General features: G+C 45.9%; 1 protein-coding gene across 2 annotated transcripts; it reads left to right on the top strand.

Moving 5' to 3' along the window:
• The first annotated feature begins 236212 nt into the window (after window positions 1–236212).
• On the top strand, window positions 236213–1007217 carry LOC138513606 (sodium- and chloride-dependent GABA transporter 2-like). Of its 2 annotated transcripts, none has more exons than XM_069628589.1 (15): window positions 236213–236291; window positions 308788–309006; window positions 410381–410515; window positions 518899–519039; window positions 590116–590194; window positions 623753–623885; window positions 663455–663589; window positions 748000–748103; window positions 752967–753091; window positions 806284–806396; window positions 851738–851875; window positions 861319–861421; window positions 916339–916439; window positions 995531–995701; window positions 1006686–1007217. In XM_069628589.1, exons 2-15 carry the CDS (start codon window positions 308793–308795, stop codon window positions 1006821–1006823), a joined length of 1830 nt encoding a protein of 609 aa, XP_069484690.1. In that variant the 5' UTR covers window positions 236213–236291; window positions 308788–308792; the 3' UTR covers window positions 1006824–1007217. The 2 variants fall into 2 exon arrangements, with proteins under 2 accessions (XP_069484690.1, XP_069484691.1); XM_069628590.1 differs by lacking the exon at window positions 236213–236291 and adding an exon at window positions 271401–271477.
• Window positions 1007218–1153433: the final 146216 nt, after the last annotated feature.

Here is a 1153433-nt window from a genome sequence, read left to right as displayed (position 1 = left end):
TTGAGATGGCTTTATTGGACGCCAGTGTGCATGTGTGACTTAGGATTAGCATCTGACAATTTATGTTGGGGATGTGGGAGGGATAAGGGGGATTTACTTCACATGTTGTGGTATTGCCCCAGAATAGTCACATTCTGGTGTGAAGTTCTTGACAGATTGGATATGACTCTTTCTGTTAAATTTCCAAGAGGGCCGTTACAGGTTTTGCTTTTGGCAAATACTGGGCGGTGTTTGACGGCTCCTTTATATGGTTCTTGGATAAGTAGGACATTGGTGATAGCAGTGAAACAGATTTTGAACGTTTGGAAGACAAGGAAGAAGCCAAAGGTGGAAGAATGGATTAATGATGTGGTGATTTTATCAGATTTTGAATTAGTTATGTATAAGCGGAAGGGTAAAGAAGAGGCATATTGGATCTTGTGGAGATCTTTTATTGATTTATATGGTAATGGTATAATGCATATATGAATGTTTACTTGTGTCAGTGTTTGTCCTGTTTGTTGTAGTGTATGTTTTTGTTATGTATGTTTAGTGTTTGTATGTTGGTAAATTTGAATTTTTTTCTTTTTTATAGGATTATTTTCAGTGGAAAATATATTATGACTGCAGTGTATACGAGTTTCTTTGACCTATGAATTTCCCTTTATTGAATTCCTGGGGTATGTCGATTTCTAAATGATGTATGTGTTGAGATATATTGTATTTTATGTTGATTTTAGATGTATTATATCTTGCATGTACTGTTTGAATAAGATAAATAAAGAGTATAAAAATAAAAAAAGAAGTCTTGTACTTGGGTTCATGATCTGGCGTGGGACCGTCTTAGGACAGGGCCGCCTGTGTGATCACCGCAGCTCCATTAGCCCCCTGCCACAACAGTTTGGTGGAGTCTTTCAAGGTCTCCCCCGAGCTTGCGTGGTGGGAGAAGGTGCGACAGGTGCCCTATTGAAATTAAATGCAGATTTAATAACAAAAGGGTGCTTTCGCATCAGTGCCTATTGAAAAATGTGATGTCCCTGCCACAATGACATGGGGTGCGTGGGGAATGGGATGCCAAATGTTTGTTTTGCTCTCCGGAATGCTGCTGCCGCTAAGGACGGCCGTTATCTGGCAAATAGCTGTGGCAATGCAATGACTGGGGCATGCACTCTGGCAAGCGTCTTCTGTTTCTTTGTGGCGAAAGAAATTCAGACTTTCTTGACATGGTTGATTCATTTTCTGTGAACGTAGTAGGACTCAACTATCTGGAGGCTCAGCAGACCACCTTGAAGAGATTTTCTCTTCCACACGCGACCCACAGCTGGTTATCATGCGGGAACCCATAGCCACACCTGTAGCAGGATTTCCCAGAGTGCTTTGCCTGAGAAGGCATGGCTGACACTTGAAGAAGAGGGGCTGGAATCAATGGTGTTAGCCTGAGCTTTTCTATGGCTTCCATCTGTAGGTCGAGTCAGGATTAGTAGGGTGTAACAGTTTATGATAAAATGCAGATTTCCCATGCTCAATTATCTTGGATTTTTAAGACTTCTTCATTAGGCTATTGATACAAGTCCCAATGCTTGACAAAGTGTGTACAGGCGCATCACCAAATGATCCACCGTTTCACCTTTTGCCTGCATGGTGGTGTGAAATATGTGATGTTCAGCGTTTTTATGTAGAGCAAAGTGTTCACCGACGCTCCTCTTGAGGTCATCGAATGTGGCGAGTGTGTCTTCAGGTGGCTTGTAAATGATGTCATGAACTGACGGGCCTACAGAGAGGGTCAGAGCACTTTTCTGGTACTTATCATCTTGTGGTCCTATGGCATTAATGTAAACATCAACACCACGCATCCACCTTGTCCACCTGGGGCCTAAACAGCTGACATGGGAGATACATCACCCTTTGACATGATGCTAGCTTGAAACCACGAGTTGAGATAGCCGGCTAAACGAGCAGGTGTTACCATGAGTTCCTGATGGAGATGGGAGACTTTTGACCATCTTGTACACGAAAACAGATGTATAATGCTAATGTATCTGGCATCAGCTAATTGCAGGCCACATATAGATTGGTGACACTCAGGGCATGGCAGCTGCAGTGATGCAATTTGCAGCGTACGACGGTGCCAGTAGGCAAGCAGGAGAAACACCCAAGAAACTTTACTTTTGCCTACCAGGCCATTGCGCATGCTGCCCAATCGGTGGTCTGGGGGCTGAGTGGTGAATGCAGCTCCACAACCGCCTCTCAAATGTAGGAGCCCGAGTCAGTTGCAAACATTTGAAAGTGTTCGATGCACACTGAGGGTGTCAGCACACCAATAAATGTTTAGCATGACGTCGGTATCGCACACGGCACGGCAGGTCGACTGGGGCAGGAAATAATACCGTTGCACGGAGAATGGGTGGCAAAGGGACCCCTTTGTCACCAGTGCACTATCTCTGAGGCAGGAAACGAGTAGATACATCAAATAATGCGCTACAAACCAAGCTTAGGTCAAGCATTCTTAGTTAAACCCGATCTGTCCATCCTACCCATAACAACGTGGACTGGTTGATCAAGACAAGGCTTAGACCTGCATTTGCATGGTGCCTGGGAGGTTCCAGTACAGAAGGGCCTGTTTGACAGGGTGTGCCAGAACTTTAGCTCTAGATAATTTTGCTGTGCCCGATTATCTTGGGGACCGCTGGGCTCCACTGGCACCTCAATCTTCTCCGTAGCTCAGTGAATGCAACTGCTCTGGGCTACACAGTGCGACTCAAGTTGCCCTCTGTGGTGCTCATGTGGCCGGAGCCTGGTGTAGAGGTGTGGTTGATGCCAGCGTGCCACGAAGGGAACCTCCATCCTGCATGTTCCCTGTGAGGCAGATGCTAGAGCATTCAGCATTTCGGTGGCCTGCTTCTACATCTGTGGAATTGCTGAAAGAGCTGCAGAGCTGGAATCCATGGCAATACTAGCAGGTAGGCACAATACGGTCACAAATACTACACAATTGTATTTATTTATTGTTGTTTATAGTTCAAAAGCACTTCTACAACTGTAACAATGTTATACAGTATTTATTCCCACCTATTGACATATGAGTTTGGTGGTATCCAGCTGGTAAATCCACCAAACAGTAATACGGTTACCGCCACTTGGTCTGCCAGAATACTGGCAGATTACAAGTGAAGGCAATGGTAGGTTAATCTCCAGTCCATGGAGTCCCATACTCCATTGGGGGATTGCCAGTATTACCGGCACCACTAAAACTGGAGCCGGTAATACCGGCTGTTTTTTGCCGGTGGGGCAGTGGAGTGACTTGCAGCCCTTGGCTGGAGGTAATTCTAGCCACGCAACTGGCAAGCATGTAGTTTGCCGGTGTGTAAACGTGCCGGTAAACGTTATTACTGGCACGTTAATTCATCAGCAAACACTGTTATTGGTTGGTGCCCTCTAGTGGACCCACCAAATACTGATTTCAAGGGAAGCACTGAAATGAATTGATAAATGCGACTTCTTGAGGGGGCGGTACATCCAAAAATGATGACCAGGCAGGTAGAGAGATATGACAATTGCAGCAAGTCCCTGGCAGCAGGTAACATTGCCTGCAACAGCGGCAGTAGGGACAACTAGCCAAAGAACTAATGGACTGTCTGGAATGACCTTCAAAAGGCTACAGTACCATACATTGATGGCTAATACATGATGGAAATGACAGTGCTCAGGTTTGGAAAAGCAAGTCATAATTGTAATAGCACACCTAGCAGCCCAAAAAAGGTCTGACCACCTGCAAAGTGGCTTTGTCCCCTTTCCCCCCACAAAGTGCATTCTGGCCCAATTGCACAGCCATGCCTTATTCATCTAAAACAGAAAACAACCTCAAATGCATTCCTGCCTCACTGTGTGCTGCTTAACATAGCGAGCAACAGGTTCACAGGTTCATGCAGCGACACACCTTTATTAAATGTAATAAATAAATAAAACTATGTTGTAAATATGTGAGCTTAGGCTTCTAAACCACGGTCACATAGGGATGTTTCATAGGCAGTACTCAAGGGCAGTGCGAGGACAGAACACCAAGGAGGTGAGCCTGCCCACAAGCAACTAGACCCTATCTCTTACACTAATCCTAACCAGAATCTTTACCCAAACCCTTCCCTCCTATCCTTGCCCTATCCTGACCCTAAACTAGGCAATCACAAGCCCACAAAACCCTCCTTAACTCTAACACTTACCAAGCAGCACTGCATTTATGTCTGGTTTTCAGATGTATTTTTTGACTAATTTTTTGTTTGGCTACTTTTACCATGCAGGGGTATTTTCACCACGATTTTTCACTGACTCCATTTTTGTTGGCATCCCTTTACTGGATACCAAGTAGTTGCCTGCTGAAAGTCGATTAGGTGGGGTTGGCCAATTCTAGAATCTGCATCCCTGCCTCTTAATCTGAGCACCACAATTCTTCCCCCTAACCATGCAAGATTTACACTGCAAGGACAAGAGATATAAATGCTCTCACGACATGCCACGCCCACCTTTGCTCCCCCACTCGCATGCCTCGGCACCTCTCCCCCTTAAAGGCAACCTCTCTCCTAGTGCTTTAAGAGGGATACGAAATCGAGGGGGGAGGGCTCTAATACATCACAATGCAATGCTTAGGGGAGGGGCCTAAAAAGGGTCTTGTGCAGCCTCAAATCCCAAGTAGCTAATAAAGCTTTAAAAGAGGAGTGTCCTGTGTAATTAAAGGAGTGACCTAACAGAGCCAATCGAGTTTTTATAAGTGCAATGAAAGGGCAACCAGTCTAGTTTCAAAGATGCAAAAATTGTTGTTTGTAAAGGTTGTGAGGAAAATAAATATATTCAGATATGAAACGGAACATCAAATGAAAAGGGATCAGTACACCATGCAATCCCGCAGTTCTTCTGAAAGAAATCCATTATTCATACATACTAATTAAAGGCATTCCAATGATAATACTTTAATACAAAGTGTGGCAAAAATCAAACCATATATTCTCTTATAATTTCCCATTCCTGTTTGAAATGTACCTAACTTCAAATGTCTTTAACTGATGATGTGATTCTAAACATTACTGAAAGTGACATCTACTGGCTTGAATGTGACATCTACTGGCAAGAGCAATATTGCCACTAATATTTTTTTTAGAAATGTGATAAGGGAGGTTAGTTTGGAGAGCCCTGGCAGAGTCCTGGCTCAGGGCCAAAATTTGGAGACTGCCAGGACTGTGTTCTGGCTAGCCCTGTCCCACTGAAAAATACCTGCTCTGTCCCTTCCACCTTAGGCCAACACCAATTCCTCAAAACTGCAAGAAATCTCCTCCACACACTACACAACACCCTCTCAGTGGACCAACCGCAATGAAAGCAGAGTTATGCATTTATTTATTTGTGTACGTATTCATGTATTTTTAACGGAATTCCTGTTGAAACAAAATCTTCAAATAAAGAAGACAGCACTGTACATTTGTCTGTTTGTGAGTCTGAGCTAGATCCAGGGGGCGGGGACGGAGGGGGGTCATAGGTACAGGAAAATAAATAAAACATAAACATAAGGGAACACTAACAACCTGCAACTCTCCATATTTATTTATTTTTTACATTTGTAAAGTGCAGAAAACCCTTAGGCATCTAGGCGCTGTTGCAAACATGTTACTTTCAACTTTAGGGTACAATTTACAGTTGTAGAGCATCACATGGCTTAAGGTTATGTTTGCAGTAAATCACATAGCTTAGGAAATGGTTGAATTACTTCACATAGCTTTGTGGGATGTTTCAACCCACTGGTCCAGGCCCTGCAACATTACTGTGCATTGCTGGCAGCAGAAACATCAGAAATGGCCGCCTGAAAGCATGCTGCTCACTAAAAATCACCAGAAAGTGTGCAGTATAAATCTGAAAAATAGGCCGCCATCCACTTTTGCCTATGTCAGTGGGAACACAGGAGACCACTGCCAAAACCCATCATTTGGCTGCCCACAGAGCAAAATCATTGCAAAGGAAAACACAGAGCTGTTTTAAAAATCAGTTTTTTTTCCTGGCTGTCAAAATTGCAAAAATCATTGCTCACAAACCACCCAAAAAGATCCAACCTCCTTGTTGGGTGCTGAACATCATTCTACTTCGAGAATCCACATAAATACAATGTCCACAGAAGTATATATTATCTGAACAAAGTCCACTTTTGAGGAAGGTTGAGCTGGAAGAAATCTGTCAAAAATGGGTGGAGTACCGTTACTCACCTCTGTCAGAAGCCGGCGATTTAAAACCTGTCATGTGTAAGGTTGTGCATTGACCTCAAACTATGCCAAAGAAAGACTTGCTATCAGAAGCCCAAGAGGTGGATACAATTCAAAACTATATTCTAAAAAGGCTTGAAGTAAGAAATTGTTTGATGTATTTGTTAAAAATGTAAGTTATATTTTAAGACAAGTCAATTTCAGACATTGGGTTTAAAAGTTAGTTTCCCACACTGTGCTTCAAACCCATTCCACACCCCCTCCCTAAAAAAGGAATCTGTTCTCCTGTGCTCTGCTAAGAAACTGGCAGGCTTGTGTGAAAAGCAACTGGGAGGGGCACCCTGGCCTGTTGCTCTGAGTGCAGACAAAGGGCTCCCTTGAGCTGAATGGAGATGCTAATTTGGGGCATCAATAGAAACTGCCCTGGCAGGAAGGAGGCCATGTGACTCTCTGACTCAGCCAAGATCTTGGAGGCGGGCCAGACTGAAAATGTGGATTTGACATTGGATTAAATATATGTTTAAGGAAAATACTTCTAAAATATTGTACCGAACTGTCACAAATATGAAAGAGATGATTAAAATGAAAAATTTGCTCACAGTTTAAAACTAATCTGGAATCTGTGTGATGTTCTGGGACTGAACCATGAAAGTTTTTAATATTGCGGGTATTGTAGTTGTGTTAGGAACATGAAAAATTACAGAAGTATGACCAGATGGTATGTGCATGTATATGTAAAAAATTGTACAGATCCGTAAATGTGTAACCAACCAAAAGCACGAAAAAACTGTCATTTGTGACCCGAAACTCGTAGGAACATGGGACTTGAACAGAGACGTGCCTTAATTAATCTGTGATGTGTATATGTAATAACACGTTGTGCATATGGGAAATATGTTTTTTTGGGAAAAATAGATTTTCTAAGTAAAAGCAAAGGGGAGGTTCTTCTCTAGATATAAATGGCAGCATCACTATGACACATGATGACACACAGTTCCTTTCTTAAATCAGGGGACAGAGCATTCTCTGACCTATCAGATCCTTAGAGGGTTGGGCATAGATAATCAGCCTCCCCACCCACTTTTTAAATGGATAAATAGGGACTGTTGAGGACCCAGAAGGACACATACTTTCCACTCATCAACTCATTCCTTGGCGAAGCACCCTGCAGGAAGATCCAGGCTCCAGACGTAGACCCAGAATCCAGACTCTAGAACTTGGAAGCAGAAAGGCCCAATCCAAAAAGCTGAACCCTTTTCAGCAGGCCTTCAGAATCTTAAGCAACCTGATTCTAATCCCTAAACTTCCAAGGGGCACCAGAAAATCCAACAGCCTGGCTGAGCTGTTTTGCTGTTCTAGCTAAGAACCCCGTGCTAGAACCAAGATCCAGGTCTGTCCAGCAGAGCTGTAACCCAGAACCCGTCAGACCCAGTCCAAGAGGCCGTGCAGACCAGAGGGCCTTGCTGAGAGCAGAACCCAGTGCCTGCGACCTGTCCGGTGGCGAGAGAATCCCAGCCAAACCCTTGACCAGATCTTTGACGGGTCCATTCCATTCCTAAGCCATAGGAGTGAGTATTTAGTCTAGAACTGTCCATAGTCATCTCTTAGTTTAAAGTAATCCTATTCAATCAATTTCAACCTATCCAGAACTGCATTATAGAATCTTGTGTCCATCCTGAATTCTTCTCACCATATAGTCTGTGATAATTGTAGCGATAATCATCTATGCACTGATATTTTTGAAGAAAGTCAAGTGTTCTGGTGCACAACAATCAGAGTGGAAGGTGCCCTGTTCTGGTGGTTGTCCCGTTGGGTATCTTGTACTTTCATAGCCCCTTAGTATAAGTCCATATTGGTCCCTAAATCTTTAAAGCGCATCTTTCATTTTGAAATCTTGACTCTGTTTCTGAAAAATCTACCTTCACAAAAACCTCTGTAACTTCTGAACTGTAGATCCTAGAACGGAATTTAAATGTCATTTTGAAGCTAACATCCTCAGCTTTCTAACAAACCCAAAACGACATTTCATTTCCTGCTGGTTTTGCTGTAATCATGTTTCCCGCACGCAGAAAAGTTGCCGCGAATGTGCAATTTGGTTAAATTTAATTCCATGTAAAACAGCTATTTCTTGCTTTCAACTTCTGAATTTCGTTTTCCATCTGCTACTCATTCTATAATCTTTGCTAGTGTTGACCTGAACCTATCCCAAGCCACTCTCACTGGTGCTGAATCTCCTTTAGCGAATTAAAATCATTTTTAGCATTTTCCCCATTCAATTCAAACCACATTTAAAAGCAATTGACCTGTTTAAAATCATACCTGTTCTCTCTAAACTTGCTGGGGGAATTGGGATTGAACTGCATGGTTGATTGTTATTCCTGATACCTGTGTGCCCTCATTCCATATCTCCATATTGCATTTTAGGGGGGGAGTGAGTAGTAACAGGGGAAAGAGTGACCGTATTGTCTTTTGATTGAAGTCATATCAAGTTTTATTTCTGTGTTGCATTTCTTCCTATCATTGCAATCTCTTGAACCCATACAAAGTATTCTCTGCTAGATTATTCTTCCTATTCCTAATTGATTATAGAGGTTGTTGATATTGTAATATTACCCATTGCTGATCATTGTAGAAATATTAAGTGTGATATTCCAATATTATCCATATTTATAAAAGAGTGATATATATATTGTTCAATTCTTCAAATAAATCTTTTAACTTTGAAAAACAACCTATTTCTTGGCTCAGTGAGGCCGGGGGGGGGGGGATTCAAAGAGAGGGGCATTCTATAAGGGTACATCATCCAGAGTTAAATGAACTTTTGACATAAACATATATAAATAAGGGTTTCCATTGGGCATCCCATACTAGGCATTGACTTAGATGGAGTGCTGGATTGAAATCACTTGCAGCTTAAAGGTTACGGTTACAGTAAATCACATTGCCAGGGGTATGGTTGCATTACTTCACATAGCTTAAGGTTACTGTTACAGTAAATCACATTGCCAGGGGTATGGTTGCATTACTTCACATAGCTTATGGTTACGGTTACAGTAAATCACATTGCCTGGGGTATGGTTACATTACTTCACATAGCTTAAAGGTTATGCTTACAGTAAATCACAATGCTTTTGATATGGTTGCTGTGCTTAATATAGCTCAATGTTACGGTTGCAGTACATCACTTACGGCAGGTGGTGCAATGCAAGACTGCCTCACCAGAGGAAGGTAAGTGTCATATGGTTTGTACTGCATCTCCCATGACCCCTCCTCCATTGATTATGCTGGCTAGGTCTGATGGGAGTTGTAGTACAACATACCTATTGCGCCCAAGGTGTACAGTTACCACAAACCCCATCAGCCCCAGCCAGTAAAATAATGAAGAGGGCAGATGCGAATTGTAGACTAAAAACTGCAATTCACATTTGCCAAATCATTACACCTCGATAGGTGTTATATGGTGCGCCATGCCAACCTCACCCTCAAAACCGCCATACACTAGGGAACAACTACACTCCTACTGTTCTGTCCACTATATGCACGGCCTGGCCGCGGCTGCAGAATAAGAGCGTTGCATTTCAGGGGTATTGGTCATGGGTGAAGGGTTGTTCGAGTTCTTTAAGGTCATCCGAGCAGTTGAGTGCCCCACTGGCAGCTGCACAAGTAGCACCCTGGAGTAAGTGCCATCACCAGGCAGGATAATTGTGCAACATAGAAGGGCAAGGCATATCTGTAAAAGTGGCACAATCTGTACTAGTGTCCTGCAGAAGGGTGTTCTATTCTGTAAATTAGAAATGCCTTACACCGTAAGGGCTGGCAGGATGGCTGGGCATCCAATCTGCAACTGGTGCAATACGAACTGTGGAAAGATAAAACATTTGCACTTTACTGCTATGTAAACCTTCCAGTACTTCATCCTGCATAATCACAAGACATTCCAATAGTATGTTTTGTTTTAGAACACACATTTTAGGTCATTAAGAAAAAGAGAACTGGACGTGCAATTCAAGGTCAGCTCCTATGCCACTCCCTTTTGAGAGACTAACCCGCAGCACAAATGCTGTGACTATGAAGTCCGTGCAAGCCGAATAATAATGACTAGCACGTCACGAGGTGCCATGTGGTGTGACCATGAGCTACGTACAAAAACCTTGTAAATAGGCAGTGCAGCTTTTGTCTAGTGCCATGTTGCGGAGATTGGAGTGTGCCTATTGGCGGTGGGGAAAAAAGAAATTAATGTGTCAAAGCCTGCTGGCTGATAAAAAGCGGTCTTGTATCGCTTCAAAGTGTGCTTTGCGTGTCAGCCGATGTTAAATAAATATTTAATGACCAGTCCTTTCTCTGCTATGTTTGAAACATCTGCACGGGTCAGTGGTTAGCACTGTACACAGTACTGCTGTGGCCTCATTTAGCATCCAGTTCTGCTGGCCACATCTGCAAAGGATAAACATGGGAAGTAGCACAAGATGGCCCTGGGCAGGCGTTTGTACACCGTGGCAGATGCGTTGTTCTATAGCGGGGCCATCGCCCATTATGACCCCTCCCCCCTCCCACAGGGTCCAATACATAGATGCAATGGTTATATTATTCATAATAATCACATGGACAATTTGTATAGAATTTGGAAACACAAGGTCACATTTATTGGAGTCATACACAATTTTGGGGCGGTCCCAGCCTCTAAGTGAAGCAAGCTCCTTTGACTTCGAAGGTGGCCCTTTAGGGTTTTACCGGGGCTTGCAATAGTTTTATTGTCCCAGGTGACATGTGTCACTTCCGGTTTTGCAGAGTCGCGGGCGTCTGGCTCTGGTTATCAACTGCCAAGCAGTAATTTCCCAGGTCCACCAAATCTCGTTGACGAGGAGTCTCAACTGTCCATAAGGGACTCCATGCCGTTGTCTGAATTTGGTTCGAGTGTGGCCATCGGGAACCGCCCACGGCTGAAACTGCAGCGTCAAACTCCTCCCCGGATAGGAACTACGCCTGTGACGGAAAAAGAAAAGTTAGCACACATTACACATCTTTATGAACAAAACATGCTCATTATCTTACACCCTTCGAAATCCGGCTGAAAGAAAAATGTATCAACTTCTTAAATTTCATACAAATGACAGAATCCCTTCAACCTACTCAATATATACCAGCACTTTGCTCATCATAACTTAGCTAAAAAGAGAAGGAGGGTGGGAGTTTAGGCGGGGGCTGCAACAAACAGGGGTGTTTCTAGGTCTGTAAAAGATCCAGGGCTATGGTAACGTCGGGACTGTCAGGACTCGGGGCTAGCTAGCCTTTTGGTTGTAGCCCTTGAGATTCTATCCGGCGCTACAACAAAAAGACCAGGGGCTATAGCCCCCTCAGCCCCCCCACCAATGCCTCTGAAAACAAAGTAAAAGAGCCCAGCAGCCCCCGCCTTTTGACTGCTCCCTGGAGCCCAAACGGATGTGGCTGGACCCGGGGACACCGTTTCTAGCTCCTCTGGAGGAGAGGTGGTGCTAGGTACCCCCAGAGGGGGGGGGGGGGAGTTATCCATAAGGACAGCCCGCTATGCAGGCTCTCCCTCTAGCCAGACCCTTAGTGGGTCATCCCCCAATATGGATCCCCTGGATCCAAGACATAGATGCAATGGTTGCATTCTTCATAATAATCACACAATTTGTATAGAATTTAGAAACACAAGATCACATTTATTGGGGTCATACACAATTTGGGGGCAGTTCCAGCCACTAAGTGAAGCAGAGGCGTTGCTAGGGGGTGCTTGAGGGGGCTATAGCCCCTGGTCCTTTGGTTATAGCCCCAGATAGAACCTCATGGTCTACAGCCAAGAGGCTAGCTAGCTCCGAGTCCCAAAAGTCCCAATAGGAGCTTAGCCCCTGATCTTTTCCAGACCTAGCAACACCCCTGAAGTGAAGCAATCTCCTTAGACATCTAAGATGCCCTTTCGGGTTTTACACAGGCTTGCAATAGTTGTATTGTCCCGGGTGACACTTGTCACTTCAATTTTAGCCGAGTAGCGGTCGTCCACCTCTGGTTATCAACTGCCAAGCAGTAATTTGCCGGGACCACTGAATCTCGTTGGTGAGGAGTCTCAACTAACGTCCGAATTTGGCTCCAGTGTGGCCATCCGGGAACCGCCCATGGGCGAAACCGCAGCGTCAAACTCCTCCCCAGCTAGGACTGCACCGTAACTCTGCCACGCTTTGGGGGTGCATCTCTGTGCTGCGTCCAAAAATGTACAGACCTTATCTAGCTGCATCTAGACTCCCTGTCTCTTATCAGCACAACCGGCCCACTTTAGAGCTGTGAACACAACCACAAGGAAACTTTTGCCATATGCTGTCTGACTGCCGGGTCAGTCATTCCCATCACCTTTGTATGGATTGGTCAAAACAATGTTGTCTTCGGTCTGTGTACCTTCCAGGCTTGTGTTGTGTTATCAGTATGAAAAGTACTTCACCAAGGCTTCACTCGTAAGCTTTTCTCTGCAATATTTGGATTACTATCCAATCTTACTGCTGCACCTGTAACCCGTGGGAGTATCCCATATTTTACCGAACTTCTGGGCCCTTCTGCAATGCCCATGGTCATACTCTAGAGAGAAACCTGAGACGGTCCTTGTCGTCCTTAGATGTCTCAATTCCTATGACAGCACAAAATCATAAACCGTTAGTATTCACACCGCAAGTATGCAGAACAATAACAACCCTTAAATAGTAACTCTCCCTCTTTGTTCTTTGGATACAGTTTTTAATAATTCTTGCTGCACCATTTTCCCACTGGGGTGGGTCCTCTACGTACCTTGATCTATTGAGCACCTTTGTGTTGCCCTTTGCCCCTGTCCTCCCCCTCTGAATTGAAGCATCTTGAAGCTGGGTGACTCCCCCCACACTTTGAGCAATGGTATGTAAATCGGCACCTTACGCCCCAACTGCACGGCTCCTTGTTAAACTTTCTGCAGGCCTGTCCAGAACCAGAAACCCTGTGTACCTGATCGTTTTGCCTCTGAGCCAGGGGGGCCTTGATGAAAGGGCCGCCAGTCAGTTTTATGGTTGGGCTAATCTTTACTGTACCACGGCTTCTGCGTCCCCTTTGACACCTCGACAGTTGCCTTACTGGCCCTGTCCTTATCACTCATAAATGAAACCCAGCCCTCCATGTCCTTCTGGTCCCATGTCATATCTGGCACCATTGACATCTTGGATCTAAAATCCCTGTCGTAATCTATCCACCCCGTGGAGCCATACCTCCTCTGCTCATTCACTATAGAGTCCCTGTACTTCCATAAAGCTGGCCCCTGCTCTGGGTAGTCCTCCATCAATACTGCTGCTAGCAAAGAGAATGCCTTGTTACAGTTTCCTATGTTCTCCTCGGGCCTATTTCTTTTTTGCCTCTTCTTTTCCTCCTCTTTGTTAACCGTAATATCCGTCCCTGCCGCCTCTATCGCTATAATCGGAATATGTCGAAATATTCCCTTTCCCAAATCCGCTCTTTCACGTGCCTGGGAATACGCCGGGCTAAGGTGGACCTGCCAGAAAATAAAGGTGCAATGCTTACTAAAGGGGTACCCCCCCCACCTCCTCTAATGCCAATGCTGGGGCTGCTACCCCTCTTTCACCTTGTCCCTGCGCAATCAAGTCACCCAGACCTGTAGCCCCCTGCTGGTGTACTAGTGCTGCAACCCCCGGCGTCACAGACACCCTCCCTGCATCAAGAGATGTCTGGGGCCCCATAACCCCCGGGATCGTGGCCGTCTCTGAGGGGCCCTCCCAAACTCTTCTTAGGGTCTCACTGCTGACCCCTTCCCTAGGTAACTGCACCACTCACCATAATACTCTCAGCATTTCTTTCAAAGCTTTACTCATTTTTCCATTTTCACAATTAACTGTCGGTGGTTTACCTACTGCCCCACTATCCAAGTGATTCCCGGCTTGTGGGATCCAGGCCCTTCCTATCTCTACTAGCCCCGACAACTGCTGGCAGAACCCCCTGCTGCACTCAGATTGCCCAGCGGGATTAACTGCCACCTGTAACAACAAAGGTTCTTGTGACGTGACCGTTGCAACTGTACCTGGCCGTATCTTTTTGGGTGGTGGCTCGGGATTGACGTCCACTTGTAACAGCAAAGGTTCCTGTGACATAACAGTTGCAACCTTACCCCTCTGTTCATGCACAGGCTGCTTCCTTTTTGGTGGTGTTTTAGTAGGCAAAACGCTTGCTGGGGTGGGGGGGGGTGCAGTGCTGCTGGTGGGCAAATCTGAAACCCCTATTTGTGTGTGGGCACCTCGTGTTCGTACTCAAACATCTTTTTTTTTTTTACCAAGTCTCTCCCTTTCCTGATATTTTTTCTTGGAAAAGTGCAAAAATGTCGGCCCCCTCCTCAAACTCGTCACCACTGGGACTGTTTAAGCTAACGTCGGTGTTGGCCAACATCTTGTGACCCTGTTCGCGACATTGCCAAGCGACCTAAATTGATGGGAATTAAATGTGTTTGTTATCATGTGTATCCCCTCAGTGTCCCTTAAAGCTAAGATTGTTCTGTTTATACGTTGCCTGTGCCTAGGTGTTTCTAGGCGCTACAAAACAAAGGGTGGGGAATGGGGGAATAGGGTAACGGAGGACAAGAAAAACAATAACACTAGACCTTATGTGTCCGGCAATGCCTCTCCCAACCCGCTTTCTGCACGGCCAACCTTACCAATAATTTCCAGCTCCTTGCTTATACCGTGACCGGCCTGCAAATGTTCCTGTATCCTCTTAAGATATCCTGGACCTGTGTTTGGCACACAAAAACATCCGTTATCCAACAAAGTCACATAATAAAGCCCTCTCTTCCCTTTCCAGCAATCATGCCATTAAAACCCTCTACCTTGCAACCACACGGTTGGTTTTGGTGCCTGCAGTGCAGCGTTATACTGGCCAACCAGGTTGGACTGGGCCATAGTATTGTCTAGCTGGGTTAGCACTGTACACAGCATTGATGTGGCCTCATTTAGCATCCAGTTCTGCTGGTCACATCTGCAAAGGATAAACATGGGAAGAAGCACAAGATGGCGCTGGGCGGGTGCGTACACCGCAGCAGATGTGTCGTTCTAGAACACAGGGTCAGCTGTCAGGTCAGAGGCTCGGGAGTAGCACAGCGGTGCAATGAGGTGGTAGGCCCAGGCTAAAACTAGCGGGTCAATACATGAACATCTGTCTAATCATGCTTTTCTAGCACTCTTTCATCTTTGCTCACTCTTGAAACTCTTTTCTAAGCATCCGGAAGTGACCTTACATCGGAGAAACAAGCCTGAAGCTAAATGCTGAGCTTGACTTTATACGCCCCGGCACTCGCAGAAGCGAAATGTGAAGACTCACGAAAACTCAAATGCTGCATAGGGAGCTGAGCGTGGTATTTCACTTCCAGTAGTGGCAGGCGCTGCTACAAAAAAATGGTTTCTGGGCGCTCGGGACAGCAACCACTCAAGAGAAACGAAGGGAGACAGTGCAGTCCATCCTACCTGCAGGAGTCGGACTGTACTCAGTGATCAGCAAGGGAAGTGTGCATTGCAATTGAAGGATCCAAATGCTGCGTTTGGCTTGTTCATTACACGCAGTAGGGAAAGGGGCGGGCTAGTTGATGAGTCCAAATGCCGAATAGGGCATGTGCCTAAGTAGTGCTCCCTGCCAGATTGGCCGCGTCTAAGGGCTGTAGTGAAAGGTATTATTATTATATTTATTATTTTGATTGCCTTATTAAATGGTAAACAATGTTTCAACCTCAGAAGGGAGAAGGGATGAATGGGACCAGCTGGGATTGTAACCTGTGTCCAGCAGGCTGAAAGCAAATATCTTATGACATCATATAATATAGGAAAGTGTAGTGACTCGTTCATGGGTCCAGATTCTGAACATGGTATGTGCGTTGCAGTCAGTTCAAAAGTGTGCAGATTCGTACTTTTGTCCAAATGCTGGCGATGGTACATATGAAATAGCTAATATATGAGTAGATTAATCATATCATGTTTGTATGTAGCACTTCATGACGGATTCCTCCAGCTTCTAGGCGCTGTACTGGGAGGTATAGAATCATTGCTATAATATTATTTAATGGTACTCTGTTTATCAACCGTGGAAGGGCGAATGGCTGAATTTGCTGACCTGCAATTTGAACCTATGTTGTGTAGGTGGACCACAGATGCCTGCTAACAAAACATAATGGGCCTCATTACAAGTGTGCCGGTCCGGTAAGAATGGTGCCGGTAAGCGAGCAGCAACGTTGTTTCCGGACCAGCAAACTCTGAGGTCGGCGAGGGGTTGCCTTTCCACCCGCCAGGTCTGACCTGGCGGGCGTTGCGGCACCCCCGAGCAGAGCATGTCGGCTGCACCGGCACCATTCATGAACGGTGCCGGTGCATCCGCCCCCCCCCATTCCCACTGAGTCCAATGGGACTCGAATGGGGAGTCATATTTTCCGGCGCCCGGCAATAGGTAATTACCGGGATCGCCGGGGCTGTAGTGCCCCGGTAAGTTCCCCATTGCCGGGTTTCCGGAATAAAATCATGACTGCGGCTACCACCGGACTCATAATGAAGCCCAATATATTTAAGGTTCCCTGTTTTCTATTTGTACTGATTGTTATACATAAACACAGTCAGAAATCACCCTGTTTCCTGTTAGTATTTATTAATATAAAAAATAGAAATGCTGTTTTTTTGCTTGGCTCCCCAGGCTGTCCTTCATGGCACGCATGCCAATGGCTCTGCACACTCTCATCATTGAGGCTCTTAAAACATGATTTCCTGTTACATCTGCTGAACTGTGCACAGGTGTGGCTTTGGCCAGCACCACTGACACGAGCAGCAGCTTGTTTTTACGGCCATATTTCATTAGAATTAATGTGGAAAAGTAATAATTGCCTCGTTTTTTTACAGAGCAATGGATGAATAAAATAAAAAGGAATCAAAATGAAACATGGATAAATCCAGTTAGAAATGTTGAAAAACAAAACGGGGGAGCCTTAAAAGTAACACAAAGTGTGTAAACTAGTTCATGGAGCTGGATATCTCAATCTACCCATTTTTTAAAATATTTTTTATTTTGTATTTGGTTGAAACAACCTTTTTTTTTTATTTTTATTGAATATAGTTGTATTACAACAACTTTTTCAATTTTATACATGTTACAAAAATCCATTCTTTCATAAGTAAAAACATTAAATCAATAAAACAAGCGTTTACAATTACAATTACAACCATCTTCCAAATCAAGTTTTCACAATTTAAAAGTGTTGGCTTAACATGGTGTATATCAATCATTCCAGGTTTAGAGATTTTAAAAAATTGATAGTAGCAATCCTTATACCCATACATTCAGTTGCAGCCAAAGCGACCCATCTATTACTTGGGTCTATTTGAGAAAAATACACAAAATATTTAGCAAAGTGAATATTTCTTAAACTCAAAAGTTTAGGGGCTGTACACTCCAATAATAAATGTTGCAAGGTTTCAACAATTATTGTGTTTTGACAAAACCTGCACCAATTGAAGTCTGATGTGATTTGTCTCCTCCTTACTTTGACTTCCCTAGTAGGCCAGATGTTAAACCGCAGCCTCAGGATATCAGATCTAATGGCAGAAGAAGGAGACGAGCACAAATACGAGGCAATGTCTTTATAAGCTTTAGGTCCAAATATCGCAGGATCAAAATCTCTATAGGTTAAACACTTTACCCGGGTCTCAATCCAGTCCATCATGTGGACTTTCTTCTTTGCTCTCTCTGGATGATCCAGTAAAAGGCTCAAAGAAATATCGGCCTTTACCATAATAGAGAGAACATTTGAGGACCACTGTTTCGGGAACCTTTCTGCTGAGTTTAGTATGTAACTAGAGATAGCCGACAAGGCAGAATTGTCCTGTGTCGAAAACAAACATTTACGCAATAATGCGCATAAGCGCCAATTATGTTGGGCACTTAATGAAATTAAGCCCAATTCATAACGCATCATCACCCCAGGAATGCATTGCGGTAAATGCAAGATGGCTCGCCAAAATTTGGATTCTAAGCGATTAAGAAATCCATTTGGTAAAATTTGCGTTTCCATGCCATAAAGAATAGTTGGGACAACATTTTGATTCCAAAACAGAAGAGCTGCTTTGAGTGTGAATTTGCCGTACTTAGATACAATTATTCGGGTCTGACAAATTGCCATAATTAGCTTCTGTTTAATTTTATTCAGCTGTGAGTCTGCAATGGGACAACCATCAAAAATAACACCCAAATAAACGTAATTTGGAACTATCTTTATGGGGGTTGTCTCAATTTGCCACTCTAATAAATGCTTGCGTAAACCTTTAGGGATAAACGTAACAATCTGTGTTTTAGCAGTATTTACAAATAATTCATTTTCTTTGAAATAGCTGCAAAGTACTGACAGAAGATTACGTAGGCCACTGGGTGTTTTTGACACAAGGACAAGATCATCTGCATACCATAATGCACTAATTTTAACACCATTCAGCATTGGAGCGTCAGCCGCTATTTTAGTAAAGATCCAGCGAACATCGTTAATAAAAAAGTTGAACAGGGCTGACGCTAAGCTGCATCCTTGTTTTAACCCTCTGTACGTATAAACAGGCGATGACAGAAGACCTTCAGCGTTTAATCTTACAAAGATCTTGGTTTTTGAATGTAATGCAAAAATGATGTCTATAAGAGTGGAGGGACATTCCGCTTTGATTAACTTGTTAATGAGTTTAGGTCTTGAAACCGAATCAAAAGTGGAATGTAAATCCACAAATGCAAAATATCTAGGCTGTCTCTTACACTGGGCTTGTTGTCGGATAGCATTTAAAGTTAGTAAGTTAACACTAGTGCCCAGACCAGCCACAAAACCAGTTTGTGCTGGATCACGTTGACAGGTTGCCGAGGCCCAGAGAACGAAATCTCTTAATACTAACTTGGTAAACAGCTTCCCAGGGGCGTCCAATAACGCTATCGGGCGATAGCTTTTAGCGTCCATGCGATCACCCTTCTTATAAATCGGGATAATCACGGACGAGCGCCAAGAGTCTGGTAAACATTTGGTATGTAAAATGTGCTGAAATGCATTGTTAAGAATTAGGGCCCATTCATTTATGTTTTGTTTAAACATCCAGTTGGTAAGTCCGTCAAGGCCTGCTGCTCTAGACGAAGACGCTGTTTTAATAAGGGACTGGATGATATTTTCAGTACATTGCAGCTCCCAACATCTTGCAGAACTGCCATTATAAATATAGCTACTCATCTTAGGATCATCATATAAAGTGTTAAAGTGTTTAATCCACACATCTTCATGAACACCATTAAGTTGGAAGTACGCTTGTGGAGCTGTGCCACATTTGTTTAGCAGTTCCCAGATCAAACCAGAGTTTTTATTACGGCATGCTTGTAAAAACCTTTCACTATCTAGTTGGTATAGTGCAGCTTTCCTTGACCGTGCCCAATTTCGATATTTTGTATTAACAGACCTGACCGCCTTAATTTGTTCAAGTAAAGGTAATTTTCGAAGTTTTCTGATCTCTCTGCGATGGACTTTCTTTCTCTCATGGAGAGCTATATCAAACCCATGAACATGACTTCTCAATGGTCTGTCATGAACAGGCTGGATATTTGCAAAGGTACTTAAAACATCTATATAGGACATAGCCCCTTGTGCTCTTTGATTGTTTAGTAAAATTGCTTCATTCAAGGCCAACAAATTATTCGTAGACCACTTAAATCGATTTTTACCATTATTCACTATCAAGGTCTGTTTATAATAACGTGCATATTTTAAGCAGTCAGGCGCGGGGACTGACCAAGATAGAGCTAGCAGATGATGGTCGCTAGCTGTTTGTTTTACAACGACAAATTTGGAGGCATTCATAAAGATATTGTTAGATATGAAAACAACCTTTTACAAAAACAAGTCACAGTGGATACATTCTTAAAACAGACTCAACTAAATGCATTCTTTAAACAGACAAGGAGATGAAAGGCAATTTTAAAAACGACAATATCCAAAAAACAGACAAAAAACTAAAATCTACCCTCAGATCCCATCAGCCTATAACAATAAAATAATCATGAACAATATTAAAACCCTGTCCAGGTGCATTGTGGATGGATATTGCCTTCGAATTGGCAATAATCATCTCAAACTTTGCATTGTCCTGTGAATAAAACGGTAGGTGGTTCTAACATAATTGTGGCCTCCTCCGCAGCGTACTGCCAAACTGGACCGTCCTATTGGGGGGGGGTCCCGGTTGCTGGACATGAGTCTGTAGTCCCTGGACCCGGAGGGCCGATGTACGAAAGGTTGCGCACTGTGAAGGTGTGCGTCCGGCTTACGGACTCAGATCCTGCACACCGCAAGCGAGGACACCCGAAGCACGCAGCCGGTTAATAGGTTTGTGGCGGGGCCAGGCAGCAGGTGCATGTCCCCCACCGGAAGGGACCTGGAGAGGGCTATGAACAAAAGATCGATCCTCCTCATGCAGCTGAAATCCGCATGATCGCTCTTTTGTACCAGCCTTGAAACATAGATCCAAGGAAGCCACAGGCGGCCCTTGGTTGCATCAGCACAACACTGCTGCCTGGCAGGGAATTGTATCTGTGTCCGGGTTAGCTGTTGACGCAGAGGTGCCTTTATGGTGGGAATGCCTGGATTTGGTCACCCGGACCTGCCAGTGGAATTCACATAGCTCTCAGCTCATACGCTTTTGGCAGGTGTCACCCGCCCTGCAAACAGCTGACTCATCCACCAAGCCCCCTATACGCTCATTCACTTCAATAGGCTCTCACCCGCCCACCCCCCCCCCCAAATCTGGTGTTTTCACCCGCCTTGGTGCCACAAAAGGTTGAGAGCTATGAATTCACTACCAAAGAGGGGACTCTGATTTTGAACAATGGTTTAACATGGGAGAGTCTCATTGAAAACATGTTTGTAAATCAGGCCCTTAGTGTATTTTCAATTCTCCTTTCCCAAGAAACAGCTGTGCACTTTTTTCACCTGTTGTCCCATCATGTTAGTGGTAGTTGGTTGAACTCTGTATTCTTGAAAGTAGGGGTAAAGAAATAGGGTCCTCAGTCAAAGAGGCACAAGGGATACTTGATTGGACAAACTGGACACTCGTCTGTTTAGCAGAGCCAGGGCCGGCCTTAGTGGCAGCAGTGCCCTGGGCGAACTGGTGCTCCCACTACCTGCACGCCTCTGGTCAACAGGGAGTGGGGGGCAGGATGAGCCACATTTTTGTTTTCTATCTCCTCGCTCCAGCGCCTCGCAGGGAGCTAATCATTGGAATAGGACGCTCATGCTACTGCATGAGCGTCCTATTCCAATGCAAACCACGTCGCTCCTGCGTCAGAGCGAGGAGGTAATCTATTGTTATTAAACGTGTCCCGCCGCTGCGGGCGCATTTAATAGCAAAAGGGCACCGGCCGCGCCTTCTCCCACTACGCCAGCTAGGGGGAGCCCTAGAAAGACTCCCCGAATTGGCATGGCACAGGGCTAATGGCACCCTGGCGGGCAAGGAGCCCCGGGCACTCGCCCAGACCGCCCTGCCCCAGGGCCGGCCCTGAGCAGAGCCTATTGGACCCGTTGTGGACATACGAGTGCAGTTTAGGGACAACAGCAGAGGATTATTGCGGTAGTCCCCAACGAAAAGTAGGGAGTGGATCCAGTGTGTATCTTCCATAGAATTTGCATTTTAAGTTGTGTTGGCTGGGCTTTTGTCTGCAGACTGCATGGTATTTTGATAAGCAGAGATTTTCCATAAATTGACTTGTGAAGGGCAGGTTAGGACACATACTCAGGTGGGGAACAGAGAAATAATAGCTACCTATTTTTAGTTTTACTTTTTTTTTTTATTGCAGCCTGAGTACTACACTTTCATGCCCAACACACTTTTAAAGGGGGAGCCGGAGTTTGCTGTGAAATGTACAGAATTGGGTTTTAACTGGATCTATTTGCTGTAAGATTTCAGGAAACCTTTTCCAAATAAACTTGATCGGAGGTTGAAACGAACCCACTGTTGTTGACACACATAGGTGTGCTTCGTGTTCGCTTTCTCCTGTGTGCTGCGGCGTACTCGAATTCACCTATTGTGCATTTAATGCGATGCAAGACGAAAAGTTGTTGACCTGAAAAGTCTGGGTTGGTGCCAGTTCTTAAATGGTTCCTGCAGTAATTTATTTGGTCAGCTTACAGCGCAGCACCGCGTAGCCCGCGGCCCTGTACAACAACACGTCGGCGGGTGGCGGAGCGGCAGAGCTGGAACACTGCGGCGTTTTTTCCGTGTGAGGGATCCCTTGGAACGAGCACTTCAAAGGGCCAGCAGGGAAGCTTGGGCTGTGGGAGGCCCGGAACCTTTAACCTGCTCCATGTTTTGCAAACTGCATCACAAGGCTTCACAGGCCTAGAGGGGGAAACATGGAAGGGAAATCAGTGTGTGACCGAAGGAGGCCAGAAAGGAGGGAGTGCAGATGGCTGAGGGGCGGTGACGCGTCAACTGTGCTCTTCTGACCAGAAAGGGGGGAAAATATATAACACGCAGATGCCACGACGCTGTGATGGCAGGACATGCTCGTTTAATGACATTTTACTTATGTTCATTGCTGAGGACTTGCATCGCCATCGGCTCCAACGGTCAAATAGGCCATCCATGGATCCAGAAGAGTAGGCAGATGAAACGACTGCCACCTAGTGGATGGAAAGAGTACCGCGCAATATAGTTGGTACTCGATTGTGATGCATATGTCAATAAGACTATGGCAGGACCTCAGAAAATGACCAAGCCATTTCAGATTACGACAGAAAAAAACAGTTGTATTTTGAGGTAATTACTGGTTACTGTCCCCTATGACGAAGTCACCGAATTCTTTATTGGAGTCAAAGCTGGGGTGGCTACAGGGGCCGAGTTCCACCACCCGCTACCAGAAGCGGGGGCTGCAGAGGTGTGCGGAGGATCCTTGGCCTAGCCCACCATGCGCCTGTCTTTTGATAGGGGCTCATCAGTATGATGCCCCTGTTCCTTGCAATGCAACCAACCCTAAAAGTTGCCAACCTCGAGATTCCAAGAGACCCCCCACCCTACCACTGTGCTCTAAGTGTTCCTACATGCCATTCGACCCCCATGCCAGGTCTTGCTGTGGCCTCTGGGCAAGTAGTCGTTATCAAGTCCTGCCTGTGAAGATAAAACAATTGCAGTATGACTAAAACATGCGCAACACATGGTCCCTTGCAATGGTGCTGCTCCCCACACTCAAACGCATTGGCAGCAGCCAGGGGTGTTGCTAGGTCTGGAAAAGATCCAGGGCTGGGCTATTGTCGGTACTGGCGGGACTCAGGGCTAGCTAGCCTTTGTGTTGCAGCTCCTGAGCTTCTATCTGGGGCTGCAACCAAAAGATCGGGGGCTATAGCCCGCTCAGCCCACCCCTAGCAACGCGCCTGGCAGCAGCTGCACACCAGGAAAGCCTTCGTGTGTTGAATTTCAGATATGGGTGAAAGGCTCCTCACCTGAGAGTGGAACAGCAAGCTCTGCAGCGGCAGCCCCATTCCTGATGTTCCCAGATGTGCATTCCAAACTGGAGACCAGCCTTAATCAAGGCTTGTACAGCTCCTCACACAGAGGGGTGGAGCCACAGAGGTGGCAGGGAATCAGCTACCAAGACTGATAAGTGTGAACAGCTGAGTGTGATTAAGCAAAGGCAGTCGCCCGGGGCTGGCACCGGACGCTCTATAAGCTGCTGGCATTTTGGCATTAGTGTGGCCATGTGGAGGAGGTAAAGGACCTTTGGAGAGAGTTGGAGGCAAAGGCAGAAGGAGCCTGTGGAGGAGCAGGAGGAGAGAGACAGAGATGAGAATAGAGGTGGAGCGCAGTAAAGAGATGGTGGGAAGACACCTCAGGAGGAGTGAAGTCCTGGAGGGAGAGCTAAAGGAGGATTGAGGAGGAGGTTGGAGGAGACATGAAGGGAGTGGCAGAGGAGGAGGTTGGAGGTGACAGAGGAGAGGTGGAGTAGTGTGTTCAAGAGGAGATTGGAGTTTACATTGGAGGAGGGGTGGAGAAGCATACTGAGCAGAAGGTTGGAAGAAGAGCTGAGGGGGATATTACTTGGAGGTGGCAGGAGAAGGTTAGAGGAAGGTGTGAGAGGGGCCGGCTCATCCTAAGACTAATGGCGTGAATGGAGGAGAGATGAGGTGTGAACACAGGGCAAGGCATTGAGGTGGTAGAAGAGAAAGTGACATGAAGAAAGAGAGGGAGAGAAGCAGAGGTGGAGGAGAAAGCAAGAGGTACAGGAAAGGCCCCCTTATTAAAAGACTGTTGCGACTTCTCTGGGAGGTAGATGGGAGCTTTGGACTGGTAACCCCAGCGTGACCCTAGGCCAGAGAGGTTGAGAAGGCACCTCAACCCAACCCATAGAGAAACACAAGTGGACAGTCTCTTTGTGAAAGCCCTGGGGCTTATCCTACTGTCACCAAGGCCTAACCTCTGCCACTGCCCGGGCCTAACCTGCAAGAGCACATGGGGCCTGAGAGCCAGGCAAGAGGTGTCCCAGGAGCTGAGGATGAGAAGAAGAGAACCCCAATCTACAGTGCAAAGAACAAAGAGAGACGTTTGGGACACAACCCCCAAGACGGCGAGTGACTGAAAAGTGACACCAATGAGGGATTCCAGAATCGAGGATTCACAAATCTAGAGACTTGTTACTGAAACTTGAGACACCCCTGGAAGTGATTTCCATTCCAAGTCTTACGAGACCCAGAGACTCATTGCTGAAACTTAAAGAAAGTCCATCCTGTTTTTTGTAACTTACTTTTGCTAATGAGAAACGACCCTGTTAATTCCCAGAGTTAGTTACTCAAGCAGAGTGGTTCCAATGCATTCATTTATTTATTTTGTCTGAATGCAATCACTCTTAATAATCATTTGTTTAACCTGTCCCTGAGTCTGCCTAGTGTTGGTCCTGCTCGGCCTTGTGCACCAGACATAGCATGATCCAGAGAACTGGCAATGTTAAGACATAAGTCCCTTCCCTCGCGAGCGACCAGGTGCATCATGGGAAGCAAAAGGATATGCTTACCCCTCACACAAATGAGCAGAGCATGGGAAGAGACAATGCACATTTCCATATCTCACACAAACAGCACGGCAGGGCCAATGCAATGGGAATTGCCTTTGCAATATCCCCTTCCTCACATACATGCCGGGTACAGGATTGGCAGTCGCAGCAAGTGCTCTTTATGCATGATCAAGTGTGGCATGGGCCAAGCCAATGCATGCTTCCCTCTGACAGACAAGGCCCAGCATGGACACAGCTAGTGCAGGCTTCCCTTACACAGACCAAGAGGAGCAGGTGCAGAGCCAGTGCACATTTCCCTCCCACAGACCAGAGGCAGCACGGGCAGACAGAGCGAGTGCAAGCAACTCTTATACAGATCAGGTACAGAACTGGCAGGCAGAGTCAGTGCAAGCCTCCCTCTGACAGACAAGGCCCAGCATGGACACAGCTAGTGCAGGCTTCGCTTACACAGACCAAGAGGAGCAGGTGCAGAGCCAGTGCACATTTCCCTCCCACAGACCAGAGGCAGCATGGGCAGACAGAGCGAGTGCAAGCAACTCTTATACAGATCAGGTAAAGAACTGGCAGGCAGAGTCAGTGCAAGCCTCCCTCTGACAGACAAGGCCCAGCGTGGACACAGCTAGTGCAGGCTTCCCTTACACAGACCAAGAGGAGCAGGTGCAGAGCCAGTGCACATTTCCCTCCCACAGACCAGAGGCAGCACGGGCAGACCGAGCGAGTGCAAGCAACTCTTATACAGATCAGGTACAGAACTGGCAGGCAGAGTCAGTGCAAGCCTCCCTCACACAGACAAGGACCAGCGTGGACACAGCTAGTGCAGGCTTCCCTTACACAGACCAAGAGGAGCAGGCGCAGAGCCAGTGCACATTTCCCTCCCACAGACCAGAGGCAGCACAGGCAGACAGAGCGAGTGCAAGCAACTCTTCTACTGATCAGGTACAAAACTGGCAGGCAGAGTCAGTGCAAGCTTCCCTCTGACAGAGAAGGCCCAGCATGGACACAGCTAGTGCAAGCTTCCCTTACACAGACCAAAAGGAGCAGGTGCAGAGCCAGTGCACATTTCCCCCCCACAGACCAGAGACAGCATGGGCAGACAGAGCAAGTGCAAGCAACTCTTATACAGATCATGTACAGAACTGGCAGGCAGAGTCAATGCAAGCTTCACTCACACAGACAAGGAGCAGCGTGGACACAGCTAGTGCAGGCTTCCCTTACACAGACCAAGAGGAGCAGGTGCAGAGCCAGTGCACATTTCCCTCCCACAGACCAGAGGCAGCACGGGCAGACAGAGCGAGTGCAAGCAACTCTTATACAGATCAGGTACAGAACTGGCAGGCAGAGTCAGTGCAAGCTTCCCTCTGACAGAGAAGACCCAGCATGGACACAGCTAGTGGAAGCTTCCCTTACACAGACCAAGAGGAGCAGGTGCAGAGCCAGTGCACATTTCCCTCCCACAGACCAGAGACAGCATGGGCAGACAGAGCGAGTGCAAGCAACTCTTATACAGATCAGGTACAGAACTGGCAGGCAGAGTCAGTGCAAGCCTCCCTCACACAGACAAGGACCAGCGTGGACACAGCTGGTGCAGGCTTCCCTTACACAGACCAAGAGGAGCAGGTGCAGAGCCAGTGCACATTTCCCTCCCACAGACCAGAGGCAGCACGGGCAGACAGAGCGAGTGCAAGCAACTCTTATACAGATCAGGCACAGAACTGGCAGGCAGAGTCGGTGCAAGCCTCCCTCTGACAGAGAAGGCCCAGCATGGACACAGCTAGTGCAGGCTTCCCTTACACAGACCAAGAGGAGCAGGTGCAGAGCCAGTGCACATTTCCCTCCCACAGACCAGAGGCAGCACGGGCAGACAGAGCGAGTGCAAGCAACTCTTATACAGATCAGGTACAGAACTGGCAGGCAGAGTCAGTGCAAGCCTCCCTCACACAGACAAGGACTAGCGTGGACACAGCTAGTGCAGGCTTCCCTTACACAGACCAAGAGGAGCAGGTGCAGAGCCAGTGCACATTTCCCTCCCACAGACCAGAGGCAGCACGGGCAGACAGAGCGAGTGCAAGCAACTCTTCTACTGATCAGGTACAAAACTGGCAGGCAGAGTCAGTGCAAGCTTCCCTCTGACAGAGAAGGCCCAGCATGGACACAGCTAGTGCAAGCTTCCCTTACACAGACCAAAAGGAGCAGGTGCAGAGCCAGTGCACATTTCCCCCCCACAGACCAGAGACAGCATGGGCAGACAGAGCGAGTGCAAGCAACTCTTATACAGATCATGTACAGAACTGCCAGGCAGAGTCAATGCAAGCTTCACTCACACAGACAAGGAGCAGCGTGGACACAGCTAGTGCAGGCTTCCCTTACACAGACCAAGAGGAGCAGGTGCAGAGCCAGTGCACATTTCCCTCCCACAGACCAGAGGCAGCATGGGCAGACAGAGCGAGTGCAAGCAACTCTTATACAGATCAGGTACAGAACTGGCAGGCAGAGTCAGTGCAAGCCTCCCTCACACAGACAAGGACCAGCGTGGACACAGCTAGTGCAGGCTTCCCTTACACAGACCAAGAGGAGCAGGTGCAGAGCCAGTGCACATTTCCCTCCCAGAGACCAGAGGCAGCACGGGCAGACAGAGCGAGTGCAAGCAACTCTTATACAGATCAGGTACAGAACTGGCAGGCAGAGTCAGTGCAAGCTTCCCTCTGACAGAGAAGGCCCAGCATGGACACAGCTAGTGGAAGCTTCCCTTACACAGACCAAGAGGAGCAGGTGCAGAGCCAGTGCACATTTCCCTCCCACAGACCAGAGACAGCATGGGCAGACAGAGCGAGTGCAAGCAACTCTTATACAGATCAGGTACAGAACTGGCAGGCAGAGTCAGTGCAAGCCTCCCTGACACAGACAAGGACCAGCGTGGACACAGCTGGTGCAGGCTTCCCTTACACAGACCAAGAGGAGCAGGTGCAGAGCCAGTGCACATTTCCCTCCCACAGACCAGAGGCAGCACGGGCAGACAGAGCGAGTGCAAGCAACTCTTATACAGATCAGGTACAGAACTGGCAGGCAGAGTCAGTGCAAGCCTCCCTCACACAGACAAGGACCAGCGTGGACACAGCTAGTGCAGGCTTCCCTTACGCAGACCAAGAGGAGCAGGTGCAGAGCCAGTGCACATTTCCCTCCCACAGACCAGAGGCAGCACGGGCAGACAGAGCGAGTGCAAGCAACTCTTCTACTGATCAGGTACAAAACTGGCAGGCAGAGTCAGTGCAAGCTTCCCTCTGACAGAGAAGGCCCAGCATGGACACAGCTAGTGCAAGCTTCCCTTACACAGACCAAGAGGAGCAGGTGCAGAGCCAGTGCACATTTCCCTCCCACAGACCACAGGCAGCACGGGCAGACAGAGCGAGTGCAATCAACTCTTCTACTGATCAGGTACAGAACTGGCAGGCAGAGTCAGTGCAAGCTTCCCTCTGACAGAGAAGGCCCAGCATGGACACAGCTAGTACAAGCTTCCCTTACACAGACCAAAAGGAGCAGGTGCAGAGCCAGTGCACATTTCCCTCCCACAGACCAGAGACAGCATGGGCAGACAGAGCGAGTGCAAGCAACTCTTATACAGATCATGTACAGAACTGGCAGGCAGAGTCAATGCAAGCTTCACTCACACAGACAAGGAGCAGCGTGGACACAGCTAGTGCAGGCTTCCCTTACACAGACCAAGAGGAGCAGGTGCAGAGCCAGTGCACATTTCCCTCCCACAGACCAGAGGTAGCACGGGCAGACAGAGCGAGTGCAAGCAACTCTTATACAGATCAGGTACAGAACTGGCAGGCAGAGTCAATGCAAGCTTCACTCACACAGACAAGGAGCAGCGTGGACACAGCTAGTGCAGGCTTCCCTTACACAGACCAAGAGGAGCAGGTGCAGAGCCAGTGCACATTTCCCTCCCACAGACCAGAGACAGCACGGGCAAACAGAGCGAGTGCAAGCAACTCTTATACAGATCAGGTACAGAACTGGCAGGCAGAGTCAGTGCAAGCCTCCCTCACACAGACAAGGACCAGCGTGGACACAGCTAGTGCAGGCTTCCCTTACACAGACCAAGAGGAGCAGGTGCAGAGCCAGTGCACATTTCCCTCCCACAGACCAAAGACAGCACGGGCAAACAGAGCGAGTGCAAGCAACTCTTCTACAGATCAGGTACAGAACTGGCAGGCAGAGTCAGTGCAAGCTTCCCTCTGACAGCGAAGGCCCAGCATGGACACAGCTAGTGCAAGCTTCCCTTACACAGACCAAAAGGAGCAGGTGCAGAGCCAGTGCACATTTCCCTCCCACAGACCAGAGACAGCATGGGCAGACAGAGCGAGTGCAAGCAACTCTTATACAGATCATGTACAGAACTGGCAGGCAGAGTCAATGCAAGCTTCACTCACACAGACAAGGACCAGCGTGGACACAGCTAGTGCAGGCTTCCCTTACACAGACCAAGAGGAGCAGGTGCAGTGCCAGTGCACATTTCCCTCCCACAGACCAAAGACAGCACGGGCAAACAGAGCGAGTGCAAGCAACTCTTCTACAGATCAGGTACAGAACTGGCAGGCAGAGTCAGTGCAAGCTTCCCTCTGACAGCGAAGGCCCAGCATGGACACAGCTAGTGCAAGCTTCCCTTACACAGACCAAAAGGAGCAGGTGCAGAGCCAGTGCACATTTCCCTCCCACAGACCAGAGACAGCATGGGCAGACAGAGCGAGTGCAAGCAACTCTTATACAGATCATGTACAGAAATGGCAGGCAGAGTCAATGCAAGCTTCACTCACACAGACAAGGACCAGCGTGGACACAGCTAGTGCAGGCTTCCCTTACACAGACCAAGAGGAGCAGGTGCAGTGCCAGTGCACATTTCCCTCCCACAGACCAGAGACAACACGGGCAGACAGAGTGAGTGCAAGCAACTCTTATACAGATCAGGTACAGAACTGGCAGGCAGAGTCAGTGCAAGCTTTCCTCACACAGATAAGGCCCAGCGTGAACACAGCTAGAGCAGGCTTCCCTTACACAGACCAAGAGGAGCAGGTGCAGAGCCAGTGCACATTTCCCTCCCACAGACCAGAGACAGCATCCGCAGACAGAGCGAGTGCAAGCAACTCTTATACAGATCAGGTACAGAACTGGCAGGCAGAGTCAGTGCACGCTTCCCTCACACAGACAAGGCCCTGTGTGAACACAACTGGTGCAGGCTTCCCTTACACAGACCAAGAGGAGCAGGTGCAGAGCCAGTGCACATTTCCCTCCCATAGACCGGAGACAGCGCGGGCAGACAGAGCGAATGCAAGCAACTCTTATACAGATCAGGTACAGAACTGGCAGGCAGAGTCAGTGCAAGCTTCCCTCACACAGACAAGGCCCTGTGTGAACACAACTGGTGCAGGCTTCCCTTACACAGACCAAGAGGAGCAGGTGCAGAGCCAGTGCACATTTCCCTCCCACAGACCAGAGACAGCGCGGGCAGACAGAGCGAGTGCAAGCAACTCTTATACAGATCAGGTACAGAACTGGCAGGCAGAGTCAGTGCAAGCTTCCCTCACACAGATAAGGCACAGCAACGGCAAGCATGCTGCCCTCAAGTAGACCCGGCACTGCATGAATGCTACTGTAAACTTCCTTTAGACCAGGGCAGCATAGGCAATCAAACCCAGTGCACTCTTCCCTCACACAGACCAGTCACAGCATGGATGGGCAGAGCTAGTGCAAGTTTCCCTCAAACATAGCGGGCACATCAGCGGCAGTCGAAGCAATGGCCAAGGGTTCTATGGCAATGTCAAAAAACAGGGGAGATGATGGGCACCATTGCTCGGTTCCTCTTCCATCTAGAGGCTTGTGGTCTTGTGCAGAAGGGATGTGACCAAGCAGTTTGGGCTGGACTGCCCCTTTTGGGGTGGGATCAAGCCTGATTTGCATATGGTCTTAAGAACGATGGTCTGGAGGGTTGCCCAGAGCAATGGCAGAGGTTAGGATTAATTGGCTTGGCACACGAAGAACAATGATATGATATGATATGATCGTTTATTTATATAGCGCCTATACACAATGTGTTTTAAAGCGCTTCAAGGCAAGGGAGGGAACAAGGGAAAATACAACCACATTCGTACAGGCCATGAACAGTAAGGATCTGAAATTAACTATCGTACTCGGCCTGACGACATTTCAGATAGTGCAAGAGCTAAGACATAGATAAGGAAGGGAGGGGGAGAGTGGGAAGGAAATGGAAACCGACAGGCGACTACCGTACTAGGCCTGGACATTTCTGGTAGAGCCGGAGAAAAACAAAAGGTGAGGGAGAGGGGTGCAGAAAGGGAGGGGAGGAACAAAACAAGCGACTATCATACTAGGCCTGACAACATTTCAGATAGTGCTGGAGGCGTGGTGGGGAGGAAAAAAACAGTAATGGGAGGGTGGAGGAAACAGACGAGGTTGCTATCATATTAGGCCCAGGGACAATTCTGATAGTGTAAGTGCATAGAAGAAAGTAAGGGGAGGAGATAGGAAAAGGGAGAAGGGAAAGGAGGAGAGAAAAGAGAGTAAGCAGTCAAAAAGAGTGGAGAAGCAAGAGTGGGATAGCGAGGGGGCACACTTATTCTCACAGTAGCCCTTAAGTGGGGGCTTTCAGACTTAAAGGAGAGAGTTAACTGTGTTTAACATTGAAGCTGCACTAGAATGGTCTCATTAGAATGCGCAAATGCCCCCACACAAGTAAGTTTGCCCGTCCACCACAGTCTCTGGAGTGAGCACCCCTCCCAACATTTGAAGCATTATCCCACTGTCCCCCACCCACCCATGCAATGTTTGCGCTCCCCCCGCGGCCTTTGCCCCCTTCCCTTCCTCCGCGCGCTCTCTCCCTGTCTCGCCGTCATCCTTCGCATTAGTCCCTTCTGTTTCTTCTGCAAACGGGGCGATAATTACCCAGGCACAATCTGTGCGGCCGCCGCTCTGCCAAGGGGGAGATGCTGGCAACAGGAGACTGGCATCTGGGCACCCATCGCTGCCACTGATTTTTCTCAAGAAGGGTTAACGTTGGCAAAGCTAGGGTCCCCCAATAGCTAGAGGGGCTGAGCAGGGCACAGGGCTGGCGTGGAATCTGGGAGCTATGTGCCTGGCTTGGGAAAGGAAAGCGTATTATTAGCCCGGCGGAGTGCAGGAAGAGGGGGGAGCCTGTGAATGAGGAGGGCTCTCTCCTCCTCTCTCGCTCTCTCTCTGGTCTGCAGGGTTGCCCAGAGCAATGCCAGAGGTTAGGATTAATCTCTGGTGTCCACTGTTCTTTCAGCAACCTGTGTGACTCTCTTTCCCTCACAATTCTTCCCTCCGGCCCCACCCACTCTGCTGGTCACACCTTGGATGCACTCATCTCAGCAGACATTACTCTCTCAATCTTCTAACTACCCCTCTCTCCTGGTCTGACCACTCTCTCCTCTCTCCCATTTTGAGCTCCCTGGCCCCCCAGCGATGCCTCTGCCCAAACTGCCATTCTCCTTCTCCATCATTCAACTGATGAAGCGTGTATCAGTCGCTGCATTTGCTGCCACCTTCATTCTTCCTCCCACCCCACCTATTGACTCTCATTCCGACTTAGCACTTGCTAACCTCCATCGCTCCAGCTCCAATACTCTGGACATCCTTGCCCCAGTCATGAGGATCCGCATGAAGTCTGCCTCCAAGTGCAATTCTGGTATGACTCTGACTTGGTCGCTCCGAAACACAAGTGCAGAGTTGCTGAGCGGAAGTGGCAGGCCTCAAGCATATCTTCTGACAAACTGGCCTGCCGCCTGCTCCAAAGGCAATATCGTCTCTGCATCCACTCCAAGAAGAGGGCTCATGTCCATGTCCGCATTTCGGGGGCTACCAATAACACAGCTGACCTTTTCAAAATCTGCCAGGAAGTTGCCAATCCTACTTCAGTCTCCTCTTCCCTTCCCTCCCAGGCCCTCTGCACTGCACTGGCCTCCCACTTCTCCACCAAAACTCAGGTCATCATGTCCTCACTCTCCTTTACCCCTTCCTTCAACACCCTCTGCTCTTGCTGCCTTTGGCCCTCCTCTCACCTTCCCTCATTCTCTCTTCCTCATCTCCCATTGCACCGGACAAGGTCGCTAGAGAAGTCCGCTCTATGAAAGTCTCCTCCAAACAGTTGCTCTCCTGCGCTTCTAGAACTATCAAGGACAACATCTCCTCTCTCGCCCCTTCCTTGGCTGACCTCTGTAACCATTCCTTTGCCACTGGCTTTTTCCCACAACCAGCCAAGCACTCCCTTGTGCACCCTCTCCTAAAAAAGCCATCTTCTGACCCTTTTTGCCTGGCTAAATATCACCCTATCTCCATCAGCCCTTTCCTGGGCAAACTCCCGTAGAAGTTGGTCATCTCCCAACTGACCGACAACACTGAATCTGCTGGCTGTCTCCACGATCACCAGTCTGGCTTCAGAGCAATCAGAAGCATGGAAACTGCTCACCTGAACACCCGTGAAGACCTGCTCTCAAATCTTGATTCCAATTCTCGCTGCGTTCTGATCCTTCTCGACCTTTCCTCTGCCTGTGGCATGGTCAATGATGCCATTCTCATAAATCTGTGATGCCCTAGACATCACTGACCGGACAGTGGCATTCCTTTCAAACCGACCTTCCCAAGTGCAATTTGGCACTTTCCTCTTCACCACCTCGCTCTTAATCTGCAATGTCCCTCAGGGCTCTATCCTGTCGTTGTGGCTCTTCAATATCTGCTTTGCCCCTCTTGCCCACTTGATCTCCAACTTCTCTCCTCTCTTCCAGTCTTCTGTCGATGACATGCAGCTCTCCTTTAAGCTACCCTCTGCTACCGCCTCTTCTTCCTCTCTCATACATGACTGCCTGACTGATATCCAGGCATGTTGTTCTGCTAATTATCTCTGCTTAATGCCAATAAGACTGAGATCCTTCTCATTGGGACGCCTGCTCCCTGCTTCCCTCCCACTCTCTGGCTGCCCTTCTTGGGCCCCCTCCACTCACCTGCTTGTGAGGCAAAAAACCTTGGGGTCATCTTCGACTCCTCTCTCTCCTTCTCCCCTCACATCATGGACCATGCCAAGAAGTCCAACTGTCGGCTCCACCTCCTCAGGGGCATTGCCCCTTTCCTCACCTTCCCCTAGAGCATGGGTGCACAACATAGGGCCCGCGGGCCAAATGCGGCCGCCATGCTGTTTTATCCAGCCCGCGAGGCACAAAGACTTTACTAATGGAGGGCGCCCGCAAGCAGCATCGGCCGCCCTCCATTAGGAAAGTCTTTGTTGTCTTCCGGGCCGGACAAAACACTGGCCCTCATTGGCTCAGCACACACGCACCATGTCGCTCCTACGAGCCACGTAGAGCGTGTGTGCTGCACCAATAGAGGGCCAGCACTACGGCTGGCGTGGTCCATAAGGCTTGATGACGGAAGGCATTTCGGCCTTGGACCACGCCAGCCGTAGTACGATTCCAGCCACCTCCAGCTTACCTGCCTTCCAGCACGTCTCAGGAAAGTGGTCTGTTTGTGTTTGTGTGTCGGGTCTGTTTTGCTGTATGTTTTGTGTGTATGTTGAGAGGCAGGGGTGGGGGGTGTCGGATGTGTATGAATGTTTGGATTTGAATGTTTTTTGTGTGTATGTTGAGATGCGGGGTGGGAGGGTGTGGGATGTATATGAATGTTTGGATTTGAATGTTTTTTGTGTGTATGTTGAGATGCGGGGTGGGAGGGTGTGGGATGTATATGAATGATTGGATTTGAATGTTTTTTGTGTGTATGTTGAGATGCGGGGTGTCAGATGTGTATGAATGTTTGGATTTGAATGTTTTTTGTGTGTATGTTGAGATGCGGGGTGGGAGGGTGTGGGATGTATATGAATGTTTGGATTTGAATGTTTTTTGTGTGTATGTTGAGATGCGGGGTGTCAGATGTGTATGAATGTTTGGATTTGAATGTTTTTTGTGTGTATGTTGAGATGCGGGGGGTGGGGGGTGGTGTTGGATGTGTATGAATGTTTGAATTTGAAAGTTTTTTGTGTGTATGTTGAGATGCGGGGTGTCGGATGTGTACGAATGTTTGGATTTTAATGTTTTTTGTGTGTATGTTGAGATGCAGGGTTGGGGGGTGTCGGATGTGTATGAATGTTTGGATTTTAATGTTTTTGTGTCTATGTTGAGATGCGAGGGTGTCGGATGTGTATGAATGTTTGGATTTGAATGTTTTTTGTGTGTATGTTGAGATGCGGGGGTGGAGGGGGTGTCGGATGTGTATGAATGTTTGGATTTGAATGTTTTTTGTGTGTATGTTGAGATGCGGGGTGGAGGGGGTGTCGGATGTGTATGAATGTTTGGATTTGAATGTTTTTTGTGTGTATGTTGAGATGCGGGGGTGGAGAGGGTGTCGGATGTGTATGAATGTTTGGATTTGAATGTTTTTTGTGTGTATGTTGAGATGCGGGGTGTCGGATGTGTACGAATGTTTGGATTTGAATGTTGTTTGTGTGTATGTTGAGATGCGGGGTTGGGGGGGTGTCGGATGTGTATGAATGTTTGGATTTGAATGTTTGTGTGTATGTTGAGATGCGGGGTTGGGGGGGTGTCGGATGTGTATGAATGTTTGGAGTTGAATGTTTTTTGTGTGTATGTTGAGATGCGGGGGTGGGGGGGTGTCGGATGTGTATGAATGTTTGGATTTGAATGTTGTTTGTGTGTATGTTGAGATGCAGGGTTGGGGGGGTGTCGGATGTGTATGAATGTTTGGAGTTGAATGTTTTTTGTGTGTATGTTGAGATGCGGGGGTGGGAGGGTGTCGGATGTGTATGAATGTTTGGATTTTAATGTTTTTTGTGTGTATGTTGAGATGCGGGGGTGGCGGGTGTCCATGAATGTTTGTTTTGGAGTGTAAGTGCGGTGTATGTTGAGATGCAGGGTCTGTATGTGTGCATGCTTGCTAGTTTGTATGCTGATTTGGGGGGTGGGAGGTTCGGGTCTGTATGGGTGCATGTTTGAGAGCGTGTGCTGAGTTTGGGGGTGGGGGGTTTGGGTCTGTATGGGTGCTTGTTTGAGAGTGTGCTGATTTGGGGGGTGGGGGGTTTGGGTCTGTATGGGTGCTTGTTTGAGAGTGTGCTGATTTGGGGGGTGGGGGTTCGGGTCTGTATGGGTGCATGTTTGAGAGTGTGCTCATTTGGGGGGTGGGTTCGGGTCTGTATGTGTGCTGGTTTGTGTGTGTGCTGATTTGCGGGGTGGGGGGTTCGAAGTTGGGGGGTGGGGGGTTCGGGTGTGTATGGGTGCTTGTTTGAAAGTGTGCTGATTTGGGGGGTTCGGAGTTGATGGGTGGGGGTTCGGATCTGTATGGGTGCATGTTTGTGTGTGTGCTGAGTTGGGGGTGGGGGGTTCGGGTCTGTATGGGTGCATGTTTGTGTGTGTGCTGAGTTGGGGGTGGGGGGTTCGGGTCTGTATGGGTTCATGTTTGTGTGTGTGCGGAGTTGGGGGGTGGGGGGTTCGGGTCTGTATGGGTGCTTGTTTGAGAGTGTGCTGATTTGGGGGTGGGGTGTTCGGGTCTCTATGCGTGCATGTTTGTGTGTGTGCTGAGTTGGGGGTGGCCGGTTCGGGTCTGTATGGGTGCTTGTTTGAGAGTGTGCTGATTTGGAGGGTGGGGGGTTCGGGTCTTTATCGGTGCATGCTTGAGAGTGTGTGTGCTGAGTTGGGGGGGTGGGGGTTCGGGTCTGTATGGGTGCATGTTTGTGTGTGTGCTGAGTTGGGGGATGGGGGTTTGGGTCTGTATGGGTACTTGTTTGAGAGTGTGCTGATTTGGGGGGTGGGGGTTCTTGGTTGTATGGGTGCATGTTTGTGTGTGTGCTCAGTTGGGGGTTGGGGGTTCGGGTCTGTATGGGTGCATGCTTGAGAGTGTGTGTGCTCAGTTGGGGGTGGGGGGTTTGGGTCTGTATGGGTGCTTGTTTGAGAGTGTGCTGAGTTGGGGGGTGGGGGATTCTGGTCTGTATGGGTGCATGTTTGAGATTGTGTGCTGAGTTGGGGGGCGGGGGGTTTGGGTCTGTATGGGGGCATGTTTGTGTGTGTGCTGAGTTGGGGGGTTTGGAGTTGGGGGTGTGGGGGTTCGGGTCTGTATGGGTGCTGGTTTGTGTGTGTGCTGATTTGGAGGGTGTGGTGTTCGGAGTTGGAGGGGTGGGGGGTTCGGGTGTGTATGGGTGCTTGTTTGAGAGTGTGCTGATTTGGGGGGTTGGGGGTTCGGAGTTGGTGGGTGGGGGGTTCGGGTCTGTATGGGTGCTTGTTTGTGTGTGTACTGAGTTGGGGGTGGGGGGGTTTGGGTCTGTATGGGTGCTTGTTTGAGAGTGTGCTGATTTGGAGGGTGGGGGGTTCGGTTCTGTATCGGTGCATGCTTGAGAGTGTGTGTGCTGAGTTGGGGGGGTGGGGGTTCGGGTCTGTATGGGTGCATGTTTGTGTGTGTGCTGAGTTGGGGGGTGGGGAGTTTGGGTCTGTATGGGTGCTTGTTTGAGAGTGTGCTGATTTGGGGGGTGGGGGTTCGGGTCTGTATGGGTGCATGTTTGTGTGTGTGCTGAGTTGGGGGGTGGGGGGTTCGGGTCTGTATGGGTGCTTGTTTGAGAGTGTGCTGATTTGGAGGGTGGTGGGTACGGGTCTGTATCGGTGCATGCTTGAGAGTGTGTGTGCTGAGTTGGGAGATGGGGGGTTCGGGTCTGTATGGGTGCATGTTTGTGTGTGTGCTGAGTTGGGGGGTGGGGGTTTGGGTCTGTATGGGTGTTTGTTTGAGAGTGTGCTGATTTGGGGAGTGGGGGGTTCGGGTCTGTATGGGTGCATGTTTGTGTGTGTGCTGAGTTGGGGGGTGGGGGGGTTCGGGTCTGTATGGGTGCTTGTTTGAGAGTGTGCTGATTTGGAGGGTGGGGGTTCGGGTCTGTATCGGTGCATGCTTGAGATGTGTGTGCTGAGTTGGGGGGGTGGGGGTTCGGTTCTGTATGGGTGCATGTTTGTGTGTGTGCTGAGTTGGGGGATGGGGGTTCGGGTCTGTATGGGTGCTTGTTTGAGAGTGTGCTGATTTGGAGGGTGGGGGATTCGGGTCTTTATCGGTGCATGCTTGAGAGTGTGTGTGCTGAGTTGGGGGCGTGGGGGTTCGCGTCTGTATGGGTGCATGTTTGTGTGTGCTGAGTTGGGGGGTGGGGGGTTTGGGTCTGTATGGGTGCTTGTTTGCGAGTGTGCTGATTTGGGGGGTGGAGGGGTCGGGTCTGTGTGGGTGCATGTTTGTGTGTGTGTGCTGAGTTGGGGGGGTTTGGGTCTGTATGGGTGCATGTTTGTGTGTGTACTGAGTTGGGGGGTGGGGGGTTTGGAGGTGGGGGGTTCGGGTCTGTATAGGTGCTGGTTTGTGTGTGCTGATTTGGGGGGCGGGGGGTTCGCAGTTAGGGGGTCGGGGGTGCCAGGATGAATAACATCAGAGACAACAGACAGCCTTGCCTGGTGCCCCGTAGAATCACCCAGGCAGGTGAAATGTGTTTGCCAGTGCGAACCCTGGCCACTGGCCTGATGTATAGCAACTGCACCCAGTGCATAAATCCCGGGCCAAACCCAAATCGGCATCACCACGTAGATCTGTAATAGCTTGTTTTGTTCCTCTCCCTCTGTTCTCCTCCCATCTACCTCACCTTGTGTAATTCTCCGGCTCTACCAGAAATGTTGTCAGGCCTAGGACGGTAGTCGCCTGTCTGTTCCCATTTCCTTCCTATCTGTGTCGCTAGCATTGTTCAGGGGGATAGATGCACAATGAAATTGATTAGAGAAGGTAACTGCTCTTTGAGGGCAAGCTTAACTGCAAACGGACACTTGCTGCACACTACGAATCATACATTCAAGTGGACAGTTCGAGTTATTTGATCCGTGTTTTATGGAAGGAAATGGCTTGCAATATTGAAACTGGTAGTACTCCCAGAAGAACCTATTTCTCTGGCGCAATATGGTAGAGCTCCTGTCAGTTTTGCCCTGCCCTTGAAGAAACTGAGATCAGTTGGGGAGCAAAATGGGTTTATTGGCTGCTTGAAAAGGCACTTGGGCGAGAAGGCTGTCCATTAAAAAAATTATCACTGCATCATCCACCAGGAGGCATTATGTCCAAAACATTTGAAATTCACTGAAGTGATGGACTTTGTTGTGAAAACGCTTAAAATTGTCCGTGCACGCTCTTTAAATCACCAATTGTTTCAGGCGTTTTTAGAAGAGGTAAAGGCGGATTATGGTGATGGTGATGTCCTATATCACACCGATGTCCGATGGCTTAGTCGTGGCAATGTGCTGAAGCGATTCTTTGCTTTACGGCACGAAATAAAAGCATTCCTTGATGAAAAGGGAATGGACACTTCTGTCATGCAAGATATTGACTGGGTAGCTGACTTTACTTTTCTGACTGACCTGACAGGCCATTTCAATGATTTAAATTTAAAGTTGCAAGGAAGCCAAAATCTCATATCGGATCTGTTTGAGGCAGTTTGTGCCTTTGAAATAAAGTTGAGGCTTCTGACAGCCCAACTGGAGAAAGGGATGCTGGTACACTACCCCGCATGTGCAGAGGTTTTCCCCCATGACAAGTATGTAGGATGGTATCGGCATGTGAAGGTCCTGAAGGAACTGCAAAATGTTTTTGAGAATCGTTTCTCACAATTCAAATCCCGGCGAGCCTCTTTTAAACTTTTTGCAGACCCTTTCTCAGCTGATGTTGACAGTGTGCAACCTGAACTGCATCTGGACCTGATTGAACTTCAGTGCTGTAGTGCCCTCAAAAATAAGCACAGAGAGATGCCTTTATTAGTCGTCTCTGGACACTGCTCAATTCCCCAATCTGTCACGGGAAGCATTAAAGATGGTATCTATGTTTGGCAGTACTAACATTTGTGATCAAGTTTTTTCACAAATGAAACTACATAAATCCAGCCTAAGGAAAAGACTGACTGACCAACATCTCCATGCTATCCTGAGAGTAGGAACAACCTCACTGGAGCCCGAGATCCAGAAACTGACAGCTGAGAAACGCTGCAATGTTTCTCACTGATCAACTATGTCCGGTTCACTGTTTCATCCTGTATGATTTGGGGAAATGTATAGTACAAAATGTAAGTTTTAAATACAAATAAAACGGTACACCTCCAAAAAGGGGACCATGGGGCATAGTGTTTGGTTGGGGGTGAGGGTGCCATGGTGCATAGTGTTTGGTTGGGGGTGAGGGGACCATGGGGCATAGTGTTTGGTTGAGGGGTGCGGGCCATGGGGCATAGTGTTTGGTTGGGGGTTGAGGGAGCCATGGGGCATAGTGTTTGGTTGGGGTGAGGGGGCCATGGGGCAAAGTGTTTGGTTGAGGGGTGAGGGGGCCATGGGGCATAGTGTTTGGTTGGGTGTGAGGGTGCCATGGGGCATAGTGTTTGGTTGAGGGGTGGGGACCATGGGTCATAGTGTTTGATTGAGGGGTGGGGGCCATGGGGCATAGTGTTTGGTTGGGGGTTTAGGGAGCCATGGGGCATAGTGTTTGGTTGGGGGTGAGGGGGCCATGGGGCATAGTGTTTGGTTGGGGTGAGGGCCATGGGGCATAGTGTTTGGTTGGGGTGAGGGCCATGGGGCATAGTGTTTGGTTGGGGGTTGAGGGAGCCATGGGGCATAGTGTTTGGTTGAGGGGTGGGGGTGCCATGGGGCATAGTGTTTGGTTGAGGGGTGGGGGTGCCATGGGGCATAGTGTTTGGTTGAGGGGTGGGGGCCATGGGGCATAGTGTTTGGTTGGGGTGAGGGGGCCATGGGGCATAGTGTTTGGTTGGGGGTGGGAGCCATGGGGCATAGTGTTTGGTTGAGGGGTGGGGGCCATGGGGCATAGTGTTTGGTTGGGGGTGAGGGTGCCATGGGGCATAGTGTTTGGTTGGGGGTGAGGGCGCCATGGGGCATAGTGTTTGGTTGAGGGGTGGGGGCCATGGGTCATAGTGTTTGGTTGAGGGATGGGGGCGATGGGTCATAGTGTTTGTTTGAGGGGTGGGGGCCATGGGGCCTAGTGTTTGGTTGGGGGTGAGGGTGCCATGGGGCATAGTGTTTGGTTGAGGGGTGGGGGTGCCATGGAGCATAGTGTTTGGTTGAGGGGTGGGGGTGCCATGGGGCATAGTGTTTGGTTGAGGGGTGGGGGCCATGGGGCATAGTGTTTGGTTGGGGGTGAGGGCCATGGGGCATAGCGTTTGGTTGGGGGTTGAGGGAGCCATGGGGCATAGCGTTTGGTTGGGGGTGAGGGGGCCATGGGGCATAGTGTTTGGTTGGGGGTGAAGGGGGCCATGGGGCATAGTGTTTGGTTGAGGGGTAGGGGCCATGGGCATAGTGTTTGGTTGAGGGGTGGTGGCAATGGGTCATAGTGTTTTGTTGGGGATTGAGGGGGACATGGGGCATAGTGTTTGGTTGGGGGTTGAGGGAGCCATGGGGAATAGTGTTTGGTTGCGGGTGAGGGTGCCATGGGGCAAAGTGTTTGGTTGAGGGGTGGGGACCATGGGTCATAGTGTTTGGTTGAGGGGTGAAAGCCATGGGGCATAGTGTTTGGTTGGGGATTGAGGGGGACATGGGGCATAGTGTTTGGTTGGGGGTTGAAGGAGCCATGGGGCATAGTGTTTGGTTGCGGGTGAGGGTGCCATGGGGCATAGTGTTTGGTTGGGGGTGAGGGTGCCATGGGGCATAGTGTTTGGTTGAGGGGTTGGGGCCATGGGTCATAGTGTTTGGTTGAGGGGTGGGGGCCATGGGGCATAGTGTTTGGTTGGGGGTTTAGGGAGCCATGGGGCATAGTGTTTGGTTGAGGGGTGGGGGCCATGGGGCATAGTGTTTGGTTGGGGTGAGGGCCATGGGGCATAGTGTTTGGTTGGGTGTTGAGGGTGCCATGGGGCATAGTGTTTGGTTGGGGGTGAGGGTGCCATGGGGCATAGTGTTTGGTTGAGGGGTGGGGGCCATGGGGCATAGTGTTTGGTTGAGGGGTGGGGGGGCCATGGGGCTTAGTGTTTGGTTGAGGGGTGGGGGCCATGGGGCATAGTGTTTGGTTGGGGGTTTAGGGAGCCATGGGGCATAGTGTTTGGTTGGGGGTGAGGGGGCCATGGGGCATAGTGTTTGGTTGGGGTGAGGGCCATGGGGCATAGTGTTTGGTTGGGTGTTGAGGGTGCCATGGGGCATAGTGTTTGGTTGGGGGTGAGGGTGCCATGGGGCATAGTGTTTGGTTGAGGGGTGGGGGCCATGGGGCATAGTGTTTGGTTGAGGGGTGGGGTCCATGGGGCATAGTGTTTGGTTGGGGGTGAGTGTGCCATGGGGCATAGTGTTTGGTTGAGGGGTGGGGGCCATGGGTCATAGTGTTTGGTTGGGGGTTGAGGGAGCCATGGGGCATAGTGTTTGGTTGAGGGGTGGGGGTGCCATGGGGCATAGTGTTTGGTTGAGGGGTGGGGGTGCCATGTGGGCATAGTGTTTGGATGAGGGGTGGGGGCCATGGGGCATAGTGTTTGGTTGGGGTGAGGGGGCCATGGGGCATAGTGTTTGGTTGGGGGTGGGAGCCATGGGGCATAGTGTTGCACTCCAAGAGTGAACCCAATAATAAAGCTAAAACAGGCACAGTTAGGAGATGTACATCCTTTGCTTTTTGAGGAAACCTGACTCAACGAAGGCCATTCTCCTCTTGGGCAACCCAAACAGCAAACTATAGCAGTCCAAAATAACGGAATGTCCAATCTAGGGTCAATAAAATATATATAATTTAATTAAACAGGCGAGATACAATGACTAAATAGAAATAAATTATAACAATGGAAAATGTGTAGTACAAAATGTAAGTTTGAAATGCAAATAAAAATCGTTACCCTCAAAAACATATTATTTTGCCATGTGTTTAATACAAATTGGGGGTTTAAAAAGCTTCCTGCCACGCCCCGCCTACTGCCCCGCCCACATTTACTTTTCGGCCCACCATAGCCCTCATGTAAGGTACTTTCGGCCCTCTGTCAAAATCAGTTGTGCACCCCTGCCTTAGAGGCTCAATGTCTCCAGAGCTCTGGTTCTCTCTAGGCTTGACTACTGTAACAGCCTCTTCCACAATCTGTCTTTCCTTCCTGCGCCCTCTTCCACTACTCCAGAATAAGGCTGCAAGACTTATCCTTGGCCACAAGCTTAGGGTCTGCATCTCTCCAGCGCTAACATCTCTCCACTGGCTCCCGGTAGCTGCAAGGATCAAATTCAAGACCCTCTTCATCATCCACAAGACTTTCTGGGGCCTGAGACCCTGCTACATCCAACGTTCTTTCCCTAAATACCTCCCGGCAAGAGTCCTTCGGTCCTCCAGTTCTGCAGATCACACGTTTCTCTAAGCAGAGTGTGGGGGGTTGCTCTATTTCTTCGGCAGGAGCCTCCCTCTGGAATGGCCTTCCTGCCCCCCTCAGACTTGAGCCAGATCTCCTTATGTTCCAGAAACTTCTCAAGACCTTCCTCTTCTCCTCCTCCTTCCCTCTCCCCCTACCTTGCTAGTGTCCCCCTGCCACTGTGGCTGGTGCCTGGTCCCTTATGTGCCTTAGTGGGGCCAGGCCTTCCTCGTCCAGTCCGCTCCAGCACCCCTTAACCAGCGCTTACCCTCGGCATCCTTCCCTGACTAGCCTGAATCTGGTCCCCCATCCTCGCAATAGCTAACCCTTACCCCTGGTCACCCTGGCGCTTGCCCTCTTGGGATCGCCTCAGCACTTAGCCTGCCCCTGTTTCCCCATCCCTCCTGCACTTCTCCCCTCACCCCTTTCCCTTATCCCGGCCCTTCCGCCTGTCCTGCCCCCTCCCCCTGAACTTGTTGTCACTGCACTTGCATGGTCCGAATGTCACAAGACCTAGTAGGACCATTTAGTGTTATTTCTCCCCCCTTCCCCCTTTTTTGTATTGGGCCGCTGTATGGGAGCGAGGGGTCCTCCGGCCCCCTCGCGTCGTACGCTCCTCAGTACAAGGCTTGGACCGCGTGCCTCTGGTAGTGGTATTGCCCCTTGCCCTTATGTAAAGTTAACCACGGTTGACTGCTACATAGATGGGACTACTGAGCAGGACACGAGGCATCCATCTTTTGTGCCCCCTTTCGACTCCATCTTGGGTAGACAGGCCTCACTGCGATAGTACAGCAATGCTCAGCTCCCCTTTCCACCGCAGCAGCCAAGGACAGAGATACACACACAAGGCAGCTGGCTGGCCCCGACCCTTGCACTCCCCCTGCGAAGGAAAGCTCTGCGCTTCCATTCTCACGCTGAAGCTGGAGAAAGTTGCAACAATCAATATGCTACAGTTTTCTTCCTCTGAGATCACTGTTCGTCTGAGAACCGGCATGTGAACCAGGATGAGCTAAGCACTTTCTGCTCGATTCGTCCTCATAAACGTGCAGGCCACCCACCCCCATTAGAACAATTTATTGCCATCCTGACCCTGCACCCCCTGTAAGGTATTTCTTTCAAGTGCCAGACCCTCGCCTGTACTGCGAAACCCACCCAACACACCCACTACTAACCTTAAGCATTTGTATTACTATATATGCTTTTACTTGCACTAATGAGTTTGAAACCTAGGAAGAGATGCGAAACATAGCCTGATTCTTTTACATGCACAATAAAGGTCAAGGCCTTCAATTAAAGCCACGAATGACCCAAATGTACTGACAATAATCATTGTGTGTAACTCATGTAGAAATGTGACAAGTAGCATAAAATGTTTTAAATAATTTGTCATTTAGTATGTAACAATACTAGCTTAGGTAGTGACCACAGTGACCGGACCCTGACCTGCATGGAGCGCAAGATGTTTGACGTCCGTCAGCTACTCAGCCAACCAGGAGGAAGAGATGCTACCCACACCTACAGCACCTCACCGTCTGGCCAATCGGGTCCATTTAGTATTTTTTGTTAGAGTTACTTTAACTAATATAAATGTTGGCACTGATGTAAATGTGGTAGAGTTTTTTGGGTTATTTCCTGGCTGGAGAAATAAACCATCCTTTGAACTCTTGCAGCCGGGTCTCAGTGCCTCTTTCCCCGACAAGGGGTTTTGTCTGCTATTTTATTTTTTCTCTCTCACACGTAGTAAGACGGGGAAAGGCACCTACATTTTTGGTGACCCCCGCAACGTGATTTAGAGAGGTGCCTTGAGGCCAGCGCCGTTTGGCAGCGAGATCCAGGGCGCCCCCCAGCAGAACCATCGCCTCCGCGGCTGACCAGACTTTGCACACCAAGAAGAAAGGGTCAAGGGTTCCCGGTTGACGAATACCCGATCGAAAAAGCTGCTCGCCAAGGCAGGCCACGGCTTGGTTGGGGGACGGACTTGAGCGAGGTCCGGCCGTGAGCGGCGACCCTTGGAGTACCTGACTGAACACATGGAGTCCTGGTTGCAAAGACCCCAAAGGAAGGTAAGGGGAAATACGGGATGAAGGGAATTAGCAACAAAGGGAAGGTAGCCAAGAATAGGGTCTGCGTGAGTGACGGTGAGGCTTTTCTGATCTATCCTTTATATGGCCATTAGGTGTTGTAAGAAGTAAGAAGAAGAAGAGAAGTGGTATCCTAGCCCGTAGGGGGTAGAAGGCGGCGCCGCGTAGCATTTGTCCCGACCAAGTGCAGAATAGAGATAAAGAGAAAAATAGTAGGGGTCTCGTGTAGGCTCCGAGTAGTTTTTAGAATATTCTTTTTCCGTGGAAGTAAGAAATCTTGAGACATAATAAAGGTGAAAGAGGTGGGGAGTGAATGCGAAATAGTAGGTAGTATAGGGAAGAAGAAAAAACAGGGACAGTAACGGGAATAGGGAAAGAACAAACGCGCGCAGGCAGTGCATGTGTATGTTGCATGATTATATGTTTGTTGGTCTGCTTTTATGTATATGTCCTGTTGTACACGCTAAAGTATTTTAAAACAAGTAATATGTGATTGATATAAGGTAAAGCAGAAGAAATAAACTTTGAGGGGTGATCAGGTAACACCTCTCAGAAAGCTAATGTGACATATGGTAATTGTGAGCATTGATAAAGAACGTATTATTTCTACATATTGTAACTGATATACCAAGTTAGAGGTGGGAAGAGATTCAAAAGGTACACAAGAAAGGAAAAGAAACATTGCCATGAGGGGAGTAACACCACTGGCACGAATTTGCCAGCACCTTCCACTTTATAGTGACAGGATACAAAAGTATCACGATCAGTGGATCACTGAGATAAAGGGAGACGGGGTTACACCAATTTGGTCAGAAGGAGGATCATTTGACAAAAGAGTGTTGGACCTATTATCAACACATTTGCTAGCGCAATACAAAGGGAAACAGTTACAGAACCGGAGAGAAGTGTTAGATTTATGGCGACTGTTTGAGGAAGTTTCCCCCACGGCAGAAGTAGGTACAAGCCGAATGACAGAAAAGCAGAAAAACCCTGAAGAAGTAGGTGGGGCACCAAAAGGGGAATGCTCAACAACTACAACCGCAAACGAAGTAACAAAAATCTATCCCTTAATGACTAGGCCAGCGGTAGGGTTTAGTGAACCCCTGTATATACCACCCACTGCCACTGCCCAGAGTGGGGCAACAGCCCCCGAACCTCCACCATATGACAAAGGAGGCCTGTATGGCCCCACGAGTGCGCCTCCTGTGGATATAGCACGTTTAACAGGTGATTTGAACCGTCAGCTAGCACACGCACAAATGGAAATAACATGGTTTAGAGCTTTATGTGACAAAGGGCAAATGCTGCCAGAGGGAGGGGAGGTACCCCCACTGTCACTGGCAGATCTCACACCCCCGATAGGGGCAGCAAGCAATGCAACCCCAGCAGCCTCGGTATCAGGGCAGTCTATAGTATCGCAAGGGACGTCATCGCAGCAGAGGCAAGAACAAGAGTGGCAGTCAGGACAGTTCCTGTTCCAATTGAATAACAAGCCAGTGAGAATTATACGCCCAGATACACCAGAGAGTCAGCAAAGTGGAGACCAGGGTGAAAGACAAGGAAGTGAACCCAAGGAAAACTGGGAGGATAATAATGAGTTAGAGTCAGAAATAGAAGAAATATGTGACGATTTAGATGAATACGACGAGGCAGCTGCTGCGGATGGATCCCCGCTGCCAAACCACCGTTACCCAGACACACTATCGCCACCATTATGGCAAGGTAGATTAAGACAAGGAACAGTGAGGATAGGAAACATATTGGTAAGTAAAACGAAAAAGGGAAGACAAGCAGAACGGGAAAGAAACAAAAACTACAAATGCCACTGATCCATAAAGGAGCAGGTAGGCCAAACTACATTCCGTGGGGCCAAATGGACAAAACCAACTTGTTAAAACTCCTTCCCCCGCTGACTGGAGGGGCAGGTAATTGGATACATATATTTGAGAAAAACACAGCAGGTGTGCCGTTAGCTATAGGTGATGTAAAAAGTCTATTAGTTTCAGCAATCGGGGACCAAGCAGACACAAACTTGGAAGAGCAGGGTTCCCGGGAGTAACGATGAGCTGTGACCGACACGATGGATCACCATTTAACAATGTTCGAGCACAAGTATGGGATGCATTGTGGCGTGCATTTCCAGACGTTACAGATTTACATGCAGTGATGCAGTGTACAATGGAGGAGAACGAGGATCCTGCGCAATTCATTTTGCGAGTGCAAGATTTATGGAGAAGCGAAACTGGTACGGCATGGAATCAATCAACAGCTTTATTCTATTTTATCATTAAAAAGGGGTTGCCGAAAGAGGTGCAGAAGGCCTTGGACAAAATAGCTGGGATCGAAGCCAAAGGGTGGCCTGAAATTCAGAGCATAATTGTACACAACTGGAGGAGGATCAAAGAGAAGGAAAAGGAGGTCACGCAAAAGAGGCTGGCTGACGAAGCAAAATTGGTACAGACGAAATTAGTGAAGGTTGCCGCCATTACTGCCAGTGCAACAGCAGACAGAGGAAACGAAGGAGAGGAAAACGCGGGAGGAAGGCCCGTTGGGATAGCAGTGCAGTGGGTTGGAGAAGATCAGGGACAGTGTAACGAAGAGGAACAGCCATGCCAAGGATCGCAGTGGCAGAACAGGCCAGCCCAAGGAAGAGGTGGGTACAGCGAGCAAAGGGGAGGATACGGAGGAATGGGAAACGGAGGGTATGGTGGGCAAGGACCAAGGGGAGGACAACAGGTGTCGTGTTGGAATTGTGGAAGATGGGCACATTATTCACGAGATTGTAGAATGCGACCATCAGGGCATTTTCAACAGCAGCAACAGCAGCCCATGAACAATGAACAGGGGTGGGGCTACCCACACCCAGTTTACCCTTAGGGAGCTCCAATGGGGAGGGGGAGACAACAGGATCAATACTGCTATGACCCCCAAATGCAACAGAGACAGTAAGCCCCACAACAACAGCAACAGCAGCAGCAGCCACAACAGCAAAACACACTACAGCCCATGGCGAGACAAAACCCAGTAGGGAACATAAACAATAACCCTTTTGCAGCGGCCGCAAACAGTGCCCCTGCACCATTCCGCGGCGTAACGGTTGTGGGTGACAACGTTTTTTCAATGCCAGGTCAGCAAAGATACCAAGACTAGGACAGCCCACAGGGAGCACTTGCGTGTCCAGTCCTATCCACCACACAAAGTGCAAATGAGGAACCACTAGTGGTGGCAGAGATGGCAAACAAGCAGTTTATCTTTACGGTAGACTCTGGAGAAGAAAAATCATGCCTCACAGAAGGGCGGTTTCAGCTCTCGGGAAGAAATTTGGAGACGCAGGCGTTCTCTGGGGCTATTTTAAAAGTTCCTTAGACAAAAGATCTTGATGTAACAGTGGGGGGAAAAACAGTGCGTGCACCCTTATTGTATTACAAAGACGCGCCTATCAATTTAATGGGACGAGACCTACTCAGTAAGTTAAACATGACCATAGCCTTCACTGAAAGAGGAATAGTGTGCTCGACGCCAGGGGTATGCCCCGTACAGGCACTCTTGATAATAAGCACGATTACAAAGGAAGTTGCAGTAAGAGGGATTCCCATTGACATGGACATGTTCGTCTATGGAATACAGGTATTAGCCCGAGTAGTGCCTGAAATAACACAAAAAGAGTGGAGAATACCATCCGACTTCATATTCCGCCCAATCACACCAACAGATGTAGTGCCAGGCACAATTATGTCTATAGACATTGAGGCAGTTCAAGTTTCCAACAAACGCATTATGGTCATAGGCCTGGACACGCAAGGGCGCGAGTGGAGAAGTGTGCTATGTATAGAGCCAAACATAATGCTAAAAGATATTACTGATGAAGAATTGTTTACTGATTACGAAGGGGATGGAGAAATAATAATGGAAATAAGCATACCACGTGACATTATGATTCAATACAGAGAAATACACAAACCATTCATGGCTAACATAAAGGCCCCACTGACAATATTTGAAGAAGACATGGGTAGCACCTGAAATTTGGACTACAGGACCACACGATGTAGGATTGTTGTACGAGGTAACTCCCATAAAAATAAAACTGAAACCAGGTGCTCTCCCACCCAGAGTGAATCAATACCCAATACCCAAAGAAGCAGAGGAAGGTATTAGATAAACAGTGAATGCACTCCTAAGCCAAGGTATCTTAGTGCCATCAACTTCCTCATGCAACACAGCGATTTTTCCGATTAAGAAAGCAAAAGGAGGGGCTTGGAGAATGGTCCAGGACCTCCGCCCACTCAATGACATCATCCAAAAACAGTTCCCTTTAGTGCCTAACCCGTCATCAATATTGTGCAGTATACCAAAAGAGGCAACTTGCTTCACTGTCATTGATCTGAAAAATGCCTTTTTCTCTGTGCCACTCGCACCAGAGTCGCAGTACCTTACAGCTTTTACATTAGGAAACAGTAGATATGAACATCGCAGACTACCACAGGGGTATTGCGAGAGCCCAAGCATTTTTAACAGAGTACTACGAGAAGACATTGGCAACATAGATGTAGGGAGCACCATTATACAGTACGTAGATGATTTACTCGTCTGCAGTAAAACAGAAGAAGAGTATAGAGAAGACTCGATAACACTGCTTAACATATTGGCTGCCAAAGGATACAAGGTGGACAAAGGAAAGTTACAATACTGCCTTGCTGACGTTGTGTATCTTGGCCAACAAATATCTAAAGATGGAAAAAGAATATTACCAGACAGAGAAGCAGCCATTCGACACATTATCACCCCAAAAACAGTGAAGGACATGCAGAAATTTCTTGGCATATGTAACTATTGCCAAGCGTGGATCCTCGATTACGCAGCATACACACGGCCAATGCTGCAGCACTAAAAGAAGCACAAAAGAACAGAGCCCCAATAAAATGGACACAGGAGACATTTGCTCAATTCTCTCGATTAAAAGACCTTATTTTAGACGCCTCAGTACTTGCAAATCCAGATTATGAAAGGGAATTTTTCCTGTTTTCACACAGCAATGGAACATTAATGACAGCAGTATTGACACAAAAGACATCGCTAGGCCACAAACCATTAGCGTACTACAGTGGAATATTAGACCCAGTAATGCAGGGACATTTTGCTTGCGAACAGGCTCTCGCTGCAGCGGCCTTCGCCATTGAGAAAAGTGCCACGATCGTAATGGGATGTTCAGTGACGCTATATGCGGAACACTCGTTATTTGCTATCTTAGAAAGATCAAAATCTACCCTCACAACACAGAGAGCCTCTGCTTATGAAATAATAATATCAAGTCCAAATGTACATGTGGTCAGATGCAAGACAGTGAACCCAGCTACCTTCATTACAGAGCCATGCACAACTGAGGATTTACAGGAACACGATTGTAGCACATACGAGGGCGAGGGCGATGACATTCCCAAAGCAAGCGAAAACGCCCTTACAGAAGGAGAAATGTATTTCATAGACGGGTCAACATCCATAAATTCAGAGACAGGAGAGAAACATGTGGGGATGGCGGTAGTGCGCATGGAAGAAGACACATACGAAGTGATTGTTCAAAAACGCCTCCCCTCACACTACTCTGCACAAGAAGCCGAACTGACTGCGCTAATCAGCACGTTACACACAGCCAAAGATTGTGCCGTGACCATATAATCAGATTCAGCTTATGTTACCACCACAGTTCACTCAGGGCTATCACGTTGGCGAAGGAGTGGGTTCAGAAGAGCAGACGGGTCCCCTGTACAACATGCCACGTTGCTAAATGAACTAATACAAGCTTTAGCAGAACCATCGGTAGTAGCGGTGGTTAAATGCCAAGCCCATACCCATAACACAGACGCTGTCTCATTGGGGAACGCGGCAGCCGACGCAGCAGCGAAAGAAGACTCGTACTTCAATAAGACACCAACATCAGAGTACATTGTAAAAACAACCACAGCAGAACAACCAGCAGATGCATACAATAACATGCCCATAGCACAATTGATAGAACTCCAGAGAAGGGCCCCACCGGAAGAGCAGGAGTTGTGGGGCAAACGAGGGTGTAAGCAATCAGCCACAGATCTCATTTGGAGACAGGAAACGACAGGCAAGGTAGTGATGCCCGTAGAATTATTAGAAGTAGCATTCCAACAACTGCATTTTCCAGCTCACGTTGCAAAACAACACATTGCCTCAGATATTCAAGAGTATTGGTTTGTTCCTAATCTACACGAATACTTGACTAAATTTGTGATTGTACTACATGCCAAACTTACAATTCAGGAATGACATTGCGAACTCTGCGTGGCACTTTGCCACGCCCTACAGGTCCATTTAGAGAACTACATATCGATTACGCCGATATGGGAGAAAGATGTAATGGAGCAAGATACTTGATTGTGGTGGTATGGCCTTTTTCACGGTGAGTGGAAGCGGGCCCCTGTCCCCATCCTGATGCAAAATGTGCTGCCAAGTTCCTTGTGCGAGAAGTATTCCCACGGTGGGGAATCTGTGACGTGATCCGTTCAGACAACGGCACACACTTTGTAAATGACCTCTTTAAAGAAGTGACCTCCCTTCTGGGGGTGAAACACAAACTATGTTCGATTTATCATCCAATAGCCAATGGAGTTATGGAGAGGATCAACGGGCTGCTCAAAAGCAATTTATCGAAATTATGCAGCACGTTGAAAAAAAATTGGGTATATTGTCTGCCCCTAGCACTGTTCCAACTCAGAAACCAACCATGCAAGGATCACCATTTAAGCCCACACGAAATCGTGACGGGAAGAAGAATGCACACGCCATTCTCCCCTGTTAGGAGGGCGTCCGATGCGCACAGGGCTGCCACAGTGCTGGGAGAAGAGTTTAAGGAATACTTAACACAGCTAACGCGCGCAATACGCAGCATAGCAAAACAAATTGTTTCACCATTTACTGAAGATGTAGCAACAGACACCTCCATGCCGACAGCAGACAGCCCGGAGGGGCCTTTAATGCCAGGGGAGCAAATTCTTGTTAGAAATTTTGTAAGAAGGTGGAATTCACCAAGATTTCATGGTCCATATACAGTGGTGTACAGCACCCCAACTGCAGTTAAGGTTACAGGGTTAAAGTACTGGGTGCACCTCTCAGACGTAAGAAGGGCACACAGTGTTACACCTCCCCAAAATGAAACTGATTGTGTGGATGCCATCACTGGCACAGGTTGACATGATGACAATTGCAACTTAGACAGGGAAAGTATAGGGGAAAGGCAAATGTTTTACATATTTTGTCTCTCTCTTTCTCTCTCTCTCTCTCTTTCTTTTCTTTTCATATAAATCATGTTGTTTTTTCTATTTTATTTTCCTCATTTATTCCATGATGAAATGAAAAGGAATTGTTAAATGCCTAAATGAGTAAAGAAATGAAAAAGAATGAACAATTGCAATTATGTTTCTTTTCATATGACTTAACAAATTTGTCTCGCCCACATAGGTTCAACATGAGCCAATGCGACGAAATGGCTGAGCAAGCTGAAATGTTAGATAGAAATAGGGATGCCACTAGGGCCAGTAGATTAAATAATTTGGAATGTGTTACAAAATATGCTGCCATACTATTTGCAATAATGATGTTTTGTCTTATTTGGTATAATGTTGTTTTATATGTGGCAAATGAAATGAACAAAGGGGGGAGCGGAACTGTTAAGACAAAACCAGGGTCTAAACTAATACGGACTGAAGCAACGGCTATTTTGAAGGACACTTATAACATTAAATTGAATGATAAAAATATAACTTTGCCCCTTGAACAAATGCACGTAAACAAAACTGCTATTCCATTGTTGAATAATACTGGAGCCAAGGAAACAGAGCTTGGATGGAATGTAAATGATGATCACTATTGGTTAACTAATTCCAGAAATACAAGCATGCGTACACACACTGCACCAGAAACCACTACTGAATGCACACATGTCACCATGAACAACATAGACGAAGCATGGTCTAGAATATTCCCGCTGCAATATCCACGAGTTGGTACCCAATTAAAAAACAGAAGGAGGAGAAAAAGGGGGTTGGGAAAAAACAGATACAATATTTATCATAACCTGGGGTTAGATGAAATAGAGGACCCCCGACATCCTGACCAATCAAACAAATGGTATTCAGATATGAGCACCGCAGCAAAGCAAGCAAGTAACGAAAGTTGTTATGTGTGCTCACTTATTCCTCACGCAACTGGAACCCCAAAAATGTTGATCCCACAGGAAGTACCCTTGTCTGAGGCCCAATGTTTGATTCATCTGATGCTGTGTAGAATAAAAAAGACATTTCAAGCACACACAGTCACTATGGAAAAATTAGAAAACTAACAAACTTGCACCAGCAGACGACAAGGAGTAATCTGCCTCCAGGAGCCATTTTTCGTTATAAAAGGCACAAGATATGCAGATGACAAGTGGCATGATGAAACGATTGAATGCAAAGCTGAGGGGCTTCGAGGGCTGCCAGATGAAACATACGAATGGGCAAAAGAAACGTGCATCCCCATCTGGACACAGCATATCACCAAGCTGACATGGGTCACACCCCTGGAGAGACCCATAAATATTCAAAAGGAAATAGCGCACGAACTTTGCTTCCATGGAGAAGGGATGGTGAACATGGGAACCGTGCGGCAGTGCAATAAGACTTTAATAATGCCAGTCATGAAAAAAGGCACTGCTGCATTAATGGACATATACTGGATCTGTGGCAAACGAGCTTACCTGCATCTCCCAACATCCTGGAGGGGCACTTGTGCCCTAGCCACACTTCACTCAGCACTAATGGTGATACCAGAGAGCCACGTCCAGTTTACAGCAAGGCCTTCGGCTGACACATCGACAGCAGGCCAATCGACTGACCCATCGGCAGCAGGGCAATCGGCTGAACCATCGACAGCGCCCGATGAGACAATCACAGAGCCCCCAGCATACGAACTATTGTCAGAAGAAACTTTGAAAACCAAGTTGTCACGCAGCAAAAGATCCAATTATATTTCGTCCAAATCATCAGAACTCCTTGCTAAAATCCCACAACAGTATAAGCTTTTCTCATCTGCAGAAACATTCTTTGCATCGTTCCTAGCACCAGGCGTTCAAGCAAGGGCAAACGCGAAATGGCTGCAGATAACGGGCTGGGAGCTCATCCAGCTGGCCAACGACACTGAAGAAGGATTCAACATCAGAAAAATAGAGCTCCGTGCACTGCGCCTGATGACGATGCAAAACAGATATTTCTTAGATCTTATCACAGCGATGGACGGTGGTGTTTGCAAACAAATTGGGGGGGGCGTGTTGCATGTTCGTACCAACTTCCGATGCTGATAACGGGACACTGTCACATGTGATAACAGCAGTGCATAATTTAGGAGAAAGAATGAGAGCAGAAGGTGGAGTAGACAACAACACGTGGTTCGACGATCTGTTCAGCTGGATACCATCATGGGTGAACATCGCAGCAAAGATACTCATTCCCATCATAGTCTTTCTTCTCCTAATATTCTGTGTGTGCCAACTGGGACTAAGATGCTGTGAAAATAATATGCCTAATTCAGCAATGATGATGGTAACAGTGGGCCGACAGACAACGGTGGCTACCATGATAGATGCCCAAGTACAAACTGGAGAATATACCACACCACAATATAGGATGACTGCCATCTATAGACAGTATGGGGACGTGGTTGATAATCTACATTACACTACCATTAGAGAAACAAATAACTTGCTGTGGTATAACGAGGTGTGGATAGATTTAGATGGGGATGGTGGGATATACTTAATGGTCACCCCAGAAGAATACGCAAGAAGAGGTAACAGCTTAAGAAGTGTGTGCAAAGCATGGATGCCAATAAAGGGTACACCTGCTTGGGATGAGGCTGTGGCTGAAGCTGAGTGCTACCGAAGGGAGAACGGAAAGAACGAGATAAAGTAGTTTGTTACTTTAGATGTAACGAAAGGGGGGAATGTATGGGAGCGAGGGGTCCTCAGGCCCCCTCGCGTCGTACGCTCCTCAGTACAAGGCTTGGACCGTGTGCCTCCGGTAGTTTTATTGCCCCTTGCCCTCATGTAAAGTTAACCACTGTTGACTGCTACATAGATTGGACTACTGAGCAGGACATGAGGCATCCATCTTTTGTGCCCCCTTTCGACTCCATCTTGGGTAAACAGGCCTCACTGCGATAGTACAGCAATGCTCAGCTCCCCTTTCCACCGCAGCAGCCAAGGACAGAGACACACACACAAGGCGCGCAGGCAGCTGGCTGGCCCCCACCCTTGCACTCCCCCTGCGAAGGAAAGCTCTGCGCTTCCATTCTCACGCTGAAGCTGGAGAAAGTTGCAACAATCAATATGCTACAGTTTTCTTCCTCTGAGATCACTGTTCGTCTGAGAACCGGCATGTAAACCAGGATGAGCTAAGCACTTTCTGCTCGTTTCGTCCTCCTAAACGTGCAGGCCACCCACCCCCATTAGAACAATTTATTGCCATCCTGACCCTGCACCCCCCTGTAAGGTATTTCTTTCAAGTGCCAGACCCTCGCCTGTACTGCAGAACCCACCCAACACACCGACTACTAACCTTAAGCATTTTTATTACTATATATGCTTTTACTTGCACTAATGAGTTTGAAACCTAGGAAGAGATGCGAAACATAGCCTGATTCTTTTACATGCACAATAAAGGTCAAAGCCTTCAATTATAGCCACGAATGACCCAATTGTACTGACAATAATTATTGTGTGTAACTCATGTAGAAATGTGACAAGTAGCATAAAATGTTTTAAATAATTTGTCATTTAGTATGTAACAATACTAGCTTAGGTAGTGACCACAGTGACCGGACCCTGACCTGCATGGAGCGCAAGATGTTTGACGTCCGTCAGCTACTCAGCCAACCAGGAGGAAGAGATGCTACCCACACCTACAGCACCACACCGTCTGGCCAATCGGGTCCATTTAGTATTTTTTGTTAGAGTTACTTTAACTAATATAAATGTTGGCACTGATGTAAATGTGGTAGAGTTTTTTGGGTTATTTCCTAGCTGGAGAAATAAACCATGCTTTGAACTCTTGCAGCCGGGTCTCAGTGCCTCTTTCCCCGACAAGGGGTTTTGTCTGCTATTTTATTTTTTTTCTCACACGTAGTAAGACGGGGAAAGGCACCTACACCGCCTTGAAACACTTGTGTATAGGCGCTGTACAAATGTCCAATAAATAAAATGAATCTTCCAGCCATCACCTCTTTTGTTTTGCGTAAGTCACCCCCAGTGGGACGGGTATGCCCAGACGTGGGTCCCGTGCCTGCTGGGTCTAGAGACCTACGCTACTTCTCACTGATGAGGCCCAACTAGGCTGAAACATGTTTGGGGATGCTTGTGGTCTCGTGCAGAAGGGATGTGACCAAGCAGTTTGGGCTGGACTGCTCCTTTTGGGGTGGGACCAAGCCTGATATGCATATGGTCTTTGCCCTTTTCTAATGGCTTGGCAGGTGAAGAACGATCGTCTGGAGGGTTACCCAGAGCAATGCCAGAGGTTAGGATTAATTCTAAATTTTCCAGCCATCACCTTTTGTTTTGCATTTGAACACATGGGTGACTGCTGCAGTTAGCCACCCCTCTCACAGTTTCTTGCTGTGTCTGTCATTTGGTTGAGGCTGAGAAATAGTCTGTCCCTGATGGCATATCTGGCCTGTTCCCCACAACTTCATTCTTCTGGGTGGCGTCGTCCACAACGTAGGGCCATCTGAGCTCACTGCGTGCCCTGTGCTCATAAATTGTTCTTGGGCAGCCCCCTGCCTGAGTAGGGGCTTGCCCAACATCATGGCTGCAGCCCTGCTCCATACCTTCTTGGAGGCCCCTGTGGCCTGAGGTGGCCACCCATTATCACTGAAATGGCCCCACGGTGCTCTGATCTTTTCTAGGAGGCCCTGTGCTGTGGTGGACCGACTACTTGACGCTTCGGCCCGCAGCCACTTAGTCTTCTTTTGGGTGGCCCCATGCCCCGGGGGCCACCCACGTCACCACCATGTCCCATGGGGCCATCTTAAGTCCAGGCGGTGTCCCCATGGCCGTTGCCATCACTGCATCTCGCTGCCTTCCAGAGTATTTACGGGCTGCTTCGCTTCACTTGGGCAACTTTGGCATGGCAGCCCGGGGCTTCTCTTCACCCAGGCTGCCGCGATGAGGCTCCCAGGGACTTCATTGATGTGCTCTCTTCACCCAGGCTGCCTTGTGGGGTAGCCCGGAAACTTTTCTTTACTGCTCCACCCTCCAGGGCCATCCACCTTCCAGGCTGCCTCGCAGGCATGGCCCGGGAGGACTTGGCTGTTGGGGCCCCCCTCACCAGCCACAAACTGACCATCAAGCACACGACTGGGTGCCCGGACTGGGAAGCTCTTTAATATTCATTTGGGCAGCACCGTCGTTTGATGTGGATGGGCCAATCTGGCCTGGCACCAGGGCAGGCCTCCTGGCGCCACAACCCTGTGGGTGCCTGGGCTGCTGTGGGCATGCATCCTGGGCCCACGGTTACCAGGCCGGGTCACCCACCTGAAGCAGCCGGGCACACCGGTTTCTTCAGGCCTGGGGGGGCGCACAAGGGTGCACCCCCCAGGGAGCAGACTCTTTTGTTTCCTTCTAACCTCTTCACAACATGTTTCTTCGTTCTTTTCTCAACTGTTTTCCATCAGTCTCTTTCTTTCAAACCTTTGAGATTATTTTCTCCAGTGGAGGAACTTTGCTGAAAATATTGGGGGGAGGGCATGACATCTAAAGGAAATGGGCACCTACAGAATGAGGGGAACAAATGGTGTGCCACGGAATTTGGGGGGACAAACACCCTTGCCCCCCCTAAAATGATGCCCATGCTTTTCTCTCCTGCCCAGCCCATTCTTGTTGCTCGGAAGTACTGTACTTTTGTTTTCTTTACCTGTTTTCTTTTGTCAACATCACTACACCAAATCAAATATTGTATTCAACCCTGGTGCCTGGGTATTTATTCTTAGGTTTCCATTAGGGCACAATCATATAACCCTTTCTAAAAGGGCCCCATTTAGCCCACGAGATACAGTAAGGTAAACCATTGTAAATGACACTGGAGAAATGATGGCAACCTACAATTACAGACTTCTTAGGCCCGCTCCGAGATGGCAAAAATGTTCTGGTGGTGATGGATGAATATTCCAGATTCCCAGAGCTGCAGATTGTATCATCCACAGTGGTGGCGGCCGTCATAGCAGCTTTGGACTGCATTTTTACTGCATATGGTATTTCAAAAGTAATCAAGTCGGATAATGGGCAGCCGTTCAACAGCCTAGACTTTGCCAACTTAGCCAACTTCGCCTAGTATATGGGGTTCAAACACAGAAAGATGACACCCCTTTGGCCCCAGGTCAACAGCATTTTTGAGCGCTTCATGAGCAATATTAAGAGAGTGCTACACGGCACCTATATTTCTCGCAAGTCTTTTGAACAGACACTATACTAACTCTTGAGAGACTACCACCACATGCCTCACAGCACCACAGGCAAATGCCCAGCAGATCTTATGTTCGTCCGGAGATTGAGGACTCAGTTGCTTCAGAGCCCCCTTTCTGACAAGGCCAGGCCCTCTGACCAAGTGATCCAGGAGAAGGATTCAAGAGAGAAAATTAAGATGAAAATGCCAGCCGATGCGAAAAGGGGTGCTCGAGAGAGTAAGTTTGAAGTGGGAGGCAGAGTGGTGGTATGCCGGACACAACAATGGAAAGAAGACTCTAGATGTGCGCCAGAAACCCTCACCGTCCCACGAGTGAAAGGCATCATGAACAACACAGAGGGCATTGATGGACGCAAAATCACTCGTAACATATCCCATTTTAAGGAATACTGAGTAGACATGGACAAGCGTGTTGAGCCGTGGAAGGAGCCCGTAGATGTCTGGTGCCAGGAAGAGTCGGATGATTCTTACTTGTGTGATGGGGAGGCTTCTGATAAAGAATGGAGGGATGAGGAGAGTAGCCCCCAGGATGCAGCCCAACACCCCCCGAGAGGGATGGCCCATCAGAGCTAAAACCAAACCTCTAAGACTTATTGAAGAGATGGGTTAAAGGAATGGTTCGGTCAAAAATGTTTATTGTCCCTACGGGTCGGCCATGTGTTTTTAAGCCCAAGTCGCTCGATTTTAGAAAAATTTCTATATGGACCTTACCCGAGTTTTCGTCCATTAAACGCACGCGAAAACAGGCACCAGGGCGCTGCCATTTTTTGATAATCCTATCACTTGCCCCATCGCCCTGGCTGACCTGCTTTTGCAGCACAAAATCATATCCCCCGCCCCTGAGCCTGACATTATCAAAACATTCATATTCCCCGAATCTCTCCGTGACGTTACTGTGCTGCGTAGGCAAACGTGCCCAGTCGTCTTCTACGCGACTTCACACAGAACCCGAAAACCAACACAGATCAACTCACAACACAGCGCGCCACAATTCGGAATATGAAACTGTACTTTAAAATCAAACAGCAACACAGTACATTTGGTAAAGTACATTTATTTGATATTAAATGTTTAGAGAATATTCAGCAATTGGCATATTAAATCGGAATGGATTTTTTTTTCTTTTCTCTCGATCCGCAAATCCGGAAAAGTTTATCATGAGTCACGCGCTGTTCCTTTATGGTACACAGGGTGTTGGTTTTCGTTAAAAGAAGCACTTTGGACGCACGGTGAACCGCAAGGCTGTTCCATCAACTAGGCACTAGGCCACCGTAAAGGTCGATATGTTGCTTCTAGCCGCTTGTACCGCGTAAGGGCATATGGCCCCTTGGCGATCGTCCCATAAGATGGTCAATGTAGTGCAGTTGTTTACAAGAAGCTGCAGCTGGTGGTTGAAAAATCCATCTGCCGGGATCTGGAACAGGTGGCAGTGGCAGTGGCAATACGGTAGGATGTACCTGTTTAGAAAACATAAAAATTGAAATTAGTCTCACCAGCCGATCTTTATTACCATTATTCATTTTATTTATTACGGGCGAGCTGAAACTATTTGCTTGCGAGGATAGTGCAATGGAGTATGTTCGGCTCTAAAAGCAATGCGAAAACCAACAAAATAAATCGAGGGAAACGCACAAACTAATGATTTTTTTTACCGTTGAACCACTGAGAAACGACTGTCTACATGCGTGTCGAATGGGCACATGCATGCCCATGTGCCCAGTAGAAAGACGATCCCACAAATGTTGTACTTGCTCTTCATTCATTCATTCATTCATTCATTCATTCCAGTATAAAAGCGTCTAAAGAGTTACTTACATTATATTTGCCATTTTCATTGTATCTCTGCGTAATGCAGTCCGTAAATCCCACTGTGTTCGTGCCAATGATTTTTCATATACTGAACTAACATGAAACTCGGTCTAGTTTCTGAATTTTCAGCCTTATCGTCTCTTACGTTATTGCCCCCCTCCTTCAAATGAAGTCCTTTCGGCATGATCCCTGTCTCTCAAAGTCAAAAAACAATAGAACCTTATACTGCCAGTGCGATTCGCAGGCCTCTTCAGCCCGCAAAAAATCAAAGCCGCTGACCTTCACTCTGCATGAGCGTACATTCTTACTTTGCAACATCCCGTCTAAAGCCATCTGAGAGTACTTGAATTTTCGACTCCATGTTTGTAGTAGGCCTCAATGTGCAAATGCGAACTGGCTTCTCTCCCATCTGCAACTCCTCGCTTGGCGCGTTATAAGGCCCCCAATTTTGTCCTCGTTGTCCGCAAGCTTTGCACCCCTAGAGAACCGTAACTATGGAGACATTGACTTTTTGGGGGAAGGTCAGGGAATGTATAAAGTACCTGAGGAGTTGAGTTGAAAGTGAGATTTATTGTTTATTTGTTTTATTATTTGCAATACGCAAGTCTCCCCTCGGTTAAGAGTGCGCAGCATTTACATGAGATTGCGAAAGTTAGTTACAGCAACAAAAATATATACATACACATATTCACAAGGTCAGCGATATGAGGTGAATAGAGAGAGAAGTCAAAGATGACACCCATGTTGTTCGCCACCCAGGATGGTGAATGGAGGGTTTAGGGTTAGCATACTTTGTATGCACACTGTACAATAACATTATTTTCAAAAAGACAATCAGATTACAACGATTTATTTAAACCGGGATTTGAACTTCTCAACGAGTTCTGCTTTGGGTGGACATGGCACAGTGGCAATGTTTGGTGGCAATGCATCAGTGCTCTGCACAGAAACGCTCAAAATTCCATATCTGTGCTTCTCTAGTACACTAACAATAAGGCCTTTAACAAAGTCGAACTCCATTTCCTCATATACTGGTTTTACCCCCCATTTCTTAGTTCTTTTTCCAAAGGTCGTAGCGTAGCGAGGCATCTCTACATTTTCCGTAGTCCTAGACTGTTCACGGCCCACATTCTCGTTATGGGCAAAGACCGCTAGCAGAGTCCTATGTTTCATGCCCTTCAAGCTGAAATGCAATCGCTTTGGCCTGTACCTTAGGCACATATTGTGGAACACCTCCAATTCTCCTGTGTGACAGAATTCTGTCAGTCCCCTCAAATCTCTTGATAGAGTTTTATCAAAAACAATCTTCTCAATGGCTTTGTGTGTAGGTGAAGATGCAATCAACCACTTCTTCTTCCGTGCCTCCTCTGTGGACAAAGGGCCATGTTCACATTGGTGGAAATGTTGGTTTTTTGTCCAGCGGTGAACGTTGGTACAGTGGTGCATCAGTGACCGCCATTTTTCAAGTAGGATTTCCACTGACCCTTCACAAGTTTTGGAGCTCCACCAAAGGTGGTTGTTGATGGACTGGGACCACTGTGAAATACTTTCAAAACCTTTTTTTTCCCCTGCAGCCGAGATTTTCTTATCGATTGATTTAGCAAGATGCCATATGTCAAATTGATGTTTAATATGTGGGAACTGCTCTCTCATTGTCTTAGCAATTGAAACGTGTCTGTCTGTGGCTATGAGGTCGGTGTGCATTCCCCTTGATTGTAGATATTGCAATGATTTTATAAATCCTAGTTTCTCCATGGCCACTGAGGATTTACATTGGGACACCTGCACGATCACCGAACTCACCATTTTCTTACTATCCATGCCCTGAAAGTGGTAGGTGCAGTACTTGGCAGAAAATCCAGGGCTGTCGCACTGTCCATCACCGGCTAGCCTGAATCGTTTCCCTTCGAATGTACTTGCTAGAGACAATTGTTCAATTTTCCAAGCTTCACTAATGGCCGGAAACAGATAATCATGTTGGTATTTGTAGTACTGCGTTTTAGAAATGAAATGGAGTTCCACAAACTGAGAGAAAAACTCTAACTTTCTAAAACTGGACCCACTAAAAAGTGAGGCAGCTGCACACATGAGATTGCCTGCTGGTAGCTTCCCCAGTATCGGTTGTGCAGACCATGAGAACACATGATTTAATCTAAAGGCGGCATGTATTTTGACGTTACTGCCTTTTTTTTGACGAGTCACATGAATCAATGGCTCCCCACATACTTCCCCTCCAACTGAATACCCACATTTCAGCATACTTATAATATCCATCAAACAACTGTCGAATACTATGTATTTGCCCTCTTTCATTAGACTGTCATCCGGCGTGAAAGTTGTTTTGGACTGTGCCGTTGAGGACATATCAACTAATTTGAAAGAAATATCACTGATATCAAGTACTGATGCGTCGTTGGGTGCTGCTGCTGGTTCATTCTCTGTCATTTCAACATCTGTTACTTCAGCATTGATGGGAGAACACAACAATGTGGACAGCTTTTTGGGTGGCATTTTTTTGGCGGGTGTAGATTGTGTGAATTGATCTGCGACTACTTCAGAGCTATCTTCAATACATTCGGTATCATCTTCTTTTGGTGGTGCAGTCGAACTGTAGCAATGGTCCAATACAACTTTACTGGATTCTCCGGACCATTCAATTCATGTTCTGGCCATTGGACATGAGCATCTCGAGTCTCAACACGCCGCTTCTGAATTAATAGTTCCTCCATAGTGTAAATGGTCTGGCAAGCAACATCTCTCATTTGCTTCACTGTCTGTGTATGTATAGTTCGTACACCCACAGGTAACTAGAGGACCAATTGGAAAAGGGATGTTCATTTTAAACACAATATAAAGTAAGGTACAATTGACAGGAAAAAACATAATATAGTCCCCAACACAAAACAATTCCTAAAATTATGAACTGTTTGTAACTAACCTTATTTTTGTTTCTTTTCTTTGCAACTTTCTTGACTCGAACTTCAACATCTGCACGCTGTTGCTCCGATTCGTTTCCACATGTCTTCCCTTCCTCTTGCGCTGCAACGACTATATTTTCTGGATCCGCATAGACAGCACGGAATGACGCTCCATCGACTCCCTGAAACATAGTACTTTCATTACTATGTATCACAATATTGAAAACATAAAACACACGTGAGGACGAACACACAGGTACATCTCAATAGCTAAACACAAATTAAACATTCTGTAGAACAATCAAATGACAAGTATTCGAGCTCTGATGATCTAGTTCGATGGAACTGTCAGTATCCATACCTCTGGCTCAGCATGGACTGCCATGAATGGTTGTATTGGAGAGGAGGCATCAGCTACTCCCTGAAACACAGTACTTGCATTAGTGTGGTTTTCAATATTGGAAATATAACACACACTTGGGGTCGACGGCACAGGTACATATAAAGAGATAACCACAAATGATGCATTGTCTAAAAGAATCAAGGAATATCTAAATATGATAAGATTTCATCGACTTATTTCTCCTATTTCTTTACATCTGCATCACCTACAAGGGATGTTGTAATTGTAGAGGAAGCTCCGTCGTCTCCCTGAAACACTACTTGCATTAGTATGGTTTTCAATATTGTAAACATAATACACACTTGGGGTCGACGGCACAGGTACATATAAAGAGATAACCACAAATGATGGATTGTCTAAAAGAATCAAGGAATATCAAAATATGATCAGATTTCATCGACTTATTTCTCCGATTTATTTACATCTGCATCATCTAAATGGGATGTTGTTATTGTAGTGGAAGCTCTGTCGTCTCCCTGAAACACAGTACTTGCGTTAATAGGGAAGAAAGTATAGCAAATGGAATCACGTTATATGATGACGTTCGATGGAGCTGTCAGTATACATACCTCGTGCTGCCGAAGAATATGTAGGGATGTTGTAAATGTAGTGCACACTTCCGAAAGCTGTTGTGCTGATTCGTATACGCAAGGTCCCGCTTCCACTTCCCCTGGAATTACTTGAATGTCAGGCTCCGCATCAAGTGCAGGGGTTGACACTCCATCAACTGCCTGAAAGATAGTACTTGCATTAGTAAGGATTAAAATATTGAAAACATAACACACACTAGGGGGTCGACCGCACAGGTACATATCAATGGCTAACCACGAATGAAACATTGTGTAGAACAATCAAACGACAAGTATTCCAGCTCTGATGATCTAGTTCGATGGAGCTGTCAGTATCCATACCTCCTGCTGCTGAAGAACATCTAGGGATGTTGTCAATGTGGTGGACGCTTCAGCATCTCCCTGAAAGACGGTACTTGCATTAATATGGATAACACTAATCATAACTGAAAACAAACACCAGTGGACGATAACTAAGGTGTATATCAATTGGAAAGCACTAACCAAACATTCGGTAAAATAATTACACAATACAATAAAAATATTACTTGACATGCATAAAACAAGTCTGTAGCGGAATAGTCAAATAGGATTACCTGATACGCGCTAGAAGTGGTTGATAACTGTGATCACGTCAAGGATGTAGAATGTTCTTGCTTCAGATTCAAGGGATAGTCAAGCAGTTGTAAAGGTAAATTATTGATTGGTAATGAAATGCCAATATTAAAAATTGCCATGTAAGGAGACAGAATACTTGAGAGTAATTCTATTGAAAATGCGCAATATAGCACAATTCCCTGTGCCCATATATAGATTTCGTTTGTGGGTTATGAAATAGAAAAAGAATATATTGATAAATGCCATTATTCAAAAAGCTATACAATCATATCAATGTCGAAAGTATTACAAGGGACACAACACCTAAAAGATCAATGAATCCATTCGGCTACCTACACACTACTGCAAGGCCTAAAGCTAAATCCGGACACTTGACTCACCAGTGGCGGAATGTGGACGAATAGGGTGGGAATAGCTTTCGTGAGCAATTTTCGTGTCGTTCGCCGTTTATTCTTCTTTGTTACCCAAGATGTTGTGTACATGTTCGAGGAAAAGTGCCGGCTGCAGATGCGTTATCGATCACCCCTCTTGTCCTCTAAGACTTGTTGGACTCTACTTTCCAGCTCATCCAGTGGATATCCGCAATGTCTGACCCATTCTCTTATTCGATCAACAGTTTTCGGGAATACATGCATTGTAGTGCCTTCAGATTTAGCATGGGTCTTCGAAGGGCAACCGTTAATCGAACAGGCAGGCATTGTTGAAAATTCTGAAAAGTAAATATCGACTTTATTATACAATCTTGATGAATAAAAATGTGATACAAAAGTAAATGAACCATACAATGCTCAATGCAAGGTTTGTTTTGGTCGCAGGAACTATACCAGTTCATCATGTGCGGCTTAGTATTTGCATAAATTGCAGAAATGTATAAATGATGTGACTAAACTCTGAACATGTGACTCGTCCCTTGGATGTTCTGTCTTGCACGAGAAGGAAACATGCTTACATTATAGACTGGACCCCCGAAGGATGCAATTCGATTACAGTTGACACAGATGAAAATAAATAGATCTATTGATAGCATAACAATGGAAACTCAAGTCAATATCAATGAGACCAATGAACATAGCACTATTGAGTACTCTACTCGCAAATAGAAATTTAAAAATCAACGAAATATGCCTAGGATACATGGCCTTACCTTGACCAACAAACAGTTGGATTCAGCAAGCGGAGCAGTATGTTGCAGCAGAACAGGTAGTCACAGGTACCACACTGACAAGTTTGCTCGAAGCGGTCACAGAAGTTCACGGATAGCACGATGACGAGCAGATTAGCATAGATCTCAGTGGTTCTCAGGTAGCACGTTCAGGAGTTGACTTGCAAAGCACAAAGATGTTCTCATGAGACATATCAAGTGGTTTATAAAGTATTACAAACAGGGGTGTGTTTGTGAATGAATGACGTGTGTATGTCGTGGTATTATGTGGTTTGCCGGGGGCCAGACATCGTGAGGGGGAGGGAGGGTCCTGGCCAAACACACGGGGTCTGAGGAGTCCATGTGAGTGATGGGCCCTTGGCGTGGGATACATTTTGAAGTGTACATGCTGTTTGGCACCTTAGCCTTTCGCGCCCCTGACAGCCCCCCATGGCAGCACGCATCCACTGGCGCGAACCGCCTTTGATAGAGGGGGGTGGGATGGATGGGCCTGGGGCGTGCAGATAAGGCACAGGAAGACTGCTGAATGGAGACACACTTATGTGGATTGCAGGGGGCCGGCCTGCTTCAAGAGGGAGCTCTGCCTGGAGACACCGAGTCTGAGGAGGCCATGTGAGCGATGGGCCCTTGGCGTGGGATACCTTTTGAAGTGTACATGCTGTTTGCCACCTTGGCCGTTCGCGCCCCTGACAGCCCCCCATGGCAGCGCACATCCACTGACGCAAACCGTCTTTGATAGAGGGGGATGGGATGGATGGGCCTGGGGTGTGCAGATAAGGCACAGGAAGACTGCTGAATGGAGACACACTTATGTGGATTGCAGGGGGGCGGCCTGCTTCGAGGGGGAGCCCTGCCTGGAGACACGGAGTCTGAGGAGGCCATGTGAGCGATGGGCCCTTGGCGTGGGATATCTTTTGAAGTGTACATGCTGTTTGGCACCTTGGCCATTTGCGCCCCTGACAGCCCCCCATGGCAGCGCGCATCCACTGGCGCAAACCGCCTTTGATAGAGGGGGGTGGGATGGATGGGCCTGGGGCGTGCAGATAAGGCACAGGAATACTGCTGAATGGAGACACACTTATGTGGATTGCAGGGGGGGCGGCCTGCTTCAAGGGGCAGCCCTGCCTGGAGACACGAAGTCTGAGGAGGCCATGTGAGCGATGGGCCCTTGGCGTGGGATACCTTTTGAAGTGTACATGCTGTTTGGCACCTTGGTCGTTCGCGCCCTTGACAGCCCCCCATGGCAGCGCGCACCCACTGGACTTGTTGTTATGGACTTTTGTTTTTGTTAAACTAACCACGTTTTTATACTTTATATAGTTATACTTCGCCTTTGATAGGGGAGGGGGGTGGATGGATGGATGGGCCGGTGGGCGTGCAGACAAGGCACAGGAAGACTGCTGAATGGAGGCACACTTGATTCATTAAAAAAATCGAAACAACCGTTGTTAAAATATATGTGGTGTTTTATTTTGTTTCTTTTTTTGATGGTACAAAAATACAAAAATTTACACATTGTACAGGTCAGGTTGCAGCACAGCGAGGGAAAATCCCCTGTACTGACCGCTGTCACTCGGGAAAGCTTCTCTTATGGCACGAACGGCACAGGCGGGCATTACTCTTCGAACGCGGTGTCCAAGTCTCCCGTGAAGCCACCATGTAAAGGAACGATAGGCCACCAGCCGGTACCACCTATGAAAAATAATGATACAAACTGTTTTTAAATGACCAAGATAAGTTAATTAAACGTTTGTTGTCAATGACAATTCTTGTAACTAATGGCATTCTGCTCTGACAAATGCTATCTAGACAATACACACTATTGAACGACTTTCATGCGTTACAATGATATGTAGATGTAATTTTGGATGTAGGAGACGACCATGAAATAGTAGTGGTATCACAAGCAGATTATACTAACTCGTTACTCGGATTACGAGGACGAACAGTTGCGCGAAGTCCGTGCATAAGCACCATCATTATCCTCAACATGGACCGTGTGAGGCAGGCTGCCCTGAAGTCTGGCAGCTCGGTGATGCATTGCATTTGTGGCTCGCCTTCCGAAATGTAGGCTACACATCCCGAGTTTTCACAGCAGTAGCAGTTCTCGTCCTCGGTTGGCATTAGCTCGCACCGATTGCATGTGCACCAGGTGGAAACACCATCCATGTGACTAGGTCCAGTGTCTTCATCCAATGATTCGTCCTGCCAACTGCCGTCCGAAGCCCTATCGTTTTTGCGTGTTTCCCTTTCCAGTAGTTCCTCCTCGGTATACTCGGGCTCATACATGTAGGGCATTATTGTAGCCATTATGTGGTAAATAAACTAAAATAATTTATAGCGATGGTACAGGTGTTCACAGGGGCTACAAGCGGCAAAGGTAGCTGACCCGAGCACAGAAACGAGTCACAGAATACTCAAAGTAACACAGAGAGAGGAATGGAATCGAATATCTGCTGCTGTGTGTTGTGAAACAATCTGTTTATACTTATTGAGGAAAGAGGCATCTTGCCGTTTCCATGGCGACATGTCATTAGCTGAAGCGCAGCGATTGTTGACACGAGACATGCTTTGGTGTTGTGAAATGGGCGGTGCGCGTCTGCTGATGACAGGCTCAGAGGCGGGGGATATGATTTGGTGCCGCAAAAGCAGGTCAGCCAGGGCGATGGGGCAAGTGATAGGATTATCACAAAATGGCAGCACCCTGGTGCCTGTTTTCGCGTGCGTTTAATGGACGAAAACTCAGGTAAGGTCCATAGGACATTTTTTCTAAAATCGAGCGACTTAGGCTTAAAAACACATGGCCAACCCGTAGGGACAATAACATTTTTTGACCGAAACATTCCTTTAATATGTTGACTGTCTAAGAAGGGGGAAGGTGTCACAATGTGGACATCCTCATTGTTATGTATGAGGCGGGGCTAGGGTGGGGGCATGTTGTGGCAAGTGACGTGACGAAGCAGGAGGCCTCAGGGCATAGGCAGTTGAATAAAGGTGCAGTTAGAAGGCAGTCACATTGTATGGGCATCCTTCTTTTATGTGCCCTGCGCAGTTAGCTGCGCCTCAGCGAGCAGCAGTACTGTGGTTCTGGGGCTGACAAACATGACATCTGGCAGAGGATGGAACCTGTTATGGCCAATAATAGTGCTTGGTGCCCTGAGGCCTCCACTGGGACAAACAAAATCCGAAGCTGGACCACTGAGAGCTTCAAAATCCGAATGACCCACGCTCTGGATGCCTCACTCACTTCCCCAGGTCAAGACCAAAAAGACCAAACAGGGGAGAGAAGGGGACCTGTATTCCTGCTCTCTCTGTGCATACCACAGTACTACTTGTTGTCTTTATCCTTTGCATGGCGGGCACCACTCAGCATGACACCATGCAGAAGATATACACAGCAAGCAAGGCGCGGAATGAAGTACTTAGTCCAGTCCGTCCCCAGCTCCCTACAGAGTTACTAACAATTGGTGGGCATTGGCGACTGTGCAACCAATAAGCCAAAGCTAAACATGAATGACAGGGGCTTCATGCACGTCAATGTGCTCAGTACGCATCCCGTTATGGGCCTGATCCCTCTAACATGCTAGTCACCAATTCACAAATGGGGCATGCATGTTCTGTTAGAGATGGGCTGGGAGCGCAAAGGTTGGGAAGCCCACCCCTATCTGCCTATCCAAGTACTGTGCTGACTTCCAGCATGAAGAGCTGGGGACAACTGTTGTTAACAGGCTCCCAGACTGTCCAGGAAGGCACTGTGGAGCTGAAACAAGCCGTGACTTCCATGCACTTTTTGCAGCCTGTGGCATGCACCTACGTAGAGCAGACCCTAGGGGGAGGCGGTGCAAAATCAATGAGGTGAGATCTTTAAGGATGAGGGACGGGAAGAGTATAGGAAAACTTAAAGCAACAATAATGAAGAATAGAGGCCAATGAGGGTAAGGGGATCTTCAGGAGTACAAAGAAAATTACTTTCTAAGAATAAATGTTTTTGTTCTTGTACACAACTGCAGAATGTTTTCCACAAGGCTGAGGTTTGGGGTTTGGCCGTTTCAGAAGGCAGGTCTTTTACCACAGATTGTTTTCCACAAGGCTGAGGTTTGGGGGTTGGTCGTTCCAGAAGGCAGGTCTCGTGGCTTCAAATGTTCTCCCACAAAGCTTCTTTTTCCTGAAGGTTGCTACAGCAACGGTCCTGGATGTTGTGGATCTAAGGAGCCTTGGTGGTAAGTATGCAAAATGTGTTGCAGATTGGTGAACCAGTGTTGAATTGTGTGAGGAACAATGCTTCACCAGGCCACACACCCACAAACAAATGTTGACTTTTGCTGAAATCCAGGGAAATGGGTGGGGTGTCCAAATGTCATGTAGCCAGTAATATCCATAGGGTCCTAACAGGTAACTATGCTAAATCTGGTGCAGATTGGTGTAACGCTGTGGAATTGTATAAGGAAAACAACTTCCCCATGCCACAAACCCACACACACATTTTAGCTTTTGCCGAAATCTGGGGAAAGGGGTGGGGTGTCCAAATGTCATGTCACCAGTATTGTCTGGAGGGTCCTAACAGGTAACTATGCAAAATGTGGTGCAGATTGGTGGAACAGTGTGGACATGTATAAGGAACATCGCTTCGCCAAGCCACAACACCATAAATTCCACCACAAACCCCCAGACACATTTTGACTTTTATGTATATAGATAGATCACATTTAAGATACGGGGCAACCAGAATAAGATACATTATTCTTTGAACAAGAGAGATATGAGCAAGAAATAAGGGAAATTAATCCGGTTCTGAGAGATTGTGCAGGTGGCTTTCATCAACAAGCTTACACAAAGCCAATAGCATCACTTTTCTATATCAGTGAAACGGTTTGCTTGTTGATGAATGAGCTAATTTGCGAATGCGTGGCTGTGGGAATGGGTGGATAGATTAGTGGGTGGATGGATGGATGAATGGTTGAGCGAGTCAGTGGCTGTGTGAGTGGATGGAAGAATGGGCAAGCAGATGGGTGGATGAGTTGAATGGAGAGTAAGTGGAAGAGGGAGGGGTGAATGCATGTGTGGATGGGTGAGCTGCTGGTTATATGACTAAATGAGTGAGTAGATGGGTGAGTGGGTAGATGAATGGAAAGGTGAGAGAGTCAAATGGTGAGTGGCAACTGTATGGTTGTTTGAGTGAATATATGGTTGAATGGATGGTTAAATGGGTGGGAATATGCTTTTATAGTTGGAAGGATGGATGGATGGGTAGTTGAAAGGATGTTTTAATGGGCAGATGAATAGGTTAATGGTTGGATAAGTGGATAGTTGGGTTAGTGGATATCGACATCTTTATCTATAAAGCTAAATGTATGTATGTGTGTGATTGTCCGGCTATACAAATCCACTCCGTTGAACACACGTCTACCAAATTTAGCATGAATTCCTCTTTTGTCTGGGGCAAGATTCTAGTCTATGTTTGGATGCAAAAGATTCCCTCCGTAGACACCCTCATTTACTGATTCTCACCCAATTCACTAGAGTAGGTACTAGAAGGAGGCACAATTTGTAAAAGTGTCTAAAGCAAAATGTTTGATGTGTTGGTTATTCCTTTGAAATGTATTACTACTGTATACAGTTCGAAAGTGTTTAAGTGTTTATTAAAGGATTTTAAAGGGAATAAAACATTTTGTTTAAATGTTTTTTTATCACGCCACTCCAAATATGGGAAATTGCAAGGTTACAGTTTACTTAAGTTCATTCATGAGAAGAGAGCACAATCAATCAATCTTTCTTGGACATTTTCTCAAATGTGCTGAAGCCATCAAGTGACCGAAACATGCTGCACAAAAAACGAACATCACTTGGAAAAGCTCCATCTGATGCAACGCGAAAATCAATATCAAGAGCTTCTGAAACACAACAAACAGCAGCACGACTTGCCAACAAGAGGACAAGAGCAACTTTCTCCAGGGCAAATGAGATGCCAGAGCAAACTGAAGCAAGACTTGCTGACATGAGAACAAGATCAACATCCTCCAGGGCACATGAGACACCGGAGCAAACTGAAGCAAGACTTGCCGACAAGAGGACAAGAGCAACATCCTCCAGTGCACATGATAAAACACTCGATCCGGACATGGGCAACGCCGGGTCCCACAGATAGTTTCTCATAAATTGGATGCAATTGAATAGAATGCAGCTACGACTATGACAAATTAGGTCTGGCTGGTCACATAACCATTTCGCACTGAACGCCAGACTTGCCTCAACAACTCTGCCATTAGAATACAGTGACAACCCCTGACAAATTCACTCTAGCTGAGTACATATTGAGTCCCCCGCACTAGTTCTCTGTCCTGACCACCCTCAGCATCTGCCCACGTGCCTGACCTCTTGGGCTGCCTACCGGAGCCTAGCCAGCCTCCTGAGTCCTAATCTAGGCCAAATGCACACACGCATTTTAAGCCTCCTCTTAGAATGTTCACATACCTGGATTCGGTCCTGGAGGGTGTTCCTACTGCAAAGCGCTTTGAGGCCATTCAAATAGGAGAAGGCGCTATATAAATGATTACTACAGTACAATACAATACATGAATGGGGAGTTTATTTGTGCGTTAGAAACAATTACCATATATAATTAAGTAATGCAGCAGCAGTAGCAGTGTAAGTATTCTGCGTGCACAGAACTGGTACAATAGGGACACACACACACCAACACACACACACACACACACACACACACACCCAACCGCCCCCGACCCCCACCCCAACCCCCACCGCCAATCCCCCCCTCACACACCCACCATGCGGGGCGGCAACACCCACTAGACACCATGTGCAGTACCAGGACAAGCTTCACTTAGGCACAAAATATGCAATGATGCAATGTAGGAAACATCATTTCAAACTTTGCTCACACACATGAAAGGAACCTCATGTTCAGCAACAGTTCTATGCAGGCTACCTCTCACACACAGAACACGTACTGTATGGGCTGCAGCAGTGCATGCTTCCTCTCATGTAATGTATGGGCTGCAGCAGTGCATGCTTCCTCTCACACACAGAACAGGTGCTGTATGGGCTGCAGCGGTGCATGCTTCCTCTCACACACAGAACAGGTGCTGTATGGGCTGCAGGAGTGCATGCTTCCTCTCACACACAGAACAGGTGCTGTATGGGCTGCAGCAATGCATGCTTCCTCTCACGCATGGAACAGGTAATGTATGGGCTGCAGCAGTGCATGCTTCCTCTCACACACGGAACAGGTACTGTATGGGCTGCAGCAGCACATGCTTCCTCTCACACGGAACAGGTACTGTATGGGCTCCCGCAGTGCATGCTTCCTCTCACTCACGGAACAGGTACTGTATGGGCTGCAGCAGTGCATGCTTCCTCTCACGCACGGAACAGGTACTGTATGGGCTGCAGCAGTGCATGCTTCCTCTCACTCACGGAACAGGTACTGTATGGGCTGCAGCAGCGCATGCTTCCTCTCACGGAACAGGTACTGTATGGGCTGCAGCAGCGCATGCTTCCTCTCACGCACGGAACAGGTACTGTATGGGCTGCAGCAGCGCATGCTTCCTCTCACGCACAGAACAGGTACTGTATGGGCTGCAGCAGCGCATGCTTCCTCTCACGCACAGAACAGGTACTGTATGGGCTGCAGCAGTGCATGCTTCCTCTCACGCACGGAACAGGTACTGTATGGGCTGCCACAGCCCATGCTTCCTCTCACACACGGAACAGGTACTGTATGGGCTGCAGCAGTGCATGCTTCCACTCACACACGGAACAGGTACTGTATGGGCTGCAGCAGTGTGTGCTTCCACTCACACACAGAACAGGTAATGTATGGGCTGCAGCAGTGCGTGCTTCCTCTCACACACGGAACAGGTAATGTATGGGCTGCAGCAGTGCGTGCTTCCACTCACACACGGAACAGGTAATGTATGGGCTGCAGCAGTGCGTGCTTCCACTCACACACGGATATGGGCTGCAGCAGCGCATGCTTCCTCTCACACACAGAACAGGTAATGTATGGGCTGCAGCAGTGCGTGCTTCCTCTCACACACGGAACAGGTAATGTATGGGCTGCAGCAGTGCGTGCTTCCACTCACACACGGAACAGGTACTGTATGGGCTGCAGCAGTGCGTGCTTCCACTCACACACGGATATGGGCTGCAGCAGCGCATGCTTCCTCTCACACACGGAACAGGTAATGTATGGGCTGCAGCAGTGCGTGCTTCTTCTCACACACGGAACAGGTACTGTATGGGCTGCAGCATGGCACGCTTCCTCTCACTCACGGAACAGGTACTGTATGGGCTGCAGCAGCGCACGCTTCCTCTCACTCAAGGAACAGGTACTGTATGGGCTGCAGCAGCGCACGCTTCCTCTCACTCACGGAACAGGTACTGTATGGGCTGCAGCAGCGCATGCTTCCTCTCACGCACGGAACAGGTACTGTATGGGCTGCAGCAGTGCATGCTTCCTCTCACGCACGGAACAGGTACTGTATGGGCTGCAGCAGCGCGTGCTTCCTCTCACGCACGGAACAGGTACTGTATGGGCTGCAGCAGTGCGTGCTTCCACTCACACACGGATATGGGCTGCAGCAGCGCATGCTTCCTCTCATGCACGGAACAGGTACTGTATGGGCTGCAGCAGCGCATGCTTCCTCTCACGCACGGAACAGGTATTGTATGGGCTGCAGCAGCGCATGCTTCCTCTCACGCACGGAACAGGTACTGTATGGGCTGCAGCAGCGCATGCTTCCTCTCACACACAGAACAGGTAATGTATGGGCTACAGCAGTGCATGCTTCGTCCACACACAGAAAAGTTACAGCATTTGCTTAATCAATCTTCTTCATATTTCCCGGTTAGAATGTTCAGAAAGCCTTTGTTCTGCTTCATTTGTGCCGATGCTGCTGACAGGGGTGCCACATACTCGTTGAGGAGCTGAGGTACACGTCTCATTTCATGGCATTTTGATATCTCTCTCACACTTACACACACACAAAACTTCCACACACAAACAAACAGACCTCCATGCCACTGCACCGCCCACACACACATCACACACACAAATCAGCGATGTGGGTGGCATCAGTGTTCTGTTAGTAGTCTACTCCAGCCAAGGCTGAGAGAGGATTGGACATGCACAGTGCCTGTCAGCAATGCTTGTACATGTTGTTTGTATCAGGTGAATCGGCCACATCACCCTCACATCGTTGCACTCTTCTGGCTCGAATGTATCTTAGATACACGAAGTACACTGCCTTTCAAGATGCTGTTCATCCTTTCACCACTAGATGGCTCCATGCCATCAGTGATGGTGGAATCATCAGCACTTTCATGTGTTGTCTCTGGCCACAAGGGGCCGCAATGGGTGGAGCGTGTGATGTAGGCGCCCCTTCAAGCACATAGGCATTTAACCACGTGTAGTGCTCTGCAGCAGCGGTGGCTGCAGGGTTGAAAGCCTACCTGGTGCATCTGCAATAGATTGGGGGTGACAGTTCAGGCCTGGTGTACGCCTTGTCAACTGGGTGACCCCTAAAATGGTGTTGGGTACATATTGTTCAATCAATCAATAATAGCTTTAATTCGGGCAGAGCACATAAACGCATAATGTAAAACACATCAAGCTTTTTAACATAATTTAAAAGTACAATATTCAGTTGTCAAAAGAGGAATATCACGAATTAGTCAGTCTAGAGTCTTGGCGCGGGTAGTATAGCTCAGTGGCGACGCGCTCATCTTGGAAGGAAAACGACGCAGAGCAACATGGGTTCGAATCTAATCCCGGGTCCGCCCCTGCTTAGAAACCGAAGCGCATTATAAATAACCAATGAATAATTAATACAAAATCAGTTCGACCCTTTAGCGTTAAATAACGAAAAACTGCAAATGTCACGTCTTTATAGTGAGTCATTTTGCATAAAACATGCACACACATCAACTGAGGAACTTGTATGATATTTAAAAAAGATTGGATAGATCCATCTCTTCCTCAGTTCACCGTATTTTGGGCAGATCAGTGATTAGGGCCTGATTCATGGACATTTTTTTGCACGGTTCAAAGTGACTTTGCACTGCTGAAAAATTACTTTGCACTGGCTTTGCATGGCAAAAATACACTTTGCACAGTTCCATGAATCAGGGAATTGATGCAAAGTCACTTTTCAGCAGTGCAAAGTCATGTTGAATCGTGCAAACAATTCCATGAATCGGGCCCTTAGTGTTCGTCGGATTCATCTTCTGTGGGGTAAAATCTACAGACATTTAAGGCACTTGGGGTCCATCTGCAGGTTAATTGAGCCACTGGTAAGATATTCAGCCTGAATGTATACAGAGAGCTCTCTTCTTGCTTGGGAACACTTCATTAAGATAGGGTTCAGGGGCCATATCAATCTTAAATGGTAACTAGCCTAGAAAAGTTGTAAGATTGGTGGAATCAAGGATCAGGGTCTCTAGGTATTAAATGTGGGGCTTAGATTTCATTGTCCTCACTGTCTGCACATTCACTACAGCACTATTAGTAAGTACATGCGGCATCCCTATTTTGTGTAAGAGGCTGCGTTGATGACTATATCATCTCCACGACGTGCAATTAGCAGATTTGACAACTTCTTCAAACATTTCATTGTAGATCCTTCAATTATCTGATTTATTAAGACGCAACCGATTCTCTGTGCATAAGGTACTTATCTGATCTTAATACGTGTCGCACTGTGATTCTTGTTTCTCCATCTGCACACTACAATGCCCCCTTCTTGCTTCCTTCCACCCTTTCTTGCTATTCTCTACCACAATGCTATCCTGCACACTTGCCCACACCCACACTCATGATCTTGCAGATGCCTCCTCCATTCAATTCCCATTGCACCACACGCCGCACTGCGCAGTTCGCCTCAGGCAACCGCTCCCCCCTAGACGACCCAGTTCCACACCAACACATCTGCCCCAATTGATTTTCGAACAAAATCAGAACTGCTCCCATGCCTCCGGTGTCCAATGGATGCTTTGCACAAGCCGCACAAGCCTCTCCCACCCTGGCTCACCTCTGATGGCACCTGCCTATTGTGGGATGTTTTTACCCATGTATCCGAGCCCTCCCACACAAACTGTGCAGTACTGGCATGGAAAACACCATGATGGCCAGAACTTCCCAGAAAATGCACAGGGAAATGCATGAAGAATAGGCTGCCACCCATGTTTGCCTATGTTGTGAGCACAGAAGGGCACAGAACCTAAAACCATTGTAAAAGGGGCAATGGTGATTGCCAAAAGCAACCCATAACTGGTGGGAGTTCGTTTTCTTCAGGTCAAACATGGCTAATTTATGGGCACAAACATATTTTACTGCAGAACTACACCAATGCCATTTGTTGAACCTGGACAATATACTTCCATGTAATATCTCTTGTTTGAAATGCTTGAATTCAAGACTGATCCAAAAAAATTGCATGCAGTACCCGCTTTTGACTGAGGGCAGCGCTAGCGGTCTAAACTCTGACAGGGAAACTGCATGTCAGGAGTTGCAGGAGAGGCCTTTACATCAAAGGCTGGGAGTTAATTAAAATCTTAACCACATGCTGTTCCCAGAAGACAATCTGATTTAATTAACAGGCCAAAGGCTGGGAAACCTCTCACCTCCAGAGATTCATACCAGGAGTTAGAATCTCACTTGACCTCTTGATTGATAGAAGGCAGACTGGCTGGGAGCCTCCTGGAGACCACACAATAGGCTCTCGCACTTGAATAGAATATGTTGATTTTGACTGTTTCCTGTCAACAAAGGCCTGCCTGCCAGAAGACACATGTGATCACTAACCCACACAAGTCTTGGAGGCGGACTCCAACACTCTGAGAACTGAATTGAAAGCAAAATATATATTTGACAGAAACACTGATAACTCTTTGTAATCAAATGACAGGAATGTATAACTTTGAGAGCCTTCATTTAAAAAATGTACCTTCGATTCAAGCCCAAACTCCAATTTGTGTGATGTTCTGGGGCAAAACCCCACCATTTATTGATACTACCGACTCTGTGTTTAAGCTAGAGACATGGGAATTTACTGGAGCCTCTCCATACACTTTCAAAACACATAAAAAGAGACTGCTGGGACAGGTAGAGACATTCAATTCCATTTGCTGCGGAGCATGCTGACCGACGACTTCACATCCAGAGATCCAGACTTCAAATCCATCAATCTCCAGAACCTGTAGCAGTACCCAGAAAGCAGTGTTACATCCAGAATCCAGAGAGGCTAGACCAGCAGAGCAGAGCTGACCCAGATCACTGTGAAGTGCTGAGACCAGAACCGGAGTCCAGTCCAAAACCTGACCAGATCCGTGGGGAGGCCTATTTCAAAATATATTGTGAGTACCTAGCAGAACTGTGCAGAACCAATCTCTTAGTTAAAATAATATAATTCAATCTATTTTAATCTAACCAGAACTGCCTCCTAACTGTCACCTGTCATTTGCAAAGCTGTCACCTGTCATTTTCTAGCTGCAAGCTGTAACCTGTCGCTTTGAACTTTTAAAATTTCAAATCCGAAAAACTACCTTTATATAATCGTCCGTATCTCTAGAACCGTTTGTGCTAGGAACTTGGTTTAACTTTTCTCTGAAAGCTTAGAATCTCAGCTTTTCAACACGCTTAGAACCGACTTGCTATTCCTTATACTTTTGCCGTAATCACGATTCTCACACTTGCGAATTTTGCCGCGATTTTCGATTTGGCCCGATTTCTTTACTTGTAAAAAGATAGCTGCTTTTGCCTGAACTGCTAAATTTTGGTTGTCTCTTAAGAACCATCTCTGAATCATTGCTAGAGTGAGCCTGAACTCATTAATTAGATACCACTCACCCTGAACCTCCTGAAGGGAATTAAAAGCATTTTCAGCATATTTCTCACTGCATTGTCACCATATTCAAAGCATTTTGCCTGTGTTTCAAAACTCCTATCTGTTGTATAAGCTGCTGGGGGGGAATTGAACTGAATTCTATTTGATTGCATTCCTGAGAACTGTGTCATCTTCATACCTTGCATAAAACGGGGGGTGAATTGTCCAAGAAAGTGATTACATTGTCTTTTGCTGAAACCCTATCAAGTTATTTTCTGTACTGCAATTTCATTCCACCCTGCTTCCATTTGAAACCATAAAAGTATTGTTGCTATCTTATCCATCCTATAACCACTCATCATTGATTATAAAGAAGTGTGCTAGTGCCAGACTATCCATTATTGATTACTGCTCAGATTAAGTGTGATATTCAATTATTAATTTATTATAAAGTGTGATATATATATATATATATATATATATATATATATATATATATTGTTTAAATTCTCAAATAAACCTTTTAACTTGCAAAACAGAACTACTTCTTGGCTCAGTGGGGTCAGGGGGATTCCAAGAGAGGGGTGTTATATAGGGGTAGTCATCCAGAACTCATGAACTGGACATAAAGATATATCAATAAGGGTTTCCATTCAGTATCCCAGACTAGGCATTGACTTAGCTGTAGTGTTGAATTGAATCCTCTTACACTATCTCATGGTAGATCGCCCTGCAATGATGTCCAAAACGTGCCTTTGCCCCCTTCAAGACCTTGTACAGGTTTGCAGCGACTATCCCACCTGGCGCCCCGTACCTACCTCACTTATGCCATGCAACCCGCCCACCCCCAATACATACCACCTTGGTGCCTAGTGAGAGTGCGAGCTTTACCCCTCCTCAGAATTGCAGCCTCACCATGGGCAAACACACACTTAAGCCCTCAGACTTCAGCCAATCTATAACTGGCTACACACCCAACTACAAAGCCTCTGCTGTCTGAAAATGTCCCACCTGGCCTCCTCCCAGCTCCTTGCACCGCCATGATCCTGCTGCAAAATCTACCTTCTCCATTTAGTGTCCTCCTCGCCCCTAAGACTGCTAACCCATGATGCACCAGCACCAACATCCACGCTAAGCCTCAGAAACAGGAGGCTCATGGTGCCATGATATTTCCTTCCACCAACAGCGCTCCTTCTAGCCTCACTTCAGCAACCACTCAAACCACCAAAACTGCATCACCTTACAGGGTTTGACACCCCACAGGTAACAATACATAAAAGACTCTACTACCTTTGTGGAAAGCTCACACACTATCCACCACCCTCCTCATTCCAAGTCTAAAACTCTAAAGCCTGATACTAGAGCTACAAAACCTCCTCCAAAGGCCACCCTAGTGAACACCAGGTCTATGAGCTAAGGTAATGCCCCCGGGGCCCAAAGTTACAGGTGAGCATAGCGAGGGCATTAACGGGTGCCCCTGGGGCATTACCTTTAGGTGGTAATGGCCAGCCGGTGAGGCAGTTATTGCCATTAGGACTCTGGGTTTTGTAGCCCTGGCATATTAATGTCTTAGCTAAACCTTTTCAAGCAGCATTTCTTTTGCTGTTTGAAAAGGCTGTCGCAGCAGTACGCGTTAATTCTAGGAACACTAGAACGTGCATACTGCTTCCTTACTACGGAGCAACAGGGTGCCATTTTGGGCCAGGTTGCTCCGTAGTAATGAATGGGAGGAATGTTTTTAAATGTTCAATGTATTCTGCTCGTGTAAGGCAGTATGTGAAATGCAATAATGTGTATTTCACAAATTGGCTTACACTTGCAGAATGCATTGTACGTGTCGAAACTTACCTTTGCACGCCACCATTTCCGCAGTCGGGGAAATGGCAGCCTGCAATGGTAGGTTTTGAAACAGCACTGTACCCGGTGCGCGATGCACGCAAGTGCGTCCACGGGATTACACTGTGGTATGGCTCGGAAACGAGCCAATCCACATGAAGTGTATCCCGTGGATTTGCTGCGCCGGTTACTAATGATGAATCAAACACAAAGACCTTTTTGCTAGCTATCTCTCTTAGCACATTAGGCTTCGCCCAACGTATCCTTAGTGCAACCCACCCCAAAGCCCATATCTTAGACTGGCTAGCAGACTCTAATTGCAACATTGACATCACATCCAACTAGACATGCCCCTGGACTGACCACAATATCATCTTATTTTCCATATCAGTATCCAATCCTCACCTGCTGACAGTCCCACATCTACCCTTTATGCTACACGCAGCAATAGAAACATCACCAAAACTAACATTTGACCACAGCTGGACAAGCTGCGCTGCCCACAGACCCTAGCCAATGACACAGCCACCATGTTAGAGCTGTATTACTCAACACTTACACAGGCTATCAACACTGTGGCTCCCCTCACTCTGTGCATAGCCAAACCTGTTGCACACTGCAACTCTTGGTTTTCCCCGAGCTTAAAACCCGCCGCCTATGCAAATGCAAAGCAGAAACACAATGGAACAATAACCCCTCCAAGGCCAACAAAGCCTGTTATTTCTTGCTGCTAAAGAATATAAAAAGTCTATTGTCCTGGAAAAGAGCACCACATACATTACCCCTATTGCTAATTCAAACTCCAACACCAGAGAGCTCTTTGCTATTCTTCATGACCTTGAAACTCCAGTGCCCCATCCCCCAACATACTGCTCCCAGGACAACGCACAGTGCTCCAATATCCGGAACACCTTACTTCTCAAAAACACCTTGGCCAGTACTACACCTACCACTGTTATGCCCCAAGTGCCCTTAAATAAGCCACTGCTCTTTGACTTTAAACCAGTCACTGAATCTGAGGTCACTCAGATAATCAAAGGTATAAAGCCCTCCCAATGACAGGGGGATACTTGTCCAGCAGCTGCTATCAAAGACTGTGCCAAAGAACTTGCTCCCTTCATGGCCTCCCTCCTCAATTCCTCTTTCACCTCCTGCTCTGTACCTAATAGTCTCAAAGATGCTTTGGGTCCTCCCTTTTCTTAAAAAACCTACCCTTACCCAACCATCCCTACCAACTACCACCCTATAACCACTGTCCTCTTTCTACTAAAAATCCTGGATGGGTTGCCTACATTCAGATCCAGCACCCCTTGGAAACCAACAACCTCTTGGGCCTACGACAATCTGGATTCCGACCAGGCTCTGGCATGGAATTTGCACTGTTGGATCTCAATATCCAACTGGATGAGATTAAAGATACTTTACACCTGTTTCTAGATCTATCGTCTGCCTTTGATTTGGTGGACCACCATACCTTGTGCCGTCGGTCACCTAGCATCAGCAGCACATTTCTCTCCTGCAGCCATCTCCTGGATTGCCTCTTTCCTCTCTGATAGATCTATGAGAGTGTTCCCCATTAATGCAGCAGCCGCGCCAGCCCCTATTACTTGTGGGGCACCTCAAGGCTCTTGCATCGCTCTTACCCTTTATAACATTTTTACAAAACCTCTATTTATAAATACCCAATCAATCAATCAATCTATTTGACCTGCTTGACGACAAAGAAATCTCCTTCACCAATTACGCGGACGACACTCCGGTCCTACTCCACCTCACTGGCAACTAGTCCACTGACTCCATCAACCTGCACTCAGTCTACCACATCATCCAGGCATGGATGGTCTCCCACCATCTATGCCTCAATGATGATAAGACGGATCTGCTCCTGGTCTGCTCACAAACTTCTCTCAGCAGACTCAACCCCTCCTACAAATCATTCACCTTTGAGGGTAACATCATTCAGGTGTCCAGCAACGTCAAGACACATAGGTCTACCTTGACTCCACCCTGTCCTTAACTAAACAGGTCAATGTGATTGCCTCCTCCGCTGCATACATATCAAAGCTAATCAACACATGCAGACCCTTTCTATCTCCTAACCACTGTGTCACCATTGCCAGAGTGCTCATTGGGTCTAGGATGGATTATTGCAACGTCTTATTTGCAGGCACCTCATCACGCAAAATCCACAAACTCCAAACTATTCAAAACTGCCATTAGAGCACCACTCAACCGACCTAAAAGCAAACGCATATCAGCAGCAAGAAGAAAGGCACACTGGCTGCCGATATGTGACCGAATTGATTTCAAAACTCTATCAATCACCCACAAATGCCTTTCCAACGCAGCACCCAAATACCTGTCGCAGAATCTATCCAAAGCCCAATCCTCTCGACCCACACAATCCATCTACTCTGTAGGGTGTCCTGACCCACGTTTAAGCTACCCTGCTACAACATTTGGTGCTGTGGGCTTAGGAAATTCAAGATGGCGGAAAACCCACATGTGCGCCGAAATCCAGGAAAGCTGCGCAGTTGTGCGCACACCAAAATGGTTACCTAACTTGCCACCCACCAGGGTAAAGAAAGGTCTTTGTTAACAAAATCCACTTTTACTGATGTCAAAAAGTTGCTGAAATCGTGACTCATTGGACCACTTTAAAGATTCAACCCTTTTTGTGGGGTTCCACATAACCATCTTACTGTAAGGAGCCCCATCAAAACAATGTTAAGCAAGGATTTACTACCATGTAAGAACCATTCCTGTTTAGAATGCATTAATCCAAGAAAATCCCAAAAATGGGTGCAGTACCAGTACTCACCACTATCCAAAAGCCGGCGTTTTAAAACCCACTGTGTGTTTTTCTGAAGGCAAGCAAAATGCCTATTTCAAACCTTGCAACATGTGCAAAATATTCACTGAACACCAGCAGACATTTGGCAGAATGGAGTTTTGTGTGCCTACAAAATCTGGGAAATGAAGAGCCCAAAAACAATGCTGATAACAAAAATGCTATGGAGTCAGCAGCTTAAGCCTAACTGCAACTGGATTTAAAACCACCAAAATCGAAAATGTTAAATTAAATGAGTGACCTATGTTTGGTGTCACATGCCTTTGTAACTGTTGAAATGTCATAGTTTTGCACTTAGAATCAGCATTCTAGCTGCATGTGTAAAATTACAAGTTATTTTAAAAGCAACAAAAAGTTAGCTGAAGGTCTGGCTTAAGGAACTTGATTTTGCCTAGCAACGGATCCCATCAGGAGTGAAACTTGAGTCACAACTATGTTCCCAGGCCAATGTTCCTTTTGCTGCCCACACTAAGGATATGCCATCTATCTGATAATTGAATTTCCTGTGCTCTGCCAGAGAGTGAACAAAGCCCTCTCCACTCAGGCAAAGGTTTTTATTACAGACGTCGTAAAAAGTGGCTTCCTCCTGGAGAAGCTGGGAGGGGCACTGCCTGTGAGAAGCAAGCTGGCTTGGCAGAAACTGGAAAGACTGGTTTCTGTACCATGTGACCTGAAAAGACACACCCCTGCAGCAAGGATATGGTTTTATAAAAAGGGGGATAATTCATAGTGCGGACATGTGAACATTTTATAAATGATACCATAATTCTTGTGATTTTTCTGCCCACAGTTTAAGACGTGGTAGGAACCGGTGGTATGTTCAGGGGGGTTTTAGCGGAAAAGTGGATATTACTCTAAATGTGTGCATGTTAAAAATCTGAAACTTCATCAGTTAATGTCCCTACCCCCTGCACACATGTATGTAAAGTTGGGTCCATGTCGGAAATTGAAAAAGCAGTTAAAAAGTCAATTATGTACACTCTTTGAATGCAAGCTCCGAGAATGAGCAGATTTGGACATAGACATGGCTAAATTCAGCCACACCATGTATATGTAATTTCAAACAACTGTGTAACTCTGAAGTATGGATTTTGATCATATATATATTTGGGTGCACAGATGATAAGGGAGGTTGTTTCAAGAGATCATAAAATGACATCAATCTGACTCACAGTTCAGTTTGCCAATCAAGCGGAGGAGTGGAAGCCTGACCAATGACGAATGAGAGGGGCAAGTCTAGTGATGCAACACACACACCCATTCTCAAGAAACAGATAAAAGCAGAGAGTCAGGACACATAGAGACCTTCAAAATCCATCTGCAGCGGGACGCTCTGCCGGAAAAATCCATACTTACCTCCATACAACATCCAGAGATCCAGACTTCAAATTCATCAATCTATCCAGAACTAAGAGACCAGACCAGAGAGAAAGCAGTGCTGGGCCTAGCAGAGACCAGACCAGAGAGAAAGCAGTGCTGTGCCTAGCCGAGACCAGACCAGGCGCTGTGAGCAGAATCCGGAAAGACCTGACCAGACTGAAGATCGTGACCAAGTCGCTTTCCTGTTCAAAATCTCTTGTGAGTACTTAGCAAAACTCAGAACACATCTCTTAGTTTAAATTCATCTAATTCAATCTATTTAACCTAAGTAGAACTGCCTCCTATCTGTCACCTGTCATTTCTAGTAAAATTTGTCATTTTGAAAAAGTGTGCGTTTAAAATTTACAAAACCAAAAACGACCTTTACTAAATTACTCATATCTCCGCAACCGTTTGGGCTAGAGACTTGCAATAACTTTCATTTGGAAGCTGAGATCCCAGGCTTTCCTAGGACCCCAAAACGGTAGAGATAGTCCTTGCGGTTCCTTTGTAATAGCGCTCGGCGCATCCGCGAATTTTGCCGCGATTTGCAATTTCTTCACATGTAAAAAAACTGCTGCTGCCTGATTTCATTTGCCAGAAATTCGTTTAACCTGCTAACTATCCCTGCATCATTGCTAGTGTGAGCCTGGACTAATATTAACTAGATACCACTCATCCTGAACCTCTAAAAGGGAATTAAGAGCGTTTCCAGCATATTTCTCATTCATTGCTAGCACCTATCAAAGCATTTGCCTGTGTTTTCAAACTTCTGTTTAAGCTTGCTGGATTGAACTGAATTACAGTTGATTGCATTTCTGAGAACTGTGTGTTTTCCTTCCATTTCCTTGCCTTGCATCAAGGGGGGGAGGGGAGTAGCCAGAGAAAAGTGATTACATTGTTTGGTTGAAATCATATTGCGTATTTTCTGTACTGCATTCATTGAATATTGCATCCACCTGAGCCTACATAAAGCATCCTCTACCACATTATACTTTTGTTCCTATTTACCAGTGTGCTACCTTATCCATTTCATGTCAACTCATTAGTGATTAAAGAAGTGTGCTAGTGCCAGATTCTCCGTTGTTAATATTTACCATATCAGATTAAGTGTGATATTCAATTATTAATTTATTAAAAAGTGTGATATATATTTTAATTTATCAAATAAACCTTTTAAACTTGCAAAACAGAATTACTTCTTGGCTCAGTGGGGTCAGGGGGATTCCAAGAGAGGGGTGTTATACAAGGGTAGTCATCCAGAACGCATGAACTGGACCTAAAGATATATCAATAAGGGTTTTCATTCAGTATTCTAGACTAGGCGTTAACTTGGCTGTAGTGCTGAATTGAATCCTCTTACAAAGTGGGGGCTCGTCCGGGATGTTGGGTTAGATTTACCAGTTGTGCAGCTTAATACAGTGTGCTAACTGACGGGATACATACACCCGGTCGGATCACCACGCTGCATTACGCTGTGAAGCATTCCTCAAAAGGGACACTCCAAGAAAAGTTCTGTTCTGCAAAAATAAAATACTAACTTCTGTAAGTCAGGACAGAGACCAATCTCTAGAATGACGACCTTAGTAGACATGAAAATAGCCAGAGAGCACCTCTTGCATAAGCTATTTGTGAGAGGTGAATGGACCGAACAGGGCCAGGATGTGTGGTTGCAGGCCATCACACAACAGGTCACTGAAACAGGGTCAGATATATATAGAGATCAGGGTCCCTTACATGTGGCCCTGAGTGAACTATATATGGCTCCTAAAGCCAAAGAGGAACACAATAAGATCGCCAGGATAGCAGCATACCTGTACCTATATATGGGAGACATGCAGGATAGATGTGCTGAAAGCCAAAATCTGGCAAATAGGCAACAGATGGCATTACAGAAGGTCCAATCTGATCTGGACTCTTCTGAGCAGAGGCTGCAGAGGAGCCAGGAGTCAGAAAATGACGGCAGACTGTACATTACTAAAATAAAGGAGGATATGGATGTGCTGCAAAAGGAAAAGTCAGAACAGGATACTAGATTTCTGGCCCTGCAGAAGGAGCACCAAGACAGTTTGGACTCCTTACTGCAGAGCCAGAAAAAGCTGGAGCAACAGATCAATTTCAACAGGGCATGCACAGAGCAGGTAGCCACCCTGCAAATCCAACTAGACAGAGAGAAAGAGGAGAGCAATAAACTGATCCTGAAAGACCTGGATACCCAGGCAGAGTTTGATCAGGAGCGCCAGAAAGCTGGTGCCTTCCAAAGGCAAAGGGACGACCTGGCGGCACAAATGCAGGCTCTTAGTCAGGAAAGAGACGCCTTAGGCCAGGAAGTCTGCCATTTAAAAAGGAAAATGGAAGAAAATCACCTGGCCCACCAGGGACTGGGTGACCTCCAAAAAGAAAACCAGAACTTGCTAGAGCACACCAGGAGGGTGGAGGATGCTCTAGCAAGAAAGGAGCAGGCCAATAGGGACACAGCTCAGGAGGTAACCCTCCTGCAGCAAAGACTGGCCCAGTTCTCCAGGACCAACCAGGAAGCACAGAGGGAAAATGAGGCCCTCTGTCAACACAATGATAGGCTCCAACAGCAGGTCGCGATGCAGGAGAAACTGATAGAGTCGAGTAAGGCCTTAACTGAGGAACTGAAGGCACAAATGCAGGCTCTTGCATTGCAACAGGGAGCAGGGGCGGATAGAGATGAGGTTCGCTGGGAAATGGAAACTCCGGAGCATAACCTCAGGAGCCCTAGTACCAGAGGCCCTCATACCTCTCAGTCCCTGGACTCTGCCACCCCCATGTCCCCTGGCGCACATGAGCACAGGGCCACAGGGATGGCAGATTACTATCCAGCCAGAAGCATGGGGCTCATAGGCCAGTACCATCCAGGAATGGAGGGGTGGGCATCCGGGTATGGGCACCCAAGTACAATACAGTTCAGTGGGGAACCCCAGGAGAGTAGGCCCATTAAGGGCATCCTGAAAACCTCTGCCCAGTTAGGTCAGTGGAGGGGGTACCCATCAAATCCTGGCAGCAAGGAGGAATCTGAAGACTCCTCTGAACTGCGCAGGACACAGGAGACCAGGTCCCCACATTCTGCCAGCCATTCCCAGGCTCGCAGAATCCGGGAAAACCTGGAAGAACAGATGGGAACCTCGGGGAGCAGTGCCTCTGAGTCCGAGGAAGAATGGACAAGGGTTACCCGAACCAAAAAGGCCAATAAGGCAAAAAGGGCCTTGCTTAAGGACCCCTTAAAGCAGATTAAGGCGATCAGGAGCGTCATCACGCCTTACCATAAGAACGCTAAGTATTCTGTTTGGGAGCACTTAGAGTTGTTTGAACAAATGATGGAGACTTTCCATTTGAAGGACAGCCAAAGCTGTATTCAATATGTAAAGTGGACATTCTCCCCGGAATACTCCAGTTTCTTTGCGGGGCTGGAGGACCAAAATCATTTAAGATGGTCCACATATAAGGCGGCCATCCTGAAACATTTTTCTGTTCACAGAAATCCTCAAGAGGCTCGCAAGGCAGCCTACAATTTGCAATGTGGGGAGGATCAGGCCCCACAAGAATTTGTGCAGGAGTTAAAGCGGGCTTTTGCACAGACCACAAGAAGGGTGCGCACGGATAGCCGTGAATTTATAAACACGTTTTTCCATGCCTTGCCCAAATATATCATGACCCAGCTCGTGAGGGATTTTCACGAGAAAAGATCTTTAGACTGGGTCATTGAACAGGCTACCCGCATCTATGAGGTGCAGAAGCCCATAGAAAATAAAAGCAATGCCCAGAAAAACCCCAAAGCCAACAGCACCCCTGCTGCTGCCAAGGTGGCAGAGGTAAAGGTCACCCCCGTTTTGGATTTGGAGATGGGGGGGCCTAAAAACCTACCTGCACCTAATAATGCTAGGCCCAGAAGGTCCTCGGGCCAGTCGCAGACAGGGAGCCAGGGAGGCAGCCCCACAAATGGGGTCCCTCGCTCTCCTGACTATGTAAGTCCTCGCTACAAAGGTAACAGACCCATCCTGGGTTATGTGTGGACTCCTCCAGCCCAAGGGGGGGGATCCAGCCAAGCACCTAACCCAGGGAACTTCCCTCCAAACTTCCCACAGGAGGGCAGAAATTTACCAAACCCTGGGCAGAACTTTTTCCCCAGATATCCACCCGACTTCCAACCCCAAAATCATCCATCCTTCTTTCCTCAATTCCCTGAGCCCAGACCACTGAATCCGGGAGAGGGGAGGCCAAGGGTGGAGGGGTACCAAAATCTTCCCAACCAGGGGTACTACCAGAGGAGGGACAGCTACCCTTCCCGGGATCAGCCCAGGGGAGAAAACAGGGCCCCGTATCAGCCTGAGCGGGTTTCCCAGTTAGAGCGCCAGGTTCAAAACATGGCGCGGGATATGGGTCATATACTGAGGGCACAGCAGAACCCTCAGATCAGCATGCCGGCGCAGAACGCACCCAACTCTGGACCTGGTGCTCCAGAACAATGACGGGGGCAGCACCCCGATAAATCACCGGTTCCCAGGGAGGAGGCACAAAGGGAAGGGGGGTGTAAAGCCTTGGAGGAAGCTTCCTTCCTCACTTGTAAACAGCCCCTGGAAACCCAGGAACCGGAAACAAAATCTCTTGCCCCTGAAAGTCTGCCTCCTAAGGAGCAGAGGGGGGGTAGGAGAAACAAAAGACCCAAACAGACTCAGTTTGAGGAGGAGGTACAGATCTTCCAATTTGAGGGAGAGGGATCCTCAGAGGATCCTGGGAAAAGGATCTTCTCCTTCAGAGAGGGGGGAACTCCTCCCAAAGAAAAATGGGTCCCTAGGGATGCAAATCCAGACTGGGGAGATGTGGAGACTGAGCTACCGCCGCCCACCATCTCATCCCAGAACCAACAGCAAGAAAATCCCCTGGTTCAAACCCATCCTGGCGACTGCCTCCAAAAAGGGGGGGGCGGCCCAGAAACGGAGCCAGGGGAACCCACAATGGCTCTGATCTCCAGTTGCAAATTTTTTCTTTCAGATTCCCAAGACTCTCCACAGAATTCTGCCCAAATCTCCTCGCTAGCGATGTCCAAAACCAGAAAATTAGCCCACCAGTTGTCTAAAAATGTACATTATCTGTGCCCCCTTGAGGAGAAGGAGGGAAGATATTATGCCCCGGTACAAGTACAGGGGCAGGGTACAATCTCAGCACTGGTGGACACTGGATCTCAAGCTACCCTTCTGTCCAGAAGGGCCTTTGACGAACTGAATGCAGGAAGGGGAGAGAATTACCAAATTCCTCTCACCTCTCTTCCTGGACAACTGCAGAACTTTGACGGGAAGGAAATTCCCGTCGAGGGGACGGCAGACTTGGACATTAAGATCGGGCGACATAAGTTGAAACACCCGGTCATAGTTGTGACCCCAGAGGGCACCCCTTGTTTACTAGGGAATGACCTCCTGAGAAGGTTGTCACCCCTAATAGATTGCGTAAACAAGGTCCTCTGGACTCAGACTAGCCGACCCATAAAATTAAAACAGAGTGTCAACCATGTTAGTTTAAACGGCACATGCCACATGGTTGAACAAAAATCTGACCAAGTAGAATTTCACTTCCAGAACAACCAAATTCCAGACGTGACGGTAATAGCAGTAGGACAACAGACTGGTGATGGGGGGTCCTCTCTATTTCTGAAAATCAACCTTCCTTCCAGTCTAAAGTGGTATTCCACGCTGGAAGGAAACACTCTGAAATTCTATACTAATCCACAATCAGAAACCCCCACTCCTATAGTCCAGAAAGATGTGAAATCAGCTCAAAGCCTGGCTGATATTCAGCAAATTGGAGAGCAGTTGTTCATCCCTGTTCAGTTAAATGATGGGAAGGACTCTGTTCTCGCTCGAGTGTGTGTGAACAACGGTAAGAGCTTCATCAGCGAAGCCATGTTCCGCCAACTCCCAAAAGATCCAGCCATTCCCACCTTCAAACTGATAGACAAATGGGAAATGGACCTGGAAGCACCTGACTCCAAACATCTCCTGCCAAGCAGGTGTATGCTCAAAATCTCCATTGGCAACAAGAGCATAGTCCATAATTGTTGGGTCGTGCGAGACGTCACTGCCGCCTTTTACTTAGGCAGTGACATTCTCAATCGCTTTGCCATTAGTTTGGACCTAATAAACTTCAAAGCTTGGTCCCGATTAGCGGATAATCCCATAGGCTTTGATGATCCAGAAAAAGCATTTAGGTCAGCTCAATTGCTACCTTATGCAGTTGAAATTCAGGTTAAAGAGGAAGTCACCATCCCAGAAAGGACCCGACAATTCTCCCTGGAAGTGAAAGTTAAAAGGGGACAAGAGTTGAAAAACCCTGATGCTTACATACATCTAAATGCTTCTCTCCAACAGCAAGGGTTGGGGGTAAATCCGACTCCATTAGTCAACATAGAACATGACCCCATTCTAATAGAGGTGGATAACAGCGACTTAAAGAGTATTACTCTAGCCGCAGGCAACATTATTGGAATGGCGGTTGATGACCGACATTTCTCCATTGATCTTGTAAATGAACTGTTAGGACCCATCCCCAAGGACTGTTTTGACAGTGACAGTGATGACAACGCAACACCAGACAGGATTTTTACCCGGCATGGGGGGAACTTCCTGGTGTACACTTCCTGCCCCTATGGTAAGGAAGATGTGACCTGTGACTTCAGGAGGGATGAGGTGATTTTCCAGGTCCATGAGGGCTGCCTTTCCCACCTGAAGCCTCCGGTCCAAATCAGCACTCTGACCAGGGACTTCTCCACCCAGCTGGAGGAGGCCGCGGAGATAGCCAAACCAGAAGTCTTTCCAAGCTTCAGGCAGATGGTGGAAGAGAGAGTCAACCTAGCTGATGCCTGTGTGACTCTGGAACAAAAGCAAAAGTTGAAACAAGTTTTCTTGGATTTCCAAGATCTCTTTGCGGTAGACTCATATGACTGTGGTCGCACCGACATCCACACCACAACAATCCCCACGGACCCTGGCATGACTCCAGTGTTTGTGAAGCAATATCGCTTGCCTCTCGCATCAATGGAGTCCCTTACTGAAATAATTAAGAACCTTGAGTCCCGGGGAATAATCCGTCCAGTCCACAGCACCTTCAATAATCCGGTGCTGGGAATATTGAAGCCAAACGGCCAGTGGAGACTCTGCGCTGACCTCAGGGAGCTCAACAAACGGGTCCACACTTCCCGATGGCCTCTTCCCTACATTGACCAAGGGCTGGCCCAGATTCAGGGGTCACAGGTATTCACTGCAATAGACCTGACCAATGGATACTGGACCGTGCCTGTCAGTAGGGAGGACCAATACAAGCTGGCTTTTACCTTTGGGGGCCAGCAGTACACATGGACCCGGACTCCCTTCGGATACCTTAACTCCGGTAATGAGTTCAATATTTTCCTACATAAGGCCATGCCCGACCTGGGTACGAGGGGTAACCTGGCTTATGTAGATGATGTCCTCATCAAAAGTTCATCTGTGGAGGAACACATAGCAGAGATCCGTTATGTTCTGACACAGTTGAGGGCCGCCGGAGCAAAACTTTCCTTTCAGAAAGCACAGTGGTGTAGAACCCGTGTTAATTTCTTGGGGCATGAGATTACTCCTCAGGGTCTCTGTCCCCAGGAAAAGAAAGTGGAAGCACTTCAGAAACTGAAAGACCCCACAACTCTGCGGGAACTAAGGAGCCTCCTTGGACTGACTAATTACAGCAGAAAGTTCATTGAGGGCTACGCAGAGATCACCAGACCCCTGATTCATCTCCTGAAGGGGGGGGTCAAGTGGGAATGGGGTCCAGAACAAGCCGAGGCAGTAAAACAACTCAAAAGAAGCCTCTCACAAGCGCCTTGCCTAGCTTACCCTGTCAGAAACAAGGAGTTCTTCCTGGAGACGGGGTTCTCTAATACGTGCTTGACGGCAGTATTATATCAAAAGCATGACAAGGTCAATAAAGTAATCTCCTATGCGAGCAAAACTTTATCCTCTGTGGAGGAAAAATTCAACGATTGTGAGAAGGCACTCCTGGCAACGGTGTGGGCATTGAAGAATTACCGCCCGTTTATCCAGGGGGAACACATCATAGTGGAGACTCCACACCAGCCTCTGCAATATCTCCAAAGTGACAGAATCCGGGCCGGAAATGTGAGTAATTCCCGAATTATTTCCTGGATTCTGTCAATGCAAGGCTTTCCTGTGGAGGTCAGATATGGCCAAAACAAGAAGAGTCCCCTCGCGCAAGGTCTGGCAGACTTGCATGATTGTGCCAGAGAAAACTGTCTCGAGGACGAAAGTCTAAAAATAAAGGACAACATGGAGGCATACCTTAATTCCCCACACAAAGTCTTTGAAGAAGACAAGTGTGAGGGAATGCCCACTGTCTATGTGGATGGATGCTCTTACCATGTTGACAACGACGGGGAGAAAGAACTGGTGGCTGGCGTAGGGAATGCATGGGTGAATGAGTCCCCAGAACCCTCCGCTGGATACAAAATTGGTCCCCGAAGTAGTCAGGTGGCAGAATTGATGGCTGTGCATCAGGCCATCCACACTGCTGTCCAGCATCAACTCCACGAACTGGTCATAATCACAGATTCGGATTATGTACGGAACGGGTTCGTGGAGCACCTGGTTAATTGGAAGACCAGAGGCATGGTATGTGCTAACAACAAACCCTTGAAACATGGGAAGTTGATCCAAAACATTGATGATCTGGTCACCTCAAATGGGATGACCATCTATTGGAAGAAGATCAAGGGTCATTCCAAAGTAGAGGGACCAGACAAAACTGGAAATGACTTAGCTGATCAGCTGGCCAAAACCGGGGCCATCCAAGGGGATCTAATTGAGATTGAGTCCCTGTTGGGGGAAATCCAGGTCACTGCCATCACTAGGTCCCAGACAAATGCTCACAACGACCTCTCAATTGCACAATGGAGTAAGGAGACCCCTGATGCTGATTTGATTACTGCTCAGAAGGGGGATCCAATAATTGGTAAATTTTACCAGCACCTTGAGGACCCTGAGAACTTTCCCCTGACGGATACCGATTACATTGGGAAAGAGGACCTAAGAGTGTTGATGAAATGTCCCAAAATGTTCCGGATCCAAGACGGTTTGTTGGTAAGGAAATCCAAAGCTGGCCACGATCAGTGGGTGGTTCCTACCTCATTCCGAAGCCTGATGTTAAGTCACGCCCATGATGCGGCCACTGCCGGTCATAGGGGGTTTCACACAACATTGGAAATCTTAAGAGAGGTTGCATACTGGCCACACATGGGGCAGGACCTCGACCAGTACCTGAAGGGTTGCCTTGTGTGTGCACAATTTCAGCCATCATCCCTCACACACCGGGCGCCTTTACAAAAGAGGGGAATGACACTGCCATGGTCAGATTTACAAATCGACTTTGTAGGCCCTGTGATTCGCTCGGCTAGGGGGAATAAGTACATGTTGACCGTGACATGCTTGTTTACCAAGTGGGTGGAATGTCTCCCAGCCCCAAATTGCAAGGCAGAAACTGCAGCGGCCTTGATGATTAACCACATCTTTTCCCGTTTTGGTCTACCTCAAAGGATTGAGTCAGACAGAGGTAGCCACTTCACCAGTGAAGTAATGACAAAGATGTGGGAGATACTGGGGGTCAAGAGAAAGCTGCATATTGCTTATAGACCAGCTTCTTCTGGGGCAGTAGAGAGATATAACCGGACAATTGTGAGCATATTAAAGAAGTTTGTGGCAGATTCTGGGCCAAGTTGGGATATCCGATTACCTCTGGTCCTAATGGCCATCAGATCTACCCCTTCATCTGCAACCAAAATGTCACCATTTGAGTTGATGACTGGGCGCAAGATGGTGCTTCCGCAGCATTTGCTCTACAGGACCCAAGAGCAGACACTGATAAATGCCTCCACTACTCATGAGTATGTAGAGAATTTAAGGAAACACCTCCAACATGCTTTTGCTTATGCTCAGCGGAATCTAGAAAGATCGACTGATAGCATGAAGACCCATTATGACCTGAAAACTTCCAGGAAGGAATATCAGGTGGGAGACCGGGTCTATCTATACAACTTCCAAAGGAACCAGGCCAAGCAGCGCAAATTTTTGCCTACATGGAAGGGACCCTTTGAGATCGTCGATAAGATCTCCCCTGTGGCCTACAAGATCCGCATCCCCAAAGGTGGTTCGGCAGAGGGGGAAGACAAGTGGGTCCACATAAACCAGTTGAAATGTTGCCATCCCAGGCACACTCTGCAACAACTGGAGGAATCCTCTGGAATCCTAGCGGGTACTGTATCAGACTAATTCAGTTCCAATCATAAAACCTACCACATCTAGTCTCTAAAATATTGTGATTTACATGAAACTGTCTCTAGTGATGCTGTTTTTTTTTTCAAAATAAGAATGTAATATTTCGTTACGATGAAATGCATATGCTGCCCCACTATCTCAACAGTGGTGGAAAAAAAAATCGTCTATGAGTAGATATTGCCGCTCTTCCTTTATCATCCTAGGAGAGATGAAACCATGAAGGATGACCAAGAAGGACGATCCGGAGACCGGGAGCAAAGACACAACGGGCCCGGGGTACCGCCCAATCTTCCCATCAGGACCGGCGAGGAGAACTGATCGATCTGACCGGATGGAGAAGAAGATGCTGAACTGTGCCATCTACAGAAGAGGAAGAAGATTATGCGGACAGACCGGTGCGTGGGTCAAAACCCTTGGGCACGCGACTCCCCATCGACCCAAACTCAAAGTGCAGTCACGTGGGGGGGCTTGTAGGGTGTCCTGACCCACGTTTAAGCTACCCTGCTACAACATTTGGTGCTGTGGGCTTAGGAAATTCAAGATGGCGGAAAACCCACATGTGCGCCGAAATCCAGGAAAGCTGCGCAGTTGTGCGCACACCAAAATGGTTACCTAACTTGCCACCCACCAGGGTAAAGAAAGGTCTTTGTTAACAAAATCCACTTTTACTGATGTCAAAAAGTTGCTGAAATCGTGACTCATTGGACCACTTTAAAGATTCAACCCTTTTTGTGGGGTTCCACATAACCATCTTACTGTAAGGAGCCCCATCAAAACAATGTTAAGCAAGGATTTACTACCATGTAAGAACCATTCCTGTTTAGAATGCATTAATCCAAGAAAATCCCAAAAATGGGTGCAGTACCAGTACTCACCACTATCCAAAAGCCGGCGTTTTAAAACCCACTGTGTGTTTTTCTGAAGGCAAGCAAAATGCCTATTTCAAACCTTGCAACATGTGCAAAATATTCACTGAACACCAGCAGACATTTGGCAGAATGGAGTTTTGTGTGCCTACAAAATCTGGGAAATGAAGAGCCCAAAAACAATGCTGATAACAAAAATGCTATGGAGTCAGCAGCTTAAGCCTAACTGCAACTGGATTTAAAACCACCAAAATCGAAAATGTTAAATTAAATGAGTGACCTATGTTTGGTGTCACATGCCTTTGTAACTGTTGAAATGTCATAGTTTTGCACTTAGAATCAGCATTCTAGCTGCATGTGTAAAATTACAAGTTATTTTAAAAGCAACAAAAAGTTAGCTGAAGGTCTGGCTTAAGGAACTTGATTTTGCCTAGCAACGGATCCCATCAGGAGTGAAACTTGAGTCACAACTATGTTCCCAGGCCAATGTTCCTTTTGCTGCCCACACTAAGGATATGCCATCTATCTGATAATTGAATTTCCTGTGCTCTGCCAGAGAGTGAACAAAGCCCTCTCCACTCAGGCAAAGGTTTTTATTACAGACGTCGTAAAAAGTGGCTTCCTCCTGGAGAAGCTGGGAGGGGCACTGCCTGTGAGAAGCAAGCTGGCTTGGCAGAAACTGGAAAGACTGGTTTCTGTACCATGTGACCTGAAAAGACACACCCCTGCAGCAAGGATATGGTTTTATAAAAAGGGGGATAATTCATAGTGCGGACATGTGAACATTTTATAAATGATACCATAATTCTTGTGATTTTTCTGCCCACAGTTTAAGACGTGGTAGGAACCGGTGGTATGTTCAGGGGGGTTTTAGCGGAAAAGTGGATATTACTCTAAATGTGTGCATGTTAAAAATCTGAAACTTCATCAGTTAATGTCCCTACCCCCTGCACACATGTATGTAAAGTTGGGTCCATGTCGGAAATTGAAAAAGCAGTTAAAAAGTCAATTATGTACACTCTTTGAATGCAAGCTCCGAGAATGAGCAGATTTGGACATAGACATGGCTAAATTCAGCCACACCATGTATATGTAATTTCAAACAACTGTGTAACTCTGAAGTATGGATTTTGATCATATATATATTTGGGTGCACAGATGATAAGGGAGGTTGTTTCAAGAGATCATAAAATGACATCAATCTGACTCACAGTTCAGTTTGCCAATCAAGCGGAGGAGTGGAAGCCTGACCAATGACGAATGAGAGGGGCAAGTCTAGTGATGCAACACACACACCCATTCTCAAGAAACAGATAAAAGCAGAGAGTCAGGACACATAGAGACCTTCAAAATCCATCTGCAGCGGGACGCTCTGCCGGAAAAATCCATACTTACCTCCATACAACATCCAGAGATCCAGACTTCAAATTCATCAATCTATCCAGAACTAAGAGACCAGACCAGAGAGAAAGCAGTGCTGGGCCTAGCAGAGACCAGACCAGAGAGAAAGCAGTGCTGTGCCTAGCCGAGACCAGACCAGGCGCTGTGAGCAGAATCCGGAAAGACCTGACCAGACTGAAGATCGTGACCAAGTCGCTTTCCTGTTCAAAATCTCTTGTGAGTACTTAGCAAAACTCAGAACACATCTCTTAGTTTAAATTCATCTAATTCAATCTATTTAACCTAAGTAGAACTGCCTCCTATCTGTCACCTGTCATTTCTAGTAAAATTTGTCATTTTGAAAAAGTGTGCGTTTAAAATTTACAAAACCAAAAACGACCTTTACTAAATTACTCATATCTCCGCAACCGTTTGGGCTAGAGACTTGCAATAACTTTCATTTGGAAGCTGAGATCCCAGGCTTTCCTAGGACCCCAAAACGGTAGAGATAGTCCTTGCGGTTCCTTTGTAATAGCGCTCGGCGCATCCGCGAATTTTGCCGCGATTTGCAATTTCTTCACATGTAAAAAAACTGCTGCTGCCTGATTTCATTTGCCAGAAATTCGTTTAACCTGCTAACTATCCCTGCATCATTGCTAGTGTGAGCCTGGACTAATATTAACTAGATACCACTCATCCTGAACCTCTAAAAGGGAATTAAGAGCGTTTCCAGCATATTTCTCATTCATTGCTAGCACCTATCAAAGCATTTGCCTGTGTTTTCAAACTTCTGTTTAAGCTTGCTGGATTGAACTGAATTACAGTTGATTGCATTTCTGAGAACTGTGTGTTTTCCTTCCATTTCCTTGCCTTGCATCAAGGGGGGGAGGGGAGTAGCCAGAGAAAAGTGATTACATTGTTTGGTTGAAATCATATTGCGTATTTTCTGTACTGCATTCATTGAATATTGCATCCACCTGAGCCTACATAAAGCATCCTCTACCACATTATACTTTTGTTCCTATTTACCAGTGTGCTACCTTATCCATTTCATGTCAACTCATTAGTGATTAAAGAAGTGTGCTAGTGCCAGATTCTCCGTTGTTAATATTTACCATATCAGATTAAGTGTGATATTCAATTATTAATTTATTAAAAAGTGTGATATATATTTTAATTTATCAAATAAACCTTTTAAACTTGCAAAACAGAATTACTTCTTGGCTCAGTGGGGTCAGGGGGATTCCAAGAGAGGGGTGTTATACAAGGGTAGTCATCCAGAACGCATGAACTGGACCTAAAGATATATCAATAAGGGTTTTCATTCAGTATTCTAGACTAGGCGTTAACTTGGCTGTAGTGCTGAATTGAATCCTCTTACAACTCGCAACAACTGACCATCCCCCGATACAAGCGCCAGAGAGCTGGAGGGTCCAGCTTCCGGTCATTGCCACCAAGACCTGGAATTCCTTACCCCTGACACTGAGAGCCGAACAATCCTCCTGGGTGTTCCGAAAACAACTAAAAACATTACTTTTATCTTCAAGCCTATCACTTGCCTGACTGCAACCCCACCTGCAACAATTATAAGCTGCCTTTCTCAATTGCTGACAACCAGCACCGTATGCTTCACCTTGCCTCATCACGAGTTTGGCGGTAACCCTTAAATGCGGTGGTGACGCTACTACTGCTGCATTTAAGGGTCTGCCAAATCACGGGTTTGGCTGCATTTACCCCCATCTCTAGCTGGGGCTAAAGGCACCGGGAATTTGCCAATTTTCATCAGAATTAGCGTGCGGTAATATCACTGACAGTAGTTGCACTGAAAATTCCCCAATGGGCCCAATGGGGAATGTGGAATTCCTGAATGGGCCCAATGGGGAATTACCATTCCGCCAAACCCGTGATCCGGCACTATCTGATAGTGCCGGGGGGTTTTGCGGTAATGCTATTCGCCCCAGCAGTGTCCCGGCAGTAATTCCGCCGGGATACCGCCCAACTCATGATGCGGCTCTTTGTCTTTGTTTTCTCTACTGTATGTAACTAGCGCCTTGATGCCTACGGGCTTAGTGTGTTTTATAAATACAATAAATAAATAAAATACTATAAACACTGTATTCTTACTGAGGAGGAGGCGCAGGATTTGACGTTGTACCAGTGCCTGCTCACGTTGAGGTGATTTGAACTTTAATTTCCATCAGCCATTCTCAATCAATTTCCTGTGTAGAGCTGATAGAAATAATCCAAAATATTTGCCAATTGCGTAGAAATACGTGACATTTGGGGGAAATGCTTTTTGGGAGTTGTGGTTTCTTCGCAGTACCTTCGGGCATACAGTACATTGTTGAGCAGATCTGTCTCACACCCCTTGGCTATTGGCCCAGGGTGCCATGTTTTTGCACCTCCCCAGTCCCCCATCAGCACCCACCTTTTGCCACCTTCTTCAGTATCATTACCTAATTACAGTGCGGCTGAGGAGCTGACACACACTTTTTCCCCAGCACCCCTGCTCTTGCGGCAAAACATTGCATGCACCCCTGCTCTTTCAGCAAAGCATTGCATGCACCCCTGCTCTTGTGGCAAAGCATTGCATGCACCCCTGCTCTTACGGCAAAGCATTGCATGCACCCCTGCTCTTACGGCAAAGCATTGCATGCACCCCTGCTCTTGCGGCAAAACATTGCATGCACCCCTGCTCTTTCAGCAAAGCATTGCATGCACCCCTGCTCTTGCGGCAAAGCATTGCATGCACCCCTGCTCTTGCAGCAAAGCATTGCATGCACCCCTGCTCTTGCAGCAAAGCATTGCATGCACCCCTGCTCTTGCGGCAAAGCATTGCATGCCCCCCTGCTCTTGCGGCAAAGCATTGCATGCACCCTGCTGTACACTTTAGTTCTGTCCCTTTATTGGGCTCTTACTGTAGTTCAAGGATGATTGCGTTGTCGCTCCCCTATAGCACTGGCTCCTTTTAAGTACACCTGAGAACTGCCTTCACTTTGTTACTATTGCCCAACCCCTGAAATTGCAGTGCCCGTAGTTGCCAACCACCGCCACAATGGAAGTCTCAGTCTGCACATGTGGTGCTGGATGTTGGGAGGTTAGAGTTGGCGGCATGTGGGCATCCGAAGCAATGGGCAGTTTCTGTCGAATAGCAACAGGCGCCCCTCCTATATTCCATGTTCAATACAACATTACACATTGATAATAACAGAGTTGATTATAATGGCCAGCATGGCTCTGAAGTCCACGAAGGAAGGTGCTCTGGTAGATGAGATGACCACAGTTGTACTGATTGGCGGATCTATGGCCACTGCATAGCAACACATGTCATCTTTCTGGGTTATCAAGCCACAGCACCCACAGAATGGCAGGGCATCCCCGAAACCATGAAAACTTCAGGGGCTTGATTGTCACCTTTTGTGTGATGCAGCCTTAGACACACACTGTCACACATTGTTGCACTAGCTCTTAAGCCTATGGTGCAGCCTTCCTGTACATACACAAGGTACTGTGCTTGCATTCCTGGCTTTTATTTTGGGACTCCTGAGCTGTGCACTGAAAAGCATTTGAAAATACAAAGTTATATGTACAGCATTTTCCAAACTGATCATGGGAATGGGTCATAACAAGACACCCTGTCTCATGAATGTGTACAAGATAACATGGCAAGTGCCTTGTGACCTACCTGTGTGTGAGAGCAAATAAGGACACCACACCATGCCCTTTCTCTGCATCAAGTGTAGAATGTTAAAAAAACACATACTTGTGTCTCTGAACAAATAGGTGCGGAAGTGTGATTTGATTGGCCGGGCCAGCACGCATACTGGATGGCATGCCTGCCCTTCATTGGATGATGAGGGCACAGTATGCAGGCTCCACTTCCCTGCAACAGACCAGAAAAGACAGCCACAACAAAAGGCAGGCTTTCTGATCGGTGACATTTACAAGGTTTTTGGATCCCAGGCACAGACAAATTTGCCCCCAAAGAAAACGAAGGGAGTCCAAGAATCTGTTCCTCCCCCTTTCGTTTGTCCCTGACTCAACCCACAATTTGTTTAATAATATAGGCAGCAATCAAAATACTGTAAGCACGGGCACTTACTTAATCCCCTCCATTTGTGCTGGGATAAAAATAAAAGAAATACTGTATAGATGCAGGACACAGGTCCTAGATCACAAGGAGAGAGAGTGAGAGAGAGAGTGAGAGAGAGAGAGAGAGAAAGAGAGAGAGAGAGAGAGAGAGAGAGAGAGATGAATACATTATATATTTTATGTATATGTCTGTCTATTTGTCTACAGTATCTCTCTGTCTTATTATCTCTTCCTCTATCCCTCCCCCTCTGTCTCTCTCTTTCACTCTGCCTCTCTCTCTCCATGTCTCCCTCTCTCTTTCTCTGTCTCCCTCTTACTCCCTCTATGAGTCTCTTTCACTATCTTTTTATGCATGTCTCTCTCAGTTGCTTTCCCTTTGCCCTACCTCCGGCGTTTTCTACTCTCTCTATACATGACACACCTTTCCCCTAATCATCTTTCTATGGCTTATATCTGTTTAGAATAACACGCTTTGCATAGGGCACCGACTAATGTTTGGCTTGTAGTATTCTTGTTTTTCAATTTTGAAAAGGGGCGTCGACAGCTATTCCTGTCCCACTAACCCTAACTTAAGTCTACAGAACATGTGGGCATCCTCAGATTATTGTTTCTCTACATGGTGCATGTGTGTACTGCATGTGTGAGGCTGTATTTGTACTGAGCCTCAGCTTCCATGTGGGCGGCTGAGTGGATACCTGCGATTCTACGCAGATACTAGCCACAGAAAGACAACTACTGTCTAAGTAATCTTTGTCTTCAGAGGCTTGTGAATCTGCATGGATTCCCATGCTTTGCATAAACTAGCAAGCAGTACCCGAAGAAGGTGGTGGATGAGTTTAAGGGAAAGTTCAAAACAAATGCATTAAAAACGCCTGCCACATTTGGGGGTCTGCTCTTGCCTGTGTATCATCACAATTGTGCTGTGCGACTGTCTGCCCTGAACACTATGTTGCTGTTTCACAAATTGTATAAAAGAGAATTTTTGCAATGGAAAATAAAGTCACCCCAGTACTATGAATGGAGCGTGCCTTAGGGGTGAATTGAAGAGGTCTGTGTATTAATGTGTAGCAGATTTGAATACATTTCAAAATTCACTTTACGATGGAGCATTTACTTACTGGGTCACTTCAACTTCCTGCTGCAAAGGAAACAAAAAGTTGGCTTGTTTTCTGCTGTACTTTTGTTCTACTATGGTAGAACATTGTTGCTCTTCACACATCCAGTGCGTGGAGTGCTCTCTCCTTCCTACTCTGAGGCTCGGGGAACATGGCAGGTAATCCTGAAGATTTATTGGCAAGAAATAGAAAATGTACTTTGGTGAAAAATGTGGATGTGTTCTTCAAACCACTTTACCCTTAAGCGTCCAAATAAAGTGTTCAGTGACTGAGAGAGCATGAAGCTTACTTATGGTTCGGATGGAGGTGAGTGCCACAAGGAGTGCTAATTTGTAATTGAGTATCTTTAAAAGAACTTCAAGCTTTCACTCAAAAGGAAGTCCCATTAGTCTTTGCAGGACCGTATTTAGATAGCAGCCAGGCGGGGTTGGAGGGGCGCGGTGAGCAGCTGGTGGCTAAATGTGTTTCACACTCTCCACAAACGCCCTGACTACAGACATTTTCCACCATGACACTTTGTGCCCCACTCCTGAAAGTGCTCCTAAGTATAGTTTGGAATCATCCAAAAACGGCGACTAAAAAATGTTGCTTATACCGAGTACGGCGCCTTTGCGCCGTACTGATATACCGACCCCCATTACTCTGACTAATGGAAGCAGGGGTTGCGGGGGTGTCCCCTGCTCCTGTTAGTTGGCGTAATGGGGGCCAGGTCTTGCATGGCTGTCCCCTGCATCCATTACATGGTAGGGGGACACACAAAAGAACAAAGGAAAAAAAGGGAAAGAAAAGGACCCTGCAGTGCTAGCGCCGACCCACGTAAGTGGTTGGGAAGTGATGCTGCAGGGATTGAGGGAAGTCAGCGGCATAAGGTAAGTGGGCACGGGGGAGTTTGTTCAGGGTATGTGGGCCACAGTGGTCTATCTGATCACTGTGCCGCTCTGTAATGGTCATTGACATTTTCGTTGGCGGAATTATGGGCGGCGCAGTGATCACATAGATTCTATAGTTTGAGTGAGTTGTAAACTTACTCTGAGTCAAGGTGAAAAAAGTAGGTAAGTACCAAGATCTGCAGCTGATTAGTCTATTGGATTGATGTGCTTCTTCATGTACCAAACGACAAAATGCTTCCACTTGTTAAAGTAGTTCTCTGGTTTTAGGTTTTCTTGCCTCACGCGAAATGTCCATGCATTGTGGAGGCAAGTGTAAATGTCCAAACTCTATGACTTTAAGAGCCAGGCTGCCAAGTTGCTTGTGTGAGAACCTGGGTGAGTTATCTGCTGTTTGCATTGAATAAGCAGGTTGTGAACTAGGCAGAGCTTGATTGGTGATACACTGACATGTTTAGGGGGTGGGGTACCACTGCTGTCTCGCCAATATTGGTAGAATGAGAATCAGGGGCAGATGTTGCCCAAGTGTTTGTGAACCATCCTGTGAAGTAATGGAGTCGGGGGGCGGGGGCAGGGGGAGTGCATGCACATATCTCTGAGGAATTCATTCACAGTGTATTAGTGCCCCATGCTGTGGGTACCTGTTTGCAAAGGCATTTTGAGCTTTCTGCTGTTGCAAAAAGGTGTACTGAAGCAAGCATCCATATTGTGAAAATCTGTTTGAATATGTATGCTTGTACTGAGTTCCCCCTGTGTGTTCTTGCACCAGAACTCTGCTTAAGTTGACTGCAAGACAATTGTGCTCCCCTGCTACATATACAGTTCTGTATGCGCAGTGCGACAGAAGACAGTGGTTTTCAACATGTGCCACCTTGTTTGTTGTTCTAGAACACCTAGTCTGTTGATTTGGAACATGACTGTGTTACTGTTCTGTGGTGATGAGCAAGCTCCTGTTTAGAAGAACCTAGTGGAAAGGGTCTGTATTTTAACATATTTGCCTCTGTCTACCACTACAGCACACTGGACACCTATTGCGACTCCACCCTTAGATGGCCCCATTGGCCAGAAACCTGTGAAGACCGGCTCGTGAGCCATTGTTATAACGCGTGCATGTTCAGGCCGCATGAGGGATGATGAAAATCCATCAAGCCATCCCCCATAGCTGTCTGACTGTTGCTGAGTGATGGACCTTGTAAGGGGGGGAGGGGCTAATAATTCGTGTACTCGTTCTTGAAAGGAATAAGCCTTCACCTTGCTTGCGTCCAAACTTGCTCGTAGGCATTGTTTGGGCTGGCTTGGAAAAAAGCTTGATTTTTGTTAATTGAATGGAAATATGAGTTGGTGGAGAAAATGTATGCTCTTCTGGGTGTTTTCATAACACGTTGTTGCACTCTCCCCCGTTATTAGCCAGTCCTCCAGATACGGGTACATTGGAAGGTTAATGTGCCACCATCACAACTACAGCACTTTGGTGAATACACAAGGTGCTGATGCAAACCCAAAAGGAAGTACTTTCAACTGGAAATGTCAGTTGTTCACCATGACGACAAATACTTGCATTGGCTGGGGAACATTTAAATATGATAGTACGCATCTTTCATATCTAGTGTTGTCACATAATTCCCCCTCCCCCCTTTTTGGGACTGGAATTACCTCCTGGATGGTTGGGATTCAGAACTTCTGCATCTTTAAATATTTGTTTGCTGGATGAAGGACTAATAATGGTCATTTTGTTTTGTCTTTTTTTGGGCACCAGGAAATACGGAGCATAAATACGTAGTTTACCTGGTTGTTTGGTACAGGCACAAACAATCCCTTTTGAAGCAGTGTCTCAACTTCTTTTTATAAAAGGAGCAGACGCAGGAACATCATTTCTCCAAAATGCTAGGGGTAGCGGAAGTGACATCACATGACCCTTGACCTCTGATGACATCATGAGAAGTGATGTCATTTGACCCCAACCCAAAGTGACATCATGGGAAGCGATGAAACATGACCCTCACCCATTGACAAAATATAAAGTGGCATCACATAGCATTGTTCCTAAGTACAGTATGAAAAATATGGTTACGATATCACTATAATGTGACACACATTTCATACAAGAATGGATCACCATATGTATCGTTAATATCAGTGTGTATAGACCCATATTACGAAATTACTGTGTATGCAAGCTGATGTCCAAGGCCAAATAATAATGATGTGTTATTATATAGCACTTACGCGTAAGCACTGCATATAGAAGAAATATACATACAATATCACCCAACCTGTGTTGGTACTCATTTATCGACCTCAGAAGGATGAAAGTCTGAGTTGAGGTGTTTAAGAACAGACACAATCAGTGACACACCCCCTGAAGTCTGCCTGAAATAAATCTTTAACGAGTCTAGCAATTATCGTATAGAATTCCAAAAAGACAAATAATTTGTTATTCCTAGTCTTTCTTATTCAGGGTCATTGCTTTAGTGTTACACATGTGAAACCCCCTCAGACTGAGGTTTTAACAAGAAAGCCAACCACTCTAGAAACACATAGCCAAATGGTACTGGCCACAGTCCAGGAGCTTACACCTAAAAAAAAATAAAGAAAAAGAAAATAAACCGTTTTCACCATTTATTTTTTAGTGTAGCAAGGGAGACCACAGGGGTAGCAATGGCGAACTCAGGGATAGTAGATGCGACTCCTGGCGTCCCCCAAATGACGTCCCTGAGCAGATGATCCCACAGCCTTTTCCTGGATCATGGTGGGAAGTCACGAGGTTCCGTGAAATGTCCTTCCGTTATTGTGGTCGTTATTGTGGTCAATACCCACTTGTTGGATTAAATCTCCTTCTATGTGTGGGGAAGAAATGTTAATCTTTCCCCACTGGGGAAACATGGGGGTGTCTGCTTAGAGGCAGTGGACACGCATCTTGAGGTTTGACATCTGCCTCATGCATGGTCATGGCACTGCAGACGCTGTGCTGTGGTGTAGGTATAGAGAGGTGTTCCTGTGGTGGAGAACCATCCGCTGCTTACAGGCTGGCAAAAATGTCCCTAAAGCTTGCCCAACGGATTGGGCATTGTGAGACAGGCATGGTATCAAGATAGACACAGATCAAAATATGTTACTTTCAAAACCTTTATTTACTAAGGTTCCTGGGTTGGTGTAATGCCTAATTGGCCCTAGCTCTAAAGGGATGGTTCACTTAACAGATGTTTCTAAGAGCCGCCGATGTCTGGAAGTCTAAAACAATAAGATGTCTATGTTTAAACCTATGCTTCCCTCACTCTTAACAAAAATATGTTAGGAAGTCTTTAAAAATGGAAATAGTGGTTCAAAGAAAAGGGAGATGTAAACCACAGCTGCTTTCATATAGTCTTAACAATGGGCGAACTTCTGCCAGTGCAAGATAGTTCAATGCAAAAGGGGAGCCCTTGGAACCTTCAACGCATGGCTTGCAGCAAATCAACAAAGTTCACAATATCATTGGGTCTCTTGGGGTTCCCTTCCCTAAACCCGGACTCTTCTAGTTCCAAACAAAAAAAGAATACAAAATTCTGGTCAGGGGTCCCTTCCCGAAGTGTAGGCCTCTATTTACACAGTTCAACAATGTCTCTTGCACAACTCTTGTTAGGCCTCTCAGGGTTCCCTTCCCAAAGCTTAGACCTCTTCTGTCTTTTAAAAGGCAAACAAAGTTCCTCTGGTTAGAATGTAGCTTTTGTTTTTTTACACAATTCTTCTTAGGCCTCTCAGGGTCCCCTTCCCTGAAGCTTACGGCCCTTTTATCTTTAAACAAACAAAGTTCTCCTAGTCAGGATGTACCTTTCACTATACAGTTCTTACATGGGGTAGTGTCTGAGACTTTCAAGAACGCTGGGCTCTTTGCTCCTTCTAAGCGCCATCACTCTGACCTGCAACCCCTCTCCTTGCTTGCTGATTCTTTCTTCTGGCACCTTTTCTCTTCTATGCCTCTTTTACTCTGTTCTTTTGGTTCCATGTCCTTTCATTGCCAGGCATTTCACAGCCTGCATTTCAAACGTGCATAAAATAACAAAAGAGTTCATCAACATTTGTTTTGGGGGTCCCCCACCCAATACCTCCACCCCGCCTATTTGTAACTATACCCAACCCCACAACTCCTTATCTGCCCCTTCCCACAAAAATATTTGATGATTTTTTTTGTTATTCTTTACATATTTAAAATGCAGGCTTTGAAATGCCTGGTGATGAAAGGACGTTGTACTGTTCTTTTCCACTTCATTGTGCCTACTGCATGCCTTCTTTTCTATTGTGCACGCTTGCACCCTCTTTTTATCTTGTTGTGCTTCTTGCACCCTTCTCTTGCCCTAATTAAGCCACTAGCACTCTCTGTTACTTTGGTTGTGCACTCTTGAACCTTCTTGGCACTTTCCTGTGTTGCTTGCACTTTCTTGTTTTCATATTTGGGTCGCTCTTACCCTTTTTTCACTTCCTCTCGCTTTTACTTTAACTTTTCAAATCTGTCTGGTCACCCGCTCCCTCTTTCCTGCTTCGGGTCACTCACACCCTTTTTTCTTGCTTTGGGTCACTCGCACCCTTCTTTCCTGCTTCGGGTCACTCACACCCTTCTTTCTTGCTTTGGGTCACTCGCACCCTTCTTTCTCTTGTATTTCTTAGATTTCACTTTCCCCCTTTTTCGGCACCCCTTGCACATTTTCCTTCAAGCTTTCTTTCTGACCTTCTACTTGTTTTCTCTCTCTCTCTTGCTTTCGGCTTTCTTTCTTTTGCGCTGCTTTACACTCTTTCCGATTGCTTTCTTGCTTCATGCATTTTCCCAATCTGTCACTTGTATTTCACTCCATGCCGCTTTACTTCGGTGCCTTCCTCCCGCTCCGCCGCAGTCAAACGCAAGCTCCCAAATTTCTCTCTCATTACCTTTCACAAAACTCACCAGGCAGCGTCGCATTGACAGGCGGTCCTTCCAGGATATGTGGGGTTGAGGTCAGGGTCTCACCACCTGCCCCTCACACACTCTTGGGGCTGGCACAGGTCCCAAGGGAAGAGCACTCCACTGAACGTCCCCAGCAGGACGCAGGCAGCCTCACTCTGGCTCCTTGGAGACACAGCTCCCTCGCCATGCTGCAGCCCTGCACAGACACCGGGCCAGCATATCCGCATGCCGTTCCCCTCCAGGCTTCAGCTACGGCCCCTCTCTGCTCCTTGGCTTCTCTGGTTCAGACGGCATCCCCAGCTTACTCACTGCTTCTGGTAAAACTCCACCTTCTATAGTTGTGAACATAGTCAAGTGGAGTCAGGTGTGAGTGATAATTAGTAAATGCCTGGCTCTATCATTGGGACAGTTTGAGTTCTTTCTATAGCTGGTTTACGTTACTTTCCCCATGTTGTTCCTATGGGAAAACTTCACTACTCCCGGTTGCGTCTTCCTTGTCCCAGTATTAGTTGGAAAAAGGGAGGGGGAGATGGAATGGGTTTGGAAATACCCTATGAAAGCTGAGGGAGAGGGTTTTGAGGAGAAATGGGAAAAGGGGAATTAGTGTTTTACTGCCAATCCCCTGTGACCCTCCACTCAGGTGATTCTCCCTCACTTGTCCCCCTTCTTCCCCCCAGGGTTGGGATACAAAAGCGATGGCCCTTCCCTGGCCACCTGAATAGAGGATTCCCAAGGAATAGGTGGGAGAACACGGTCAGGTTTCTCACAACATGAAAGGTGCGATGGTTGGAGGCAACTCCACATAGCTGGTATATATCCTCTATATTTGAGCCTAAAGTCTTTAGCCTGTCATGCACTTTCTTGACATTCACTTAGACTTGGCCCACTGTCTTGCTGCACAGTAGTTTTCTACTGGTTCAATTCAGGAAGTGTTTCTGTGTCTCATGTTTAAATCATATGCCAGGCAGGCATTGATAGCAATGGCCCCTGTTGCCTTATGTATTTGTATTTGTATTTATATGTATTTATTTGTAAAGTGTGGCCAAGCCCTGAGGCATCTGGGCACGCATCCTACAGGTTACTCAAGCAAGCATATACATAACATCAGAACATAGTCATAATACAAAATTACGCAGTAATAGAATAACGTAATATCACTTAAATTACAAGTATTTGCAGAATAATGCAAATCAGCGGAAGATACAATGCACGTGTGATAAATATAAAGCAGGAGATAATACTAATGTGTAGGTGAATCTAGTGAGTGTCAGTGTGACTAATGTAATAAAGTAGGTGGGCTGGGGTCTTGTTTGATGAGCCAGACTTTAGTCTTCGTGCGAAATCTAGAGAAGGATTGTTCCTCTCTTATCGAAACAGGGAGTGCGTTCCATTTCTTGACAGCAAGGACTGGGAAATGACCCCAAGGACTGGGAAATGACCCCACCGGCACGTAGTTGGTTGAAGCGAGGTACAGAAACGCAGTGCAATTGAGTAGATCTAGTCGGTCGTGCCGATATGTGACGTGAAAGGTGCCAGCCAGGTAGATGGGCGCTAGGTTATGGAGGCAATTGTGGGTGAGTGAGAGTGATTTTAGCTCTATTCTTTGCTTGATATTGAGCCATTTTATTGATTGTCAAATTGCAGTGATATGCTCTTTTCTTGGGATGTTACATGCAGCTCTAATAGCGTTATTTTGCATTACTTGCATTTTGTTAAGATTTTGTTGCGAGGTGCCCAGGTAGAGCGCATTGCAATAATCGAGCTTTGATAAGACTAAGGCTCTCGCTACTGAGATGCCGTTAGTTGTCGTTAAATAAGGGCAGCAGGCCGTAATAAGCTTACAGGTGTTTGCGTGGATGATGCTAGTGCATTGGTTTGTCTAGTTAGAGTGGGGGCAGAGTCAATATGGATACCCAAGGTTTTCACATCATTGGCTACTCTAATAATATTACCGTCAATGTTCAATGAGGTGAATAAGGTATTTAGTTTATTCAATCTGGCTGTTGACCCAAGGACGAGCAGTTTGGTCTTGTCGTCGTTAAGACATAACCCCTTCTTTGCCATCCATGTTTGTATGGTACTGTAGATGTTGTTGAGAGTCGTACTGTCTACAATGTGATCACCGGTAATCGGGATGAGTATCTGGTTATCATCCGCATAGCTGGTATACGTGACTCCCAGATAGTCAACAATATCGAAAAGGGGTTTGGTGGACACATTGTAGAGAGTTGGTGATACACAAGATCCCTGAGGGTACCTGCAAGTCACTGGTGTCGGTGAGGCTGAAGCTGATGGTGTAAAGACCCTCATGGATTTATTGCTGAGGAATGATTCTATCCAAGTGTTGGCTTGGTCAGAGAAGTGTGCGGCAGATGAGAGGTGTTTGCATAATACTTTATGGTTGACCAAGTAAATTACTGCTGATAGGTCGAGTAGCAAAAGTAAGGTTGATTTACCCTTGTCTTTTAAGGTCTGAATTTGTGTCTTCAAGTCCAGGAGTGCAGTCTCTGTCCCATGTCAAGGTCTAAAACCTGATTGTCTCAAGCCTAGCAAGTAGTTAGTTGCCAGGTAATGCTGTATATGAAGATATGCTGCACAGTCCAGACTTTTTAGTAAAAAAGGAACAGTTGTGATGGGTCTGTAGTTTGACGGGTTACTGGGGTCTAAGGAAGGTCTTTTTTAGTAACGGGAGTACCCAAGCATCTTTCAGGTTATTGGGTACAGTACTTGTTTCAAATGAAGCATTAATGGAGGAGGTAATAAAAGGGGCCAATACATTGGCAGCTTCCTTGATAAGCGAAGCTGGGCAGGCGTCTTCCTTGCAGTTGGAAGGTTTGAGTTTCAGAATTATAGTCTCCACCTCTGTGATAGTGAGAGACTTGAAGTTGAATTGGGGCATGTCCAAATTAGGAGGAGGTGGCAGGTCCTGAGTGGTGGCGGTGTCATTGATAAGGTTTATCTTCATTTCTATTTTATTTAGGAGCATGGTAATTTTGTCTTGGAGAGCATTCTGTATGTTATTGCACCATACAGTTTCTTTAATACAAGTGTTGGGTGCGGGGACAGGGGATTCTAGCTCTTTCAGTACGTTTAATATTCTTGGTACTAGAGTTAGCTTTAGTTATGTGGTCGTTGAAGCTGTCTTTTTTCGCTTGGACAATGGCTGCCTTGTAATTGAATGAGGCTGCTGTAAAGATGTGTCTATTGGAAGCCGATGGTGTACTTTTCCATGCTGATTCAGCCGTTCTTTTCACTTTCCTAAGAGACTTCAGATGAGGAGTGTACCACCTGTTGAGGTGAGCTTGTGGTTTAGATTTCTGAAGTTTAAGGGGGGCTATAGTGTTGATGGCCTTCAGGATGGTTTCATTATACAGGTCAAGTGGTTTTCCGCTGCGTCGGGGGCCTTCTTGACGGGTGCATTTGAAGTTTGCTGCCCTTCCTGCAGTATCTTCCGGAAGTCTGGCTAAAGTGCTTCAGGTATGTTTGGCCTCCATTTTGTCCCACTGGGCACAATTGCATTGTGCCATTAAATCAGTGGCATTGGGGTTGCGCACACTAACAGGTGAAGTGGCCCTTTTTTTTCTCCTAAAATAATCAACCCTTTTCCTCTCACTATCGGGAGGGTGCTCAGTCGTACAGTAGTAGCCACCAAGTGTGGAATGGGTTGGCCTCGTATTCTTGGGTGTATAGCCATTGTACCTATAGGCTTAACTAAAAAGGGTGTAATTCATTTTTCTTAATGTATTTCAACAAGGGGTTGTATTGGGAGACCTTTTTTCCCCTCAAGGATGTCTTGAGTAAAATCTCAATCCTCATCGGACACATGTGCCCTAATACTGAACATTCCAGCTGATCTTTTTAGTAAAGCCATGTACTGAAAATAATACTCTGTTTACAGAGGTTGTGATTGGAAGGGGTCCTCATCAACCAGGGAAACCATAGGATATTCCTTTGGATTGCTAATATCTTCCTTGTCTGGAGAGTACTTTTCCTGATGATACTCATCAGCCCCTGGATCCTGGTAGCCATCGTCCTGTGCCTTTGAAAGGAGCTCTGGCTGTGTTTTAGCTTTCTTGTGTTGATGACCATCAACAGATAATGTGTCTTTAGGACTTTCTTGCTCCGTGCTCATGGTCCTCGCCGAAGGAGACTACTTTAGCCATACTAGCATTAAAATCTTCAAGATTCAACACCTGCTGTGCAGGGGTTGCTACGCTGGTTTAGAAATCAAAGTGGGAAGGGTGGGCCTTCTTCCCCTTCAGCCACTTTCTCCTTATCAGACTCAGAGAACTCCAGGAGACCCTTTGCCTTGTGGGAAAGTCAAGAGATGACCCTCCCTATGTGCATTGTCCCCGTTCTGAAAGTTTTGTGTGGGCTAGATGTCTGAACCTGGGTTCCTGTTCTACTCTGTACATCAGCGTGCGCGCAATGACACTCTGGTGTTCCATAATGGAATGTCATTGCACGCAGCTGTTTCGAAGGTTGACAGTAGGGTTTATCCTTGCCCTGTGGAAAGACCTTGTTGGGGACCTATCATATACTTATGCTGAATAACATACTTACATGCCTTATCGCTTTTGTGGCCTCAATTACGAAATGTTTGGCGATGAGGCAGGCAGACAGCGGATCTTATTAGCTGAAGCAAACTGCCGCTAAATCAGCAGAGGTGCTCAGAGGTCTATGTACCTGCATAACCGCAATTCCACTGGTGGCGGTTTGCACAACTCGCCTGCAGCTGAGTAAGCGGTGGGGACATGGGGGTGGTCAGAGGAAGGCACCTGGCCTGGAATCGCTGAACTGTAAGCGGTCGTCTGGTGGACGCTATAGTGCTTCAGTGATTAATAAAGTATTGCGCCCCGTCTGTGTCACACATGTGCTGGCGTTCTGTGCATTGGCCCCATTCTGTCAATTTGGTGCGTGTTAGATATTTGAACCTGGGAGCCCTCTTATCCTGTCCTAGTGTCTTCCGCTTACCGTGTACCGCCTGGGGATAGCTTTTGTGTTTTTATGCATCAGCACAGACTGCACTCAATGCCTGCCCCGGTCAGACTCTGTTATCAGTCGACCCTGAACTTTCATCACTCAGTTTGGAGCAGGTGGCATTTGGCTTTAGCCGGTGTTTGGCTTGTGAGAGTGTTAGACGCCAGAGGGTTTGCTCTGAGGCATGACTTGATGATGGGCTTTTGGAGCTCATGACTGACTGCAAAATGTTGCCCCCTGGCACCTCATAATGTGACACTTCGGGGTCAATGTTGACCCTGACGTTGGATTCCTCTCCTACGAGCACGCCTGCCAAGATGGAGGCATCGCCCTTTTTGGCCTGCATGGTCGAAGGAGCCTAGCGCTTGATTTGGTGCTCCTTAAAGATCAAGGCGACCCCTTGGAATTCAGTTGTTAAATATCCAGTGTATATCCTTCCAGGGGAACTTCAAGATACACCTGGGACAGAACTTAAATGGGGGGTTCTCCATGGGTGCGTCAAGAATTGAGTAAACCCATGGCGAATGTGAGAGAAGAGAATAGACACATTCTACAAATGCTGATCACTAACTATAAAAACCAACCCCTCTCTCCCTACTGGGCAACCAACGGCCGAAGACTTTGAGGATTCAGTTTCTGGCTCCCTTGCTTGTTCAGTGTCTATTGTCCGTCGATGTGCAGCTGCAAACAATGCAGCGGAATGGTGTTGAGCATCAAAATAATTTTCTACTCCCTGTACATGCGGTCAACCGATAGGGAAAAAACTCAATCTGAGGACGTTGATGTATTCAGGATAATGGATCCATGTACACCTAGGTGAGTGGTCATGTGACAGGAATGCCTCTGTCAAGGCCCCTTTTAGAAATTGAGAAAACAAGATGTAATGCTCTAAGCCAATCACTAGATGGCGGCCTATACAAAGCATGTGAATCTAAACCGATTCACAAGCCTCAAAAATATGTCTCACCCTGTCTCTCTCTGGTGAACTGTTTATATGTCTAGCTTTGTGTTCTCTTTCTCTCTCTCTCTCCCTCTCTCTCTCCATTATGCTAACAGGATGTTTACTTTTCTTAACAGAAGCACCACAGTTGCCTAGCGTCCAATCTGTACGGCGCAGTCCAGGATGCCCTGTAGCTTGGCAAAGGATTTGGGCATTTTGCCCATCTAAATGTTCAGGGCACCAGGCAGTGAAATTGTATCTGGGCTATTCTGAATACCACAGGGTATAGGAGGAGCTTGTGGGGTGTAGTGCAAGTCAGAGCTTTGGATGTGGGGTGGGTGTAGTGGGTTGAGCCTTGGATGCCATTGCTGGAATCTGGAGAAAGGGACGAGAGTATAGGGATTGTGAGGAGGAACAGGCAACCCAGTGCTGGAGTGAGGGGGTGCAGCGGTTGAGGGCCCTCTAGCTTAGGAAAGGAAGAGACAAGCTGTGGGGCTGGGAAGGTTGGGGCAATTCAGTAGGGGAATCGAGGGTCACTGGGATTAGTGCTCGGCGGGATGATTGGGCTCAGTGCTGGGATCAGTGAAAGGAGAGTGTGCAACTTAAGGATCAGGGGAGTCGTGTCTGTACCACGAGTGAGAGGGTAGTACTACGGTTAGGAAAATGCAGACAGTGAGTCTAGGCCCAGGGATACATTCTTGTGGGGTGGGGGTGAGTGGGATAACAGGGTGCTCGATTGTTAGGGCAAAACTACTTTCTAATATGGAATCGGTTCACCTTGCGCACAGCATGCATGCGCAGCACTGGTATCTTGTGGGCAGAAGATCCCTGTGCTGTGGTGCCTCTTGTGTCTGTGGCTGCCCACCTGAGTAAAGTGCAACGCTCATGGTCGGAAGCAGAGGCGTTGCTAGGGGGGGGCCTTAGGGGGCTATAGCCCTGGGTCATTTGGTTGTAGCCCCGGATAGAAGCCCAGGGGCCCCAACCAAAAGGCCTGCTAGCCCCCAAGTCTCGACAGTCCAGACAATAAATGCTAGGTAGATGTTATGCCTGGCTTTCTGAGCTTCAAATGAGCATCTTTGCCAGACGTAGCAACACCTAGAAAGGTAATGTCCTACGGTAGAGGGTTTGCTAAACTTAACCGCACCCAATGTTTATGATCTGGGTCCAGCGCTGCCCTTTCCTAGTGTGTAGGTTTAGCCATTTCTCCTTGAAGAGCAAGGAATGTCAGCTGGCAAGCATCCCAGCATTTCACAGTAGGTCAGCACTGGAAGGCAAGAAGGCGCTGGTCTTCTCCAAAGCCGGTACAGTGATTGGTCGCGAGCAGGGGTATTTGATGGAGGCCAGGCTGGGACATGGCAGGGTGCCATACTGAAGACTAAACTAGGGTACAATCGTGCCTTCACTTCTGCAATAGTGTCTTCGACTGCCGTCAGACATGTTGAAAGTTCATATACTGGCACGGCACTCTTTGATCAACACACAGAGAAAACTGCAAGGTGAAATGATCTACTGCTATAAGCGATCAATGAAAAACATGTTATATTGAATATGCTTATTTAATACATTAGTTTTCAAAGGGCAATAAACGTACATAGTACTGCACCCCAAACTGCATTCCACAGAACAGTAGTGTTATTTTCTAACAAAATTACTTGTAAGGTGTTACCATCAAAATGCCAGCTTGCTTCAAAGTAAACCTTAGTGTTGCTCAAATGCTGCAGGGTGCTGCCAATGCAGGGTGACCTGTGTTGCTCTTTTATGGGGAATTATTAATAAAAGTGCCAACCTGCTTGGTGTAATGTTTAAATACATGCTGATTCTTGTAAAAATTGCAAAGTTCAGCGCAATGTGCCAGCCTGCCAGTTAAGCATTGCCTTGCCAGTTTCAAACAACTACACTTTAATCACAGTCAACTCAATGCCAGTTCCAACAGCGCCATGCCATCCTTGCCCGATCAGGCCTCAGTGTGACATGTTCTTATGCAAGTGCAGCCTCAAATCTGCCATGAATTCATTCATATGCCTGGTCAGCCCCATGTGCAATGCATCGCCTTGCAGGGCCTGCGAAAGTGCCGCTCCAAATGCCCCCGTAAAGCCATTTTATGCTTGGCAGCGCCCCCATATGTAATGTAGAGCCCCACAAGTTCAAACTGAACTGCCCCAACCACAGAGCACACCCTCCATACCTGACATCCTGTCCCCATCAACCAGAGCACAAGCTCCATACCTGACATCCTGTCCCCACCACCCAGGGCAGAAGCCCTATATCTGGCATCCTGCCCCCCACCACCAAGACTGCAAACCCATACCTGGCATTTTGCCCCTCCACCACCCAGAGCACAAGCACCATAACTGGCTTCCTGCTTCACCAGAAACAAGAGCACACGCTGCATACCTGGTATCTTGCCCACACTGCCCAGAGCACAAGTCTCATACTTGACATTTTGCCTGCCCGCCACCCATAAAACAAGCTTTAAACCTGGGATCCTGCACCCAAACGGTTACATGCGATGTTAGAGAATTCAATTACAGAGAATGCTGTAATAATGAACATTTTATAAAGAAAAATATTGATTTTTAATTTAATTTTTAGTTTATTGGATCCCCACCCAACCCCACGTTTCCCTGTGCTTTTAAACCCATCCAACCCCATCCCCACCTGTTTTTACCCCTTATCCCCACCCTTTATACATTTTAAACAAAAATTCGATTTTTTTTGTTATGACATTTTTGTTATTACAGCATTCTCTGTAATTAACTTTGTTAAAATCACTGCATACCCCCCAAACACCAACATTGCAAGCCCCATATCTGGCATCTTGTACCCCACTACCCAGAGCACAAACACATACCTGACATCCCGCCCCCTCACCACGCAGAGCATAAGTTCCATACCTGGCACCCTGGCCACCCTCGACCCAGAACACAAACCCCATGCCTGCCATCCTGCCCCCCCCACTACCCAAGACACAAGCCCCATACCTGGCCTCCTGCCTCCACCAAGATTGCAAGTCCCATTCCTGGCTTCCTGTCCCCCATCACCCACAGCACAAGCCCCATATCTGGCATCCTGGACCCCCACCACCAGAGCACAAGCCCCGTACCTAGCATCCTGCCCCCACTACCTAGAGCACAAGCCCCATGCCTTGCATCCTACTCCCCACCACCCAGAGCACAAGTCCTATACCTGGCATCCCGCCCTCCCCACCACCAAGATTGCAAGTCCCATGTCAGGCATCCTGTACGTCTCCACCTAGAGCACAAACCCATTACCCCTGGCATCCTGCCCCCACCACACAGCGCACAAACGTTATACCTGCCATCCTGCCCCCCACTACCAAGACTGCAAGCCCATACCTGACATTTAGCCCCTGTAAGTGCATCCAGTGCAGGACAGTGTGCCCCCTGTAAAGACGCAATACCAGTATGAATTCATGGTGTGCTTAACTAAGGGGGCGAAGAACCGGGCCTTTGAGTTAAGATGGCTGTGCTTCAGCATTTTCATTGCCTTTTTTATGAGCGTTCCATCGACCTACACTTGTATGGGGGTGCCCGGATGTGAACTCCATGCTTGCAATGTCTGTGAACTTAAGTTGCACCTCTCCCTATTAAACACGGCCAACCTGCTTTTCTTGCGAACACGATGGCGCCAAGAGACCATGCAACTGGCAGAAGAGGCTAGTGCAAAACCCAATAACATAAATCACCAACAATCCAATGGATTGGAAGCTTCTGTGGGGTTGCTTGTTATTCCACTATTATTATCATAAGAATCTTTATTCAGCGCAGACATAGTTTTGGGAAGTAACAGTGCACATTATAAGTCATAGCCAGAAGGACACATGAGGGAAACGGAGATATAAGGGAGTAGGCAGCTAACAATGGGGCGGCAATTAGGCAACAAGGGATTTGCAAGCAACTAGAGGAGGAAACAGGGTGAGCCGATTATTGCATCTCAGGTTAGGAAGGGAGTGGAGGTTGTGGGGGCCTAGCTGCTAGGGACAAGTCATCTATTAAAGAGGAGGTTATTGAGCTCCTAGCTGAAATGAAGAAGTGAGGGTGCGAGTCTGGTGTTGATGGGGAGAAAGTTCCAGAGTCTGGGGGCATAGACAGGGAAGGCCTGTCTTCTGGTTCTGTCCTTCCTGCACCATGGAGTTCAAATCTGCGCACATCCGTACTTCTGGTGGATCATAGGCCCCCGGAGGTGCATGCTTTCTCAGTAAGTAGCTTGGGAAGTCAAGGGCTTTGGCCTTGTAGGTGATGCGCCAGGATTAGAAGATGGTACGTGCTTGCAGCAGGAGCCAGTGCTGTACAATGAGGGCTGGGGGGATGTTGAATTCTCCGAGTCCTTTGAGGTGTCGTGATCCAGCATGTAGGACACATCTCAGGGGTGCCAGAGTAATCTCCGGAAGGCCTTCCAGAAGGATATTGACAGCAGATCTGGAGTTGTTTTCTGGGTGAAGGGCTTGATGTGCCGCAGGAGTGGTCATATGACCTATCACTATGGGCCATACTGCTTATTTTTGGGGCTGATTCTGAATGATTTCTATATTGGGTGCTCTCCTTCGTTGGCAAAGTTGATAATAAATGTGGGTACGCCGCTGTGAGGGCTTAAAACCAATAGCCCTTTTTAATAAAGACTTGTTCGTGGAAGAACCTTAAACTGGCTTTGATATATGATTTAAACGTGGCATTCATCTACACAGCAGCGACAAACAGAAAAACAAAAAAACAGATTACTTCCCAACTATAAGGAAACTTCATTGGGGTAGAGAATCAAGCCTTGCAATGCACTATCGGAAAGGAATTCGTTCCACAGAAGATCTCAGAGTCATCAGGCACAAGTTCTTTTACAGAGAAGTTGTCCACTGGTCCCCGCTCCCCTCCTTCCCATCCCCTTTCTGCCCTGTAGCTCATTTGTTCTTCCTTAATATGAATATGCATTTTGACGTTCACTTTCCATTCTTACCTCCTTCTTATCTCATTTTTATTTCTTTTCCTTGTTTATCTTTCTTCTTTTTCTTCATTTATTTTTCCAGTTTCTCTTGTTATTGCTCACTTTCTTTTTTCCTTGGTATCACTTTCCTTCTTTGTTCTCATTGTTTATCTTTATTTCTCTAAAACTGTCTTTCCTTTCCCTCTTTTTACTTTTTAGTATCTTTTTCTTTGTTTACCATTTTCTTTCTTCAAATATTTTTGCCTTTCTTTGTTCGCTTTGATTTTCTCCTTCCTTTTTCCTTATTCTCAATTCTTTTCTTCTTTGTTCTTTTGCTTTTTCTTTCTATTTAATCCAATGTGTACATTTATCTTTTTTTATTTTTTTATTTTATTGAAAAATCTACAGTTTTAACATATGTAAAAACTTTTGTTTCAATTCCACGAACATAACTCAAAAGGCTCTTACAAAACCGATAGCTCTTCACATCAGAAAGAGAAAGTTAGTGAACAAAAACAAAGATAAAGACACATCAGCCAGTTTGTACATGACACGCGAAGAGTCAATTCTATCCAAGTTTATTTCCTCCAAAACACAGAATAGAGGCTTGAGATCACTGCTCAAAGCGGGCATTTCAGTAGTGCATCTAGATAGTTCACAATTGCCCCAACATGTTTAACATTTGCACCAGACGAAATCTTAAGGCAACAAGCGAATATGTCATTATCTAGAGGAGTAAATTGACTCAGGTGTACAGAACGCAAGGCACTAGTTTTCTCACACTCGATGACTAAGTGTTTCAGCAATTCGACTGCTAAGGAACTGAAGCGGCATAGATTGTCTTTTGCCAGTTTATCTTTTCTTTGCCAGAGAACTTCCTTAGGTTTCAACCTGTTCAGTCGAAACCTGAGGAATTGCTCACGGTAATAGCGAGATGGAGAATGCATTAAATAATGCGACTGGAAATGTAACTTTTTTTGACCAATGCCTAGCCAGTTTGTTGAGGGTAGTTTTTCCCGTTTGTCGATGTTGATGATCCAAGCCCAAGATTCAAATTTCTTTTTTGCGTGTTGTGGTCTAGTGAAAAGATCGACCCAGGTTTGTACTCTGAGACGCCACATGTCTAATAAGGTAACATTATTGTCAGAATAGGTTTTGTTGAATATTCGATAGGCGGGCATTGGATTTTCAACAGACATTTTTCGCATTAATGTGATTGATTTCCAGATCACATGGCTATACAAGGAGTTCAGTGACATTTCGTCTCGTAAAGATATCATTGAAACACATTGTGGTAGGTGGAGAACATAGCGCCAAAAACGCCCCTCTAAAGAGTTCCAAATATGCTTGCTGATGTTCCAGCTGACCTCAGCTCCAAAAGTTAATATATGAACTACCTTTTGCAAGTAGAACATCAGAACCGGGGATAAAGAAAATTTACCATAGCTTTTGTTTATTTTTGCCGCTTGGAAGGCAAGACTCATGGTTTTTAGTTTCAGGTCTTTCACCCATTGGTGTTCACAGATAGCGTTGTTGAACTGCACACCCAAGTATCTTATAGAGTCTACAGTATCAAGGAACTGGCCACCTACAGCCCACCTAAACGCCTTAGCCTTTTGCCTGAAACAATGGCAATCGACACAATTTTTGTTTTTTCTGTGTTAATTGTGAGCTTATTGATCGATAGGTACTCATATAGGGAGCCGAGCAACCGTTGGAGACCAATTTGAGTTCTATCAATTAACACTAGATCGTCCGCATAGGCAATACAACTTACTGGAACTTGGTTGATCTTTGGAGGGAAACAGTGGACATGACCAAGATGATCCGGTAAATCCGCCAAGAATAATTTGAACAGATCCGCGGCAAGGGGGCACCCCTGCTTTACACCCCTTGCCATTAGAATAGAATCAGACAGTTCACCACTTCTATTCAGGCGTACCCGGATTGAGGTGTTCAAATGAAGAGCCATTATTGGATCAAGGATATTTGATGGACAATTCCATTTTCTTAATTTGTTCCAGAGCAGGCCTCTATTTATGCAATCGAAAGCCTGCTTCATGTCAATAAATGCTAGGTAGATGTTATGCCTGGCTTTCTGAGCTTCAAATGTCAGGATTGTGAGAATCAAAAGGTTGACATCGACACCCACACCTTTTGTGAAGCCAGTTTGCCGTACGTCAGGAATACCAGCTAAATGCGCCCATTGAACAAGCTTCAAGCGCAGCTGAGAGCCAAAGATCTTCCCGATTGTATCTAGGAGAGCAATCAGTCGGTAATTATCCGGGCAATCCCAGCTGCCTTTCTTATCTGTGGGAACTATAATGGCTGTTAACCATGACACATGTAGACATTTTTGCAAGGCAATACTGGCAAATAATCGTTCAATAAAGATGGTCCGACTGTTAGATTCTCTTTGAGCATCACATTGCTAATCAGGTCAGGGCCAGCGGCACAAGAGTTCTTTAGACTCTTGATTGCTAGTTCAATTTCATCGAGCGGGGTGTCAACAGCCAAGAACCATGACATGCAACCGGGTAACACTCAAAAGGGTTATTTGAACTAGCAAAAACATCAGAGAAATGTCTGGACCATCTATCACCCGAGATGGTGTTTTGAGGTGTAGTTGAACGGTCAATTGTGCCGTTTTTAATATCTGCCAAATTTCCCGATTGTTCTTGATGATTATAAGCTTCATCATCAACTCAGCACGATCTTGTTCGATGATAGCTTTGTGCGAGGTTACCCAATTCCTAAAAATGGCGCTTCTAACTCTCGCAGCATCTGATACCATGCTCTTTGGTGAATTCTTTTTTATGAGGCGTAATTCTTGACGCAAAGGTTTTTTTTTTCTCGTGCAAGATTAGACTGAACGCATGGTTATGTTGGGTGTGCTTTTGACCCTGAGCCTTAGTGACAATCTGATGGTCAATCAATAGTGAAGGGTAATCAACGCCATTCAATAAACCGGTAAATCTGTCAGTCATGCGGCTGATCTGCAGGGCATTTATGCAAAGACGATTACCCCCACTATTAGATTCAACTGGAAGATTGCATACTTGACCAGAACTAGCGGTGTCTAATAGACAGCTAAGTTTCAGGAGCTTGTGGTCACTATTGGTCATGTTTTGGATTTGAAGGCTTAAAAGCTTCAACTCAAAGCTCCTTGAAACCCAAAAATATTCGATGATGCTGTGCTGGGGCTCGCGGTGCCAGGTTGGCTGGGCAGGGATATCGCCACTGACAGCACCATTTAACATAACGCAGTCATGCGATTTCATTGCGTCGGCCCACATTTGCCCTTTGGCCACCACATCCTTTAATGGACGTCGCTTATAACAATTGGTTGACTGATCAAATTGGAACCAAGAACAGTTGAAGTCCCCACAACAAATAATTGTTAAGTTGTTATATAACAGCATTGCATCATCTATTAACTTACATACAGTATTAACGAAAACCTTTGCACTAATTTTTGCAGGGTTCCAATAGCTGTTGACAATAAGAAGATGTTTTTTCATTGCCAGATTGGAATTTAGAGTGTGCATGATGATTCCTTGGACATAAGGGTTAGGATTTGAGCAAATCGGAGATTACCAATTTTGAGTGATGCAAGTCATTATTAGTAACCCAGCGCTTGGTCTTCCTTGAGCATTTTTGACCGAAGGGTTTACTGACATGCTGAAACCGTCTTTCCAAGGGGAGTCCAATAACCACGTCTCCTGCAGGCAAATTGCAAAAACTTGATCTAGGGAGACCTCCAAGTTGTTGAACAAGTGTTTAAATCCACGGGTGTTCCATGATAAAATAAAGTTTTGCCTTTTCGAGGGGATCAATCATGGCTAGGCCTGTGCATAGAGTCTGTCAGGATTTTCTTGGCTTATGTTTGAGCTTTCAAGGCAACTCTGGGTGTGGGCAGTTGGCATAAGAGAACGTACATGCGACACATCAGAACTCTTCCTTGCCTTCTGCCTAAGGTCAGCAGAGTCAGGGGAACGGGTTCCAATTGAATTTGCAAGTTCCAAGGAAATGTCAAAGCCAAAGAACAGTAGGTCGTCAGCAGCTTTAAGAATTGTATTACGAACCCCTGCTGAATCAATGTGAAGCAAAACTGAATCGTAGCATTGCTCTGTAGCGTATTCAACGATTTTAATATCATCTGAGGTTATCGAGCGGAGAGGTGGAAATCACTTGAACAGCTTCAACACATTACCTCTGTTGAGATTCAGCTCTTTGTCGTCGCAGTGGATGTTCTGGAGCCTTAACTTGCAACTATGCCCAGCCTGTGAAGTTAACATTGAAACATGAACTCGAGATTTAAGGTGCGTGAGTTGTTTACGTTGATTTAGAGTGAGTTTTGGATTTAGACTCGGGACAGTTGGACTTGTTTTCGGCGGCCTTTCACTGTCTGCTCCAGAATTTGGTAAGCACTTGACATGGCCGTTAGATGGAACAGGACCATTAGCACCTTTAGCTTGACTATTGGTATGTATGGAGGCCGAGATTGGATTAATATCAGGTATCTTGGAACAGTCATCATCAGAACAAAGATACGTGGATAGGTCACATTGCTCCGTTGAAACAGACACCACAGGCATCACTGACAAGCAATCGTCTGAATTGATTCGCCTTCTTTTTAAGAGTGGTTTCGAAGGCTGCACAGTGCCGTCCAGCACTTTAGAGCGGGCACTTCTGCCAGCACCAGTGTTGCGTAGAAAAAGCCCCATTCTTGGGGGGGTCATCAGGTTCCTTATGAATTTTTTTGTGTTGGAGTGACCAGAGGTGCTGGATTTATTTTTGAAGGGACTTGTAGCCGTAACACACTTTTGCTTCTTTGTCGGCACCATCAGTTTGACTGAGAGAACGGCAATCATTGCTTTCGGTGATATACCGACGTTGCCTGATTTTGGAGAGCCTACAAAGATGCCGAATGAGGCACATGGCGGTGCTTTCGGGTCCAGTTGAGGCTGACGTTGGGGAGGCTTTTCGTGCCCAGTGGTGAAAGCCGGTAGTCCTGGAGTGGCCAGATTTTTATTAACTTTGGGTAAGGACTGAGCCACAACACTATTGGAACGTGGTGGCAAGTCAGGCACGACTAGGTCAATGCTTGGCATTGGTCGAGGTTCTCCTGAAGGCACACTCAGTTCATCACTTGGGCCGGGCGCCTCAGTGGAGTTTGTATTTGATGAATTCACAATAGGGGGTCTTTCAACGCCCAGTTTGGCTAGGTTTTCTTTATTCGATTTTTTTGTGAAGGCACCCACATGAGGCATCTACTGAGTTGGTTTGCTTCCTCATCCATTTGTCTGCATCTAGCAAGCCAGACGTAAGGCTGTCATTTTGACAGTGATGATGTGCCGCCAGAACGGCAAGCCGAAGTTGCCATTGCATCGTCGATTCAGTTTCGGTCTGCATTTGTTGTTTCAAAAATTGGGTGATGTTATCAAATTGGTCCATTTTAGTGGTTAAGGTCATCAAGATGGCAGCCTGATCACGGATAGATTTGTTCAATGATTCATAAAGTTTAACAAAAGGAATCATTGCTTGTGATGATGCTGCGAGAACATTGTTATGTATTTGAATGGCGGCAGCAACGGAGAGGCTTGATTTTGTAGAAGGAGTCGTAGGACAGTCAACACTCAGACTTGCTCGACGTGATGAATCTCTATGAGGAGTTTGCATATTTGAAAGGTTGACTGTGTCAGGAATAGATCGCACTTTTTTGGGGGAATTTCCGACTTCAGAAGATGGAGGCAAATTTGCCATTTTGCAAGTTTCCAAGGATTTCTCTGCGGGGCGGCGAGAAGACGCTTGTTGGGGCGTGAAAGCAAGTCAAGCAGCCATGACAAGTTTCACAATTGGTTGCGACGAAGGTCCTGCGGCAGTTCTGACAGGGGATAGCAAAGGCAAATTATAAGGTGCCGGCAGGTTCAAGACTTCTGAGTTGGAGCATGAGTCTGCAGATTTCGAACAGTTATTTGAGATCACAGCAGCACGGCTCAATGCCGGTAAAGTCGAGGAAGTCTCATTGAGGTCAACTGATTTGGGCTGTGCGACGTCCTCGATGACCTGTGAGACACTCATAATCTTGGCGTCTGTGATATCGAACGGAGAGAAGTAGATGTCTGGTGAATCCGCATTCACCGGTGAGTCTCGCGAGACTCGTGGAATCAAGGTATGCTCTTGCACCGACACTGGGACAGGGACAAGAGTTGACAGCGACAGCAGCGCAGGCGGGCGAGCAATCACCGGGGAAGTGTCTCTCGTGGCTGCTAAGCAGTCAGCAACATGTGAAGGGAGCGGTGCAGCATGGACCAAGGAGCCTGCCAATGCGGGCTGTGAAAGCGGCTGAGACAGCGGCTGAGACGCGGCTTCGGGCAGCTCAGACAAGGCTGACTCCAAGGAAGTAGCAAGAGTATTTTGAGTCGGAGTGTCAGGCCGATTGATTAACTTGCTTACCTTGCTGCCCGACAAGCCGGATGAGCCTTTCAGCGGCACAGCAGTCCATGGATTCAGCATCCGTCGATGCTGGAGAGTCTTGTGGCAGTTCTGAGGTCCAGGGAGGGAGCTAGTCTTAGGGGAATCAGATATTCTGACCACAAGCGCACAGGCGAACTCAGGCGGACTGGGCAGACTGGACTGCCGGACTCCGCGCGAGAAAGATGCTTTTAAGCCCCAAAAAGCAGAAGCAGTAGAAACAAGACCGAAGGGTCTGAAGGGTTGCAGCATCTCCTCTCACAGAAAACACAGAAAACACAGTGGACTGGACAGACTGGACTGGACTCACTGCCAGACTTTGCCCATGTCTGATTTTAAGGAGTACAGAGGTTGCAGCATGCCCTCAAACACTTGGAAGGATACTCGGGGTGGGGATGTCTTGAACAAAGCACAATTTGCACGTGCAATCAAGTACAAAATGTGTACATTTATCTCTCGTTTACTAAACATTTGGATGTAATTTTGATTACAGTATAATTTCAGCTTAAAATCATTTGCTTATTATGTGCACACACACACACACACACTGAATGGGATTAGCAATTTGATTAAATGTAGGCTCAACAAGATTTTTGTCACTAAGACATCAGTATTATCAATGAAATAGTTGTGAGAGCTTAAGCAGGATTTCAAAAATGTCTGTTCCGATGGGATGGAGATGTGTTTTTCACTAAGGTGACTGCCCACTCTATATAGTTCCTAATAAATGTACTAGTTCAGAGCTCTGAGCCAAAGGGAATGTAACATCACACAAATCTTAAGGTCCCCTTCTGGTTCACATCAGTCCATCGTCAGTCACTGAGAAAACAGGCAACAACTACATGCGTACTGACTAGTGAAACATGAAGCAGCAGGCGACCGCATGATGAAGCCCTCTAACACATGTACTATGTGCATGCAGCTCAAAAAGAAGGCTCAGTAAATGCCTTCACATTAAGCAGGGAAAACATCCTGCAAAGCAAGTGCCCACTCTCTCTGTCTCTATCTCTGACTCTCTCTCTCGCGCGCGCACACACACACTCTGTCAGTGTGCACGTTATGCATGCCCTGCTTCCTACCCCCACACACAAACACACACTGCATAGTCATCCCTCTTACATCATGGATGCACCTTGTGTAATGACGTCACGTTGCGCACTTTCCCGTGCTTCCCAAAGGGCTCATTACTTCTCATGAATATATTCGTAGATCACTCAGCTCATCAAAAGTCAAAAATACAGAATAAACAAACCAGGTCCCAGCTCAACCGCCATCTCAGCAGTGAGTCTGAAAAGTAAGCACTGGAGTGCTTGAAGCGTTCCTACAATGTGAGTAATTGTGGGCGCTCTTGAGTAATTGTTTTTTTTAATGTCATTTGGCCTTGTATGGTGTGGCCTCTACCGATTGCATGCCGTCTTGGTGTTTTGCATCTGGCAACAGAGTGGGTGCAGCGGTTACTGGGGTGGTGCTAGAAGAGCGTGGTTACAGCTGCTGAAATGGTAGTGGAAGCCACACCGGGGAAACCATGCTCTGGTAGGCATCTATGTCTGGTGATTTGTGTGTGTGTTGCAGGTGAAGATCTCAAGGTGTCTGCGTTGTGTCATGCCATATGACATCACGACGCATCTTCGGTGATTGTGTTGGGCAGTGATTGTGTTGGTCAGTGTGTGGCGTGAAGGTCGCGGAGACGGTGCTGGGTTCAAGTGTAGTGAGCCCCTCCTTGCAGCTCTCCTCCGTGCCCTGTGCACCCCACTGCCTCCTGCAGAGCTGGCGCTTGGTTGAGCATGGAGCACTTCCTTATTTAAAAAAGAATATGTGTGTTTTCTTTCCTCGATAGCATGTCTTTAAGCAACATTATCGATAGCACTTAAGATAATAAAACATTCACAATAATACATTTAAATAATGAAAGCAACATTTGAGATATAACCATTATATAACACAGTCCACAATTCATAAATGCATAACGATATGTGTGCGTACATTAGTGTCACTTACAACTGCTGCATCCTGGTGGCTCACAGGCTGGCAACTAGAACCAGCTCCCTGCCTGTGTGGTGGGCACCCCACATATTCCTTCAGAGATGCTACCAATCAGTAGCCTCATGCCTGTCACCAGGGTGCCTTTGTGTGTGTGCGGGGGGCAGGGGTGCCCAGGGTTTTAAGTCAACTGTGAGCACTGACTAATACAGCATCGCCTCCTGCTGCCATCTGAGAGAAGACTGTCTAAATATAACTTTGAAAAAAGTGTTTGTATTTGTTCTTCTTTGAATGTAATTCAGCGTGTGTGGGTGCAAGAGTTTGAATGCTGAGAACACATGGGAGTGGTTGAGTCTGTTCGTGTGTGCACGAGTGTGTGCGTCTGTGTGTGTGGAACAGAAAAGTGTAGGTTTGGCACATTTGGGGGCCGCATCATAAAAATGATATTCAGAGGGGATGATATCCTTTACTGTGGCTGCATTCCCTAGAATATAAAATAAAGTGACAATGCTAGCATACATTGTGGGTACAGCTTCATTAAAATGATCTACGGTAGCAATGCTGCAATGTATTGTGGGTGCAACATGAACGAGATTTACCATATGAATGCTAGCATGTGTTGTGGATGAAGCTTCATGAAAGAGATATACAGTGGCAACACTAGCATATATTGGTGCGGCTCTATGAAAGTGATTTATGGCAGCTATGTTGGCATGTATTGAGGGCGCAGCTTCATAAAAGCGATTTACAGTAGCAGCGGTGCCATAGATTGTGTGTATGGCACGATTAAAGTGATTTACAGTATGAATGCTGGCATATATTGTGAGCAGAGCATCATGAATGTGACACAATGACAACGATGGCACATACTGCAGTCTTGAAGGTCATTCACAGAGGCAATGCCAAACATTGACTACCTACACCCTGTACAATGCTCTGCTGCTCTCGAGGTAGGTCACTGGTTCAAAAAATAAATACATAATTAAATGCTGCTATATTTTATGGGCGCAACACCATCAAAGTTAGTTAGTGTGAATGCTTGCATTTATTGTGCTTGTGAATGTGGTATATGGTGGTCAGTCAAAAGGCCAAAAAAATAATATCGAATTACAAAAATCTGGAAAAAAAATTCTCAAAAAAAAAATATCGAATTATTTATTTATTTATTTGTGTTTTTGGGGTCAGGTAAGTAAAAAAAAAAGGGGTAAAATAAAAAAAGGGGGGTTAGGGGTTAACCCCCCCATTTCGAATAGAAAACGTCATAAAAAAAATGTAACATTTTTTTTTTCGCCCTTTTTTTCGAGATTTTTTTTTTCGAGATTTCTAAATTCGGTATTATGACCATAAACCGTGGTATACAGTGCTATTGATGTGGGAACATCTTCATGAAAGTGATTTACCATGGCAATGATGGAACAGGCATCATGAAAATGTTATAAAATGCTCCTGTGTACTGTTGGTACCTGGCTTGTGTTGGATTTTTTAATGTGTCACCATAGCGTGCACATTCTGAATCTAATGGCTTTTTGGTCATTTTCCTCAAACGCTGTGCTGTAAGCCTTTTTGAAACAATATTGTAACCCCTTTTTTGTAGGAGAACCCCATAGACTATCCTACATTGCATAGGGTTCCCTCACTATGTTGAGTGGCTTGTGTTCTTTTGACCGGGATGCCAGAGCCTCTCCATCGAAAATATCCACCAGCCACTGTTATCCGTGGTTACAATGCCATTGCCCCCTCAAGAGCTAATCACCATCTGGCATAAAAAGCTGACTCTGTCACTGTAAGTGGATACTTGTAATACTTAAAGGGTTGTGTGGGAGACAGATGATGACCATTAGTAAACAGTGGCGTCGCCAGGAATCAAATTTAGGAAGGGCACAGAGGGGGCCAAAGACAAAAGTAGGGGGGGCACAGACAAAAGTAAAGGGAGGACATGGTCACTGCTCGTCTTAGGTAGGGGGGGCAGAAGGGGGGGGCACAGAGTTTCACAGGGGGGGCCCTGGCACCCCCAGTTCCCCCCCCTAGCGACGCCACTGTTAATAAAGAAAGATCTATGCAGGGTGTTTTTTAGAAGAATCGTGAGTGTCGGTTATGATAAGGGATAGAGAATTAGATGTTTATGTAGGGAGGATGCTCGTGTCAAAGCCTGGGAGAGGGAAACTGGGGGCCTGAGTTCATTTGTGCTTTCTCCTCTTTTGCTGTGCCTCTCCCCACCTCCCACTCTATACACTCTTCCAGCTGGTTTCTGCAGACAGCTCTCATTCCCATCATGTCTCTCCCTTTCCATGTCAATAGATACATTCTAGATCGTGTGCATCAAGGATCCGGGAATGCCAGGTGAGATGGAAGGCTATCTGGGAACTCTTCTCCAATCCCTAATTATTAGAGGTTCTTTGACACACTCACTTTTCTGTGTGAGCGATTGCACTCACTGTTACATTAAAATGCAGGCCCCCCATTACACCTTCTTATGGATGCTAAAGGCGGGACTAACGATTTCAGAGAAGCCATAAATAGGCCTGTCACTTTGTGAGTCTCTAGTTGTCTAATTGAACACGCTAGATTTTAGGGTGTGGTCTTTAATGAGGTGGAGTTTCCCATGGCGATGGGGGCCCGAGCAAAGCAAGGTCCCTAAATGAGGGCAGCGGCGCGGCTACTGGCCCGCTTGGCCGCCGCTGAGGGTAATATTGCCATTAGCTCTGTGAGACATCAGCGCGGGTGCTAAAGGCTAAAACGGTTGCAAGAAAAAAAGAAAACCTCACTTACCTTCGGTCATGTGACATCGGTTCTGTGAAAGGGAGTCTGTTTCCAGTGTTGATGACGCTGACGTAATACACATTGACAGCATTTCACAGAATGAAGGGAAGTGTGTTTTCCTTTTTTATAAATTCGAGGGAGCCTTTAGCACCATTGTTTTTTTTTCATGGGTGTTAAAGGTGCCACGGGGGTGAGGGGGAAGCAAGTGAGGCCCAGGGCTGATACTACTGAATTATCATTTTTATTATAACTATTTAGGGTATTTATCAAGCATGGACCTAGCTTTAGGACGCAATGAATGCTTTACAATCATAGGGGGAAGATCACAGTGAGAGAAGCAGAGAAAAGGGGAGCAGGGGAGCTGACATGGAAGGGCGAGGGTGGGCCATTGGCAGCAGGGGATCTAGAAGGAATCAGGCGAGGTGACAGTGGGGAGCAGATCACTGAGTCTGAGGTAGGGTGGGGGAGTGCAGGGTGTGTGGTGCTAGGTGTTAGGTGAGGTTCAGCCTATGTTCTGAGCGCCGTGACTGGTTAGCATCCCCACCCAGGGTGCAACATTAACTAAAGAAACATAAACAATGTGCACCCTTTTACACACGTGGGCAATGCCAGACTCTTGGTCACACTTGATCGCACTTGAGCCAGATCCTAAAATTCCGGCAACACAAGAAATGCACAGGGCCTGGTCAGGAGTTTGGTCCGTATAACCTCGAGAAATACCACCCAACAGTAACACTGTTACTGCAAGCGGTACGTCTGCAGTAATGTGGAGGGTCCACGTGATCCTAAGTCCTGCAGACCCTTCAGATAGTTCCCATTTTGGAATCCCACAGGACTCCATGGGGATTGGTAACAACCACATGCGCTAATGCTTTTGCGTGAAGGTATTGCAACCACACAAATAGAGACAGCATTGAAGGGCTTCAGCACTGAAACTTGTAGTTTGTTAGAGTATTAATACATCTGCGATTCTAAAATGCTTAACTACTATCGCCAAGCTTGTAATCCGTGTTCATTACGACGATGTTCCTACACATTACAATTACAGGAACTCACCATATACAAGTAACCACGACTTTAAACAACTATCCTTCGACAAAAGGGCCAGTTGTGATAATCCTGATGCAATGGCCTGGGCAAAGACGTCCCGCACCCCCTCAACTCACCCTACACCCCTTTCCATATGCACAAGCCCCCAAATCCCCACTTACTTATTTTTAGTACAAAAAAGGCTTTCAAATCATGCAGAAAAAAAGATTCTATGAGTTGTCACTCGACCAAAACACATGAACTCAAATTCAACGTGGTCTGCCTTTTTTTTTTTTTTTTTTAAACTTTTATTTTTGCTGGCAGAGGCAAACAACATACAGACACATCTGAGGCATACGAACAAATTTGTAGCATATACATGCGCATACAGAGCATATTGGCAGAGATACGGCGACAGCAGTCGAGGAGCAACATATCACAGGGAGCCAAAACACCGAGCCGCTGACTGAGGGGCTAGGAGGATTCATCTGTCGAGGAAGTGTCATTTGAGTTAATCAAGTAACTGTTGAAAGCCGACCATAGGTTTTGAGGTCGAGAATGTACTAGGAGCATGCCCAGAAACTCCTCCTCGCAGTTTCGGGACCACGTAAGCAGATTTAACCATTTCTGGAATGTAGGGGGAGTAGGGCTCTTCCAGCTTTGTAAGACACATTTCTTGGCTGCGACACAGCTCACATTTAAGAACCTAACAATGTCCTTAGCCCCTCCAGTCTGCCACACCCCAAACAGAACCCCCATTGGATCGGGATCAACAACAGTATCGGGGATTGCGGACAGTGTCTCTATGACTTTACTCCAGAATGTGGCCAGTTCCGGGCAGTCCCAAAACATGTGCAGGTGGTCAGCACCCTCCGCACCGCAGCGGGGGCACAGTCGAGGATCAGAGCGAGCAAACTTCGAGATTCTACATGGAGTGTAATACAACCGGTTGAGTAATTTATATTGTATGGTGCGGTAGCGGAAGTTTAGGGACACCCTGCTAGTATGGGAACATATCTTCTCCCACTGTTGATCTGTGAGATCCAGTTCCAGCTCGGAGGCCCAGCCAGCACGAGCCCTGGATGGAGGGGGAGAAGCAGCGGACAGGAGAAGCTTGTACAGTGAAGAAACTACCCCATGGGCGCCACCCGAGTTAGCAATGTAAGCAATTCCAGGAGAATCCTGGGGCTCAATGGGGATGACAGGCCAGGTATTTCGAAAGGCAGCGCGGAGTCTGTAGAACTGCAGAAGCTCCAGAACCTAGCCCGAGTGCCCCGGCCTCCACTTTTGCGGTGTTATGAACTGTCCCTCCGGATAGAAATCAGTGAGGTCACGGTAACCCAGGGCCTCCCAGTGTCGCGCCAGGGCGGTATCGTGTGTGGATTCCAGCCCGGGAAAGCTCCAGGCGGGGAGCCATTTGTAGTACGGGTATTGCTCGTCACAAGTTTTAAATATCTGGCCCCAAGCCTGCACCGTAGTCCGGACCGGGTCAATGGGCGAGTCTGGCACATACTGCTGGTTTAGAATCAAGGACATTACATCAGTGCCTGCTGCTGCCAGAACCTCGAGTTTGACGTGGGGACGGGGTGGGGGCCCAGGGTACCAGTAAGATGCAAACTGCGCCTGTGAAGCAGTCCAATATTGCAGCAGGTCCGGGGCTGTGAAGCCCCCTTTGTCATAGGGTAATGACATATCCGACCACTTTTTACGCACAGCACCAGAGTGCCATAGGAATTGAGCGAACAGTTTGTGCAGGTTCACGAAGAATCTCCTACCCGGCCAGACGGGGACATTACTAAATACATATAACAACTTGGGGAGCAATATCATTTTTACCAGCGAGAGTCTTCCGGCCAATGATAGTGGAAGGGCACGCCAGCGTGTAACCTTGGCCTCGGCCTGCTCTGCAACAGCCCGGTAATTGTCTGGTAGTAGCGAGTCTTTGGAGAGGGACACCTGAACCCCCAAGTACTTGATCCCATCCGGGGACCAGCGGAGTGGGTACTCGGTGGTGGGCTGTATCGTGGAGCTAGTGAGGGGGAAAATCTCAGACTTAGTATAATTTATAGTAAACCCAGAGTATGTACCTATGCGGGTGATGTCACGCAAAATTGGGTCCAGATGAGTTGCTGGGTCTCTTATAAAGAGCAATACATCGTCCGCATAAAGCGAGATAATCTCAGGGGAGTCTTTCAGCCGCACCCCTTTGCGCGCATGCCGTTCCCTGACATAATCGGCCATCGGCTCTATGGCCAAGGCAAATAGGATCGGGGAGAACGGGCAACCCTGTCGAGTGCCTCTGAAGAGAGGGAACAGACCGGACGTCTGGGAGTTAACTCGCACCCTGGCCACCGGGGAAGTGTACAGTAACCGAATGTATGCTATCATGTTAGGCCCTATACACATATTTTCTAAAACCAACCAAATATATTTCCAAGACACCATGTCAAACGCCTTCTGGGCATCCAGTGTGACCGCAACCGCACTCACCCCTTGGTCAATGCATGACATTACATTAAGCAGCCTTCTAATGTTGTGTGATGTTGATCTCCCGGGTACAAAGCCTGACTGATCATCATGGACCATGTACGATATGACCGGGAGGAAGCGGTTAACAATCACCTTGGCGAAGATTTTGGTGTCCAAGTTCATTAGTGAGAGGGGCCTATATGATCCGCACTCATTAGTGGGTTTACCGGGTTTAAGCAGGACAGTGATGACAGCCTCACGCAACGATGGGGGAAGGGCACCCAGCTGGAGTGACTCGTTCCAAACTTCTAGTAGTTTGGGGGCCAGAAACTCAGCTGTCAGCCCGTCCGGACCCGGTGCTTTTCCTTTAGGGAATTTAGATATAGCCTCAACTATTTCATCCAGAAGGATGGGGGAATCCAATTGGTCTCTGGTTGCGGGAGAGACAATAGTCTTGGGGATCTGCTTGAGGAGGTTGCGCATTTGGACTTCACTGTGCTCGGGGGGGTGGGTGTACAGCTCTGAATAGAAGTCCGTGAAGACCTCCAAAATATGTTGGTCAGACCACCGTTCCGACCCCCGGCGGTCCTTGACACAAGAGATCTGTGCTTGGCCCCACTCACCTCTGGCCAATGCTGCCAGCGTCCTGCCGGGCCTGTCTCCCTCTCCATATTTACGGGCAGCCTGCGGACGACTAAAGTAGTGGACTTCCCTAGTGGCCTGTTTGTTAAAGAATTGGAGTTCCTCACTGATCCGGGACAGGATAGCAGGGTCGACGGATGTAGGATGGGCACTCTCAAGTTCACGCAATTTGGCTTCAGAGTGGGCAAGGGCAGCCCTAATGGCCTTGAGGACTCCTGCCTCCCTAGAAATGGACATTCCTCTGATGAAGACTTTGAAAGCCTCCCACCGGACCTCCATAGAGGTAGCCTGGGGCGTATTAAGCTCGAAATAGGACTGGATATCGGACAAAATGTCAGCCCTAAAGACTATGTCCTGTAAAGCCAAGGACTTGAAGCGCCATGTGTTAATTGTGGTGGGGGCGGGCGCGGGCCCACCCAGATCCAGAGATAATCGGATCGATGAATGGTCCGATAGGGTACGCGCCAATATTTGAGTCTCCACCACCCTCCCCAGCAAGGTACTGGACAGGAAGAACATGTCAATTCTGGAGGAGCTATCATGCACAGAGGCATAGTGAGTATATTCACGCCTCTGCGGGTGCATTACCCGCCATGGGTCTTGAATGTCAAGGGTGGTGCTATGTGCAAGGAGCTTGCGGGCCGCATTGGAAAGGAGTCTGGGGGCCGTGCCTGTTCTATCCAATGTGGTGTCTAATATGAAATTCATGTCCCCCCCCAAATGATTTGCACCCCTACGTATCCCAGCAATATGGAGGCCACCTGGTCGATAAAGTCGGGAGAGTCCACATTAGGAACATATGTGTTAACTAGCAGATATTCCCTGTTAGCTATTGCGCAGTGTAGGATGACACACCTCCCCTCCGGGTCAATGTAGCTCTTATGGCGCACAAACTTGAGTGACCTATGGATCATCGTTAATACCCCTCTGGCGCGGGTCGAGTAAGCAGTAGAATATCTGTGGGGACCCCACGATGGTGCCATGCACCTGGCCAACCGGCCTTTACAGTGTGTTTCCTGCAAAAGCAGAATCTTACAGCCGTGCCTGTTGGCATAAGCCATGATTTTGCGCGTCTTGGTGTAGTTGCTTAAACCCCGGACATTCCAGGACATCACTATTGTGGACATTTCAGATACCTAAGGTACATCCCACAGTCGCTGCCGGAACCCACACCCTGAATGAAGAGAGCCCTCACAAGGGTGCCCCTCCCACCACTGTCGCCGCAGTTCAGATGTGAAATTAAGCCATCTCGGGTGTAGATGACCCGATGTGACGCGGTCTGTCAGTCCGCCTCTGCCTTTTCCTATAACATTTCTCCAAACCCCAACAGTACCCCCCCCTCCCTCACTGCCCGCCCCCAACTTGCAGTGTAAATCCCCCACCCCCCTGTGCCAGTGTCACCAAAAAACCCGACTCTCCCCAAGAGGTAGAGGTCGGAGGGCGAAATCCAACCAGTATACGCCCCATTCAAAGCCCAACAGGGGCAAATAAACAGTGACAACCAACAAAATATGAACATTGCAATCGCAATTAGGTGTGCTGTTGCCGTGTGGGCGGCTCTGAGAATAACATGTAGGACAGCAAGTGCTGCCGGATCTAAGTTCTGCTACGGGCGGATCTCAAAATAGGTCTCCATACCTAGCTGAACGTTGCGGGCGAGACAAGACCAAGAAGTAACTAGGGCACATGTCCGGCATAGCGCCCCGTGGGGCAGGGAGAGCGCTGTCGACCACAGTCAGGTCTAGTCTCAGCCCGATCAGACGCCAGAGGAGCTTGGATCGTTGAGTGTACAGTACGTTGTTGCCATATACATGTTCCGAGTCTCAGATTCACTGGATTGATAAATGGGTTCCGGGCAGTGTCTCTCTGGATCACTCGTCCTCGGCAGGGGCTCCCGCCGGATTGGGGAGCGGCAAGTGTACCTCAATGAATTTCACTGCCTCCTCCGGGACAGTGAAGAAATATAGTTTGCCATTATAGGTAATCTTGAGGCGTGCCGGGAAAAGAATGGCATAAGGAACATTTCGCTCTCTAAGAAGCTTCTTGACTCCGATGAACTGGCGCCTCTCCTGCTGTACCGCTATTGAGAAATCTGGAAAAATCCTTATAGTGTGTGAGTCAAGGCGCAGGTCTCCCTTCTCCCGCGACAGACGGAGGATAAGGTCTCTGTCCCGATAGTTGAGAATTGTGGCTATTATGGGCCTAGGGATGTCGCCCGGTTTGGGCCTTGGTGATAGAGCACGATGAGCACGCTCAACAGTGAAGTACGGCAACAGGGCCGGGTTACCCAGCAGATCCTTGAGCAGGGTTTCCACTGCATCTTCCATGCGCCCCTTAAGGGCATTTTCAGGGACTCCGATAATTCATAGATTATTTCTGCGAGAGCGGGATTCGAGGTCGTCGCACTTCGCTCTCACACTACGCATGTCACGCGACAGGGAGGCAACAGTGTTCTGCAGCACATGTATTTCGTCCTCATTTGCTGATATCCGATTCTCAGCGTCAGTAATTCTGGTCCCCGCCTGATCCACCCGTGTTTTTAATGAGGCGACATTGACGTTGATGTCGTCCAGCTTCTCGTGGAAAGAAGCAAAGTTTTTGGCCAGCGATTCCATGAGTGTAGTCAGATCAGGGGGTGAGGCAGTGGGATGGCGGTCCACTTCCCGCTCCTCCTGTATGGGCGGGTCATGATCCTCCTCTCCCCTCGGGACAGCCCTGGCGAATCTATCCATGGCTCCCCCCTTGGAAGTCCCCTTGGTCTTGTTAGGCATTGTGGATTCAGTTTCAGGAGTGTCGCAGAGCGAAGATGCGGTCACTGAGGGAGAAAGCGTGGTCCCTAGGCCAATGGGGCAGGGTAGAGATGCCGGTATATCCCCAGCAGTGAGGGAGGCAAGTTCCAGTAGAGATGAGGGTTGCCGCAGGGACTGCACTACCGGGGGGGGCACCCAGTACAGATGAGGGCACCAGCCGCCCCACAATCAGCCCAGTCACTGCGCAATCGGTGTCAAAGCGGGGGCCAGGCGCCCAGCATGTAGGATGTTATGTAGCAGAGGAGAAGGAATGTGCGCCGGGGACACGGGCCTGGTATGTATCCTCGTGGCGCGTACTCCCGCGGGGAAAAATCTGGGGGGCGTAGCAGGCCCCGGGGTCTCTGGTGGGCAGCAGGCCAGCAGCGTGGTAAAAAGCATGTGGGTATCACAGCCGCCCAGAGCGGGACTCCCCCGCACCTCACCTCAATATAGCAGCAATCAGCCCAGCCGCGGCACAACCAATCCTCACAGGCCAGCAGCGGGGCCCACAGCCGGGTAGAGAATGTGGGGCGGGGCGCGCTCCAGCGACAGCCCCAGCAGCAAGTCGCAGATGTGGTGATTTGCCCAGGGGGGACAACCGCAGCCGGCCGCCCAGCCGCACGACCCCGATCGGGCCTAAGACAGTCCAGCAGGGCACCCGGAGAGGTGAGTGGGGCACTCAGGCGTTGACTCCCCCCGCCTCGGCGGCAATCGGCACCCGCCCAGGGCCCGCCGCGCCAGCCCCGCAACGGCACGTCCACTCCACACGGGCTGGCGGCGGAGGCTCACAGCCGGATGGGTAATGGGCAGCCCCAGCAGCGGGTCGCCGACAGAATGATCCGTCCAGGGGGGCAGCCGCAGCCCTCTTCACAGCTCCACAGTCCCGATCGGGCCTCCGCCAGCCCAGCGGGGCTCACAGATAAGCGAGCGGGGCACACAGGGGCTGCGCCCCATCCCGCGTCACAAAGCACGGCAGACCGCCAAGAGGAGGGGACAGGAGTCAGGCCGACGCCGCGGCCTCCGTGAGGCGGCGGCCCGCTGCAGCAGGGGGCTCGTCCGGAGGCTTCCCGACTCAGAGACATGCCGGAATTTCGCAGGCTGCAGCACGGCAATGAAGGGCAGCAGCCCAGCCGAGATGTAGACCGATTGTACACCGTTGGTCGCAGATGGAAGCAGATGTCCGCCAAGCCCACACGGAGCTCAAAGGCTAAGCAGCCATCTTGGGCTGCTCCACAGCGCCACCCAGGGTCTGCCTTTTTTTTAAGTGACTTCCTGGCAATTTAGGTAGCTTTTTTCCCTTTCTTACACGCCAGAATTTTTCACGCTTTTGCTTGCCTTAAATTTTACCTCTCATTATTTTCTTTCTTGCAATAGTTACAACATAATAAGAATCCACTAGGACCATGTGTCAGGGACTTAGGCCTCAGCTCTCAGGGCGGGGAAAGGTTTTTGCGGCCCGGGTCTTCTGAAGAAAAAAAACTGGGGTTTTGGGGGTGTCCCGTGTGCGGTGAAAACCACAAGAGATCATCAGAGCCGTATGAAGCCAGAGAGCCAAGAGAAGGAGCGCCACCGAAGGAAGCTTTACCGCAGAATTGTATTCTGTGGAAAAGTGACACTGGCCCAAGGCTGAAGACAACATCATCTGCTCTGGAGAGCAGCTCCAATCAAATATCCACATATTAGGGAACCTTTGGTGAGTACGCTGGCAGCTCATTGGCCAGCTTTGCAGAACAGAAACCATTTGAGTGTTTGCTGGAGTAAAGATAGCAATGGGAAGGGTAGGAGGGAGGGACAACGAGATCATGTGACAATTGATGTTGCAGATCATTCGTGACAGGAATAGCAATATGACAGGCATGGCCCACACGAGCGCATTCATCTCTCCACCGGAATAATATCTGGAGGATATTGAGACCATAATGTGTGTTCTCTTTTTCCGAATAAAGCGGAAAATAAAAATGTTCAAAGCGTATCTCCTGCCCCATTCCACACCACTGGTTGCATGACCAGTGTTTATATCCAGTTGGCGACATAATAGAGAGAGTGAGCATTGCTTGCATAGCTGGCTACTGAATCCATCCCATAAGCCTCACATCAGGGCTAACACGGCGCGAGACGTGACGGCATGCACAGTTTCACAACTCGCAAGGAAGACCGTCTACACACAGATAAACACACACACGCTTAACAAGCAACGGTGCTTGAGGGGGGAGGAGCCAAGGACCATTACGCTAATTGAATCATGGCATACCATGTCAGGCTGATGTGCATGAAGTGACGTCAGTTCCTGTGGCTCTCAGTCCACTCTTCCTCAGTGGGCTTGCTCAGACCCTTTCATGCAGGCTTTCTGTCTGAGTTTCGGGGCTCACTGGGGCAACCTCCGTTTTTACGCCTTCACCAACCAGCATTGACGCTGCCAATGTATTTTTTTTGTTATTATCATTTATATAAAATGTTTATAGAACGCACCCTGCCGTAAAGGCCACAGGACGCCGCAGAAGTCTACACAAGTCTACAAATACAAGTATAAAGAAATCGTCAAGACAATTAAATACAACAAATTCATATCAAAACCTTGGTTAATTCTTAAAACAATAAAACAATAAAAAGACGCGAAACCATATACAAATGAGGCTTAAACCTCAACAAACGCAAGAACACGAATTAAGAACATGGGTGTGCAAGCTGACAAAAAGGAGTCCTTCAAGAGAGATGGGAGGGGATGGATTGGGGGTGGTGGGGTAGAGCACTCCAAATGCTTGGGGTCGGGGCTGAAAAGGAAGAATGTCTCATCAGGGGACGGTCCTCATTTTTATTTCAAGGGCAACGCACCTTCATGTAAAGCGTCATCTAGTGCATGCATGTATATAGATATATATATATGCTGCAGCTGTTTAACACCACCGCACTCTTTGAGAAGGATAAAGAACGGCCACGCAGCAAACTGAAGCTGAGTGCGGTATAAAGTCCAGCTGCACACTCAAGCCCCCTAAGTTGCCTCCATGGGATCAAGGAGACAGGGTCTTAGTATTCTAGAGTAAAGCGAAGAGGTGGGCCATGATTGGTACCTCGGCCGGAGGCTCGTGGCCCTCAGATGGTCAACCACAATGGGCCTTATGATGAGTTAGGCAGTGCAGGTAAAAACTGTCAGGAATACTGTTACCGCCGCATTAACGCACCACCCAAGTATGAGTTTGGCAGAAAGTTGGAAGATTTATCTCCAGCTATGAGATGGAGGTAAATCTGCCACATTTCCACTAAAATGTGGCAGAATTAATGCTGGCGGAATTACCACCGCAGTAATTTCACCGAAATCCCACATGGCGTCCTATAGACTCCAATTAAATCGGGACTAACAACACCAATTGTAATCCGGTGGTAATATCACCAAACCAGTGGCGGTAACAGTATTAGGGCCCCATTACACGTTATGCGGTAAACCATGGTGCTATTAGCACCATGGTTGCCGCCGGTACCATACCGGTACCACCATGGAGAAAAGGGGAATTACCACCCCATTCCAAGGTTGGCGGGGCGGTAATTCCCCCTTTCTCCATGGCCCTTCCCGATTCCCATTTTTGCCCCATAGGGCTCAATGGGAATGGGGAAGGAGCTAATTACGGTACCGCAAATTGCGGTACCGTAATTAGCACCAAGGTCCCTTTGCGGGTCCCAACTTTAACGGCTGGTCTACACCAGCCGTTAAGGTCGGGTCCCGCAAAGGGACCTCGTAGTAAGGCAGTAAGGGTTTACCGGTGCCCTTACCGGTAAACCCTTACCACCTACCGTGTAATGAGGCCCTTACACTTTGGTGATATCTCAGCAGATTTACCGCTGAGATACCACCAAACTCATAATGATCCCCAATGTGCCAAGCATCCTGTGAATTCTCTAAGTTAGATGCCACTGCTTCTGCTGTGCAAGTGCGTCACTGATTTCTTCGCAGGTCAACCTGGTTTACTTCTGAATTGTGGGTGGGGCCCATAGGCATTCTATGGTGCTGGGCATCTACCAGAATTGATCCGCCGTTGGCTAAAATAAATATTTTTCAATCCCAAAATCACAGTGCTTTAAATGGGCCAGTACTTTCCGGTCTTGGGTACCTGCAGTTCTTTTATTAGAAAAACATAGGGCCTCATTACCCGGTAGGCGGTAAGGGTTTACCGGTACCGGTAAAGGCACCGGTACCAGTAAACCCTAACCACCTTACTACGAGGTTCCTTTGCAGGACCCGACCTTAACGGCTGGTGCAGACCAGCCGTTAAAGTTGGGACCCGCAAAGGGACCTTGGTGCTAATTACGGCACCGCAATTTGCGGTACCGTAATTAGCTCCTTCCCCATTCCCATTGAGCCCTATGGGGCAAAAATGGGAATGGGGAAAGGCCATGGAGAAAGTGGGAATTACCGCCCCACCTACCGTGTAATGAGGCCCTTACACTTTGGTGATATCTCAGCAGATTTACCGCTGAGATACCACCAAACTCATAATGATCCCCAATGTGCCAAGCATCCTGTGAATTCTCTAAGTTAGATGCCACTGCTTCTGCTGTGCAAGTGCGTCACTGATTTCTTCGCAGGTCAACCTGGTTTACTTCTGAATTGTGGGTGGGGCCCATAGGCATTCTATGGTGCTGGGCATCTACCAGAATTGATCCGCCGTTGGCTAAAATAAATATTTTTCAATCCCAAAATCACAGTGCTTTAAATGGGCCAGTACTTTCCGGTCTTGGGTACCTGCAGTTCTTTTATTAGAAAAACATAGGGCCTCATTACCCGGTAGGCGGTAAGGGTTTACCGGTACCGGTAAAGGCACCGGTACCAGTAAACCCTAACCACCTTACTACGAGGTTCCTTTGCAGGACCCGACCTTAACGGCTGGTGCAGACCAGCCGTTAAAGTTGGGACCCGCAAAGGGACCTTGGTGCTAATTACGGCACCGCAATTTGCGGTACCGTAATTAGCTCCTTCCCCATTCCCATTGAGCCCTATGGGGCAAAAATGGGAATGGGGAAAGGCCATGGAGAAAGTGGGAATTACCGCCCCGCCAACCTTGGAATGGAGTGGTAATTCCCCTTTTCTCCATGGTGGTACCGGTATGATACCGGCGGCAACCATGGTGCTAATAGCACCATGGTTTACCGCATTCCGTGTAATGAGGACCATAGTAACAGCTCTTTTCAGCAGGAAGCCAATGGGCCTCATTATGAACTTGCCGGATTCCCGGGGGTATACCCCAGTTCCTATACTATGGACAGACCACCTAATGGTCCCTTTCTCCATGGATCTAATAAGCCCTCCCACCGTGCATAGGAAACCTGCTATCTCCAAACGCAGCTGGACTGGGGTTGTTAAACCTGAGCTAATTCGCTCATTACAAACTCAGTGCAGCAACGCGGCGACTTGCACCTTATCCACATTGGAAGCAGCTTCTCTAACTACAGCCAACACTTTGGCTCCGGTTAAACTGTGCAAAGTGCGTAACCGCCCCCCCCCCCGAACCTTCGTTCTCCCAAGGCCTTAAAGAAAGCAAGCTTCGCTGTAGGCAAGCCGAAAGGAAATGGCGCCAAAGCTATTTGCCTGAATGCAAGCTGCTTTATCGCAATATGCGTGCCGCCTATCATATCGACATAGTCAATGCAAAACGAACCTACTTTGGTCAGTCGGTAGAGAAGGCTATTAATAAACCTAAAGCTCTTTTTGACCTTGTCCAATCCCTGTCCACTCCTAAAGCTGGACACAATGTAGCTCCCCCTTCTCAGGAACTATGCGACTCTATGGGCCTCATTACACGGTAGGCGGTAGGGGATTACCGGCATCGGTAAGGGCACTGGTGCCGGTAATCCCCTACCACCCTACTAAGAGGTCCCTCAGCGGGTCCCGTCCTCAACGCCTGGTCTGACCAGGCGTTAAGGACGGGACCCACTGAGGGACTTCAGAGCTAATAAAGGTACCGCAAATTGCAGTACCGTTATTAGCTCCTTCCCCATTGAGCCCTATAGGGGGTCAAATGGGAATGGGGAATGGTATTTGGAATGGGGATTTACCGGGTCCTCCAGGGTCGGAATGACTCGGTAAGTCCCCATACCACCTACCCGGACCCGGTACCCGGTAAGGGAGTAGCCATGCCGCTAGTAGCGGCATGGTTACCACCTACCATGTAATGAGTCCCTATCTCTTCTTTCTTCGTGGAAAAGATTGCAACCATCTGTGACAATATTAAAGCTGACTCCCAGCGAAACACGAAGCCTCCTACTGCTGCCACACCTCCTACTACGACAGGATCTTGGTCTACTTTCCCCTATTTCTCCAACTCTGATGTTCTGTCCGCTGTTCTAAAACTAAAATCTGCTTCTCCTGATGACTCCATACCCTTGGCTCTTTTGCAGGAGTCATCGCCTGATATCATTAATTTCATCACTTCTGCTGTCAATACCTCTTTCACGACAGGAGTTATACCACGCCACCTCAAACACGCCTTAGTTATTCCTCTGTTTGAAAAACCCTCACTCAATCCCGAGGTATTGGCCAACTACTGCCCGATTTCTCTTCTTCCATTTTTAACGAAAGTTTTGGAGGCGCTGGTGTCTCTCCTTCTTTCGGCATTTCTGGAATCCTCTAAATTTCTTGATCCTTTCCAATCAGGTTTTTGGCCTGGCAGAGGCACTGACTCAGTACTAAACTCATTTATGGATGACCTGATTTGTCTGACTGACCAGGGCAGTGTCAGGGCAGTCCTGTTATTAAATCTCTTGGCTGCCCCTGACACCGTCGATCATGCTCTCCTTATCTCCCGGCTCTTTGAGGCTGGGATTGATGGCCAAGTGCTGAAATGGTTTATCGCGTTCCTGGCGGACCGATCACAATCAGTATCTCTTCCTCCTTTCCGCTCTGCCCCGGTTCATCTATCATGTGGCATCCCCCAGGGATCAGCACTATCCCCTATTCTATTTAATGTCTATATAAGATACCTTCTGTTCCTCATTGCCTCACATGGGTTCCGCTTTTACTCCTACGTGGATGACACCCAGATTCTGGTCCGTCTTGACCTAACAAAAATGGAAACGACATCTCACCTTAGGCATTGCCTTGAGGATTTAGTTATCTGGATGTCACAAAACTGGCTAAAACTTAACGGTAGCAAAACCGAGGTTCTTGTTGTAGCCACCTCCAATCCACAATCCTTTTGGACTGCCGAATTTTGGCCTCCCTCCCTCGGCCCTCTTCCATTACCGGTATCATCGGTATGCAACCTTGGCGCATGGATCTCAGCCACACTGACTATGGACGAACAAGTCAGTCCGGTATGTAAATCCGGCCAATATAAACTTAGGATCCTCTGAAAGGTTCTTCCTTTTATTCCGGCTGCCAACCAGCCTCCCGTGATTGCGGCTTTGGTGCTGAGTGTGCTGGATTACTGCAATTCACTCTATGTGGCGCAAACTGCCCATCTGATAGGACGGCTACAGCTTCTGCAAAATGCTGCTGCCAGATCCATTCTCCATCCTCCTTTTGGCGCGCACATGACCCCTCTGCTGCGCCAACTGCATTGGCTTCCAGTTGATCAGCAAATTATGTTTAAATCGATGTGTATGGTACACAGGGCCTTCTATGGTATTGGAGCCGAATACCTGCAAGCAGAATTTCCTCAATACCAACCCATTCATGTCCTCTGTTCTCTAGGGACCTGTCAATTGAGGGTACCCCATTTCAGATTTGCTCGTAAAGGTGGCCGCGCATTTTCGGTAACAGCCGCTAAGGAATGGAATAATCTACCTCTCCCCCTGAGTGAGACTATCGACCATCTCACCTTCCGGCGCAATCTGAAAACATGGTTGTTTAAATAGTTCTCTGCCCTCTGTCTGCTTCTTTCCAGTTCCTCCCTCTCTCTTAGCGCCATGATACCTCTGGGTGTAAGTACGCTGATAAATGCCCATAACATAACAGGATACCGGCAAAGGCTATTACCTTCTCTGGCACTCGATCCATCGGCAATACCGCCGGATTAGGAGTGCCGGATGCCAGTGTAAATCTGCATTCATGGAGTCCTAGGACTCCATGGGGAGATTTGCTGTCATTACTGGCACCGGCAATACTGGTGTCTGTAATTATGGCATTTTTTCTGGTAGGGCGCCTGCCTTACCTACAGCTTCTAGCTGGAGGTAACTCAGGTGCCCCACCCGCAAACCTGTAGTCGGCCGTTCCGGTAAAGTGCTCGTATACATGAATACCTACACTTTAATACCAGACCGGCTGATTCAGAATGAGGCCGAATACTTTTAATGGGGGAGTACTGGCACTTCTCACTCTGGGAAAGTGAGTACCTGCACTTGCGTGTTTCCACATCAAGCAGTGGCATATTCCTTATGTGGTCTCAGCACCTCTGGAACTAATCTGCCAGTTCCTCTTGCAGCAACCTTCCACATGCGTTCAGCGCAGCCTTGTGAAAGGATCAGGGCCAGCCCTAGGATTTTCTGGGGCCTGGGCGGCAAAAGGTGTGTGGGCGCCCTTTTTTTGCATAAATAGTGACATCAGTGATATTACAGGAATTATATTAAAGAGGGAGTCTCAAATATGCAACAGTATTATGAAAGTTTGATTAAATAAATGTTGCCATGAGTAAGACAGGAGAGAAATAAACTGTGACATCAGTATATGAATTGATACAGTTAAGATGTACCCATGTGGAAATATCAGGAGTGAGGCTTTTTTTTGAAGTAGCACAGTGTGAGCGGAATACCTGAAAATGATTTTTAATATTGGCAGACGAGGCATAGTGAGATGAAAGGATTTGGCCGGAAGCACACATTTTGGTGAAGTGGAGAAGCCGGGATTTGAGACCAGTCTGCAATGCAGGAAATTGAACACCTCTCGTCACAGTTGTAATTGGTAGAAATATTGTTTGTAAAAGGTATTTTGGAAAATAATTTTTGAAACACCATCTGACTGTCGAAGGTATTGCAAAAAATATGGTGATTGTGTTTGGCTAACTGAAGTTAACTTGCTGTTTCTGCAGACATATCCCAATTGTTTTTATTTTTATTGTGTATATATTTGCCCATATTGTCCAAACTAGCAATATGCTTTTATTCCAGAAGCTACAGAAAAGGATTATTTTGGCTGTCAAAAGAAATAAATTAAAAGTAGGTTCCAAGGGTGCCATGTCAGGGCAGGGATTGGGCCTGGGCAGATAGGGCAGATTGCGTCTATTGTGGGATTGCCTTATAGTGCGATAACGCCTATTTACATGGGAGGTCTGGAGGCAGGGAAGTTAGCAATTTTTCAGTTCTTCAAATATTAACACAATCAATAGGGCTCTATTCTTAACAAAACAAGTGGCAGATGAGGCTCAATAATGAATGCATAGGCACGGAGTCCATGGGGGGAGAGGGCATAGCTGCACCCATTCTCCTTGCCATGCTCATGGATATCACTGCTTTTGGCAGGGGTTCTGTATCCTCTCCTGCTGGGGCCAGGCTTGGTGACGTGTTAGCATAATCTTGCAAAATTAGAAACTGCTGCTCCCTTCAAAATGGGAAGGAAGCCTCATTTATGGACCACCTGACACTTGAATCGAGAGGGCGGGCAGACCAAATGTGTTTTGCTGGTGCAGGAGTAGCAAGGCATCCTATACAGAATTCTGCGAAGAGAACACAGCAGGTTAGGTGACTGTTGCTAAGATGTTATATGTTTAGACCTTCGTGTAAATCTTATGGCTTTTTTCCTATTCCTGCTGCAAAATGAATTTTAAAATGTGTCAGTAGTGTAATTTGATACCTTTTGTTATCATGATAAATTTGACAGGTGAGCACGCTCCTTTAACTGGAAGTCCCACTCTACCAGAAGTCCCACCCTTTAAGTGACATCATTTGGGTCACCCGGAAGTTCCGCCCCACTGGAAGACCTATCCCAGAAATGACATTGTGTGATTCACCCAGAAGTCCTGCCCTGCCAGAAGTCCTAGCCAGGAATGCACATCATGGGGTTCAACCGGAAGTCCTGCACTGCCTGAAGTCCCACACCAGAAGTGACATCATGGGAGCCATCCAGAAGTCCCCCCGCTAAGTTGTGGGTAAGTGACATCACCAGTTTGACCCGGTAGTAATCTGTGTGAAGCCATGTTTCAGTTCCCCCTTGCACTGGTTCATGGGGTGACATCATAATGCAGAAATGATGTACATGTTGTTTTTGTGACCCTCACATGCATGAACCCAAGGCCCAGAAGCATGTCATAGGGTTCATAGTGCGACCCAGTGGTGTGCATATGCCTCCCATAACCCTGAAAAGTGTTAGTGCGACAGGGTGCTGTGGAGATGATTCAGGCATTATTCTGTGATGTTTTTTTGTGGGAGGTGTGATGTAGCTAGTGCACTTTTGACACTGAATTGTGTCATGGTGCGACACGGCACAGTGAAGATGAGGCAGCCACAGTGCCACCCCTAGATGCGTGGGGTAAAAGCTATATATACAGAAGGAGCACTGGAGCGAGGTATGCATCACTCTTGAAGACTTAGGAAGCCTATTTGCACAACACCATCCATACCTTGAATCATGAAGCGCTACAGCTACTACTCCAATAATACTTCATGGAACAATTACTTGAACACAATTGAAAACTACTACAGCCCAGAAAGCCTACCAACAACAACCCATGGAGCTGATGAAGAATTGCAACACCCAGCTGGTAAGGTTGATCTGAGCCGGCGCCTTTTTATGATGAAGTTTGGTGCTATGACGCCACCTGTTTCCCCTATCAAAGCTGCTGCTGAATGCTGTGATGGTGTAGACGCAGTTATAACTGATGTAGACTACACAGATGCAGACTATATCAATATGGATGAGTTTATGAAGACTCTTAAATCACCCTTATGTGAGGACTGAGGCATTCTGAACAAGCGTTTCCAGAGGCTGCCATGTCCCCGGGACCAGAAGCATGTCCCAATGAAGACACACTGTTTATGGACGCTGTTAATGCTGTGGAGATGGAAGCGGATTGTCCTGACCTGTGCCATTCGGAATGTAGGAAAGTGTGTATGTATCTGTGTCTGTGTGAACTATCGGTAAAAACAATTATTCAATTGTTAAAGTTCTTTCTTTTTTGAATTGCAGAAAACAGCGGATAAAGTTGACTGTGCTGAGAGTCAGCGGTCTTCATTCAACACCATCAATTTATACTGCATGTGCTGATAAAAAAATGACCGAAAGGCCAGCAATCCAAAGCCATAATAATTGTAAGAAATGTGTCTAATTAAAATGATTTGAAAGTTCTGATGAAGAAGAAGAGAAAACTATGGCCCTTTTTGAGTCCTTCACTGTTCATGCTTTTGCATCCTGTGTAGTGTGAGAAACCTGAAGGTACTCTCACATCTACGCCCCAGGGATCTTCCGTTCAGGTGGCCTGGGAAGGGCCATCGCTTTTGGATCACGATTTTGGGGGTGGATAAGCAAGGGAGGATCATCTGGGTGGAGGGTCCTTGGGGATTGGGTAGAGAGTACCTCAAGGAGAGACATGGTTTTCCCCCTTTCCTAACACTGACCTACCCTACCCCCCTTCAGTCTTCATGGGATATTGTCAATCTTATCGCCTCTTTCCGTACAATTTCCCACCATGTACCGAGAAGAGGAAAAGGCAGCTAAGAGTAGTGCACACTTCCTACTGTATACACCCCTCTAGTACTGGGATGAAGAAGAGGGGCCTGGAAGCATCCGGTACTGACGATCAGGCATGTCACACTAACAGGCTTATATAGGGTCAGGCAATTGCATCTAGCCCCCTTCACCTGCAGTCTGTTTATAATGAACAAGAGTATAAAAGCTGGTGTGCAAAACCATGCAGCAAGAGACAAAGGAGGAGGCGGGAGGAGAGAATCTGCGGTGTTGGGCCATGCCAAGGAAGACGAGATGCCAACAATGATCCCGGGAGACCTGCAAGAGGGACTTTGCAGGACCAGGAGCCATCACAATGGAAGGCAGGCAGCAGGCAGTGCCGTTCAGCAGAGAGATGAGAAACGCCTTCCACGCCCAATCCCGGCTGCAGCTGGAGCTGCAGAAGACGCCGGGACCAGAGGGGACACGGCCCGCATGTGGAGCAGAGAGTGCTGGTGTGTGCGAGGAGGCGTACCCGGCAAACTGGCTTCTGTTCCCCAGGCACAGAGGAGACAAGCGGGAGAAATCGAAGCCGCTGCGAGGAGCCGGTAAGTGTCAGAGGACCCTGGGGAAACCAGAGCAGTCAGAAGGGACCTCGGATAAGTAACGGTCCACGAGCACTGTGCAACGCCATTCAAAATACTGCAGAATAATATTACAAATGGTAATGCTGTCTCAGAACCTACATACAATATTCATAATAAAATAAAATGTCCTTCACCAACCACGCCTCTGTTTCTTCTTTTTTTGAGTTCTTCAATGGATAACAACTCTCATTTAAGAAGGCATAAAAGATGTTATGATAAAAGAGGAATTGGTAGTTATGGTGGTGTTGATGCTCTTTATATAAAACTACAACATGACAAGCATCCTGTCACACATGGTGTTGTCAAGGAATGACTATCTGGTCAAGAGGGAGAAACCTTTCATTAAAACTCTAGAAAACACTTTAAAAGAAGAATGACCATGGTGTCTGGCCATGACAGACAATGGCAACGGATTTAGTGGACATGAGTCCTTTGAAAAGCAGAACGAGGATGCATGTTACATCTTTACGGTAATAGATATTTTATCAAAATATGCTTATGCTGAGTTATTGAAGGATAAGACTCGCTCTAGAGTGACAGCCGCTTTCAAGCACGTCTTGAATAAAGGACGTGTGCCTGCAAAATTGCAAACTGATGCAGGCAAGGAGTTTTGAAATAGGCCCCTCCAAAATCTTCTGAAACAACATGGCATGCATCATTTTATAACGCAAAATGAGGTTAGGGCCACTATTGTTGAGTGCCTTAACAGAATATTGAAAATCTAAACTCTGCAGTTTTTCACAGCTAATAATACGAATCATTATGTGGACATATTACAGTCTTTTATAGATGTGTACAATGACAGCTATCACTGGTCTATTAACATTACACCAAATTCTGTAATGCCTGAAAATTCTTTAACATTGTGGAGAAACCTGTAGGCTCAATGGTTATCGGAGAAGGTCAAGAAAACAACAAAGAAACCAACGTACTCGCCTTGGAAACAAGACGACAGAAAGCAACACAGGTTCGATCCCCGGGTCCGTGCTTAGAAACCTCTGGTTAATAAGCACGTTAGTAATAAGCAACTAAGACAAAAAAAAATCCTGTAACAGTGCCTCGATGCCTCCGGGCTGTGTGAGCGCTTTAAAAACACAACACAAACCACAAAAAAAACACCCTTGTCAAAAGGTGTCTTTACAAAGTGGTATCACCAATCCTTTGCCAATGACATTTTTGAAGTGGCTGAAGTCTTTGTGAAAGGGGGGCTATACATCTACCAACTGATTGATTATGCTGATGAAGTTGCACGCTGTAATTTCTACACCAAGGAGTTACAGAGGGTTACAAATGATCTCCAACGCCTTTAAAGGGTCGAGAAAATTATTCTGAGCAAAGGTAAGGGCTCTAAGAAATAAAACCTAGTGATATGGGTGTGGTAGCCTGAGAAATGTAACAATTGGGTCAGTACTGCATCTCTAAAGGATTTAAAAAGCATAGGAGCTCCCTGAGAAGATGGAAAACACAGAGGTTTACATCACCTTGCACAGCACCGCTTCTTAAGATACATTCACTAACAACGAAATATCAAACTAGTGTGTTAAGATGGCTAAACCAGTTGATTTACAACAAGGATTGTGGGAATCAGGGCTGATGGAGATTCAATACCCCCATACATGGGACAGAGTAAATAGAAGTGAGGCAAAGTTTACCATGAAGCACGAAGGCCCGATTGAACTGTTAGACGCAAGTCTTCCTCACTTTTTTACCCCAACATACAAGTGCTGTTAGATGCTATCACCAAGTTGCTTGCAAACATTGAGAGCTATTCGAAAATATAGTTGTTTCTGGATAATGCTCAGAGGAAAGTATTTCTAAGATCGACTGATCTTACCACACAGTAGTTTATATGCACTAGGAAATTCTTTAGGGTTTTGGGAACTGTTCAACATGTGAAAAGTTATAAAGCTTTGGACAGAACCCGCACTGATACTAATGGTGGATTTTACAGCCTCGTGATCTACAGTGATATAGTAGAATATCAAAGGGTTGCTGACTCATATACTGTCATGATCTCTGCTTCCAAAAGATCAGGACTTGCCCGACTCCCTTGGAAGCAGACCCATAACCCTGGTTCCGAGTGTCAGCCAGTCCCAATTGGGACCTTTTGGACCCTGTCCTGGCGCCAGTGGCACCAGGCTCATAAAGATGCCCAGTCCCAGCGCTGGAAGCGCTGGGCTCATAATGCTTGGGTGGACTTACCTGCAGCAGAAAATGCTGCTTACTTACCTGCCAGTTGAACCCCTGATCCTCTTCTGTTTGGGACTACTTTTCCTGTTGGGTGGGGCAGGAGCCACTCCCTAGGTTCAGAACACTGGAACTCTTCTGGAAAGCAGGAACTCTTTTCTTACCTAGGCGTGGCTGTGGAAGAAGACACCTAAGCACTACAGGAGGCTATTTAAACCACACCCGATGGATGAATCTTGCTTTGCGTTATTCTGCATTCTCTGCAGCAGAACGCTCATCGTGTCTTCTGCTTCTGATCCTGGGCCTAAGGGAACAAAGGCTTACCATCCTGGAATCCAGTCTTCAGCAGCACCTGTAAAGACAAAGAAAGAACAGGTTAGCACTACGGTCTTCAGTGGCAGCGCATCTCTTACCTGGTCCATCGGCTGTCACCAACGCCTCGCGCTGCATTCCGGCATCTGAAAGACAAAGGCTTACCTACTCTTCGCATGCTCCGGAGGTCTTCGCAATGCATTCCGGCATCTGAAAGACAAAAGCTTACCAGCTCTTCGCACGCTCCGGAGGCCTTCGGCGCTGCATCCCGCATCTGAAAGACAAAAGAAGGTGCGTTTAAAGACATTGGGCAACTTTATTACTCACGTGCCATTACTCCTTCCCACGCCGAATCCAGTGGGTATTCCAGCACCCTTCAGCTTCTCTAAAGCTCCGAACTTGTACCTGCAAGACAAAAGGGACAGTTAGTGCGATCGTGAAGCAGGCTACAAGCGCTTACTTACGTGCTTCCAGGCGCTTCTATTCCTCACGCGGGTTCCATCCTCAACTCTCATCAGCCCGCCATCTGCCATCGCCGGAACCCTGCAAAACAAGAGATATCATTATAAAAGACTTTTAAGACATTTGAAGTGCCCAGAACTTACCGTTCGTGCAGTTAACGACGGACAGCAGTCCTCTGAGGTCAAGAGGCCTGCACCCTTATCCAGTGAAGAAACTGGTTACGGCACCCTGCCCCGAGGCAGATGGAGAGCTCGGCGTTCACTTACCTAAGGTGAGGGCGTTAACCTTTGGGGTTCTACAGGAGAAGAGAAAGGGAAGAGGAGAGAGGCACCCAATAACCCCAGTTCATTAATCCCATATTTTCTATCTGCAGACATCTTACTCTTCGAGTCAGACATACAGTGCACAGAGGTCCAGCCCAAAGAGCCAACCGTGTGTTACACATCACCTTTGAAGATACGGCATTCACCCACTCAAGACCGGCGCCTCTGCGGGAATCAGGTGAGCGTTACATATACCCCCTAATGAGAACAAATTTGAATAACTGTTTTTGTAGGCGGAGTAGGGATTCTTTAGGGAGACTGACTGGTATGCTAGTGCATAGATATAGGAGCCTAGGTAGGAGGTTTGCCTTACACATAGTGATTCTGCCCAACAGAAAGATTTCCTGGTCCTCCCACCCCTTCACGTCCGCCTCCACTTCCTTGAGAATTTGCTGTATATATAATTGTTCGGGGTCCGCAACTATATGAATTCCCAGATAAGGGGAGGCTGTAGAGTTCCATTTCAGCAGGCTGGAGATTCTGTATGAGTTATTTGGGTATATTCACCACCAGTGCTTCAGATTTGGAGTAGTTAACTGCAAAACCGGCTACCTGGTCAAAAGCTTCCAGTTCTGCAAGGGCTTCCGGGACAGAGGTTTGACAGTTGGTGAGGGTGAGGAATTCCATCATCTGCATAAATTGTTCCCCTCTCAAGTCCATACCCGTTATCTGCTTGTTCTGGCGAATCCTCTGGGCAAACGGCTCCATCACGAGGGCAAAGATAGGGGGGAAAGCAGACAGCCCTGCCTCGTCCCACATGAGAGGGCAATAGGCACCGAGAGCTTCTGATGCATCCGGAGGGACGTCTTTGGGGCCTGGTAGTTGTCCAAGAGCATCTTCCAGAACATCGGCCCAAACCGCAAGGCCTCCAGGATAAGCCTCATAAAGGTCCAGTCCACCCTGTCAAAGGCTTTATTGGCGTCCAATGTTAGTACTGCCAATTCCCGATGATCTCATGCGGCCTCCTAGATGAGATTGAGGGCCTGCCGGATATTGTCTCCTGTACTCCTACCCCTGATGAAGCCTGTCTGGTCCGGTCTATGATGGATGGCAGCAGAAGTGCAAGTCTGTTCGCCAGAATTTTAGAGTAAATGTTTGCATCTACATTCAATAGGGATATGGGCCGACAAGATGCGCAGTCCTTGGGGTCCTTCCCAGGCTTCAGAAGCATGATGGTGGTGGACTCTTGCATAGAGGGGGTAATGGCCTTTTATTTATTTATTTATAACATATATAATAAATACACCACATCAGCAACCAGCAATAGTACAGAAAAGCGTATTCAAAAATAAAAATTAAAAGAAGTCATTAAACACGTTCCAGATCTTCTCATATGAAGATAATTTACATTTCAATTTGTAAATCAGTCTTTCTGTCCGCGACAGGCCATGCATTTCCTTTATCCACTCCTCGAAGGATGGAGGGACCTTCCCTTTCCAACCACGGAGAATCAGCCTCTTGGCCACAATGAATGCACAAAAAATCCACTTCTTGTGGGCGGAGCTGACATCCTCCAACCCAGAATCATCACCCAGGACTACTGTCCTAAAATCAAGGACAGGCCCTCCCCCAACAACCCTGACACACACATCACAGACCTCACTCCAAAAATCTCTGACCCTCACACAGCTCCCAACATGTGTTCCAGTGTCCCAACTGCCTGAACGCAACCCCAACAGTCTTTACTGTCAGACATGCCTCTCTTATGAAGTATTTCAGGACACCAATACACACGATTCAGGATCTTGATTTGTCTAGACCGTTCACTAAGATTCAGCGAACACAAAGAGACATTACCACACATATTCTGCCAATCATCTATATCAATCTCTGACCCAATTCTCTCACTCCAAACACTCCGTAAATTGTCATTATTCCGATAATGGGACACAATTAGCTTGTAACGCCTACTGGCAAAACCACCACTCTTTCCACTGGAATTCGTCAAAAAAGCACTCACATCCAAAGAGTCAGACCAGTCCACCTCACCCACTGCCCTCTTCAGACGTCTATAAGCCGAGTCTGATAAACCATCAAAATTCCATTTCTCTCTCAGCTCAGCAGCAGTCAACCACCGATCATCATTCCCTAAATCAGAGATCTGTTTAATATCCATCAAAAACCATTCGGGCCAAAAAATTGTCCTCGAATTATCCCTAATCCTGGGATTCAGCCAAATAGAGGCACTCCTGCACTTAAATGCATCACGACCAAGCATTGACAAGACTGCAATCCATGAAAAGCGCAAAAAAGACGTCGCCAACAAACTACCACCAGGAACCTTTGTATTAGTGGTCAACAAGGCTTCTGGGCCCAGCGGCCCATAGGCACTCGACTCTGCCACCGCCCTGCTGTCAAATTCACCTGTCAAAAATGGAACAAAAGAATGAGCAGAAAAGGCCAAATGGTAGGCACGAAAATTCGGAACCCCTAAACCACCTAAATGGACTGGAAGCTGCAACTTCCACAGGCTAAGCCTTGGAGGTTTTTTGTCCCATAAAAATTCCTGATCAAGATGATTTAATTCATTCCAATAATAACTCTTAATTTTCAATGGAAGCATGCTAGTTACAAAGTTAATCCTAGGTGTTGTATTCATTTTCAGGGCATTAACTCTGCCCCATAGCGAAAGATTAAGCAAGGACCACCTTTCCAAATCCAACCTACAATCTCGAATAACCACACTCATGTTCTCTTCAACCATCCTGGAAAGAGGATACGTCAACCATACCCCCAAATAACGCAAGCGTACATCACACCAGGCAAACCCTAGCCCCGTAACCAGATCCTTATCACATCTATTCGACAGAGGCAACACTTCTGACTTCAAATGGTTAATTTTGTAGCCCGAGCAATCATGAAAATCAGACAAAATCCGCATCAGACAGAGCAAGGACACCTGCATATCCTTCAGCACCAATAGGAGGTCGTCCGCATAAAGCCAAGCCTTCTGCTCAACACCCCAACAACAAACACCTTGCAAATTTGATTCGTTTTTAATGCTAATTGCAAGAGGCTCAATCGCTAAAATGAACAACAAAAGAGAAAAAGGACAACCTTGACGCGTTCCGCGCTCCAAACAAAAAGGTTCCGAAACTACCCCATTAGTCTTAACGTCAGCTGTCGGTCGGGCATATAGAAGAGCAACCCAAGATATGAAATCCTCGCCTAAATTCATCCTCCTCAGCACTGAATACAAGTAATCCCAACTAACCCTGTCGAAGGCTTTCTCCACATCAAGGGAAAGGACAGCGGCATCATAGCTCATCCTATCCGCCATTTCCATTGTAATTAACAACCTCCTGATATTACTGGATGTACTCCGATGTTTCATGAATCCAGATTGTTCCTCTGCAATCAAAGCAGGCAAGAACTGTACCAGGCACATAGCAAGAACCTTGGCAAGAATCTTATTATCAGTATTGATAAGGCTGATTGGACGGTAACTAGCCGGATGATTACTGTCCTTACCTTTTTTCAAGAAGACCGAAATAGATGCATGTCTAGTACTTATGGGCAACGTCCCGTCCAGTTTGCTAGAAACAAACATATCTCTCAAGAGCTCTAAGGCTGAATTTGGGAGTATCCTATAAAACTCACAAGGGAGGCCATCTGGGCCCGGTGATTTACCCACATTCAGTCCTGAAATCGCACTTTTGATCTCATCAACCGTTAACATATCACCAAGAAGATCGCATTCAGTATCCCGAATCCTAGGAAAATTCAAATTGCCAAAGAAGTCCTCAACCCTACCAGTTATACCAGCCTCCTTGCTATACAGATTCTCATAGAAGTCGCGAAAAATTGAGTTCATTTTCTTTGGATCAAATGTAATTATACCCTCCTGGTCAACCATAGAAGCAATTGCTGACTCCGAAATCCTTTTCTTCAACCGGTATGCCAGCCATCTGTCACAACATTCACCCTTTTCAAAATAAGTGCACTTAGAATAGAACAAACCACGCTCTGCCCTCAATGACAAAAAGTCTTCCATTTCTTTTTTTAAGTTTTTTTTTAAAGTAGCCAATTTGATTGAGTCAGTTGGATCAAGCATCAGATCCTGAGAGATCTACCCAATACGAAGATCAAGGTCATGCCGCTTACCCTCCTCCTTTTTCCTTTTACCACTAGACAGCCCTAAACAAATACCATGAATACAGCATTTAAAGGCTTACCACGTGTTTGCCACACTGACCACTTCTGAGCGATTCTCCAAAACAAAATAGTTTTCTTCCAAAACAATCCTCTCCAAAATATCATCATCCAACAAGATAGAGGTGTTCATCTTCCATGAGAAACTTCTCATACATTGAAATTTAAGACTCAAATGCATCTCAACAGGGGCATGATCACTCAATAAAATATTACCCATACTAATAGAGACAATACTTTCTGGCACATTCCCACCAGTAAAAATCATGTCCAGTCTAGAAAACACACCATGCGCACTAGAAAAGAAACGGTATAGACGTTTGTCCAGGTTCTCCAGATGCCACGTATCTTTCAAATTGTGCTCCTCTAAGAGTGATCTGAGTGCATGATAATGATAATCACAGCGCAGCACACGCCTGTCTCGACTTCTATCCAGCTTAGGCTCAACTACAGTGTTAAAGTCCCCACCTAGTAGAATATTAGGATTATTCAAATCTAAAAGGGTCTGTGCCACCATTCCACTGTTGGAGCATACACATTGCAGATAGTCAACAGCTCTCCCTGAATCTCAACCAATAAAGCTATCATCCTGCCATCCTCATCTGCACACTTTCTCAAAATTTTCACCGGTAGATTCTTATGAAACAAAACAGTCACGCCCCTAGACCTTAATGAAAAGGAAGAGCCATAAGCAGAACCAACCCACTCCTTTTCCAACTTAGAAATTTCACCCGCCAAAATATGAGTGTCCTGTAAGAGAGAGATGTCTGCATGCATGTCCTGTAACAATTGAAACACTTTCTTTTTATTCAGTAAATTGTTTATCCCATTCACATTCCAGGAGACAATGGAAAGATCATTCTCAGTCCCTCTGGTTCGCGTAGCCATCATGACACCGTCAAGACCCACACCATCAAGAGCCATAACTGAACAAAAAAAAACAAAAGAAAAACACACACTAAAACCTAAATAAAAATAAAACAAAGAATAAAAAATAAAAGAAGAAAGAAGACTGCGAAGTATATTCAGCCCAAAAAACAATTGAAACAACATTCAGAACAATCCTCAGGATCCCTCCCCAGGTACCTTAGTAATTATCCAAAAGGCATCAGGAAAAAATCCATCACCCCAAAAAATAAGCATGAGCATAAGCCCAACCTTGAAATAGACAGATTACAACCAAGAACCCCCAAATCCCCTTTCCCCAACCCCGCCCCCCCAGAACCAGTAGAACATAGGATAAGCGCAAGGGCCCCATCTTAAAAAACAACTGATAAAAGCAAATCACAACTGTTTTGCTAAATGTAAGGATGACCACTGGACCGCCACTAAAAAAGAACCACGCCATAGTTAATGACCTGTAAAGAATAAAGTTAAAACAGAACAGTAACAATCCTTCTTTATGCAAAACCAATAGACGTGCAGTAAAAGCCAACACCGTGTATAAGATGTCCCACACAGCAAATCCATATGCCTAAGAAATGATCACATTTGTTCCTTAAGACTGCTGCCCGCTAGCCTCGGCAAGTCACCATTATTGTCATTAATATACCATTTGGTAAACAGCAAACACGCACTGTCTGCCCATCTTGGAGAAAAAAAACAATATCATAGAGGCATCATGGTGACCGCATGTTTCAAAAAAGGACATTGGCACTAGAAGAATGATCCCACAAGTTCTGCTTTCTGGAAGTCATCAGTGAACCTGATTCTACATCCTCAAATCATCGCAGACCACGCTGTGCACCTCCACACAACAGTAGCTCCAGGAAAAGCACCCATCCCATCAGTAATTGATGACCAGGGTACCAACCTCAAAGCATCCGCGACAATCAAGTGGACCTACAGAGAAACAGGCACAACCTCTGCGGATTCGGTCCCGTCTGTACTAGCTTGTAGTATAGTCTGTACATTACCCCACATCTCAGTGCAATATTGAGATATGTATTTCAATTTCAATCGTGTGCTATAGCAGTCTTACAAAGGTGCTCAGATGCATATTGGCTCCCCACCGACATCTTCATTTATTTATTAAGTTATTCAGTTATTAACCATTATGTAGCAAATGTACACCTATAAAAGCACTCCAAAATAGACTTGGCGGGGAGTGGCTGTGTGACATGAGCCTCCTAGCAGCGTTACAAATTATCTTGCATTTGTAATGATAATACGGAACATCGTGGTAAGCAATCCAAAGGCAGATGTCCATGAAGTCACTACTGCCGGAGAGGCCCTGCCAGCAACAACGGGACCTCCTGATAAAACGGAACACCATACCTCACAGCACCGACGTCTTCCTGCACGCGATCACCATACAGACAGTCCGAGTACTTGCCTCCACCAGCGCCGTATGAATCATCCGATCGCGTTTCCATGGATGGTCTCACACCACTACGCAGACGGCACGGTCAGCTGACCAGGACACCGTACGTCGTGCGTGCGTCATGTAAAAAGGTCCTTTACTCCAATGAGACCGAAGCAGCATGGAACAAGGATCGTGCGAAAAGAACCTTAAGTAAGTCACAGAGCTTATTGATGAAATGAAAGGGACACAGCAAATAGAAGTTCCGACGCCTCATTTAAACACAGGAACGTTAACTGCCACTAAGAAGCGGCGCCATTTTAAAATGTCCAAAGTACAGCAAACATAGTGAAAAGCATAAAAATCCCAAAAGATAAACCTTGGGGGGAGGAGGGAAGGGGGAAAGCAGGAACCAACTCATTCCATAACATGAGATGGCACAGGAAGGCCCCTCTTATATGATTCCAACCAATCAAGTGCAAGTGTCAAATCAGAAGTGCTTTTGTCACCATCAGGAAAGGCAATTGTAAAGACATTATTCTTATTAAGAAATGCCTTCAATGTAAGCTGTCTGGCCAGTTCTTTAGCCCCCCGAAATGATCTTCTCAGAAGCAAGATCTCCTTAGGAAAGTCAGGATAAACATAAACATAGAGGGGGTAATGGCACCCGTTTCTCGGAGTGAGTTGTAGAGGTCTGTCAATGGATCAAGCAGGAGGGAGCGAAAAAATGTGAAGAACCTAGGTGGCATTTCCTCTGAGGTGATTGGACCGTCTAAAGCGGCCCCATCGGATTCCGAGATTTGAAGGAGGCTGGCTTGTGCTATGAAATGTTCTTGTTGTGGTTGTGGCCTGGAAGAGGCCGTCAATGTGCTTGTAAGGTGGGAGGTTGCTAACTGAAGCTTCGCCTCCTCCTCCTACAGGATCTTGCCCTCTTGGTTCCTCAGGGCTGTAATGAGGTTCCTCTGTCTAGTTTTAGCCAGTTTAGCTACCAGGAACCTGTTGGCCTTATTTCCATGTACGTAGTAATTTTGATTCGCCCTGATCAAAGTCTGGTTCGTGTCTTCTGCATAGTGTGCCTGTAGCTTACCGCGGGCGAGTCTCAGGAGTTTAGCTGCTTTGGGTGACCATACCTTCTTTTGGGTTGTTTTGGCTGCCTCGGCTTCCTTTTCCAACTGCTCTCTCATCGTATTTTGTCTTTTCCTGTACGCTATGGCCTGGGCAATGAGTTCTCCTCTGATCACTGTTTTCAGTGCCTCCCATCTGATCGCCGTCGAGGTAAGGTCCGGGGGGTTTTACTTCAGGTAGTTATGGATAGCTTTTGTTACATCATCGCAGACCATCATATCATGTAGGGTTAGTTAGAATAGTGCTCAGCGTTGTCTCATGGGAGGGTCGGGATCAAAGACCCGAGCCGTTAGCAATATTGGAGTGTGATCCAAAAGGGTCCTCGTGCCTATTTCCACCTCGTCTGTAAATGAGAGAAGTTGAGAGCTGGCCAGTATCAGGTCTATCCTTGAGTAAGAGCGATGGACGTGGGAAAAGAACGAGAAGTCCGAAGCCTCCAGGTGGAGGACTCTCCAGGTGTCTACAACTCCCATGGCTTTGAATAGGTGGCAGAGACTGAGGGCGATCTTAAAGTCCTTGGAGGAGGGGGACAGATGTATTTCTTGGAGCAAGACCACTGAGCTATGGAGGACTGTTAGGCGCTTGCAGGTCGATTTCCGCTTCTCCGGGGAGTTCAGGCCTCTGACATTCAGCGAGACGTAGCACAGTTTCAGGTGTGGCGGTAAGGTCTCCTGCGGTCTCCCCTCAGCCATCAGAGGGTGCAGGAGGGGCTGTGGAGGGATGATGTCTGTGCAGGTCTGCTTCCTGGTGCCGGGCTGTCGATCCTATGCTGCTGCAACAATGGTTTTATATTTCTAATACTGGGTTCGAACATGACCCAGAAACCAAGTGAATCAACAATGAACCAAACTAATAACTTAGACCAAACCGAACTGGGCCCGAAGGGCCATGATCCAGATAAAGGGTCCATCCACTTGGCAGGGGCATATCGCGGGATGCTCGAGAGCTGAGGTTGTGTTCTGGCACGGAGAACAGGTTACTTTATGGTCCAAACCTCCCCTTACAGAGGAGGGGCCAGACAGGTGTCAGGTGGAGGTGGGCTGTTCCTCCCTCTGGTAATTTTCACCAAGCGATTTTGCTGTGTCTTTGGAGTCGTTCCTTGCTCCTTCTCAGGGGATGGATTCGCAAGATTTTCATCTGGGGTCGCTGGCTCCCCTCCCATAAACCCCCCTGCCTCTTCCCATGAGTGAATTATGTGTGTTTGGCCTTCAAAGGCAAATTGGAGTGTAGCTGGGAAGAGCCACCTGTATTTTATTTTATGGTCCTGGAGAAAGGTTGTCAGCGTCCTCGGGGCTCTGCATCTCTGTACTGTCGTGGGCGCCAGGTCCTGGAAAATTTGAAGGGGAGCCCCTTGATACGTCAGGTGCCCCTGGGTGTGGGATGCCGACACAATTTCTTGTTTCGTGATATAGAAGTGTACTCTTGTGATTACTTCTGGCATGCCTGTAGCTGGTGAGCCCCTACAGCTTTGGAGCCTGTGTGTGCAGTACAGCAGGAGCAGCGATTTGTTGCACTCGGGAAGAAGAGTTTGAAAGAGGTCACTAATGTATGCCGGCAGTTCTTGGTCTGAGATTGATGCCGGTACCCCTCTGATCCAGATATTATTCCTGCAGGCCCTATTTTCCAGATCCTCCTGCTTGTGTTTTATGTCATCGCCCTCTTCCTCAAGGTTCTGGATTCTCATTTGCAGCTGCGCAATTTGCGTTGAGTGGTCCAGGAGCTGGTCCTGTGTTTGTCCAACCCTATTTTCGACCTCCTCCACTCGGTTGTCCAGGCCATCCATTTGATGTCTGTGCAGGTCTGCTTGCTGGTACCGGGCTGTCAATCCTGTGCCGCTGCAACAGGGTTTTTCTATTTCTAATACTGGGTTCGACCTGACCCAGAAACCAAGTGAATCAACAATGAACCAACTAATAACTTAGACCAAACTGAACTGGGCCCGAAAGGCCATGAGTCAGAGTGAGGGTCCATCCACTCGGCAGGGGCATATCGTGGGACACCCGATAGCCGAGGTTGTGTTCTGGCATGGAGAACAGGTTACTTTATGTTCCAAACCCCCCTTACCAAGGAGGGGCCAGACAGGTGTCAGGTGGAGGTGGGCTGTTCCCCCGCCCCTGGGAACTTTCACCAAGCGAGTTTGCAGTGTCTTTGGGGTCGTTCCTTGCTCCTTCTCAGGGGATGGATTTGCTAGATCTTCATCTGTGGTCGCCGGCTCCCCTCCCATAATCCCCCCGGCCTCTTCCAGTGAGTGAATTATGTGTATTTGGCCTTCAAAGGCAAATTGGAGTGTACTCTTGTGATTAATTATGGCATGCCTGTAGCTGGTGAGCCCCTACGGCTTCGCAGCCTATGTGTGCAGTCCAGCAGGAGCAGCGATTTGTCGCACTCAGGAAGAAGAGTTTGAAAGAGGTCACTAATCTATGCCGGCAGTGCTTGGTCTAAGATTGAGGCCGGTACCCCTCTGATACGGATATTATTCCAGCGGGCCCTATTTTCCAGATCCTCCTGCTCGTGTTTTATGTCATCGCCCTCTTCCTCGAGGTTCTGGATTCTCCGATGCAGCTCTGCAATTTGTGTTGCGTGGTCCAGGAGCTGGTCCTCCGTTTCTCCAACCCTATGTTCGACTTCCTCCACTCGCTTATCCCGGCCATACATTTTGACTGCCACCTCCGTCAAGCAGTTTCAGAACTCTGATTTAATGTCCGCTAAGAGGGCTTGGATATTGTCTTTGGTGGCCCAATGGCCTGAAGATCTCTCCGGCAAGGCAGTATGGGCATGGTCAGTGTCTACCTTTTTAGGTTTTTCTTGTAGCTGCAGCATGCTGGCTATGTCTTCAGATTTAGAGGATTTCTGCCTAGCCATTTTTGGCAAGAGATCTGTTGCTGGACAGGAGGTAAGTAAAGGGGGTGGGGGAATCCAAAAGCGTAGAATAACTGCCCTTCCGTTCTTCTGGGAGTCTCTTGGGGAGCGCGGTGGGTTTGTCAGGCTTTAAGTTTGCGTGTCTTTTGCCGGGGCCAGTGGTTTGATGCCCCAAACTCCTGGAAAGCCTGGTGGGGTGGCTGGCTCCTTGTGGTGGCGATGCCGGGGCCCCGCGATCCCGTTCGGTGGGGCCCACTGGACCTTGCTGCTAAAGTAGGGAGGAGGTTCTCCCAGTACGCTTCTATGCTGGAAGCCAGTTGAGCCCCAGGATTGTGCAAGTACCACTGGCCAGTCGGAGCCTTCACGCTTTCAAACGCTGCAGAGAGGTGGCCGGAGGGGGTGGGGGGAGGGTCCGGCAGCATGCTTGGTGCGAGGAGGGGGAACTCACACCACAGACCCGTTAAGGGGGAAGCTTCTGTTACACCTCTAGGGGGAGGTAGCTGGTCCCCTTTGCCTGGAGTTATGGGTGGGAGCCTCTAATCCTGCTACCACCCTGCTGTGTGGCAGTACCTCCGGGCCCAGCAATCCTCTCCTCCCCAGGCCCCGGATGGTGCATTATGTGGCCTGCAAGGCGGGGTGTCCACTGGCCACCAGTTCTGCCGATCACGCCCCTCCGCACTAGGCTCTCCCCTCGTTGCTGGTGCCCCTGATCTCCCCACGAATCCAGCACTGGCAGGGATCTCCCTCCTCCTCCTCCTGACCCGGGGCAGTAGGTGTGTTGCTGTAGGGAGGGCCCCGCCTCCCAGCGCCGAACTCCAGAGCGCTGGTGTGGACCGGAGACAGGAAACACTGATGGCGCAGGCTTCTTCTCCACACTTCTCTCTGATGCTCGCAGGCTGCGGCTCTGGGTTGCGCTACGTGGCGTGAGCGGGCTGCCTGTGATCTGCAGTTGGGCTCCTCGTGGAGCTGGCGTCATCTGGCATCTATCTCCTCCTCTTGGGCTGGGGGGGTAGGAGGTTGGCTGCTGTGTGTTTCTCCCCAGCTCCTGCCAGGCAGCTAGATCACCGTTGGCTCTGGGTCACCGTTGTGGTCCGGGGGAGAGGGACAGTGGCGGAGCAGGCAGCTCCTCCTCTTCCTCTCCTCCGGACCCGATCAGGTTGCTGCCATGTTGTTTTCGGCGGAGCTACCCTGGGCCAGCTCGGCAGTTCACTGGCCTCCGCCTCCGATTCTCCCAACAGAGCAGGTCAGCCGGTGCAGGGGGGATTCCGCTGCTTACTCGTTGTCCCTGACCCTTTAATATTGCTCTAAGACGGCCATATGATGGTGGGCTACCGGGCATCCCACGGAGCTCTGAGAGGCGACCACATTCCCGGTGCCTCATGCCACGCCAAGTAAAGAAGTTTTAAGACTTTACTATTGGATATTATCAGAAGAAACAGGTGAACATATAGCATTCACATGTGGCTCCATAGTGTTTTAACTAAATAAACCTATTCTACAAAAATTACAGCTGTAAGAAAAAAATCCTGCAAAAGACAAATCGGTTTAGATGTCATCAAAACGTTTGAAGGGAATTCCTCTTCTTAGGGGTAAAGGGTTGTATGTGTAGCAGTGATCCTCTGCAACAGTCTCCAAAATGTTTTTTTTTTGTTGTTGTTTTTAAACAGTTTAGGGCTGGGTGCATTCACTTGAGGAGTATTTGGGGTTGGGGATTTAGACAGCAGCATAACTTTAATAACTGCTATTGGGCTCTGCTTTGGCAGGACCCTGTCCAAATCCACGGTTTAAAAAAATAATTTAAAAAGCAGATGTTTCTACCATCTGGTATTTCCAAGCTATGCTGAGAAGAAATACAATTCTACATTCAAACAGGACAACCATTGCTTACAAGATGAGATATCTATATTAATACTTAGCTAGCTAACATTTTACATTTTCTAATATTCTCTGAGGGACTAACTGCTAAAGCATTGAAAATATGCAGAATGCAGTCATAGCAGTCTTAAAACACTGGACATTTAACTAAAACATCCAGAATTGTTATACTCCATAATAAGAACAAAAGATATGGAATCCTTTATACCATGAAGATGAAAAATGTTTTCAGTAAAAAGTATCTATTTGCGTATGAGAATTTATACCAACTACAGCTATGCTGTCTTCAAGTTCATCACCAGTCTTTGCTAAAATTAAAAAAATGTAAATCATTTTTTTTTTAAATAACAGATAAGCCAAAGCTGTGCTGTACTTGCATTAACCCCCTAAACTATATATGGAGGTAAAAAGCCCTTTCTATCCTTTGCTGCAGAGAATAACAAAACTACGAGACATCTGTCCTAGACATTATGAAGTTTTCAGAACCGAATGACATGAGACGCGATATATGTTTCCAAGGTAGAAATAAAACAATCTTTTTTTAAAAAGAGACACGGTACAATACTTGCATACACTCCCTAAGTTCACGGCTGATGTTAAATAAGAAGCCCTTTCTGGCTCTTTCTCTCTTGCGCTGCAGACAAATAAGCAACCTCCGAAACACAGGTACACACATCTGTTTTAAATATCAGACGGCTTTGGAGCCAAAGGACATGCGTGCGATATATGTTTCCACAGTAGAAATAAATCAAGCTTTTAATAAAAAGACACATAATGCAGCCTGAATTTTAGGCTTCAATCCAGCAGACCACAAGTCACACAACATCTAAAATACAGCACGGAAATGAACATACCTTTAACGTATTTTTTTTTCTTTGCAAAAAAAACCCTAAACAGTTGTTTTTAACATTTGGAATAGACAATCTTACACCCTTCAAATACATAAACAAAAAAGGGGTGGGTATTTCCCCTGTGAGAGGGCCTGCTGTAACATCTACTCATTTGTAAAAGCTTGGGGCGGCATGAAGCTCGAAGAGAGTAAATAAACAAATAAATAAAAACGAGTATATCAGCCAAATCTCTACTTGTACGTTTTTCACAGTGTACACAGCACTCACTTCTCATTTAGGAAGATAGTCATTTTTATTTTCCAAGCGTGGATGTTCTCAGCATGCGGCTTGTCAGACATCTACTGTGCACCTTCCCTGGACAAAATATATATAGACTCTTTTGGCGGGTTTTCTTCTTGAGACTGGGCATACTATGCAATAATTATGTGCAAAAACATGTATATTCTTGGCGACACACCACCTCTCTACATTTTATCACAATAAATTCAACATTGATGACAGAACACCTATATCCCCTGTGACACAACACCTGTCTACGTTTTATCACAAGGAATTCGACAACGTTGACAGAACACGATTGGCCACTAGCAAGTGTTCCTATGCACAGTCTTGTCAGAGCTGTTTGGGCTTTAATTTTTCTGGCACAAAAAACAAAATTGTACAAAAATTCCATCACTGCATTCTTTATGATTCAGCAATAGCTCAAACACATTGCATCACACCCTTGTTTCAGAGCTGGGTCCTACCAACCTGTGCGTTGTACAGCATTACACCAACCCCATATTTGACAGCTGGCCCCCTGGCTTGTGCTGTGCTTATAAATATGAGTTGAAATTCGTTCACACAGCTGCTGCAGGGCCTTGCCTTCCAACCACGCTACGCGCAAGGTCTCTGAACATACAATTCCCAGTTACAGCCAAAGGACAATAGACCCCGGACGTATGAAAAGAATACATGTGTCGGGTTCACACACCAGGCTTAGCACATACCAAGCCCACCCGACACATTACAGCTGGGTGATTTTTATTATTTTTAGTATTAGTTATTTATGAAGGTTTGCTAGAGCCAAGGGATAATTATATTAGACTCCTTATTACAAGCAAAAACAAAACCTAACACAGCTGAATACTAACCAGGTTCTTTAACACTCCCGCCATCACCAGCCATTACAGGTTTTAGATTATCTTTTTAACTGCTGTGTAATTTGGTCTACAGCCAAGTGATAACGTCACATCCAACAGGATAGCCAAGTCTTCAAGAGCAATGTATACCTCTCACCAGCGCTCCTTTTGTATGCATGGCCAAGGGGGCTCCACTCGTGCATCATATCCACAGCACCCTGCTGCACTATAACCCTTTTCCGGGTAATGGGAGGCATATGCACACCGCCGGGTCACACTATGAACTCTATGACACGCAAAACAACATGTAAATCATTTCCGCATTATGATGTCACTCCATGAACTGGTGCAAGGGGGTCCCAAACATGGCTTCACACAGATTACTACCAGGTCAAACTGGTAATGTCACTTACCCACAACCTAAAGGTGGGACTTCCTGGTGCCCCCCATGATGTCACATTCTGGATGGAACATTTGGCAGGGCAGGATTTCTGGGGACCCACATGTTGCATCCTGGATATGACATCTGTCAGGGCAGGACTTCCAGATGACCCACATACTGTCAAATCCGGATGCGATTTCCGGTGGAACAGAACTTCTGCATGACCACCATGATGTCACTTCCGGGGTGGGACTTCTGGGTTAAAGGGGCATGCCCACCTGTCAAATTTAACATGATGAATAAAGGTGTCATTTTATACTACTCGTGTCTTTGAATTAGAGATGGGTATAGCTCCCTCATGTCACTCAGTGTGGGAATTATCATACCCCATAGCAAAAATCAAAAGTTGCTACCTATTAATATATGCACAGTAAGTGAACATATCTTGAAGTGAAATATAAAAATGTAGTTCAATTGACCCTTAGAACAGTGGTCTTCAAACTTTTTTGGCCTGGGCCCCCCTGAGCAAAATTTGGGCAGGCTGGCCCCGCACCCCCAAAATGCCAAACGGACAGTGTTTATTGCGCACTGTCACCACACCCTACTCCCAGTATAATCCCTGGGCTCCCCCACCTGCTCCCATCACAGTTTCTGGGCTCTCTCATCCCACTCCTACCCAGTGCCTAGGCTCTTCCCACGCCATCACACACCCTGGACTCTTCCAACCCTGCTCCCTCTACTATCCCATGGTCCCCGACCATCCTGCTCCAACCACAGTCCCATCCCGTTCCCAACAAAGTCCGAGGGCCAGTGCTGGCTGGTGAATTTTTTAAGTGAAGGGTCATAACTATTTCCCCCAAAAATGCGATAGTGACTGAGCGCTGTGACGGAGCCCGAACCAATCAAGAGAGGTTCAGGGGGGTTTTCCCCCCGTGAATTATTTTTTAAATAATGAGTTAAAATGTTGCATTGTAGAGAATAATTTATAAAAAAAAATGGGTAAATATCCAAACAGATTGCAATTGGTGCTGGGGGCCCAGGGGGCAGGCATGACATTTTGTACTGGATATCTATGATAGATGTCCAGTAAAAAGATGCCATCCCTGCCCCCTGGGTCCTACTGGGCCTAACACAATCTACATGATTATGTGTGTATGCAAGGCACTAGGGTGCCAAGGGGGCAAGCATGATATCTATCTATGATAGAAATCCAGTAAAGAAAATACCATCCCTGTCCCCTGGGCTCCACAGAACCCCAGAAGGAGAGCTGATTTTGGCAGGTGGGTAGGGGGATTGTGCAACAAAGGCATTTCGGCATTTTTAAAATGCCTTTGTTGTACAACCCTCCTTCCCCCCTCTATCCACGACTTGGTAAAATCAGCTCAGTGGACCAAAACAAACTAACACTCACACACACACACACACACACACCAATCACTCTATCATTCACACGATGATCCATCACCATACACTCACTCATAACACAAGCATAGACGCATCCATACACGTTTCAATAAAAAAAAATGAACCTAAATGTACCTTCTGCATTGGCCTGCGTGTGGGTGCTGAAATGCCCTGTTCTAGGCTGCTCTGTCCGTATGTGCCAGGAGGCACAGTGTCTCCCCCTCGCACATACAGACATGCAGTGCCCTAACCAGCATTTCCAATGAGCTATGCACTGCTGGCGAAGCAAAACGCCCCAGCCTTGCACGGCTCAGTGAGCATGTGCGGCTGGGGATCTGAACTGAACTGTCAAAGGGAAATAGGGTTTCCCTTTGACAGTTCAGCCAGCACAGGAACACTCCCTCAGCTGGAAAATTCAGCTGAGCGAATGCTCATTGTTTCACTGGGCTGGCTCCTTAGCACTTCCAAAATGTGTGAGGGGGCCACTGGGTGGGAGCCCCCTCGCCATTATGGATGAGCCACCAGGTTCAGACTGGCCTATAGGGCAATGCCTGTACCAAAACTGCCAAATGCTAGTGTGGGCCAGTCAAAATGGCCCACCTTTTGGGCCAATATGGGCTAGTTTGATGAGTTACTTCACTATGCAGTTAGTAATTTTGACCATTGTTGCTGAATAAATATTCTATAAATATCACAATTTACTTACATTTTAACACAAAGCACCCCCTTGGGTACTATTCAAACAGTCTGTGAATAAAGGAATGAATATCCATTTACAACTGCGAGCCACTTTTTCATTGGTGCCTGAGACAGTTTCATGCTTCAACCCAACCATGGAGCTGCTCCAGCCCATTTCTTCCAATCTAAACATTTTTTTTTTACATTTCATGCTGGGCTCTCACAGCCCCTCAGGGATGCAGCCGCGGCCCCCTATGGGGGCGCACCCCCAGTTTGAATACTGCTGCCTTAGAAGAAAGTGTACAAGACAAATTAGCATGTGTCTTTCAAAGAAATGTATCATCCTTAAAAAAGAATCAGGGAGAGGAGAATTTACAATAACTATGCTGGTAAAGTATAAAAGGTATCCACCTTTTAAACCCAACAATTTATAAAGAAATATCCCAAGGAAAACAAAATCAAAACATGAGACATCAGACATGTGCTTTAATAACACTTTTATGAGGTCTTGTGGGTAAACGCCTGAACTGGAAACTTGACAACCTGGTGTCAAAACCTAGCTGCCAAACACTTGAGCAAGCAATTTCTTTTCTGCTGGCCTCAAAAACGCCTAACAGGGGTTGTGTCCACTCGCTGAAAAAATAGGTGGATGCTGTCCACCCAGCCACATGTATCCTCAACTTGAGTCCTGAAATCAGCACTGGGCCAGAATCAGAGAAAATAAACCCTCCAGTCTCCAGGACTGTAACCTCTCCCTTGACATCCAGTGAAAATATGAATGACTCACTTGCCCCCATCATCCTTTCCCCTATCACCCCCATGTTTGGCTTTCAACAATACTCTGTTTTATAAAGATGACTTGAAAAGTATGCAAACCATAGTAAATTACTCACACTAATATATAAATCATTGTAGAAATATGCTGGGCAAAATGTTTACAATAATGGCATTATTCCCCGAATCTTAAATGAAGACTACAAATGCCATAATGCAATTCAGAAGAAGGCAAACAATGGCCTGTGGATTCTGAAAACGTACTTTCAAGACTTAAAGTCTCATATCAAAAGGTAATGTGTGAAAAGGTTACCTGTTTGTCTTTCAATGTTTGAAAAAGGCACGCTTCATATATAATATAAGGTAAATGCTGCATTCTACCTAAAATAAACTCTTTTGGTATGTTGAAAATAAGGCAGATATGTTTAAACTGCTTTGTGTGGTACATGTAACTGTCCTGGAGGAGGGAATAGATTTAGGCAGCTAACCGGTGCTTTGTCTGTGCTTTCAAAATAAAAATGTACCTTGCAGTTCCTAACACGGAAATGTGAAGAAAGTCCTATCCAAAACAATGGTCTCTTAAATGGGCCATAACTTGCAAATCACTCCCACTTTGAATGTTCTGCTTCAAGAAAGGAAGTGATAAATCACATTTACAGGGGGTGGGCTGCAGTGTCTAGTAGGCTGGTAGGGTGGTATTTGTCTCGAGAGCATCGCAGCAGGAGGTTGAGAGGTGACGCGTAACGTTGTCTCACTAGGAAAATGTAGTATTCTGTCTTGCGGTTATGGGGCTCTATGTGTGGTGATGTCGGAGCTGGTGACATCACAGCTAGAATGTTGAGTGTGCAGGTGTCAGAGTTCTAAGGCGGGCCATTGGTCTGGCAGTTAAAGGAAGAGTTGGCTGAAGGGTGTGGGGGACCCAGTGTTTCTGTTACCTACCATCTATCTAAGTGTGTGTCTTAGGTGTACCATTCTGGTGGACCTAGTGGCAATAAAGCTACACTACAACTGCACTTACATGGTGACATGTCAGCTGTGCAAGGGTGGCAACAATACTAGAGACAACAAAAAGGGAGACTCGTACATGGAGGCAGCACAGCTCCTTTTGAAAGCAATATTTAAGCAATAAACCCAGAGCCGGGGGGCATTACCACCTCAGGTAATGCCCTGGAGCCCATAGTTACACGAAGGCCTGAGGCGGAAATGCCCCCCGGCTTGGGGCTTATTGCTATTAGTCCCTCTTTGGACCTGGGTACTAAAAGTTACTTTTTTCAGTTACGAGATGCTCTGGCGTTTTACAACTGAAAAAAAAAAAGAAATAGCCGCCAAGGAAGGGAAAATGAAGTCTGTTCTCCCTTTCCATGGCGGCTGGTGAACGACTGTTGAAACTAGTTAAAAAAAGTAAACAAAAAAGTAAACAAACAAAATGGCCACCATGGAACGGGAGAAGGGACTACACGTAGTCCCTTCTCCCTTTCCATGCCAGCCATTAAAAAAATTGGACAAAAGAAAAACAAAAAAATGTCCACCATATAAGGAAGAAGGGACTACGTGTAGTCTCTTCTTCCTTTCCATGGCAGTGTGTCACAGATCGGGAGCGGACACGCTGGAAACAGAAGTGTTTCAAGCGTGTCCGCTACCGAAAAGGATCAAAATAGCAGTTAAGTGGAGGGAAGGAAATCTGTGTGGGGGAGGAGAGTGGCAGGGGAGCACTTCCCTCATTCCCTGGCTGGGGAAGATGGTGGCCTCCAGTCCTGAGGAGTCTCGGAGCGGCAGGATTACCATGTGGTAATGCCCCCGTTCTGAGCCTTCTCATTGGCTGACAGGCTGACACCCCCCCGCCCCCGCAGATCCCCTGCCGGGTACTAATCCTTCATATGCCAGAGGCAGGCAGCTGGTGCCTGTGGGGCCCCTGGGGCAGTGAGGCCCTGGTCAGCCGCACAGACTGCCCATTCCTCGGGATGGGCCTGGCAAGGATATCCCATCAATGTGAGAGTGCAACAACCTGTGCCCTTCAAGTGTTATTTCCAGTCCTATGTGCTAAGCTAGGGCCTCTTTGGGCGCACATAGTGAGAGAAATACTAGACTCTGGGTGTGAACTTAACCCTGCAAATAGACTACCTCCAACCCCAGGCCCTCTCATACACACCTTTCAAGTTACACAGCCATCTATGTGTGAGTAGGTTATGCAATCTGTTTTTTTTCCCTTTGAATTCCCGTACTTTTAAGTTCCACAATGCAAAGAAAAACGCACCGTTAGGTGACAACTCACGCATGGAATAGTGGAATCCAGAATCTTGAAAGCTCTGCTCATAAACCATTACCCATCTTGGCTAGCATATGCAATCATTTTAGTTTGGTGCCGCTGCTGTTTACTGCTGCATAGGATTTTTAGGGCCATTTCCAACAACACTTTGCAGCAGAGGAAGTTGGGAAGTACCGCCCTGAAAGAGGTGGTAAATGTAGCGGTCCCGTTCAAGAGTCCTGTGCTTGAGGAGGGTTTAGCAACTGGAGATTCAAACAGAGTGTCTAGTTTTTTAGCTTCACCTGCATTCACCCCCCCCCAAGTGCAAGATCACTTGTTCCTGCTGCTTAAAATGGCGCTGCTGAGAGTTTTTTAATGTGTGTGCACCAGGTGAACTGAAAACATTTCTGCAACAAAAAAAATTCAATGGGCCTCATCACAAGTTGGGCGGTATCCTGGTGGTAATCCCAATGGGATACTGCCAGCGCTAATAGCGCTACCGCCAACGGGCCCGGCGCTATTAGCACTGGATCACGGGTTTGGTGGAACAGGAATTCCCTATTCCCCATTGGGCGCATTCGGGAATTCCCCATTCCCCATTGGGCCCAATGGGGAATTTTAGGTGCAACTACCGTCGGCAGTATTACCGCGTGGTAATTGCACCAAAAATTACAGAGCTGGTGGGAAATCCTGCCAAACCCGTGATTTGGCGGACCCTTAAATGTGGCTGTCATAGCGTTACCGCCGCATTTAAGGGTTACTGCCAAACTCGTGATGAACCTGGATGTCTAGGTATACCTTTTGTGAAGTCAAACTTAGGGCCTGAAGTATTTTATAATGGCGCAATCCCAATGAAAAAAGATCTGTGAATCAGGCCTTTAGATTCCTACTAACAGATGTGATAAAAACTGAGGTAAAGCGTTATTTCACATGAACCGCCTCTCCTGCAACAGTATTACTACGCCTTTCTATTCCTGTTATTGTTGTGCTCCTGTTGGTATCATGTCTTTATTTCAGCTGACCATGCACAGGGTCGGTCTGACTTATAAGGTAATACGGCAGTGCCCAAAGCTCAAACCCAGCATGCTAGTGTGGGCCATTGTTTAAATCAAAATGGGCCTCTTTTTTGGCCATAGTGTGCCAGTTTGATGAGTTACTTCACCATGCGGCTAGTAGTTTTGACCAGAGTTACCCAGCACATATTCTTTAAAAGGCAAAATTTGCAACAGATTTGACTGAAAATCTTCCCCTTGGCTACTACTCAAACAGTCTGCCACAAAAAGATTTATTTAGCTTTTGGGGACTGTGGGTCACTTTTTTGTTTTTATAACCCAGTCCGAACATGAGCATGCATGCAGCATTAACATAACTGCTGAACCCATATGCATGCATAATTATTTGCCGACCCCATACCCTCAACCGCAATAATTTGGCTCACACATTGTTGTCAAGTGTTGGCAATAAAAGACCGTAGGCTTTTATTGTACAGATATGGTTATGGAGATAACAATAATCACATATCATTTTAGTAACATACTTTTGGGTACCGGGTCTTGGGGTTACCCCCTCTGGCCCGTGCCCGCCTTCTCATGTCCCACGACTTGTTGTGGGCACCATACAGTGCCTTGTACTTCTTTTCCTTTGTTCTCCCTTATTTGTAGGGTGGGAGGGTTTTGTGGTAAAGAAGCAAAGGTTTGGAAGGCACTGAGTAAACAGTGCACCTCCTGTGTGTTTGGGTCCCCGTTCAGGGTCCACAAACTGTTTGTGTTTTCTCAGAGCATGCCGCTCTGTATTTATAAGACCCAGGGGAGCCCTGGGTACTTTTATATGTATAGTAGTGGGGGCTGTTGTGTTCCAGCCCCCAGCCAGATAGCCGACTGTCTGGCCCCGTGGGGGGCAGGTCTTTGAACCTGATCCCTGCCTGACTGTTGGTTTCCTTAGGTGCTTAGCACCTTGCTGTATGGAGGAAGGGTGAGGTGATTGTTCACACCTCACCCTTCCTCAGCTTTGTGTTGCACAGAGTGCGTGTCTCTCTGGCTTGGGGAAGGAGAGGAGCAGAGAGGGGGAGAGGTTGGGCTGCCCCTCTCCAGGCCTGCTGATGGTAACAGCAGTTACCCTGCCTCGCTTTGGGCAGCCCTGCAGCATTGCCCATAACTGCTGAACCCATATGCATGCATAATTATTTGCCGACCCCATACCCTCACCCGGAATAATTTGGATCACACATTGTTGTCAAGTGTTGGCAATAAAAGGCCGTAGGTTTTTATTGTCCAGATATGGTTATGGAGATAACAATAATCACATATCATCTTAGTAAAAAAACTTTTGGGCACAGGGTCTTGGGGTTACCCCCTCTGGCCCGTGCTGCCAAACGTGGGCAGGTTGGCGGCTGACCACCTTCCCCTGAAAGTATCTCTTAGTGGCAGCCCCTGGAGGCTAGAGTTGCTGTAATTTCTCTAAAGAAATGTTCCATGCCCCGGTTTGATAAATGGGTGCTGTCGTTGTGAAAAAGGTCCGGGTCACCCAGTGTAATGGCCGGGTGCTTTATGAAGCCCAGTCCTCTTGCTGTACAGAATTTCTCTAGCCCCCCTGTTGAGTTTTCTTCTAGAAATGTCTATTGATTTGCAGCAGTTGGCCCCTTGCCATTTCTTTCTGGGTAGGATGGGCGAAAAATATATTTCTGTTCCCCTCCAAATATGTGAAATGCCTGCTACGGAGGAGCACATGTCCTCGAATAAATTTCTCCTTCCAATGGATACCAGGTCATTGCCCTCAAGGTGTATGACCAAAAATTCTGGCGGGTCTCTGTATGCGACCAGTTCTGCTAGGGTTTCGTGGATCTTGGACCATCGTAGGCCTCTGTATCCCCACCATGAAGAAATGGTGTTTTTGAAAGGTGGCCTTTCTTTGGTGTCCTCTGCCCATCGACCCGTCCTGAAGATAAAGAGTGGCCGACTATCCATGCTGATAGGAGAGCGGTCCTCCCTTCGCCTGTTGTTTCTGTAGGAAGAGGGAGAAAGAAAAATGAGGGAGGATGGCTATATTAGCTGTGGTCTGATGTATCTTTTGTAGCAATCTGACTTCCATCCCCCTATGTTTTTTAGTTGTTGGGGAGCTAGGCCTCCTTGCCATGCTGAGGTGGCGGCACCTAGTCTGAATTAATGGGTGCCAAAACCCTTGGGGTCCCACCCTGCTTTGCTGAATGCTTTCATCAGCACCCCTTTGAATTGGTAGCGGCTTAGTGCTGAGGCGTCCTTGTGGATTAGAAACCTCCCCCCTACCTTGGGCCTTTGCGTGTGATAAAGGTTGGTGATACATACCGGGCAGTTTGCTGCCTCATCAATGCAACAAATGTTGATGGTTCTTTTGGCCCCAGTTTCTGATTGTTGGATTTCTATGCTGACGCTCTCTTGTCTAACCCTGACCTCCATGACACCCAGGCCGTTGGTAGCCTTGGTGCTCGAGGCAATGAGCTCTCCAACACGGAAAGACCTGAAGTATGCCAGGAAAAAAGCTGTTTTGAATAATAAGATCTCGTATGGATGCCAGCATATGGCATCGAGCTGGTTTGCAATTTGTACCAGTTTGTTGAAATCCAGGGGGCGGCGGGTGTCCACCTGGGGCCCTCTATTCTACCCCATTCTTTCATTGCGTAGGAAATAAGAGCGTTCTGTGTGGGGTCTGAATCACCCTGTATTTTTGAAAAATACGAGATTGCAACTAGGTGTCTTTTTGCCCAATCTCTCATGCGCCCATTTAAAAAATATTTCTATGGCCCTCATTACGACCTTGGCGGAAATCGCGGTGCTAAATGCACCGCGGAGCACGGCGGAAAGCTGCCGATAGCGCCATGGAGGATGGCGGATTTTCCGCCCCATTCCAACCTTGGCGGGGCGGTAAATCCCCATCCCCCATTTTACCCTTCCCCATTCCCATTTTTGCCCCATAGGGTATAATGGGAGTGGGGAAGGCGTTAATTACGCCACCTCAAAATACGGTGGCGTAATTAACGACAAGGTCCCGTAGCGCCATGGATTTCTCCGCCCGGAAAAACCAGGCGGAAAACGCTCCATGGCGCTACGGAATCTCGTAGTAGGGCGGACGGGTCCGCCGCGAATAACGCTGGCGTAAACCCACTCCGCCAGGGTCGTAATGAGGGCCTATGTCTTTAATCGTTATTAACTCTACATGGTTTACGCCTGTGGCTTTAAATACTGTTTGTAAGCACTTACTGTACTGTGCCGCAATGGTGCTTGCCAGTGCTTTCTCTGCCAACTCTGTTAGGAAGCCTAGGGAGTTTTTGGCACCCGTTATTGAGGTGCTTTGGTTCTTGTTGGGCGTCCCAGCCATGGCTCTCTGGCACTGGCGTTGATGCCGTTGTTTTGTTGGCACCCGTTTTTGAGGTGCCTGGTTCTTGTTGGGCATCCCGGCCTGGGCTCTCTGGCGCTGGCGTTTAATGCCATTATTTTTATTTTCCATTATTGCCCAGCATTCCGCCGGTATTGGCGTCATCTGTTCCTGGGCATGAGGCGCTAGCTCCCGGAATTTTGGCCACTGAAAGCGAGATAAAGCATCTGCAATGTTATTATCCGCCCCAGCGATGTGCTTTGCTTTGACCACAATGTTTTCTTGTAGTGTGACTGCTGTGATGGCCCGTAGGACTTTTAGCACTAGAGGGCATTTGGTAGACCTTCTGTTTATGGAGCCTACTACAGCCATGTTGTCGCACCAGACCAAGAGTTCCGTTTTAGCAAGCTGCCTGCCCTAGATGTGTAATGTTAGCCAAATGGGAAATAATTCTAGGAGGGTGATGTTCTTAGTCCACCCTGCCTGTTGCCATGAGTTGAGCCAGTGTCCTGCCACCCACTCTGAGTTTAGTATGGCTCCAGACCCCTTACTCCTGGATGCATCATTGAAAAGGACCCTTTTTGTCCATGTGTTCAAAGGCGTACGCCAAAGTGAGGTCCCGTTGAAATCTTTGAGGAAATTCCCCCAAATTTCCAGATCTTGTTTCACCTCTGTGCCTAGCCAGAAGTGTAGGTGGGGTTTGGTGTATGATTTGATTTTTAGTTCCAGACTTATGGAAAATACCCTCCCTTGGGGGATTATTCTAGCAACGAAGTTGAGATTCCCAGCTAATGATTGAATTTCTCTAACTGTGCCCTTGTCTTTTGTTGTCAGGCCTTGTATTTTCTCCAGGAGTTCTGCAATTTTTGTCTTTGGGATCTTGCATAGGCCCTGTACAGAGTCAATTTCAATGCCCAGGAAAATTATGTTGGTGGCATGTTTGGTCGTTTCATCCTTTGCTAAAGGTATGCCCCACTGTGCGGCCATTCCTTCTAATTTCGCCAGGGTCTTGTTGCATTCATCAGAATTTGCTGTGCCCATTACCATGAAATCATCGAGGTAGTGTACTACTTTGGTCCCTGGTATCTGTTTTTGGAAAGCCCATTTAAAAAAGGAGCTGAATTGCTTGAACAGGGCGCAGGATACTGCGCACCCCATGGGGAGGCATCTGTCTACATAGAATTTGTTATTAAAAGTACAACCTAACCATTGCTGGGAATCTGGGTGGACTGGCAATAGTCTGAAAGCGGATTCAATGTCTAGTTTGGCCATCAGGGCGTTCCTGCCACATTCCTGTATGAGTCTTACTGCCTCCTGGAAGTGTGTGTATGATACCACGGATTTCATGTGTGGAATGCCATCGTTTAGTGATTGGCCTTTGGGATAGGATAAGTGGTGAATTAGCCTCATTTTCCCAGGTTCTTTTTTGGGGACCAGCCCTAGTGGTAATATTATGTAATGTTTGAGGGGCATGTGGTCCCAGGGTCCTGCAATCCTGCCTAACAGCAATTCCTTCTTGATATTGTTCTCCACTATTTGGGGGTTGTCCCTGGCCGAGTTCAGATTCATTGGGATGTTCTGTGACCCTGTGCCCTTAAAAGAGATGGTAAAACCCTTGGTGAAACCCTGCCAGATTGCCTCACTGGTTTCCCTGTCTGGGTAATTCATGAGTGCTTCTCTAAAACTGTTTGGGTTGATGGGGGTTCTGCCTGGTGCCAAACCTGGGGTTGAAAGGGAGTGGATGGTGCTAATCCTTTGCATTTTTTGGCTGGCAGTCTGGTGCAGTTGCTTGCTGCGTGGTCACCGTTGCAGTTTGTGCAAGCGTGGTTGGACCAGCAGTCCTTACCCTATGTGCACTGGTTTTTTCCAAAATTCCTGCATGGAATGTTGGCTTTTGGAGAGTGGTTTTTGTTCTGCCTGTGGGTATTAGACTTAGCCGCCCATGACTGGTTCTTCCGAAAGGGCTGTTCCCCCTTTTTATGTTTCTCGTTATCGTTATTTCTGGGACCCTGTGCATTTTTGCTATTTTTGGAGATGTTCTGTGAGGCCTCTTCCTCCGATTTAACGTGTATAAGTCATTTTGGACCTCGTCCCATTCTATGGCTAGCCTCTCTGACATGCTTCTCCTAAATCTGATATCATATGCTAGCCAGCACCCTTTTTGAGTGATTTTTACTTCTCTTATTTTATCCATGTAAGCCCATAGCTTTCTGCCGTCATTGGGGAATTTCTCTTCGTATATTGTTGCCAAGATGGCGAAGGCCTGTAGCCAGTTGTCCCAATTCTGTTCTACCTGGGCATTTCTGGCTATGGCTTTCTCTTCTATCTTTTTGGGATCCCTAAAAGCATCTTTCCCTTTGCATTGGGCTTTTATAAGTGAAAAGATTTCTATGAACTCTTTGGCCCATATGGCCTCTTTGATTGTGGTGTCAATATTCCATGCTAGGCATCTTTTATATCTAATCAGTATTTCAGTCTGGAAGGAATTCAATTTTAATTCTAATTGGGCATTGCAGATCATTGCTATTTCTGTTGGGTTGCTGTTGCTTTGCCCTGTCTGTCCCAGTGGTTCTGTACTGGGGGTTGCCCATGCTTTTAAAACACCTGTTGGGTCTGCTGTGGCTGCAGTTGGTGCAGTTGTGCTGGCAGCTGTTGGCATTGCTGGCACCTGTGGCAGTGGTGTGGCTCGGGATGCTGTTGTTGGGATCGTTGCTGGTGGGGGGTGTCACCGTTATGGTAGGTTCTAGGGGTATGTTGGGGTTTGTGGGTCCCTGCTCCCCTGTTTGAGGTAATTGTTTCCCCCTCATTTCGCGCAATAATTGTTGCATTTCCTTTTTTAGGGCCATCTGTCACTTTCTGTCTCTTTGGTGGTGTTGTGACGTCATCTTGATTGGGTGGTATGGGTGTCCCTTCCTTGGTAGGCCGTACATATTCTCCCTGACCCATGCCCAACCGTAGTGTTCCGCTGCCTCGATGGCTGCCATAAGGTGGGGTGATTTGGGTTTCTGTGCCGGTGTTGTGGGTTCCTGTGATTTTCGTTTGGGACCCATGTTTCCTTTCAGCCTGTTTGATTAAAAGAAAGAAATTTGAAAAAAGGCTGTGTTTGGCCCTGCAGGGATCTGAACCCGTGTCAGCAATCTCTGCACAGATGTCAAAATGAGCTCTCTACTCGTTGTGCAATAGCGCCATCTATCATGCACATTATAATGCTTGTTGTATTATTTGTGGATTGTTGTGGGCTTGCAAAAAATGCTGTTTCCCGTGCTGGGTAACTGTAGAGTGTTGCCCCAAAAACAATTTTGGTTTATGTTCAGACAAACTGCAGCAGTGGTCTTTGGTGAGCTGAAATGATATCTTGTGCCCAGGTTCGAGTTATGCGTATAAACTATGACTTTTTTGTTCACTGCAATTAATTGCGTGTGCCCTGTTGGCCTGGGCCTTAAAAAATGCCCCAAATGCTGTATGAACCAAAAGTTGTCTGCCTGCGGCCTCAATTACAATGTTCGTTGTACTTTTGCGATAAGGTTTCCCGGAACGGGGTTTCCCTGCAGTCTCGGTGTTTAAACTTGCAATATTTCTATTGAAATTGACGCGCAGTGCGCATTCCGGGTCTGCCGGCGAGCGGCTGCACGCGGATGTTTATCTTTTTTCACGCGGTTAGAAAAACAGTGTTCTATTTCATGCTCGCAGCCCGGCGTGGCGGCTTACCTGAAATTGACGCTTGACTGAAGCCACCGCCTACGCCGGGCTGCTCTGCAGGTTCCTCCTTCCTTCGTTCGCGCTGGTAAGTGTAGTTCTGCTTTCCTTCGGTACGTCCCGGGAAACTTTCTTTGTTTGTTCAGTGTTCGCCGCTCGTTGCCGTGCAGAGGTTCATGAATAGTGCAATGTTCAAAGGGAAACGAAGACGCTGCGAATGCAACGAACTTCACAGTTTGCTAAAGAGGCAAAGGTTTGGAAGGCACTGAGTAAACAGTGCACCTCCTGTGTGTTTGGGTCCCCGTTCAGGGTCCACAAACTGTTTGTGTTTTCTCAGAGCATGCCGCTCTGTATTTATAAGACCCAGGGGAGCCCTGGGTCTTTGATATGTATAGTAGTGGGGGCTGTTGTGTTCCATCCCCCGGCCGGATAGCCGACTGTCTGGCCCCCTGGGGGGCAGGTCTTTGAACCTGATCCCTGCCTGACTGTTGGTTTTCTTAGGTGCTTAGCACCTTGCTGTATGGAAGAAGGGTGAGGTGATTGTTCACACCTCACCCTTCCTCAGCTTTGTGTTGCACAGACTGCGTGTCTCTCTGGCTTAGGGGAAGGTGAGAAGCAGGGAGGGGGAGAGGTTGGTCTGCCCCTCTCCAGGCCTGCTGATGGTAACAGCAGTTACCCTGCCTCGCTTTGGGTGGCCCTGCAGCATTGCCCACAACTGCCCACAGTAGTGTCTGTCCATCAGCTGCTGACACCTCAGAGGTGCGGCACCCCAACAACACATTATACATCAAAAGCACAGCACTTTCAAGACTCAAAATCCAGCACTACTTAGATGCATTTCTTTTTATTCCAGGTGCATATTTGACGTATAACAGTACGGCAGATATATGCTATCCACGCACAGCAGTGGTGGAGCAGCAAACAAAAAAAAGCACAGCATTAGTATCGTTTTTGATATTTAAACGCCAGTGGCTGTGCACTTAACTTGACACACAGTGCATCTGCCAGGAGAACTACCACCATCATAGAGGTTTCAAGCAGTGCCATACCGGAGCGCCTAACTCAAAACACATGTGTAAGACTTCGCCATCGTCGGGCCTCGATGCAGGCTGCCCGACTGCCCCCAGGGCAGGTAGGTCTAAACAGCAGAGGACGTGTGCAGGGTCTCATGGGAGAATCATGTGCAAGGCCAATGACGAAGACATGGCACATGAATCATTTTGGAAGGCATTTTGCCGCTTTTATTTACAAAACAGAACAGAAGTGGGATCACAATACACTCAACATCCCTCTTGCCAATTCCATCCCTATCGGCCTCATTCGCAGTGCGCGTAGATTCGCCTGCCACTTTACTTTAAGAGCTACTGCTGGTGGATGTTAACGTTGTGAAAAGGGTGTAAACAGACCCGAAATGCTGGGTGCATTTGATCAATGCCGTGCTGCTTGTACTCGGGTGGAACGCGGAACACCACGCAGGGAAAACCCAAGCCATAGTTGCTTCAGACATGTAGTTTACATAGTGGTCTCCGAGTCTGCCAGCCATACGGATTACTTATAGACCTACCACAGCTCTAGGAGTGACAGGGATGAGTCTGCACCATCCAACACTAGTACCTGTTCTGGCCAGAGGAAATTCACAGTGTGAGGGGAATCATTTTTGCACCTCATGTAGATGCCCTCTGAATGCATTAGGACAGCCGTTTGTGGCGTGGAAATTCACAAAGCATGAAAAAGATCGATGTGAACACTCCAACCCCCAGAAAATGGCGACTTATTTATTTATTTCTTGTTAAACCCCCTTAACCTCAAATACATATGCGGGGGGAGACCCCACAGCACCCCATCCTCATACTACTATTATATCTCATAACCCCCACATATATATGTGGTATAACGGGGGTCGAAAAAAAAAGTCAGAATTTCGGGAGTCGGAATTCTGAGGGCGACATTTTGGGCCATTACCCATGCAAATATAAAGCCCTCCACTCTGGTAAACCCCTGAGGCGCCTACGGTAATGTTCCCACAAAGTGCCGACAGAGTCAAACAAAGCAACTTGCACAAATCATATCTTTTTTTCATTCACCTCCACAACTCAAGGCACCGTCACGGGCAGACCTGTTCCTTAAAATCACACGATGGCAACTTTATGAAGCACCTGGGCTGGAGAATTGCACATGTGTCATGGGATGGAGGGCGCAGGTTTACCCGACAGAGTCGGAAGACCAATGCCAGGCCTGCCGCGCCCTGTCATCTTAATTGGCTGTAGCAGCAAAGCGAGTGCATGGATGTACTGCTGCAACCTGCTATTCTGAAACATGCCGGGCACGGCCCGTGATTGGTTGCCCACAACAAGCTGAAAGGGGACATGTCAGAAGGCCTGTTCCAGGGCTGGGCCCAACTGCATATGCTACCAACATCAGACAGTAAACATCCACAAAGGCAATAGAATTCTAGTACGTAGATGAGCACGGCAGTGCAGCAGGCTCGCATGAATGAGGAGTCTTGTTTTCCACGTGCGCAGATTGACCTTTTACTTTAATATAAGATTTGATGCTGGTGAATGGCAGTACATGGCATTGATTGGGAAAAAAAGAAATGGGTATACTTGCTGGATGCGTTTGAAAAATACCACACTGACACTGTTTGTAAGCAGAAACAATGTAAAGGCAAACAACAGTCATATTTTAATCAGTAATACAGTTTACACAGTGCTTGCCTGGTCTGCTAGTTCGGAGGAATTATTTATGGACGGCTTTATTTCATCAGAGACCATTATACAATTGTTGTGCAGATCAGAAGAAACTCACGCAGTGAAAGGAATCATTTTTCTGAGTATAATATCTCGGAAAGATGCTTTCAATATACCAAAGACCCCCCCATAGTTTTTATTATCTGGGTTTCGGAGGACTTAAATAACCACCATTTAATGTAATATCATTGCTGCACACATAAATTCATGGTACTACACAGTTATTTTAAATTGAGAACACCCACAAGTTGCTTCTCAGCCGGGGACTCACTGGCAGACTTCAAGGCACGGACTGCACGCTACCCCTTTGTCAGACCCAGTGGTGCCCAATAGCTTAGCCCACAATTTTGGCAGCTCCCCTGCGAGCCATGCTGTGGGAACACCCCCAGGCTCCTTAATAAAGCACAGGGCACGCCACACCCTGGGCCAGTCCGTACCGTCACGTGTGTTCTATGTCCACGATGCGACCGAGCGTAGCGAGGTTCCCCATACTAACGAAAATAGGTTTGGGGAGCATCAGGGGGATTCTTCTCCCTCCCCAGCGAAAATGTTTTGAATAATGCATTAAAATGGTGCATTACACAGCACACTTTCTGTTAAAATTTGGGTAAAAGGCCAACAATCGGTTTTGTAGGGTGTAGGGTAAAACATGAAAAAAGTGCAATAGATGCAAGTCACCAAAAGTGCACAGGGCATTTCCCAATGCATTATCATGCCTGTCCCTGCAATATATACCAGTTTAAACAACATTTTCATGCTGGCTGTGCCCATATATTTGTATGCTGGCTCCACCAACATGTGCTAGTATTCCCATATAAGACCAAACTCATGTCTGCTTTAAGATGTTTTTATAGTATAATTACTGGCACTGGGCAAGAAACTGGCTTTGCCAATATATGCCAGTACTCCTATGTAAGAATATACTCCCGTTGGTTTGGCCATTAAACGTGACATGTCACAATATGAAAACCTGTCCAAACGGGTTCCAATGTAAGCCAATCTTGACCCATAAGAACACTTATCATGCTTGATTCATCATAGATGCTCAGTTAAAAAAATGTCATGCTACTGTAAAAAATATACAGGCTGCTACACCAAAACATCAGTCTAGCGAGGTAACACTGCTTATCATGCTTGCTTTTTTAAAGATGGCGAGTTATAAATGATATGATATGATATGCTGTGGCATTTGTAACGCGCCTATACACAAGTGTTTCAAATGTCATGCCACAGTAAGCAATGGCTAGACTGACTGTACCAAAATGCCAGTCTAGCCAGTCTAGCCAGGTAATGACACACATGAACTTGGCTCTGCCCGAAATACCAGGAAAACATGGAAAGTCAATAAAGGATGTGTTAAAAATGCTGCAATGATCCCCAGTTTCCCAGAGCTTTACACACGCATGCATCCCCTTTCACCCACCACCCACCATACATCCCCTCTCACATTCACTCATACTGTATTCACCACACAGGCATACACCAAACCCCACCCAGAACATTCAAAGACACACTACCATATTCCTACACAATAACCCACCAGTCACTCGCTCACACCTTCTCTTAAATCCACTCATTGCATTCTCTGCACAGGCACACACCCACCCAGAACATTCAAAAACAGACATCACATCACATAACTTCTCATTCACCCACCAGTCACTCACACCTTCCCTTACATCCATTCATTGCATTCTCTAGACAGGCATCCACCCACCGACTCATTACATTCAAAAACACACATCACATCACTTCCCATTCACCCACCAGTCACTCACACCTTCTCTTACATCCTCTCATTGCATTCTCTACGCAGGCACACACCCACCCAGAACATTCAAACACACACATCACACTTTTCATTCACCCACCATTCACATACATATATCTGACACACACTTCACACATGCAACATACACATTATATTATTTTTTTAAAGCCTTGTTACCTTTTCTCGCAGCTTCGGTTTGTCCTTCCAGGCTACCCTCGGCTCTTCCATGCTGCTCACAAACAGGAACCAGGAACCTTTGAGAGCTTCCTGTTTCCTGTGTGTGAGCTGCAAGGAAGCCAAGGGAGAAGGGGTTGGAGCTGAACATGGCATGTGACATGTGCCACATGCCACAGTCAGCTCCAACCCCTACTGAGTGCCTCTCCGACCCAGCCTTCACACTGATGGGTGAGGACTGAGCTGGGGACTCACCAGTCCCGGTGTGGTGGGGTCCCCACACCGCAGGGGCCACCGCTACCTCAGGAGTTCCATTTATTTTTTTCTAAAAACATTGGGGTCGCAAGGGAATCCCCCGGGGTTGCAACTGAGGTGCCCAGGGGTTGCAGCTGGGACCTCTGGCGACCCCCAAATTACATCCCTGCAGGGTTTGCGGGGAGTTCTCCACCCCACTTTACGCCTGCAGCATAGGTCCTTCTGATGTTGTATTGGGGTCATGTTGCTAAGCCCCAATGTTGTGGGATGTTTTTTGGGGACATTTATGGGCATGTCTGGATATCCGGTTCAGATATGTCATCATGGGCGGGATACCTGCCTGACAAATAATAATTACTGGTGGTAATGGCTGCACTTACATGTGTCATAATCAATATTCAGGGGTTGGGTCACCTTATTAAATGGCGTCATCCGTTGAACCTCTTGCGAGATCTGTGGGAGGACATCCTCTTTCTACAAGAGATGCATTTGGATTCAGGAGAATCAGAAAGGGTATGCAAAGTTTGGGTGTTGGCAGGCCGTTCCTTCCCCATATCGTGGAATGCGTGGGTCTCAATTTTGATTTACAAACAGATCCCCCTAACGGTTCTCGCTACTGTGAGTGACAAAGAGGGGTTCTATGTTCTTTTGCAAGGGCTGCTCTTCCGACAGCGGGTTACTCTGATAAACATATATGGTCCCACGACAGACTCCCCAGGGTTCCACACACACACGCGTTTTTTGCTTGTGCACTATATACATGCTGTCTCACAATCATGGCTCGTAACCTAAATGCCGCTCTTTCACACAATCGAGAAGGTTTCTGATTCCCCACATGTGGAGGTCCGACCTGCGATTGGTAGATGAGTGAAGACATATACATAAGGGTGAGAGGGACTATACATTCTATTCTAGTAATCATCAATGCTACTCCCATCTCGACGACTGGCTTCTGCCCTGTAACACTATACACATTGTAGATGAATGCAGAATACTTCCCATGACACTATCTGACCATGAGCCAGTCCTGATGCTCATTACACTCCCAGACATACCGCACAAAGATCCACCGTGGCGGCTAAACTTAATTGCACTACAATATCATGATATGAGGAGTCCTCAAACAGGATTCCGACAGGTTTTGGTATGACAATTTACTAGAGGCCTACAATACTGTTAGATGCTGGGACCCATACAACTCATACTTTAGAGGGCAATTTATTTCACGGTGGACATACAAGAGGAGACTGTGGTCCGAAAGGGAATCCCAGCTTACCATGGAACTGCAGACAGCTTAACGCATTCATAAGGCTTCACAGAATCATCAGACTCACTCACGCATTCTCGAGTTGCGGTCTGAAATCGCACATCATTACACTATGCACCCAAAAGGCCTTCTCTAAATTGACATATACTCTGTTTGCTGAGGGGGATAGACCCCGTTGCATGATGGCTCGTGCCCTAAAGAGTAAAAAGCAAGCACAACTCATCGCGTCCATTTGGGACACACAAGGCGAGGTACTGATGGGGGATGATGTCACCATAAACCAAAGATTTACGGAATTCTACCGCAATCTCTATGCAGCCCCACCCAACAGAGATATGGGACAGGTACACACCTTGCTCTCAGCGATACCTCTCCTCACAGTCACCCTAGAGGACCTCACCCTATTGAATGCTCCTCTCTCCGATGAAGAGGTTGCTCGTGCTATGTGAGGGCTGACCTCTGGGAAGCCGGCAGGCCTGGATGGCTCTCCAATTGACTTATATAAGCAGATGGCAGACACAGTGACCCCATGACTTGACAAATGTTCGGGGAAGCCACAAACCTTCATCGCCTCCCACCCTCTCCACTGATGGCCAATATTGTTGTTTTTCCTAAAAAAGGTTGTGAACCCAATTTCACTCCTAAATACAGACACAGAGATATTGGCAAAATGTCTGGTAGGTATGCTCGAACGGTTACTTCTTAAGCGTATTTATCAAGATCAGACTGGCTTTATATTAACCCGACATTCATCGGATAACCTTCGGCATCTACAGCATATCATGGAGACCGACTCAGACACCGAAGATGTGGTCTTATCACTTTACAACGAAAAGGCTTTTGATAAAGTGTACTCGGGCTACTTGTTCACGGTTCTACACAAATTTTGCTCTGATTGCAACTTCGTGCAAATGATATGCCTTGTATACAATGGGCTGCACTCCTCAGTGGTAACCAGTGACCTTACATCTGAACCTTTCCGCTGTTTACTGGCACCCGCTAATGCTGCCCAATATCGCCCCTTCCTGTGCCCTGGCGATTGAACCCCTGTCTGTTAAATTGTGCATAGAGGAGGAATGGTCTGGTATCTTCGAAGTCTCTGAGCAGCATAAGCTCTCTCTCTATGCTGATGATATACTGCAATATATCAGTCGATACTCTAGGACCTTACTCCACATGTGCACCATTCTGCAGGACTATGGCCTCATAGCCGGGTATAGTGTCAATTGGGACAAGTCTGAGGTGATGCCCTTGTTCCTAGATATCTCATGTGATCTGGGTGAAGTTGCCCCGTTCATACTCCAGTCTCACCATGTCAAATACTTAGGGATGATGGTCAGCCCAGACCTTAAATCCTTGGCTGATTTGAACTACACACTCGTATTGGCTAAGATAAAGCAAGATATGGCGAAATGGACTGGGTTGCCCCTTTCACTCAGAGGTAAAATCAATGCTCTCAAAATAATTTCACTCCCCAAGTTGATAGAGTTATCCTTCATGCTACCAATGTCTCCACCGAAGGTGATGTACAAAGATTTTGACAAACGTGACTAAATTCATTTAGAGGGGTAAGAGAGCACGACTCAATAAACTCGTACTACAAGCCGCAAAAGCTGATGGGAGACTAACGTTGCCATCTTGGAGGATGTACTATTCGTCAGCTCAGGTGTGTTGAGCTAAGTGCTGGCTTAATACAGACAACACCACAAGCTGGCTATTCTTAGAATTACAGACACTTTCGCCCTATACCCCACAGGAGGTACCGCCTAGGCAACTCCAGAGAACTCTTTTGCAGTATCCTGTTATTGTCCCCATGCTGACATAATAGCACAAGATGCAAGTATTTTGGGGACTGATACACATATGGCCCTGCGTTGACTCACGCTTCGAGATTTGCTGTCGTACGGCACACATAAACCGATCCACACACAGCAACAAGATATAAGCTGGCTAAATGTTAGGCTAATGGACCTGTTTGACGATGACAATCCCATGCCTTTCTCAGAGGCCAAAACTGTGCTATGTCTTTCTAACTCGGACTGGCTTAGATACAGCGCCATGCACTCGGTTATCAACACCCATATGACTACAGAGTCTCGGATTCGGGAACCTTCAGTATCTTTGGCAGAAATCACCCAAGACCCCCTCGAGGACCCAAGAATCCAGACATTCTATGACCTCTGCACACATAACTATTACAAAAGGAATCTGACACTGGCTGACATGTGGACAGAAGACCTGGGTATTACTCTAAATATAGAAGATATTTTTGAATTGTTCTCTATAATCAAATGCACTTCAGGCAATATGAAACATAGGGAAATGCAATTCAGGATTATTCACAGGACCTACTTTATCCCTACCGGATTATATAACATGGGTCTTGCTTTATCTGCAGAGTGTTGGTGAAAGTGTGAGGGATTGGGGACTATGGGACATGTGTTTTGGCCGTGCTTAAAGATTTTGCCTTTTTGGACTGCGGTCTCTCATCAATTAAGGAGTATACAGGATATCACGATGACGATGTCTCCCACCTGGATGACGTTTGGAATTGATATACATGAATGTCACGCAGATGCAATGGTTCTTTTTTCTGCATGCAAAAGCTATCCTTTTAGACTGGAAGTCAGTGACACTACCGCCCAAAAGGAAGTGGCGGTCGCTGCTCTCCAAAATATCTGCTGTAGAGGGGGCATGCTTTCTCAGAATAGTTGGCATCGCACCAGCAGATATATTCTGGGAAATTGCAGAACCATTCATATAGGAGGCGTTATACCCTAGGCAAATCTCATGGCTCAAGGGGTATCGAGGTAGTATGTAGTGTGATAACTGTACTACTTATACAGATCAGGTCAGTGGCCCAATGCCTCCTCTGTGCGGTGGATGGTAAGCGCACGCAGCACTCTACGAGGCCTGGCGTGGGATTTGAAAATGAACGATTGGTCCGAGTGGTAGACACATTGTTATCATAGCGATCCCGATGGACAGCGATCCCTGTAATGGGAAAGGATAACCAGTATAGGCATACCGTACCTTACTAACTTCATATATAATGTTTCTTTTATAACACGCTTAATACCACTGAGTAGTTTCGAAGAGCGGGATTGGGATTTGAATCTGTGTTGCACTTTGTTGCCTTGCTTCCAAGACAAATGTGTTGCCCCAGAGCTATCCTTCCTCACCTATATGTTTGACCTACACCAGTAGTGGGACACATAGATGAGACATGTCTGTCAATTATTGTTTTATTATGGCTTGCATATCTTCATCAAAATGACAATATTATCTTTATATATATATATATATTTATATATAAATAAATATATACATATATATATATATATGTACATCATTTGCATAGCCGTGATATGATGTTTTGTCCCTTGCAATACATATGCAGCAATAAAAAAATGTAATTGTAAAACGTCAGCACTGGATAAAAACAGAGCAAAAAGAATGCGGTTCCATGGGAAACTATGGAGGGAATGTTTGCCAAAAGAAAATCTTTCCTAACAATAAGCCATCAATATAAGTTGCTTGGTTAGTTATGTTGGCCTATTGCTTATCATGTGCCTGTTGGAACTAGCCATGTATGTCATTAGTATTTGAAAGTTCTCTTTCCAAGCATTATTTGGCTTCTTTGAATGCTTTCAGTTCATTTAGTATGACCTCCACTAAACTGTGTTGTTTCTGTAGCAACACTTGCTTGTCACCCAGAGACTCATTCAATTAGTTTATGTTGTGTTCGCACTTATCGCTAGTTGTTGCATGGATGTCCATTCTGCAGAGATCTTTTGAGCATTTTCTGTCAATCAGGGCAAATTATACACATTTTCAGCCAACCTGCCTTTGACTGTGTTAAAGTGAAAGAATAGATGGGCAAAAAAAGTTCACAATCATTTGCTTCTCCTACCCAGCTGTAGGGGTTAAATAGAGTTTTTGTTGGGCTTCATCGAGCAGGCCTTTTGGGGCAAACATATTTGTTCCAACATTTTCAACCATTTCTTTCATTTTATTTTGCCATATCTGAATGTCTTGTGTCAGCCATTGCCCATGCAGGAAGCATTGGTTAATGCATGGCCAAGAGCCACATCTGAATCCGCCCTGATGTCATGCGGCAACTTGGCTAAATTGTATATCTGATTACAATGATGTAATGATTTAATGTATAGATCAATTACTAGCCTCCTATCAGATAAACAATCAACCTGAATTATTTTCCCCTAATTCAAAATCCACTATTTTTCAACCTACGATTCCACAAATACCATTGGTAATCTCATCCTGTATACTCATATGAAACTATACAAAAGGGACCATCTAATTCCATGCACTAATGCAATTTCACACACATCTGTGATCTTGGGCACATTCTGTGTCATTCAATGCATAGGTGCCTCGACATCAGTGATGTCATCAACATAATGTCCAAACTACAAACCCCCATTTGTCAGATATATTTTGATTAAACAAATGGCTACTACATCAATGTTACGCACACCTGGTCTCTGCGGAGGCATTGGGGCACAGTTGCAGCCCTCCCTGAACTTGAATCACCCCCTTCAGGCCTCTCCCTCAGTAGAAAAGCTGTGAACAGTGGTACGTAGTGATACTGCTCCTGCGTGGCGATACGAGTGTGTGAGTTTGTCAATCTGTGATTGTTGTACCTCTCGAACCCTTCACCCCAAAGTACGGTTTCTGTGTGCATACGCCGGCCCATAAAGCTCACCTGTGACTTATGGAAGATAAGCTCTCCGTCCTGCTACTTCTGGCAGGGGCGCGTCAAATGGATCTAGTTCCTTCACTGATCCCTGATAAGGATTAGTCCAGTCCAGCTGCGACTATGCTTCTCCTTATGATTGGTAAGTCTTTCTTGAGCTCTTGTGATGCTGTTCGTTCTGTTTAATGTCTTTATATGTTGCTCCTATTTATGCCCGCAATAATGTCTCTCTTCTGTTTTCTTCCCTTAGATGGAAATGCGGCCTCCATTGTCACGACTCGCTCCCTTCGCTCCCGTTCCCACCACTTGGGGGCTTGATTTGGGGTTTATTCCCTGCTGGACATTTCCTCCGAACCTAATGCCACAGTGCTGTAACGAATTGGGAGCGCTAAATCCCTATTTTCCAAACTACTTCCCTTCCGGATCCATTCCAGGTTTTTGGCAGCCAGCATGCTTCTTTAACCAAATGACTGTGCTTCCCAGAATGCCTGGCCCACTGCTCCACCTCCACCCTTGCAGGACAAGGTTGGGTGGAGGATAGGCAACACCTGTGGCTGCAGGTGCAGCAGTCAGCACACCTGAGGCGTGTGCTCGTTAAACAGCTTTAAAAGCCTCAGTCTCACTTCAGTCCAGCGCTGGTCATCGATCGCAGTGTTCCTGTTTTTGGCTAGTCCCTGGTTCCTGGTTCCTTGCCTTTGTACCTTCTTCCTTGTTCCTGTTTTCTTGTTTCCTCCGCCCTGAATTTCGGATTCATGCGCTAATTGATTTCTGCTCCCTTGATTTCCCTTTTTGTCTTCCCCTGTTTGCAGGCAGCAATTCTCAGTGCTTTCCCCTTTTAGATGCAGCCCAGTTTGTCTGTGTTCTATATTTCTTTGACTCTGTCCTTTGCTGCTGTTACCCATTTGCCTTAGCCTTCCTCTTAGTTTAGTTTCCTGTCTTTTCCTTGTAGGGGTAGGGAGAAGTTTGCATAGGTTATTTCGTATTTTCCTGCTCCTGATCCTTACTTTCTAGAGGATCCATTCCATGTTTTCCATTGCACTTCTGCATCCATTTCCCATTTGATCATTAGGTGTGGTGTGTGGTGGTAGCTAGCTCCTGTGTGAATGCTTATGTTTTCCCCACTAATTTGTAATCCCTATTCCAACTTAGGTATTTAGTTTTCTGCAGCGGATCACGCTCCGCTGCCTTCCAGTCTCCGCCCTTGCCCTGCGGGCTCTCCACATAGCAGCGGATCACGCTCTGCTGCCTTCCAGTTTCCGCCCTTGCCCTGCCGGGCTCTCCACATTGCAGCGGATCTCACTCTGCTGCCTTCCAGCCTCCGCCCTTGCCCTGCCGGGCTCTCTACATTGCAGCGGATCTCGCTCTGCTGATTCCCAGCCTCAGCCCTTGTCCTCTGGGCTCCCTGCCCGGCAGCCTGCCTCATTCCGGCTGCCTTCAGCCCTTGTCCTCTGGACCTCCCTACTTCTCCCATTGCTGTTATAGCCTTTCTGGGTCCCAGATTCATCAACAGGATTCGTGGGCTAGCTGACATTCAAGAGGTGTATTTCGTCCTCGTGAGTACAGTTCCTAAGTTCCCTTATGTAATACCATCAAGAGTGTTAGTACACAGATCCTGTCATTGCTGGCCCTCACGTGGGTTTAGCGCTGTCAGTACCTGTAACAGCAATTGGGGGTAAGGTGCTTGCCGACTTTCCTCGCGGTCAGGTGCTTACCCCACATCCCTTTTCATATATTGGTTTGATGTCACACTCTATTTTGCACTCCTGGGTTCTACCATACCTGAGTCGTTGTTCCTGGGTGCACATTTCCCTTGCCATATTCGCTGCCTTAGTACTCGCCTGACTAATCCTGACAGTATGACCAGCCCAAAATTCCCATTGAATATGGCAAGTTTAAGAAAGAAAGGCAGCAAGGCCTCTAACAAGTTTGTACAGAAAGCTTCCCCTACATTTACCTGTGACAATCAAATCACTAGTCCTGACTCCAATGAACTCCTTGTCACGAATGGGCATTTACGTGCAAAGTATTTTTCCCATAGGATGGCACATTCTACATGGCCTGATCCTAGTTCTATCTTTGGTTTTGATCCCGATTCTATGTCAGCACAAGCCTTAGCCGCAGAAAACAACACACTGTTAGACTTATTATACGAGAGTACCTCTGTTGTTGAAACCCATGATTCCAGTTGTGCTTCACCTCAGATAGAACAGTTTCATGATACCAACATAAAGAATGGAGGGGTTTCTTGCATAACTTCTGTTTTCTACCCTCAGTCTAACACATACTCTGTTGCACAGGTACAGACTGTAGTCCCTAATGCCAAGAGGTCTAAAGTCAATAGTTTGTTTAAGGGAAACACAGACCAAGTTGGAAAGATAAACTATAAATCACAGAACCTACAAGCAGTAGAGGACAATGTACAATCGATGCATATTCAGATTGCTAGTGCAGGATCCAGCCCTGATGCCACTATGCTTCCCCCTGTGCCTACTGATAGTGATGTACAGTTAATGCAGGGCATGCTAAGAGCTAAACTTGAGGAGTTAAGACAAAAACTCATTTCGGCACGAGAGGAAAATAAAACCTTGCACTCTTTACTGATTACACCTCAGACTTTATCTGTTGATGTGGAGGAAGTGAACTCTGTTCAGCCCCTGAGTGTAGAGACTTTGGTAAACCATGATATTTGTCATAATTCTGAGCTAGCACACATACAAGCTTCTGATTTCCAAACACAATCCACAATGGTGGCATACACAAATTCAGTCACTACCCTAGGCTTAGGCCCTGCTCTTGATACAGCTGCTGAGACTGAAGTAGATGTTAAAGCTGATGTGGAAGACAATGTTACCTCTGGGTTCACTCTTCCTGCTGCCACTTCTGATCAATACGAACAGTCAGAGACAGTACAGATTTCATGTTCTGATGGACTCATCCCACAGTATACTGAACCAAAGAACCGTCAGGCGGTTCCTGAACTGTTGATTGATAATCTGCCTCTTTCAGAAGCTAAAACAGAGGAATGGACAATAGACGAAATCCTGATTAACAGAGACTTTACTATGGTGATTCCACTGATTGATATGGACTTCTACAAAGAAAAAGACTCTGTGTCACCCACTAAAGAAAGGGACTGCAAGGGTACAGCTCAGTCTTTGGTTACTGGTGCCAAGGAGTCTACTGCCCTAAAGGTGCCCTTCATTCCTGAGCCACCGATGGGTCTGTCAACTTCTGAGACTTCTGTCTGTCCTCCTACAACAATTGACTCTTCTATGATTCAATCCACAGCCCTGCCGTCATCTTTGGCACACCTGTCTTCAACCAATGAACCGCTGCCATGTCTGCCATCTACTCAAGAGCCAGTCCCAAAGACCTGGACATGTTTGTATCCAGCAACCGAGATTGCTCCAGCTTGCATGCCTTCAGCCTCAAGGTTTCCCCTGACCTGCCTGTCTTCAGCTACAGTGACTCATCCTGCAGATCATCCTTCAGCTTTAGAGCCTCCGGTAGTCCATCAAGAGAGCATGTCTTCAGCCCCGGAGTATACTGAGAATTTGCCTCCAGTTCATGAGACACATGTATCCTGCATAGCCTCGCTGCCATTATCAGAGGTATACCTGTCTACACCAAAAGATTCGGCTGTGTTTTCTTCTGCTCCAGCGATTCCTCCTGAATCCCAACCATTTACAGTCGATGAACGTCTAGCCTGCCTTTCTCTTGCTTCAGGAGGAGCACCAGAATGTCTGCCTTTTTCACAAGACGATTCTTCCAACTGCTTCATTTCAGCATCAGTGCCTCCTAAAGATGCAGCATCAGAGTTTGAGACTTTTGACAGCTCCCGCTTCAGAGTCATCAAGCTGGACCAAGTGGTGAGTCAGAACCACTCACTCGGGTGTGCACAAGGGGTGGTGCAGACCGGCGTATTACCTACAGGACTTGTGCAACAGAATTCCGCCAAGAAGCACCAGTCGGGTGCTAGTAGCCAAAGGAAGGGAATGACTGCTGCAGTTCAAGATGTGTCTGTTATTGCTCCTTCTCCGAGTCTGCCTGAAATACCAAGTACTGTGTCTATCACTCCCAAGAGGATGCCAAACATCCCTGCTGTGGTATCCCAAGTGAAACAAGGTGACTACACGACTGTCACCAGGAGTACTAGCCTTGTACAACCCATTGGACTTTCAGGTCTCCAAGGCGTAGAACATGTGCAGTCAAACCTAAGTCACTTTCAACCAAAAGCCTTTTCCCAGATGGATGACAGAAGGAAATCCGAACCTCTACCTCAGCCACCACCTTCTCTAATGACTGAGCATAAACCTTTCCTGAAGCCAGCATTTTCCTCACCTCCCTCATGTCCACTCTCGGCAGAAAGGCTAACAGAACTTCTACCATTGCCTAAGGCATGTGGCACCAGCCTGCCTCTCTCCTCAAAGACTTATAAGGGTCCGCTCCCAGTGACTGAGCTTCCTGGACCTTCCAACTCTGCTTCTGGTCCTGCAAGTCCTTCATGCCTTTCTTCGAACCATGTGTCTCTTCCTCATCAGAAACCACCGTTTCCAGCAGTACCACCTCCAAAGACAAAGCACTCCTATCATGGAAGTCCATCTGCCTTTGTCCACAGACCACCATTTCCATCAGTGCCACCTCCAAAGAAAGAGCGCTTCCATCATGGAAAGAAGACGGCCGTAGGAGGGGGCATACTGTCACGACTCGCTCCCTTCGCTCCCGTTCCCACCACTTGGGGGCTTGATTTGGGGTTTATTCCCTGCTGGACATTTCCTCCGAACCTAATGCCACAGTGCTGTAACGAATTGGGAGCGCTAAATCCCTATTTTCCAAACTACTTCCCTTCCGGATCCATTCCAGGTTTTTGGCAGCCAGCATGCTTCTTTAACCAAATGACTGTGCTTCCCAGAATGCCTGGCCCACTGCTCCACCTCCACCCTTGCAGGACAAGGTTGGGTGGAGGATAGGCAACACCTGTGGCTGCAGGTGCAGCAGTCAGCACACCTGAGGCGTGTGCTCGTTAAACAGCTTTAAAAGCCTCAGTCTCACTTCAGTCCAGCGCTGGTCATCGATCGCAGTGTTCCTGTTTTTGGCTAGTCCCTGGTTCCTGGTTCCTTGCCTTTGTACCTACTTCCTTGTTCCTGTTTTCTTGTTTCCTCCGCCCTGAATTTCGGATTCATGCGCTAATTGATTTCTGCTCCCTTGATTTCCCTTTTTGTCTTCCCCTGTTTGCAGGCAGCAATTCTCAGTGCTTTCCCCTTTTAGATGCAGCCCAGTTTGTCTGTGTTCTATATTTCTTTGACTCTGCCCTTTGCTGCTGTTACCCATTTGCCTTAGCCTTCCTCTTAGTTTAGTTTCCTGTCTTTTCCTTGTAGGGGTAGGGAGAAGTTTGCATAGGTTATTTCGTTTTTTCCTGCTCCTGATCCTTACTTTCTAGAGGATCCATTCCATGTTTTCCATTGCACTTCTGCATCCATTTCCCATTTGATCATTAGGTGTGGTGTGTGGTGGTAGCTAGCTCCTGTGTGAATGCTTATGTTTTCCCCACTAATTTGTAATCCCTATTCCAACTTAGGTATTTAGTTTTCTGCAGCGGATCACGCTCCGCTGCCTTCCAGTCTCCGCCCTTGCCCTGCGGGCTCTCCACATAGCAGCGGATCACGCTCTGCTGCCTTCCAGTTTCCGCCCTTGCCCTGCCGGGCTCTCCACATTGCAGCGGATCTCACTCTGCTGCCTTCCAGCCTCCGCCCTTGCCCTGCCGGGCTCTCTACATTGCAGCGGATCTCGCTCTGCTGATTCCCAGCCTCAGCCCTTGTCCTCTGGGCTCCCTGCCCGGCAGCCTGCCTCATTCCGGCTGCCTTCAGCCCTTGTCCTCTGGACCTCCCTACTTCTCCCATTGCTGTTATAGCCTTTCTGGGTCCCAGATTCATCAACAGGATTCGTGGGCTAGCTGACATTCAAGAGGTGTATTTCGTCCTCGTGAGTACAGTTCCTAAGTTCCCTTATGTAATACCATCAAGAGTGTTAGTACACAGATCCTGTCATTGCTGGCCCTCCACGTGGGTTTAGCGCTGTCAGTACCTGTAACAGCAATTGGGGGTAAGGTGCTTGCCGACTTTCCTCGCGGTCAGGTGCTTACCCCACATCCCTTTTCATATATTGGTTTGATGTCACACTCTATTTTGCACTCCTGGGTTCTAGCATACCTGAGTCGTTGTTCCTGGGTGCACATTTCCCTTGCCATATTCGCTGCCTTAGTACTCGCCTGACTAATCCTGACATCCATGCAGCTGTGAGACGCGAGACGCGGCCGGATGGAAGATGGATTCTACCGCAATGTTCGACAGCAGGTAAGTGATGGTTTAAGGAAATCGCAAAGTATGGTGAAGCACAACCTTAAACAGACTGTTTTTTCGATGTCTAACCTTGTCTTCTGTTTTTCCTTGCAGGCCCTGCTGTTGACGATGGAGCATGTCGTGCTGCAGTGTCAAGATGAAGATATCGGCATTCGGGAAAGTGTAAAGATGAATACTTGGTTCGCCGAAGAGATGTACAGGTAAGAACAGCTTCCCCCAGTTGGTAAGTATGCTGGCAGGAATCAGGATGTCCAGGAAGCAGGATCTTCAAAGGTAAGTCTGACCTCAGGTGGCGGTGAGGGTTACGCTGCTTAAAAGTGCAGAATAACGCGAAACGTCTGTCTTGAGGATCGGGATAGTTTATATAGCTGAGATCGTGGGCACACCCATTAGGGCCAGCTTACCAGCTACACCCTGCCACTCCTAGAGAGTGAGCATGTGCGAAGGCAATCCATTAGCAGCCACACCCAAGAATACTCCTGGGGCTGCTTAATGGATGGAATGTTCAAGGTTAATGCATCCTGCTTAATGGATGAAATGTTCAAGTTTAATGCATCTGAAGTGCTATGTCCATAATAAAAGCGTTTTGGTGTTAAATGGAGGTTCTTGTTTACTTTTGTTCATGAGCCTGGTGCCAAAGGCGCCACGACAGTGTCCACGCGGGTCTCCTGTGCATGTGAACCCTGCATGCCTGTGCCCCTGACTTCATGACCATGACAGCACTCCCCCTCAAAGCCCCTCTTAAGGGTGGTTCTCCTCCCGGTCCTTATTTGGTGGGATTATTGCGATGGAACTGTCTGATTAAACGCAGAGCATGGACGTGTTCACTGGGTTCCCAAGTTCAGTCTTGAGGTCTGTAACCTTTCCAGTCAATTAGGTAATCCAATTTTGATTGAACCACCATGGAGTCCAGGATGGATTTGACTTCATATTCTGGTTCTCCATCTATTACTTCGGGATCTGGTGCAGAACTAAGCCGTGTATTGGACTTCATTGGTTTGAAAAGAGAGACATGAAATACGGGGTGAATTTTTATGTGAGATGGTAACTCCAATTTCATGGCGACAGGATTGATTATGGACTTTATAGTATAGGGGCCCAGGTATCTTGGGCGGAAAGCTCTTGGCCCCTTCAGGGGAATACATTTGGATGCTAACCACACCTTTTCTCCAATCTGGGAGGCGGGAGCTTCCTTCCGAAGTCGATCAGCAAACAGTTTTTGTCTTTCCTTAGCCTTGGTCAGATGTTCTGTTGCCTCCTTAAGAACCTCAGTGATGGTTTTATGCACATTTTTTATGGCTGGCATTTCCAAGGTATCGGGTGGATCAAATACTGATGTCCTCGATGTCTTCCGTGCACAATGTAGAATGAGAATGGAGTTTGCCCTGTGCTTGTGTGAACTGAGTTGTTTTATGCATACTCAGCTATCCAGAGTATATTTTTCCAAGAATCCTCAGACTGTTGCAACATACACCTGAGATATTGCTCTAAAGTTTGGTTGGTTCGTTCAGTTTGCCCATCAGTTTGAGGGTGATGGCTTGTGGACAACTGGAGATCGATTTTGTCAATCGTACAACACTTTCTCCAAAAGGCAGAAACAAATTGCGTTCCGCAATCAGATACTAATATTGATGGAAATCCATGCAATCGAACAATTTGCTCTAGGAACACAGAAGCGAGAGTTGACACAGTTGGGAGTCCCTTCAGAGGGATGAAATAGGATATTTTGGAGAATAAATCCACAACGACTAATATGGTGTTGTATCCATTGCACGGTGGAAGATCCGTGATGAAGTCCATCGACAGGGTATGCTAAGGTGATAGTGGTACTGTTGGGGGATGTAGTAAGCCAGTGGGGTTCTGTTTCTGGGACTTGTGTTGTGCACAGACACCGCAGGTTTCAATAAATTGGGCAATGTCTTTTCACCAGGTTGACCACCAGTAGTTTTGTTTTACCTTAGCCTGAGTTTTGTCTATTCCTGGGTGTCCTTCCACTAATGAATCATGATAATTTGTGATGATTTGCTTTTGCAGTTCTTGGTCTTGGACATATAATCGTCCTTGGAAATACAGTAGATTGTCTTTGATGGTGTACTGGTCACCTTTTAACAGCCATTCCTGTTGTGTTGATTGATCCATCAGGGATTGCAAACTGGTTCTTTGGTCATCCACACACGTGGTGGCAGCTATTCTGGTTTGAATCCTTTCTTCAGGAATTATGTCCACGGGGTCGGATGCTGTAAAAGCCTCTTTTTCTTCAGTCATGCGTGATAGAGCGTCTGATTTCCCATTGCGTACTCCAGGTCTATAACTGATAATAAAATTGTATTCCACGAAAAAGAGAGCCCAATGAAGTTGATGCGAGGATTGTGCTTTGGTAATTGCAAGTTACGGTGGTCCGTGATGACAGTGACTGTATGTCTCACCCCAAGAAGGTAATGTCTCCAGGCCTTGAATGCTGCTTTAATCGCCAGTAATTCCTTATCTGTGATTGCCTAGTTCAACTCAGGGGCTGAAAATGTGCGGGTCCAGAATGTGACGGCGTGTAGTTGTCCTGTTTCAGGGTCTCGTTGTGACAATACTGCTCCCAGGACTATTTTTGAAGCATCTGTCTCAACAATGTAAGGTTGGTCTGGTCGTTGGTGTTGAAGGACTGGTGCTGTAGTGTATGCTAGTTTCAACTTCTGGAAGGCTTCTTCCGCTTCTGTCGACCAATGGAACTTTTGATTTTTCTTTAACAAGGAGGTAATTGGATGTACAATTTATGAAAACCCAGGTATAAACCAACGGTAAAAGTTGGCGATTCCGAGCATGCTTTGAACTCCTTTCATGGATTTTGGTGAGGGCCATTGGAGGATTGCATCCACCTTTCGTGTATCCATATGTACGCTTTGTGGTGTGAGCATGAAACCGAGAAACTCGACCTCAGTTACATGGAAAAACATTTTTCCAACTTGGCATACAATTGGTGTTGTCGAAGCTTCTCTAAGACTGCCAGGACATGGCCTACTGTCAAGCTGAGATGTTCGTGATGATTGTGTACCTGTTTTCCTTGATGTGGATCTTGTTGAGGCCGCCAGACTGCAGTCTTCTGAACGATGAGTGTGTGACTCGGGGAACCCGCCTCTCCATCACCCAAATGGCACAGGGTGGAGGATGGGCAGACTCCCAGCGCCACGGAAAGCACTCTCCCGATTAACGTGGCGATGGGACTGTGCAAGCACAGACAGGAGAGGCTACGATCAGTCTGAAGTGTCGTAACAAGGCGAGGTCCAAGTTGAAGGTCGATGCACCAAGCTGCAGGCTGACTTCGGATAGCTGGTAAGAAGATGGAGCACCAAGCACCAGGCTGAGACAGACTGGAAAAGGGGAACCAGATTGGGAACGAGCTAAAGGTCTCAGGGGAATAAGGGGGAACCCTTGAACCTGCAAGACGCAGGGCAGAACAAGGAACCGAGGTACAGAAATAGGGACCAGAGAGACCCAAAAGACCTAGAGCTAACTGGACCCCTCAAGCAGACAAAAGGGTAAGTAAGCAACAGGGCCCTAAGTGGAACAGGGTACCCAGCAGGACAAGTAGGACAGGATACCCAGGAGGGTTGTAGGCAGGGCAAGTAGGACAGACAGGGCAAGTAGTCCAGGCAGGGCAAGTAGGACAGGCAGGGCAAGTAGGACAGGGTACCCAGGCTGGCAGTAGGTAGTAGGCTGGGCAAGTAGTCAGGCAGGGCAAGTAGGACAGGGTACCCAGGCTGGCAGTAGGTAGTAGGCTGGGCAAGTAGATGAGGATTCCCAGACAGGCTGTAGGCAGGGCAGGAAAGCGGGAAGCTGGTTTCACAGGAAAACCAGGAGCGGGCAACACGAACGAAGCTTCCGCGTTGAGACGCGATTGGCTTCTGTTGCCGCTTCCTTTTATGGGCCGCCGGCGCCCGCGAGGCCTGAAACGCAAGCCGTTTCACCCCCGAGCGCCGGCGGACCCAAAACGAGGCTTGGAAGGCGAGCCCTTCCCGATGTACACGCCTGATCTACGGCGCATGCGCGGGACTGAGACAGTGGTCTCCCGCGCATGCGCCGTAGCCCACCAACAGCGGTTCCTGAAGCTCTCCTCCCGGCGGCTCCCCAGACGCGAAAGCGCGGGTAGAGCCGCCAGGAAGGAGAAGGGAGAGCGATCGCCCTGGACCTCGGTCTCCCCCGAAGTGGCGTGACACTATGTTCCCTCCCAGGAAGACCCGGAGCCCCGGGTTTCCAAGGAAACCGATCATAGAACTTCCGCACCAAGCGGGAGGCATGCACATGCTGATGAGGCTCCCAAGTGCGATCACAAGCTGGATACCCCTTCCAATCCACCAAGAAATGGAGCACCCCCCTAAGATAGCGGGCATCGCAAATCTCTTGTACCTCAAATTCTGGAACCCCTTGGACTATGACAGAGGCAGGGCGAGGACAGGTCCGACCATAGGGATCTGCTACATAGGGTTTCAAAAGGGAGACATGAAAAACAGGGTGTACATGCCAAGAGGGAGGTAGCTGAAGACGGAAGGCCACAGAGGATAGCCGTTCGGTTATCGTGAATGGACCAAAATACCGGGGGGCCAGTTTAACCGGTAAATTGCGTGAAGGCAGATTTTTGGAGGACAGCCACACCTTATGCCCTACTTGTAAATCTGGTTCCGGACTCCTTTTCCTGTCAGCCTGGGCCTTCATCCGTTCCTTCGCTCTCTTCAGGATATCACATGCCAATTCTTGTTGTTGTTGTATATTGGAGACCAAGGCATCAGCAGATGGTACGGTACTAGTGGGTACAGGATGGAACGGCACCAATTTGGGATGTTGACCAGTAGAACAAAAGAACGGACTGATTCCGATGGAAGCATGAATAGTGTTGTTGTAGGATACTTCAGCGAGATCCAAGCATGCCTTCCAGTTGGACTGAGTGGCGTTGGAAAAACAACGGAGGTACTCCTCCAAGGTCTGATTAGTCCTTTCGGTAAGACCGTTGGTCTGTGGATGATAACCAGAACTCAACGCTCTACGTACACCCAGATGATTACACACCTTGTTCCAAAAGGCAGAAAGGTATTGAGAACCACGATCCGAGATTATCTTTTCTGGAAGACCATGTAATCGATAGATTTCGTGGAGAAAGACGGAAGCCATCTGAGCAGCCGTAGGGATCTTGTGGAATGGAATGAAGTGGGCATATTTAGTGAAACTGTCGACCACAACCATGATGCAAGTGTACCCGTCAGAGGGAGGTAGTTCAACCACGAAATCAGTGGCGATAGTATGCCACGGGTATGGTGCCAATTCAGTGGGTACCAGTAAACCCAGAGGTCATCTCCTTGGGACTTTACATTGAGCACAGACGGGACAACTCTCGATGAATCCCTTAGCCTCGGTAGCCCACCTAGGCCACCAGTATTGTCGAGAAATCAGTTCACATGTTGCTTTCACCCCTCGATGCCCACCAATGGGAGAGCCATGTAACCCATGTAATATGTCTTCACGAACCGAACCCTCGGGAATGTAGAGCCTCTTCCGAAAAAACAGGAGTCCATCATGTTCCGATACGAACTTGCGCCGAAGAAGGACCGGTCTTTCAGGATCCGTCCTGGTGGCGTCAGCGATGGCTTGTAGGTGAGAGGACAAGGTCAATAAGAAATGTTGGGGGGAAAGCAGAGGCTGATCCAAACTAGGCGTTTCTTCCCCTTTCTCCAGGGATCGTGACAGAGCATCCGCTTTCAGATTAGCTGTTCCCGGAATGTAAGTGACGTGAAATACGAAAGGGGAGAAAAAGAAGGCCCACCTCGCCTGTCGGGGTGTTCGGCATTGCAGGGAGCATAGATACTGCAAATTGCGATGATCGGTACGTACTTCCACCGAAAAACGGGCTCCGAGCAGATGATGCCTCCATTCCTCGAACGCGGTTTTTATAGCCAACAGTTCTAACTCGATAACGGCATAGTTTCTTTCACTGGGACTTAGCTTGCGCGAGAAGTAGGCCACCGGATGTTCAACTGAGGTTTCTGGATCTTTCTGCAGAAGGACTGCACCCACAGCAAAGTTCGATGCGTCCGCTTCTACGATGAAAGGTAGATCGTCCTGAGGATGGCGCAGAATGGGGGCGACCATAAAGGCCGACTTCAAGGTGTCGAATGCCTGGGAAGCGAGAGAATCCCACCTGAAAGTGATCTTACTGCTGGTCAGACGGGTAAGGGGCGCTGAAATTTGAGAGAACAGTGGTATAAAGCGCCTGTAAAAATTTGCGAATCCCAAAAAGCGTTGCAGAGATTTTATATCATGGGGTTGAGTCCACTCCTGTATGGCTTGTAATTTCTTGGGGTCCATTTCAATCCCATCCTGATTGATCACAAATCCCAAAAACTCAATGCTGGACAAGTGAAAACTGCATTTCTCAGCCTTTGCGAATAGGTGATTGGAAGATAAGCGTTGAAGGACCTCACGAACATGTACTACATGGTCTTCAATGGATCTGGAAAAAACCAAGATATCGTCCAGATATATCCAGACCGACAAACCAATGAGATCACTAAAGATGTTGTCCATTAATCGTTGAAAAACGGCCGGGGCGTTGCACAGACCGAACGGCATGACTTTATACTCGAAATGGCCAAATGATGTCTTGAAAGCCGTTTTCCATTCGTCCCCGTTCTTGATACGTACCACATGGTACGCTCCGCGTAAATCCAGTTTAGTGAAGATCCGGGCAGTATGTAAAGTATCCAGGATAGTGCGTATCAAAGGGAGAGGATACCGATCCTTAGCTGTTATTTCGTTGAGTTCACGATAATCAACACAAGGTCTCAAGGTACCTTCTTTCTTCTTCACAAAAAATAAAGGAAACCCTGCAGGAGACTTAGACGGAACGATGTACCCTTTTCGTAAGCAATCCGATAAGTAGTCCCGTAGCACTTGTTTCTCCTCCCGTGTTAAAGCGTATAGTTTCCCATGAGGTACCACGCAGTCAGGTAACAACTCGATTGAACAATCAAACGGGCGATGCGGTGGTAGGGGTATATCGCCCGGTTCAGAAAACACGTGGCCAAACTCGGCGTAGTCCTGAGGAACATGAGAGACAGAACACACACGGACCCCGTTTCCGTTAGGATTCAAGGGGGTCGATGGAGCCCGAGTGGGCGTAGACACACAGCATTTCTGAGTGCAAACAGCAGAGGAAAAGGTCAGAGTGTGCTTTCTCCAATCGATTACCGGGTTATGGTATTGTAGCCAAGGTAATCCCAAAACCACCTTGTAGGTGGGAGACTTTATGACGTCCAAAGCGAGTTCCTCAAGATGGTTGGCGATCCGAAGAGATAGACCCACTGTGGATTGCAGGACTGGGCCAGAGGACAGAGGATTTCCGTCGATGACTTGCACGGACAGAGCAGTGGCTCTGGACAGGAGTGGAATCTGATTCACAGAAGCAAAAGTTTCATCTATGTAATTGCCGGAAGCCCCGCTATCCAGCAGAGCAAACACCTCCACACTTCTGCCGGGTAGCTTGATTCGAATCTTCAGAGTCTGTAGTACCGCAGGTTGCATAGGATGTAGAACCGAACAAAACGCGGAAAGGACTGAAGAGAGAGAGGGACCTGTCGCTGCCTTCCCAACACACGACAGGTCCTCTAGTTTTCCGCCTTTTTCTTCTGAGACCGTAGAGGGCATGTACCCAGGAAATGCCCAGCAGCTCCACAATAGAGACATAGACGTAAAGTTCTTCTCCGTCTTCTCTCTTCCTCTGATAAAGGACCCCTCATGGCCCCTAGTTGCATAGGTTCTGGTCCAGATTCAGTAGACCCGAAGGATCCGGCTGGTAAACCGGTTATCCTGGAACTGCCCCTCTCGAACCGACGTCTCTCTGCCTTCCGTTCCGCCAGTCTCTGATCAATACGGAGCACCTGCTCAATTAGTAGTTGAAGAGTCTCGGGTTCGGGTATATGGAGTAACTCGTCCTTAAACTCTTCCCTCAGCCCACGGCGAAACAGTGTCTTTTGTGTGATTTCCGGCCATTGAGAATCGGTTGCCAGCAGACGGAATCGACTGATGTATGTTATTACGTCGACATTCCCCTGTTTTAGATCCATCAACTGGTTCTGCGCAGCGGAGGCCAGGTTGGGGGTCTGAAAGACCTCAAGAAATGCTTTTTCGAAAGCTGCAAAGTCGTTCAGGATTGGGCTATTGGTAACCACAAACGGAGTTGCCCAGGCCAGAGCATTGCCCGTCAAATTACCCAAGATATAACCGATCTTGGCCTTGTCGTTATTGAAATGCGTCGATCTAAAAAGAAAATGGATTCGACAATGATTACAGAATTCTGCTACTCGTCGTGGGTCTCCGTCGAACTTGATAGGCGTTGTGTGTGCCAAAGATCCTTCCACCTGTGAGGTACTTGGAACCCCTTGGGTTATCATTTGGCGTAGGGTCTGGTTCTCCTGGCGTAAGGCGATCATCTCTGCCCTGAGTGCTTGTAACTCATTCCGCACTTCTTGCGAATCTTCCATCTCAAGGTCTGAAGGCAGGCGTCTCAATCTGTCAAGCTGAGATGTTTGTGATGATTGTGTACCTGTTTTCCTTGATGTGGATCTTGTTGAGGCCGCCAGACTGCAGTCTTCTGAACGATGAGTGTGTGACTCGGGGAACCCGCCTCTCCACCACCCAAATGGCACAGGGTGGAGGATGGGCAGACTCCCAGCGCCACGGAAAGCACTCTCCCGATTAACGTGGCGATGGGACTGTGCAAGCACAGACAGGAGAGGCTACGATCAGTCTGAAGTGTCGTAACAAGGCGAGGTCCAAGTTGAAGGTCGATGCACCAAGCTGCAGGCTGACTTCGGATAGCTGGTAAGAAGATGGAGCACCAAGCACCAGGCTGAGACAGACTGGAAAAGGGGAACCAGATTGGGAACGAGCTAAAGGTCTCAGGGGAATAAGGGGGAACCCTTGAACCTGCAAGACGCAGGGCAGAACAAGGAACCGAGGTACAGAAATAGGGACCAGAGAGACCCAAAAGACCTAGAGCTAACTGGACCCCTCAAGCAGACAAAAGGGTAAGTAAGCAACAGGGCCCTAAGTGGAACAGGGTACCCAGCAGGACAAGTAGGACAGGATACCCAGGAGGGTTGTAGGCAGGGCAAGTAGGACAGACAGGGCAAGTAGTCCAGGCAGGGCAAGTAGGACAGGCAGGGCAAGTAGGACAGGGTACCCAGGCTGGCAGTAGGTAGTAGGCTGGGCAAGTAGTCAGGCAGGGCAAGTAGGACAGGGTACCCAGGCTGGCAGTAGGTAGTAGGCTGGGCAAGTAGATGAGGATTCCCAGACAGGCTGTAGGCAGGGCAGGAAAGCGGGAAGCTGGTTTCACAGGAAAACCAGGAGCGGGCAACACGAACGAAGCTTCCGCGTTGAGACGCGATTGGCTTCTGTTGCCGCTTCCTTTTATGGGCCGCCGGCGCCCGCGAGGCCTGAAACGCAAGCCGTTTCACCCCCGAGCGCCGGCGGACCCAAAACGAGGCTTGGAAGGCGAGCCCTTCCCGATGTACACGCCTGATCTACGGCGCATGCGCGGGACTGAGACAGTGGTCTCCCGCGCATGCGCCGTAGCCCACCAACAGCGGTTCCTGAAGCTCTCCTCCCGGCGGCTCCCCAGACGCGAAAGCGCGGGTAGAGCCGCCAGGAAGGAGAAGGGAGAGCGATCGCCCTGGACCTCGGTCTCCCCCGAAGTGGCGTGACACCTACACGTACTTCCATGGATTTTGAGTAGATACGAATGTCATCAATGTAAACAAGAGCACAAACATCCAGTAGTTCATGGAGTACATCATTCATAAAGAATTGGAACGCCACAGGGTCATTGCATAGCCTGAAGGGCATGACCTGGTATTCAAAGAGGCCGTACTTCATGCAGAAGGCCATTTTCCACTCATCTCCTTCTTTTACTCTGTGTAGATTGGAGCATGTTTTGCTTGGTCCAGGAGCTCTGATGTAAGTGGTAAAGGATATTGATTTTTTACTGTGTTCTGATTGATGGCTCTATAGTCGATGCAAGTACTTAAGTCCCCCTCCTTTTTAGGCACGAAGAATAAGGGTGCGGAGGATGGTGACTTGGACAGGCGAATGAAACCGTTCGCCAGGTACTGATCCAGGTAAGTTCTAAGATGCTGATTTTCCTGTTCTGTCAGAGCGTAAATTCGGCTGCAAGGGATCTGGGCTCCGGGTACAAGATCTATTTGACAATCGTAGGGCCTGTGCGAGGGCAGAACGTTGGTTTGCTCTTTTTTGAAGTCATCCTGGTAATCTTGGTATTCAAGCGGTAAGGAGCTGATGAGGCCCAACATGATTCCTTTCTTCGGTTTCAGATTGGTGTCATCTTTTTTGTAACATGTGTCGGCACAATCATGAGGAAATGTCAGACCTCATTTTCGCCCAGTCAATCCTAGGATTGTGGGTTTCCAACCAGAGCATTCGCAATATCATCTGGAACTGAGGAGCACCGATGCGATCGAAAGCAATGTCCTCTTGATGCCTGTCCTGACACAGAAGCTAGACTTTCTCAGTGTATTGTGTCACCGGGCTGGATGATAGCTGAGAACCATCCACAGCAGTGACATTTTCCGATTTCTGCTTCTGTCGGAGAGGAAGGCCTATTCGAAGAGACAAATCTTGGTCAATGTAGTAAACCCACAGGTCCACAATCAATATATGCCTCCTAGGCATGTTTTTTTGATGGTTGCTTGTGATTCACCAAAAGCACTGGAAGGACTAGATGTGAGGTCTGTACGGATTCCTTTTTCATGCTCGACAAGCGAACCACTACACTTGCCGGGCATTGGCGTTTCCCAAGTTTTGTTCTTCTTCTTCATCAGTTTTGTCTGTTACCACAACCGTTTTCTTGAGTGGTTTTAACGGGCAGTCATTGAGGAAGTGACCTGCCTGTCCACAATATAAGCAAAGCTGTTTTTGTCTTCTTTTTTTCCCTTTCTGCTTTGGTAAGGGGACTTCGTAATCCACCAATTTGCATTGGTTCAGACTGTTCATGTGGTTTAGTCTGATTCTCACGAGATCGTACGTAAACTGACCATCCCTCTGATCTAGCTCAATCCATTTTCTGATTCTGCAAGCTATGATCGAGTTGCACCGTCAGGTCTATGTAGTCTGCACACCTCTCAGGGGGATTCACTACTTGCGCCAACACATCCTTAAGTTCTCCACATAACCCTCGGTAAAAGAGTGTAGTCCTCTTCTCTTCTGGCCAGTTGGTCTGGGCTATGAGACGATTGAAGGTTGCAATATAGGTTAATAGATCTTGACTCCCTTTTCTGAGTGACAATAACTCGTTGTCCAGAGCTTGTCCTTGAGTATGACGGGCAAACAATTTCTCCATCTCATGTTGGAAATTCCCAAAGTTCCGGAGTAAAGGGTCATCTTGAATTACCAAAGGTATAGACCAGTCCGCCACACTACCTCCTAAATACGAGAGTACAAACGCCACTTTGGCTTGGTCATTAGGAAAGGCTCCTGGTCTACACAAGAAATGAAGGCGACATTGGTTCATAAATACAACAAACTTGTTTGGATCGCCGATGAAGCATTTGGGAGGGGCTAGAGGCACTGCTCCTGGAAGAACCACCTGAACCAGTGTTGATTGTTGTGGTGTGGAAGAATGAGAAGAATGGGTCATTCCAGGCAGTGGAACCTGTCCTGCTTGTGCTTGTAGCATTTGTCTTGCCAATTGTCATGATGCCCGCTCCCGGGGAGCCGGTTCAAGCCCTGCGTCCCGGAAAGCGGACATCCAGTCCCCAAGGAAGGACCCAGCAACCCCATATAGGGGCCCTTTGGACAGTGTCCTGGCGCCTATGGCGCCAGGCTCATAAAAGACATCAGTCCTGGCACCATAGGCGCCAGGCTCATTATGGGAGTGCTTGGGTGCACTTACCTGATGCAGACCATGCTGCAGGATCCCAGCCTCCTTGAGGCCTGAAAGGAACTACTTTACATGTGGGACTAATTTACCATCCGGGCGTGGTCGGGGAAGGATACATACCTGATTGGAGGAAGGATACATACCTGGAACTTCTTCCAAGGCTATTTAAAGCCCTCCCGAACAGCCACACGTGCTTCGCGTTGTTCTGCATCTAGAAGCTGGACGCTCACTGTGTCTGCTCCTGCATCCTGACTTCTTCCACGCCTGCCAGCATCCTGGATCACCTGCAAAGGAAGAGAAGAAGAGAACAGAAGAAGGAAAAGTCCTTACCTGCTAAATCCGCATCCCGGAGACATCTCGCCGACAACCCTGAAAAGGAAAACTTTTATTTAAAAGCTCATCGCGTCGATCGCTGCAGCGCCGCATTCCACTCACCTTTACAGGGTGCCTCCATGTTCAGCAGCGATCATCCAGATTCGCAGTCACGCCCCAGCGCCTAGGGAGAAAAAGGCCAGAACAAAAGGTGAGAGAGAGAAGGGAATAAGGAAAGCTAAATCTCCATGTTAAGACTTACCTGTTGATTCATTCCCTCTTCATTTCGGGTCCGCGCAGCATCCTGGCATTTCCGGACCCCGGCCCCTAAGGGGAAAAAAAGACATCAGTGTTAATGAGCGAATGAAAAGACATTACCAAAAAACGCTCATTAAAGACTTACCTGATTTCTACAAGGATTTCACCTCTCATCTCGGGTCGGTGCCTGTTCCCCGGCATTCCGTACCCCGGCCCCTATGGGGAAAAAGACACTAGCATTAGTACATTAATGCATGGACACAAGGGGAACCTCTTATCAAAAAACTTACCTGGAAGCCAAGCAAGTTTGGTTCTCACCATTCCGAAAATACAGTGAAGTAACTGGATACCAACGCGCCCCTGCATCAGAAGCAGGATGGAGAGCTCGTCCTTCCAGACCCTAAGGTGAGACGCTACGAGGAAGCACAGAAGGGTTTCGAGGAGGGTGAGAGGGGAAAGTGGGAGGCCGATTGCATTACCCCGCAGACAGTTAATCCCCTATTTTCACCTACAGAAGGATACTTCTGCGAGCCAGACAAGCCAGATTTGGGGGCCCGGTCCAGTCCGTCTTCCGAACCCTGCGCATCACCTTAGAAGAAGTCAGCAGCGCGAACCAGGCCAGCGCCTCCGTGGGAGTCAGGTGAGCGTAACACCAATTCGTCAGTTCTTTCTCGAGTTACAATAAGATCCCTCTGTAATGCATTGGTTTCCTGTCTTGAAGCATGTACTTCAGCCTGTAATTCCCCTAGCAAGAGGGCTAACTGATCTATTTCTGAAGTTTCCATAACGCCCAGGCAGATAGTATTAGAACAGCTTCCCCCAGTTGGTAAGTATGCTGGCAGGAAGCAGGATGTCCAGGAAGCATGATCTTCAAAGGTAAGTCTGACCTCAGGTGACGGTGAGCATTACGCTGCTTGCAAGTGCAGAATAACGCGAAGCGTCTGTCTTGAGGATCGGGGCAGCTTATATAGCTGAGATCGTGGGCACGCCCATTAGGGCTGGCTTACCCGCCACACCCTGCCACTCCTAGAGAGTGAGCACGTGCGAAGGCAATCCATTAGCAGCCACACCCAAGAATACACTTGGGGCTGCTTAATGGATGGAATGTTCAAGGTTAATGCATCCTGCTTAATGGATGGAATGTTCAAGGTTAATGCATCTTATGTGCTATGTCCTTAATAAAAGTGTTTTGGTGTTAAATGGATGTTCTTGTTTACTTTTGTTCATGAGCCTGGTGCCAAAGGCACCAGGACAGTGTCCACCCAGGTCTCCTGTGCATGCGACCTCTGCATTCATGATCATGACAATCAAGTGGGCAACGCTAATAGAATACCTCCTGATTAACAAACCCACCCCAAAATTCTGGGCAAGAAACAGGTGGCTTAATCAAAGCTCAAATGTATTTATATAAATCTTTAAAAGGTGAAATCAAGGCAAAGGTGGCTCCAGCAACTTATTAAAATGTTACATAATCACAGGCACCTCGTCCACAAAAACGAATTAAAAAAATGTGCCTGCTTTCACTATTTCTCACAAACATCCATTGACTTAATCAATTATATATTAATTATATGTCTATATTATTTTCTAAATTACAATAGGTCTTCTAATTTTGCTGATGCTGCTTATTGGACAATTGGCCTCATTATGAGGATGGCGGTAACCCGCCGGTGCTACCAGGCAGTTGCTGCTTTCCTCGTAACACCGAATCTGCCGTCAGACTTCCCAGTGCCACTGGGACAGTACAAGTTCTGGCTGAGCGGAAAGTCAGGCGGCGGATTTGTTACGTCACCATTCCCGTGGAGTCCCATAGGACTTCATGGGAATGGGTTCACGGAAGTGCTGGCACCGTTGTTAATGGTGCCAGTGCTTCTGTGACAACTCTGCGGGTAGGGGCCATTATGCCCGGCAGGTCAGACCTGCCGGGCTTAACAGCCCCCGCCCACATAGTTGAAGTGTGGTGGTCCAGAAAGGGTGCCAGTACGTTGCTAGTGGCACTTTTATTTCCAGACCGCCACACTCATAATGAGGCCCAATATTTGACAATTCTTTGCATCAAAACATTTCCAAATTGAACATAAAGTGATGTTTGCAAATAATGCATCATGCTTTCCCCACTATTACCAACCTCTGCTGTTGTCAGGGAACCTCTGTATTCCCCCCTTTTCCCATGTACATATGGTCCCGAGGATCGCATATTCATCCCACTGTGAAATTTCAGAATGAGTGGTTGCATGGGATTTACATTCATGCTATTTTTTATGGAATTAGAGACGATTCCTTTATGCTCTCTTCTTTCCCTAAATATCTTTTTAAATATTTACAGCATCCATAGGTTGCAAGAAATCAATACATTCTGCATCAGGCTCTCAAGCATGGGACCTCAGTGTACAGTCTGATCTTTCAACTATACCTGTGGAAATACACAGGGTTCAATTTAATGAGATTATAATTTTCAAAGAGTTGCACAGCCACTGAATAAAATGCTATCTATATCACGGCGCACTCAGCTCAAATGTGTTTTGGGTTGGAATTATTATTTCCTATTCAATCATTGTCTTTTGATATCTTGTTCCCAAACCACCCCCTTTCTTCAGACTTAATAGGAAATATAAAAATGGTGACTAGAGAACAGATGTCACTTCATTCAGGAATTATCATACTCACTTAATTAAAGGCATGAACCGGCAGAAACCCACAAGTGTTCCCAGGGAATTCTCAGTCAGCAGGCCCATCCTTGTCCCATCTATAAAGTCATGACTGCCTCTGGTCTCCTTCTCTGCAAGTTCCATCCTGGACAATGGACAGGAATTCTTCCTTTATGTAGCCCTTAAACTGGTCACTCTCTGATTCAGCCAGCCATAATCCTCTCATATTTTCTATATTACCATTTATAATATAAGATATTCTCATATCCTTTCACCACGATGATGCATGCCCTAATTGGTTAAGATCTTTCATTGACTTGCCCAACAGTTAGACACTCCCACTGGGTACACCCTCCAATCTTCCTTGGATGTTCATATTTCTATATTTGTGATCAGAAAAAGGTTGGGACACAAACTGTTCCTAATACTTTGCATGCTAAATTGTTTTTATGTTATAATTCAGGGTAGCAACATGCAAACTCAATGAAACCTGGATTACTGTAATCTGTCATCATAGATGCACGTCCTGTTATGGGACATGAATGTATAACATATTAATTCATAATGTTATGAATTTCAGTGGTTTTGTTAATTATTAAAACTCATACACAGTGTGAATTTTATGTCAAATTGAAGAGGAGACTCTGAGATCGAAATGCACACTTTATTTATTTTCTAAGTCATACGGCTACAGAAATATTGCCAAATCTTCATGGGGGTTCACTTTTCTTTGTGCCCACAAAGATTCCACTGAGCTATGCCCCTGCCTAACTTTTTATGGGCCAAATCCAGTCACTGTCAAACAAAATACCCTCCGCTGTGGATACAGGATATTCTTGAAGCTGTCTGAGGTACTGTAATCTACACAACATTAGGGCAACATGGAGCATATCACCTGATCCGGATCAAGGCCAGTGATGAATGGAGGACCACCTTTTGGACACTGTTCGGTCATTTTGAATACCGAGTGATGCCTTTCAGCTTGACCAAAGCACAGGTGGTATTCCACCATTTCATGTACCACGTTGGTTCAGACTTGTATCACTCTGTAATCATATAACTTGATGATAGACTGATTTTTTCAAAGCACAAAGTTGATCATGCTTCCCATGCCAGGGAGGTGCTGAACAAGAATGAACTTTTAGTGAAACCTGAGAAATGCTTGTTCGAAGCTGTTACTGTAACTTAGATTGTCTGTATTGTATCCAAGACAGAGATAGCCATGGACTCTCAAAGTGTCAGTGCCATACTCAAATGGCCTTCTTCATGGTCTGGGTAAGAGATCCAATCTTTTCTCATTTTAACAAATTTCTATCATAAATTCATTCAATGATATGCCGACATGGCCCTTCCTATAACTAGGACTCCCTGTTTGCCATTTCTACTGGTTTTTACACACAAATATGGACGGAATTCAATCTGTTGTCTGTTTATATTTATTTATAAAAATGGAAACCAACGGAAAAGCATGTCTTTCGGCCTGGTTCCCTGTGCCGTGAATCATCCATTGCAAGCCAGTGGCATTGAAGACTTGCAGAAGGGAGAGTGTAAAAGTGTTGTGAGAAATAGCGTTAAAGTTCTTTAAAATTCCCATGACATATATCTTGTCAGCAGTAATCACATGAGCAACCATTTGTTATGGTAAAAACGGAGCTAACATTGATGTAGAACAACCCACTTCCATTTGTGTCTTGTACTAATAATGTGTCTGGTGTTTTAATAATGCATTTTTTTCTCATTTGAATACATGCAGAAATATATTGCTTATCTTTGATATGGTAAATGATAAATGTGGATAAATACAGAAAAATGGGCAAAAAATAAATATGGGTAAATACAGATGGAAATGACAGAAAAATAAATACCATAAAACCTGGAGCCTTACTTATAACTCATTTAATGAAAAAAAAAGAGTCAGGTTTGCTTGGCCTACAGGGGCTTAGTCTGCCTTCTTAGGTTTAAAACAAGCTTTCACTTCAGTGCCTTTGCGTTGGCAACATAACAGTAGCCATCCCTTTATCGTTAAGGCTGATGCTTCCGAATGGTCTATCAGGGTTGTACTCAAGTATTAATCTGAAAATTGAGAAGAACATCCTGTTGCCTTCCTTTCTAAAACATTTGACACTGACAGGAATTACTTGGTCCTCGAGAAATAATGTCTGTCCATCAAAAATGCATGTACCGAATGGAGACATCTGCTTCCTGGGGGTCGCATGAATCGAGAGATCTGCTTCCTAAGGGTCAAACTCACTGTTAAAGTCGGTACGGATCACTGCAACCAACACTTGCAACATTTCGAGTGTATGAATAGTCAACATGCTCGCTGAGCATACTTATTTGCTCCTTACTATTTTCTTACCACTTATATTCCAGGCTACCATAACTTAGTCTCTGATACCCTGTCATGCAAAATGGAAAGACCCATGAACAGCCCTGTGCTACCTGACAAACTACTAAAGGATAAACAGATCATGTTTGCTGTGACCGATTTCCTCCAACAGATGTGTCTAGCCTTTATGAACTGGACTTTAGATCGAGAGTCCCATGTGATCAATGGTTCACTTACAAGTCTTAAAGGAAACCAATCAGTGGTGCATACCAAGGACCTTCAGTTATGTGCCATGACCCTAGATCATTATTGCTTACTGACCGGACATCACAGGACGTTGCACATGTTTAACATTCATAGTAGTCATTTTTAGTGGCCCACTATGAAAAAGAACAATCAGATCTTCATAGCTACCTATGATGGATGTGCTCGAGCAAAGACGTCCATGGATTGTACTTCGGAGAAGCTCCTTCAACCGCCTCTTCCTACTTTTCACTGGCAAGTGGTGTGCACCGGTCATGTGGTTGATTTACCTTCTTCCAATAGATACACCCCGTTATGGTGACAATTGACTCCCTAACAGGTTGGCCCCTTTCACGTCACTATGGAAGGTGCCCACTGCACCAGAAATGGCTCATTGTGTTCTCAAGGACATTTTTTCTTTTCATGGTCTTCCTTCAATGATAAAATTGACATTTTGGGGTGCACTTAGTCAAGCATTGGGGATTGAGTGTGCAATGTCCTCTGGCTTCCATCCTCAGTCTAATGGTCAGACAGAGGGATTGAACAAAAACATGGAACAGTATCATCACTGCTTTTCCCTGGGTTCTACAAAAGACTGGTCAGCATTATTGTCTACCCCAGAATGTGCATATAAGAATTTGTTATATTTTTCCATCAGAACAAGTCCCTTCTATTGCTCCTTTGGCTTTCATCGGTGTGTGTTTTCCACTGCCTCCATTCCTATCACACAGTCACCATCAGTGGATGAACGTATTGCTTCTATCCAACAGAAGCACAGAAAGAAGCTACAAAACCTAGGCATCTCCCTCAGGACTTCAAAGAGATATGTTGACCGCCATCGCTTGGAAGCCCTGGATAATCGAGTCAGGGTCCGGGTCTAGCTTTCAACCAAGTACCTGCCTCGACAATTAAAGCCATCTAAACTATCTCCTAATTTTATGGCCATTTTGAAGCACTACAAAAGATCAATCCGGCTGACTCCAGGCTCATGGAATCATATACACTGTGTATTTCACATTTTCCTTATGGAGAAATATAACGCTTGCCCCTTTCCCAATGGAACGGTACATCCAGCTCCACCTGTCCTGCGAACGGAATAGCTGAATATGAGGTTGATTACATATGCGATTCCCGATATCATCATGGTATGCTTCAATAGAGGATTCATTGAAAAGAGTATGGGATCAGTGAACACACCTGGGAACCTCTTTCCAACATCCATGCTTCATTGCTGCTCCAGCGATTCTATCGCCTTCATCCTCGGAAGACGGGTCCTGGGAGGGGGTATACTCTCAGAATTCACTCTTGGTGGGCCCGATGGCACATCCTTCCCATGTGGGGAAGTGCAGTGCAGAACACTATCACTATACAGGGTCTGGCCTCTACAGACCAAAGACAATGTGGTGTACAAGTCTAGTCTTTATGTCAGCAGCAATGATGGCTTCTGGTCCGTCTTTACAGATCCTTGCATCACAGCGCTACGGGTGAGTCCTGCCGGCGTACTGACGCTTGTGTGTTCTCCTTCTGCTTTTGTCCTTCTCGTACTTCCGAAACCTTCTGCCTTCCACCGCTACCTGTTTTTCTTCGCCTGCTTTTTTCTGTTTCCTCCCGCCCTCAGTGTGTCTCACCCTGTGGATTCCTGCTATCAGAGGTCTGCATTGCCCCAATCCGGTCATCAACGATCCAGAGTACTCCCTCGAGTGTCAAGCCCACTAATCAGACAGCCTGAGTGTTTTTCCCCCTTGTGTTTTTCCCTTGAATGGAACATTTCCCCAGTAGTCATCCTGCACCCCTGTAGTGTCTGCAACTTGAGGGTGACACTGTAACTGCTGACACGAGTTGGTGTTACCTCTACACATATCACTACAAATCCAACCTTAAGACTCTATTAAAGTATTAGGCAGATTATACCAATACCATAGTTGAAGTGAGTGTTAAGGTTGAATTTGTGGTTTTATGGAGTGAGTGTTTATACTTCTTGGTTTTATTGTTGAATTTGTAGGGTTATACAGTGAGTGTGTTTACCTTAACTGTGTTATTCCTAGTCATTTCTGACTTCACATTTTTGTGGGATTAAGCCTAACTCTTGATTTAAAAAGGATGTTTTAATATTTAATTTTAGTGTTTTTAATATTCTATTCCAGAATTTATTCCCAATCTTTGTAGGTTTTAGCTTTTTGTGAGATGAACTTTAATTCTTAACACACACTCAACTTAGTAACACATGTCAGTGATGTCATCCACAATGGCGGCATAGACAAAGGCGAGGGGAGACTTTTTTTCAAACCATTTCAATGGCCTGCTTCCAACCTTCCAGAACCTGTTATCAAAAAGAGGAGAAAGTCAAACATAAATTGCTCATCCTCACATCATAGAATTTAATTTTTTTAATGTTCATTCCATACCTACCATATGTTGATGTCCATTTTAAAGTGCCAATGAAAGCAGGCAAATTCTCATTTGCATCCAATACACCACAACAGCCCCCATGTGATCTATATATGCCTGCTTACAAACAAAATGGGATAGGCATTGGAGTCCTATGCCCAGGCAGTCCCTATAAATGTCAGATATGATGTATTTGCAGCATTAAACGCCCCCCCCCCCCCGCGTGTTATCAAATGCTCAGTTGATCCTGCGAGATCCCAGCTATTACTACCCAACATGCTAGGAATTAATCTTCTCCAGCAAAAACCTCAGGGTAACCTGTTGATGTCTGTCCTCCTGAGGTTTATGATAAATCACCCTGCTCTGCTCTCCAGCCCAGAAGATGATTGTAAATTTGCAAGCATCTAAAGACACTTCAAGATGACCCCAACACTTTGATGAACAATCTTAGGCTACATTCCAATAGCCCATATTTGGCAACACTCTTGGAAAAAAGAGTTGTAACACAGGGTTAAAGTTACGCTGAACAGCACAGACTTGGTTTCCATCTTTTCAGCAAAACAGAGTAGTTGATAGCAATTATTCTGGTTGATTTGAGATGGGAGATGGACGCTGGCAGTGTCGGGGTGTTGTCCTTTTAAACCTTGAACAATGCTAGCCACGCAATCGTTGCGATTCCTTACAAGTGGTTCATATAATTCCTTACTCATATATACTCATTATTTTTCTCCCCCCATTTAAAACCGTATTAAACTTTCTGAGCTTTGGCGTGTTGCAGGGCACTGTCCTGTCACCCCTTTTATTTCACATACACAGAACCCCCTGAATGGTTTGATTCTTTTATTTGTGGTAAAGGTTTACAACTATGCTGACGATTCTCAGCTGCTTCTTAAACTAATACCTGATGGAATGACACAAAACAAAGACTTCTCCACGTCTAGTATCTCCATTGATCAGTGGATGGGCAACAGCAGCTTTAAGTTAAATCCCCCAAACACTAAACACATATTCTTGATTGGAGAGCCCCTCAACAACTGGCCTTCAACCACCTGGCCCACACAGCAGCTGATAAAAAGGGCGAGCATGAGTTAAAACTGTAAAAGAGTAGGCATCATATTTGATGACAAATTAACGATAGAAACCCCATGTTACTAGCGTAGTGCAAAATATGAAACTTCTTCAAAGGATTTTGCAATTTGATAATTTTTCAGCATGAGCACAAGCAATTCTGGTACTCACAACTTAATTATTGGACTACCATTTTTCTGGGCCTGTCTACCCAACTACTTACTGTACTGGTTGCAGTGGGCGCAGCATACAATAGCACGCGTACTGCTGCAATTGAGGAAGTATGACTATGCATCCCCTGCCGCCATGCCCTTCATTGTCTACCAGTACTTAAGAGAGTAGAATTGAACATTGTCCTTGTGGAAGACTGGGCATGTGTCATCAGTTTTAATCCCCAACACCTTCTTTGTTCTGCAAATAATACACAGTTTGTAATTCCCAGGTACAGATTTTATTTTCCAGTTTTGATGGGTGTTCCTGCTCTGTACTCACCACCAAGCTATGGAATTGTTTACTGGAAATATCAGGAACATTTTGGAGCACTTAGCTTTCTGGAAGCAGAGTAAAACATACCTCTTTCCTTAAACTCTTGCAGCCTTCCAAGTAAATGCACAACCAATGTCTTAGAGCCACAAATCCATTCAGATGGTGATATAATATGCTCAATACAACCCATTGCAGTGCAGTCAGATACCCATCTAATCGCAATAGTGGTATTTTCATTATCTGGTAACATAGATTTCACTTTCATTTAATTTTATTTCATATTACTTTATTTCGATCCGACAGCTGTACTCTAATGGAATAGTTTCAATTTACAGGTGGTGCTCATTGAAAAACTAAAAAAAGTTGACTTTCATGTCGATAGCCAAATGTTCTTAACGTCATGCATAAAAACAAGCTGAATATTTGTGACAGTGTCGCCATGCCTAATTGAGTTTTTATACATATTCTTTGAGAGTGCGTTGTGAAGGGCTGAAAGTAACCTGGTATTAAATAGAAGATGTTTCAGGGTTGGATAATTTTGCATTCTGGGACTTGTGGGGTGCATTTACAAGCCCTAACAGAAATCCCCTTCACATCAAAACCGCATTTCAACATTTCACCCAAAAACAGCTGTGTTGTCTTCTCCCTGGCACATGTGTGGCAAGAATTGAACACTGCCACACAAAGAATGGCTGCATGTGCTTTATTTCAGTTCACCCATAAGAAAATAGACCTGCATTCAGAACAGATCTACATTTGCTGTTCTGTCGCATGAAGACTAAAGGCTGTGCACAGCATTCCAGACAGCATTGCAATTTGTGCTTTCTTTCATTTTAAACACTACAAATGGTGCGCTCCATTGAAACACACCCCTGCGTGTTTTACTTCATCAGATTGCCAAGAAGTAAAGCAATCCATCTCAAGAATGGCATTGTTTTACTGATAAGGTACTTGAAGGGCAAATAATTCTGTCTTGATGGCTTGGCTTTTCTTCCATGTCAATATCAAAGAAATCCTGTGCAGCATTCTTTTGTGTCCACAAATTAACAGTACATACAAACCCCCTTTAAAGAACTAAATTAAAAGAAATCCCGACTTACAAAACCACATTTCAAACGGTAAATGACAAATGCGGCTGCACACGTGTGAAAGAAAGAAAACATGATGTTTAAAAGCCAATGTAAAATTGTAACTTTTGCTTGCACAGAAATGTCAGTGTGTGGGTGGGTGTCTGACAAAGCCATGTATAGTATGTTCCTCCCCCCACAAGACTTCAAGCACCTGAGACTCAGAATACTGGTAAAACCAGTATTTGGGCTTAATTGGAAGCCTGACATTCCACTGGAAATCACACTTAGAAGTGAACAATTTCACAAGGACATATGAGGGGCTGAAGGCATGATAATTACCAGTTCTACCAGACTGCCAGAAGGAACTATGGAAGCCAGTAGGAATGGTGCATGACAGAGAGGTACAATTTCCTCCAGCACCCTTTTGAAGGAGGAACTGTCAAACTTCAAAGGGCATTATAAAAGTCCTTTGTTTCAAGCCTTGCCTGGCAGAGACAGTTTGCTGTGGGGGTTTGTAGCAACGGCCACACATGGACAAATCCAACCCATTGACATTAAAGAACATTGGTATTTTAAGACATTTTTCCCAGCACCCTGAATAAGCAGTCATTTTATATTTATGCCAGTTTGCCATGGGATTTTTAGGAGAAGGCAAAGAGACCAAGTTCATTTTCCTAGCCCTTGGTGAACTAAAACAACCATAAAAGATGCTTTTCGGGATGAATTATAAATGGCACAAATCTGTAATTAAGTGGGAGGATGCAAGATGTCATTGTGAATATGTGTAGCCATTGGCAGAATTTGTAATATTATGCTGTGCATAAAAAGGGCGAAATTGTGCAAAAGGGCCATGCAACACCGCACAGAGTTGGCGATTAGATTGTACAATTCCCTGTGACATATGGAATCCGCATATCTGATTCTTATGGCGGTGGTTGGTACAGATTTGAAGTTTTGCTCTATAGCTCATTTTTGGTAAAAAGTAGCTTTGTAAGACAAAGAAAGGTCATAAATGCAGACACGTAAATGATATAATTTCCCCTGAACCAATCAGTCCAGTGAAAGGAGGGGATACTGGGAGACTCCCTATCCCAGCAGAGGGGTAAATCCAGAGTACTCCTCCCATGTTGTAAAACCGATGATGTCAATTTGGCCATATAAGGGGGAGACAGGGAACACAAAGAAAACGATCCACTGAAACCCTGACTCCAAGATCCAGGGAAGCAGAGATACATCCATCTATTCAGATCCAGGCACATACACCAGAATCCAGGGAGAAAGGCGCAAAGGCATCTGATCCCATTCAAGAGAGGCCAGTGATGAGATCCCCGGCCTAGCGGTCCAGCATCCCATCAGGAGATCCCAGTGACCAGACCCTCTGCCCCGGCTGTCCCAGTGACCAGACCCCTTGGCCCAGTCGTCCAGAGTGACCATATTCCTTGGCCTAGCCATTCAGAGACCTTGCTGGCTGTCCTGAACCCCAAACTCAAACTTACATTGTAAGTATCACATCACCCAATCCAAAATTGCAAATCCCACTTTTTTGACACTTGCACCCCATTGAAATCCCATTTAAAATCCCAAACTGCCAGTATAATTTGTTCACCTTTCCATAGACAAATCTGAATTAGCCTGTGTGTGTTTTAGTGCATTTCTTTGATAAGTCTTTTCATAGTCTGTATAAATCCTTAGCATTATTTGTAATTAAATCAATGAATTCCCCTATAAAGAGATTCACTGTGATCTGGTTGCCATTCGAAATGAACCACCTCATGTCAAGTGCCTTTCTTTAATAACTATAGCCATTAAAATATAGTCTCAACAGAAATAGTCTTTGTTTAACAAAAAATGAATTTGCCTGTGTATTGTGCCTTCCTACCAATTCCGATTTGCATTCATCCCATAAAAAACCCAAATTGTCATCCTATTAAGAGTAACCCCTTTCTCAAGAATCTTACCTGCATATGCCTCTGTTCCTAATCATTGAAACTGATTTCCGATTTTGACAGCTAAGCCCTTTACTTGGCTGCTGTCAGTACCAATCCCTTGTGAAACCAAATTCCCATTTGCACCTGTGTGTTTTCTTTTGCATTTCTGACTTTTTCCCAAAATCGATTTTCTTACCTGTGTTCACGTTGCCTTGTCGCCCTCCTACTAGTCTATAAGCTTCCTTACCTCTCAAGTGTGGCAACAAGAATTTCTGTCCTAGCAATCCCACCACGGGTGTGAGCAACAGTGTGAGTAACAAGTAAAATCTGATTATGCTGTTTTGCTCCTAAAACGAGTTTTCATGTTCTTCTTTGGCCTCCCATCTTGGTGTGGTGGGCTGAATTCACTATTCAATTTTTCCCCCTTTATCCTGACTCCTTGTCACTGCTTTCCATCCAAAAAGAATTAAGTTAGCAGAGATTTCGGGGTGAATATTGCAGGGGAAGTGCTTAACCCGAACACCATCTGTTGCTCGTAGAAACAATGTCTTCCCTGTTTGCTATTCAAAGTTTCTGTATATTGTGATGAGAGTTTGAATTAACTGTATTGTGGGAATTATTTAACTTGTGTTGTCACCCCATTGGTGACTGTTGCTGAATTGTTTGATTTTGCTTGATTTCCATTGAATTATTAAAAATTAATAAATATTATACTGTTACACACCGGCCTGGTTCCTAGTCCATTGTGACACGGGGTGTTTGTTAAGGTGGGTGCCAGACGGGTTGGGGGGGCTACTCAAATAAGGAACCCAGGGTTGAAATAAAGATAAAAAGCATTTTTATTGTGCGCCACATTCATTGTCAGTGCAAGAAGTCCCTGGCTGGAGTGTGCCGTGTTATGAAACCGTAACAAACTTCTAATTGTCCATTCAAGATGTGGAAAATAAAGCTATAGTGATATTAATTGGCTTAACATGTCTGTATAAGGATGTTCATGTTGTTTTACTTTGCTATTTGTGTATTTTGCAAGTAAACTCCATAACACAGCATTATTGTAGGTCTTTGCATCCAAAACTTAAATTAAATATTTGTACCAAGTAAAGTTTGGAATGTATGTCGTCAAATGCATGAGAATAGGTTAACATCTTTACTTCAGTGATTAGCCAAAGTGTGTGCTCCTGGGCAAATAATGTAATGTCACTCTGAAAATAAAGGGATAAAGTTCGCAATATTTGAAAAATAGATACTTAAGTAGTGTAAGCTTGTGTTCCTCTTTTGATGGCCCACAAGGCTGTCACATGCATTGCACTATTGTTGTACTGGCCATCACCCATTCCCATTTCACTTGATTTGACAGGCAGTTTTTTAGTCTCACCAGCCAATCGGTGCACCAAAGATTTGAGTATAGCGAGGGGGGGGGGCAGAATCACGATGAATATCTACCCATGTTGCTGCCAGTCACTGAAGTTGCTGGGGCCGTCCAGAACTCTACACCAAAGTAGAATGGTTTATGGAGCCCCTTTTCTATGATCATGGTGGCCGGAAAAAGGGAAGCTGCTGCATCGGTGGCGGGTGGCGGCTGCTGCCACAATCAGGTAAGTGGGGCTGGGGGGGTGGAAGTATTTTACAACAAAAAAGATAAGGGAGGGTAGGGGAAGATGGAGGGTGGGGGAGGTCCCCTGTGGGTTCTGTGGAACGTGGGCTGAGATTACAGGTTTCAGCCCACGATCCACAGAACCTGATTGGCTGCATCTCACCCTGCCCCCCCCCCCCCCCGCCTACTCGCCCCGGACGCTAATATAGTAGCAGGATGAGCTGGGCAAGATTGCTTTGTCATAATGTTGATTTGAGCAAGATCTGAAAAGATGGGGCTTTCTGGAGCAGTGGTTAATGTGCACACCAGGTTGCTAATGTAAGTGTTTGTGTGGTCGTCTGTGTTGTCTGTCAGCGTGGTGCTTAAAAAGTGTGGAGAGTTGTATTGGTGTATCTGTGATTGGTCAATTTGGCAATTAGGGACATTTAGTGCAGGCATGTTCCTTGGCATGATGTACTTTCCATTGTATAGCCTGTGTTGTGTCAGTGGAGGAGCTGTGTGTCTAGCTGTGTTGTTGGTTAGGGTGGGAAGTAGAACGATTTAAAAGTGGTTATTATTAACACAGCATTCTCCAATCAGTGCTGAATTGGAATGCAACACACGCCATGATAGCATGGACATGTGGTGCTTCCAAGGTCCAATTTATGCATTAACAGGAGACAGAAAAATGAATGATTGTGTTTCTGTTTGTTTTTGCCGGCGATTCATCAGAGATCCGAGGGCTCGTGGAGCTATGGATAAGAGGAGCAACTCACAAGGGAGCCAAGGAGCAGAGGCTAGTGACTCCCCGAAGCAGCCCAGGAACAGCGAGACGACGGACCAGAGGCGCGTCTCAAAGGGACCAGCGTTGCCAGATGACTCCAGGTCACAATGGACACCGTCTGCCACTCCTGGGCTTTGCTTTTAGCTCAGTTTTACTTCAGTCCATTTTATAACAATGAAGTGAATGCACCCAGATGATTACTGGCAACTACCAAGTGTGCAGAATTTAAGGTATGGATATGGGCTTAAACAAAGTATTGCATTTCTGTTTTGCTGCTCAATTACTGTTATTTCTAAATACAATTATTAAGAAAAAGGCATGCAGTAGTGGTTTAAAATTAACATTAAATAGTCCCCAGTAGAAGCTGGATTGACTACCTGTACTATATGTGTGTAGGAACATTTCAGTGTCACCTACTGACACTCTTTAGAGCCCTGTGCAGCTCTAATGTAATGCCTGTCACCATACGTTTAAGCTATTTCTGTAATTGTGTGTTGTAGTGTAAATGATGAATCACGGATAACGCTAGTAAACACGCCTAAAGAGATAAATGTATCAATTTGCACGGATAGTTGGATAAAGGATTTAAGGCTGTTAAGCTATTGATTTGCTATTTCTGTCTGTGAAGAATACATTGCCTGTTTTCCCAGGCACTGTGCAGCCAAGCCCCAAAGCAGCAAGAGCCAAAGAAGATTTCAAACTAAAACTCAAGCCCCACCCGGCCCCGCCTCTCCACTCCCAGCTTAGTGAGGGGGATGTCTGAATTGTTTCACCTGAAAACTGGGCCAGAGGACAAGCAGTGTAGGTTCCTCCTGCAGCACTATTTCTGCATTATATATATATATATATGTATATATATATATATATATATATATATATATATATATATATATATATATATATAAATATAAAAGAGAAAAGCTGACCATTGTCGACTGACGGCGGCACTCCTCCATTCATTCCAAAAATGTCACTTCGGCAACAGGATCTTCATTACGCGTCCTATATTTGTGACAGAGAAGAAACAACGCGTTTCACCCTTACGGGCTTCGTCAGATTGTGCACGTTGCAGGGTTTCTAGGATTCAAAAATCCCCTGGTGGTTGGGTGAACTTTCTCAGACATCTACAGCCTTAACAGACTGTTGGTGAAAAGCTCACTATGGTGGCAATGTCAGACAAAGATGTCATACCTCAACTGTCTAAAAGTAGTATCGCTGTATAATAAAAATAAATTCACATATATTCAGAAGGACACATATGTTACTTAACCAATCAAAGTAGCAGTAAGGTACGCTATTAACTACAGGGGCGTTGGAGACACATAAAATCTGGGGGGGGTGACTGGGGACATCTTGGGGGCTTTGCTTTATTTATTTATTTATTTATTTATTGTGTTTTAGTCAAAGAACTCGACTTTTCACAAAATTAGAATTAAAAAAGCAGTACGTATTAAATTACAAATATCACTGTATAAAACAAGAGAAAAGAAGAAAAGAAAACAGAAGAAAATTAAAGGATGCAGCAGCAAAGAACATGTTGCATTTCTGGATTTTTGATCTGACTATGAGCTCATGGTAAGAGAGAGGAAATAACAATTACTTCCAGTGGGCCACAGCTAGGATGCCAGCTCATTAAGGTGCCAAATAAAGTAGTTGCAGCCTTTTCTACCAACTGCAAGATGCTACTTTTTTTTGTGCGGCAAGGAGACGTGTGCGTCTCTTGGAATGGAAGGATGGGGGTTTCAAAGAAAGAGGACATCTTGTTTGTACCTCTGAGTAAGTCCTGTTATGGGAGTAGAGGGGCCAGGTGTGTGATGTTGCTGCTTTGACTGTCCTCCGGGGGTGGGCGGTACAGCAAACAAGGAGGATGAGCGATTGCAAGCCCACCCCCTTATAAGCACTGCCCAGGTCTGCGGCCGGATGTGTCGGACCCGGGCAATGCCTAGTAGGTGGGGTATATGTGGACCCAGGGAGGTGGCCAGAGGAGCAGCCCGCTATGTGGGACACAGAAAGAGCAGGGCACAGTGCCCTTGTGGGTTTTTCACACTTCTTCCTCGGGGTGGGCACAATTCATACCGCAGAGAGAGTGGCACATGCTGGGCAACATTCTCCCACTTTGACAATGTCACCCAAAGAGCGAAATTGGCCATTTGAAATACCTCTGTCGACTTATTATTGCACAATCCACACTGATGGGTTTAAGCACCTGCTTAACGCGAGATGGGAATTAAGTGCATTTGCTAACGCACTCAAGAAGCACAGGACACCCTCTTACCAGCGACATGCCATGCTCACTCATTCTGATCACAAATTGCCATTTATCTGGGGTCATGTTAAATGTATTTATTTATTTATTACATGTGTAGAATCACGCAAAACCCCCAAGCATCAAAGTGCAAAGTAAACTGCATGGAGTGGACCACTTCCATTGGCGCACGTTTTTACTTTTCAGCCACAAAATGGAAGATTTTAGCGTAAAAGGCAGGTGAAATCATTTCTTTTCCACTTTCGAAGAGTGTAAATACCTTGCGCAATTAGCGATTGCTGGCAGAATTGACAATGGCTTTCTCTGGACTCTGTCCGCTTTTACCAGGTTTCATTTCCAAGCAGATCCCAGAGGAATACCTTTCCTTATTTCCAGCATGAGAATCCATACTGGCAGTAAGGCCGCATTTGTCTGGTGGAGCAGGAAATACAGGGGGTCCTGGTGTGTCCACTCGGCTCCCGAACTCCACCCAGAAAATGCACGAAAATCTGCCATTTAGAAAAAGCGACAGTAATAGTGTTTTCCACCACTTTTTCTGAACCAATTGACCTGGAAAATGCTGTGTTGCATTGGAAGATGAATGCATTCACTCTGCCTATTATCCCACCGGAAAATTAAGCCAGGTGCTGAACACAAGTGTTATATATTCCTGTGCAAAATCTGCATTTGGAGTATTAACTAACTGAGCTACCTTACAAATGATATCTCTTCTGGGGCTTTACCGTCTTAACCCCTTAACTGCCATGGGTATTTCCCCCACTGCCAAGGCCTTTTTTGGTGATTTCGGTATGTCGCCATTCAATCCCTTGTAACTTCTTTATTACATGAGATATCTCAGCCAAAGATGCCCCCTTTTTCCCACATCTAGGCGGTCGTAATGCCACCCAGGAATCCTAGTTTGCTGTAGGGGGGTGAGAGAGAGTGACCAAAAAGGAGAACATTTTGTTTTTTTTCAGAAAAGGGCAATAAAATGTTGTACAAAGAAGCCTGTGGTGTTTTCCTTGTAATACCTACGAACAAATGGTTTGCTGTGCTGGATTCACCATTTTCCCAGCTTTCAAGAACAGATTGAGTGGAAACCAAAATAACATATTTTGATATGCTAATCAGCCGTTTTGTGCGAGGTAGGCGATTTTGAAGTTTTGTGTCCAATAGGACATGCGTGGACGGAATGGAAGAAAAGGGTAGGAAAGCTGAATGAGAAGCCAGAAAGGCATACATTTCTGAAAAGTAGACAATATTCCAAGTTTAGGAAGGCGTGATTTGCGGAGGTCAGGCAACAACTATGTAGAGAAAGATTCCATAGTTTGGGGGGAAATCTGGAAAATGACAGAAAAAAACCCACAATTTCCTCACATTTCACTCTGGTCACCCACCAAAACACGTAGCCAACAACACATGGCCTACCTTCCTGCATTCCCACAGGTTTTCCAACGAAAACGGTACCTCACATGTGTGGGCGCACCTACCTGGGTGCAAAGGGAAAAGCCTAAAACACTGGTAACCCCAAGTCTTTTCGCACAGCAGATTTTCAGGAATTTTGCTCATGTGGAAAACCTACAGATTTGGGCCTAGGGTGTCGAAGCCACGAAGGAAAACAGGGAGCCCCATACTTTTCTGAAAATAAGACACCCGTGGGAATCCACAGAGGTCTGACTTGCGCGAATCGCCCCATAACTTATGACCCACAATCCCTGACGAAGTCTGAAATTTGGTGGAAAAAGTACAATTTTCACTTTTTCTCGGATTGTGGGTAATAAATTCTGGGGCGATTTGCGCAAGTCAGACCTCTGTGGATTCCCACGGGTGTCTTCTTTTTCTAAAATGCATGGGGTAGCCTGTTTTCCTTCGTGGCTTCGACACCCTAGGCCCAAATCTGTAGGTTGTCCCCCCAAACCCTTAGGAGGTTACCAGTGGTTTAGCCTTTTCCCTTTGCGCCCAGGTAGGTGCACCCACACATGTGAGGTACCGTTTACGTCAGGACACCTGTGGAAATGTGGGAAGGTAGGACATGTGGTGTTGGCGGTGTGTTTTAGTAGGTGGCAAGAGGGAAATGTCTGAAAATTGTGTTTTTTTCACCAAATTTCAGACTTTGCCAGGGATTGTGGGTAATACATTCTGGGGCGATTCACGCAAGTCAGACCTCTGTGGATTCACACGGGTGTCCTCTTTTTGGAAATGCTTGGGGTTCCCTATTTTCCTTGGTGGCTTCGACACCCTAGGCCCAAATCTCTATGTTGTCCACATGAGCAAAATCTGCTCTGCCGAAAGGCTTGGGGTTACCAGTGGGTTAGCCTTTTCCATTTGCGCCCATTTAGGTGCACCCACACATGTGAGGTACCGTTTTCATCGGGACACCTGTGGAAACGCAGGATGGTAGGACATGTGTTGTTGGCTGCGTGTTTCAGTGGGTGGCCACAGTGAAATGTCTGAAAATTGTGTTTTTTTTCCACCAAATTTCAGAGACATTTCCCTCTGCCCACCCACCGAAACACGCCGCCAACAACAGATGTCCTACCATCCCAGGGGGGTGGCAAAATGTACTGCCCCCGTCTTGAGGGGCGGCGTGGCTCTGCCATATTTGCAGTGGCCTCTCCCCTCACCAAAAATGGATGGGAGCATCTCATGTACCCCTTCCTAGGGGCAGAACTCTGCCGCCAGGGAGGGCTACATAAGGTGCCTCCATCCACTTAGGGTGGGGGGGAGGGCCACCCCCCTTTCAAACACAAAAAATCCTGATGGTCTAGTGGGCCCCCTCCCACACCCACCCAAAACAAGTAGAAATATATATATATATATATATATATATATATATATATATATATTTGTTTTGCCCTTTCCTAGGGGCAGATGGGCACATGTGTACATGTGTGTGGCCATCGGCCCCCGGGGGGGGTCAAAACATACTGCCCCAGGCTTGGGAGGGATGGCTCTGCCAATATTTGCAGTGGCCTCTCCCCCCCACCCCAAATGGATGGAGGGCATCTCATGTACCCGTTCCTAAGGGCGGAAATCTGCCCCCAGGGAGGGCTACATAAGTGCCCCCATCCACTTAGGGTGGGGAGGAGAGGGCCACCCCCTTGCAAAAATCCTTGTTGGCTAGTGGTCCCACCCGCACCCACCCCACCCAAAACTATGTTTTAAAAAAGTATATCTTTTTTTTGTTTGCCCCCTTCCCTGGGGGCAGATGATCACCCATCTGCCCCCAGGGTATTGCCCCCATGCTTTGGGGGCCGGGTGAGAGGGCAGCTTACATAGTAAGCAGCCCCCCACTTCAAAAACAGATCCCTGCACGACACACCAAACACATATTCTGGGGGGATAAATGACATAACATCCCCCCACTTAAAATTGTGGGGGGGATTTGTCCCCCCTGACCCCCATATCCTATGCCCATGATTAACTAACTATACGATGCTTTGGTAAATATAGATTGAGATGTTCACATTAAGGGATACGTTACTCTCAATGAAGGAAAAAGCATGCTAATAACGTAAACCATCCTTTGACATTCAAAACACCACTGTAGAAAGGTGCTGTTGCTCTATTCTTGGCATGCAACCATTAATGTGCAACGCTAGCAAGATGATGATGAAATAAAGTGCTTCGTGCAATTGAACTAATAGTGCCCTAACCCAGTGCCCAGATGCCTCAGGGTTAGGTGCGCTATATAAATGTAATACACAAATAAATAAATAATATGTATACACATGAAATATGTGCGTAACTTTCTGATAGATGGGAAAAACCACCATAACGTGCATTGTCCTTGATATATCACGGTTATGCAGTTATTACTGCTCATGTGCCTTACCGTTAGGGAAGTACTCAGTGCATCAGATCTAGTGATTGTTTTTTTAAGAAATGCACCACACAGCACCCATACCTGGCATGAATTAATCATGTAACCACATTTAAAATGGAAAATGGAAAATGCCTGATGTATAATATTGCATAATTGCATACTTATATAATTATACCCTGAAAGGGCAAAATATTTAGGAGCGTACTGAGGTTGTATTGACATGCACCACAGGTAAATGATACATAATACTAAGTGTAAACATTAATTGTTAACCCTGGTGCATTATTTGCCATTTATATAACAAATATAAAAACATGCTAATATTGATCTCTTTGATGTGATCTATGCAGAAATTATCCTAAAATCATTACCTCTTGATGTTTTATTGAAAAGGGGGAAGGACAGATCATAGTCAGTATACTGTTAGACACATCTGAGAATCAGAGATTCCAATTTGTTGCCACATAGTTTGAAGTGCAACATGCAGTTCAAACGAATGTTAGTACTATGGATAAGGTGCTCAGTGTGGTATTTAGCACAAAATGCTGGGAATTAATTTAAAATAACAAAAAGTTAGCAGCATCATTTATTTTGTGCATCTCCATTGGAGTTCGTATTACTGAAAGTGCAGGGTGCGTATTAGATAAAGTGATTGGTGCATCATTTAGCATAAGATATTGTAGAATGGATTAGACATGGCAAAAGTTAACAGCGTGACATGGTCTGTGCCTCTCCATTGTAGGCCTTATTGTTCAGAGTGCAGAGTGCCAATTTGACGGCTACATTAGCACAAGATGCTGGGAATGAATTTAAAATGACAAATTTGGCAGCATGATTTGTTTTGTGCCTCTCCATTGGAGTCCGTATTACTCAAAGTGCAGGGTGCCTATTGGGTAAAGTGCTTAGTTCATTATTTGGCATAAGGTGCTTCAGACTAAATTTAAATTGGCAAAAAGTTAGCAGTGTGACATATTCTATGCCTCTCCATTGTAGGCCCTATTGTTGAAAGTGCATAGTGCCTATTTGAGGACTACATATGAAGTTATAAAATGCTCAGTGCATGTCAGAGCTTTTAAATACATATTAGGCTAAGAATGTCCCAAGTGGACCTGCCAAGTATCATATTTCATCTTGGATCCCTTGAATGCTTAGTGCACCTGTATGGATTGCACCGCTATTGGTCCATTGCCTTTGGCACGGATGTACTGTTTCCATCTGTCTTCTCTAATAAATACTTGCTGAAAAAGATAAGGGCACTAGATTTAGATGTCTGCCCTAGGTGCTTTGGGGCTGAGACAGCACCCAACATTATTATGACCTGAAATCCTATTTAAAAACCACATTAACCAAAATGAAGGTTAATTGTGGTGAAAGTGAAACGAACAGTAAGTGTAAATAATATAAATAGCCTATCTGTTACTTTTTTTTTTTTTTTTTTTTTTTTTGTAATTTCTAGTTTTTTACAAACTTTTATTACATTTGTCAACTTTCCTCATGGATTTCTTCATTTCACTTCTTCTTCCTTATTAATTTCATAGACTGAGGCTTTTAATTTAACATTTTTTCCAAAAAGTTTATAGCTGCGCAAGTCAGGTGAATTGAAGACCCACTTAGAATTCGCGTCCACAAGTCGTCCATGTTGTCAGTTAGTGGGGCGAACTTCAGCAGGTATAGGCTTCTTACGTCTTTAAGAAGCTCACATTCAGTTAGTATGTGTTTTGTCGTTTCCAGGTTGTTAGCGCAGAACCTACATTTAGGGTCTTTTACATTTTCAATGTGGCGGACAAAGCAGGCTTGCCTGGTCTTATAGATGTTTGTTCTTAGTCGTAAAAAAGCGTCTCTATGATATCTAGACGGAAATTTACTCAAGTACTTCGGTAATTCGGTTCCAGGAGCATCTCCATAGTGATGTTTGCGGCCTGCATATTTGCTTTTACTTTCTCAAACCACATGTCTTGTAAAGTTCTTGTATTACAGTTTTTAGAGGGTTTGAACAGTTCAAATGCTGGTTGTGGGTTCGTCATTGACATCTTTCGCAACAGTGTCATTGATTTCCAAATGACGGCTCCGTACAGTGGCTCCAAGCCTAATTCATAACGGATTACTGTTGTTGATAGATATTTGGGCAGTCTTAGTACGCGTCGCCAGAACAATCCTTCTAGTTTGGACCAGATCTTTTGGTCGAGGTTCCAGCCTGACTCTGTTCCGTACGTAATTGCTGGTATTACCTTTTGTAGGTAAAAAGATCTTACCGGGATCAAGGAAAATTTTCCATATTGTGAATTGATTTTGGCTCCTTGGAGAGCTAGTGTTTTGGTTCTTTTTTCCATTTCTGTGACCCAACTCCATTCTCTTATTGAAGTGCTAAAGGGTATGCCCAAGTAGCGAGTCTCGTTTACTTCCTCGATCTTGACGTTGTTTATTTTCCAATTGAAGTTCTTGTTTCTCAGGCCCTCAACAGGGCCAAATTTCAATATCTTGGATTTTTCCACATTGATCCTTAGATCATTATCGACCATATAAATATTCAACGTAGTCAATAGCCTCTGTAGGCCTATTTGTGTCTTGTCAATCAAGACCAGATCGTCTGCGTAAATCAAGCAACTTACAGGATTTCCGTTGACTCTAGGGGGGAAGCAAGGCGTTTTGGATAGTGTTTCTGATACATCTGCAATGTAGAGTTTGAATAGTATCGCTGCCAACGGACAGCCCTGCTTCACGCCTTTATTTGTAATAATTGATTGAGAAAGATCGCCTTTTTCGTTTAGTCGGATTCTTATCGTAGTTGACTTATGCAAGGCCTTTATGGGATTTAGTATTTTATCAGGGCAATTCCATCTTTCCAACTTCCCCCAGAGCCTTGCTCGATCTATTCCATCGAAAGCTTGTTGCATGTCGATAAATGCCAGGAACAATTTTTCCTTCTTTCGCAAGGCTTCTAGTTTCAGGAGGTTCAGTATGGAAAGGTTATTTTCTGTGCCAACTCCCTTAGTGAAGCCAGTTTGTCTTACGTCGTTTAGCCCAGACTGGGAGGCCCAAGCTGAAATCTTTTCCTGTAAGAAGGAGGCAAATACCTTTCCAATTGTGTCCAATAAAGCAATTGGTCGATAATTGCTAGGATTGTCCCTGCTGCCTTTCTTATGAATTGGGACAATTATTGCCTCAGACCAAGATGATGGAATTTTCTTGGCTTTTGCTATAGTCGTAAACAGATCAGCTATGAATTTGGCCCATTCACGAGGGTGATGTTTTAACATGATATTCGTGATGCCATCCGGGCCAGCTGCTCTGGAGTTTTTTAGTTTGGCTATAGCGTGAGCTATGTCATCTACCGTCTCTGTTGTGTCCCAGCAATACAACACACAATAAAAGTTAAAAGAATGTTCTATGGTCTGAAAGGGGACAAGATATTGATTGTAGTCAAAATCATTTATAACTAAAAACACATTAGAAGACAAAATGGCGTCTCAAAGGCTGGCCTATTCAGATAAATGACAAGTAATTTTAAATAATTCAATCCCCCACAAAAGTATAGGGTTGCTCATTTTTGTTATATACTCCCGGAGTTTTTGTGTTATAGTCAACAATATATCTGCTCTCCAATTGTCTCAAGTTATGTTCTTTCACGATTTCCTCCTCTTGGGTGCTGAGAAACTCTATCCATTCCGAAATATTTGAAGGACGAAATATATGTGACCCCTTTTTAGTTAGGGAGTGGCGAGGGGAGAGTTTATTGTACCCATAGGTCCTGCGAAGCGTGCTCACACAGCGGACTGCAGAAATCTCAGGGTTTTTGATTTTCAAATGTCGGCAGCAGTGGTGGACTGGGAGTCAAAATAGGCCCTGGAAATAATTTTCAGGGTGGTCCCATATTACACATTTTCAGCAATCGCAACCCTTTTCCTATTGAAATGCCACATTAAAGAGTCCCAGGGTGCAGAGGCCTAGCAGGAAATCTCCAGAGTTCCCTATAGTCCCGTCCACCCCTGCAGGTCTGCCCTGCAGTAATTACAAGAGCTCCCCAAACCTAGGACACACACACGTTCACCTTATATCGGCTTGTGCCAACCAGTCAGAAAAAAAAAACAATACAGGAAGATTGACTTTCTGTTTCTGACATGGAAGACGGTGTCGCTCTTTCCAGCGCTGCTGTGCGCGAGCTCTGCAGGGTTGCCCGAGGCCGAGCGTCGCGCTGCGCCGCCATGTGGGCCCATGGGAGGAGCTAGGATTACACGCAAAGGAATGCCTCCCCCTTTAAATAGCCAATGCCGGCACTGGCCGCTTTCTAGTATTTCCACGAGCCGACCCTTGACAGCCAGCCCGCTCCTGAAGGTAACGGCATTACTGCTCTCTCCTAACGCCTTCTGCTTTGCGTGTTTATATAAATCTGCGATGGTGCTGTTTTGCCATATAAATCATTCCAAGCTAGAAGACCCAGGAGGGTACATAACTTCGAAAGCTCTGACTTTCTAGCCCTGCTTTTTATTTATTTTTTACTTCACTACTCTATCAATGGATGCACTGTGTGCGCACTCAGTAAACAAATACGCAAAGCACACCCTGCTGCATTACTATTTGAAGGGTGGGATTGACATCAAGTGTTTTTCTTCATTATCCTTTAGGCGAGTTGATGTATTGTTTGTTTAAAGTGTGGGGGATATGCGGGTGCGAGTATTCGAGCGACACGTTCGGTGCCTCGGGTCTGCCGTAAAGTTTCTGTGCGTGACGTCGAGGACACGCTGCACGAACGCGCGTGGGGCCTTGCAGCACCTGTTTTCTGCACGACGAGGCCTCGCGCGCTGTATGAAAACAATGACTCCTTTGCATACTTATGTTTAGTATTTATTCTTCTGACTGGCCGGGGTCATTGCGCAGGGGGTCCACACATCTGCACATTCCTGGCTGGGAGCGAGTAGGAAGAGGGCGCTTCTGTCCCATGTGAGGACATGGCTTGTCAGGGCGGCGGGAGAGAGCGCAGCGCCTCCTGCGCGTGCATTCCTGCCCGGCGTCCTTCCCTCCTCCAGAACGCGCGGCTGTATATATTAACACAGACAACATGCACGTTAGGCTGACAGGTTTTAGGGCTGCGGGGGGGGGGGGGGGGGGGCGGGGGGACTGACGGCTTTGTAAAGAGGCTGAGCTTTCTAACAGTGGCAACAGAGACCACTAGCCTGTTGCACCACAGTAAGTCCACCACAGTAGCAAAATACCTCATTACGTCGAAGAGCAGTCGTCGTGGGTATCCCCAGGCAGGCTTCATATTACCAGGGCCCTTCAACACCCCCTCGGATTTACTGGGCACTGGGCGTCAAAAGATGTGTGCCCCCTCACCCCCCTTAATTGCATCACATAAAACAACGTCACAAAACGCGTCTTTAATATCCATGGGAATCCAATAAACAATTTAAAAATATGAATGTTACTGTTAATATTGCATATTTAGCAATATCAGGAGGGAGGCATATTTTCGAGTGGTCGACAGAGTGATATGAATCATTTGTAGATACGTCTAATTTTGTCAGGTAAGCCTCAGTGTGATACATTGATTTGCCCAGGAGCACACATTTTGTCCAGTGGCGAAGCCAGAATTTGAGACCAATCTGTAACTCTGGCACTTGAGCACATATCTTCACAGCTGTAGATAGTAAAAATATTGTTTGGGACTGGTCTTTTTAAAACTTTGACAACACAATCTGACTATGTGTGGGGCAAACTTTGTAAAGTGAGTACCGTCCGGACTGCTTGCCACTTGGGCATCTGTAATTTGTTCAAACCACCTATGGGTTCGTTTGGAATATGGAATACTATGGAATAAATAGTTTCACAAATTTGAAGAATGCCTTAGCCTCATTTGTGAGAGAGGAGGTACAACTACCAGGACTGCTAACTTACATCTTTATTGAACTCATTGTATACCTGAAATCATTGTATCAAAAATAATCCTAACCAAACGAAGGGTTTGGAACTTTTTAATCAGAAACTTAAAGAAATGAATTAGCGGGCAACATGGGGAGACATTTTTGTAAAAACTGGTAAAACACAGTTAAACACAAAAAAAAAGAAATTGAAATTGAATTCGTGGCTAATGCGCCATTAGCAGTTAGGGACATGCGCATGGATTGAGGCGTAGCTTTTCTTCAACAATCTGACTATGGCATGCAGGGCATAACAGTGGTGTTTTTGCTTTGCTAACTGAAGTTAGCTGTTGTATTTGCAGCACTTTCACAATTGCTTTTATTTTGATGGTTTATATATTGGGCCATATTGTCCAAACTAGCAATGTACCTTTAATGTAGATGATTTGTTTGACTGCCAAAGATATTAATCTCCTATCAATGCCTTTATTATTGTTAAAACACACAGTGAGCTACACTACCTCCACCTCCCTCTTCTTCGTCCCAGTACTTACTTATGAGATACCCAGCTCAATTGTCCCTTCTTTTATTTTCATTCACTTTTTTGGTCATGTGCCCCCCCTACCCCCTCCCAAGGGATGTGTAACACCCTAGTGTCTGAACATGCTGTATTTCAAATTGTTCCAGCCTTTGGCAGGGTGCCAGGAAGGCTGCTGGACTGTTGTGCAACCACTATCCTCTCCCTGCCGGGCTTGGTGGGCAACCAAAAGAATGTATCCTCTGACCGGAACTTCTTGGCTGGGCCCTGGGGCACCTGCCATGAGGATTGGAGTTTCGTATTGGTAAGTATTTGGACGAGGAAGAGGAACATGGAAGTCATTCTCAGGTTACTTGTGTGTTGTTCCTTGTCCTGCTCTTCCTCGTCACAGTACTTTCCCCCTGCCCCACCCGTCCATAATGCAAGGAATGAGCCGAAAGGTATGTCTATTAGCTATGACGCGCTGTTTCCTGCAGGTTCCCAGAATCTACGGGTGAGGATTGGCTCTGGGCCAGACAGGGCAAAGTGCCTTTGCTGCAGGATTGCCTTATAGTGCAATCAAAGCAATGCCCATTTACCGGGAAGGTATTTAGGCAATCAGAGTAAGCAATACTATAGGTCTTCAAATGTTATCATTAGGGTTCAAGTCCCCCAAAATGTGTGTGGGGGGCTCATTAACATACACACAGGGGCTGAACGTGTATCTTAAAGTGAAATATGCAAATTTAGTTCAAGTGGCCTTTCCTAACAGAAGACAATGCGCAATACAAATTAACTTTGTCTTTCAAAAAGTGAACCATCAATACCTGAAAAAGAACCCGATGGGGAAGAATTTCCCATAATGTTGCCTCCAAAGTATAAAAGATGCACATCTTTTAAACGCAAAAATCTATATTGAAATATTCCATGGAAAGCAAAATACCAATACAAGACATGTGTTTTGAAGACATTTTCATGTGATCCAGCGGGTACGCGTGTGCCCAGAGAGCATGGGGTCCTGGGTTCAAATCCTGGTGGCTGAACACTTGACCAAACAAAGTTTTTTTTGCATGCCACCCTCAAAAACACCCTTGGGGGATGGCGCCCGCTCTGTGAAACGTGGGTGGACTCTATCCACACAGACCCTCAACCTGCACCCTGAAAATCATCACAGGACCACGGAGAACAACACCTTTAGCCCTGCAACAGCTCTTCCCATATCCATGGACCTGGTAAATCATTACAACCAATTTATCCTCTCAGCCCCACGCCCCCCACCTCCACGTTTGGCGATCAACAATACTCTGTTTTATAAAGAATACTTGAAAAGTAAAGTACTCCAGAAATATAGGAACCCTTATGGAAATATGCTGTACAGAAAGAGAACCACCTTTAGGTTATTTTCCCCCATCTTGAAGACTACAAATACCAGCATGCAATTCAACAAAAGGATACAAAAATGCTGTGTAGGCTTTCTTTGAAGCTTTGGACTTGTAACAAAAGATCATGAGAAAAGGTGGGTAACCTGGGTGTTTTCCACCATTTGACAAAGACATACTTCATATGATGTGAGTGAAATGTGATATTCTACAAAACAATACACGTATTTGATAGACCAAAAAGCAAACACAAGAAAACTAGTGAGATAGTTTGCAACTTTTTTTGTTAGCATGTTTTAATTGTCCTCAAAAAAGATGATTTGGACACAGATATTTTTTGTTTTTGTTATGCTTTCAGAATAAAATACGCCTTTTCAACACCTAGTCCAAAACCATGGTTCTTAAATGGACTAATGACTTATAGAGACCTTCCACTTGAGAGACTCTCCTAAAATAAAAGAGCGTGATTAGCCCTAACTGTGATGCCCCACAGGGTTTAATGGGCTGCTTGGGAGGTAGGGGGATACTTGTCTCTAGAAGAGCCACTTGGGGTTGGCTGCTAACTTCACGATCTTGCTAAGACGGGCACAAAAATCCCTGTGCCTGGAAGCAGCTCAGCCCACGTTAAATGCAATTTCATATACTCGGTGAAGCTGGTGGTTGCGGGGACCCAAGAGCGCGGGGCCCAGGGCGATGCCACAGACTGCCCATGCCTTGGGTCATCTCTGACCAGGGCCTGTGCAAGCATTCATGCCTCCTGGGCGAGCGGGGCACAACACTGCCTCGGCCACCAATGGAAAAGTGCCCCCCAGCCGCATATAGCTTATTCCTTCCTTGTTTGGGTGAATGAGTAGAACCCTAGGCACTGTTTTGATATAAAACGTGTTACACGTTGTGCATTTATAAGAATATTTGTTCGGGTAACACTGGTCAAAACGACAAGCTGCACAGTGAAGTAACCGGGGAAGTAACTCACCAACCAGGCCCACTTTAGCTAAAAAACGGTCCCACTTCGACAAAAAAAAACCCCGGCCTGCACTGGCAGGCTGGACCGGCACCTGGAGCATTGGCTTATTGCAGTAAAGGACAGACCTGCTAGCTAGGCAAATGGCCATTTTCTCCCTCCCTCACATTGGGGCCAGATGTGATGTCGTTTTGGCCAAAATGACCCAACGTACGTAGCTCCTCTCTGCTGGTGGAGCTTTATTGTAACACGGGACCTGCATATTTCCCTGGACCTCCAATCTTTACATGGCCCCCAGTTTTACCTTGGTTTTTTCACCGTTATTCATCGGTTGTATGTGTTCTGTCCCTGAGTAGTGATTTCAATATTCATTACGCATTTTTGTGGATTGGGAACTAAAGAACCGAAACTCTCAAAAATGCACAACAATCACCGACACATTTCCAGTCCCTTGTTTGGAACTCATGAGATATGCATTAAAAGACCTTGATAGCTCTGTCTTTTGTTAAGCACTCCATGCTGAAGCACTCCTCTCCGCTGAAGCACTCCCCGCTGAAGCACTCGCTGCTGGAGCACTCCTCCCTGCTGAAACACGCCCTGCTGAAGCACTTCCCGCTGAAGCACTCCTCCCTGCTGAAACACTCCCTGATGAAGCACTCCTCCCTGCTGAATCACTCCCCGCTGAAGCACTCTTCCCTGCTGAAACACTTCTCCCTGCTGAAGCACTCCTCCCTGCTAAGGCACTCTCTGCTGAACCACTCCTCCCTGCTGAGGCACTCCCTGCTTAAGCACTCCTCCCTGCTGAAGCACTCCCTGCTGAAATACTCCTGCTGAAGCACTCCTCCCTGCTGAAGCACTCCTCCCTGCTGAAACACCCCTCCCTGCTGAAGCACTCCCCGCTGAAGCACTCCTCCCTGCTGAGGCACTCCCTGAGGAACCACTCCTCCCTGCTGAAGCACTCCTTGCTGAAGCACTCCTGCCAGCTGAAGCACTCCCTGCTGAAGCACTGCTCCCTGCTGAGGCACTCCCTGCTGAACCACTCCTCCCTGCTGAAGCACCCCTTGCTGAACCACTCCTCCCTGCTGAACCACTCCTCCCTGCTGAAGCACTCCTTGCTGAAGCACTCCTCCCTGCTGAGGCACTCCCCGCTGAAGCACTCCTCCGTGCTGAGGCACTCCCTGCTGAACCACTCCTCCCTGCTGAAGCACTCCTTGCTGAAGCACTCCTCCCTGCTGAGGCACTCCCCGCTGAAGCACTCCTCCCTGCTGAGGCACTCCCTGCTGAAGCACTCCTCCCTGCTGAGGCACTCCCTGCTGAAACACTCCTCCCTGCTGAAGCACTCCTTGCTGAAGCACTCTCCCTGCTGAGGCACTCCCCGCTGAAGCACTCTTCCCTGCTGAGGCACTCCCTGCTGAAGCACTCCTCCCTGCTGAACCACTCCTCCCTGCTGAAGCACTCCTTGCTGAAGCACTCCCTGCTGAAGCACTCCTCCCTGCTGAAGCACTCTCTGCTGAAGCACTCCTCCCTGCTGAAACACTCCCTGCTGAAGCACTCCTCCCTGCTGAAGCACTCTCTGGTGAAGCACTCTCTGGTGAAGCACTCCCTGCTGAAGCACTCCTCCCTGCTGAAGCACTTCCTGCTGACATGTGCTGATATCTCGCAGGTCAGATGTTTGACTCCAACAGGACAACTCAGCCATTCACCGTTTTGAGGTCAACAAATTGGGTACCATTAAGTATCCAGTTTACAGTGCCATGAAGCTGAAAAACAGTGTCTGCAGGCGCTATATTAAAGAACACATTATCGCAAATGAAGAGTGGCAAACACCACTCCTGTAGACTGTCTGAGGCTCTGATTACGTTAGGAAACTTACCACTGGTACTCCATCCGTGCTTCACCAGTCCATGCACGGAAGCATTTGGCCGCAATGCTCCTTGTTTGGCTCTGCTAACTAAAGCCAGGCGTAATGTGGCGAAAGGCACTCAGTGGGGTTTGCAATGGTGGCGGCCAGTAGAGGCGTGCGAGGATCCACCACGTGTGCACTGAGAATCCTGATTTCTGAGGTGTCTCTGCTTTAGAAAAGCATGACGCCCCCTGCCGCAGCCTCGCGTGGATGCACTCTTTCCCGCAGCTGTTTGCGAGTGGTGGAGTGGACCACACGGAACTGTGGAGAGCGCCCGGCGGCCTCTGCACCACAGTCCTCTTTTGTGTAGGTACCCTGGTTTTCTGCTCCTTTTGCCCTCTCGTCCTCCCATATCTCCCCAGGCTCACCATCCATTTGAGATAGAGTTATAAAATTCCAGCATGTGTTCGGAAGGTTATCCCTCACTCCTGACAAGTACCATGTCGCGTACCCGTTTTTCTCATGTCTTTTTAATTTTTAATGTCGATGTAGGGGAAATATGCTTTAAAATTCACTAGTTGAACCTATTATTTCTAAACGTGTATGTGGGAGAACCCCCCAAACCATTCTTGGAGAGGTTGGGCTTGCCTGCCGTAATATGGGGCGGTTCTAGGTTAAAGGTTTGAAACAAAAGACTCGAATGCCTTTTTTGGACACCAAAAGGACTGAAAAAAAGGGTTAATTTAAAAAAAAAATGTATGCGGGTTTCCCACCAAACCCCCGTTTTCTCGTTTAAAAATACTTTTTTCCCATATCAAACAAAAGAAATATAAATACATTAAAAAAAAATCGACCCTTTTATTTTCGATCCTTTTTGGTTTCGTTCAAAAGGGCAGTCGACCCTTTTGATTCGAAACTTTGACCCGGACACCATATGGGGCCACTTTCTAAAACATTTCCAGGGCCACTTTTGGTTCCTAATAAGGCTCCGCAGAGAAGCCAGCTCTAGTTTATACATGTTATGTGCAATTGCACCTTAAGGTCACCTGGTGAATGAAGTTTCTGTTGCTGTTCTTTCAGGGTGGCCTGCGTCACATCCTGCCACTTTAAGACCTTACAGTACATGGAGTCAAACGTCAGAATGCACGCTCACTGCACTGGCGACCTAGTGTAGAACCCAGAGCTCTTTGCATTGCACAGAGCCCTGGAACTTGCCTCAATTCCTCTCTTCCTGTGGGATTCCTCCACCGATCCTGTGGGAAGCTGCAGGTGGGCAGGGGAGCCAAGGACCAGTCACTGTAAGTTCAGGCGTCCAACCAGTGGAACACCCTCCCGCTGTGCCAGCTGGCCCCTGCAAACCATGTGTCTTTTGGAGAACACTTAAGGACCAGGGGGCCGATTCACAAGAAGGTTACATCGCGTAACTCTGACTTACTCCTGATTTGCTCCGAGCACCTGAGGAAGTTAAGCATAATACGTTCTTTTATGAATCGAACAGACCCCACAGCAGTAAGACAAGCTTAAGTCAGAGTTAGGCATACAAACTTCTTTTGTGACTTTCCCTTGAATGATTAGAAGGAAGTTAGGAGCAACTCGGAGTTACTCATAGTAACATTGGTGGTGTATAGGCACCCCCTGGTTGTTAAGTAGTCACAGCAGATTCACCACTAAGAAGTTGCATTTGTTAGTCACACACTTACAGATACAAAAACAGACTTTCAAAAAATACAACAATAACACCAAAAACAATACTATTGCTGTTTCCTCACACCTGTTCGTTTCCTTTATAACTTAATTCTACTCTTGCATTTATATCATATCTGCGACTAAAAGGTGCCAAGAAGTCTATGCCCGCTATGCTAAAAATTGATCTTTCCCTGGTTTCATCCTTCAGTAATGTTGCAGGCAGCCGGATGAAGTGCTTGCCCTATAGCCAAAATGTTAATTGTTTTTTAAAATTGTATTTATCTGTGCCTTGGTTTGTAACCCCAGCATATTTGCGGGACTTCAAGTAAAACTTGGCTTAACTGTACCTTCTATTTGCTCCCCGTAAAATCAGTTGTCTATCTGTGTTGCGCCCTGAGACCCACGGGTGAGTGGCGTATTATAGCAATTTAAATAAATAAATAAATAATCCTTTCACAATTTCGAACATTCATTAGATAGACATATACAATCAACATACAAATACAATCATTGTTAACATTCTTACATCATCAGGCAACCTGGGTCATGAAAAACGTGCAAAACTCTTTTGGAAAACGTAGTTCATGTAATAATAAATGATGTGTGTGTGCCAGTTAGCAACCCAAACCAAAACCGATCCGTAGCTAAAGCCGGCGGATCATGTACACATCATCTGAAGAATACATAGCCTGTATTGGAAATGGCTTTATATTCAACCAGAAAATGCCTTAGAGCTTCTATGCATACTGGTAATTGGCAAAGTCTTACCATAGATCTATCAGAAATTCACGTGAAATATAATTGCATTGTAACTCATCGGGGAATACTTCAATGCATTCTGCCGTTCTAGATTGGCTTTCCAAGTGATTCTAATTCATACGCCAATCTTAAAAAAGTAACCTTTTTCTTCCTCTGCCTAACGAAAGATGCATCTTCCAAGTTGTATAACAACCAATCTGAATGATAAACCTTTCCCTGGCAGCCATGAATTCAGAAAGAACTTTCATTGTTCAATTCATAACATTTAAAAACATAGTATAATGTATTGTATTCTGCCTTTCTAATATACTTATAATTGGTTATTTATAACGAACGTGCTTAGGAGGTTTCTAAGCGCTGCCCCGTGTATTGAACCTGTGTTGCTCCACATCGTCTTTCTTCCAAGGCGACTATATATTCTTAATCTTAGCTAATGAGTCACATTAAACCCAATTCTCTTCTTATAGCTTGGGTTGGAGAACACTTGGGCAGTCGCAAACGGGACTTCCAAATTCTTTCTTCCAATTTATTTGACCAATCAAAAGCAACAGCTGTACAAATATCTTTCCCATACGAAATTGGGGGAGTGATCTTTTGCATGTGTACTTTGATAAATGCTCTTAGTCCCATCAGGCTCACCCTTACCCCTTTGCACATGGAGAGCCTGTTTCCACTTTGGAGTATCTCACACTATGTAACACAACAGGGTTCCAGGCTTCCCCTAGTGCTTCTAGTGATTATCTTTTGCAACCTAAAGGAATCCTGTCTGTGGAATTCAGTCACTGTGTGAAAAGTTCTTCATCCTTGATGATAAGAACACAATTTATTTTCAACATAAACCCCATACATCTTATATGTTGCCAAAGTGCAAAGCAGCATGCCTTTTTGTGGGTTAGTAAAGTGACTGATGTGCTTTAAAGTACTTTTTCCAAAAGAGCATTCAAAAAATATATTTTCTTGAGGGTTGGACCACACTCCACGAGACCTGGCTTTCAAAAAATGTTGATCCACTTGGACAACAGTTTATAAACCTTTCCCACTAATTCTCTTTATTCAACATAGAGCTTAGAACTCTTTACATAGTTATCACTCTGAATTGACCAGTCCAGATACTCTCAAACGGGCCAAAAGGTTCTTCCCTAATTCCAGTTAATTCATGATGTCTATTTGGCAGGCATGTCGACACCATGCGTTTCAGACGTTTTACGAGATCTGCCCATCTAGAAGCACTCTCTTCTACAAGTGTGTGCTTGCCTTCATCAGGACAAAACATATGAATTCACCAGAACATTCATTTTCTTTAGCTATTCCTTCTCTTTAAAACCATTTCTTATAAGGGCCTCATTACACGGATGGCAGTAACCATGGCGCTATTAGCGCCATGGTTGCCGCCGGTATGTTACCGAGTCCGCCTTGGTGAATGGGGGAATTACTGCCCCATTCCAAGGTTGGCAGGGCAGTAATTCACCAAGGCCCTTCCCCATTCCCATTTGAGCCCCCATAGGGCTCAATGGGAATGGGGAAGGAGCAAATAACAGTACCGCTATTAGCTACTAGCGGTACCGTCATTTGCCCTGAAGTCCCACACGTTAAGGACGGGACCCACTGAGGGACCTCGTAGTATGGCGCTAAGGGATTACCGGCACCGGTGCCCTTACCGGTACCGGTAATCCCTTAGCGCCATCCGTGTAATGAGGCTCTCATTTCTGATTGAGGGCATCAATCTTTTTATTTCAATGCTTTGGCAATCTGCGATCGGGAATCTATGTTCCTCTGGGATTCAAGCATGGTTTGCAACCCTCTGAAGAACTCTTTTAGCCAAGGATGAAAAAAATATCAGAGCAATAGAAAATGGGGGTAATTCTGGAGACCAGACATCAGACACGTGAAGCCTGAAGTTAAACCCAATAATTAGAAGTTCTGCAAACACATGGTGTAAACACGTCTGCCAGATAGACATCCTGAATGAACAGGAATTAGGGAAGAGCATTTTGGCCCATTTCAGAGTATCTGGATTGGCCACTCCAGAGTGATAACTATGTAATGAGCTCTAAGCTCTATGGTGAAAAAGGAGAATTAGTAGGAATGGTTTATAAACTGTTGTTCAACTGGATTAACATTTTTGGTAAACCAGATCTCATGGAGTGTGGTGGGACCCTCATGAAAATGTAGTTTTGGAATGCTCTGTTGAAAAAAACACTTTATAGCACATCCAGCACTTTACTAACCCACAAAAAGACACTCAGCTTTGCACTTTTGCACAAATGCCATGACCATTGACAACATATAAGAACTTAATGATTATCTGTTTTTAATTAAGATTGATATTGTTTTCAATTGTGTATGTGGTTAATGATGAAAATAAACTGTATTTTTATTGTCAAGTAGGATGAATATCTTTTTGTGCAGTGGCTGAATTCCACCCACAGCATTCCTTTGGGTTGCAAAACATAATCACTTGAAGAGGGAGGGGAAGCCTGTAACCATATTGTATTATTTACTTTGATAAATGGTGCCATCCATAGTCAAGTCAATTTTTTTAACCTCTCTAGTGCAAGAAGTGTTTTGTTTTGAATTTTATGATTGATTTCAGTTTCTGGTTAAGTAGACGTCAAATTAACCCCCAAAAGGGAACCTCAATGTTTTTCTAATGGTATACAGCCAAAGACACGCAACATGTTAGATTTATGTCCGTTCATTTCACAATTGTTTGGTTTTGAATATAAAAAGATTGCATGATTTCTGTAATAGAAGGAGTACGAAAAAACAAAATCAAATCATCGGCATAAGCCATCAATGGATTTTCCAGTGCCCCAATTTTGGAGAACATTTTGGAATAGGTCCCAAGGCATGGGATACATCCTTCATATTCAGATTAAGGAAACAGGGGGTGGCAAAACACACCTCTGTATGTGTATGGATGTACATTGGGCATTAAGTCTAACCTGAACTTCCATATCAATATACAATAGCATTATTAATCTTACTATGTCTTCCCTTAGCCCCATGTCAAATTAGTTACTGCATAATGTATTTCTGGTAACCTGTCAAAAGCTTCTAAATAAAGTATCCAACAATGTCCGGGGCTTTGTTCTTATTTAGTGCCTGTTTGAAAAGGTTTACGGTAGAGCTATTGCAGGTCGTACCCATACCTTTAAGGAATCCTGACTGAAAGATGCAAATTATGTTATCATTAGCACATTTAGTAAGGTCCTCTAACATTAAGGCTGCACATTTTTTACTGGTGAAACAAATAAATGTAATTGGTCTATACATTTTCGAATCATCCTATCCCACCTTTTTGTAGACCAGTATAATGTGTGAGTTGGTCCATGAAGATGGGAGTATTGATTCCTTTGTGTTCTGACAGTCGTACAAACAGACTCTCAGACTATTTGTAGCTGAGTGTTTTAATTACAAGGTTGACCTGTCCATCTGGACCTGACGCTCTGGAATGTTTCAGTTTCCCAATTAATGTAAAGTTTTCACCCTTTGAAAAAACATCAGTCCAGTTGGAGGAAAACTTAATTTGAGGGACAGCTTTTTTGTCGTCAATAGGGGGAGTATTTCTTGAAAAATGCAACCTCCAAACACTTGATTGACGAACATTTTGACTTTTATCAGATTGAGCAAGCAAGGCCGAACATTTCTTTGCATCTTTAAACTTCAAGCAGGCTTGTACTTCACACTATTTTTTTATATGCTATAATCAATTATTGTATATTTATTTAATGTCTCACCTTTCTTTAAGAAGTTGTGCCTCAGTGCACGATTTTAGATGGAGCAAAGAACAACGCATGACCACTTTTGATGGAATGGTTTTCAATCAACGGATTAAGTTTACAGAAATCAACGACTATTTTGGGGGTTCACTTCTTAGAAAAATGGAGTGGTTGAATGAATGCAGGGGAAAAATGGAAAAATCTAGATTTAAATGAACAAATGGACAAATCACTGAATGCAAGCGTTATATAGTCTTAGAATTTCATTTAATGTAATTGAAACCTTTACTAACATATACTTCCCCCTACCTTGGGCATGAGTGAAGTAACATACAAAGATAAGACCAAAATACAGCTCAAACAATGCTTAATTCACGAGAAGCTCTATGTTTCATTGAGTGATTTTGGGTGAGCTGAGTTATAAATATAAATTATAAGCCATTCATCACTAACCTAACCATTCATCACTAACCTCCAATGATGACCAGCTTGAGCAAACCATCATGAGATTGTCACTTCTGCTTCCTGCTTCAATTGCAGTCAGGGGAAGGTTTGCTGTGTATGCTCTTCTTCGTCCTTAGAGGTTATAATAGCTTTTTTTTTTCAAAAAAACACTTACACCCATCTATATGGGGGCTATCCCGTATCCAAATCTCGTCTATTAATAAAATATTATGTGATTGCAAAAACGGCAGGATGGAGTTGTTTGCTGAAAAGCTGTTCAAACCTCTAGCGTTGCAGGGGAGCAGGGGAATAGTGTTTGGAAGTTGAATAGGGTCACTGCAACTGCATAGACTGTATCACCTCTATTAGCCCCATCCAATTTGACCAATTGATGGCATACGTGCATTTCCACAGTACACCTACCCACACAATTATCTATGCATGTTTTTTTCAGTTAACATTATCTGTAAATCTTTCAAAGCATCAAAAGGTTTTTCCCACCCTTTCGTCATGATGTTTTGGTCTCCATGTCCTCAAATCTGTCTAGGGCGTGCAGGTCGAACCCAATAATCATAAAATAATATAATTCCTCCAGAATCATTTTGATGATGCCCTGTGACTTAAAGTGCAGTCTAACTTGAGCATGTTTTTGGTGATTGGGAAATTCGGCCCATTCAATATCCCCTGCCGTGATAACCTTTTGTTGAGGATTTCAGGAATTTTGTGTAATACTTGATTGCGATTAAGGGGGAAGTAATTTGTTTTAGAAAAAATGGCATCCTTTATGAACATCAATGGGCCGTCTGTATGCCATTGTTAAGCACTCACGTTTATACATGTAGCATTGTTATGTGGATTGTTAAAATTGATTAGTGTTTTGTGTGGATAACTAATATCCTGTGCATCAATGGGAACAGGGAAATGACAAAATAATCCTGCATAAGTGTGGCTCAGCAGACCTTGATCCCTAATGTCCAACACGTTAGGTGAGGCTAAAGCCTCTGTTCCCATGACCTAAGATGCTGACTTATCACAGATAGTTTTTCCTCCTTGCCTTTTCCTCATATAGTTGGTTTTGTCTTAGTACCCCTTTGTATTTGAGGATGTCATTTAGTCAGCTAACTTCTGATATCTTTCAAGTTGGCCTTGTTAACCAAACAGAACTTCAATTTCTTAGTGTGGGATGGAATCTGAAAATCATGGCGATTTTCCTCATTCACAACGAGGGAGATGTTCATTGCCTCACCAGCAATAATATCATTGGGCTTTTTAATGTTCTTCTTCTTGACCACATTTCCCTTTTGTTTAGAGGTTCTATTATTTGGTCTTCGATTTGAACAATACTTAAATGGTTGCACTCCATGCTAACTAGTTACGCGATCCCCAGCTGTGGTTTGTCTGATATTATGAAGAAGTGATGTGTCTCTTTTTCTTTGGATTCATGCAATTTGTCGAAAGAGACAGTAGAGGAATAGTTTACTTTTGTTAGATAGACGACACAAATAGGTGTGAAATCATATGTAAATAAAATTTGTTTTTGAACACCTTACTAAATTCTCAGAAAATAATTTGCATTTAAGGTATTATTTAAACAAGGAAAGTGCAAACTGCATTGAGACTATGGGCCTCATTACGACCCTGGCGGAACGGGTTAAACGGCGCCGTAAAAGGCTGCGGCGCCGTTCAACCCGTTCCGCCACATTACGAGGTCCCCTTGCGGGACACGTTAAGCACGCCTGGGAAAACCAGGCGTGCATACCGGGTCCCGCGAGGGGAAGAGGGAGCAAACAACGGGCCATCTCGTAATGGCCCGTTGTTTACTCCCTCTCCCATTCCCATTCAGCCCTATGGGGGCTGAAATGGGAATGGGGATGAACCGTGTCCGTGTCCTCGAGTGAGGAATTACCGGGCCATCCGAACTCGGAATGGTCCGGTAAGTCATCATTCCGAGGACACGGACACGGATGCGGTTTTGCCAGCAGCCATGCCGCCAATAGCGGCATGGCTACCGGCATACCTCGTAATGAGGCCCTATATGTCCTAAAGGAGTGCACATGGGTAACCTGTTGGCGACATCAGGCTGTTTAGCTAGATAGTTGCATTTCAAGGGTGCCCATGTTTTTTGTGGGAGATGTGTCATCACTAAATAATTTGACAGGTTTGTCGAATTGGATACATGCGTGACCACCAAGTTCTTCTGGCTTCTCATTTGTAACTGCACGTTAATATTAGTTGTCTCCTGCCAAAAGAAGTCAAGAAGGCAAGTAGCACCACCGATATCGACAGGAGACAAATCAACTTGACCCGCAACTATGTTATTCCCGTCATTAACCCCAATCCAGAGACTTTGTGTTGGTAATAAGGGGTGTATCCAAAGAGCATTGGTTTCTTATATCATAGCACATTTCGTTCATTTAAGAAGACAATGGGCCTCATTACGACCCTGGCGCTAAGTGTTTAACGGCGCCGTAAAATGCTGCAGCGCCGTTAATCACTTAGCGCCTTACTACGAGGTCCATTTGCGGGACCTGACCTGAACGGCTGGTCTACACCAGCCGTTATAGTAGGGACCCGCAAAGGGACCTTGGTGCTAAGTACGGTACCGCAATTTGCGGTACCGTACTTAGCGCCTTCCCCATTCCCATAGAGCCCTATGGGCCGAAAATGGGAATGGGGAAGGGCCATGGTTCAATGGGGAATTACCGCCCCCGCTCACCTTGGAATGGGGTGGTAATTCCCCATTGAACCATGGCGGACCCATTACAACACCGGCACCAACCATGGTGCTAACAGCGCCATGGTTTAGCGCCGGTGTTGTAATGAGGGCCAATGCCTTTTCATATCATCAGAAAGATTTTCATACAATTTAACAAATATTGTAAAGCAACATGGCTAGCGCCTGAAGAAGGCAGAGCTGCTTTCAAAAAGTCAGAAGGTGCAGTCATTTCCTGGAGTGAACCCTTTTCTTGGGTTGCGGCCAGCAAAGAGGAACTCTGGTTAAACTAGTCACACATTTTCTACTGTCAGCGATTACCTGTTGATCCCTAGAAGGTTGATGCTCAGTATTCTCCTTCTTCTCTTTTTTTTTAGGACAGAAACTTCCTTTTCCAAACTGAGGCAAGTACGAGGTAGTGACATATCAACAAGTGCAATTCATCCAGAGGTCCAGACTCCAATTGTCCAGCTGACCCTAATGTAATGGTTTGGTCAAGGGGCTGAGCTAGAGAAGAGTTAATGTTAGTGCTGGTTTATCGTGGGCGTGCAGGTGGAGACCCGCTGATTATCTGCACTATACGAGGGACCTCACATATGGTGAGCGAGGGCAGCATTTGTCTGCAACTGCTCTCTGGCTGCAATGCTTTTAATGTATTGCAGTAACAGATGCCAAGTGCGTATGTGTGCACGTGTTGCACATCTGTCGCCCCATTAGCAAATGCTCAGCTGTGCAGCAGAGCGTTCGGATTGGAACCTTAATTGGACAAAACAAACCCTCTGTGGGTGCTGACTGGATTGTGCCTGAGACACTGCATCAGCTAAGAAGGCGTGGTTTTCAGGGAGCGCATCAGCACCATCTGTCACCCTAGGTCAGGCCCACAATACATTTGCAGGGCACGATTCCTAATAATGACTATTTTAGTCACGCCTGTCTACTTGTTTAGCGAGTTCAGATTCCAAGCAGTCTTGGGAACAGCATGGACAAGCAGCCTCGTGTGATCAAGTCCCGCGTGAGATCTTGCGAGACTGCAATGGAGACGTGTGCGACTTGGCGCGCAGGGTGGCAGATGAGAGCGGACCGTGGGACAGAGCGGATGCTCCCCGCGTTCCTCCAGCTACAGATTTGGTCCTTATATTAACTGCATACTTGAGGGCTCACAGAAGCTCTGCCTAACGACTGTACATGGGTAGTAAATGAACTACAGCTTGTTATGATGAGAACTTTATTGACAGTTTATTGATTACTCCTTCCATTCTGATTTACGTGTGCTTAATAAACTCCCCCCAAACTCCCTTCAGTCATCAATCTGAGCAGTGTCTTGTTTAAGGCCACAACACATTGGCTACGAGGATCCAGGACAAATCTCATCAGCTCCATTGTGAAAGTTGCGACACCTCCGCCAGCATTCCTCCAATTCCCAGGTAGGTCTGTGATTCCATGGCCACAATGGGAACCATTCTTCAATGCGTATTTGGTGGCTGTGGGAGTTACAGACTATGCTGAGGGGACGAAGAAATCAATGCTGCTCAATGCCATGGTGGTGGAAGGGCAAAGAATATTCGCTGGCCTGTAGCCTGAACAGGCAGCGGGGAAGGATGATGATGCCTTCAAGGAAGCCATGCGCAGAATAGTAAAAAGGTTTTCCAGTAAGGAGAGCACTGTGCTGCACCGACTAACATTCTACACAAGAAAGTAGGAAAGTGCAGAGTCAGTTGACGACTTTGTCACTCGCATGAGGGAACTGGCTGCGTTGTTCAGTTTTGGCGACAATACCCAAAATGTTATCTGGGACATGCTGGTGGTGCACACCAATTGCAGGAAGGTGCAGGACAAAGGTATCCTCGAAAAAGAACTGACTTTGGATGAAGCCATTCAGATTGCCAGAGCGGAGAAGGAGACCTTGTGCCGATACGCTAAGAAATGGCGGCAATGTCGCGGACCTCAGATGTGCACGTGGTGCAATGGAGAGGGCAACGTGACAGACCCAGGCAGGGCTTGGTTGATGAACAAGGAGGCAAAAGGAGAGAACCCCTGAAATGTCACAGATGCACCAGCACAAGGCATTTAGCAAATGACTGAGACTGCCCTGTGTGAAGGAAAGAGTGCTTGAATTCCAGAAGATTTGGGCACATACCATAGCCTGCACATGGAAGGAGAAGAAAGCCGCCTATATTGAAGGCAATGGGTACATGAGCGGTGATGAGGAAGGCGATGATGATAGGCTTACAGCCATAATGGTGAGCAGCTCAAAGATAAGAAGAGAAAAACCACACTGTTTCAAAAGTAGATGATATGATATGATATGGCATTTATAACGCGCCTGTACATAAGTGTTTCTAGGCATGATGGCAAAAAGACTCGTGTGATGGCGGACTCGGGTTCCGATCTTAACATACTGCACATTCAAATGTACAAGGGCATAGTGGAACATCAGAAGTGGCAGTCAGAAGAACCAAGCACAGACCCAGAGTGTTTGGGGGAGTGTCAGTGGGCCTGTTTGGCTACATCAGTGTAAACATTGAATGGAAAGGCAGGAAAACCACGACCAGAGTCTATTTCTCTGAAGAAGACCCAGCAGTATTAGGGTGCGATGACCAGCGCAAACTGAACATAAGGCTGGATCCCAGCACTGATAATCAGGTGCTATTGATCAGAATAGGAGGAGCGTCAACATTGAGAGATGAATTCCCCATACTGTTCTCTAAAGTGCCACGAAAAAGAAAGAATTATGTCCACAAAATCCAGCTGAAGCCCAACTCAATTCCGATCAAACACAAGGTACGGCCTGTGCCTGCAACTGCAAGAAAAGCTTTGCAAGCCCAACTAATCAAGATGGTCAAAGAAGGTTCCACTGAGACCGTGGAATCCTTGAAGGGGCTCAGTCCAGTGGTACATATTAAGAAGCAACATTCCAATGATATCAGAGTGTGCATCAATCTGCACAGCTTAAATATGGAGGTAATAACCGACAGTTATCCACTGCCCAATATCTACAAATTAATCCTCGGGATGAAGGAGGCCAGCTATTTCTCAAAATTGGACATGCGTGATGCGTATTACCAAATAAGCCTCCACAAAGAGTCCCGGCCGCTAGTGGCATTCATTATGCCATTTGGTACCTATCAGTACAACTGCATGCCATTTGGATTGTCGTCAGCCGCATCAGCATTCAAAAGGAGATTGGATTCCTTGCTGCGAAACGTGGGAAACGTGTCATAGTTCCAGGATAACATGCTCATCTATTCAGGTGACATCGAGACACATGCAATGAACCTGAAGAAAGTACTTGAGAAACTTCAAGAAGTGGGAATATGCCTCAGATACGAGAAGTGTGTGATCAGAGCAAAGGAAGTAGACTACCTTGGGTACAAAATCTCAAGGGCGGCATTAGTCCTAAAATGAATCTCATACATGCCATTGTCAAGGCCCCTGCACCAAAGTCAAAACATGAGCTGCGTTCCTTCCTCGACCCGCGGAGTACTCTGCAAAATCTGTACCACAGTGGAACACCTACATTACCACAGACACCAGTACATATGGCTAGGCGCCATGTTGATACAGAAGAAAGGCAACATTGAACATGTGATTGTGTTTGCGTATAAGGCCTCTCCAACACAGAGAAAACTACTCCACGGTGGAGAAGGATTTGCTCACCTGTATCTGGGCAGTGGAGTATTTTAGGACTTACATATGGGGAAAGGAGTTTCTCTTGGTCACTGACCATAAACTTTTAATTCACATGCTGAGCCCAGGAGGCACGAAGACCTCCACTCAGCAGCTAGCATGGATTGCAGCCAAGCAGCAAGAATACATATATGAAATAATGCACATAGCAGGGGGGAAGAACACACAAGCAGACTGCATGTCGCGTCTACTGGAGCCCAAAGAGCGAGCCTCCACATTTCTTTAGGATGAATGCATAGTTGCACCTGTGAATGACTTAAGTAGCTGTGAATTACTAGAGATGAGCGAGAGCCATTGAAGAGAAGAAGTTGCCAAACTTGCCACCCTGAGAAAAGATGCTGACTGGGCTCAAGATGGATGGCCCGGTGAAAGGACCATTCCTGAAGGATTGAGGCCTTATTGGAAAGTAAGTGAGGATATATACAAGGCCGATGGGCTACTGATGAGAGTGGATCAAATCACACCGCCCATAGGAATGGGGAAAGTACTACTGTCCCAAGCGCACTCAGGTCATCTAGGTGGCAATGCGACCAGGCGAAGAGTGAGAGAATCGTACTGCTGGCCATGTATGGATCAAGACATCAGGGTAATGATTGAGAGATACCATAGGAGGCACAAAATTTGACAGGCCAGTTGATCCCCACTGAGGCACCAGAGGGTCTATGGCACAAGTTGGACCTGTACTTCATAGGACCAGTGGACACTATGCCGCCCAATCATCAGTATGTTGTTGTGGTAGTGGACTACCTGTCGAAATGGGTTGAGGTGGAATTTGTACCAAATAGAACAACAGCCACTGCCATAGTAGTGCTGAACACCATTTTTCAGAGAGAAGGTTTGCCAAAGATTTCGTAACAGATAATGGTGTTCTGTTAGTTTCCAGAGACATGGAAGTGTTATTACGCACTCACAGTATCAAACAGATCAGAGCAAGCCTATATCACCCCCAAGCAACTGGACTTGTTGAATAGACAAATGGGTTTATCAAAGGAGCTTTCCAATTAGCTGCAGCATCAGGGATGGATCCCTATAAAACCACTAAGGAAGCAATAGCGGCTCATCATCTGACCCCAAATGCAGTCATCAATGTGTCGACATTTCAACTATTAAGAGGGCGCAGGGCTGCATCTAGCGTAGTGCCCTCCCTCATTATACAAGGTGATATAGGACGACAGTGTCAACATGAAAGAGCTAGCCTGGAGAATACAGAAAAATAAAGATGAGATGAAAACACTGGGCAACACACACAGAGCAGCTCTGAGAACAGAGGTAAATGAGGGGGACATAGTGAAAATAAAATTGACACAAAAGGATCAAGTGATGAGGTCCAAGTACAGCCAACCGGTGAAAGTTGTGCAGAAAGGCACCAGCCACATATGCACCAGAGACGGAAAAAAATGAAATCTCGAGCGATTCGCTATGTTTAGAAAGCAGAGTCTTGAGCCGAGAGAAGCGTCTTTGGCGGAACCTAATCCAGAAGATCCAGAAACATATGGAGAACAGGAGACCGGTAGAAGAGAGTCTCAAGAAGGGAGCAGTCACAGAGAAAGTACACAGGTGGAAAGAGAAGCACAAAAGCACAAGATGAAGAAGTCATCACTCCACAGGCCAGGGACAGAATGGAGGGAGATCACGTCCGCAAGACCTTCGCCTGCTGAGAATCGCAACCCACGCGAGAGGGGAAAAATTACAAGGTACAAGGACTTTGTGATGGAGAAAACAAAGCTGATGGTGGTTGCTCAGAAAATAAAATATTGAAGCTTGTCTCAGAATACCAGCACTTTCAGGTGGCAGGTTGCAGGCTTGCCACTAAACCAAAAGTCAAAACTTTAGGGATACACCTGGATCAAAATCTCAATATGGTGCCAAGGTGAATAGTCTTGTTTTGGCCTCAGCTTATTATGTCAAGCTACTCTCACAGATGAAACCGTACCTTACGAAAGAAGGTTGTGAGACGGTAGCTACGGCTATTATCAACGCAAGATCGATTATTGCTGTAGCCTGCTGACTGGCATCTGCACAGGCGTTTGTGCAAGACTACAAGTGATACAAAACAGTACAGTGCGGGTTATAGCAGGTTTGAAAAGCAGAGATTGCGTATCTGAGGCAAGAAGAGAACTACACTGGCTCTCTATTGAGGCCAGAATAGAATATAGTTTGTTACTAATTACACACAAATGCCTGATAAGAACAAGTCCACTGTACCTTGAGGAAGCACTTAAGAGGAAACCTGTACTGAGAACACTTAGGTCTATTGACACAAACCTGCTGGTGGTGCCTAGATCAAAACTCACCCAAGTCAGTAAATGTGCTTGGTTTGTTGTGGTGCTGAGAGCATAGAATGCCATGCCACCAGATCTGAGAGAATTGATATCATCAGACCTGTTTAAAAAAAAGTTGAAAACCTTTCTGTTTAGATATTGTGAATATTAGTTATGCCTAGCTGATTGTGCATGTTTGTCTTGGGTTGTTTTTGTCTCCCTTTCTTTGTTCATTGTGTGTCCACCATCTACTTATAATTTGCTCCCATATGCCTCCTGGCCACTTGGTGCGTGATACAAATATAATAATGTAATGTAATCTTATTAGTGGTTAGACTTGCATTTTGGTGCAACCAGTCTAGGTATGTCCTACTATGGTGACTTGCATATATTGGATATTTGGTTTGGAGTTACCCTACAAAAACAATTGCAAACGCTCGGTTTTTTTACCCAATTTCTGTTACAAAAGCTTGCTGTATAATGCACCATGTTAAACCATTATTCAAATATTTATCTTTTGGAGGTTTTAGGGGGCACCTTCCCCCCTCCCCTGGATCGTATGGGCTCCTCGCTAGGCTTGGTCAATCTGGTCACTGTGGTATACCTGTGGGAAATGTTTATGCCCCTTCAATTCCAAAATTCACCAGCCACCACTGGGTTAGTGAGTGACTTATGGGTGAAGGGGTATGAATATGTACATGCAAGCTTGGGGCCCGTTCAAGGGGCATTGGAACATGCTTCATTTCCCTTTTTTAAAAAAAAAAATAAATAATATACACAAAATTATGTCAGTGGAAAAAATCAAGTTTAAGGAGGAGTCCGGCAACAAGGACAGGGAGAGGGGTCACCAAATTCGGAACCACAGATCAGACCATACAAAAAAAGAAATAATTAAAGAACATGAACATTTTGTTTTTATTTCATTATACATTTAAAACGTACATATTAAATCATGTTTGCGAGCTCATGTCTAAATTTCCCTTTTTATGCAAAGTTAACTTGATGAATGATATTAAATGGAGGGGTGTTTGGGGTGGGGGATTTATAGCGTATAGCGAAATGTTTCCTTACTGTAGCATTGCATGTTTTGCTGGCGTTGAGGGCGAATTCCACTTGAAGAGTATCCTTACATGGTGATGCAGGAGTTGGGCAGGCATTGGTGCAGCCAGCAATAACATGTTTTCTTCCTGTGACAGGAGATTTTTATTGGCATTATTTGCAAAGCCAACAAGATATTGATCGTACATGGGGATACTGGCAGAGGCAGCATGGTTTACTTATTGTATAATTAGTTTGCGTAATATTACTGGCCGCACACAGAGTTGGCTGGTACATTTGGGTGCCCAGAGCCAGGCCCAACTCCCTGCGCGACGTACCCTTGCAGCAGCATGATCACAGTATCATAGTATAGTTCGTATTGCGCATGTGTGGTGGTCCAGGCAGGCCCAGATTGTGGCATGACCCACGCTTTGTTGCCGTGGTTGGGGGGGGGCACCCTCAGCATGGCTCGCAGGGGGCCTCCCCACCTTTTGTGCTATGCCACTGCTTGCAATACCGCAATGTAGGTGCACGCAGCTCAGCGCGCAGTGTGGCAGATGAGAGCGGACCGTGGGACAGAGCGGATGCTCCCCACGTTCCTCCAGGTACAGACTTGGCCCTTATATTAACTGCATACTTCAGGGCTCACAGAGACTCTTCCCAATGACAGTGTACATGGTTAATAAATTAACTACAGCATGTTATGAGGAGCACTTTATTGGCAGTGTATTGATTAGTCCTTAGAGTCCGATTTACTTGTGCCTAATAAAACCCCTTCAATCATCATTCTGAGCAGTGTCTTGTTTAATGCCACTGAAAACAGGCATGCAGCTATGAAGTCTCCTGTAACAACGTGAGTAGTACATTTTCAATGTATTTCTGGAGGGATCCGGGGAAGGGTCTATTTCACGGAGGTTGCAGGACATCAAAGTCTTGCTTCGAATCAAAAAGCGCTCCCCCGGATCCCTCTGCTACGTACATGGTGGCTTCTGGCGCTGTACTTTTCACAGGGATCTGAGACTGTGAAGCGGTCCAGTGACAAAATAGGCAAGTATTCAAGGCGAACACTTGCCTTTAGTTGTACGCCTTGTGACGTCATAGGCCGTGCAGACGTACACATAATCGAACGGAAGGCACATTTAAAGAAGGTACTGTGACAAAGCCCACAAAAGACATCTATTCAAGGTTTGTGTAAACCGTTTCTAATAGTTTCAATCGTTGCTCTTGTGACACTCACCAACACGATCGTGAAGTATGACGAGCAGGCTTTCAAAAAGCAAAATCAATAATCGTACTGATATACACACTAGTAGTAGGACCTGTCTCCTGGGTTCGTGTGCTTTAGAAGACAATACTATTAGCAGTCCACGTAGCACGTGACACTAACCTCATAGCCTTTTGCTGCCCAGCTAATTTGCAATTGTTTCAAAACTTCATAAGGTTGGAAGGCTGACTTGACCTGCTTGACACAGAGCTCTGCAGTGGGCATTGAACCTGCTGAGGTACCTTACGATCTCAGATGCTTCAGTTTTGATCAGCGCAGCTACAAAGCAATACTATACCATTGCCCATAGCAATAGGTCACTGTGTCGTTCTTTTGTCATTAATCAGGGATGCAGCAGATACATATTGGCCCACATTCCGAGCTAGGAGGTAAGTACAGGTACTTTCCGGCATAGCGGAAAGTACGACACCGGCCTGGTGGAAGACCGCTAATTGCGGCCCATTCCGACCTCGCGGACACGCGCTTTCCGCCATGCCGGAAAAGTACCTAGCGGCATGCCGCTAAATGACCCACAAAACCCCCTACCGGCATGCTGCGACACGTACATAACAACACTGCCTTGGAAGCAGCAGCGTCTGTAAATAATGGTGACCGTAATTTACGGATCCCGTAAATTACAGTCACCGCAAAACAACGGAACCGGAAATTTCGTCATCGCACAGGAACGGGAAGGAGCACAGCGGCCATCTTTAAAAACACAATCCATTGCCATCCTCATCAGGCAGCACCCTTGGGAGCAATCCAAAGTCGGGGAAAGGACCACACAACCAGGAACTATGCCAACAGCCCCAAAGAAGTCTGAGGACCGGCTCCGCAAGAAGAGATTCAGCCCTGAAGAGCTGCAGGCCATGGTGGACTACCTGGCAGAGCATGCTGATGTTGTGTTCAGCCCCGACATACGGAGAGAGTCAGTAATCCATAAAAAAAATATATGGGCACAAATCGCCCAGAGGGTGAGCGCAGTAGGCACCACCCCCCGCACCCCCAAGGACTGCCGCAAGCGGTGGGATGACTTGCGGGTGCGGGTGCAGGGCCTCCTCTCCGCCAACCGGAGTCAGGCAATGCAGACTGGAGGGGGCCCAAGTTCCCCAGTGAGACTTGAGCCATGGGAGGAGACATGTGCAGCATTGATCGGGACGGAATCGATTGAGGGCATCGGCGAGATGGAGTGTGGGGCAACGTCGTCTGCTGAAGGAGGTGAGTGTCCAAACTCAACACTGCCAATGGCAATTGCATGATGTATACTCCCCCAAGGGCCATCAAAGGCACCTTGTCATGTTGTCTTCCCCCCCATCCAACTAATGCAGAGCCAACTGCCATGCAATCAAGGGCCAAGTGCAAGTACATAACGCACATCAACCATAGTGCACTAACTTGCACATCCCATCATGCACACTGTGCAGCAGGTTCGGCAGTGTGCCAGCCAGACAGCATATTACCAGGCCAGGATGAGTCACTCCGAAACCTGCATACATATCATACTCATGCACATGTACCACTGCTGTTGCTACACCCAAAAGGCCACAAACCCCAAATGACTGAAATGTGAATGCAGCCATGTATGCTATTAGGACATCATACAATTACTCATGTTGGCCCTCTCTTCTACCCCCACAGGCACTGATCATGACAGCGGTGAGCCACAGACAAGCCGTCCAACCACCTCCTTGGGCAGTGGCAGGGTCCGGCGCATTCCAGCACTGAAACCCCCCCCCCCCTGGCTCCTGAAAGGTCAGTGGAGGCTGCACCACCCCAATCCCTCCCAGCATCTGCGCCTGCCACAATGGCCACCCCAACGTCGGCAGAGTCCATTATTGCTGGGGAGGTTGCAGCTACGGGCCCCGAGGAGAATGTGGACAGCCCTTCATCCATCTGTGGGGCGTCCGAGGAGGAGTTTTACCCCACAGTCCACACCCCAGAGCCCAGCAATGTCCCCCTGGCATCATGCAGTGACTCTGGGGATCCTGAAACACCTGGCCGTAGTGCTCCAACAGACACACAGGGATACGATGATCGTGGCCCAAGTTCACCAGTCCTGTCCATGCCAGAGCACGTAGGGCCAAGTCACTCCAGTGATGAACACCCATCATCTGATGCACGTCGTGCAACTCAGCTGACTGACCTCATCACTGTGTTCATGGAGGACAACCGCCAGGCCAGGGTGGAATGGCTAAATGAACTCCGGGAAATGCGTCAGGCAGTCACAGAGAGCACTAACAGGTTGTGTGACGTCCTAGGATGCATAGCTGATGCCCTTGAGGCTGCACATTCCAATCCGCAGCATCAGCAGGAGGACACGGCCACATCCAGTCGTGACACACCGGCAACTCCTCCGCGACGCACTCTGTGTTCCATGCGGTGCCGGGACATGCCTCCCCCGGGACCCGGGAGCATGCATTAATCGCCATTGCTGCCACATGTGGCCTTAATGTACTACATTGGAGTACTGTTGTGGAGTTGTGGGGGAGGGAGGAGAGGGGTGAGGATTTGTTGTGGAGTTGGGGGGAGGAGGGACGGGGGTGAGGGTTTGTTGTGGAGTTGGGGCGGAGGGGGGAGGGTTTGTTGTGGAGTTGGGGTGGAGGGGAGAGGTGGGTGAGGGTTTGTTGTGGAGTTGGAGGGAGGTGGTTGGGCGGGTGGAGGGATTGTTTACACTCATCCATTCAAAATTTAAATACACCTTTGGAGTTGCAAAGTTTAATCTGTGTGGACATTCATCATTCAGCATGTGTATCATGACGTCTGACAGTGCATGGTCTACAAGTATACACACACCCAGGGCCCTGTGTGCCCATATAATGCCGGCCTCTGCTGTCTTGTGTTTTGGTTATTATGTCCAGACGTTGTAAGCCACACGACAATTCCCTCCCATGCACCGCCTCCATGATGCTGTCTTGCCTCTTCCTCCTCCTCCTTCACTCAATCTTCATCTGGTACTAGCAGTCCCATGTCAGGGGACAGAGCCACATTCAAGGGATGCACAATGGGGGTCTTGGACAGCACATTGCAGTAGCTGGGTCCCCCACCAGTCCAGCTTCGGCAACTCATATGTACCTTATGCAAGCCAGGTGGCTGCTTCATCTCCACGCATGCACGGGTATGGCCATTATAATAGGGCTCCCTGGGCCTGGTCTGTGGGTTTCTGACAGGGGTCCGGTACCATGGTGTCAAGGGACAGCCGCCAACACCTGCATGTGTAGCCAATTTAGGTAAGTGTCTGGACTGTCATGTAGGGGAACTGTTCTTGCTTGCCTTGCTTTCCGTCTGTACGTTGGGGGAATGGTATTGCTTGCGGTTGTGAACCACCACATGCATGCCATGCAGGTCAACCTAATCCACGTGGGTGCTGTCAGGGGCACCCATGTCATTTGGCATGCCTGCAATGCATGGGGGCCAACTTTTGTGTCGTATATCTCCTGGGTAGTCCTTGTTAGGGATTTGTAGCCTCTTGTGTGCCTGAGGAGGTGCTCCAGCACTTCGTTCTGCGTCCGTGTACTGGACGGTTGTGACATGCCATGCATGGGTCCAACTGTGTGCTGATAGGTGCCTGTGGCATGGGTGTGGGGCACAGGCACCACCTTCAATTGTGCCGGGAGAGTGGTGTGTATTTGTATGCTGCTCACTTATCTAGAATTCAGCCACCAAATTATGGTGGTGAGGCTGTCACATTCTAGCGGGTAGGGGGTGTGTGTCTGCTCAGGGGTTTCCTTGAGGTACAGGACCTGCTGCGTGGGAATGGGGGCTGCTGGGGTGGTGGCGGAGGCTGCACTGGTGCTGCATGCTGGGCCTGTCTCCACCTCCTTCTCCCCCTGTGTCTCCTCAGTTGGGAGGCCTGGTGTTTTTGGTGTAGTTCTAGTGGTTGTGACCTTGCTGGCAGGGCCTCCTGCCTCATGTGCTGCTACCACTATTGGTATTTTCTTGGTGTGGGAGGGGGTGTGGTGTGTGGGTGTGGTACTTTTGTGCTGTGGCACACTCCATTGCCTCCACCTGTGCTGATTGTGTGCACCTGTGGCTCTGTGGACCACTGCTCAGGGTTCTTTACTCCTTCTCTGAGATGCCTGTGTGGACTCCATGCCGGTAAGTGACTTTACGGCCTTAATGAGGCTGTTATTTATGTGTGCTCCATACTTGTGATCAGCTCCGGTTTACGCCATGCTGCTAATTTCGGCATGGTGGGGCGCATGCGTGACCCAAGACCGGTATTTACAGCATCGTAGATTACGGTGCCGTAAATAGCGGTCTGATCGGTCGGAATGGCCCGTAGCGGTAAGCGATGCCGGTAATCATTTACCGGCATCGTTTTTCCCTTTACTCCAACATCGGAATGACCCCCATTGTGTTTAATGGACCATCCATTTTAGGGACACTGCTGCTGTCAGATGGCAGGGTGAGGATTATTGAGGTTTGTTTTAAACACTGTTGCCAAGGGACTGATGTCCTATTCAGACCCTGTTATGCGATATGACTTAGTTTGGCTTCAGCATTTCCCAGTACCTGCATGACTTGCGTCAATGAAGGTTTTGTCTGGTGAGCTCCCACTTGTCTGCATTACGTGTGCTACGCAAGGTGTACATGGAGCTCCCTCATCTCTGTGCGCTTTTCATGGATCCAGCTCACTCACACATGCTGTTCCTCTGTGTTCGTGCAATCTCTCATAGAACAGGGTTCCCCAGCTGGCTAATGGGGGTGCTTCCGGTTGGTGGGCTATCATTTTGGGTCGGGAGGGCCGTTGTGCATTTGGCGATGCAGAGTGCGGGTCCCGGAAGGAATGGCTTGTCATGCTGGAATTCAAGATCGTGATACACAGACAGAGCTATATTTGGCCCCAGTCCTGGAATAGCAGGGGGACATCAGATAGAGAATGAGGTCAATTGGTAAAGCGGTTTTTGGGTCTAGTGCTTAATGGTGGATGGAGGGTGGCCAGGATTTCTCCAGGACTGTGGTGTGAGGATAGAGCCGTGTCTAAGTCTTTGTAGTGGAATAGTAGAATATTTTGCTGGTTAATATTGTGAGTCATTGCAAGATCTGTGTGTGCTAATATGTAATGAAATAACAGAGGGAACTGCTTAGGGGTAGAGGTCACTTTGCAGAGCAATATGCATGTCCAGCACGGAACGTGCAAAGGCTGCTTCTATGCCAAAATAACATGCATATACAGAGTTGCTTTTTAATTTTATATTGGAATTGCCATTTATTTACTTATTTATTGCTTTCTTGTTAGGTGCTTGCACGGCAAGTAAAATACTGTTCCAAAGCACCCACAGGGCGAGGTTGGGTGGGACAAGGGAGTGAAATACATTAAATATCACAATCATTAATATGATCATTTGAGGGAAAAGAAGGAAAGACAAACTTACCATGCCTTGAGAGTATTCCTAACGTGCAAGTGCAGCAAGGAAAAGGGCAGAGGAGTAAGTGCTGGGGTGTCTGGGCTGATGGGTGAGACACAGATGATGTGCTTGGGTTGTTGAGTGCTACATGGCCAAAGCCCCTTTAGGAGTAAATACGAACCTCCAGGGAGGAAGGTGTGCCAGGGCAAGTACTGAGGCAAGATAGGAGCTGGGCTAATTGGGAGTGGGTGTCAAGGGCCCTGGGGATACATAAGGGCCCCACACACCAATCACAGCAACTGTGGAATTAGCAGAGAAGAGAAGAAGGGAAGTAGGAGGTTAAGAGGAAGGTCTTGAGGAGGTTCCGGAATTTCAGAAATTCCTGCTCAAGGCGTCAAGGCGCAGAGGCGGGGGGGGGGGCTATTCCATAGGAGGGAGCCAGCTGAGGAAAGCAATTAAACACCTACCGTCTGTTTAGCTAAATGTTTTACACACAAAGAGTTGCTGCCAGAGGAACGTAGGGGTCTAGAAGGAGAGTATTTAGCAAGAGAGAGTTGCAGATAGTGTGGTCCCTGGCCCCAGACAGCCTTGTGGATGATGCAGAGGGATTTGAATTTAATTTGTGCAGCAACCGGGAGCCATTGAAGACTTTATAGGGTAGGAGAGATGTAGCCCCTGGGCTTAAGGCCAAGGATAAGTCTTGCTGCCCTATTCTTGATTAGCTTGAAGGGTCACAGAGTGGAAGAAGGTAGATTCAAGAGGAGGCTATTGCATTAGGCATGCCTAGAGAGAACCAGGTCTCAGGTAACATTTAGCCTCTGGGTGAAAATGAAAAAAGGGAGAATTCCTTTGAGAAAAGAGAGCTGAAAGTGGGACTCCTTGGCAATGTCCTGAGTGGGAGGGAGGAGAGAGAGGAGTCGAAGATGACTCCAAGGTTTCTGGATTCAGAAGAAGGAGCAGGGTGACAGCCCAAGGAAGAAGGCCATAGTGAAGGGAAGAAGGAGGGAGCATGACACCTGATGGGAAGGATCTCAGTTTTACAGGCTTTGAGGCAGAGATAGTTGGAGGTGCATCAGGACTGGATGTCAGATAGGCAGTCCGGGATGATGGAGGGTGCAAGAATGTCAGCAGGATGTTTGAAAAAGAGCTGTGTGTCATCTGCATACCACTGGAAGTTGGAGGAGAAGGAGGAGATGAGGCGTGCAAGCAGAACAAGGTAGATGTTAAAGAGCCAAGGGGAGAGGATCGAACCCTAGGGGACACCACAGGCAGAGAAGGAAGTAGGAGAGGAGAAGGTGCCCAAGATGACTTGGGAAGAGCGGTCAGTAAGGAAGGATGTCCGCCAGTGCAGTGCCCATCCCGAGATACCAAGGGTATCATGGAGCCTTTGTATGAGAATGGAATGGTTGACTGTGCCAAATGCAGAGGAGAGATTGAGAAGGATGAGGACAGAATCCAGGATGCAAGCAGTTCTTCACAGGTGTTCAGAAGAGCAGTTTCCATGCCTCTGGATGCTCGGAATCCAGATGGGTGGTCATTGAGACCATCAACAAGTTCAGTGTGTGAGTTTAGTTGGGGAAATGCCAACTCAGTGTGACTGACACACTCTGACATAGCTCTGTAGGTGGATGCAAAGTGTGTGTGTGTGTCATTGTGCGTACTGTTTTGTAGGCATGCAGGCATGCTTTTTTGTTTGCATGTGTGTGTGTGGAATTGCGACTGGTTAGTAGTACTTTTCTCTGACAGAGCTTTGTATAGTATGCAATATGGGTCCTTTGCTTTATAATTGTACTGGCAGAAGCAAATATGGGTCCCAGTATTGACATATTGGCAGAGTGGCGTGTGAACCTAGGTGCTGGAGAAACAGAGGTAATAGCATTCATTCAGTATTCAGGTACGTTTTGGGAGTTCTGTGCCCCTTCCAATACTATAATAGCATCGGATTATACAATACACTGTTGGTTTGATTTTGCAGAGCATTGAATAAGCTGCGGGTTTGGAAAAGCAACAGGGGAAAAGGGCTGGATACAGTTACATTGTCACTGGTTTGCTTGGAACGCACAAATGAAGCATGCGGTCCAGGCTATAAGTGCATTGGCTGAGCTAAATGTGGTCCTCTTGCTTGAGCAATATGCTGCTTACGTTCACAAGTGAGGTGATAATAACAGAGGTGGGTGTGTTACTTGGAGTATCGGGGGAGTGCACGTCACAACTGGGGTGTATTAGTGGAGCTGCATTTGAGCCCCAGGGCTGAATGAATTATCAGTGGGTGCTCCAGGTCAACATTGAAGGACATTAGCAGAGCTGTCTGAAGCCACATGTTTGAGGCCAAGGACAAGAGGCCAGATGCTTGAGCGCAGGGATAGCAAGTGTGACGAGGCTCGGACACAGAAATGTGCAGAGTGAGGCGCTTGCGTAGAACACACATACCCTGTGACGAACTTTAGGTACTTATTTGGGCCGATTGTGTGTAGAACATTGAGAACGTGGACAAATAGCGAGGAGCTGGAGACATGCGCTAGAACGAGGAGCATGCAAAACACGTTGCCTTCAGCACACTTCCCTCCAAAACAGTAGTGTGTAACATAGCACTGGCCCCATTTGTTTTCCGGATGTTCTTCCAGTGAACGCCCTCCATCCCCTTGGGAATGCTGGCGAGTAGTAAAACATTGAGTTGGTAGGCGCGCCCCACCAGTTTTAAAGCTCACCCGACGTCACCCTTCCGGCGAGGCTTGTGACCAATCTGCGCACAGTCTTGTGTTTGGTGCCCTCTATAATTTGCCATGTTAGTGAGTTTATCATGAGCCAAGTCACAGTTACGAACAGTTTTACTCTGCAGGCCATGCGCTTTATCTTGTTGAGGCAGTAATACGGATATTCGTTTGTAAGAGGGCGAGAAATTTCACTTGTGCTTCCGCTCATGCTTCAAAAAGAAGCGTGGTGGTACATCATTGTAAATTGTGTTTCTGTGGGGCAGATAGACAAAAAGCGTCCGCGTATTGATTTACAGTTTTAATAACAATGCATGCACGGGTGAAAACACACACTACTCATGAGGTCAAATGCGCAATCGTGGTCAGTCTAGGTCAGGGATCTGCAATCTTTGGCTCCTCTCTCTACATGTTTTGGACTACAGCCCCCATCAATCCTAGAGACAACAGTCAATGGCAAAGGAGAATGGGAGTTGTAGTCCAAAACATCTGGTGGGCCGCAGGCTGCAGATCCCTGGCCTAGGTACTTAGTTTGCTATGGAGCGTGCTTAATGCAATATTGCTTAATGGCAATAAAATTCGTATCACAACTAGTTTATATAGAGACTGACAGTGGGCTTATCAAGAAGGGTAGGCATACTTAGCCACTCAGGAAGTCGTGAGCACCTGTTGTTCGCAGTTAGAGAGCGCTGTATCCTGCTGCATCAGCTGTCCAAGACTGCCCTTTCCCAGCGCTTCGACTATTTGATGACACCATGTTAATTGTTTTACTTTTTGGAAATAAATAAGGGTCACAGTGAGTGATAAGCTGCAGGGAAGCATTTGGGCAATACTGAAGCAAAGGTGCATGAGGTACCATTCTTTACATGTGAACAATCTCTACCAGCTGCAGCGTATGACAAGTAGCTTAATTGAACAATTTCATATTGCTAACTTTGGGCAAATGTGCGCTGCAGGCATGGCCGACTGAGCAACACTGGCTCACTGTGTGCAGCCACTCTAGTTCATTATGCAGAGTCACAAACTGTATGCTACACTGTCCTGTTTATTCAATACAGCTAGCATCTTGAGTTACTATATCATAGTTTGAAACATCATTGGGACTTTCATTGAGCAGTACTGGTATGCTTTTTAATCACTTTGGCTTATTTGAGCAGCAGCACCGACACACTGAGCAACCCTGGAAGATTTGAACAGAACCTCTAGCACATTGAGCATCCATCGAACACAGGGTAACATAATGTCCCCTGGCACACATAGTATCTCTGGCTTAGTTAGGCAGCACCCCAGTCCTAATTTGTGCCAAGACACATTGAGCAGCCATTGCTCATTGAGAATCCCTGGCACATTAAGCAGCACTCCTGACACACTGAGCAGCCCTGCAATGTGTGAGTAGGCCCACTGCCACATGGATCATACTTGTCAAATTGAAACATCCTTGATAATGTAAGCAGCTGAGCGTGGCACTTGAGCAACAGTGATACCGTCTTATAGTTGAGCTGCAGTCTTGGCACAGTAAACCGCCCTGACCTATGGGGAGCAGAATTGGTACATTGAGTAACCCCACTTGTAGATTGAGTCAGCACCCTGGCACCAGTATCATCCTCCTAAAATATTCCAGGAACATCCAGATATAGGCTGGCAGGTTCCTGGCACCTGACAACCACACTTTGACATATGATAGCAGTTTTTATGGCATTTGATCTTAGTGCATAATTCTTCAGGTGTATTTACTGCCACAGGATTTGTGAAGGCAATATACCTCCAATTGGACGCCATACCTGGTCTATACGGCGATTCACAAATTCCAAGAATAAGAGAGCTATATACTACATTGAATGCCCATGTGGACACGGATATACTGGCCAAACCTTACGCCCATTAAACATCAGGACCAAGGAACAGAGGACACACATTAAATGCAGACATCTTGAGGTACTACTAGTGAAACATTATCTTGAATTCCAACAGACACATAATTAGCTATCATGGTGGGTCGTAAACTCATTAGCTAATCTAACCCGTTTTGAAGAATACTGTGCCTTTGTGAACAATATTGGCTAAATCGAACGTCAGCACACACTGTAACCTTCAATGATCAATTGGATTGGAATATGATAATTACATCTTCTGTTATTTAATGGAACTGCATGTACCACATGTACTCCAGGAAACTCCTTATTGTCCTCTCTCACAACCATGATGCACTTGCTACTTAATCTTTCTTTCTCTCTGTTACCGATTTATGTTACAGAGCTACTTTACCCTCAATTAGCAAATATTCCTTTGTTATTTATGAGTATTATGTATGTCTGCAATACATATATACCAACAAATGGTTTATGACATATGTTTACAATTTTGATGTATGCCATGTAATGAATTTTGTGATTCTATGCTTTACCTTTCCTATATTATCGATTTATGTCACATATCTAGACCACCTTGAACTAGCAAAAAATACTCATAATACTCATGAGTATTATACATTTAATACTGGTTAGATTTGTTTTCATAGAACTATTATATGCAAACTATATTCAAGATTAATCTTTATTATTTTGATTGATATTCTGTACTGGCATGGTTCTGGTTTGTTTACACACAGCCTAGCGACACGTGATGACATCATCATACAATTACACAATGGCACCATGACGCTATTTTAACCAGGATCTCGTAATGACAAATATTTCCCCCGTTGACCGTCTTGTTAAACATGGGGCCTCATTACGAGGTGGGCGGTAAGGGATTAGCAGCACCGGTAAAGGCACCGGTGCCGGTAATCCCCTACCGCCCTACTACGAGTTCCCTTTGTGGGTCCTCCCTTAACACCTGGTTTTACCAGGCGTTAAGGACGGGACCCTGGAGCTAATAACGGTACCGCAATTTGCGGTACCGTTATTAGCGCCTTCCCCAGTCCCATTGAGCCCTATAGGGGCTCAAATGGGAATGGGGAAGGGCCCTGGTGAATGGGGAATTACCGGTCCCGCCAATCTTGGAATGGACCGGTAATTGTTCCATTCACCAGGGCGGAGTCGGTAGTGTTTTGGAGGCAGCAATGGAGCTCATTGCTCCATGTCTACCTCCAACCTCGTAATGAGGCCCATGGTGAGCAGAGCCTTTCCCTGTGGGCTTTTCTTCCAGCCTAACCTCACTGCACCTCTAAATCATCATCTCTTCATTGCAATTGGGAGCAATTAAATTGCCACTTTTTACTTGAAAATATTATTATCAATTCTTCCAGTAGAAATGAATCGCCGTAACTTGGATGAGAAATTCAAGAAATATCTTTCTGGAGTTCATTGAATTACAGTTTGTTGAAAGGTATGGCCCTTTTGTTATCTTTATTATTAACTTAAATATCTAAAAACATTCTTCTTAATCAGTCAGATTTAGAAACATTATTTCTTTTTTGTTGCTGTTATTTTATTGTTTTAAAAACAAAACTTTAATAAGTTTCCACATGTACAGTAACATTTTCCATTTACAAATGTTCACACTCTTCCATTTAAACATTTCCACATAACTTCGAGTATGAATTTCTATGTTCTTTCTCCTAGTCTTAAAATATCCCAAGATTATTTCGATTACTTTTCAGTCTAAAATCAAGCAAGCTCCTGGTATACTTTTTTAAATTGAATCTACTACCATTAACCTACAAAGAAGCCTGGCTAATACTATAGAAGCTGGATTGTAGTGGAATTATAATGGATTTCAACATCAGTCTCACATGTGTAATGAAACTCCATTTTAGAAGTTAGACATCATTTTGAATTTGAGGCCTAGTGCCATGGCTATGCTGTATGTTATGTTCAGTCCCGAGGGTTAGAAGGGCGTGCATGCGTTCTTTGCTTGCAGCCCTGACAGCTCTGCAGAAGTATAAATTCTTGAACACATACACACAGTTCTTTGTTGTGCCTTATCAGTAGTGCATGCAACCCAGAAGGAATGTGCCCTGCAAGGCCAAGAGAGGGCCGGAATGGATCTTTGAAGAAGTTATCCCATGAGAAGGGGAGAAAGGGCAATAGGTTTCTGCCAGTCTAGATCTTTTAAGTTATAGTGTCCAGAGACCCCCAGAGCCCAAGACCCCACATCCCAGTACACCCACCAGCCCAAGACTCCTGGCCATAAAACTGTAAAGTGACCCATCTATCAGGAAGATCAGAAAGCAGGGGCGGGCTGCCCCCATCATCATTTCATGTGATTTGTGCTGCGAAGTGCCAGGGGAAAAGGTAACACATTTATGCTGCAGGTGGGAAAGTTATGGAGGCGCCGTGTGTCTGGGAAAGGAGTGGGGATTCGCGTAGTTCTGAGAAGATTATCACAACCTCGAACATAGCCGCCTCACTCATGTACCAGGTGCACTGCAAGGCTATGAACTAATGAATTGTGTAACCAAATTGCCAATTACCGTCTTTGTACTGGATGATGCAAGAAGAAGATCCCCCATGTGGACCAAGATGTACGGACAATTCTGGGACCAATCGCCTGGCATCCCGTATGGAGCATGCTATATGTGTATAGGATCGCACCACCCAGCTACCCGGATTTGTAACCTATGTAATGTATGTCACATATGACGCTGTGTACCTTTAGAACCTGTTGCTCATGCTGTCTTTGTCAGAGCACTTTGTGGCAGCAGAGTTCTTTGCTGTTGTGTACTTGTATTTTTTGTGACATTAAACCTTGTTGCTCCTTGCAAGAGGTGAGCTGGGCCGTTTTTCCCGAAAGTTTTAGTTTTCTGGTATGAGTGTTGGGGGGTTACACTACATATTCTTGCACCTTTGTTCCTTTCCTCTATTCACTACTTTGAATTTATTTTTCATAATTTCTTTTTACATTTTGTACTTTTTCTTTATCTCATTTTAAATTGGCTTGCCTTCTCTTTTCTCTATAACCATGGTATGCCTTATAATGTCATATTTTCTTTCATGCTCTATTGTCTTGTGTTAGTCTCCTCCTTTATCCTTTTCGCCCCGATCTGTCATGTTCTCTGCCATTTTGTTTTTCATTATTTTTGCTCCAGCTCTCTCTTCTTGTATGCTTTCCTCCGTTATTTCCTTTTCTAGGCATCCCCATTTCTATCTTTTTTTCTTTGTCAGTGTTTCTTTGTACTAATTCACCTCTTCCTCCATTCGTGATCATTTTTACACTTTTCTTCATTCCTTTTTCCTTGTATTGACACCTAGCTACTCTGAGACGCGCCCTTTCCTTTTTGTTGCCTCTAGTATTCTTTTCTTTTGACCTTTCACTTTTGAGCCCTTTTCTATTGCTGCTTTCCAAATTCTTCATTTAAATGTTTTCGTGGTCTTCCATTTTTCATTTGTTTTGCTGTCATTTCATTTCCTTTTTTAGTTTTGCCTATTAGGTGACACTTAAATCTCCCTATAACACAAAACGATTGTCATGAGAAGGGAAAATGGGGGAGAGATGGGATGTGGGACACACACACAGCCTGTGCGCGTTGTTCTAGTTTTCACCTACCAATTGACATGGCCATGCTAGTGCCTGTAGCCAGTTTTCTGTTTTTTCTTCACCTCTTTCCCTTTATTGTTCTTGCTCTGCTTTTACCAATTCTCTTAATTTTCTGCTTCTGTGTTCTTCTGTCTCACATTTTCAATCAGTTTGCATCTCTTTTCTGCTTTCTCAGATATTTAACATATTGTTTGTCCTGCTTTTTCTCTTTCTTTTACTTTTCTATTTCGTTTTAAATTTCTTGTTATGTATTTATCTGTATCTGTATTTGCTAGGGGTTTGTCCTATATTTTCTCCTCTCTCTCACTATGCTGCTCTCTTATTCTGTATTACCCGATTTCAATTTGTATTTTTTCACAGAATCCCTTTAGCTGCCATTTTGTTTCCTTATGTCTAATCATTTTCATCTTGGAACTCTCGTGTTCGATACTTTCTCACCTCTCTCACTTTGCTGCATTCCTGTTCTGTATTACCGTGTCTCTCAGGCTTTATTGTTCCCATCTGTTCTACTTTCATAGTCACCGACTTTGCTGATCTAGTATCCTGTGTTATTTAATCTGTCCCAGGTTCTCTTGTTCTGCATTCTCTCATCTCTCTCACTTGTATCTTAATTTATTTTGTTCTATATTGTCTCACTACTTACTTGTATGTTCTCTTGTCCTATATTGCTTAAGCTCTCTCATTTTGCTGCTCGCTTGTTCTTCAGTGTCTCATCCATCTGATTGTGCTGCTCTCTTTTTGCACGTTGTCTCATCGCTACCACTTTGCTGCACTTTTGCTGTCTGCTGTCATGTTTCTTCCACTTTACTGCTCCTATTCTGTATTGTTTCATATACCACTCTAATTTGCTTGTTTGTTGTATTTTGCTGCTCTGTGTATTGTTTCATCTTGCAGAAATTCTTCACTTTTATTCAGAATTATTTCTTCTCTTTCCATTTGCTCTTCTAATATTTCCCATTCCCCATTTGTAAGTTTGGAACTCTCTAGTTCTGATTTCTCCCTTCTCTCCAATTCTTTTCTATTCTTCTGCTAGCTGCAACAACCCTTATCTCCTCTTCAAATGCCTTTTCCAAGCCCTTGCAATTTGTACCTCCACTACTGTATCATCCCCCATCTTTCATGTTCCACCCATTGTACAACCTGTTTAATTGTTGCCCTTCTCTTGTGCTCACTTCTTTGTTTTCTCTGCATCATTTGCTCTATCTGTTTCCTCCTTTCATTTGTTCTCTGCATTTCTCCTCCCTCTCTCGTTTTTTTCTGCTAAATTTGTTTATTTTTCACTTCACACTTTTTAATTCTCTCTAGCTGCACTTGACCCTCCCCTCTATTATTTCCCTTTTTTATACTCTCGCTTCTCTGTATCTCCTGCCTTTTTCTTCTTCCTTTCTTTTAATCACCTATTTCATATTTTTGTTTCATATTTTTATGTGTTCTCTTCTATTCCTTTTACTTGATGATCTAGTATTCTCTCTCAAATCTGCGCTCATTCATACTCTTTTTTTGTTCTCAATAATTATTTTGCAGCCTCTTCTGGATCTTTTTGCAACATTTGCTCTTACAGCGTTCTCTCTAAATGCTGTACTTGTTTCCCTTTCTCTATGCGTTTTCTAGAAAAGTGATTTTTCTTTCTTGGCTCATTTTTCTGCTCTCACATTATGCACTCTGCTGTGTCTTTGTCTCGCTCTTGTTTGAGTTTCTTTGCTATTTTCCCTCTCTTACGTCTCTGTTTTCCTCACGTTAGTGATCTCATGCTCCTTACACTCTTCTCACTTTATTGCTCTCTTCTTTAACTACACACACCCAGGATTTTACATGGCATGCACTCTTTGTTACTACCGTTCCCAGTAGCCACTAGCCCAGAGACTAAATTAATGAATACACTTTATTCACACACAACTCAGCAGGTTGTTTATTGCTAAATAGGACTCCATGGGCTTCAAAGGAGTCAGTGTGTGATCTCCCGGATCCTGTTTCAAAGAAAATGTGTAATCTTCCATTGATAATTATCTTAGGTGATTTCAACGTCTGGGCAGAGTCTCATCCCTCAGAATTAGTAACAGCAGGCATCATTTAAATCTTGTACAATGAGTAAGTGCACCGACCCATGTCAAAGGTCATTCTCTGGATTTAATCTTAAAAGCGACATGCTCAGACCTCGTAGTGGTCAATCAAGATGGTCTGATCTCTAAATTGTCCCTTTCAATTTTTATTATAGTGCTCCCGAAACAACTGCACCTTCCCCTATTCCCTCTCATGAGCAAGGAATGATAAACATTCGACTTGAAGTGTGTCTGCGCTTCTGTGACTTTTGCTTGAGCAATGAAGCCAATGTTATAACACCGGGTGACAACTTGGAACAGAAGTAACATTTGTTGTTTGAAACAATTCTTGCAAGGTTTGAAAAATGATACCACTCAAACAAAAACCTAGACCTAATAAAAGCGTCAAAAAAGCACAAACCATTGGTTCAGTAGCTACACTGTCAAAGATAAGCGACTTAAACAATATTGGAGACAATTCTATGATCCCTAAAACCTGACTATCTTGACCCACTTAAAGTACAAATAAGGGATGGCGAGTTTTAAAGTGCTCAACTTGCTAGGTAGCCGAATCAAGCCGAGTCAGTAAATGGCAGATTCAGCTCGAATACGTTTGAGCCAATTTGAGACATAGGTTATTATGGCTTGAATTGGGTTAAAAACTTTTAGAATCCATATAGACTTTAAGAAAGGATGGGTCAGAGCATCAAAACTTGTTTCGGCACAACTGAGCTGATATACCTGCGCATCTGATCTGCTCGTGCCAAACAATGTAAATGTGCATATAACAGATGTGTGCATTCATATATGCACCTTTTCACCTCCTTTGTGCATTTACGCCTATAAGGGGGGTATTTCTGCATATTTCAAAGCACATCTCGAATGCGCTTTGAAATTAGCAGAAATAAGTCACATTCCACTCCACCTTTTTGGACTAGGAAAAGGAGCAATGGGGAATGTATGACAGCGCCATTGCCTACCCCTCATTGCATTTTCTTTTAAATGTCACAGCACCAGTATACAGCACTTGCATTTCTATCCTTCAAACAGGGATATCAATTCTTTTTTTATTTTAACATTTCAAAATGAGAGGCCTTTCATGGCTGGTCATTGTGAAATGGGTTCCAAGCAACCATATGGGTGCTGGGTGGTGACTTTCATTTATTGGTGTCAGGAACGCTGTCCTGATACCAAGTTTTGCAACACAGCCCCCCTGAAACGTGCAGGTCACATTTGAAAATGTTTGCAAATATTCTTTTTAAATGCATGTTCTGCCCTTTTTTGATTTGTGTTCATTTCTATGTCTCTGTTGTATAATTCCCCTGGCCACCAGCTAGTATACTGATCCAGTACCTTGGAATATAATAATACCAAGGAAATATATTCGAGCCGAGTTGGACCATCAAATACTCGTTTCAACCAAGTGTCTCGAATTTCCCTTTGTCTTTTTTAAAACCATTTTGAGGCTCTGCTCGAAATGTTTTGAATTTTAGAGCCGAGTCGAACCCTTATTGTTGAGATCGGATTGTATATTCGTTGTGCCGGTTCATCCATCCCTAGTACAGAAAATCAATTACGCAGGCCAAGAGAGCATATTTTCACAACAGAATCATCTCACCACCATTTATCAGGAAATCATTTTATAAAATTATTGATGAATTTAGGAACACCTCCCTAAAAATGAAACACCTATTATCCATTGCAACAATTATGCATAAATTAGCTGAGTTTTGCACATAACATTGTGGATAGCGATGCAGATATTGATAATAAACTGTTGTATACAAATGTAATTTTAAGTTGTTGGACTGCAATATATTTATGTACTACTTAAAAACAAATCTTAAACCATTAAGGTCAAGGATTTTCATCTTCACTTCAAGAAAGTAAGGGCTCCGTGTCACCCGAGACCCATGTCCAACATGATATGATAGGTTATTTATAACGCACTGAATACCCAGAGGTTTCTAAGGGCGGAACCGGGGATCGAACCTGCGGTGCTCCGTGTCGTCTTGCTTCCAAGGCGAGCACGTTGCCCCTGAGCTATCTTCCGATACCTGAAACCACTGAACATACCAAATAGCTAATTTGCAACATGAGATTATCAATATCTCTTTGTCTTCTGCTTTCCTCCTAAAAACTTCTCCAGCAGGCTATGGCTCATGGCTCATCCACAGGTACTGGGCAATGTCAGGCCTTTGTCCTGTATCCCACATGCAGCTACACTGATAGGGAAAGCAATATTCTTAGTCCCCAGCAGGCTGGGCTCCAACCTCTGCACAGTATGGAAGTCATTATAATACCTATGCTGGATGAGGGGATTTCCATGGTTGATTCAGGAGTAACCACGTCGTAATTTGCTTGAATTTGTCAGAGATTTTCTACACTGTAGATCCTGACATCCTGCTAATTAGGCCGAATCAGACTGGAATAATCGGCACTGCTCAGAAGAGGATTAGCTCCTCGCTTAGTGACAGGGAACAGGCTGTTGTTGTTTAACATGTTTGCTCTGATTTTAAAATAATCTCCTGTGGTGTTCTGAAGGGCACATCCCATTCCCTGTTGGTTTCTAGAGTGTATATTCTTCCACTAATGAAATGTGTGTAATGATACAGATTGAAATCCCTCAGTCACAATGATTTATTTAATGTATTTATTTAATTTATTTTGAAATTTGTATAGCGCACCCAACAAAGATGACACCCAAATTCTGCTTCAACTTGCCTCTTCCACCTTAAGGATTACCCATAACGCTTCTCAATGTATGATGGACATTGAGAGTTGGAAGACAGCTATCAAATTACCTACCAATATAAAATCTCAAAGACCGAGATGTTATTGGTAGGTTCTACTAACATTGAATGGCCTCTGGAAATCTGGCCTGCCTTACTTTGCCCACGCCCATGTCCAGTTCATCAGGTGTGAAATGTAGAGTTATTACTGATTCAATACTCTCTTTAGAATCCCAGATGTCAACAGTTGAAAAATCGGGATTTCATTCTCGACATCTTTTCAGAGATGTAACACCATTTCTTTCTTATTGGCACAACATTTAAAAAAATCCTGTCCATTGCAATCCCCCTCATTGATTATGTGAATGGAGTTCATCTCCGGCCTCCCTCTTACTCACTGGATATCACATCGGTTAGCAGTAAAGTAATAGTTTGGTTGCCGCGGTTGAGGGAAGAAAAATACTGTGCTCATTTTATTTTTAGAGCGACCCTTCTGTTTGCTGCTAGATATAGAAAGAATACTATTTCTAGCATAATTTGGGCAGATAAAAAAAAGACAAAATGATCTGCAAACCAGACAAGACATGCCCTTACTTGAATAGAAACAGAAAACATACCATTTATAGTAGGTTCCATGTGGAGCACTAAAACCTTGTATTAATACTATAAAAATAAAATAGGTCCTATGGTGGGAGGTGAACATGGCTGTGGGCCTTTTTAATCCCATAGAAATAAAAACATTTTGTGGGGTAATTCATGGAATAATTGTGTGCCGAAATTTGTGGCGCAAGCTGGCGCAAGTTTGAAAAAGCTAGCGCACGCGTGCGAATCGCACGCGTGCGATTCATGGAAGGCCCTGCGCGTGTTTTACCTGGGATGTGCGCCAAATCCACGCTAACCTTACACGTCACTGCGACTTTTCAAATGCATGCGTGACAGGAACGGGGAAAGCGCACAACTTCTCGCGCACACACCTAAAAAGGGGGCGGAACACTGGGAATGGGGAACAACGTGGGAAGTACCGCTCGGAAACACACGCAACGGCCACCTGCTAGTGAACAACACATATTCATGGAATCAAATAGGGAAAACCCGCGCAAGTCAAAACACACGCACATGCACAAATACGTCCGCCACACGAAAGCAGGCGGAAGCGCCCCTACGCAGCATATAAGTGCGCGCAAACAACAAACAAGCATATACAGCTACGATGAATGTCCCATTCCTCGCAGCAGTGATCATGGGACAGCGCAGGAGGAGGAGAATAGCCAGGCCCCGCATTTCTTTAACCAGGACCAGCCTTTTTAGGATGCCTGATGACCAGGTCTATGGCAGGTATAGTTATCCACCTCATGTCACCCTAGACCTGGTCACTGAGTGGGAGGATGAACTCACATCACCCACCCTGTGCTACCCAAGCATTGAGCCCCTTGTAGAAGGTGCTCAGTGTACTGCATTCTTAGGCCACTGGGTCATTTCAGTGGACAACTGCCACAGTGGTGTCTCACGGCCCACACAGTCACATTGCCTACACCAGGTGTTGGCAATCATCACTGCACGCCTCTCAGTCCACAGGCACATATACATGCCCAGAACACCCACAGAAAGGCAGGCTGTGGGTCTGGACTTCTACAGGGTGGCACACTTCCCTAAAGTGCTTGGTGCCATAGATTGCACCCATGTGGCCCTACGTCCACCTAGGGCCACTGAAAACATCTACCGCAACCGCAAGCACTGGCATTCCATGAACGTGCAGGTTGTATGCGATGCCAAGGGAATCATCACCTATGTCTATGCAAACTATCCAGGGTCCACCCATGACAGTCATATACAGAATGTCCGCCCTGATCCGGGCCCTGGAAGCTGGGAAGAGCGGCGGCACATGGCTCATAGGTTAGTACAAATGCCTGTGCACATGCATGCATGTCACACACAGACAAATACACAAACCCAACTAATGACAACCATCATCACCTCCCCAGGGGACTGTGCCTACCCTCTGAGCACCCACATGATGACCCCAATACGGAACCCCACCACACCACCCCAGGTAAGATACAACGCAGCCCATATTGCAACCAGGGCTATAGTGGAGTGCACATTTAGAGTGCTTTAGTCACGCTTACGCTCCCGTGACCGCTCTGGTGGCCAGCTAGTATATGCACCCCCAGTAGTGTGCATGATCATTGTGGCAGCATGTGCCCTGCACAACGTCGCAACACGGCGGGGCGTACTGGTGGACATGGTGGTGCCCCCACATCCCCAACCACATTCAGAGGTGCTGCTCATGGGAGGGGAAAGGGTACGTTGCGAGGCAGCCCGGACCCAGCTTGTGGCCACATTTTTCACCTAAACTCCCACCCCTGCGGAGTGCACACAGGCCTGGCACATACCAGGTGACAATCGATGATGACAAAGAGACAGTCAACCTTCACAACCTTACCACACTGAGAATGTTTTCACAGAAGTGCTAGATTGTGTGCATCCCTAACTACTTAAACATAACCAATCTGGTGTGACCAAAAGTAACACATGCAAGGTGCATATCCCCCAGCCCCCTGCAAAACAGGCCATATAAATCACTGGTATGTCAGCCAAACTCTCCCAACACCCATGACCCCTGTCCTCCATGCCATGCAATGGCATGCAACAGCTGAACAGCCAACCAAATGCACAACACATGACACTATCGTCATTAAGTGCAACGTGAGAAATGTAAACAGGCATTAGACATTCACACCTGACATGCAACCTGATAAACTCACTTGGTAAAAATCTCCAACACATACAAAGGGGGTCATTATGAGTATGGCGGTATGCCATAGACGGTGCTGGTACGTCACTGGCACCGTCCATACCATACCATACCATACCATACCATATCGCCATATTATGAGTAATCCCTGGCGGGTGACGGGCTGTGTGGTGGTCACCACAGCTGCACCTGCAGCTACCACTACCCCAGGGCCTGTGTCAGCACATGTACTTACTGTCGGGTCACAAGGGGGCCAGTGTCAGATGCAACAGCAGCATCACCTGGAGCCGCAGAGGGTGGTGGCATGGCTGCACCAGCACATGGCTGGACATCCTGCCCCTGCCCCTGTGGTGCACTCCTGCCTCTTCCCGCTCTACGGCCACCCTGGCCACCCTGGACTCCATGTACTGCCTGGTCACCCCATCAACATGCCTGACCACTCCCACACTGGCAGGATGCCCAGCTGAGCCCCCCTTAACCTTTGGTGGCCTCACAACCATGGCACAGATGTACTAATGTACTAATGCCAATGGGAGTTGCACTGAACAGTTGTCCTGGTCAATTTGGGTGGCATGGTACATGATGGTAGACGCACCCCTGTGCTCCTGCAAGGCTGCCTGTGGACCCTGGGGATAAATGACATTCACGCAATGCTCAGGCACCCCAAAAATACAAGAAAAATGTATACGCAACCCCTGTAGCCCACATGCGTGTAAATAACTTCACGCAGTACGCTGTGGCACTGAGGAACACAAAAAAGCATACGCGATTAACACGCAGGCTACTATGACCTCAATAAATGGGGTACGCGACAAACAGGGGCACCCACAGTGGGAAAAATAGCATGCAATAGTGTGCGCGACTCACAGTCTGCATGGAAAAGAAATACACGTAGGCACTGTAACCGCTGTGAAATAATCGCTTGTGAACCCCAAAGTAGGAAAAACACACGCGTCGGTCTCCACTGAAAGCACGTACAGCGCGCTGCAGACCCGCACGGACCATTAACGTGTGCAGAAGGAAATGCCTGCGCGCATTACGTCACTTACGCGCTTACACGCTAAGGCCCTTTCCTTGAATTACACGCTGAAGTGCTGTTTTTCCCGTGCCAATTCACTCTGCATCAAGCTGGCCACGTGACAACACACGGAAGACCACGCTCCTGCCCAGAAGGTCATTTTCCTGCCCCCCAGAGCCCTGGGGAGCCTCCTACAAGCCATCTGCTGCTGCCTGCCTGCCTACCTGCTGCCAACAGTGCCCTGCCATTTGGTGCCTGCACATCAGCCATCTGCAGGGGTCCAGTTGCTGTGACCACCCCTGCTGGAACAGAAGACTCCCGACTGGTATTCCATCGCTCCACAGCCCAGCCCCAGGACCCAGTTGCCCACCCACACCTGCCTCGGGGGTCGCCATGTACGACACAACACCATCCGGCACCAGTGGCAACCCCCCAGCACAGAGGCAGAGGGTTGCCAGATTCACTGCCATTGAAGTTGGCAATCTGGTGGAGCAAGTCCTGCGGCATTATGATGCCCTCTTCACACCATTGCACGCCAACAAGGAAGGACGGAAGAGGATCTGGAAGGACATAGTGGGTGCCATCAACGCGTAAGGGGTGGTACCCCACGACATCAAACACGTCCAGAAGCGCTGGGAGGACCACAAGTCCAGGATCCTCAAGAAGGCCCGGCACCTCTTGGACGCAGCGGATGTAGTGGGGCGCTGGGTCAAACTTACCACCCTGCAGATGAGGGTCCTGGAGCGCATTCGCCCTCACCACCAGATCCTCAGGATGCAGGCCCGTCTGGAGTCGAGCGGTAAGTGCCCATGCATTCCCGTTTAAAACAGTGCATGTTGCAGTGTGGTGGTAGTTAGCTACTTGGCTGTATGTGTGACATGGGTCATGTATGGATGTGTGTGTGCAGGGACATGATGGTGCTGCATGTGAGTCCAGTCAGGCGTGACCCACATGGATGGTGTATTTGTTACAATGCATCATGCAGAGCAGCATGCGGAATGCACACATCTATGCATGCCTGTGTCTGTACTTGGACATGTTTGGGGTGTGAGAGATGGGTGCTGCTGTCATGGACGTGCATGGTGTACATGTCTGTGTGTCTGAGTAGTGTGTGAGTGACTGGTAAACGCCATGGATGCATGACACATGTCCGTGACGATGTGTTGATTCACTGATACACCCTAGTAATCCTTGTATCCACTGTGTCTGGGGTATACAGGGTTAGATGCATGACCCTCCGGTGGTGTGTGTGCATGTATGGTCAGCATGTCCCATGATGCATGTGAGTTTCAGCCCACCATTGGATGTTTCTATGGTGCTTTGGACATGGATGCAAATGTTTGTTGTATGTGCCATGCCTGTTCCTGCATTTGTGTTGCCTGCACTGACCCATGTGTAGTGGTGGGACATGATGGAAGTGACGTTTGACAGTGCCACTCATGTGCTATTGCTTTGTAAGACGGCGCTGTGGAGGAAAGTGGCAGGGATGCCTCCCTGGAAATTTCATCCTACGGCTGCAGTGGAAGGGGCTCACGAAAGCGGAAGACGGTGCAGAGCCATCCAGGTTGGTGGAGTGTACGGAGGAGGAGGAAGCCGCTTCAGAGCCGCACATGGGGCCTGGTGGGGGTGGTACCACTGGTGCAAGTGGTGCAGTCCAGGGGCAGGGGCAGGAGGCAGCACAGGTTGCTGCGGAGGGGCCTGTGCATGTCACTGTCCCTGACACTGTGACTGCATCACCATGCTCCGGCAGGGATGCCCCGTCCAAGGTCCATCCGCAGGTAGGGGGGAGGTCCATGTCATCTGGCACTCCTCTACCTGTGGATGTGGGGAGCCGTGACAGGATTGAGTCCGTCCTGATTGGTGTCGCGTTGCACACAAGTGTCATTCATGATGACGTGTGTGCTTCCTGCGGGTACCACCAACATCATCACAGAGAGATGTGTGCCAACATGGTCCAGTTAGGAGGGCTCATGGTCGGGGATTTCCTCCATGTGTCGCACAGTCTTGCGGCCCTCTCCTCCTCTGTGCACACTATACGCCAGTCATTCTCCGTGCCGTCTTCCTGCCCAGATGCCACCAGGGCCCCCTGTGGACCTGCCCCAACCAATGCAGCCAGGCTGGTGGAGATCCCATCCCTACCACAGTTGGGAGTCAGAGCTCCAGCCCAGGTGGTCACCCCTGCAATTGGACCCCTGGCAACGGACGATGTGCAGGCACATACAAGCAGGGCACCTGCACGACGGCCCTGGGTGTTTCCATCTACCCAGAGGCAGTCGTGGTGGCGGCGGCAGGCAATATAAAGGCGGCGGTAGGCTCAGGGTAGGAGGCATGTGGCCTCGGGGCCCTCTACATCATCGGGGCAGGCATCGGACGGTGGGCAGGAGGACCCAGGATTGGGAGTGTCTTCCGTGTGGCAGCGGTTGGGCCAGAGAATAGGTGCGGAGCGGCGGCGCTCGGAGAGGGCACGGCTCACAATGGTCAAGGCGGAGTACTCCATGCACCAGGCTTTGAGGTGGGCTGAGTGCCTCGAGGCAACGCGAAGGGATTTGGAGGAGGCCATGGCTGCATCCCTGCGAGACCTCGAGGCCAAGGAAGAGGCCCGCCTCCGGAACATCGACGTGGAGTTCCATGATGCCCTGGCCCGGTACATCAAAAAGTGAGCCGTCGGACTAGCCCGCCGCCTTTGTATATAGTTATTTAGGTTTAGGTTTCATTTGCTTTTTATTATGATTTGGAGTCCACAGACTTTGCTCCACTTTGTGTATATAGTTGTATTTTTGATAGGGTTTTTTGTAGGTTTCCTTTTGTTTTGGGATAATGGACCCTTCAGACTTTCATTTACTATTTTTGCGGACATGTATATACTTTCTTTTTTATATCTGCACTTGGAGTAATGTTTTTTTATGCTTTTCAACTTAGGATTTCTTTCTATGGACTTTGGGGATTGACCACTTTTCTTTTTTCATGTTTTGGATTTTTATTTTTCCTTGGATTTTACTTTATTTTTCATATTGCAATCATTATTTCTTCATTTGCAGGTGTGGTTTTCATTTTGTCATTTGTTTTACTTTTTAATACATTTCATAAGTCAACGTTATTGGTGTAGTGTACTATGATTTACTTTGTGCATGTCTCCATGAGCATTGGCTAAGTCATGTGTTGCCACTGTATGGCTCTATAGGACATTTGTTGATGGGCATTCTTTTTAGACTATCATGGAATGGGTAATTTACTAGGGAGAGGGTGTAGTAGATTGTTGGGTGTTTGTATTGGGGGGTGGGTGTGTGGGATTTGGGTTGCCATTAGGGCCATGGGTCTGTATAGTTATGACGTGGTGTTTTGGGGGACATGAGTCAGGCCTGCTGGCAGGTGCCCTTCAATGTGGGGGGCATGAGTCGGGGCCTGCTGGCAGGTGCCCTTCAATGAGGGGAGTGGGGGGACATGAGTCGGTCCTGCTGGCAGGTGCCTGTCAATGGGGGGACATGAGTTGAGGCCTGCTGGCAGGTGCCCGTCAAAGGGGGTGAGTGGGGGGGACATGAGTCGGGGCCTACTGGCAGGTGCCCTTCAATGGGGGGTGGGAGGGACATGAGTTGGGGCCTGCTGGCAGATGCCCGTCAATGGGGGGGACATGAGTCGGGCCTGCTGGCAGGTGCCCGTCAGCGGGGTGAGGGGCATGAGTCGGGGCTCCCAAGTGCATGGTGCCATGTGGCCTGCCTGCAGGGCCTGGTCATGGTGGATGGGCTGCTTGTGGGGCATGGGGAGGGTGGATGGGCTGCCTGCGGGGCATGGTCAGGGTGGATGGGCTGCCTGCAGGGCATGGTCAAGGTGGATGGGCTGCCTGCGGGGCATGGGGAGGGTGGATAGGCTGCCTGCGGGGCATGATCAGGGTGGATGGGCTGACTGCAGGGCATGGTCAGGGTGGATGGGCTGCCTGCGGGGCATGGGGAGGGTGGATGGGCTGCCTGTGGGGCATGGTCAGGGTGGATGGGCTGCCTGCAGGGCATGGGGAGGGTGGATGGGCTGCCTGCGGGGCATGGTTAGGGTGGATGAGCTGCCTGTGGGGCATGGGGAGGGGTGTAGGGTGGACCCCTGTGTCATGGTCTGGCTGCAGGGGGTGCATGCGGATTCTCACCACACTGCTTCATTAATCTGGAGGTATAGGAGTGAGAATTACACGCGATTTCGCTGGCGCGAATGGGGTACGCAGGAGTTTTACACGTGATTTTGATGGCACGAGTGGGGTACGCGTATTCCAGGGGTGCACAGGGAGTTTTACACGAGATTTCTCTGGCACGAATGGGGTACGCATAATCCGAGTGGTGCACAGGGAGTTTTACATGCGATTTTTCTGGCGCGAGTGCGTTATGCCTATTCTGAGGGGTGCGCGGGGAGTTTTAGACGTGATTCCGATGGCACGAGCGGGGTATGTGTATTCCAGGGGTGCGCAGGGATGCAGCCATGGCCTCCTCCAAATCCCTTTACATGCGATTTCGCTGGCGCGAGCGGGGTACGTGTATTCCGAGGGGTGCATTGGGAGTTTTACACACGATTTTGCTGGCGCGTGTGGGGTACGCGTATTCCGAGGGGTGCGCAAAGAGTTTTACATGCAATTTCGCTGGCGCGAGTGGGGTAAGCACGTATTCCAGGGGTCCGCGGGAAGTTTTACACGCAATTTCGCTGGCGCATGTGGGCTGAGTGGTTCGGGGGCTGTATGCTGGTCCACTGGCCTTTGCACCATGTAGGGGATTTGTGCGATGTTTTTGGCGCACAGGGCGGGATTGGGGGTGTAACTGGCGCTGCTGCAGGGTCGCTGCGCCACTCTGCACCACAGCTGGTTATGGATGTGAGTATCCATGAATACGCTGTGCGTGAAAATGGGTTTTGGAGCACGCGGCTGACGCACGCTGGCACACACTGCCTCTCTGCGCCAGCCGCGTGTGCTACTTCTGCGCTAAATTCTATGAATTACCCGCTAAGTCTGTAACGGGGTCTGGGAGAGGTCTTGAAAATAACCAATGTCTACTGTGCTGCAGTATTGCCCTTGCACGTTGGACTTTATTTTAAAAGGTTTAATAAGCATTTCGAAAGCATTTACTTGGACACCCAGAGCAGTAGCATTAATTTCTTTTTTATTTCTATATGCATAAAAAATATATTTTTATTCGGATTTTCCCATTTACATAAAAACAACGACTACATTTCATCAAGATTTCGTCGTTATCGTAAACACCATCATAATATGAAATAACTTTTTCTTTAAAAGTCATGCTCCTTTGAGAAACTCCACCAAACTATATATGAAATCCGGATCTTCACAGTTCACCATAAAACGCATCACTGATCGACATGTCCTTATTTCATTTACCCTGAAAAAGGCCTACGTCGGAATCTGTGAAGGGCTAAAAAACAGGGTCAAATTAAAAGAAAATGGATCAGAGCTCCTCCCTGCCCCATGCAACACACACACCTGGTTTCCCTATTTTTACATCTTGCACGCTTGTTCAGGGGCAGTATATGTAGTCTGACAAACGGCAACCACCTTCTGCCGACCAGCAATCTAATTCCAGCTATGTCCCCTTGTGCATTGAAAAGGAAAAATGGGAGGGCCCCTTCCCTCAAGCCACATACAAACTGTGGAAGACAATTTCACGTCCAAAGAACCTCCAGCCACACGTATACGCACCTCTGCCCACTGCTCCGGATGCCAGCGCACACCGTGACCATGCTCCACCTGCGAAGCCAGACCGCATCCCGCCCAAGACACGCGGCAGGAACCAAGACGGAGCTGGGACCGATCGCATGGACCAGCTCGACTAAACGCTTCGCAAGCTAAGCTGCCATTGTTAGAGATGACACAACGACATAGCTGCGATAGACAGAAACATGTGTGCTGCTGCACACCTGGATCATTCACACACCAATCCACATGAAGAACATGCTCAGTGCTATGACTTAGCGTACCGCGTACGCTCACAGACGTGCATCGTTATTATTTTTCACATATGCCAGCAACCACATCGCAGAAACACAAGACGCCGAAAGCGTTTGTGTATATGCTTACAGAGGCTTCATGCTACTAACCATGGAGACAAGACCCTATAGATGAACCGATGTACAAGGAACCACACTGCACCCCACACCCCCTTGCCCTATGGACCTCATGCCACAACATACAACCAAGCCAAAGTAGGCCTCAGACCAGAGCCGACAGGCTAGGTGCAGCTCATACGGAGCTACAAGGTGCTGAGCATGCTGAACAGCCCCTGGCTGGAGCCACCTCAGCCAAGGTCGCGATGTTGCAACCCACATTCCACCCTCTCCAAGCCAAGGTGACACTTGCCACTGCTGCGACTACCCGAAGCAAAATATAAATCAAATCCCCATAATTCTGCCTCAGCCACGGTCTCTCAACACGTGGCCAGGCTGACCTGATATAATGCCACTGCCCAAAGACTGAAGAAGCACTGGTGTCCCACGTCTGGGACCCTTCTTGCAACAAAGTTGTAACAACTCAGACGGCGATGGGAAAGGAGCACTCTAATGGCAGTAGCAGAACCTGTCTATTGTTTCTCACTGACACATAGTCATACATTGTTGCCAGCACCAGGTGCATTGAGGGCTGGGAACAATGATGGTCCCAGGCTTAGGGGCTCGCTGATGGACCAATCGGAACATGGGGGGCTAACCACTGATGACATTACCACATAACCAATCACTAACTATCTCCATGTATCATTTTTGAAGTAACAATTTCTAGGCACAAACAAAGCATACCACCTGACCTCTAATCAACCAATAACCCCTTGCTCTATATTGTCCTATACTGAACCTACCACTCGGGGAACCAACCTGGAATTGCGGGTAGGTTCGGGGATGAGCTTTCGCAGTTGACGCAAAATGTTACGTCACTCAGGTACAAAATGGGTCTGCGAGCCCGATTACGATGAGAAGTTGCCTGGAACCTATGCTCCATGTATTTGCCCTTGCTTGTTTCTTCTAATAAACAGCAGCAACTAATTGCTCTTGTGTGGCCCCTCTACTTCTTTGAGACATGGAAGCAGTTAGGGCCTTTCAAGAGCTGGAGGTCCGCGGACCCCCGGTACGACTCTGCCGACCACCAGAAATTACCCTAACAGCATAGAACCAGCAGTCTTTCTGATTTTGGGGCATAATACCGCTCTAACAATAGCAGTAGGCCAAGTCCTAACAAGGATCGGACTAATATCAATGGACAACAGGCAAAGAATGGACATTGGACCTAAAGAACCCCAAGGGACAGTGGGATAGTGAAAAAAAGAAAATGGTCCATGGGCCTCATTATATTCCTTCTCTTTTCCTTTGCTTTTTTTTCTCTTTCTCTTTTTTCCCTTTTTTTGCTTTAAAATGGTAATAGCATTCTTTTGATATACTTTGTTTTAAAAAAAAAAAGTTTAAAAGTTATAATTTTACTCATTTTGTAAAGGTCTAACATGATCAACACAAATAAAAAATCAAAAAATTAAAAAAAGAACCAACAGTCTGCAACCACCTTGAGCCAACCAGCGATCTAATCCCAGCCTCGTCCCCTTGTGCATAGAACCAGCAGTCTGTAATCACTTTCTGCCGACCAGCGATCTAATCCCAGCTTTGTCCCCTTATGCATAGAACCAGCAGTCTGCAACCACCTTTTGCCGACCAGCGATCGAATCTTAGCTATGTCCCCTTGTGCATAGAACCAGCAGTCTGCAACCATCTTCTGCCGGCCAGTGATCTAATCCCAGCTATGTTCCCTTGTGCATAGAACCAGCAGCCTGCAACCACCTTCTGCCGACTAGCGATCGAATCTTAGCTATGTCCCCTTGTGCATAGAAACAACAGTCTGCAACCACCTTCTGCCGACCAGCGATCGAATCCCAGCTATGTCCCCTTGTGCATTGAACCAGCAGTCTGCAAAAACCTTCTGCCGACCAGCGATCTCATCCCAGCTATGTTCCCTTGTGCATAGAACCAGCAGCCTGCAACCACCTTCTGCCGACTAGCGATCGAATCTTAGCTTTGTCCCCTTGTCCATAGAACCAACATTCTGCAACCACCTTCTGCCGACCAGCGATCGAATCCCAGCTATGTCCCCTTGTGCATTGAACCAGCAGTCTGCAACCACCTTCTGCCGACCAGCGATTGAATTCCAGCTATGTCCCCTTGTGCATATAACCAGCAGTCTGCAACCACCTACTGCCGACCAACGATCTAATCCTAGCTATGTCCCCTTGTGCATAGAGCCAACAGTCTGCAACCATCTTCTGCCGACCAGCGATCTAATCCCAGGTATGTTCCCTTGTGCATAGAACCAGCAGCATGCAACCACCTTCTGCCGACTAGCGATCGAATCTTAGCTATGTCCCCTTGTGCATAGAAACAACAGTCTGCAACCACCTTCTGCCGACCAGCGATCGAATCCCAGCTATGTCCCCTTGTGCATTGAACCAGCAGTCTGCAACCACCTTCTGCCGACCAGCGATCTAATCCCAGCTATGTCCCCTTGTGCATAGAACCAGCAGTCTGCAACCACCTTCTGCCGACCAACGATCTAATCCCAGCCTTGTCCCCTTGTGCATAGAACCAGCAGTCTGCAACCACCTTCTGCCGACCAACGATCTAATCCTAGCTATGTCCCCTTGTGCATTGAACCAGCAGTCTGCAACCACCTTCTGCCGACCAGCGATCTAATCCCAGCTATGTCCCCTTGTGCATAGAACCAGCAGTCTGCAACCACCTTCTGCCGACCAACGATCTAATCCCAGCCTTGTCCCCTTGTGCATAGAACCAGCAGTCTGCAACCACCTTCTGCCGACCAACGATCTAATCCTAGCTATGTCCCCTTGTGCATAGAACCAACAGTCTGCAACCATCTTCTGCCGACCAGCGATCTCATCCCAGCTATGTTCCCTTGTGCATAGAACCAGCAGCCTGCAACCACCTTCTGCCGACTAGCGATCGAATCTTAGCTATGTCCCCTTGTGCATAGAACCAACAGTCTGCAACCACCTTCTACCGACCAGCGATCGAATCCCAGCTATGTCCCCTTGTGCATTGAACCAGCAGTCTGCAACCACCTTCTGCCAACCAGTGATCTAATCCCAGCTTTGTCCCCTTGTGCATAGAACCAGCAGTCTGCAACCACCTTCTGCCGACCAGCGATCTAATCCCAGCCTTGTCCCCTTGTGCATAGAACCAACAGTTTGCAACCACCTTCTGCCGACCAGCGATCGAATCCCAGCTATGTCCCCTTGTGCATAGAACCAGCAGTCTGCAACCACCTTCTGCCGACCAGCGATCGAATCCCAGCTGTGTCCCCTTGTGCATAGAATCAGCAGTCTGCAACCACCTTCTGTCGACCAGCAATCTAATCCCAGCTATTTCCCCTTGTGCATAGAACCAGCAGTCTGCAACCTCGTTCTGCCGACCAGCGATCGAATCTCAGCTATGTCTCCTTGTGCATAGAACCAGCAGTCTGCAACCACCTTCTGCCGACCAGCGATTGAATCCCAGCTATGTCCCCTTGTGCATAGAACCACCAGTCTGCAACTACCTTCTGCCGACCAGCAATCTAATCCCAGCTATGTCCCCTTGTGCATAGAACCAGCAGTCTGCAACCACCTTCTGCCGACCAACGATCTAATCCCAGCCTTGTCCCCTTGTGCATAGAACCAGCAGTCTGCAACCACCTTCTGCCGACCAACGATCTAATCCTAGCTATGTCCCCTTGTGCATTGAACCAGCAGTCTGCAACCACCTTCTGCCGACCAGCGATCTAATCCCAGCTATGTCCCCTTGTGCATAGAACCAGCAGTCTGCAACCACCTTCTGCCGACCAACGATCTAATCCCAGCCTTGTCCCCTTGTGCATAGAACCAGCAGTCTGCAACCACCTTCTGCCGACCAACGATCTAATCCTAGCTATGTCCCCTTGTGCATAGAACCAACAGTCTGCAACCATCTTCTGCCGACCAGCGATCTCATCCCAGCTATGTTCCCTTGTGCATAGAACCAGCAGCCTGCAACCACCTTCTGCCGACTAGCGATCGAATCTTAGCTATGTCCCCTTGTGCATAGAACCAACAGTCTGCAACCACCTTCTACCGACCAGCGATCGAATCCCAGCTATGTCCCCTTGTGCATTGAACCAGCAGTCTGCAACCACCTTCTGCCAACCAGTGATCTAATCCCAGCTTTGTCCCCTTGTGCATAGAACCAGCAGTCTGCAACCACCTTCTGCCGACCAGCGATCGAATCCCAGCTGTGTCCCCTTGTGCATAGAATCAGCAGTCTGCAACCACCTTCTGTCGACCAGCAATCTAATCCCAGCTATTTCCCCTTGTGCATAGAACCAGCAGTCTGCAACCTCGTTCTGCCGACCAGCGATCGAATCTCAGCTATGTCTCCTTGTGCATAGAACCAGCAGTCTGCAACCACCTTCTGCCGACCAGCGATTGAATCCCAGCTATGTCCCCTTGTGCATAGAACCACCAGTCTGCAACTACCTTCTGCCGACCAGCGATCTAATCCCAGCTATGTCCCCTTGTGCATAGAACCAGCAGTCTGCATAGAATGTGGGGAACGCTTATTTAGTTTTTGCATCTCTGCATTTCTTCCCTATTTGGTCACTTTCATTTTAATTTCTTTATTCTGACCTCAGGTCTGACCTGACGGAATGAAAGGCACCCGCAAGCACAACATGTCAGATGCACCAGCACCGTTATAAGCGGTGCCGGTGCATCCAACCTCCCCATTCCCATTGAATAACGAATAACAGAGAATTACTTTAATAATGAAACAATAATAACAAAAATATATCAATTAAAAAAATATATATATATGTGGCAGTGGGGTAAGGGGTTAAAACAGGTGGGTAGGGGGTTGGGGTGGGTTTAAAAGCATAAGAAAATGGGGAGTTTGGGGGACCCCAAATAAAAATAAATAAAATGTTTGATATTTTTTCATTATAAACGTTTAATAGTAAAATCATTCTCTGTAATTTAATTCGGTTAAATTGCATGGAACCTATCAAATCTACCATACCCAACGAAAATCCTGCACATCTATAAGTGGTTCTGAAGCGAAATCCTTTCTTCTGGGCCTGCCTACTTAAAATAAAGAAGTATTCAATCATGTCAAAAGCAACAGAATACTTGACCAATCCCAAGTCAGCTTAAGACCCATGAGAGGAACTGAATCAGCACTCCTCTCCATACGGGACAACCTAAAATTAAACGCACAGAACAGCATCCCATCGGCCCTCATACTACTGGACATATCAGCCACCTTTGACACAATCAATCAGACACCCAACGCTAACAAAGAGGCTTGTGGAATGCGGCATTAAAAGATCAGCACTACAATGTGTAAAATCTTTCATCACCCACCGAACTGAAAGAGCACACCTACCATTATTTACTTCAAATGCTAAAAATATCACCTCTGGTGTACCACAAGGATCAAGCCTCTCCCCGCTTCTCTTCAACATCTACAAGGCCCCTCTAATGAAACGCATTCAAACCTATTGACTGATAGCCTACAACTACGCAGATGACACCCAACTAATCTTCAAGATAATGTCCCGGAATAGACCCTGACATCACCCTCAACAATTGGCTCACCAACATAAACACCTGGATGCCAAACAACAATCTTAAGCTAAATCCAACTCTGCTGGGAAGACCACATTGGGTCTCATTACGGGTGTGGAGTAACCCTGCCGGATGTACCGGCCGGGAAGTCAGGTGCCGGTAATTTCGTTAATCCCTACTCCCATAGAGTCCCGTAGGATTCGGAGTGGGGACACGGAAGCACCGACACCATTGTTAATGGTGCTGGTGCTTCTGTGACAGCTTTGACTGCCGTGACTGATGTGCCCGGCAGGGTCAGACCTGTTGGGCACAGCGTCTCTGGCAGGCAAACCCATAGTTTGCCGGTCTGGAAACAAGGGTGCCAGTGAGCTTACCGGCACTCTTATTTCAACACCGAGCATGGGAACCCAACCGGACACATCGACAGTGATAATAAATCTGGGAATACTCATGAACAACGGCTTCTCTTTGGAGCCACAAGTCAATGCAAAACCAAAGCAAATTTTTATAAGAGGAATCCTCCCTTACCTCAATTTTGCACTCAGAACCCTTGCGTGCTATCATCTCCTTTGTATTATCAAGAATAGACTGTGCAAATAGTCTCTAACTTGGAAAGCCAGAACCTCTCACAAAAAACTAGAATGCACCCAAAATGCTGCAGCAAGACTACTCATGAGACTAAATAGAAGGGACCACATCACACCGGACCTGAGAAGTCTATGCTGGCTACCAGTAAAGAAAGACATTTACTTAGAAGCACTCTTCATTGTCCATAAATCACTACACGGACAAGGAGCCAAATTCCTCCAAGCTAAAATCACCCAATACCAACCATGAAGAGACTTAAGATGTAGCAACAACCTCAAAATAGAAAGAAGACGCTACAAGAAATGGAAATTCGAGGTATCGCCTTCTGCTATCTGATAGCCAAACTATGGAACTCAATACCAAAGAATATAATATAAGAAAGATGGAAGTCCACTTAACTTTCATGAAACAACTACAAACCTAGCTACTCAACTCACTGAGAAAGACATAGACATGCGCAGCTACAAACCATAAACCGGAACCAAAGCAAACACAGTACAATATAGAATGAAGAACCAACAATAAAACTACTCAACACCTAGAGATCACCAGAAATCAACTACCCCCCCCCCTCCTCTTTTCCACGCCCTCACACCTTTCACATGCTTCACACGCCCAAAGGAACAGTGAAACAACCCATCAAAAACATGCAAACGGCACACCCCACTCTAATCATACCACAAACCCAATAAATGTCGACAGCAAACAACTCGGACACTGGACACCAAACCTACCGACACAACAAGCCCAGTGCACATAACAAATCACATCTAAAAATCTCACACGAACAGACACCAGTTTCTCCTGGTTCTGCATCAACAGATGAGCACAACCTGTATCCTATCCCTCTCTCCCTCACTAACCAACCCTACCCACTTTCCTTACAGTGCCACGTGTGCGCCTGGAGACAGTGCAAATGGCACTGGTGTGCAATAAAAAAATCAACATAGCCTAATGTATCATAACATAACATAATCTGTTCTATCACCAAAAGCCCCATCAAGCCATTAGGTTAATTTGTGTACTCTATCCAATATATGTTGATTAGATTTAGATAACAATATTGTGTTCATTTGATCTAAAACGTTTTACAAATCTGTAGACGTATCATGTAAGCGTACATAAACTTTAGGATTCAACGAGAACTAATCAGTAATGTAATGTCACCAAAATCATAGGGGAAGAAGAAGTGACATCACACAACCTTTATACCCTCCCCAGTGGCTTCACAGAAAGAGATATCAAATAATCTTTGACTCTGATGATGTGATGATGTTGTTAACACTCCTTATTAAAAATGTAAACTTACAGAATGGTAAAACACTTGCTTGATAACAAGCACACAGAACCACTAGCAGATTGAAGGTATGTTAACTCCTGTGAGCGACTCAAAGGAATGATGCAGTCAGACAAAGATGTTATAGAGAAAACTGGATAGGTTGTCAGGTGGTCTGCTGGAACTCCAGTCTTTGGGCCTCATTACACGGTAGGCGGTAAGGGTTTACCGGTACCGGTAAGGGCACTGGTACCGGTAAACCCTTACCGCCTTACTACGAGGTCCCTTTGTGGAGACCAACCGTTCAGCGCCTCGATGCCCATGGGCTGCAAGTGCGCTATACAAATGCGAATAAATAAATAAATAAAGTTGGGACCCGCAAAGGACCTTGGTGCTAATTACGGTACCGCAATTTGCGGTACCGTAATTAGCTCCTTCCCCATTCCAATTGAGCCATATGGGGCAAAAATGGGAATGGGGAAGGGCCATGGAGAAAGGGGGAATTTCCGCCCTGCCAACCTTGGAATGGGGTGGTAATTCCCCTTTTCTCCATGGTGGTACTGGTATGGTACAGGCGACAACCATGGTGCTAATAGCACCATGGTTTACCGCATTACGTGTAATGAGGCCCTTTGTCTTTCAAGCAGTCACAAACTATTCTCGTCCATAACGTCTTCAAAGACTTAGAACTACAATTCCTAGGGTACAGGGTTTCCTTGTGTTTTACTGGTTTGACGTGTCTTGGGACCTTGGACTTGCCTGTGTACAATGCCTTATGTGGCACACATTTGCACAATGGCTCTCGCACCTTGGACTTCAAGTCCCAGTGTGCAATGCTTTTCTTTATTACGCTCTCTTACTTATTGTCTCTAAGAACCTTGTGCATCAGATTCCTGTATGCAACAATGTTTGTTAAACTCCTTCTCTGTGCTGTCTCTAGAAACACTACACAGCAACTACCGGCCGGGAACATGCTTTGTGTTGTTCTGTTTCTGTGACGGCTCTACGAACCTTGAACATCAATTTCCAGCAGACAGCACTCCTTGTTACACTTAATTTCTTTAAGGCGTCTAGTAACCTTGAACATCAAGTTACAGCAGGCAGCATAGCTTGTTACACTTCATTACTTTAAGGGGTCTAGTAACCTTGAACATCAAGTTTCAGCAGGCAGCATATCCTGTTACACTTCATTTCTTTAAGAGGTCTAGTAACCTTGAACATCATGTTACAGCAAGCAGTATACCTTGGTACACTTCATTTCTTTAAGGGGTCTAGTAACCTTGAACATCACTTTACAGCAGGCAGCATACCTTGCTACACTTCATTTCTTTAGGGGGTCTAGTAACCTTGAACATCAAGGTACAGCAGGCAGTATACATTGTTACACTTGATTTCTTTAAGTGGTCTAGTAACCTTGAACACCAAGTTACAGCAGGCAGCATACCTTGTTACACTTAATTTCTTTAAGGGGTCTAGTAACCTTGAACATCAAGTTACAGCAGGCAGCATACCTTGTTACACGTAATTTCTTTAAGGGGTCTAGTAACCTTGAACATCAAGTGACAACAGGCAGCATACCCTGTCTCATTACGTTTATGTGCTGGCTCCAGGCATCTCCAACATCAGGTTCTAGCGTGAAGCCATACCTAATACACTGTGTTGCTATATTTGCTGTAGAAACCTCGAACATAAGGTTCCAGCGTGAAGCCATACCTGATACACTGTGTCGCTGTATTTGCTGTAGATACCTCAAACATCAGGTTCCAGCGTGAAGCCATACCTAATACACTGTGTTGCTGTATTTGCTGTAGAAACATTGCACATCATGTTCCAGCGTGAAGCCATACCTAATACACTGGGCCTCATTATGATGAGGCTGGCGGTAGTCATGCCTGTAATACAGGCATGGCTGCCGCCGGTATTCATTTTCTTCCGGCGCCCAGAAATGGGCAATTACTGGGTCTTTACGGCCTTGCTGGACCTGGTATTTGCCCATTCCTGGCCGCCGGAAAACATTCTTTCCCATTCCCATTGAGCCCTCTAGGGATAGCCTGGAGGCACTTGGAAGTCAGGCGCCAGTAATTATTTATGGGTCCGGCGGCAACCCGCCGGTACATCCGGCAGGGTTACTCTGCACCCGTAATGAGACCCAAAGTGGTCTCCCCAGCGGAGTTGGATTTAGCTTAAGATTGTTGTTTGGCATCCAGGTGTTTATGTTGGTGAGCCAATTGTTGAGGGTGATGTCAGGATATAGTCCGGGACATTATCTTGAAGATTAGTTGGGTGTCATCTGCGTAGTTGTAGGCTATCAGTCAATGGGTTTGAATATGTTTCATTAGAGGGGCCTTGTAGATGTTGAAGAGAAGCGGGGAGAGGCTTGATCCTTGTGGTACACCAGAGGTGATATTTTTAGCATTTGAAGTAAATAACGGTAGGTGTGCTCTTTCAGTTCGGTGGGTGATGAATGATTTTACACATTGTAGTGCCGATCTTTTAATGCCGCATTCCACAAGCCTCTTTGTTAGCGTTGGGTGTCTGATTGATTGTGTCAAAGGTGGCTGATATGTCCAGTAGTATGAGGGCCGATGAGATGCTGTTCAGTGCGTTTAATTTTAGGTTGTCCCGTATGGAGAGGAGTGCTGATTCAGTTCCTCTCATGGGTCTTAAGCTGACTTGGGATTGGTCAAGTATTCTGTTGCTTTTGACATGATTGAGTACTTCTTTATAGATGTGGTTATGCAGGATTTTCGTTGGATATGGTAGATTTGATAGGTTCCATGCAATTTAACCGAATTAAATTACAGAGAATGATTTTACTATTAAACGTTTATAATGAATGCTTTTACTATTAAACGTTTATAATGAAAAAATATCAAACATTTTATTTATTTTTATTTGGGGGTCCCCCAAACTCCCCATTTTCTTATGCTTTTAAACCCACCCAACCCCCTACCCACCTGTTTTAACCCCTTAGCCCACTGCCACATATATATTTTTTTTTTTAATTGATATATTTTTATTATTATTGTTTCATTATTAAAGTAATTCTCTGTTATTCGTTAAAATCACTGGACACCGAGTTGATATAGGTAAGTAGGGTCTTCTGTATTTCCCGTCTTATCTTTTAGGAAAAAAATGCTTGCGTGCATGAAAAAATGACAGTAAGTATGGATAATCTTTTTTTAAAGTTTTTTATTTTTTATTTGATTTAGTCACAATAAACTTTACACATGTAAACAGATTACAGGTTATTAAAATCATTTAACACATTTTTAAAAATCATCATCATAACACTACAAGACAGGTGCAAACATTTAAAATCAGTTTGCATAAATATATATACATTTCAGTTTACCAATCAGCATAGGTGTAATCCTTGACAGCATTTCGATACATTTTCTTTGCGTTGTTAACACGTTTCATTCAGTGTGTCTTTTAGAAATTAGGATTGATATGACAGTTGCTTGTTTTACATCCTTTAGATCTTGAGGATTAATTACTTTTGTCAGTCTGATCTACTATTTTGATTTTCTCTAGGAATCTGATGACAGCTCGATTTAAGGATATTTGTTGGCCATTACACATTCGTATCCACATATTACGTGTGGTGATCATTTTGTAACTGTCTCTAAATTTTTTGAAATATTCTTTTCTCAGGTTGACTAGGGCTAGACATTCACACAATATATGCATCAGAGTTTCAGTCTTATTTTCCTTTCTGCAAAATCTACAGCATATTTATTTTTTTTGTCTTTGCTCCATAAAGCTAGTCTCGCTCTAGTAGGCCATAGATCAAATCCAAAATGCATAATTCTCGACCGACAGAATAGGTCAGGGTGTCTTAACAAGTATTTAGGTAGCTCGTTATTTTTTTTCATCCAAAGTTTTCTATTTTTAATTGCTTATATTTCTCGCATTCAGATATTGTTTTTATCCAGTCTTTCTCCAAGAATGTTTTCTTGGCTCGATTTGCGTTATTTGATAGTAGGTAAAAGTTTATTTCGGTGTCTTTCATTATAGCCTTGCACTCTGATTTCCAAGTAATTGTCATGCCTGCTCGATCATCATTGAACGCCTGGGATATGGTGTTGATCATTGTCAATGCAAAACTAGTTTCATTTCTACATTTGGCAAACAGTAACAGGGCATTCCAGTTTACAGTGGATCGCAATGAAGCAATGCCTAGCTCATAAAGAATTATGGGCATAGGAAAACCTTTCGGAAGCCCTAAGATTAGTTTCCAATATAGACCCTCCAGATAAGACCAGTTTGGCTGATCTGGAGCTATTTTACTTGAGGCTCCATATGCAATGGATGGATAATATGCTATAATAGGGACACATGTAAATTTACCATATTTTCTCTGGATCAGGATAATTTGTGAGCATAATATTTTCATCTTTTGCTTCATTTCGTCTTTATATGGGCGGTTGATTTTACTGTCATTTATATTTAACACCAAGTATTTGTACATTCTTGTTACCAGTATTTTATTACTCCCAATGGCCCAAAGATTGGTCACATTTTTAGAAGGGGCTTGTTTTTTCCCCAATATCAGAACATTTGACTTGTTAGTATTTATTTGAATCTCATTTTCCTTTGCATGCTTTTCCAAAGCACATAATGATCTGTGTAGACCTATAGGGGTTTGGTATATGATTATAAGATCATCTGCATACAGGAGATGAGTTATGGTCATTCGGTTTATTTTTGGGGGGAATTACCTTATTTTTTGCAAGTAATTAATGATGTCTCGAATATAGAAGTTAAATAACGTCGCCGCTAGCAGACATCCCTGCTTCAAGCCAATGTTTGTGGGTATAGGTCTTGATAGAAGCCCTTCTCTGTTCAATTAAACTTGAATTGTGGTCCCCGTGTAGAACTGTTATATTAGAGTTAATAGTTTTGTTGGACAATTTGCAGCTCTTAATTTATCCCCTAGCCTGGGGCGCGAAACAGTGTTGAATGCCTGTCTGTAATCTATAAAAGCAATATAGACAGGCTTCTTATGTCTTATACCTTGATGTTTTACAGCCTGAACTATCAAGAGATTAGGGGCTGTTCCCACACCTGCCACAAATCCAAGTTGGTTTATGCCTAGTAGCTTTTTCTTTTTTAGCCATTTGTTCAGCAAGATTTTTGCAAACATTTTCTCTATAGAACCTATGAGAGCTAATGGACGGTAATTAAAAGGGTTTAACCATCACCCTTTTTAAAAACCGGGAGGATGATTGATTTCTCCCAAGATTCTGGAATATTTCTTGACTCTTCTATATTCTGAAATATCTGCATCATTATTTTTGACCATTTTTTCAGATTCTGTTTAAGAGTAGCATTGGATATGCCATCGGGCCCGGGGCCCTAGATGTACTTAATTTTTGGATGATTATTTCAATATCTAGCATGTCCATGTCTAGTTTATCCTCACCAGGTCTATACTTAAGGTGGGGGTCTGTCAGCAGAGTTTCATCATAGAAGAGGCAGGTGAAATGAGATACCCAACCCTCTTCACCAATGCCATACAAGAGGTGAGTGAGCCGATTTGACTTTACACCGTCTTTCAGCATTGACTAAATCTGAGCGCTTAATTTTGACGATATAGCTCTTAGCATACTTATGTACTCATTTTGTATTTTTTGTATTTTGTACGTCTTTATGTCATTTTTGTGCTTCGTGTCTTTGTTGTAATCATTACTATTTTTGGCTAATAGCTGTCTGATGGCTTTCCTTTTCGCTACTTTCGTGGCTTTTATTACAGGATCATAGGGTTTAATGGCTGTTTCGCGTAATCTATTTTTCTCATCTATTGTAATTTTATAGTTACAGAGTACATTGATATAGTTTTCTGGCCTATTCCGTGTCAAATCATCTAAAAGACTATCCAGTTTTTTATTTGTCCATTTCTGCAATTTAATCCTTGATTTAAACTAAGGCAATGATCGTAATAATTTCAGATGGGGCAGCAGCAGTGACACACACTATGGAGAAAATATTATGATCACTCCTGAGTGTTTGGATGATCTTGAAACTCTCTATCATGTCCAAATGGCTCTTAGATACAAATGCATAGGTTATGATAGCTGCCACTCCCTCCTTTTCCCAGGTGGATTGGGGAGGACCATCTCCCTGTATGCTACCTTTAGCATTGACATATTGCTCTCTTTCATTAGGTCTAGCCACTTATTCGCACGGGAGGATAGCCTTTTTTCCCATAGATATGCAGTGGATGTTTAAATCGCCAACCATCAAAGTCATGCATACACTAGAGTCAGTATGAATTTTTTCGAGTAAGCCTGCAACAAGATCCAGGAAGTCTTTTTCAGTAATTACAGCCGGGTTCCAGTATGCATTAATGATGGCCATGATCGAGGGCATCTGTCTCTCAGAATTTGGGAGTTCAAGTTTTAATAATTGTAGACCGGGGTGCTGATTAGCACATGGGGTGAGTTTTCCAAGGGCATCTATTTTCACTGTGGCAATTAGGCCCATTTTAGGCCTGCCTTTGGGGTATTTCAAGGCAGGCCCAGAGCACATTTGACAATTTGGTCAGACTGGAGAAGAAGTCATCCAAGTCTCCTGTAGTAATATCAGATCAATGGGTTTACGAAGTTTATCAATCTGTTTGCATCAAATGGGTATAGCCTCTGGTATTCCAGATGGCTATATGCAATTTTGATAAGTCTCCCCTATATGTAATCTATTCTGATTTTTCATGAACGGTTTCTGATACGGCTTGGATTAACCATGACCATTTACTGATTTTACAGCTAATACAGGGGTGTCCTCTTCATAAAATACATGTTAGTTGTCCATTTGGACCTTGGCAGTTTATTAATAGTGGGATGCGTTTAGAAATGATCTCTTTTGGGAGTGAAATCATGGTTTCTATTAAAGGCTGTTTTTATTTTCGATTATTTTTTGATGTGTATACAAAAGCCTCCTTCGTTTAGGTTTGCCTTTGCAGCCCATAGTAATTGTCTTATAACCAGCGACAGGACTAAGATGGTAACCGTGTCCATCTGTCTGCTTCTAGCAATGGTGACAGTTTCAATATCTCTTGTTTGAATGTCTCGAAGAGCCGGTATGGAGTGGAAAGCAGTTAAAATTGTGGATCTATTCGGCAAGGGATCTCTGTGCTGTCTGTCAAGTATAGATATTATAAAGTTCTTTGACATAGACAACTCTGTTTCAGTAGCTTCATGGTTTTCTGACCAGTTTTTCACGCATTTCTGGGGGATTTTATCAAGTGGTGAGTTTATTATTGTCGCTTTATTGGTTCTACTTTGGTGCCTGTCACGTGTGGGCTTTGCATGTTCACTATTTAGATCTTCTCGCTTTCATTGTTAAAAATTTCAGGTTGAAGTGGTCGTTGTGCAGGTTTATTAATTCAAGCAAATTTGTTTTCACCATTATATCTTTTTCTATCTCCACAGTAGAGGAGTCCAACATGGTTGAGTGAGTAGTCAGATTCATGAGAATACTCATATCGGACACTTGATCATGTTTTGGTTTGTGTTCTGATTTGCATCTTCGAGTTCATTGTTATCAGTTTTTAACAATGGCTCTTTGTCCAGTTTTTCTACTTCTGTTTTGTTCCCCCCTCTTTCGTTGCTTTAGTATGGTCAGAAGTAGTAAGGGATTTAATACATTTTTGTTTTCTGTTTTTTCGGTTAACATTTTTCGCATTTATTTGATTTTTGTTTTTTTTATTTATTTTTGTGTTTTTCTTGGTTTTAACTCTTTTCTGAGGCTGAAAAGGGCCACAAACTGGTTTCTCTTGTGCTTCTTCACACGTGGTTTTGGATCTAGAAGCATAACAGAACTATCAAGTTCCTGCTCAATAAAAGGTACATCGCTGGAAGCTGCATCAAGGGTTGGATCGAAAAGACACGGGAGTGTAGACCCTAAACACGATTCAGACACATTGCAAGTTGGTAGGCCCAACCCGATCTTCATTTTGGCTTCTAGCGTTTTTTAGTATAATTTCGCTAATGGCTTTCAGAACAAGCCATACCACGCTTAATTTCGAGGATTCCTTTGTTTATTTGATTTAGTTCAAAATTGGCGTTCACATTTGCTAATATTTTTGAATTTTGATCAATTTTGTCATCCATATGCTCATAGAATTTGGCCAAGCTAAATAGTTCATGGCTGCTAGGGAAATTGCTTATGCAGGAGTAATGGGGTTCTTAAAGCCAAATGAAGGCCTCTGGGTGGGCCTTATATAGGACATTTCAGAGGGTGAGGAACTGTCTGACATTTGATTTTTAGCTTTAGGACTCAAATTTGGAGATTTTGACAGATTCAATTAATTACACACAATAGCATCATCATCGGCTTCAGATCTTTCATCAAAAATGTGGGTTTCAGGGACAACAACATTAGAATTTTTTATTGCACAGGGCACAGATGGAAAAGGCAAAACACGGCTTTCACTGGCAACGCATGGTGATGAATCTAAACTAGCGTGTTTTTCTCTAAGATTTTTCTCAGGTGGCCAGACAGGGATAGCCACAACGCACCCACAGGGCTCTGCATCGTCACAAGAGTCATTGATGCATTTATTATTTTGCAATATTTCATTTTCTGAGCAATATTGTTTTGGGGCAGGAGTCCATTCGCAGCCACTTGCGAGTAGAGTTTCGGTAAATCCATGCTTTTGTTTGCATGAATACTAACTTGTACTGTATGCAGAGGTACTATAAAAGATGTCTCATTCACGTTAGCATCAGCTAGAGCATTTTGCAGGCTGCGAAAATCCTTAAGTTTTGGGAATTGCATTCAAGATATCAACATCTGACACGTGTGGTGTAATCATGTCCATTCATTTTTCCGGTGGGCGTGTTTTCACAATGTCTTTCGTGATAGTGACCTGGTTCGGTAGCAGGTTCGGTAACAGAAGGGCAGGCACATCCTTCTGTATGAGATCTATAGAGATATTCAGCATCACAGTGGTGAGAGTATACATTTTAATAAAGGTGAAAACAAGAGGGGTGGTGAGAAAACAAGAATTGCGTCAGTTTCAGCGAAACACCCGCCATGTTGGATTCGGGGACTTTTTGGGGGTCAGCGGACAGTGCAGCGAATTTTTTTTAAAAAAAGCAACATTGCACTTTGTTATTTAACCCCCGACAGTCTGCAAACACTCCAGATGTCCTTGGGAAGTCCTGTGTTGTCCTAGGACATCTGTACCTATTTCTGCATTACAGGGTTGGGGAAAAGCAGTTTTTGGATGGCTTATAACTTTAGCGCCACTTAATGAAACTGCATGCAATTTTATTCTAGACCTAATCCTGAATGGTTCTGCAAAGTTCTGTGGGATTCTGTCAAGAGGAGGCTAAATTAGAGGGGGGTCCCAAAATATTGTAAAGGCATATAAATGTGGTGTCATTTGACGAATCTGCACAACATTTGGCAAAAATGATTTTGGATCTAGATATGAATGGTTTTTCTAAAGTTTGGTGGGATTTTTTCAAGAGGGGGCAAAATTAGATGGGGGTCTCAACATTTATATATGGCTTATAACTTTGTTGCTATTTGACGAATGTGGACAAAACCTTTGAGAAAAATTATAGACCCAACCTTCAATGTTTGTGTAAAGACTGAATGGATTTTGTCAAGTGTGGGCTAAGTTATATGACTATTGTATGTACATACATTTTGACACTTTTGAAAAAATAAAACATGGGTGGATTTCGAGCAAACTTGTGAGAGGCATTGGCAAAGACATTAAAGCATGGTTTTGCAAATGTGCCGGTGTTTTCTTTTTTGACAAGTGTCATAATGTAGGTAGAAAAAATAGTCATATACCTTTGGTGACTGAGGTATAGCCTGTGGACGTGGCCAGTAGCCAGATTGTCTGGGTCATGGCATAAGGTCATGAGGCGGACAATCTGGCTACTGGCCATGACTGCGAGGGACGTAAAATGGTGTTAATGTGGCCATGTCCAGCTGGGACCGGCTGTGTGGTAAAGTTATTCGAAAGTAGGATAGGTTTGAAAGGGAAAAAAAATGTGCTTGTGGTAATATGGTCATAGGGTTCTGCAGGCTGTCATAAAAAGGGAAGAGGGGCTCTGTACGGAGCACCACCTTCTCTTTCCATGGTGGCAATCTTGGGAAAGGATTGTCCTTCCTACAGCGTAGGAAGGAAAATCCTTCCTTCCTACAGCGTCATGCTGCAGGCGTCCTGCTGTAGGAAGAACATTTTTTAGCACCCCAGGTTCCCGCTTTGTGTATTTCACTTTGGTATCTTAAGCCATTGGTACACACCCAACAGTGGGAAAGAACTGCCACACCCATGATTCTCTCTCGGTGCTAGAGGTAGGCACGTCCTCTACCTCATCTTCTTGGTCCTCTTCATTGTCTTTGGAAGTACTGCACTTTTTCTGTTGTGTAAATCCTCCAGCCGGTGGTGGTGGCTCTTGGGGAGGAGGGAGGGCAATATCTGATGCCATTTTTAAGAGAAATATCAGTTTTACTAATATTCTTCCAAGTATGTCCTTTGCATTAGATTTTTAATGGATAATGAGTAAGTATAGGTGTAGGAGCTGTGCAAGGGTACATTTTGAGCTTAAAAGTTCCTAGATCAGTCAAAAAATGCAGTTCCAAACAGTCTTCCAAGCATGGACCCAATTCCGAAGTGCATACGCCTTCTCAGACATGTCATCATGCTGCGTGCGGGCGCATGGTCACGTGGCACTGTCCGGAAGGTCTGTGATGATTTCAGACGTTTGCGGATGTCGACAGATGCAAAAACAGTGGAGAAAGTTGCAAAAAGTGTATAGAAGATTTAAAAATGATGCTAGAAGGTGGGAAATGGCATATTTTTAAGGTGAAACATTGTAAATTGGACAGAAGTGTTGCTATATTGGCGTAAGTATGATATTAGTAAGTTGGAGGCAAATAGCATGCACTGGTAAAAACCCATGAAATTCAGTGAAAAACCTTTGTTAAAGGGTCATTATGGTTAAGTTGCACTGATAAAAACCTATGAAATTCAATGAAAAAACTTCATTAAAGGGATGTTATGGTTAAGTTGCACTAATAAAAACCTATGAAATTCAATGAAAACACTGTGTTGAAGGGACATTATGGATACAAGTAAAACTGAAAAACCTCAGAAATGTGTGAGTTATGGTAAGCTAAGCAACCATAACTTGCGCCACCTCCGTGCACTGCTAAGACTAACACCCAGGACATCAAAGATGACATCACAAATGTCATTGATGACATCACTGATTACATCACATATAACAGCCACTTGTTTTTGTTCACTGACATATCGAGGCCAGGTGGTTTTGTATCTAGACGTTAACCTTGTCATATGTTCTTAAAGTACGTTCCATATGGTTTGGTCTCAGCTCATGATGCACATACATGGGAAAATAAGCAGGCCGCAAACACACATTTCATTTGTATACAAGAAGATAAACTTTAATGTTATTAACATTTTCTGACGATGCGGTTTCTTTCTTCCTTACTTTAGTTTCCCTGTATGTGCCTTTGACTTGTATGCATTGTGGTTCTTCATATGTATTGTTTGTACTAGCAAAAGTGAAGTAAGTCTTGAATTGTTAGCTAGTTATTACATGTTTAGCATTGCTCAAAACTCGCATATGGTAGCATTCATTATTGCACTTTCCAAAATTACAAGATTATCAATATTGTACTTCAATGATGCATGCTGCAGCCATTGACTTTGTTTATATATTATTAGGTTCCTGTATTAACAACACTCAAATACAATGTTGTTTAGATGAGTACTTTCTTTAATCAATTAAGTAGTTCACGATAGGTCTCCCGATCACCCCTGACATCTTGTTACCAACATTATAAACACAACCCATTGTAGGGACTTCTCATCAAAATTAATTTCACATGTGATGTCATCAGTGAGGTCATCAATGACATTTGTGATGTCATCTTTGATGTCCTGGGTGTTAGTCTTAGCAGTACACGGTGGTGGCACTAGTTATGGTTGCTTAGCTTACCATAACATGTGAATTTCAGAGGTTTTTCGGTTTTTGTCCCTTTAACAAAGTTTTTCATTGAATTTATATATGCCCTTCCAATAAGCCTACCAGGCTTGCATGTGGCAGCAAAATAAAATTCAAGGGGAAGTGGAAATCAACACAGTTCTTGCAGATGCAGCGGTCCCAGCCGAACCATCAACACTTTCAGGTAACGCTTTAACTCATGTTAAAGAGTAGAAGAGAAAACCAAATCAATACGTGGCACAATCCAATTCAATGCTGGGACATTTAGCCTGTTAGGACCTCCTATTTCACACAGGCAGTGTCCTGAGCATTTAAATGGTGGGGAGCAAAAAGAGCACAACACCACCGGAAAGTGGGTTGAAAGTGGTCACAGGCATGAACTAGGAGAGCACCTACAGTCCAATAGTAAAAATCCCTTAACAGAAGTTGGGGCAACAGGGAGGCAGCATATAGTTAATCCTCAGCTGTGCAAAGAAGCCACACGCGAGAGGGATCTTCACTGTTCCTGCCATTCTCCCTGGAGAGCAACATGCTTAGGTGCGCCCGGCAGCATGCCACGTGGATGTCATATTAGGGAATCATCTTTCCAGGACCAACCTTTTGCTAGACAGAAAGAGACATTTCTAGGGGGCATCACCAGCAGGGATCACCAAGTGACACCATTGTGTACCTAACATACCTAAAATATGTTCACATTTTAAAGGTGTTGTGTACCAAAATGGAACCGACACCTTACCAGGGGAGTGTTCAACTTATTTAATGCTGTACCCTGAAAATGATCAAATTGAAAAATTGCATATGCCAGTAGCCTAAAAGAGTTATTAATAAGTGCACATTTAGAGGCACAAATTAACTGTTTGATACGACTGGGTATAGAAATAGTAAGAGTTAATGTTGATTGCATTGGGGTTTGAACTGTAACTGTTTGCTCGTCCTTACACGATATGTAGATTTTTTATCATCTAAGTCAAGATGAATTGTATTGAATTTATTTGATGTTATACATATTCGTTTTATGTTGTTTTATGTAAAAGTCATTTGTAACAGTTGTAGAAGTTATTTGAATTAAAAACAACTATAATAATAGATAAATAAATATGACATTTTGTTTGCACAAGACGAAAAAGTAAATTCTTTTTTTTTGTAAAGGTGTGATGGATAACAAGATTCCAGGTGTAGCTAGAAATGGAGATAAAATACCTGTTCATCCCCTCATGGAAAAGGAGACGGTGAAAGAGGGCAAGCCAGAGATAATGGAACGCGAGCACTGGAACAACAAGCTGGAGTTTGTGCTGTCCGTAGCTGGGGAAATCATTGGACTGGGCAACGTTTGGCGATTCCCTTATCTCTGCTACAAAAATGGCGGCGGTAGGTTGAAGGCACTCCTCTCGCTCTAATGCTCCTTTGATGTCCAAACTGTTATATCACAGCCCACACTTAAGAATGATTGGGGTGTGGGCAGATACATTGAACATTTTTAAAATACTAATAACATAGATAAGTAGAAAATGGACAGTGCTGGACGGACAGGTGCTTTCAATTTACTTAATTTTAAAACAGGCCAAAGCAGTTTACTACATTGCTGTGCATACATGAGTAATGTGTTTGATATGTTAACTAATGTCTTCATATAGAACATAAGAGTTCACAATATTTCAGGTTTGCCCAATATCAGAAGGCTGCATTGCTGTGTGATCCCTTTGCCTACCACTAGGTGTTGATTTTATTCCCATGGGTTACCAGTTAGATAACACTTGTGTAGGGCTCTAGCCAGCAAGAAAGAAAAAGGGGTTCCCCGTAAGCACAGCTTAAGTGAGGGTCATTACTTGGACAAGTCACATCTTCCTCACTGCTCATTCTAGCTTGCAAAAGCCGACTGATGAATCTATTTGAGGGTGAGGGGTGGTCTTAAGATTCATGGAAAGTGATGCCCATGTACCTGGCAAACTCACTGAGCTTGTGGGCTGTGGTTGTGGGTGTAATTGGGGAAGGTGAGGATAGGGTCATGTCTAAAGTGATTTCTAGCATCAAAAATACAGGAACACTCTTTTCTCTGGAATTTTCAGCAGAATGTTTCAACCATAGCTCTTTTCTTTGGGTGGCTACATAATCTCTGTGGCAGCCTGCGGGAAGTAACACGGTCTTCTACAGGTTCATTATTCTATGGTGTCAATTTAGTTTTGTAAGTTGATATAAAGCTATTAGCATTCTTCCTCTTGTACCACCGCATGCCAAGCATCCTCCACTGCAACAAGTCATAGTCACATTTTAATGGAAATTTGAAATCTGTATTTCTGATGTCAGTGGTGTAACATGTTAATATTTCCCCTCACTGGTTTAATGCACTTATTGCGTTCATTTGTACAGAGGCCTTAGTCCATGTCATATAAGCCTCATTAACATTCATTGAGCAATTAATGTACAATGTTATTGCCTATAAAGGTGCCCTGCACACTACATTTCGCCATATTCCACACTATGCTGAAAGTGCAGGCCAGACTTTGGCCTCATTACGAGTTTGGCGAATTTGCAGATGTTAAAACCGCCAAAGTTGGTTACAGTTACCGCTACTTGTTTTGGTAGTAAATCCACCATATTACGAGAGGAAGTGTGGTGTTCCTCCTGGTGAAGGTCATTTGGCCTCCAGTGGGTCTCAGAATATTTACTGCAAGTGATAATTCCACTCTTGGTCAATCCTCCTGCTAGCTGCCAATCTAATCAAAGGGGAGACCATTCAACTTTGTAGTCATCCATCTTTCCATGTTTAAATTTAGCTGCTGTAGGACTCAAATTCACTACGCGCGACTTTCCAGAATTGTACCAGCCAGTTAGGCAAGCTAATTTTCTGCTCGTTCAAAACAGATACACGCGGAGACATGGTTTGTAATGACCTGGCAGAATTGCACGTACAGCAGCTAGTTGAGCACAGAGAATTAATTAGGATATAAAAGCTGGTTTCCATATGAAACCATCAGAGGACATCTTGTCGCCATTTATTTGTTACAGAGTTTGAGTTCTACAAGGAGCTGAACCAAAAGAAAGATGGATGACTACAACATTGAATTGCCTTCCTTGTGAATATAATTTGTATTGCATTTGCACTCTGGGAAGAGCCATTGACCAATGAGGCGGATGGAACAGGGGGAGAGAATATATATTATCCCATCCGCTGGTCCAGCCACCCGAGGCCTTCCCTAGGTGGTGCCAATTGTTTTTTTGTGGGGAGGCAACAGGGAGCATCTCCCTGTTGCCTCCCCACCCCCATACCCCACCCAACCAAACAGAACCTCTCCCCACCCCACCTACCTATGGGACCGGAGCTTTGAGATCCAGTCTGCATCACCTTCCGCTCCGGCCGTCACCGTTAAAATATGAAAGGGACCTAGTCCATTGTTCCTTTTCCCTATGGTGGCGGTCAACTTTGTTTCTTTTTTTTCCTTCAGAGATTGGCGTCGCTTGCGGCCCCAACCTCTGGAGGAAAATGAAAGAAAGCCATTCACACTGCAGATGAACCCTGGGATGCGAATGGCTTTCGTGCCTCGGTGTGAGGGTGGAAATGTGCGGTAACGGCCCTGTGAATAATATGGCATGATAAATGTGTACCTGTTCCTTTGAGAAAGAAAATTATGTATTTTGGAGGCTGCTTGTGATGAATAAGGAATGCCAAAGGTTTTTCCCTTTTCTTTTGAAGAAACATTAGGAATGTGTTGTTGTGATGTTTTATATTATTTTTTCTTTAATATTTGTCTTGATTTACTGTGGAATATTTTTCAGAAAGTATCGGTTAATTAGCGTGGAATAGTTCCATCCAAGCTACAGAAGATTTTTTTTAAAAGTTCGTTTTTTGCATTTTTTCTTTGTACGAGGTGATGCTGAGATATGAAGTATTGGTGCTTGATTTGATGAAAGGATAACTGTAGTGCATTCATATTGATTTATTCCACAAACATATCTTTCTGTTTGTTGTTCTCCCTTTAAGTTGTGTATACAGTTTACTCAGAGTAGATTTGTTGGCCCGCATCACATTGCAGTCTGGGACTTGTAGTTTTTCCTTTTTGATGGGGAGTATAAAGTTACAATAAATCTAGTTTTGCTTAACTAATCAATATAATGATTTCTTATATGTTGCTGGGCTTCCTAATGTTCTGGTTTGTGTACCTTTCAAGTTATCTATATAAAACATACTACCATTTTAGCTTTTGGAAGCCAAACATTCACAAATAGTATCTTGCTGCACAACAGGAGCTGAAAATCGATGTGAATCAGTACCTAGACTGGGCGCAAATCCCGGCTTCACGACTTAACCAAAGAGTGCGATCATGGGAAAGCATTCAATCTCAGTGTGTCTTCTCTGACAAAATAGAACAGATTCAGTTCACAGATTATACCAATAAAAAAAAACATGCACTTTTTCATAGACAGCAGTGTTGCTACTAGGATGATGTCAATTTCCTTTTGTATATTGCACGTTACAAATTTAGTTAATTTGAGTTTTCTCAAAAATGTATAAAGATCTACCCTTGTTGAAGTGTAGTCGTAACTGTATGTGGGGCTAAAGGATAGGCCTAAGGAAAGTACTGATGTTTCCTCGTTAGTAAGTGTTCTGTTTGAGATGTTGAAAATCTTTAATTGTAGGTTGTCTTGCCTTTCGTCCTTCCCCTCGGCTTGTTCGTGTGTGCAGGGATTATTGTGTGACATGTTGTTGCTGTTTTTTTTTGGAAGTGTTACAACCTTCCTTAACACATGTATATTTTTTATGTATAGAAATCCGGCCAAGATTTCTTCTCTCCGGCCAAGATTTCTTCTCTCGTCTAGAAATGTTGTTTCCCACACTAATCAAGGAGTCCGGGTTTGGTAAATAGAGACAATTACACTGACCACTACTGTCTACTGCCTATCTTGCTAGTGGAGATAACCAAACAGTGATTGCTTTCTTTATCCAGACTCCCTCAGGGACTTTCTAAAACTCTTCCTACTGTACCGCTTTGGTTAGTAGCTACCAGAGAATCTGGGACTGTACCTTCAGACACTCTGTGCAATTTGGTCTTCCTTTCACATCCTGATATTCCTCTTCATGTCTCTGTATTGTATTCTCATTTCTCTACTCTCCTCTCCAAACTCCGCCCACCTTCACTCCTTCTACTCCCTATGGTTTCCTTCTCTGCCCCTCCAATGTCTCTCTCACCTTTAGCTACTAAGTTCCACCCTTAGATATTACTACTCCCTCCTTCACACTACTACTTCCCCCTACACACTACTACTCCCTCTTCTTCACCACTACCCCCCCACACTTCTAATTCCTTCTCCACACTACCTTACCCTCCTCTACACTACTACACCCCCCTCCATACTAGTACTCCTGCCTTCACATTACCACTCCTACCGCCACACTACTGGTCCCTCCTCCACACTACTACTTCAACTCCACCCCACCTTTTCCCCTGTCACAATCCTTTCACTCTCAAAAGGACTTTTCACTCAATCCCTACACCCCCTCTAAGAATCCCACTCACTAGTCTTGCACTAGTCACCACTCAATACCACTTGCTCACACCAACCAATACCTCACCTTTTCCACAAAATGGCCTCTCCTTTCCGATAGTGCTATCACCTCAGATGAAACTGTGAGAACAATCAGGTCTAAACTTGACATCTTAAACCAGGAGACTCTGATCTTAGACTCTATCAAATTAACGAGATTCCCAGGTTACCTTCCATGCCAGGTTGATCTGGCCCTGAATCCTACCTTAATAATATGTTTCCAAACCCGAATAGGGCACTGTTATTGCACGTTCTTCCTGTTTCCCAGCTAACCCAAAAAATTGTTCCGTGATTCCTCAGAATTCTGCCCATTTCGATGTACAGAAGTTGAATCTGATAAGCATCTCCTTAAATTCTGCCCGGCCAATGGCAAACTGAGAAAGAGATTCCTTTACACCGTCTTTGTAAAATATGACATATGCTCTTCAACTGACTCATATACCATATGTAAAATGACCGTTCATAAGGATGTAACGTGTGCAGTCTTTAGTTATTTGAATAAAGCATGGAGAATCGGGTGACATTTAAAGAATTGAATTTACCATTGGAAATCACATCTGCATATTGATTCTCTCTTTATGTACACTGGCGCTGGTTTTCGACAATGTTTTATCGCATGTAATGTATGTATTAATTTCCTTTTTTGTTTCTAACTGCCTGATGTGCTCTGTACAATGCTTTTATGGGCTTTGGCCCAAAATAATCGATTGATTAAAATTAATTACAACCACATCATAAGGTTTCCATCAGATCTTATCTTCAGAAGTATTGTTTTGATTAAATCAGATGCTTTTATTATTTTAGGATCTTTGGTACACGTTGGATTCGAGTACATTTGAGTATATGTTCCTGACAGTATGTGTGAGAATGAGGTTATAATAAAAAAGCATTGCTAAAATGAGGAAAATTAAAGTGGAATGTGCACATTTTATACTACGCTGCATTTATGCTACGTAGCATAATGCTCCTAAAATTCTAAAGTTTATGTCTGACCTCTTGCTTGAATGGTAACCCATGTGTCTTCTGTCTTTACTAGCTGTCCCCAGCGTAACATATACCATTCTAGCAGATCTTTAAGGTCAATATCGGTCGGTAATTCATAGGGTCACTTCTGTCTCCCTTCTTAAATATCAGATTTACCACTGATCAATTCCAGGATGTGGGCGTGGGTCCCTGTGATTTATTAATGGTCATTGAAAAGGCTAAACATATAGATAACTATTTTCCTTTGAATTTGAAAGGTATATTTGTATCAGTTGAAATTAGAGGTATGTGCGGTATAAGAACATTATCTAAGTTCCACCGATTAAACAGGCCTCTGCGATGTGTCTTTGTAGAAGCGTAATTGTCAACCTTGTTCCATTGCAGAGTCTCCCTGATGGCATAAGATTGTGTAGTAACATAATTACAGCACCTACTTTCAGTTTTGGCTTGTTAGGTGGCATTCCTCCTACAGCGTTTCGTTCTTTAACCATGAGCTAGTAATTAACTGTTCATTGACAATGGACCCGGCGTGCCCTGTGTGAAGAGAGGTGGGGGTGGAAAGAAGTAACGTGAAATTATTCTGAATGTTTGTGTTAGTGGAAGGTGAAGGTGACGGCGTATAACCGTGCTGATTCACCGTGCTGATTCTTTTTGTTATAATGATAGCTGTTGTTGAAGTGGAAGGGCATACAGCGGTGCACTTTGCCATTTTGACAGCTGAGGGCAACTTAACACTGATGAATTGCATCAGCTGAGTACAGAAACATACCTAAGCGTTTTATAGCTGGTAAAATAGCTTAGCGGATTGAGTGCTCGCTGCAGCGATCTGAGCGTGATGTGCAGGTCGCAGGTTTGAATCCCGGCAAAGCCAACTCAGCCTTTCATCCTTCCAAGGTCGATAAATGAGTACCAATTTCGGTTCAGTGATATTGTATGTAAATATGTGCTCTGTAAAGTGCTTTGGATAAAGGCGCTATATAAATAACACATTATATATATATATAGATGTGGGATCTACAGGGGAGCAGAGGGTTAATGTTCTCTCCTTTACTATTTGTGCATTGGCATCATCACATTGGCCAGCTGCTGGACCCATGGTGACACATTCTTCTCTACATGGGTGAGTGCTTGCTGTTAAAGGGTATGTAACTCAGGAAGGTCCACCTTCCAATGACATATTAGAGATCCAATCGCAGTTGTGATTTTGACAGCTAAGCCTGACTGGCGTTTCCTGTCAGGGAGAAAGTGGATAGTTGGTGACTGGAGTGTGATCAGAGTTTCTGGTAAAGAAGCACAAATTACATCCCAGGACTAGGATTTTTTCTTATAAGACTCCTAGGCCCCCCTCCCCTTATCTGGGGGCGGGAGTCCCCTAGCATACTAAACAGTTTCTCCATATGCTGTAATTGTACTGCTCACTGCAAATGGCAAAAGAAGGGAGTATTTCATGGGGTTTGCCTGGGTGTCATATGTAGGCACTACTCTAGTGTTCATATGGGAGTGCGCTCATGGTATCCTTGGAACACATGTGTCCACCAAGTAGGTCTTCCAAGGTACTCTTAAAAGATAGCACCGTTGTAGGTGATTGAAATGGCTGGCCATGTTAGATGGCCGGTTCATAGGTTTGAATAGTCCACTGTTAACACAGGGTTGAGTTCGTTAGAAGGAGACAACAGTTAATGCCCGAAAATCATTTTTGTTAATTTATTGATTGTATTGCTGAAGCAAAGCTAACGGATCCATGCACATAATGACTGCGCACACTGATAAATTCTGATTTTGTAGGCTAGAGTTTTGAATTTTTATTCACATTGTGGTGTAGCCATTATTGAGCAAATTTATAGCCATTGGAGAGAGAATTGGTGTGAGTTACCTACACGCTCCTTAATCATATTTTGGTAGTTGGAGGCACCTTTAAATCTATTGCACACTTCAAAATGTAATTTCAGTGCCCACCTTACTATCGTTCCACATTCTTTCTTATAGGCAGGCCTAGCTGCGAAGCCATGTAGCATTGTGTCCATGTCTCCTGATTAGCAGACAGGTGTGCGCTAACGTGCTCATCACTTCAGAGGGTGCCTCTGGAAGGAAAAGCTATCATGCATAAACACGTGTTTCATAATATGTATGTTTGTTCACGAAAATGGCTTTATTCCCAGTTGCCCTATAATATTTTCAATTGTTTCCTATCTGTATGCATAAAGATATAAATGTGCCATTTGTATTCAGCAGAGTCACAGACTAATAAAAATAAATATTACTAAATTGTGATACAAGTCATGACAATATTGGGAGCTAAATTCTCCCTCTCGTGCTCTGTCTTTGTTGCTGCATTTTTTGAAAAACGAATTCATGCATAATTGGTGAGTATCACAATACTATCTATATAGATCTAATTTACATGGAGTAGTCACTTACATGTCAGATATACTACTAATATAATTGTATAACTTTAACAGCCACACACAAAGTATAGCGCTACTTGAGCATAACGTTGAATAATGAGAGGTAACACGAAGATCTGTGACAAAAGATCTGAAAAGCTATAAAGAGGAATTAACCAACCCCATATTATACTTCTTATAGTTAATAGACTTTAATAAATGTTACATTGCAAATACCATGGTTTAACAAAAAGACGATTTTACATTGTATTTAATATAAAACAATGTTTTAAATACACTTTATATTTGGATAAATCAGGATGTACATGATTTAAACTGGATAATAAAGAACCAACAATATTTTATTTTGTGGCTGAGTTACAAAACCTAGAAGTTATCTTCAATTTTTAGCAACTGTATGAATACAGAGGATTAGTTAAAATGCTTCTAATATGAAAATTGTTTTTTCTGAATCAACATGAAAATATGAATAACAACATACAATTATATTTTTTCTTTTCTTTCTCTTCTGGTACGTTTTTCCTCAGCGTATATTTTTGCAAAATTATTGGTTGTGCAAAATAATTTGTAATCAATAATTATTGAATCAATCTATTTCAGTGTTTGAAGCATGCGTTGGCAACCAACTCACTGTTTAATTGGCAACCAAGTCATTGTTGTTCTTATTTATACCCAGTGAGTGAATACATAACACACAATAGTTTGTTCCTTTCGTATCTAAAAGAGTATAATCATTGTCCATTTAATTTGTAATTAAACATATTTTGCTTATTCTAATATTGGGATGAGCACAACACACTTATCTTTGATACCTCTTTGATGACACCAGGTTTCAGTGCCATTACCTAGTTCTAGTGCCAGACTCCGCAACCCACACATTTTTTGGGGTGTTTTGGTGCAATACATTACATTCAAACTAACATCTAAATTACTACATCCAATATATGGTGTCCAGTCATTCATTCGAAAACAAAAGGATCGAATGCAATACATTTGAGTAAAAAAGGACAGAAAAAAAGACCAAATGCCTTTTTTTATGTCTTTTTTTGGGGGGTTTTGGTATAGCTAACAATAATGTTTTTTTGCCTAAAAACGGGGGTTTGGCCCCCCCAAAAAAATCCTTTGTATTCGATCCTTTCACCCATAACCCCAATATATAGGTGTTGACTATGTATAAAGACTGCTGAAGATGGTATAAAGTGCTGGAGCTACTGAAGGGTAGAGTAGGATAAGGAAGCAGAAGTTCCATAATTTAGTTCTCAAATTTTTTAAATAATGAAAGCTAAAGTAAATGGATGGTGCATCCGGAAAGTAGCAGTCTTTTCAGTGAAGAAGCAGTTAAAAACATATAATACAATGCTAAAATCGGGGTCGGTGGCAATTAGGATCATATATTTCACAGGGAAAGAGATGAGTATCATCTGCATAATTATAACATGATAAATTGAGTGATCTCAAAAACTCAGGACAAAGTGAGAAGAACAGGTTAAATGGTACCAAGGTACCAGGGAGGACTCCAAAAAGACATCTTTTGGGGTCAGAGAAGTAGGGACTGATAATATCCAATCCATAATATATGCTCAGATGCCCAAATCATAATGGGTCTATTTAACAATGGAATGGTCAACGAGTTCAAAGACAAGTGAGAGGTCCAGTCAAATTACAGCTTATACTTTGTCCTTATCTCCATTTATTTTTTGAGTTTGTCCCAGATAGATAAAAGGACTTATTCAGTGTTCAGTTTGGTTCGAAAGCCTGCCTGCTAAGGGTTCGTAATGGAGTTTCATCTGTGTATTTAACAAGCTGTGTGTAAGTCGCATTATCAATTATTTTCTCCATGAATTTACAATTCAAGATGGCACTGAAATTGTTAGGGTTAGAACAGTCCACACCATCCTTTTTTAAAGTCACTTGCAGAAGGCTTATTTGAACACAGTTGATGATTTTCCAGAAGAGAAGGATGCATTAATAAAAGTTCTAGATGTTTCAGATACCAAATTAGTTTGCAGAAGTTGCTTGAAAAGATGAGTAGGGGAACGGGCTGCTAAAGAACCTGATAGGGTGTTTCGAAATCCTACGTCATTTGCGATACCATTTATACACTTGAACTCCCCTCCTTAAATATCCAGAAATGTTTCTGCGATGGAGAATTGGGTAAAATCAAAGTGTCCAGGGGTTTTGTTTTTATTTGTGCTTATATAGCACTTGGAGTAAAATCGCTGTACAATAATTAATTACAACTGTACAAATTAAGTAACATTCGTATACTATGATCCATTAAGAGGAAGACAGAAAATGAGCTTTTAATTGTGAACAAAAGGAGGGGGAGGAAGTGAGAGAGTGAATAGCTAGAGGAAGAGAACTCCAGAATTTAGGAGCCCGAAGAGAACATGAATGAAAGCGAGATTGAGCACAGGATGGGGGCAGAGGAACAGTCTGAATAAAGAGAGTTTGTTAGCATAGCGGACGTAATGGTTGGTACCAGCTGTAAGGGGTCAGTAGTCAGAGTCGGACACAATATTAACTTTTGTGTTTGAAATAACGCTTTTATTGTCAAAATAATAAGCAGGGTTGGGGAACTAGTACCTGTCCCTATGTCTATGGGAGGTTTTCCCTGCCTCAACAAGGCTAATGAATGTCTGTGTCAGGATGTTTAACAAATAAAGTGTCCCCTGTCGCGTGTCAAACTCTAAACTGACCCTTACATGCCAAACTGAATACAAGGTGCAGATGGGGTTTCTTTGAGCTAAAAATGTATAGCTTCTTCTTAAAGTTCCAGACATAAACTTCCAAGGTGCACAAAAGGAAAAAGGAAATACTGTTTTACCAGGAAACAGGGGTTCTCCCTTCCCCTATTTTTCTTTCCAGCAGTCTGGTACTTTTGATGCAGCCAATAATGTTCCAATGTTTTCCAAGGAGATGACTCTCTTCTTGAATATTCCTTCTTATCCACGTTATTTCAGAGTTTTATTGAAGTGTTAGAGGGGAATAACTCCACCCTTGAACGCCTTTAATCTTCATTGAATCGAACATCTTCTCTTGTTCTTGTTCATCTCTCAAAGGGTATGGCTTCCCCCCTGTGTTGCTGCTCTAAACCCTGTGTTGCTATTCCAAAGCTTTAGCTTTCTTCACGTATCTTTCTACCCCTGGTTAACTTCCCTGCCAGGGTTACACTGTTTTGTTTCATCTCTTGAGACTTTGGTTCCTTAAGGGGATAAGACTCTTCCTTTCTGCTTAGTTTCTTTGATTTTAGCTCTGGAATTCTTTCAAGGGGCATGAATGTTCCCTTATCTATTACAGGCGTTCACACATAGGGGTTTTGACCCCTGAGCTTGCTCAATCCTTCTTCCTTTCCCTGGTATCCTCTCCTGCAAAGGTATTGTTTGTTTTTCCTGAAAAAGGGCGATGAACCTTGCATTTTATCATTTTTTCTTGTCACCCCTGGTTTACATGCCTGCCAGGGTGTCATCCCTTTCTTGCTTGGGTGTGATTCCCAGACTCACTGGTTGCCTGGTTCACAAACCTGCCAGGACTTCTCCGCTCTTTGCTTCACTTTCTCTTGTATCCAGCTTACAACAATGTTTTAATATCGGGTCACCGACACTTTCTTACTTCCATCGCCTTTATCTAGGCTTTTGGCAACCATTGTGATTTGTGAATGCTGTGTCAGGAATTTGAAAAATATGACTGGAGCACGACACGCATAAACAACTGGTCTTTAAATCAAATATACTTAGATGTAGGTTGAGAAAATGGTATGTGTTTAGCCTACAATATGTAGGTTGACAAATGTTTCACCCTTTTTGAGTGAAAGATCTTTCATCAGGACAAAGCAGTTCAGAGCAAAATGAATCACTTGTTGGCATCTCTACCTCAGTGATCTGGAAGTTGGAATGGATCGTGGCTCCGTGACCTGTAACTGGGGTAATCAAATGCGGTCCACATGTGATGTCTCTGCGTATGACATGTTTGTGTGAGTTAAAAAAGAGATAGAAGACCAGCCAACAACAGTTGCTTTCTTTATTGTATGTTTTTACGAATCTCTCACCAGTCTTTCTCTGCATCCCATTCAAAGAACCTTTTTCACTGTCAGCCTTACTCTGGTCTGTGAGCCGGGTAAGGCTGGTGCTCCAATGAAACATATCAGTGATTCATTGCGTTCTATTCCTGGGGTGCATGTGAGTCCACCCGGATTAGCAGTCCTTTTCAATACTTTGCATAGCTCTTTGCACAGAAAGACCTCTTTACATATTGTTTCCCATACTAATGAGTTACTCCTTAAGCAAAACTGATAGGGTGTGAGCTTTGACTTCACTGCCCTGCCCAGTCATTTTGTGTTTTTGTTTGTGTCAATTTGCAAAAGCTGGGTTGTTGTCCTAGTGTGGGACTCAGCTTTATCCATGCTAATGGTCCGAGTTCAGCCAAATGTTTTTCTCCATAGAATGTCTGACTCAAAGGGACTGTTTTCAGCTGCGGCTCTAAAGTTGTAGAGAGTTTTTAATGGTAAATTCGTTTAGCTAGATATTAATAATTAGCTTGAGGCGGGCATCCCACCTAAATGTGCAGAATTGTTCATGCAAAATATAGCTGTCGTTTTTCCACTTTTTCAGCGAAAGTTCATTAGTGCAGTATTGCAAAGGTGTCATCTAAGTTTGAAACGCATGTCATCTGACCACCATACAAGAGTTTTTCTAGTTTACTATGAGTCCTAATGATTCTATGGTGCGGTATCGGAGGGCAGGCCTGACCTCCGATCATTCTTGGCACCTAGAAATGGGCAACCATTGCCAGGACCCACTGTGCAAATACTGACTAAAACTCAGATGGAAGCGAGGTGGACCCGGGGCGAGATCTCTTTAAAGGGAAAGCACTGAATAAAACTCCAGTTCAAAGCAGTTATTCAACCAATGATGAAAGAGTCCCAGCAAGATGACACATCATTACCTCCATGGAAGAGATGCAACAATGCATGTTCCAGTCTGACTACGTCCTTAACCAGCTTTCCTTTACACCCCCAAATGCCAAACCGGCATGGTGGGGTCATATGTGGGACATGATACCCAATCATCTCAATGTTAGACCACTGCCAGGCTGTTTCCAATGCTATTGGCTGGCATGCAGAGAATGGGGCATAACAGTGGCAAAGTTATATGTGTCTGCTGGTCTGCCTGTAGAGTGACAGACCTCGAACTGCTTGTGCCAGTGAAGCTTTGTCTAGGTCGAAATTGACGTTCTACCTTTCTCTTTCTACAGGCTGTTTCTATATTTTTAAGAACTGGGCCTCATTACGAATGTTGCGGTAAGGCAACAACGGCACCGGTAGTGCTACCGGAATCGTTGTTGCCATGCCGCAACATTTACGAGTTTGCTCGCGGCGGCCGCTCTGCACGCCTGGTCAGACCAGGCGTGCAGAACGGCACCCGCAAGCATACCAGGATGGTAGCAACGGTACCGTTATGAAAGGTACCGCTGCTACCATCCTCCCCATCCCCATTGAGCCCTATGGGGGCTCAAATGGGGACGTACCGGGTCCGGGTCCCGTGTAAGGGAATAACTGGACCCTCCAAGGTCGGAATGGCCCGGTAAGTCCCCTTTTGTGGGACCCGGACCCGAGTTTGGGGGTAGCCATGCCCTTATTAAGCAGTACCTCCAAACTCGTAATGAGGCCGGTAACTCATTTTGCATGGACGAGCTACAGCTTTGCTTTTATGTGTTTATGCAGTGGCCTTGTATAGTGAGTGAGGCTTTTAAGGATGTTAATGCTGGCACATGATCTACTGTACAAGTTGCATTTGAGCCACACTCTAGTAAGAAAATGTCAAACTTCTCAGTAGAAACCCCTTTTCTAGGTTTTTGTCAAAATGGTTGCACAGTGATAAATGTGCTACGAAATGGGATCCCTGCCCTAATTATGAAAGGAATAGCTAAGTGATCTGCTTGATCCACGGACATTTGGACGGTGATAGATACAAAATCAACTCTTCTGATTTCTAAAACCATGTTGTGGCCACACTGATTGGTGGAGTCAAATCGGTCATGCAAGAGATAATGTATTAAATAAAAAAACAATTGAACTACATAATAAGGACTAAACCGTCATGTCTCTCCTCCACATCAAATAAGTGCGGTTTACTCACACGGTTGGTATAATCTATCCATTATGGTGGAGGACAGTAGTGGTATATGTTCTTGATAGATGTTGTCAAAGATTGGAAGAGCTTGCCACCTTTTCCAGTCTCCAAAATCCAAGTCTGATCAATGCTCATCAATCGGCAAACTCTCCAGGGCACACCAGAATAAAGTTCCTTACTCGCCTAAGACCTTGCTTGCTGGTCCTTCTTTCTGAAAAAGGACCAAAAGGTTCGGACACTCCACCAGCCTACCTTTGTGTTTAATTGGTATTCGGTGGCTGCTTTGGCTGAGCATAGCAAGTCTACTCCTTCCTCCTTTTTTCTGATTTTACTATGTTCTAAAGACAAGTTGATGAAATCTGAAAATAGCTAAAAAGAACTCAAATGTATAAAACATGCACACTCATCTTCCACACTGCAAGCAAAACTGTTCGTATCTATCTCAAATCTAAAGCTTTAAAATGTGTCAGATGGTTTAAATATTGATTTCTAGCTTCTAGAGTAAGAATCATTTAAAAGGGAATTGCAGAATCCACCCTCGATTGATTTCATATTGTCACAAAATATTTTGTAACCAGGTAGGGCCAGATCCACCATCATGGGGTGTAGTCTTCACTCTTCAGTGAAATAGTTTTCTGTGCTTCGCAGAATTTCTTATAGGTATTTATCAATAATTCATCTTAGATTTCAAGTGAACTGTTCTCTGCCAAAGTCCCATTCAGAAAATAAAGTTTCAGAAAATGGGAATTAAACTTTGGGTAGCCAGACATTTTGTGGACATAACAGGGTAACCAAACCAAACCAGAAAGAAACAATCAAAGTTAGTTGAGTGTATAATTCGTTCAGACGTCAAAATGTAACATCCATCCATCTTCATTCGTCACACTTACAACAGAGCTGGTAGAATGAATGGACTTAATTTTCGAAGTTCATTCCAGCTGGTCACACGAGTGTCTCTCCTAACTATCAAACTGTTGTTACTTGCAATGTGTCACATTCACATATAGAATACACATTGGGCAACTGAATCTTGATTATACAAACTTCACATTATTGCAATGCTTACAGGGACTAGGTTTGAGTAGGGTGCACTACTGGTACTCTTTGCTTCAAAATCAGTCTTAAATAAATCTAGAAATTCACTTATTATTCAGGGGCCCGGCGTCAACCCTCGCTACAGAGGAAATAAACACAAATGATCACAATTCATCAGGCTCACTGATGAATAACCCAGTCACTCTCATGAGGTCAACCCCTTCCTCTATTTTTCATGAAGTTTTTTAGAACAGAAAGAAAAACACTTTGATTTTTTCAACATACAAAAATAATGTAAGCAAAATCAATAATTCAGAGACGAACAGTGAACTGCTGTCTTCTTATACGAATAAAGGTTACATCAACAACAAAGCTACTCTGCTCAATTCATTATACGGAAGAGTTATCATGAAACATAAAGTTTCAGTTTTCTTATAACATACACAAAGGGAATTGTACATGCGTGTGTGTGTGAGTATAGATAACAGTTCTTTGTAAAATACAAGCAGTACCACATCAGCAAAACTAAGTTTTCACAATGAGGTGCTTCCTGTTGATGCCAGACTATGCATTTGGGGGCCATCTGTCCCTTCTTCAGGTATAATAGTTATCTATTCTTATGATCAATACGGTACATTACGGAAAAAATACCCATCAGCTTATTGTGCTACTGCGCCAGTATCCATTCTAATTGTTCCTAAAAGCCAGAGTACTGACCTGTCCATTCTTGGACTGACCGATCTGTTCTTGAACTGCCTGTATAAATTCGCCAATTTAAGGGCTGTAAAACATGTAAATACAATCTCTATACAAAAACCTCACAGCTCATGTATCACAATATAATATATCTCTGAATTTGTCCATAAACTAACCTGCTTCAGGATGGTGAGTATCCCCGATGTTGAATTTCTACCAAGTTCTACACTGTCCGAACAAATTCACCAGTTGGAGAGCTGTAAAAAATGTAAATACAGTCTCTCACCCTCTACAGAGTTTTCATAATTCTTATGTCACAATTTGCAAGGCACAACACTTCTCCCAATATTGTCCATGAACGAACCTGCTTTAAGATGCTAAGTATCCAAGAAGTTGGTTTTCTACCCAGTTCTGAAAATGGTGTCAATCCCTCTCTCTCCCGTCATCCCTACAAGGAAAACAAAAGGGCCATAGACTATTGAATGTGTCCTGACTTCATGTACTGCACCGCTGCTATCAAACGCTATATCCGCGGGAAGTGCTTAGTTTCTTACCATATTTAAAGTGAGTCAATGCCCGATACAGGAACAGGGAGGCGGCTGAAAAAACAGCCTCCCACCCTGTATCGGCATTATACATTACGGCATCACCATTACGTGGCTCGGAAAGCTAGTCCGGCGTCCCCTGTAACAATGGAATCTGCAGTGAATCGATGCTGCAGCGATGTTGGGATGGCACATTGGGCAGTCAAGTTATTCATAACTTGACCAACACTCTATAAGTCTATTTGCTGTTAAGGTACTGATCACAACTTAACTTTCAACGTGATGTTAAACATGAATATAGACTTGTGGAACAAAATCAAAAAGATTACGTATACGCGTTCAACTCAGTTCTCCACGCTCAGCTCATTATTGAGGCTGTCTACACAAAGACTTTTAAACCCTGCAAAATTATAGATTTTAGATTACAATCTAACATGATACAAACTATAACTCCATGTGCAATATCACCGTTTGTTTTGTCATGCCATGTCTGAGGTCGTATGATAATGTTCGTTGTACTGAACTACCCCCTTGGGGATATGATTGTGTAAATCGAAAATGAAATAAGGGAGAAAATATATCTTTGGGCTTTGTGAGTTGGTACCGGACACTGTACCATGATCTATATATCAATGATTTGGCCGCTGTCAAAGCCACTCCTAGGAAACGTCCAATTAACTAATCCTATTCTCATAAAAGCCCAAGCAGTCAAATCTGCAGTGGTCCTGGGATGTTCCCACCAGTGATGAGGTTAATCTTCTGTATCGCTTGTTCCCAATATCCGGCGATCTTGAGGCAGTACCATGCTTAGTGCACAAAGTCAGCTTCACATGGTTGACACCTAGCCCATTTGTCTGAGATGGAGGATTTAAATGAGTTGAGCTTCTTCAATGTATAATAGAAGTGATGCAGGTACTTTAAGTGTGTGAGGCTGTGACTACCATTCTATCAAGTGTGCAGTGTTTGCTTACAGGCTACGGTCCACCTCTCATCGGTATATTGTGTCCCAAGAGCTTTTTGCCCACCTCTTCCTAACCTTATCTGCAGTGGGCTTCAAAGGTTTTGATGCCCTTTCGTATAGACTTGTGACAGGAGTACTTGTAGGAGTGTCCGTGATGTAGTATGCAAGGGATTAGACAGGGAGCTTTTGCAGGGGTTGCCTGTAGGCGTGCTTTCAAGGGATGGAGAAGACTGAAATATAAAACACGGTTAAAGCACCGACTTGCCCTTTAGCTCTCAGCCGTTCTAAGGAGATACACAATAAGAAAGTGTCATCCTTATAAAAGTCCTGTTGTATGGTGATTCCCAGTCTTTACAAATGCAGATATAATTGTTTGTGAAATGTGATTTCCACCCCTCCCCCGTGCAGCCTGTAGTGAAATCGGGCCAAGTATTGCAATTTTGTCCCTACAAATTGTGCATATTTTGCCAGTGTATGCTGAAACAACCAGGTGGCATGGACCATTCTATGACATCTGTTGTCGCCCCATAGGATAGAGCTCTGTGCTGCTGTGTAAGCAATGCTTTTTTTTAACAGCAATGTGTGTGAATGCATGCTGGTTTGTAGACCATCATATTGTGGATTGTGCTTGTACTGGCAGGTAGTACAACTCAGGATTTGGCAAAGCCAATCCCCCTTAGTTGTATGATTTAGTAAGAGATGCAAGGTTGGCTGGATGCCTAGGCCAGTTTACTCACACATTTCTTTTCCTGTGAGCAGAACTATCTTTCATGGATTACAGTGGTGTTTGCAAAGATGCACAGACGTTTAGGGCAGTCATCATTTTCACTGGGGAAACCCAGACTAAAAGTGAGATGGGAGATCTGATCCATTGTTTCAGTGCCTCCAGGGTTTTAACATAGTTTTCACAAACCGCTATTGACTCGTCAGTAGATCTCATTGCCTCTAGGTATTTGATGAAGTCTGATTCCATTTAAATCCCAACCATTTGCCTACGTTTTCGGTGACTGATATTAGCAGCAGCAGTTTTGACTTATCCCAGATGAACTTTAAACCGGCTAGTTTGCCAAATCGCTTAATATCATTGACGAATAGAGCAAAAGTTTGAAATGGCTGTTTTTTTATATAGCAGTATATTGTCTGGGATCTATATGATTTCACTGAATTAAATTTCAGAAAAAACGTTTTACCGAAAAAAAATCTGATTTTATTTTTTTATTTTCATTTCAGGGGTACCCCCAAAATAAACCTGTTTCCCTGTGCTTCTAAACCCTCCCTATCCCCAACACTTTTTACCCCTTTACCCCACACCACCATGTACATTTTTATAAAAAAATTCTGTATTTTCGTTTTGGTAAAAAAGTAATTCTCTGTTTTTTATTCGGTAACATCACTGGATACCATTGTCTGTGCTTATGGAGAACAAAGTACTTGCTGAGTATATCCTAAATCCCCATGTGTTGACTGAATTCCCAAAGGAAGCACACAACTGGTTCTATGTCTAGGGCAATAAGGAGAGGAGCCATTGGGAAGCCCTGCCTGGTGCCATGTTTCAGATTGCATCCTATTTGTCAGCACAAGGGATTTGGGGATTGTATATAGTAGGCAGACCCCCGCATTGAAAGTGCCTAAGCCAGACCATTTAACTACTTGAAAAGGCTACTCCATGGGGTCAAAACTCTTCTCCACGTCGAGAGTGGTCAACGCCTGGTCCCAATTTATCAGGGGAGAAGACGATTTGCAATTCTTTTAGCTAGAATTTTGTAATCTTTACCAATGACAGGGCTCCCTTTGATGCACATTTACTTGGGGACTTAATGGGCTTGAGCACTGTTATCATAGCCATTTGTGTGGATGTCTGTAGGGAGGAAAATCTCATCTAGTCCCAGCACCACCTGATCAAGGAAATGCATTTTCTCTTCCTTCTGATTCTCCAACGTGGATGTGTATAGGGATTTCCTGATTTCGTCCTCCCCTATTTCTCCGACTTTGGATCTTCTAGTAATGATCTGCATTTTCTGATTTCTCTCTTTGAATCTTCCTGTATTTGGTAAAACCCTAAAAAGGTGGGAACTGCCAAGACTCTTCTGTAGTTGGGTCCTGTTGAATGGGTCTCTAAGTCATGGCTACTTACTAAATAGACAGACTGGGCCTCATCACGAGTTTGGCCGGAACCCTTAAATGCGGCGATAGCACTATTACCGCCACATTTAAGGGTCCACCAGATCATGACCTTAGCAGATTTCCCCCCAGCTCTAAGCTGGGGGGAAATCTGTTGCAAATTTGCTGATTTTCACCGCGTTTACCGCCAGCGGGAAATCCCCTGGCGGTAATAGCAAAAATGTTCCCCATTGGGCCCAATGGGGAATGAGGAATTCCCGAATGGGCCCAATGGGCAATGGGCAATAACCGTTCCGCCAAACCCGTGATCCGGCGCTAATAGCGCCGGGGGTTTGGCGGTAGGACTATTAGCACCGGCGCTAATAGCGCCAGCGTTACTGCCCAACTCGTGATGAGGCCCACTGTGCCTATCTACTCATATCTGTCTCCAAATCAGTTTTTTGGTATCTGGGGGTAGCTAGCACATCTACCCCAGTTACATTGGATTTGGGTTCCAACGCTCATTACATGGACATACATAATGCTAAAAATCATGGCTATTCTGGTGCTACTCAAAGCTACCCCTGAACCAGCTTGGGCTGTTGATGGCACGGCTTTGCAGTGTGACTCAGTCATTGAAAAAACTGTTCCACTCATGACAACTAAACAAGGAAACCAGGTGGGTGTACAATGTGTTGACATTGTGCATCACATCGGGTAACCATGGTGATAGGAGGTTGTACCCGAAGGGAGTGCGCAATTGTTGAGGCACGTTGCGTGTATGCGCGGTGTCGGCTCAAACATCACGTCAAGCGCCAATGCTGCAAGAAGGGAGCTGCAAAGCTACGTGGTTTGCGTAGCGACAGAGCAAAAGACTGTTGGACCATGCACATGGAATCTCTAGACCCCCGTTTCCAGCCGCATGCAAGGATTCCCTGTTACAGAACAATGCTGTTCAGACCGGGTAATGCTGCCTTACACTGTACTAGGGATCCCAGGCCTAAAATGTGGGAGCCGATCTCCGGACAGTCTGTGCGGCCCTCGCTGCCCAGGGTTTGGGGACATTCTACAACTCGCTCAGAGGTATGATATACCATGCTGCATTTTGTCTAATCTGTTGTGTGCACGGATATGGGGTTTAACATCATTAGAATGAGGACTGCCCCATGCAAGCAATTGAACGCCCCTCACAGCACTCCATATTACAGAAGGGGTTTTCAGGATCCATTGTTTACCAAATAGCACTTAACACACTTAAAATGGATCATTTCTCACGGATTGACTCAAATCCACCATGTCTGCGGGGGTCTGATTTTCCATCAGTGTTGCTTTTGGTTACTTTGGGCCTGATTACTAGTTTGGTGGTAATGCAGTAATTACTGGGTGGCCCAATAGGTCCACATGATTACAAGTCATGCAGACTATACAGGTATTCCCTACTTTGGAATCGCAGTGGACTCAATGGGAGTCCTGTGAACACCCCATCCGGAAATTACTACACGCTATACTGCTTTTGTGTGGTGGTAAAATCTGCTAAAAAATTGGACGTATGCTTTGGCAGAGTGGTAAAAACACATGATAATGGTAATTACAGGCATTTTACCATATCCGCAAAACTTGTTATATCATAACTTGGACCGTGTGCTAGTTGCTACCGACACTGAGCAATAAACTCCAAATGTCTTTATTCATAGCAAACCTGCCTGAAATAAATATCCATTCTGCACGCACATTTTCATGCTGCCCTTTGATGAGTAATTCGAAAAATCCAACTTCTTGTGTGGCATATTTCTGGAAATTGCTGCCAATATGTACCTCCCAATGTTGACACGAAATGTCAGACTTTTTTGGTGAAATTGAAACAGCATACAAGAATGCAGAATGCCAGGAAGTCGATGATAAGTTCAGGGAGACCCATTCACAAATCTAAGAGCACTTACGATACGAGTTTGGTGGTAACTCGACCGTCAATCACTGGAATTACTGCTAAACTGCACATTTACTGCAGGATTACAAGTGTTGGTAGGGCAGTGTTGATAGCCATTTTCGGAGTCCATAGGACACCATGGGGATTTGGTGGACTTACTGCTGGCAGTAATTCTGGCGATCTTGTTGATTTTTGGCGGCAAGGTGGAGGACTTAATTGCCATTTTTTTTGCTGGGGGTAAATTCTCCACCTTACCACCAAACCTGTAGTACAGTGGAGCGGTAACGCATTGGTAATGCAGCGCTAAATAGAAAACCACTGCACTGTCAATATTACCCGCACCGCTGTACTTGTAATGAGGCCCTACGTGCCATGCTAAAACACGACTGGCTATGGCATTCACAAAAAGCCATGTGCACCATTTGAGCAACTTAGATGTGTCGCACATTACATTATTTGCAAAGTAAAATGTTCAACACATGAGTAACTGATGCATCTTGCAAATGACATGTGAACATGTCTATTTCCCCAACCTTCGACTACCTTTAGTTGCTGCCGATGTGATAGCAATTAGTGCACTTTTCCACACTCATTGCAAGTCAGTGGTTCAGAACGGTGTGTGCTATGTTTGGAATTGTTCATGAATAACCAGGTAGCTTCCACTTATGCAGATCTGGCCTTAAGTTATGTGTGCATAGTGTTTGTATTTGTGCATCCACAACGTGCATGAAAGCTATGCTTACGTAGTATGTAATTAATGCACGTTTAAAGGGCTAATCTTTCGATGTGTAAATGACTCAAGCAAGAAGAAATCTTCGGGACTCGACACTACTGCACCTAATTCAGAGGCCTCTAAAATCGACCATAAAAATGGACAGCGAGGGCAACATCTACTGAAGCTTACGCTGCAAAAACGCCAAAAGTTGTTTTGACCTTTGAGGGTTTCTCGAGCAAAAAGCAGTGCACTTATTTCACATGTGCACGCGTTGAATTTATAACCTGGGAATTTGTCCATAGATATACCAACATTCTTGCTCTTCGCATTTGCTACCCTTGCATCCCTCTTTTGGAAAAAGGCAGATGGAGACATTGGGCCTCATTACGAGGTGGGCGGCAAGGGGTTAACAGCGCTGGTAAAGGTGCTGGAGCCGTTAACCCCTTACAGCCCTATTACGAGGTCCGCTTGCGGGACCCGCTCTGGACGCCTGGTTTCACCAGACGTCCTTAGCGGGTCCCGCGAGCAGCCCAGCATGCTAACAATAGGCCCGTCATTAACAGGCCTGTTGTTAGCATGCTCCCCATTCCCATTGAGCCCAATGGAGGGACAAATGGGAATTGGGATGGTCCGGGTTCCCTGAATAGGGAAATAAGGGGCCCTCCTAGGTCGTAATGGCCCGGTATTTCCCCATTCAGGGAACCCGGACCCGGACCCCAGTTTGGAGGCAGCCATGCCCTTATTAAGGGCATGGCTGCCTACAAACTCGTAATGATGCCCATTGTTCTTTTTGTTGACATAAAAGGCAGCAGATTTACTAAACACTATAGGCTTATCAAAACTGCAAAAAACAAACTTTGTGCAAATTGCTCTCCAGGTGCGGCGACCAGCCGACAGCTCCATCTCCATACCTTGCTTCTCCCATTTTCCAACCAAGTCCACTCTAGGCCAAAGCTCCCCCAAGCATTATTGTCTTTGCCCCGCCTCCCCCTGCAGGTGATCCTGGGCTGGAGGAGGGCTGTTTTGCCGTGGAAGCTGAACCCTCATCGATACCTCCAGCGCCCTTGTCACTAGGCCTCAGAGGGGCGCTGATCATGAGAGGAGCGAAAATCCCTCCCGCGTTCCCATGGCTCGTTAGTATTCCTACAGTGTCACTGGTCGCTAAAACACCACCTCGCTGTTGCACTTTCCTTGCTGCCGAAATCCTTACTTAGGGTGGGTAGGAGGAAAAACGGGTCCCGACCTTGCTCCTCTGACGATGGCGAAAAGATGATGCTGCCAGCGGTCTGAGCCGCTCTTATCCCCAGAGGCACGCCCCTTTCTTTTGTTGCCCTTTTGCAGGCTTCTTGTACTGTTTGGTGGGCTTTGCGCCCCCTTCGGCTCTTCCTGGGCAAAACATTCTGTTTCATGGATTTTGCCCCACACCTCCCCCTTACCCAGGGAGGAGGAAGGAGGACGCTGCCCTGTTATCTGGGTGCCTCCTATATGGGTTTCCCCCATCGACACCTCCATAAACAGGCTAAGAGCATTCCGTTGATGTTAGCCCATGAAAAGTGTTCATTGTCTCATAAAAACATTCTTTCATGCAAGGCTTTATACGGACAGACATTGCTATCTCTTAGAGATGTCACCTCTTTTACTTCATAAAGAGAGAATACAAGCACTTTTAAGCATAATTTTAGACTTCTTACAGGGAAGCAGAGGCAGGAGTGAATTCCAATATTTCATGCTGCGAGAAATTGTTACCTTCAGCAACACATGCCACACTACCAGGGAGAGCTGTATCCCCAGAATACAAATTGTTTTTTTTGCCTGGCAGTGAGGGGGCCTCATTGGCCTTGGATTGACTGGAGTGATAGTCATTTCAACAAATCGGAGCTGCCAGAACGTTCTGTTCACATGATTGACTAGAATGAAAGACATTCTAGAGAATCAAGCTCATTGAATGTTCCGGAAGGCCAAAACCTCTGTGTGCCATCATTGGCCATAGCTATCTATCTATCTATCTATCTATCTATCTATCTATCTATCTATCTATCTATCTATCTATCTATCTATCTATCTATCTATCTATCTATCTATCTATCTATCTGTCTGTCTGTCTGTCTGTCTGTCTGTCTGTCTGTCTGTCTGTCTGTCTGTCTTATCTAAAATATATCTATTTAATGTATCTAATACCTATCTATCTAGATTTCCAACCAAAACCGAGCATCACAGATTGGAGGTTAAAAGCAGCACTGCTCAGTCGAATACAACGACTGGTTCAGGCTGAGCATTGTTTCCCCTCAGCAGTAATCACAAAGGACGAGGAAGAAGAAGCAGAGGGTGGTTGAGGAAAGCATTTCAATAATTTGTTGTCATAATAAAAACATTATAAGCTTGGCGAATCTGCTAACAAACCAACGTTATTCAGCCTCACCTGGCTTAAACATGGCTTTCATAATTTAACAATGAGTGTTTAGTTAAAAAGTGTATACAATTGAATCCCTCAATACAAAGTAGAACTACACTTCCCAGTTATATTGACATCATTTTGGAGTTGGTAGGTTGAACAAATTACAATGCCACAAATTGCTTCCACAATACATTAACGATAAAAAAACAGCATATTTCTTTTTGACATATGGCAACCGAGAAAGAGGGATAATCGCTGCACTTGAATGTGCACTTTGTTTATATTTGCTAGAACCAATTATATTAAAAAATTTCAGAAAGAGGTGTTGGACATTTTCTATGAGAAACATGGTGACCTCTTGCAATTTGTTTCCGCAAACAAACAACAACATCATGATTATTAGCAATATTCGTATATCAATAATATTTGCCTAGTAATATAGCCTTTCATATATATAGTCATCAAACATGATATGCACAATAAAAAAAAATGCTACAGCAGACCAAATTCATTAACATGCAACTATCAAGGTGAAAGACTCACAAGCCATACAACTGATCCACATTATATCAACATCCCATTTCATGTATTCCCCAGTTCTTAAATTAAATTGTCCTAAAATGTCAAACACCAAACAAATGAATAATACATGTTTTCAGTTTTCACAACAATGTTTGTCCTCACAAAATCTGCAATTTCTCAGTGAGCGGTGCCCTTTTCCTCTCAATGCTCCTGTTACTTCGTGGTTGGACAGGATAGTAAATCTCACTCGCATGTATCACATCTTTTTCTCACACAAGGAAATGAGTATATTCGAAGGTAGGATTGGTTTGAAAGGGAAAAAAATGTGCTCGTGGTAATATGGTCTTAGGGTTCTGCTCTGTATGGAGCCCCGCCTTCTCTTTCTATGGTCGCCATCTTGGAAAAGGATTTTCCTTCCTACAGCGGGATGCTGCAGGCGTCCTTCTGTAGGAAGAAAAATCTATTTTTTTAGCACCCCGGGTTCTCGCTTTGGGAACCAGGGGTGCTAATGACCTTTATTCCCCATTGCAGGGGCTGCAATGGAGGATAATGGTCCGGAGCCCTCATTATTTATTTATTTATAATGCGCCGAAACCCGCAGACATCAGGGTGCACACAGACACACTTCCACTTGGGCCGATAACTTGGGCTGCCGGGCTGTTATCCCCTGTTCCGGTCCCTGGAACGGGGATGAACACCACAATATTCCCATTAGCATAACACAAAATGCAAATGGAAATGTTGGAAAATCTTATTGAGTCTATGTACTTTACTGAGAAATATAAAGTAGATGGAGTCAATGTGTTTTTTTTAGTTCTATTTTTTAACTGTGAAAGGTGGTTCCGAAAGGAACATTTCTTTTTTTGTTTTTGGATATATTTATTTTTGGCCGGAGAGCTAAGAACTAAATGTGGGGAGGAAATGAGGGAAGAGGCACCAAACACTAATATGGAGGGGTAGGTGGACAGGGGAATATGTTGAGCGTTTGTTATTTCTAAGGTAGGGAGCAGCGTTTCTCATGCTCCTTGATTAAAGCAGTGGTGGTGGCTCTTGGGGAGGAGGGAAGGCAACAGCTGCTGCCATTTTAAGATAAATAGCAGTTTTGCTGAAAGTATGTACTGTGTACTAGATTGTTAATGGATAATGAGTAGGAATAGGTGTTGGAGCTGTGCAAGGGAAATTTTGAAATTGAAAGTTCCTAGATCAGTAGAAAATGCAGTTCCGAACTGTCTGCAAAGCACAGATCTTATTGCGAAGTGCAGACGGGTTCTCGGACACGTCATCATGCCGCGCGCCAGCGTATGGTCATGTGACACTGTCCAGAAAGTCTGCAATGAAGTCAGATGTTCGTAGACGTCCACGGATGCAAAACTACTTGAAATAGTTGCAAAAAGCATATAGAAGTGTTAAAAATGATTCCAGAAGGTGGGAAATGGCAGAGTTTTAAGGTGACACTTTGTAAATTGGACACAAATATTGCTATATTGGGTAAGTATGATATTAGTAAGTTGTAGGAAAATAGCACGCACTGGTAAAAACCCATGAAATTCAATGAAAAAACTTTGTTAAAGGGACGTTATGGTTAAGTTGCACTGATAAAAACCTATGAAATTCAATGAAAACATTTTGTTAAAGGGACATTATGATTAAGTTGCACTACTAAAAACCTATGAAATTCAGTAAAAAAAAGTTGTTAAAAGGATGTTATGGTCACAAGTAAAATCGAAAAACCCCTGATATTTGCCAGTTATGGTAAGCTAAGCAACCATAACTCGTGCCATCACCGTGCACTGCTAAGACTAACACCCAGGACATCAAAGATGACATCACAAATATCATTGATTACACAGGTAAATGACAATAATCTTACATTTATGGAACATCATAGCAGTGAAGAGTTTGTTTGCTTATACTTGAACATTAAAGTTGTTAGCAATAATCTGGAGAGTAGTTTGTATCACATAGAAACAAGCATGTATTTGAATCTACATGCAGAGAGTCCACACCCTAAAAGTATGACATGAAGTATTTGCATGAAGAAATGTATTAGGGTAAAAATTAATTGTTTCAATTAAGTAATTTTTTGTGAAGTGGTGGCCTTATTTTGACCAAGTCCTTCAACGCATTCTTGGAGCTTGGCACCTATCTGGCAACATGGAGGCAGGCTATAATCTTCCCTATTTTTAAGAAGGGTAGCCCTTGCAGCCCCCTCTCTCATAGACCCATCTCTTTGCTTGATACCTCCTTCAAAATCTTCGGCCGCACGGTCTTGGCACGGCTAGAACAATGGATCCTTGATTCTGGGGTACTCACTGAGACTCAATATGGTTTTCGTCCAGGCCTGGGAACCAGGGACCAGGCTTTGAACTTATATCTGATGGGAGCTAAATCCATATATGTCAGGGGTGAGCCTTTGTACTTAGCATTCATGGACCTGAGCACCATGTTTGACAAAGTAGACAGGGCTATGCTCTGGGCGGTGCTCAGGTCCATGGGCTGCCCGGAGGATCTGGTTAAGGTCCTCCAGATAATCCATGAACACACTTCAGCTTGTGTCAGACTTGGGGAACAGGGTCAGTGCACAGCCTTCTTTGAGAACTTTCTGGGAGCCCGCCAGGGCTGTGTTGTGGCCCCGGTGTTATTTGCCCTTTATATAAACTGTGTTTATTTGGCATTGGTCAACTCTCACACTGATTATGTTACGGAGGGTGGCGTCCCCCTTCCAGTCCTGGGCTATGCCGACGACATGGTTTTAATTGCTCATACTCCCATGCACCTGCAGTGCCTGGTGGATGTTCACACTCAATGTATGGCTTCCCATAGTTTGACTGTGAACTAAAAAAAAATCAGCGGTCATGGCATGTAAGGGCTCAGGTGTTAGACATGTCAAGATGCGCACGATATGGAGTGGAGGCAAACCAATCCCGAGGGTTACCAGTTTTGATTACCTGGGGATTTGTTTTACGGAGAACTGGCGAGGGTTTGGCCATGCTGATAAGCAATGCATGAGGATGAGACAGGTGCTTGGGGGTCGGTCCCAATTTCAACATAATTGCGTGGGTCGCCCAATCAAATTAATCCTGGAAGTATATAGGGCTCAAACAAAGACCGCCACCAACTATGGGGCAGCACTATGGGTCATGGAAAGGATCACTAAAATTGAAAATGTGGAGAATTCCTTTCTTATAAAATTGCTTGGGCTTCCATAGACCGCTTCAAACTATGGGATACATTTGGAATTGGGATGTCTCCACATTGCTGATGAGTGGATACTGGCCCCAGTCTCGCACTGTTTGGCACTCTGGGCTAATCAGAAAGCCATTCTCTCACACAAGATTATAAGAGCCCTGGTGAGTAGCTCAGCTGTAAAGAAAATCCCTTGGTTTAAGTACATCCAGCAATCTATCAGACACTTAAATTGTGCTGATCTTGTTTGCCCCTCAATCCTTTTGACCCCATGTACGCCTGGAGCCCACAAGCAAATGTTTAAATCTATTTTGGTGGTAAATAGGGAGTCCACTGCCCTGGGCATACTCGCAATTAGAAGGCATATTATGTTAACATCTGCGGATGCTATTCAGCCGTACTTGCTCCACAGAGATAATCCAGCAGATCGCTGGGCCTTGACCCGAGCCCGGTTTGACTGTCTATGGTTTGGGGCACGAACAAAAAGCTGGATCCATAATGTGCAACCTATAGCTTGACTGGCCGGTGGAGGACCGTCTACATTTTGTATTGTTCTGTCCACACTATGTGGACCTAAGGCGGAAAACACTCTTGCCACTACTCAGGTCCGCTGGCATATCTCAGGCTAAGCCTGCTCTGTGTTATTAGCTTTTAGCTGCTACGATGCCAGTGGCCTTGGCTATGGTGGACTACTTGAGAAGGGCTTGGTATCGGAGGACGAGATTTACTGCCCAACACCTGATCGAACTCTGAAATTGTATTGAACTATTTGGACGTCTTCCCTGGATTTTATCTTGATCCACACACATGCACATTTTTGCGTACTTTGTTATGTAATGTTTGTAAGTTTATACCGTGGATTTTCTTTTTTACAAAAATGCTGAGATGGATTTTGTACTGCTTTGTATTTTTACTCTGTCTATGGCTTAGGGATAATTTGTTTCCGAATAAACTTGAACAAGAAAGAAATTCGTTTTTTAAAACACTCCAAAAATGTACCTAGATTTGTTGACTGAAATGATCCAAAACATGTTACGGAGCAGGAATTTGTGAAAGTTAAAAAAAAGAAGTACAAAGGATATATTGATGTAAAAACCAATACAAAAGTAAATAGATTGAGTACCATAAGATTCATAACAACATATTCTGAGTAATCAGCATCCAATAAATCCTGAATAAGTACTGGAGGATATTAAAAGCAGACACTAATCTAGGCAAAGAAATATGTGAGCGTGTTTCAATTACAATTTGGAAGCCAAGTTTTGTTTAAATCTCTGATGGTACTGAGTTTTTTAGAGAAAATGATTTTAATAGAGACTGTTGTTTGCCATTGAACGCAGCAGGTTTTTATAAGTGTCATAAATGTAAAGTCTGCATACATGGGCTGAACATGAAGGAGTATGAGAATCCTAGGAATTGAAGGAGTATAAAGATGAAACTAGATTAAATAGGCAAGGTCTCCTATGCACAGCAATTAACACCAAGGGCTAAAACAAGGATGTATTTTGTCCCCTCTTCTTTTCAACCTTTTTATTTCTCGCATTGGCAAATGATTGAATCATATGGCCTCATTGGGAATAAATTGGTTATTATTTTTTATTGGTTATCCAACAGGGCCGATTTGGCCCTGTTGGATTTTACTCCGATCGGCCTTTAATGTCAATTAACGACTGTGGAGAACTATGCGAAGACGAACAAGCTAATCTTAAATATTAAAAAAGATAAAATCCTTATTCTAAAAGCAGGAAGGAAAAGGTTGAGGGTAAACTTCAAATGGTATCTTAATGCTACTGAGACCGAAAAGGTGTCTTCTTTCATTTATTTAGGGTCCTATCTGTTTACGGGTACTGACAAAATTAACCTGCTTAAAGCAATGAAATCCAAAGCCATCTGTATAGCCTCAAAAGCAGCGATTATTAATGGGAAATTCACATACTTTTCTATTCTCTCAGTATTGGAGTTTTACAAGAGCAAAGTGGTACTAACTCTTATTTATGGTGCAGTGGTCTCATTATTTAAGGAAGTTCTAGATGGAGCCGCATAATGGGCATTTCCGGAAACACGTATTTGAGCTCCATCGGAAGGTGCCGAACTCCGTAATTCAGTATGATTTGGGGCTACTTTCACTTGCTGTCATAGTGAAATGAAAATGATTATCCCTATTTCTTAAAATAGTAAATGCTGAAGAGAATTCTCTTTGGTGGGATCTAACATTGCTTAAGGAACACAAATACAACTTTACATTCAATAGATGGATAGCCCTGTGCCTCCAGTGGTGTAAAGATATTGGGAGTGTCTAAAGAAATGATGATTAGTATCCTTAATAAGTTGAAGAACAAATTATGGGAGCACGATTGGCTAACTATTATCAAATAAGCTAGGAAATATAATCTCTTCTCTCATGTTACTCATGAAGAAAGGGCTGTAAATACTATAGCTAGTTATTTACACACATTTTCCAGCCCTTTCTTCTGGCACTCTCAATTCTTGAGATTCCACTTGAATCTCTTTTGTTCTAAAGAAATTCTATGTGCAAGGAAGATGCTAGCACAGAGTGTGAATACATGTTGCTGTTGTAATGATTCTAGTAAAAGTAAAGCCCTTCCTCATTTGCATCTTGAATGGCATGCTTTACATATCCCCTGTCATAATGTCTTTGCTATTCTTATCAAGGACTAAAGAGTCTTATTGATTGAACAGGGTTGGTATACATTTTAACTGACAAATGTGATACATGGAGAATTGCGGCTTTGTGCTTTTTAAATGAATTATTTTCCATCCCTTATAGACCGCCCTTGACCACATCTTAAAGGTGCCCTTATAAAAAAAAAATATTTTGTTCTTGGGGAGTTCAATTCTAAATATTCAATCTTGCAGGTAGGTTTTCTGCTCTTTGTGATTTTTATAAGTGCTGTGGAGATGTGTGTTGTATAATTTGTTGTACTAATTGAAGCAATTTAGTTCTTAATGTAAATTATCTAATCTAATTTTTTATATGAACATTTTGATTTTTCTTATTTTGTTTGGTTATTAAATTAAAATTGAATGCTATTCAATTGTATATGTATGTGCGTTTTGTGAAAAGTTAACATGCTGAGCTACATCACAATAGATCAGTTTACTACTGCCCCCTGAGAGCCATAACGAATAAGGATTACTCTTGCACGTTAAACCTTTTTTTTGGGGAAACACACAATGAAGACAGTGTGAGTTTCACATATTTTGCCATAGATTATGCCCCTGTTTAAGCCCTGTTTAGGTGGTAACTGTATAAAGATCCTCAGGAAGAAAGAAACTACAGATATAGGTTATCTAGACACACGTGTTCCAAAAAGCCCTTGAGGAATGCTTTGTATTAATTGGATATTAAAAGATTACATTCGGAATGATCTAGATTTTAGGCAACTTAAATCTGCATCAATGGCATATAGATCTTTTTTATGTGTTTTTATGGATGTTGCTTTAACAAGTGAGGTAGCCATTGCAAGTGGGAAGGCATTAAACTAGTAGTATGCACATGAAGTGAAATTTGACCCATCGTTAGATGTGTTTACATGCTAATAGTAAATAATTAAATTTGAATGAAGTTTTATTCAAGTGCTTGAAATCCTGTTAAAAAGATGCCTTAATTAAATTATAGTAATTAATTAATTGGAAGTGTTGACAATTGGGTGTGCATTTCTTTAACATCCTAAATATTAATAACGCTTTGACACTTTATAATTATAGGTTGGTATTGGTTAAATTATAAATGGATATGCACTTTCTAAGACATTCTGAACTTATGAGATACTTAGGGTTGAATGTTTCTGTGGCTTTATCCAAGCATTGAGTATGGAGTATGCACTAACAACTTTGAAGCGCATGTTGCATAATTAGGGATTATTGATGGTTCAATAGGTATTTTGTAATTTTTTATTAGGAATTGTATAAGACACTTTAGAATGGCAGTATTATATAACATGTATCCTTTTAGCAAATAATTGAGTGTACTTTGATAATTGTCGGTTTATCTAGGCACTTTATCATGCAGAGCAGGCACTTTTTAATGCACTTTATTGTGAAAGTTTGATAGTATGTGAGATCTAGCACTAAAGTATGAGTGGGTTGTTTACATATAAGCCATTGATGGCCTAATCAGCATTTTAACATATAAAAAAGAGAATATGGGTACAGTTTATATAGAACAATAATGCCATGAGACACCTAGAGAGCCTTAATGTTAGTTGATAATTGCATTATACTACTATAATGGGTGTTTCAGCGATCACAACTCTTGAATGTAAAAATAATGGGATATTGGAAATTAGAATGTAGTTGAAACCAGTTAAATGCATGAAACTGTGAATATATAAAGATTAAAAATAGAATATGTTATGTGTACAAAGAACATTCAAAAATGGCACCTGATTTGAAATGTCATATGACTGTTCTCTGCAATAGTAAACATTGTGATGGGACTATGAAGTGCGAAACACGTAGTTGCGGCACCTGTTCATCCATGGTTTATGTAAATTGTTATGAAATTGAGTACTGTTATTTCTTATCTTAATTTATTGCTTAAATGATGGACCTAACTCGACCGCAGCAGAGCGCTGTACAGGGTGTGGGTAGCCAGCATTTGGTCTAGCATCTTTTAAGAGTAGCGCAGTACTGTGAGTTGCTGTCTGTACGTCGGTATGTGCGTCCATTGGGATTAGTCCTTGGTCAGGTGTTGTTAGAAAAGTCACTTTTTGAGAGATTTGTGAAATTGGAGAATTGTAGGGGCATTCAGAGCCGTTACTGTATAGAGCTCATCCTACCGCTGAAGGATGAGTGCAGCTCAGTGGATGTTTTGTAATATACATACATACATATATTATACACCGTCATTGATCACAGAATAAACAGATAGGGAGTTATTTTACAAGCCGTGGAGTAGAAACACAAGGCATTAACATTTACGCCTTCGTTTTACACGCCAGGGAATTTTAGTGCCATGCCATTTGGAGGCATAGAAGGAGCATGAGACGGAATTAACATGCCCACCATGCTTTCTGTCTCTGAATTCAAAGAGCATATGGTTAAATGCCTGCATGAGATTTTCTCACCCACCTGCTTATTATACCAGCCAAAACCAGATGGATTCCATAGGAATCTGCTGTAAACGTTGCCTGCCACATGTAAATGGTAGGTTGTGTTTTATCAATTTGCACTGCAAAGTGTAAAAGGTGGCTGTAAAGGCGATTTCACCAACAATTGAAATCTCCCTTTTACACATTAAAGTGCAGATGATGGACATTTCCAGCAGGGACTTGTTTACAGCTAAGTGCAACTGTAACAGTTCCCCTCTGGGCAATGTATGCATAATTTGCATATAACATTTTTACTACACTGACATTAAAAGGGAAGAGAGTAAACTCTGTTTGGTGAATGTTTAGAAATGCATGCAGGGGATGCAACGGCATGTAAATGGTAAGGTTGATGGCCCCTGCAATTAACATTTTTTGTAAAATGAGTAAAAAGTGCAATTGGCATGCAGGGACACACCAAAATTAGCATGTATGTGCTGTTGGGACCCCTTCATACAATTTTTCATATTTAGAAAAAAGAAAAAAAAGCAGGTGAAATCGCTAAATGGAAGCAGCTTGCACGGTAAATTAAGAAAGGAGTTTAATTAGCAGATGTATTTAAAAGGGTCTTCCTTCATCGAAACCTTTCACCAAAAATAAACGTTCCCCATAGTTCACAGTCAAGCCTCGAAACTAAGCACATGTGCTTTAAATATAGCTCTTTTTTATTCAGCAGTGGCTATCTATTTGTGGACCACCTGTCTACACATGCAGCTTTGTTCCTCTCCACATTATTTCTCTACTTACACAGTGAGATGGCAGGCAAAACCACCCTCTCTCGGCTTTCATTTATACATTTTTATTTATTATTTGTAAATTGCTGAAGACACTCTGGCCCGAAGGCATTAGAGCGCTGACAGAACAAACAAACACACAGCAGTAACCTAACAAATAGTGGCTGAAAAACAAAGTATCAAACAGTAAATTGAAGAATTCCCAAAATCGGAGGATCTTTAAGATACGCTTGAAGCAATCCAGGGAGAGACAACCCCTCAAATCAGGAGGTGGAGCATTTCAACATTTGGGTGGTGAGTGATGAAATGCACCCTCACTAACCAAGGTTAGTTTAGATCTTGGCATGTGCAGGAGATGAGTATTGTTTGATCTCAGCGTTCTACAAGAAGGCGCCAAGGTCAACCATTTTGAAAGTAGGCTGGGCTTTTGCCATATAGACATTTGTGTGTCAAGGAGAGAACACGAAAGATGATCCTTTTATCCACTGGCAACCAATGCAGTGCTCTTCTGGCCTCTGAGATGTGTTCTCTCTTATCCATGCATTCAACAGTACGCACCGTGCTCTTTTGAATAACCGGAAGTTTGGCTATTTCTCCTTTCCTTATTCCCTGCAGCAAGCCTACAAAATAGCATAACCGATGATGGCTCTAGCAATGGCAGCACAGTTGTTATGCATCAAGAAAGGAATTAGCAGGTTTATGTAGTAGGAAGATGAAGATACCAAACTATTCAGATGGGGTCTCATATTCATCACCTGATCAAATATCACACAATGTGTTTCGCTGTAGGGAGAGGGGCAATTAAACATCCTGCTATCAGAAATGCCTTGTAATTCATGTCTTGCTTCCTTAGTCACACTGCTGTCTGTGCTATCATCAGCTCAGTTTTCACATCAGTGAGGGCCAAGCCATTGTCGGCCATCCATTGCTGACTCAGGAAGTAGATTTCATTAACAGTCTCCAAGTCTTGTGCATAATTTCCAGAGAGTGAGATTAGACACTGAGTATCGTCTGCGTAGTTGTTCTACATAACCACCCTGGTATCAAGCAGTTCAAACAACGGCTTTGTAAAGATATTATACAATGTGGGGGATAAACATGATCCCTGTGGAACTTCACACGTCACTTCAAACTCATCAGCAATAGCTCCTGAACAAAATACCCTGGCTGATCGATTAGACAAAAAAGATTTGACCCAGTGGCTGCAGCAACTGAGAATGAGGCAGAGTGTAATAACCTGTGATCTGTATTCTGTGATCAACCAGGTCAAATTGCTGCAGATAGATTCAAAAGCATGACTAACACAGTGCTGCCGTTCTCCATTGTCTGCAAGATGTTAGCTTACAGATCCAGTAGTGCTGTTTCCGAGCCATGATCAGATCTAAACCCAAATTGCTGCTGACCTAAGATGTTAGTTCCAATTTGAAAGTCCTGAACTTGAAGGTAGGTGGCACAATCAATGATTTTAAGCAGGAAGGCAACATTCGTAATTGGTCTGTAGTTTGTGGGAACATTAAGGTCTAGAGTTGGCTTCTTTAGCAGAGGAGAAATCCAAGCATGCTTAATACTATGGCACAGATATTTCCAAGAAGGATTGATTCATAAACCTGGTGTTGGTGGGGGTCAAGGACAATGCACATGCTTTTACCAACATAGCAGGACACACGTCCCCTTTACTTTAGGTTGGTTTAAGTTGGTCTATAATATCTTTTATTTCCAGTTCAGAATCTGGCCTAGACTCACAATGGGTTTTATTAGGTGACAGTCATGAAGGTTTTAGCATCAGTGATTATTCTCTCATGGTTGCTATATTTCCTAGAGATATTTTCCTCAATCATGTTTAGCTTATTAACCACAGCTTCTTGAATGGCTAAGCACCAAGCCTTGTCCTTAGTAACTTATGCTGTTGATGGACATGGATTTTCAAGTTCTTTCAATATTTTAAAGCGCTCTCTAGTATCATAACTGGCATTCATAATCCTGTCATTATATATAGACTTTTCTGCCTGAATAATGGTGGACCTCACTGTCCGATTATCTATTTCTCTGTTCTCGACAGAACTGGTTTCAAGCCAAGGCTCTAGGTTTGGTTACTTTCTATTCATTAATTTCAGGTGAATAGCAGGGTTTAAAAGACATGACGAGTTTTTAATGGGGCAACCTGGACCATTGCTTTGGACAAAGACTCCTGTTATAACTCAGCAATCGCATCAGCAGTCTCAATGGTCTCCAAGTCTTTCAGAAGAGGTACAATATGAGGAGCGATGGCCTCAGGCGTTAACTTCAGAATATTTTTTAATCGTGTTTAGTTCCATTTAGATTTTTCTAGCTGCATGGTCAATACAATGTTAAATAGGATGAAATGGTGGTCTGACCATGGGTATGGGACGAGTTCTACTTTGCCGATGAGGACAGTGTGGCTAGCTAGCCAATCTAATGTCCAGTTGGAGCAAAGACCTGGTCATTTAAGGAGGACTCATCTAGTCCAGTAGAGTCTGAACTGTCTGACAGCCATAGATTGGAATCCCCAAGGAGCACCAATTTGGATAAGAGCTTAAGCAACGGGTTAGCATGCCACAAAATTGAACAAGGAATTCAGGCATAACAGAGGGCTGGGGACATAAAAGTAAAAAATTGACTGTAGTATTATGATAATTGAAAAACCTTAGCACATCCTGGTAGGCCTTGGGTTATCGACCTCATAAACCATGAAAGACAATTTATAGATCAAAGTTACACCACCCCTTTGCCCAGCTTCCTGTCTGCTCTAAGGATATTATAGCTTGTCGGAATAGCTAAGGAAATAGTTGGGCCAGCAGTGTCATGTAGCCAAGACTTGGTAACAGCTAAAATGTTACTTTGGTAAATTGCAATATAATCTACAACATCTACAGCATGATTTTACTAATGAACAAGTGTTTAGCATCGAACATTTCAGGAACTTAGTCAGTTCCTGAGTAGCCATGTTAGTGGGAGATGTAATGGGCATGTTTTTACCACCCACTGACTGTTCATTCACTGAGCATATATCTCCCTAAGCAGGCATAGCCCTAGACATATCCAAAAGTTCATCCAACTGCATTGGATTACTGACACATTCACATGTACACCAGTTAGGCTGTCCAACAAGCACAGAGCAGGGAGGAGAAGGTTGATACCCTGAATCATGTAAATCAGGTGCAGGTATAGATATTGGCAAGTTCATATCTATTCGATCAGGTGGGCGATGTAATAAAGTTGCAACCACATTTACAGAGTCCACAGTAACTACTGGATTATTAGTGAGGACGTCTCATGATTTGTATTCTCAATACATTCACCCCATTCTGTATTATGTGCATCTGCAAGTAACGAAATACCCAGTAAATCTGGCCAAGTGGATTTGTTATTATAAGAGTCTTTTGCTGCTGGTGAGATTAAGTTATGTTGTCGGATTTTATCTGCAGTAAGCTCGAAGGCCATAGTAAGATAGCACTGGACATACTTGCCTACCTTGGAAGTGATATAATGTACCTGAAGGTTATCGAGCAATAAAGTGAATTAAGCAACAAGCGAGAGTAATTAAATCTTGATGCGTGAGTGCTTGATATAGAACTTTCCGCACACAATAATAGACCGATCATTAACCGGCTAAAAACGCACCGGCGCTAACGCGCTTGCACCGGATGTTATAATAGTGGACAGGATACTGGGAAGTGTAGTCCTGGCTGCACTTTGTTCGTGCAAAATTTATTATTCAAAGCAAGATGAATATTTCCCAAATGTGCATTCAGTCTCAATATCAAATAAGAAAGCAAAAGTATAGTACACGTTTTCAAAATCCCCTATTTCAATATCAAAATTAGATGTCACATAGCGTTTCTGAACAGTGTGTGGGCAACATCAACACACAACAATTACAGGCAACAATGAATTATGCACATCAGTCAAAGTAAGGCTAATCTGGCTAGCCTGAACAGTAGCCAAATATAGCAGCGCCAACAGGCTAAAAACGCACCGTCGCTAAATTGCATGCAATGAGAATTATAGCGCACAGGATAGTGGGAAGTGTAGTACTGGCTGCACTTCGTTTGCACAAAATGTATTATTCAAATCAAGATGACAATTTCCCAAATATGCATTCAGTCTCAATAACAAGTTCTCAAAATCCCCTATTTCAATATCAAAACAGTCTGGGGCAATATCGGCACACATCAATTGCAGACAACAATGCATTCTGTACATCAGTCAAAGTAAGGTTTCACCCTTTTTAGCGTGGCACAGGGTAGCATTTACTAACACAGGCATTCATGGGTCTCCTCTTGACAGCAAGCTAGGTATTCACTGCCCCTTAAATGAGAGCAAGGATGGGTCTATCTCCTGAAAAAGATGCTAGCAGCAGCTGACCTCTTTCCTCACTAACCTCCCTTCCGATTTGCAACTGGGCCCTTTTTCCTCCACCACCACACTCTCTACCTGCAGTGTTCCCCAGGTCTCTATCCTATTGCAGTGGCTCTTTAATATGTATCTTGCACCTCTTACTCACCTGATATCCTCCTTTGCTTCTCATTTCCAGTGTTCTGCTGATGACACACAGCTTTCCTTCAAACTTCACTCTACTGCCTTCTCTTCCTCCTCTCTCATTCCTGATTGTCTGACCACCATCCAGGCATGGTTTGCAGCCAACGATCTCTGTCTTAATGCCAGTAAGTACCTAGTGGTACACCTACATATCAAAAGTACAACTGTCCGTCTGTCTGTTATTATGCCAACACTTCATACATTATATGTATCATCACCAACATTTAGAGATTAAATTAAATTATCCTGAATCTCAAAAGTTTGGGTCTCCCATCCTGATTTTTTGCTTGAATATATATTAATGCCAGTAAGATAGAGATCCTTCTCACTGGGACACCTGCACCCTGTTTTCCTCCTACCCACTGGCTGCCCTCCTCGGACCTACTGCCCTCACCACCCTGTGAGGCCAAAAATCTCAGGGCCCATCTTTGACTCTGCTCTCTCCTTCACCCCTCACATCTTGGACCTCACTTAGAAGGCCCACTTCCACCTTCACCTCCTTAGAGGTATTCTCCCTTTCCTTGCCTTCCCCCAGAAGCTCACTGTCTTGAGACCTCTGGTCCTCTCTAGACTGGACTACCTCAACAGCCTCTTCCTCAATCTCCCCCTTTCCTCCCTATGCCCCCTTCAGCTAATCCAGAATAGGGCTGAAAGACTTATGCTTGGCCTCAAGCCCAGGGTCTTTATCTCTTCAGTCCTAAAATCCCTTCACTGGCTCCCGGTGGCCACAAGCATCAAATTCAAGACCCTCTGCATCATCCACAAAGTTTTCTGGGGCCTGGGACCACTCTATCTCCAAAGTTCCCTCCCTAAATACTCCCCCGCTAGAGCCCTCCCCTCCTCTAACTCCAACTCTCTGCTTGTCAAACGCTTCTCCAAGCAGAGAGTGGGGGGCAGGTCTCCCTCTTCGCTTGGTGCCTGCTTTTGGAACAGCCTCCCCGCCCCTCTCAGACTTGAGCCGGACCTCCTTAAGTTCAGAAACCTCTCAAAGGAACGGGAGACAAGGCAAGGAAGCAGGGAACTGAGAAGGAAGGAACGGAAGGCCAACAACGAAGGCAAGGAAGGTAAAAAGGAAGGGCAGGAAGAATGCAATAAGACGCAAGTTATACTACTAATGATGCGCTTTTATGTTGACTGATGGCACAAAGGCATGATGGCCGGAACTGAAAATGGAGAGTCGAACTGGAAGATGATGTCTAGAAACCTCAGTGCCATCTTCGAGTCTGCATCTCGCTGCAGCATGTTCGGCCTTTGAGGAACTGGACGAGGTCGCAGCCACAATAAGTGCTGTGGCTCCAGCATGGGTAAAGGCAGTGTCTGGCCATGACAGAATAAGATAAGTATATAGAGGATACAATGGCCCTCATTACGACCCTGGCGGAAATCGGAAAACGATGGCGGAAATGCAATACCGCCATCGAATAGCGCTCGGTGCGACTATGACCCGCCACCGCAAAGTACGAAGCCATTAGCGACACCGTAGTGAACGCCAACGCTAACTGCACCAAGTACGCACACGCGCGCCATGCCAAACCGTAAATACCACCATGGCGCAAGGGTACGCGAATTCCGACCCTAGCGGACATGTACCTAACGCCATCAAGCATGGCGGAAAGCACCATTCCGCCATGGTGAGAAGTACGGCATCGCGAATCAACCGTAAACGGCCCCACTGAGTGCCTGTACACCGCTCCCTGCCCACAAAGTACAACTCCCCGTAGGTGCAATGAAGTCACAATGCAACCAGTGAAATGTACAAGTCACCCATGCATGCCAACGAACAAAAGATTCACAAGAGGGGCCAATGGGAGCTGCAGGGCACAGATGGCACGAATACAGAAGCCATTCCAATGGACATGACCACAGTCCCCCCCCCCCCGAAACGCACGCAAACACAGGCACCTGTGACCAGCAATATTCCGAAAATCACAACATTCCACCAGTCCACCTGGCTGACCGGCGTCTGTTACACAAAACCCAATCCCCCGCCCCTGAGCATGACAACATTCAAACAGTCATATTGGCAGCCCCCATCCCTGACCTCACTGGGCTCCGTAGGCAAACGCCCCCAGCACAGTACCACGCGACTATACTCCGAAACCGGAACCCAATGCAGATCTCCTCACAATACATCGCTCCCCAAATAGGAATATGCCACATCACTCGCAAAGAAGAACGCTACACGGCCCATATCAGAATAGAAATTTAATGCACAACTAAATCACCAAGCTCATACAGACATTAGTCCATGAACTCCAAAACACATATCACCATTGTGGGCTGCATCCGCAAGGAATGACCAGCTACTACTTGTGTGACGCCCTGTTCCATCATGGTACACAGAGCCACATTCACGTACGAAAAGGCAACATGGAAGCGCACAGAACCGCAGGCCCGTCCCAATGGGGAGGCACTAGTCCAACTGAAAGGCCGAAATGTTGCTCCGAGCCACTAGTACTGCGTAAGGGCATGTGGCCCATTGGCGATCGTCCCATAAGATCGTAATGCTGCTCCACTGATTAACACGAAGCAGCAGGTGTCGGGAGTAAACGCCATCTGCAGGAGTGGCATACAGATGGCAGTGGCAAAAGGGGAGGAGATACCTGCCAACCAAAAGAAAAGAAAAAGAACAGAATGGCCATCAGAACTACATTCGAACAACTCACTTCAATGATCACACTAAATCCACAGCCATATGCATGCTAGCCCACTCCAAAGGATCATCACCACCCCAAAACCACTTGCTACTCATAACTATCTATATCGAGGTGTAAACACCATCACAAACGAGAGTACCTGTGCATGCGTCTGTCAAAACAGATTCCATCAGATGGGAATGTTAACGTGCATGGACACAAGTGTCTGAAGGCGCGTCGAGACAGGGAGGGCTCAACAAGGCCAGATAGACGATGGTCCCACTATGGCAGCCCTGCATCACATAGCGCAGGGGAGGCGGATAGATTCCAAGAAGCCCTGTACATGGCAAACCCTGTATCTAATCACCTGCCCATGCATCCATTCATCATTCCCTCATCCTGTAATAAAAACGCCTGAATATTTACTCACAAAACATTCGAAATTTCCATAGAGTCTGTGCGTTATGCAGCCTGCAAAATCCACAGTGCCCCAGCCCGTAATTCCAGTGTTGTGAAGTTACATGTATTTGGGAACGTCCGGCCTCATCGGCCACGTCACTATTGCGCATCCAAAACTATTCATATCAATCATAGCTTCCTCGCCATGGCCTCTGTCTCAAGGACATTGAACAATAGAACGTTATATTTGCAGTCAGACCTGTGGGCATCTCCTCGCCGCTAGCTGAAAACCGAAAGCGCCGGCCTTCGAATTCCTCATTTGCAACATCACGTCGAAAAGGCATCTGTGGCCGTTTGAAATCACAAATTAATCCATCTAGTGCAGCTGTGTGTGAAAATGGCAACTGCCATCACCCACTAATGGGACGCCCCGCCCGTCGTTGCAACTCGGTACAGTGATGCATGAGGGCCCACCGTTACTCGAGTACTACGTTCCACTGACCCATCACAAGTCTGTTCACGACTGCAAAGATTGTATGTAAAACAATGGGACCATAGCCGAATGTACATATCAACAAATGTTACACGGCCATCGGGTACAAATACATGATTGCAATAGCAAGATGCCATTCCTCGAATAGCAGCGTTGTGTGCGGGACGTGCTCGCCCAAAGGGGAGAGCAGCTTGCACAGGTGGAATGAATCACCACAGGTGGAGGCCATACAGCCTGAAAACACATAAAGTGCACACCCAGTCTCCTCCCACAACCACACCCACTCCGAAATGCTACCGGCAGGACTCGCGATGTTGGCCCTGGGGGACCTGATAGCACTGCAAGTACTCCAACTCCAAGAAGAAGACGAACACCAACTACAACCGGCCGCACGGAGGAGACGCAGGAGGAGGAGGAGGCCAAGGCAGGGCCCGCAAGGGCCGCCAGCACAGCCACTACCACCACGCAGGCAGCCCGCAATCCCACGCCTCCGAGCACATCCGTTCAACCTCACTGATGAGCAGATCCACACCCTCTACCGTTTGGACCGGGACACCATAGCCGCAATAGTGGACATGACACAGGCTGACCTTGTCAGCATGATAGATAGCCCAACCGCCATCCCACCCCTACTGAAGGTGGTGTCTGTACTCCACTTCCTGGCCACAGGCACCTACCAGCACACAGTCGGACAGTTGCATGGCATTTCTCAGCCACTGTTCTCACGGACACTATCGCAAGTGCTCGATGCCCTCCTGCAGCACGCAGACGACTACATCTCTCTACCACGCTCGGAGCAGGAAATTACCAACACAAAAGTGGGATTCCATGCACTTGCCGGCATACCGGGTTGCATTGGTGCCATCGACTGCACCCATGTGGAATTGGTCGTCCCACATGCCATGGAGGCCCAGTACCGCAACCGAAAACAATTTCATTCCCTGAATGTACAGATGGTGTGTGACTCCAACAGGATCATTACACATTGTTGTGCCAGATTCCCTGGATCAACCCATGATTCTATGGTCTTGAGGAACTCTACTATACCACGCTACATGGAGCGACACGCAGGGAACAGATCCTGGCTACTCGGTGAGTCTCTTTTCATGCATGATGATGTGGGGTATGTGATGCGGCAATGACCTGGCAGGAAGGGGGGGGGGTGTGCGTACGTAGCAATGGCATTCCACATCATACGTTTATCGTCCACATACAGGTGATGCTGGGTATCCACTGAAGAGATGGCTCCTCACACCAGTCCGGAACCCACGGGACCAGCAAGAGGAGGACTACAACCATGCCCACTCACGTACCCGTGTAGTCATTGAACAGGCATTCGGCCTACTGAAGACTCGTTTCCGCTGCCTCAGCAGGTCTGGCGGGGCACTCCTGTACCGCCATGAGAAGGTTGCAAAGATGGTCATGGCCTGTGTCATGCTCCACAACATGTGCGTACGTAGAAATGTGCCCATGCCCCCTGACGCAGAACTGCAAGGTCCTGATGATGGTCATGATGAGGGTGGGGATGTGGCAGCACCTCAAGGAGTCTGCGAGGCACCGGAGGGCCGTGACATTCGTCAGCATCTCATTGATGCATGCTTCTAGCACTCACGCCTGGTGGCTGATACATGGACACGGGACTCGTGGCACTGTGTGTGTCTGGTACATGCACAATATGGACTGTACGCCTATGATGGCCTAGTACACAAAGATCATTGTCCACACATCTCATTGGTTGATCGTGCACTGTTTATGGCATATGTGATATCATGTTGAACACCCTATCGACCCGCCACCCAAGTGAGCCCAACACACCCCCTCCACCCTCCTACCTCCCCCCCGAACACCAGTGTCCAAAGATGCTCATTGTCAGTGGGCTGTCGCTATTGCAAGCCCCCTCTGCGGGTGTCAGGGGCACCCCTGCCTGTGGAGCGCAGGTTCCTCCCAGATCTACGTTGGGGGCTGCCCTGGACGGAACTTGCAACGGATGATGTCTCTGCCTGCTCACGTCCATGCATGTCCCTAAGGGTTTGTGAGAGCTCAGTGAGCACACGGCACACTGCGGCAAGTTCGGCACATACGTCTTTGGACGTCGCATGCAGTTCCCCCCTCAGGCTCTCGGTGCTACTCTCCATTTGTGCCCTTAGTGTCTCTGTACTTCTCTCCATTTATGCCCTGAGTGTCTCAGTTGTTGTTTCTATGTCTGCCTTAGTGCGCCCACATTCATCGGCATGGTCCTTGAGGAGCGTGGCCAGTTGCTGCTGTTGCACGATTAACTGGTCGAGGGACTGTTGCCTCTGCTGGGCCATGGCCATTTGCGGGGGTGTCACAGAGGGGCTGTTGACCTCATGTTGCCTTGCCACAGGGCTTGTGGGGGATGGCCAGTCGTCGTCTTGTGGGTGCCCCTGCGTGGTATCCTCATGTTGTATGGGATGGGACAGACAGGGGGAATGGGACAGGTCATGGATGGATCTGACTTCGACATCCCCGTCTTCTGTGTCGGAGCATGCTGCCATCAATGGGGTGTCACCTATGGTGCTGCTGCCACCAGAGGCAGTGCCTTCTGTGGCATCCGTTGGGGGGACCTGTGGTGGTGGTGTTGTGGGCATGCTGGCTGCTGGGGTGCCTGTTGATGTTCCCTCCTGTGTGCTGCCACCTGATGTGTGCTGCTGCCGTGTCTTGATGCGTGCAGCTGAGGTGGAGGGTCTTTGGCCGTTGGTCTTGGCCCTCTTTGCAGGTGCGCTGGTAGGGGTGTCCTGATGCTCGTCGTTTGGATCAGACCCTGTGGTGGAGTAAAGGAGGGCGAGGGTTAATAATGGGTCTGTGGGTATTGGAATGGCATTGTATCACATGCATTGGGGTGGTACCTGAGGGTGATTTGGGTCGGGGCCTTGGAGGTGCTTTCATTTGTGTGTGGAGTGAGGGTGCAGTTGTTTGGCAGCCTGCAGTTAGGGTGTGCCTGCTGCACGTGTAGTGGGTGTTGTAGGTGTTTTTAATTATTTATGTATTTATTGTGAGTTTTAAAGTGCGCTATCAGGGCGATGTGTGTGGACGTTCTCCTGGACATGTGTTTCTGTTGCACTATGTGGACACATGGTAGTTCACATGATTGGACATTGTGGATTTAGCATTGTTTTATCTGGCCCACCTACCTGAATCTTCGGATGTCTGCACTCCTTTCTCCATCCCTCCGACTCCCTCTATGCTCTCCATTCCGATGGTGGAGGCACAGATTTCTTCCCAGGGGGTCAACTTGATGGGTGATTCTGGACCTCCCCCGGTGGCTGTGGCAATGTTGCGGTTGGCAGAGAGTATGCTGCGGACGCGTATCCGCAGGTCGTCCCATCGCTTTCGGCATTGCTGTGGGTTGCGGGGTGCGGTCCCCACCGCACTTACCCGCTGTGCCACCAGAGCCCATATGGCCTTCTTGTTCGCAAGTGCCGTCCTGGTCATTTGCGTGGAGAAGACGACGGCAGCATTCTCCTGGAGGGTCTCTGTTAGCACGGTGAGTTCCTCACGGGAGAAGTGGACCTGCCGCTTGCGGTCGCACGCTTTCTTCGCTACTTTTCCCATTTTTCTTGGTTTCGCTAGGGTGGATGACGGGTTGGGGTGTGTCTCGGGGTAGTGTTTTTAGTGGTTGTGTGGTTTTTGTGGTTTTATAGGTGTACGGCGGGATGTTTCCCGTTCCGGGCCCATGTTTTTACTTCCGTTTCCGTATATTTCCGGTCACCGTACTTTCCGGTAGGCGCACTCTGCGGTGTCCGCTGTGATGGGTGGCGGTATTGCACCTAGGGCGGCGTACGGCGGCGGTGTGGGCCGTTTTGGGGTCATTTCCGCCATCGCGGACTTTGCACTTCCGCCATGCCGTGGTGCTCGTGCCCGATGGGTCGGAATGGACCGCACTTTGCTCCTTCGTGCAATGGCGGAAACGCTATTTACGCTGTTGCGGTCCGGTCAGTCACTTTCCGCCAGGGTCGTAATGAGGGCCAATATAAGGATACCGAATGGACTCATGCTCCTTCCCCAGACAGCAGCTCCAAATGCTACTCTTAGATCATTTATAGTCTCATACACATATATGTATATTTTAACAAAGCAAAAGAAACTCCTTAGTCTCCTCACGGGGGATGGCACACTTAGGCAAACTCCACAAAATGTCCTCACGTAGGAATGCAAGACAGCTCAAGTTCGTTAGAAAATTCCAGCTTTATTTTTAACTCACAGTCATTAAAAAAGAGAGAAAACATGATGCAAAGCGTTTCATAGCACACCTGCTACTTGTTCACGTACATTCAAGGCAATGAATGATAGTTGTTTGTAGAGCTTTCCCAAAGTCTCTATGGTTCTCCCTCTTGGTTGTCCCTTTAGTTTTTTTTTAATTGCGTGCCATGTGATTTTTTGGCTGTAGAGTGTGTCGGCCATTTTTTAATGTGTTTCCCATAGAGATTGTTAATTCAAATAAGATACATAATGCAACTCCAGGTATTGCATGCGGATCGATACAAATAGCATTTGTCAAATATATTGCAAAAAAGGGCCTATATACTTGTGCAAAATCTGTTGGTATAAAGTGCGTAGTGCCTGCCACAATATTTGTAACCGTATAAATACATTCAAAACACTAAAATATAACTAACAATTATAATGGAAATACTTAAAAATAGCTAAGATTGCAGTACCTGTGGTCTGTTGGTTCTATTGCACAGTCTTGTTTCTATAAAGTGCATTGTTTTTATAGCAGCATTAGATAAAGTGCATGGTGCAATGATTCATCTATCTGAGTACCTTGTTGCAATAAGGTGCATTCTATAAATCTAGCATTACTTAGAAGAAAACCACATTTTAGGAAAAAGACAATCAGGCTTCCGTCCAGGACACGGAACCAAGTCCACCCTACTCGATCTGAAAATACAACTTGGCAACATCATGGACAAAGGCAAGCCTGCACTTCTCCTCCTCTTAGACCTGTCCGCTGCCTTTGACCTTGTCAACCACGATATTATAGGCATGCACCTAAAAATGAGGCTAATTACTCACCAGAGGGAATCGCCTGGGTGGCATATTTCCTAAACGGTAGGCTCATGAAAGTCTTCTCTGACTCTGCATGTGCCGCCCCATCTACCATCCACTGCAGCTTCTCATAGGGCTCATGCACGGCCCCAACGCTGTACAATATTTTCACCCTCACGCTTTTCAATGATCTGAACTGCCATGACATAGCATATACCAATTACGCTGACGACACTCAGGTACTACCCCCACTAACAGGCTCTTATGAGCAAGACGCTGCAGCACTAACCAAGATCTACTCAACCATTCAGACATGGATGGCAGCCATGGGTCTCTGCTTAAACGGGGAAAAAACAGAGATCCGCAGAGTAGGCTCTACAGACACTCTCAACAAACTCCCACCTCAATACAAAACATTTATCATAGACAACTCTGCCATCACCGTCTCATCAGCGGTAAAGACCCTAGGAGTTTACCTTGACTCATCCCTTTCCATGTCACGCCAGGTCAATGCGATAGCTTCCTCCGTCGCACTCATCACCAGGATGATCAATGCTGTCAAGCCCTTCCTCTTTACCAAAAAATTCTTATCCATAGCCAGAGCCACAGTAGGTACTAAACTAGACTACTGCAATTTCCTGGGAACCTCTGCAGAAAACATCAAAAAACTTCAATTCACACAGAACAACGCCCTCAGGGCTGCCTTGAGTATTCCCAAAAGGGAACACATCTCACAGGCCAGAAAGAATGCACAATGGTTGCCATTAAAAGAACGCATACTTTTCAAAACACTGTCCATAACACACAGGTGCATCTCCTCCGATGCCCCTCTCTACCTATCAGAAAGAATCACCCGCAACCCTTCTAACAGACCCATCAGTTCGCACCTGACCAACCAAATTCATGTACCAGCCTTCAAATGAACCAGTGCTGGAGGGTCTAGTTTCCAACACTTGGCCCCAAAAAAACTGGAATGCGCTGCCCACAACCCTAAGAAATTACAGATCCTATGCCGTATTCCGCAAAATGCTGAAGACCTCACTATTCGGTTAGATCCTAACCAATATATGTAACTACGTGTGTTCAACTGTAAACTCATGAACATCAATACTGCCTCTATGCTCATTGGCTCACTGTGTTTATTTGTCAAGTTGAATTTTCTCCAACAGCGCCGCGATGCCTCTGAGCCGCTGCTGTGCTTTATAAATGCAAATAAATAAATAAATAAAATTAATAGCAGCATATGAATAAAGTGCATAGTGCCTTGAAAACAATGTTTCCAAAAAGTGCATAGCATCCAAAAGTTTCAATAAAGTGCATTGTATCCAAAGCAATAGTACAGTAAAATGCATAGTGCTTAGTGACTTCATTTTAAATGACCAAGATTATTGAGGCAAAAAATAGTTTTTCGATAAATTGCACAATGCTCTACAATAATTGAGGAAAACAACATTGACATTAAAGAAGAAATTTAAAAAATGTACAACAATTAAAACAAAAAACAAGGGGGACAGAGGGATCTCAACCATAGACTATGCTACATCAACACGGTATGCTCAGAATATACCAGTGCTTTAACATTGTTAAAACCAAATCCACAAGATATTTGTTACTTGTAATGACCATATTTTTCATTTTTTGTTTCCTTTTTATGAACACTAATGGGTGTCGGTTCAAAAAAAGAGATGATGAGATTAAATGAAGGAAAGAAAAGAAAAAGAGAAAGAAAAATGAAGAAATTTAAATTAAGTTAAAGAAAGAAATCAAAAAAACAAAAAAACAAAAAATCAACATATCAAAAAAGTGACCACGAAGGAAGGGGACATATATATTGTTACTTTTTCACAATTCAAGATGCAAAAAATGTGTAAAGCTCTTCATCCAGATGTTGTCCTCTTGGGTTCTTTGTTTCGAGATCCAAGATGAATTTAGTCTCCATCTGTCGCAATTCAAGTTCACGATTGCCACCTCGCAAGTTTTTCTTAACGTGATGTAATTGAAATAATCTCAGACTTTCCACTTTGCCCTCATGTTTATCTATGAAATGTATTGCTATTGGATAAGATGGATCAACGTTTTTATTGCTCTCATGTGTTGCAGGATTCTCAACTTTAGTTAACCAATAGTACTTCCAATATACCATAGATCACATGGAGATATCAATACATACACTACAAACTCTGTATTGCAAGACATGTTTTCCTTTAGTTCAACCATATGACCTAAAATGAGATGTTTCTAGCTTGTTTTATTTAAGGCATGTTTGCAGGTCTTGCATTTTGTACACTTATAAAAGTTGATGGATTTTGTTTTTAGCCTTGGATCAATACTGGATGCCTTCGATGTGGGAGGCATAAAACTGCAGACAAATGAGTCTTTGAGAGACAATTTTCTAAAAGTTATGTTTACTCGTTCTCCAAGGGATGAAGATAATACTTAACCTAGTTTTTTAAAACATGACAATGGCGGTGCAGAATTTTGCGTATGATTTTCAAGTGGGCTCCGTAGGGTAGGATTAATCTGGTTTTGCTATTTTTCTCCAATCCTGGTTGTATTTTGTTAGTGGACAGTAATGAATCCCGATCCAAACTTCACGCTTTCAAATAGGCTCTTTCTAGTATCGCTTTCGGATATCTTTGTTTTTGGAAGTTCTGTGCGTTTATTCAACACTCTTTATTGAAACATTCCAATTTTGAGCTACTGCGACGGATTCCAACGAATTCACCATATGGTATGCTCCACTTTAGTGATGTTGGTTGATTACTGGTGGCATATAATGGCATGTTAGAGCGTATAGGTTTACGATAGAGCTCAGTTACAATTTCTCGTTGGCTTGATTTGACCAGGACATCTAGGAAAATAATTGACTCTCTACTGTGCATCTCTATGAATTTCCGATTAAGAGTATTGATGCTCAATATTTTAACAAAATCTTGCCAATCCACATTCCATAAGATGAATAGATCATGCATAAATCAAAGCCATAAGATCATTTTGTTGGTATAATTAATGTTTGCTTCAATCCATGCTACAAACATCTCCCAACCCATTGTAAGATTGGTGTACAATAGGGAAAACATTGTGCCCATGGCTGTTGCCCACAGTTGATTATACTAGTTGCTATTAAATAGGAACACATTGTTTGTTAAGCACAAGTTGATCATTTCCATAATCATTTGTCCATGTGATGATCTACTATCTACATGTTCTCTTACCGTCGTTATGCTGTATGGAGGTGTAGAGTGAAACCACATCCAATATGGCAAACAAAATCTTGTTTTCCCAGGCTGTTCCATTTATTTTACTCAGACAGTCTTTCGTATCCTGAATATATGATGACAGAATAAATACCAAGGGCAAAAGAGTCTCTATGTATTTAGATACATTTTCAAGGGAAGCTCCATTTAGTGTCACAATATGTCTTCCTGTTGGTTTTGTCAGATTCTTATGGAGTGTTTGGAAGGAAATAGATGGTAGGCATAATGGGAAATTTTGATGAAGATAACTGAAGTCATCTTCCTCCAAAATGCCTAAATCTGCCCATTTGGTTAATAAACTTTCCAATTTAGTATTGATTTCTTTTGATTGATTTGCTTCTAGTTTTTCATAACAACTATTATCCATAAATTGCCTATGTGCCTCCAGAATATAATCTTTTTTATTTTGGATAGCTATATTCATACCTTTATTGGGGGCCTTTATGACAATACATGTGAGAGCTTGAAGTTCCTTAAGAACTTTCATTTCTTTCCATGAAAAATTCTTTTTGGCATTACTCTTTTGGAGTCTAGCTTTTTTGAGGTCATTGATGACCAAGTCCTGAAAGACCTCAATATGTCTGCCTGGTTGGAATAGTGGATTGAATTTGGAATTAGTCTTTAAGTTGCTTTTAACAGGCCAATCTGTATTTATATTAAGCATTTCTAGGTTGATTTCTGTACTTTCTTGCTCTGGTTGTGCTCTTAACTCCAGATGTGCTAAGTCTAATAGGGAATCTAAGTCTTCATTGGCTATTTCTGTTTTGTCTTCTGGTCTAATTTTGGATTTCCTTTTTTGAGGATTCATGGATAAGAACGTCTTTAGCCAAATCTTGCACATAAACTTGTTGAAATCAATTCTAGTTTCTGCGTAATTAAAATGTAACGTGGGACAAAAATTAAAGCCATATTGTAATACTTTTATTTGTTCTTTTGTTAGTATGCAGTCAGACAGATTCACAATGCTGGTGTCATCATTTGTCCATGCCTTGTCGTCTTTTTCCTCTTTGCCCCAATCATTTTTCTCAACCTGTGCCTAAGTTTGTATATGTATATATATATCTCAAATAGAGTAATGAACGAACAGATCATTCCACCTCTTGGCATCCATAAAAAGTGTGTCTAATGGTGTATGCGTTTTTGTGTGTCATTCTCTGATTTTGGATGTTAGCCTACTACTGTCTCTTCCACAAAATCTATTCTGTGGTGCATTTAGATTGCCCCAATGCTTGGATCAGAGTTCTCCATCATTTTGCTCACTACATGTTTTGAACAACAACATCCATCATCCTTACCCAGCATAATCAATGGTGAGGGATCATGGGAGTTGTAGTTCAACACACCTGCTGATTTACAAAATGTGAAGTAAACCTGTATCTCTAAAGATCTAAATGGGATATAATAGTAAATGCACAAGAAAGTGTTCCTGACACTTAGTAAATAACATAATAATTAAAGTTGTAAAAACCCTCAATCACTACATTTGTAATAATATGAAAAAGTATTTTTAAATTAGAAGTTATATTTATTTAAACCTAAATTATATTCATTTACCAAACACATAAATGGATGACCAAAATATGCAAATAAACAACCCCAAAAACCACTCAGTCCAATCAAATCACATACATTCAAAAATAAGGCCTTAACTGTATAAAAACATTTTAGCCAAGACAGCAGTAAATAAAGCATGTATATGGTGGGCAAAGAAGATGTTCCACCTCTTATTTACAATTTGACAAAGTATTTTCATAGAACAACATTTCAAGACTTACATGTTTCGACTAGAAGTGCAACCATTATTGATACAGCACCGTCTTTTAAGGGGTTATACTGATAAGTTCAAATGGTCATCCACAGAAATACAACAAGTTTGTTTATACAGATGAATGCCTGTTTGAACACCCTAATTGCAGACTGAAACTTAAACCATGCCCCAGCCCTGATGGAGATCTTTAAATCCATAGTGTATTATTGTTCTGTCTTTGATAGTTTAAAAGAAATCTTTGTTCACCCAATCATTGAAAAAACACTGGATACACACGACCTGTGGAAATGCCAACCCATATCAAATCTCCTTTTGGAAACATGTAAACTGATAAACCTAACACTTATAACATAACATAACAGTGAGACATCACCCCTCTCTAAAGATTCATTATGAGCGATTTGGCCAACAAGAGGCATCAAAGGGTTACTAGCAAACAGCAGAAAAAAGTTGCTCACAACTCCAGAGGAGGACTAATTGAAGTAGTCACTGCAATTGTGGGGCCAGCACTCTCATGTAATGCAATGGAGTCAAATGGCATGTAAAGTGATATAGCTCAACATCAGCCATTAAAGTGATATAGTTTAACATCAGACCTTTTTTGTATGGATGGCTTCTTGGTTCTCTAGAGGATAGATTTGTTTGTCTGAAATTGCTGGCTGGGATCCTGTTTAAACTGATTTTATTACCCGGCTGGCTGAACTAGTTACTATAGCTTCACATGTAGTTTGCTTCAATTCAGACAAAGCATTCTACATTGTTGATCTTTCCCATAGCCATGTAAACTAAACATCAGGAACACTTCCCAGCCTAGTTTACTTCCCATTGACTAACTCTTTTGCTAGCAAAAGACACCCCTTAGGAAACACATACTCAGCTTCTGATTCAGTCACCCTACCTCAGGGCATAGCTCTGCACTGGTACAATGTTCTTTGTGTGGACCCCTAAATACCTCCTCATGTTAAAGCTCATCCCAGTGATCAAAACGAATACGCTTTGAAGCACTTCACTTGTTTATAAGCACTTTACCAATAAACAATTACAATTACAATGCATCTTTACACGTACATTTCTGAGCAATTCTAATCCCTTGTACTGAGGAGGCCTTGAAATAGAGTCCTTTCAATATGCTCTGCAAATGTGCTTACTGGAGATCAATACATAGCTTCTAATGGTCATCTTTTCTTTTAAGTAGAAGGATAGCTCAGGGGCAACGCATTTGTCTTGGAAGCAAGGCAGCACAGCCCAGGTTTGAATCCCCGATCGGTACTTAGGAACCACTCACTGGTCTTAAGCGTGTTATAAAATAACTATTATAATTATCTGTGTTTAGCCTCTTTTATCAGAAGGATGGTTTCTAATGAAGTCCCGTAATGACCTCATGCACCGCTAATGGATGCTTGTATTTAAAAACAGACCTTTTGTGTGGTTCTTCCTGACGGTGGACCATCATATATCTACCATCCACATAGACTGGTCTCCAAAGCATCCATGCGGGTGACCCCACCAGCATTGCATCGTCACTGGGAACACCTTGCTCTGTGAAGTGGCTGAAACATGACATGTTGGTGCTTTACAGAGAACTATTCTAAAATGAATAAACCCATAGGTGGTGTGGGGACCGTTTAGACACATGCTGGCTTGCTTCTTTACTAATCTCATGCTCTTCCTGCAGGCCAGGTTCAATTTCTTACCAAACCCCCAGGTTCCAGCGCGACTTGCCTTCTCAGGCAGTGGAGTACCTTTGCCATCTCTGGAAGGCCACTGCACAAGTCAGGCGAGGCTGCTCAGTTTTGCATTCTTAATTTCACTCATTTTGATGAATACCAGGGTCACTACAACCTTCCTCCATTCCTCAATGAAGAGTTTAGTTGCGCAAAAGAATGCGATCCATTCACAGTCACACTGTGCGTAAACACAAGACGTAAAGGAGTTGCCTTGCTGTACTGTTCTGGGAGATTCTAGAAAGATTTTACAGACGAATTGGGAGACGGGATTGGAAATGCGTTTCTGTTTTGCACTTCCCACATCCCACTCCCAGACATATTTAAAATGGGCGGAAGGGTAAATCGGTGCACACAAGGAAGGAGTAATGCTTTTATGCCCTGATTTACCTTCCCACCACATTTCCCTGCAGTGGGAAGGCATAGGAGGGCCACAGAGTTGAGATAAGATCTCCACCGTCCATTCCACCGCTGTCCTGTTAGTGCTTATCGTTTGACACCTGCGTGAAATTTTTATGTAGGCGTGAAGCGAATGGATTCCTATGGAATCCACCTTTGTTTAGCACTTGCTAAACACAAGGAGGAGTACAAGGGAACTAATTAATAAATGTTGCCTGAAAAGCATAAGCAGTATTTTTTTCTTCACAAAACAGAGAGGAAAACAAAAGTGTTAATAGGAGTGCACCCTGTTTTACTCTTTAATGTTCCACGCAGTGTTGTGAACTTTTAAAATTGCATGTGAAGGACCCGGCAGCTCTTAAGTGCTAACAATTGTGTTCCCTGCATGCAATTGAAATTTTTGAATGAAATTAGCCTGTCCACCTGCAAAATCTGTGTTTTACGCCCGCAAGATATTTTTATGCTGGCGTAAAACGAACGGATGCATATGAAATTCTACACAATTAGCAAAAGTAGACGGATTCCATAGGAAGGCATTGTAAACGGCATTTGTAAGCGAAATATGCAGGCAGCATCTACTTTCTTTTAACAAAACAGTGAATAAAATGTAACGGTAAAGGTGATTTCACCAGTTTTCACTCTTCCATTTTCCACTCTGTTTTGCAAATGTGGAAAATTGAGTGCATGGGACCAAACAGCACATAATTGCTAGCATTGGTGAACCCCTAAACGCAGTTACCACTTTTTACAAAATAAGAGCTTAACTGTAAGGGAAAATGATGTCCTATCTAATACAAATAGACCTTAGCTGCTGTGTTTTGGTCCCCCGTGTTGGCACTCTCCTTCTACAGCCATGATGCCCGTTTGGCAGGCTTGCTGCAATTTTGATCTGTCCATGCTGCGACTATACAGAGCTATGAAGCGTTAACCAAAAGATAGTGCTTCTCCTGGCTTCATGTTAACAGTAACTTTGGTTCATCATGAAAAACAAAGTCCAGCTGCACTCACTTGTGTGGTTGAGTTGGAACAAAAATACTTAGAATAGATCATCATATGTCACACGTCTGTGGGGAACAGATGGTCCAGGCTTTGCCCAGGAATCGATGACCATAGGATCCAGAATTCTAGCCACGAGTGTTCCCTCGCGTGGCAACTGAATGCTGAAGGCCTTCCATGGGTTGGGACCACCTGAGGAGCAGGAGGAGGGTGAATCAAGCCGAGTGTGGGCTGGAACTATCACGTGGTGCTTCAGAGGATAGAGAAGGCGTGCAGCTTAGTTAATCATTTGCCACCTTGGGAAACTCCTTTTTCCGACATGTCATTGGGTAATGAATTAGCGGGACCTCCAGAACCGGTTAAGGAGGATGTAGCCTGGAGAGAGAATTCAGAGGGGAGAGTACTCAGTAGTCAAGGTACCACACATTTACCCCTTCTGTTAGCAGCTTGTGGAATTCAAAAACATATTTGACCAACGCCATGTGTCCATAGAGGTTAAAGGGAATCTCTGCTATGTCAGCGCTTTAAACAATTAAATGCAATTAAAATAAACAAATTGCAGGAGCTCAAACAGGGATGGAGAGACTTAGTTATAGCACTCATTTTAAAACACTAGTTCTAGACGGTGGTTGGCCTGAGGAGAAGAGAGCCTCTTTGTTTTACCAGGGGATATGGGAAGAAGTTAAGAATGTCCTGGCTGTAATAGTGGGGACACCCACCTCTTGTGAGGTGGTGATGGACCTATTGATGCAGGTGGACTTCTCTAGACCTTAGCGCAGAAAATGGGGTTTTGAGGATCAGGTGGTGGTTAGAGGAGAGAGGCCAAAGAGTGAGATTGGGACTAGTGATGGCAGAGTTAACGCATAGGAATTGTTGGCCAAACCACATGAGACGCTGGTACGGGAGGTGCACTTCTAACAGGTGGATCCAGAACATTGGGGCCTGGCTGACTAAGGTGGGAAATGATCCTTGAGTTTTACTGCATAGGACCTTCTGGATCAGTGAGGAGAATGTAAAGGATGGCAAGCAAGGTAATAACTGGCTGTGAAATTAAGGTAGTGCCACAAAAACACAAAACAACACATCAAAATATGTGACACAATGCACACACACTGTCACAGGTGTCTCAAAGAATGCACTGAGTCTCAGAGATAGTTCTTAGGTGTATATTAAAATGCTGTGGGTCCTGGGGCCATCCATCTGTCGTCTTGCCATGACCCTCCTCCCTAGCCACCCCGTTAGTGCTATTGAATGTTAGCTCCTGCTGTCAAACATCTTCCTTGGACTAATTATGGCTTCATAAATGTAGTGGGGCCAACACCCTAAGGGACTTTCTAACTTTCCCTACTCTCACCAAAGGTTGGTGATCTAATGGGAGTTGGGATAGTGGCTTGCACTTGCTTTGTGAGATTAAATTTGTTCACTCATGCCTATGCTCACCAATTCCCTCCTACTCTTTCTTCCTACCCCTCATCTTCCTCCTTCAGTCAATCGTCTGTCCTGCTGTTTTGTTCCTCCTACCTCCCGCCTCCACCCTCCACACCACTTCACTACTCCTCTTCCACATTCCTCCTCCCACTACTACTGACATCCTTTCACTACCTCTTGCCTCCCACTCCATTCTAGCACACTACTACTACTCCCCTCTCCACACCACTACACCTCCCCCTGCACACTACTATAACTCCCCTCTACACACTGCTTCAACTCTCCTCCACTCCACTACAAACTGCCCCTCCACACTACAACTCTCCTCTCCACACTACTACAACTCTTCTCTCCACACTACTACAACTCCCCAATTTATTACTCAAACACCCTTCTTTCACTCAGTACCATTCGCTTCACAAGCACTACTCACACTAACCCTGCTAACCCTCTAATGACACAAACACACACACTACCACTGCACCACCCTTGCACTCACTAAGCCAACACGTCATATTTCTCTAATAAACGCCTCCACACTCTGCCTGCCATTCCTTCCTTCCTCCTGCTGGTTTCCTGCTTCACCTCCAACTCCACTGCTGACCTCAACCGAAAAACCCACACCTCCTGATTCCTTTTCCCTGCTTACATCTCCCTTCTTCTGTACTGATTGGACAGCTTTTCCTGGCCAATGTTGTCCTGTCTTTCCCTCCCGGGGCGTATATGTGCATGGGTAAGTCTTCAAAAGGCAGCTTCGACCAGCCAACCTTCTCCACATGGGCTCACTGTGTAATGACCATGGCAGCGTAGAAAGTTCGATGTCCCAGTTCATTGTTGAGCATCTGTTCCCGGGACGATTTTGGGTAAGAGGTCTTCTTTCTCCCTCTATGTTGATCTAGGGAACCTTGATATGATGATGCAAGCTAGCTGCCAGACACTGCTGTGCTAGCTACATGGGTTTCTGTGCTGCTCTGGCGTGCACTCGGGTCTCTGCAGGGCAGTGGCGGTATCTCTTAGCATCTCTTCACAACTCGGAGTGGTTTGCTCTGCTGTTGGTTTGCTCGCTTGGCAGCCGTGTTCCTTGTTAATAGTGCAATCAAAATATCTTTCTCGCTGAAGATATTGCAATATTGTCTATTACATGTTACATAACAAGGGGAAATAATGTGGTTTGTTACATGCAATTGAGTCCAGTGGTTCCATAAAGCTTCTGTTTTCGAAAAAAAAATTTATTTGCAAATATAGTCATGTAACAGATCCAAATAAGAGGGACTACTTACACCAAAAAACAAATAGTTCAACAACTGAAGAATTACATTACGCTATCAATAAATGCATCAGAGAGAAAACATTATACACATTTTTAACACATCACTTGATAAAAATAGATACAAAGTTGCATTTCCTAAAAAGGAAAACAATAAACACAGAAACAATTGGGCAATGATGGGGTTGGGAAATTGGCACTTACAAGTAGAGTTCTGCAGCACCAGGCCATGTGCTATCATACTCCTCCAATGTTGATCTGCTAGCAAACTTTACTTTTACTAAGGGTGACAATAGGACCAAACTCGCAATCCTGCCCTCCCAAGTGGGCATATGATGAATCTATGTGATCACTGCGCCGCCCATAATTCCGCAGACGAAAATGACGACTACAATTACAACGCGGCTCAGTGATCAGATAGAACACTTTTGCCTCCAACCCTCACCTCCCCACTCCCTAACCCCCCACTTACTGTGGCACACTTCTGTGTGTGCTGCCGACTGCCCTCTACCCCAGTGGCGTCAGTCCCTCCCACTTATGTGGGATGGTGCTGATGCCGCTGGGTCCTTTTTTTTAGTGTCCCCTGCATACCGTAATGGTAAGCCGGGGACACCCCCGCAACCACCGACTCCAGTTACTGCAACCAAGGAGAACGGGGGACACCTCCACAACCCCACTCTGCTTGTGTGCAGTAATGGGGGTTGGGATGTTTGTACAGCGCTCATGCACAAAATTAGTAATGTTGCCACATTCGTGGCACCATTTTGTTATAATTCCCTTATGTTTTGTTTTCTAGGCCTTAAGCACAGACTAGCACACTGCATGTCCATCATTTGTGAGGGGGTCAGGCTTTCTGGATGGGGAATGCAATTCAAGTCAATCACCTCAGGAGAGAGTACAATTTGATCAATTTGATGGGTTAAAAGACCCCCTTGTCAAAAGTCTCTTGCCATTGTGCAGCACTTGGGCAGATAGTTGAGGGGCAACGCGCTTGCCTTGGAAGCAAGACGACGTGGAGCAAAACAGGTTCGATCCCCAGGTCCGTGCTTAGAAACGTCTGGGTATGAAGCGTGTTATAAATAACCAATTAATTATAATTTTAATTTAATTTTAATTACCAAAACATAAGGAGACCCTAATTCTGCCACACAACCAGCAACTGTCTCTACCCTTTAAGGCTAACTTATTCATTCTCAGGGGAGACAGTAGACTCAAAAAGGATACTCTGCATCTCGAATCCAAGGTTCAGGTCTAAATTAGCCATTTGATTATGGCTCTGATTTCTTTCCATTGCCTATTGGACATATGAATGTCCAGGTCCTGCTTCCATTTCTCCTTACAATGTTCACAACTTTCACAAGCAGTCTGTGAACTGGAGGAAGTGAGTAGCAATTTGGAGGTTACATATTGACAGGTAAGTTGTTCATAGTAACGTCAACAGGCTTGGATTCCCTGGAACATCAAAATTTAACTGTACATGGATGTTTCAAGACTAGTGTTGAGACAGTGATGCATAGTACACTCATGGTCATCTAGCTTGTGCATCTATTTAAAAAAAATAAAAGCTCAACAGAGAATTCTCTACAAATAAATAATCAATTATAAGAACCCTGCGTTAATCCAACGTCTTCAGTAAAGTGAATATTGTCTTTCAGGATTGCCCCATAGCTAGGCCATACCATGAGCAATGTAGCCTGAATTCATTGAGTAGTCTGTTTAAACCTTGATTGCGTGAGTTACCTCCGAGCCAGTAGTAGCTGACTTACTCATCCTTTCCATGGATAGGAGGGATGTAAAGATAAATGGTTTTATGCAAGCCTCTTCCACGCTTACCCATTCTATGTAATTTCCCCCTTTCTCCCAATAAGGAATGGGCTTTAAGGTGATTGCTCTGTGAAACCTTTTAATATTTGGAAACCCAAGCCTTCCCTTGTGCACATCCTTGAAAGAATGTTACAGCCCTGTGTTGATTTCGTCCCCTTCACCCAACAATCCCAGAACCATATATAGAGATTTTGAGGGTTAATGTGTTCAGGCTTAGAAGTCTAAATAAGAACAATTATTTGAGTAAAATCACCATTGGTGTGCCTCCAATTGTGACAATTGACAAGTGCAACTGATTCCACCTTAAATAATTTCTCTTTGGGTCGTCTAAGATTTTGTGTCAGTTATTGCCTAAAATTAAATGTGGTGTCAACAAAAGGAGGCGTCCGGGAAACGCTTTGAATAGATCGAAGTCTATGAAGGTGATAATACCAGGGATCAATGCAGCATATCTACAAAGAGTCCCCTTCATAGGTATTAATGACAAACCTTTGCAATGTTTGTTCCAAAAAGGTGTTTACATGACATGATTTGACACAAAGGTTCACCTAACCTTTCCACTTGTAGTGAAATGAAAAGGAAATGTAATTTGAAAATATTGAAAATAAGTGAAATAGCTAGTCATAGCCTATATAAAAAATATAACAATATGAAGATTGTTACAACAAACCTTGATACACAAAGCATACCCAACCACTACCATTGTAACGCTCACCTGATTCCCGCAGAGGCGCCAGTCTTGACTGGGTGAATGCCGTATCTTCAAAGGTGATGTGTAACACACGGTTGGCTCTTTGGGCTGGACCTCTGTGCACTGTGTGTCTGACTCGAAGAGTAAGATGTCTGCAGATAGAAAATATGGGATTAATGAACTGGGGTTATTGGGTGCCTCTCTCCTCTTCCCTTTCTCTTCTCCTGTAGAACCCCAAAGGTTAACGCCCTCACCTTAGGTAAGTGAACGCCGAGCCCTCCATCTGCCTCGGGGCAGGGTGCCGTAACCAGTTTCTTCACTGGATAAGGGTGCAGGCCTCTTGACCTCAGAGGACTGCTGTCCGTCGTTAACTGCACGAACGGTAAGTTCTGGGCACTTCAAATGTCTTAAAAGTCTTTTGTAATGATATCTCTTGTTTTGCAGGGTTCCGGCGATGGCGGATGGCGGGCTGATGAGAGTTGAGGATCGAACCCGCGTGAGGAATAGAAGCGCCTGGAAGCACGTAAGTAAGCGCTTGTAGCCTGCTTCACGATGCGCACTAACTGTCCCTTTTATCTTGCAGGTACAAGTTCGGAGCTTTAGAGAAGCTGAAGGGTGCTGGAATACCCACTGGATTCGGCGTGGGAAGGAGTAATGGCACGTGAGTAATAAAGTTGCCCAATGTCTTTAAACGCACCTTCTTTTGTCTTTCAGATGCGGGATGCAGCGCCGAAGGCCTCCGGAGCGTGCGAAGAGCTGATAAGCTTTTGTCTTTCAGATGCCGGAATGCAGTGCGAAGACCTCCGGAGCATGCGAAGAGTAGGTAAGTCTTTGTCTTTCAGATGCCGGAATGCAGTGCGAGGCGTTGGTGACAGCCGATGGACCAGGTAAGAGATGCGCTGCCACTGAAGACCGTAGTGCTAACCTGTTCTTTCTTTGTCTTTACAGGTGCTGCTGAAGACTGGATTCCTGGATGGTAAGCCTTTGTTCCCTTAGGCCCAGGATCAGAAGCAGAAGACACGATGAGCGTTCTGCTGCAGAGAATGCAGAATAACGCAAAGCAAGATTCATCCATCGGGTGTGGTTTAAATAGCCTCCTATAGTGCTTAGGTGTCTCCTTCCACAGCCTCGCCTAAGAAAGGAGTTCCTGCTTTCCAGAAGAGTTCCAGTGTTCTGAACCTAGGGCGTGGCTCCTGCCCCACCCAACAGGAAAAGTAGTCCCAAACAGAAGAGGATCAGGGGCTCAACTGGCAGGTAAGTAAGCAGCATGGTCTGCTGCAGGTAAGTCCACCCAAGCATTATGAGCCCGGCGCTTCCAGCGCTGGGACTGGGCATCTTTATGAGCCTGGTGCCACTGGCGCCAGGACAGGGTCCAAAAGGTCCCAATTGGGACTGGCTGGCACTCGGAACCGGGGTTATGGGTCTGCTTCCAAGGGAGTTGGGCAAGTCCTGATCTTTTGGAAGCAGAGATCATGACAGCACCCCCCCTCAAGGCCCCTCCCAAACCGGGCTTCTCCGGGGGTTTTGGCTTGTTAGGAAATGTTCGATGAAATCTTTCGATTAGACGAGGCGCGTGGACATATTCTGCAGGTTCCCAGGATCTTTCTTGGGGACCGTAGCCTTTCCAGTCAATCAGGTAAAATAGTTTAGATTTGGAGATCTTGGAATCCAGGATGCTTTTGACTTCAAACTCGAGTTCTCCATCAACTAGAATAGGTTTTGGAGATTTAGTTAGTCGGGTTTGAGGTTGCACGGGTTTTAATAGAGAGACGTGGAAGACCGGATGTATCTTCAGGTGAGGGGGCAAGTCCAACTTGACCGCTACTGGATTTACTATGGTAGTGATGGAATAGGGACCAAGGCACCTTGGGTTGAATGTGCGTGGTCCTTTTAGAGGTAGATATTTGGTGGATAACCAGACTTGATCTCCTACTTGATATTGGGGGGCTTCCTTCCGATGTTGGTCTGCTCCTTTCTTGTATTGTTCTTTAACCCTTTGAAGGTGAGAAACGGCTTCCTTAAAGGCTTGGGTGATTGTAGAATGCAGGTGGTCTACTGCTGGTGTTCCAAGATCTTGGAGTGGATCCAACTCCGAGGTTCGAGGGTGACTACCGTATAAAAGAAAAAACGGGGTCTTCCCAGTTCCCAGTTATTGTAGGCATATTCGGCTATCCAAAGGATATCTTTCCAAGTTTTTTCAGTTTGTTGTAGCATGCAGCGCAAATACTGTTCCAGAGTTTGATTGGTCCTCTCGGGTTGTCCATCAGTTTGAGGGTGGTGGCTGGTCGAAAGTCTCACATCAATTTGAGCCGACCGACAGCAACTTCGCCAAAAATGAGAAATAAATTGACTACCTCGATCCGAAATTAGAACTGAAGGAAAACCGTGCAGTCGGACGATGTTTTCGAGAAATTCTCGGGCCAGAGTTGCTGCTGTTGGTAAGCCTTTGAGTGGAATGAAATGCGCCATCTTGGAGAATAGGTCCACGATTACTAGGATCGTATTGTATCCGGAGCATGGAGGTAGATCGGTGATGAAGTCCATAGAAAGCGTATGCCAAGGGCGAGGTGGGATGTCAATAGGGCGTAAGAGGCCGGCTGGTTTTTCCTTTTGACTCTTGTTTTGGGCGCATACTCCACAGGACATTATAAAGTCTCTGATATCTTTTTTCCAAGACGGCCACCAGAAGTAGCGCTCGATCTTTTCCGAGGTTTTGGCCATACCGGGATGTCCTTCCATTAAAGAATCGTGATAACAAGAGATTACCTTTTTCTGTAAATCTGTGCTGGGCAGGTATAACCGTTCTTGGAAATATAATAGGTTGTCCTTCACCGTAAAGTTCTTTCCCTGCAGATGCCAATTCTGTATGTCTGCTGGAGTTACCAGTAGCCTGGCTTTATCCTTAACTTCCTCTATGGATTGTGCGGCGATTACACCCAGAATTCTTTGTTCGGGAATGATAGGTACAGGTTTAGGATTGATCAAATGTTCTTCCACTCCCATCCGAGAAAGGGCATCAGCTTTATCGTTTTTTGTACCAGGTCGATAGGTAATTATGAAGTCAAACTCGGCAAAGTATAGTGCCCAACGGAGTTGCCTAGAGGATTGAGCTTTTGCGGTTTTCAAATATTGTAGGTTTCGGTGATCTGTAATCACAGTAACGGTGTGTCGGGCCCCCAGAAGATAATGCCGCCAAGCCTTGAAGGCGGACTTGATAGCTAGAAGTTCCTTATCAGTAATAGTGTAATTGATTTCAGGAGGCGAGAATTTGCGGGACCAAAATGCCACGGGATGCAACTGATTGGTTACTGGGTCCTTTTGTGATAGAACTGCCCCCATGGCAAGGCTCGAAGCATCAGTTTCAACGATGTAGGGGAGTTCTGGGCGAGGATGTTTTAAGATCGGTGCAGAGATAAATCTAGTCTTCAAATTCTGGAAAGCTTGTTCCGCCTCGGTAGACCATTCAAAACGTTTGTTTTTCTTTAACAAGGCGGTGATGGGCTGGACTATTCGAGAGAATTCGGGGATAAACCTGTGGTAAAAGTTAGCGAAGCCTAACATGCTTTGAACACCTTTTACGGAGGATGGCGATGGCCATTTGAGAACTGCATCGACCTTCTTTGAATCCATACGCACTCCGCTAGGTGATAATATGAATCCCAAGAATTCAACTTCAGTCACGTTGAAAACACATTTTTCCAACTTAGCGAAAAGTTTGTGTTGACGCAATCTCTCGAGGACCATTTTCACGTGTTTCCGATGTTCAGTTTCCGATGAAGAATAAACGAGGATGTCGTCAATGTAAACAACAACACACACATCTATGAGCTCTCTGAGGACATCGTTCATAAAATATTGAAAGGCGGCCGGGGCATTGCAAAGTCCGAAGGGCATGACCTGATATTCAAATAGCCCATACTTGGTGCGGAAGGCCGTCTTCCATTCATCGCCCTCTTTTACTCGTACCAAGTGGTAGGCTCCTCTAAGATCCAGCTTTGTATATATGCATGCTTTTCTGACTTGGTCCAGGAGTTCAGGGATCAAAGGTAACGGATATCTATTCTTAACGGTGATCTGGTTCAGGGCGCGATAATCTATACAAGTTCTAAGGTCCCCTTCTTTTTTTGGAACGAAGAACAAAGCTGAGGAAGCAGGGGACTTGGAAGGACGAATAAACCCATTCGCTAGGTATTGATCCAGGTATTGTCGGAGGTGAAGATTCTCAGGCTCGGTGAGGGCATAAATTCTACTACAAGGAGGAGTAGATCCAGGTATCAGGTCTATCTGGCAGTCATAAGACCTATGAGGAGGTAGAGAGTTAGCCTGATCCTTCCGGAAAACATCTTGGAATTCTAGGTATTTGGGAGGTAACTGGGGAGCCTCCGAAGAAATTGCTGCCAGTGCAACACCAGGTCGAGCGTGACAAGTAGAGACACATTCTGGAAACTGAACCGTTCTTGCTCGTCAATCGATCTGAGGATTGTGCTTCTCTAACCAAGGAATTCCTAGAATAATCTGGAACTGAGGAGCCTTGATCACATCGAACACGATCTTCTCATGGTGTCCATCTTGACTTACTAGCGTCACTTCTTGGGTGGTATGCGTTACTGGTCCGGAGGCTATCTCCGTACCATCCACCGTAGTAATGACGTCCTTTACAGCCTTTGGACAAAGAGTCAGATTCATCCTCAGAACCATTTCATGATCCACATAATTGCCGATGGCACCGCTGTCGACGTAAGCTTCAATCACATGTAATCGATCCGGATGTTCAGGGCTAATGAGGACCATAGGTATCACGAAATGCGAGGTCACAGAACTGGTTTTAACGCTCGGCAAGAGGACCTCTATTCTTGTCGGGCGAGGTCGTTTCCCTGCTCAGAGTTTGTGACCCTGGTAACTGCAGCTCCTACTGCCTTCTTGGCTGGTTTCACCGGACAGTCTCGAAGAAAGTGCCCCGAGTTTCCGCAATAGAGGCATAATTGCAGCTGTTTTCTCCTTTCCCGCTCCTTTTGTGTTAGTGGTCCTTTCAGGCCCCCTATTTGCATGGGTTCCCCGGAGTCTACTCCTTTGGTAGGAGTTGGTGGTTTGGAAAATACTCGAGCATCAAACTTGGAACGATCGGCCTTCCTGTTTTGCAGTCTGTGGTCTATTTGAACGACTAAGTCAATATAGTCTGAACAGTCTTGCGGGGGATTCACTACTTGGGCTAACACATCTTTGAGCTCTCCACGTAGACCTCTATAAAACAGCGTAATCCTTTTGTCCTCAGGCCATCGAGTTTCCACTATCAGTCTGTTGAAAGACGCAATATAAGCCAAAAGGTCTTGATTACCCTGTCGCAATGAAAGGAGCTCATTGTCCAAGGCCTGCCCCTGTGAATGTCTTGCAAACAGTTTTTCCATACTGAACTGAAAAGCTTGAAAATCATGGAGAACCGGATCATCTTGATTAACTAGAGGGATCGACCAGTCTGCCGCATTGCCACTAAGGTACGAAAGCACGAAAGCTACCTTAGCTTGATCAGTTGGAAAGGCTGCTGGCCGGCATAAGAAGTGCAACCGGCACTGATTAATAAATACCGCAAACCTCTTTGGGTCACCAGAAAATCGTTCGGGCGGAGCCAGAGGTACATTCCCAGGTAGGTTGATCTGTACTGGGTTCGTAGAGGATGTTGAAGGAAGATTTGCCCTTGATGCGGGTAACGGAGTTTGTCCGGCTTGTGACTGTAGCAATTGTCTAGCGAGATCGTCTGTTCGCTCCTTGGAAATAATTAGTTCCCTTCTTAGAGCATTCGTTTCCTGACGGGCTGCATGCACTTCTGCTCTTAGTTCCCCAAATACCTGGGCTAGCTGGTCGGTATCCGAGGTTTCCATAGCGCCTGGGTGGGAGTTTTGCGGTAGGCTTTGCGTTCTGTAACGCTCACCTGATTCCCGCAGAGGCGCCGGTCTTGACTGGGTGAATGCCGTATCTTCAAAGGTGATGTGTAACACACGGTTGGCTCTTTGGGCTGGACCTCTGTGCACTGTATGTCTGACTCGAAGAGTAAGATGTCTGCAGATAGAAAATATGGGATTAATGAACTGGGGTTATTGGGTGCCTCTCTCCTCTTCCCTTTCTCTTCTCCTGTAGAACCCGAAAGGTTAACGCCCTCACCTTAGGTAAGTGAACGCCGCGCTCTCCATCTGCCTCGGGGCAGGGTGCCGTAACCAGTTTCTTCACTGGATAAGGGTGCAGGCCTCTTGACCTCAGAGGACTGCTGTCCGTCGTTAACTGCACGAACGGTAAGTTCTGGGCACTTCAAATGTCTTAAAAGTCTTTTGTAATGATATCTCTTGTTTTGCAGGGTTCCGGCTATGGCGGATGGCGGGCTGATGAGAGTTGAGGATCGAACCCGCGTGAGGAATAGAAGCGCCTTGAAGCACGTAAGTAAGCGCTTGTAGCCTGCTTCACGATGCGCACTAACTGTCCCTTTTATCTTGCAGGTACAAGTTCGGAGCTTTAGAGAAGCTGAAGGGTGCTGGAATACCCACTGGATTCGGCGTGGGAAGGAGTAATGGCACGTGAGTAATAAAGTTGCCCAATGTCTTTAAACGCACCTTCTTTTGTCTTTCAGATGCGGGATGCAGCGCCGAAGGCCTCCGGAGCGTGCGAAGAGCTGGTAAGCTTTTGTCTTTCAAAAGCCGGAATGCAGTGCGAAGACCTCCGGAGCATGCGAAGAGTAGGTAAGCCTTTGTCTTTCAGATGCCGGAATGCAGCGCGAGGCGTTGGTGACAGCCGATGGACCAGGTAAGAGATGCGCTGCCACTGAAGACCGTAGTGCTAACCTGTTCTTTCTATGTCTTTACAGGTGCTGCTGAAGACTGGATTCCAGGATGGTAAGCCTTTGTTCCCTTAGGCCCAGGATCAGAAGCAGAAGACACGATGAGCGTTCTGCTGCAGAGAATGCAGAATAACGCAAAGCAAGATTCATCCATCGGGTGTGGTTTAAATAGCCTCCTGTAGTGCTTAGGTGTCTCCTTCCACAGCCTCGCCTAAGAAAAGAGTTTCTGCTTTCCAGAAGAGTTCCAGTGTTCTGAACCTAGGGCGTGGCTCCTGCCCCACCCAACAGGAAAAGTAGTCCCAAACAGAAGAGGATCAGGGGCTCAACTGGCAGGTAAGTAAGCAGCATGGTCTGCTGCAGGTAAGTCCACCCAAGCATTATGAGCCCGGCGCTTCCAGCGCTGGGACTGGGCATCTTTATGAGCCTGGTGCCACTGGCGCCAGGACAGGGTCCAAAAGGTCCCAATTGGGACTGGCTGGCACTCGGAACCGGGGTTATGGGTCTGCTTCCAAGGGAGTTGGGCAAGTCCTGATCTTTTGGAAGCAGAGATCATGACAACCATACAATGGATATCACCAAGCATAAGAATTCAAATTCCCATTCTTTAATTTGTTAAATCTTAGATATGAAAAGCAGAAGATTTGCAGATGAAATTCAAAGTAAATGACCTCAATTTTACTGCAAATTATTCTTGTATGGTGACAGCTGACAGGATATAGTTATATTTGTTAAATCACTTGATGGAAGATATGTTTTTGTTCAATTTCCAAACCACTATTACTTTTGTTTTGACTTGTACCTCTTCTGACGGGGCTTATAGTGCTTCTGCATCAGCAGTGGTTAAAAAGCCTAACATGTTTCATTCCTGTCAGCCAATCATGGAACTTCATCATTAGGCAGGTGGACATAAAGTGGCCAAGGAACTAAAACACAAACAAGGTGACTTGAATATATATAGGATAGTCAAAAATAGTTAAGATTATTTACTGGACAATGTATCGCTGGGGTAAATTAATTAGGTCTACCTAGACAGAATTATCTGTGTACAAATACTCATCCAATGAATTGATCCTATATTTCCTTTTTGAGATATTTGCTCCAGGAGTGAGCTATGTACAGTGATGAAGTACCTCTTTCATAGAAACACAGACAAAACACAGACTTAATGTTCTATTACAATTCTAGCCTGTACAAATGAGTCATATAATACAATTTGCTTTTCGAACCTCCCAAAGAAGGTTCTCTAAAATACTACTTTAAAAACACAAAGTATATATATATATATATATATATATATATATATATATATATATATATATATATATATATACACAACACACACCAAAGCAGCATCAGTCATCAACTCTGTGGAGGTGATTGAAGTAGTACCCATCTGGGAAATACCTGAGAATCTGTATGGGAAAAGGAAAGATTTTCAGGAAGGCCAGCTTATTATAAACCAATGTTCAAGAAGGGGTTAAATTAGAGGAAGCTGAAGTAATCCAAATTCACATACCTTTTCTCCATGAGGAAAATGACAAAAGTAGAATGCAGTGCTGCAGAAGACAACAGTGTATTCTGTTAGCCGTCGCCATATAAATGGAATTTGAGGGTGGAATTTACAATATTGGCTTTGAATTTCACTCACACATCTTCTGCCACTCAAATCTAACATTTAACGATTTACAAATGTGAATTTGTATTCTTATGTTTGGCGATATTAAATCTATGTTGCTGTTCTGTATGCTTTGTGTACCAAGGTTTGTTGTAAGAATCTTCATATTAGTATAAGGCTCATGATTTAAGCTATGACTAGCTAGCTCCCTTTCAGAGACATCATTTCACCAAGGGTAGCGGAAGTGACATCACACAACCCCTAACCTCTGACATCACAGGAAGTAATGTCATTTGACCCCACCCCGATGTGACATCATGGCAAGCGATGGAACACAACCTTTCACCCCTTGACAAAACAGGAAGTGCATCACATAGCAGTATTGCTAAGTACACTACGATAAATATGGTTACGCTATCACTGTAATGTGATATACATTTTATACACGAATGAACCACCATATGTATTGTTAATATCAGTGTGCATAGGCTGATGTTACCAAATTACTGTGAATGCAAGCAGATGTCCAAGGCCAAATGAAAGTGATGTGTTATTATATAGCACTTACGCTTAAGCGCTTTATATAGAACAAATATACATAATGTCATCCAACCTGTGCTGGTACTCATTTATAGACCTCAGTAGGATGAAAGGCTGAGCTGGCGTTGCCTGGATTAGAACCTGCAGATATCACACACATCGCAGCAGTGAGCACTCAAACCACCAAGCTATCTTACTAGCTATAGCTATTTTACTGGCTATAGTAAAATTTGCAATTACATGTCTGAATGTTCTCAAAGTCAGAAAGCAAATTACACTCTGTAGTGGATACCAATAAACTGGTAACAGATTTAACAACAGGCCAGTTCATCTGCAGGTGTGGTGCAAAGTTGACCACATGTCAAGCTTGCGTGGATCTACTTTTCAGGCTTCAGAGGTTGGCAAAATACATACAACTGGGAGGGTTCATAAATGTGTATGAAAGAATTTAGAGTAGCGCAGGGAAAGCAGCACACTCTCACGGCATCTCATACTCTGGGCACTTGTTACCTCATACATGCAAACAAACATCCTGAAAAGCATGCCATGGACACAGGAACGATAGACACATTACAACAATGTATTAGGTGTGGTACAATGACATGAAGGGCCACTTGATGTGCCATGGTCAAACACTTCTACACTGTACATGAACTTTTAGGCACAAGGATTTTGTCAAGTGACCGAAGACACCGAGATGGAATGTGTTGTGATGATCGTAACAGAGACAACAGCAGAAAAAACATGCTATAACTGCAACTTGCGAAAAGCTAAATACATGTAGTTTTTGTCTGCATTGTGAATTTGAGGTGTTTAAGAACAGACTAAATCAGTGACTCACCCCCTGAAGTGTGCCTAAATGAAACCATGGTGCTCCTAATGCATCAGTGGGTGCCAAACACTAAATTGTTTCAAAATCATTGCGTTGCGGGGAGAAAAGATAAGAGAGAGAGAGAGAGAGAGAGAACATGGGTCAACACTGACTGACAACATTTTAGTATCTACAGATATTGCACACATATCATACGTATATTGTATTTGCATTTGAGTGAAATGCAAGGGGTTATTGCTGTCCTGCATCGCGCGCCCCACGGGCATGTGGCCGCGCCCCCTAGGGGTGGTGCGCCCCACAGATTGAAGACCTCTGTTCTAGAGGGCCAGTTTGAAGATTTAGCTGACTGCAATGTCATACAGCCAGCTGTGCCTATGTTACATGGTGTATTCTAAAGTGATTTGTAAGACAGGGATTTCTCTTTTACAGAGAATAACAAAAAACAAAATACAAAAATACAGATGAGACAAGTAGAATCTTTAGATTGTATGAGAGTTTCTTCATAAATTTAGAATCTATGGATGGCCTGTCTGAAAGCCGAGGTCGAACGAGTTATTGTCTCGTGTCTGTTATCGGCTGTAGGCACACGCATCTTGCGCGGGGTTCCGCTCTGGGAATCTGTAGTCGCAGGGCTGCCCGTTATCGGCTGTAGGCACACGCATCTTGCGTGGGGTTCCATTCTGGGAATCTGTAGTCGCAGGGCTGCCTGTTATCGGCTGTAGGCACACGCCTCTTGCGTGGGGTTCCGTCTGGGAATCTGTAGTCGCAGGGCTGTCTGTTATCGGCTGTAGGCACACGCCTCTTGCGTGGGGTTCCGCTCTGGGAGTCTGTAGTAGCAGGGATGTGTATTATCGGCTGTAGGCACACGCCTCTTGCGTGGGGTTCCGCTCTAGGAGTCTGTAGTCACAGGGTTGTCTGTTATCGGCTGTAGGCACACGCCTCTTGCGTGGGGTTCCGCTCTGGGAATCTGTAGTAGCAGGGCTGTCTGTTATCGGCTGTAGGCACACGCCTCTTGCGTGGGGTTCCGCTCTAGGAGTCTGTAGTCACAGGGCTGTCTGTTATCGGCTGTAGGCACACGCCTCTTGCGTGGGGTTCCGCTCTGGGAATCTGTAGTAGCAGGGCTGTCTGTTATCGGCTGTAGGCACACGCTTCTTGCGTGGGGTTCCGCTCTAGGAGTCTGTAGACACAGGGCTGTCTGTTATCGGCTGTAGGCACACGCCTCTTGCGTGGGGATCCGCTCTAGGAGTCTGTAGTCTGTTCTGAAACTTCCAGGAGCAGGAGAAGTTCTAAGAACCCAATTGCCGATGCACAGGAGGCTCATTTTTAAAGCCCAGATGCTGAGAATCATTAATGGGAATTTTGACTACCCCATACAATCATTAGTGTCTGTGTGTTTAAGGATGATTAACAAAAATACTCATCTCTAAAAGAAATCTCCTGCCATATCTGAGGTAATGGTGAATCTGAAGGCTTACTAAAAATAGATGGTATGCAGCTTGCAAACAACCTTCGTTTAGCCATGTCGTGCACCCTTCTAGACTTCCGTCTCAACCTTAATCTGGCTGGTGCAGTACCTACTGTGCCAAGCTCATTGCGCAAACTCAGGGAACGCTGTGTGACGAGCATCACAGCAGGAGTCCAGGGGGCGGCAACAGTCTGCTGCCTCCAGTGAAGCCAGCGGCGGAAACGTTTGTTAGTGAACGGAAGTAGCATCTGGAATGTGGCCGGATTAAGGGGCCCGAGGCCTGTTTGTTAATATTTTCCACCAGGGAGGAATGAACAGTTTGATATCTGATTTGGGTAATGGTAACGGAAAATATCTAAACACATAGAACAGCGCAAAATATTTATAGCACAGATTTAAGACAAGTGGGTCTGTGTCATTTAGAGCTGGACTAGAGAATACTGTCCAATGTGCACATGTGAGATTGGGCAAATTGAGCAAAATTACTGATTCAAAATAATTCGGAGTGCAATATGTACTTTCGGCAGATTTGCACAGATGCTCATTCATATGTGTGGAGAATTTGCACATTGGCCATAGTGTCGTTGCAGCGATAGTTCATGTTTACTGAAAGATGCACAATGGTTTATCCACTGTCACTGGTAGGACGGTTTCTTATAGCCCAATGGTCACGATATAAGAGCAGACACTAATCCTAGCCAAAGGGGGTAGAGGTGGTCGAGCAGCAAGGTCGGACTGGGACAAGAAATGGGCCCGGGGACCTAAAAAAAAAGTGGCCCGTCCCTCACCTCAAAAAGAGAGGCACTCAAACCATCATCCGTGAATCGCGTCATTTCACGACTTTGCATGCACTGATAAGATAACCAAATGGGCGACTACACCTACTTCAGAAATCTGTGGAGACATGTTATGGTATCAGGTGTGACCTGTCGTACTGAGGCATTTCACATCCTCTAAGCTGGACTTGAGTACATGGCACACACTGCCAATATCTACCCCACTTTGTTGGTGCCACCTGGTACCGCTGGTGATCCCACAACTCTCTGAACTTGCAGGACATAGCTCCTGCAAGAACAGGTTATGCTTGATAGCATGCACTGGTATGATAATCCAGTGGGTGAACACACCGGCTGCAGAAATCCGACAAATTAGGTTGTGTTTTGCACAGGCATCACGTGCTGTTACAGAAGAATCACAGCTGCACCCCATGTTCTGGATGTGAGTACCTGGGCTGGCCTATGCTGCCTAAATCTACCCATCTCCATTGGTGCTCCCGGTACCCCAAGGCAATCCGACAACTCACCCCTGCAACAGCAGGCTATGTATGAAAAGGAGTGGGTTAATGCATGTGTTGTACAATTCTGGGAACTGTGATGTGTGCAGTGGTGGAAGTGGAAAAAATAAACTAGTGGGACTCTGGCTGCATCCAAAAAGGAGGGAATGGGATAGCCAAACAGCTGATGGAGGGGTGGGTGGAAGGGTCTAGGAGGATCACAACCTTTAGCTGAACAGCAAAGCGCCACCCTTCAAATTTGATCACATATCGTCCAAGCTTGACTGGGTACAAATAGTTTGGAATTCAAGGCTTTCAGTAATAATGTTTTATAGAGTTTACTTACAAAAAGCAGAAATGGCATAATCAAGCCCCATGACAACATCTATATCCTTATAGCAACGTCTGGTTGACAATTATACGAATTGTTTGAAAATTATAAAAACAAACTACATGTGACACTAGTAATAAGGACAGGGTCAGAAAAAACAGATACGGAATAGTGATCTGTGAAGAGTGGTGTAGGATTTATTTGATGCTACACTATGTATAGTAGGCCAGTATGATTTTATGTATGGAAGTATGAATGAGGGATTGAGCATTTTTGCTAGAGTTGCATAAGATTTGGTTCTTTTTCCTGTATAAATGAAAATGTTGTTTTAGTGGCAGCATACAGATAGATGTTCATTTACTTGTGATTTATTTAATACATTTTGTATTGATTTAAACAGTGAGTTGTGTCATCCCGATCCACTGGTCCAACCCCATCCATCCAACCATCCATCCATTAATATATACATCAACCTATGCCATCCATCCATCCATCCATCGGTCAAGTCTCTCTGTAGCACATAAAGGACGTCAGGTGGGAATGCATGTACCTTGAAGAGCATTTTTTTAAACAGGTGCTTTTGGTCAGTGAAGCTCTGTTGCTGGCACACTGATAGCTGCATCATAAGAGCAGCAGATTAAATATGTAAACTTTGTGTCTCAAAGATGCTTCTAAGCTTTGCTCCGTTAAGGGAGTCCACTTAAAGAATGCACATTATTAGAATAATAAATAAATGGCTCCATATTTGCAGCCTCGTTCACAGGATTGAGCAAAATCTGAAGTGAACTGCATGTACCTGCAGTTTCTGGGGAATTCCTGTGTAAAGCGCATTCACATGCTGAGCGGCGATAGACGGGGACTCTATGCCTGCAAAGTTCATATTGCCATTACCTCTCAGATCCTCCAGCACACAGCTGGCACTTGCAGCAGTAGTGGTAGAAGAAGGGTGCTTCACACTGGCTGTGCCAGGACGCTGACTGAACGAGCCACGTTTCAAGAGAGCTAAAACTGCACAGATGTAATCTTTGGCTTTGCATTTCCATGCACTAATTCAACTTATCTTTTCATCAGAAGCATACACATTGAATCACCATTCTCCAACCTCCTACCTACCCCTGGCGAACCACAAGGTACTTTCCCCAGAGAACCAAACCTGATGCATCCGCAGATTAATAATTGCTATCTACTCATTCTTGCCCATGAAGGTGATGTTGAAAACATTTGATTGGTGACATAAAGTAACTCTTTTTTGTACACATGTGAGGATATTAGTCATCATGTGGAGAGTGCTGTGTTGCTGACCTGCACCGACCATAAAGAAGATCACCTCATGTAAAAGGGAAGTTTAGACATTAAAAAGAAATTGTATGCATATGCAGGGTGTGTGCATCTTACAGTGATCTCAGCCCAGGGCGGGCTTGTCCCTCCAAAACATCTCTGCGGTTGGAGACCTGGTCTCGGACGATTTAAATGATAAAACACCCCGATTTGTGGAGGCGTGTAGTCCATTTACACGCCCTTCCATGTACTACAAAATCGTACAGAGAGAGTTACAGAAATGGGCAGCGCCAGCCGCACAATGTAACTTAATTGTTTTGAAAAAGAAACTAGACTTGGAGCATGATTTCCTGAACTATACAGAATGGAACAGACAGTGTAATAGATGTATTGGATCAAACGAATAATTGAACGCTGCCACGCGTACACTTTAGCGTATTCACTGTTAGAAATGTTGTAAAAGATAAGGAAATGGGGTCTTACGGTGCATTTCTTTTAAAGATATATAGATCGCTACTGGGACATTCCACTCTGTTAAAAATGCTGTTTTCATAATGTCATGTTACCTTGAAGTATGTGTACATTGGGCAATTTGTTTGCCCGCTGGTTATGTCATTTCAGTCATACACACTCTATCAGATGCTGGGATTTATTTTCTTGTTCATTCAGTTAACTTATTAAAGGCGCATTTTGAACAAATACATATATTTTTAGATTTACTGGTAGCACTAGCAATAACAAAAGTACATTGCAAAACTGCAAAAAAAAACGGTGGCCTCTAGAGACGTCTAAAAGCAGCAATGATACAACAGGTCTAGAGCATGGTTGGGTGCTCTGGTTTCTTTCTCCCTTTGACCCTCAGCACATCTGTCTTTTTCAAGGAGTAGCCAGGTCATTTCTATTCGTTTTTAAGAGGTTTCATGCGGCAGTGGCTTCAGGACAATAACTACTTAATCAAAGTCGCTTTACAGCAGGGGTCTCTGCATGGAGTGGATGTGCCTCAAGGACTGGGCTTACAGACGGTCTATAAACCCAGTCCAGTCCTCCAGAGATAAAAATGCTATAAAGGGTAGATGATTTTTTCTTTACTTTGTGTGATCCCGCCGGCCCACGTGCGTGCACAAATAATGTCTTCTGCTGTCGACCTCGGCTGTGCTGCAGGGATGGGTTGAGCCAGGTGCAGGCTGCTGTCTGGCCTGCTGCAGCTCTGAATAGAGGCCTTGTCATCATCATTACACTTGCAAGTTGCATGTGCTTTGCTTTGCCACAATCAGAGAGCCAGAGGCCTGCAGGCTGCTGCTCCATGTCAACAGTTCCTTCCTTACTTCCCAAATGTGCAGGGGTGGGGGAGTGGTATCATGGTGAGTGACCGACCGCACCCAGACTGAGCAGCACAACACACCATGCACATGCAGCCCACTCACATGATTGGTTGCCAAGCCATCCCAAGCCACATAGCAACAACAGGCCCCTACCAGTTTCCTTGCACCTGCCCTGAGGCTCAGAGCAAGGAGGACTCTACTCTAAGCAGGCCACCCCGTCAGCCGCCCTTCCCCAAAACAAACATACACACAACACAGGACAGGAACCGCTCACAGAAGGAGGCGAGCTTTCAGGTCACTTCTTCCCAACCCCCAGGACAATTTGTTATAATTTGTTGTTTAATCAAAGTGCAGCTGCCTTCTGGTGCCACGCCAGCAGATGGCTGCGGACACACACTGCCCAGCACGGCCTCAGCTGTTGTGTGCATTCATCAAAGTAAAGTTAACACTTAGTAAGTGTTAACTTTCTTTGAAGAACGCCTGCTGCATTCCATCTGCTGTGCGGCTGCAGACAACTCAGAGCAGTAAGTAAAGTTACGTTACCTAAAGTAACTTAAGTTACTTAATCACAAAAATAAGTTATATTCCTAACCGGCCCCAGGGTGGCTTGTACAACTGGCCCCAGGCCATCCCAAGCCCAAATTGCATTCTGCTGGGGGCAGAATGTCTGATCAGGACAGTCTGCCCCAGTCGAACAGTCAAGGTCAACTTCTAGAAGGAAAGCAGGGTGGACATGAATACAGTGTACCGTGATGCTACATTGAATGACAGAAGGTCGACACAGACATATTATGCAAATACATTCTTTATCTTCTGCTGCAGAAAATGAATCATGTTCATACTGGTACAATAATGGGATGTTCAGAAAGTCTTTGGGGGTGTCTTTACCCATTTAGCCACAAGCTCACAGTTCTCTGTTGAGGCAGCACGGGCGAGTTGCACATTAACCAACAATGTCCTCAAAAGCGTGACAGTGAGGAAGCTGGTCTTGGTGTCCTTGGAGGCTCCACCCGGGTTGTGCTTTGTAACTGCTGTCCACAGACCTGGTCAGTTACCAGGTGACTCTGAACAGAGTCAACGTGTAACTGATCAGACCACCAGGACAGTGCCCACATCAAGCACAGCTTCCGTTAGGGTAAATAGTTCATGATGCCAACTTGCTTACACAATAATGACTTTTGTAAAATTAGGCCTAATGCCATGCTGCTTGCTGGCGCTCCGTCTTTCCTGTATTTCCACCTCTTCATGACAAGTCTGCTCAGGGATGAGAAGCAAGTTTCTTGAGGAGTGAAGATTCCTTGATCTGGAAACCCAGCTGTTCCCACTGGGTCAAGAGATGAGAGCATCGCAATGCCCTCTCTCTGGTCTTTGAAGAAGTCATATGTTTATAGAGAGTTGCAGTACTTTGCCTTCAGAAGGGTTTTTGAAGATTACAGGTTCATCCGACCCTCATGATTCTACTTCTTTCTTAATATGATATGAAAAGTCATTTATAACGCGCCTGTACACAAGTGTTTCTAGGCGCGACAAGGCAAGGGAGGGAAGGCAGAGTGAGGACAAGACAAACGATCTTACTAGGCCTTTCGTCGTTCAGATCATGCAAGTGCGAGAACAATTTCAAATCATCCCAAGGATTGACAAGGATTGAGAGCAGACCCTTAGGTTAAATATGAAAGTAGTAGCTGAGTGTTCTCTTAGCTCCCTAATCGTAGGCTTGAGTCCATTAAAACCTTTGGTAGCTACCCAATCCTCAGGAGCCCTTACGACACTTCGATCAAACCTTTATCGGAATCTTCTCCGATCAAGGTTGAATCCAGACACCATTGATGCAATCAGCTTGTCTGGTTTTGGTAACAGCAGCCTTCTTTCTCTGAGTGATATCTTAACAACATAATGTCCCAAATGGCTGGTGAATCATACAAATAATTTTATGCATCTCAGTAGGCTCTTTTGGAAGCCAACTGAATTGAATGATGCTCCACTACTCAATTAATGATGGTCTTGTTATCATTCTGGTTTTGGAAGGGAGAGAAGAAAACACCGTTATGTAAAAATAATTACGAATAGTGCTGATGCAAAGGTAAGGTTTAGGTATAATGACATATACAATGTAGTCAGTCATCAGTCTATAACTGTGACAGTGCAATACAGCGATGTTATGGACTTTTTTGAAATATTCATTTTTTATGAAAACACGTATTCAGAATCAATCATTTGACTGAAAATGCTGTCAGTTTAAATCAGGGGTTTGCAACCTGCAGCTCTCCAGATGATTTGGACTGCGACTTCTATAATACCCCGCCATTGGCTATGATGGCTAGGTCTGAGGCCGGGTCTGAGTTATAGACCAAAACGTCTGGAGAGCCAAAGGTTGCAGACCCTTGTTTAGATATACAGATGACTCTGCCTCCACTTTATTGGAACCATCCTCCAGTGTAGTTGCCGTACACTTGCCCCCGACACGATAAAGCAATTTACATTGAAACAAAAGTCACTTAGCTCCTATTTGGCATGTTGTCAATTTATGCAAGAACACCTTTGGAGCAAATCCTTTGCTGGAGATTTGTAGAATGGAGTCGTTTGATGTGCTGCCCTTCACGTCACGTTTACCATCTTGGTAAAAGCATGTGCCATTTCTCTCAGCGTATTTTGCACTTCTCCAATTCTGAGATGTGCATTTTTACGAATACTTCACATTTCCATTTGTCAACATTCAAGCACACACCCTTCTTTGAAACAAATATGCCTTTGGCACTCGGGCCCAGTGTCTGCTTCTTTTTCTGGTTCTCTGTGCTGTAGCTTCGAGCCTGGGCGTGGCCAAATGTCATGTTTGTTTTTCTTTTGCACACGCGACACCCCACAAGCATTGACCCGGGATAGGAAATCAGTCAGGTTTTCCATTCTGATTGCTTGATTCTCCAGCATGGGGTCTGGCATGGATTCACATGCTCATGAATATTCCCCGTTGTCAGGCTGGGAATCCTCGGTAAAGAAAAAATCAGTATCAGTTTCGGTTCTGATCTGTCTTTCTTAGTAGTAACCAATCACTGGTCTCTGGGTCATACTGCCCCCAGCCAATGACTGCCCTCTCCCTAAGCCCCGCCCCTGGCAGCTATCCTCAGATTTTTACCGCACGTTCAAGTATTGGGAGTCCTCGTGCTATAGCTCACAAGCTTTTACTGCGTTTTGCGTTTTTTCAAAGAGTTTTATCTCATTTTTTCGGTCAATCAAGCCTCAAGCTCCACCGTTTCTACTTCCAATCAACGGGGACCCGTTTCAGAATTTTCTACGCCCCTCAAGGGTGAAGTTTTCGTCTAGTTACGCTTCTTGGAAGATTCCAGAAGATCGCAGGCCTACCTCGTGGACATGGCCCAGGAAAAGGGAAGCTCGACACACGGATCCAAGCTGTTTAGGAACTGCCCTGGATGCGGATTACAGAATGTTTTTAAGGAGGATGAGCATTTGAGATGTCTCTACTGCCTTCTCGAAGACAAGACGCACGTGGAAAAGGACTGTGCGTTTTGCAAGAACCTGACGGAATGGACTATGAGGGATCGTCGGACCCGCCTCGCCAGCTGGCTGGAGAAGGGCTCAACAGGTGAGAAGAAGAAGAAGTCTGAGCGGTCTTCTAAGTCCTGTGAGGGTGCCCTGGCGACGGGGCCCAACAGAAGGCAAAACATAGCAAGTCCGTGGGCACCGCAAGCGCTGATGGGTCAGGCTTCTTGGCTGCCAGGCAGGGCGCACTCTCACCAACGCCATCAACCACGAGCCAACGCTCTGGCTCGGGGAAGAGAAAATCCGAGAACCCGGCTAAACTTCTGGAGAAGCCCCGGTCGATCTCGAAGGGATCAACCGAGAGGGAGCGAGGCGGTGACCCCTCCCCCAAGGTGAAGGCCTCAAGCGCGCCCAAGGTGGTGAAGGCCTTGATCCACCCAGTGAAGGCCTCTATTGAGGGAGTCGCAGCGGCCCTGGCGAAGCCTGTGGAGGCTAATCAGTGGAGGCAACCTCGGGGCCCAGAGTTTTCCTGCCACCATGGAGGGAATCCTCTTTTCAGCCCATCGATAAGACCCCCGTGAAGACCCCGGTGGAAAAAGAGGGGGGCGCCAGTGGCCGTCACGGACACAGATACAGCCTCTGAGGAGGAGCTGGTTGAAGTCGTGAAGGGCCTCAACAAGAGGTTCGAGGAGGTCCGGTCCCACGGGGGGAACCCCGAGGAGGCGGATGAAGAGAGCGACGGGGGCACTGACGAGACTTCCGTGGAGGAGGAGCAACCGTCACACCCGTCAGAGCCAGTGCCCGAGCCTCAGGACAACTCAGTGGCCATTTTTATGGCAATCCAAACCTTATGCACGGAGATAAGGACGAGATTGCCCCTCACCCCAACGGACGACCCGACAGAACTGGGCCCGTCGGGAAGCCCTCCGAACAAGCGTAGGAGAGTTCACCCCCCCCCCGCCGTTCCAGCCCTCGCGGCCCGCTCAGCCTTCACCTCCTTCCCCTGAGCTTAGGGATGACACGGGAACGGATATGGCCACGACGGGGATGGATGACGATGGTGGTGAAGACGGGATGGGCCTTCCATCACCACTCCCTCGGGCCTCCCCGCCCGATGAAATTGGCTCCTTCCACGCCATGATTGCCAGGGCATACAAGCTTTTTTAGCTCTGCCTGGAGGAACAGAAGAAGGAAGGTTTCCTCTATCAGCGGCGCGAGGCCAAGAGAAAGGCTGTCCTTGCGGTACCACTGATTGATGACATCTGGGAGGAGGGACTTGCTCTCCTGAAGAACCCTTCCATGACGCCTGCCAAGAGGGACCGGTACAAGAGGAAGTACCGGGTCCCCGATTCCGCCCCTTTGTGCCTTAGGGCACAGCAGACCCCGGATTCGGTCGTCTCGGCGGCGGCAAAGAAGAAGACGGCTGGGGCGTCATCTTCAACTTCGACCTCCCCACCGGACGGTGAGGGAAAGAAGCTGGACGCCATGGGACAACGAGTCATCTCATCTGCGGCGACGACAATTAAGGCAGCCAACTCCCTAGTGATTGTGGCCCGCTACGACAGGGAGCTGTGGTACAATATCGCACCCCTGCTGGACTTCCTACCAGACAACAAGAGGTCGGAGGCCCTGGAGATCCTACAGGAAGGTTAGGTGGCTTCGGACCACACCATAACGGTGGCCACATATCGCTGATACCGGATTCCGCCAGTTGGGCAACAGTGTTTGCCTTTGTCGGCGGGGATGGCTCAAGGCAACTGATTTCCGCCAGGACGTTCAAACCAGAGTTTTGGACATGCCCTTCGACGGGAACAACCTGTTTGGGAAAACAGTGGATGAGTCAGTTCAGGCCATCAAGACCGACACAGAGACAGCTCGGGCCTTGGGAGTGTTGCAGCAACGACGGCCGCCCTTTCTGAACGCCGGAGGCAGACAGGGTGCCTCCAAGGGATCCGGCGGCGGCACCTTGACGTACCGCCAGGCAACCTGCTCCTCGTCACAGGAGGCCTACAGAGGACGCGGCAAGTCAGGGGGGTCTTGTCGTCGTCGCCAAGGTGGCAAGGCCGCCTCCAAGCAGGACTGAACCGGCCGTAGCATCGGGCCCCCACCTGAGCACCCCGGTGGGAGGCCAGCTAGCGAAGTTCGTCAGCGTGTGGGAGTCCATCTCCACCGACCGTTGGGTGCTGGATGCCATGGCCCACGGGCACACTCTCGAATTTCTAAAGAAGTGCCCCCGCATTCCTCCCGTGGCCAGGAAGGAAAATCACATCCCTCAACTACTGTTAGAAGTAATCCCCATTTCGGCTCTGTGCAGGGTGTGGTTCCATCTAGGTTCAGAGAATGAACGGTTTTCAGGGCGTTGCCGGTGAACAGGAGTGCTATATATTGAGCCCAGTTAGCTTGCTACAACCCAGCGGGCGCTTCAACCTATTCAAAATTAACAATAAAGGCTGCTGGGTCTTCTCCATCATTTAACTTCTGGAAGACCATAAGGGGTACGAATGGTTGACCGTGTCATTCGGCTATTGCTGCTCTTAGGGTGGTGGGGGGCTCTTGGAGTAGGTGACTGATGGTCTACCAGATCCTTTAACAGGTATTGATTGTTGTTAGCAGTGAGTCGACCCCAATGGGATTTGGATCCTCTTTGGGTGGTTCAACAAAACTGCTTCTACATCTTTCTCTTCCCTGTCCCGGCTAGTGGGCTTTCTCCCTTGTTGTAATGCAGCTGCACCATTGAAGCTTGTCAGCTCGCTACCGCTATCGTCCACCTTTTTCAGTTAACTTGTTCTTTCAGTTCCAGTGTCAGGACTGGGGGTTTATCAGGCTCATTGCCTGCAGTCACCCAGGAGTTTCCTGCCCCTGATATTCTGTCAATTTTCCTCCCAGCAGGGGCCTCTGTGTCAGGGCCTAAATGGCCCCACGTTGACAGCACATGCCACAAATGACCTCAAGGACATACATATCTCAAAGACAGTTCAAGGGTTTTTCATTCGAATTTTTAAGGGGGTCCAATATCTGTCTGGCCTTCTCTATCTCTCATCCTACGACTTTCTCCCTCCACCACAGCATTGACTCGCCTAATCACCCAAGATGATGGTTACTAGAGATTGGTAACCCCTACTATCAAAAGGCTTTCTGGCTATTGATGGAGATATAAAGGCTGGAGCCTTATCTGTCTTTCTTCCAGCCGGGACTTCCTAAGGAGACCCTAACCTTTCCCCAGATACCAAATGATTTTGTTGAGATTGTGCCAGCCTCAAAAACCCTGCTACTAACACTCTCCCCTCCACTCGCTCCCTCTCTTTCTCCCTCCTTCTCCCATTCTCCTGTCTGCCCCTCTCTTCATTCTCCGTCTCTCCAGTCTTCATGCACTCTCATCTTTCTCCTCCTCTATCCTTACCTTTCACTACATCACTCTCCTCACTTCTTACTATAACCCTCTCCTTACCTCTCACACCCTTCTTCTCACATCTTACTACACCCCTCTACTCTATCTGCGCCTTACCATATTCTCTCTGTGTCTCTTACCACCATCTTCATCACCTTTCTGCTTTATTCTACCCACACCACTACTGCCTTGCACTCTCTCTTACCATAAACATTTCTATTACTCTCGCTCCCTCTCGTTCTCCCTCTCTCTTAATCCCTTTACACTTTATCTCCCTCTCTCAATTTTCATTCTTCTTTGCCACTCACTTTTTACACCCCTCACATTATACTAAAATAACTGGTACTACTCTCTCTCCCAACCAATACCTCACCTTCAGACTCTCTTTCTATATTGCAATCGCCTCCGCCTCCTCCTTCTCCACGTTGGTATCTTAGTCCGCCTCCTCTCCACCTGACCTCACCCGAACAACCCACACTCTGTCTCTCATTCACTCCCCTTATATCCTGGCCTCTTCCTGATTCTAGCGCCCCCCCCCCAACTTCCATTGGTTCCAACACTCACCTGACTCTGTGGCCCAGACTGTGCCCGTCGTTTTCACAGGGGCTGGATTACACAGGTCAGAAGCGTTTTAAAACCCTTTTAAGTGTGCTTGTCTTTTCCAGCACAGTTCTGTTTGCAATCTATGATGGTGTGCTATCAGCCAGCGGCTCAGCTGCTCATTTTGCTTATAGCTTCCTTCATGTGTTGGTGGGTTTTCTTCCCAATTCGTTTTGGGGAGGATTGTTGTTTTTCTCCTGTTCTCCTGTAGCCGCTTCCCAGTGTCCGTTTTTTGTTGTTGCCCCACCATTCCGCTGGGGCCTGTCTGGGGAGGTTGGGCGTCTCATCTCTGTTTGGCAAGTAGAGTCCCAGTCCATTTTAAGCCTTTTCTCCATTCCGTTCCCATGGTTCTGTTCTGGGTTTTCTTAGTGGCACCCAGGGGCCTTTTGGGAGCTGCGGTTCAGAAACACACAAATGGGAAACACTGTAAAGAACACGTACAGGGAGGCATCGGGTGACAGAGGGTGGTACCCACATCAACATTCAAAGCCCATGAGGTGGTTTTGGGGAAGGGGCCCTCTTCTTTGACAATGCCCAATTCGGGACACTATCACACAATTATGACATCAAATATGCCCTGAAAAGTTGGGTTCACCTACCTAGAGGTAAATTCAAAACCTACATAGAGGTACATTCAAGTAGCTGTGATAGCTTAAACTGTAACTGTAAGTCGTTCCATGTTTCCATCAAGGCCCTCAAACTCTTTTGAAATACTTCTGATTTCCATACTTGCATTCCCCACAGCAGCCTAATTCTTGTTTCAGATTTTCGGTATCACGAGAGTCTGATACTCACAGATTCATAACTAATTCCAAATGATTTCACATGGCCTACCAATTGTTCACCTGGAGATCTCGAGGAGAAAGTCTACAGTTCTCCCGTTTCTGGCATCATCGTTTTAGATAATGCTTAGGGTTCTTCCCATTCCAGATAAATGTAGATATTTCTCAGTTAATTGTCTTCAAAGTCCTGGGGTTAATACAATTAACACAGAGGCAGTTGTTTTCTTATTAGTTATTTGTCATGGTACACACTTGTTGTGATTTATTTCAGTGTATGTTGCTGTTCTATTATGGATTGCATTTTAATCACCAATAATTTTGTATGTGTTTTTAACTAAGCTGTTCTATGGAATTATTAATAAAATGTAATTATTTGTGATTAGGTATCGGGACTTCACTTGTGTCATCAAGAGTGAGAACCACAAATTGTTACAATCTATGGATTTAAGCTTGAGTCAGGTTATCTTTATAATAATAATAATTTGGCATTCGAACCATCAGGTATCTGAGCCCTGCTGCACACGGTGTGTGGTGCTCATTTATCGACCTTGGAAGTATGAAAGGCTGAGTTTGGCCCCGCTGGGATTCGAACCTGCGTTAGCAAGCTCTGCACGGATGTCAAAGCGAGCGCTCTACCTGCTGTGCCACTTGACCGTCTCGTTTTTGTTTTTTCACACACCCTTTTTTGTGGTAATTACTATTTTCCCCTTGTGTGAAGATACCATTGGGGATTACCTACAATGCCGCCTTCTTTCACTGGAGTTAAGATAAAACATAACTCCCCTAAAAATGTACACAACTTTGGTAAGATCAATTATCCTAACTAGATTCACTCTGTCAAAAATCAAAATGGGAGGATACCCACATCGCTTCAATAATTGGCTCACCTCTAGTAGACCCAATCAAAGTTCCTTTTACTTATGCATGGTCGCCCCCAAATAGGTGGCAGTGTCATCCTGGTGGTTAATATAATAGGGTACAATGAATAGCATTGTTTGGGTTTTGACCACATTAATCTTACAAACCAATTATGTCCCACATTCAATGGCGCATATAAAGATCATGGGTATTGCCTCTACTGAGTCTGAATCATAATTCTCTAAAACATCAGCATAAAATGGCAATTTTAGAAATTTTATAAAGGGTGGGGGCATACCAACTCCCTATTTTGTCAGAAATTTGAGAATAAAACACTTGAATCTGGACAGAGAAATCATCAGGCCAAATAATGACAGTGCCGCCGAGACCAATCTCCAGCTCCCCCTACTGAAATCCTTCTTAGCTTCCACAAATGTGTGGGAGAGCACCCGAGACGGCCATGTCAATCACAATCTGAGCAACATTAGATGGTTGCATAGTATTCTTACCAGGGATGAAGCAATGTTTGTCACCATTCGCAATGCTATCCATTACTAAACTCAACCGTGTGGCTAAAATCTTTTTACAAATCATTCTGGAGAATGGGAAACTGGTTTCGGGAAAGTTGGTCGGGGTGGAATCCTTCCTCCGCCACCTGTTTGGCAAAAAGAAGACCAGCGTTTAACTGGGGAACACCCTGGCCCTGACACCTGCCCCTCGGAAATAGAGATGGACCCTCCTTCTTACCATAATTTGCTGTCAAGGGGGCATTGGGAGAAGGCCTGGGTTGTGAAGCAACCAAAAGCGGCGGCATCAGGAGCCAGCGAAGAATCAATGGTGGAGGTAGCCGAGACGTTAAGCGATCGCTTCCATGAATACGTCTCTTGACGCACAATAGTCGGCGTGCGAGGGACTGCCTGCAGGCCGTCCCTCGGACCACCCACTTCTTCGCAAGTTAGTCCCCATTTCTGGTGTTCCACCCCCTTGCCAGCCCTCTGCGCAGGTCACGCCCACCCTCTGATTGGAGCTTTGTGCAAGGCCCTTGACGGCTCGCACAGGCTTGCCAGAACCGCGGGAAATCCACACCAGTCCTGGAAAAGGGCTGTGCATTCGATTACATGAATCGACAAACAGGGTTGCGCACGCAGATTGGGTGCAAGTACCCTATTTTCTGTGCAATAAATTCCATGAATTGGCCCTTATGTCTCCATGGAGAGAGCAAAATTTCAAAATCTCATCAGATTGCAAAATCCCAACATAAACAAAGTGTTTGTTGTTACCATGGACACCAAAGTTTTGTCCAAGGAAGATGCATCTATCAGCTGATGCCTAATGTTATAAGTTGTAGTGCACACACTGTAGAAATGTCTACAACGTAGGATTCATATCAGGATATGCTGTGTGGAAGAAACACACTTTCTCTTGAAACTTGACTGGCCAAATACAACATATAAATATCTTACATTTCCTGAAATTTAAGGGTGGTGAAATAAAGAACATATGATCTACTGTATTCAAATTTGAGAAGCTGGAACAATGGTATTCCAAAGAGAGTTCCCTAGTATGGTTAGAACCCATTTAAAGACAAGAAATAATCTTAATTAGTGTTCTTCCCCATCAGAAGAAAATGTAATTCAAGATGTGTCAGATGTGTTCAAATCTGTGCTTACCTTTGCTCCTCCTTCATTATTGTAGCTTAAGCAGTGACTTTAATTGTACCTTTGAAGCTTCTGATTTGAATAGCATGTTGAAAATCTTTTTATGATGCATAATCATTCCTTATATTTTCCATCTTATGAAAAAATCATGTGTGGTCTTAAAGGAAGTAACTCAGAAATATTCAATAGTCGGATTGAATGGTTGCATGGTATTTTGCTATGCTGGAAAAACAACACAACTCTCTATGTGATCATCCTTACAGCATTACTGGATATAAAAAAAAAACGCACACTGCCTTCAATAGCCATGCTAATATTAAGTATGTGAATGTGTTTTTTGTGCTTAAAGAATAATGTGTTGCATGTTGCCCTAACTGCAAGCCATCGTTTGCCTCAGTGAATCTATTACACTTTTTGGCACGGATTTGTAAACGCATGAAGAGGTTTCAAAAACTGAAGACATGATATTTAAGTTGAAATAAATGTACAATTGTTGGAGACATTAAACTATTCTTTTCTGGAATTATTACTTGCCTCAAATGACACGCTGTTGAAGATCCAAATGAAAGAACAATTGGTTTTATAGGAATTTGCAGGACAGGAAATTAGGTACCCAGGCCCATTTTTATCAAAGAACATTTTAAAATTGAGTAGTTTTATTTCCACCGTGTGTTAGCGGATTTTCCAAGATAATAAAACCCACAGTAAACAAAACAAGCATTGACAAAGCCAATAGTTTTGACGTTTGCTGCAGTTGTTTGCATTTTTAGGCACAAGGGTGCCAGGAGGAGCACACACCTTTTCAAGTGAGGATAGGGGAAGGGATGCAGGTGTGGAAGAGAATGAGAAGGGGAATAGATACAGAGAGGAAGCCATTGAGAGGGTGCCATTAATGATGAGCATGATGAAATATGAGCGAGAGAGGGTGAGTGGGAGGATGATAGAGAAAACAAGGATGTCAGAGGAAGGAGGAGAGAAAAAGTAAGGGCAGAGAGCAAAGGTGAGATTTGGAGAAGATGGAGGGAGGGTGCATGAGGGAATATCTTACTGGGTGCCATGTTTAGAGGGAGAGTAAGCCACAAAGAGGAAGGTGCGAGAGAGGGACAGCGCAAGTAGAGGCAGAGAGAAAGAAAGGAGAGAGAGCGTGCAAGGAGAGAGAGAGAAAGAAAGGAGAGAGAGCGTGCAAGGAGAGAGAGTGAGCACGCACGCAAGGAGGAAGATCAAGCGCATATGCAAGGTAAGAGAGTGAGCGCGCCTGCAAGGAGAGAGCAAGAGGGTGTAACAAGGGAGCGAGAGCTCAAGGAGAGAGCGAGGGAGAGAAAGAAAGTGCCAGGTGAGAGAGAAAGAAAAAGAGCGAGAGAGAGAGAGAGAGCACAAGAGAAAGGGAGAGCACAAGTAGAGAGAGAGAAAGGAGAGAGAACAAGCTGAGAGAGCGCAAGGAGAGAAAAGAGTGCACAATGATAGAGATAAAGAGAGTGCAAGGAAAAAGAGCCCAAGGAGAGTGACAGCCCAGAGAGAGAGAGGGAGAGAGAGAGCACAGAGAGCGACACAGTGCAGAGAGAGATAGACAGCACAGAGATAGACAACGCAGAAAGAGAGACAACACACAGAGAGACAGCACACAGAGAAAGAGTGATAGTGCAGAGAGAGAAAGAGTGACAGTGCAGAGTGAGAGAGAGTAACAGCAATTTGGTATGCACATCGCATGACAGTCTTCTAGTTACCAACACAATGCGCACACTGGATTGGCCTTCTAACAATCAGATAAACATATGTGTAGTGTTTATCAGTGGAAAAGTAGCTCCACAGGAAAGTAAAAGCATGCTCATCCCGGATGCTCATGTTTAACAGTAACAATATTTTGGACACAAAACGATGCAGGACCCCCTCAACCTCAACCCACATAACGTTTTATATACCTGGATCTTTGACCGATAAAATGTCAAGTTTGCTGACGACATCTGCTTGCTTAGAGAAGGGCATGGAAATGCACTTGGAGGGTGGCAGTGCTGAGGGACACTAGGAGGGGTGTGTGGTAAGGGGATAAATGGGGCACCAAAAGGTGGGAAGGGGCCCCAGAGCACGAGTGGGGAGTGACCTGTGAAAACAAAGCAAATGGCACTCCATAAAGGGTGTACGAGGGAATGGGGAAAGCAGGCCTGTATAAGGGATACTGATGTGTGTGCTTAAGCGCCCAAGGGTCTTTAATTAACCACATGCTGAAAGTAAATGGGGTAATCAAAACTGACCACTGAATCGTGGCAGGATTTGTGGCTATCAACTTCCCGTGGAGGCAGCAAGAGTGTAGGTACATCTTGTTTTCTTCTAAGCAGCAAGTATTTTTAAATTAATGCAAATCAAAATAATACATTCAGCTCTAAAGAAGTTTGTCTAGTAATAATTATTCGCCAGACGTTCAGTTACAGTTTGGATATTCGCCATCAGCCAAATACACTTAGATCCTGTAGCTGCTTCAAGAAATAGCACAGGCATGTACTTTTTTTTAACTGAAATTGATTTGTATAGCACAGTACTGGGTTGAGTGTTCGCGGCAGAGATGCAAGTGCATCATGTGGGGTGAGATAGCCCCTGGATGCCATAAATAAAAGGCCAGAGTCAGTGGGGGACATTCTCTTAAGTAAAAGGCCTGCGCTGAAATAATGTGGGACATGAGGCTTATGGAAGTAAGGTAAAAAGGAATGAAATTTTGCATCAAAACATCAAGACATTTAAAGATGCCAACTGCCTTGCATAAGGGAAAAACATATGACAAGGTTTAACAAACTATGGGAGAACTGAAGTAACATTCTCAGAAGCAGCAGTGCCCAGAATCTTAAATGAAAATTCCAAGATGTGTCTCAAGCCTTCACAGCAAAATGAAACATTTTTACTGTGAAAGAAATACATGCATGCACAATCAATTCGTTTTTCCCGTCAAACTAAAAATAGGCTCATCAAAATGTGTTCAAGACTTTCAAATATGAACTTGATTTCTATCAATGGTCCATCACAGAGGAAACAACAGTGTACAGAATCTATAAGGGGATGTTGAACTGAAGTAAAATGAAAGCCTTTCACAGCTGAAATCAACCAAAATGATATTTCGATTTTTGCCTCTAAAGTGACACTCTGCACACCCAGATGTGCACTAAAGCCTCTAAAAGTGTCATTATGATGCCTTCCTGTAGCCACTGTATGCAGGGAATAACTTTGTAGTGATACTTCTACATTTTAATATTGTGTGCATTTCCAAGAGTTCATTTTAAAGTGAAATGGAGTTAAAATGCCATTTTGGCAAAGTGGGGGCAGGCCATGGGTTTTTCTTTGCTTGTGATTTCTTCAAATGTGAAACTAGATTCCAAGGCCGCTGTTGTCATGGTGATTTAGGCCTGGCTCACTTCAAACATGAGGGCCTTCCTTTAAAAATACAACTTAAGGATACTTAGAGATCGAATTCACAGGGTGGACAAGATAAAGGCAGTTCTGTTCTCCAGCGTTTATGACCAGGTCACTCAGGCCGCAATACAACTTGCATTAGCTGGCCATTAGCTCTTGGAACGTGCAAGCTAATCTCAACACAGGACCCCTCTTGACGTCACAGCCAGGAACAGGCACATTTCACGGTTGGGGGCAGGGTTAAGGAGGGGTTTGACTGTCCATTATGTAATATGGGAGAAATGGTTTTCATTGTGTAAAATTGGTAATATTTGTCACACAATAGTCATGTTAGGATTTCTGAAAAGGTGCCAGTTAGCCGCTTCTGGTCATCCCAAAATGAGTTTTGTGGGCCCGACATACCAAAAATTATTAATAAAAACTTAATGTGGCCTTCTGTATAAAAAGTTTCTTAAAATATACGAAATATGATTCATATGAAACCCACTTAGGGCCATATTTTTCATTGATATAATTCTGGAGTAAATGAAGAAAAACTGTATCTTTGCACCAGTATATCGTGCAGACACTCGACGAGGCTTGGGTGATTCACTGAAAAGTATAGTGTTAAAAATGCCTTCATATGTGTCAAAATATGGAGATTAAGGGCACCTGTCATGCAGTGAGATTTCTATGTCCCTGAACCAGACCAAGCTCATCTGTTGAAAGAAGATGATTGTGTGGTCTCCTCACCCTGGTGTCCCAAAGCACTCCCACATTTTCTGGAACCTATCAGCACACAGGTGGGTCTGGGGTAGTGAACATTACCCTATCCCTTCTGCGGGACTTATGACACATTAGTGATGTCATTTGCCCTATAACTAAGTAACCCCACCTCAGATCAGGGCTCTTTCCACTACCCCTGTGGTGATCGACTGCCGAAATCTGGAGGAACATTCCAGCACTAGCAGTGAGTCCTAATCTTGCAGAAGAGCCAGGCGACTTAGTAGCTGACTTGGGACCCCTTGGAGGAAAGAGGAAATCCTTGACTGACCCCATTGGCTGTCCCAGCAGTTGCGCTTTGACGCTCCCTGATGTCCAGTTCAGACCTCTCCTGTAAGTAGAACTAAACCCCAAAAATCATAGAGTGTGTAGGCCCAGTATTCTTGTAGCATTGCATTAGATAATTTTCCCTTTCAAAATCCCCATTTGCCTATTTTTCAGTCATTGCCCCATTGAAGAATACCGATGTGCCTGTGTAAATCCTTAGTGTATTAGTAAATCAGTTAATTTCCCCATGTTACCACATCACTTACCTGGGGCAGGGGGTGCGCCTGTCGGTCCCGGCCCCCCGTCCTGGCATCTTTATCCCCGATTTCGGCTGGGGGGACTGCAGCCTTTTGCGGCACTGGCTGCTTCCGGGTTTCCCGTATCCTTAGGCTCACGCATGCGCGGAAGGCCGTGTTTCGCCATCCACAGAGCACTTGGGAAGCCGCAAGCTTGCTTCCCAAGCCTCGTTTTGGGAGCGGCAGCACCCGGGGACAGCACGGCTTGCGTTCCAAGCCTCCCGGGTGCTGCCGGCCCTATTTAAGGGCCTGTTTTTTGTAAACACACCGCGTCTCAACGCGGTTTGCACTTGGATCGCGTCCTCGCCCTTGCAGCTTCCTGAAGCTGCTCCTTACCTGCTTCAGCCTGTTTCCTTGCCTCTTCCCTGTTTCCCCTGCTGGTTCCCGTGGGGGTAGTTTCTGCTCCCTTCCAGTCCTTTTGGTTCCCACTGGGTTCTCTCTATCTACTTGGTCCCCCCTTTTAGGCTGCCCTTGGGTTTTCCGACACTGCTCTGTTCTTCTCAGCCTATTGCTTCTGGCTCTGTTCTGCCTCCTTTTGGGGGTCTCTGCCTCTTGTCAGACTACTACTGCTGGAACTGCTACAGCCTACTCAAGCTTCAGCCTTTTGCCTGCTGCCATTTCCTGGAGTCTTTGCTGTGGTATTCAGCTGTTGACTATCATCTCAAGCTTCTGCCTTTTGCCTGCTGCCATTTCTTGGAGTCATTGCTGTAGTATTCAGCTGTGGACTATCATCGTTGTGTCAAGACCCGCCTTCCCTGACAGTGCTTGCACTGTCCCGACATCACGAAAATCAGGGAAGTGCGCATCCGTGGCATTAGGAGCCGGTCCACTTCTGACCCTGTTGATTCCAGGGTGAGGGTTGTGCCGGTTTCCCGCGTTACACTTTCTGCACTCATCAGTCGGACAGCCTGGCGACTTCACCACGACCCACAACCGGAAGTTCAGGTATTCAGCGCCCACGAGACGCTTTCCTTAACACCCCATTTATTTCACAGGATTTGTATTGTTGGAATTCGAAACCAACTATCTTTTCCCAGTGGATTGTGAACTGGTATAGTCATAAAGTATTGCCCAAAATAATTAATCCCATTGTGATCTGAGAAATGAATTTGTCCCTGTGTTTCAATTGTGTCCTGCTAAATGAATTTCCATCTGCAGCTGTATTTTCCCATTGCATCTGTCACCCTAACCAAAAACCGATTTTCCTTTACCCACTTTCCCAGAGCTTGCCTGTTATTTTAAGCATCAGTAATTAAAACAAATTCCATTTGAATTTTCGTTCCCATTGAAAGTGTGCCCAACATCCCAAAATCGATTTTCCCATTCTGTTCCTCTTTCCCCAGTGCGAGGTAAAAACGAATTTCCATTTGCATTTTCTTTCCCCTTGCCCATGTGTTGGATATCTTAAAACAGATTTTTCCCTTATGTGTTGACTAGTATTCCCTTCTTTTCAGTTTGTGTCCATAGCAATAGTGAAACATAATTTAAATCCCATTCTTCCATGGTGTTGTGCAAAACAAATGTTCCCCTTGTCTTTCTGTCTCCCACATTGTTTCTGTGGGCACCACACCAAAACCGATTTTCCCCCTGTATTCCTATTCCCTGCCACTGCCTTCCATTCAAAGGAATCAAGTCCAATTGATGTTTGGGGGTTGAGGGTCGCTGGGGGAGTGCTTAACTACTGTGCTATTATTAGTTGTTGAATTGTTCTTCTGCTTTGTCATTAAAAAGAAAAGATTTGTGTCAGTCTATCTTAAACTGGTCGCTTTACAGATGTCATTGCATTTTTGTGTTGCCACAACATTGGGGGCTGTTGTAATTGGTTGGTTCTAATTTGACATTAAATAATAAATTAATAAATATCTTATCGATACACACTGGCCTGGTTCCTAGTCCATTGTGACACAAGGTGTTTGTGGAGGAAGGGTGCGAGACAGGTTGGAGGCCTTCTTAAGAAAGGATCTGTATTGTAGAGATAAAAAGTGTTCTTACTGTGCGCCACATTTCTAGTAGGGGAAGGAGGGCCCTGTCTTGCGTGTGCCGGGTAATAAATCGTGGCAATCTTACATGCAGTAACATTTCTTCAGGTGTTATTCTCCGATTCTTCCAAGGGAATAAATGCACCGAGTACTGGAGCAGGACAATAGCACTTACTATTATTACATTTCATGAAAGCAGTGTTTATTCTGCATGCAGTGTTTCATGAAAATGATCATATTAGAAATAATTATAGCAACAATACCCATACAGTAGTACTAATAGTATTTTTTATTATTCTATTATTATTTAATCTCTGCAGTTTTCTATATTTCAGTTCCTAACTTCATTAAAGTAAGATCACATGCATATATTTTGGGTTTCTATTTCTTCTCATTAGCAGAACTACATAATGAATACGCACATCACGGGAATTAGCGCATTATTACCACACTATGTTTCATTTTATCCACTGAACATACGTTGAGATCTCAGCCTCAAAACTAAATTGATGGGTTTCACCTTTCCTTTGCTTACAAAAACAAGTAGGAGAGTGCAGAATTTCAAAGCAGGATGACAAGGGCACTAGAGCAAGGTAGAAAGAGGTTGAGAGAGGGTGCCATTGATGATGAGCAAGAGTAAATACAAACGAGAGAGCAGAGGTGGTTGTGTGGGAGTAGAGAGAGTGGGGGTGGGTGATTGGGTGTTGGTGGTTGGTTGGGGGCAGAAAACATGAAGAACAAAACAGTCTCGGGAGGACTTGTCAAAAGTATACCAAAATAGCCCAAAACAACCACAACCACCACACGTAATAGGGGAGGGGCAGATGGGTGCGGGTAGAGAGAGTGGATGTGGGGTAGGTGAGGTAGAGAGAGTGGGGGTGTGAGTAGAGAGAGTGGGCATGGCGTGGGTGCGGGTAGAGAGACAGCCTCGGGAGGACTAAAAAAACAGATCTGCTGTTTAAAGTAAGCCAAAATAGTCCAAACCCTGCATATGCCCGCAATTTCCAACACACATCAAGGTTTAGTAGACCAATTCTGCCCGAAAAGCCCGATTGTGCTGGGAAATAACAAAAAAAAACAAATATCACAACCTTAAAAACCACTGCACTGTTGGCAAATGGAAAGCCCACTGCTGATCGGAGCAGATATTGTTAGGGAACTCCTTAGCCCGGGGAAGTATATGCTAAGTTCTAATGTGGTTATTTCCCAACATTATGGGCCTCATTACGAGTTTGGAGGTAGCCATGCCGCTATTTGCGGCATGGCTGCCTCCAAACTCGGGTCCTTTTCCGGGTTCCCTGAATGGGGACTTACCGGGTCATTCCAACCTTGGAGGATCCGGTATTTCCCCATTCAGGGAAGCCATCCCCATTCGAGCCCCCATAGGGCTCAATGGGAATGGGGACCGAGCTAATAATGGGCCCGTTAATAACTGGTTTTACCAGCCGCCCTTAGCGGGACCCGCTAAAGGACCATGGAATGCGGCGGTAAGGGGTTAACGGCACCGGCATCCTTACCGGCGCCGTGAACACCTTACCGTCACACTCGGAATGAGGCCCTATGTGTGGTTATTGGTTTCTCATATGTATATCCCTATTAATAACTGATGGTTGATGGCTAGATGGAGAAGCAGGAGTGTGTTTATGCCAGTAGTCAGGTTGATCATGTCAGTGCTCACAGCGCCCAGTCAGTACAGCGTCATTGCTCCTCCTCAGTGGCATGCCAGAAATGGGTTGTAAAGCCTTTTCCTGCAAATCAATGGGCCTCATTACACGGATGGCGGTAAGGATTTACCGGTACCGGTAAAATACCGGTACCGGTAAATCCTTACCACCTTACTACGAGGTCCCTTTGCGGGTTGGGGGATTTAACGCCTGCTTTTTGCAGGCATTAAAAACCAACCCGCAAAGGGACCCAGGGAGCTAATTACGGTACCGCAATTTGCGGTACCGTAATTAGCGCCTTCCCCATTCCCATTAAGCCCTATGGGGCAAAAATGGGAATGGGGAAGGGCAATGGGGGAAGGGGGAATTACCGCCCCGCCAACCTTGGAATGGGGCGGTAATTCCCCTTTCCGCCAAGGCGGTGCCGGTATTTTACCGGCATGAACCATGGCGCTAATAGGGCCATGGTTCTCCGCCATCCGTGTAATGAGGATCTGAATTTGACCCCACAACTCTTTGACTGCTCATGCTTTGCAAAGTGTTATGACACTATTTTTAGTCAATCCAATACAAATAAGCTATCAAACTTGATGTTTTGGATTTTTTTTTGACGCGCCAGCCCAACAACAATGTTTTGTTTTCATCACCTAATTTATTGGCATGACATGACATAATCTCACATTAGGTCTGGCATGTATGGTTTAAGTGGCACGGCATCTGTACCGTTTTGGAGGCTGTGAGCACCAAATGTCGAGGTCCAGAAATTGTTGCAGCACTGGCTCCCGATGCATGTCGGATCCTCCGCGTGGAGAGAATAGCATGACTTCGTCAAAAGTCAAACTATCAATTCACCTTGTTTTGGCACTGTACGTAATGCACAAACAGTGCGATCAGCGCCACTGTAATTGCATTGTTAGGGCCAAGCTGACAGAGAGAGAGAGGCATGTTGTTAGTAAAGAAAGAGTCAAGGCAAATAATTGTGGGGGCTGAAATGTTCGGCTGCGGTCTAATAATTGGCGCCATCATCATAATCAGGGAAGCCCAGCATAGTGTAGACGTTGAGTCGAAGACTTGTAAGTAGAGCGCTATGGAATGTGCCTCTGTTGGAACATGGCGAGAAATACGGCTTAGAAGCCCCGGCAATGTTACCACGAGTACCAATTCATTAAGAAAATATTGCAAATCTCCCAAGAAGGAAAAGCAGCGCAAATCATTTTCAGTTTAACCCATAAACCATTGCATGAAGAGACTTGGATAGTGTTGCAAAATCAAGCTATGTGAAGCTTTTGCTTTGGATACAATTTTCAGAGACCCATTGGTGGATATAGTGTTCCGACATTAGACTGTCCTGCCCAATGGTAACGCCAGCTTGAAATCAGTAAAGCCATCACTGCCCTCAAGACATGTATAATTTATAAGCCCTACATAGCGGAGTGGGAGGCAGTGTTGGGAGCTCAGCTGGAGCTGTCTGTTGCCCCAACTCCAGGGAAAACTGTAAGACATTATGAAAACTGAACAACTGTGCTCCCTCCTAACAAGGCCACATTACGGTAAAAGCTATAGAGATAACTACATCACAGCATACTGCTACCTGATCTCTCGTTGGACGCTACGCCCATTTTCCCGAAAGCCCATGTGACTTCCGTAAAGGGCTGCCGAGCCTGCAAGCTGCAGACAAACATTGAAAGCAGCACCTGGCTTTTAACCCTGTGACTAACAGTTCCACCTAGTGCAAACACTGACAGAAATGCTACGGACCAGCCAGTTTTAAGGAATACAAAAAAATATCCTTTTAAAATGGGTGTAATGGAGTCCTTTTTTACAACGAAATCAAAATGATGCTAAAAAACGGTGACAAGTTACTTTTATCAAATGTAATATTCTAAGTTTGGATGTGATATACCAACATAAAACTGGGAACAATTACATTTCAAGATGGCGGCTCTGTAGGAAACAAAATGGCCGACAAATTCAGCACAGTAAAGAGTGCAAAAAGGGTTGCAGTTTGAGGGAAGATGGGTGGGAATGGGAGGAAAATCATATAGCTTTGACTAAGAGATGAGCGTTAAATGGGAGGAACACATAGACAAACAACACAAATCCATCCTCATCCACCCAAGAACAGGTCAACAGGCCATGTGTGTACCGATAGAGGGTTTCCCAGACCTCTTTATGCACATTTTGGGTACTTTGGGTTCTCACCCTAAGTTACCAGGGCAATCCAGACGTGGCCCCCTTGCTCACTGTGCTTAGAGAGGCACAGCTCCACCTCAGAGGAGAACTGCCTTCCATTTCGGTGCTGGTCTACCTATGGGTGGGACAAAGACTGATATGTGTATGGACATTTCTCTGTGGAATGCATAGTGAGCTAAAACGTGGTTGAGACCCTTGGGGGGGGCATCCACCCAAGAACAGGGCAATGGGCCGTGTTTGTACCGGTAGAGGGTTTACCAGATCTCTTTATGTCATCTGCATTGATGACAATAGTTTTGGCTTAAAGGTAGCGCTTTCATTGCCACCTATGCCACCTAACAGCCAAAACAAAAAAATCAGATTAATTACAATTGGTCCAATACAGTAGATGGATCAGCTGATTTTAATGATACTGTGCAATTGTGATTTAAGGCTTGTTTGTGTAAAAAAAGCTAATCATTCTGTTCAATCAACATTACAAATCTTCAAGGGAACGGCACAGTTGAATAATAAATGTAGTCACTCAAATGTGCATAAGACAAGCGCCATTCTCCTACTGAATGATTGCATGGAGTGACATTTGTGGACACGTCTCTGCTACCTCTATATTTGTCTGTCTGGAACCTGGGTAAATAGTAATCAGCTGATCAGGGTCTGTCCACTAGGGACTATACTAGCATCTTGCGTGCAACCCTAAACTGCTTCATCACAAAATATAGGGAGCAAAATGGCCAGAATCAATATTTACGCTTTGTTGAACATCTTTTTGACTTCAACTATGGCAATAAGCCCTGCTCACAAGGGCAATTGGAGGCATTAGTGAAACGTTTGTTTGTGTTGTGGTGAATGCAATACTTGGCTGAGGATGATGACATGGTTTAATGGGGAATAGACACACACATCCCCATTAAGGACTGGGCTAAAAACAAGGGTGTGTCTATATCCTATATATTTTAATGTGCATGTGTCCCAGCAGACTGATTTCTTCTCTATTATAGAACAGAAATTGTTACCACAAATGTATTCATGTTGATGACCTTATGTTTATGTCTCAGCACCTCTTGGGCTTGCAAAAGCGAATTGATGCTGAATTAAATGAAGTAGCAAAAGACATCAACATTACTGAGTTCATGTGCATTAGTAGGAGGAAAAGGAATTAAAACTTTGTGTGTAAACAAAACCAAATTGGACCCAATCATTTTTCAAATATTTGCACTTTTTTCAAATACGGGCACTTGGTCACTTCATTCAGAAAAGAACATTAAGCTTATTGGGTACCAGTGAAACATGCCCTAGATAATTACCTGATCCATAAATCCAAAACGAGTATTGTTTTTTTAAATGTATTTGTAGAAACATAGGCTTTAACACATTGGAATTGAAGCCTAGTTATCGCTAGAATTTGAATTGTGATCTTACAGCAGAAACCCAACTTGACTTAACTCAATTTCCCAAGGGTAGCCTTTGATGATTTTTTCTAGACATGACAGGGATATATATTAAAGTGAGGCATGCAATGTTGGCATAGGAAAATCTTTCCAGATGCACAAAACTATGCATTTTGCATCCGAGGCAAAAAGAGACTTGTTTATGTGTTTGGACAGGGCCTTTATATATGTAGATATGGTGGCACTCTGAAGATATTTATTATAAAGAAAATGAAGAAAAAAAACCCTTTTTCTCCATAAAATTAAGAGGGATTTCCCTATCTCAAATCAAACACTAAGTACTCGCTCAGGCTGTCTGTTGAAATCAAAGTAGTCCACCATCCTGTGTCTAAACGCCTATTTCCAACCCTCACACTTAAAACTAATAATTAAGATAAAGGAATTTCCTGGTCTAGATGGATTAATCCCTTCCTCTGGACAGTGTCCAATTGTACGTGGGAATCTCACCTGTGAGACAGGTTCCCTTCTCCAGCCAAAATAAAGATCCAGGTTCAAAGTAAAAGTTAAAAGTTCCAACACAAAGATATCTAGGCAATACCAGGGGGGGTGGCTCCCTTCCCCTGGTTATAGTATTCACAAGGATAAGAGGATAACCTCTCCTCTCTTTGCCTTCTCCAGACTTTCAGAACAAGACCAGGGGGAATGACTGCCTTGCCATGGTCACAGTTCACAGTGCCAAGAGGACACCCACTCCTCTCTTTGTTTCTCAGTATTCTCACACACAGCACCAGGTTACAATCTCTCAAAGGCCCCCGATCTCTGCTTCTCTCTCTTTCTGCTTGAGCCAACTTGGTTTACTTCCCTGCCAAGTATGGCCCTTAAATAAAGTCTCTGTGGTTTCCCTTCTTCTCATGGGAGTGGGTCTCATACTCCTCTTCGTTATGTTCAGGTACTTGGAGCCCTCCTCTCCCAAGTACCACCACGAGGAAGATGACTCATGTGGTTCTCATGTAGTGGGTACCAGACCCCACCTCTGTGCATGCAGGTACTTGGAGTCCTCTTCCCCCAAATACCATGATGAGAAAGATGACTTGTGTTGGTCTCACCCAGTGGTGGGTCCCAATCCCCTTTTCTTTGCATGTGGGTGCTTGGAGCCCTCTCCTCCCAAGTACCATCACGAGGAAGATGACTCGTGTTGTTCACACACAGTGGTGGGTTCAAGACCCATCTTCTTTGCATGCAGGTTCTTGGCGCCCTCTCCTCCCAAGTACCGCCACAAAGAAGATGACTAGTGTTGCTTTCATTTGGTGGGTCCCAGATCGTTAAGCTTCTCTTGTTGCGGGACAGATCTGGTCCACTTACCTGCCAGGTACTGTGACTATGAAGATGCTGACTGCACCTTCTTAGTTTCCCAACAGCCAGCCGGAGTGCTCCCCCTACCTCTAGGGAGCCTTGCAATGGGCTCTGGTCCTCCCGGGAACACTGCACTCTCAATCTTCCTCTGGACAGTGTGGTTTTCCCTTCACACGCTTCCCAGGCTTCAGGAACACCAGGAGCTTCTCTCTTCAACTCACCTTCTAGTCCTTCTACTCTGGACTGGTCCTGGTCCTTTCATCTCCCCTCTTGGCGACCTGGTCTGATTGCTTCCACCTTCCTACACTGTGCTGGCTCCTGTAGCTCCTCCAGGTTGGATTAGACAATTGCTTCAGAAATCTCTTCCTTTTCTACTCTACATTGGCCAATGAGCAGCTGGCAACCACTAGACTGCTCATTATGGTTCATAGGAGTCCTCTCCATGGCTCGGCACCTCTACCCCATCTCAGTACTTGTAAACTTCATGTCCTGCTTAGAGTCAATGGAGTTCTTCTTCGTCTCAGTACTTCTACCCTTGATCTCCCTTGGGTCAGTTGCACTTTTCACAGTCCCAGCACTGTTAATACTATGGGTGTGAGATGTATACATGTGGAGATGAGGTAAAGAAGGGTTAGGTGAAGGAAACTGGGTGTTGTGCCGCGTTCTCCTGTGATAGTCGTTTCTAGTCCAGGGGAACCATCGGGTAGCAGCCTCACCTCCCTGGCCTCATGAGAAGGGGCTCCCCCAGGGGAGAAGGGATGTCATCTGAAGATTTGTCACATCAGCAAAAGTGAGAGAGATGGTTATGGAAATCATAGTAGGCAAAACACAGAGTAGAGAGAACAAATGCTTTGCTGAGTGGAAAGGAAGTCAATTCTGTGCTCCTTTGAGCGAATAGTGTCTGGAATCCTCTGTCATTGATTGACTGAGAAACAATCAACGATTGGAAACGTTTGCTAATTAATGTGATTTTATGACAGAAAAGCTATTTCTTATAGATGGTTAGCCTGAAATACATCTTTACAAATTGTTAAAAAAAAAAGATATTGTTGATATGAAACACATTTTAAATAGATATAGGAAGTAAGATTGTAAATCTCCAAATGTATAATGGGTTGAGGCATGGATGCCCAGCTATGCAGCTTCTACTTGAAATGTTTTTGTCCAAACACATAGATGACCTTGCCGCTGATTATGTTGTTCTCTTAGAAGAGACATTTATTAACCTGCAGTATTTGCTGCTTGGCTTACCAACATACTCTGTGTATCACAATGAGCAGGCCAATACAGATGAAACAGAAGCAATCTTTGTTCTATTAAAAACGCCCATTTGAAAAGGAGAACTCTTACAGTTAGCTATAAATGCGAGTTACTCAGAATTTAGTGTGAGTTAAACATGCAACAGCCATCATTAAAGAAAGCCATTACCACACCATGTTTGGAGCTTGAACAGTAAATACGGTTACCCATTAAACTTGCTTCCATATTTGATCTGTGATGCACCCTGTCATAGGGAAAGACTTTATTCAGAACGTGATTGAATAAAGCAGACATATGTGCAAAGGACATTGTGTAGGCGTAGGCCCAGGAAAACATAAAGGCTAGGGCCTCTGGCTTCAGCAGACCAGGTATTTAGACATAAAGCAATAGATGCCATATCTGACCCAATGATCTATCAAACATGTGTTTCCTTAGTGACCTACAGTTATCTAATATTGTGCTGCCTTTTTTGTTTATGTGGTAGGTGCCTTTTTCATCCCATACCTCATCTTCCTCTTCACGTGCGGGATTCCAGTGTTCTTTCTCGAGATTGCCCTGGGACAGTACACGAGCCAAGGAGGCATAACCTGCTGGAGACGGCTCTGTCCAGTTTTTGAAGGTGAGTTATTTTTTAATGCAAAGGTCTTGAACACACTATGGCTGTTAAAAAAGAAAATAGGCAATGCAAAGGAAGCATACAATAGCACTTTATTTGGAGCAATTAAATATGAAAATATTAATATGTATGTATTACACACAGGTTTATTGATATCCAATCTGCTGGATTGATTTTACATTCTAATGCAAGGCATTCAACCTTTTATTGCATTATTGACTACTTTTGTGAATACCGAAAGGAGTATGAATATAACTTTATTACATGCTCCTCTTTATCAATTGACCTCTTTGAAGCACTATACCACAGCACAAACACCTCTTTATCTGTTTTCAAAGACTGTGTTTCTAAGGTAAGGTGAGTCCTAGAAAAATGCATCAAATAAAATTGAAGAATGTATAGATGCTAATAAAGGAATTGATATTCCAAGCATACTTTAAGATTCATTTAACCATATGTGAGAGGACATATCTCAAGTATTGCTCTCAGTAAATCTGAGAAACAAAATGTCCACAAGAGGATTAATATGAGATCCAATAAAGTAAACATAGAGAACCAATATTAAAAAACAGATCAAATTCACTCACAGAATAGATTCGAGCTTTTGAACTCTAGATACATATGAAAGCTAGAAAACACTCAAAAAGCAATACTATGTTACATTCAATGTTTTGATCTAGGAGAGAATTCAGGAAAGTGTGTAGCTCAATAGCTTAAAGAATCATCAAATAAAACGTACATTTCAACTGCAAGAAAAGAACAAGTGTTCACCATTGCCAATGCAGAGGAAATAAAAAGTGGAATTAAAACAGTAAAAATTATATACTAGTGATTTAACTGAACAGTTAGGAAATATAGAATAGTATATCTGGGATAACTGAAAATAACACGAAATAATCTGCAGATACATGCTGAAGTGTCACTTTCAGCACTAAATGATGCCCCTATAGTTAAATCCCTATTTACTTTCAAAGCTGCAGGTGATGACGGCCTCACTGAGAGACATACATTATTTTATCAAAAATGGAAGTACAGTCATACCATAGGTACACAATGCTATGGAGAGATGAATGATAGTGACTTCCATGAGTATATGTTATATCCTTATTTTTCTTAAAAAGAGGATAATATGGACAAGGGCTCATATGGACCAACATCACTATTGAAAATGCTATCAAATTGACTAGCTAAGGCCACGCATGCTCTTGCAGCTATCTCGCAGCACAGCTTTATACCTGGCGGTTCCACATCTGAACAAACCAATTATGTCATAGATACAGCATACAATAATATAAATCAATGTTGTACTCATGTCCTTGTACTTTTTCAGAACACTTTCCATATTTGTACCCACAAGCTCCTTAATCGAGGTGGCATCTTAACTAGATTCAGCAATTGGGCTCCTGGTTTGGAGCCTATTCTACCCAGGAGGGTTGCTTAGCAAACAAAAAATACACTTGAATAGGTCCAGAACAAATTTTGCTCAAATATACTCCTACTCCTTATCACCCTCTGCATATGTAAAGAAAGAGTCACTTTTTCATACTCTGTTTGTGGACGTATCTTAGTTTTTTTATATATCTGGAATTGTATGAATCAACATGAACTGAATATTTAAGAGATATGACATCAAATGGTTATTACCTGGAAGTACAGACAAAAAATATATTTACAACACACGGAACCAAACATTTTTTGGCAAAAAAGCCAATTTGTGTGTGTAAGACAAACTCAATCTCAATCGTTGTTCGTCAGAGAATTCACATATTACAATATACAAAAAAACAATTCGACATAGTAATAACATATAGAAATGTTAATGACAATAGTTCTCTTTGTGATAGACAGTGTCAGAGCACTGTAGGTGGGGGTAGTGCGTCTACACTGGGGTGTTTCAGCCGTTTAGGTGGTCCTGTTGTGCCTCATCTTGTACACGGTGTTCATCTGGTTGGGGAGCTGTACGGTATGGAGTCTGTGCTGCAGGGGAAGGGAGAATCTTATCAGGGGAGTACTTGAGCACATATTTTTGTGAGCTGATTAAATCATGTACTGTGTTGTCTATACCTTAGCCAAAAAACACAGCTTACCTATGGGTAAATTACTTCCACAGGCACTATTTTGGAGATCCACTAGCCCTGATGGGGGATCTCTGTATGGTCCTGTCATAAAAAACAGAGAATGAAGGGTCACTAATTAATTGTAGTGTTCTCCAAAAAGTGTCACAGTGAACCAATGGACACGCAATCAGTGTGTAATTACACCATCTTACCTCTCAGTGGAGGCTTGTGTATCTCTATAATGTCAGCCTGTTCAATTTCTTTCACATAGGGGCCCCGCAAGGAACATCCTAAAGAATCGGAGGGCATTTAATTAATGCTATGGCTGAAGAGATACGCATTCAAATAACATGTGGTATGCGAGTGGACTAAGCGAGCATACCTGTGCGGCTGCAGAGCTCACACGCCGTCAGCTGCTCGAGCGAGTGGATTCGTCTCGGAGTGCTGAGTCACTGAGGAGCTCAAGGGGGCCTGGCTGTAAAGCGTTGGTAACGCTGTTGCTAGGTCCCCGTGGTTATTTATATCGGCGGCCATATTGGGAGGGGATCCCGAGCTGTCAGGGGAAAAAACAGGTGATATCAGCTACCCCTTCATGCATTTTGGAAAAAGTTCAATTTAGGGTGTAGTCCTTCATTATATGGATCTAAAAATATAATTTAGGAACCATTGTATTTATTCAGTTGTCATGGCAACACTATGCGTTGGAAACATGTCCAGGACGCAATTGGGTAAAATGGTGTCGCTTATCAACAGGCTGCCTTAATTCTGGTGTAAAAAGCAGGGTGTATACTTTATGACTTGGTAAACATACTGGGAGACTAAAAAGATCTGCTGTGCATTCTGAGACAAAATCTTAGCGTGCATGATCAATGCTTATAGATCGGATGACAGGAGAAAACAGAAATGGGACATTGTTGCATTTCATTAAATGTCAAATCACAGTTGCATATCGTTATACAGACAAAGCAGTAGAGACTTGCATATATCAACATCAAACGACATTTTGCTGTGACAGTTGATTCACCCAGCAGGATACTGCTTTGGAGAGCATTAATGATCTTTGCATTGTAATCAATATTCAATTGTTTTGCAGTCCAGGACAAAAATCATTGTTTATAAATAACTGACATAGTAAAGCCCTATGCATACAAGGGAGCAATGGCTCTGGTTAGTTTCACAGGAAAGATTTCCACTCCACCGAAATGTTCAGCCCAGCGTGTACAGTGTTGAGTTTATGGACCCAGCGTTGTTCTAGTTGTGTTAGTCTTTTATTTATGTCACCTTCAGGCTTCGCAGGTTTCACCTTCTGAAGGACAAACCATCTTAGATCTGTGTCTCTATGGTTTTTGTTGGTGAAATGTTCTACTAAAGGCTTATCAGCTACCTTGTTTCTGATACAGGAGCGATGTTCTGATATACGCATTTTAATAGCACGTATTGTCTTTCCCACATAGATGAGGTCACATGGGCATTGTATCACATATATAACACCCTTTGTGTTACAGTTTGTAAAGTCTTTCATGGTCCATTTCACTTGTTGATATTCGAAAGATTTTTTCTGTAGGGTCAGAGGACAAGCAACACAATGGCCGCATTTGTAGTGTCCAACTATCGGAGGTAAATCCCATAGTGTGTTTGGTACTTGTGGTGGTGGTTCTATAAAGGTGTGTGCCAGTGCATCTTTTAGATTCCTGTTCTTTTTGGTAGGCGAAGCATGGCACACTATTTAATGTGCCAGGATTTTTTATAAGGTGCCAATTCTTCTTGATGGTTTTCTGGATCAATTGTCTAAGAGGGCCAAAGGTAGTGACACAAACTATTCTCCCCAGTTCCTTCTTGGGTTTGTTTTCCAGACAGATTTCTCTTGGTGTGTGTCTGGCCCTCTTTTTGGCCTGGTTGATAGATTTCCGAGGATAGCCTCTCTCCGTTAGTCGTCTTGTCAACCAGTCTGCATGTTGCTAAACCTTGTTCAAATCTGTGCAATTTCTGCGTATACGCAGAAATTGCCCATAGGGTAAATTGTATTTCAACCCCATGGGGTGATAACTTTGAAAATGCAGTAGACTGTTGCGATCAGTCGGTTTTAGAAATAGCTCAGTCTTCAGTCAGTCTCCTGTTTTGTAGATATGGAGATCTAAGAAATCTATTTGGTGATGGTCCCAATGTATTGTAAACTTGATGTGGGGGTTCCTTGAATTTATCCAGCTGTGAAAATTTTGCAGTTACAGAGGTGTGCCTTTCCATATAATGATGATGTCGTCGATGAACCGTTTCCACATGGAGATGTTACATAGGAAAGGGTTCTCATCAGTGAACACATTGTTTTTCTCGTAGTTGGACATATACAAGTTAGCAATGTCCGGAGCAAAAGTGGCCCCCATACTGACACCCTTAGTTTGCTTGTAGATCTGGTTCTGGAACAAGAAGACATTTTCAGACATAGACAGTCTTGTGCACTCCAGAATGAAATTGGTAGGGGTGGAGTCAATGTCTTCTCTGGTGTTCAAAATATCTCATATGGCTTCCAAACCCTCCCGCTGTGGGATCGATGTATATAGAGCCTCTACATCCATTGTGGCAAGGAGGCTGTCAGTGGTAAAGGTAATGTTGTCAAGCAAATTTATTGTACTGGTAGTGTCCTTTAGGTAAAATGGCATTTTGATTACAAATGGTTTTAAAAAATGATCCGCATAAAGGGATAGTGGTTCCAGAAGGGATTCACATGCCGATACTATCGGTCTGCCGGTGGTCTTTCTGAGTTTTTATGCATCTGCGGCAGAATGTAAAAAGCCGGGATGCGTGGGTTTGTTTTGTTTAAGAACATCTTCTCTTCATCGCATATCCACCCTTGTGTGAGGGCATGTTGCGTGAGGCTTGCAATTTCTTATTGGAGGTCTTTAGTGGGGTTGTGATCCAGGGGTAGATATGCTTCCCGATCATTCAATAGTCGTAGACACTCTGGGTTGTAATCGGAGGTGTCCCAGACGACTATCCCTTCTCTCTTGTCTGCAGGTTTTATTGTTATCGACCTGTCGGTTTCCAAGTTCCTCATAGCGGTCCTTTCTTCTTTATCTAGGTTATCTCTATAGAAGTTGTCCTTTTTGAAACCAGCCATTATGGTCTTGGTAACCACTTTCTGGAAAGTTATAACCTCGCCAGGGGTGGAGCACAGTGGCGGGTAAAAGTTAGATTTTTCTTTTAGTCCCTTGGTGTTATCCGATTTTTTGCGTGGTTCTTCTTGTTCGATCTCTCTACGTGAAGGTAAGTATACCTCGAAGAAATGTTTCAAACGTATGTTCCTGTAGAATTCTCGTAGCTCTAGCTCAATTCCAAAAGGTCATGCCCTTTGTGCAGGGACGAAGGACAGACCTTTGCCGAGGAGTCGTAGTTCTGCTGGGGTCATTATACGGTTGGATAGGATGAAGACTGGTATCCCATGTTCGGACCTTGATTATGATACCATTGGCGCGTTCGCATTCGCTGTCCCGATGGCGCGGATCGTCTCTTGGGTCTTCCTCTCTGGCCGCCCCTGGGATAAAAAGGTTGTGGTAATTGTTGCCCGGTGGCTCCCAGGCCCCCTCGAGCTCCTCAGTGACTCAGCACTCTGAGACGAATCCGCTCGCTCGAGCGGCTGACGACGTGTGAGCTCTGCAGCCGCACAGGTATGCTCACTCAGTCCGCTCGCATACCACATGTTATTTGAATACGTATCTCTTCAACCATAGCATTAATTAAATGCCCTCCGATTCTTTAGGATGTTCCTTGCGGGGCCCCTATGTGAAAGAAATTGAACAGGCTGACATTTTAGAGATACAAGCCTCCACTGAGAGGTAAAATGGTGTAATTACACACTGATTGCGTGTCCATTGGTTCACTGTGACACTTTTTGGAGGACACAACAATTAATTAGTGACCCTTCATTCTCTGTTTTTTATGACAGAACCATACAGAGATCCCCCATCACGGCTACTGGATCTCCAAAATAGTACCTGTGGAAGTAATTTACCCATAGGTAAGCTGCGATTTTTGGCTAAGGTGTAGACAGCACAGTACATGATTTAATCAGCTCACAAAAATATGTGCTCAAGTACTTCCCTGATAAGATTCTCCCTTCCCCTGCAGCACAGACTCCATACCGTACAGCTCCATGTCCTGATGAAGGCCGTGTACAAGATGAGGCACAACAGGCCCACCTAAACGGCTGAAACACCGCGGTGTAGACGCTCTACCCCCAACTACAGTGCACTGACACTGTCTATCACAAAGAGAACTATTGTCATTAACATTTCTATATGTTGTTACTATGTCGAATTGTTTTTTTGTATATTGTAATATGTGAATTCTCTGACAAACAACGATTGAGATTGAGTTTGTCTTACACACACAAATAGGCTGTTTTGCCAAAAAATGTTTGGTTCCGTGTGTTGTAAATATATTTTTGTCTGTACTTCCGGTTAATCACCATTTGATGTCATATCTCTTAAATTTCCAGTTTATATTGATTCATACAACTCCAGATATATATAAAAAAACTAAGATTCGTCCACAAACAGAGTATGAAAAAGTGACTCTTTCTTTACATATGCAGAGGGTGATAAGGAGTAGGAGTATATTTGAGCAAAATGTGTTCTTGACCTATTCAAAGGCATCTTATCTAGAGCTATATGGCCATCTGGAAAACCTAGGTGGGCATTTGCCAAGCTTCAGTTGCCCCTCCTACAGTGAGGTTAGCCATTGCCTAATGTTAGAAAGTACAACTGCACTGCATTTCTATATCGTGAATTAGTAATTGAGGGTAAACACAGCTAAATGTTCACTAAATTAACTGTTGGAGAGTCAGAGAGGGCTAAACATATTTGTTTACATTTAATAGCCCTAGGTTTCCTAAGAAGTGTTGTCTTAGAGGCATCTATTTAGATCTAGATTTTATGAAGGCATCATGAAGTAGATACAGACACCAGATTCACGTTTGGTTCACAAAAGTTTTATTAGCTTGAAAATCAGAATGGAGTAAGGCCTAACTTGCTCTGTGCTAAGGGGGAATGTCCCTACCTTATGAAAACTAAGGTTAGTCTGTGCCAGGAAGTCCAAATCAAATGTCTGTCTGTGTCCAAAACCTATACCATTTTTTCTTTTTATTGATTCAGCTGATTTTTATCAACTTAACAATATTTTTCACAGTATTACAATGATCGATCGTTTAAAAAAAGAAAAGGTGTAAACAATAATACACTATATATCATATTCATAAAATGTTTCTGTACATTTGACATTAATCAATAAAATAATTAAAATGGGATTAACGAATTAAATCAAATTAATGATCTAGTATTGCGAGATAAATAATTTGGCAATAAAAATGAAGACCTAATAATAATTGGCATAGTTGGTAATCATAGTTATGGACTTGTTGAGGAAGACATAACAAAAGTTCTGATATAGAGTCATCACAATATTATCAGTAAACTAGTGTTCAAGGTGAAGAAGTAAGAACTTTGAACAAATTATAGTATGCCAATCATCTCGATACAGGTTTACATACATATGTGAGATGTTGTTGGTTGTATTACAGGGAAAGAAATGACATTAAAGTCAAACTATTTGAGTACATGTATTTTTGTACATTAATGGAATTCTTGCAAAATCAACAAATGTTCTCTTGCTTGTCAACTAGCCCATGTCTTGTTTGTACATCTTTTGTAAGCCATAGGTTAAATCTCATGCGCAGAAAAGCTAATCTATGCACTGGAGATGGACATTTATTCATATAAGATTCCACTGTGTGGTATATTTTGTCTTGAAAAGGGTTATTTCTGAAGTTTTGATAGAAATGACATTTGGCCCGTGTTTTAGTCTAATCATGTTGGAAAAGTTTTATCTTAGCCCGGTTGGAGTTTTCCAACAAAAGTTGTAAAGAAACGTGAGCTTCTCCTAAGGTATGGATGACTGTGTTTCTCCATTTATTTATGAATGCATGTTTTGTGGAAAACATATATCTCAATAAAATGCTGAGGAGCCAGAAGACATTTACCGAATAAAGCGCTCAGCTGCCATAGATATCTTCCATGCAAGGATATAAGTCCAAATTCATGTCCGACTTTCACATTGGCTGAGCAGGTGAGCTGAAGCCAGCTAGCGCGACCCCTCTGGGCCTTGTTCAGTTATTTTTTGGCCTTTCCTGAGCCCCTGTTTGCCCCGTTGCTCCCCTTCTCCCATCCCCGTTTCCCTCGCTCTCCTTCCTCCTTTTTCCCCTCCCTCCCACCTCCCAGCTCGCCCACCACCCCTGATTGGCTTCCTGTTCATTACTGACCATCCCAGGGCAGCCCTCTGCCTGGCAGCCCCTGTGGTTAAGGGCCCCAAGGCAAAGGGCGGCTCCTACTGTGGCGGCTCTAGGTAGTGTCTGCAGATGTCAGCATGGGAAGCCAGTGGCCAGCCGTCAACCAGCATCGACTGAGGAAGTTAGGCGTGGCCCGGGTTAGGTTTAGAGCTTCACTCTACCCTGCAAACCTGTACATACAGCAGAATCTCAAACCATGGTGTGTTTTCTCCTGTTTTAAAATTGCATTGAGTAAGTATTTATAATTGCACTGTGAAAGTATTGAAAATTGCATTGTGAAACCTAGGCCTTTTCCCCACTATTCAGGACTCTCAAACGTAGGTGTGTTTTCTCCTGTTTTAAAATTGCATTGTGAAAGTATTTATAATTGCACTGTGAAAGTATTGAAATTGCATTGTGAAACCTAGGCCTTTTCCCCACTATCCAGGACTCTCAAACCTAGGTGTGTTTTTCTCCTGTTTTAAAATTGCACTGTGAAAGTTGTGCCATCTGTGGCTTTGCCTCCTAGCAAAGCACTCATCTCGTGAATATTTCTACCACTATCTAAGTGCCTGTCGTCTTGTCCAATTGTCGGCTTGTCTCGTCTCTCTGTGTCTCATCTGCTTACTCCCTGCCATGTCTCCGCCCCTAGTGTTCGCCACTACCCCTTCCCACTCCCCTCCTCTCCTCTCCCCTCCTCTCCTCACCTACTCTATGGTGCTCTCTGTCTCTCCTATGTTTTGTAACTGCTTCTCTATCGACTATCCTGCTCTCCTCACAAGATCTGGTAGGACGAAGTTTAAAAAAGACATCCTGGGCTCCATCCCAGGCCTCCCTATCGCCGACACCTATACCAGTGCCTTCTCCAGGCAGACTTTCACCGACATCCTCTTTGTTGTTCCTTCGCCAGATCCATGGACTCTTCATATGGTCTCTGTGCTCTCTTCCTTCTCTTCCTCTCCCATTAATAGTGGCACCAAATGGGAGGCCCTTCTGGCCTCCTTCCACTCCTCTAAGGTCACCATTAATATTTACTTGAATGGTACCATCATGGTCCAAGGCCCTCAAGCCAACCTTCTCCTCTTTGATAGACGCTTATCACGCCTCATAAATTTCCTTTCTTCTCCTGCAATCCCCTCTCCTCTTTCCATGGCTTCCTTGCCTCCCCTTGCTATCTCCTCCTTGGCTACCTTGCCCTCGCCTCCTTCCTCTTCTGCCCTGCCTCGAGTTACTTCTACACCTCTGCAGGGAGTACCTCGGATTTGTACCCCTCCCCAGAAGTTTTTCAAGGAAGACAACCTTCTCCACATTGCCAATCTAAACTTTCACTCAGCTGTCAAACACCCCTCTGACATCTGCCGCCTCCTGTAGGAACTTGACCTTGATGTCCTCGGTCTCACAGAGACATGGTTCACGGCTAGCTCTGTCACAAGCTTTCACACTCTCCTCCCTGACGGCTTCAAGATCCTCTCTGCGCCCAGACCCAACCGTTCAGGAGGGGGTGTAGCCCTTATTTCCCCTGAGTGAATTCCTGCCTCTATCATTCCTACACAGGCCTACTCCTCTTTCGAATGCCTCATCTGCAGGCTCTCTCTCTCTCTCCTGGTCATTCCCTTACCGTGGCTACCATCTATCGGCCACCTGGTCAGATCTCCTCCTTCCTCTTTGAGTGGGCAGACCTCTCCTCTTCCCTCCTGGTCTCAACCACTCAACTCCTCCTTCTTGGAGACTTCAACATCCACCTGGATGCTTCCTGTCCTTCCACTGGACTCTTTTGTGGCCTCTGCAACTCTCTCTCTCTCTCTCTCTCTCTATTTTCCCCTCCGGCCCAACTCACACTGCAGGGTACACTCTGGATGTTCTGATCTCTTCAGACCTTCCCCTCTCTACCCTCTCACCACTCATCTCTCCTGGAGTGATCACTTTTTCCTTTCCTCCCATCTCACCCTCTCTACCCATCAGGCCCAGCCAACTCCAGCACTGCCACCTACCTTCTCGGTTATCCGACCCATGAAGCGTGTGTCAGTTGAGGATTTTGCCACTGCTTTCTTGCCCCCCCGCCCCTTTGGCTGACTCACACCCTGACTCAGCCCTTTTTTTGCTCCACTCTGCTATATCTGATACTCTCAATGTTCTTGCCCCTGTCATGAGGATCTGCTTAAAACCCAAAGCCAAGTCCAACTCTTGGTACGACTCAGACCTTGTCACCCTTAAATGCAAGTGCAGGGTGGCTGAGAGGGATGGCGTGTTTCTGGTACATCCTCTGACAATCTGGCCGCCACCTGCTCCAAAGGCAATACCGGCTCTCTGTCCGCACCAAGAAGAGAGCCCACATCCAAACCCGTGTCTCCGTAGTATCTAACAACTAGGCTGAACTCTTTAAAATCTGCAAGGAGCTGACCAATTCTGCTGCAGTCTCTACCTCTCCTGTCCCCTCTCAGGCCCTCTGCACAGCCCTGGCTTCTCATTTCATCTCTAAAACTCAGGACATCCTGTACTCTCTCTCTTCCTCTCCCCCTCCTCTCTTCACTCCCTGCTCTTCCTCTGGCCTACCATCAGCTACCTCTCCTCCCTCCTTCTCTGCATTTTGCTCCTTCTCTGCATTTTGCCTGTTCTTCCCAGGCGAGGTTTCTAGGCAAGTCTGATCTATGAAAGTCTCGTCAAAACAGGTTCACTCCTGTTCCTCCAAAACCATTAAGGACCACAGTGACACCCTGGCTCCTGCTCTGGCTGAATTCTGCAACCACTCCTTCGCCACTGGGGTCTTCCCTTCCCCACTGAAGCACTCTCTTGTGCACCCCCTCCTTAAGAAACCCTCTGCCGACCCCTCCTGCCCGGCTAACTATCATCCAATCTCCATCACTCCTTTCCTGAGCAAACTCCTGGAAAAGCAGACCATCTCCCAGCTGAACCTTCACACTTCTGTTGGTTGTCTCCATGACCATCGGTCTGGCTTTAGAGCTGCCATAAGCACTGAAACTGCTCTGCTGAACATCCATGAAGACCTGCTCTCCAACCTTGATTCCAACCCCCCCTGCGTCCTAATCTTACTTGATCTCTCTTCTGCCTTTGACACGGTCAACCATGCCATCCTGCTCAACCATCTGTGTGATAACCTGGGTATCACCGATCAGGCCCTAACTTGGCTGACCGCCTTCCTCTCTAATCGACCCTCCCAGGTCCAACTTGGGTCCTTCCTCTCCTCTATCTCTATCTCTACCTGTGGTGTTCCCCAGGGGTCTAACCTCTCTGGCTGGCTGTTCAACCAATACCTGTCTCTTCTTGCCTACCGCATTGCCGCTCTCTGCCCCAACTTTCAGTGCTATGCGGATGACACTCAGCTCATTTCAGGCTCCCTTCCACCACCTCTTCTCCTTCTCTCATCTCTGACTGTCTGTCCGCCATCCAGGAGTGGTGTGCCGCTAATAATCCCTGCCTTAATGCCAGTAAAACAGGGATTCTCCTCATCGGCACACCTGCTCCCTCCTTTTCTGTCACTCTCTGGCCGGCCTCTTTTGGCCCTCTTCCTGCTCCCACCTGTGCGGCTAAAAAACTTCGGGGTCATCTTCGACTCCACACTTTCCTTCTCTCCCCACATCTCTGACGTCTCTTAGAAGTCACTTTACCAGCTGCACCTCCTCAGAGGTATTCATCCTTTCCTCTCCTTCCCCCAGAAGCTCACTGTCTCCAGAGCTCTGGTTCTCTCTAGGCTGGACTACTGCAAAATTGCACAAACACATACGAGAGAAAAGCACACCCTATTAATTCTGTATATGTAAAGAAACAAAAGGTATATTATTTGTAAATATAGAGCTCCTTAGGCTCATAGACTTATTCTGATTCAAAGGGTGCAGGGGAGAAAACAAATGACTCTGGTATCCGAAGTCAACATATTAATGAACAAAAGAAGAGTTCTTATTGGTAATAGGAACTCCCGTCCCCTGCACACCATAAAATTGTAAAAAGAAATTCCAGTCAAAATTCAATTAATGTTTACCTTAGTTTGATGATTTCAGTATTCATATTTGAAAGGATTAGAGGGTATGTACAACCAGTACATTTATCAGTACATAAAGACTTAATGTTTATAGTTAATGCATTTTTTTAGTACACTCTTTTTTGTGACCACATTTACCACGCAATTTCTGTGTATCAATTAGTTCAATTTACTCAAGGTTGATATAATTGAAAAATAACGATTTTTTTATACAAAACATATTGAAACAAACATCACATAATTTCATACAGAGCTCTGCACGTTTCGAGAGTTAATTACTCTATTCTTCAGGAGCATAATTCATTCAAAATGTTCAAAAAAAGTATTTCATCACATAACTTTTTACAAATACATTTCTCAGAGACTCTCCGTGAGAAGTGCAATATCGTTGTGAGTTCATGGGAACGTCATCTGTTGGTGTCAAAGTTCATTCAGGATTGATCTGTAAAATATATTATATATGTATTAGTGATGGGTGTTGTAATCAAGGTGCTGCTTGTTACAATTAAGTTCTGTGACGATGCGGTCTGTACCTGAATGCTGAAAAGTCTTCTCACAGATATGAGAGAGGATCTTCTTGCTTTCACGTTATAAGAAAGTTGAATATGTCACCGCTGAGTCCTAAATCTGTGTGACCTAGAATTATAAATGTAATTGTGCTCAGTGTGCACGTTTTACAATGTTCTTACTGTGCTATATTTTTAAATTGCCTTCGTGGAGAGTGCACCGACCATTCAGATGTCTTTCATGATTCTCAACAGTAATCTCGCTCTTTTGTATGTTGAGTGCAACAACTCGTCTATAAAGATCGGAATGGAATTAGAATGGTAGATTGCACTTTTATCAGTAAGAAATGCCGATTCTCGATAATCGTGAAGGTCTAACAGCTTTTCTTCGTGTGGATGCAAAGAAAGCCTGTTACTAAGGACTGTTCCCTTAAATAATCACATGACTCAGAAACTGCGGTCATGTGATCTGAGATGCTGCTGGTTATCGTAGTTCCCGATCATAAGGATGCCTTGCATTCAGTCTCAATGATACATTTATCGATGATACTAATGTTACCAATCTTTTGTTATCAATGGATCGAGCTCCTAATGTTAAATTAGTGAATTACCTGAGTAAAGTAACCGTTCCTTTAAGTAATAACATGACTACGAAACCGTGGTCATGTAATCTGAAATGCTGCTGGGAGTCGTAGTTCTTGGTCATGAGGATGCCTAGTGTTCACTGTAAACTATACACTTATCGATAACTCTAATGTTGTCGAGCTTCTGATATAAATGAATGAATCGAGCTCCTAAAGCCAATTGATAACTTTTAGTGCTGAATACACTTAATGCCTTCCGTGTTCGTAATGATATTTTCACTGAGAATCCTGGGATTTGTAGTACAAGTTAGACGGTGTCAGTTTGTATCTAGGATGTAAACCTTGAGCTCTAAATGTTTAGGCTCAAGTATTAAAGTGATGATCTACTAAGAATGAATCTCTTAATGTAAGTTAGGCAACTCGTTTTGAGTTACTTAGATAGAGCAACAAGATTAAAGATAAGATGCACAATTGGTTATGTGATATCTGGTTGGAGTCAGATGGTTATTCCATTAATTCACAGCGTTATTTTCAGATCACAACAATATAGGATTGTGTCAACGACATTGTACATCCAATTAACAATGCACTTGCATCAATCATTTCTAAGGCGGATTAAGCCATTGCCTTGTCATCATGTTACAACATATATGGTCATCTTTGCAATAGTCATTTGCGAAAAAATGCTCATATTTATTCACACTTACTCTTTAAGGTTCCACAGTCTATAAGATCAACGTTTACTTGATTACATTTTCAACTCCAAAAGTTTGCTTTTGACTAGCGTATTTACAAAAAAACATTCCACGAGAACTCCTCATTCATTCCTTTGGGTTCTAAGGTTTCTAGTTTATATACCCAAAACATCTCACTTCTTGACAGTATTTGCTGCAAGTTGCCTCCCCTTGGTGGCCTTGTCACTGTTTCGAGAACCAAAATCTTAATTGTGAGATTGTGTGATTTTGTTCTTTGAAATGTCTGGTGACAGGTGATTTCTTATTTGAAGTCCTTATGTTTGATTTGTGTTCTGTAATATGATCTTTCACTTGTCTAATCGTCTGGCCAATGTAGTATTTCCGGCATGGGCAGATTAGTCCATATACCACACATTTGCTTTCGCATGTAGCATAGTCACGTAACTTTATCTTTTGTCCTGTATACGGATGTCTAATCAGTGAACCTTTCTGTACATTATTGCAATGACAGCAAATCAAGCAGGGGAAAGTCCCCTTCTTTGGCTTTGAGAGAAATCTTTGTTTGGCTATGTTCGTTCTTTCCGCTTTCACTAAAGCGTCCCGTAGATTTCTCCCTCTATTGTAGGCCATCAATGGTGGTTTCGGAAAAAGTGTGCATAACTGTGGATCTAATCTTGTGATTTTCCAATTCTTGTGAAGTATTCTTTTGATTTGGGCACTCTTTGTAGAGTACTGAGATAAATATATTAACGGAGGATTGTCTTTGTCCCCTCTTTTTTGTTGACATAGACGTTGAGTCCTCTTTTTTGTCTTGCATTTTTCTATTGCCTCTGTTAAGATATGTCTCGGAAAGCCTCTCTCTTGGAATCGTGAGATTTGTTCTTCTTCAGCTTCTTTGTATGTTTCTTCCTTGGATACAATCCGTTTAATTCTTTGTAGTTGACTGAGGGAAGGTTGTTTTTCAAGTGTTGTGGATGATGGCTTGTGTAAAATAAACTATTGTTTACATCTGTCGGTTTCCTGAAGATTGTTGTTTGCAATTTTCCGTTCTCTGGATAGATCTTGACGTCAAGAAAGTTGACCGCTAGTGTTCCAATCTCTAACGTTAACTTAATCTTAGGGTTGCATTCATTAAGATATCTGAAAAATAATTCAAGTTCATGTTTGGGACCTTTCCAAATTGCAAAAATATCATCAATGTATCATCTCCACATGGCCAGTTTGTCTGACCATGTGGGATTCTCCAGTATAAATGTTGACTCAAAGTGGAACATAAATGTGATAGCATAATATGTAGGGGCCATTGCTGACCCCATTGAATTGCCCGATGTTTGAAGGTAATACTTTCCCTGAAATATAAAGAAGTTGTCATAAAGTATTATTTTTGCCAGTTCAATGGCAAATATTTTACTTGATGCAAAATGTTCTTGTTGTAACAATAACCATTCAAGAGAATCCAATCCTTCGTCATGCGGTATTCAAGTGTAGAGTGATTGTACATCTAGTGTGAATAGCATCCAGTCATTGTCCACTTGATCTATGGTGTTTAGAATGTTAAGGAAATGAGTGGTATCTTTTAGATAGGTTGAAGTTGATAGTATTATTGGTTGCAGAAGTCTGTCCAGGTATCCTGAAAGGGGGGCAAAAACACTTTCTGTAGCAGCCACAATGGTTCTAAATGGAGAGTTTGTGAGATTTATATGGACCTTCGGTAGGCCATAGAATACTGGTAAGATAGGGTGTTTGTTGATTAGAAAGTCATGTGTCTTGTCCGTGATCCAATCTTCCAGTCTTGCTTTATCAGTCACTTCTTTGATCATCTGTTGAATTTCATTTGTGGGGGCATGATCAAGGATCATGTATATGTTCCTGTCTTCTAACAGGGACAGACAACCCTGTTTGTACAGAGTTGCATCCATTATGACCGTTTCACCTCCTTTATCTGCCGGCTTGATTTCAATAGTTCTGTCATCTGATAGTTGTTTTAGAATCTTGTATTGATGTTTCCGAAGGTTTTGATGTTGAACATCCAAGTATTTTATGGATTTCAGATCCTTCTTCATTTTGATTTCAAAGAGGTCTAGCGCTGAATTGCTCACATTAGGACAAAACCGGCTTTTCGCCCTCATTTCCAGACTTTCAAATGATGTTGACCTTTCTTGTATCGGTGGAATGGAATCAAAAAATATTTTTAATTTCATTTTTCTGATGAGTTTGAAGAGGTTCACTTCTTCGTTAAATAGGTTAGTATTATTCGTTGGAACAAATGATAGACCTAAACTCAGAAGATCTAATTGTTGCTTAGTGAAGGATTTGCTTGAAATGTTGATAATCAAGTTACTATTTTCTTTTTGCTCCTTAGATTTCTTCCTCCCTCTTCTTGCCCGTCTTCTAAAAAAGAGACTGGTTGAGAATCTTTGATTCTAGTTGTTGGTGGTGTCTCTACTGTGATGATCCCTGATACTGAGGGTAAGTTTGAGGCCAATGTTGATGTTGGATTAGGTGCCGTTTCACTTGATACGTCGCTAGATGGGTCGGAGCTTTTGCTCTCTCTTCTTGGTGTCTTCTGTGGTGGAGTTTTCTTGCCTGTGTTTTGAAATTGCTGATTTTGTTGGTGGTAAAACTCTTGCCACAAATACACTATGTCCCTGGAGTAGTCAAGTGTGTCCCTACGGAATTTTCTTATTTTCCTCTGTTCGATGTCTCTCTTATAAGAATCCAACTTCTCATTAGTGAAGGCCAAGATGTTTTTAAGTTCTTCAACTGATGTTAGAGATACTAATTGTTCTTTTAATTCCGTTATTTCAGTGTCTAATTTAGTTAGTCATGATGCTAATTCTTCTATTGTAAGAACAATCAGATCTAATGAACATTTGTTCAAGATACGTTACCACATTGCTACAAAGTCGCAATTATCTCTGCATAAAGTTGGTTTAAGATAGATTCGTAGTCCTCTTGGGATCCTCTGGGATTTGTAGTATTCGGTAAGGTTTGTAGCATGCAATTTTTGTGCTATTTCCCTTCTGATCAATTTCTCTAAGTTGTTAATTATTCTCTCTGGGTTTTCTTGTGTGACCGTAGGTTTCCCAGTGCTTTTTATAAGTCCTAATATTCGTATGGCTTCTTCTTCTGAGAAGGCTAAGATTTTGGCATGTTTAGTCGTGTATGATGTACTCATTGATACACAAAAATTGCGTGGTAAATTTGGTCACAAAAAAGAGTGTACAAAAAAGAATGCATTAACTATACACATTGTGGGGGTAATTCATAGAAGTTAGCGCACAAGTGGCGCACGCGGCTGGCGCACAGTGTGCGCGTGCGAATCCCTGCGCCAGCCGCGTGCGCCAAAACCCATTTCCGCGCACAGCGTATTCAGGGATTCCAGCTACCAAAACCAGCTGTGGCGCACAGTGGCGCAGCAACCCTGCAGCAGCGCCAGTTACGCCCCCAAGAACGCCTCTCGCGCAGGGAAAAGCCATCAAAATCCCCAATCCAGCGCAAAGGGCTGCGCTAACCCTGTACCAGCACGGCAAGCAGGCTACGTGTATCACTGGGGTGCGCGGGAAGTACCTCAAGTCATTTCAGCTGGGTACGTGTATTTCAGGGGTGCGCTTGAAGTTCCACACGCGATTCCATCAGGGTACGTGTACATCAGGGGTGAGCGGGAATTTTCACACGTGAATTCAGCAGGGTACGTGTATATCAGGGGTGCGCGGGAAGTTCCACACGCGAATGTCCTGGCTATGTGTATTTCAGGGTGCGCGGGAAGTTCCACACGTGATATCAGCAGGGTACGTGTATTCCAGGGGTGCGCGGGAAGTTCCACACGCGAATGTCCTGGCTACGTGTATCTTGGAGTGCGCGGGAAGTTCCACACGCAAATGTCCTGGCTACGTGTATTTCGGGGTGCGCGGGAAGTTTCACACGCGATATCAGCAGGGTACGTGTATTCCAGGGGTGTGCGGGAAGTTCCACACGCGAATGTCCTGGCTACGTGTATCTTGGGGTGCGCGGGAAGTTTCACACGCGACATCAGCAGGGTACGTGTATTTCAGGGGTGCGCGGAAGTATCACACGCAATTCCATCAGGGTACGCGTATTACAGGGGTGCGCGGGGAGCACCACACGTGAATTGCACGTGTCGGTCCTCCCAGGTGTTCCCTCTACACCCTCCACGGCCCCTGCAGGTGGCCCACACCACAGGGGCCTACCCTGCACATGTCCTGCAGGCACCCCATCCACCATGGCCATGCCCCCCAGCCAACCCACATGTCAACTTGCACTACTGCCCACCAACACATGTCCCCCTGCACCCCCAGCCACCAGGGGCAGCCTCCACCAGGCCCCCACCCATGTCTCCCACCACCCCCACCCCCCAGCCACCAGGGGCAGCCTCCACCAGACCCCCACTCATGTCCCCTATAACCCCCAGCCACCAGGGGCAGCCTCCACCAGGCCCCCACCCATGTCCCCCACCCCCCCACCCCCCAGCAGTGCAGGGGCAGCCTCCACCAGGCCCCCACTCATGTCCCCTATCACCCCCACCCCCCAGCCACCAGGGCCAGCCTCCACCAGGCCCCCACCCATGTCCCCCACCACCCCCACCCCCCAGCACTGTGGGGCACCTGCCTGCAGGCCCCCACCCATGTCCATCTCATGTTCCCCTGCACCCCCACCCCCCAGCACTGTGGGGCACCTGCCAGCAGGCCCCCACCCATGTCCAACTCATGTTCCCCTGCACCCTCTCATGTTCCCCAGCCAACATGTCATCACAATCTAGATCCCTGGTCCCTATGGTCAGCCTCCAAATGCAAAACACCCACCCGAGTATTGCATCCACCCACTCAGAAATGGCAATAACATGACAGATCACCAATTGCAAGTTTGGAAACAAACACATGTCCCTCACATACACCCAATGGGTGTCAGTGAATCTCAAAACCCATATCATGATATGCATGAAACCAATGAGATGATACTACACATTGAAGTTCGATCAAAAAATATTTATTAAAGGAAACATAAATTGAATCAAAAATAAAGAAACAGAAATGGGAATGTACAAAAATGAAAAGAAGCATGTCCGTGAAAAAAAGCAAAACCAAAAATCATAATCCAAAGGAATGGTGTCCAAAGTCACAGTCCACAAAAGAAAATCCAATGGAAAATTATTATTGAAAGCCATTGCTCCATGGGTAAATTGTGAAAGAAAAAGAAAATCCAACAGTGAACTATGTACAGACGAACAAGCCAGGGTCCATTATCCCAACAAAAGAAATGAAACCTATCTAACAACACTAACAAATAAAAAAAACTATATACAAAAATGTGGGCCATTGTCCAAAAGGTCCAAAATAAAATCAAAAACAAAGGAAACCTAACACTAACTACATAACTATGTACAAGGGCAGCGGGCTAGTCTGACGGCTCACTTTTGGATGTCCCGTACCAGGGCATCATCAAACTCCTGCTCAATGTCCCGGAGGCGGTCCTCCTCCATGGCCCCGAGGGTCCGCAGGGCCCTCGACGTGTCCACCTCCAACCCCCTGCGGATTGCCTCGAGGCACTCGGCCCGCCTCAGGGACCTCCGCATGGAGCTCTCCGCCCTGACCATTGTGAGCCGTGCCTCTTCTGCCCGCTACCGCTCCGCATCTATGGCGTGGCCCAACCGCTGCCACACGGAAGACACTCCCTGTCCTGGGTCCTCCTGCCCTCCGGCCGATGCCTGCCCCTCCGATGTTGAAGGCCCCGAGCCGTCATGGCTCCCACCACGTTGCTGCTGCTGCTGTGCCTCTGCCCGTGCACTGCCTCCTGCTGCCTGCACATCCTCCGCCGGCTGGGGTGCAGTCGTTGATGTGGCCACCCCTGCTGGACGTCCGACTCCCGACTGTGGCAGGGATGCCTCCTCCACCAGCCTGGCCGCACCGTCAGAGGCAGCTCCACAGGGCACCCAGGTGACTGATGGGTGGGAAGATGGCACGGAGGACGACTGGCGCATAGGGGGTTCAGTTGAGGAGGGGGTCGGAGCAAGCCCCATCAAACGGAGGAATCCGCCCTGGGTGACCTGTCCCAGTAGGCCGACGCGGTCAACGAGCCATTCGAGATGACGTGCAGTCTCCTCATGAAAAGACTGCAGGTCACCTCGCATGGCCCGTTGACGCAACGCCACACCAGTCAGGACAGGCTCAACCCGGACCCGGATAGCCACGTCGGCAGGCAGAGGAAGGCCAGTTGTCGTTAGCTCATCCCCTGCCTGAAAATGGGTCTGGACGTAGGCATCCCTGCTGGTGCAAGATGATGCAGGGACAGGATCAGGGACAGGATTGCACACGGGCACCTCCGCGGCGGCCTGTGCTGCCTCCTGTCCCTGGTCCTGCACTGCACCACTAGCACCAGTGGGATCCCCACCTCCAGACCCCGTCTCTGTTGCTTGCACGGCCTCCTCCTCCACCAAACCCCCCACCAACCTGGATGACTCCGTGCCATCTTCCCCCGTTGGGCCCTGTGGGGTCCCAGCTGCCCCTTCTGCTGCCGAGGAGTCCAACTCAAACCTCCGCCTCTTGGACCTCCCCCCCGGCAGCTGCGGCCTGGGACGCGGCACCGGACTCCTCACTCCCCGACGAGATCACAACATGGGAGGGGAGCCGGGCCTTGCGTCTCCGGCTGGCGGTGGGATCCCCGCCGTTGTGCTCCACAGCACCTTCTCCGCCCTCTTCATCAGTTGACGCTGCAGACAGGGAGAAATAAAACACAGGCATCAGGGCACTGTACAATGGACACATACACACATGACAGTTGTACATGAGTGGCATTGGCAGACCTCAGACATGCCATCACAATCCCCAACACACATGTCATTTCAACTCGCACACATGAGCCATACCACAGCCATATCGCAACTGCCAGCACCATCCATACACATACAACACCATGAGCAGGCAAAGCTGAGCCAGACATCACATGCAACACAGGAAGTGCACTACACATGTACACACACAACCACACTTGCATGCATGTGTACACCTCTGCCAAGTGTCGCAGTGTTCAGATGGGCATCCATGTCACATCTGCCAATCAGGCTTCCACATCCCGCTGTCACATGCATCCATGTTGCATCACTGTTGCACCCTTGTCAAATACACACAAATGCACATGTACACAGTGCTGATACATGCAGCTGAAAACAACATACATGCGTGACATCACGAACATGTCTACTTACATACACATTCATCCAAACATGTGTGCCCACACAACTGCATTTGGCATGCAAGCCTACACACACAAGCACCATCCATGTCTCACACATTACAGCCCTTGCATGTGCTAGCCTCACGGTCCTGCACACCCCCACCCATACTCGACACCATACAAACAGATGTGCAACCTGCACACTACTGAAACATCACCACACGCACAGCTCACAATCATGATGCATGTACACTTACCGCTCGATTCCAGACGGGTCTGCCTCTCAAGGACCTGGACGTGGAGCGCTGGGGATATGCGTTCCAGGACCCTCATCTGATCTTCCGACAAGTGGCCCCGGCGCTCCTTAGCATCCGCTGCCTTCAAGAGGCACCGGGCCTAGTTGAGGGTCCTGGACCTGAAGTCCTCCCAGCACTTCTTGACATGTTGTAAGTCGCGGACTGCCACCCCCTCCGCGTTGATGGCAGTCACGATGTCAGTCTAGATCCGAGTCCGTCCTTCCTTGTCGGTGCGGGAACTTCCGAAGAGGGCATCATACTGCCTCAGGACTTGCTCCACCAGGACACCAACTTCCCTGGCACTGAAGCTGGTGCCCCTCTGGCCGGGGGTTGTGAGTGGTGCCAGATGTTGTAGTACCCGACATGACAACCCCAGAGGCAGGAGTGGGTGGGCAACTGGGTCCTGGGGCTGGGCTGTGGAGCGATGGAATCCCAGTCGGGAGTCTTCGGTTCCAGCAGGGGTGGTCATAGCAACAGCACCCCTGGCTGATGTGCAGGCAGCAAATGGCAGGGCACGTGGGCAGCAGGCAGTCAGGCAGCAGCAGATGGCAGGTGGGAGCGTGCTCGGGTCTCTGGGGGGCATTGATTCGGCCTTCTGGGCAGGAGCATGGTCTTCCGTGTGCTTACGCGTGGCCAGCTTGATACAGAGTGATTTGGCACGTGAAAATTCTGCACGTCAGCGTGTAATTCGAGGAAAGGCCCTTAGCGCGTAAGCGCGTCTGCACGCATACGCGATTTCATTGGACCAAAGGCCCTTAGCGCATAAGCGCGTCTGTGACGTATCGCGCACGGGCGTTGCCCTGGCAGGGCTTGGAGATCCCACGTGGATTTCCATTGCTCTGTATGTGCTTTCCGAGGGGTGCGGTGTGTGTGTTTTCCAGGCGTTGGGCTTCACACGCTATTACTTCACAGCGGGTGGGTGTTGGCTACGCGTTCTTCTACACGCAGACGGTAAGTGGTACCCCGCTGGCCCAAGGCCTATCGCGTGTGAAACTTCCCGCGCACCCCCGAAATACACGTACCCCGCTCAATCGCGTGTGTAACTTCCCGCGCACCCCCGAAATACACGTACTCCGCTCAATCGCGTGTGTAACTTCCCGCGCACCCCCGAAATACACGTACCCCGCTCAATTGCGTGTGTAACTTCCCGCGCACCCCGAAATACACGTACCCCGCTCAATCGTGTATGTAACTTCCCGCGCACCCCTGAAACACACGTACCCCGCTCAATCGCGTGTGTAACTTCCCGCGCACCCCTGAAACACACGTACCCCGCTCAATCGCGTGTGTAACTTCCCGCGCACCCCGAAATACACATACCCCGCTCAATCGCATGTGTAACTTCCCGCGCACCCCCGAAATACACGTACCCCGCTCAATCGCGTGTGTAACTTCCCGCGCACCCCCGAAATACAAGTACCCCGCTCAATCGCGTGTGTAACTTCCCGCGCAACCCCGAAATACACGTGCCATGCTCGCACAGGCCCAATTGCTGTATATTGCCACTTTTGTAATGCGCAGGGACGCTACCGCCTGCCTTCGTGTGGCGGACGTGTTTCGGCTTGTGCATGTCTTTGGCTGTGCGTGGCTTTGCCCTATTCGATTCCATGAATACGTGTGGTTCGAGTGCGTGTGGGCGTTCCGTCTGCTTCCCTGCAGTACATTCCCAGTTACGGCCTTATTTTCGCGCGTTGTTCCCCATTCCGCGCGTTACGCCCCGTGTTCCGCCCACTTTCTGGTGTATGCGCCGAGGTTGTGCGCTTTCACTGTGCGTGTCGCGCACGCCTTTCGGGATGTTGCAGTGACGTGTGCGCCATGCACGGGTTTGGCGCACATCCCGAGGAAAACACGCGCAGGGACTTCCATGAATCGCCTGTTTTTTTGCGCTTGCGCCTGCTTGCGCCTGCTTGCGCCTGCTTGCGCTAGGATTTTCGGCACACGTTTGTTCCATGAATCGGCCCCTAAGTCTTTGTGTACTGATAAATGTACTGGTTGTACATACCCTCTAATCCTTTCAAATTTTAATACTGAAATCATCAAACTAAGGTAAACATTAATTGAATTTTGACTGGAATTTCTTTTTCCAATTTTATGTTGTGCAGGGGACGGGAGTTCCTATTACCAATAGGAACTCTTCTTTTGTTCATGGACTACTGCAACAGCCTCTTTCTAAATGTACCTGCCTCTACTCTCCACCCTCTGCAATTCATCCAAAACAGGACTGCGAGACTTGTCATTGGCCTCAAGCCCAGGGACCATGTCTCTCCAGGACTGAAATCTCTGCCCTGGCTCCCAGTGGCATCGATGATTAAGTTCAAAACCCTCTGCATTGTCCACAAGGCCCTCTAGTTCCTGGGACCACAATACCTCCAACTCTCTCTTCCTAAATATCTTCCCTCTCAAGCTCTTCGCTCATCCGCCTCCAACTCCCTCAGGGTCAGTTGCTTCTCCAAGCAGCGAGTTGGTGGCAGATATCTTTTTTCTGCTGGGGCCTCCCTCTGGAACAGCCTCCCTGCCTCTCTGAAACATGAGGAGAACCATCTCTGGTTCCGGAAGCACCTCAAGACCTTCCTCTTTGCTTCTGCTTTCTCTCCTCCTCTCCCCTGTTATTCTCCTGACTGTATCTGAAACTGCACTGGTTACCTGGCTACCCTCTGATCTCGGGCCCAGGCCCCCTGCCACCCGCCAGTTGCACACCTGCACTCGCTCCTGGCAACCGCTGCACTCTGGGACTGTTTCTGTATCCCTACAGCCCCTACTAGCCCCCTGATTTCTGCTCTTAACCTTGCACTGTCCACCAGCTGGCGCACTTTTATGTATTGTCTTTATTTATTTTACTGTTATCCTATGTACTGCACTGCCCCCTTCGCTTCCCCCCGCACTTTTCCACTTCACCCCTCCCCTGCACTTGTGCGATATCAATGTCACCTGGCCTAGTAGGATCGTTGTCTGTCTTCCCTCTGTATCACCCCCTTGCCATGTCACGCCTTGAAACACTTGTGTATAGGCGAATTATAAATGCCATATCTTATCATATCATATCATATCCCGACTACAGGGACACACTTGGGCAGTTTGAGGACTCCATGCCAACATTTTCCTTCAAACTTTTGCCAAAATGTCTCTGGTCACATTTCTTTTGTTTTTGAACCATATAACACTATGGGAGTAACCTTTAATTGATAATAGGTTAGTGCAGGGATAACAGAGAATTGACCATACTTTGCTAGTATGATGATAGTATGTGAAATGGCTGTGGCTTGTTTTTTTTCCAGACTTAACAAAAAGGGGTTGTTGTTGTCCTGGTCATTAATGGTAAGGCCCAAATATGTGAACAAGCTCTAGTTCTGTATTCTGAAGAGTCCATGTTAACATTTTCTTTGCTTGTCCCTTTTCATTACAACTCATTGGGGGTCATTACGAGGTAGGCGGTAAGGGGTTAACGGTGTTGGTAAAGGTGCCGGAGCCGTCAACCCCTTACCGCCCCATTACGAGGTCTGCTTGCGGGAACCCGCTAAGGACGCCTGGTTTTACCAGGCGTCCTTAGCGGGTCCCGCAAGCAGACCAGCATGCTAACAACAGGCCCGTTATTAACAGGCCCGTTGTTAGCATCATCCCCATTCCCATTGAGCCCTGTTGGGGCTCGAATGGGAATGGGGATGTACTGGGTCCGGGGTCCTTGAATGAGGAATTACCGTGCCCTCCAAGGTCGGAATGGCCCGGTAATTCCTCATTCAAGGAACCTGGACCCGGTATCCGGTAAGGGGGTAGCCATGCCGCTAATAGCGGCATGGTTACCTCCTTCCTCGTAATGACCCCCTTTATCTTTGTTTTTTCAAGGTTAATAGTTAATACGTTTTTTTTCTATACAGTCTACAAGTGCGTCTAAAAGTTTCTGCAGGCCTTGTGGAGTTTTGGACAATAGAACTAGGTCTTCTGCATATAGAAATGCTGGAATCTGATGAGGGACTAGTTTCGGGGCGTCAGCGATGATGTCCATAAAGGATTCTTTTAAATCAAAAATGAAGAAATTAAAGAGGGCTGAAGCAAGGATGCATCCTTGCTTCAACCCTCTGAACGTGTGGATTGGGGCAGTCAAGTCACCTTCAAGCATCAGTCTAATCTGTACTTTGGTGTTACTATGCAGTGCTTCAATAAGTGAACTGATGTTAGTCAGACATTGTGCTTGATGTAATTTGTCCATCAGAAGCTCTCTTGAAACAGAGTCGAAAGCCGCTCGGAAATCGATAAATGCCATGTATGCAGGCTCTTTTATGGAAGATAGATTTGTTTTAATAGCAGTAATGGTTAGCAGATTAATTGTCATCCCTAGCCCGGCCACAAATCCAGTCTGGCATGGATCACACTTCTGATGTGTAACAGCCCATTGATTAAAGTCCCTGTGTATTAGCTGCTTTATTGCTGTATGTAATGCATGATGTCTTCCTCCGATATTTGTAGTTTTGATTCAGTTGATGTCATCGTGGTTAGTCGACGACTTGTCATTTCAGGTCGGGAGTATATGTTGGAGTAATGAGATATCCATTGATGTTCAGATACTTTGTTTATTTGAACCGGAATTTGGTTTGCATGATTGGCTAGATTAAGTAGGGCCCATGTTTGACCAGAATTTTTAGATCTTATAGCTTTAAGCATGGTTTCTCCATCACATTGATGAAAGTTGAGTTATCCTGGCGTGCGACTAATTCCTATATTTGCATCTGAGACTGATTACTGTATTGACTCTTTCAGATAACGGGAGGAGTAAGGCTAATTTTTTTGACGCCGGAAGTCATCCTTTCTTCTCTTGACTTCTGGGTCAAAATTGTGCTTGTTTTTAAAATTGGGGTGGGATGCTGTGGTAGAGCAAGTCTTGAACAGCTGTAAGGCAGCTGTATATGTTTCTCCTTGAAATGTGGTGTTTGTAACAAGACAAGCCTGAGCTTGTAAGATATTTGAGTTCAAATGCTGTAAGGTGAGGTCCTTTCAACGAAATCGAGATCTTTCATTGTTGACAACGATTTGTTCATTGTGAGTGCAACAGCTCCTATGGGCGGAGGGTGATTCTAAGGACCAGCATAAAGTTAGCATATCGTGATTGCTATGAAGTGGTTTAATTACCTCAAATCTTGTGGATTTAGTGAATGTGTGTTGATCTACATAAATGTAGTCGATGATGTTTTCACTTGTGCCTCTACGCTGCGTGCTTTGGGGAGGGACGTCCCCTGAGAGAGATCCGTTTGTCATTATTAATTGTCTCTCTCATAAGTGTCCATATTGAGCACACATAATTAGAAGCTCTCTTATATTGTGATAAGCACTGTAAGTTTAAATCACCCATTATAATAGTGTTGGTGATATCTGGCGATTGGGCAATAGTGTCCAAGAGTTTTTCAAGGTCATAAAAAATGTGGTGTCTGTTGTAGCCACAGGATTTCTGTAGATGTTAATAAAAGCTATCACTCCCTTAGAGTGTGTTAGTTTAAACAATGGTAGAAATTGAATAGGTGCTTCCCACAGATGTATCGAAAAGCCTGAGTTGTTCTTAACTGCTATCATAAGGCCTGAAGTAGGACAGCCTTTTTGCGATGATTTGGCTGGATGTAGAATGACGTTATGGCCATTCTACATTGGAACTTCAGTAATTCATGTTTCTTGAAAAGCAGTTATATCAAAGGAGTTGATAGAATTTATACTAGCATCTAACAAATGTGTGAAGCCACGCGTGTTCCAACTGGCGAGAGTGACTTCCATTTGAAGGTTTTGACTGAATGGTTATGTTTGAGTTCTGTGACAATTTCGTAAATTTGATAAATTGTCATAGGTTGGTGCCATGACTATTTTTGACTGATAATGTGTATTGGTTGTCATAGATGACAGGGGTAGTTGCGTTTCTACGTTCTCACACGGTTCCGTTTTGTTGGTGTAATTGGGCAGTGTAGGATCTTGAGCGATGATGAATCGTAGAGCAAAAAACTCAATTTTGGCTTGCTATATAGTGTTCTGCACTACGCCCGATGGGATCCATAATCTTACCAGTGATAAATCACTGTCGTTCAAGTATTCAATTTGCTCGATATCCACTGATGTGACATCTTCTAGGGTTGGAATGTCGCCAAACATTCCAAGTACACTTGTCCTACTAAGATCGTAAATGGTATAAGGGGACGGGCAACATTTCATTATAAGTCGATGTTATGATTCGATACATTTTTAGGTTTATAGTCTTTACTTTTTCTGACATTGATTCCACTTTGCAAGTGAGAATGTTTATAAGAAGAGTTTTGATCTAAATAAGAAGATATAACATGTTAGCTTTGTTGTTGTTCCAAGTTCAGTTGTCTATGGTCATATCTCTTTTCTTCTGTCACTTGGTGCAAAGTCTTTTGTGGGTCTGCTAAAGAAGTTTTTCCATGTTGCGAGGCTAGGTACACTTCTATTGATCATTGTATTTCTGCTCTGATTTATGGAAGTAACAAATCACTCATATTGGATGGCAGTGTATTAAGGGAATTTGTAGTGTATGATGCTGACAATAATGCAGTTTGATTGGTCGAGCTAGATGTTTGGTCTGCACCCTGAGGTGTGGGCACTGAATTCTGAGAGGTAGTTATGGCCATAACTAACTCATTTAATGCAGGGTGAGTAAGAGTAGAAATTGAATTTTGGCCATTAAAATCTTGTTTAGCACAAGCATGTCCTTATACTTCTTGACAACGGCTGTACTGGCATTCAAGCTCTGTTTCTTGGGTATCTGAATAGCTCGGATTAATTGTTTAACGCTTGATTTAGAAGGAGGTTGCAGGGTTTTTCAGTTCTAAGTTTTTTTTTCCTTTACAGATTGTGGAATGAATGCGTCCTGTCGCTTTGTTTTTTTTTCCAGTTCAAACATATTGTACATCGTCTTTGCTAAATCGAGGCTTCTCAGATGGCGAAGAAAGTTGCTCATTTAAACTATCTTTACAAGGGCGAATTACTTGGGTAAAGATTGGGAGAGCTGTTCTCTCAAACACTGGCACATGAGGGACAGAGTTGGATAAATCGTAAAGCCCACTGTGTCACTGAGTTCGAGTCTTGGACAATGAGTTGTGGAGTGGGGGAGATGTCAGGGGAACCTTTGTCATCTTGTCTTTTGGAGTGTCTGTCTTCCAATTTGGTTTATTTGTATGGCTTATTGTGAAATGTTGGCGTCTAATGTTTCAAACAATTTAGCTAGTGACAGTATGGCCATGTTCATTGAAGAGAGCATGATTTCAAGTAGGGGAGGCGGTGAGGTTAAATGTTCTTGGTTTGCAAGCAGGAGTAGAGGGGAAGGGAGAGGAGGAGCAGTCTTCTGAGGCGTAGGTCAGGTAAAAGACAATGGGCCTCATTACGACCCTGGCGGAAATCGCGGTGCTAAATGCACCATGGAGCACGGCGGAAAGCTGCCGATAGCGCCATGGGGGTTGGCGGATATACCGCCCCATTCCGACCTTGGCGGGGCGGTAAATCCCCATTCCCCATTTTACCCTTCCCCATTCCCATTTTCGCCCCATAGGGTATAATGGGAGTGGGGAAGGCGTTAATTACGCCACCGTAAAATACGGTGGCGTAATTAACAACAAGGTCCCGTAGCGCCATGGATTTCTCCGCCCGGAAAAACCAGGCGGAAAACGCTCCATGGCGCTACGGGAACTCGTAGTAGGGCGGACGGGTCCGCCGCGAATAACGCTGGCGTAAACCCACTCCGCCAGGGTCGTAATGAGGCCCAATGAAAGAGTCAAAGATTCTTGAGCAGAATGGCCGAACATGACAGGTGACTGTGAGAGGCTGTGAGTATTTGGAGTGATGTAATTTTTTATGGGTGAAAGAGAGGAAGAAACAACATTCTATTCTTGAGAAAGTGATGTATTCGCTAAGGCAGAAGGTATTCAATCTGGAACGGAAGACTGATCAGAGGCGATTATGATCGCTCATGAAGACGGACTATCTATGGGCGAGTCAACATTTGCTAAATTTGCCCTGGCACTCAGATTATCATTAGTGTGTTGATTGCGAGTCTGATCGCAACAAGGAGAAACTTGGGCAATTGGTATGACAGTGAGTGGGAGTGGTAGCGTGTGAATGAAGCCTGCGGCTAATAGAGAATGGGGTATAAAAGCACAATCAGTTCGACTGTTGTTGGCTTGCAACATAGTGGGGGTTTGCGCTGCAGTAACAGGAGACAAGATGATACAATCAGCTGTTGCATGTGGGAGTTCTTTCTTTTCACAAGACAGAACTCTTGAATATCACCAGCTGGGTTTTTTCTTTTCGGAGTGTTGGTAACTGTTACAATCGTTTTTTTGGTTGCCGACTTCGCAGGTGAGTGCCTAGGTGGTGTAGCCTTAAGAAGATGCTCTAGTAATACAACGCAGGAAGGCATTTCTGACTTTAAGGTGTACAAGCTTTTGTGCATACAGAAGGTGCAACAATGATTACAGATCACACAATGAGTGAAGGTGATACCTTAACAAGAAGAGTAGTGGTGATTGTGCACCGCGTACCAACACCGTCAGTCTCCAGTCCGGGAGCGCCGTTTGCTGTGCGCTGCACAACTAAGCAGCAAAGCAGCACTTTCGGGGCACTTCTCGGTAGCGTGTGCGCGGTTGCGCTTACCTAATTATATGGACATGCTAATTTTGGGGTCGGAGTTTGTAGATCAAAGTAGTATATTACTACACAAATGTCAGATAATCTGGAAATAAGAAAAATAAATACACTGTCATGGTCCAGTATAAAGATAAATGTCCACAGGAGTATATTAGAGTACTTTGAGCAAATGTACTCGTACCAGCAATAAGTAAAAAAGAAGCGTGTTCTCGGTAGGCAGAGTCCAATGCAGCAAAGCGGCACTTCCGGGGCACTTGATGGTTTTGCGCACATGGTTGTGCGCACATGCCTTATTGTATGAAGATGCTAATTTTGGGGGCGGAGCTTGGAGATCGAAGTAGTATATTACTACAAAAAAGCCTGATAATCAGCAATAAGTCCAAAAAGAAGCGTGTCCATCTATGCAAGTAAACATTGGTATTGTTATTGTCTGGGAGTATATATAGATCTAGACAGATATAGTTAAAAATGGAAAACTCCATCAAATAATCCACTTCCATCAGCTCTTTCTTCATCAAAAAGATCAGCATGATCCACATCCACATAGACACCAATGCCATAATTGAAAACACACCACACATCCTATGTCTCAAAAGAACACCACTACACGGTCAACTTTCCCAACCCTCATCATGACCTCACTGCCACCCTAGAATCCCTGATGACCACATTGTATGCTGATGACATCTTCCCTTCCCTTTGTACTCAAGACCCTGATGACTGAATCACTACCCCCTTACCAGACAATCATCAACAGCTCCCTCACTCAAGGCACCTTCCCCTCAATCCTTAGGATTGGACAGATTATCTGGCTTCTCAAGAAACCAACACTGGATTCCAATGACCTCAGCAACAACTACCCCATCACCAACCTCCCCTTCCTAGGTAAAATCCTTGAAAAAGCAGTAGCGCTGCAGCTCCTCCAATACATCGATGTCAACAACCTCCTTCTCTTCTGCCAATCTGGCTTCAGATCCAGATGCAACACAAACTACCATCATGGTGATTGATGATGCCCTTAACATACTCGATGATGGACATCTTTGCCTCCTGAATCTCCTCAGCCTCACAGCTGCATTCAACACAGTAGACTAACAGACACTCGATGACATTCTGTATCCTAGCATGGGAATCATGGAGATTGTCCTCTGCTATTTCAAATCCGACCTTTCTAACCACCACCAATTCATCCAAATGGATTCCTCCAGATCACCAACTCTACCCATCACCTGTGGAGTCCCACAAGATTCATCTCTCCCTTGTGATTATCAACCTTTACATGAAATGGCTTGGAACCCTCCTGGATTCCCATAACATGCACATCCACCAATATGCAAATGGCATACAACTATCCTTCAAGATAACCTCCATCTAAGACATTCACAGGCCCAGGCCTGCCTCACATTGATCCAGTCTTGCATGTCGAGTGCTTACCCGAAGCTCCACTTCTCCAAGACCGAATCCCTATTGCTGACCAAAAACACCAAACACCCTGACATTGAGACCTTGCTCTCTGCTATGAACCTCATGTGTTTCACACCCCACCTGACCAGCTGCGCCCAGTCCCTTTGGTTCGACATCAAAAGACACTAAGCATTCAAGAAGCACATAGCAATGAAGACACAAGCAGCTTGGTATCAGCTTTTCCACTTCCACTGAAAAATAATGCCCTTTATCCCAGAAAACAACTTTTGATCTGCTGTCCAAGACTTGATGTCAGTGGCTTTCTGGAGGGCTTCCGGCCACTACCATGGCACCTCTGAGATGTGTCTTACATGCTGAGGCACAACTCAGCAGAGGGCTTCTCAACTTGGACCACATTATCCCAGCCCTCATCGAAGTGCACTGGCTCCCGCTTAAAGCATGTGTCATCTTCAAATCCTGCTGCATCTTCTACAAGGCTATCTCCCTAAAGTCCCAAGCTACCCCACTGGAAAACAGCTTCCCCAAAGGTCTACAATCCACCAGAAGACATAACATGTGCAAACTTGAACTCCACCAGTGGAAGAAGCAGAGCAACAGTAGATAGGCCTATTCTGTCTATGCCGCTCACTCTGGAACCATCTCCCCATCAACTCACCCCCTCGCTTTTACATGTCAGGAAGGAGCTGAAACTCCTCCTGTTCAAGGAAGAGCTCCTCCATAACAACTACGTCCACACACCCTCTACTCCCCACCTAACATGAGACTAGTTGATCTGCTCACCCTGTTTCCTACCCTGGTTGCTTGTAGATCTCTGGCTGTCAAATTTCCTTCCCTGCCCCATTGTTAGCTCCTTGCTCCCTTGTATCTCTGCTTCGTTCACTGTGTACTTCTTCCTATGAAATGTAAAGTGCTCCACTGCTTCCCTAAGTTAGGTCGGTGCTCACTATATACCCTGATAATAATAATAATAATAATAATAATAATAATAATAATAATAATAATTATTATAATAATAATCATGTTGAGTTTTCTCGAGTTCAAAAGATGGTCCCTCCTTGGGTCTACCTGGCCCGCTGGAAGCTCCGGGCCCACGAGTTAAGGTTGAAGTTCTTAGACTACTCTGGTAGCCTTTCCTCCCCTAATTTGGGGGTGTAGATATATGGGGTTCCATACCCATTCTTCTCTTCTTTCTCCTGTCCTAGTTGCTAGCATCCCAGGGTCCAGTCCCCCCACCCTCTTTTCCCCACTGTCTATGTTGCGAAAACTGGTGAACAGGCGGTTCAGTGGGTTGACCAACAAGGGAGAGGTATCTATGCTGGGCTAATTGTACTCTGAACTACCTCCCTTTCACTTCTCTGGCCTGAGTGTAAGCTCCCTGTTCCTGTTTCATTCCTCCCCCCACCTTTTGGTCCTGCCTAGAAGTGACTGGGTCCTTTGGAAACTCTTACTCTTACTGACTATATGTCTTGGCCCATGAAAATCACCCAATCACGTGCAATTGTCTTAAAAAGAATACAAAATAACACTGATGAACTGATTCGTAATCGAACAAATGTTCTGAGGTTACGCAAGGTCATTCCGGACTTTAAAAACATCACAACCCAAGACATCTTGACAGTGAATTTCACAGACGAGATATATCTGGATAGGATACAATTACTCCTTAATTCTGACAGAACAAAACATCTTATCATCAATCATAAGGAATCATTATCCTCACTTGGATTAGAAGTGGATAATGCAAAGCCACAAAATGAAGCTGATATGGAAAAAACTCTTCAAAAAAAGAGTTCCCTCTTTAACCGACCAAACAACTCTGACAATCAACGAAGATCAACAAGAAATGAATACAACCAAAGAAACACCTTGACTGAGGAAAATAATTACCGGGATTTACACAACTCCCATCAAAAATACATTGATCAAAATGAATATCAAATAAAGAGAGTAATGGACTGGTCCCAAACCACATACTCGGACCAAAGGGACACAAGCCAATAACCATTACTGCAACAACCTCAGTTTAAAGTCTCCTTTTGTTCCTGGAGCACACGCAGAAACAGCCATCTTTTCAATGATCAGGATCATGACTTGACAACTTATAATATTATATGCATTCAAGAATCGTGGATAATAGTTCAACCAATTTGTGATAACTACACCATGCTAATGACTCCAGCTACAAAAAACAAAAAAGGAAGGCCGTCTGCCGGACTGCTCCCCTTAATCAAAATATGCAGTAATTTCCAAATTGTTGAATCAGTTAGTGTCAATGACTGGATACAAATAACTATATTAAGGGAAAACAAGATAGATGCAACAGATAATCGAGACACATTCTGTATAGTCAACATCATCTACTGGAACCCCATTGCTATAGCCGATGACATTTTCATTGATAAAGTGTGCTCCGGGTTAGATGATATCTCTCTAAGATTCCCAAAGATCAACATAATATTATGTGGAGACCTGAATCTTCATTTGTTTGACAAAATGGGTCTACCATTAAAAACCCGTAACACCGCTTCACGTGCCAAACAATGGTTAAAAGAAATGACGTCAAGAGGCCTTTCCAGAGTACCATTCTTAGACCAAACAACGACAAAGCCACTGTATACCTGGTCCTGAGGCTCCTCTGGTTCCACTATTGACTATATATTTCTGCCGGAACAGATCCGCTCCAAACTAATCCAAGCAGACATTGTGAAATTTGATAAGAGTGACCATTTGTTCTTGACAATTCCATGGCAAATGCACAACCCAACAAAAAGAAAATTGCAATTTCCAGAACTGAGCATAAACAAAAGGCTAACTAGACTAAGAATTAAAAGCTACACTCTGGGAAAGTTCACTGACTGCCTAAAGAGCGAAACTCTGTCCAACAGCCAACGATTGAATTATCCCCAATTACTGAATAATTTCGAACATCCTCGGAAAGTAACAAACCAATCGACCAAACCCCATGCACATGCATACTCAAATACAATTGTGAGCAAAAAAAAGGAGCTGAGACGTCAAATCAAGACGATAAAACGGCTACCAGAAATAAACCACGAAAAAATAAGACAATTAAAACAACAGTACACAAACTGGCTAAAAAGCAATTGCGTTACGCAAAATCAGAATGACGCCGAAACAATGCTGTCCTCCTTACAACAAAACAACACCAGAGATCTATGGAGACTTCTAAACCCACAAAAGGAAGCAGTAATCCCAATGTCATCTAATGTGGACGAATAGAGATGGAAATTGCACGTTTCGAACCTTTACAAGAAACCACAAATGAAGGAAAGCAACCCAACAAACAAATTAAAGCGACTTGGTCATTCATTTGGGAGACTGAAGATATTGAGAGAGCCATTTCCAAATTAAATCCGTCACGGGCACCAGGTCCCGATGGTCTCTCAAATGAAATCATTAAAGCCAACAAATCAACCTGGTTATAGATTTGCTCTCTCATCTTCTTCGCAATTGATAAAATCAAAGCCATACCACCATCTTGGCAAAAAGCAGTAATACTGCCAATTTATAAAAAAGGTGACTCTAAAGATCAAGACAATTCTAGAACTATATATCACATACTGGAACCTTTGAAATTATTATATGAAAATACATCACACAGAATCAGATTCGCAAAGGATGGCACAGTCTCGGAAGATATACAAACCTTTAATGGCCTTAAACAAGGATGCCCACTATCAGCTACATTATTCAACTTATTCACAGCTGACTATGGGCCTCATCACGAGTTTGGCGGTAACCCTTAAATCCGGCAGTCGCGCATTTACCGCCGGATTTAAGGGTCCGCCAAATCAGGGCATCGGCGGATTTCTCCGCAGCTCTGAGCTGGGGGGAAATCCGCTGAAAATTCACGCTATTACCGCCGGCGGTAATACCACCGGCGATAAGAGTGCAAAAATTCCCCATTGAGCCCAATGGGGAATGGGGCATTCCCGAATGGGCTCAGTGAGGAATGGGGAATTCCATTACCGCCAAACCTGTGATCCAGCGCTAATAGCGCCAGGGAGTTTGGCAGTAGGGCTAATACCGCCGGCGGTAATACCGCTGGTGTTATCACCCAACTCGTGATGAGGCCCTATGAATCGGAAACACACACCGGGACAGCTAACCCCCCAAAGCTAAATGGTACACCCATCCCCTGTATGATGAATGCTGATGACATCGTCATCTGCTGTCAAACCCCAAGAGGACTGCAAATAGCTCTGTCCAAACTAGAAAGCAACATGTAGGCAAATGGCCTTGAAATAAACACACAAAAATCGCAAATTATGATATTATGATGTACTTAAACCAATGACCACTAGTTCAAGTATGAACAGCAAAATACCTAAGGATATGGGTGAATCAATCTGCAACAGAAGTTAACTGGACCAATTCTCTGAAAACCAAAACTTTGTCACTAGCACGCCAAGGTCTTTTTCTCCACCATAAATATGGCAAATTTACTTTACAACCGATCATTACTTTTTATAGACAAAAGGTGGTGGCCTTCCTCCTGTACGGCAGTGAATTGTTTATCAACCTGGACGGCATGATATCGGCACATCTGGAAGGTCTTTTTTGGAGGAAAGTGTTAGCATTACCACAGTCACTTCCCGTGGTTCGAATTAGATACAAATTGTCACTCCAATCGCTATCATCACTACGCACATGGAGAAAACTAGACCTATATAGGAAGATCTTGTCCGACCAACATATTCCAGCACTACAAATATTTCAAACCAAAGTAAACACAACACAAGCTACTACTCTGCAGGCTTGGAAAAATCACATGGGAGACATAAGAAAGGCAGCAAACATCTCAATCGAACTACTAATACAACGACCAGGAAAAGCACAAAAAAAGAATCACTCAAAACGATTGGATAGTGACTGCTGAAGCCAAAGGAAAATACAAACATAACCAAGACTGCAAATTTGACATACATTCAGTTAACTGCCTGCCAATATACCTCCAAAAATTCCCATCTACCAAAGCTAGAGACCTTTTTGCTCCGGTTTCGATTGAACCCGTTGCCAACAAGGGAATCTTTAGCATCGAGGAAACTCTTACCAAAGAACATGGCTTTTTGAAGATTCTGCAGAAAAGAAAACGAAACAGAAACTTTGAAACATATTATCATAGTTTTAGCAAGGGTGGAGTTAATCGTGGCGGGACTCCCTTTCTCCTGCGCACCTCCTCTTTTCTTGTTTCCGAATCTGACCTGCAGGCTGGATCCTGGTTTGTCGAGGAACCAACTCCGGGGTTCCCATTTATTTGTGAGAATTGTGGGGATGACAAACTCTGGATCAGTTGGGCGCTGGTAGGGTATGGTGGTCCAATGGTCGCTGTTGAGCGATTTGATCAATTATATGGTCCAGTCAGGTCATAGTTATTAATTTGTTTATTTTTGGTTAGTTAGCACCAAAGAAAACATCATTGTAGAAATGAATGACAAGTTTTTTGACATGGTAACTCGCTACACAGCTGACGCTCGTTTCAACAGAAGTCTTTTTCAAGGCCAATTGAGTTAAGGGGTGGACTTCAAAATGCTGTAAGCTGGTCCTCCCAGATAAGGGCGCCAGGGGGGCTGGATAGCCGATCGTTGGCCGGGTCCGGCAAGTTTGTTGCGTGCGAGCGTTCTCACGAGCCTGACTGGACCATATAATTGATCAAATCGCTCAACAGCGACCATTGGACCACTATACCCTACCAGCGCCCAACTGATCCAGAGTTTGTCATCCCCACAATTCTAACATATTATCATATCTTGCTTGGCCCTGACTGACACTAAGATCCGTTTTAGAGATATTTATCTATCAGCAACAGCTCAATTGAATCCAGAAGATCGATGGGCAAAGTTCCTCCGGGGCGAAACAAAAAAGGAGATTTCACCATTGTATATTTCCTAAAGACAATTTTTGAAGAAAAACCCAGCTAAGAAATACATTTCCTAAAGACAATCGTCAGCGTTTGTAATAGATATGAAATATGATTTATTCAAAAAAAGAAAGGTTTAAAATATAAACCAAAACATTTTAATAAAAAAATATATAATATGTCTTGGCCTTCTCTAAGCTTTTGTTCACTCCTTTCTTTTTTACTCTTTCGTCCCACTTTCGTTTTGTCTCTCCCTTCCAAAGATGTGCTGGGTTCTGTGTTACTCACAGATCCTATTGTCAGAATCTCCTCCTGGCCCCTCGATGCTACCACCTCCTCTGTGTTCTGACTGTGTCTTCTCTAACCTTGGAGTTGTTCGCCTTCTGGTCTCAATTCTTCCTCCTTCTGCTCTCTTTTCCCACTTCCTTCTGCCCACTCATGTCTTGAGTTATTACCTCCTCTGATGTGATCTCTTCTACTGCCCTCTGCTCTTTTAGTTCACTCTTGCTTCCTGATGCTCCCACTTTCTTCCTTCAAGTCTCCTTTAATACCAAAGCCTCCACCCGATCACTCTTCCCGCCTACTTCTTCCATAGCCTCCTTCTATAGCACCACAACCCCTTGTCCACCCTCTACATCTGAGGTTATCTCCTCTTCCTTAACCTTTCCCAAAGGCCACCACATCCTCTTGTTCACCCTCCACTCTTCATGTTACCACCTCTTCTCAACTCTCATCACCTTCTCTTGCTCTCCACTGTTACCACCTCACCAGCCACCTTGTCCTCCATCTGTCCTTACCCAAATCCAGCCTTTCCCAATTCTGAGCCTGCTGCTCCTACAACTCACACTGCCAGGCTGGCCTGCTTGCCGTTGATACTCTTTCTTGCTCCCTGTGTGGATCTTTCTGGAGTGGAGAGTATATTTGTCTATGGGCTTAGAGTAGCTCACTGTGGAAGCTTTTAGAGCTGATTTGGATCCAGGGATGGGACCAAACTTAAAGCTAAAGTGTCGACCTTCTTGGAATTTAGATATGTACCTCTAAGCATCCCCAACACTGCTTGTACTGAGCTGCTGACTGTTGCTTCCAGCATGTGATTTGTGGTTTCAAAAGTTACTCAGTCGGCTTCCATTTTTAAAAAAATACTTGATTCTTTTGTATTCAACATCAACAAACAGTACATCAACGTGATGTCCAGTTCTCCCCCTCCCTAAGACTCCCCACAGCAATAAATATATGTTACAAACATTACAAACAATACTCAGTTTTCGAGTTATCGAGGATTTGTTAGCATACCTCTGCTGTTTTTCTTTATTCTTTCAGTGTGTGGTTGACAGCAGGTAGTGAATCTAAGGGCCCAACACTTCTGGGGGGCGTGCATGCAGGGGTAGAGTCTTGATGAACGCTATTTCCATGTTGTGGCAGTAGGCCACATCCTGGAGCCACAGCTGTACGCTAGGAGGGAGGCCCCTTGCTCATGTCATGGCTACCCTCTGGCGTGCCAGGACTAGTAGTAATCCTGCCAACTGTCTCACAGCAAGCTGTAGGGATTTAGTGCATCCCAGCAGTATGGACAGTAGGCTTGGCTCCACTTGTTCCCCTATAATATGTGAGGTCTTGGATATCACCTCTGCCCACAATTGCCTGACTCTCGGGCATTCCCAAGCTAGGTGGAGGAAGTTTGCTGGAGCGAAACTACATCTGGTGCATACTTCGGAAATTGATTGGTGGTGTTTGTGTAGCCTGGCTGGGGTGTGGTATACCTGATGGAGGAAGTTAAAATGTATAAGCTTGTACCTAGAGTTAAGGGAGACCTTCTGCGTTTGTTTCAATATGTAATTCCAGTCTACGTCTGCAATGGAGATGCCTAAGGACGCCTCCAACCTCTTTCTCGGGATCGCCATCTCGTCTGTCTCGTCTGTCAATAGGTCTTTATAAATCTGTGAGATTAGCCAGCCGTCTCCCTGTGTCTGAATCACCCCGTGCAGTAGCTGCCATACTGGTGGCTGTGCTGGGATCGAGGGGAAGAGGGTCCCATGGATGTCATAGAGCCAAAAGTACATGAATATATCAAGGGCTGATTCGCACCCTCGCTCTCTTGCCTGCTGGGTCGTGAGGAGCACACCACCAACAAACAGGTCTCCTAGAGTTTCTATCCATAATTTGTCTGCCCATTGCAAATATACCCAGCTCGCATGTTAAAGGTATCCCCGGAATGTGTTTTGCCGGTAGGAGGGGTGAATATCAACTGGTAATGCCACGTTTCAATGCCATCTTTTTCCAAATTGCGTATGTGATCAGGACTACATTCAAAGTGTGTGGTGAAACTCGGAGCTCCTCCACGATCACTGCTCATAACAGGTTGCGTGGCACCAGAGCTCGCTGAACATGGACATGCGGGCGAACAAAATGGGTGGCGTACCAGTGCCCTTGGAATTGTGTTTGCGCTGCCCAGCAATAGTGTTCTATGTCTGGCAGGGCTACGCCCCCCTTGACCATTGGTTGTGTCAGCATTGTGTGGGCCACTCTCACTGGTTTCCCGGCCCATAATAATTCCAAGATCAGGCCCCTCAAGCGCCTAAAGAATCCTTCTGGCATGAGCAAGGGAACGTTAACGAACAGAGGAGTTTGGGCAATATGATCATTTTAACGATGGAGATGCGTCTGGGGAGCATAAGCGATAGGTGTTATTTTCCCCCAAAGTGTTTCCATGACTTTTCCGTAATTGCCTCGATACAGTTCCTCTCGGTTTCTGCAAAGTGACACCCCTAGGTACTTGACCTCAGAGTTCTCGGAATGTCCTGGTTCCCTCCGTGAGGGGGATCACCACTGACTTGTTGTGGTTGATTTTGAGACCAAGGAATACCCCAAACCCGAGGACCTCCTGCATCACTGGCTTTAGATTGGTTTCTGGATCACTAATGAAAAGCACCACATCGTCGGCATACAGTGATATGATAAGCTTGTGTGGCCCCAGGCTTAGTCCTCTCTCAATTTGCCTTTCTCTTAGCCCCGCAGCAAGCGGTTCCATCGTGAGGGAGAATAATAATGTTGACAGAGGGCAGCCCTGTCTGGTTCCTCTTTCCATTACAAATTGCGTTGACTGTGCTTTCCCTATTGTGATTCTGGCGGCTGGATTCGTATAGAGCAGGGAGACTAGTTTGATGTAGTAGGCCCCAATTTCCGTAGTACTGCAAAATGGTATGGCCACTCGACTAGTCGAAAGGCCTTTTCTGCATGTAAAAGAACCGCAATTGCATGTGCCGAGGGGTCTAGGGCTTTGATAATTCCGAAAGAAACAACGAATGCGAACGATATGTTTTGTCTGGGTATGAAGCCTGCTTGATCTGCTAGTACTAGCCCTGGCATCAGTGAGAGTAATCGTCTGGCTAGGATTTTGGAAAATATTTTGTTATCTACTTTTATTAAGGAGATTGACCTATAGGAGGCGCAGTCCTCGGGGGGGGCTTCCCAGGCTTGTGCAGTAGTATCACATTGGCCTTGCGTAACTTGGGAGGCAGTGTACTCTTGTCGAGAGCCTCCTTGTACACAAGGAGCAGGAGTGGTGCCAGGGTGGAAGCCAGCACCTTATAAAATTCTCTTGTGAGACCGTCGGGACCAGGCAATTTGGAACCTGGAAGTTCCTTGATCGCATCCAGTATTTCGTCGAGGCTGAGTGGTTTATTAAGGGATGCCCGCAGGTCCCCTTCCACCCAGTATAATCCTATTTCCTGAAGGTAATCGTGTAGGGCTTCTGAGTTTTTCCTGGATTTGGAGCTAAACAGATTCTGGTACAAGGAGCGGAATACTTTTGCTATGTTCTTTTTAGAGTGGACTGTTTCCCCTTGTGGGTTCAATATGCTCTCCACAAAGGGTGGACGTCTCTATGTCACTATCAGCCATGCCAGAAGAGCTCCTGGCTTCTGGTCTTTGCCATATTGTCGGACTTGGTGTCCACGTGCCATGAATGAATTTCGCGGTCTGCGTTCGTACTACATATATCGAGCTCTTCGTGAAGATGGGCGAGTGTTTGTGGTTCCTGTTTCTCTGCATATTCACCCTCTAGTTCTTCAATTCGGGTTTCCCTTTCAGCTAGTTCTCTCCTAATCACCCGTAGGATACCATTTTCCGTGGACATAAAGACCCCTCTAACATAACACTTAAGAGTTTCCCACAGGACCCCGTTAGAGGAGACGGATCCTCTATTGTTTGTGAGAAAGGACTGGATTTCTTCCAGCAGCTCTTGAGCAAATACCAGGTCTTGGAGTGCCTCTGATTTGAACCTCCAGGATTTACCCCCTTTGCCTCCAGACTCAGGTGTGCATTCTAATATCATCGGGAGTGGTTGGAAAGAGTTCTGGGCAGGATGTTACTGTCCCCCAGTGGAATCCCCCTTCTCGAAACACTAGCAGGTAGTCTAATCTAGAACTTGAGCCCTGGGCCCCCCGAGTGGTAAGTGAAGGTTCGGATGTCTGGGTGGCAAAGTCGCCATGCATCCATTAAGTTGTATGCTGTACAGATCTCTCAGATCTGTAAGCCTGCCCTGGTCATCCCACCCAGGATTGCTCTTGATCTGTCCCACAGGGGATCCAGGAGAGTGTTCAGATCTCCTACCTAGACGATTGTGGCCGTGCAGAACTCGGCCAGTTGTGTCATGACCCAGTTGAATGCATTACTATTGCCTACATTTGGCCCGTACGAGTTTACCAGAGTGACTGTCATCCCTTCAAGCACACTGTGTACCAATACTGCTCTCCCAGCGCCATCTCTGGCCACCGATATGAGCTGGAACTTTACTCCCTTGCCTATCGGGATCTGGCAGAGGACGAGTAAGAGGAGAAGTATCTATGACACCCCCAGCGTGCTCCCCACCTCCCTTCAGAGGCTGGAGTGAGATGGGATTTCTGTATCAGTGCCATGTCGACATAGTGCCTCCTAAGGTAATGCAATACCCTCTGGATCTTTGCAGAGTTGTTACCCCCCTTATGTTCCAAGTTGCTATCTTGAAGCCCGTTGGACCCAGGTGTATCTGTGTAGTGAGTTATCTCGGTTTCTCAGTCATTGCTGTCTTGGTGCGAGTAAAGCCTGCTTGCATCATCGGATGTGCCAGTGGAGTGGGCTGGCGACAACCGGACTCCCAACTACCAGAACTTCCCTCAAACCCCTGTAACTACCCCTTTAGTCCCTCCTCCCCCACGGGCAACCTCAAAACAGCCCGTTAGTGAATCCCTCCCCCTTGACCAATTTCCCAAGAACATTTGCAGAGCTTGGGGCGCTAGTGCCTGAGCAAGCTTGTGAGCTCCCTTATTAACTAGATATTGGGCCTCATTATGACCCTGGTGGTGACCATATGAACGGTGCCGGTAAGGCACTGTTCATGCTGTCCCGCCGCATTATGAGTTTTGCTCGCAGGTCCCTGACAGACCACCAGGGCTTACCTGGCGGGCTGTGCGGCAACCGCAAGCTTAACTCGTAATTGCACTGCAGGCGCAACCATGCTCCCCACCCCATTCTGCCCTATGAGGCAGAAGGGGGATTGGGAGCCCGGCAATAGCTCCTCCCGCGAATGGGCAATTACCGCCCCATTCATCTCCTAATGGGCCGGTTATTGCCCAATTGCGGGAGGCGGTGCCGGTAGCGAGCATGGCAGTAGCCGTGCCTGCCATACAGGCACAGCTACCACCATGCTCGTAATGAGGCCCATTGTGTGTGTCTGGGCTATGAGCGTTGTGTAGCAATAGTGTGAACAATACATTACTTATTCGACTACCAGTCATCTCACGGTGCTGCAGGACAGACACTATCAGCCCCGGGTCTCCCCTGTTATGTTCACCTCTTCGGGGCCTTGGGTTGTTCCGGTGTGGTCACCCGCCTATCTCATCTAGGAAAGAGCTTGTGGCCTCCGGCGAGGTGAAGAACTGTGTTTTCCCTGCATGCTGGATCCAGAGTCTCACCGGGAACAACATGGAGTATGTGATGTTGCTGTCTCTCAGACATCTCTTCACTCTGGTGAAAGATTGGCAGGATGCCTGTACTGCTGCAGAGAAGTCCGGGAACACTTGAATTTTGTTGCCATCATATAGAGGGTCTCCCCAAATATTCCCTGCACATGGTTTCTACAAATTCCTCCATCCTGGGAATCTCTCTCTGATTCCAACCAGCTGAATGTTATCCTTCCAGGTCCTTGTTTTTTGCAGACACTGATTTGACATGCACTTCGAGTGCTGATACTCTGGCGACAAGGGAGGAGTTCCCATCTTCTATCCCGGATACCATCTGCTCACTCAACCTCATCCAGGTGGTTGCCATGTTTGTCGATTCAATGCTCCAGCAGATCGACCTTGGAAGATAAAGAGTGTAGCATTGAGTCGAGTCCCCCAATGCCTGCCTTGAGATCCAGCAGAATCTCCCTGATGTCTACTTCTGACGCTGATGTGTAGCACATTTCTGCCTCTCCAAATGATTTGGTCGGCTCTTCTTGAGAATGAACCCTGGGCGTCTTAGTGGAGGTGCCGCCCCCAAAGTTGAGCTTTCGTTGTTGTTTGTCTGCTTTTCCCATACTTTGCAGGTGGCTCTCCTGAGATCAGACAGCCGCCCCAGGACGAACTGCGTAGGGGGCCGGGTGCACGCTCCCACCCCGTGTCTCAACAATGGTGCTCCAGATCAGTATGAGGTTCTGAGTGGGCGGCTAGGTGCCATTGTATTCATGGGCTATGGCTCGGTTGAGTGACCTGTGCCCGCTCTTGGTTGGATCGATTTGTTGTGCTGTCTGGGTTCACTGCTGGAATGCTGCAGCCTGGGGGAGGTTATTGTTGCTGCTTTTTGTTTAGCTGCGGTTTTGTCCAGCTTTGGTTGGTGCAGGGGGACCCTGGTCTCACTCTCTCTCCACCACCACCCCGTGCTGGGTGCACAGGCACCTCCGCCACACCAGGGCACATGACTGCCACCAATTTCGGCAGTCCTATACTATTGCGGCTTCTCTGTTAGCTGGCGTGTGCTCTCTACCCCCTTTGAAGGTTGCTGATGTGTTTTTTGGGCGCTCCGAAAGCCTCTCAGGTCTCAGCCCCTGCAGTTGCTTCCTTTGTCCCTCGGCCGTTTGTTGGTCAATTCCGGGAAGGGGGAGACTTTGAGCTGTGTCGTGCTTCTCTCCTATGGTGGTTAGTAGGTTTGCACTTAGTCGGCAGCCATCTGATTCGTTATGATGTTGTTTCGACTGCTAGTGCTTCCACGTGTACTAAATTGTGGTGAGTTAGATTACTTCAGTAGTGTCCGAGTATTCACTCAGTCCTCACCCTTATTTATGTGGCAAGTGAACAGTGCTTTATCCGTTATTTGTGGGGGAACAGGCTCCCGATGGTTGAGTGCACAGATGTATCAAATCCTCAGCACTTTAACTATACTGTCGGCGTATGCGTAAGTCTGGTTCTCGCTTCTCTTTCTTTACTGCGGCACCATAAAGCGGTTTGGTGGCTTTCTGACTATGCCCGTGTTTGCAGCGCTTCTGGCTGATTAAACTACCCCTCAATCAATGTTCTCATGCACTCTGCGGGTGGGCACCAGAATGCCTCCAACTCTTGCACCAGTGCTGGAGGAGTGGAGTGCTGTTTCAGCCTGCTGGCGCAGCCAGCCCACTGCTGGTGCCGGAGAGTGAGGAAGACAGGCGGTGATCCCAGTTGCTTCGTTGAACCGCTTCAACTCAGGACAGTGTGTATGTGCCGGGGCACTGGGTTTCCAACTCGCTTCTTGGCACCGTCGATGGGTGGGCAAAGCCGTTCAGCACTGCAGTGGAAGGTGGGGCTGCTCCTCACTCCAGTCCTGCTGCGTTTTGTCAGCTCGGCTCGCTGCATGCCAGGCCTTCAGGATGGTTGGCTGGGTACCAGTGTGTCTTGCCAGCTTTGTGCTTCTGTGGGTTCCACCGGTGTAGCCTCTGCACTAGCCACCCATCTCCAGTGTCACAGGTCTGGGGGCCCAGGGTGGGTGCCCCACCATCTCCTCTCCTGGCTGCAATGTTCCCCAGAGGGGGTAACCACCGAGGCCGGGGGCTCGAGAACCACACATCTGTGAAAGGGTGCCAGGATCTTTCCGCTGTCTGATGGCTGCCACCTTCCCTCCCCCAGTCCGATTTCCCGGGCGAAGACGGTCCGGAACTGCTGCCTCCCTGAGCCCCTGGGTCAACCACCCCCTCGGTCCTCCCACGAATCATACACCCCCACACTCCGGTCATCAGGCCAGCCCTGTGACGCCTTGGTTTTTTGTCTTGTGTCGGCCAATGCAAGGATCGCCTCAGGCTCGTTGCTTCGTCGCTGGAGGGTTCTGTTCCGCACCGGGCCGCTGATATTGTGGCCACTTGGTTCTTGTGACCTCCTCGTAAGCAGTGGCTTTTGCTACCCGCTCGGTGTGGGGTCCCGCCCACAGGCCCCGATTTCTGCAGCACCGCTAGGGTGGTCGTGTCTGTCTAACAAGCCTCCCGGTGGGACCATAGGCACTGCCACTGGACCTGCACTGACCGTTGGTTCCTCACTGCGCACGCAGTTGCTCACCTGCCTCGAGGCCGCCGCTGAGCTCACACTTCCAGGGGGGGGTGGGCTTTCAAGCAGCTACATGTCTACGTGGATGTCGGGGGCTGTCTGGGAGCTTCTTGGCACCTCTGGTGTGTCATTTTCACCTCTGCAGATGCTATTTTATCAGGATTTTAGGGAGCTCAGCACAGAGCTCACAGAAGAGCCGCCATCACGGTGGGGCTCTCTAGCGCCACCTTTACTCAGTAGGCTTCCTATTTTCTTACGTTCATTGTTAACAGCGTGCAAGCAAGGAGTGTGATACTTTGCTTCCTCAATATAGGCCTTTGTTGCCAAGGAGCACAGGAGTTAACACCGTTTCCCGTACCCACATCTCTGCATTCTTTAAGTTGCAAACTGAAATCATTGTATCCACATAACTTCCGCGTTTGTCACTGGTTCTCTGGTCACCAAAGTATAGTTCCTTATATGTGCAATTGAGCTAGCAGTATTGGCACTGGACATGTTACAATGTTTAAACCAGTGGGAAAAATGTTTCTTAAAGTGAAAGCCTGTGCTTTTGATGTTAGGTCTAGCTGGTATGAGATTCAGGCTTGGTAAGGAGACTTCTTTCTCTTAGTGGACAGGCCTTTGCAAGGGGGTATATCAGGGTCTAAACTTTGATGTTTGTCTCCTCTGATTTATTGTGCTGGGCAGTGAAAGGACCCATGGGTCTAGTCCTTGGTGAGGCAGGGTGACTGGCCCTTGCCCTGAACCAGGGACCTAGGCAAAGTGACCAGGGGATCCTCAACCTTCTCCCCCAGGGTCCAACATCTGCTGGCTTGTGGTGGACCCAGTCTCTGATTCACGACTTTAATGCTTCCCACACCAGGCAGAGGGCCTTATCGCATATATCTCCCCTCTCCCACTAGTTCCTAGTTATGGGAGCATTTTGGGAAGACTGATCTCTGTGGGGGATCTTTTCGACGTATGTCAAAAAATCTCAGAGCCATTCCAACTTCTTTGTTGGTTCTCCCAGCCAAGCGGACAAATACATTTTTTAGTGCCATTGGCTCTGCAACCTGCACCATCTGAAGTGACTTGTGAAACTTCAGAAGGGCTGTGCAGATGATGACTTCTTTTTGAAAACTGGGGAATACTGCCATCTCTGGCTCACACTGCTCTTCATCCATGTTCTCATTTTAGTGGACCTTTGGAGACATATCCCTTTCTTTGTTGTGCTGAAGTGCGCTGCCTAATCTAGGGGACCAACAGTGGGGTGCCAGGGTCCTCCTGGAGCTAGTCAATGCTGTACCCTGAGGAGGTATACAGAGATGCCGCAAACCAACCCCACTATGCCCCTGCATGGAGGCATTTCCTGCACTAAGGCAGGGGGCTGTCACAGGAGCACTTACACATCCACAAACCCCAATGACACCCACTGGGAGAGGGACAGGTACAAACTACTTGTAAATGCCTATAATCCCAATATTGATTCATTTAAAGAGCTATTCCAACCGCTTCGCCAGATTCAAGCACTCAGTTTAGAAATTGATTCCTCTCCCTTTGCGGAAACAAAGCTGTAACATTTTGATTTCACCGGAAAGTGTTAAGATACATTTCTTTCTTCAGTACAGCTACTGAAGAACGCATTTGGGAGAAGCTGTCCGACAAGTGCAGACTGCCGGAGATCTGTGGATACAAAGTAGTTCTTGCAAAGCAAATAGAGTGGATTCCGGAATGTTGATCGACAGAGCAGCAGCCTGAGCCAGCAGCTCCTGCTCCCCCTGATAAAGGATATTGAAGTGGGAAAAGTGAACAAAAGGCTCCCACCAATCCCCTCTCAACCCTGGCCTAGAGGATCACGGCCCAGACACCCGCCACGAGAGGAGTTCGCCCATCTCCCAGACGACCAAATACCCTGGTACAAGAACATACGGATGTGCCCACTCGCGTGCCCACCCGCCTGCCCACCAGCCTGCCCTGCACATGCCGACACCTGCGGCATGGATGAACTCGACTAAACAATCCAGCACCAAATCAACACATCGTTAGAGATGCCATGACGACCTAGCCAACGGTCAGCACACCCGTGCAAACATACACACCGGACACTCCCACACCAATCCACACGAAGAACATACTCAGTGCTATGACGTAGGCGACGGACACACCCACGGACGTGCATCTTTATTATTTTCCACATAGGCTTCTCAAAATGCAGAAACGCAAGACGCATAATGAACTCATCTAAAAAGGCTTGCTCACGCTTCTTCTAAACCCTTGTACCATAATGAGAAATATAACGAAGACACGATACTGGGGATAGAGCAATATGATACCATAACCTCAAGCGCTCTGTATCAAACGGTTCCACCTATGCACCAGGCCCAAGTAGGCCGCAAGCAAAAGCTTCCATGAACATTGAATGAGCAAGAGCTCGGTTGCTGACCCTGCAGAATAAGCCCGGCGAAAGCAGACAGTCAAGGGCACAACGTTGCAAACTCTTGAAGTGCAAGCCGACGCCAAGGTCGCACCTGCAAGATAAGCCAGGCACACAGTGAGAAATGCAATATTAATTGTGCAGAATTCTGCCTCAAACACGGTCCCACCTCACGTGACCAAGCCAAACCTGATAGGATGCCAAGCCCAGGAGGAAGAAGGCACCTGGATCCCCCGTCTCAAGACACAGGCAGATACAATTAAGCGACTCAATGGACATCTGCAGCGGTGGGAGTAGTCAGCCTTCCTGCTTATGAATAAATCCTCACATTGTCTGCACATACCCATAGTGAAACATTGTTGCAAATGACAGGTGCACCGCGAGCTGGGAACAGCGATGGTCCCAGACTGGGGGGCTCGCGGGAGAACCAATCAGAACATGGGGTCCTTATCACTGACGCCATTAACATTAACCAATCCTCAGGGGTCTTCATGTAACAATTTTTATGTATCAAACTGAAGGGACAACCCAAGTATACCACCTGACTGACCCTTAACCAATAACGACGTTCTCTGTACGTATGCTATACTAACCCTACCACTCAGGGAACCAATCCAGAGTGGCGATAGGTTTTTTTGCTAACTTTCTCAGGTGACGCAAGTAGCGCGTCATACTAAGGTAAAAAGGGCCTGCGAGCCCCACAATGTTGAGAGAGTGTCAGGACGGACGCGTACGATCCTTGACCCATCCCTGCCGTTTTGTTTAATAAACAGCAGAATCACCTTGCTTCTTGCATGTGTCTCATACTCTATCTCTTTTGGGATATACGGGAGGAGTTGGGGCCTCCCTGCCCGGAGGTCCGCGGACGGCCCAGCCGACCCCGGGAGAATTCCCCCCCGACAAGTTGGAGGCACTGCTGAGATCTGTTTAAGGTCCGCTTTTATTTTTATTTTTCCAAGTACTCCCGTTGCGAGGAGGCCCGGCGGCGTGGCCCCCTCTGCCGCTGCCCCCTTTTGAGGACTACAGGACCGTCGCGGAACTGCGAGAAGACCGGACAGCGCAATCCGGATATTGGCCCTCGGGAGCCGGTTGAGAAGTATCCCGCCCGCGGTTGGCGAGTGTCCAGACGTAGTCCAGACGAGGGGAGGTGGCGAGCCGCTTGGAGGGGTGCACGCAGTCGAGCGACCCCGCGTCAAGAGAACTTGGTGAGTATGCCACGCCCAACAAGCAATGTGAAATTGTGAGGGAGAGGGGAGGAATTGAATGCGGGAGGTATTGCACAGGTGCGCGGCGAAGGTTTGATAATTTAGTGTTGGCAATGAAATGAATGGTAGCCGGACGAGTGCGAGAGCAGTCCGCTACGTTATGGGAGAGAAGAGGGCGGAGCACGAAAACATCACGTGCGGCCGCTCGTAGACACTGATTGGCCTAGGTCGCGACCATGTGTAGGGGTGTGTGTGTGCGTGGTTTCCTACGATTTGGCATTTATTGATCAATGACTAGATGAGGATCCCTATTGTTCGAGCAGGAAACTCGATAGATAGATGACGTTTCCCTGTAGGCGGTAGCTAGCTAGTTGCCCAATACAGAAGATAATTGGCTGGTTAAGCCCTCCTGTCGAGGGGCGTATCACACGCGAGGCGACGCAGCATGCGCAGTCCGATTATATTATTGACTACCTTGTTCCAGGAGTAACAGGAAGACAGCTGTGGGGTTAACGGGGATAGATTGCAAGTGTATTTTGGACTTAAAGAATATATGAAGAACTTACCAGTAGTTCGAAGAGACCGGTGACGTCACCAGTAGGGCTTTCATAGGACATCTCGAGAACCAGGCATCTTTATTTTTGAGTGGCGGGGAGGAGAGCTGTGTTAAGGGCGTGGAAACGGAGGAACACGGTAATGAGTTGATCGGGGAAGGCGAAAAGGGGGACGTGGCTGCGCACGGAGAACGCCGGCCACGGCAAGTGCAGAAGAGGGAGGAGGAGCAAGTGAAAGTAGGATGGCAGTATAAGAACGTCACAAGGGGCACGCAGCCGCAGGGGGCTACGTGCGCCCCTGGCCGCAGGGGGCCGTAAGGGTGTTGTATAAAGGAAGAAACGAAAGAAAAGAATATACAGATGTAAATACTATATTTTACTAATTTTTCCTTAGCGGACTATCGCAAGTCCCCAAACTTACGGGGCCAGGTAAAGATATAAGGCTGTATATTGTAAACTGCTGGTGAGATAACCGCTACCAAATAGGGGAAGGGTAACAAGTGGAGCGCTACTATGTCATACGGGACTGGATCGGGGGGGTGGGGGAACACCCTCACTACCCCGCTGCAACACATATGTAAAACACTATCACCCCATAGGGAGAAATTGATCAAGTACAGCATAGAATGGACACAGGGGACGGACAACAAAATGACGACACCATGGGCGCCTAATGGTAGCTTTGATCCATGCACCCAACACTCACTATTAAACCATCTGCATAATACATACAAGGGGAAGAAGTTGGCACACCATGTGGAGGTGTTCAACTTATGGAGGATGTTCCAAGGGTCCCGACCAGGACCAAATGGAATGTTCATTGTAGGAGAAAAAACGGGAGATAAGGAGATTAAGGAGGAGGGAGAGAATGGGGAAAAGGAGAGTGAAGGCACACAGAACACGGGGAAAGGACAAGAGGGAGGAGAAAAGAGTGACAACTCAACCGAAAATGAAATAAAAAAGGAACAGAGCGACGATATACCTCTAGCGAAGGTAGTGAAAACAGAGGGAGGGGGGTTGTATCCTTTAAGAGAACTAGGAGAAATAGCAAGAGAACAATTAAGAGCGGCTGAGGGGTACTCGAACCTGGCATACAGCCCGCCTCCATATACAGCTACAGGTGGCCACACGGGAGGGGAGCGGACTAGTACAACGGGACAAGCTCATAGGAAGATGCTAGCAGAGGTGGGGAGGGCTGAAGAAGAGCAGACTACGGACGTAGGAAATGATGAGTGGGTAGCTGCACAGATACTATTAAAATTACGAGGTTCATTAACAGGAGAAGAGAAGGAGGTGGTAAGGAAAATGGACGAGGATAATACCCGGGGGAGTGAAATAGAGGGGGAAGGAAAAGGGGATGAGCTGTTAAGACAAAAGGAAGAGACTTTGGAGGAACGATTAGCAGAATTGAGGGATGAGCAGAATGCACTGATAAAGCAGCTCGAGAAGGGTGAAAGAGAGAGAGCACGGGAAAGGAAAGAAGGTAAGAATGAGTTGGAAAAAATGAGAGAACGAACTGAGGAGCAAAGGAGGGAAGCCGAAAGGTTAAAGGCAGCAGCAGAAAGGGTATCAAGAGCAGCACTGCGCGACAGGAAAAAAGAGGAAGAGGAGAAAGAAAAAGAAATGGCAATATGGAAGAAGAGATTGCTGTCAGAAACGACAAGGAAATACGAAGAAGGGAGGATGATAGAGAGTATATTAGAAAGGGAGAGATGGGAAAGGAAGAAAGAACATGAAAAGATATTGGAAAAAATGAGTTGTGGAGTAATGGAAGAATTAAAAAAGAAAAGAGAGGAAATTGGTAGAGAAATAGCGGAGAGAAACGAAGGGGGAAGAGAAGATAGGAAGGGGGAGAGTGAAGTAAGGAGGCATGTATATAGAGATACAGAAGTAGCAACAACATCGGCAAAAAGGGGAGCGAGTATTAAAGAAGAAAAGGGAGGAACGGACCTAATAGACTTAAGAACAGTAACGATTGGGGGGAAAAAGACAGTTTGGGGGTTACCATTTATGAACGACTTTTGTAGTGAGGAAGAAGAAGGAATGGAGAAGGAAGGAAGAAATAGTGAAAGGGAAAGCCTAGATAAACTATACACCACCCGGACAAATAGAGACTCACCATGGATCTGCAGGAGAAAGGAAGAACTGCAGAGAAGTGAGGAGGAGGAGCATGGAATAGCGGAAAGGCAGACACGTGAAGCTACGCCGTCACCGTCCCGTCCTACATGCTCCACCACCTCACGCTCATTACGTGCAACATGCCCATCTAAACTAGCGCCCTTCACAAGCGAACTGACACCCTATGCAGGAAGGCTTAGAGACCTCCCTGGACGCAGGCAGGGACAACTAATACACACGCCCACCATAAATAAAGGAAACGATGAAAGAAGGGGTAGTGGTGGAGGTGAAAGGGTGAAGAGCAGGAGAAATATGGACGAAACTGACGATGTAGAAGAGACGGAAGAAGAGGAGGGGTGTGAGGACTCGATTTTGTGGAACCCAGGGGGTAAAACGGGACACAACTTAATGCCTCTTCTAGAGAGGGGAGGGGTTAGACCACAATACGTGCCTTGGAAGCATACAGACAAGGAAAATATAAAGTGCAGATTCCCATCATTAAGCGGATGTGCGGGTAAATGGATATATGAAATGGAAAAACACACCGCAGGACAGAAGTTGGCAGTGGGAGATGTAAAGAGCCTTCTAATATCAATATTAGGGGATGCTGCGGATGACATCTGGAAGAGAGCGGGCTTCCCCGGGGTCACAATAACAAACACATCGCACGATGGGGCACCATTCGCAAACTGCAGACATGCGTTATGGCAGGCACTGAGGGTACAGTATCCAGACACATCAGACATAGGAGCAATTACCTCGCGCAAGATGCGTGAGAACGAAGATCCTGTTGATTATATCCAGGAAATTCAAGAGAAGTGGCGTATGGAAACTAGAGAACAATGGGACAAAACACCAGCAATATTCTATCATATACTAGAACAGGGGCTCCCAGAACCAGTCCAGAAACAACTAAAGAAAGTAGTGGGGATGGAAGCAAAAGCATGGCCAGAAATACAACTGACTATAGTACATCATTGCAGGACATGGAAAGAAAAAATGAAAAAAAAGGAAGAGGATAGGAAAACGGAAGAGGCTAAACTAGTACAGAAGAAACTCACTAAATACACGATGGAAGGCGCACTAATAACTACACCTGCCACCATAAATCAAAGCCCCACACAAGTAGTGGCTACACAAGACCCCTCCCAAATACAATCATCGCAGACTGTAACACAACAGATGCCGCCACTCCAACCATACACGACTAACATGGGAGGAGGATACTCAACGCCAGGAGCTGGGTATTATAATTACAACCGGGGAAGGGGAGGAATAATGAGAGGGAGAGGATACGGATATAACACACAACAACAGGTGGGGGGACTTAGAAATTCCTACCCCACCGGCACCCAGTATACCAGGACAACACAGGAAGCTTTCTATGGCAGAACAGGGAACCACTGGTGTGTTGGATTTGTGGCTTGGTAGGACACATGTCACGTACGTGTAGAGTGAGACCAGGCACACCGTTGTGGAGTGAACAGGGACAACAAGAGCTCACACAGGAACAGCAGGGCCTCCAGCAACAGCAGATATTGCAACAGGGAAATGGACAGCAACAAATAGTAACACCACAACAGCCACGGACATATCCACCGCCTCAACAACAGGTAGCGATTACACAACAACCCCAAGCACAGCAAGTACAGCCACTTGCACAAGTCCAAGACCATAACATAACCTCAACCATTACCCAACTACAGCAAACACAACTGGGTAGGGTGACAGTGCTGGGACACAACCCTTACACGGGAAGTGGTCAATCATTATACCCCCAATAGGACAGCCCACAGACGACCTTGGTGTGTCCCATCCTGTCGGTAACACCTAATAGTGCGGAGGAACCACGCATAGAGGTAACGATAGGTGACAAAAAATTATCATTCCTTGTTGACACCGGGGCGACCCGGTCTTGCATAAGGGAAGGTAAATTTAAGATGTCAGGTGAAGCCATGAACACCCAAGGATTCTCTGGGGCTAGGGGGTTGGTTCCCTTTACTGATAACATTCCCTTATCAATAGGGGATTATGACATGTCAGTCCCACTTTTATATTCTAGGGCCTCACCAGTAAATATAATGGGGAGAGACATAATGAGCAGGTTGAATATGACGATCTCCTTTACGAAGGACGGCATAATTTGCTCCACTCCAGGAATTAACATGCTCACTGCACGACAGATCATGCAGGCATACTGTGGACAGACAGTGATTAGGGCTGAGCCAGTAGATGGTGAACTGTTCCAGTACAGGACGGACATGGCATTTGCATGGATACCAGGGATAGAGGGAAGGATCTGGAGGAGGCCAGCAGCCTACTTGTTTAAACCAGAAACACCAGCCAACGAACCAGAAGGAAAGGTGATTTCAGTGGACATAGAGAGCATTATAGCAACCGCTGATTACATTGCAGTGCATGCCCAAGAGAGAGAAGGAAGAGCATGGAGGGCAGTAATAGCACTGGCAGAGGGATGTAGACTCACCCAGGTGTCAGATGAGGAGCTCTTCTCAGGAGAAAAGGAAGAAGGTGAAATGGTATTTATGATGAGTGTGGAAATATGGCTAAGGGTGACGTACAAACAAGTGGCACAGAAAATTGCAATGGCACTTGAGGCACCCACGTCCACCCCAGTTCCCTTTTTTGAGGAGGATATGGCAAAAGTACCCACATCGTTATGGACTACTAGCCCCTATGACGTGGGGTGCATAAAAAGCATAGGGGGAGTAAGAATAAAGTTGAAAAAGGGTGCAATACTCCCCAGAGTGAAACAGTACCCACTATCAAAAGAGGCAGATGAGGGCATATATGAAACAATAACGGCCCTTATAAATAATGGCATATTGGTCCCATCAGAATCTCCATGCAACACAGCTGTATACCCAGTGCGCAAGGCTAAAGGGGGATCTTGGCGCTTCATACAGGACCTCAGGCCTTTGAACAACATAGTGGAAGCAGAATACCCCATAGCAGCAAACCCGGCCACAATATTGTGCGGCATTCCAGCAGAGGCATCACGGTTTACAGTGATTGACCTTAAAAATGCCTTTTTCTCAATACCACTGCACCCAGACTCACAAGATCTGACAAGCTTCACTTACAGAAACACAAAGTGGAAACACACCAGATTGCCACAGGGGTACTGTGAGTCACCCTCAATATTCAACAGAGTAATACAGATGGATTTGGGTAACATTGAAGTAGAAAGCACAGTGTTACAGTATGTTGACGACATAATCATTTGCAGCACAAACGAAAAAAGATGCAGAGAGGATTCATTAAAGATGCTGACAATATTGGCTGGAAAAGGTTACAAGGTAGACAAGGAGAAGTTACAATACTGTCAGGAACAAGTACTTTATATTGGACAGCTCATATCCCAATATGGAAGACAGATTGCACCACAAAGAGCACAGGCCATTTCAAAAACGCCATTACCACAAACAGTGAGAGAATTACAGCAGTTCCTGGGCCTGTGCAACTACTGCAGAGCATGGGTATTTGATTACAGCTCATACATAGGACCCCTAATTGAGGGGTTAAAGGAAGCTAACAAAGGGTAGAAAAAGTTGGGGTGGACAATGGAAATGAAAGAGGCTTTTGATGAACTGAAAGATGCAATATCAACAGCTCCAGTACTGGCCACCCCAGATTATGAACAACCATTTTTTATATTTTCACACTGCGACTCAACAGTAATGAAAGCAGTGTTGGCTCAAAAAACAAGCATGGGCTACAAACCAGTAGCGTTTTACAGCGGCCACTTGGATCCTGTGATGCTAGGTCATTTCCCTTTGCGAACAAGGTCTCGCCGCAGCTGCCTTTGCGGTAGAGAAAGCATCAGCCATCACCATGGGGTGCCCGACCACACTATTTGTGGAACATGCACTATTTGCAATATTGAACAAGCCTAAGTCCACGCTAACAACGCAGAGGGCGTCAGGTTATGAAATAATATTATCTAGAGCTGAACTATCAATTGTTAGATGCAGCACGGTCAACCCTGCAAGGTTTATAGCAGAAGCAATTGAGGAAGGAGACTATGCACACGATTGTACAAAGATTACTGAAATATATTCATGCAGTAGAAGGATTGAAGAGAATGCACTGGACGGAGGTGAGCTCTTGTTCATTGATGGGTCATCAACAATTGACCAAAGTGACGGGATTAGGAGAACTGGGGCAGCAGTGGTAAAAATGACGGAGGTACCGGTGTGTGTGGCGATGAAATGCGTACAATTACCACAGCATTACTCCGCCCAAGCAGCGGAATTAGTTGCACTGATCTTGGCGTTGAAGGAAAGCTTTGACAAACGAGTGACCATTTATTCCGACAGTGCATATGTCACATCTACTGTCCACTCAGGGTTGTCCAAGTGGAGGAGAAGAGGGTTTAGGAGAGCTGACGGCACCCCAGTACAACATGCCCTCCTGTTGGCTGAACTAATTGAAGTAATAAATGACCCCCAAGAATTAGCCTTGGTCAAATGCACCGCACACACTAATGGTGAAGACCATATTTCAAAAGGGAATGCAGCAGCAGACGCACACGCGAAGTATGCTGCATATTTTGGCGAGATATATAACCCCCCAGAGTCAGAGAGAGGGAGAGGGAGGGGAATAGCTAAGGAGATGCTAATAAGAGAAGGGTACACCCATCTCCCAGCCACACAGATAATGGAGCTAAAAGCGGCTGCACCAATGGCAGAAAAAGAAATATGGGTAAAAAGAGGATGTACAATGTCGCCAACTGACGCACTATGGCGCCAGGGTAGCACTGGAAAGATGGTAATGCCACTGGCACTATTGAACACCGCCCTGAGCCAGCTACACCACCCAGCCCACACAGGCAAGGAAGTCATCGAAGCACGAATTAGGGAAGATTGGTTCTGCCCCGAGTTAAATTCCCACGTGTCAAATTTTATCAGCAATTGTCTCACATGTCAGCAGTTCACGGCCGGTCACACGCTGAAGGTGATAAAAGGTACTATACCCCGGCCAGAGGGACCTTTCCGACACATCCATATTGACTATGTTGATATGATCAACGTATGTCAAGGAAATAGGTATATGATTGTAGTTGTGTGCCCATTCTCGAGGTGGATTGAGGCAGGGCCCTGCTCACACCCAGATGCATTCCGAGCAGCTAAATTCCTAGTGAGGGAGGTCTTCCCTAGGTGGGGGGTGTGCGAAATACTGCGGTCAGACAATGGGCCGCATTTCGCCAATGAAATGTTCCAGCATATCACATCCTTACTGAACATCAAGCATAAATTTGCATGTGCATATCACCCGCAGGCCAACGGTATATGCGAACGCCTGAATGGCCTATTAAAAGAGGCAATTGCAAAAATACAGCAAACAACAAAGAAGAGTTGGCTGTATTGCCTTCCGCTAGCCCTATTTGAGCTAAGGAATAGACCAGGCTCCGACCACCACCTCACCCCTCATGAGGTGGTGACCGGACGCCAAATGCGCCTTCCTCTGACGCCAACATCAAGAGCATTCACCGACCATGAGAGTACTGCAAATGTCCTTGGTGATGAAATGTACCAATATGTGTCTTCTTTGATTACTAGTGTAGTGTTTGTGTCTCAACAGCTCGAGCGCACGCGGGGCGGGTCTAAGAGTGATCAACAAGAAGACGCGGATGAAGAATTGGAAAAGGGAAAACTGTGCAAAATTGCCAAAGGTGACCACGTACTACTCCGCAATTTCAACAGAAAGTGGAACAGCCCACGCTTCACTGGCCCCCACCTGGTAGAGGAAGTATCAACGAGAGCAGTAAAGCTACAGGACAAACGTGCCTGGAATCACCTACACGACGTAAAGATCTGCAAACTCCAGACCCGCCCGAGCGTCACCGACAGGGCCATTGGAAGAACAGCAACAGCGTCGCCAACGGAGGAAGGGACTTCTACCGCAACTAACGGCCAAAGTGTCCCCATACCCTGCCACCCCCCTGATTCCCCAGAGACAACTACTGAAATAGAAAGGGGTAATTACCATACCGCCCACCCCATGGTCACACGATCAAAGAGTAAAGAAACCTCTACCAGTTGAGCCCCAACCCTCTGCCCATCGACCCCCTACCCACTGCAGTAATAACCCAACTGAAGGACATTGTTTTGCACATACACATGTAAACACTTGAATGTTCTCTCTTTTTTTTTCTCTCGCACATGCAGGTACGGCGTATTATTGTACTGCTAAGAAAACAGATAACTAACAAAGTTCACTGCCCAGGAGTAGATGATACCCTCAGACAATAACTACCCCGAAGAATTATCGCACCAATTTGTCTATTACATAAAAAGGCCAAAGTACCTGAAAAGGAGGAGGGTACGTGTCTACTACACAGCACATCTCTTGGCCATAGAACAATCAATGCCCCACCTCCACCCATACTTGCCTGTCCTAAGAGATAGATCGCTTAGATTGGCGTGGGAACAGCTCTTCGCCTGGGCACTGAACGACTACTTGATAGGGAGAGCTTGAAAACAACAACTAACACTAATAACAAGCATATTGAGAATTTTCAGGCGGGCAACTTTAACGTCGCAAGAACTAGCTGCCGGACTGCAGCAAGGTAAGAGTAAAATGCCGGTGAGACTAGCCTCTGTAACAAAGATGATAGGGATTTTGATGATCACCGGGTTTGTGGCTGCCTCTGTATGGCGGAATAGTTATGCTATCAATATTTTTGCTGTACCCAAATCTAACATACCCCCACCCCCAGCTGCAACAGGTGTTACGTCAGGTGGTACTAGCAAAATTGCACACAAGGGAAATAGAGTTAAACGCAGCACATACTCAGACAATAAAGATATTGACAACTACATACAAAATTCAGCACACGTCTCAAACAACATGTGGTACCAGCACATGACTCAAATAGGTAAACAAACAACAGAAGACAGCTGCTACGTCTGCTCATTGATCCCATACGCCATGAGTGCCTCCCAAACTTTTGTTGCCACGGAAATAGATGAAAAAACAGCACGGTGTATAATATACCTGGCACTGTTCCAAACGAAAGGGAGATTTCAAGGGAACACGGTGCACCTGGTATGGAAAACACGAGACACATACCCGTACGAAAATAACTTCCTTAAGAGTTATTTGGGTTACCACAAGGCCAATTTACATGCTGAAGCATTCAAATACATAACAAGTGGCCCTGAAAAAGGAGAAACGAAGAAAGTTACATTACAGTACCTACCATGTGATTGGTACGCCACTGAAGTTCCTGGTAAACAAGGATGTTGGGAAAGACCGTTGATAATAATAACAGGAAAGGTGTACCTGGGTGACAAATGGGACACAGGAGTGGTTGGCAGCAACATGGTAATGAGAGAAGATACTACAACTATTGCTGAACACAACAACAGATGTTGGATGACTTGGGTCAAGTACGTACCCATGCTAACGTGGATAGAGAAGGATGAAGACCCAATAACAATACTGCCGATGACTGCACCTAAGGTATGCTACCAACACAAAGGAGAAGTGGACGTAGGATACAACACCAACTGTGCAAGCGTGACAGAGCTACCTGAGGGGGGAGCAGGAACAGCAGTAGTAATGGACCATTACTGGGCCTGTGGAGACAAGGCATACCACACACTGCCCCCTCTGTGGAATGGTATATGCACAATAGTACACGTTAATGTACCATCACTAGTGGTGCCTCAGAAACATGTGAATGTGGCGAACTTCCCAAAAATGGATGAAGGAAACAAGAGGAAAAAGAGATCTGCACAGCTGCAGAAGGGGCCAGAGAACCGAAACAACGGCAACAACACTGTCCTGAATAGAAAGAAAAGACAAGGAGAACCTCTGACAGGAAATTACCTGTGGGGAAGGTCGGAAACAGCACTCACTTCAATTCTGCCAGAACACAGACTATTCAGCAGAGCAGCAATGTTCTTCTCCTCAATAATGCATCCTGGACTACAGGCCTACGCAAACGCAAAATGGCTCCAGATAACTAGATGGGAACTAATGATGACAATTAACTCTACAGTAAATGGATTCAACGCAATAAAAGAGGAACTGCGAGCAGTGAGGATGGTAGCACTACAGAACAGATATGTACTGGACCTCCTCACAGCAATGGAAGGAGGAGTTTGCGCAAAGATAGGACAATCATGCTGCACATTCATTCCTGCTAACGATGCTGACAATGGTACACTGACAGAAGCAGTATCACAATTGGCCCAGATGCACTCCAAAATGATGGATGAAAGTAAAGGTGTAAAAAAGGATGAGAGCTGGTTTGCGACGCTATGGTCATGGATGCCATCTTGGCTGTCAGATGGACTGAAGATCATAGTTGGATGCATTATTCTGGCTGGAGCTGCACTTATCATAATAAGATTTTGGAAGGCCCGGAAGGCACGCACCACAGACGAGATGATCGAAATGGTCGGTATGCACCCCTTGATGCCAGCAGACGACGGCCAACACACAGGCACAATAATAAAAGAGAGAGAGAGGTTGCGCAACCAGATCATCACTAACCACCTGGACCCACCATCTGTAAAGCTCGAAAACCCAAGAAACCCAAGGAGCTACATAGGGAAATGGGTATACTGCACACCTGGAGGAACCTGTGTATATATGTACTCGTCATTTGAAGACCATGTTAATCACTATGGACATCTGGGAGGAGTAACTAAAATATGGAGAGTGAGAGGAGATAAGGAAAAGGATATGTTTGTGGTCGACAAGTCGACCAGAGGGGGGACTGAAGTGGGAAAAGTGAACAAAAGGCTCCCACCAATCCCCTCTCAACCCTGGCCTAGAGGATCACGGCCCAGACACCCGCCACGAGAGGAGTTCGCCCATTTCCCAGACGACCAAATACCCTGGTACAAGAACATACGGATGTGCCCACTCGCTTGCCCACCCGCCTGCCCACCAGCCTGCCCTGCACATGCCGACACCTGCGGCATGGATGAACTCGACTAAACCATCCAGCACCAAATCAACACATCGTTAGAGATGCCATGACGACCTAACCAACGGTCAGCACACCCGTGCAAACATACACACCGGACACTCCCACACCAATCCACACGAAGAACATACTCAGTGCTATGACGTAGGCAACGGACACACCCACGGACGTGCATCTTTATTATTTTCCACATAGGCTTCTCAAAATGCAGAAACGCAAGACGCATAATGAACTCATCTAAAAAGGCTTGCTCACGCTTCTTCTAAACCCTTGTACCATAATGAGAAATATAACGAAGACACGATACTGGGGATAGAGCAATATGATACCATAACCTAAAGCGCTCTGTATCAAACGGTTCCACCTATGCACCAGGCCCAAGTAGGCCGCAAGCAAAAGCTTCCATGAACATTGAATGAGCAAGAGCTCGGTTGCTGACCCTGCAGAATAAGCCCGGCGAAAGCAGACAGTCAAGGGCACAACGTTGCAAACTCTCGAAGCGCAAGCTGACGCCAAGGTCGCACCTGCAAGATAAGCCAGGCACACAGTGAGAAATGCAATATTAATTGTGCAGAATTCTGCCTCAAACACGGTCCCACCTCACGTGACCAAGCCAAACCTGATAGGATGCCAAGCCCAGGAGGAAGAAGGCGCCTGGATCCCCCGTCTCAAGACACAGGCAGATACAATTAAGCGACTCAATGGACATCTGCAGCGGTGGGAGTAGTCGGCCTTCCTGCTTATGAATAAATCCTCACATTGTCTGCACATACCCATAGTGAAACATTGTTGCAAATGACAGGTGCACCGCGAGCTGGGAACAGCGATGGTCCCAGACTGGGGGGCTCGCGGGAGAACCAATCAGAACATGGGTCCCTTATCACTGACGCCATTAACATTAACCAATCCTCAGGGGTCTTCATGTAACAATTTTTATGTATCAAACTGAAGGGACAACCCAAGTATACCACCTGACTGACCCTTAACCAATAACGACGTTCTCTATACGTATGCTATACTAACCCTACCACTCAGGGAACCAATCCAGAGTGGCGATAGGTTTTTTTGCTAACTTTCTCAGGTGACGCAAGTAGCGCGTCATACTAAGGTAAAAAGGGGCTGCGAGCCCCACGATGTTGAGAGAGTGTCAGGACGGACGCGTACGATCCTTGACCCATCCCTGCCGTTTTGTTTAATAAACGGCAGAATCACCTTGCTTCTTGCGTGTGTCTCATACTCTATCTCTTTTGGGATATACGGGAGGAGTTGGGGCCTCCCTGCCCGGAGGTCCGCGGACGGCCCAGCCGACCCCGGGAGAATTCCCCCCCCGACAATATACACTAAGGAGAAATGAAAATTACTAAGAAGAAAATTGAGACAGCTGAGAAACCAATCTGGAAAGAACCTAAACAGACCTTTCCGGGCACCAATGAAGAACCTGGGCCACAAGACATATACACTCAGTTGCTGAAAGGGGCACAAGACTTTAGAGAAATGATAACTACCTTCACTGATTTGTTTATGAAGATTAACCACTTGGAGGGCCAGATTACTAAGGTTGAAAAGGAAACTGGAAGTCTGGTATCAGAAATAGCTGGCGGTTTTTGAGCATACAGTGATTTAAAAGGCATATTATCAAGAATGAGAAGCAAAGTTGGATTTGAAAAAACGGTGTCATAACTTACGCCTGTTGTGCCTGAAGGAGCAAGACGATACGGCCTCTGGTATCTATCAATGACCATGTTATCTGGGTTATAGCAGCGTTATGTGGAATCGGGGTAATAGGTATCCCTGATGTGGATTTTGGCTACAGGGTAGGGAGACTTGAACATGCCAAGTCACACCAAATAGTTTTGGTCCTCACCAAAATCAGCACAAAAGAGAGCATTTTAAAAGCTGCGAGGGAAAAAGGACAAGTGATATACAGTAACAAACTGTTCTCCATGTTCCCTGATAACCACAAAGAGGTGATGGAAAAGAGGAAATCCTTCAAAGAAGCTAAGGCTTTGGCCAAAGAGAGAAAGGTCAAGACCATCCAGACAAAGCCAGCAATAATGAAGATTCTCTTGCCTCAAGGCGTGAGAGTCACTGAGGACTCTTCTGAGATGGTGAATTGGTTATGAAGTCTGCAACCAGTTCCGAATTGGACAAATTAGCCCTTGAACCAATTTAGAGAGTGCTTATTGTAATCAATAAGACTTTGAAACACCTGTGTATAGGCGCGTTATAAATGCCATATCATATCATATCAATAACAGGTAGACCGCAGTAGATTATTTGTTTATTTGTTATCCAACTTTCTTTTTTGAACTTATGTCTGTGATTGTTTACTACTTTGAAGCACTGCATTTTCATTCATTTATCTAAAATGGCACTGGATAGTACAACGATTAATGGCTTACCAATCATTGCAGGCTTGTGAAGTGATGAAGTTCCATATTCACGGAGGGGCCCTTCTTTTTATGTCTCGCTGATTGATGTCAGAGAGGACAGTATTTCACGTCATAGCGGACATAGTGCGTTATTCAGGTCCTCTTTCTTCCGGACAACGTCCAGCCCAATTGGAGGAGATCCCCACTACATGTGCCTTTCGACATTGACTCTTTCTATTAACCCCAGATTACCCAGGAAGGACTTTTATGTTTTTTAAACACATGAAACTATGCAACGGAATTAGTGTCTGTATCCAAAGCTAAATGTCTTTAGATTTTTTATTACATGACATGAATGAAACTGCAGATGAATAAGGTTAAATGGATTTGCTTCCATTATATAATTATTTAGTTGATAATATTGAATCGTTTTTTTGTTTAAGCGGTGTTTACATATTATTTGCTTCAATATTAATAGAATATAGATGTTTTCATGATACTTTTGTTATGAAAGGGCCAGAGGGTTACGTTTGGTTCATGTTTGTGACTAAACAATTTCTGTTTGCGGTTAACATGACCTCAAGAGGGTTTTGGGGTTCCCTTCCCTTCTTTTATTTCTCTCTCTCAGTGTGCAATGCTAGTATTTACCATATCAAGTACAGTGAAGGCGATCTTTGTAATTATATAAACAAAATGTTTCACTCAAAACAGGGCATATCGATCATCTCTTGGAATGTAACTGGTATTACCAACCCCATTAAAAGGAAAATGATTTGAAGCCACCTAGACAGACTGAAAGCAGATGTAGCTTTGATACAAGAAACATATCTCACAGAATTGGAATCAGAAATATTGTTAAAAAGCTGGATAGGGCCAGTTTACAGGTCATCATTTAATTCAAGATCAAGGGCTGTGGCAATTTTAATACATAGGAATCTACCAGTGAATGTCTATCACACCATAAAGCTAACGAGGGGAGACGCGTCTCTATAACAATGGGCATACAAAGAACACTATTGACCATATGCAACATATACGCACCCACGACAGGGAATGGGATTTTGTTAAAGAGGTGGCACAACATCTACAAAACAGTGGCTCAGACAATATTATATTGTGCGAGATTTTAATGAGGTGATTGATCCTCTAATAGACAGAAGCAATAGATATATTCTTAAGGCAAATAATTGGCAAAGAGAAGCACTGATTGATGGATTTGATGGATGAACACAGCCTGGTGGTTGTGTGGAGACTGAAACACCCTTCTTAGAGAGGCTACAGCTTTTACTCTGGTGTGCACTATGTATATTCAAGAATAGAAGCAGGATAGGAAACATTCATGTTTCTGATCATGGCCCCTGTTGAGGTAGACATTTCTCTGAACTTCAATATCGAAAAGAACAACATCTGGAAGATGAATTCTTTTATACTGGAGGAGGATGAAATGATAGACCTGATTGTGCGAATATGAACAGCAAGGTTTGGGTATCAAGAGTTTGGGAGGCCCTTAAATGTAGCATGAGTGGTCTATTGATAGGCCTCTCAAGTAAAGGACACAAGGACAGAGAATGGAAGATCAGATCTCTACAGTTGGGTGATTAAAGAAGACTTTGAAAAAGGGGTCATAACCGCACAAGCTGATGACACAAAAAGATTATTACGTCAAAACAAATATGAGCTGAATAAACTGCTCTCTGAAAAGGCAGAATACTCATTATTTGGAACCAGGTGTGTTTATTGTGAGGGTGCAGAAAAATGTGATAGGTTGCTCGCTCACCGAATACGTCTGCAAGAGAATGATAGAGTGATTTCTGCTATTGAAAAGGGCCCAGGAGTGCTAACAAATGACCCGAAGGAGAAAAACAAGGAATTTCACTCTTTTTATCAGAAGCTATATTCCTCACAGGAGGATAAAACAAGTCAGGATATAAATAAACTGATCAAAATAAGAAGCCAATGCCGGCTTCGGTATCATGTAAGAAGACAGACCTTATAGCACACAGATTCAAATGGTGTCTGCTGAGGATGACATGCCTAGGCATATGGCTATCATGCAATGTAGAACAAATGATGAACGAGAACATGAAGTCAATAGTGTTGAACATAAAATCAGATTTGGGAAGATGGAAACTGCTAAACCTGTTGCTATGGGGTAAGGCTAATGCCCTGAAGACGAACAGCTTGCCACAAATGAACTATATCTTAAGTATGATCCCTTTATCCCCCTGAAGCTGTAGAAACCACAGTTACCGGTTGACAAAGGAGTTATGAGCGTACCCAATTTTGCTGTATACAACCTAGCCTGACACATAGTACCTTTCTTGGAGGAGACACTGGATGAATGGGCATGTAATGAATCAAGCAGGAATGGTCCAGTAGTACCAAAAGCGATTATGTCCACAAAGAATGATTGGAAGTTTAAAACCTCGCTGGTGACAGAATATCTGAGAGAGGCTTGGAGGAAAATGTCCAGTACTTTCGGATACAAGCCCTATCATGCGACTGATTCGTCAATCAGGTTCAATCCTGAAATAAGAGAAAAGAAAAAGATGTTGTTCTGACCAAATGGGTATCTAGGGGAGTTCAGATGGCTGGGAGATCTAACAGATCTTGGATTTCATCTAATCAACTCAAAATAGCTAAAGAACCAACTGTATGTACACATGGGGAATACTGTACTCTTTCAAAAAACAGTTAATACCTCAAAAACAGTAGAGGAGAATAATTTAGGTGATTTCCTTTTTATTTTATTTCACATTTTTATTGGTATTACATGGAACAAAGGAAATTTCAAGAAAAGAACTTAAGCAACACAAACCCCATTCACGTTCAAAGGAAATATCAAGAAAAACCCTTAAGCAGCTCAATCTTAATCCACGTCTAACTCTTTTACCCCCCCCCTTCACCGCACCTCCCCAACCCTGCGGCAGCCCCATGAATAACATAAAACGGAGATCAAACATGACATACGACGATATCAGAATAACAGCTCTACTGTGTTCCCGTTGCTACAGTCTGTCCATTAGGGCAACGTACCCCCAAGCACAGGGAGATCAATCAGAGGGGGAAGCGGACCACTCACATTACCACCAACCTACCTTTCCCCCAGAGGGCATTACACCCCCATGTCTTTCGTGCAGAAACCCAACAAGGTCATTTCCAACTCACAACTCCCCCATGGAGGGCCACAGTGATCTTCGCCATCAAGTAAATCTCCTTCACTTTCACCACCCATTCCCCATGACTAGGCAGCCTCTCCCTCTTCCATTGGCAAGGTAGGCATGCTCTAGCTGCCAACAATAAGAAGTGCGCCTTAAGAGGTAGGCTCCTAAATCCACCTTCCACCTCCTCCAAATTGAATAAAACTAACAGGGAGACCACAGAATGAGAGGTCCCCTCAATTTACGTAATCCACCCCAATAAAGAAACATCATGCCTGTACTTCATGCCTGTACCCCTCCACAGAAGTCTTTCAAATGTGGCAATCTGCTCCACATCACTACTCTTAACTCTCGCTCTGCTATCAAACACTCCTCTAACATCTGCCAACTCCTTGAAGATCTGGATCTGGATGTCCTTGGTCTCACCGAAACATGGTTCAAGGCCAGCTCTGTCACAAGTTTTGACACTCTCCTCCCTGAGGGCTACAAGACCCTCACGGTACACCAAAACCAACCATCCAGGAGGTGGAGTAGTCTTGATTTTCCTAGAGTGGATCTCTGCTTCTGTCATTCCTATGCAGGCATAGTCCTCCTGTGATGCTTGGTCTTCAGGCTCTCTATCTCTACTGGCCTCTCTGTTACTGTGACCACCATCGACAGGCCACCTGACCAGGTTGCCCTCTTCCTCTCTGAGTGGGCTGACCTCTCCTCTTCCCTCCTTGCCTCAACCTTTCAACTTCTCCTCCTCAGAGACCTCAACATCCGCTTGGATGCTTCTAGCCCCTCGTCTGGGCTCTTTCACAATCTCTGCAACACTCTCTTTCTCTCTCTCCATTCTTCTCTCTGGCCCGACACACTTTGCCGGGCACATCCTGGATGTTCTTATCTCATCAGACATCCCCCTCTCCAACCCTCTTACCACTCCTCTTTCTTGGACTGACAACTTTCTTCTCTCCTCTCACCTGTTGCTCTCTGTCCCCCGGGTAAAGCCGACCCCAGAACTGCCACCCACCTTCTCGGTCATCGGCCCATGAAGCTTTTGTCAGTGGAGGCTTTTGCCACTACTTTCTCTCCTTCTCCTACTCCTGAGGCTGACTCACACTATGACACAGCCCTCTCCAACCTGCATCTCTCAACCTCTAACACTCTATGTCCTTGCCCCTGTCATGAAGCCCATATCCAAGTGCAAATTTTTGGTATGATTCTGACCTCGCCACCCTTAAAGGCAAGTGTAGGGCGGCTGAGAGGAAGTGGAGGGCACCAGGGTCATCCTCCAATAAACTGGCCTGTCACCTGCTCCACAGTCAATATAGTCTTTCTTTCTGTCTAAGATGAGAGCATAAATCCAAACCCACCTCTCTGCGGCCTCTAACAACTCAGCTGAACTTTTGAAAATCTGCATGGAGCTGGCCTATCCTGCTGAAGTCTCAACCTCTCCTGTTCCCTCCCAGGCCCTTTGCATGGCACTGGCTTCTCACTTCACCACTGAAACTCAGAACATCCTGTTTACTCTCTCCTCTTCTTTTCCCTCTCCTTTCTCCTACTTCTCCGTGTTCACTCCTGATGAAGTTTCTAGACAAGTCTGATCTAAGAAAGTCTCATCAAAGCAGGTGCTCCCCTGCTATTCCAGAACCATCAAGGACCACATTGACACCCTTGCTCCAGCGTTGGCCGATTCCTGCAATCACACTTTGCCACTGGAACCTACCATTCCTTTCTACATCACTCTCTTCCGCACCTCCTCCTAAAGAAGCCCTCTGCCGATCCTTCCTCTCTGGCAAATTTCCACCCGATCTCTATCACTTCTTTCCTGGTCAAACTCCTGGAAAAGCTGACCATCTCCCAGCTTACTCTTCATACTGAATCTGTTGCTTGTCTCCATGACCACCAGTCTTGCTTTAGAGCAGCCAGAAGCACGGAAACTGCTCTCCTGAACTCCCGTGAAGACTTGCTCTCTAATCTCGATGCTAACCTTCCTTCTGTCCTCATTCTCTTCAACCACGCCATCCTGATCAATCATCTCCATGACAACCTGGGCATCAGGGGTCAGGCCCTAGCCTGGTTGAATTCCTTTCTCCCCGATCGACGCTCCCAGGTCCAACTTGGATCCTTTCTCTCTACCACCTCTATCTCTGCATCTGTCTTTTCCCAGGGCTCTAACCCCTCACCCTTCAGCCATTACTTGGCACCATCTGTACCTTCTGTTCAGTGTTATGTGGATGACACTCAGCTCTCCTTCAGACTGCCCTGCGCCTCTTCTGCTCTCTCGCTCATAACTGACTGCCTATCTGCGATTCAGAAATGGTGTGCCTCTAACGATCTCTACCTTAATGCCAGTAAGACTGAGATCCTTCTCATTGGGACCACTGCTCCCTTCTTCCCTCTTTCATTCTGGCCGTCCACCCTGGGCCCTCTACCCTCACCTTCCTGTGAGGCGAAGAACCTTGGGGTCATCTTCAACTCCACCCTCTCCTTCTCTCCTCCCATTTCTGACATCTCTAAGAAGTCACACTACCAGCTGCACCTCCCCAGAGATATTCTTCCTTTTCTCACTTTCCCCCAGAAGCTCACTGTCTGCAGAGCCCTGGTTCTCTCTAGGCTGGACTACTGCAACTGGCTCTTTCTAAATCTGCCAAGCTCTACTCTTTGCCCCTTGCAACTAATCCAGAACAGGACTAAGAGACGTGTCCTTGGCCTCAAGCCCAGGGACCGTATCTCTCCAGCCCTGAAATTCTCCACTGGCTCATGGTGGTTGCAAGGATCAAGTTCAAGACCATCTGCATTGTCCACCTGGCCTTCTGGAGCCAGGGACGTCACCACATCCAACTCTCTCTTCCTAAGCATCTTCCTTCTCGAGCCCTCTGCTCCTCCACCTCCAACTCTCTGAGGGTCAGACGCTTCTCCAGGCAGAGAGTGGGGGATAGATCTCTGCCCTTAGCTGGGGCCTCCCTCTAGAACAGCCTCCCTTCCTCTCTCAAACTTGAGCAGGACCACCTAAGGTTCCAGAAGCAACTGAAGACCTTCCTCTCCCCTGCTGATACTCCTGTCTGCTGCGCTCACTGTTTACCTGACCAGCCACTGAAACTCACTGGCACCAGGCTCCTGTATGACCAGTAGCCACTTGCATTGCCTCCTGGCCTCCCACCCACTTAGGGATTGTATCTGAAACCCTACAGTTCCCTGTCTACCTGCACTTACTTGAGCCACTGCCCTGGCAGCACTTCCTGCATTTTTGCCACTGCACTCGCCCTTCCCCTCTCCCCCTGGCACTTCTCCTCTTCCCTCCCCCACGCACTTCCACAATCTGAATGACACAAGGCCTAGTAAGATTGTTTGTTTTGTCCTCCTTATGTCTACCCTTCCTTGTCTTGTCACACCTAGACACACTTGTGTATAGGCGTGTTAAAAATGACTTTTCATATCATATCATAACACCTCAGTCCAATATTGCCACCTGTGCACCGATTTGATACCATGAAGCTTATACAGGCATGAGATCGATATCATAAATGCTCTGCAGCACATCTTGCGCCACAATCCCACATCAATTTCCCTTCCCACATGGCACGAAGACGCTCAGCAGCCGACCTGCCCACCTCCAAGAATGCGGCATACAATTGTGTGACCAAGCCCTTCATCTCCAATTGGGAATCCAAAATAGGCTCGGTCGGAGTAAGCTCCCTCTGTATCTGCTGTTTCCAATGGTCTGTGGCGATCATCCCTTTAATCTACAGGTAAGAGAATACTGATTGTTTCCCTATATGCGGGGCCCCCTCTAAGTCCTGAATCAAGATAAACTTCCCATCCCAGCACAGCCTCAAACCAAACCTGGTACCTAGCCACATCCGGTATCTCCTCCGTACCCCTGGCGCCCGCAAGTGACTCATAGGCGAAGGCCACGTTGTAATCCCCCTCATCTCAGCACCGGATGCCACAGGTTCCATATCACCCCCAGGATAAGATGTTCCTGAATTCTACACGGAATAGATGCTCTAGGCACCCACATCCATTCGTCCACCATGGCTGTTCGCAAATGAGGTTCTCCAAATAAACCCATTGCTTGCCTTTGTCCCTTTGTCCTCCCAGAGATGCTGTACCAACACCCTGAATTGCGCTGCCCTGTATTACTTCCAGAGATCAGGGAATCCCACCCCATGCCTCTCCTTGGGTAGGACCAAAGTATCATATGTCACTGCTGCTTTTTCCCCTGCCATAAAACTTCAGCATCAGCCCCTTCGATTCCCTCAATAACGCCCCTGGGATCGCTGTCGGAAGCATCTGGAAAAGGTACAAGATCCTAGGAAGGAAGTTCATTTTGAGACCGCTAAGCCGCATCATCCAAGCAGTCCCGATGGGATGTGTCTCTGTTCGCCCTCCACTAACCATGTTTCCTGCAACATCAACACATCCAACCCCGCTCTCCGAGACTCCCTTGCCACCAATGTACGGTTGGTCAGAGAATTTAGACCTTTCACATTCAGCATCCCGAATGCTCGATGGTCCACCTGTTCCCCCTTAATTCCACCTATAGTTGCCATCTCCCCTTCCACCACATCTCAAGCCAGCTCTAGCATATTACGTTGGCAGATCTCAACAATCCTGCACCATTTCTCATGACGCCCAACCCTCCCACGCCACCCAACATTCAACCCACCCCCACCCCAGCCATCCGCTCCCATCCTAACCCCTGAGATGCCCATCAACTGCTGGGCCACCAAGAAAAGAACGTCCAACCCATCCCCATCTCTACATTATAACAAACAACCTGAACGAGTGGCATAGCAACAAAGAACCACTACAAAAATTCTAACACCCCCAAGAAGAAGCAGAACAGGCTACATCGCTTGTCACTTTAAAGACGAGGGAGTGTTGAGTCTTTCAAACCTCCGGCCCCTAGGCACCCCTTTACGCTGGTTCAGACCCCTCAATGAATCTTGGTTCCTCGGCATCTCCCCTCCCTCTCTCGAATTCCCTTCTACGCTCTTCTCGCTCTCAGAGAAGTGTCAGAGGACCTGTTCTGCTTCTGCACCCTTGGTAATACGGTAATCCACTTCCTCGATCTCGAATACCAGGGCAAACCGAATTGTCCATCGGTAACGTATACCTCTGTCTGACAACCAGACAGTAAGAGGTCAGCAGTCTCTGCGCCTGGCTAATGTGAACCTTGAAAGATCTTAGTACATTTGAATAGTGTCCCCTTCAGATTGGATGCTGCGTAGGCATTTCACCTTTTCCAGGACTGCTGTATTCTCTGTATTGAAGGAATCTCATCACCACCGATTCCAGGTCTCTGCCCCTGGCCATCCCTCCACGATGCACCCATTCAATCGCGACCTCCATTCCACCTTCCTCCACAGATAAGATGTTCACCAGCACTTTGACTGCTTTCACTACATCAGTGACCGTCTCACCCTTCTTTTCCTGGAGACCGAAAATGCAAAGGTTGATCCTGCGTTCACCATTTTCGAGGTCATCCATTTTCAACTGATAATCCTTGTCTCTGGTCTCAAGGTCCGACAACCTCCCTTTGAACTTCATTTCCACAAGGTCTGCACTAAGATGGTTGTTCTCCATACCTTCCAACTTGTTCTGCAGGTCCTCGACCCTGCCCCGCAGTTTGGAAAGTTAGGCCTGTAGTTCTCCTCACAGTGCCCCGATCTCCTGCAGAATGTCCTTTATGTCTTCCTTCGTATAGGGGGGCTGGATATTATTTGCCTCCCCCGTGGCAGCTTGCTGTCAGTGCCTCTTCCCTCCACTGCCAATAACCTCCTTAACTGCTGCAGGCTGTCTGTGGCCACTTTAGCCCTTGCCACCAGCGTGATCCCCAGTCAGGACTCCCTACAAGTATCAAAGCCTGCCTCCCACCTTAGGTGTACCACCTGTAGAAAGTCCCCATACTACACACACCAGTGCTGCTTCAGTCCTCCGTGAGGGGTCTGGTGCCGCTTCTCCATTCCCTTTCAAAGCCAGCGTAAGACCTCAATCTCCAAACACACCGTAGCTCATCACAGTGGGAGCACCAACACCAACCCACTTGGTCAGTCCAGGCAGGCTCCCCGCCACCTCAGGCTCCCCAGGTCCGCTGTGCACAAGTTATTTGTGGACCTCCAGCAGGGCCTGTGCCCCTTCCCTCGCAGTCTCCGGATGGGATTACTTCTGGGCTACAGGCAAATCCAGCCGAGAGCAACACTCTTCACTGCCTCATCAAGTGGGGCTGCCGGCCACCTGTGCCTCCCCACTCAATATAAAGCGCGACCCGGATCCTCCTTGGCTCCACTTCCAGGGCCAGGCACTGATCTCCACTCCACTGTTGGCCTCCTAATAGCTCTCCAAGCCAGTATCAAAGTGCTCCCTGACACCCAACACCTCTGGGGACCGTGACAGCTGACCCTCGTCCCTCCAGAACATTATTCAGCGGCTCTGTGCTGGCTCCTCCACAGTTTTCACCATTGACTGGCCCACTGCTATGGTTGGGCCTTGTGCACTGGAGGCCTGGTCTGGACCAGCATAGACACAGGCACCCAGCCACCAAAAGAGAAAGGGAAAAAAAGAAAATGAAAACGGTCCTGTCCGCAGTCACCTCCAGGCAGCGCCGGCCTCACCAACACGTCACAGTCTCCTCCGCTGCTAAACCATAACTGCCCCTCCTAAACGTCTGAGCATGTGGAGCGAGGTCTTTCGCTCCCGATCACAGGCTGGCCCTCCTGGTGAGCCCTCTGCGGTTCGGGATGCCGTACCAAGTCGCACTGCATCCGGGGCTTCACTGCCCATGCTTGTGCCCCACAGTTAGCCCTGAACGTTCCGGTGCCATGCTGCTCTCCAGTGCAGCTAACTCCACTGTCAAAGCCTTCTACCTGCGTAGCCCGGGCCCTCCACCGTCCGTTGCTCACCCATAGATCACTTGGAAAATACCTTGTTCAGGTTCACGCCACCATGGGGGGCCGGCGGTGAGCTGGTGGACGTGACCATGCTTGTACACACACCCTTGTGGTCTCGTGACTTCCTTTTTAAATGCTAACAAACAGTGGCATCTGGCCTCTAGATTATACAACCTTCTTGTGTCTGCCAGGAAAGGAGGTGGCTCTCTATTGAATATATGGCCCCAGACATTGAGGGATGAGATGTCTGATGCAAGAAGGACTAATACTTGCAGCAACTTACACTCACTTTCCTCCCTGAGTATAGGAGAGAGAGCTAGACAAGTTAAAATCTTGCACAGAGTGAATTGAACCCCAGAACTTTTATATAAGAGAGGCCTTACTGATTCAGAGGCATGTTAGGGCTGTAAACAGAGCTGGTACTCTAGAACACATGTTATGGGAGTGCAATAAAGTGGGGTCTTTCTGCTGTGAATTGGTGGATATCTTCAACAACACCAGATTATGATTTTGAAACTCTAATTCTGGAAGAGGATATTCGATGACTTATCTTGCTCCCAGAAGAAATGGTTATTCAGAGCTGCCGTAATGACACAGAAGCTGATTCTAAGAGTCTGGAAGTCGGCTTATTATCCTTGCGTCTCATTGTGGATACGGGAAATGCACAAGCTGTCACTAATGGAGAGAGTTATCCTCAGAAGACAAAAGAAGAGTACATTGTTTGAGGATATATGGGGAAGATTTTTAGAGTTGATATAATATGAAATGCAACATTTTTGAGAGAAGAGGAGGGAAGAGAAAATGGTGGGTGGGGGAGGAGGGTGTTATTTTAAGATGTTTGACCACTCTGCTTTGTAATTGAAAAAATGAATTGCTAATAAAAAAAAGAAACGCAAATAGAGTTAAATGGAACTTAAACGTTTCCCACAGGAGGGATAAAATAAATAACTATTAATATTGTGCTCCAGCTATAGTTGCAGGGTTACAAAGTTATGATTTCCCTGTGACAAAAGCTGTTATTATACTCCAAACAACTCTCCTAGCTTGCAAAAGGTTTCTCTGGGTGCTGTTTTACATGCAGGGGAGGAAGAATAACCCACTGCAAAGCAGGCAATAAGCAAAATTAGCAGAGACCTTAGGCGTTTGAATTTGTAATTGTATTTTATTGTGTTTCTATAGCGCCTTACGCCAAAGCACTTTACAAACATGCAAACGGTACAAAAGGGATTTAAGCAATTTTATGAAAAATCATTCCAGTAGAGAGAATGTGATCCTTAAGGTGGGATCTAAAGAGAGGAAAGAGAACCGGGGGAAAGAGGGAGGGCATTCTAGTTTTTTGGGGCTAGAAAAGCACAGTGGGGCCGAGGGACGGATAGATGAAATTGAGACTGGGAACAAAGGAGACGGGCAGGAGAGTAGAAGGATACATGAGAGTAAAGATGGTGGAGGGAGGGGGCAAGACATGCAGACACTTAAAAACAATGATAATAAAGTTTATCAGTAAAGGTGAGGAAAAGCAGAGCCATAAAGAGAGAGAAGGGCAGGGGAAATGGACTTTGGGGCGGGGGAGCTAGTAAACAGAAAAGAAGGCAGATATAAGAATGATAAATAGAGTAGAGGGGAGTGAGTTGGTAAGTAGGGAGGCAGAGGAGGAGGCTAGAGCAGTAGAACAGATGAGAGAGGAAATAAGGGTCTTAGGATCTTGAGTATTGACAAGCCTTATGGATATTATGTGCAAAATAGTAGAGATGTAAGCAGAGGAGGACAAAGAGGATTTAAAGATAACGCCCAGATTACGGGCGGAAGAGGAAGGAGTGATGGAAGAATGGGGAAAGAGCTACAGGAGGGAGAGGTGAGGGAATAGTTGAGGTAGGGAAAAGGAGCGCAAAGGAGCACCTCCGTCAAGTTTAAGGTAAAAAAAGCAGACATTCAAGATTGGACTGCGAGAGGCACGGAGAAACAGTAGACGGAAGAGAGGATGAAAAGGAAGAAAAAGGCAAAAAGATAGAAAGATCTGGCAGCCCTTTGCATACAGATGTGTGTCTGCATGTGAGTAATGTTTGTGATGCGGAAGAGAGGGGGCAGGGAGTGGGTAAACATGTGAGTGTGCGTGTTTTTTTACTGTTAGTGTGTCTGTGGTGGGTACAAGAGGAATGCTCTGTGCAGGGAAGGGAGGTGGTGGGGGTGGAAAGGGGTATTCGGGGGTAAAACCCCCCGATTATCAAGAAATCCTACCAGTGTGTGGAGGGGACGGGGGCAGGCATCTCAGAGTTCTAATGACCTGCTATCATTATTCAGAACGTTTTAATTGTATGGACTTAAAACCTACTTCTTTTAAACATTTTGAACAGGACTTTATTCACTTGTCATATGTGCATAACCTCTCTGAAACTCATTTGGCATCTGATGTGCATGATGATTGTTATGTAGATAAAAGTGTTCAACAAAAAAACTTAAACACTATGGTAATCCTTTGGACTCCAATTCCCAGAAAGCTTTAAGTACTGGGACGAAGAAGAGGAATATAGAGTCAATGAAAATCAACAGAAATAGCAAGAGTACTGTGCGGTCTAGTTGTTGTCCATTCAATCAACTGCGCAGGACATTTAAATCAGAGAAACACCTTCAGACGTGAGAAGGTGATGAAGTCGGATCAGGCTGCAGAGCGGGAAGCAGAGTCACGTAGAGAGGCAGACACACGGGAGTAACCCAGGCTGAAGGAAGGAGGTGCCCCTGGACTGCCACTTGCCACACCAATGGACTAGAGTGGTGGGAGAACAAACAGAGACTAGCGAGTTCCAGGGAAGTACTGCAAAGGCACTGGCAGCCGCAGAAAGCCGATGTCAAACTAAACAGCAACAACCTTACCAGCGAGGAACGATGAGTCCATCAGAGGAGGTGAGAGAGGGTTTGACAGGCTACCAAAGCTATTACCAATGCAAGACTTTGCCACTGTAAAGTGCCACGAGTTACAGACGCCAGGAGATACCTGTGAATTGTGCCAGTGGAAGTGGTAACCCCAGGGTGTTCCAATAGGTACATGGACAATTAAGTGAAGGTTTTGCAGACCGACCAAATAGTTTTAAAGTAACAAAAGGGCAAATAGCTGTACTATTCCCTTGTGTGAAGTGTCAGTTGAGGGAAACCTAGAACCAGCATTGCCATAAGACAAAATGCACTATAAGAGAAACAAAGAGTCAACATTTGTACAATTCTGCTGACATGAGATGTCATTTGGGGGAAATCTGGAACAAGCATTGCAAAGAACCAAGATATATTGTAAGAAAGTTTGACAGAAAGAGCTTGAACAAACCCTCATATATGGGAAGTCAGTATGCAGGAAACTGGTGGAAGTACTAAGTGAAGTCAACAAAGTTATGCCACTGAGGAAGTACAATTGTGTGATACTTAAGAGAAATATGAATGTTGCAGAGAGACCTGGCAAGAAAGTCAACAAAGTTATGCCACTGAGGAAGTACAATTGTGTGATACTTAAGAGAAATATGAATGTTGCAGAGAGACCTGGCAAGAGCATCATGTAGTGAACCTTTTTGGAAAGAGATACCTGGCAAGAGAGTACACCAGGGGATCTGTGTGAAAGAGTCAGTTGCATTATCTTTAATGGAACCTTGGTGAAACAGAGTATTTCAAATACATTTTCCTGAAACAGTTCAGGGGAAGGGAAGCTAAACCCTGGAGACAAGGACTGTTTGTTTTTAAATTGTATATATATATGCATATATATATATATATATATATATATGCATATATATTCAGTAAAAAAACTTTGTTAAAGGGACGTTATGGTTCAAAGTAAAACTGAAAAACCCCTGAAATTCACCAGTTATGGTACGTTAAACAACCATAACTCGCGCCACCACTGTGCACCCACAAACTAACACCCAGGACATCAAAGATGACATCACAAATGTCATTTATGACATCACTGATGACATCACATGTCTGGCTCCCCCCTTCATTCCTTTACTGACATATCTAGGACACATGGTTTTCTTCAGTAGCAGGCAGGAAATAACAATTTAAAAATTACTACATTTGTAAAGTTATCCCTCAAGTATGTTCTTACAGTAATTCTCTTAGGGTCCAGTCATATCATATGAAACATATACATAAGGGAAGACACAGCCTTGAAAGACAGCAATGGTTTCTGTGCATGAAGATAATCAGTAGGGTTAGCAGCACTTTCTGATAGTTTTTTTTTATTACTATACTTTCCCTTTATATATTCATATTTGTATACATTGTACTCACACTACTTTCTTTAGGGTGCAGTCACATTATGTGATACATAGGGTAAGTTGCACCTTTGAAACAGAATAATCATTTCTCTACAAAAAGATAATTAGTTAGGTTATGAACACTTTCTGCTACTGCTATTGTTTTTTTGCTTATTTCACTTTCCATGTATATACTCATATTTGTATGTGTTGTTATTTATTTGTGTTTTGTCTGTAGTAAGTAGGTTTTATTAGCTACTTATTACATGTGTAACAGTATGCAAAACTGTAATAAGAAATTAGTTATCATTTCAGTATTGAATATCGCTAAATTATGCATATTACACTTCCATCATGTATGCTGCACACACTGCGTGTGTTTCTGCATGAGTACGTTAGTATACTTGATAGAATTTATAATAGAATTTATTTATATCAATGTATTGATTAATGCACTAAGTAGCTCATGATATTTATGCAAATAATCCTTGACACTTATTTGTGAACATTATAATAAGAATGCATTGCACAGACTTTTTATGAAAAGTAAATGCACATGTGATGTCATCAGTGATGTCATCAATGACATTTGTGATGTCATCTTTGATGTCCTGGGTGTTAGTCTTAGCAGTGCACAGTGGTGGCGCGAGTTATGGTTGTCTTACCATAACTGGCGAATTTCAGGGGTTTTTCGGTTTTACTTTGAACCATAACGTCCCTTTAACAACGTTTTTTTTTACTGAATTTGATAGGTTTTCAGTAGCGCAACTTAACCATAACGTTCCTTTAACAAAGTTTTTTTACTGAATTTCATAGGTTTTTAGTAGCGCAACTTAACCATAACGTCCCTTTAACAACGTTTTTTTACTGAATTTCATAGGTTTTTAGTAGCACAGCTTAACAATAATATCTCTGACTTTATGAACATGTAACATGGAACATACTGAACCCCCTGTACTGAATTTGATGTCCGCAAACTCTTCTAATGTCCGCGGACATGTGCGGACAACAGCAGCACTACCCAATTTAATTGTTATATTGTAACGCTCACCTGGTTCCCCCGGAGGCGCGGGTCTTGATCTGGCGAGGATACTGTCTTCAGTGTTAGGCGCAGGGTTCGTTTTGCTCCCGGACTGGGCCCCCTTCCCACCGACAGTTTAAGCTGAAGAGAGAGATGTCTGCAAGGGTAAACCAAGGTATTAGTGTTTGGAAGGTTCGGAAAGTTCCTAGCCCCTCTCGCCCTTTCTTTCCCCGTGGAACTGGGTTGATATTGCGCTTACCTTATATAGCTAAATGCCGGGCTCTCCATCCTGCGTCTTATGCAGGGGCGCTGGATCCAGTTGCTTCACTGGATGCGAGCTCTGCCTCTTGATAGCAGAGGATTTGCTGAGAGCGAAGACGCCGTTAATGCACGAGCGTGCCTTGTAAGTATTAAAGTTCCTTTTGCCTTGCTTTCTTCTCTTTCAAAAGTCTTAAGTCTGTAAAGTCTATGTCTTTCCCTTTTCAGAGGCTGTGACGATGAAGATTATCCTTCTAATGGCACGTAAGTAGAAAGACTGCACTAGCGCTGGAGAATGCTCCGTAATGTCTCTTTTGTCTTTGCAGGTGCTGAGGTGCAGCGCGAACAGATTGAAAGCGAGCGTAACACAGGTAAGCAGAACTTGTAGTTGAATATTACTAACCGATGTTCTCTCTCTTTGCAGATGTCGGATGCCGGAAGAGAAAGGCAGAAAAAGGCGCCTTGGATGCTGCCGTTGGATTAGGTAAGTAGATTCACTGCCTTTACTTTAACCTAACCTGTGCCTTTGTTTTGCAGGAGCTGCAGGAGACTGAAGAAGACTGCAGATTGGATTCCAGCAGGTTATTTCGTGTTCACAGGATCTGGAGCTGGAGATTTCCTGGAGCTGACACGGTGAGCGTCCTGCTGCAGATGCAGAATAACGCGAAGCACGTGAAACCAATCGGGTGTGGTTTAAATAGCCTTCTGTAGTGCTTAGGAATTTCTCCTTCCACGGCCCCACCCAGGTAAGAAAAGAGTTCCAGATTTCAAAAAGAGTTCCTGTGTTCTGCTTCCAGGGAGTGGCTCCTGCTCCACCCAGACAGAAAAAGTAGTTCCAGGCAGAGAAGGATCAGGAGACCAGTTAGCTGGTAAGTAAGCAGCATGGTCTGCTACAGGTAGGTCCACCAAGCACTCTTATCCAATATGAGCCCGGCGCTTCCTGTGCCGGGACCAGTCACCATCATGAGCCTGGCGCCACTGGCGCCAGGACAAGGTCCAGAGGGTCCCTATAGGGACTGGCTGGTTCCTGGGATCAGAGTCATGGGCCTGCTTCCAAGGTCGTGGGGCAAGTCCTGACCCCTTGGAAGCAGGGATCGTGACAGCACCGCCCCTCAAGGCCCCTCCCAAGGTTGACTTCTCCGGAGGTCTTGGTTTGTTAGGAAATGTCCGATGAAATTTCCTGATCAGTCGGGGAGCGTGTACATATTCTGCAGGTTCCCAAGATCTTTCTTGGGGGCCGTAGCCTTTTCAGTCAATTAGGTAGTGTAGTTTTGATTTGGAGATCTTGGAATCCAGGATATTTTTGATTTCAAACTCAAGTTCTCCGTCAACTAGGATAGGTTCAGGAGATTTAGTCAATCGGGTTTCTGGTTGAACAGGTTTTAGTAGTGAAACATGGAAGACTGGGTGCATTTTCATGCGAGGGGGTAAATCCAACTTGACCGCTACTGGATTTATTATGGCAGTAACAGAGTAGGGTCCCAGGTATCTTGGGTTAAAGGTGCGTGGTCCCTTTAGGGGTAAATATTTGGTGGATAACCAGACTTGATCTCCTATTTGGTATTGAGGGGCTTCCTTTCGATGTTGATCTGCTCCTTTCTTGTATTGTTCCTTGGCCCTTTGAAGGTGGGTAGTAGCTTCCTTGAAGGCTTGGGTGATGGTTGAATGTAGGTGGTCCACTGCTGGTGTTCCAAGATCCTGAGGTGGATCCAGGTTAGAGGTTCGAGGATGATTACCATACAAAAGAAAAAACGGGGTCTTTCCGGTTCCAGAGTGGACTGAGTTATTGTAAGCGTACTCGGCTATCCAAAGGTTGTCCTTCCAAGTTCCTCCTGTCTGTTGCAGCATGCAGCGTAGGTACTGTTCTAAAGTCTGATTGGTCCTTTCGGTCTGGCCATCGGTTTGTGGGTGGTGACTGGTGGAAAGCCTCACATCAATTTGAGCTAACCGACAGCAACTCCGCCAGAAGTGGGAGATGAATTGACTTCCTCTGTCTGAGATTAAAACTGAAGGAAAGCCGTGCAACCGAACAATGTTTTCAAGAAATTCTCGAGCCAGGATTGCTGCTGACGGTAACCCCTTTAGTGGGATGAAATGTGCCATTTTTGAAAATAAGTCTACGATCACCAGGATTGTATTGTATCCGGAACAGGGAGGTAAGTCGGTGATAAAGTCCATGGAAAGGGTATGCCAGGGATGAGGTGGAATTTCAAGTGGTTGTAAGAGGCCTGCTGGTTTTTCCTTAGGACTCTTGTTCTGGGCGCACACTCCACAGGACATGACAAAGTTTCTGATGTCTTTTCTCCAAGATGCAATAAACAAGAAAAGGTTGGATCAGTGGAATCGGATGACACTGGCTATTTTCTATTTTAAATCACATATTTTAATTTCAAAAAGTTATACAAGTTCATCATAAAATACATCACAAATCATTCTAAACCACTCATGCCTACTTAAGTATTCACATTCATAAAATTCATTCAGACATCGGACCATAAAACACCCTAATGTGAGAATAGCACCAGATTTTGCTATTCAGTACAAATGATTACAGAAATTATTTTGTTCTCATGTATATTAACATTTTAAATGATGACCCAGTCCATAGTATCGGGTGTCACTTCTTTCTTGGTGTTTTAAATCACCAAAAATTCTCTCATAGAGATCACGTCAAGTGTCATCCGATTCCACTGATCCAACCTTTTCTTGTTTATTGCACACATTACCTGAAGGATCAGTGTTGCAGGTACACCCCTTTATTTTTCTATAACATTTTCTCCAAGATGGCCACCAAAAGTGACGCTTGACCTTTTCCGAGGTCTTGGCCATACCCGGGTGTCCTTCCATTAAGGAGTCGTGATAACAAGAGATGACTTGAGTTTGTAAGCTGGTACAGGGTAGATAAAGTTGTTCCTTGAAGTATAATAAGTCGTCCTTTACTGTGAAGTCTTCCCCCCGAAGTTGCCATTTTTGTATGTCCGTTGGAGTTACAAGTTGTTTAACCTGGGTTTCAATTTCTTCAATGGATTGCATGCTGATCAAACCCAGGATTCTTTGTTCAGGAATAATAGGTACGAGCTCGGGGTTAAACATGTGTTCCTCTACTCCGATTCGAGAGAGGGCATCCGCTTTACCATTCTTATTGCCTGGTCGGTAGGTGATTATAAAATCAAATTCGGCAAAAAATAATGCCCAGCGAAGTTGTCTGGAGGATTGAGCTTTGGCTGATTTAAGATACTGTAGATTACGATGGTCAGTAATGACAGTGACTGTGTGGCGGGCTCCTAAGAGATAATGCCGCCAGGCCTTAAAGGCGGACTTAATAGCCAACAGTTCCTTATCGGTAATGGTGTAATTGATTTCTGGGGCTGATTATTTGCGAGACCAAAACGCCACGGGGTGCAACTGGTTGGTTTTTGGATCTCTTTGTGAAAGCACTGCTCCCATAGCAAGGCTGGAGGCATCGGTCTCTACGATGTAAGGCAGTTCCGGGCGGGGATGTTTTAAAATCGGGGCGGAGGTAAATTTAGTCTTTAGCTCCTGAAAGGCTTGTTCTGCCTCGGTAGACCACTCAAAACGTTTGTTTTTTCTGAGGAGAGCTGTAATGAGTTGGACTACCCGAGAAAAGTCTGGAATAAACCTGCGATAGAAGTTGGCGAAGCCCAACATACTTTGAACCCCTTTTACAGATGATGGTGAGGGCCACTTGATTATTGCATCTACTTTCCTCGAGTCCATGTGAACTCCGTTAGGTGACAAAATAAATCCCAGAAATTCGACCTCAGTAACATGAAAGACGCACTTCTCTAATTTTGCAAAAAGTTTGTGTTTGCGGAGCCTCTCCAGTACTGCGGTTACATGTTTTCGGTGTTCTGCCTCAGAGGACGAATAAACCAGAATGTCGTCAATGTATACAACTACACACACATCAATGAGTTCACGGAGCACGTCATTCATAAAGAACTGGAATGCAGCCGGTGCGTTACACAACCCGAAGGGCATCACTTGATACTCGAACAGTCCATACTTGGTACGAAAGGCTGTCTTCCATTCATCGCCCTCCTTTATTCGCACCAAATGGTAGGCTCCTCTGAGGTCTAACTTAGTATATATGCAGGCGTTTTTGACTTGGTCAAGTAGTTCTGTGATCAATGGCAATGGATACCTGTTCTTAATTGTAATCTGGTTCAGGGCACGGTAGTCTATACACGTTCTTAAGTCTCCCTCCTTTTTTGGCACGAAGAACAGAGCTGAGGAGGCCGGGGACTTCGAAGGACGGATGAATCCGTTAGCCAGGTACTGGTCCAAATATTGCCTTAGGTGGAGATTTTCAGGTTCAGTAAGGGCATAAATCCGACTACACGGAGGAGTGGATCCGGGAATCAGGTCTATCTGACAGTCGTATGATCTGTGGGGAGGCAAAGAATTAGCTTGGTCTTTCCGAAAGACATCTTGGAATTCCTGGTATTCAGGAGGCAGTTGCGGACTCTCAGAAACAGTTGCAGCTAGTTTGGTGGAGAGCTGAGGGTAGCAGGTAGAAGCGCATTCTGGAAACCGGATTGTCTTTGCTCGCCAATCAATTTGAGGATTGTGTTTCTCCAACCAAGGAACTCCCAAGATGACTTGAAACTGAGGGGCCTTGATCACATCAAACACGATCTTCTCTTGATGCCCATCTTGGCTTACTAACGTTACTTCCATGGTGGTGTGAGTTACGGGTCCGGAAGCTATTTCCGTCCCATCCACGGTGGTAATGACGTATTTCACCGTCTTTGGACAAAGAGATAGATTCATCCTGGCGGCCAGCTCACAGTCCAAGTAATTCCCGATTGCGCCACTATCAATGTATGCTTTAATGGCATGCATACGATTAGGTTGTTCAGGACTCACGAGGACCATGGGCATGATGAAATGCGAGGTCAAAGAACTGGTTTTAACGCTCGGCAAGCGGACCTCTACACTTGCCGGGCGAGGTCGTTTCCCGGCTCAGAATTCTCAGTACCTTTATCAGACGCCCCTACTATCTTCTTCTTGGGCTTCACTGGACAATCTCGAAGAAAGTGCCCTGAGTTTCCGCAATAGAGGCATAATTGCAGTTGTCTCCTCCTTTCCCTCTCCTTTTGGGTTAAAGGTCCTTTTACACCCCCTATTTGCATGGGTTCCACAGAATCAGTTCCTTTCGTAGAACTTTGCGGCCTTGAAAAAAGTCGGGTTTCAAATCTGGATCGATCGGCTTTCCGATTCTGTAGTCGATGATCCAATTGCACTACCAGATCGATATATTCGGAACAGTCTTGTGGAGGATTTACCACTTGAGCCAGAACGTCTTTTAATTCCCCACGCAGACCTCTGTAAAACAGTGTGATCCTCTTATCCTCCGGCCATCCGGTTTCCACCACTAGTCTGTTAAATGATGCAATATAAGTCAGAAGATCTTGATTGCCCTGTCGTAGTGAAAGAAGTTCATTGTCCAAGGCCTGTCCCTGATAGTGCCTTGCGAACAGTTTCTCCATACTGGCTTGGAAGTCCTGGAAGTTATGGAGAATGGGGTCATCTTGAGACACTAAAGGAACAGACCAATCTGCGGCACTGCCACTGAGATAAGAGAGCACGAAGGCCACTTTAGCCTGGTCCGTTGGAAAAGCGGCGGGTCTGCACAAAAAGTGCAAGCGACATTGATTGAAGAACACAGCAAACCTTTTTGAATCACCTGAAAAGCGTTCGGGCGGAGCCAAACGTATATTTCCTGGTAGATTGATTTGTACCGGATTCGAGGAAGCTGGAGGAGCGTGGCCCCCACTTGGGGTTGGTAGAGGAGTTTGTCCAGCTTGGGCTTGCAGCAATTGTCTAGCCAAATCGTCTGTTCGCTCTTTGGAGACCACTAACTCCCTCCTTAGGGCATTTGTTTCCTGACGTGCAGCGTGAACTTCCGCCCTCAACTCCCCGAGTAATTGGGCCAACTGGTCTGTGTCTGAAGTTTCCATTGCGCCTGGGCGGGAATTTTGTGGTAAGGCTTCGCGTTCTGTAACGCTCACCTGGTTCCCCCGGAGGCGCGGGTCTTGATCTGGCGAGGATACTGTCTTCAGTGTTAGGCGCAGGGTTCGTTTTGCTCCCGGACTGGGCCCCCTTCCCACCGACAGTTTAAGCTGAAGAGAGAGATGTCTGCAAGGGTAAACCAAGGTATTAGTGTTTGGAAGGTTCGGAAAGTTCCTAGCCCTTCTCGCCCTTTCTTTCCCCGTGGAACTGGGTTGATATTGCGCTTACCTTATATAGGTAAATGCCGGGCTCTCCATCCTGCGTCTTATGCAGGGGCGCTGGATCCAGTTGCTTCACTGGATGCGAGCTCTGCCTCTTGATAGCAGAGAATTTGCTGAGAGCGAAGACGCTGTTAATGCACGAGCGTGCCTTGTAAGTATTAAAGTTCCTTTTGCCTTGCTTTCTTCTCTTTCAAAAGTCTTAAGTCTGTAAAGTCTATGTCTTTCCCTTTTCAGAGGCTGTGACGATGAAGATTATCCTTCTAATGGCACGTAAGTAGAAAGACTGCACTAGCGCTGGAGAATGCTCCGTAATGTCTCTTTTGTCTTTGCAGGTGCTGAGGTGCAGCGCGAACAGATTGAAAGCGAGCGTAACACAGGTAAGCAGAACTTGTAGTTGAATATTACTAACCGATGTTCTCTCTCTTTGCAGATGTCGGATGCCGGAAGAGAAAGGCAGAAAAAGGCGCCTTGGATGCTGCCGTTGGATTAGGTAAGTAGATTCACTGCCTTTACTTTAACCTAACCTGTGCCTTTGTTTTGCAGGAGCTGCAGGAGACTGAAGAAGACTGCAGATTGGATTCCAGCAGGTTATATCGTGTTCACAGGATCTGGAGCTGGAGATTTCCTGGAGCTGACACGGTGAGCATCCTGCTGCAGATGCAGAATAACGCGAAGCACGTGAAACCAATCGGGTGTGGTTTAAATAGCCTTCTGTAGTGCTTAGGCGTCTCCTTCCACGGCCCCACCCAGGTAAGAAAAGAGTTCCAGATTTCAAAAAGAGTTCCTGTGTTCTGCTTCCAGGGAGTGGCTCCTGCTCCACCCAGACAGAAAAAGTAGTTCCAGGCAGAGAAGGATCAGGAGACCAGTTAGCTGGTAAGTAAGCAGCATGGTCTGCTACAGGTAGGTCCACCAAGCACTCTTATCCAATATGAGCCCGGCGCTTCCTGTGCCGGGACCAGTCACCATCATGAGCCTGGCGCCACTGGCGCCAGGACAAGGTCCAGAGGGTCCCTATAGGGACTGGCTGGTTCCTGGGATCAGAGTCATGGGCCTGCTTCCAAGGTCGTGGGGCAAGTCCTGACCCCTTGGAAGCAGGGATCGTGACATATAACATATGAACACTGCACAAATTCACAAACCAGCACACATACACATTATATGTAGTAATAAATAAGAAGTGTAACCCATATATATAACACATCAACCATTCATTTAAATACAATGTGTTCTAAAATGGAATATACCAAAAGAAGAAAGATAGGCTTCCAACATGATTACCTCACAGAAACTCCACAACTAAGAGCAACAGCAGATCTACAGACCAGTAAGAACACACCTTACCAGAAGCTAGGAAGGGTACTTCATTTTACTCATATATTTCTAAAATTTCTGTATTAGATACAAAGAAAGTGATATTATTTTTTTTTCTCACAGAAATGTCTAGTACTCTGGAGTGGCTAGAGGAGCATTTCCCACGTGAGGAAATGTCTGAAGATAGTGAACCAAATGGTAGACACTTTTCTATATGAACCAATTAATAAATATTATTTTATATACATTTAACATATCCATTTTTTTGTACAGACCATACAAACATTGAAAATAGTAAACAAAAAGAAATAAGGCTGGATAAGCCACTATGGATGTGATATGCTGCGGTGTTTGTGGCCAGGGCATTGAGTCTTGGGTGCATGGCCATACGGCCATGCTCCCAAGACTCTATGCCCTGGCCACAAACACCGCAGCATATCACACCCATAGAGTCAAACATTTTAACTATGCCAGATGGGCACTTTTAATGTCTGCGAACATGACGAGTGTTCTTAGAACAGTTTCAACTTGCCCACGAACATTACGGACAGGTATAGAGTCCTCAGGACACCCCCATTTCATTTGCTTACGAACATTTCAGAACACCGCAAGTGTTCTTAGAACAGTTTCAACTTGCCTGCGAACAGTACGGACAGGCATATCGTCCTCAGGACACACCTATTTCGTTTATTTATGAACATCCCAGGACACTTGATGTGTTCTTAGAACAGTTTCAACTTTCCTACGAACAGTACGGACAGGTATAGCATCCTCAGGACACCCCCATTTTTTTTTATTTACGAACCTCTGAGGACACATAATGTGTTTTTAGAACAATTTCAACTTGCTTACGGACAATACGGACAGCGTCCTCAGGACAACCCCATTTTGTTTATTTACGAACATTTCAGGACATTGTCTGTATTCTTAGAACAGTTTCAACTTGCCTGCGAACAATATGGACAGTCATAGCATCCTCAGGACACACCCATTTAGTTTATCTACGAACATTTCAGGACACTGCGTGTGTTCATAGGACAGTTTCAGCTTGCTTGCGAACAATTCGTACAGGTCTAGCGTCCTCAGAACACCCCCATTTTGTTTATTTACAAACATCCCAGGACACTTGACGTGTTCTTAGAACAATTTCAACTTGCCTACGAACAGTACGGACAGGTATAGCATACTCAGGACACCCCCATTTTGTTTATTTACAAACATCCCAGGACACATGTTCTTAGAACAATTTCAACTTGCCTACAACAATACGGACAGCGTCCTCAGGACACCGCCATTTTGTTTATTTATGAACATTTCAGGACATCGTCTGTATTCTTAGAACAGTTTCAACTTGCCTGCGAACAATACGGACAGTCATAGCATCCTCAGGACACACCCATTTCGTTTATTTACGAACATTTCAGGACACTGTGTGTGTTCTTAGGACAGTTTCAGCTAGCTTGCGAACAAATCAGACAGTTCTTGCGTCCTCAGAACACCCCCATTTTGTTTATTTATGAACATCCCAGGACACTTGATGTGTTCTTAGAACAATTTCAGCTTGCCTGCGAACAGTACGGACAGGCATAGCGTCCTCAGGACACCCCCATTTTGTTTATTGACGAACATTCCAGAACACTTGATATGTTCTTCGAACAGTTTCAACTTGCCTACAAACAGTACGGACAGGTATAGCGTCCTCAGGACACCCCCATTTCGTTTATTTAGAACATCCCAGGACACTCGATGTGTTCTTAGAACAGTTTCAACTTGCCTACGAACCATACAGACAGGCGTAGTGTCCTCAGGACACCCCCATTTCGTTTATTTATGAACATTTCAGGACACTCGTATTGTCCGCGGTCAGAATGAACACAACAGGGTGCCTGCCACCTAAATATATATAACATTTAACCCATCTTTTACTCCCCCACCCTCCCCAAACAGTCTTACACACCAAAACACTTTACTAAACAGTATTTTTCCACCCCAAGTTTAACCGCGCTGTCCGCGGACGTCTGTGAATCCAAGATGGCGGGCGTTTCCAAAAATCCGATGCACTTCACGCTCTTTACCGTCCAATCAGCAAACATGTTGCATGTCCGCGGACATGACGCAAGCCGATTGGCCAATCAGGAGACTGTCCGCGGAGCGAACAGGGAAGTGTGTCCGCGGACCGAACATAGATATCACTAATTTTTTGTGACCTACTTTTTGGTCTTTTTTAAAAAAACTACTGGACGGATTTTCACCAAATTTGCAAAAGCACACTTTCGGGACCAAGCCGCTGCTCCTGGTCCAAATTTGATGAAAATCCGTCCAGCGGTTTGGGCTGTAGGCGTGAGCAAAGTTTTTTCCTCATTCAGTCTATGGGAAAAAAATAAGTTTTGGGACCCCCCCTATAACTTTGCCCCCCCTGGACCAAACCTCACCAAACTTTGCAAAAAAATTCAGAGTGTCCGATATGCTTTTTTTTGCAATGTTTGGTGAGGATTCGTCCAGGGAGAGCGGAGTTATAAGCCGCCCAAAAACGGCTCTTCCTATGGAAACAGCAACTTAACCATAACTACACAGCCACTACCGTATATATATATATGGTTTTGCACAATTTGAAGTGAAAACAGAAATTATTGTATCTTTTGATTTTATGTATTAGTGTGAGGGTCAGATGCATTTTGGACAGAAGGTCAAATTACTTTAGTTTTAGTTTCATAGGTAGGGACTTTTTCTTTTGGTTAGGGCGAGATTGACGTTTTTCCAAGCCCATTTTCTTTTAATAAGTATGCCTTATGTTGAGAAAAGTACAGCCCGCCTCTCATTGCTGACCCCTCACACACAGCTGCAAAATCATAGGCATAAAATAATAGCATTAAAATCCCTGCATTTCCCAATTTGTAAACTCCTGTATGCTCTCAACAGAGACCCCTGATTCTAATGCTATGTGGCCCTTGAGGTGTGCTGGACTTCAACAGCCACCAGCCTTTGGCAGCATAGATAGTGATGAAGGATCGTGGACGCTCGGAGGGCCCCATCATTTGCGACAATGTTCTAATTGATATATTCCTCTCGCAGATTCCTCATCTATAAAATCCACCTTAGATGGAATCTTGACCAGAAGGTTTTGGTTTTTGAAACATTCAATGGGCGGTGTTGCTCAGCTTTGCGGTCGACTCCATCATGGATTCTTGGCACACAACGCACTGGAAGTAATTTCACAGATACATATACTCAGAACTGCGAGTGCCAGCTGCCTTATTTCACCTGGCCAACCACAAAGAAATGGCAGAACTGTCACCAGAAAATGGTGTCATGCAAGCACTTAATCTATGCATCCTTCCCACAGATGACTCATCAATGAAAGACTACCAAAGCTATATCATACCTAACAAGCTGCAGGTGAGAAAAGTGTGTGTAACAAACCTACAACAGGAAATTCTTAAGCACCGACCCTTTGAACCTTGCAACCTCTCCAGTGAGCAAGTCCAGGTGATAGTGCTTTGATAAAGTGGGCTTGGAGGCTTGACAGATATCACGCAGGAGTACCGTTTTCTGACGGGCAGAAGTAGCTGCCTCTACATAGTGTAATGGGAACAAACACCCCCAGAAACGTCTTTGTGGCTACCCTATGAAACAATTTTATGCAAAACACTATCCAATATGAGGGTCCACCGGAACTTCATTTTAGCTTGTTCACAATTTTATGCAGAGCACCAAATGATCTGCTAACCAATCTGTTTGCCCTTCCCATAGCCAGCAAACCCACAAATGGTTTATCGTCCACAGGAAACTCATTTGCCCTGGAAACAGAACTGTAAGGACCATCCATGTTTCAATCTGTGGAACCATTCCTCACACTTGGATGTCTGAGACAGAGGGAAGGAAACTGGCAGATAGTTTCTTGGCTGTCGATGAAACTCGGACATAACTTTTGGAAGAACAGATGCCATCACACGTAAAAGGACCTTTTCCTTAAAAGGCGGAGTGACCAATACGTGCTGCAATTCCCACGCTTTACGTGCTGCTGCACGGGCTACTAAACAAGCCATTTTGAATGGAAGTAATAGTAATGTACACGAGTGCAATGGTTTAAACAGAATTGCCATTAGAAACGTCAGCAGAAGGAAAAGGTCCCATGGAGAGAATAGAAAATAATTTGTCAATTGTTTCTGAAATTGGAGGACATTAAGGACAGACACATAGATAACTTGTCTGTTGTTTGTTTAAAGATGGACAGTGTGGCCAAACAGTCATTGACAAATCCCCAAAATAAGACCAGATTTAGCCAATGACAAAAGAAAATCGAGGATGAAGATTGTCCAAGCTTACAGCTCAGGCAGTCTTGATTCTATTAAATACAAGGAGGCGAACATTATGCTTTACTTCTTCAATTACTGCTCCCACAGCAATTCAACTCAAACACATTTTTTATTCTTTTTTAAAAAAACTTGGTAACACTATTTTTTTCCTTCTAGTCTCCCTGGAAGATTACAACAAACGTAGGGGTAGCATAGTTTGAAAATAACAGAAAAATGCCTCTGAACTACCAATGTCCACAATACTCTGTTTTTATGTAGCCCTGTATCACACCCCTTGTCCAATCGGGGCTGACCCCTGTCCATAAGAGGGACCCTAGCTGACTCCCAAATCCTCTTTCTTTGGCTGGCGACCAACATGTAAATCAACTGCAACAGTCAACTTGAGCCAACATAAGCAAAACTGCAATAGCTCCACCTCGCCGAACTCCTGGCGTAGAGGTGATGTCGCTGAACTTTCACCCACAATCTCCATCCTGTCTACAGTCTGTACTCATGTCTGCTTCTGATCTCCCCCTGAAAGTAATGGGAGACGTGATCATAAGGGTGGGTCTTTACTCAACACAATATCATAGTACAGTTCATGCGATAGTCATCACCCGGGAGGGTGGGATATAATGCTCGCCTCCTTGTCTTTTATAGAATCAAGACTGCCTGAGCTGTAAGCCTGGACAATCTTCATTCTATGGCAAGGTGGAGGCGAGCATTATGCTTGTTCAAAGTCGTTAATGGGCTTAAAATAGAAGGTCTTAAAAGTATGTTCTTTAGACCAGTCGGCTGATTTCATAATATACTGCAAAGACATGCCTTCTGCAAATGCGCTGGATGCCATCGCCCCCCTTGCTGAATGTGCGCCAAACTGTGACAAATCTACTCCAGCCCAATGCATAACTTCTCTAACCCATCTCGCAATAGTGGCTGCAGCTACTGCGTGGAAAGGTTTTCTGTGCACAATTAGTAACTGTGTCACTCCCCTAGGCCTCAAAGCGGCTGTAGCTGCTTCATAATCTTTGATGCACTGCGCCACACATAGCTAAGCATTATCTGGAAAATATGGATACGAAATAACAGAGGAGTCAGACTTTGTTCTATTCGCAATGCTGAAGGCTACTCCATCTGGGTAGAACATCTTCCTGTCTATTTCTAGTGCTTTTACAATTGAAACTCTTCTACACGCTATGAGACATAAGAGCATTGCTAGCTTCCTTGATGATTGGGATCCCTATTGTCCAGCCAGGAAATAAATAACTGAAAAACTGAGCGTACATCCCATAGAACTGAGTACTTGGGTTCTGATGGCTTCTTTATCTTCACTCCTTTCAGAAGCAGAATCACGGTGTGGTGCTCTCCTATCGGATGCCCTTCCACCTTGTCATGGCCTGCCGATATTGCAGACCTGTAAACCCCCATGGTTCTGTAGGCACAGCCCTCGTTGAATCTCTGCGCTAAGCAATTCAGCATGTGTACTAAAGGGGCTGAAATGGTATCAGCATTGATGGTTGCACAGTACGACCACCGATCCCAAGTGGCACCATAGCTCCTAACGGTGGAAGGCGCCCATGAGCTCCTAATACAGTCTGCAGCGAGCTGCGAAATGCCTGGCAACTCCCAACGTTGCCCGAAACCCTGCATGCCAGCAACGTCAGTGTGCCCTCCGCTATGAGCGGGTGGAACTGCCCGTTGGGACTCTGCAGGAGGTACACTTTGTGCGGAATCACTCTCTGAAAATCTGTAGAAAGTTCCATAACCACTGGAAACCACAGCTGTGACTTCCACATCGGCACTACGAGCACTAGCTCCGCTTGCTCTCTCCTCACTTTCGCTAACACTCTCGTCAGCATGATAAATGGGGGAAACGCATAAAGGACTCCTCCCAACCACTTTTGGAGGAAAGCGTCTGTCCCTGCTGCTTCCGGGTCTATCCTCCAGCTGTAGAACTTGGGCAACTGGGAATTGAGCCTAGTGGTGAACAGGTCCAGATCTAACGGACCCCATAGATGCTGGACACTGTTGAAGATGGACGGGAGTATCCTCCAATCACTGGAGTCTACCAGATATTGTGAATTCCAGTCCGCTACAATGTTCTGAGCCCCTGGTAAATATTCTGCTGAAACTGATATCTGCTGGCTCAAGCAATGATGCCAGAAATCTTCTGCTAACTCAGCCAGCATTCTGGAGGAGGTTCCGCCCAGTTTGTTTATATACCGGACTACTGAAATGTTGTCCATCTTGAGAAGGACACAGCAGTTGGCTCGGTCTCTGGTTAATGCCCTTACTGCGAAGGAACCTGATAAAAGCTCCAGACAGTTTATGAGGAGCTTGAGCTCCTCTTGTGACCATTTCCCCCACTCTGTCGGTCTCTGCATTGGGCCCCCCACCCTGCTCGGCTGGCGTCCGATTCTACTACTAAATCTGGGGTATCTCTGAAAATTGCTCTGGCGTTACAGGCTTCCATGTTCTGCAACCACCAATGGAGTTCTGTCACAGCTTCTTGGTCTAGAACACTAGCTGATGATAGCCAAGCCCCCCTCTAAGGTGTCGGATTTTCAGCCTTTGGAGGGCCCTGTAGTGTAAGGGGCCTGGAAAGATTGCTTGAATCGAGGCTGCTAGGAGGCCCACTATGCAGGCCAGATTGCGAATCGAAATAACCTTCTTTGCTATCACTAACCTCAGTTCTTTCCGGATTGCCCCCACTTTCTGTACTGGTAACTCCAGTACTGCTTTCTTGGTGTCTATCATGAAGCCTAGGAATTCTATTCTCTGAGCAGGGTGAAGATATGACTTCTCGGAATTGATGATGAAGCTGAGGGACGTTTTTAGGGTGCATACCCAATCTGCTTGGCTCCGCAGCTGAGCCACGCTCTGGCCCAGAATCAGTATGTCGTCCAGGTATATTATAATCCTTATCCCTCTCTCGCGGATGGCAGCTGCCACGGGGCGCACAAGCTTGGTGAAGGCCCACGGGCGGATGCTAGCCCCAAAGGGGCCTCCCACTGGAATCGTAGATATCTCCGGTGCTGTTCTGCAATAGGTATTGTTAGGTAGGCGTCCTTGAGATCCAACCGGATGAGTCAGTCTCCTGATCTGAGAAGATCTCGAAGGAGATGAATCCCCTCCATCTTGAAGTGCCTGTACACTACCCACTCGTTCAGACTCTTCAAATTTATGACTGGCCTGACCTTCTCTCCTCTGTTTACTAGAAACCTGTTGCTGATAAAGCCTGGCTCCTCCAGTGTCTCTTTTTCTATAGCCCATTTGGCAGCTAGGACGCATAACTCGCTGAAGAACTGTGCTCTTTCGCTCTGAGATTTGAACATCGGGGTCGACGCTCGTGTCTGTGAGGGGGTACCTATGAACTCTAAGCGCATACCTGACACTGCCTGCAACACCCATGCACTGCTGGATAATTCGCACCATGCTTGTAAAAACTCGGCTGTCCTGCCCCCTACTGTGCAGGGAAACATCATAATACTCACCGCTCGGTGCACCCTGTTGCCTGTAGGCTCCTCTCCCCCTTCTGTTTCTTAGGAAACAGCTTCTCGCTGGGAAGAAGTTGTCTTGCTGTCGTGTTTCACAGTAGTGAGACCTCTGCCCCTGGGGTCTTCTATTAGAGATGAAGCGACCGGACGTTCGACCCCTCTGGCGTCCGGTCCTGGAAATAACACGTCCGGGGAAAACTCTCCTGATGGAGCTTTGAGCTTTCTCCAGGGCAGAATAGGTTCCCACGAAGTGGTTCATCTCTTTGGCGAAAGCGTCTCCAAATGGCATGCCCTTCGCTCCCTCTCCTGCTTCATGAGATGAGAGGTCGCTTAGCTTACTGTCTATCTTTAACAGGACTCTGCGCCTCCTCTCTGAAGAGAGCGCACAGTTTGCATTCCCCAATAAACTAAACATACTGCGGGTTGTGCCCAGTTGGCTAGTATCTGGGGAACCACCGGAGTGCCTGTGTCTATGGCCCTCTCAGCTAAATCCATTATTTTTGCGAGGGGCCCGGATAGGTCCAACAGCTTGTCCTGGCAACCTCGCCATGCTCTGTCCACCCCTTTTCTCACATCCTTGTAGGATTTTGTTACAAAGGTGACCATTTTAGGGTCGAGGTCTGGGTTGTCCGCTACTTTGCCTGGTAACTCCGGCCTGGGGCATTCTGCTTGCATCTTAGATCTTATCTCTCGGTCGAGAGGTTTTCTGATGTGGAGAGTCATATACTGGGCGACTTTGGGTGACGGCACCCAGTCCGTTGACCTAGGATGCCTTATTGCCTCTGGATCGAACATGTCTCCCAGGGGTTCCTCATCTGGGTGCTGATCCTGTGGCTTGGGTTGGTGAGGGATAATTTCCTCTTCTCCGCTTTCGTCATCTGTTGTGTACCCGGCATCCTCTTTATCCCCTGGATTGTACACCCCTGGGGCAGGGGATCGAGAACCTGGCACTGTTGCCCTTTTCAGAAAAGCTTCTTTTAGCCTGCTCACTGGGTCAACCGGCTTTTGAGGTATCAAGACTACCCTCTGATCAACACCAGAATTGGGGTGTCTCGCTGAGGTCCCCTCGCCAGGGCTAAGTGCCCTCTTCTTCTTGGACTGGTCTTGCTGGGCTCTTTTCTTATTAAGCATGGCCTCAAGATGGTCAAGCCTTTGGGTAAGAGGGAGAACCCCCTCCGAGACTGCCTGGAACAATGAATCCCCTTGGACTTTTTTAAAACTTAAACTGAGATCTTGGTCCACCTTTGTGAGTTTCTCCACCCATTCCTCTGATGACCACTCTGGGGACGTGGACCCGGATCCGGGCTCACTGTATTGTGCCACGTTAATATAGAAAGTGGGACTTCAGCGTTGTCTATACTTTCTGTATAGACTTTAAGTGAATATATATATATATATTTTTATTTTTTATTTGCCCAGGTACTTTACTGCCCACACGACTTCCACTACAGCAATGTTCCGAGGCAGAGTTCTGCCAGAGCTCTGCTCTGTGCTGACAGAGCTTCGTAATCTTCCGCGTTCTGATTGTGCCGCGCAGCACCTCTCTCTCATTTGTTTCCTGAGAAGAGCGGTTCCGCGCGGCACGAAGTGGCTGCTGGGGCGAGCCTGCCCGCCCCAGGTATCCCGCTGGGTCCTAAAGGCCCACGGGAGGGCCATTCGATGAGCGCCCGTGTCCAACGGACTGAGGAGGCGGGGCGGGGGGCCCTGTGAGAGCACGTTCGATCACGGCTCCGACCCGGCTCCTCTAACTTTATTTAAATGAAAAGAAAAAGGACTGTGGGGTTGCGGCAGTGATGAAGGGAGCGAGGGAAGCTCCTCCACCGAAAATAATACGACACGGGACGAATATCAATCAGCGTACCTAACTGGGAAATCCCTCGTACGCTTGCGCTCGTATTTCTTAAATACAAATATAGATAGAACGCTAAAGCGTGCTGCGCTTCACACTAATTAACCATAAGAACAATTTATTCACACATTACTCCATAATATAATGAAGAGGGTACAGAGCTCAGGGAGCAGCAACAAAGAAAGAGGATTTCGGAGTCAGCTAGGGTCCCTCTTACGGACAGGGGTTAGCCCTGATTTGACAAGGGGTGTGATACAGGACTACATGAACACAGAGGATTGTGGACGTTGGTAGTTCAGAGGCATTTTTCTGTTATTTTCAAACTATGCTACCCCTACGTTTGTTGTAAGCTTCCAGGGAGACAGGAAGGAACAAAGGAGGGTTACCAAGTTAAAAAAAAAATGTGTTTGAGTTGAATTGCTGTGGGAGCAGTAATTAAATAAGTAAAGCATAATGCTCGCCTCTGTCTTGCCATAGAATTGGCAGCCGGCATAAGAACAGCATTTACAGCTATTAGAACACCAACCTGTGAATGGCACAATCATAAAATTGACTTGGTGGATGGGTGTCTAGCAGACAGCATCACACAAAGAACCTCCTCAGAACGATCTCAATCCTGGTACCTCAGGATTAAGGCCTACACGTATTTTTGATGCTTAAAAAGCATTTTACTAGGTTGGGTGTAAGTTGGTATTCATAAATAAGATTGCCGCTTAAACATAAGTGACAGTAATCTTTTGTATATGTATCCTAGAGTGCGGTATCGAAGAATGACACTATGTCCAATACCCAGGCTTGCGTGCCGAGTTAGCAGCATATAGGGTTAGGAATTCATTCAAGCTATCATAAGCATATGGTTTTCCTGCATTGAAAGGACATGACATGTAGCATCTTTGGACCAGGATATTGCCAAGTTTCCAAATTCTGCTGGCCTCGGAGTATACTAATATAATTATATAATGTTCCCTCGCACCATCGTGGCAAACTGCATCATTGAGAATGTGGCTTTTAGGTGGTGTTCGTTACATAGGAATCAGGATGTGTAGTGAGCCCAGCACTCTTCATGAAACGAATATGGTTGAGGCACTTGTTCATTTGGAGACTAAGGTGGAGCGGTCCTTTAATCACCAGTCACTATGTTTCGCTCTGTAGCCATCTTGAAAATGATATCATGTTCAATGTGGCTTTACCTTTTTCTGGCCATTCAATCCCCACTCCATTTTAAATTGGTCACTAAACTGCTTGTTTGGAGAGGGGAGCAGCCTCAGCTGCACTGGGACATCCAGACGGAGCCTTGCTTGCAGGGTGGCTTGGCTGTTCCAGACCTACACGCTCAAAACCCTTTTCTGCTCAGCGCCATTTTCCGCCGCATTCGTTTTTGGAGTAGTTGATATGATGAGGAATATGAGGGTTGGTTCTATTTGCTCTTAATACGGGAGTGATGGGCACATATAGTCACCTCATAGCCTTGACACTGTGGAGAGTGCACATTTGGCCTGGAGGAATATTAATAGGCTGTTGCGTTAAGATGAGATCCATGTCTTGGGCTACATTTCTACAAGACACTTGCAAAACCCTGTGCACAAAATAAATGGATTTAGAAGAGGTAGCATGGAGATGTAATGAAAGGGGATACACCAGAGAAGATGTTTCCTGGGCAGAGCAGAAAGATCGCTGCATTTACTAATACTGCACTATTTTAGGATCACGACCTTACTAACAGCCTTGTGGGAAAATGTACCAGGGCTGCTTGAGGCTTGCAGCGTGTAGCAAACTGTTTCCCCAGCTACCTGTGGGTTTTCGATGATTACAACTCTATACTCACAATTGCAGGAGGATGGTCTGCCCGTGAGTCTGCCAGATAGATGTGGGGGGTGAACAGGGCCCAGAGCTAGATGAGGAGGCCTGGAAGTTAGCCCGCACTCTGCCTCAGAATATTTCCCTTAGGCCCAGGCTGTGCCCAATCCACCGCAACCAGATGTGACCCAGATGCCAAGATATTCTTGCAGCTAGAATCAATCTGCCCGGGAGATGCACATTTTTGGTATGAGATACCCAAAGTCAAATCATAAGTAGGCAAGTCATTGGGGCCGCTATCGGATGCATCTGGGTTTTCTGAGACCAGAAGGACTATCCTGTAAATTGCATCTGAAAAGGGTCTCTTAGGCTGCTGGACTGGAACAAGGACACATTTGAAAGTGTGTCTCTGTACTTAGTTTGTGCCCAAAGGCAGCCCAAGGACATTTGGACGCTCTTTAAGTCATGCCTATGTTCACTGCAACCAGACCATGAACAGGCAGAGGAATCTGTGGCCAGGTAATCATTTGGGAGGTGCAACAAACAATGATTGTGATGAAGTAAATGTATTGATTTTTGATGAAACCTGTGCTTGTGGGCGGCTTTTGGTTCTGTGGACCTTTTACTTAATTGTTAATTAATTTAATGTTTATGTAAATACAAAATTGAAAAAAGGGACAATTCTGGGTCAATACATGAAAGCTTCTTTAACAGTGCCTGGCATTCACAAGTTGGTTTTAGTAATTGAAGGTACATTAGCTTTCATAATTGCCCATACACCAATTAGCCTGCTTTAGAAGGTTACAAGGTACAAATACCTTGTTACTCTTTTTAAATCAGAAGCAATCATTATCTCCTTAAATAGGGTGTCTAGAGTAATTGACTCCACCTGCTTCTCTATGCGCATTCAAACTATAATTCTGCAAGCAGCTTGGGAAAATCTCAGTATTAATCCCACATCATGTTTTGCCTTTATAGAGGCATCATACATTTCTAATCTATTACATGAGGTAAGAGTACATATGGCTTAATAACAACAACCTAAAGTCACAGAATTCTCTGTTTTCTTTAAAAAAAAATGCAATTTAAAATAAAGCTCCTTTGCTCTGAGTATGAGACATTAATCGGTGATCTGCCTGTTTACCTGCATTATTGATTATGCTAGAAGTGTTGTCTTTATTCAGAATAGTTGAGCATATACATCTGTCTTGATGTACCCATTGATTTCCTGATTATTTCTCATCATTCACACTTATATATAGACATGTGGTTTCTGTTTCATTATTTCATCACTGGCACACGTTGCTAGGCCATGAGTACATTGTGCATCAGAGTATGAGTTTATTCCAACTATATCATCATTTAGCACTAATTAAATGGAGGATTGTGTGAATTTGGGAAACATTTCTTAAGGTTGTGTGTCAAGAATGAACTAGTTGAAGATTTATTTCGATGCTTTATTTCTCTGCTATTTTTATTACAACGCAATATATGTGATTTGTATATAGTTTGGTTAATATATTTTATATTTAACAACTTGCCTTCTTTACCGTGAATTGGGGGTTAAAATTCCTGTTTCAGATTTAATAAATCACCATCGGCGTTGTCTGTTACATCCAACATATATATAATACATTTGTTGAGTGTAGAACATTTTGTGGGGAGTGTGGTTATTGATGTACCCATTTGAGGTGATACCCAATGCATTATCTTGTCACGTCTGTTAGCCGCAGATGGGGTATTAAATCACCCCACTTCCTCCCTGGCATACACACATAGGCAGTGTGCCACACTCGCTCGGGGCAGGCGTGTGCCCAAGAATAATGTGACTGATTGCGAGTTCAGTGGTGTGGGAACAAAATGGTGGTAAAGTGGCAGGAATGGTGTTATTGCCATTTTAGTGCCACTGCTGCGCACAGACCATTTATGGGTTTCAAGAAAAAGTTTGGGAGCTACATCCAGCATTTTGCAGGAGGTATTTCCCCGCTTTAGCTGCAGAAAGGCTATCAGGTAATATTATCGCCACCAAAAATATCGCTGTACATATGGTCGTCGGGAACGGCCATAGGCGATATTTTTGGTGGGGATAATTTATGGGGTGGATGGGTGGGGGGGTTGCGGGGGTGTCCCCCGCTCCCTTTAAAAATATATGGGGGTTGCGGGGGTGTCCCCCGCAGGTTCCATGGGGTAATATCGCAGCAAAAATATGGCGAAATATTTGTATGGCAATATTTTTGCGGCGATATTATAACATGGAACCGCAAAAACCACATGAAATCGTGCTCGTGGAATTACTGCTGCGGTAGTTCCTCTAAAATCCCCATGAAACCCTATGAACTCCAGAAATGGGGATGGCCGGAGTGCCACCGGACTGAGAGGCTGTAATGATAAACATGTTTGACATTCGTTCCAACAAAATGACCGCCAAACTCATAATGAGGCTCAGAGGTCCATAGCTTTATAATTGCGCTTGGTTTGTGGCCTCGTGCTTCTATATGGCCATGGAGGTTTTTGTCATGTCTCAATATCCTAACAGTGTAGATATGGGGGTTCTTCACCTCATAATCATGGGCTACATGGATGAACACCTTCACAGCAAATGGCCTGTCCAGATCACTCGTGTTGCACAGGATGGGGAGCCCAATTGTAAAGGTTAAACTTTGCACAGGCACATATTAATATCCTTTTCGTATAATCTGTCGCATAAGAAAGTTTGAAGATGAATATTTTGTTGTCAATGTTTTTGGGCAAATATGAAAGGAGCAAAAGAAACAATGAGGCTTCAACATGGGGAATTAGACAGCAGTCGACCTTAAATACAAATATTTGCAATAGATATTTTAAGCATTAAATAGCGGTCCTTTCAAATGTGTATTCTCCAATATTGTTCAGTGTTGATAATGCACTTGTCCTGTTGCAAGGAAAAAGAATATGAATGTACTATCCCACTCCCCTCGCCCCCCACGCCCCTGATAGACCCAACATTAAATGAAGCAAGGAAGGAAAACGAACTTTTCGAAACACGATACAGAATGTGCAATCTTCACTACTCAAAACACAAGCAAACATGCTGTCGCCTTAAAGAATTACGAAAGCCCAGTTTATGCAAATGCAACATTCCAATATTCCAAGATCAAATCACCATTGAGACTGACTGGCCAGGCTCAGTTGTGCAGGAAGACTTCCCCCACCCGCAATAGCAGAGGTTCCTGGTGGATGGCTCACGAGGAAAGCGCTGATCGCCTGATTCATGGAATTATTTGCATGAAAAATGCAGATTTGCGCGCCTTTCTGCCCGAAAATCCCTCTTTGAAGTATGAGGATTTTCAGGCAGAAAGGCGCGGGGAGCAGCCAGCACTTTGCAAGTTTGACCCCAGTGGCAGTCCCTGATGCTTCTGAATGGATACATTGTGTACTATTAAATTGGGTAAATAGACCACCTGTTATTGTAGCACATGGCAGCATAAAGCGGCTGCCATGAAGTGCAAAGTTAGAACACACATTATTATTATTATTATTATTATTAATAATAAAAGTAATAATAATAATAATTGCAACAGAAAAGGTGTGACCCCCACCCCCATTGTTCATCGAGCACTTTCTAAATAAAACCAAGACATTCTCTACACATTAACCCATCTCATCCAGGTGTGGTTTACACGTTTTCACTTGATCTTTCTTCTGCAGTCAGTAATTGCATCCATAAATTAAACATACGATATATGCTCAGTCATATAACGTCATATAACTTAGGAACAAAAAGCACCCAGCTATAAAATGCCTGGAAACAGAAAATAGAATAAAGAATAAGGGCCTCATTGCATACGTGGAGATAACAGAAAAAATAAACAATATTTTAAACGACCCTTATTTATAAAATACCACCTAATTACAGGTTGGGATCGCATTGGGATGTGTACGGCACAGGGTGCATAGACAGTACTGCATGGGGTAAATAACCCATGTTTACCCCACGCTAAATATTTATATGTACCCCATGACTTTAAATATCCCATGCAATTAAAGCCAGTATTTAGGTAATATTTTAAAAATAGAGATATTTAAACCAGCACTTCATTTTATCATTATCACAAGACCTGCAATGAGTCCCAGGTCTAGTAAATGAGTGGTGGAAGTAGGTAAACATGTATCTGCCAACTCTTCAATGTTCTATGATTGCACACTCTGCATGAGGAGTGCAACACACCTGTCTGGTACAATCAGGATGGTTCCACCACACAGCCCTGTGCAGTAAAACATGGAGCTTGCCAGGGCTGTGTAATGGCCCCAGTGCCTATAATCTCTTTAACAATGATCTTCATGAGGCACTGACACTTGCTGGGGCTGATGTACCATTATTAGGGAAAACTAGAGTACCAATATTGGCATATTCTGACCATGCAGCCCTAACAGCTAGATATTCCCAATCTTTGCAAAATTCAATTTCAGTATTCAGTGCCTATATGGACCTATGCACCAACTGGCCTTAAAAATACATTTGCAAAAATTCACCAAGCCCAATTAGGTCAAGCACTAGTATTTGTCATGTATTTGTAAGAACGACAGAGAGATTATAAAGTTAAAACCCAGGATTATATGGATATTTCCTTCTTTCAAAAATTGAGTGTGAATCAGCAGATCATGAAACGATCCATAAAAGGATCGAAAGTAATATATCCATAGGTTTTAAAGATCTTTGGGGCTCAACTCATAGAGCCTATAGTCAGAGTTTACTAAGCTGGAGCCCTAGTGGTGTGCTTATTCAGAATAGACATGTGGGGATGTTGTAACCACTCACCTCTTTAGGATATATCAAATTGATTTTGTCAAAGGATATTTGGTCTTCCACCACCTGTACCGACCTTTGGTTCTCAACAAGAATTGGGGATACTACATACTGAAGATACAACAATAATTGAGCCAGTTTCTTTATGGCTGAATATAGGGAAATCAGAAAGCCATGCTATCCCAATTAATTCTTGATGACATTTGCAATAATCCTAGGAGATTTTTCTTGGATTAAATAGGTTTATTTGAATCTAAAACTAATGGTTCCTTAATCATGCTGCACCCCTTGGATAAGGGAAGGATTAATCACATAAAATGCAGGATAATCCAACTCTCAACAAAAGCTAGACAAGAGACCCATGTGTAATAGCCTACAAATAGATCGATAGATTCTGTCTCATTGAATGAAGGCATTCAACCTTACCATACTTGGCCACCATTTTTGAGCGGCCCGCGTACATTTTACAAGAGTTTGTTTCAATTGTTTTCCTATAAATGCTATTACAGGGAAATGGGGGTATTTTGACATAGTGTATATATTGTGACCCTCTTGTCCAATCGCCCGTAAAGATAGACATGTATTTCTTTTTTTCTGTGGATTGTATTGCTCGTTCGGGCCCTTAACTTGGGCAGCGATGTTGTTACCAACAGGGTCGACCTGCCGCTTCGGGGCATATCACATTTAGCACCGGCGAGTAACTACACGCAGGTGTTAAAGGCGATGCTAACATTTTTTAAACAAAGGAAAAAGGTAGCTTTACTCCGTCCTGCGACATTGCGTCGAGACAGGAGTCCATTTTCAGTGTTGATTCTGAATCAGCACTGAAGACAGACTCTTGTTACTGATGTGGCATCGCAGGACGGAGTAAAAGTATGTTTTTCATTTTTTCTCAATTTTAACTTTGCCTTAAGCACCCGCCTGCAGTTATTTGCGGCTGCTAAAGGCGGTATGGGAGTGGTGGGAGGGTACATCAGAGTGAGGGGTGATATGATATGATATGGCATTTGTAACGCGCCTATACACAAGTGTTTCAAGGCGCGACGAGGCAGGGAGGGGGGAGCAAGGGGAGACAGACGACGATCCTACTAGGCCAGGTGTCATTCAGATCACGCAAGTGCATGGGTAGGGGGGACGGGAAAAGTGCACGGGGGAAAGGGAGAGGGGAAAGTGCAGTACAGGGTTAGTAATGAACAAGATAAATAATAAGGGCCAGCTGGTGGCAAGTGCAAGATAAGTGCAGACAAGTGCTGGGAAGGGGGGCTGTAGGGATACAGAGACAGTCCCGCAGTGCAGGGGTTGCCAGGAAGGCAGTGCAGGGGAGAGTGGCTGGGCCAAGGACCGACATTAGTGAGTGGCCCAGATGCTAATTCAGTCCAGTTTCAGTGATTTAGCAGGGGCGGGGAGAGAGAAAGCAGAAACAAAGAGGAAGGTTTTGAGGTGCTTCTGGAACCAGAGATGGTTCTCCTCAAGTTTCAGGGAGGCAGGAAGGCTGTTCCAGAGGGAGGCACCTGCTGCGGAGAGAGATATCCCCCAACTCGTTGCTTGGAGAAGTGGCTAACCCTGAGGGAGTTGGAGGCGGAAGAGCGAAGTGCTCGAGAAGGAAGATATTTAGGAAGGGAGAGTTGAAGGTAATTTGGCCCCAGGCCCCAGAAGGCCTTGTGGACAATGCAGAGGGTTTTAAACTTAATCCTCGCAGCCACAGGGAGCCAGTGTAGCGATTTCAGTCCTGGAGAGATACGGTCCCTGGGCTTGAGGCCAAGGACACGTCTCGCAGTCCTGTTCTGGATGAGTTGCAGAGGGCGGAGAGTAGAGGCAGGCAGATTTAGATAGAGGCTGTTACAGAAGTCCAGCTTCGAGAGATCCAGGGCTCTGGAGACAGTTAGCTTCTGGAGGAAGGAGAGGAAAGGAAGGATACCTCTGAGGAGGTGCAGCTGGTAGTGTGACTTCTTAGAAACGTCAGAAATGTGAGGAGAGAAGGAGAGTGTGGAGTCGAAGGTGACCCCGAGGTTTTTTGCCTTGCAGGTAGGAGCAGGAAGAGGGCCAAGAGAGGCCGGCCAGAGAGCTGCAGGGAAGGAGGGAGTGGGTGTGCCGATGAGTAGAATCTCGGTCTTACTGGCATTAAGGCAGAGGTCGTTGGTGGCACACCATTCCTGGATAGCAGAAAGACAGTCAGAGATGAGGGAAGGAGAAGAGGAGGCCGAGCGTAGCCTGAAAATGAGCTGGGTATCATCCGCATAGCACTGAAAGTTGGGGCAGAGAGCAGCGATGCGGTGGGCAAGAAGTGCCAGATACTGGTTGAACAGCCAGGGAGAGAGGTTAGAACCCTGGGGGACACCACAGGTAGAGAAAAAGATGTCAGACAGGAAAGACCCCAGTTGGACCTGGGAGGGTCGATTTGAGAGGAAAGAGGTCAGCCAAGCCAGAACCTGACCAGTGATACCCAGGTTATCACGGAGACGGTTGAGCAGGATGGTATGGTTGACAGTATCAAAGGCAGTTGAGAGATGAAGCAAAATGAGAACACATGGAATGTTAGAGTCGAGGTTCGAGAGCAGGTCCTCACGGATGTTCAGGAGAGCAGTTTCCGTGCTTCTGGCAGCTCCGAAGCCAGACTGATGGTCATGAAGGCTACCAACAGATTCAGCACGGAGATTAAGCTGGGAGATGGCAAGTTTCTCCAGGAGCTTGCCCAGGAAAGGAGTGATAGAGATTGGGCGATAGTTAGCTGGGCAGGAAGGGTCGGAAGAGGGTTTCTTAAGAAGGGGGTGCACAAGGGAGTGCTTGAGAGGGGATGGGAAGACTCCAGAGGCGAAGGAGTGATTGCAGAAGTCAGCAAGGGCAGGAGCCAAGGAGTCGATGTGGTCCTTAATAGTTTTGGCGGAGCAGGGGTGGACCTGTGTTGACGAGACTTTCATAGATCGGACTTGTCTCGAAACCTCATCAGCAGAAAAAAGGGGAAAGGCAGAGAAGGAGAGAGGACGGGTGGCTGCAGAAGGGCCAGAGGATGGGCAGGGAATAGGGGGGGGAGGTGATGGGAGGAGAGTGAGGACAGGATGTCCTGAGTTTTAGAAATGAAGTGAGAGGCCAGTGCCGTGCAGAGGGCCTGGGAGGGGACAGGAGAGGTAGAGACTGCAGCGTGGTTGGCCAGCTCCTTGCAGATTTTAAAGAGTTCAGCCGAATTGTTAGATGCTGCAGTGATGCGGGCTTGGATAAGGGCTCTCTTCTTGGTGAGAACGGAGAGCCGGTATTGCCTTTGGAGTAGGCGACAGGCCAGTTTGTCAGAGGATGACCATGAAGCATGCCATTTCCTCTCGGCCACCCTGCACAAGCGTTTAAGGGTGACGAGATCCAAGTCATACCAGGAGTTACATTTGGCTTTGGGCTTCAGGCGGATTCTCATAACAGGGGCAAGGATATCAAGAGTATCAGATATAGCAGAGTAGAGAGTGGAGAGGGCTGTGTCAGGGTGGGAGTCAGCTGAGGGGGGAAGAGGGGGCGAGAAGGTGGCAGCGAAAGCCTCAACTGACACACGCTTCATGGGTCGGATGACCGAGAAGGAAGATGGCAGTGATGAGGGTGGCTTTGCCTGTGGGGTAGGGAGGGTGAGGTGGGAGGAGAGGAGAAAGTGATCACTTCAGGAGAGAGGGGTGGAGAGAGGGACAGAGAGGGGAAGGTCAGAAGAGATCAGGGCATCAAGAGTGTGCCCAGCAGAATGGGTTGGCCCAGACGGGAGAATAGAGAGTGAGAGAGAGAGTTGCAGAGGTCGCGAAAGAGTCCAGAGGGGGGACAGGAAGCATCCAGGTGGATGTTGAAGTCTCCAAGAAAGAGGAGTTGAGTGGTTGAGGACAGGAGTGAGGAGGAGAGGTCCGCCCACTCAGAGAGGAAGGAGGAGATTTGACCAGGTGGCCGATAGATAGTAGCTACGGTAAGGGAATGGCTAGGAGAGAGAGAGAGTCGGCAGACAAGACATTCAAAAGAGGAGTAGGTCTGCGTGGGAATAGCAGTGGCAGGAATCCACTCAGGGAAGATAAGGGCCACACCCCCCACCCCCAGCACAGTTGGGTCTGGGCACGGAGAGGATCTTGTAGCCGTCAGGTAGGAGTGTGTCAAAGCTGGTGACAGAGCTGGCCGTGAACCATGTCTCAGTGAGACCGAGTACGTCAAGGTCCAGTTCCTCAAGAAGGCGGCAGATATCAGAGGAATGTTTGACAGCAGAGCGAGAATTAAGAGTGGCAATGTGGAGAAGGACCGAGGGTGCACAGCCATGGGGGAGCTCCGAACATCGGCTCCCTGAGCTCCCTGATTGGCTGGTGCCCCCAACCAGGGTGCTAATACAGCAATAAGCACCCGTTCTGGGGTCTTCAATAACCGGTAACAATCCAGGGCCAAGTTATATGCCCAAGCGAAGCGAGGACCTTAACACAGGGCCCCAGTGCTGTTACTGGGCCTGCAAAACTGCTAAAACGGGTGCTTATTGCCATCCACACCCTGAGGCAAACCCTTGAGGTGCTCATAGCAATAAGAACATTTTAAAAACCTACCCGCTTTGCTTTGTTGGCTGCTGTCGGGGAGTGTCTGTCATGGAAATAGAAGGCGGGACTATTCTTGGAGCCCCTCTTCCATTTCCATTACTGAAGAAGTGGCGATGGAAACAAAGTGTTGCAGACCTGGCAGAGGCCCCATTAAAGTAAGGAGAAGGGGTGTGGAATGAGGTGCTTAAGGTGGGGTGGGAGGCAGTATAGGAGGGGGGACAGGCTTCACGAGGTGCATCGCACATGGGCGCCAAGCAGTCAGTTTGCTCTGAACCTGTGCTTGGATGGTTAGATTCAGTCTGGGTTTGGAGCAACCTGATTGGCTGACGCACCCACCAAGGGTCCTTAAAAGAAATGTTCAAATGTTCTGTGCTCACAGTTTTAAAAGTACAGGGCTTTTATCAATGTAGGCCATCTTTATCATAAATATTTTCTATTTTATCTTCATGATGCACGATAAGCCCATGTTCCTTAATATTTATTAAATACGGTGGGACAGTATCAGTAGTTAGCATACCTGCATTTTTATGTTGTGTGATTTTTATGTCTTATCGTTTTTATAATATTCTTCCTTTTTTTATGGAATGGATTGCTTTGGTTTTATGGATATATTGCCTGAAATAAATATGAACTGAACTGATTGGATGGTGTTCTTTTACTGGAAAATAAGCAATAAACATTATTCGGATTGAAGCTCACCGTATGTTAAGGGATGTCACGGGTTGTGTAGCTTCCTTCTGTTTCACATTTGACAAGTGTTTTCTCTCTCCTACAGGAATTGGATATGCATCTCAGGTGATTGTCCTGCTGCTTAATTTTTACTACATTGTTGTTCTTGCCTGGGCTTTTTTTTACCTCTTCAGCTCATTCGCCACAGAACTCCCTTGGGCCAGCTGTGGTCATGAGTGGAACACAGGTATGTCTTTGTTTCTGTCTTACTTGCTGTGAAAATCCCTGTTTCTCACATTTCCAAATCAAGAAATAGGAAACACTGTGAGTTCCTGAATTTATTGTGGCAGAAGCTGAATTTAAACTGGTGAGGCCTAAATGTACATTCCAGTGGAGCAATTCAGCGGGTTTTACCCACAAGAGGTTTTTTTAAATGACGGGAGAACATGGTGCATTTTACAGAACATTTTTAGGAAGAAAGTGGGTTAAGTAATGTAGGATTTGGAGGCTGTTTTGACGGGGATCGTGTGGCATATTGCAATGCTTCAGATATCATGTCTGCTACAGTGCACAGAAATATTTCTCTGGACAAAATTATTTATGTGACCATCAGAAAATGTTGTGTAATGGAGAAACATCGAATTCACAGGATAGTATATTTGGCCATTGTAACACAGCAGTGCCTCATACAGTTTGCACCACAACACTGGGATAATCTATATATAAAAAACCTGTAGGCATGTTTCCATACTCAGCTGATGCATTTTATCAGTGTTAGCTGGGCATGTGGAAAAGTGCACCCACTTCAAAAACAGCTATCATTACAACATACAAATACAATTGATCAGTATTAGGTTGCCCTCTGCTCTTCAAATGGCAAAGTGCACCCACTTCAACTACAGCTTTTCAACAAACAGAATGAGCATGGTTCTACGCGAGCACCTTCATCTTCCACTATCGCAAACATTCAGAATAGTTTCAAGATACTTCTTTACACCCCCTCTTCTCTTCACACAGGGCGCAGTGGTTCCAGATTCAATGTTCATTTAATTACTGGCTCAACGTTTCAGTCTCTAAAGAGCGAAACGCTGTAGGATAAATGCTTCCTCACAAGCTAAAACCAAAAGTAAATGCTGTAATAATGCTACTGGGCAATTTTATGCCATCATGGGGACTCTGCAATGGAACAAGGCTGACAATTACGTGTCTACAAAGACACATCATAGAGGCCCATTTGATCGACGGAACTTAGATACTGTTCTTATACCGCACATACCACTCATTCCATTGGATAGGTTTAGCCTTTTCAATGACCATTAATAAATCACAAGGACTTACGTCCCCTTCCTGGAAGTGGTCGGTTGTAATTCCGATATTTAAGAAGGGGTGCAGAAGTGACCCTATGAATTACAGACTGATATTGACCTTTAAGATATGTTAGAATGGCATATGTTACGCCGGGAACAGTTAGTATCACTTATAAACAATATGCCAGTAGTATCTACAGTAGTTTTAAAGGTGGTGGAATGTTTAAAACATGCATTTTAAATACTGTCCAGTAGATATAACATGCATCTTTGTTCCCATGCAAGTTAATGAGTTGTCCGTTACCTTCAGAAGATGAACATGTTAGTTTCAAAACGGTCATTTCAATATTGCTCCATTGAAGCACACCAGTGTGCTAGTTAGCACATTACCTCTGAAATATTGATCAGTAGATTGCCTACAAAAAGTGTTCATATCAGTTTCAACTGTGCTGTGCTATTGTTACCCTAGTTAAGTATGTTCAGTCTTTGGGAGCGTTCTTCTGGTCTCCCAAGATAGATATCAGTCTTCTGGTCTCCCAAGAGGGATGAGAAATGGCTCAGGTAGACTCAAATGACAACACCGAACTGTCTCAACTCTCTGCAGTCAGAGTACTGACTTGCTGAATTTATCAGCCTTTTTTCATTCTTGTTCTAAGGCCGGTTGTTGGAGGACACTCTTAGACGTCTCCCAGCCAGGCAAAGCTCACCAGCAGTGACATTCCTGAAGAGGCAGGGGAAGTCATGCTTCCCGCCATCCATGTTACTACACATCAACAAGTAAAGCCTCATACAAGATAGTAGCCCCTTCTGCTTAAAGCAACATGCACTCTGTGACATCCACACAAACACACATTAGGCTGAATTAGACGACATCTTCACAGATTTCATTCAGATGTCTCACACTGGGCATCACAAAACACAACCTGCAGGAGAGGTTAATAGTCCTCTCTCCCCCATTACTGGGCTGTCGGCAGCAGCAATCTACTGAGGGAGGACCTGGCTGCTCTCAACTCTGGGATGGCAATCACAGTGTAATCCATGGCACTTACATAGTCCCTCAGAGGATGATGTCCCTCTTATGTCTGCTGTTCTACTCTCGCTGTCATGATACACCATTCCAGGGCATCAGTGGTAATACGCCTAATTAAGATGGGACTTAAAAATGCACCAATAGACTGAAGGAAGTCATGAAAGCTACTTGAAATACCGTTTGTGTTATGTGTGGCTATGTGGGTCCAGCTTCATGGCCTAATTACAGCGAGAAGTGTTGTAGGATGAAGGCCCAACCAGTGCAAAAAGCACTATAGATACCACACTAAAGTAACAAACCAAGAGCTCTAGGCAAATATTGCAATGTAATAAACTTGTAACCACTAAACACGCACTGTAGTATAAAGGAAGGAAACATTGAGAAAATAGAATTAACAATTTTTTTATCAATGGCAATTGGGTCAAAAACAGTCTACGGAAAAAAAACATTTTGTTGGGGCGGTCAATAACAGTTCATGAAAGTCTATAAAATCAGGGGTAGAGTGAGGCACGACTGAACTAGGCTGTCCCAAACTAGGCGAAGGGCCCGGTGTAAAACGTTATTCGACACCTAGTCAAACTTCTGAAGCTCAAAGCAAGAAAATTGGGTGGTTGAAAAGGTTTATATCCAAGGTGTGCCCCAGAGACCAAGCTGAGGAGCCCTGAGTGAAAGCTGCTTGTGGTGTAGAAAAGGTTCTAGGTGCAAAAGTCCACCTGTAGAGACCAAAACGTTATGCCAGGATGTCAAACACATGTTGTAATGTTGGCTAATAGAGGGAGATCCACTTTGGAGCTAGTGTTTGTAGTCCTCAAGCCCAACCTATGTGAACAAACATACAAACACTGCTGCATGTAGCAAACATAGAAATGCTATCCCAATGGACACACTCTTCATTTTACACAAATGTTTTGATGTTTCATGGTTAGTTCTTTGAGTATGGTGATTATAAATTGTGTTTTGTCTGTGGGCTTTGATCACGGGCAGTACTGTGCGGGAGTTCCACAATGTCGGGCTTGGCTTGTGAGACCCTTGTATAGTTCACAAACCTTACTGTATATCATTATCTATATGCTAATAACAAACAACGTTTGTATCAGTCAGTGTGAATAGGCCATCAGGTTTAGTGATGGGTGCAGACATGGGACCAGTCTGCACTTCACAAATTTCAATACTGGCTGGGCCAACTCCAAATCTCATTCTCCTTTGATCAATGAAATGAGTACTATTGAAATAAATATTAAAACCTATTATAACAGTGTCGGAAGCAAGAAGTAAATTGCATGAGCCATATACAAACACAATAATCTTATTGGTGCCCTGTTATGTGTGTGTGTCAGTTATTCAGAACTCAACTAATAGAACTCTTGATCCTTGCCGAATTGCAAAGACATTGTGCCTCATGCCAGATTTGCCGGTCCAGAAATCAGGTAAACTCACCGGCACCCTTGTTTACGGGTTTTACGGGTTTGCCTGCTGTAGCCGCTGTGCCCGACAGGTCTCACCCTGCCGGGCACAGCGGTCACGGTAAGCAAAGCCGTCACGGAAGCACTAGCGCTGTTAACAATGGTGCCGGTGCTTCTGTGTCCCCACTTCCATAGAGTCCTATGGGACTTTTATGCTTTTTATGGGACTCTATGGGAATGGGGATTAACAAAATGACCAGCGCCTAACTTCCTGGCCACCGGACTTGTAATAGCCCGGTGGCACTGGGAAGTCAGGAGCCGGTATCTTTTTAAGTGTCTGGCAGCAACCCACCGGTAGCACCAGCAGGGTTACCACTGGACCCGTAATGAGGCCCATTGTCTTTGCAGTGGGCCCTCATACTTAAGTACATTTTCATTTTTTCACTGTACAACATTTTTGTTTGTTCAACCCACTGCATAAATGAATTAAATCAAGTAAAATTTTGTTTTAGTAGCGATGCTGACTTGGAGAGGACAGCACTGCAAATAAAACAGAAATTTGTCTGCTACATTATTCAAGTGATTGATTACCTGTGGCAATTAATCAGGTGAAGGGACACACTGAATGGAAATTCATACAATAACAATGGAAGATTGGGAAACATGAGCTGGGGTCATGTGCTCACCAATGGGACATTAACAAATGAGATTACATGAGATTGATAAATTCCTTTACTAAATACTTGCAGAATCTTGATCTAGAGTTAAACACTTCCAAATCCACAAAAGTTTAAACATAACTTTACGTGGCAATCTAATAGCTGCAAACTGGGACTAGTCACCAGCTGGAAGTACTTAGGCATCATGATTCGGGCTCCGAATTGAGACAAGATTATGAACGTTATACGACCTTCTTTATCACCCTACTCTTCCCAACTATGAAAGGTTGATTATCTGTTGCAATAGTAATCCTGCTCAGTACGAGAGGAACCGCAGGTTCAGACATTTGGTGTATGTGCTTGGCTGAGGAGCCAATGGGGCGAAGCTACCATCTGTGGGATTATGACTGAATGCCTCTAAGTCAGAATCCCCCCTAAACCGTAACAATACCGCAGCGCTGTGGAGCCTCGGTTGGCCTAGGATAGCCGGCCTCTGGGCCGGTGCGTAGAGCCGCTCGCCTCAGGACTCAAGTGTGGACAGAAGGGGGCTACCTCTCTCGGATATGGGAAATGTTCCATTTGCACGGCTAGTATAGCTCAGAGGCAACATGCTTGTCTTGGAAGCAAGATGATGCAGAGCCACACAGGTTTGAATCAATTATAATATAATGGTCCCTTTGCTAAAGCTATTCATGGGTAAAACAGTTCCTTGCAGTATCTACAGTGTTGAGATTGCATGTGCCAATATTGATTGGTTAAGAAATAGACCAATGAAAACATGCCCTCGACCTTCCATCTGTTGTTCCTATGGCAGTTCTAAGGTATGAATTAGGCCTGTGATCCCTACAAGCTCTTGTAGATTGGCAATCACTGTTGCTACTTTACACGATAATGAGCACTTCCTCGTGCTCTTCTTTTAACTGTTCTTAAAGAGGTTCCATTAAATAAAGCCAGTCCTACTTTAAATAATTGGGCACTCAAATGCATGGGAATTTTGGATATGGTTACAAGATTGTATCATTACCCTAGAGAGTGCTAAAAGTTATAAACGTTTTAAGAATTGTATATTTATTGAAACACCTTGGGACACAGTTTTACCCTATTTATCAAAATTCCTCAGTAGATTGTGAGTCATCAATTTGTGAGACTATGCCGCATTTAATTACCAACTAAGGAGGCGATGGCCGCTCGAGGAAAGTTTCCTAGACATCTTAGAGTTTGTAGATTTTGGCAAAGACATTGTGTTGTTGAGACATTGGAGCATATTTGTATTTAATGTCCTAAACTGGATGACATGCGCTGTACATATTTTACCCCTTTATGTTTATAATTGTGTTAGGCTTTCATCTCCCCACTTTTCGTTGCGAATCTTTAGTGGGAAGAACACTTATTTAACCATTTCGGCGTTAAGATTTATTTCTACTCTATTGGTTAATTCTTGATTTTTAAATTATGTAAATACACTTCATCTTTTTTTTAAAACACAAAATCAGGTGCCCATGTTTAAATGGATGAGTCTGCAATAATGCCAACAAAGCATGTACATCAATACACCACATCAATACACCATAATATAGGAAAAGGGATTGTGGTAAAACATGTCAGCACTTGTCTATCAGGGAACATTGTACATGCAAATAAATGGCCCATGTTTTACATACATATAACTAACATAGAAAGCATGTGTGTACATAACTCGGATATCAGAATCACCGGTTCCTGACAGGTCTAGGCTCTTCAAAGAATCATCACACACCATCGTGCGACAAAAAGTTTAAGTGTTAGAAAATTCAAAACACGCCCAAACGGGGGCATTGTAACTTTCAATTGTAAATAAAGAATCGTCTTGTAACCATACACTTTCTAGGTTGGGCCTTTGATGAATAAATGCACAATTGGATTTTACATGCTTCATTTTAATTGAAAATGTAATTACTTCATGGCCATAACACATTATACTAAGGGAGTCATACAAACTAAAATGGTATGGGGTATTTCAATTGCCATATGGTGATATTATTGACTATAGCACAGTTTCTTTTTAAAGGAAATAGGACAATGCAAACACTATTTGTAACTGACGACTTTGACTCCCACCACATCAAACATTCCGTGGTGGCTGTCACTAAAACGCGGATTCTCCCCACTCGAGAGCGCTACTTTTACTCCCCTCCACAATGACTCTGTTATCTTCTACCCTTTCCCTCAAGCAGCCGAGAAAGGCAATGGAGTTGGCCTGATAATCATTGATGCCATACCGACAGCCACTCTTACTCTCCATGACTTTTCTCCCTCTTTTTTCATACCATATGTCTGTCCAAAATCGCGCTCCTACTTCTCTGACTATCCTACTCAGATGCCGCCCACCCAGCACCCACCATCTCTTCTTCACTGAGCTTCACTTACTGATTGGAACTCTCGAGTCTAATGTCCCAATGCAGTGACCTTTTGTCATTACTCATTATTAACCTTTATTCGGCAAAAGCCTTTTAGGTACAACATGCACAAAATACAATCGATAACAGAATGTTACAGTTGATAAAATCATAAAATTATTTTGCAAGAATAACAATGTATTCAATAGTTAAAACATTCCAAAATGGATTTGTAATCAGCTGAATTATCATGTCTTAGCATTATTCATGGCTCAAGGTGCTAAAGCTTAGCCACATTCCCTGAGTCAATTAAGCTCCCACACTTTGCAGTGTTTTTTTCTCTCCTCAGCCAGGCCCAGTGAACATATTTAGAGACAAAGTAGGCCACAGTGAGATGAACAGTTGTTCTACAAAACCGTAATACCATTATGCTTATCCTGGGTCAACACACATCTGACACCATCTCTCATTTTCAGGCATCTCTCATTCACAGACATCAGTCATCTTCTGGCATTAGCAGCCCATGTTGTGTGACAGTTTTTAGGTTAAAACCTTTCACTTCAGGTCCCTTGGATGGGCCACTTGCTGTACTTAAGTGTTACTGGCAGAGAGGTTATACCTCTAGATGTACAATGTAGTGCTGTAGACTGGGATGTATAAGTGTATACTTGAATGCCTGTAGATGTTGGTTCCCTGTAGGTTACTGGCTTGCCTACAGATGCATGCTGGCCGCTGATGAGAGACGCATGCAGGTGAGAGATGGCTGTGGATAAAAGATGCCTACAGATGCATGTTGCTTGCAGGTGAGAGATGCCTGCAGATGACAATGCCCGCAGATGTGTGTTGCCTGCAGGATTGCAAAGCCTGCAGAAGTATAGTGACAGAAGGTCATTACAAGGTAGCCTTGGCAGTGTGTGACTGCTCTTGTGTGTATGGAATTGGTAGGGATTCTGTATTCTCTTTATGTTCAGTGTTGTTTTGTCAGGTTTATCAATGGCCATGTGTTGTCAACCCTACCGTTTCTGTTGGTATTTTGTCTTGTCTAAGTATTCTGCATTTGTGGGTGAGTGACACACAATTTCCTCTGATCTAATGCTATGGCAACTAGTACTTCCTCTTATTTTATTCTTCTACTCAGCAGGGTACTTCTTGCATTTAAGTGGGTCGGTATTGTTTCACCTTTTGCAGTGCAAATGTATTCCATTGTAAGAGGGAGGGTGTATGGTGATGTTTGCATCTATGCATGTGATTGAGCTAAAGGTTTGCATGCATAGAATCGATGATGTATTGATACATGGATGTTTTGTGTTTGATGCATGCATGTAGCATGTGAAGGTTCTGGAATGACTGTCTATATTTGAAATGAGAGACTGACATGGATGGATGTGCCACTGTTCTGCTATACGCTACGCTGTACATACTGTACCTGATAGGCATGTACTTATCTGCTATTGCCACTTATCAGCTGTGAAGCAGCCCTTGTTGTGTTGGCCATGCATCATTGTTAATCCTGCCATCATCAGAGATTATCTCAACCTCACTAACATGACCACGGCTCCCTGACTGCAGCAGGACTCTACTTTCTTTGAGGTCTCTTTGGTCAATCTATGGAACCTTCCCGACTACAACCATGTAAACTCTCCTTACCTCTACTTCCTACGAACCACAGTTCACTTTCTCTATTGATCCCTCACAATCTGACCCCCCATTCATACATTTCACAATTTCTGCCTCTCCTCACCTTCTCTGCCCTCTTTCACCAAAACCTGAGTGTATGGTCCTCTAGCTTGACCAAGTCTGGCCCTCCCTCCAAGCTCTCTCTTTCCCACATGCTCGAAACTGCTCTGACTTCCCTGTTTAAGCAGCAATACTTGTTTTTTTCTTCACTCTCATTCTGCGAGACCCAACCATGGATCTCCCCAGCCATCCAAATGTTGAGTACAGCCATGCATCTTCACCTGCTTTGCTGCTGCAGAACTTCATCCCCTGCTCTCCCAATGATCTATCAGGTCTCTCTCTCCTTACCCTCAATACTGCTCTAGACTCTGCAAAAAATGTTTACCGTCTCAATGTTATAGGTTCCCTCATCTCCCAACCTCACACACTGCCCTGAACCTTGCTGATTAGTGTTTGTCTCCCACTTTCCCTCCAAAATCACAAAAATAAGGAACACCCCATCCACCTTCCTAATTCTCCCCCTCTTCCTTCACTACACCACCCTCAATCTCATTTCACTCTATCCAATTTTACTTCTCTCCTGCCTGTCCTGATGAATTGTCACCCATCATCTGCTGAGACAACCCATGCAGCTTTTCTGTTGACCTCTTGGAACCCAAAGAATTCAAAGAGCTTACACCACATATCTCCTCCCTTTTCAGCACTTCGCTATCAATTGGCAACTTCTGAGAACGTAACAAGGTGACCATGGTCATACCCATCTTAAAAATACCTACTGCTGACAAGAATAATTCCACATTGTGTCATCCCATCTCCCTTCTACCTCAACACTGTCAAATCATTGTGCATATCGTATTCAAACACATCACAAGCTACCAGAAGACAAGTGCACTGTGTGACCCCCTTCAAAATGGTTTCCACAGCTGACTTAGATGACTCTCGCTCAGGTCCCCAACTTTCTATTCTCAGGTCACAACTCTCAGTTCTTGCTGTTCTCCTTCTACTCAATCTCTCTGCAGCTTTCAACCCCGTGGATCATCCTTTACCCTCCAAACTATTTTCTCTCTTGACCTAATTTACTTCATACACAAATGGGTGCACTCATTTCTCCCTCACCACTATTTCTTCATCACCTAGACCTCTAATACCTCTTCCCTCAATCCACTCACAGTGGACGGCCCACAAGCATAATTCCTGGGCCCACTTCCAATGAATTTGTTCCCATACTCTCTGGACAGACTAATCCCATCATCCGATTGTATGCATCACCACTTTGATGATGAGACCCAGATCTTTTCCTTTCCCTCCTTCACCCCCATATCTCTGCAACATGACAGCACTGTGCTACCTTATTCACAAATCATCTAAAACAGAAGTCATCTTTCTCCTAGCCTCCATCACTAACCTTTCTCCTTAAGCCAGTACCCAAGGCTTGCAAACTTGGAGTACTCTTTCACAGCAAACTCAAACAACATCACTTTATAACTGGCACTGTGTCCAAGATCAACCTTCTAATTGGCAGGAAGATCTGCCCTCACCCACCACCCTTCTAAAACTATTGTAACCACCCTGGTTTTCAGTCAACTTTACTACTATTGCAGCCTACTCATGGGCCTCCCCAAATCTCTTTTGCTTCACCAACAATACACTCACCTTTGCCACATACACTCTCTAGAACTTACATAGATTGTATTCCTCCTTGGTGTACCATCACCACACTGGTTGGCGCTCTATACAACATGTCTCCTTCAAGTTCCTGCTCCTTGTCTTTAAATCTATGCCTGGCTCAACTCCCCACTACCTGGCTGAATCTATTTATCTCTCTACTTTCACGCTCTTGCTCTACTTTCTCTGTTGAAGTTGTCTTATAGAGCACACTTTACAAATGCTTCAAAGTGCATGTCAGTCTCATGGATTGTATAATTTGTTTCATTTTAGTTTTTATTGCTTATAGCATGAACCTAGCTCAAGAGCAGTTTAGCGCTTTACAACGGGATGGTGACAGCATTGGGCTCGGCATTCTATACAGTAGCTCAGTATTGTTGGTCGGGGGAAGGTAGGATTTTTATTTGTCTGGCAGGTATTGTTGAAGGAGCAATGTTTTCAGTGTTTACTGGAGGATGGTGGGGGCAATTTTAGTCTCTCCCAGGATTGAGTTCCAGATGGTCTGGGCATGGCAGGAGAAGGACTGCTTGTGAGTTGTCTCTTTATAGGCTAGCTTAGACTCCACCCTTATCAGGATGTGATGTGTGGAGCGCGGATCTCTGCCAGTTTGGAGAATTTTAGTCTTCCCTTCGAGATTGCTTTGTGTGGAGATAGTTGGCCAGGTGGTTTGCATCTTTTTGGTGATGTGCTTTTGGAATGTACGTCTACTGGCAACAAAGAACCCAAGGGATTTGGGTTTGGGAATCGAGGTCAATCTTCTAATTGTATATTGATTAGTTCTAATTTGTTGGCTGAAGGATTATTTCACTCAGCATAGACGGGTGGTCCCTGTCCAGTCTGCTATTGGGAGGAACCTATTCTTTGGTCCCTGTGCCTTTAGAAACACAGGGGACTTAGACATGAGATGAGAAAATAGAATAACAAACAAAATCACATAGCATAACCTAGCAATGTAAGGTAACTTAGCATAGTATAACAGTGCAGCATGTCAAACATAGAGACATAACACAGCATAACATATCAAAGTAAGGCATAGAATACAAACATATAATGTAACATAAAATAGCAAAGCATACCTAGCATTGCATAATTTGTCTTCAGCATAACAGGACTTAACAACATATCATGACACCCTTACATAACCCAACCTACTATCCCTACATAAGTGGCATGGCAGGCCATAAATAGGATACTAGATCTGGTACTTAGCGGTACCTATCAAAAACTGTGGGAGGCGTGAGGGGGGTTAACCTACCTCACCAAGCAATCCCTTAAAACAGGTTTCAAAACCTTTAACTAATAACAAAAAAGCTTGTGGGTAGAATGTTGTTTCAGGGTGGGTTCCGGGCCCTATCAAGCGAATATCACTCTTCTTAGGTGATACACTGGCTAATAATTTTTCAATCATCTCATAAGACAGTTGAATTATAATCACAAAAATATAAATTTTATTTTGATACACATGAATTAAAACAATTTCAGTTTGTTGCAAAATACACAACCGTACGTGAAAAGACAGTTGAATACAACAATGGGCTGTATTGGGTAACTCTAATCTTATTAAAGTGACAAGTGCTGTGCAAAATAAATTTGCAAGTTAAAACTCACATCAGACATTCAATTCAAACTACTACTCACTCTCACATTCTTAATGAAACATACTCATCCATCCCAACATGTTTCTTCCCTCGACATAAAAATGAAATGTTACTGTGGGAAATTCTTCAGGGGTTAACTGTCTTGTCACTGTACAACAACGTGCAGTTATGTGTATCAAGACCACAACAGACTTATTATTAGTAACAATGCATTCTTCAGTGTCGGTCCTATATTAAGGTCCTCCCTTGACCGGGAAACCATATTTTCCCCTGAAAATAAATTATCATTGGTATGAACGCGTCATATGTTTTGCAATATGATTTTGACTTAAGCACATAATACTATTTTTAGAAAGGTGCCCATGCATGCAAGTTGCACTGTTTTTTCAGACAGGAACTCTAACAGAAACGACAATTACTGTTACACACTTTAAAACCAGTCCCAACTGCCCTCTATTCGAAAATCAAAATCTCATTATATTAGAGCTTAGTTCTGAGATGACAGTATTATCAGTGTAGGACTTCCTAGGATGTCCTGGCCAGGTCCGGTGGTTCAAGTTGGCGCACTAAATGTTACACATTTCTAAATGTGGCTAAGGTGTACTGCTAGGAGACGTTCTTAAAGGGTTCACCCCCAGGTTGTTGTGCAGCAGACTAGAAAGCCATTGGGGCATAAATGGCGACTACACAAGGTTCGCTCTATTCACAATGCAACTACGAACTGTATTGGTCTGTAAGCAGTCTTGTTAAATTACAAGCTGACTCAACCGTCTAAGTGGGTACTCCGCCGTCAAACGTGACAAGGCAAACTCGATCGATCCTGCAGGGTGGAAGTTCTACCTTGTCATCGCTGGCATCTTCCAGTACTGAAAGCTACTTGTTCACTGTGGGTAACGAGAAGTATATATGTTAGAATCGCTGGCAGGGGTACCAACAGGGACGTCATTTCACCAAAATGCCAGGGGTAGCGGAAGTGACATCACAGTGCCACACCCCCAAGAGTGACATGACAGGAAGTGATGTCATTTGACCACACTCCCACAGGAAGTGATGCCATTAGACCACACCCCCGCCATGACGTCACAGGAAGTGGCCTAATAAAGCATTATCCCTCAGTGCATTAAGAAAAAAATGGTTACGATATCAGTGTATTGTGACATTTCATACAAGAATGGATCATCATATGTAGCAGTGTCAAGGTCCATGTTGCCACGTGAAGTGTATGAACCCCAATCCCCTCTTTATGTGGATCTGCCCTGTTATTTCAACAGGATACAGAGCGAAATCACATTCTGGGGGACAGGGGAGGATAGGCGGGCACGGGGATAGGGGAAAGCCAGGATAAAAGGGGAGAGGGAGAATATTTCACCAGAAAACATGTATGGCATCCTCAGTTTTTAATGACTCTTCTGCTTGTGTTATTTTGGCTGCCAAAAGATTAGTTCAAAATGTGTTCAAGGCATACAGTGCATTACTGAGTGATACAAACTTCAGTACCAAAAGCCTCATCAGTCCTTTCCCCAGATTTTATGGGGGAAAAAATCCTGGCTGCATTTTGCATTACTCCCACACTCACCAACACTCTTTATATGCCTAGGTTTCTGTTCCTACATGTTCATTGTCCTCCACACCCCGCACCTCTCCACAATTGTACACATTCCAACAATTAGTACTATTATATAGATTTTTGGATAATGCCCAACAGTTGCTCTTTCTTCACTCTGATCATAAGACTTAAAATGTAGTTTCTTACCAGATTGAGCAGAACAGTGGCTTGACAGACGTGCCGGTGCTGCTGTTTCAATGGCATGTGAGGTGAAGATTCTGACTCGAAGGCAGGTTGTTGCTTAGGTGACTGGAAACCAGAGGAGAGGTCTGTGAGTGTTCAATGGCAACAGATCAAGAAGACACAGAACTCTGGTAGTGGAGCTGCAGGTGTTTGGCAGAGAAGAGGCTGCACGTATGGCAGGTGCTGTTTTGAGGTCACAGAACTCTGGTAGTGGAGCTGCAGGTGTTTGGCAGAGAAGAGGCTGCAAGTATGGCAGGTGCTGTTTTGAGGTCACAGAATACTGGCTGTGATGCCGATGATGCCGGGCTGGTTTTAACAGAGGGCACTCACTGGGTGTGTCTCATCATTGCTTGGTTGACTACAAATCAAGGATACGGTGCTGGCATTGTGAAGACAGAACTGTAGCTGTGGGGTAGCTGGTGACTGGCTTAAAGGAAGTTGCTGCTTAGATGGCTCATCATTGCTTCCTTGACTGGGAATGAAGAAGAGCCAGGCGGGAATCGGATAGCAAATGTTTTCATGACACAAAACTCCAGCTGTGCTGCAGCTTCTGGCTGACTTGTCAAGAAGATGCTGATGGAGGCTACTCAGATTCTAAGAGACTGGCGGTTGACAGATGCTTGTGGCTGTGCCACTAGTAGTGCCTGTCTGGCTTCACAGGAAAATGCTAATTGAATGTCTTGCTGTTGCTTAGACTGAAAATCTGTAGGATGCCGGCAGTGTGGCAGATGATGCCATTTTAAAGACACACATGATGTTTCTGACGTAATGGTCCATTGTTGCTTAGCTCACTGGTAAAAAATAGGATGTTGACAAAACTCAACAGCATACCATGCAGTGTTTTGAAGATAAGACAAACTGGTTGTAGTGCATGAGCGATGTATCATGGCTGACTTCATGAGGAGAAGAGGCTGGTAGTGTAGGAGAGTAGCAGATGGTTTTGAAGACTGTATGTGGTGCTGATTAGGTCTGCGTGACTTGAAAAGAAAGACCTAACTGGAAAATTGAGCTATAATCTAACAGTGTCAAAGAATATGATGGTTCATCTTTTCCGAGGATACCTCCTGTGTCGCATGTCAGCAAATCGGTCAATGGCATCACTCAAATTTACCTCGTCAACCTCCATAGGTTCACATGCCATTACCAACAAATCACTAAGTCTGTTGTCTCCACATCTATTTCGCAAATAGTTTTTAACTCTTTTCAAACAGGAGAAGAACCTCTCATTTGTTGCAGTTGTAATCGGCAATGCAAGAACCAGATCCAACAGATTTAGGACATCAGAAAAGCCTCTTGGAGATTCATTGAGATAGTACCTGACAGAGTGAATACCTGCTAAAGTCTTGCCAGATAAATAGCCCCTTGCAGTGTCAAGGCCTGAATGCAATCCAGCATAATCTACTTGGGGCCCTAGGTAGTGCCGAGCAAGAAAATCTGCAGATGAGTCCTCCAAGAAATTTTTAGCCCTTGGATTGAACATGCCGGCAGCCTTGATAAGCCCCATGTTATCTATAAAACGAGCATCCAACTCTCTTACAAACCTATCCAAGGTGCAGAAAAACACCTCTTGCTTTATCCGTTCAGTCTGTGGCATTCGATCCTCAGAGTGCTCATAATGTCCAGGCCTCTTCCCTACAGTAGTACCAACAAGGTATTCTTTGCGTTTGCTGCTCAGTTGGTGCTGCCTTACTGGTAAAGCTCTGCGGTCGTGGTCTTCAACTGTTTCAATACCACATTTTTCTGCCAATTCCGTTGCGTCATTGACGATTTTCACCCAATGGCATTCTTGTCGAAGGTTGATGAGGGCAGTTCTTGTCACTTGAATTAGGTGACTCGCATCTGGCAAATCAAGATGCTTTCTCTGAAGTTCATGAGATAACACACAAATCTTTTTCAGAATTGCTTCCATACTTAACAAAGTTAGCAAAAACTCAAAGCACTGCATATTTCGGAGAAGTCCTCTGGCTTCTGAACAAGCCTGCTTGTCACGTTGTTGCGATGATTCTATTACACTGAGAACAACTATAATGGTTTCAAATCGAGCCTGTATTTTTTTAACACACGCGTACCAATAAAACCATCTAGTGCCACAAAGTCTTTCTAATTCTTGTACTTCCAGACCGCTTTCTGTTTGAGCTTTTACAAAGAGTTTGTGCCGAGGAGAACTTTGTGAAAGGAACACATACACAGCCTGCAAAGTTGAGAAAAAAATCCTTCACTGTTTGTATGTTAGTGATAGTTTGCACTAACGCAAGGTTTAGACGATGTGCATGACAGTGAATGTAAACTGCCTGTGGAGCAATTTCTTTTATTTTTGCTTGCACTCCATTGAAACAGCCACTCATAACTGATGCCCCATCATAGCATTGTGCCACACAGTTCTTCCAGTCAAGGCCAGCATTGCGTACAGATTTGTCAATGGCTGCAGCTAAACTGGAGGCATCCAACTTCTCCATGTGTTAACATCCCATGGCTTTTTCCTGAATGTTCCCATCTTGATCTACAAACCGGATCACAAAGCTCATCTGTTCTTTATGCGAAATGTCTTTGGTTTCATCAACCAACACTGCAAAGTGCTTTGTCACTTTCCTAACGATATTCTGACATATAAGATTTGCCACAACTGAGATCATGTCATTTTGATACTCTGGAGATGTGTAGTGCCCATATCTTCTAGCCATTTTTACTTTAAGAAGTTCATTATTATCAGACAGCAAACGCAATATTGCTATGAAGTTTCCCTTATTGTGGGAGTCTTGCGATTCATCTGTGGCTCGGAAAGCAAGTCCTTGACGACCCAAAACACATACAACCTTTACTAACTGCATCACATGTTGACGATTCTCTTCAATCGCTTGGTCCCCAACCTTTTCTAGCATTGAAACAATTGAGTGGTGAGGGCCTGTAGTCTGTTGTACACGCTTAAAGTCTGCCCAAGCTACAACCGAAGACTTATGCTTATCAGAATCTGAGTGCATCTTTAAAGAACGACGTGTCTTTTCCCATTTAGCGAAGCCAATGTCAAAAAATGGAACATTGCCACGTGCACGCCCTTCTCCTCCAGAATTAGAACCAAAATGTCTGCATGCAAAGCAGTATACTTTATCTTTCAGAACGGAATACTCCACCCAAGGATATGTTTTGTAGTCTCTGTTAAACTTACGGGAACCAGTTACAGGGTATGTAGGAAGTTTTGGCTGTACAGGGTCACTGCATGGATTTGGTGACAAATCAGTCACCACACTGTCATCTAAATTGGGAGCTGGAGATCTTCTTGGAATGCCCTGCTCAGCTATACACATCTGCATACTGTTATCGCTCTGCAACCAAGAGCTGCCTGTGCTCTCCCCGACGAGTGAAATGTCGGGAGAGCAAGCACCAGTGGGAGGATCATCAAACATGCCAATACGGGAAGAACAATCCTCAACATCAGGGTTGAAAGAGCACTCAGCGTTATCCAGGAACGTTGAAGTGTTGCTTGGGTCATCAGCATCACGTGAAACCGTCACAGCAATGTCTGCAAGTGAACAAGAGCCTTCAGTGGCCACCACAAATGAAGGAGATGCTATGTCAGCCAAGGAAGATAGAGCTGTAGACAAAGAGTCAGCATACGAAGCTAGTGAACCAATGTCAGCACATGTGGATGCACTGTCTGCACCTGAAGAAGCAGCTTCGCTGCCAGCAAGAGTTGATTTGCTGGCCGATGGTTGGACAACATGTGCAGCTGTGTTTGAACTGCCACTTGAGGTATCATCAGACCTCTTGCGCTTGCTTGAATCAGAGCCTGGAGTAGGGCCAGCTCCTCTTGCTTTTGGAGAAAACATATCAACGATTGACCTCTGTTTTGGATCCTTGGGTTTTCCTGTAGGTGTAGACATGTTCGTTCTTTTAGTACTGCTAAATCAGAAGCTATTGTTCAAGCAAATGATGGATTCCTCAGTGTCCTCCCGACTTCTTTTGTGCTTCACTCTTCTTTGGAGGACCACTTCTGCTGAATACCAAAGAGGAGACAAATCTGAAATGTATTGCTTTGGCTTACAAGTTTATCACTGTACTCCCTGAAAATAAGCGAGTACTCCCCAAAAAGAAAAACAGATTACAAATACTGCCGACAAAAAATAGGAAACATACACTGTGGACCCTGAGCCCCTGCTTTCACGCACACAGCTCCATGGATGTTTGGAGAGGTAGCACACGTAGTTCCAAAGGAAGAAAGTACTATTATTACTGCTCGATCGGTAGACATGCACATGATCTTTTAATGTGTATGAGTAACTAGGTGCAACATAATTATTAGAAAAACCTTTCTGTTTTTCAGTTAAAGCATTTTTACTTGCTTACAAAATACTGCCGTGGGGAACTAGATTTACATTTTTACTCCCTAAAAATCATTTCACTTCCAAGTTTACAAAATAGGGAATACAATAGTCCCACTTCAAAATCTTATCTGGAGCACTGAGTACATACCTACGCAGTGATTTCAAGCATTTATTTTCGTAGCTTACTTTTAGGCCAGTCCTATCTGTCAGGGTAATACTTTACATTTGAGAGATTAACAGTTGCAACCTGTTCAAACTCTGCCCCTAAGAAAAAAGGAAACCTGGAGGTCCCAAAAAACTGAAGTGAAGCATGCGTTCAGTGTCATACAGTTTGAAGTTAATTTTGTGGTGTTCTCTGATTAAATGGAAGAGAAACAGCCATCTTTTGTGTTGAAACAACTAGGACAAGGCTGCAATGCATGAATAGATATGGAATACCGATCAGATCATTAACATATGCTGTAAATTTTCAATATGTTGCTTCACGTTCATTTACCTCTCACAGCGGTCACAGATAAGGCTGGATGTCAGCTGCTCAATGGTGCTACTGTTTGTTGGTGCTGAGAACACAGAAAGGAAGGAACTCCCACACGAAGATGCAGGTCTGAAAATAATAACAAAATATCAGAAAGATTCATTTGTGCAACACCATACCATATTAATTTTTAATAGAGTTTTAGAGTTCTGGGGTGCACGCATCATGCAGAGACAAACTGGACCACAGAGGCTTTGCACATGACAGACCTAGAGAATGACTTCAGGCCCGGCAACGATTCATCATTAACCTTCTGTAACTCAGAGGGATGCATGTTATGCACCATTGCCCTAGGATCTCTAGGAACTAGCTCTGTAGGCCGCAGCAGGCCCAGGCTGAGTGTGTGGCTCGGACAAGGAGCAGTTTACATAATGTCGTGTCACAATGTAAAATCCTAGTTAAATGCATTGCAAAATGTATAGGCTGCAGGCCACAAATGACTTGGATTTCATCTGACTGTGGTTAATTTAAGCAGTTTAATTTGCATAAGCTGTTGTTGTAAGATGGGCTCAGGAGGGCACATGAACACAGTGGCAAGGGGCAAGGGGCACATGGACACAGTGACGAGGGGCACATGGACACATTGGCTGGGGTCGGGGGCACATGGACCCGGCGATGACGTATCTTACAGCAGGAAGTAAAAATGCCTTCAATCCCTCCTCCACATGATTTATAAAAGACAAAATGTAACGTTAGTAAAACTAATTAGGTGCTGCCGGCATCAGCGGCTTGCTTACTTTCCCTAATGTAAAGCCGCTGCCATGCTAACATAGTTGCCAACCCTACAGATTTAGGCAGTAGGCTACTGCTTTTTGAGCAGTCCTACCGCCTACAGATTTCAGTGACAGATCCTACTGCTTTTTACAGTGGCAGGTAATTTATGTGACTCTAAGGCAGGCTGCAGGACATAGCATGCAACTCATTAGTCTGTCTGTACTGGTAGGTGATTTACTTTTTAGTCCAAGTTTAAACGTGTAATTTTTCTGCACTGGCCATGGGAGCAAGCGGGCTAATGTGTTGGAAGGCAGGGTAAGGAATGAAGAAAAGGTGAAGGAGCGAGGAAAAATATGCTTTGGCAAAGCCAACAGTTTTGTGTAGGCATAGAGTAGAGATTTGTCAGGCATTGCCAAACAGTAGTACCTGGTGGTAAAATGGCAACAGCTGGAAAATAGTTTGATTACCTTTGTGTATGAAAGCAGTTCCTGGCAGATGCCTATCTAATACCTTTGCACAAGTGAAAACGGTTGGCTTTGTGAATGCTTGTTTTTAGCAGGACTTCAGTGCAAGGAACAGATTTAAATCAAGTGGCTGAATTCACACTTGGTTAAGACATTTGTATTATACCATTAGCATTTACACCTGCAATTTAGCCATTGACTCACCATATTACTTCGAAATGACACTGGTAGACCAAAGTCTGATGTTACTTCTTGATAGAACTCGCTCAAAGAGATCCTTGAAGGATATGTTTTGGGCAGAAAGGGACAGGTAGCAGGGGTGTTGCTAGGTCTGGAAAAGATCCAGGGCTATGCTAATTTTGGGACTGTCGGGACTTGGGGCTAGCTAGCCTTTTTGGTTGTTACCCCTGAGCTTCTATATGGGGCAACAACCAAAAGACCCGGGGCGAGAGCCCCACTCAGCCCCCCCGCCCCCTCAGCAACACCTCTGGCAGGTAGTAGGTGGGAATAGACATGGGGATTAGCATGGCATGGGGCATATAATGGATGGGTAAATAACCAAACAAAACTCACAAGTGGTGCGGCCCTCCTCATAATTCATCTCCCTCCTAGTCATACTCCAATGTAATCCTTTTGGCTATTAGGTGAGGCTTAAGTACCACTTAATAGGTCCAACTAAAAATCTAAAAATGCATAAGGAGACCACCGAAAAGCCCCCTCTCCTCCCTGGTAATTAAAAAAATTGAAGGGTATCCCAGTAAAAGGGCATCCGTGGGGGCATGCAATGGCAACCTGTGAGGGCTCCACTGCAGGGGGAGAATGGCCGCGTCCCTGACCTGCGCAGAACATCGACGCTGTGATGTGTAAAGAAAAACAAGGCAAATACAGGTAAATGGGCCAGATGTAGAAGGATGGGGGGCAGGAAACGAACAAGAGCTTGTGGATGCGTTCACAGTGGCATCAATTCAAATATATCACACTCCATTTAGGATATGCTAGACATGTTTTGGTTTTAACAATGCATTCTGTGCCCGAAACATGCACACACACAAACTGCATGCCCCATCTGAATATATTCACAGCATGCTTGCCATCAGTTTACCTATGTGGCATGGCTGCCCTTGAGAATCTGTGCACCGTGTGTTCTTGGTAGGAGGATGCACTTATACTGACTGGAACAAGCTGTGCTCACGTGACCTAGGTGCGTCTAGGCCCTGAAGACCTGGCTTAGTCCCCGGCCGCCATAGCTGATTTGCTCCACCAGCAAACCAGGATGTTGGAGAGGGGTCCAGGCTTAGCCATCCACAGAACCCACACAAAGAGAGCCTTGCGGTCTCCCTGAGATTTGCAGCAGCGCACTGAGGAACAATGAAAGGCCCTGATTGGAGCAAGCTGAGACCCTATTAAGAGTCCATTCTCTATTACTTCCACCGATCTCTAGTTGGTGATGTGTGCCCCCTGTCACCACTCCATGGCTGGTGATGGGTATCCCCTCCTCCAATCATTGGCTGGTGCTAGGTATCCCCAACTCTCTCGCACCCAAGTCACTGGCTTCTCTTGGATACCTCCTGCCCCTGGCTAGTGCCACTTCGCTCCCTCACTTGTTGTACCTTCCCCCACCTTAATTCCCTCCTCATATCAGTCGTATGTCTATCTCAATGTGTTAACCTTAGCACTCCCCCCTGGATGTTGTATCCTGTGCCTCCACTCCCCAACATGTATCACACTATAAAGAAATTGGATTATTACCGTCATGTATCTGTCCCATGTACATGGTTTTTGATCAAAACACACCTCCTGCTTTCTCCAATAAATACAAAATAAGCCATAATACTGCCACCACTCACGTATATGCACAGTATCTATGTGTGACGTTGGTATATATATGCAGACTATGCTGTCATCAGAGTATATTCACAATTGGCTGTCCAGCAGACTATGTGCCCTCCATAATGCCCACCAGAGGAAATAGCCAGAAGGCTCCCAGGGTTATAACGGACAAGCCAACATCTGGGTATAACGTCGTTTTATCGTCAGTCATTTTTACAACTGACTTTTAAATGAGTACAAAATTATGAAAAGGGTTAAGAAAATGTGTTTGGGGGTGGGAAAGGGTACAGAAGGGGTTGCGGGGTCGGTAATAGTTAAAAATAGGTGGTGGAGGTTAGGTTATGGGGGGAACCCTTCCAAAAAAAATAATTTGATGACCTTTTTCATACTCGTTTAAAAGGCAGTCATAATAATGACTGACAATGAAAGAATATAGAACCCTAAAACATATGGGGCCCCATCACATCTTGCCAGGGGTCTGTGTTAATGTACAAAAAGGATATCTGATGTTTATTTACTTTTTTTTTTAAATGTCCGCCAATAAAATCTTAACGACATGTAAACTGTGGGGCAGGTTGATTGGGGGCGAGGGGGCGGAAACCCACATTGTTGAAATGGAAAACGAAAAGGTGATAATTTCCTCCTTTTTTAACATTGGCCTGAACGCTCGAAGCAGGCCTCTCCCAATTACAGAGCTCCACCGTCCAGAGAAAATGAAAGCAGCTGCTAAACTTTAAGCAGCAAATATGTGCCGGTGGCGCGCAGCTTAACAACACTGTAAGCCGCCGCCGGCACATATTTGCAAGTTAGTAAAATGAAATTCGGTGCCGACGGCACTGGCAGCAGCACCAAATTCATTGTACTAACGTGCAAATATGTGCCGGCGGCGCGGCGGCTTGAATGCCACCGGCACATATTTGCACGTTAGTAAAATGAAATTCAGTGCCGACGGCACTGGCAGCAGCACCAAATTCATTGCACTAACGTGCAAATATGTGCTGGCGGCGGCTTGCAATGCCACCGGCACATATTTGCACGTTAGTAAAACGAATTTGGTGCCGACGGCAGCAGCAGCACCAAATTAATTTTACCAACGTGCAAATATTGTTGCACCGTGCAACATATTGCACATTAGTAAAATGAATTTGGTGCTCTGGCCGTCGGCGGCGACTGGCACGACGGTCGACTGGACTCAGTGAGTCAGTGTACTGACTAGTACTCACCTCGAAGTCACTGGCCTGGCCTGCAGCGTATCTATCTCGTCGTGGATCGATGCCTGCCTGGAGTCGACACACACAGCAGCAGACCTCAAAGACGACTCGAGAAGCAGTGAAGCACCACAAGCGTTTTTTGCTGCTCGCCGGAGCCGCACGTGCAATCATCAAAATGGAGGCCAACACAGCGTCGCAGCACGCTGTGGCCACGCCCCCTCCTTCTCTGATTGGTCATTGGCCAGAGGTCGCAAGAGATTGACAGGGGTCGCTGGCCAATCACCAGCGGTCGCTCTTGCGACCTCTGGCGACCCCCAAATGACGTCCCTGGGTACCAAGCCATGCTGTAACAAAAGCGGTGCCTGCTATGCGAAGTTGCCGAAGAAGGACAACATGTTTACCTGAAGATCAGGTTGTTGCATGCTTGGTTGCAGTTTGTAGAGCACTAGTGGGGCGTGATGGTGCTGAGTCAGGGATGCGGAGACATGCCACGCTTGTCCTTCCTTCCCTTGGGCAGACGTTGGGGTCAACCTTACTGGGCAAAATGGTAATGTTTGTAGTTGTCCGGCGTATATCGAAATGCTTTTTCATGTGTGAAGTTAAGAAGGTCTTTGTTCATGCGCCTTACTCTATCCCCTAGGGTTTCCTCTTTGAAAATATTAATTACAGTCAGGAGCGCATCTACTCATTTTTTATAGAGTTCCAACGGCACCACTTTCTTGATTTCCTCCTCTAAGGTATTCAGATCTACTAAGATCTTTTCAGTCATTTCGCTAGCTGTATCTATAATCAAGATGATCCAATCGCGTCCGCATTTGTTGGCCACATAACTCCACTGTAACACGAAATTCTTGTTGTCAAGGACTTAGCGGTACACCAAGAAGATGCATACCACAATGCGGGGACCCAATACAAGGGTAAGATGACCCAAAACAACAAAAACATTTAATTTGATTGGCTCTTTCACCCCTATATTGATCGCCCTGGAGTTGCTGTGCAATGTGTGCCCAACTAGCCTGGCCTTACTGGATTACTGGGTTAGTGCCCTCAATGTTGTGATATAATTCCATCTGCAAGATAAACTCCCAGGTTTTTTTTTTTTAATTTCAGGTGCTTGAGTTAATGTATTCTGCTAACCATCCTCCCTTACATAAAGAGAGCTCTGCCTTAAAATGTAGAGGTGATGGTTTGTAATTGGATGGGCATCCCAGCCAATAGAGTGTGTAACTGCATCACACGCATCCTTGTATAAGGCAGCGCATATTTACCTTATGCTGTACCCCAACTATTCGGCATGCTAGCAGCTGTTGGGCTACATAGCTACATTACATGCAAGTATGAACAGCCAGGAAATGTGCACATGTAGAAACTGCGCAGCAGCTTTGCAGGCAAGTGTGTTGCTAAGTCTGGAAAAGACCTGGCGCTACGCTAAGGTCGGAACTGTCGGGATTGGGGGCTAGCTAGCCTTTTGGCTGTAGCTCCTGAGATTCTATCCGGGTCTACAACCAAAAGACCAGGGGCTATAGCCCCGTTAGCCCCCCCTAGCAACGCCTCTGTTTGCAGGTAAGTTCTACTTTGAAGTGCTCAGTTGGCACTAAGGGTTCATTTATAATAATTTCAATAGACTCTTTGTACCAGGTGGCATAGCCGCAGTCTTTAACATATTGGTGGCATGGATTGAATTAAAAATAAGATGCATCCTAACAAAAGATGGATAGAGTTGCATTAAAGTAATTGATGTAATTGCCAAGTTCTGATTTGCTGTTAAAACATATTTTACTTCAATCCAAGTTTGGAGGTATTCCGGTGGTGAATCGATAGTCCATAGGACTCCATGGGGATTTTGGCAGAATTACATTTTTCTGGCAGACAATCCTCCAACTCAATCCCAAACCTGTAGTACGGTGGTGCAATACTGTGGCAACAGAATTACAATCACATTGCCACTGATTTCTTTACCAAACTGCCATACTTGAAATGAGGCCCGCTGTCTGCCTACTTAGCTTTGGACACATTGGGTGAGCAGATGGAAGAGGATATGGGGAACTGTAAAGAGATAGTTCAGCCCCACCTAATAAAATGCTTTGTGCCTATGGTGGGAATCTGACACGTTACCAACATGTGGAAGGCTTGCTTGAGGCTGCTTTTCTGAGCTGTGCTGGGAGATGCCCATTTCAAAGAAACTCTTTGATGTGTTGGGGACAAAGGTGGGGGAAGTAAATATAAGTCATTAGGCCAGCAGTTCAGGCAAGAAGCATTCTGCCATCTTGGAAACTACCTTTTTGCTTCACCTTCTTTTTCCTATGTGACATCCTGCAGACTGTGCACTCTCGGAATGGTAGGGACGAGAGGAATCACTTTTGTTAAAGTGATTGTGAATGGCTTCTAACATGAGGCTTGTAAATACACCAATCCCCTATCAGGATTTCACTATTCACTGAATTAGTGCACCACACTATTTTCAATTTCACCGGAACTGATCCAGTTCAGATTTTGCTCTCATATTGCCAGAGCTATGCATTCTAGAGGGGATCAAAAGACCACTTCTTAAACTGCCTCAGGGGTAGAGAATGGCTGCCTGATGGATGAACCAAAAGCCAAGCACCGGTACCTAGGGAGCTACCGCAACCTTTGCTGCAAGCCTCTTGCAAGTGACATTGGACTGATGGTCTGGCTTGGAAGTGATTAGGAACCTGTTTTGGAATACACAGGGTTGTCTAAGGTCTGCAAGCATTACCCCCGGCCATGCTGCTGCACAGCATAGTAACGTTTCATCTAAGAAGTTCTTGCACAGGTACTGAGAGTGCAAGCCACATTCAGGTCCCTGATTTAACTGCTTGATGCTTTAATCACCTGGCTGCCTTCTGAGTCTGAGCAATATGCCATATTTCATGAATCTGCAACTGTTGGCATGCCAGATGTTTTGGACTACAACTCCCATTGTCCTAGCCGGTTTAGTGAATGGAGAGGCAATGTGTGAGCCGTAGTGCAAAACATCTGGTGAGTCGCAGGTTGTAGACCCATGTGCCACATCAAGGCGTCTGAATTGAATCTTCCTCTTCGTTACAAGAAAAAGTGCCAAGAATATTATTTGACAATAAAGATTACCCCTGCTAGCTGCGCAGGGAGTATTAATTCTATTAAAGACTAGGAGGCGAGCATTATGCATTATGCTTCAACCTCTTTATTTACTACCCTTCAGCAGTTTCAACAAACTATATCAATCAATAACAAAGAAATGTCCATATGACTTTCACTTTAAAACTACAAATCCCAAAGTCTCTGTAGTCCTTCTCTCTCTCCAGCTCAGCTATGACCACATCCTGTTCCTGAGCTCCTCCTCTCTTTTACATGCTCTGACTGTCCTGTAACCAAAACTTCTCATCCCGCCAACCGAGCAAGGACTTCTTGAACTCCAACATAACAACTTCACAATGGCTGAACTCTCGCCTTCCTTTCTAGGCCATTCCCTCAAATGTTCTTCTGCTCTTCCGCTAGGGAAAACATAAACATAATATCAGGGTGGAATCTAGTTTGTCATCATATTCTTACACAATCACATATCATATGATTATCAAACATTCGTGGGTGAGATCTAATGCTCGCCTCCTAGTCTTTAATAGAATTAATACGCCCTGCGCCGCTAGCAGGGGTAATGTTTATTCTATGACAAGACTGGAGGCGAGCATTATGTTTGTTCAAAGCTGTCCCAATACTGCACTCGCTATACTCTCCGTCGGTTTAAAATAAAATTCTCTGAATGTTTGATCATTCGCCCAGTCTGTTGCTGCCATAATATCTTGCAAAGGAACCCCTGTCCAAATGCTTTGGACGCCATGGCCCCTCTCAATGAATGCACACCATACCGCTGTAAATCAGTCCCTGCCGCTAGCATTACTTCTCTGACCCATCTCGCTATGTTAGCTGTCTTTACCGCCTGAAAAGGCTTCCTGCGCGATATTAACAACTGACTTGTACTCATCGCTCTATTCTCTGATGTCCTGGCCTCGTATTCCTTGATGCAACTAGCTACGCACCATTTGGCATTATTCAGAAAATAGGGATAGTGCACTGTGGATGTACTCGATTTAGTCCTTTGTACCACCATGAAGGTCACTCCTTCTGGTCCAAACGTCCTTCTATTAATCTCTAATGCTTTAACATCTAACACTCTCTTACAGGATATGAGACATAACAGCATCGCTAATTTGCCCGATAACTGCTTGAGAGACAAATATCTATTAACCGGCCAGCTTTCTAATAATTTCAATACTCTCGTAACGTCCGATAGTACTGTATATCTGGGAACCGGTGGCGCTTTAAACTTAGCTCCTCTAATGAGCCTACAAACTGCTGGATGTTCACCCGCTGGCACTCCTTCAATCAGTACGTGACCTGCGGAAATCGCTGATCTGTACACTACAATAGTGCGGAATGCTTTCCCATCTTGCAGCAGTTGTGTTAGAAAATTTAGTATGGCCACTACAGGTGCAGAAATGGGATGAAAACATCTCCCTCTACACCAATTTGTCCACCTGGCCCAAGCCGCGTCGTAGCTCCTCCTAGTTGATTCGGCAATAAATTCTGCTGCCTGCATCGAAATGCCTGGCAGTTCCCATCATCTCCTGATATCCTGCACGCGATGAGCGGGAGTGTCCCTCTCACTCTCAGAGGATGACAATGCCCAACTGGGTCCGTGAGCAATCGCTCCCCTTCTGGGAGGATTCTCAGCAGATCTATCAATCGTTCTATCAGCGTCGGGAACCACACCTGAGCTTTCTACAACGGTGCTACTAGCACCAGCTCTGCTCTCTCCCTCCGACACTTCACCAGCACCCTGCTCAGCATCATGAACGGAGGGAAGGCGTAATGTGTGCCGCCTGCCCAGTCTTGCAGGAATGCATCTGTGCCTTTTGCGTCTAGGGCTAGCCTCCAGCTGAAGTAGCTGGGTATCTAAGCGTTGAGGCGAGACGCAAATAGATCTGTGTGTAATGGACCCCATTTCTGGTCCACAATCTGAAACACTGCCGGATCTAGCCTCCAATCGCTTGAGTCTGTGAGGTATTGGGAGTTCCAATCTGCTATCACATTCAGTGCCCCGGGTAAGTACTCTGCTGTCACTGATGTCCCCGTCCTCAGGCAATAATGCCAGAAATCCTTCACTAGCTCGGCCTGCATCCTGGACTTCGTCCCTCCTAAGTGGTTTATGTAACGTACTGCCGATATGTTGTCCATCTTTAGCAGGACGCAAGACTTCACTCTGTCTCTCGTGAATGTCTTTATCGCGAAGGAGCCTGCTAGAAGCTCTAAGCAGTTTATGTGCAGGCTCAGCTCCTCTGCGCTCCATTTCCCTCCAGTTTGCAACTCTCCACATCGAGCTCCCCATCCTAGACGACTGGCGTCCGACGCTATCACGAGGTCCGGCCGGTCCCCGAATATGGCACGCCCATTCCAGGCATCCATATTCTGCAACCACCATTCCAGTTCCGTGATAGATTCCTGATCTAGCGGTATCGATTGATGATATCTCAACCTTTGTTGCAGGTGTTTGATCTTCAATCTTTGCAAGGCTCGATAGTGTAAGGGACCTGGGAAAATGGCTTGTATGGAGGCTGCTAGGAGGCCCACAATTCTCGCTAGAACTCTCAGAGAAATCACTCTCTTCCCTAAGCATGCTCTGATCTCTCTCTTGATATCTTGGATCTTCCTTGCTGGAAGCTCCAGGGTGGCTTTCCTTGTGTCCAGGACAAAGCCGAAAGAGTCCAGCCTCTGTGTTGGCTTTGTTTCCGACTTCTCTGTGTTTACTAGAAACACCAGTGACTGTAACAGGTCTAGTACCCACTGCGTCTGATATTCCAGTGCCCCTCGATCTTCCGCCAGAAGCAACAGATCGTCCAAGTATATAATCCGCCGAATTCCTTTTTCTCGGATGGCTGTGGCTACTGGTTTCATCAATTTCGTGAACACCCAAGGCGCTGACGCAAGCCCGAATGGCATAGTCCTGAATTGCCAAAATTGTCCCTTCCAGCGAAAGGCTTCTGTACTGGGACCGTAAGGTAGGCATCCTTTAGATCTAACCTGGTGAGCTAGTCTCCCTCTCTCAGGGAGTCTCTGAGCTGATGGATCCCTTCGATCTTGAAATGATGGTAAACTATCCATCCGTTCAGTTCCTTCAAATTTATTACTGGGCGTACTTTCTCCTTCCTGTGAACGAGAAACATGTTGCTGAGGAAACTCGGGGCCCCGGGGCATCTTTCTATGGCTCTTTTCATCACTAAATGCTCTAGCTCGGTATTGAGGGCTGCTTGCTCTGCTTTCGCTAGGCGCGGGCGTTGGGGTACTCTTGTCTGCACTGGGTCTTGAATGAACTCTAGCTGCAGACCTCTGACGGTTTGCAAAATCCAGGCATCGCTGGAAAGCGCGCGCCAGCTTCCCCAGAACATATTCGTTCTCCCTCCCACTGGAGGGTAGGTTATTGCTCTTCCCTGACGTGAACCCCTGGCCTCGTCCGAAACCTCTGCCTCATCGCCCTCTGGTATTGCGACCTCTGGCCGGGAAGAACGTGTCTTGTTGCCTGTTCTCCCAGTACTGGGCCCTGTGATTAGGGGGTCTTCTGCCTCCTTGTTGGCGACCGGTCGAGCGACCCCTGTAATGACCGGTCCTGGCAAAAACTCTCTGAGGGAAGATCTTACGTATGGATGCCTGCGCTTTCTCCAGCGAAGTGTATGTGCCTACAAAGCAGCCCATTTCCTTCCCGAAAGTCTCACCAAACAAGAGGCCTTGGGCCGCTTCCCCGGCCTCATAGGATGCCAGGTCACTGAGCTTCGAGTCTATCTTCAGAAGCAATCCCCTTCTCCTCTCGGAGGCTAAAGCGCAATTCACGTTTCCTAGGAGGCAAACTGCCCTTTGCGCCCATCCAGCTAGGGCCTCTGGGTCCACCTCTTCGCCTGTGTCCCTCGCCCTTTCAGCCAAGTCCATGATTTTAGCAAGAGGACCGGCTAAGTCCAGGACCTTCTCCCGGCAACTCTTCCATGACCTATCAATCCCTTTACGGGGGTCCTTATTGGTCTTTGATACAAAAGTGAGTATCTTTGGGTCCAATTCAGGGGCTTCCACCACCTTCCCCGGCAAGTCTGTTCGGGGTCATTCCGCTCGGAGACGCTGTCGTACTTCCTTATCCAAAGCTTTTCTTAGCCTTGCTGTCATATATTGAGCCACTCTTGGAGAAGGCTGCCAGTCGGAAGATCTCGGATTTCTGATGGTATCCGGGTCGAACATATCGTCCTGCTCCTCTTCGAGGTGCTTCTCTTTGCGGGCTTTCTTTCCCCCGCTGGGCTTCGCCCACTCTTCATCGACTAGTTCCTCCGGCTCTTGAGGGGTCAAGTCCCCTTCCTCTGGCTCTTCTTCCGAGCCTGGGTCATCATCTCCTTCATTTTCTTCCCCAAGAAATGGGGTCATGAGGTCCGGCACGGCCTGACGCTGCAAATATGCTTTCTTAAGCTTCGTGAATGCGTCAGCGACCTCCGGGGCCTTGTCTTCCGCCCCATCCGTAGGGCCCTGGGAGTCTGTAGAGGCTTTCCTCTTGCGGGCCTGAATACTCCCCTTAGTCCCTGTTCCAGAGGGTTCAATGGGCAAGCTGCGAGTCTTCTTGGTGCTTTCCTTAGGTTGGTGAAGCATAGCTTCCAGTGTCTCTAGCCTTTCCTGTAAGGGTCTCACCTCTTGAGCCACAGCATCTACTAGGGAATTCCCCAGCACCTCCTTGAAACTTGCAGCCAAGTCTAGGGACTGCTCCTCCTCACTCCACTCGAATTCCGACATGATAAGGGGTGCTGCGTGCCTTAATACCTGAGTGCAAGTGTCTTTTGCTGCCCACTTCCTAGTAGATGCTCCTCAGAGACACTTTCCACGTCTCTATATATATAATTATTTTTTTTATTTTTTTGTTGTCTTGTGGCTGCACCGGACTCTCTTAATATGCTATGCCTGTGGTGGCTTGTGAGTCTTTAGATCGTATCAGAACGCAGTAGCCTCATGCGTGGGTGCTTGCTGGCACTGTTCTTTAAATCATTTTAAAAAAAAAAATTTTTTATGATACTGCGAGATGCTCCCGCTCCTGCCGCCTCTCCCTCCTGAGGTTATGCAGGCCCTCGCTTGCTGGGCGCTTCTCGCGCGCGAGGAGAAATCAGGATACTTAATGTTCCTACGGAGCTTCGTACTGATCGTACAAGCTCACTTCCTCACTGCCACTGCTGCGTCACGTAGTGAATGCGACACGGCTCGCCGTTCCGTAAGCTCCGCCCCCACGAGGGTGGAGGGGAGTCCTCCGTGCTGGCCCTCTGCGAGGGCTTGAAACGCTCAGCGCCCAGCCCCGCCTCCACAAGGGAGGGGGCCTGCCGCAGCACGTCCGCTCCCGGCTGGGGGGGAGAGGCCCGAAGGAGCTCCACGGCCCGGTGGAGCACCCCTGTTGTCCCGGGAATACGGCATGGGGCTAGCGGCCGCCGGAGCTCCCGATGCTGCCACGAAAGCAGCTAATTAGCTCGCGCTATAAGCTCGCGAATGCAGCGGCTGCCGCTCCCGAACCGAACCGAAGTCCTGCTTAAGCACTCCTTTCAATTTATAAAGTCTGCAATCACTATAACTAAACACTTAATTCGCAGTGCAAACTTGCCGTGGAGACATATTAATCCCCAACATAACCAAATCCTACGCTAATGCTACCTAAACACACACTAGCTGAGAGGTAAAAAGAAAGTCACTTATCTGGTTGAAGAGCAGTAAAAGAAGATGAGGAGCTCAGGAACAGGATGTGGTCATAGCTGAGCTGGAGAGAGAGAAGGACTACAGAGACTTTGGGATTTGTAGTTTTAAAGTGAAAGTCATATGGACATTTCTTTGTTATTGATTGATATAGTTTGTTGAAACTGCTAAAGGGTAGTAAATAAAGAAGTTGAAGCATAATGCTCGCCTCCAGTCTTGTCATAGAATGTCAAGACTGCTTGAGAGACTAAGGAAGTCACTTGTGAACTAGGTGCCCCATTGCAAGTCATTCTACGTACCTTGACCCCTGGCCTTTGCCCTGGGCCACAGAGACCGGTTAGGTCATCTGTTCCTATTTCACCAAAAGACATTTTTCAAAGTAACCATTTTCGTGTTGTGTTCTCCCGGTGTCATGTATTCTTCCCTGCATGTTCCCACATGTTTTAATACATCCAAAGTGTATAGTTCATAAATCTTCAGCTTGCATTATCTGAGTCCTGACGTACTGGCTTTTTGTATGTGTTTTAGTAGTTATCAGTGTTTAAGTAAAGTTCATATTTGTATAACACCTTGTCTGGACATTTCTTTCATTTGGGAACTAAAGTTGTACTGTTGTTTGGCTGCTTCTGGTGCTGATTGAGGTGAAGTAGGAAGAACGTACTTTCTATCTGTTTTTCCTTTAGGACTGAGATACCACTGAGCCACGTTGTGATGCAAGTTCAGGAACATTCTAAACCTTCCAGCCATTACCTCTTTTGTTTTGCTACTTTCACCCTGAGAGGGACGGGAATGCCCAGACGTGGGTCCTGTGCCTGCTGGTCCTAGAGACCCAAGCCACTCCTCACTGATGAGGCCCAAAAAGGCTGAAACATGTCTGGGGGGATGCTTGTGGTCTCGTGCAGAAGGGATGTGACCTAGCAGTTCGGGCTGGACTACCCCTTTGGGGGTGCGACCAATCCTGATTTGCACACGGTCTTTCCCCTTTTGTAATGGCTTGGCAGGTGAAGAACGATGGTCTGCAGGGTTGCCCAGAGCAATGCCAGAGGTTAAGATTTATTCTAAACCTTCCAGCCATCACCTCTTTGGTTTTGCAAGTTCAGGCACAGCCACATAGAAGAATGTGCATGCTCTTGCACTTCTTCTTGACATCACTGGAATTCGTCACAACTGTGCTAACTGGGAATGTTTATATCTAGCCTCACTGTGGTAACTGGGCATAATGAAATCTGGCACTGCTGTAGTCACTTGGCATAATGAAATCTGGCACACCTGTGCTAACAAAGCATGACGGAATCTGGCACTGCTATGCCAACTGGGCACAATGCACTAGGGCATGGCTATGCTAACTGGGCCTATGGAATCTGGGCTTACTTTGGAAATACATTTGAAATGGTGAATCTGGCTGGCAGTGAGATAATCTGCCATTTCTGCATTAATTAGGCCGAACGGAGCCTGCCACTGTGTGACAGCGCAGAACAATGACAACAAGCTAGACTCGAGAAATGCGGTTTAACACTTCTTATTTCAAGACTAAGATGTGAGGTTCTTTTTGGATAAACACCTATAGGGAAATGACTACAAATAAATATATATATGAGAGTTTGGAAAAACAAACTGTAATACTCTGCAGCTTCCACTAGATGTCGGCCTATGCACAGCATGTGAATCTAAGCAGATACAAGCATCAGAAATACGATTACGGTGAGTAATGTATCATATATATATATATATATATATATATATATATATATATATATATATACATATATATATATATATATATATATATATATATATATACACATACATATATATATATATATATATATATACACATACATATATATATATATATATATATATATATATATATATATATATATATATATATAGTCCCCTTCAAATGCTTAAACTCAAACCCTGTTGTAAGTGCTTTTCCCTGTCCCATGACACCCTTTTCCAACAAGCAATGTTGCAAACTGAGTGGCTAAAACAAAGTCTCAATTCTCTAACCTTTGCAAGTCCTTAGCCACCGGGCTATCCTAATCTAAAAATCACCCTCTTAAAGACTGGCTAACACAAAGTATGCAAATCTATTCTGCAGAATCCACCCCTTATCTAGAAAAACAAGAATTCCCAAAGCAAACCTTCTGGTAAGGCTCGCCCAAGGGTGACTTGCAGCTTGGACTTCTCTCAGTCTTCCTCTTTTCCCCCAGATTTTAAAAGACTTCTCCCAGGAGCTCAGTTGTATGATTCCTTCTCCAACAGGTTCTGTATACTTCACAGCAAGGCAAGCCTGTAACTTGCATCAGGATTCACAATTACAGTGTCTGTCAGGTTTCATCATGGGTGCGCCTGAGACCTTGTCCAGGATTCACAAGTGGTCATGCCTGGACCTGTAGTATTGCTCAGATGAATGTGTATCCCCCGCTGCCCAGTCCAGGTCCTTTTTAAGACAGTTGATATTGGTAGACCCTCCTGCCACACGCCCGGATCCTCTCCTGATCAACCTCAAGGGTTGATGATGGAAAGGCTGTGAGCCTTCCAAATACCCCAAGGGTTTGAGAGGCAGTCTCACAGCACCTGAGTAATGTTCTCCTTCCATGGCTTCCAAGCTGCTCAGATCCTCTGCTTTTCTTCTCAAGCCCTTCACCAACACTGCAGCTTCACCTTCCAGGTAGTGAGGGTTTCGGCAATCTGCCCTTTCAGGTTATCCCCTTGTATAATAGGAGCTTGGAGTGATGCGTGTGCTTCCTTCAAGGCTCTTATGCTTCATGCACTTGCTCAGCAACTTTTATAGGACCTGGCCTGGTTCTAAATTGTTCTTCCGCATTGCCCAACTGCATCTTGGGTTTGACTTCTCCCCACTGATTGGCCAAACTTCAAGGAAACCTTAATCTCACTCATTATTGCGTTATTAGTGCAGTCCTGATATTAGTTAGTGAACTCCTCTCTTAGTGGTCACTAATGAGGACTGGCAAGTATGTAGAGGTATCCATGACATGCAGCGTCTTCTTGAATTTCTTTCCGGCTAGGTACACCGTTCCTTAGTCTTCCACTCTTGGTCTGGGACCAGGCCATGCCTGCTTCCCCATTGCCTCCTGGCCTTTGTAATCCTCTCCTGCCTTTGTTTTCCTCAGTTTACAACGTACTTGTTCTTCTCGTTCTGCGAATCCTGTGCGTTAGTGGATGACATTGGAATGCCTCACCTCTTCTCTGAGCCCCAGTGATCCTCACATACCATTCTGGGGATGTGCTGCCCACCAGGATCTTCAATGTATGTGGTCTCAAACCCTATCATACCGCATCTCAGGGATATCCCCATCCACCCTCGGGAGGCACATCATATAGTAGCCTGACCAACCCCATCCCTGTTGGCCCCACTACCGTCACAAATTAGAATGGCCAATTCCTGGAACACCCACGACTGCCAGTGAGATAGCTTAGTGAGATTAGTGCTAGCATCGGATGTCTGTGTGCAATCTGCAGTCGCAAGTGTGAATTCTGGCATGGCCAACCAGCCTTTCATCCCGCTGAGGTTGACAAATTTCGCAGCATTGCATGGAGTGATAATAACAACAATGATCGCATTGTTTAGTTGTGGGGGGAATTCAGCAGGAACTGCCGTAGCATACCTACTATAATGGTATCTGACACCATCATCATCAAATACGTTTATTCGGATAAAAAATATCCATAAACAACACTTGCAAAATAAAATACAGATTCAATACAATAAATTTTGATTAAAAAAAACTTAAACATTATCACATACAAGTCAAAAAAAAGGAAGAAAATACCAATCAAAAGACAGATAAAAAGTGCATGTGTACAGTCAAGTTACAGTAAGAACAATCTCCACCAGTACCAATAATGTTCTTAAGTAGTCTTAGAATTTAACAATGTTCTGCCAGATTGCAGAAGTTAAGTTTGTTACGCCGCTACCATGCTTTTCTCAGATAGTCCACAGAACCCCAAGCCACCGACATCGTGGCAGCTGATAGGAAATAGCATAAGGTATCTGACACTGCTGTGCTAACAGGGCCTAATGGGCTTTTATGAGTTCACTGGGAAAATGCGGATCACCCTTTAATATGCTAACAGGGCATACCCCATTTTGCCCTTAATCTGCTAACAGAATGAATCTGCCATGGCTATGCTAACTTGACCTAATGAAATTGGTTCTAGGTGGTTTCATCAGCACCATTTAGTCTGGTGGCATTTAGGTGTGTCCCTATTTGTTTTAAATCAGATCTTACTCTGTTACCGGGGCATGATGAAATCTGCCACTCGTGTGATAGCTGAAACCAATATAGTCTGTCCTTGCTGCTCTAAATTGCATCATGGAACTTGGCCCCCTATGGCTGACTGGGCATATCCCTGCCTTGGCAGCAGCTGGGGTACCTGGCCATTGGGTGACAGCGATGCTTGTACCTGGGCTTCTGGTGGCAAAACCTGGAAATTGTGTGAATAGATGGCTTTTTTTGGCAACATCTGCTGTAGGATATGAATACCCATCACACTCTGGTGGGGAACCTAGTACACACGTTTGGCCACCCAGGTACCCTTATGCATACTATTACAATATTGTCAAGAATTTGGGAATAAGTACTAACAGTTTTGCTTATTGGTCCATACTATTAGACTTTCAATCCATACTGAATCAATGTGGAACAAGTTCAAAACTGTTAGGGGTTTGGGGAGTGTGTGTGTGTACCTGGTAGACAATATTATAATCTACCCATTGGTTTAAAATTAAGTTTTTATTGTGAATGAATGTTAAAAGGATTCAAAACAAATACAGGGGTCCCTTCTCTCTTTGCATATGACAAACAGAATACAGGGGTCCCTTCTCTCTTGGCATATGACAAACAGAAGCGACTTGTATCTCACTTATGTTTGTACCGCAATCATTTCTGTGGCATGACGTCCCGAATTACAAACACAGGTAGTGGTGATAAGTGTTCAATTCTTTCCCCTAAAACAGCAACACCTGGCCAATAATGCTACTATCTGATGAACACACTCACCAATGCCTACATGATGTGTATATGATGTATATATGAAGTAAAAGCCACAGTTCAGTCAGTGCTTTACATGGGATATGAAATCGAGGGGGGTGGGGGGGTTGGGTGATGCACATTTTTGGGGTTGGGGCCTAAAAAAAGGCCTTGTTCACCATCGAATCCCAATGCTGTTACAAGAGGCGGGGGCCTATGTAATAAAGAGTGATCTAACAGACCCATTCAAATGTTCATACGTGCAATATTATACATCAAATATAATAGATGTGCTAAAAAATGTTCACCAAAATAAATATATTCCTATATAAAATAGAACTTCAAATCAAAATAGGTCACTGCACCATACAATCCCATAAATCATTTGAAAGAAATCCATGATTCTTATGTGCAAATTAACATCATCATAATGGCAATACCTCAATGTATTGCAATAATCAAACCTGTTTGAAAACATCATAATTCAAAATGTATTGAACTAATGTTGTAGTTATAAACATGACTGATAGTGACATCTAGAAGCAAAGAACAGTATTGTCACTCAGCTTTGTATTTATATTAATGCAATAGGAGCAGTGCACACGCAGATCAACACTAACGAGGTAAGCCCTACTGGCTACCGGTGGCTGATGCTGCTTTTTCTGTGCACGCCATAACTAAAAAGCTTACTTTGATTGCCTCAGCCTTACGAGCACCACAACGACCATTAACGGCTCCTCGCTGAATCTCACCACTAAAGAAGCGCCGCATCCATGGCAACATATTGCAACAAAAGCGTGGTCACCCACTTCTAAGATGGCCGCCACCACCTGATTGTCGTTCCCTGCGACTATCCCCTGTGTGTAAACACCTCCAAACAGCTGATTGGGTGTCCACCTCAATGTCAGCCAATTGGATCCGCTGCCAGGCGGAAGCTGGCACTCGCCGAAGGCCCACGTAAAAGGCTCCTGACTGAGTCTGACCGAGACGGACGAGGGGCAACCATCTATAGCAGAGACCTGCAGTAAGATATTACCCCTAAAACCGTGTTGTATACACCCACGATTACTGCTGCGCTACCCCACCCTCTCATGATCAACCTCCTCCACTCCACCCGCTCCATACTCTGTGCTGAAATCCCTTTTTCCACTCCCCTTGAATGCGAACAACGGGCACGGTGCCCACAACCTTGCGTGCCTTTGTGCACCTCACCCGCTCCTGTCTCTCAGCCATGATCTAAACTATATACTCCATGCACATATAAACGTCACTATCAAGCGCTCCTCCACACCGCAGAGCTGGCCTTACCTTGACTGACTCCCCGCACGCACGCAGCATCTGCTACCATGTGTTACCTCATTGTTTTATTGACACTCACCAAACTTTGTGCTTCTGTATTGATTGCTCAGCAACTCATTTACTACCCATGACTCGTGCATTACTGTAACCGCACTGCAATGTGCTGTTCACCTAGCACACCTCATCACTAGTGTGTTACTGTAACTGTGCTGCCACATTATTCAATGCGAATTCACCTAGTACTCCCCATTACTAGTGTGTTATTGTAACTGTACTGTGCTGCCGCATTATTGAATGGAAACTCACCTAGTACCCCTCATCAGTAGCGTGTTACTGTAACTGTACTGCATTGTGCTGCCTCATTACTGAATTGGAATTCCCAGACAGCTACTCTATTTGCAGAATGGACAGACCCAAAGAGAAAGGGGAAGGCATGGACATCATAGCCAAAACCTCCTTAAACCTGAGAGAGGCACCCACCCCCCTTCATCTCTGGGGAACACCTCTCAGTTAAAAGATCTCTGAATACGAATGCCACACTTAACATTCATCTCATCTAGAGACCACCAGGACCCGTACTCTCATTAAAAAATGATGTTACCCAAATTCTATCCTCTAACTCCAAACCCAAATCACAAACCATCATATTAGGTTACTGTGACACAATGGACAAAAACGGCCTCCCCTTAGCCCACTCCATGTCTGCCCTTGCACTATCACATATGATCCACAATCCCACTCATGTGAAAGGCTGCATCCTTGATTGGCTCGCCGTCATCAATTGCGAATCCACCCTCTCAACCAACTCACCCTGCCTGTGGTCAGATCACCACCTCATTACCTTCAAAATTGAAACACGCACCAATAGGAACCTCAACCGGAAATTAGTTCCAGAAGCCCCAACCAGAAATAAACATAACATAACGGCTGACAACCTACTGCCATTACTGAAACCCTTCATAGCAACCCTAATCAAGAAAAACCAAGACCCAACCATTATGACACAACAATACAATGACACCATACTGGCTGCTATAGACCCACTGGCCCCCTTACACTTTGCAAAGCCAAACAATCCACGCATCTCAACCGATGGTTCACCCCCACACTAAACACCTTAAGAAAAACTAAGCCTTGAAGTACCCCAAAGTACACCCACCGAACTAAAAAAAAAGCCTTCCTCAAGGCCGCTAGAGATTATAAACTACAAGTCCTCCAAACTAAAAGCGCACTGTACAATGACAGAATTGCTTAAGCCAACACAAAATCTAAAGAATTATTGTCTATCCTTAGAGAGTGAGAAACCCCCATCCCCTGTTGAAAACTGCAATAAAAATGCTAACTGGTGCCTGGACATCTTGGGCAAAATCACGCAACTACAGGCTAAAATATCTGCAAAAAAGGAAACCTTAGTAAACCTGTATGCCACAGTCAGTCACCAATCTGAACCCACCAACAACCCAGAAACTTCTCCCTTAGAATTCTCCTTGGTTAACAACACAGAAGTCCTCCAAATCATCTCTAGCTTAAAATGGTCCAAATGCCAAGGGGATCAATGCCCACCCTCAGTCATCAAGGACTGTGCACCCTAACTTGCACCTTTCATCACCAATCTCTTTAATGTCTCGTTCCAAAACAATTGTGTCCCAACGGACCTCAAGAACGCCTGGGTTCTACCATTATTTAAAAACACTCCCTTGACCGGCCCACATTCCCACTAATTATCGCCCCATCACAACCGTCCCATTTCTTCTAAACATTTCAGACAGAGTTTCCTACCTCCAAATTCAGAAGTACCTGGAAGATAACAACATTCTGGGCCTCAGGCAATCCGGCTTCCGCCCGAGACACGGGACAGAAACAACCCTTTTCGAGTTAAAAATCCAAATGAATGACATGAAAGATAAAGGGAAGCTCGCCCTGCTCCTCCTAATGGACCTCTCAGCTGCCTTCGATTTGGTGGACCATAGTATCCTATGCAACCACCTCAGCACAGCCGCACAATTCTCACCCAACACCACCCTATGGATAAAGTCCTTCCTCTCTGACAGAATGATGAGGGTCTTTTCACCCAAGGCAGAGGCACCACCCACTCCGGTCATCTGTGGAGTACCTCAAGGCTTATGCGTGTCTCCCACTTTGTATAGCATATATTTCCAAAGCCCATTTTTCACCGTCTTGATGGCCTGGACATCTCCTACACCAACCATGCAGATAACAGCCAGGTCCTCATACCTATCACAGGGGACCACGCCGCTGACACCCTCACACTCAACCCCATTTATCATACCATAGAGGCATGAATGGTACACCACGAGTTGTGTCTCAATGACGAGAAGACCGAGCTGATCCTCATAGGATCTCAACTTAGGTTGGCCAAACTCAGCACTGCGTTTCAATCCTTTAACATTGATGGTAACAATATCACAGTTTCCAACCAGGTGAAAACATTTGGGTTCTACTTAGACTCCTTCCTCACCTTAGCGAAACAGGTGAATGCCACCGCCTCAGCCAACTCTTACGCTGCAAATTTATCAACTCCTACAGACCTTTTCTCTCTGCCGACAGCTGCATCACGCTGGCCAGAGCCCTGGTTCTAACCCGTTTAGACTACTGCAATGCCTTAAACACTGGCACCTCAGATTACAACATACATACACTCCAGATGCATCAAAACAACGCCATCAGAGCAGCGTTGAACATTCCCAGATCAGCACACATTTCAGCAACTAGACTGACACTTCCCTGGCTATCCATCCATGAACAAATTTGGTTTAAACGCACACGCTGACTCACAAATGTATTCACTGGGTAGCCCCGTCCTACCTGGCAAACAACATTTCCAAACCTCAGTCCACCAGACCCACAAGAGCAGCCTACAAGCACTGCCTCGTCACCCCAAATTCAAGTTTCAAAAAGTAGGGTGCAGCAGCTTCCCCACAATGGCCAGCAAGCTCTGGAACTACCTTCCAATCCATCTTAAAGCCCAGGAACCCTTCTGGATTTTCCGTAAACAGCTCAAAACTCAACTCTTCACACATAAACTGCGTGTCTGAAGTACATACCATCCCAACGCACCTGATGTTCCTGATTCAACCTGTACTTATCTGTATATTACATACTTGTATATTTTAGAATGTGAAACTTTATAAAACTGCAAAATTGTATAATTGTAAATATGTATGTACCCCCGTAACCTATGCAACAAATGTACGATTTTTTCATGAAAATAAGCACCCAGATGTCCTTGGGCTTGGCGCGCTATATAAGCAACATAAATAAATAAAGAGAATCTGGTTGGGAAAATCAGTTCGGAGAGCCCTGCAGAGTCCTGGCTCAAGTGACATTTTGGAGACTGCCGGGCTGAGTGCTGGCTAGCCCTGGTCCACTTAAAGCCCTGTGTTCAGTGCTGTACATGGCCTTCACAAGAAGCTGTTTGCACATACAACTTCTTTATAAATGCTGCATCACCCTGGTATGACATTATTGCAGTGGAATATGAATATCATACTGCACTGCTGTGACACCACAGCAGGGCATCGTAACATTTTAGCTACCTGCCTTGGTTCTCCTTAAGCCTTAGGGTATCAAAGAAGGCCCCGAATCTTGCCTGGGAGCTGCAAGGCTACCAGTTCAACAGAGCCGTGGCCCGGCGCCTTTGATAGGAAAGGAGCTCTGGCTGGGTGAGACTGACAGACTTGAGAGCCCTGCGCTGGCAGGTAGCCAGATTGGTAGCAACGGGGTTGAGAAGAAGAGGGTGGTGGTGGCAGGCTCGGACTGGCCTATAGGGCAAAAGTACAATGCCCGAACCAAACATGTAAAATGCTGGAGTGGGACCGTTTTTTTGGTCAACGTGAGCGACTTTTTGGCCATTGTGTGCCAGTTTGATAAGTTATTTCACCAGGTGGGTAGTAGTTTTGACCAGTGTTACTGAATACATGTTCATTAGAATGCATAATTTGCAACACATTTTATTTTTTTTAAAAACCTCCCCTTTGGGTACTATTCAAACAATCTGTCACAAAAGGAATTAATAGCCATTTGCAACTGTGGTCCAATTTTTCATTGGTGCCCGAGACAATTTGATGCCCCTGTCTGACCCTGGGTGGGGGGCAAGACACTAGGCCCTAGTTTTCTTTTGTGTGAGGGGTGTTAGCCAGAGACAGGAAGGGGAGAGGCGAGGTGTGACGAGTGGGGAGACATCAGGGCACGGGATGTTGAGTGTTTTGACTTGGGGAGGAGCTAGCATAGGGGCGTTGCGGAAAGGTGGAAGCACAGCAGGTACTGTTTTGTGAGTGGTCTGAGGGCAAACAGGAGGCAGGTGTGGCAGGGCGGCGGAAGGCTTGGGTGGATGAGGGGCAAGTGAGGGAGATACCCGTCTACCTCACATATGCTTTCCTTGCACCTCTCTTTCCCAAACCTTGACTTGTTGATTCTTGGAGACCGCACAGGTGATGGAAAAGGGATAGAGGTGGCTATGCACAGCCTAACATTGTATAATGGCACATTACAAGCAACCGGGTACATAACCACTGCATTTGTCCATTTGCCTTTTCTGCCAATTATTCCTTTGCGCATGCACCCCGCTGCGCTTTGCTACTTTCCACACAATCAATTGGCATGACACAGTATTTCAAATGGCAAACTTGGTCGCAGTTTTATTTGCATGACAACAGAATTATTGTACACATTTGTGACCTTCAGTCTGCAAGTGTGGCGCTTGCTTTTCGGCTTTCCCTTACTTCCCCCTATACTTTTGTATAGTAGGCCCCCAACTCCCCCGACCCTTTGTACCTGAGCCTATCCTGCCCGTGCAGGTGTCTGTGGGTGGGGAGAGCGCCGTTTGTTTTGGGGGAAGCTGAGCCTTGTTCGTTACCACCAGACGCCCCGCCGTTTAGGCCCCCAAGAGGCGCTGGTCCGGAAGAGCGAAGACCCATTCCATTTCCTTCTGGCTCGTCCGGAGTCTATCATTTGTGCTTGGTTGCCCAAACACCGCCAGCACTGTCTCCAATAGTCCTGACCGTCCTGCAACAGCGACGTCCAGGTATCACCCTCCTTCCCTGCCCTTTCGTGGGTGGGTGGGTGGAAAACGAAATCCTTCTGATCCGGCGAGTCGGCGGGGTCCCACTGCAGGAACGAGATGTCTCTGCAGACCGGCCCTGCCGCTTATAAGGCGCTCACCCCGCCCCTTTCCTTTGTTAGCCCTTCACAGGCTTTTTGTGTTGTTTTGGCGCCCTGGCGCCGTTCCGCCCCCTGCCCTCCCTTTCCCAGGGGGATGGTCAGAGGTTGTAAGTGACATGACCCCTCAGCGGTTACAATGCTGCCTCCTCCATTTTGTTTTTGGGTCTTTTCGTCGTCAGCGACATTTCAGCTCGTCGCCTGATCTTGTTGTCTGTCAGATGGCGCCTGGGTCCCCTCATTTGAATATATCAATGATTGTAATTACTTGCTTGGTAGAAGCCCTTACTATTTGGCCTGTTGATGGCAGATTAAAGTTTTAAAGTAAACTTTCGAAAATGTAAGTTTAAAAAAATGTAAACATTATTTTTATTCAAGCTTGAAGAAAGAATGCATGCACATCGTGTGACACCTGGTAGCATCGTGACAGTGAGTAATGTATGTCTTGTATTATAAAGGTGCTTTCTGTGTGGTGGGGTGGGCTTTGAGAATGGGTTATGGACATGGTGAGAAGGGTCAAAAGGGATGAACAGGGGAATTAAAAAATATATGTATTACAAAACGGTATTTGCGCCTCTTCTTCCTCACCCACCCTGTGAGACCTGCCCTTTATGCGCATCGACTATTATAGCAGATAATGTAACTCAGTGGGTTTTATTATACTTGATAATGTAGCTTAGTGGGTTAATGGGCGTGCTGCAGACATCTCACATTTAAACTGCAAGGGCCTGATTCACAGAAGCATTTCAAAGTGGCGCAATCCCATAGGAAAACACGTTGTGAATCTCGAGCCTGCTAATCCACCCTTTCACCCGTTTTATACTGATGAAATGAGTACCATGGAGCTGGATATTAACGAAGTACCAAAATAACTTTTGGTCCATAATTTAAATGGTCACAATGTCTGTTCTTTTCTGAAGCGACATTTCAGATAACAATCGTTGCACCACTAAACCAATGACTTGAACTCTTTGGACAGACTTTACAACTCAGCCACAATGCAATGCCGTCAATGACCATGAAAGTTGTCTTCCAAGTTGGGTTTAGTTGCTGGCACGTGTGAGCATGGATGGAAGCAGGTCCTTCCACATCCCATATCGCTGGTGGACCAATGGCACTCCTTGAAGTCCCAAGACATTTACAAGGCACTCCGCCGCCGAGAATATCCCAAATATTCTCTACAAGAGAAGGACCTGTCAAGCATATCATTTGCCACCAGTGCGGGACGGTGCGCATGCGCGGAATATATAACACTGCCCAGTGATGCTTGCCTAATGCAAACTAGTGGAACCATCTTTCAGGGCTTAACCATGCAACCTGGAAAGTACACACCAAGCGTTGCTGTGGGTGTATAGACCTCTTCGGCTATCTAACTAGCGTTGAAACCTGTGGTGTATGCGCGCTAGACCAAGATAACCACATCTGGGGAATTCACCCCCTGAGCTCTCTCACTGGAATGAGGCTCCCATGAAGTTAAAGTTGCACCCTCGACCTCCTGACAATGCGTGCTTCATAGTCTTGAGAAAATACATTCAGTGAGAAATGGCCACGGGTTGCTGACAATGAGCAATTGTATTTCCTGGTGTAAGTAGCTTTTGCCATTATGCAACATGAATAGCCCGGGTTCCGATCCATGGCCTTAATAGTGTGAAATCCCGGATAACAGACCTGCGAATTCTTGCAGGGATCAATTCAAGCAAAGATTAGAGGGTGCACAGAAACACGAGGCACTGCTGTTCCGAGCTTCAAGGTACAAAATCAAGGGTTGTTACCAACTGCAAGGGGCGCAGGCAGACGTCGCTATAACTGTGGTGGGCCTATGCAAGCTGCACTCAACTATGTGAAAACGCAACCACTGGACAAGGCGTGTTGAACGTTCTACAGAAAAGGTGACGCGTTGTGCCAGATAGGAGGACAGGCTAAGCAATCCGTTTACAATACAGGGATTGAAAGAAGGTGAGCCAAAGATCAAAGATTATCATCAGGCGGCACAGACAATAGAAATATTTCACCAATAGTATTTTGCTGAGTCATCCAAATCAGACCACGCCTCCATCCTTTATGAGGTTATTGGGGCCTCAAGGTATGGGGGCTAGTGAAAGGGCATCTCGCAGTGAGATTTGTGACGTCATGAGACATAATTACTCCGTGCTTTATTGTGTCGATACAAGATTTAACACCAGACATGCACAGAGCCGCCACCCCTGGGACAGACGCACCAGCCCTGCTGCTGGGGCGCGTGCCATATCACAAAAGCCCCAGTAACTGCACATGCACAAGCAGGACCACTATACCTGCCCGGCACGGGGCTTTCACATCAGGGTTGCAAGCCCTGGCCAACAAGCAGCAACCCTAGAACCACCCCAGCAGGCTAGGGCCTTGGTGCCCAATCGCCAGCCGTGGCACAGGAGAAATGATCTTTACATGTGAGCAGCATCCGTGGCACACAAGGGGCAGCCACAGTGCAGACGCGCCAGAGTGTTAGCGGAGCAGCATCAGCCCTGGCACACAAGCATCAGCTATGTAGCAGGAGAGCCCCCCTGGACATACGAGCAGCATCACTGGCAAAGCAGCACCAGCTTTGGCACAGGCATATCATGCAGAGCAATGGAGTCCCTCTAACCCCCCAGCATCATCATCAATACTAATGTACATTACAACGCCTGACCTCAAAACTCTTCATCACAATGAAACTGAGCACATTGGTGAAGGCATCGCCATGATCTTTAAAGTCCACCTCAATATGAGACTTACTGGATCTTCAATTCTTCCCAGCTGTGAATCGCTACTACTGAAAGGCACGCGATCACCATCTTTTTCATGAAATACATCCCTCGGCTACGTACCCCAGGTACCTAACCTGACTTTCCTTCAACGCCCCTCAGAACTCATACCCAAATAATCCTTTCCTGCACCGCCTTACTCCAACCAATGCCTCACCCTCCTGTATGAGAACAGGGCGATTAGCCTGAGATCACTTTATAAACTCACAGGAGCACCACTTGCCAACTATACAAACAATATTCACCTTGCATATGGTCTACTGTTCACTGGGGATGACACTCAGAAATAGTCAAGAAAAACAAAGACTCAAATATGATGAGAGGAGCATCATTCAGGAAACGAGGGAAGCATTACACATTTAAATAATTAAACCTTCTTCATAACTTTCTGTCCCATTCAGCGAGTGTGCGTAATGTCACACCACAGCTAATAATACATGAGTGCATGCATGGAATCAAAAATAACTTTGGGAGGATAGATTCAAAACGGGCCTACATAATAGAACTGGTGTAAAATAGGTATAGACAAAATCCTCTCTACAGAAGTTCGAGTTTCAGAGCTAGGTAAATTAAAAAAAAACAGCCGTACAGTAGGTTGCCATATAGACGAAGGATGCAACCGTTCCACAAACCATCTCCCGTTAGAAACTAGCACTCACAGATGAAGTAGTCATTCCCTGCAGAGGAGTCCTCCAAACTGTGAGGTGTGACTCTGAAGTTGGGAGACAACCAGATTTTCCATGACGGTCTCTATTAACCTTTGCGGTATTTTCTCCCAGTAACCCATAGAAATCATGGGGGGGGAGCACTACACCACCCAGACGCTGATTGCAGCACAGATGTATTCTGTTAGCTGCTGAACGTTGTCTGTGCTTGGAAACCGGCAGTGAAATCAGATCCAGGATAAAGGGGGGATCAGGGGACCCCATGCCCTGTACTGGGGAAATCCACCAAAGGTTTTTTTCAGAATATAGAAATGCAGAGGACACAATTTACAAAAACATCAAAATTATTTAATAAATACAAAAACGTATTGAATAAATCAAGAACAAATCAGAGACAATGTATTCATTCAAAGCAGGAAGATGAAAACTACACAATTCACTCTCACATTCATACTAGGCAACATACCTCAGCCCAAACAAACATGTATAGATCCACTTATCACAATCATACACATAGACAACTAGTTTTGAAAATTATATATCCCTCCTAGAATGGATACTATTTAATTTTTGTAATCCCATTTCCAGGCACTTGAACAGGACCAACCAGTTTTGACATATTTGGCCCAACTTCACCACGTCTTCATAAGGGAACTTGCAATAGTCCTAAAAAAATTAAACATACAATAATTCATTCACCCATATAAAATATATACTCTAAAACCATTTGCAACACATGAATAACATTTGCCATCCCTTTTCATTTTTCATGTGCTCTGGACCATATGTTGAATCCCAAAAACTTCCCGAAGAACCTAGGTGCCAGAAGACCAAGCCATAGCCCAAAGAGCGACCACACAACAGCGGAAGGGCCCGACACTATATCATTTCACACATGATCATTCTGCAGATTGAATATCTTTTTTGGATATGTCAATCTTCCACAAAGATGGTAGTCTCCAAGTAGAATTGTTTATGAAGGCGAATGAAAGAAATACTACTCTACATTTTGGTAGCCAACATCCCAAAAGTCTATTACAAAATCTACCTTATGGTATGTTTTTGCGTATATAACGAAATTGCACAGACATTTCCAAATTGAACACTCATGGAGATATTTTACAAACCAGACTTATGGAATGGAGATACCTTAAACAACCGGGTCGACATTGTAGGAAAAGGGTGAGATTCACTAATCAGGACAGTTTTCTTCTCCCTAAACTAAAAACCAGCCCAATGGATCGGCATGTTCAAGTGGTTGGACACTACCCTTGTACTTCATGTGTAGCATGTTAGTACTCAATGAAAATTTAGTCTTTTGAACGTGAAGGGAAAGTATAGCAGTTACGTGCTTTTACTACTTGCAAAAGCAAAAATGTTGTTTATGCTGTGCTGTGTCCATGTAAAAAGATCTACATTGGTAAGACATCAAGAGAGGTCCATTTGTGAATCAATGAACATTGGTCTAAAATCCGCACAAGGATATTAAATATTGGTAACTTATTTTGTGGAAATGGAACACATTGTGGAGGATTTGTCCTGGTTCTGTGTGGATACAATTCAAGGAGTGACTATGGCACAGGAAGCTCAAACATTGTCCTATAAAGAACAACTATGGATTTTCAACCTTAAAACATTTGAGAGAGGCTTAAACTCCATGGAACAATGGGATTTTAAAATGTAATTTCTTTGAAATTATGGGCACTCCTTAAACTTTGTTTGGAGTTGGCTGACTTGCTATATGGAACAATGGGACTTTAGAATCCAATTGCTTTGACATTATGAGCATGCCTCAAACTTCTTGAGGGTATGGCTAACCTGTTAAATGTGAGAATGCATACTTCTTTACAAACTTAGCACGCAGAGTTTGGTGCAAGTATATGGGATGATTATTTTAGTATTTACTAGTGTGGATATCCCCTTTTTTAGTCTAAAAACTAAAAATTTAAAATCCTAACATATGTGTCGAATTTAGTTCAACTGATGATACTTCAGCCTGGGAATACTTTTTTATGGCAATGCTATAAGAACTAGGACACGATTTCCATCATTTTCATATGCTAACACTGACTCTTAAAATGCCGACTTTATGCTATTCTGAAGAATAGGCCTTTGTCTATTTTTATGAATTATCTAGGTTAAGTGCCTTTTTTCACTAACGCAAAGACGTGATGAGGCGATCCATCACGCTTGGGTCACGTGATCGGAGCACGTTCAGCTAAACCGACACCCCTTTAGTGCTGTATAAAAGTGAACCACTGAGACACGTACAACTTCGCTGTAACTGGGGTGTGTTTGAAGGAGACGCTCGCCTCCCTGGACTAGTAACATGCAATGATCGGTAAGCACATTTGGCCATTCACCCATTTGGGTATCCGCTTTCCAAAGAACCATGCTTGGAAGGTATGATTGACTTGTGCGATTTGGCTATGCAATGTAGATGGGTCTAATTAAATAGATCTTATAAATAGACCTGGGTAGATAGAATAAAATGAAACAAATAACTTCCAAAATCATCTTCACTCAGCCCTGGATGCCACAGACCCTCTTAAATCTACAAAAATAAACATAACCAAATGCAAAAATCAAAAATAGTTCACTCACAAGCTACTCGAACTAAAAAAAGCACTGTGACAGAAATAAAATGACGCTGACAGTACGGTGCTCCAATCAACGTGACCTTAAAATCCAAACTCACTCGCTACAAAAACCACTGAAGCCAAAAAAACTGTTTTACATACTGCCAAATATCCACACCCAACACTCCAAGAGAAGTCTTCAAGATCCTCATTGACCTCAAAGGAACCAATGCTACTTCAACTCTCATCAATCCTTCACTAGTACTATGCGGCATGACAGTATTATATGTGTGTGTTAAGATGTTGAATGGCGGCATCTGTCTTGTGGTCTGGGGGTGCCACTGTGATATTTTTCAGATGTCTTTGAATTTTGAGGAGAGAATTCCTCAAAATTCAAAAAGATGTGATGAAACAGCAGAGTGGCATTCCCAGTACTTAAGACTGGTGCCATCAGAAACATCTTTTCACATAAAATACTGTTATTCACAACCCTTAACCAAGGATAATTGTGTAACCAATTCAATAATTGCATACCAAATGGGTTCTCTTTGAGACTTGGGTCCAACGAAAATAATAAAATCTCTCAGACCTTTCAACCTGGAAGATTTCCCTCATTTCAGGTTGAATACATAAAGTTCTAAAACATTTAGAAGTCTGCCCTCTGCTAAAGATCTGCTAAAAAAAAGGATCCCTTAGCCCAACGGACCCATGCAACCACTCTTTGATCGTGCAGCTCTCATTCCCAAGCAAATGAATCGAATGAGCTGTAATCAACCCAATGCAATCATTTATCAAAGACAACAACCTTCTTCCCCACCAACGAGTATGCTTTCGCCATGGCAACCTAACCAGATCTGACTTTCTGGAAGTAATCATTTATTTGAGGAGACTACCCAACTCAAACATCACCTGAGCCCTAATCCAGGTTGATCTCTAAGCCAATTCTGACACAGTTGATAATGCAAGCTTCCTAGCCAACCTCCACTGTGCCAACATCCAGAACCTTGCATGAACCTTCATCAAATCTTGTCTGTCTTATCACACACACTCAGTGTCATTGCCTTCTTTCGAATCAGAAGAATCAGTCAAACGTTACATACCTTATATACCTTCTTTTCTTTACATATGCTGATGAACCCTAGATTCTTCTAAGATTCATGAATGACAAATCAGCAGAGGACAGCAACAATCACAGAACAAAAGTTACAGAATGGAGGAACATGAACAGACTGTCACCAACGGGACGTACCTGGTTCACTTGATGCCGTTCTTTGGTGAAGCAGATTCTACATCTATTAAAATCCACAATGGACTTCATCACGAGTTGGGTGGTATCCCGGCGGTAAATGCACCAGGATACCTCCCAATGCTATTAGCGTTACTGCAACTCGGTCCGGTGCAATTTATGCAAGAGAATACAGGGATAAAATGCCTGTAAAAGTTTGCAGAGCCTAGTAACCATTGAATGTCTTTGATATTACCTGAAGATGGCCCATGACAACTCCCGATGGTGTGAGTATGTAGCTTAGGTAGGTAACTGAAGTTTGTTTGAACTCACATTTCTCTGGCTTTTCAAGAAGGTGTTTTTTTCTTAGCTGCTGAAAAACTTGTCTGACGTGTATACAATGGTTGGTTAACTTCCGGTAGAAGACTAGGATGTCGTCCAAATAAATGATCATAGAGTGTAAGAGGAGGTCTGAGAAGAGCTTGTCCATAAACCTCTGGAAGACAGACGGGGCATTCGAAATGGCCAAAGGGCATTCTAAAGGCGTCTTGCATTTGTTCCCCTGCTTTATACAAGGGTAAGCACCCTGCAAGTCGAATTTAGAAAAATGTGTTGCCTTTTAGGTTAGCAAAAAATCCAGCATAATTGGAGATCAAGTGGCTATATGACGTCACCAGCAGAGTAGCCTAAACTAAGGTGCTGCCAGTCAAGTTGGAAATCACAAACCAACCTTTGCCTTATCATTAGAAAATGATTGGCTATGGAAGGTAAACTGCATGGGAGAGGCATCTAGAAATTCTTAAAGCTTTCGAGGAGAGCCATCATAATTTCCAGAAGGAGGATCTAGGTTAGCTGGATCTCGTACAGTCACAATGATTTTTAGAGTGCCATTTTCATCATTTACATTTGGTACTTCAGAGATAAGTTCCTGGTCGGCAGCCATAAGCTGCTGCATTTGGCCCATCTCGGCTTTTTCTCTTTGGCGTCTCAATCTGCCACCAACGAGACGTACCTGCTCCACTTGACGCTGTTCTTTGGTGAAGCATCGTCTACCTCTATTAGAAGCCACAATGTCTCCAGATGGTTAATACTCCATAGTATGTGCCATTCAAAAGCGACAGCCACAGGAAAACAGTCACAGGGAATAAACACCTCTGGAAGGCCAGGAGCAGGTATGGGTGCTGGATAAATGAAGCACTACACCAAATGGACGAAAGTCCAGGCCATGATGAATGCTGCCCCAGGTTGTGGACGATGGATCCCATGGCGAGCTAAAAGTAGCATCAGGTAAGGCAGTTACAGACTGAAGCAGGAAGTAAGGGGGTAAAAAGGCAAAATGGAGAACAGGAGGAAGGAACCCCAAACCCCAAAGTAAGAAATGGAACAGGGAATAAGGATAAATGGAACTGCCTGAGAGGGCTGAGAGACAGGAAGGCACGTGGCAGCGTCTGTAAGCAGTTGAGATGCACTGATTAAGGTTGCTTACTGGCTCAATATTGCTGTCTAGTCCGAGCCCAGCGACATCTCGCGGTGGGTGGATTGCGACGTGATCATGATGTCGCTCCATCACAAGGGCGCCATCTTGCAATGGGCAAGTGGATGTTCTATACAGCCACCGTGCGGCATGATGACAAGCGCCATCGGCCCCAGAGAGACCAACACTGTGGAAAGACTGCAATCCGGTGCATGACACTAACATTCAACCCAGCCAAAACCAATATCATCTCATTCATCTCTAACCACCCTACCTCACCTGACAAATATGGGTTAATTACCTGGTTCCATGCCTCACCCCAGTGCAAAAAATCCTTAACCATGGCATTACCATTGATTCACAACTCACATTTGATGCTCAAATCAACTCATTAGTAAAACAAAATGTTCTTTCTTAAGCTCTCTAGATCATATCATCAACTTCTTCGCTACCAATTACTGAATAATGTGAGTTGCGATGAGCATATGTGCCGTGTTGCAGTGCCCACTGTGTACTTTGTAGAATGACTCCAAAATAATTATTAAACAGTGCTATCAAGCCTAGATGCGAGATGTCTGCTTACATCTGAATGGGTACTAATTAAGCATATTCTAGCTTATTAGTGGCTCAAGCACTATTTAAATGGTTCATTCATCATCTTATAATCTTCACTGTTGTTATAATTAATCATGAGATAGTTCTTCAATTTTTGAAAAGTTTTTTATTGGCGTTGAACATCAAAACCAGCCAACAGATTTTTCGCACCATAAGTCACTTAATCAGTGCCATCCGGGTAGTTCCAATTAGATGGGCAAGAATGGTGATTATTTCTGTTCTTGATTCCTGTGCCAAACAGTGCAAGAATTGAGAATGTGGAATGTATACTTTTCAAAAGGTTAATGCTTTGCTGTGGTTGAATTCCTTGGGTTAGTTTAGAGAACTGTGCCCAAATGTAAAAAGCACCCTCTAGGTCGCTGGCTTGTTCCTTTCAATTTTTGGGAGCAAAATCCCTGTGCTCCTTAAAGTAACTGCCTCTCTTTAGCCACACATCAACTACAATCTGCCTTATCAATCACAAAGTAACCATGGTAAATGCCTTAATTTCCTCCTCCCTATTATTGTAATGGAATCTACCTTCGACTTCCCAAAACACAAATCTACAGGCTCCAACTAGTCCAGAATGTCACATCCTGCCACATCATTGGGTTACAATACCAGTACCATATCTCCCCAGCAATCATAATTCTCAAATGGCTTCTCATACTAAAACAGAAACAAATTCAGCGGCATCTGTGGTATACTGAAAAGCAGGCCTAACATTATGTGTAGCTGTCCTAGCATGTAATCACCTCCCGGGACATTAGTACCACCCTTGCACATAGATCCAGATTTGGGATATTAAGTAGTATCCCCAGAACAATGATCAGTAGCAATGGCACACCAAACAGCGATGCCACACTGTGCATCCCACTCGCATCCTGAATGTCCCCTAGCTGAAATGACGCCGGCTCCGGGAACAGCAGGTCTGTCACAAGAAACTGACCACTGAAACAAGGTGCAGATCTGGCAAATCGAGAAGTGTTCTATAATGAAAGCTTCATGGACACTGTGGGTGAGTACTGTTCATTATTGCAGGTTACAAGACAAAAGAGCCCCTAGTCAGAGAGCTTCTGCCTCCTCCAGCAAATGCAGTTCCAGAACCCACTGCCATTATATTATAGAAGTCCTATCTGAAGGCAATGCATCGCAGTTCATCTGCACTAAGAATCGTATCTAAAGTCACATGCAATATAGCTTGTCTACTTAAACACACTTTGTGGCCTCTTCTTATATTCACAACTCTGTCGAAGTTTCACCCCTATCCATCCCCTAAACGCCTCAATTCCTCTGAACACCTCCAATAGTACTGGGTCCCCGCATACCACCTCACCTTTGCTTCTGGGCACCCATCTCTTCACACACACCACATAACCCTCTTTGACCAACAATGGTTTAGCACACTAAAGACGAGCATGCCTCGCTTTTGCCTGAAGCTTCTCTTCTCTCATCCTCTATTCCATTTCGCCAGTCTCCACCACCCCTTCCAGGGCCGACCCAGCCACTTGGGCACACAAGAGTGTGACAGTTCCTTCCTCTCATCAATTCAAATGATCGCCATCTTCTTATCAGTGCATCTTCTAATCTTCTTATCTTCTGCCATCATGTGAAGCTCCTCTCCCTCAAACCTATCAGCACAGCCCCCACTGGTGCATCCTGCTCTGCCACGGTCCTCCCACTGATTAGAATGTCATCTTGGAAATAACACACATTGGGCCTCATTACACAGAAGGCGGTGAGCCATGGCGCTATTAGCGCCATGGCTCATGCCGGTAAAATACCGGCACCGCCTTGGCGGAAAGGGGATTTACCGCCCCATTCCAATGTTGGAGGGGGCGGTAAATCCCCTTTCCGCCATTGCCCTTCCCCATTCCCATTTCTGCCCCTTAGGGCTCTATGGGAATGGGGAAGGCGCTAATTACGGCACCGCAATTTTGCGGTGCCGTAATTAGCTCCGAGGTCCCTTAGCGGGTTGGATTTTAACGCCTGCAAAAAGCAGGCGTTAAATCCCCCAACCCGCAAAGGGACCTCGTAGTAAGGCGGTAGGGATTTACCGGTACCGGTATTTTACCGGTACCGGTAAATCCCTACCGCCATCCGTGTAATGAGGCCCATTGTTCGACACGTTGAATCGCTTATACATAGCCTTTTGGAAGACAGATGATACAGGCACCAACCCGAAAGGCAGCCCCCTGTATTGGAATACTCCCTCTTGCGACACAAAAATTGTGAGAGGATGCGAGTTAGGATGTAGATCCACATGGTGATAGGCAGATGCCAAATCAAGTTCAGGAATACCTTGCTCTCACCAATGTGACATTGCATTCCAACCATGTTGAGAAAGAGATACAGTTCAGCGACCACACACTTATTCATTTGCCTCAAATCCTCACACTGTCTAACCTGTCTAATTTATTGTTTTTTTTATCTTTTAGCAGTAACTTGATGTGCCTTGTTCTAATGGGTCTCTCAATTCTCCTTTTACGATTCGTAGTGTGTTACTTACATCTCACCCTAATGCTTCTTAATTCACATATCCCACTGATGCTTTCTTTTGTGGTTTGTTCCTATGTATTTATTCTGTTATTTATTCTATTTGTGTTGTTTGTAAGTTTTTGTTTTTGTGTAGCGCTCTGAGGCCTATGGGTTAGTAGCGCTTTATAAGAATCAAATCAAATCAAAACCTCTCTGTTCAGTGTCTGTGCCACCACAAGAGGCGATACCAACTCAACAGCCCCTTCTTTCTCTATAATCACCTTCTCGCACAACTTCTCCTAAGTACACTTCATCGTTTCACATGCAGCTAAGGGGACTGCCCTCATATTGGCTACTGCAGTTAGAGACCCCTTTTCTAATATGATGTAATGCACAGACCCACACAGGGTAGCTAATTAATCTGTGAACAGAGTTGGATATTCCTCTTCTTGTCTTGAACTTTCACACTCTGGCACCACTTGCAGCACTTGATTAATAGTGCCGCGGTCAAAAAGTATAATGAGCTTATTTGCCCCCTCCATCCCAATAATTCTGGCCCTTTTTTCATAATATAGACTTTCGCTCTGGCCTGCTGATCCTGGAACTCAAGGTTTGCTGGGAAGTACACCAGCTGCTTAATCCTATCCATGTTATAGTCCCCTGGATTTACATCATGTGGGATAACATCTTTTCTGATGCTTGTTAATCTGCTTAGAATCACATGCTGTGCATATAGTCTGACATCTAGTGGTAATCGCAGAGTATTGCATTTTTCTTTTGCGGATTGAAAGGGGATGTCGACATGAGCACGACTATAACACTATCCCTAATGGGACGTGTAGTGTACCCAAAATCCCTCACGCGTCGAGGTCTCTCTGATTGTTTTTTCAACCCAACTAGTTGGTCACCTTATGTGGAGCTCGAAAGAGATATATTGCAAATATAGTTACTTCTTTGTCCCACAACCAATGTTCATCTATCCTTGGACTTTCCTGCTTCGATGGCTACTTCATGGACCCCTATGCCGAAGACATCCACTGCTGTTTGGCGACTGGTGCATCGATCGACGTCTGACAACCGCATAGCCTCGTCCCTCTGGCCAGGCCTCTACAGTAGTGAGAGTGGGACCCCAGAGTTGATTCTTTCTGAGAATTCATTTCCTTTTCTCCTCTCTTTCCCTCTCCGGTCTGGCTGCTGCCTTTTGCCTCTGGTATGGAGAGGACTCCATTTAAGTTTTGTCCGTCTTGCAAAAGAAAATCCCCCTGCAAGGACGCCCATCACAAGTGCAATAGGTGGTTACCTCATGACAACGACAAGCAATCCTGTAAACCCTGCAAACTCTTTTGTCCTAAGACGTTAAAAGATAGACGGACTAAGCGATGGGTGGCCGACGTGATGCAGGCCGAGAGTCATTCTCCCATCGGCGCTGTCCCCTCAAGTGATGAAGATTCTAGCGGCAGCCATGGCTCCGATGTGGAGGCCATAGACCTTTCAGTGGTTCCAAGGTGCCTGTCCCCGACAACCGCGGCAACGCTTACAGTCATGTCAAAATTCCTCATACAGCTGTTGAAAATAGGTAAGAGTATCGTGCTACTGCTTTGGCGGCGGAGCGACGAAAAAGCACCCCCTCTCATCCAGAGGAGCACTCTGAAGGGCACCAGCCCCTCTCTATGGCTTTACCTGATAAATCCCCTCCTCTTAGAGAGCCTTTCCCTCCTAGAGAGCCTTTCCCTCCTAGAGAGCCTTTTCCTCCTCCAGACCCCTCTGGGTCATTCCTGTGGACCTGAGTGAGGTTCGAAAATTACATGGACAAACTGTCACAATTTGTAGACTTTTCTGAAAAGTATATTACTCTCAAGAGACCTGGGGAGGAAGATCCTGTCCTATTTTACCGAAACTGCCAAAGCTTCCAACAAGCCCGTAGAAGAAACAAATTGTTTGGTAAGGCTGTGGATGACGCCTTGGAAACGGCAACAAAAGAGCATGAGACACTCAAATCTCTCAACCAAATCACAGCCAAACTTTTTCAACTACGGGGAGGTGCAAACTCTTGCTGCTCCTTTCGGGGCCACTCATTTTCCCGATCTCCACACATACAGTTCGGTGCAGGAGATACCCCATGGTCCTCTGGACAAGGCTCAGCTGGCAACAGCCAATACCAGCAGAAGGGGCACCTAAGGGGCAAGGGTAGAGGCAGGAACTCCACCCCAAGTGGCTCACCGGCCTCTGCATGAAAATGACTCGCCAGTCATGGTCCCCTCCGATGCCTCCCCGGTCGGGGGACAGTTGTCATCATTCCTTTACGCATGGAAGGGGGGTCACATCAGACCAGTGGGTGCTCAAGACCGTCGCCCATAGTTATTGTATCGAGTTCCACAGGCCACCTTGATACCATCCACCAAATAGCAGACGCCTATCACCAGCACACCTGCAAATCCTGCTGGAAGAGGTGCAGATCCTTCATGAAAAGGGCGCCATAGAAGTCGTCCCCATTAATCAGGTAAACGAGGGTATTTACTCAGTGTATGATATGATATGATATGGCATTTATAACGTGCCTATACACAAGTGTTTCGAGGCTCGACAAGGCAAGGGAGGGGGAAAAGAGGGAAGACAGACAACAATCTTACTAGGCCAGGTGTCATTCAGATCGCGCAAGTGCATGGGAAGGGGGAAAGGGAAAAGTGTGTGGGGGAGGGGAGAGGGGAAAGTGCAGTACATGGGATAGTAGAATAAATAAGATAATAGAACGGCCAGATGGCGGCAAGTGCAGGTAAAAGCAGACATAAGTGCTGGTAGGGGGACTGTAGGGATACAGAACAACAGTCCCCAGGTGCGGGGATTGCCAGGGAGGCAGTCCAGGTGTGCAATTGGCGGGGCCTGGGCCCGAGATCAGAAAGGGTGGCCAGGTAACCAGTGCAGTTTCAACCAGGAATTCAGCAGGGGAGAGAAAACAGAAGCAAAGAGGAAGGTTTTGAGGTGCTTCCGGAACCGGAGATGGCTCTCCACAAGTTTCAGGGAGGCAGGAAGGCTGTTCCAGAGGGAGGCCCCTGCCGAAGAGAGAGATCTACCACCAACTCGTTGCTTGGAGAAGCGACTGACCCTGAGGGAGTTGGAGGCGGATGAGCGAAGAGCTCGAGAAGGAAGATAGATGGGAAGAGAGAGTTGAAGGTATTGAGGCCCCAGAAGGCATTGTGGATAATGCAGAGGGTTTTGAACTTAATCCTCGCAGCCACTGGGAGCCAGTGCAGAGATTTCAGTCCTGGAGAGATACGATCCCTGGGCTTGAGGCTAAGGACAAGTCTTGCAGTGCTGTTCTGGATAAGTTGCAGAGGGCGGAGAGGCAGGCAGATTTACAATAGTCCAGTCTAGAGAGAACCAGGGCTCTGGAGACAGTGAGCTTCTGGGGGAAGGAGAGGAAAGGAAGAATACCTCTGAGGAGGTGTAGCTGGTAGTGTGACTTCGTAGAGACTTCAGAGATGTGAGGGGAGAAGGAGAGTGTGGAGTCGAAGATGACCCCAAGGTTTTTAGGCTTGCAGGTGGGAACAGGAAGAGGGCCAAGAGAGGCCGGCCAGAGAGCTGCAGGGAAGGAGGGAGTGGGTGCGCCAATGAGTAAAATCTCATTCTTACTGGCATTAAGGCAGAGGTAATTGGTGGCACACCACTCCTGGATATCAGACAGACAGTTAGAGATGAGGGAAGGAGAGGAGGAGGCTGAGGGTAGCCTGAAAATGAGCTAGGTATCATCCGCATAGCACCAATAATTGGGGCAGAGAGCGGTGATTCGGTGGGCTAGGAGTGCCAGGTATTGGTTGAATAGCCAGGGAGAGAGGTTAGATCCCTGGGGGACACCACAGGTAGAGAAAAACATATCGGAGTGGAAGGACCCAAGTTGGACCTGGTAGGGTCGGTCGGAAAGGAAAGAGGTCAGCCACGCCAGAGCCTGACCAGTGATACCCAGGTTATCATGGAGATGGTTAAGCAGGATGGCATGGTAGACTGTATCGAAGGCAGAAGAGAGATCAAGCAAGATGAGGACATACAGGGTGTTGGAGTCAAGATTGGAGAACAGGTCTTCACGGATGTTCAGGAGAGCAGTTTCTGTGCTTCTGGCAGCTCTGAAGTCAGACTGATGGTCATGAAGACAGCCAACAGATTCAGTGTGGAGATTAAGCTGGGAGAAAGCCAGTTTCTCCAGGAGCTTGCCCAGGAAGGTACTTGCCCAGAGTACTTATTTGTACCGAAAAAGGATCTCACCATGCGCCCTGTGCTAGACTTGCACCCAGCAAACAAATTTGTCAAGCCGCCAAAAGTTCAGAAAGACAACAAAAAGAGGATGTAATCCCACTGCTTGTGCAGGGGGATTACATGGCAACATTGGATATGAAAGATGCATACTTTCATATTTCAATGTTGCCAGCTCATAGAAAGTACATAAGGTTCACGATAGAGGACCAGCACTATCAGTTAAAGGTCCTTCCCTTCGGCATTGCCTCAGCCCCACATGTGTTCACGAAGGTACTGGTGGTAGTAGCTGCTCACCTGTGCAGACAGTCCATCCCGGTCTACCCTTACCTCGAGAACTGGCTAATAACAGGGAATTTGAATGGAACATGCCTGACAAATATCCAAAAGACAGTAGATCTCCTCTTCAGTTTAGGGTTCTCGATCAACGAGAAAATGTCCAGACTAGACCCCAGCCAAGTTAAGCAGTTTCTGGGGGCTCTAATTCAGACCAAAGATGTTCTTGTCTTTCCCTCCCACAAGAGGGTTCAAAACATGCTATTCCAAATCCCTCACTATGTAGCCAATTGCGAGGTGACCGTACACAAAGCCATGCGACTTAGGGATAATGGCCTCCTGCATTTATCTAGTTCCACATGCACGTCTGCACATGTGCCCCATGCAAGAGTGGCTCTCGAGCCAATGGTGTCAGGCCAGCGGACAATGGGACGATCTAGTGGTTGTCTCTGCAGCTCTCGTTCTCTCTCTGCAGTGGTGGTCGAGGGAAAACATCTTGCAAGGGAAGACCTTCACCACCCCTGCAGTAGCAGCCACTCTCACTGTTGATGCATGTCTGACGGGAGGGGCTCACCTCCTTCATCAGACGCCACACAGCGTGTGGTCTCCAGCGGTAGCAACCAACCACATAAACCTGTCGAAACTGCTAGCAGTGTTCAAGGCCTTGAAAGCTTTTCAAACACACCTCCAAGGGAAGACCGTCCTAGTCCTCAGGGACAGTACCACAGCCATGTATTACCTGAACAAACAAGGGGGCATTCACTCTCCAGGCTATCCAAACTGTCACAGAACATATGGCAATGGGCTCTCAAACACAAGATGTTTCTTCTGTCACAACATGTTCCAGGGGAACTCAATCTTCTGGGGGACATACTCAGCAGTGACTTCCCACTACCCGTAGAGTATGAGTGGTGATTATACAAAGACATTGTTCTCAACGTCTTCGCAGATTGGGGCTTCCCAGAGATCGACTTGTTTGCAACTATGGAGGAATCATAATGCCCAGATTACGCCTCCAGGTACCTGCAGAACGGCTCTAAGGGGAACAGGCTTTGGATCACACGGTGAGGGAAATGTATCTACGTTTTTCCCCCGACTCCCCTGCTCAACAAGATAGTGCACAAGATGCATCAAGAACCAGTCACGATAATCCTGGTGGCGCCGATGTGGGCCTGCCAACCTTGGTTCTCTCATCTCATGGCAATGTCAGTCTCCCCTCCCAGGAAGATGCTCTGTCCGTACAACATGCTGTCACAAGACGGGGGGAAACACTTCATCCATGCCCACAAACTCTCAACTTAGCAGCCTGGCTCCTGAGGTCATAGAGTGCAGGCACCTCCAACTCCAGCAAAGATGTATGGAAATACTCAGGGAAGCACGAAAACATAACACCAGACATTGCTACTTCTGTAAATGGAAATGCTTTGTAATCTGGTGCAATGGCAAGAGCAACAATCCTATTGAATGCATACCAACACATGTTGTCCTGTACCTAACTCACTTACTAGATTCAGGCCTGGTTTCAATTCCTTAAAAGTCCACTTAGCTGCACTGTCAGCATACACCCCTTCCCAGAGAAAGTTTTGTGATGGAAAATGCCAGTAATCAAGGCTTTTATGGAAGGGGTTAAAAGATTTCATCCCCCTATCTCCAACCCAGCTCCCAAGTAGGAGCTGAACGTTGTACTTACTAGACTTATGGAGCCTCCCTTTGAACCTATGCATAAGGCTAGCGTTAAAGCACTCACGTACAAAACCATCTTCTTGGTGGCAATCGCATCAATAAGGAGAGTTAGTGAACTGCAAGCCCTTTCAGTTCAAGACCCCTTTACAATTCCCAAAGATAAGATGGTCCTGTGCACTCATCCACGATTTGCACCTACATTTATTTCAAAGTTCCATGTGAACCAGTCTATAGAACTGGCCACCCTTTTCCAAAACCTCAGTAACGTGGCAGAAAGAAGCCTCCACACACTAGATGTGAGGAGACCGGTGATCTAACCTGGAGTTCTGTACCCAACTTTACACAACACTACTGCCTAGATACACTCTAGGTCTAATTCTTAGGTGGGACAAGCAGTGCTAAGACTTCTCTTTGCTACTGTTCCTTCACACATCCCACCACCATCTCTGAGTACTGCTTGCTAGTCTATGCACAGCATGTGATTCAAAGCAGATTAACAAGCATCAGAAGACATGCATTACTTACCGTAATAGCATTTCTGATGATTGTATCTGCTTAGATTCACATGCGCCCACCCTTCCTCCCAAAATGGAGTAGAAGGTATATACACATCTTACACCTTCTCTCTCTGTACTCACTCACGATGGTCATAGGCTCCTTCACGGCAGAAAAAACACAATCGAGACCTCGACGCGTGAAGGATTTTGGGTACACTACACTTCACGTTAGGGATAGTGTTACAGTCACACCCGTGTCGACGTCCCCTTTCGATCCTCGAAAGAAAAATTCAATACTCTGCGATTATCACTGGATGTCGGACTATATGCACAGCATGTGAATCTAAACGGACACAATTATCAGAAATGCTATTATGGTAAGTAATGCACATCTTACTCATTCTCTCAGTGCTTCTGCTCACACTTGACACAAAATGAGGGTGATTTTTTACCTCTAATAGACCTTCCACTGGAACTCCCTCCTATTGATCCATATACCTGCCATGGGACTCTCATCATCATCTTCCTTCTGACCCACCAGAATTATCCGTAACAATACGCTGCCACATTATCATACATTTCCAACAGGAGTTTGGTACTCTGGTTCTAGTTCACAACTCTCAAGAGTCTCTTAATCAGAGTTGTCCTCACCACATTTTTACAATAATTGGCAAAATGACTCAACCTATTATATTACTTTCACATCACTTTCCTTACCGAGTATGCGTTAATGCGAGCTAAATGCATCTTAACCCATACACATGTTCGCTTTGCTCCCTTCTCCCTACATCCCTTCTACTTGTCCCTCTTGCGCTTTTGGCTAGATTTGCTTTGAGGTGTTGTCAGCCCTCAACACTTTCTTAACGTGTACTTTATCCTTATCCTTCCCCTTATCCAAGCACGCCACACAGGCCATTGAGTATTCTACTCTTTTTTGCGATCGTTATCACTTCCTCCAAACTAGGGTAATCTTTCAGCCGCAACTCCTCACGTCTCTTGCCGTTGTAACACTGCACCATGGACTGATCGTGTATATGTTCATCAAGTTTATCTCTGAATTTACATGCCTCAAGGCGGTAATGCAGTCCTCCACCAACTCATTCGCATCTTTCTTGCAGTTTACAAAGTTGTACCATTCCATAATTGTCAAAAACAAAAAAGGGGTGGGGACTAATATTCCTCTGCGCATACCACTCTTAAATTAATTCTCTGTTTCCCTGCCTTGAATTGCAATATATTTAGGGATGTTGTTGCTGCAAGGACTGCCAACAACAGGCTCAAAGTCCCCTAACGAGCCTGACACCAGACACTGAATATGAAAATATGGTTTGGTCTGTACACTGCGCATATCCCTCAAAATGTCTATTGACAGTTAGTTTAACCAGATTGTTTAAAAAATCTAAGAGTGGATATCTAATCACTTATTGGTAACCAATTAACACTTAACATACTATCTTTCAACAAACAAGATTTTTTATTTTCATATTTATTCCATTGTGGTGATTTTCTTAATCCACGTGTTGGCACCAGCGGGGACTGTTTTGAGGGATATGCGCAGTGGACAAACCAAACATATTTCCATATTCGCATTCCAAAATTGTGTTTGTTTTCGGGTTGAAGTGTAGGTCCAGTTTATTTTAGCGCCACCTCTAGTTCATTTAGAGAGTCCGGGACCATCTCGTCCTCTGCCAGATTTGGTAAGGTTTCAAAAATGAGCTGACCCTCATAACCCAAACAATGCACAAGTAAGGACAGTTGTGGAACCCTCTACTTCCCTCACATATCCCCCCTCTGAGATAATGCATGAATTCCTTCTTCCATTGTGTCTGTGACGTGAGCTCGTGTGCCAGACAAAGTCTGCCAGACGGGTAAGTAAGTGTAGTTGAACCCACCAGCTCAGCAACACCTTCACGTGCACCTCATTCGCAACACATAATACACCTTACCACAGTCTGCTCAATCCTGGTTGCCCCGCGATTAAAATCCCAACCTCATCACCAGTGTTCTGTGATGAAAGCCTCATGGATACTGCTGGTGAGGCATATAGGTTATAAGAAACAAGAGATCCTGCCCAGAGAGCCTCTACCTCCACCTTATGCCTCCTCCAGAAGCTTGGCATCACGTTCTAGAAGCCCGACATGGAGGCCAGGCATCACAAGCCACCTGAGCTAAGGATACTAACTAATGCCACACACAGAAAGAAGTCCATGCATCGTTGAGCACCAACTCTGCCATCCTGTTTGAGCACACATTTAACATTATGAGCAGTACTGAGATATATTGGGAGTGCCCTGCATAGGAGAACCGCACTCTGCAATACTACTTCTGCTCGTTTGATTACAAAATAACAAAACCGCACATGAGCTTTAAGTGATTTTTATAGGATACAGGAAGTATGACGTGCAAAATATTTCCTGGACCAGTATGTATAATTAGCGTTATTTCTCCAGTCACATAACATGTGATGGCTACATGATAGAAGACTAATTCTCCTGTGACACAGGCATTTCTCTGTTACTCTATTATGCATTCAGTGTTTGTAGCAGGAATAGTATTTTCTGGTGGGCACTTACATGTACTACTGCTGTAAATGCAATACTTCATCTGTGTACCTGAACCAGACACATTGGATGCGTGTAATATGTATGTTTCTACATGTTACACGAACTTCAACAGAGGACTGACCACATAGAAAAGCATGTTCCTGATTGTGTGAAAAAGAAAACTGTTTGTAGGATTTCTTGGCATTTGGAAGCCAGAAGAAAAGACCTGCTTCGGCAGAGAACAAGTTCATACCAAGCAGTTTCAGTAGTGTTGTTGCTGTGAGTATTCAATATGAGCTGAGAGACAATATTGTAGCTGCGAGATTTAGTTGAGGGAGTGAGTGAATGTGAAAAGCGTTTTAGGCCATTTCTGAGAGCAGGGTGTTCATCCACACGTTAATCTTATCACTTCTTGAGGAAGACAAGCCCAGATTTAGTTGCGCTCAGTTTTAAGTAATGTGTTGGTATCCACAAACAAACAACACATAAACCGCACCAACAGCACGCAAGATCTCACATTGGTCCGATACTCACACTAAAGCTCAGCGCATGGTGAAAACCGAACTGAATCGGCAAACAGCACACCACTTCCCTCACTTTTCTACTCCCTCTTCACCCGACTAACCTAACCCCCCCACTTCTTCTTTTACAGATCCGCCTGAGCGCCCGGGGACCAATTCCGTTGATGACGGTCCACGGTATAAATACCTTTAACATTTAACACATCTGGATGAGGGAGAGGCAGGATTCAAACCACTTGATTTCTGCATTAGAAGGATGCGTCAATGGTGCACTGGTGATTGTGACTTCCCGGGTTGGATAGAAGATCCTCCCAGGGTACCATGTAGAGATTGAAAGTCATTGGGAAAGGATCAATCCCCAGTAAAAGCCATAAATGATGGGACGTGCCAGAAAGTCAAGGTCCCCTTCGTGGTAAATCCATGTCTTGATGGCAAAACGTGAACCCACTTAGGAAAGTGTATGCCATGCCCATTCATAATGCAAGGACAAGAAAGTGGCCCTGAGGAACACTGCCAGAAAGGAGGTGAGGTGTGTTAGTGGGCTATTAAAAGAGGATTTACTTTCTATCTGGGTTGTAGTGTGTCATCAGCCACCTAGAATTTGGCACTGAGAGGCTGTGGATGAGGGGGTTAGAGATATAAAGAGCAAAAGAGACAACAAGATAGGGAAATGGGGAAAGAGAGATAGAGAGTGAGAGACAGAGGGAGAGATATGCAATGAATCAGTTGACAATCACAGTGCATTTATAGATCCATAACACCACACAATCCCTTGTACTGGACTCAGGGAAATTGCCCTTTCTTTCTTTGACCACCTAGAAAGCAACTTCCCCAGAGAGCATATGGCGAAAGCCTTGGCAGAAAAAAAACATGGAAAACTACCTGTGCCATAGTACAGCTTTCAAAAAATGAACTCTCTATGTTAATAATCACACTTTTATCCAATCAGAACCCTCAATGGATCATTTAAATGCATGGCAATTTCTTGTCAAAGTCCCCATAAATAACCTATTTTATTGGAAAGGTCTACATTGTGCGAAAGCATAGAATCTACTTTATTTTTTATTTTACCCAGGTTTCAAATTGTTCAGTAAGCACATTATGGCTAGATTCTATTATACGCTATTAACAGCTCCTGGCAACATTACATTAGGTTAAGTTAGGATATCATCCCTGATTCTATTATATGCAGTTACAACAGTATCTTCAGATTCTAATGCCCAGTTATTTCCACATGGATAGTTTACAATGCCAAATTTAAGAAATACTGATCCATTTTCCTCACAAGTGCAGCTTCATCCCTAGGACAGGGGCTCCTAATAATCTCTGCCACCCAAATCTCTAACTAAGTCTAACAAAATTATTATTTAAAAGAACCCTGAAAAGGTAAGTCTCATTCATTCCATCCGGTGGCATGCTCAATATATTTTGGATCCAAATGTATTTTCTTTCAACCACCACCGCTCGGATGTTTCAAAACAGTTGTTAAATCTGATGTTGAAGTTGTTGAATTGTGTGCCTTTGATGATCTAAATTTCTTGCTACTAGTGATTTGATATTATATATTCAAATGTTTCTTTTATATACTGTAATCTACTCTTGCACAGTTCTGATTGTTTCACCAATGCATGGTTTGCCACAATATCACTTATATATTTGACACAGGATGAAACACAAGCAACATAATTGCTAAGGGGATTTGTTGTGCCTGTTTTATGTGCATTACATCAATGCTTTCAGTACATTATGCCAAAAGCTACAAGCCAGGCATGGAAATATACCAGTCGATTTTTTGTGAATCAACTTTCTTAAGAACATCTCCTCTGATAATGACATCACAGGTATCATGGCTCCCAGCTGTTGTCATAACATACTGAAAAGATCAATGATAATACACACAAAAAAGCACAGTTAATGTTAAGACTTCATTCTACTTGCATTTTATACTTTGACATAAATATGATTTGGTGCCCTTTGTGCAGACTAGAGATTGGTAAAACAACCATAACTTTCCAAGAGCACACAAATTACATCATATTACATGTAGCTAGATATTTTAATCAGCAAAGACACACAATTCTGCAACTTCAGTTTCAATGTTTATAACAATGAATAATCTGCTGGGTTGTGATAGGAAGACATTTTTTAGGGAAGGGATCCTTGTGGACACACAAACTATCAAGCAGCTCACCGGATGGACTGAATGAGACTCTTACAGTTTAAGCATTCTTTGACATTTTTATTGAAGATTCTATATTCTACACTCTGGACATTCTTGCCCAAGTCATGAGGAAACGTCTGAAACCTGCCTCTAAGCGTAGAACCTGGTACGACTCTGAAATTGCAGCCCTGAAACGCAAGTGTAGAGCTGAGGAATGGAAATGGCAGACCTCAGGGTCACCTTCTGACAAACTGGCTTGTCGCCAGCTCCAAAGACAATACATACTCTCCTTCCATGCCAAGGAAAGGGCCCACATCCAGTCTCGCGTCTCTGGTGCATCCAACAACATGGTTGAACTCTTTAAAATCTGCAGGGAACTAGACAACCCTTCTGCAGTCTCCTCCTCACCTCCCCCATCCCAGGCCCTCTGCAACGTATTGGCCACACACTTCACTACAAATCTCAGGACGTCCTGATCACCCTTGCGTCCCGCTCCCCCTTCTCTTCCCTCACCCCGTGCCTCCTATGTCCTCCCACCCTCCAGCTGCCTTTCTCTCCTCCTGCTCCCCTATCACACCTGATGAGGTCACCAGAGTTGTCCACTCCATGAAGGTCTCCTCCAAACAGGTATCCCCTGCTACTCCAGAACCATTAAAGACAATATTGTCTCTCTTGCTCCTGCACTTGCTGATTTCTGCAACCACCTTTTAGCAACTGGATCTTTGCCCTCCTCCATCAAGCACTTCCTTGTGCGCCCCTTCCTGAAAAAACCTTCAGCAGACCCCACTTGTCAAGCCAACTACTGCCCCATATCTATCACCCCCTTCTTTGGGAAACTCTTCCAGAAGCTGGCCTTCCCCCAACTAACCCAGCACACTGAACTCGCTGGTTCCCTGCACGACCATCAATCTGGATTCCGAGCATCCAGAGGCACGGAAACTGCTCTTCTGAACACCTGTGAGGAACTGCTCGCATCTCTTAATTCCAACTCTCCAGCTGTTCTCATTCTACTTCATCTCTTCTCTGCATTTGATATGGTCAACCTCTCCATCCTCATAAAATGGCTCCATGATACCCTGGGTACCTCAGAGCGGGCACTGGACTGGCTGAGCTCATTGCTCATTGACCGTCTCTCCCAGGGTATTCTAGGCCCCCTCCGACCTGTATCTCCACGTGCAGTGCACCTCAGGGCTCCAACCTCTCTCCCTGGCTCTTGAACACATATCTTGCTCCACTGGCACACCTCATTTCCACCTTCTACCCTTACTTCCAGTGTTACGTAGATGACACACAACACTTCTTCAAACTTTCTTCTGACCCTCTCCTTACTTCTTCCATCATTCATGACTGCCTATCTGCCATCCAGTCCTAGTGTACTTCCAATGATCTCTGCCTTAACGCCAGCAAGACTGAGATGCTTCCTAGTGGGACTCCTGCTCCCTCTTTCTTCCCCTCACTTTGACCACCCTGTAGGGGCTTTCCCCCTTCGACTCCTCTCTTTCCTTCATCCCTCACTTTCAGGACCTTGCCAAGAAGGCCCAATTTCAACTCTACCTCCTCTACCTCCTCAAAGGAATTCTCCCTTTTCTCACGTTCCCCCAGAAGCTCAATGTTTCTAGAGCTCTGGTTCTCTGTAGGCTAGACTACTGTAATAGCTTCTTCCTTAATCTACCCCCTCTTCTCTACTACCCCTCTAACTAATCCAGAATAGGGCTGCAAGACTTATTCTTGGCCTCAAGCCCTGCTCCCTCTTTCTTCCCCTCACTTTGACCATCCTGTAGGGGCTTTCCCCCTTCGACTCCTCTCTTTCCTTCATCCCTCACTTTCAGGACCTTGCCAAGAAGGCCCAATTTCAACTCTACCTCCTCTACCTCCTCAAAGGAATTCTCCCTTTTCTCACGTTCCCCCAGAAGCTCAATGTTTCTAGAGCTCTGGTTCTCTGTAGGCTAGACTACTGTAATAGCTTCTTCCTTAATCTACCCCCTCTTCTCTACTACCCCTCTAACTAATCCAGAATAGGGCTGCAAGACTTATTCTTGGCCTCAAGCCCAGAGACCACATCTCTCCAGCCCTAAAAACTCTCCACTGGCTCCGGGTGCTGCAAGGATCAAATTCAAATCCCTCTGCTTCACCCACAAGGCTGTCTGGGGCCGGAGACCACGCTGTCTACTACTTTCCCTCACTAAATACTTTCCCTCCAGATCTTTAAGTTCCTCCGACACCAACTCTATGTATGTCAAGCGCTTAGCTAAACAGAGAGGTGGGGGCCAATGTCTTTCCTAAGCAGGCTCACTCCTATGGAACAGTCTCGCCCTTCCTCTTTGTCTTGAGCTGGATCTCCTCAAACTCGGGAGCACCTCAAGAATTTCTTCTCCACCTCCTCCCTCTTCTATTAATCCCACAGTTGCTGAGATTGGTGACAAGGGCCCTGATGTGTCCTATGGGGCCCTAGTCACCCACACCGAATTGCCTTCAGCGCTCCCAGCACTTGCCTTGGCACCCACTGGCCTATGCCACCACAGGCCTGCATTTACTTATTTATTGACAGTTGATCACTCACTTAGGCACTTACGGCTGCTCACTCCTTAGCACTTCCCTTCTGGTACATCTATCACTTATCCCCACTCCCTCATCGCATCTCTTCTCTCTGCACTTGCACGTTCTGCATGCTCACAACACCTAGTAGGTCCACCTCAATTTTTCATTGTTTTAATTGATTTTCATTCCCATGTTCCCTCCCTGTTGCCCCGTGGGCACTTTGGAACACAATTTACTTGTTATATAAGTGCCTTACAAATGCACAGTAAATAAATAAATAAATGTGCTTTTGCAAGATTTTATGTAATGTTTTCCATCTCTTTTTTTGACGTTCTGTTTATGTACAACTATAAACTGACAATGGTGACCATGTCATCACTACCGCTTCCGGGTGTCGAGCACTGGCATTGAGAGTGTTTTGAAAATCATGCTGTGGCTAAGCATTCAATGTGTGTTTTACTTGTATCAGTCCTAAACTGAATTTGGTAACCATTTTATGCAGCTATTGTTTTCATAAAAGAACCATTTGAAGAAGGGCGTTATGCTGAAAACCTTGGCACTCTTTTAAAAGGGATTGTAAAAAAATGAGTGACATGTTCAAATTAAAGAATCATTAATAAGAGAGCTTCCTGTGTTTGTCTGATCAGTGATTATACTGCAGTACATAAGTCATGAATGATACACAAGTACAGACTGTGAAGGAGTTGGTTGCTCTTTGGACTCACTTCACGCGCCATCAATGCCGGTGGGCGACAGTGTAGCACCACCCCAAACTCAGTAGCAGATGGTTTGAAATCCTGCCAGACCAGACCATGGCCAACAGTAGGCGAACACTCTCCACATCTTGCCAGTAAAGAACAGGCATGTCTGTTATTATTATTAGCGTATTTATTCCACGCGGAACGAGCTTCGAGAAGCAACGTAGCGCGTCACAACCATAGGGGAACGAACACAGCGAGTAAAGCAGAGAAAAAGGGAGCCGGGAGCTGACAGGGGAGGGTGAGGGTGGTCCATTGGCAGCAGGGGATCTACAAGCAACCAGGGCAGGAGACAGCGGGGCCCAGATCACTGAGACTCAGTTTGGGTGGGGGATGCAGGTTGTGTGACCTAGGTGTCCATCACTCGTTTCATCAAAGCAGGAGTTGTGTATTGCGTTCCTGATGAATAGTTAGGTGTCGGGGGGGGCCCTGGCTAGCTGCGGGGATGGGCTATAGGGAACAAAGCATAGCACAGGGGCAACGTGCTCGCTGTGGAAGCAAGACGACACGGAGCAACACAGGTTCGACCCCCAGGTCTGCGTTTAGAAACCTCGGGGTATTAAGCGCGTTATAAATAACCTATCATATCATAAGGGGAAGACAGGTGGTCTCTGTGATATGTGCCCGTTCCTGCCAAGACTGCAGATAGACAAGACAGTGATGCTGGATTTGAGGGTGAGGGTGTCCGACTGAGGGTAACAACCTCAATTTGTCATGTCTATGATTGTTTTATATTGTAGCGGACCTGAATTTGTCATATGACAAGCTTTATAGTCTGAGTTGTGGAGATACTCATGCGCACTATCTATGTTCCTTTAACAAGCATACATTTTGAACTATTTTGACTTACACGTTACTTATGAGGGTGGGCTGCATGCTTATTGGCCGCTGAATAAGGGTGAGCTTGCCTACCCCAAAATGACTACTCAATGTGTAAAACGCCCATGTAGACTTACTATGCACTGCACACTAAAATTACTCAAATGTATAAAAAGTACCCCCATTTTAAAGCAGCATATCTTCAAAACATAAAAATACATGGAATATGTGTTTGAGGCTTTTTTTTTTAATCAAAGAAGTTTGATTCATAATTGAGTAGCCTTTACAGTTAAAACAATTATTGAATGATATTAGTTCTACATCACTCGGTAAAAGTTGTGTATATTTTTTTCTTCTTAACTTCCGCAGCCTAAGGAACGCCTGTGTGTTGTGTTGCTTTTTACGTTGCGTATATGTTTGAATTTTTTTAACACATGCATTTGATGTGTAATGTAATAGTCTTTTACAGTTGAAACATTTATTGGATTTTGCCATGTCGATATCACCTAGTAAACGCTGTGTATATGTGTTCTCCTAATGCCCTTAGCCTAAGGGGGGCTTGTCATTTGCTGTTTACGTTGCATTTTAATTTTCCAACATAGTTGTCAGTAATTTGCTGTGCTCGCTCGTCCATCCCTGGTTTTTACTGATGACGTTTTATGTCTGACCCGCAGATAACTGTGTGGAACTCCAGAGAAACAGCACCTTCAATATGACGGCCAATAGCACGTCACCAGTCATTGAATTCTGGGAGTAAGTGGATTTCTCTCAATCGGAGGTACAGTGTTCGGGAACTTAGCAATATGTAGCAACACCATCCAGTGGGTGCCATGAATCATTTCATATTTCCTGCATGTGCCTTGATACGCAGGTCTCGACAGCTTCATTGACTTACTTAAAAACACCTCTGCTAAAATTGCTGAAGTTCATGTGACACCTTAACATAAGTCAGAATCTGGGAGCAAATTCCACTTGAAATTCCATTTGTTAACTTACAAAGAGAGTCCACTGGATGTCGCTGTTGGCCTGTGATCTTTCGAACACCTTCTCAACTGCAGTGGGGAACACTCCCATCTATCCCAGTTGCTTCTTGGAGTGGATTGTTGGTGTCAAATTATGTAACTTGTTATTATTTAAGTAGTAGCAATTTTGTTTGTTATATTACTCAGAATGTTAGGTGGTAGTACATGAACTCTTGTGCCTGACACCATTTAAAGAGTGGGTATCTTTGATCGCATTGCCGGTGGAGAAAGTGTTCTTAGAACAAAGAAAACATGTATGCATGCATTACAAATGCGAAAATCCAGTACTTTTGTTTGTATTATTAGACAGGTGCCCTTTGTGCATAAGTGGAATAGTGTTGTGCCAATATGCTGGACACTTGTTTGTGCCTGTCTGTGCAGGCCATCTTTGTGACCAGAACATCACGCTCTTTCTTTGCATAGAGCCAGCTGCCAAAGAATGTATAATATCACCCTCTACAGGCTAATGCCCAAATCACGTGTGCTGAAAACGTATCCAGTATTTATTTATTTATTTATTCGGATTTGTAGAGTGCGCAACAGCGCAGGGGCATTGTGGCGCTTGTTACAGACAGAAGAAGTCTGTGGTAATGATTACACTACAGTAAGTACCTGGCCAATTTGCACATCCTGTGCACATGTTTGTTTCTTTGCTGTTATACCTTCTGGTGGCCCTGGCCAACTCGGTTGGTTGAGCACATAGTCAGTTTTCTCCTCATCTGGTTACAAGCGGTAGCCGGAAGTCAACATTTCATTATGAACTATGTACGGAAGTAGGGTGTCTAGTGAAATGTTCGACAGCCAAATGGTCGACAGCCAAATGGTCGACACACAATTTGGTCGACAGGACAAATGATCGAATTTTTTTTTTAGTTACATATATTTTTTTAGGTTTTCGTTTATGGAAAAAAAGGGTTTTTTAGCAAAAAAAAAATGTGAAAAAACTAAAAAAAAAAATTCGATCATTTGACCTGTTGACCTTTTGGTGTCGACCATTTGTCCTGTCGACTATTTAGATTCGACCAGTTGACCTACAACCCGGAAGTAGCTCCTGCACGTGCTCGGTGTGGTGCACATAACGACACAACCCACTTACATCATCAGAGAATTCCCCTTTACTGCTCATGTTGGCATACTAGCTGTGATGTGTTGAGTCCTGCTCTTCTGGGGTTATGATTATGAGAAATCGAGCATTGGTTCTTCCAGGATGGAGCCGACATCTGTTGGCAGCTGCATGTGCGGCTGCTGTTGAAATGCATGCAGGGGCCATCTGCCTCCGACACGAGCCAAGCCGCCATCCTCAGGGACTTCTCCAACACCACTTCATGTGTCTGATGCAGGGGGCCTCTTCCAAAAGCCGAAACACTGGACGAATTATTGCAGGGGTTATGGACATTTGCAGAGCTAACAGGACTCATACTTGACTCCTCCACAGAGGAGTTACATGGTCCCGCGTCGTGCCCTGCAGGTGTGCCTTCAGCTGGGTTTGTTCAATCATCGGAAAGGGAGGAAAGGCACATGTCTTCCTCGACGGCTGGAAGACAGCATTTGTTGCGGTGGCAAATGGGTCTGACCTCAGCTGAAAAAGGTCAGCAGTTGATCCAACTGAGAGGCAAAGGGGTCTATAGGCAGTGGGAGCCGCCTGGAACACAGACCAGTGCAGCACCCATTCACCTGCTTTTCTCCAGTGATATGAGAACCAATCCTCTGACAGTTTGAGGGAACCGACCAGATACACAGCCTTAACCTTTATGCAGAACCGAATGCAAAATCCCCAAAGCGTCTTTGCCAGGTCTGAGAGTGACTGGGATCCAGCCCGCCTCAGTCTGTTGTTGTTGCAGACTGCAGCTGCAGGGTCCAGGATAAGCCGCATTACCTAGCTTGAGAACTGGCCTGAGAAAGAAAGCACCTGCAAGCATCTCTAAACAATTGATGTGCCAATACGGCTCCTGCCGCTACCATAGCCCTCCAGTCAAGGGCGTGGCACATCTGGAACCCCACCCTTGCATCTGATTCTAATTGCAGACTGGGGTGCGTAGCAAAGAAAGCCTTTCAGCTCATAGCTATAAGGTGTTTTACCCACCAATATAACCTGTTTCTTGTATTGGAAAAAAAAGTGACTTGTATGGTTTGGGAGACAGAGAGTCAAAATAGGAGACTGGTTATCCCTCCCTTACTTTGTAGAGGGCACTCAATGCTCACCCTTTTCCGGATTACCTAACTGTAAGCCTTGTATCCATATGCCCGGACTGGCATCAGCAGCACAGAAGCAAGCGAGCAGAAAACCCTGTGATCGATTCAAAACAAGAAAATACGCATTCACCGTCCAAGGATATTGATCTCCGGTAGGACCGAACAAATGGAGCTAGATACAGTCGCCAATACTTAGAAGAAATCTGGCATCCGAGTACCCGGGTTCGGAAGTATCGCCTTCACAAGTTCCCTACTGCGCCTGCCTTCTTGTAAGGATGTATAAACAACAGGGAAGTTTCTCTGACTACTGCCGTACACCAATGAATTGCATGTCCTGAAGATAGCTCCACAACTAACTGTGTACACGCGAGTACAGTGTAACACAGATGAGAGCTGAAACACGTGTTGACAATCTATCTGAATAAGAAAACTTCGCTTATTCTGTGCTCTTCAGAATAGAAAAGAGACCTTTGTCACCAACTGTGTCCTGAGATAAAGGGGAGTAGAGTCAACGACTACCCAGGCCAAGGGCGTGACAGGGGGTCACAATACTCCTTGCAGGAGAGCTAGGAGAGTACTAGCTCGAAAAAGAGATCACTGTAAGGTACAAAAAACAGGAAGGTTTATTTTAACAAGAAGACATATTTACAGAATTCTTTATGTGTCGTTGCACATAATATATGCATACTGAAGTACATTTATAGTCTGCATATCGGTGGGTTAGTAATAAATAGTGACAAACTAATCCATGTATTGTTTACATTCACAATACATTAACATTGTCGACACATTAATTGGTGTTTCTGGTTCGGTAGGTTGATGGCAAAGGGCAGTGGCTGGATGAAATGGAGCAGCGCTGCAAAGTTGTACCGAACTGTCTTCAGGACATAAAGTTGTGGTCGGACTTGGTTAAGTAAGATGGGCGTCATCCTATAGTTTAAGAATGGAGAACGCATTTAGATACGGTGATACAAGGATTGCCAGATAATGAAAGTAGAGCTGCAAGGAGTCGACCTACCATGTGCAAGTAAGTTGACGCCATGGCAGTGGTCTTGTTTCCCCAGCTGTTGATTATTACGGCTGGGAGGGCAGTCTGCGGAAGTCAGATGCCCGAATCTAAATGGAAGGGGGTCAAAAATGACAATTTGGTACATGGCGGTGGGAAGCGCGTAGGCCAAGAAAAGGTTGAGGTGCAGGTAAGCTCTTGTCGTGCGTGGGTTGGTGATTAGTTTTCGAGTAAAGTCCATCAAAGTGAATGACCTTCGTGAGTTTTGAATGCATAAATATGGAAGATAACCGTGCCTATGTGATTGATGCAGGAGGGTTTGTTAACATGAGTCAAAAGCGGCCAAAGAGACGTGACTGGGTCACAAAGTGTTAAAAATGGAGAAGCATCAGAATGCAAGAAACTTAGCCGTGACTGTGCGATTGGTGCAGGAGTTCAGGAGGGCTGTTATTACACATGCCCTGTAAATTTTAATGGCGGCCAAAGGAAGGTGACTAGGTCACAATGTGTTAGAGTGGATTTCATTAAACAGGGATCAAAGGGTGTGAGAGCCCAGACGCGTGATGAATTAGCGCGGATAAAAACGGCAGTAAATCAAGAAAGTAAGCAGACTGAGTCTTATCTGTGCCGAACTGAGAAGGAGCTGTGTCACTGCAGGCTGTTGTGCGCATGAGTGCCTTGCAGGACAGTTATTTAACCAGAACGAGGCTAAGGCAGGGCGCCGCGATCGCACATGTGCAAAGGGGCAGTGTCTGAGTGCTGGTGTGCATGCATAGCTCTGGGGCGTCAGTCTTCAGGCAACCCAACGTCAATAGTGCATGAACTGATATTTTGTCACAATAAATACAGGTTATAGAACACAAATGCATAATAATGTATGGAACATTTTGTATGTGAGCTGGTCGTAATGCCAGGGCTGTACACTGTTTGAACCAAACACGAGCTAATAATTTGTAATAATAATTAACAAAAGCATAATCTCACCGGGAGACCTTTTTGTATGCGTGTTAGTCATAGTAACAAGGATAAACAATTCTGGTATTTCAAAATGCACCCCGTGATGTCTTTGTTGTAAAGCATCCAAAACATGAAAAGTACATGCAAGGTAAGAGAGAGTCATCAATATAATTATATAACGAAAAAACATGATTGGTGCGGCTGCAATGTCTTTGTTGTAGAGCATCCAAGCATGAAATGCATACGCGGGGTAAGAGAGAGTCATCAATATAACAATACACATGATTGGTGAGGTTGCAATGTTAGATGGTCCATGTGTAAAGTACCGATTACATTTTTAGAAACAGCACCAATTGTTTACTTTGTGGTTACAAGAAAAATACGAAAACACAAAAGGAACTATAGGAACATAATGTTGGCATGCATTGATGCATGCGTGGCCCGGTCTTGGAGGATGGGTGACCATTGTGCTTAGTGGTGTGGTATAGTAGGAAAATAGTATTACAACATTATACATTCGGCTTAGCCTATCACATCGATGTGGGAAATCCTGATCTATTTGTTGAAGAAGAGGTTCCATTCAATGGAAATGTTCAGGCCTTGTCTGACAGAATCAAGGCGGTAAATCCATTTTTGCTCAAGTTTGCAAAGGGCAAGGTCTCTATTGCCACCACAGAAGGGGTTGCCCACTGTTTGCAGTATTGTCCAGAAGATATTGTTGTGGGTATGCTTAATGGCTTTGAAATGTGCCACTAGGGATTTGTCTTCTACTTGATTGCGTACACATGACCGATGTTCACAGATGCGTTGTCTGATTTCTCTCTTGGATTTACCTACGTAAATGAGGTCGCAAGGGCATTTGATGATGTAAACAGACCATTTGGTTTTGCAATTGGTGAAGGAATTTAGGGGCCATAGGTTTCCTTTCAAATCGATTGTCTTTAGGTTTGTCGTCAGTGTGCAGACGGAGTAATTACCACACTTGAAATGGCCTTTTACTGGCGACAGGTTCCATGGTGTGGCTTGTGTGCTGCTCGAGACATCTACTTCCGTGTACGTGTGTACAAGGCGGTCTTTTAGGTTACGGCTGTTTTTGAACGCAAATCTAGGTTTCTCTGGTGTGAAAGAGTCAGTGTAGAGCTTGTCCCAGTGTTTAAGGATCACTTTTTTGATTGAATTGCTCAATGGAGTGAAAGCCGTGACGCAGGTCATTTTAGTGTTGGACTGTTCTCTTTTAGTTGCGGTGAGACAGGAGTCTCGATTGATGTGCTTCACTCGTTTCCTGGCTTGACGGACAATGTGGCTGGGGTACCCTCGTTCTTTAAGGCAGGTTGCGAGTTCTTTACTTTTAGATTCATACTCGACCAGTGTAGAGCAGTTCCGTCTAATGCGTAGAAATTGGCCATATGGAAGATTCATCCTGAGGCCTGATGGGTGGAAACTGGAGTATTCAAGTAAAGTGTTTTTGGATGTCAGTTTACGTATAAGGTGGTACTTAATGAGTTATTTTGATTTTTGCAGATTTCAAGGTCTAGAAAAGGTATTTTGTCTTTGTTGAGGTCTATCGTGAATTTAATGCAGTTGTTCTGTGAGTTCAACCATTGTAGGAACAGGTGAAGATTCTCTTCGGTCCCTTTCCAGACCATGAATACGTCGTCAATATATCGTAACCAGCAACCGATCGAGTTTTTGAAAATGTTATGTTCATTGTAGATTGAATTCTTTTCGAAGGCGTCCATGAACAGGTTAGCTACATCTGGGGCAAAGGTGACCCCCATATTGGTCCGTGGCACTGCTGGTAAAAAGTCTGTTTGAAGATGAAATAGTTCTCCATGAGGGCTATTCGAGTGCATTCAAGAAGGAATGCTGTGGGTGGTTCCTCTGATGTCCTGTTGTCTAGGTAGGTTTTAAGTACTTCTAGACAGTCCAGTTGTGGGATGCTTGCATATAGTGACTCTACATCCAGCGTTACTAGTAGGTCTTCTTGTTCAGCTTGTATGGTGTCCAGTTTTTTTATCATGGCCGTGGTATCCTGGATATAGGACGGCATTTTGCAGATGAAGGGCCTTAGGCAGTGGTCAATGTAGATGGATAGTGGCTCGAGGACTGATCCAATGCCTGCCACGATTGGTCTTCCAGGTGGATTAAGTAGATTTTTGTGGATCTCTGTGTCCTGACAAAAGAGTGGAGATATCACCATCATACTAACCCCAGTCACAACTTTTTCTCTGTGTGTAATAAGTTGCTGTACTTATTATGTTCTGTACTCAGCATTTATGTTACCTAAACACTACATGTACATGCCCTTAGTATTTATGCTGTTTTGTTAATCAATTCGTCTTAGTGATGAAGCAGTTTCCTAGGGTTTTTTATGTAGTCTACTAATAAAATTGTTTTTGGAACACAAAAACAAACGAGTAACATGATACTCTCTTTCAGAAACCGAAGCATAAATAACAGCTGATGGTTATGTAATCCGGAAAAGGTGAGCATTGCGTGCTCTCTACTAAGTAAGGGAGGGGTAACCAGTCTCTTATTTTGACTCTCTGGGCCTAATTCACAGAGCACTTTCCAATGGGGTTTTGCCATTATAAAACACTTCTGTGAATTAGGCCCTCTGAGTCCTAACTCTTCCACTATTGAGCCTGGTCATCCGAGTGGCAGACTTGGAGTTTATCAGAAAACCTAGAAAAATCATCTCCTAAGTGGGATGCAACGCCAACTTCTCTAGATTTATTATAAACCTCAGAGACAGCAGCAGGTCTGTAGCAACCTGTGAGTGGGCATGTGGGGCCTGAAAGAAATTCATGACAATGCCGTCAATAAACAGGCGATTCCTCCTGTCTGAGAAACTCTGCCACAGGCCTGAGCAGACTCGTAAAACACCAAAGCGCAGAGGACAACGTGAAGGGAAGGACCAAAAACTGGAAGCCGCTGCCTTACCAGAAAAATTGCAAAAAATGCCTGTGACGCCTAACAATGGGCACTGTGAGGTATGCAACCTTGAGATCCACCCTCACAAACCAATCTTCTTCTTTTTTTAAATGTTTATTTGATCTTTAAAATCTATCAACACCGATGTACATACAAATTAAATACATATAACATTTCATGTAAAATACCAAGGTTGATAGACTTTCACAATATGAACAAATGTTATATTAAAGTTCATCAGAAATAGGAAATACACATAGTCACACAAGCATATACAATAAAAGCATTGATTACGATCCCAATATATAAAACGCAAGGAACAGAATAAAGAAAGATTATTTTTTTAAAGAATAATGTTCTAGTTAAAGTGCTTTATAAATCCCAGTGCATCCAACAGTCTCTCTGTAGTTTGAAATATTTCCCTGCCGGCATTCATCCTAATCCAGATATCATCCCGGGAAGACATGAGACTGTTATATAAAAAACAACCCAGAAATGTCATATGGATATCGATCAAAACTGGGCATTCTACTAGTATATACCTCAGGGTCTGTGCTATTTCGAGGCTTTTACAAAATCCGCATATACCTATCGAAGAGTCCGCTGAGGGGGAGGGACATCACATAACTTCATCTGTCAGTAGCAAATTCAATCGAAATCGAAGAAATTGACCCAGCTCGATGGCATTGGTGCAGCTGAGGTTAGATTTGAAGTTTGCTTCCAAATTCTGCCCTCCATTTTTTCCCATGATATCTTGTAACAAGCTAATCTTCTCGTGTCTGAATGTCCTTGAGAATTGATATTGTCTTAATTTTGAAATGACGATCTAGCACAAAACTATTGAATTCCTTCTAATTGATGACAGGTCCTCCCTTCTCTTACTTTCTGACCAGGAATATATTGCTGATGAACTCTGTGAGCGGATCCATGCCTTTTCTCTGTGGTACATTTTCCTAAGACACTCTCTACCTCCTGAATGATCAACACCCTGTGGGCTTTGGCAAAGAATACCACTCTCTTGGGAGACAATTACTGAGGTGTCCCTAAAAACTCTCACCAGAAAATTCCTTGACTTTCCGAAGAACTTGCTGGTCACGAGAAACATACTGTTAATTCAGCATGAAACAAAATCGCAACCGCCCTCCGACCGAGCCCTTCTTTTCCCCCAGCTATGGGGAAACACACCCTGAGAGAAATCTGCTCATCTACAGCCTCCTCTGACGCCCCCTCCTCTGTTGAATTATGTTCTCTGAGGAAAATAAGTTTGTCTCAGTCACTGGGTTTGTGCTTCTGATTGTCTGCAGATAGAGGAGTCTGAAGGACGTGCACTTCAGCCTGCCCGGTAGTACCTGCCATTGCCCACCCTTTAAGAGACCCAGGGTGAAAGAAACCTTTCTCAGGGAAACCTGAGCCTTCTCTAGTGAGGTGAAAGTGTTCCCAAAATGTCTCCACGTCCTTCGCAAAATCATTCTAAAAAGGCAAAGACGCTGAGTCCTCCGACCCCTGGAGTCCATCAAACCTCCCATCTTGGAACTTATTTTCACCAAAATGCCATTCCTATGCTCCTGCATTATGGAAGCCTTGGTGTCTGCAAAAAAAAAAAGATTGTCCTATGGGCCCGGTTGCTGACCCCCCCCCCCCCAGGAGGCAACACGGTTCCAGTTCCCTTAGCTTCTTCTGCTAAATCTACACTTTTTACCAGTGGGTGAACTGACTAGAGCTTGGTTAAACATTAGCTAGCTCATGGTTATCTTATGTCAAATGATTCTGGGGCAGTCAGCCACCTGCTTCTGAAAGAAGGGGGTGGGGTAACAAAGAGAAGTGAGAGAATCCATAGCAGAAATGATGTAGAGCCATCATGTAGACAGCAAAGGGGAAGACACAAAGGCGCACATCCACCGTAGACATCCACTGTTAGTAAAAGGCATGGAACTAGAGGAGCACCAGGATCTAGTTTGTTCCCCTGGTTAAAGTACACACTAGTCATGCAGAGCTTTGTATGCAAAGGTAGGGACAAGGAAGTGAGGTGGATTTTGTAATTCACGTTACAGATGATCAAAAGGCTAAGAAGGATAAGGATGTAGAAGAAATGTCTGTTTTTGAAACTGGTCCATGAAGTTGATGACAAAAATGTGCGTTTTTTTGGTGGGGTGCAAATTGCCAGAAACCAGATTGGCCACAAATTAGAATGTGGCCCATTGGAGGCAGGGGGCCCATACTTGCAAAATGGACCATAGATAGGAGTACGGCCTGTGCACCCTAAGGGTGCTGGCTAAGGTCTTCAAAACAGTGGTGGAACGGCTGGTGGATGGGTGCTACCTTTCATAACCCCTTTGCTCTGGGACATATTCCCAGTGGGACAATAAACAGGTTCTGGACAATTTACACAATTGGATAAAAGTGCTATAAAATGTGTAACAGGTTAAGAGGTAGAATGCTAAGTAAAGGGTTCACAATTGTTCGAATGCGTGATTATGCCGAATTTCGGCCGTTCGAATATTCTGAATAGCCGAAAAGTTCAACCAAACCACGCATTTGGTGCTGGGGCTGTCCCCCGCCCCCTTGCTCACTATATTGTGAGCGGAGGTGTCCCCCGCAGTAATCCCCCAAAAAAGGAAAAAAACAAGGGCTGCTGGGGTTTCCGCTGAAACCCCTGCTCAGTGAGCAGTGGTTGCGGGGGTGTCCCCCGCAGCTGTCCCAAAAAAAAAAAAAGAAAGGAAAGGACCCTGCAGCGCCTGTTCTGATCACGGAAGTGAAATGGAATGGGTATCGCAGGGACCAGAGAATCAGAGGCAAGGTAAGTAGGGGGATGGTGGTGGGGGTGCATTGGGGGTGTGGCCAGTGGTGTGGGTGGGAGTGTGGGCAGGGGTTTGGCCAAATCAGAAATGTTCAGGGAAGAAAAGACCGATGGTTATTTTGAAAATATAATCTTCTGTCTTTTCTCTCTCGAACATTTGTAACTCAGTCTTTCAACCCCAATCTCTGAGTAAATATGCAGTGTCACAGAGTGCAAGACATATGATAACCCTACAGGGAATCAGTAAATACAAAGAGTTAGTCATTTAAACTTATGTAATACTTAGAGATGATTATAAATAAAAATAAATCCCATCAATAAAAATAAATCCCACAGGTAGGTGTTGTGTAAGGGTTGCCTGAAAAATGAAATGCAAGGCATTCAACATGCCCGTTTGGGAATAGGTGGCCGGAGTACTTAAGTGAAACTCGGAAAAATATCACTACACTAAATCCTCAAATTAAATGATTGACATTATTTTGTATTGCTTGAACTACAGATGTTAAGCACAACAGCACAGATTTAAGGAAGCTCTTACAGTAATGAAAGCCATCAGAGAAGCAAAGCTTTACCGCCCTAAGGAGATCCTCATGGAAAAGGACTTTATGATCAAATTAAGTCATAGGCTAAGAAAGTCTGCAAAGACCCCATGAGAGCTCTCAATGACACGTGTTTGTCAGAAACAATTCAAAACGTGTCACTTGCTAGTAGCAAAGATACCCTTGCCACTTATCAAAAGCGGATGCCTGCAGTTTTGTGATGGTCACTTGCAAACCTATTCCTAAATGGTCTGTGTTAAGAACATTGAGCTTGAGATTACGTATTTCCTCACAGTTAGCACTGCATTCGATCCTAGAAGTGATCTTGAGTAGGACCACCATGTGATCTCCTGAGACGCCAAATAGAGCTGGGCATCACGACCATATGCATGCACCTGTAAAAGTCACACAGACGTTACATGGTGATATATGATATGATATATGATTGGTTATTTATAACCCGCTTAATACCCGGAGGTTTCTAAGCATCGACCCGGGGATCGAACCTGTGTTGCTCCATGTTGTCTTGTTTCCAAGACGAACGCATTGCCCCTGAGCTATCCTCCCGAGACTTTCTACATGCTACATGTAGAAAGTAAAAGCACAGGAAAATATGATCCCTGAGAGACTCCACAATGAATAGGCTCTTTCCGGGCCAAGAACTTATCGATACATTGAAATATATTCATTAGGTGATCAGCAAAAACTACTGGCAAATGAATGCCAGGTTTCTAAGCACGGACCCGGGGATCGAACCTGTGTTGCTCCATGTTGTCTTGCTTCCAAGACCAACGCATTGCCCCTGAGCTATCCTCCCAAGACTTTCAACATGCTGCATGTAGAAAGTAAAAGCACAGGAAAATATGATCCCTGAGAGACTCCACAATGAATAGGCTCTTTCGCGGCCAATAACTTATCGATGCATTGAAATATATTCATTAGGTGATCAGCAAAAACTACTGACAAATGAATACCAGGTTTCTAAGCACGGACCCGGGGATCGAACCTATGTTGCTCCTTGTTGTCTTGCGTCCAAGACCAACGCATTGCCCCTGAGATATCCTCCCAAGACTTTCAACATGCTGCATGTAGAAAGTAAAAGCACAGGAAAATATGATCCCTGAGAGACTCCACAATGAATAGGCTCTTTCGCGGCCAATAACTTATCGATACATTGAAATATATTCATTAGGTGATCAGCAAAAACTACTGGCAAATGAATGCCAGGTTTCTAAGCATGGACCCGGGATCGAACCTGTGTTGCTTCATGTTGTTTTGCTTCCAAGACGAACGCATTGCCCCTGAGCTATCCTCCCGGATGATGAAAATACATGTTATAGATGCGAGTCTCAAATATGGTGAACAAGTGCAAAGGGCTTGACAAGACGACCTGCATTTCATTCCTGATAAATCATTATCATAGGCCAGCAAAACAGTCTCCATTTCAAAAATTTCAATAGCAGAAATCCTTCATGCGGCAGGAAAAATCAAAGCTTCCATTAGGGAGGACGGCGTGGACAGTCTGATCCTGGAAAATATGGCAATGCTAAATGCATCTCTCATTCAGGGGTTTGTATATAGGGATCTAACACATCCACAATAACCCTTATGCATAAGAAACCCATGGCAAATCATAATAAGTTGGCCAATTACCATCTTACTTCCACCCTACCACCCTTCGTTGCATTGCATGATGAGGTAAAGTGAGATCACTTAACCGCACACGGCTTTGTAGCAACTCACACCAGCCTTTGAGGGCCATAGTTGGGTTTTCGAACATCGAAAGGCAATCGTTACTCTATAGGGTATGCTCGGAAGTGTGGATGATTCTTGATCTGCTGGCGGCATATGGGACAGTTGACCATGGCATTCACGTTCACTTCCTGGAAAAGCTGGATTGGTGAGAAGAGCAGCCCTCTGGCGGATCTGGTCATTACTCACTAACCGTGACCAATATATCAAAATCAGCACTCCCTCCCTGTCAGTCAAAGGAATCAGGTGCAGTGTTTCTAGAGGTTCATTTCCCTAGCTATAGCTTTGCAATGTCTACATGAGGCCCATGCCAGCAGTTATTGAGGGATATTTACTGAATGTTCAAAGGTGTGTGGATGAGAACACTGGCCCACCCTCACCGGGGAAACAATGCACCAATGTAACAAGTATGTTTGTGTGCAGGAGAAATGTATTGTTCAAAAGCACCTTAAGCAGAGATACTGGTTACTTGAAAAGGCGGAGGGGATAACCTGCTATTTGCCTGGCCACAGGAGTTCTGGGAGGTCCTGAAATTGGAGAGGAAAATAGAGAAGCTTGGTATATGGTTTGATACTGACCAGTCCTTCTCAGCCACCATAAAAGCAGTCATTTCACAGGAAGTTCTTCCCATTACTACAGATGAGTGAATGGATGGCACTTAGCAGGTTGCTAATACTAGCAGGTCTAGATGTCCCCAATAACGAGCCAGATTCATGCCGGGTTTTCCAGATACCCGTCGTTAATATTAAGGAGATACATTTGCATAAAATGATTCTAAATGTATGCACATTTTTCCTCATGAATATTAATGAGGGATATTCTGAAAACCCATCAGGATTCCGACTCTCAAAGCCCAGAGTTGGACAACCCTGATTATTGAATTCATAACTGATATCTTCTGAAGGAATCCCAATCCAGAGTAAGCTTTTTGAAATATAGGTGGGGAAGGCATTTTTAAGATCCCTTGGACACAGGTATCAGTAAAAGAAAGATTACTAAAGCAGTGCATTGAAATAGACAATACACGCACCCAGAATCAATGGGGGTGCGCAAGTCACAAATCATGTGGAAAACTAGAAGGCTTGAGTTGCTGCACAGCTGAATGTGCAAGGACCGATTGCAGAGAATTTGTGATATTACAGATGTGAAACGTTTTTTCTGCGGAAAACAAGTTAATTCTTACAACACCAATCAACTCGCATGAACATGCACAGAGCATAGCAAAGTCAGCCTGCAACTGAGCAGCGGTGAAAACAACCCTGAAGTTTCACGAGCGGCTGGCTCTAAAAGAAGTACAACAAATGTTTGGCCTGTTAGTATTAGCAAATAGTTACTGTGCATGTTTATGAGGCATGTCTAGCATTTTCCCAAACTCTAAAGAAGGTGTTCTACCCTGTTAGCCTGGTGCACAACATGCATCCTAGGCTTACTCTTATTAGTCTCAGCCAATCACAGTCCTCACAATGCACGCACTACCTGCTGATAGTTGCCCACAATTCTCAGGATTCCTTTGGCTGAGACCCAGCTGGCTTCCTATGTTCCATATTGTCTGTTAGCCATCCATAGCCTGTTTGCCCTTCTTCGCACCTCTGTCTGGGGCTTCTTTTAGGTCTGCAGTGGCTTGTCTGTGCGCCTCCTGATTTCGGCCTCTCCAGCTTTCTTTAGATGGTGTTTTAAACCAAGTCTTTTCTTTTATTTTGAAATCATGAAAGGGGGATATCATAAATGGGAAGTGTTTAGTGTGTGTCATTGAAAATTAGGCTCCTAAAGGTTCACTTGGGTTGCAGTGAATTCCTATCAGTTCGGACCTTTCCGATAATGGCACACACACTGAATTAGGATGCGAAGAGAATTCACAACTGAGGAATGGATGTTCGGTACACAAATGATTAAATACAAATCAGGGAGACCTGCCACGTAGTCGTAGGTTAAAGAAAATAAACGTTTTGTTATATAGAATAGGGCTAGAAAATAGGGACACTGCAGAGGAAACATGGCCAAGAACACGCACTTTTCTAAGCAAGTATTGGCAGGAGACATTGTGCTTGCTTTTTTATAGGCACTGTATAGGCCTTTTCCGAGCATTCACTCATTGCAAACGATTTTATTACCATCATTTGCACTGGTACTTACATCATATGACCAATATTGCTATTACCCAGCTAGTGCCATCAAAAGCACAGGGTCTTACACCATTGAAAGGTTCTTAGAATCAAATGCCTAGATACCCACAACCGTGCCAGTGAGTACCATCAATGCAATACCACTCATATAATTGGACAGACATTGAAGCTTTGGTGGCCAAACAAATGCATTGAATTCCGCATCACACCTCCACCCTTTAGTCTCCATTCACTCACAGCTTTCTCGCCCTGCCTCAGGGAGCATGTACTCCACAGCTTCAGTGCTTAGTGTAGTCTTTATTAATTTGCATGAAAGAGGATACACCAGCATGGAATATTTCGGTTGCTGTACTTCGTCCAGTAAATCTCCTCAGCTCCTTACCATGTACCTGAAAACAGGTGGCATTTGATAGCTGTGCTGTCAATCAGCTAAACTAAAAAAGACCTTAATGGAGGCCTGCGTCCACCAAAGGGCTTTCTAACCATGAAGTGGCTGAGAAGCAACTTGGAAGTTGCAGATGACGTGCTGACCTATCAAGGGAACTATAAACAAAACGATTTAACTTCAGAAGATGAATAGACCAAAATGTATTCTCAAATACGTGCTTACAAAGTCCAATCTTACGGATATCCGTGATTTGTTTGATAACGAAGGAGAAAAAACAGAAAGTCATTTGTTGGAAAATAAGTTTCGGTTTCGTCTCCCGTGGACATTTCTGACAACCCGCTCCCCCCACCCCTTTATTTACCTTCGGGCGGCACACCTCTCTATGTGCCGACGCCTCCACCATCCCTCTGCAACACTTTCGTTCAGGGGAACCGGCGCTTCAGGGTCCGTTATCTTTTTTTTTTTTTTTACTTTATGTCGTAGGTCTCAGGGTAGACCCCCGCAAACTCCCCTGCAACCTTCGATCCCCTTGTTCACTATAATTGCATCGAATGGCAGATGTATCCGAAATGTTCAGCTGTACGTAATTTCATTTGTTTTTAAATATATATATATATTTTAATGGATTCAGAATCTTGCAGCCTTGACATAATACAGAATAAATGAAATGGCCCCCAAACCTTATCAAAATAGTTTTGCTTTTCCAAACTAAATTAAGCTCCTCATCAAAAAATAAACCATGAAATAAAAATACATGTTGCCTTGAGCGCTCGTTTATTGTAGAAACTAAGCATGACATATTAGTTTGCTGTGGGATGAAACCTGTCAATAGTGGGCAAACACAGGTTGTGGGGGAAACATTGGAGCAGGTTTGGAGCAGGTTGTCTGGGGAAATCTGTACAAGAAGAAGCACCGGCCCACCTATGAATAAAAGCCTGCAGAGGGACTTGCCAAGGAGTAAGAAGTTGTGGCCTTGACAGGGATGAAAGGCAGCAAGTACCCTTTGATCGACCCTGCCTTACTTACCTTACTTTATTTGTAGTCCCTTCAAAGTTGAAGGATAGATCACTTAATGGTCTCAAACCCTTTTAATACTACAAGACTAGCCATTTTGGGTTTGGCCTAGTTCCAACATGCTTACTGTCAAGTGACAAGCTTTGATGGAACAGCTTGTAAGCTTAAAATGTGTCGGAAGCTCTCCAGTCCCACTAGGGAAGTTAACTCCAGAAATGGCCGTTAAACGCTTGATCTCACTTTGTTACTTAGCACTGCATGCCATGCTCTGTTGCTGAAGAAACTCACAATCATTCCACCCAAAGTGTTGCAAATGTAACGGCTCCCTGCTGCCAAATTTTTATTATTTGCCCATCAGAGTGCAAAAGTGCATGGCAAAAGGCAGAGTGCACGTGTATACACTGCTTTTTAACCTGCAGTTAAGCACTCTGCAGTGCAAGTGAGTAAACACTGCCTGGCATGCTTGCATGCCTGTCAGCATTTACTTTTAATTGCGAGTGCCGCTTGTAATGGCAAGCAACGCTCACAATTACAATTTAAACCCTGCACGAGATGCAAGCAAGTCAGGCAACGTTTAATTGTAATTGCACATGCTGCCTGCCATGCAGGATGTATAATGAATCCCTCTGGGGTCTGCTGCTTTATACTGATGCATAAAGCAGGTGGACCCAATAGGGATTTCCAGCATTGATGCATGCAAGAAAGTCTATGCCAGCGCAAATGCTGGAGCAATTTATTGTGTAGAGGAAGAAAGGCAGTGGAAACCCAAGTTGCATTCCACCCCTCCTCTTTGCCATACAAACAAATGAGTTGTGAAGTTAATGGAAGGAGTAAAAGCCTTAAGCAGAGCTAACGTTATGGCTCTGATGAACATGAGCACCAAAAAGCCAAACGGGTGAAAAGGGATACATGCATTCCCTCGACTTCTATGCAAGTGTCCCAGAATAATAACATCTTACTTGACATTATGCGTTGGTCCTCCCACCTAGTCACTTTTGCCACAGTTTAAATCCATGCACACCAACTCACCTTTTGGCTAGCTCACAGCATTTCTCAACATCACTCCACAGAGGCACACTGAGCCAGGACCTTCTTAGAAAAGGAATGGTGATGGCACATCAGGCAATTTAGTGAACGGCTTCACGTTGTGTTATACTTGCCTGTTACAAGGAGGTCTGTTCAATATGAAGTCACTTAGAATATGACAACTTCTCCAGCTTAAAAGCCGGGGAACCCACCACTAGCCAGCTGGGAAGAGATGGCTTGGAAGAGATTGTTTGACTAGAGGTTTTGGGTGGGAAAGAATTATCAATCTCAGTTCATGAAGTGCAAGGGCCCGATGAAAAGCTACATTTAATTAAAGAGATGGGTAGCAACTGGCTGCACTGAGGGTGTAGGCAAATTAAGAGGGAACCATTGTATGGGGGTTACTGAAGTGAGTGGTAACAATGGACTCATTAATATATCAGTGGGAATTGTAGATCTAAAAGTTTGGGTGTGGAATTTTGCAGGCTTCAAAAGCAAGCAGCCTGATAATGCATGTTGGGAATTTATTAAGGACTATCTATGTTTCATGAGATATGGCTGACTGAGCCAATCCATCTCCAATTATAGTGGGTTTTGTAAGTGACTTCAATCCAGCAATCCAACTAAGTCAATGCCTAGTCTGGGATGCCCAATGGAAGCCCTTATTTTTTATATTTTGACGTCAAGTTCTTAAATCTGGATGATGAACCCTTATATAACGCCCTTCTCCTTGAATCCCCCTGACCTCATTGAGCCAAGAAGTAGGTTTGTTTTGCAAATTAAAGGTTTATTGGAAAAATTAAACTATATATATATATATATATATATATATATATATATATATATATATATATATATATATATCACACTTTTATGAATAAATAGTGATCAACAATGGGTAATATTACAAGAGCACACTCTCTTTAATCAATGAGGAGTTGGTATAGAAAGAATAAGGTAGCAGAGACTACTTGTATGGTTTCAAGGAAATGCAAGATGGGAAAGAAAGCAGCACAGAAATCAACTTGATATGGTTTCAACAAGAGATAATATGGTCACTTTTTCCCTTGTGACAACTCACTCCCCCCCTTAGGCAATATAAAGAGATGGAAAGGAGAGCACACAGTTTTCAGGAATACAATCAAATGCAGTTCAAATTCCAGTTCCCCCAGCAAGCTTAGAGAAAACCGGTATGCTTTTAAACAGGCAAAAATACTTTTAAATGTGATTGCAATTAAGTGAAAATTATGCTAACAATGATTTTAATTCACTAAAGGAGATTCAGGGTAGGTGATAGTTAATTGGAATTGGTACAGGTCAACACTAGCAATGATTCAGGAGTGATTATCAGGTTGAAACGAAATTCAGCAGTTGCAACAAAAAAGCAACTATTTTTAGAAGTGGTGAAATTGAGCCAATTTGCAATTCGCGGCACTTTTTCCGAGTGCGTAAACTGCGATTACGGAAGAACTATAAGGAGTTGGAAGGTCGTTTTAGGTTTGGAAAGCTGAGGATCTTAGCTTTAAATTGACAGTTAAATCTCGCTTCTAGGACGTGCGGTTCAAAAGATACGGACGTTTTTGTGGAGGTAGATTTTCAAAAATAAAGTAAATCTTTCAGAATGACAGATGACGCTTTTACAGATTTGAAACCACAGAATGGACACACAATTTCTATGCAAGTCTGGTCAGGTTGAAATGGTTTAAATAAGATTATTTTAGACTAAGAGATTGGTCTTGTACAGTTCTTAGACTGGATACTCACTCCTAGTTTTGGACTGGAATGGGCCTGGGACTGCACCGTCGCCACCGGACGGTCAGGCACTGGTTCTGCTCACAGCGCACTCTCTGGTCTGCTATCGGCACTGCACAGCGGTCTGGTCTGGGTGTGACGGGTTCTGGATACAGCTCTGCTTTCTGGGTCTGGTTCTGGCATAGAGTTCTAGCCAGAAGCAAAACAGCTCACCCAGCTGTTGAATAGTTTAGTTAGGTTGCTGGATTCTGGGGCCCCTGAAAAGAGTTCAGATTTTGGGTTTGGCCCCTGCTTAAGGTTCTAGATCTGGGTTCTAGAGTCTGGTCTCTGGATCTATCTGGAATCTGGAGTCTCTGGAGTCTTTGTCTGGATCTGGAGTCTTTTGGCAAAGTGCTGCGCAAGAAATCGATTGAAGAGTGAAAAATGAATGTCCCTATCTGGGTCTCAATGGTTATTTTTATGTCTTTTTGAAAGTGGGAGGGAAGGCTGACTTTCCATGCCCAACCCTCTGAGGATCCTGATAGATTAAAGGATTTACTGTCCTCTGACTGGAGAAGGGAGTAGTGAGTCAGAATGAGTCATCAGGTATCATCTTTATGGCTGAAGGAAAGAACACTCCCCCTTGTATTTACTTAGAAAACAATTTTTCATAACCAAACATTCTTCCCAGATACACAAGTTGTTGGAATTACATGTACACATCACAAATTAATTTAAGGCAGGTTTCTGTTCAACCCTGCTCTTTCTAAGAGCTTGGGTTCAGAAATGACAACTTATTTGCAATTTTTCGTGGGTTTCACAATATTGGGTTCGCACCAAACCTTACACAGAGGTACACACCCTCTCTGCGCATATTACTGTAAGTTTGCATTTTTCTAGTATAAACACAGTGTCTACCATATTAATAAATCCAGGGTTTGGTCTCAGAGCATCCCACGGCATCCAACTTAGTCTCAAAATGGGGTGCATTTTTCATATTAAGAATCCCCAAATTGTACATTTTCATCAGCTTGATACAATATTATATAAACAATTTAATAAAACATACATCTGCCGGGCTCTCTGAATCCACAATGGTTTGTCTCTGCCCCTAAAAGTTTGGCTCTGACTCAGAGATCACATGTCTTGCCTTCCCCCAGAGCAGTGTTGTTCAGGCACACCCAAATCAGATTATTCTATTCAATTGAAAGAGTCTATTGTTCCTTTCTCCAGGCTGCAGGGAAAATCTCCTCCCTCTTAATCAACAGGACCATGTGACTTCCTGTACTGTTGCTGAGAAGACTAGGTGTGAAGGCTTCCCATGGACAGCCAGTTTGAATACAGGTCTCCTGTCGGAATTTAGATCACCAGCGCCGGTCAGTGGCAAGCACCGGTACTGCACCTATTTTTGACAGCTGTCTTACCAGTAAGCAATCCTCAAAATATACTTTGCTCAAATATAGATACACTTCTGTGGACCTCAGATTCATGTAGATTCTTGCGGGAGAATGATGTTGACCCCCCAACAAGGAGGTGGGACCTTTTTAGTGGTTTTAGTGAGCCATGATTTTAGCACTTTTTGACATCAAGAAAATGAATTCCCAACAGCTCTGGGTTGCTTTTGGCAATCAGTATTGCTATTCCCAAATGGTTTCAGGCTACTGGGTGTGTAGCCCAATGGTGGTTTAAGGCATTGACCTCCTGTGCTGTGCTATTTTTCAGATTTTTACTGTGCATTTTTGGATGATTTCTGGCGAGCAGCATGCTTTCCGGCGGCCATTATGATGTTTCCACTGCCAGTAATGCACAATGATGTAGCAGGGCTTGAATGAGTGGGTTCAAACATCCCACAGTTTGTGTTCCAGCACTAAGGAGTAGCTCCATAGGCCATATTCCTTTAAATTTGGATTGGATAGTTAAACAATTTGATGTGTCCGATGCCAATATTCATTCTTTGATATTGAAGACCAGGGGAAATAAGCACCTTGGAATAGTCAATTTTTATAACAATACAACTGGGAAGGGGTCTGTGGATAAAAAGATTTATGTTAAATGACCACACGCATCATATCATGGATGTGAATTTGCGGCAACTCTTCCCGACAATGAGCGGGGAGAGGGGATTAATCTCTGACTAGATACGGGTGACGATCTGGTTGCTGATAATGAGAGGATAGGGCATTACTTGTGAATAAGCAGCTTTTGGCGGACCCGTTCTGTGGGACATTCTTTTGGAAACTGGCTGCCGTACTCTAAATGGTAGTTATGGCTCTGAAATGGCCAGGCATTTCACCTTTGATAAGGAGAGGTTTGGGCGCATAGTTGACTATGTTCTGATACCTATGGAGTGGCAGGATTGTATTCATGCCTTTGAGGTTCATAGGAGGCATGAATGTGATCACAACCCTCTCTCCCTTTTATGATGCTGGGAAGGAAAGGTGATCAAGACGAGTCATACTCGTGCCTAACACTTGCTAAGGGAGGCAAATGGAAGGTTGCTATGATGGAAAGTCAATGGAAAGACCACCCTGCTTAATAGGGTGGTGTGACAAATCTTTGGATGTCGTCCCTTCTCCACTAGGAGGAGCCCCTTCCCATGAGGCCAAGGAGGCGAGGCCGCTAACTGATAGTCCCCCTGGGGGTGGTTGTCAGTGGCTGGATCTCACGGGGAGGGATCCCCCTGTGGGACTAGGGACGACTCCCCGGGAAGAACGTGGTCTGCCCAAAACATATTCCCATTGCCCTCATGCTCCTACCCTATACAGGGTCCCATAATCCCATACACTTCCATGTACTTTTGTAGGGTAGATGATTTGGCTTCTCTAAAATGTATTGAGATGAGGAAGAGTCGGGACTACCTATGTGAGTCATATGTGGAAACTGGGATGAAGAAGAGTACAAATAACCCAGCTGAGGATGAGAACATCAATACTGAAATGAAGAAGAGGCACAGAGTGATAAAGAATACCCTGCAGAACCAAGATCAGCATTCTAGTCGACACAGACAATCTGTAAGACAGTGGAACATAAAAAGGGAAGAAGGACTGAAGTGTCAGTCCCTCCCTGGAGGCTCCACCAGCAAGGCTGCAACTCGACAACCAGAGAAGGAGAAGTTCCAATCGGGACGCTAGTGAAGCGGGAATGGCGTCCCAAGCAGTTCTGAGTCAAAGGGACCTATCTGGAGGCTGGAGAAGCAGGAGTCCAGTTTTGCGAGACAGACGGACCGCACGGTCAAGAGAGGACCCGACAACTGTGAGGGACCAGTTACGGCATAGATACCGCAGAGAAAGAGAAGACAACAGATGCTGAGGAAAGCCGGAGCGGAAATCAACAGCCGGGAAAGACCGGAACCAGAAGGTACACAGGCAACCGGGAAGGCTGTGAGGAACCCCGCAATGCTGTGGCATACACAGGAGAATGCCAGACATGAGAAACCTCAAGTAAGGGTGTGGGAAAGGAGCCTCCAAGTGAAATGGAACAGTGGTAGGAACACAGAAAGGGAGTTCCTAATGAGTGGCCTGAGCAATGTCCCCGACATTAGACATAGGACCGAAAGGGGACGACCAGAGACATTGTCCTCGTCCCAGTTGAGGATGGACACTGGGCTTAACAATTACAGGTAAAAACCTGCCAAGAACATAACAGACCCTTAAGGGCTGACCCTACTTGGTTGGTTAGTGAACCAAGTTGGTTGAGAACCTTAGAAAGGCCACGCAAAGAGAGTCATACCCCCTGCTATTGTGAACACTGTGAAAACTTGAGAAGAGCCAGGGTAAGGGAGTCATTTCATTGGCACTGTGAGTAACCTGAGAAGGATCAGGGGAAGGGAGTCATTCCCTCTGGCATTGTGAACGTTGTGAAAACAAGACCATACTTGGCAGGCAGGCTAGTGAACCAAGTTGGTACAAGTCAGAGCAAGGGAGTCACCCCGCCTGGTGTTTGTGAACATTATCATTAGCCTGAGAAAGGCCACTGGAAGGGAGTCATGCTCTCTGGTGTTTGTGAACATTGTGAGAAGCCTGAGAAGGTCCAAGGGAAGGGGGTAATTCTCTTGCCATGTTGAAGTTGAAAATGGTTTTATTTGTGAACTGAGACTTTCAATCTGGAACGTTGTGTGTTACATTTCAAAGGGACTGCAACCTGTGGAAGGGAGCCACACGCTCAGGAAACAGTCCCTCCAGATTACTGCCATGGTAGTCCATTCTACGTAAGAAGGGAACCATTCTTTTGCATTAAGAAGACTCACCAACTGTTTCGTTTAATTAGAAATGTAAGGAAAGCAAATAGGTTTTGACACAGGACGGTGGACTTTTTGTTATGGACATTATGACACATCCTTAGGATTGGTTGCTGCCTGCCTTTTCTGCAGCCAATTAGAACCGGCAGGCGAGAGCCGGCCCTCGACATGAAAGCTGAGACACAAAGGCACTCAAGCCCTGTCTCGAGCCTGTTCCGGTCATTCTCACCTGCGACCTTCGAAGGAGCTGGAGCTCCTCACCCTAGTACTGCAGGAGCAGACTAGCAGCTGGGCCAGGCATCATCCTGCTGTGAGGTAAGCCGGATGGCCCCTCTTTTCATCATGCACTCATAGTTGTGTGCATACCCTGAGAATCACAGAATCGCCGTGCATTTTACTTTATTGCCCTACCTAGGTTCGAGTTTTGGGCATCTGCCCATCCAGCACCTGTATTTGACCCTCTGCATCGACTGCCATGCCTGATGCAGCCAAGGAGGCAACTCCATGCTAAGATGGCTGTCCGCCGACGATCCTGATCTTCCTCAGCTTCCTGAGTGCCGAGCATCAGCATTGCGGCACCCGATTGGTTGCTGCCCGCCTTTTCTGCAGCCAATTAGAGCCAGCAGGTGAGAGCCGGCCCTCGACACAAAGGCTGAGACACAAAGGCACTCAACCCCTGTCTCGAGCCTGTCTCAGCCTCCTCAGCCGTCAGCCCGGACCCCTGCTCGGACACACTGCTACTACACCAATGTAAAGGTACTCTATTGGAACATTCGCTAGCCTTATTCAGTTACCAGTTCACCCATATACTATCTTTCTGGTGTATCTCTGATGCATAGCTCTACTTGTATGTACTTACAGTCCTCATACGGTGGTCATATGCTCACTCCCACGTTCATGCTGCCGGACACACCAACAGTCCCTGGCGTCGCTGTTGCTACGTTGACCTAACCTGACCAAACGCATGCATGTTTTTGCCTAAATAGTTTAACCTATACTCCTCTAGGCTACCATACACTGAGTCATCTAAGCTATCCCCCTTGCTCACGCATGCAAATGATCCTGCCTGAGGACTTCAATGCACCTTGCACATTCCTTTCTGTGCCTCCTCTAGCTGCCACCCTATGTCTGTTGCACTAGCGCTTTAGAAGGGTATTTGCTTAGCCCTAGCGCCATGCCTATTGTTAGAAGTGTATTTTGATCAGCCCTAGCACTGTGCCTGTTCTTAGAAGTGTACTTTGCTTAGCCCTAGCGCCATGCCCATTGTTAAAAGTGTATTTTGCTCAGCCCTAGCACTGTGCCTGTTCTTAGAAGTGTACTTTGCTTAGCCCTAGCGCCATGCCTATTGTTAGAAGTGTATTTTGCTCAGCCCTAGCACTGTCCCTGTTCTTAGCAGTGTACTTTGCTCAGCCCTAGCGCCATGCCTATCGTTAGAAGTGTATTCTGCTTAGCCCTAGTGCCGTGCCTGTTCCTAGAAGTGTACTTTGTTTAGCCCACACATGTGCCTCCTCTGGGTGCCACTATATGCCTCATCAGTATCCTGCTAGCCAGCCCATCTAACTGGCGACCACACTGTCACACGATCTAGGCTCACCTCCAGGCCTACCTCTGCATCTCTCAACATCTCTCCACCACCGCCATTGCATCTAAAATGCATTTTGCCTTCGTTACTGTCCTACTCTTCCTATCATCGTATGCCAGCACAGCACAACACGTTCCACGAACTAAGCAGTTATTTTTATTTCTTGCCACGCACGTGCTGTGCATTGCTCACTCATCAGGCCCTAACCCAGTCACTTCTCATCCCGATCATCGACTACTCATCCCAAACATCATCCTGCCCCCACCCACAACTGGCTTCTCACCCACACAGCTTACACTGCCTCTCGTTCTCCACATGACTAACCCCTACCCAAACGCGCCGGCACTCTGGCTCTCACACTTCACCACCAAACCCACACCTAATCAGCCATGCCCTACACCTACCAGAAATTCCAGGCTCGGCCTGCGCTTACGCCTTCTACCTCACTCACAATATACTACATTCAACAATACAGCCACGCCTGACAACCTACCCAAGTTAGACGTCCGGAAAACCCTCATTCAATCTCCCTAGTCATCCTTGTACTATATCAGTCAGAAACCAAAGACTAGCCTCCAGATGTCATCACTAGTCCTACCAATTGAACAACATCCCCATTGACAAAGCCCTAACCTTAGCGACAACAAATTCACAACCTCTGCGACACCTAAAACTGACATGACCCTTCATGCCCATAACGCCAACAATACCTCTAAACTTAAAGGTGTGCTCATCAATGCCTGTTCCATTCCTGCTCACGCTCTCGATATTGCCCATCTCATTGCCACGGAAAACCTTGACTTTCTCGTGATCACAGAAACGTGGCTGCATAGGGCTTTGGGCCCCACCCTGACGTTGGACATCCCCGATGGTTACACAATCCTCAGGTGCGACAGGGACACCAATCAAACCAAGGGAGGAGGGTTAGCATTTATATTTAAGAGCTCGCTCAATCTTAGAGCGGTCAACAGCCTGCGGTGCCCTCTGCGGAACTACTCTCGATCAAACTGCCCATCTCTCCGAATCACACCGCCACAGTGCACCTTATCTACAGGCCCCCTGACCCCACATCCTCCTTTGTAGAGGACATCTCATTATTCTAGCCGCAAATGCCAAGCCTAATCCCAAATCATTCTACTTGGCGACATTAATCTAGGCTATCTAGACACGAATTATGCCAAAACCACAGACCTTGCAAGTGTACTTGCCGACTTTGGCCTTACCCAACACATTAAAGAACCCACCCACATCAAGGGCCGCACCCTTGATTGGGTCTCAGACATGAACTGTGCGCTTAACGTAACATCTGTCTCCCCATGCGCCTGGTCCGATCACCACATAATACTATTCTCCATCAACTCCAGCCCACCCATAGATAAACCAAACTTGGCCCCCCACTCTCACTCGCAATACGAAGGATATCACAGCCGAGAAGCTACTCCCCCTAATCCTCCCTCTACTGAACACAACGTCTTCCACTTGCCTGGATCCTACTGTCCTAGTAGACACTTACAACTGCGGTATGTTAAATGCTCTTAATACCGTTGCCCTCCTCAAACTGCGCAAGCAAAACCCGCGCTCCCACCGTATTTCTTGGTTCACCCCACACCTACGTGACCTGCGTAAAGAAAAGAGACAAGCCGAGGCTCACTGGAAATCCTCTCCTTCCCTAGTCAACAAAAATAACCTCACCTCAGCCTCCCTTACCTACAAAGAAGCCATACTGGCCGCAAAAAAAGAAGTTTACAACAAAAGGATCTCACAAGCACAATCTAACACCAAGAAACTATTCAAGATCCTCAGGGAACTTGAGTCTCCTGTTGCCCCACTGGATACATGCACCCCAGATACGGAGTGGTGCACTAACATTCATAAGGCGCTGTTAGACAAAATTGCCATGCTCCAAGCCAAAATCAATACCAAAAAAAGCCACCTGTCTGACTCTTCGGGCAACCCCCTACCTACAAACACACCCCACCTAAACATTCCTTCAAACCCTTTAGCTTCACACCCCTCACTATCAATGAGGTCAAAAAAATGATCCTGAAGCTCAAGCCCTCCTATTGCCAAGGTGACGCTTGCCTGGCACCGATCATACAGGAAACTGCACATGATCTCGCCCCATTCATCACCTCTCTCATCAATGCCTCCTACTCATCGGGCGTTGTACCTGACAATCTCAAGGATGCGTGGGTCATCCCGTTAATCAAAAAGCCTAATCTTGATCCTAGCAACCCTTCCAACTATAGGCCCATCACCACTGTGCCTTACCTTCTGAAAATCCTTGACCGAGCGGCCTATCTCCAAATACAGGACTACCTTGAGACCAACAATCTACTGGGGCTTAGGCAGTCCGGCTTCCGCCCCAGACACGGCACTGAAACAGCCCTGATTGATTTGAAAACCCAAATCGAGGACGTGAAAGACAAGGGCAAACAGGCGCTCCTGCTCCTCCTTGGCCTCTCAGCAGCCTTCGATTTATTCGATCATCAAATCCTTTGCCACCACCTTAAGACTGCTGCCCATTTCTTTGACGCAGCTACATCATGGATCAGCTCATTCCTTGCAAACAGAACCATGGGGGTCTTCTCAACCTCAGCCGCAGCTGATCCAGCACATGTCCCGTGTGGTGTCCCACAAGGCTCCTGTGTGTCTCCCACTCTCTACAACGTGTTTGCTAAACCGCTCTTTGATATACTTGACCATCTGGGTGTCTCCTACACTAATTATGCGGACGACATCCAGATACTCATCCATATCACTGCCGACTATGTAACTGATGCAAGAGCTCTCAACGCAGTCTACACTGTCATCCAGGCCTGGATGGCACATCACGGGCTCTGCCTTAATGATGAAAAAACGGAGTTACTCATCCTAGGCTCCCACTTCAAACTCGCCAAACTTGACCCCAAATACAAATCCTTCTCTATCGACGGTAACGATATCAAAGTTTCTAACATCACAAAAACACTCGGAATCTACCTAGACTCTACCATATGTCTCAATAGACAAATCAATTCTGTAGTCTCAGCGTCAGCCTACACTTGCAAACTGATCACAGCATGCCGTCCCTTTCTGACAACGGGCAACTGCCTGACCCTCGCCAGAACCCTCATCATGTCCAAAATCGATTATTGCGACGCCCTCTACCTAGGGACAAGTCAAAGGAACCTCGATAAACTTCGGTCACACAGAACAATGCCATTCGGGCAGCTCTTAACATTCCCAGGCTATCCCACATCGCCCACACCAGACGTAACTTGCAATGGCTCCCCATTGCCCATCGCATATCCCTCAAAGCTCTAGTTCTTACTCACAAGGCCCAGAACAATGCAGCACCTGCATACCTATCTTCGTGCTTCACACAACATACAGCATCCAGTCTCTTGAGATCTGCCCAAGCTCACACCCTTACTATCCCTAGCTTTGAGCTTCACACTGCAAGAGGTTCGAGCTTCCCAGTCCTTGCAGCTAAGCTCTGGAACTCCCTACCCAACACCCTCAGAACTGTTCAACATCTTCACTCCTTCAAACACAAAACCAAACAATGGCTACATGAAAGGGATGCCCAGGCCACCTCCTCACTTTAACCCTCCAGCTCCTACTCTTTTCACTAAGTCATATTATCTTGTTAATTTGTGTGAATGATATATGCTGAAACTGTAAAATATAACCTGTAAATTGCACAATGTATATATATACCTGTATCATGTAACCTGTAACTGTCCACAAAACATGCGCCCAAATGCCCCGGGGCAAGGTGCGCAATACAAAGAAACAAAATACAAATTGAGTTGAGGAATGGAAACCCTTCTTAGGAATAGGGTCAGATAGGGTTTTTCCTTTATTTTCTCATGAATAAAAATCTTTAGCAACAATCATGCCACCTGTGTGTCAGTCTCCTTTTTCCACAACCTTATATATGGTGTCAAAAGTGGGATTCTGATCCACCGGATAAACAGTGGAGGACCCAAAGATACCCATAATCAAGACTCTTCAACCATTCTCAGTGTCCCTTGAAATAAGTCTACGCTTATAACAATTAAAGAGTTGAAGGGGGAAGATATCCGTTTACACGTTTCTTAAGGGGACCAAATCTCTGCTATAAAAGGGTTAATTTTGGAAAGAATCCAGATTCCCATTTACCAACAATGACTGCTCTACAAGGGAACAGCTCTCGTGAATGAGTTACGACTTCATGATTATTGCATCAGTCTAAACTCAAGGTTGAACTTGGTAGTAAAACCCATAGAGAGTTACAGCCAATAGGCTCCCTAGGCATAAAGCCTAGCCTAAAAGGACCCCCTGTTGCAGCTCCCTTGGGAACTATTCAAACTTCCTCTCCTGCCGAGGACCCAGTTAAAGAAAAAGCTGATAGCCTGGAGAAGCCAGAGTTACCACAGAAAGAAGGTAGTTTCCCTAAAGAATTTGAGGAAGAGGTCCCCTCAAAAGAGAACCCAAATCCCCCTTGCCTGTTCTTTCTAGCACCAGTGGAGGAGGAGGAGATTTCCAAGACCTTTAGTTTCCCCCAATATCAATCGAAATGAATACAATGAGGCCCTACTTGAACGCCTAGTGGCACATCAAATGCAGGCCAACACAGGGATCAAGAATGATTAGATACACTGGGCCTCATTACGACCCAGGCGGTAAGTTACCGCCTGGGCCGTGACTTTACCACCATGGCGTAAACTACGTTTACGCCATGGTGGTTGGCGGACTTACCGCCCCATTCCGACCTAGGCGGGGCGGTAAGTCCCCAATCCCCATTTACCCTTCCCCATTCCCATTTTTGCCCCATAGGGCATAATGGGAGTGGGGAAGGCGTTAATTACGCCACCCTTAGCGCCATGGATTTTAACACCTGCTAATGCGCCATGGCGCTAGGGGACCTCGTAATCAGGCGGTAAGGGTCGGCGCTGTTAACGCTGCCGTAAACCCCTTACCGCCTGAGTTGTAATGAGGCCCACTAACTGTTAGCCAACAAAGACCAATCCTCCTGCATGGTGTTCTACAACCCTATAGGGATAGAGAACACTTTGGGAATATTTTCTTGAATTTTGAGAAACTCGCTCAGCAATTTCATTGGAACAAAGCAATTACAACTTCTATTCCTGTGGCTCAGAGTGTTAAAACGCTCTGTGTCACGAATGATTCCGAGCTCACCATGAAGCCTCATGTAGCTAAGATCCGTGTCTCCTGCGGTTGGATCAATAAGCAGCCAGGTTTCTTGCGTCCCTTCCTTTCTGTCAATAGCATGTCTATCCTAGCCTCGGCTTTAATCAACTTGAGGGCTAGATTACCGTAACAGCCTCTTAGCAGGCACTGCTCAATCCAACCTGGCTACCCTACAGGTCACACAAAATGGTGCGGTCAGAGCAGTGCTGGGCATTCCCAGACGGCACTCCATCACCGAAGCCAGACAAAAATTGCACTGGCTTCCGATTAAGCACCATATCTCTTTTAAGATCCTTCTTCAGGACCCAGCTATCTTTCTGAGCGCATTCAGCGATATCTACATGCATGAACTCTTAGGTCACTTGAAGAGGCTAAGCTCAGCCAACCCAGATTTGGCCTAGCCAAATTTGGGAAGACAATGTTTGATGTCGTGGCCCCAGCCACCTGGGACTCTATTCCCTTGGACCTTAAGTTATCCACTTCTCTTGTTGAATTGAAAAAGAAGCTGAACACGTTTCTCTTTAGGGCGCCCTAGACGTTGCGCCTGTTTTGTTAATTGATTCTGCTTCCTCTTTACTTCTGTCTTTCGTTTGTCTTATGTGCGCCTTGAGACCTGCGGGTGATCTAGCGCCTTATTAAGAATTAAAATAAATAAATAACTAAATAAATAAGTACCGCTTTTGACCTCATGAACGGGAGACTCCTTTGGCAAACCTTTAATGGCATGTGGGCTCCAAAACCTGTGATTTGCATGCTGGAGGCCCTACATGCAGAATCGACAGCATAGCCGGTCAAATAGCACAGCGAGTAGAGCTGTTGCTTTGGTATCTGTGCAGAGGCAGCTGATGCAGGTTCAAATCCCGGCAGGGCCAAATTCAGCCTTTCATCCTCCTGAGATCGATAAATGAGCACCACACACCATGGGTAATGATAAGCAGCGCTCAGATACCTGACGGCTTGTAGCGCTAAATTGTTATTATGTGTTCATTTGGCACTAGGGGTGAATTGAACTAATTGGGGTTCCACAGTGGGTCAGGTAAGGCTGTGTGCTTGCCCCCCTATTGTTAAACTTTATCATAACTCACATGTTGCCTGGAGGCTATGGAGGCACCATGGTCTGGGAATAGACAGTTGCTGGTCCCCGGCTATGCTGATGAAGCGCCAGAACCCTGAAATCATTACAATTACTGGTTGATAAATATTCTGGCTATCTGACATCTAGTGGCCTAAAAGTAAACATTGCCAAGCCATTTATTCTGTGTGTTTCTAGCAGTAAGAGGATGCTTCCACAAATAGTTCCTGAAGGACACTGGCCTGTGATCATTTTGAAAACCTAGGGACTAGATTTAACCAACGGTTAACTTGGAATATACATTTTGATAAACAGGTGGTCCAAATGAGACAGTTGGCAGTCTGTTTAGATGTGGGAAGACTTTGAAGCATCACTCTGTTGAGCATATGCTAACAATATACAGGGGTAAGGTTATCCCCGCTGGGGCGTATGCCAGTGAGCTCTGGAATTTCGGAATCTAGGTAAGTGAAAGAAGCCAGAGACCCTTTTTCTTGCACGCCTTTTAGCTGTTCCTCCCTCCACATTAGTATATGTAACACACCTGGAAACCGCACCAATTTATCTCACCGTTCTTTTATCCGTTACACCAATCCGACTGGAGAATAAATGAAAATGCTAATCCGAAATTTGACGTTGCTGGGAAGCTGACATAAAATAGTCGGCTTGCTTATATTTACAAGTGATTGCAGGAAGTGGGTATGGGCGCTTGCTTTGATAAACCTGAAAGTATTGCCAATTTTCCCAAGCACATGCTTAAAAACTAAACTCATGCACATTTTGCACACACTAGAGAAGATATAAATATGTGGTAATCTCAACTCAGGCTTTATTTGCCCCTTTCCCCATTTGGGGGTGTGGCAGGATATCTTACTGTGGTTACAATTTTCCATCATAGAATTATTTAACAAAGGCCCGGCTTAATGTCCTCCCTCTCACAGCAGTGACCTGCAAATGGCTGCAGAACCCGACAGCACCTGATTCATGCTGCATCTGTAGTGAGAGGGAGGTATTGGCTCATCTCATATTGCTTTGCTCTTTCTATTTCTATATCAGGAAACACTATGGGCCTCATTACACGGACGGCGGTAAAGCGCCATGGTTGCCGCCGGTATTTTACCGAGTCCGCCATGGTGAATGGCGGAATTACCGCCCTATTCCAAGGTGTGTGGGGGTGGTAATTCCCCATTCACCATGGCACTTCCCCATTCCCCTTTTTGCCCCCATAGGGCTCAATGGGAATGGGGAAGGCGGTAATTATGGTACAACGGTAAAACCAGCCGTTAAGGTAGGGTCCCACAAAGGGACCTCATAGTAAGGCGGTAAGGGTATACCGGCAATGGTACCCTTACCGGTACCGGTAAACCCTAACCACCATCCGTGTAATGAGGCCCTATGTATTGGGAATATTAAGGGAGACTGTACTGAGACATGTTAGACCAGCACTTTTGTTGTTTCATGTGCTCAGCAGAGGAGAAGGTGACTTTTACCTTTGCAAGCTGCCCCCCTGGCTACCAAGATCTACAATGGTGGGATGGGTGGTCAGGGGTGTGATTTATATGAAATGCATTTTTTGATCTTGCAGGGTTTCATGATGGTCTGGGCCCAATATTCCCACTCATGTTGTTTTGGTTTGTTGCAACCCCTGTGATAATAATCAGGGGGTATACATTAGATGTTTTTATTTTTTGTTCTGACTGGATGCTTTGCCTTGGCGACTTTAGATGGATACAGCAACACTTTATTAACCTATTTGGATATTCTGTAAAATATGAAACTGTAAGCATGTGATTTCTTTAAGTTATGGAATTTTCGGCTACGTACTCTGTGAATTATTGTAACATTTTATGGATTGTTTAATCCGAAATAACTTGAGAAATCAACAATTTATTATGTTAAGTGGGTTAATTTTTTTAAATGCATCTTAAAGTTCAAATGGTCGAACAAAGTAACATTTCACATCAAAGGAGTGAGCAATCATACTATAGGTATGTGCTAAGCTTCACGTGTAACATGCTTATGCATGAAAGGCCACTACATGGGGGCTCACAGAACAGGAGCACAGACAAGGAGGGGCTAGGAGGAAAACAGAAGGGCCACTGAAAGGTAATTGGAGGGATGTCCTGTAGATCCCCAGGGAAAGAGCTCACCGGGCAAGACTCAACAGATGTGCCTTGAGGTTTCCTATCAAGATGGTGCAGGGATCCTCATGGCAGAGGTGTAGTGTGGAGGAGTTCCAGCGCATTGAGGCTTGCGTTGCAAAGTTGCAGCCTCCTAGGCCTTGGCATGAGAATCCCGGGATGCCAGCTAATTGGGAGCAGGCGGATCAAACAGCCTTTGAATAACGCTGGTGCAGTCTTGACCATGGGTTGGGCCCGTGCATGTAAGGATCACTCCTGCGGTTGCATTCTGAATGCTGACGTGCTTCTTAATAAAAGGAGGTCAATGGCAAGAACCTTCACATAGTCCATTCTGGACATGATGATTAAATCAAAGAAGAAGAATTCCTATTCCCATTCCAACCTTAATGTGTAACCTTGTAGAGTGGAACAAGTAATCAGTGCCCCAACAATAATGCATTCAATAGTGGCTGCAAGAAACACATGGTGTGAGTCAAATCACTTTACATGTCAGGGTGGCATATGGTGGCTCCGTAAGATATTACGCTATAATGACTTTTTACATTTTTCAAAGATTCTTGCGTAATGACAATGTGAATGCGCCTGAATATGTGTTCCACCCTTCCTCCCTGTTTCCCAATAGACGGCAAGTGCTACACATATCCGATGGCATCGGGAACCTGGGCACCCTCCAGTGGAAGCTGGCCCTGTGCCTTCTCCTGGCATGGACAATCTGCTATTTCTGCATCTGGAAAGGAGTCAAGTCTACTGGGAAGGTGAGCCCTGATCAGTGATCAGCCATGTGTCTTGGCTGATTTGGGTCAAAGTGGCAGAGGACACAAACAAAGAAAGAAATGTCTCAGGAAGAAATGTACAGAAAACTCAACAGACAGTGCGATCTAAACGCTGCATGATATAATTCTGAACATTTTCGTCTAACTTTGGTTCTTTTGTGGCGCTAGTGTGATACTTGAGGTGCCTGTCTACTTAGCATGGTGCTGATTTGATTATCTTACATTCTGTTGTCTCTGACGTTTATAAGGTGACCTTATTGCAAGAGGCTCCGGGGTCTTGGCAAATGAACAAAGGGCAATGGTTGGAAATGAGAACGATGATTTATACAAACCTCCATTTGAATGGTTAGGTTTCCAATTGGTGTCTAAATAGCAGTTAATCAGAAATTGATCTGAAGGTCTGCAAGAAACAAATTTCAAAGGATTGCTGACCTGGCTGAAAACATTTAGCTACTGATGGCTGGACAATTAAAGGCAGGAATTAATGACATTCATTTTTGGTGGAACAAAAATGTCCTGGAAAAAGCAACCTCTTTAGCTCTTGCCAGGAGAAAGATCACTGATTACTCTGCCTTGGCGGTCACAGGGGCGCAGGAGGAAAAACACATTGGGCCTCATTCCGAGTACGGCGCTAACCAATGGCGCTATTAACGCCTTGGTTGACGCCGTACCCGGACCGGCAGCGCCTTGGTGGATGGCGGAATTACCGCCCCATTCCAAGGTTGGCGGGGCGGTAATTCCCCATTCACCAAGGCTCTTCCCCATTCCCAAATGAGCCCCCATAGGGCTCAATGGGAATGGGGAAGATGCAAATAACGGTGACCGTTCATTACGGTCACCGTTATTGGCTTGGAGGCCCCTTTGCGCCCTCGACTTTAACACCTGCTCAAAGCAGGCGTTAAGGGCGAGGGCGCAAAGGGAACTCGGAGTATGGCGGTAAGGGATTACCGCCACCGGTCTCGTTACCGGTGGCCGCTATCCCTTACCGCCATACTCGGAATGAGGCCCATTGAGGTTCAAAGGGTGTATCATAGAGAGTGCATTGCATCCCCTTCAGACCTTGCTTCACACCAGTATCTTTCTTACTTCCATGTTTGCTAACCAGAGTTCTGGGGCATGGGGAGAAAGGAGAGTGATGTGGTGGGCCAGGCAATTGAAATAACCCATTATGGTTTCATCTGCATGCTCAGGAGAGTCTCTGCACACACCCACACAACTCACAGGTAATGTGTATATATATTGCACGCAGGATGCCTGTGCATTGGGAGATAAGTACGCAGGAGCTATTCTTACCCTGATAACTGGCTAAACAGGAAATTAAACATTATCTTCAGATGGCCCTTGGATGCCAGGGGGGTAACTGACGTTGCAGCTATGTTATCCTCACCTCCAAGTTTGAAAGCTGTCCGAAACCGTATATATGCTTGAATGTTACACATATTTTAATGTTAGGGCAAGAGCTGTAAAAAATGAAATGATCACTTAGCCCAGTGTGCATTACATAGTTAGTGATTCAAGCATGCAGCCATTTTATCACAGACATATTTCTCGAATATAAGGATCTGTGGTGAAACCTATGTTCTCAAAATGCTCTTTTATTTTTTTCAAAATGGATAATAACCCTCACTGATGCTATTTGGTCGTTTTCTCAGAGGTACAATAGGAGGGTAGCAGACTGTCCGTCTTGGAATGATAACCTTCTATCATAAAATACTCTGTATGGTTATTCTAGGTTTTGATGATGTGCTTTGCTCATTAAGACAAGTGTAACTTTATTATAATGGTAACACTATAAATTGCAAGTGAACATTTGAAATGAGCATTATAACATTTTAAAAAGAGCCAGTTCACTATGGTAGCATATTTGTATACTTTCCTTTTTTTAACTGCTGCTTTTGCAAAATAACACAGCCACCTTAAAATGTGTGTTTGTCCCCCTCTGCTCGCACAACGCTCAGCAATGGTGGGAGCGGCTCTAGCAAACGCAAACCTAACTATGCGACTGTCCCCCAACTAGAAAGAGCCAAAAACATGGAGTGAGACAGAGAGAGTGAGTAAGAGAGGTAGAGAGAGGGCGAGAGAGAGAGAGAGAGAGAGTCAGGAGTCAGTATCTATTGCATTATGATTTAGACTATCATCTTAGAGTTCTCAAACACCACATTTGGTGTGTTCACAGGTTCATATCCATTTTAAGGATTTGGCAGTCTACCTGTGTTGATTTGAGGAGAAATCTACAACATCTACCTAGAGCTAATTTGATTATTACTTTTTGCCACCTCTGAGTTTGTTGGAGGGGGTTAATGTTCCCCCCTCCATTTATAAGACTATTAGCACTAATGGCTATCCTTTTGTGTTGGTATCTCACAGCACTGAAATCCGAATTATGAACCCTAAAACAAGGTGTGACCCATTTTACCAGCTCCTCCGGAAGGTTCACCGATTTATTGGACTTTAGAATTGAAACATCTCAGGCACTAGCCACTGTAAAGACATAATGGCTTATGCATAAAACTTTGGGTATTACATTTGAGAAATGTCTCCATGGGATCTGAAATGTATTTACAGACCGCTCTACCTCGCTAGTCAGCCTTAGCCTACATCTTGCTCGACAGCAGTCACAACAACACTTTACTTACATTCATTGTTTACTTTTGAACTTCTAGTGATAATTGTTGAATTTAAATTGTCTCTGTGATTGTATATATATTTGTGAGTGTTAATTTTGCTAACCACTCAATGTTTTTTTTCAAATATTTATTGAGAACCATTTGCGTTATTGATATATCTGATTTGCACTGTTTGTTCATTGTTTCTCCTTGGGTTTGGAGATGTACACTATTCTTCAGCTTTGGAGTTCCAGTACTGTGCATACCTACTTACTCCTGATCTCATATTTGTTTTATGTTCATCATTTAAAATAACATAGGTTTTTGAGCTTAAAGAAGAGTGCGTGCTTATAGAGCAATATGCTAAGGATAACTGCTATCACTGCTGTCAGAGGGGGGTGCCCACTTTGAATTTAAAATCCAGAAGTGCCAGAAAAGCAAAGCACATTTACCCCAACAATCTATGAGTGGTTTCATGCTGCAAGCTATTGCCAAGTTGGTTGGAGATAAATCATTGAACAGCTGAATTTCACTGTCCAGAAATGCTACAGCCTTACTTTTGCATGTTTCCACAGTTATCTGCTTCTTGAGCACCTATCTATGTGGTATAACAAACCTATTTCCAGGCGGCAAAGCTCCTGGTTCTTGTCAGGGTTTGCCTACTGTGTGTGCTCTCTTGATTTCGCCTCCCCACTTCTTCACTTGGGTTCCCAGTGATGAAAATATGCCTTCATATATTCCTGATGTCTTGGAGTTCCAATCCCTCCTTCAGGCATTTGATCCTAATGTTATCCTATCTGGAACGATTTTCAAGGTCTTAGCATTTGTTCTGGAGTTTGTTAACTGCTGTTCGAGCTCCTTCATGGATGTGTAAGTAGACATAGACGATTTACTCAACCTGGGGTACTCCGCTTCGCAAGTATTCAGTATCTCATCTCGCTTGTTTCCCCGATTGCTATTGAAAGATCCTCTCCTACTCGCCACAGTTCATCCCTCAGTGTTAACTTCAGGTTCCCCCTTAAATTACATTAGTATTTCAGCCATTGTTTCCTACCTCGCTTGTCTCTCACCTGCATCCAATTCTTCTATCAGCCTTCCCTCTTCTTCAGGGACATGTAACATCATAGCGTAGAGCAGACCCTTCAGGGATATCTTCTAGATGCTAGATATTAGGGCCACAGGGTGCACTAGGGCACATGCCCACCCTCATTGACATGACAAAAAAACATTTCTCTGTGCTTTCAAAATCTTCATTGTACAAGCTCAGAAAATAGTGGGAAAAATGTGGGAGGAGACACTTAGTGGTTTGGTGCCTTGACGGCCATTCGAGGGATACAAGGCAGGCACTTTTTCCACAATGCCCATACCAGGAACAGCCTCTCAGATGAGAACAGTGATGCAGACCCACTGGATGAACATTGCAGTTTTGAAGTTCAGATGTATTGGAACCTCACAGAAATACAGCTTCAAGGTAGCACCTGCATTATATATACATATATATATATTTCTGAGGCTTGTGGAATCTGCTTAGATCACATGCTGTGCATAGGCCGACCGACATCTAGTGGAAGCTGCGGAGTATTACAGTTTGTTTTTCGAAACTCGAAAATGGCCGTCGACACAAGGCGTGCCAGTAATACTATCCCTAGTGTGACATCCACTGTACCCATGATCCCTCACACGCCTAGGACCCTCACATTGTTTTTTTTCTGCCATACTGGTCGGAAGCATTTCGCGGAGTTCCCTGGATTTAGCCATACTTTTGTAAAATAGTGTTATATTTCCCCATTTCTCCACCCCAAAGTCGAGTCACCGAACTTCCACACTCGACGCCGGCCCGGAGAAGGAATCGGCCATCGACAGCTGTACGACGGATTTGGGCCTCGGAAGGCCTCTGGCCTCGGCCCGGGCCTTGGAAGGCCTCTGGCCTTGACCCTGCAAGTAGGGAGAGTGGGGGGTGGACATACTCTACACTCTTTATTATATAAGTACATTATATATATTCCTACACTTATTAGCCCGCTGCCACAAGGGGCGTATGGAGGGTACCCCTTTCCAATTTTGCCCCAAGTGCAACCGCAAGTACCCTTGGGTTGACAGACACGCCACGTGCAATCTCTGCTTGCCGAGGGACCACCCCGAGGCGAACTGCAGAGCGTGTAGTAGGTTCAAACCGAAAACACTAAAGGACTGTTCGATCAAGCGTTGGGCCCACCACACCAGGCGTCAAGAGGCCATGGCATCGGAGGGTGCCTTCAGCGATGGCAGCGACACCGTGCTTTCGGACGGCGAGGGCAACGTGGTGTCAAGAGACAGCCAAGCGCAAGTCCCCGACCTCGGAAGGTCGTCGGGCAGGGCGGCTATGGGGAAGACACCCGGTGACACAAGCGCTACCCACACCACTTCCACCGAACATAAGTCCAACCGAGACTCGACGCGTACGTCGAGTTCTCGGAAAGAGGCACACAGAGAACGGTCCACCGAATCAGTGTCCTCTGGGCGTCCATGATCAAGATCGCCGCATGACTCCAGGCAACCACCCACTGCTGCCAAAAGTGCCTCGCTCCCTAAGATAACGGAGGTTCGATCGTCAGAAGATGAAGCCGACCTCTATCCCCAGGCTGCACTCCAGGAGTCGGCGCCAGCAGACCGTGTAGCGGCTGCATCAGAGTCCCAACCTCAACACTCTAGAGATAGGGACACTACCCCCGAACCTCGGCGCCAGACGTCGAAAGGCTCCGAAGGGGACAAAAAGCAGGGAAAACACTCTTCCACCCACGGGGAGGGCCAAAACAACTCGGGAAGCAGTGTCAGCCTCCTTCCACACCTCAGAAACATTCTACTCCACATAAACAGACAGACAAGTCTCAGTATTCTGTATCCTCAAAGACCCCTGTTCAAACCAGTAGGTCTAGTCAAGATAAAACAGGGAAAGTCCCCCAGGGAAGAGTCATTCCCAGTACAAGAGAATGGTCGAGTGATGACATAGACAGAGTCATGTCAAGGATGTCATCATTGGCAGATTTCTATGCCAAAAACCCTGCACACTTTCTCTCTTATACCCCGGACGGGTCAACACCCTCTGGCTCTAAGGATCCTATACCCCCAAGTAAAAAGTCCCGGGTTGAAGCTCCTATTTCAGACCCCTTCTATATGCAACCCTATTCTCAATATCAGGGAGATCCATCCTTTTGTGAGGATCCAGAATTGGGCATGTTGGAAGAACAAACTGGGACGGACTACTATGGGGATGATGAGGACCAAGAGGAGGAGGAGGACGATGACCCAGAAACCTACAGGGTAGATTCCCCGGTAGATAAAGAACCCCCGGTTACCGACTCCCCTGTCGACAACCAGCCTCTCTTAAATGAAGTTCTGTCCAGAGCGGCAGAACACTTCCACATTGACACCCAGGTTGCTCAGGAAGAGAGGGACTTTGCCGAGGGGTTAGTGGGAGAAAGGAGACCTGTTGCCCAGGCCATCCCTATCCTTAAATCAATACAAAGAAGGATAGACCCTTCCCTTGTTAATCCCAATCTCACTAGGGCGGTAAACCCCAGAGTTGAGAAGCTTTTCAGGCCAGCCCAAACAGACCCACTGTACATAAGAGGGCATCTGAAACTGGACTCCCTAGTAATTACAAACACCCGTAAGAGGGCGGGAACACCCTTGTCATCATCCGAAGCTCCTCCCGACAAGGAGAGCAAGAAGATTTATGGCTTGGGCAGGAAAGTAGCCTCCACTTCCGCCTACAAGGCAAGGATTGCCAACTCCACCACCCTGCTGGCGAGTTACAACTGCCACCAGTGAGAAGAAGTCGCGGCACTCATAAATTCTGCCCCAGAACCCTTAAAAAGCCAGTTGGCACGAGTTTCAGTGGAAGGGAGAGCCGTGTCTGGTTGCATATTAAAAGCAACCTTTGATGCCGCGGATAACACCGGCAGATTGATAGCAGAAGGTACTGTTATCAAAAGGCATGCTTGGTTGTGACAGTCTGGTTTCAAAGCTGAAATCCAAGCATCATTGATAGATAAACCGGTGGAGCCGGATCTATTGTTTGGAAAGGCGGTCGAGGACGCGCTGAAAAATGCCATGGACGAGTATGAGACACTCAAATCCCTAGGCCAACTAACCAATAAACCCCCAAACCAAAGAGGGAATGGCAATTTTCGTCGCCCACGTGGACAAAATTCCCAGAGAGGGTCTAACTATTCACAGGGGCAGGGTACACAATGGAACAACAACAGCTAGCAGTCTACCCAGGGTTATGGCAGGGGTAATAAGAGAGGACGTGATAAAGGTAGAGGCAGCCCCAGTAGAGGCGGCGGCACGCCTCCACCAAAACAGTGACGCTCCGTTCAGGGTCCCTTCTCACGCAACCCGAGTAGGGGGGCGCATTTCCAACTTCACCCAAGCTTGGGAAGGGATCACATCAGACAGATGGGTGCTGTCCACAGTGTCCGCAGGATACTGCATAGAACTGTTAGAGCGTCCCCGAAATCACCCTCCACGACAAAAAATACATTCTTTGGACCACCAGAAGATCCTCCTCGAGGAGATCGTCAATCTTCTAGCAAAGGACGCGATAGAACTCGTCCCGGGACACCAGATAAACAAGAGTATTTATTCAACTTACTTCCTTGTGCCAAAAAAAGATTTGACAATGCGCCCAGTATTGGATTTACAGCCTGCAAACAAGCATGTCAAGCCCCAAACATTTCACATGACTACTCTCCGAGAGGTAATCCCCCTCCTAAAAAAGGGGGATTACATGGCAACATTGGACATGAAAGATGCCTATTTTCATATTTCCATGTTCCCAGCGCACAGAAAGTACTTGAGCTTCAAGGTGCACAGTCGGCACTACCAGTTCAAGGTACTGCCCTTCGGGATAGCTTCGGCTCCAAGGGTATTCACCAAGGTACTGGCGGTGGCGGCAGCACACCTACGCAGGGAGGCAATCCCGCTGTACCCTTATCTGGACGACTGGCTCATCACAGGAGAGACCCCAGTAATTTGCAGAACAAACATTCAAAGGACGATCGACCTCCTCTTCGAATTAGGTTTCTCAATAAACGAGAAAAAATCAAGTCTGGTGCCAAGCACCTCCAAACAGTTTCTAGGAGCTATCCTAGACACGCAAGAGGTGTTGACCTTTCCGTCAGAGGAAAGAATTCGGAATATACTGCTGCAAATTCCGAATATCAGGCTGGTCGCCAGATAACGGTACGCAAAGCAATACGTTTGCTGTGCATGATGGCATCATGTATTTACCTGGTCCCCCACGCGCGCCTGCGCATGCGTCCCATGCAGGAATGGTTGGCGAAACAGTGGTCTCAGGCAAGTGGTCAGTGGGACGATCTAGTGGTCATTTCGCCAACACTTGTACAAAGCCTTCACTGCTGGACAAGAGAAAATCTGTCCAAGGGGAAACCCTTTTAAGATCCCGAGATACAGGCGGTAGTCACAACCGATGCATGCCTGACAGGATGGGGAGCTCACCACCTCCATCACACAGCTCAGGGTCTCTGGTCTCACTCAGTGGCCAAGAATCACATCAACCTGCTAGAGCTTCTGGCAGTATTCAGAGCGCTTCAACCTGTCAGTGCCTGATCCGGACGGACAGCATTACAGCCATGTTTTACCTGAACAAACAAGGAGGGACTTGTTCGCCAAATCTGTCCAAGCTTGCCCCAAAAATTTGGATATGGGCACTCAGACGGAACATCGTCCTGTCATCTCAACATGTTCCAGGGGATCTCAATTCTCTGGCGGATGCTTTGAGCAGAGATCCCCTCCCAGAGGAACACGAATGGTGTCTACACAGAGAAATCGTAGAAGATATCTTCTCTCAGTGGGGTTTCCCCACTATAGACCTATTCGCCACAAGCGAAAACAGACAGTGCCCAGGATTTGCATCCAGGTTCCCCCAGCCAGACTCCCAGGGGAACGCCCTGTGGATGAACTGGTCAGAGATGTTTGCGTACACTTTTCCACCAACACCTCTCATCAGGAAGGTGGTCAACAAGATGAACAGAGAATCGATGACGCTCGTCCTAGTTGCTCCCATGTGGGCGAGACAACCGTGGTTCCCACACTTACGCAGACTCACGGTGTGCGAACCCATCCAACTCCCGGGCTGGTACAACCTACTGTCCCAGCACCAAGGTCTCAAGGTGCATCCTAAACCCAACTCATTGAACCTGGTGGCATGGCTCCTGAGGTCATAGAGTTTGGACATCTCAAATTACCACAGAGATGTATGGCCATCCTAAAAGAATCTAGGAAGCCAAACATGAGGCACTGCTACTTTGACAAGTGGAAAAGATTTGTTATCTGGTGCCAGAATAAACAAATCAACCGGGTTAATTGCACTCCTTCCACAATTGTCACATACATGCTCCATCTGCTAGATGCAGGACTGGTTTTTAACTCACTGAAGGTACACCTGGCAGCTCTGTCAGCATACACCACATCCCATAACAAGATATCTTGGTGGAAAATACCAGTGGTTAAAGCCTTCATGGAAGGGGTAAAGAGACTTCACCCTCCTATTTCGAACCCACCACCAGGATGGGACCTGAACGTGGTGCTATCTAAACACATGGGCCCCCCATTCGAGCCCATGCATAAAAGCAGTCTCAAACACATGACTTACAAGACGGCCTTCTTAGTAGCAATAACATCTATAAGAAGGGTCAGTGAAATTCAGGCTCTGTCAGTGCAGGATCCATTCTTTACAGTTCATAAAGACAAACTGGTTTTACGTACACACCCTAGGTTCTCACCTAACTTTATTTGTAAATTCCACGTGAACCAGTCCATCGAGCTTCCGGCTTTCTTCCAAGACACACAAAGCTCGGCTGAGGTGAAACTACACACCCTAGATGTGGGCAGGGCGGTCCTCTACTATGTAAACAAAACCAGACCGCTAAGGAAAACAGATCAGCTGTTTGTCTCCGTAGCTACAGGCAGAGAGGGAGATCGTGTCTCTAAAGGTGCCATCTCTAAGTGGATTGTTAACTGTATCCAGCTGTGTTACTCTCTTTCTGAAAAAACCCTGCCTTTCACGCCAAGAGCCCACTGTACAAGAGGCATTGGGGCCACTCTGGCTTTCATTGCAAATGTACCCCTTGACACCATTTGCAAAGCAGCTACTTGGAGCTCTATTCACACTTTTACTCAGCACTACTGCATTGACACCCATTCCAAGACAGATACTCAAGTGGGACAAGCGGTTCTAAGACATTTATTTGCTCATGACCCTTCTCACATCCCACCTCCTTCTTCTAACACTGCTCGCTAATCTACGCACAGCATGTGATCTAAGCAGATTCCACAAGCCTCAGAACGGATACATTACTCACCGTAATCGTATTTCTGATGCTTGTATCTGCTTAGATTCACATGCGACCCACACTTCCTCCCCTCTGAGAAAAGGCGCATGGATGCTTGTAGTCTTATTCATCTATCTGCTTGGATTATCTGTACTCACGTTACTCCTCATGCTACCTCATGTCAGAAAAAATACAATCTGAGGGTCCTAGACGCGTGAGGGATCATGGGTACAGTGGACGTCACACTAGGGATAGTATTACTGGCACGCCCTGTGTCGACACCCATTTTCGAGTTTCGAAAAACAAACTGTAATACTCTACAGCTTCCACTAGATGTCGGCCTATGCACAGCATGTGAATCTAAGCAGATACAAGCATCAGAAATACGATTACGGTGAGTAATGTATCATATATATATATATACATATATTCCCTTACTGTTTTATTCTCTCTTTTCTCCTCCTCTCGCTTCTCCCTTCTCCCTCTCTCTTCCCGCCCTCCTTTACTTTTTCTATGCACTTACTCTATCAGAATTGTCCCTGGACCTAATATGATAGCAAAACATGTTTGTCCCCTCCTTCCCTTTACTTGCCCCCCCCCCCCCAGCACTATCTGAAATGCCTCCCTCACCTCTGGCTCCACCAGAAATGTCGTCAGGCCTAGTACGGTAGTCACCTGTCTGTTTCCCATTTTCTTCCTATCTGTGTTTCAGCTCTTGCACTATCTGAAATGTCATCAGGCCGAGTACGATAGTTAATTTCACATTCTTGTTGTTCATGGCCTGTAAGAATGTCATTGTATTTTCCCTTGTTCCTTCCCTTGTGGTGAAGCGCTTTGAAACATATTGTGTATAGGCGCTATATAAATAAACTTTCATATCATATCAAATGATATCATTCACATGTCCTTAAAATCTCTCCAGCCGTTTCCAGAGCCATCATGGGTCAGCCAAACATCCTATAATGGGATATGGAGCTCAAAACGCCTACTCGAAATTCCAGCTAACTGCCCCTTGAGCCCCTCATCTACTGCTTATATGGTTATTCGGCCACTTGGCAGTCTCCAACAGGCAAAGGTGTGGGGAAGTGTTAAATTAATTCATTTCACTGCTTGATCTTCAATCTAGGACTTTACCTGTGTATCGACAACTTCACAACAGATCCGAAGCCAATAACATCTTCTGGTGCCAAATAGACAGTGGTGCCCTCAACCGTGTGCATAGTCCCCAGCTTCCATATTAGGTCAGGCAACCTCCAAGTTTAGTGCAGTCTTTTAGCTTCTGCAATGACTGTTCACAATGTTTGTGGGATACTCACATCTACAACACCCTGCTATGTATATCTCTTTGATTAACTATCTCAGGCCTACGTCGGTGCCATTGGTGGGGGAAGATCTGGGAACACCATCTCGGAGCTCAATGATGCTGTCCCATACAGAGCAGCATCTTGGCTACGCCTGTAAGGCATTTTTTCAGGCCTAGAAATCATTAAAAGTTGAGTATTTGAAGTCATTTGTAAACTGCTTATATTTTGTAATAACATACAAAAACACATTTTGTGACTTTCAGGTTCAAATTCAAGTGTCAAGCATATTTGTATTTGTATTTATTTATTTACAAAGTGCGCCAATCCAGAATGCACCAAGGCGCACCATCTGAGAGGGACTTCCCACATAGGGACACATACAATGGACTGGGTATTGTCACAACGCTTATCTATTTCAAATACCACCAGCACCCACTGTCCATGGTCCAACTATTGCATAGTGAACACCCTAGTCCATCCTCCGGCTCCCCCAAAGAGACTGGATGCTGTTCCCAGATACCTAAAAAAAACAGAAATTTGAAGAACATTACACCTCAGAATCTATCCACCGCACTTACGGCTGGGTTATCCCCTCTTGAGTCCTTTAGTAACTCCATTGACCTTGCCTTGCACCTAACAGCCTCACTGGATGGTGCCATTCATGCTCTTGCTCTAGCTAAAACCAAGATGACGAAACCTGAAACTAACAGAAACTCTTGATTTAATGACACCATTCGACAATTCAGACACTTGAAGAGGGCTCCGAAAAGGGAATGGCAGAAACATCCATCTCCTCAAACCCTCCTTCCATATAAACAATCTGTTAAAAAATATAAGGCGGCCATTGTTGTGGCAAAAACCACTAGCTTCAACAAGGGGATAGTCCATGCAAAATCTAGCTCCAGTGAGCTTTTTACAATCCTAAGGGAATTTGAAAGCAAACTCACTAGGAAATCAGTTCCTAATAAAGACTCAGTCTGGTGCCAGAAGATGAATGACAAATTCACCTCTAAAATCACTGTACACCAACAGGCAAAACTTGCTCAAAGAGGGACTCTCATTTACACAGGGGATTCCCATCAAATTTCAATTTAAACAAAGTACCAAAGACGAAATTCGGAAGATATTAGCAGACATGAAACCTACCTTTTCTCTTGGCAATAGCTGCCCTTCCAGTATTTTCAAAGGCTGCATGGAGGCATTGATCTCACGGGTTACCAAACTGGTTAAACTCTCCTTCACTGAATTCAATGTCCCCCTCCCACCAAAGGAGGCGTGGATTACTCCCTTACTAAAGAAGAGCAACTTAGATCCATCGATAGCCAAAATGTATTGGCCAATAACAAACGTGCCCTTCCTTTTAAAGGTCATGTACCATGTGGCATATGTGCAGTTCCAGGAAGTTATTGAACGCAATAACATCCTTGGCCCACAGCAGTTGGGCTTCAGAGCCAGAAACGGCACCGATACCGCATGCTGGATCATAAATCCAACCTCACCAGCATTGTGGACAGAGGTCAGCCAGCCCATCTAATGCTGCTGGATCTCTCAGCGGCCTTTGATCTGGTCGACCACTCTTTGTTGGTGACCAGATGAGGGGACCAGGTTGCATACTCCGCGCAGCAGCGCAGTGGATTGCATCCTTTTTGCGGCCCCAAAATGCGAGAGTTGTAATTGAAGACGCTAGTTCCTTTCCTGCTGCCATAACCTGTGGGGTTCCACAGGGGTCCTGCATCTATACCACATTATTCAATATTTACATCACACTCTTCCTCACCCTCTTGGATGACCTGGGTGTCCAATATACCAACTACGCCGACCACACTCAGGTTGTCCTCAAGCCTTCAGGCAGATATACACAGGACATCCTGGCCATTAATTCCATCTGTGAGTCGATCCAGGCGTGCAGGGGTGTTGCTAGGTCTGGAAAAGATCTGGGGCTAGACTAATGTCGGGATTGTCGAGACTCGGGGCTAGCTAGCCATTTGATTGTAGACCCTGAGATTCTATCTGGGGCTACAACCAAAAGACCAGGGGCTATAGCCTCCTAAGCCCCCCCCCCCCAGCAACGCCTCTGCAGGCATGATTGGCAGCGAATTTGCTTGCCCTCAATGCAGATCAGAAAGAGTTTCTGATTGTTGCTTCAGGGCAAGATTGAAAAAAATGCCCATTGACGACGAGAGCTTCACCATTGCCGGTCGCAGAATTATAGTGGCCAAGAACGTCAAGATGCTGGGCATCCTTCTTGACACATTCGGGCCACTTTTGTATATATCACCAAATTGCTTAACCACATTTGTCCCTACATCTCCATCAACAACAGATCTTTGTTGGCCACAGCCCTGGTGAACTCCCGTTTGGATTACTACAATAGTCTGTTGAAGAAATGCAACAGAGAAATATATATCCTTTCCGCCATTTCTTAGATTCAGTGGAATTATCACAGATTAAACACAGCAGAGAAAACAGTTGCGTATTAGAGCCAAAACTCAATCTGTGCTTTGAAGAGTGTTGATGTTGGGCAAGGAGGATAGTGAAAACGTGGTGCCATGCCCACGAATCTCTGATGGAGTTGGTGTGTGCTGATAGACTACTTAAACCTTCTCCTTTTTTGTAAACGCATCAGAAAGGGTGCCGGGAAAAGGAAAGCAGCTGTTATCTTGCCTTTTCTTCATAGGTATTCAGACCAAACCAAACTCGCAAAAGAAACTTGACAGAAGTTGAAAACAGGAGTCAGTGATGGTGAACATTTAAAAGAATTGATCTTGTGAAACTAACAATCATTTTAACCAGGTTACCAGAAAGCAAGATGGCAGACAGAGGTGATGTGTATTAAAGTAGAACTAAAGGCAGCTTCGAGAATTCATTCGAGGGCTGGCACATCATTCGAGGTTCAGAGAACTAAAATGCCTTATCAGTGCGAGGGATCCCCTTTTTTTCCGAAAAGGTGGTGATCAGGTCAAGTTGATCCCAGAGGGTTTAGATCAGGGGGTGAAAGGATTTACAGCTTGCAGAAATACATAGTTTGGAAGCCAAGAGCAGGGTCTAGATGAGGACTGAAGCAGGAGGACACTTGGAGAGAGTGCTTTCCAAAAAATAAATCGGGATCGAGAGGTTCCTTGGCTGGTATGGCAGTGCGGTAGAACTGCCAGACTGTATGAGATGCAGAGAACAGCTTGTGCTTGAAAAAAGTTACCACCCACACCATTAAGAACATGATGGTGGCCAAATGGTGATGTAGCACGCCCCTATGTGTGTGTAGCTGGGCTTACAACCCAGTAAGGCCAATGACAGATTGCTCCTGCCCCTTCATCTTCATAAAGCCCTTGTCAATGCATGCTGCCACAGAATGACAGAATGTGCCGGAATATTCAGCTGAGAACCAAGAGTGAATTTGGTGTGCATTGGAGCACACTGGAAACCCTTTTATGACTCTACTCAATGTAGAAGTGAACATTTTACCTGTGAGTGGTCAAGCTGTTGTGCATGTGGTATTCATACTTACAGTCCCCCAAACCAGCTCTGCCACCCTATATAATGGTGCCACTAGTGGAATGTGGGTGCACCATACCTTGTGACACAAAAAATTATTCTGTGTCTTAATGGTCCTCTCTCGCCTTAATTAAAACAGTCCATCGCTCACATTCCTGACTCCTGGTCTCACTGCGCAGTGGGATGTGAATTATTGCCTGGATGGAGCCTGATGCAGAGTATTCTAAACCACCACATCCACAGAAAAAACACCTGTGCACCAAATTGCTCATGGAATTCAGATGCTGGTCTTGAATTTGCATTCCAGTCGATATTAGCAAATGAAGCAAAGCCTTCGCTTGGATTCAATCCTTCCTGGACAACGGAACCATGAGGGTTTTCCCACCAACTGCAGCAGCTGAACCTGCCCTGGTCACATGTGGAGTACCCCAGGGCTCTTGCATATCCCCAACGTTCTACAACATATTTACAAAGCCCCTTTTTGATAACCTTGACTATTCGGGTGTCACCTACACTAATTATGCAGACAACACCCACATCCTTATCCCCATTAACGGAAACTATGACACTGACACGAAACTGCTCAACAAAATGTACTCAATCATCCAAGAATGGATGGCTTCACACGGCTAATGTCTTAATGACGATAAGACTGAGCTATTACTCATTGGATCTCCCTCTAGACTAAACAAACTAGACACTCAGTTCAAAGCTTTTAATATAGATGGCATCAGTATAAATGTTTCAAAGGAAGTGAATACAGTAGAAATATATCTCGACTCCTCACCTTGAGGAGGCAAGTTAACGCAATAGCCTCTACACAGCATATACCAGAAGCTTATCAACACTTGCAGAACTTTCTTATCAACAGCTATCTGCATGTCCTTGGCTAGGGCGCTTATACTATCAAAATTAGATTATTGCAATGCCCTGTACTTAGGGACATACAAACGAAACAAAAAAAACTGCAACTACTCCAAAATAATTTATTAAGATCTGCGCTTAACATCCCCAAATCTCATCATATTTCAACTGCGCGATAGAACGCCCACTGGCTCTCAAAGATAGAATTGAATTCAAAACCTTAGCTCTCACACACAAATGTCTCGCCAACTTAGTCCCAAAATATCTGGCCTACAAATGTACTAAAAATGTATCTGACCGACCTAATAGGTCATCACAAGCTCACTGCCTCAAGGTTCCCAGATTTAAACTAGAAAAAGCATGGGGTAGTAGCTTCCCTGTACTAGCATCTAAATCATGCAACTCGCTACCCGTAGCCTTAAGAGCAGAACCTTCGTACTAGTGCTTTAGGAAAAATTAGAAATCTTGGCTCCTTTCACAGAACGTACCTTAATTATCCTGCCCATTCTTCTGAACTTGTATAGATCTGGGTTGTACCTATTGATGTTTCTCAGTACTGTATTCTATGTGTATGTTATGTAAATAATATGTTGTAACTACTTAATGCACCCAGTACCTGAGGGTTTGGCGGGCTATATAAATAAATAAATAAATAAATAAATAAATAAATACATTAATTAATTAATAAATAATGACAGAGCATCCGCTAATGCAGCTGAGGAGTCAGTAAAATCAAACACAAGAAAAGAAACAGAGAAAATTCTGAAAAGGCATTTTTTTGCTCCTATTTCGCTTCTCTATTGGAGCCTCGTGACAGGTGACATGAGACAGTGAGGATGTAACTACTGGGTTTTATTGTAGTAAAACACATACAACCTCTCGGGCCCAGCAAAGCTCCTCCCTCCCCAAGCGAGGCCCAGGCTTTTAAATGACCAAGCTTAACTGACGTTACCAGCACATGGTGGACAAGGCTCCTCTTAACCACATTTGACCAAACTATGTATTAATCAAACTTTTTTGCAATAGCAACAAGAGAGACAAAAGAGCTAACGTATTCTATGCCGGCTCTATCCTCAAGTACAGCCTGGTTCCAGGCATTTCCATCCTCCAAACAGACTGCTTCTCTACAACCCTTTACCGAATACTTGGACATCCATTTGTTCACATTTAGGGTTAACTTTAACTCTACCCTATCCTCTGGTTTTATGAATACATCTTTTGCATAGTATTTGTCACCAAACCTCAGATTTGTCCTGGGACCACTCTCCTGTATCTTGCATCTGATCTGCTCATTAACCACTCACAAAATGCATACCCTGCTTATCCAACAGTGATAGAACTTTAAACTGGGCTTCCGGTGTCGTAACACCTCAAAAAGCGAATCCTGTATGGTACAGTGCAGGACGAGAGGGTATTGGAAAACCCTCTCCATCACAGAATGGATCCATGTGCAATTCTGAGAGTGTCCATTAAGGTGCAGTGGAACCTTACAACAAAACTGTTGGCCCTGAGGTAACACAGAGCCTTGTGAGTGCCAGAAGCTGTCTTTTTCATCAGGAATGAGCACTTTTCTCCAGAAACCATAGGTGTGGTATTATTTGTCAAAATCCTGGATGGCAAACTCTCCCTTCACACACTTCAGGACAACAGGCGTATAGTATCATACAGTCTACCAGATATGAGCAGCACCCCCTCCTGACATTCAGGTCTTAAATATCTAGAGCATTCTCCCACGACATATGACATATTCATCAATTTGGACATACACGTGGGGCCGATGTGAGGAATCCTTTGTCATTATTCTGGCATTGACTGCAACACTGAATAATCTCCGCAATCATGTCATTCATGGCAGGCCACCAACAGCCACTACTAATGAGTCCCTTGATGTCACTTGCCGCATCATTGGCAACTTGTGCTGGAAACTGTGATAACCTATCTGCAACCACCTTCAGAAACTTACAGTATGCCCTACTGTGAAATCTGGACTTTGTAGTCTAATTACCCATTTTCTGATTCTTCTCAAAACCACTTTCATTGCTATGTTAGTCAGAATGGCAAACAATGGTTTGTGGTCCATTTTAACTGTGAACCTTGTGCCCAACAATTGGACGTTGAAGTGATTAATGTCCATGAACATTCCAACATCTCTTTTTCAATGACATACTATCTTTCCTCTGCCACCTTTAATGCTCTTGATGAAAATGCCATAGCATGTTCACATACTTATCAATATCCCTAAGATCAATTCCAATCCCACACTCGCGTGCATCTATATTAATGATTTCTTTCCCATTCTAGGTCAGAATTCACCAGCAAAGGGGCATCCACAAAGTCCTGTTTAACCAAATGAAATCAATGTTCACAGTCTGTAGACAAGTCAATTCATACCCATTTCTGGGCAACCTTTGCATGGCCCTTTTTTGTCCAACATTTTAACACATTAACATAGGTTTATGAGCCCCTTTTGATATTTGAATTTGGCATTGTTTCAGATGCTGAAAGGGCATCTATTTTGGGCTTGATGCCATCCTTTTTATGGTTTACCTACCTTTTTGCCTAAACATTAGCTACTCTGTGCCTGAATTTTCATTTCTCAAGGTTCACAGTGAAGCCTGCTTTGTCAAATATGTTTACGCCCTTTATCTCTGATGAATCGTGTTCTTTCGAACAATTTTAAAAATGAGAATGTCATCCTGATGTCAGGCCGGCCTTACTTAATAATTAATGCATGCTCTTTTAGTAATCACTGGCCTTTGACACCAATCTGAACATAATCCTCCTGCAACAAAAAAGACACACAAGTGTAAAACAGGTAGGGAGGTCCATTGAATCCTAATGTTGTGTTATTTGCTGATATGCAGATCACATCGCTATCAGTGTCAATATGTCTGTTTTGCAAATGTTGCTCTTAAGTTCTTGAATGTTGGGTAGGGAACATCTCTCAGTGACCATGTTTTTATTACGTGCTCTTAGGTCAATGCAGAGTCTAACCTGTTCATTCGGTTTTCTCACTACAACCAAAGGTCTGACTCATTTAGAGGTGTCCAATGGTTCAATAATCCCTTCTTTCTATATCTTTTCAAGTGTAGCGGCTACCTCATCCCTGCAGGGTAATGCTATTTTTCTGACGTTCACTGATTAAAGTAACAAAAATGTTGGAGAAAACCTAACTCCTTTCTGAACAATTTGGAGTGCCATTGTTCAATGTTTGCTGAGGTGATCACTTTAGATATCGCTTTAATAACCATGATATGTTCTGCAGCATCAAGGTTCCGCTAAATCAAACTTATCTTGATCATTCAACCTTAAAAAATGACTACATTTGACAACCACAACCTCTTGCGCCCATCCTTCAGCTTGTCTCCCTTTAAATTCAAACAATGCATCAAGTTCACTTAGAATGTCTATTTGATTTTCCCCATCGATGTTGGTGTGCATATCTGAGTTGCATAGTATGCACCTCTTGAAGTCTTTCCACCTACAATCCCTGGTAATGAGTTTGTAATTAGAGCCACTTTCAACCAATACTCGTGTCTGTTCATGCCATCAGTTGCAACTTGACCATACAGCTTCCTTTTGTCGCATCCAACTGCACGTTTCACTGGCAGTGAGTACCTCATCATTTGCATTCTCATAACATTTAGTGACTTGATTGGCACTCCTCCTCTTACACATGATCTTGAAGGCAGAGCAATCGGTATCATTGGCAAGATGGTGGAGACTCTAAAACAACACCTGCTCCCTCTTCTACCACTGCCTAACCACACCTCTTTGCTGCTGACAAATTCAAGAGAAGTGTCGTCTTTGCTGTCATATTCCCTCCAGCATCCAGGTACTAGATTTGACCCTGTCTGTGCCTTAATCAGGACCCCCTTTGTATGCATCCAGCTCCAACTCTTTTGTGCAACGTCCTTTGCAATGTCAATGGCTTGATCCAGGATTAGGTCATTCTGACCCATAATCTCTTCTGGATCTTCTTGACCATGAAAATGTTCATCATACCTACATTTTACCAAAATTGCAGTTAGAGGTCAAACCCCTCAAATCAGGTATGCAGGCCTTCGTGGACTCCCCTTTCTTTGTTCTGTGATCCCAAACCTGTACCTCTCCCTTATGAGGCTAACTTTGGGAAGACAGTGCTTGTCCACTTTGTTTATGATTCTCAGGAATACATTGCCACTGTCTCGTCCATAATGGTGGACCGATTCTAGGAGTTGCTTGAACACTCTTTGCCCCTCTGATCATAGACAGTGATAGAGAAAAGCATATTTTCTCTATGCTATAGTTGGCTCCAAATACTTCTAGGACATATCTCAAGGCCCCTCTTCAAACCTGACAGGTGATACACCAATATTGAGGTATAGGAGAGAGATGTGTGGCACATTCAACTCCTTCAGTGCCACAGTTAGTTACTAAAAGCACTAGAAATAGAGGGTTGTATGGCCAAAACCCAGTGCCACAATGTCACTTATGATAAGTCCCAGACCTTGCCCGTCCACACCCTGCACATATTCAGTTAGCTTCACATCATAAGGTTTACTCACAGCCAATGGGCTCACCCTTTGATTTGAAGAAGGCCCCTGTGTGCATCTACTTCCTGGCAGCAGAGTGTATGACTAAAAGGGTAGGTGGGGAAACAGGAAAAAACAAGGGTAACCACATATAAGAGGTGTAACAACATGTTAGAGGCAGAGTATGAGAAGCTCCCTCACAATCAGAGGCCACCACATTGTCATTGTGAGGCAAATACATACAATTGGGTAGTATGATTCCTGGAATAGTTTAAATGCCTGATTAGAATGTGGATATTTAGATGAGGAGTGTGATATGAAAGCAGAATACCCCTGGTGGTGCTTCAGGAAAGTGTTAATAAAATATCCACTTTAAGAAAGCTTGAAGAAAGGTGTGGAGGATGGTTAGGTTATTCATCAATGGGGGACAAGAACGGAATAGAGTGGAGAAAATGGGGTTTGGCAGAATTTAAAGAATGTTGTAAAATGATATCATCAGTGGTAATTCTTTTCTCGGTCGTGATTTATGAATGGCCACACATTTACTTAATGCTATACAAAAGGTACCTCTATGGCCAAACATGGCAACTCAGGTAGGATATGGAAGCACCATCCCAAAGAACAGATTTATTTGTCTTTGATGATTCAATTAGGGTGGTTACCCTGAATATATAAGGATTAAGCACTCTGCTGAAAAGGAGCTCAATCCAGGAGAGGTTGCTTGCTTAGGAGCCATAGTAGCATGCCTACTGGAGACCCAAATTGAAAATAGCGGTGGCAGGAAGGTTAAAAAGAATAATTTTCACAACTCCAGATTTTGTCACCTATGCAACCAAAAACAAAGTTGTGATGATTCTGATTTGTGTCAAATTATCTTCATGGTGAATGATACATATAGGAAATTCAGAAGGGAGGATAGTGTCTGTGAAGGGCATCAGAAGCAAACACTTGTTGACATGGTTCTTGAGCTACAACCAGAATGACAAAAAGGGACAGTTTGAAGTAGGTTTCTTCCCAAAGGTCATAGAATGTTCATAGGTACTGATGTAGCACAATGTTTTCTGGGGGCATACTAGGAAAATTCACTGAAAGAAGAGTTTGTAAACAACGCACCAGATCTGAGATTAGTTAATCACGTACAGACCTGGAAAAGCTGGCCAACACTGATAAGCCTAAAAGGTCAACCCTGCAATTAAAGCACTGGAAGCCAACAAGCTACTGGATTGCAGGGGTCCTCTATACTGATCTATAAGAAATACTGTGACTTTCTGCCTTTTATGGTTTCTGCAAGTTCCTAAGTGGAGACAAACTAACACTGATCATGTGCGAATCTAGCCTCAGCCTTGTTGCAAACTTGCTAAGGAGCCAAAGCCTACCAGCCTTGGCATCCTGGCCCATCAGATTTGATAGCGAACCGGTAATGCTTGATAACATGCAAAGAGTAATCAATTTGAAAGAAAAAGGGACAGAAGGCTGCCATTATTCATTACTCTCTTTACTTTAAATGCTGAGAAGATGCTTCCTCGAACTAGGTGGGAAAACCTAAAATGTGTCCTGAAAGCATGCGGAATTGTCCCTATAAAGAAAATAAATGCCTTGGCTAATTTGATATTTTCACAGACTAAACCAATTAAGAGACATTTGCCGGAAAGATACTTCTTACTCCTGAAAGTCAGCACAAGTTACTTGTCTTTGCTGATGACAATATTGCACTGATGGGAGACCATGAAAACACTTTACCCTTCATCTTGGAAGAACAGGGGATATGCTAGGAAATCTTCAGTTTCACAGTAATTTGCGTGAATCTAAGTAGCAAAGTCCATTGTCTAACAACTCAAAAGACTGAATTGTAATGGCAAAAGCAAAAGAAGATCCAAACCCCAGAGGGATCCATATGAGACCGATATCATGAAGAGTTCACCAAGTTACTCGCAAAAATTGTGGACCAAAACTTTGAAAACGACATCACCATGCTGTCGAAAACATGTAACAAAGCTTATAATATGCATGATTCAGAAAGAGTCCTGAATTTACGCACGTGGCCCTGCATAACCTACACTTGACCCACATGATCAGATCGAGGGAGGTACCTAAAAGACTTTGAACACTGGACACAGCAGACACCATTGTACCATGCCATCGGGCTACAGGAATAACCAAACTCCAGTGTCTTAGGAAGGCCTGGCCAGTTTCCTACAGTCCAATGGGGAATATTTTCTACCCATCTACATATTGCGCTCATATTATATGTGGATTGTTTTCCCCCCAAATGTTAATATGCCTTTCCACATCATCCACCAACATGAGCCATCAATAAAACAAGCAGATATTGCTTTTTCTGAACCCACAAAAAATGTTTATTACGCGAACGAACCTCTTCGCAAACTGAACCTTTGCACATTGCCTCAGTGTGAAGCCGAGAACCTTTCTGCCACTGTGTCTCCTACCGCAATCTGGTGTCCATGCAATTTATTTTGACTCAGATGGTACTAGGTAACACCTGCAACCTTTTTTTTTTATTTTTTTATTTTTTTTTTATTGTTTGATCAAAATGTGATTTTACAATACTGAAGCTTTATAGTAAACTTCGATGAACTCGTCTTTGTGTTTTCCGTTTTGAAAGAAGACGGGGGCTTATTCTTTATTCTTTATAGCTTGCTGTTAACATTGAGTAGATTCGTGTCAATGTATTCTAGCATTTTTGCAGTCGCTATTTGCCACGTTGTTTTTTTTCCCCCCAATGAGTCTGCACCACCACAATTGCTCTTCTGGCATTGTGCTGAAACCCGGTATCATTGGCAGATAGCACTGTCTAATTGCTGCAGTCGCTGTACATGCCATGAGTAGATGTCTTATTGTCTCCTTTGGAGGTTGTATGTCGTTGGAACAGAATCTGCAAGTGTTTGACTGTGCTTGCCCTCGAACATGTCTTATTTCATTTGTTTTGAACAGGTTAAGCCTTGCTCGTAGAATTAAGTTCTTTGCTTGCCTGTTTGGAAACTGCTTTATGTAGTTTTGCAGTTCATTTCTTTTTACAGTAAAGCTTGGTAAATGAGCGATGAGTTTTAATGTCGCGGTACCGTCAATCGTTTTGGCCCAGTCCATGTCTTTTATTTTCTTTAGCACTTTACATGGATTTGTGATGAGTTCGTCTTCGTCTGAGACGATTGCATCCAGTACTGTTTGATTTTGCTTTTGCCAGTTGGTTACCATATCACAAGTATTATTGTTCATTTCTTGTTTGATGATGCTAAAAATGTTGTTTTGACTGTCCATTCTGCATTTGCGATATAACATGATGGCGTTGCAGGTTGCAGAACATTCTAGTGATTGTAAACTTAATTCGCGTCGTATTGCTACGCCAGGAGTCGAATTTGGTAGTTTAAGGACTTTACGCCAGAAATATGCTTCTAATTTGCACCAAACTTTTTGTGGAATCATCGGCATTGCTTCTATGCCATAAGTGATGGTGGGTACGACCTTCATCTTGTAAAAGTTTATTGTTGGTTTCAGGGAGAATTTTCCAAATTTACTGTCCATTTTTTTTGCTTGAGCTGCTAGTTTACTCATTTTTGTGTGTAGTTCCTGCTGCATTGTGGTTTCATGGAGGGAACTGTCCATGTTTACTCCTAGATATTTAAAGTTTGAAACCACCTCAATTCTGGTCTTACCCAAATGCCACTGAAAGTTTTCTTTTTTTGGATGACATTGGAAAATCATGATTTTTGTTTTGTTGATGTTGATTTCCAAATGATTGCTATTGGCGTAGATTAGAAGGGCGTCAAGTTTGCGCTGTAGCCCAATTTCAGTCTGGTCAAAAATTGTTAGGTCATCAGCGTAAAGCAGGTGTCCAATTTGCGTTGTTTCCAGTGTTGGTGGGAAGGCTCGTGTTTGAATTCCCATTTTTTGAATGTCGCCGATGTAGGTGATGAAAAGAGCTGACGCCAGTGGACAACCCTGTTTGACTCCTCGTGTGGTGTTTATTTCGGATGATAAATCTCCTTCACGGCTGAGTCTAACTCTTATGGATGTGTCATAATGCAATGCTTGAATTGGCTCTGAAAGAGAGTGGGGACATTTCCATGCTTCGAGTTTGTCCCACAAGAGTGATCTTTCAACTCTGTCAAAGGCCTGAGTGAAGTTGATATAAGCTGCAAACAGACGGTGATTCTTTTCTAGGGTTTTTGCTTTTAATATACTACACACTAGTATGTTGCATGTTGTGCCTGTGTGTTTCTTGAACCCTGTTTGCATATCATCGTTACATTCTGCAGAGGCCGCCCATCTTTGAAATCTCATCAAGAGTAATGAAGCGTATACTTTTCCCATAACATCTAGTAGGGCAATCGGTCGAAAGTTCATTGGGTCCGTGAGGCTGCCTTTTTTGTAAATCGGTACTACGATTGCTTTAGTCCATGATTGTGGGACTGATCTCGTTTCGGTGCATCGCTTAAAGATGATGCTTAGCAAGATAGCCCATTCTTCTGGATGACTTTTTAATTCAACATTACTGATGCCATCCGGGCCTGGTGCACGCGAGTTTTTCAATTTTTTAATGATGTCAATAATGTCCTCTTTTCTATCTAGGTTCGACCATTGTACAGCTTTTAATTGTTGCGCTTGTGGTTTTACATTTAGATCAGATTTAAAGACTTTGCTGAAGTGACTTTCCCAGGTATGTTGACTGATGTTTAAAATTTGATTGTCCTGCGTTTGTTCAACGTCGTGTATTAAGGACCAAAAATTTCTACTATTGTTGTTAATAAGCGCCTTTGTTATTTGTTCGGCGTCCTCTTGATACAATTTATGTCTGTACGATTTTACCCAGGCTTTGTATTTTGTTTTGATACTTTGAATCTCTGATGTGCCATCTGTGGTAATTTGCTTATGGGCTACTCGAAGTGCTCTTCTATACTCACGCCTTTTATCAATTAGAACTTTGTTATATGCGTGTTTAGTATTTCGGTTTGTTGCGTTTCCTTTTCTTTTTTATGTCTGCATATACGGCAACAGTAGAGGTTGGTAGTCGATGCCGGGGCATGTCGCTGAAACGGTAATGGCCTTGTACTTTGCTGTGATTTTGAGAATTTCAGCAGTACTTAGTTTGATTCTGGTGCCTTTCGTGTTTGCCTCAATTCGTATGTTCATTTGACAGTTTTTTTTGGTTATGAAGTTCCATGCGGTTTCAAGCAGGTTATGGTCGCTAGTTGGAGTGTTCCACACTTTAAAGAATTGTAGACAATGCAACATGGATTTGGATACATAGATGTAATCGATCGTGGAGGCCGAGGATGCACGCTCCCAAGTTGCTATTCTATCTGTTTCAACGAACACTTCGTCCAGGTTGTATAGATCATGCGAGTCAGTGAACTTTCGCCAGATTGTGCCACGGTGTGCGGACGCCTTTTGTACTGCCGTTGCATTCATACTGGTTATTTGGGTGACATTTAGATCGCCACATATCAGAATGTTCTCTATGTCGTGCTCAGATCTTACTGCGTCAATTGTCCTTTCACAAAGGTCTGTGAACTTTTTTTGCGTTTATTGCAGCTGGGTTCCAGTAAAGATTTATTATAATAAATTATAATATTCATAATATAATATGATTATATATAATATGATTTTCATCGCCTTGCCAGGCAATTTCTACTGCCAAAATTGATTGATTTGCAATTATCGTTTGTACAATGGAGGCTCCAGAACCATTTCGGCAGGCTATTAGGAGACCTGATGTTGGACGTCCTTCGGTTCCTCTTGCGGCTGGGGATAGAATGATCTGATATCCTTCTAGTGTGGGAGTTTGCTGAAGCCAGGTTTCCTGTAGACAGATTATTTGAAACTCTCCGAGATTGGGGCCTCCTGGAGCAGTCAGATGTGTATGGCCTTATGTGTTCCATGAACATAACTTGATATCATTGATAACTTCCATGGTCTCATTACATATGACTGCTTTCGCCCGCTGGAGTGGCTATTGTTTGCGATGCAGACTTAGTGCTTTTGGCAACCAAGCCCAGATATCTGTTTTACTGCTTGTATTTGGGTTTTGTTTGAATTGAGCCGTCAGTGTTGATCCGACTCTTTGCGAGCAGGTTATTTTTGTTGCACCATCAATGATTGGTGTCCGTTGTGAATTTTCCATCTTTTCTTTCTCAGTTGTTTTATTAAATAATGAGTCATTTTTGGTTTTGTAATGCTCATTTTTGCTCTTATTGTAATGTGATCTCTGATATTTCTTTGATGTTTCAAATCCTTTTGTTGCTTTGTAGACTCTCTGAGAGTGATCCTGTGTGTCTTTTTCGTCGTGCATCCTGTACTTCATGGTTAAGTGTTTATTTTCCGTGGCATCGATCTCCCTAGTTTTGGCTGATTCGATGCGTTGCAACCTTTTATGTAGACAATTCCTTTCTGTTGAGCAGAAAATGGATTGCCCGTTTGAAAAAAACGGCAAAGTGCCAGTAAGCTGGTACACCAAACAGAGCGGTAATGCTCACTGACAGTAAGTGTTGCCATCTAGTGGCTCGTAGGAATTTGCATTTCAGAGAGAGTGATTTGGTTGTAGCGCTTTGCCATGTGTCCAAATTGTATGAGTTCTTCTGAACTATGAGCTGGGTAAAAGCAGCTGAAACACAGTCCGCCTCGGGGTAAGCATGTACCATCATAAACCATGTGCCAAGAGAAATAACACACATTGTACCAGTAACAGTGGCCCAGTAGTGGTGTTTTTGTTCTACTTGAAAATACCTTTTGTGCCAAACTGAGGTTTCTGACATTGGGCTAGTAATATTCATCAGAACTTTATAAAATCTAAAGAACACTTTACAATAGTGTAGAGGAGCAGTTGGACACATTATCCCTAACTTGCGCCCTCTCACTGCCATCATACTGGAACAGTAGGAGAAGAGGTCTTTATGGGACCCCATTTGTTGTTCCTATACCGCATAGAGTGTACGAGAGACGATATACACTCCGACAGCCATACCAAATGTAACCTTGCACCGAAGGTGTGAAAGGATGCCGTATGGAAGGATGTCAGCATGCACCATTGGACATCATGGAGCGCTGAGTGAAACCTGATGAGGGCAGAGTGATGTCATAAAGCAAATATACAAAGCCATACTGAAACGATATGAAAATACTTAAGAGAGACAACATAACTGGAGTAACAAGAGAAACATGTACGACATGATAAAGTAATCATGAATGCAAAAGAAGACAAAGTAACTTGTGGGCCAATAAGTGTACATACGCAGTAATGCAAGGTAGAAAATACATATAGGAGCTTGGCACAGAGGAATATATAACGTGGCTAGGATGGCGATAATTGAAAAATGGACGCCGGCTTGTGGCAAGATTCAATTCAGCTACCTCAGAAACAGATCAGGGTTAAAGAGTCAGGAGATGCTGGAATAACATATTTGTTTGCAAAACAAAGAGGAGTCTATGTTGGCTTGGGATCAAGGATGCTATTTTTAAGCAATAGCTGCAAAGCACAAAGGGAGGTAGATGTGGAAGCCATGGATGAGACATATTTTTCTTAGATTAAAGAAAAAGAAAACATCTGCAAGAGCCAGCTATTGGACAATTGAAAGTATATAAAGCCTATACAAGGTAGAGCAAGCAAGTCTCTAGAGGCCAAGTAGAGCAATGTCACTCAGTATAATGAAGTCAATTAGCAGTAAATAAGAGGTCGAAATGGACACATTCTTGACATCTTCACATGTGAATCAGAATCCGAAAACAAGGGCTATTCATTAATCCTCGAATAAAGATAGTGATGTGCTTACACTCCCTTGAATGTCTCAGAACAGAGAGCAGGCTACAAGGTCAACCACAGATGGAAACGTTTGCTCATGGCCGGACTGATGAGAGATAATGGACTAATTGGCAAAGTGGGGAGCAATCTGACATGATTCAAGCACCTGGGTTTCATTTCGCTTTCGCGCTGCTAGCCGAGCTGAAAGTCCAAGGTTGGGTGAGAATGCCACCCAATCAGTGGTTCTATGGGGCAACCTGCTATACAATGTTGTCTAGACCAATTCACTGCCATTTTCTCCACTATAATCAGTATTATAAGTATTTAGAGGTAGTTTGAGGAGTGCCTCACAGATAACAGACAGCCAATGGTGTAATAACCTCTATGTATTCTATAAGTAGATATGTTGCCATAACCAATCCCTCCTGCTAATAAGTTTTACAGTTTGCCATGTAGGATTACATCATAGATGACACAAACTGGGTTAAAAGACCTCTGTGTAATCAAGTTTGTGAGTGAGTGTGAAAGCATCAGTCCGATGTCTGCCAGTTGACCCTGCTTTAGTAAATTGAGAATAAAGTAGTACTTTGCCATATTCTTTGAGTCTGTCTGGTTATTTGGTCTGAGATCTTTATTGGTAATTCTATCTTGCACAAGAGACGCTTCAAGGTGCTAGAGCACATGATGGTAGCAGAGGATGGTTCAGGTCTAATTGACCCAGGCCCAGATCCGGATCTTCAGACTTTTGACTGCTTCCGCCATTAGCCAGAAGACTGCAGAGCTTCCTGTGGAGAATGGTGCCCAACAAAACACGTGTAAAAAGATACGCTTGGCAGGTCCCCCTTTGGCGAAATTCCTGTCTGGTCCCTGATGGTGCCCATGGATGGAAGGCAAACTGGTCAGTTGAGGGAGAGTCGATGCCGAGGGACTCGAACTAAGCCACCGACGTAAGTAGAATATTGAAAGTGGCAAAAATAGGGGGTGGGACTGTGTTGTAAATAATATATACATATGAAAGTAAGGGGATTTTTAGGAATTATAAAGAAGAGAAGTAGATACCTCGATTCCCGGTTCCAAGGAAACAGAAGGGTATGCACTAAAAGACTCCAAATAGGGGTGTTAAGATTCCTGAGGCAAAGCCAACAAGAAACGTGCGTATCAAGCTCCAAGATGGAGTAAAAATGAGAGCAGATACAGTAAAGGAAGGCGTATTCAGAAAAATTTAAAAGTGCACATGTGTGGGGTTATAAATGTGTCAGTATAAAGCTTTTGTTGTGTTTAAAATAGTAGGTATAAAACAATAGTAAAAAATCAAGGAGATTATTAAGATTTTTGTATCAAGAGATTGACGTCAATCAGGAGGGTAAAAATCAAAGGAAAATAATAAATAAATAAAGAAGAGATTCTTAAAATATCAACAATAAAACAATGAGATATTACAAAATTGATATAATGTCTAAATGAAGAAGCAAAAAAGAACATTGTTGTGTAGAGTTTGAAAAAGCAGATACAATATTTTGATTTTCGGATAATTAAGAAGCAATTGATGGTGCCTTCCCAAATTGATCAGTGTGGCATATTTGATAAGAATAAAACATTGGATAAGTATAGGCAGTTGAAATAGACTTGTCACCATGAGGATACTCCTCTTCAACACTTATGCAGGAGATACACAGCTAAGAAAAGGAAATATTCCTCGGAATGGGTCCGAGACATGACTAATAAGACACTCTGGCCTCAGGAGGGTTTGTTGTCATAAACAGTATTGCAACATATGACACGCATTTGCATGCTATATGTAAGGTAAAGAAGTTACAGAAAAGGTTCGCTGTTTTCGAGCTATGGAAGATGTATCAGAGTGAAGATCCAGCGGAGTAGGAGTGGATGCTTAATCAGCATAAAAGGGAGGATAAAACACCTTTGGCTCCCCTTTCCCCTCCAGAAAACAAAAACGTAGACACAGAGGAGAAGGGATTTTATCCTTTAAAGGAATTGTGTGGTATGTTAATCTGACAAAGAAGCGCCCTGCTCATAACAGTGAAGACAATGTGGAAGAAAATAAAAACAGAGAATGCAAATATATCTCGACACGTGATGAAAGTAAACAGCGTGATGAGAGAAAGGACAGACAAGACATATGGACATAGAGGAAGAAGCAGGGAAGCAGAAATAAATAAAGGACAAAGCTAAGGGAATAACAATAGTACATAACAAATGGATGGGAGGACAGATATTACTCAAGCTGGATGATAAGGGTATTGATGGGGTTTGACAAAGAGACGAGAGAGGAACGCGGGAAAAGAAGAAAAGGAAGAAGAAAGAACATATAAAGAAGAGAAAGAAAGAGAATGCAAGCAAAGGGAAGAACAAAGAAGGTACGAGGCAAGGAAAGAAAAGGAGAGACTAGATGAGAAGAGATGGGAGGAGGTAGCAGCACAAAGAATGAAAGAACATAGGTTGCAAAGAAGGTGAGAGGAAGATGAATTAGGAGAGGTAAGGAGAAGGGAAGAAGAAATGAACAGAAGTAGGGGACTAAAAGATGACAAGATAGAGTATCTGTGTCATAGAAGCATAGTGCCGATCGAAGCACAAGAACGACTTGAGGAAGAGACAGGGTCCCAACAGCCCCACAGGGAGCTGCAAGGAATATCAAGAATGCCAACATGGGCTGATGAGTGAGATACAGAAGACATAGGGAAAATAATTGGGGATTTATATAGGAAAAGGAGGGGTAAAGAAGGGCATAAAACCCAAGAGAACGTGGAAGCATCTTTTTTGAGGGAAACTGGAGGTAGGTCTGCTAAATCATAACAAACAAGCATTGAACTCTGTCTTTAAGTAGACTAGATCTTGATGATGCGGAAAAAGATTACAGTCATACAAACTGGGGCATAATAATGTCAGATGAAAAAAGGGAAGAAAACAAAAGAGCACAAAGGGAGAACACACGCAGATTTTCAAAAGGATCGAGTGTAGAAAAAGGGGTAAAATAGTCAGATTTAGAAGACCCCAAAGAAAGAACACCAGAATCAACACTATATACTGATCGACCACAAGCATGATCCTGCAATGCAGGAGATGTATCCCCACCTTATGTAAGCAGATTAAGGACACTACCAGGACAGAGACAAATGGGCAAGACAAGCCCTCCCTGGAAGACAAGAAGTGTCGGTAGGTATGATTATTTATTTATTTTGGATTTGTAGCATGCACTATAGCCCACAAGCATCGAGGCACTATAAGGATATGTAAGAGGGCTTGCTTGAGGGTTACAGAAGTGCGGCCCAACAAAAAATGCTTGGTATGATTTGCTTAGTTACATACTCAGTTATTATAATACAAAATATAGTAGATGTATGTTATGGACAAGGATTTTCACACTTCCCATTATTAGAGAAAGGGGGAGGATGACCACAATATATATTGTGACCACTCATGGATAAAAACAATTTAAGATGTAAATTATCAAGTTTAACTTTCGGTGCAGGAAAATTGATCTATGAGTTAGGGAGAATGACATCAGGAATGACGTTAGCTATAGGTGACATAAAAGACTTGCTAACAGCCATTATAGGGGAGAGAGCTGACGACATTTGGAAGCGAGCAGGATATGCAATTGTGGCAACACAAAACATGACACACGATGGAGCACCATTTAATAATTGCAAAGCAGCTCTATTTCGGGCTCTCAGAGTACAATACCCTGATACATGAGATATGGATGAGATTATGACTAGCAAAATGGGCGAGGATGAAGACCCTGTTGCTTATATTCAAGAGAGATGCCGTCTTGAGGCGCGTGCAACGTGGGATAAAACAGTAGCATTATTTTACCACATTTTGTGTCAGGGACTGCCCGATCCAGTGCAACAGCAAATTAAGAAACAAGTGGGAATGGAAGCGGAGCCATGGCAGAAATACAATTAACAAGGGTGCATCACTGCCGATTGATGCAGGAGAAGAGTAAGAAGAAAGCATTGTCAAAAACATGGCATTGAACCTGAGGACATCCCTTGAGCACCTTCTGTCTGTGGCCTGGTTGTTCGTTCTGCTTCTTTGCCACTGTGGGGGCGGGCAGAAGAAAAAAGAGTCCGATTAGGCTTCTGATGAAGAGGGAGCACCTCGAAATGCATCAAGCTATTGATATTGGACTTTTGGGATGTGTTTTGCTTATCGTTATATTGTTTTTTGATTAAAACACCCTTGTTTTAGACAAACTGGGTACACTGACTTCTTATTGAATTGTTATATCAAATGAATACCTTGTTAAGCCATAACATAATTTGTGATTGCTCTTCATGAAAAATTAACTGCCTTTTTTGGTGGATTCAGATAGTGTGCAAGGGGCGGGAGGATTCCTACTGTGAATACTTTTCCTCTTTTCGTATGTATAGTGGGGTCTTGTGCAAAGGCCTTAATTCCTCCCTTGCACCTTCATTTTTTTGAAACCAGCAGTGCTTGACTTTGATACTTTGAGGCTTTTCAACAAACATTTGGTGTGCACCAGCTACCCTCTTTGCTGTTCACAGGTCTGGAAAGGGACAGGAGCTGCTACTCTGCTACTCTTGATCCAGATGAAGAACGAAGAAAACACTGATGCAGCAGGTCTCAGGACACAGGAAGGAGCCTGTGAAAACTGCCTTCAGCGTCCGTCACTGTCGCACAGTGATGTAGGGGGACCCAAATCTTGCGCTATGATGCAGCATCCTATCCCGTGACTCAAAAGTGCTAAGACAGCCGAATTTGGCAGACAGATGCTTTGAAGGATAAGCTGGGATTCCCCATAGTCTCAGGCCAAAATGGTGACACTTCTGCGTGGTATGCAAGGTTTCAGCTGGTCAGTCTACTGGATGTCCCAGGGACAGTTCTGAGAAAGCTTACTTGCAGGGTTACCAGGAGGCATCGAGAGTGATTGGTCCCACTACTCCAACGGTTCAAAGCACCGTCACAGGTCTTCTGAGATCAAGCACAAAGCAGGGCTCGACCGGGACAACAACGGGATTTGAGTACCAGCACTCATCAGTGCATCTCAGGATCATCCTTTGTTCTTCAGGATACTTGGTTCCTTCTGCAGATCCATTTGAATCTGTTGCTGATCTGCTGGAATGGATGCAGGGCCCGCGCCTCATATCCAAAGTCAGACGAGTGTTCGAGCCAGCCCACCAATGAGAAGATCTGCCCCCTGCATGCACACCAGCAGTGGTCCAATCAGGGCCCACTGGGGTCCCCATGCTCTCATGCACACCAGACACCCTGGCAACAGTAATGTGGATTGGGACCCGACAGTCCCAGCCCACTACCTGGGTGCCTACACACGTGACCTGCACAGACCCACGAAAGAAGTAGCTTTTGCGGGCAACTGCATGCCAAAATAAGGAAGTCCTGCACCTGGAAAAGCAGGGGCAAGGCCAAGAGGCAAAATGGCCAAAGGAACAGACAAAAGACCTTGTTGCATGGCCATGTTGGATGCTAGCCACGGTCATTAGCCAAACGGGGTAAACGTGGTAGGGCTCGGGAAAACAAGTGGAAACAAAGTCGAAAGACTAAAAGAAACGTTTCTCAGTACTGACAGCCGGTAGAATGTTTCAATTTCCCCATAACAATGAGCTAACACCAAGTGGAGTGACACTGAAGGCTGTGCTCCACTGAAAAAAGTCAGTGCAGGATACAGTAACAGATGCAAAAAGTTTAGGGCTCCAAAGACAACAGAGGAAAAGTTGCATCAAGAGAAATCTTTTCTAACACACATGGACTGGGAACAACACAGACAACAGGTATGCAGTTACATAGGGCTAAACAGACAGATGCACACACATGCCCACAATGTTTACAGGTATATCCATACCCTCAATTGAAGGGGGGGTCGGGATTGCAGGAAGGTGTGCCACTAAATTACTCTGGTTCCCCTTCTCTAGAGAGGATGTGAACTGTGAGCGCTATCTGAATAGTGACAGGATTCTTGATACCAGGGACTCAGGAGGTTGTTGGATTTTTTCTTATTCTTTCTTCTTCAGTCGGATAAAATCTGGAGAACAATCACACCCCTGCAGCAGTCGGCTCCTGCCACACTCTTGCCAATGGGCGGAGCTCCATGCAGTGGTGTTTCATTCCGTCTGCTGCCCTATATTATGTGTAATTACCATTCGGCCTATCAAAAAAAGGCAGCTCCAAGGAGGCAGCAACAAAATTCACTTCCTGCATTTCTGTGATCTCAATCAGCTAAGCCACAGCAATGTTTTAGGAACGAATCTGCTTTGACTACGGCCGTTATGACGCGGCTACTTTGGAGCACATCCCTTGTTGACATGCCCTGTTGGCCATGGCAAGCCGAGCTCACGCATCTACGGCAACAGCCAAATAGGCATAATCCTGGTATATTAAAAAAAGCACATTGGGCAATTGACCAAAGGAAGAACATAGTTGTAATATGCACAATTTATATTTACCCTGCAACCATACATATATGTATAATGGTAGGTTATGTATGAACATTTTGCCATCCAACCATACATTCCGTTTGGTCATGTGGCTAAGTGCCATGCCTTGAAGGCTGTGGTGACCCGGTTCAATTGCCACGCAGTTGTATGTTTTCTTTTTAAATATATGTTAATGTTAAAGGTACTGCACACTGTCACCACCGAAGTGGTCCCATGGCACTCTGGCGGATCTGAAAAAGGGTGGTGTGAAACAGGGAGGCTGCGGGAGTGGTTAGTAGGGTGAGTGTGGGAATAGGAAAGGGAGATATGATGTTCTGTTGGCAGCTTCAGTTCGGTTTGCGCCGTTCTCTGAGCTTAGGTGCGAATTTCGAGTCTGAGCGATTCCCATGTGCTGTTGTGCATGTTTATGTGTTGTTTGTATGTTGTTGCAGTGTGATGGAGTATGTGCAGTTTGCTGTGCAGAGATGTGGTCGTCTGAGTTTCTGTAGAAGAGTTTGTGGAAAAATGAGGTTTTAGTATTGTGTTAGCAGGGTTTATTTTATATCAAATGTATGAGTACATTTGCTGCGAAAGCCATTTGGGCACAGCTGCTAAATGTCAGCGGCCACAGTGGTGCGCCAAAACATCCAGCGCCAAAAGGCTCTCGTCAAAACAGTGAGCACAGTTGCATAACCTTCAATGAATGCAAACTGAGCTCTAGCACCACCCAGTGGCCTACCATTATATTACAGCCAAGAAACACGTGCATACTTAATTTCTTTTGCTTAATAAATAATATTCAAGGAAGCACATGCACCCTGGACATTTCTTTCATCTATCCTCATTGTTGATGTGATTGGGTGATCAGTACCAATAATACAATCTGCACAAAACATATCAGGATCCCCTTCCGTCCTCCCGACACCAGGTGAGCCATGAAGAAAATGGTCCTAAATGAAAGAAGGTTTTGAGGAATCTATTTTTGCACTCTATTGCGCAACATTTCTTGCTAAAAGAAAAACATCTGTATTGCTTCATTTTCTAGGCAATGAAGAGAGGAAAGATTTAAAAGCAATAATAGATCTCAGGAATTAGCACGTTGAACAAATAAATAAATACCAGAAATGCATAAGAAATGTGAACCTGCTCGACAATCTGAAAGGTCATTTGGTTCTGGAGAGATTTTGGTTCAGTAAGAGACATCAGAAGGAAGATGAACATGTAGAGCAATGTGTCATTGCTCGCCGCCGAAGGTTGGCAACAACATGTGACTTCAAACAAAACCTCGACAAATGCCTCTGTGACCCTTTTCTAATAAAATGCAAAAGTGATCAGATACAAGAAGAAATTGTGATAAACAAAACATTTCACCCTCGGTGAGGTAATTACACTTGCCAAAAAAGTGGAGCACCTGTTGAAATGTGTATATGTATTTGGAAGGGAAAAAGAGGAAGTCGAAAAGATATAAAAAAAAATGGGTGCATTAAATAAAGTCAGAAATGCTGATGGCCAACTGCCTGCGATGGGAGATGTCGACAGCAAGCTTTCCACGAGAACCTGCAGAAGATGTGGAAACTGGACTGTCCACCCACAGAGGTATTCCTCAAGACCTGCCCAAATGGGAGGGGGGAGCAATATTGCTATTGGGGCAGCAGTGCTAGCCCCCTTGCTAACTCCAAGTGCGGGCGCAAACGACACGTTGTGCAATGTTGTTTGAAACTACAATAGGTCTCTCATAAGGGAAATAAATGGTGCTGAGCAGTTGGGGCGCCCACCGAGAAGCAGTAGTAGATGTGTGGAGGAGGGATTAATAGTCTGGAGGAGGGAGTTATATTGTAAAGGAGGAAGTTAGAGTCTGGAGGAGGGAGCAGTAGTTAGTAGGAAGGAGGAATAACATCAAAGCATGGAGGCGGCACCTAGAAAGTGTGAAAGAAGTTGGAAGACAGTGGTGGGGAGAGAGTAAAGGCGAAGAGCGAATGAGAATGAAAGGTAACAGAATCTTACAGGGTGTCTGAAAGGCACAATTTCCAAACCTTTAGAACACTAACAATTGGATAGGGTAGGGGCAGTTTGGAAGTCCTTGTGGGAGTCTAGTCAGGCGACATTTAGGAATCCATTGTAGTATAAGGAAGTTTTAGACTGTAGGGGTCAATATTCGGTAGCACTAACCTGGGTTTAGGGAATGCTTGGGTTAGTGAGGAGGGTCTTAGCATGATGGGAGAGGGAGTGACGGCCCGCTGTCCAAGCCTTGGTCCTCTCCCACCTGGATGATGGTAGTGCCCTTTTGGAAGGCCTTCCAATAACTAACCCTCATCGAACTGCACTGGCTCCCACTGCAAACCCATATCATCTTCAAATCCTGTTGCATCATCTGCAAGGCTGTCATCCTGAAGTCCCCAAGCTACCTCACTGAAAAACTCAGCATCTCTGGAGGCCTGCGAACCACGAGAAGTAAGGACATGTGCTGACTTGAATTACGACAGTGCAGGAAGGAAAGAACCAGAAGACAGGCCTTCTCTGTCTACTCTCCAAGACTCTAGAACCTCCTTACCATCATTATCAGACTTGCTCCATCACTTCTACAGTTCAGGAAAGAGCTCAAGACCTTCCTCTTCAAGGAATGGCTCCTCCTTAACACCTTGAAGAGGAGGAGCGAATACCCCCACCTCAACTGTTTCGTCCATATTGCCTATATGTTGGGAGCCAGAGTATGAAAACCGCGCAGTAACTTTAAGAATACCAATACCTAAGAATCCTAGAAGCAAGATTCCCATTGAGAAGACCATACCTGCACACAAAGAAATAAGATAGTCGTTTAAATGAGATTCCTGAAGAAGCAGAGCAAATAAACGGCAAAGACGAATAGTGACGTCACACAGAGTCAAGTTGACGTACATAGAACATGCAGAGACAAGAGAATGAAGATATTCTATAAGACATCAAAAAAGTATCAAGGATAAGTGACAGCTTGGGATCAAGGTGAATAAATTTATGCCACAGAACTGATGGAGATATCAAGTCATTTTACACGTGTACAGTCGCAGCAGAAACGCAAGCAGATGAATTTCATAGGTTTTTATTAGTGCAACTTAACCATAACATCCCTTTAACAAAGTTTTTTCATTGAATTGTATAGGTTTTTATTAGTGCAGCTTAACCATGACGTCCCTTTAACAAAGTTTTTGTCAATCAATATATGTATAATCAAGTAAAGAAAGAATGTTTCCACTATGCATTATAGCAGTTTTGGACTTTAACAAGAAGGCCTCATGTTCAGTGTGTTGCAGTTAAAAAGCAGCTTGAATTATAAAATGAATCTCAGAAAGTAAAGTTGGATGAGCCAAAGAAGCCAAGGTCTTATCAAACCAGAGCAAACTGACATTGGATACAAATCGTGTGAACGAACAGAGCTCCTGTTCAGAAGGTATGAACAAAACAAAAGACGTCAGAGGTTCATTAGAAAATAGTATTTTAAATGCACTAGAAGCTCGATTTCATGGTCTCCGGTCACGTGAAAGGATGAAGTTGGATGAACGAGATGGTCACACCTACGCACGAGGGCAGAGCGTGTCTTCACTCCCTGAATTTCTCAGAGCTAAGAACACTCTCAAGGCTGAGCTTCAAAGCCAAATTGACAGTGGACCACTAAGGGGATGATAGATTGATATGCTAATTGGTGGGAAGCTATGGTTAAGACAAGCTCACCAGCACCTGGATGGCCAGCCTGCATGCTGCTAGACGTAGGTGGAAAAGTACTGACGGCAGTTAGAGTGCCAAACAATTGTAGAGGACCGCGTAATTAAGGGTCCTATAGTTTGCGTAACCAATGGGACATCGTACATTTAGTGACGTTCACAGTGGTAATTTTTTAGGAAGGGCTTAGTTGCCCCATCTGATGTTAAGTAGCCAATTACATTCACTCATTATCCCATACTAGCATGGATCATATACTAAGATGTTCACTGAGAGCCTATCACCCATACTCGTAGGTTTTTGAAGTTTGCCACGTAGGATGACGTTAGTAACACATAGGTTAACGTCATTGATGATGGGTTTTGACTATATAAACTTCTGTTTTTTATAAGATATGTTGAGTAAGAGGATCGAACGAGTTTGTTGATGTTCGTTGAACTCCCTGTTTTAGACAATTGATATTAAAACAGTTATCCTTTTGCCAAATTACTTGAGTCATTTTGATTATTGATGTATGAATAAAATCTGCATCCCCATCCATCTCCAGGGTAATTGCTACTCATCTTAAAGGGCTGAGCTATTCAGTTCACGCTCGGTCCAACCCCCCTGCACTCCCCACCCTACCTGAGACTCTGTGATCTGCTCTCCACTGTCTTCCCTGCCATGCTGCCAATTGCCGACCTTCCCCTGTTAGCACCACGCTGCTTTTTCTCTTCTTCCCACACTGAGCTCTTCCCGCTATGATTGCAAACCGCTCCATTGCTTCCTGCAGCTAGGTTTGCGCTCAATATAAACCCTAATAATAATAAAATAATAATAGAGCACTTTGAAGTTCAACAAACACCCCTCAACTGTCTCAGAGAGCTAGTGTATTCTTTGAGCTATCTGTGAAATTTGCTTCGGAAGGTTAAGGGGGGAATCTGCTATTAAGACGACTTATTCATCTTTGGAGAAAATGTTGATGTACGTGCCAAGTGATGGAGGTTTGTACTTTGCAAGCATAGAGATGCTGTGGTGACCTTAAGCCTGAGTAAGTGCGAATGTAGCACTACCTCAATTGACTATTCTATTTGTGCCATGTGTTGAGTGAGAACGAGTTCAATCCAAAGACAATTTGATCCAGTCTATTGCCAATTGAAAACACCCTGAGTCCCTGCATGTGTTAAGATCTGTCTTGGGTTTGCTGGAATATTGCTCCAAATTTGAGAAAGATATCAGAAGATCCTTGAGCCTGCAATGATATCACAGGAAAACACCCTGCTGATGGGCGAATGTACCTTATTTAAAAAAACAAAGGCTGTGCATGGTATTAACCAGCGTTTGATAACAACCACAAGCAAACAGACACTAAACTAGCAATACAGGTCAGTAGCCATCTTGTTAAAATCATTGGTCTGGAAAGCTGTGTCCAGTGGCCACATTCTGAAACATAGGGGTGCCAATTGCTACCCCACACAATGCACATGCTAACTCTAATTCTCATCCATAGAGGAAATGTAATTTTAAGTCTCATGCTTACATGTGTTTTTCCTTTGTGTCCTGACACTCGGTGCATTGTCGTTTTTCTGCCAGGTTGTATATTTCACTGCCACCTTCCCGTACATCATGCTGATTGTGCTGCTAATCAGAGGCGTCTCCCTGCCAGGAGCCCTGCAGGGGATCCGCTTCTACCTTTACCCAGACCTGAGCCGACTCCAGGATCCCCAGGTAAGAGGGGACCTTAATGTGCAGACCATGTGCACCTTCTATGGCCGGCTTATGCCTGCCAGTTCATACGTGTCTATGTTCTCTTTAGGTCATGCACACGCAGAGAATGACTGGGTGGGACAGTGATGTCCAGCAAAGTTGTGGGGAATCCATGCATTGTCAAATGATTCAGTTACAGTATCGAAAGCCAGCATTGTGAAAATGCACTCTATCAGTAGTCCAGGGCTAGCGTGAAAATATAACTGGTGCAGCTGGAGTTTTGACTGCAATTGACTCACCTTCTCTCTGGCCCGTGCCATGGTCATGATGCCTGCTTCCAATCCAGCTTCTCACTGCGCCATGGTAATAGCTAAGGCGCTCTTGCTTGAGCGCCCACGGCCATTTTCCATGGCGACCATCTTGCTTGTAGTAATTCAGGTCATTATCGCTTGTAATAATTCTATCACCCAATTTATGACCCTCATTGGGGCAGGCATTATCCTGCAATAACAACCCATTGCTTTCTCTAAAAGGCATAAATATTGTCCTCTAATGTCACACAATTGTTTGTTTGTTTGTTTTATTTGCTTGTATAGTGCAGCGAACCCAGAGGTATCTGGGCGCTTTTACTTGGTGTTCAACATGGTTTCAAAATGAGAAATGACATACAGTAAAAGTTGCAATTATGTTCAGGATATATACAAATTAGAGGAGGATATATACAAAGTTTGTAACAAAGCTAAGGACAATCTTGGATATATATACAATTTAGAGGAAGATATATACAAAGTTCGTAACATTGCTTAGGACAGTCTTGAGGCTCACCATTTTCAAAGCGTTGCATCCTGTTGAAATTGTGATCACCTATGTCTTTTCCGTAGGTTTTGTCACCATGTCCAGACACTTTCTTAGGGTATTGAACCATGTCAATCTTCAGGATGTAAGGTGCACCCAAATAACAAGATGTAAAAGTCTCTAAATGGGAGCAGATACATATTTGTGTGAAATGTCACTTGAGAATCCTCAACCCCAAAATTTCGGGATTTAAATATCGTTGTTATAAATATCAATACTATTTATACGGTATTAGTTGGCAGTCATCGAGTTTTGGATTGTCTGTTTTTAGAAAAAAGTTTGAAGTGTGTTTTAAGATGATACATGAAGCCTCTGCTCACCATCAGGGCGTAATTAATTCTGTTCTTATAAACAGACAAAGAGATTTCCAACTATAAGACACGTCACAACTTCGTAAATCAGCACTCACCAATGTGATTAATGGGCAGAGAACGGGTTGGGGAGAATCAAAGTACCCGCTACTTTGTCTCAGAAGGATAGCTCAGGAGCAACGCGCTCGCCTTGGAAGCAAGACAACATGGAGCAACACAGGTGTGATCCCGAGGTCGGCGCTTAGAAACCTTTGGGTATTATGTGTGATATAAATAACATATTATATTATTACTAATGAGTCCACATTTTCGGAAAGAAAACTGTCTTTAACCACCGCCCTCCTGAACGGGAATGACACATTAGACAAGGGTAGAAATGGCATTCTACTGATTTCAAGGCTGCAAAGTGACTGTCTTCACATTTAAATAGGTTGTAATGATAATAATAATAATTGCACTCATATAGCAATGATACCATGTTATTATTGCCCAACATAATACTACTCATTGTATCAGCCTCGTAAAAAGTTGGTCTCAATGAATATTGGTTCTATGACTGGGTCGTGGGGGACCAAAAACCCCACCCAACCTGGGGTTGGTGGCCTGCAAGGCAACGCCACAGCCAGATCACCCTCAGAGGCAGCATGGGTGAGTTTCGGAGCAGTATGCATGGAGTCGTGAATGCCCATCAGTGCCTCGGTCTCAAACCCGATACATATCTGCTTCTATCTTGGCCAGGTCTCCTTCTCTTTTTTTTCAGGTGGTTCCCCGGAGGCAGCAACATGCAGAGAATAATTGGCACTTCAAGTAGTGAAATGCATCTGAGCTCAATGGTTAAGACCTTGCTTGGAACAGGAGGAATTGACATGGTCACCCTAACGGATATGCGGTAGGCTTCCTTGTTCAGGAACCGAATGGGAGCCCAAACACCTGCTACAGGCTGGCCTGGCATGCTACAGGGGATCAGGGGAGCATCAGTGGCAGGGTTGGAACCAAATTCGAGTGACATAGCAGTAGGGGAGATCGGGGAACACTCTCCACAACTGCAATGAACAATAACTTACTTGATTCCAGAGGGAAACAGAGAGCAAACGATGCATGAGACTGCATGGCATGCTGGAAGGAAATGAAGGCTAGAGAGGGGGCGGGGCAAAGGGCCCTTATAAAGACTGCCTGGGAAAATGCCAGCTTAAATAGGGTGGAGAAGAGAAGAGTTGGTATCAGCTTAACTGGAGATTGGCCAGAGAAGAGCTGACTCAAGCATCAAATGGGAGCAGAGGGAACCTTCTGGACAGGAAGGGGACAGGAAGAGGAAGGCTGTAAATCGCTAGAGAGGCGTGTGCAGCAAGTGGAGGAGGACTTGGAGGATACTTTTGTCGTGCTTGGAGAGAGTGGTGGTGTGGTACCAATTTCAGCTGTTTGTATGCATGTGCATGCATGTTAGAGACACGTAAGGACAGGAGAATTAGAGGGATTAGAGGTGGAACGGGGGAAGAGGGGTTGGAGAAAGACTTTAGTGAGCGGGACACTATATCCCTTGGTGTTCATGAGTCAGCAGGGCACTACATCCCTGGTAGTAGCTTAGTGAGCAGAGCACTATATCCCTAGAGGTCATTGGAGGGGAGTAGAGACGGGAGCAGTAGTAGGAGGACAGGATTAGGGAGGTGGTGGAGAGTAGAGACGGGAGATGGGAGAGGAGCGATAATGTTAGGAGACAGAGTGTCGAAAGCGAGAGAGTGGGAGATAGGATTAAGAGGCCAGAGAGGGGCATAGTGAGAGGAGCCATGGGATCAAACCACCCCATTTACATCACTTAGGAAGACCCTGAGGGAATTAGGGAGACAAGGCTTCAGCCTTTAAGACCTTGCTAGGACAGGGACAAACTAGACAATTGGAGTCACCTGGCTATAGAGAATCTGTACTGTGATAATACCTGTTGGGAGTAGGGAGCCTATGCTAGGGAGGTGGGAGCCCCCTTTAATGATGAGGTAAACCCCTAGACTGGGAGCCCCAACTGTCTCTTCTTTATATATATATGTATACACACATATTCTATAATACATGTTGACACCATATTTACAGTGTCTCGTGGCTCATTGAGACCGTTGTCACAGTTCTTGAAGTAGAAAAATACAATCATGATTGCAAGCTATGAGAACTATATGAAAAGAATTGTCCTAGAGCACACAATATATTTTTCAATGCATTTATGCACCAGGACAGAGGACTAGGATTAGAACAGACATTGCCTCGTGTAAAAAATGCATTGAAAGAATGTGTTTTTGCACAAGGGCAATTATCACCCTCGTCCTAATTTCACTTGCACCTGTATAAAGTTTCTGTAATACTCCTTATGATCTATTTGTTCCTCATTGCTCTTTTTCCTGCAGGTTTTCTGCAATTTCCCAGGCAACTTTGAAACAGCATACACCTTACTGATGGATTTCTTTTTAGTTTGTTGTGTACATATATTATGCAATATTTGGGAATCTAGGCTTGCTGTCTAATTAAACTAATCGCCCAATTTTATTGATGCGTAGAATTATACCAGGACTTCCTGCTCTATTTTGTTGGTTCTCATACATTTATTTCAGTCCGCATCCACATTCAATAATATAGAGTACACATTTTATGTAACAAATAATAAAGTCAGTGATAAAGAACACATTCCTTCCTAAAATGGCCTTGAAACCTTTTTTGTTGCACCCATATTGCCATGTATTGCAGGAAAAAAAAATTAGAATCTTTTCGGTGTTGTCATCCATGTCCAATTAAGGGATTCCATATATATTTGAGGATGGCATATTTTTCAAAACGGGCGGTTTTAGTATATTGTTTGTGGAAAACCTGTACAGTTTTAGTTAGTTATTTGTTTGTTAAAGATCACAATGCTTGTATAGTGTTGTTCCTGTCTGTGAGTTTAATTTAGTAATACATCTCAGTATGTTTTCATTGTACTTTTCTATCTCATTTTCACATATGAGATACGTGCATTGATGAGTTCTGTTCTGTTTTTAGGAAGTGTTACAAAAAAAGATAATTTTAAATACTTTGGAGGACAACCTCAACTTCTGAAATCCAGGGCTGTCAGAAGATGTGGTGAGGCCCGGGGCAAAACATTTGGTGAGGCCCCCTTACCATTTTTTACACTCGGCCAGCAGCGGCACATCCCCAAACAGGAGACTCGAGAAATCTACCCTTGAGTTTGTGTGCAGGATCCCAAATATGGTTTATTACTACAACTCCTGCTCTACTAGAGCAAAGTTAGATTTCTCTACTGGAGAAAGGTTCATGCCAGACTAACTTTTTTATCATATGAATAAATATATATAAGATGGCATGAGCTATCCACTGCGCCACCTCCAATTATCTGAGGCTCAGTCACTTTTCCAAGCAAAGAGTTGAGGGCAGATCTCTTTCTTCGGTTGGGGCCTCCCTCTGGAAACAGCCTCCCTGCCTCGCTGAAACTTGAGGAGAACCGTCTCTGGTTACGGAAGCACCTCAAGGCCTGTCTCTTTGCTTCTGCCTTCTCTCTTCCTCTCCCTTGCTGATCACCTGCCTGATCCATGCACTGGTCACCTGGTCAAGCTCTGAATTTGGGCCCAGGTTCCTGCCTGTCCTGTTCCAATCCCGCACCGCCTCTTGGCTCCCCTGCACTTGTGGTCTGTATCTCTAACCCTACAGCCCCGCTCTTGCTCTTATTCTCCACCCGTTGGCTGCACTTATGAGTACCCACACTTGCCACCTGTTGGCTGCACTCTTGTTTCTCCTTTGTTCCTGCACTTCTGCATCCTACCCCACCCTCAGCACTTCTCCCCTCCCCCTTTCCCTGCTCTTGCAGGATCTGAATGACACAAGGCCTAGTGAGATCTGTGTTTTGTCCTACTCTTTTGATTCTCTCTCCTTGCCTTGTCACACCTAGAAACACTTGTGTACAGGCACGTTATAAATGCCATATCATATCATTAAGGAGCACCCTGCCCCTGTGTGCGCATTAAAACACATATCATACACAGTGACAAATGATGTACAGTGGAGGCTGGTACATTTCTGAACTTAAGAGGATTAAATGGTTGTGCCAATTAGGCAGGATCAACAGAGCACAGTGAGGGAGCCCAAACCAAAAAAAGGTTGCTTGAGGGGGGTTCTCTCTCCCAGGAAAATGTTTGAAACATTGGGTTAAAAGTATGCATTTTACAGCACTTTCTTTGCAAAATTGGGTAGAAATCCATACAGTTTGCAATTGGTTTTGTATGGAAGCACATGGAAATTCCCAATAGTTGCAAATCACAAATTGTGCATATGGACATTTTCCAATACATTTCATGCTGCCTTTCCACGCAAGATATGCTAGTATAAAAATATATTCATGCTGGTTGTTCTAATTATGTCGATGCAGGTTGCATCAATATATGCCATTATTACCATGTACGGACTCCCAGCCAATAAAAATGTCATGCCACAGAAAGTATATCCAGGCTGACTGTGTACCATAAGTGTTAATACTGGCTAGATTGGCCTACATTCAATGTGGGCCAATTTAGCCAAGTAGTATGTTTGCTTTAACCTTGATGCATAGTCCTGTGCACCAAGGGTAAAGCAAAAAGAGCATTGGCAATGCTAACAGTGGGCATTCGTGTAGGCATGGGAAAGGCACTTCTTTATTGGTATTAGATGGCCATTGTTAGTGCATGTGCAAAATGGTTTGAGTACCTGAGCAGCTAATAGCAGTGCCTGGTAAATGCATAATACTTATACACAAGCTGAAACTGTTGACTTTGCCAATGCTTATTTTTAAGAACTTCAGCGAAAGACAAGCAGGGTGTTTTTAAATTGAGTGGCCAAAGGCAGACCTGATTAAGGCATTTTTATTACACCAGTTACGTGTTTACAACTCCAATGAAGTCATGAACTCTCAGAAGACTCCTTTGAGGAAACACTTGCAGGCACATTGAGGTCAAAGTTTGATGGCAAGGCATGTTTAAAGCTAGCTCAAAGAGTTCCAGTGAGGAGGTGTTTTGGGTGGGGAGGGCAGGAACTGGGTGAGAATTGCCATAGGGATTTGCATGGCCATGAGAAGTAATTTCACTGTTAGCACCTGCATTCATATCCATACATTTTTAGGTAATTGAAATCGTGATGTGGGGTTAGCACTTGCATGCTAGGGGAGTGAAGGGAAGTGGTGACATGAGACATCTAATTCTCAGAGCAGTCCTTAAGTATGATGTTTCAGAAATGAAGGCAAGAGGTGGCTGCTTGTAACATTGACGCTTCACCAGAATAGTCTCATTCGAAATGTGGAAAGATGTTAGGTGCCCCCACACAAGGAAGTTTGCCTCTTCCTCACAGCCTCTGACGTTAGCGCCTCTCCCAACATTTGAAGTGTTAGCCCCTTTTCCCCCCTGACATTTTATCCCAGGTGTGCCTCCGATGCCATGAACCCACCCCTTAATGAAGTGGCCCCAGGGCCTCTACATTTAGGGGTGGTGCTGAACACCCACTCACAAAAACACTTTCACCCATGCATTCATCCACCAGTTACACAACTCCATAAATGCATGTGTACATAAAACCAAACACAGCATTGACACAAACACCAACATGCACACATTCATTCATACATACACATATACATACTAATTTCATTTAAATATACATATACACTTTTAATTTAAAATAAAAAAACACTTACCTTACCTCCATGCACCCTTAAAAAGAATCCACGCAGCCGACACGTAGACATGCTGCCTGACAAGAGAGAACTCCTCTCCCATCAGTCAGCGTGATCACAATGACAACATGAACACACTGGCTGACAGGAGAGGAGTCCTCTCCTATCAGTCAGCGTTGTCATGCTGAGCAACATGAACACACTGACTGACAAGAGAGAACTCCTCTCCCATCAGTCAGCGTGGTCACGCTGAGCAACGTGAACACACTGACTGACAAGAAAGAACTCCTCTCCAATCAGTCAGCGTGATCCCGCTGAGCAACGTGAACACACTGACTGACAAGAGAGAACTCCTCTCCCATCAGTCAGCGTGGCCACGCTGAGCAACGTGAACACACTGACTGACAAGAGAGAACTCCTCTCCCATCAGTCAGCGTGGTCATGCTGAGCAATGTGAACACACCGACTGACAAGAGAGAACTCCTCTCCAATCAGTCAGTGTGATCACGCTGACAAAATGAACACACTGCCTGACAGGAGTTGAGTCCTCTCCTGTCAGGGAGCGTGGTCATGCTGAGCAACGTGAACACACTGACTGACAAGAGAGAACTCCTCTCCCACCAGTCAGCGTGGTCACGCTGAGCAACGTGAACACACTGATTGACAAGAGAGAACTCCTCTCCTATCAGTCAGCATGGTCATGCTGAGCAACATGAACACACTGACTGACAGGAGAGAACTCCTCTCCCATCAGTGTGATCACGCTGACAACATGAACACACTGCTTGACAGGAGAGGTGTCCTCTCCTATCAGTCAGCGTGGTCATGCTGAGCAACCTGAACACACTGACTGACAAGAGAGGACTCCTCTCCCATCAGTCAGCGTGATCACGCTGACAACATGAACACACTGAGTAACGTGAACACACTGACAAGAGAGAACTCCTCTCCCATCAGTAAGCGTGGTCATGCTGAGCAACGTGAACACGATGACTGACAAGAGAGGAGTCCTCTCCTGTTAGTCAACGTGGTCATGCTGAGCAACCTGAACACACTGACTGACAAGCGAGAACTCCTCTCCCATCAGTCAGCGTGGTCACGCTGAGCAACGTGAACACACTGACTGACAAGAGAGAACTCCTCTCCCATCAGTAAGCGTGGTCATGCTGAGCAACGTGAACACACTAACTGACAAGAGAGAACTCCTCTCCCATCAGTAAGTGTGATCACGCTGACAACATGAACACACTGTCTGACAGGAGAGATGTCCTCTCCTGTCAGTCAGCGTGGTCATGCTGAGCAACCTGAACACACTGACTGACAAGAGAGAACTCCTTTCCCATCAGTCAGCATGGTCACGCTGAGCAACGTGAACACACTGATTGACAAGAGAGAACTCCTCTCCCATCAGTCAGCGTGATCACGCTGACAAAATGAACACTGACTGACAGGAGAGGAGTCCTCTCCTGTCAGTCAGGGTGGTCATGCTGAGCAACGTGAACACACTGACAAGAGAGAACTCCTCTCCCATCAGTAAGCATGGTCACGCTGAGCAACGTGAACAGAATGACTGACAAGAGAGGAGTCCTCTCCCATCAGTCAGCGTGGTCACGCTGAGCAACGTGAACACACTGACTGACAGGAGAGGAGTCTTCTCTTGTCATTCAGCATGTCCACGTTTTGAGCTGAATAAGGGGAGGCAGCTGAGCTCACTTCTGAGCCCTGCTGTCTCCCATTATTTTGCTGTTTGTTGCGTAGCCAAACGGCTTTGCAACAAACAGCAAAATCATTGCAGGAGCAGAGAGCAGACAGCACAGTCCCCCGCTGTCCTGCCTTCCACTTAGGAGAGGGGGCCACGAGGCCCCCGCAAGTGCGAGGCCCGGGGCTGTTTTCCCCCCCATGCACCTCCCTCGTGACGGCCCTGCTGAAATCTCTTACTAGAACACTATTTTCAATACAGTTTTCATGGGTTCTGGTCTGCAATGTAGTCTTGCATGTTATCCCCCATATCAGATGATCCTCTTAATTTTCTGTGAATGATGGCTATTGCATTTAAGATAGGTCAGCATGTTGAACGCTCTTTGCTGTGATCTGTTTTGTGCTTTGCAGGTCACAGGTTCGAATACCAGCAAGTCAGCCTTTCATTCTTCCAAGGCTGATAAATGAACACCAACTTCAGTTGGGTGATAGTTATATTTAAATATGTTCTAAGTAAAGCAGTTTGGCGAAAGCACTATATAAATAACAAATCATTGTCATGGAGTTGGTGGAAACTTGCTGTTTCTCTTCCACGCAATGACATTTCAAGTTCACTGATAAGTACGGGCAATTATAGGCCGATTGCACTTCTGGACATAATTGGAAAGATATGCGCAACTCTTTTGCTCTCACACTTTCAAAAATGGGTAAGAGTATCTCCTAGTGCAGATCTTTTCCAAACAAGCTTTCTAAAGATGCAAGCACCGCGGTTAACATACTGCTCTTGAACATAATAAAATCAAATATCAAGTTCGGTGCTCCCAAGGTTTTCCTGGCCTTCGTCCACCTCTCGCAGGCCTTCGACAAAGTAGACCGCTCCAAGCTCTGGTCTAAGCTAAAAGCCTGGGACTGTCCTTCTGCAATATTTGATCCAATAATAGCCCTTCACTCAAACACACCCATGCTCGTCTGCCTAAATCACCAGGGCCTGCTCTCAGACGAGATTCCTTCTGAGCAAGGAGTAAAGCAAGGTTGCCCCTTTGCCCCAGCACTCTTTATTGCCCTCTTGGGAGATTTTAAAGAATCGGAATGGAAAATCAGATCTTTCCCCTCAAAAGTAGGCAAGGTCGCTGTGTCAAGATTGCTGTATGCGGACGATCTGATCTTATTAGATCAGACCCAAATTGGCCTACAGCGCCAATTTACCATCCTGGCCAATTACATGAAAAACAACAACTTGGAAATCAATAAATCAAAGACCAAAGTTATGGTGAACGGAAAAATACAACGAAAAAGGAAAAAAAGCAACAACATGGACCACTTAATCTGTCATTTGGACAACATTAAAATCAAAGTCGTCGATCACTACAAATACTTAGGTATATGGATTGACGGCTCTTTGAGAGAGATCACAATGCAGAAAACTCTGGGACAAAGTGAGAAATCTTACGACTCAAACAAGACCTGTGGATAAAAAAAATTAAAATTCTCATTAATTCCGGCACTACACTTCTACAAATCTAAAGTGGTCCCATCATTGACATACAGAATGAATGCAACCTTGAATATGCCCAAATCAATATGGCATCAACTAGAAGGCTATTTGTGGACGTCGGTTCTGGGTCTGCCAAAGTCCACTTGCATGGCAGCGATCAGGCGAGAGCTCGGACTGTTGTCTCTGGCGGCAGTAGTGGAGCTGAGCTCAATGCAACTGTAAACAAAGACTCTGCTGGCGGACAGTTTACCAGTATATCAGGTGGTGATCGCAGAAATCAAGAGTGGACACTGCAAAACGCTCAATGGCTGGGTAAAGATCCTCCAAGACAAATTAAGCAATGTAGCTTGTATGGAAGATGTTCTTATTGGCAACCCTCAAAGAGTAAAGTCCAAAATAGAGCACCAAGATTGGATCGTCACGAATGAGAAAGCCAGAGCTAACAAACGATTAAAGCATCTTCCTCTGTCTTTTAACAAGCTAAAAATTCCATTGCAGTGCTGTGCTAAATTCCCAGACAAACCTTTGAGAAAACATTTTATGAGAGCGCGTTTGAACTTACTCCCAACGCAGGAGATCATGGCCATCAGACTATCGGCGACCTCAAATCACTGTCGAATATGCGACACGTTTGAGCAACCTGAAACTGCAAGACATCTACTCATGCTTAAAAGAGGCAGGGAGCTAGTTTGCAAATACTAGCCATTAAAGGTCACAGATAGGTTAGAGACAGAGTTGGATAATGATTACATTTATTCATAAATTCGGACACACATCTAAAAATAGTAGGTTCACAACAGAAAAACAAAAACAAAAAGAACCTTGAAAAATCACATATTAGCCTCATTTGGCTTACAATGGAAAGTAAAACAGATGACAAACTGTTGTTACATCACGGTTTGGTAAGTGAGGGTTAGTAGCATACATATATAGTGTGGATTTCAAATACTACTGTTAGACTGGTAGTATGTTATTGCAGTCGACACATATTTATGTAGGTGTTTCTGGTTCGGTACTAACCCTCACTCACCCAACTGTGATGTCACAACAGTTTGTCACCTGTTTTACTTTCCGTTGTAAGCCAAATGAGGCTAATATGTGATTTTTCAAGGTTCTTTTTGTTTTTGTTTTTCTGTTGTGAACCTACTATTTTTAGATGTGTGTCCGAATTTATGAATACATTTAATCATTATCCAACTCCTCTCTAACCTATCTGTGATCTTTAATGACTAGTATTTGCAAACCAGCTCCCTGCCTCTTTTAAGCCTACTTCCTCTACATGATTGACCAGGGGTAGCTGTTGACTCTCCTCTTTCCTTGTTCATGCCAAAACGCCTTTTCTGAGTCAAGCCCCCCTTAAACAAAAAAGAAGGCTTTCTCGCCCCTATATTCCTTTATACATCTACTCATGACATGTCCCAAAATGCGTTAGGAGAGAGCGATGTACGTGGCACCACTTTTATCAGACTCTACAATTATGGAAGAGGAAGTTTGCTGGAGTTGTCTAATGGCTGGTGAAAATGGTCCATGGCAACTGCTGGACCTGGTGCTTAAAAAAAAGGCTAAGCAACAAACGTCTTCTTCAGTAACACCGGCTCTATGATTCTCCTTTCTTTGTTTCTTCCTTTTTATGCTTTCTTCCTTCTGTCTGGTTTCTTTTTTTTGAGTGTTTTTCAGAAGAAGAAAGTGGTGTTTTCCTTCTACTGCACTTGTAAAAATATTAATGATTAAACACAACTATAATAAAAAACAAAATAAAAATAAGTACTAAAATCTTGGTTTTGTATAATCAACTTTTGATATGGATATATTTTTCATGAGATGTATCTTGCTTGTGATATTGTTGGTCTTTAATGAAAAGATCTTCAAAGAGTACACATTCACCTTCAATGTTTGAACTTGATACGCAGGGGGACCCATACCGGCCTCAGTGGGAACATTAGTGGGTTCGGCAGCAGATCCTGCGATTACTGGGAACTTTTTATTAGAATCTGTTTCACAAGCTAATTTAGCTAGGGAACTGAAGGAGCTGGGTAATTGGCAGTTCACGAAGGACTGGATGATATGATATGATATGATATGGCATTTATAATCAAGACGTGATAAATCATTGCCGATCTGACTCAGTCTGGTAATTTCACAGATTTTCTGTTTTGGATTAAGTTGTTTGAAGGTGTTGAGAACAATGTCCTTCATGGGTTTAGAGGTATGGCCTGTCAAACGGTTGCAGAGAAAGGCAGGGGCAATCCTAAGTCTGATGTTAAATGTGTTAATGGGCAGGAGGTTACTTTCTGTTCTCATGATCAGCCTTTGATGCTTCCTGCGGCTGTTGTAGGGGGTCACATGGTTGGATCAGTGTAACCACACCCTCCTAGCTCTGTTAGTCTTAAAGAAAGAGCCCGTAGCATCAGGAACTTTTGTGTTGATAAAGCTCACTTGCCTGAGATTACTAACGAGAGCGAAAGATAATTTATCTTTGATAAGAGAAACATCATCATCAGGGATGATGGATCAGTCCGGTAAGGCAGTTCCTGCCGGGCTTGTTGCTATGATTTTTTCTTGAGCACTCTCTGAATAAAAGTGTGTTTTAAGCCCTTTCCCCAAATATCCTGATGATAGATTTTTTAACTTTTGGATTTTTTTTACTACTCATGCTGAGTTCCGCGTGACGGGGCTTCACTCTGTTGTCACTGCCGCTTGATAGCGGTCACATGATTACCGACGCTGGTTGATGTCTCACTACGCTAGGCAGCGCAGCGGACGGGTGCTGCAGCCAAGCCTGATGCATGTCAAAGGGTGCACAAAAGGCAAGCACATCTGTGCCTATCAGTGTTTCGAACGTGTCAGAGATCGCGACACTTGTTAACGGTAAGCCATATCATTCACGTACTGATTTGTTAAAGTTGGCTCCTCCTGATACTGCGCTCCTGATGGGTTTTATACAAGTCATAGGGAAGACTACTCTATCTGCACTTCCTGTCCATACGATATTTGGTTGTCTTTTGTATAGTGCCCGTACCTTGCCGGAACATGCTTTGGCAATTCATGATCTTTTGCAGGAGGTGAAGCCGGCTGTCGCCTGTGTTACTGAAACCTGGCTGTGTAAATCCTCAGGTCCTTCTGTCATAGAGGCACTTCCTGCTAATTACAATATATTGCATCTAGATCGCGACTCACCCCACTCGGGTGGGATGGGTGGTTGAACTTATTTATCAATCCCATATCAAAGCTACACTTCTGTCGCTCTCCCGTAATATCAATATGGAAGCGAGTTTGGTACGTCTTTCCATTTCTCCCACCGACATCTGCCATGTTCTTATTAGATAACCCCCTCCACGGTATGATGCTACTTTTTGTTAGCAAGACTTATGTTGAAATAACTGCAGAATTGCAATTGTTATATTCTAGCTGTGTTATTGTGGGGGACTTTAATTTAAAATGTAATCAATCACCCATGTTAAATCGGTTTGTGGCAGCAAAGTGCGATTTATAGTTTCGGCAGCTGGTAGATCAGACTACCCACTAACATGGCAATACACTTGATTTACATTTTGCCCCTGTGGTTTAAGTGTCAGTGTTACCAGTTTTTCCTGTTTATTGGTCCAACCACTTTGGTACACCTATCCATATGAATATTGAGATGCAGTCTAGCATGAACTCTGGTGTTAAACCCTGCAGACGTCGTTGGGGCCCTGTTTCTGATTCTGCTATTATTGCTGAAATCGAATCTGAGTGTCTGAAGACTCGGCGGGCTGATCTGACTTGTTTGTCATGGATATTGACTGCTGTTGCCAATGATGTGGTTCGTCTTAGACCTTCTACTACCCGCTCGTCTCCCTCCGAGCCTTGGTACACTGGTGATCTTAGGGTGCAATTTCTCAGATGGAGGCAGGTTGAGCGTAAGTGGAGGAAATCGTATTGTGAGGGGATAGACGACTGATGCGACAAGAAACAAATAGCTATCATAACGCTATTTGGGAGTCAAAATGGCCCTTTTACACTTCGAAGATCCAGACAGCTATTAATCAGCCGAGAGAACTTTTTTAGTTTGGTGCACAAACTTTCATCTCCTTCCAATACCTAAGCTGAGGTTACCCCTTCACAACTTCTTTCTGACTCTTTGTCCCAATTTTTCGTTCAGAAAATTGTGACTATTAGAGACTTAATTGCCGCCTCTAGCCTCAGATCTGGCATTAGGCCTCCCCCGATTCTAACTAGTGGCCCCCTGCAGTCATGGTCTGTCTTTCCAGCCTTCAGTCCTGATCAAACAGTGGAGGCCACACACAAAATGAGGTCTGCCTCCCCTCTTGACCATATCCTTTAGAAAATTCTGAAAACTACTATCCTTCAGACTGCCTCATGGCTAACTCAGGCAGTGAACCATTCGTGCAGTTCTGGATTTCTGACCACTTAAAACACGCTTTGGTGATTCCTTTGCTTAAAAAACCTTTTCTGGATCCTTTGCTTCTCTCTAATGTTCGCTCTATATCTCTTCTTCTTTCCTCTATGAAACTGCTCGGATCACTTATAACTCCTTTACTTACTTCCTTTCTTTAAAAAACGGGTTTCTTTGATCCATTCTTGTTGGCCTTTCGCTCTGGATGTGGTATGGAAAGTGTGCTAGTCTCTGTTGTGGATGATCTTTCCCGGCTCTTGGACCAGGGCGGTGTTGGTGCATCGATTCCTTTAGACCTTTCAGCTGGATTCCACACTGTCGACTCTGCCATCCTGGTTGATCAGTTAATAGAGGCTGGTGTGTCTGGTCAGGTGCAGAATCTGGCAGAATGAAGTATGTGTGCATACAAAATCTGGTTGAAATCTTTTCTCACTGGGTGCACTCAATCACTGTCACTTTCTACGTTTCGGTGTGCTCCACTTTCTCTTTCATGTGGTGTTCCTCAGGGCTCCACCTTGTCACCTACACTTCTTAATGTGTATATTCAGCTCTTCATCATTCCCTCAGCCTCAGGTGCTACTCATATGCTGATGATATGCAGATAATTGTCTGTATCGATCTCCAGCATTTGGGGGCTGCTTCTCAGCTGCAGGATTGCTTGGAGGCGGTGGATGGATGGATGGATGGACAGGTGATAACTTGCTTGTGCTGAATGGGGAACAAGACAGAGGTCTTGGAGTTGGGTCCCCCTTCAGCTGCCTCTCTATGGACTGTGTATTTCTGGCCTCCTTCACTTGTTCTTTGCCCTCTCCTGTTTTACTGGTGATGGGTTTTGTGGTTAAACTTTCTGCCTCACTCTATGCAGGAGCACAGGTTTCAGCTGTTTATCAAGCTGCGAACTTCAAACAAAACATTATTTTGAAAGTTTTACCTTTTGTTCATTTGTCGCTACATGCTCCTCTGGTCGCCTCCCTCGTTTTCGTTGGAGCCAACTACTGTAACTGTCTTTATTTATCTAGCTCAGCCATCTAATCTTATTCGACGCCTTCAGTTACTCCAAAATTCTGGAGTACATGTGGTTTCATGGGTTCCCCTGTTCTGCGCCAGCTGCACTGGCTTCCTTTTGAAAAAAGAGTGCAGTTTAAATCCCTCTGCCTGGTTCATAGGGATTTTTACTGAGTGGGATCTGAATATGTTCGACAGAATTTCTGCCCTTATGTTCCTAGTCGAGCCCTTCGTTTTCATGATAATGCTGTTATAGCTGTTCCTTTTGGGTGGAATAGCTGTTGTGGGGGGGGGGGTAACTTAGTGTCTGGTGTCTCTACAGAAAGTCTTTTTCATTTAAATCTTCTCCCACATTTTTATGAATCACTATTCACATCCGCAAGATTCCGTTTCTGGTCAAGGGCACTTCCTACACCTAATTCCAATACTGCAGCCTGATTTATAGTTCAAGGTCTGCTTAATAGATTATCAATAACATGTGATTCTCCTTATCCTTTTTGTGCTTTCGGCATATATTTAATTCCAGTGTGTGAAAAATCTTAAATTGATGAATTGTTCTAAATATAATCGAGGAATGAAGCCATGATGACCAGCAGGCATCAGAAGATGATATAGGTAACATGGCCATCTGCACTGACATTTATACATATGGCATAATATATACACAAAGAGGTACGATAAAAGAAATAAGGAATAACATGTGTTTTTTGAAAGTTAGATGAGGAATTGAAGAAATGTAACAAAAAGCAATTAAGGACATGTAGGTCTAATGCTATGTTACCAGAGCTTGCAATAATTATGTGTTTGTCTTCATGAACCAACATGCATTGCGACAGTGTTTTTGAAGAAGATAACTAGGCATAGATGGCTCGCTCTGATGGTTACATCAAGTGCATTCTGGGACACTTGAATCCAACTGGTGGGAACAGAGTAGCCATAGCCGGTAGCCTTGAGAAAGCACAAGTCTGTTTGCAGTAAAAACGATGTAAAATGTTTAGAACCCACTGTTATCGATCAATACGTGTGGTGTTTTACCACAAGGAGGACCAATACACTAAAATAAGTTAACAATCAATTGAGCAATTAATTGCCCATTTTGTTTAGCATAATACCAACTAAATGTTTCCTTCTGTTTTGGGGCCTGACGGCAAGTCAGATAATAGAGAGCAACGTAGATAGCAACCTAAATAAGAACAAACAATGGTAATGCACTGATGTTTTAGTGACATTAGAAACATTGTAATATTTGTAAAAAACATTTTTTCTTTTACATATGCTGTAAGAAGATTCAATTCAACACTACAGCTAAGTCAATGCCTAGTATGGGATACTGAATGGAAACCCTTATTGATATATCTTTATGTCCAGTTCATGAGTTCTGGATGACTACCACTATATAACACCCCTCTCTTAGAATCCCCCTGAACCCACTGAGCCAAGAAGTAGTTCTGTTTTGCAAGTTTAAAAGGTTTATTTGAGAAATAATACAAAATATAGATACCACGCTTTTATAATAAATTAATAATCAATATCGCCCTTATAAATATGATGTTAATCAACAATGGGTAATCTGACACTAGCACACTTCTTTATAATCAATGAGGAGTTAGTATAGGATGGATGAAGTAGCAAAAATACTTTTATGATTTAAAGGGAAAAGCAATGAGGAATAAAAGGCAGTACAGAAATACTTGAGATGATTTTAGCAAAAGATAATATAATCACTTTTTCTCTGGCAATTCACCTCCCTCCCCTATGCAATGTAAGACATGGAAGTAGATGGAAAGAAGAGCACACAGTTCTCAGGAATGCAATCAAATACAATACGAAATTCAGTTCCCCCCAGCAAGCTTAGAGAAAACCGGTATGAGTTTTGAAACACAGGCCCAAGTGCTTTGAATGTGGTGGCAATGAAGTGAGAAATATGCTGAAAATGCTTTTAATTCCCTTTAGGAGGTTCAGGGTGAGTGAGAGATACTTGGGATGAGTTCAAGCTCACTTTAGCAATGCTTCAGAGATGGTGATTAAGAGGCAAACGAATTTTTAGCAAGGAAAGAAATGACTGCTGATGGTTACACGTGGCTGGATTTTTAACCAAATCGCAAATTGCGGTAAAATTTGTGAGTGCGTGAATCGTGATTGCCGAAAAAGTATAAGGAGTAGGTTCTAGGCTTGTTGGAAAGCTTAGATTCTAAGCTTTCAGAGGAAAGTTAAACCAAGTTCGTAGCCCAAACGGTTCCAGAGATATGAACGATTTTGTAAAGGTCATTTTTCGGATTTAAAGTAAACTCAAAATGATAGGTGACAGCTTTGCAGCTGCAGAATTGACAAATGACAGTGGTGCAGCTTTACAAATGACAGGTGACAGTTAGGAGGCAGTTCTACCTAGGTTAAATAGATTGAATTAGATTACTTTAAACTAAGAGATTTGGTTTTGCCCGTCCTAGCTGTACTCACAATATATTTGGAAGGGCTGGGTCTCGTCACGGATCTGATCAATCAGGCTAGCGGCACTTCACAGCGATCTGGTCTCTGGGTCTGCGGTTCTGAACGGTGTGGTGTGGTCAGGTCTGGCACTGGTCTGGTCTGTCCGGATACAGCGGTCTCTGCACGGCTGTGATCTCTGCACTGGTCCTGGCAAAAGATCTTGGCAAGGGATTCAAGTTGCTCGCCCGGCTGTGAGTAGCTTGCAATGATTTGAGGCCTGCTGCAGAGAACTCAGCTTGTGGTTTTAGGCCTCTGATTTAGGTTCTAAAGTATAAGTTCTAGGTTCTGGAGTATGTAGCTGGAGTCAGTCTGGAACTGGTATCTTCTCGATGTTGTGTGGTCCGGCAAAACGCTCCGCAGCAACTGGATTTGAATGTCCTCTCTAGCTTCCAGTGGCTCTTTTTATGTCTTTTGAAAGTGGGTGTGTGCGCAGCATCACTAAGCCAGCCCCTCTCTCAACTGATCATTGGTCAAGCTTTTCTCTCTTCCATGATAGGGGAAAGGAAATGTGAGTCATGGTGATGCTGTTTTATGGCCTGCAGAAAGGACACTCCCCTGTCAAATTGCACATAAATCTATATTTGAGCCAAATACATATTCCACAGATACACAGTGGTTTGTCATTGCATACACACATCATGCATTACTGATGGGAGGCACTGTTCCGACCCTGGCGTTTCTGCGAGCTTGGGTAAAGAAATGGGAACTTTTTACGCTTTTTAGTAGCTTTCCCCATATCAGATTTTTCTCCAAATGTATACAATTGTGTGCAAGGCATGTGGGCATTTAGATAAGGAAGTGTCAGATTTTTAACCTGCATACATTTAGAGTAACAACCTCTTTTCCGCTCGTAAACCCCCAGATCATACCACCGGGTCCTAAAACCTCTTAAACTATGGGCAGAAAAATAACAAGAATTATGGTATCATTTAGATAATTTGGACAAGTCCGCACCATGAGACCATCTTTCTTAAAATCATATTCTGGCCAACAGGGGTGTGTCTTCCAAGGTCACATGGTGGAGAAACCAGTCTATCCACTTTCTTTAAGCTCAGCCTGTCCTCAGAGGGGGTTGCCCCTCCCCGTTTCTGCCAAGAGGAAGCCACTTTTACGACGCCCCCAATATAACATTTACCTGAGTCAAGGAAGGGCTTTGTTCAAAAGAAAGCCATTTACGACCCCCCTAATAAACCATTTGCCTGAGCCCTTTGTTTAGTTTCTTGCAGTCCCCTGGTAATTCAATCAGAGAGTGTGTGACCTCCTTTTGTCAGGGGCAACAGAATGCAGCCAGGCCTGGGAACCTGTCAGGCAGAATTGGAATCTCTTTAAGCCAGTTTTCAGCTAAAATGTCACTTTCTGTTCCCCAGTTTAAGTCAATACAATTTTTACATATGCAGCTAGAATGCTGATTCTAAGTTCAAAACTATGACATTTTAACAGTTACAAACTATGTGACACTCAAAAGTAGGTCACTCAGTTAATTTAAACATTTCGATTTTCGTGGTTTTAATCCAGTTTCAGTTAGGCTGCTGACATGCATAGCTCAGCCAGTTTTGTTATGAACATTGTTTGGGCTCTTCATCTTCCCAGATTTTGTATGCACACATACTTCATTCTGCCAGATGTCTGCTGGTGTTCAGTGAGATTTTTGGATGTGTTGCAATGTTTGAAAATAGGCATTTTGAGCTGGCATTCAGAGAAACCAAAGGTAATTTTAAAGCGTTTTTGAGCTAACAGGCGCTGCTGTTTTACCTTTGGCACCCATTCCACTCATGGCACCCTGGCCTATCATGCTTGCGCTGGTGGGTGGCGAGTTAGGCAGCCATTTTGGTGTACGCGCAAACTGCGTGGTTCTCCTGGATTCTGGCGCACATGTGGGCTTTTTGGCCATCTTGGATTTTCTAAGCCCACAGCACCAAATGTTGCAGCATGATAGCTCAAACGTGGGTCAGGACACGCAACAAGGCCCCCCCACGCGACTGCACTTTGAATTTGAGTCGATGGGGAGTCGAGTGCACAGAAGGTTTTGACCCACGCACTGGTATGTCCGCATAATCTTCTTCCAATTCTGCAAATGGCACAGTTCAGCATCTTTTCCTCCCTCCAGTCGATCAATCAGTTCTCCTTGCTGGTCCTGATGGGAGGATTGGGCGGTACCCTGGGCCCCTTGGGTCTCTGCTCCCGGTCTCCGGATCGTCCTCCTTGGCCAGTCTCCAGGTTTTCTTTCTCCTAGGACGACAAAGGAAAAGCGGCAATACCTATTCATGGACATTTCTCCCCCACCATTGATATAGTGGAGTGGCATATATATTTTAGAACTCAACAGATATGAACATGCACATTTTTTTAAATTAAGCGACAGGAACACATAAACTTGAGAAACACAGAATTTGATGGGCTATATGTAGGATATTTTAGGGTTGGAATTGAATTACTCTGGAGCGGTACCCTCTGGGATTACAGAGGACTCCTCCAGTTGCTGCAAAGTGTGCCTGGGATGGCAACACTTCAACTGGTTTATGTGGACCCACTTGTCTTCCCCCTCTGCCAAACTGCCTTTGGGGATGCGGATCTTGTAGGCCACAGGGGAAATCTTGTCTATAATCTCAAAGGGTCCCTTCCATGTAGGCAAAAATGTGCGCTGTCTTGCCTGGTTTCTTTGGAAGTTGTATAAATAGACCCGGTCCCCCACCTGATATTCCTTCCTGGAAGTTTTCAGGTCATAGTGGGTCTTCATACTCTCGGCTGATCTTTCTAGATTCCGCTGAGCATACGCAAAAGCATGTTGAAGGTGATTCCTTAAATTCTCCACATACTAATGAGTTGTGGAGGCATTTATCAACGTTTGCTCTTGGGTTCTGTAGAGCAAATGCTGGGGAAGCACCATCTTGCGTCCAGTCATCAACTCAAATGGTGACATTTTGGTTGCAGATGAAGGGGTAGATCTGATAGCCATTAGGACCAGAGGTAATCGGATATCCCAACTTGGCCCAGAATCTGCCACAAACTTCTTTAATATGCTCACAATGGTTCGGTTGTATCTCTCCACTGCTCCAGAAGAAGCTGGCCTGTAAGCAATGTGTAGCTTCCTTTTAACCCCCAGTATCTCCCACATCTTTGTCATTACTTCACTGGTGAAGTGGCTACCTCTGTCTGACTCAATCCTTTGAGGTAGACCAAAACGGGAAAAGATGTGGTTAATCATCAGGGCAGCTGCTGTTTCTGCCTTCCAGTTTGGGGCTGGGAGACATTCCACCCACTTGGTAAACAAGCATGTAACGGTCAACATGTACTTGTTTCCCCTAGCAGAGCGAATCACGGGGCCTACAAAGTCAATTAGCAAATCTGACCATGGGAGTGTCATTCCCCTCTTTTGGAGAGGTGCCCGGTGTGTGAGGGATGTTGGCTGAAATTGTGCACACACAAGACACCCCTTCAAGTATTGGTCGAGGTCCTGCCCCATGTGTGGACAGTATGCAACCTCTCTTAAGATTTCCAGTGTTGTGTGAAACCCCCTATGACCGGCGGTGGCCGCATCATGGGCGTAACTTAACATCAGGCTTCGGAATGAGGTAGGAACCACCCACTGATCATGGCCAGCTTGGGATTTCCTTACCAACAAATCGTCTTGGATTCGGAACATTTTTGGACATTTCATCAACACTCTTAGGTCCTCTTTCCCAATGTAATCGGTATCCGTCAGGGGAAAGTTCTCAGGGTCCTCAAGGTGTTGGTAAAACTTACCAATAATTGGATCCCCCTTCTGAGCTGTAATCAAATCAGCATCAGGGGTCTCCTTGCTCCATTGGGCAGTTGAAAGATCATTGTGAGCATTTGTCTGGGACCTAGTGATAGCAGTGACCTGGATTTCCCCCAACAGGGACTCTATTTCGATTAGATCCCCTTGGATGGCCCCGGTTTTGGCCAGCTGATCAGCTAAGTCATTTCCAGTTTTGTCTGGTCCCTCTACTTTGGAATGACCCTTGATCTTTTTCCAGTAGATGGTCATCCCATTCGATGTGACCAGATCATCAATGTTTTGGATTAACTTCCCATGTTTCAAGGGTTTGTTATTAGCACATAACATGCCTCTGGTTTTCCAATTAACCAGGTGCTCCACGAACCCATTCCGTACATAATCCGAATCTGTGATTATGACCAGTTCGTGGAGTTGATGCTGGACAGCAGTGAGGATGGCCTGATGCACAGCCATCAATTCTGCCACCTGACTACTTCGGGGACCAATTTTGTATCCAGCGGAGGGTTCTGGGAACTCCTTCACCCATGCATTCCCTACGCCAGCCACCAGTTCTTTCTCCCCGTCGTTGTCAACATGGTAAGAGCATCCATCCACATAGACAGTGGGCATTCCCTCACACTTGTCTTCTTCAAAGACTTTGTGTGGGGAATTAAGTTATGCCTCCATGTTGTCCTTGATTTTTAGACTTTCGTCCTCGAGACAGTTTTCTCTGGCACAATCATGCAAGTCAGCCAGACCTTGCGCGAGGGGACTCTTCTTGTTTTGGCCATATCTGACCTCCACAGGAAAGCCTTGCATTGACAGAATCCAGGAAGTAATTCGGGAATTACTCACATTTCCGGCCCGGATTCTGTCACTTTGGAGATATTGCAGAGGCTGGTGTGGACTCTCCACTATTATGTGTTCTCCATGGATAAACAGGCGGTAATTCTTCAATGCCCACACCGTTGCCAGGAGTGCCTTCTCACAATCGTTGAATTTTTCCTCCACAGAGGATAAAGTTTTGCTCGCATAGGAGATTACTTTATTGACCTTGTCATGCTTTTGGTATAATACTGCCGTCAAGCACGTATTAGAGAACCCCGTCTCCAGGAAGAACTCCTTGTTTCTGACAAGGTAAGCTAGGCAAGGCGCTTGTGAGAGGATTCTTTTGAGTTGTCTTACTGTCTCGGATTGTTATGGACCCCATTCCCACTTGACCCCCTCCTTTCAGGAGATGAATCAGGGGTTTAGTGATCTCTGCGTAGCCCTCAATGAACTTTCTGCTGTAATTAGTCAGTCCAAGGAGGCTCCTTAGTTCCCGCAGAGTTGTGGGGTCTTTCAGTTTCTGGAGTGCTTCCACTTTCTTTTCTTGGGGACAGAGACCCTGAGGAGTAATCTCATGCCCCAAGAAATTAACACGGGTTCTACACCACTGTGCTTTCTGAAAGGAAAGTTTTGCTGTTGAATTCATTGCCGGAGTTGAGGTATCCGAAGGGAGTCCGGGTCCATGTGTACTGCTGGCCCCCAAAGGTAAAAGCCAGTTTGTATTGGTCCTCCCTACTGACAGGCACGGTCCAGTATCCATTGGTCAGGTCTATTGCTGTGAATACCTGTGACCCCTGAATCTGGGCCAGCCCTTGGTCAATGTAGGGCAGAGGCCATCGGGAAGTATGGACCCATTTGTTGAGCTCCCTGAGGTCGGCGCAGAGTCTCCACTGGCCGTTTGGCTTCAATATTCCCAGCACCGGGTTATTGAAGGTGCTGTGAACTGGATGGATTATTGCCCTGGACTCAAGGTTCTTAATTATTTCAGTAAGGGACTCCATGGATGCAAGAGGCAAGCGATATTGCTTCACAAACACTGGAGTCATTCCAGGGACCATGGGAATTGTTGTTGTGTGGATGTCGGTGCGACCACAGTCATATGAGTCTACCGCAAAGAGATCTTGGAAATCCAAGAAAACTTGTTTCAACTTTTGCTTTTGTTCCAGAGTCACACAGGCATCAGCTTGGTTGACTCTCTCTTCCACCATCTACCTGAAGCCTGGAAAGACTTCTGGTTTGGCTCAGCGGCCTCCTCCAGCTGGGTGGAGAGGTCCCTGGTCAGAGTGCTGATTTGGACTGGAGACCTCAGGTGGGAAAGGTAACCCTCATGGACCTGGAAAATAACCTCATCCCTCCTGAAGTCACAAGTCACATCTTCCTTACCATAGGTATACCAGGAAGTTCCCCCCATGCCGGGTAAAAATCCTGTCTGGTGTTGTATTGTCATCACTGTCACTGTCAAAGCAGTCCTTAGGGATTGGTCCTAACAGTTCATTTCCTAAATCGATGGAAAAATGTCGGTCATCAACCGCCATTCCAATAATGGTGCCTGCGGCTAGAGTAATACTCTTTAAGTCGCTGTTATCCACCTCTATTAGAATGGTGTCATGTTCTATGTTGACTAATGGAGTTGGGTTTACCCCCAACCCTTGCTGTTGGAGAGAAGCGTTTAGATGTATGTAAGCATCAGGGTTTTTCAAATGTTGTCCTCTTTTAACTTTCACTTCCAGGGAGAATTGTCGGGTCCTTTCTGGGATGGTGACTTCCTCTTTGATCTGAATTTCAACTGCATAAGGTAGCAATTGAGCTGACCTAAATGCTTTTTCTGGATCATCAAAGCCCATGGGATTATCCGCTAATCGGGACCAAGCTTTGAAGTTTATTAGGTCCAAACTAATGGCAAAGCGATTGAGAATGTCACTGCCTAAGTAAAAGGCGGCAGTGACGTCTCGCACGACCCAACAATTATGGACTATGCTCTTGTTGCCAATGGAGATTTTGAGCATACACCTGCTTGGCAGGAGATGTTTGGAATTAGGTGCTTCCAGGTCCATTTCCCATTTGTCTATCAGTTTGAATGTGGGAATGGCTGGATCTTTTGGGAGTTGGCGGAACATGGCTTCGCTGCTGAAGCTCTTACCGTTGTTCACACACACTCGAGCGAGAACAGTCCTTCCCATCATTTAACTGGACAGGGATGAACAACTGCTCTCCAATTTGCTGAATAACAGCCAGGCTCTGAGCTGATTTCACATCTTTCTGGACTATAGGAGTGGGAGTTTCTGATTGTGGATTAGTAAAGAATTTCAGGGTGTTTCCTTCCAGTGTGGAATACCACCTTAAACTGGAAGGAAGGTTGATTTTCAGAAATAGAGAGGACCCCCCATCACCAGTCTGTTGTCCTACTGCTATTACTGTCACGTCTGGAATTTGGTTGTTCTGGAAGTGAAATTCTACTTGGTCAGATTTTTGTTCAACCATGTGGCAGGTGCCGTTTAAACTAACATGGTTGACACTCTGTTTTAATTTTATTGGTCGGCTAGTCTGGGTCCGGAGGACCTTGTTTACGCAATCTATTAGGGGTGACAACCTTCTCAGGAGGTCATTCCCTAGTAAACAAGGGGTGCCCTCTGGAGTCACTACTATGACCGGGTGTTTCACCTTGTGTCGCCCAATTTTAATGTCCAAGTCTGCAGTCCCCTCAACGGGAATTTCCTTCCCGTCAAAGTTCTGCAGTTGTCCAGGAAGAGAGGTGAGAGGAATACAGTAATTCTCCCACCTTCCTGCATTTAGTTCCTCAAAGACCCTTTTGGACAGAAGGGTAGCTTGGGATCCAGTGTCCACCAGTGCCAAAATTGTACCCTGCCCCTGTACTTGTACCGGGGCATAGTATCTTCCCTCCTTCTCCTCAAGGGGGCACAGATAATGCACATTTTTGGACAACTGGTGGGCTAACTTTCTGGTTTTGGACATTGCTAGCAAGGAGATTTGGGCAGAATTCTGTGGAGAGCCTTGGGAATCTGAAAGAAAAAGTTGGCAACTGGAGATCAGAGCCATTGTGGGTTCCCCTGGTTCCGGTTCTGGGCCGACCCCCCCATTTTTGGAGGCAGTCATCAGGATGGGTTTGACCCTTGGGATTTTGGTATTGTCGGTTCTGGGATGAGATGATGGGCGGCGGTAGCTCAGTCTCCACATCTCCCCAGTCTGAATTGGCATCCCTTGGGACCCATTTTTCCTTGGGAGGAGTTCCCCATCTCTGAAGGAGAAGATCCTTTTCCCAGGATCTTCTGAGGATCCCTCTCTCTCAAATTGGAAGACCTGTACCTCCTCCACAAAGTGGGTCTGTTTGGGTCCTTTGTTTCTCCTACCTCCTCTCTGCTCCTTGGGTGGCAGACTTTCAGGGGTAGGTTTCCGGTTCCTGGTTTTCCAGGGGCTGTTTACAAGTTGGGAAGGAAGCTTCCTCCAAGGCTTTACACCCCCCTTCCCCTTGTGCCTCCTCCCTGGGAACTTGTGGTTTATCGGGGTGCTTCCCCCGTCATTGTTCTGGAGCACCAGGTCCAGAGTTTGGGGCATTCTGCGGTGGCATGCTCATCTGAGGGTTCTGTTGAGCCCTCAGTATGTGACCCAGATCTCGTGCCATATTTTGGACCTGGCGCTCAAGTTGTGAAACCCGCTCAGGCTGATACGGGGCTCTATTTTCTCCCCTGGGCTGATCCCGGGAAGGGTAGCTATCCCTTCTCTGGTAGTACCCCTGGTTGGGAAGATTTTGGTACCCCTCCACCCTTGGCCTCCCCTCTCCCGGATTAGGTTGTCTGGGCTCAGGGAATTGGGGAAAGAAGGATGGATGATTTTGGGGCTGGAAATTGGGTGGATACCTGGGGAAAATGTTCTGCCCAGGATTTGGTGAATTTCTGCCCTCCTGGGGGTAGTTAGGAGGGAGGTTCCCCGAGTCAAGTGCTTGGCTGAATCACCACACTTGGGCTGGAGGAGTCCACACATAACCCAGGATTGGTCGGTTTCCCTTATAGCGGGGACTTACATAGTCAGGGGGGCGGGGGACCCCATTTGTGGGACTACCTCCTCGACTCCCTGTCTGTGACTGGCCCGAGGGCCTTCTGGGCTGTGAATTATTTGGTGCAGGCAGGTTTTTAGGCCCCCCCATCTCCAAATCTAAAACGGGGGCAACCTTTACCTCTGCCACCTTGGCAGCAGCAGGGGTGCTGTTGGTTTTGGGGTTTTTCGGCGCATTATTTTTATTTTCGATGGGCTTCTGCACCTCATAGATCCGGGTAGCCTGTTCAATGACCCAGTCTAAAGATCTTTTCTCATGAAAATCTCTTACGAGCTGGGTCATTATGTATTTGGGTAAGGCATGGAAAAACGTATTGATAAATTCTGCTGCTATCCGTGCGCACCCTTCTGGTGGTCTGCGCAAAAGCACGCTTTAATTCTTGCACAAACTCTTGTGGGGCCTGATCCTCCCCACATTGCAAACTGTAGGCTGCCTTGCGAGCCTCTTGAGGATTTCTGTGAACAGAAAAATGTTTCAAGATGGCCGCCTTATAGGTGGACCATCTTAAATGATTTTGGTCCTCCAGCCCCGCAAAGAAACTGGAGTATTCTGGGGAGAATGTTCATTTGACGTACTGGATGCAGCTACTGCTGTCCTTCAAATGGAAAGTCTCCATCATTTGCTCATAGAGCTCCAAGTGTTCCCAAACGGAATACTTGGCGTTCTTATGATAAGGAGTGATGACATTCCTGATTGCCTTGATCTGCTTTAAGGGGTCCTTAAGCAAGGCCCTTTTTGCCTTATTGGCCTTTTTGGTTCGGGTAACCCTGGTCCATTCATCCTCCGACTCAGAAGCGCTGCTCCCAGAGGTGCCCGTCTGATCTTCCAGGTTTTCACGGATTCTGCGAGCCTGGGAATGGCTGGCAGAATGTGGGGACCTGGTCTCCTGTGTCCTGTAATGCTCAGAGGAGTCTTCAGACCCCTCCTTGCTGCCAGGATTTGATGGGTACCCCCCCACTGACCTAACTGGGCAGAAGTTTTCAGGATCCTCTTAATGGGCCTACTCTCCTGGGGTTCCCCACTAAATTGCACTGTGCTTGGGTGCCCATACCCGGATGCCCGCCCATCGATTCCTGGGAGGTACTGGCCTATGAGCCCCATACTTCTAGCTGGATAGTAATCTGCCTTCCCCGTGGCCCTGGGCTCATGTGCGCGAGGGGACATGGGGGTGGCAGGGTCCAGGGACTGGGAGAGATGAAGGCCTCTGGTACTAGGGCTCCTGAGGTTATGCTCAGGAGTTTCTTTTCCCAGCGAACCTCATCTCTATCCGCCCCTGCTTCCTGTTGCAATGCAAGAGCCTGTGCTTTCAGTTCCTCAGTTAAGGCCTTACTAGACTCTATCAGTCTCTCCTGCATGGCTACCTGTTGCTGGAGCCTATCATTGTGTTGACAGAGAGCCTCATTTTCTCTCTGTGCCTCAGAAGAGACGAGGTCAGATTGGGCCTTTTCTAACGCCAGCTGTTGCCTATTTGCCAGATCTTGGCCTTCAGCACATTTGTCCTGCATGGCTCCCATATATAGATACAAATATGCTGCTATCCTGGCAATCTTATTATGTTCATCTTTGGCTTTAGGGGCCATATATAGTTCACTCAGGGCCACATGTAGGGCACCCTGATCTCCCCATATATCTGACCCCGTTTCAGTGATCTGTTGCGCGATTGCCTGCAACCAGACCGTTTGGTCCTGATGAGTCCACTCACCTCTCACAAATAGCTTATGTAAGAAGTGCTCTCTGGCTATTTTGATGTCTACCAGTGTTGTCATTCTGGAATTTGAGTTCCTTCCTGACTTACAGAAGTTTGTATTTTATTTTTGCAAAACAGACCGTTTCCTTAGAGCGTTCCTTTGAGGAGTGCTTTATAGCGTAACACAGCATGGTGATCCGACCGGATATGTGTATCTGGTCAGCTGGCACACTGTATAAATCTGCACAAATGGTAAATCTAACCCAGAATATCCCGGCTCGAGCCCCCACTTTGTAAGAAGATTCAATTCAACACTACAGCTAAGTCAATGCCTAGTCTGGGATACTGAATGGAAACCCTTATTGATATATCTTTATGTCCAGTTCATGAGTTCTGGATGACTAGCCCTATATAACACCCCTCTCTTAGAATCCCCCTGACCCCACTGAGCCAAGAAGTAGTTCTGTTTTGCAAGTTTAAAAGGTTTATTTGAGAAATAAGACAAAATATAGATACCACGCTTTTATAATAAATTAATAATCGATATCGCCCTTATAAATATAATGTTAATCAACAATGGGTAATCTGACACTAGCACACTTCTTTATAATAAATGAGGAGTTAGTATAGGATGGATCAAGTAGCAAAAATACTTTTTTGATTTCAAGGGAAAAGCAATGAGGAATAAAAGGCAGTACAGAAATACCTGAGATGGTTTTAGCAAAAGATAATATAATCACTTTTTCTCTGGCAATTCACCCTCCTCCCCTATGCAATGTAAGACATGGAAGTAGATAGAAAGAAGAGCACACAGTTCTCAGGAATGCAATCAAATACAATACGAAATTCAGTTCCCCCCCAGCAAGCTTAGAGAAAACCGGTATGAGTTTTGAAACACAGGCCCAAGTGCTTTGAATGTGGTGGCAATGAAGTGAGAAATATGCTGAAAATGCTTATAATTCCCTTGAGGAGGTTCAGGGTGAGTGAGAGATACTTGGGATGAGTTCAGGCTCACTTTAGCAATGATTCAGAGATGGTGATTAAGAGGCAAACACATTTTTAGCAAGGAAAGAAATGACTGGTGATGGTTACACGTGGCTGGATTTTTAACCAAATCGCAAATCACTGTAAAATTTGCGAGTGCGTGAATCGTGATTGCGGAAAATGTATAAGGAGTAGGAGGTCAGTTCTAGGCTTGTTGGAACGCTTAGATTCTAAGCTTTCAGTGGAAAGTTAAACCAAGTTTGTAGCCCAAACGGTTCCAGAGATATGAACGATTTTGTAAAGGTCGTTTTTCGGATTTAAAGTAAACTCAAAATGACAGGTGACAGCTTTGCAGCTGCAGAATTGACAAATGACAGTGGTGCAGCTTTACAAATGACAGGTGACAGTTAGGAGGCAGTTCTACTTAGGTTAAATAGATTGAATTATATTACTTTAAACTAAGAGATTTGGTTTTGTCCCATCCTAGCTGTACTCACAATATATTTGGAAGGACTGGGTCTCGTCACGGATCTGATCAATCAGGCTAGTGGCACTTCACAGCGATCTGGTCTCTGGGTCTGCGGTTCTGCACGGTCTGGTCTGGTCGGGTCTGGCACTGGTCTGGTCTGTCCGGATACAGCGGTCTCTGCACGGCTGTGGATCTCTGCACTGGTCCTGGCAAAAGTTATTGGCAAGGGATTCAAGCAGCTCGTCCGGCTGTGAGTAGCTTGCAATGATTTGAGGCCTGCTGCAGAGAACTCAGCTTGTGGTTTTAGGCCGCTGATTTAGGTTCTAAAGTATAAGTTCTAGGTTCTGGAGTATGTAGCTGGAGTCAGTCTGGAACTGGTATCTTCTCGATGTTGTGTGGTCCGGCAAAACGCTCCGCAGCAACTGGATTTGAATGTCCTCTCTAGCTTCCAGTGGCTCTTTTTATGTCTTTTGAAAGTTGGTGTGTGCGCAGCATCACTAAGCCAGCCCCTCTCTCAACTGATCATTGGTCAAGCTTTTCTCTCTTCCATGATAGGGGAAAGGAAATGTGAGTCATGGTGATGCTGTTTTATGGCCTGCAGAAAGGATACTCCCCTGTCAAATTGCACATAAATATATATTTCACCCAAATACATATTCCACAGATACACAGTGGTTTGTCATTGCATACACACATCAGGCATTACTGATGGGAGGCACTGTTCCGAACCTGGCGTTTCTAGGAGCTTGGGTAAAGAAATGGTAACTTTTTGCGCTTTTTAGAAGCTTTGCCCATATCGGATTTTTCTCCAAATTTATACAATTGTGTGCAAGGCATGTGGGCATTTAGATAAGGAAGTGTCATATTTTTAACCTGCATACATTTAGAGTAACAACCTCTTTTCTGCTCGTAAACCCCCAGATCATACCACCGGGTCCTAAAACCTCTTAAACTGTGGGCAGAAAAATCACAAGAATTATGGTATCATTTAGATAATTTGGACAAGTCCGCACCATGAGTTATACATCTTTCTTAAAATCATATTCTGGCCAACAGGGGTGTGTCTTCCCAGGTCACATGGTGGAGAAACCAGTCTATCCACTTTCTTTAAGCTCAGCCTGTCCTCAGAGGGGGCTGCCCCTCCCCGTTTCTGCCAAGAGGAAGCCACTTTTACGACGCCCCCAATATAACATTTGCCTGAGTCAAGGAAGGGCTTTGTTCAAGGAAGCCATTTACGACCCCCCTAATAAACCATCTGCCTGGGCCCTTTGTTTAGTTTCTTGCAGTCCCCAGGTAATTCAATCAGAGAGTGTGTGACCTCCTTTTGTCAGGGGCAACAGAATGCAGCCAGGCCTGGGAACCTGTCAGGCAGAATTGGAATCTCTTTAAGCCAGTTTTCAGCTAAAATGTCACTTTTTGTTCCCCAGTTTAAGTCAATACAATTTTTACATATGTAGCTAGAATGCTGATTCTAAGTTCAATACTATGACATTTTAACAGTTACAAACTATGTGACACTCAAAAGTAGGTCACTCAGTTAATTTAAACATTTCGATTTTGGTGGTTTTAATTCAGTTTCAGTTAGGCTGCTGACATGCATAGCTCAGCCAGTTTTGTTATGAACATTGTTTTGGGCTCTTCATCTTCCCAGATTTTGTATGCACACATACTTCATTCTGCCAGATGTCCGCTGGTGTTCAGTGAGTTTTTTGGATGTGTTGCAATGTTTCAAAATAGGCATTTTGAGCTGGCATTCAGAGAAACCAAAGGTATTTTTAAAGTGTTTTTGAGCTAATAGGCGCTGCTGTTTTACCTTTGGCTTCCATTCCACTCATGGCACCCTGGCCCATCATGCTTGCACTGTTGGGTGGCGAGTTAGGCAGCCATTTTGGTGTGCACGCAAACTGCGTGGTTCTCCTGGATTCTGGCGCACATGTGGGCTTTTTGGCCATCTTGGATTTTCTAAGCCCACAGCACCAAATCTTGCAGCATGATAGCTCAAACGTGGGTCAGGACACCTAACAAGGCCCCCCACGCGACTGCACTTTAAATTTGAGTCGATGGGGAGTCGAGTGCACAGAGGGTTTTGACCCACGCACTGGTATGTCCGCATCATCTTCTTCCAATTCTGCAAATGGCACAGTTCAGCATCTTTTCCTCCCTCCAGTTGATCAATCAGTTCTCCTTGCTGGTCCTGATGGGAGGATTGGGTGGTACCCTGCGCCCCTTGGGTCTCTGCTCCCGGTCTCCGGATCGTCCTCCTTGGCCAGTCTCCAGGTTTTCTTTCTCCTAGGACGACAAAGGAAAAGCGGCAATACCTATTCATGGACATTTCTCCCCCACCATTGAAATAGTGGGGTGGCATATATATTTTAGAACTCAACAGATATGAACATGCACATTTTTTTAAATTAAGCGACAGGAACACATAAACTTGAGAAACACAGAATTTGAGAGGCTATATGTAGGATATTTTAGGGTTGGAATTGAATTACTCTGGAGCGGTACCCTCTGGGATTACAGAGGACTCCTCCAGTTGCTGCAAAGTGTGCCTGGGATGGCAACACTTCAACTGGTTTATGTGGACCCACTTGTCTTCCCCCTCTGCCAAACTGCCTTTGGGGATGCGGATCTTGTAGGCCACAGGGGAAATCTTGTCTATAATCTCAAAGGGTCCCTTCCATGTAGGCAAAAATTTGCGCTGTCTTGCCTGGTTTCTTTGAAAGTTGTATAAATAGACCCGGTCCCCCACCTGATATTCCTTCCTGGAAGTTTTCAGGTCATAGTGGGTATTCATACTCTCGGCTGATCTTTCTAGATTCCGCTGAGCATACACAAAAGCATGTTGAAGGTGATTCCTTAAATTCTCCACATACTAATGAGTTGTGGAGGCATTTATCAACGTTTGCTCTTGGGTTCTGTAGAGCAAATGCTGGGGAAGCACCATCTTGCGTCCAGTCATCAACTCAAATGGTGACATTTTGGTTGCAGATGAAGGGGTAGATCTGATGGCCATTAGGACCAGAGGTAATCGGATATCCCAACTTGGCCCAGAATCTGCCACAAACTTCTTTAATATGCTCACAATGGTTTGGTTGTATCTCTCCACTGCTCCAGAAGAAGCTGGCCTGTAAGCAATGTGTAGCTTCCTTTTAACCCCCAGTATCTCCCACATCTTTGTCATTACTTCACTGGTGAAGTGGCTACCTCTGTCTGACTCAATCCTTTGAGGTAGACCAAAATGGGAAAAGATGTGGTTAATCATCAGGGCAGCTGCTGTTTCTGCCTTCCAGTTTGGGGCTGGGAGACATTCCACCCACTTGGTAAACAAGCATGTAACGGTCAACATGTACTTGTTTCCCCTAGCAGAGCGAATCACGGGGCCTACAAAGTCAATTAGCAAATCTGACCATGGGAGTGTCATTCCCCTCTTTTGGAGAGGTGCCCGGTGTGTGAGGGATGTTGGCTGAAATTGTGCACACACAAGACACCCCTTCAAGTATTGGTCGAGGTCCTGCCCCATGTGTGGCCAGTATGCAACCTCTCTTAAGATTTCCAGTGTTGTGTGAAACCCCCTATGACCGGCAGTGGCGGCATCATGGGCGTAACTTAACATCAGGCTTCGGAATGAGGTAGGAACCACCCACTGATCATGGCCAGCTTGGGATTTCCTTACCAACAAATCGTCTTGGATTCGGAACATTTTTGGACATTTCATCAACACTCTTAGGTCCTCTTTCCCAATGTAATAGGTATCCGTCAGGGGAAAGTTCTCAGGGTCCTCAAGGTGTTGGTAAAATTTACCAATAATTGGATCCCCCTTCTGAGCTGTAATCAAATCAGCATCAGGGGTCTCCTTGCTCCATTGGGCAGTTGAAAGATCATTGTGAGCATTTGTCTGGGACCTAGTGATAGCAGTGACCTGGATTTCCCCCAACAGGGACTCTATTTCGATTAGATCCCCTTGGATGGCCCCGGTTTTGGCCAGCTGATCAGCTAAGTCATTTCCAGTTTTGTCTGGTCCCTCTACTTTGGAATGACCCTTGATCTTTTTCCAGTAGATGGTCATCCCATTCGATGTGACCAGATCATCAATGTTTTGGATTAACTTCCCATGTTTCAAGGGTTTGTTATTAGCACATAACATGCCTCTGGTTTTCCAATTAACCAGGTGCTCCACGAACCCATTCCGTACATAATCCGAATCTGTGATAATGACCAGTTCGTGGAGTTGATGCTGGACAGCAGTGAGGATGGCCTGATGCACAGCCATCAATTCTGCCACCTGACTACTTCGGGGACCAATTTTGTATCCAGCGGAGGGTTCTGGGAACTCCTTCACCCATGCATTCCCTACGCCAGCCACCAGTTCTTTCTCCCCGTCGTTGTCAACATGGTAAGAGCATCCATCCACATAGACAGTGGGCATTCCCTCACACTTGTCTTCTTCAAAGACTTTGTGTGGGGAATTAAGTTATGCCTCCATGTTGTCCTTGATTTTTAGACTTTCGTCCTCGAGACAGTTTTCTCTGGCACAATCATGCAAGTCAGCCAGACCTTACGCGAGGGGACTCTTCTTGTTTTGGCCATATCTGACCTCCACAGGAAAGCCTTGCATTGACAGAATCCAGGAAGTAATTCGGGAATTACTCACATTTCCGGCCCGGATTCTGTCACTTTGGAGATATTGCAGAGGCTGGTGTGGACTCTCCACTATTATGTGTTCTCCATGGATAAACAGGCGGTAATTCTTCAATGCCCACACCGTTGCCAGGAGTGCCTTCTCACAATCGTTGAATTTTTCCTCCACAGAGGATAAAGTTTTGCTTGCATAGGAGATTACTTTATTGACCTTGTCATGCTTTTGGTATAATACTGCCGTCAAGCACGTATTAGAGAACCCCGTCTCCAGGAAGAACTCCTTGTTTCTGACAAGGTAAGCTAGGCAAGGCGCTTGTGAGAGGATTCTTTTGAGTTGTTTTACTGTCTCGGATTGTTATGGACCCCATTCCCACTTGACCCCCTCCTTTCAGGAGATGAATCAGGGGTTTAGTGATCTCTGTGTAGCCCTCAATGAACTTTCTGCTGTAATTAGTCAGTCCAAGGAGGCTCCTTAGTTCCCGCAGAGTTGTGGGGTCTTTCAGTTTCTGGAGTGCTTCCACTTTCTTTTCTTGGGGACAGAGACCCTGAGGAGTAATCTCATGCCCCAAGAAATTAACACGGGTTCTACACCACTGTGCTTTCTGAAAGGAAAGTTTTGCTGTTGAATTCATTGCCAGAGTTGAGGTATCCGAAGGGAGTCCGGGTCCATGTGTACTGCTGGCCCCCAAAGGTAAAAGCCAGTTTGTATTGGTCCTCCCTACTGACAGGCACGGTCCAGTATCCATTGGTCAGGTCTATTGCTGTGAATACCTGTGACCCCTGAATATGGGCCAGCCCTTGGTCAATGTAGGGCAGAGGCCATCGGGAAGTATGGACCCATTTGTTGAGCTCCCTGAGGTCGGCGCAGAGTCTCCACTGGCCGTTTGGCTTCAATATTCCCAGCACCGGGTTATTGAAGGTGCTGTGAACTGGACAGATTATTGCCCTGGACTCAAGGTTCTTAATTATTTCAGTAAGGGACTCCATGGATGCAAGAGGCAAGCGATATTGCTTCACAAACACTGGAGTCATTCCAGGGACCATGGGAATTGTTGTTGTGTGGATGTCGGTGCGACCACAGTCATATGAGTCTACCGCAAAGAGATCTTGGAAATCCAAGAAAACTTGTTTCAACTTTTGCTTTTGTTCCAGAGTCACACAGGCATCAGCTTGGTTGACTCTCTCTTCCACCATCTACCTGAAGCCTGGAAAGACTTCTGGTTTGGCTCAGCGGCCTCCTCCAGCTGGGTGGAGAAGTCCCTGGTCAGAGTGCTGATTTGGACTGGAGACCTCAGGTGGGAAAGGTAACCCTCATGGACCTGGAAAATAACCTCATCCCTCCTGAAGTCACAAGTCACATCTTCCTTACCATAGGGGCAGGAAGTGTATACCAGGAAGTTCCCCCCATGCCGGGTAAAAATCCTGTCTGGTGTTGTATTGTCATCACTGTCACTGTCAAAGCAGTCCTTGGGGATTGGTCCTAACAGTTCATTTCCTAAATCGATGGAAACATGTCGGTCATCAACCGCCATTCCAATAATGGTGCCTGCGGCTAGAGTAATACTCTTTAAGTCGCTGTTATCCACCTCTATTAGAATGGTGTCATGTTCTATGTTGACTAATGGAGTTGGGTTTACCCCCAACCCTTGCTGTTGGAGAGAAGCGTTTAGATGTATGTAAGCATCAGGGTTTTTCAAATGTTGTCCTCTTTTAACTTTCACTTCCAGGGAGAATTGTCGGGTCCTTTCTGGGATGGTGACTTCCTCTTTGATCTGAATTTCAACTGCATAAGGTAGCAATTGAGCTGACCTAAATGCTTTTTCTGGATCATCAAAGCCCATGGGATTATCCGCTAATCGGGACCAAGCTTTGAAGTTTATTAGGTCCAAACTAATGGCAAAGCGATTGAGAATGTCACTGCCTAAGTAAAAGGCGGCAGTGACGTCTCGCACGACCCAACAATTATGGACTATGCTCTTGTTGCCAATGGAGATTTTGAGCATACACCTGCTTGGCAGGAGATGTTTGGAATTAGGTGCTTCCAGGTCCATTTCCCATTTGTCTATCAGTTTGAATGTGGGAATGGCTGGATCTTTTGGGAGTTGGCGGAACATGGCTTCGCTGCTGAAGCTCTTACCGTTGTTCACACACACTCGAGCGAGAACAGTCCTTCCCATCATTTAACTGGACAGGGATGAACAACTGCTCTCCAATTTGCTGAATATCAGCCAGGCTCTGAGCTGATTTCACATCTTTCTGGACTATAGGAGTGGGAGTTTCTGATTGTGGATTAGTAAAGAATTTCAGGGTGTTTCCTTCCAGTGTGGAATACCACCTTAAACTGGAAGGAAGGTTGATTTTCAGAAATAGAGAGGACCCCCCATCACCAGTCTGTTGTCCTACTGCTATTACTGTCACGTCTGGAATTTGGTTGTTCTGGAAGTGAAATTCTACTTGGTCAGATTTTTGTTCAACCATGTGGCAGGTGCCGTTTAAACTAACATGGTTGACACTCTGTTTTAATTTTATTGGTCGGCTAGTCTGGGTCCGGAGGACCTTGTTTACGCAATCTATTAGGGGTGACAACCTTCTCAGGAGGACATTCCCTAGTAAACAAGGGGTGCCCTCTGGAGTCACTACTATGACCGGGTGTTTCACCTTGTGTCGCCCAATTTTAATGTCCAAGTCTGCAGTCCCCTCAACGGGAATTTCCTTCCCGTCAAAGTTCTGCAGTTGTCCAGGAAGAGAGGTGAGAGGAATACAGTAATTCTCCCACCTTCCTGCATTTAGTTCCTCAAAGACCCTTTTGGACAGAAGGGTAGCTTGGGATCCAGTGTCCACCAGTGCCAAAATTGTACCCTGCCCCTGTACTTGTACCGGGGCATAGTATCTTCCCTCCTTCTCCTCAAGGGGGCACAGATAATGCACATTTTTGGACAACTGGTGGGCTAACTTTCTGGTTTTGGACATTGCTAGCAAAGAGATTTGGGCAGAATTCTGTGGAGAGCCTTGGGAATCTGAAAGAAAAAGTTGGCAACTGGAGATCAGAGCCATTGTGGGTTCCCCTGGTTCCGGTTCTGGGCCGACCCCCCCATTTTTGGAGGCAGTCATCAGGATGGGTTTGACCCTTGGGATTTTGGTATTGTCGGTTCTGGGATGAGATGATGGGCGGCGGTAGCTCAGTCTCCACATCTCCCCAGTCTGAATTGGCATCCCTTGGGACCCATTTTTCCTTGGGAGGAGTTCCCCATCTCTGAAGGAGAAGATCCTTTTCCCAGGATCTTCTGAGGATCCCTCTCTCTCAAATTGGAAGACCTGTACCTCCTCCACAAAGTGGGTCTGTTTGGGTCCTTTGTTTCTCCTACCTCCTCTCTGCTCCTTGGGTGGCAGACTTTCAGGGGTAGGTTTCCGGTTCCTGGTTTTCCAGGGGCTGTTTACAAGTTGGGAAGGAAGCTTCCTCCAAGGCTTTACACCCCCCTTCCCCTTGTGCCTCCTCCCTGGGAACTTGTGGTTTATCGGGGTGCTTCCCCCGTCATTGTTCTGGAGCACCAGGTCCAGAGTTTGGGGCATTCTGCAGTGGCATGCTCATCTGAGGGTTCTGTTGAGCCCTCAGTATGTGACCCAGATCTCGTGCCATATTTTGGACCTGGCGCTCAAGTTGTGAAACCCGCTCAGGCTGATACGGGGCTCTATTTTCTCCCCTGGGCTGATCCCGGGAAGGGTAGCTATCCCTTCTCTGGTAGTACCCCTGGTTGGGAAGATTTTGGTACCCCTCCACCCTTGGCCTCCCCTCTCCCGGATTAGGTTGTCTGGGCTCAGGGAATTGGGGAAAGAAGGATGGATGATTTTGGGGCTGGAAATTGGGTGGATACCTGGGGAAAATGTTCTGCCCAGGATTTGGTGAATTTCTGCCCTCCTGGGGGTAGTTAGGAGGGAGGTTCCCCGAGTCAAGTGCTTGGCTGAATCACCACACTTGGGCTGGAGGAGTCCACACATAACCCAGGATTGGTCGGTTTCCCTTATAGCGGGGACTTACATAGTCAGGGGGGCGGGGGACCCCATTTGTGGGACTACCTCCTCGACTCCCTGTCTGTGACTGGCCCGAGGGCCTTCTGGGCTGTGAATTATTTGGTGCAGGCAGGTTTTTAGGCCCCCCCATCTCCAAATCTAAAACGGGGGCAACCTTTACCTCTGCCACCTTGGCAGCAGCAGGGGTGCTGTTGGTTTTGGGGTTTTTCGGCGCATTATTTTTATTTTCGATGGGCTTCTGCACCTCATAGATCCGGGTAGCCTGTTCAATGACCCAGTCTAAAGATCTTTTCTGATGAAAATCTCTTACGAGCTGGGTCATTATGTATTTGGGTAAGGCATGGAAAAACGTATTGATAAATTCTCTGCTATCCGTGCGCACCCTTCTGGTGGTCTGCGCAAAAGCACGCTTTAATTCTTGCACAAACTCTTGTGGGGCCTGATCCTCCCCACATTGCAAACTGTAGGCTGCCTTGCGAGCCTCTTGAGGATTTCTGTGAACAGAAAAATGTTTCAAGATGGCCGCCTTATAGGTGGACCATCTTAAATGATTTTGGTCCTCCAGCCCCGCAAAGAAACTGGAGTATTCTGGGGAGAATGTTCATTTGACGTACTGGATGCAGCTACTGCTGTCCTTCAAATGGAAAGTCTCCATCATTTGCTCATAGAGCTCCAAGTGTTCCCAAACGGAATACTTGGCGTTCTTATGATAAGGAGTGATGACATTCCTGATTGCCTTGATCTGCTTTAAGGGGTCCTTAAGCAAGGCCCTTTTTGCCTTATTGGCCTTTTTGGTTCGGGTAACCCTGGTCCATTCATCCTCCGACTCAGAAGCGCTGCTCCCAGAGGTGCCCTTCTGATGTTCCAGGTTTTCCCGGATTCTGCGAGCCTGGGAATGGCTGGCAGAATGTGGGGACCTGGTCTCCTGTGTCCTGTAATGCTCAGAGGAGTCTTCAGACCCCTCCTTGCTGCCAGGAGTTGATGGGTACCCCCCCACTGACCTAACTGGGCAGAGGTTTTCAGGATCCTCTTAATGGGCCTACTCTCCTGGGGTTCCCCACTAAATTGCACTGTGCTTGGGTGCCCATACCCGGATGCCCGCCCATCGATTCCTGGGAGGTACTGGCCTATGAGCCCCATACTTCTAGCTGGATAGTAATCTGCCTTCCCCGTGGCCCTGGGCTCATGTGCGCGAGGGGACATGGGGTGGCAGGGTCCACGGACTGGGAGAGATGAAGGCCTCTGGTACTAGGGCTCCTGAGGTTATGCTCAGGAGTTTCTTTTTCCCAGCGAACCTCATCTCTATCCGCCCCTGCTTCCTGTTGCAATGCAAGAGCCTGTGCTTTCAGTTCCTCAGTTAAGGCCTTACTAGACTCTATCAGTCTCTCCTGCATGGCTACCTGTTGCTGGAGCCTATCATTGTGTTGACAGAGAGCCTCATTTTCTCTCTGTGCCTCAGAAGAGACGAGGTCAGATTGGGCCTTTTCTAACGCCAGCTGTTGCCTATTTGCCAGATCTTGGCCTTCAGCACATTTGTCCTGCATGGCTCCCATATATAGATACAAATATGCTGCTATCCTGGCAATCTTATTATGTTCATCTTTGGCTTCAGGGGCCATATATAGTTCACTCAGGGCCACATGTAGGGCACCCTGATCCCCCCATATATCTGACCCTGTTTCAGTGACCTGTTGCGCGATTGCCTGCAACCAGACCGTTTGGTCCTGATGAGTCCACTCACCTCTCACAAATAGCTTATGTAAGAAGTGCTCTCTGGCTATTTTGATGTCTACCAGTGTTGTCATTCTGGAATTTGAGTTCCTTCCTGACTTACAGAAGTTTGTATTTTATTTTTGCAAAACAGACAGTTTCCTTAGAGCGTTCCTTTGAGGAGTGCTTTATAGCGTAACACAGCGTGGTGATCCGACCGGATATGTGTATCTGGTCAGCTGGCACACTGTATAAATCTGCACAAATGGTAAATCTAACCCAGAATATCCCGGCTCGAGCCCCCACTTTGTAAGAAGATTCAATTCAACACTACAGCTAAGTCAATGCCTAGTCTGGGATACTGAATGGAAACCCTTATTGATATATCTTTATGTCCAGTTCATGAGTTCTGGATGACTACCCCTATATAACACCCCTCTCTTAGAATCCCCCTGACCCCACTGAGCCAAGAAGTAGTTCTGTTTTGCAAGTTTAAAAGGTTTATTTGAGAAATAAGACAAAATATAGATACCACGCTTTTATAATAAATTAATAATCGATATCGCCCTTATAAATATAATGTTAATCAACAATGGGTAATCTGACACTAGCACACTTCTTTATAATAAATGAGGAGTTAGTATAGGATGGATCAAGTAGCAAAAATACTTTTATGATTTCAAGGGAAAAGCAATGAGGAATAAAAAGCAGTACAGAAATACTTGAGATGGTTTTAGCAAAAGATAATATAATCACTTTTTCTCTGGCAATTCACCCTCCTCCCCTATGCAATGTAAGACATGGAAGTAGATGGAAAGAAGAGCACACAGTTCTCAGGAATGCAATCAAATACAATACGAAATTCAGTTCCCCCCCAGCAAGCTTAGAGAAAACCGGTATGAGTTTTGAAACACAGGCCCAAGTGCTTTGAATGTGGTGGCAATGAAGTGAGAAATATGCTGAAAATGCTTTTAATTCCCTTGAGGAGGTTCAGGGTGAGTGAGAGATACTTGGGATGAGTTCAGGCTCACTTTAGCAATGATTCAGAGATGGTGATTAAGAGGCAAACACATTTTTAGCAAGGAAAGAAATGACTGGTGATGGTTACACGTGGCTGGATTTTTAACCAAATCGCAAATCACGGTAAAATTTGCGAGTGCGTGAATCGTGATTGCGGAAAAAGTATAAGGAGAAGGAGGTCAGTTCTAGGCTTGTTGGAACGCTTAGATTCTAAGCTTTCAGTGGAAAGTTAAACCAAGTTTGTAGCCCCAACGGTTCCAGAGATATGAACGATTTTGTCAAGGTCGTTTTTCGGATTTAAAGTAAACTCAAAATGACAGGCGACAGCTTTGCAGCTGCAGAATTGACAAATGACAGTGGTGCAGCTTTACAAATGACAGGTGACAGTTAGGAGGCAGTTCTACTTAGGTTAAATAGATTGAATTATATTACTTTAAACTAAGAGATTTGGTTTTGTCCCATCCTAGCTGTACTCACAATATATTTGGAAGGACTGGGTCTCGTCACGGATCTGATCAATCAGGCTAGTGGCACTTCACAGCAATCTGGTCTCTGGGTCTGCGGTTCTGCACGGTCTGGTCTGGTCGGGTCTGGCACTGGTCTGGTCTGTCCGGATACAGCGATCTCTGCACGGCTGTGGATCTCTGCACTGGTCCTGGCAAAAGTTCTTGGCAAGGGATTCAAGCAGCTCGTCCGGCTGTGAGTAGCTTGCAATGATTTGAGGCCTGCTGCAGAGAACTCAGCTTGTGGTTTTAGGCCTCTGATTTAGGTTCTAAAGTATAAGTTCTAGGTTCTGGAGTATGTAGCTGGAGTCAGTCTGGAACTGGTATCTTCTCGATGTTGTGTGGTCCGGCAAAACGCTCCGCAGCAACTGGATTTGAATGTCCTCTCTAGCTTCCAGTGGCTCTTTTTATGTCTTTTGAAAGTTGGTGTGTGCGCAGCATCACTAAGCCAGCCCCTCTCTCAACTGATCATTGGTCAAGCTTTTCTCTCTTCCATGATAGGGGAAAGGAAATGTGGGTCATGGTGATGCTGTTTTATGGCCTGCAGAAAGGATACTCCCCTGTCAAATTGCACATAAATCTATATTTGACCCAAATACATATTCCACAGATACACAGTGGTTTGTCATTGCATACACACATCATGCATTACTGATGGGAGGCACTGTTCCGAACCTGGCGTTTCTAGGAGCTTGGGTAAAGAAATGGTAACTTTTTTCGCTTTTTAGAAGCTTTCCCCATATCGGATTTTTCTCCAAATTTATACAATTGTGTGCAAGGCATGTGGGCATTTAGATAAGGAAGTGTCATATTTTTAACCTGCATACATTTAGAGTAACAACCTCTTTTCTGCTCGTAAACCCCCAGATCATACCACCGGGTCCTAAAACCTCTTAAACTGTGGGCAGAAAAATCACAAGAATTATGGTATCATTTAGATAATTTGGACAAGTCCGCACCATGAGTTATACATCTTTCTTAAAATCATATTCTGGCCAACAGGGGTGTGTCTTCCCAGGTCACATGGTGGAGAAACCAGTCTATCCACTTTCTTTAAGCTCAGCCTGTCCTCAGAGGGGGCTGCCCCTCCCCGTTTCTGCCAAGAGGAAGCCACTTTTACGACGCCCCCAATATAACATTTGCCTGAGTCAAGGAAGGGCTTTGTTCAAAAGGAAGCCATTTACGACCCCCCTAATAAACCATCTGCCTGGGCCCTTTGTTTAGTTTCTTGCAGTCCCCAGGTAATTCAATCAGAGAGTGTGTGACCTCCTTTTGTCAGGGGCAACAGAATGCAGCCAGGCCTGGGAACCTTTCAGGCAGAATTGGAATCTCTTTAAGCCAGTTTTCAGCTAAAATGTCACTTTTTGTTCCCCAGTTTAAGTCAATACAATTTTTACATATGTAGCTAGAATGCTGATTCTAAGTTCAAAACTATGACATTTTAACAGTTACAAACTATGTGACACTCAAAAGTAGGTCACTCAGTTAATTTAAACATTTCGATTTTGGTGGTTTTAATTCAGTTTCAGTTAGGCTGCTGACATGCATAGCTCAGCCAGTTTTGTTATGAACATTGTTTTGGGCTCTTCATCTTCCCAGATTTTGTATGCACACATACTTCATTCTGCCAGATGTCCGCTGGTGTTCAGTGAGTTTTTTGGATGTGTTGCAATGTTTCAAAATAGGCATTTTGAGCTGGCATTCAGAGAAACCAAAGGTATTTTTAAAGCGTTTTTGAGCTAACAGGCGCTGCTGTTTTACCTTTGGCTTCCATTCCACTCATGGCACCCTGGCCCATCATGCTTGCACTGGTGGGTGGCGAGTTAGGCAGCCATTTTGGTGTGCACGCAAACTGCGTGGTTCTCCTGGATTCTGGCGCACATGTGGGCTTTTTGGCCATCTTGGATTTTCTAAGCCCACAGCACCAAATCTTGCAGCATGATAGCTCAAACATGGGTCAGGACACCTAACAAGGCCCCCCACGCGACTGCACTTTAAATTTGAGTCGATGGGGAGTCGAGTGCACAGAGGGTTTTGACCCACGCACTGGTATGTCCGCATCATCTTCTTCCAATTCTGCAAATGGCACAGTTCAGCATCTTTTCCTCCCTCCAGTCGATCAATCAGTTCTCCTTGCTGGTCCTGATGGGGGATTGGGTGGTACCCTGGGCCCCTTGGGTCTCTGCTCCCGGTCTCCGGATCGTCCTCCTTGGCCAGTCTCCAGGTTTTCTTTCTCCTAGGACGACAAAGGAAAAGCGGCAATACCTATTCATGGACATTTCTCCCCCACCATTGAAATAGTGGGGTGGCATATATATTTTAGAACTCAACAGATATGAACATGCACATTTTTTTAAATTAAGCGACAGGAACACATAAACTTGAGAAACACAGAATTTGAGAGGCTATATGTAGGATATTTTAGGGTTGGAATTGAATTACTCTGGAGCGGTACCCTCTGGGATTACAGAGGACTCCTCCAGTTGCTGCAAAGTGTGCCTGGGATGGCAACACTTCAACTGGTTTATGTGGACCCACTTGTCTTCCCCCTCTGCCAAACCGCCTTTGGGGATGCAGATCTTGTAGGCCACAGGGGAGATCTTGTCTATAATCTCAAAGGGTCCCTTCCATGTAGGCAAAAATTTGCGCTGTCTTGCCTGGTTTCTTTGGAAGTTGTATAAATAGACCCGGTCCCTCACCTGATATTCCTTCCTGGAAGTTTTCAGGTCATAGTGGGTCTTCATACTCTCGGCTGATCTTTCTAGATTCCGCTGAGCATACGCAAAAGCATGTTGAAGGTGATTCCTTAAATTCTCCACATACCCATGAGTTGTGGAGGCATTTATCAACGTTTGCTCTTGGGTTCTGTAGAGCAAATGCTGGGGAAGCACCATCTTGCGTCCAGTCATCAACTCAAATGGTGACATTTTGGTTGCAGATGAAGGGGTAGATCTGATGGCCATTAGGACCAGAGGTAATCGGATATCCCAACTTGGCCCAGAATCTGCCACGAACTTCTTTAATATGCTCACAATGGTTCGGTTGTATCTCTCCACTGCTCCAGAAGAAGCTGGCCTGTAAGCAATGTGTAGCTTCCTTTTAACCCCAGTATCTCCCACATCTTTGTTATTACTTCACTGGTGAAGTGGCTACCTCTGTCTGACTCAATCCTTTGAGGTAGACCAAAATGGGAAAAGATGTGGTTAATCATCAGGGCAGCTGCTGTTTCTGCCTTGCAGTTTGGGGCTGGGAGACATTCCACCCACTTGGTAAACAAGCATGTAACGGTCAACATGTACTTGTTTCCCCTAGCAGAGCGAATCACAGGGCCTACAAAGTCAATTTGCAAATCTGACCATGGGAGTGTCATTTCCCTCTTTTGGAGAGGTGCCCGGTGTGTGAGGGATGTAGGCTGAAATTGTGCACACACAAGACACCCCTTCAAGTATTGGTCGAGGTCCTGCCCCATGTGTGGCCAGTATGCAACCTCTCTTAAGATTTCCAGTGTTGTGTGAAACCCCCTATGACCGGCGGTGGCCGCATCATGGGCGTGACTTAACATCAGGCTTCGGAATGAGGTAGGAACCACCCACTGATCATGGCCAGCTTGGGATTTCCTTACCAACAAACCGTCTTGGATTCGGAACATTTTTGGACATTTCATCAACACTCTTAGTGTCACATCCCGTTCTTGTTGGAAATTGCCATGGCATTTATATGAGCGCTCTTCAACACACAGAACCCGTTGAAAACTACAATTCCCATCTTCCTGCTACGTTGGTCACCTGACACGCACGCACCACGTTGCCGTGTCTTCTGAAGACCGTATTTAGTACTGTCTGTTCGAGTGCCCAGCGCTCCTAAACTGTGTTAGTTTCGAGCGTTGTTTCCTGACTCCTGTTTAATCCTGAATCCTGTGCTAACTCCAAACCTTCGCCCCTGCCTTCTCTTCCGTTTTCCAACGCCCTCCCCTCTTCGACTGATTTCCCCGGAATCCTTGAACTCGGCTTGCATCTCGACCTCCACTTGCTAAAGTCCTTTGGCTGTGACGCTTAATCTACTCGAACACGAAAATAAAGGAACTAGCGTGAAGTAACGCTTATTTTCTTTGCCCTTCATTTTGTTTACTTTAATTCATTCTTTTTTGACACTGTTTAATTTGGACGCTTTGCTGAATCTACAATTGGATTGCTTTGGACATTTTGGGACGCTTTGCTGAATTTGATTTGGATCACTTTAGGATATTCTTTGGGACGCTTTGCTGAGTCTATTTCGGAACACTGTGGATTTTGATTTGGAACGCTTTGCTGACTCTATTTTGGAACCCTGTGGCTATCTTCTTGGGACGCTTTGCAGCACTGAAGTCCTGAGACACTGGTGTACTCCTCCTTCACCGTTGATATAAGAATCCCCCTTTGTGTCCATTACTAGTAGGTTACTGGTACATTTTGCTACGGAACAGGTAAGAGTGGGTACTTGGGGGGTGTTGTTTGCTGTTGATTCGGCAATACCTGGCTGCATTCTGAACGTCTGCTCTGTTCTTCCCTCCTTTAGCTCTGCTGAGTCTGCTCCTGCCTTTTCACTCAAGCCCTCAGCCTGACAGGTGGAATAGATTCATTGTAGGCTGAGCTCTTGGGAGGGAAGTCTTTGGCATATCACGTTAGAGACTTCGTGTTCGAAGACAGAAGGCTACTTTTCCGGAACTGGGAGAGTAGTATCTGCGGCAACTGGGATACCATACCTAGGTTGTGACAGATTTAGGAGCCTCAATTGTAAACCGTCTCTCGGTTATGGAGGCTGCCTCAGACCCATTGGCAGCCCTCATGCAGGCTTTTTCTGCTCTTCGTACCGATATGGCATCAGCACATGCGACATTACATCAACGCATGGATGTTTTACAGAGCTTTGTGCAGCCCTTACCCCATGACGAGGAATTTGGTGACGCCGCGGCTGCGGCGCCTCCTCCTGTACCACCTCCGGCTCCAGTTCCTGTAGTCCTCCCTGGGCCATTCCCTTTGGCCCCGCCAGAACGCTTTTTGGGTGATCCCAAAATGTACCGGACCTTTGTGAACCAATGTCGCCTTCATTTTCTTTGTCGTCCCTTGGCATTTCCAGATGCTACTACAAAGGCGGCATTTGTTCTTTCCCATCTGGGTGGCACTGCTGCAGCATGGGCTAATCCATTGCTAGCAGCAGATGACCCGGCTCTGTATGATTTCGATAGATTGATCCAAGCCATGAACAGTGTGTTTGATATGAGATATAAAGCACAGTCCTCGGATCTGGAATTCTTGGCTATCAGTCAAGGCAAATCGGATCTCTTGACTTATCTTGCCCGTTTTAATCAATTGGCGGCTGAAACCACATGGCCAGAACAGAAGAAATCGGCTGTGTTTTATAAAGGTCTGTCAGATGACCTGAAAGATGCCCTATCAGTGGTACCTGCTCTTCCTTCTGGCTTCCCTGAATTGCTAGACTTAGTCTTACAAGTCGATGCTCGACTCCGGCAAAGACGAGGCGAACGTCGCTATCCCGATATTCGCAACACCCCTCGATCAGATGGAAGTACCCCTGTTTCCCAGGGGGAAGTTGAACCTATGCAAATCGGGGCGATTAGGGGTCCATTGTCCAAAACTGAACGAGAAAGGCGGGTGGTGAATAATCTATGTTTCTATTGTGGACAGTCAGGCCATTACATCCGTCTGTGTCCTAAAAGACCCGCTAAGTCGTCGGGAAACGCCAGGACTCGCCCCTGAACCGGGCCTTCCGGACGAGTCAAATGATCCCAGGCCCGGGTGAGTGTTTTCCGTCTTCGCATGTTTACCTTGCCATGTCCTTTGCGGCTCCCGGCGTCATTACCTTTTCCAATCCGGTAATGATAGACTCAGGGGCTAGCGGGAATTATATGGATCTTAAGTTGGCCCAACGTTACGGGCTACCTATATTACCTAAAGAAAGACCTGAGGAAATACATGCGGTAGATGGTTCACGTTTAATATCTGGACATGTGACGGATCAAACAGGACCACTACAAATGTCTACATTACAAGGACATTCGGAATCCATCACTTTCGACCTTATCACGGCCCCTCAATTCGGCATCATTCTGGGGCTTTCTTGGTTGCAAAGTCACAATCCTGTAATTGACTGGGTTGAACAAACCGTACGGTTCTCTTCCTCTTTTTGTATACAGAGGTGCTTTACGTCCCGTAATGTAGCGGTATTGTCCCCTTGTTTGGCGATGGTAGATTGCCTCCCTTCTATCAATGCCACGTCATCTAACCCCGTTTCGGTCCTCCCTTTGGAATACCAGGAATTTTCTGATGTGTTTAACAAAGGTCTTTTGGAAAAACTGCCCCCACACAGATGCTATGACTGCCCCATCGACCTGATACCTGGAGCAGCAATTCCTCATGGTCGAATCTACTCCCTTACTCAGAAGGAGGAAGAACATCTACGGAGCTATATTGACAACGCCTTACGTTTTGGACACATACGTCCGTCCCGTTCACCAGCGGCCTCCCCAATATTTTTTGTGCCAAAGAAAGAAGGGGATCTGCGCCCCTGTGTTGACTACCGCGCCCTTAATAAAGTCACGGTGAAGAACCAGTATCCGTTGCCACTTATTACTGAGCTCCTCGATAAAATGACCTCCTCCACTATCTTCACCAAGTTGGACTTGCGGGGAGCATACAATTTGGTGAGGATGCGAAAGGGAGATGAGTGGAAGACTGCCTTTAAGTCAAAATATGGGCTTTATGAATATTGTGTGATGCCCTTTGGGCTTTGTAATGCCCGGGCGACATTCCAGCATTTTGTAAATGACATCCTCAGGGATATGCTGGATTGCTATGTTGTTGTCTATTTGGATGACATTCTAATCTTTTCAGACACTTTGCCCCAACATATACAGCATGTGCGCTCTGTTTTACTTCGTCTAAGGGAATACTCTCTCTTTGCAAAACTGGAGAAGTGTGTGTTCCATGCATCATCTGTAGAGTTTTTGGGGTTTCAGATTTCCCAAAAAGGAGTACTCATGTGTACCTCCAAGGTTCGGGCAGTTTTGGATTGGCCCGTTCCGAGCTCAGTAAAAGCTCTTCAATCCTTCTTGGGTTTTGCCAATTTTTATAGGCGTTTCATTGCCTCATTTTCTGAAATAGTAGCCCCATTAACTCGATTGACTAGTCCTAATGTTCCTTTTTTGTGGGATGAAGAAGCGCAAACGGCATTCCGGAACCTGAAGGACGCATTTACCACCGCTCCTGTATTACAGCACCCCAATCCAGCTCTCCCATTCATCGTGGAAGCGGATGCTTCAGCCATTGCAGTAGGGGCCATCCTTTCGCAGGTTTGCCTCGCTACTCAACGCCTACACCCAGTAGCTTTCCACTCTCGAAAACTTACCCCAGCTGAACGTAATTATACGATTATGGAAAGAGAACTCCTTGCAATCAAGGTGGCGTTCAAGGAGTGGAGGCATCATCTCTTAGGCGCAAGACACCCGACAACTGTGTATACAGATCATCGAAACCTTCAGGCCTTGTCGCACGTGAAATGCACCAACGCCAGACAGATACGTTGGCATTTGTTTTTTACCATGTTTGATTTCACGGTGACATATCGCCCTGGTCCATTACATGGAAAGGCAGATGCCCTATCCCGCATTGGTACTGACACGGAAACTGTCAAACATTCCACCCCGGTATTACCATCAGGGGCTGTTATATGTGTTTGTTCGGTCTCTCCCTCAATTGTAGTCAGTTTACGAAGATGGGCCAAGGATCATGTTTCTGTCCTGAAGGAAATGGACGCTGAACTGATCTCCGGACTTCCTTACGTTAAAGGTCTGCTATACCTACCTGACAACCAAACCAGACGGAAGGCCCTTGAATGGTCCCATGACCTCCCGTTAGCAGCCCATCCTGGCCAGGCAAAAACCTACGATCTTTTGCACCGTTGGTGCTGGTGGCCTGGAATGAAGAAAGATACCGAACAATACGTCCGTAGGTGTGCCGTTTGTACACAATGCAAAAGACCACCTGGTAAACCTGTTGGTCTTCTAATGTGTATGCCTTTACCACCGCACCCATGGCACACGGTGACCCTGGATTTTGTGGTAGAACTCCCCTGTATCGGGGGTATGTCCACAATTCTTGTGGTAGTGGACGTCTTTACCAAGATGGCTCGGTTCATACCATGTTCGGGAATACCAACTGCTCCCACATTAGCTAACTTATTCTTTGACCATGTGGTACGCTTTTTTGGTCTACCTACGATTCTAATTTCCGACCGGGGGTCTCAGTTTACCTCGCGCTTTTGGCGCGTTCTCACTTCCTTATTGGGTGTTGATGCCCGCTTGTCCTCGGCCTACCACCCCCAAACGGACGGCCAGACTGAACGTACCAATGGTACCATGGAACAGTATCTTCGATGTCTGTGTCTACAGCATCAATCAAATTGGCTGTCGGTTTTAGGTGCCGTGGAATTTGCCTATAACAACTCCCTGCACTCATCGGTTGGCTGTTCTCCGTTCTATGCATTATATGGGTTGCATCCAAGGACCCTTCCACCTGTTTTGCCTTCCCTACGGCAAGTTCCTGCAGTCAATGCAGTTAGGGATTCATTGGTTGCCATCCGTAAATCTGTATTGGCACATCTACAAGCTGCACAACATCGCACCAAGATACAGGCGGACAAGCGGCGTGCTCCGGCTCCTCCTTATTCCTGTGGGGACCGTGTATGGCTCTCAACAAAGCACCTGGCCATTCGGGGTAAACGGAAGCTTTTACCATGTTTTGTGGGTCCTTACACGATCCTGCGGTGTCTCAACCCCGTTGCTGTTCGTCTGGACATCCCAGCACATTGGAGAGTGCACCCGATCTTTCATGTTTCCTTGCTTCGGCCATTTATACCTGGCACCCGATTGCCTCCCATCCCGGCCCCACTTACCGTCCGTGGTGAGGAGGAATACGAGGTGCGTGCCATTCTGGACACCCGCCTCTGTCGTGGGGTTCGGTCCTATTTGGTTGACTGGGTGGGGTATGGCCCAGAGGACAGGTCCTGGGAGCCAGCCTCTAATCTGAGTGCACCCCGTTTGTTGCGTGCTTTCTGGTTACATCGCTTGCGTGGGCACAGGAGTAATCGCCCTTTGTGGAGGCGTACTGTCACATCCCGTTCTTGTTGGAAATTGCCATGGCATTTATATGAGCGCTCTTCAACACACAGAACCCGTTAAAAAACTACAATTCCCATCTTCCTGCTACGTTGGTCACCTGACACGCACGCACCACGTTGCCGTGTCTTCTGAAGACCGTATTTAGTACTGTCTGTTCGAGTGCCCAGCGCTCCTAAACTGTGTTAGTTTCGAGCGTTGTTTCCTGACTCCTGTTTAATCCTGAATCCTGTGCTAACTCCAAACCTTCGCCCCTGCCTTCTCTTCCGTTTTCCAACGCCCTCCCCTCTTCGACTGATTTCCCCGGAATCCTTGAACTCGGCTTGCATCTCGACCTCCACTTGCTAAAGTCCTTTGGCTGTGACGCTTAATCTACTCGAACACGAAAATAAAGGAACTAGCGTGAAGTAACGCTTATTTTCTTTGCCCTTCATTTTGTTTACTTTAATTCATTCTTTTTTGACACTGTTTAATTTGGACGCTTTGCTGAATCTACAATTGGATTGCTTTGGACATTTTGGGACGCTTTGCTGAATTTGATTTGGATCACTTTAGGATATTCTTTGGGACGCTTTGCTGAGTCTATTTCGGAACACTGTGGATTTTGATTTGGAACGCTTTGCTGACTCTATTTTGGAACCCTGTGGCTATCTTCTTGGGACGCTTTGCAGCACTGAAGTCCTGAGACACTGGTGTACTCCTCCTTCACCGTTGATATAAGAATCCCCCTTTGTGTCCATTACTAGTAGGTTACTGGTACATTTTGCTACGGAACAGGTAAGAGTGGGTACTTGGGGGGTGTTGTTTGCTGTTGATTCGGCAATACCTGGCTGCATTCTGAACGTCTGCTCTGTTCTTCCCTCCTTTAGCTCTGCTGAGTCTGCTCCTGCCTTTTCACTCAAGCCCTCAGCCTGACAGGTGGAATAGATTCATTGTAGGCTGAGCTCTTGGGAGGGAAGTCTTTGGCATATCACGTTAGAGACTTCGTGTTCGAAGACAGAAGGCTACTTTTCCGGAACTGGGAGAGTAGTATCTGCGGCAACTGGGATACCATACCTAGGTTGTGACACTTAGGTCCTCTTTCCCAATGAAATCGGTATCCATCAGGGGAAAGTTCTCAGGGTCCTCAAGGTGTTGGTAAAACTTACCAATAATTGGATCCCCCTTCTGAGCTGTAATCAAATCAGCATCAGGGGTCTCCTTGCTCCATTGGGCAGTTGAAAGATCATTGTGAGCATTTGTCTGGGACCTAGTAATAGCAGTGACCTGGATTTCCCCCAACAGAGACTCTATTTCGATTAGATCCCCCTGGATGGCCCCGGTTTTGGCCAGCTGATCAGCTAAGTCATTTCCAGTTTTGTCTGGTCCCTCTACTTTGGAATGACCCTTGATCTTTTTCCAGTAGATGGTCATCACATTCGATGTGACCAGATCATCAATGTTTTGGATTAACTTCCCATGTTTCAAGGGTTTGTTATTAGCACATAACATGCCTCTGGTTTTCCAATTAACCAGGTGCTCCACGAACCCGTTCCGTACATAATCCGAATATGTGATTATGACCAGTTTGTGGAGTTGATGCTGGACAGCAGTGAGGATGGGCTGATGCACAGCCATCAATTCTGCCACCTGACTACTTCAGGGACCAATTTTGTATCCAGCTGAGGGTTCTGGGAACTCCTTCACCCATGCATTCCCTACGCCAGCCACCAGTTCTTTCTCCCCGTCGTTGTCAACATGGTAAGAGCATCCATCCACATAGACAGTGGGCATTCCCTCACACTTGTCTTCTTCAAAGACTTTGTGTGGGGAATTAAGGTATTCCTCCATGTTGTCCTTGATTTTTAGACTTTCGTCCTCGAGACAGTTTTCTCTGGCACACTCATGCAAGTCAGCCAGACTTTGCGCCAGGGGACTCTTCTTGTTTTGGCCATATCTGACCTCCACAGGAAAGCCTTGCATTGACAGAATCCAGGAAGTAATTCGGGAATTACTCACATTTCCGGCCCGGATTCTGTCACTTTGGAGATATTGCAGAGGCTGGTGTGGACTCTCCACTATGATGTGTTCCCCATGGATAAACGGGCGGTAATTCTTCAATGCCCACACCGTTGCCAGGAGTGCCTTCTCACAATCGTTGAATTTTTCCTCCACAGAGGATAAAGTTTTGCTCGCATAGGAGATTACTTTATTGACCTTGTCATGCTTTTGGTATAATACTGCCATCAAGCACGTATTAGAGAACCCCGTCTCCAGGAAGAACTCCTTGTTTCTGACAGGGTAAGCTAGGCAAGGCGCTTGTGAGAGGCTTCGTTTGAGTTGTCTTACTGCCTCGGATTGTTCTGGACCCCATTCCCACTTGACCCCCCCTTTCAGGAGATGAATCAGGGGTCTAGTGATCTCTGCGTAGCCCTCAATGAACTTTCTGCTGTAATTAGTCAGTCCAAGGAGGCTCCTTAGTTCCCGCAGAGTTGTGGGGTCTTTCAGTTTCTGGAGTGCTTCCACTTGCTTTTCTTGGGGACAGAGACCCTGAGGAGTAATCTCATGCCCCAAGAAATTATCACAGGTTCTACACCACTGTGCTTTCTGAAAGGAAAGTTTTGCTCCGGCGGCCCTCAACTGTGTCAGAACATAACGGATCTCCGCTATGTGTTCCTCCACAGATGAACTTTTGATGAGGACATCATCTACATAAGCCAGGTTACCCCTCGCACCCAGGTCAGGCATGGCCTTATGTAGGAAAATGCTGAATTCATTGCCGGAGTTGAGGTATCCGAAGGGAGTCCGGGTCCATGTGTACTGCTGGCCCCCAAAGGTAAAAGCCAATTTGTATTGGTCCTCCCTACTGACAGGCACGGTCCAGTATCCATTGGTCAGGTCTATTGCTGTGAATACCTGTGACCCCTGAATCTGTGCCAGCCCTTGGTCAATGTAGGGCAGAGGCCATCGGGAAGTATGGACCCATTTGTTGAGCTCCCTGAGGTCGGCGCAGAGTCTCCACTGGCCATTTGGCTTCAATATTCCCAGCACCGGGTTATTTAAGGTGCTGTGAACTGGACGGATTATTCCCCGGGACTCAAGGTTCTTAATTATTTCAGTAAGGGACTCCATGGATGCAAGAGGCAAGCGATATTGCTTCACAAACACTGGAGTCATTCCAGGGTCCGTGGGAATTTTTGTTGTGTGGATGTCGGTGCGACCACAGTCATATGAGTCTACCGCAAAGAGATCTTGGAAATCCAAGAAAACTTGTTTCAACTTTTGCTTTTGTTCCAGAGTCACACAAGCATCAGCTTGGTTGACTCTCTCTTCCACCATCTGCCTGAAGCCTGGAAAGACTTCTGGTTTGGCTATCTCAGCGGCCTCCTCCAGATGGGTGGAGAAGTCCCTGGTCAGAGTGCTGATTTGGACTGGAGGCTTCAGGTGGGAAAGGCAACCCTCATGGACCTGGAAAATCACCTCATCCCTCCTGAAGTCACAAGTCACATCTTCCTTACCATAGGGGCATGAAGTGTACACCAGGAAGTTCCCCCCATGCTGGGTAAAAATCCTGTCTGGTGTTGTATTGTCATCGCTGTCACTGTCAAAGCAGTCCTTGGGGATTGGTCCTAACAGTTAATTTCCTAAATCGATGGAAAAATGTCGGTCATCAACCGCCATTCCAATAATGGTGCCTGCGGCTAGAGTAATACTCTTTAAGTCGCTGTTATCCACCTCTATTAGAATGGTGTCATGTTCTATGTTGACTAATGGAGTTGGGTTTACCCCCAACCCTTGCTGTTGGAGAGAAGCGTTTAGATGTATGTAAGCACCAGGGTTTTTCAAATGTTGTCCTCTTTTAACTTTCACTTCCAGGGAGAATTGTCGGGTCCTTTCTGGGATGGTGACTTCCTCTTTGATCTGAATTTCAACTGCATAAGGTAGCAATTGAGCTGACCTAAATGCTTTTTCTGGATCATCAAAGCCCATGGGATTATCCGCTAATCGGGACCAAGCTTTGAAGTTTATTAGGTCCAAACTAATGGCAAAGCGATTGAGAATGTCACTGCCTAAGTAAAAGGCGGCATTGACGTCTCGCACGACCCAACAATTATGGACTATGCTCTTGTTGCCAATGGAGATTTTGAGCATACACCTGCTTGGCAGGAGATGCTTGGAATTAGGTGCTTCCAGATCCATTTCCCATTTGTCTATCAGTTTGAATGTGGGAATGGCTGGATCTTTTGGGAGTTGGTGGAACATGGCTTCGCTGATGAAGCTCTTACCGTTGTTCACACACACTCGAGCGAGAACAGAGTCCTTCCCATCATTTAACTGGACAGGGATGAACAACTGCTCTCCAATTTGCTGAATATCAGCCAGGCTCTGAGCTGATTTCACATCTTTCTGGACTATAGGAGTGGGAGTTTCTGATTGTGGGTTAGTAAAGAATTTCAGGGTGTTTCCTTCCAGTGTGGAATACCACCTTAAACTGGAAGGAAGGTTGATTTTCAGAAATAGAGAGGACCCTCCATCACCAGTCTGTTGTCCTACTGCTATTACTGCCACGTCTGGAATTTGGTTGTTCTGGAAGTGAAATTCTACTTGGTCAGATTTTTGTTCAACCATGTGGCAGGTGCCATTTAAACTAACATGGTTGACACTCTGTTTTAATTTTATTGGTTGGCTAGTCTGGGTCCGCAGGACCTTGTTTACGCAATCTATTAGGGGTGACAACCTTCTCAGGAGGTCATTCCCTAGTAAACAAGGGGTGCCCTCTGGAGTCACTACTATGACCGGGTGTTTCACCTTGTGTCGCCCAATTTTAATGTCCAAGTCTGCAGTCCCCTCAACGGGAATTTACTTCCCGTCAAGGTTCTGCAGTTGTCCAGGAAGAGAGGTGAGAGGAATACGGTAATTCTCCCCCCTTCCTGCATTTAGTTCCTCAAAGACCCTTTTGGACAGAAGGGTAGCTTGGGATCCAGTGTCCACCAGTGCCAAAATTTTACCCTGCCCCTGTACTTGTACCGGGGCATAGTATCTTCCCTCCTTCTCCTCAAGGGGGCACAGATAATGCACATTTTTGGACAACTGGTGGGCTAACTTTCTGGTTTTGGACATTGCTAGCGAAGAGATTTGGGCAGAATTCTGTGGAGAGCCTTGGGAATCTGAAAGAAAAAGTTGGCAACTGGAGATCAGAGCCATTGTGGGTTCCCCTGGTTCCGGTTCTGGGCTGCCCCCCCCTTTTTGGAGGCAGTCATCAGGATGGGTTTGACCCTTGGGATTTTGGTATTGTCGGTTCTGGGATGAGATGATGGGCGGCGGTAGCTCAGTCTCCACATCTCCCCAGTCTGAATTGGCATCCCTTGGGACCCATTTTTCCTTGGGAGGAGTTCCCCCATCTCTGAAGGAGAAGATCCTTTTCCCAGGATCTTCTGAGGATCCCTCTCTCTCAAATTGGAAGACCTGTACCTCCTCCACAAAGTGGGTCTGTTTGGGTACTTTGTTTCTCCTACCTCCTCTCTGCTCCTTGGGTGGCAGACTTTCAGGGGTAGGAGATTTTGTTTCCGGTTCCTGGTTTTCCAGGGGCTGTTTCCAAGTTGGGAAGGAAGCTTCCTCCAAGGCTTTACACCCCCCTTCCCCTTGTGCCTCCTCCCTGGGAACTTATGGGTTATCGGGGTGCTGCCCCCGTCATTGTTCTGGAGCACCAGGTCCAGAGTTTGTTGCATTCTGCGGTGGCATGCTCATCTGAGGGTTCTGTTGAGCCCTCAGTATGTGACCCATATCTTGTGCCATATTTTGGACCTGGCGCTCAAGTTGTGAAACCCGCTCAGGCTGATACAGGGCTCTATTTTCTCCCCTGGGCTGATCCCGGGAAATGTAGCTATCCCTTCTCTGGTAGTACCCCTGGTTGGGAAGATTTTGGTACCCCTCCACCCTTGGCCTCCCCTCTCCCGGATTAGGTTATCTGGGCTCAGGGAATTGGGGAAAGAAGGATGGATGATTTTGGGGCTGGAAATTGGGTGGATACCTGGGAAAAAAGTTCTGCCCAGGATTTGGTGAATTTCTGCCCTCCTGGGGGTAGTTAGGAGGGAGGTTCCCCGGGTCAGGTGCTTGGCTGGATCCCCCCCTTGGGCTGGAGGAGTCCACACATAACCCAGGATTGGTCGGTTTCCCTTGCACCGGTGATTTACATAGTCAGGGGGGCGGGGGACCCCATTTGTGGGACTACCTCCTCGACTCCCTGTCTGTGACTGGCCCGAGGGCCTTCTGGGCTGTGAATTATTTGGTGCAGGCAGGTTTTTAGGCCCCCCCATCTCCAAATCTAAAACGGGGGCAACCTTTACCTCTGCCACCTTGGCAGCAGCAGGGGTGCTGTTGGTTTTGGGGTTTTTCGGCACATTATTTTTATTTTCGATGGGCTTCTGCACCTCATAGATCCGGGTAGCCTGTTCAATGACCCAGTCTAAAGATCTTTTCTCATGAAAATCTCTCACGAGCTGGGTCATTATGTATTTGGGTAAGGCATGGAAAAACGTATTGATAAATTCTCTGCTATCCGTGCGCACCCTTCTGGTGGTCTGCGAAAAAGCATGCTTTAATTCTTGCACAAACTCTTGTGGGGCCTGATCCTCCCCACATTGCAAATTGTAGGCTGCCTTGCGAGCCTCTTGAGGATTTCTGTGAACAGAAAAATGTTTCAAGATGGCTGCCTTATAGGTGGACCATCTTAAATGATTTTGGTCCTCCAGCCCCGCAAAGAAACTGGAGTATTCTGGAGAGAATATCCATTTGACGTACTGGATGCAGCTACTGCTGTCCTTCAAATGGAAAGTCTCCATCATTTGCTCATAGAGCTCCAAGTGTTTCCAAACGGAATACTTGGCGTTCTTATGATAAGGAGTGATGACACTCCTGATTGCCTTGATCTGCTTTAAGGGGTCCTTAAGCAAGGCCCTTTTTGCCTTATTGGCCTTTTTGGTTCGGGTAACCCTGGTCCATTCATCCTCCGACTCAGAAGCGCTGCTCCCAGAGGTGCCCTTCTGATCTTCCAGGTTTTCCCGGATTCTGCGAGCCTGGGAATGGCTGGCAGAATGTGGGGACCTGGTCTCCTGTGTCCTGTAATGCTCAGAGGAGTCTTCAGACCCCTCCTTGCTGCCAGGATTTGATGGGTACCCCCCACTGACCTAACTGGGCAGAGGTTTTCAGGATCCCCTTAATGGGCCTACTCTCCTGGGGTTCCCCACTAAATTGCACTGTGCTTGGGTGCCCATACCCGGATGCCCGCCCATCCATTCCTGGGAGGTACTGGCCTATGAGCCCCACACTTCTAGCTGGATAGTAATCTGCCTTCCCCGTGGCCCTGGGCTCATGTGCGCGAGGGGACATGGGGTGGCAGGGTCCAGGGACTGGGAGAGATGAAGGACTCTGGTACTAGGGCTCCTGAGGTTATGCTCAGGAGTTTCTCTTTCCCAGCGAACCTCATCTCTATCCGCCCCTGCTTCCTGTTGCAATGCAAGAGCCTGCGCTTTCAGTTCCTCAGTTAAGGCCTTACTAGACTCTATCATTCTCTCCTTCATGGCTACCTGTTGCTGGAGCCTATCATTGTGCTGACAGAGAGCCTCATTTCTCTCTGTGCCTCCTGATTGGTCCTGGAGTACTGGGCCAGTCTCTGCTGCAGGAGGGTTACCTCCTCAGTCCCATCCCTACTGGCCTGCTCCTTTCTTGCCAGAGCCTCCTCCACCCTCCTGGTGTGCTCTAACAAGTTCTGGTGTTCTTTTTGGAGGTCACCCAGTCCCTGGAGGGCCAGGTGATTTTCTTCCATTTTCCTTTTTAAGTGGCAGACTTCCTGGCCTAAGGTATCCCTTTCCTGACTAAGAGCCTGCATCTGTGCCGCCAGGTCGACCCTTTGCCTTTAGAAGGCACCAGCTTTCTGGCGCTCCTGGTCAAACTCTGCCTGGGTATCCAGATCTTTCAAAATCAGTTTATTGCTCTCTGCCTTCTCCCTATCTAGGTGGCTTTGCAGGGTGACTACCTGCTCGGCACATGCCCTGTTGAAGTCCAGTTGTTGCTCCAGCTTTTTCTGGCTCTGCAGAAGGGAGTCCAAACCTTCTTGGTACTCCTTCTGCAAGGCCAGAAATCTGGTATCCTGGTCAGCCTTCTCCTGTTGCAGTCTAGCCATGTCCTCTTTTATTTTAATGATATACTGCCTACTATCATTTTCTGACTCCTGGCTCCTCTGCAGCCTCTGCTCAGAAGAGACCAGGTCAGATTGGGCCTTTTCTAACGCCAGCTGTTGCCTATTTGCCAGATATTGGCCTTCAGCACATTTGTCCTGCATGGCTCCCATATATAGATACAAATATGCTGCTATCCTGGCAATCTTATTATGTTCATCTTTGGCTTTAGGGGCCATATATAGTTCACTCCGGGCCACATGTAGGGGACCCTGATCTCCCCATTTATCTGACCCTGTTTCAGTGACCTGTTGCGCGATTGCCTGCAAGCAGACCGTTTGGTCCTGATGAGTCCACTCACCTCTCACAAATAGCTTATGTAAGAAGTGCTCTATGGCTATTTTGATGTCTACCAGTGTCGTCATTCTGGAATTTGAGTTCCTTCCTGACTTACAGAAGTTTGTATTTTATTTTTGCAAAACAGACCGTTTCCTTAGAGCGTTCCTTTGAGGAGTGCTTTACAGCGTAACACAGCGTGGTGATCCGACCGGATATGTGTATCTGGTCAGCTGGCACACTGTATTAATCTGCACAAATGGTAAATCTAACCCAGAATATCCTGGCTCGAGCCCCCACTTTGTAAGAAGATTCAATTCAACACTACAGCTAAGTCAATGCCTAGTTTGGGATACTGAATGGAAACCCTTATTGATATATCTTTATGTCCAGTTCATGAGTTCTGGATGACTACCCCTATATAACACCCCTCTCTTAGAATCCCCCTGTCCCCACTGAGCCAAGAAGTAGTTCTGTTTTGCAAGTTTAAAAGGTTTATTTGAGAAATAAGACAAAATATAGATACCACGCTTTTATAATAAATTAATAATCGATATCGCCCTTATAAATATAATGTTAATCAACAATGGGTAATCTGACACTAGCACACTTCTTTATAATCAATGAGGAGTTAGTATAGGATGGATCAAGTAGCAAAAATACTTTTATGATTTCAAGGGAAAAGCAATGAGGAATAAAAGGCAGTACAGAAATACTTGAGATGATTTTAGCAAAAGATAATATAATCACTTTTTCTCTGGCAATTCACCCCCCTCCCCTATGCAATGTAAGACATGGAAGTAGATGGAAAGAAGAGCACACAGTTCTCAGGAATGCAATCAAATACAATAGGAAATTCAGTTCCCCCCCAGCAAGCTTAGAGAAAACCGGTAGGAGTTTTGAAACACAGGCCCAAGTGCTTTGAATGTGGTGGCAATGAAGTGAGAAATATGCTGAAAATGCTTTTAATTCCCTTTAGGAGGTTCAGGGTGAGTGAGAGATACTTGGGATGAGTTCAGGCTCACTTTAGCATTGATTCAGAGATGGTGATTAAGAGGCAAACGAATTTTTAGCAAGGAAAGAAATGACTGGTGATGGTTACACGTGGCTGGATTTTTAACCAAATCGCAAATCGCGGTAAAATTTGCGAGTGCGTGAATCGTGATTGTGGAAAAAGTATAAGCAGTGGGAAGTCTAGGCTTGTTGGAAAGCTTAGATTCTAAGCTTTAGGGGGAAAGTTAAACCAAGTTCGTAGCCCAAACGGTTCCAGAGATATGAACGATTTTGTAAAGGTCGTTTTTCGGATTTAAAGTAAACTCAAAATGACAGGTGACAGCTTTGAAGCTGCAGAATTGACAAATGACAGTGGTGCGGCTTTACAAATGACAGGTGACAGTTAGGAGGCAGTTCTACTTAGGTTAAATAGATTGAATTATATTACTTTAAACTAAGAGATTTGGTTTTGCACCGTCCTAGCTGTACTCACAATATATTTGGAAGGACTGGGTCTCGTCATGGATCTGATCAATCACGCTAGCGGCACTTCACAGCGATCTGGTCTCTGGGTCTGTAGTTCTGCACGGTCTGGTCGGGTCTGGCACTGGTCTGGTCTGTCCAGATACAGCAGTCTCTGCACGGCTGTGGATCTCTGCACTGGTCCTGGCAAAATTTCTTGGCAAGGGATTCAAGCAGCTCGCCCGGCTGTGAGTAGCTTGCAATGGTTTGAGGCCTGCTGCAGAGAACTCAGCTTGTGGTTTTAGGCCTCTGATTTAAGTTCTAAAGTATAAGTTCTAGGTTCTGGAGTATGTAGCTGGAGTCAGTCTGGAACTGGTATCTTCTGGATGTTGTGTGGTCCGGCAAAACGCTCCGCAGCAACTGGATTTGAATGTCCTCTCTAGCTTCCAGTGGCTCTTTTTATGTCTTTTGAAAGTGGGTGTGTCCGCAGCATCACTAAGCCAGCCCCTCTCTCAACTGATCATTGGTCAAGCTTTTCTCTCTTCCATGATAGGGGAAAGGAAATGTGAGTCATGGTGATGCTGTTTAATGGCCTGCAGAAAGGACACTCCCCTGTCAAATTGCACATAAATCTATATTTGACCCAAATACATATTCCACAGATACACAGTGGTTTGTCATTGCATACACACATCATGCATTACTGATGGGAGGCACTGTTCCGACCTTGGCGTTTCTAGGAGCTTGGGTAAAGAAATGGTAACTTTTTGCGCTTTTTAGTAGCTTTCCCCATATCGGATTTTTCTCCAAATTTATACAATTGTGTGCAAGCCATGTGGACAATTAGATAAGGAAGTGTCAGATTTTTAACCTGCATACATTTAGAGTAACAACCTCTTTTCCGCTCGTAAACCCCCAGATCATACCACCGGGTCCTAAAACCTCTTAAACTGTGGGCAGAAAAATCACAAGAATTATGGTATCATTTAGATAATTTGGACAAGTCCGCACCATGAGTTATACATCTTTCTTAAAATCATATTCTGGCCAACAGGGGTGTGTCTTCCCAGGTCACATGGTGGAGAAACCAGTCTATCCACTTTCTTTAAGCTCAGCCTGTCCTCAGAGGGGGCTGCCCCTCCCCGTTTCTGCCAAGAGGAAGCCACTTTTACGACGCCCCCACTATAACATTTGCCTGAGTCAAGGAAGGGCTTTGTTCAAAAGGAAGCCATTTACGACCCCCCTAATAAACCATCTGCCTGGGCCCTTTGTTTAGTTTCTTGCAGTCCCCAGATAATTCAATCAGAGAGTGTGTGACCTCCTTTTGTCAGGGGCAACAGAATGCAGCCAGGCCTGGGAACCTGTCAAGCAGAATTGGAATCTCTTTAAGCCAGTTTTCAGCTAAAATGTCACTTTTTGTTCCCCAGTTTAAGTCAATACAATTTTTACATATGCAGCTAGAATGCTGATTCTAAGTTCAAAACTATGACATTTTAACAGTTACAAACTATGTGACACTCAAAGGTAGGTCACTCAGTTAACTTAAACATTTCGATTTTGGTGGTTTTAATCCAGTTTCAGTTAGGCTGCTGACATGCATAGCTCAGCCAGTTTTGTTATGAACATTGTTTTGGGCTCTTCATCTTCACAGATTTTGTATGCACACATACTTCATTCTGCCAGATGTCCGCTGGTGTTCAGTGAGATTTTTGGATGTGTTGCAATGTTTGAAAATAGGCATTTTGAGCTGGCATTCAGAGAAACCAAAGGTAATTTTAAAGCGTTTTTGAGCTAACAGGCGCTGCTGTTTTACCTTTGGCGCCCATTCCACTCAGGGCACCCTGGCCCATCATGCTCGCACTGGTGGGTGGCGAGTTAGGCAGCCATTTTGGTGTACGCGCAAACTGCGTGGTTCTCCTGGATTCTGGTGCACATGTGGGCTTTTTGGCCATCTTGGATTTTCTAAGCCCACAGCACCAAATGTTGCAGCAAGATAGCTCAAACGTGGGTCAGGACACCCAACAATGCTTTGTGGATATTCTGAAAAATGGCTAGATTTGATTACTGCTCTATCTCAGAGTTATATTTTTCAACATGAAGAAGGTTTTAAAAACACTGAGTAAGAGAAAGAGAAAAAAAGGGAATGTTATAAATAAAATGATATAAAGTTGTAACACATCAATAATCCCCTTTTCAAACCCTAGTATGTCCAAGAATCCTCCCTTGGTACCTTTACCTGGCACCACTAATGCATGCTCTCATACTGCTGCAACTGAACCCGCAGTATCAGAGGGATCCCTCCAAAGCCCTAGCGATAACCCCTGGGAGGTCTGGAGATCCTTAAGGTTCTCTGCGTGTGAGTTCCAGATACCAGGCGCCACTTGATACAATGGTACAGTCCCATGGATTTCTGACCACAGATTCCTCTGCAAATGATGCATAGCTACCAATTCATTGTCCCCAGGCAGGGTGTTCCCTTGCTGAGGAGACAATGTTGCAAAATCATTGCGAGACAGCATTTTCTATACCATCAAAGGCTTTTGAATGCTTACGAAGTTTGTTTCCAATATACCACTCGTACACTAAGGAAACAGGAGACCTAGAAACTTCACAGGGAGCACTAAAAGGCAGAAGAAGGAGAAAGTGCAATCCAAATGCCAGACATGACACATTAAGGCTCTGTCTGGTCCTCTTATCCCAAAATGAAGCCAGGTGCATCCAGGAGCAGCAGCCAATTCCAACCCTACCCCAACTACAGGACGGAGGAGCAGGCCCTCACCAAATGCCCAATGTAGGGGGAGACGGAAGAGCACTATATATATATCAGAGACCAAAGTAAGTCAGTGTGAGTTGAAGGAACTCTTGGTTTGAAAGTATGTGTATTTCATTTTGTATTTATTGAGCGCTATACGCCAAAGCCCATATGTGGCCGTGGCTTGAGAAGTGGGAAAGTGGAGGCTCTTCAGATGGAAGAGGTTGGAGAAGTTGCAGCAATGGCGAGCAGGAGGTGGTGATGAGAGAGTTAGAGAGGGAGTAGGCAGTAAGACCAAGGGGGTAGGGGTGAGCAGGAATGGTGGTAACATCAGTAGGTAAAGGTGTTGCAGAGGAGGTTGTGGTAGTAACACTAGTAACACCAGAAGGTGAAGATGGCAGAAATGCATTGAAAGTAACATCTAGAGAGAAGAAGAAGATTGAAATACAAGGAGGTGATATTGGTAGAAAAGAGGCGGCCATAACATATAAAGGGAAAGAGGAAGCACCACAGCCAGGAAGTGAAGATGAGAGAAAGGAGGAAGTGGTAACCACTTTAGTAAAGGAGGAGCTGAGGACATTAAGAAACAAGGCGGCGGTGCTAAAATCTTGAGAAGAGAAGGACGTTGTGTCATGAGGTGGAGCTGGTGGACATTAGATGTAGATAATCTCAGGAGGTAATGATAACCAGAGGAAAGAGGAAAATAGTCCTACAGTCAGCTTGAATAACAAGGGTCCAGTGGGACAAGTGAGCCCTAGACAGGACCAGGAGGTAGGAGGAAGAACAGGGGTTGGCCAGGGAAAGAGGTCGGAGGGGAAGAAGCTGGTTAGGGCATGCCTTGAACGATACCTCTCTACTTGTTGCTGTCGACTATTTCCGCTGACCCTTCTGCTGGCAGGACTACACTCTAGAGCAGGGGTCTCCAACCTTTACTTGAGTGAGAGCTACTTTTAGTTAATGGCCAAATAGGCGGGAGATACTACCGAGAGCTGCTGGGGTGCTGATGTCCATGAGTACAGGAATTTTTACTAAGATTTTATTGGGTGTTTTTTTGCTCTTTGTATAAAAAAAGAATAGCATGCATCTATCGTGATATTAATAACTTAAGAAACATCCTTATTTAAATCAATTAAGACATTCAATTTGAAGGCTGACACTACATGCTATCCACCAGTGCTCAGTATTCTCGTGTGTAGATTGAAATAGCAACAACACTCAAATGCTGTCAAATGGAATCAAAGTTTTAATTTCAGCAAGTTCATGTTTGAAAAGGGCAGATTTGCAGAGATAGGCAATCACATTGACTAATACTGCCAATACCTTCCTTGCCGTAGTATTTGTACCTAACTGCACACCTGACGTGGCAGATATAAATTTAGGACAGTTTTTAAAATCTCTTACAAGAGATTCATCATGGGAGTTGTAATGTCGCCAGCTTAGGCGTCACATGACACTGGCTCACGGTGCATGCAGGGGGGTCATGAGACCATAGTGGAAGAGGTAACTTGCTGCATGAATTAACAGCAGTTAATGCCATACCTTGATAATGTGTGGCCATGTCTCATTTCAGGGTCAGGCCCTGCCAACAGAGCAGGCCATCACACTGGCGATGAGAACAAAGGAGCAGGACCGTGCATGCCCAGAACAACACTGCCTCCCAACTGCCTCCCGCACTCAGCCATACATAGCTGTCATTACGGGTTCCAGCAAGAGGAGGTGTGGAGGGAGAGACTGTTGCAGCCAGAGAAGCCGGATTACTCTGGTGAACGCCTTCCACACATAAGCGATCTGCCCCTGCCACCCAGCAGGTGCATACAATGCTTATCACTGTTGCGATCGTGAAATGACCACCCAAGTGGGGCAGGTAAGCACACCACTTGCAGTCGAGGTAAGGCAGCAAGGCCACTGCCGGCGGCTCTATAACAAATAGATTCCAACACTGTTCCCAGTAATCAGCAAGTGGTAGGAGCACACGGGGCCAGAAACACAAGCAGCGAAAACCGTGTTGAGGGTGGAGATAAGGTGGAACATGCCAACCAGTTTGCTAGAAGGCCCAAGTCTGATGAAGAGTCAGAGAGAGAGAATGAAAAAGGAAACAGCTAGAGGGCAGTGTTCACACAGAGCAAACATGTGTGAAAAGTGTACCTACAAAGGGTGGTAACGTGCGAGGACCGCAAGTGCACATTGAGAGTAGAAGATGGTGGACCAAGCATGCGATCCTGCCCCAGCGGCGCTAGTGGACCAGGCACAGGATCCAGCCCCAGCAGCTGGATCAACAACTGAGAGAATCCTTTCCAGTATCCTATACCAGATGGTCCCGGTTGATCAGAGAATTTGACTTAATATTTAGACGTGCTTGGAACTCAAGATGATAAGTGCGTGAAAGGGCTTCTCACGCTGACCGTGGGCCAGCGGTGAGAGACACCATATTCAAATTGCACGAAGAAGTCGAATACACATACCAACAGATAAAACAAATTTTGAACAAACTCTTTGCTATCCAAAAGAACATAGACTATGAATGTCACGTATTCCACACAACCATGCAGCTACAGGGGGAAACTATGGACTCATTTGTGACACTGCTAAGGGCAAAAGTGAAACACTGAGATTTCCACCTATACTCGAATGAGGAGGAGATACAATCTCAAATCATTGCAGGGTGTGAATCTGTAACCTTCAAGAAGAAACTGCTAAAAAAATACTTCACCTTTAATGAAATCATGCTCCTACCCAGAATGACCCCAGCGCTGGAAGACAAAGTGTCCACCATGAGCCGGTTACAAATCACGCCTGTGACCACAATTAAAGAAGAATCGCTACACAAAATCGCGACACTGCCTGCGCCGACGAGAGGTGAGAAGAGCGAAAGCCGCCAATGCTTCTACTGTAGATATGACTTCCTGCACGAGGGTGCATGCCCAGCAATTGGGCAGGAGTGCTGAGCATGTGGAGGCGAGGATCATTTTAGGTTCTTTTGCCGTGCTCCCAGAAAACCCAGGACAAGCCATAAAGAGTACAGGTCCCACAGAGCCAAGTCCCAGTCGAGGCATTCAAGAGATGAGGGGCACTGGCAGTCAGAGATAAAATACTACACGCGTGAAAGACACAACACCAGGGCAGACTCTGGGGCCTCAGTGAATGTTATGCCAGAAGACAAATTTATGAAACTGGAACAGACACCTCGCCTAAAGAAAGCCCAAGTGGACATGTATGCCTATGGCACCAAAAAACATTACCATGCAAAGGAGTATTCACCACTTCATGCAAGCACAAAGAGGAGTCTGATCATATCACAATCCATGTCATAAATGTAGAAGCCACCTACGGGTGCATCTTAAGCTTCCAATCAGCCATCGAAATGGGGCTCATACACATCCTCTACTGCATGATGGCCAGCAAGTACATATCACTCGCCGCAAGGATCGAAGCAACCTTCCCATCACTGTTCAAGAGTATTGGAAAATTGAAAGGGTGCAAGATAAAATTACACATCGAGCCGTCACTAAAACCAGTAACTCAACATTATAGGGGTATTCCTTTCAATATACAGCATCAGGTCGAAAAAGAACTGCAAGCCCTCATCAGGTCGAATGTAATAAAACCTGCCACTGGGCCCACCCCATGGATATCTCCCATGGTACCAGTGCCAAAGAAAATGCCGTAAGGTCACATATGGCTCTGCACCGACATGCGTGTTCCCAACCAAGCCATTTGGAGAGAACACCACCAAGCCCAATGCAGCACCGACATGATGCACTTACTAAATGGACCTGAATAAAGGGTACCACCAGGTTGAACTGAACGAGGAATCATGGTACATTATGACATTGACAACACACCTAGGGCTGTTCCACTATAAACGATTGAACTTTGGAATATCCTCTGCTGCAGAAATTTTCCAGGAAGAAATCAGAAAGGTCATTTGTCACATACCACACTGCATACATTAGTGATGACATCCTCATATATAGCAGGTCACAGGAATGTCATGGTGCCACCCTGATGAGAGTATGCAAGACTTTAGAACATGCTAACTTGACACTTAACAAAGAGAAATGTGCATTCAATAAATCCACATTGGAATTCTTTGGCTACATTTTCTAGGAAAAAGGAATAGATCTGAACCCAGACAAAATAAAGGCCCTGACAGAGGCCCAGTGCCCAGTGAACATGGCCCAAGTCCGCTCATTCCTAGGACGAGCGAGCTATTGCACCTGATAACTCCCTGAGTTTGCCTCTATCAGCTCCCCGCTAAGGAACGTAACAAAAAAAGACCACAAGTTCACATGGGGACCGACATGCCAGGAGGCAATCAATAAGATTAGGACGAAAATTGCCTCTGCCGTGTGCATGTCATACTTTGCCCCCAACCTGCACACCGAAGTGACAGTGGACGCAAGCCATTTTGGGTTAGGAGCTATCTTGGCCCAACACTCTGGAAGCGACCACTCCCCGAGACAAATAGTATTGAATGCCAGCAAAAGTCTAACAGAGGCAGAACAATGGTACTCCCAAGCAGAGAAAGAAAGCCTCTCAGTCATGTGGGTGTACAAACATTTTCATCTGTTTCTCTATAGCAAGTCATTCACCATCATTACAGACCACCAGGCCCTCATCACCATCTTTGGAAAACCAACAGCCAGATGCCACTCTACATTGCCCGATGGGGCCTCCGCCTGCAAGAATACAGGTTTAACATCATCCACAAGCCAGCAAAGGAAGCTAACACAGCAGACTTCTAGTGTTGCCACCCGCTAGTGTGCTCACAGACTGCTAGTGATCCGGTAGAAGGGTATGTCATTTACATTGTACACCATTACAAGCCGCAAATGATTGCACTGGAGGACATTATGCAAATGCCGTAGAAGACCCTACACTAGAACTCCTTGCGTCCTGCATTCGGAATGGGAGATGGCAAACTGTGGAAAGTGCAGAGTCCCCCAATGCAGCGATAGACACCAAACTGCTGCGAGCACTAACCACAGTGAAGGATGAGTTTGCTGTATCCCCTTCCATCTTCATCCTAAAAGGGACAGGATAGTTGTACCATCGCCTCTGCAACAGCAGGTAATAGATGTAGCTCACGAGGGTCACAGGGGAACCGTATCTACCAAAAGAATGTTAAGGCAAAAAGTGTGGTTCCCTGCCATGGAAAGCATGATACAGAGCACACACAAATCCTGACACACCTGTCTCAGCCTGTAACCGCACATGTTCCCAGAACCCCTGCAGATGTCTCAGCTGCCAGACCAAGAGTTGGGAGGTAATAGCTATAGATTTCTTCAGCCCCCTCCATCAGGTATTTACATCCTGGTAGTACTTGACGAACACTCCAGATACCCAGGGATCGAAATCCTGCAGTCCACCACAGCCACATCAGTAATACCTTCACTAGATAGAATTTTCTCAACCTATGGGATCCCGAAGGTGGTCAAGTTGGACAATGGGCCCCCATTCACAGGCCATGATTTCAGTGACTTTGCAAAATACATGCTATTCCACCACAATAGAGTCACCAGTTTTGTGGCCCCAAGAAAATGGGGCAGTAGAACGCTTCATGGCGAACATCAATGGAGCAGTAAGAGTGTCAAAATTATGCACAAATCCATAGAGCATGCTCTATCAGCACTTGTGCGACTATAGGAACATGCCGCACAACTCTACAGAGATATGCGCTGCAGAATTAATGATTACCAGACATTTGGTCGAAAAAAATTGGTCGACCAGATAAATGGTCCCAATTTGGTCGAAAACCAAATGGTCGAATTATTATTATTTTTTATTTTCACCCTTTTTTTTGGGGGGGGGGGGCAACCCCCTTTTTTTCTAAAAAACCCTTTTTTTAAAAAAACTAAAACCCAAAAAATAAATATATAATTAAAAAAAAAATTCGACCATTTGGTTTTTGATGAAATTGCGTCGACCAAATGTCTTTCGACCAGTTTTCGGTCGACCAAATGTCTGGACACCGAATTAATGTTTGGACGCTCCGTACGCACGAGAATACCACACAACACGCACAAGTTGAGGACAGGCGAGAGTGATTGAGAGGTCAGGTGCAACAACGAAGAAGCACAGGCAAAAATGAAAAAGTACGTGGACCGAGAACGCAGGGCACGAGCGTCTGACATTCAAGTAGGAGAATGTGAACTGGTGTGACAAACCATCACACACAAAGGGATGCCACCATTCGACCCGCTCCCTCTGGTTGCGACCAACAAAAAGGGAACTATGCTCATGGCTGACAGAGCTGACAAGAGAGTGACTGGAAACACATTGTTCTTTCAGAGAGTGCACTTAGATTCACAGAATGTACAAGTAGTGGACAGTGACCATGAAGAAGAAGTGCGGGACGAGTATGGATACACAGGAGATGAGGAAGAGTCTGAGGATGAGAGAGACAACTGTCCAGAAGGAGAATGAGAAGAAGGACCTTCGAGAACAGATGGACGACCTCACAGGACAATCAAATGCCAGAAGAGATGGACAGAAGAAATGGGGTAAACAAATGCTATTTTGTTGGGAGGTTGTATAGTCAGCATCTTAGGCATCACATGACACTGTCCCACGTGGCATGCAGGGTGGTCACGTGACCACAGTGGAAGAGGTAACTTGCCGCATTAACAAACAGCAGTTAATGCTGTACCTTGATATTGTGTGGACGTGTCTCATTTCAGGGTCAGGCCCCGCCAACAGAGCAGGCTATCACAGGGGTCACTGCACCCTTCACAATTGCACCATTTGTAAAAGTACATTTGTTTTTCATCAAATAATTAGCAACGTTATAGGGTGGCTCTGTAACAGAATTTGCAGTGCAGCGTTTAGTTGACATACTTTTTAGGATTGCAGAAGTTATTTTCACGATGTGTGTTTATTTTTGCAAAATGCCTCTGAACGTTACTTTTTTTCCACTGTAGCTTGGGCACCATAGATTAAAGATACACATTTTCTTTTTACGCTGGAAGAAAAAAAAATGGTTTCCCACTCTGCACGGAAATGGTACATCTTTTTGCCTTTTGTGGATGGTGCATCTGCAGCTACATCCAGGATTTCAACAAGGGTAGTTTTATTTGTTTCTTTTGGGGCTGCATGCACAATCAATGAATGTATTATAGGGCTTTAAAAACATTCAACAAATACCACGTACTGCATTGTCAAAAATGAAATCCACTGCTAGTATAGCATATCCCCAATATATGCAATTTGCTCACATGCCAGGTCACATAATTCATCCAAGAAAAAGTAAGCCAAAGCCAGTACCCTTAAAAGTTTTTATATCAAAATAATTGGCAATATTGAAAAAAATAACATGTGAAAAAAGTATAAACCACAGGGCTAAAATAGCATACAGTTTTATAGTGATGAATTGAAATGCGCACAAATCATGTAACATACCAACCAGACAATATATGAGTATAGTTGTAGTGAGGGGTGACTTATTCATAATGGCTGGTGACCTGCCACCCATCTGCCCTTTATGAAGGAGGCCCCTGCAATAAGAAGCTGAGACCTACGCGCCGCATCCGAGCGGCTACCTGCACCCCTGCGCTGGGCAACACCAGCTGAGGCTGAATCCTGCCCTGTCTGGGCACAACATTGCTACCCCAGACCTCTATGGGCCCTGTAATCGCTCCCAAACCGCACACTCTGACATTTAGAATTTCCAAAATGTCAGGCGCGATACAGGATCACAACGAGGCTGAGATGCCTCTGCGTTGCTAAGCAACGTGTGTTTGTGTGCCCATTTCAATCACAAACATCCGCCGGCAGGCGGAACAGCCGGTGGCCATCCGAAGGCCTGTTAAGGCCAATTGTCCCTGTTCGCCGCTGACTGACGCAAGGCGCTATTTGAACATTACTCTACGGTCATGCATCTATTAAGGCACCTACCTGATGTAAATACTGTAGCAACCTGTAATCCAACTTACTAGTATTGCCCAACACCCGTTCACTTTTTATCATATCTAGCCTCACAGTGCTTCGACTATGCAATCCTGCCTGTGCTTGCTGACCCATAACTTATGTAATCTATATTAACTGTACACTGTGCAAATTGCACCCCTCGTCTAACTACCGATGACATATTCCTAGGTGGCCCCCCATCTGACTTCTGCACTCAGCCTCATGCTATCTGATTGTTGCATTTAGCTCATGAATGCATGCTGCCTACTATCTGAATGTTACATCTAGCCTCGTGCTGCCTACTATCTGAATGTTACATCTAGCCTCATGCTGCCTACTATTTGAATGTTACATCTAGCCTCATGCTGCCTACTATCTGAATGTTGCATTTAGCCTCATGCTGCCGACTATCTGGTTGTTACATTTAGCCTAGGTTGCCTACTATCTGATTGTTGCATTTAGCCTCATGCTGCCTACTATCTGATTGTTGCATTTAGCCTCATGCTGCCGACTATCTGATTGTTGCATTTAGCCTCATGCTGCCCACCGTTTGACTGCTGCACATAGCCTGACCTGCCTAGTTCGCTGTTTGCTTTACTTGCCCTAAACACTATGTACCTCCATCTGTCAACCCGAGTCTATCTGGCCATAATCATCAATCTGACAGTTTTACTTATTGCCACTGCTCATATCACCATGCCCTCTGTACTGCCCCTAGAGAACGTAGGAACCCATTCTATGCAACCTATTCTTAAAGCCCCATGCAACATAGCACAGAGAAATTTCACACTTCGTGCATGATTATCCAAAATATTCGAACCCCTCAACAAATATAATGTTAACCTAGATCACCTCCGACCTAAAGTACATCACCCAATGGAAATCACCCCACTTCCTAGCCCCAAGCTTTGCGCTAACAGAAACAAGAGCACCGCCAACCTACATGCCACCCCCAACCCACGACTAATCCCACAGCCAGAACCTGACCTCAAATGCGCATTAATTAATGCTAGATCTTTAGTCGCCCATCCAACAGACATAGCAGAGACAATTTTGGAAAATAACCTTGACTTCATTGCCATCACAGAATCCTGGCTCCATGAGGCAGCAGGCCCAGCATTAACGCTAGCAGTCCCAGACAATTACACCATCCTTAGAGCTGACACACTAGATTCATGAGGTGGAGGATTAGCGATTATTGCTAAAACCAATCTCTCTATGAGAATTACCTCAACACCTAATCTAAAATCCTGTGAGTCACTAGCCATTAAACTACCTACCGCCAACTCCCAAATGCTAAACATTCATCTTCTCTACAGACCCCCGGGCCCAATCAGCACCTTTAATGAAGACATTACTACTATTATCTCAGAAAAGTTAAAAAACTCCTCACAAACCATAGTGCTAGGAGATTTTGACCTAGGGTTTGATGAAACTAACGACCACCAGACTACCTCCGTAGCTAACATCCTGACAGAATTAGGTTTCACTCAGAAAGTGAACACCTCCACCCATACCAAAGGGAGAATTCTCGACTGGATTGCCTGTCACAATTGCAACCTCTCTATCACATCCATCTCCCCTCAAATATGGACTGACCATCACCTAATCGCCTTCACTCTCAATACTAAAAGACCCACTGCACCTACACCTCGTCCTGCCATACCTACTTTAACTAGAAATATGAAAAACATCACAGCTGACAATGGGCCTCATTAGGACCCAGGCGGTAAGGGGTTTACGGCGGCGTAAACAGCGCCGACCCTTACCGCCTGATTCCGAGGTCCCTTAGCGCCATGGAGGTTTTAACACCTGCTTTTAGCAGGTGTTAAATCCATGGCGCTAAGGGACCTTGTTGTTAATTACGCCACCGTAATTTACGGTGGCGTAATTAACGCCTTCCCCACTCCCATTATGCCCTATGGGGCAAAAATGGGAATGGGGAAGGGTAAATGGGTTAATGGGGACTTACCGCCCCACTCACCTCGGAATGGGGCGGTAAGTCCACCAACCACCATGGCGTAAACGTAGTTTACGCCATGGTGGTAAAGGTACGACCCAGGCGGTAACTTACCGCCTGGGTCGTAATGAGGCCCAATATCTTACCCCACATCCTCCCTAGTCTTAACTCGCTAGCAGACTATACAGACCCAGGCTTACTAGTGGAAGAATATAATAATGATATGACTACCGCTCTTGACAGCATTGCTCCGCTGAAATTTAGGAATAGCAAACCTAGAAAGCATCTTAACTCTTGGTTTACACCTCACCTAAAAAACCTAAGACTACAGAAAAGAAAATGTGAAACGGCCTGGAATCTACATCCTACTATAGAAAATAAAACGAATCTAATAAGTATATCAACGCAATACAAAAAGGATATCATCACAGCCAAACAAGAAACGTATAACAACAGGATTATACAGGATTATACAAGCTAACTCTAGCATGAAGGAGCACTTCTCCATCCTGAAATAATTGGCAAATCCAATTGTAGTACAGGATGACTCTATTAAAGATAAAACCTGGTATACTGACATACAGTTGGCACTCACTAACAAAGTGGCCAAGCTCCAAAACAAAAAAGCTCTAAAGAAAACTTTACTATCAGCTGAAACTCAAGCTCCCCCAAACAAAACACTGAAGTCCACACCCATAGAACGTACCCAATTTAACTTCTCTAAGTTCTCAGTTATTGAGGTAGAGAAAACGATTCTTGCGCTGAAACCCTCCAATTGCAAAGGTGGCCAATGCCCAGCACAACTGATCAAGGACGCTGCTAGAGATCTAGCCCCCTTCATCACCAAACTCATTGGCGCCTCCTTCACGACTGGCACCATCCCACGCAATTTAAAGGAATCCTGGGTACTCCCTCTTCTGAAAAAACAAACATTGTCCCAGAACATACCCACCAACTACAGGCCCATCACCACGGTGCCATTTCTACTAGAAATCCTAGATAAGGTAGCATACACCCAAATTCAGAACTTCCTCGAGGTGAACCTACTCTTAGGTGCCCGCCAATCCGGTTTCCGACCACAGCATGGCACAGAGACAGCCCTTATCGATTTAAAGGCCCAAATAGACTCACTAAGAGATAAGGGAAAACTAGCACTTCTCCTCCTACTAGACCTTTCAGCTGCCTTTGACTTGGTGGACCACAGAGTCCTGTGTAGTCACTTGGACTCAGCGGCCCACTTTCAAAGGAAGCTATAGTTTGGATACAGTCTTTCCTTAGTGACAGGACTATGAGGGGCTTCTCACCATCGGCCGCAGCAGACCCGATACCCATTACTTGTGGGGTGCCCCAGGGATCATGCGTCTCGCCAACACTCTGCAATATCTTCACCAAGCCACTCTTTGACGATCTTGACAATCTGGGTATCACCTATACCAACTACTCAGACGATACCCAGATTCTCCTACCACTTACGGGGGATTATGAAGAAGATCTGGCTTTGGTGAATAGAGTCTACAGCATCATTCAGGCATGGATGGCTAACCATGGCCTGTGTCTGAACGATGATAAAACAGAGCTCATCATCTTGGGCACCGCAGCTCGTATCTCAAAACTTAACCTTAAATACTCTGCATTCATTATTGATGGGAATACTATTAAGGTCGCCAGAGAAGTAAAAACCCTAGGCTTTTACCTCGACTCAACCTTATCCCTCACCAAACAGACCTACACATGTAAACTAATAAGAGCAGGAAAACAATTCCTGTCAGTTGACAGTTGTGTAATCCTTTCCAGAGCCCTCATCCTATCAATACTTGGTATATTCTAAAGGTCTCTACATGGGGGCGAACAAACAAACCATTAACAGAATACAAGTGCTACAAAATAATGCTCTTGGGGCTGCCTTAAGCATCCCTAGAAGAGCACACATCTCTGAAACAAGAAGGAAACATAAATGGCTCTCCACCCAAGAAAAAAATCAACCTCAAATCGGCTTCCCTCATACACAAATGCTTAAATAACTAAGCACCTCGCTACCTAATAGAACGATTTACCGGAAAAAACTCCATCAGACCGTCAAGAATAGCCAACCCCAATTGCCTTCAAGTGTCAAGATTCAAACTGTCCACCATTGGAGGGTCCAGTTTCCCAGTTAGGGCAGCACAATTATGGAACTCCCTGCCACACACACTCAGATCTGAGCAAACGTTTATCAAATTCAGAAAGAGTACAATTAAATGGCTCATAGAGAAAGACATGTAACCAACACTCTCCTACCGCACTAACGTAGCCTTGCCTGCATACAATGCATACAATGTATCCTGACATAGGCCCTCATTACGACCCAGGCGTTGGACCATGGTGCTAGTAGCACCATGGTCCATGCCGGTAACTTACCGACTCCGCCATGGCGGAATGGGGAATTACCGCCCCATTCCGAGGTTGGCGGGGCGGTAATTCCCCATGCCGCCATGGCCCTTCCCCATTCCCATTTTGGCCCCATAGGGCTCAATGGGGAAGGCGCTAAGTACGGTGCCGCAAATTGCGGCACCGTATTTAGCACCAAGGTCCCTTTGCGGGTTGGTTTTTTAACGCCTGCTAAAAGCAGGCGTTAAAGTGCCACCCTCAAAGGGACCTCGTAATCAGACGTTAAGGGTTTAACAGCGCCGCCACCTTTTACGGCGCCGTTAACCCCTTAACATCTGGGTTGTAATGAGGGCCATAGTCTTGTTAATATGTAAATATCTGTAAATTACTACATGTTGTCTACATCTATATGTCGCTATACTTGTTCTATGCTGTTTACCCTCACCCTGCAACGCTGAGGTAACATGTCTTTACCTTGCTCCTTAACTTCTGTAACTAAGCTGTAAGTTCTCTTTCACCTGCGCCCTGATACCCCTGGGTCCGGCGTGCACAACAAATAAATAAACAAACAAACAAACCAACAGTATCAGAGTGAACAGCTCTTTATGAAGGAGGCAGTATCAGAGTGAACAGCTCACAGGATCGCTGCGTCTGCCTGCAGGAACCATGCAAGTCATTATGGTGAAAGACCAATGGGCCATGCCTGGCTTGCATGTACAGCTCTCTCAGACATATTAAGAGCTCCTGCATCATAAAAATGGTTTAAAATGACAATTATGACATATTGTTTGAATTGACATTAACATGTGTTTTACAGTGGCAGTGCCGGCACAGTGCCTGCATATCCTGTGTACTGTTGGTGTTTATATGTGTTAGATAATTGTATGGCATTTTGCCCAATTTATAGCAAATCCATTGCCCCATTTCAAACCAGTTTGAAAGGCTGACAAATGCCCTTTCAGATTTTGAACATATGCATATAGGTTCCCCACAGATCTCTGTAGAACTCCCAGTTTATGCACATAGCCAAAGGTGATCAAACCTATTAGTTGTTCTCTCATCCCATGGCTCTGCTCAATGTTCTCTACCTGTTTTCACAACCTTGTTTTGTGCAGTTACTTATTAACAAGGTTCAAACTTTGTATACATACCAAAATATATATATACAAACCACTTCTCACTTTTGCCACTTCATTCGTACTCTTCGATCGTAAAACAAAGGCTGAACCAGAACCCTCAAATCATGTTTGTAGGTTCTGGCATTGATAGCACATGTCATTTTACTTTCCCGTTTAGTTTTGTGAAGTGGACAAGCACCAGAATGCAGTGCAGCTAGTAGTTTTCCACATTGACTTCAATGTAAAATTGCAGTTAGCGCTTAATTCCTGTTTTGAGACCCTCATATAGACCCTTAAATAGAATTGGGGTACTACTGCCTTAAAACAGAGAACTCGGTATCTTAGAAATAAATAAATAATTCCGTTTTTACTGTAAGCAACAACGCGTACTGTACAACGTTCCTTTTTCTTTTAAAGCTGGGACTCACACGGATTGTCTTTTACACACACATGCACACACACACACACTGAGCAAAACACGATTACAGCTGTAACTGTTTTCCCTATTCTGATTGAAAGCCTACAATTACCATCCTGCAAAGTAATGCTAACGAAAATAAATCTAAAGAAATACAGTGAAAATGACACAATCCCAGCACCAGCTTTGTCTCACATGGCTTGCAGATTTGTGCACCCTTTCAATTTCTAATCAGCCATAATTAGCACCTCTTGGTGACAATGGCCACAACACAGATGTCCCAATCACTTTTCTTACAAATAGTTAAACCGTTGTTGGGACACTACCCTGAGCTCTTCAAGCCCAGATGCAGCTGCTCCTCTTACCATGCACAAAGCCTTTGACTGATTGCTTTGCAGGAAGTGGGGATGGAGGGGGCAGGGGAAGAGGCCAAGGAACTTCAGACACCGAAATAAACACACAGCGCACATGTTGGTGTGTGATGCAAGGTGCTACTGGGAAGCATCGAACAAGCGACCAGTGTCTCGCAATCTACTGGTTGGAGACCCTGGCTCTAGAGTAAGTCTTGGGATACAAGACCCTGGCAAGCTTGCATCTAGGATGAACAAATCACATAAAAGGTCATGTGTCAAGCTCATGGGTTCTCCTAACCGCCCATGCCAACGTTAACACATTAACTCTTCTTTAAATACCTCAATACAAAAAAGTGAACTCGACATCGTTACTGGCTAGTTGCCATTCAGAAAAGCTAACTTGCCCTAACAGATATGGATTAAAGAAAGTTATTGTAGCTGTCCCTAGCTTACGGTGATCTAATAAAGAGGAAAGAAAGGAGAAACTACCACCAAGTCACTAGCTAAAGGTGCATAGTTGAAATGTGTGAAATTAAAAAACACAAACAAAAGACTACTTTGACGGGACCCAAGGGTTAGTGTTTCAAAACACTCTTTAAAAGGAAGAAAATTGAGAATAGGGACTATTTAACTTTGTTCTGCCCTTTCTCCTTTCTTCGTTTATATTATTTATTCATAAGTAGTTTGTTATCAGGACACCTATGATTGGAGGTGTTCATGCGTATTATGGTCGACCGGTTTCTGCGAAATAATAGTGTATCGCATTCAACAGGACAGTAAACACAATGGGCCTCATTAGGACTCCGGCGCTAAACCATGGTGCTATTAGCACCATGGTCCATGCCGGAGTCCGCCAATGGCGGAATGGGGAATTACCACCCCATTCCGAGGTTGGTGGGGCGGTAATTCCCCATGCTGCCATGGCCCTTCCCCATACCCATTTTTGCCCCATAGGGCTCAATGGAAATGGTGAAGGCGCTAATTACGGTACCGCAAATTGCGGTACCGTAATTAGCACCAAGGTCCCTTTGCGGGTCCCTACTATTTTAACGGCTGGTAAAACCAGCCGTTAAGTTCGGGTCCCACAAAGGGACCACGTAATTAGGTGATAGGTGTTTAACGGTGCCGCAGCCTTTTACGGCGTCGTTAAACACTTAGCGCCTGGGTCATAATGAGGCCCAATCACTTTGTAGTGCTATAAAATGTTACCTGGGTCATAGAGCAGGAGGATTCTTCCACTGCTTTGCCAGCATATGTATCATGCATGAGAAACATCCTGCATGGGGGACATAAATATAACGAATATTATTTCTTGCCGATTTATAATATTATGTGTATCTAGCAGTTTGTTTAGATTAGATTATATAAGGCAGAATAGATCCCACCTTAGTCTATATTAACCTATATATTGAGTACATCTTCTTGGGGTTTAGCCTATTTTTCCAATGGTGATCCAGTGGTTATCCAGCAAAGGAGCTGCACTGGCCTTCCAGGTCTGAAAAAACAACAAAACATAGGGAAGTCTATGCACCTTAATTGTGTACTCTGAGTAGTCAAACTAATAAATAACAAATTAAAAATGAACTGTTGATGACTTGATCCTATAGTGAGAGACAAAATGTATGTATTAACAGATGGGGAATTATGGATCACCACTGAAGAAATATGACTAAACCCCAGCCTCTTTTCCTTTGCAGTTGGTGAGCAGGTGCAAATGGATCTAGGTCACATGGCCTAACCCCTTCCACCTGTTAGTCACTGCTAAACTGTTGGTGCCTTCCTGTTTTACCACCTGTTTTCCCTATGTAAGCGGCCCTCCACCCTCTTTTCCTTTGCGGTTCATGAGCAGGTGCAAGTTGATCTAGGTCGCGTGACCTAAGCCCCACCCACCTTCCTAGCCCTGCCTCTTCCTTTCTGCTCTTAACCCTTATATCAAGGGTGTCTCTCACCCGGGTGTCTGAAGTAAAACACAGAAGAAGAAAAGGGCAATTCCTGTTAGGACCTGTTTGGACCGGGAGGACCTAAGACCCAAATCCCTGCTCAGACAACAGGTAAGCATGCTCCGACATGTATTTTCTCCCGTCCCCACAGGCCATCCCCACCATCACCAGGCAACGCCAACATCAACAACATCGCCCCTCCTCTAAGGCATGGACTCTGCAATGCAACAACCTCACCCACATCAGCCTCAAGCCAATTAGCACCCCCTCACCGTTCACAACATAGAAGTTGATGCTCGCCATCGTCTGCTCAACTATCACCCATGCAGTAGACATCACCAACCTCATCACTGGACATGACCTTGATGTCATCTTCATCACCGAGACCTGGCTGACACCCACCTCCATCCATATTCTAGACTTCATTATCACCAACAGCTACAGCATCCAACACATAGACCGGCCCAACACTTGGGTCGAGTCCTCGCAGCCATCCACAAGACCTTGTGGCCCCACACCAGACTTGATGTCGACAACATTGGCTCCTTCGAAGTCCGCTCCTGCCATTTGTTTCTGTCCCCGACAGACACAGTCACCTTCCATCTCATCTACAGACCTTCCAAATACAACACTGCCATCATCTGGGACTTCACCGACCTGGTCACAACCATGTGTCTCTTACATACAACATCTAGGTTGACTTCTACCTCCCAGGCAACAAGGCCACCAAACGGAAGAAGGAAGCTCTCCTCAGCCTTCTCGACACCCTCAGTCTTACACAGCACATGCAAGACCCAGTGCACGAGAAAGGTAAAATCCTTGACCTAATTATCACTGTACTGCCTTCCCTCTGCTACAGCTCTCCTCTCCAGCTGTTCTAGGTGAAAAGATCTTTTTCTTGAGGTCTTTTTACCTAAAAAATGATTTAGAAAGACCGTTCCGTGACCACACATAGCGGTCTTTCTAAATGGAACTGTCACGCCCCTGCCACACATGAGTGCGCAGAGGGGCTGACAGGCATGTCTGGACCCAGAAGCACAAGACGAGGAGAACAGGTAATTGTGTGGGTGTGTTTGTGTGTTGGTGTGTGTGTATGTATGTGTTTTGATTTGGGGGAGTGTGGGGAGGGGCTGGGTCTGAGATATGGGACATCTGCGGGAGACGGTGGGGGTGGGGGGTGGTGTGGTGCATGGAGGAACAATAGGAGGCTCAGGGGGTGAAACGACCCCCCCGCACTGTAAAAGAAAACACATTTTAAGAGCCTCAAGAGAAAAAGACCCTTACAATGCAAGTTTTCTGATCAATATAAAATCGGCATTGCAAATCGTTTATTTTCTGCTGAGACCTTTAAAATGAGGTCTTTTCACATACAACCTCTCCAGCTTGACTGGTCTGACCACCTGATTATGCCTTTCAGCATCCTGCACACCACCCCAGTCAAGCACTCTCACCAGAAACCCATCAGACAAACCTTCAGGTCCTTCAAGAACTTCCCGGTGGGAGCCCTCAAGGAAGACCTCGCCAACCTGACCTCACATTGACCGAACACCCCCAACTTAACTGCGGCTCTCTACTGGAAGCACTCAATGCCACCCTCTTGGCTTCCATCGACCCAACACTTGCCTCTGAAACAACGCACCTGCAAACCGAAACTGTCAGCACCCTGGTACACGCAAGAACTCAACCTCAGCAAAAGAGTCATCAGGAAACAAGAGAATACCTGGTGCTGCTTTAGGACTGCATCTGACCTGGCGCTCCTCAAGGAACTCCGAGCAACCCACCGATAACTAATCAACACAGCCATGGCCTGCTTCTAACAAAACTCCACAGCAGAAGCTGACAAGAAAAGCAGAGCCCTCTTCAAAGCGTTCAAACACTGCGTCAACCTGCTACCTGACCCTGCCATACCACACTCCATTGAAAAATCCACCGCTATTGACACCTTCTTCACGTCCTACCAGGCCAACCACCAGCAGTTTGTTCGCCTGTGGAGTCCCGCAGGTTTCCATCCTCTTCCCAGTAATCTTCAATTTATACATGGAGCCGCTGGGAGCCCTCCTAGCTACACACAACATCCACCAATAAGGGTTCCATGTGTTAAAATCGTGGCAAAAATGGGCGTGAACACAAAATATCGCGGCAAAAAGGCAGTTGTTTTGCAGCCGCAATCCATATAAAGAATGCGGGGGACACACCTGCAACCTCCGGACCCATTATACCATTTAAGGCGAGGGGGGGACACCCCTGCAACCCACCGTCCCCTTAAATGGTGTAATGGGGTACACCTTTAACGGGTCAAACGGGTCAAACCACAGCATTTTTGCTGTGATTTTTTTGTACAGGCGACATTTTTGCCGTGATTTTATCACAATAAGCTGACATCACAGAGCTATACCTCAAGATTGACTCCATTAAGGACAACCACAGACTCAAAACATGCCTCTCGCTGATCCAGTCTTGGATGTCCAGTGCATACTTGAAGTTCAACCCCTCCAAGACCGAATTCCGACTCCTCACCAACAACATCGAACACCCAGCCATAGTGACCTGGCTATCAACCGTGAACCCGGAGGGCTTCGCACCTGAGTTCACCTCCTACGACAAGTCTCTCAAGTTCCACATCTACAAACACCTCTCTTTCAAGACACACATAGCTTAGAAAACTCAGACAGCTTGTTATCAGCTCTCCCTCCTGCGGAAAGACAAGCCCTTCCTCCCTCTGGAAAGCTTTAGACCCACTGTTCAATCCTATCCCCCCTAGATGGGGATAATGCCATCCTCGAAGGCCTCCCGTCGTCCTTCCGTGTGCCCCTGACAAGTGTCCTACATGTGGCTGCATGCCTCATTAAGAGTCTATGCAGTTACGACCACATCACCCCTTCCCTCATTGACCTTCGCTGGCTCCCACTCCACGCACGAATCACCTTCAAGACTTGCTGCATCATCTATAAGGCAGTTGCCCTCAAGTCACCGAGCTACCATGTGGAGAAACTCAGAATCTCCGGTGGACAGCACACCACCAGAATCCAGGACAGAATTGAAATCCGTTGCTGCAAAAAGGAAAGGACCAGAAAACAAGCCTTGTCTCCCTACGCCCCAAGACTATGGAACCCCCTTAGCGACAGCATCAGACTTGCCCCCATGCTCCTACAAATCAGAAAAGAACTCAAGACCCGCCTCTTCAAGTAGACTCTCTTCCGTAACACCTAGGTTATCACTTCACTCCCTGCACCACCTGACTCTCTGGACGCAGGCCACCCCTCTTCGCCCCGCCACCCTATACAGCTGTAACCCTCCTCTGTGCCCCTCTGTATCCTACCTCCAGCTGTATATCTGTTCTGCTGTTACCTATGAAAAGCTCTGCGTTCTGCATCTGTACTGTTGCATACCTCTTATAAAGCACTCCATTGCGTATCTGCATTGTTGTGTACCTCTGTAAAGCACTCTGTTGCTTCTCGAAGATAGGCACACACTCAATAAATACCATAATAATAATACAAATAATTATAAAAGATTTATTCAATTTACAGATTGACATAGGCTAAAGTGGGTTATTTTCTGCCCTATGTAATCTAATCTAAAACAACGGCTACATACACCTAAAACATAAATAATGACACAATAAATCATATTTGCTATGTTTATGTCCCCCTGGCAAGATGTTTCTCATGCATGATACATATGCCAGCAAAGCAGTGGGAGAATCCTCCTGCTCTATGACCCAGGTAACGTTCTATAGCACTACAAAGTCATTGTGTTTATGGTCCTGTTGAGTGCGATACACTATTATTTTGCAGAAACCAGTCGACCAGAATATGCAGGAACACCTCAAATCATAGGTGTCCTGATAACAAACTACTTATGAATAAATTATATAAACAAAGAAAGGAGAAAGGGCAGAATAATGTTAATTTGTCACGATTCTCCTTCTTTCTTCCATTTTAAAGAGTGTTTTGAGACTCTTCAATGGTAATCCTCGGGTCCCACCGAAAGTCGTCTTTTGTTTGTGAAGTTTTTTTGTTTTTTAATCCCACACGTTTGAACTACACACCTACAGCTAGTGAGTTGGTGGTGTTTTTTGCTTCTTTTCCTCTTTATTGGATAGGCGGCACCTCACCGTAAGCTAGGGACAGCTACAATAAGTGTCTTTAATCAATATCCGATTGGGCAACTTAGAAAGCATCCATCCAGCCCATCACCCGATGAAGGGTTCAAGAAACCCTAGAACTCACAGCGTCCAGGGAACTGAGATGTGGTGACAGAACTCCTTTTGCCCTATAAAGACTGCGAAAGACACCCTAAATGCAGTGCAGGCCCAAGAGCCTGACGCGAGGGCGTTGTGGGGCCTTGCACAGATGAGGATGACCAGTTAAATCCAAGGTGAAATGCCAGCCTGCCATTCTGGTTTGGGAACATACTGGTGTAGCTTGAATCTATTGTTTTGATTACTGTACTGCCCCTTTAGATGTATCCTCCAGCCAACTCTCAAATTACGGGACATATGTGGCTCTTGATTTTCATGGTACCCTTTTTTTTATTGAGTATTGCTGTCACAGGCAACCTTTGTAACGGCTCAGATAATTTTCCCCTCTCTGTGATATCTCTGTACTTGACAAATTTCAATTTCACCTGTTTGCTACTTTTCTGCTCACCGCCCAGATGTCATTGCATTATGTTTGAAATGTTGATCAATCCAACACGATTTTTTGTGTAGCACAAGTCCAGAAGGTAGATATTACGATTTCATATTCTATTGTTGATTGATTTTGTGCCCCAAAATGATGGCTGTAAAAGCATAGACATGCAATAAGCTATTTATTTACAAGGCCGGTGTAGTTGTATCAACTCAATATCCCTGTTGCCTTCGTCTGATATAATGCTTTACTCTCTCGCACGCAGGTGTGGATGGATGCTGGAACCCAAATCTTCTTCTCATACGCCATCTGTCTCGGCTGTTTAACAGCTCTAGGAAGTTATAACAAATACAACAATAACTGTTACAGGTAATTATAACTCTGAGATTGCTCTCTTAGCCAATCGTTGCACCAGGATTTGCAGGGAGAACTATGTCTTATGCCCACACATTACACTATCTTTTTTGGATCTAGTATATTGTTCTTGTTTTGAGTGATAAATTCATTAGCATTCTTTCGGAATGTAAACCATTACCCGGAAAGCAATTCCAACCTATTAAAAACAATTACAATATATTAAAATGTCATATTAACAATGACTTAACAAATACTAAGTCAAGATTGCTATAATCAAAACAGCTGTAGGTCTCCTCCTATAAAAGATTTTTGAGACATTTTGTTCTGGACATCATTGTCTTATATGATTACCAATTTCGGTTGGGGATATTGTATGAATATATGTGCTCTGTAAAGCGCTTTGGATTAAGGCGCTATATAAATAACACACCATTATCATTATCATTATATTACGTAAAAGTGGCAGTAAGAATATAGTTCTTAATTTATTATTCAAGGATCGAACAAGTACAAATCATTAATGATTCCACAATGTTTTGGCAAAAAGTCTACATTGATTCATATACTTTCCTACCAGTAGTAAAGGAGCAATTCGGATGTAAGCAATTCAATCTGGCTCATTTAAGGTCTACCCTTTCAGGAATGGAGATCATGTAACATAGGCCTGTAACCCCCTCACCCTGGCATAACAATTCATGACAACGTTTTGACAATTTTGCTAATTTGGCCGATTCTCTGCTTTCGGTTAAAACCGTTAAGTGGGCATCTTTGTTGTAGTCGGGTTAGATGCTAGTTAAGCTTCTGGTCATGTGTACATACCAGGGTATCGCTCAAGCTCGTCCACTCTGGCAAATAGCTTCAATAACAAGTGCTCTCAGGCTGGGGTCTTCAGAGGAAGTCACCTTTAACAATAGGGCATCATGGGCAGCAGGTAATAAGTCATCAATGAGGGGTGCACCTAGCACCCTGTCACAAGCCCAAGCTTGAGCTGATGGTGCCAACCCCAACATTTGCTTAGAGAATGAATTCCCTGTTTCCTGCAGTAATTGCCTTCATTGAAACCCAACACTGCTGCCCCTTGTAGGCCCACAGAACGTGCATTCCCGGGGTACACGTTTAGCATTATGCTAACCGGCTGAGCCTTCAAATCCTGATGTACATTCAAACATTCCCCCATGGACTGGGTTGTCCTACGACTCTGTCCCTGCAAATGGCAATGACAATGCTCAAAACATTTTGGAGGACAGTGATCCAATGTTTCCAGCTAACATCCTTCCCTTTCGCCCACAGGGAAGTCTGTTTGGCCGTCAGGACCTTTGGAATTCCTCTTGGTTCATTTAATACAGAATGGACCTGTGGGCTCCACTACTTACTATTGTTTTTAATACAATAAAAAGCATGCTTTGCATTCCGCAAAGTCGGAACCCAGCGAAAATTGTTCCACTCTTTGAAAAGGGGGACAAACCTTCACCAAGTCCTTATCACCAGATATCGGTACTCCATGGGTCTTCAGAGAAATTTGGATCATTAGTATAGCTCACATTAACAGAATTGCTCAAAAAAGAAAGTATATTGGTGCGATAAACAGTTGGGCTTCAGGGAGGGATTTGGTGCAGCCCACCAAGCTATGAATCCTTATCTTCTTAGCGCGAAATACCCTACTTTGCAAGGGTCACCAATGTGTTTGTCCTTTATAGACTTGTACATAGCATTTTGTTTGGTCGAATGATATAGAAGGGCATGCCGTGGGTCCTTTTAAGTTTACCTATTGTTATCCACAAGAAAACGGAGGATACGACAGAGATGGAAGGTGTGCAGGCCTATTCAGATCAAGAGGTTAGGCAGGAATATGTCATTGTCCCACTCTTATTTAATTTATATACGGATGCCCTACACGGGTTTTTAGAAAAGCTGTCAATGCACGTGCCCCCTTATGGCCCGCGCAAACTGAAAATACTTGCATATACTGATGGTGTTGCCCCTAGAGCATTACAAATCCTAATGAACTGTTATACTGTTTTCATGAAGCATACATTGCTTCAAATTAATGTTAGCAAAGCAGGTGTCCTCCAAAATGGACGTTCACATTGGCTAGACATTTTTTACAGAATTTGGCTACCTGGGTTTTCCTTTGACCTCAGAGTTCAGTGGGAAAGGGAAAACACTCAGGCAGGCAAAATGGCCCACGTAGTAGGAGGCCTATGTTGATGAATGAAGCATCTGACCGCCCAATGGATAGATGGAAGATTTGTGGACAGGCATTCTCTCAGAGAGTGCTTTAGTATCAAAACAAGTTTCTGGTTCTGAATAACTTCTAATCCAACAGTGGGCTATCTGGGGGAGACCTTCGCAAATCAAACATTTGCTTTATTTATGTTTATTTATAAGCGCTGAGTACCTGCTCAGACACAGAAAGCTAAACTGTAAAACTATTGAGAAAACACATGATTGAGAAATGATGTACAACTATCATTAAAAATAAAACGTTTTTCAGAGCCAAGAATAAAACCGGGAATATAAACGATGTTCATCTGGGAGGACGATGATTGTAGTGTCTTATGTTTCTGAAGAAGGTCGGGTAGATTACTCTTCCCACAGTCTGTCAAGATAACATCCAACTCAGAAAGTTCTATTCAGGAGTATGACTCCTCTTTCTGAAACGTCACCTCTTCCCTTAAATCCGCGCAGGCACTACCTTTCCCTCTTGTTAAAGTATGTTCTCCAAGATTCTCCCAAGGCTCACAACCAGAGTGATGTGGCACATTGCATTGGTGACAACAATGGTGCCTCACTCTGAATACGATTAGCCATTTTGTTGTTACACTGGCCTAGGGAGAACAACACTGGATACAGCCTAATTTTGGTGGGCTGTGGATTTAAAATGTCTAATACTTTTTTTGAAATATTATATAATAATATCACGAATTTATAAGAACTCTTGTGCATTTCCATAGTTCTTAGAAACCATGCAGTCATTTTCCTGTATATTCCCATTGTTATGCCATTAAATGACCATCAAATGTGCAGTTTGCTGCTCAACAGCTTTGGGAAGTTGTTGGATGATGCGGATGCAAGCTCCAGCACCTGTTGGACCCTTCCCCATCACCCCTACAGGTGGAAAGTGGAAAAACAGTATGAAAGGAAGCCGTTTCCTGAGTGTGCAGCAGTGATAGGTTGCCTGGGGAACATTTTTGCAGAAGAACGGAGCCCACAATGATACATTTTGAGGAGTAGCAAGGAACAGAGACAGTGTATTAGTTTGCAATGTAATCAGTAACAAACGGACAGCATGTCCACTTCCAGACTTCCAGAAGCAACCTGATGACATCCCTAAGTCTCTTATAAATCTCACAGACAGTAAGATAACGAGAAGGAAACCTATCTGAGCAATTTGGTCATATTGCCTTGCCTTGTCCTGGGACAATGCCTTGCTCTGCTTGCAGGAGTCCTGCTAAGTCCTTCTTCCATGTCTTCATTAGTCCCTGATGCACCTCTGTACCGCTCACGTTATAGAAGTGTTCAGACCCCAGGGTAACCTTTGGGCTACCTTCCGCTGATGGGGCCCTAGGGGCCCTCGCATATGGAAACAAGGCACAATCACCACACACGAATTGTTACGCCAGACACAAGTTTCAATTCCCAAAATCTAGGGTTTATTGCAAAGCAAATAGTCTCAGTCGGCCGACTGGGTCTCACGTCCCACAAGAGAGCGAGCATTCTACAATAGTTACATATATACAAAACGATCATCTTATTATCAGTAATGACATATTCAATACCGCCCATAATGTATTTCCTTTGAAATGGTTTCAAGGATTGACAATTATGACGAATATAACACCCTCAGACACTTATTCAGCAACAGATTTGCAATCTGCGAAGACACAGACACGATTCTTTGTTTCAGGGAATGCCCTTGTTCTCACTAGCAAACTGCATGCAGGGGAGAGACACATTCCAGGCCTCACTATCTTCTAGTTCCTATTCATGTGCAGGAGGTCAACTCGATCTGCAGGGGCTCAGTGAAGGGGGGCCGCAAAAGAGAGCATAATTGAAACCATTAACTGTTCCTTCCTACCGTTTCTGCCGCACCAGCGAGACTAGCTGGCACCTGCGTAGTGATTAAATACCTTGTTGCTTACTTCCAAGGACTTGTGAGGGAGAAGACCGGGCATTGCTGTCTGGGTTGCCTGGGCTGTGTTTCAACATATAACTTGTGGCCTTGCTCTATGCATGAGCAATAACGTGCTAGAATTCACTTACAGCAAAGCAGTTTAAACAGAAAGCAAAAAGCAAAAATGAGTCGAAAAGACGAATTCTATTCCGACAAAATGGACGCTCTCTGGTCATGGTTATGAGTCTGTACTAACAATGCTGAACATTTAATGCGGTTGGTTTTCGGCCAACAAAATATATCGCCTATGTTATGGAAGGGTAATTTCTAAACTCACACCGCCATCTTCACATCCTAGAACATTTTCCTAAAACATACTTTCCCAGCAGTCCCTCACTATTTGCCTCCCAGGGCCAAGGCTTTATGAGTCACTAATATAATGCCCAATCCCGTGCTAGCCTTATGAATTGCACCCTCGGCTCTAGTAAGTGAGTTCTCATATAATAGTACCGACAGGCCTAATGGATGTGGCCTCCTAAGTGCACATGATATCTCTATGTACGTTAAATATCAGTTCTGCAAGAGCAACACACACAGCCACTGAAGGAGGAATACCATAACCACTGCATAGCGCAAGACAATGTTAGCCTGTATTAAGAGAATGAGAGCAGAGGATGAAACAGATATTATTCTAGTAGACTGTCCTGGCTTAGTTTGCACCTGATGTCAGTTCTAACTTATCCTTTTTGTCTCTTTCTCAGGGATTCCATGGCACTCTGCTTCCTCAACAGCGGGACCAGTTTCGTGGCTGGCTTTGCAATATTCTCCATTCTAGGTTTCATGGCAGAGGAGCAGGGAGTGCCCATTTCCGAGGTAGCAGAGTCAGGTGAGTGAAGGCAATGTGCCAGCAGTGTGGGCATTCCTTATCTTTGCAGAGACAATGATACTCAGCTCTTATGATGCATCATGAACCTGCATCAAGGTCTGCACATTGCAGGTTTGGGACCCTTTGCACAAACATCTTATTATTATTTTCCTGCAATTAGGGGGGAACTCCCTATTAGATGTGGAACCTCAATGTGTGACATCATGCTAGTGCTCCCATCGTTCTGGAAAATAAAGGTGCCACTTCTGGAATCAAGCGTCCTTAGACGACATCTTTTTCAGTTTAGCTTCTTTTGCAGAGTTGTCTTTTTAGCTTATGTTTTTTCATATTACTTTTCTGCTGACATATCTTTGAGAAGCACTGAAGACCTTTAAAATCATCCTTTAGGCTCCAGCACAGCTCTGAAAGACAAAGGAGGGGGCCCGACACCATACTTAGCTATTTATATGGCATTTGACCCTGTGGCTCTGAGGTCACAAATAGATCCGTGCATCAGAAACATTAACCTGCCGAGCTGTCTTACTGGGTGTGGAATCTACAACCAGAGTCTTCTGAGCTATCTAACAGAAGGAACATTAACCTTCTGAGCTTTCCTTTTGACATTTGAACCAATTTATTGGTACTCAATTTATCAGCCTCAGCAGGTTGAGTCGGCCTTGTTATGATTCAATCCTATGGTCTGCATGTTGATCACAACAAGGAGCGCTCAACTCTCTGAACTACTGAATGACATTTTATTCACCAAATGTGCGAGCTGGGGTAGTAAGGTTTTTGTACAATGCAATGGCTTAGAAAGCTGATGGAAGACCTACCCCTTTAAATTATCATGTACAGGGGTTCAAGAACGGATTCAATGGATAAACTTCACATCAGGCATGTTATGGTTTGCGATACACATCACTTGACTGGCAATAACTTGTAGATATTGACGAATTATTTTTTGTGTACCGTGTACCAAGTGATACATAATAGCTGTGTTTGTATATATAATTTCTTGTTCGCTTATGACACGTGTACATATTAGCACTGTTAAAAAAAAAGAAATTCTGATGGACTTTAGTAAACAAGTAAAAATAAAAATGTCCCTTTCCACAACCAAGAACGGTTAAAATATTCGTTTCACTATGTATAGCAATGTGGTGGGAATTCACACACAGTGTAAAGGAATGCCTAATCTATGTGTGCAGGTGTCTTGATAGATTTATTATCTAGGTTTCTTTACTCTGACACCCTTTGGTCCTCAGCCAAACATCCTCCTGCCTCGGATTATTGGGTAAAAAGTCTTTAGTTCTTAAAAGTTTCCAGAATGACACTTTGCCTATACAGTGAAAGGCAGGTTCTTCATGTCGAAAGTCTTTTTCCCCTGTCTGGCCCTTCCTCTTCCCAATGGTCAAAGCACGATGTAATCAAAATTGTCCTGGCTTAAACAAAATGGGCCAATTTACTATTTCCATAAGAAAGGCTCTTTAGTCTTTGTGGGTTTCTCCTGGGCATCAATGAAAGCCTCTGGCCATGCTGGCCCTGCTGGTGGTAGCGAGGTATTCTTGCCTCCCAGGAAGTGCCTTGGTGGATTCTGTATGGAACTCCTTGTGGCTTCAAGCCAACGCTGGATTGTGGAGTGCTGTATCGCCAGGCAGTAGTCAACCACATCTGGCAAGGGGGGATGCTTTGGCAATTCGTACCCAGTGGGAGGCTGAGTTGGCAGTATGAAGGGCATCCTTACTATCGCTTTAACAGTCTGCAACCTCAGGGTTCTAAGATGACTGCCCAACCGCCCCCTCTGAGCATTGTCCTCACCCTTCCTCTGATAGCTTTTGCCTAAGGGGTCTCTCTATGCTCTTACCCGAAGGGCCTGGTTAAAAACGACCACCTAAAGTACCTTCTTAGTTCGTTGACACACGCTCATGCCCCTCCCACCTTTCTGACATACCCGGTACACTTAGTGTGTGTGTTTCCCCTTCTATTTCTGGCCTCATCTTCAAGTATCATTTTCTCCTCCAATTCTTTAACTCTTTCCCACCAGCTCCTCTCCCGTTCTTACTCCCTCAACCACATTCTTCTTAACTCCTTTAACCACAACTATCTCCTTCTCAGATGTTTCTCCCAACCCCTGCTCCTCTTTTCACCGGCTCCATTTTCTGTGCCTTTGCTGATCCTCCTCCCACCCCTACTCCTCCTGCTTATTTTTTCTTCACTTCCTCCTCAGGTCTCTGTACCTCCTTGTGCTCCTCCATTTTTCATCTCACCTATCCTTCTGCTCCTCAGTTCCTCCTGTCACATCCAGCCTCCTCTCCTGCAACCGCCTCTCCTTCCTCCATCTGCTGACTACACTGCTCCTTCTCCTTCTCAGATCTCCTACACATATGCCTTCCTCGGGTCCCTCCTTCTGGGACAGGGATTCAGTGAGGGTCTGCAAGTGCATCTCCTGCAATTTTCTGGATGGGAATTGGCAAGCTCTAAATTGCTTTTTGATCTCAGATGTTGTTGAAGGGAAATCGTGGGCTTCCCACATTGTATGGATACAGGGGTCAATAATCTGGTAAACCATCTTGGATTGTGATGCCAGAGGAGCATGCATGGAGGAGCATGGAGAGCATTGTTGTTCGGCGAGTAGCTTCTAAGTGGTCTCATTTCCCTGGCATGGTATCAGTGAAACACAAAGGCTTTTTCTTCTCTATCTGTCTTCCTCATTCAATGCCAGGATTGTGAACACCACTGTCTTGCAGTAAAGGGTCTTCTGACCCAACATGCTTACCATTCTCATGATAACTCCTCATGACACAATGCTTTATAGGGTCAAGTGTGTATATATGTGACAAGGGCATGCCACTTGAGTGTAACCATGGCAAACATTCTCCTACAGCACCCCCATGCCCTGCGTTATGGAGTGGGTGGCAGCACCCATCTGTCATGGTCACCCTTGCAGACATGCCTCTGGCCAGACAGGCTGCATCGTCATCCTGGGCATTTGATGGCAAAATCGGTCACATGGATTGAGTGCCTGGGCAATTGATGGCAAACCTAGCATCACATTTGAGTACCTGGGTATTTGCTGGCAATATCTGGCAGAGGATGGTAATGCCTGTCAAGCCTTGTGCATACCTGGGTAAGCAATGTTAGTAGCTGTGCAAGTGATGGCAATTAACTGGTGTGAGGGTCTGGGCATTTGATTGCAAAGATAGCCTATAATGTGAAATCCTGATCATATAGTGGCTGGGAAATGGTGTGAGTATCCGGCATTTGATATCAGTACCTGCCAGATGTTGACAACAGCTGGGCGTAGTATGGAACTAACTGGCAACGATGTGAGTAACCTAGACATACAATGAAAATATCTAGTTGATAGTTTTAGCCGTGGTATATTGGAAAGAGATGAACAACCTGCATATTTAAAACATGCTTCACAGTGTGACCTTCTCTCACATCACTAGATAAGTAGGAAAGATGGATCGCACCATCTCCCGAGCCATCTTCTCTCAGACCTATTCTCATCACAGTCAGGGGCACACGTTTCATTCATCCCAGTGGCACAGGCTTCCTTGTACCCAGGGGCACAGGCTTCTCTGTACCCAGGGGCAAAGGCTTTGCTGTACCCAGGGGCACAGGCTTATCTGTACTCAGGGACAAAGGCTTTGCTGTACCCAGGGGCACAGGCTTCTCTGTACCCAGGGGCAAAGGCTTCGCTGTACCCAGGGGCACAGGCTTCTCTGTACTCAGGGACAAAGGCTTTGCTGTACCCAGGGGCACAGGCTTCTCTGTACCCAGGGGCAAAGGCGTCGCTGTACCCAGGGGCACAGGCTTCTCTGTACTCAGGGACAAAGGCTTCGCTGTACCCAGGGGCACAGGCTTCTTTGCACTCAGGGACAAAGGCGTCGCTGTATCCAGGGGCACAGGCTTCTCTGTACTCAGGGACAAAGGCTTTGCTGTACCCAGGGGCAAAGGCTTCGCTGTACCCAGCAGTTACTCTAGGTAGTTCTCATGTGGTGCCACACTTTCTGATGAATGCTGCCTGAGAACACTCCACCTGTTATGTTGCCCTTAAGTTTGTTTTTGTACACACTCATCTATATTGTTTAGAAATACAGCCCTTATTGTGAATTATTAATTAATATCTATCTTTATCAATTTCCTCCTCGTCTTCATCTCCCCCTTTACCCTAGCACTTTGAAACTGTTGATTGATAGTACTTTACACAATTCTAAAATAAAATAAAACCATGCCAATACCTGACAGTTAATGAAAATACCTGGGCAAATAATTGCAATACCTCCCAAATGATGTGAACACATGGACATACAGTGCCAACGCAAAGTGGGGCACATTCCGAGTTTGGCAGTGCAGTAAAAAAGTGGTAGCAATTCCATTAATGCCACTTTCATAGCACTGCCACATTACAAGCAGTACACAATTGGTGGTAATTCCACTTGCACTCATTTCACGGGCGGAATTACTGCTGGGATTACCATCAAAACCCAGTGGTAATTCTGCTGGCTGAATTACCACTAAAAATGAAACAGCAATTCTGCCATATTACAAGGTGAAAAACTGCCAGCATAATGACAAAAACAAGCAGCAATTTTCCAAAATATCAGTGCAGTTACCTTCACCTCAGAGGTAAATGCATTCAGGTGATGAAAACTAGACCACAGATGCATCCAATTGCATCCAAAAGAGTATTCAGGAGCATAGCTCCGGGGCAACGTGCTCGCCTTGGAAGCAAGACTACACGGAGCAACACAGGTCCGATCCCCAGGTTTTGCGCTTAGAAACCTCTGGGTATTAAGCACGTTATAAATAACCTATCATAAAAGCAAATAAATAAATAAATAACCTATCATATTTAAAGGCAACATCTTTTACCAAACACACTTTCAAGCAACATGCAGCCCCTAGCGGTCATGAATTACGGGATCCACTATTTCCTGTTGTAGATTGAGTTGCAGAGACATGTAGTGCATTGGCTGCCAACGATACCAGCCCAGCAAAGGCGAGGGAGAGCTGTAAGGAGGAGGCCACCCATACCCCACATCAGACCCTCCCTCAGGGCAATGACTCATGAGCAGATAATCCCACTCTATCGGTTGAACAGGGACAGCATTGCTGACCTGCTCCCCCTCATACAGGAAGACCTTCGGAGTGGGATCAGCATCTGGACTGCCATCCCTCCCCTGCTGAAGCACGTGGCTGTCCTTCATTTCCTAGCAATGGGTACCTTTCCGGCATAGGTGTTGCTAGGGGGGCTAAGGGGGTTATAGCCCCTGGTCTTTTGGCTGTAGCCCCGGATAGAATCTCAGGAGCTACAACCAAAAGGCTAGCTAGCCCCAGTCCCAACAGTTCTAACATATGCGTAGCCCCGGGTCTTTTCCAGACCTAGCAACACCCCTGCTTTCCGGACACCGTCAGAATGCTACATGGCATGTCCCAGCCAACCTTCTCAAAGGTGCTGGTGTAAGTGCCTGATGCACTACTGTAAAATGCACCAAATCACATAACAATGCCCAATACCCCTAACCAGGTGTATGCAACCACATCACATTTCAATCGAGCAGCCCACTTCCTCAATGTGATTGCTACACTGGACTGTAAGGATGTGGCGTTGGTCCCACCCGAGGAACCTTAGCAAATCTACCTCAACAGGAAGCAGTACAACTCGATGAATCTGCAAATGACCTGTGATTTCAATCTGCCAGTGAACCACTGCTGTGCCCGTTTTCCATGTTCCAGCCATGATGCCAGGGTCCTGTGGAACAGCACCCAGCCAGGATACATGGACTCCTACAAGGGGCATCCTACATGGATACTGGGTAAATAGAAAGACTGACAAGGCAATGCACATATGGAGCAAAGAATGAGAAGGGGATACAGTGGAGGGGGGAGGCACAGGAGTACTGCCATACACATCATGCATGGTCAAACCACTGTCAGCACATGATGCATGTGAGTCAAAGAATGCAGCCCTACATGGGGCAGAGCTCTCGAAACTCCACATAAATAGCCCTTCACCAATATCACCCCTACCCCCAGGTACAGTGTGACATGAGTGAGCATAATTACTACACTCTAGCAGTCAGAAAGGTATACAAATGGCAATAAGACCCAACAATCCGCAGCACGAGTACCATTGAATAGCAGCAACAGGCCAGGAATTGTGAAGTGAATAACGGTGATGTAGCAGCTGGGATAGTGCGGTGAGAACGATGCCCGAATCATTCACCATGCAGCAGGATCAACAGCACTCCTTGCCCATTACTCATTTGAAGACCCACGCAGCCCGAACATCATGCAGCGGGATCCCCCAGGTATACTTGATGCTGTACCTGATGAAAAAGATAGTGCTGCAGCGTAGCACAAAGTTGACTGACTGCACACCAAACACTCCCGTTATTAAATGCTACTCTTAGCTATTGCAGGTCACTCTGTCTATCCACAGCTCCAATGGCTGATGACACCCATCAGAGACCCAGCAGTGCCACAGGAGATGGCTTACAATGAGGCACACATGCAGACCACGGTGTGCATAGAGCACACGTTAGGATTGTTTAAGGCAAGGCTCCGGTGTCGCGACTGGACTGGTGGGAGACTTATGTACAGACCTCTGAGGGTGGGGAAGATTGCCATGGTCTGTGAAATGCTGCACAACATATGCATTTGGAGGAATGTATCCAAGCCTCCAGAGGACGGCACCGCTCACCTTGACTCTGACAATGACGATGATGCAGATCTTAACATGCCACCTCGGGAAGGATGTGTTGATGGAAGGGACGGATGCATCACTCGTCAGGAGCTCATTCAGAGCCTTTTTTTATTACACATAATTTGTCTATTTCACTTTACACTTAATAACAACACATCAGTGACACACATGATATGACACTGGAATCATTTGCTTGAATAACGACAATGTTATGTTACATGAACATACTCATGCACTCCCACCACCCTCATCCCCAACACCCATGCCCTCCCACCACCACTGTACCCAAAAACAATGACATTGTGTCATGCCCACACTTGCGCTGCGTTTGTGCAATCCCTCGCCTGCCTGGCAGTTGTATTCATGTTGGAGGTGGTTGCCGACACTCTTCCTAGGTCCCAGGATCTTCCTTCAGTTGAGCGCACTGCTCCACGCCTGCGACGGCATCAAATGCCATTTTTTGGAAGGACCAGTCTTATATCCGCCCTGCGCCCGTAACGCGGTGACGCAGGGCGTCTCAATAAAAGCCCCACCCCCGCGCACGGGAGGCAGTTCCGGGCACAGACTCTAACAACGTACAGCGTGTTTCATTTCGCTGCAGCCGGAGCTGCGCCACTGCGGCCTACTTCAGAGGCCCTCAACGTTCTGCCTCTGCGTGGAGCCAGAACGTAACACTGGCGACGAAGGAAACGGGACCCAGCACATGTGCTCGACGCCCTACCAGCTGATTCTTCCTGCGGCGACACACAACCAACTGGCATCCAGGGGCCATAGGCACCGCTACACGAGGTGTGAATCCATCGTACACGCAGTGCGCACGTGCAATCACGGCAGCAGGCACCTGGAGCAAGGCAGCGGTCCTATCCGCTACTGTTTCGAAGGTCAGCCTCAAAAGGGACCACTGACACTTGAAACCACACACCAAGGTGAGGATGATAGACACCATCAAGTGACGGCAACGCCCCACCATGGCGACCAGCACGTCCAACCCCAGACCCGGCACGCCCTCTAGACTCGCTGCAAATCTGTCGATGTCGTTACCGCCAGCTCGCCCACAAGGTAGCTCCTCCACGATGATTCAGCCATTTGACCCATTCATGGATCCATCATCTGTTGGCCCCCGGTGGCAGCTATGGCTACAAAAATTTGAAATGGCAATGGAGTACAAGGACATAACCTCCGCCAGGAAAATGAGATCGCACCGATTAAATGTGGGGGACAAGGTGCTACGAATCTTCAACTCGCTAACCATTGCTGATGGCCAGGACATTTACCAACAATCGAAAGACGCTTTGACGGCTCATTTTCTCCCACAACTCAACCCGGATTATGAAACTTTCATGTTCTGCACCACATTTCAGGCAGAAAAGGAGACTTTGGATGCCTACCACACCCGACTCAGGAAGCTGGTGATTTCGTGTGAGTTCACGGATGTCGAGAAAGAAATCCGGAGACAACTCATTAACGGCATTCAATCGGAGAAACTAAGAAGGATGGTGCTGAGTGAGAGGGCCATCTCTCTAACATGCATTCTGGAGTTGGGTCGTCAAAGGGAGCTGGCACATGCCAGGGCCGCCAACATGGGTATGACTCTGCAAAAACTACAACCTGCCCTTGCATCATCCATGGTGGCCCATGTCACAAATAGACAGTCCACTAGAGATTAATCTGGCGGCAACTACTCACCAGCCAGATGGCAGCCACGGATCCCGGGACCCACGGAGTGTGGATGGTGTGGTGGGTCGCGTCATGGATGGTGAAATTGCCCGGCGCAAGAAACAACATGTGGGGCATGTGGCAGAAAGGACCACTATGCCAAGGTGTGCCGATCATCGGGCGCTCCACTACCGCCTCTGCAGAATCCCCAGGAGAAGAGTGGAACCAAGAAAAAGAAGCAGGCGATCGCAAGGCGTGTCGAACGACCAACTCTTCAACCGAGGAAGAAGGGGATGACGTCACAGGGACTCAACAAGACTCTGTTAGAGAGCAGCGGTCCAAAGGGAGGAAAGTATACCTGGTGTCAGCTCTGGATCGTGGGCACGCTACGCAGAAGAAAGGGCTCCAGAGGCGCAAATGCCAGGTCACCCTCCAAAACCAGCAGGTATGGATGACTATAGACACGGGAGCCTCGGTAAACGTCATGCTCACAAGCACATTTCAAACACTGCAACCACGACCAGCCCTCAAGAACACAGACACCCTTCTGTTTGCATATGGCTGCAGAAAACCATTACCGGTGGTTGGCAGGTTCTGCACCACCCTCAGCCATGGTGAAAACAGGCTACCGTCCAAGATATACGTAGTAAATGCGGGGATTGAATGCCTTCTGAGTGGCGAAGCGGCTGAGGACCTAGGGCTGGTACAGTTCGTCAGTCAAGTTAAGGAAGCCCAAGAGGTCGAAAACATCCTTGCACAGTATCTCAACCTGCAAAACGGGATTGGGTGTTTGAAAGGAAAGACGATCAAGCTCCATATTGATAAGTCGGTCCAGCCAAAGGCCGTAAGACACCGGAGGGCCCCATTCCACATGCATGAACAGATGGAGATAGAACTCAAAGCGTTGGAAAAAGCTGGCATTATAGAAGAGATAACGGGGCCGACACCATGGGTGTTTCCGATGGTGGTCACAAAGAAACCCAAACAGCCAGGAAAGGTCCGAATCTGTATAGACATGCGCCTCCCGAACACTGCCATCAAGCGGGAGTGCCACATCATGCCAACCCTTGACGAGATTGTGGCTGACCTCACAGGATCGAGAGTCTTCTCAAAAGTTAATTTGAAAGCAGGTTACCACCAGCTGACGCTGCATGGGGACTCTCGGTACATAACCACGTTTTCAACACACGGGTCTGCGTAGATACAAGCGGCTAAGCTTTGGGATATCGTCGGCGGCCGAAGTCTTCCAACAGACAATTTAAGAAGTCATCCGGGGATACCAGGTGTCCTAAATGTGAGTGACGACATCCTGATCCATGCTCAGGACAATTAAAAGATGCGGGCCTAACCATCCATAAGGGAAAATGTGAGTTTTTCAAGACGGAGATATCGTTCTTTGGCTACAAGTTTAGCAGCACTGGCATTTCACCGGACCCTCAGAAGGTTGCTGACATACAGGCCGCGAGTCCGCCCATGATACCCACCAATGGCCGCAGCTTCCTGGGGATGGCTACGTACTGTGGGAGATTCATCCAGAACCTGGCCACTCTTTCAGAACCCCTTCGAGAACTTACCAAGCTCAACGTGAAGTGGGAATGGGGGAAATCGTGCCAGGAAGCATTTGAAAGCATCAAAGAGTCACTATCCGTGGACACGAAAATGGCGTACTACGACACCGTGCTTCTGACTGAACTGTTTGTGGATGCCACCCCTGTCGGCCTGGGGGCAATCCTCATGCAGGTTACCAAAGAGGGCGAGAAGAGACCCATCGCCTATGCGTCACGAGCTCTCACAATGACAGAGCAGCGATACTCTCACATTGAGAAGGAGGCAATCGCCGTACTGTGGGTGTGTCGCCATTTCCACCTCTATCTGTATAGCCGTAGGTTCACGGCGATCATGGATCACAAACCCCTCCTCCCAATCTTCATGGGCACCTCCTCGCACCCACCGGCTAGAATAGCCAAATGGCTGCTCCATCTCCAGCAGTACAATTTTGAGTTGACGTATCAGCCGGGAAGAGACAACCCGGCGGACTTCCTCTCAAGGCACCCTCGAGCGGCGATGCCACAGGAGGTTCAGGTGGCCGAAGAGACTGACGAGCACATCTGCCAGGTGGTGCGGGCCATGAGGCCAAAGGCTGTCAGCATCAATGACATCGCAGAGGAAACATGCAAGGACCCATGTTGCGACTTGGTAAAGGATGCCATCATTTCAGGTGACTGGAGGTCCTTCATGAAGAACACCCACAACAGGACTGAGGAAGCAAAGGCGTTCCTCACTGGGATGTTCACCTTCCACCAGGATCTGTCGATAACAGAGCAAGGATTGCTGCTCCGCGGAAATCGCATCATCATCCCGCCGGGCCTGCAGGACCGAATAGTGGCCCTCGCTCATGAGGGCCACCAAGGGATGGCTCGAACGAAGGCTCGAATTCGACACTGAGTGTGGTTTCCACAGATAGATGTAAAGGTGGAAAGGCTAGTCAACACCTGTCTACCATGCCTGATAACCAGAGCCCGACCTGATCCAGAACCAATCCAGTCGGCGGAACGAGGCTCTGGCAGGTGGGACACAATAAGCATCGACTTCTGCAAACTACAAGAAGGCCTGTACCTCCTGGTAGCCATCGATGATCACTCCCGATACCCCGAAGTCGAGGTGGTTGAATCCACGGTGGCGGTAGTGGTCATCCCGGCCATCGAGAAGATGTTTGTGACACATGGACTACCCACTGCGATTAAGAGTGACAACGGCGCACCCTTCCAAGGGGAGGAGTTTAAACACTACCTGCAAGAACTGAACATCTGGTATCACCACATCATGCCAAGGTGGCCCCAGGCGAATGGGGATATGGAACGGTTCATGAGAACAATCAACAAAGTGCTGAAGTTATAAATAATAATAATAATAATTTTGCATTTATATAGCGCTACGAACCCTCAGGTATCTGAGCGCTGCTTATTATTACCCACAGTGCGTGGTGCTCATTTATCGACCTCAGAAGGATGAAAGGCTGAGTTTGGCCCTGCCGGGATTCGAACCTGCGTTAGCAAGCTCTGCATGGATGTCAAAGCGAGCGCTCTACTCGCTGTGCCACTTGACCGGTTATCAAAAGCAAATGCCAGTCTGTGGAAAGTCGACCTCTATCATTTCCTGAGAAACTACAGGGTCACCCCGCACTGCACGACTGGTGTCCCACCAGCTGATCTCATGTTCGGCACCGTCATAAAGTCTTCCATTCCACATCACCTCAGCAGAAGACCGGACGAGTTCGACAATGGGCGCGCCGAAAGAAGGAGAACAGATGCCAATGCCCACATGAGTGCCAAGAGGAGGTCGAAACCAACCAACCACCAGGTGGGCGACCAGGTGGTCATGTTGCGGAACCCGACAAAGTCCAAGCTGGACTCCCGCTATGAGACTCTCCCATGGACCGTCAGCGAGACACAAGGGACCATGATAACCGTGCAAAGAGGGCACCGTTACGTGATGCGCAATGCGTCGTGGTTCAAGGCGGTGCCGCGCAACCTTTGGACTGATGGGGACTGTCCCCAAGAAGGTGAGGACTCCCCGCTGATCGAAGATGAACCCGCCAACTTTCAGGGTGAAGAAAATGCAGGTGACAGAACGTGGGAGCAGTGGAGTGAACCGGACATGTGTGAGCCGGAGGTGGAAGGTGAGAGATCAGATGAGACTGTGGAGCCCAGCTCCCGGGGTGGGAGATATGGACTAAGAACCACCACCAAGCCGCCAGCTCGGCTCAAGGACTATGTGTGGTAGTTTGCACCACGAAAACTGCTAAAGCGAAAAGTACCTGTGTTGTGTTTATAAGCATTGGCATATTTATGTGTGTGTGTGTCTAGTTGTTAAGTTTATTTATAATAAAGGAGGAATGTTATATCCGCCCTGCGCCCCGCAACGCGGTGACTCAGGGCGTCTCAATAAAAGCCCCGCCCCGCGCAAGGGGTGCAGTTCCGGGCACAGACTCTAACAACGTGTGTCGTGTTTCATTTCGCTATGGCCGGAGCTGCACCACTGCAGCCTACTTCAGAGGCCCTCAACTTTCTGCCTTCGTGCGGAGCCAGAACATAACAACCAGCACCGCCTTTCCGCACATGCACCGTAGTACATGCTCTACGCATTCCCAAGGCAACGGGGAACACCAGAAGCCGGCCTCTAGAAGCAGATGAAACACATTATTCAGAGCGTCTAACGATCCAGGTTGAATGGTTTGTCACTTCTCTGCCTCTTGTTACACCTGTGCCTTGAGCCTTGTCCAGCCCTTGTAGTTTTCTGCCAAAATCTATTTTCTTTCCTTCTTTTGACTCCCTTGTATTCCCTCGTCCTCTGCCTGTGGTTCTACTCTTCCCAGTACCTTGCTTCAATTGCCTGGGTTCCCGTTCTTTGTTTTTCCTGCCTGGACCTTCTCTACCTTCTCTTCTCCTAGCCTTGAGGGGGGTTGTCTGATTTCAATCACTTTTTCTTGTTTTCACTGCTCTTCCTCCCTTCCAACTAGCCTTTCACATCTTTTTCCTGACCTACTTCCTTGCCCTCCTTTGATCTTCAATCAACCATCGGATCCAGCCTGTCATCCAGTGGACCAGAACATCAGAAACCCCTCTTCAGTGCTTGCACTGTCGTTGCACCATGTAAATAGAGGGGTACTTAAAAACTGTGGTGCTGGGAGACTGCCTCGCCTTTGCGGCATGCTGTCCTATTCCGCAACCTTTGTGGGGGGGGGTGGTACTCTGTATTACTCAGCCATCTTCCAAAACATTGCTACCTGAAGGTCATCGTGGACAACCGGAGTGAATCAGGTACACAGCGGAAGCGAGGCAAGCTTCCCGACACAGTGCTATGTCCATCCCTACTTTCGTCTGTGCTTGCCATGTTCTGGCGTAAGCAGTGGGGAGTGAGACAGTATTCTCCATGATCACTGCACCAGTGTGTTGGGAAAAGAACTGGGGGAGTGGCATAGTTGGAACTGATGGAACTGGCTGAATAGCCCCTGATGTGCTTTAGTGTGGGCTCTCAGGACTGTCCCATTGCTGGCTGACATGGCCTAAGTCAGTTCTTACACCCTCTGCCCAATCAGGGTGATAGCTGCTGTGCCATCAGCAATGCACTTGCTCCACCTCTCCATGGTACTGGCCATCCGCCTTGATGCCCCCTGCATGGCACCCTTTATGGCCTGCACTTGGCCAAGTTGTTTCTCCGCTATCCTCTACATTCACTCCTGTCTCTGCTCCATTACTTTGAGCCTCTCCCATATAGTGTGCAGGGTGATCTGAGGTACCGGGGATGATAAGTCACACTACGCATAGATTTTCTATCATCATCAGTGCCAGTGTCAGAATATTCTTCATGGTGCCACTGCAGTAGGGCAAGGGAGTGTTGGGGAAATGGGACATGTGGGACATGATGGGAAGGGGAAAGGAATCTGGCAGGGGAAATAACTTCTTTGAAATCTACTACTTGTATATTCTGAGCCTTACCTATTTTGTATTTCACTTGTCAATTTATACTGTTTTGTCATTATGTAACCATGTAAGCCTTGCATATCCTTTGCTGCGCCGTGCTACCTCTGGGTCTGGTGCGCATTAGAAATTCAATAAACAAACAAACAAACAAAGTCCATGTTGACCGTAACTTGCACACTTGTCATGATGGCAGTAGCAGGTGCAGGCTGGGCCGAGAGGGAGGTGGCTGTGGGCACAGTGACTGTATTGATGTTGGACATTATAGTGGTTTTGCCAAGAGTATCCCTGATCTCTGTGGTGGGGATGGTGCTGGTGGTCTGTGGTACAGGATCCGCAGATGCTACTGTGGTGATCGCAGGCAAGGGGGCGGCTGCAAAAGACTTGCCTATAGATGTCTGTGGGCTAGCAGATCCTCATCCTGCATCCTTAGCTGTGGGGCGAGATGCTGGCAGTGGGGTGGTGGTGTCAGATGCTGCAGTGGGTGTATTTGGCCCCTCGTCTCTTGCTTGGCTGCCTTGAGTGCCTGTTGGGAGAGAAGTGGGATGCTGTCACTTCACAAGTACCTTACAGTTCTGACTATTCAATGCATTCGGGTTCTTCGTTAGCGGCTGCATGTCACTCATTTTGGTAACGTGTTGATGTTACACATGGGCTGTCTGTGAGTGGCATTTTGCCCTACATGCATGTTTATGCTGTTGTTATGATGTTGAGTTTCAGGTTTGAGTTTAGTGAACAGGTGGGCCTGCAGACGTTTTGCCAGGGCCATGGTCTTTGTCTACACAATGCATGTGGACAATCTGGAGGCCACATGTTGGTCTTGAGAATGTTTGGCCAGTGAGAATTCTTGGGACTGGTCATGGTGTGTTCCCTGATTGATGTGTGTTTCATCTTGCATTGCCCTTGCGGCAGCTACATATTGACAAAGGCATTAGGTATGGCTGATAGATATGTGATGCCAATATGGTATGTAAATTGCCCAGTATATGGCTGTATGCCCAGGTGTGCTAATCAGGAGTTATCTGGTTTTTGGTTCACATGTGTATAAGGTAGTCAATCCATAGTTACGCGGGGTACGGGAGATCTCATGGACACGCCGGATCAATTGAAACACCATGTGAAATATTGCTCTTGACCATTTAGTGAGATAATTAGCAAACTGCATGTCAAAGCACATGGGTCTAACGTCCTTCAACACTCATTGCTGGGGCCGCTGGATTGATTGCGTATTGTGCATGTGCAATGGTGGTGACAGTTTATGGCTTCGCATTGTATTTGGGTTTTGTCATTGGCACTTGGTTATACCTTTACTCACCCTGGTCTGCAGGAATTTGTGCTCTGACCCCGGCTACACCTATGCCCTCCTGGCCAGCCATGTGGATGATGGAGGTGCGCTTCAGTGGCTCAACTGTGCCTCAACTGTGCCTCCTCCTGTGGATGCTGTTTCCTTGTGATGCTGGGGACCTGCAGTGAGTGCACCCTAGCTTTGAGGCCGTTCCACCTTTTTTTAATGACATGGATGTCCAAGGCCTGTCCCTACTGACACCACTTTGTCCCGCATTTCATTCCAGATGACAGCCTTCCACTGGTGTGATGCTCTGGCTCCCATACAGCTCTTTCGGAATGACCCACAACCTCGTCCGGCAATACAGTGAGCTTAGAATCCGTAGACTTTGGCTTCCTGAGCCGCATTTCAGGCACTTTACTTTTGGTCTTTTCCCCAGGCACGTTTGCACCCTGTTTCACTCTTGGATGACTGCTGGAAATGGTTGATTTTCAATGGATTGACTTTTTAAAGATGACTGCTGTGCAGCTTCCCGTTTCCTTCATGATGTTTTTTCCGCATGGTGCTAATTCTGCCAATATTTGGCGGAATTACTGCCCACTAACTCCTCCAAATGCTTTTGGTGGCAAGGATAATTCCACCCAATATTGGCAGAATTACCACTCTGTGGTGGATTTTGGCAGTGAATCCAATAGGAGCAATTACTGATACCGCCAGGTGGATTTTTCAAAGGTCCTGGGCTGATAAAATGGCAGTAATTCCACTGGACACATTGGCAGTAACAGTAATTCTGCCTGTCGGAATTACTGCAATATTAACCGCCAAACTCAGAATGAGCCCCAGTGTGAGGATCTTAAGTAAATGATGGCAATTCCTGCCAAATTAAGTGAATACATTAATCAATACCACCTGTATGGAGTACATGGCCAATTGATGACAGACCGTGTATATGCTAACATCTGTTTTTCTCTTAATTCTGATTAAAAATTTGTGAAAATAACGGGGAAAAAATATTTGTAAATGTTCAGTATGTAGTATGGGTGGAGCAAGTTAAAATGCTTTTAACTAGGGGTGTACTGAAATTCGGCTCGAGTAAGTATTTGGTTGAATTCCGGCAGAAAATTAGATATGCGGCTTCGGCCAAATAACTTTCACTCGAAGATGGATAGTTTCCCTAACAAAATACATTAAGTACAGCTTTGAGCGCGTGCCTGGAACCATTTAGACATGTCATGTTAATCCTTTAAAAGGATCATTAAACAAAGGCTGCTGTCACTTTTTTGATTGAGTACATGCAGAGCAGAGGTGCGAAAGTGCAAACCAACTCTCAGCCCTTCATTTGCTGGACAGACAGACTTTAATCTGGGTGTTTGCTGGGAAGGAGTAAACTGAAGCAAAACTCTCAATATTTTGAATGTGCAATGAGATGGCTCTGGTCTGCCCTGTATTTTGCACTTGAAAACTGTTGAGCTGGAAGAATAGTTTACAAAGTCACTATTGGAAAATGTTATTTTCCGTAAGGGCGTATTGATTTGCTGATGACTTGTGTGAGTAATGTGAAAGTTGTAGGTTCCAATCCCACCAATTTCCAATCCAAATAATATAATTAAGTGGTTTAATATAACTGCTGCAAAGATCCCAGGAAGTTCCAAACCCCTGGTAAAATAGCTCAGGAGGTGGTGTGCCTGCAGCAAAGCACTGTTTTCAGCCTGAAGGCCAAGGTTATTAAAGCAAGTAAGATGGCTCAATAAGAACTGTGCTTGCAGAAGAGATGTGCTTGTAATAGCAAAACATAGGTTAACATTCCTGCTCTCCAACTTTCTCATTTGCTAAAATGAGGCCCTTTGAATTGGGTAAAAGTGACAGATGTCACTAAAGAATGTGACTATCCAATAGATTAAGGGGTCGATTCATGGAATTAATGTGCACCGAAAATTCCCACGCAGAGGTGCCAAAGCGTGCGATTTGCAGTAAAAGTGCGAAAATCGCAGGGAAACCAGTGCACATTGATTCATGGAAGTCCGTGCGCGAGAAAAACTTTGGATGTGCGCTGAAAATGTGCGCCGCGCACGCCGGTGCACAGGTCATCCAACAGCGTGCGCCACGGCCACTGCGAAATCGCACATAGCGCGGCGCACATCACAAAAGTAGGCGGAACACGGGGCGTAACACTCGGAATGGGGAACAACACGTGAAAATATGGGCGTCACGGGGGAAGTACAGGTGGCAAGTGGGCGGAACGCCCACACGCTCGCCTACAACACGTATTCATGGAATCGAATAGGGCAAACCAGCGCACGGTCAAAGACGCGCACAGGGCCAAAGTAGTACGCCACAAGAAATCAGGCGGTAGTGCCCCTGCGCCTGGAAAAAATGTGCGTCAAAATGTGCGATAACAAAAGCACCCATATACAGCCATGATGAATGGTCCATACAGTGGCCCTCTAGGACAAATGAGGTGCAAAGGGGTACCGACAAACACGGACACCCGCTGTGTGAAAAATAGCATGTGCGTGTGTTCCTGGGTGCGCGGGAAGTTCCACACGCGACTGGCCTGGGTACGTGTACTACGGGGTGCGCGGGAACTTCCACACGCGATTGGCGTGGGTACGTGTGTTTCAGGGTGCGCGGGAAGTTCCACACGTGATTGGCCTGGGTACGTGTGTTTCGGTGTGCGCGGGAAGTTCCACACGCGATTGGCCTGGGTACGTGTGTTTCGGGGTGCGCGGGAAGTCCACAAGCAATTGGCCTGGGTACGTGTATTCCGAGGTGTGCGGGAAGATTCACTCGCGATTTCAGCAGGGTACGTGTATTTCGGTGTTGCCGGGGAATGCTACACGTGATTTGGCCCTGTGGGTCCTCCCAGGTGTTCCCTCTACACCCTCCACGGCCCCTGCAGGCAGCCCACACCACAGGGGACTACCCTGCACCCCTGCTCAGGTCCCACAGGCAACCCATCCACCATGGCCATGCCCCCGAGCCAACCCACATGTCACCTTGCACTACTGATCACAAACACATGTCTCCCAGCACCTCCACCCCCCAGCATCCAGGGGCACCCTCCACCAGGCCCCCACTCATGTCTCCCACCATCCCCAGCATCCAGGGACACTCTCCACCAGGCCCCCACTCATGTCTCCCACCACCCCCACCCCCCAGCATCCAGGGGCACCCTCCACCAGGCCCCCACTCATGTCTCCCACCACCCCCACCCCCCAGCCACCAGGGGCAGCCTCCATCAGGCCCCCACCCATGTCTCCCATCACCCCCACCCCCCAGCAGTGCAGGGGCACCCTCCACCAGGACCCCACTCATGTCTACTACCACCCCCACCCCCCAGCAGTGCAGGGGCAGCCTCCACCAGGCCCCCACTCATGTCCAACTCATGTCTCCCTGCACCCCCACCCACGAGCCACCAGGGGCAGTCTCCACCAGGCCCCCACCCATGTCTCCCATCACCCCACCCCCCCAGCAGTGCAGGGGCACCCTCCACCAGGCCCACACTCATGTCTCCCACCACCCCACCCCCCAGCCACCAGGAGCACCCTCCACCAGGCCCCCACTCATGTCTCCCACCACCCCCCAGCAGTGCAGGGGGAGCCTCCACCAGGCCCCCACTCATGTCCAACTCATGTCTCCCTGCACCCCCACCCCCCAGCCACCAGGGGCAGCCTCCACCAGGCCCCCACCCATGTCTCCCATCACCCCCACCCCCCAGCAGTGCAGGGGCACCCTCCACCAGGCCCACACTCATGTCTCCCACCACCCCCACACCCCAGCCACCAGGGGCAGCCTCCACCAGGCCCCCACCCATGTCTCCCATCACCCCCACCCCCCAGCAGTGCAGGGGCACCCTCCACCAGGACCCCACCCATGTCTACTACCACCCCCACCCCCCAGCAGTGCAGGGGCAGCCTCCACCAGGCCCCCACTCATGTCCAACTCATGTCTCCCTGCACCCCCACCCACGAGCCACCAGGGGCAGTCTCCACCAGGCCCCCACCCATGTCTCCCATCACCCCACCCCCCCAGCAGTGCAGGGGCACCCTCCACCAGGCCCACACTCATGTCTCCCACCACTCCACCCCCCAGCCACCAGGGGCACCCTCCACCAGGCCCCCACTCATGTCTCCCACCACCCCCCAGCAGTGCAGGGGCAGCCTCCACCAGGCCCCACTCATGTCCAACTCATGTCTCCCTGCACCCCCACCCCCCAGCCACCAGGGGCAGCCTCCACCAGGCCCCCACCCATGTCTCCCATCACCCCCACCCCCCAGCAGTGCAGGGGCACCCTCCACCAGGCCCACACTCATGTCTCCCACCACCCCCACCCCCCAGCCACCAGGGGCAGCCTCCACCAGGCCCCCACCCATGTCTCCCATCACCCCCACCCCCCAGCAGTGCAGGGGCACCCTCCAACAGGCCCACACTCATGTCTCCTACCACCCTCACCCCCAGCCACCAGGGGCACCCTCCACCAGGCCCCCACTCATGTCCCCCTGCACCCCCACCCCCCAGCAGTGCAGGGGCTGCCTCCACCAGGCCCCCACTCATATCTCCTACCACCACCACCCCACTACCACCAGGGACAGCCTCCACCAGGCCCCCACTCATGTCTCCCATCACCCCCACCCCACTGCCACGAGGGGCACCCTCCACCAGGCCCCCACTCATGTCTACTACCACCCCCACCCCCCAGCAGTGCAGGGGCAGCCTCCACCAGGCCCCCACTCATGTCTCCCATCACCCCCACCCCCCAGCATTGCAGGGGCAGACTCCACCAGGCCCCCACTCATGTACCCTATCACCCCACCCCACTGCCACCAGGGGCAGCCTCCACCAGGCCCCCACTCATGTCCAACTCATGTCTCCCTGCATCCCCACCCCCCAGCCACCAGGGGCAGCCTCCACCAGGCCCCCACCCATGTCTCCCATCACCCCCACCCCCCAGGAGTGCAGGGGCACCCTCCACCCTCCACCAGGCCCACACTCATGTCTCCCACCACCCCAGCCACCAGGGGCACCCTCCACCAGGCCCCCACTCATGTCTCCCACCACCTCCACCCCCCAGCAGTGCAGGGGCAGCCTCCACCAGGCCCCCACTCATGTCCAACTCATGTCTCCCTGCACCCCCACCCCCCAGCCACCAGGGGCAGCCTCCACCTGGCCCCCACCCATGTCTCCCATCACCCCCACCCCCCAGCAGTGCAGGGGCACCCTCCACCAGGCCCACACTCATGTCTCCCACCACCCCCACCCCCCAGCCACCAGCGGCACCCTCCACCAGGCCCCCACTCATGTTCAACTCATGTCTCCCTGCACCCCATCCCCCAGCCACCAGGGGCAACCTCCACCAGACCCCCACCCATGTCTCCCATCACCCCCACCCCCAGCAGTGCAGGGGCACCCTCCACCAGGCCCACACTCATGTCTCCCACCACCCCCACCCCCCAGCCACCAGGGGCACCCTCCACCAGGCCCCCACTCATGTCCCCCTGCACCCCCACCCCCCAGCAGTGCAGGGGCAGCCCCCAGCAGGCCCCCACTCATGTCTCCCACCACGACCACCCCACTGCCACCAGGGGCAGCCTCCACCAGGCCCCCACTCATGTCTCCCATCACCCCCACCGCCACCAGGGGCACCCTCCACCAGGCCCCCACTCATGTCTCCCACCACCCCCACCCCCCAGCAGTGCAGGGGCAGCCTCCACCAGGCCCCCACTCATGTTTCCCACCACCCCCACCTCCCAGCCACCAGGGGCAGCCTCCACCAGGCCCCCACTCATGTCTCCCATCACCCCCACCCCCCAGCAGTGCAGGGGCACCCTCCACCAGGCCCCCACTCATGTCTACTACCACCCCCACCCCCCAGCAGTGCAGGGGCAGCCTCCACCAGGCCCCCACTCATGTCCCCTATCACCCCCACCCCACTGCCACCAGGGGCAGCCTCCACCAGGCCCCCACTCATGTCTCCCATCACCCCCACCCCCCAGCATTGCAGGGGCAGACTCCACCAGGCCCCCACTCATGTCCCCTATCACACCACCCCACTGCCACCAGGGGCAGCCTCCACCAGGCCCCCACTATGTCTCCCATCACCCCCACCCCCCAGCATTGCAGGGGCAGACTCCACCAGGCCCCCACTCATGTCCCCTATCACCCCCACCCCCCAGCAGTGCAGGGCCAGCCTCCACCAGGCCCCCACTCATGTCCCCCTGCACCCCCACCCCCCAGCCACCAGGGGCACCCTCCACCAGGCCCCCACTCATGTCTCCCATCACCCCCACCCCCCAGCAGTGCAGTGGCACCCTCCACCAGGCCCACACTCGTGTCTCCAACCACCCCCACCCCCCAGCCACCAGGGGCACCCTCCACCAGGCCCCCACTCATGTCTCCCACCACCCCCACCCCCCAGCATTGCGGGACAGCCTCCACCAGGCCCCCACTCATGTCCAACTTATGTCCCCCTGCACCCCCACCCCCCAGCCACCAGGGGCACCCTCCACCAGGCCCACACTCATGTCTCCCACCACCCCCACCCCCCCAGCCACCAGGGGCACCCTCCACCAGGCCCACACTCATGTTCAACTCATGTCTCCCTGCACCCCCACCCCCAGCCACCAGGGGCAGCCTGCACCAGGCCCCCACCCATGTCTCCCATCACCCCCACCCCCAGCAGTTCAGGGGCACCCTCCACCAGGCCCACACTCATGTCTCCCACCACCCCCACCCCCAGCCACCAGGGGCACCCTCCACCAGGCCCCCACTCATGTCCCCCTGCACCCCCACCCCCCAGCAGTGCAGGGGCAGCCTCCACCAGGCCCCCACTCATGTCTCCCACCACCACCACCCCACTGCCACCAGGGGCAGCCTCCACCAGGCCCCCACTCATGTCTCCCATCACCCCCACCCCACTGCCACCAGCGGCACCCTCCACCAGGCCCCCACTCATGTCTCCCACCACCCCCACCCCCAGCAGTGCAGGGGCAGCCTCCACCAGGCCCCCACTCATGTCTCCCACCACCCCCACCCCCAGCCACCAGGGGCAGCCTCCACCAGGCCCCCACCCATGTCTCCCATCACCCCCACCCCCCAGCAGTGCAGGGGCACCCTCCACCAGGCCCCCACTCATGTCTACTACCACCCCCACCCCCCATCTTTGCAGGGGCAGCCTCCACCAGACCCCCACTCATGTCCCCTATCACCCCCACCCCACTGCCACCAGGGGCAGCCTCCACCAGGCCCCCACTCATGTCTCTCATCACCCCCACCCCCCAGCATTGCAGGGGCAGACTCCACCAGGCCCCCACTCATGTCCCCTATCGCCCCCACCCCACTGCCACCAGGGGCAGCCTCCACCAGGCCCCCACTCATGTCTCCCATCACCCCCACCCCCCAGCATTGCTGAGGCAGACTCCACCAGGCGCCCACTCATGTCCCCTATCACCCCCACCCCACTGCCACCAGGGGCAGCCTCCACCAGGCCCCACTCATGTCTCCCATCACCCCCACCCCCCAGCATTGCAGGGGCAGACTCCACCAGGCCCACATTCATGTCCCCTATCACCCCCACCCCCCAACAGTGCAGGGCCAGCCTCCACCAGGCCCCCACTCATGTCCCCCTGCACCCCCACCCCCCAGCCACCAGGGGCAAGCTCCACCAGGCCCCCACTCATGTCTCCCACCACCCCCACCCCCCAGCATCCAGGGGCACCCTCCACCCCCACCCCCCAGCAGTGCAGGGGCAGCCTCCACCAGGCCCCCACACATGTCTCCTATCACCCCCACCCCCCAGCAGTGCAGGGGCACCCTCCACAAGGCCCACACTCATGTCTCCCACCACCCCCAGCCCCCAGCCACCAGGGCCACCCTCCACCAGGCCCCCACTCATGTCTCCCACCCCCTCCCCCCACCCCCCAGCAGTGCAGGGGCAGCCTCCACCAGGCCCCCACTCATGTCTCCCATCACCCCCACCCCCCAGCATTGCAGGGGCAGACTCCACCAGGCCCCCACTCATGTCCCCTATCACACCACCCCACTGCCACCAGGGGCAGCCTCCACCAGGCCCCCACTATGTCTCCCATCACCCCCACCCCCCAGCATTGCAGGGGCAGACTCCACCAGGCCCCCACTCATGTCCCCTATCACCCCCACCCCACTGCCATCAGGGGCAGCCTCCACCAGGCCCCCACTCATGTCTCCCATCACCCCCACCCCCCGGCATTGCAGGGGCAGACTCCACCAGGCCCCCACTCATGTCCCCTATCACCCCCACCCCCCAGCAGTGCAGGGCCAGCCTCCACCAGGCCCCCACTCATGTCCCCCTGCACCCCCACCCCCCAGCCACCAGGGGCACCCTCCACCAGGCCCCCACTCATGTCTCCCACCACACCCACCCCCCAGCATCCAGGGGCACCCTCCACCAGGACCCCACTCATGTCTCCCACCACCCCACCCCCCAGCAGTGCAGGGGCAGCCTCCACCAGGCCCCCACACATGTCTCCCATCACCCCCACCCCCCAGCAGTGCAGGGGCACCCTCCACCAGGCCCACACTCGTGTCTCCAACCACCCCCACCCCCCAGCCACCAGGGGCACCCTCCACCAGGCCCCCACTCATGTCTCCCACCACCCCCACCCCCCAGCATTGCGGGACAGCCTCCACCAGGCCCCCACTCATGTCCAACTTATGTCCCCCTGCACCCCCACCCCCCAGCCACCAGGGGCACCCTCCACCAGGCCCACACTCATGTCTCCCACCACCCCCACTCCCCAGCCACCAGGGGCACCCTCCACCAGGCCCACACTCATGTTCAACTCATGTCTCCCTGCACCCCCACCCCCAGCCACCAGGGGCAGCCTGCACCAGGCCCCCACCCATGTCTCCCATCACCCCCACCCCCAGCAGTTCAGGGGCACCCTCCACCAGGCCCACACTCATGTCTCCCACCACCCCCACCCCCAGCCACCAGGGGCACCCTCCACCAGGCCCCCACTCATGTCCCCCTGCATCCCCACCCCATAGCAGTGCAGGGGCAGCCTCCACCAGGCCCCCACTCATGTCTCCCTTCCGCCACCACCCCACTGCCACCAGGGGCAGCCTCCACCAGGCCCCCACTCATGTCTCCCATCACCCCCACCCCACTGCCACCAGCGGCACCCTCCACCAGGCCCCCACTCATGTCTCCCACCACCCCCACCCCCAGCAGTGCAGGGGCAGCCTCCACCAGGCCCCCACTCATGTCTCCCACCACCCCCACCCCCAGCCACCAGGGGCAGCCTCCACCAGGCCCCCACCCATGTCTCCCATCACCCCCACCCCCCAGCAGTGCAGGGGCACCCTCCACCAGGCCCCCACTCATGTCTACTACCACCCCCACCCCCCATCTTTGCAGGGGCAGCCTCCACCAGACCCCCACTCATGTCCCCTATCACCCCCACCCCACTGCCACCAGGGGCAGCCTCCACCAGGCCCCCACTCATGTCTCTCATCACCCCCACACCCCAGCATTGCAGGGGCAGACTCCACCAGGCCCCCACTCATGTCCCCTATCGCCCCCACCCCACTGCCACCAGGGGCAGCCTCCACCAGGCCCCCACTCATGTCTCCCATCACCCCCACCCCCCAGCATTGCTGAGGCAGACTCCACCAGGCGCCCACTCATGTCCCCTATCACCCCCACCCCACTGCCACCAGGGGCAGCCTCCACCAGGCCCCACTCATGTCTCCCATCACCCCCACCCCCCAGCATTGCAGGGGCAGACTCCACCAGGCCCACATTCATGTCCCCTATCACCCCCACCCCCCAACCGTGCAGGGCCAGCCTCCACTAGGCCCCCACTCATGTCCCCCTGCACCCCCACCCCCCAGCCACCAGGGGCAAGCTCCACCAGGCCCCCACTCATGTCTCCCACCACCCCCACCCCCCAGCATCCAGGGGCACCCTCCACCCCCACCCCCCAGCAGTGCAGGGGCAGCCTCCACCAGGCCCCCACACATGTCTCCTATCACCCCACCCCCCTGCAGTGCAGGGGCACCCTCCACAAGGCCCACACTCATGTCTCCCACCACCCCCACCCCCCAGCCACCAGGGCCACCCTCCACCAGGCCCCCACTCATGTCTCCCACCCCCTCCCCCCACCCCCCAGCAGTGCAGGGGCAGCCTCCACCAGGCCCCCACTCATGTCCAACACATGTCCCCCTGCACCCCCACCCCCACCCCCCAGCCACCAGGGGCACCCTCCACCAGGCCCCCACTCATGTCTCCCACCTCCCCCACCCCCCAGCATCCAGGGGCACCCTCCACCAGGCCCCCACTCATGTCTCCCACCACCCCCACCCCCCAGCAGTGCAGGGGCAGCCTCCACCAGGCCCCCACTCATGTCTCCCACCACCCCCACCCCCCAGCCACCAGGGGCAGCCTCCACCAGGGCCCCACCCATGTCTCCCATAACCCCCACCCCCCAGCAGTGCAGGGGCACCCTCCACCAGGCCCCCACTCATGTCTACTACCACCCCACGCCCCAGCCACCAGGGGCACCCTCCACCAGGCCCACACTCATGTCTCCCACCACCCCCACCCCCCAGCCACCAGGGGCACCCTCCACCAGGCACCCACTCATGTCCAACTCATGTCTCCCTGCACCCCCACCCCTCAGCCACCAAGGGCAGCCTCCACCAGGCCCCCACCCATGTCTCCCATCACCCCCACCCCCAGCAGTGCAGGGGCACCCTCCACCAGACCCCCACTCATGCCTCCCACCACCACCACGCCACTACCACCAGGGGCAGCCTCCACCAGGCCCCCACTCATGTCTCCCATCACCCCCACCCCACTGCCACCAGGGGCACCCTCCACCAGGCCCCCACTCATGTCTCCCACCACCCCCACCCCCTAGCAGTGCAGGGTGTTAGGCGGAAACCTGTGCAGTTCCCTCTGGGACCACTGCAAAAGATTTAGGACTACAGGTGTTTGGCGGTGAACCCACTTGGTAGCAGTCTGTACCACACAGATTCACTTGGTAGCTGTGGCTGAGCAGTCAGACTTCCCTCAAGAAGAGTTGAGCAGTATGTGGAGTATACAAAATAGGGCAATTCTTCCCAGCAAGACAAGCAAACACGCAACGAGGCTTAGTGTAAAGATATTAAGGTATTTATTTATAACGAAACATCTATGAAAAACACTATGGCACTTTCACGGCAAACAAATCCAACACAATTACTCTACGAAGAAGAAACGATCAATCCCCCTAGCAATATTTCGACAAGTCTAGGTTCTACCGGCACCACTTATTTACAGACAGAGGTGTATACCTCAACCTAGATGGCACTCTAATATTGGTTAGGACGGGAGAGAAAAAGATAGGCAGGTTACGAAATCAACACAGTTCACTGCTGCACGGGCAAAATGTACGGTAAGAAGGCACGAACCACAATAGATCATAAAGTTCAGAGGCCAGGCCCACGCGGAGAGAGGCAAGGCGATATGTCCCAAAAAGTCTCTAGTGGAGATGCATTCAAGTCTTTGTAGCAAATTGTTATCGGCAGATTGAACCAGTTCAGAACAATAAATTGAGAAAAGCTTGGAGGCGACCCAACGGAACGGAGAGGATTAAGACACCTCACTCGAACCGATCGAAAGGGAAGCCAGGCGGACACGGTACCTTGTTGTGGAGGGCAGCTCCGGCGGGGGCAGTTGTTTCTGGTGGTGGATGCATGTCGGGTCTTTGCCAAGAGTAGAGAGGTTCTCGTTGTCGAAGAAAAGTGAAGTCCGGTGCACCACCAGGGAAGAGACCAGCCACGGAGTGCTCCGTCACAAGGCACCACCTTTTGGTCGCGGTACAGGGGTAGTGGCTATCCGGTTGCCGGGGTGCGTTGCAGGGGCAATTCGACCACTGGGTCCTGAGGCGAATAAAAAGCAAAGGGGACTGGTTGTTCCCACCAGTCAGGGGAAGAGACTCTCCGGCAGGGAGATCTCCTCTGTCGTCGGGAAGTGGTGAGTCGGTTCCGCAGGGCTCCACCGGAGGTGTCGTCGTGCAGGTCGGCTCAGCGTTACCCTCGTCAGATTCTTAGGTCCTGTGGCGACTTCTGAAGATCCAGTCCCAAAAGCCCTGCTTTTATGCAGAAAACCCCCATTCATTCAGCCCAGCTGTCAATCAACACATGCTAAGTGGTGAGCGGGAAGGCTCACCACTTGGGCCAATCACTCCAGAGTGCAAACGGAGTTGGCAAGGCAACTCGGTCCAGGGTGCCTAAACCCCCTCCCACACCCCTGTGGTAACCCAGACAGAATGGCACCACTTTGGAGGGTCTCTGTACAGAGCCCGCCAAAAACAGAACAAAGGGCTCAACCTTTGGTTTAGGAGTCACAGAGACGAACACAGACGCCATTTTACAAACCGAGTTCTGGCAGAAAATACCATCCGATAAACCTATTTAAGATAAGTAGATCGGTGGTACGTTAGAGATTAATGAGAAAAAGTATCAATCTCCAACAATGGAACGAATCCCATAGGGTTATGTCCGGGGTCGAACATAACAAGTAGTTTCCACTGCCACCAGCCAAAACTCGACGAGGGGGGACGGGACAGTGCCCCCTCGAGTAACAGATCCAGGAGTAATTGAATTACCCCTACTAGTACGTCCACAATAAGATGGTTGGTACTAGTCCTGTTAGTAAATTTAGGTCTAGTAAAGCCAATGGTGACTTTACATGCCCGGGGAGACAGTAGTCAGTCCCCGGGTATGGAGTCTATGGTGGGGGTCCGCTAGGACGCCCCAGTGCTACGGCACATAGGGTGCAGTGTAACACACACAGAAAAACATATGAGACCCTATGGAGTAAAAGACCCCATAGCCCATAGAACACATTGACATTCAAAGGAATTACACACATACATGTCCAAGAGTGGGAGGAAAAGGGTCTCACTCTTGGCAGGATGGAAGAAACAAACTCCCGAAATCCAGCAAAGCTGCTGGGGGACTGTGACAGTGTAACCATGTATGGACTATCTTGTCTATCTTTTCAATATCTGTTACCTAATCTGCAAGATCTTGCTCCCAAATACAGGAAGTAAACATAGGGAAGTGTTGCTGTATGGCCTTTCCTCTAATGGACTCTCTGTTTTTGGTTACCTAGGAAACAGGCGTCTTGGAGGGGGAGAAAACCGACGTCCGTTACGAGTGGGCTTATTAGACGAAGACCGACGAGTTTAGAGGAAAAGTTTCGTTATATATATATATATTATTGCGCCGTTGTGCACTGAAAATGGGTTACAAGTTAAGAAACTGTCCACGAGTTGTATAACGTTAATCTTCCTCTCACACCGCTCGACTGGAGATCAGGCCGAAGCGAGCGTTGTCTCAACGGAGTACGGACTTGCCGCAATACCGGAGAAGTCAGAGTTGAGTCAGGGGGTGTGGCTCACCCATATCGTCGAGGGAGGAAGCGGATCGCAGCTGGCGAGTCAGCTTGTCGAAGTAAACAAACAAAACAGTGAGTAACGCCCCGTAATGAAACAGAAAGCACACGGCCGGAAGAGAGGGGCGGTTACATTTAAAACAACGATCCGTGCGACACGACCAAAACAAAGTATTGAGTGACGCCACTTAATGAAGTAGAAGGCACACTGGCAAGAGAGAGAGAAGCGGTTACATTTAACCCGACCGTCTGTGTGATACGCCCAAAACAAAGCGTCTAATCAGCTGGGGTACAGCTCTTATTCACACAACCATAATAAAGAGACGGCTGCAAGCGGCGTTTTTTTTTAACCACGAAGGAGTAAACGTTGTTAATTGAGCATACAACTGTTATATTACAGACTATACCGTACACGGGCCACAATTGGGCTGAAACTAAAAAAAGGTCAGAAATGAGGATTAGTAAAATCTGAAGATTAGGAGAGAAACGTATGCTCTTTAGGCATAATGATATGAAAGAGACTATTCTTGAGGGAACAGTTACTATTGACTTTTAAATACTGAAGTTGAAGCTACCAAAGCGGCACAAGGGAATCCTTCAAGAAACATTAAATAAGATACGGGAAAAGAAATTGGAAAATAAAGAAGAATATGTAGGAGTAGATGAACTTTCTATAACTCGAAGAAGAAAAGGAACAACAGATTTCAAAAGAAAACACAAGACACCAGAGACCACTTACCCTAAGCTGCAGAGGGCCTTGCAGAGTATCCAAGGGACTCGTCAGCTACATGTATCCTTTAAGTTAAGCCTGAAAAGAAAAGAAAAAAAAATTATTAATAAAAGAAATGGATTCTCCTTGAAATCCATATACCTACTTATTAGCTCAGAGTATTTTTCCACAAACTAAGCTAATATCTAACAGGGACTCACTAGGTTAGGAAATTCAGCCTAAACAGAGAATTCTCCCTAACACAGGGGCAGCCTCCACCAGGCCCCCACTCATGTCTCCCACCACCCCCACCCCCCAGCCACCAGGGGCAGCCTCCACCAGGCCCCCACCCATGTCTCCCATCACCCCCACCCCCCAGCAGTGCAGGGGCACCCTCCACCAGGCCCAAACTCATGCCTACTACCACCCCCACCCCCCAGCGCTGCAGGGGCAGCCTCCACCAGGCCCCCACTCATGTCCCCTATCACCCCGACCCCACTGCCACCAGGGGCAGCCTCCACCAGGCCCCCACTCATGTCTCCCATCACCCCCACCCCCCAGCATTGCAGGGGCAGACTCCACCAGGCCCCCACTCATGTCCCCTATCACCCCACCCCACTGCCACCAGGGGCAGACTCCACCAGGCCCCCACTCATGTCCCCTATCACCCCCACCCCACTGCCACCAGGGGCAGCCTCCACCAGGCCCCACTCATGTCTCCCATCGCCCCCACCCCCCAGCATTGCAGGGGCAGACTCCACCAGGCCCCCACTCATGTCCCCTATCACCCCCACCCCGCAGCAGTGCAGGGCCAGCCTCCACCAGGCCCCCACTCATGTCCCCTGCACCCCCACATCCCCCAGCCACCAGGGGCACCCTCCACCAGGCCCCCACTCATGTCTCCCACCACCCCCACCCCCCAGCATCCAGGGGCACCCTCCACCAGGCCCCCACTCATGTCTACCACCACCCCCACCCCCCAGCAGTGCAGGGGCAGCCTCCACCAGGCCCCCACACATGTCTCCCATCACCCCCACACCCCCAGCAGTGCAGGGGCACCCTCCACCAGGCCCACACTCATGTCTCCCACCACCCCCACCCCCAAGCCACCAGGGGCACCCTCCACCAGGCCCCCACTCATGTCTCCCACCACCCCCACGCCCCAACATTGCGGGGCAGCCTCCACCAGGCCCCCACTCATGTCCAACTCATGTCCCCCTGCTCCCCCACCCCCCAGCATCCAGGGGCACCCTCCACCAGGCCCCCTCTCATGTCTCCCACCACCTCCACCCCTCAGCAGTGCAGGGACAGCCTCCACCAGGCCCCCACTCATGTCTCCCACCACCCCCACCCCCCAGCCACCAGGGGCAGCCTCCACCAGGCCCCCACCCATGTCTCCCATCACCCCCACCCCCCAGCAGTGCAGGGGCACCCCCCACCAGGCCCCCAACCATGTCTACTACCACCCCCACCCCCCAGCAGTGCAGGGGCACCCTCCACCAGGCCCCCTCTCATGTCTCCCACCACCCCCACCCCTCAGCAGTGCAGGGGCAGCCTCCACCAGGCCCCCACTCATGTCTCCCACCAACCCCACCCCCCAGCCACCAGGGGCAGCCTCCACCAGGCCCCCACCCATGTCAACCATTACCCCCACCCCCCAGCAGTGCGATTTGCCTGGGTACGTGTATTCCTGGGGTGCGCGGGTAGTCTCCCATGCGATACCATCAGGGTACGTGTATTATGGGTCCGCGTGAACTTCCACACGCGATACATGTTTTACGGGGTTCGCGGGAAGTTCCACACGCGATTGGCCTGGGTACGTGTACTCCGGGGTGCGTGTGAATTTCCACACGCGATTGGCCTGGGTACGTGTACTTCGGGGTGCGTTGGATGTTCCACACGCGATTGGCCTGGGTACGTGTTCCTTGGGGTTCGTGGGAAGTTCCACACGCGATTTCCCTGGGTACGTGTATTTCGGGGTGCGCGTGAACTTCCACACGCGACTGGGCCTGTGAGAGTGGGGTACGTGTATTACAGGGGTGGGCTGGAATATTTACTCGCGAATGGGCCTGGGAGAGTGTGTTATGTGCATTCCTGGGGTGGGCGGGAAGATTCACACGTTCGCCTACGACGTGCCGAAAAATAAATGGTCCAATCCTGAAACACGTACGCCAGCATGAAGCAGGCGTACGTCGACCCGCGCAGCATAAAAGTGCGCGCAAACAACAAACAAGCTCAGACGCCAGGATGAATATACCGTTCCTATCAGCAGTGGCCGTGGGTTACCAAAGGAGGAGGATAGTGAGGGCCCGAATTTTCAGTCCCAGAACCAGCCTTTTTGGGATGCCTGATGACCATGTGTATGGGAGGTACAGGTTTCCACCACACATAATACTGGACCTGCTCAGTGAGTGGGAGGATGACCTCACATCACTCACCCTGTGCTCCCAGGCACTCAGCCCCCTGGAGAAGATCCTCAATGTACTGCAAGTCTTGGCCACAGGATCATTTCAGCGGACAAGTGCAATAGTGGGTGGGGTGTCACAGGCCATGCAGTCACGCTGCCTACACCAGGTCTTGAACATCATCACTGCACGCCCATCAGTCCGTAGGCACATATACCTGCCCAGGACACCTGCAGAAAGGCAGGCTGCTGCCCTCGATTTCTACGGTGTGGCACAATTCCCCAAAGTGCTAGGTGCCATTGACTGCACCCATGTGGCACTAAGTCCCCCCAGGGCATCTGAGCACATCTACAGGAACCGCAAGCACTGGCATTCCATCAACGTGCTGGTAGTATGTAATGCCAAGGGAATCATCACCTCATTATATGCCAACTATCCAGGGTCCACCCACGACAGCTTCATTTACCGAATGTCTACCCTAAGCCGGGACCTAGAAGCTGGGCGGCATGGCGATACATGGCTGCTTGGTGAGTATGAATTCCACTGCACATGCATGCATGTCAGATCCAGAGTTATGTCACTACCCCACTAATGATACCCATCACCTCATCACCAGGGGACAATGCCTACCCTCTGAGCACCCACATGATGACGCCAATTCGGAACCCCATCACGCCTCCAGAGGTAAGATACAACACAGCCCATATTGCAACCCGGGGCATAGTGGAGCGCACATTCGGAGTGCTCAAGTCACGCTTTCGCTCCCTTGACCGTTCTGGCGGGCAGCTGTTATATGCGCCCCCAGTAGTGTGCAGGATCATAGTGGCAGCATGTGTCCTGCACAATGTTGCAACACGCCGGGGCCTGGCTGTGGACATGGTGGTGCCCCCACATCCCCAACCACATGCACGCCCGCTGCGCATGGGAGGGGAGAGGGCACGGGGTGAGGCAGCCTGTACGCAGCTGGTGGCTAATTACTTCACATAGAAATCACACCCTGTGGAGTGCACACAGCCCTGGCACATACCATCTGATAAGCAATGAGGACTCAACCTGACAATTATGACGAACAAAGGGACAGTCAACTGTCAGAACCATAGCAGCCTGAGATTGTTCATGTGGAAGTGTCACAATGTGTGCATCCCTACCTACACAAACAGCACCAATGCAGTGTCATCAAAAGACACACTTCCATGCTGCAGAAATGAATACCCACTTGCAAAATACTACATGAAAACAGTGCCATGTCACCCAACCCCTCCCCGGCACGGCCACACAACACACCATGGCATGTCATGCAATGTGAGAGCTAACAAATTAATCCCCACAACATGCCCTAAGTGTCACCAGCTACAGTGTCCCTAATGGAAACATGGCCACACATGAAATGCTCACAGTAATGCAGGACCTACAACACACATTACCAAATACTTACCAAGAATACCAATCACCTACACAACCTTCAACCTACCTTAAACATGACATTACAGACTTAAAAATTTGCTAGCCTTACTACCTGATGATGCCAGCACTTCAAACACTTCCAAGTATACAGTGTTAGCGCCACGCAAGAGTGTAGGTGCACTGCTTACAACAGGGACTCCAGTTCCAAGGTGGACCGCCTTGTGAAGACATGAGAAATGGACCTGCAGATTAGGAGGATGAGATGGATGCAGAGGCACATATCAATACACCATGCAGTGTACAATACAACAACAATATGCACTATGAATGTATACACAGTATTGACTACAGACTGCCCACACATCGAATGGGAGTCCAATGTCACCATGTACGTCAATGTCACTTGGGCACACCCTTTGCAAGCCCATGGAAAAGGGAAGCAGGAGAGGTGTGTGTCACAAAAACCCAAGCATCTGAACCAAATGCATGACAAGCCTGCATGTGCCCAGCCATAATGCAGCGTATGCCCACGGGAGCCACACAAGGCAACACACTGTCCCAAAAAAGAAAAAAAAATGCCTGGGGGGCGGGGGGAGTGGTCGAGGCCACCCTGGAGGTCCGAGGACAGGGTGCACACCAAAACCCACCTGTGTGGATCTTGTGAAAAGAAAACACCTCCATGGGCTCATGGCCTACACGGCTACCCTATTGTGGGAGTATCACTGCTGTCGCTCTCCTCACCCTCTGCAGCTGCATCAGGAGGTGGTGGCACTATGGGAGGCAGCCCACGGAAAGCCCTAGTCTGTTCTTCCATGGCTGCAAGCATGCAGGTGTGGTAGGTCTCGTTCTGGAGGATAATTTTGCGGAGGCCCCCATGCAACAACTCACGGGATGCCCGGACCTCCGCCCTAGTTGCCTGCATCTCATCTGAGAGCGTACGTGTGAGATGCTCCAGCTGCTGTTCTGTCCTTCTGTTTGTTGAAGCCTCAAGCTCAACAAGAGTCGTCCTGAGGTGAAGGAGTTCCACCCTAAGGGCTTCCCTGTGGCCCTGGGACTCTATGGAAATGGCTTCCTGCGGAGTCGCCAGTGCCACCCGCCTGTCCCTGTTGGACGCCAACATGTCCTTCCTGTGTGACTGGCAGTTGGAGTCTGTTGCCTGCTGTAGTCGCTCCATCAGCCTTTCGGGGGGGACAATGGAAGTGGCCACCCTATCCATGGCCTGAGCCTTCATCTCTGATGATGCTGCCTGTTGGGTTGCCATACCGTATATGGATTGCTCCCATGCGGTATTGCCAGGTGGCTGACGGCCACCACGTCAGCGGGCACCACACCTGTCTGGGGCAAGGCGAACTGCGCCTTGCTGTGCCGGCACTGCCTGAGGCTGCAGGACTGCATTCCCCCTCTGATCTGCTGGCCCAGGAACAAGATCAGATGTTGCGGAGTGTGACCCTGCATCCGTAACCACCAAAGGCGTACCTGCCAACACTGACATCCCGATTGAGGGTTCTAACCCTGGTGCAGGTGGGTTGGACAGAACAGAATCCCTCCCAGGAACACTCACCTGCGACGGCACATAGGTCTCATCATCCGAATCGACACCTGAATACAGCTCGGGGGAGGTGCAGCCAGAGACACCCCTTGAGAGCACGACCTGCAGCAGTTGTGGGTTCTCACCCACCACCACACCACGTCTCTCACTGGTGGTCGGTCGGCCCTCAGACCCCTCCTGGGTCTGCACCATCTCCACAACCCCAGCAGTATCAAGTGCGTCATCCCCTGCAAAGACATAAAAGAAAACAAATGGAAACAGGCATTAGCACTATGGCACACAATTAGGGCTGAGAGGCTACAGAAACAGTACTTGATTGACACATGTCCCACATGACTAAAACCCTCCCATGCATGCACCGTCACTGCGTGTGAAGGGTAGGCAGATGGCACACATTGATGACACCAAGATGGAAGATGAACACATTTGATGCATGCTGCCTAGCAGTGGCATCCCACATTGGCCAGTGATTGGCAGGTCAAATACACATGCCATCACACAGATGGCATGTACCCTAGCCATGAAGTGAAGAGGGAGAGGAGGTCACCAATTGTTCATTCAGTCCAGTTTGCTAATGAAATTGATTTTTTCATTGAAATGGCTCAAATGTTTAACCTGGAGCTGCCAGTCCAAAATGGTCCTATAGCACAGGGACATGTCTAAACAAATCATGTCCAGGAAACAAAGCCAGTCCACTGTACCATAGCCATGTCAGACATGTGACAATAGGACTGAGAAATCCCGAGTAAAAGTGGTGGTATGCAAACAATCTGCCTGAATAAACAGAGGTAAATAAGCAACAATGTTGTGGCAAGATGACACTCCAAGGGCAACTGGCGTGGTGTTGGGCTGGATGTCTAATGTTGGCAGAAGGGATGCTGCTATACCCAAATGCTGGTGCGCAGAATGTATAGGAAGAGGCACATGGGTGACCCAAACCACTCAGGCACACACACCCTCCCCTGGCACCCAAACAGAAGCCCTCCCACACACACCATGCACATGGTTGACACACACATGCATGTGCACTCACCGGACAATGCCTCGTAATCTGCCAGTTCTCCCACGCCTTGGATCTGTTCCTCCGTGATGTAGGTCCCAGCAACCTGCTCATGTGGAGTGAGTTCTATGTCGTCTGCTGGAGACCCACCTCCAGTCACTAGAGTTGCGGCATGACTTGAGGCCAGCTTATTCTTTGCCCTGCGCTTCAGGTCATTCCAGCGCTTGTAGCATTCAGTAGCGGTGCGCCTCACGATTCCAAGGGCACTTATGATGTCCGCAAAGGTCTGCCAGTGTGCCTGACGTTGTGCAGGTGTGGTCTTGGATCCTGCAACAATCACCATTTCGTGGTCATGTGCGGACACATACTCTACAAGTGCATTCAGTTCGGCCTCATTGAAGCTGGGCTTCCTTGACGGGCCGGACTGTGTAGCCGTGTCTGGGGCATCAGCCTCTACTGGACGAGTACTCTTCCTCTTCCGCTTGGAAGGTGGTGGGGATCCTGAGTGTCCTATGCCACTCTGGACACTAGGGGCAGGAGCCCCGGTGGACTCAGTACTAGGAGTGTGGGATTGCACACTCCGCATGGGAGTTGGTGCAGGCATTAGCTCAAGTGTGATGGTGTCAGGGGGAATGTCAGCATGATGGACTTGGACCGACACTGTCCTGGCTGGGTGTGTGAGAGGTGGGGTGGATGGAGCCGCAGCTGCCCCTGCAGCCTCCCCAGCCTGCCTACGTGGGGCAGCAGATGACCTAGCTGCCCCTGATCCACGTGGCCTGATGACACCAACGTACACCGGCGCACGTGGCCTAGACCTGCTGACCTGGAAGTCAGCCATGGAGTCACCCTATGCCAGGTCTGGTTGCACAGGGGGCTGGTCCAACAAGGGCTGAGCATGGATGGTGTCAGCCACGTTAACCTCAAAGAGGGGGGGGGCATGGGTGTCCCTGACTGCTCCTCCACACATGGGGGTCTAGGGGCACCCTGCAAGTCACGGCCACGCCCCCTACTGGATCCACCACAGCCACCACTTGGGGCTCGGCCCCCTTTGCCAACCTTACGGCTTGTTCGCCTCCCAGCCATGGCACTGATGTTATTGTGCGTATGGGAGTCGATGTGAACTATTGTCCTGGCCAATTGGGGGTCAAAGGGGTTGGGTACCAGATGGTAATCGTACCCTAGTGCTCTAGCAAGGCTGTATGTCACCCCTGGGGAAAGATGACGGGTCACGCAACGCACAGGCACCCCAAAAAAGGGAAGTAAGGTGCACGCAACCCCTCCTAGACCACGTGCGTGGAAAAATAAACCTGCACTACGCTGTGGCACCCAGAAACACAAGAATGAACGTATGCGTGTCACACGCAGCCTAGAATGACCTCTGAAGGGGTACGCGACACACGGGGCAAGCACAGATGTTAAGTACGTGCGTGACTCACCGTCTGTCAGGAACAAAAGCGTGAAAAATATGCACGTGTGTGGGTTGGCAACACCCCCGCCAAAAGAAGAATTGTACGCTGTCTGAGGAGACAGGACAACAGTAGAAGGGAACGCTGTTTGAGGAAACAGGCCCAGGAAAAAGAGGAAAAGAGAAAAAGCTGTCAGAGGTAACAGGGAGTACGAACTGGAAACGCCGTGAAGTAAATCGCGTGTGAACCGACAAGAAGTACAGATTTCACCCACTCGCTCTCCACGAAAAGCACGTACAAGGAAATGGCGTTCTACACGTACCTTTTATACACACGTCACAGACGTGCATACGCGATGAGGCCATTTCCACCAATTACACGCTTTGACACTCGGACGTGTATCTCTTTTTTTTTACACGCGCCATTCTCAACGGCCATGCGCGTGACATCACAGCTGCGCGCATGGGGGCCCTTGGGCCAATGAAATCGCGTATGCGTGCAGACGCGCTTACGCGCTAAGGGCCTTTCCTCGAATTACACGCAGACGTGCAGGATTTTCACGTGCCAAATCACTCTGTATCAAGCTGGCCACGCGTAAGCACACGGAAGACCACGCTCCTGCCCGGAAAGCCGATTTACTGCCCCCCAGAGCCCCGAGCACGCTCCCACCTGCCATCTGCTGCTGCCTGACTGCCTGCTGCCCACATGCCCTGCCATTTGCTGCCTGCACATCAGCCAGGGGTGTTGTTGCTGTGACCACCCCTGCTGGAACCGAAGACTCCCGACTGGGATTCGATCGCTCCACAGCCCAGCCCCAGGACCCAGTTGCCCGCCCACTCCTGCCTCTGGGGTTGTCATGTCGGACACTGCAACATCTGGCACCACTGACAACCCCCGGCCAGAGAGGCAGAGGGGCACCAGCTTCAGTGCCAGGGAAGTTGGTGTCCTGGTGGAGCAAGTCCTGGGGCAGTATGATGCCCTCTACGGAAGTGTGCGCGCCGACAAGGAAGGACGGACTCGGATCTGGATGGACATCGTGACTGCCATCAACGCGGAGGGGGTGGCAGTCCGCGACTTCCAACATGTCAAGAAGCGCTGGGAGGACTTCAGGTCCAGGACCCTCAACAAGGCCCGGCGCCTCTTGAAGGCAGCGGATGCCAAGGGGCGCCGGGGCCACTTGTCGGAAGATCAGATGAGGATCCTGGAAAGCATATCCCCAGCGCTCCACGTCCAGGTCCTTGAGAGGCAGACCCGTCTGGAGTCGAGCAGTAAGTGTACATGCATCATGATTGTAAGCTGTGCGTGTGGTGATGTGCCAGTAGTGTGCCGGTTGCACATCTGTTTGTATGGGGCCGAGTATGGGTGGGGGTGTACAGGACCGTGAGGCTAACACATGCGAGCGCTGTCATGTGTGAGACATGGATGGTGCTTGTGTGTGTAGGCTTGCATGCCAAATGCAGTTGTGTGGGCACACATGTTTGTATGAATGTGTATGTAAGTAGCCATTTTCGTGATGTCACTCATGTATGTTGTTTTCAGCTGCATGTATTAGCACTGTGTACATGTGCATGTGTGTGTATTTGACAAGGGTGCAGCAGTGATGCAACATGGATGCTTGTAACAGCGGGATGTGGAAGCCTAATTGGCAGATGTGACATGGATGCCCATCGGAACACTGCGACAGTTGGCTGAGGTGTACACATGCATGCAAGTGTGGTGGTGTGCGTGCATGTGTAGTGTACTCCCTGTGTTGCATGTGATATCTGGCTCACCTTTGCCTGCTCATGCTGTTGTATGTGTATGGATGGTGCTGGCAGTTGCGATGTGGCTGTGGTATGGCTCATGTGTGCATGTAGAAATGACATGCGTTTTGCCAATTGTGATGCCATGTCTGAGGTTTGCCAATGCCACTCATGTGCAACTGTCATGTGTGTATGTGTCCATTGTACAGTGCCCTGATGCCTCTGTTTTATTTCTCCCTGTCTGCAGCGTCGACTGATGAAGAGGGCGGAGAAGGTGCTGTGGAGCACAGCGGCGGGGATGGCACCGCCAGCCGAGACGCAAGGCCCGGCTCCCCTCCCAGGTTGTGATCTCGTCGGGGAGTGAGGAGTCCGGTGCCACGTCTCAGGCCGCAGCTGCCGGGGGGAGGTCCAAGAGGCGGAGGTCAGAGTTGGACTCCTCGGCAGCAGAAGGGGCAGCTGGGACCCCACAGGGACCAACGGGGGAAGATGGCACGGAGTCATCCAGGTTGGTGGGTGGTTTGGTGGAGGAGGAGGCCATGCAAGCAACAGAGACGGGGTCTGGAGGTGGGGATTCCACTGGTGTTAGTGGTGCAGTTCAGGACCAGGGACAGGAGGGAGCACAGGTCGCCGCGGAGGTGCCTGTGTGCAATCCTGTCCCTGATCCTGTCACTGCATCATCTTGCACCAGCAGGGATGCCTACGTCCAGACCCGTTTTCAGGGAGGGGATGAGCTCACGACAACTGGCCTTCCTCTGCCTGTAGACGTGGCTATCCGGGTCCGGGTTGAGCCTGTCCTGACAGGTGTGGCGTTGCGTCAACGGGCCATGCGAGGTGACCTGCAGTCTTTTCATGAGGAGACTGCACGTCATCTCGAATGGCTCGTTGACCGCGTCGGCCTACTGGGACAGGTCACCCAGGCCGGATTCCTCCGTTTGATGGGGCTTGCTCAGACCCCCTCCTCAACTGAACCTCCTATGCGCCAGTCGTCCTCCGTGCCATCTTCCCACCCATCAGTCACCTGGGTGCCCTGTGGAGCTGCCTCTGACAGTGCGGCCAGGCTGGTGGAGGAGGCATCCCTGCCACAGTCGGGAGTCGGACGTCCAGCAGGGGTGGCCACATCAACGACTGCACCCCAGCCAGCGGAGGATGTGCAGGCAGCAGGAGGCAGTGCACGGGCAGAGGCGCAGCAGCAACGTGGGGGGGCCATGATGGCTCGGGGCCTTCAACATCGGAGGGGCAGGCATCGGCCGGAGGGCAGGAGGACCCAGGACGGGAAGTGTCTTCCGTGTGGCAGCGGTTGGGCAACGCCATAGATGCGGAGCGGCAACGGGCGGAAGAGGCTCGGCTCACGATGGTCAGGGCGGAGAACTCCATGCGGAGGGCCCTGAGGCGGGCCGAGTGCCTCGAGGCAATCCGCAGGGAGTTTGGGGGGAACATGTGGACGGCCCTGCGGACCCTCAGGGCCATGGAGGAGGAGCGCCTCCGGGACATTGAGCGGGAGTTCGATGATGCCCTGGGCCGGAACATCCCAAAGTTAGCCGTCGGACTAGCCCGCTGCCCTTGTAAATAGTTCTGTAGTTAGTGTTAGGTTTCCTTTGGTTTAGCATTTTTTTTGGACCTTTTGGACAATGGGCCACATTTTTGTATATAGTTTTTTTCTTTAGGTAGTGTTATTCGATATATTTCATTTCTTCGTTTGGGATCATGGATCCTGGATTGTTTATCTGTATATAGTTGACTTTTGGATTTTCATTTTTTTTAATGATTTTACCATGGAGCAATGGTTTTCGATTTTAATTTTCCATTGGATTTACTTTTGTGGACTGTGACTTTGGACACCTTTCGTTTGCATTATGATTTGTGGTTTTGCATTATTTCACGTACCTGCTGTTGTTTTTTTTTTTAAATTCCATTATTGTTTGTTTATTTTTGATTCAATTTATGTTGCGTTTAATACATATTTTTTCTTCAAACTTCAATGTGTAGTATCATCTCATTGGTTTCATGCATATCATCATATGAGTTTTGACATTCACTGACACCCATTGGGTGTATGTGAGGGACATGTGTTAATTTCCAAACTTGCAATTGGGATTCTATCATGTTTTTGCCATTTCTAAGTGGGTGGATGCAATACTCAGGTGGGTGTTTGGCATTTGGAGGCTGCTCATAAGGGCCAGGGATCTAGATTGTGGTGACATGTTGGCTGGGGGCCATGAGTGGGGGCCTGGTGGAGGCTGCCCCTGCACTGCTCGGGGGTGGGGGTGATGGGAGACATGAGTGGGGGCCTGGTGGAGGCTGCCCCTGGTGGCAGTGGGGTGGTGGTGGTGGGAGACATGAGTGGGGGCCTGGTGGAGGCTGCCCCTGGTGGCAGTGGGGTGGGGGTGATGGGAGACATGAGTGGTGGCCTGGTGGAGGCTGCCCTTGGTGGCTGGGGGGTGGGGGTGGTGGGAGACATGAGTGGGGGCCTGGTGGAGGCTGCCTTTGCACTGCTGAGGGGTGAGGGTGATAGGGGACATGAGTGGGGGCCTGGTGGAGGCTGCCCCTGCAATGCTGGGGGGTGGGGGTGGTGGGAGACATGAGTGGGGGCCTGGTGAAGGCTGCCCCTGGTAGCTGGGGGTTGGGGGTGGTGGGGGACATGAGTGGGGGCCTGGTGGAGGCTGCCCCTGGTGGCAGTGGTGTGGGGGTGATAGGGGACATGAGTGGGGGTCTGCTGGAGGCTGCCCCTGGTGGCTGGGGGGTGGGGTTGGTGGGAGACATGAGTGGGGGCCTGGTGGAGGCTGCCCCTGCACTGCTGGGGGGTGGGGGTAATAGGGGACATGAGTGGTGGCCTGGTGGAGGCTGCCTCTGCACTGCTGGGGGGTGGGGGTGATAGGGGACATGAGTGGGGGTCTGGTGGAGGCTGCCCCTGCAATGCTGGGGGGTGGGGGTGATGGGAGACATGAGTGGGGGCCTGGTGGAGGCTGCCCCTGGTGGCAGTGGGGTACTGGTGGTGGGAGACATGAGTGGGGGCCTGGTGGAGGCTGCCCCTGGTGGCAGTGGGGTGGTGGTGGTGGGAGACATGAGTGGGGGCATGGTGGAGGCTGCCCCTGGTGGCTGGGGGTGGGGGTGGTGGGAGACATGAGTGGGGGCCTGGTGGAGGCTGCCCCTGGTGGCTGGGGGTGGGGGTGATAGGGGACATGAGTGGGGGCCAGGTGGAGGCTGCCCCTGCAATGCTGGGGGGTGGGGGTGATGGGAGACATGAGTGGGGGCCTGGTGGAGGCTGCCCCTGGTGGCTGGGGGGTGGGGGTGGTGGGAGGCATGAGTGGGGGCCTGGTGGAGGCTGCCCCTACATTGCTAGGGGGTGGGGGTGATGGTAGACATGAGTGGGGGCCTGGTGGAAGCTGCCCCTGCACTGCTGGGGGTGGGGGTGATAGGGGACATGAGTGGGGGCCTGGTGGAGGCTGCCCCTGCAATGCTGGGGGGTGGGGGTGATGGGAGACATGAGTGGGGGCCAGGTGGAGGCTGCCCCTGGTGGCAGTGGGGTGGGGGTGATGGGAGACATGAGTGGGGGCCTGGTGGAGGCTGCCCCTGGTGACTGGAGGGTGGGGGTGGTGGGAGACATGGGTGGGGGCCTGGTGGAGGCTACCCCTGCAATGCTGGGGGGTGGGGGTGATGGGAGACATGAGTGGGGGCCTGGTGGATGCTGCCCCTGGTGGCAGTGGGGTGGGGGTGATGGGAGACATGAGTGGGGGCCTGGTGGAGGCTGCCCCTGGTGGCTGGGGGGTGGGGGTGGTGGGAGACATGAGTGGGGGCCTGGTGGAGGCTGCCCCTGCACTGCTGGGGTGTGGGGGTGATAGGGGACATGAGTGGGGGCCTGGTGGAGGCTGCCCATTTAATGCTGGGGGTTGGGGGTGATGGGAGACATGAGTGGGGGCCTGGTGGAGGCTCCCCCTGGTGGCTGGGGGTTGGGGGTGGTGGGAGACATGAGTGGGGGCCTGGTGGAGGCTGCCCCTGCACTGCTGGGGGGTGGGGGTGATGGGAGACATGAGTGGGGGCCTGGTGGAGGCTGCCCCTGGTGGCAGTGGGGTGGTGGTGGTGGGAGACATGAGTGGGGGCCTGGTGGAGGCTGCCCCTGGTGGCTGGGGGGTGGGGGTGGTGGGAGACATGAGTGGGGGCCTGGTGGAGGCTGCCCCTGGTGGCTGGGGGGTGGGGGTGATAGGGGACATGAGTGGGGGCCTGGTGGAGGCTGTCCCTGCAATGCTGGGGGGTGGGGTGATGGGAGACATGAGTGGGGGCCTGGTGGAGGCTGCCCCTGGTGGCTGGGGTGTGGGGGTGGTGGGAGACATGAGTGGGGGCCTGGTGGAGGCTGCCCCTGCACTGCTGGGGGGTGGGGGTGATGGGAGACATGAGTGGGGGCCTGGTGGAGGCTGCCACTGGTGGCAGTGGGGTGGTGGTGGTGGGAGACATGAGTGGGGGCCTGGTGGAGGCTGCCCCTGGTGGCTGGGGGGTGGGGGTGGTGGGAGACATGAGTGGGGGCCTGGTGGAGGCTGCCCCTGGTGGCTAGGGGGTGGGGTGATGGGAGACATGAGTGGGGGCCTGGTGGAGGCTGCCCCTGCAATGCTGGGGGGTGGGGGTGATGGGAGACATGAGTGGGGGCCTGGTGGAGGCTGCCCCTGTGGCAGTGGGGTGGGGGTGATAGGGGACATGAGTGGGGGCCTGGTGGAGGCTGCCCCTGGTGGCTGGGGGGTGGGGGTGATAGGGGACATGAGTGGGGGCCTGGTGGAGGCTGTCCCTGCAATGCTGGGGGGTGGGGTGATGGGAGACATGAGTGGGGGCCTGGTGGAGGCTGCCCCTGGTGGCTGGGGTGTGGGGGTGGTGGGAGACATGAGTGGGGGCCTGGTGGAGGCTGCCCCTGCACTGCTGGGGGGTGGGGGTGATGGGAGACATGAGTGGGGGCCTGGTGGAGGCTGCCCCTGGTGGCAGTGGGGTGGTGGTGGTGGGAGACATGAGTGGGGGCCTGGTGGAGGCTGCCCCTGGTGGCTGGGGGGTGGGGGTGGTGGGAGACATGAGTGGGGGCCTGGTGGAGGCTGCCCCTGGTGGTTAGGGGGTGGGGTGATGGGAGACATGAGTGGGGGCCTGGTGGAGGCTGCCCCTGCAATGCTGGGGGGTGGGGGTGATGGGAGACATGAGTGGGGGCCTGGTGGAGGCTGCCCCTGTGGCAGTGGGGTGGGGGTGATAGGGGACATGAGTGGGGGCCTGGTGGAGGCTGCCCCTGGTGGCTGGGGGTGGGGGTGGTGGGAGACATGAGTGGGGGCCTGGTGGAGGCTGGCCCTGCACTGCTGGCGGGTGGGGGTGATAGGGGACATGAGTGGGGGCCTGGTGGAGGCTGCCCCTGCAATGCTGGGGGGTGGGGGTGATGGGAGACATGAGTGGGGGCCTGGTGGATGCTGCCCCTGGTGGCAGTGGGGTGGGGGTGATGGGAGACATGAGTGGGGGCCTGGTGGAGGCTGCCCCTGGTGGCTGGGGGATGGGGGTGGTGGGAGCCATGAATGGGGGCCTGGTGGAGGCTGCCCCTGCACTGCTGGGGGGTGGGGGGATAGGGGACATGATTGGGGGCCTGGTGGAGGCTGCCTCTCTAATGCTGGGGGGTGGGGGTGATGGGAGACATGAGTGGGGGCCTGGTGGAGGCTGCCCCTGGTGGCTGGGGGGTGGGGGTGGTGGGAGACATGAGTGGGGGCCTGATGGAGGCTTCCCCTGGTGGCTGGGGTGTGGGGGAGGTGGGAGACATGAGTGGGGGCCTGGTGGAGGCTTCCCCTGCACTGCTGGGGGGTGGGGGTGATGGGAGACATGAGTGGGGGCCTGGTGGAGGCTGCCCCTGGTGGCAGTGGGGTGGTGGTGGTGGGAGACATGAGTGGGGGCCTGGTGGAGGCTGCCCCTGGTGGCTGGGGGGTGGGGGTGGTGGGAGACATGAGTGGGGGCCTGGTGGAGGCTGCCCCTGCAATGCTGGGGGGTGGGGGTGATGGGAGACATGAGTGGGGGCCTGGTGGAGGCTGCCCCTGTGGCAGTGGGGTGGGGGTGATAGGGGACATGAGTGGGTGCCTGGTGGAGGCTGCCCCTGCACTGCTGGGGGGTGGGGTGATGGGAGACATGAGTGGGGGCCTGGTGGAGGCTGCCCCTGGTGGCTGGGGGGTGGGGGTGGTGGGAGACATGAGTGGGGGCCTGGTGGAGGCTGGCCCTGCACTGCTGGCGGGTGGGGGTGATAGGGGACATGAGTGGGGGCCTGGTGGAGGGTGCCCCTGCAATGCTGGGGGGTGGGGGTGATGGGAGACATGAGTGGGGGCCTGGTGGATGCTGCCCCTGGTGGCAGTGGGGTGGGGGTGATGGGAGACATGAGTGGGGGCCTGGTGGAGTCTGCCCCTGGTGGCTGGGGGGTGGGGGTGGTGGGAGCCATGAATGGGGGCCTGGTGGAGGCTGCCTCTGCACTGCTGGGGGGTGGGGGTGATAGGGGACATGAGTGGGGGCCTGGTGGAGGCTGCCCCTGGTGGCTGGGGGGTGGGGGTGGTGGGAGACATGAGTGGGGGCCTGGTGGAGGCTGCCCCTGCACTGCTGGGGGGTGGGGGTGATGGGAGACATGAATAGGGGCCTGGTGGAGGCTGCCCCTGGTGGCAGTGGGGTGGTGGTGGTGGGAGACATGAGTGGGGGCCTGGTGGAGGCTGCCCCTGGTGGCTGTGGGGTGGGGGTGGTGGGAGACATGAGTGGGGGCCTGGTGGAGGCTGCCCCTGGTGGCTAGGGGGTGGGGGTGATAGGGGACATGAGTGGGGACCTGGTGGAGGCTGCCCCTGGTGGCTGGGGGGTGGGGGTGGTGGGAGACATGAGTGGGGGCCTGGTGGAGGCTGCCCCTGCACTGCTGGGGGGTGGGGGTGATGGGAGACATGAATAGGGGCCTGGTGGAGGCTGCCCCTGGTGGCAGTGGGGTGGTGGTGGTGGGAGACATGAGTGGGGGCCTGGTGGAGGATGCCCCTGGTGGCTGGGGGGTGGGGGTGGTGGGAGACATGCGTGGGGGCCTGGTGGAGGCTGCCCCTGGTGGCTGGTTGGTGGGGGTGGTGGGAGACATGAGTGGGGGGCTGTTGGAGGCTGCCCATGTACTACTGGGGGGTGGGGGTGATGGGAGACATGAGTGGGGGCCTGGTGGAGGCTGCCCCTGGTGGCAGTGGGGTGGTGGTGGTGGGAGACATGAGTGGGGGCCTGGTGGAGGCTGCCCGTGGTGGCTTGGGGGTGGGGGTGGTGGGAGACATGAGTGGGGGCCTGGTGGAGGCTGGCCCTGCACTGCTGGGGGGTGGGGGTGATAGGGGACATGAGCGGGGGCCTGGTGGAGGCTGCCCCTGCAATGCTGGGGGGGTGGGGGTGATGGGAGACATGAGTGGGGGCCTGGTGGAGGCTGCCCCTGGTGGCAGTGGGGTGGGGGTGATGGGAGACATGAGTGGGGCCCTGGTGGAGGCTGCCCCTGGTGGCAGTGGGGTGGGGGTGATGGGAGACATGAGTGGGGGCCTGGTGGATGCTGCCCCTGCACTGCTGGGGGGTGGGGGTGATGGGAGACATGAGTGGGGGCCTGGTGGAGTCTGCCCCTGCACTGCTGGGGGGTGGGGGTGATGGGAGACATGAGTGGGGGCCTGGTGGAGGCTGCCCCTGGTGGCTGGGGGGTGGGGGTGGTGGGAGACATGAGTGGGGGCCTAGTGGAGGCTGGCCCTGCACTGCTGGGGGGTGGGGGTGATAGCGGACATGAGTGGGGGCCTGGTGGAGGCTGCCCCTGCAATGCTGGGGGGTGGGGGTGATGGGAGACATGAGTGGGGGCCTGGTGGAGGCTGCCCCTGGTGGCAGTGGGGTGGGGGTGATAGGGGACATGAGTGGGGGCCTGGTGAAGGCTGCCCCTGCACTGCTGGGGGGTGGGGGTGATGGGAGACATGAGTGGGGGCCTGGTGGAGGCTGCCCCTGGTGGCTGGGGGGTGGGGGCGGTGGGAGACATGAGTGGGGGCCTGGTGGAGGCTGGCCCTGCACTGCTGGGGGGTGGGGGTGATAGCGGACATGAGTGGGGGCCTGGTGGAGGCTGCCCCTGCAATGCTGGGGGGTGGGGGCGATGGGAGACATGAGTGGGGGCCTGGTGGAGGCTGCCCCTGGTGGCTGGGGGGTGGGGGTGGTGGGAGACATGAGTGGGGGCCTGGTGGAGGCTGGCCCTGCACTGCTGGGGGGTGGGGGTGATAGGGGACATGAGCGGGGGCCTGGTGGAGGCTGCCCCTGCAATGCTGGGGGGGGGTGGGGGTGATGGGAGACATGAGTGGGGGCCTGGTGGAGGCTGCCCCTGGTGGCAGTGGGGTGGGGGTGATGGGAGACATGAGTGGGGGCCTGGTGGAGGCTGCCCCTGGTGGCAGTGGGGTGGGGGTGATGGGAGACATGAGTGGGGGCCTGGTGGATGCTGCCCCTGCACTGCTGAGGGGTGGGGGTGATGGGAGACATGAGTGGGGGCCTGGTGGAGTCTGCCCCTGCACTGCTGGGGGGCGGGGGTGATGGGAGACATGAGTGGGGGCCTGGTGGAGGCTGCCCCTGGTGGCTGGGGGGTGGGGGTGGTGGGAGACATGAGTGGGGGCCTAGTGGAGGCTGGCCCTGCACTGCTGGGGGGTGGGGGTGATAGCGGACATGAGTGGGGGCCTGGTGGAGGCTGCCCCTGCAATGCTGGGGGGTGGGGGCGATGGGAGACATGAGTGGGGGCCTGGTGGAGGCTGCCCCTGGTGGCAGTGGGGTGGGGGTGATAGGGGACATGAGTGGGGGCCTGGTGAAGGCTGCCCTTGCACTGCTGGGGGGTGGGGGTGATGGGAGACATGAGTGGGGGCCTGGTGGAGGCTGCCCCTGGTGGCTGGGGGGTGGAGGCGGTGGGAGACATGAGTGGGGGCCTGGTGGAGGCTCGCCCTGCACTGCTGGGGGGTGGGGGTGATAGGGGACATGAGTGGGGGCCTGGTGGAGGCTGCCCCTGCAATGCTGGGGGGTGGGGGTGATGAGAGACATGAGTGGGGGCCTGCTGGAGGCTGTCCCTGGTGGCAGTGGTGTGGGGGTGATGGGAGACATGAGTGGGGGCCTGGTGGAGGCTGCCCCTGGTGGCAGTGGGGTGGGGGTGATGGGAGACATGAGTGGGGGCCTGGTGGATGCTGCCCCTGCACTGCTGAGGGGTGGGGGTGATGGGAGACATGAGTGGGGGCCTGGTGGAGTCTGCCCCTGCACTGCTGGGGGGCGGGGGTGATGGGAGACATGAGTGGGGGCCTGGTGGAGGCTGCCCCTGGTGGCTGGGGGGTGGGGGTGGTGGGAGACATGAGTGGGGGCCTAGTGGAGGCTGGCCCTGCACTGCTGGGGGGTGGGGGTGATAGCGGACATGAGTGGGGGCCTGGTGGAGGCTGCCCCTGCAATGCTGGGGGGTGGGGGCGATGGGAGACATGAGTGGGGGCCTGGTGGAGGCTGCCCCTGGTGGCAGTGGGGTGGGGGTGATAGGGGACATGAGTGGGGGCCTGGTGAAGGCTGCCCTTGCACTGCTGGGGGGTGGGGGTGATGGGAGACATGAGTGGGGGCCTGGTGGAGGCTGCCCCTGGTGGCTGGGGGGTGGAGGCGGTGGGAGACATGAGTGGGGGCCTGGTGGAGGCTCGCCCTGCACTGCTGGGGGGTGGGGGTGATAGGGGACATGAGTGGGGGCCTGGTGGAGGCTGCCCCTGCAATGCTGGGGGGTGGGGGTGATGAGAGACATGAGTGGGGGCCTGCTGGAGGCTGTCCCTGGTGGCAGTGGTGTGGGGGTGATGGGAGACATGAGTGGGGGCCTGGTGGAGGCTGCCCCTGGTGGCTGGGGGGTGGGGGTGGTGGGAGACATGAGTGGGGGCCTGGTGGAGGCTGTCCCTGGTGGCAGTGGGGTGGGGGTGATGGGAGACATGAGTGGGGGCCTGGTGGAGGCTGCCCCTGCACTGCTGGGGGATGGGGGTGATGGGAGACATGAGTGGGGGCCTGGTGGAGGCTGCCCCTGGTGGCTGGGGGGTGGGGGTGGTGGGAGACATGAGTCGGGGCCTGGTGGAGGCTGCCCCTGCACTGCTGCGGGGTGGGGGTGATAGGGGACATGAGTGGGGGCCTGGTGGAGGCTGCCCCTGCCATGCTGGGGGGTGGGTGTGATGGGAGACATGAGTGGGGGCCTGGTGGAGGCTGCCCCTGGTGGCTGGGGGGTGGGGGTGGTGGGGGACATGAGTGGGGGCCTGGTGGAGGCTGCCCCTGCACTGCTGGGGGGTGGGGGTGATAGGGGACATGAGTGGGGGCCTGGTGGAGGCTGTCCCTGCAATGCTGGGGGGTGGGGGTGATGGGAGACATGAGTGGGGGCCTGGTAGAGGCTGCCCCTGGTGGCTGGGGTGTGGGGGTGATGGGAGACATGAGTGGGGGCCTGGTGGAGGCTGCCCCTGGTGGCTGGGGGGTGGGGGTGGTGGGAGACATGAGTGGGGGCCTGGTGGAGGCTGGCCCTGCATTGCTGGGGGGTGGGGGTGATGGGAGACATGAGTGGGGGCCTGGTGGAGGCTGCCCCTGGTGGCTGGGGGGTGGGGGTGGTGGGGGACATGAGTGGGGGCCTGGTGGAGGCTGCCCCTGCACTGCTGGGGGGTGGGGGTGATAGGGGACATGAGTGGGGGCCTGGTGGAGGCTGTCCCTGCAATGCTGGGGGGTGGGGGTGATGGGAGACATGAGTGGGGGCCTGGTAGAGGCTGCCCCTGGTGGCTGGGGTGTGGGGGTGATGGGAGACATGAGTGGGGGCCTGGTGGAGGCTGCCCCTGGTGGCAGTGGGGTGGGGGTGATGGGAGACATGAGTGGGGGCCTGGTGGAGGCTGCCCCTGGTGGCTGGGGGGTGGGGGTGGTGGGAGACATGAGTAGGGGCCTGGTGGAGGGTGCCCCTGCACTGCTGGGGGGTGGGGGTGATAGGGGACATGAGTGGGGGCCTGGTGGAGGCTGCCCCTGCAATGCTGGGGGTGGGGGTGATGGGAGACATGAGTGGGGGCCTGGTGGAGGCTGCCCCTGGTGGCAGTGGGGTGGGGGTGATAGGGGACATGAGTGGGGGCCTGGTGGAGGCTGCCCCTGCACTGCTGGGGGGTGCGAGTGCAGGGGGACATGTGTGGGGTCCTGGTGGAGGGTGCCCCTGCACTGCTGGGGGGTGGGGGTGATGGGAGACATGAGTGGGGGCCTGGTGGAGGCTGCCCCTGGTGGCAGTGGGGTGGTGGGAGAGATGAGTGGGAGCCTGGTGGATGCTGCCCCTGATGGCTGGGGGGTGGGGGTGGTGGGAGACATGAGTGGGGGCCTGGTGGAGGCTGCCCCTGGTGGCTGGGGGGTGGGGGTGATGGGAGACATGAGTGGGGGCCTGGTGGAGGCTGCCCCTGGTGGCTGGGGGTGGGGTGGTGGGAGACATGAGTGGGGGCCTGGTGGAGGCTGCCCCTGCAATGCTGGGGGGTGGGGGTGATCAGAGACATGAGTGGGGGCCTGGTGGAGGCTGCCCCTGGTGGCTGGGGGGTGGGGGTGGTGGGAGACATGAGTGGGGGCCTGTTGGAGGCTGCCTCTGCACTGCTGGGGGGTGGGGGTGATAGGGGACATGAGTGGGGGCCTGGTGGAGGCTGCCCCTGGTGGCTGGGGGGTGGGGGTGAGGGGAGACATGAGTGGGGGCCTGGTGGAGGCTGCCCCTGGTGACTGGGGGTGCAGGGGGACATGCGTTGGTTGGCAGTAGTGCAAGGTGACATGTGGGTTGGCTGGGGGGGCATGGCCATGGTGGATGGGGTGCGTTCAGGACATGTGCAGGGTAGTCCCCTGTGATGTGGCCCACCTGCAGGGGCCGTGGAGGGTGTAGAGGGAACACCTGGGAGGACCCACACGTGCAATTCACGTGTGGTGCTCCCCGCGCACCCCTGTAATACACGTACCCTAATAGAATCACGTGTGATACTTCCCGCGCACCCCTGGAATACACGTACCCTGCTGCTTTTGCGTGTGATACTTCCCGTGCACCCCTGGAATACACGTACCCTGCTGTTTTTGCGTGTGATACTTCCCGCGCACCCCTGGAATACACGTTCCCTGATGGAATCGCGTGTGATACTTCCCGCGCACCCCTGAGATACACGTACCCTGCTGCTTTTGCGTGTGATACTTCCCGCGCACCCCTGAAATACACGTACCCTGCTGCTTTTGCGTGTGATACTTCCGGCGCACCCCTGGAATACACGTACCCTGCTGTTTTTGCGTGTGTTACTTCCCACGCACCCCTGATGTACACGTACCCAGGACAATTGCGTGTGGTACTTCCCGCAAACCAATGAAATACACGTTCCCCGCTTGGCGTTTGCTGTTTTCCAGCCCTGTGAACTGGTCCAGGGTTAGCGCAGCCCTTTGCGATGATTTGGGGATTTTGAAGGCTTTACCTTGCGTGAGGGCGTTCTTGGGGGCGTAACTGGCGCTGCTGCAGGGTCGCTGCGCCACTCTGCGCAACGGCTGGTTTCGGAGAGAAAAATCCATGAATACGCGGTGCGATGAAAAGGATTTTTTCGCACGTGGCTGGCGCAGTGTATCGCACGGGGACACTGTGCGCCAGCCGCGTGCGCCATTTTTGTGCGAATTTCTATGAATTACCCTGTGAGTGTTTTACAAAAAATGTTTTTGACCAAAGTACCCCAGTTTGTGGCAGCAGAAGTATTCCTCCTGACATTACAGTTAAAAAAGGGGGATATTTGTGTAATAAAGATGAGAAAATACCAATTCACATTTTAGAAACATTGGACCAAATGCATGTACAAGTAAAGCAAATAGGTAAAATAAACATGCATTTGCCATTTAAAGATCAGAAAATCAACACTGCCCCTTCCCCATAGGATCAGCAGAGAGCCATGATGACTCAGCATTCCATTTATATTTTTAGCTGGTGTCTTTTACCATGCCTCAAAACACCACAAACATACCCCATCCGAAAAACAACAAAAAATACTATTTTTCAAATGTCTCATCTCCTCTCAGTGGCGCAGGTAGAATGCATAGCTTTAGCATTCGAAAGGTTTGTATTCAGTATTAGTACTCGGTGATGGTCAACCAGAATGAAACAAACATTCTAATTGGCCCTCGCCAGTGCTTTACCCGGCTGGGAATCCCTCAGCCGGTATTCCACTCCTTTGTCCCTGGCTGGGGGTGTGGCAGCCCATCAGCCAATGAGGAGGCTCGAAGTGGGGACATCCCCACTCCGAGTCTCCACATGGCTAGAGGCTGCCATCGTCCCCCGCCTGGGATTAGCCCCTCAGCCAATGAGGAGGCTCAAAGCCGGGCCATCCCCGCTCTGAGCCTCCACATGGCTGGAGGCTGCCATCGTCCCCCGCCGGGGATTAAGGTATGTTTTTTTTTTCCTCCCCTCTGCCCCTGCACACAATCACCTCCCTGCCCACCCAACCCCACTTACCTTCGTATTACTCCTTTTCGGGAGCGACGCGCTGGGAACACTTCTGTTCCCAGCCCGTCCACTCCTGATAGCCGACATGGAAAGGGAAAATGGACTCCATTTTCCCTTTCCCGGCAGCCATTTCCTTTCACATTTATTTTTCTTTTCTGTCCCGAAATGCTACAGCATTTCGAAACAGAAAAGAATGCTATTAGTACCACAGTCTTGCACACCGGGGTACTAATAGCAATATGCCACGACACTGCGTGAGCATTACCGAGTCAGGTAATGCCCCGGGGCCTTCGTTAACTATGGACCCCAGGATATTACCTGACTTATTTTTACCTGAAAAATAATATATTTCTGATTCATGCCAACATTCAGCAAAACATACATTTAGATGTATCCTAGAATATAGTGTGTGATATATGTTAAAAATGATGATCTCTTTACCAATGTGATATAGGCGGTTGTTCTCTTGATGAAGGTATGGATGCATTTATATGCTTTGCGACAACTGTAACATCTGTTTTAATGAGTTCCTTTTGGGATATCCTTTGTTTATACCGGGTATATGGCATCTGTCCCTGGATATGATGACAAACTTAGCATGTTATGTAATCTCTAGGTTTACACTGTCGAAACCTAAAGTATGGTGGCAGTATGCGTCACATGATACATGTTATAACTGAGCATACAATGGCAATACCTGGCAAAACAGAAAACATTTCAATATGCAAATTCCAATATGATTGGATTTGCCAGTGAGTGTTTTTTTTCTGTTGGACCAAATGCTAACGTCTTTTATATGATTTGAGTACTTGTATTCTTTCTCGGTTTCTAAATGTCATCTGAAATCTGGGTTTTTGAATTCTATGTGTAAACCATCTCAGCACACAATTCTTTACTAGTCCACTAAAAGACATCAGTGCCTTTATTTGAGGGATTTTAGTGCGAGATAGTTCACAATTATGCTTGTTTCATTGCAGGACCCGGCCTGGCCTTCATTGCTTATCCACGAGCTGTCTCAATGATGCCTTTTGCACCACTCTGGGCCTGTTTCTTTTTTGTGATGATAGTTCTGCTGGGATTGGACAGCCAGGTAAGACTGTGCATTTAGTGTATGTTCCCCTCATATTGGCACACACAAACACGCGCGCGCGCGCACACGCACACAGTCTGCAGATATATTTAACCTCAAACTAGAACATGTGGTACTTTCCATTTTCTATATTTTCAATGGGCCCAATTTGCAACAAAACGATGGAATGGAATGATAACATAAAGTCGAACTAAGATTGTCTGGGAGAGTACGACATTGAGCATATGGGTCAGAAAACAAATATGCCTTTACTGTTTGCATAAAAAGCAACAAAAGCACTATCTTCAAGAAAACAAATGTTTCCTTTTGGGACCAATAAGACATTATACAAATCAAAAGAAAGAGCTAATTCAAATTAATTTCAGGATAGGGGGTCCAATAGCCCTTGTACAACCAATCATTTCCTCCCGAGCACTATGGGACAAATGCGCCCACTTTTTCTCATTTAAAATATTTATGTGCAGCTAATTGAAAAAATTGACATGCAAATTCACAGCTTTCCCTGTTCAGATGGCCTGCCTTTCCTTACTCCATGTAGAGCGACTATATAACTTGATACCCTCATGTTTCCCTGAAAAGAATGTAACTGTCACAATTTGTGCAACAATGTAAGCCGTCATTAATGTTTTGTTCTTGTGACACAGATTTTTAAAGTCAAAAAGTAATCTATAATCGCTATATTAAAAAGTACCGTTGGGCTCATGTCCAAGCCTGCATCTCTGGAGCCATCATAACACGGCTGACCTCTTTAAAATCTGCAAGTAACTTGACAATTTTACCGCAGTCTCCTCTTCTTCTCCTCCTCCCTCCCAGACCCTCAGCTCTACACTGGTTGCCCACTTTTCCTCCAAAACTCTTGACATTCTGGCCTCTCTGTCTTCTGCACCCCTTCTTCTTGCCCCCACCTTCTCTCGCCCCTCTTGGTCCCCGCATCCCCCCATACTTTCCTCCCTCTCTTCCATTGCACCAGGTGAGATCTCTAGGCAGGGAGGTAATTTCACCAAAACGCCAGGGCTAGTGTAAGTGACATCGCACAACCCTTGACCTCTGATCACATCACTGGAAGTGATGTCATTTGACTTCACTCGAAGTGACATCACAGGAAGCAATGGAATATGACCTTTCAATCCTTGACAAAACAAGAAGTGGCATCCTAAGTACACTATGAAAAATATGGCACGATTTCACTATAATGTGATATCCATTTCATACAATAATGTGTATCATTAATATCAGTGTGTATAGGCCCATATTACCAAATTACTGTGAATGCAAGAAGACGTTCAAGGCCAAATGATAATGATGTGTTATCATATAGCACGTACGCTAAAGCGATTTATGTAGAACAAATATATATATATACAATATCACCCAACCTGTGTTGGTACTCATTTATCAAACTCGGAAGGATGAAAGGCTGAGTTGAGCTGTTTAAGAGCAGACTAAATCTGTAACTCACCCCCTGAAGTGTGCCTGAAATAAACCTTTAATAAGTTTAGCAATGATTGTATAGAATTCCAGAAAGACAAATTATTTGTTATTCCTATTCTTTCACATTTAGGGTCACTGCTAAAAGTGTTAAACTTGGGGAACCCCCTGTTTTTTTAAGAGGCCCGAACAAGAAAGACAGCTGTTCCAGAAACAAAGAGCCACGTGGCGCGGACCACAGCCAAGGAATTTACATTAAAAAATATATATATGTTTTTTACAGGTAGCAACGGGGAACACAGGGGTAGAAAGGGAGACCCTCAAGTGACATCCATGTCTCTAGAGTTGTCCGCTGTATGAAAGTCTCCTCTAAGCAGGTCCTCCCCTGCTCCTCCAGAACCATCAAGGACAACATCACCATCCTTTTCCCAGCCTTGGCTGACCTCTGCAACAACTCTTTTACCACATGCTCCTTCCCTCAACCCCTTGAGCACTCTCTTGTGCACCTTCTCCTAAAAATGCCATCCACTGACCCTTCTTGCTTGACTAAACTATCGACCTATCTCTATCACCCCTTTTTTGGGCAAACCCATGGAGAAACTGGTCATCCCCCAACTGAGCCTACACACCGAAATGGCCATCAGTCTGGTTTCAGGGTAGCCAGAGGCTCGAAAACTGCTTTCCTGAACACCCGTGAAGACCTACTCTCTAACTTGGACTCTAACACTCCCTCTGTTCTGATCCTCCTCGATCTTTCTTCTAATTTTGAAACAGTCAACCACTCCATCCTCATAAATCGTCTCCATGTTACCATAGGCATCATGGACAGGGCACTGGCATGGCTGACCTCCTTCCTCTCTAACAGACTGTCTTGGATTATCCAAATCAACCCGAAAGGAGGAGGCCATAAGAATGGAGTTAGGCTTGATCTCTCTCAGCATTTTAGTCAAAACTAAGAGAACTGTGTTCCATATGAAAATCATGAAAGTCAAGGGATCTACAATATTATGTAGTAGTTTGTTTCATAATGTTAAGTGCTGTAAGCAAACTCAAGCAACTAGGGAGTTGGAAGATAACTGCAATAATATCAGACTGAAATAAGCTGGCAACAGAGTGAACACGAATCAGTGACTATTGCAATCAAGACATTGGTGGATAAGGCTAATACTTGGAATAGGATTAACACAATAGACTATCTGAGTGGGAAACCACTTTACGAAAATACACTAGGTAGCACTTCTCCATCAGGAAACCTGCTGCATATATAAAATATACGATAGATCATGGATTGCATTGTTCTTTAATGCTTTTAAGATTCAATCTGCTTCCCTCATATATGATTACGGGGGCTTGGAAAAAAGTACCAGTAGAGGATAGGCTTTGCACAATGTCTAAAGGTAGTATAGAAACTACCAGAGATGTATTTACACAATTCAAAGAGCTACAGAAACAGTTCATAACCCATTATGGACATCTGATAACAAGAATGGAAGATGTTACTAATGAACAATTTTGGTTAACTATAAATAGTGCTGAATCTAGGGTTATGTCCGCAGCAGCCTATCATGTCTGAAAATATATTTTAATAAGGGGGATTTTATAATTTTTGTGCACATTTATTTTGATCATTGTAGTTACTTACAATGGATTAATAATGAACTGTATAAGTGAAATTATAATTATAATGTCAAAGTGTGACTTAGAATGTATTTTAAATGTAATGTGAATTTAATGACATATGAATTTGTTTTTAACGGAATTGGAAGACAATGTAAAGTTTACACGTAAACCATATCCACTTAATAAAATAAAAATAGAAGTCATGATAAGGTTTACAAGAATCAACACACCATATTTCTTGTAACTCTGCATATGTAGTTTCAGTGATTTATTTCTGTTGTATTAACCAACATCTAGTGGGTTCTGCCATTAGATTTTGCAACACAAGGATTATTCCACACACATGGGAGATAAAAAATAAAAACACGGCCTGCCCGTTTTTATGCACTTCAATTAGAGCCACAAATGATCTCTGGCTGGTTTTAGTTTTTTTGCCATTGAGAAAATAGTTCCACATATAATAAGTGGAAAACTGGAACTCAAGTTACAACAGGCAGTGAGCCATTGTTAAATAAGTCTGTACAGCAAATCTCATTTTTGTCTAAATCTGTTGAGTGAACATTGCTTCCCTGGGAAAAACATAATATTGATTAGAGGCAGTTGTTATCGAAAGGAAGGCTCTAGACATTATTTAGATAATCATTTTATATACTGTTGTATTGCCTATTTATCATATCAGTGTCTATATTATGTTTGACAGTGTCTACACCCAATAGCTCCAGCCATGGCTCATTGTGGGCATGATCTATTGGAAACCTATGACGATTCCATATTTAAAATGGTTATGCACAGCAAATGGCCAGTCTAATAGTTTTCCTTCTTTGTAATGTCACAATGTGGCTGGGTGGGTGCCATCAAATACATAGACACTCCAAGAATGTACCTAAAAGTATGCTAATACAGCTCTTACAAGAACTGGCTTTTCGTCTTTTTGACAGAGTAGTCTCCCTTATTAACGCCATGTCCAGAATCTGGGCCTCCTCTGTTATTGCCAAGTAAAGCCCAGTCAGCTTTTCCACCAATATAGAAGCCGGTCCGATGTTGGTGGGCAGAGGTCTCCGGACTCTTCAGGTGGAGAGGTCAGGTTCAGAGTTTCCTTTGCTGTGAGATCGTCCTCCTGTTCTGCTCTAGGTCAGGCTCTGGCCTAACCCCCCCCGAGTCTCCACACCGGGTGCTCTTTCCTCTACCATCCTTAGGTTCCTATCTATTCTAAGCGGGGTCTCACTCCAACACAGTTCCTAATTTCCTTGGCTCCTTGTGTTCACCTCCTACTACCTCCTGATTTTTCCCACCTTCTTCTGCTGGTTCACTGCCTTTTCCTGTGATCCTCATCCAACTACTCTTGCTGATCTACCACCTTCTCATCTCTACCACCTCCTTTCTTCCGTTCTTTACAACCTGCTTTCACAATCAGCTTCTTTTAACCCACTTTCCCTTTTCTCCAGTTTAGTTCAACCTCCTTCTTCTGATTTTTCCCAACCTCCTCCAGTAACTCACACACATCCTGAAACAAATCTCCAACCTCCTCATGATTTTTCCCAAACTCCTCCATTTACTCTTCAACCTTTTCTAGAACATTTGCAACTGCTTCTAGTCCAGCAATGTATCCCCATCTAGCTCTGCACCACCACACTTTCTTCTTCTCCTCTGGACTCTGCACTAATTTCTCATGCTGCCCTCCAACTCTCTCCAAATGCCATACATCTACTACTTCAACAACGCACACACAGACTAGGGCTGGAGTTTCTTTTATAGTGTACCTACCTCACCTGGCTTCCAAATTAGAGGTTGCAGCTGTAACTTGAGGGGAGGCCTCAGCTGAGATTGTCTGGATCTGTTCTCTTCCGGTGCCACCCCTGGAAGTGGACCTAATGAGACAGAGGTTATAAGGGAAGGGTGGCCATTTTGTATTTTGCTGATCTACCCATAACCCCCAGTTGTTTGCAGTTCTTAGCTATGTGTATTCATATGGTGAGTTGTACTTCGAATCCAAATTTCTGTTGTTAAGGTTGTTCTCCGGAGGACATCTATAACTGCCTGACATGTTTCGTTCCCTTTCGGTATTGCAAAATCTTCTTCAAAAGTTGATGGGCATATATTGAGAGAAATCTGAGTCCATACATCTGTTTTTCAAATGTATCTCACTGCTTGGGAATGAATCCACCATGACATACTTACTTGATCTGATTTATGGATTATAGAAGGAGTTGCATATTTAAGTTTCCAACCACCTACCAACGCTAATATTAAGCATCTTAGGATACTTAATATATATGACATGTAGTTGGATATCTCATGTAATTAAGGTATTTGGTTCCCAGACATATACTCATACCTGTGGTTTGGCGAGGTGTTGGTATCTGGGCCCCATTTCATTGGTTGAATAATGCTAGTACAGTCCTCCCCGCATTTGTCTTTCATTTTTCTGATTTAAACTTGCTCCTTTTTGCCCAACCAGGGAGGTGCTGGGAAAGGTTTATAAGGGATAGGGACAGGCACAAGTTCTTGGACCAGGGACATTAAGGATCCTTCTTTCTGTGACCTTGCTGCCCTGATGGACTAAGCATCCAATCCCGTGGCTGCCATGAAGCTGGTCAGTGATGCTTTAAGATCCCAGATGGCAACATGCCACAATGAATGCTAGGCTACACCTGCTGCAAGCTGATCACAGTCTGTTCCCATATGATGCCCTTGAGCTATGTGCTGTTGTGGCACAACCCTTATGTGAGGTTCCTCCCAAACCTTTTGTAACCTAGGATCCGGGAGCAGTTCCCGCAGGAGATCTGCTTCCGCAAGCTCCCTTTCTCTTGACCTCATTGAAATGTTTTTTGTGGGATTCCAAAAAGTCCCATAATTACATGGTTGATGGAAGGAGCCTTTGGCAAGGAAATGACTATAGCAATCTGCCAAGGAAGGAACAAGGGAGGCAATGTTGTCCTTGATAGTTCTAGAGGATCAGGCGAGCACTGGTTTGGAAGAGACATTCATAGAGAGGACTAGTCTAGAGACCTCATCCGGTGCTATGGGAGAGGAGTAGGAGAGAGGTAGCGAAGGGGGAGGGGAGTTTAGGAAGGCAGGATAGCTGGGGAGGAATGAGGAAGTGGGTAGAGGAGAGTGAGGACAGAATGTCCTGGGTTTTGGAAAAGAAGCAGGAGGCCAGAGAGGTACAGAGGGTCAGGGATGGAAGGGGAGAAGTAGAACCTGCAGAAGGATTTGCAAGTTCCTTGCCGATTTTGAACAGTTTGCTAGAATTGTTAGAGGCCCTGGGGATGCAGGCTTGGATGTGAGCCGTCTTCTTAGAGCAAATGGAAAATCTGTCTTGGAGCAGGTGACAGGCCAGTTTGTAAGAGGATGCCTCTGAAGCCGGCCACTATTCAGTTGCATTTCAGAGAGGCTAGATAATTTATTAGGCTGCCATTGATGAGGCTCACAGAGTAATATCGTTTTTAGAAAGGCATTGGGGAATGCATATCACTTCTATGACAAAAAACGTGTGTGGGTAGGTCTCTGATCTTGTTTCTGCATCTATCCTCTTGATAAACCACATCGCACTGATACACCATGCTCTGCCCCCTTTTTATTCTACTTATGCTTACGTCTTATGTGTTTAGTACAAAGCAATCGGCCTCCTTGCTGCTGCCTCAGGACTATGATTGTCCTATAGACCTTGAATACGGGGCAAAGATTCCATGTGGCACCATGCATGCGCTCACAGAATAGGAAGATGCCTATCCATGCCAGTATCAGAATGAGTGTCTTGAGAATTGATTTTTCTGCCAATCATGGTCCACTGCAACCCCTCTACCCTTCATTTGCAAAATAAGGAAGAAAGGAATTAAGGCTCTGCATAGATCACTGCGCTTAACAGTGTCACTGTAAAAATAATACCACGTGTGTCTGATATTGGTACTTTCTGAACAGGTCTGCAGGGCCCAAATATCCACCAAATTGAATTTACAAGGGGCATACAGTCTTGTACGTTTCTGTTTGGGGGCGACAAATGGGAAATTGTATTTGGAGACATATTTATCATTGATTTATCTTGCATTTCTTGCCCCTTGTGAAAACACTGAACCAATTATCCATTAGCTTCTGTCCTATGAATATGGACAGAGAATGTGCAACTTTCTTTTGACACACACAAAGTGGTATTCGCTGCCATCCTGGTAATTCAACACGCCATGCTGGAGTTGCCTTTCGTCATTGAGACAGATGCATACTCATTCGCCATAGGTGCTGTACTGACAAAATGACTGCATCCTTGGCCACTTTTCTTAGGCAATGTAACTGGTGTGGAGAAACTTATACCATCACTGAAAAAGGGCTATGGGCCATAAAAGAAGCGTTGTCAGAATGGAGGCACCAGCCACTTGGTTCTAGACACCAGAACATTGTGTATTCAGACCATAAGAGTCTACTTGCCACTAGAGCTAATCTCTGGCTAGCTGGATGTCATTTGTTCTTTCCCACCTATGCTTTTGCTCTCACCTTCAGGCCTGAAGACAAATGCACAAAAGCAGATGCTCTTCCCACATGTTTGCATCAGGGAAGAACCATGACACAATGAAATCTAGTGTTATGATACCAGGACAGATAGTCTCCATCTCTTCCTTGATGGTCGATCTTCTGAAGCACTTGGGCAATGGAGATCTATACCCCATATTTATTTCTGAGTTGCAGCACGTCATTATTTTAGTGGGTTTACCCTATTACCAGGGTCATCGCTTTCTACCTGACTGTAGCTTGTGGGTACAAACCATGACCTAGTGCTATGATAACACGATTCTGTGTTATTTCGTAAGACTATTGCATTACTACACTGCAGGTGTTCGTGGCTGGGAATTACAAAAGACATAACCATTTATGTACAGACATGTTTCATATGTGCACATGCAAAGATAGACTCAGGCAAATCTGTAGGGTTATTGCAAACTTTGCATGTCCCGACTGATCCATACCACACCATGAACCTTGATTCTATACTGGATTTTTCTCCTGATCATGCTTGCACCAATATTCCAGTTGTTGTGTATTATTTCCCCAAGATGAGACACTATCCGCTGTGTCGGACTGCCCTCAGCCGCCCGGACTGCTGACACATTTTTCAGTTATATGGTTTGCCTACTGTGATGATTACTGACTGAGGAACGCAGTTTACATCTCGATTCTGGATGGCCTTGTCTTCCTCTCCGGATATCCAAAGCTGTCTGTGTTTATCATACAACCCACAGATAGACCACCAAAGGAAAATGTTGAACAGAACGTTGGAGCAGTTTTTGAGATACTTTTTCTTGTCGGTCTGACTGCGTGGCTGATCCTGATGCCCTCGGTGCAGACTCACTAGTGTCTGACCATCTTATTCCTTTCCCCCTTGAGAATTGTTTTTTGCATCTCCTCCCTTCCTCCTTTTCCTTATGCTCCTCTCTTTCGGTGTCAGACATTGCCTGCCCCCAACTCGTGCAACCTCTTGTGTCCTCTTTGTTCCTACTTATTTCCAACCTATCTAGGGACAGTTCTCTATTCCCACTACTTCGGGAGACGTCCTCAGTATCGTAAAGCTGAGTGCTCTCCAGGCGCTCGTCTTCCCCCTCCCCTTGGGGTACTTGTTCTAGCCCTATTTCATCATACATTCTATCGATCGTCTCTCCGATGCTTCTGGTGTCGAAGTCATCCTCGATATTAGCCCTAGACGTGCCTGGTACTGAATCGTACTCAGGAAATAATTCTTCTATATCTTCCCAGTCTACTACTGGCTCAGGTTTTTTAACCTCTCTTTCCAGTTATTCGAGATCATGTGCCCTCTTTCTTCTCTTGCGTTCTACATCATCATCAAACTCTCTGCACTTCCTCACTTCTTCTCCGATCCTATCTTCTTCCTCTTTCTTTGCGTCTCTATGTACGTTTCGGATTTCCTCATCCCTTCATCTCTTTATACTTTTCTCTCGTATCCTCTGCTCTTCCTCTATCCTTCACTGCTCCTGTCTGTCTTGATCATTGGCTACTCTCTGTTTACAATTGTTTTGCCTTTCTTGCGCTTCACGATATTCTTTACTCTTTCATCACTCAATCCTTTTTCTTTCTCCTTCTCCTTTCTCTGCACATCATCTAGCTTCTCCTTTTGTTTTGCATCATCAATGCCTTTACCATAGAGTTTCAATAAAATCTGACCCCCTATCCATTCGTTCTGTGTGAGTGCTATCTCATCAGTTCTATCCTCATTCCCTTTCCATCTTTTGCCTTCCCTCTCCGTGTCGAAAGATGTACTGGCTTGTTTCTGGCCTTTCCTCCCGTTCTCACGTCTCTCCTTGTCCCTCAGGACTTTGGAGGTGATATCTCTATCTCTATTTTTGTCTAGATTTTCATCACCGCTCTGCGTAGGTGACTCATATGCCGGCTTGCTATACCCTGTGGCTGCTTTAAGTTCTTACTGTCTTCAGTTTTCAGGATACGTTAAGTATCCAATCTACTGGCAGCTCCTTCTCTTTATCCTGTTGGTACATTTTCTACAACTGTAAACTAGATAGGTGTTTGTCTAACTTTTTGCCCGTGTATGTGGCGTGCAAGTATGTCGTCATGTGTTGCAAGACTGTTTTAGATGAGGATCCACCCTGGGGCCAAGGCATAAACATTTTCTGGGCGGTTCAGGAAAGGTAACTTTACTTTAGGTACTATATCTGTATATGGTAACAGAGTAAGAGGCTTGGGTAAACACTGTCAGATGGGGCATCTAAGTCCTACCTTCAAACTAGCTACTGTAGACGTCACTAAGAGCACAACGTCTCATTGGTTCTACTAACTATAGGACCCTAGATTACTTGGTCCCTTGTGATTGAGTTGGCACCAACCCCACCCATACTTTTCCACTTCGCTTAGCAGCACGCAAAATAATGAGGCCAGGTGCAGGGATTAAGTCTGTACCCCAGCTTTCCTTCAATTTATGTTACAGCCATTCATCACCTTAGTGGCATTGCGTCAATTACTGCCTTGTAGTTTGGCCTTGAGTCTGCCTCTTGGTCTGAGAAAGTTAAGGAGGATGGGTACGATAAGGCTCCATGCACAAGTGTGAAAGGCTTACTTCTGCTCACTCGGCCGGTCACGTGATTCAGACACCGAGAATTTGCCTCTTCTTCGTACAATTTGTGTATTTGACTTTCGTTTCATCCACCACCAGCCTTCGGCTTCTTATCTTGACCATTCAGAGCAGTATATTCTGTTCTTTGCTTCAATTAATTGTATCCACTGTTCGTCCATCTTGACAGATATGACCTTGGTTCTCCAGGCACGATTTGCCTCTGCTGAGTTTCGTTTCTGCCGCTGTAGTCTTGATTTCGCCAAATACGAAACGCTTTTCGTGAGGTCCTTTAGTAACCTTTTGGTTGATTCTGCTTCTTTTGAAAAGTGGAAATATACTTATATAATGTACTTCTTTGAGGTAGATTATGTATAGTGGCGCTTGCCGCACTATCTGTCTACTAAGCATTGCAAGGTGCACAATTTTCTTAGCTGTATTGCGGTTCCAAGCATATGTACATGTGTAAACTTGGTTGACTATCTTCATCATGGTCATGGTTTAAGCTTCTTATGTTTGACATTGTCCTTTCACTTTTGGTCCGCGATACCCTTTATTCATGGCGTTTTCTCTCTTTACGTCATTCTCTGGTCATCATTTCTTATATACGTGAGTCAGTCCAGGTTATTGGGGCGTCGCCATTCGTCTTCCATCAAGACCTTTTTGGTTTCTTCAGGGACTGTATTTAGACAATGTTCATTTCATTTTATTGGTTGATATGGCTTCCTCGATGGATACCTTACCGTCCATGCTTTCCTTGGTACTGGTACTTCAATAGGTGCTATTCTTCTGATAGGTACTGTACAGAGCCCCACTGCGGCTCTCTGCTGGTTTATTTGCTCATCATACGTCACGTATCTTGGTGTGAACATTCCTAGTACTTCAAAATGGATGGTTGGAGTGCGGGCTATACTTGGGACCTCCTCTACACTTCCCTCGCTCTGCACTTGCACGCTCAGAATTTTCACAAGGCCTAGTAGGACTGCTTTTGTATTTTGCTCATCGCTGTTATCATATTCCATTGTCCTGCTGTTCCCTTGTTCCCTTCCTTTTGCCCTGTAGGCGCTTTGAAACACAATTCCTTGATGTATAATTGCCTTAAAAATGCCCAATAAAATAAATGTTTTAAAAAAATATGGCATCTTTACCTAGATGCCTATGTGCTGCCTGGTGTTAAGCCCCTCAAAGATGGAAATCATCTTTCTCCCATCCGTCAATAAACATCCCACTCTACTATCTCCTATCCACTTTCTACACAACCTCATCCCTCCTCCAATGAGGCTCACAACGTTTGGGTCCTCTTAAACAGCAAACTTAAACTAATCACTTCATCCCTGCCACTGCAACTCCAGCCATGATTATTCTTTAAACTACCTATATCCTCTTCTACTTGGCATAGGGCCACCACAACAGAAGTCTTCCACTGCAAAATCACCCCCTCTTCAGGTGTTTGCTACTTTCTTCGAAATCTAGCCATTGCACACCGCCCAACCCTATTACCTGGAAAACGATATCTCCCTCTCAGGCTCTCCACGCTTAAAATCTCAACAACCTATATGTTCCTCAGTTCTTCTCTCTGCTGGCTCCCCATCACTGTAATGCTCTCCCCCACTAATGAAGGAATCCAACTCACAGAACTATGCAAGACCATGCTCGAGCTCTACCTTCTAGTTTGTGAACAGACAACCTTAACGTCCTGATAGGCCCCTCCCCAACTGCCCTGCCTGCCCTACCAAGATGTGAAACAAACGATGTACATATGAAAATTGTAATAATGTAAAATCAAACCCTTCTTCCCAGAAAACATCTCCAGATCTGCTGGCCATGCCTTGGTCCTCTCCCACCTCCACAGTGACAATATCCTCTTGGAAGGCCTTCCGGTGACTACCCTGGTTCCCCCGAGATGTGCCCTGCATGCTGCAGCACGACTCATCAAAGGACTTCTCAAATTCAACCACATCACCCCAACCCTAATCGAACTGCACTGGCTCCCGCTGCAAGCCTGTATCATCTTCAAATCCTGCTGCATCATCTACAAGGCTGTCACCTTGAAGTCCCCAAGCTACCGCACTGGGAAGCTCAGCATCTCCAGAGACCTGTGATCCACCAGAAGTTATGACATGTGCAGACTTGAACTGCACCGGTGCAGGAAGGTAAAAACCAGAAGACAGGCATTTTCTGTTTATGCCCCAAGAGTCTGGAACCCAACCCCTCCCTATCAATATCTGACTCACACCCTCAGATCTACAGTTCAGGATGGAATTCAAGAGCTTCCTCTTCAAGGAATGGCTCCTCTCTAACTCCTAAATCCATAACCCATACAGTCCACATCATACCTGAGACTGGTTGATCTGATCCCACAGTTTCCTCCTCTGGTTACTTGTAGACCCATTGCTGACAGCTGCACTCCCTCCCTTGTTGTCAGACCCCCTGTTTCTCTGTTCCCTAACCGTCTCCATCCCCCTATAATTGTAAAGTGCTGCATCGCTTCCCGCTTCCCAAAGCTAGGTTCACGCTCAATAAATAACCTAATAATAATAACAATGTAAACACTAGCTAATTGCAAAAATAGAAAGTATACGACATGTATGCATGGCCTCACATTGCCAAAGTCCCCTTTCTATGAATCACCAATGCACCCTTTCACCACTTATCATGATTTGCCCAATACAACCATTGTAGCCATGTACAAGCATCCTGGTGAGGGATTGCTTTCACCATCTGTACTTATATTCTACATACGCTTGTCTGCAACCACAAGTGATCCTGAGTGTTCAGGCTAGATAGACTAGCTCCACTTAAGAAAGGGGTAGCTTCAACTGAAATCTGGAGCAAAGAGGAAGCCATTGCAAAAGGCTAAGACCCTCATTCTTCTCACCAAGTGGAATCCCCCTAAAAGTCCAATCGCTACAGAAGACGGCAATCTGAGTCCCAGGGGATTCAAATCCTAGTGGGAAGGCATATGCCATTCCAGAGGCATGCATGTTGCATTTCAGCTATCGATCCAGATGAAAGTATGATGAGGCTGAAAGGAGGACATCCAACAAATGGAGAAAGTAAGCTATGCCTGGATTGAAGGGGAACTGTAGAATGTCAGGGAGTGAACAACAAACACTTGGTTGCCGAATGATGCAGCGTGAGGATATCCTTCCAGTCTTTTTTAACACAGTCCCAGTACCTGTGCTGTCTGCCACAGACCAAGAGATCAACAAAAGACTTGGAACTATTAAGTGAATTTTACTGATGGTGTATTGCACACAACAAAGGGCAGGGTGGGAGTAAGGCCTAGGAGGAGCATTTCTACAAAACAAGATTGATTCTCATAATAATGTTGCAGTCACAACCAAAAGAAAACACAGACAAGCGAGAGGGATGTTTGAGCACTATTATAAAGAGGGCGGTGGTACAACATCTCATTTCCTGAATCTAAAGCAGTTTATTTTCAGAAATGGGCCGCCCCGAAGGAGTCATACACAGTAATTCAAAACTTCTTTAGGTTCTCAGGGTATGGAAGCCTTCTGTAGGTTGCTGTGAAGTGGTACAACGCCTTTTCTTCACCAGTTATTTCAACGTCTGACATTCAAACGTGTAAAGAATTTCGAAAATGGTAGACAAAATGTTTAGGGGGGCGGGAAAGGGCAAATAAGGCGTTGGGGGGTTGGGAATAGGTAACAATAGATGGGGAGGGAGGATTTAGGGGATAACGTGTATTATGTGCACGTTTAAATGCCTGCCATTGAAATTACTGGCAATGAAAGAACATAGACGCCTGGGAAATGTCAGCCTTCCAGCGTTTTGGTCTCTTGATGTAAGTGACAGTTGATTTCTTCCCAATCTATCTCAGGTGTTTTGTCAGGCTGAAGTCATTATTAGCATGCCACCCCAGTCAAGGTTGGTTAAATCCAAGGGTTTAAGTGAGTACTCTTGACTCAAATTCGCAGTGAACCCTCAGATTCTGAATGCACACTTACTCTTTGGTTTCTTTTGTTGAATTTTCAGCCCCACCAGAATCCAGAATGTGGGTGTTGGCTGGCCTTTATCTTCCCATCATATTCTCTCTCTCTGTCTCTCTTTCTCTCTCTCTCCCTCTCTGTCTCTGTCTCTCCCCCCCTCTCTCTTTCTCTCGCTCCCTTCCACTTTCAAGGACTTTAGGCATTTTACCTCTCAGCATGCCTTTTAGTATGTGGCCCCCTTGTCTTGGCCTGTGCAGTTTTTCTGCTTTAATCCTTTCTGTCTATTTCTCCTCTTCTCTTACCCTCCTCTGTCCAACCTCTACCTGCCTTGAATAACCTCCTTAATTGTCTCCCCTCCAGCCCAACGTACCCCTTTGTCAACTTTTGTTCTAACTCCTCCTCTGTCCATCCTCCAACTCTGCCCACTCCCTGCCACTTTCTCCCTTCTCATGGCTTGCAACGCACACCTCCTCGCCATCAATCTCTCCCCAAACTTCCTCCATGCATGCTTGTCTTTGAGCTGTTTTATATTCAGGCTCATGTTGGGACACTCCCATTTTAAATTATCCCCGTGATCATGGATTTCCAGAGACAACCATCATTGCATCTCAAATTATTTGATCTCTTCTAGTTCATAAAGCCTCCTTGGTATGGTAACTTAAAAGAAAATTGATGTATACATTTGTTTGGTTACCAGACATTTGGTCGAAAAAAATTGGTCGACCAGACAAATGGTCGAACCAATTTGGTCGAAAACCAAACGGTCGAATTTTTTTTTTTTTTTATTTTCACCCCTTTTTTTTATTTTTTTGGGGGGATCCCCGCCCAACCCCCTTTTTTTCTCTAAAAACCCCTTTTTTTAAAAAACGAAAACCCGAAAAATAAATATATATATAAAAAAAAAAAAATCGACCATTTGGTTTTCGACCAATTTTCGTCGACCAAATGTCATTCGACCAGTTTTCAGTCGACCAAATTACAATATTATGAATCACATGTTCGTCAGGATGGTTTATTCATTAATTATGGATTGTAACCAAAAGGAAACAATTTTGCAGAAGATACATCATGCTAAAATGACAGTCATATACATATATATAAATCACGCAACAAGAGCTTTTCTTCTATTGACATGGTCGATGTTAGTGCCACTCATCTTCCCGGACACACAGTTTATAATTCCGCTGACTATTCATGGCACTCCCTTTGTGTCAGTCATGGGGAATACTTGCAAAGTTCACAATAACCTCTGGGGTTTCTCCCATAGTTCATGGTCGCTTGGCATCTCTCTCTTCCAGTGCCCTATGGTGTGCTCTCAGTGCGGGCATGCAGATTGTGATTGCTGTTTATGATTTTTCAAGTCTGAGTGGCTTATTCTAAAAGTGTCTGGCTGGATATAGATAGACCAGGTGAAGCCAGGTTCATTAATGTGTGCCCATCGCTAGCCCTCACTAATCTTTCCCACTTATTCCCTGAACGGGCAAAAGGAGTAAGCCCAAACTAGAAAAAGGAAAGAAAGCTATAGTGATGAATCCTAACCAGAACCTTCCCTTGGGCCCATGAGAGAAAAAAGGGTCCGAATTTGTAGGAGCTATGGAAAAGCAACATCGACATTGGGTAGAATTTAAGCAAGAAAAGGTGCCTGTTGGAAGTGATTCGTTGGCTCCCCTAAAGAAGAAAATTGAAGGCAGGTATCCTGACTTGTATCCTTGCGGAATCCAGGTCCCGAAGGAACTAGGATCAACAGTTCCACAGCCCGAGGGCACGCGGACGCGTTCCTTGGTCAAAGCAAGAAGCTGTGAATGTAACAGGAGAGTCCAGGCAAAGTGAAATGCACAGAGGTGGAAATCCTCAGATGGAGATGGTCCATGTAGACAGTGAAGGTAGTTTGCCAAGTCCATAAGGGGGTACCAACAAGAAATACAGTAAGAGTTCAGAGTTGGCCAAAGTAATACAAAATAAATACAAGACAAACAAGCCAGGAAGAAAGCAACACAAAGCCTGTTACATAATCCTGGTCATGACAAGAAAGTCAAATTCAAGAAAAATTGAAAAGAGAACAATTCAGGGGAAGAAAACATTAAGCAAGACATGCTGTTCCGGAGATGCTGAAAATTCTTGACAGTGAGAAATATGTGCTGTGTGCTGTGTTCTGCGAACTGTAAATGTGACTGAGGACACTCATAACGTACTGGGGCTTGCAGTTTGCCTTTCTACTAAACACGGTACATATCTTGCCCAGCCTCCACTCTAAACCTTCATAGACAGAGGGTATAACACATTCAGGAGTTACTTGGTCCAGGATACTGCACCCTGCCAATGCCCTCCCTTTCATACTACCTTAGGATGGGACGCTCGGGGTATTGATGATGGTAGCAAGCCATGAGGAGAGGGGCATGGACATTAATCGGTGGTTCACATGAGCGATTTTTGGGCCTGCAGCATTTCCAGTCTGTCAAACGTCAAAGACACTGACTGACCCAGCAGGATTCCAGGATATCTCCAACTTTGTCTTCTTACTGATAATGAACTCTCACAGAGAGAGGTCTTGTAGGCAATTGTAGGCAATTGAGTATCCTCCCTGCATGGGTTAATCAAGTTGAAGTGGAATACCATGGAAATGTGCAGATGTCGGGTGGAAAGCCACATCCTGTCCCCCAACACATATGTAGGGGTAGAGGCCAGATGGTTGTCAGCCTCTTTACGGAATAAGGCTTGTACATTAGTAAGGTGTTCCTTGTCTTGTTTATGGACTTGTGTGAGAATTTGGTGCACATCATTGTCATTAGCAGCTGGTACAGAAGAGTAACACAAGATTTGGTAGGCAGCATACGAAGATGAAAACCGAATTAAGCAAAGATGGGTGAAGAGTTTCGTTGGATGCAAACTCTGCAGTAGGGATTAGGGTAAACCAGTGGTCAAGATGTTGTAAATAACAGCATCACAAAAACTCAGAAGGGGGTGTCTCCACCACCCTATGTGAGCCGGCTAAGGACATTGCCACGTAGGCGACGATGCAGGAATATTACTCCTGCAATAGACAGAAGAACAATGAGAGAGGAGAGAGAGGGCTATACGTCCCAATTTCCTTTGCTCGATTAAGGTGGAGCAAGACCACAGTATATTCCATGGCCACACATGGATCGGGAAAAACTGAAAAGTAAGCTTCCAATGCTGACATCGGAAACCGGAAAATGGATACACGAGTTTGAAATAATGACTGGAGGGAGCACGTTAGCTATAGGGCATATCAAAGGTCTCTTAATCGCCATGCGTGGTGATAGAGCAGACGATGTGTGGACACGGGCAGGTTACACTGGGGTGACAACAGTTAATACCTCACATGACAGAGCACCATTTAACAATTGCAGAGACGCAGTGTGGAAAGCATTACGATCGCTGTACCCAGATATTTCCGATATGGGAGCTATCATGACTCGGAAAATGAGGGAGTCAGAAGACCCATTGATTTACATACAGAATTTCCAAGACGTTTGGGTACTCGAGACTCAGGAATCTTGGGGGAAATCTATACCAGTGTTCTACCATATATTATGTCAAAAGCTGCCAGAGCCTGTACAGAAACAGCTCAAGAAATTGGTAGGAATCGAGGCCAAACCTTGGTCGGAAATACGGCTGACCCTCGCACACTATTGCAGGCTACTGCAAGAAAATAATCGCAAAAAGGAAGCTGCACAGAAAGGTGAAGAGGCAAAATGAGTGCAGAAGAAATTGTCAAAATATGCCCTTGAAGGAGCAATGATAACTAGCACAGACGGATTGAACATGCAACAAGCCAATAATCCACAGCAGAATAATCAGGGCAATGCTGGGTTTTACCCCAGGGGAAGAGGATTTAGAGGACGAGGATGGCAGAGTAATCGGGGAGGTTTTAAGAGCAATCAGGTAGGTTTTCAAAACATGCAAAATGGCAACCCATATGTGTCAAATGGGCAAATGATCAGACCACCGCCAGTATGTTGCTTGTGTGGGATGACAGGGCATCTAGCACGCACATGCAGAAGTCAAAACATGATGCAAAACGGCCAAGCAAGGAACAGGAGTAGGTATGGTGAATCCACCTGTGTTTTTAAAGCAGGGGGGAAATGGAGTTGCACAGAATAACATAGTGCATCTGCAACCGCCAGGAGCACAGCAAGGCTTGCAACAAGCCAATAATCCACAGCAGAATAATCAGGGCAATGCTGGGTTTTACCCCAGGGGAAGAGGATTTAGAGGACGAGGATGGCAGAGTAAACGGGGAGGTTTTAAGAGCAATCAGGTAGGTTTTCAAAACATGCAAAATGGCAACCCATATGTGTCAAATGGGCAAATGATCAGACCACCGCCAGTATGTTGCTTGTGTGGGATGACAGGGCATCTAGCACGCACATGCAGAAGTCAAAACATGATGCAAAATGGCCAAGCAAGGAACAGGAGTAGGTATGGTGAATCCACCTGTGTTTTTAAAGCAGGGGGGAAATGGAGTTGCACAGAATAACATAGTGCATCTGCAACCGCCAGGAGCACAGCAAGGCTTGCAACTTCAGAATTCTATGAGCTTTCCGCAAGGACAGTCTCAACAGTCACTGATGCAACTGTCACAGACAGTAAGTACAGGACAGGCCATGAACCCTGGAATGAGGAGTAATGCTGGTGATGGGGGAAGTTCATTCGCACAAGGTGGGACAAAATTATATATGGACTAGGCCAGCTCACTGGGAACCCTGATGTGTTCTATCCTATCAGTGACACCAGACCCTCACCAGGAACCAAGGGTGGATGTCGTTGTAGGGGATAAAGAATATTCCTTCCTAGTTGACACGGGTGCAACACGTTCGTGTATACGTGAAGTCAAGTTTTCTTTGTCTGGCAATGCTGTAAATACCCAGAGTTTCCCAGGAGCTACAAGTCGTGTTCCTTTTACAAACGCACTTCCAGTCTCTAAAGGAGAATATGATATGATTGTTATTTTTGCAACAAACCCCAGTAAACATCTTGGGTCAAGATCTAATGACAAAGTTAAACATGACAATCTCGCTCACGGAGGATGGCATAGTATGCTCCACACCAGGAATGCATTATCTGAACGTATGCGAAAAGATTAGAGCATACGCATGACACACAGCTATGAGGGCTGTACCACTAGAGCCATAAATATTTGCATACGGAGTACGTGTGCTAATGGCAGGGCTGCCAGGCCTTGCATACAAAACCATGAGGACCCCAGATGAATTCCTCTTCAGGCCAAGGATACCTATGCACGAGGAAAAGGGACAAGTATTTCCCTTGATGATACACACAGCTGCAATACGAGGAAAAATGGCTTTGATTGATGGCTGTGATGATGAAGGCCGACAATGGTGTACAGTAATCACCATTGAAGAAGGATACAGATTGACTGACGTCACTAATGATGATCTGTTTGATGAGCAAGCAGATGAGGGAGAAACAGCAGTTGAGGTGAACCTCACCTTTTGGGTGAGAATGATCAAAAGAGAAGTGCCTCAGAGAATGATGCTGGCACAGAACCGTTCTGAATATTTCGAGAAATACATGGCCCAGGTGCCTGTCTCAGTGCGGACCACAGGCCCCTATGACGTAGGCTTATTGAAAGGGGCCTGAGAATTGAAAATCAAACTAAAGCCAGGAGCAATTTTACCAAAATTTTACCAAAAGCACGACAATATCCCATGTCCAGGGAGGCAGATGAAGAAATCTTTAAGACAATTTCAGCTATAATGGAGCAGGGCATCCGAGTGACGTCAGAGTCGTCATGCAATACTGCAGTTTACCCTGTCAAGAAATCAAAGTGAGGGTCTTGGAGGCTAATGCAAGATCTGAGGCCGATAAATTATATTGTTGAAGCCGAGTTCCATTTAGTCCCGAACCCGGCCACAATCCTATGTAATATACCTGTTGAGGCAAAATATTTCACGGTGATTGACTTAAAAAATGCATTTTTCTCAATCCCATTGCACAAAGATTCACAAGATCTGACATCATTTATGTTCAGACAGATGCATCTGAAAAGCACGTGGCTACCCCAGGGGTACCAGGGGTACTGTAAGTCACCTTCTATTTTTAACAGAGTCCCGCAGATGGACCTAAGCAATATTGCATTAGAGAGTGTTGTCCTACAATATGTAGATGACATCTTAATTTGCAGCACAACAGAGGAGCAATATAGACACAATTCTGTTCAGCTATTGACTATATTGGCTGAGAAAGGGTATAAAGTTAACAAAGAGAAGTTACAATACTGTCAACAAGAAGTGCTATACATAGGTCAGCTAATCTCACATGAGGGGAAAAGAGTTACCCCAGAAAGAGCTGAAGCAATACTGAACACAGCCAAGCCACACATGGTAAAACAGATGCAGAGTTTCTTAGGCCTCTGCAATTAAGTCAGGGCTAGGGTCTTCGACTACAGCTCATATACCAAGCCGTTGCTTCAAGCCCTAAAGAAGGCACAAGTGACAAAGGAAAAGAATGGTCTGAAACCATGGAGGAAGGATTTGCTGAACTCAAAAGAGCCATTTGCATGTCACCAGTTTTAGGGATTCCCAATTATGCAGAGGAATTCTACCTGTTCTCACACATGAATGGCAGCATTATGACGACAGTGCTCACACAGAGAACCACATTGTGGTACAAGCCCCTGGCACACTATAGTGGAAATTTGGACCCAGTGATGAGGGGCCATTTCCCGAGCGAACAAGGTTTAGCTGCTCAATGAGGTTGTACGTCAAGCACTCGCTATTTGCTATTCTAGAGAAACCAAAGGGCACACTGACATCTCAGAGAGCTTCTGCTTATGAAGTTATCATATCAAATCCATCGATTAAAATAGTCTGATGCAAAATAGTGAACCCAGCTATTTTCATAGTCGAGCCAGTCACTGAAGGAGAGCCAATACATGACTGTGGGAATTATGAAGAATTCTATGATGAGATTCCGAGAGCGAAAGAAAATGCATTGGCAGCAGGAGAAATTGTCTTCATTGACGGTTCTTCTAGAATCGATCAAAATGATGGGCAAAGATATACAGATGTCGCTGTGATGAAGCACACAGCAAATGGAGAATTTCGAGTACTTCTTAGTGCACGAATACCATCTCATTATTCAGCGCAAGCTGCAGAATTATTAGCGTTAATACTCATGATTGAGAATCACGCAGTCCAGGAAGTAACAGTGTACAGCGACTCCCCATATGGGACATCAACAGTGCATGCAGGCTTATCGCGCTGGAAAAGGAGTAGCTACCTCTGAGCGGACGCCACGCCAGTGAAGCACGCAGCCTTATTGGACAGGTTAATTCAGGCACTACAGCTCCCAGTGGGCATAGCGGTCGTGAAATGCGCTGCCCACACAAAGGGGACAGATTTTATCTCACGAGGAAATAAATCAGCAGACACGGAAGCCAAGCGTATGGCATCCAAGAGCGAGACAATTATGGATGTGGAAGTCACTAACATAAATGAGAAAATGATTATCACACGGAGCGAACCTGAAAGTTACAATAATATGGGACAGTCACAGTTAATGGAATTCCAAGGGGAGGCACCACAGGGGGAGAAGAACTTATGGAAATGGCAAGGGTGTTCTTTAAACCCCTCTGAAAGCCTCTGGTGACAAGACAGCACTGGTAAATCAGTAATGCCTATAGCCCTGTTAAGAATAGCGCTGAAGCAGCTACACTATCCAGCACACATGACAAAAGAGAATCTAGTGGCAACGCTCGCGGAAGACTGGTTCATACCGAATTTAGTGGCACATGTTGCATTTTTTATGGTGAACTGTATAATTTGCCAACAGTTCACAGCTGGGCACACACTAAAAGGAATCAGAGGAGTCATCCCAAGGCCCAATGGGTCTTTTCAGCACTTGCATGTCGATTACGTCGATATGATTCAAGTATGTAACGGGTACAGGTATTTAATTGTTGTTGTGTGTCCATTCATTAGATGGATAGAAGCAGGTCCATGTAAACACCCAGACTCTACCTTTGTGGCCAAATTCCTAATGAGAGAGGTATTCCTCCGGTGGGGGGTATGCAAAGTCATGAGATCAGATAACAGGACTCACTTTGTAAATGAAGTTTTTGAGTAGATTAGCTTGTTGCTTGGTATAAAGCACAAGTTCTCGTCAGCATATCATCTGCAAGGTAACGGGATATGTGAGAAGCTGAAGAGCTTATTAAAGGAAAGGATAGCCAAGTTGAAGCCTACTCTAAGAAAGGGATGTTGCACTGTCTTCCTTTGGCACTGTATGCACTCCGGAATCAACCCGGTTCCGACCATCATCTTACGCCGCACGAAATAGCCACAGGAAGAAGAATGCGCAATCCACTGACACCCCGAGACAGAGCTAGATGTGATGCCCAGCCAACGGAGAAATCTTAGGGTCTGAAATGCAAAATGACTTGAATTGCATGATATCTTACCTTACTGTAATTTCAGGCCAGCTGCAGCAATGACGAAAAGGGTGCAGGGCAGCACAGAACACAAAAGGAGATCTTACTGCAGACACAGCTCAAGGACTACGTCTTCCATCCATCTTCCCTGGAGATACTGTCCTGGTAAAGAATCATACGAGGAAGAGGTGGGACGAGCCAAGGTTTAACGGTCCCTTTACAGTGGAAGAATGCACTCCCTCTGCAGTAAAGCTACAAGGAAGAAGAGCTTGGATCTTTGTGGGTGACATCAAGCCATACATCGGAGAAGGCCCCCTGCCTGCACCCCAGCGCAAAGAGACCAAGACTACAGACGATGGGGAAGAACCACAGCACGTGCAGACGAGATCCATGACGAGGAAGAAGGACGCAATGCCAGCAGTAAAGTAAAGAAAAATAACTTTGTGCAATAGTTGTGGCTTCAGTTTGGACATTCCTCTGAGCAAAAAGGGGATATGGACATCAAAAACAGACACTCTGTGCATCCTAGTTGCAGGGTAAAGAAGAGAATTGCATTCATTAAGCCACAACATAGTCTGTTGACTTTGAACTTTGGACTGAGGCTCACTGAAGCCTTGATTATGGAAGAATATGCCACATTCTGATCGAGGACACATAAATTGGAAGAAGGTACAGTATCCAGATTTTTTCCACACAGAGACATTGTTTGGACTCACTAATGGTGTCCCACAGTAGTGACATCACCACAGATGTACTATGATACTTCGATCTAGTGCTAAGAACATACCCGTCATTGGTGGGGAGGCTCACCAGTGTCACTGACTTTCTTGAAGATCCTGAAAACGAAAAAACTATAAGGAGGCTACTTACTGTAATTGCCAAACAGTTCCTCCTACTTCCTAAATACAGCAAGGAAAAACCAAATTTCCCAAGTGGAAGAAGAAGTGAATACACTCATCAACGTGATATTTTTACGTCTAATTGAAGAGCACCCAACCTTTGTCGGGAGACACACTGATGTATTAACATTTCTTCGTGACCCAGCAAACACAGAATGTTTAAGTATAATCCTAAACGGTATTGTGATCCAAGTCGCTCTTCACACACACCGAAATTGCAGAAACTGTTCACAGTGAGTGAAAGACAACAGTCCGAAACCGCAGCAAAGACAGGACAAAAGTCCCTGTCACCAGAGGATAGCAGATTGGTGAATAATGTCTTCTTTCGACTAATTGAGGAATTTCCTGAGCTTGTGGGGAGACCTGCAGATGTTGACGTCCTAACATTCATCAGAGACCCAGCAAAGTCTACCCAGCTAAGCATGCTCCTGCATGGTATTGTAGTGCAAATTAAACTCTCCAATCTCCACCAGAGTTTCCGTAGGAGACAGTGAAGCTTTCCGCCGAGGGACAGATCGAGAGATCAGTGCCAAAGATTTAATTTCTTATTTTTATATTGATAAAGGACACAACATGTCTTCGGTAATGAAGCAGATGCGTGGACTGGGAGCTAATGTATTTTGAACATGCACAGTAAAGAGACTTACTGAATTATTGCTTGATTTTGACACTTCTCATAGCCCGACAAGAGAACTGTGTCCCGAAATACTAGACAATCCAGTGTTCAGACAAAGGGGGACAATTGTTTAGTACCTACAACTCGCAACCAGAACCAACAGAATCCAGAGATAATATTGTTTAGAAGGTACATTAAAAGTTAGCATATTTCAACAGATGATCGAGATGGGGATTCAGAGCAGCAATCTCGTCCTCCCCAGGTGGTGAGACATCCGTCCTTTCCTGGAAGTAAATGCTGCCGATGGACCTACAGGGGAATAATGTTTTTATGGATTATATTTATCATTATTTTGCTGTCACTGACGATCAGAACTGCATTTTTTATTGGTGTACAAAGCGTCCCAATCCGAGTACCTCCACCTAAAGTTGCATAGATGAAACCTACAAAATCACCCAGACCTTACATAGTCATTCCCGTCCCTAGGAAATCTGATAGTGGAATGAGTGAACTTGAGATGGATGTGATTAGCAATGACACACACACTCTTATGGTTGCAAGCAAAGTGAAAAGCCGGAGATAGGGTCGCCAGAGTATGAATGTAAAAAGGTTACTGTCAACCACACGCATACAAACATTGAATGCACACACGCCATGCCTAGTGTCAATAACTGCAGAACCACAATCCGAAGCATAAAAGAAGAAGAGACTGCCCACTATGAGGAGTTCCACTACTAGTGAAGGGAAAAGACAAGTGGAAAAAGCTGAACTCCTGAAGGGACACGAGGAGCCGGAGAATAAACCCACCGAGACCACATCAACAAGCACATATGTTCCAGTGAAGGGGACAAACACAAGTTCTACAATACAGCCATATACTACCCCAATGACAGAGTGGATATGGACACTTTTGACCAAAAGAGAAGGAATGCAAGAGACGTTGGAGAAGAAACCAACCAAAATAACATTAATGAACACCCCTAATGCGACACTGAGGGAGGAGAAAACAAGCTCAAGGGAAATTTCATGAGCACAGCTGATAGCAGAATCGATTTGGCCATCATTACCCAGAGCCAGGAAGAGGCAAGAGGAAATAGAAAGGATCGTCAGGCTGTCCTCCACTCGATTAGCACAGATGAGGATACCTGCATCATGGACCGGGATACCTGAGAATCCTCCAGCAAGGAAAAACCATGCAGATGTATTCAGGGATGTAGCTATAGCAAACTACATGAAAACCATAAGGATTAAGAGAAGCATACACGGAGACGACCGTGAACTAAACGACTACACAACACATTTGGGAAAAAACATTTGGTACCAGCACATGAAAGAAGTTGGAAGACCAAGTTCAGAGGGGAATGTTTTGTTTGTGCACTTCTACCGTATAGGATGGGGAAGTCCAAGATCTTCGTCGCTGTAGAGGTTGATGCCCAGACAGCACACTGTCTCTCGCATGTAGCAATGTGTAAGACCAGAGGCCAATTCATGGGAAGTGATGCTTCATTGAAATGGGCAACTGAAGCAACTGATCCTGATGAAGAAGATTATGTCCAGGACATAAAGACAAGGAATAGAGCTCATACTAAGAACCATGAAATTAGGTACGAAAACCCTGGATTGAAAGGAGCGGAAATCAGATGGGAAGTGAACAAGAAGCTAAATGTCCAAGGGAAATCTCAAGAAAAGGCTTGTGGATGGAAGAACAGTGGCCAAATGCAAGTCTGGGGAACAGTACTTTCACCAGATGGATGCGAAAAAGGGGTAGTGACTTGCAGGGCATGGATGGTCCTCAGAGCCTGCAAGGAAGCAATTGAAAATTCACAAATGATATGCAAGCCATTATGACCAAAGCTTGCAAAACTATTGACATGGGTCGAAGACAGAGGGGGACCCTTGCAGATAGTGCCATTGGAGAAACCAAAACTGTGCTTGAGGACTAATGGCACAAGGAAGATGAAGAGAGAATGGATGCAAACAATGAAGCAAAAGAGAAACTAAAAGAACTGAAGAAAGAAGGGAAAGTGGTAGTTGAATCGCCCAGAGGGGGGAGTGTAGAGGAGGTCCAAAGTATAGTCTGCACTCCAACCGTCCATTTTGAAGTACCAGGAACGTTCACACTGAGATACGTGACGTATGATGAGCAAATAAACCAGCAGAGAGCCGCAGTGGGGTTCTGTCCAGTACCTATCAGAAGAACAGCACCTATTGAAGTACCAGTTCCAGGGAAACCATGGACAGTAAGGTATCCATTGAGGAAGCCATATCAACCAAAAAAACAAAATGAAGATCGACTAAATACAGTCCCTGAAGAAACCAAAAAGGTCTTGATGGAAGACGAATGGCGACGTCATAAGAACCTGGACTGACTCACGTATATAAGAAATGATGTAAAAAGACAAAACGCCATGAATAAAGGATATCGTGAACCTAAAGTGAAAGGACAATGTCAAACATAAGAAGCTTAAGCCATGAGCATGATGAAGCCAAGTTTACACATGTACATATGCTTGGAACCGCAAGACAGCTAAGAAAATCGTGCAGCTTGCTATGCTTAGTGGAAAGATAGTGTGGCAAGCGCCACTATACATAATCTACCTCAAAGAAGTACATTATATAAGTATATTTCCACTTTGCACAAGAAGCAGAATCAACCAAAAGGTTACTAAAAGACGAAACGAGAAGAGTTTCATATTTGGCGAAATCAAGACTACAGCGGCATAAACGAAACTCAGCAGAGGCAAATCGTGCCTGGAGAACCAAGGTCGTATCTGTCAAGATGGACGAACAGTGGCTACAATTAATTGAAGCAAAGAACAGAATATACTGCTCTGTAGGATTAAGATAAGAAGCCGAAAGCAGGTGGGGGTGAAACGAAAGTCAAATACACAAATTGTACGAAGAAGAGGCAAATTCATGGTGTCAGAACAAGGTGACCAGCCGAGCGAGCAGAAGGAAGCCTTCCACACCTACGCATGGAGCACTATCGTACCCATCCTCCTTAACTTTCTCAGACCAAGAGGCAGACTCAAGGCCAAACTACAAGGCAGTAATTGATACACGGCCACTAAGGTAATGAATGGCTGTAACATAAATTGAAGTAAAGCTGGGGTAGAAACGTACTCCCTGCACCTGGCCTCATTATTCTGAGTGCTGCTAAGTGAAGTGGAAAAGTATGGGTGGAGTTGGTGCCAACCCAATCACAAGGGACCAAGTAATCTAGGGTCCTATAGTTAGTAGAACCAATGAGACGTTGTACTCTTAGTGACGTCTACAGTAGCTAGTTTGAAGGTAGGGCTTAAATGCCCCACCTGACAGTGTTTACCAAATCCCCTTACTCCGTTACCATATACAGATATAGTACCTATAGTAAAGTTACCTTTCCTGAATCAATAGAATTGTATGCCAACTTTTAAGAGTTACACGTCAACGATGACGAGTTTTCAGTATAAATGTTATGATTTTTATGAAGTTTGTTGGAGTTGAAGCGAGAAGGAAGATCGCCCCACTGCTGATATTCATAACTCCCCATTTTTGTACTTGTCATTAAACGGACTCCCTTTGCCAAACTGTTGAGTTGTCAGTATTGATTTGATGTTGGAGTGTTTAATCTGCACCCCCATCCATCTCACGGGTGCTGCTATCTTGTCTTAAAGTGCTTCAGGGCAAACCCTAACTCAATAGGCCAGTTGAGTGTCCCGGAGCACACTAGGGACAGGGGAAGGGGCTGTCAGAGGCTCCATAGAGGGGGGGGAGGTGCCAGAGAGCCAGTTGCAAAGGCAACAGGTGAGTGCCAGGGAGCCAGTTGCAAGGCAAAAGGTAAGTGCCAATCAGTGACCACTTGGTGGAAGAGGGGTCACCAGCCAGTACAATAAGTGCAGGCCTGTGAGACATCACAAGCCAGTGCTGCCCAAAGGCAAGTCCGGGGGGAGGGCGGATGCTGTGGGTGATTGGATAGAAGGCCAGGACCCAGAAGGACACATAAGGGGCCAGGCCACCAATCACAGTGACTGTGGGGTTTAGCATGGGAGGAAGAAAGGGAAGGAGGAGAAGAGGAGCAGAACTTGAGGACATCCGGCTCAAGACGGAGTGAAAGGGGGGGCTGTTCCAGGGGATGGTGCCAGCCGAGGAGCCAGAACGGCCACCCACTCCCTGCTTAGCGAAACGCTTGACAAGCAGAGAGTTGGAGCCAGAGGATCGGAGGGATCTGGATGGAGAGTATTTAATGAGAGCAAGTTGCAGATATCATGGTCCCCAGTCCCCGACAGCCTTATGGATGATGCAGAGGGATTTAAATTTGATCGTTGCAGCAAGCGAGAGCCAGTGGAGAGGTTTTAGGGCTGGAGGGATATGGTCTCTGGGCTTGAGGCCAAGGATACGTTTTGCAGCCCTTTTCTGGATTAGCTGGAGGGGTCGGAGGAAAGAAGCAGGTAGATTAAGGAAGAGGTTGTTACAATAGTCCAGCCTGGAGAGTACCAGAGCTCTGGAGACATTAAACTTCTAAGGGACAAATGAGGAAAGGGAGGATGCTTCTGAGAAGGTAGAGTTGGAAATGGGCCTTCTTGGTAAGGTCCATGATGTGAGGAATGAAAGAGGAATGAAAGAGAGACAGGAGTCGAGGATAACTCTGAGGTTTCTAGTTTCGGAGGAAGCATAGGAGGGAAAACCCATAGACGGTGGCCAGAGTGAAGGTAGAAAAGGGGGAACAAGAATCCTGGTAGGAAGAATCTCAGTCTTGCTGGCATTGAGACAGGGATAATTGGAGGTCCACCAAGACTGGATGGCAGACAGGCAATCAGGAATGACAGAGGCAGATAGTGATGTGTTCCAAGATGCCAGCAGTGAAGGAAGGAAAAGAAAAGATAATCTGTCATCAACAAAGAGGTGGTAATGGAAGCCAAGGGAGAAACGTACACCTTCCTAGACAGAAGGTACAGAAGGGGAAGAGTTGTGGGATGAGGGCTGAATCTAAAGCGACATCCGCTGGAGGAAAGAAGGAGAGGAGATGCAAGAGTAGTCAGATAGCTAGGAGGCCCCCCAGTTAAGTGTGATGTTCCCAAAGCCAAAGGAGGAAAGAGTCTGGATGAGTGAGGGATGGGAAGCACAGTGAAAGGTCACCGAGTGGTCTAAAGGTATGAGGATGTAGAAGTAGGAGTATTTAGCAGTTTTGAGAAAGTTGTAGACACGGTTAGAGAAGTTTTGGTGATATATGATAAGTAATTTATAACGTGCCTGTACTCAAGTGTTTCTAGGGGCTACAAGACAAGGAGGAGGAAACAGAAGGAGGACAAACAACTATCTTACTATGCCTTCCATCAGTCAGATCGTGCATGTGCGGGGAAGAAGGGAAAGGAGAAGTGCCAAGGGGCTCTGGGTGTGAGACGTGCAGGTGACTCAATAAGTGCTGCAAGAAGGTGGCTCTTAAGTGCAAAGCTAAGGGGCTGTAGGGTTACAGATACAGACCCTTACGTGCTGAGGGAGCCCAGAGGCAGTTCAAGGGCAACTGGACATGCAGGAGCCAAGGCCTGAGTTCAGGGGTGACCAGTGGGCGGAGCTACAAGGGACATTAGCAGGGGAGAGTAAGAGAGAAAGCGAAAAGTGAAAAGGAAGGTCTTCAGTTGCTTCCGGGGGTGGCTCTGATCAAGTTTGAGAGAGGCAGAGAGGCTGTTCCAGAGGGCAGGCCCAGCTGAGGAAAGAGATCTTCCCCCCCCATTCTCTGCTTGGAAAAGCATCTGACCCTCAGAGAATTGGAGGTGGATGAGCAGAGAGCTCGAGAAGAAAGATGTTTAGGAAGATGTGGTGGGTTGTTAACAATAAATGTCAGATTGGAGGGGGGTTCACAAAACATTCTCCTGAAGGTAGTTGATGATAAAGTTGACAATGTCTCTCTTGTGTATTTTGGAGTGGCGGGGCAGATGACAGAACGGCCAGTATTTATAATGAACATTCACAACACATATTCGGAAATCTGCAGGCAGCAATTTCAGGAGCATGGGCACAGCAGAGGAACGGCATGCATTTTTCTCAAGCTCACTGTGGATGGTTTCTGCTCACAACACTTCAGTGTTGTGTGGCTCTGCATGCTTTTCTCCTGCAGAACTGCATGCAGATACTCTCAACGCCTCTGCAATATGCAGCGGGAGAGGACAAAAAAGTATAACTAAGACCAATGAGAGGTTGCCCGGTTACATGAATGGGGGTTTGCCGGGCCTACTAATACAGCAAGCCATTGACCCCCTGAGACATTCTGCATAACCCTTTAAATACACTGACTGCGATCATATTAATAATGTGTCAGTCACAACAATTGTATTTAGTTTTGCTCCTTCTTTTGCAATGTGTTCATATGAAGACACAGTGTCAACCTTGGGTTCTCACTACACCTACACCTGTCTAATGCAGACGACAATAATGAACATACATAAAAAACACTAACAAAAGTAGTCACACGATCACCTTGACTCCATACAAAATAAATAATCAATGAATCACATACGCACATAACTTCATTGTACTAAAAACCTTGATCTGCACCTCATCTAGTGAGTGAAACTTGTCAAACAGCACTTCGCATAACCCCAGCTTGTGTCAGTCAAAACTTTCTTCTGTGGGGAATCCAAAATCGAGGGGAACTGGATATGAAACATTGTATAAAAAGCAGGAGGATTTTGGGTAGATTTTCTTGTTAAAAGTGGCTTAATGCTCCAATTAAAAACAGAGCGTAGGCGTCAATGTAGCCATCAATCTAACCGGATAATGGTAAAAAAAAAACTCTGTGCAAGTATTTTAGGTGTCTATAGAAAACCTTTGTTTGGTGTGGGCCTGGACATTTAGGGTATTCCTAACTTATTATTTAGTTCACTGAATGTCTCTGACATCGCAGGGGTGAGAATACAACCGTGGTGATCAGCCCATCTTCCATTCGAGTGTTGTTATAAAGTTTAGGAGTGTGTGGCAAAAACCCTTAGCGGTGTCACTTCCATTGCAATAGAAGTAAGCAGGGCCTTTTCCTACATTTTTATTTGGCAAACTCGAGTTCACTGAGATCCTGCATTGGAAGGACAATAAAGCAAGAACAACTCTATGAGGATGTGTAGTTATAGAGAATCTTAACACAAAGCTGTCCTTTCCACAATGAGGAAGTGATCCCTCTCTAAAATGGGGTGCAATTACATGAACCTTGAAGATCCGGGAGAGTGCTTTATATGGTAGATGCGACACCATCATCCCTTTTGGTTTTTCAGGTTTGGGAGTGGCAGAAGGCTCATCTGAGAATTTAGCATATTAGAAATATATTTTGGTTACCTCTCCCTACACTTCCCTTACTGTGTCGTGTCTGTCCTGCCTGTTTGTCCCAAACCATGCTGTGGTTTTACTTCATATTTTTATAAGGTGTATTATATTTAATATTGTATGTAGTTAACTACAGCATCATCAATTATCATATTTACTATGATGTATTTCCCTTTTCATACAACTTGCTGTACTGTCTACTTAAGTATTCTTAACTTTCAATAAAAATCAATTAACTTAAAAAAAAAGAAATATATTTTGAGACAACATTGCTCAAAATATGGTATATGCAAAAGTGATGGACTGGAAAGAAACAGAAGTTAAATATCCTGAAGTCTATTAAGGACATTCTAACTTGGGATAGGGATAAAGGATAAGTAGGGCTTCTATGCGCTAAAACAGATAAGGAAATTATCAGACTCCATGGAATGGGTTCTCCTTTTTCCCTGGTATACATGTGCAAGTCTGGGCTTGCCAGGGATCGGGATTTTTCAAATTCCGGGGAGCAAATCTACCCACAGCATATTTAAAATACTCTAAACGTATGTGCAGCGCTAGTAGAGGTTTTTGAAAAATGTTCCTTCAAATAAATGCAGTATAACCTACAATCTGTCTGATTGTTACTGAGATCTTAATCGGAACCTTGAGCAGGAGAGAAGTAGTAGGCAGATAGAAAGAAAAACGGCAATGTCCCAGGAAAAAGCACCAACTTTGACCTCAAGATGAGATCACCTGTTTGATCACAATTGTTTATGGAGGCTGAATCCTGCACAGTATGGTTAACCGTGGTTTGGGCACTGATTGTACAGGAAACAATTTCAAATGAAAATTAAGAAGAACAAACATCCTTTAAAAAGCATTTCAAAAGCTGCATAGCTTCCCAGCAGCATCAAACAAGCAGGACCCATGGTGCTAGAACGTGGAGGGTGTGACTGTTGCAGCTCTGTGACGTCACGAGGCTCAGAGGACATGAAGACTACAGAGCCTGAATAGGGGAGGCCTGCACTGCAGCGTAGGGAAAAGAAGGCAGGGATGCATGACGCAAGTGTCCTTCTAGTACCAGTCAATGGTGAGTCTATTAGGCTGAGATTTACAAGAGGTAGATTGAGTTCAAGGCTCAAGTGTTCAAGTGTTATCCTCACTATGTTGAGGAGATTTACAAGATGTTAGCTTATCGTTCTCCCCCTTCAGCAGCATGGTATCACCTGCACCGTCGTGATGGCATGTGGTAAAGGCTCCATTGTGACACGCCCCTGTTATAAAAGACTTGTCACCAAGGAGCTTCAGCATTGAAAACCGTGGTAGCGTTCAGGAAGGATTGCCACTGGAGCAATGGAGGTGGCTCATTGACCAGTTGCTGCAGAGGGATGATCAGAATGTTTGAACTGAAAAGGACAAAGTATGTGTGCGCAGGGGGAGAATGTGAGTACAAAAACAAAACATGCATCAAAATGTGAACTGAACTGCGTACCAAACAGAGGACAAACCTGAGCCCTCGTAGCCATCCATGTTGCATACTATGTAGACAGCACTTGTATAGCGCACACTACCAGGAGGGCCCTTTTAGTACTATAGATCTACAGGGGTTTACTGGAAAAGGAATGTTTTAAGTTCTCTTAAAATGAAGGGCATATGCTATATCTCTGAAGGTAATGGGATGGGGGGGGGCATTCCAGGCGTTTGCTACCTAAACTCCAAACCAGCCACCTTTCGTAGCAAATCTAAAAGTTGGAGTGTTGAGAAGTCCTTGAGTGGTTCAATAAAATATCCGAGTAGGCACCTACGGAGGAGTTTTTCACTTAGATATAGGGGAGCAAAGGATTCCAAGCATTTAAAAGCATTTAAAGGCTAGGGAGGATAATTTAAATTCAATAGAGTGTTTAATTATGTCATGATCCAATGGAAGGATTTTCAGGTTTTTGATACATTGCCTATATTATTCAAACCGCAGATCAACCTGGCCACATCATTTTGCATGTGTTGTATTTATGTCCTGGCCTTCACATGAACATATCATGAGCTCAACAAGTGCTTTATGATTATTATAGAGAAGATGGGAAATTGATGTCAGCAGTATGAGCTGGGAAAAATGATTATTTCTCAAAGCATTAATCTGTTAAGAATGGGAATGATTTTGATCAAACATAAAATCCATATTCTTCGTTTTGGTGCTTAAAGGTGGCGTTTCCCCTGAAAGCTGAGATACCCTCTGTGACTGATGATGGTGAGGACCTTTAGTCCTAAAGAGAGAAACGTAAATGTTAGACTTCTTAAATTGCAATGAATTAGACCACTTCCTGGATTGAATGCCCCTGATGAAGGTCTTGTGTGGGAAAAGATAGCACCCTGGACACCATTTTTGCAAATATATATATATATATGTGTGTCATCAGCATAGGACTGGGACTCCAACTGGGTGAAATTTAAGGATTTCAAGTAAGGCAGCCAGAGACATGTTAAAGATAACAAGGGAAAGTGGGGAGCCTTGCAGAAGCCCAACATTTTAGTTCCCCAGAGGAGGATAGGCAGTCACTGAGTTTGAGAGCAATTACTCAAGCAGGACAGAAACCATCTACCAAATCTTGGGAAGACATGATCCACAGTGGGCAGCCTCCGGGGAAGAAGGTAATGGCACATGATGTCGAAGGAGGAAGAGCAATCCAACATCAAAGGATGGTCCCTCTGACAATATCCACAACAGCCAGGCAGTCATTCCAGATGACCCGTCCCTCAGAATCCTCTAACATAAACTCTTCCCAATATCCTTCTTCCAGTCCAATTTTCCATGTTCATAGTCTAAGACTTCCACTGTCACTTCCATTCTCAATGTTGCCTCTCCCCAGCCTTACTACAAGTTTACCCTAACTACTACTCTAATCCTTCTCATCACTATTTAAATCCACAGTCATCTCTATTACAATTCTTTCCTGTCATCCCATGTCACCCTAATCCTCTATACTAATCTTTCCTCAACTCTTTTCCAGTCTCCCTTCTCTGTCACTTCTTTCCTCCCTTATTACCAAATCCAGTCTCCTTCAGGTTTTCCTTGCATCCTACACCAATATTCTCTTATTTGCCCCCTTTGACAATCTGCCTTCCGTACCAACTCAGTGATCCTGCATCCAAACTACTCCCCTGCTGTACCCCCCTTACTAACTAGCCCCTCCATTGCCATTTCTCTGTTTTCAGTACATCCACAGTAAACCCTCACCCTAAAAGCTTATCATCACCTATGACCCATTAACCTCCTACCCTAATCCCTTTTAGCCCAGCCATCTCCATATCCAACCACATAATCCACAATACCACTTGCTACCCCTCAGATAATCTTCCTCCATCTCATCCGTACCATCACTCCAATCCTAGCCCCCACACACTAACTACTTAAATCCTCCTGCACTCATACAGTCCTGGTGGCTTACTCTATCCCTCATGCTAAACCCCTACTTTAGTCCCCTCTCCTCGTCCTCGTATAATTCCCCCCCCAATCACTATTCCAATACACATTTCTAACACGTCAACCCACCTCTGACACTCCTACCCAATTGCAACACTCAATTGAGTCCTACCTCAATCCTCCCTATCGGGTAATCTTCCTCTTCAAAACCCCAATCCTTTTATCCCCAAATGTGAACTCTCTTTCCCCTATGTCAGGGTTCATTCTACCCTTCTCCATCTCAAACTTAAATATCCCCCCTTGCTTCCCACTTATCACTATCCTACAATCCTCTCACCCCCCACTCACTCACCCCAATGCACAGGCTCTCATTTGCTCTACCCACTACTACAATCATCAGCACGTTTTAACCAAATTCCATCACCCCCTCCTTAATACCTAAACCCTCATTCCAATTCTGCCATTCCCACTACTCTAATTTCCCTCTTCCCCACACTTCAATACTTCCCCACCAGACATTGACATTGCTAAATCCTCTGCCTAATCCAATCTCCATGTACTCCATCCATCACCCCTCCACCCGTTTGAATATCCCTGTCTTACTACCCTACTCCAAATCCCTCTCCTATCATCACCCCATCCCCAATGTCCTTCACACATAGTTGTTCCCCACTCCCACCCTACCCCATTTGCCATACTCCATCCCTTCTGTTTCAGATACCTCCTCCTCCCCTCTCCCCATCCCTACATTCATGGTCAGATTTCTTCTGCGGATGCAATCACCTTTACAAGGTTTGCCTCCAAATTGAATCACCTGCCAAACTTTCCAACTCCTTCCAAGAATCCATTCTTTCACCCTATTTTCCAATCTCTCTGCTTCCTTCCTACCCCACTCAATTGTCCGTCCCACTCAGCCAAATACTACAGCCCCCACTCCAATCATCCCTCTTCCACCACCACTCCTCCAAATCACCTCATCCCCTACTCCTGTGCTGTCCACACCTACTCTGTGCCTATCCCCTCACTCACCATCTACACAAACCCCCTCCCTAGGCTAGCACTTACTCCAAGCCCTTCACCCCGCCCTTATTGGAGGTGACCACTCAACCTCCCACCCTTCCCTCCTTTAATCCAACCTGCCTCCCCACCTACATATCTCAATTCCAAACCCACTCTGTCAGCAATTCCAACCCCACTCACCTACTACTCTCTCATTCATCCTTAACACAATTCCTCATGTTATCCAATCTATTCCTCCTCTACTCCTATTAAATTCTTTCTTCCCCTATTTCACTCCCCTCCAACCCATTTCAATTTACACTTCACTTCTAAACCCCCTTATCCACACTCAAATCCCATCTCCATCATTATTTGCCCACTCTGACCCATATTCTACTCCCATTTCCCTAACCTCATTACAAACCAATCACCTGCTCCTCTCCCTATTGCAAGCCATTTTCTCAACTTCAAGCTCTCTCTTCTTTCCTCTGTTCCCCTTCCCATGCCCCTTGCCTCTTCCATCTTTCTGTTCCAATCTCTCATTATCTCATGACAGCAAGCTCCCAACTCTAATACCACTTTGTATTTACTGCAACATCATAACTGGCATAGTAATGTCCCCTCATCCACCTTGGGTACCTACACCAATCTTATTCCACAATGTCTGTAACCTTATCACAAGCATTATCGGGTAATCAGTGCTTCTGTTCCATCTTGAGATTTCCGGAGCCTTTTGAAAAGGCAGTCACTATTTCCTTCCTTTTCAATACACCATACTAGTTCCAATCAAATTGGAGCCACAGGGATGACTTGAGAAAAGCCCAATAAAAGTCTCCACTGTATTCCTTTCAGTGTTGGAAAAACACATACAAAACTATGAGATATCATGTCATATTGTTTGCCTTTAAAGACAACTCTTTTTGCAAAACCCTTCCCCACCCTATCTACAAGACACATCCACCATTATGAAGCAGGGTCACTTTAAGGGGCTTGCTTGTATAGTAGATCAATTATGAAACCCAACCAAGCGGCCTTTTGTTTACTCACATTTGCCACTTTGTCATACAATTGCAACATAATTGAAATACATAAATGCAGATGCACTTTTAACACACTGCTTGCCAGTTCATCAGGAGTGACCATCCTACAGAGCTTCTCTTTTATAATGTTAGCTTCCAACTTAATGGTAATTGTTAACCTTGCTATCCACCTCATCACGCGTAGCCCTTGGTTTCTTTTATAAGAAACCCAAAGCTGTTTTCCCCAAGCTGGATATACTACCTCTGGATTACAAGAGACATAAGAGCTGTTATTTGCCAGAACCTGAAAGGCCTTTCCCATCCTCTCTCCTTATTTTGTCCAGCCTATGTATTGCTAGTGAGTACCAAGGTGGATGTTTAACTTACCTTTGCATTGAGCCCTCAACTTACTAAGGAGTCTTTTTCTCTGCTCTGGTCTGTGGATACCAGGCACTGCCAAACAACACAGAACACGAGTAAACAATACATATGCAATTGTTTGTGGAATAATGAGTGGGCTGAAAGGAACAAAAGCTGTTTTGTATAAAACCCTGGATCCACATGAGAAACAGCAACCTAGTTTGACCTCCTATGAGTCATGTTTGCAAAGGTTGGTAGAGGAAATAAACAAAGTAAGCAAAGGCTTACTAGATTTACATGTTCTCTATATTTCTTCCATTGAACCCCCCACCTAATACATAAGAAAATCACCTCTGGACTGACCACAGGCAGGCTCAGACTGGCCTATCGGCCATTTGACCCTTGGCCGAAAGATACCAGTAACCAATGTGGGCCTATTTGATTATTGTGGTGGCCCATTGTGTGCTTCATCAGACTCTTCCAGGGATGAGGGAGATTCCCTGCATGGAACACCTGCAGTGCACAGGATGGCGCTATGTACTCATCACTATCATTTTCACAAGATAGGATTTTTCTTGGTGGTTCATTTCTAGTTTCTGGAATTCATGCTTTTGCAATAGGGCAATCACATTTGCAGATCAAGATTGTGGAACGTTGTGCAACAACAAAGTCTAGCACTCTGGGCAAACATTCCAGTTTGAATGCCCCATGCCATCTAGTGCTCTCTAACATTATGCTGCAATTTCCCATGTGTTTCCTTTATTTCTTTGAAAGCAGCTGGGTGTCCAAGCACCAACTTTTTCCTCGTCCTTAGCTTACTTCATGGTAAGCATGAGGTACGATCATGGCCGAGGGACCAACAGATAACTTAGTACTAGACAATGAGGGTCCAAACACTATTTTTCCTACACAGAAAGGCCCAGGTTTAAGATTCGACTCTGAAAATGAATGAGGTGTTTACAATGTTTACAACGAAATTGAAGGGAACCACTCTAGCTTGAAATGATGTCCCTGCCCCCAACATTTGTATTTGCCAATCCACTGTTCTTTAGTTTTCCTTTTATATAGCAGACTATTTAGGCCCTGTCTCATTTTGACTCACCCTCCATGTGCAGGAACTATGGACTCAATCACACCTGTGCACTAGGATCTGAACTAAAGGCTGTCGGTGTTACTGTGCCAAGGACAGTGACCCGCATACAGCGGTCCAAACCGGCTTGAACTGGAAAGGACATTAAGGCACTCTTAAGTGACAAGAAGTTGGCATGGGGGTGGAGATCTCACGCCCCCTCGGCCCCGAACAGAAAAGTGGATTTGGTCAGATTACATCACTACCTGAAGTGGAAAAGGAAGTAGAACTAGCTGGGGAGGAATGAATCCATTATTTTGGTGGGGGTGGGATAAATGTGCGGGAATGCATAGCAGTAGGTTTCTTGATCTTTCTCAGGTCAGGTGACGCCTTAAAGGTAAGGGGTCTGGAGGCCGGGTGAGGCCAGTCACGCTGGGACCCATTAGGTGTAGGATTCTGTTTTCCTTGTCTTGTAAGCAATGAATAAAGGATACCTCTGTTTGGCATCATCTTAAATTGAAGTGTGAGCCTGGTTTATTTGACAAGCCACTGTCCACCACCTCTGCTCTTTGTTTACCTCTCCAGATCTTTTTACTTGTTTCCACTACCTCCGCTTTCTATTTTCATCTTCAGCTTTCCATGCTCTTCTCCTTTTCTTCCACTCTACTCTCTTATGGAGGTTTCTCCATTCTTCTCCACCACACCCACTGTCTACTCTGTTATCCACCTCTCTCTGCTCTTCTGTACTTCCTCCACTCTTTACTCTCCTCTCCATCTTTCTGCTCTGATCCACCTGCTCTTTTCCTCTCCAGCTCTCCTCTGCTCTTCCCTATCTCCTCTGCTCGTCGCCATCTCTTCAACTGTCTTCTCCTTCCCTTGCTTGCTCTTCCTCCTTGTCTGATATCTCCACTGTGCTCTACCTTCCTTCCAGCACCCACAATCAGCTTTGACTGTGGCCAGTTATAAAGTGGAGTGGTCCCTCCTGCCAGTTCCATGAATTGCGAACTGCGCTCAGCTGTGGTATGGGAACTGCGGGGCACTGGGGTTGGTTCCTGAATTTGAATTATTCTTCAAAGGTGTTGGGCATTGCGCTGCACTTCCTGATTCATCTCCATGGAACCAAGGGACAAGAGGGGCGTTATCCAGATTCCGTCTTACTGTGCTTCGGTTACTGCGGCTGGTATGTAAGTGGGGAAGCAGGGAGCATAGTGGGGGAAGTTTGCATGATGTCTTGAGGGAGATGGTGAGGTCATGGGGAGGCAACATGGAGGGGCTCCCTGTTGCCTCGCCGCAATCAAGATGGTGGCACCCGGGGAAGGGCCTCTGCTTGCTGGAGAAATGTGGCAGTACACTGTGTGTTCTCACCTGCATTTCGAGCCACCTGATTGGCTAAGCACCCTTCCCCGAGTGCAAAATGATGTTGAATGCAATTTTGTTGTCCTCATTGCATTTTATTCTGAAAAGGTGCACTGCCAATCCCACAGAATTTAATGAATAGTGGAGTTTTAGGCAAGCATGGATTTCCCCATATGTGTTGCTCATAAGGATGGTGGGTGATGGGCCATAGGGGATGGGTCAAGCCATTGGAGTGATTAAACAGGCAATGGTTCTGGAGACAGGTTGACTGCTTATTATAGGTTTGGGGGACCTGAGTCTGGGAATAGTGACTTGGTGTTTGTATTTTGCCCCGCCCCCCACCACCCCACCCCCAAAGAAATACTGTTCCCTTGTCCCTTTGCCTACATATGGTTTCCCTTAATTCAGGTCTTAGATCCCTGGTCTTTATCTTTTTCCCCTGCGTTTTCTTCACTCCCTGTTTTTGGCTCCTATAGGTTTCAGTGGGGCGATGTATGTTCCTATAATGGTGATTGGTTACAAAGCCGTGGGACCCAACCCCTCCCTTCTCTGGGACCTAACCCCTCCCTTCTCTGGGACCTAGATAACATAGCGCTTAGTGGAACCCAGTTCCTATTGTCACCCCTGCCCTATCACTCGGTCCAAAGCACATGGAATCTACTTTTGTCATGCTCTCTCACAAATATGTACTGTTTTTTTAATTTCATGCAGCTTCATTCCTGTCTAAAATAATAACGATGAGCAAATCCAGATGTTTTCTTTTCATATCACTTTGCATTATGGTAATAATAGGAAAACAAAGGTACAATCATACTCTTTTGTGTAACTTATTCATAAAAGTATTTTTAAACATTGGGCCTGATTCAGAAACATGTTCTAACATGGGAAGGCCCCATTGAAAATATGCTTCAAAATCATGCCCATTGTGTCCTCTTGGTATGTTGTGATTTGTCTATTAGATTGAACACCAGCTATACATAACAGGGCATTATTTTAGCTCTTGACTAAAATATGCACAAATAATGTTATCTTGCTGTACACAAAGGGCTCCAAAATAATGTTGTCAAGTGTCTATGATTCAAACTGGTCTCAAACACCAGCTTTAACACTTAAACACAGTGTGTGGTAATGGGGTTCACATTTCATCTCCACTCCCCAAATGTATAATCGCTGATTTGGGTTTATTTCAGAGTGTACGCCATTTTAAAAGTCTCACTGGTGGTTTACACATGTGGGTCGCTGTATTTTGGGGGACTGGGGCACTTTTTATTTCGCTGCGTCAGCCAATTTATTGTTCCAGCCCCACCCTGAAGCCAAGGCTAGTGCTGCAATTCATAGAAGTCAGCAAAGAATGTGATGGGGAAGAGCTGAGACTGCAGTGCTGGGGGCTCCAGGGATTGTGCTGAGAAATGCCAAAAGAGGTTGCTAAAAGCGACCCACCAGGGGTAAAAGGGCAAGTGGGCAATTCACAGAGCAAACAACTAAGGACAGGTAAAACCTGCTAGAAAATAAAAAAAAAGGAAGAAGAGACTCTAACATCTGATATACTGAAACTCACTAATGCACCTGGGGAGAGGAAATCATGAGAACCATGTTGGTGGAAATCATGACATCACTTTCACAACACAAGCAGGGAAGGTAACGGTGGTGGTGTGGGTTGTTTCCATTAAGGCAGGGCGGATATGTGGGAGTAGACCTGCCACACGTAGATTCTCCAGTAATTTCAACAATGCCAGTGCACAATATCACAAGGTGATAAGAATGTCCTTAACGTATATGTGCCTTGTTGAGTACTTCACAATGGCCGCCCACAGGGCGAGGTGCACGAGAGGCTCTTCAGCCTGATCATGGGACCAAACAAAAAATAATTCAATCAAATCTTGCCAGATCCGATGGGCTCGGCAAGCATCACGCTCCTGAGTCACGTGATGATGCCTGAACACCGGATCGGAGGAATGATCAAGTGCTATATTTCATGAAGGCCTTTGTAACCAAGCGTGCAGCAACGCGTCTGGTTGATCTTGTATTTCAGAACTGCTTCACAGCATTGACAGCAATATATATGAACATAGCTGATCTTATGATATTCTGAGATGCTGACATTACTATTGTCTGCTTCTGTAATTCAAACAGTAAACCTACTCTTACCTCACGTGGACAATCTGACAGCTTCCAACCATGGTGTAGGAATATGGCTTGTGCGGCGGAATCAAACAAAGTTGTGTGTTTTGCACTTCACTGATATCGCGAGTACAGAAGCAGTGCTATAGGACATGGTAATTTACATTACAAACGCTCTAGGAGGGATGTTTGAGCATTAGGTGCTTGTCGGAATTGGCAGTGGCTGTGATCAGGAGAAGTTCCTACACATCTGCAGTGGTTATTGGGGTAAGGGGGTACTTTGGGGAGTTGAGCCTGTTTGGAAGGCCAGGGGTAAGAGTTGACCTTTTAGCTGTTTCCGGACATACATAAGGGTGGACATAGTACTCTTCAGTGGTGGAGAACTTTACACAAAATGGTTGGGATGAAGGTACCGACACTGATAAAACAAGCTTTTGACGATATATGTTGTGAATGGCTACAGAGAGTAGTATTAAAGTTGTGACTATAGGTGGGAATTTTACTCAGTGGAGCCAACGTGTTAGCTAATTATGTACATTCTTTTGTGTGTATGATTCAGTAAGTGACAGGTAGTTAGTGACGTGTTTGTGTGATGTTATCCCATAGCCTAGGATTGGTCATTCTGTAATTCGACCTCGCATTGGTCATTATGGAATTTGCAACATGACCATTTATTGGCATTTTGTTGGAGACTGCAACCCGAAAACACTTAGGGCACACTGACATTGTACATATGAACTCAGCTCTAACTGTGGGGATGCTACATGTATGCTTGAACAACTGATTGCATTGTAGTTAAGTGTTTCACCAGTGTGGTTTTTGGTTTTATCTTTTGTAAACACATAATTGTTCCCTCAAGTTTTTGTCATGATATTTTGCACACCCACTTGTGTAAAGAAAAACGAATGTTTGAAAAATATGAAACAGTCATGAAAAAGAAGAATTAAGAACAAATACCTAAAAATTAATAAATAGCGGTATCAGATTGATCTGCACAGAAACATATATGTAAAACGCAATACATGTGTTTTGTCCAAAGGCAAGACTAATAATACCTTTGGTCCTCCTGTTGCCTTGACCTAGTTCACCTAGTACTCATTTTGGTTTTGTACAAGCTGATTTCCTCCAGCAACAGAATAATGAATGACATTGGTACATAGTGGATTGAAAGTATGTTACAATGTATCAGTGGAAAGGCCACGCTCCATTGTTCTTTATCAGTGACTAGTCTTCCAACTAGCTTCTGGACTAGCTGCAAGGTGCAGAGATCCAGCGCCCAAGAGGCCGGCCCAAATAGGGTTGCAGTTATCAAGCATAATAAGCTGTTTTAAAATGCCTACTAGGGCGGGTCGAGGTATGGACATTCATTTGCTCTAAACCCCTGGGGTGCTTACAGATGCGCATGTTAGACTTTTATATGTTAGAAGCATACTTAACGTGAACTCCTAGGACTATTGACAGTTGTCTAATTTATGAGGCCTTCAAGGAGTGGGTTCAGATACACAAAGGGTCATTGATTAACCTATGTTGAATGTATCCGGGTGAAGATAGAAACACCTAGTTTTTCAACGTATTGTAAGTTTAATCCGGAACTTTTAAGAAGTTTCAATGTTAAGTCCAAGCCAGCTGCAGCCTGATGAACGTTTCTCTAAATGGGAAGGTAAAAAGGTCAAAGCCTTTTTTTGGCAGCGTAAATTCTAAGGAAACACTGTGTGGCCTGCAGGTTTGTGCTTCTGTTCAGATGGAAAAAAAAGTATAATTCTTCCAAAATAGCACAAAGTGCAATGATGCAGTGGTTTTTTCGCAGATTCGGGGGGCTATGAAGTCATGGCATAGCAATATTACCTGTCTAAATGGCTCTCAATTGAGGGACATCAGAGGGAACAATCATGCATGCTTGGCGGGTGGTCGAATTTTGGGGGGTAAATGTCTGCCATCATATATCCTTACTTTAATTAGGACTCCTGGCTTTCTGCTTTTACTTAATTATTATTATAGTGCTATATATTTTATAGTGTGCACCTAGCTCGCTAGCAATGCAGCACTGAACAGGTCATAGAGCAAACCTTGGTAGCAAGAATGTAGCAAGTCGCCAAGCAAGCACTAGGAATAACCTGGATGATGGAGCACAAAAGATAGCCTGAATCAAGGTTAAACCAAGGTGTTGTTGGAAGGGCAGGTCTTCAGTTCTTTCCTTAACTGAAGAAGTATTTGACCAGTCTGGATTGGCACTTGGATGGAGTTCCAGTGAACTGACACCTAGTGGACTCCTTGTGAGCCAGCCCAGTTTTCAACCTGCAGATGGTCTTACTGCAAGATGAATGTGTGGCCCTGAGTGTTTTCAGGTTGGCCGTCAAGTAGGCAAGCATACCCTTGGTGGTTGTCTTGTTGGTGAGGGACCCTGGTGAGGGACCCTGTTTTGAAACAGATACTAGCCAGGAAGGGGAGCCAGTGTAAGCCATGCAAAGTGCTGGGTGATGTGGACAAATGTTGTATCGCTTGGGATGAGGGAAGCTGAAGTATAGTGGGCCACTTTGAGGGGATTCAGGTGAAAAGCTAGGAGCCCTTCAAGGAGGCCATTACCCCTGTCAATATGTGAGATCACGAGGGGCTGCACCACTGTTTGGAGGTTCTCAGGTGAGGGGGAACTGCTTGATCTTGCAGAGTAGAGAGATCTGATATAAGGATGGTTGAGCCTTTTTACACGATGTGTAGTTGGCGATAGATGGCTATCCACAATGAAGCATAGGGATTTTGCTGAGTGGGTGAGGTGAGATTTACACCCGTCCAAGTGCATTTCATCCAGCCACCTTTGAGTGGGTTCCTGCTTGGAGGGGTGGCCCAGGAGTAAAAATGTATTAAAGATAAATACTGAAAGAAACCATATGTTTTCCTTTCTGTATCAAAGAGCTACTAATGGCGTCCACTGGCCATTCAGTAGAGAGAACAGGAACACTTATGTGCAGTGAAACATTGAGATATATGTTGTGCTATTTTAGGATGCATGCAAGTGAGTGACATCATTTGTAAAGTACATGCTGCCAGTTTAATTGCCTCTTGGCACTATGAGTATGCAGTTTCATGTTGACTGTGCTGCTGTAACTGGCGCCTTTATGTGCAGTTTTGTGTTGAAATGCGTGCACACTAGTATTGGCATTGTGCTTTCTGGTTGCATTGGTGTTTTGAGACGCAGAATTATTTCATGCTGTGCTTCCAATATTCATGAAAGCTTATGCATAGACGGGAGCGATCATTTAGACTGAGATACTATGTTTATTTGAGCCCAGCCCCTAGATTTCGCGTAGGTCATTTCATAGAGGCGTGTGAGATCGAAGCTGGCCCCTTTAGACCCAGTCTGCTCTAGGAAGCCTTTAGCATTGCTTCTGAGGGTTCCATGTTCTTTTGCTGACAATCATTAGTTCATGGCACTTTACAACAAAGTCATTACTTTAAATAGTTTCATCCATTTCCGTTTTCCATTTGGGGGTTCCCCCATGCCACCCCTTCCCTTCGTTACTGCCCCTCCCCAAAACTCCTCCCCACCACCTTTTTACCCCTTAGCCCAAATTCCCTAAAAATGTTGATGAAAATGTAAATTGATTACTTTGTGGTAAAGTAATTACCGTCGGCAAAAGAACACGATACAGCATCTACGTTCCCTCGGATGATATTGTATGGTGATGAAAGACTTGTTTTAATGCTGTTACTGAACTTATATTTTCTCAGTTCGTCTGCGTGGAGAGCTTGGTTACCGCAATGGTCGATATGTACCCCAGTATCTTCCGGCAGAAGAATCGCAGGGAGTTCCTCATCCTGTGTGTCTCCATTGTTTCATACCTGATTGGTCTGGTCATGCTCACTGAGGTACGGAGCAGGGGTGGGGGGACATGCTTATTTCCCTGCTGGGTATCAGAAAGCATGTCACTGGCTATTGTGGAAACACATCTCCTATCCATTGCCTGAGCAATATCCTTGTCTGAAAGCGAATGTTTACATATTATTTTCATTTTTATTTATTTATTAATTATTTGTAAGGCGCTTATACAACAGATGGTGCTTCAGGGCGCCACAAGACAAAAAAGACAAAATGTCTACTGCAAGGTTGGCAGAGGCGTTTTTAAAGTCAACCATTTCCTTTTTGAAAAGATTACACAGTCACTTCCTGAAGACCCATATAACTTTTAAACTTCCAACAATTATATGTATTTATTAAGCGAATGCCATAGCGCCAAACATAAAATTTCCCAACGCACTCCAACGCAAACATTTCGTTAACTCCAAGGGCTGCCCGTCACAATACCAAGATCTAATTAACACTAATATTTAAGATTTAGAATGCAACAGCGAATCAAGGAATATGAGAGTCTCCAAGAACCCCATACATTTTAATGTATTGTTGTTTAATGTAATAGTGGTGCTGGCCAACCCATCCACCATCCTCTCAGCTTTTCCAAATGCCTTAAACATCGCTACTGTCGATAATTCTCTGCTAATGACAGGGGGTGGGCACAGCTGTTGTGCCCTGTTTTGAGACCTGGCTTCCCCATCCAACGCCCGCTCTTCTAAACTTCTGTGAGGCTGGCTTTGGGGAGAGGAAGCAGAAATCACGTGAAAGCGTGCAATGAACGTGTGTCAGACTGCCAGACTTAGAATAGTACACTCCTCTCAAGAAGTAATGTCTATGGTTATTATAGATCGAACATGCACTTTGCTCAGTAAGGCACTGATAATAGTCTTACCATGAATACAATATACACTAAGTGATCATTAGAAATGGACATTGCACAATTTCAAGGAGCCAGTTCACAATGTTAGCACAATTAAATCATTTCTTCTTTAAAAGCTTTTTTGCCAATAATATGAATCACTTGGTCTCCAAATATCCTTCTTACTTGGAAAGGGCTGCGTTCAGATTAAAACCAATCATGTTTTATTTCTATGAGCAACTTCAATTTTGCGTCTTTGATGGTTATTGGATGGTAGTGCCACCGAACTAGCACATTTGTTACAGTATGCTCAAATACCAATGATTAGCAAAAATAGAAAATAACACACACAGCTTTAGACCTTGCAGCCTGGCCATGGTTTCCCTGCGGCCCCAGCACACCCGCACAGCCCATCTCTCTTCCCTCTTTATGCACAATGCAGCCGTAGCATGATGCTGACACGCCTGCAGGACACATGCAATGCCAATGTATGTCTGCAGATAGCATGGAGCAGCACCTCCCTCCTTCATAGCATCTCCTTTCCTCTAGTTGTGCAGTGCTGCTGTCAGCAAGAGCTGGGATCGCTCTAGCACACTTAACCTGACAGCGTGACTGTCACTGGGAGAGAGCGCGAGCGAGCGAGAGAGAGAGAGAGAGAGAGAGAGAGAGAGAGAGCGCGCTAGATCAGAGTATGAAAAGTCGAGCACAATATACTATGCAAATAATCTTTGGGGAAACACATCAAAAATACATCTGTCTCATACATATTAATTTATCCCAATAAACCTAAGAACTCGATTTTCATCGGGTAGATTTCTGCAAAAGCAGCGCAACTGTACGCTGTGCCACTTTCACATGGACCAACAGTTTTGATGCAGCCTAAAAATTATGAACAGGACATTGTGCGCCACTTTTTCTGAAGTTACGGAAACCACCAATCCTTCATCGCAAGGGGCCGTGGGGTGCCTAACTAGTATATGTCCACGCGTGCTTTTGCAGCATTAATGGGAGTGGTTGGAGTGACATATATGCAATGTTGGCACCTATAGGTCACCCATAACAGAATCTATTTATATCACAGATATCTCACATCTGTGAAATATATGTGAAACATATGTGATCAATACGTTATGGACGTATCAGACATATGTATATCATACATTATGTATAGGCATGTGTAATATCCAGTATCTATCTATCTATCTCTCTCTCTCTCTCTCTCTCTCTCTCTCTCTCTCCCTCCCTCTCTCCATCCCAAAAAGAGCAGCACATGCAAGAAATGTCCAACTGTACTGTAGGACCCTGCACTAATCAAAGCCTGGAATCAAGTGAAGTAGATTTTCTAGAACTATTCAATTTCTAGATTCTTGAAGGAATTTTTTTAATGCAGTGCCCAATATTTCTCAGAAAACAATATATTGTGTGATATTCTGAAACGATAGCACTGTAGTCCGCTAGATCAAAGTTGCACTTGTAGGTTGTAACCCATCCAATGCTCCTATGCAATCTGCTACACAGCATTGTATGTCGTAACCCACTGTAACGTGCAACAACTGTAACTTAACCTGTCATATTATGTAACCTAATGTAACGTGCAATGACTGGACTTTAAGATAACACTGAACTAATGTAACCATCATTCTTATGCAACCAGGGCCTAGATGCCTTTGGGCTTGGTGCGCTTAACAAATGCCAAAATAAATAAATACATGTCAGTAGGTTCTAGTTTCACCTAATCTTTCTGGCAAAGGGGATATGTATGTTCCTTCTTGTGCTTTACAGAGCTTTACTCTTTTGTTAATCTCCCATCTGGCCCTTATGTTGACCTTCAAGGTAGGCAGACACTTCAGTGGTCAAGACACTAACATCTACAATGTACTGCCTTGCTCAATTTGTCCAGCAAATTAATGTCTCAAAATCATATTGCATCTCAGAAAGTTACTATTTCCATAGGCAGCTAGGTCTTGAGCGCCGAGGGAACCTTGGGGGTACTGCTATGCTCTACAAATACACCTAATCAATCATCATGACCTGGGACTTATTCCATCATGGTTTTCCGTATGCATTACAGGATTAGTTCCCTTTTGAAACCAATCAATTGCAGGTGATCAGAACTCATCCAGTCTTTGATTGCAAGGAGATCATTTTATAACACAGAAAGCTCCCTTCAAAGCATGACATCTGGAAATAGATTTAAATGTCGTCAGCGTGTGATTGCTTGCTGACCTCCCAGAACTGAAGCAGCTGGAAGAGTGGGATGAAATTGAATTTAGGGAGGACAGGGGAATCCCTTGAGGCAATCCAGAAGTTATGGGTGATAAGACAGAGGAAGAAGAGCCCATATGGACCCTCTGAGATCTTTCCCTCAAAAAGGAGCTGAACCACCGTTGTGCACTGCTGGTCAGGCGAACCATGGATGCCAACACATATTAATTCGGTTGCAATGACTGACACTGCCACATACCGTGCAGATGTTCGGCATGACCAGCAGTGCTTCAGTTCATTTATCAACAAAGCTCAGACCCTCATCCAAGAAACCCAATAGGGCTGTTTCAATCCCATGGCATGGGCAAAAGCTAAACCAATAGGGTGATGCAGGATTTCGTCTCTAGAAGCAGTTGCAGATGTGAAACATCTAACTTTTCCAAATGTTTGGACAGAATGGGCAAGTTGGTAATTGGCTGAAAATTGGCCATGATGGTAGAGACCAGTGCAGATGTTTTAAAATCTTGCAATTAATACCCTTTTTAAAATAAAGAGGCACACAGCCTGAAAGGAAATTCAAGTTGATATGGTGGTCTCACACACACACACACACACACACACACACACACACACACACACACACACACACACACACACACACACACACACACACACACACACACACACACACACACACACACACACACACACACACACACACACACACACACACACACACACACACACACACACACACACACACACACACACACACACACACACACACACACACACACACACACACACACACACACACACACACACACACACACTCTCTCTCTCTCTCTCTCTCTCTCTCTCTCTCTCTCTCTCTCTCCCTCTCCCTCTCCCTCTCCCTCTCCCTCTCCCTCTCCCTCTCCCTCTCCTCTCTCTCTCTCTCTCTCTCTCTCTCTCTCTCCCTCCCTCTCTCTCTCTCTCTCTCTCTCTCCCCCCAGCATTGTGGGCATACATGTGCATGCAGCACAACGATACACATGAAGCACTAAGACACATTCAGCACTGGGGCACGCGTGTACAGTACTGAAACACAAACCCTCACACCACAGAAACACATTCAAATGTGTGGACAGCACTGAAACACAGCACACATGCACAAGCCCACAGACACGTGAAGCACTTAGGCACATGCATAGAGCACTTAGACACACATCGTGGTGTGCAGCACTGAGACACATATGTATCTGCACAACTTTGAGAACCGCACACCACACACAGCACTGAGACACGTGCATACGCAAACAGCACTTAGACATGCAACCCTGAGATATGTGTGGGCAGCCCGTAGACATGAGCATACAGAGCTGATACAAATGTGGAGGGGCATGCAACACTGAGACACACGCAAACAGCATGCAGACACAAGCGCGCAGCACCGAGACCCCTACATGCACCACTGAGATATACACATGCATGCAGGGGCGTTGCTAGGGGGGGGTAAGGGGGCTATAGCCCCTGATCTTTTGGTTGTAGCCCCGGATAGAATCTCAGGAGCTACAGCCAAAAGGCTAGCTAGCCCCCAGTCCCAACCGTTCCGACATCAGCTTAGCCCCGGGTCTTTTCCAGACCTAGCAACTCCCCTGCATGCATGTGCATCACTGAAACACACATGCTCATGCAGCACTGAGACATACGCGCAGTAGCACTTAGACACATATGTAGAGACAGCTCTGAGACACATACATGTACAACACTAGGAAAGATGGAAGGATGTGGAGGGAGGGAATCATGACTGCTGTCTGTGTGAGACACATGCACACACATGCACATAGGCTGCATCTAAAATGGAAAATGAAAAATGCAATGCACACAAGACAGAAATACAATCGACACCTGCATTTGTAGATGACTACAGTGTGTATGGTCCCTCTGAGCCCCTTTCATAGGGCAAGGGACAGTCACATGAACATTAACAACGATATTGCTGCTTTTTTTTATAGAAACATCAAAGAGGCAAAGTCTACCCATTCTTTCTACCCGCCTCTATGACCATAGACCAAGTGCTCCCCCCTTTCACAAAGCTTGACCCTAGTGACACTGTCCCTGTAAGAATTTGGGACTTCAAGCGCTCTTGGAAAAGCATAGAGTGCATTGGGCCGCATTATGAGGTTGGTGGTATCTCGGCAGTAAATCCACTGAGATATCTCCAAACGGATTTGCTTTTAATGCTACTTGGAATTACTGCTGGATTACAAGTGGTGGTATGACAGTGTTGGTCACCATTTATGAAGTCCATAGGTTTCCATGGGGATTTCAGTGGAATTACTACCAGTGGTAATTCTGCAGGCGATAATTCCGTCAAAATAGCTGTTTTTTGCAAGTAAGGTGACTGGCATTTTCCTCAAGTTTTTCCTCCACCTTACCTTCAAACCCATACTTTGCCAGTGCGGTAATGCAGCGGTAATGCTGTGATAACTTTGTTATCACTGCATCACCACCGTTTTTGGCCACACTGCCAAACTCAAAATGATGCCCATTATTGTATGAGAAATGACAGTCCAATCCCAGAAGAGACTCAGACATCAGGTGCCCATTGTGGATTCCTGTGCAACTTCATTCACCGGCTTACACAGTCATCAGGGGAACGTGAAAATCTCCTGAACGGCCTCAGCAGTGATTTCACAAAAACCGCAGACTGCCTGGACAATGACCTCAGCTCTCACTCCACAAGCAAAGCAACCGCAAAGGAAGTGGGAGGAGTTAAAAAACTTACTCCATGTTTTCAACTATTGTCAAATAACGTCTCAGTCTGCATGACACATACGAAGCCAAAGATGACACACCAGCCTTTTAAAGACTTGTTCTGCCTCCCTAGTCATTTTATGAACCCAGATTAACCTATTACCCTCAGCCAATTGCAATCCCTCCCCAGTTTACCATCATAGCTGCAGGTTCTCGCAGAGAATCTGGCCGAAAGGGAGGGACTACAGGACCATACACAGCCAGATACTCAGCCAGACAGAAGGTGGGGGTTTAGGAGAAGGAGCTACTGGAAAGACTTTGGAGACTGTTGGAGAGAAAAAAGGTTCCTGGACGGACAGAGGAGCCTGGAGAGGAAAATTGAGGTTTGGAAACTAGGAGGATAATCGGACAAAGGAGAAGTTGGGAAAGGAGGTTAGACGGGTGGGAAGAGGCAGAAAGAGGAATTGAGGAGGAGGTTTTGGAAGTATGAATTGAAGAGGTTGTTCAACATGAGAAGGATGTGGAAGGAGGAATTAGGAAGGAGGTTTCGCCAAGCCGAAGGGATGGACGAAGGAATTGACAAGGAGGGTTGCGCCCGTAAGAGGATGTGGAAGGTAATTGAGAAGGAGGTTTGTCAATAACAGACGGCGGTGGTAGAAAGAACTGAGGAGGAGGCTTTAGGAGCAGTAATTGTAGAGGTTGTTTTAGAAGGAGGAACTGCAGAGGAGGTTTAGAGAGGAGGAATTGAGAAGGAGGTTGGTCAACAACAGGAGGAGGTGGAATATGGAACTAAACAGAAGGTTGGGCATATCAGGACGCTGTAGTAACGAAAAATAAGGAGGACATTGGTGGAGTTCAGATGAGGTGCAGGGGGGAATGTTGGTGGAGCTTAGTGAACCGCAAGAGAAAGGGAGAAAGGAAAGGAATGAAAAGGTTATTCAACATTTGAGAGTGACATCAGGAGATAAGCAGAAGGTTTATGACGATCAGGAGGAACTTGGAAAAAAATAGAATGAGTGAGCAGACGCACAGTGTGGGAAGGCTCAAGAAGGCTAGAAGGGTCCCTGGAAGGAACTTGGCACATAATCTGTTCAAAGCAGCTGTGCACATGACAGGAGGAGGCAAAAGAGTGTAGTGCAGCATCAATGAAGACCATGACCATAATAGAGAAACATCTAGGACTCTGGGGACTACACATAGAACTTTCCTGGGGTCACTAGGAAAGATAAGACTAGTCTGGGATCCACTGCTCTACCTAACGCTCCCGAAGTAGCTCTTCCAAGGCAACAGTCCCTTTCACCTACAAAAATACATGCACGCCACAGGTTGCACGAGGATTTAAAGCAAAATATGCGGCGAGAGAACAAAGTGCGTAGGAAACCTTTAAGCTTGAGACTGACAGAGAGAAACCCTTAGACCCCAAGGACTGGGGTAAAGGAGAAGGGTGCCGGAAACCAAACCAAAAAGCCTGACCCAAGTCAGCCAGCGAGGCCCTTTAGAATGAACAGAGTAAAGGACAAAAATACCCCTCTCTATCCCTGATTCAAAGATACTTAGGGTAGTGCAGAACATGAACTCTTGAGTTGGTTATCCCTACATTTCTCCCCCATTTTATTTTTATTATCTCAATAAAATCCATCAATATCAAGTTTATTTCTCAAAGATGTACCCTTGGTCTGATCCCTGTCACCTGTATGGCAGCACCTGTTCCTATGTCACGCAGCATATTTTGTATTCATTCTCTATTCAGAAGCATCTTCTTCCAAGGTGTTAGATGGTGGAAGCTTTATTGTTCTCAAGTTTGTATCTGTCACTCACCTCCTCCATTAGCACACAGTGCAGGAGAGTGCACGAGTCAAGAATTCCTAACCACTAGATTTCCTTCGTTAACGATGCCTTTACATCGCCTTTGAGCTCGCCTTCGCTATTATAGAAGTGGGCCAACCATGGGTATGCAAGGGACCTCATGACGAGTGGTGCTGTAAGGGTAAAACATGCATTATTTTCAAATACTGGATGCTTTACTGCAGTACACTACGGAAACCATGTAACACCGCATGCTTTTATAATTATCTTCACAGAAAAGTATGGACACATGCGTTATTAGGCATGCAGTTCACTAGAGTTCTGGAATGCGGAACTTCTCCAATTGTCCTATGTGATTCCAAAATGGGGATTACCTCAAGGGTCCTCAAGACTCTAAATCATGCTGACTCTTCCTATTAATATATATTTCGCAAGAGGTAACAGTATTTGTGTTTTCGAAAGAGACCCAGTGAATCTCAAGTATGCAAATTAGTCTTGATGCCACCCCCGAAAGTGATGGAACTCAAATACGAACTTGTGGTATTTTGGATGGTTATAAAACATTGGCACAAGCGCATACATCCAACACATGTAGATGTTATCACACACCATTAAGGCCAGTCGCTTCCAGTCAGATTGTTTAAATGCATATACCTGATGGGGCTCTTATGTCCACCAAATAATGTCAACCCGTCTCTGCACCTGAGAACCACAATGCTTAACTATGACAAAGAGCAGGTGAATTTGGACCAAGTTGGACAACCATACCTACATTGCTCAGCACTGCCTGCAGGGCTTGGGTAGCAAGTGGGGGGGCTGTGGAAACATGTGAAGTCTCTCAGGGGTCATGTGTGAAGGAATGTGGCCAACTGCCTCTGCCCTCTGTGCCTTAGAACTCTCTCTGTAAAAAGACAAATTGCCCTGTGGGGCAATTGCCCAATGTCCCGATATGCTGCTGCCTCTGAAAGGGCAATGCGTGTCCGCATGCCAGACATGTGCCTGGCATGAGATGGGCTGTGTTGCGACCTGTCTGACCTTTTAGAAGGTCTTAGCTATCCAGACATCTTCCAGTCTCCCTACAGGCCTTTGAACCTCTGGCTTGACTTTGGTCGCACAGTGCATTCTCGGAGATGTCCGTTCTGTGTATCAGGGATCTCACACACGCCTCCTCTTGCTCACATAAGAAGGACATACCAATATCCCAGTGGGGGTGCAGGGTGTTCTTGCACATTCTTTTGCTTTCCCATGTGTGATTTACTTCTCTCGCTTCTGGTCTCCTGTCTCTCCTGCTTCCTTTCTGCCATCTCTCTCCTTTCTTTGCATGTTCCCAATTTCCTGCGGTGTCCAGCACATTTTCTTCACTTCCCTTTCCCCCCGGTGGCCACTACTGCTTTCTCCACTCATCCTTCTGTTTGTCTCCTCACCATCTAATTTCTCGCTGGAATCATTGTTAATCGTATTCCCTCGCTTTCTTCTCTGCACACGCTGACTTTCCTGCTGTCTCCCCTTCCCTTCCTTTGACCCCTCCTTTTTTTCTTTTGTCTCCTCCTTTGTGTCTGCTTCCTATCCCCCCTCCTGTTTCCTCCCGATCAGTGCCCCGGTATATTGTGCACTTGTGTTGCTGCCTTCCTTGAATTCTAGCCTGCTCTGCCCCACCTCCCTATTGTATACTTTCACCTTCTCCTTCATGTGATCCTCCTTTGCCCACATTCTTATTTTATGGGTGCTCTCTCTTTTACCAGTTCTATTCAACGATCCTCTCTACTAGAATGCATATTCACACTTGCACCATTGTCTCACACGTAAACTCATGTCTCTCCCCTCCTTCTCACCACCTTCTCTCCCTTCCAGGGAGGAATGTACGTGTTCCAGCTCTTTGACTACTACGCTGCTAGTGGAATTTGTCTCCTGACTGTTGGTATTTCCGAAACCATCTGCATTGGTTGGGTGTATGGTGAGTACTCAGATAACTCAGGTTTACGAAAAGCATCCATCATGTCTAAAGGTATGAAACATCACCAAGCACTGTGCACTCCAGGAATCCTGGAACTGCCCTTTTGGAATGTGACAGGTGCTCAGAATGTGGTGATCAGTTTGCTCAGGTGTAATAATGCCCCCCTGGAGTTTCATCTTAACTCACTATCTCTCTTTCAGCCACTTTTAGATTTGATCTTTAGGTGGCGCTATAAGCACATGTTATAAACGGCAACTATTTGCATGGAAAGTTGAGAGCAGTGGGCTAGGACAAGAGGAGGGACAGACATCCTGTCAGAGATTTTTTTATGGGAGGGCAAAAGGGGCACTTGCCCAGGGCCCCACCTTGCAGGGGGGCCCCTGAAGGCTGCCTGATCTAAACAAGATTCCATTGTTCACCAGTCTTAAATAGCACACGTCAGCAGGATATTTTATGGGGTGCCTTTCTGTTGTGGCAAGTGCATTCTGCCTTGATCAATTCATCATGTATTGCTTTCTGTGTTCAATGTGGTATACATAGTTTGTGTGTTCATTATGGCACAACTCTGTAGCATTCGTTCCTTCCTGTGGGAATTATGTTGATCATGTGCAATAGGCAATGGTGAAATGCATATTGATGAATTGAGTGCCACAATGGTTAAAAAGTTAGCTCAGTGCGTGAAGCACCGACTGCAGAAATATGTGTTCATATGCAAAATTAGAATATCACATTCCAGCAATTCTGGCTGAGCCTTTCCTATGTCTGAAGTGTATAAAGCTGCCTGCATATGTACTTGGTTTTTGCAGAACAACATCTGCTATTATCAGCAATGTACCTGCACTAGATAGGGGTTGCTATAAAAACTAACATATAATCCGTAGGGTGAAGGTCTAGAAATTGGTTTCTTCAAATGGGGTGTTGTAAAACCTAGGCAATGACCTCCAACGATTGCATAAACTGTTAGTCCAAGAGGTGAATAAGTATTTAAATTGAAGACTATGGAACGACAGCGTTCATGTTTGTATCCTGGATTTGCCTGGAGATGATACAGTGATCCTGGTCAAATCATCTAGTATATATCTTACATTACTGTACTATCTTCTGTGAGGTTTGCCTTCTTGCATGCTGCTGGTATCGTTTAGCCCATTACCTGATCTTTCTTCTTATGTAGTCCATTTGGGTGGAAGGGTTGGTAGACAGAAGAGAGTGGACCATATGTTGCAGGCCTCAAGCAAGCATATTTTAAGGTCTGCTTGTTTGACACACAAAAACGGTTTGCTTTTTGGTAAAAGTCAAAGGTTTTTATGCACGTTTATAAATGAAAATGTCACAAGCCATTGTTTTGGAAGTATTTAAAGCTTTAAAATGCAAGAGACAAACCCAGACTAAATTTGTTAAATCACATGGATTGGTATGCTGCTTCTTGAATACTTTCCTTGATGATGGAGAGAATGAAGCTAGAATCATTCCCATTTTGCATAATACCCTTTTATAATATTTTGTTTAAAAATGGTCATGTTTGGTAATGTGATTTGTGTACTTTCCAAGTCTGTTTTTTATAAAATTAAATTGTTTTAGTTCATGGTAAGAACTGGGAAAGAAAGTGTTCAAATTCAGAAATTGCAGAGTTGCACAAATTCCAGCTACACCCCTTAACCAATGTGTGATCCTGGGCATCTCATTTAACCTTGTATTTGCCTAACCTCTCAATATTGCCAGTCCCTAAACCTTTCAAAATTGTCAGCCCTTCCGAGTGATTTCCTTCTCATGGTATGATCTTCATAAAAGCCTTATTCGTGGTTTCACTGTGTTAATAGTGAGCATATGTATATTGCACACCACAGGCATTTGTTCCCTTGATATCTAATTGGCAACACTGTTTGAAAACCATATTCCACTTCTAGTCGCAGTCTGTCTGGATAAAGGCACCTTCCTGGTAGCTTCTAATCCGCCTCCACTATCCATGCTATGGTATGTGTAGCATTCTCATTCCTTCCAATTGGTGGTCTCTATCCATGCATGAGCACTTTTGCATTCTGTGAGGCAGCTAATGTGAGTTCTCTGTCTATTATGGGTTACATGTACCTTTTACATATGGTCCTGCATTAATACTACATCTACCACATCTACCTTCCTGGATGTTATTGATAAAAAGTATCCTGTATGTATTAGAACAGTAACCTCTTCGTAGACTGCTAATGTTGGTCTTCAAATGCTACTTGTTTATCATTCTGATTAGAGCAATAATGAAGAGGGCAAGGGGACTTAGGGAGTAAACATGCTAATTATGATGCAAGACAGCATTTCAACCTATAGCTTGTGAGCGCGCCGGGTGGGGGGTGCGACCAGTATTCTTGATGCCTTCATTCCTTTGGTTTAGTGGATGGGGGCCCCAAAGATGTCCGTGCCCAGGGCCCCAAAAGTGCTTAAGATGGCCCTGCATCCTGTGCCCATTGTTTGGATTTTTTTCAAGCAAGAACTTGGGCCAACCATTACTTCATCTGGGGATTGGCCCTTTTCTCGGCCATTCTAATCACTATCATTTGCACTCAGTAAAGGAATAGGCAATTGCGCCATTCAAGCCAAAACTCTCCGTCATGGGTATTGTATGTGATTGCGCCAGGTTTGATGTGGTGCATAATCACCATTCACAATCCACATTTAACAGCATATTCCAGTTTACTTAGAATCACCATGCATCAGTGTACATGATATAGCAGCATAAAGCATTACCCCATGCATCAGTGTACATGATATAGCAGCATAAAGCATTACCCCATGCATGCAGTGTACATGATATAGCAGCATAAAGCATTACCCCATGCATGCAGTGTACATGATATAGCAGCATAAAGCATTACCCCGTGCATGCAGTGTACATGATATAGCTGCATAAAGCATTACCCCATGCATGCAGTGTACATGATATAGCAGCATAAAGCATTACCCCGTGCATGCAGTGTACATGATATAGCAGCATAAAACATTACCCCATGCTTCAGTGTACATGATATAGCAGCATACAGCATTACTCCATGCATGCAGTGTACATGAGATAGCAGCATACAGCATTACCCCATGCTTCAGTGTACATGATATAGCAGCATACAGCATTACTCCATGCATGCAGTGTACATGAGATAGCAGCATACAGCATTACCCCATGCATCAGTGTACATGATATAGCAGCATACGGCATTTCCCTATGCATCAGTGTACATGGTATAGCAGCATACAGAATTACCCCATGCATCAGTGTACATAACAGAGCAGCATACAGTATTACCCCTTGTATCAGTGTACATCACATAGCGGTATGGAGCATTACCCCATGCATCAGTGTACATGATATAGCAGCATACAGTATTACCCCTTGTATCAGTGTACATCACATAGCGGTATGCAGCATTACCCCATGCATCAGTGTACATGACATAGCGGCATACAGTATTACCCCTTGTATCAGTGTACATCACATAGCGGTATGCAGCATTACCCCATGCATCAGTGTACATGACATAGCGGCATACAGTATTACCCCTTGTATCAGTGTACATGATGAAGCAGCATACAGCAATACCCCATGCATCAGTGCACATGACATAGCAGCATACAGCATTACCCCCTGCATCAGTGTACATCACACAGAAGCATACAGCATTACCCCATGCATACAGTGTACATGACATAACGGCATACAACACTACCCCATGCATCAGTGTACATGACATAGCAGCATACATCATTACTCCATGCATCAGTGTACATGACATAGCAGCATAAATCATTACCCCATGCATGCAGTGTACATGACATAGCAGCATACAGCATTACCCCTTGCAGCAGTGTGCATGATAGAGCAGCATACAGCATTATCCTATGCATAAGTGTACATTGAATAGCAGCATGCAGCATTACCCCATGCATCAGTGTACATGATATAGCAGCATACAGCATTACCCCATGCATGCAGTGTACATGATATAGCAGCATACAGCATTACCCCATGCATCAGTGTAGATGATATAGCAGCATACTGCATTACCCCAAGCATGCAGTGTTGCTGCGTGTGTGTGTGGCATATTTCCAAACCTTGAGAATATGCCCATGAAAATGAGAGGATATTGCAAGATTGAGGGTGTTCATAGCTACAGCAGAACTATCCTCACTATAAGACACTGCACTCGAGCACTGAAGGATCGTGTTACCAGCTACAAGAAGGGTGGTTCCTATTCATACTGAGGGGCAATGGCAGCATTTCTCCAAACAAAATTGAGCACTTATAAAGACCCACTTTCCAAAATGTGCGAAAAAGTCAATCACATTAAAAACATTAAAGGCAACCATGAAGACATGCCGGTCCCTGCTCATCCCGGCTATCTCCATTGGCCTCCAAGGCTTATCGTATGGGTCTCCCTGCCTCCTGTGCCCCCCCCCCATGATCCCAGCCTTACATGGTATTATTAAAGAAGAACGTGATAGCAGATGATGGGCAGAACAGCACCTGCTATCAGCTCATTCCCTGTCATTGCAGCCAAGCAATGGAACTCCCTCTCACTCAATCTCAGATCAGAAGGCTCCTACTGGGCTTTCCGTAAAGGCCTCAAAACCTCTCTTCAATTAACTTTGTGTGTCTTTGCCTCCTTCCATTTCTGGACCCCTGCAGCAATATGTATGCCCTGTTTATACTTTATTGCACTATATGCAAAAATGTAATCAATGCATCCGTGTAACCTGTAAATGCTTTCTGGGCCTAAGTGGCCTCATGGAACCTGTTTTCCACAGCGGCCTGATGCCTGAGGGCTTGGGCGTGCTATACAAAGGCAAAAGATAAAATAAATAAATAAATGAGTATGCTGTTCCTTAAATCAACCCTCAAAGCACAGCCTCACTTGGCTGCCCTGCAAATCTGACGATAATTTAATAAAACAGCACCAAGTGACTAACAGCCTTTGACAAATACTGTGCAGATAAGAGCTACTGATGTGCCGCCTATTGAAAGGGATCCCTGATATATAATGGAAATGTTGATGTAGAGCGGATACTAATGACTTCAGTAGTAGTACAGTGCTGTTTTACAGTGCTGTAAATTACAGGTGTTACTTTTAGCAAGCAGGGTACTAGGTTTCTTGACTTCTGAAAGTTGAAAGTCTGAGGGCCTGATTCTCATGTAGGTGTTAAGTACCGAAAAGGACGTTAAAAGGCGTAACAACCTTTTCGGTACTTAAGACCTATTCTGAAGGTGGTGCATTCTTCTGAAGTCAGAAGGAATGCGCCACTTTCGGAATACATGTGGCGTTTGCTAGGATGTGTTGGAAACCAACCTAGCAACTGTCACATTTGTAAACTGGCTTTTTGAAAGCCTATTCTTGTGGCACTCCTCCAGTTAAATATGTGCGCTAAACTAGCGCACATTTACGGTACCCTTTTGGTGGCGTTAAACTGGAGGAGTGCCACCAAAAGCCTTGTTTGGTGTAAATGGAAGTGTCCATACACCGTGTTGTATATGGACACTTTCATGTACACCAAAGCAAGCAGTTTCAACGGTGCTGCAACGTTGAAGCTGCTTGCTTTGGTGTACATGTAAGTGTTCATATACACGCACAAGTGTATTTGAACACTTTCATTTACACCAAAGCTCGCTTTAAATTAAAGTATTCATATACACCACACGGGTGTATATGAACACTTTCCTGTACACCACAGTAAGCAGCTTCAACATCCTGCAATTTTGAAGCTGCTCACTTTGGTGTATAGGAACTGTGTTCTCGGCAGCATTTTCGTTAAATAACGATTCCCTCGTTATTTAACGAATATGCTGCCGAGATTCTGCAATCTGCCTGTTTCCATTAGAAACAGGCGGATTACAGCGAAAGCACTGTCGTGCTTTGCGAAGACGCCCAGGCCCACATGAGAATAGCAGTGGTGCCTGGGCGCCAAGAAATGGTGCAGTGAGTCGTGCTATTTACACTTGTATCCGTTGTAACATCTTTGTTGCAAGCTTCTGTCTGGCAGTGTGAGATTGAGTCTCTTTCCCAGCTGTGGTTTCGTTTCATCATCTGGATCAGCAAGGTCATGTGCTCAGAAACCACGGTTTGGAGCTCTGTAGCCCTGAATTATAAAGAAGTATTCATCTTTAGAGCAGCTGGTGTTACTGCAGTTCAGGGAATGGAATGTCATTCACATCTAGTGGCCTTGGCAGCGGGTCCTGTCTCACACGTTTTCCTTCTTTTCAGCCCAAATCCAGCTCCTCTCAACTCTTGCTGTGAAGCCTGTGGCCTGCTCTGATTTTCCTAAACCGTAACATGGCTTCTACATTTTCGTGCTATTCTATATTCTCCATATCTTAGTCACAATTGGCTCCATCAGATCCCATAGGTGATCCTGCAGCTCCATAAGGTTATTTGCATGTAATCATCTGCAAGCATTCATTCAGTATATCTTGCTTCTTGTGGTTTCTGGGTTGCTGTACTAGGCTAATAACAAACTAATAAAGCAATGACAGTATGTATATTTATCTGTCATCTAACTATAGAACTGACGATTGTGTTCTTCATGTATTCAGATGTGTGTTAGTGTCCCAATGTGCGGATGGCATGTGTGCTTCCTGTCTAACACAGCTAAGTCGTGATGTCTCTAAAGACATCAGTAGTTTAGCCTCTTGGTGCTTTAGTCAATACTGTCAAATGAAGTCTCCTTGGTTGCAGCTTGAGGCTCCTCGTCCACTCTGGGGAAGGTTTGTACTGCCCCTCATCTGTAGGAATGGCTGAGTGGGTACCTCTCGACATACTTATCAATTAGAGGAGCACTAGGAATTGGTCTGAAATAGAATGGGCGTTCATGATATCTTCTGGCCTTCTTCTGTATCATGCACCTTATGGGTAGGGGAGGGGTGTCGAATTTGACCATCCCTCTCCAGGGCCCCATCTGGTCGACTTGTCGGCCACATCCTTGCATGGCCGTCCTGCTGCTCTGGGCTGCCATTTTTTCGTTATTACTGCAAGGCATCCATAATAGTTTGTGTGGTCATCGAATGACCGCTGCATATAACAACATACTCCTTCAGGGTTGAACCAAACCCACTTTGCTTCGTAGAACTTCGGATCATGTGGATTGTCTAGTTTTATTGTTCCTGCCGGACATAATTCACACTGTCTCATCTTCTCTCTCAATTTGTCTCTTTCTGCAACAATCTCATCTTTCATCCCTCCTATGTTCACATCCATCGGGATCTGCATTCCAATAGCGTCTTCTGCTGTCTTCTTGCATCTTGCTGTGTAGATCTTTGCTCCACATACTGATGCTGCTCCCAGTATGAGTGCTCCTGCTATTACCTTCAGTCCATCTGATAGCCATGATGGCATCCAGGCCATAAGTATGCTAGCCAGCTCTTGTCTTTCCCTACTCCTCGTGCTTCGTCTTCCATCTTCGTATTCATCTTCGTATTCATCTGTGCCAACTGTGCGACTGCATCTAAGAGAGTTCCATAATCTTGTTCGCTGGTATAAATGTTCAACATGAACTCACTATCTTGGTGCAAACTCCTCCTTCTATGACTGTGAGGAGATCCAGAACATATCTATTCTGGAGTGCCACCAACCTTGTTGCTCTGAGCTCTTCCTCTATGGCATTGAACCCATTCACTGTAGAGTTAATTTTTACCAACAGCTCCCAACGAGTGATTTGTAACCACTTGGCATTTGTGTATGTGTGTATTCCTGTTATTACTGATTCAAAACAGTCTGTGTTCTGCTGAGATCTCACCCAGTGCCGTTTCTGATGCCCCTGAGAAGTAATTCCCCCCTCTTTTCACTCTGCTAAATGTGGCTTGTTTCTCTGTCTTCTCTGTCTGGGCTGTTGGTGCTATCCTTACCAACCTCTTCCTGCGTCTGTTGTTATACATGTTAGGGAATTCATAAAGCTTCACATCCTTCTTGGGTACCACCAACGAAGGCATGTTTATGTGCACCAGTGAGCACACTCCTCCCCATTCAGGTGGCAGCTTCTCATATGCCTTCGACCCACAGGCCCAGTAGTGATCTATTAGTACTGCTGTTCCCGCTCTCATTGCTGGAAGCTGTTTGATTGTCTTGCATCCTACTTTTTCACCAACTTCAACATCGCCCCTGTTCTGAGAACATTGGGCCGGCATATTCAGGGGAATTATTGGCTTCGTTCCTGCTTTGTTCTCCACCTACATCAATAGCATGTGTGCCAGCATCAGCACCTTGCTTCCCACCACTCCATATTGCCATCCATCGTTAATGTACACTTGTCCATACACTATTTTCTGTGGTCTTTCCCAGCATCCGGTTCACCTCCTTTCTCCTTTAATCTTGTCCAGGGGCATGGCAATTCCTTCAGTGTTATTTTTTTAGTTTCTCCTTTTTCGGGTCCGTTAGTTATATATTGCATTCCTTCACCTAGCTGCCAGTAATTGTTCATCATGTCTAATGACTTTATGTAATTATCTTCACATGGGAAGGTCCCTTTGGACATTAATCTTAATGTGGCTGTCTTCTCTTGGAATCTTCCTCACGTTTTCACCATCACAAGATACATTAGGCATTTTGCTCTTGCTGTGGATATTTCAGTTGCTATGAACTTTCGGGAGGCACTCATGGCGTAGGGTATTAAAGAGCAAATAACAGCTGTCCCAGTGGTTTCCTTGCCTACTTTGGTTATGTGTTTGTACCACATATTGTTATATACTCGTGCTGTGTCAGTGAGATACACGTCAACTGCTTCATGTCTGTGTCAACAATGCACTTACCTCCCCTTACCTTATCAGCAATGGCTTCTCTACCACCTGACATGGTCGTCCCTTCTGTTTGGGTCGGGGAATGTTAGTAGAGGGTACAGCTGTAATACTAACGGTGACATATAGTTGCCAAAATACAAATCCCATCAACCCGCTGGGAATCAATAAACACAACATGATAAGAATGTTCTTTATTGTTTCTTTCATACCCACTAACGCTGCTGGGTCCGATACCCACTTACGCTGCTTGGTCCGTGCAGCTAATGAGATGATAAAGTTGCCCACCTGAAAATGATAAATAGAGGCAGTTACTGTGTTAATATGTGTCAGTACCCTCAAGCCCCCTAAACTAAGTAGTCACAAATTGCAAAGGCAAAGACCTCCTCCCAAACTTTTGTTACTGAGGGCTCTTACAATATGGGCAGGATTGGTAATTGACTGTGTTCAAGTTGTGGGTATGTTTGGGGCACGTACTCCACGAAAAAAAGGAAATATACTTCAAGGGATTGTGCTCTGAATCATCTGCGTCCCTTTATATAGTGCACAGACTGGTTGGAAAAATGTTCAGCGTGAGAGATCGGAGGTATCATCCGGACAATACCCTACACAACCCTTACTACTTTCACGTAAACCTGTGTGTGCAAAAAGAAAAATAACACACAGTGTTTCACTCCTCAAGCTGTACAATTGTTCCAGTGGTCAAGTCTGCTGCTTGTGACTGTGTAATCATGGAATGTTCTTTCCTCCCTAACTCAGTGAGGTCTGCACACACTTGTAGTTCATCAAGGTCTTGAACATTGGCCCTGTCGGTCACAGAAATTCTGTTGCCAGGTGAGGTCACCGCTTTGTAGGGCTTGATGTTGTGGATGTCGTTCCAGGCAGACTTCCCTACTAGTTTCATGGCCCTATCTGCAATCTGTTTAACTACATGTGGTCCTGTAAAGTGAGGCACATTCCAGCACCTAAAGTAATTATGCAGGAGAACAATATCTCCCACTTTCACAGAATTTCTTAAGTAACTATCTTGTGATGTGTCGTCGCTGTCAAGGTCTTTGCTGTCTTTGCCCCCCCCTGGATCCGCTGTATCTGTCGAGAGATAAAAGAGGCACTAGAAACCAGAGAAGTGATACAATCAAACATTTCTTGTTCTAACACATCTGCTCTGTTCTCACAATCCTTGAATGCTCTAGTGGGAGTAGCCAGGGGGAAGATGCATGTGCTGTCCTGTCGCCACCTTGTTCGGCATTAAATGGTGGTCAGACTCTTGTTTATTGCGAAATTCAAATAATGCTAGAGGCAAGTGGTGAAGGCAGTTTTTCTTGGTGCTCTGCTGAGTTTTGGCTATGCACTCCTTTAGGAGTCTATTAGGTGTTCACAAATTCCGTTTGCTTGCGGGTGGTATGCACAGACAAATTTGTGCTTGATGCCTAGCAATTCTGTGATGTGCTGAAACAATTCATTGGCGAAGTGAGGGCCATTGTCAGACAGCAGGACCTCACACATGCTCCATCTAGGGAATACTTCTCGAACCAGAAACCCAGCTGCTCTAATGGCATCGGCATGGGAATGGGGCATAGCCTTTATCCATCTAGAGAATGGGCAGACAACTACTATCATGTAGTGGTTACCTTGACAAACTTGGACCATGTCCACGTAGACCACATGGAGATTCACATATGGGCCTACAGTTCTTGGTATGGCTCCTCTCATACCTCTTAAAGGATGCCCTGCTTTAAACTGCTTACATGTTAAGCAGTTACTAATGAAATAGCTACATGTTCATTCAAATTTGGGCAAAACCCTGTTTCTCCAATGTGTATAGCAAAGACCTCTTTCCCTGTGTGTTTTGGATAGAGCAATTGTGCTAATGCTGTTTTCAGCAACACTAGTGGCATGACCACTTTCCCTGTGTTGTTCTGTCACCATAAGGCATCTGTTGGAGACATGGAGCATCAATTCGTATCATTTTCAAACACGTCCAATAGCAGTGGGTCAGGGTCCCCACCGAGAGGCTCATCCACATCGACAAAACCAAGAGGACAACAACAATTTTTTCAAGGGCGAGGCAAACAGAGCAGACCGAGACAGCAAGGCTACCACGGGATGCAGATACAGCAGTGGACGACACAGCCTCAACAAACTTGGTGATCCCTATTTTTAATTTAAGCAAGTACTGCCTTACCCCAGAAGACACAGAAATCCTCAGCAAAGGTCTCAGTTTTGTCCCAAAAAGCAAAGCAGACCGCTTCACTATCGAGGTGGAAATGAGAAAGTTTTTCCGACTGATACGCTTATGATATTTCTTCCGGGACTCCACAACAGACAAAGACAAAGACTTGACCTCTACAGGTTTGAAACCTAAATCCAACTTCACGCCAATTACATCGATGGTCTGTCCAGAAATACTAACTTTTGAAAATAGAATTTTAAGAGAAGTGGAAAGTATTTTCAAGACAAAAAACCACTACAGAGACAACCATACACAGACAGAAAGGAAAGCCTTGAAGAACCTTGAAACCAATGACCTCTTCCTAATAAAATCTGCCGATAAGGGCGGAGGTATAATCCTCTGGGGCAGAGAATTATACGAAGAAGAAACCCTTAAACAACTAAGTGACACACAATTCTACAAAAAACTAGACAATAACCCTACAATGCGTCTAGCAGAAGAAATCAAAAGCCTTATCGCTACGCCAAGACACTAGGATGGATCGACAAGGACAAAAAAGCATTCCTCACAAAGGAACACCCAGTCATACCAGCATTTTACTGCATCCCCAAAATCCACAAAAACACAGAAAAACCACCGTGCGGTCCCATATTTTCAGCCATAGGGTCAATACTGGAACCGTTATCCATTTATACAGACGTCTTCCTCAGACCATGCGTTAGAAACATGAAATCCTTCATACAGGACACAACAGCGATGATTCACCATCTAACTAACATCCCGACATCGCCACAGGACATACTCATCACATTTGATGTCGAAGCGCTATACGTATATAAGTATACCGCAAACTCAATGTATTAATGTACTGAAACAATATCTGGACAAACAAGCAGATATCTTCACATCCACCTCATTCATCCAAGAATGCATCCGCCTGGCTCTAACAGAGAATTTTTTCATATACCAGGGGCAATTTTATCAGCAAGTCAGAGGGACCAGTATGGGATACACATTCGCACCTGACATCGCAAATCTATACATGGACAACTTGGAGAACCTTTTCGTATACAATGACACCAATAAATACAGGAACAACCTGGTAGGATGGGTGAGATACATCGACGATGTTTTCACCACCTGGAAAGGCAGAATCACAGAACTGTAGGAATTTCACACATGGCTCAACAATGTGGACGCATGCATCAAGTTCACAATGCACTATGACACCAACAACCTGGCATTTCTGGACCTCAACATCCTCAGAACACATGAAGGGACGATTACAACAATATTATACCAAAAACCCACGGACAAAAACACATTACTCAAATTTTCCAGTTTCCACCCACAAGCTCTGAAAGAAAATGTACCATTCGGAACAGTTCCTCAGAATAAGAAGGAACTGCACCACCTTACCAGAGTACGACCGGAACAGCAAAGACCTAGAAAATCATCTGAAAACTAGGGGATACCCAGCAACAATCATCAGAAAAGCACGAAAATCTGCAAGAAATACCAGCAGAATGGATTGCCTGACCAAACATCATGCCGTCATTTCAAGGAGTATATTCACGCATGCCAGTACCGGGGACACTACTGTAGGCATGCACTCTGAGCCACTATTATTTGAATGTGTTTCAGGCCACCCTTGAAACTCTCGAACCTTAGCATATCATAAGTATTTTGTGCCTTTGGTCACTAGTAGACCACCTTATAACTGTATTGTGCCTCATGGTCGCTTACAGACCATTTCAATTGTGTAGTGCCTTAAGGTCGCTTACAGACCACTTCAACGGTGTTGTGCCTTAAGGGCGCTTCAAATTGTATTGTGCCGTGCCTGACTTGCGTCACGTCTAATCTAGGTTTACCACTGCCCTGGGCGACAGCCTGTGATTACGCTAATCTAGGGCTGCCCTGACCTTTGCATTCCAGCCATTGGGTTATCCCTATCTAGGTGCCCAGGCTTCCAGCCATACCATAGCATCCTCACTCCCTTCCATTATCTCACCAGTCCCACTTAAGGAGACCCTATCTTATCCCTGTCAACGAGCTCATAGGGAACCTATTCTGGCAGCCAGCACCACCATCATGCACATCAGCATGCGCCTTCTATTGCACTACTTCCTAACCACACACCTCGCCCTATTCATCCAACCACCCAAGTCAACCACTCCTACCTTTGAGGTTAATAACCTGGCCTGCCCTTACCTACGTGACCCAGCGTCACCCACCATGACTTTGACACCCTCAACGAGTCCTTCAGCAACTACCGTTGACGCTCACCACCCCTGCAACCAGATTAACCAATACCTTAATGACCCAGCTCTCTGGCTCAAACACTTTGCCACAAAACCAACTCCTAACCAACCTTGCCCCCTCACTCTCAGGAACAAGAGACTAGGCACCAGATTCCGCATTCGTCTTTCCCGCACCAACACCACTAAGCAAGCCCCACACACACCACCCAGCCCGCCCTCGCCCACCGCCACTTGCAAAACTAAGACCACAGGGGTTAAATTGCCTGTGTTCAAGGGTGCCCTCATCAATGCTAGATCCCTCACAGCACACGCTCTTGACATAGCCGACCTTATCACCACTGCCGACCTCGACTTCATTGCCATATCTGAAACCTGGCTACATGCCGCCTCTGGCCCTTCTATATCCTTGGCCTTACCGCCTGACTATGGCATCACACGCTGTGACCGCTCCTCTGCCCATACTAGAGGTGGCGGCGTGGCATTCATCCACAAAAACTCCCTTGACCTAAGAGTGGTATCCGACTCCAAACTCGAATCAGCTGAACTGCTGACAATCAAATTACTACTAACACCTAACCAAACGGCCACCCTTCACCTTATCTACAGGCCCCCAGGGCCGGCACCCACCTTTGTCAGTGAAATTTCCACTCTTCTTCTTGACAAAACAAAAAACAACTCCCAAACAATAATCTTAGGTGACTTCAATCTTGGTCGCGGCGACCCTAAGGATCCTGTAGCAACTGATCTGGAGTATGCTCTTACTGACCTTGGCCTCACCTTGTACATACAAGAACCGACCCATATCAAAGGCAGGACCATCGATTGGTTAGCCGGTTCCAACTGCAACATCCAGGTCCTCAATAACTCCCCATGCTTATGGTCTGACCATCACATCATAACATTTAACATTGAAGCTACCCCGCGAGCCCCAACACCCATTGCCCCAGCACTCCCCACCCGCAATAAAAAAAATATAACAAGAGAACAACTCCTCCCACTGTTACTCCCCTCTCTTAATGTGGCGACCAATGCCTGCTCTGATCCCACCACCCTAGCAGACATCTACAACCAAACGATGCTCACGGCTATTGACACTATAGCACCAATTAAACCTAGAAAGGCTAAACCACGAGCACATCTCAACTCATGGTTCACTCCACAGCTAAGAATCCTCTGCAAAGCCAAACGCTGCGCGGAAAACCGGTGGAAAAGCCACCCATCTGATGAGCATAAAGACGGCTTCCTCCTCGCCTCCCTCACTTATAAAGACGCCATCATCATTGCTAAAAAAAGAATCGCTTAATAATCGTATCATGCAAGCCGACTCTAATTCCAAGGAATTCTTTAGAGTCCTAAAAGAGCTCGAAACCCCAGTCTCCCCGCCAGACACTTGCACGAAAGACAGCAAATGGTGTGCTAACATTCAAGCAGCCCTCCTAAACAAAATCTCTATGCTCCAATCTAAAATAAAAGAAAAGCAGGACTGCCTGAGGCGTGACAACCGCTCATTCTCCCCTACTAGGTCCACCCTCTCCAACTCTGCCAACATCAAACCTTTCACCTTCGCACCACTCACTGTCACCGGAGTAGAAAACATCATCCTCAGGATGAAACCATACAACTGCCAAGGTGACCCGTGCCCAGCTCCCATCATTAAGGACTCCGCTCATGACCTAGCCCCATTCATTACAGCCTTCATTAACTCATCCTTTGAAACAGGCATTGTCCCGGACAACCTTAAAGACGCCTGGGTGATCCCGCTACTAAAAAAACCTTCCCTTGACCCAAGCATACCTACGAACTTCCGACCTATTACAGTACCATTTCTGCTGAAGATACTGGACCGTGCAGCTTACCTGCAGATCCAAAACTACCTTGAATCAAACAATCTGTTAGGTCTACGACAATCCGGATTTCGGCCCAGACATGGGACCGAAACGGCTCTATTAGACCTAAAAACCCAGATCGAAGTCCTGAAGGACAAGGGCAAATTAGCAATGCTATTACTCCTCAACCTTTCCGCCGCATTTGATTTGGTTAACCACCAGATCCTTTGCAGGCACCTCCACTCTGCTGCCAACTTCTCTCCCTCCGCAGTGGCCTGGATCAAATCCTTCCTGAGCAACAGATCTATGAGGGTCTTTGCACCTTCCGCTGCCGCAGCTCCCTCCCCTACTCATTGCGGTGTTCCTCAGGGTTCTTGCGTGTCACCTACTCTTTACAATATCTTTACGAAACCACTCTTTGATGTGCTTGATTATCTGGGTGTCTCCTACACCAACTATGCGGACGACACCCAGATACTCATTCCCATCTCTGGTGATTATCTTGCTGACACCAAGGCCCTCAATGATGTCTGCTTGGTCATCCAAGCCTGGATGGCCCAGCACCAGCTATGTCTGAATGACGATAAAACGGAGCTACTTATCCTGGGCACATCACAACGCCTGAGCAAACTTGAGCCATCCTATCAGTCATTCATCATAGACGGCAACTCAATACAAGTCCCAAAAGACACTGAAACACTAGGCTTTTACCTGGATTCCACCTTATCCTTGTCAAGACAAACTAATGCAGTCAGGTCCACCTCCGCCTACACCTGCAAACTCGTTTCAGCCTGCAGACCATTCCTCACCACCCACAATAGCGTCACACTAGCGAGAACACTTATCATGGCAAAAATAGATTACTGCAGTGCTCTATATTTAGGCACCAGCCAAGAAAACCTGTCCAAACTCCAAACCACCCAGAACAATGCAATTCGAGCGGCCCTGAACATCCCTCGTAACCACCACATCTCAGAAGCCAGAACTAGCCTTAAGTGGTTACCCGTGAAGCAGAGAATTTCCCTAAAAACGCTTGCCCATACGCACAAATGCCTAGCCAACAAGGCTCCGATCTATCTCTGCAGTCGGCTTTCGCGCCACTCCACTGCCCGACCACTAAGAATTGCTCAGACTCACTGCCTTACTATCCCTAGGTTTAAGCTCCAAAAAGCGGGAGGCACTAGCTTCCCTGTCCTAGCCTCCAAACTTTGGAACACCCTCCCCGCTGCCATCAGAGCTGAAGACTCCTTCAACACCTTCAAGAATAAAACCAAATCTTGGCTCTTTGACCAGCAATAGTTGTGTTAGACATCTGTCCTACTTACCCAGCCCGCCTGTTCCCCTGCACGATTTCTGGTCTGCTACCTTCCCAACTAGCTCAGGGATACTTCCTCTGCGGAGCCTAGGGACACTGTACCATGTGTAATATTTGTAATTATTAAGATTGTTATTATGCTGTATTGGTATACTTTTATTGTAATTTATCTCCCTGTATGTTCTTTTCTTGTAACCCTGTACAAATTGCGCCCTGATGCCCCCGGGCCTGATGGTCTGCGCGTTATAAATAAACAAATACAAATACAAATACAAACGTACCAGAGTAGAACACAAAGAAAAGATGACATGCGTCACCACTTTCTCACCTGTTAGCAACATACTTACAAAAACCAACCTGACTAACTGGCATCTGTTACAAATGGACACCTTTGCACCGGAAATGCCACGTATTTTATTTTATTTTATTTTTTTACATTTGTATAGCGCGCAGGCAGCCCAAGGGCATTGTGGCACTGTTACTTGCAGACAACTTAGTTACATTATGCATAAGTTAAAGATTGGGTACATAGGCGTAACACATAATATGCATAGAGGCGTACACAGGTCAGGTATACATATGGCGGGTGTACATGAGAGACGGTAGAGAATCAAGCAAACAGGGTGGTTTTCAAGGTTTTGCGGAAGGTGGTCAGAGAAGGTTTAGCTCGCATGGCAGTGGGGAGGGCATTCCAGTGTAGGGCGGCAAGGTAGGGGAAGCTGGCACCCCTGCTCTTGCTTTTTTTACGCTGGGTACAGTGAGTAGGTTGGTGTAGGGGGTCCTGGTTGGTCTTGAGAACATGGCCGGGTGGATCCTTTGTGCCAGGTAGCCTGGTGCTGCAGAGTGGATGCATTTGTGGGTGAGGGTCAAGGTTTTGAAGATGATCCTCTCTTTTATAGGCAGCCAGTGGGAGGCTCTTCTGGCAGTAGATATATGCTCTCTTTTGGAGATGCCTTGTGCTGCGCAGAGGGCGTTGTTTTGAGTGACTTGCAGTTTCTCAAGGTTTTTTGTGGAGGTCCCTAGGAAGAGGACATTGCAGTAGTCCAGCCGTGATCCCGTGATAGCCCTAGCTATGTTTGTGCAGGTGTTGCTGGAGAGGTAGGGTCTAACTGCATTGAGGAGTTTGGCCTGGTAGGCAGCTGAGGAGGCAATGGCGTTCACCTGTCTGGTCATGGACAGATTGGAGTCCAGGTAGACGCCTAGGGTTTTCACTGACTCAGATACTGGAATTATGATAGAGTCAATGGTGAAGTGGGAGAACTGCACGTCAAGTTTTTTTAGGGTGTCGGGGGAGCCTACAAGTAGGAGTTCAGTTTTGTCAGAATTGAGACAGAGGCTGTTGGCAGCCATCCAGGTTTGGATTACGTTATAGATGGTGTTGAGGGTCTTGGAGTCAGTCTCATAGTCGCCTGTCAGGGTCACGAGGATCTGCGTGTCGTCCGCGTAATTAGTGTATGAGATCCCCATGGCGTCAAGGATGAGGAAGAGGGGGGCGAGTGAATATATTGTAGAGGGTGGGAGAGAGGCAGGAGCCTTGTGGGACCCCACACATCATAATGGTTGGGGATGCAGTAGCTAGATCAGAGAAGACCTGCATGGTCCTTCCATGTAGGAAGGAAGTGATCCAAGCACTAGTATGGGCTGAAAAATTTGCAGTGGAGGTTAGGTGGTGGCATAAAACGTTGTGATCCACGAGGTCAAACACAGCAGAGAGATCGAGGAGGAGGAGCAGGACAGGTTTGCCCACGTCTCTGGCATCATCCATCTGTTTTTTTAAATCCAGTAAGGCGGTCTCGGTTCCATGTTTTGGGCGGAACCCAGGTTGTCTCAGGCCTAAGAGTTGGTTCTCTTCGATGAAGTGTTGGACTTGCAGATAGGCTGCCTTGTCCAGAATTTTAAGGAGGAAGGGGACGGTGGTGATGGGTCTGTAGTTGTTAGGTGAGGTGGGGTCAAGTATGGGTTTCTTTATGAGAGGCCTGACCCCATGCTTCTTTGAGGGAGGAGGGTACTATACCTGTAGTGAAGGATGTGTTTACAAAGGCTGTGAGAAATGGGGCGAGGGACTCAGCACAGTCTTTGATAATGGTGGCGGGGCAGGGGTCTCCTTTGCAGTTGGAGGGTTTGATGCCTTTCATTAGGGTAATGATGTCTTTCTCCTGGATGGTTTTGAAGGAGAAGGTGGGGGAGGCATCTAGAGAGAGGGGTGGGCGGGCAAAGGGGGGGTGGGTAGAGAGAGTCTGGAGTTCAAGATTTTGGCTTGAAGGAGGTCTAGTTTGTTGCGCATGGCAGTTTGGATGCCGTCACACCAGGCTTTGTCTTTAGTGAAGTTCTGGGGTGTAGGGGTAGGGGTTTCAAGTTCCCTGAATATGGTAAACATTTCTTTGGTATTGGAATTGGCTTCGGTGATTCTGGCTTCGAATGATTTGGATTTTGCTTGAATGATGGCTTTTTTGTATTCCTTTGAGCGGGTTTTGAAGTCAAGTTTGTCTTTGTCACCTTGGGGGGTTTGCCAGCGCGCAAGGGCAGAGCGTTTGTCCGTCCGGAGTTTGAGTAGGTCTGGGGTGAACCAGGTGTTGGTGTGGCTTTTGGGTTTGGACTTCCGAGGTTTGAGAGGAGCAATGGAGTTGATTGCTGCTGATATAGCCTTGTTGTAGTTTTGCGCCAGGGTTTCTGGGTCATTGGAGAAGGGAGGTCTGAAGGCAGGACCCTGGAGGAATGGTAGAAGTCTTTCTTTGGTGAGGAGGCAGGTGCTTCTGGTGAGGGCGGGAGACAGAGGGTGGGGGGGGTGGGTTGGGGGGAGGAGGTGGGGATGTTGAAGGTAATGATGTGGTGGTCAGACCATGGGTGGAGGAGTTGCCAGTGATTGTTAGAGGACAGTTGTGCTGAGCAATCCAGTCAAGTGTCCTACCCAATGAGTGGGTAGGGTCTGAGACAGTGTTGGAGAAACCCAGAGTTTTAAGGGCTGAGTTGAGTGCTTTGGAAGCAGGGTCCTTGGGGTCATTAAGACCAAGGTTGACATCACTGAGGAGGATCGCTTTGGTAGATTTCTTTATGTTGTCTGCCAAAAGGCGAGTGATAGTGGATTGGAAGTCTCCTTGGAAGTAGAAACCTGAAAGATCATTTGGTGCACACGTACCCAACAGAGACAACCAATACTACACTCCAACCCACACTCTGGCATCTCCCACCAGTAGTTGGACATTTTCGCGGCAGCAAGTGCTCGGTATGCCACCTGACACAAGATCAGAAAGAGATATCCCTTAATGGCACCCTTTGGAAGTACAGAACTTTCTCAAATTGCCTGACAAAATGGAGCGTCTACATGATTAAATGCCCCTGCAACCTATTATACCTAGGAAAAAGCAAACGTGAGGTCAGACAGAGGATATGTGAGCACAGGTCCTGCCTTAAAAACGCCATAGTGGACAAACCAATGATGGCTCACTTTGTCCTCAAAAAACATAAACACACAGAATTGAGATGGTGCGTAATTCAAACCATTAATGCCAAAGCCCGAGGGGGAGACAGAGATCTAGAATTGAGAAAACTAGAACAAAAATGGATACACCGTTTAGATATGGTAAAAAACGGTTTAAATGTTTCCATCGAGTAGAATTTGTTCTTTTGAATGTTCTCTGATTTTGCTCTGAATTTGTTCTGAATTTTGTCTGAAATTTTGCTGAATTGCTCCGCACTAAGTCCCTAATGTGATACAAAGGGAATGTTCTATTGTTCCTCTGAATGTTCTCTGACTTTGCTCTGAATCAGTTCTGAAATTTGTCTGAAACTTTGCTGAATTGCTCTGCATTAAGTCCCTAATGTGATACAGAAGGAGCTATACAGAACTACTTTCTTCTACTGTATTTAGTCTTAGAGTGTACCGAATATTGAATTGTGTTAAATATCACACAAGGATGTAGTGCATCACATACAAAGATATATCTATAATCTACAATTGTAACTATGAACCCGATGGCTATAAATATGTCAACGTCCAGCCGTATGCACTGTTTTAAATCAGTGAAAGTTACTACTAATATGTATGTTGTTGTACCTCTTACTCCACCCACACACCGGGGTCCACCACAGGCCCCTAATACAGCAAGAAGAGATCAGCCATCTTTTCCAACACACCCAGTCCCCTCCTCTCTAGAGAGAGAGACACATGACGCATCCCACAACATCGGGATCGCATTGATTCCACAAACAAGCGACACTAATCGCGCACGCATGCGCACACTACCTATGGTCGCATAGATACGACCAACGCTCCCATATACGTTCCCCACGCATGCGCAGAGCCACAGTCACCGCACAGACACGGCCAGCAGCAGGAGTGAGCGGTAGCAGGTAAGCCCCAGCTCCGCTCTCTAGCGAGCCCCCGGGTGCTAGTTATAGACGCCAGGGGAGCACAAACTGCACTATATTCTTACATAGCCTGTTCCAACACCATAGTAGCCGAACATGGTGCTTAGGTTAAGAACTTGCTAATCTTGAATTTCACGGGCATGTACATAACTTTAAGTGTACCTTAGACCCAAGGCAATCCCCTCACCACCACTAATGGCGCATTCACAAAAGAGCTGCCGATAGCCAATTCGGCTTATGCACATCACAAATAAAGGAAATTTTGCCACCACCACCAGAAATGGTGTTCTATGCAAAAACGACAGTTTGTACATTACAACTAGAGATTTATACTCCCCTTACAGCTACACAACTGGAGACCAGACCCTAGACATTCAGGATCCTACCATCCAAGGCGCACAGAAGGCTCCTCCATTGAAGAATTGAAAAATCTTCTCCATACCCGCCACACTGGAAAGCAATGGCCCAGGTAGGATATGTTGCAACACACCTCTCAGGCATTAATGTCCCTGTAGAGACACACCCATGTTCTAATTTTAACTTACTTACCTTTAGATGTTCCACCCCTGGGGTACATCAGTGACATCACTAAGCCAACGTCAACAGTCCTGAAGATGGCACTAGTACACCAGCTATCCACCAAGTGCCAGAAACACCATTCAGCGTCGACTAGACAGATGTTTGTTCATCACGACCACATTATAAGTCACTTTGTATACTAACCCACACTGTGCAAAACAGTCATAGTATGAGTTTTTGAAGATGCCTTAAAACAAGGCGCCTCTTTGGTAACAAAAGGTTACGACAATAGCCCTGCGAGGCTACTTTTAAACTACATGAAAAATAAAATTTGTTAATGTGTTACATACAAATTGGGTGTTGCTCTCTTATGTACATGGCATATGTGATGATGTGTTAAACGTGTGCTGCTTCTACCGCCGGCCAGTGGTAGACAGGTGGGTTAGCCTATGTCCTTATTTTTCTTAAACATCCTCTCCTTATCTATAGCTCCTTCTCCTCTGATGTTGCAGCTTCCTGCAATTCCATAATCTGGGTCTCTGGCAGTACATTGTACCCTTCCCTCATGACCATGTTCCTCTCTCTCCCTTTGGCCATTGGTCTCTCTTTTAGTTCCTACATTTTCCCAAAATACGCTGCCCACTTTGTCTCCTAATCTGCTGCTTCATTTCCCCTTGCGATAGGATCCTCCCCTTTTGGGTGGGCCTTGCACTTCACTAGTGCCACCTGTTTTGCATATCCAATCACTTCAATCAATTTGCCTAATAATAGTGCGTGCTGCATTGGGGTCCCATCTGCTCTCCTGAACCCTCTCCTGAGCGATCGCGCCAGTCCTGAATGTACTGTTGACCTCATGTAAGCTGAATCAGAATAAATTGTGATGTATTTCTCCACACTGTTTTATAGTGCTAATATGAGAGCCACTAGTTCTGCTGCCTGTGCTAAATAATGGGATGGTAGTCGTGCACTTACAATCACCTCACTTGTCCCATCCTCCTTCAGCCTTACCACTGCAGTCCCAGTCCGTCTGACAATCATCAGTTTGATCAATTGTCTATGAACGTCAATGTACAGTACGTCTCCCCACTCTAGTGCATCTTCCTCCTTGCAGAGACCTTGCATGTCTCACTGAACATCTCTATAATTTTTGTGCAGGCATATGCATAGTCTCCTGGCTTAAGAACATCTGCTAAAAATAGTGCTGGAGTTACAGTCTTCCATCTCACTATCTTCAGTCCTACATTCGATAGTATCACTTCATACCCTGATGCTCTCTGTGTGGTCAGTGTGCTCTTTGGCTTATGCAGTATTGCAAAGAGGGCATGCTCTACGTAAAGAGTGGTGGTGCACCCTATTGTCACTGCTGATGACTTTTCCACTGTGAAGGCTGCAGCTGCCAATGATTGTTCGAATGGATAATGTCCTCTCATCACTGGGTCAAGCTGTCCATTGTAGTAAGCAATCAGCTTATGGCCCATGCTCATCTTTTGTGTCAGTACCGCTTTCATCACTGCACCATCAGTGTGTGAAAATAAGAAAAACTCCTTTTTGTAGACTGGGGTCCCTAACACTGGAGCTGTGCTTATGGCTTCCTTCAGTACCTCAAAAGCCTCAATCATTTCTGCTGTCCATTGCAGTGTCTTTGTTCCCCTTTGTGCTTCTTTCAGTGTCCCTAGTAGTGGCCTTGTGTATGTGCTGTAGTCAAAAGCCTACGCGCTGCAGTAATTGCACAACCCCAGGAACTGCTGCATTCCCCTTACCGTCGTGGGCTGAGGTGTGTTACGTATTGTCTCTGCTCTCTTTAGGGCAATGTGTCTGTCGTCTTTAGATATCACCTGTCCAATGTATACACCTCCTTCTAACAGTACTGTAGTTAAGCCTTGTCAACCGCACATCCTTTGTCAGCTAACACTGTCAGCATGTGCACCAAATTGTTTCTGCACTGATCGTCTTTCTCGCTGCAAATCAAAATGTCATCTACATATTGCAAAACTGTGCTTTCTGTCTGTATTTTACCTAGATCCATCTGGATAACTCTGTTGAAGATAGATGGTGATTCACACCCTTGTGGCAAAAGAGTATGTTTCCACTTAGGGTTTGGTAAATAAAGCTGGTTAGATCTTTTGAGTCTGGGTGTAGTGGCACTGAAAATAATGCATTCTTTAAATCAGTGACCATGTAGCAGGTGGCTTCTGCGGGAATGCCACACAAAATTATTGCCGGGTTTGCTGCTACAGGATACTCTGCTTCTATGATATGGTTAAGAGATCTTAAATCCTCGATTAAATGCCATGACCCCGCGTTAGCTTTGCGCACGGGGTACACTGCTGTGTTGCATGGAGATTCTGATGGCACCAAAATGCCTCTCTCAATCAAGGCTGTGATTATTTCATAAATGTTGTTTGTGCCCACCCTGACTAACACGTGTAAAAATGAATACAACAGATACTCCCTGGGCAGGGAATAAGGCACAAAAGCGCGGGCTGCGAGAGTTTAAGGAAAGTTTATCTAGATCTCTGAGAGCGCTCTGACCACATCAAGGTTACAACACATTTATATAGTACATCTACATTTTTAAATATGATGCTACGTTGGACCAGGATTGGTCAGCCGTGGTGGTGACTTAGGCGTGGGCATCATCTCTTCCTCTGGGTTGGATGCTTGGTTGCTGGGAGGATTGACGTCAGACATTTGTGCTCCGGATGGGTGAAGGTCAGGTTGATGTGAAACACGGTGGTCACTATCTAAGCTAAGAAAATACATTCGCAGTAATGCATGCACTAAATAACAGTTGATCAAAAGACTCTCAGTAGTGTATCATGTCGTTATACAAATCACTCAAGGGTTTATACCATCTACACATTTGGGTTACACAGGTCACAGGTTTAAGGGCCTTGACCACTTTAATACTGTCATTGAACTATGGGGTTAGTCTCTCAAGAATCTCAGGCACTTGTTAGTATTGGGCACGATATACTGCACAGGGGTCTAATGTTAGTTGGGGGGTCTGTTGGGTGGGCTTCATAGCAAGGTTGGCAGTCTGGCACATGAAAGGGATGCCTTGCAAGGACACAGGGTTAGAATGGCAATAAGTTTCAACTGGCGAGGGTAAGAGGGCAAGGACACTTTTGTGGAGATGGACGAGCTATGTGCTTGGCTCATGTTGGTTCACATGCAGGACAGTGATCTCAGAGGAAAAGGGATGTGTTACATTTATTATTTGTTGCAAGCAGCTCCGGCCTCAGCGTGAGAATGGAGCCGCAGAGTTTTCCAGTTGGAGTGGGGACGAGGGTGGGGGCCATGTGCTCCGAGCTACAGCGGCGGGCAAAAGGGAGAGATGCATTTTGTATTATCGCAGTGAGGCCTAGTTACCAAGATGGAGTCAAAAGGGGGTACAGAAAATGGATGCCCTGTGTCCTGCTCGGTGGTCCCATCTACGCGAATATAACCAAACGTTAGTATCGCATAAGGGCGAGGGGCGTACCCACCACTAGAGGCACTTGGTCCAAGTTTTGTACTGAGAAGTGATGGTAGAGAGGGGCCCATTGGCCCCTCGCTCCCACACATTCCCCCCTTTCATTACATCTAAAGTAACGAATACTTCTACTTTTTATTCTTTTCATTGTCCCTTCTGTAGTACTCAACCTCTGCCACCGCCTCGTCCCACGCGGGGGTACCTTTTATGGGCATCCAAGCTCTGCAAACGCTTCTAAGGCTGTTTCCTCTTCTGGCATATTCATCTGGGGTACACATTAAGTAAATACCTCCATCCCCATCTAGATCTACCCATACTTCTTGGTACCATTGCAACTCTCTTGGTTCCTTTATTGTTGTGTAATGCAAATTATCCACTATATCCCCATATTGCCTGTAAATTGCTGTCATTCTGTATTGTGGTGTGGTGTATTCCCCTGTTTGCATTTGTGCATCTATCATGGTAGCTACAGTTGTCGGTCGACCCATTGTCACCATCATCATAGCCGAGGTTGGCATGCTTTTCTCACAACACCGTAGTCCCAATTGGCACACACAAAAGAACAGGAGCACAAAAACGATGATGGGGATCAGTATTTTCATTGCCACATTTACCCATGATGGTATCCAGCTGAACAAATTGTCGAACCATGTATTTTCTTCTGCTCCTCCTTCTGCACTCATTCTCTCCCCTAAGTTGTGCACTGCATTTATCACATGGGAGAGTGTCCCGTTATCAGCGTCTTCAGTTGGCACGAATGTGCAACACCCCCCCCCAATTTTTCGGCAAACACCACGTCCATCGCCGTGAGGAGATCTAGGACATATCTATTTTGTATTGTCATTAGGCGCAACGCACGGAGCTCTATCTTTATCACGTTGAACCCCTCTTCAGTGTCATTAGCCAATTGAATGAGCTCCCAGCGCACAATCTGCAGCCATTTGGCGTTTGCTCGTGCTTGTAGTCCAGGGGCGAAAATTGAGGGAAAGAATGTCTCTGCTGATGAAAAGAGCTTGTATTTCTGCCGGATCTCAGCAAGGAGTTTCGATGATTCAGATGAAATGTAATTGGAGGATCTTTTACTTCGTGTCAATCTTTTCTTTAGTTCATATTCTGACAATAGTTCATATGCTGGAGCTTCTGTTCTCATTAGTTGGGGCGCTGCCGATGGCTCAGCCGATTGCCCTGCTGCCAATATCAATATGCCAGCCTATTTCTCTGCTACCGATATGCCAGCCGATTTCTCTGCTGCCCCTTGGATGTGGCTCTCTGGTATTACCATCAGGCCTGTGTGGAGTGTCGCTAAAGCACAAGTTCCTTTCCACGATGCGGGGAGGTGCAGGTGAGCTTGTTTGCCGCAAACCCAATACATGTCCATTAGTGCAGCTGTGCCTTTCTTCATGTCGGGAATTATCACCGTTTTGTTACATCTCCTGTTTCCCCCATGTTCACTTTCCCTTCCCCACGTAAACACAGTTCATGTGGCACTTCTTTTGTATTTTGATAGGTTTTTCTAATGCTGTGACCCATGTTAGCTTTGCGACATGTTGCGACCAGATGGGGTCACATGCCCCTTTTATCCTTTGGAAAGTGTCATTTGGTAGGCCTTGAAGCGCTTCGGCTTTGCATTGTATTGTTTCTTCGTGCCATTTATTTTCTGCAAATCGTGTCCCCTTGATGACAAGAAAGGGTTCCTCGAGGCAAATTAGTCCTTGGCGCCGGCTTGTGCATGTTTTCTCATCTCCAGCTTTTCCAATGTGACAGTGTGTGCCTGGAATGTGCTCTTTATCCTGCATAAAACCAGATGAATTAAACATTGGGCCTCCGACAAGGGCACTTCCTGCGGTACTAACATTTTCGGTGTTCCTGATGCATGCGGGATGAGTGAACAGACGTAGCAGCTCTCATTAGTTGCTTGCTTCGCCGTGGCACTCATGTCAGAATACCATTTATTTGATTGATCAGGGTGGCGGGGATCTTCTATTTCATCTAACCCCAGGTCGTGATAGATGTCGTATCTTTTCTCTCCCGCCCCCCTTTTTATCTCCTCCGCCTCCCTTCCTGATCATTGTTTTTCACCCTTTTGTAATGTATTGGAAACATCCCAGCCCATGTTGTATCATTACTATTCAATATGGCGGTGTCCGGACATTTCATTGAAAACAATTGGTCGACAGGACATTTGGTCGACGTAATTTCGTCGAAAACCAAATGGTCGAATTATTTTTTTATTTATATATGTATTTTTAAGCTTGAAGTTTAGGGAAAAAAAGGGTTTTTTAGAAAAAAAAGGGGTTGGGGGGACCCCCCCCCCAAAAAAAAGGGGTAAAAAAAATAAATAATAATTCGACCATTTGGTTTTCCACGAAATTGGTTCGGCCATTTGTCCAGTCGACCAATTTTTTTCAATCAAATGTCTGGTAACCCAATATGGCATATGTATCATCATCAGTAGCAGCAATATTGTGTGAGGTAGAGTGTATGGTTGTCTGTGCATTAATACTAGTGTTAATTAAATCATTTGTCCAATAATAATATCCATCATATTCATTATATCCATAAGCATTACTCATATTTACATCGAAATGTAACACTGACACACTTGTTGATCCCACAGTGATGTATTCTGAGGGTTGCATTCCATCTGTTTTGTTAACATTAATTTCATGTGACTCCTGCCATATAGTCTTCACCCCAGTCCATATCATTTGCAATCCTTCTCTAATCATGTTAGCCCTGCTCCCCCCCCTTTGCATGTCATCAACAAGAGATAAAAGGGTATAGTACCAAGCTGCAAAAAACAACATTACTGACATAAAAATTGCAGCACATTTCAAAACGCATTCAACATCACTGAACCTTTTAGCCCTAATGGCGACCCTATCGCTATCTAACGTTAATTTGCTTTCTCCGATCGTGGGTCGTTGGGCCATTGTTCACCTGGAGGGCGATATAAATTTGTTAAGTCATCACAATATATACATATATTTACATTCTTGTTCAACTTCACGTTTAATCATTATTTTCAGTCAGGCTTGTTCTGTTACTCTATTGTTCATGTACCTTTGCTGTGGAAACAACCATCAAAAAATAAAGGTGGGAGATAGAGGGGGAGAGATAGGTGAGGTATATAGACAATATGCTGGCCAATTGAAGAGGAGAGGGGGGAAGAGACAGAAAAGAAAGAAGGAGGAAGTAAGCTGTGCAGAGCAAAATACATATCATCATTTTTATCTCTGCATATTCTTTAACTGACTCTTTTGTTATTTTCCTTCAACCTCATTTGTTGTCCCAGTAGCGCTGTCTTGCTCCTCCTGGGGGATTGTACTACTGTGTGCCCTCCTCACATCGGATAAGTGCACCCAATACTTCAATCCCTTCACCTTCACCGCGGTGGGTGTACTATAAATGACCTCGTAGGGGCCATGAAACCTGGGTGAATTCCACCTTCTCACAAAGCTGCGGACGTACACATGTGCCCCCGGCATTAGTGGCCTGCTTGAACTATCTGTGCCTGGTGTAGTAGTATCAGTCATCACATTTTCAATAAAAGGCGGCGCTATTTGTCGCGCAATGCTACATACTGCGCGTGTTAACTGGGTTAGGTATTCCTTGAACTCTTCCCCCAGCACTGTGTGCATCCGATGCTCTTCTAATCGGGGATACTGGCGTGTGTATTCTCCTCCCAGTTACAATTTCGTGGGGGCTCAAATGGTGTTCTTTACACGGTTGCGTCCTGAGTTGGAACAGTGCTAGGGGCAAGCAATAAACCCAGTTCTTTTTCAATGTGTTACACAATTTAGACAACTTACTCTTCAATAATCTGTTGATCTTTTCTACCACCCCATTCGCCATTGGGTGATAATGGGGTGGTAGAATTGAGCATAATTTGTGCTTCACCCCCAAAAGTGATGTCACTTCCTTAAAGAGGTCATTCACAAAGTGCGTGCCGTTATCTGATCTAATCACATTGCATATCCCCCATCGTGAAAACACCTCCCGCACGAGGAACTTGGCTGCACATTCCGCGTCTGGGTGGGGACATGGGCCCACTTCCACCCACCTTGAAAAGGGGCACACCACCACAATCAAATATCTTGCTCCGTTACACCGCTCTCCCATATCAGCATAGTCTATGTGGAGCTCTCTAAATGGTCCTGTTGGTCGGGGCAAGGTACCACGCAGTGTTCTTAATGTCATTCCAGAATTATATGTTTGGCATGTTATACATTCTATAAAAAAATTTGACAGGTGCTCTTGTAAATTGGGGACGAACCAGTGTTCCTGAATGTCTGCAGCAATGTGTTGCTTCGCTACATGGCCGGGGAAATGCAACTGTTGGAATGCTATTTCTAGTAACTCTATGGGCATTACAAACTTTCCTGTCGTCTCTTGTCTCCAAATCAGATCTGTGGCTGATTGTGTATATCCCCGTTTGCTCCACAGTTCTTGCTCCCCTTGGGATGCTCATTTTTGTAACTCTATTATCTGCACTATTGGGGTATTATTGTATGCTTCCTCTCGTGGGTCTGTGGTGGTTGCTTTTGTGATGCACTCAAGTGTTGGTGTCACAATGAAATACGAGGCCTCATTCGTGGCTGCGTCGGCTTCCGCGTTTCCCAATGAGATTGCGTCTGTGTTGTTGGTATGGGCTTGGCATTTCACCACTGCCACTACCGATGGTACTGCTAATGCATCTATCAGTTCATTCAACAATTTTGCATGCTGTACTGGAGAACCGTCTGGCCTCCTGAATCCTCTTCTACCCCACCGTGACAGCCCTGAGTGCACCGTGGTAGTTGCATACGCTGAGACTGAGTATATTGTCACCGCACAGCCTTTGGCTGTGTGCAGGGCTTCAATCAAGGCAGTTAATTCTGCTGCCTGTGCTGAATAATGGGATGGGAGGTGCCTTTGCACAATTGTCTCATATTCATCTTCTTCCATGCGCACTACCGCCATTCCAACGTGTTTTTCCCCTGTCTCAGGGTTTATTGATGCTGACCCATCTATGAAATATATTTCTCCCTCCTGTAGGGCATTCTCACTTGCTTTAGGGATGTCGTCACCTTCCCCCTCATATGTGGCACAATCGTGTTCTTGAATGTCCTCTGTCGTGCATGGCTCTTTAATAAATGTTGCTGGGTTTACTGTCTTGCACCTCACAACGTGTACGTTGGGGCTTGAAATTATTACTTCATATGCTGTTGCTCTTTGTGTCATTAGTGTTGATTTTGATCGCTCAAGGATGGCGAACAGGGAATGCTCCACATATTGCGTTACCGAACATCCCATGACAATGGTGGCGCTTTTTTCAATCGCGAAGGCCGCAGCTGCGAGGGCCTGTTCGCACGCGAAATGACCTTGCATTACTGGATCTAGTGTCCCACTGTAGTAAGCCAATGGTTTGTGACCTAGTGATGTCTTCTGTGTCAGTACTGCTGTCATCAGTGTCCCATTGCAGTGTGAAAACAAGAATAATTCCCTCTCATAATCTGGGTTCGCGAGGACTGGGGCGTCAGCGATGAGGTCTTTTAATTTCGAGTACTGTATTATCATTTCATGCATCCATTTTATTGTCGCCCTATTCTTCTGTGCCTCTTTTAATGCTTGTAGTAGGGGGCGTGTATATGCCGCGTAATCAGGGATCCATGCTCGGCAATAATTACAAATGCCAAGAAATGTTTGCATGTCTTTCACAGTTTTTGGTATTATTATGTTGTGTATAGCAGCTGCTCTGTCTGGGAGTTTTCGCTTCCCATCTTTTGAGATTAACTGTCCGAGGTATACAACCCCGGCAAGGCAGTATTGCAATTTCCCTTTGTCTACCTTGTATCCTTTGGCAGCTAGCACATTTAGTAGTGCTATCGAGTCTTCTCGACACTTTTCTTCTGTATGGCTACAGACGAGCAAATCGTCTACATACTGAATGATGGTGCCCTCTACATCTATGTTTCCAATGTCTTCCCGTAACACCCTGTTAAAAATGCTGGGGCTTTCACAATACCCTTGCGGGAGTCGGTGGTGTTCATATCTGTTGTTCCCTATTGTGAACGCTGTCAGGTACTGGGATCCTTGGTCGAGTGGTATGAAGAAGAAAGCATTCTTCATGTCAATTACAATAAAACATGTTGATTCTTTTGGCACACTGCACAATATTGATGTCGGTTTAGACACTAATGGGGAACTCTTTTTGAATGACGTCATTGAGTGGGCGGAGATCTTGGATCATCCTCCACGCCCCTCCCTTTGCTTTTTTGATCGGGAAAATCGCTGTATTCCCTCCTCCGCTTCTTTTGATATGGGATATTGTTTTACGCTCGGCAGCATTGCACCTGGTTTGAGTTTTATTTTTATTGGTGTCACCTCATGCAGCAGCCCTACATCTTGGGGCCCGGTGGTCCAAATGTCAGGTGCTACTTTTGTCATGTCTTCCTCAAATATAGTCAGTGGGGCTTTAACGCTAGCCATCAATGGGTTATGTACCTCTCTGTATTGGACCATAATATCACATGGTATGCTTATTTCCATTATTATTTCTCCATCATCCTCACCATCAGTGAACAATTCCTCATCTGTTATATCTCGAAGCATTATGTTTGGGTCTATGCATAACACAATCCTCCACTCGCACCCCTGCACATCCAGTCCTATGACCACAATACGTTTGCTGGATACTTGAACAGCTCAATGTCTATGGACATTATCGTGCCTGGTACAATGTTTGTGTGTGCAATTGGGCGGAATATGAAATCTGATGGTGTTCTCCATTCTTTTCTCGTTATCTCTGGCACCACTTGTGCTAACACCTTCATACCATATATGAACATGCTTATATCAATGGGTACCCGTTGCACCACAACTTAATTCATTACTGTGCTGATCATCAACATTGCTCGTACTGGGCATACTCCTGGTGTTGAGCACACTATTTCTCGTTCTGTAAAAGAGATCGTCATATTCAATTTGCTCAACAAATCTCTACCTAGCAGGTTTATTGGCGCGTCTTTGTGGTACAGTAAGGGTGCGTGCACGTTTTTTCCCCCCACCGTTATATCAAGATCTTTAGTGTAAGGAACTTTTAAAATAGCCCCAGAGAACCCCTGCGTCTCTAAATTCCTGCCTGAGAGTGGAAACCGCCCTTCCATAAGACATGATTTCTCTGCTCCAGAGTCTACCACAAGATAAACTGCTTATTTCCTATCTCTGCCCCCACTAGTGGTTCCTCTTCTGCACATAGGGTGGTAGATAGGACTGGACACGCAAGTGTTCCCTGTGGGCTGTCCTAATCTGAATGTCTTTCTTGCCCTGGCACGGAGAACACATTATCTCCGATCACGGTCACGCCACGGTACGGTGCGGGCGCACCGTTTGCAGATGTTGCATAACAATTATTGGTCGCACTTCCCACTGCATTTTGTCTTGCCATTGGTTGTGGTGGTGGTTGCTGTCCTTGCTGTACCTGAGGTTCGTTATAGCAGTAGTCTTGCTGTCTCCCATTTCCCATTGGTAGTCCATAGGGGCTACCTGGGTGTGGACACCCCCACCCTTGTTCTTTCTCCATGGGCTGTTGCCACTGGAAATACCCTGAAGGGCGCATTCTACAATCTCTAGAGTAGTGTCCCCATCTCCCACAGTTCCAACATGACCCTTGTGGTCTGCCTCTCATTCCTTGGCTGCCAAAGCCACGGTACCCACCTCTTCATCTTGCTGGTCTGTCTTGCCACTGTTGTCACCGTATTGTTCTTCTCCGTTCCACTGCCCTTTTCCTCCTGTTGCCCGCAGTGCTGCTATTGTTGCTGGTCTGTTTCTTGCTCCTTCGTCCCCCTCGTTTTCTCGGTCTGTGGTTGCGCTGGCGTTGACAGCGGTGACCTTCACTAATTTGTTCTGTACCAGCTTCGCCTCGTCTGCCAGCCTTTTTTGTGCTATCTCCTTTTCTCTCTCTTTGATCTTCCTGCAGTGGTGCACAATTATGCTCTGTATTTCAGGCCAGCCCTTAGCTCCTATCCCAGCTATTTTGTCGAAGGCCTTCTGCACCTCCTTCGGGAGCCCCTTCTTTATGATAAAATAAAACAAGGTAGTGGACTGGTTCCACGTCGTGCCAGTTTTGCATCTCCATAAATCCTGCACCCTTAGTATGAATTGTGTAGGATCATCGTTCTCCTCCATTGTGCACTGCATCACTAAATGTAAATCTGGAATATCTGGAAACGTGCACCTCAATGCATCCCATACCTGTGCTCGAACATTATTGAACGCTGATCCATCTTGGCGGTCACAACTCATCGTTACTCCGGGAAATCCGGCCTTTTCCCACACTGCGTCTGCTTGGTCACCAATTGCTGACACTAATAAGCTCTTCACATCCCCTATCGCTAGTGGCACTCTTGCTGTGTTTTTCTCAAAGGCTTATATCCATTCCCCAGCCCCTCCAGACAGTGGGGGGAGGACCTTTAGCAAGTTGTTTTTATCCATTTGAGCCCACGGAATGTAATGTGGCCTACCTGCTTCTTTATGTATCAATGGCATTTGCAACTTGTGTTTCTTCCCTACCTTACTTACCGCACCTTTCTTTGTCTTACTTACCATCATATTTCCCCCTCGCTGTCTTAGCCTACCCTGCCATAGTGGTGGCGATGGTGTGTCTGGGTACCGGCGGTTTGGCAATGGGGACCCGGTCTCGCCAGCTGCCTCTTCATATTCGTCTAAGTAACTCCACACTTCTTCTAGTTCTGATTCTTGCTCATTGTTCCCTTCACATCCTTCTCCTCTCTCACTGTCTGGGGTGGGTGGGCATATAATCCTCACGGGTTTGTCATTTAGATGAAACAGGAACTACCCCGACCGCCACTCTTTCTCTTGTCCTTGTGGTATGCGTGTTCCTTGTGATGATACTGACCGTGCTGGCTCTGAGATCGCTTGCGCCACTTCCCCTGCTGTGCTCAATGTTGGTGTTAGATCCGCTATGGATAATGGTGGCACCTCTCCTCCCCCTGGCAGCATTTGGCTCCTGTCACACAACGCTCGTAGCCGCGTTATCTCAATCTGTGCATGCGCTAGCTGGCGATCTAATTCTCCAGTGATATGTGCTAAATTCACGGGAGGTGCGCTTGTTGGGCCATACAATCCTCCTTTATCATAGGGGGGTGGTGCTGTGGCAACTGCTCCTGTTGTAGGTGTAGGAGTTGGACATGTTGGTACGTACAGGGGCTCACTATATCCTACTGCTGGTCTGGACATTAGAGGATATATTTTAGTTGTGTTGCCTTCAGCTGTAGCGGTTGTGCACTCGCCCTTTGGCGTTCCACTTACCTCTTCCTGTATTTTCTGTGTTTCATTCACTTTCTCTTTACTTACCTCTGCTGCAGGCGTAACTTCTTCAAACATTCGCCATAGGTCTAGTACTTCCCTTCTGTTTTGCAATTGTTTCCCTTTATACCTTGCTAACAAGTGTGTAGATACTAGATCTAATACTCTTTTGTTGAATGACCCACCCTCTGGCCAGATTGGTGTCACACTGTCCCCTTTTATCTCCGTCAACCATTGATCATGGTATTTTTGTATTTTCTCACTGTATAACTGAAGGTGCTGACAAATATGTGCTAGTGGTGTTATTCCTCCAGTGACGATGTGTTTCCTTCCCTCCCTCTGTCTGTACTTACCTTTTGACCTCCCTTTCCACTTAATCATTTCTTCACCAGTTGGATAATATACCACAAGTTTTGTCAATTATTTGTAATTTGTATGCACATATATGTATCAAGATATATATATATATATATATATCAACCCCCTTTTCAACGTTAACCTTTTAGTTATTGCATGTTCAAATTCAACAGTTCATTGTTGCATATTTTGCCACTTTAACCACAAATTAATCACAGTACTTGGATATCCTTGACAAAAAATGGACAGAACACAAAAGCACATATAACACTTATCATGCACATGCACTACCTGCGCGCGTTTTCTCCCCGTTGCTCTTTTTTCCCACTCCCTTTCCCGTTTCGCCTACTCTTCTCATTCACTCCCCACCTCTTACACCCTCTTACTCTTTTCCAAGAATCCTTTCGTACCCAGAAAAAGAATGTTCTAAATAACAACTCTGAGTCTACTCAATATACGAGACTCCTACTATTTTCTCTGTACCTTCACTTATTTATTCTGCACTGGACGAGACAATGCTACATGGCGCTGCCTTCTACCCCGTTTGGGCTAGGATACCACTTCTCTTTTTCTCTTCACTTCTTACCAAAACCTAATGGCCATATAAAGGATAGATCAGAAAAGCCTCATCATCACTCACACAGGCCCTACTCTTCCCTACTACCCGTTACCACCTGTCCCCCCTATTTCCCCCTTACCTTTCCTTCGTAATCTTCGCAACCGGCACTCACGTGTTCAGTCAGGTGACCCGTGGGTCGCTGCTCGCAGTCCGACCCCAGTCAGGCTCGCACCCCAACCAAGCCGTGGCCCGCCTCGGCGAGCAGCTTTTCAGTCGGGTATTCGTCAACCGAGAACCTTTGACCCTTCTTCGTAGTGCTCACAGGCTGGTCAGGCGCGGAGGCGATGGTTTTGCTGGGGGGCGTCCCGGATCTCGCCGCTCGGCGCCAGCCTCGAGGCACCTCTCCGATCACGTTGCAGGGGGTCACCAAATGTTTGTGCCCACCCTGACTAACACGTGTAAAAATGAATAAAACAGACACTGCCTGGGCAGGGAATAAGGCACAAAAGCGCGGGCTGCGAGAGTTTAAGGAAAGTTTATCTAGATCTCTGAGACCGCTCTGACCACATAAAGGTTACAACACATTTATATAGTACATCTACATTTTTAACATATGATGCTACGTTGGACCAGGATTGGTCAGCCGTGGTGGTGACTTAGGCGTGGGCATCATCTCTTCCTCCGGGTTGGTTGCTTGGTGGCGGGAGGATTGACGTCAGACATTTGTGCTCCAGATGGGTGAAGGTCAGGTCGATGTGAAACACGGTGGTCACTATCTAAGCTAAGAAAATACATTCTGAGTAATGCAAGCACTAAATAACAGTTTATCAAAAGACTCTCAGTAGTGTATCATGTCGTTATACAAATCACTCAAGGGTTTATACCATCTACACATTTGGGTTACACAGGTCACAGGTTTAAGGGCCTTGACCACTATAATACTGTCATTGAACTATAGGGTTAGTCTCACAAGAATCTCAGTTATGTGGCACTTGTTAGTATTGGGCACGATATACTGCACAGGGGTCTAATGTTAGTTGGGGGGTTCGTTGGGTGGGCTTCATAGCGAGGTTGGCAGTCTGGCACATGAAAGGGATGCCTTGCAAGGACACAGGGTTAGAATGTCAATAAGTTTCAACTGGCGAGGGTAAGAGGGCAAGGACACTTTTGTGGAGATAGACGAGCTATGTGCTTGACTCATGTTGGTTCACATGCAGGACAGTGATCTCAGAGGAAAAGGGATGTATTACATTTATTATCTGTTGCAAGCAGCTCCGGCCTCAGCGTGAGAATGGAGCAGCAAAGTTTTCCAGTTCGAGTGGGGACGAGGGTGGGGGCCATGTGCTCCGAGCTACAGCGGTGGGCAAAAGGGAGAGATGCATTTTGTACTATCGCAGTGAGGCCTAGTTACCAAGATGGAGTCGAAAGGGGGTACAGAAAATGGATGCCCTGTGTCCTGCTCGGTGGTCCCATCTACGCGAATATAACCAAAAGTTAGTATCGCATAAGGGCGAGGGGCATACCCACCACTAGAGGCACTTGGTCCAAGTTTTGTACTGAGAAGTGATGGTAGAGAGGGGCCCATTGGCCCCTCGCTCCCACACAATGTCTTCATCTGCCTCCTTAGTTAGGGGGTATTGCTTCACCCTGGGCAAAATCGCTCCTGGTTTTAGTTTAATCTTCACTCCCCCTATGCTCTTTATGCACCCCACGTCATAAGGACTTGTGTTCCATAAACTGTCTGGTACCTTGACCATGTCCTCCTCCCAGAATGAGAGTGGCACCTCCAGCGCCATCTGAAGAAAATAAAGAATTAGAATCCAATCTAATTCTCGGTGTGCTCATGTTGGGCTCTCCAATGGAGCTGCAGTATGCTATGCAGACATTAGTTCATGTCTAAAGTGTCATTACAAACTGAAAGCCAGAAGCTCTTATAGTTTATTTCATTCTCCAAAATGTTAATTGGATGGCAAGAAGCGCATCCTTAGATTCAGTGCCATCAATTATGATTGTTGATACATTTCGGACTATGTCCATCTTCAGGGCGGAAGGCACTGCATACAGTTATACCCATTCATTATTGTTGTTCATTTTTTGTTGAGCACATTAGAATATGTGTATACCCAATGTTTGTACTAACATATAAAGCACACAAGTGGCCAATTCATACCAGTGTTTACAAATTACTGTATGCAAATAGAGTTGAGTTATGTGGAATCCGGGGAAGAAATTAGATAACAATCCCTCAGACATCACTACATGTAACCCTATTTGCAAAAATAAATGAATGTACAATCATTTCCATTAGAAAATCTGATTTTACCTGATTGTGCAGCCGTTTGGCCTATAATCCTATGTATGTTTAGTATATTGAACGGCATGATTCTGAAAAATAACCAGAAGATGGCTACTCAGTATATCAATCATGGAAAGCTTGGTATTACAATCCCCATGTAACTAGAAGAAGGAGTTTGTCCTACATTGTGGTGCAGCTGTGGTACATTGCAGTATTGCGCTGTATTAGATCAAATAAAATAAATCCGAGTCAGTTAGTCTGTTCAATAAATCTTAGATCAGATATTACATTAATCAGATTCCCTTCCTTTTGAGAGCTTACCTGCTGGTCTAGGGCGTCTGCCGTGGAGTGCACTGCATGCATAGATTCTCGCGCTTTGCCATGTGATGCGGCGCTGTGCGTCCCCGAGCGTGCTGACATGTCGATTAACCTCACATTCCACTGATCCCTGTTGCCAGGTCCCGCAGGATGTAAAGTATCAGTGCAATGTTGTTGTGTTATGTGTTTGTTACGTTCCAAAAATTAATACAAAATCAAAGTCAAAATTGTGATGATCGCCACTTTTAAAAGTTGGTGTGGGCTGCATTTCCTGAGACCTGGCGTTGCTAGGCGATGTGACGCCTGGAGTCCCGCAGGTACCTGTTGCCAGGGCCTACGAGTTGCCAGGTCTCTGTCATTATAATTTAGAGGATCGCTATCATATTTTTGCCATCACAAATTATTAACGCCATAACAGGTGAGCAAACAACAGTTAACAATTAAAAATGCTGTTGTTGCACAACCTTACTCCCAACCGGCCAAAATCAGCTCCCCGCATGAGGCACTGGAGGCGCAAGGGGCAGGCCTGGACTGGGTATCTATGATAGATGCCCAGTAAAAATGTAATGCCTTACTCCTGCCTCCCAGTGCCTCACTTGCCCACATAATCTAATTGTGTGCATCAGAGGTGCTGAGGAACCAGGGACCAGGCACAGCATTGTTCTTATGGGCCTCTATGATAGATTCCCAGTAAAAGAAACTATCATGCTTGCCCCCTGGGCCTCGTACAGGGAGCACTGGGGGGCCCCACCATGACTCACATTGATTGTGTGTTTGCAAGGCACTTGGGGGCTAAAGGGCAGGCATGGCATTTATTTCTGGACATCTATAATGAAGCAAACATGATAAGAGCTATTATGTAGCTATTGAGAATCGTCCTGGTTACCTTGCAATAAAAAGGTTGTTTGAGTGACCCTTTAGTAAGGTTCTGACGCTTGTTGCTCTGCAGTATATTTTAATTTTTAGTATAGACGAAAGTGTCTAGAATAAGTGGTCAGCTGACACGTGTTTTAACCCATTCGGGTCTTTCTCAAGGCAGGTCGGGTATGTGGCGGAGTGTATTCTCCCAATGAAAGTGTGTAATGGCAGGTCTGAGGTTATTCAGCATAGGTTCTTGAGGCTGTTGCCTTTTCGTAGCGACTGCTACAATGACTGTGCAGCACGAGGACTGTGTTCGTGCTGCACAGAATTGTAGAATTGTAGAATTATTGTTACCTGTACTACCAGTGCCAGTGATACCTGCATTTATTGGTCGGCAGAGGCCTGAACTCGCAGCAGTTCAGGCCTGCAAGTAGTTAATTGCCCCCACCGGCAAACTTGATTTTCCCCGGTCACAAAAGATGTCAGTGACAGAATTACCAGCATTTTTGACAGACCCGGGAACTCATAATGAGCCCCATTATGTATTCGACTGGCATTTGAATGCAGCTTGTCTAGCCATTACTTACTGCGGCATGACATTTTATATTGGGCATCTGTAATAAAGGAAGCATGATAAGTGTTATTTTATGGCTAGACTGGCATTTTGATGCAGCCAGTTTGGACAGTGTTCATACTGTGGCATGGCAATTTTAATGGCAAAGCCAACTGGAGTATGTTCTTACATGGGTTACTGCCATATAGTGGCAGAACAAGCATGGACATGTATTCCTATAGTATAGTTACTGACACCAAGTGCACAGCAAACATAAGTATGTTCTTATATGGGAACACTGGCATATACTGGTGCAGTCAGCATGGAAATGAATGGGCACAGCCAGCATGAAAATGTTTTTATGCTGGCATATATTGTGGGCAAATACATCAAGAAAATGTGTTTCGGAAATGCTCCTGTGCACTGTCGTTGACTTGTATCTATTGGTTTTTGCATCCATTGGTTTTTTCATGAGTTACCCTACAAAACCAATTACAAACTGGTTGGCTTTTTAACCATTTTTTTTTTTAAAGTTTGCCTTAAAATTCTCAATTTTAAGGAATTCTTTAAATCAAAAAAATTCTCGGGGGAATATTCCCCCTCCTCATAATCCCTCTTGATTGGTTTGGCTTCCCTCGCTATGTTCGGTCACTCTGGCATCTTGGGGGGCAATATTTACGCCCCCTTCAATTAAGAATTCACCTGCTGCCACTAGGCCGTACAGCCAGAAACTGATCACTCCAAACAGCACTATAGGTGAAAAGTGAGATACTTGCAACCATTTCTCAAGAACCAAAGAAGAAGTTGCCTGCTTTCCCCCTGTTCTCTGCACCTGTAGGCGATATTACAGACTGTCTGTGACTATCATTTGAAACTGAGGTATAGATGATATCTCTTCTGTTAAATTGACTCTTTTTGACTGGCGATATTTAAAACTGAGCTGGAAGTGATGCCTCTTCTGCTTAATACCACCTCTAACTACACATTATTTGAAGCTGTGGCTGAGATGATGTCTGCTTGAGTTTAAAACAATGCAGCCTCTTGCTGAGTGTATAGTGCATTTTTGCAACTGTTGAACGTGAGTTCACTTTTTATGATGCATATTAACTTGATGCAACACTTTTATTGTCTTCAACCTACTCTGAACATGCCAATGTCAATTCTTTTTAACCAACTTGGTAAAATATAAACATGTTTGAACCAGTTTGGGCTGTTGACTCTTATTGGATGTGGCACCACCCTTGCCCCTTGTATTTGTGCACCCTCATTTGCCCCCCCACCAACCCCTAATACTGATTTCTAGTGATGTCACTGTCTGGAGGCACTTGCCACAGCAGCATTACCTGTGGAGTGGAATAGTGACCATAATGGGGGTTACTGGTCCAATTTGCCCTGCCTATTTATATGATTCTACTCAACAATTTAGTTGTATTACACTTTAAATCTAATGTGGGCGCTTGGGACACCATTCAATGTGCTAATTTAAAGGCATTTCTTGATTAAATGTTGCTTTATTGACATGTAGTTCTTTCTTAATGTCTGAGAGTCTGCACATCGGGAAACAATTACAACAAGTTCTGAAAGCTACTTTGGATAATAGATGACCAGTTAAACTTCATCTGATACTTTCACTCAGCAAGCCAGGCAATGAGCCTTATTACAAGTCTGGTGGAGCAGGAAAAACTTAGCGGTAACGTAATTACCGCCAATGTTCCCACTCCGCCGTACTACGAGTATGGCCCTGGAGTGGAGGATTTACTTCTAGCATCGTGCTGGAGGTGAATCCTCCAACTCTCTGCTGAAAAATCTGCAAAATTAGCAGATTTACCATGGCGGAATTAACGCCACAGTAAATGCCGAAAAAGCCCCATGGAGTTCTATTTAAATGTACACTGCCACCACCGCATGTAATCTGGCAGTAATTCCGCCAGACCAAGTGATGGAAACGATAATTCAGTTGGGTGGTATTCCGGTGGATTTAGCGCTCATATCAGCGTCTAACCGTTCCATTGGATGCGCACAGCTATAATTCACGAGAAACATTTGACTTCCTTGCTAGTCCCTTCCCAACAGATTTGTCCTCCGAAAGTTCGTTTGTAGCCTGGCTTTAATTTCCCCTTACATTGAATCTGTGGGTGGTCCTTCATATACAATGTCCAATTTTTCTAGGCCTGATCTACAAGTTTTGTTTCATTTTAGGAAAACTCACAACATAGCAATTTGCTCCTCCTGGAACCTGTATTTTCCAGAAGACTTGATCCACTACCCAATCCCATTTACAGCTGGCCCACATTCCTGAAGTTATGTAACTCAGGACCCATATTCCTCGGAATAGCCATATATGTTGGAGATGCATCTCACTATTTTGATGTCACAGTACCAGTTGGTAAGCTTTCCCATGTTCCTCTAGGGCCACAACTCTGAGCAGACTCCCAGATCTTCACTCAATGCCTTTGGATTGCTGACTGATGCCATCACAGATGAATCACAGATAGCTCTTCAGGTAGTCTTGCTTTTCACCGCAGGCAATGTCCCATTAATTAATTCATTCATTCATTCATTCATTCATTCATTCATTCATTCATTCTACCTGGAATAGTTATGTTAAATATACATTCATTAAAATGACTTGGGTGATTCTGCTTAAATCGTTGATGGCGTGTATTTCTCCTAATCTTCCATCTTTATTGGATGATTGCAAGCCCGTTATTAACCCAGCCAATCCCCAAGCCTGTGAAGACTCAAATTGTGTTCAGTTCCTCAGGAGCTGATGCTGGCCCCACAGAGTAAGTGCTACTGGCAGCCGGCACATGCCGACCACATCCATGGCATACCCCTCCCCAACACAACATCACACAGCCTGAAGGCCACACCCCTAACACCGTACCCAGCAATTGTCAGTACACCACGACAGTATCACCGGCACAACACCCTACCGTGTACAGACATCACACATCCACCAGCACAGTACGGATGACACAAGCATGTGTGCACCATGCCATGTCCCCCACCATGTCCCAGACACAGCACAGGCACAAACAAGATAATACATGAATCTTTGCACATCAATCCATACTGTTCACTGATAACCTGCCTTTCTTACTTCCTCAGGAACATCATCTGACAAGGAAGAGGCCCATCCAAGCACCTCAAGGGGCACCAGCCGTCAATGCCACCAGACCAAATGGACGACCACCACCTCCACCCAGCACTACAGAGCTTCAACAGGCACAACTGCCACTTCCACCCCAGCTGCACCCATCAAGCCACCACCGGTCCCACAAGCACAACCCATTGAGCCCCCACCAGTCCCACAAGCACAACCCATTTAGCCACCACCGGTCCCACAAGTGCACCCCATTAAGCCACCACAGGTCGTCCAAGCGCGACCCATTGAGCCACCACTGGTCCCACAAGCTCAACCCATTGAACCATAACCGGTCCCACAAGCTGCACCCACCCAGGCAGCCCCAGCTGCAGCAGTACCACAACCACTGCAGCCACATGCACATGTGTACATTGTTGAGGACATAGACGATGGTGGAGTGGAAACGGGGGAGACCACCGACCACAGCACCAGTGAGCCTTTGCTATTCAGCACCATGGGCCCAATTAGCCCACAACGCCCACCCTTCCCCAGTGTGAGGGAAATTGATGGCAGACTCAAGGAAAAACACCTGGATGCCTTGACAGCCCTGGTGCAGCAGCACATCCACGAGGCGCAGCTGATGCATGAGAGCATCCAGGCTAGTTGGCATTGTAATGCCTGTGTACTTGGCCGGTGTACACAATCAATAGTACAGATGTCCAGGAGGGTATGGGACGGGAACTGCATAATGTCATCTATAGTCGAGACAATGTCTATGTTCCTCCAGGCCTTATTAGACCGATGGCCCATGGAAAGCCACCACGCACCATCCACCAGTACAACGCCTGTTAGTTGTGTGCAGAGCAGCCCAAGGCGGCGTTCAATGCAGCTGTCCCGCTCGGCCCACAGTTGCACTCCTGAACCAAAAAGGGGACAGAAACAGGCCCAGGACACACATGTACAAGTCATCCTTGCAGAACATGACAGAGTTGCATAGGGACAGTAGGGGAGGGGGAGTGGGAATCATAGTTTGGGGGAGCGATAGTTGGGGAGGGGAGCTGGGGAGGGACAGTTGGGAAGGGTAGAGGGGAGGGGCAGTGGGGAGGGATAGTTGGGGAGGAGGAGTAGGGTGGGATAGTATTGCCAGTTTATTTTCCACATTTGTAAATATTTGCATTGTACAAATTACAGTTGGTGTTGCATAGAAATCATGACTGGATATTGTTTTTTCAGTCTAAGTGAGTGATTTATTTACTGTGCAGTGCCCAGTGCGCTAGCTGGCCTGTGCCACATGCGTGTGTGAAGTGAACAGAAATAGTGGTGAATTGGTTCCTCTCATACAACACGGCCATCCATGCCATCACAGCGATGTGCAATTAGCAGGTCATCATCACTCTCATGCTCGTACTGGTTGTGTGGTTGCCTCACAGGGGTCATCAGCCATGGCATCAGGGGATATCCAGCATCAACTGCACGGGAGCAATTGAAAGTGTAGAATGTCATACTTGTGCCTGTATCATGTTGTTACAGTCTGTATAGTGTTCACTAAACAATGCAAAATTACACATGCCAATTGCTGGTTACGTAGCATATGTCCTATTTTGGCTAGTTGATATGCACATTGTCAGTGTGATGGGATGTCCATGCATTTCGCGTAGGAACAGGGCGCTCTTAGGGATATATGTCTGCGGTCATCAATGTCAATGCAATGAGAAGTGCTAAATGCAGTTGTGGGTTGTCCAGGTGTAAGTATGTGGGTGCCATCACCAAGTGGCAATTTTGAACGGCCTGGAAAATAGTCTTTGGCCTGATACAGCCGGTATGTCTAACAGGGCAGACCCTGCCGTGTGGCGCAGACCTAGCAGGCATGGGTGACATGGGTAAGGACGTTAATCTGCGTTGACATGTGCTTCTACATTTATTTGGAATCTGTACATGCCTGAAGACGTACTTGTATTCGGAGGTACATGACATACTGCATGGGAGGGGTTGAACATCTTCACTGATTATTGAAAAATGATGGATGTGGACATATTCACAAAGAGATACCATACAAGGAATTGGATGGATGGAGAAGGCGATGACAGCCTAATGATTGCCATGAAGCCAATACGCCTAGTCAATATGCGTGGTGGGTGTGTGGTGTGCATTCGCTTTGACATGGCCCATTCACAGCCGCCATGACCTCTCCCCTTTCACTACAACACACACAAATGTGACTGGTGTGTGTTATTATTTTGTTCAAATTCAATATTCCTATCTTGGGCATGTCACACAATAATAGATATGTGTGGGTAATAATTTGAACTTCAGGTCACATGCATATGTGAATGTGCTCTTCAAACAGGCAGGTGGTATGAAGGTGGGGGGTTCTGATGCATAAGTATTATCAGTCTGTACTTCGTATGGTGTGGAATGTGCTGATTGTGTTTGTGCTGGATTTTGGGACATTGGTACGATGCATTCTGGTACATGCAGTGCTTTTGATGTTGCTGTACAGATTTGATGTTGTTATGCGTGCACATGATCAGTTTGGTCAATTGAGACATGCCAAATAAGGCCTTGTACTCAGGCATGCTGTTATTGTGTTGCATATTGCATTGCACACATCCACTGCTGATAGGTGTTGTACATATTCCCATTGAACAGTGCACATGCTCTGGTAGACACACTCACCCAACAGCTGGGTACGCTATGGTGTTGTATGCCCACCCCCAATTTCAACAGTGCACCTGCTCTGGTAGATACACTCACCCAACAACCAGGTACACTCTCCGATGTGACGTGCCATGTACCCTGGAGTGTGGAGTTCTGCAGCACCATGGAGTCGTGGGTTGAACCGGGAAATCTGGCACAGCAGTGGGTGATGATGTGACGGGCATTGCACACCATCTGCACATTCAGTGAGTGGTAGAGTTTTCTATCCCGGTATACTGCCTCAACGGCATGCCTGGCCACCACCTCCATATGTGTGCAGTCCAATACACCTATCACATTGGGCATGCCTGGTGCACAAGTGTCAGGGGACTGCAGAGCGTGCAAGGGAATACGGTCAACGTGCAAGGACGGGTCTGGATGGGCTCAAAGGGGTGCAGGCCCAGCCAGGCGAGTGCATGTGGAGGGAGCCAGGTAGGGTAAGTGCAGGTAAGCGGGGGGGGGGGGTGGTCATGGCAGACCAAGTGCTGGGGTAAACTGGTCGAGGAGGGCCTGTTGCCCTGTCGGAATCTGAAGGAACCAGGCATCCAGTCAAAATGAGGCAGAGGGGGACATTAGCAGGAGAGAGGGAGAGGGAAGGAGCAAGGGAAAAGGAGGGTTGGGCTTTCATTTTTACCACTATGGAAGGCAACATCACCTTTATGGTCCAGAGTGAGTAAAGGCGGTATGAAATTGACTTTCTGGGTTTATGGGAATATAAACGACTGCAAAACATAAATCTACCACTGTGAAACACACAGCTGATGGGGGATGCATGACAATATAGTTGCTGGATTGGGGATTAGTGGGAATGTAGACTACTACTAAATTTACTGCTGGCAAGTTCTGCACATCGCCATACATTAATTCCTGGTTTCTTTATGGGTAGAATTGGAGTGTTGCATGAGCTAGTTGTGGAGATTATTCCTTGTTCCAATTATTTATTTTCTTTATTTCGCCTTTATATCGCAAAGTAAGCCAGTTGGCATCAAGGCACTTGTTACATAGAATACAGACAGTGACAATTGCACAGTACATTAAATAAATAATGCAAGTAATAACACAGTACGTACAATCAAATGTTGGATAAGAGCTTAGTTCCTTTGCTTGGATTAGATATATTACTGCTAATTGCTCATGCAGAATATTGGTCTTGAGAGAAAAATCAAGTTTTGAAGCCTTTGCGGAACAGTCTGAATGAAGGTTTGGCCCTTATTGATAGTGGTAATGAATTCTACTGGAAACCTGGTGCCCCCGGTTCTCTGTAACCTGAATCTTGGTATCGAGAGGAGGTGGGCATGGGTGGACTGTGTTGGTCTAGTGAATTGAGGCTTTGAGAATTCACTCTCGAGATATCTAGGGGCAGTGTTGGCAAGGCATTCATGTGTTATGGACATAGTTTAGAACATAATGCGTTCACTCCTTGGAAGCCAGTGTAGATTTCTTCTGGCTGGTGAAATGTGTTTTTTTTTTTAGCTGTTTAGGGCTGCTCTAAGAGCATTATTCTGAATAATCTGAAGCTTTTTCATATTGGTTGTAGTGGTTCCTGCGAAGAGAGCATTGCAGTAGTATAGTCTTGAGACTATCAGAGCTCTTGCTAATGTGACACAGCTCTCTGTAGAGAGGAAAGGTCTGCTGGTGGTTATTAATTTTGGAGTGTGTGCTGCTGCTGAAGCAATGGCATTTACTTGTCTAGTTAGGGAAAGAGAGGCATCTACATAGACCCCCAAGGTTTGTACCTCTTTGACGACTGTGATAATGTTGTTGTCAATGATAAATTAGTTGTGTGCTTTGTCTAGTTTATTCAGTAGAGGTTGGAATCCAACCAGGAGAAACTCTGTTTTGTCGTCATTTAAACAGAGTGCCTGCATGGCCATCCAGGCCTGGATAGTTTGGTAGATCTTGCCTAGGGTTGTGGAGTCTAGATTATACAAACCTGTTATTGGAATGAGGATTTGGGTATTGCCTGTGTAGTTAGTGCAGGAGATACCCAATGAATCTAGCTTGTCAAAGCGTGGTTTCGTGAATATATTGTATACAGTCGGAGTGATGCAGGAGCCTTGGGGGACTCCACAGGAGACCAGGGCTGGGAAGGCTGAGGCTGTGGATGAGAACACTCTCATTGTTCTGTTTGAAAGAAAGGATACAATCCAAGATGCAGCCTTCGTGGAGAAATGGCCTGCTGAAGAGAGATGCTTGCAGAGGATAGTATGATCTACTAGATCAGATGCCACTGACAAGTCAATTAGGAGGAAAATGGTGAGTTTACCTTTGTCTTTGTATTTCTAAGTCTATGAGGGCTGATTCTGTACCGTGGCTGGGGTGGATTTCTGGACTGACATAGTCAAAGGAGGTTGTTGTATTCTAGGTGTTTCTGGATGTGTAGATAGGCTGCCCTGTCCAGGACTTTAAGTAGGAATGGTACAGTCATGATTGGGCGATAGTTGGCGGGTGTATCAGGGTTTAAGGTAGGTTTCGTTAGGAGTGGCAGTACCCAGGCATCTTTAAGATTGGCAGGCATGGTGCTGGTGGCGAAGGATACATTTATGAGGGAAGAGATTAACTGTGCCATTTCTATAGTGCAGTCTTTAATGACTTGGGCTGGGCATATGTTTCCTTGGCATCTAGATGGTTTTAGACCTTGGATAAATTTGATTATTTTCAGTTCCGACACTGGGTTGAGCTCAAACAGTTGGACCTGATAAGTGCCTGGATCCGGTTTTTGTTCACTTGAGTCCAGAAAGGCTTTGGGAGGGGCAAGCTTGTTTTTAGCCTCACATATTTTATTTTGGAGACCATTAATGATTTAACTACCACTGAAATATCTGCTTCTTCCACTGACTTTAATGGATTCTGGAGTTTTCTTGGTAGAGGCTTATAACTATCAACTTGAATATGCATGGCTTTGCTGTTAGTATCAGCACTATCTCATTTGCATGTTGTAACCATAGCTTTGGGGAGACCTTTGATAACAATTCCTCAAGTTCTGCTTTATCTGCCACACCCCTTTTTTCATCTAGATGCTCTCTCTGCAATAATGCTACATGCACATATGCAATGTCTAATAAATCTATGTATGGAGTACAATAAACGGTGCACCTTAATTTACAAAATAAAACCCACCCTAATAAATGTATTGGTGACAAAGAGCTTAGAATGAATGCATGCTAAAGTGAGATTAGCCCAATAGACACTGTTAATGTCACAAGATAATTCACTGGATTATTAGCAATACACACAGTCTTTACATTTGATTGCTGAATGTTTTGCCCCTGTGACTATTAGACACAGTGTATATTTTTCGCATTTATCTGACATTTAACAAAAAGCCCTTCTTGGTCTTCCGGTATTAACGTTTCTAGAGATAGACGTTCCCCTGGCATTCCTAACTATAGGTTTATTTTTTAGCCTTTGACTGGAAATAGTTTGCATTCACATTTGGAAAAGGAGGGGAAGAGAGAGAAACAGCTCAGATGGCTGTAAGTTGAGGCCGTTTCGAGAATCAAACTTCCAGGGTCCTCTTGTTTACTTTCGAAACACACAGTATTATCACTCACAAAACCACTTTGATTGTTTACTGGGTTGGCTGAATAACCTCTCCAACTTTTCCTCTTCTGTTTGGTGGTCCGGTTCTTCTCACCATTGCTGTACACCCCACCACCCACATTCACTAACACAGCCTGCCCCTGCTGCTGCTGTTGATGGAAAAATTGTAATGGAAGAGATGTGAGCTTGCACTCATTTACTTCCTTTTACTGATCCTGACAAGAAACACAATGATTTGCAACAGAAACAATTTCAGAGAGAGGCTTTGTTTGTCATCCACACACACATATTTTTCAATAGATTGCGCTTGAACCTTAGTCAGTAACTCCTCAACAGAAGCAACTGCCACTGCTTCCTGTGGTGTTTTCAATAGCCTTATTTATGTCAGAAAAATGCATAAAAACAACCTTCAAGCGATCAAGGTCATCTGCAGGAGACTGGTCTTTCCTCTGTTTTCAGTTACTTATATTACCCCGATCTTTCTTTCTTGGACACACCATTGCAATTTTCTTTATCAAAGCAACTCTTGCCTGTACCAATTCAACATCAGTTCCATTGTCCTCAGCAAACCCACCACTCTCTTGCGTCAAATGTTGGCATACCTCAGCCAGCATTATCACCCTCATTTTTAGGAGTGTAAAAATGCCACAGTCCATGTCAGCCCAATAAGGGTTTTAAGGTATCCTCCAAAAAGCCAGAATAAAAAAAACCTGAATGGGAGATTTGGCCGAAATGCTCGACCCAATCTCCCATTCGGTGGCAAGGGCTGCGTGAGCTGCAGGGGTGTCCCCCCAGAACCCTTGTTCACTATACAGTGAATGGGGGCATTCAGGTGTGTCCCCCGCAGCTGATCCCGTACTAAGTTTTAAAAAAAAGGAAAGGACCCTGCAGCGCCGGTTCCCGATCACGGAAGTGAAAGGGAACAGGCGTCGCAGGGACACAGCCAGTCGGCGGCACACAGCAAAGTGTGCCACCGCAAGGTAAGTAGGGCAGTGGGGGTGGGTGGGTGCGTGGGTAGGGTTGGAAGCCCATGGCTGCAATGTTCAGGGGAGAAAAGACAAAGTTTTTGGAAAAATTACTTTCAGTCTTTTCTCTTTCAAACATTTCAGCCACAGGCTTCCAACTCCAATCTGGGTTTTAATATGGGGTTTTCATCCTCTGCTCCTCAGTGGACATTTCTGATCCTCCCCTAACTTCCGGAAACTGTTTAGACGCATTCCTCAAATTTCTGGTGTCCATGGGACATTTAAAATTAGTAGGCTGCCAGACCATAAGCACTCACTCTTTGTAACTATCTCAGTGGGGCTTGTAATTGTGCATTTGCTGTACCATAGATTTTGTCGGAATGGGTATGATATGTACTTATAGTGGTGGAAGCACCAGTCATGTGTCCCGCCGGGGCTTGATCTATGGTTTGATACAGTATGCCTGTGCTTTCTGCACTCTGGGGCTGCATTTGTAGGGAGCATGGGATGGCGCATGGCTTGTGCAGCCGCCGCACATGCAGCATTGTGATTGTGTATTAGGTTTGGGTTGCCTAATGTCTCAATAAGATCTTTTTTGTCGTCTTCTCTATCCTTGTCCCCAGGTTCATCCATTTCTTCGATTTGCAGGTTCTGTGATTTAATCACACTATACAGAGGAGGCAAACTGGACGTCGTCCCTCACTCTTGTCTTTTGCTCTTCTTCTGCAGCTTCTCCATTTCATTTCTTAGTTTTGCATTTATATTGTCACAATACAGGGCACCACGCCGCCCAGCCCCTTAACCAGTCACTCTGCACTGCCTCCTGGCCTACCCAACACTTCCAGTCTGGGACTGCCCCTGTGTAGTACTCTGCCGGCCTCGTACTTACTCAGATCCCTGCTGGCCTGACTGCACTTCCCCTTACGCCCCTTCCCTGCACTTCTCCCCACACCCGCTCCCCTGCACTTCTTGTTGCATTTGCAAGATCTGAATGTCACATGGCCTAATGAGATCATTTGTATTATCATCCCTCTGTCTCCCCTCCTTGTCTTCTGGTGCCTCGAAACACTTGCGTAAAGGCACGTTAAAAATACCCACTCATATCATATCATATCAGATTTAACAGGAAGCAGTGAGCCTCTTATAATGGGGTGAGTTTGAGTGACATTCTGACCAGGTTGTGTAGGGGAGTAATTGGAACAGTCACCAGGGACAATACATGGGTGGACATACATCGATTAAGGACAACCAACATTAGACATGTTTAAGTGCAGGTAGGCGGTACAGCCAGCTGTGTTTTGGATGTGACCATGGTGCTAGAGTGGAGACAGAGAAAGTGAGGGACAGAGTCAAATTGGAGGCGAGGAAAAAAATGTTAGTTAAAAGTTAGGTGAGAGGTAGGTTAAGATTAAGAGGGCAACTCAAAGATGGGGATGTAGGCTTTTAGTTTGGTTTTGAACAAATCGGTGTGGACTGTTTCTTGAATGTAGAAAATTCCATGCAGGGGGAGCAAAAAAGCGAGACAGAGTGGAATCAAGAGGAAGCAGAGATTGACCATGAAATGGCTGATTAAAAAAAAAAATAAAGATGAAAAGACTGATTTTTTCCTAATAATGCGGGGGAGCACCCCCGCCGCCCCCTCACCCCTCTTCCTTTACTAATACCCTTGCCCCAACCCACACCTATATTTTAATACAAAACAAGCCACAATTTTCAAAACAATAGGTAAAAAAATGCGGTCATTTCTTCCTCAGGTTTTTTAATATCCGATCATTCATACGGATACCGGAAGCAGAGGTAGGGTGAGGTACCACAAGGGTAGACGAGGAGGCAGAGCAAATATTACATGAAGGCTTGTAGAGTTGGATAGAGGTGGATAGATACGGTGGTTCCTTACCATGGATAGATTTGTAAAACAGGAGAAGAAATTCAAGTTTTGCATCGTCAGCCATCCAGTCTGGTGCCGGTATAAGGAAGCAAGTGTGAAGTGGGAGAGTTCAAAGAGAGTCCTGCCAGCGAAGTTAATGATCTTGTCAAGAGGACAGAAAGCATAGTTGGGGAGACCAAAGAGGATGCTGGCACAATAGTCCAGTTTAGAGAAGTGTGGTTAAGATATGCTTAGTGGTGTAGAAAGGAAGGAGGTGCCTGATTTTCCTAATATTTAGGTGGTTGACGTGAGCCGCCGTTGCAGTTTTGGAGATGAAAGTAAAGGGGCAGGTGGGAGACCCAGAAAAGGAGTGGATGTGCTGGGCCAATCACTCCCTTCACAACATGTGTTAATTATGTAAACAATACTAATGTGATGAACACACACACACACACCCACACACACACAAACATACATGAGGACTCTGTTCTGTGTGTCAATTAGATTGATAAATTGTACTCTCTCTGAAGATTATTACTCCCACTGCCTAGCGGGCTAAATATCCGGAGGGACGGTTTAAGCTGTGATCTTAGGATAGGGATCTGCAACCCACAGATCTCCAGCTGTTTTGGACTATAATTTCCATGATCGCTCACCGTTCACTCTGCTTGATTGGGCTGATGGGAGTTGTAGTCCAAAACATCTGGAGAGCCACACATTGCAGACCCTGTGCCTCAGTAAATCATATATTGGGAACTATGAAGAGTTTTATCATCACAGCCTGCTCAACACGAACAGTGGGACATCAGCAGACACCAGCACCATTGTCTGCAAGCAACATAACCCCTTTACACCAGCTGTACTTTGGAGTGCAAAATGGGTGCTATCAGGGGGTACTGCAGGAGAATCTTTTTTGTACAGCTCCGAGATACTTAGCTGATGGTGCCACCTGTGGGCCACATAATAATACTTGTGTGAATACAATTGCCAACTTCTGTGGAGTGCCAGTATATCATAAGCTGAGAAACTAACAAGGGAGGCAGAGCACCTGCAGACCTCCTTTAGAAAAATGTAAGGAATTAGCAGGGCTGGTGAGCCCTCAAACCTCCATCTGAGAATCTCCTGGGATGTGACATTTAAGAGCTGCTAACCCCTCTCACTCACATAATGAATTGTCTGAAATGATTACATTGGCATTATTAGACTGTAGAACCCTCACCCTGATCAAGCAAAAATAAATATGGCAGCATTTTGGTGGCTTATGAACACTCACCTTTTGAGAACAAGTTCAAGTAAATACCGGACATTCATGAGGATGTTGGACTGTCCCCTTAAAGCTGATGACTGCCATTTATTCCTCAGTCCTCATGCCTCTCAGGGCCTCATCACGAGTTGGGCGGTATCCTGGCTGTAATACCACCCAACTGTAATTGCGTCAGCGCCAACCGGTCCGGAACTATTAGCGCCGGATCACGGGTTGGGCGATAATGGTAAATCCCCATTCCCCATTGGGTGCATTGGACCGACCCAATGGCTCAAATACTGCGCGCTAATACAGCTGGGGGTTATTGCACCGAAAACATAGCGCTAAATGGGATTTTCACCTCCAGAAAAAAAGCTGGAGGTAAAACAGCCCATTTAGCGCCCAACTCGTGATCGGGCCAGCCCTTAAATGCAGCGGTAATAGCCCAACTCCTGATGAGACCCTCAGTCTGCCAAGTCATAACTTACAGCAGCCTAGTCAAAAATCCCATCTGGGGCTCTAGCTATGCTAACCCACAGGTAGTCTACCTCTTGGGTGTTTACTTCAGGTAAACCAGAACCACACAATTCAGATAATCTGTGTTTTGGGGGTTCCCTGCCGGCCTGAGGGGTGGAGCCCTAGAAACTTCCACAATGATCAAGCCCATAGTCCTGAGACATGTTTTAGGTTTTACCCTTACCTGAGACCTGATTTGCTTACCTCTCCAATCAACGTTTCCTCAGAAACATAAGCCCCAATTGCCCAATCCAGTCATGCTCTGCTTCAGTCTTTGGTCCTGTCACCTGTCATTCACTTTTTCCTAGCAAATGGGTCTTCCCTTGTTACCCAACCGCTGATCACCACAATGCCCCCTCAGTTCAACGTCCATCCACCGCAGTGCATAGAGGTTGTCCAATGAAAAAAGAAGGTGAAATGTCAGACGCTCCGAAATCTTAACTCTCTGTTACCATATTCCTATGGTCCCTCAAATCAATGCAGTAATTAGCTTTGCACATTACCAGCTCATGTTGCTAAGCCAAATTACCCCTTTGCTCAAAGAATCTCATTGTGCCACTGTTGCAAGAGCCATTACTGGCTACTAATTAGATTACTGCAATGCCCTCTATGCTGGCTCGCCTAAGTACCTGATTAAAATATGACAGCCTCTGCAAATCACAGCAGTACATGTAGTTACTAACACTCCTCGCCATCACCATATCTCTCAAATCCGCAAGAGGCTTCATCTGGTTGTCGGTTGAAGCAAGGTTTGAATTCAAGTTTCTAACCATAGCTCATAAAACATTTCATGACAGATGTCTGCGTTACATTGGTAAGCGTATGCTGAAGTATAATCCTACTTGCAATTTACAATCGAGTACTGCCCGCTTCTTCCACATACCACGTGACAAACGTGCACAGTGTATGGGCAGAGCCTGTACGGTTAAGGTGATCAAACTCCGAAATTTGCAACCACCAGAAATGTGAGATATTCAAGGCATCCTGCCCTTCCGCAAAGAAATGAAGACCCTATTATTTTTAGGATCTCTTTCCATCCTCAAGAGATTGACTAGCAGGTGCTCAGATACCCTCTGGTCGGATGCCATTCTAAAAAACAAGCAAACAAATAACATGTATGGATGATACAGGCAACAAAATAATCAGAGGGGCACTTCCGACACTGACCAGGTTCACCAAACGCCACTTTTACAGTTAATTTTGAAGACACTATTTTACCATTTACCTCATGAACTTTGGCCATCACCCACCACCAAATTCCTCAACTGACAATAACATTTCATATTATAATCATGTTTTATTTTTTAGAAAACAAGACATAAGAAAGGTACATCACTTCCTTACAAGGTCCATTGAGTCTCTGATAGAGTTAATTACCTTTTGTAAGATTAATATATGCAGTTGACAGAAAGTGACTTTTGAGACAATTGATTGACTGATGTCTTTCACACTAACTGACAAATTTAGTAAATGTACTAATGCTGGCAGTCATTAGCCGTAAAGTTGAATATTATGCATAACAATGTAAATTGATGTGAAACCCTTGGTTGTCTGTGTACCTGGTTTGTGGTGTGTGTTTCCTGCACAAAAACCATGAGCGACTTTCTGTGTTGTGTTTGGCGTATCACAGTTATGTTCTACTTCAGGTCCTCTGTTTCACACATAGACTAACACAATCAGATCTAACCTAGCTATTAAGCACACTTGCAAACAGCATTTTAGTTTTAGATTGTAGATATGCACTTTGGACATTGCATAATTGCTGCCATTTCAGGACATTTAGTCCTACAGCCAGATACTACCAAACTGGAAAATGTCGTACAATCCTTGAATAAGAGTAGCATGCTGGCTGATGGTGTGTGTGGGTACCAGTAAATATGCCACCTTTCCCAACCTCATGTTATCCTTTAAAATTAATCCGTAGTGTGATCCTTTCCTCAGCTTGTGGCTAGGAGCCCTTAAGACTTTGCTAGTCAGCACTCTTCTTGCAAATTCTTTGTCGACGTCCTTTCCTTCATAAAGAAAGCTCCCTCTTTGTTTATTTTCTCAGGTGCTGATAAATTCTATGATGATATTGAACACATGATTGGCTACAAGCCGATACTGGCGATCAAGTACTGTTGGAAGTTTGTGACACCAGCTGTGTGTGTGGTAAGTTCCTCAGCTAGTCACATGCTCTGTGCTCAATAGAAAATGTTTTGGAGAGACCAAGCAAGAGGGGTGGTAATAATAATGGACTGCTTAACATGGTGCTTGGGCTGAATATGAGCAGCGGTTTTGATAATATCCTTAATTAGTAACATTGATCACCAGCTGCTCCTTGTCTTTGTGGATTTCCGAGATCTGACTGTCTTTTGGTTTGGGCATTTTTTGTCAAAGCGTTAGCAATAGGTTCTAGGACTCTTTCAGTTCTCCGGAGCTATATATACCCTTTGGGGTCTTTAATCCCTCACTGATACTTGTATGCCGATGACACCCAGGCACCCCCTCAGGGACATGAGCACCTGGGAACAATCTCAACTTTTCAGGAAAGTTCCTCAGCCATCCCCATTTCATTGAATCTGAATAATTTGAAACTGAATATGGACAGGACCAAAGGCCCTCATGCCTCCTCCTCAATACTTGCAGTAGAACCCCTCTCTCTTGGCCTTGTATGTCCTGCGTTGGGTAATTGAACAGAGCTTCAGGTGGTTTTAAAGGGCTCTGGTGTCAAATTGGATATCAAAGCAACCTTCCAGCTGTAATGATATTCTGCCTCTAAAATGTAATTCATCTTTTTAGTTTCTAACAGATAATTGCACAAGTCAGTACAGCTATAGCATGGTTAAAATATTGCAAAGGCGTGCAACTTTAGCTCCGTTTGGTATCAATTTGCAAACTGCAGGTGGTCCAGAGTACTGCAACACAGATTCATTAGAGCTGCAACAATCATGCTTCGCCTACTTATCAAGCTCAATTCCATTGACCTCTACTCTGGGAAAGAGCTGCCTTGAATTCATTCTGCCTCTGTCACATTGTTATGCGCTATGAATGTCCTATTTCTTTGTTGCTACAAATGCATTCCATCTTGTTTGCTTTGTATTTCACCTGGAATTTTACTAGCTTGTTCTCATTTTTGGAGGAAACGAGCAGTATTTTTGTTATCTCCCCAGGATAGTATTCTTTATTACGACAGTCTAAAGGGGATGATGGAAGTGCTGACCTTTTGACCTGGTTGTTATATAGCTGCCCCGTGCTAATTGAGACACAAGGTTTGAAGGCTTGGTCAATGGCTAAAACTGCGTCCACCCTCTGACGATTGCAGCTGGTTTGGAGATGGTCTCCAGCACTGGCACTAAGGAGGTTGCTCACGTAAGGTCAGGGGCAGTCAGGGCGTCCTGAAGTGACTGAAGGACCCAGTGAATCTCAGCATGAACGTCAATGGTAGCATTCTTTTTGAAAGTCTATGGACAATGACAAACACATGGAGCGGAAATCCGCTTCCCAGCTCTTGGATAATGCATTCTCAGACGATTGATAGTTGAATGCCACTCTCGCGCAGGACTACACAACCCGTTATGTCTATGCTCTTTGCCTGCATCACACAGTATGTTTTGTATTTTGATTCTATTTTGCTGAAATCTACGGTGCATTTGTGAGCCTGAGTGCAAAGGATTTCTGGAAAGAAAACCAAATTTGCTATTTACCTAAATTAGCCAAAGAGGGAATTTTGTGTACCTCATGCAACCATTAAGATGGTCTGATTCAAGGAGGAATGTAAACCACAATATTTCTTCGGTAGTTTGCTGAAGTGAGCCAGAGTGAAACAAACCCCATTTATTGGAAACAGTCTTTGAAAAACAGTGCATTTCGCCCAATTTGAAATAATTGGCAAATCATTGATTTTTTAAAACAGTAGTGTCAGTGAATATAAATATTACATTTTTCTACAAATCATATAGAGAGTTCTGTTGCTTCTGTCCTTATTTCCAATAGACCCTTCTAGGGGAATCCATCTATCCCTAGGTCATTAGAGGGAGCTTGTCCGTTGTTTTGGTCTTATTTTTGTTGCTATCCCGTTGTGCTACTTTTCTTGTGAGAAGCTTTTTTTAAGCTTAATTCTGCTATTTCCAATGTTTGTATGTGTTAAGGTTTTTCAGGTAGGTTTTCTTAGTGTCCTAAGTATGTATCTGCCGGTCTGTCTATCTATCTATCTATCTATCTATCTATCTATCTATCTATCTATCTATCTATCTATCTATCTATCTATCTATCTATCTGTCTGTCTGTCTGTCTGTCTGTCTGTCTGTCTGTCTGTCTGTCTGTCTGTCTGTCTGTCTGTCTGCCTGCCTGTCTGCCTGTCTGTCTGTCTGTCTGTCTGGCTGTCTGTCTGTCTGGCTGTCTGGCTATCCATCTATGTATCTACATGTCTAGCTATCTGTGGGCATATTTATATATTCACATCTCTATATGTTAACCAATCTATGACACATATTCACTACGAGAGTCACTATGTTATACAATAGAAGGCTTTGTGTAATTATTTGTGTATACAGAATATCCTATTTTTAGGTAACCTTTGCATTTTTGTATAGTCTGCTCATTCATGTGCTTCTACTTGTTTCTAATAGTACACATTATAAGTTTTCTGCTTATCAGTATGCTTCTGATTGGTTATAATAATATTATGACTGCTCTGCTTATTCATATGCGTCCGATAGCTAAAGAAATAATACATATTACAAGTATTCTTAATATGCTTGTGCTTGATCATACAATTACACATTGTGAGCGCTACGTGCATTTTAAACAACGTAAATTCTCATTTTTTACAACTTGATATCTCGTGTTTGGCTATCAGGATTTTTAAAAGGCATAAACAACTTCATAATATATGGAATATGTTTGCCAGAAATCTTGAAAGTCGAAGCAGTCAATTTTGTGAAATCGGGTTCCAAACATTCTAATTGCGTATCGGAAGCCTTATCCTGAGAGAGTGGAAAAATGCCCTTTGTTCAACTTCTTACATCTTTTTATTGAGTGCATGGATTCTTATCAAATTTGGTATGCTTATTTGGATCAGCCAGTAGCTTGGCGAATTTGGTGAAAATCCATCCAAGGGTTCAAATAATTTAAAATGGATGGTTTAACCTTAACTATAGAGTTGTGGCCACAACTTTCTCTCTCACTCTGTTGCTCCATCTCTCTCTCTCTTTATCTATCTCTCTTGAGAAATGTATATCTTGGTTTGATTAAGCTATGTGTAAAGTTGCACTGCCCTGTACGACAAAGCAATTTTCTGACGCAATCAGCTTGCTTATGAGCTAATATATCTGGGAGTGATGGTCATCACCCTATAGTTTTTCTTTTACTGTTTTTATTGTTATTTTCTTAGAACATCAAGAAAAACAATTCAGCACACAGTTCCCCACTAACGACAGCACCACCCACAACCTCCAACCAAATGTGTAGGGCTAAATACGTCCAAGGAGAGACAAGACCAAGACACATCATATCTAAACTTAAGAAACAGATTGGCGATCAGATCCCACAGATGTATTGCTGCTAATTGATAGTAAATATGTAACATACAGTCCCCAGATGTCCTTTGGCTTCGAAGCCGGGTGCACAATAGCTCCATAGTCTGTCTCCAGTTCATAGTGGCGTACGATATCAAACCTCCACTGTTTATATACAGGAGGAAAGCTCCTTCCCCACACCATAGCCACTCTCTTTTTGGCCAACAGTAACAACAGCCCCAGAATCTTTCTGACATGTTTATGCAGCTACCGCGTGTGACGCAACAATACTACAACAGGAGACAGGGTTACTGCCACACCCTCAATTCCCTCAACCATTTCAAACACTTGTGCCCAAAAGGAATGAATTCGGGGCATGCCCAAGCCAGATGTAAAATATTTGCTGAGTAGACACTGCATCTCAGACACAACTCCGGCTCCTCAGGAAATAACCTATGTATATCCATCTGGGTTAGATAAAACTGGTGCAAAGATTTAAAATGTATTAACTTGAAATTGCTATTAATAGCCACCTTTTGTGTCTGCATGCAACAGTATCTCCAGGCATCCTCCAAGAGGGGACTTCCCAGTGCATCCTCCCACTTAACACGAGATTCACTGGCCCACCCCGCAGCCCTATCAATTATGGTGGCGTATAGCTGGGAGATCAGTTTGGACCTAGTCCCCGTGCTGATCATTTCATGTGGTACCAGTGCTACAGGGGGCTCCTGGGGGAAGTCTTAGAACCTGTCTTTCAGCCCAATTCATAGCCTGAAATATATAAAAATGTCTAGCGCCGACACCTACCCCTTGGCCTTGAACTCGTCCAGCGTCAGTAACTGCCCACTTGGAAAGAGATCCCACCAACATACTAAACCCACCCTGTCCATACTTTGTACAAAGACCTTCTCTTCTGTGAGAGGTATCCCTGGTACATGCTTAATAGGAAGGACCGGGGAATACAGTAGGTCCTCGCTTGATGTACCCTCTATTCATTTCCAGGTACTGCAAGTAAGCTCAACCATATTACGTGGCCTGGTGATTTGTGTGGAGAGGTAAATACAACAGCCCTTAAAAGGGATGGAGCAATAAGTGCCCTCTCGATTTATACATGAGCCCGGTCCTGCTTCAAATCAAACCAATGTGGCAGGAAGCATGCTTGCGCTGCCGTCCAATAGGCCTCCAAATCAGGAAGAACAAGCCCCCCTCTCCAAGGGCGCAACCAACTTCTCCCAACGCACTCAAGGCTAATTTCCTTGCCATATAAAATGAGTTAACACAGATTTAAAGAATTTTGCGAGGACCAATATGGGTACATTAAGGAATGTATAAAGAAATGTGGGTAATATTACCATTTTAATTAATGAAATATGATCAAAAAGGGACAGAGGCAATTTCATCCATCCCCCAAGAAGTGTCCCTGTGTGCGCCATCTTCACCCCATAGTTCTCCTGGTAAAGTACTTCAAGTGATCTATCCACCATTACCCCGAGATAGCGGGTATGGTCGGGATGCCACTGGAAGTCGAACTCATCCTGAAACCTCTCGGTCCCGTTGGTCAGGGGAAACAGCACCGATTTGGTGGGGTTGATATGAAGCCCTGAGAAGCAGACAAAAATCAGAACCTCCTCATGACAGACGCTCGGTTCGTTGCGGGGTCCTTGATGAAGAGTATTAAATCGTCTGCATAGAGCGAAATCACAAATCTATGTGTGAACAGTTGAACTCCCTTATCCAAGTGCCTATAGTGAACCATTTCCGCAAGGGGTTCCACAGCGAGTGAAAACAGCAGGGAGGACAATGTGCACCCCTGCTGTGTCCCTCTTTTCTTCCCAATAGCAGCAGTGGGCGTACCATTCAGCCGGAGGTGCGCCACCAGACCTCTGTACGGCAAGGAAACCATTCTTATGAAATTTTCCCCCATCCCCATATACCTCAGAATAGTGAAGAGAAACAACCACTCAATCAAGTCAAATGCCTTTCACCATCAAGGAGGGCCGTCAGCACTGAGGACTGCTGCTCCAAAACCGAGAGGAGACCAAAGAGTCTGTGGATCCCATAGGACGTGGACCGCCCAGTAATAAATCCAGCCTGATCGGCCAGTATGCAGCTGGGCATTATCGGGGGAGGTCTATTGGCCAATGCTCTCGCTAACATTTTACTGTCTAAATTTATTAGGGAAATCGGGCTATAGGATGAGCAGTTTTCTGCATCCTTCCCCGGCTTTAAGAGAAGGGCAATCATAGCTTTGCACATTGAATCAGGCAGCAGCACACCATCTTACAGTGCCTGTTCATACATACAAAGCATGTGAGGGACCAGTATACTTACATAGGCTTTGTAAAAGTTTTCTGAAAGCACGTCTGGCTTGCAGCCTTCCCAGCAGGTAGCGATTTCATTGCGCCATGTATCTCCTGTTCCACTAATGGCCTCCCCAGCCTTTCCCTCTCCTCCTGTGATAACCAGTAGAGGCCAACCTGGTCCAGATACTCATATAGCATGCCCTGTCCCACGGTATTCCTAGATGAGTAGAAAGCTCTGTAGTAGTCCACGAATGCCCCCATTACCCCCTCATCTGTCTGCAAGAGCCTCTCAGCTTGGTCCGCAAATGTTGCGATGTGCGACCTGGAGTTTTCGTCTTTAATTAAATGGGCCAACTAAGGCCCAGTCCTTTGCCCCTCCCCATATCTTTTTGCCACCGCACTCCTGTTAAGAAATCTAACCTCTCACTCTGCTGCATCCTTACAAAAACCCAGTTCCTCTTGGAATCTAGCCTTCACACCCTCATCTGTTGATTCAAACTCCTGCAGTCCATTTTCACTAGCGGCCAGTTCGGCTCTTATGGTCCTAAACATACCTGCCTCTTTGGCGATACACAAACCCCTTATCACACACTTGAAGGCTTCCCACAGAGAGAATAAGATGATAACAGAGCCTTCATTATCTTGGAAAAAACAAAGCACGCCCTCCTGTATCTCCTCTCGAAACACTGTGTCTCTGAGGCTTTAATTCTTGAAATACCAGCTCCTGCCCCCCCGCCACTTCCCTGGGATTAACAGATTTGCAACCACCGGTGCATGGTCAGAAAGCGTGTGAGCCAGGATATTGCACTCCAAGAACCACCCATACCCATTGGCAGAAGCCAGAATGAAGTCCAGCCTAGAAGCCGACCCATGTACATAGGCTCTAAATGTGTATCCCCTTTCTGAGCCATGATGCCCTCTCCATATATCTACTAACCTCTCATTGGCACAAATCTGAAGCAGCTGGCATGTAACCTTAGTCACTCCCCTGTTAAGACCCCCGATCTATCCACTGAATTACACATAACAGCATTAAAATCCCCCGCCCAACATACCACGTTCTCTGGATGTCTCCTAAGGTGTACTTCAATTCATTCTAGAGTCTCGGTCGAGCCCGTGTTGGGGCCGTAATAGTTCATAAAGGTGAATCCCCTGCCTTGTATTAGTCCTGTAAGATCTAGAGCTCTCCCTTCTGTGTCCCTCACCACCCCTGTGCAACGAAATCTCACTGTATTTGTATTTTCTTTATTTATATGTGCCTCTGATGATAATACATACCCCATGTGAGTATCTAGAATACGAAGAAAAGTATCTGTGGCAGCACCATGATTTGGGGAAGGCGGACTCACTGATGGGCAAGAGGTGCTTCTCTTGAAGGAGTATGATATCCACCAGGTGCCTCTGCATATACAGCAGGATCCTTCTTGCTTTTGAGGGACAGTTCAGTACTCTGACGTTTCACATCATACATGTGACCCCTTGTCAGCCATCCCCCCTCTTTTGAAGAATTCAAGCCCTTAAGGAGAAAAAGCTTTGTGTGCCTCCACCGGCTCCCGGACCGGGCCACCCCCCACTCAACCAGAAGAGGCAGACCATGCCCCCCTTCCCAAGCTGACCACAGCTCACCCAACCCTTGTCCTTCTCACCAAAGCCCTCCCGTGAAATGACCCAATGGACTAGCTAAGGGTCAGGAAGTGTGTTCTGTCTGAACCAAACCAATCTCACCCAAGTCAACAACAGAAATGTCCCACTCACCCCACACCACAGATAACCACAACATGCCAGTAATAACCCCGTACCCAGCCAACAAAACAACCAAAAGCAAATGCATGGGAGCCTCTCCAGGCTCAGCCACCCCAACCTGCCACAGCCCCTGTGGAAGACCCCAATAGTTGATCACACCTCACAAATTCAATGTAGAGAATCTGGACTGGAGAGCCACTGTAAGACCAGAGCGTCAATCTGGGTCTCTGGGTGAGAACGTCCCACGACCATTTCTGCTATTTTCTGGACCGGATCCGCTATCAGCAACATCTAGGAAGTCACTCACCTTGTCGGTAGTTTGAAAGAACAGGGCTCTGCTATTGTGTTCAACACATAGGCGTGCTGCGAAGAATATGGCATACTTAAATTCTGTATCTCTGAGTATTTTCTTTACTTCAGGGAAGTTCCTCCGCGATGCCTGTACCTTATTTGAAAAATCTGGGTAAAGCCAGATCTGGTCACCATGGTAGCTGAGGGAACCCAATTCTCTTTACCGCCTGAAAGCATGGTCCCTATCGCAGTAATCAAGGAGTCTGGCATGATGGGCCTGGGTGGTGCGCCAACACTGAGGAACACCCCCCGGAATGCAATGGGCTCTTTCGACCACAAAGGCCAAGAAAAATCTAGACTCTCAAAGTGCCTCCCTTAGTAGTGCCTCCACAAATTGTTTCATGGGCACTCTGTCTGCAGCCTCCGGGACCCCAATTATCCTAAAATCATTTTGGCGAGACCTGGACTGTAAGTCATCCTGCTTTTCCTATGGTTCTTTGGCCACCTTCCGCAGCTGGGCCACTTCCCTAGATGTTGCAGAGGCACATCCTCCACCACGGAGAGGCGCTGCTCTGCTTGATCCAACCTGTCACCATGCCTATTGATCCGGCCCTGCATATGATCAACCTTACAGGTGAGGGTATCCATCTTGTTGTCTAGTGAAGTGATGGCACTCTGCAGCTGGGACAGGATGTATTTTATGAGGGTGTCCCATGAGCCACGACCGCCTCCTCAACATTCTTAACGGGGGGTTAAGTGGATTTTGACTAGGATGGTGTATCATATGGAAGCTTACAGTGCATTTTCTCATGCTTCTCCATTTCGACCCTGTCAGCAATGTATCTGTGAGCTTCGCAAGTTCTAATCAAAGTCGTATAGCACTCTGCAAAGCCTCCTCGGCTCCGATTACACCTTGTGGGAACCACCCAAGGTGCTCTGGAATTGCCAGCAGTCCTCCAACCCAAAGCCAATGTCCTCCATTGTGACAGCCCTCTGATCTTGCACCACCTCTCAGGCCTGTTTTACCCACAGCAATTGATCGGAAACCACTGGGTCCGTGATGCCGTATGCAGATCCACTTTTATGTAGTCTTCCAAGATCAGACTCACTCTCCGGAAGTTATGCCTGTCAGGCCTCTATAGCCAGGCAGTCTGCCGCTGCAGCCCGTAGGTCCACACCACCTCAGGAGAATGCCCAGTTGCTACCAGTTGAAGAATGAAACCCTATACACCTTGCTGACTGTGCAGGGATTCTCCCACATCACTGCCCGCTTCACTTGCCCACTGCGGTGAGCGCTGCCTTCTACCGAACAGCACCTGCCCGCTCCTGCAGGTCAAGTCCTCTCTAATACGCTCAGCGAAGTGCCGGTATCTAGGACTTCCTAATCAATGCAAGGGCTCTTGGTGTCTCTGGGGTACACACCTCGGAGCCTGGGGATAAGTACTAGGTCTCTCCCCCTCCGAACTTCTTAATCGCTGAGAGCCTCCGGATGCACATGTTGGAATTGCCCTACTTTACACATCGGGTACGGACTCCTGTCCGAGTGCAACAAGCTGCTCCCGTCCACTGGCGGCCGCAACGCGGCATGGACCATCTCTCACTGTGCCGAGTGGGGAGGCCGTCACCAGCCGAAGTCTATCTCTGTGGCCAGAAGACCATACAGTGCACACAGTGCAGCTCACGATCGCTGCCCCGCTCGGCCCTACAGTACACTGGGACTTGTGGTTGCGCCGGCCGTTATCCTCACTCGTCTCTCCCTGGCTTTGCAACATGCTTCACTGCAGCAGTTCCCCGCTGCTTATCGCGGTCAGTGCCTGTGTGGACCAGGTGCCGCCAGCTCCGGATATACGTTGTAGGGCACTGATGTTATGGTGCGCACCACTGCTTGGTCATATCCGCGGGGTTCCGGCCTCCCCAGCACCCGGCCTCAGCACCAGCACTGCAGTACCTCCCACCTTGGCACTCCTCCAGGGCCACGTTGCCTCCACTGTTACGGGCCCCACCACTGTCCCACAGTGATATCAGCCATCCGGCTCTGTCCAGTCCAATGTGAGCCCGACAATTGACCACAGGTACCTCCAACATTGCCCCCGGAGATTTTCGTGGTAAATCAACCTCGATGTAGTAGGATTTTGATTGGATTTGTGGCAGGTTCTCGAGAGCTCACTTAAGAGCGGCCATCTTGGTGCAGCTCTCGAGCACCACCCATCATCACCCTATAGTTAAGGTCAAACCTAGGACCCATTGTATTTCTTAAATTTGATGCTTCACTGTGACATTTTCCAAAACGTTTTTGGCCACAGGGATACTTTGGCGCAAATCCATGTAATGGTTCAAGCCCATAAATGGTGTGTTTTTTACTTTTTGTATTCGTTTTCCTATAGTGAAAAGTGAAAACGAATAGTCTTTTAACAGGCACACAACCTAAACAACTGGCTGGATTTGCCCCAGACTTTTTTTTTCAGAGTGGCACACAGCATGTTAGTCGTGCCTTTTTTGGTTCAGTGGAAATCCGTCGAGTAGTTTGTTTTAAGAGTAGGTACAGGACAGGGTGCCAAAGCAGCAACATATTAAAAATATCTCCCATGATGGATGTTGCTGAGGCAGAGGTTTCTCAAAAGCAAATGGAGTGCTGGTAATCACTTGCCTCTTTACTAGAGCTGCTCAAACTACTGCTTTAATAATGTGCCCTGTGAAGTGTACTGCTAGACCTCTGAGGCTTGTGTCTCATTAAACATGTTAATCAATTTCACGTCAAAAGCCTGCTTAGACTTTTGAGTTATCAAATGCCCATTGAAGCTCTGTGTCGATATTGTATTTACAACTTTGTACCTACCAGTCTAATCTACAGTGGACCATACCAACATATGGCGCTCTTCTCAGTGGAACACATCAGTGTAATGGCTTTCTAATAGTGTCATGAGCATATCACTCATTGCCCCTGCATTCCCCTTCCTCATCACCCTCCTTCTGACTTATGTACACCCTCATCGCAGTCTCCCATGTGCATCTTTGTTACAGTTCCTCACGTGCGTCCTCGTAATATCGGGTGGCAAATCGGGGCTCGGGGGCTGGTGATGGTGATAGACCATGCCCCAGGCAAAGTGGCCACTGAACCTAGTCAGGCCAGTGGCCCACTTAACTGCAAAGGGGAAAAACATGAGGCGGAGTTTAGACACACACTGATTACATCATATGTTATGTTATGTTACTTTTCATTTATATAACGCCTTATATACCATTGGTATGGTTTGAAGGCGCTGGTAGGTTGAACGCCCTTGGGAACCGAAGTTCAGGTCAGTAGAGAGAGTAGAGAGAGTCAAAGGTGCGTGTGAGCTCCGGATATGATTGCAGCTGGTGTGATATTCATGTAATAGCTGCTTCTTAGCGGTAGGTGTGGTGGTTGAGAGATCAAGAGTATGTGTTAGTTCTGGCAGGATTTATCCAGACCGATTGTGGCTGCATTAGGCCTGAGGAGAACGCCTAGCTGGGGGGTGAGCGACCAGCAGTGTTTAGTTAGAGTGAGGGGGAGTATGATGCAGATGTTGATATGAAAACAGTTATACCTAATGGTCATAGTATCTCTGTGTTCTAGTTGAATGGTGGTGTAAAGAAGAGAGTAAGCGTGGTGATTTGATATGGTGGGTTACATGCTCTTCAAACGTTCCATGCATTCCAAACCATTCCATGTAAGTTGCGCAATTCTATGCACTCCAGTCCACTCCATGCACTCCAGTATGCTCCATGTACTTCAGTCTCCTCCACGCACTCCAGTCCGCTCCACGCACTCCAGTCCGCACCTCACACTCCAGTCCGCACCACGTACTCCAGTCCGCCCCACGCACTTAAATCCGTTCCACTCAATCCAATCCGCTCCACTTACTCCAGTCCGCTCCACGCGCTCCTAACTGTTCAACGCACTCTAATCCGTTCCATGTATTCCGATCCGTTCAGTGTATTTCTAAGTTGTTTTATGCACTCGATCCATGTATTTCACCCGTACCATCCACATACTTCCCAGTATCTTTCACATATTACACCAGTACCTTCCACATACTTAATCCGTTGCATCCACGTATTTCACCCCTTCCATCCACATATTTCATCAGTTTCATCCACATACGTCATTCATTCCATCCACGTACGTCACCCGTTCCATCCACATACATCACCCGTTCCATCAACATACGTCACCCGTTCCATCAACATACGTCACCCGTTCCATTCACGTACATTACTCATTCTATCTACATACATCACCCGTTCCATCCATAAACTTCCCCCATTCCATCCGCTCTTGGCATTCAACGGCTCTACGTAGTCATCCACTCTACACACTTATCCGCTCTACGCACTCATCCGTTCTAAGCATTCATCCGCTCTCGGTACTCATCCACTCTCGGTACTCATCCGCACTGCATGCTCTACGCACTCATCCGCTCTATGTGCTCATCCCCTCTACGCAGTGATCCGCCCTATGCACTCGTCTGCTCTATGCTCTATGGGCACTCTTCCACTCTGCGCCCTCATCCACTCTGCGCACTCTTCCGCTCTGCGCACTCTTTCGCTCTGCGCACTCGTCCACTCTGCGCACCTAACGCGCTCTGCATACCTATCACGTTCTGCACACTCGTCAGTTATGTGCACACATCCGTTCCACGCATTCATCAGTTCCCGGTACTCATTCGCTCTATGCACTCATTCTTTCCATGTATTCATCTGCTATATGCACTCATCTACTCTACAAAGTCTTTCGCTCATACGCGCTCATCTGCTCTATACACTCATCCGCTCAAAACACTTATCTGCTCTATACACTCATCTGCTCTATACACTCATCTGCTCTATACACTCACCCGCTCTATACATTCACCCGCTCTATACACTCATCCGCTCTATACACTCATCCACTCTCTACACTCACCCGTTCTTTACACTCACCCGCTCTATACACTCACCCGCTCTATACACTCATCCGCTCTATACGCTCATCCGCTCTATACGCTCTGCACATTCATCTGTTCTATGCACTCCTGCGTTCTACACACTCCTCTGGACTTAGGCACTCATCTGCCCTACATACTCGTCCGCTCTATACACTCATCCGCTCTACACTCGTCCACTCTGGACATTCATCTGCTCTATGCATTCCTGCGTTCTTCACATTCCTCCGCACTTACGCACTCATCTGCTCTACACACTCGTCCACTCTACACATTCATCGTTCTACACCCCATCCGCTCAACACACTCATCCTCACAACATACTCATGCGTTCTATACACTCATCCGGTCAATACACTCATCTGCTCAACGCATTCATCTGCTCCGCGCAATCATCTCTTCCATGCGCTTCATTCATTCTACACTTTCGTCCACTCTACACATTCATCCGTTCTACACCCCATCCGCTCAACACACTCATCCGCACAACATACTCATGCGTTCTATACACTCATCTGGTCAATACACTCATCTGCTCAACACATTCATCCGCTCAGCGCAATCATCTCTTCCATGCGCTTCATTCATTCTAACGATTTGATCCGTTCCATTCACTTCGTTCATTCATCGTGCATTATCGATTTCAGGCCATGTCACTTGTCATACGCACTGGATCCTTTCGGTGATCTCTATCTGTTTCATGCACTACACTCGTCTCATGTGCCTGAATCGTCTATTCTGTATTTTCCATTTATGCCATGCACTCATACAGTCATTGTCATCTGTCTGTGTACTCATTGGACTCTTATATTAATCTTTCCATTCTCTGCTCTTTATTCCTTTCGCCCATTTTGTTCATTTTGTTCATTGCACTCATTACAGTCTCTTGTATTCATCTTTCCATTCTCTTCTCTTCATTCGTTTTGCCCATTTTGTGCATTTTGTCCATTGTACTCATTACTTCCATTTCATTAGTTTGAACCTCATTACTGTTTTCGTACCATTTATTCTTTTTATTCACTTCACTGCTTTGATCTACTTCACTCGTTCTATTCTGTTTGTCCTTTTAGTTTACATTAGTGGTTATTAGTTGTCGCTTTCTCGCAAGGATCTTGATGTTGTATTGTTGTTTGTTTTAATGTTATACAAGATCTAGTAGTTTGTTGGGTTGGTGTCATTGAGATGCTGTTATTCAGTTTGGGCTAGTTTGCGTACGGGTTGGTTTTAGACGAAGAGCCAAGATTTTAGTAGTTTGCGGAAAGACATTAGATCTTCAGTTAGGCGGATGTGGGGTGGGAGTGCGTTCCACAGCGTGGGGGCCAGGGCTGAGAATGATGATCCGCCTAACTTGACTGAGTTTGTTTTAGGTATGATAGAGTATGTGGAGGGTAATAGGGTTTTAGCTTGTCTTGAAGATATTGAGGACCGGTTTTTTGCACTGCTTGATGAGAAATGCGTAGGGTTTTGAAGGTCACCCTTCGGGCCACTGGAAGCCAGTGCTGAGTTTTAAGGGCTGAGGAGATGTGGTCTCTCGGGCCGAGCGCTAGTAGCAGGTTGGCTGCAGCGTTTTGTGCTCTTTGAAGTTTATTCAGTTGGTAAGCGTGGACTCCGAGGTAGAGGGGTTAGCATAGTCCAGTCTTGATATAACAATTGATTGGACCGCGGAGAGTCTGTTGGGAAAGGAGAGATATGGTAAGATGCGCCTAAGAGTTTTAAGGTGGAAGTGGCAGGACTTTGAGACATTGTTGACTTGACGCAAGAGTGTTAGGTCAGAGTCAAGGGTGCATCCAAGGTTTTTTACTGAGTTAGAGGGAGTCGGTGAGTTGCCCATGGCAGATGGCCAGGGTAGTGGGTGAGGAAGAAGTTCGGAGTTGCCACATACCATGATTTTGGTTTTGGAGGGGTTTAACAAGAGGTGGCTTTGGGTCATCCAGAGCTCTATGTCAAGGAGGCAGGAGGCGAGGTCAGGTTGGCGGTTGGGTTTTGAGTTCAAGAGTTTTAGAATTAGTTGAGTGTCATCAGCGTAGTTGTAACACAGGGTGTTGTGTGAACGAATTATTGGTGGGAGGGTGATCAGGTAGAGATTGAACAGGAGGGCAGATAGGCATGCTCCTTGTGGAAGTCCCGTGGCAACTGGTCAGGCTTGGGAGGAATAGGTGGAGAGTATCGTTATTTGGTACCTATCCTTGAGGAATGAGACTATCCATTTGAGAGCGGTTCCACAAATTCCTAGGGAGTGGAGGCGGTCAAGGAGGATTGAGTGATTGATTGTGTTGAAGGCGGCGGATATGTCAAGAAGGATTAATGCGGCGCATCCCGCTGAGTCTGCTGTGAATTTAAGGTCATCCCAGATTGAGGTTAGGGTGGTTTCAGTTCCGTGCCGGGCTCTGAAACATGATTGTGCGGGGTCAAGGAAATTGTTGGCTTCGACAAAGGCATTTAGTTGGGTGTAGCTGGTTCGGTCAATGAGTTTGGCAAGGAACCTGGTGTTTGAGATGGGGCGGTAGTTTTTGGGCTCGAGAGGGTTGAGGGAAGGTTTTTTTATTAGAGGTTTGACATGAACCATTTGGAATGCATCGGGAAAAATACCAGAGGAAAGGAAGTCATATATGATGGATCTTGCGTGTTCTCCTGCGCAGGTAGAAGCAAATATTTCTTTGAGGGTTTTGGCTGGGCAAGGGTCTAGCGGAGAGCCGGATGGTTTGCAGGCAGAGAGAAGTTTGAGAAATTGGTCGGGTGATATTGGACTAAAAGAGTCGAACGTTGGTTGCGCAGTGGTCGCAGGTGGTGGGTTGGCCGGTATGGGGGGAGGGTTGCCTGGTGGATGTAAGAGAGCCAGTTTGGAGGTTAGCACATTTGTTTTTTCGAATATGACATCACATCACTTATGATATCCACAGAAAAAAGTTAGTGCTCCCAGAGGTGTGAAATATAGCATGACAAAAACCTTGAAATTCAGTGAAAAGACATTTGTTTACGAGACAGTTAAGTTGAATTAGTTTAACACAACAAAACCCTTGAAATTCAGTAACTAAAACTTGACTTCTGTACTAAAACCTGGAATCGTGGTACTTGTATTGGAAACTGGAGATTTTCTGGCCCTTGAGTTATGTTTGGAAAGTCAAACTTCCTTTATTTTTAGAATCAGGCATGTGACTTTTCAGCGTACCTTTAAGCATGTATAACATACTAGCAGGGTGTAGTTCTCCCTTGTTAGAATACACTAAATGACTAGCTGGACAATGTTTCTCAAGTGTCTTGCAATACATTAAATGAACTTTTCATACCGAGGTATACTTTCCAGTGATGTCATGTGTAATGTCATCAGTGTGCTCTAGTTTATAGTGATATCAGTGATGATGACTTAAGTGATTTTATATGTGATGTCATATGTAATGTCATCAGTGATGGCCTTGGTGTGTTAATGGAATAGCCCAGAGTTAAGGTGGTATATCTTTCAACACTTGGCCCATTTCCTGTTTTGTGTGTGTTAAATTAGAACCTTATATATGTTATATATCCTGTGTTACGACTTTATTTGGAAGGTTGCATTAATGTGAATGTTCACCTGGGTTAAAGTGCACTTTTTATTAGTTGATATTGGATTAGCCACTAGCCAAAGGGATAGGAGCTTGCACCTCATGTGCACCCTAGTGGCAAAGGCAACATACAGAAAGTCCCCTTTAACAGGGTTTAAAATCAATCTCTGTGCATGTTTATTGTTTGCAATTGTAATTATTATTTTGTTCATGATTTTACTGTATTTTACTTGTTGTCCATGCACCTTAGTGCGTTCACAGGAGGATCTTGAGTTCTCATCAGCCCTCACTCTAGGTGCAGGCACCGTCCTGTCATTTATCCACAGGTAATTGCTCCATCTATGTACTGCACCCACGGGGCATCACCAAGTATGTTAATGTTAATGTTAATGTTAAAGGACATTTGTACTGCACACTATCACCACCAGAGTGCTTAGGAACTCAGGATGCTATCTTAAGATGTGTAGCCCTGAGGATTCCGGAATGCAGGCAGCAGAGGCAGCAGCTTAATCCTGTTGCTCCTGGCCCTCTCCCTGTTTTTATTATACTTGGATTATGAACACTAAGAAGAAAATTGAAACAGCGGACAATCCTATTCCCAAAAAATCAAAACCTGCTTCTGAGATGGGGGACACCCCCAGCACCCAAGATATTTATTCTCTGCTTTTGAAGATGGTGCAGGATCTTGGTAAAGTGGTTCAGGATGTTGGGGATGTTAAGTCAGCTATGGAGGATATGTCCCTGAAGGTTTCCCAGTTGGATAGCATAGTTTCTGCCTTGGAAAGTGGTTCAACATCGATATCTGGAGAGATAGCGGGCAGCTTCAGGGCATATAACAGCTTGAAAGAAGAAGTAAAGAAAGGAAGAGATAAGCACTTGGAATTGGACTTGAAGCTCAGAAGCAAGAACTGGAGACTGTTTGGTGTGATGGAGGATAGCGCTGAGGATCTGATGAAGCTGACATTGGAGATTTTGAAATCCTCCTTTGGATGTGATCAGACTTGTCATGGTGGTATTGATAATGTTTATAGGGTTGGCAGAAAAGGCAATCCCAGCCCGAGGCAGATTCTTCTTTCCTTTGTTTGCACCAGGATCAAAGAGGAGGTCCTCAGAAATGCAAGGAAGAAGGGTAACGTCACATATGCGGGTAAGCAGATTTTTATTTACCCCGACTATCCAAAGGAATCTTTAATTATTAGGAAGTCCTTTAAGGAAGTCAAGGATTTGGCTAAGCTGGTGGGAGTGAAGACATTTTTTAACAGAAATAATATTTTAACAGTTGCACTCCCAGGAGGTGAAAGGGTTACTTCAGACCCAAAAGAAGCTATGAGCTGGCTGGAGCCTCTGCATGTCAGAGATGCTTGAAACTACTGATGGCACACCCCATTGGCTTCAACATTTATTGATTTGATTTATGGTTTCATTTGTTATTCGATTTTACAGACTTTCATTTGGTGGTTTTGTTGCTTTAAAAGGGCGCCACGGTCTTGATTCAGTTGAACGTTCAGTGCATTCAAGGATACATTTGTTTTGCTTGCTCGCGCACTTTTCTGCTCAGTCCTGTGATTGTGGAGCACCGGCCCGTGGAGGAAAGGACCCGGCTGGTCTGATTAGTCACGTGGAATTGAGAACCGGGACATGCGCATCAACGTTTGTCCCCTGCTTACGGAAGTGGCCGTAAATCTCTATCTGGAACGGGGGGTCTACGGATTGACTTGGATGGCAATATATTGCAGGCACGGCGAACCTGTACCTACGAATGTTGAATGGGGCGGCTTCCTTTGGCTGCCCGTGGAGGAAAGGACCCACCTGGTCTGATTAGTCACGTGGGGTTGAGAACCGTGACGTGCGCATCAACGTTTGTCCCCTGCTTACGGAAGTGGCCGTAAATCTCTATCTGGAACGGGGGGTCTACGGATTGACTTGGATGGCAATATATTGCAGGCACGGTGAACCTGTACCTACGAATGTTGAATGGGGCGGCTTCCTTCTGTCTCCCGCCTGAGGTATTGTACAGATGCTGGCTGGAGAACAGTTTAATCGATACATTCACGTCTTCGGCTATTGGCCACTACTTCGATTGCAGGGATGCGACGACGTTGCCAGCATGCGTGGTTTTTGATCAAACTTTCATTAACGTTCTGTTGTGGTTCTATGCCAGCTGTATGATAGTGCGTGTGCATAATGAATTCAGTGCTAGTCCGCTGGTTGCTGTTTCAGTTGGCCTCATGTATGTGATGTTTGTCGCTTATATGCACATTGAAATTGTTGGTGACTGCCACTTGATCTGTCTATGGGGGTTTTTACGTATAATGATTCTACAATGATATGTTTGAAGGCTGCTGCTTACAATACAGATGCGCACACTCAAGTCTGATGTGATATTGACATGTGCTGTGCAGCTGGGGGGACCATTGTGATGTCGGATCAATGGGAGGGACTATACTTAGTGATGCCACTACTAGTGCCAGAGAATGGTGTTGATGGCGGTTCATTCCCAATTCCCCCCCCTTTTTTTTTGTTGGGGTGCATTCTTTGTATGTGGGTTACAGAAATGTCTATTGATTCCCACATGCTTTGTTCTGATATCCAGAAAAGATAGCGTTTGTATGAATGAATTACGAGCATAGGGAGTTGTGGGGGGATGGCGTTGAGTTTGCATTTGGGTTTTGTTTGGGTATGGGTTGCAAATTTTAATTTGGATCTGTGCAGATTTTTCTGCTCTTGTTTGCTGAGCATCTTCTAGTCTCTGGTTGTTTTTGTGACTAGTCTCAATGGCCCATGATGGGAGGGGAATTTTTTTTCAAGCTCATTGTTGGGCGAGATTTACTTTTTATGACCGGCAGGTCATTGTAGGGTGTATTTGATATGGGTGATTTTGGGACTGTGTGCATCAGTTACTTTTAACACTTTTTCAACCCCACTCCTGAGTATTTATTGGCCTTGTTGTGGGCCATCTGAATAGGGTCCTGCTGGGATGGATGGGTATGCTAGAGTCCTCATAGCATGGATTTCGCATCTGGATCAGGTTCTGTATCACTGGACTGTGTATACTAGTGACTGATGTACTTAGACGCTCCATTGTGCCGAGTAGGTATGAGGGGATGATCCGGCTGCTACTTTAGTAATTTCTTGTTAACATAGCTTGGGTTATGAGTTGTTGGGGGCGGATGTATGATGGGATGTGAGGTTTGGGTTATGATTCAATGTGGCGGGGGAGGGTTCTGGTTGCAATGGATGGTGGTTTGCTTGGAGCAGCTCTATGCTTTGTTTCATGAATTACTGAGCAGTTAAGGTGTGCGAGGGGTGGCTTATTATGGCCGGATAGGAAATTGTGTCAATCCGGTTATTTTGGTGATGTATGTGTATTTTGTGGGGATTGATGGCGGCTGTCTATTTTTGGGGTACCGAAGATATAGAGGGGTGTGATTCAGTTGTGGGGGGTTAGGGATTTTATGGTTTATCTAGATGGACTTTTGTAGATTTGAATTGTAAATTCAATGTGATTGGGGGGTGGCCCGGGACACTGGGGCTTTTGGAATGTTTTTCTTGACCTGTTGCATTGCATTTTGTTTTGCTTTCTGCATCAGTTTCAGAAGGGGTGGGTTGGGTGTACATAGTTTACCAGTTTTCCTTGATTTACTGGTCAGGCCTTTGTATTTGTGTGGGGATTGGACTGGAGCACTGAAGATGGGGGATGATCTAAGATTTGTGACTTGGAATGTAAATGGGTTGAATAATGTGAAAAAGAGAATGAAAATGTTAAATTTCTTGGATGAACAAAAGGCTGATGTATGCTTCTTGCAGGACACACATTTGATGAAGGATGATATAGAAAAATTGAGGAAGGGCTGGGTAGGGAAGGTTTATGGAGCTTCTTTTAATTTGAGGTCAAGAGGTGTTGCGATATTGGTTAGGAGGAATACTCATATTAACGTTTTGAAAGAGGTGTCGGATAGAGAAGGTCGGATGGTGGCTTTGTTAGTTGATATACAATGACAGGTGGTTTCAGTCTGTAGTATTTATGTGCTGTCAGTGGATGATGGAACTTTCTTTAGGAAAGTGGCACAGACCTTGCAAGACTTGGGATCATGGGACATTGTCTTGGGAGGTGATTTTAATATTGTGTTGGATTCCGGTTTGGACAGGAGTGGGATATCGGCTAAGGAGGGGGGGGGGTCAATAGGCAGTGCTTGGCATTGGATGATTTACTTCTGGAACATGATCTAAAGGATGGTTGGCGGATGGAGCATCCGACCGCATGTGAATATAGCTTCTTTCCAGGAGCACATTCAGTGTATTCCGGATTAGACATGTTTTTGATGGCTGGCTGGATGACCGAATCTTATAAGACGTGCGAAATTGGAAGTATTTTGTTATCTGACCATGCGCATGTGACTCTACGGTTACAGTTGCGGTATGCGTTCAAGAGGAAGAGTTTGTGGAGGATGAACATTGACTTATTACACAAAGATGAAGTGGTGGATACATTGCGTAGAGAGATTGACTGTTTTGTGGAGAGTAATCATACGGGAGAAGTTCAACCTGGTTTGGTTTGGGAGGCTCTGAAGTGGACAATAAGAGGGCACTTGATTGCTGTATCTAGTGGCCTTAGAAGGCAGGCTGATGACAGGGAGACGCTGCTAGGGGGGCAGGTTGAGTGACTTATCTAAGAGAGTTATGTTGGGCCCGGCTGATGCTGAGGTGTTGGCAGAACTGAAAAAGACGAGGAGGGAATTGAAGTCATTGATAGATGAAAGTGTGGAACGTCGTAACTTCTTTCTTAGGTGTGCTTACTATGAGAAGGGAGAGAAGTGTGATAGGTGGTTGGCCTACAGGTTAAAGATGAGGGATGCTTAGAGAGCTGTATCAGCGATTTGTGATGTGAGTGGAAATATTACATATCGCCCGGAAATAAATAAAGTTTTTCAGGACTATTATGTGAATCTTTATAAAAATGAATCTGAAGTGACTGGCAGGGGCGAGGAATTGATGGATGGTTTAAATCTCTCAAAGATAAGTGACAGGGACTCAGAGATGTTGGAGGCCAAGGTTAAGGTTGAGGAGATTGAGATGGCTATTGGAGAGTTAAATTTGGGGAAATCCCCGGGCCCTGATGGGTTTCCAGTCGAGTTTTATATGTTGCTACCGCAATCGGCACTTCGACTCTTGAGGGATATGTATTTGGAGGCATTTGATACTGGTGTCCTACCTGATTCTACTAGGCACGCTATGATTTCTGTCTTTCTGAAGAAAGGAAAGGGTGATACCTTACCTGCGAGTTATAGGCCCATTAGCCTTATAAATGTTGTTAATAAAATTCTGGCTAAATTGTTGGTGCTCCGAATGGAAAATTTGCTCCCGACATTGATTCATGTTGACCAAGCGGGATTTACAAAAGGCAGGAAGACCACTTGTAATATAGGAGGATATTGAATACTATTTCGAAATCGGAGGGACGCCAGGGGGATTGTCCTATGTTGTCATTCGATGCGGAGAAAGCTTTTGACAGAATAAATTGGGAATTTTTATTTTCTGTTCTGTCTAGGATGAGATTTGGTGAGAATTTTGTTTCTTGGATTAGGCTGTAATACGCTACTTCGACTGCCAAGGTTAACACAAATGGTATGCGATCTGGTAAGTTTGTGCTGGAGAGAGACGGACGAGGCGAGGGTGTCCTTTGTTGCCGCTATTATTTGTGATTGCCATTGAACCATTGGCTGAGGCTATTAGGCGGCGGATGAGGTGGTGGGACTTACGAGCTGGGATTTGAGGCAAAAGATTTGGCTATTTGCGGATGACATGTTGTTGGCTCTGGAAGATCTGGAGGAGAGGTTGGTTCCGGCTCTTATGAAGATAATTGATGGTTTTCAGCAATGCTCAGGATTCAAGATTAACTGGAGTAAATCGGAGGTTATGTCTTTAACGCACTCTGTGAACAAGAGATTTATGGTGGACCTGGGCTTTCGGTGGTGTCCTGATAAGATGCGGTACTTGGGGGTATGGTTGTCTCCCGTGATTAGAGATTTGATTTCAGAGAATATGAAATCAGTGTGCGGTGGGTTGAGGGTTGAGCTGGACAGATGGAGTTTGTTAAATCTCTTGGTCTGGGGCAAGGTGAACACACGGAAGATGATCTCCGCCCCAAAAGTTAACTATGTCATGAGCATGCTTCCTCTGATGTTGCCGTCTTCATTTTGGAAGGATTTGGACAGGATGCTTCAGGAATTCTTGTGGGACAGGAAGCCTCTGAAATTAAAGTTGTGGAAATTACAAATGCCACTGAATGGGGCCGTTTGGGGGTTCCTAATTTCAGGGCCTACCACTTGGCTTTCATGTCTGATTTCTTGGTACCGTTCTTGGATGAAATACAGGATGTGTGGGTGCAGGCTAGCTTTATTGGACCGTTGACTTCGCGGGCGGTCTTGACTTCTGTATCGAGGAAGAGTTGTGAAAAGGACCCGCTGATTGAGAATTTGAGGGGTTCATGGAAAACTTTATGCAAATATTTGGGTGTGGATGGATTTAAAGAGCCTGGTGCGTCGTTGTGGTTTAATCCTGCTATTAGGATTAATGGTAATGTGATTTTTTGGGCAGATTGGTTTCTGAGCGGAGTGCGTTGGGTGGCAGATCTGTTTAAAAACAGTATTTGGATGACAGCCAGGGAACTGCAACTCCAGTTTACCATAGAGAATTTTAAGATCGCGGATTATGTGAAATTAAAACGGGCAATTGGGACAGTGGACTTTAGTTGGAGAATTGATTTGCGTTTGTTTACTAGAAAGCCGATTGGGAGGGAGGGTGGCCTGGCCAGTCGTGTGTACAGGGAGATTGTGTCGCATTACGAGGGTAACGACTTACTAAGGGAGGAGTGGCGTAGGAGAATTGGATCGGATATTTCTGGAGAATTGTGGCGCCGGATGTGTGAAAATGTTAAGTTGTGTTCTTTGGGGCTCACGGAGAGGTCGAGACAAATAAAGATTCTTTGTCGGGTTTTTTGGACTCCGGAGAGAATGGTGAGTAGGGGGTTGTTAAAGAGTTCGGATTGCTGGAGGTGTATTCATGTGACAGGCACGTTAGAGCATATGCTGTGGGACTGCAGGTGGGTGAGGTTGTTTTGGGGTGAGGTTGGTCGGGTGTGTGGTGAAGTGATTGTGGGTTTACCAGCTTTAGACTTCAAAATGGTGATATTGGGGGATGATGAGTCTCTGGAGGGGCTTAGTCTAAGTCAAAAGAAGTGGTTGTTCTGAGGAGCAATGATTGGTAAGAAGATTGTCTTACGAACCTGGAAATCTGTATTGACTCTGAATGTTGAGACGTGGTTGACTGAGATGCAAGACTTGGTGGCTATGGCGAGGTCGATTTACAGAAGAGATCGGAAAATGGGGTTATTTGAGAAAATTTTGGGTACATTTCTTAATTTATACTAGACTTGGTAATGTATACGTGTATATAGGGGCTGTGGGGTGGTGACTGGGAATTGCTAAGAATTTGGTTGAGGTTTGTATTGTATATAGTTGCTTTGTAAAGGGTTGAGTAACTTGGGGGTTATTGATGTATTGTGGAATGTATTCAGATGTATGTGATTTTATGATTTTGTAAATAAAATTTGCAAAAGAAAATATGTGTAGCCCTGCTCCTGGTCCTTTATTTTTCCAGGTTCCTTTCCTTCAATTTTTCATTTGCGGGTGGAGTACTTTGGTTAGGCTACCATCACACCAGTCCCGCCATCGCCGGGTAAGCAATAAGTATACAGACTTTAGAGAAGTAACCAAGAGGCTACACACGTGTCCCCTTGGATACATCCGCCCTACCTCGGAATACAGAAACATGCCCCCTTTGGCAGAACAAAAATCATGCCCTATCCACACCAATGTGCGGATGGGCAATCCATCAGTGGATTCCAGCTGCTGGTTCCAGCTGTTACATCTGCAGTTCAGGAAACCAGTGGCAGATGAAGCTGCCAACTCCCATTGCATTTCGGGTCTGCCTGATGAGGTTGCTACAGTCGGACGTCCTTTGGACTCGAAGGATGAACAATGACGTGTCCTTCCCATAAAGACTATACAAAAGCGTTTCATCATTTAAGTTCATTTCTGGAAATTACCCATAAACAATAACGAGGTAAATGCAATATATTGACAATCATACATGCAAACTAAACAATTAATTACCCCTGAAACTGCTTCTTGGTTTCTGAAATAGACAAAAAATGCAGAAGCTTACCAATTCATATCAATTAAAATCCCCTAAAACATAAAATATATAAAACTACAGACTAAAACCATTTTAAAAGCAACATTGCTATTACCGAAACAACATAATTAGTAATGTGATTATCACCTGATGTTTATAATTAAAGTCATCATCCTTATAACAGGGGAAAGGTGTTATACAATTTACTGAATAAGAAACCTGAAATACCTAGCCTTGAAACCTCTTCTAATCAGTTTTTAAGATGTATCTTAAGCATTTATATATGCATTTATTGTTGTTGGCAAGAGCTCACATAGTGTATTGTTCGCTGTGCTGGCCACACAATTTCTGTAATATGGTTGCAGATGTTCTCGACACATTTTAATATACTTTGCAGATCACATTACCCACCTTAGCACCAATTCTCTTATTTACCATATGCTTACAAACAGGATAGAGGGTGATATTTATTAAACACAAAGCTGTAATGGGCTGAGCAAATATGCAAATTATATCGTCCATTTAAAATGGGGAAGTCTCATTCTGAAGGTTGAAGATGTTGCCTGTACGAGCTGTTCACAAAAAGTCCAAGACCTAAACTTCTGAAGCATGAACCTTGTGTTGAGCCAATTTCAAGCAGGAAGGTGTCCTTACCCTGACACAGGGCAACCAGTGCACCCCTGCTCTGATCACGCCAAACATGGGGCCAGTAAAGGAAAACAGAGCAGGGAAGCAATCTTGAAATAACTGTTAATGATCAGAAAAGGCAGCTCGGATTGATAGGCTAATCTGCCGGCGTGGGAAGTTCTGGCAGTGTGTTCTCAGTCAACCTAGGCCGCCTAGGGAAGAACATACTGTTGCCATAGTAATAGCGCCCCAGAAAGCAGTCAGAATGGCCACAATGCAATGCAGCCGCTCACTTGATCTAAGAGCCCCTTGAGGCAATATTAAGGTCTTAACTTTTGGAGAGTGAGGCTCCACATGAGCGGATAAAATGTGTTTATTCTGCCCATCCGTCTGGTGTAGTGAGTTGGTATTCAGTACACGGATTTAAGCCCAGATGCTGAAACTGTGATCGCGTCATACAGTGATCCTACATGATTAGTTAAAAATGTCCAATTTTCTACTGTATTACATAGTGCTTGTGGCTCCAGAAATGTCAATATAGCACGCAAATATGTCAACTTCCGATGTCTTCTGAACCAATGGTAGCTTGTCTGTTACGGCAGCGGCGCTCCGCCCCTTCAACCATGAGCCCATACAGGCACTACAGTTGCATAGCTACTGAAGCACAAGGCATGGCACCTGCCCTTTGTTTAAGTTAGTAACATCACGATGTGCCTATTCCACACATGTATCCCTGTGTGTCAAACTTCTGTGCCACCCAAAGAACACATAACTAGTGCCACTGCTTCAGTGGGCATGAGCAGGAGCGAGGCAGGGCAAATAGGAGTTTGAATGGTACTCTCGGCTGCTTCATGCAGGGCTCCCAGGGCCAGATGAAGACCAGTGGACCAATCAACCCACAGGAATCCTTGTGACTTCCCACAAGCAGCAGGAAGCTGAAGGAGAACCATGCGGGAAGTAGCGTGCTTGGAGCAGGTTGAAAGCAATCAACCATCACTGGGCCATTGAGTTTCTACTGGCAGCTTTCTGTTAGTGAATTAGGATGTTTGAGGGTTGTGTTTGTGTGTGTTTATGTGTCTACTGCCAACCTGCATGCCATGGAGAGGGTAATTTCTCCAGCCGTTATACATACAGGAGCGCATAGGCATGTGGGTCTGAACCTGAGCATGAGAAGCGGTTTCTGTGTTGGCATACTCTTAAATGGGGAGGTGAGGGTTTCTGACAGAATGCCACCTGGCGTGGGTGTGAAAGCGAAGACTTATTCTATTTTATTGTTATTAATAAATAAAAGCATTGTGCATCCATGTACCTTAGCTGTACCAGTCTCCTGACCTCTGCAGCACCTGCTCTCCATTGGCACACAGCAGGTTCAAAGGTTGCATGTGCATTCCTGATAGCTGATGAAAAACAATTCCATGAGTTAGCGTTTTAACTTTTGCACTCTGAATTAAAATGTAATAAGTGATGCCTTATCAGTCTTGTGGCTCGGCAATCTGTAATAATAAGCCATAGCTAGCTATAGGATGTTGATTGGAAGCGCAAATAATTATTAAAGTCACTCCAATTTGATATCATGCACAGGTCAGTGATGTTAAGGTGATGTACATTCATGGCTAGCCTGGCTGTCTCCACTGCTGTATTTGAGACAATAGCCAGGATGCTGCCTTCCTTTGATTCCCCATAAGGAAGGGTAAAACCACCCCTCAGGTCTCTCATCAATAGATCTCCTGGGAACCATGCTTTAAATGTGCACTCACAGAACAAAGGCCAGCTTCACACCAGAGTACTGCACAACAGAGGACATTTGAAGTCAGCAGTAATTATCATCAGGGTCTTTATTTCAGTGGAAAACCGACATAAAAGAAAATAAATCATATATTCATATAAAAATAAAATGCTTGAGGGTTATACAAACAAAGTAATAAAATACTCTCAAGGAATTGGTACACAGTAAAAATAATAAGAATACTCATGCATCTCTAACATGTTGTATAAATACCAAACGTGCAAATTATTATATGCAACACACACTGGAAAGCAGGATATGCAATGCCAAACCAAGTTAATTTAAAAGCACACTTTAAAAAAAAGCAAGAATAAAAAAGGTAGAAACCGCCACAAAAACTGAAAAAGTGAAGCATTATTTCATAGCAGCAAGAGCAGAGCTAATTGTTCTTGAGTGCATTTGGACCCCAAAGGCCATTGGGACCTCTGGGGGTAGAGAAGCAAGGTCGGATCACCTGGGTGGAGGGTCCTGTAGGATTGGGAGTGGGATGCCCACAGGCAAGGCATGGTATCCCCCTTTCCCTGTGGAAGACCAACCTTACACTCCCCTGGCCTTTATGGGCTGATGTAGAAACTCTCCCCTCATTTCCCCACTTTCAACTCTTGATAGTAATGGGACGAGGAAAAGGCGACTAAGAGTAATGAATAATAAACCTTTATTTCACCACTCTAGTACTAGGACAAAGAAGATGCCAGCAGTACTTGCAAGGTCAGGCATGGCCCTTTAATCACAGTCAGGCAGATCCAATTGGGAATCCACACCTGCAACCTGTCAAGTGGTTGCATGGAAATAAAGGACGACCAGTGCAACAAACAGAGAGAGCAAAAGGGAGACCAGAATGGGACCTGTGTCGTGAGGAGGCAGTCATGGTGGAACCTGTGGGCAGCCAGGATGCCAACTGATATCCCGGAGAGCTTGTGGAGCTCAAGGCAACTGGGCCATGCAGTTGCCACAGGTGTGGGAGTCTCTGAATTGGAAAGCGAGCATCCGGAGCTGCGAGCAAATAAGGAGAGAGATGACGCCATCCGCATCCTTGCATGAGCACTGTAATTGCTGGCATGCAGAAGACATTGCCCGTGATGTTAGCGGAGGAGCACAAGGGGAAGCATAAAGCAGCAGGAGCTGCCGGAAAGGCACGCTGAGGACTGGCAGGTCTCAGAGCAAGACACAAGCCGGAGCGCTCCTAGCGGACCGGATGTGGATAAAATTATACCGAACCGAATACAAACTTTAAATTAAGCTGACCTATGCATATTGAATACTAGACCAAATACAAACTTGACATTAAGATGAACTATGTATATTAAATATCAACCCTTAATACAAACTTAAAATGAAGCTAAACTATGCACATTGAATACCAAATCCAATACAAACTTGACATTAAGATGAACTATGTATATTTGATACTGAGCCGAATACAAACCTGAAACTAAGTTGAATTATGCATATTGTGTACAGAACTGAATGAAAATGAGCAACTAAACGGGCTTACACATACTGAATATCAAACTGAAAGAAACCTTGAAATTAAGCATTCTGAACACTAAATGGATATAAAACCGTATGGGCAAAGCAATAACTAATGAAAGCTAAAACAGGAAAGTGCCCAAGTGAAAGTAGCCTAGGAAAAAAGAGCACAAGTGTGAAAGAGTGTTACAGAAAGGTGGCGGCATGAGCCAGACCACCATTAAGTGAACTTTTATGAATGGATACAGTGCAGCAAGGCCAAAGTCTGGTAAGAGGTGTGTGACACAGTATGGCAAGGCCAAGAGGCGAACCAGGAGAAGCTAAGAGAGCGTAACACCACCAATGAAGCCAAGAGGCCAACAAAGAGAAACTAAGTGAATATAAATCTTTGCCACTGATAGGTGCAGAAGAACCTGTGTGTGCTGATGAGGATATGGATTCTGTGATTGGTGGACTGTGTGGTCTGCCAACTGTGCCAAGACCAGTGAGCCCTAACTTGTGAAAGTCAAAGACATTGTAAAATACAATCAAGGAGAAGCACTGTAAATGCCATTCAAAAGGAGGGTCAGGTTGACCAAAAGTTGTGTTGAACTTTGAAATGCAAATATTTATTGTTAAATTAAAGTCTTGAGGAAGGGAACCCTGTGACTTGAGAAGCTGCAAGTGCTGTCTTGAGGATGAAGCCTCAAGGCCTGTTTCTTTAGAACTGTGTTGCTTGGAACCTGGGGAAGGGAACCCCAAGGATTGTGTGGAACTGTATGGCCTTGAACTGAAGAAAAGTAATCTTGAGACTTTTGTGGAACTGTGTTTAACTTGGGGAAAGGCAGCTGAAGGAGAAGCTAAGAGCTTTGGGTTGATCTATTTGTTTGGTTATTGACATCCCGACACGCTGTTTAGCTTTAGTTGCAAGGGCAAGGATAGTTTTGGACACAGACAGACCTTCAGTTGAACTCTTTGACTCAACCTTTCCTTAGCTTTGTTCAGGTTGTCAAATCCCACCTTAGCATAGGGCAAGTTAGGCTTTTTACCATCCTGACATTTACTTTAATAAATCAGATTGTTTTGAACTTTGAATCTGTTGTATGTGTCTTGCTTCATGATGCCTTCACAAATGGTGTCTGGAGTGGGATGCGGATCAACCGATATAAGTTGGAGGCCCATAAGATATGAAAAGCTAAGTGCCAGAGCATCAGATCCCTCAGTATCTACCTAGGGCTCTAATGGGTTTGATATCTGCAGTAGTAGGGACGAGCCAGTTCCTCCAGGCGAATGAAGATTGATACCTACAGGTTTGTTTCTAATTCCACCACCTGATACATGCATTAGACTAGCCCCGAAAATCAGGGCTGGCATGGAGATTTGGAATTGATCTATTAGCGGGAGTAATAGACACAGATTTTAGAGGTAATGTTAAGGTATTGGGGCAGAATCATGGGAAGAACCCATTCCAGATTCATCAAGGGCATAACATTGCTCAAGGGATACTTGAGAAAGCAGTGTTCCCTAGGCATAAGGAAGAATTTGGGAAGGAAAGTACAGATAGAGGAACACAAGGTTTTGGGGAGGACGATGAGATATCCAAAGGTCCTCCCAACCTTGAACCCAAAAAGTCTAAAGAGGAAGAGCCAGAGACCAACAACCCCTTCATAGTGGAAACATTTTTACAAGTAGTATCAGAGCCCGAGGGACCTGAGAAAGGGGAACCTTTTTGCGTTCTGAAACATGGACTCCTTTATAGAGGGGACACCACATTGGTAGAAACACAGTTGGTGGACCCTAAAAGTCAGAAGCAGGTGGTCCTATAAAGGGGGACACTCTGCACTTCATCAGCTTTTGGCAACCGTAGACTAAGGCACTGGGACAAGAACAAAGGAATGGATGCCCGGGGACAAGTTCACATCATCTTTAATGCAGGTTCAAAAAGACATACAGGAAGGCACATAGATCACCTATAATCAGCTTGCTTTTATAGGCCTTTTTCAATGATGCAATACCTTCATGCAATTTCAGAATGCATCTCTGATTGGTTCTCTAAGCTAGAATAAAAGCCCTCCTTATCCTTGATTGGTTCGCTTATCTGTCACCCACAAAGCCCACATAAGCTCATTTTGGTAAGCACCGGCTGACTGACACATAGACTGATAAGCTTATTTTAGGCCCAGCTGGACATAATTACACATCCATCGACTCCTGCCAAGAACCAATACTTATCTGCTTCTCGAGGTCCTGTCAAGTTTAATTAGCAGCTCATACTGTTAAAAACTTCATGAGCTCATTTTAATTGTTGCCATGTAAGCAGCTGTTCTGTCTAATTGGTAGTTTTCACATGCCTTTATCTGATTTACTATCAATCATATCTGCTTTTCTTGTCAACATTTTTAAATATACCATCCCAGACGTGCTTATCTACAGTGAACTGCTGCCAAAGAATATCTGCTATCTGAATGAGTAAGGGCTTTGCACACCTGGTCTCACAACACCATTTTAAATTTGGCATCCATTTTAGAATCTATCTCAGCCTGTTCAGCCTTGCTACCAAACGGTAAGTCAATTTACTTTTGAGCATAACTCATTTTCTATCCAGTTTCCAGAATATATTCTTACATATTCATGATGTGCGTGTAATACCAGAGTCACCCTTCATTTCCTGAGTCATTCTGACCCCAAAAGTATATGGCACTCCACTTGCACCCTTTTATCTTAAAAAACACCATAATTCAGATTGTTGCAAAATTGGAACCATTGATCAGCCCATCATGTTATCTGTGCTCAATTTGAGGGGCGTGGTTATTCTTGTTTGTCCAGATTATTTCAGAAGAGAGGGAGACAATTAGTGGGTCATGATCACTTTCTGCACTCGCTAAAACTTTAAAGGAATCCAGTCTACCCCAGTGGCCCATAGATACCTTTAGAAGGTGTATATGCTTCATTTTCAGTAATTTCCACTTTATGCAGGTTTCCAAGGTGGAATGCTAGTACTGCATTGGAAAACCACATAAGGCACACATGTGGTTATGCAGCCTGTAATTACTGTTTCCAGACCCACACAGAATGTCAGTGGAGATATGGAGCAGAAAGCCACAGCCTAAGCACAGATTGGAGATACCACAAAGAAAGTTGAGCCCCTAAATCCCCCTCCCCTTGTGGCCCCACAACAACAACCCCAGGGTAGGGGCAAAGCACTGTGGAGCCACACTTCAATGTAAGTTTCTTCCAACATTAATAATACCCTGCCCTCCCTTTCTTCTGCTGCCCCTAGGCTCTACTAACTCCTGCTTCCCACTGGCCCCCATGGCTCCCGGTACCATCTGTAAACCTGACTGACGCTGCCCCATGGCATCCCTGGCCCTTGATGCTCCTTGGCCCCCATGACTGCTGCTGCCCCCTGCCTCACTGACTAATGATATAGACAATGTTTTTTATCTATACAGTGCTTTCGCTAAAGCCACCAGACATTGTTACTCATTTATCTACCTCAGAAGGTTGAAAGGCTGAGTTAGCCGTGCCAAACTTTGAACCAGCGACCTGACACAGAGACTAAGGAGAAAAGGTAAAGGTGTCCCATCAAATGGCAGCATCCATTCCTGTGTGCACACATAGGAGAAAAGGAAAAGGAAAGATTCACGACATGCCCAATCACTGTAGCTTTCTGTGAACGGGACATCTGGAAAACTGCAACATAGGGTGCCAATCACAGCTCTAAAGACGTAGGGTTGGTCTCTACCTGATCATTCACAGAGCCAACCATTGCAGGCCATTTTGGAGGCAAGGGCTGGGAGCTTGCAAGAGGAGTATCTCCCATTCTTCCTCCGCCATTTCAATCACAGGCTTTGTAATACATCGCCTCAGCCTTGTAGATCTTTCCACAGGCGGGCCACTTTCAGTTGCCACCATCTCGTCACACTCAGATCTTTCTTGACAAGCGTCCTCTCCCATATTCTCTTCCTTGCTCCTTCTCTGCCTCACGGTAGAGACTGAACTGTGACACATTTCGTGTGATCAGCCTGCCCGGGGATCGGGCTGTCACCATAGGCCCCTTGACCTGCGTGATGACTAGATGACCAGGATCAAATCTTGACTCTGATTTCTGTTCTTGTTTTCGACACACCAGGACCTTGTCCCCCGGTTACAGCGTGGACGACTGTGCTCCCCTCTTCTTGTCGGCATATCTTTTCATCTAAAGTTCGTCGCATCCTCCACCTGTAGCTTTGCCAGGTCTGTATCTCTTCTCTCTTCTCTGTGGGGCAGTCTCGTCTTCACCTTTCTTTGGAACACCAACTCTGAGGGGAATTTTCCCGTTATCCCATGTGGTGAGTTTCGGTATACCCGAAGCATGCTGCACACTGCTTGACACTGGGGCTCAGCTCATTTTGTTGTAGTACTTTCATTAAGCTCGCCATGAATTTCTTGATCATTCCATTAGCCTGCAGCCACAACGGCATGCTTTTCCGGTGGTGTATGCCAATGTGACTCTGCTGAGCAGAGGCCCATTGTCTGATTTCAGCATATCGGGAATGCCCCATGCAGAGAATATAATATCTAGTTCTGGGATTACGGTGCTGGCTGACGTGGACGAGATCATTTGTATGACAGGGAACCGAGAGAATTCATCCATCAGCACCATCCAGTATTTTCTCCCACCACATGGTCCGAAAAAGCCAACTGCAACTTGGGCCCATGAGGCTTCTGGCAGTTCTAACATTCTGAGTGGTTCCGGATTACTGGGATTTGATGTGCACTGGCAGCATTTCTTTATGGTGCCCTCTACCATCACGTCGATCCCTGGGAACCACATGGTGTCTCTTATTTTAACGTTTAGCAGCAAACATGCCTTGACGCACCTTATGTGCCAGGTCCACTACTTGCTGTCTCAGATCTGTGGGTATGATGATTCTCCTGCCGCGCATCACCAGACCTTCAGTTGTGACTGACAGTTCATCTTTCACCTGTCTGAAGGCTTGCATCTCTTGTTTCCCCATTTCTTGGCTTCCCTGTTGTTAGACCATATATGGAATAAAGGCACAATAACCATATACTAAATTACATGCCAGTCGTGAGGTTCGAATTCCAAACAAGTCTGGTTTATTCATAAAGTATCTCAGTTGGCCGACTGGGTCTCAACGCCTCACGATGTGTGTTCCCAGACACCGTGCGATGAGAGAGAGCAGCGCCAAAGCAGTCATCTATATACATAATACATCATCCTTTACAATATCATTCGGCACACCCTTATACATGACGAACAAGCTAGGGTTCAGTAATTGACAGTTATGCAAGTAACTTCAGTCAGTCTAAGCATTAGTATTCTATCAAAGGCTGCAGAGACAATTTTCTGTTATGGAGAACACAGGGCACTGGCGCAGGGGAAGATATCATGTTTTAGCAGGGAGACATTCCAACTAACGTTATCTGTTCACTGCGGCTCATGAGCTAAGGGTTAGACAGTTCTGAGGCAGAGAAAATACCATCCTTCGTGAAGGAGCACTGTTAGTTGCATATAATTCACATTTAACTGCCTTTTACAACAGTGCTTGCAAGACAAACCAGCACCTGGGCTACTGATTAGGCGTGGCTCTTGCAAAGCTTCAAGGCCTCAGTGAGCGGAAAACAATGTATTTCTGCACGGCTCTACATTCCTGTCTACGTTAGCATTCAGAGTTCAAGCTGTGGCCTCACACCGTGTGTGGATCTGAACCATAGAATATATTTGCAAAGCGTTACAAAAAGAAAATGGCCAGCATCAACAAAATGGACTCCCAATGGTCACATTCAGGTTTCACGGTTTGCAATGTTTGTCACATGATGCGATTGGCTTCTGGCCAACATACTATTCATCTCATTCGGCTATGCGATTTCATTTATGGTATAAAACTGTGAGTATCGTAGCTCACTGTCTCTCCATCTTCGTTACATGATAAGCTCCTTCACCTTCTCCAATATCTTGTCCCTCATGGTGTGATCTCTCACCACAGCCATTGTAAGCACCTTTGGAGGTCTGTGCTGAGTGAGGAAATTGATGTATTCCTCTGCTATGGAGGGGTCATGGCCTTGTTTTGCAAGCGGGTACCGGTACATCAAATCTGCCGGATTGTACTCTTTCCCCAGTTTATGAATGATGGTGAAATTGAAGTCCTGCCATCTTTACCCCGATCTTTCAATCTTGGGGGCATCTTGCACTGAGGGTTTCCATAGATCGTGACTAATGCCTGGTGATCAGTCACTACTGTAAATGGTTTTCCAGTAAGAACATCTGAAAGTGTTTGCATGCCCATGCGACGGCCAACCTCTCTTTTTCCAGCTTGGAGTATTTTCTTTCAACCTCTGTCAGACATTTTGAGGCATATGCAACGGTGGACCTGGGACTGTCCCTGCCAGGCTTGTGCTGCACCAGGATGGCTCCCAGACTTACCGATCTTGCGTCCACGGTCGATTCAGTACATTTACTTGTTTTGAAATAGGCCATGCATTCAGCAGACCCAATGTCTCTCTTGATCTGTTCTAATGCCTTTTTGCATGCTTGGTCCCACTGAAACTCATTCCCTTGCTTGGTGAGGTCTTTCAATGGTGCACTAGTGGTAGCAAAGCCCTTCAGGTATATGCTGCAATAGCTAGCCATTCCCAGAAATGAACGTACATCACTCACATCTTGCGGAGGCAAAATGTTTTCAATTGCCATTACTTTCCCTGGATCGGGACTCATTCCCTCTTGTGAGAACACATGTCCAAAGAACTTAAGGTTCTTTTTGTGAAATGCGCACTTGTCAGCATTTAAAGTCAGTATGAACACATGGGAGGACCCTATTTTTTGTACATGGGGGAGAACCTTTGGAGGGTCAGGAACATGTATCTAAAGTAGAACAGAAGGTAATCACCCCATTTCTCAAACTCAATTACGGCTATAAAGGTCAATGGTTTTTATACTTTTAGTCAAAGTACATACCGAGCAGATGTCACATTTATAATGTCCTTTGACAGGTGGAAGGGCCCAGAGGGTACTCTGACTGGTTGTCTTTTCAGTTCTCACCGGATAGGTGTGAACTAATTTGTCTCTGAAGTTAGATTGCCTCTTAAAGGCAAATCTCGGAGGTGCTGGTTCAAATATGCCAAATGACATATTGTCAAATGATTTAATTATTACTGATAGGAGTGAAAGTAGACACACAAGTAATTTTATTTAGATTTGTCTTTTTTGATGGATTGAGGCAAGTGCTGCGATCTGTATGTTTTGCTCTTTTGCTTGCTCTTTTACTATCTTAGTGGGGTAGTCTCTGTCACGGAGGCGAGCCTTTAAGATCTTGCCATGATGTTCGTATTCTGATAATTGAGTGCAGTTCCGTCTAATCCTTAACAATTGGCCAATTGGGAGGTTTTCTTTTGAACTAGAGGGGTGAAAGCTCTGGTATTGTAGGAGTATATTTTTGTCTGTTTCTTTTCTGAACAAAGTTGTTTCGAGTTTTCCATCTGACAATTTTCTTATTTCTAAGTCTAGGAAAGGCATTTTCAACAAATCGTGATTGCTTGTGAATTGTATATGCGTGTTTTGTGTATTTAACCATGCCACAAAGGAAGGTAGTTCGGTACTATGTGTATTTTTGCTACTTAGATACCTTAACATTTTTTTTTTTTGTTTTTAGATTGTGCCTTTAATAATTTTGAAATAAATAGAAAAAATAAGTTTTATAATCCTCTTGGTTTTGGGTAAGTTATTTAATAAACCTTTCTTTCCCAACTACACAAATTGGGTCTATGATGGTGCAGTACACTTAAGAAATTGAGTTTGAGAAATGGGGTAATTACCTCTGTTGTACTTTAGATACAGCATTTAAAATCAGCCTACTTCAGAGAACGCTGTGCACACCTGATGTAGCGCCCAATCATGTTATTCACAATAAACTCCAAATACCAAAATGTTTTTGCTGTAGTTGAAGCAATTCTTTATGTGACAAATTACCTTTCTTATGCTCCCCTGGAAGATTTCAGCAGCTGACGATATCCCAAAGCTTAGCCGCTTTTACCGAACTGACCCGTTGTGTGTTGCAAAATTGGTTATGTAGCGTGATTGTTCATCTAGTACCGAAATAACCCTTTGTGGTTTGCAAAAGTGGTTATGTAGCGTGATTGTTCATCTAGCTGTACCTGGTGGTATCCTTTATATAGATAAAGTTTTGTGAATACCTTAGCTCTGTTAAGCATGCTAATCACGTCATCCAGATGCTTGTCAGGGTGTCTCTCTCGTTGGATTGCTTTGTTGGCTTGGCGCATGTCCACACTCGGGTGAATGTTTTCAATGGACACTTGTTTGGCTACTGCTACCACATGCAAGACCCACGGGGTGGGGCAACAGGCAGGTTCTATTATATCCTCCTTTAACAGGCAATTAATCTCTTTCTCTACTTGTGGTTGCAGGTGAATGGGTATTCACCAGGGATGTGCTGCCACTGGAGGTATTGCCCCATCAATGTGAAGGGTCACTGCTTCTCCCTTCAAGCACCCAATTCCTTTGAAACATTCTGGAAATCATTGCATCACTGGGATTTCATGCTGCATCATGTAGATTAACACAGCAATCTTTCATTTCGAGGGCCGTGGGTAAGCCTAGCAAGTTATATCCTGGTACCTCTCCTTGAAGAACGTGCTGCTCTGCCATTACCAGTCTCCCTTTGTAGTTCAATTGTATTGAAAACTTTCCATGGTTCTGACCGGGCCCCCAGGTAGCCCATTGAAACAACCTTCAGGTCAGATGGTTCCAAATTGTATTGAAAACTTTCCATGGTTCTGACCGGGCCCCCAAGCAGCCCATTTAAACAACCTTTGGTCAGATGGTTCCAATGCCGGTGGATGTGCCATCTTGCGAAACTCTGAGATGCACATGATATTCAGTGTGGATCCTGTGTCAATGACAAATTTGGCGGGGTGTTTCCTTACTTTGATGTTGATATCTCCTTCTGGGGCAGTCACCACATCTGTCATCATATATGCATACTCACAATGACTTCTCTTTTGCTCTGGCGGGGGCAGCAACGCTGACCGTCCTGTGATCTGCTGAACATGGCTGACTACGTCTCTTCTCGCATAGGTGTCTCTCGGGGAACGAGGGTTGTGCTCTGGTCGAGTCCCCCTAGGACCGCCTGCTTGTGGCCTGTTCGACGGTGCATTACACACTCTCGCCATATGATTGGCACATTTCTGTCCAAAAGCAGGGCATCGGGTGCCTTCCTCATGTGGAAAAGGCAGGCCACACCTTTAACACTTTCCGGCAGTGCCAGACCTTCTCGGTGGAGCATTTCCACTGTTGTAGCTTCTTCCACCTTAACTGATGAAATACGCTTGCTCTTTTATGTGTCCCTTGCTGGTTTCCATTTTTGTGGCTTGTGAATCTGCTCTCACTTCCGTCTGTGCCATTTGTAGAATGGTGGCAAGGGGAAATGGTTCCCCGAGTAGATTTTTTCTGAAAGTGGACGATTAACACCCTCCGATAATCCTTAACCTGATGGCCTTTGAGAATTTATGAAAGTCACAATGAGCCACCAACTTGCACAATAAGTCGCAAAGGCGGCCATGGATTCACCAGGCATTTGAAAGGTTGTGTTGAAGGTGTGCTGTTGCGCTGATGATCAAAGTATGTGCATAGCGCCTCCTTAAGACCCTCATACGTTTGACTTCTTTAGGTGGGAATGTGGGGATGAGGTCTTCAACGTCATCACCAACCAAATTGATAAGTAATCTCCTGGCAAAGTTGTCTGGAGCCTATTCATCATAGGCAGCCATGTAATTCTCAAATCTTCATAGCCATCTCTCCAATCTCTGTCCCAGGGTATTCTGATCACCCATGTCAATAGGACCTGGTAGACAAAATGCAGCTGCACTGGGCCCTTCCTCATCAAATGCATCACTTGTTTGCCTCTTCCTGTCTCTTTCCTCACTCACCGACATTCTGCTATAATCAGGCACTCTCAGTTGTGCACGTTGTCACAGGACTCACAGATCTTCCCTTATTTATTTATTTATTTATTGTTTGCTGGTTAGGCGCTTATACAATAAGAATATATTGTTTCAAAGCGCCCAGAGGGCAGGGAATAAGGGAGAGTGAGAAGTACATTACAATACAACACAATATTTAAGAGCAGAGGAGGAAGAGGGAGGAGGACAAACCTACTTTGCCTTGTGAGTATTCAGAACATGCAATTGCAGAAAGAAAGAGGCAATGAGGGAAGTGCTGGGGAGTCCGAGCCCGTCGGTGAGCCATGGACGAAGTGCTAGAATATTGAGTGCTACACTGCCTGGGCCGTGAGAGGTGTAACTGCAAATCTCCAGAGCGGAGGGTATACATATGCAAAGTGCTGTGGAAAGACAGTAGCTGGGAAGAATTGGCGTGAGAGGTCAAGGCTCCAAAGATGCATAAGGGCCAAAGGACACCAATTCAGCAACTGTGAGAGTAGCAGAGGAGGGACGGAGGGAAGGAGGAGGAAAAAAGGAAAGTCTTAAGGAGCTTCCAGAATTTAAGAAGATCCTGCTCAAGGCGCAGGGGGAGGGGAAGGCTATTCCAAAAGAGGGAGCCTGCAGGGGAAAGTGAGCGACCCCATGCCCTCTGCTTAGTAAAATGCTTTACACACAAGAAGTTAGTGCCAGCGGAGCTAAGTGGTCTAGAGGGAGAGTATTTAGAGAGATGGAGTTGAAGATGGTGTGGTCCCTGGGCCCAGAGAGCCTTGTGAATGATGCAGAGGGATTTGAATTTAATCTGTGCCACAACCAGGAGCCAATGAAGACTTTTTAGTGCAGGAGAGATGTGGTACCTGGGCTTAAGGCGAAGGATAAGTTTTGCTGTCCTGTTCTGGATAAGTTGAAGGGTTGCAGAGTGGAAGAAGGAAGGTTCAGGAGGAGACTGTTACAGTAGTCAGGTCTAGAGAGAACTAGGGCTTGAGTCACATTGAGCCTCTGAGGGAAAGTGAGACAAGGTATAATATCTTTGAGAAGGAAGAGCGGATAGTTGGACTTCTTGGCAATGTCCTGAGTGTGAGGGAGGAAAGAAAGAAAGAGAGGAGGCGAAGATGACTCCAAGGTTTCTGGCTTCAGTTGCAGGCACAGAGGTAGAGCCCACAGAGGAAGGCCAGAATGAAGGGAAAAAGAGAGAGCAGTGGTCCCAATGGGAAGGATCTCAGTTTTACAGGCATTGTGGCAGAGATCGTTGGAGGTGCACCAGGATTGGATTGCAGGTAGGCAGACAGGGATGATAGAAGGTGCACACGGGTCAGCTGGGAGTCTGAAGAAGAGCTGTGTATCATCTGTGTAACACTGGAAGTTGGAGGAGAAAGAGGAGATGAGGCGTGCAGGGGAGCAAGGTAGATGCTAAAGTGCCAGGGAGAGTATTGAGCCCAGGGGAACACCAGAGGTGGAGATGGAAGAAAAGGAGAACGGGCACAGGATGACTTGGGAAGAGCAGTTAGTGAGGAAAGAGGACAGCCAATCCAGTACCCATACCGAGATACCAAGTGTATTGTGGAGCCTTTGCATAAGGATGCAATGGTTAACTGTGTCAAACACAGAGAAGAGATCAAGAAGGATAAGGACAGCTGGGGACTTGGAGTCCAGAGGCAAGCAGTATTTCACAAGTGTTCAGAAGAGCAGTTTTCATGCCTCTGGATGCTCAGAATCCTGATTGATGGTCGTGCAAGCCTCCAACAAGTTCAGTGTGAAAGTTAAGTTGGGACAAAGCCAGCTTCTCAAGTAGCTTCCCCAGGAAGGGGGTGATGGAGATTGGGTGACAGCTGGCAGGGCAGTTAGGGTCAGAGGATGTTTTTTTCAGAAATGGCACTCAAGGGAATGCTTAAGGGAGGAGGGGAAAGATTCAGTGATAAAGCAGTGATTGTAGAAATCAGCAAGAGCAGGGGCAAGAGAGCCAATGCTATCCTTGATGGTCCTGGATGAGCAAGGGGAGACCTGTTTAGAAGAAACCTTCATGGAGCGGACAACTCTGGTAACTTCTTCAGGTGTGACGGGAGAGAAGGAGGAAGGATGAGGGGGGAAGAGTGGTGGGGAGTGTGATGAGTTGTGAGGGAGTGTAGAAAGGGTGGTCCGAATGTCCTGTGTTTTGGTGGCAAAGTGTGAGGCCAGTGCACTGCAGGGGGCCTGGGAAGGAGAAGGGGAGGAGGAGACTGTGGAGGGGTAGCTAGTTCCCTACAGATTTTGAAGAGTTCAGCTGTGTTATTGGATGCACCAGAGACTCGTGCCTGAAAGTGGGTTATTTTTTTGCACGGATGGCAAGTCTGTATTGCCTTTGGAGCAGGCGGTAGACCAGTTTATCAGAGGATGAGCCTGAGGTTTTCCATTTCCGTTCTGCTGCCCTGCACTTTTGTTTCAGGGCTGCAAGTTCGCTGTCATACCAAGTATTACGCTTTGAGGCAGGTTTTAGACTGATCCTCATGACCGAGGCAAGAATGTCAAGAGTCTTGGTGATGGAAAGATGGAGGTTGCTGAGGGCAGAGTCAGAGGTAGAGTCAGATGTGGGGAAATGAGAGGGGGTGAAGGTGGAGGAGAAAGCAGCCGCAGTCACGCGTTTTATCGGGCGGATGTTAGTTAATGCGGTTGGTGCGACATTTGGTGGGGCGGACAGGGGATCAATAGGACTCAGATGGGAGGAGAGGAGACTGTGGTCTGACTAGGAAAGATGAGTGACTAGTGGAGGGGAGAGAGAGGTTAGATTGTATGCGGGTATCCAGAGTATGACCAGCTGTGTGGGTTGGCCCCGAAGAGAGAATGGAGAGGGAAAGTGAGGAGCAGAGGTCAGTGAATAGAGTGGATGCAGAAACAGGGGAGTCGTTGAATGTTGAAGTCTCCCAGGAGGAGAAGGTTTGAGGTGGTGGGAAGTACAGAAGAGGAGAAGTCAGCTCATTCAGAGAGGAAAAGGTGACGCCTGGAGGCCGGGAGATGATAGTTATAGTCAGGGTGGAGGTGGGAAAGGTGACCAACTTGCAAACCAGGCTTTCAAAAGAATAATAGTTCTGGGTAGGTAAGATGGAGGCAGGAACCCGCTCGGGGAACATTAAGGCAACCCCCCCCCCCACCTCAGCCAGTGCGGTGAGGTCGAGGCTTGGAGATGATCTTTAAGCCGTCAGTGAGGTGGGAGTCAAAGGCAGTGACTGAGCTGGCATTGAACCAGGTCTTGGTAAGAGCGGAAAATGTCCAGGTCAATGTTTTCAAGAAGGAGGTAGATGTCAGATGAGTGTTTGTTTGCTGAGCAGGCATTAAGAGTCTCCAGATGGAGGTGGTCAGTGTTTTTGAAGGTTTTCTGAGGTGGGGTACAGGGGTGTGGTACACCATTCAGAGGAGGGAGAGAGGAAGAAGGGAGGGAAGCAGGCAAAGGAAGGAAGTTAATGAGAGAAGGCAAGATGCAGTAAAAAAGAAGTAGGTTGGCTTGTGGACCCTGAACCAGAATGGTGCCAGTGTGATAGACATTAATGAAGCAGCGAGAGGATGCAAAGCCAGCCAAGAGGGCTTCCCACGTGGTGCTACCGTTAATAGGGGAGTGTGCGGAGTGAGAGAGAGTGGAGATGGGATGGTGGCCAGAGATCAGGAGAAGGGACATAGAAAAGGATATCAGTGAAAACCTCTATAGAGGAGACACTGACATAGGTTTCTGCAATGGGAAGTCCTAGGTTTGCACTCAGGATGTCTTTTTTTGTGCTTCTTCCTGCTTGACTTGGAGAGAGAAGGGGGATAGGTGCTAGAGTAGCAGTTAGAGAATATATGGATGGAGCGAGCCATAGGAACGTTGAATTATACAAATGAGCAGGGTCACAGAATCCAATACATACACTCCTGTTGTAGATTACCACATTGCAAAAATGGTTGCTTTTTGCTGGAGAAATTTAATATACAACATCAGTCTGTATCCAATTTAGAACATATTGCAGGAAACTCAATAATTAATTAATGAGTTTCCTGCAATATGTTCTAAGTTGGATACACATTGATGTTGTCTATTAAATCTCGCTTGCCTGGTATACTGTCCTTCGAGGGCTTTCTCCATGCTCAACAATTGGCTTCATTCGGGTATTGGGTCTTTGACCCCTTTTCATTTATCTCACTTTCAAATGCAATCACTGTTACAGCTCCCTTGTCCAGGTACGCCCTCTAAGTGTCACTGCTTTTGCTTGGTGTGCAGTATATGCTGCAAAGCTCTAAACTCCCCTTTGTGGGCTCACTGGTATCGTCTGGCTGGTATCGTCTGGCTACTTCTGCATTCTCTGTGGTCTTTGGTCTCTCCAGATTGACACCTCCTCCTTCTGCCGGTGTCCAGTCTGCTCTTCGGTACCTGCCATGCCTGGGACTGCTCTCTGCAGCGTCTCCTGCTGCAGTCCTCTGTGCGGCGTACCTTCCCCCTTTCTGCTTCTTGTGATGGCGCTGGTAGGAGCTCCTCTGCTCCCTGCTGTTGCTGTCTTTCTTCTCACTTCCAGACCCGCATCGGGTATAGTGGAACCTCCATCTTCCTCGTGGTGCTAAGGTTTTAAATGTTCTGGCACCTATTGGACTCCTCCAGCCACGAGAGTGCATCTCTAGTTCTGCAACTTCGGTGCTTTGTATTACTCTAGTGCACTTCTTCGTCTCGGTGCTCTTGCAAAAAGGGTTAGAAAGAGCCCTACTATCAGTGTAAAGTGTTTGGACTGAATCTATACCACAATAAGCAAGATATGTTTGGGATACCGGGGGGTGTCATACCCTGAAAGGAAAGGGAGGATACCATGTTCCTGCCAATGAGTTTCCTTCCCTCCTATGAGGGTTTTCTCCCCCTTCATATGGTCATCCCTCTGGCAGCCACCCCTAGGGCCAGGATCAGGTAGCGGCTGCCCTCCCCGTGCCATATGGGAAAAGGGTTTCCCTGGAGAGCGAGTGATGATGTCATTAGTGAAGCTCCATCGGCACTGTCTCACCTCCACATGACACCATATAAAACCAGCCCTTCTCCAGAAGTACTCAATAGCTATATGGTCACAGGATCAGGACACTGCTACCACTGGACCACCATGGACACTTAGCCCTATGTGACATCCTGCAGCTGAGGCTGTGGACACTCTGGTGAAGGAGATCACCACCAATCTTATGGAGCCCTCTTTCCCATGGCCAATAGGGAGTGTGCTGTACCTCCTCCTACGACCTTTGGATTTTGCCTCAATGGGGAGCATGCATCGACTATCTCCATCTCACCAGCTGTACACATTGTTCCTGCCCTTGTGGATGTAGGTCTCTTGGCAGACATCGCTGAGACACTGTCAGCCCTGAAAGCAGCCCAGGCATGGGAGAGGCAAATGGGAGGGGAAATGCTGGAAACCTGCTTGGCACTTGGGCGAATGTTGGGGGATGTCCAACAGTCCCTGGAGAATGTTCACCATGAATGTGGGGCAGCCAACTAACTTAGGGCAGATCTGGTTGAGGAGGTACATCAGCAAGGCAAAATTCCAGGGAAAAGGCTCGGCTTTCCCGAGGTCAAGCGTCTGCTGTGGCTGTTGTAACATCGGAAGATTCCTGTGGTCAGACAAGGGCAGATTCTCAGCTTACCAGTGAGCAGGCAGCTGGGCTGGCACCCTTGGCCTACTTTGAGGCTAAGGAGGATACCTGACTGACCTGAGAGCAGGCCTCTGCACTTCCTACGGCTGCTGCAGAGGACTGTATTGGGGCCAGGGAGGTAACCTGATTGGCCGAGAACAGGACTATGCCACAACGGTGGCTACTGCAGAGACTTGCGTTGGGGCCAAGATAGATGCTTGAATAACCGAAGAACAGGCCTCTGCATAGGCTGCAGCAGCTGCGGAGGCATATGCCCAGGCATGGGAGGATGCGTGATCAGCCTAAGAGCAGCCCTCTGCTGCGTCATGGGAGAGCTACACTGGGGCAAAAAGGATGCTCAACTGGCTCAAGGATAGGCCTCCAGACACAGTCAGGCTGCTTGCAATTCTGTCAGTTTCGCTCTCAGATGTGGTGTGTCATTTGGCCCACAGGGTAGGTCCCCTCTGGATGGTGGAGAGCAGCCTGCAGTACAGCCATGAGCAGTTCCTTACCTCCATGCATGAGTATGTGGTTAGGGATGCCATCCCCGCCTCTTTCTCATCCATCCAACATCTGCCACCACTCAGCACAGCAGTTGACTCTTGTTCATCCGCCAACACCAACAAAACAGTGCCCATAGGTGAAGTGAACATGGTCTGGTATGTGAACCACCCACCAATGTCCCATTCTTTGTTTGTCTACCCCATTCCAAGTTGGAATCTTATTGTGTTTTTTTTCTGTTTCCTGGATTTATTTACACCCTGTGTCTACCTGAACTTGTCGGAACTCAGCGTGGACCCCTCACCCCTGGACATTTCCTTGGACTTTGGAGTTTTTGGGGAGGACATTGATTTGGGCATGTTTTTTTCCCCAGATATTTTTCAACATTGGATTTTATTGATTAAAGTGCTGACCGAGAGCAACAGAGCAATGTACAGGTTGTGGGTATCCAGCTTTTTGGCTTCAGTCAAAAGTAACACATTACTTTGATTTACGGACTTAGAGGCAGTCTTTGCATCCATCAGGGTTAGGCCTTGGTCAGGTATTGTTGAAAAAGCATGTTCATAACTTTCTGGAATTGGAGAATTGTGGAGACATTCCAAGCTGGAACCAGGATCAAGTTCCAGAGGGTGGGTTCATAACAAGTGAAGGATTGTTTGTGTGCCTTCTCTATGCGGGTGAGTTGGGATTCAAATTCGTTGATTAATTTGCTGTGCGAGGATCATGTGCCTTCAAATATGTGGAGCTTAGCCACCTAGTACGCTAGTGTGCTACTTGCGACTGCTTTGTAGATGATACATGCAGTCTTGAACAGTATGCTGACCAGAAGAGGAAGCCAGTGTAGTTTGCGTAGGACATGGGTAATTTGGTCAAATGTGATGAGGCATGACGTGGGGTGGTGAACTGTTTTTAGGGGAGCCAGGTGAGATGCTGGGAGACCCGTCAGGAAGGAATTTGTCCCATTGATGTGCAACACCACAAGGTCCTGCACTATGGTTCGAAAGTCCTGTGTTGGGACGAAGGGTATGATTTTGAGAAGGGTCGAGATTTGGAGTCAGGCCATTTGGACCTTCGTAGCTATGTGTTTCTGCAAGGACCGGCCATTGTCAATTGTAAAGTCTAAGGATTTTGCTGAATCTGAGAGTTGTAGATCAAATCTTTCTAGGTGCATATCATTGAGCAATTGTTGAAAGAGTCGCTGTTTAGTGGGTGGACTAATGAGGACAAATTCAGTTTTGGATGGGTTACATGTGAGGTAGGAAGTTGACATTGAGGGCTGGATGATGCTAGGTAATCTGACGACTGATGTCCTGTGGGCTTTTTACTCTCATGTAAAATCGTCTGAGAATTGTCTGCGTATTGATCTTTGGCTCTAGCACGATCTTTGAAGAGGCAGAGGATGGAGCTTTGGGGGACTGTGTAGGAGACTGGGAATCGGTTAGAATGAAGCATATTTTTCTGGATGGCCTGATGTCAGCCAAGAAGTAGGAGGGGAACCAATTCAGGACAATGCCAGCAAATTCCATCCTGTTGATGGGGAGGGAGAGGAGGATGCAGTGGTAAACAGTGTTGAATGCAGCGGAGAGGTCAAGGCGAACAAAAAGGCATGAGTCACCCATTTTCATAATTTGGAGGAACTCCTCCACCATCTGGGTTGTGGCTGTCTCTATGCTTCATTTGGGGCAGAACCCAGGCTGATAGTCATGTAGGAGGTTTAGTTCTTCTTTTCTGCTAAGTAGTTATGTGGAAAGTACTTTTTCCAAGATTTTACTGATAAACAGGAGGTTTGTAATTGGCCGGTATTTGACCAGGTCATCTGGGTGTAAGGTTGTTTTTTTAAATAGAGGTTGTTTGAGAACTGCCTTGATGGTGTCTGGGAATTATCCTTTAGTGAGGGAGGTATTAATGTTGCTGAGGAGTGCTTTGACCGTCAGTCCCATCAACTGTTAAATGATGCAGACTGGGATGAGCTCGTCTGAGCAGGAAATAGATTTGAGGGAGGTGAGCATTTTTAGGAGGCCTGGGGAGAGGGAGGCGGGACAATTCAGCCCAGAGCGGCAGTGGGCATGCTGGGGTGAAGGAGGTGCTAAAGTGGGGCGAGGTTGATTCAATGATCTATCAGATTTGGACTCGTTTTTCAATGAAAAATGTTGATTCTGTTGTATTTTTCCTGAGTTGCTGAGTTGCTGAGTTGCTGTCACCTCGGGTCAGGCGAGGCCTTGGGACAATTATTTATTACTTCAAAGAGGGCTTTATGTATTAAATATGCATAATGTATGCCCACTCTATATAGTGTAGTCAACCTTCATAGGCAATGTCCCAATTCACTAGTGTCTCTTATACTTAACAATTGGTATCTGCACGTGAGGCTGGTCTCCTCCTAACACATAAAATGTCCTTTGATAATAATCCAATTCACAAATATGTAATGTTGAGGTTCCGAGTCCCAACCACCTTAGTAGGTTATTGTGAAGTGGCGTTCCGCAAGGCACTAGGCAAATTTGGACATTATATATGAAGGTTGACTACACTATATAGAGTGGGGATATATTATGCATATATAATTCGACCAGATACAAGTTAAAGTTTGTCTATAGGGGGTCAAACTCAACAGGGATTCCAGCAACTTACAGAGTATCGATGAAATGAAACTAGAGAGTTTGAAGTGTGAAGTTGATATTGAATGACAAGGAGTCATTCTAACCAATACACCCCGAGGACGACAAGAACATTGGACTAGTCATTTTTCCTGAATTGAATTGATTTAAGGCTCAGCGTCTAAAGAAGCAGGGCTGGATCACAAGTGGCCATTTTTGTTTTGATTTAGAGAACATGGGCTTGTGTCACTTTTATGGCAAATGCTGACTGACCCCACATAAACACAACATATATAAACAAGTGTGCTCGATCTAAATGTGTGGTAGATAGCTCAATGAAGTAATAGCCCCACCTGTACATGAAAACATGTCAGACATATTTCATACGGTTGATGGTTGGAAAAATAAAGTAATCCCTTCCCCCAGGCCCCAGTGGCTGTTGCAAAACCAATCAATCCTTGCACATTTTGACAAACTGAATCTGAACGATGGTATTGCCTTGGTGGAGAAGATGAAAATATTGGGTTTCTACAAATTCCTGTTTTCTCCTGTACCTAATAATGCTCGGTTTGAGGGCCATTCGTCTGATAGAACAATGCTTATTATGTGTACAGAGTTGAGAGGCACTGCCATGTTTTAAGCAATTCTAAACAGCTGCTGAAGCCCGTGTAATAATATCCTGCAGACTAAGGATTCTCCCCAGAGCTGCAGGAGCAGATACCGTTGCCGAGCTGAACTTGCTGTGCAGTGGCACCTCTCATGAGTTGCCAACCGGTTCTTCGGCTTTGGCTGTAATCTCACAAAGACCGACATCTTCTTTTTGCTCACAAAACCACGTGAACGCTCACGGGCACGCGCACAAAATAGGACACGCTCTGGGGGGTGAAGGAAAACAGGCACATGCTGATCAACCGATGCAAAGACACTCACGGGCACGCCCAGGGCGCACGCATCCGCGATCCCTGATGCAGCTCGGCACGTCTAGGGAAGACTCCAACGCCCACATTCGGAGACGCATCACACCTGCATACTGCAAGCCGGCCACCACACATATGCACAGCCATCATCACAAACGCACATGCAACTCAAACACGTCTAGATATCCACTCATTCACACACACACCACATGGCATCCATGTGCTGATATGCGCACATTGTCTAGAGTATATTCGGATACACCTCATACATCGGCAAAGCCATGCCTGCATCTCACGCCTTCCACGTGAACACCATGCGCTAATAGACACCAGGCGTGAATACATAAACTCACACACATATGCACATGTGCACCGTGTTGACGTTGAGAGATGGAGCATGCAGCAGGGGTGCTGACTATGTGGGCGCTTGGGGGCTTCTAACCCCACGGGAGAATACTTAGAGGCAGAGCCCCCTCGAGGAGTGATGGCACAAGGTCTCAGGAGCGTCATGCTGGGAATACTTCTTATATCAACCTGTCACATCTGCCCTAACGGCTGGGTTCTGCCAAAGGCAGGCCATCAGCTGTGCGATGGAGGCCAGCGTGACATTCCCACCTGCTGTCACACATTTACCTCAAGTGCAGCAAGCGTGAGGTCATCGCCAAAGGCCTGGCGTTTTTGCTTAAAAACATGGCACGCTAACTTCTCTCAAGAAATGGGTGCCTCTTAATGTGGTTCTTGCTTTAATTCTCTTAAGGTTTTTTTTAAGAGGAGTTGGGGGAGATTACTGCCATTACCACTATATGAAGCATGTTAGTTTAAAAGGTGGCGTGTAAACACGCAGGACACAGTCAGTTAAAATGTGGCATTTAGAATTTTCACAGGATTTCAAATGTTCATAAATTTAAATTCAACTTTGCTGCACAAGTCACACGTAGGTTGCCGATCAAGCTCTCTGCTTTTCTGTGATGTTTTTAGGGATTAAGGGATTTTTTTTTTTCGGAAACAGGGTTATAATGCAATCGCAACAACATCAATTATTTGTCCATTGCTTCCTATATGTGCCAATGCATGCATACAAATCCAACGTCTCTAAATGCAATAGACTAAGTTACAAAGTGCGACCAGAACTGAAAACCACCAGTTGATGTAACTGACTATATTTATTGGAATGCAGCGTGCATTGCCAGCATCCATATCATTAAGACCGATTGTTTTTTTAAATACCATGAGCAGATGTTTGTGTCACATATGTTTTTTGAAGATATCTCAGCTCGGCCCATATGAGAAGCTCTGCAAGTCCTGGCTTTTAGGCTCCCATCAGGTTGCATTCTGGTACATGCAGTCCTGTGATTTATAGTGGAAACATAATTCAACCATTGTCGCACAAGAACACAGAATGCTGTAAACTAAAAACCCAGAACAAACTAAGCATCCGTCCTTTTCCCAGAACAACTAAGGGTTTAACTCGAAAAATGTGCAGTGTGCAGTGCACACATTTGCAACCTGAGCTCTCAGAAAACCTGGGTTCACAGCCTCGCTTTCCCACTTGACCAATGTATGTGATCCTGGGCAAATCGCTCTACTTAAATAGATCTTATTTTCTCTGGCGGCTAAAAATTGAATCACCTAGAATTGATTCGGCAAACTTTGAACTACACAACAAGCTTTACTCACACTTGGTTTAATAGACGGCATTGTTTGCTCAATATAATAATACTTATAATTGATATGGTACACATCACATGCTGAATTGCCTCTCGGGTGGATCATCGCTCATAGTGACATCACTGGTACCCTCCTAGCAGACAAGTTAAATAACTTAAGTACTACAATGTTCGGTTGACAGGGGGTGGGGGTTGGCTTTCCTGGGACTTGACTGTGTAAGAAGTCTCAGTTTGCCCGCCCAGTTTAATCTTAGCCCCTCCCCCCATCAGCCTTGGGGCATTGGCCACAGGGTCTCCATTTACTGCGTAGTTGGTAGGTGGGGCGGCGGAGGAGAAGAAGCTCATTGTAGACATGGGGCTGCTTCCCTAATCCTGAGGCTCGCTACCGACAGTGTGATTTCTTTTTCTACCCTCTCTCCCACCATCCAGAAGATAAGGGGCTGCCTGCTGCTGCCTTGGTTGCCTGCTGGGTGACTGGGGATAGCCCGAGGGCTAGCCCACTAGCAGCTCTTGCGCGTCCCTCCCCAGACAGGACGGCATGCGCCAGCTTAAAGTTACTCCTTGGATCCGCCTGAGCAGGATTGGCACATCCAGGAAACAAAAACTTGCAACCCGCAGCAAATTATATGCAAATGATCGATGCTGCGGGTTTACCTTCTCAAGGACAGGTGACAACTAAGGGTTGATATGTGAGAAAAGTGATGCTGGAGTGGAAAGTGGAGTGAAATTAAAAAAAAGTAATGCAACGTGATGTAGCTGGGTTTTCTTTAGGGCAATTTCGTGCCTTTGCGGGGGCCTTCTTGCAGTACAAAAGTCATGGATGTTCTCAAACCCATAGCTCATCACCACATACTCCATCAGAGAAGCTGGCAGCGAAGGCAGAGACAAGGTGTATCTCCACACATCTGCACAGAAATGTGTTGGGCAACAAGCAAAGCATCCCTGCCGCGAACATGTGTCTGCTCAGCACAGAAACCTTGGAGCTATTCTACCATTGTATGACAAAAAAGTCAGTAAGTTCAATTTAGTCGGTATGTTAACAATGGACTTCCTAATGGTACATCCTAGGGGGCCATCCTACCTTGATGTAATGCTGCTTACCCCCCCACATTACACACACCACCTGCTTTTGGGGACTTTTCCACTGCACCTAAGGCTGCCAACACCACAGATTCAGCAGCCGTGTGTTTACATTCTGGGCACCAGGCAGCTAAACCCACCTTCATTATCTGATCAAATGTGGGGTGGGGAGGAGGATGGCGGGGGGGGGGGGGGGGGTAATGGACAGTGGCTTACTTCAGTCTGGCACACCCTTATGGGCACCTGTGCACTTGCCAATGGGCATTTGTCTTGTAGCAGCACCCCTTAGCATGGCTTCGACTCCTGCGTCATGGCCACAATGATGGCTCCTGTTCTGCACCGTCTGAGGATCATGTACGTCTATGGACCTGAAGTAAAAGGCCACCAGAATCCATGCATGGGAGGTTTTCAATGTATTCTGACCACATCCGTTGCTCTTGGCAGCCTCCGTGCCATCATCTTTTCCATCCCATCTGCCCCTTTGCAGATGGAACTTACCAGATGAAAACGACTCTTGTTCCTGCTACTAATGTGTGGTATGTTAGGTTAGCCAGATCCAGAGTAGCCAATGACCATAAACTCCCAGAGTAGCATAATCTGTACACATAACCTCACACGTCTCTTTCTCTCTCCCACACACCTGCGCGTGTGCGATGGCAACAGGGGCCATAAATAACCTTCCACACACGTAACATACCCCACATACCCTTAAAGACACACAGACCCGACATATGAATTACAACGTGGTATGGGATGGTAGGCCCAGACCATCCAGTAGGTGGCAGTGCTGGGTAATGAATAACCACGTTCCTCTACACACTGTGGACAGGCACCCTCTTTGGCGCATTCCCGTCGAAAATACATTACAGTTGTCCTAAAATCGAATGACTTTAAGTAATACATCACTGAGCACGCAAGGGTGGCTGCGAAAACTTCCTCCGAGAGCGGCCAAAGGTCCCTGACCCAAACCTATTCCTCATGTTAGAGCAATGCCACGTTATTCTACGTTGTTTACACCGCTGCACTAGTATATGTACAACTAAAGCCACACATGCAAGCAGAGGCAAACAAGAGACTCACACAGAGATGGAACAAAGATGGACGCCAACCACGTGCACAGACCCGTACTTAGAAACATCTTAATCAAACATAGAGCCGACAACAACGCCCTTCCTCTTGGTTTCCTGCAAATCCCCTGTGAAATGCCCAAGCTAATCCTAGGCTATTCTTACATGTACACGAGTAGCAGACACGACTGTGCCTTTGCATGTGAGAAACAACAAAAGTCACACCCGGAAGCAGGCTGGGGCCTGTTAGGCCGTACCTTTACCAGAGTGCCCTGTTGCCGTGTGTGTATCTGTTTGCCAATGCTTCAAGTGGGATATGCAATCGAGGGGTGGGGCCTAAGGACTAGGGTGGCAGAATGTTAGTCACTCACAGAGGCGCATTGGAAGCAGTCTGTGGGGTGTACAGTAGGGTATTTTATTTTTTTATTTTTAAATGTATAAAGTGCACAAACCGCATCTTGGCGTTGTTACTAGGAGACTTAGTTGCATAAAGCATACATAGGTGTTACATATGAGGAGCATTACATACAGTTAGGTATTTGACAAGTGGCGTTTTACATGGCATAGTGTATGTAGCTAAACAGCTGTTGAGTTCAAGCAAATAGCAGTGTTTTTGATAGCTTTCCGGAAAGCTAGGTGGGAAGTTTCAGCTCTGAGGTGGGGTGGAAGGGAGTTCCATTGCATGGCAGCGATGAATGGGAAGCTGGAGCCCCCTGCTCTGTCTCGATTGACTTTGGGCACTGGGAGTAGATGGGCATAAGGTGTTCTGGTTGGTCTACAGGATGCTGATCTGTTTAATCTCTGTGTTAGGTAGTTAGGGGCTGAATGATTGATGCATTTATGGGTAATGGCCAGTGTTTTGAAGAGGACATTTTCTTTGATGGGTAGCCAGTGGGCCTGTCTCCTGGCAGCAGAGATGTGATCTCTTCTAGGAATGCCAATGGCCGAACGGAGCACACTGTTTTGGATGGATTGGAGTTTCTCCAAATTTTTTACTGACGTGCCAGCAAAGAGGACATTGCAGTAGTCAAGACGGGATCCGATTATGACTCTGGCACTGGTGAGGCAGTTTTCCTTAGGAAGGTCTGGCTGCATTAAGAAGCTTAGAGTGGTAGACTGTGGAGGATGCAATGGCATTGACTTACCTAGACATGGAGAGGTTGGAGTCTAAGTAGACTCCAAAGGTTTTACTCCCTCGGATACTGTGATAAGAGGGTTGTCGATTGTGAAGTCAAGGTATTGGCTGTCCAATTTCTTTCAGGTTTCAGTGGAACCAATCAGGAGTAGTTTGGTCTTGTCTCCATTCAGGTACAACCACCCATTTTCTGCCTTCCAGGCTTGGATGGTGGAATAGGCAGCATTGAGTGTCTTGGTGTCAGACTCATAGTCACCTGATAGGGGGAGGAGGACTTGTGTGTCGTCCATGTAGTTAGTGTATGTGATACCTAGCGAGTCTAGAATGTTGGAGAGTGGTCTAGTAAAAATATTATATAGTGTAGGAAATATACATGAAGCCTCTGGAATTACACATTGGATGATGTCAGGTTTAGCAGAGGCTTGGTCAGAGAAAACTCTAATGGCTCTGTCTTGCAGGAACAATGTGATCCAAGCTGTAGCATTGGGGGAGAAATGTTCTGTGGATGAGAGGAGGTGACAAAGGATATTATGGTCTATCAAGTTGAAAGCCGCTAATAGGTCCAAGAGGAGGAGTCGTGCATGTTTACCGGAGTCACGGACATCGTCCATTTGGTTTTTTAAGTCGAGTACGGCTGTTTCGGTTCCGTGGCCAGGGCGAAAGCCAGACTGACGGAGGCTGAGGAGGCTATTAGCTTCTAGGAACTGTTGGACTTGTAGGTAAGCTGCTTTGTCCAGATTTTTTAGCAGGAATGGCACAGTAGCTATGGGCCTGTAATTGCCAGGGAAGGTAGGGTGAAGTCAATGTTCCTTTAAGAGGGGTCAAACCCATGCTTCTTTGAGGCAGGCTGGGACAGACCGTGCTGCAAATGAGGTGTATATGAAGGCTGTAAGGAAGGGTGCGAGTGTGCTAGAACATTCTTTGATGAGAGGGGCCGGGCAGATGTCCCCATTGCAGTTGGATGGTTTGATAGTATTCATGATGTTGATGATATCCTGCTTGTTGACCTCCTTGAAGAAGAAGAGAGGGGAAGCCTTGCTGGTTTCATGAGGTGGGTGGAGTGGCGTGGGATGATCAATGACTGTTGGTTGGCTTTAATTTTGCTGTGCAGGGTGTCTAGCTTGCATAGCATGGCTGATTGTATATCAATACAACAGGTTTCATCTTTGGTGATAGCCTGAGGAGGGCTGGTAGGTGTTTCTAATTCCCTAAAAATGGAGAAGACCTCTCTGGTATCGGATTTGGCATTGGCAATTCTTGTGTTGAAGGAGGTGGCTTTGGCTTGGATGATTGTATTCCCTGGTAAGTTTAAGAAACTTTTGTTTGGCTGAGTCGAGATGGTTTGCTTGCCAGGTGGATAGTGCTGTCCGCTTTTTAGAGTGAAGTTTTTGCAATTCAGGGGAATTATCACCAACAAAAGTGGATTGGGAGAAAAAGGATGGTCATGGTGACATACTTCTTTTGAACTAGCAGTGGAAGCCATTGCCCCCCTTACGTCTCGGAAAGCCAACCGACAAAACACAGTAATTCCTGGTTCTCCCCGGAATTGCAAAAACTTCACTCTAAAAAGCGGACAGCACTATCCACCTGGATATTCTCACCTGCAATTCAGGGTGACATTAGTGGTAAATGGCATTTAAAAACCTGTAAAACCATTATGAATACAGAACAAGAATCTGTTAAATTTCGCTCATGTCTGGTTCTGGGAGGTACAAGGCATTGTGCAGCAAAACAAATGCAAACCTATTGATTTCCACGCGTATTGACATCATTTGAAACAACGCCACAAAAAAGGACATTAAAATAAGTGGCCATGAGTATGTCAACTGACTAAATACTTTGTGGTGTGCAATATATGACTATATGAATAGTCCTTATTATGACCTCTGGAGAAACTAGATAATCTAGTACGCTACGAGTCAGGCTTTTTTGTAATAGCAAATGCTGCAAATTGTATCACTTCCAAGCACTAACAGTTTAGGCCGATCGGACACAGAGGGATTTAAGAAATTGCCCAGGATCACACACATTGGTTTTGTGATGAAGGCGTAATTTGGGCCCACTCTGCAATTTAAGCACTTGGCCACATATCTTCCCTGTCTTATGTCCTATGCATATTTGTTAAGGCTTGCTCTTACATGCTTAAATAATACTTATTTTTATAGCTATTCCTAGAAATGTACACCCATTACATTATTAACTAACCTGACAATATATAAATCATTATAAAAACCTAGAGGGAGAAAAAAAGGTGTACAGTTTTAGCTTCATTTCCCTCATACTCAGTGGCGTCGCCAGGAATCAAATTTAGGAGGGGCACAGAAGGGGCCAAATACAAAAGTAGGGGGGGCACAGACAAAAGTAAGGGGAGAACATGGTCACTGCTCGTTTTAGGTAGGGGGGAACAAGGGGGGGCACCGGGTTTCACAAGGGGGGCCCCGGCCCCCTAGATCCCCCCCTTAGTGACGCCACGCCTAAACAAGCATCCCGTGGGTTTGAAAACTGCAGCGATATGTCCTCCTACCCTTTCTTATCCCCAATCCTTCCCATCTCTTAAAGCACAACAGCCAACCCCCTCCCTCCGCCCCCTCCCCCCACCCTCAATGGTCCATTCACTGAGACCTCAGCCGCTAGTCTCTCGCATTATGATGCCCTAGGACTTTCCCCTGTTCCGGATAGGCTGTGTACAGGACATGAGACGCTGCCCACGAATACAGGACTGTCCAGCAAAATACGGGATGGTTGTCCACCCTCATTAGAAGTGTGTGGCATCCCCTCAGAATGCCAGGGACCACATCCACATGCTGCATTTGGTGAAACTGCAGTTTTGCTGCACTTTTCGTAACACATGTTTTAGGGCGGGGCAGGTAGGATACATTTTATTTGTTTTTTTTTGGGGTAGGGGGTGTGGGAAAGGGGCGGGCGTTGTCAATTCGGGGATCTCGGACAGAGCCCCGGGTACAGCCAATTTTTTGAGGCTGTCAGGATTGATCGCCTGTAGCCCGCACCCACCTAAAGCCCTACCATTTACCCCTGTGCCAGGGAACCCTGTGAGACCTCCCATCACTATAACACAAGTCCCTCCAGGTCCAGTCTTCTAGCTTCGCGAAATATATTTGAGTATAGCAGCTCTTAATTGGAGTTACTTTCATGCTGTGTGGTTAGCCCAAAAAGTGTGACCGCCTAGTATGCATGGGGCTCTCAAGGTTTGGACTTGCAGACTGTCTGCCTGCTAGGGCCATGCTCCTGCCACAGCTGGTCAGGCACCATAAATGGCTCTTTCAGAAACATCTGCCTGTGCTGCTTCTTCCACTGGAGCAAAGCGTTTGGTGGTGCGAAGTATGCGCCCTGCTGGGCAATGAGCTGCCTCTCCCCATAGCCTGCTACACACTCCCCTGGCTTTATTGACCTGCCTGTGGCGGACACAGTGGTGGAGCCAGGGTAGGGGAAAAAGGGGAGGGGGACAGCCACCCCCTCAGCCCCCCTGGTGCTGAGTGCGCTCCAGCCTCCCGCTAGTGGCCTATTATCCGCTTCCCCTGGCATCAAAAGCTGCCTCCAGTACTGGATGGAGATACATATCACCTTACTGCCCAACCTCACTGCCCCACGCCACTGGCAAATTCACCATGTCCCACAGCATCAGGTCCTATTGTCACACAAGTAGCTGTCTTGGTGTGCAACATATTGACAGTGTAGGTGCACGCCACGGCTACAACAATGCTGTGTCCTGTCAGGTGCAGATGTTGGGGGCCATTTGCACAAAGTTGCTAACCGATAATATGCATAGGAGTGTCCGCAGCAAGATGGCAGAACATTAGGGAGGGTGGGCAGAGGGACCCATGCCACAGAAGCTAGCAAGCTAGCTCATCACCACAACCTCTACAGCTCTAGGAGGACAAGCCCCTCAGCACTACTGGTATGGATGGCACTGGGAGAGAAGGAGGGCGGTATCCAGTTAAATTTTAGAAAACACATTTTCGAAATGCCATTTTGTCGAGAAAAAAAATGGCTAAAAAAAAATTTCTGATTTTTTTTTAATTTTATGTTTTATTTTTGTTTCATTTGTAAAAAAGTGTAAAAAAAAACAGAGGGATGGGGGGAACCCCGCCATTTAAAAACTGAAATAAAAAAGAATCCATTAAAATGCGTTTTTTCGGCATTTTGGTGTCGAAAAAATGGCATTTCGAAATTGTGACGTTTGAAAAAGTCACTATAAACCAAGGAGGGCTGGTCATGGAAGAAAGATACCAGGATAGTTTAGGCTCTGTGCAAAACCAGTCTGAGCTTTTGAATCAAGCCCAGAGGGAGTTGGAACAATTAGAAGAACAAGCGCAACATAGCCAAAATTTAGAGTCACAATTAGAAAATATGATCCAGCAGCTAAAAGATGAGTTAGCAACACAACAGCAAGCGAATGCAGAGCGAGAGGTTCGATTTTCTGCACTGCAAGGGGAGTATCAAGAATGTGTTGAAAACCTGAGCGCAAGTCAACACAAATTAAGTGAGCAGGTTGTTCACAATAGAGCCTGCGTAGAGGATATTTTCACATTTCAAGCACAGATTAAACAACTGAAAGTGGAAAATAGCCAGTTAGTCATTAGGGATGTCAATTCTCAGGGTGAATTCAATCAGATGCACCAAGATCTGAACACTATGAAACAGCAGAGAGAGCAGTTGAGGGAAGAAAATAGCAATTTGTGTCAAGAGAATAGTACCCTGTTTCAAGAAGTTCATCAGTTAAGGACAGACATGGAGAAAAGTGAGTTATGTTGAGGCTAGAAAATTAAAAATGTATGGAAAATGTGAGGCAAGAAGAGGTTTACATAGAGCATGCAACATAGGCTAACATTGCACAAGGGTAGGAGATCAGTCTCCTGAAGAAGAAGAGGTCTGAATATGCACAGACAATACAAGCATCACACAAGGAAAATGAGTCCCATTGTGAGGAGAACAAGGGACTCAGAGACTGATTGAGGTCACAAAATAAAGTGTTAAAAGCTACTCAAGCCCTGGTGTCAGAATTGAGAACTCCGGCCTCTGAATGTCACCAAGACATAGGGGCTGAGAAGAATAAATGTGAGAGATTGGAAAATATAAAATAGGCAAATACAAACAGGCTTTGAGGCACCCCGGCCAGTAAGGATAGGGAAAGGTATCCTATGACCACGGAGTGATGATCTCTCTACTGGGGACCTCAAGCCAACTCACCACCTCATATGTACAGGGTGCAGCTAACATCATAACTGCCAGTGCTCAGGAACAGGGAAACATGAGGAAGCCGGACCTAGCCAGGCCTAGTCCAACTGAGCCAGAAGGCCAGACCTTACACGATGTTAATGAATATTCATCCCTACCTAGTAGAAGGGAAGGTGGCCAGACCAGTGACCTCTGGGAATTTAAAAATACCCTAGCATGTGATTCTGACCAGGAGGGCTCTTATGATGAAAAGATCAGGGCGTTGGACTGGAAGAAACTGAAGTTAAAAAGGCACCAACCTGTCCACTTAGCAGACAGAGAAGAACCAGAGTCGAGGCCTCAAAAGAGTATCTTAAAATCCTTCACACATTCAGGGAGGTGGGGTAATTCCCTACCATACCCGGATGAAGGGATGAATAAGATGAGCACTTCCCTGTGTGAAAAGGGTAGTACAAGGGACGTGATCCAGAGAGCCCACAGCACCACAGCGGAGAAGTGACCAGACACAGTCATTCTAGGAGGGATTCCCAGTCTCATAGAGGTAGGGAGCACCTAGAGGACAGGGAGTGGACCACCAATAGCAGCAGCTCTGAGTCAGAGGATGAGTGGAGTCAGGTGCAGCGGAAAAGAAAATCTGCCAAACAGAAGAGAGGGCTGGTGAAAGACCCAATTCGGCAGATAAAGGCCACAAAGAGCTTTATGACTCTCTACAATAAGAACGCCAAAAAATCAGTATCGGAGCATCTAGAGCTTCATGATCAAATGATGACTTCACTTGGTATTGAGAATGATACAAAATTCCATGGAATTTGTCAAATGGATGTTTTCCCCGGAATACTCCAGCTTCTTTGCAGATCACCAAATCTTAAAACACTTCTCCATTCACAGGAATCCTCCGGAGGCATCAAAGTGGCCTACAACCTGCAGTGTGGGGAAGACCAAGCGCCTAGAGAATTTGTGCAAGAGCTGAAGGGATCATTTGCACAGACCTCTAGGCCGGTGAACACCAATAGCCGGTAGTTCATCAACACATACTTCCTTGCACTCACAAAATAGATTATGACCCAACTAGTAAGGCACTTCCATGAGTGTAGGACCCTAGATTGGGTGATAGAACAGGCCACCTGGAGTTATGAAGTACAAAAGCCCTCTGAAAACAAAAAGAACCATAAAAACCCCAAACCATCAAACACACCCGGTGCTGCAAAGGTAGCAGAGGTGAAAAATACTCCCATATTGGACTTGGAAACGTGGGGCACAAAGTGTCATGATGCCTACCTCCAAGGAGCCAGGTCCGACCCAGCAACCCCAGAGGCAGGCATCATTCCCCCCAGGAAAGTACCAGCGGGCCCAAGCTGGGGCCCTTTGGACACAGTCCTGGCGCCTTAGGCGCCAGGCTCATGTTGGACCCCTGTCCTGGCACCTTAGGCGCCAGGCTCATAAAGCTAGACATGTGTTCAAGTGTTTTAATGTGCACTTACCTGATGCAGACCATGCTGCTACATCCAGGCCCTCTTGAGGCCTGAATGGAACTACTTTACCTGTGGGACTACTTTCCACCTGAGTGTGGTCGGGGAAGGATACATACCTGATCGGTGGAAGGATACATGCCTGGAACTTCTCACCAAAGCTATTTAAACCACGCCCGATCAGCAACTCACGCTTCGCTTTGTTCTGCTCCTCGCAGCTGGACGCTCACCGTGTCAGCTCCTGCATCTGGACTTCAGCCACGCCTGTCAGCATCCTGGGTCGCCTGCAAAAGGAGATAAGAGAGAATTGGGGAGAGAAAGAAGATCTTACCTGCTAAAGCTGCATCACGGGGACATCACACCGACGATCCTGAAAGGGAAGACATCATTTTAAAAGCATTTCGCTTCGATCGTTGCAGTGCTGCATTTCACTCACCTTTCCTGGGCGCCTCCATCTTCAGCAGCGATCATCCGGATCTGCACCCACTTCCCAGAGCCTAGAGAGAAAAGACAAGAAAACAAGGTGAGAGAAGGAAGGGAAATAGGAAAAGCTCACTTTCCTTCTAAGACTTACCTGTTGGGTCATTCCCATTTCATTTCGGGTCCTGCCGCTTCCTGGCATTCCGGACCCCGGCCCCAATGGGGAAAAAAGACAAAGACATTGAATGAGCGAATGCAAAGACATTACCTGAACGCTCATCCAGAACTTACACTTCGGGTCGGCGCCATATCTCCGGCATTCCGAACCCCGGCCCCTAAGGGGAAAAAGACATAAGCATTAGCGCTTGCTGCAATAAGACAATGAACATTATTATTAAGCTTGAACTTTTGAACTTGCAACAGAACTCTTACAGCGCCTCACCTGAATAGTCAAGCTTATTTTGAACTCCCATCAAACCTCAATCCAGTGAAGTAACTGGGTTTCAACGCGCCCCTGCATCAGAAGCAGGATGGAGAACTCATCCTTCCAGACCCTAAGGGGAATATTCCTGCGAGCCAGAAAAGCCTGAGTAGAGGGGCCCTTCCTGTCCATCATCAGAGTCCTGCGCTTCACCATAGAAGAAGCATCAGCACTCGAAGCCAGACCTGCGCCTCCGTGGGAATCAGGTGAGCGTGACAGAACGTGAAGCCTACCCATAATTTCCCACCCGGGCGCTATGGAGACTTCCGAGACAGATCAGCTGGCCCAGCTTTTGGGGGAATTACGGGCAGAAGTGCACTCAGCCCGCCAGGAGACTAACGCTCTCAAAAGAGAACTGATCCCATCCAAGGAAAGAACTGATGACCTGGCCAAAAGGCTATTGCAGGCCCAGGCAGGGCACACTCCTTTACCTAATTCCGGAGGTACTTCCACATCAATGGGTTTGGATAACCCGGTACAAATCAATCTACCTGGACACATGCGTTTAGCCCCGCCTGAACGTTTTGCGGGGGATCCCAAGAAATATGCCGTCTTTATGAACCAATGTCGTTTACACTTTCTATGCAGACCCGGGGCCTTCCCTAACGACCAGACCAAGGTAGCCTTTATACTATCTTACCTCAGTGGCAGTGCTGCCGATTGGTCTATTCCATTGGTAAATCAGGATGATCCCATTCTCCAGGATTTTCAGGGCTTCCAGGCCAGCATGGAAAGATTGTTTGCTCGACACTCTCAAGGACAGGCCCTTGATAACAAACTGCTATCCTTACGACAAGGTAATCAGGATCTCCTGTCCTACGTAGCCACCTTTAATAGACTGGTTGTGGAAACTGGATGGCCAGAAAACAAAAGGATCACATTGTTTCATCGAGGCCTGCGCGGAGAGCTTAAGGATGTTCTAGCTCAGATAGTAGATCCACCCCAGGTCTGCGCAGACTACATAGACTTGGTAGTTCAACTTGATCACAGACTTCAAAATAGAAAAGCAGATCGGTTCAAGTACGAAACCCGAGTACCGATCAAAACCCACGTTAACTCCAAGAGTACCGACGTATCCGAACCTATGCAAATCGGCGGTGTTAAAGGACCATTAACGCAGAAGGAACGAGAGAGAAGGCGGCAAATGCAACTTTGTCTGTATTGCGGAACTTCCGGTCACTTTCTTCGAAATTGTCCGGTTAAACCACCTAAGAAGGTGGTTGGAGCCACTGATAACGATTTATTGACACCTGATTCGGGAAACGACCTAGCCCGACAAGCGTAGGGGTCCGCTTGCCGAGCTTGAAAACAAACTCTTTGACCTCGCATTTTGTCATGGCAATGGTGCTCGTGGACCCAAAACAGCCTCAGCAGTTGCATGCTGTAAAAGCATACATCGACAGTGGAGCTATTGGAAACTACATAGACCGTGAATTGGCTTCCAGGATTAAGCTCCCTCTCCGCCCGAAAGTAACCCAAGATGTCATTACTACAGTAGATGGAACCGAAATAGCCTCAGGGCCTGTAACACATTCCACTGTTGAAATGACACTGGTGGGTCAGGATGGGCATCGGGAAGCAATCGTGTTTGATGTGATCAAGGCCCCACAATTTCAAGTAATTCTTGGAATTCCTTGGTTAGAAACACATAATCCCAGAATCGACTGACGAGCAAAGAAGATAAGTTTTCCTGATTGTGAACCAACTTGTTATCCAAGAAATCCAGTTATGGGTCTAGCCTCAGCAACTTCCACCCCTGTACAGCTACCGTCAGAATGCCAAGAATTCCAAGACATTTTTCAGAAGGAACAGGCTAACACGTTACCTCCCCATCGGTCTTATGATCGTCAAATCGATCTGGTACCCAATGCTCAACTACCATGCAGTAGGATTTATGCTGTTACGGAACCTGAGAACCTGCATTTGCGTCAGTATTCAGATCAGTACCTAGCCAATGGTTTTATTTGCCCGTCCAAGTCTCCTGTTTCCTCAGCTCTGTTCTTCGTGCCTAAAAAAGAGGGCGACCTTAGAACATGTATAGACTATCGCGCTCTAAATCAAATAACGATTAAGAATCGTTAACCTCTGCCCCTGATCCCTGAGCTTATCGACCAGGTGAAAGACGCTTGTGTGTACACCAAGTTAGATCTCCGAGGAGCTTATCACCTGGTGCGTATAAAAGAAGGCGACGAATGGAAGACTGCATTCCGCACCAAATTTGGGCTCTTTGAATATCAGGTGATGCCCTTCGGTTTGTGCAATGCACCTGACGCCTTTCAGTACTTTATGAATGATGTTCTTCGGGAACTTATCGATGTCTGTGTCATTGTTTATATTGACGACATCCTGGTGTACTCTTCTTCAGAATCCGATCACAGAAAACATGTTAGGGCAGTTCTTGAGAAATTGCGCCAGCACAGACTATTTGCAAAGCTCGAAAAATGCGTTTTTCATACCACAGAAGTTGAGTTTCTCGGATTCATCCTGACACCTCAAGGAGTCCGAATGGACTCGCGAAAGGTGGGCGCCATCCTCAAATGGCCATCTCCTAGCTCGGTGAAGGGAGTTCAGAGCATGCTCGGCTTCGCCAATTTCTATCGAAGATTCATTCCGGAATTTTCCCGAACAGTCCAACTCATCACAGCTCTCCTAAAGAAAAACAAATGCTTTGAATGGACTCTTGAGGCCGAACAAGCCTTTCAAGACCTGAAAACCAAATTCACCTCTGCACCTGTATTGAAGCACCCGCACCCAGATCTCCCTTACGTTGTGGAAACCGACGCATCCAGTTCGGCCATGGGAGCTGTCTTGTCGCAAAGAGACCCAGAAACTAACCAACTACACCCTGTGGCCTTTTGGTCCAGGAAATTTTCTCCTCCTGAAATCAACTACGCAATTACCGACAAGGAGTTACTGGCTATTAAATCTGCTTTCAAGGCTTGGCGTCACTACCTTCTCGGGGCAAGACACACCATCACCGTAATTACGGACCACAGAAATTTACAATATTTAAAGACGGCCAAAGCTCAATCTTCACGACAACTCCGATGGGCTCTATTCTTTGCGGAATTTGATTTCGTAATTACCTATCGCCCTGGCTGCAAGAATGGTAAAGCGGACGCCTTATCCCGGATTGGCATGGAAGAACCCAATTCGAGTTTAGAACCTGTACCCATCATACCTGAACAAAGAATCTTAGGCCTAACTTCATTGCAAACTATTGAGGACATCCAAACGCAAGTAAAACAACTTCTAGACTCTTCAGCCTTACTGGAATGGAGTCAAAAGGGTCCTCATTACACCGTTAAGGATGATTTACCCTACTTCCAGGAGCGGTTGTTTCTGCCAAGTAAAGAATTGCAAGAACTTGTTATTGCCCATCATCATGAATCATTAATGGAAGGACACCCTGGTATCGCTAAAACGGAGGAAAAAATCAAACGCCACTTCTGGTGGCCTTCTTGGAGAAAAGACATAAAGTCTTTTGTATTGTCTTGCGTAACTTGCGCCCAAAACAAGGGTCAAAAGAAAAGGCCAGCCGGCCTACTTCAACCCTTGGATATTCCACCGGCACCATGGCAGACCTTGTCAATGGACTTTATAACTGACCTGCCTCCTTGTGCTGGTTACAACACTATCCTTGTAATTGTGGATCTATTCTCCAAAATGGCCCACTCTATCCCTTTAAAAGGTTTGCCTTCAGCTTCCACCTTGGCCAAGGAATTTCTGGAGAATATAGTTTGCATACATGGTTTTCCTTCCATATTAGTCTCGGATCGTGGAAGTCAATTTATCTCCCATTTTTGGAAGAAATGTTGCCAACTAGCACAAATAGATGTGCGGTTATCCACCAGCCACCACCCCCAGACCGACGGACAAACCGAGAGAACCAATCAGACTCTTGAGCAATATCTTCGGTGCATGTTACACCAATCCGAGTTAAATTGGAAAGACATCCTTTGGATCGCAGAATATGCATACAACAATTCAGTGTATTCTGGAACCGGACAAACTCCTTTTTATATTTTGTATGGTCACCATCCTCGGACCTCTGACCTAGATCCACCTCTGACCCTGGAAATGCCCGCAGTAAATCATCTGCATTTCACAATAACCCAAGCCTTCAAAGAAGCTGCAACTCATTTACAGCAAGCCAAGAAAAAGTATAAAGAAAATGCTGATTTGCACCGAAGTAAAACTCCTCCTTATCAAGTAGGAGACCAGGTATGGCTAGCAACGAAACATTTACCCCTTAAGGGCCAGCGAACCTTCAATCCCAGATTCATAGGACCTTATCCCATCAAGGCTATAATCAATCCCGTGGCCTTTAAACTGGATTTACCGTCTAACATGCGTATTCATCCAGTTTTTCATGCATCACTTTTGAAGCCAGTACAACCAGGGACCCGACTGTCCAAGCCTCCAGACCCAGTACAAATTGAAGGGGAATTAGAATTCGAAGTTAAAGACATTTTAGACTCCAAGGTGTTAAAGTCAAAACTCTTCTATCTTGTTGACTGGAAGGGATATGGACCACAGGAGAGATCGTGGGAGCACCTCGATTAATACAAAGGTTCCACCAGAGATTTACGAACAAGCCAAAACCCCCGGAGGGAACAACCTTGGGAGGGGCCTTGAGGGGGGGTACTGTCATGATGCCTACCTCCAAGGAGCCAGGTCCGACCCAGCAACCCCAGAGGCAGGCATCATTCCCCCCAGGAAAGTGCCAGCGGGCCCAAGCTGGGGCCCTTTGGACACAGTCCTGGCGCCTTAGGTGCCAGGCTCATGTTGGACCCCTGTCCTGGTGCCTTAGGCGCCAGGCTCATAAAGCTAGACATGTGTTCAAGTGTTTTAATGTGCACTTACCTGATGCAGACCATGCTGCTACATCCAGGCCCTCTTGAGGCCTGAATGGAACTACTTTACCTGTGGGACTACTTTCCACCTGGGTGTGGTCGGGGAAGGATACATACCTGATCGGTGGAAGGATACATGCCTGGAACTTCTCCCCAAAGCTATTTAAACCACGCCCGATCAGCAACTCACGCTTCGCGTTGTTCTGCTCCTCGCAGCTGGACGCTCAACGTGTCAGCTCCTGCATCTGGACTTCAGCCACGCCTGTCAGCATCCTGGGTCGCCTGCAAAAGGAGATAAAAGAGAATTGGAGAGAAAGAAGATCTTACCTGCTAAAGCTGCATCACGGGGACATCACACTGACGATCCTGAAAGGGAAGACATCATTTTAAAAGCATTTCGCTTCGATCGCTGCAGCGCTGCATTTCACTCACCTTTCCTGGGCGCCTCCATCTTCAGCAGCGATCATCCGGATCTGCACCCACTTCCCAGAGCCTAGAGAGAAAAGACAAGAAAACAAGGTGAGAGAAGGAAGGGAAATAGGAAAAGCTCACTTTCCTTCTAAGACTTACCTGTTGGGTCATTCCCATTTCATTTCGGGTCCTGCCGCTTCCTGGCATTCCGGACCCCGGCCCCAATGGGGAAAAAAGACAAAGACATTGAATGAGCGAATGCAAAGACATTACCTGAACGCTCATCCAGAACTTACACTTCGGGTCGGCGCCATATCTCCGGCATTCCGAACCCCGGCCCCTAAGGGGAAAAAGACATAAGCATTAGCGCTTGCTGCAATAAGACAATGAACATTATTATTAAGCTTGAACTTTTGAACTTGCAACAGAACTCTTACAGCGCCTCACCTGAATAGTCAAGCTTATTTTGAACTCCCATCAAACCTCAATCCATGCAGGGGCGGGTTTCAACGCGCCCCTGCATCAGAAGCAGGATGGAGAACTCATCATTCCAGACCCTAAGGGGAATATTCCTGCGAGCCAGAAAAGCCTGAGTAGAGGGGCCCTTCCTGTCCATCATCAGAGTCCTGCACTTCACCATTGAAGAAGCATCAGTACTCGAAGCCAGACCTGCGCCTCAGTGGGAATCAGGTGAGCGTGACACAAAGATACTCCTCCCACTAACACCAAAAAGCAGAATGAGAGGCAGAGGAGACCCTCAGATCCAACCCAATCGGGTGGTAGCCAGGCAGGGTATCAGACCAACGCTCCATCTGACCCTGCCACCTATATTAGCCCTAGATACAAGGGTAACACCCATTCTGGGGTATGTAAGGACTCCCCCAGTACAAGCGGGGGCACAATCAGGTAAATACTGCCCCAGGAAACCTCTCTGAGAACTTCGCTCCGGAGGGAAGAAATTCTCCACCCCCAACCTCAGTTTCTTTTACAGATACCCTTCAAACACCAACTTCCAGAACAATCCTCCTCTCTATCCCCACTTTCAGGACAATAGATTCCCAAATCAGGGAGAAGGGAGACCTCGGATGGAAGGTTATCAGGGAAACTGCCAATACCCGAGCTACACTGAGAGAAGGGACAGCTACCCTTTCCGGGAGCAGCAAAGGTATGAATCAAGACCTCCCTACCAACCTGAAAGGATGTCTCAACTAGAGCGACAAGTCCAACACTTAACACAAGACCTGGGTCGCATGTTGAGGGCTCAGCAGAGCCCTCAACTGGAAACTGCTGCCCAGAATAATTCAACATCTGGGTCTGGTGCCCGAGAGCAATGACAGAAAGAAACCTCTTCGATCCAGCTATATTAATTTGCTGAAATCTGCCAACAACTAACTGCTCACCTGCCCATACCTGCTCTTTCTGCATACTTCCTCTCCCGCTCATTTATGTAACTGTTTGCATATATATATAACTGCCATGTAAATATTATGTAACTGCCTGTATTTTACTATCTGTAAATATGTAACTGCTAATGCCTGTATATGACTATCTGTAACCATGTATGCTTTGCATATCATGTACGGTTGCGCCCGGTTACCTTTGGGTTTGGTGCGCATTATAAATGAATTAAACAAACAAACAAACAAACCAACAGATTCCAGAGGAGGAGGGCCGAGTGGAAGGGAGATGCAAACCCCTAGAGGAAGCTTCCTTTTCCACCAGAACAAAACCCCAGGAAACCTCTGAACCTGAACACAAATCTTCTACCCCCGAAAAGCTAGAACCTAGGGAAGAAAGGGTAAATAGGAGAAGTCGAAAGCAAAAGAAAACCCACTTTGTGGGGGATGTCCGTATCATCCCGTTCGAAGGAGAAGAATCCCTGGAGGATTCAGGGAAGAAAATCTTCTCTTTCAGGCATGGAAGGATCCCTCCCAAGGGCAAATGGGTCGCAAAAGACCCTGATTTAGACAGGGGAAGTATGGAGAATGACCCAGAGCAACACATTCTTAAACCCCCATAATGTTACCCAGATGACCCTGAAAGCACTGAGGTAACCTCCCCGCAAACAGGTTAGGGTAACTGTCTCTAAGTGCAAAATCTTTTTTACAGATTCCCGGACTCCGACACAGAAAACTATCAAAGATCACACAGTGTTGGAGTTCAATATAAAAAAGTTAACTGCCGAGCTGGCACATAAAGCACATTTTCTTTGTCCCTTTGAAGAGAGAGAAGGTAGATTGTATGCCCCCATCAAGGTACAGGGCCAGTGTGCATTATCAGCACTGGTGGATACTTGATCCCAAACCACTCTCCTGTCCAAAAAGGCCATCAACCAACTAAATTCAGGAAGGGGTAGAGTCACCAAATTACCCTCATCCCTCTTCCTGGACAACTCCAAATCTTCGATGGGAATGATATTTCTGTCGAAGGGACTTGATTTAGGTAATGAGATCATTGGACCGATTCCAAATAACTGCTACAATTGTAACAATGATATCCCTCTGGAAAAGATTTTCACCAGGCAAGGGGGGAATTTCCAGCCCTTATGGTTGGCAAGAGGTGAGCTGTGACATCAGGAAGGCTGAGGTGGTATTCCGAGTCAACAGTGACTACCTCCCATCTTTGGAACCGCCCGTCCAGGCCAACACCATAACAAATGATCTCTCCAACCAACTGAGGGATACTGCAGAAATTGCCAAGCCAGAGGTCTTTCCAGGTTTTAAGCAGATGGTCAAAGAACAAATCAATCTCGCGGATGTCTGTGAGACTGAGGAGCAAAGACAGAAGCTGAAACAGGTGTTTTGGGATTTTCAGGATATCTTTGCAGTGGATTCCTATGATCGTGGATGCAGTGAGATACATTCAACCTCCATACCCTTGGACCCCGAGATGGCACCAGTATTTGTGAAGCAATACCAGTTGCCTCTCGCGTCTATGGAGTCACTCGTAGAGATTATTAAAAACATAGAATCCAGTGGGATAATTTGACCAACCCACAGTACCTTTAACAACCCGGTACTGGGGATACTCAAACCCAATGGCCAATGGAGACTTTGCGCAGACCTAAGGGAGCTAAATAAACGGGTCCACATATCAAAATGTCCCCATCCCTAAATCGACCAGTGACTGGCCCAGATCCAAGGGTCAAATGTGTATACCACCATTGACCTGACCAACGATTACTGGACAGTACCTGTGAGTAGGGAAGACCAGTACAAGCTTCCCATTACCTTCGGGGGGCAGCAATACACATGGACCCGAACACCCTTTGGATACATAAACTCTAGCAATGTATTTAATATCTTCCTACATAAGGCCATGACCGACCTAGGCGAAAGGGTAACCTGGCCTATGTAGATGATGTCTTAATCAAGAGCTCCACTGTGGAGAAACACATAGCTGAAATATGCTATGTTCTGACCAAGTTACAGAAAGCGGAGCAAAACTGTCCTTTCAGAAGCCACAGTGGTGTAAGACCTGTGTGAACTTCTTAGGGCATGAAATCACCCCTGAGTGCCTCAGTCCCCAAGCAGAAAAGGTGGAAGCATTATTGAAATTAAAAGACCCTACCACTCTGTGAGAACTAAGAAGCCTTCTTGGACTCACTACTTATAGTAGAAAGTTCATTGAAGACTACACAGAGGTCACACAACCCTTGGTCCATTTATCCATTTATTAGAGGCCAGGGTCAAGTGGGAGTGGGGTCTGGAAAAATCCAAGGCAGTAAAACAACTCAAGAGAAGCCTTTCACAAACCCCTTGTTTGGCTTACCCCATAAAGAACAAGGTATTCTTCTTGGAGACTGGGTTCTCAGATACTTGCTTAACGGCAGTATTATACCAAAAGCACGACAAGGTCAACAAATTAAGCTCATAGGCAAGCATGACTTTGTCCTCTGTGGAAGAAAGATCAATGATTGTGAAAAGGCACTCCTGGTAACGGTGTGGGCATTGAAGAATTACCGCCCATTTATCCAGGGGGAGCACATCTTCATGGAGAATCTTCACCAATCCTTGCAATATCCCCAAAGTGACCGAATCCGAACAGGGAACGTGAGTAATTTCAGAATTACTTGTTGGATTCTGTCCATGAAAAGCTTTCCGGTGAAGTTCAGATATGGCCAAAACAAGACGAGTTCCCTAGCGCAAGGATTGGCTGACTTGCATGACTGTGCTCAAGAAAACTGTCTCAAAGGCGAAAGTCTAAGGGCCAACGACAATATGGAGGCGTACCTTGCTTCCCTGCACAACGTCTATGAGGAAAACATGTGTCAGGGGATTCCCACAGTTTATGTGGATGGGTGCTCCTACCATGTTGACAATCATGGGGAAAAATAACTAGTGGCTGGCAGTCTGGTTGAATGATGCCCCGGAACCCTGTGCTGAAGTAGTCAGGTGACAGAGTTGATGGTGGTACATCAAACAATCCTCACTGCCCTGCAACACCAACTCAAAGAACTGTTCATAATCACTGATTCAGATTATGTCGGGAATGGGTTTGTTGAACGCCTGATTAATTGAAAGACTCAAGGCATGCTGTGTTTGAATAACAAACCGCTCAAGCACAGAAAGTAATCCAATCAATTGATGATCTGGTAACCTCTAGTGAGATGACCATCTATTGGAAAAAGATCAAAGGTCACTCCAAAATAGAGGGACCAAACAAAACTGGAAATGACTTGGCGGACCAGTTGGCAAAAACCAGAGCCATTCACAGGGATCTACAAGAAACTGAATCCCTGTTGGGGGAAATCCAGGTCACTGCTGTCACCAGCTCCCAACCCCATGACAAAAATGAACTCTCAACTACCCAGTGGAGTAAAGAACCCCCAGCTGCAGATGTGATTACTGCACAAAAAGAGAATCGAATTATTGAGAAATGTTATTAACATATTGAAGACCCTGTGAATTTTCCTCTGACAGAATCCGATTATATCGGGAAGGAGGATCTCTGGGTGATGATGAAGTTTTCCAAAATGTTCAGAATCCAAGACGGTTTGTTGGTATGGAGATCCATATCTAGATGTGACCAGTTCGTGGTACCTACCTCATTCCGAAGCCTGATGTTAAGTCACACCCATGATGTGGCCACCGCCGGCCATAGGGGGCTTCATACTACATTAGAAATCTTGCCAGAGGTCGCATACCAGCCCCGCATGGGCCAGGACCTCGAACTATACTTAAAGGGGTGTCTTGCGTGTGCTCAGTTTCAGCCAAGTTCCCTCACACACAGAGCTCCCCTACAGAAAAGGGGAATTACACTGCCTTGGTCGGATTTGTAAGTCGATTTCATCGTGCCAGTGATTTGCTCCTCTAGAGGAAACAATTACATGTTGACTGTGACATGCTTGTTTACCACCGCCAACTTGTAAGGCAGAGACAGCTGCCACACTAATGCTCAATCACATTTTCTCTCGTTTGGGCCTTCCCCAAAGGATTGAGTCAGACTGAGGAAGTAATTTTACCAGTGAGGTGATGACAAAGATGTGGGAGATACTAGGGGTAAAGCGAACACTGCACATCGCCTACCCTCAAGTTGGGGGTTGAGAGGTACAATAAAACAATTGTGGGCATCTTGAAGAAGTTTGTGGTGGACTCTGGACCTAGTTGGGGCATCCGATTACCACTTGTCCTGATGGCCATTAGGTCTACACCATATTCTGCAACAAAAATTTCTCCATTTGAGATCATGACTGGATGGAAAATGGTGCTACCTCAGCATCTTCTATACAGGACTCAAGAGCAGACACTGATCAATGTGTCCACGACCATGAGTACACAAAAAATGTACAAAAACACCTTCAGCATGCTTTTGCTTATGCTCAGCGTAATTTAGAAAAGTCTGCAGAAGGGATGAAAAACCGCTACGACTAAAAGACAAGAAGGAGTACGACGTAGGAGACAAGGTCTAACTGTATAATTTCCAGAGAAACCAGACCAAAGAGCCGAAGTTCCTCCACTCTTGGCGCAGTGCTTTTGAAATTGTCAAAATCTTACCTGTCGCCTATATGATCTGCATCCCTAAAGGAGAACAGACAGAAGAGAAATGGGTCCATATCAATTGGTTGAAAAGCTGTCAGCCCAGACAGACTTTGTGACTGATTGAAGAACCCAGTGAGGGTAGAGCCCAGGAACCATCTGAAGAATAAAAGGAAATAATGCAAACCTGGATGGAGAAAATCACACATTTACAGGGAGTAAAACAACGTATACTTACAAGCAACATAGCAAAAGTAGATCATGTTGTGAGTTGTATATGTCAAGCGGAAAAAAAATGCATAACTTGTTTTGTTGTTAATGTGTATGTCGATAATAACGGGGAAATTAGCACTGTATAAAATACTTAACCTCTCTTTAACTTTTGATTAAATAACTCCTTGCCTCTATTGCCCTGAGGTGGAGCTACCAGAAAGGGAGGGGTACAGGACCAAAACCCCAAAATCTGAATAGATTTAGATTTTGAATAGTAGAATCTGAGTGCAGTCCAGAGCACCAATCCTTCAGGATGGGGAAAAGAGCAGACGTGCTCCGACGAGGAAATTCATGGAATGAACCAAAAGCCAAAAGGAAATAAAAACACTCTCGCCTTGCTCTTTTCTCTGAGTTACCTGATTCAAAGACCAGGAGGGGGGATCTGTGGGGTAAAATATAGCCACTGAATGTCAGAAATAAAATGGCCAATGGTATTTACTTGTGAAGTTGGCTGGTGCCATTCATTGGGAATTGCAGGCCAGTTCAAAACATGTATTTTTCTGACTTAAGGCCAAGTGGCATGTACAGCAATGGGCCTAGTTAAATTCTATTAAAATGGACAAGTGCGCACGTGGAGAAAGACACTTACTTTTCCCAAATGAACTGACAGTTTAGACAGGCCTACTTGGAACGTTAAAGGGGGCATCGTTTTCCCATAGTAAATAATGGCCTATAAGTGGACAATACCAAAGGGCTACTCATGTTATTTCAACTGTTACATTAAAGAAAGACATTATAGATGGACAGATGTAAAAACTGCAGCAGTACACATGAGATTAAAAGAAACAGATGTGCTTTTGGAAGCTAAATAAAAGGAACAAGGCCTTTGCAATTCAGAAATAAAGTGAAGGATAGATTACATTTATCAGGAGGGAAGAGACTTGTTTTCACCATATAAAATGACAGCATTGATAAAGAAAGGCCTATTTCATTTGGTGAAGATTTGAATACTGTTCCTGATGTAACTGTCACCTGTCCGTGTGGATAGAGTGAACTAATTTATGCTAATATTATATAAAGAAAAGACTGTATGTATGAAAAACAGGCCCTGGTGTAGCATTGAAAGTTGCAGGTACACAGTGGTTAAATGTAACATGCTAGCCTTGCAGAATGGTAAACTGCAACTTGTTTTCCCTCTAAGCTGAAATCCCCCATTGAACTGTGAACTGAGTACCTGGATCCTCACCTTGCAGCCCTTTGGTCTGATGAATGCTAGGGATGCAGGACTGGTCTCAAAGATAGGCTTCAATACATAAAGAGATCGAATTTGTGGTGAATTGCTGATAACGCAACCAACAGAAGCAACCTTTAATGCCAGGTTCCTCATAAAAAGTGCATTTCGCTCTGAACAAAGACCCTTTGAAATCTGAGCTCCAGACCTGTTGTGGCGGGCCCAGCAAGAAGAATGTCTGGTTGTCTTTAAGTTGTTGATAACATGTTCTGCAGAAGCGACCTTAAGGTCAAGCTTCCCATAAACTGTACATTAAGCACTGAGAAAGCCTTTGAAGCCAAGCAGAAGAAAATGTTAAGACGAACACGGATAAACCAGATGGCTGGTCACATGTCTTAAGAAGAAATCAAACTTACTCACACATGTAGTGCATTTCCATTGATTAAACATTGGGCACATGTTTTTTTCAAATACATAGTGCAGCGGGTGTCCCACCAAGCTCAATCTGGGCTCATATTAAACAGAAGAAAAAGTCCATTGGGACCCTGTAAAAATGGCATTTTTGTGATGTACATAGGTTAAGTTATGGGGGAAATTGTGATTCTGCCATTTCCACCTGAGAAATGAGAAAGTTGGCAAAGGGGTAGATCATGAAAATAAGTTATAAATTGGAAATTGTCCCATTTTCAGCTATTTTGGCGCAGCAGAAAACCGCGAAAAACAGTAGCTCTGCTCAGGAAGGGCATGCCGAAATAAAATGGGTATCTTCTGATTTGCCATAAAATATAGAACCCAGATATTTATCTCTTCATGGGGTTATCTGAAAGACCAAGGGATTTATTACATTATGAAATTTTTCAAAACAAAAGATTTAGAAACTCTCTGTCATTTTGAAATGGTGTATCTATTCTCCTCCCTCAGTCTACATCATACATATCTCCCAACTTCTGGTCCTATGAGCAGCCAGTGGGCGTCTTGGTGGGAGGAAAAGGGAGCAAGTTAGCCAATCCTGACCACAGGAATTATGACCATATTGCACTGTCATCCACGCTTTAAGAGGGCAGGTTTGCATCAGAACACGTCTTTTGAGGTTTTTTGGACTTTATTCTGGGAGACAGCCTGCTGCTGGACTATAGCAAGGAACCACTAGCAGAGAGGCAAGGAGAGCCACCAAGTCCATCAGGGAAACCTTGCCTGGAAACCTGGTATCCCTATCTTAGAGAGGCCTGTCTGCAGGGACCCAAGTCCATCAGGGAAACCTTGCCTGGAAACCTGGTATCCCTATCTTAGAGAGGCCTGTCTGAAGGGGCCTTGCTGTGGGAGAGGCCTGGTGTGAGCTGCCTACCAAAAGAGGGTCCTAAAAATGTGGTGGTCTTCCTGAGCAAAATGCATAGATCTCCCATGTAAGTAGATATCCCAAAGCCATCAATTGTGTGGGGAGCCACCTACCTTTATCCCTCTCCATTAGTGGATCATGGGGTGGATGAAACTGTATAGGCCCTTCGCACAATTAATTAAATCTCATTCAACTTATTTCCCCCATAAAAAAACACCCCCTATGGTGAAATCTCATTCTGTTGGGAACTCCCTGCCTTAATCCTTGTCATTAAATTGTGGGGAGGGAGAGACCCTGTGTAGACCTTTAGCACATTTGATTAAAGTAAATCAATTCATTCCCATATAGAAAAATCACAGGATGAGTGTTGTTACAATTTGAAACTAACAAAGTTCATGCCTAGTGTGTTAGAGCAGGTATAGCCCATAAAAACCTGGTTGACTGTTTTTGAAATCAATTGTATTAAAAAAGGCAGGGGGGGAGGTGGCGGGTCCATAATCCCAAAATAAGAAATCCTAAACGCTGCCTTTCAATTCAAGGTGTGTAGCAAAACAAATGTCCCCATTCATTTAAAATAAATCAGAATTACCAAGTATTGCATCTCCTCTGTATGTGTGTGAAAAACGAAATTCCCCATTCATTTTAAACCTGAATTACAAATATTGCATCTCATCTGTATGTCTGGTACAAAACAACATTTTCCTTTTGTTTTCATTTGTCTCAAATGAGCAAGTCCTGCCTTTTATTTCATGTGTGTTGAAAAGCGATTTCCATAGTGCGCCACCTTACTTGGGGAGAAAGTAACTCCCTGAGTTGAGAGTGGCCACCTAATAAACTGTGATAACAGCTCGCTTACTCCAGTCCGCTATTGCCCTTTAACTGTTAATGTTAATGTTAAAGGACATTTGTACCGCGCACTATCACCACCGTAGTGGTCCCCTGGCTCTCTGGTGGCTCTGAAAGATTAAGGGAGGGGAGTTAGTGGGAGGAAGCTGGAAAAGTGCAAGAGAGCAGTGATCTGCTGTTGGCGGCCTCAGCCTGGTGGGTCCGTTGGCTGGGCCTGGAGTGTTTGCGGCCGGTAGTCATCGTGTACTGCTGTGCGAGTCTATGTGTGTTTTAGTTTTGTTGTTGCAATGTAGTGAAGTTTGTGCGGTTTGCTGTGCTATAGGTTTGTGGTTGTGTTTTGTTCAGAGTTTGAGAGATGTATGCGGAGGGCGGAAATTGTTAGTGCAAATTGATTAGTTGGCATTTCTATGCTCATTTGAGGCGGTGGGCTTAGGCTTCTGTAGTCTCTCCCGATGGGTTTCGGGGGCACGCCAGTGCCTCTGTCCTGATTTGGGTCAGTCGGGCCATGAAGGTCCCTTTCAAATCCTGCCCGCTACCTTCCCCTTCCACTCATACGGTCAGTGCACCTGTCAATGTCCATAGCTCAGTTATTGTGATGTTTGATAATATCCTGACAATTTCACAACACAGTGGCACCTGGTGGGGACTAAGGGGCGAGTGTGAATGTTGGGTGGGGTTAGGCGGGGTTGTGGACTCCATCTTTATAGATGTCAGTAAACTGTCAGTATTTTATTGATCTTGTGTCCCTCTGCAGTCCCTAAAACCTTATTTTTCTGATGAGTATGTATCCAGGGCCACTGCACAACTTCTTTTAATGTCTCCATTTCTCAGCATACACGTGCCACCTTCAATGTGAGCTACCTGGCACTGCCTAGCTGGGCCTCTATTCTCGACCTTGAGATGCTCACTCTGGGTTGCATCATCTCCTGTGGCACACCATTATACCATTCCTCCCATCACTTCATCTGATGCTCTTCGCTGACATGTACATGTCAACCCCATGTCTGAGGTATCCCAGACACTGTTCTCTGTTGTGGCCCTGTGCTGGGCCTTCCCCAAGCAGGGAATCATACACCTTCCCACTCACACTTAAATTCCCACTTCGAGGATATATTAACCCACACTGCAAGCTTCCAAGTTATAATTTCCAAGGGTCTATGACTCTATCATTCCTGATCCTATCTATGTAATTTGGGAGAGCCAAGGCCCATCTTGTATCTCTGATAAATTCAGGTACTGCCCCTTGCCTTCTTCATCCTCCTTGCACAGAAGCCATTTCCTCATCCATGGCCTTGGCCTTGATATGCTTTCCCCCAACACCCAAGGTGGCTGCACCATGCCCTCCCCTCTTTGAAACAATATCCACCGAGTCCCTAGACAGTCTGCCCTTTCTTCCTAGGTCTGCATAGTCATCTTTTAAAGCTTACCTTCAACTATGTTCTTCCAAGCTAGGTTCCCACTATATAAAACGCAAATACAAAGAATATGAAAGCAAGAAAGAGTGCAATTCAGTCAATTTTTCGAAGTCAAAATACCTCCATGTGTAAGGTTTTGAGAGTAAATGACCACGTTCACAAAACAATAGAGGTCAGTAGTTAGGTACAAAGACAGGTTCGATTCTCCTACCCTATGTCAAGTCTGGGAAAACCACAGAAAACAAAGTAGCAAGTTAATGTGTAAAAGTTCAAACCAGGCTACAAGCAGTGGTGGTGGTAACCTTGGAAAATGTTCAAGGAAAATAAAACACCATCAGCATATTTAGGAATACTTCTGGGGTTTACAACTAGGCGCTATATTTTTACAAAAGCACTGTCTATGAAAGACTTTGACCTCATGGACCCTATTCTAATGAATATTGTTTTACTTTTTCTAGCCTTACAAATATCAAAAAATGCATGCCCCTCTTGTTGCGCCACATTCTTCATGCTGTTTTTCCCCATATGGGTTGGCATCAAAGCCATTGTTTCCCATTGTGACTTTGCACCCAATACCACACCCAGTTTCCCCCATGAAAACCTGTGCTGGGTCTCAGCATTTTCTACCTGCTGCTTTCCTTCCTTCTTCTTTGGACCACCCCCGCCTTTAGCCCTACCCGTGAGGCTTCTTGCTTGATTCACTTGCCCATTTGGGTGACGGGACAGGCCAGTGGTGAGTACCTGTGTATCTGTCACCCCAACCGCTCTGTGGGAAGTAGCAGAAGACCTCCCCTACCCTTCCCCCAGAACTCCCTTCATTGGTGCAGAGGCTGGCTCCGGCTAGGCACGTGTTAGGTGTGCACTTCCAGCTCGAAGCAATATCAGAACCTTGATCATAAGTGCCCTACCTAACCACTATTGATTATGTGAATGGCGGATTGTACTGCTTTAACACATTATTGTTGTGGTTCTTTGGGCAGCAGAATGATTGTATCATTGGTTGTAGACGCTAACAATCCACTTTCAAACAGAAACCCAGATCCTGATCAACAGATTCTCCAAGGAAAGATGACGCTGGGGAAGAGAATTAGTTTCCTTTCTAAATAAAGCTTAGGTGAGCAGTAGCATTACAGAAAATAAGGTAAGGACCACTGAGGACCATGTAACTGAGAGACATACACAGACGGCTGCAACCCAATCTGGAAGCCTTCTGAATAGAAGGGGGCACCCTTCACCACAGAGGGGCTGCAGAGATGCTTGCTATGCCCTTGCATGGAAGGCTGAGCTGAGAAAAGAGAGAAGGTTCACAAGATAGGAACTCCACGGGGCAGATGTTTAGGTTGTTTATGGCCTGAGCATTTCATAAACCAATTCAAAGCTTGGCTACATCTCCAGAGGTTGAGAGGGCATCCAAAAAGGGGGGTTGCACTATTGCATTAGGTTACCTTCATGAGCACTGCAAGCATACGAATAGCAGCAGCTCAGAGTCACTATGTCAACCTTTGTCAGCAGTGCTCTTTGTGTTCCCAAATTCATTCACAATCCTGAGTGATTGGGGAGGTGTGAGAGCTTGATTGACTGAAAACCTGTGTATGAAGTATCCACATTCGTATCTTTAGACACGATGACGCACAAGGCCAATTAACACCGTACCCGGTGATCCTTTCAGTGACACAAAAGGGCAGGGTACCTTATATTGTATATGCACTACTCTGACTTAGCTTTATCCTCTCCTTCACACACACAGGGTCCATCTGACTACAACTTGGTCCTGAGGAAGGTACCCAACAGGCAAGCACCGAAACGTCCTTGTCCTTTGACGTCGACCCTGAAGCTGGCTTTCTTTTCATTCATTCAACCCCAATATCAACAGATTGTACTGATGCATATTCTGTTTGACTAACTTTATAAAGAATAGTTGCTCACTTCCCAACAGATGCAGAGAAGTTTACTCCTGCAGATTAATTCAGCATGCATCTGTGGACTTGCCATGAACTTAACAGATCTTTCTGTAATCACCACTCTTCTCCCACAGATGTATGTTTTTTTCCCGGATGTACTCTGTAAAGACACATTGATCGGTTTGACTCTGTATTCCCGCATTGCACTTTGCTTTGTCAGCAATCTTCTGTACTCCTTTCTACAATATTAACTTCTTCAATATTGTGTATAACACATATTCCTTGATTTAGAATGCTATCAAGTTATACTCTTATATTTGTTTGTGTCTAGCATACCTTTTCGTTTGTATGCACTGAATACATTTCTGGATATATTTTGCCATTTTCTTTATTAAATGTAAGACTTTTGAAACCTCGATTTCAGGAACCATGATCATCATTGTTGCCAATTCCTAATTTAACATTACTTGTGAGTGAAATCATTCTTGCATTCATTGTATGAGTAGTTATCCAACAGGAATAAGCCATGGTGATCTGTTCAGGTATCGGCCTCATGGTTCTAATTGTCATCGTTTATCCTCCGCAACAGGCAACCTTCATGTTCTCTGTGATTAAATATAAGCCCCTGACATACAACAATAAGTATGTGTATCCAAGGTGGAGTGAGGCTGTGGGCTGGACGATGGCTATATCCTCCGTAATCTGCATCCCGCTGTGGATCATCTACAAAATGTTCTCTATCAAAGGCTCATTGAGCGAGGTGAGTTCTCACTCCAGATCGTTCATTGATGCTTCTTTTTGTCAAGTGTAAGTTATTTAAACTTGTACTTTTACAGCATTGGCCAAAGCACAGAACATTCAGTCGAATCCTGCTCAGTCAACAATACTACATGTCGCCACAAAACAACACAATTAGAACATAGAAAAAATGAGACTTGAGCATGTTGGCAAATATATTCTCGTGTTCCTGTGAGTGGTGTCTTAATTCAACCGTATGTGTGTAACTATTCTGTGCTTTGAGAGAAGTGGGATGATTTTAATAGCTGAAACCTGTCTCCGTCTAGATCATTGAGAGCTACACATGATAATTGAACAGAGGTAGTGCAAAAAAAGAGCATTTTGGTGCAAGGCAAAGTTTGTCGAACCACTTAATACATCGGTAAACATTTCAGGCCATCAGCCAGCCATAACGAAGCACTCACCACCTCAATAATACCCCGAACACACAATTTCTTACTCACAAATAGTCCATTATCACTAGGCAATGGTTAGCAAAGAGTGCACATTTTGCAGCCTGACTTCATGGTAACACCCAGTTTGGGTTTCAGGATATGTGCAATGAATGAGTGTAATGTAAATTCACATAGTATTAATTTTAGTGGACATTATTAAAGTGGTCAGAGAGTTCAGTGAGCTATGCCCTCTTTGCTCATATCTGGGCTCAACCTATTTGTCACTGGTTTGAGCCCGAGAGGGCCAGCATATCCTTTTCCCTTTGGGAGGATGATACATTGAGAATCATTAAACTGAAGTGGCAAACTGTGCTAGCAAGGGCCATAGAAAGAAAATGTTCATTGGGCTTGTATTGGTGTGAACCAGAGCACACTGTATTCCCGACCAGAGGCCTTTATGGTGGGGAATAGTCCAGATATTGGTTTTTGGCACGATGTGAGGGAAGCGAAACCTTTGCCTGTGATACACAGTAGTGCGATGAATGAGTTACCAGGACAGCAATGAGGGAGTGCGAGGTGCACTGAAGACAGGGATTGTAATTACCACCTTCTCTAATGTGATGTACAGTCCATTGCTGCAGGGAGGATGATTACCCTAGAACTAGGCATCACCATTCATGCAATGGCTCCAGTCGGGTTTTCAGAATGACCAACAATATGCAAATAATGTCCATTGAAATTAAATTGATGTAAATGTGTCTCTTATCAATTCATTGCGGATCCCCTGAATTCCAGAGTGGATTGGGCTTTTCGTGAGTCAACAAGTACAGCCTTAATGCATGCTGTTACTATTCCAGGAAAGAAATGCTGATGCAGGACCTCACTAATGAATGCTGTTTATATCCCATTGTCCGATGTCCCCAAGAGTGCGGACATCCTCAACTCCCCACACAGGCATTATTCAGTGATCAGCAACAAATAAGGTCCAGAAGACGGCAGGCGTATACCTTTTACTCTGTTATCGGTTTTGTTCATAATAGAGCTCTTCTTGCTTAACAGGCCAGTGACCCCTGAACCCGTGAATAGGTACATGTGGCTTTTTTAGTGGTTGAGTCAAATGTCTAGTCAGATAGTGAGGAGTTTGGTGAAATTTCATGGGATGTAAACTTTGAACCAATTGTTTGTTCCCCCTTTTTCCGCCTGAAATTTTTCCATTTTGTGAGCCATCTTTGTGTTTTTGATATATGTCCACTTTTTTTTCATATGTTCATTGTGTTGCTCCAAAAAGTATACATGTGTTTGTCTACCTGTTTGAAGACATGATGATATATGAATTGACTTATTTTGCTAAATAAATATCTTGCAACATGCAAGGCATAAAATAATGAGTTGTCTTTTTGAACCCTCCAAAGGAGCCATTTGCCTGCCTTTGATTAATACTGCCATGTATGGGCAGGATTTTACCAATCACCCTGCTACCACCTACACTAATGAATGTATTTCTATGTATAAATGAGTTCCTGGCGGGACATCTCTCTGTTTATGCAGTGGCTGGCGTTGCCACCACCCAACAATTACATCTACCCAGGCATTCATGCTATACACATTTATATACTATGCATGTATGAGACAAAGACAATTGACCTGGAGGTGAACCTCCAGGAATGGCTACTGGGTGGCGCCATTGCATGCATGGTTTAGCAGAAATGGTCTAGTCTACTCTCATATTTGAAGTAGAGGGATTTGTTCATGCTATTTTAAACCCACCATAACATTCACAGTTCTCAAGGCTGGAGCCAAGAGCATACCGATTTCATCCTAAATTGGGATCATCTGTCCAGTATCGTCAAACCTTTTAAACCCACCATGACTTTGCTGGTGTTTGATGATCCCGCATAATGGTGAGACTGGTATGCAGTTGTCTGCAGCCTTGAGAACTGTCTGTCTTTTGGTGAAGAAGCTATGCATAGACCATTGCCACGTGACAACACATCATGTTGAGTTTGTCCTTAACGCTGGTTAAAAAACAAACAATGCCACAGTAAGCAAACATTTTCCTGATGGCAGTACAAATGCCTCCCACCCGTGTAATCACACACATCATGTTGGATTTTCCAATAACGCCAGTAAAACGTGTCATGCAACAGTAAGAAAACATAATTTCCTTGCTGGCTGAAACAATCCCCTCCACCCCCCTCTGTGTAAGTACATCTTGCTGACTTTGCCATTAACGGCAGTAACAAAAGCCATGCCACAGTAAGAACATATCTATTTGCTGGCTGCACAAATACCGCCCTCGCCTTGTAAGAACACTCATCTTGTTAACTTTGCTTTTAACGCCAATATAAAATGCAAAACCCCAGGAAGGAAATATTTCCTTGATGGATGTATGACCTTAATGCCATTAAAGAATGTAAAGCCACAGTAAGTAAACATGTTCTTGTAGACTGTGTAAATGCCACCCCTCCTCCCCCCTGCCGCCCAATGTAAGAACACACATGTTGGCTTTGCCCTTAATCCCAGTAAAAAATGGCAAGGCTGCATCGTTCATTTTACCATAAACCCTTCACACCCAACCCCACCTCCATGTAATAACACTGACCAAGTTGGCTTTGCTCAAGTTGGCTTTGCCCAAACATGCCAGTAAAACAATCCATGTTACTGTTAGAAAACGTCCATGCTCCAATGCATACATACCAATTTGTTTTTTTCTTACCTGTTTTCTGACAAGCTCTGGACTCAAGACTCCTCTTCTGGTTTCTGGCCCCCACAATCCACTCAGGCAGGAACCTGGAAGCAGAGAGATCTTCCTTCTTCCTGACATGTGATATGGAGCCAGAGCGCCTTCGTCTCTCCACTGTGCTACCACTGCTGATCAGCTCCTAAGTGAGCATTCAAACATTTTGGGTGGACCTTGCCCTCTGCTCTCAGGCCCTACCTTGTGTATGCCTCTGGTCATGTGTCACAGTGTAGCCCAAGTTTCTCTGACCATACCCTGTTCAGAGAGAAAGATTCCCCTCAGCTAATATATAAACCACTTGAGAGAGTTCTAAACCCTTGTTTGAAGCCAAACCTCTCAGGTACATAGTCAAGGTACAACCACTTAAGCCAGTCAAAGACCATTTTGGCATTTATGGCGGGCATCCCAGTCACATGCGCACATTGATCACAGATTGTTGAGACAGCCAGAAGGAGCCTGGTATTATTTGTACCATACTTACCTTTTCTAAAATCTGTTTGTGTAGTGTGGATCTGCTTCCATAGCACCCTCAATAAACAAAATTTAAAATTCGTAGCAAATATTTTGATATCAACCTTGAGAAGCCATATATTCCTAAACTGACTGCACTCTGCGGTGTCTCTTCACAGCTTCATAATTAGCAAGATTATCCCCAAACACAATGTGACTGGGATTTCCCCTTGTGACATACCTCATTGTAGCTCAAGCACAACCAAGGTGCTAATAAGGCAGAACAAGTGCAATAAACCTCCAAAGGAGCATAATGACACCCACGGGACTTAAACTGCTTTATTGACATTATGTCACCTAGAACCTCCTCCGGACTCACCTCTGAATGAATAGAGTTCATCATATATCAGCCTGATCAAGCAAGGCCATTGCAAATTCTCAAAGAGCCTATCAGACGAGCCGTTGTGAAATTAGCTTTATCACTATATAACCTAGAGTAAAGCTTTGTGAAAATTCTCTGTGGTAGTTAATATCTTCACAGTATACAGAGAAACTTAGGACTCCTTCCTCAATTCAGGGTACATCAGCATCCAATCTATGCCCAGAAGAGCTATAATATATCTAAACGAAAAGGTAGGACTCAAAACAGTCCTTTTTTGCAGTATTCAGGGGGAAGGAAAATTCACAACCTATTCACAATCTGCCATCCAAATATTTCAGGGTTAAGGTACGACATAATAACATCACCCCATTTGTAGTAAAATAAATCTATGAAATTTTATTAAATACTCACACGATACATGATATTAATTAATTTCACATAGAAACAAAGTTAAAACACACAATTTCACGAATACAAAACACCTAAAAACAATGAAAGTACTCATGTGACTATCTCCATACCATATCCCAACTCTCTTGGCAGAAAGAAATATGTAAGAGTTCTCAGATTGGGTGGGGTCTTATGATTTAATACTCAGTCCTCCCTACTGCTCAACATGTTTCTCTTCTTCAGCCCTCCAAGTGGTGAACATTCTTCAGGAGCTGTGATCTTTAGTCCCTATTCTTGTTTTACAGTTCTTGAATCACTCTTTAATTCTAAAAACATCTTCCTCCAAATAATCCACTCTTGTACTGCAAAAAAGATACAACATGAATTAGCTCAAAGGACTATTTCTCAATTAGGTGCCACAGCCACTTGTCTTGCCCAACACATGTACTCCTCTACATAAGGTTAAATTACCTGGCAGGGATTTCTTGGCAGTGTATTTTGGAGCCAAGTGTCTCAATCACCAACGTATCCTCTTTCACCTATGAAATAACACGCATATTTTGCATGAGTCACCTTAGTTCTGGTCATATTGTGACAAACAAACATGGTTCTCCCTTAACCATCAAAGCATCTCAAGGAGGGGGAAGGCACACCTTCCTTCAGCATGGGCAGCCTAATTAAATATCAAAGGCCCCATGGATCTGCTTTCCTTTGTCCTCTGGCTGGTGGCAGTGCATACTAATGAGAGATAATTGAAGCAAGCCTGAAGGGGCATGGTTGCCGGAATAGACCACAGGAAAGGCAGGGCTAACACCCCTTTGGTGTGCAATGTGTCAACTTGCGGCTAGTTCCCACCCCTCTGTATGAAAGGCAGTGAAATGTATGTCTGGGTCCACTATTTACCATGGGCAAACCCCTGCAGACCTGACCCCTTTCAGAGGGGAGAAGTATGTGGTTTGGGGGAGACAGGAAGTCTGCTCCCAGCACAAACCTCAGGGGAACCCTGCACTTTAAGCAAGAGTCACAGAGGGCTCAGTTAACCATAGAGACACTTTGATCTACAACAGGGTGGGAGATGGGTTTGACTTAGGTATATGTTGTCACCCCCTTGTCTGTCCTGTTGCAGAGCACTCAGGTCCTGGCCTCATGCACAACAAAAGATTGTTGGTGGGGACCCATTATTGGCTCATTAGGGTGGGCTTAGCCTGCACCAATTACGGGGGGCCCATTTGGCTTTAAAAGAGAGCTGAACCCCTCACTTAGCAGATCATCTGAAGACTTTGAAAGGAGTAAGAAGAAGGACTCAGTTGGACCTGAGCTGAATCTACCTTACATCTTCCGCCAGTGAAAGAATTCCAGGAGTTCCAAGAGGGAAGCAAGATCCCTCCCCTAAACAGTTCCCAGGGAACAGAGGGAGATACTGGACTCAGAGGACCCTTTCAGTAGCACCAGAACCAGTACCCAGCCAGCATACAGTGTGGTCTGCTAGGTGCTGCCAGCAAGCTTCCTAGGTGGGAAGTGCCGGAGAGTGTCTGAACTAAGGACAAGGTCGTTGCCTGAAAACACTCTCCTGAGCTTTGTGCCATCTACCTTGAAAGGACACAGGCCCTACAAAGAAGCTAGGAGGAGTGCCACACGCATCATCCAGGGACCATCTTTTAAGGACATTTTTGAGACAGTCAAGTTCTCGAACCGCATCTGGCTGCACTGCTGACTCTTGTCACACCGCAGTCACAAGAGCTGTCCGGGCCGCCTCAACCAGCATTCCAGATCTGTCAACCAGCACAGAGCCAATTCTTGGCCCAAGCTGCTGCTCTGGACAGTCTACAGATGTCCGTCCAGACTCGTTTGCCGAACTACCTGCCGCCTGGTACTCATGGCTATCTCCCATCACTAACTGTCTCAAGGGCTGCAAATCTCCCTCGAACCCCCTTGACGCTGTCAAGCACCAAGAACATCTTCAGCACCAGGTACATTTTGGTTCTGCCCCCTGCTCCTTCTCTGAAGGCCCCTAGAGACAGTTATGACCGTTTGCCACCCAGATGCTGAAACCGAATAACCTTGAACCGGAAGACTGATTAATTTACCAACTATGCTCCTGTCACTATCCAAAGTGCATCCCTTTTCCTTGGTGAAACTGTCTGTCCTCTGTGTTCCTTTACAGGGTGGTCATATTTGTAGTGTGCTAGAACTGTCTGTTGTAGTAATTATGAAGTATATATTTTTATACAACCTTGAATGGACAGTCCCTTTTATCATTGGGTAATAATTGTATTTTTGCTGTGTTACAACTAACCAACGATCCACAACCTTGCAGAGATAAGCCTGCTGTTCCATCCACGTTACCAAAATTGAACAAGGAGGTCTTATAATTCACTTATATTCCAATATGTTTGGATCCCTTCTGGTGAACTACAGGTGTGGTGTTGATTGATGGTTTAGAAACCGATATTCATCCCTGGACCACTGGTGTCCTGGATGTTGATTCATCACAGAGACAGTTAAAAACTTTCCTACTAGATTGTGGGACAATTTGGAGCATACAAGTTCAGTAACAGAATAAGGAGGGGTGCAGGAGGGGGAGGAAGGAGTATGATCCGGGGGGAGGGAGGAGAACGGTCAATAAGGTGAAAGTGAACAGGTTCACTTGCATTATAGGGGAGAGGGCGCCCAAGGGTATGCAAAAGGAGTAGTGGGAAGGAGCCAGTGGCAGGAGTAGCTACAGAATCGGCCAAGGCTGGAGCAGAGAGATGATGATGTCCTTGATAGACCAGGAGGAGGAGGGTGCACCAGTTAGATGAGGCTTTCATAGAGCAGACTTGTCTAGAGAGCTCATCAGGTGCTATGGGAGAGAGGAGGAGAGGAGGAAGGAAGCGAAGAGGAGGGCCAGGGGAGGTCTGAGAGAGGTGAGGGAGAAGCACAACACTATATTAAAACAACAAAGTACCCCTCAGGATTCAGGTGTCAAGGAAAAGGGAAAAGCATGGGTTACAATACACAGTAGAAAAAGCAAAACACCTATACATGAGATTCCTTGAAGGGGGGAAACCCCTAAGTTTAAACACACAGTAGAAAAAGCAAAACACCTAGATTTGAGATTCCTAGAAGGGGAGGAAAGTCTAGCTGTCAACATACAGTAGAAAAAGCAAAACACAGGAAAGAGTAATAAGAGAGGTGGGACTGTTAATTGGGAGCAGTAATGGCTGTTCCTCCTGCCCATACCTTTCTTACCTTGTCAGTTACTGCTGGTTGAAAGCTGCACTGCATTCGCTACCAGCAAACACAGTCTCGAGCTGCTCCTTGTGTAGCAAGGTCAGCGCTGCTATGCAGTGGAGATTTTCGGATAAACCCCAAAAGAAGACAATTGTTTTCAGGGGGCAGAAATTGGATTAAATTGGATTTTACAGAACTCTGAAATACCCAACTATAACAATATGGATTTGCTTAAAAATTACTAAGTATAATTCAAATATGATTGGTTCATACTACGCACCATGTTTTCTGAAGTCTGCTCAATAACTTGCCTATACAAGGCAACACATTGGGCCTCATTACACGGTAGGTGCTAAACCATGGTGCTATTAGCACCATGGTTCATGCCGGTAATTTACCGATTCCGCCATGGCAGAATGGGGAATTACCACCCCATTCCGAGGTTGGCAGGGCGGTAATTCCCCATGCCGCTATGGCCCTTCTCTATTCCCATTTTTGCCCCATAGGGCATAATGGGAATGGGGAAGTCGCTAATTATGGTACCGCAAATTGCGGTACCGTAATTAGCACCAAGGTCCCTTTGCGGGTCCCTACTTTAACGGCTGGTCTACACCAGCCGTTAAGGTCGGGTCCCGCAAAGGGACCTCGTAGTAAGGCGGTAAGGGTTAACGGTCACCGGTAGCATTACCGGTGACTGTTAACCCTTACCGCCTTCCGTGTAATGAGGCCCATTGTCTAACATCCTAAATGGAACGGGCTATGCTAGCACATACAGATGTCAACATGTAGATTGCTTCATTAAATGTGGAATGGGAATTAGGGGCTGGGAAGTCATCTTTACATTGCAGATGGACATATTTATCTGCCACATTTCAAATGGCTGTGAATTTTGTTAATAGGTAAATTGCATGAAGAGGACCACCACAGTGTAAGCATCTCCTTGCATGTAGGCAATAGTTTTCTTTTGGCAACTGGACCGTATGGTGTAAACACTGCATGACCCCACTGCACCTGCTAAACAATAGAAAATCCCATGGAGCGGCAAAGCATGTGGAAAACCATGCATCCATATTCTTGGAAGTTGGTAAATTAACCCCTAAATGTTTGACTTTGTTCAGTCTAGACGAAAAATGATATTGGAGAAAGAACCACGAGAGATAACCACATCAAGATATGCCAGGAGGCTCATTATTTTGTAGGTCAAGGGAGATAACAGCTGGATAGCTATCAAGGATGGAAATATAAAAGTTATATAGTTGTCAAAATAAATTACATTTACTAGTGAGAAGAGTCAAGCTGCAGTGTAGACATTTAACATATTTGATTATTGCAGCTGAGGCACATTTTTTATACAAAGGTTGCACATAGTCCTGGATGTCTAAGGCACTGACAGATAATATAGTGATCACCCCTGCATTTGAGGGTATATGTAGATAGGCTGGAGCAATGCGAGGACCTCGCCAAGGTCTCAGGCCTGTTACGGGCCCCGTACTCCCCTGAACGGAAAAAAATCATATTTTGCAAACCATGGCTTTCTCCCGAGTGTGAATATTTTTAAAATGTATTTCTTTTCTGATTGGAGATGGTCTCAACATGTATTTTGTATGCCTAATGACCCTAATGCAAGCTGGCTGACTACATGGAAAATAACAAAGGGTGCAATTCCCGTTTCTATTTGTGAGTACAGCGGCTGGGAGGAAAAGGCTGCAGGGTCATCAGGTAAATCAGGCTGGGCTTAGTGAGGGAGGGCAGGATGCCGGATGCTGTGGGGGCCACAGGAGAGGTTGAGGATGGGGCGGAGTGTGCTGGGTGCTCCAAGGGGAAAAGAATGGTAATACACACAGGATTTTCTCAGGTGGCTGGGAGAGCATGGTCAGTCACTGGCAGATTATGCCAGTGTTCCCAGCCACCTGATAGGCTAAGCGCTATTACCCTGGTACAAATATTCAGTAAGGGAAAATCCCTAGATTACTCCAACTAGCTGGGTGCAGGGGTAATCAGTACTTCAAAAGAGTATTGTGCCAATTTAGGAAACCATATTAAGTGCTTGGCATTTCCGGAATAGTATAATCTGTGAAGGGGGCTACTGAAATGGTACACTCTCCATATTACATATCCCAAGACAGAAGGGGCAAAACAAAAATACGCTTGAGTAGAGGGCAGGGAGAATCATGTGTTGAAGCAAATGTAGACAAGACTCGCATTTTCGAGAGGAAGAGAGGTTTCAGGCGTAGGGCATAAAGGGCATTCATTGAGGAATCACCTGAAACCACATAGAGTGTGCAATAGAGTTGCCATGTTTTTAATAGTGTTCACATTATTAAAATGTTATTCTTTCATCATTCAACCATTAATAAGTTGTCAAAATGAGTAACCTATGTACATATTTTCTTTATCAGGTTTCCTGACCAATTTAACAACGTCCAGTCTAAAAGTAGAATTAAGGCACTCTGATAACCTGTGGCGTCCATTTGGTCACATTCAATGAGCTCACAGGCAAGTGACTGGACAGAATTCACACTGATAAGTTTAAACATTTACGGAAATACCAAATGTTTGGGTGACACATAACTATCACTTCCTCACTCAAGCAGGTACAGGGCCAGTAACGGCCTGCCAGCCGGAGCCTAAGGCTGCCTGAGTTATGCCAAGGACTCAGTGAGGTATCAGGGCCTTTACCCCCATGTATGCCTCTGACCGAGTGGGGATTCCTTTCAGACAACTGGGCTCCCTCCGAGGTGCACATCGTTTTAAAGGTTTCATGGTCGGACAGGAGATGAGCTCTGTGCTTATTTCATGCGCCCAATCGCCCACAAAAAAGGACAAACCAAGATGGCTTCCACCATATGAACTAGAAAAGGGACTAGTCCCTTTCTTATTTGGATTACTATGGCCAAGCCAATGGGGAGGGAGCATGTCAGCCAGATGAAAGAAGCCCCAAACCTGCAGATAAGCTGGATGGGTGAGACAGGGGTGTGGAATGTCATGAGAATCAGAGGTCGGGGCAGGGGGCGAGTGGGGTGCTTAGGGTGCCACAGGCAGATTCTACTCACATTCCCAGTCAACTGATGGATTAAGCTCCCTTCCTCAGGTGCAAATTAGATTTAAACAGCTTAACATTTTGTACACCAAGGGCTCGATTCATGGAATTATTTGCACGGTTCAAAGTGACTTTGCACTGCTAAGTAAGTAGAGGAATGGTAAACAGAAAAAAATAAAAGTAGTTGACCACCGCTCCTGACCGTTCCTGCTCACATCGATCACTGCATTTTGACTCCTTTATTGAAGGTTTTGGGAGAATTCCTTTCTGGAAGTGTGCCAGTCCACCCCCCACCCATATGTCTATTGCCAGCCACTGCTGCTGAAAGTGCACTGACATTTTTCTCTTACTTTTCAGAGGTGGCGGCAGCTCACCTGCCCAGACATGGAACTTCCACACCGGATGCAAGACGCTGAGCCGGTCTTTGCTGAGCATGCGCAGCAGCGCTCCCAAGCAGCACTCCTGCCGCCGGAACACCATGAATCAGTTTGTTAGGGCATGGGCGACAGAAGGACAGTATGTATACCATGCTTCACTGGTTGATTCTATTACTACTAATGCAAAGGTATGAAGCCTTCTCTTCATCCCAAGAGCCGGCCCCGGAACAGGTGGTATCAGCAAGGATTCTGGATTGGAGGGTCACCGGAAGAAGGTCTTGTGTGTTTGGAAAGAGTGCCATCTTGTCTGCACTCAACTTCTTTCCACGTGTTTGACTTAAGAGGACATGGCAAGATGGTCTGCAAGGTGGCGGGCCTGGGCAATCAAGTACATATGACTTCGGTACGATAATCGCAGAGACTGTCAGAGTTGTATAGTTTTTTTTCCGCAAAACATGTGTACCTTGGGGATCAAAACTACTCATTCCATTAAATCAATATAATTTCCTCAACTGGAAAGACTGTCTGCTATCTTATTCATGTTTTCCCCATAAATTATGAGTGCAGATTATTCTGAAGCGTGGTAAGATCTTAGAGAAGAACGTCGTTTGGTTAGGGTTGTCCTGGTCCCCCCACTTTTGGGGCACAGATCTAATGAGCATAATAACTCTTTCATGGAAAGTTCATGCGTGAAGTGCATGTGTGTTTGGGGCGTGCTGCGCTTTCATATGTTGCACCAAGGACTCGTATAACTTGATCTGCGCAAGTCAGTGCCTCAATGAGGGTATTAGAAGAAGGGGGCAATGCAGTTTAAAAGTGATAACTTGTACTCTATGGGCATTACATCAAAAACGGCAATACATGAACATGGCTCACTTTTATATGTGGGCCCATTTTACAGCCAAATGGATCAGGGATTCTGTAAGTAGTTTAAAGAGTGTGCAAAAGTGCACACATCTCAATAGAACTGGTGGCTATACTGGACCAACTGCGATACAAATACCATTGCTCCGTTTTCTCTTCGGCCATGTGCTATACATTGAGAAATGGGCAACTTTACAGTCAGCGGGCAGACAAGTGAGAAACCTTTGTCTGCCACTTCGGTAAACAATTATTTTCCTAACTGGTTCTACAACCATCTTTCTCTTTTAGGTTTTTGTTATTGTGTGTGTAATTCACATGCGTGCATTCCATATATGAACTGACATGTAGTGCGTGTCCTCTCTTGTGGTAGTGTGCTGGTGCTTGAGTGTGAGCGCTGTTACCACCCACTCATCAATGAAAAAAACATACTTCTCTCCTGCTAGGAAAGAACAATACAAACTCGGCCCTCTTGATCATCTCTGCAAAGCCATTGGACTATTGGATTTGTTAATAATGGCATTAATCAAGGCACATGTTATTTTTGCCTGCGATTGCACCAACACCTTTCACTCTACGCAGAGTAATCATGGAATAATTGGTATGGAAGAGAAACCATTTTAAAATCCTCCATATTACTCTGCATGAAATCATCAGCACGATTTTAATCAACAGTAAAAAACATTGACAACATATTCACATATGAGGGGAATGAGTGAGATTGTGTTGGCGATACTCCACTTGAGCCGCTACGCCCACTCACATAGATGGCGTTAGCGGTCGAGCTGCAGCATGACGTCATTTCAAGCTGACGGGCGCCATCCATATCATTTCAATACAAGTATTCTAGACTCCTCGCTTTGCAATGCTCCACTGCAGAAAGACGCATGTTTTATTTTTCCATTTGCATTATCCTCGGAATCCTCTTGACTCCCCTGCTTTCTCTACTCCTCTTTCTCCACCCTTCCTTCATTTAACCTCTGAATTGCCAGTTGTTGGTTGGCTTCCTCCTCATCTGCAGCTGGTCCTGCGTGACTTCTCTCCCTGATGTCTAGCTGGGTGTCTCGACCATTTGGCCTCACCTGGGTGCTGAATCCATCTTCCCCTGTCCTGGATGCCTGACAATTAATCTTCTCTCCGATACCTCAAGGTTTTTTTTCACCCATTGCGGGTTTTCCCCTATATTAAGATATGTAAGTGGGGAAGCCACCCTGTCTCCTGGTATATAATCGGGGTGACCGTCTGACTTCATTCGGGGACAATATGTAATAAAAAGAGGGGCACCTGGCTATTCCCTGACCCTTCCAGGTACTATGAGGTATATCTAAATTTATATTCATTCAGGGACAGATCAAATCTTTTCGATACACAAAGGAGCCGCAGAACCGTGGTAAGTACTGCAACTCGTCCTTTACGTAACAGTATGGGAATAGGGCTGTGGGAGTTTGGAGTATGAGGGTGTTTGGCCCAGGGAGGGCATGAGCCCCCCCTCCCAATTACAAACACATTGTCAAATTCTTGACGACCAAAACTGCACTAACAAAGACTTTAAAAAGAAGCCTATGAAAACACAAATATATACATGTAGATATTCCGCAAAATGGATGCAATAGAACAGTATCCATTTTTGATCCAAAAACGGCAATTAGCAACGCACACTACGATTACACAACATACGCATTTGACACTTTACCAGATATTTGAATATATTTATTTAATCCAATGTCCAATGCCATCTTCTAATAGTAACCATGCTTCCAGTTTGAGATAAACCTATTTTGTAGGCATGTTCAATTGGCAAACCTTATCCATCAAGAAATCATGCCAAAGTGGGCAAAGGTAATAATTTAATTAGGCCAATCGATTTATATTATCCAACCAAAAATAACATGATGTTCCTTGTCCAGATTTTGTCATTCAAATGTCTTTTTAATGCCCAAATAAAGGATGAACGTCTATTCGAGCTGCTCAGTCTGTGAACTATATCCCTTCCTAGTGGCTTCCAGAACCAGATAATTTCCAAAGAAAGCCATCGGGTTCTCACCACGTCTATGTATTTCAGAGGAATGCTTTTCTATCAATCTCGGACAGGCGATTGGGAAAAAGAAAATGGTTGCTTGGGACCCTATTCATCCTTTGAGATCAGGCCCAAAATGTGCACTCTCCACTAGCCATTAGAACATGATAACTGATACTGAGTCAGAAATGTTGCACTGGAGGGCGTGGCCAACGAGCGACCGATGTAGACGCGTGCTCGCTGAGCTCCCGGTGCCGCCAACACATCCTGCCAAATCCTGGGGGAATTTGACTTGCGACACTCCTGCAAAATTACGAAAAGTTGGCCGACAGACGACACGACACATTGCAGTTGCTCCCGTAACAAAACGGAGGCCGGAGGCGAAGATAACTGCGGCGGAAGGTGATAGAGCGTGGCACCCGCCGAACTCGATCCAAGATGGCCGACAGTGACTTGGGATAGTGCGCCACTGACATCCGGCACGAAGAACAGCGCCATACAGGAGGAGCGAACGGTTGATGGGAAGGCAGTGACCAACCGTACGCGCTCCGCTCCGCTCCGCGTTGAGCGCCCGCCAACTCAGAACAAGGGGCGACAGACAGCGACGGAGAGGCACGTGATTGGGCACGCGAAACGGTGAGGAGCAGGGTGGGCGGGAGGCAGCGGTTGCGAGCAGCTTTCCCGCTTGCCCGCTCCCAGAAAATCCCCGCGACTACTCGCTTGTGATTAGATCGAGAGTTAAATCCGTGCCCCGGCCCACGCACAACGCTACTAGAATCATCAAGGCGGATCCTCATCGAAGTTGTGACTGCAACGGTCATGGGCAAGGACAAGAGCAGGAGAGGCACGACGCAAAGCAAAATGGAACAATACGCGGTGCCCACACTGGCCACGGAGCCGACACAGGAGAGATCGGCAATTACTGAAGATGAGGAACCCGAACCCTCTCTCAAAGACATTATGAACGCCATAGCCAACTCCAGAACCGCTATGGAGATTAAAATGGACGGCATCAGCACAGAAGTGTCCCTCCTACGCCATGACTTGCAGAAACTCACGTCCCGCACGGGAGAGGCGGAAACCCGCATATCCAACACGGAAGATGGCCTCCGAAACATCCATCAACAGATGACCAGAGTACTGCAACGTGTTAAGACTCTAGAGGAACGGGTGGAGGAAGGAGAGGGGCGCTCTAGACGGAACAATATACGAATCCTGGGATTACCTGAGAAAAGTGAAGGCCCCTCCATGGAACTATTCCTTGAACAACTACTCATGGACCTATACGCCCCAAAGAATTTTTCGAAACTTTTCTCCATTGAACGTGCACATCGAGTCCCAACAGGCAGACCAACGCCTGGGGCCCCACCCCGCACTGTGATTGCCAAAATCCTAAATTACAGAGATCGCGACGCGATACTGCAAATGGCCAGATCCAAGGGAGCCACGACCTACAACGGCGCGAAAATCGCTTTCTTCCCGGATTTCACACGGGAAGTACAAAGAGCACGCCAATCATTTGACCAGCTTAAGAAGAAGCTACAGACCCAAAACATCAAATATGGTCTCCTGTTCCCGGCACAGCTGAAAATTTACCATAATGGCACAACCGTGCACTTTAATGACCCAAAGGATGCATGGAATTGGGCAGAAAATAACCTGGAGGGAGATTGGGGCCCCACAAATAGAAGGGATCGTGAACGAAATAGACCGCGCCCGGACAGATCCCCGAATGCACAACCACTACAAGGCCAGGATGGACTACCACCAAGAGAAGCCGACTGAAGTGTGCGGACACATGCTGATAGCAATGCACTGTCAGAGCTTTTTCCCCCCCCCCACATTGAAGAAATGGCGGCTCGAGCGGGGGCCCCCCCCCTCGACAAAGGTAATAGGACCAGCGCCGAGCAACGGCGACAGAATCGCAAATAAGTTATATTTAATGTATTGATTGTTTGTTCGGTCCGAGCAGACCCTTGTCAGGCTCGGCCTAATGTTGGGGCGACAGGTACTTCCAGTTGGGGTGGAGTATGGGGAGGGTACGAGGGAGTTTGTGTTTAGGACAGAGTTTATTTGTTTGGTTTGCTGCTCTAAGATCAATGCGCGCAATAGGCTGGGGTCGGGTTCCAGGGGGGCGGATAAGGGGCAATGCCCGGAGATACACACATTACCCGGCATGCCCGATTCCCGACCACCATGACTGACCACACCGCTGAAAGCAAGAACAGGTCTATTAAGATAATGACCTGGAATGTGAATGGGCTAGGCAGCAGTATCAAGAGACGCCTTGTACTCCAATATTTGAACCGTTATACGCCCGATGTAGCCTTCCTAACCGAAACGCACCTGGCGGGCACAAACTGCAACCTCTTCAAGCGAACTAATTACCGCATCACGATACACTCAGGTTTCTCCATGGGAGCTAGGGGGGTGCTGATCCTCGTGCACAAACGACTTCCACTGACCCTCTCATCCGTCACACAGGACACAGGAGGTAGATTCGTTCACATAACCGCGACTCTTTGGGAGCGGCCTATATCCATGCTAGCCGTATATGCACCACCTACCTTACTCACTGCACTACTTGAAGATATAACGCCAATGTTGGCGGCGGACTCCTCGAGCTTGATGGTGGTGGGGGGAGATTTCAACGAGGTCATGCACCCAGAACTTGACCGAACACACATCCGCTCGAGAAATCCAGCTACGCATACCAAACTAGCCACGTTCGCCGACGCAATAGGCCTGAAAGATGTGTGGAGACATTTGCATCCTGGCACGAGAGAATACTCTTTCCTCTCCGGAGCACACGCCTCATTATCTAGACTTGATTACTTTTTTCTCCCGATCTCCGAATTACATCTAGCAACCGATGCACACCTCCTACCCAGAGGTATATCGGACCACTCCCCGCTCGTAATGGTGCTCAATACACACAGGCCGATTCCCCCACCCACGTGGAGGCTAAACAATTATTATCTGGGCTTCCCCGACCTAGTCGAACATATCAAAAAAGGAACAGAATCATACTTTGAACTGAACACAACCTCAGTGGATAGCCCTGTAACATTGTGGGAGGCATACAAACCCGTACTGAGAGGGGAACTCATATCCCAGATCGCAGCCCATAGGAAAAAACACGCCGCGGCGATCCGGGCGGCCGAAAAGCGAGTACAAGAGGCAGAGGTAGCTCATCTATCCCAAGACCTCCCAGAATCCCATCGCGAATTACAGCTAGCACAAAAACAGTTTCAAAACGTCGCCCTGGACAATGCCAAACAGGCACACGCAGCGATGCGGACCAGAGTGTACGAAACCGGGGATAAGGCAGGCAAAATGTTGGCGTGGCTGGAGAGGCGTGACGAGGGGCTCCGACATGTTAGAGCGATCAGAACACAGGGGAATACACTAGTGACAGCGGACCGTGACATAGCGGAAGAGTTCGCAAGCTACTACAAGGAACTCTATGGACCGCCAATCTCCCCCATTGACACTACACCCATCTCGGGAATCACCCTTCCCTCCCTGACACCTGAACAAAGAGCCCTGCTAGAAACCGACATATCGGAGAATGAATTGTCTGCAGCCATAGCCGACCTTCAACCCGGGAAAGCCCCGGGACCCAACGGCCTTCCGGTCGAGGTATGGAAGAAAATAGGCACGAGCGTAATTACACCACACTTGCTGAAAATGTATGAAACCTCCCGAAACAAAGGGTCCCTCCCACAAGACCTGAGACAGGCCACCATAGTGGTCATACCCAAAGCGGACAAACCCCCAGAGTGCTGCAGTTCGTATAGGCCCATTTCCCTTATCAATACAGAAACCAAAATCTTAGCGAAAACCTTAGCCAACAGATTGCAGCAAGTTATACCCTCCTTGATCCACCCGGATCAGTGTGGTTTTATGCCGCAGAGATCCACGCGGATGAATATACATCGATTATTCATGGCGATGGAGAATGCGACCACCAATCGAGACCCGTTGGCCCTGTTGGCCGTAGACTTCGAGAAGGCCTTTGACTCTATCAGGTGGGATGCGATCTGGGAGATAATGCAAAGGATGGGATTCGGGCCCCAGTTTATGAGCTGGGTTAAATTATTGTACAAATCCCCGCTAGCAGTCACGAAAGTGAATGGTCACGTGTCAGGCCCCTTTGAAATCGGCACAGGAACCAGACAAGGATGCCCACTGTCGGCCATGATATTCGCAATAGCGATTGAACCACTCGCTATACTGTTAAGAACAAACGAAACATGGAAGGGATTTAGATGGTCTGAAGCCTGGGAAGATAAGGTGTCCCTATACGCGGACGACTTATTGGTTTACTTACAAGACCCGGTCAGATCCTGCCCCATAGTGACTGATTTACTGCAGAAATACGGCTCCTTCAGTGGCCTGAAAGTAAACTGGGACAAATCCACCTTATTCCCACTTAAACAAGAGGGAGACTCGATCCCGCCCCAATGTCCCCACCGGGTAGAAAGGGAACAATTCAAATACCTAGGTATTCTAATAACAAATAAGCTGACTGATTATGTGCCCAGAAACCTGTACCCAGTCATGACAAGATTTGCAGAGGATGCCCGTCACTGGTCATCCCTCCCGCTGACACTACTGGGTAGAGCTGCACTCTTCAAAATGATGACCCTACCCCGCCTACTCTACATATTACAAAATGCCCCATTACACATCCCTTCAAACATATTTAGGAAAATAGACCAGACACTCCGCAGACTGCTGTGGAATAACGGTCATCCACGCATAGCCCTAGCTACACTCCAAAGATCCATATGGGAGGGCGGAATAGGACTACCCCGAATGCAAACATACTATTGGGCCAGTCAATTGATGAAAGTGAATGACCAACTACACGGCGACACCGATGCACCACACAACAAATCTCTAGAGTCGGACACTCCTGGAAAACCCATCATGCTGTACCTTTATAAGAAAAGAGACCGCGCGGCTACTCCCAACATGCGCGCACAGCTAACACAAATCTGGACAGACGCACACAAGTTCGTGGGATGGGGCGACAAACTATCGCAGGCCCAACCTCTGTGGAACAACAAGAACCTTCCAGGTGTATACACGCTCCCCAGGTGGCCGAACTGGTCCCGGCAAGGTCCGCCCATCTTGGGAGACGTTGTGAAAGATAACACCATGGTCCCTTTTGCAGAGCTGGCTCTCCGACTTGGACTTCCCCAAACCGAACATTACCACTATGCTCAACTACAACACGCACTACGAAACATCCTCCCCGAAGTGAGCCCCCTACCGGACTTCACCCCCATTGAGAGAAATCTACTCCCGGAACCAATTACCCGGAGAGTGACATCGGTTCTGTATAGTGCCATAAGTTCCTTTGGCACACCAGATCTACTGTCACTGCGGACCAAGTGGGAATCGGACGTGGGGGCCATACTGCCGGAGGAATGGGTCATGACATTGATGTTCCCTAGGGAGATAGCGATTTCATCAAGGCTTAGATTGGTTCAATTAAAGATATTACACAGAGTATACTATCCCAGGGTGGCCCTACACAGATGGGGAAGAATAGATGATCCGAACTGCCTGCGATGCAAAACAGAAGAGGGTACCTTTTTCCACATCATATGGGATTGCACACATATACAACCACTTTGGGAGGCATGCTGTGCGGAACTCTCTAGAGTTATGGGGAAAACAGTTCCCAGAAACCCTAAGCTACTACTATTGGGGATAGATGATGAAATCGACCTATCTAGATATGAAAAACTGCTCTTGTTCACCACCACCGCACTTTTGAAAAGGAACATTGCTCAAAAATGGGGCTCGGACCAAATACCGAGCTATGAACAATGGAGAACGGATGTGGATATCTGTGTCGCAACGGAATACAGAGTATACGCGGCCAGAGGATGCCCGGCAAAAGCCCTGAAAGTGTGGAGGAAATGGGAAGATGCCCAATGAGGATTATAAAACAACTGGACGCTGCCTGCGGGCTCAACTAAAGCTGTCCCCCCCCCCCCCTTTTTTCCTTTGCAAACATATGTGTACAACATCTGAAACAGCCAGTAACCCTCTCCGGCAATGCGCATGTATTGATTGTTTACGTTGTTTATTTGTTTAACCTTGTTTTTTCCTAAAAACACCAATAAAATGTGTTATTAAAAAAAAAAAAAGAAATGTTGCACTGTGTGCATGTGGAGAATTAAGGGGGAAAGTTACTTTTTGTGCCTGGCTACTAGTTTGGAGTGTGCAATTTACCAATGATGTTTCATTATTATTACTAACCTGAGGAGACTGCTCACTAGATCTATTTACAAACCTCACACAGTGTTTGGGACATTTTCTGGTGGGATTGTACGCCCATTGATCTTCTTTTTCTCTTATGAATCAATAGACCTGTTTGATTTTACAGATTGATTTGCTTGACAACCCTCCATCTTGCTTCTCCCACTCCACTTCCACTGTTTATAGGCCACCCAGTTTCTTTAAATCTCTACAATCTCTTTACTCTCCCCCTTTTCAATGACCTAGAAGAATTCGGCATATCCTTTGCAAACTATGCTGATGACACACAAAGCCTAGTCCCAATAACAGGCAACTATGAGCAAGACCTCAACACCCTACAAAGCATATATGCCCGCATCCAGGCATGGATGGCAGCCAATGGCTTATGCCTAAATCGGGAAAAGACCGAAATACTGTTGGTAGGTCCCAAAGAAGCCCTAAAAAAACTAGATGGCTCATACAATTCCTTCATCATCGAAGACTCAGTCATCACCACCTCTTCTGGTGTAAAAACCTTAGGCGTCTACCTAGACTCCACACTGTCTATGGATAGGCAAGTCAGTGCCATTTCCTCCCCACCACCCCTTACATCAAAAATCATAAATGCAGTAAGACCTCATCTATCACCAAAGAACTGCCTAAACATCGCTAGAGCTACAATCGGAGCAAAACTGGACTACTGCAATATCCTACTCCTTGGCACCTCCACAAACAGCATTAACAGACTGCAAATTGGACAAAACAATGCCCTCAAAGCAGCCCTCAACATACCCAAGAGAGAACATATCTCCCAGGCAAGAAAAGAGGCCCACTGGCTCCCGATCAAAGATCGCATAATGTTCAAAGACCTCACGATCACACATATATGCCTCGCCGAGAAAGCACCAGCCTATCTAGTGGAAAGAATACATCAAGCTCCATCCCACAGACCTAAACGCAACAAATACTCTAACCAACTCTCAGTCCCAACCTTCAACAGAACCAAGGCCGGTGGTACCAGCTTTGAAGTCTTAGCTCCCAAAGCCTGGAATTCACTGCCACCTATTCTCAGAAAAGAAGAATCCCTACTCACATTCAGAAAAGCACTAAAAACTGAACTACTCAACTAAACTATGCTCCACTACTGCCTCCTACAACAAGTAGTTCCACAGTAACCATGGAACACCATCTCTGTCTGTTATTGTTAATAACAATTTTTCTCACACTGTTCCACTGTAACCATGGAACTCCATGCACTTCTTATCGCAAATAGACATGATCTATGCCTGTCACCACTGTTGTTAGCTTGTACCAAGTCAAATATTCTGTAACAGCGCCACGATGCCCCCGGGCCGTTGGGCGCTTAACAAATCCAAATAAATAAATACAAAATAAATAAATAAAGAACCTGACCCTCCCTGACATTACTGCAGCAATATGTAAACCAACCAAACATCTTCACTACATTCAGACAAGCAACTTTGACCTTGATGTGTAGATAGCATCAGGTAATAAACCCTATTACTGGAATCTCATAACCACACCAAATACCCCCTATTCCCAAAATTGTCTATCACATTAGTATTCTTAATGTTGCCAAAAGACGCTTTTACCAGGATGATGCATCACATCAGTTACACAGTCTGTTAACATTTCATGAACACCAAAAACTCCCAGACCTGTCACATCAAAATAGATCCATGTGGGAAAATCCCCAATCTTCTCAATTTGCTACCCTGGACACAACCTTCAATCACTGTTCCTACAAAACTCCTGAACCCTAGCTTCACAGAGCAAACGTTATGAAGTTCTCGAAAGGTACCATGGGCAAACTAACCCCACGCTCTGATGAGCCAATCGGTTTCAGCCAAAAAGATCGAGTTGAAAAGACCTAACCAACCAAAAGGCCTAAAGAAGTTACTACCAAATGCTCTCCCTTCTTAAAGGTCGACCTTTGGTTGGGTAGGTCTTTTCAACTCGGTGTAGGGCTGCGGGGTCCCTCGCAACCCCTGCTCACTATACTGTGCGTGGGTGTTGCAGGGGTGTCCCCAGTGGCTGTCCCGCAATCCCAAAAAAAGGGAAAAAAGGGCGTGACCCCTGCTCACTATACTGTGAGTGGGGGTCCCCCGCAACTGTCCCGCAGTTCCTCAAAAAAATGTAAAATAATACAATTCAAAAGGCTGCGTGTGCTGCGGGGGTGTTCCCTGCAACCCCCTGCTTACAATACTATACACACTATCACTTCCGTGATCGGGAACCGGCGCCACATTGTCCTTTCATTTATTTTTTTTGTTGGGCCAGCTGCAGGGGTGTCCCCCCTAGAACCCCCACTCACTATAGTGACCTGACAAAAAAACAAAAGCAAAGTGAACAGGCACAGAGCGAGGTGGAATGCAAGGTACGTAGCAAAGTAAGTAGGGGAGTAAGTAGGCGGGTTGGTAGGGGTGTGGGTAGGGGTATGGTGGGGGTGTGTCTAGGGGTTTAGGTATGTTGGTAATGTTCAGGGGAGAAAAGACCGAAGATTATTTAAAAAAATAATCTTCAGTCTTTTCTCCCCCGAACATTTCCGCTTCGGTCATTCAACCCTAAATCGACCCAATCACTGGCTGCTCTGTGCAGGTCTCTACCTTTGGCCAAATCTGCCAGAGTAAAGACCCACTCCTTGCTCTTCCATGCCACCCAACCTCATTGGGCGAAACAGCACAAGTAACCATAGACACAGTCATTCAGCCGTAATGGATGCTTTGATGTGACTGGTCTACGTTTAAACGAAACTGCTACATTGACTCATTGGAGAAAGATACTGAACAAATGATGCTCTCAAAGTAATGGGCAAACTTCACCTAGAACCTCAAACAATTTCTACAGTGTCAACATCAATGTACCCTTCAAAGATCTCTGAAGAACCCTTTCCCTTTACCTGCCTTCCAATATCATTCCTCCCAGAACCTATCAATTTTCTTGGAAACCCCAGAAACAATTCTAGCCAACTTCCCTCAAACGAGCATCCTTGAGAGGCCCTTGCCTATCACGTACAATATGCAATTCACCACATCTTCCTTGTGCCCTTACTCAGCATCACCATATGCTTTCCACTGCAATGCAAGCCACCTATAAACCTCAAAAGGCTCTCCTGTAACAAGCCAATGATGTAGATGATAACATATTTTCAACCGCTTCCAGTGCCTTCTTTTTTCAAGCATTGTTAAGTCCTCCGCAATTCCGCAATAGGTTTTAGCAAAACGTCGACTGTGGGGGCCAACTTTCATTATCTGCACCACTGCTAAGGAGATAATTCTAGACAGATTAGGAATGTTGGCTTGCGTCACATCTAGGCAGGATTGTGAATGTTGGCTTGCGTTGCTTATAGACAGGATTGTGAATCTTGGCTTGCATCATTTCTAGACATGATTGTGAGTGTTGGCTTGCATCGCTTCTAGACAGGATTGTGAATATGAGCTTGCGTCACATCTAGGCAGGATTGTGAATGTTGGCTTGCGTCGCTTCTAGACAGGATTGTGAATATTAGCTTGCGTCACATCTAGGCAGGATTGTGAATGTTGGCTTGCGTCGCTTCTAGACAGGATTGTGAATATGAGCTTGCGTCACATCTAGGCAGGATTGTGAATGTTGGCTTGCGTCGCTTCTAGACAGGATTGTGAATATTAGCTTGCGTCACATCTTGATAGAAATGTGGATATATTCATGCGCCACATCTAGAAAGAATTGGAAATTAGCATGTATGACATCTAGATAGCGAGGCCACTAACCAACCCACTAGAAATATCACCCTTCTGCATACACCTCTCAAATGCTAACCAAACACAACCACAACCCTAAAGCACAGCAAACCGCACACACTTCACTACCCTGCAACAACAAAAGAAATCAACTGGCCTTTCACAAAAGAACATGATGGCTACCAACCTAAAAATACACCTTAGCTCAGACAACGGTTCAAACCAAACTGAAGCTGCCAACAGCACATCACTGCTCTCTTCCACTTTTCCCGCTCTGTCCCACTAATTCGTCCCCCCTCGTCCTTTTCAGATCTGCCAGAGTGCCAGGGGACCACTCCGGTGGTGATAGTGCATAGTACAAATGTTCTTTAACATTAACATAATGTATTGGCTTTTCCATGTTTTAAACTTGTGATGTGCTTTTCTTTAAAAAAGAAAATATTATTTGGATGAGTCAATCAAAGGGTATAATCCTCAGGAGCTTCAAAATCCTCACATCTCTGGATGGCTGCATGTTTGCTACTGCTGCTACTGTCTCATTATCCAAATTATCCAAAGTATCCTCCATTCTACTGTCTGGCCCTGTAACTGCAGAGATTGTCATTATAGATATGACGAAATGCTCACCAAACCCTCTGGTCATCCTACACTGCTCCTGATAAACACATTCTGTGATGCGGAAACCTACCACCAGATCATGCTATACAATTTACGTGTAAAAGTGAAATGCTTGAGAAACATTTGTACCTTCTTCAGCTCAATTTTCTTCACTTGCTCTTCTTCCTTTAACAGCTGAACCTACTGAAAGTGCCCAGATGTAAACTTACACTGGCAGAAAAAGGGGCTTTTTTGTAGCAGCCCCAAGAGCTTGGAACAGGTTATCGCCAGATCTCAGGGAAATTAAATCTATTGAAATATTTTAAAAGAAGCTAGATACCTTGCTATTTAGATATTGTCTGTATTCAATCAGTTGATGTTGCTTGCATGAGGTGTTCCTCAGTTGTGTCCTTTCTTGTACATCTTGTTTTGTCTTCTTTGTTTGTCTGTTTGTTCTGCGCCTGTATGCCTCCGGGCCACTTGGTGCACTATACAAATACAATAAAGTAAAAGCTGCACCCAAAGCTCAATTTGTCAAGAGGTGATCTAGTGCATATTTACTTAAACTCCAACTCCATGGCCCCCTGTACAAAGTGTGGAAAAAGGACGTTGCACGTAATCCAGTGTGAAATGTGCTTTTGGCTTGCCTGCTCTGGGAAGGGGGATTTGCCAAACTGGGCCCGGCCAGCGGAGCAGCGCAGAGAGTGTGAGGTGAGGGGAATGGGTCAAGAAGCAGGTACGAGTGGACTGGAGAGTGGAGTGGGAAGAGGGAGAGGGAAGGAGGAGGTGGTGAAAGTGGCATGGATTCAGGGGCTGCCCACGGTTTAGATGGGCAGTTAATTGGGGATGTGGGGATTCCAGAGCTGTTCCCTGATAAGAGGGAAAGTGGTGAGAAAGTGGGCAGAGAACAGCATTACATATTTCCATTTCACGACTCATTGCTCAAGAGTTCCAGCTCAACGGGAGATGAAAAATGGATTCAACTCAGGAGGCGAAATAGGACCAACCCAATATACAGGAAAGTCATCATATCAGTTGGTGTGCAGGCCTGTTAGGTTGATTACTAGGTTTGTCTCTGGGTGCTGGCATTCATCAGTGATGCCACTTGTAGGGAAAATAATCTACATAACAACAGACCTGTAGTTTTATTCTGTTAACTGCAGCACAGCATTCAGGGGTATGCCTAGTAATCAGCCTGCTGTGTATACAAAATTACTGCCTGCAAGAGGTTGCACCTAACACATCAGGACAAAATGATAAGAATACAGTGTAAAGAGCCCCGATGATGAAAAGTTGGTGTGAAACATGTATAGTGCGATGCTGGAAATGCTTTGGAGGGTCAGGGCCTTCTCGTGCTTGTCCCACTACTTCACTGTTGCGTTTTTCTGCCACAGGAGTCCAGTCTGGACCTCAGAAAGTGCTGCTCTTCATTTTTATTGGTGGTGAAAAAGACCCATGGGATACACCTATGACACACATGGGTAGAGGTACACCTTTGTAACCCCGATGTGTATTTTGGGGCACATGTGTGTTGCCCACAGAGCTACATGCTGACTCTGCAGTGGCTCTGGGGCTCCTCCATTTCTGGATACCCAGGTCCTGCAATAAGAATCAATGGATTCCTGAACAAAGGCAAGATGGCACCTGTAAGCTGCATGGCTTTCTGCATTTCCGTTTTGTTTCTCAAAGTCATGAGAAACCCTGGCTCTGTTTCCTCTTCCCCCTGATTAGATGTTGGGTGGAGAGACCGAATATGGCTCTGGGGCTGCCCTGCTAGACTGGTAGAGGACTTCCAAGGGGATGCTTGTTTTAAGTACACCCTATGAGTGGGACCTGAAGCAATGGAAAGGGGAATCAATTCACATTCTGTGTTGTGGGTGCCTGGCTTTAGTTCTGTTTCACAGTGCCTGTGCTCCTGCCTGTGCCAGCCCTGTCTGAAACTGTAGTGAATTCAGCATGTGCTCTGAAAGGCTGGGAGTTGCCCCCAATTAACATCCACTGTTTTGAGTGTCTGGTTTTGGGTGAAGGGCCTCAATGTCTGTGAGCCTAATTGGATGCTGCATGATGAATGCACTAGTGAGCTTAACTCAGCCTGAGTGAATGGGGGGGATTTGTGTATAACAGTAGAACCCTCAATTACCTCTGTGTCAGAAGCCAGACGTCAGAAGCCAGAAGTCAGGAGCTTGGAGTTTTCCTGGAGGTGTATCCTGAATCTAGCTGGAGGAAGAAGTCTGCTGCTGCAACTCCTCATGGAATCCAAAGGCTGCTGTGCTGATTCAGGTTCAAGGACTGATCAAAAGAGGACCTGTACAGGCACCCTCTTCCCATAGCTACGAGGGGACATTGTACAACTGCTGTTCTTCACTCAAAGTGTCTTTGAAGCCAGTCATGAGTGCTGGCTCGTTCTGCAGAGGTATTGTAGTGGGTCTAGAAGAAGAGTGACCGGACATCTTGAGCCCAAGAACTCAACCAGAATCGTCCTATCATTCTATGTCCGCAGGCTCTGCGTGACCAGAACAAAGCCAAACTGCTGTGTGTCAACTAGAAGAGGGGGTACCCTGGTATTGTGCTGCTTGATGCACAGAGCTTGAGAAGTTCCAACCAAATGAAGAAATCTTCAAGGGGCACTGAAACCTCGGCATCTGTCTACTTTTTCACGGCTGAGGAAGTCCAGTGTCGTTGCCTGCATATAAGTGTCCTCCAGTGGGTTTCCCGCCATTCCATACTGAAGAACAAGTCCAGAGGGTCCAAACCTGGTGGTGGCCTGAAGAGAAGCCCTGTGCTCGAGTTTAACTTGCTAGAAGCCATTTTGTCATCCATGCTGCGGCTGCAGCACCAAAGAATCAACCGGTGACAAACTGCAAACCGATAAAACACAGCACCTACTTCTGTCACTGAACCTGTCACCAGCGAAGGTCATCGATTAAAATGTCCCAGGCCTTGTCGAGGTCCCCAGTGAGTTTCAGCTTTTTCGGACATCCACAACCAACGTAGTAACCCGACCAAGGAGACCACCCTGACAGACCTTCACTGCTGCCTTTCTGACACTGCTTGGTTCCCTTCTCCTTCTCGACAGCGATGACCCAGCAACCTCTTCTTCCAGAGGGGTCAATCTTTGAGGGGCATCCTCGTGTAAAGCTGAGAGACTCTACCACTTGGATTTCCAAGACACCCAACGTATTGTGACGAGGAAGAGGGGCTTCCTCCTGCTGGGGCAACACAAGGTTCCCGGATTGGTCTTGGGCCTAGCGCTCCTGTTGCTTCCCAGGTATTTTGTTTTGGTGGGACCTGTAGAAACAAGAACAGACAATTACTGAACATTTAAGGACTGGACTTTAATACTAAAGCAAAGAATAACTTGCCTATTATTGCAGGTTGCCCAGGTGGGGTGATCTCCACACAATGTTGCATTTTTGATCTAAAACACATTCTGGAAGTGTTCTAAAGTGAGTTCTAATGTTTGTTTTGCCCAACTCCAAGGAATATCAGCTTATCAGCTGGTCCCTCCAACTTTTCTCCACCAACGGAGCACCCGACTCTCTCGTCGATTGTACAAAGCGTTAACAATGTTCCCAGCACTCTTTCCCATTCTTGCCCTTCCCCATCAACAAAAACCATATAGTTGGTGAAACACATGCCCCGACTCTACCCTGATTAAAAACCACCATTGCAAAAATATTATATAGTGTTCAAAAATAACATTGCAATCTGGACAACACATTGGCAAGACCACAAATATGTTTCCTTAAATCTGCATACAACAGCCATAAACCCCCAGGATACACCGGCAGAAGCCAGAAAGCTGCGCTTATGCCATAATTCACTATCGAAGCTCCTTGACCACATGCCATCGTCAAAGCAACTGCCTGGTTAACTCTCACATAACATTCTGCCACAAAATAATTATTCACCAATGCTACGTACGCCCCTTGCATCTTTGTGGGCAAATCACCCTCCCTTCAATTCTTTCCTCAGCTTATCAGCAATAATGGCCACATTTTCTCTGCCAACCTCGGATTTTCCACCCACCTGTTCCACATTGATCTTCTATAATCTAGCCTTGAACTGAATGTAAGTCGCTGCCGGTCATGGCTATAGTTTAGCGATTCCTTAAGCAGCAGTTCCCTTCCCCAGCAAACCTCTATTTCCTACCACTTATGTACCTTGAGCAGCTACATCTTCCCTCTCTGCCACTGCTAAACACTGAGCAACCCAGTGCCATCCATGTGGCTGCTGCACTCATGCCTACATGTTGACAGTGCCCTAAAGCATGCTATAGGCCCAACGCACCATTGGGTGCTCCACTTTGCATCTATTTCCCACCCATTCTTGAGTGGGGACTCAAGAAAGAGCTGCTAAGGAAGGGGTAGTGCACTAGGTGTGCTCTTAGATGGGGCTACCCTCTACTGGAGTCATAGATCAACATCCCAGAGCCATACGTTCTCCATATCGTAGCAATGTCACCCCTTCAGAATCCACATGTGCCTGAACTGATTACATACATGCAATTGAAAAGCAGAGTGCACCTTTTTGGCGAGCTCTTACACATGCTCGCATGTATTATGAATTCTGATGCCCGGTTTCGAGTGTTACTGGAACTCTTCACCGCCTTGCTAGCTTCATCTCCATTCTTACCTTTCACCACCTTGCTAGCTTTTTCTCCACTCTTACCTTTCACTGCCTTGCTAGCTTCATCTCCATTCTTACCTTTAACCGCCTTGCTAGCTTTATCTCTACTCTTACCTTTCACCACCTTGCTAGCTTTATCTCCACTTTTACCTTTCACCGCTTTGCTAGCTATATCTCCACTCTTTTAGACCCTTTCTTCACCTGCATCTCCCTATGCCATAGCTTCAAGATGTCCACCTGTTTTCCTTTAGCGCCTGCATCATCAGGGTCCCGAATGGCTTTTGTAGGACAATTTCCTAATTTGGGATTTTCCTAATTTGGGATTTTTGTTATCCATTGCATGTGCATTCCTTTTTCCCCCTTTCCTCCTCATCCACTTGTCCACCTCTTGCTCTTTCTCCCTACTCACCCAAATGTTCATTTTATTAACCCATCTTGAATAGTTTGCAGCTCTATGTTCACCTACTGCCTTATTCTAATCTGGTTCCTGCTTGCCACCTGTGGCCCTCTGGCTTCCTTGTCTTTATACCCTTAATTTCCTTTCATGACCCCCAACTATTTTTACTCTAATTTCTGGTACTTAGCTGTTCCATGTCCATTATCTTCTCCCTCTCACGTGCAGGAAGATGCTGGCACACTTCTGCTGACCTCTTTCTCTCATCCATTAGTTTGTCTTCTATCCTTCTGGCTACCTTTTAAAACAAGCACCTGCTGCAAAAGATAACAGAGCCATCTCTCTCCAGCTCACCTCCCTCATCCCAAGCCCACGCCTTCACCTGTCCCAACTTTCACACCATGACCATTTATATCTTTGCTAAATATGTGTTCACAAAGTCCTCACCTTCTCCACTTCTTCCACCCTTGCAGTCTTATTCATCTCTGCCACCATCTCTTTAATAATCTTCCCTTCTTCCAGAATCCCCTCATCATTCTTGCCCCAGTATTGCCATTCCCCTTTGTTTTTCTTTCAACTTGTTCCTAATCATGTTCCCCATATTTGGATAATCCTCCCTAGCTACCAGTCCCTCCTCCCAAAACCACTTGTCCCTGGGTGCTCGTTGTCTGCCAACTTGGGGCATCTACCTCCATGCCCGCATCTGTGTGTTTGGAGGGTTTGTGTGAACACCTTCTATTATCTTCAAATCAGGGGTCAGGCACCCTGCTCTTAACTCTAGCTGCCCTTACTCTCTCCTGTGAACTCCACGAGTGGAATGTCCCCGACCCTTCTCTCTTGTCACCTCTAGCCAACCCAGAGGGCATGCCATGCCACCTATGTTGCTTCTCCACTCCATCACCATAATTCTGACATCTGCTTTACTGCATGGCCGCTGCATTCTCCCCCCCTCACCAGAAGAGCATCACCTGATGCCCACTCACTTCCATGCTGTCCAAGACTCACCCAAAGTCAGTGCTATTCTGTTCTTTGTCTCAAGTGTCTTCTTTGATGGGTCCTCGAACATGTTCTAACTTTCCTTGTTCCCCAGCACCTCCATAGGGTCCCTTGCCATCATAACACCAAGCTACAGTGACACCAGCACGGAATGTCATTGGACTCTGTCCCTAGAAACGCTTCCTAGCTCCCTCAAGCAAAACCTTCCCTGTACTCACCATAAATGCTGCAGGATTACTTCATAGTCTGGCCACTGGGCTGCATGCAATGGCAGCAGTGAGTACTTTGTCAGAGGCTTGTTGCAAAAGCCAGTCACCTGGTTTGTCACTTTCAAAGCCTCCTGCAAAGTCTCAGTTGACATCGAACATCTGTGTTTAGGGGGTGCCAACCCTTCCCCCCTCAACTGAGTATTGATAACATGATAGGCAGATTAAATGATTTTATTATTGCAGAAATCAGGATTATAGTGCCTTTATTTAAGGTAAAAAGTGCACATGGCAATGCACATATTTGGGTTCAAATGACCCAAGAAGTGAAGGGTGCTTCAAATATCACACACATACCATAAATGTATAGTGATATATTATGACTAAGGGATACAAAGTGAGAGACGCTTAACTAAATAAATAATAGCTCCCTGGCAAATTAAGACAGTGTCAGACAAGAAAAATATTTCAAAATGGTGTCCAGTTCCAAGCCAGGTGTGGAAAAACTATAACTCATGCCAAGAGTTTTCAGAAAAGCAACAGAGGCTGATACATTGGAGATAGTCTTTGGCAGCATCTCAGAGTGAGATAATTGGGGTTTGTTAGGTTAAAAATGGAACTTGGCAGGAAATGCAGACATTATTAATGATGAAGCCAGATAAAGCAAGGGAAACTTGGATACATTTATCTATGTTCTTAATGAGAACGGCACATTGTGCTTTATGCAGACCATTTTGAGAGACCAGTTCTATTATTTGGCTCCATATAATAGAGTTTATCTATTTCTCCACAGTATAAGACACTAACTAACTTGGCAGGACCTTGAAAATCAGATAAAGAGTAGACATTGATGTGATGAAGGTGCTTTTGGCAGAGGTTGAGAACTGTCATAAATGTGTCCAGCCAAGTCTAAAATAAGCTTATCAGTTTTAGGCATCAGAAAAAATTGTGGATGCCAGCTATGTTAATGTTGTCTTGGTGTACACCAGATAAGCCATCCAATGATATTGAAGGGATGTTTTTTCCTCTGACTAAGATGACCTATCAGAAGCATACTCTGACCAAGGTAGTCAGCAGGTTGAAGGCAAAATGTTTTTAGTGTGTTCAGAACATGTCTTGCAACTACAGGGAAATAAAGACTGCTGAGAAACTCCCAGGCGCCTGATTTTCTCTCATCTCCCTCTATCTGAAGAAGGTTCATGGATGCCTGGTTTTTGATGGAGGATGGGCACCAGTGTCATGATGCCTGCCTCCAGGGAGCCAAACCAGGCCCGGCACCCTCAGAGACAGACACCATGCATTCAAGGGAAGTCCCAGCAGCCCCAGATGGGGGCCCTTTGGACTCAGTCCTGGCGCCGTTGGCGTCAGGCTCATAGGGGACATCAGTCCTGGCGCCATCGGCGCCAGGCTCATACAGAAGTAGGTTGGGAGTAGTGCTTGGTGTAAACTTACCTGTGCAGACCATGCTGCAACTTCCAAGACTGGAAGGAACTATTTTTCTAGGGACTACTTGATCTCTAGGGTGTGACCGGTGGAGGATTTCTGGGGGAAGAATACATACCTGGAACTACTTGAAAGGCTATTTAAGCCACACCCAAGCAGCAGACCACGCTTCGCGTTGTTCTGCACTTAGCAGCTGGACGCTCACCGTGCCTGCTCCTGCCTTGGTCCTCCATCACGCCTGCCAGCATCCTGGAAACACCTAAAGAAGAAAAGGGAAGAGAACAGGTGAAAACAAGAACCTTACCTGATACATCTGCACTCCGGATTCTGCACGCCGACGATCCTGCAAAGAAGGCAAACATTTTAAACGCGCATCGCGTCGCGCGCAGCACGCTGCATTTCACTCACCTGCACGTGGCGTTTTCGAGTCCTGCGACGTCCATCCGGAGCTTCCACCGCCATCCAGCACCTATTGGAAGGAAGGAGAAAGAGAGGTGAGAAGGGAAACACGAATCTAAGTAGAACTTACCTGTGGTTCAATTCCCTCTCCGCCTTCGGGTTTGTGCCATACCTTCGGCATCTCAGCACCCCGGCCCCTAAGGGGAAAAGAAACAGACATTGTATTAGTGAGAGCATGTGAGAACATTAGCAATACGCTCACTCAAGACTTACCCATTTGCAAGAGAGACACAGCAGCTCTTTTTGGGTCGGCGCCTTACCTCCGGCATTGCCGTACCCCGGCCCCTATGGGGAAAAAGACATTGGACATTAAAGGAGATACTTAAAACTGCAAAGGAATCTCTCATCGGAATTCTTACCAGAATTTGGCTTCATCCAAATCGCCTGCAGCCCGGAATCTTCTCCAGCACCTGCGAAAGAAAAGAACAGATGAGTGAATATAAACCCAAACTTGCCATAAACATTTGCGGTACGACGGGAATGGACAAACTAGTTTAAACTCATCAATCCAGTGAAGTAACTGGAATCACAACGCGCCCCTGCATCAGAAGCAGGATGGAGAGTTTGTCATTTTGGTCCCTAAGGTGAGTCTTCGCAGAGAATCCCAAAAGGGTTTCACAGAGGGAGAGAAGGGAAGTGGGAGGTCGGAACATCACCCGCAGACTATTAACCCTTCCTTTTCACACACAGTGGGATATTCCTCCGAGCCAGAAAAGCCAGGTTGGGGAATCCAGTCCAGTCCATCTTCCGGGTCTTACGCATCTCTGCAGAAGAGGTCACAGCAGTCCCAGCCACGCCCGCGCCTCCGTGGGAGCTAGGTGAGCGTTACAGAACGCGAAGCCAACCCATAATTTCCCACCCAGGCGCCATGGAGACTTCCGAGACAGACCAACTGGCCCAATTATTGGGGGAATTACGGGCAGAAGTGCATGCCGCCCGCCAGGAAACTAACGCCCTTAGAAGGGAACTAATCTTATCCAAAGAACGAACTGATGATTTGGCTAAACAGCTTTTGCAGAGTCAGGCAGGACAAACGCCTTTACCCGGCTCCGGGATGAATTCCACTCCGATGGTTTCAACCAACCCGGTGCAAATTAACCTGCCAGGAAATATGCCTCTGGCCCCCCCTGAGCGTTTTACTGGGGATCCCAAGAAATACGCCGTTTTCATGAATCAATGTCGTTTACATTTCATATGCAGACCTGGGGCCTTCCCTAATGACCAAACCAAGGTGGCTTTTGTGCTATTTTATCTCAGCGGCAGTGCTGCGGATTGGTCGATTCCGTTGGTAAATCAAGACGACCCAATCCTTCAGGACTTTCAAGGCTTCCAGGCAAGCATGGAAAAGTTATTCGCTCGACACGCTCAGGGTGAGGCCTTGGATAACAAACTTCTGTCCTTGCGGCAAGGAAACCAAGATCTCCTATCTTATATAGCCACATTTAACAGATTGGTGGTAGAGACTGGGTGGCCTGCGAATAAAAGAATTACATTATTCCACCGAGGTCTGCGTGGAGAACTAAAAGACGTTCTTGCTCAAATAGTGAACCCGCCTCAACTCTGCGCAGAATACATTGACTTAGTGGTCCAACTTGATCATAGACTCCAGAATAGAAAAGCGGATCGGTCCAGATTTGAAACCCGAGTTCTGATCAAAACCCACACAAGCTCCAAGGGTACCGACGCTTCAGAGCCAATGCAAATTGGGGGAGTTAAAGGACGACTAACTCAGAAAGAACGAGAAAGAAGCAGACAAAAACACTTATGTCTTTACTGTGGAGCTTCTGGACACTTCCTGCGGGATTGCCCGGTAAAACCACCTAAGAAGGTGGTTGGAGCCACAGACAGTAATCTTCCAGAACCTGATTCGTGAAACGACCAAGCCCGACAAGCGTAGAGGTCCGCTTGCCGAGCGTGAAGACAGACTCTTTGACCTCGCATTTCATCATGCCTATGGTCCTCATAGATCCAAAACAGCCTCAACGGTTGCACGGAATAAAAGCCTACCTCCACAGTGGGGCTATTGGAAATTATGTTGACCTTGAATTGGCTTCCAGGATTGGTCTCCCTCTCCGTCCAAAAACCACCAAGGATGTCATTACCACGGTTGATGGAACCGAAATTGCCTCCGGGCCGGTAACACACTCTACCACGGAAATGACACTGGTTGGCCAAGATGGCCATCGGGAAACCATAGTGTTTGACGTAATCAAGGCTCCACAATTTCAGGTAATCTTAGGGATCCCTTGGTTAGAAACACATAATCCTCGAATTGACTGGCGAGCAAAGAGCATAACCTTCCCTGATTGTGCACAAAAGTGTTATCCAGGAAATCCACAGATGGGTCTAGCCTCAGTAACCTCCACAACAGTACCATTACCTTTTGAGTATCAAGACTTTCAAGACGTCTTCCAAAAGGAACAGGCCAACACCTTACCTCCTCACCGGCCATATGATTGTCAGATCGACCTGGTACCCAATGCTCAACCGCCTTGTTGTAGAATCTATCCCCTTACTGAACCAGAGAACCTTCATTTGCGACAGTATTTGGATTAGTACCTTGCCAATGGTTTTATTCGCCCGTCAAAGTCACCTGCTTCCTCAGCTCTATTCTTCGTACCGAAAAAAGAAGGCGACCTTAGAACTTGCATTGACTACCGCGCCTTAAATCAGATAACGGTCAAGAATCGTTATCCTCTGCCCTTGATCCCTGAGCTCCTTGACCAGGTAAAAGATGCTTGTATCTATACTAAGTTAGATTTAAGGGGAGCTTACCACCTGGTGCGCGTCAGAGAAGGCGACAAATGGAAAACTGCCTTCCGCACCAAATATGGACTCTTTGAGTACCAGGTAATGCCTTTCGGGTTGTGCAACGCACCTGCTGCCTTTCAATATTTTATGAATGACGTTTTTTGAGAACTCATCGATGTTTGTGTCATTGTATATATTGACGACATCCTGGTGTACTCCTCCTCGGAATCCGATCACCGAAAACATGTTAGAACTGTCTTGGAGAAACTGCGCCAGCACAAACTGTTTGCAAAACTTGAAAAATGCCTTTTTCATGTTACGGAAGTTGAGTTTCTCGGATTTGTCCTAACACCTAAAGGAGTCCGAATGGACTCACGGAAAGTGGATGCGATCCTCAAATGGCCATCTCCTAGTTCTGTGAAAGGAGTTCAAAGTATGCTAGGTTTTGCCAATTTTTACAGAAGGTTTATCCCGGAATTTTCTCGAGTGGTTCAACCCATCACAGCGCTCCTACGAAAAAACAGACGCTTCGAGTGGTCTAAGGAGGCAGAACAAGCCTTTCAGGAGCTAAAAACCAAATTCACCTCCGCACCTGTGTTAAAACATCCTCGTCCGGACCTCCCTTACGTTGTGGAAACCGACGCTTCTAGTTTAGCCATGGGGGCTGTCCTTTCTCAAAGGGATCCAGTTTCAAATCAACTACATCCCGTAGCCTTTTGGTCCAGGAAATTCTCGGCTCCTGAAGTGAACTACGGAATCACAGACAAGGAACTGTTGGCTATTAAGTCAGCTTTCAAAGCTTGGCGTCACTACCTGCTCGGCGCAAGACACACCGTTACAGTCATTACAGATCACAGGAACTTGCAATACTTGAAAATGGCCAAAGCTCAATCTTCTCGTCAACTCCGTTGGGCTCTGTTCTTTGCAGAATTTTACTTTATAATCACATATCGCCCGGGTTGCAAGAATGGCAAGGCAGACGCTCTATCTCGAATTGGAATGGGTGACATTGCCTCAAGTCTAGAGCCAGTTCCGATTATTCCCGAACAGAGGATTTTGGGTGTAATCTCTTCTCAAACTATTGAGGATGTTCAAGGTAGAGTTAAATTGCTTTTCGACGCTACATCTTTACAAGAATGGAGCCAGAAAGGCTCAAACTATTCCATTAATAATGATTTACCCTATTTCCAAGGGCGGTTATTTCTGCCTCACAAGGAATTGCAAGAACTCGTTATAGCACATTATCATGATACACTAATGGAAGGACACCCGGGCATCGCTAAAACAGAAGAAAAGATCAAACGGCATTTCTGGTCGCCATCCTGGCGAAAGGATATTAAATCCTTTGTGATGACCTGCGGAGTGTGCGCCCAAAATAAAAGTCAGAAGCAAAAGCCAGCCGGTCCTTTACGGCCCCTGGACATCCCTCCGGCACCGTGGCACACCTTATCGATGGACTTTATAACTGACCTGCCTCCTAGTCATGGGTATAATACTATCCTGGTGATTGTAGACCTCTTCTCCAAGATGGCTCATTTTATCCCATTGAACGGGTTGCCTTCAGCCCCCACCTTAGCAAAGGAATTTCTTGAAAATGTTGTTCGTTTGCATGGCTTCCCATCCATATTGGTTTCTGATCGGGGAAGTCAATTTATTTCTCATTTCTGGAAAAGGTGTTGCCAAATGGCCCAAGTTGATGTGCGATTATCCACCAGCCACCATCATCAAACCGATGGTCAAACCGAAAGAACAAACCAGACCCTGGAACAGTATCTGCGGTGTATATTACCTCAATCTGAGGGTAATTGGAAGGACATTCTATGGATTGGCGAGTACGCGTACAACAATTCTGTGCATTCTGGAACAGGTCAGACTCATTTCTATACCCTATTCGGCCATCATCCCAGGACTTCGGACCTTGAATCCCCTCAAAGCCTTGAAATGCCCGCTGTGGATCATTTACATGCCACAATAACCCAAGCCTTCAAGGAAGCAAAGACTCATTTACAACAAGCCAAAGAAAGGTACAAGGAAAATGCTGATTTACATCGAAGTAAAGTACCTCCTTACAAAGTAGGAGACCAAGTGTGGCTTGCAACTAGACATTTACTGCTTAAAGGTCCACAAACTTTTAACCCAAGATATATAGGGCCTTATCCAATCAAAGCTATCATTAACCCGGTAGCCTTCAAACTCGATCTGCCACCTAATATGCGAATCCATCCCGTTTTTCACGTATCACTGTTGAAACCAGTACCACCCAGAACCAGGTTATGCAAACCACCAGAACCAATTCCAATAGATGGGGAATTGGAATTCGAAGTTAAGGACATATTGGATTCTAAGATGTCCAAGTCAAAACTCTTTTATCTGATTGATTGGAAAGGATATGGACCTCAGGAAAGATCTTGGGAACCAAGTGAGAATGTACATGCACCTCGACTAATACAGAATTTTCACCGGAAGTTCCCAAATAAATCGAGGCCTCCAGGTTGGACACCCTTGGGAGGGGCCTTGGGGGGAGGTACTGTCATGATGCCTGCCTCCAAGGAGCCAAACCAGGCCCGGCACCCTCAGAGACAGACACCATGCATTCAAGGGAAGTCCCAGCAGCCCCAGATGGGGGCCCTTTGGACTCAGTCCTGGCGCCGTTGGCGACAGGCTCATAGGGGACATCAGTCCTGGCGCCATCGGCCCCAGGCTCATACAGAAGTAGGTTGGGAGTAGTGCTTGGTGTAAACTTACCTGTGCAGACAATGCTGCAACTTCCAAGACTGGAAGGAACTATTTTTCTAGGGACTACTTGATCTCTAGGGTGTGACCGGTGAAGGAATACATATTTCTGGGGGAAGAATACATACCTGGAACTACTTGAAAGGCTATTTAAGCCACACCCAAGCAGCAGACCACGCTTCACATTGTTCTGCACTTAGCAGCTGGACGCTCACCGTGCCTGCTCCTGCCTTGTCCTCCATCACGCCTGCCAGCATCCTGGAAACACCTAAAGAAGAAAAGGGAAAAGAACAGGTGAAAACAAGAACCTTACCTGATATATCTGCACTCCGGATTCTGCAGGCCGACGATCCTGCAAAGAAGGCAAACATTTTAAACGCGCATCGCGTCGCACGCAGCACGCTGCATTTCACTCACCTGCATGTGGCGTTTTCGAGTCCTGTGACGTCCATCCGGAGCTTCCACTGCCATCCAGCACCTATTGGAAGGAAGGAGAAAGAGAGGTGAGAAGGGAAACACGAATCTAAGTAGAACTTACCTGTGGTTCAATTCCCTCTCCGCCTTCGGGTTTGTGCCATACCTTCGGCATCTCAGCACCCCGGCCCCTAAGGGGAAAAGAAACAGACATTGTATTAGTGAGAGCATGTGAGAACATTAGCAATACGCTCACTCAAGACTTACCCATTTGCAAGAGAGACACAGCAGCTCTTTTCGGGTCGGCGCCTTACCTCCGGCATTGCCGTACACCGGCCCCTATGGGGAAAAAGATATTGGACATTAAAGGAGATACTTAAAACTGCAAAGGAATCTCTCATCGGAATTCTTACCAGAATTTGGCTTCATCCAAATCGCCTGCAGCCCGGAATCTTCTCCAGCACCTGCGAAAGAAAAGAACAGATGAGTGAATATAAACCCAAACTTGCCATAAACATTTGCGGTACGACGGGAATGGACAAACTAGTTTAAACTCATCAATCCAGTGAAGTAACTGGAATCACAACGCGCCCCTGGATCAGAAGCAGGATGGAGAGCTCGTCATTTTGGTCCCTAAGGTGAGTCTTCGCAGGGAATCCCAAAAGGGTTTCACGGAGGGAGAGAAGGGAAGTGGGAGGTCGGAACATCACCCGCAGACTATTAACCCTTCCTTTTCACACACAGTGGGATATTCCTCCGAGCCAGAAAAGCCAGGTTGGGGAATCCAGTCCAGTCCATCTTCCGGGTTTTACGCATCTCTGCAGAAGAGGTCACAGCAGTCCCAGCCACGCCCGCGCCTCCGTGGGAGCCAGGTGAGCGTTACAACCAGGGCCCTCAATTCATCTGGTACCGCATATCCTCTTTGACCGTGACACACCTATGTGACCTGCCTCACTCACAAACTGGGACATCCAACAAGCAGTGCAATCTGCTGATACAAGCTCACCACTTACACTGCCCTGACTGGAGCATCACAAACCTTCATGGCTGTTGCACTCGCCATCCTATAACTACCAGAGAACATTCCTGACTCTCCTCTCCTTCATGCACATCTAGTTCTAATCCAAGCATTTCTTCTACCACTGCAACATCTAAATGTCACCCGAGCTCAACCTGGAAGACAACTGCCCAAATCAAAAGTTGCAGCTGAGAATCGCTCCCATAAAATTGTTAATCATTCACTAACTGCCTAACTGCTCCACTGTGGGCTACACCATCACCTAAATCTTCCCGGGAAACAGTCATTCCTCACTCTCTCTGCCCTTACTTCTGGAAGTCCTGAGCCATATAAATGCCATGATAGATAAAAATATCAGGCCATCAATGCTGCTTGCCTGTCAAAAGGAATATCATGCAGCTTTTACTCCTGAATCACCTTGCAGCATTCTATACCGCCAACCATGCTGCACTCTGTGCCCTGCTAACCAGTTGCATGGGGTGCATTTCTTGCCTCTGGTATATATGAATTACTTACTACAGGAGAAATGCACACTAATGCGACACCCATATTGGAGATCAAGAAGCACCAAAGATCGATTTCCTGTTCTACATGGAGCCACTATGAGACCTACTTATTCACAATGAGGCCGTCTCCCAGTTTGGCTGCTTTATTTAACCATCAACCTGCAGACAGGGCATAACTTTACCCACTCCCCTCATCTTTCACTCTGCTAAGTTTCACCACCACCCCCTTAAAAGGGAGTACGAGCAACAGAGATACCTGGATAAAAACCATCTTTGCTGCTGATCTAACAGCCCTCTGATCTCCAGCTCCCTGCAACAACAGCAATCAAAGCAACACAAAAAGCACTTTCAAGCTCCTAAGAAGGAAGATGGGTCCTAGCTCACTGGCTCAGATTTTATGTCACGTTATATTATGCTAGGTGGTATTTGTAAAGCATGTTGTGCTGTAGAAACCATTGGAATTGCTCACGTGGACAACAGGTATACCACAATGGTTCAAAACCACCTTCAAAGACAAGAAAATGCCAGCTTCCCACATATGGTGATCTGGATATGTTGAATGTGTCACCCTTTTCATTTCTCTGCACCTTGTAATATCACTGCAAGAAATACACAGCACTTTATACATTACCTGCATCAAGCACAAGGCCTACCACACAGATAAACTCACTTTACTCTAACAAAGATTCATCGCCAGATCCAGAATCTACTCATAATACCCTGCTACAATCTCAGACCAACAAAACAACAAGCCTACTTCATTGCTGCCTTGACTATGGGGTAGCTTACCGCCAAATGAGAAAGACTTGCATTCTAAGGGTTATTTCTTGACTAAAACTCACACTCATCTTTGCAACCCACTTGTGGAACATTGGGATGGAATGCCACCTGCAAGGGTAATGTTATGGTATGTTATGTTATGTTAAAGGATATTTATACCATGCACTATCACCACCGTAGTGGTCCCCTGGTGCTCTGGCAGATCTGAAAAGGAAAGAGGGTGGGATGGGTTAGTAAGGTTGAGTGGGAAAAGAGCAAGAGAGCTGTGATGTGCTGTTGGCAGCCTCAGTTTGGTTAACATTGTTTGCTGAGCTTAGTGATTTTTGGTTGGTAGCCGTCATGTGTTGTTGTTCGAGGCTATAGGCCTCATTACACGGACGGCGGTGGACCAAGGTCCTATTAGCACCTTGGTCAATGCCGGTAAAATACCGGCACCGCCTTGGTGGAAAGGGGAATTACCGCCCTATTCCAAGGTTGGTGGGGCGGTAATTCCCCCTTGCCCCATAGGGCATAATGGGAATGGGGAAGGTGCTAATTATGGCACTGCAAATTGCGGTACCGTAATTAGCTCCCTGGTCCCTTTGCGGGTTGGTTTTTAACACCTGCAAAAAGCAGGCGTTAAATTCTCCAACCCTCAAAGGGACCTCGTAGTAAGGCGTTTACCGGTAAACCCTTACCGCCTACCGTGTAATGAGGCCCTATGTGTGTTATGTTTTGTTGTTGCGATGTAGTGCAGTGCGTGCGGTTTGTAGTGCTTTGGAGGTGTGGTTGTGTTTGTGTAGACTGTGAGAGGTGTATGCAGAGGGATGAGATTGTTTAGTGGGGTTGGTTAGTGGCATCGCTGTTTACAATCGAGGTATGCTAATCTTCACAACTTCACAATGCTGTCTAGATGTGCGGCAATGCTAATATTCACAATTCTGTCTAGATATGACGCGAGCTAGTATTGCAATTCTGTCTAGATGTGACGCAATTCCAGTCTTCACAATTCTATCTGGATGTGACTCGAGCTAACATTCACAATTCTGTCTCAGTATGATGCAGGATAGTATTACAATTCTATGTAGATGTGACACAATGCTAATCTTTGCAGTTCTGTCTAGATGTGATGCAATGCTAATCTTCACAATGCTGTCTATGCGTGACTCAATGCTAATCTTCACAATTATGTATAGATGCGCGCAATGCTAATCTTCACATATCTGTCTAGATGTGACACAAGCTAATATTACAATTCTGTCTAGATGTGAAGCAATGGCAGTCTTCACAATTCTATCTGATGTGACACAAGCTAATCTTTACAATTCTGTCTAGATGTGACGCATTGTTAATCTTCGCAGTTCTGTCTAGATGTGATGCAATGCCAATCTACACAATTATGTCTACCTGTGACTCAATGCTAATCCTCACAGTTATGTCTAGATGTGACACAAGCTAATCTTTAACAATTCTATCTAGATGTGACGCAATGTTAATCTTCGTAGTTCTGTCTAGATGTGATGCAATGCTAATCTTCACAATTATGTCTACGCGACTCAATAATAATCTTCACAATTCTGTCTAGATGTGACACAATGCTTATCTTCACAATTCTGTCTCCATGTGATGCAATGCTAATCTTCACAATTATGTATACGCGTGACTCAATACTAGTAATGAAGTATTCATTGATGAGAGAAAATTAAAAATCAATCCATCAAAAACAATTATCTTCCAAGGCGGAAGCAAAAAGGTGACTCCTGCCTTTTCATTCTGGAATTGTGGTGGTGTAGAGATCAAGAGTCAACGAGTACTCAGATTTTTGGGTTATACAGTATATAGTTCTAACCCTAATGTGCTGCTGAAAAACAATCTGTTAAATAAAGCAAAAAAAGCAACGAATCAAATCATGTCCATAGGGAGAAGATTTGGCAAATTTACTCTGAGTCCCTGTATCCAATTTTACAGATTTAAGATTATTCCAAACCTAAGTTATGGTGTGGAATTTCTACCTGAGTCAATGGTGCCCTTCCTGAAAACTCTAGAAGCTTCCATATGGCGTAACATATTGTTCTTTATACCGAAACGTACTCCTATGGAAACAATCAGGTACGAGCTAGGTCTATCCTTGATTTCCTGCTCAATGCATCTAAAAAAACTTGCACTATTTAGAAAATGCTTGAAAGCTAACAGAGATTCACTGTATTGTCACCTGAAAACAGTAGAAAAGGGAAATTTTATGGCAGATCTAACAACAACCTGTGAAATAATACTGATGAAAGTGGGTCTAACAGTGGAGACGTTGCTAAGTAACTATGAGAAAGTTAAAGATACAGTAAAAGCGTATGATTGGTTAGAAAACAATGTTACTCTGCTGAATTCAAGTTTATACTGTCAAATAGTATAATTTTGGAAATGGTTCCCAAATCCTGAAAAATATATAGCAAAATATCCATCGAGGCAATTTAGAAACAGAACGATGAGATTCAGATTCAATGTTTTGAGTACGAATGAAATTTTGACAATCCGCAACCTAAATATACAGAAGGTCGGCTGTAGATTTTGTAAGGTAACAGAGGAAACAGAAACCTTGCTGCATTTATTATTGGTCTGTCCTAAATTAGCCCAAGAAAGAATGGATTGTTTTTCTAAATTTGTAACAGATACAGCTAATGTGGACCGCGATAAAATATGGAAGGAAATGTTACATGGAAACTTAACTGCCTTAACAATGAAAATTCATACATTTCTATACGATATACGTGCTTTGGAATGAAGGACAAGGATGATTTAAGTCACGCCAGTGTTTGTTAATCTCTGGCTTAATACTAATAAGCAAGACTATGAAGGTACTTCTATTAGATGTCGTACCTGAAAATTGTAGCGATTTATGGAAAATAATGTTTTTAGTAGACTGTTTTAAAACGTCAGTTGTACTTACATGTCACTATTCCTACTAGAGCCCAAAAAAACTAAGAAAATTAAGAAATCATGTGCTATGTCTAGTAGAAATGTTACTTGTTTTTATTCTTTTACTTGATGTATTTTGATGAATTGTGGAGAATTTTGATCCATTTTATAATTGTTGGTTGATTTTGTAAAATTGTAAAGGTTTGAACAAACCAAAACAATAAAGATAATAATACTAGTCTTCACAATTCTGTTTAGACGTGACGTGAGCTAGTATAGATAAGCTAGTATAGATATGACATATTGCTAATCTTCACAATTCTGTCTAATTGTGACGCTGGCTCATATATGCAGTTTTATCTGGACTAGCTAGCAGAGTATAGTCTACTTAGTTGTGAGATATTGCTCACTAATAGTTCTCTTGATGTGAGAGATCTGGCACAATCATGCTATCTGGTACAATAAGGTTGAGTGCAAAAGTAATAAGGAGGGTTTGGGTTGGCCAGTTTAGCGGGGGACAGTAATGGCTGCACCCCCTGCCCGTAACCTCACTTACTCAGTCAGTGGCTGCTGGGTGTCGGTTGCCGGCCCCACAGGCTAACACAGGCCAACGCAGTCTGGAATTGCCTCTATATGCGCTGTCCTTTGCACTAGTCCCAATCAGGAGTTGGGTGCTTGTTGGGAGGCAGGCGGGTAAAGTGGGACACAAGGGAAAGTGCTTTGAAACACATTGTGTAAAGGCCCTATATAAATAAACTATCATAACATATCCTATCATATCATATCAAGGGGCAGGGTGATTACACCCTCCCAGGAATTTCAGGAAGGGCACTAGGGCCAATCAGGAGTTGGGGGCTTGTTGGGAGGCAGGTGGGTAAAGGGGGTTACAAGGGGCTATGGAAAGTGGAGGGGAAGCTTAATGCACCTGCCGTGATGCGGCTTGGTCAACAACAAAAAATAAAATAAATTCATGGTCAAAGCTGCACAAAGCGGGGTGGGGCTCTGGGACTCACCCAGGCTGCCACTGGAGGTGAAAGCCTATGTTTCTTTATTTTTAAGCAATGACATGATGCATGTAATTCTGGCTCTGAAAGTTGTATCTGTTAATCAGACACCATTGTTATAATGATCCATGCCAAAAAGAAAACTGCATCCATGTACTTTTCTGTGACAGTCTACATATCCAGCAGCTGCCCTTGAGTGGCAACAGGGAAGGTTCAAAGGTACCAAGTGCATTCCTGAACACAGCTGCTGGAACATACTGTTCCAATGGGCAGAGATGTCTTAAAACCATCTGCACCTCTGGTCTAGAATATTATAATTGTATACTTTAGCAGCCTATCTAAATATAAGCCATGTCTAGTTATGACATGGTGACTAATGGGCTTACCCAATCATATAACCAGAAGGTTTGGATGTCATGTTATCGTCAGCTTGGTGAGGTGACTCATTCAAGAAAGGGCTGGGTGTATATTAGTCATCTGCCCTTGGTGCACCCACACCAACCTTGTGGGACCCAGGCAGGAAGTTTTCTTTGATTCCCTTGAGGGAACAGGAAACCTCCCCAGGAGGTTACTGGGAACCAGTGTATGAAGGTCATCTCTGGCCTGACAATGACCTTCTCACAAGAGGGTGCTGATTTCTGGAATCCATTTGAAGTAGGCAGTCAGAGGAAGTGGCAGTGTTAGAGTAGCATAGAAGAGAGGTTCTGACCACAGAGGGGTCTTGCCATCTTGGACTTGCTTGGACTCCCAACATTTCCCAATTCCCCCTCCCCACTTCCCACAGACATGGCAAACTAGGTATGACATCAGCAGGCAAAGGGCATTTGTTACAGCAGCCTGGATTGAGCCATTGACAACAGGCTTGCTCTTGACCAACAATCTGCTGCATATTTTGCCTACATAAGGGGGAGGCCATCCCTAAGGAGGGGGTCATCTTTGGACTTAAGGACAAGAAGGATTCACCTGGAGCTGTGTAGGGGATACAATCTGTTGCAAAGTCCTCTGTCATAGTGGTGAAGGCAAATGCCATTTACAAACCTTTCTGGATGGATGGAAAGGGCAAAGGAAAGGACTAACATTGCCCATGGACCCCTGGACTGGGTCTCCCAGCAAACCAGAAGTCAAGTAATTGCCCTGGGCCCTAGTTCTCATCCTTGAACCTCTTGTGATCTCTACCAACACGGACATAGCCACCTGTCCCAAACTTCTTCCTGCCATATGTCATTGCTGCTTGGACCGCACCGTGAGTTGGACCCAGTCGACCTGATCATAAACCTGACACTGAATCACCAGCTTAAGATACTCCTCGAAGCCTAGATCTACTCTGTTCAGCTCCCAGAATAAGAACCATAGGTATATGAAGTGGGCCTGTTCCCCTGGCCTGTCTCGAAGGGCCTTTGTGAGTTATAAGACCCCACTCTCTACCTTTTGGAAAGAACTCTTCAAGAACTTAAGTAAATATTAGGGCGCCTGGCGGGGTCCTGATATACCCAGGTGGATACACATATGAATATCAAAAAATCAGGATGAGAGATCCTACAAGCAGCTGCGTCGTTCTGAACATATAGATTTATTTAAAAAACACAGAGTTTTTGGATGAATTCTCCATTATTTTACAGTACTTTCGATAAGCACAAAAGTAATTGACAACGGACAAGTGTGATTATATATAGTGGAAATACAGGGAAAGTATCCACCTCTATAATGTAGAGGTAAAGACTCCACATAAGGGCAAAGTCACATATGATATGAGGATGAACAAGGTGCACCCGGGACGGAAAGTAGTCCAGGGCGTAAGTAACACATGGTGTACACAACAATATCTACAGAACATACACAAAGGGGGGCTTTTACAGTTGTGTCACAGGAGATCGACACAGGAGTGTTTCGGCCATGTAGGGCTGGATTGAAGCCTGTTTTGAGTGATGGCCTTCATCAGGATGGACACCGGATGTGGTGTTGTCCGTAATATTTGCTGCTGCTATGGAAGTGGGGATGCTGTGTGTAGACAGTCTGTTTGTGTTGCACATGTGCCAGATAATATCCCTCCAGATTGGTAGAGCCTCTCCTCTGCCCAATTTAGCAAAAGAAGCGAAGGAGGTAAACCTGACGGGCTTTGCCTGTTTAACCTTTATAATCGGGATGACTTCCGGTTTAATAATAGAGTGGGGCTCAGCAGCTGCTTTAGCCACTATTCATCGCTATGATGCAAAGCAACAGTCTTGAAATTTGAGCCATGGACAATCAGGCTTAATTCAGTTGAATGATGTCTGTGTGTGGTTTGTGGCAAATGTGTGCACTACAAATCCATTTAACACAACATGCCCTGCATCCACAGCGAAGTCACAGGAAGGGAACATTTCCGAAAGTGAAACACGCATATTTCATTCAATTTATCTTTCACAATTGAAGAAAGCACACAGAACAAAAAAGCACTAGCCATTAATAAGTGAAGAGACGAGATGTTCCCATTGTGTTGCTGGGTACGTTTAAAAGGTGTGCACCTTTTAAACTTAAGTGAGGGAGTGGGCAGACCTACATTGATTCCTCGTGAGAATTCAGGATGAACATACACGCCCTTAGCACTTAAGGGGACCTAAGAAGGGGACCTAAGAATCTAGTTTGAAACATGTGCTGTGTAGCAAACTTCCAATAAGAGAAATGTTAGCGTTCTGTGATCAGACTTTCATGTGGTCTTGTGGTTGTCTGGCCTCAAAGATTCGCCGACCTGGCAGACGCACTGTTCACCTTAAACTATCAGGTAGAATGCAGCAAATTAATATATCGTTTTTTTTTATTTCTGGAAAGCACCCAGGTGGAATGGCGATCGCCCTCTGAAAAAAGGGGCGGACACCATCCACCTGCGTATTCCCTCGTTTTGCGCACTGCATAACCCACTCTGCAGATTACACACATGACCCATCACCGCTAGCTGGGCAAACAGCGTCAGTAGCAAACTGATCAAGTTACCCACGCTTGGAGACACATATAACAATCAGCCAACCAGTCATTTCATTCTTCACACAATAACACAACAGAAAAGCAGTCCTGCACTGTTTCTTCTGCTTCGACTAAACGAACCCAGCCCATTTTTTGCAGGTAGCATGCTGCCAAGAGACTGAAAAGATCAGCGGCGTGCTCTGTAAAACCCAATAACTAGGGTGACCAGACATCTCCTTTTTTTCAGGGACAGTCCCAGAATTAGGCCCTCTGCCCCCTCATCTGGAGGGGTCGCAATTTTGGGAAAAGGGTGCTTTCACCCACCTTGCAACACAAATGTTTGAGAGCTATGCACATGCATTACCTGATTGTGCTGCAAAGACTGGGTATAAAAATGAATACATGGGAATGCTTGTAATATTAATCAGAGCCAAAGCTCCTTTGTTAATGACAAGCTTACATTAAAAATCAAAAAAGCACAGTTTATATGCAGGATAGCAGTTCAGTCTTGGAAATATTGATGGCGGGTGGGAAAAGGTGGGGGCTGGAAGGTCCTTCTTTTATGTTTGTGGCCATCTATGTTTGTTTATTTTGAAAATCTGGTCACCCTACTACTAATAACTAGACCTGGCCTGACCCTCCACTCGGGTGCTCGGGCCGGCCACAAGCCCCACTGGGTGCCTACCCTTCCTGTGCAAAATAAAAAACATGCTCCGAGAGCACTTACAGGAGCGCGTCTGCCTGGAAGTCAGGCACACACTCCCCTGTAAGGGTTCCCGGAGCGTCTTTTTTTTAGGAGTGTGCCTTTTTTGTCCCGCCCAAGAAACTATTTGATTGGCTGGGGCAGGACAGGAACACTTCCTGGTGGTGGTGTGAAGTGGCAGTACATTTCAAAATTAAGTGAGCCCCTACCCATTAGCTCCTTTTCTTGCCCCTTCAGGACCCTTTAGCCCCCTTTGTTGCCTCAACCTCCTGCTCCTTTTTTTGACCCCAGTCCCATATGGTCCCTTTTGTTGCCTCTCGACTCATTTAGCCGCTCCCAGTTCTGTTTTGCCCCTTTTTGACCCCCAGTCCCAATTAGCCCTGTTTGTTGACTGCCCCTTTAGCCCTTTTTTAATGATTCCAGTCCCTCAAGCTCCTTTTGATGCATCTGTCTCATGTAGCCCCTTGTGTTGCCCTCTAGCCCCCTTTCTTGCCCCTATCCCCCTTTCAACCCTTTTGGTGCCCCCAACACCATAAGCCCCTTTTGTTGCCCCCAGTCCTGTTTAGCCCCTTTTCTTGCCTCCAGCCCTCGTTAGCCCCTTTGTTGCCCCTCAATCCCTTTAGCCCCTTTTGTGCCCCTTTAGCCCTTTATGTTGCCTCCAATCCCTTTAGCCCCTTTTCTTTCCCCAAGCTCCTGACATAGGCCCCTCACCCATTGTGTCCAGCCATTTACCTGGCTCGGCTCCTATACGGCCCTGAGAGCCAGGCCAGACCCACCAGCTCTCCCAGGTCTACTAATAACGCAACTTAATGGAACAGCCAGAGTATTTCAAAATGGCTGAATGTCAGCTCTTGCTCTTTTAAAGTAATGTACCTATACCTTCGTGGTGCACTGAAGCAGGCACACAACATCATTAAGCTAATCGGGCTCCAACCCCTACCACCCGAAATGTGAGCTGAGGGGCTGGGCTTCCATGCAGGCCCTTTGTTAACAGCAAGTCCATTTAACTTCGGTGTCCTGTCTGCCCAGCCATGGCTCTGTATGTCAACCGGGGGGCTGAGGGGGGCTAGAGCCCGATCTGCACAATGGTGTTGCGCCACTGGTTAGGAGTGCACAGGTTCTGCTCACACCCCAGACACAGCTGAAGGCAGCACTCCCTTGAAAACAGGGAGATTTGTTTTACCCGCGAGCTGCAATTAGTGTGTGCCATGCTTCCCTTCATTGGAGAAGAGCCCTTATGAATACAGCACTTTTAACACAAATAAAAACCTTTCTTGGCACTGGATGCAGCGCTGACTCTACTTGAACTTGCCTCCTCACTTGCAAACTGTGTTTATTCAAAGAAGGTGTGATTTTGCAATCTAATGTAAGCTTGTATGGAATTTAAAGGCATTGTGACGTGCATCAGGAGTGGTGGTGCTGACAGGTGGGTGCAGGTCAGAAGCACCTGAGTCTTGTTTGATCTTCAATGGGCTTGGGGATTGTGGGGTGCATTTAAAGGCCCAAAACAGAAGTCCCTTTCACATGAATGCCAGGCATTTAAACACTGAGCCAAAAAACGGCCTGGCTTTTGCTTTTGTTTTTCAAGTAAAGTTAAAGAACCATGTGGAAAGGGGCCTACTTGTCATTACCAATGCACCAGCAGCAGTTTAATTTACAAAAGGAGGAATAAAATATCCCTGTGACATGGAAAACAGGATTTTTAAACATTGAAAGCAAAAACGCCCCCCACATGTGTGTGCAAATAAAAACAGCTTTTAAAAAATAAAACTGAAAAAAAATATCACTGCTAACAGAAAAATGTCAGGAAAACAAAACATGACGTGTGGTTTGACAAAAGCAATGCATAATATGTTTCATCTACAAAACTTTAGTGACATTTGAAGAGCCACTTCGTCTTCATGGAAAACCTGTTTCTGGCTGTGGTCAAAACTTCACAAAGGAAATCTCCCACTTCCAGCCTGGATGTCACATCTCCCATCTAATGACCCCGTAATAAAATGTTCTGGTGAAGGTGTTGAAAGCCCAGTGTTCTCCAGACTTGCTGGCTCTGGAAGCAGGGACTTCAATGAAATTCACCCTTGGTTGGAACACGACTAATATGTGTGAAAATGGGGGCACCCACTTCTAAGAGCAAACTACCAACTTCAAAGAGACTCATAAAAAAACTCTGGTCACAGGCTGGCCCAGGAAGACAGATGGTTGTGCTGGATGAAGCAGACCTTCCATTTGCTGAACATGAACATTCACAATTCATTTAAAAGATCTCTTATCAGTAAGGCCTTTTTCGCAGCAACCATACTATGGATTGATTTCATTTTTTTACCATTTTTTTGTGTCATTTCCATGCAATTATGATGATATAAAATGCATCTACCTGTGACTCTGGGAACTGTAATGACCAGTTAGACTAGGTTTCTGGCTGATCTGAACATGTTCTAAATGTGAGAGTTGGTGAGCGGGTGGAAAATGAAATTAGGGATATGCTTAATAACATATAACACACATATTTATAACTATTGTGCTTTATATGGAAACGGCATTATGTACCACATGGCCATGCTACATCGTCCAAATTTGGTGGTCAGCTTATCTGATTCTCCATGATCAGCTAAAACAGAAAATATGTTTAGTATGGCAGTTGCTAGTAAAATTATGAAGTTGTGATACATAACTAAGGAATAGACATATGTTGTTCCAAACCCCTAAACGAATCCTGACTTGGGGTGGAGAGAGAAGTGTAACTGGCTAATCCTACTGGCAGGAATTATTGCAGGGTACTTCCCCAAGATTGTAAAATTTGTGATGTCATTTCTGCTATATAAGGGGGACTGCACTAGGACAGACAGACGCACACAAATCGGTTGACAGAAAAATGAGAAAGACAGAAAGGCTGCTGAAACTTACCAACTGACAGCTGTAAGGAGACACCAGAGTAGATTGCTGAGAGTGCATCTGGGTGAAGCTGTCTATTTCTAGGAAGGCCTCAAAGCTGACTGGGTCCTGTGGTGGAGTGTGGGAGGCCATCTTTGAGAGTGGAATGACCAGACCCCTAGCCTATCTTTCCATAGTGTCCTGAGATGCAGCTGGCGTTGCTGAAACCTTAAACAGAGGCTTGCTATGTGAGTAGAACTAAGCCCTGACAACCAAAAGGTGGTGGGAGTCTGCTTGCCTTGAATCTGTTCCCTTTATAGTGGCTGGGGAGGCAAAACTGTGTAGATCCTTAGCCTATGTAAGCAAAAATGTTAATTTAATTAATTCCCCAATTGTCCGAACACTACGGGTGAATTTTGTTAAAATTCGAAATTAACAAAGCTCACTTCCCAGTGTGCGCTGAAAACTATAACCTATAATTTAATTTGGTAATTCTTTTTGACCAGCTGACACCGACTTCTTCTAGGAAGAGGTGTGTCTTTGTTCTTAAATCAGTCCAACCTTTTAATCCAGCTTCCCCAACATAGGCCTTTCAGTAAGGGGGTCTGAAATCCAAAATTCCCCAAAGAATTGACATTTTTCTTTCTGTCTTCCCAACATACACCAAAGCAACGGTGGGGGGTCTGCAAAACAAAGCGATAAATCACCCTGTGTTTGTTGTAAACTGAAAGTTTGGGGTGAAATTATATCTTTGATCAGTGTAATTATTTTGTGAAGTGAGATTTACAGAAAGGGAAGAATTGTGTCTGTGTTCTTTTAACTCACTTTTGTGATTTATTTATGCTGAGTGGAGTTGATTGTGTTGTACCACGGATAAAGGGGTGTTTTCGATATTGTTGTTCTAATTTCTATTACTGTTAATTTAAATAAATACCAATATATTTCCCGTACAGCGGCCTGCTTCTTGGCTCATTGTTAGCTCATGGGAGAAGGATCAAAGGGGCATGATATGTGTCTGAGATAGGGCTAAAAATCAGAATCTGTTAAACAGTTTGGTGAATAACCACTTGAGTGAGGAGGGAAGTAACTCCCCGTGATGAGGGTGGCTTCTCAATAAACCATTACAATATGTTATGAAATGCAGAGAACCCGACATCTGATCCCTTGAAGTGCTTTGTGGAAACATTGTTTACGAAATCAACATGGAATCTAACCAACCTTGTGCTTGGACAGACCATCACCTAATCACCTTCAGCATCTCAGCAAAAAACGTTAGTATCACACAGGACATCACACCTGCTATCTCCACAAGAAATAAGAGAGATATAAAGTGTGAAAAACTACTGCACCTCTCCTCCCAGTGCTCAACGAACTGTCCTTCTCTTGCACTGATCCTTCAGTCCTGGTAGACACGTTTAATCACACTCTGCTGAAAGCTCTAGATCTTATTACACATATTAAATCTAGGAAACCTAAACCACGCGCTCACCTCAACTCTTGGTTCACACCGCATTTGAGAGTTCTACGCAAAGAAAAATGCAACCTAGAAGCTTGTTGGAAAAGTAATCCTACTGAAATGAACAAAGCAAGCCTTGCCTTAGTCACCCTGAACTACAAAGATGCCATCCTCCAGGCCAAAAAAGACACGTACAACAAGCGCATCCTACAAGCCAAATCAAACACTAAAGAGTTATTTAAGATCTTAAAAGAACTGGAATCCCCTGTCTCCCCACCTGATACATGTACTAAAGTTAGTACTTGGTGTGCCAATATTCAGAAGGCTCTCCTTGGTAAAATAGCCACACTTCAAACCAAAATCAACAACAAACAAAAACATCTGCCAGCAGATTGACCTGAACTCAAGCCCCAACATGATAGAACTAAACCTAGCATACGCACGCATAAACCATTCAGCTTCTTGCCCCTCTCCACCACTCAAGTCGAAAATATCAACAATCTCAAACCATCCAACTGCCAGGGCAATTTATGTCCAGCCCCCATTATTAAGGAGGCCTCACATAACTTAGCCCCATTCATTACCGCCTTTATACATTCATCATTTAACTCAGGTATTGTCCCAGACAACTTGAAGGATGCGGGGGTCAACCCGCTTCTTAAAAAACCTACAATGGATGCAAGCATACCGACAAACTACAGGCCTATCACCACTGTGCCTTTCCTGCTAAAAATCTTGGATTGTGCAGCCTACCTCCAGATCCAAGACTATTTGGAAACTAATAAACTCTTAGGCCTTAGATAATATGGCTTCCGTCCCCGTTGCAGAACTGAAACAGCACTCATTGATGTAAAAACCCAGATTGAAGACCTAAAAGACAAGGGCAAGCTGGCCCTTCTACTCTTTCTTGATTTATCAGCAGCATTTGACCTGGTAAATCACCAAATCCTCTGTCGTCACCTCCTACTAGCTGCCCGCTTCTCTGACAAAGCTCTGCTTGGATCAGCTCATTCTTGGAAAACAGATCCATGAGGGTCTGTGTTTCCCCTACACTATATAACATGTTTTAAGGAACCACTGTTCGATATCTTGGATTATCTGGGTGTCACATGAATTACGCGGATGACAGCCAGATACTCATCCCCATCACAGGTGATCACACAGCTGACACACTAGCTGTAAACACTATCTACCAAGTCATCCAAGCCTGGATGGCTCAACACGAACTCTGTCTCAATGACGAAAAGACAGAGCTTCTCATTCTGGGCTCTCATCAGAGACTTAACAAACTAGACAAGTCCTTTAAATCTTTTATCGTCGATGGCAACATCATTAAAGTTATAAATGACACCAAAACTCTAGGCATATATCTCGATTCCACCCTTTCCCTTTCTAGACAAACTAACGCAGTGTCCTCGGCTGCAGCATATACCTGCAAGCTCATCACAGCCTGTCGGCCTTTCCTCACACCAGCCAACTGCACTACCCTGGCTAGGACCTTGATTATGTCCAAAGTCGATTACTGTAACACCCTCTATCTTGGCACTAACCAATGCAATCTCAACAAGTTACAGATTATCCAAAATAATGCCATCAGACCCACACTAAATATCCCTAGGAACCATCACATATCCAACACCAGACAAAGCCTCCACTGGCTCCCAGTATCACAAACAGTCTCACTCAAAACACTTGCTTTGACGCATAAATGCCTCGCCAACCAAGCACCCAGCTACTTGGCCTGCAGATTCGCTTACCACACCACCTACAAACCCCTCAGAACTGCACAGGCTTATTGCCTATCTATACCTCGCTTCAAGCTACAAAGATCAGGGGGGTCAGCTTCCCAGTTCTGGCTGCGTAACTATGGAACTCACTTCCTAATCCTCTCAGAGCTGAACCCTCGTTTCTTGTTTTCAAGAGCAAGGCCAAAGCTTGGCTGTCCGCACAAGAGCTGCCCCAGTATTAAGTGGCCCGTCAGTCACTACCCTTGTTCCTTCTCCTACTGTATAAAGCTGATTGTGTATGTACTTGTATTATAGTTGCCTCTGTCCTACGATTACTTAACAGTTCTCCTGTACATGACTGTAAATTCTTGCCTATTCCACCATTGTATATTATCCCTCTTGTTATGCTTGTATTTCTGTTATGTAACCTAAGTAATGCGCCCGGATGCTCTTGGGCCAGGTGCACTATATAAATAAATAAAATACAAATACAAATACGCAAAGCATTTCATTGTTAGCACCTGCATTTAGGTGAATAAATGTTCAGGCAATTGGAATTGTGATATAGGGTTAGTAGTTGAATGCCAGGGGAGTGATTGGAAGGGTAAGGGGAGACAGAAGCTCATTCTCACACCAGTCCTTACGGGTGTAGTTTCAGGCGTGAAAAAGAGAGTCAACTGCTTGCAACATTGACACTACACCAGAATAGTCTCTTTAGAATGTGTAAAGAAGTTGGATGCCCCTACACAAGTAAGTTTGCCCCACCCCCACAGTCCCTGAAGTTAGCATCTCTCCCAACATTTGAAGGGTTAGCGCCCCTACATTTTAGCCTAGGTGCACCCCTGGATTTGCACACTTGCATTTTGTTAGGCAGAGAGGTGAGGGAAGCCTTTTCCGAAACTGGCAGTATTTAAGTTTTACTGTGTTTGTGCTGAAAAATGTACTTGAACTAACACAGTAACACTTTAAAGCTGCCTCTTTCAATAAAGGCTTGCATCGCCTCTCTGCATATTGCACTTTAAAATGTACTATTTGATAGTTGGTCCTCACACCAGACCTTAGGGGTAAATTCCCCCCCCCTCATTTTCTGAAGTGGCAGGTGTCACCAGTTACCCCCACCTCCTTCTGAAATGTAGGTTTCGTTGCGCCCTTGCACTAAAGAGACGCCGAGGATAATGCTGACCTATTTTTGGCATGATTTCCAAGATTGATGGAGCCAAATTGCCGGAAGTAAGGCTTTGCAGTGCTTCAGTCCTGTAGACGGCTTGCACGGTGGTAACCTGATTGGGTTATGGAAATCACTCCGCAGCCCTTTACCCATGACCATGTTTCTTTGTGGTGGCCGTCGCCCAGCTGCGTATGTCTCTTTAGGCAGCCCAGACCATGCCCTTGATACAGCGGGCCTGTGCGGAAGTCTCAATGCCTGCTCTCGTCACAGGCTGACATAAAAGCCCGCCCTGGAGAACAGAGGAGCGCTATTTTTCGAATCGGTGACTCACAGGACTAGGCCGCGAGGAACAGGCCTGAGAGTAGGCTTTCTGAAAGCGCCCCTCTGCGACGTGAGTGGACCCATGGCACAGTGATGGATGAGCTTTCATTGAAAAGGAGGACAAAGCAAGGGCTGCGGGCATTTCAGAATGAGCCCTGCCACCAGGGGATGGGCTGGGGGTGGAAAGGGCCTGGTAGGCGAGCCATTGCTTCGCATTCCTCACAAGAACGCGGGAAGCTCGAGGCTGCGCCCAGATGGGGAATAATTTGGCAGATGAGGTGGGAAACTTAGCAACGGACCGGAAAGACCAGCATGCGTGTGGTGAGCTGCACTGAATGCAGTGCAAACTCGTATACAAGCGGCCTTCGCTCGGGAAGCCAGGAAGGGTTAGTTGGTGGGTATTAACAGCCTGCATGCTATGTCACTGGTTCTTATGGCGTGTACTGCATCCATGGGTGTGGCCTATCGGCCCTTGGCTTGGAGCCCACGCCAGCGTGTGCCTGTCCCCTCGACCTGCAACTGGTTCACACAACGATATCAGACCTTCGGCCCGTACAACGCATTGACTGCAGCTTTCCTCCCGTGGTACATGCAAACATTGCTCAGCATGTCAGAGGAACTCAGCACTCTCGAATGACAAGTTGGAGGGCAGGCTTGCTCCAATTCCCTGTACACGCCTGCATGTGTGCCTGCCTCCGTTCCATTATGCCCGCGGCCTGTTCTCCAGGCTGGCTGTCTTTGCCACGTCTCTCATGTGTTTCCACTAACACTGCCCCCGCATGAGACTAATGGAAACAGACCTATTTATTTATTTTATTTATTTCCATTTATAAAGCGCAATGACGCGAACAATAACCAGTCCCCTATGCTGAAAAGTGCTTTAGTCAGTGCCGAAATATCGCCTAAATGATCAATTATTTCTGTTAAAAAAGCAACCAATAAAGACAAATGATTTACATTCATTAAACGACTCCACAGGTCTTCTGAAAACGCAGCCGATGTCGAGTAAATAAAACGTGAAGAATTAAACAGGGTTTTGGTAATAAAACGTTTACAATATAAAACTAGATGTTTCAGAATTTCACTCTCCTTGTTGAGTTTGCATAATCTACATAGGGCCTCATTATAATTTTGCCGGTTCGGAAACAACGCTGCCGGTAAGCCTACCTGCACCTTTGTTTCCAGACTGGCAAACTACAAATCTGCCTGTCGGAGCCGCAGTGCCTGACAGGCCTGAACCTGCCGGGCACAGTGGCCACAGTAGACAAACTTGACACCGTTGTTAACGGCGCTGGTGCTCCTGTGTCCCCATTCCCATAGAGTCGCAGAGGACTCTATGGGAATGGGGATTAACGAAATTGCCGGCACCTGACTTCCTGGCCGCAGGACTTGGAATAGCCCGGTGGCAGCAGGAAGTCAGGCTCAGAATGAGGCCCATAGTCTTTTATCGTGCTCTAGTCCAATACGAGGGCTAAGGACCTCCAGCGCGTGCAATTTACCCTAAATCGCAACAACATTGTTCTTACGGACTGTAAAGCTTTAATCATATATTGTGTGGCCGCCATGACCCCTTTGTGCCCTCTGTACTCTTTATGTAGTCCTTAAAAAGAGTCAAACCACGTAAGTTGTCCAAGTTTAGGTTCTGGACCCAGAGTTTCCGTTTTAGATTTATTTTAACGAGGGGAAGATCCGGAGAAGTTTCCGACTCAATTAAAACGTTTTTACATATCCTCATGAAATCATTTGAAAATGTTATTCTCAAATGCCCATACAAATGATCACTTAATTCCCCAAAAACGTTTAAATAAATACATTGTTTATTCCACTTAAAAACAGTCTACCAAGAGTCTAGCCCCAATTCATTTCCAATTGCTTCTACAGGAATTGACAGGGTGAATTTCAAAATCTCTCGCCAGATTCCCCCTTCCCTGTTGTGCAAGCATTTAACTGAATCGAAAACAGCTCCAAACTGTACCACACCATGGGAGCCCCTCTTGCTTTGCAATAGTCAAGCAAGGAAAAATAAACAGATTTTTTTGGTGAATCAGTCTCATCTGTACTACAAGAGAATCAATTGTATCAATTAATTTGGCCTTCAGTTGTCTCAAATTACATCTATTTGCAAAGAAATACCCCAAGGAAATCATAGAATCGACTTTTTCAATTTGAATCCCATCCATGAACCATCCTATGCACTTGCGCGTTCTTATTGTCACTGGGCTTAGTAAGATCGTTGTTTATTTTGTTCTCCCTTGTTCCCCTCCCTTTGCTTGGTACCGCTCTGAACCACTTGTGTATGAGTGCGATATAAATAAAATATCATATCATATCATATCATATCCTAGATTGTTACCTCTAAAAAAATGAAAACACATAACAGAAGATTTTTTAGGATTGATTCCACGGTTATTTTTCCTAACATATCCCTGCAATGCCGTTAATCTTTTTTAGTAAACCCCAGGGGTTACATCCATTACGATTAAATCATCGGCATAGGATGGCTAACCGATCTACAACTGTCCAATACATGGGGAAAACAATCAACACATTACCAAACATAGAGCAAGGTCCGGCATATAGATGTTAAATAAGGTGGGGGCGAGCACACAGGCCCGCCTCAATCCTAAATTCACCTCAATATCTCCTGATAATAAACCTTCAGAGTTGGAGTGAAACAGCAGAAGCATATTTAGAAGACCACATGGAATGTCCCAATTACGCCATTTACGCCATAACGTAGCTCTACCCACTCTATCAAAGGTGTGAAGCCATGTCCAGACTGGCTACATAAAGGAGTTTCTTCCTATCCAGATTTGCTTTGGCTTGCAACAAAGTTAGAATGAGTCCATGCAGGACTTTTCCAATCCCCTTGGGAAGCCAGCCTGAAACATGCTTAATCTGCCTGACTTTACCAACCCCTCCTGCAAGTCTTTTAAAACAAAACTGGCTAGAACCTTCGAAGGGGAGTCCATCAATGAAATAGGTCTGTAGTCACTTGGCGAAAACAACGAAGCCCCTTTTTGTAGATCAGTACTATAATGGACACTGCCCAAGACTTTTAGGTATGCGATTTTGCTTCACTTTTTGGCGAAAGGAGGCACATCAATATTTAGTTCTGTATTCTCCTTTACAACACAATTTGAAACCTCATCAGTCCCACAAGCTCTCGAGGTCTTCAGCTTTTGCAATGCATACTCATGGAATTGTTTGCACAGTGCAAAGTGTCCTTGCAATGCCGACACAAACCCTCGTTCATGGAACTGTGCAAAGTATATTTGTGCAATGCAAAGTCAGTGAAAAGTCATTATGTACTGCAAAAATACACTTCAAATTCCATGAATCGGGCCCGAAATGGCAACATGAGGGGCGTTTGTCCTGTACAGCCTACGTGGGTTGGGCCATATTCAAGGTTAATTATTGATTTGATATTCATCACTCATTCAATGATAGAGATGTATTATTCTTTGGGGAGAAAGCGTAATCATTCTTGTGATCATGCAATGCTAGAGTTGATGCTAATGTTGGCCTATGATAGGAGCCAGCTGCAAGACTCAGGTTGTAGTAATTTATGGAGTAACAGTGCAGGAAATTGATAGGCACAGGGATGCCTACTCCTAGCCCGATTTAGCAACAGGGTTCCCTAGGATTCGCAGTGTTGACCGTTAAAGGAAAAATTGCCTCTTTGATCCAAAAGCCTTTTCATGGACATTAGCATCCTGGGAGGCGTCATCCATCGACAGGAATGCTCGGAACGAGGTCTGTATTCACTAAGGAAAGCCTGCGTTCTGAGCATTCTCATTGGTGATGGGTGCTCCCCTTCCCAGCTCCCCCTTCACCATTTAGCACCTGTGTAGTTTACCTACACGGGTGCTAATGGTGATGTTTCTTCCAAAAGGAAAAGAAAAAAGAAACTTACCTATGTCATGCTTCTCGGCTCCAGCAGTGCTGCTCTTCGGGAAGTCCGTTGTCCATGTTGATGACGTCAGTCATCAAAATGAAAATAGACTTCCCTGACCGCACCGCCGGAGACGATCTTTAACACAAAGGTACTTTTCTTTCTTTTTTCTTTAAAAAAAATCCCACCATTAGCACCCTTGTAGGGAAACTACATGGGTGCTAATGGCGATATTAACCTCGGCGGCAGGCAGATCCTGTCGGTAACGGCATTGCTGCCTTCGTTAAGGGACCCTCGCTTCGCTCACACCCTTAAATTCGGTGGCAGGCAGTTACTGACAGGGTCCGCTCAGCCCCTCGGTTAATATCGCCTCATTAATACACTGGAAAGAGCAAGTAATCCAATCTGCGCAGTGGAGGCAGAAACCAAGCGTAGAGACATACACACAGCCATTTCATAGGTAAGGGGTCGTCAAGGGGATTACGATGCGAATTGAGGCGGATCACAAGGGATTTTTCTTCAGCGCCGGTAGGAAAGGTGCTTATTCGCAAAAGCCTGAAGCACTCGCACACATATTGGTGTAAATCTTACAAGATATTAAGGTTTCATGAGCAAAACTAACAAATTATACACAAATTGGTTTTATACGATGTGTAAGGGGCATTTGGCGCCTCTTAAACAGTTCTGAGAAACAGCAAAGACTGGTCCAATCGCACTGTACTTCTGACACTGTTTGGGTTTCTCACTACTCGTCATTGTTTACTAGTGGAGATGGCACAGAAGCTTCTGAGGCTCTGATTGCTTGGGTCCCTTGGACATTACATTTTGACTGGGATGATTTAAGCCCTGATTCATGGAACTGGGCAAAGTGTATTTTTGCAGTGCAAGTCCGTGCAACGTCATTTTGTACTGCTAAAATAACTATGCCCTGACTTTGCACGGACTTTGTGCCCTCAGTATTAACCCTGCTGCATTATCGCCTCCACCCAGCACAAGGAACCCGGCGCATGCCCACAGTGAACCCTTATATCGAGGCGCCACGGGATCCACAAAAGGAAACTGGCGGGACAGCAGGGCTGCCAGGGGAGCAGAGATCATACTCATTTGAGAATTTACACACGGAAACCCCCCACAACGTCATGTGAGAGGATCATCAAGGCCACCCAGACATCCCCCCCCAATAGAAAAGCTTGCTTGCACACATTGACTCATTGTGGTGCCGATGGCCCCAGGACAGACCTGTCGCTGAACCTCGCCTTTCTTTTGGCATTGCAGCAAGCTTTGTTGTCTTAAAGCGCACAGAAGGAGCCAGGAAGGTGTATGGTGGCACTGTATAACCCATCAAAACATATGAAACAAAAACAGTAACGCACTTATTGGGCCTGTTAGGTACTAAAGACTAACCATCTATCATTTTAACAAGTAGCCTTCCATTTACAGGGGTACACTTGCGAAAATGAACACCTGTCGGTGGTTTATGATCTGGAACACTTATACACTGCATTCATTAGTATTGCCAGTGCCGTACTCAGGGACGGAACCTAGGCAGAATTCCTTCCCTGAGTATTGCAGAAGGGCCGGTGGCGACCCAGCCAGACAAACTTTGAGCTGCGCTGAGGTAAGTCGCCTTCGGTGGACAGGGACGGTGTCGGAAGCGGCCTCTGAAACGTACTGGTGTTGACGAGCAGAGGTGCGGCTTGACACGTACGTGGTGTGCGTCGCACGGAGCAGGAGCAAGGGTCCTTTTCTCTAACTGAACGTGCCGAGCCGAAAGACCCGAAGGAGCAGAAGGAGTCGAGCTCCGTGGTACAGGGAACAGGGAGCCCAGTGCTGTGCGGGTGCACCCCGTTCTGGGCGCTGCCGGATCTCAGAAGGACGACGCGAGGAAGGAGCCGTCCTTTGAGTGTGCGGTGCAGGGGAAGGGCCGCGACGAGCTGGGCAGAGCTGGATAGAGTTGCTCAGTGCACCTATTAGGTGAGGAGGTTTTACAGCCAGAAGGGGCCTTGGAGGTGCCTGGTGTGAGAGCCGCACCTCCCTTCTTTGCCTTGTTGGTGTCTCTACCTAGTGAGTGCAGGGATTGACCTGCCTCATTGTGCTCTTGTGGGTGATACAGAAGTAAGGAGGGGGTGAGTGGAGGGCGGGGGTGGAGGACTATTGTTGCTCCCTCCCATTCAGCCTCCTTGTTGGGCTCCGGAGGTGTCTGTACGACGTAATCCTCTGTGTACGAGCCTGTTGGGGTGCGCTGGGGGATTGATATTTGGTGCGCATATCCATAAGTCCCCTTTTCTACGCCCTGACTAAGAAGCGAAAAGGGGTATATAAGCCGGGGACTGCAGGCTACGGCCTTTGACCCGGTATGTACTGCTAACGGTCTCCCCCTTATAGGAGGGTTGGGGGTAACGTTGGACAAACCCTCTCCCTCCGCACTGCAGGTTTGGACCGGGTGATAGCAGCTCTTTCCTCTTTCCCCTTTTTGGCCTTAATTTTTCTGGGCAGTGCCTTTTTAGCCGGCTCAGCATTCAGCCTTTTGAAAGAGTGAGACAACGCAGAGATGCAGCGGGCAAAAAGAGCGCAGCATTCGATCTATAACTTACGGAAAAACAGGACCCCCGCTATAAAAGAGCCAAAGGAGACCCACAGAAAGGGAGGTAAAGCTAAGAAAAACGCTAAATATGCTCTACCTGTAGTACAGGGAGCTATTACGGAGTTCTTCCCTGTGAACCCCCCCCCCAGAGACCAACTCAACTACAATTGAGGAGACGGCTGAACTGGCAAATACAGGAGGCACCTCTCTAAATTCTTCCAACTTTGATGACATTGATAATAATTCTCTTTTGGATCTGTGTTTGACGATACAGAGAGGGATGCAGACACACACGCCACAGATAATATCCAAAGTCTTTTCGCCCCAGAAAGAAAATAACATGAATATTGATTTAGGGGGACACAATATAGCTGGAAGTGGGGAACGTCTATCCATCTCCCCGAACCTTGCAATGGCCTCAATGGAGGACGAGCCGGACCACGAGATGGTGGAGATTACTGGTTCCCAACCCAATGCTACACAGCTAGCTGAGCTCCAAACGTCTGTAGCTTCCCTCCAATTTGCTCTGAAGATACTGCTACAGATGACGGGACGTATCCTATCTAACACCAATTCTATTTCCACGACATTAAACTCGAAGGATATTCTGCGAGAAGAAGCCGAAGTTAATTTATCAGACGCTCTCCAAATAGCCGAGGAGGTGGAAGAACAAGCAGACGAGAAGGTGAGGGATACGGTGCAAGGGACACCTCATAGTAACATCTTAATTGAAGATACTCCCACAGAGACAGAGGAACAAGATTTGGAACATCGCCCCCAAGCCCCCCTCACGCGCAAACAACGTAGATTGGCCAGAAAGGCCCTCAAAAACAAGTCAGCCATAATGCATGCCCCATCTCCTACGGCAGGGCCAGGACCTATATTCGAAACTCGGTCAAAAAAAGCCAGGAAAAGACTGACGAGAGCTGCCTTGCGGGCAGCAACGAAAAAAGGTCCGCTCACAGATTGGCTAATCCCTGAAGATAAGTCCCAGGTCATGGACCTAGAGGAAACTGCATTGGAGGACTCAGTGCTTGTCTGTGAAGTAAGCACGCCCTCCCACCTTGAGCCTGCTCCGGAGACACGGTCCTCGGAGGACCCGACTGAGCATGTTCTCTTGGAACAGCAGAAGCTAGTGCCTGAAATCAAGACTAATCGCTTATGCTTCATCAAGAATCTGTACCCTAGGAACAAGAATTCTTGGTTGGCACGCTCTGAGCTATTAACTCGGCTACACCACATTCCGCAACTCCGTGTTTTAAAATCTGATGACTTTCTTTTCATTGAACCTCTGTCGGGTCCTAATCCTAATGTATCTGCCCTACATTGTACTTTTTTAAATATTGTGCAATTACTGAGAAAATACAAAGAAGAACTGAGAGCGGTGGATATTGATATTGACGTGGACCCGCAGGAGAAGGATCTCTCAGTTATCTCTGAGGAATCAGTTGGGATATCATCTTCTGGAAATGAGTGCAACACAGGAGTAGGGGATAGTCCCCTATTGGTGGAAGTACAACTAGCACTCAAGTCCTTGTTAGATTCCTTACCCCAGCTGTTGCAAAGTCATTGATATCTATCATTACTTTCATGGAACTGCAGAGGTTTCTCGCATCTTTTGAGGACAGATGGTTCTTCTGCCTTCCTATCGCAACATAGTGATATTTGTCTGCAGGAGACATGGTCATTGGACTCCTTAGTGTTAGATGGTTTTGTTACACATCAATCACTTGCGAAACGAGGTTGTAAGGGTCGCCCTTTTGGCGGCCTACTGATGGGGGTTATCAATACTATCAAGTCCCGGAAAATTCAGTGTAAAGCTGAAGACCAGTTATTGGCGGTGGAAGTAGAACATCCTACTGAAAGTGGCTGTAGCAGGTTTCTATTAATTAATCTGTATAACCCTCCCGGAGCAGTAGCAAGGGATACCTTACAAGAGGCCATACAGGATTTACTGTCTACCTGGACATTAAGAACTAGTAATGTCGCTATCACTGTTGTGGGGGATTTTAATTGCCACATGTCTGACGATATTCTTATATCCACCAATTCAGGTCTCAGTGCGAAGTGTTTGATGACCCATAGTAAGAGGGAGAATGAAGGACTCGGGTGGTTACAATTGTTCGAAACTTGGGACTTGGCGATGATTAATGGCCGCACTTTTGGGGACAGACCAGGGAAGCATACTTGGTCAAATGGATCATCACTTAGTATATTAGACTATATATTTATGAGCCCCGAGATGCAGTCCAAAGTAAGGGATATGTGGGTTAAGTCTAATGGATGGAGTGACCATGCTGCGCTGCATTGCTCAATATTTATACCGAGCCCCCTCAGTCCCCTAGCGAATATTGGAGGTATTCAATCTAATTGTTCAGGAACTAAAATTATATGGTCAGATAAAAACATCAGAGCGGCATCTGAAGCTCTCAAACCTATCACCATACAGGGCCCTTATGATTTTCACGATATGACGATAAACGAAATTGAAAACTGGATATCGGGCTTCTCAGGTCAACATGCTACAGCCAAAAAGGGCCGCATGTTAAAAACGGGTGGCACTCTACCCCCTTTTAACAGAGAAATCAGAGATGCCAAGAGAGGGCTCAGAAGAGTGATCCTTGGTTTAAAATCTTTGAATCTTTCTGAAACCCAGTATCGTGAGAAATTAAGAACTGCTAAAACTCGATATAGAGCTGAGATCAAAAATATCAAGAGAATAGAGCGAAATAACTGGGATCAGCGACTCATAACTACGATTTGTGCTAGAAATTCACGGAGCATTTGGGCACTTCTCAATGAGAATACAGGGAAAGTCAAAGGCCCTATGGTCAAACCAATTGACAAGAATACTTGGGTAGAGTTCCTATTAAATCGTAATACGAAAGAAGAGGAGTCCTGGAGTATATCTATTGAGAAGGCCCCGATTCTTCCCCCTTTTGATGTCTCTTCGGAGGCAATTCTCAATAAAATTGCCTCCCTCAAGTCTTCGAGAGCTCCTGGCCCAAATGGGCTAGCGAACATTGTGATCAAAAATAATTCTGTATTCTGGGCGGAGTTATTTTCCTTACTCTTTAACAAGATCTTAGCTCAGGGAACTATCCCCTGTTCCTGGCAAACTGCCATTCTTATTCCAGTATTCAAAAAAGGTAGGCACTCAGACCCCAACAATTATAGGCTTTTATCTATGTTAGATATCACAGGGAAACTTTTCGCCTCCTTACTGTTAACTGAGCTGCAAAAATGGGTAGATAACACTAGTATACTTAGCAGATTCCAATGCGGTTTTAGACGGGATTTCTCTACATCACATAATCTCCTGGTAATGGATATATTACGCACTAGAGCGCTTAGCAGAGGACAGCCCCCGTTGTATGCCCTCTATATTGACTTCAAGGCCGCCTTTGATTCCATCCCTCGTGAGCGGCTCTGGGCCAAGTTGGAAACAATGGGATGCCCATCAGGATTATTATACTATCTTAGATTACTCCATCATGATACCTCCGTGTGCCTTAGACTTAACCAAGAGGGCAATACGACTAGAAACGTGCCTCAAAATAGGGGTGTTAAGCAGGGCTGTGTTACAGCACCTCTTATTTATAACTTATATGTTTATGACATCCCCGCGGCACTTACAGATGTGGACAATTGCCCACCAAAATTGGGGGATGTACTGTGTGTCGTTTTGGCCTATGCTGACGATCTGGTAGTCCTAGATAACACCATAGGTGGCCTTAGGCACTCAGCACATATTCTTTGGGACTATGCTAGGACCAATGGTTTGTCCATCAACCTGGATAAAACTAAAGTACTTAGATTTACCAGGAAAAGGGTAGCCCGTGTGAACCTGGTGGTACATAAAAATCTTATCCTCTATGCCCCTTCTTACCGTTATTTAGGAGTGGAAATAGAACCACTAGGTGATTATACATTATGCAAACAGGGGCGGACCATTCGTGCATTACAAGTAATTTCATTAGTCTCATCTTTCACTAACAAGCAGGGCGGTTTCACTTTATGGTAGACTCACCATCTCTATATGCAAGTCTTTGTCCCCATGGTTATATATGGTCTCGAGTCGCTGTTAACAGTTGACTTAGAGTGGCTACAAGTGATCGAGGGCAAGTTTTGGAGACGTATGTTGGGTCTTCCCCCGGGTGTGCCGATGGCTGTGATAAGATTGGAATTGGGCCTTCCTTCATTGAAAGCGTTGATATTGAAAAAAAGAGCTGGGTTTTACCTGAAGATGATAAGTGGCTCTTCTAATCCAGTATTGTCGGTTATTCAGCAGGAACTGACTAAAAAACATACTACCTCATCTTTTTATAAAGATATGAGCAAATTCTTTGCCGACATTGGCTGGACTCATAGAGGGGCTTGTGTCTCTAATGAAACTTTAAATGCACTTGAGAAAAAAATAGAATTTTGGGATTGGTTAGAACATTTTTCCCATTTAAGTAGTCTCAAGTCATATAATTTTGTGAAATATCGAATATATCAGTTTATGAAACCACAGGCCTATTTATATCTCTGCCCTACCAGAAGACTTCGACGATTTATCATTCTGTTTCGGTTAGAACAATTGCCTACTCTAACCAATAGAGGAGCTTGGAAAAATATCCCTGCCAATGAGCGGACATGTCGGCTTTGTAAATCTTTGTCGTGTCCAGAGACAGCTAGGCATCTCTTGACGCAATGCCAGGCTATGAAGGAGCCGATTATAAACTTTTTGGGTGAATTTGTGCATGATCTATTAGCTATCCACGAACTGTCGTTCTGGCATTATTGTACCAACACTTGCAACATGCACCTATTCATAGCACTTTATAATGTCTGGCAACAGATTGAATTAGGCTTAGGTCTCTAATTAGATCTGAATTATAACTGCCTAGTCATTTGTTTATTATATTTTAAATTTCATATGTATTGCAGATTGATGAATTTCTGATCTTTGATATGGATTTAATATTTGATGTTGATATTTATGATTTTATTTTTATGTTATGTTTGAAAATGAAATATGTGTAAAGTTTGAATTTATTTTCAACCTAAATCACATTAAAGAATTTGATTTGGTAAGTCGCCTTCCTTTATCTCACTTATTTCCTTTTTTTCTGCAAAACGGGGTGGGGCTTTTTCAAAGACACACAGCTCACAAGTCACTAACCTGTGCTTTTTGAACCAATTGTCTTTTAAAACGTGGGCGTTTTGACATGCTTGTTTCAGAAAGAAAGTCAATTCTATTCTGGCTGCAGTACCTTAGTTCCCTGAAAGCACTTGTGATGTCAAAAGATGCCTTCAATTATTATCATTAATTTCCACAAACTACTGTGTGCCTATAGCACAGGGATCTGCGACCTTTGCCTTTCGAGATATTTTGGACTACGACTCCCATCAGCCAGTGCCAGTATACTTAATGGTGAGGGATTATGAGAGTTGCAGTCCACAATCTTTGGAGTGTTGTAGGTTACAGACTCCTGTGAGAGTGTCTATTGTTGCATGTCACCCCTCTTCCGGAGCATGGTAGCTCCCAAGAACTGTATCATGGTCACATGGTGCTAACCATGCGACCAAGCTAATAAAAGGGACAGGCTGTTTCTGGCTCGTCAGTCGAACCAAGAGCTGACCCCTGTATCGTGTGTGAAGCACCATGCTGGTGCCATGCAGTAAACCCAAGGCCTGCCACATGGCTTGGCATCCAGACAGTGCCCCTGCTGGGCAACGCCGTCCCTTGTGAATTGATTTGCTGTGTGATCACGGCCGCTGGGAGCACCCCGGCCTGGGTGCCCCAGAGCCGGGGCCGCAGTGTGCTGGTGCCCCCAGTCACGGTGGCCTGCTCCGGTGTACCGGGGCTTGCAGGGTTTGTTTGTTCGTGCTTTTTTATATAGCGCTACGAACCCTCAGGTATCTGAGTGTCTGCTTATTTCCCACGGTGTGTGGTGCTCATTTATAGACCTCGGAAGGATGAGTTTGGCCCTGCCGGGATTCGAACCTGTGTCAGCAGGCTCTGCACAGATGTCAATGCGAGCGATCTACTTGCTGTGCTATCTGACCAGCTGTGCTGATTCAGCAGTGCCCCCTGCTGAATGTTAGCTGCGTGAGCGCAACCCAAAAGGTAACCATCGGGTGGTCCCAACATCTGCGTGGCCCGCTCTGTTGACCCGGGGGCGGGCCACAGAATCTATGTCTCAGGAATGATCGCAACAAGTATGCACTGTGCACGCCAAGGTCAAGGTTCAATGCTGCAGGTCTACTTGGGTGTTTACATCTGAAAATGTCTCACTGCCCGGCACAATATTGGGTCACAGCATCAGTCTGCTGTCCATATGTGCCGAGTACCGGGGGTTATCTGCCCCTTTACGTCTGTAGCAACGGAGGCGTGGATCAAACGTTGCCCCTGTGGAGATGTTTCATGTTGACGCTTTTCAGCTGCATGAGACCGCGCGCGCAGAGCCAGTGACGCAGGAGATAAAAGCCATGCACGCGCACTGCACTGTTCAATGCAGGGACTTCAAACGGAATCAGGGACCTGCCTTCAGTACTGAATTCTATTTTAAGGTAGACCAACTGTCCCCAAAGGAGAAAGCTGGAAGGTGGCACATCCGGTTAGGTGACTGTTGCTGAGGTATTATATGTTCTGTACAACCTAGAAATTATGTGGGTTTTTAAAAATTCCTTCTGTAAAATGTGCTCTAAAATGCACAGTCTCCACCTGGGAAGGGATCGAGCTCGGCCTCGGTTGCTTGCTTGCTAATATTCATGGTGGGAGGTGCGGGGGGGGGAGTTTTTGCCCCCGTCGTAAAAATAAAAATGCGACCGTCATGTACTATACAGTTCCAAAGCTAACACGGACATCTTGTTTTAAAGAGTTCAGAAAGTAACACAGTCACAGTAAAACATGCAGAGACAAACTCTCCGGATGTCAGCCAAGAAACCTAGGGAAGACATAGACGAAAGACTGCATGTTCATAGAGGCCCACACGCCCCAAGTCATTCAGGAAATGCTCATGCATTCCAAGACAGGTTGAGCGGGGGAAATGTTGGCACACATGCATATAAAAAGTTATAATAACAAAAACTGGATGCATTTATTACAAAATATATAAAGATAACCTTTGCGGCGAATTTAGAGGTTACCAGATTAACCAAGTACAGACATAAAGAATTTCCCAGGAGACGAATTACCAGGATGGCAGAAACAACAAAACGTACGATAAGTACATAACAAGCATTGACAATGCCAACAATTTTGGCTTTTGTGTAGACATGGGCAAGGCATTTACCTGGCACTGCCGCAGTGGTATTAACTGCCCATCTATGGAAGCAGTTGCAAAGTGGTGTGAGTACCTGGGCACATAATATCAGTGCCTGGTAAATGTCTAATACTTATACACAAGTCAAAACTGTTGACTTTGCTAATACTTGTTTTTAACAAGACGTTTGCGAAGGACACACACCCAGTGACTGGAGGCAGATTTGGTTAAGACATTTTTATTACACCAGAAGCACATTTAGAGCTCCAGTTAAGTCAAAGGCACTCAGAAGACTGTTTTGAAAAAATACTGGCAGGTGCTTCGAGCACACAGTTTGATGGTAAGGCTTGATAAAAGTAGCTCAAAGAGATCCCAGGAGAATGTGTTTTCGGAGGGGAGGGGCAGGAAGTGGGTGGGAATGACAATAGGCATTAGCATGGCCATGCACCGTCAATGGGTAGGTAAATAACCAAACAACACCTACAAGCTTTGTCGCCCTACTCATTTGTCATCTGTCCCTAGCTAAATCCTAATGCGATAGTTTCGGCTTATAAGCGAGCGCCACCCAATAGCCAAAACTAGAAAGGGGCGCGAGGGGTGACACGTTTATAGTTAGGGTTGGTTTTACAGGACAAGCAGAATGAATGGGAAATAAAAACAATTAGAAGAAAAGACGGATGTGCGGGGAAGGTCTAGGGCTGGAGTGACAGCACCAGGGAAGAGCAGCAAGGGCTATACGAAGGGTGCACTGGAGGTGAAATAGGACTGTCTGTCAGAAAAAGAAAAGAGGAGTTTACTTTAAGAGCCAGAAAAAAAGGAAACAAGAACAGGGGAGAAAAGAAAGCCTGTTCAAAAGTTAGACTGTAATACCAAACTGACAACAATTGTAGCATAGAAAAAAAAAACCTGCCAATAATACAATCTTGAACTTTTTATTCAAAAATGTGTCAAATGAAATGGTCAAACAGGAAGGTGGTCATGGAAGCCACCTACAACATCCGGATGGCAATCTATACCAGGGACAACCTCTATGATCTACAATTGCCATTGTGAATAGCAAACGGCGACCTTCTGCGAGTCACAAGAGAAAGGAGTGCCTCCCGCCCTGGTGAATGGCAAGGGGGCGCATGCATGCATTCCAGCTGCATGGACCGCCGCAATACATTGAATAGCCACCGCCTGCCCATTCAAAGGGCCAGCGCTTTGCTTCAATAATACATGTGAAGACGTCCTTTATCTCCAAGTCGTCAATCATTCTTAGCAACCTTGGCATTTCCATTTCCTACAGATATTTAATCTCAAAATGCTTCTTTGACCAAATCAAAGGCCCCAAGTTCCCTCGGTAAATCTACTGAACAGCTGAATAAGGCGCTGGCTGCTGCTGGCCTCTGGAATAGGCTTAACCAGATTCCCCTCGCCCTCAGTCTGGGACAAAAGTCAATTAAGGGAGTTACACAGTTTCCTAAAAATAAAGCCTTTGGTGGGGTCCTACAACGAAACTGCACCATTTGAACTCTTCCACCCCCAGAGGTCGTCCAGTGAATTAGAATAGGGGTGTTCCTGTGTGCGTGTGGATCCTCTCTATTTGCAATGTGGGGTTTATGAGTTGCCTTGCCACATATCCATTTGCATAGCTTAAGTTTGGGTCAACTTTGCGAATCAGATGCTTCTCTAAGTAGAGAGTGGGGGGTACTTGTCTCTCCTCCACTGGAGCCTCCCTCTGGAATGGTCTCCCTGCCCTTCTCAGGCTTGAGTCGGATCTCCTTAAGTTCTGGAAGTGCCTCAAGTCCCTCCTTTTCTCATCCTTCATTCTCCCCCTCCACTGCTAACAGCTTCTTCTGTCTCATTGACTGGCTGCCTGCTGGTTCCCTCTGACTGCTACGGGACTACAGGCCCCCCACGACCAGTCCCCCCTTCCCTGGATTTACCTGCATTCCCTGGCACTTGCCGACGGACCTCCCCTTAGCACTTGCACCTCGCCTCTTCCCCCTTTTCATCTTCCCACTGAAGCATTTGTTTTAGTGCAGAGTGGCACTTCCCTCCTCCTTCCTTCGCACTTCTTGTTCATCACTTGCAAGTTCCGAATGTCACAAGGCCTAGTAATATCGTAATATCGTAACAGACACCTGTGTGGAAGTCCAGCAGGAGTTTTGTTGACACAGGGCTAGGCTCCATGGCTGGGGATGTGTTGTCCAGATTTGCAGTAGAGCACCCCATCAGCATGCTTTTCAGACGAGCTGGGTTTCCACAAGTCTGTGTCTGCACCCACCTTTCTGAGGACCATTGAGCCCCCCGCCCCTTAAAGCCTCTGGGATCTTAGGCACACCCTAAAAGAGAGGCAAGTGCCAAAATCACTTCCGGAGGGCATGCCTGCACTCTAAAGAGCAGGCCTGACTGCAGTGTGCGTCTGCATTCGCGAATGGGGCAAAGACTCCTACTTAAGTCCTCGCACCAACATGCTTAATGTGTGTAGAATATCCATGATGTTGAGGTTCTATTCCTTGGTATGTCCCAGGACACTGACTCTGCCGGCACCAAACACATAATGTTATTCGGTTGGGCCTCCTCACCCGAAAACATTTAAAGCACATTAGTTCTGTGGTTCAATGGCGTCCTGCTTTTCCGAAAGAGGAGTGAGAATGGTACAAGGCCTACAAAGCTAAGCCCCTCCCAGCACATCTTTTGTAAAAGCTGTAAAGCAATGTACAAATACCACTTAAACCAGTGAAGCAAAAAAAAACATCATGCCATCAGGACTGAGAAACGTTTGCTTGGCCTCAAGCCCAGGAACCGTATCTCTCTAGCCCTGAAATCTCTCCACTGGCTCCCGGTGGCTGCAAGGATCAAGTTAAAGACCCACTGCATCGTCCACAAGGCTTTCTGAGGCCAGGGCCCACACTACATCCAACTCTCTCTTCCAAAATACCTTCCTTTTAGAGCCCTTCATTCAGCTACCTCCAACTCTCTGAGTGTCAGACGCTTATCCAGACAGAGAGTGGGGGGCAGATCTCTCTCCACTGCAGGTGCCTCCATCTGGAACGGTCTCTCTGCCCCTCACAGACTTGAGCCAGAGCACCTGAAGTTCCAGAAGCAGCTCAAGACCCTCCTTTTCTCCTCTGCCTTCTCTCTCTCGCTGCCTTGCTAACTTCCCTGTCTGCGGCAGTGACTGGTTACTTGGCTACCCTCAGAGTCTCATTGGGTACCAGGCTCCTCCATGACCAGTCTCCTTTGCACTGTCTCTGGGCCTACTGCACACTTGGGGCTGTAACTGTAATCCCTACTGGCTCCTGCTTAGTTGCACTTACCCAGAGCCACGTTGCCCTGGCTGCACTTACTCGGAGCCATGCACGGATTGCACTTCCTCCTATCCTCTCCCCTGCACTTCTCGTTGTCGCACTTGCATAATCCGAATGACACAAGGCCTAGTTTGACTTGTCCACCCCATGTCTTCCCTCCCTAGTCTTGTGGTGCCTAGAAGACCCTGTGCACAGGCGCGTTATAAATGCCATATCACATCATTTTCAGTACCAAAACAGAATATACAAGACCCTAATTCCAGTGTAAAGTCCCCCATATCTCCCTAACTCCGTCGCCCCCTGCATCCTCCTCCGATCACCCGCTATTTCCCCCTGTGACCCTAGGCATAGCTGCAGCTTACATCCCACTAGCTGATCAGCACCCCTGCCTGTGTGTGTGTTGAGGGAAGGGTTGTATGCCAGTGCATGTGTGCCTGCTTTTGGGCCTGTGTTTGTGTGTTCATGTATCTGTGAGCAAGCATTTGTTTGTTTGTTTGTTTATTTATATTGCGCACCAGACCCAAGGGTATTCGGGCGTGAAGGCAGAAAGAGGGTTGTTCAACTTAGGATACATGTTACAAATAAACAGGGGTGCAACTACAGTTACAATGCTGTAGACATGTAGTGTCAAAAAATCACAGAAGTATGTACAGTGAGTTAACAAGAATGCAGATGTGACAGATGTGCTGTGTGGATTGGTGTGTTTCAATGCATGCTGGTCTGAGTGCATGTGGCTGGGTGCAGAAGCGTAACTGGGGGCATGGGAAGAGTTCCAGGGCGTATGATGGCATAACCTGGTAACACGATGCAATATTTGACATACAGAATTTGGACCTGGGTATATGATGAAGACACTTGCCATATGAAAGGCGTATCTGGGGTATAGGAGTACTGGGCATATCACTACAGAACCACAACCTATTATGGCACTACGTGGGCATATAATGCCAATACGTTTGTGGTGGGAGTGCCCCAGTATATGGAATTGGGTGCTGGACTGATTTGGTATAGCATAGCCCACCCACACGAGTCAAGGCAGCTATGTCATGGCACCCCACTGCCCAATTCTTATATAACATGCAAACTGTGCCTTGTGACTACCGCCACTCCCACCGCCCTTCCCCGCAACTATACAGCCCATGGCATGGCGGCCAGTTCCTTCACCCGCCACGACAGGTATGAGGAATGCAACAATTCTGAAAAGGTAGATATTTCTCACGGGTGCCCAATCAATGCCCTGGCATGGCACCAGAGCCTGTTTCATTGAGGTTCTGTGCATAACATCAGTTTCTCCATGCATGTGTCTATGTGCTTGTTTTGTTTCAATGCCCGATTGTATTTATGGAGGGATTGCATTTGTGTCAGTGCATTTGCTCCTTTTTACGTGAGTGTACACTTTCATGTATTGATAACCGTGCATGAGTAAGTGTGTGTGTCGGGTTGTGGGCATTTATGAGTGCATGTGCATATGTGTGTGTCTGTGTGTGTGTGTGTGCGCGTGTCAAACTTAGTAACGTTTGACCAAAAACGTTCTCTTCATCGGCTGCGGAAGATCACGTTGTAAAAATCAAGTAATTGATTAATGCAAAATAAGTAACACATATGTGTGCGTATGTGTGTCTGTGTGTGTGAGAGGGAGAGAGAGAATGCACGGCAGTAAATGTGAGTGTGCATGTGTGTGTGCATGCTTACGCACATTGGCGTTCTGTATCAAAGTGTGTACACAGACACGTATGCATACCTGTTTCAGTGTGTGGAGCGTTGCCTGTGTGTTTGGGGATACATGCATGTGTGGATCTGTGTGCTTGGTGGGAGTGCACATGCATATGAAGGCAATGTAGGGCATACTGTGAGAATGTCAGGTCATGCAATGGCAATACGTGCCATTTTATGGGAGTACCAATACAGTTGAAGGCACCACGTTACACGGTGAGAGTACCTGGCATTTGGTGACGGTACCTGCATATGGTGCTAAAATCGTTGCACATGATGGCGATCCATGGTGTTTTGTGTGAGTAACTAGTCATATCTTACCTGTACCTACATAGGACAGGGGCAATTGTGCATAGTAGTGTTCTAGCTGGGCAAACGGCAGCAATACCTGCTAGATGGTTAAAGCACCTAGCCACAGATGTAATATGGTACAAGTACCCTGATGACTTGGGTAACTATTTACATTTTTGTAATACGAGCCTTGCATGTGAAAACATGATGTCTCGAATTCGGCCCATGCTGCCATTTCCAGAATGAAACACTGACACATGCCTTTCTACAGGAGTCCACATATACACACACCCAGTCACACAGACGCCTGCATACAATTTACACACACTAAAATACTGAACAAAGATAGGAAAAAACGGTATCAGGTAATATTATCCCCATATATATGGTCGCCGTAAATAATATCGCCGGGAAAAGGTTGTGGCGATATTATATGGGTGACCATATATATGGGGACAGGGGCAAAACCAAAGAAAAAGAAAAAAAGTTTGGGGGTTGCGGGGGAGGCCCCTGCATGTTCCATGCAATAATGTCGGCACAAAAAACGGCCATTTTTCGGCGATATTTTTGCATGGCGAGATTTTTGTGGCGACATTATTACATGGAACCAAAAAAACATACCAAACCACACATGCATCGACTCCCCACCAATGCACCTATTTTTACAAAAAATATGGGGCATCTTCCAAGTCGGGGTGTGTTGAAACGAGTATAAAATGGGGTTTAAAAGTTTAACCCCTGGTTTTGCCCCCGTTTTAACACGCTGGTGCAGTTTTGCTGTTTTGGTAAGCAGAGCAGGGTCAGAGAGCAAAATGCTAATTTCTGTTGCGTCATATACGCCGCCTGATAAAAAAAAAAAGCCTCAAATCCAGCGTCACATTTTCATGCTGCTGTTAATGCACAGGACTCCTATAGAATCGGTATCCCCTGGGCGCTGCATGCCGGCTCACTGCATCGTCATGTGTGGCACGGAAGCATGCACTATTAAACAAGGCAAGGCGGCTCATGCATAGGTAAGTGGGGAATAAGGGGGAGGGGAAGGGGCATGACGTATGGAGAGGGTTAGGGGACAGCCTCCCCTTGAAAATAGGATAGGTAGCGGGGACAGTGGGTATGGGTGTTGGGCATCTCATTGAAAGAGAGGTGTGTGGGCTTGCATTGAGGAGGATACGCGGTGGCGAATGGGAACACATCTTTAGATTTTTAATTTTTTTTTGTAGTTTCTTTTATTTCTTTTTTTTTTTTTTTGGTCACACATTCACTCATCACAGATTCATGGAATACGCCTGATTTAGCATCTAGAATTGTACTTCTTACAAAATGAATCCCATAGATTTAAAACAAGCCAGACCAATTGACTTTGTACATGCACATTTTGACCATTGGTTCCATGTATTTTCTTTTCTTTTTAAATGCCCTATTGTGTTTGCTTGTGGTATAAGAAACATTAAAAAACTAATTTTATTTTAAAAGGTGAAACATTATTCCTTTGATATCCAATCTTCACAAAACATTTACCATAGGTACTGGACTTTCCCAACTCTCAAGATAACGCCTAATCCTTCCCTTAATTGCCCAGTACCAAGCATGCCAATCTCCCTCCAGCTGTCCGTAAACTAAATGTGAGACACTTGCAGAAATCTAGATTTATCCAGAACTGTGACGGAATACCAAATGTAACGGTGAAATAACATGAGATTTTTTTTTTATTAATGCAATTATGCAGGTAATTCTGTTTCTGAAACCGGGATCTGCTTGTAACACCCCAACTTCATAATGTTCCATACCAAGCATAATGCACACATGTACCTTGGTGGAATCGTCTCCTGAAATCTCTGATGGCTGCCCTCTAAAGGCAGCAGAGCTGGTTCAATTGTCACATGTGCATTCCTGAAAGCACTGCTTCAACTCAAAGTTCCAACAGGCAGCGGTGTGTTTGTAACCGTTTAGGCCTCTGATTCAAAATATAATTGTGGTCAGGGATGTCGTTTCACCAAAATGCCTGGGGTAGCAGAAGTGACATCACATGACCCTTGACCCCCTGATGACATCACAGGAAGTGATGTCATTTGACCCCACCCTGAAGTGATATTGCGGGAAACGATGGAACGCAACCTTTCACCCGTTGTCAAAACAGGAAGTGGCATCACATTGCATTGTACACTATGAAAGATATGGTTACGATATCACTAAAATGTGATGTACTTTTGATACAGGAATGGATCGCCATATGTATCGTTAAGATCAGTGTGTATAGGGCCATATTACCAAATTACTGTGAATGCAAGCAGACGTCCATGACCAAATGATAATGATGTCTTATTATATAGCACTTACGCTTAAGCGCTTTGTATTGAAAAAATATACACTCAATATCACCCAACCTGTGTTGGTACTCACTTATCGACCCAAGTAGGATGAAAGGCTGAGTTGAGGCGTTTAAGAACAGACTAAATCAGTGACTCACCCCCTGAAGTGTGCCTGAAATATACCTTTAAGGTGTCTAGCACTTATTGTATAGAATTCCAGAAAGACATATTATTTGGTATTCCTATTCTTTCTTATTTAGGGTCAGTGCTGAAAGTGTTAGACTTGTGGCACTCCTGTTCTTATTTTTCTTATTTTTTTAAGGGGCCTGAAAGCCAGAAAGCCAACTACTCCAGCAAAAAAGAGCCAAATGGTGCTGGCCATGAGCTTGCATTACAAAAAAAAAAAAAAAACGGTTTGTTTTCTTTTTTTAGAGGTTGCAAGGGAGACCTCAGAGGTCGTAGTTGCGACCTCTAGTGACCGCTAAATGGCATCCCTAATTGTGGTGTAACCCAGGCATCCTTTTGGCAGTTATTAAAATATCAATATGAGCAATGTCTGATTTTGATTTAGGGGCACTGAGATTACACAATTATACAACCACAAGCATTTGGTGTAATTTATTGTCAGCTTGGTGAACAGTGACTCAGTAATGACAAGGCTGGTGTTTATTAAGCTGTCTGCACTGGTTATACCCACAATACCATGTTGTCCAGCACAGGAAGCCCTCTCTTTGATCCCACAGAGGAGGGTTGTCACCTTCCACCAGGGAGCAGGAACACTCCCTTAGAAGTCCAGTTGGAAAGAGTGCCTCAAAGGCAGACCTGTCATTAAAATGGCCATCTCACACCAGGGTGCTGATTACTGGACACCTTTTGATGAAGGCAGACTGAGGAAGGGGCCAGAGTTATAGTAACCCAGAGCAGAGGTGCAGCTCACATAGGGTCTCACTATCTTGGATTTGGTCGAGCTCCCAAACCTCATGCCCTCACACCACACTTCCTGCAGACAAGGCACTTAAGCTTTGATGTCAGCAGGCAAAAGATACTTGTTAGAGCAGCCAGGTTATGACCTTTAACAGCAGGCTTGCCGTGGACCAATCCCTTGTAGCATTTTGCCCATTTAAGTGGTGAGGCCTTCCCATTAGTTGAGTCATCTGTGGAGCATTCTTGAAGAAGGATTTACCTGAAACTCTGTTAGGGCTATAGTCTATTCCAAAGTCCTCTACCATGGAGTTGAAGACAAAGTGCTTCCAGGAAGTGGAAAGCTCTTCTCCCTACACATCCCATTGGCCTATTTAGGATGACCAGCTGGCTGGACAAGGGCTACTGCACTGGAAAATCTGATACCCATGACTCTGCTTACTGGGGGTGACAGAACCCTTCAAGTACTCTCTAAAAATCTTCTTGGTTGGGAAAGGCAGAAGAAAGGACTAACCTTGACCCTAATCCCCTGGACTGGGACTCCAAGAAACCTCAGAATCAAAGAAGTGACCCCTCTGTATCCCTGCATTTCCAAACTGCCTTTCCACTGGTTTGGGCAACTATCATGCTGTCAAAGCTGCTGCCAGAGTCATCTTCGAGCTTTACATTCAACCACCCCTGCATCTCTGAGTTTCACTCAACACTGATGCCAGAACTTTGTCGTCCCTGCATTTGTGACCCTCCGAGTCATTTAGAATTGCATGCTCAACACCACCTGCATAATTACACGCTTTTAAGAAATCAAAGCAATTGCCACTCTCATACCCTGACACCATGTGAAGCCAAAAAAGCCTGCCCTGCGTCTCCTCACCTGAGGCTGTTGAGTCTTTAATGCATCTGACCCGACCTTGCTTGCCATCCCCAGCATCTTCAACATGCAAGCCCTCACCACTTCTGCATAGAACAACATCATTGGAATCCGTTCATGCTGCTTGCCGACTCGACATCGGTACAGAGCCAAAGATGAGCCTCCCAGTTCCCAGCCAAGAGCTGGAGGTAAATCTGGCTGCTACCAGCAAATAAATGCCGGAATTACTGACACCAGTAATTCCGCCAATCCCATTCATGGAGTCCTATGGGACACCATGGAATGGGGATTTACTGCCATATCCGCCGCCTGCAATGTCCTGGTAATTCTGGGATATCAGGTGGCGGAAACGATAGGGGCATTTTGACGGTATCCTCCCGGAATTACCAGCGGGATACTGGCAAACTTGCAATAAAGCCCTTTCTCTACTCTTTTATAGACATCTTCATAAACTTGAACATTTTGCTGCTTTCTGTTTGTTAGATGTGTTCAATTTTGTTAGTTTAATTAAAGATCCTATTTTTAAAGAACCTTGGTTGGACATTATTTTATTCTAGTACCCCTGCACAATTGTTTTTTGCATTGCTTCTATGCTATCTCGCGCACCTTCTGAAGAGGATAGCCTGCCCTCGACACATGTTACCAAAAGAGGAAAAGGAGGTATCGATTTTGCACTGTGCCTGTTTCACCTTTTTGATTGGGATCCTTGCTGGTTTAGTAGTCCTGTGGGGCTGAGTAAGCTCTTTAGCCTCTAATCATCTCTGTACTCGTACAGAGAAGCAGCCATTTTGTGACACCCAAACATTCTTAAATGTCTCACCTGCATCGTTTGTTCATTTGGTTAGTCACTGTTAACACTGTCACCAGAGATGCCATTTTGTGAAATCCAATTGTCAAAATTTAGATGGAGTTTTTCCAATCCCTAGCTATGATTTTTGACTGACTGCCGCGGCCTTTTCCACCAAAAGCCTCCTCGACTAACTCAATGACTAAAACTGATTCATATGTTTGACTGAACACATTCTTCCAAACACTGAAAGCCAATGCTCATTATCATATTGATTCTCTCCAACATCCAATCCCTTAGTTTCCGGCAGTAGGGCCGCATGTGGCGATACATGCTCACACTTCCAGCTCATCTCTAACATATATTAGTTGGCAACACGTCAGTTTAATTCATCTCGGTCAGGGGTTCAATGCAGTCGCTTATATATAAATATTGTTGTATGCACCTCTCAGCTACAAATATCCACATTTGCTTTTGGTATGCCTGACAATGCTGATTGCCGTCCTTCCTGACCAATCTTGACCATGAAGTTCGAGATTCCCTCCCAGAAGTTGCTTGTTGTACAGCCCTAATAGCCATGAATCTAATATTCTGTGTAGCCAATGTGATCTTTTGCCAAGTGGGTTCCCTTCAACTAAACTTGATGGGCCTCATTACGACCAAGGCGCTAAGTGGTTAACGGTGCCGTAAAAGGCGGCGGCGCTGTTAACCACTTAGCACCTTACTACGAGGTCCCTTTGCGGGACCCGACCTGAACGGCTGGTGTGGACCAGCCGTTAAAGTAGGGACCCGCAAAGGGACCTCGCAGGCAATTACGGTACCGCAATTTGCGGTACTGTAATTGCCGCCTTCCCTATTCCCATTGAGCCCTATGGGGCAAAAATGGGAATGGGGAAGGGCCATGGTGAAATGGGGAAATACCGCCCCGCCAACCTTGGAATGGGGCGGTATTTCCCCATTTCACCATGGCGGACTCGTTACAACACCGGCACCAACCATGGTGCTAATAGCACCATGGTTTAGTACCGGTGTTGTAATGAGGGCTGATGAGTTTGTTTGACACTGATGGCTACCCACGTTTGACAGCTGATTACCCTTAGATACGGGAATCCCAATAGTTGGGAGGATTTACTCTTGCGTAAGACCAACCCCTTTCCTTTTCTTAGGTCTTGTGCTGTCCACTTTACAGGATTTCCATACTTCTGTGAGTTTTGTGGTCATAAACAGTAGCTCGGCTGGATAAAGGGCCTCCCTTTCTTCTTTGACTAAGACTCAGGACAACTATTCCTGGTGCTAACATTCCGCTCATTTCCACCAAGCACAAGGAGTTTCTAGAACGCTTCCTATTTGGAAGGTCAAAGATCCCCTTGTTAGCCAGAACCTGTAATCTCTGTGTCTAAAGCACACTCTTCTTGTTTTCCCGTAGGAATTTCTTGAAGAAGCTGTTAAATCCTGCACATGCCGTTAAGGTAATTATTACCACAAGGTCATTTAGAGCAGAGACAATCCTTGGTAACATGTCCACCCTGATCATTTTCAACATTGCCAATAAGCCATGTCATCCATGAGTCTCCTGCATGTTGATGGTCTTTTTCTTATTGTGTATGATCACTGTTTTTTTCTTTTGTTTATTTTTTAAATCTTTGTTTTAAAAACGGGGGGTAAACTCATATGTTATTTTTCCTACCTCCTTTAATTCTTCCTTTAACCTCCTTTTATATCTATTTTCTGTTGCTATGATTTGAGCCATGTTGAAAATGCACAGTAAAAATGGCCAGAGGAAAAATGCACCGATAAAAAGGAAAGCAACCTTAACAATTGTATTTGTGGAGTGGGTTTTGACCCCTCGTAGCCCCCTTTTGATGAGTTGCCGTTGTTGTCGCTAGATCTTTAAACTCTTTTTGTTTGACATTAGACAATAACTAGGTCCTGTTGTTGGGCTAGCTATTCTGAGACCATATTAATGTTAAAAGAAACTGCATTGAATCAGAAACAGAGACGTTTTAATTTGGATACATTTTTGTCTCAAATACATTGGCTGGCTTTGTTGCAATTTAAGATTTTAAGCTGTTGTCTGTTAATCTCAAAGCCCCACATTAAGGGACACCCGGTTATTTGGAAAGCAAGTTTTAAAGAGACGCCAAAGTCATATGGCCCACAACTATGAACCCTGGACTCTACCTGCACCATGTGATGAATAAGGGAGCAGCCTGTTCTTATAAGGGTGCAAGGCAATGAAATGGTCTCTTGGATAAACTGGATCACCAGCAATATCTCTGGTAATTTTTATGCAACTATTGAAGATCATTATTTCAAACATTCCTGGCCTTGTGTGGATTGGAGAGATACCACTGACCTGGATATCCACACTACAAAACACATGCATTTGTCTGCACACATTCCAAAGGCACTGCCCATATATGATTGTACAGCATGCCGGTATCTGATGCTTAACTATGGCATGGAACCTTAAGTCCTTGGTTCTGACCTTTGCTTCACACCGACTAAAATTGTGTGACTGTGGACAAATTACTTAGTTCCTTGGTGTATTAGTATGTGCAGCATATAAAGAAAACAAGTGTTCAGTACAGCCTGATGTGTCTAGTCTGCTCTCAACCAACCCCCCACCCCCCACGCACCAAACTGTTCTATGTCCAACACCTCAGGCCTGAAGTGACCCTGCTTCAATCCTGTATATATAATTCTCTAAGGATGCCTCTGCCACTGGGCATGTGCTCAGTCATCCTTACCCTGAGACCCAGGCCCTCGTATTTGAAAATTCTGCAAGTCTCTCCAAATATGGGAGCGGGAACACTATTCAGAAAATAGAAGCAGAATGGCCTTTAGAGCAAAACCAGTGACAGAATTGATAGACATTTAATCCTGACATGCAAAACCTTATGCTGTCTGATTAAGTACTTTTGGTGATGAACTGTTTTATTTTACGGTGTATATTGAGAAAAACGAAATGAGCACAAAGTACAGTGTGTGTTGTTTGTATTCAAACATACAACCCTCATCAATTTTACATTTGTCGAATTGAAAGATCTATGGTCATTCCTATGCTCTTAAAGTACTCTTGGGTGTTATGTACACACCCTCATTGATGATATTTGTCCCCTTCCCTTTCTCATTAAGGATTTCAAGAAGAGTACAAAAGGGGTGTGACAAACTGCCAATCTTAGAATGATAACCTTCTGTCAGAAAATAATTTACATTTTTATTCTATGTTTTGATAGTGTTCTTTGCTCAGTAGGAGAGGTGTAACTTTTTTGTATCACTGCAATATAAAACAGTGATAGTTAGAAATAAATATTATTGAAAAAAAGCCAGTTTCATTTGTTAGTCGTATTAAATAATTTCCTTTTTTTTTTAGTTTTGGCTGAAAGTAGGTGGCCAACTTTGACCAAGTATTATAATGTATTTGGGCTTTCGGATTTGTGTAAAAACTAAAGACACAAATTAGTTTGGCTTGCTGTTTGCTTCATGAAGAGCATTCATCCAATCAGGGTTGGGTCTAAATCGTACAAGACAATGTCAGGCAAACCCTAATTGGATAACTGTCTCTTCCACTCAATCATAGAACTAGCACCCGTTCCTTCTCCCCTTGCCTATTAAAAACCTTGAGAAAAGTGTGCGTTGGTATCTGATAGCTTCCACTCTTATGCTTGCTCAGGGAAAGGCATTGCTATTATCTAGCTGTCTGCCAACTCTGGTCTGACTTTGGTTATCCACATTAAAAAAAAACATTGCGTGCAAAATTATATGCTGAGTGGCACCACAGCATACTGGCCGTATTTGCTGCAGTCAGTGTTTTAGCTATTGCTAAGCAACCAAGCTTCTGCTGCCTGTCCCTGCCTCTGCACATCTGGTGCCACATGTCCATCAGTTCCCCTATTGATTCCTCTAGCCCACCCATGATGCACCACGAGGATGCCACTGTGCCCCGCTGGTTCAACTCACTGCTCTACTTTTCTCACACTACTGTTCCTCCTTCCCTCTACAGACTAAGGACTGGTTCCTCCTTAGGGAAGTGCAACACGCAAGCTTTTTGACAAGCTTCAGCACAGTAACTCCACTAAGGTGGAGAATGGCACAGTAGAAATGCTTTGTAATGTAGCATAACATAGCATATATTGGTGACACTGCATCATGAAAGTGATTTAGAAGGGCAACCTTTGCATATATTTTTCGCACAGCATCATGAAAATAATTTTCAGTTAATAGGCTGCCATATTTTGTGGGCAAAGCATCCTCAACGTGATTTGCAGTATCAATGTGTGAAAAGATGAATTCTCAGCCATAATTCTCTGCAGCTAGTGATCCCTGGAAGTAAATATCCACTTGAGCAAAAAAGAGACATATTGGGCAGCCCGCTGGGAGTGAATTTGTTTAATCACTGCTCCTTACAGTTGAAAAAGGAAATCTTAACCTTGTAATACATACACTATGGGTTTTATAGAATACAACAAATTGCACAATAGTTTATGCTAATATGAACCTTACATTTTAACAAGTTATAATTGACAATTTTACTTAAAGGTCAAAACATCACTTGTTTCTCATTGGACATAACCACTTCCTGATACACATGACTTTCTATGCAAACTAACAAAACTAGGTAGTTTCCCAAATTTCACTGAACATGAGATATATGTTGCAACCTTAAGCCAGAAAAAGCAACTCCTAGTGTGACGCATTTCTTCAGACTTCTTTAGCACACTGTGTTCAAGACATAAATAACCTGTCTGGTTTTCTATTGGATAATTTCTCTATCCTATCTTTTCTGACTGTACGCCGGTTTCATTTTATGAGCCACACCATTGAAAATCACATATTCTGCTATTTGATTTTGCCTTTTCGCTGTACCTTGGCTTCCACCCAGACATTCACTTTTCTGCACACTGCACTTTTTCTGTGCTTCCAGCACTTTTAAACCTTCATGGGATTCCGAGACCTGCAGATATCTATAATGCAGTGCCTGTCTTTTAGTAACCTATATTCTACATCAAAGATCTATATTCTGTGTTAATTATGTTTGTGAGAAATGTAAGCATACCTTTATTATCTATGTTGCCCTTAAATACATGTACCCAGTGTCACCTATTTCCAATGTATTTGCCTCGAATAAAGGCAGCTTAGCTGTCTTAATAGACAATCCTTCAGATGTCTACATTGTTGGACTCTTCCTAATAATGACGCGTTTCGGGCGAGGGTGCCCTTCATCGGGTAGACAATATCTGTGATTCTGTATATCACCTGTGGGTGAAAATATTTGTGAATGGGGGAATTAATTGAATAGTAAAAGTGGTCCTATGATACCTGTGTCAATATTAAACTAACTTGAGAGTTCTCCAGGTGACTGCGCACAAATCTTTACATTCCTGACAGACCTCCGCCTTATCTTGTGAGAAAGGATTATATGTATTAGGATGAGCAGAACAATGGTTGGAGGAAAACGTTCAACCATGGGACCAGTCGCTAGGTCCCACAGGTGATATACAGAATCACAGATATCGCTACCTGATGAAGGGCACCCTTGCCCGAAATGCATCATAGTTATTAGGAAGAGTCTAGCTGAGCCACCCCATCTGTCTTCAGAGCAAAACTCTTCTCTACTAAGATATCTGTTCAAATTAACTTTTCAATTATGTATTGTACTATGTAATGTTTATTTTCTTCCACACAAATTTACTCACCAAATGTGTTAAATGCAAAAGAACTGCATTAGGATTGCACATCATGATTATTGCCTTAATATGTTTTGTTAATTGTCTTTTTCATGAATATTAAATTGTCAGAATTACTAATTTCTTTGCCTCAGTTATTACTTATGGGTAAAACAATTGTACAGCATTTTGTTGATTGTGATTGAATTTATTATAGGCAATTGATTTGCCACAGTGTGTCCAGGTCTTATCTCACAAAGTATTCGTGGGACCCCCTTTTCGCACCATTGCTTTGACCTTGTAGCCAAGTTCAGACTGGGAGCACCTAAAATTCATTCAATAGTACTTATTCTTCCCTATTTTCTGACATGTAAGTCACCTTGTGTGCACCTCTACAGCTATTTCTTTCTTCACCCTGCTGTTCTCACACTCACTCATTCAATCATCTTCACAGTTGCAATAATTTGCCCATCCTCACCCTCACTCATTTATTCATGTCTCCATGCTTATGCAGGCTTATCCAGTCATACTGGTTACACGTATGCACCTATTTTCCCATTCATCCTCACGCTATCATATGAGCTTAAACCTTCATTCACTCATTCAACTTTAATGTCTTTCAATCATTCCACAGTACCATGCTCTTACTCATTCATCTATCCTCATAATCATTCTTTCATGCAGTTTCCTCCCTCTAATTCTTCAATCCTCCCATTTATATTTGTTCATCCACCCCCTTGCACCCTCTCTTCACACTCTATCCCTTTCCAATTCACATATACCCCATCTGCTTATGTGTGTCTGTATACATGAATTCCGAAAATATTTTCATCAAACAACAGTTAAAACCGTTGGCTTTGGAAATGCTTGTTTTTAGTAGCTTATTTTGCTGAGAGTACACACCATTTTGTCTCTTTCAAAATGACGTCCCTTCTTGGAAATGGTCACAGTCAGATTAAACGATAAACTGAAGAGCAAGCAACCCTACTCTCTGGATTTGGAACATCCAAAGCTTTTTTACAGAAAGAAAGAATCCAGAGGATGCAATTTACAAAGTGAAACAATTATTTATTTAATTAATATAGAAATGTTGAATAAATCAAGAACAATAATTTAATGCAGGAGAATGAAAAAAAATCAATTATACCCTTACATCCACACTTGGCATAATCCCTCAATCTAAACAAGCCTATCCATATCTACATCCACTCTTCACCGTCACACACATAAAAAGATTTGTGGGGAAAACATTACAATTATTGACAATTTATCAGATTAAAACCAGTGATCTGCTTCTTCGATGAGCAGCAAACCAGTGTTATATTTTGCAAGATGGTTCACAGTGCAGAGCACATAATTATCATAAAATAGAAAATAACTACAATTGTAGACCTTGCAGCTTAGTCCTCTTGCACCTTTAAGGTTTGTGAGCACCCCCCCGTAGAGCCAATGAGTGTTCTGCTCACCTCTGTACGGACGATGTGCCCTCAGTGAGATGGCAATATTCCTGCAGGCTGCGTGTGATGCCAGTGTATGTCAGCATAGGCTGTCCCCTGCCCCAGGAGAAGGCTCTATCAGTGTTGCTGTATTTCAACTTTTAACACTAAAAACACAGCACATCCACCCTTCAAAACATCTGTGTTTTTTTCTCTGATAACACTGCTGTCAGCAATTGCTGGGGTGACTCTAGGAAATGCACACCTGATAATGTTACTCGCGTCTACAGAGAGAAAGAGGGAGACTGCAACATAGATTGAGACATTGAGTGAGACAGAAAGAGAGAGGCAGAGAGAAACGCAACTGGAGACAGAGAGAGAGAGAAAGGGAGCTAGAGGTAGAGGAGAGAGAGCGAGAAAACGAGAGAAAGAGAGGGAGAGAAAGAGAGACAGAAAGGTAGATTAGCAATTGCTATGTGGGTACAGGTGGCAAATATTTGATTTCAGCTATACACAAATAACTGTGCCAGAACCAGCACCAGGAGGACGCATAGCACGGGTCACAGCTTGCTTGCCTGGCAGTGGAAATCTGTGGGCTGCAGTGCCACTGTACCGCTCAGTGAGCAAGCACTAGCACAGGGTCGCGGGCTGTTGGGGATTGCTTGCTGCACCATTCAGTTTATTGGTGCTAATGACCCTGGGCTGCGTCTTAGTAAGATTAAAAGGCACAACTGGCATGCAGAGAGGCGGAAGGGATAGTCCATGCCCAGGGGGAGGTAGGGTCCCAATGGGAAGAAAGGTGATAAAGAATGGGCTGGAAATAAAGAAAGCACTGCAGAATATCCTTAGCCAATAGTGTGACTATTATGGTAGTTTGACAATACAAACAGAGACAGCCATAAGCAACAAGAAGAAATAATAACACAAACAGAATGTAACACGGAAGTGGAAAACACACTAAACACTTAACTGCTGCAGTGGGCAGGGTCTTCCGAGATGTCTTATGTAAACTGAGGAAGATCATTAGCCCTTAAGGGGACAATGTGCCAAGCAGCAGAGAAACACATATGCTTTAAAAAGTGTACTTCTCAAAGCGCTCCCTTCCTTAGACTGCTGCAATAGCTCATAAGAACTGGTTGCTGTTTGAAATGCGCTGTCAGCAGAATGGGGCAGCAGCTAGGCCCACTCTGAATATGCATCTGCAATAGGATGTCAGAGAGCAAGCTCTTTCTCGCCAGGCCTAAACGAGTCAAGAAGTCAGCCTGAAAAGAGGGTTTTCTGAGAAGCATTATTTAAATATTTTATATTGCCCAAAGACACCCAGCGTCATACATTTCAAAGAGGTTAGCAGCATATTCTGTCAACCCTTCTCATGTTTTCCATGCAGCCCTAGGTTTAAAATACAAGAATTACGCATACATGTACTTTAATGCATAACCTTCATGTCCAAATGGTGAGTAAATCATCAAAAATGATCCAAGCAAGTGCTTCTAAACCAAACACTTAAAAGCAAGGGGTTCTGTTGTCTTCAAAGCACTCTTGATCCTGTCAATTAGAGAGGACATGCAATGGGGAACGTTTGATTGTTGTTTACAGCCCTCTTCGGGGCAAGGAAGAGGCAGAGTTTATATGAGCAGCTCCCATCAAGACTTAGCCATGTCTGCACTGCGGACCCGTCACAATCCCACACACACACATGTTTTAAGGTATTCTTGATTAAAATGACTCACCCCCTACTCGAGTTTGTTAACACTGCAAACTAAACAACTCAAGGCAGGGTGCATGCGATTTCATGGGCCTTGTTATCAAAGGAACTATGTCCCAGAAGTCAGAACAGATTTTACAGGAGAGTTTACAAGATTCCAGAGTCGGGGACCACGCAGAGCTGTTGCTGCTCTGTTGCTAATTGCTGCGTTTGCCCGCCAGTTCCTGAGATGCATTGCTTCTAATTCAGTAGATCACTGCGGATTCTACAACATTCTGTAAAATATAGGAACGCTGTTTTCAGAATTTGCTTTTGGCAGGGCGATTTCTCAGGCTCTCACCAAATATTATTTCTGCAGGTTCTCGTGCATCAATTAGCGGTCTCGTGGGTATCAGTTGTGACACACGTGGTCTTGACTCTCTCACCTTTCACATGAGTAATCTCCTGGACATCTGGACCAGCCAGGAATGTATACACAGCCGGCACCCACCTCCACCCTACAGAAACCAACAAGGAACTGATGGCCAGAAATTCTGTGGATCAGAATCCAATGACAGTGACATCACTTAGGAATCACCAGTGATTAGAACTTCAACTCCTGCCTTCACCTTTGCAACTCGTATGCCTGCCTTGTATCCACTGTTATGGGAGGTTGATGTTCATTTTTAGTTTAGATTTGTTATGCCTTGCCTAAAATATCACCAGATTCAAAGATCATTTGATGTCACGTTCTGCCACTGTCAAAGAGGATGCGTGATGTTACCTTTGCTACCACTGTGGTTTGGGTGAAGGGGTGCCAGTGTTGAGCAGGGGAAACATGGCTGTGCGCTGATCCCAAAGGTAGCAACCTGGGTGAAGGGGTGTGCCCACCAATGTACCCCAAGCAAATCATCACTTCAGCCCGGTCCCATAGCTTCCCAGGCTCCATCGATGCACATGCTGTGGCCTTCTTCCACCAGGTGAAGAGAGCACCGGAAGGAGCGATGAATTTAGGCCGTTGCCAGGCATTGATGCATGCAGGCCCTGGGTGGCAACAAGCAGAGTGGCCAGAAGGCCACACATTGATGATCAACCTGCTGGATACAGGGCCACAGTACCAGCAGAAGTGAGGTGCATGCAGGCGGCATTTGTTTAATTTGAAGGCACATTTGGGTTTAAATACGCACTGCCATTGCCTGCCAGCCAAGATACACCCCTGGACGCTCTTTCGCAACAGGCAAGCCAGGGGAGAGTGGTGGACAGGCCCAATTTGTGAGGCCATACTTGCCTAAGCTGAAGCCAAACCATTTAGTCTCCCATCACAGGTCTTGAAGGTGGAACCTGTGAATCACACAGGCAGGAGGCACATGAGGGAGGTGCAGATCCGGTGCCCTTCTACATAGTATTATGCTTCCCTTGCTCAGGACACAGTGCAAGCCCTATATTTAACACACTGAAAACAAATTGAATACATGTATGTGGGACATGGCTCTACCATGGGAACCCTGGGACCTCCACCTAGGTGAGATTCTATATGTAATTTCCTTCATTGTCTTGGCATAGGTAGTTAGTAGATGCAAAATAAGGATACACTAGGGAAGGGCGAATCAGTAGAAAGTGAAGGCAGATGAACATCATTGATATTGGTCGCTATGCCAGGGAGTATCTGACATCAAGCTGTCAGTCAGGAAAGTGGGAGGGATCCTCCCATAGGTATTCTGGATCCTTATTGGTTGCATTTTCCTTCCAGTCCCTCAGATTACCTGGGGCCCCAGGGAGGAGTGAGGAGGGGAATTCTTGAGAGAACCAGGGAGAGGTGAGGAGATCCTCAAAGAGGAAGAAACATGACGTTGCTTCAACTTGTCAGGGCCTGTAAGGAGACGGAAGACACTCCAGCATCTGAGTGGCGCAGAGACGGTCTGTTTTTCTCTCTCCAAGAGGATTGCCCAGTGTACTTCTCCGCCTCAGGAGGAAGTCTGCATCTTACAGTCTCCAATCCATACAAAACCAACCAAGAGTTTCCAATCACCAGATAGTGTTATTAAGACTGGGAGCAATGGAATATCATAGTCAGAAAGGTCAAAGGGGCTCTGCTCAAGGATTGTTTTTTCCGCAGGGAGAATCAGACCCGAAGAGTGGATCCTTGTGTGATACTCAGGGGTCAAATCCTAAAAAAATAAGTAGGGGGACTCAGCATAGCCAATGGCAAATGATGTCACAGGAAGGTGTGACGTCACAGGAAGATGCGTGATGTGAAGTGAACCACATGAAGTGACATCACAGTAAGTGACATCAGTTGTACTGTGTTCTTCCTAGGGGGTACTAGACAGATCTGGCCACAGTAGAATGCATTTCCTGTGGTGCATCCACGCCCAGAGAAAACATCCGTTGACACAGAATCTGTTCCATTTCACCCAAACTCCCACTCATCCACCTCTAATAAAAGGGCTTTATACAAGAATTGGGACTACGACACTAACTCTCACAGACAAAACACTCACCTAAGAGAAACAAAATACCTCTTGCATTATTTAGTATTTTTTGTATTTTTATTGTATTTCTATAGAGCTTAGCACTTATGCCCTGGGGCAGTCAGGGCAGGTTGCGTCTACTGCAGGACTTCCTTATAGTACAATAGAGCCTATTTACCTGGACGACTTTTCAGGCAGGGAAGTAAGCAACTTTTCAGGTCTTTAAATGCTAACAAAGGGTTTAAGTCCTAAAAAAAAAGTTGGGGCTCAATAACATATGCATAGGCGCACAGTACTTGGGGCAGGCGGCATATATGCACACGTTCTCCTTGCATTGCTCATCTAAATCACTGTTGTGGCAGGGTTTCTGTCTCCTCTCCTTCTGGGTTCAGTATTAGTGACCTGTTAGTATGCCTCTTGCAAAATTAGCAAGTGCTGCTCACTTCATAATGGGAAAGGAACCTTTTTAATGGACCACTTGAGCTTTGATTTTAGAGGGTGGGAAGGCCGAATCTGCTTTGTCGGTGGGGAAGTAGCAGGGGATCCTAAAGTAGAATGCTCCAAAGACAACTCAGCAGGTTAGGTGACTGTTGCTGAGATGTTATTAGACCTACTGCAAATCATATGTTTTGTTCCCTATTTCTGCTGCAAAATGTGTCGGTTCGACCTGGAGATGGGTACAGCTCCTTCGAGTCACTCAGTGTGGTAATCTATGCCCCCGTAGCAAAAATCTAAAGCTGGCACCATTCATCTATGCAAAGTAAATTAACATATCTTAAAGTGAAATATACACATTTAGTTCAATTGATCTTTCTATTCAGAGGAAAGTGCACAAGACAAATAATCACTAATCAATCAGGAAAAATAATCTGAGAAAGAGAATTTCCAATAAATATTCTGGCAAAATATAAAAAGGTGGCCACCTTTTAAACCCAACAATTTATGATGAAATAGTCCAAGAAAAACAAAATGCAAACAGGAGACGTGTGCTTTAATGACACTTGTATGTGTTCTTTTGGGTGCCTGCACTGGAAACATGATAACTTGGGATGAAATCCTAGTAGTGGAACACTTGAGCAAGCAAATGTGTTTTAGCGCTGTCTTCAAAAACACCCAACAGGGTTTGTGGACGCTGTCCAACCACATATATCCTCGGTTTGCGCCATGAAAATCAACATATGTACAGAACCAGAAAAATAGCCCCTCCTGCCTCCAGGACTGTACCTCTCCATCACATTCTGGGCAAATAATCATGACTCGACTGACCTCATCATTTTCACTCACACCCCATGACTCGCCTGCCCTCATCATTTTCCCTCACACCCCCACATTCTGTTTTATAAAGCTAACTTGACAAATCACACAAATATTAAAACCCTTATAGAAATATGCTAGGTAAAACGTTCCCAATTGTGGAATTACCCCACCTTCCTCTTGAATGAAAGACTACAAATACCAGAATGCAATTCAGTCGAAGGCAAAAAAATGGCCTGTGGATTTTGAAAATGTACTTTGAAGACTCAAAGACTCATATCAAAAGGTAATGTGTGAAAAGTTTATCAGTTTGTGTTTCAACGTTTGACAAAGGCATGCTTCTCATATAATGTGAGGAAAACGTTACATTCGACCTACAATAAACGTTTTTTGGTGCGATAAATATGAACATGTGAAAATAAGGCTGATAGTTTAAAATGGAGGGAAAATGAGGGGAACTGGCAACAAAAAAAAATGTACCTGTAAGTGGATGCGAGCGGGATGGCACCCGAAGTTCCTGGGAAGTCCTTTATGGCTCCGGATGGCGTGACTCGTCCAGATGAACTCCTGATGGTGCAGCCGCTGGCCCGTTGCTGAAGGAAAAGTGCGCCGCAGACCAAGAGTCCACAGCGACCGGCATGTAGATGCCGGTGGCCTTCCCTTTTCCATGTCACCTGGGACACGCTGCACCATGTACGTGTGGCGTAGCAGGCGTGCGTGCCCCATTCGCTCCCTCAGCGACGGGCTCTTAAAGGTATCATGCTGCTTTATGCATACACCGCGCTGCACATGAAGCAGCACGGTGCTGTGTATGCATGAAGGAGACTTTACCTATGAGCGCCAGTCAGCTCACAGTCCCGGCCAATGGCGGCTGGTGAATTTTTAAATTGGAGGGGCATAAATATTTCTCATGAAAAGTGCTAGAGCAGCCAAGCGTAGCACATTATTGGGTAATAACGGTTTGAAATGGCATATTTCACAGCACACTTTCAGTGAAACATTTGGTAAAAAGCCATGCAATGTACAATCGATTTTGTAGGGAACAAATGAAACAAATCCCATTGATGACAGATCACAAATAGTACACAGGAACATTTACCAATGCGTTTGCCCACAACATATGCCAGCATATGTTAGGTCACCACTTGTTAGGTCACCCTCCAGCCTGGATACACATAACCCAAAGCTTTTCCATTTATTGCTTTTGTTTTGGTTGTTATGTATGTTATGCATGTTCTACATACTAATCACTAGTCACTTTAGGTGGTGGTTACACAGTGTTCCTTTTTAAACAATATTTTGTCTTGCAAATTTGTTTTGCCATAAACAGCTGCTTGAGGAAATATTAAGAATTAACCGTTTTGCAAACCCTGTTTTTGTGATTGAACCGCTTGCAGTTCCCAACTGTTCTTTTTAACAATATACCCTTTTTTCTTAATAAATACTGATGCATGATTAATAAATGCATCCAGCAGCAAAATAAATTTAAAAAGCTGACAGCTCAATATCTATTTGTGTCTGAAATTCCTTCCTGTGCATTTTTCACATTTAAAGTGTTTATGTACCTCTCTTGACATAATAGAAATAACCCAGGTCTACTTTAGTACAATAGTAGTCCCCAGAAAACGCTACACGTCAGAACAGACCCCCACTGTATTCCCTTTTGAGCAAGGACAGTTGCTACTAAAGACCTAAAGACAAATGTGAATGGAACTTCCAAAGGAACTACTGTGTTAAGCCTTGCATGCCATTTTTGATCCTATCAAATGTCTTCTTGCCCAGGTTTGGATGCCTTTTTGATATAATTATCATACATAACAACCATACCACCTTCATGTTGGATTACCATTAACCTTTTAAGGCATAATTTGAGTGGCCCTAGAATTCAAACATGCTCCTTGAATCATGGCTGCTCCCTCATAATATGTACACATAGGACTGCAAGTCACATATTTACTTTGCCTGGCTCAGTAGCAATACAAACGCACACACGATTTCAAGGCTAAGAATGCACTGGCCAGCTTAGCTGAGAAGCCCTTGGACTACATATCTTTGAGTGCATGCTGCATTGCTCTGTACAGCTGTCTTCACAGGACTACATGTCCCAGAATGCGGATAGCCGCACTGGAGAGCTTGTCACTAAATATAGCTTTATAGACCTGCAGCAAGGGCCGTACCGGGCGTTATGGGCCCTGAAGACTGAGCTAATGGCCCGAGCGAAGCAAGGGCCTTTAACGAGGTATGAGGGACCATAACGCCCGGTACGGCCCTCACTGCAGGTCTATAAAGCTATTAGAACACCCTCACTGTTTAATCATAGTTGAATAAATGAGACATGTTTAATTGAAGTACAAAAAATTGCAAAATGGTAAATACATGTTGCAGACATGTTTTGTACTTCAATTAAACATTTTCATTTTTTTTTATAGGGTGGTGGAAGGTGCTAGGGGGGGAGGAGTAGGGTACTAAAGTGGAATCAGGTGTGAGTATGCCTGCCTCCTGTTCTAATTACGTTTACTTCAGGTGCGCTCCCCCAGCACACAACTGTTAGCCACTAGCTACTCCACACAAATATGCAAGTTAACAAACTTGTGCAAATGCTACATTAACAGCCAATTCATTTACTTACCTTTCTGTGCCCTTTCCTTCCATTGCCATTTTCATGCTACACTGAACGTTCAGCAGCGACTACAACATTCCCTTTCATTCACTTGATAAATAGAAACTTCTGCATATGTTCCCCATTACGCTGCAGTGCAGCTCATGTCAGCCCCATTCCAACTTAAAAACGCAGGGAAACGCTGATAAAGCGTTTCCTTTGCTTTGCTTTTATTATTTCATGTCTTTGCGCCTGACGCTGGGAAAGCGTTTCCTTTGCTTTCCTTTCTTTATTTTATGTCCTCGAGCCTCATGCTGGCAAAACATTTCCATTGCTTTCCTTTGTTTCTTGTTGCTGTACAACAAAGTTAACTCTTTCCGTTCCAGAATACACATGCAGCTCGAACTACGGGCTGTAATCAATCTGCAGGCTATACTAGTGCATATAGCCCGCCGATTGACCAATCTCCATCACGGAACACTCGCTAGGGTGTTCTAATGTTTGTTATTCCCCCCGTTTGTGTTCCATAAAGAAATCTTCCTCAAGGCAATGCGCTCAACATAATAGCCTGTTACACTATGTGCTCTTGTTTGCACAGTATGAATACACCCCCAGAACATGGAGGACATCGTGTTAACTTGTGTATATTTCTTCACTCAGAAGAGACTCCACAAAGGATGACATAGCAGAGGAGGCATCATGCCTAAGTACACACTCACAGCAGGTGTAGCATGTTCCAGGGTGAACACTTCCTAACTCGATACCAGAGGTACATGCCCGGCCCTACATGACTAAGTCCTGAAATTCACTTTGCTGCAATCAGTACAAAGCTACAGCATGACTGATCCAGGGTGTACTCTGAATTATCCAAAGCAGAGCCACCCACCAGAAAGCACTGAATATCCCTGAATGAAGGCTCTTCTTTTTAAATGTTCCCACACCTTGAATTTCACAAAATGTTACTTCCTCGGTAGAGCTACTCCCAAAAGGCGTGGTGTTCCAAAATGCCTACTGCTCTACATATGTTTACATTTCCTTCTCCGCCCACATCTCTGATGTCTCTAAAAAGTCAAACATCCTACTGCACCTCCTCAGTGGTACTCTGCCTTTCCTCTCCTTCCCCCAGAATCTCCTGGTCTCCCAAGCTCTGGTTCTCTCTAGGTTGGACTATTGTAACAGCCTCTTTCTAAATCTACCTGCCTCTACTCTCCATCCTCTGCAACTAATCCAGAACAGGACTGCGAGATTGTCCTTGGCCTCAAGCCCTGGGATTGTATCTCTCCAGCTCTGAAATCTCTACATTGGCTTCCAGTGGATGCAAGGATTAAATTCAAAACCCTCTACATTATTCACAAGGCTTTCTGGGGCCTGGGTCCAAAATACCTTCAGCTATCCCTCCGCACATACCTCCCCTCTCGAGCTCTTCGCTCTTCGCTCTTCTACCTCTAACTCCCTCAGGGTCAGCCATTTTTCAAAGAAACAAGCTGGGGGTAGATCTCTGTCTTCGGCTGGGGTGTCCCTTGGAACAGCCTCCCTGCCACTCTAAAACTTGAAGAGAACCATCTCTGGTTCCGGAAGCACCTCAAGACCTTCCTCTTTGCTTCTGCCTTAGCTCGCCCTCTCCCCTGCTGATCTGTTCTCTCTTTGCAACCTGCACCTGGCCACCCTCTGTCCTCCGGGCCCAGGTATCTGCTCACCCTGCCACCCTCCCGCACTTCCTCCGGGCCACCCCTTGCACTGGGGTCTGTATCTGTACCTATACAGTCCCCCCACTTTTTCTTCCTGCACTTATCAGACTTACCATGTCTGCTGCCTTAAACCCAGCACTTGCCAATTGCTGGCTGCACTACCACTGTTTGTTGCCTTTATTATTTATTTATTGTTATTTATCTGTTTCTCCTCTGCTTCGCACTTTCCACTTCTCCCCCCTTCCATGCACTTTTCCCCTCCCCCCTCTCCCATGCACTTGCACGTTCTCAATGTCACTGGGCCTAGTAAGATCGCTGTTTTGTTCTCCCATGTTCCCATCCGTTGCCTTGTCGCGCTCTGAAACACTTGTGTACGAGCGCGATAGAAATAAAATATCAATATCAATTTGCCAGGATGCATTTCCCTTACTTATTGCAGAGGTGCCACTGGCCAGCATGGCAGAGAATGCACTCTGCCTCATACTGTGCAGATGCCAACCAGGTATACATGATATCAATGAGCTATTCAGGGCGAATTCCTTCCACTTCTAACCAGTGCAATAATGGGTGGCATTTACTTTGGTGCCACTTAATGGTACTTAATGGTACGCTATAGGTTGCAAGCAGATCTGTAACATAAAACTGCTTAAATGTCTTTTAATGACCTAAAATATCCCATGGCCCAACTTGATAGAAGTTCTGGGAGGCCTACATGTCTCAGAAATCACTTTGCATCACAGGTTCACTTCACACATTTATAAAATGTGCTGGAACTCTGGTGGCCTCTAGGCTCTAGTCTCAGTGGAGATGCCGCTACATGACTCATATTCAATGAAAGAAATGTTGCCCCCCAGAGCGGGTGGTATGCTGGCGCTGAATGTGAGTAGAGACTGAGCTGCCATCTGCTTAGTGGCCCCTCCAAAGCGATTTGTTGATTCTTAAATTGGTGGTCCCAGTTGCACCCGCAAACGCACATGCTTCTCCACGGAATGGGGTTCACAGAACTGCCGACTGCACTCGATCACCAATGAACAATAGTGCACCCGCTGCACATTGGGTTCACATGACTGGTTCGCCAATGCCCGAATCCAGGGTGTTCTTTTTTTTTTTAATCTGTATTAACTCTGAGCCCCTCCAGCAAAAGAGTTGAACAAAATCTCAGACGCACACAACAAAAATCCATGTTCGAAGCAATGGAAGCGGGTCTACAACTCGCAGAGACCGTGAATAGGCCAAGAGACCACTCGCACTTAAGATGGCTCAGTGGGTTAACGCGCATCCTGCTGAAATGTATGCACAAGCGACCCTGTGTCATCACTAAGCCTTTTATCCTGCTGAAGCTGAAAAGAACATTGCAACTGTTTGGCCCTTTGATTTACAGCACTAGAAACTAAGATATTGATGGCACCAAGAATTATTTAACAATAAAAGCACTTTTGAGATTCTAGCTAACATGATGAATGGGGAATGCCAAATCATTGCCATCCCAGACATCAAAACCAAACAATAAAACGCTGCTCTTTCCCTTCCCAGGTGCAATTCAATCACGTGTCCTTTGTAAATCAAACCCGATTCGGATATGAGTTAGTGCAGAAACAACGTGCATAGCCTAGGAGACTGGGCCCCATTGCTGGGCGGTCAGTGGGTCAGGGGTCATGGTAGATGCAGATGTTTAATGCCATGTTCATGGTATGGTGTAAAGTGTGACGCACCGCCCAAGCCACAGCAGAGCTCTGTGGAAAATGGATACCACTGAACATCTAATTGAAACCCAGCTTTACACTTTTCAGGTAAGTTAATTGCACATAACACGATACAGTACATAAGGGTTGGCTCTCTGCCAATTCTTGCCGCCCCATGTAATCCAAAAAGGTAATCCTCCTCAATCTGATTCAGCCCCTGTTGGCCCCCCTTTGCAGGCCCATCTTACACGCACACAATAAGCACTCAGGAGCCAACTTCGGTTCCCAACCTTCTTTATTCACTCCATGTCTTGACTGCCCCGTTCCCCCTTTTGCCCCTCCTCTTCCTCCCTTCTCCTGCTCCCTCCCACCGTTACCTGTCCTCCTCCTCTTAAGGGGGGCCCGTTCTTTTCACTCACAACAGCCCCCATCCCAGTACTCTAACCAAACGTAAGAAACGTGGGCCTGGGTGAAGGGGTGCAAGTGTGCAGCAATGGGGGGAATAGGAGCGACCGGACGAGAGCACTAAACTGCTGTCTGACTCTGGTGTACTACTGTTCAATAAAGCTGTGTGATGGCGTCAAGCTGTGAGTTGCAAGTCCAATAAATCGTGATTTGTAAACTATTTTTTTTTTTTTTGTAAAACTACAGCCTAATACATGTTTTATGATAAGGCTTTTGTTACATTCTTCCACACTTCATCTTTGTTCCTTGTAAGTGCTGCTTGCCTTTGGTTATGATTATGGTTTGGCGACTCTCTGGTCTATGTCCCAGAATTCCTGATTTGGCAACAGCATGTCCATGTAATTTATTACTGCACAGACTAGCTGTATATTTTCGCCTGATAACAGATTTTTCCACCATCTGTCAATATCATTCCTCAACGGAGTGAACTTTTCCAGGTGTATTTTACACTGAGAGATTGTTCCTGTGCACTCTGTTATGAGGTGTTTGGTGGTTTCAATCCCATCTTTACAGAATCTACAGGAACTGTCCTTTATTTTTGTGTTTTTTTGTCTCTTTAGTGTTTCTTTTGTTCTTAATATGTTTAGTTTCAATCTTAGAAACTGCATACGATGATGCTTTGAAGGGCATCGTGTCAGGAATCGAGCTGGCATGTTTAGTTTATTTTCGATTGGCCCTAAACTTGCCATTGATTTGAGTGAATCTCGCATTTCTTTGTTAATTATCCAGGACCATCGTTCAAACTTTTTTTTTGCAATTTGAGGTGTGTTCAACAGTTCTGTATCTTTAATATCAGCTGCGGTTAGGATTTCCATTAGTTTGGAGTTCCATTTAGTTGTCAGATTTGTTTGATTTATTTGAGTTCCGGTTTCCATTTTGAAGATCTCATATGCTGGAATTGGGGGGTTCAGATTCATTTTCCTCCATGTTGTAAGCGATTTCCATATAACTTTCGAGTGTAACGAATTCAGTGATAATTCGTGCCTTACTGCGGCAGCATGGACATTTTTGGGTAGGTTCAACACTCTACGCCAAAATATGCTTTCCAGCAGGTGCCATGTAGTTTCTGAGATGTTCCACCCAGCTTCCGTTCCGAAGGTTATTGTTGGTACCACTTTTTGTGTATAGAACAATATAACAGGAGCCAACGAGAATTTACCATATTCTCTCTCTAGTTTTGCTCCTTGCAGCGCCAGCCTTTTCATGCGGTTTTTTAGATCTTCAATCCATGGTCCTTCACTGATGGAGTTATTGAAGCGTATTCCTAGATATTTTATGGAAGTTACTTTTTCTATTTTTTCACCGTTTATGGACCATGAAAAGTCTCGGTCTTTTCTGTTACCTTTAGAGCCAATTTCTAGAATCTTGGTTTTGGCCGTGTTTATTTCGAGATCATTCATTGTCAGATAGTTGTACAATTTGCTTAACAATCGTTGCAGTCCGACTTGTGTACGATCCAGTAGTACTAAATCATCTGCATATGTTATGCAGGAAATTGGTGTATTGTTCAGTTTTGGAGGAAATGAGTTGACGTCTCTCAAGTGAGTTGGTAGGTCTGCTATAAACAATTTAAATAGCTCTGATGCCAGAGGACACGCTTGTTTTATCCCCTTCTCAGTTTCGATAATTTCTGACATTTCTCCATTATTGCTTAATCGCACACGTATTGATGTATTGGTATGGAGTGCTATAATTGGTTCAAGTAGGTTGGCTGGACATCCCCATGAGATAAGTTTTTGCCATAGCCTTCTACGATTTATTCCGTCGAAGGCCTGTTTCATATCAATAAAGGCCAGAAACATCCGTTGACCTGCTTTGATGGTTTCCATTTTTAATATGCTTAAGATGCAAAGATTTGCGTCCACTCCGACGCCAGCAGTGAATCCCGTTTGTCTTGGGTCTACAATCATTTCACCATTTGCCCATTTTGCAAGTTTCTTTCTCAAGAATGATCCACAGACCTTACCTATGGTGTCTAAGAGAGCGATTGGACGATAGTTATTTGGATTGTCCCGGTCGCCCTTTTTATGGATTGGCACCACTATGGCTTTTAACCAGGACTTGGGTATTTGTTTGGTTGTAGCGAGTCGAGTAAAGAGAATTTCGATAAAGACAAATCGTGATTTGTAAACTATGCATCACTGAGCCCACGCTTTTCAGGTTTTACTCAAAGACCTCCACCACAAACTCTGAATCCCTTGCTTGTTTTCTGATCATGCGAACACGTAAGGTAAACTGTTTTAACATGTTGCTCAAAGGAAGGTGCAGTGGCGCTTCATGCTAACTCATGCTACTGCATTTTGAAAACAAAAACATATATGAGCTGTCACATCACTTCTACGCTGAGTCGTGTGTTATGGTGACTGACACTTTACTTCAGACAGCATTTAAATGTGAGCACATGCAGCTGTAGTGACATACAACTTCCTTAGAAGTTGTCGGGGTTAGGCCCGCATGGGTTTGCTCAGCTTGCCCCTTTCCTAATGATGCTCTAGCTCAGGCAACTCTGCATCACGCTGCTCAAAAGCCCGGCCACCCCTCCAAAATATCCTTTTTCATTGGCTGTCAAACAGCCAATGAATTTTGAAAATGCCTGTGTGACTGACACTCACACTGCAGAGGAAAGTGTCAAACTGCGCTATTTGTCCAGAGAATAATACTGGCAGGGCCACGTGACTGGGGTCCTGCCATCCTCCTAAAAGAAACAAGAAACATTTTACTCTACTTGGGTGGAGCCCGAAATAATTCTCCATGCAGGAACACAATGAAAACGTGTGTGGCATGGGACGCGCACCGGTTTTCTATGCCACAATCACATTCCAGCCCAGGCCAGAATGCAGTACTTATTTAATTATTTAATTGTAACTGCTACTGCAGCATGCTATCACATGCGATCCGAGTGAATTGGCTGCTTGAAGCCTGCCTTGCCAGTGCACCGTGGTGTATGCTGCCTCACACTGTCTGCACCCACAAGGGAGGGTGTCCACTCTCTGGAAAAAAGTGGGCGGACCCAGTCCGCCCACTTGAACCCTCGACTTGAGCCCTGGTTACTGCAAATAAGCCCCCAGAGACTGAGACTATCTTCCCTGCTAGGAATTCTTTAGCCTGTGTGCAATGATTTATCCAAATGGCTTAGAACAAGATGCTGGGACTCATTTTCCATTGACTACCAGTGCTTTCATTAGGTAGTAGTTAGGCTTGGAACTGTATGGGAAGTTTCCACAACCACACACTGGCAATGGCTCTCCTGCATGACCATCTTGTGTAACACATGCAAAACAAAAGAGTTGATGACTGGAAGGTTTGGGATTCATCCTAACCTCTGCATTGCTCTGGGAAACCTTCCAGAACATTGTTCTTAGCCTGCCAAGCCATTACAGAAGCGGAAGCACCATACCAAAGAGGGTAGTCCAGCCTGAACTGCTAGGCCACATCCCTTCTGAACGAGACCACAAGCATCCCCAGAATTGTGCCAGACTCACTGGGTGTCATCAGTGAGGATTAGCTTGGGTCTCTAGGCCCAGCATGCTCAGGACCCACATCTGGCTTGGTAGGTGAGGAACGATGGTCTGGAGGGTTGCCCAGAGTGAGGGCAGAGGTTGAGATTAATTCAAAACCTTCCAGCCATCACCTTTTTGGTTGTGCATCCTGTGGAACACAGTCACTATAGCATCATTACAAGTATTGGTTGTTTGGTCCCAGTGGTTCACTCTGATCAGGAACTGTGTCAATCCTGCATTTTGGATGCTTGAGTGAGAGTAACAAGCTGGAAAGCTACGTGATATGATATGATATGATATGGTATTTATAACGCGCCTATACACAAGTGTTTCAAGGCGTGACGAGCGGAGAGAGATCTGCCACCAACTCATTGTTTGGAAAAGCGGCTGACCATGAGGGAGTTGGAGGCGGATGAGCGAAGAGCTTGAGAAGGAAGATATTTAGGAAGAGGGAGTTGAAGGTATTTTGGCCCAAGGCCCCAGAAGGCCTTGTGGACAATGCAGAGGGTTTTGAACTTGATCCTTGTAGCCACTGGGAGCCAGTGTCGTGATTTCAGTCCTGGAGAGATACGGTCCATGGGCTTGAGGCCAAGGACAAGTCTTGCAGTCCTGTTCTGGATGAGTTGCAAAGGGCGGAGAGTAGAGGCGGGCAGATTTAGATAGAGGCTGTTACCGTAGTCCAGCTTCGAGAGAACCAGGGCTCTAGAGACAGTGAGCTTCTGGGGGAATGAGAGGAAAGGAAGGATACCTCTGAGGAGGTGTAGCTGGTAGTGTGACTTCTTAGAGACATCAGATATGTGAGGAGAGAAGGAGAGTGTGGAATCGAAGATGACCCTGAGGTTTTTTGCCTTGCAGGTAGGAGCAGGAAGAGGGCCAAGAGAGGCCGGCCAGAGAGCTGCAGGGAAGGAGGGAGTGGGTGGCTACTGTGCTGGATACTGTCACCACCAAATTTACAGCAGCAACACTGGCTACAGTTTCTGCCTCTGCAAAGGTAGGGAATGCCAGCATTTAACACGTCACAAGTCCTAGCACTGCTTTGTCTGGGGACAGAAGTAATAGTATACTGCTGAAAATGCCTCACCAGAAAAACAGGTATGCTTGAAGAGAGGAAGTTCCACACGTGACGTAGGATCTGCAGCCTTCTGCTTTGTCTGGACGGATAAGCTGGTTGGCCTAAAACACAGCTTCCTAAGTCATGCAGCAGGTCTTGAAAAGTGACTTATAATGAATAGGAAGGCAGTGGCAAGAGGTCAAGGTGGCAATTAGGTGCTCGAAAATTCCTCCTCCAGAAAAGACTCCTGCGGCAGAATGTGAACTCCAAGGTGGAGGAAGGGAGGCCCATGAAACAGCATTCCTTTTCTGTAGCTGGGTGGCGGGTGACGGGCCTCATTATTTTGAGGAATTTACATTGGTAAGCAATCCAACATTAAGCTGGGTGGAGGGTAGAGTTCATTTCTTGTTAGGAGGTGTTTAGAAATAGGCGTAGGATCTTTTTTTGTATTTTTTATTTAGTGTCACGGTTTACACAACCTTACACAGAAGGATGTAAGTTGAAAGCTATTTTTCCCCATCCCAGGCTTGATGGCCCATCTGCACGGCAGAAAATGTGTCTTTTTCCTTGGTTTCACAATGGTGTGTTTGTGTATCTTTGCTCAGATGGGTAGAGGTGCAAGTGGTTTGTGTGGAGGAGGAGCATTAGAGATTTCACATAGATGTTAAACAGGACATATTAAAGCGGGGACCCATGTGGTAGCCAGTATCTCACAGGAGAGGTGGTCTCCCAATAGCACACACTGAAAGCAAGTGGCTACACAGCAGTGAATATTTGACCTTTTACCTTGATTTATCACGATGACATCAGCACAATTATAACATTTACCATAAATTGATTTTGAAATATTAGCCCTTGGGAGAGAGGTGCTTGCCAATCAGGCAGCCCCAAAACATGGGCCCAAGCAGCAATGAATGTCCATGTACCATGCCGCCTACCAGCACCTTTCTCCCAGTCCATCATTTCATTTTCATTGAGCCAGTTGCCCAGGCTGTGCTCCTCCTTTCACCCAGCCCCCTACTAGAGTCTCACACCCACCAATGCGAACCCCACTTACCAGCAAGCCTCTGCTCTGCCTCCCGGCAGTCCACCTTTAGGTCAAATAAATAGCCAAGGGATAAAGTACCTTTACTATTTCCGTGGCAGCCATTTTGATTTATAATATTTTTAATGGGAAATCGGCAAAGCCCCCATTGCACTAATATTGATAAGGACTGCATTTCGGGGGGGCAAGGGCAGTAATATCCTCGAGCCTTCACGTGGGTCCGGGCTGTCGGTCATTACTGCCCCTACCTGGTACGGAACGCAGGGTTATCACTATATCCTAGAAACTATATTTTTCTATAGTTTCCTAGCTCCTCTCGACTCATGCAAGTACTAACAATCACATCCCTACATTTTAACTAACTCATTCTGAGTTAGTCAGTTAGATCATGGAAGCAATAACAGGTTAGTCATATGTTAAGGATTAGCATATTTTAATTGTCAATGTAAGATTTTGAAAGAGTCTTTGCTGTTTTGATCTAAAACTGGCTCCATTTTTTCAACTAATTGTCGAGACACTGGCAATCATCACACTAGCTGAGTGGTGGACATTGGCAGGTGCATCGGCCACAAGAGTAGGAAGGGAGGACAGGTGGGGTTGTGATGGAAGCTGGCTGAGGTGGGGGTCAGATGTGAAAGGGACCTTAATGCAAGATGGGCCCAGGTCAGGACAGAGGCACATCAGGAGAAACTACGCAAGCCCAGCCCCTCAACTTTGGACAGAGATGTCAACTAACCAATTCCACTAACAATTTCTCCCTCTGCACACACCTCTCAAACTCCAAACCAAACACAACTGCAAACCTACAGCACAACAAATCACACACACTTCACTACATTGCAACAACATAACCAAAAAACCCCCCCAAAAAAACAAAACACACATAGACTTCCACAACAGCACACAACGACTACCGGACGCAAACACCCTTGGCCCAGCCAATGGACCCACTGGGCTGAGGCCGCCAACAGCACCTCACTGCTCTCTTGCACTTTTCCTGCTTCCAACCACTAACCCACCCCCACTTCCTCTTTCAGAGCCGCCAGAGTGCCAGGGGACCACTCCGGTGGTGATAGTGCACGGTACAAATGTCCTTTAACATTAACATTAACATGAAGAGGACATCATGTCAGCAGAACTCCATTGAGGTTGGTTCCATTTGACAGGTTATATGGTCCTTTGCACAGTGGGCGAAGTTAGAGAAATGATGTGCTCTGAATGGAACATGTGTAAAGAGTTGAGGGTACGAGCCTGGTGATAAGGAATGACTGGAACCCTTTGAGTGTGGAAGATGTGAGTTGGCTGAGAATTAAAGGCAATTTAGGTGGTTGCTTGTATCCACTGCGTCGACTGCTGCTGCGACCCACACTAACATCAGCATGCTAGCATAGCCATTATTAGCAGTCTTGAGAAGTTCCTTTCAATTAGCCATCCAAGCCATCTGCGTTTCAATAGATTGGCATAAACTGGATTGGCTTTGCCGAGAATGTTGAAAAGTTGCCTGAAGAACTGGCCTGGACTGGTGCAAAAAACCTATATGGAGGAATATTGAGCAGTAGCCTTGGAAGACAGACTCTGAGAATTTGCGTCTGTTTCTGAGTGGAGATGTTTCGCATTCTGGTGTCGGGTTCGCCAGAGATGGCTGATGTCTCTGCTACCTACGTTGGGGATCTTGCTATTGCAGCTGTGCAGGTGTGGCACCGGGTTATGCAGATGAGCAAGCATTGCTGGCCAGTCAGTGCAGACCTGTTACGATAGGTCTGATGAGATTGTCGCTCCCTGATAACACAGTTTGGAAGGGAACTGTGGTGGTGTTTGGAATTCCAGACAGTGGGAATGCCATTATAGATGTGAGTGGACCAAGCTTGTACACTAGCTTACAAGTCCAGTTATGATGGCTGTATTTTGTGGAGCAGAGGGAGCTTGTGTCTGGGTGTGCCTGGTAATGTGGAGGAACCTGTACAGGTCAAGAATTTTAGCACAGTTGATGAGCTGGGGCAGGCATTCTTGTAGTGTCAAGTCTGACAGCAATGGGCCTCATTATAAGTTTGCTGGTCCGGGAACTACAGTACAGGTGCTCGCGGATGCCTTTCTGCCCGCCAGGTCGGACCTGGCAGGCAGACAGGTACCCGTGAGCACAGCATGTCGGATGCACTGGCACCGTTATAAGCAGTGCCGGTGCTTCCTCCCTGTTCCCATTCGGACCTATGTGGCCGAATGGGAATGGGGAGCATCTTTTTTCCGTAATACCCGCTAATTGCCCATTCGCGGGCTCCGGAAATTTTCGGGAGTTTGGCGGCAGCCTGCCAGTTTTACCGGCAAGGCTACGCCAAACTTCTAATGAGGCCCAATGTCTCTATGAGAGCACTACGAGTTTGGATGGAGATGAGTATGAACTCTGTTTTTTGAGACGTTATACTAAAGGCATGATCTGGACATACATAATTGGATGAGTGGGAGGCATGATTTAAGGTGGTGGATGCCAAAAATTGTTAGGCGTTGCATACATTAGGGTGCAGTCAGCAGGGCTCCAGAAAACATCTACAGTGGGGAGTATGTTACTCCTATTATTTGATGTTGGGAAGAAGATTGTCTTTTACGCAGTAAAAAAGCAATGCGGTATTGTTTATTAAAAATATATTAGAACTCTAAGACATGTCGTTTTTTTGATCAAAACGTTTTGCACCTACTAATTCATGCACATTTAGAAAAGCAATTTTAATTTAAAGATCCTCTTCAGATAAGGCAGTGATAATATTTTATATGTATTATTTATACAGGGGGAGAAATGCTCTTGACAACGAAAGAACGTACAATAGATAAGAAATCAGATTGGACAGGAAGCAGTGAGCTTCTTTCAATCGGCTGAGCGTGAGGGTTATTCTGACCAGGTTGCGGGATACGGGGGGTGGTAAACAGTCACCTGGGATAATACATGGGTGGACACACACAGATTAAGGACAACCAACATTAGACATCATTCAGTGTAGGTAGGCGGTATGGCCAGCTGTGTAAGGTATGTGACCACGATGGCTGAAGTGCTAGAATGGTGGCAGTAGAAAGTGAGGAACAGAGGCAGGGTAGAGGCGAGTGAAAAATGTTTGCTAGAAGGCATATGAGAGGTAGGTTAAGAGGGTAACTCGGAGGCAAAGAGGTATGGCTTTAGTTTGTTTTTTAACAAATTGGTGGGGACTGTTTCTCGGATGTCCGGGGGAAGAGAATTCCATGCAAGTGAGCAAGAAACAAGAAAGAGCATAAGTGAGAGGAAGCAAAGGGAGGGTGAGGTGTCACAAGGGTAGTCAAGGAGGCAGAGTGGAGATTACAAGACGGCTTTTAGAGTTGGATAGAAGAGGGTAGATACAGTGGTGCCTTTCCATGGATAGATTTGTGAACCAGGAGCAGACATTTAAATCTAGCCCTGTTTTGCAGCCATCCAGCCTGGTGACGATACGAGGAAGTAGCTGTGAAGTGAGGGAGTTCATAGGGAGTCCTGGTTGCAAAGTTAATGATTTTGTTAAGTGGACAGAAAGCATAGTTGGGGAAGCCAAAGAGAATGCTGTGCAAATGTCCAATTTGGAGAATACAAGAGTTGTTAAGAGATGCTTGGCGGTGTTGAAAGGAAGTAGGTGTTGGATTTTCCTAATATTTAGGAGGTCGAGGCGAGCTGCCGTTGCAGTTTTGGAGATGAAAGTAGAGAAGGTGTGAGAAGGGTCATAGATGACACAGAGGATTCTAGTTGAAGAAGAGTAGGGGAGAGTGTCAGGTGGGAACAGAAACAGGCAGGGGAAGACATCAGAGAGAGTATTTGGCAGGGAATAAGAGCACCTCTGTTTTGGTAGAGTTTAACATCAGAGAGTGCAAAGCCATCCAATATTTAATGGCAGAGAGGTGTTGTTGCTCCAGGAGACAGAGAACAAGCGAGGCGCAAGGCAATCCATCCGTCAATCTTCTTGGGATTCAATCCAGGCAAGGGCTTGATTGCGAATCCCATGAAGATTGACAGTATTGGAAGATCAGAGTGATTGACAGTGTCAAAGGCAGCGGAAAGGTCAAGAAGAATTATGATAGAGGATAGGTTGGAGAGCTTAGCAGAGGAGATGAAGTTGGAGACATCCATGAGAGCAGTTTCCTTGGCGAGACAGGGGTGGACACCAGTTTTTTGAGGGTCTCGAAGGTTGTGGCTGTCTACGAAAAATATAAGAGTACCTTCCTGCGGCACAGTTATGCTGGAACGTTTGCTACAACACATCTGAGTAGTTGTGTTTGTGTTAGTGGGGCACATTCTCTGATGTGTCAGTTGTTGCCTATTTTCTGTTGGGAGTATATTTACTCGCTATTTGTTTTTGTTTTGAGTATTATTTGATTGGCTTTAGGGAGTAAATGTGTCTGGTACCTGTGAAAGTAGTGGTCATCAGCATACTGGTGCGAGTGCCTGCTTATTCCATAAGCTGCCGGGTGGGACCTTGGGTATTTTATGCAAAGGCTGGAGATTACACAGAAGAGGCTGAAGTCTTGAGAGATCCACGATTTGTAAGAGTTGGCGTCTGGACTGTTCCGTTTACACATTTGTGCCTGTTGCCCAGGAAGCATTTAGAAATAAGTAGACTTTAATATTCCATGTCTTTCCTGGAGGAGTGGCTTTTGAAAAATAAAAGATTGAACAAAATACAATTGAAAGGCAAGTAAGCCAATTAAATTGGTGATGCTTTCGTTACAATAATAGAACTGATGCACAATTCATGGGAAATGGAAGTCTTTTTATGTGTTCGCATTTTAATACTCCTCTCTGTCTTGAAAAACAAATACCTTATTTATATGATCAGTAGTCCACACTTTGTGAATTATAGTGAGGTTTGGCACAGAATTTTCCACAAAATGAATTCATTATTCACTATAATTAATAAAACAGGCAATGTAGCCACTACAATTAAATACAGAGTTTGGAGAGGGTTTTTACTTTGAAAAACCCATGAGAGGACACCAAGTGCTTCACTTAGGACATTTTGCAGCCGGGAGCCGATGGGAAAGAGAGAAATGAATAGGTGAGTGCAACAGGCTAGTGTGGGGTAAGAAATACAGAGTGGGTTAGGAGAGTGGCACAGGAAACCGGAGTGTGTGCATTGATGGGGGGGGGGGGCTGAAATGGAGCACGGTTTGTAAGGAGAAGTGTAGGAGATTGCTGAAGCTAACTGTTTAGGCGGTAGAGGGTATCTCCCCCATTTAGAGCTCTTGCACAGCAAGAAGCAGTGCACTGTGGTGGAGAAAGTAGGAGGGCGTTCCTCCGTCTGTAATATTAGAACAAGGAGCCTGTTTAATTGAATTACATTGCAGTGAAAGATACTTAATTCAAGACCATTCCTTCTCCTGCTCCGTTCGAGAAGTGCCTGAAGGCCTTGCCATTTGATAGAGGTTTAGATTAATCAGTCCTCGTGGTCTGGCTTCTAGTCCTTTTGTGTAATGTGTCTGTGGGTTTCCTGTGAGCGCTCTGCCGAGCATGTGGCACAATATAAATAATTAATAGAATAGAAGCCATTTCCATTCCGGGAGATTCATTTCAGTCCATTCATCTAGAATCCCCATCCATGATTGAGTGTCTACTCTCATGCTATAATGATATGGAATCCTGACTATTATCCGCAGTAAGTGTGGATGTCCATGTATACCCCCAGCTGCATGCCTTACATTCCCAATCCGTTGTAAAAAGAACCCCCACCTACTCATAAAGGACGGGCAAGTGTGGCACTTGAAAATCCTTAGCAAAAAACGGCAGACACTCTTAGCTCAGGCAGGTTTACTTTCCTGGTGCATCTGAAATCCCATCCCTCCCTTGGAGTAGGGTGTTGTCGCTGCTCTAGTCCATGGGATCTGGAAGAACCACCTGTCCACCCCAAGCACCCGCTATATACTGATAAGAAAGTAGTGTCCAAAATTGGAGGACACTCCCGTCCAATGCACACGAACTGTACTGAGGAATGACTCAGTCAAAGCTTAATAGCTATTATTATACAGTTTTCAAACAATTGGTTACACTTTCAGTGGTTTAGAATATGCTGACAAGTGTCAGTCTTTTATTAATACACAAATAAATAATAAACAAGTAATAATCAATAATATTGAGCTCTGCGCATTTTGGGAGATGACTTCCTTCATCAGGAGTGAGAACATCTCTAAGGGTTGTCTCAACAATTCTTCAAGAACTTCATTTATCTACAAACGTAAGTAGAGAGAGATTACATGAGTACTGCCAATTAGGCCCAAATATGTTTTAACAAACCATTTTGTGTGGGCGAAAGGCCTTCAGAATATTATCCAAATTCACCTTAGTGCAAGCACGTGGCACCCTTGATAAAGAAGATCTTCTTGGGGGTGAAGTTTCCATGGGGGCAAGGTAAGGGCTCGACCTTTTGTGATATTACAACTTATTAGAGACAATGCTCCTGCCAGTGGGAGGATTCGTTAATGAGATTAAGTGTATGAAGTGCCCACCTTGGTGTGGAACCACACTTGGATCCAGTAGAGGAGATTGTGTCAGGATGTGTATTTCATCATCTTGGACTCAGATCCGTAACTATATATGTGAATAAAGTCACCTATCAATGGCTGACTACAGGAGTATAACTAATGCAGTTCGTTGCAATTCTCCAGGGGCTGATGAATGGTACACCCCAGCTCGCATAGTAGGGTGTAGGTATAACAGGTAATGCCGTTTGAATGTGGTCATCTGAAGCAAGTGATGCAGGAGCGGGAGGTTCTCCTTATTTGTGAATGGAGATCCTTTGTATAGCTCTGCAATAATAGTATATCTACAGTTAAAATAGGCTCAGAGGCAACCACTAATTAGCAGAGTCATAACAGAGTGTCAGGAATTTAATAACATTGCCCCAGGTAAGTTTAGGGTGGATATAACTCCTTCTCGGACAATGGAGATCCGTTATATGCCTGTGCACAACTAGTGTGTCTTTTGTTACATTAAGATCAAAGTCAAATCCTTATTAGTTCCATCAAGGCAGACCATTACAAGTTCCCAAAGATATAGTAACATTAAATGGTAAACTTCAATGAGAGTAAACTCCAATAATAGCTATTAAGCTTTGACTGGGTCATTCCTCGGTACAGTTGGTGTGTGTGGGATGGAAGTGTTCTCTAACTTTGGACACTACTTTCTTCTCAGTATATAGTGGCAGCTCAGTGTGCCAGAGCTGCTCAATTCTAAGTACTCATTACTAACTAACACTACAAACCTGGTTTCAAGAAGGTGTGCGCTCCAGTAAAGCATAGGTTCATTTCACCCCAGGCACCCACTCAGGTCATCTACAGGAATGCAGGACTCCCTCTTTGGAGGTGAATATGATCCTGAACACATAGGTAAATTGGAACATATTCAGGCGTCTAGGTCCTGTGAACATCCACCTCTAGGTGGGTACAACCCATTCTCCAGATTAGCAGTGCAGGCGAAAGAGTTTGATCCTATCATGGTCGCTGGACCTGTGCGTCTCTTTCATTTAATGGGACTGTGACCCAAGTAGATTGGGATATGATGATGTTGTGTAAGTCCAAGTAACAGAAAGAGATTGAGAAACAGTGCAGTGGTCAAATATTAATAGGACTGGGGCAAGATGTATGGTGACTAGTAAATGCGCTAGTATGTTCAATAAGATATTACGCAATGAACATCTAAAAGGAGGGCTAGAGATCAACACTAGAATTGAATGTTATATTTCCAGTAACAGATCTCTGGACTGAAGCTATTGTCAGCTAAGATAATGCTAGATGGGAATCCAGGGCAAACTGCACCTGTGCCTTGTTTGAGATGAATGCTTTGACCTACGTTAAGCGTTTGGATCACCCACAATGCACAGTATTTATAGGTACTGTCCTGGTGCTAAATCACAGCGACAGCGGCCACGAAACCACGCATCTTGGTGAGACACCTCCCACACGTGCATTTACCTTTTCTCCCATTGTTGATGCACCAAAAAGAAACCCTAACTGCAGTTCTCGACTCAATCACGCGGTGGCAGTGGAAGCAAAGTGCACTGCCCACACACAGGATATTAGGCACACCCAATATGTTGCATTATTAGCAATGACCAAGATGGGTCCTGGTGCACAGTTGGGAACCCTGCTCTATTTAGGTTAATCAAGATTAGATACCCTTATACAGCCCCAACCAGAGGATAAGTATTGCAGAGGATCAAACATTAGACTCTGAAAAAAGGGAGCAGACTTGAGAAATGAGTTTGAAGCGCTCTGCGAGTGCTCTACCTTTTTTCATTTTTCTATTTATTGTTTACTGATTTATTACCTTTATAACGTGAACTGTTGGGACATAAAATGGGCTACAATGTAAAAATAAATCTTCTGTCTTATTTGCAGGAAATTGACCAGTCCGCTTATCAGTTAAGCGATGGGGACTTTACTAAGAATGAATACAATGCTTGCCATACATGGAATTAGGGATGCCATGGCACCCAGTGCATGCCTAGACAGGGTGCTGTGCTCAAGTGTATAGATGCTTGCTCCCGCTCGATAACTGAAGATTTCTAAGGTAGGGGGGTGTATAGGGATCAGCCTAGTGGCTTTAGGGATTTAGTGAGGTGTAATGAGCGTCGTTTTCAGGTTTCGGTAGTGTACCATACAGTATCTCACTTTTGGTGCTCCCTACTTGTGAGTATGCAGGCCTCCTGTCATTCCTCACTGGAAATACCCCACCCTAAACCCATAGCCCATTGCTCCCTTAGGGGCCTTACTAACCCCCACTCCATCTAGGAGTGGCAAATATATATATATATATATTGTTGTTAGCTTCGTGGTGTCTTCTACCTGGACCATAAAGGATGTGCTGTGGAACAAAGCCAGCTCCAGCGTGAACGAACACCATAGTCCTTCTGTTCCTTCCCCCCAGATTGATCAATGGACTGACAGGTGCCTTTCTGAAACAGTTGTTCCCTAATCACTTCCCCCTCTAGTGTGGCAAAGGTCCGCCTATAAGGGGATGTCCACTTACGCCCCCGTTACGGGGTCTTATGGACAGGCACCCGTGGGGATGCATTGTTAGTCTTAGTGTCCTTATGGAATGCCATGGTCACCCATCAAGGAAGAAACAGATGCATTCCCCCTCTCATTGACCCTGCCCGCCAGCGGTCCCCCTACTTAGCATTGTGCTGCATATTCAATCTGCCATGCCACAATTTATCTAGACAGGTGAGGGACCTGGATACCAGAACATCCATGGCAATCATTGGCAATTCCCTTGCACAGACCAGCCTAGATACCATAAATCATCAGTGCTTGACGAAATTGCTAAACAGAACACACGGATTGTTACAAAAAAGTAGAGTAATTTGGGGACAATGACCCGTTTGGTCATTGCAAGCCTGGCAAAAAGACTAATGGGAGATTCGTCCAGGGATGGGCCTGCCTCTCATAGCCCTGCAGTGTGGCATGGTGTTGTGGTGACATGTATCACTGGGCCTCTTGCGGATCCAAATGCAGCCACAGCATTGACATGAATGACTGTCACGCTGCAGTGAAGTGTGCACGGTCTATGCCAAGACTCCTGTCTGAAGGTGGAAGAGCTTGCTCTGATTGGGGCCAGTTTATTCTAGCCCAGTAAACCTTTCCAGCTCATCAACTGTACACAAAGCCTAGTGCTGGGTTGTCCAACTCCAGGCCTCTAGGGCCGGAAATCAAACCGATTTTCAGGATATGCCTCATTAATATTCATGAGGAAAAATGTGCATACATTTAGAATCATTGTATGAAAATATATCTCATGAATATTAATGATCGGTATGCTGAAAATCTGATATGTTTCCGGCCCTCGAGGCCTCATTTGTGTGTAGGGCAAATAGAGACTGGACTCCACAGACTGTGATATCATGCACTCACAGCACGCTCCTTATTGTTACAGCCATATGTTCCACGGTCAGGACAAACAGCAGCAGGGACAACAGGCACCCATGACTAGCGTCACCCTGAAGTCGGAACCCTTGGGAAGACAGACAATTTAATTTTTTACAACCCTGAATCTTGGGACAAACATGGAAAAGAAGATGAGACAGTAGAGATATGCAAGAAAGAACAGGTGTTTTAGGCAATGCTTAAGGAATACCTTTTATACCTTGTTGAGTGGCTTCTTGACGTTTAGGACCACCATTGCTGCCTATCCATGGTTCACGCATTCCGCCTTAAAATTCCTCACTCTTCTAATGTTCTGATAAGCGGGCATCCTTTACGTAAATCCTATTCAATCTTGGTGCAGCTACCCATTTATGCTGGGCTCCATCCAGCTTGAAATTAATTTTAGCAGAATTTGTGTGTCCCCCTTAATTATAGAGAGGGAGCTTTCGAGATAGAGGTTTCCTCATAGTGTGAGGAATCGTCCTGTCTCCTGTGAAAACATTGCATAACTCAGTCAGTTTAGGGGCTAAGTGCTGTGCATATGTGATATAGAATTCAATTCTTAAGTCATCAGGCCCGGCGGATTCCCAGAATGCAGATCCCAAATTGCAGAACGTTGATGGCTACCTCAAAGTCCTGGTTCTATGTACTAATGTCCCCTCAAAAATATCGCCATGCAAACAAATTGCTGAAAAATTGCTGTGTTTTGCGGGGACATTATTACATGGAATATGCTGGAGACACCCCTGCATCCCCCAAACCCTTTTTCCCCTCAAGGGGAGCGGGGGACACCCCCACAACCCCCACTCCCCCTGTCCCTATATATGTGGCCCTATATATATAGTCACTTATATAATGTCACCACAACCTTTTCCCAGTGACATTATATACGGCGACCATATGTATAGGGATATTATTACCTGATACCAGCCTCCTCTGGAATTATGGGCACATCAAGTGCACAGGCTTCTCCCCCTCCCCCTGCTTAGTTGAAGTCCGTCAACATAAGTTTCAACTCCTCCTCAATTGGTGTCGACTGTGTGCAGTGCTCATATGTTCCTGGGAGTTCTAGAATACCTCATTGCGCCCTTCTGACTCACAGACCACGCCACAGCTACCATCCCTAACCTCCATAATGTGTGTGTGCCTCCCCTTAGTCTTGATCCCAGGCCACTGACTTTCTGTGCCCCTTCTGCTGAAAGCACCTCCAGGCCAGTGTGTTTCTAGACATTAATTAAGCCTCCTTAAGGGCAGTTCTCTGGAGGAGGCTTTTTAGATTGTGTGCTCTGCCTTGTAAAGCAACCTCCTGTTCTGTGCCATATTGCTCTTGATTTGCTTGTATACGAGCTTTAAATAAACCCAACCCCTTCATAGCCGTCTGAAGTATCCCATTCTCCAATGAAAGACAATATCCCCTCACAAAGACAGTGAGGGTCATTACGAGTTTGGAGGCAGCCATGGTGCTATTAGCACCATGGCTGCCTCCAAACTTGTGTACGGGTCTGGGTTCCTTGAATGGGGACTCACCGGGTCATTCCAACCTTGGAGGACCCGGTAAGTCCCCATTCAAAATACCCACCCCCATTCCCATTTGAGCCCCCATAGGGCTCAATGGGAATGGGGAGGGAGCTAATAACAGGCCCGTTAATAACAGGCTTGTTATTATCTCCCTGGTCCTTTAGCGGCTCCCCCTAAGGGATCTCATAATGCGGTGGTAAGGGGTTAACGTCACCGGCATTCTTACCAGCGCCGGTAATGACCCCCATTGACTATGTCCTAGTTAGTTTGAAAGCACATACCAATCTCATCCATTAACCCTAATGTAAAGACAGTGGGGGTCATAACGAGTTTGGAGGTAGCCATGGTGCAAATAGCACCATGGCTGCCTCCAAGCCCGTGTCCGTGGTGTCGGAATGGGGACTTACCGGGACATTCCAACCTATGCAGACCCGGTAAGGCCCCATTTCAAAAACAATTCCCCATTCCCATTCGATCCCCCATAGGACTCACTGAGAATGGGGAAGGAGCTAATAACGGGCCTGCAAATAGCGGCCCCGTTATTAGCTCCATGGTCCCTTAACAGGTCCCACTAAGGGCAGCTGGTAAAACCAGCCAGCCCTAGTGGGACCCGCTAAGGGACCTCAGAATGTGGCGGTAGGGGGTTAGCGGCACCGGCATCCTTACCGGTGCCGTTAACCCCCTACCACCGGACTCGGATGTACCTCAACGAATCTGCCTTTAATCTCCTCCCAAGTGGCGTTTGCCTTGTGTTTCCAATTTGGAGCATTGAAAGAACAAAGGAATAGTCAGATAAAGTGTTGAGGAAGGCCACACTGCCAACACCGTACAATGAAATCGTCACTGAGTATCACCAGGTCTAATCCTTTTGAGTAGCCATACACAGATCACCCAAGGTATGTCGCCCAGCATCTTCTAGGTTCATTATTGTGCTGAAGCTGCCAACCATGAGTATCTTGCAGCTCAGGGAGAGCTGACATGCCCAGAACACCTCATCAGTAAAACCTGGGTCAATGATTTTGGGGCTATTCAAGTTTGCTACCAATATCACTGCTTCCAGGACCCCTTTGGTCATCACCCAGCGCCCTTCTCTGCCTGAAAGGGACATGGCAAGGCACAAATCAACTGACCAGAGGATGACTTGCCATCACTAGTGTAAGAGGATGGCTTGCCATCACTAGTGTAAGAGGATGACTTGCCATCACTAGCGTAGGGGATGACTTGCCATCACTATTGTAAGAGGATGACTTGCCATCACTAGTGTAAGGGGATGACTTGCCATCACTAGTGTAAGAGGATGACTTGCCATCACTAGTGTAAGAGGATGGCTTGCCATCACTAGTGTAAGAGGATGACTTGCCATCACTAGCGTAGGGGTTGACTTGCCATCACTAGCGTAGGGGATGACTTCCCATCACTATTGTAAGAGGATGACTTGCCATCACTTGTGTAAGGGGATGACTTGCCATCACTAGTGTAAGGGGATGACTTGCCATCACTAGTGTAAGAGGATGACTTGCCATCAATAGTGTAATGGAATGGCAAGTAAGAGGATGACTTGCCGTCACTAGTGTAAGGGGATGACTTGCCATTACTAGCGTAAGGTGATGACTTGCCATCACTAGTGTAAGAGGATGACTTGCCATCACTAGCGTAAGGTGATGACTTGCCATCACTAGTGTAAGAGGATGACTTGCCATCACTAGCGTAAGGGGATGACTTGCCATCACTAGTGTAAGAGGATGACTTGCCATCACTAGTGTTAGAGGATGACTTGCCATCACTAGTGTAATGGGATGACTTGCCATCACTAGTGTAAGGGGATGACTTGCCATTACTAGTGTAAGGGGATGACTTATGGCGCATCAGCTGTAAGAATTACTCAATATGTGGGACCCGAATTCAATACCAATTAAAGATCCTCATGACATTTCCTGTAGCTACGCTCACTCTATGCCTTCAACGATGTGAGCGCAGCTTCCTTCGCATGATTTCGTTATTAGGACCCATGTCATGAGCCTAATCTCATTATGGGGGATGTCCATGCGCCCAGAAACTAACGCCGGGGAAGCCTCGGTAGCCACAACCTGCCTTCAAAGTACTCTGCCCTGCATCCTTCCCGGCCATGCACCTGCAGTCCAGCACCTGAGGACTGCAATACCAAGCAACACATCTCCCCCCTCAGCCATATCTCCCCTTTGACTGCCAGAAGAAGCCAATCCACCACCCCCCTGCCAACCAGACTCACTAACTACAGAACTTGCAGTGATACACACCTGGATCCGTGTGCGTGCGGAGTGAGCCAGGCCGTGTTCTATGTAGTTCTGCATCCCCCCTGCTGTGGTGCCCCTGCACCTGCTGACAAATAAGAGCCAGGCACGAGGTGCCTGGAGAGGGAGGTGGGAGCCAATAGGCCTCTGGGTATTGCCTGCATGTGGGGAAGGACAGATTGGTGTGCCCCTCACTCCCACATCTCGGGCTACACATGTTGTTAGTTGTTGGTTTTGCTGCAGCCCGAAATCTAAGCCACACCACACAGCCTAGGGACAAGGTACCCAGCTTCGGAAATGAGCCTCCACAGAGCCACGTTTCAGCAGGGCCCTTGCCACCATTAAATCATTTTTTACGAGCAATCCTTGAAACTGACCCTCCCAACCACAGGCACTGACTGGCCAATGAGGCAGGACTGCCCCAAACAGAAGCCCACTGGCCCAAACACAGCCAATCAGGGTTCAGTCTATCAGGAGCTAGTAGCAGTCTTTCACTGTCATTCAGGCTGGCCATTTCACATATCTCCTACTCCCTACATGTCCACTTCCTCTCAATGGAGACCCTTCTTTGCAACTGCAAGCATTCATTGTCCTTGATGAGTGGTATGTTCCAGCCATTTAGGGGTAGGCCACCTTCTCGGGGACCCTGACACTGGATTCATACTCCTCTAGAAGAGCCTGCAGGTCACTTCCTGTGTGTGTACAGCCCCTATGCAAACTTCAACACCAAACGTGGGTCAGTAAAAAAAATATTCCTGTCATGGGCCAGTTTCTTTAGCTTTGCTGGATTCAGCAAAGAATATTTAATGCTTTAATGCTGAAGCGCTGCTTTGACTGCATTAAATTCTCTGTAATATCAGTAAATGCTGATATGGTTGCATTAAGCTGTATGTTTCCTTCCTCCCTAGATGCCTGCAGTAACTGATCCCAATCTTTATACTTCCAGATCTTCACCACAATTGGGACTGGTTGGCTTCCAGGCCGGGTATGAGAGCTCATGACCTTGTGTTTGTGCTCAACCACCAATATCTGTGATGTTGCACTCTCTCAAAGGACATCATTGGCCATCTTTTGCACCAATCGTTCCATTATGGGTCCTTCTAGGATTGGTCTGTAGGCCTCTGAAAATGCTCATGGTTTACCGCCTTGTCCATGCTACCAGATGCTCCGTTGCAAGGGTGCGGATATGCTCCACCATACTGTTGATCGTGTCCTTGGTGTCGCTGATGCACTGCTGAGCCATGTATTCCAGACTCCAAACCATCAGTTGTTGAATTGAATTGAGTTTCACTGCCTGAGAGAACATTGCAGACCTGTCCCATCTTTCTGAGCACTGCTGACAGCTTCAAGTCAGACCTGCATTCTCTTGGTGCAGATTTGCTGTCATGCACCTGTGTGTTAGGTGCTTCTGCAGCTGTCCTTTGGAGACTGGTGCTTTGACCCAGTAGAATCCTTCATACTTTTCTGTTTTCTTGCCAGTTTTCCCATCATATGCTGCTTTTCTGTGCAAGGAACACAGTGTGCTAGGTGTTTGACAGCTGATTGACTTAAAAACTGTTTTATAAGCAATACATTGAGTCCCTTCGGATCCGACTGCTCAGCTCTGAAGTACCACGTGATCCTCGAGTTCAACACTTGTTTCCAATTCATGTTTAGAAAAGTGATGTTCTCCACACTTCTCTGCCATTAGCTCCTCATTGAGTTTTCTGTGGACAGATTTCAAGCCCATGGGCTACTGCTGGACATTCCAGAACACCAGATGCGTTTCGGGTACTGTACTGGACGGTTTTACTCCTTCATGGCGTGCCGTTCCCAGCTGGTCAATATATGGCAAACCATTGTAGAGGAGGAGCCAAGTACCCCCACCTCAACCGTTCCGCCCCCATTCCCTGTGTGTTGGAAACCAGAGTATGTAACATACACAGAACAGTTGGAACCACAAAGGCCAAACAGAATCATTGGGGCAAGGTTCCCATTGAGGAAACCATACCTGCACACAAGGAAATATGATAGTTGTTTAAATGAGATTCCTGAAGAAGCAGAGCAAATTAATGGCAAAGAAGAGTGGTGACGTCACCAACCATCGCAAGTATACCTCACACATAGCTGAGCTGACGTACATAGAAGAGATGCAGAGACAAGGGAATGAGGATATTCTATAAGGCATCAAGAAAGTACCAAGGATAAGTGACATCTCGGGATAGAGGTTTAGAAGCTTATGCCACAGAAACAGATGAAGACATAAAGTAATTTTACACGTGTATAGATGCAAAAGAAACACAAGCAGACAAAGTAATCTTGAGGCTAGCTTTATAGTGAATAGATTGCGGAAAACCCCACTATATACATACATGCATATGGACAAGCAAAGGATGGATGTTTCCACTACTCATTATAGCAGTGCTGGACAGTAGTAAGAAGGCTTAATTTATAGTATGTCACAGTTAAAAAACAATTGAATTACAAAGTGAATCTCAGCAGACAGGGTTGGATGATCCAAGAAGCCAAGGTCTTCTGAAACTGGAGTAAACTGACATTGGATACAAATCGTGTGAATGAACAGAACTCTTGTTCAGAAGGCATGAACAGAACAAGAAAGATGTCAGAGGTTCATCAAAAAATTATATCTTAAATGCACTAGAAGCTCGATTTCATGGTCTCCAGTCATATGGAAGAATGACGTTGGACGAGCAAGATGGTCACACCCACGCATGAAGGCAGTGCGTGCCTTCACTCCTTGAATTTCTCAGAGCTAAGAACACTCTCAATGCTGAGCTTCAAAGCCTAATTGACAGAAGTCCACTGAGGTGATGATGGATTGATATGCTAACTGGTGGGAAGCAATGGTTAAGGCGAGCTCACCAGTACCTTGATGGCCAGCCTGCATGCTGCTAGACATAGGTGGAAAAGAAGTGACGGAGGTTAGAGTGCCAACCAATTGTAGAGGACTGTGTATTTAGGGGTCCTATAGTTATGTAAACCAATAGGACGTTGTGTATTTAATGACGTTCATAGTGGTCATGTTTCAGGGAGAGCTTAGTTGCCCCACCGGATGTTAAGTAACCAATCACATATTCACACTTTTTTTTAGACTAGTATGGATATATACTTAGATGTTCACTCAGAGCCAATCACCCATACTCAGAGGTTTTTGTAGATTGCCACGTAGGATGATGTTAGTAAAACATAGGTTAACGTCATTGATGATGAGGTTTGTGTATAAGATCTCAGTTTTTACTAGAATGCTTCAGTAAGAGTATTGAGTGAATTCGTTGATGTTCATTATGCTCCCTGTTTTAGATAATTGATATTAAAACAGTTTTCCTTTTGCCAATTACTTGAGTCATTTTGATTATTTATGCATGAATAAAAATCTGCATCCCCGTTCATCTCCACGATAATCCAGTTCACTTGGTAGCGTTGAGGATGGTTCAGAGCCATCGACATAAGTAAACGTTAGAGTCCCGGCAATATCGAACAACCTTTGCCATTCAGCTGAAAGGATGTGAAGTTTCCCGTAGATAGTGGTTAGTTTGATTTGAAAAAGCTTGCAAGCGTGGTGTGACAGGTCCCGTGGTTTCACCAGAATCCCTCCCACGTCTACGAGAAGCTGATCAGACAGAAGGCTGAAGAGGCGGTAAAAGAGGCGTACGATCCCGAGAGTCGGAAGACGAAAATGCGAGTGGTGAGTAAAAACTGAGAGAGTTGGCAAAACGTATGGGTGATGAGTGAAGAAAAGAAGGAGAAGGGAAAAGTGAGTAATGGAGGGAGGTGGGATAAAAATATAATATGAGAACCAGAGTGTTATTTATATATATATATATATATACATATATATATATATATATATATATATATATATATATATATATATATATATATATATATATATATATATATATATATAGTGAATGGACATTGACTTGAGTGTGGCCAAGCAATAGAGGTATTGTGAGAGAGGCCACGATAAATAGAGTATGCCCCGGCCTGCGTTTTAAAGAACGTATCAGAAGAAATCTTAACCTAAAATCCCATAAGTGGAAGCATAGATGACGAATCCGGTTAAAGACAGAATTAAAGAGGTTGATTTGAACTCCGTATGGAGTATTTCAGAGGGCAAGACAGGTCTTAAAGAAGACTGTAGAGAAGAATATATGTGACAGGACGAGTATTTTTGTTTGTTTTATGTGAATATGAAAATGATGACATCATAAGCGGAGAAACAAATCGATTGTTTTAAATGAATTTGGTGTTTGTTTTTTAGCAAGATTAAAGTAAAAAGTGTGATTAAAAGGATTGGAGCCTGCGACGAGTGGTGCACGCTCATATTGTGTTATTTTTCTGAAACATATTTTTTGAATCTGTGATTAAAGCAAGCGAGTGTCAAACACATTAAGAGAAACGAGTTGAGAGTGGAGGATATTACTCCACTTCTGCAACTCTGCAAGCAATTGCCGAAACATGCACCCAATCTTAGACAGTATAGTGCAGAATGCGTTAGAGGAACCACAGATAAAATGTTCATTCCGTGGCCACAAGGAGGGTCACTATCAAAGTCAGTCCTTCAGCATATGACGAAATATTTGCATGCAGCATATACAGGAATAAAGCTAGACAAGTGACTAGCTAGCTTCGAGCTTTGGAAAATGTACCAAGAGGAGCGAGATGAGCCGCCTCTTGTAGATTGGATACTCAATATATGCAAAGAGGGGGGTGACAAGCCCTCTGCTCCCTCTCCCCGGCTGAAATATAGGCAAGAATAAGAAAGACGATGGGCTATACCCATTAAGGGAGCTTAATGCAGCAGCAGGATATAGCAACCTGGCATGTGAGTCACCGAGCAAAGCAGTGACGAGGGTCCAGAGAAAAATATTGAGAGAGATGTCATCTCTAAGGTCCCAAGGCACAAGGAGGGATGCGATAAAGAGAGAAGTGATTTAGCAAGCACATCTCTAGATATAGGAAGAGAAATAAAGAGATGGAAGGGAGAAAGAGATAGAACTAATGAGTTAGCATTCTTACAGAACAAATGGATGGGTGGTCAGATTTTTCTTAGTCTGTAAGGCAAAGGGAAGATCAAGATGAGCAAGACAAAAAGAATAAAGAAGAGAGGAATGATTGAAAAATAAAGACGTGAAAAGGAAGGATAGACAAAGGCGAGAGCAGTTATATGAAGACGAGCAATTGAGAAAACAAGAAAGGGCAGAGGGGCAAAGAAAACATGATAACAGACAGAGAGCAATTGATGAGCAGGAAAGGCTACAAAGAGAAAGAATGGAAGAAGAGGAACAAAAGTTGAGGGAAAAAAGAATACAGAGACGAAAGGATGAGGAGATAAGAAGGGCAAATGAGAGAAGAGATATGAAGAAAAAAGAAGAAACAGGGTTAGGGAGGAAGCAAGGAAACAAAGAGAATTTGATGATGATATGGAACGTAAAAGAAGGCCGAGAGTGCGTGATTTTGATCACTTGGAAAAGGAAGTAAGGAATTGTAATCCAGAAGTAGCATGGGAGGACATAGAGGAATTCTTCCCAGAATACGAGTCATTATTAGGCCCGTCAAGAGTAAATCTAGAAGACAGGTTTGACTCTAGGAGCATAAGGGGAAGCAAAAGATAAAGTATATCATGAAATGAAAGCCCAGAAAGAATCAAAGGGGAAGGGAAAAAATGATAGAATTGAGAGCACTCAGTTGTACGACACAGAGGAAGCCTCGTGTAGTACGAAGCATAAAGAGCTGTCTTTAGATAGACTGTTGCTGAATAGCGATGAAGAGGAGAGAAGTTGCATGAGTTGGGCACAAGAAATGTCAGACGAAGACAGAGACACATTCCATGGGGAAGAGAGAGGGGATGCGTGTTGTCCTGAGGGATGTTTTTCAATGGATAAAGAAGTAGGATGGTCAGATTTAATCGCACCTATACCTAGGGCATCAGAACCATTCTAGAGGGCAACTCCATGGTGAGGGGGATAGTCGCCACCATACGTGAGCAGATTAAGATCGCTGCCAGGAAGAAGGCGGTGCAGGAATATTGTCCCTGCGGTGGACAGACACATGATGAGAAAAGAGAATGAGTTTGGGGCTTCACAGTTTCCCTTGCCAGAGAAAGGGGGGGCCAGACCACAGTATATACCGTGGCCCCAGATGGACAAGGATAATTTAAGGTGTGAACTCCTGAGTTTAACTTCTGGCACTGTGAAATGGATACATGAATTAGAAAAGATGACAGGAGGAAATGCATTGGCTTTAGGGGACATTAAGGGTCTCCTGATCGCCATACTTGGTGAGAGAGCTAATGACATTTGGTCAAGGGCAGGATATACTGGTGTTACTACTGTTAACACTACCCATGATGGAGCACCATTGAATAACTGTAGAGCGGCAGTCTGGAAAGCCCTTAAAGTACTGTATCCGGACAAGTCGGATATGGGAGCTATAATGACGAAAAAGATGCAAGACAGGGATGATCCGCTTGTTTGCTTTCAGAATTTTAGGAGCAGTGGAGCTTGGAGACACGCAAAGCTTGGGGAAGATCTATACCCGTGTTCTATCATATATTTTGCCAAGAGCTGCCAGACCCTGTGCAGAAGCAGCTCAAGAAGTTGGTGGGTATGGAAGCAAAACCGTGGTCAGAAATTGAGCTGACAATCGCACATTATTGCAGGAAAAGAATCGCAAGAAAGATGATGTAAGAAAAGGTGAAGAGGCAAAGTTGGTGCTGAAAAAACTGTTCAAATATGCCATTGAAGGGGCAATGTTGACTAGTGTAGACGGATCGAATGGTTACCAGTCAAATGGTCGAAAACATTTGGTCGACAGACAATTTGGTCGAACCAATTTGGTCGAAAACCAAATGGTCGAAAATTTTTTTTTTTTTATTTTAACCCTTTTTTTTTTTTTGGGGGGGGGTCCCCCCCCAACCCCCTTTTTTTCTCTAAAAACCCCTTTTTTAACTAAACGAAAACCCGAAAAATAAATATATAAATAAAAAAAAAAAATTCGACCATTTGGTTTTCGACCAAATTGCGTCGACCAAATTGCAGTCGACCAGTTTTTCGTCGACCAGTTGACTGGACACCGGATCAAATTCACAGCAGTCGGAGAGCATCCCACAGATGAATAATCAAAGGCAGTTCGATCAAGGTAATAATGGATTTGCTCCACGAGGAAGGGGAGGATTCCGAGGAAGAGGCTTACAGAATAATCAAGGGAACTGGCAGAATAATCAGGAAAGCTTCCAGAATAATCAGGGTGGATTTCAGAGTATGCAGAGTGATAATCAAAACATGTAGGATGGGCAGATTAGGAGACCTCCTATATGTTGGACATGTGGGATGGCAGGGCACTTTTCTCGCGGTTACCAGTCAAATGGTCGAAAACATTTGGTCGACAGGACAATTGGTCGACACCATTTGGTCGAATGCCAAATGGTCGAATTTTTTTTTTTTTTTACCCATTTTTTTATTTTTTTGGGGGGGGGTCCCCCCCAACCCCCTTTTTTTTCTTTTTTTTTTTTTTTTCCCCACACGAAAATCCACAAAACACATATACATAAAAAAAAAAAAAAATTCGACCATTTGGCATTCGACCAAATTGCGTCGACCAAATTGCAGTCGACCAGTTTGTTGTCGACCAGTTGACTGGACACCTTTTCTCGCATGTGTAGAAGGATTCATGCAAAATGGGCAATTTTTAAGAGGGGGGTACTTCAAACCCGCCTGCATATTCGCAGCAGAATAGAGATGGGTTTGTTCTGAATCAAACGATGCAGCAGAAACAAGCGCTGAGAGTGCAGCAAGGCTTGCAAACACAGCAGGTAGCAGTCAATCCACCACAAGGGCAGTCGCAGCAGTCACGTATGCAGATTCAGCAGAGCATGAGCACTGTTAGGCAGAAACCTGTGCAGTTCCCTTAGGGACCACTGCAAAAAGTTTAAGACTACAGGTGTTAGCAGTAAACCCAATTGGTAGCAGTCTGTACCACCCAGATTTACCTGGTAGCTGTGGCTGAGCAGTCAGACTTCTATCAAGAAGAGTTAGGCAGTATATAGAGTATACACATTAGGTACAAAAATACAGTAGCACAAGCAAACACTGACCTGAGCTTTGGTATAAAAGTATATAATTATTTATTTAAAAACATACTTGTTAAAATATACTGGCACTAATATGTCAAGCAAGTTCAAACACAGTCACTAGGAATATATACACCTCCCTGATTAATTATTAGAGAAGTTTTAGGAAAATAACACCACTTATTATCAACACAGAGGTGAGCGCTTAACCAAGATGGCACTCCAATAATTATTTAAAAAGGGAGAGAAAAGGCAGAAATAGGAAAACACACAATACCAGCACTTTTAAAGAACCACAGCAAGTCAAGAAAGGCAGGGTCTACTGTAGGGCAAAAAGTTCATAGGCCAGGTCCACTCTTGGAGAGAGCAAGGTGGAATGTGCCCAAGATCACACAGTTGAAGTACACTTTAAAAGTCTTTGCAGATAGTTCAAAAAGGAGTTAGATCAGTTCAGAAAAGTTAGTTAACAGGTCCGAGGTCACCCCAGGATAGAGAGTCAAGTATTTACGGGACACCTTGGACAGTCTGTTGCAAGGGAGACCAGGAGGGACACAGTACCTGAAATGGTGAGAAAGCTCCAGCGGGGACAGTTGTTCCTGGCAGCGGATGCAAGTCAGTGCTTCTTCCAGGGGAAGAGAAGATCTCGACGTGGAGGAAAGTTGGAGGTCGTTGCACTGCCAGGGAAGAAACCAGCCACAGAGTTTCCCGGTTAAAAGGTAATATCCTTTTATTCGCGGTAGTGGTGAAGCCGGGGTGCTTGGCACGGGCGATTCGACCACGAGACGATCCAGGAAGGTGAAAAAGGGCAAACTGGTTAACCCCACCAGCTCAAAGGAAGAAGACTCTCCTGGAGGAAGATCTTCTCTGTCGTTGGGAAGTGGTGAGTTCCGTTCAGCAGGGCTCCACCGGTGGTGTTGTCGTTGCAGGTCGGCTCAGCTTCTCTCTCTTCGGTTTCTTTAGGTCCTGTGACGACTTCTGAAGTTCCAGTCCCCAAAGCCCTGCTATTATGCAGAAAACCCCCATTCATCAGTCCTAGCTTACACTCAAGCATGCTGGCCAATCACACAAGAGGACAGCTCACTGGGAGACTCGATGTGTTCAATACTATCTGTGACGCGAATCCTAATGAGGAACTGAGGGTAGACGTCAATATAGGAGGCAAACATTTTTTGTTTTCAGTAGACACGGGTGCAACGCGCTCATGTATATGAGACGGAAAGTTTTCAATGTCTGGCAATGTCATGAACACTCAAGGTTTCACAGGAGCTACAAGTAGAGTTCCTTTCACTGAAGAATTACCAGTCTCTATAGGAGAGTGTGACATGTCGGTGCCATTGCTATATTCATGGCAGACACCTGTTAATATATTGGGTCGAGATCTAATGACAAAGTTCAATATGACAATTGCGTTTACTGATGAAGGCATAGTGTGTTCAACACCAGGAATGCATTATTTAAACGTGAGCAAATTTATTATGGCATTTTCAGGACAGATAGCAATGAGAGCAACACCTTTAAAAACAGATCTTTTTCATTATGGAGTACGCATTCTGTGGACATTGCTACCAGGCCTAGTAGGCAGAACTATGAGAATATCTGATGAATTTTTATTTAGACCAAAAATACCTATGCGTGAAGAAGAGGGACAGGTTTTTCCCTTAGAGCTAGAAGCAGCCACAGTGCGATGTGAAATGGCTTTGCTTGATAGAGATGATGATGAGGGCAGACAATGGTGTGCCGTAATTGCCATCGGGGAGGGTTACAGATTGAATGATGTCACTGGTGATGATCTATTTGGAAATCATTCATTGATGACAAAGTGATATTTGACATGAGTATTACTTATTGGGTGAGAGCAATCAAATGAGAGGTCCCTCAGAAAATGACGCTAGAACAAAAATGCCTGAGTATTTTGACGAAGATATGGCGAAAGTGCCAGTTTCATTATGGACTACAGGCCCTATGACGTAGGCCTGTTGAAGAGGTTGGAGAAGTGAAGATTAAACTGAAGCCAGGAGCAATTTTACCTCAAGCACCACAGTATCCCATGTCTCAAGAGGCAGACAAAGGTATTTTTAAGACGATTTCTGCCATGATGGATCAGGATATCTTACTGACGTCAGAGTCATCCTGCAATACGGCAATTTATCCTGTGAAAAAGGGGGAAAAGGAAGTCATGGAGGCTAATTCAATATTTACGCCCGATGAACCAGATTGTAGAGGCTGAGTTCCCTCTAGTTCCTAAGCCTGTTACAATCTTATGTAATGTACCTGTTGAAGCATGATATTTTACAGTGATTGATTTGAAAAATGGATTTTTCTCAATCCCATTGCACAAGGACTTGGAGGATCTGACATCATTTACGTTCAGACAAACTTGCCTGAAAAGTCTTGTTTACCTCAAGGGTATTGTGAGTCTCCATCGATTTTCAATAGAGTCCTCCAGATGGACTTAAGCAATATTGATTTAGAAAGTGTTGTGTTGCAATACGTAGATGACATTTTAGTTTGCAGCACTTCAGAGGAAGAGTGCAGATGTGATTCTGTTCAGCTGATGGTTACACTTGCTGACAAAGGATATAAGGTTGACAAAGAGAAGTTACAGTATTGTCAACAGAAAGTGTTATACATAGGTCAATTGATTTCACATAAATGAATGAAGGTTACCCCTGAGAGAGCTGAGGCTATTTTGAAAACCACAAAGCCACACATGATAAAACACATGCAGAGATTTCTGGGTTTATGTAACTATGTGAGAGCATGGGCCTTTGACTACAGCTCATATATAAGGCCTCTATAACAGGCTTTAAAGAAAGCACCAGTAACACAGGAAAAGATCGTGTGGACTGAGGAAATGGAAGAAGGATTTGACGAACTGAAAAAGGCAATTTGCACAGCTCCACTTATAGGAATTCCTAATTATGCAGAGGAGTTCTTTTTATTCTCGCATACAGATGGAATTGTTATGACAGCAGTCCTCACACAGAGAATCACATTGAGGTACAAACCCCTTGCATACTACAGTGGGATTTTAGACCCAATAATGAGGGGTCATTTTCTGTGTGAATAACCTTTTGCAGCTGCCGCATTTGCCATAGAGAAGGCTGCAAGCATAGTGATGGGGTGCTCTATGACATTATGTGTTGGGCATGCACTGTTTGCCAATTAAGAGATACCAAAAGGCACGTTGACTACTCAAAGTGCTTCTGCCTACAAGGTAGTCATATCAAATCCGGTGATCAAAATAGTTTGATGCAGAATAGTGAATCCTGCCATGTTTATAGATGAACAACTGGCAGAAGACGAGCATGCGGATGACTGTTCGGACTATGAAGAGTTCTATGATGAAATCCCTAGGATAAAAGAAAATGCATTGACTGGTGGGGAAATTGTTTTTATTGACAGTTCTTCAAGGATCAATCAAAATGATGGGCAGAGATACACAGGTGCCACTGTGGTAAAGCACACACCCAATGGGGAGTTTCAGAAGATGGTAAATGCTTGACTACCATCTCATTATTCAGCACAGGCTGCACAGTTAGTGGCACTGATTGTCGCGCTCGAGAATCATGCAGACTACGAAGTAACAGTGTACAGCGACTCCGCCTATGTGACGTCTAAGGTGCACGCAGGGTTAGCACGTTGGAAAAGGAGGGGCTACCTCTGAGTGGATGGCATACCAGAGCAGCATGCAACCTTATTGGATAGGCTTATTAAGGCACTGCAACTCCCAGTAGCCATTGCAGTCGTTAAATGTGCAGCACATACTAAAAGGGCAGACTTTATCTCACGTGGAAACCAAGCAGCAGACGATAAAGCAAACTCGACGCATATTCAGAAAATGTTATGTTATTTGATACGCCTGATGTAAATGAGAATATGGTTGTAATGATGAATGTGTCTGAAAGATATAGTGATTTGTCAAAGACACAATTAATAGAGGTACACAGGGAAGCACCTCAAGATGAGAAGGATTTGTGCACACGAAGAGGGTGTTCTTTAAACCCCTCTGAAGCATTGTGGCGACAAGACAGTACTGGTAAACCAGTGATGCCTGTTGCCTTAATAATGGTGGTAATGGAACAGCTACACTACCCTGTGCACGCAACTAGAAATAACCTCACTGCAACTATTGCAGAGGATTGGTTTGTACCAAATTTGTTAGAACATGTTGCGTTCTATGTAGTCAACTACATTGTGTGTCAAAAATCATGGCTGGGCATACACTGCGCACAGTTAGGGGACTTATTCCAAGATCCAATGGCCCCTTTCAGCATTTGCATATCGACTATGTCGATATGCTGCAAGTATGTAATGGATATAGATACATGATTGTAGTAGTTTGCCCCTTTTCACGATGGATTGAGGCTGGTCCATGTACACACCCAGACTCAACCTGTGCAGCCAAATTCCTAGTGCGGAAAGTGTTTCCTAGATGGAGAATATGTGAAGTAATGAGGTCGGACAATGGCCGACATTTTGTGAATCAGACATTTGAGCAGATCAGCTTGTTGTTTGGTATAAAGCATACGTTTTCTTCAGCTTATCATCCACAAGAGAATGAGATATATGAACGCTTCAACGGCTTGCTTAAAGAAACGATAGCCAAGTTGAAGCTTACCTTGAAGAAAGGGTGGTTGCATTGCCTACCAATGGCATTATATGCATTGTGGAACAAACCAGGTTCGGACAACCATCTCACCCCCCATGAGATAGTGATAGGGAAGTGGACGAGGACACTCCTCACACCTCCATCCAGAGTTAGAAGTGATGCTCAGCCTACCTCTAAACTGTTAGGAATGGAGCTATATGATTATCTTATGTTTATGACTTCAAGTATCTCTGTCATTTCATGTCAGGTATGGCGAAAAGGGTGTGGGGCAGCACAGAACACAGAAGAAGATGCTTCAATAAGTAGAATTCAAGAGTTATGTCTTCCCAAATTATTCCCCGGAGATGCAGTCCTAATCCACAAATTCATGAGAAAGTGGAACGAGCCCAGATTTAACGGCCCTTTCTTCGTGGAATATTTCACATTGCGCACATATCCTGCAATTGTGGGGAGTACTATTAGCATTCACGTTTTCCTACAAGTTCCTAAGAATGGTCCAATCGTAAGGAGATTGCTCGCAGCAATCATTGAGCAAATTCTGCAGCTTCCTGAATACAGTGGGGAAAAGTCAAATGCCCCTATCAGCTGATAACACACACAGATTGGTCAGTCTGGTCTTCTATTACCTGGTTGAAGAGTGCCCAGAGCTTGTTGGAAGACACTCTGATGTGCGAATTTCTGAGGGACCTGAGAAATAATGCAGCATTAAACACAATTTTGAGAGACATCATATTCCAAGTGAATGCTTAATCCGAGTGAACTCTGAGGTCAGAGTGAAACTTTCCTTCGAGGGACAGATCGAGAGGTTGCTGGTCAGACATAACTTTTGTTTCATGCTGAAAGAAAGTCATAATTTCTTCTGGTCTAAGACAGATTTGAGGAATTGACTGGGAACTGGTGCATGTTGTTGAACTTCTCTAGACTTACTGAAATTGTTTTTCTTCTTGCTGGAGAGGCATTCACATTTTGTCTGATTAAAGACTGGTTCCAGGGACAAATTGAGAGTTTGTTCTTGTCATCCAGTAAGCAGACATCTGATCAATGTTAAATGCCAAGCCAAGTCAGCAGCTTCCAGAAGCAGTAAATGATGTTGTTGTATTGAAGTTACTTTTTCCTTCCTTAGGCAATAAAGATGGGAAGTGTTAGTAGCAACATCATTATGGCAGATTCTGGGAGTCGTCCACGATGTGAAAGACGTTGTTGTTGCTGTAAATGGTCGTACTTATGCATCTTTTAGGCTTGTATCTTGTTTATAATAATACTGCTCTCACTCACAGTGCGTATGTCATATTGCATAAATGTACATGGAGCTAAGGAAGGAAGGTGCAGTCTGGCAACTACTAGGCAGCCAAGATCCCATGTAGTCATTCCTGTTCCAAAGAAAGATGACAAATTGCCTGAGTTTGAGATAAATGTTATTAACAATCGTTCACTTGCAAGAAGTTTATTGGAGACTCTGTTTGGATGTGAAAGACAGGCTTGACAAGACAGGCAGGAAAAGGGGTTGTTAGAAGATAAGCCCACACAAGTAATGCGTGCAGATTTACCTGGTCCTGTGATGAATTACCCAAGGGTCGTTTCTAAAAGGAAGTCACACATGGAGATTTTGTAAGACATTTTTATGCCTAAGAGGTATGCTGAGAGGATGAAACTCGCTGAACTTTCTCCTACTCAGACTGCACGTGCAGGTGTACCCAGTCCACTGCTAGATGTACCTATGATTGATCCAGATAGAAGGAGTTATGCTAACACACTTCATGAAATGATTATGGAAGGTCACATGAAAAGAATGAGGCCTAAACGAAGCACCAAGGAAGATTATTTCAAACTAAATGATCACCTGGGCAGTACATCTCACTTGGGAAATAACATATGGTATCAACATATGAAGGAAGTGGGAAGATCACCTCAAAAGAGGAATGCTTTGTATGTGCACCACTGCCTTATAGTGTGGGGAAGTCTAAAATCTTCATAGTTATTGAAATAGATGTCCAGAGAGCACATTGTCTTTCGCACATAGCACTTTGCAAAACAGAGGCCAGTTCATGGGCCGAGATGCCTACCTCAAATGGGCAACTGAATGGACAGATCCAGATGAAGATGACTATATCCAGGATACAAAGACAAGAAACAGAGCCCATACTAAGAATCATGTGATCAGATACGAGAAGCCTGGAGTGAAAGGAGCTGGAATCAGATGGGAAGTAAATAAAAGACTGGAGAGTTCAGGAAAATCTGCAAAAGACATTCGAAGATGGAAAAACAGAGGACAGATGCAGATCTGGGGATCAGTGTTATCAACAGATGGATGAGAGGAAGGAGTGGTAATCTGCAGAGCCTGGGTGGTCATTGGTTGTTACAAACCTGCCATTGACATCGTACAGAATAACTGCAAGCCATTATGGCCAAGACTTGTTAAGCTGCTGACTTGGGTCGAAGACAGGGGAGGACCCTTGCAGATAGTGCCTTTGGAAAGTTCAAAGCTGTGCTCAGAAATAATGGCACAAGGAAAGTTGGAGAGAATCAGAACTGTGGTCAAATCTTTGATGTACCATGAATGATACATGGAACAGCAGTAATCATGGATCATTATTGGGCTTGTGGATCCAGGGCATACATGAAGCTACCCAAGGATTGTGGAGGACGATGCTCATTAGTGAATGTCCATGTTCCAGCATTGGTGATTCCTAAAAGTGACTTGAGTCTTGACAGTTTTCCAAAAGCAGATGCTCACCTGAGGAAGAAGAGATCTGTGGAGCTGATGAAGAGGATAAAAAGAGAGAACTGTTTTTCAGCAAAATCCATAGAAGCTTTTGATGCTGTTCCAAAGGAGCACAGGCTGTTTAGCCAGACCATGTCAGTGTTCTCCTTAATTTTCATGCCGAGAATCCATGGTGGAACAAATACCAAGTAGCTACAGATCACCAGATGGGAATTGCTACAGACGACCAACACCACTATAAAGGGATTCAATGCCACCAGAGATGAGATGAGAGCCATACGACTGATGACTCTCCAGAACAGATATGTCTTGGATATGATTACAGCAATGGATGGAGGTGTTTGTGCAAAAATTGGAGCATCATGTTGCACATTTTTTATACCTTGTCATGATGACGAGACTGGAACCTTGACAGAGGCCATAGACATGCTGACGAAGCTCCATGGTCAAATGATAGATGAAGTGGAAGACATTGCTTATGATAGCTGGTTTGGATCGCTCTTTTCTTGGGTTCCACAATTGATGGCAGACATGTTCAAGTTCCTTGGAGCCCTGATTGTGTTGGTTTTGCTATGATTCTGTGTAATCAAGATAATAATATTGCAATGAAAATAGGCAGCAAAGAAAGCCATAGGAATGAAGATCATGATTGATGTCGAATCAGGATGGAAAGCCAAAGACTTAACAGATGAAGAAATCAGGGACTTTGTAAAGGCCAGTATCCATGCACCTGAGGGAACAAAGTTCCTGTATCCAAAGAATCATAAGAAGTATGTAGGAAGATGGATCTATTGCAGGCCACATGGACGATGCATGCTCATGACATGGAACAAAGATGAGCACGTCAAATCAGCAGGATGCCTCAAAGGCGTCATAAAAATATGGATCCTGAAGAAGCTCTTTTTCAGAAGAGGATGCCTGGATGTGAAGGATGATGAGAGAGTGGTCGATGAATCACCCAGAGGGGGGAGTGTAGAGGAGGAGCCAAGTTCACCCTCCACAACCGTTCTGCCCCTATGGCCTATGTGTTGTAAACCAGAGTATGTGACATACACAGAACAGTTGTAACGACAAAGGCCAAAGGGAATCATTGGGGCAAGGTTCCCATTGAGGAACCCATACCTGCACACAAGGAAATATGACAGTTGTTTAAATGAGATTCCTGAAGAAGCAGAGCAAATTAACGGCAAAGAAGAGTGGTGACGTCACCAACCATCACCAGTATACCTCACACAGAGCTGAGCTGACGTACATAGAAGAGATGCAGAGACAAGAGAATGAAGATATTCTATAAGGCATCTAGAAAGTACCAAGGATAAGTGACATCTCGGGATCGAGGTGAGGAAGCTTATGCCACAGAAAACATTAAGTCATTTTACACGTGTACAGATGCAAAAGAAACGCAAGTAGACTACGTAATCTTGAGGCTAGTTATATAGTGAATAGATTGCGTCAAGCACCGATATATATGAACATGAACAAGCGGTGTGTTCGCCGCGAAACACGTCATTGTTTTGTGTAACCTTTCCTGTCCTGGACATAATTTATTAAAGAATTATTTTTTGCTTGACTAGCTTTGGTTTCCTGCCTCTATGTTTGGTGAAGATCACTGGCTCCAAACCACTTCCTGGAGTGCACTCCACTCTTCTTGTACCGCGGTACAAGGACTTCAAGATATATATATCTATATATATAGATATATATATATATATATATATATATATATATATATATGCATATGGACAAGTAAAGGATGGATGTTTCCACTACGCATTATAGCAGTGCTGGACAGTAGTAAGAAGGCCTACTTTCTAGTATTTTGCAGTTAAAAAACAATTGAATTACAAAATGAATCTAAGCACATAGGGTTGGATGAGCCAAGAAGCTAAGGTTTTCTCCAACTGGAGTAAACTGACATTGGATACAAATCATGTGAAAGAACAGAACTCTTGTTCAGAAAGCATGAACAAAACAAGAAAGACTCCAGAGGTTAATTAAAAAAATAGTTTTTAAATGCACTAGAAGCTTGATTTCATGGTCTCCAGTCATGTGGAAGAATGAAGTTGGATGAGCGAGATGGTCACACCTACGCATGAGGGCAGAGCGTGCCTTCACCCCCTGAATTTATCAGAGCTAGGAACACTCTGAAGGCAGAGCTTCAAAGCCTAATTGACAGTATACCACTGAGGTGATGATGGATTGATATGCTAATTGGTGAGAACCAATGGTTAAGGCGAGCTCACCAGCACCTGGATGGCCAGCCTGCATGCTGCTAGACGTAGGTGGAAAATTACTGACGGCAGTTAGAGTGCCAAACAATTGTAGAGGACTGCGTAATTAGGGGTCCTATAGTTGTGTAAACCAATGGGACGTTGTGTATTTAGTGAAGTTCATAGTGGTTATTTTTGGGGGAGGGCTTAGTTGCCCCACCTGATGTTAAGTAACCAATCACATATTCACACTTTTTTTAGACTAGTATGGATCATATACTTAGATGTTCACTCAGAGCCAATCTCCCATACTCAGAGGTTTTTGTAGATTGCCACGTAGGATGATGTTAGTAAAACGTAGGTTAACGTCATTGATGACGAGTTTTGTGTATAAGATCTCAGTTTTTACTAGAATGCTTGAGTAAGAGGATTGAGTAAATTTGTTGATTTTCATTATGCTCCCGGTTTTAGAAAATTGATATTAAAACAGTTTTCCTTTTGCCAACTACTTCAGTCATTTTGATTATTGATGTATGAATAGAAATCTGCATCCCCGTCCATCTCCAGGGTAATTGCTACTCATCTTAAAAGGCTGGGTTATCCAGTTCACCATGTTTGCTCCAGCCCCTGTTTCCTTCGGCGTGTCCCAGAGATTGTTCCTAGCTCCCAGTCCCTTTAATCTACACATGGAGGCACTGAGTGATCTGGTTGCCAATTATGGCTTTACCATGCAGATATATGTGGATGACACACAACTGTACCTGCAGGTGCCATCTGTGCAGGCCAGTCAGTTTCTGCAGGGCTGCTTGGCGTATATTAAGGAGGGGTCCAGTCACCTCGTGAAATTCAGTTCCTCCAAGGCAGAGCACCTTTTTCCCTGTGGAATCAAATCATGGGTTGTCTGTTCAGCAGATTGGTCAATTCTGACATTTTAATTTTTTTTGTGTGCCATCACGCGGTACTTCCCACCCCCTCCGTTGACAGGTACAGGTCCTTGTGGTTATCCTCATTCATTCAGGTAAATCAACTTTGATTTGCTTCTGACCACCCTTGCCCACCTGAAACCAGTACCACAAACAGCGGGCTGGTTGTGGGAGCAGGGAAGTTTGATCATCCCTTCCTTCCCCGTTATTGCTGCTTCTTTGGCTGCCAATCAACCAATGTGTCAGATTTAAATGTGCATAGCAGACTGACGTGCTATATGTCTCAGTGGGCAATCGGGCAGAAGGATTAGAAACTGACTCCATCTAGTAGTGCCTTTATGTAAAAAAAGAAAAACGTCTGCCCTGAATAGTGAGTGCATTCTCCTCCTTGGCTGTTTCCTTGTGGAGTAGCGTTCCTCTGACATTTCAACTTTCTGCTCTTCTGGTTTGGTATTGAGCTTCAGCCTTTGGATACTCGGATGCTGTTCTTTACCCTCCCAGGTTTGGTTTTGTAGGCTTTTTTCCTCTGGTAGGATCACCTCTGCAAATCCCTGTTGTACCATCTATGTTTCGTTTGACTTTTCGTGCTTTTATGCTTTGCTTGCATGCTTGAGACTATTAAGATTTTGTCTCAGATTTTTGTAAAGTGATTTCCTGCACTTGAATCTTGCCTAATAGAACTGATAAATACAAGAAATCATGCTGATCTGTATTTCTCTGAAGAACCTCTATTCACCTCTTCGAACACTAACATCTGTGAAGCTTCTATAGTTCTTCCTAACGTTTCGCTTAGTGATACTCCTAGATCTAGGCAGTCCTCCTTTTCTGGTAGTTCTTTAGGGCCAGGAGGATAGCTCAGGGGCAACAGACGATGCGTAGCAACACAGGTTCGATCCCCGGGTCTGCAATTAGAAACCTCTGGGTATTAAGCGCGTTATAAATAACCTATTACAATTAAAATAGGCACTATTTGCATATTTGAACAGGAGACATTCTGCAGACTTTCCATCTCCGCGTGTTCCTGTACCTGCTCTTCAACCGTGGAGCTTAATATCCCTTTCGCAGTTCAGATTCCTTCCATATCTTGCCTCCAGTTTTCTTATGTTTTTATGCATGTAAGTGCTTCCACCTGTCCCTTTAAGGTGAGCAGTACCCTTAACATATAAACCTATATACCACACAGCGTTTAGGATTTTCCTGTTAGCAAAAGCTTCAGGGATCTAAATTCAATGAACTTCAAACTAGGCTACGTCATAGGGATAGGGAGGTTTCATCGCAGGAGATTTGGTCAAAGCCAAATGCATCGAATTTATTTGGCTGAATTTGGCCACAAATATGTGGGGGTGGGTGAGGGTAATTATTAAGGTGAGGGGACAAGGGGAAGCTATTGGGGCTGCCCCTAAATAAATTTGCTGCAAAATGACTTAAAATAAAAAATAAAAAAAATGTGATGGATTTGGATTTGACCAAATCTCCTCAATGAAATCACATATAACCACGTCAAAAGCTATTTCTCCCAAGCCTTAGTTACTGCCTTTATTAAGCACCATACATCTTAACATCTCAATTGCTTTCTCCTGGTCTCCATTCGACATCACCTTAAACTTTACCTCCATAGTCACTTCCAACATCTCCTCAACAAAAGCTTGTAAGGAAGTAATTTCTTACCTGTAACTCCATTTCTCCAGCGTTGGAACATTTATGGATTCACATGCTGTGAACATTCCCCGTCGTCAGGCTGGGAAACCTCGGTCACTTCAACCTAGTGTTTTCCTATAGAAAATGTTAACACTTCAGTGTCCTATAAATGTCCTTTTTGGGTGCTTTAGGCCCCATCAATAGAACGTGTGGTATAAATAGGCCCGCTCCCGCTGCTTCCCTTCAGATTTTAACCTTCAAAGTAGAGGAAGCCCAAACTAGATTTGCCTGCAGGGGCGGCCGGCGGGCGCATGTGAATCCATGAAAGATACAAACGCTGGAGAAATGGAGTTATAGGTAAGAAACTACTCCCTTCTCCAGCACTGGATCTTTCATGGGTTCACATGCTATGAATAAATTACATAGCAGTACCAACCATGCATGGCGTAGTGTAACAGGCAAACCAATAAACAACACATAATCACATCCATGAGACAACAAACCCATCAAGTGAAAAAGTTCAAAATAAACACCCGAAGCTGCGGGGCTTATCTTATTGATATGATATGATATGATATGATATGATATGATATGATATGATATGATATGATAAGGCATTTGTAACGCGCCTATACACAAGTGTTTCAAGGCGCGACGAGGCAGGGGGGGATCAAGGGGAGACAGACAACGATCCTACTAGGCCAGGTGTCATTCAGATCGCGCAAGTGCAAGGGTAGAGGGGAAGGGAAAAGTGCATGGGGGAAAGGGAGAGGAGAAAGTTCAGTACAGGGTTATTAGCATACAGCATACAGGATAAATAACAAGGGCCAGCTGGTGGCAAGTGCGAGGTAAGTGCAGACAATTGCTGGGAAGGGGGGCTGTATGGATACAGACACAGTCCCGTAGTGCAGGGGTTGCCGTGGAGGCAGTGCATGGGAGAGTGGCTGGGCCGAGAATGGTGAATGGCCCAGTTGCATATTCAGTGCAGTTTCAGTAGTATTAGCAGGGAAGAGGGGGAGAGAAAGCGGAGGCAAAGAGGAAGGTTTTGAGGTGCTTCTGGAACCGGAGGTGGTTCTCCTCAAGTTTCAGGGAGGCAGGAAGGCTGTTCCAGAGGGAGGCCCCTGCAGTGGAAAGAGATCTGCCCCCAACTCGTTGTTTGGAGAAGCGGCTGACCCTGAGGGAGTTGGAGGAGGATGAGCGAAGAGCTCGAGAAGGAAGATATTTAGGAAGAGAGAGTTGAAGGTATTTTGGCCCAAGGCCCCAGACTGCCTTGTGGACAATGCAGAGGGTTTTGAACTTGATCCTCGCAGTCACTGGGAGCCAGTGTAATGATTTCAGTCTTGGAGAGATACGGTCCCTGGGCTTGAGGCCAAGGACAAATATTGCAGTCCTGTTATGGATGAGTTGCAAAGGGCGGAGAGTAGAGGCGGGCAGATTTAGATAGAGGCTGTTACAGTAGTCCAGCCTAGAGAGAACCAGGGCTCTAGAGACAGTGAGCTTCTGGGGGAAGGAGAGGAAGGGAAGGATACCTCTGAGGAGGTGTAGCTGGTAGTGTGACTTCTTAGATACGTCGGATATGTGAGGAGAGAAGGAGAGTGTGGAGTCGAAGATGACCCCGAGGTTTTTTGCCTTGCAGGTAGGAGCAGGAAGAGGGCCCAGAGAGGCCGGCCAGAGAGCAGCAGGGAAGGAGGGAGTGGGAGTGCCGATGAGTAGATTCTCAGTCTTACTGGCATTAAGGCAAAGGTTGTTGGCGGCACACCATTCCTGGATAGCAGAAAGACAGTCAGAGATGAGGGAAGGAGAAGAGGAGGCCGAGGGTAGCCTGAAAATGAGCTGGGTATCATCCGCATAGCACTGAAAGTAGGGGCAGAGAGCGGCGATGTGGTGGGCGAGAAGTGCCAGATACTGGTTGAACAGCCAGGGAGAGAGGTTAGATCCCTGGGGGACACCACAGGTAGAGAAGAAGATGTCAGAGAGGAAAGACCCCAGTTGGACCTGGGAGGGTCGATTTGAGAGGAAAGAGGTCAGCCACGCCAGAGCCTGACCAGTGATACCGAGGTTATCACGGAGACGGTTGAGCAGGATGGTATGGTTGACAGTATCAAAGGCAGAAGAGAGATCAAGCAAAATGAGAACACATGGAATGTTAGAGTCAAGGTTCGAGAGCAGGTCCTCACGGATGTTCAGGAGAGCAGTTTCCCTGCTTCTGGCAGCTCTGAAGCCAGACTGATGGTCATGAAGACTACCAACACATTCAGCATGGAGATTAAGCTGGGAGATGGCCAGTTTCTCCAGGAGCTTGCCCAGGAAGGGAGTGATAGAGATTGGGCGATAGTTAGCTTGGCAGGAAGGGTCGGAAGAGGGTTTCTTAAGAAGGGGGTGCACAAGGGAGTGCTTGAGAGGGGATGGGAAGACTCCAGAGGCAAAGGAGTGATTGCAGAAGTCAGCAAGGGCAGGAGCCAAGGAGTCAAAGTGGTCCTTGATAGTTTTGGAGGAACAGGGGTGGACCTGTTTTGACGAGACTTTCATAGATCGGACTTGTCGTGAAACCTCGTCAGCAGAAAAAAGGGGAAAGGAAGAGAAGGAGAGAGGAGGGGTGGCTGCAGAAGAGCCAGAGGAAGGGCAGGGAATGGAGGGGGGGAGGTTATAGGAGGAGAGTGAGGACAGGATGTCCTGAGTTTTTTAAATGAAGTGAGAAGCCAGTGCCATGCAGAGGGCCTGGGAGGGGACAGGAGAGGTAGAGACTGCAGCAGGGTTGGCCAGCTCCTTGCAGATTTTAAAGAGTTTGGCCAAATTGTTAGATGCTGCAGAGATGCGGGCTTGGATAAGGGCTCTCTTCTTGGTGAGAACGGGGAGCCGGTATTGCCTTTGGAGCAGGCGACAGGCCAGTTTGTCAGAGGATGAACATGAAGCACGCCATTTCCTCTCTGCCACCCTGCACTTGCGTTTAAGGGTGACGAGATCCGAGTCATACCAGGAGTTACATTTGGCTTTGGGCTTCAGGCGGATTCTCATGACAGGGGCAAGGATATCAAGAGTATCAGATATAGCAGAGTGGAGAGTGGAGAGGGCTGTGTCAGGGTGGGAGTCAGCCGAAGGGGGAGGAGGGGGCAAGAAGGTGGCAGCGAAAGCCTCAACTGACACGCGCTTCATGGGTCGGATGACTGAGAAGGAAGGCTTGCCTGTGGGGTAGGGAGGGTGAGGTGGGAGGAGAGGAGAAAGAACGCATGCCCCACCTGCACATCATCCACATGCTGCTGCCCCAGACAATAATGCCGAGTGAAGGTATGCAGCACCGCCCAGGAGGCCGCCTGCCAAATATCCACTAGCCGTGGATCTCGTCGAGTGAGCCTTAGGAACCCTCCTCAGAGGCTTCCCAGCTTTCTAGTGGCACAACAAAATTGTAGAGGAAACCCAACGTGAGAGTCTTTGCTTGGAGACAGCCTGTCCCTTGTTGGATGGACCATAAGCCACAAACAGCTGCTTTGACTTCCCAAAGTCCTGAGTGCAATTCAAATAAAACTTTAAAGCCCTCTTAATGTCCAGAGGATCCAGGGCGCTTTCCGCTGATGTGGATGCCGTAGCAAAAAACGAGGGTAAAACAATAGAAGAGAGTTTGTGAAATGCTGTCGGCACTTTGGGGATAAAGTGTGGGTTAGTGGCCAGAATAACCTTGTCCTTCAGAAATCTTAAGTATGGAGGGTCGACGACCAGTCCCTGCAACTCCGATATCCATCTGGCCGAAGTAATTGCCACCAGAAAAGCCACCTTTCATGATAGAAACTTTAAGGGAGTCGTCGACATCGGTTCAAAAGGCAGTTTCATCAAACCCGAAAGTACCACATTAAGGCTCCACACCGGCGCAAACTTCTTCATAGGAGGAAAAGTTCGAAACAACCCTTTCAAATTTTTTTTCACTAAGTGATTATTGAACAGAGGAGTAGCTTGTCGCCTTCTAGTGAACCTAGATATCGCTGCCAAATGCACCTTAATGGATGACAATGCCAGGCCCCCCCCTCTGCCAAATGCAACAGGTACGGGAGAACCTGTGCCAGAGAAACATTCAAAGGGTCAACCCCAGGGTGGGCCTTACACCATTCGCAAAATCTTTTCCGTTTAAGTCCGCATGAGATATTTGCGGACGGAGCCCTCGCTGCCTCCAAAATCCGTCGACAGTCCCGGGAAATACCTAGATGGCTGAACTCGGAGTGGTCAGGAGCCAAGCGGTCAGGTTGAGAGAGCCCGGATCGTGATGCCACACCTTGCAGTTGTACTGAGACAGGAGATCCGGAGCCGTCCCCAACCAAATCGGCTCTTCCATCGACATATGAAGGAGATCAGAGAACCATGTCTGTTTGGGCCAGAGCAGGGCCACCAGAATCACACGGCATTGGTATCTCTGAATCCACTGGAGGGTCAGCCGAATGAGTGGAAACAGGGAGAATGCATATGCAAACCGGCCCGTCCACGGGAACGAAAACGCATCCCCCAGAGACTCTGGATGATCCCCTCTGCTGGCGAACTCCCGACACTGCTTGTTTTCTACTGTTGCAAAAAGATCCAACGGAGGATGCCTCTATCGCCGGAAGATCATCGAAGCCTGCTGCTCCTTCAGCTTCCACTCGTGCTGAGTGCGTCTGCATGAACATTCAACACCCCCGGCAGTAGATAGGCCACAATGCTGATCTCATGATCCAGAGCCCAATGCCAAACATCCTGCGCCTCCTTTGACAGGACCCTGGATTGTGTGCCCCCCTGTTTTCTTAGATAAAACATGGTGGTGGTATAGTCCATCAATACCCTCAACACTGACCCGCGTATGCATGGCAGAAATGATTTGAGGGCCCAGTGCAGCACTCTCAACTCAAGCACATTGATGTGGACCATAGATTCCCCCTGAGACCACAGGCCCTGCACCTGTGAATCGGCAGGATGAGCCCCCCATCCTGCCTGAGAGGCGTTTGCCACAATCGTAAACAGGAACTCCGGCTCCAGAAACGGCATGTCATGCACCAGATTGAACCTGTGCATGTCCACCAGCGAAGAGCGTCCACCAGACTTCTGCTGATCACCAATTTGTCTGACCATAACCCACGACTCTACACCCATTGGTCTTCTAGGAACTCTTGCATCTGCCTCATGAAGAGATGACAATTTGGCAGAAGCGGGATACACGAAGCCCTAGCCCCCAACAGCGACATGTAACTTCGAACCGACACCACTGTTCCCTATTTAAACTCGCCTGCTCTCTGCTGCAACTTCTTGACACGCTCGCTGGAGGGCTTCACCAGATTATGCAGGGTGAGAAACTCTGCCCCCAGAAATACCAATTCCTTGGACAGGGTCAAAAATGATTTTTCGAAGTTGATGGCGAATCCCAGTCATTTCAAAAGCTGTATGGTTGCTACGAGACTGTCTTGCACCCTCCCCGGTGACGAACCCCTCACCAACCAGTCGTCCAGGTAGGGGTATACATGATGACAAACACTTTGTGAACGTCCTGGGAGACGACTTCAAGCCAAACAGGGGGACCCAAAACTGGTAGTGTTCCTCGCCAACTACAAACCACAGAAACTTGCGATGCCGTCGCCGCATAGGAATGTGAAAATATGCGTCCTGTAGATCCAACGACACCAGAAATTCGTCCGGCTGGACCGACCGGGTGACCTCCTGAAGAGTGAGCATCTTGAACTTCCTGCGTTGCAGAGTCTTGTTCAACGTCCGAAGATTCAGAATGGATCTCCACTTGCCGTTGGGCTTCTTCACCACGAAGTAGCGGGAACAAACCCCTTGGCCCCGCTCGGCCACCGGCACAGGTTCTATTGCCCCTTTCTCCAGCATGAGAACCCCCTCCTGCCACAGGATTTGAAGATGCGGCTGTAAGACATACACCGGTGGAATGGGAACTGGGGGACACCTGAACTCTAACGAGTGGCCTAGACGCACCCTGTCCAACACCTAGCGATCCATTGTTACTTTTCTCCACTCGTCCACCTGCATAGCCACCCTGCCCCCTAGCAGATTGTCCATAAGGCAGTCATTGTTGTGGCTTAGCTTGCCACCCCTTAGATGCTGAGGACTGCGAACGCCTTTTTCGCTGAGCCTGAAAGTCTCAAATTTTCTGCGCCGACTGGGCAGACCGCCGATACCCTTGAGAGAAGTAACTGGATCGACTTTAACCACGGTCCCCGGTGGAAGGAAACTGGGCATTAGCTGAAGCACCCCGGAATGGTCGAAAGGAGCGAAAAGTGCGCCCACTGCACCCACTCTGAAGGGAACCTAAGGACTTAGCCGTTTCCGTGTCCTCCTTCATCCCTTTCAGGGCTTCACCAATCTTTTCACTGCACAAGTGCTCCCCTTCACAGGGCTTGTTAAAGACTTTATATTGTACCTCTGGCCGAAAGTCAGTGCAATTTAACTAGGCCTGTCATCAAAGCACCACCCCATTGTTAATTTGTTTAAATGCTAACTCTGCAACGGCAATATTTATGCTATGGTTGGAGGCCTCGTCACCCTCACACAGGAACAGCATGGCATCCTTGCAGTGCTGCCCCGGCAGATGTTCTAGAATTGGGGCCACTTGATGCCACATTTCGCAATCATATCAGGCAATTATCACCAAGGAATTTTCTGCCTTGACCGTCGTCGCCCCAACCGTCAAAACCTTCTTCCCAAAGGCGTCCTGCCTAGTGGCTTCACTGTCCGGAGGCGTAACGCACTTGTGTTGATTTCTGGCCTTCCTGCTGGCCACCGCCGACACCGCAGACTAGGGCTTGGGCTGTGACACCAAGCATTTTCTTGTTTTCTAGACAACCTTTGACAGCCGGCTCCAAAAATGGATGGCGCATTGTGCGCAGGCCCTCCTGCCACACATGGTCGAGAATAGGCACGGAGAAGACAGTCTTCCTCCGCTTGCCCATATGATCGAATAGGAAGCAGTCCTTCCGCTCCTCTTCTTGTGCCAATCGAAACTCCACACACACCTTAGATATCATGGCATGGAATGCCCCAATATCACCTGGTGGAGAGGGTTGTGCCAGACTCTGCGGTTGCTCCAGCTCCACGTCCGTGTCCCAATCATCGCCCCGCGGAACACTCTCTGGCTCAGACTCTGGCAGCTCGCTTTCTTCTGGATGTGACTGTGGACGGCCTACCCCACTGGCAATGGCAATGGCAACCATGCCGGAGGAGACTTCCTCAGTGTTACACCAAGCACTTTGACCACCAGCACCACCGGACTCACATACGGAGGAGGCAACCTCGCATCCAGTTGTCCCAACAACGACTGAAGCGTGGACAGTACTTGTAATGACAAAAGAGACCGTGGATAACTAGCCGGACCAGCTCCCATTCCACTTGACGTCGAAGGCCCCACACTTTGTAGACCTAAAGCCGACGGGCTCAGAACCTGATCCTGGTTGTCCCACCTTGCGACAGCTGCTTGCTCAATGAAGACTTACTGATCTTCCCCACCTCTGACGCTGGCAAAGCAGGACATGGTTTCTTCGCCTGAGGTTTGGCCGACGCTGCACGGTGAAGTTCCGTTGACTTCACAGACCACTCCAAAGACAGACTCTGGGCCGACCCCACCTCCGAAGCTGGGTACGTGCCCTCATTGAGCCAACATATAAGCCACTGATTGCGGTCCTTCAGAGTCTTCTGCGAGAACCCCTGACATATCTTGCAGGTCTCACTGAGTGAAGGGGGTAAAGGCATTAGAGGCAATCCATATGGCCGTCATCCTCGCACACCTTCTTCAAGCCACAAGTAGCACAAGGCCGAAAAAGAGACTTTTTCTGAGCTCCCGATGCCATCGTAGCTCTCGATACCAAAAAACTCACATGCACAAACACTAAGAACACAAGGTGATACCAACAGTTTGGAGACGCTTGAAATCTGAAGGGAAGCTGCAGGGGCGGGGCTATTTATATCACACGTCCTATTGGCGGGGCCTAAAGCACCCAAAAAGGATGTTTATAGGACACTTAAGTGTCAAAGTTTTCCATAGGAAAATGCTAGGTTATAGTGCCCGAGGTTCCCCGTTGTCCGGCTGGGAATATTCACGGCATGTGAATCCATGAAAGATCCAATAATGGAGAAATATTATTCATTTGAACTTTGGGTTGAGATTCCCTGTGTGGTTGTGCTAACAAATGTAATACTTTCATCTAATGCGATGAGACCTATGTTGATGACTTAACCTATCCAGGCCACACACACAAAGGGACAAAGGGTTCCCAACATTGGGGCACTCTTTGCACCTCGATCTGTGGTATGCCCAACTAGTTAATCAAGACATTTACCAGCCACCTTGCAAATCTTCAGTTGAGGAATAGTTGCTAAACTGGCATCTGTTTGTGGGCAATCAAGTCCTAGCACGGATACTCATTTGGAAGCATGAATTATCATTCATTTATAACAATTTCGAGATAGGCTGTAAGTAAGCAACATGATTGGGGGAACCACGTTCAGTGCTAACAGCGAGGGAACACAGGCAAGGTTCGAAATTGAGGGGAGCTGAGAGCTATTTAGCTCCTGCTTACAGTCAAGAAGAGCCTAGTTAGCTTCACACCAACTGCTACGAGGAGCTAGTTTTGGCTCCCCAGGCCCTCTGATGACAAGCAAACACAGCTATGTGAATTTAACTCCATGCATTGTGGACAATGGAAAGATAAACTTTAGGACACATCTATACAACTTTTAAAGCATAAGAGGTCATAAATTATGGACAAAATGATAGGTTTGCATTTTAGGTGGAGGTTACATTTGTGAAACGCTATGTACTAGCTCCTCATTTCCCAGTGGTAGATCCTGGTCACAGGTTAATGATGGATAACGAGGAGCTGCTTTTAGCTCCTGCTCATTCAATCTTAATTTCAATTCCTGCCAGGTATTTCATAATGAGGAACCACATAAACATAGGCTTATTTCATGGCCTCTTATACTATTGTTCTGGAGGAGAGGAATTCGCTGACGGGTCCATTGGTCAGCACTCACCCACTAGAACTTGTAAGACAAGATAGCTGCACCATGTGAGGACAGGGGGTGCAGGATTCACTTACTCTGACACGACTCAATAATGAGGACTCAATAGGTTGGCAAAGGGAAGTCAGTTTAATGACAAGTACATCAAACAGGGAAATAAATGGGAATCAGCTGTAGTGCGATCATCTGTCGCGCTCCGACTTCCTCGAACTTCAGTCGGACAGCACTTCTTATAGGCAGAAATCGTCATTACTGACGTTTAACTTTACAAAAATCACAATGCAATATAATTGGTTAGGAAAGGTAACTTAAGTATAGGTGTTATATCTGTACATGATAGTAGGGCATGCGGATTGGATATCTCTTATCGGGTGGGCATCTACGCCCATCCCTCTACATGACGCGTGATAGAAGTCACTACAACTACGACATCCTATTGGTTACAATATCTATAGGACTTCAGATAACTTGGTCCATTGTGATTGGGCAGGTTACACCCCTAGACATAAATTTCCACTTTTAATTAGCAGCATGCAGGATGGACACCCCTGTGCCTGGTGTCCCAAGTTTCACCCTGCCTCCCTTCCATCAATCAGTGTTTTAGGGCGACGTGTCAATTAGTTGGCTAAGGATGGCCTCGAAACTGTAGTCTCTTATCGGGAAAAGTTATGGCATCCTCGGGTCCTGGTTGACATCAGGCGATGGTACTTCTTCGCGCCTAGCTGGTCACTTGTTAGTTCACCATGAATCTGCTTCAGTTTCCAGCTTTTAGTGCATTTAATTCTGTGTCTGCCTAGCCACTTGCATGGGCCCCCCTTATCTTGACCTTCATGAGGCAGGCTGGTATGCTCTGAAGTTGGAGTCTTGTGAGCTGACGCTCTCCTCCCCTTCTCTGGTTGACCTTGATTTCCTAGGCATGAGCTGCTCTTTGTTGAGTTTCGATTCTGCTCCTTTTCTTGCCTTTGGCTGGGTTTCGAAACTTGGCCTGTCAGGCCTCTGGCCGCCTGTGTACCTTTCTGCTTTTACAAAATGGAGTCGCACTTGTATAAAGTGCCTTATTGAGGTAGATATATGGTTGCGTTTCAAGCCTATTTACACACGTTTAACAAGACGGTTGCTTCCATCTTGTCTCGTAACACTATTTCCTCATGTTGTAATATTGTCTCCTCTCTGTGCCTATTCGATTCAATTTCGTAGTTACTCACACTGGCGTGTTATCTCTGATAGCTGCTCTTGTTCATTCTCAGATCTGTTCAGGCCCTTGTGTCATTTCCACTGGCCTTCCATTAAGGCTTTTGGGGTCTCTTCATGGACCGTGTGTAGGTACTCCTCATTTCGTATCAGCGGCTGGTATGGCTGTCTGATAGGGTACCGTGCTGCCCAGGGTTGTCTGGTTATGGGTGCTTCAACCGGTATGGATCTTCTGATGTATAATGGGCAGAGTCCCAGTGCAGCTCTTTGTAGGTTCATTTGCTCTTCATACGTCACATACCTTGGCGAGCATGCTCCCGGTATCTCGAAATGAGGGGAAGGGGTGCAGGCCATGTCTGGGACCTCCTCTACACTATTGCACAGGATCCCAGTCTTCTCTCCATCCCTCTCTCTTCGGTCTGTAGTAAAATATTATGCACCCTGTGTCCATACTACTCTGATTTTTATCATCTCTCCTTTTAGGGAAACAACTACAGGGGTTGAGCTAATATCATTTGCTTCTTAACCACTTCCAGTCTGGAATCTTAACATCTGTCTGGCTGATATCAGGGAACATGTATCAATGTTGGACTGACCAACAGGAAGCCTTATAGAACACAGCTTATATGGCTAAACTGCACATTCAACCAACCCTCATTTTTCTTCAGCAGTCATATAAATATTCAAAGTAATTTGCATATGACAAGTTTCATGAAATATACGAGTCACTTTGATCCTGGTGCAATGACAATCTTCTGCCCTATACGTTGGCAAATATCTTTGGTCACCATCAATGTTTATACATTTGGTTCAGCATGCAGGTGAGGAACTGGTTTATTACCGCTGGTAACATTTTTTAAATTGGCCAAAACATTGATTGAAATATTATGTTGTCCCCATCTTCAATATCTTTGCTTTAGTACAGCCAGATTAGTCTTGTAAACAAATTGCTAACAATATCACTAAGCAATATCATCAAATGCTAAAACATTCAGCAACCAAAAATTAGGAGTCAGAACGGTTAAGCAATTAGGAAACTGGAGCTCCCAAGTATTAAGTCAAAGGGGAGATGGCGTTTTTCCAAGCGTAGCATTCACTGGAACTTTGTTAGCAATATCATCATTTCATTGTCAGTGTCTCCCCTGGCCCACTTACTTTTGACATCCATATGTTGAGTACTTCTTTATTGTGCCGCGCTCAGCTCAGATGCCAGACTCCAAATGCCGTGAGCTCACTGGGTCACTCTGCAGTGGGCCACTGACAAGCCTTTGCGAAAGCTCTGGCCCATTAAGTCATCTCTGCGCTCCATTCACAGCCATTGCAGTGGTATATCGCAGTCCAATTATTGCACTTCTAAATGTACCTGACTTGGTACAGCTTTGTACAAAAAGGCACCCCACGATTGTATCAGTCCTGTGGTTCCATGATGATGTCAAGCGGAAAAGGAGGTGAGAAACAGCTATTGGGGACTAACTGTACGTTTTTGACTACCATGGATGATCACAGCCAACAACTAGCTCAACTTAGCTCATACCGACGCCCAGCAGCCGGTAGCAGGGAGAGCAGTGGATGGTGACCTCAACCTAGATCCACAGCTTCAATTGCATATCGGTTCCATGAGCATTACTTCATTTTTGTAGAAGCCTGCAGATATGCATGAATACCACATTCTCCACAATGTGCCAATTTACCTTTATTGCGATTAGGTGGCAGGACCAAACCCCTTATATCTATACCCCTATAGATCATTCCTTGCATGGAAGGCTCCACACTCATGTGACCACCATCTTCCGCCACTTTCATAGATATTTATTAAGAGAAATTGGGCACCAGAGATATTTCTAACCTTTATATTAATGATGCTATGCATGCCAAAGCCACCTTTAACTGCTTAAGACATTAGAGGCCTGCTTCACAAAGAAGTTACTCTGACTTCCCCTTGACTTACACCTGGAGGTAGGATTCACAAAGAAGTTATTATGTGTAACTTTCACATGCATTGCTTTACTCCCAGACAGGCCTATCCCATTCACAAAGAAGTTACTATGAGTAATGCTGACATACTCTGGACGTCCGTATGCCAGAGATACTCATAGTAACATCTTTAGGAATGACATAGCCATCTCTGGGAGAAAGTCGGGGTAAGTAAGAGTTACTCAAAGTAACGTCCTTAGGAATGTTATAGCCATCGCTGGGAGTAAGTCGGGGTAAGCCAGAGTTACTCATAGTAACGTCGTTAGGAATGTCATAGCCCTCTCTGGGAGTAAGTTGGGGTAAATCAGAGCTACTCATAGTAACGTCTTTAGGAATGACATAGCCTTCTCCTGGAGTAAGTCGGGGTAAATCAGAGTTACTCATAGTAACGTCTTTAGGAATGACATAGCCCTCTCTTGGAGTAAGTCAGGGTTAGTCAGAGTTACTCATACTAACGCCTTTAGAATGACATACCCCTCTCAGGGAGTAAGTTGGGGAAATCAGAGCTACTCATTGTAACGTCTTTAGGAATGGCATAGCCCTCTCGGGGAGTAAGTCAGGGTAAGTCAGAGTTACTCATAGTAATGTCTTTAGGAATGACATAGCCTTTGGTGGGAGTAAGTTGGGGTACGTCAGAGTTACTCATAGTAACGTCCTTAGGAATGTCATAGCCCTCTCTGGGAGTAAGTTGTGGTAAATCAGATTTACTAATAGTAACGTCTTTTGGATTGACATAGCCCTCTCTGGGAGTAAGTCGGGGTTTGTCAGATTTATACATAGGAACTTCTTTAGGAATGATTTAGCCCTCTCTTGGGGTAAATCGGGGTTAGTCAGAGTTACTCATACTGATGTCTTTAGGAATGACATAGCCCTCTCTGGGAGAAAGTCAGGGTAAGTCAGAGTGACTCATAGTAATGTTCTTAGGAATGTCATAGCCCTCTCTGGGAGCAAGTTGGGGTAAATCAGAGTTACTCACAGGAGCGTCCTTAGGAATGTCATAGCCCTCTCCTCGAGTAAGTTGGGGCAACTCAGAGTTACTCATAGTAACATCTTTAGGAATGACATAGCCTTCCCTGGGAGTAAGTCGGGGTAAATCAGAGTTGCTCATAGTAACGTCTTTAGGAATGACATAGCCTTCTCTGGGAGTAAGTCGGGGTAAGTCAGAGTTATACATGGGAACTTCTTTAGGAATGACATAGCCCTCTCTTTGAGTAAGTCGGGATAAGTCAGAGTTAGACATGGGAACTTCTTTAGGAATGACATAGCCCTCTCTTTGGGTAAGTCGGGGTAAGTCACAGTTACTCATAGTAAGGTCCTTAGGAATGTCATAGCAATCACTGGGAGTAAGTCGGGGTAAGTCAGAGTTACTCATAGTAACATCTTTAGGAATGACATAGCCTTCTCTGGGAGTAAGTCAGGTTAAATCAGACTTACTCATAGTAACGTCTTTAGGAATGACATAGCCCTCTCTGGGAGTAAGTCGGGGTAAGTCAGAGTTACTCATAGTAACATCCTTAGGGATGTCATAGCCCTCTCTGGGAGTAAGTCATGGTAAATCAGAGTTACTAATAGTAACGTCTTTTGGATTGACATAGCCCTCTCTGGGAGTAAGTCGGGGTTTGTCAGATTTATACATGGGAACTTCTTTAGGAATGATATAGCCCTCTCTTGGGGTAAATCGGGGATAGTCAGAGTTACTCATACTGATGTCTTTAGGAATGACATAGCCCTCTCTGGGAGAATGTCAGGGTAAGTCAGAGTGACTCATAGGAATGTTCTTAGGAATGTCATAGCCCTCTCTGGGAGTAAGTTGGGGTAAATCAGAGTTACTCACAGGAGCGTCCCTCGGAATGTCATAGCCCTCTCCTCGAGTAAGTTGGGGTAACTCAGAGTTACTCATAGTAACATCTTTAGGAATGACCTAGCCTTCCCTGGGAGTAAGTCGGGGTAAATCAGAGTTGCTCATATTAACGTCTTTGGGAATGACATAGCCTTCTCTGGGAGTAAGTCGGGGTAAGTCAGAGTTATACATGGGAACTTCTTTAGGAATGACATAGCCCTCTCTTTGGGTAAGTCGGGGTAAGTCACAGTTACTCATAGTAAGGTCCTTAGGAATGTCATAGCCCTCTCCTTGGGTAAGTTGGGGTAACTCAAGGTTACTCATAGTAACATCTTTAGGAATGACATAGCCTTCCCTGGGAGTATGTCGGGGTAAATCAGAGTTGCTCATAGTACCGTCTTTAGGAATGGCATAGCCTTCTCTGGGAGTAAGTCGGGGTAAGTCAGAGTTATACATGGGAACTTCTTTAGGAATGACATAGCCCTCTCTTTGAGTAACTCGGGGTAAGTCAGAGTTAGACATGGGAACTTCTTTAGGAATGACATAGCCCTCTCTTTGGGTAAGTCGGGGTAAGTCACAGTTACTCATAGTAAGGTCCTTAGGAATGTCATAGCCCTCGCTGGGAGTAAGTCGGAGTAAGTCAGAGTTACTCATAGTAACATCTTTAGGAATGACATAGCCTTCTCTGGGAGTAGGTCAGGTTAAATCAGAGTTACTAATAGTAACGTCTTTTGGATTGACATAGCCCTCTCTGGGAGTAAGTCGGGGTTTGTCAGATTTATACATGGGAACTTCTTTAGGAATGATATAGCTCTCTCTTGGGGTAAATCGGGGGTTAGTCAGAGTTACTCATACTGATGTCTTTAGGAATGACATAGCCCTCTCTGGGAGAATGTCAGGGTAAGTCAGAGTGACTCATAGTAATGTTCTTAGGAATGTCATAGCCCTCTCTGGGAGTAAGTTGGGGTAAATCAGAGTTACTCACAGGAGCGTCCTTAGGAATGTCATAGCCCTCTCCTCGAGTAAGTTGGGGTAACTCAGAGTTACTCATAGTAACATCTTTAGGAATGACATAGCCTTCCCTGGGAGTAAGTCCGGGTAAATCAGAGTTGCTCATAGTAATGTCTTTAGGAATGACAAAGCCTTCTCTGGGAGTAAGTCCGGGTAAGTCAGAGTTATACATGGGAACTTCTTTAGGAATGACATAGCCCTCTCTTTGAGTAAGTCGGGGTAAGTCAGAGTTAGACATGGGAACTTCTTTAGGATTGACATAGCCCTATGTTTGGGTAAGTCGGGGTAAGTCACAGTTACTCATAGTAAGGTCCTTAGGAATGTCATAGCCCTCGCTGGGAGTAAGTCGGGGTAAGTCAGAGTTACTCATAGTAACATCTTTAGGAATGACATAACCTTCTCTGGGAGTAAGTCAGGTTAAATCAGAGTTACTCATAGTAACGTCTTTAGGAATGACATAGCCCTCTCTGAGAGTAAGTCGGGGTAAGTCAGAGTTAGACATGGGAACTTCTTTAGGAATGACATAGCCCTCTCTTCGGGTAAGTCGGGGTAAGTCACAGTTACTCATAGTAAGGTCCTTAGGAATGTCATAGCCCTCGCTGGGAGTAAATCGGTGTAAGTCAGATTTACTCATAGTAATGTCTTTAGGAATGACATAGCCTTTGGTGGGAGTAAGTTGGGGCACGTCAGAGTTACTCATAGTAACGTCTTTAGGAATGTCATAGCCCTCTCTGGGAGTAAGTCGGGGTAAGTCAGAGTTACTCATAGTAACGTCCTTAGGAATGTCATAGCCCTCTCTGGGAGTAAGTCATGGTAAATCAGAGTTACTCATAGTAACGTCTTTTGGATTGACATAGCCCTCTCTGGGAGTAAGTCGGGGTATGTCAGAGTTATACATGGGAACTTCTTAGGAATGACATAGCCCTCTCTTGGAGTAAATCAGGGTTTGTCAGAGTTACTCATACTAATGTCTTTAGGAATGACATAACCCTCTCTGGGAGAAAGTCAGGGTAAATCAGAGTTACTCATAGTAACGTCCTTAGGAATGTTATAGCCCTCTTTGGGAGTAAATCATGGTAAATCAGAGTTACTAATAGTAATGTCTTTTGGATTGACATAGCCCTCTCTGGGAGTAAATCGGGGTTTGTCAGATTTATACGGGGGAACTTCTTTAGGAATTATATAGCCCTCTCTTGGGGTTCAGTCGGGGTTAGTCAGAGTTACTCATACTAATGTCTTTAGGAATGACATAACCCTCTCTGGGAGAAAGTCAGGGTAAGTCAAAGTGACTCATAGTAATGTTCTTAGGAATGTCATAGCCCTCTCTGGGAGTAAGTTGGGGTAAATCAGAGTTACTCACAGGAACGTCCTTAGGAAATGTCATATCCCTTTCTGGGAGTAAGTTGGGGTAAGTCAGAGTTACTCATAGTAACGTCCTTCGGAATGTCATAGCCCTCTCCTGGAGTAAGTTGGGGTAAGTCAGAGTTACTCATAGTAACAACTTTAGGAATGACATATCCTTCCCTGGGAGTAAGTCAGGGTAAATCCGAGTTGCTCATAGTAACGTCTATAGGAATGACATAGCCTTCTCTGGGGGTAAATCGGGGTAAATCAGAGTTATACATGGGAATTTCTTTAGGAATGACGTAGCCCTCTCTTTGAGTAAGTCGGGGTAAGTCAGAGTTACTCATAGTAAGGTCCTTAGGAATGTCATAGCCCTTGCTGGGAGTAAGTCGGGGTAAGTCAGAGTTACTCATAGTAAAATCTTTAGGAATGACATAGCCTTCGCTGGGAGTAAGTCAGGTTAAATCTGAGTTACTCATAGTAACTTCCTTAGGAATGTCATAGCCCTCTATGGGAGTAAGTCGTGGTAAATCAGAGTTACTAATAGTAACGTCTTTTGGATTGACATAGCCCACTCTGGGAGTAAGTCGGGGTTTGTCAGATTTATACATGGGAACATCTTTAGGAATTATATAGCCCTCTCTTGGGGTAAGTCGAGGTTAGTCAGAGTTACTCATGCTAATGTCTTTAGAAATGACATAGCCCTCTCTGGGAGAAAGTCAGGGTAAGTCAAAGTGACTCATAGTAATGTTCTTAGGAATGTCATAGCCCTCTCTGGGAGTAAGTTGGGGTAAACCAGAGTTACTCACAGCAACGTCCTTAGGAATGTCATATCCCTCTCTGGGAGTAAGTTGGGGTAAATCAGAGTTGCTCATAGTAACGTCTTTAGGAATGACATAGCCTTCTCTGGGGGTAGGTCGGGGTAAATCAGAGTTATACATGGGAACTTCTTTAGGAATGACATAGCCCTCTCTTTGAGTAAGTCGGGGTAAGTCAGAGTTACTCATAGTAAGGTCCATAGGAATGTCATAGCCCTCTCCTGGAGTAAGTCGGGGTAAGTCAGATTTACTCATAGTAAAATCTTTAGGAATGACATAGCCTTCACTGGGAGTAAGTCAGGTTAAATCAGAGTTACTCATAGTAACGTCTTTAGGAATGACATAGCCCTAACTGGGAGTAGGTCAGGGTAGGTCAGAGTTATACATGGGAACTTCTTTAGGAATGACATAGCCCTCTTTTGGAGTAAGTCGGGGTTAGTCAGAGTTACTCATAGTAACGTCTTTAGGAATGACATAGCCCTCTCTGGGAGTAAGTCGGGGTAAGTCAGATTTACTCATAATAACGTCTTTAGGAATGACATATCCTTTGGTGGGCGTAAGTTGGGGCACGTCAGAGTTACTCATAGTAACGTCTTTAGGTATGTCATAGCCCTCTCTGGGAGTAAGTCGGGGTAAGTCAGAGTAAATCATAGTAACATCCTTAGGAATGTCATAGCCCTATCTGGGAGTAAGTCATGGTAAATCAAAGTTACTCATAGTAACGTCTTTTGGATTGACATAGCCCTCTCTGGGAGTAAGTCGGGGTATGTCAGAGTTATACATGGGAACTTCTTTAGGAATGACATAGCCCTCTCTTGAAGTAAGTTGGGGTTAGTCAGAGTTACTCATACTAATGTCTTTAGGAATGACATAGCCCTCTCTGGGAGAAAGTCAGGGTAAGTCAGAGTTACTCATAGTAATGTTCTAAGGAATGCCATAGCCCTCTCTGGGAGTAAGTCGGGGTAAGTGAGAGTTACTCATAGTAACGTCCTTAGCAATGTCGTAGCCCTCTACTGGAGTAAGTTGGGGTATGTCAGAGTTACTCATTGTAACATATTTAGGAATGACATAGACTTCTCTGGGAGTAAGTCGGGGTAAATCAGAGTTGCTCATAGTAACGTCTTTAGGAATGACATAGCCTTCTCTGGGAGTAAGTCGGGGTAAGTCTGAGTTATACATGGGAACTTCTTTAGGAATGACATAGCCCTCTCTTTGAGTAAGTCGGGGTAAGTCAGAGTTATACATGGGAACTTCTTTAGGAATGACATAGCCCTCTCTTTGAGTAAGTTGGGGTAAATCAGAGTTACTCATAGTAAGGTCCTTAGGAATGTCATAACCCTCGCTTGGAGTAAGTCAGGGTAAGTCAGAGTTACTCATAGTAACATCTTTAGGAATGACATAGCCCTCTTTTGGAGTAAGTCGGGGTTATTCAGTTATTCATACTAACGTCTTTAGGAATGACATAGCCCTCTCCGGGAGTAAGTCGGTGTAAGTCAGATTTACTCATAGTAACGTCTTTAGGAATTACATGGCCTTTGGTGGGAGTAAGTTGGGGCACGTCAGAGTTACTCATAGTAACGTCTTTAGGAATGTTATAGCCCTCTCTGGGAGTAAGTCGGGGTAAGTCAGCGTTACTCATAGTAACGTCCTTAGGAATGTCATAGCTCTCTCTGGGAGTAAGTTGTGCTAAATCAGAGTTACTCATAGTAACGTCTTTTGGATTGACATAGCCCTCTCTGGGAGTAAGTCGGGGTATGTCAGAGTTATACATGGGAACTTCTTAGGAATTACATAGCCCTCTTGGAGTAAGTCGGGGTTAGTCCGAGTTACTCATACTAATGTCTTTAGGAATGACATAGCCCTCTCTGGGAGAAAGTCAGGGTAAGTCAGAGTTACTCATAGTAATGTTCTTAGGAATGTCATAGCCCTCTTTGGGAGTAAGTCGGGTAAGTCAGAGTTACTCATAGTAACGTCCTTAGGAATGTCATAGCATTCTCCTGGAGTAAGTTGGGGTATGTCAAAGTTACTCATAGTAACGTCTTTAGGAATGACATAGCCTTCTCTGGGAGTAATCGGGGTAAGTCAGAGTTATACATGGGAACTTCTTTAGGAATGACATAGCCCTCTCTTTGAGTAAGTCGGGGTAAGTCAGAGTTACTCATAGTAAGGTCCTTAGGAATGTCATAGCCATCGCTGGGAGTAAGTCGGGGTATGTCAGAGTTATACATGGGAACTTCTTAGGAATGACATAGCCCTCTCTTGGAGTAAGTCAGGGTTTGTCAGAGTAACTCATACTAATGTCTTTAGGAATGACATAGCCCTCTCTGGGAGAAAGTCAGGGTAAATCAGA

Source organism: Ambystoma mexicanum, chromosome 12 (genome assembly GCF_040938575.1).
Source record: "Ambystoma mexicanum isolate Mex_15411 chromosome 12, UKY_AmexF1_1, whole genome shotgun sequence".
Classification (NCBI taxonomy): Eukaryota; Metazoa; Chordata; class Amphibia; order Caudata; family Ambystomatidae; genus Ambystoma; species Ambystoma mexicanum.
The sequence above is the reverse complement of the archived record's forward strand: the minus strand, read 5'-3'. Positions and strand labels throughout refer to the sequence as shown.

What these genes read in the sequence shown, in the direction of transcription:
- LOC138513606 (XM_069628589.1), top strand. Translation starts at nt 308,793, where the DNA reads ATGGATAACAAGATTCCAGGTGTAGCTAGAAATGGAGATAAAATACCT. An exon ending in GTCTGGTCATGCTCACTGAG is followed by an intron (nt 851,876 to 861,318) that starts GTACGGAGCAGG and finishes TCTCCCTTCCAG; the next exon opens with GGAGGAATGTACGTGTTCCA. An exon ending in CTGCATTGGTTGGGTGTATG is followed by an intron (nt 861,422 to 916,338) that starts GTGAGTACTCAG and finishes TTATTTTCTCAG; the next exon opens with GTGCTGATAAATTCTATGAT.